This window comes from Hyperoodon ampullatus (genome assembly GCF_949752795.1).
Source record: "Hyperoodon ampullatus genome assembly, chromosome: 10".
NCBI classification, from domain to species: Eukaryota; Metazoa; Chordata; class Mammalia; order Artiodactyla; family Ziphiidae; genus Hyperoodon; species Hyperoodon ampullatus.
This window is the reverse complement of record NC_136923.1, coordinates 103,824,262-104,977,694: the sequence shown is the minus strand read 5'-3', so window position 1 is coordinate 104,977,694 and position 1,153,433 is coordinate 103,824,262. Positions and strand designations below refer to the sequence as shown.

Below are 1,153,433 nucleotides of genomic sequence, written 5' to 3'. Positions count from 1 at the left end.
CTCCCGGGTGAGAGCTCCTTGCCTCTCTCACCTGGACTCCGGGGCTGCCGGCACCTGGCCGACTCCGCCTCGTCCCGGTCGTGGCTCACGGCCCAGGGCGGCGTCCTCAGCTGAAGTTCTGGTCACCTGACACTAAGGGCACTGCACACACACCAGGGGCGGGGCCCCCTCCGGAGCCCCTGTCTCAGGGCTCAGCCGAACCTGACCCTCCTGCCCTCCCCGGACAGGTGCCGGGCCTGGTGCAGAAGCTGCTCTGGGAGAGTGGTCAGCACTGGCCTGTGGGACGCCCGGGGGCGGAGGGCGGAGCCTAGAGCCGGGGCCACGTTCAGGGCTGGGCTTCAGCTGTGGGAGCCGTGAGCCCCTGGCGGCTCCCTGACACCACAGGAGGGGCGAGGCCGTGGGGCTGTGGGCAGGCGAGAGAGAAGGAAGGGGAGGGGCCGGAGGACAGAGCATCTCGGGACACGACCCACAGGGGAGCAAGGGAAGGGCGGGGCAGCAGACGGAGGTGATGGATGGACAGCCACGGCGCCGCAGAGGTGCCGGGGGCGGGGGGTCTGCCAGGGAGGGCCTGCAGGGGAAGGGCCTGCCGGGGGCAGCGGGGGCTGCGGGGTGCGCAGGGGCCAAGCGGGTGTGGGCAGGAGGGGCTGGTGGCCTGACGGCAGGGGGGAGGGGCCACCAGGTCCCTGCTAGTCGTGTGGAGCTCGCGGTTCAAGCACACGACTCCGGGAAGAGCGCGGGGTGGGAGGACAGGGGACAGAAGATGCCCAGCGAGCTGCTGGAACGGGGGCAGGGCCGGGCTGCCTCTGAGCCGCCCCCTCACGCAGAGGGCGCTGAGCGAGTCTGTGCGGACTCCCTTGGCCCCTAGCAGGTCCCTGAGTGGTGGCCGCGAGGCCAGGGCCAGTCCCCCGTCCACACGTGCCCAAGCTCATCCATCCACAGAGAGCGCATGTGCTGGCCCAACCTCAGCCCCCAGGGCTAACGTTCCAGCCAGGGTGCTCCGTCAAAGGACCAGCCAGAGGCGGCACAGTCACCCCACGTGGCTGGAACACTGGAAAGCCAATGGCCGGCACTGAAATTAATCCGATTAGGAAAGGTCTACGCCGAGTCCCCAGGTGACCATGACAATCTCCCGACATCAGGAAGGGCTCCAGGCCGGCTGAGTCCATCCCGCTCATAGTGACATACGAGTGCTGAGTCTCCCTGGCGGCTGCTGAAATGCTCCATCCACCTACACAGAATTTACAAGGTCATTAGGAGCGAGCTGCATGTGAACCGAAGTGCCATTTGGTGGTCTTGGGAATGGACTTGGAAAACAGAGAAATCTCTGTGTTGTCCTTGGCATGCAATACTGCCCAGCGTTTACTGGGTAGATATCAGCCAGGAGAGGCCTGTTTGCCCCCAACCATACCGCGGGGCAGCTCCTTTAGTCTCCATTTAGGGGAGTGGGGATGAGATGCAAACCCAGGTGGACCTGACTGTAGATCCAGATCCTCTGGGGGAGACGGTGTGAACGACCAACTCTGAAAAGCTCTGCCTGTGAGAGGAATGCGGAAAAAGGGAGCCTCCCCCCCCAACATACTCAGCCCCTGGAATCCTCCATCCAGATACAGTGCTCCTGGAGCTCCAACTACGGCCAGTGACGCCCCCCATGAAGCTTTTGGACGTCGCTCCTAACGTAGGGATCACGGGGAATAAGGGGTCAGATGCTGCCCAAGCCACCTGCTGGCTGCACCACCGACCCCGGGCAGATTATTTTGCTGCTGCCCCTCGTGCGATGAAACAGGGGCATCAAGGCGGTCGGGAGGGTTCGATGGGGACGACGTGATTGGCAGGCGCCCAGCTGAGGAGGTAAATGTCCATCAGGTTTTTTTAGAATAACCTCTTTCAAATCCTGATCTCTTCACTATGTAATTCAGACTTCACAGAAAGACATTTCAAGCTACTATTCCTATTTGGATGACGGTAGTTTCTCCCAGTATAATAGCCTCATTGGCCCTGCAGCCACATAAATGAACTCCTATTAAAATCTGGTAAATACAGTGAGAGAACCGGACAGATTCAGAAAGTTCTAACTCAGATCACAACCAGCGATCGCCCTTGGGTCTCTTGCTTCCCCTCTGCAGCTGAACCATACGAACGAGGACGGGGGTTAAATCACCGAGCCTCCCAGCACTGAAATCCGAATTCTCTGCAGTGTCAGGACGTGCAGACTGTTCGGCCCTGTGTTTGTGAAGAAGAGAGAGTTGATAAAGCAGAGAATGCACACGGGAGAGGCTGCCTACATCAAGATCACATTGCTTTTAAAAATAAAAACAAAATCCTGTAATTAGACATTGAAAGCAGTGACTAAATCACTAAAAGCAACGGCAGACCACAGGAATGTGTCTGTGGAACTCATCGTGGAGTATCATGCCCACATCCAGCGATGCCCCGGGGCCAGCGAGGTTGGCTGCGCATGTGAACAGGCGTCCAGCTTCTTCCCGAAACTCATGCTGGGGAACAAAATACACTGAACCTTCGGATGCAGCAGTGTGTTCCCAACTCTGTGGTCGGGTCACCATGTTAGCAACTGGAAGTCGAACAGCAAAAATTACAAATCAGAGAAATCAGCAAAAAGGCAAATCAGAGCCTGTTAGCTCGACGCAAGCTGGTGGTTAAGCATTTACCAGTACTCCTTATAGATGTTTAATTTGGTCCAACTAAACCACAAAATTTCAAGCCAAAAACTAGAACCTATCTTGAATTGGTCTTCTTATTAACGGGACTCTTTACAGAGACAGATCATTAAAGTGAAATAGTATTTATTCTGCTTTTATTTTTTTAATATATGTATATATGTGTCTGTGTGTATTTGAAATTAATAAATATCTTTATGGGAGAAGAGTAGCCTGGTCCAAAGTGAGAGGAGCCAGGATAAATAAATAAGTGATGCTTACTTCAGAGCATCTTCCTTATTGTATTCATTGCCTGGCCTTATGGTTAAATCTCCAAGTTTCTCCTTATTTAGTGATCGATTCATTTTCTTTCTTTCTCATTCATTCCCCTCCTTGCTCTGGTAAGGATTTATGATGATATCTGCATGTTAAATTGTTACACATTGATGTACAAGGCTAGCCTTTAAAGGTGGACAGAATCCATGAGCGAAGGGACAGCGGAAGCAGAGAGAGATGTTAGGGGAAGGCAAACAGGATGAAAACAGGGGTCACAATAGTCATACAAAAAGATGTAATTTAAAGGTATATAAAGATTTCTCTAAATCGTTAAGATAAAAAATATATAATAGGCACAGACATGTATTCACCAAAAAAACAATTACAGCAGAATTTGTTAATACACTCCTTTCAGAATTAGATCTAACAGAAAAATGGAAGTTAGGAGATTCTGATCATAATCCAATAAAATTAGAAAAATATAATAAAAAAGCTTTCTTAGAAACTAAAGTATATCTTTCTAAATAATCCATTTCATAACATTGAAAATCAAATTTTAAATTAAATCTGTCTCAAAAGCAATCAAAAAAATACTTTATACCAAAACAGATGCAGCTAAAGCAGTACTAACTGCTCTATCTTAAGATATTAGAGGGAAAAAAAGTGTAAGAAAAACTTAGTAGGAAAGGGCTTCCCTGGTGGCGCAGTGGTTGAGAGTCCGCCTGCCGATGCAGGGGACACGGGTTTGGGACACGGGTTCATGCCCCGGTCCGGGAAGAACCCACATGCCATGGAGCGGCTAGGCCCGTGAGCCATGGCCGCTGAGCCTGCACGTCCAGAGCCTGTGCTCCACAACGGGAGAGGCCACAGCAGTGAGAGGCCCAAGTAACGCAAAAAAAAAAAAAAAAAAAAAATTAGTAGGAAGAATCAATAAAGATATAAGCTGGAATTAAGAAAAATAAGGGAAAAAATGTAGAAAAGATAAATAAATCCTAAAGCTGATTACTTGGAAAGACCATTAAAATAGATAATGTCTTCATGGGCCTGATTAAGAAAAAGAAAAGTAAAAGAAATATACAAAACTAGGGAGAAAGAATACAGATACAAAAGGAATTATAAGAATAAAAAGTAAATAGTATGTGTAATTCTGGGGCAATGAAGTTAAAATCTAGGAAAAATTTAGTGATTTTTCTAACAAATAGAAAAAGGCAAAATTTCCCCATGAAGAAGAAAAAAATGTGAGTATACTATAGGAGACACTCAAAGAGTGATTAAAGATGTACCATCAAAAAAGATCCCAGGGGGGGCTTCCCTGGTGGCGCAGTGGTTGAGAGTCCGCCCGCCGATGCAGGGGACACGGGTTCGTGCCCTGGTCTGGGAGGATCCCACATGCCGCAGAGCGGCTAGGCCTGTGAGCCATGGCCGCTGAGCCTGCGCGTCCGGAGCCTGTGCTCCTCAACGGGAGAGGCCACAACAGTGAGAGGCCCGCGTACCGAAAAAAAAAAAAAATCCCAGGGCAGCTGGTTTCAGAGCTGAGTCTTGTCTAGTATTTCTGTAAGGTGGATATTAATGTCGTATGTATTTGCCTATGGCATATAAAAAGATGAAAATTTTCCTAATTTACTCTCTAAAGCTAGTCTATCCTTAATAACAAAGCTTGATAAGGTTACCACAGTACTCCCAAAACCCTATAGAAAAATATTATTTATGAATTTAAAATTTTAAAGTTCTGAATAAAAGATTAATGAATGAGATCTGAAGTGTCCCAAAAGAATATAACAGAATATGATCAAATCAGCTTTAACCCAAGAATGAACATGTATTTACTATTTGGAGACAGCAACATCACACAAGCACACCGCTGATGCTGAAGAAAGAGACCTTTTGTAAAAATCCAACGGCTGTTCTACCAACACTTCAGTTAAGTGGTAATAGAAATTGAATACATGCTATATAATAGAGGACCAAAATACAACAAACCTCCTTGTAAATGAAGACACTCTAAGTCACCTGCACTAAAAGCAGGAAGAAGCAGGGATGTCCACTCTCACCGGGACTATTCAGTACGGCTTTAGCCATCTGGCAAAGGAAATGAGAAAAGAAAACAGCCCATATAAGCCTTGGCAGAAGGCAAACCTTCTTTCCTTGCTGGTGATGTGATTCTATACGTATCAAATTCAAGACACTTGGAGAATAAAAAAGCATTAGAATTAATCAAAGAATTTAATAAAGTGTCTGTGCACAAGATAAACACAGAAAAATTCATAACTGTTTTTCTATACTGGTATTAAATAGCTAAAAATGGATATTGGGGAAATGTTTAATTCTTAACAGAGATGTCTATAAAATAGGAAAACATTCCATAAGAAATATTGTTCAGGTCATTTGAAGAATACCATAGAATCTTATCTAAAGACATAAAACAAGGTCTGAACAAAGCAGAAAATCTATCATGTTCTTGGATGAGAAGATTCAGTATGATAAATCTTTAATCATCCAAAAATTAATAAATAATATAAAAACTGCAATTTTAATCCTATTAGGTTTGAGAGAAATGTGGATTTAAGTTATCTTAAAGTTCCTATGGAAAAATAAATGACCAGAGATAGCAAAGAAAAAGCTGTTTTTGTGTTGGAGGGCTGCAGTGGGCTGGGAGGGACTTGCCTTACCAGCTGCTAAGACACACCATAAAATCCCTCTAACACGATAAACAAAATGAAATGACATTGGCATAAAGACAGACAAATAGGTTAATGAAACAAAACAGAATTCTAGAAACAGATCTTAATTTATTGGAGAATGTAATAAATGACACGGTTGGTATTTCAGTTTGGTGGGTGGAAGTGGGTTTATTAAATAAATGAGGTTGGCCACATGGCGTTCCATCTGTGGAGGGAAAGGAAATTGGGACGGTGCCTCACACCTCACGTGAAACTAACGCTGAACGAGGGAAGGACCTAAATGCAAAAATAAACTTGCAGTAATTTACAGTAAATTTCAGGACAATACGTAAGTGACCTAGAGCATAGGAAGATCTTTTAACAAACAAGAAAAAAAGGGGGGGAAAAGGAAGGGGGCTCAGAATGTATCCACACATATATACACACCACGCAAACATACATACACACTCACACATACATAGCACATACACATACCTATGACTACAGAAAAAAATTTAAACATGTAAGGCAAAAATACAGTATATATAAACTCAATAGGTAAATGACACGCTGGGGCAAATACCTGCAAGGCATATAATGAAAGGAATGGTTTGTAGGTAAAGCCAATTTTCCATCACAGGCACAGTGCTTTCCCAAATTGTTAAGATAAGGAAAAGACCTACAACCCAAAGTAAAGTGGCCCAAGGAAATGAGGCAATTCACAGAAATATACAAGCAGCACCATGTGTATGAAAAGAAGTTCAGCCCCACGGGTGGCCAAGAAAAGGAAAGACGGTGACACCAACATGGTCTCGGTAGGGACAATCCTTCTGACATGGTGACACCCACCAGCAGGGAGGTCGGCAAAGAAACTCACAGGCTGGTGGTGGAAATGTGAGGGGCTGCAGCTGACACTCTATTAAAACAGCATAAAGAAGCACACATCCCTCAGCCCAGCCAGCCCGCTTCCAGGGATTTAGCCGACGGAAGTGAGAGCTTCGGTAGATGGAAGACCTTTTCAGGTCAACCACTGCCATGTTCATGGTGGTCGCAAGTCAGAGAGAGAACTAAATAGCTATTCACTGAGAACTGTGTGAGGACACGCATGTGAACGGGCACAGTGAAACTTCACAGCCATTCAGAAGAACGGGCTGCGTGGCAGTTTCTAGACAACAGCCCCGGTGTCGCCCAGCAAGAGGATGAACCCGCTGAGAGGGGTGCTTCCAAAGTGGGGCTCCTGGTGGGACACACAAGGCAGAGTCGGGGACGTGGTCCGGCTGCTGCCGTGATCTGGGTGGACTCCGTGGAGCAGGGCCAGGTGAGAGGTTCTGGAGAAGGTGGGACAAACCCACAGGGGGAGTCAGATGGGATGGGCTGGAAGGGACCTGGTTACACAGGTGTGCACCTTTGCCAAAGCCCATCACACAATACCCCCAAGGTTAGGGCTGTAGATTCTAAGTAGGGTTATCTCAGAAGAAAGGGAAAAGGAATGAACACTAGCTAAGTATGTAGCTAGACACAGGCATAGCATTTAGGGGCAAGTACACTGATGCCTGAAACTTGCTTTGGAATACAGTTTTAAACATAAAATAAGACGGAATGATGGGTGTTTAGAGCGATGGATAGATGGAAAATCAAGATTAACCATGGAAAGATTAATGGTAGACTCTAGGTAGCAGGTATAAGGGCGTTTTTCTAAATAAGATTCTTCCTACTTTTCTGGGTGTTTAAAAGGCTTCTTAATACAATGTCGGGAAGGAAAGATCGACACCAATGGCTACAGGGGGCTAAGCGAGATGCAGCAAAAGCGTACATAGGAAGATTCTATTTTAGCAAAATAAACAATGACAAAAATATATCCACGTATGTGTGATTCAACCCAAGTAATCAGATACAGTAATGTGAACATGAAGACAATTCTGTAAAATCACTCAGTCCCCAGGGGACGGAGGTGGAGAGTTGAGCGGGGTGGAGGTGAGGGAACAAAACAGAAAGAGGAGAGAGGCCCTCAGTATGTGAAGGATGCAGGGTGGGTGGACACAGCACACGGGGTAAAATTCCAGATAATGTTGACTTTCCTACATTTTCTATACTGTTTTTCTACATGATCATTTGTTATAGATGCAATTTAAAAGCTATTTTTATTTTGGATAATCATAAAACCAAACAAACACACAAAAAGGAGAATTTTGTCATCTGAATCTAAAAGACGCCCCCAAATCGTAGCCTCGGGTCCCCAGAAACCCGGGACCTGCAGGATTCGAACAAGTTTACGGTCCCTTCTCAGCCCCGAGCTGCAACCAGCACAAATCCCCCTCGGGACACGGAACATCCCCCAGCGAAGTGTCCTGCCCCGTCTCAGCCCCCCGGGCACCTGAGAGCCCAGCGTTCTCGAACTCGGCCTGCGGGGCTCGAGCTGCAGGCTTGGCCTGTGAGCCTCCGACTTGGGGCACACGAAGTGTCCCCTCTCCGCTGAAAGCAGCTTCCCCCCACACTTGTGACTGTCCCCAGCTGCGTCCCAGGGCCCTGCAGACAGAGCAGGAGCTACAGCAGAGGCCGGGAGGACAGAGCTCCGAAGGACGGCTGGGGGCTCAGCCGCATGGGGAGCGCTGCTGTGCGGGGCCCAGGGCAGGGCTTGCGGGTCCCCAGCTGGTGACAGATGGAAGCAGCCCCTCCGACCCCTCCGGGAGAGAGGCTGTCCCCTCCCTCGGGGTCACCCCTTGCCCTGGGCACCAAGTGTGGTGGGAAGGGCCGCCGGAGGGGCCCAGGGAGGCCCCTGGGGTCCTAGTTTTCTAGAATCTAGGGCCGAGCCCTCCCTCCGCCAGTGACTAACCTGCTGACCACCGCATCTCGATTGATTGCTGCCAGGAGGACCGTGCTGTTCACAGCTTGGACAGTTGGATGGGATGTGTTCAGGTGTGAGAGAAAAAAATAATAAATGCGACAAACAACATAACCATCTAAAGAAAATAGAATTTCTTAAAAGAAAATGGTATTTACAGCAACTTAGTTTTTTTTTAAACTATACCAGCTAAGAGCAAGAATGTGAAAAACAGAAGGCCCCTTTCTAGCAGGAGCTGCATCGCCTTGTCACTAATTAACTGTCCCCTTTTCCAAACACGGGCCTCTGAACCTGGACCACCGTCTGCCCTTGGGGTCGAAGACCTGACCCGGCTGTCCCAGCAGCTGCCCCGGGGACCACGTCTCATTCCATCCCTCACTCCAAAACCAATAGGGTTCCTGACACAGTGAATGTCTGCCAATTTTACACCAAAATGCCCCCTGTGCTCTTGGTGTGTCCCTCATTGCACAGCCGTCTGGCACCTGAGCCTCTGAGGCCACCTCCCTGGGCACTTACAGGCTGACTTCATCACCTCCCTTCACTGGAGCCAGCTGAGGGGCCAGGGCTTGCTTCGTACAGGTTGGCAGGCATGCACACCACATGCTGTTCTGTCACAGCCTAGCGGGCAGGGCGGGGAACACTCGCAGGGGCCAGGACTCGGAAGCAGCCCATCGCAGGGCTGGGGAGCGGTGGCCAGGGGGAGGCACCCACCTGTCCCGTAGGCAGGTTCCGGGGCTGAGCTTTGGGGCCACAGTTCTCACACCGACAAAGGTAAGCCTCAAATCTAAATCTGTCTGGGCCCTAGGAAGATTCTCAAGATGGACTGGGACCTAGAGACCAAGAGTCAATCCTGTTCTTAGAACTAGGGTCAGTGGGGCTAAGGAGTCAGCCTGCTCTTCAGCGCTGGCCTGTGAGGTCATGTCCACCCCAGATGTGGCCTCCCCTTGACTAACAGGGTCTTGACGCCTCTGCCAGACACCCCAGCGCAAGCTTCACACTTGATGAAAATCTTCCCAACTGTTTTTGCGTGATGTAGTAACAGAAAAATCGTTTTTATTGAAAAGACTTATGCACGCACACGTGGTGCTGGGCAGATCGTAAAGTGGTTTATTTAATCTCTGCAGACACTCAGAGAGATACTATTGCCGGATAAAGAGCTGGAAGGAGGTAAAGCTGAAATTTACATGCAGGTTTTCTCTGACCCCAGGGCTCACGTGGGGTGAGCCTTGAGGGCGGGACCTGAAGCCGACTCTTCCCCTGCACGGCAGGCCTCTCTCGGCTGGTATTTTCATCTCCAAGAGGGCAGATCGTGCATTAAACTGAACAGTACTCCTGCAGCACCCAGGCTAATTTTGATGATAAAGTAGGTTTATAAACGTGTTGTAACTAATGTGTGAATCCGTGGCCGTCAGCCTTCAGGACCCACAGAGCCCAATCCCACTCCCGTCCGCGTGGGGTCTCGGGGAGGGCTTTGCTCCGTCTGAGAAAAACGGTGTTGCACCCACACGGAAACTGCCACCCAAACAATTCACAGCTTGGGATGCTGTGTGTGCAAGTGGCTTCATCCTAACAGCCACGAGACAGAGTTGACCTCAGCCAGGGATGCAGCCAGGAGTAACCCCCAGGGAACCGGGCGGCCAGGTGGACAGGGCTGGGCCTCCGCGGGAAGGGTGAGCTTTGGTCCAGACCTCCCACCCAACTCCAACCACAGCAATCCCGCCGCCTGTTTCGGCCAAGAGCTCACCTTGCTCTGTTGTTCCATGTGCCAGGCACTGTGTCCAGGCTTTACAAGCATTTCATTTACCACTTACAACAGGGCTATGAAATAGGTACAATTACTCTCATTTTTAGAAATAAGAAAAGCGTGCTTCTCGGAACAAGCAAAGTGTTGGCCCTGGGCTTTGAGCCCAAGAGGGCATTCTGTACTCTGCACTGCATTTGTAAATAAAATGTCTTCCAATTTCCACTGGGCAAAGCTCTTTCTCTGGTGCCTCTTAATTCCTTACCATGTTAAGTCCTCTAACCAGAAGCCACAGATAAGGGCTTTTCCAAACAATTTCTTCATCCGGTCTTTTTTTAGAAAAATAAATACAGGTAGACAATGCAGGCTGAATATTATAATATTCCTGGCAGAACACTGAATTATTTGTAAAGACATTGTCAGCAGTGCCAAGGCTGAGAAGCCCTGAGAGAGAAATAGAGATTTAGGTGGGTCAGTTCATAGGTAAGTAAGTAGGTAAGTAGGTAGGTGGATGGAGGGATGGATGGATGGATGGATGGATGGATGGATGGATGGATGGGTGGATGGGTGGATAAGACTATGCCCTAGAAGTTACTTTGAGTCAAAAGGCTGACTCAAAGCATCGTGATTATCCTTCCAGTTTTGGTATGATCTCGTCCTGTGGCTACTGGTCAGATCATTCAAATTTAAGATGTCTTTCTAAGCAGGTAATCATGCTATCAGTTGTACTTAGGAATAACTTACCAGTAATTCTGAGGAGTACTGTGGAAACTGACAGAAACAGCCTGTGCCTATCATCGTCTACAAAGTAGTTATATAAGAAGAGAGAAAAAAGAAAATACAAAAGATTATGTCAAGATTCTGAAACTATTTAATTAGAAGAGTAGTGACACGGTTCATGGAAATAAAGGACTTGGAAAAGGAAACCAGTTGTGTTGCCGTGGCTTCAGACACGCTGAGTGTGAGATGACCATGACACGTCAGAGCAAAGATGCTTTGGAAAACAGTCCAAGACACGGGGATGGAGACAGAGTAGATCCAGGGATGCGTGTCTCAGCTGTGAAGTAATAGTTGAAGTCGTGACACAAACATGTTTAGCTGGGACAAGAAAGCAGGAGCACTGATGGGAACCCGAGCCTTGGAGAGCGGCCCCCCGGGGAAGAGCCCAGAGGAGAGGAGTAGGTCAGAAGCCAGAGGACCAGGGGCTTTGATGTCGCAAAGCCTCAGGAGGAGAGAGTTGGAAGGACAGAGCGTGGCCCTCGTGCAAAGTGCCGCAAGCAGATGAAGAGAAAGAAGGTGGAGGAAAGATCAGGTATCTGAAAAGTGCCTGGAAGCCTCTGGAAGGACGACAGATGCGGGTAATTAAGGGACAGGTGGTCGTTACAATGGAGACTTTCTGGGGAGGCCGGTTGTTTGAGGCACAGACCGTAGGATGAAACCTAGGCAGCAGCTGGTTGAGGAAAACGCTCTTCTCTAAAATGAGCGCTACTTAAATACGTCCTTTAAAAGTGCGGGGGAGGGAGCAGTTGATAAAAAGTGGTCTCAGTTGAATCAATTGCTCTTCTCTGAATATAAGGGAAAAGGAGAGAATAATTATAACTATTTGAAATGTGAAAGTAAGAGGGGAAATTTACTTTATCAATCAATGCATATTAGCCAAGAGGGATCAAATACTTAAATTCATTTCCTGACTTGCGTGAAACAATCAGAATCGTTGGGGTCTATTTCCAATTACAAAAAAAAAAAAGCTACAGAGGTAACTGGATGGCAACGAAGAAAACTCTCAGTGTGTGTTATACTAACGTCTGTAAAAGTTGTTCCTACTTTCCTTTTCAGATTAGATTTTACAGTTTCCAGGAAAAACTTACGTAAGATGTTTGGAATAAACTTGCTAATCAATGCTTATATTTCAAAAGCAAGAGTCATGAATTAGCTCAGTAAACTTGTTTGAAGGCCAAGGGGGAGAATATGGTAAGAGAGACCTGAAGAGGTTCCAGTGACTATGGTCTATATAAAGAAAAGTGATGCAACGCGGGGTTGTAATAAGCGCTGGCGCTAAGAACAGCAGAGCGACTTGTTTGCTGCTTTGGTGAGGCTGGGCCCTGAGTTCAGTTACATAAACATCCTTTTTCAAGCTTGTTACAGAGTCAAGAAGCCCAAATCCAACCCCTGTAATTGCAAAAGTATTTTCCACACTCTTAGCAAAACACAGAAACTGGGTCAAGGATAATCATCACTCAAATTTATCCTGTCTCCTTGAAATAAAACTTTGTAGCTATTCAGTTTTTAAACCTACCTTGCTCCAAAAGGTATTTAACCTTAAATTTATTTTCTGTATAGATAGATAGCCTGTCTTCACATTCATGGGAGAATACACAACCAAAACATGAGTACACGTGGCACAAATAAAGAACATGAAAGGTTCCCAGACACACAGCCTCTTGGGGAAGATCACGTGAGGAAGAGCCACGTTTGAGGACTTGAGCTCATCTAGCCCGATGCCCCCAAGAACTCACATGAGCTTTGCAAACGCGCCAACGTCGGCGAAGTGAACTGCCTGAAACAGTCCTTTAACTCTGATCATAGAAGAACTAGGACTAGAGTCTTGGTTATTTTCTCTTCGGCACAATTTTAGAGCTACCCTGACGGCTGTCACAGATTTTGTTAATGACAACAATAAATAAATAATAACAAGAATAAGAATAACAAATCTTGGGTTGGTCGCTGTTCGCCTCAAATCACTTTTGGAAAGAATAGCAATAATTTTCAAAACTCTTCAATTCTAGCGTGAGCTCATCAGAGGAAGAATAAGGTCACTTCCCTTGTCCAGCGCCCCCTGAAGGAGAGAAAAGAGCCTCCGGATTCCTTTCCAGTAGAACTTTAATGTTGCATCTCCCAGAGGTGTCTGCATTTTAACACAGCAAACAGTCAACCCTTAGGGAAGGATATGGAAATTTAAGACAAAGTTCATGGCCCAAGACCACACAACAAACAGAGACAGCATCGGACAAGCAATCAGAGCGTCCAAAACCTGAGGCCAGTTTTCCACACTCCTGGTTACCCTCCTCCTAAGAATTTTAGAGAAAAAGAGGAATTCCTGACTAACCTGCTCCACCTACTTTTAAGACCGATGGAAAAAGACCCCACGATATACCGCTGCTCTCGGGACTGCGGGAACCGAAGCTTCTGGCTCAGGCTCTCTTGGTCCGTCTCAGGGGAGAGGACCTCACAGGCATCCAGCCAGCGTCCACTCTGTTCCTGTCACTGTTCCAGGCACCAGAGATGTATTGTGAATAAAAGAGATGAAATCCCTGCCTGGGGGGCCCGATAGTCTAACAGGGAAGACAGAGTAAATAGGCACGTAGAATGTGCAGTGTCGGGTGATCAAGGCCAGGCAGGAAATAAAACAAGAAAAAGGCAGAGTGGAGGTCACCTCCTGAGCACAGCAGTGGGCAAGGCCTGCCCGAAGAGGTGAAATTTAATAAGCCCCGGGTTATACAAGCAGCACATGGAAAGGCCCTGGGGAAGAAGGTCCCAGGCAGAGGGAACAGGGAGGGTAAAGGGGCTGAGGCCCGACCCCAAAGGGTGAGCATGGGAGTGGCCGGTCCGCAGAGGAGCCAGGCCCGGGGCCTGAGGGCAGGGGACCAAGATGAGGGGCCTGACCGGATCCTAAGGACGAGCGAGCCCGTGGAGGGCCCTGGTCAGGAGAGGGGCCTGCTTTTAATGCACATGGTAAAGGTCACTCTGGCGGCCGCTGAAGAGATCAGACTGGGGGAGAGGCCGGGGCCGGGGCCAGGGCCGGGGGTGCAGGGGACAGGGGAGCAGCAAGGTCCTCGCAGAAGACCAGCCGGGGGCCTCGGCCACGCCAGCCACGGGCTTTCCAGGGAGGGTGGAGGGGACGTGGTCGAGTTTAGACCACGAGGGTGAGGAAAACGAAGGAATCAAGGCTCCAACTATCATGTGTCAGGGCAACAAACGAGATGGGGAAGACCCAGTTCTAACGTCGACAATTTAAAATCCGCGGAGCCTCAGACCCGTCTAAGGAGAGAGGCCACACAGACAGCGCGGTGCTCTCCCAGGGCTCAGGGAGAGACCGTGTGGGAATCAGCGGAGGACACTTAATCGACGGCATTTAGAGTCCCAGGAAGAGGACGGTGCGGCCCAGGCCTGCGTCAGGGAGCACAGGACAGCGGACGGAAGAGAGGCGCCAGCCAAGGACGCTGGCAGGCAGCTGCCTGTGAGGCCAAAAATAAATAAAAACAGACAAACAACCAAACAAGTCTGTATATTCCAGAAGCCCTGGGGGACAGAGGGCACGATCACTGTGCATTTGTCAGCTGCTACTGACAAAAGTAGCACGAGATGGGCTGGCCCTTGACCACGTGACTGGCCACACGGAATGTGCTGGAGAAGATGCTAAGATCGGAGGAAATAGGCCAGATTAGCGGTCTGTAAAGAGTTTTGCTGTGACAGGGGAGGGAGAAGTAAGGCAGTAGCCGGGCGGCCGGTGGGTCAGGAAGGGCTTTTTAGGTGGAAGAGTCTGGAATGTCTGTACGCTGTTTGGGATGAAGCAAAGGGGAGGAGAGTCCGTGATGCCGGTGGAGGCTCTGTGCGGAGGGGCCCCCACACAGCAGGAGGGCGTCTTGGGAGCGGAGCAGAGACGGCCATCACCGCGACGAGACAACGGAGACGCCAGGACCGGGCGCAGGCGGGGCGACTTCTAGTTTCTCAAGAAGAACCCAGATGGTCAGCCGAGCGCGGACAGAGAGAGACAGGAAGGGCGGGAGCAGACGGCGCGGCGTGGGGTGGGGGGAAGAGCCTGCGGGGCAAGTCCAGACGCCGGAGGCGAGGGCCGCATGTCCCCTCCACGTAGAGGGGCCAGCAGCCCGGGGTCTACAGGGACCGGGGTCAGGGGGAAACGGCCCAAGGAACACAGAGAAGGGCACTGCCTGCAGGTGTGTGATTCGAAGGAGGTGGTAGCGCAGCTCCCGTGGGCTGCAGCCTCCAGGTAAGTGAAGTGCGAGTGAGGAACGGGGCCGGGGCTCTGGAAGGCACTGTCTCACTGCCACGTCCCCCAGCGTCTGTCCCCTGGGCACGGTGCACCTCGGGCTGGGCATGCTGTGCGCTGAGGGGCCACCTGTGCTCGGGGGACGTTTAGCAGCAGCCCAAGGTTCCGCTCACTCGATGCCAGGAGCACACCCACCACCCACCCAAACCGACAAACGAAAACGTCTCCAGCCGTTGGCAAATGTCCTCTGGGGGCACAGTCACCCCAGCTGGGAACCTCTGACCCTCCGCTGACCACCCTGGGGCCGTTCCCCTTTCCCTGTTCAGACCCCATGAAGGACCAGCTTCATCCAAGAACATACCCTGTGTTCCCCTGGGGCCAGTGCGATCCCTGTTTCAGAAACAACCTAAAGAAACCACTATTGCCCACATTTTCCGCTGGCCCTTGGGCAGAATTATTTTACAGTGTATCTCGCGAGCATATTTGGTACTTACAGCTAAAACTTCCAGGAGGCGAAACATAAGCCACAGAAATTGATATCCAGGTCTCCACAAGGTCATATGAAAACCTGCCCCGGGGGCTCCCAGAAAGGACCAGCCTCACCAACACCCCCCCCCCCCAGTTGCTCCTTGGATTCTGTGTGGAGCAGTGTGCTCGCCGCCACCCAGCAGTGACAGGAGGACCGGCACGCGGGTCTCTGCAAGCAGCCCACGTCGGGCCACGGGCTGGCGGAGAGCCCGGTGGTACCGTCACTGTGTGCCCGGCCCTCCTCCTGTGGGTGTGCTAGCCCCATCTAGACTCACCGATTTCTAAATAACAGCGCAATCACCCTGTAATCTATGTGTTTAAAAAGGAGAAGCCACACACATACAAACATAATCACACGCCGCTTCCTTGAAGTAAGCAGAAGGGCAACATCTAAAGCAAACAGTCTCTTTGGAAAGCTCACTTGGCCACGGTTGACCACTGATGGGCCAGGTGAACTCTTCCTACCCAGGATCAACCCTCAAAGCCGAGAACGGAAACCCATGGAGGAGTCGTCTGGGAGGTAGCACCCCAGGCCCTGCTCAAGGAGACGGGAACTCGCGGCGGGGACCTCCTTTATGGGGAAAGCTACTCCCGCCCTTCTCAGCCCCAGGGTCCACCCCGCCATCAGGTATCATTTGTGATCGCAGTTCGGGCGCGGAGGATCAGTGTCCACAAAGACCATAATCATGCAGACGTGGGCACTCAGCCCGAGCGTCCCGCCCGCACCCCGCAACCCCGTCTCGCACCTTTGTCTGCTGTCCTGGTGGACGGACAACGGAACCGGCTCTTTCAAAGGGCAGGTGAGAGAAGGTCTGGTCTCAGTGAGACCAGAGGTTAATGATCCTCCCTTCAAAGGGGCGCGTGGGCGGCGACACCCGGCTGAAGCCGCCCTGCGATGACCTGTGGCCTTCGCGGAGCTAGGCCTCGACACTGCCCGCACCCCCAGTGGACGCCTGATGGGTTTCTGAACTTTTCCAGCCTGGAGTCGCCCAGTTTTCTCAGGGGGCGCCGAGCCTCCAGGCGACAGTTTTGGGGACCAAGCAGGATTTCTTGCCTCATCTCCCTTTCAAGACGCATACTTTCCAGATGAGCCCAGAGCGATGCTTATCCAAACACTTCACTCCCCGCGGCCGGAGGGAGGAGGCCCCGCTGCTTCCTTTCACTCAGCAGCCCAGCACCCCGTCCTTTCTTACTTTCTTTCCCCACGTGGGAACCACGGGGCTGGAAAGGAGATGTTTTCTGGGCAAAACAATTCTGGGCCAAAAAAAGGAACTTTTCATCTGAAACTGGGCCTGCCCCGAAGGAAGTAAACTGGGCAGGAGACCGGAGAAGGTGACGGGGCTCCGGGGGATGCTCGTCACCAGGTGAAGAGCAGGCCCATTTCTTTCACTCACCTCTTCAGTTAAACAGTTTATCAACACTGGCTCCTGGCACCACTATGAACCCAGCTCCAGCTGTGGGTTTGGGAGAAGAGATAAAAGAAATGGACGACATTCATTCGTCTGAAAAGATTTGGGTGCCTCCTGTGTGTCGGGCCCTGCTGATGAGAACTCCATCTGAGAGGAAAGGACTCTGTGTGACCAGGCTTCTTAGCCTCAGCACTGCTGGCCTTCGGGGCCAGATGGTCCTTTGTTGTGGGTCTGTCCTGTGTTGTAAGATGTTTTGCAGCACCCTGACCTCTACCCCTGGACCTCAAGTAGTGACAACCAAAAACGTCTCCAGACATTGACAAATGCTTTCTGGAGAACAAAATCGCTGCCACCAGCCCACCACGTCCCCACTATTGAGGACATGGACGAATATTTGCAATAGAACATAAAAAGTTTAGCAGCAGAGTTACATAAAACTAAGAGTGTTGCACAAAAGCAAGTCTAAGCATCTTTGCCTGAGAGTGATCACCCCCAAGGGGGTGATGCTGGAACAGGGCCCTGCTAAGAAAGTAGGCGTCCAATGGGTGACAAGAAAGACCAGGGGTGGGACATGCAGTCCAGGCAAGAAACAGTGCACAAAAAGCAGAAGGCAAGAAACAGGCAGCACACGTGGGGCACAGACGAGAGATGGCCGGGGAGCCCGAGAGAGAAGCACAGCCGGATTCCTGAAGGATCAAGACCCTGGCCTCTTTTCCTCTGAAAAAATGGATATAGGTGCATGGGTGTTATTAAACTCAACAAAGTTTTAAACATTTTTTGGATCATTGTCAAGAGTCCCCTTATTTTCAAAGTGAATGTCTCACGTAAAGGGAACAGCAAATGCCAAGCTCTACGCTGGAATCTTGATGGAAAATCTGAATTCGCATATAAAGAAGGCTGTGACTCTACTGTGAGTAATTCACTCCTTAAGATGCTGGAAGCTTGTTCTTCAGAGAACATCTATTCATTGCCCACTGACTTCACAAAATGCATGGTATTATCCCTTGTAGTTCTACAATTAACCTTTAGTCATACCATTTTCTCACATAAGAATTACTTAGACTGAATGTGAAACTCGTGTGTAGACGCAGGGCCTTTGATCTGGAGCACCGTCCACACAGGACGGATGATGTGCTGTTGTGAAATTCTAAGAAGGGCTGAAATTCTCTGTGATGTTTGAGACAAAAAAAATCATTAAGTTTTGCTGTGTTAGTCTGAGTGGTAGTGCTTTCGGTTTAAGTATCGGTGGTAAATCTCTTAGCTGAGCGATTCTTTTAAGGATGACTTATGTTAGGACAAATGGATTTATTCCTAGGCCTGGTAAGTACCGTACAGTATGTAAAAGGCCTGAACATTTGATCAAATTGTATGGTTAATCCCCTAATTGCCCATTGAGAAAGGGTTTCAGGAATAATTACAGAATCTGGTCCTATTCACACGCACGGCTAATCCTTTCTAAAATCTTACGAAGCTCTCTGCTCAACAATGTCCTGAGGCTGAAGTTGCTGCAGGTTTGATAGATGCTTGCTTTAAAATACTGCCCTGGACACACGCACAAAACAAACATATTTGTTTTCAAAGTGCCCATTGCATTTGAAGTAAGCGGCGTTGACTCAGGAATTTTTGACTGAGCTCCTCGTGTGTGTAACAAAGCCCTTTTTTCTTGGGGGTGAGGGGTGAACACTTATGAAGGTCAGACAGACTGAAGTACCTTAGATGTCAGCTCCTCCGGGAAGTCGTTGCTGAAGACCTAGTCGAGGTCAGACAGCCTCCCTTCTGCTCCCCTTGAGTCCTGGGCCTCCCTCCTCCATGCACATGCTGGATGCCTGTGTTTTAGAGCACAGAATAAGGCACCAGCTGGTAAATAACTAGAAAACAGTGAGGTCTCTGCTGATCTTGACACAAGGGAGGCCAGAGAAGTCTGGGAGGGCTTCAGGGAAAGGGTGAGCAAAAGCAGGAATAACTGAGGCCACCTTCCAGAGAATCTCCATGGGCCGCCTACTGGGACAGGCAAAAACTGGAGCAGCCCACAGTGGTGACTGCATTCAATCGGGTGGATCTAGCCTTGAATGAACAAGTACGGAGTGAAAATTACACGAGTCTTTAACACAAAAAAAGGCAGACCGGTCAACTCCAGTAAAAACCTGTGGCATTTTCTGTGGACCCTCCACCCCTGACTTCTCTTTTTTGCTTCTTTCCATCCAAAGTTCTTTCTCCTCCAAACCCCGTCCAATCAGGTGGGTGACTACAGACTCGCTCATTTTGAGGGGAAACTAACCGGAAGGGGCTAAAATAGTAACCGGTGGCGTAAGGCTTCCCGAAAGGATGCTCTCACTAGAAAGAGTGCAGAAAAGAACTTCGGGCAGAGCCGTGATGGACATCTGTCATTCTTTTTTTTTTTTTTTTTTGCGGTACGCGGGCCTCTCACTGGCCTCTCCCGTTGCGGAGCACAGGCTCCGGACGTGCAGGCTCAGCGGCCATGGCTCACGGGCCCAGCTGCTCCGTGGCATGTGGGATCTTCCCAGACTGGGGCACGAACCCGTGTCCCCTGCATCAGCAGGCGGACTCTCAACCACTGCGCCACCAGGGAAGCCCGACATCTGTCATTCTTGTTGGGTCACCTTCCATCTTCACTTCTTTTCTCAGCTTCGGGATGTTCTGCAGGTCATGATGGGGGGACAGGCTGCCCCCTCTGTGGAAGCCGACCTTGTCTCCCCAGCCTCCCTTGCAGCTGGCACACAGGCAGGGGACGTAGGCTCAGGAGCCAGGGATGCAAAGCAGGGGTGATGCATGGACCCCCTTCTGGCAGTAGCTCCCTCTGGTCTGCAGAGGTGGCGACCAGTGTCCCCTCAGAGGGTGGCCTCAGTGATGCCAGCGTCACAGGCACCAGTGGTCTGGTCGGGGGAACTGGCTCCCAGTCTGTGATGTCATCATAGGAATTTCCTGGCTCTGCACGACGGGAAGATGGATCAGACAGATTGTCCAGGCCTCCCGGAGGGTCAGCACACTTTATTTTTAACACATTCTTTTTCTTCCAAAATTGGCCCAAGTTGGTTTCTGCTGCAGCTGAGAACTTCGACCGGAGCGGGTGGATGGAGCCTCGGAAAGTGGCCCCAGGACGGCTTCTCCCAGGTGACCTCAGATGTGGGAGCCCAGGATGAGTCTGTGACGGATGCTAATGCAAGGAAGGTCACAGCTTCCTACCTCACAGCTCAAACACCTGCTTCATCGTCACGTGTCCTTTAGCCCAGGGCGCCAGGCGGGATGGGGGCTGAGGGTGAGTTGGGAAGGACAGAGGTCCAGCGTCTTTCAGGCATTCTCCAGTTCTCAGCTCACACACCGCTCCTTTCCCTGCAAAACCCCGGTATCCTAAGGTCCAAGTGCCAGCCCAGTGTAGGAGCCCCAAAGGGTCGGGGAGTCCAGTGGGGACAAGGGCCCTGGTTGTCCTGAGACACAGGTCAGACATGAAGCACTAATCTGTGCTGCACACGCCTGACCTCGTCACGTCATGAAGACCTAACATTGATCCCAGACTGGGCCCCCCTGCGGCCTGCGGCGTCCGGGGCTCTGTCCAGGAGAGCAGGGGTGGCGGGAAGGCGATGTGCTCGAGCCTGAAGTCCTGGGCTGAGTCTCAGCTCCACTTGTGACCTCCCAGCACTATGACCCAGTTCCTTACTCAGCCTCCACCTGCTCTCCTGTAAAATGGCTCCCTCTCTCCCATGCACGGGACATTCAGGCCAGTCACTCTTGTAGCATCTCTTGTTCTTCAAATGAGGACCAGTAACAACTGCTGCCATGTTCTGCCTGGTGCTTTGAAGATCTGTTTTACGGCCGTTTCTCTTATCTTCCCAGAGTGAGGAGTTACATAGAAAAGATTGTTTTCCAAAAAATAATAAGGCCTTGTTATACTACCTATAATGATTCAGTTATGAAATGTAACATTATCATGGCTGTGTTGCTGGATAGAAAATTGCTACTTAAAGCTAATGAAATAGAGAAACATCTGTATATTAGGTACATCACCAACGTGCCCAGTTCTACAGTAGGAACTCACCTGTGATACCACCTCCCAGGCTGCACCAGAGTTAGTCTGTATAACAAACTGGAACACAGCGCCAGTGATGGGGGCTGAGACTGTACCACATGAATGGGGGTCAGGCCCATCCACCCTTCTCTATCCTGAATCAACAGCTCTGGGGGAAGCAGCTGCCATCCTGGGGATACTCAGGCAACCTTGGGGCAAAGAACTGAGATCCCGGCCGACAGACACCGAGAACAGAGGTCCACTCACAAACACGTGAGGTGGACACTCCCTCCCCTGAGCCTCTGGATGACCACAGTGCTGGCCGACGATGGGACCTGAGCTGGAACCACCTGGCTGAGTGCTCCCCGTTGCCCCGCCCACAGAAACTGTGATATAATAATTGTTTGTTGTCTTAGGGTGCTAAGTTTGGGGTAATTTATTACTCAGCATTAGGTAGTTAATACATTACCTAATTGATACATACAATCACCCACACACGTGCACACACACACTCATTACAAATCCTTGGCACACAATTTCAACTAGATAATTCTACTGCATCCTGGAGTCCTGCCCTCAAGTTGGCCACACAGGGGGATCATCCCATCCTGATGTCCTTTAGTTCTTCAGCCAAGACACTTGAGTCCCTGGAGCCCAAGACGTACTCACCTCACATCAAATTTCATCATACACCAAAGGGTATATTCTAGGTCAAAGAAAAGAGACCCTCTTGGTCTCCATGTTTGTATCAAGGAAAGAAATATATAAATAAAAGTATCTGCCCTGCTAAAGAGAAAAGCCCTCATTAGACTCTCCTAATAGAATGAACGGGGATTCCCAATTTTATAAGCTGTGGAAAGTCTGCTAAGCAGGGTAAGGGTGATGGATGTTTGGTGCATTGTCTGTTGGTTGAAGAGATTCTTCTGAGGAATTTATACTATGGGCTATTATCAAAAACAAATCAAAGAACCAAAATGAATGAACAGTTTATGCATATTATGAATTCTTAAGCTTTGACATATATGGGAGATTTTATGAGTCCAAAGATACTGACTATTTAGTATTTAAGTAAAACACAATATATAAACATATTCATAAGGATTTAAAAGATTATGCCTCAGATCTGTCATGACCTCTTAAGTTCAACATCCATCATTTAGTTAATCCCCAAATTCTTTGCCATCATCATGAGATGAAACACCCTTGCTCCACAAAATGATTTGTTTACTTACATAAAATGAGTTATGAAATAAAACTTTATTTCCGGTTCAGACTATAAAATCCAATAACTGAGCAATGCTGTCATGAAACAAAGTGCTCTAAATACTAATAGTAAAGATACTAGCTAAAAATATTGGAGATGAGTTAAGAAAAATAAGTAGGCAGAAACTAGAATATGTAGCTGTGCCATAACTGATTTAATTGTGGGGTGGTGGTCTGCGATTTGAGTTACTGAAATGGTTTTCAAACAAGTTTGGCATGCTGTATTCTAGACCTTGATCTATTACATAAGGAAAATCTTCATCATAATGCTGTTCAGAAACGAGAAAGGGAGCCTGTGGGCCTTTGAGAAGGACAAGTGGACTTGAAAAAAGATGGCCTTGCTCTTCAGACCCTGTAAAAAAACAGATCAAACAAATGGTACATCGGTGCGGGAAAAATACACTTTGATCCTTATTTTACACCATCCACCAGAATTAATTTGAGATGGTTCATAGACTAAAATGTAAAAGCTAAAACCATGAAGCGTTTAAAGGAGAGCATAGGAATATCTTTGTGACTTTGGGTAAGCAAAGATTTTTTTCAGGCAAGATATGGAGAACAGTAATCATAAAGTAAAAACAATTAGCCTTTATCAAAATTTTAAACTGCTGGTCATTAACAAACACCATTAAGAAAATGATTAGGGGCTTCCCTGGTGGCGCAGTGGTTGAGAGTCTGCCTGCCGATGCAGGGGACACGGGTTCGTGCCCCGGTCCGGGAGGATCCCACGTGCCACGGAGCGGCTGGGCCCGTGAGCCATGGCCGCTGAGACTGCGCGTCCGGAGCCTGTGCTCCGCAACGGGAGAGGCCACAACAGTGAGAGGCCCACGTACCACCAAAAAAAAAGAAAGAAAGAAAGAAAGAAGATGATTAGGCAAGACACAGACTGGAAGAAATTATTTGCAAAAGAAATATTCACATTATAGAAAGGACACCTGAAACTCAATAAAAATAAAAGCAAGATGGGCTTCCCTGGTGGCGCAGTGGTTGAGGGTCCCCCTGCTGATGCAGGGGACGCGGGTTCGTGCCCTGGTCTGGGAAGATCCCACATGCCGTGGAGCGGCTGGGCCCGTGAGCCATGGCCGCTGAGCCTGCGCGTCCAGAGCCTGTGCTCCGCAATGGGAGAGGCCACAACCGTGAGAGGCCCGCGAACCACAAAAAATAATAATAAATAAATAATAAATAAAAGCAAGAGATTTCAACGCTTTACAAAAGAAGGGATGCATGTGAAAAATGTTCAACATCACCAGTGATTAGGGAATTGCAAATTAAAACTACAGTGAGGGGGCTTCCCTGGTGGCGCAGTGGTTAAGAGTCCGCCTGCCGATGCAGGGGACAAGGGTTCGTGCCCCGGTCTGGGAAGATCCCACATGCTGCAGAGCGGCTAGGCCCGTGAGCCATGGCGCTGAGCCTGCGCATCTGGAGCCTGTGCTCCGCAAGGGGAGAGGCCACAACAGTGAGAGGCCCGCCTACCGCAGAAAAAAAAAAAAAAAAAAAAAAAACCTACAATGAGGCACCACTAGGCACCAAATAGAGGATCTAAAATGAAGAAGGCTTTTTTTTTTTTTTTTTTGGCTGCGCTATGCAGCTTGTGGGATTTCAGTTCCCCAACCAGGGATTGAACCAGGGCCCTCAGCAGTAAAAGTGCAGAGTCCTAAGCACTGGACCGCCAGGGAATTCCCTAAAATGAAGAGAGATTGACAAGACTTAATACTGGTGAGGATTTAAAGCAATCAGGTGGAGGTATAAAATGGTACAATTACTTTGGGAAAAGATCTTGTAGTTTCTTAAAAACTAAACATATATCTACCCTATGATCTAGCAATTACTAGTAGGTATTTGCCCAAGAGACATGAAAGTGTATTGCTACAAAAGATCTGCATAAGAATGTTTGCAATGGCTTTATTTACAATAGCCAAAAGGTGGAAACAGCCCTGGGGTCCGTCTGTTGGAGAATGGGTAAGTTACCTGCAGTGCACTCCTCCAGTGAGCTGCAGTTTAGCCATGAAACACAGTGAGCTGCTCATATGCACAACGACACACATGAATCCTAAGAGCATTTTGCTAAGTGAAAGAGTACATAGAGTGCATGTCATGTGAGTCTATCTGTATCAAATTCTACAAGAAACGTTAATCTGAGGATGGTGGGGATGGAGCTTGATAGACATCGTGGAGCTGGGTTGATGGTCATATTCAACATCTTGTGGGTTTGGGTTACATAAACACCTCGCTCAAAACCCAAAGGATAGGACACTTAAGATTTGCATTTCACTTTGAGTCAAGTTTACCTCAAAAGAGAAAAACTGTGAGTAAATATCAAACTCACTCAAGGCTAAGTATTTATGGAGAGGAGGGCATTCTTGAAATGTACTTAAAAATAAGATGCGTTGGCAGCCGGATGCAGGAACAGGTAGCTGGTAGGCAAACGTAAGTAAGGCAGGTGTGGCGAGCTTGCTCAGCCGTGGAGGTGGACTCTGGTGGAGACCCCAGTCCTCACTGTGAAACATGCTGGGACAAAATTTCTCCAAGGCTACGAGTTTCTAACAACTACATTTCTTTAGTGTCAAACTCTCATACAGGGTTTGGTTTCTTCTTTCTTCCGCCTACAGAGTTCTAACCAGAACGACGGCCGGTAAGGCCTGACGCTATGTGCCTGGCCAGCTGGACAGCCCACGTAGCCAGCGAGCTCAGGCCCCATGAAACTTGCAGAGGCCTTTCGAGTGCTCTGTTCATCAGGAGACAAGCTGCCTATCTGACCCGTAATTCACAGCTAGGACATACATGAGAGCCCACGGAATTTATAACTTAATGTTCAAATATAATTCGGAAACGACTGAGATAAAATCATGAATATCTGAGGCAACCAACAAAACTTTAAGTTATCACAAGTCTGAGTAAGTTAAGAAATTTTAAAGTTTTATAAGAAATATGTTGAAGAGACTTCTAAGTGTGCTGGTTAGGAAAGGATGCAGAGGCAAAAAGTCTGATTTCTTTGCAAAGAACGTACGATGTGGTAACAGACATAAAACAAACTCACAGAAAACAAGCAGGTGACACTGAAATGCTGACCTGTGCGACAGATTCAGAGTGTGTCAGACAGGAAAGCTCCGTGTGGACAGGAGCTAACAACCGCAGCTCACATATACGGCACAGCACTGTACACTTTTCTAAGTGCCTCCAGACATTTCCTCTTGACACAGCATTGCTGTGAGATGAACAAGGCTGAATATGGTCTCGATTTCATGGAGGAGCCTGAGATCACGTAGCTGGAAAGTGGCTCTCCAGGCGGGAGGGGAAGGGCTGCGTAAGCAGATCTGTGGGGCGGGTGGTTCCAGGCAGCAGAGGGGAACGTTATAAGGTTAGACCAGTAACCAAACTGGGCGAGTCGGGGAGAGACTGCTGGTAGCAAACTCGGGAAAGGCAGCTCAGTGGGGTAGAGTGCAGATCTGGGTGCCAGGCTCGGGGGTCTGTCCTCACAGCCAGCGCTAACGTGTGACCTTGTGCAGGCTACAGCCCCTCATCCAAAAAGTCGGAGGCCGCTCGGCACACCAGCTTCTCATGCTTTCCTTAAAGAGCCTCCCTGACTTGTCTGAGCCTGAAGCCCACGGGAATCCGGGTCTTTCTCTCTCCTCCGAGATATTAGCTACTCTTGTAATTTCACAAGACATATCGTGGGGTCTCGTCACCCTGGACAGGGTCACAAGGGGGACAAGCTTCCTCCACATGGCCAGCAGGGCTGGCTTCAAAGGCAGAAGCCCAGGTCGCACGCCCACCACGAAACACCCTGCCCTGTGGCCTTTCCCAACAGCAAGAATGTCAACAGGTGATGACAGCTGTAATCAATACCCACAGATACTTGCAGACCCCACCAAGGTTCTCAGAGCTCAGTGGGCAGCGCTCAGATGCACTTCAAGGGAGGAACCTTCTGAAACTTTAGATGCCAGGTTTCCCCCGAATTGAAACAAATCTCACCGTGAGGCCCAGAGAGGTTAAGAACCTCAGACAGGTCACACAGCATCTGGGTGTCGGTTCTGGGATGTGAATGCCAGCGTCCAGCCTGCAGTCGGCGCTCCGAGCACCACCCGCTCTGCCTTCTACGTGGGATGGAACTGCAGCCCCCGAGGTGATGGTGAGCACTCGGCTGACCCCAGACCGACGTCCGAGACTTTATATGAACCAGCGGACAGCGTCAGAACCAGAGTTACAGGAGAAGGAGAGACCCGATTCTCAGACGCAAGGGGCTCGGAATGCATCCCTCACCTCTCTTCGCTGGGCCAGGAGGTGCCTTCCTCCCAGCCCACCCGTGCTGACCGGGTCGGGCACCACCTGGTCATGTCACGGGGCAGGCCCATGCCATCCCTTGACCCAAAGTGACCGCAGGCACATCTGCAGAGCCCCGCGGAAGGGTTGTTTATGTAGATGTCGGTCTGGAACAACACAGTGGGCACAGGCGAGGAAGGTCAAAACCATAACAGACGCCCTGCGTTTGAGCCCGTGGCAGCTGCTTAATGACACAGTGCAGGGTGCACGGGCGCTAGGGCTGCAGCCTCCTGCCTCCTGGAACCTCCAGCTCCAGGCTCTGGGGGGGGCCCACGGACCCGGCCTCTGGCTGACGCTCTCTGTGGTGTGGATGCCAAGCCTCCGGCCTGGACGACGGGTGACCTGACAGTGGAGGCGCCAGAATGAATGCGGAACCCAGAGGGGCCTCAGCGCGGGGTGACGTCACACCTTGTCCATAAAACAGCACTTTCTTTTATTTTCTTTCTAAACAAAAAAATGATTTCTTCTGTGCTGCTTGGTTGCTCAACAAGGAAAGAGGAATTGTTTCTATTCTTTATCATCTGCTATTTATTCAGCGCAAGAGGCACAGCCCGGCGCCCTGGAAAGTCCCGCGAACAAACTGGAAATTCTGGCTCCATAGATGATCTGTTCACAGAATCGTATTTTCACTGGTTGTCAAGAGCATATTTAATATTGCCTAGACTTTGCAGTTTGGGGTTTTTATGTTTTGTCGGTTTTTTGGTCTTTAAAAGAACTGCAAAGTTGTGTTAGAGCAGTTAGACTAAGGTAATTTTTCCTTTTTTTCTGTTTCCTTTCTTAGTTTAGAAAGCAAAATACGCTAAGGGAAACTGAGTACAAGAATAAAAAAGAAAATAAATTTTAATGTAAAAATACACATTTTTAAAATAAAAAATGTGTCAGTGGGGTCGGGTGTTTTGGGGCAAACTTGTTAGGTATGTCACTAAAAGGAAAATGAAGAAAAAAGAAACAGCACTTCAAAAAATTTGAAATTGTACTGTTAGTTGGTCCTAGACTTTTTAATGTACATTCTCTAGAATGCTCACCATGGCACGGAGGAAGAGGCCTCTTTGTTTGTTTGTATTCATGGATGAAGAATAAAATAAGAATTAAAAAACACTCAGTAGAAAAAATGAGAGCACCCTCAAATTATATACCAGGAAGAAATACCCTAAAGCTTTACTTTACTGAGAATTAACCTCGTGGCAGAATGCATAATTGAGATTCTGAAGCTGCCCAATTTCTGAGTGAGAAGTACATGGTTTAGACCCAAGGAGAATTAGGAAACCCAGCTTTGTCAAGACAGGCTGCTATGAAGGATGAAATTCCCCCAGATGATGAAGTTCTGGTCCACAGGGTTTCAGAAAAGTGTTGGGCCCGCAGTGGAGGCTCTGGTTCGTTTCCACTTCTCCACCAACTCAAGGGGCTGCTTTGGCCTCGAAGCGTCTGCACTTGAGTTTTCTCATCTGTAAAAAGGGCAGCTCAACAGGGCAGTCTCCAAGGCCACGTGTAAAAACAAGGATCTGTGGTCATTCACATTTTCATCAACCTCAGTTTACTTTTTGCTTGCCTTGTATTTAACCCTTTAATGTTCAAGAGTATGTCCAGTTGAGGTTCAAATATACATATATCTGTTCACACACATCTCCAGAACACTCTTCATTAGCTCAGCACACGTCCCATTTTCTGGTGTTGGCTGAGACCATTCTATGCTGCAGGCTGGAAACTTCCCTCCAGGTCTGGGAGCTACACAACTCTTCCCCCCAAGGGCCCTTCCTGCTAAAAGCATCTTGTTCACCTCAGTGTCCCAACAGCCCTTTAAAAGAAATGTTTTAGGCCAGAAGAAAACACCCCACATAGAAGGAACGGACTCTGAGGCCAGGGTGACAGGTGCCGTAACTCAGCACAAAGCCCTTGCTGGTTATGGGGCCACATCCTTCCTTGGGGGGCATTCCTGCAGCCCGCAGAATGGCTCTGCTCTCCTTCCATCGAGACCCAGGCTGTTGGACATTTCCCTAGCCCCCACCCCACCCTAGACTCACGGGTCGGGTCACCCCTGCACTCCCTCCCGCCGGCTGTCTCTCTCTGAGTGGCCCCTGCCCAGTGCCATAGCCAGAGCCGAACTGGCATGGGGATGCTGAGGGACAGAGGAGATGGGGTCGGGGGGCCTTCAAGACAGGTCAGATAAGCACTCTGCATTAACAAATACCAGATTCCTAGCTGGGATTGTGACAGGCTGCACAGGGCCTGACCCCAATTCATGTGGTACAGTCTCAGCCCCCAGCACCTCGGAGTGTGACCTTCTCTGGGGGTAGAGGTCTTTAAAGAGGTGGTTAAGGTAAAATGAGGCCACTAGGATGGGTGCTGATCCCACAGGACCAGTGTCCTTTATACGAAGAGGAGATGAGGACACAGACGCACACAGAGGGACGACCACGTGAGGACACGGGGAGAAGGCGGCACCTCCAAGCCAAGCAGGGAGGCCTCGGGGGAAACCAGCCCTGCCCACACCTTGATCTTGGACTTCTAGCCCCCAGAGCATGAGAAAACACATGTCTGTTGTTTCAGCCTATGGTACTTTGTTATGGCGGCCCCAGGACATTAATATACTTGTCAAATAATCGTCTCCGTGGGCACCGAGGGGAGGCTGCAGGAGCACATGTGGGGGACCCAGGAGCTCTCACTGCTCACCCGCCGGCTGACTCACTGGGTACCACCCTCCCTGCATCTGGATCCGGCTGGGTCAAGTCAGAGCCAGGGCCGTGGACTTCCTTCTGAGACGGCTTTTCTTTAGGAGATGGGAGGGCTGTCAGCACATGGCCGGCACCCAGTAAATGCTGTTCACTCCCGGTTCCCACGCGGCTAGTGTTCGAAAGATGGGGCCGTGCACTGCTGACGTGCGCATCTCCAATCTCATTCACACAGCGTCTCACCAGCTGAACCCGCGCCCGCAGGGTCAGACCTGGCCCAGCGTCCCACGTGGACACCGCCCAGCCAAGGAGCACGTGGGCTCACACAAAACCACGCAGGAGCACCACTCCCAATACACACACCTGCACATACACACAGGCACACGTGTACACACGTGCACACACGTGTGCACACAGGCACACGTGGGCACACAGGGACACGTGGGCACATACACACAGGCACATGTGTGCACACACGCACACATGTGCTCACACACCGGCACACACGTGCACGGGGCACACATGCGCACACATGCACAGGCACACATGCGCACAGGCACACGTGCATACGCACATACACAGCCAGATGCCTCCTGTCTGCCCATCCTAATGGGCTCTTCATCTTGTGCAAGGACACCATCAGGAGAGACTCTGCCACCTGCCGACCACAAGGCAGTAGCCACACTTCTTTGACCCCCGGTCGATGGCCCCGCGACCCTGGACTTGAGCATCTGCCCAGGCCCCGAAAGTCAGCTCTGCCCCGGGAAAGCGTGCAGGGCACTTGGCCAGGGTGAAGGGAGGCTCGTCTGCGGAGGCGCTGGGAACGGCGGAGGTCTTGGGGTCATGCCCCCCCCAGAGCCCGGCTGGGCAGGGGTCCAGGGGGCCGTCCGCCCCTTCCCTCAGGGCTCTGGGGGGGACAGGGGGAGGGTGGGGAGGTCCAGGGCTGCTGCCCACTCCCGGTCCGGGAGGCCGGCCGGGCCCCTGCTCCAGGCAAGGGCCCTCAGACTGTCCCCGCCTCGGGGTGCCTTCCTGGCTCCCCTGCAACGGGCCATGCGCGGCCTCGGGTGTAGCCCCCGCCGCCTACAGGCCCGTCCCACCTCCCCTGACGCCCTCAGGTCTGTCTGGATGGGTTTACGGATTCACGTTGCAAGAGGACCCCATCCCGGTAACAGAGCAAAGCATCCCAATCAAGCTAAAGATAAGCATTTCTGGGGCCTGTGGTCCTGCTTCGCACCGAGAAATATGCCTCTTGTCGGGTTGGATCCCAGAGGAAAATGCTTCTCCCCGATGATGGTGAGGTCAGAACCCTCCGTGCTAGTGAAGCCACAGGCCTTCCTGGTCTGAACGCCCTTGAGGACCGTCACAAGCGGCTCAGGACTGCATGCCTCCACCACGGAGGTGCTCCTGTCTCGTTTTATCAGTGGTTTGCTGCATAAACGGTATTTTTGCCCTCATTCTTCATGTGTAGTGGATCTCCGGTGAGCAGGGATGGTGATGAACAGGCCTCCAGGTGTTACGGCTCTTGGGAGCTCCTTCAACAAGCGTCGTGAGGAGGAAGCTGTCTGCAGAGGCAGCTGGTAGGGAGGCTCCTCCGCAGAGGACCCCGGCTTGGAGTCCAGGACGTGCTCTCAAGCAGCCCAAGCATCACGCCCGTGTGTCGAGTGGAGCTGAACCCAGTCCCACCAATTTCCTGCCTTCCCGCCAACTCACACGTGAGGGTCGGGACACGATAGCGCTGCCCACACGGGGCCGCCCCCCTCGCAAGGCAGACCACGCACCACTCAGCATGCGGCGAGCGCGGACCTTAACTCTTCCTAACTGTTTACGGACGTGACCTCCGGGAATCTGCAGGCCTTGGTCAAGACGGCCAGGCTGGTGAGCGGAAAGGTCAGGACAAGGACGCACAGCGACAGGAGACGGAAGAACCGTGCATTTGGACCCAAACAGGCTGGACTCCACTCCCAGCTCCTTCCTGCCAGCCGGGCTTGGGGCTCGTCATGAAGGGCTCTGGGCCCCCATCCTGCCACCTGGAAAATGGGAGCATTTCTGGCTCTGGACGGTTGTGAGGATGGAGACGGCACGTGTGACCTGCAGGGCAGGTACAGCTGCTACCGTGACCCCCGGGTTCCTGCTCACCTCAATCTTCCTCAGCGGCAGCTATGTTTTCCAAGGGGCACCCACAAACCCGCGAGCCAGCAAAGGTCCTGGAGGAGGGTCTCCTTGGTAAGTGTGTCTGGGGACCTGACCCACCCTGTCTCCCTTCCCAGGGCCTGACACAAGGCCTGGCACACGGGGACCGTCCAGTGGAAGTGCAAAATGCACGAGTGGGTGAAAGATGGAGAGAAGCCCCTTTAACTCTGCAGAACTCGGCATTTCCAAACTTGTGTCGGAGGCCATTTCCCTCCAAATACCTGGGAGCTGCCATCCCAGAGGGGCGAGTGGATCCCTGGCCCCTCCCGCTGGGGGGCCCTGCTGCTGGGAGGTGGTGATGGAGGACCCAGCGCGGCCTCCGCTCCAGCCGCGGCCAGTTTTATAAACAGCCCAGATGTCTGAGGATGTGGCTCACGGCCTTTCTCCACCCACCATTCACTCAGAAAATGCTAATCTCACTGCTGGTCTATGAGAAAAAATAATAAGGAAGGTTAGAACAACGCAAATCTGCAGTGTATTCCAAGAGGAAATAAGCCATTTCTCCCAGAGGCGTTAATGAATTAACTGAGCCCCGACTGCCACCAGTCAGCCTATGACACTATCTAAATTTCTCCCTAAGAGTGAGAAAAGGATTGTGCATTTTGACAATCACAAAGACATTCCAAATGAAGTCACCGTATTTGCACAGAAGTCTTGGGTCAATGGGACCCAGCCCTTGGCAGTGAGGGAGGGGGTGGCAGGCCCGGGGCTGTGGGTCCTCAGGACTCACAGTTTCCAGCCTCCTCGTCGAGGTTGCGTGCATGACTGAAGGACACGCAGCGGCCTCCCACCTGCAGCCTCTCGCCCAGGTCACTAACTGTCCCAGCTGCTAGGGCCACCAGAGCTAAATATTCCAGACCGGGCAGCTTAAACAACAGAAATTTAATTCTCCCAGTCCTGGAGGCTGGACATCCAGGAGGAAGGTGCCAGCTGATGCCATCCCTGGTGACAGCCGTCCCGCCACCGTGTCCGCACATGGTGGAGAGAAAGCCAGGGCGTCTCTTCCTCTTCTTGTAGGAGCTGCAGCCCTGCCGGACGAGGGCTCTGTCCTCAGGACCGTGTTTACTTTTACCATCTCCTCACGGACACTGCTTCTGAATCAGCCACACTGGAGTGAGGGCTTCAACGTGTAGATCTGGGGGACATAAATGTTCAGTCCACAGCACTGACCTCGTGCGGGGACCAGCGTCACAGCTCAGTTGTCCTGCAGCCGTGACGCAGCCCGGGTGGAAGAGACTTGACGTAATGGACGGGCAGGATTCCTACAGGCAGCGCCGTCCACAGAGGACTGAGCTCCGCAGTGAGGTGTCGGGAGCACATCTCACTCTGCCGGCCCCTGCCTGACACGCATGACGTGCATGACACACATGGCATGCTGATACATCTTGCCCGCCTGACATGCCTGACACACATGACATGTCTGGTTCCAGAAGCGGCATTAAAGTTAAGAAAAACAGGAATACAGATGTCCCCCAGACAACCCCAGTGTGTATCCACAGATGATGGATAAACACAATGTGGAGTACGACTCACCCTGAAAAAGGAAGGAAATCCTGACACAGGTCACACCATGGATGAAACCTTGAGGACACGATGCTCAGTGAAATAAAGCAGTCAGGAAAAGACAAACACTGTGTGGTTCCACGTATATGAGGTCCCTGGAGGAATCAGATTCACAGAGACAGAGAGCAGGAGGGTGGGTGCCGGGGCTGGGGGAGGGGGTGGGGAGTCCGTGTTTAATGGGGACGGAGGTTCGGTTTGGGAGGACGGGGACGACGGCGGGGACGGTCGCACAACACCGGGAATGCACGTAACATGACTGAACTGTGAACCTAAAAACGGTTGAGATGATAAATTTCATGTTATGTGTATTTTACCATAATATTTTAAAATAGCATCAGCTATTATTAAAGACTAGAAACTTCCTGCAAAGAGGTCATGGGCACCATCATCCTGGCCTCCTGACACTGTACCTGCCGGTGCTGGTGAAAGGCGTGGGCCCTGGTGAGGGGTCCTGGGGGCTGCGCGGAGGCCACAGGGGTGGAAGCCTCGTCTCGAGCCGGGAAGTCATCACCTCTTGACAGAGGTTTTCTGTGGCTGGCATCTTGCACAATTCTTGCTCTCCCAAGGGTTTCCTTAGAGTCACTGCCTATGGATGCAGCACAAACACACTGTCTGCGAGTCGCGGGCCTGGAGCAGCGCAGGCCCATGCGGGCCTTTATGTAATTTGCTCCTTAGTCATTGTCTGGCCAGGAGGTCGGCCTGCAGCTCAGTGCCTCTGGAATATGGGCCTCTGCAGGGGCTGCACCGTGGGCGCAGTGGGCAGTAAGCCTCTGCGGCGAGCTCCACCAAAGGGAACTTTGAGGGATAAGAGCCGAGTTGTCTGGAAGTCATTCGGCTGAGAAAGCAAAGAGGGTTTCCCCGAGCCTGCCCAGGCACCAATGGCTTCTAAACTTGGGGGGACATCACGACATCCTGTGTGAGCACAGGGCCAGGGTAGCCCCTGCCGGGAAAGGGTGGCATCCATGGGGGATCCAGCCTGAGCCACCACCTCCTGCCCAGGCCACCGGCCTTCCCGCCCCGGCGGCAGGGGATCCCCACTGAGCCCACGGCGAGGGTCAGCGACGGGGTCTGCACTCGCACAGGGTGTGGACAGAGGGCCACGCCAGCCCGACACCCTTTGTTCACGGCTCTTTTCCTCATAAATACAATGGAGAGAGTCCAGGTTCCCAAAGCAGAGTGGGATTCGGTGAGAAAGGTCCCGGGGCGGGCGCGGGAGAAACAGGCGTGGACACCAACACTCAACACACTCATACACTCATATACACACATTCACTCGCACATATACACACACACTCAGACACATGTACACACATGTACACTCAGGCACCCACATACACACTCACATATGTACATACCCACATTCACTCACAAATATACACTCACATACACACATTCACACTTATACACACGTACACTCAAACATACATACACTCACACACATACACACACGTTCATATGAACATATACACACATATAGTCACATACATACTCACACTCACTCACCCTTATATACACGTACACTCACACACACACACTCACACACACACACCCTTACTCTCAGGCAGGCCCAGCGTCGGTGAGTACAGGGCCCAGCCCACCCCCACCTGCCCCCGAGCTGGGCAGGCTGCGAGGGACCGCGATAGCGCACTGGGCCTTCAGGTCCAGACACGGCTCTCGGCCCCGCTCAGCCCCATGGCAGCATCTACACATCCAACCAGCCTGCACTTTCCCAGGAACCCGTCTGCTCTCCCAGAGCTAAGCTTCTTCATTCTTGAATCCAGAAATCTTAGAAGATCCAGTCATTCCTATGAGTGGATAGGAATTCCTATGAGTGGAATGAAATTCATTTCTTGCATATGTGTCTGGAGGGAAAGATGTATGACTGTAAAGAATAAGCTACCAGGGGCTTCCCTGGTGGCGCAGTGGTTGAGAGTCCGCCTGCCGATGCAGGGGACACGGGTTCGTGCCCTGGTCTGGGAGGATCCCACATGCCGCGGAGCGGCTGGGCCCGTGAGCCATGGCCGCTGAGCCTGCGCGTCCGGAGCCTGTGCTCCGCAATGGGAGAGGCCACAGCAGTGAGAGGCCCGCATACCACAAAAAAAAAAAAAAAAGAATAAGCTACCAGACAGCTTAAATGTCACCCTGGTTTTTCTCGATGGCTTACTATTTACTGATGGCATCACCCTGAAATATCCCCAGAAGTGGACGTGACGGAGGAACGCACCACCAGGGGCTCTGACTTGGCGTCCCAGAACCAGGACACATCCGCCCCAGCATCGGCCCCGGCACGGATGCTGGGCCAGCACCTCTAGCTCCTCGGCCGGGTCCTTCGGGGACAGAAGCGCTGCGGGAGCACGTGGTAAAGGGGAGCACTGACCCCCGCACACCTGCGCGGGACTCAGGACCCCGGAGATAAGGCTGGGCCTGGCTCCGCAGGGGGCTCCCAGCACCCCCCCCCGCCCCTTCAGGGAGGAGCCAGGGTCACCGCAGCCCCCAGGGCCGACCCCGTGCCTCCCCCACGTCACCGCTAGCCCTGCACTTGGGTCCTCGGACCCCACACTTCAGCACACGTGAGGTGAAGGAAACCGTCGTTCGGGCTGAGACGCGGTTCGCGGTGAGCCCACTGGGCAGGCCAGGCGCCAGGGCCCCACGTGCACGGGTGCGGTGCCCCTCCCGGGGACGAACCCCGGCACGACGGCTGGTCCGGTCGGGGCCAGCTTCTCAGTGGGTCCCGCCCAGAGTCCCTCCCCTCGGCGCCGAGGCCCCTCCCCCCGTGGTGCTGGTCCCTTGGCCCAGTGGGTGCTGGTCCGTTGCTCGCTCCACCGGGCGGGGAGTTCCGTGAAGGAGGGGCCGCTGGGCGCCCATGTCTGGAGATGCTGGGCGCAGAGCCCACCCATCCAGAGCTTGCGGAGGCCCCGTCTTCCGGCTCCACCCGAGCTGGGGAGGCGCTGTGGGAATGCGGAATGCAGAGCGAGCAGGGCGCCCCCGCTCCGCTTGCCTCCCCACGGGGGCCTCGCCGGTGGCCGGAAAGGAGGCCCTTGGATGACGAGGTGCTCGCTACGGACACGTTTCTAAAGCGACCGAGGGGCGGATGACGGCGCAGGCAGCCACACCGAGGCAGACCGGGGTCCTGGGCCGGCTCGAGCCGAGAGGAGGTGACAGGGCGGAGGGCGAGCTGAGAGGAGCGGGGCGCAGGGCGGCTGGGCAGCAGCCTGAGTCCCCTGGACGCCCCCTGCCTCAGTTTTCTCTGCAAAACGGGAAGATAACAGCAACCTCTAATCTCGGGTACCACCTCCTCCGGCTGTTCGCTCACAGGTTGAGAATTCCCCGAGTTTGTGGAATAAGCAAGTCGTACATAAATGATGGGAGGGAAAGAACACCCCACGGGCGGGGCGTGCGCAGGTATTTAGGGCCAACTCTAAAGAAACTCAACTCGCCTCACTTTTCCACACATTCTGTTTTGAGCTTTTGGAAAATTTGCACCTGGATGCAAAGCGTTCCTGCCAGCTGCTTGGCTAACTGGGGGGCCAGGAGCCAGCCTGCTCGCAGTAAGGTAATTGCCGCTGTAAGTCCTTAACTGGCAGCAGCGGTGATCTCTAGACAGCACTTACAGTTTTCCAAGGACTTTACAAGGCTTCGTTCTCCCCAGGAATCTCGCACACCACACCCGTTTCAGGATGGAGAGTGGTAGAGGGGCCGGCCAGGGCAAAACAAAGTCTCTCCGGCTTTGACGGGGGAGAAGCTGCACCACCTCAAACAGGCAAGCAGCACGTGTGGCTCCTGAGCTCAAAACCAGGGCCCGCCCCCAGTGTCCACCAGACACAGGCCTCTCCTCGGGGGCCCCGTCCATCTCCCCCGCCGCGCCCCACCTCCCCGGACGCACCCCCGCCTCTGCCCCCCGCCCTGCGCTGGGCCCCGTGCGCAGCATCCTCACTGTCGGCTCCCTGTCTCTCACTCGGAACGTGGCCCCCGATCGAGCTCACAGGCAGCCCCCCAAGGAGCCTCCCTCAACACCCCCCGGGCACGAGGGGTCACTGCGACGCGGGCCCTGGAGGGCAAAACTGCCCCACGCAGGATCCCCGCCCTGGGCCAGGCCCCGCGCCTGTCTCGCATCAGAAGATGAACTTGCCCAGGGCGGGAATGGGTCCTCCCCCGCCTCGACTTCTGGACCTGCCCCAGGACCCAGGTGTGCTCAGTGGTGCCCGGGGTGGGGGAAAGCATCAAGGGTCCTGCCCGGGGAGGCTCTGTTGTGGGCGCTCAGCTCTGGGGATGAGGTCTCGGGCCTCGGGCCAGGAGGGGAGGAGGTCTGATGAGGGTGCGGGACCACCCGCAGGCCGCCCATCGGAGGGGAAGCCCGCCCCCATGTGGACGGGCAGAGTGAGGATGGACCTCACGTCCCGGGAGGCCCCTGACGCTGCCTGCGTCATCTCTGCCTTGAAAGCAAAATATCCGCTGGCAAACAGCGAGGTTGCCATCCAAAAGCAGCTGGATGTATGTTCCCACGAAATCACTTTGCATCCTGAGGTTTTCTCTCCTGACTCAACACGCCCGCTATTGGCCCAGCTGCCCAACCAGTGTGGACCTCCCGGCGCTAAGCCTGATCGCGTCACCCCTGAATGCCCCCCATGTCCCTCCCCTTGTCACTCACCTGGTCACTGCCACCACCTCCAGCCTTCCTCCTGGTCACCACCCCCAGCTCCCTGCACTCAGTCCAGAAGCTTCAGCTTCCTCCCCTTTCTGTGCAAAACAAGGTCCAGATCCCGGCGGCCTGGCACTGACAGACCCCATGACCGACCTTTGTCCTAACCTACTCTGCCCCATGCGGTCAGAACCAGCCCCATGGGCTGTTCAGATGCACGTTTGAAGGGACGTGAAATGAAAATAGATGCTCTCAGCCACATCGGCTGCACTTCACGCACCCAGGAACCACCCAAGGCTTGCAGCTGCTTACAGGGCAGCACAATTCTGGAACATTCCGTGCCTAGACGGGCCTGGAGGGAGAGGACGGGAAGCTGCTCTGGGCCGTTCTCCACCCAGGGAGGAGCACTCAGCCTTCCTTGCGTCCCAGCAGGCTTATAAATTCATCACAACGAGTTCCCAGGTGTCCCTTTTCTGAGGACAAAGAAGACTCTGCTTGAGAAACCCTGGAAGCAGCACCCTTGTGCAGGGGACCCAGGAAACTTGAGGACCCAGAGCTTCCCTGGCATGAAATGGGGGCACCGGGGTGGGTGTGCTCAACGATGACCCTCAGCAGCGCCAGGGGAGGGGTGTGATGACTCGATGGTTTCACCTCGTGGTCCCCAAGACTGGTGACGCACGGAAACCCTTTGGTGAGAACCAGGCCCCCTCCCAGACCCACTGGCCCAGAAGCCCGGAGCTGGGTCCCCCATGTCGACAACTGGCAGGGCCCCTGGGACTCCAGTGAGTGTGCTGGACTGAGAACAGGATTCTCCTCTTCCCTCCCGCGTTCCCCAAAGGCACAGGTTCCTAACAGAATAAGGGAAGCATCAGAACTCCTTTCTCCCGGCTGGATACAAACCCTCAGTCGGGGCTATTAATACCAAACTGGTGCTGGGGATGATGATTAAATCGCTCTCAGAAACACGCTGTTGACGTTTCCACAGCAACTGTCTCCTGAGAGTCCTGGCATCCAAGGGAAGCCGGGCACAGCCTCTCCCTATCCTGACCCGCCCCACCTCTCACCTCCGGGTGCCCGTGTTGCTCGCTGTGTCGCGTCCAGCCTGAGTCCATTGTGTGCCCGCGATGTGCAGTCTGAACAGGTGATAGATTCCGTCACAGAAACTTACCTGCGAGCACTTGTCAGTATTTACTGAAGCCTGAAACACAAGTAAAACACAATTTGTTTTCTCTCTGTTTATGGAAACTGTTTTTAAAATAACTGAATTGTGTCAGCATCAAAAACACTGCCTGGTGCAGCTGTGCTAGGCTGACCGGCATTGAATGAGGAGTCCAAGGAGTTTAGGGCTTGCAGGGACCCTGCAAACCATGAGCCAACGGCCCCCAACGGCAGGGGACCCGCGCAGGAGCTGAGACCAGACGGCAGATCCTGCTCCCGGCCCTTCCTTCCCCACAGCCCACAGCTCAGCTCGGCCCAGGCTGATGGCGACCCTTCCAGGTGTCAGGCCCACCTTTGCTCCCAGGTGGCCAGCTGTAAAAACGGACACCGTTTCCTGAACACCGACATCCACCTCACCCCACGTTACGCCCCTCAGCCCCACTCACAGCCCTGGGGTGGATATAAGGCCCCCCCACAGGGCTGATGAAGACATGGAAGCTTCCAGAGATTGGCGACTTCCCAAGATCACACAGCAGCTCTGGGACGTGAGTCCAAGTTTAGAGTGACTCCAGAACATTTGCTTAACCACCAAAGACGGCTTCCCCAGACACCGTCTCCCTGGAGTCCTGTCCCTCCCTCTCCCCGTCTTCCAGATCGATTCCAGTGCAGTGGCCCAGCCCACCAGTCAGTCACCCGGGTTTTCAGCTCCGCAACACGGAGCCCAGGTTACTGAAATCTACCATCCAGGGCTTCACGTGGGACCCTCCAAGCCCCCCTCTGCCTAAGCCATCAAGTCCCTGCAGCAGCGTGGCAGAAGCTGATGCTGGACCCCTGTAGAGGTTCTCCCCGTTCCTTAAATGCTAGGACTCCCTGTCCTTTGCCCCTGCTGCCCTGAGTAAGGACTTCGTTTCCCAGCCTCCTTGTCTATGTGTGGCCACGTGAGTGCACTCTGGTCAATGGGGTTCAAGCAGAGTGTTGTATGCACCTCCTGGGACATCCTGCAGGCAAAGAAGAGAGGCCCCCTTCCTTGCCCTTTTCTCCTTCCTGCTGGCTGGAATGTGAGTGTGATGGCAGGAGCACAAGCATCCACTGTGGATGATGAAGCCTAGGGAGTGACAGAACAGACAGCAGGAAGGAACCTGGGCCTCTGAGGACCTAGTGGAATAGCGGTGCTAGCCCCGGACTGCCCATCTTCCAGTATTTTAGGGGCACATCAAGCATTTTGGGGTTGAATCACTGTTAATTTGAGTTTTGTAGCACTGATAACTCATCTAATTCCTAATGGATATGGGCAACAAAATTGTGAGGAAACTATTGCTATTTCCCCTGTTTTCTCTACATTAAACTTTTGTCACCTGATGAGTGACTCATGCTGACTCTTCTACAGCAGAAAAGGCTGCCTATGCTTTTGGGGACATATGTATCACTCTCCCTCCTGCATTTGGTCTGTGATGGGGGAGGGGGGAGGGGCAGTGGGGGTGGGGGCACAGAGAATGACCAGAATAGAACACACACCTTCTGCAACCCAATCACTCATGCTCCGATTCCTCATAGCCTCTCTGTGGCTTTTGTTCTGTGTCATTAAACACTGACCAAAAACCACCAACCTTCTGACCGGCAGGAAGCCAGGAGCCCTTGATCGGCCGTACATCTCACGCCTCAGACACTTCACCCCAATGACAGGCACCTGTCGTGATCTAGAACCTTCCTCCACCAAAGCACTGACTGTAGCGGTTAGTGTTCTCCTTCCTGCTGACTATTCGCAAAGCACATCTTTTAGACAAGAAGAGAGGCCGTATTTTGGGGAGGCCCTCGGTGGACAGGGACCAGCCGCCCTGCAAGTCCTGAGGCTTTGGCCCCCTTGACCTGGCTGCTCTGCCTTTTAAATTCAGGTGTTCATCACTTGGCCACCACTTCATACAAACTGGGAGTTGGTCCTTTTCTAAGTGCCTTAGGCATTTATCGTCTACTCTGCATCTAAACTGCCCTAGGATCTAAGAAGACACAGAAGGCACACACAGCGATTTCTGCTCTCAAGCTCCCAGACAACAGCCACGCACGTTTTCTTATGAGTCTATGGAAAGCACATAATTTTTAAATGAAAACATGGATTTTTGCCGTGTCTTAAACCAGAAACCAGAATCAGAAGTGATAAATCTGTTTAAGTGTAAATTATTATGTAACAATACTAAGAGTCTACAACTGTCCTCATCCATCAAAGGAGCTTTTTCACTCATTGCAACAAAAAATAAGGCTACAAGGGACCAATTTAACAATGAGGTTGAAGCAGCTCAGATTTACTGCGAGTGCTCAGAAAGACTCATGTAAAACCATAAATTTTAGATCAAATGGCCCTTCCTCTAAAAGCAGAACTGAAGGCAGCCCAGCAATACAGCAGGAAGGGCGCCAGCTCAGACACGAGACTCCAGCAGCTCGGCAGTCGCGAGCATCCTCATCGCAGTCCCAGGGCAGCAGCCCTACCTCTGGTGCTGCTCTGAGCCTGACGTGGGACCACACGAGAGAGATGCCAGCCGGTTCTCAGCACGGGGGGACCACAGTGCTTGAGTCCAAGTCTAACGCTGTGGTTAGAAACGCAAACACGCGCCCTCAACGCTTAACCACACACACCAGAAATCTGAAGGAAGGGGAAAGCCTGACACTGATGCGGACGAAGTGACCCAGCTCACGCAGAGTCCCAAAGTGACGGCAGTGGCCAATGATCACAGGCTGCATTTACTGAACACTTCCTGGGTGCTACACATCATGCTGAATGCTTTATATGAACAGTCTCGTTTCATTCCTACAGTAACTTTCTGGGACGGTATTCTTACCCCATTGGACAGATCCAGATCCAGATCGAGAGCTAGTGGGGGTGACGTAGCAAAAGAGGAAGAAGAAGCTGGAGGCCTTGGACCAAGACAGGGCCTGGCCAGCTCCAGGCAGCCTTCCTGGAGGCAGCTCTTCCTGCAGCGTGGATGGGGGATAATCGGGTGCCAGCATAAATGATACACAGCCTAACATACGAGGAAAACTTGCGAGAAATTTAGGGAAGAGTATGGAAAAGAAGAGGGCCGATTTTGTGAAGCCCAAAGCCAACAGACAGTGAGATTCATCGGAAAATCTAGATAAAATTGAGCTGGCAAGGAAGAATTTTCCTTGTGAATTCACTTTCTAGCACCACCTTCGTTGAACTTCAGCCTTTAGGACCCTCTGGGTCCACAGCCCTTTCCTGGCTTTGGACAGGTACTGACTTCTGCATCTGTGAAACACGAGACATTTTACCCCCAGTTTTCTCATGTGTGTGCGTTTGTGTGTTTTGTAAGGTTCATCGGAGCTCGGAACGATCTCCAACCAGGAAAGATGAAGAGCCTGGCTGCAGGCTTCCCGTCCCGGGACGGGTGGGGTCTCTGTCGGGGTGCAGCTCAAGGGCACCCTGGCCCAAAGTCTGCTGAAGGCCCACGGCGACTCCAGGGAGACCCTGGTCTAGTCACCAGGGGACGCGGCTGCAGTGAGGACCCTCAGCAGCTGGTGACGTGGCTGTGATGCCCTGACCAGGCAGTGGGGTGGGAAAGCTGCATTTCCTGCCCAGTCCTCCCCAGAGAGGCTGCCTGTCCCAAAACTGGAAAGGAGACAGGGCCGAGAGGCCGAGAGGCCTCCAGGCAACCAGGAAGATCCTCGTGCAAAGAAAGACAGGGGGCAGGAAAATGAAGCAGACCTTTCAGCCCTAGAGGTGCACCGTCCACACCTGCCCGCCTCCGTCTGCACCCACCCTGCCCAGCCCCCCTTTCCGTCCTGCAGAGACGGCGAGCTCAGCCCTTCCCCTCTGGCTCCACCGACCCCGACCCGGGAGCCCACCCTACGGAGCTGCTCACAGGAATCCCAAATCTGCCTCACTGGGCAGCCAGAGGACCGTCCCCAGGGGTCACAAAATCAAGTTACTGAGTCTTTTTCCTATTTGGAAAAAGAATAGGATGGAATGGAATGAAAAGACTAGAAAACAGCTGAGTCATGGAGTACATGGGATGGAAAGGTTAAGCTTTGTTTCTTGAAACTTCTGTTTCTGTGTGTGTGTGTGTGTGTGTGTGTGTGTGTGTGCGCGCGCGCGCGCGCATGCGCGCGCGTGCAGGATCACAGTTTAAAACTGTCTGTCTCAGTCAGGAAACGGAAGGGCAGATCTCGTGTGGTCCCCAGAGCATGATAGCAATGGCTTTCTGAAGAGCCGTGAAGTCACAGGGAGGAAAACAAAACTAGTGGGGACAGAGAACCCAGTCAGTTCTGGCTGTGCTGTGTGTCCCCAGACAAGCCCCAGATCTCTTTGGGCTCCTTCCTCATTTGCAAAATGATGATGGCGACTCCTGCCCTGCCTGCCCCCGGGGCTCTGGGCAGCTCAAATGGAGCAACGGTTGCGAAACATTGTACACGGCACAGAACAAGGCTGACTGGGGCACCATGAACGTCCGGTTTACGGTGGGAAGTTCAAGCCAGGAGGGGAAGAGATGTGTGAGGGGATTGTCTGGGAGCCGTGGTGGTGCGTCCTCCCAGGCCCCTCAGTGTCCAGCTGGGTAACAGTCCGGCGGACGCCTCAGGGATACTTCTGCTGCAGTGATTCTCAGCAGCACAAGCAAAGGAGGTTTGAAGTTTGTCTCATTACTGCCATTAGCCCCAGGGCTACTGTGTGTGATAGCAGCCGGACGTCTGATGCTGGCGGATCGTTCCAGCTCACCCCACCCCCGCAGAGCCGCATCACTACCAGGGTGGAGAGGCAAGGCCACGTGCCTGCCTTTTACTGGCGCCAAGGCTGAGGTTCTCTCCATTGCATGGAAAGATCTTGCCAAACACTGGTTCTCACGTCTTCCTGCATGAGTCATAGACTAAAGAATGAAGAAACGCTTCTGAATGACAAACAAGGAAAAAAGAAAAGGAAGCAAGCTAGGATGATGTGTTCTTGGACCACAACTCCTAGTCAGTTTACATGAGCAAAATCAACATGCAGATCTCTGTTTATAGAGCAAGCTGTTAAAGGACAAAAAAAAAAAATCCATTCCTTTCTTCTTTTCTAAGTGAAAGATAATAGACACACAAAAATCAAATCATAAACTTAGTTCCCAAGAAGAAAGGAATGTCAGCATCTTCAAGTGGGTGCATCCTTCCAGACTTGTTTCTGAACTAATAGGTGGATGGACACAAATGGAGACACAGGAAGATGTTACTTTACAACCCACTTTGTTTATCCATCAGTGTCAGAGAGCTTCACCCATGATGGCCAGTGGAGGGCTAGGACACTTCATTATGCTGTTAGAGGTCGTGTAGGATTCCCTCGTACGGAGGAAGCGCAATTTATTAATCAACCTCGCTAAGGGACGTTTAAGTTGCTTCTGAATTTTTTTTTTTGAGATAGAGTTGACACATAATATTGTGTAAATCTAAGGTGTAAAACATGTTAATTTGATCCATTTACAGTTGCTTCTGAATTGTTGCTCGTACAAACAACGCAGGATAAATATCTTTACACATTCATCACTGTGCACTGGTCCCATTACCTCCATGGGGTTCATTTCTAGCAGAATAAAGAGCCAAAACCTGTCTGCGGTTCCGGCGTTAGTGCAAACCAGCAAACCGCTCCGTGGAGGGGGGGTGCCGGGTCCCACTGTCTCAGCACCTCACCCACAGGGGCTGTCACCTATCCTTCCACCTTGTTCCCCACCTGATAGGTAACAAATAACATTCCACTGCTGTTTCCGTCGCCTGTCTCTGATTTCAGTGAGGTGTGAACTTACGAACATGGCTCGTTATCAACGCACCTGTACCGTGAGCAGTGATGAAGAAAGCGTGCTGTGCTCTGAGCACTGTGCTAGGCTCCTCACGGAATCCTCTCTTTCACCCTCACGATAGCCCTGCAGGCAGGTACAGCTGCCCCTGTTTCACAGAGAAGAACAAAGGCTTAGCGAGCTTCACTTGCCGAAGGTCAAGGAGCCGGTAAATAGTGACCCCAGAACTCAGTCCAGGTAGACCTGCGTCTACAGCCATGTCCTCGAGCGGGGGGCTGTGCTTCCACTTACCTCCAGATGCCAGTGGGCTGGTTCTGTGTTTCTTCTAGGGATGTTTCTAGCTGGGGCTGTTATGTGTTTATGCCCTTTGCCCATTTTACAATTGGAGTGTTCATCATTTTCTTATTAATTAGCAATGACTCTTCGTATATTAAGAATAATAAACTCTTTGTCATTTTTGGCTACTGAGTTTTTCTCTGTGGAATGTATTTACACCCGATTTACAACTTTCACTTCTGTTTACACTCAGTGTAGGGGTTTGAGCGAGGGCTGGAATGAGCCTGATGTAGGACCCCTGACGCACAGAGGATCACAAGCAGGCGGGCTGAGCTGATGTTACATTTCACTGGTGACTCAGTCACCGAGCCAGGGGCTCGGCAGTGAGCAGGGGGAGGGAGGAAGAAAGAGACGGACTGAGTCGCCGGAGCAGCGGCTCCTGCTCTGTTGGGTCTCTTGCCAAGTTGCCCCTCCAGGACTTTTTCTGTCCCTTCTGCCACCCCCCATCCCACCCCCCCAAGAAGTGGCTTTTGTCACCTGGGATGGTTCCAGAGGAGCTAACCCTCTTCTTCTCATTCCCAAACTTAAATCTCCCTTTATTGAAGCAGAGACTAAGCTTTGTTGACAGACCATCCTCCAGAAAGCAGGGCACACGCCAAGGGGGGTGGGGCGGGCGGTCAGAGGCCAGGCCTCGGGGCGCCACCCGGGCGTCTGGCCACGTGGCAAGTTGCTCCAGGCTCTTGGCCTCAGGGTCCTCGTCAGCAAGATGGGGAAACGATGACGACGTCACACGGTGGCTTGGAAACGCTCATCGAGCGTTGTGCCGCATGGGACCCGAGCCTCAGCAGCTGGCCCGCTGCCCACCCACCCCCACCCCCGGGGCCCTTAGAGACGGAGCTCGTGGAGCAGAGAGGAGGCCTCGTGGGCGCCCGGAGGAGGGTGAAGCTGCTGTGACCTGGCTGCCCTGCTAGGAACCTAGAACTTCAGCTTGTGTGTCTCCAAAATCGCCCCGCAGGACAGCGCCTGAGCTCAACGACCCAGCTGGAGGGCTGCAGGCTGCCTCTGTCTGCTGCCCACAGCTGTGGGCCCCAGGGGCTGGTCCAGAGCCATCCCGTGGCCATAGAAGCCTCTGCCTTTGCCTTTTATTATACAGGGTGGCAGAGTTAAAATTTACAAAGAAGATCCCAAATACATGAGAACTCCTTGGAAGACAGACGAGAAAGGTGATCCGCTTAATTCACTATTGGGACCCAAACAATCCCCTCGCCAGCTGATATCTGACCCATCAATACTGGTCAGTTCCCAGCCGCCCCTCCTGGCTCGCCCTCACCCCGCCTCTGGCCTCGGCTCGGCTGACCCTAGTGCTGCTCTTGCTCCCAAAGCTCTTCAGACTGGAAGGCGTGTTCCCACCACGCCTGGAGCCCGAGTAGTTGCAAAGGACGAAACGCACAGTTGACCGAAGTGCAATGCAGCCCAGGTGTGTCTGGCCAGAGCCTGGCCGCCGTGCCCTTGGCCGCGCGCTTGCCAAGCCCTTCTGCACTCGTCATGTCCTTGGTCTCCCCCAAACCCTCCAAGCAGCACAGCTCCTGGTCCCCACTTCCTGACGGGAGCCAGGCATCAGCTCTCACCCCCCAGGCAGCCTCCCGCCACTGCCCCCGCCCAGAAGCCCTCGGTCAGGAAGACACAAGCGTCCCATTTCGGCAGCTCTAAGTCAGGGTTGAGCGCTCGCTGGGCAGCCTGGAGGCCCAGGCTCTGGGTGCCCACGGTCCTCCCCAGGGCGGTCACATTGGTGTCAACAAGCGGGTGCTGCCCCCCGCCCTCCAGCCCGTCCCCGGGGCTGTCCCATAGCTCAGCTCACCTGTGAACTGGGTGGCACCACAGCCCTCGGGGCCGCACGATAGGAGGTAAAACCCATCACGGCTCTTAGGAGGAAGCTGGGAAACGCAGCCAAAACCAGCATTGCCCAGATGGAGGATGAGAACAAACCCACAAGAAGGGCTGGCACGCGAACCACACACATCCCAAGTTCAAGGGCACAGACGCCAAGGAAGGCTCATCCCGGAGAGAAGCCACAGGCAAGGCCAGCTCGAGACTGCTCTGAGCTGCCCTCCACCAGGAATCACCGAGACTTCTTTGGGAAAATCCAGTCCAATCCCTGTGTTTAACCGTTGACGGAACTAACCTCCAAACAGTTTAGTTAAGGGACTGGATCAGCTGGTCAATGGCAGGAAAGTGGCCAGAAGTCAGGCGGCTCCAGTAACGCCTCACGCACGCTTCCAAGCGCTTAGACTTCCCTCCAGTCCTTCACGTACATACACTCACCCGCACGCACGCCTACACACATGCACGCACATGGGCACACATGCATACACGAACACACTCACACACCTACGTGCACACACACACGTACACACATGCATACATTCATGTGCACACGCATCTAAGGCACATGTGCTCATACGCACATATACATGCACACGTGTGCTTGTACACACACATGCACACGTGTGCACACTTGCACACACACACATCCGTGCCTCTCCTCCTCAGGCAGGAACATCGCCCCGGTGACACGCTGACCAGGAAGCTCTCAGAGGGGACCCTGTGCGCTGGAGGGGCCTGATTTACTTTCAGCTTTGCGTTTGCACCTGGCGATCGGCCGACACGCAGGCCAGCGGCAGCATGGAGCTGTGAAGTGACCATGGGTAAAAATGCTCAGGAGGGGCCCATGCTGGCGCCTGGTGCACAGACCCGGCCGCGTCCCAGCGGGTGTCGGGCAAGAGACGTTGGTGTAAAGCTTGGGGGCTCAGTGGTCAGCCCGGGGCCAAGACCCCACCCCCACCCCCATGACTTTGGGCAGCTGGCCATCCTCACACGCTGAGTCCAGGCCCACAGGGGTGTCGCTAGAGTGAATGAGATGCTGCACGTTGGCTGCTGCCTCCCTAACCAAAACAGCCAAACAGACAGCAAGGCACCGGGTTGGTCACCGCCCGCAGTGGAGAAAAGCGTGTCCTGCCCGTTCTTTTCCCAAACTCCAGGTCTGCAGTTGCCCCCGCGGGTGAGGGCGGTAGCAAAGTTTCCCAAAACCCTCTCAAAACTCACCCGACCGAGAGGCCCTTTCCCGGTGGACACTGGGCCCCCGGCCTCTATGACACTGTCCTCCACATGCTGCCGTCTGAGCACCCTCAAGCCACGTCCTCTGGGTGTGCACGTCCCCACAAGATCACAGCTTCCAGAGGGCAACGGTGACCCCACATCAGCTGAGAACCTGACCCAGGAGGCGCCCAGACCGGATCAGGAGAGCTTTCCTTCCAGCCTGGCTGAGCGTGTGGCGAGCTCGTGGGAGAGTCCGTGAAGTGGCTGCTTCCCGAGGACTCGGTCCAGCCGGTGGGGGAAGGTCAGAAGCCTGCCCCTCTTCACGCCTCTGACCCCCAGCCTCGCGGGGGCCTAGCGTGCGCAGGACCACGGTGCACCAGAGCAGAGAGGCGGACACGTCCCCGACGGCCTGGCCTCAGAACCCACTCGGACACTCTGGGGCCACGAGCGGGGAGCACCACATGCCGGCCAGGGTTGGCATCCAAAGGCGCCTCGGCTCACACACGTCCCTGGCTCACGAGGACAGTCTGGGCAACCCCTTGGCCCAGAAAGCGTCTCCAAGCTCCCTGTAACCGTCCTGGCAGCAGCTTAAACTTGCTCAAGGCCTTGGGGGTGGGCAGGTCAAGCTCCCTGACTCACAACCTCCTCAGGGAAAAATGCAGGAACCGGCCAGGGCCTGGGCGGCACTGCCTGCTGACCCGCTGCACTCTCGTCGCTCACCAAGCAATCGTGCTAAGCTGACTGTCTCCAAGCAGGCTCGTGTTTAATCCTCCCCGTGACTCTTACTCCCCCAGTGAGGAAAGAGCTGCCGAGACAGGAGGCAACTGGACAGGATTACGGGGCCAGAAAGGGTGGGGGCCTCGGCCAGACCCACACCCCAGGGTCCCCCGCCCGCCCCGTCCGCACAGACTGTGATGAGCGTCCACTGTATTCAAGTGGACAGACAGCGTCCCACACTGGCAGGCACGTCTAAGCAGAGAGAGGAGGGCGCGGCCCCGACCTCCAGCCCCGCGCGGGACTCCAAGCAGACAGGGCAGCCTCCCCTGCCCCAGCCCCGCGCCCGCTCCTGTCCGGATGACAACCGCCCGGTCCTTCTCTGTGAGTCAGGACGCCCTGAGGCCTCACGGCTACAGGCTCGTGGGTACAACCAGCTGAATACATTCCCATTCGCAGGAGGCCCTGCGCACAATTCTGGTGACCAATCCTTCAATGCCCTTTAAGATAATAAAAGATGAAGAGAATACTGAAAAGCACGCATGATTTGCTTGAACTGACGTGGGCCTGGTAAACCGACAGGCCCTCAGAACTGTGCTGGTTTAAATGCACCTTCTAAAAACAAATAAAAATAAAAATAAATAATAAGAAGAAGAAAGAAAGAAACGTACCTTCTTCGCAGTGAGCCACCTTTTCCCCTCCAGGGCAGGGGGACACTGGAAACGGGACGCAGGCCGACGCCTCAGGAGGGGCCGTGGGCAGCTGCATGAGGGCAGGCGCTGTCTCTCACCGTGACTCACGTCTCAACGTGGATGGAGATCTGGTAAAAAATGAAGAAGGTACTTTCATGTAAAGGTACCTGTGGGGCGTCTGTTTCCCTCTGCCCCAGTAAAACATCCAACCCCACTGGCGGGCACCGCTGGAGCCCCCCCAGCCCACCTCCCCTTCCAGCCACTGTTGCCACCAGCTCTGAGCAGGCAGCTTGGCCAGGTCTCTCGGGTGCCTGCTGGGACCTCTGGGCACCGACACAGGAAGCGACCCCACTGGGCCACCGCCGACCAGCGGGAGACAGAGCCACGGAGGAAGGCTCCACCCTTCGTGGGTAAAGGCAGGCATTTCCAAGACGCCTTTCTCCGGGCACCCGGGGAGGCCTCTGGGGGCCGGTCTCCCGCCATAAGGCAGCTTGTAGGATCTTCCCTTCCTTTCCTCCCTTCTCCTGCTCCCCAGCGTCATTTCCCAAACAAACCGCCTGCCTACAAGCCTCTCTTCCAGCCTCTGTCTCAGGGTAACCCAGACTAGAAAAATAATTTCCTGCGGTAAAATCCAACCACAATAGTTTTCAAATCAACAGGAGATGAGACCTTACAAAAGATGTTTCTGTCCATTTCTACTTTCAAGGAGGCAGCCCAGGAGACACAGATTCAACATTGAAATATACAGAATTCCCAACAGTATCTCAACGATTTGTGTGGACCATTAGTCAGAAGAGTTGAAATCGGGCTTTTGCCCAAATCTGGGATGTCTGGTGGCTGCAGCTCTACAAGAACAGTGAAGATAAAGTTTAACTTTACTTCCCTGAGGAGCATGAGACAAAGAGGCCAAGAATATCAGGTCCAGTGTGGCAGGAAAAAATGTCAGTCACATCGACGCTAAGCGGCTGTCAGCACACCTGAGCTGAAATGGCTGAAGCATCCTTTAAAACGTACTTTCCAGAAAGTCGAAACCAAACATCCTACACCAAACAAATATTTTAGAGAGGAGGAGGTCACCCTCTAAGGGGTATCTGGAGTGTGATGGGTGAAGGACACTAACACGGCAATGCTCCCAAGATAAACACATGGAGCCTGGGAAACCAATATTGTGCTTCACCAAATATACAAATCATCCTGGGAGCACTCCAGAAGGACAGGGGTTGGCTGCAGACGGACTGCTGTGTGGCTTGGCCCACTCTGGGAGCACACCTGCACGCTCTGCTTGTCGAGCTTACTAATGACGATCAACCAACACCTGGAAAGATGCTCCGGAGAGTCAGAGACACCATGGAGAAAGGAAGTTCAAAACAAGACACCACACGCACACCTGACCTGCGACCACTATCCCAAAAGCTATAGGGAAATGCCGGCCTTGGTTCTTCTGCACAGGGGTGCTGAGTGGGGAGACTGGAGAACCTTCTGGCTGTGTTCCAGGGCATGGGGTGGGGCAGGTGGGAGGGTGTCAACCACCGCGGAGGCCAGGAGCTGAACGAGCTTCTCCCAGTCCCGGGTCTTCTGTGCCCCAGTTTCCATGTCTTACAAAATTAGGTTGCTGATATCGAGAAAAATCTTGAGGAAGAAGAAATGAAAGAGCATAGTGGAAAGTGCTTTGTAAAAATAAACAGTATCATGTCAACTAGTATCTGAGCTAGGAGATATTCAACTTCACCTAGAAAATCCTACGTTCATAGCTAATATGTCATCCCCACAAACTACCAGGAAAGGACATATTTAAACAAATTTACACTTGAAAAAGCTTTAACATGCCCTTAAGCACCACAGGAGCATCCTTGTCTTATGACTGATCCGGAAAGTCATTCTTGCCTCACATTGCAGAGAAAGGGTGCCTTCCCCCTGGCAGCACTGCTTGAGCCCAGCTTTAATTAGAGCACAACTTTGAAAGTCACATGTATAGATTGATATAATTCAGGCTGGCCTCCTTCCACTTTGTAAAAATGGGTCAAGTTTTCTTTGAGCAAGTTTAAAAACATTCCACTTTTTACTGGAGCTCCAATTTGTCACTGTAATTGATATTTTGAAAACAAGTACACGGCTAGAAATAATAGTCCCATTTGCTCAGTCTAGAAATTCATCCTTGCTGAGGCCCAGTCTCTATGATAGATCAGCAAATTAAATGAAATGTTCTAGTCTAGTTACTGAGCATCAGTGGCTGCTAACACAACAAAAAGGCATGTGCTGCTTGATGGAAAAGCAACCAACATCTTTAAAGTCATCTTGAAAAAAAAAACTAATCTGAATCTGATCGAGTCTCTCAATTCAATCACCAGTTACCAGGGAATGTGTATGGAGGAATAAGTTAAACGACACCATGGGAACACAGTCAGTGAAACCCAGAATGATGCGTGAAACTCAACATACAAACTTTCCCAGTTTTTCAACAAAAGAAAAGGGAAGAAAAAAGAGAGAGCGAGGAAGGTGAAGGATGGACTTAATTATTTAAAAAGGCAAAAAGACACACCAGCCAATCAAATTGTGTGAATTTTATTTGAATCCCAATTCAAGTATACAAACTGTTTTTTAAAATTACAACTTAAATTCCTGGCCATGAAGGAGAAACCAGTACAGATTATTTTTCTCCCCCAAACAAATAGAAAATTGTACAAAACATAAATAAAAACGTTTTTAGACATAAGATATCAAACAATATGACTCTGATCCTGGAGAAAAAGAAACAAAGAAGCTGAGTTTTACGATCTCCTGGATTTCTGCCTGAAAGCAAATTTAAAACAACAGCAAAGGGACAGGAGCATCCAAGAGGAACTCCACATCTGAGTTGAGGGAAACAGATCAGAGTTCAGGGAGGCTGTACCAGAGAGAACTGAACTGTGCAAAGAAGGGCTCCAGAAATCTGCATGGGGGCCCTTGAGCCTTTGGCTGAATCCAAATCTGTGCATTCACAGGGGAAATTTCTACAAGGCTGGACAAAGAACTGAAGAAGAAGTATAATCAGAACAGTTCCCAGAGCTTTCACAGGGCTGGGAGGGATGCAGATTCTAACCAGCCATAGTGGACACTCCTGCTTGAACACCCAGAGCAATATGTAGAGATGCCAGAAGTGGCGCACCTTAGTAATAGGGTTAACTTAGCCCTAAAGTACAGACTAGTCTAGAACTGCCCTAAAAAGGGCTTAAATACAAACCTGGTAAGGATTAATCAGAAATATGTAACTTAATTTTCTAGCAAAACAAATTCCAAGACACTTTAAGAAAACAAAATCCAAACACTCAACGACCTAAACCTCATAACGCCCCACATCCAATCAAAAATTACTAGACATGCAAAAAAGCAGCAAATTATGACCCATAACAAGAAGTAAAATCCGTCAAAAGAAACAGATCCATAAATGACAGAGATGTTAGAAACAGCAGACAAGGACTTCTAAAAAGCTCTTATATGTATATTTAAAATCTCAAAGGAAAACATGCACATAATGAAGAGACATAAGAAAAATATTTTTTAAAAGAATCAAATGGAACTTTTAGAGAAGAAAAATACATTTTTTGTTGGGAAAATTTAATTGGACAATTGTACCATCAGATCCGATGCTACAAAAGAAAGGTCAGTGAACAGGAAGACATTGAAATGGAAAATATTCAAATAATAAATAGAAAGGAAAAAAGACAAAACACACACACACAAACTCAGCAACCTGTGGGACAATATCAAGTAGTCAAATACACATGTAACTGGAGTCCAGGAAGAAGAAGACAGAGAGTCAGTGGCAAAAACAAATTATTTGCAGAATAACGATTGGAAATTTTCCATCTCTGATGCAAACAACAAATCCGTAGGTCTAAGAAGCTCAGTGATACACAAGATGGATAAACGCAAACCATAGCAAGGAACATCATAATCAAATGCTGAGAACCAATTGTTAGCAGTAAATGTTTTAAGTGGCCAGAAAAAGATAGATATGTATCTATATTCCTATACTTCTATGCCCATATAAATGTGAAAGCAAGCAGATTAGCTGTTGCCTGGGGCTGAGGATGGGAAGAGGAGGTGAAATTGACTGCAGGGGGCATGAAAGAACTTCCTGTGGTGGTGAAAATGTTCTATAACTTGACCATGATGGTGGTTACAGGAGTGTGTACATTTGTCAAGACTCATTTAACTGCACCCTTAATATAGGTACATTTTATTACATGAAAAATGCACCTCAATAAAAATGACTTTAAAGTAATATGACATCTTTAAGATAATTGAAAATTTAATACCTACTGAGTATTTAATGATATTAAAAATTACTGTTAATTTTGTAGGTGTGATAATGGTACTTTTAAATGAGTTCTTATCTTTAGAAGTACATAGCGAAATACAGATGAAATTATATGATATCTGAGATTTGTCTTTTTTTTTTTTTTTTTTTTTTTTTTTTTTTTTTTTGCTGTACGCGGGCCTCTCACTGTTGTGGCCTCTCCCGTTGCGGAGCACAGGCTCCGGACGCGCAGGCTCAGTGGCCATGGCTCACGGGCCCAGCCGCTGCGCGGCATGTGGGATCTTCCCAGACCGGGGCACGAACCCGCGTCCCCTGCATCAGCAGGCGGACTCTCAACCACTGCGCCACCAGGGAAGCCCTGAGATTTGTCTTTTAAACAATGTAGGTGGCAGGGGAACGGAAGAAGTAAGGATAAAACAATATTGGCCACCAGTTGGTAGTTGTTGAAGTGGGATATTGGGTACATGGGCGTTCATTACACTATTTTCTCTACCTTTTAAAATAATTGTTTGGAACTTTCCATAACAAAAAGCTTTCTGAAGTGCTTTAAACACATGAATGAGGTCATGTGTTTATTCATTTAAAAATATAAACTGATCAACTATTTTGAGTGGCAGATACTCTGAGGCATAAAACTAGTAGAATAATATTGTCTTAATATTTCTTATTGCTCCGTAGTCAATACTCAGTTTAATTTAGCCAAGATTAAGGAGTTAGATGGGGGTCTGGTGGAATGTTTTTTGTTTGTTTTTTTTTTTTTTGCGGTACGCGGACCTCTCACTGCTGTGGCCTCTCCCGTTGCGGAGCACAGGCTCCGGACGCGCAGGCTCAGTGGCCAAGGCTCATGGGCCCAGCCGTTCCGCGGCATGTGGGATCTTCCCGGACCGGGACACGAACCCATGTCCCCTGCATCGGCAGGCGGACCCTCAACCACTGCGCCACCAGGGAAGCCCCGGTTTGGTGGAATTTTAAAGGGAACTTTTGAACACTCCTAAAGACGCCCGTAGTCTCCATTCAGTGCAACTGCCCATCATAACTTGTACACGCTTCTCTTTAATATGGTAGCACAAGCGCTAGGCTGCTGGCTATTGACCATGATCAGGATAATTTCTAATTCACAGATAAAGAGCTTAAATGAGAAGGAAGGAGGAAGAGAAATAACCTAAACTCCCTGATGGGGAATTTAAAATGGAGAAATTATATATCGGTTACAATATAGGGCACTATAAATTCAACAGAGAATAGCTTGATTCCAGTCTGGCCTGAGAACAAAGTCAGCCCATAGACTGTAAGTGCACTTGAAGGCAGTGTGCAAACCAGCTGACACGGAAGACTCTGAAAGTGAAGACCGTAACTCGAGGTACATGAAAACAGCAGTAATATGGAAAGATGGCTCTCTTTCTATAACTTGGGAAGAACTTGGTAGAGAAGCTGTAGGAATCCTCCAAACTCAAAAGGGAGAATTGGGGCCGATCACTGTCAGCACTACACAGGACACAGTATTTTCATTTTTGCAAAAGCAAATATGCTGATTAAGTCTGATTCAGTCTGCATTGCCAGCATGCTTTCTGAACATTATACCCAGTGTTTAAATTCTGCACAACATGTTGTGATGCAGCCTTATAAAATCCTGCCCGCCCTTTCCAGGTGGGCAGCATATGCCAACAGACTGGTATGCAGCCTACTTCAGGTACCAGCACAGACTCCATCCTGGGAGGAGAAATTAATTAGAAAGTAGCTGACCACCTCTTGAATGTACCAGCCTAGGCTGGGAAAGACCAGGACAAGGCTCTTCCCAGCTAAAGCTGAACCCCAAAGTCGAAGGCTCATGGGATCATTTACGAAAAGGATGGAGGAGACCTTAGAACAGGCTGAGTCTGGCTTAGCACCGGAATCTGCCAAGAAACTAACTGGGAATAATGTAGAGCTCAGACTTCAAGCCAGGACTAGAAAATGATAGCCCTAACATTTTTAACACGGAGACCATCAGTTTTATTACTATTTTTTGGACCTCCAAAACTAGGGTGCCCATAGAATTTACTGTCCAAAACTGGAACACTTTTAAGAGGAAGGGGGACCCTATAATAATAACATGGGGACAAAAAGCAGAAAATGGGAATGTTCTGGGCAGTGAATATATGGTCAGACCACCTAAAACCACAGCATGTTCTGATAGACAATCGAGCCCCAACACATGCCACCAATTATGTACCTTCCATCCTCACTGGCCAAGTTCATGGTGCTGTGATGCTGTCTGCAAACCAAGGAGATGCCTCAGAGAAACCAGCCCTGCTGACACCTTGATCTTGAATGTCCAGCCTCCAGAACCATGAGAAATATATATTTTTTTGTTTAAGCCACCCAGTCTGTGTTATCCTCTTACGGCAGCCCTAGCAAACTAATGCAAAGGGTAATTTTTAAACTTTTATCAAATGGTTACCTACAGAGTAGAGAAGAAGGCAAGGCGGAAAAAGCAGGGATGAAAATTAAACTTTCCTGATTACAACTCAGGTTACAGCTTTGATTTTGAAGCCAGATAAGTATTACATAATTATGAAAAAACTAAAACAATGAAGGAAACAAAAAGCAAAATGTACCAAATGATGTTAACCTGATATCAAGGGTCCAATTATCTCAAGTAACTTTAAAACTCAGTAATGTGACTGTGTAGCTAGTGAGCTATATCCCCGTAGAGAAAAAAAAACAGCAAGTAAAACTCAAATTGTTTTCAGCGATCACCATGTTAATAATAAAAATTGAAAGTGACATTCCGAAACAGGAATAGGTAGAGAGACACACACACAGAAATGATAAAGCAAATGAGTAGCTATGTTGATGTGATATTCAGCATAAGAGAAAATAGATATAGACACAAAATTTTAAAAAACCTAAGTGAAAACCCTGTAATCCCATAGTGGAATTGGAAATATCATATATTTTAAGAAAAAATTCTCCCTAGTACTGTCCATTGTAAAGTCCTAGAAACAATGACCAACCCAGGAGCAATGAACAGGTCTAGAACTCAGACTTTGGTCCCTCAGTACTATTTCTATCTAGAAAGAACCAGGGATACTTTGGATAAATAGATAACTCCAGGTATGAGGCAGGAAATAGAAAGTGACTCTGGAATATCTTGTCATAGTAGAAGTCTAGGAAGCTATGAATGGATTTAAACAAGTCATATATGTGAAAGACCCATTTGTTAACTATGATATTTATATAAATGTGTGTGCGTCTTTTGATGGATTCTAGAAGAACTATCAAATTATTTGAAAAGAAGTAAATAAAAGGAATCAGGCATTTAACCTTCTTTTCTGCACAGACGGTATTTCCAAGTGACAAAAAGCTGATGAGGAACTGTTTTTCTTCCAATACGTTTAGAGCTTGTAAATAAAGGAGAGAATGTCGCCATCTTGCCACCCCTGATGGTGACGGGCACTTGTCAGGGCACTTGTCAGCAATGGCTGCAAAGACCAGGAGGTGAGAAGCTGATGGGGAGCTTTGAAGTGGATGAGTCAAGCTTACGTTTGAATTCACTGATTAGTCTTAAGTCACAAAAAGAGCAACACCCTGTCATAATGAGCCGCCTGACAGAAATCCACAACATCATCAGTATTCTTGAAAAAAACATCAAAAGTGAGTATGGTCAAGCCTCTGGATCTGTCAATTCACCGGAAACACAGCAAGCAGAAGACGGTGTAAACCGACAGGGTATATCAGCAAAATCCAAATGATAGGAAATTTCTACAGGACAGACAACCTGCTTATTTAACAATTAAATTAAAAACAGGGAAAAAAGATCTATAGATTCAAGAAACTTAGAAGACTTATCAATCAAACGCAAGAGGACCTTATTTGAACCCTGGATTCATTAAACTATTCATTAAAAATGAAAGCATTGGGGCTTCCCTGGTGGCGCAGTGGTTGAGAGTCCGCCTGCCAATGCAGGGGACACGGGTTCGTGCCCCGGTCCGGGAAGACCCCACATGCCGCGGAGCGGCTGGGCCCGTGAGCCATGGCCGCTGAGCCTACGCGTCCGGAGCCTGTGCTCCGCAACGGGAGAGGCCACAGCGGTGAGAGGCTCGCGTACCGCCAAAAAAATAAATAAATAAATAAATGAAAGCATTGGGAAAATTTAATTATGATGATATTTGGTAACATTATGGAAATATTGGCAATTTTTCAACGTTTGACAATGGTGATGGGGTTACACTGTTTTTTGTTTTTTGTCTCCCTGGGGCACGAATCCGTGTCCCCTGCATCAGCAGGCGGACTCTCAACCACTGCGCTACCAGGGAAGCCCACATTGTTATTTTTAAAAAAAGAAGTCCATATTTTTAAAAGATATTGACGGAATTACGGAAGAAAAAATATGATGTCTTGGATTTGCTTCATAAAAGCTAGTGGAGGGTGGGAAGTTGGGGTGGGGGAGATACAGATGACACAAGAGGGGCCGTAAGTTGATAAACATAGATCAGGATGTTTGTTTCAACTCTGACAGCAGTTCTTGTTCTAGGTTAAAAAGACAAAAGTGAGGCCTGGGGACTTGCCTGATAGAGCAGAGACATAAACCCAAGGTCATCCATCTCCAAGGTCCCCATCGGGGTCCAAAGTGACCACACCTTCTCCGGGGTGATGGGGAGTTTGCCCCTCCTGCCCGCACTCGCCGCGCACAAGCCTGGCCTGTGGTCCAAGACCTGGGGCTGCCAGCCAAGGCAGGGGTGGCACAGACCCTTCCCTGCCCGTGGGGAGGGCTGAGTGGGCCCTGCAGGCACCATCGTCTTCTTCCAAGGACACAGCAGGTCCTGTCTGTCACCTGGCCCTCTCTCGCCAGATCCTTGTGACAGCAGGACGGAGGAGCAGAACCAGGGGCCTGGGAGTCAGGGCCCGCCCACTGCAATTCTCCTCACAGAAGGACAGACATCAGGGAGAGTCTGATCTTTCATTTACTATAGGATGCGACAGTCTCAACGTTTAAAAGACAGGACTGGATAATTCACTGCAAAGGGAGGCTCAGTTTTTCTTGCCCCGCTTTTAAAACTTCCAAATTAAAGAACTTCAGGTAAAAGGGAAACTGGACTAAAGCTGGGCCAGGAGGGTTCCTTGGACGTGGTCAGCTCTGAGGACAGCTCCATGGCCCCAGCATCAAAGCTCTCATCTTGCTGTGATAAATTACCCGGGGCTTGCTTTCACTCTTTGATAATATGCCCTACACGGCGCAGGGTTTATTGTGAACTTCAGATCAGGCAGCTTTCTCCCTGACCTCTAACCCCGCAACGCGCGCTGGGGCTGACCCCCCATACCCTCACGCCCCCTGCCCTCTGCCCTGCCCACCCCTGTCTCTGGACCCTTCCTCTCCTCTCCACCACCACTGTGCCGACCCCCGGCCCCTCCCCACGCCCAGGACCCACCGCCCAGAGGGAGGTCCCACAGCTCAGTGGAGCTCACGGGGGGCTTCTTCTGGTTGTGACCCCTGGATTCTCCAAAGAATCTTCAAGCGCAGCCCTTGGGTTTGCCCCTTGTGGACCACGCCGGGACAGATGCTGGGTCCCTTGCTTAAACCGTGTTCCCGGCTGAGGACCAAGAGGAACTTCGGGGACAGAAGTGGCAGAGTGCAAACCAGCAAGGTCAGGTCTACGACACGATGCGCGCACACACGGGTGTTGGATCCGCGCCCCCCGCCATCCCCGCAGGTTCTTCCCAAGGGCTCCATGTCTACAGGAGTAGACAGACCGAGGAGGCCTCGGCTAGAACCAAGTGCCAAGTGCTCCCTCTCCTCCCATTTTTTCACTATGAGAACGGGGTGTACAGGAAGCTGGGCTTGAGCTCTGGAGAGGACCTTAGGCCCCCCGACCTTCACCCCCTCTGCTTCCCAAGTGACAGAGCTGAGATCAAAGCTGTGACCGTGGCCTGGGGCTCACAACAAGAGCTGCTCTAGGCCTTATGGTGTAGACTTCTCCAGAGGCCCAGGTCCCCAGGGAAGGCAATTTTAAGTCCACCTTCTCTTCAGACCCAGGGGCCAATGGTGGCTCCTGGCAGAGGGTAACCTGGCAAGAAGCTCACAGCTGGTTCCAGGTGTCGGGGGGTTGGGGTGGGAGAGTGTGAGGGACGTGATTCCCTGGTTCCCTTGGTGCCAGGAGGCTCTGTGCACTCCTATTCCCCCGGGACCAGCCACCCATGTTTCCACTGGGAGTCAGGTACCAGTTGACCAAGCTCCCTCCGGCATTTTACGAATTACACATCAAGGTTTAGGCACTGGGGCGGTGAGGCACCATCAAATTACAGCAAGTTCTAAATCCGCAGAGAGTTTCCAATTAAGCTAGCTCTTGGTGTCTGGAGATGGATGCATTATGTTCCTTTGCCTAAAACCACTGCAGGGAGCCCAGCAGATCACTGAAACGTGAACTCATCCTGTGCCAGAGTTTATTCCCTTATCGCCACAGGAATTAAAGGGCAAGGGAATAAATGAACGAAAGAGTCTTCCATCCCTACAGGTATTTGGTCAGGCTCCACCTACGGGCATTTATCATTAACCCATCAACGGGAGATCCCCGAAGGACAAAGAATTAGGGAGCATTTATCTCCAAGCATTTCTAGGGAATCTGTGAACTAACACGCACGTGAAATGTCTGCAGTGTCTGAGCTCGTAACCTGCACTGGTGTTGAGGGCATCGTGGACAGAGATGCAGAGGAGGGATGCCCTTCTCCATCCATTTCTGTTTTCTTATATCTGCAGCAGGGGAAGGACTTCCTGGGTGTAAAAGAACAGTTAAAGGTAACAGAGCAAAGTCAATCACAAGGGAAACTGAACACAAATGCATTTTTCCTCAGCGAATGGCACAGCGTTCATGACGTGTCCTTCTCAAGGCAAGGATTGGGGACACAGCAGTGACAAAAAAAGACAGAACTCCTGGCCTACTGGGGGCCTGCATTTTAGCACCTGGGGGTCTTTTTAACCTTCCAGGTGGCCCACTGCCCCCCATTCTCAGTGGGGTCTTCCTTTCCAAAGCCCACTCCCCACCTCCCAAAGTTCTAAGTCACTCTGAAAATAGAAAAGGTTTTCTTGGCGAGAATTTTCCCACCTCCACGCCACCCCCTTCCCCGAAACCTGCAGCCTGCGGCCCACCAGTGGCCCAGCCCCAGGCAAGGGAAGGCCGGCCCCCCAGGAGTGACTGGCTGGTCCTTTCCCCACCAGGATGCTGGGATGGGGGAAGGAGAGCTTGCTGCTGCGGGCAGAGGGGGTCTACTTCGCTGGAGGGGAGAGGCAAGGAGAGCAAGCACACATCAGTGCCCCCCTCCCACCAGGCCAGGCTCGAGCAGCCTGGAGCACAGCCGAGGGGAGGGGCAGGACTCTCTCGGGGCGCTGAAAATTCACCCAAAGACCCCTCCAAGTCCCCAGCGGGGTTAATGCAGCTGCTGTAATTCACCCCGAGAAAGGAGCGGTGCCAAAGACCTATCTGGCGCAGGAGTCCCTCCTCACGGGCGTCATTTTACAGGCGGAGGAGGGAGGAATGCAGCCCCAGGGTCACATAGTCACATGTGAGTGGCAACGGGGCCCGGGGAGCGCGATCCTCTTCTCTCTTCTCTGAACAAAATCCCCGTCAACACGCCCAGCTCACTGGCACTTCCCAGATTAACCCGAGGGCCCTGAGCAAGGCTGCGGGGCCTGGAGGGCGATCCCGAGATAGGCGGGGCTGCGGATGGGGAAGGAGGCGGGGAGGGAACTGCCCGCCAGGTGAGTGCTGGTGCAAAGCAGAGGCGCTGGGTTGCTTGGGGGCAGCGGTGTGGCGGCCGGGTGGCCGGGCCTGCAGGGCTGCTCACGTAGGCGTCTCTAAGATGGAACTGTCCCCGTGCCACCCAGGCCCTGGAGTGGGTCAGCGGCCAACCTGGCCCACACCTCAACCTGCCGGCCTATCTCCCGCAAAAAACAGGCCTTCGTCCGCCTGCCCCCCGAGGTCAAACCAGGACAGCACTCACTCTGAATGGCTTTTACCCTGGCTCTTTACCTGGCGGCTTTCTTGTCCCGGCCCACTGCCCGCTCCAGGTCCTGGGGACCACAAACTCCCCGGCCCGGAGCTGAGCCCTCTGGGGCGGCTGGCTCCGGAAGAAAGCCATTCCCCGCCCGCTCCCCACTCGCGCAGGCACGCAAGAAAGTCAGTCTGAACTCTGCGAACGAGAGCTTTTCCTCCAACACCAAAAACAACAGAGCCCTCGATGGGCCCGTCATTTTTCGGGCCCCATGCTGAATGCCTTTAAAACTGCCTGGGGCTTCCCTGGTGGCGCAGTGGTTGAGAGTCCGCCTGCCGATGCAGGGGACACGGGTTCCTGCCCCGGTCCGGGAAGATCCCACATGCCGCGGAGCGGCTGGGCCCATGAGCCATGGCCGCTGAGCCTGCGCGTCCGGAGCCTGTGCTCCACAACAGGAGAGGCCACAACAGTGAGAGGCCCGCGTACCACAAAAAAAAATAAAAAATAAAAACAATAAAACTGCCTGAATGAAGATAAGACAAGGTTGTGTACGTTTTCTGCACAAATGGTGGAAAGTAATAAAATAAACATCGGGGGTGGGGGTCCCGCCTACTCGCAGCTCCGTCGCTATTTGCAACAAAGGCCGGAAAAGGACGAAACCTCGGCGTGGAAGGGCAGCGGGTTAGAAATGCGCCCTCGCGGGGCGGGCGCCCCTCCCGGGAGCATCCACGCCACCTGGGCGTCAGGCCCCGCCGCCCCGCCGCGGAGAGATGGCCCTGTCTCCCCACGGTCAGTCGCCGGTGCCACAGAAACCACAGCGAACGTCCCGGAGGAGGACTGCGCCCGCCCTCGTCCTCCGGAACCGCCCTCCCGGGGGTGGGAGCCGCGCAGGCAGAACCGCACAGCGCGGGCGCAGGGGACCCGCCGCTCCTCGCAGGGGCCACCAGCCACGTAAAGGAAGAGGCAAAGGAAGACAAAAGAAAATCTGAGGCCAACATGGGAGCGAGTCAAGGTCATCTCAGAAAGCGTAACCAATTTCAAGTCCACTAGTTTATTCATTAAAGAAGGAAACAAGACAGAGACGGTCCTCAAACTGAAGTCCCAAGGACACACCATGCGGCTCCGGTGGGCGGCCACTGCAGAGTGTGTCCTGAGCGTTCTCCGCTCTTCGTGCCCCCCCCCCGACCCCGGCCGCGACGAGAGGGGTTGGCACTAGGAAGCAGCATCGTTTTAACGCCCAGAGAAGCCAACACACCGCGTGTAGCTGAGGGAGGCCGCGGGCCCCAACCCCGCCAGGTGCCCCTACAGGTGCCCCCCGGCCTTGCCCACTTGCCCAAATCGCTTCCGTGAGCTCCAGGGTGCAGGGGCCCCTCCCGGGCGGGCTGATTCGCGGACACGCACACTCGCGCGCGCACGCGCGCACCGCTGCCGCGCGCGCGCTTCCCATTGGCGGGAGGCGGAGGGCGGGGCCGGGCGGACCCAAAACAAACAACCTGCTGCCGCGCCGCCGCGTGGCCCCCGCCTGGTGCGCGCCCGCTCCGGAGCTGCGGCCACCTGGGCCACCTCGCTCCCCACCCATCTCGGTTTGCGCCCAGGCCCCGCCCTCGCGGGGCGCCGCGGGGTTATATTGGGCCGGGCCGAAGGTGGAAGCGAGACGGAGCCGCGGCTGGCCGGCGTGGAGATGCTGCTCCGGAGACCGGGGGCGGGAAGGCGGCTGCGGGCGCCACGGCCTCGGGGACTGCTCCGTGGGCGCTAGAGCCTGAAGGCCGGACCCTCCCCCCCGGCGTGGGTGGCACGCACAGCAGCCGGCACCGTCTCGGCCCGCGAGGACGCCTGCCCGGGACCGGGGACTTGCAGAGAAGAAACCCCCGTCTCGGGAACGGAAAGCAGATGCGCACGCTTCCTCCTCCAGCAGGAACTCCAAGCCCCGCGCGCTCGGGCACCCGAGGCTGGAACCGCGGCCCTGCACGCCTCCCCCGAAGTCTCCACTCCTCTAACTGAAGGCAACACGCTCCCCCCCCCCCCCCCCACCGCGCGCAACTGCTCCCTCTCCGCCTCTCTCGGTTCACCCAATAAGCACAACCCCTCCAAAGAAGGATTCCAGTGGAAGGGGACTCCTGTCCGGAAAGCGACTGTCTCTCCAAGAGGAAGGCGAGCTCCGGAAGAGAGAGGCCAGGACCCCGACCCCGGATCGCCACCCCGCCCCCGGAGCCCGCTGCCCAGGACCAAGCGGAGAAAAAGGGTACGCGCCGGGCGGGGACGGGCGCGGGCATGAAGCTGGAGGTGTTCGGGCCCCGCGAGGGCCTCGGGGACAAGCCGGGGAGTGACCTGGAGGGGGCGGGCGGCCGCGACGCGCCGTCTCCGCTGTCGGCCGCGGGCGACGACTCCCTGGGTTCGGACGGGGACTGCGCGGCCAACAGCCCGGCGGCGGGCAGCGGCGCCGTGGCGCTGGCGGGCGGCGGTGAGCGGAGCGCGGGCGGAGGGCCGGGAGCGGCGGAGGTGGGCGCGGCGGCGGCGGGGGGCGCGGGCGGCGGCGCGGGCGCGCGCGGCAAGCCGTACACGCGGCGGCCCAAGCCCCCGTACTCGTACATCGCGCTCATCGCCATGGCCATCCGCGACTCGGCGGGCGGGCGCCTGACGCTGGCCGAGATCAACGAGTACCTCATGGGCAAGTTCCCGTTCTTCCGCGGCAGCTACACTGGCTGGCGCAACTCCGTGCGTCACAACCTCTCGCTCAACGACTGCTTCGTCAAGGTGCTGCGCGACCCTTCGCGGCCCTGGGGCAAGGACAACTACTGGATGCTTAACCCCAGCAGCGAGTACACCTTCGCCGACGGGGTCTTCCGCCGCCGCCGCAAGCGCCTCAGCCACCGGGCGACGGCCCCGGGCCCCGGGCCGCGGCCCCCAGACGCCGCGCCTCCGCCGCCCGCGCCCGCCGCCCCGGCGCCGGCCACGCCCCGCGCGCGCTCGCCCGCTCGGTCCGAGGGGCGCGCCAGTCCGGCGGGCAGGTTCTCCGGCCCCTTCGCCATCGACAGCATCCTCAGCAAGCCCTTCCGCAGCCGCCGCTCCGGGGACGCGGGCCCCGCGACGCGCCCGCCGTGGGGCGCGCCGCCCTGCCCGCTGCCGCCCGCCTATCCCGCGCTGCTTCCGGGCGCGCCCGCCGGGGCCCTGCTGCCCCTCGGCGCGTTCGGCGCGGCCGAGCCGCCGCGGCTGGGCGCGCGCGGGGCCGAGGCGCCGCCCCTCCTGCTCGCGCCCCTGGCCGCCCCGGCCCCCGCCAAGCCGCTCCGGGGCCCGGCCGCCTGCGCGCACCTGTACTGCCCCGTGCGGCTGCCCGACGCCCTGCACGCGGCCTCGGCCCGCGCGCCGGGCCCGCACCTGCCCGGCCCGCCCGAGACGCTCCTGGCCTGAGCGCGATGGAGCCGGCCGGGAACGCGGGCTCGGGCAGGGTGGGGGTGAGCTTTCCACCCAGAGGACGGAGACCGTCAAAGAAAACATCTCCACCAAACGTGCCTTAGAGCTAACGCCTTCTGACGCCAGTGTCCCAACTCGGTCCCGGACATTTCCCTTCGTCCTTTATAACTAACGTCACAGCGGAGCAAAGCAGCGCTTCACAACGGCCTCGTTTCTTGACCAAGCCTGTCCCTGCCCCCTCCACGGAGACTTCTCCCTTCCTAGTGTCCAGGCTCCGCCTTGCTCCTCCTGTTTTCGTTGCACCGTCCAGTGATTTGTCCCTTAAAAAGCAAAACAAAAACAAAAAAGCACGTCAGGGAACCATTCCATGGGATCCATGATACGACTACTGCGGGGGTAGCGGCCCCGCTCCTTGCACGCGTGTGGCTTCTACAGGTGTGGCTGAGGGCGGGAGGGGCCAGAGGAGTTCCAGCCATCCCTCTGCTCTTGACCCACGTCTCACTGTGCCAAAAATGAAAAATATATATATTGTTGGGATTTGTAGTTAAATTATTTATATATTTTTGAAACCCAAATTGAAAATGTTGCAGGCAACGGTTAGGGCTTTATTCGCGGTAGGGTTCTCTCATAACTGTGGTCTCCTTGGGCCAAACGGTTTCTTCCAAGGACAAGTTAACATTATGCATGTGGGGTGCCAGGACCACTGCCACGTGAAAGCAAGTGTGATTTTTATTTTTAATATTATTTTATTTGTGTCTGTGTACATGTTCATGTATGAATGTTATGAAACCCAGGCATAGTGCTTATTTTTTAATAAAACTCACAATCGACTTCAGCACTTCGTGGTGATGGGTTGGAGATGGAGAGCTTTTTACACCCACCCCCGCCACCCCCCACCTCCAAATGGGTTCAGGTTTGACTCTTTTTTTTTTTTTTTTTTTTTTTTTTTGCGGTACGCGGGCCTCTCACTGTTGTGGCCTCTCCCGTTGCGGAGCACAGGCTCTGGATGCGCAGGCTCAGCGGCCATGGCTCACGGGCCCAGCCGCTCCGCGGCATATGGGATCCTCCCAGACCGGGGCACGAACCCGTATCCCCTGCATCAGCAGGCGGACTCTCAACCACTGCGCCACCAGGGAGGCCCCAGGTTTGACTCTTAAGAAACTCTCTGTGGAGTTCCAAATATTTTCCTGAATAATTCAGTGAAGGTAGAGGCTGCAGGTTTCCTTACCTGACAAATTGCTGTACAATTCCCCGGGGTGGAACGTCCATCAGTGGGACTTCTTAAACATCAAACCAGTGGCCTCTCTAAGAATTCACTTAATAGTTACCAGAGCAAGATAAGGTGTGGGCCCCTCTTCCCCAAGAATCCTTTAGTAGACAAGTTCAGCTATTAACAATCTTAGCATCGAGCAGACATTGTCAGGTAAAGTGGTTCTTCTGATGCTCAAAAAGCTGGAAACCATCTTGGCAAGGGGCTTTCTTAACACACTGAAGATTTCTTCAGGGCAGTTTTAAGAGCAATTCGAAAGTCAGTGTTTTTTTGTCAAAACAAAACCATCCACCTTTTGAGGCGTGCCCCGTCCACCCGGGTGTGAGCCCATCAGTAGGAATTTGTCACTCTCTCCTTTTGTAGGAGGATAAGGTTTGCAGACGTGGGGCTGCCAGGCCTATTTCAGTTGTGATCTGAGGAGAGAGGCCACCTCCGATGGGGCAGAGATGATTACCCATATTAAAAATGAAAGGTTTCCATCAGCAGAAGTACCAGGAAGCAGTGTGCACATCAGTTTCTCAAATTCAAAGGCAGTAGAGCGCTAACAATTCATGGATTGCAGTCTTCGAAAAGTAGTACAAAGACGGAAAAATTCAGAGGCTGTAAGTGCTGGCCCCATTGTTGTTCCTGCCGCTGGGCAGATGTCATCTTATCCAAGACAAGAGGAGGATTTGGGGTCTACGCATGGTGAAGTGGGGAAAGAAAGTGGCGTTCATTTCAGGATGCTGTGTTTTGGCAGGAATGGGAGGAAAAAAAGCCCATCCCTAAGTCTAGTTAACAAGAAACAAGTCTTGACCGATCTGGTTATATCTGCTTAGTAGTCATGAAGAGGGATAATAACAGGGTTGAATTATGACAAAAAGCACCCGTTTAAGCAGAGAGTTGCACCCACACGACCAGTAATTAGAACAGAAAATAAAACTGAAGCGGGGGTCGGGGGGAGCGGAGGGGTGGTCCAGGCTCAGCGGGTTGAAATGGTGGGGATCCATCCGCTCAGTTCTTTGCGCTCCTGAAGCCACACCCAACGCCTGGGGAGCCCCCGCCCCCATCGCTGACTCCCGCGGACTGACCCCTCCTCTCCGACTCTGCCCCCTCCAGAGGCCAGCTGCCGCCTACCTCCACGTCGGGTTTGTAACCCCACTGTTTTCATTTCTACATCGACACACCGGGACAGTTCTGCAAATGGACAGAAACAGCAACGTAAAAAAGGATGTTTTCTCAATCACAGTTCTTCTCCCCTCCCCTCAAAGGTCCTTCCTTCCTAATGAACACTCCGGACTTCAGGTGAGCGAGGGGTCCCCTTCGCCGTGTCACCGGGGACCACCAGGTTTTCTAGAGAAAGGCCAGGGTCACGGGACCTTTGCGCCCCGGTCCGGCGCCACGACCACTGCCGAGCTTCCGCTCCCATCATTCCCGGTGGACCCAGGCGGGAGGCGACGGAGGGTCGGGGTCCGGCCGCTGCTCCACAGCCCCAGCCCTGGGAGCTTCGGCCTCTTTGCGGCAGGTCCCCTGCGAGACCCCGCGGAGGTCCACCCTTCCTGCATCTGCCCAGAAAATCCGGTTCCTCCTCCGCGCTCCGGTGGGCAAAGGGCAGGGCCTGCCCCTCCCCCAGCGCCTGCCCATCCTCCTCCTCCAGCCCCCCAGCCTATTCCCTCCCCTTTCCCCGCCTATGACCCTCCCCCAGCCCCAGCCCATCCTCCTCCTCCGGCCCCCAGCCCATCCCCTTCCCCCAGCCCACCCCATCCTCTAACCTGCCTCACCCCTCTCCCCAGCCTCCAGGCCCAGGGGCCAGCCAAGGCCCACCTGTGCAAACACCAGGCTGCCGCGGGCAGCTGACCCTAGGCCGAGGAGGGGGCTCGGGACCGCGGGGTGAGGGCGGGTCTGTTTGGTTTGGGCAACGCCCTTTGATACCTGGGAGTCTGGGCCGTGGGCCAGGGTGCCCTGGGTCAGTTTTCAAAGAGCCCCCCAGCCCCCGGGTGCTTTGCAGTCCCCTTTCCTGACCCCTGATCCCCGGAAGAACGCTCGAGGTGGCCTGAGAGAGAAACGCACGCACACACCCCTTCCTGGAACCTTGGCCTGCAGGGCCCAGACCTGCCCCAGTGCCCCGGCCAGGCCCCAGGCGACCAGGAGCCGGTCTGCGGCCTTTGGGGGCTGAAAACCTGAGCAGCAAACCGCTTCCTAAGGGAGAGGAGGAGTCTCCCAAATACAGGAAGCAGGGCACTGTGCCCTGGCGGTGGCCCTGGCCCTGCCACCCCTGCAGTGAGACGGCCACTCCAGGCCCTGGGTTCCTGGCTCACAGCCTCACGCGGGCTGCCTCCAGGTTCTCGGTCCCACGTGGACTCTGCAGAAAAGAAGAGAAACGGAGAGAGTCTCCCCCTGGCAGGGGAGAACGGTCTCATGGTGCGCGGGGGCTCCCCAGGCCGGCGGGGGACAGCAGCCTAAGGAGAGGCCTCAGGCCACCCTGTTCCACTGCCACACAGCGTCACAGACGTGACACTTCCCTTTCTCGGGGAATGGTGTTCACACACAAGTACACAGATGACTCACTGACTCTCTGATAGACCCTAATGTTACAGACGAGGAAACGGGGTCCAGCGAGTAGCTTAAACACTCCTTCCTGACAGACCCAGCTGGAAACCAAGATCCAACTCCAGTTCAGAATTCTCTCCACCATAACACAATTATCAGCATAATTCAGACCAAAACATACTGTGGCCCGAACTTGGTTGAACTACTCAGGTAATCGTCTCGGTTCATTTTATTAAATGGTAGGCGAGCTTCCCAAACTGGAAAATGGTTTCTTTCGTTATTGAGAGCTGTACCCTCACCCCACACAACTGTCCCCTCCTCTGCCTGGGAGGCCAGGCGCGGGGGTCACAGACCCTCAAGTGTCACTGTTAAGCGGTGCTCCTGGCACCCTTTCTGTCACTCTGCAGAGCGCCAGCCCCACCCCTACGAGGGGGGCAGCCAGGATTCTGTGCTGAGAGGGTCTCAGGGCCCCCTCCACGGGCCCTCCTGGTCTCTGGTGCCACAAGCGGGTGGGCACTCTCCCCACACACCTTTCCTACTTTCCCCAAACGACAAAAAACAGCCCCTTCCCCACCCTGGAAAGAAGGAACTTCTTACAATAACCTGCCTTGCAATTCTACCTTCTAAAAACGATGCCAACGCCGTGGACTCACATGACTGACAACTTTCTCAGGTGGTCAGGGGCTTTGTTGGCATCACACATACAAAGGTATTGCTCCTCTGGTTTACTGTTTTTTTTTAATTCTTTACATCATAATAGCTAAGCTTTGCCTGGGTTCTAGAAATTAGACCCCAAAGAGTCCAGTAAATATTTCCCGCTTTCTAAAACCACAATAGTTCTCTCTTAAGTAACAGACTTTATAGTTCTCTAAGGAAACCATTAAACTTTTGTCATGCTTTAACAACGTAATTTGTTAATTCTTAATGCTGTCAACAAATGGCCCTAATAAGCGTCTTCTAATTTCGTGATCAAAACCATAAAACTGTAACTGCCCCCGATTCCAAGTCCTCTTTCAAATTTGCAGAGGCTCCGACGTCACAGGGTGCTGTTGCATGGACCTCTCTGCTCGGCGTTCAGACGGATTGGTGACTAGAAGCAAATGCTGTTCCTGTCATTCGCCAGCTTACACACGGGGCTTACACCCTCCTTCTTGGTGAACTACAGCCCAACATAAATATTAACATAATACCACACTTCCCTTACCACTCCTGGACCCTCTTTGCCACTCTTTTCAGGAAAAGTTTAACTTAGAAGATTTGCCATAACTGATCCTTTCTATCACATCTGTTTGGAGCCCAAAATAACATACGTATTCAACAGCCTTGACATGGATTTGTTGTTTCTGATCACCAAGTTCTAACTGTTAAGGGAAAAGGTAGAAAAGTTTGGCAACCTGTGGCTGCCTAGGCTCACTGCAGTTAGATGTCTGGTAACGCTCAAAACCACAAAAGTGGTGCAGTCAAGGGAGAGCTCAGAATGGGAACTCGAAGACAAGACTGAGCTCTGGCCAGGTCTCTCGAAGCTGGGCGACCTTAGGGGAGGGGGCCACCTGCCAGCCTCAGCAGGACAAGAGGATTGAGCCAGCACCTCTCTCAGCTCATGGGATGTCACAGATGTCATGCTGACAGGTGCTTTTTCTTTCCCTTAAACTCAATCAACTTGGGAGCAAATGTGTATTTCAGGGACAAGCTTCCTTAGTGCATTAGTCAACACAATTAAAGTTCTCATAGACACAGCAAAACATACTGGAGACCGCCAGGGCTCAGCAGACATATATAGCTTGTCATTCTAGTGGATCATAACATGTAGCTCCAATAAACATTTGCCCCCAGGGTGTTCTCAACAACTTATCCCAGCTTTCAGAATTAGGTGTAAAACACCAACATGCTTATTTCACAGACAGGAAACCAAGGCTTCCAGAGGCTGGGCTATTTTCCTGCGGTTTCATGATAAGCAAGGCATCCAGGCCTGGTTCCTGCTCCAGCGACAGCTCCAGGCCCATGCTCAGACCCTGGGATGAGGGGATCAGACCAGCCCTTCGTTTGTTTATTGAGGAACAAAGTCCAAATATGCCAACGGCGCTTCTCTGGGTAGCAGAGTCGATACAACCTGAACACACACTAGCACCCAGGACTCGGGGCTGGAAACGGACGTGTGTCTGTGTGTGCACACATGGAGCACAGAGATACTAATACTAAATACTGAAATCAAGTCAATGTGGGCCGTCAGAAGGAGGACAAACCTGGAAACTAGAGAAAAGCCCTGGAAATACCAACTCCTACAGTAACGGGTATTATTTAATAAAGTGAACTGCAGATACATCCTCAGGCCCGGGGAAAGAGGAGTGACAAGGGCCACACGAAGCCTGCAGAGACCAACCCTCTTTGATGGGGAGCAAACATCTGTTCTGCCCCCTGACTTCCTCAGGCCCTGCTCACACGGTGGGCTGCTCTGTGGGTCCCGGCCTGGGGCCGGACAGCGGCCTCTCTCCCCAGGGCTCTGGACCTGGGGCAGCGGGACTCAAGCCCAAATGGAGGGGGTCTGACTTGTCCCTGGGACCCCAGGGAAGTGGTCCGTCAGGCTCAGCTGTGGGAGCCCTGGCTCGTCTCCTTTGGGGGAAAATCCTCCCAAATGGCCCTGCTTCAGTCACACTTGTTCATCCACGTTTCTGTCACCAGCACCCTCAGCGCCACCTGTGGGGTCAGCCCAGGCGCAGTGCCAGCCAGGCCTTTGCTGTGTGAACTTCCTCCCCCTGCTGGCCCTCGGAGGACACCCACAGTGCCCATGGGAGGACATGGGGATGAGGAAGCTGGGCTGTGGGCAGTGGGGGTCAGGCCGGCAGTGCCGGCAGCGGATCTGTCCCCCGCCCCCCAGGGGACGACAGCAAGTACAGGGGGCCTCGCACAAGGGAAGAAGCTTCCCTCTGGATGAGGCCACGTGCGTGGCACTGAAACAGGCAAAAGGGACGGAAATCAGATCCTTGCCAGGGGCTGAGATGGGGGCTGTCAGGGGGACAAGGGGACTTTCGGGTGATGGAAACAGTCTTCTTCTTGATGGCGAGAGTGGTTTCAGGACCGTGTACGTTGACCCAAACTCAGGACTGTGCACCGCAATGCATATGCTGCTGTTTGTGGATTAACTTCAATCACCCGCATCTGACAAACACTCACAGAGAATGAGCCCTAAGACATACTGTACTGCCCAAGCCAGGATGTTTCCCAATCCCAGCTGAAGCTGAAGGAAATAAAGCTTTACTTATGGAAGTCTGGCTATAACTGGAGGTCGGCAGGGGAGTATTTTCGAAGGAAAGGTAAGCATCCCGATGCCTCCGAAATCATACGCAGGGGTCAGCTGCCCCCTCCTCTCTGAGCCAGGCAGCCCCTGGCCCTGGCACCCATGGCACTCCACACAGGAAATGTCTCCAGACCACCCAACAAACCGGACCCCTCCAGCATGTACCCACGTGTTCCTCCTACATTCAGAAACACTGTTCCCTCTAGCTGACCAGTTGGCCGAGAACAGACCAAGGGGCCGAGCGCCCAAGAGGAAGAGAAGCAGCCTTGCTGTGGTCCCACCTGACGCTCGGATTAGTTCCCACAGCAGATCCGCGGGCTGCTGCCCGTCTAGGGCCTACATCAGGGTCCAGCACCCCTGCAAGGAAAGGTCACCAAAAGAGGGGCCCCAGGTGGAGCCACCAGGACCAGGTGACACAGCCCCAGCCTGTCCACCACGCTCAGACCCAGTAGCAAAGAGATCCCTGGTCCCTGATCCCTGACCCCGGCCTGCACCCTGGTTCTGTACCCATAAGTGTCGGGGTTCCGGGAAGTTGAGCAAACAGGACATTGTTGACCCCGACAGCAGTTACACAAGTCAGCGCTCTGAACCAAGATAATTATTAGTTCTGTGTTTATTAGCTGAACCCCTTTTGACTAATAGCCTCTGGGTACATTTATAACTGCAATAAAAGGCCGCATCATTGTGTCGTGCAGAATGATGAGGCTCTTTCTGGATTCTGGCTGAAGCAAGTCCTCGGGCCGTGCAGTGCATCTGCCCAGAGTCGGGAAAGGTGAGAGCTGGGCCCCCGTCCCCTCGTGCACCCCTCCACCTCTAGTTCCTACAGCGTCGGCAGGAGCCGTCTGCCAACTGGGATCCAGTAAAGATAAGCCTGAACCCAAGTTTCCAGTTCGTAACCCCAGAATGACTTGTGACAGAAAAAAGATGTCTGGTGGCCCCAGGCACCCCTTCAAGCCATGCCCTTCAGCCGTCAGAGGGCCTTGGGAACAGCTTGCCCAGTGGGGCTTTCTTATCGAATCGCAGGAGATTAAAACCAGCCCATTTTTTAGTCACAGTTGATTCCACAGCATCAGCCCACATCTGGGCCAGCAGTGGCTGCTTGCAGAGTGATTCGCAAAGGGACCCGCAGGGCCCTGCTGGCGATGTGTCCCCCACTCCCCTCTGCCCACCCCGTCCCCCTGCTGTCTCAAATGTCTCGAGTCACTCTGTCAAGTCACATAGTGAACACGGGGCATAAATTCTCCAAAAGGAGAAAAGAGAAAACAGGCACAGGGAGACCAAGGCAATCATGTTCCATCGCAAACACAACTCCCGTCCTCGTGCTGTAACGACGGGGCCCGTGTACAGCCTTGCTGGCCTCTGAGGACTCACCGTCCACATACAAACGTGCCCATCCACAGACCAACACCAACGGCAGAGTCTTCAGAAAACATTCCTGCTGCCAATCTTAAGCTTTTGCCTGCCATACGTCACTAGTGGAGACATTAGGTATGAAGGAAACACCTCTGGTGACCAGCAGTGAATCCAGGGGACCGGCTGTGAGTCCAGGGAACCGGCAGAGTACAGTCCATACAGTGAAGACGTTCTGCTGCCCACAGGCCACAAGCAGCTTTCCCTCCTAGGGGTCCCTTTTCCTTTGTCCAAGGATGTGAGTCATACATTCAAATGCATTGTTCAAGTGCGCTGGAATAAATCTGCTTTTGAATTCCTTCGACTGCTGAGTATCCAAGTTAGAAAGCAAATTCAGGACTTAACAAAGCCCACAACCCACATTTAGCATCAGGCTCCGGGGAGACGGGAGTGACGGGGCACAAAGCGGCATGAGGACGGCGACCCGGCAAAGGGCCACAGCCCTGCCCGCCCCTCCAGCCTGGCTCTTGGTCCAGACGCTGCTCCCAGGCCTGGCTCCCCGACGCCTGCCTGCGTGTCCCCTCCTTGCCCTTGTGGAGAATAAAGCCGTGTTGCTGGCACTGAGCACGCCCATAGCAGAGGCAGGCTCTGGCCCTGAAGAGAAGCTGCCTGAAGGATGCACACACGGGGTCATGTAACCACGCACAGCCGCCCGCCAGACCCGGGGACAGACCCGTTCAGAGAGACCCCCTCCCCACACGTCCCACATATGCTGTCTGCTGCTGCCGCCCCAGCACACTGGTGAATTGGTGGACTCCTCCAGCAAAGCTCACGTTGTCCTCCTGGATGGAGGCCCAGGCGGTACCCAACCTGGGCTCGGTGGGAGCACCTCTCTGCTTGCGCCAGAAGGATGACAACAAGCCCGTGTCACTCCTCCCAGTGAGAGAAATTCACTTAGACTCTGCAGGTCCTCCCTGGAGAGGTGGACACTCCCTGGGCAGCGAGGGGTGGCCGGCCCACGGCGAACCCCAAACCCCGACAGCAACGGAGTCTCTGAAATGCAGGACAAGAGGCCAGTGTGAGTGTGTAGTTGTTCCCCCTTTAATACAAATAAAGGGGTGCTGTTCACATCACAGTCCTAATAATTCCGTGTGTCAAGTACGACTTCTGCCCAACGGCACTGAAGTGTTTTGAGGAAAGTACTCTTTTCTAATGTGTTCAAAGGCACCATCGGAGCGTGGCCCTGAGTGCACGGGGCAGACTCTGTAGGTGACTGAGTTTGGTTCCGTGTAGGGCACCCCAGTGTCTGAAGTTCGGGAAGTACAGGCTGGAGGTGTGATGGGGCACCGTGCAAACGTGGAGAGTGTCTACCACCGAGGACATGATGACGTCATCCAGGGCAGTGTGTAACGGGCTTCGGTGGAAATCAGTTGACAAAAATACACAAAAACAGCAAATTAAGGTTATGTCCAAAATGGGGGTGAGTGGTCTGAGCAGAGGGGAGGGTGGGGAGCCAGGATGTGAGACACACAGGGGGGCTCAAGGGAAGGAGCCGCAAGAGGTGGGGAGGAGGAGAGAGCGAATCACTAAGCCTAGAAGAGCCACGTTTGCGGGGGGCAGGGGCCAGGGAGCCACCGGCAGTAGGGCTGTCACGGATGGTGGGGCTGATGGCTGCAGAGTGGCGCTGGGGGCCGTCACCCCAGGCACCAGGCCTGGACATGGGCCGTCGTGGCGGGTCCTGGTCCAGCAGGCGGAAGCCGTCCCGGGTCCTGGTCCAGCCCTTCCTCAGCCGGAAGGCCTGCCCCCAGGGCTCCCTGTGGACCCTCTTGGTAGAGTCGGAACGCTGGCCAGGGTCAGGGGTGGGCGCCCTTTGGGCCCTTTGAGGAAAGACTTCCTCAGTAAATGGCAGAAGGGCTGGAGGGGGAGAGTGTGATTGATCCTGATCCTTAAGGTGACGTGCAATTAACCTACCCCTGGAAAGGGTCCTGCCTCTCCCGGGGCCCTGTCTCATCTGCAGGGGAAGGGACGGGAAGAACACAGAGCTTGGGGTCACGCGGTCCTGCAGGTCCCGACTCGGCATCGGGGGCTGTGTGATCTCAGTCAGGGGAGCCTCTGAACCTGCGTCCGTAGAGCAGGCATCACAGAACAGGTCCTGTAGGGCTCACGGGGCAGTGGGATGAAGTCAGAGCACACACTCGCATCTGCGCGTGGAGCACGGAGGCGTGAGTGGTGATCGGTGTTGATGGTAGTGATGCGCCTCAGTCCCTAACGCTGACATCATATTCTCATCAATCACCTTATAATTATTATACAAATTACACAGTTTACCATGAGGCAGACACTTGGGGGGGTGGGGGAAGAGTTCTTCTTTACCTTTCAGCTAAATTACCTGGAACTTGATCTACAGGATTATATCATTTATGTTGCAAATCAGAGTTTGTAGGTCTTTGCCAACAGGCATATCACATCACTCATGCCAAGAAATAGAAATCGCTGATGCTACTGATTGTGCAATTAACGTATCTGGTCTTTACAGAAAATATATCCCACCTACTTATGAACTGTGGGAGGAATACTGAAAACCTTGGCCATAATGTGACCTCTTGAACTTTCCATAAGAAGTTTTATCTGTTCAACCAGGAAAACTCACTGCAGAGATACTGTTAAAACGAGAATAACAAATAAATTGTATATTCCTTCTCTCTTTCTTGAGCAGAGTTGAACAAACAAACGGTAAACAGAATTCATCTGCTCAGCTGTTCTTTCAGCCCAGTGGTTGTGTTTGTTGTTCATGCTGTTTAAGTGAAAATGGGGCCTCTTAGCTCTGTGGCTTATGCACATAAGTGATTTTGTCATTTTAAATTGGTGCCTTTCTCTTCACACCAGAAGCCTGTCTTCCATTTTTCTCTCAATCTTCCTGTTGCATTTACTCCTTGAGGCCTCCTTGAAAATACAGCCCAGGGTCCCCCCCGACTGGGAAAAGGGCCGAATCTTTGATCCAAGAAGAAGGGAATGAGGCAAGTTCCTGCCTGGATCCTCCAAAAGCCTGTCTGAATCCTTTTATTTCCAAAGGAGCAGAAAGCACTGCTCTGGCAGCGCGTCAGTAGAGCCAATAGGCTGATGAGCAAGACTACAACAGAACCTCCTCCAGCTGAATCCCTATCTCACCCCACACACCAGAACACAGATCTGAAGTAGCAAAGACGCACGTGTGAAAGCAAACCCTTGGCAGTACAAGAGGAAAGCAAGGAGAGGTTAAGTCTTCTCTACGTAGGCAGGGCTCATGTGAGCCTAGTGGAAACCCTAAATGCTCTCCAGGAAAAGCAGATAAATTGTATTCCATAAATATTGTAAACTGCTATGTGCTTAAATAATAGGCAAACAGGGCATGTATTTGTGACCTAGTTGACAAATAAAGGCTAATGATAAATAAAAGCTTTTATAGATCAATTTTTAAAACTACTAAAAACCTAATGGAAATGAACAGTAGTCAAGACCAGCATGTTCCATCCAATAAAGGCAAATACTCCATAAACACTCTTCATAATACAAATGCAAATTTAAGAAAATAATGACTCGCCCTTTTTTGTCTATTGGCAAAGACTTATAAGTTTGATAGAATGTGAATTTGGTGAAGTTCTGAGGAAATTGGCTGTTCATACAACGTCAACGGGGCTATAAATTGGCGCAGACTTTTTGCAGGGCAATTGGGCAATGCCCATTAAAATGTAAAATGCACATAACCTTTGACCCAGCAATTCCACTGCTAAGAATTTATCACAAGGGCACACTCTCTCGACTGTGCACAAGTGCACGTGTAAGGGTGTGTAGGGCAGCACTGTTTGTCATCCCCCAAAACCGGGGAAAACTTTTATATACCATTTATGGATCAAGTTTCAATTAACTGGGTTACAGCCTCAGTGGACCGCTCAGCAATTAGGATGTCAGTGTTATGGAAGCATGTGTGTTTTGCATTCTGACAGAGGCCCCGTTCTCAGCACAGAGCTCTGCATGTGTCTCCACCCGCAAAAGTGCTGGTCCAGGAAATGTTCAGAAAGATTGTACCAAATGCTTACATTGTACAGTCACCTCTGGGTAGCTGATGGGGCTGCAGGGATGGGGTGTGCTGAAAGTATTTTCTCTTTCATCTTGGATGCTTTTATTCTGGTTGGAAGAACTATTTTTTACCATTATTGTTCATTGCTCTACAATTTAAAGAAGCCTATTTCACTAAAAGGGAGTGAAAACCAAGGGGGGGAGGGGGAAGGAAGAAGAGGGAGGGTGGCAGGTAAGCTGGGGCAGAAACTTTCTCATTCTTTGGGGTAGATGAGCCCTTTGCCTCTTGGGATGCAGACAGACACCAGCACATCTGAAGCTTCAGCAATTTTACCAAACTTCACAAGCACGATACCCTCTAACTTCTTCTATACATGAAACAAGGAAGTGCCAGGCTGCTGGGTCTGCCCGCTTTCCCTGGTCCCTGCAAACCACGCTGGGATAAAGTCCTTAGGGCTCCCAGAAGGCAGATGCGCCCTTCTCCCGTGACACACAAACTTGTGTTTTGCCTGATGTTCTGGACCGCCCAGCGACCGGCGCCATGGAGCACAACGCAGGGAGCTCGCCTGTTTCTGCAGAGATGAGACAGACGAGGTCAGGAGGCTGGCTTGCTTTCTCAGGCCTGGGCCGTCCTGGAGGCAGGAGGAGGGCTTCCCGGGGGCGGCCTCTGCAGCTAGTGCACTTGAGGTTTTACCAAATACAGTAGCTTTGTCTCTTCCCCTTTTAGATTCTGGTAGCTGATGGGAAGCTAGATTGATTTTTTTCACTTATTTCTCACCGTTAAGATCATATTTGAGGTCTAGTTTAGAAGATAATGGGTTGGTGCAGAGGATTATTTTCTAAGAACTCTGTAAGAATTGAGAGATTTTCAGAAGGCTTTAAAAAGGACTTTTATGGAAAAGGAGGAGAGGTCAGCCCTGCCACGGGGCCAACCCTGCAGAAGGACAAACCCTGCAGGAAGAGCCATGGGCCCATCTCCTACAGCCCAGCCCCACACCGAACTCCACAGCCGTGCCCGGAGCTGGCAAAATACTCTCCTGTACTCGGAGGGTTCAACATTAACGAGCCTGTCAAGGAGCTGGGGCTGGGAGCCGGCCTGACGGGGAGCCAGCAAGCCTCGGCTGGACCCCTAATTGCTTCTTGCGCAACTGCAGGCCCGGCTCCCAGATCACAGGCTCCCGGGTCGGGCGCGAGGGCCAGGCTCTGCCAGGTTGCATAAGCCTTTGCATAGCAGCATCATTAGTCATGAAGACGCAGAACAAAGGGCCATTCTGACCAGGGCGGCACTGACGCTGCACGGATCCGCTCTCTGGAAAAGAGACAGTGCTGGCACCTTCTACCCGGAAGGGGGTCCCCGGGGTTCAGGAGGAGGGTCAGAGTGTTTGCCGCCTGCGGACTCCGTGGGCATCTTCTGGTCCTGCCGACGGCTTCTTGCTGCTGTTGCTGCTGTTTAATCTCCCACCAGGTCAAGACGCTCCGTCCCAGCCCCTTGGCCTTGCTCACCGACTGGGGTCACACCTCCCGTTGGGCCTCCGAGCCTCCCACGTCCCGGCCTGGCCTGGCCTGGCTCCTCCTGGCCTGCACGAGGCTGTCCCCCGGCCACATGGGTCTTCCTCCGTCAGAATTAGTATGTGTGAAATCAGGTTCTAAAGTGTGGCAGCCCGGGTTGCTTCTAATAAAACGAATACACAGAACCTGAATTTCAGGGGTAGAGAACTGTCTTTAGAAATAATCTGGTCTAGTCCCCTCATGTTACAGATGGAGAAACCGAGGCCAGAGGAGCCGAGGAGAGTTGGCGTCACCACAGCTGGGCCCTGACGCAGGCCCTGCACTGCCTTGATGCTCGGGGTGCACGGTGATCTCGCGTGCTCTCTGTCTCCCATGTGACTTCCGTGTCTGCCTGAAACCTCCCCCCCGCCACGCCCCCACCGCCGCCCGTCTGTTCACCTGGAGAGCCCAGCCCTGCGTGTGGCTGAGGAGATAGTCATGGCAACACTGCAGCCTGCAGGTTAGTCTGAAGATAACACCTGGTCACCTGCACGGAGCCTCCTGACAGCACAGGGGCAGGGCCAAAGTTTCCCGAGTAAAAACCTTGAATTTCCCATGATTTTGCCCAGAAAACTTGGTCTTTCCACCTGCGGTTTATAAGTGAGGCCCATGAGGATGGAGAACGGCCAGAGTCGCCCCTCCCCGCCCTCTGCCCACAGCGGCTGCTGCTGCTCGATCAAGCGACGGGGGGAAAACTGTCCTTCACATTAAACTCACTTCCTTGAGGTGGGAGTTGGACCAGCCGGGATCGGGGAAGAGCCACGGATGCTAAGAACCCAGGTTTTCACACTCCTCAAATATCTTTAAGACCAACTTAGAGAACACAGGCTGGATACTTAATCACAGAGCATGTAAGTGGATTCATCGGCTGTACCCCAAAGGTGCCAGTTCATGGATTAACGTCCACCTATAGGGAGGCCTCTAGTGACAGATCAAAGCATTCTTTTTCACCATATTGGCCAATGAACCGGATAGAAACATCTTCAGACCTCTGCTCAGACGTCACGTTTGTGTGAGGTTTCCTCTGGCCACCCTGCCCGTCTCTCTTTGTTTTATTTTCCTCCTGGGCACCTGCCATCAGCAAACCATCCATGGAACTTATTTATCTTTGTTTAGTGTCTGTCCTCCCTACTGGAATGTAAGTCCAGGAGAACACAGATTCCTTTCTGTTTCGTTCACCACGGTGCACACCCCAGAGCTTAGCACAAAGCTTGCATAGCGTGGGGCGCTCTGGAGACAGTCACTGGGTAGGTGGATGGATGGACAGACGGATGGACAGATGGATGGACAGATGGATGGAGATATCAAATGTGAAGATGAAATAACCCAGGAGAGCGAGGGTAAACGTTAGATGACAAAGTCAACGACCACAATCATCTCGGCAGGTGAGAACGACAGTCTAAAGCTAGCAAATGGAATTTAGCAGGCTGTGGAAAGCAGTCCCACACTTAGACTTCAGGGAACAGTTGCACAGCACAAGATGGGAAAGATAATGGGGCTGAATAGCAGCACATGCAAAACTGACAGCATCTCGGAAGACGGCCAGCTCGACCTGAGTCAAAATGACAACAGACTGCCAGAAAGACTAACCCCTGGTGTCCCCACTAATTAGAATAATCATAGTTTTCAGTGTACAAGTGACTCCATACGTTTTCCTTCATTTGAACTCACATCTTTTCACACAAACGTGAAATATTCATGTGAGCAAGACTGTTCCTTGCAGTCTGGCTTGTAAGAACAAAGATGAGAAAGAATCTAAAAAAGAATGAATATGTGTATATGCGTAACTGAATCACTTTGCTGTACACCTGAAACTAACACAACGTTGTAAATCAACTATACACCACTGAAATTAAGATTTTTTTTTTTTTAAACGAACAAAGATGAGAAACCACCTAAATGTCCACCAATAGGAACTGACATGCCATGGACACAAAAGAGTCTTTTAATGAAGACTCTTTTTGGTTTTAAATAAATTTATTTATTTTATTTTTGGCTGCGTTGGGTCTTCGTTACTGCACGCCGGCTTTCTCTAGTTGCGGTGAGCGGGCGCTGCTCTTCATTGCGGTGCGCAGGCTTCTCATTGCGGTGGCTTCTCTTGCTGTGGAGCACGGGCTCTAGGCACACAGGCTTCAGTAGTTGTAGCACGTGGGCTCAGTAGTTGTGGCTCCCGGTTCTAGAGCGCAGGCTCAGTAGTTGTGGTGCACGGGCTTAGTTGCTTCGCGGCATGTGGGATCTTCCCGGACCAGGGCTCGAACCCGTATCCCCTGCATTGGCAGGTGGGTTCTTAACCACTGCACCACCAGGGAAGCCCTTAATGAAAACTCTTAATGTACTTATTTGGAGCAGTATCACAGGCAGGTCGGTAAGTGGAGGAGATCTAAGAAAAAAGAAAATAAAAGCCAATTTTTGTTTAGCTTTCAGTAAAGCCTTGTGACTCGGGTGATCTTTGACCATTCGCTTGGGCATCATCTGAGTGCTCATTAGAACTGCAGAGTAGCCGGCCTGATCCCAGACCCATTGCAACACGGTCTGCATTTTCATAAGATTCCCAAATGATTTCCACACACCTTAACTTTTGAGAAGTGCTGTTTTAGAGAAGGAATTTCACCCAGCTTCCTCACCTCATCCACACCCCGAGAAGGGCTGTCGCCCTCTCCCGCCAGCCTCCCTTCTCCAGCCCTTGTCCCGGGGGCCGGGGAGCCCATGCATCCCAGTGGCCTTGGGTCCCCCCGAAAGGCTCACTGGGACACGCTCACGAGCTCTGGATTCTGCAGGATCCTCCCTGATTAGCTCCGAGGTGCCCAGGGCTGAGCTGACACCAGTGGCTGGTGACTTTGCCCGGCGACTCTGCTTCCCGCGTCCTGCTTCCCGCAGGGGCGTCCGTAGGTGGACGTGATTGGCTCTTGTTGGTCGCACTGCCCAGGTCAGGACACCGGCTGGTGTCATGGTCATTTCTAGTTGTCACCATCTAAGTGTCCAGGACTGACGTCAGAGGGAACCCATCCTGGCGCTGTCAGCTCCTGCGGCCCATCTCTTCCTCCCAGAACCGACGGCATCTCCTTCAGCCAGGCAGCCAGGCTCACGCCATCTTCCTTCTCTGCAGCGATGGGCAGCCTGTGGCCCTCACCCCGTCAGGACCTCAGAGCCAGAAGCAAAGCGTGCACACCACCATTGTGCGGCTTGGAGCAGGGTGGGCTTGGTTCCTGTGTTGCAGTCACAGTGAGATGCACACTGGCCTCGGGTTGCCTTGGCTCCCAGAGGTCCAACTAACTAGGATGCTAACTGGGCAGCATCTACAGGATCTGTGCCCCAAAAAGTCCCCACTCTGGAGGTCAGATCAGTCCAAGAAAACAATGTAAAAGTCTTTCTGATTCATTTCAGAGTGAATCAATGTCTGTGAGACTGAGCTATGGAAAGTGCTGACCTCTGGGAGAGGTCAAATCACCAGCTTACAGAACTTGGGGAGCCGCAGGCAGACGTCCCATCAGGATGACGTACAGCCTCACTGTCGAGCCCAACTGAGGCTGTTCAAGCTCATCGTCCCCGCCTACTGCACTGCTTCCTGCACGAGAATCACTGTGTCTTCCCATACGAAGTTTAATGTTCTAAAATTGGGGTGTCTTACAGCGGAAGTACATATTTATCGTGTAGTGTTTCCTTTCTTTCCAAAAGGCTATAATTAAATTGAAGATGCATCCTCCCCCCCAAAAGAGGGAAGCCCCACCCCCGCACTTCGCACCCACGGCAGCTGCACACACCACATGCTCCCAGCTATCAAGCCACCAAAGGCCATGGAGGAACCTTAAACATGTATCACTAAGTGAAAGAAGCCAATCTGAAAAGCCTCCACACTGCCTGATTCCAACTATAGGACATCCTGGAAAAGGCAACACTATGGAGACAGTGAAAAGATCAGTGGGTCCCAGGGGTTTGTAAGGAGGAGAGCAGGGGATTTTAAGGCAGTGAAATCATACTGCGGTAAACTGTGGACTTTGTAAATAATAATGGACCGGTATTGCTTCATCAGCTGTAAAAAATGCATCACACTAATGCAAACAATTAATAATAGGAGAAACCGCGGGAGGGAGGGAGGGGTAATCGGGAACACTCTGTACTTTCCACTTAATTCTCTGTAAACCTAAAACTGCTCAAAAAATAAAGTCCGTTAAAAAATAATGAGTCCTGGGGCTTCCCTGGTGGCGCAGTGGTTGAGAGTCCGCCTGCCGATGCAGGGGACACGGGTTCGAGCCCTGGTCTGGGAAGATCCCACATGCCGCAGAGCGGCTGGGCCCGTGAGCCATGGCTGCTGAGCCTGCGTGTCTGGAGCCTGTGCTCCGCAACGGGAGAGGCCACAACGGTGAGAGGCCCACGAACCGCAAAAAAATAAATAAATAAATAATGAGTCCTTTAAAAATTAAAAATAGAATTAACATATGATCAAGCAATTCTATTTCTAGGAATATATGGGCAAAGAACTAAAAGCAAGGGCTCACAGAGATATTTGCACACCCATGTTCACAGCAGCCCTATTCACAACAGCCAAAAGGTGAAGGCAGCCCAAGTGCCCATCGATGGAGGATGGATAAACACAATGTGGTCCATCCAAATAATGGAACGTTATTCAGCCTTAAAAAGCAAGGACATTCTCACACCTGCCACAGCGTGGAGGAACCTTGGGGACATGATGCTCAGTGACATAAGCCAGTCACAAAAGACAGATGCTGTATGATTCCACTTATATGAGGTCTCTGGAGTCATCAAATTCACAGAAACAGAAATTAGGAGGGTGGGTGCCGGGGGCTGGGGGAGGGGGAACGGGACATTATTGTTTAATGGGGACAGAGTTCCCGTTTTGCAAGACAAAAAAATTCTGGAGATTATGTGCTCAACGATGAAAATACTCTTAGCACTACCAGCCTGTGTACATGAAAATGATTAAGACGGTAAATTTTATCCTATGTGTATCTCACCACAATCAAAAATTAAAAATAATGAAGAGATAAGTAAATATCTGGCCTAAATTTGCTCACGCACAGATTATTCCTAGAGGAAAACGCAAAAACTGACAATGTAGTTACTTCAGGGCAGAAGGATCAGGCGACTGAACCAGGAAGTTCACATTTTGAACTTTTAGCACTTTCTTACCATGTACATTTCTTAGCTTTTCAGTTTAAGAGAAGAAGTCTGGCCGACAACCCTACATCCCCTTCTATGGAAGCAGGTGGTTTGGAACTAGAGACCTGGTTTGGGGTTTCTTCCCCACATACAGTTGTCAATTTTTAAACGGAGACTTTACATTTGCGGCTCCATTATCTCAGTACTTGCAGCTTCATGAGTGAACCTTTCTGAAAAATCTGGGAAGCCGTTTATTTGCAGGAGCCCAAATTTGCAGTCTTTGGTACCTAAGAGAACAAAACATGTCAATCGACGGTATTGCTGCTGTTGTTTTAATAGCAGTGGTGGGTTTCTGAGAATTCATCTCCACCCTGTCCTGCGCTTGCGTCCACTAAGACCCCTGCCTGGTATGATCCGGGGTGCATTGTGTGTCAGCACAGGCCTGAGTTCTCACATGTATTATGTCATTTAATGGCCTGATAACCTTAGACTCACCACTACCCTTCTCTCCCTTTGACATATAAGGGGACTGTACATAGGATGGCTAGATAACTTTTCCAAGGCCTTGCTTGCTACCTTAGAGACCGATTTTGCACCAACTTTGCCCTATGGTTCCAAAGCCTATGTGTTACCATGACCCCATGCTGCCTGGGATGGCCCTCCAGTGCAGGCCTGGAGTGCAGCCTGTTGCTGTGAAGCCACGGGACACTACACTGCCGGCAAGCTTCCCCCCTAGGACCCAGAGTTAGTCCCCCAAGAGTGCAAGTAAGTGGGCAAGCTCCCAAGTCTCTGAGTCTGCAAATCCCTGTGACGGCTGATGAGCAGACAGGACCCTGGGGAGCAGGTGGTGGTGGAGGGTCAGCCGTCCACTGTCCAGCCCCAGCTCCCTGTCCCACCAGCAGCGCGTCTGGCTCTGCTGAGACCTGCACCACCCAGACACTACCTTTAAAGGATTCTCTTATCACCAGCAGCACCACGAAGCAATCGCTAACCACCAGCCCTCACATGAAGCCAAGAGGCTCCGTAAAGCAGATGCTCAAGATTTCAGCAAATGCTGTGGGCTCAGCGTGTTTGAAAACGTAATGCGAGTGTCTGCGAGGGCTCGTCCTGGCCCCACGGGAAGCTCCAAAGTGGGACCTTCAGGGAACGTGGAGGCTGCAGCAACACCCTAGACCCATCCACTGCGTCCTGAGACAGGAGAGCTGACTCCCTGCCCTGAGCTCGCTCTGACCACCCTCCACCCACCCACCCCCTACACGGCCCTTTAACGCCTTTAGAACAAAATCCCCAACAGGAAATCAAACATGACAAACGCATCAGGGGCACTGGAGGGAACCACACATTTGTGAAGGCCCCAAGCTTAGAATCAATTTTTACACTATCGTTATTAACCCCAGGGGCAGCTGTGCTCAGAAGGAGTGTGTACCTGGGTGCCCCTCGACACTGTACGGGACAGGATCACTGCCGTGGGGGGAACACCTCACGAGGAAAACCCATGCAGCTGGGGCTCAGACGCTGCCCTGTCTGACCGAGACGCCAGCGCCCTGCCAGACCTGGAGATGGCCAGGGGGCAGGTGTGTCGTGCTCTGGGCCCTCCAGGTGAGTGGGCGTCCGGGACCACCGGCCTCTCCATTGCGGACCCCACGTCTGCGACGCCGTCCTGAGCTTCTCCAGAGCAGCGCTGGTGGGAGCGGGGTCTTTGCTCCATCCTGTGCTCAGCAGGGTGGCAGCCGCCCAGTCCCAGCCCACGGCTCCCCCGACCTCCACAGGGTCACAGCGGTGTCGCGATGAGGTGCGAGTTCTGGGCAACACGAGACCGCGTCACGGTCCGAATGTAGCACCGTTTACACAGTAACTCTGCTGTGACCAAAAGAAAGGAGATGTGTGACGTGGAGGGAAAAGAGACAGGAGAAAGTGGCAAGAGAAGCAGCATTAGAGAGTGACGCGTGGACGGGGCCACGGAGGCTGCGGTGGCGCCTGGAGGGCGAGCGCTGCGCGGGCTCGTGCCGAGACCCCTGCGGGGTAACAAACGGGTGGAGGGGCTGCCGCGGAGCCCAGCCAAGCCGGGGAGGCCCTGCTCTGCTGACCGTCGCGGGTGTCGGGAGAGTGGAGGGTCCCCAGCCCCCAACCCCCTCCCTCGGGCTCCTTGAACCTGGCGTCAGCCGGTGGGAGGGGCCCCGTGGGGGGGGGCGAGGCATTGGAGAATACTGGGCATCCCCTGCGACCTCCTCTCGAGTCAAGAGCAGCCCTCAGAGGTCTTGGTGACTAAAGATTCTGGAGCGGGCACTTGAGGACCGAGAACACAGGACAACCAGATGTTCTGTGAGATTCCGAGGACGCCTCCTCCGCAAGACGGGCCAAGCCTGCCCGCACAGCTCCCTCTGCCTCCATCCTGAACATGCTAAGTGGCTGGCAGGCGGCAGGGGGCTGCAGGGGCCCTGCCAGCTGTCTTCGGAGGGTAACTGCTTCACCGGAGGCACAGCTGGGAATTCTGGCATAAGCTGAACTGCCCATCACTCAAGGCTAGAAACCAAACATGGGGAGTCAGTGCAGTACTTAATGTTTTGAACTGTGCGGTCTTTCGGTGTGCATGAACAAGAATGACACAAGCTTATCTACGCTACGACTCTGGAAATGTATTGATATGGATATAGAAAGCAGAGAAAAAAGAGAAAACTGTACACGTAAAACCCTTCAGGATCGTACAGTAACGTATAGCTTTGTCCTCATAAATATTTCTTGAGATAATGTTATCTTCAGAAATAACAAATGTAACACATGCTCCTCACAATCTCTGAAAGAATGCAAAGATAATAAACAGCTGATAAGCTATCACACACGCCCTTCCATTTACTCCCCAAATCTCACCACAGCCAATCTTGACATCCCACTATTATCCTTACATACGTGCACACACACATGAACTCATTCTCTCTCTCTCCAACTTTTCTAATTTAAAACATCATGACACCCCTCCAGCTCAAGAGACATAACTCATTCTTTTGAGTCGTTTTACAATATCCCATGATACAGACGTTCCAGGGCATAGTAAACTCTCTTGCTGTTGGACTGTCAGGTTGTTTGCAGGTTTTTGCTGTTAAAACAGTGTAGACATCATTGTGAATGGCAGAGGAATGACCTCCAAAAATCCTCTCCTCCATAAAAGCAACAAAAGCACTGGCAAAAAATGGTCATCATCAACTTTCTTTGACCTCTGGAAATTAACCAAGGCTTGCAACAACCCGAGGATCTTTTATTCAGGTAAAACAGCTGAACCTCAGAACAGAGAGGGCTTTGTGGCCTTTTAACTCCCCTACTGTCATCTCCTCCTCCCTCTCTCCTTGGAGCCTTGAAAACCCACAGCCTGAAATCCCACTGAAAACCAGGAGCCTGGCAGCCACCAAAGGGGAAGGATGAGTTGGAACTTCTTCAAGGCTCCTTCCCCAGTGAATTCTCATTATATGGCTTCTAGGTGGTTCTATGAAAGACCCCACTTTCTCAAATGACCTGACTCAAATAAAGTGCAAACAACGTTTCCCCCAGGGTTGTTTGTGAAAAACATATCAGTAGCAGTTGTGTAACATCGTGACTGCCTGAAACAGTGGCAAAAATTAGGCTAACCAAAAAGCTTAAAAGGAAAAGCTGAGGAATGAGATGTCCAGAGAGGGCCTTGAAAAGCTCTGACATATTCCTGGGATTCTACGAGGCCACACGCATGTGCATGGCTCGCACATCCCAGCAAAGTCAGCGCCTGGCTTGCCTCTTCTCTGTGCTGTTGTGTGCCAGTCTCCAGCAAGACCATCGCCTACTCCGTAAGATGTTTCTGTGGCTTTTTCATTTCTCGTTTGATAAGTTTTATCAAGCAATTTTTGGTTTTTAAAAGAACTCATCATATCTATGTTTAAAATGTTCTATTTCTTTTCCTTTAAACTCTGAATGATAGGTCAAAAAATTATGTCACAGTTTAACTGGTACCTTAATATAATTTGATTTTTTTCTGTTGCATTAAACACAAGGTACATTCTTAATCTATAAAGCGGAGGGGGAAATAGCTTTCATCATATTTCCATTTCTTACTTGCAGTTTCAACCAGTTTCTTTGAATTAGACTTATTTCTTAAGAGAAGGCCCTGATGCATGCATTTATCCTTTGCAGCATCTTTCTACGCAGACAGTGCAGCTGTGCACTGAGAAAGCAAACCTTCTAATCTCCCATTTTAAAGCCAATGAGTCATCCTTAAATATAACAAAATATATTTTTGTTAATTAATTTATTTTTTATTTATTTTTGGCTGCGTTGGGTCTTCTCTTGCTGTGCGCGGGCTTTCTCTAGTTGCAGCGAGTGGGGGCTACTCTCCGTTGCGGTGCATGGGCTTCTCATTGCGGTAGCTTCTCTTGCTGCAGAGCACGGACTGTAGGTGCACAGGCTTCCGTAGTTGTGGCTCACGGGCTCTAGAGCGCAGGCTCAGTAGTTGCGGCGCACAGGCTTAGTTGCTCCACGGCATGTGGGATCTTCCCGGACCAGGGCTGGAACCCATGTCCCCTGCACTGGCAGGTGGATTCTTTTTTTTTTTTTTTTTTTTTTTTTTTTTTTTTTTTTGCGTTATGTGGGCCTCTCACTGTTGTGGCCTCTCCCGTTGCGGAGCACAGGCTCCGGACGCACAGGCCCAGCGGCCATGGCTCACGGGCCCAGCCGCTCCGCGGCATGTGGGATCTTCCCAGACTGGGGCACGAACCCGTGTCCCCTGCATCGGCAGGCGGACTCTCAACCACTGCGCCACCAGGGAAGCCCTGGCAGGTGGATTCTTAACCACTGCGCCACCAGGGAAGCCCAACAAAATATATTATAAATAAATTTCATTTTATTTTAGAATAAGATATTAAATTCTAAAATAGTAATAGTTTCAGACACAATTATAAAATTTAGAAATGTTTTTCCATAAAGTTGAAATATTAACAAAAACAAGATGAAAAGGTATAGTTACTTTTGGTTGTATTTCTGCATAAGGAACTTGAAATTACTTTTCTTTCTTATTTTCCCAAATGTTATGTTATTGTTCCCTATTAGTGACATTGAACATTTTTTATATATAGTTTTTCATATTTTCTCTTCAGTGATCTCCTTATTTATATAATTTGTTCATTTAAAAAACTAGGTTACCTTTCTCTTAATAACATAGAATTTTCCCCATTATAATTAATATTATTATCTTTGACTTTGTGGTTTTTCCCCTTTAAAAATAAAGCTTTTTAATATTTATATAATCAAATCTGTGCATTTTATCCTTTATAGCTATGCATTTCCTACATAGTTCGGATGGTCATCTTTATCACAATATTACAAAACTATTCTCTAATATTTTCTTCTAGTATTTCGTTTTACTTTTACATTTATATATTTAAACTGTCTGAAGTTGATGATTATTTATGGTGTTATGTATGATTTTTTTTCTTCCACATGAATAGACAATTTTTCCAGCACTATTTATTGAAGAATTCTTTCTCCACCAATGAAATAACATGCCAAATTTATCATAAGTGAAGTTCTTCCGTACACGTGGATTGTTTCTCAACGTTTGAATTTGTTCCACTAATGTATTTGTCCATCCTGTGCTCATACCTCTCTGTAGTTTCACAGGTAAATTCTAATAATATATAAGTATATACCCCTGGTCACTAATCTTCATTATCAAAAATGTCTCGTCAGACTTCATGCCTTTACTTTTCCATACAAATGTTAGACACATTTTGTCTAGCTAAAAAAAGCTAATGGGATTTTGTTTAAAATTGCATTAAATTTATGTATTAATTTGGGAAGAATTATTGTTTTCTTTATTCATGTATTTATTATTGCCTTATTAATCAGGTTTTACATTCTGTTCTTTGATAAAATATTATGATATTTTAAAAATATAGGTTATTTTGATTTTGCTTATCCTTTGGTGTATTATGATGTTTGTTGCTGTGAATAAAATTTTCACCTTATTTTTATACTAAAAGTCCTGTTAACCGGCTTGGTATTGAGTCTCTTGGATTTTCTATGTACAGAAGCATTTCATTTGTAAAAAAAATTTCTCTTGGATTTTCTATGTACATAAGCACCTCATTTGTAAAAAAATAATTCTACTTTCTTTTTCATTAGTATATCTTGTAAAATGCTGAATACTAGAAATTACAAAAGATATCTCTAATTCCTGCTTCTAGGGGAGATGTTCTTAGTATTTCTCAACATAAGTAATTTTAATGATAGCTAAGGGAATTTGAGATTTTCCAAAAAAACGTTTATGGAAATTATAGTAGGTACAAAGGAAGATAACTAGTAAGAACAGAGAAGTAATGAAAGTTGTTAATCTCTGAAAATGCACATACGTACAACTTAACCCTACTTAGTTAGAACATTCTAGAGAACACAAGAATAGTGAGCTCACAGCCTCTGGAAAACCCTACTGCACGCTTGTGGGAGAGGCAGGGGAGAAGAGTATTTAGTATTATTAGCAAAGTGGTTTTGACCTCGAAACCTCTGAAAGGGTCCCAGAGACCCCAGGGGCCCACAGACCACGTTTTGAGAACCCTGCTGTAGGTGACTCCTGTCAAAAACTTCAGAGATGCTGGACTGAACTGGTCCTGAAGGTGGAGTCCAGGGCAAAGAAGAAAGAAGATCATGACGCAGGTCACCTGGGCTTTCCTACGGCCTTTGGGGCTTCCAACCAGGCTTAGGAGGCTTGATCCTTTGAGAGGAAGAGCCTCATAAACACTCACGTGCAGCTGGCCTTTTCCCGCAGCTGCAAGCTCCGAAAGAGAAAAGACACCCGCGGGCAGCCCGCGCGCCGTTCTTGTTTTCCTGCAGCTTTTCCTCGGTTCCCAGGGATGTGATTAACTGCGCCGCCAGCTTCGCACATATGCAGACCATTCTGGAGACGGTCGTAAACATTCGGACTAGACTGACTCAGTAATGGGGACGTTCTGGCTGCAGCCTGTGCTGAACTTTGCCCATTCCAGAAATATCCCGTAAGACATTCCCAAGGCCCTGAGTGATGCAAACCACATTTCTCCACTTACCAGAGACAAAAATGAGATTGAGAACAAGACTTCAGCTTCTTCCCGATAACGGAGCCGTGTGAACAGAGTCCAGCATACGGGGCTGGTCTCCTCCCCGCGCTCAGAACAGACCCCTCGGCGTTGAGGGTGATCCTCCTCAGAGCTGACACCACGCAGCACCCTCTCTCCTGCCCGCGGCCGTGGCTCCAGGGCCTCAGACGTTCTTCAAAGAGAGTGCTGGTGATGCCACGCGCTTACCATGTGTCCCCACGTCAGCCCGGCCCCGCAGGCAGGATGAGGCCTTCTTCACTCATGCTTGGGGCACAGCATTGTGTTAGCCCACACGAGATGAGCTGACATGCGGCCCACTGTCCTGACGCACAATCTGCCCTTCTGTTTCATGAGCGAGTTTTCTGTCTGTGTTGGTCTCCTCGGGCTGTGCTTAAACCGCAGACATTTAGTGCCTCACAGTTTGGAGGCTGGATGTTCAAGATCAAGGTGTGGGCAGGGCTGGTTTCACCCGAGGTGAAACCAAGGTGCCGCCTTCTCCCTGTGTCCTCACGTGGTCATCCCTCTGTGTGTGTCGGTGTTCTCATCTCCTCTTCGTATAAGGACACTTGTCCCGTGGAATTAAGGCCCATCCTAGTGGCCTCATTTTAACTTAGTCACCACGGTAAAGGTTCCCACCTCCAAATACAGTCATCCAGTCCTGGGGGTTAGGGCCCAAACATGATTTGGGGGAACACGATTCAGGCCAGAACACTGTTTCTCCTGTTACCCCCTTGCGCTCCCTTAATTTCCCACGTGTGCCAGGCAGCCAGGTCCACCTCATGCACCTCTGACTCTGCAGTGCTTAGAAAGGTTCCCAGCCCGTGACAAGGGTTAAATATGTATTTGTTGAAAATATGAAAATTTTACAAATAGTCACAGGTAGATACACCAGCAACACAAAGATGAAAGTAATAAAACAAACCAAATCCCATTTTGAATTGGCTCGATTCTATAATTTCATATTAACACATGATAATTTATTCCCATACAAAGTACCCCAAAGGATTCTCAGTGATGCCAAAATAATTCTGTGGATTTACTTAGTGTCTTTACACTCTTTTAAAGATAAGGGAACTAAATAAACTTCTATAGTATCCTTTTCAGAAAGAGGTTTAGGACCCGTTTATAAAGCTGCTCACTGAGTAGAGTGCATTTTACACTGTGCCTTCCACGAAAGACTGCCACCCTGATAAGTGACAGCATTTTCACGATCCACAGCATCTGCAGATTAAAGGAAAATGGGTTTCAGGCAAAATTTCCCCACAAATACTATCACATGATTCAATTTCATATGTAAATGGACTCTAAAGCATAAGTGTTTAAAGCAGGAAATGAAGCAAATCTGGTGTGTTTTTCCCTCTCTAAAGAGAAAAAAAAGGATGTTTCTCAGGGCACATGGCAAAGCCAGGACATTTATATCTTCCCTTCCGTGAACTTGCAGACATCTGGACCTGCATCTGGAGTTAGGAGCCTGCGTCTCTGGCTGCAAGTCATCGCACACTGGATCTGGAAAATGATTCATCCAAAGGAAAAGTGCCGCAAAATGCAGCCAGCTTCTCGAAAGTCATGGAAAAAAGGTCTTGAAAAACAAAGTTGTTCTGAACTCCACAAAATTGGCCGGAACCTTCAGAAGTCCAGGATTTTTCTCTGCTGATTTTAGCCCCTCAAACACCAGACATCCCTAAAATGCCCCCACGGGGAGCAGCAGAAACAGAAAGAACACCTTCGTGACTGCTTCCATGGGCTGTCCTGTTTCACAGAGCCGGCCGCAAACAATCTCTTGTGCCACATTCAGCGAAAAGCACAATTTTAGGAAATGCAATCAACCTGGGGTCCCACTGACCTGCAGATAACCTAGTCCACAACAATGAAACCTGAAAAAAGATTTCACTTGAAACAAGGACAAGGGAAAAGAAACTTGTAAAAATAAAATACTTCCTCATTTCAGGAACCAAGTCAATGAATTCTCGGCGATTTCGGGTCCCTGCCTTCGTGGGTCTGCCCTGGGTCCGAAGCTGTGTGGAGGTAGTTTTCCCAGGGCTCAGGGAGCACCCCCCGGGCCCCAGCACGCGGAGAGCAGGAGTTATATTTCACCTCGGAGGCCCCATCGTAATCGTCTGCTAAGTGGCCCTCGTAAGAAATGACACCAGGAAACCTGAGACACATTCTTTTTTTTTTTTTTTTAACATCTTTATTGGAGTATAATTGCTTTACAATGGTGTGTTAGTTTCTGCTTTATAACAAAGTGAATCTGTTATACATATACATATGTTCCCATATCTCTTCCCTCTTGCGTCTCCCTCCCTCTCACCCTCCCTATCCCACCCCTCTAGGTGGTCACAAAGCACTGAGCTGATCTCCCTGTGCATTGCAGTTCTATTTACAATAGCCAGGACATGGAAGCAACCTAAGTGTCCATCAGCGGATGAATGGATAAAGACGATGTGGCACATATATACAGTGGAATATTACTCAGCCATAAAAAGAAATGAAATTGAGTTATTTGTAGTGAGGTGGATGGACCTAGAGTCTGTCATACAGAGTGAAGTAAGTCAGAAAGAGAAAAACAAATACCGTATGCTAACACATATATATGGAATCTAAGAAAAAAAAAGGTCATGAAGAACCTGGGGTAAGACGGGAATAAAGACACAGACCTACTGGAGAATGGACTTGAGGATATGGGGAGGGGGAAGGGTAAGCTTGGACAAAGTGAGAGAGTGGCATGGACATATATACACTACCAAACGTAAAAGAGATAGCTAGTGGGAAGCAGCCGCGTAGCACAGGGAGACACATTCTTAAAGAGGACAGCACAACCTCATAGGAGCCACCGAGCCACCCAGAGACTCAGAGGCAGGCAAAAGAGGGGAAGGCAGTTCAAAGGCTATGGAGTTCTCCTCCAGCCCTCCCCCTGCTTCAGGGACAGGCCGGCGGCCAGGGGACCATACATCTGAATTTCATTCAAAGCAAAAAGGATTTGGAAGTCTTATTTTCACATTCAAATGGTGATAAACCTAGAAAAGCAGGAAACCTTTGATTTTTTTTGCTTGTTTGGATTTTTTTTCCTCTTTGTCCCCAGGACAAAGGAAATTCTTTTAAAAATAAGGAATTTAGCAAACTTTCATCAAGGTATTAAAAACAAAGTGAGGAGGGCAGCTCTGGGTCTTGGAATAACAGCCTTGAAGAATCGGTGTTCTCTCAAAATCAAAATGGGAAAGCACAAGAATGTTGAAGTGAAGTTTTTTGCACAAGAAGAATTTGAAGTAAAAATGAGGTCGAGAGAACAGAGAGGGCGCTGGACGAACCAGCACTGGCTGTGCCTTCAGCAGTCAAACAAGGTAGGACAAAGCTGGAGAGCTCCTGCTCCGCTGTCCCTTGTGTGTGGCCCTCCACCCCTCACCAGGGGTCTGCCTCTGGAGGAATGACGTGGCAGCCACGACCCCGCTCGGCAGCCCAGCGCGGGGGGACCCGGGGCTCAGGGGCCATTGCCCCCCCAGACTCTGGGGAAGGGGTCTTGAACCAGCCTCCCTGCATCCACACATCACAAAGGCATTGTCTGACAGCCTCCTTAAGGATGGACCCTTGAGCATACATTTTCTATCTTAAAAGGAAGACAACAGACCGTTTTATAATCTAGGAATTGCAAAGCAGAGACTTTACAGGTAACATTTTAAATGAGAAGAGCTACCCATCAGGAAGGAGAAGCAAGAAGTTATGCTGACTGCAGAAAACCGACTATACTGATATCCTAAGTGGTTTCTATGCACTCGTTGGACATTGTGTGATCAATACTTCATAGATACTAATAAGACTCACTGTTACAAACTCCAACCCATCATTCCAACTCTTCATCACGCACCGAGCGTCCAGGGACGGGAAAGCAAAGCTGACGGCAGAAAATCTGATCACTTCAACGCCCTCTGCGCTTTCACTACCATCAGTTCTGACACGAGCGTTCCTCCACTCACAGGAAAATTCTTAGTTTTCAGTCCTAGTCTCTTCGAAAACGTTTTGACCTCACCAAAAACAAAAAAAGACCCATGAAGACTAAGCATTAATACTTCTTCCCTAACTCCCAGCCCTTCCTCCTTCACCTAGCTTTCAACTTACATTCTCTTCGCTCACTCAAAATCTCCAGAATTTCACAGGTCCCACGTTGGGGACAAATAGCAGGAGGGAAGATGGAAGTCACCTCACTTTGTCACAGACCTGATGAACTGTCACCCTCTTAGGTCAGGATTACACAGCATTTCTTGAAAACCGCTTTGTACCCACAGCCGAGATGGAAGACGTGTGTCTGCATCAGGTACTGAGTAACCGGACTGCATCTCACCCCAACAGTCCTGGCGGCGGGAGGACGCAGGAAATGACTTGGACTCTGAAAAAGTGGCCTCATTGAGACAGTGCGGTTCATAACAGAATAAGGGGGCTGGGAAGGGCTGGCTGTGCAGCCTCAGGGCACGTTGCTAATAAAAGTGCTGGTGAAACGCTGTTTTAAGTGCCCAGACCTATGATGTCAGCGTTCATTTTGCACACAGGGGCTATTTACTACCCCATAAGCTGGAAGATGGGGAGATTATGGGTGAAAAAAATGGTTCCCAAACCAAAATGCAATCACTCACTCACCAGCGCCCCAAGGACTCCGAGTCCATCTCCAAGTCCTCTCCAGCCAAAAGCCAAGTCCTGTGTCCTAAGTGGTCGAAAGCTTCCTGCCCTGATTCTATCCTCAATACTTATGCCACATCTGAGCCAGGACTGGGTCAGCCTGTGTATCTCTAGGGAAAAGATGCTTGTCCGTGTCCCACTGCCTGCAGCCAAGGTGAGAAGGCGGTGGGGGGAGAGGAGGGGAAGAGGGGGAGGGGGCCTGAGAAGAAACCCCCCACATCTTAGGTCCCGTTGGCGTGGGGTGCAGACAGCCGACATCAAAGCCAACTCTTCACACCTCACCTTACGTGGACCGTGTTTATGCGCCCCCTCCCCGCACAGCCTAAATGCTGCGCTTAGAGACACAGAGCCAACTGTGCCTGACCCACAGGAGGTCCTCAGAAAACATCTGCTGACTAAGCAAGTTAGGTGCATTCCCCCTTCTCCAGCCCACGGTAAAGGTGAGAAAGCCACATGCTGCCTCTGGGAGAAAATGTATGTGCCTTCCCCCAGCCCAGGGCAGGAGCTGCGTTACTCAGGAACACGGGGAAGGGTGCCCTGTCCATCAAACACATTGTCCACTTGATGAATACACACTGAATTTCCCCCCTTTGTATGAGAAGCTGATGCATTCATATTCAACATCCATTTCTGGTTCTATACGCCGGAAGAGAAGGTAATAAAGACTATATCTCTCTTAAACTCATGGCCAACATAATACTTAGTGATGAAATTCTAGAAACATTCTCATTAAATCAGTGTGGGGGTGGGGGGGATAGGGAATAAAATAGCCACTCCCTCCAATATCATTTACCATTGTCTAGATGTCGTAGCCAATGCAATAAAACATGACACAGAAAAACGAGGTACCATGTTTGGCAGCATTTCCCAAACATGTTCCTTGGAACGTTACTTCCCTGAAATGTTAAACAGTTTCTTTGGTGCAAGACTGCTCAATGCCTTAAAAATCCTGACATTTGCTAGGAGTCTCCAAGAAGGGACACATTATCCAGCATTTCCCAAAGTTTTAAATATTGAATTGTTTTTTCCCTCTGAGAATTTGAGAAGTCTTGTGTTCCTTGGAACACTCTTTGGGAAACTCTGACTACATTTGTTTCTAGTCCTCATATACTTTAATTTGTATATTTAGTCAAATATATCCATTTCTCTGAACTAAAACAGTAGTTAAGAATAAGAGCTTTAGAGTAAAAAACCTTAGGTTTGAATCCCACATCCTGGACTGACTGAGGGACTGAGGGGATGTTCCTTCATCTTCTTTGACCTTCAGTTTTCTCATCTGTAAAACAAAGATCATGACATCTCTCTTACAAAATATTGTACATATTAGACATATAATGCATGTAAAGTTGCCTACCCTCAGGTATAATTAAAAATTCCAATTAAAACATCCACGAGATATCACCTCCATTATGAAATAATCAAAACTAGGAAAGATGAAGTGAGGTGCACCCTCTTTTATCACAGCTGGTGAGGCTGTAAAATGTTGCAACTGTTAGAGACAGTAATTTGACAGTTTAATCAAAAGCCATAAAATTATTCGTATCTTTTGATTTAGTAATTTCACTTCTAGGATAAAATTGTGACAAAGATGTTTGTTGAAGCTTTTTTATAGTAATGAAATTTTGTTAAGAATATCAACGTCCATCAATAGGGAACTAATGAAATAACTCACAGCACAGGGGCTACACATTTGTCATTTGTTGGCCGCCCCTCTGGGGTGTTTCCTATTGTGCATAATCCTGTTGGGAGGAAGTACCTGCCAACATAGAAATCCGGGGCCTGAACCTCTCTTCTCTCCACACGCCCAGGGCAGGCATCTGAGTCTGACTTGTCCAATGATCACCTGTCTCAGGACTTTGAATCTCGAGCTGATGAAGAATTATTCGTTTATAAATTGTAAATACTCTACCTCAGGTATTTCCTGATGTGTGCGTATGTGTGCATGTGTGTGACTGTGTGCACGTGTAAGACTGTGCATGTGTAACATCAATGTTTTTCTAAGTCTCATCAGAGGTGTGTCTATCTTATTATTCTTTTCCAAGAAACATCTTTGGTCTGTAAATTATCTCAATATTGCTGAGGTAGGTTGTCCATTTTATTTATATCTGCCATGATCCTTATGATTCCCTTCCTTCTTGAATGGAGAAGGTATTTGCCATGTACCCGCCGACCCCACATCTTCTGACTTTCCTCCATAATGAGTTCTGTCTCCCAAGGTGGCAGCCAGAAACTCGCCTTCCCAGCCTCCCTGTACTGGGTTCACACCTGAGATTTAGACTCTGCCAATCAGACCCTCCCACGTGAGACCCGCTCTGAGACAGAGTACTGCGAGGAAGCAGGCAGCAGGCCTGGGACGGAGAAAAGCCCTTCTGGCCAGGTGGCTTCAGGGGCGTGAGTTCGTCGAGGAGACTCTGATGTCCAGCGGTCAGTGTTAGCAGTGCCGGCAGTGGCAGCAACTACAGGGGGTCCTTCCACACCTGTTCTGGGGTGGAGTTCAATGTCATTCTGGAGATGCAGCCTCCACAACAGACTCTTCAGCCCTCCCAAACCAGAGAGCCTTTAAGTGTCCTTTAATAAATGCATTTTCTACTGAAAGCAGCCAGAGTGGGTGCTGTTGTTTCTCAGTAAGAATTCAGACTAATGTGCTGTTTCTTTGGACGGTTTGTATTCGCTATAGGTTAAAAACTCAACAAACCACTTTTGATTTTCAAAGTATGAACCTTTCATCTACTTAACGACCACAAGTAAACTCCCCCTTCAGCTTTCTCAAAACCCTGCACTCGACTCTCATCTTTGCACCATGACTGTCACCTTCATCCCTTTAGTCAGAGTGACACTCCTCCACTCCTCCCCCAGCATCCTGAGCTCCAGACCTGCACGTGTTGCCTACCACAGTCGGAAGAGTGCTGAACTTGATAAGAATCTCCTCCAATCGGTCACTTACCCATACCAATCCCACAGCCAGACTTGAGTGCCTACAGCATTTAGGAATAATGTGCCTCTGTGACCAAAATGAGAAAAAAAACAGCATATCTGCAAACATACACCACTAAAATGTGAGCGCCTCATGGAAAAATGGGGAAAGAGGACAGCCAAAAGCTTTGTAACCTCCTGGGTTATATTGTAAAAAATCTGGCGATGTCATGTGACCGTAACAGGACAGTGGCTATTTATGGGGGTGACAGCCTACAAGGAGAAGAGCCCCGAAAGCAGACTTGATGGCCGTCTGTCTGTTACTGCTGCGTCTCTCATCCCACATCTCATCTCATCTCTCACCCTGGAGTGGGGCACCCTGGTCCTCCGTACCCTCGACATCCCGAGATCACTCCTTAGGGTCTTTGTCTCTGCCGCTCCATCTGCACGAGCCTCCCATAGCCGGCTCCTCTGGGTCATCAGATCCCAGATCAACGATACCCCCAGGTCCTCCGTGGCCGAGCACCTACCCGACATCCATGTCTCAGCTGCTTCACCCTGTTATATTATCACCTCCGATACCGAAGGGAGCGGAAGGCCCTCGCGGCAAAAGGATTATTTTGATCTGAGTATCTTTAAGAAAAGGCAGACACAGGTGAAGCTCTGAAAACCTGGCAGAGGTCACCCTCAGGAAGGGCTTTGCATTTATCAGGGAATCTCCATTTGTCAGTGTCTCCCTCTCTGTACCAGAGAGCCGCCGAGGATTCAAAATCACGGGAGACTCTAATCGCCTGAGAGAGCAGGGACTTCAACCTCCAAGACAAGCTCATCCGCGTGCGCCCGCTTCTCCTGATGACCCCCCGTAACTGACTCCTCCAAACCTCAACATCTTTCTTTGGTTTTTAGCTGAAGATGGTGTTAAAGTGGAGGCTTGGCCGTTTCAGGGAGCGACTCTGTTTTCCTGGGTCTCTCCCATGTATACAGGACAGGATGTAGACACATTGTTAAATTTGTGCTTGTTTTTTCTCGTTAATTTGTCTTTTATCGCAGGGGGGTTTCAGCCACAGAACCTAGAAAGGTAGAGGGAAAATCATTTCTCCTCTCCTTCATTACCACCAGGACTGTTCCCTTATATTAATTTGCTTGTGGTCTGTCTTCAAACACTTTTCTCTATCTGAAAGGTTGTTTGGTACATTTGTTTGTTGTCTGTCTCCCCGAACTTAAGCTTTGAAAGCAGAGACCTTGACTGTCCTCCCCTGAATGCTTCCCCAGCACCTGCGAAAGTGGCTTGCACAGAGCAGCACTCAAAACTGATTTCGGAACCAAGGAATGAAATGAGCTCTAGGGCCTGGCCGCCCCCCACATCCTCTGCTCTCCTCTGGGGTCATCCTCTTCTATTGTGAGTGCGCTTCTGACAAGGAGCCAGGGAAGTCACGAGATGGTCACAGGGGTTCCAAGCAGGCACCCTTATTTATCATCTTTACTAAGCATCCCAGGGAAGGGCTCCAGGTGCCCGAGGCTGACCCCATGCCTGCACGGGGCCAAGCACAGGGGACAAGTGATACAGACAGGCCTGGGCCTGGGGGTCCCAGCTGTGTGGCTGCCCTGGGCCAGCACCAAGTGGAAGGAGCAGGATGCCTCAGGGATATGGAGGTGCTGTCACTAGTAGGTAGAAGGGGGGACAAGACGCCTGGCAAACAGAGAAACAGATCTAGACAATTCTCCAGATTACGCAAAGGTTTGAAAACACACTTTTCTCCCCTTCTCCAACGTACTGCTGCCTTTTGAAACCCTCAGTTATTAATGGAAGTGTCAACCTGTTTGACCTCAGGGTTTACTTTTCATCTTCCAATGACTCCATTTTCCTAGTTTCAAAGGGCGAAGGAGTGTTTACCTCTCTCCCGCTCTAAAGGATTAATGGGGGGTTAATAGACATTAACCTAAGTTGTTCACCTTCTCTAGAAAAGACAAAGTGCAAGGAAGTACAATGCAAAAGGGAAGTTTAGAATCTTTGAAAATCATGTAAAGTTTCAAAATTTAAACCTTTTCTTAAAGTAGTATTTAAAGCTTTAGGAAGCAGTTTACGTGAAGATGACTTTAATGACGCAAATGAGCTTCTCATAATCAGAAGTAACAGAAATTACGTATCAACTGAAATTCCACTTTTAACTCAAGATATGAAAGTAAGGTGCCCTATGTCCTCTCATCAGAAACGTGAACGGAAACTAGAAAACTGCAAATAGCATAGGCCAGGAAAAATATTTCCAAGGGGTGTTACCTACATTGCCCAGCTCTGATCTCTCCGCTGTAGTGACACCCAAACTCCAGACATCAATCAAATTGTGGCCTCGAAACAATTTCTTAGTTAGAACGGGGTCGAGAATACATTTAATGAATTCAAGATACCCCAAATTACCTATAATTTTCACATTACTACAGACTTATATTTGCTGCTGTTGGAAAATAAAAGCTCCCCAAAAACAAAACAAAACAAACTTCCTTCCCAGCCATACTTACCTGCTAGATGCATCTACATTCTTTCCTTTTCCTTTCTGTTAAATCCCTACATCCATAAAACGCACAACAAAGCTTTTTTTGTAACTGACTTACAAATGGAAATGTCTTCAGGCTCAGCCCTTTTCTAAGAGCCCTCCATCCACAGCCCTTTTCCACAGGTAGAAGCCACAAAAGGAAAAGACGTTTACTACATTCGGTCCTCACTGGGCTCAGCAGGGCCCACTCCCTCTGCCGGATGCCAACACACACCCTCCATCTGACCAGCAACTGACCGGGACCAGTGAGGCTTGACCCTGCCCCCCTTGAAAGTGCTCCCCACAGAGATCCGCCAGCCCTGCCCCCTCCACTGCATCCCTCCCCGACACTAGCCCAGACCCCTCAGTGCATTCTGTCCCCCGATTCAGATGGGCTCACAGAGGCCCCGTCACGCCCAGCCTCCACCCCAAATCCTGTCTTCCCAGTGGGCCTGCTTAACTGCCCACAACCATTTCGTCCTAAGACCTGGGTTCTGGAGTTTGGTTTGTATTTCCACGTCCCAAACAGCGTTTCCTTTCCCTGGAGAGAGCGGTGGGCGTTCAGAGCTCCTTTTGCTGAATGAAAAGTTGACAAATGGAAACAACTCACTGTTTTTCAGATTCTTAGCATATTTTAACTCCAGAGACTTGAGGATGGAATAAGTGACTCGGACCCATCAAGTGGGTCGTCTCTTTCAAAGCCCAGAACTGCGCGCAGCTGGGTCTCTTTCTGCCGCGCGGCCGACACCCCACCCCATTCTCACTCACTGGATAAAACCAAAGGGGCATTTGCTTTCTCCAAAAATATACCATCCCTCCAATGGAAAATAAAGTTCTGAATCTATCCTGGGCCTGCGTTGATGAGGAAAGTCATGTGAGCCTTACAATAGAACAGACAGCAGAGTGATGTGTGAAAAGACTGCAAAGCCACCAACCTGGAGATGAAACTTTAGCTGTGAAAGCCAGTAACGAAAAGAAGGAAGAAAACGACCCCCGGGAAAGAAAAGCTATTTTGTGCCAGATCGTTTTAAGAGTAAGAGTTTACCTGCATGATTTATTTAAGTGGCTATTCAGCTGCGAAGGTGTTTATATATGTAAAATATGCATATTGGAAGAAGTCAGCTGGTAGCTTCACCCTCCAGAGGGAAAACCCAAAGTTCATTACCAGCCGTGGGTCTACCGCAGAGAAGCCTGCACACCCCAGGGGCCAGGGATTCTTAAAAGGCCATTCAAGCCACAGGTGGACCCCGCGTTTCTCCATTTCCCTGTCCTTCCGCTTTTCTTCCCTTAAAAAAAATTCTTACAGAATTTGCATTTGATGAGGTTCAAGAGGTCACTTCCCCTCCCCTCTCGGCTCGGTCAGTGCAGCAGCCACGTCCGGGCCACCCTCAGCGCCGACAGGCGGAGGCTTTGCGCTCGGACCGGCCGCCCTGCGGGCCGCTGTGCCCCCGGAGAGGCCACGCTGGTCCCGAGCACAGGCCGACAGCCAAAGAGCGGCCCAGTCCTGTCCGCCTTTTCCAGGCAGTATCTGCAGACGGTCCGACACGAAGGCGAGGCCGAGCATCCGACGGGGACACTTGGAAGGTGCGAAAACGAAAACGCTGTCTCCGCTCCCCATCCCCGGCTGGGCTGCTACACTTGTCGCCCTCCGTGCCCCGCGATGCTGTGGCGCTCCCACCCGAGGAGGCTCCCTCCCCTCTGGGGCCGCAGCGACGCACCGCCCGGAGCTCTGGCCGCCCTGAGCGGCCGAGGCGGGGACAGGCGATGCCCCTCGAGCCCGACGCGGCCGCGGCCCCGGATCGATTGTGGAGCTGGGCCCGCCGCACCTGCTCCGCGCGCCGGGCTCCGGGCTCCGGCCTCGCGCCCGCGGGTCGCGCGCGGGCCTCTGCGTCCCTCTTCTCCTGGCTCCGTTTCCTACTCTTCATTCTGACTCTACCTCGAAAGCTAAAACGAAGCGCCGGAGTTGGGGCGGTGCTGGGACAGGCGCAGGGGCCCAATCGTCCCTGGGCTCCGCGGGCCGCGACGGGAGGTCGCCGGGAAAGCAGGGGGACCCGCGGCCACGCGCGGCCAAGGTCAGCGGGTCTGCGCCGCGCATCCCAGGCCCGAGGCCCGCTGCGCGCCCTCCGCGTGCGGCGCGCTGTTCTTCTGGGCGCTCGACTGTCTGAACTCATTTGACCCTCCCCGAAGCCCTGTGGGGCAGCTGTTATTCCATCCCAGTTCTAGAACTGACGAAACTGAAGTGCACAAGAAAAAGTAACTTGCTCAAGGTCGCATAACTAGTAAGTGCAAAGCTGTATGGGGAGGGGGGAGATACACACGTAAAATTAAATGGGCAAAATAGCGTTTGCGACCTTAGTATATATTTAATATTAGTTTTTCAAACTGCAGGTTCTATTTTCCGAGTCAGAGCTGCGAGAGCCTAACGGGGTAGCGCGGCGTAACCGGGGCGAGAGACCCCTCACACCCGCCGCCGGGCGCTTGGTTAGGCTGGACGGAGAGGGCTCTTTGCCCGCCTCGCCGCCTCCCACTGGACTGGCCAGAGCCTGCGCCTCTTGCAAACGGGAAATGGGGCGGAATGGAGAAAATTTCCGCGTAAAACAGCAAACGCGGGCGGCGGTTTGCGGTAGACCCTGGCCGGCGAGGAGCCCTTGCCGCCCGTGCAGCAGCGTGCTGGTTAGCTTTCTTTCCGCTCTTCCCCGTTTCTCCGTGGGCTCTCGAACCCGAGGGAGTGCACATCAGCCGTCTGAGGTTCCGCCGACCCCCGGTGAGCGAGTCCAGGTCCCACACCCCCGGGCTGCCGCGCGCCTGGCGTTATTACTCGGACGCTTTGCGTTTCTGCGAGGCACACTTTCCTGGGGACAAATGATGCTCTACCCTCCTCGATCGAGTGAGCTCCTCTGCCAGAGCTCAGACACACACACACACACACACACACACACACACACACACACACACACACCCGCGCCCTGGTCTCCTCAGTGCCCCGCTCCAGCCCCCAGGCACCCACCCACCGTGCTGCAAGGGCGCTCGCCAGCCCGGGTGCTGCGAAAGTGTAGGATCCCTCCAGGAGCCGCGTGATCTGGTGCCCGGGAAACATCCCCCCACCCGGGGAGAATTCACCCTCGTTGGTGAAGACACGGAACCCCAGCCACAGCCGGAACACGCCGGAGAACAGAGACCCCAGCCCGCAGAGGCGGGCTTAAACTGGTAGACAAAGACCCACCTTTTCCTTATTAAGGACCCAACCAAACGTGCATGTAAGAGATCGCTCAGGGAAGGAAAGATCCCAAGGACGCGTGAGGCTTACAAAGTACCTTCACACAGAGTTTTGTTGGGTGGGGCCAAAAATAACAGTATAAATGTGTATATTTCAAATTGTTAAATTTTTTTACAATTTGTATTTCATCTTTATAGTCACTGTGGGAGGAGGCCCTTTTAAAATTATTTTTATCATTCCCATTTTAGGAAGGAAGGAAGGAAGGAAGGAAAGAAAGAAAGAAAGAAAGAAAGAAAGAAAGAAAGAAAGAAAGAAAGAAAGAAAGAAAGAAAGAAAGAGAAAAGGAAGAAAGGGAAGGAGGAAAGAAAGAAAGGAAGGAAGGCAGAAAGGAAGAAATTGAAACTCATAGACTTACCCAAGGTCACCTGGAGCAGGTACAATTGTCAAACAAAATCTAGGGCCACCTATGACACCACATCGCTGCTCCGGCTACATTGGGGGTTGCTAAGAACAAAGGTAACGTGTATGGTTTGGGGGAGCAGGAAAAATCAGACAAATCAACTAACAAATATTTATGAAATATTTGTACAGAGTCCTGGTAGCGACTGGGCGTTGGGGATAGGGGCCAACCAGGGCCTCCTGGTTCACTCCCCGCCCCCGCCACCCCTGGATCCATTCACACCCCAGCCTAGTTCAAAATCCTCCACAGGCACTTTCAAACCACACGACAAAGTCTCTCCAGGCTGGCCACTGTCTGGGTAAATGACTGGGAAGTACTGTATGGTCCACAAGGATAAACATACACACAAATACACACATACCTCACACACATACATCACACACCTCACACACATACATCACACACATACATCACACACCTACATCACACATCTACGTAGAGATACATTCAAAGGACACGTGTGACCTTGCCATAAAATGAATTGTGTACGTAGGAGCTGGTGAACGTGTGGATGCAGCGTGGGGGTGACGCTGGTGACTGCACAGACGAGCGCCCCTGCCACAGCTTGCTGCCAAAGCACACACGCAGCCCCAGTGATGGAGGGAACGTCTGTCTCCTCCTGGCAGCTCCAGCAGGCAGGGAAAAGCCAAGAAACTTGGGGCTGGAAGTCACTTGGGGGGAGTGGGCATCAGGATAAGGAGTTCTGCTTATAAAATACACAACCAGACACAACGTCCCGGCCCTATGTCCAGCTTCCCTAAGGAACTGTGCTTGTCTGCACTAAAATGTAATTTTAGGTGTGAGAGAGCCAGAGCCGGAGGGCATGGGGGGGAGTAAGAAGGTGCCTTTTAAAAACACAACATCCGTATTTGCCCTGAAATATTTCAGCAAGAAATGAAAATAGAGGGGCAGAGAAGAGCCCAATGAAGCAAGTGTGGCAAAATCTTGGTAACTGTTAAGTCCAGGTGATGGGTATACAGCCCTCCACTTCTGTGCGCTATGAAACTTTTAGTACAAAGACAAAATATAAAAAGAACAATAAAAACTCAACCTCTTCATTTTATTGTATGTAAGGTATACCTGAATACCGTTAATTTTTAGGAGTTTAAAAATAAAAGTCAGACCACATGGAGAATGCCTTCTTATCTCCTAAAAAGATAAAGTGCAGCTCCTGAGTCGGTGTCGCAGAGGAAAGGCCAGTAGGGGACATCTTGGTCTCCGGTTCCAAATCCAGCAGCCCTGGCCTTTCCACTCCCAAGCCCACCACTACCCTGCCTGTTACCCGGCCTGGGTATGCAGCCTGCCCCAAAGGACCCCCAAAGTTCCCTTCTATGTTGCAGACTTTCGCCAGGACAAGTGTAGGGTGCTTCCCTTAGTTAAAAGGAATGAGAAATAATAAAGGCAAAAAGTTGTCTTTCTGTCACTGTAGACCCAGAAGACAAGAGATGGTCTTGCAGCCTCTTCGCGGCGGTCCAGAGCGTAAAGCGCTTCCCTGAACCAGGAGGCTGGCTTGTCCGGGTGCCCGGCCGTCTGTCTGTCGTCTGTTTTCTGCTAGACCTCGGCTCCCAGAGCTCCAGGCGGGCTGCAGACAAAGACGCCGCCCCGGCCCCTTGCTGGCTGTGGGAAACCAGAAGGGCCAAACCGAAGCCAGACTTTCTTCAGCAAGACCCAAGCACGTTTGCAAAGGAGGGCGCATTTCCGTGGAGGGGTCCCAAGCACGCGACTGGCCTCCTTCTATTTTAAGGGCTGGAGGGGTCGGGAGAGCAAGGTGTGTCCTAAGGTGGCCAACCGAGTCCGAGGTGAGCGAGTATATCTGCAGGACTCAGTCCGCCTGGAGCCGGGCTGCGGGGACGGGCGCGCGAGGCGGGTTAGGGACCCGCGGGGACCGCGATTCCCGAGGGCCTGGCGCCACCCAGCGGAAGCGAGAGGAACTCCCGCTCTTTCCACGCGGGCGCCCGGGAGGAGGGGAGGCCAGCCCGGGACGGAGACACCAGGGACTTTCTCAGACGGCTGGAGGGTGACACTCGCTGACGGCTCCAGAAAACCATGCCTGGCCTTCCCGGCTCACCCCTCTCACCAGCAAGGACACCGAGGCCCGCCAGGCCGAGACTCCGTTTGCCCTGAACCCCGAGATGAAAAGCGCTTTCCCCTAAAATGCGAACCACCCACAGAGACGCGCTCAGGTGGACGCGCCTTGGAGCCGGGTGTGCGCTGGCCTTGCGCTGCCGGCACAGGGCAGAGTCCACGTGGAGGGAGGGACGATCAGGCCGCGTAAATCATCTGGAGGGGTTTTTGGCCTGAGTCCCTGTTTCCGAAAGGTTGCGGGATGGCTTGGACGTTGATTATATAGCGTTCCCTTTTCAAGCGCGCGCCCCTCCCCATCGCAGCCCGTCTGGTGTGCGAGGATTGTTTGAAAGGAAGGAAGCATTCTTGAAGTGGCGGGTGATGGATCGTCTAAACCCTTCTGGGGCATTTGGGGCGGGGGTTTGGAGGCAGCTCATCAATAAAGACCCCCCTGGAGAGACGGGGGGCTGGAGAACAGCCCCCAACCACGCAGCCTGGAGCCCTAGGCCTGGACCAGAACCTCCTGGCCAAGGGGGAGGCGGGGAGGGCGTCCCGGGCAGGTGGAGACGCCTCGCCTGGACCGGCCGCCACCGAAGCCCTTCAGGTTGCACGGCGGGGGCGCTGCAGGGTGATTCATTGGGGGCGGGGGGGTGACGGCAAAAAGGCTGGTGGGCTCCCAACACCAGGGTGTCAGGGCACAGGGTGAAAAGTGGACCCTGGGATGCTCTACTTTGACTCCTTGGGCTCCTACGCCAGCTCCTCAGGTGCCCTGCTACATGCGCCTTCCATTGGTAGAGATTTCTTTTCGAACCCCAACCCAAAACTGTCCTTCCACCTTTCCCAAACTGGAGGAGGGAGATGGGGGGACGCGTAAAGATGACTCGGGTCAAATCCTTCAAGGCTGGGTGGGCTAGGAACCCCTGGGGCCAAGCCTCAGCCAGGCCGCAGCCTCTTCCCTCCCGTGGGGCTGCGGCCCTCAGAGATGTCCGTCTCAGCGCCCTCTGCGCCCGCCTGGAAGAGAAGACTGCCCTGGGGTTGCTACGGGGAACCTGCAGCCACTCCCTCCTGGGGAAGACGCGAACGTTGACAGCAAGGTGGGCCTGGGGAGGCGGCCTTGGGGCCTGTCTAGGCGCGGCCTTGGGTGCTGTCCCGGCCCCTCAGTCCCAGCACCAGCGAGCACTGCCTCCCCCTCCTGCGGGCTTCCCGGGCGACAGAGGGTCAGGCCGCCTCCGCAAAGGACCGACCACCAGGCACGGGGGGCGGGGTGGGGGGGAATGGGGGATGGGTTGGAGGGAAGGCTCCCGTCCCGAAAGGCAGCTCCTCCAAGGCGGCGTCTGGGCGCCCCGAGGTCCCGAGTCGGGCTCTGGGCGCCGAGCACGTTTTATTTATCCCTGCAGAGGATGCTGGAGGACAAAAGAAATATTTGGACGTCAGAGCTGATTTATATTTTTGGAAGAGCTACGTTTCCTTTTCTGAAGAGAAGCGAGCGCGCCCCATATCCTGAGCGCAGCGGGGAGACAGGAGGGGAGTTTTGATGCTCCAGGAAGTTCATCCATCGCGGTTCGGGCCCCGCGGGGTTCGCTGCCCCGGGGGATATTTATTTATTGGAGGGGGTAGGGCAGGAGGGGAGGAGGCGAGCCAGACGCGAGAAGAAAGCCCGACTTGGCCGGGTTGGGACCCCCCAGGGCGCCTCCAGGCCCGCGGACCCGCAGCCGGCCGGTCTGGCCTCTCCGTCGTGGCGGGGTGCGTCCGAGGCGCGTCCTTGCGACCTCCGAGCGCGAGCGTTTGGTCGGTGCCTCCGCAGCCCTGGGCGCGCACCCTCCTTCCTTCTGCGCCCGCCAGCCGGGCCTGCCCAGCGTGCCATCCGCTTTCTTCCCGAGCCTGGGGAAGCAGAAGCGGGTCACTGGGCCTCCCAAGGGGGGGCTGCAGAGCAGGGGCCCAGAAGGGTGGGCGCAGGGGAAGGGACTTCGAGCTCAGGGTGCCTTCGGGCTCACTCCTAAGACACAGCCTGGCTCCACGGTTTCTGTGTCATCAGCGGGGTTCCCTTCCAGCAACCCAAGCCGCCTCACGGTGGTCCTGCGGAGGGGCACCCCACCCACACTTGTTCCGCTTTTTTTCTCCCAAGACTGGGAACGGGTGGGACAGGCTTCCCTAATTTTCCTTCGCCGCTGGAAGCTGCCTGTTAAAAGAGTGGCCATCCCGGCCATAGAAACGCTCCTCGCAAGCCCCGGCCTTCCCCACATAAACGCAGAAGGCTGTCCGCGAGGCCCAAGGCCGGTCCACTGCAGAGCCGAACCGGGCAGACGGGCCGGCTCCCGGGACCACCCCCAAAAACGCGTCTCCCAGGGTAGGAAGCTGGGCCTTGAAGCCCGGACAGCGCAGAGGTGGGAAGAGGTGCGGCCTCTTGGGAAGGGGCTCTGGCAGGCTGGACCCCCTTCCGCCTCTCCAGGCACCGCCGATCCCGCCAAGAGGGTGATCAAGTCTGCCCACCGCCAGGCACGGGGGATCTGGGGCCCATCCGCGGATCTCTCAGGAAGGTGGCTATAAAAAGAGCCCTGCCCGGAACACAGGCGTTGGAGAGCGGAAGAATCTATCTAAATAAACATTTGGAATTGGGTGGCTGCTTTCAAACCCGGAGGTCTGGGGCCTCTGGACCGAGGAAGGCGAGCAGACGTCCACAAGGGTGTAAAATTCCCGCCTCTACCGCTCTGGCCCAGGTGCCCTCTCCAAGCCCGCCCTGGCGCCTCCTCCTGGCCTCGCGGCCGCGGACGCATTTTCTGTTATAAATAAGCGTCTCTAGTAGCTTGGCCTCTGGGGCGCTTCCCCACACAGGCTCACCCCCTAGGCCTCAGCATGCAGTGCCCACCGCTGTCTGGAAAGGCCTCTCGACACACACGTTAACTTTGTACCAAAGCACAGACTGGACAGGGTGGCCGCTTTGCGTCGGAGTTCTGCTGGGCTGGGGAAGGGAGGGCGGCCGCGGGGCCAGAGGTGCCCGCGAGGGGAGGCTTCAGAGGGCCGCCAACAGGGTGGGTCTCTCCGGTGGGTAGCTGGTTTAGTCTAAGCCATTTCGTGTAAAACCCACGCGGCAGGGGAAGCACGCTAAGAACATAAAACGTAAACCGCAATAATGAAGAGATTTCCTAGAATAAAACGCCGATTACAGGACAAAATCAGAGAAACCCAGGCTTCCTGAAGTTTACATTCCCCTGCGCTGGAGCAGGGGCGGGACCTTGGGGTTTGCAGCAGAAAGGAATCCGCGGCCCAGATGGAGACAGTCTATACCCGAGGGGTCAGCTCAGGGTATTTCTGAGAAATACAGGGGCACCCCTGGTATTTCTGGTTAACTGAGGAGCGCCTGGCCAGATCTGCAGTCATTTTAAGGAACCATACCTTTCCTTCCCATAAGAAAGAAGTCAAGACTTTTGTTGTTTATAAGACAGTGAAAGTCAATCAGGAAGAGCTCCGAGACAGGGCAGCCTCCTGAGCAAAGCTATTTCAGAGACAAGCACAACTTTCCTTTTCAGCCGTCTCCCACGCAGAAATTCAGGTATTCCTGCCAGGGACAGAGAGTTTGACATAATCGGTTATCGCATGCATTCTCACCCAGGAGATCTGTATAGATCAGTAATTAAAACAAACTTCTGAGACTTTGTTTTGCTGCCCCATAGTGGAAGCAGCACTGGATGGAGACCCCAGACCTGAGCTGCAGGCCAGCTCTGTCACGTGCCCACGTGTGACTTTTGGCAAATCGTCTGACCTTTCTGAGCCTCAGTTTCCTTATCCCTAAAGGGGAAGGTACTGAGACCACGTGGCGGTCACATGATATGAATGTAAAGGCTTTATGCCTGTGAAATCTACAAGGAACAAATTTCTAGACTTGAGGGGTCTCTGCCAGGGGAACAGTTTCCACAGGCAGAAGGGGGGTCTCCAAGAAAGTGGTCTGAGGAAGGGCCCCTTCCTGCTCAGATAACTAAGAAGGGCACCGACCTCCGGACAGCCCTGGAGTACAGGGCAGCACTAAGACCCTGTGGAGAGGGGCTCCAGGTCTGCAGACCTGCTCTCCAAAGCCTACTGCCTTTCCAGGACCTGCCTGGCCTTCTGGAAGACTGCCCAAACTATAAGTGGGCATTTCTTGCAAGTTCAGAGGGTTTAGGTAAAATGGATACCACTGTCACTTGGATGGGAAGGGAGATTTTTTAAATCCTTCATCACCGAACCAGATAAACTGGTAGAAACTAAAAATGTGTAGAGTTTTTGGTTTTTAATGAGTATCTGTGGACCCCTAAAATCCCAGGCAAATTGAGAATTTTTTTTTTCTGGAGGAAGGCTCCATAGCTTCCATCATATTCTCAAAAAGACTGGGAACTACTGGTGTGTAAGGTTATTACTAGCCCTGCCTGGATTTTAGGGTCAGTGCTTTTTATTCTTCACTCTCTGGGTCCTAAAACTTTTTAGGGCCTGAGATCCAGGCCCTAGAATTCCCAGGTGCAGAAAATCAGAGAGGGTCCAGTGCCAGCGATATGTCCACTTGCTGGATTTTTCCCAGATCCAGTGCCCACCACCCCCATCTCCAAATGAGATGATTGCCTTCCTGGTCCCTCTGCTTCTCAGCTGGGCCAGTTCTCTTCCCACTGCTTGCACACAAACACACACACACACACACACACACACACACACACACACACACAGAAGTCTGTGTCAGGGCAGCTCCTTTCAGATATTCTGTTCTCCTCACTCCAGTTTCTATTGTATTTCATTATTTTTCAGACACTTAAAACATTGATTTAGTGAACACACTCTATTTATTGAATAATTCCACTTCACTTATAATTAAGTTATTCCCTGTAAAATGACAAAAGGGGTAAGAGAAAAAAATACCGTGAAATTAATGGGGCCCTATCAAAAAGAAAAAAAAAAGCTCACCAGTCACTCAGAAAGGAATTCTTAGAAGTGGAAACAACTGCAAACCCCCTTCCCCAACTCAACCAAAACATCCCATCCGGAAAAGAGCGGCTTGTTTCTTTTTTCTATTGGAAATGAGCAGTAAACTGAGTTCATTTGGGCCGTGTTTTCTTAGCTGACTCGCAGCTACAATCAAGCCATTTTGGGACACATTCCCATGTAGGTACCAGGGGTGCTCTGGAGGAAGCTGTCGACGCCTGTTCAGCTAATTTAGGTTTTCTTTGTCTAATTACAGTGGAGCTTAGGGAAAAGGAGCCGGGCTCAGGGCAGTAAACTGACACTCGGTCTCTGTGTGTGGTATCCAGGCAGGGTTTGATGGAAAAAGCCTGCTTCCACTCAACTTCAGGTCACTGTCTGGGGCCAGCCCAACCCAGCCCCCAGCCTCCCCCTCGCACCCCTTGCACCCCTCCCTCTCCTGCCCCACCGGCACACCCGGCCAGAAGCAACCCCAGCAGTCCTGGGCACGCAGAGCGGGTGCAGCCCCAGGGCCTGCCCCGGGCCTGTTCCACCCGGGGGCTCTGGCTGCCCCCCCTCTCCAGGCCTGGCGCCCTCTCCCTTTCTCCCCGCCCCCGCCCCGACGCCCCAGCCTGCCCAGCGCGCGCGCTTGCACCCCGGTCCTTTCTGAGCAGCCGCAGAGGGGCGCCCGGCCCCGCAGCCCCTGCGGTCCGAGGTCCGCAGCACCTCCCTGGGGGCCTCCCCCATCAGCCCCGTGCGGCCCCGGAGGCTCCCAGGCCTCCTGTTCTCCTCCCACTTCCAGCCCCGTCCCTGGTCAGACGACGTTTCCTTGCACGTGTAATCCAATAACTAACTGTCCGGTCTCAATGGGAGTGATTCCTCCGAGGGCACATCCTCTCTCCCAGCCCGACTCTTACTTAGATGGAGAGCACCCAGCCACACCGGGTGGGGTGTCGTCCCACGGAAGCCAGCCTCGAGATGGCAGGCACGCTGGGGTGGGCGGCATGGGGCCTGGGGGTGTAAATCCCGTGACAGCTGCACACCCCTTCAGGACTGAGTACAAATACAGCTATCTCAGTCCTGTCACCCAGCGCGGCCTTCTTTCTGCATTTCGTACAAAACATCAAATAGCAAACGGAAGGAAGTGGAAACAAACGCAAACAGGAGTCCTATTCGACCACGTTTCCAGGGTCTCTAAAAAGGAGAGTCGTTAAGGAGCCTGGCCTCTGCCCTCTGCTAACAGCGGTGGGAGCCCGCAGGCCCGTCACAGGAGAGAGGGTTGGCACGTTACCTTTGGGCGTCGCGGGCACCCCGGCGTGTGGCGGAGGCGGCAATGTCTAAATGAGCTGACAGACGGTGTCAGTGCGGGCGCAGGGGCAGCGGCTAAGGAGGTCTGGCGGCGGCACCCGCGGCAGCACCACTCGGCCGGCCCAGGACCGGCCGGGAGGAGGAGGGGGAGGAGGAGGAGGAGGGGAGGGGGAGGAGGGGGAGGGGAGGGAGGGAGGGGAGGGGGGAGGAGGGGGAAGCGGGGAGGAGAAGGGGTGGGTCCGCTCCGCCAGGGGCGGCCGGCTTTGGGATGGGGGGCAGGGGTGCTGTCCGGGACTAAGAGAAGGACGATTTCCTAAAGTCTAGGGGGCCGAGTTTTGCGGGGCGTGGTGGGCGTCTTCCCGGCACAATGTGAGTCGGCCTGCGATCCCGCGGTTTGAAAGGGGGTGGGTGGGGGAGACGGAGAGCATCCGAGAGAGGAATTAAAAGGCCGAGAGGGACCCCGGAGAGCGAGGAGAGAGATAAGCGAGGGAGCGGGCGGCCGGCCGGGGGGGAGGAGTGAGCGCCGGCCCAGCGCGCCCTCCCCGGGGCGGCGGCGGAGGAGGGGGCAGGGCGGGGGGGGGGGGAGGAGGGCGGCGGGGGAGGGCGCGGGAGGGAGGAAGTCCGAGAGACAGAGCGAGCCGCGCTCCTGAGGGGAGACGTCGGGCTCGTCCCCGGGGTCCCGGCCGCGGTCCCCGCTCGCTCGCGCAGCCGCCCGGCGCCCGGCCGCTCCGGCTCCGCGGCCCGGAGGCCGCCGCGCAGGCCGGGCCCGAGGCCCGGGGAGGGATGCGCGGGGCGTCGCCTCCGGCCCGCGGCCGCCGCCAGAAGCCCCGGCGGAGCTGAGGGAGGCGACGGCGGAGCGCTGGCTCGGAGCGGCCGCGGCTGCAGCCCGGGCGGCGGGCTAGGGCGCCCGCCGGGCCTCTGGGTCGACCGCGCTCCCGCGCCTTCGCGCCCGGCCCCGGGCGCGCCCCCGCCGCCGGGTCCCGCTCCCGGGCCCCCGATGACCTCCGAGGGCGGGCCGCCGCCGGCCCCGCTCCGCCGCGCCCGCAGCCCGGGCCCCGGCGCGCTCCAGGCCGCCCTGATGAGCCCGCCGCCCGCCGCCGCCGCCGCCGCCGCCGCCCTGGAGGCCGCCTCGTCTTCGTCGTCGTCCGCCTCCTCCTCCGGCGCGGCCGGCGCGGCCCCGAACGCCTGCAAGAGCGCGGGCGGCGGCGGGGGCGCGGGCGGCGGCGGCGCGGGCGCCAAGAAGGCGAGCTCGGGGCTGCGGCGGCCCGAGAAGCCGCCCTACTCGTACATCGCGCTCATCGTCATGGCCATCCAGAGCTCGCCCGCCAAGCGCCTGACGCTCAGCGAGATCTACCAGTTCCTGCAGGCGCGCTTCCCCTTCTTCCGCGGCGCCTACCAGGGCTGGAAGAACTCCGTGCGCCACAACCTCTCGCTCAATGAGTGCTTCATCAAGCTGCCCAAGGGCCTCGGGCGGCCGGGCAAGGGCCACTACTGGACCATCGACCCGGCCAGCGAGTTCATGTTCGAGGAGGGCTCGTTCCGCCGCCGGCCGCGCGGCTTCAGGCGGAAGTGCCAGGCGCTCAAGCCCATGTACCACCGCGTGGTGAGCGGCCTGGGCTTCGGGGCCTCGCTGCTGCCGCAGGGCTTCGACTTCCAGGCGCCCCCATCGGCGCCGCTCGGCTGCCACGGGCAGGGCGGCTACGGCGGCCTCGACATGATGCCCGCGGGCTACGACGCGGGCGCCGGCGCCCCGGGCCACGCGCACCCGCATCACCACCACCACCACCACGTCCCGCACATGTCGCCCAACCCGGGCTCCACCTACATGGCCAGCTGCCCGGTGCCCGCCGGGCCGGGGGGCGTCGGCGCGGCCGGGGGCGGCGGCGGCGGCGGCGGGGACTACGGCCCGGACAGCAGCAGCAGCCCCGTGCCCTCGTCCCCGGCTGTGGCGAGCGCCATCGAGTGCCACTCGCCCTACACCAGCCCCGCGGCGCACTGGAGCTCGCCCGGCGCCTCGCCTTACCTCAAGCAGCCGCCCGCCCTGACGCCGGGCGGCACCCCCGCGGCCCCGGCCGGCCTGCACACCAGCATGTCCACCTACTCGCTGGAGCAGAGCTACCTGCACCAGAACGCCCGCGAGGACCTCCCAGGTAACAAGGGGCCTGGCCCGCCGGCGCGTCGCCTCTAGGCCTCCCCGCTCTGGGTGGCCGAGGCCCAGGGGAAGCTGGCACCCTATGGGGGGTGGGGTCGGGGTCACTGGGCCTTCCCCGACAGGCTTGGCCCCTGCCGGGCCTCCAGAATTTTCACCCCTAGGAGGATGGAGTCAAGTGCCTGCGTCCTCGGGCTCTCCGAGTGTCCTCACGGACTGCAGGGCTCAAATCTCAGGCCTGACTTAGCTTAGGGAGAAGACTTGTGGCCTTAGGGGACCTTGGCCAAGGCACTGTGGCTGCTTTCTTGTGTCGTTTTTTCAAATTGGTTTTGCTGTGCTTTCACCCAAAAGTACATGTCCAGAAGGGAGATGCTCGGTACCTGCCGTGTGCGTGGGGAGGGGCTCCGCTGGGCGAGGGTTGAGAGGAGGGGAAATGAGGGAGGGACGCCGGGAGAGCAGAGGGCTTCCAGGACCCCGCACAAAAGGGAAATGTTGCCAGGGAGGAGAGGCGCCAAGCGGTGGAGGACTCTCCTGCCTCCCCCCACGGTGGACCCAAGTTGATGACACATGGGTCCGGCCTAGGCCAGCAGGACCTGGGGCCCGCAGCGAGGCTCCCCTGAGAAACGCCTGCCCCTTGGGCGCCCCGTGTCGTGTTGATGGTGTAAATTGTGTTGGTTGCAGATTATGAAAATTTATTGACTCGCCCAAGGCGGTGAAAGGTGGGAGGGGACAGATGGGGGTGGAGGAGGGAATTTGAATATTTAGCCAGGTTTATGGGGACGGTGGAGATAAACCCTTACATTAACCCCTCGGAGGCAGGCTGGTCTGCCCGGCAAGCGGGGGCTCTAGCTGACACTCACCCGCCCCGATTAGAAAAGGGCTCGCAGGTCGACGACACCTACATTACATGTTCGTGCATCGGTGTGGGGCAGAGCGTCAGGGAGAAAGGAAGTCCAGAAATGGGCGAAGGATGTTGGTTCCCTGGACGGTGAAATTTCCCAAATAGGCCTTTTAAATGCGGGTCTCAGAGGTTAACTAAACAAAGACAGTCTGGGCAGGACCACACCGGAGAGGATTTTAGCCTGACTTAACCCACTGAGAGCGGAGTCTTGTTCAGTTTTATGGGAATTTCAACAAGTAACCAACACAGACGACCCTCCCCTCTTATTGTTTTTTTATCCCCCTGGGATGGGCTGTCAATCACCTCTGAGCCCTGGCGGCGCGCTCTGCGCTCTCCCGCCCACCCGCTCCCCTCCCGGCTCCCCGCTCCGCGCTCCCGCCGCCCTGCTCAGCCGCAACCCGGACTCCGAGGCGGGTCCGTGAAACTTCCGCGGCTGCCGTGAAACACTTCCCTCAACGTTCAGAATCGCGCAGAAAGAGCCTTCTGACCGTTCTGTGAGGCCGCCCTCGCCCCACGCCACACACCGGGCGCACGCACGGGTCCCAGAAGCGCGGGGACCCGGGAGCACGACTCTGTCTAGAGGAGAAGGGACACTGCCTCGCTGGCCCCCCGGGAGCTCGCGCGCCCTCCGGGCCGAGTCTGGGAGCCCCGAGGAGGCCATGGCCCGGCCGGGACGCTCTGCTTCTCCCCACCCCCCAGCCGTGCTCTGGCTCCCGCCCCCTCGAACGCTCTTCCCCGCGGGGCTAGCTGGCGTCTCCCAGGCCGGGCCGCGGCCGACCGAGAGCCCAGGGCCCCTCGAGGAGCGGGAAGGCCGAGGAGGTGCCCCGAGCGCGCGCTCCCAGCACTACGCCCGGGCGGCCCAGGCCCGCTTGCTCGGGGAGGCCCCTCGGCCTCTCTGCCGCCTGAGAACCTTTCAAGAAGGAGCCGGGCTCTTAGGTCCTTCGATCCCATCAAAGCGCCGGGCCCGCCGGCTAGAGATGCGGGAAGCCGCACCGCGAGGTGCTTTAACGCGGGGGCAAGCGCACCTGAGCGGCAGCGACGGCTCACGTCGGGGCGCGCGTTTGGCCACAGTCGGTGTTGCCGGGCGCTGATCGCGGGGCCGCCCGGTGGCTCAGCGAGCGCTGGATGAGGCCAGGCGAGGCGCCGCGGGCCGCCGGGTAAGGTCTTCGCGCGCGCAGAACAACCCGGCCCTGCACCCGCGTGGGCGGGCGGTCCCCGCCGCGCACACGAGACTAGAAAGGCCTCGGGGAAAAGGGCGCAGCCCAGCCCGGCCCCGAGAGAGGCCCGGGCCAGGAGAAGCGCGGGGCCCAGCGAGCCGGAAGCCCAGCCAACTGCGCCCCCGGGCCGGAGGCGCCGAGAAAGCAAAAGCAAAAGTCGGCGTCCGGAGGCCTGGCTCAGGCCCGGGGAGAGGCTGCGGGCCGGCCCGGCTCTCCCAAAGTCTCCCCGCGCGGAAAAGGGGCCGCAGCCGAGCTCTCACCCAAGGGCAGGCGCTGCTTCGGGGGTCCCGCTTCCCTCGAGGCGCGACCCGCAGAGAGGCGCGCGTTTGTTCTCGGCCCTTCTCTGGCCGTGGGATTGTTTTCTGTCACCCCCCCTGGCGCGCAGGGCCTGCTCCTAGGAGCCGGCTTGTTGGTTGGGAAATAAGGCAGGGGGGCTGGAAACCAGAAGCGAGGGAGACCGTGGTGTTTCGGGGGCAGGGGCTGGGCCTCCGCAACACAGGCTGGAGCCCTGCGGGCAGGGACCGGGCCCAGGGCCTGGGGCCAGGGGCTGTTAGAGCCCCGCCCAGCCTCTGGGAGTAACAGACACCCGGGCACAGAGAGCCTGGCTTCGCGGGGACTGTGCTCTGCGGCCCCGTGGAAACCAAAGGAGACCCCAAACCGGGATTCCAGAGTCGTCCTGTGGCCTACAGTTTGAAACAATGAGAAGCTTCTGGGGCCGGGTTTCCTCTCCCAGTTTTACCGCAATAGGCAAAAAGGCAGGCCAACCCCCTTGGAGTCAAAAGTTGAATTAAGTTTTCAAACATTACGTGCCCTGTCCTCAGCGGAAGAAACGTTTCTGAAAAGTTTTCTTTTCTCCCTCCTTGCAGTGGGGCTGCCCCGGTACCAGCACCACTCCACGCCGGTGTGCGACAGGAAGGACTTCGTCCTCAACTTCAACAGCATCTCCTCCTTCCACCCCTCGGCCAGCGGCCCCTACTACCACCACCACCACCACCAGAGCGTCTGCCAGGACATTAAGCCCTGTGTCATGTGAGCGGAGGGAGGGGCCGGGCCAGGCCCTCTCGCGCCTGGGGCGAGGCTGAGGTGGACTCCCAGAGCAGCGTGGCTGCAAGTAGCACATCAGTCACTTAGCCAGAGTCCCCAGGCCAGGCAGGCATCCTGCGCTGATGTTTGTCTGCCGTTGGCAGAAGGACAGCCCCAAGGTAATGCCCCGAATCCGTGCAGGCTCCCAGAGAAGGGAGAACTGCGCTCCTTAGCCGAGATGGTGAGGACTCACCACGCGGAAAACACAAGCATGGAACTCTGGGGGCTCCCTTGCCTTCAGTAATCAGGGTCTGAAACACGCAGAGGGGCTGTGTGTGTGTGTGTTTCTTTGTCTATGGAAAATGTGTGTGCTTTTCTAAAAGGCAGTGCCGAGCACAAGATTTCAAGAAAGCCTCATCTTGTTGCCTGGCTCAGTGGGAGAGCTGTGTTTTACCAAACACTACCTTTGGATACAGGTGCCAAAGAACATTATCAAGGAAGTATTTAGCAACAATGTGTCTAGTTTAAGAAAGTGGTCTTCAGTATTGTGACAATACAACGTTTTTTACAAGGTTGTTTTCTACCATCATAGTTTAAAGATATTTTTATGACCTTCGTGTATACTCACACTTTGCTCGTATTTTAAAAGGAGGATATATTTGCACTTACGTATACTTTTACAGTTTGCCAAACTATTTTGATGTAAAATTTTTTCAATAAAATGTATATAACAAATAGTTGCTGGGGAATCTCTTTCCTCCACGGGCATCCGCTCGCCAGGTCTCCTCACCAGCGGGCAGTGCAACTCTACACTGGGCGGGCTTTTTTTTTCTAAGTCATGTAATTGACGTGGTGTGGGGTCTGTGCCTTGAGCAGCACAGGCCGGGTTCTGATTGTGGGTCTTCTCAGGAGAGAAAGAGAAGAAGAAACACTTTCTATTATTTCTTTCCTTCACCCTCGCTCTTTCTGGCTAAACAAAAAACAGAAGGTGAAAGGAGCTTAAAAGAAAACCAGGCAAGATAAAGGCTTGAGGAAACCAAGTTGCGTGCCCCCTTTGTTGTCTTTCTTGTGCGCACGGCGAGTTCTGCCCTGTGCTCTTCCCTTTCGCCACCAGCACAGGGTGGAGTGACGGGGGGCAGAACATCACCCGGGGGTGCCCTCGGCCCGGCCGGGCTCCGAGCAAGGGGTAGGTGCCCAGTGCAAGGGCCCCGGCTCCTTGGGTGGCCGTCAGATCCCCTCGTCCAGAGGGGGAAGCCCGCGGAGGGTGTGGGCAGTCCCAGAGCATCAGGGACAGAGGCAGGACAAGATGTCTGCTGCCCTCCGGTTCCGGCACAGCGGCCGCGGCCCCCACTTGTCTCCCTGTTAGTCACTCTGCTCCCTCCTCTCCCTCGCGAGGGAGTGATGCTTTCCCTCGGGATTCCCTCCGAGCCCTTTCCTTTCTTGCCTGGTTTCCTGAGGCTTCCCAATCACAGATGCTACAGGCAGAGCTGCTGAAGCTCTGGGCAAAAAAGAAAGGAAACAGGCCGATGGGCATCTGCCCCGCCTGGTCTGACCAGCCCCGCAGACTCACGGGCAGCGCTGGCAACTATGGACCCGAGAGCGAGCAGAGAGGTTCTCCAGGTCTTGCTTTTGCTTTTGAGAACTCGCCTTCGAGTCTCATTCCCTGCAAGCACGGTCTCTCGGTCAGTCACCAGGAGCGGATACCACTGGGTGGGCGTCTCCCACACTGGGATTTTGTATTCTGAGTGAGTTTCAGTCCAAAGACCGTCTCAGTCAAACATCTTGTTTTGAAAAGTCCTAACCATCTGCCTAATCTTTAGGCTTCCTTTCTATATTTTCCAAAATTAAGCAGGGATTTAAACATTTGTTGTGTCCCATTATCACATTTGCAGTTAAATAGGGATTTTTTTTCTTTTATTCGGGGCTACTTGGGGGCTGCTATAAATTATGAAGTCAGTCTCAGAGTTTGCTCTGACCACAGTGCTGTGTTTACATTCCTTCCGAGGCAGCCGGCATGGTCGTAATTTATATCCTAAACACTTGCACGTAACTTGTTTATACAGAGAATGACAGGACCTGGGAGGGAAGGCTGTGGCCGCCGGGCCTCGGCGAGCTCAGCGCGCCCCCTAGTGGTGCGAGGAGGCCCCGCGCATGGAGATGCAGGGTCCTTTATCCTGTGCAGGAACTTTCCCAAAATGACCTGTTTTGTGGTGCTTTCTCCTACTCCTCCGACATGGGGACGCCGGTCTGCTTTACAGATCCGCACAGGCGGACCTCGGAGATACTGTGGGCTTGGCTTGAGACCACCACAATAAATACTACAATAAAGTGGGTCACACAAATTTTTGGTTTCCCCAGACATATAAAAGTTATGGATACACTATGCTGGAGTCTATTAAGTGTGCAATAGCATTATGTCTAAAAAACCATGTGCAGACCTTAATATTAAAATACTTTACTGCTAAAAAATGCTAAACTTCGTCTGAGCCTTCAGCGAGTCACAGTAGTAATATCAAAGATCACTCATCGCAGATCACCATAATAAATATAATAATAATAAAGCTTGAAATATTGCAAGAATTACCAAAATGTGACACAGAGACACAGAGTGAGCAAACGCAATTGGAAAAAAATGATACCTTTTGCATGGCTCTATGCAGGGTCGCCACAAATCTCCACTTTGTAAAAAACGCTCACTATCTGGGAAGCCCACTAAAGTGAAGCCCAGTAAGAAGAGGTGTGCCTGCACTAGGTCCTGGCTGCAGGGGTCCAAGCCACGGTCCCTGATTCTGGTCCCTTTCACACTTGCTCCCCAACAACACATACAAGACCTTTGCATCTGGAGTGGCAGACACAGGTGCGGTGGCCCCAGTATATTGGAATCACCTGGAGGACTAGTGGAGCACAGGCTGCTGGGTCCACCCCTCCACCACCCCGTTTCTCATAAGTGCATCTGAGGCGGGGCTCCAGAGTCTGCATTCCCAGTAAGCTCCCAGTTGACGCTGACAGTGTTGGTCCAGGAACCACACTTTGAAAACCATAGGTCCAGGAGGGCAGTTTGAATTATGGATATTTTACAGGTTCAGATGGGTGGGTGTTAAGGCTTGTGCATTCATTAGTTAAGCAAAGATCTGAAAAGGTTTTTCAAAAATAGTTTGTCCACAGAAAAACTATGATGGATTCCTCTGTGATGGATTACTGACCCCTGGGAAACATAAGGCCTAATTGTGAGCCCTGCACCAAGAAGTAGAAACTCCCCATTTTTATTCAAAACAATGATATGTCTTGTTTTATTCTAGTAAACTTTGCAAAGAAAAGTCAGGTGGAATCACTAAAGTCTATCCACCTCGGTACTGTGAGTCTGGGTATGTACACAGCAGTGATGTCACAGTTCTCCAGATGGAGGGAGGTGGTGATTGGAGCAGACGGGAAAAGGAATTCCTTTATTGGTGATAAAATCTTTAGAGGGTGGAACAGAGAGAAAGCGAAGGGGGGCTGCGACCTCAGTGACCCCCAGATACAGCTGGGTCAGGCAGGACCCGGGGTGGGGGGGTGGGGAGAGGGAGAGACGGAAAGAGAGAGAGGAGAGATCTGCAGAGGAGTGTCTGAAAATATCTCAGGAGTTCCCGTCCCGACGTGAGCAGAGAAGCCTTTGAAGCTGGGCTGCCATCCTGTGAGGCCACCGCCATCTCCCCAGGCCTCCAGGGCCAAGGCATTGGTTGTAAAGCCCACGTACTTCTGTTTTCCTTGGCTTCTGCCTGGATTCTGGGGAAGTAAGTGAATTCTCTAGCTGTGCGTGCTCAAATTTTCTGAACTGCTGCAGCAGCGTCCAGAGCATTTGGGGAGAATCATCTCGACTTACATTTTAGAAAGTGGAAGTCTGATTTCTGGGGGAAATCTTCAGGTATTAGATGGAATTAGCGCCTCCTTCCCCAAAGAAAAACCCCTTTGTAGATTCCTGTCTACCTAATTACTGTGCATCATGGTGATTAATTCAAAACAGGCACTGGCTTATTTAGCATGGAAATATATTTTAATATATTTGATCAGAACGGAAATACATTTTACCAAACCTGTCTCCATGAAACCCTATCTGAGCAAGGACAAACACCCCAGATGCAGACACCGGGCCAGGGAAGGCCACAGCTCACGGACGTCAAGCTCAGTTGGGAAAAAATGAAAGTGCTGGAAGTTCTTCTGGAGTTCAGAGCGCCCTGGGTCCACAGCAATTGTCTCTCGGGTCCCCGGGGGACGCGAGGGTCCCAGGGCTGGACCGCCAGTCCCTCGGCCGGAGTGTGTGGGAGAGAAGAAGGGGCCCGGGGGCAGCAGGGAGGCTGGTGCCCTCCAGGCATTCCCTCCGGAAGGGCCCCCCCAGCCCAGGAGCTGCTGTCTCACAGGCAAAGAGACATGGAGGGCGGCCTTGGCCATGGCCAGGCAGGGACTCTGTCCCCCGACGGCACTACGCCACCCAGAACGGGCGGAGCTCCCCGGAATCACAAGCTGCTCCCATTTTGGTGAGTCTAGGGGGCCTCTGTTTTCCATTTCATCTTCGATCCCCAAAGGCAGCCCTCAGCTACATCACTGGGACTTTGTCCAGGACCTCTTTGTCCACCAGGCGGTGTCCCCTCACTGGGGGCTCCTCTCCCCTGCATGACCCCTGTCACGGGTTTCCCTCACTCCGTCCACCCCAGCAATGACCAAACAGGTAGAAGCAGCAGTAAGTCATGTGGGGTGAGCGGCTGAACCACAGGACGGCCCCTGCTAACGGCTGTTCTTCAAGAAGGAAAAGAACCTCCATCAGGAAAGAATCACTTTACTGGGTTGAAATTCCAGGTGACCAGGCTGGTCTTTGGTCCAGAAGGAGCAAGTCAGTGGCTGTGACTCGGTGATTTGTACACACAGCGGTGGGTCACAGCCCCAGAGCCTGGCAGGGGGACCTGGGGAGCTTTAAAAACCACCCAAGTCCCCCCTGGCCAGCAAAGTTGGCTCCCCGGGGGGCCCGGCCTCGGCGGTGCCCAGAAGGCCCCCAGCTGCCTCGGCTGTTCAGGCGGGATTGACAACCGCTAATGAACGCTGTCTTGTTTATGTTTCACAGAAATCCTTTAAGGAAGGCCTTATCGTCACGGGCTTGCAGAAGAGAAAAGGCTGCCCAGCTGTGTTTAGCTGGGGTCCACACCAGTGCCCTGTCTGTAAAGCAAGGGTCCCCCACCCTGACACACCGTCTGCCACCTGGGCAGCTTCGGCGGATCTGTGCCCAGCCCCCCTCATGGTCACGCAGAATCTCCGATGGGCGGACAGGGCGACACTGGCCCCTGATCCCCGCAGGGAAAGGGGACACTGCCCCGTGGCCGCCAGGTGTAACTTCACAGTAATCAGTTACTGCAGTTCTTCCTGAGTCGGGGTGGGAGAGGCACAGACGGGAGGAGGGGAGGATGGGCAGGGGGTGACACGGGGAAGGGACAGCCAGGAGAGACTGAGGCCCTCGCCCTGCCCTGGGCTGCCTGGGCTGGCCGAACCAGGCTGTGCCGACCCACGGCATCAGTAAGGACGCAGGGTCCCCGGCCCCTGTGCACCAGCAATACTCCAGCAATAGGGGCCAAGTAGGGGATCCCCCCACTGACCGGGAGAGCCAAACAAAGGCTGCCTGGTGCCCAGGCCAGGAGCATCAGAGCCAATGCTTAAAGAGCGCACATGGGCAGACGGGCACACACACATATACATGTAGACGTACAGACGCACCCATAGACACACATGGAGACATATAGACACCTACACAGTCTTCTGTTCAGTTGGGGTCCCAACCCCAAGTACTGAGATGCTGACATTTAATTACACCTGCCATCTTTCCAAATCTCCAAATTGTCCGCAATAGTTTAATAATCACCTTCTGAGGTTTCCTTTTCTAAAGGCAGGAGTTTCCCCTCCTCTACTTCTAGAAGCATAAAAACAGCCTCTTTTCAATTGTTGCTTTTGCTTTCAAAGGCTAAGCTGAGCCCCCTGCCAAAGGCAAGTCCACAGGCTGGAACCACGGCGCAGGGCAAAGTTGTTTAAGACACGAATGGCACTTAGAGGGGCCCTGGCCGCTCCTCGGAGGGCCGAGGTCCACGTGGGCTCTGCACCGTCCTCCTGGGAGCACTTGGCGTCCCCTGTGGGGATGAGAACAGGTCTGGGCGGGGCGGGGAGACCTCTTTCTTTTGGATGACGCTTCTTCACAGCAGGCCCCAAGCCCCGAGAGGAACCGGGCAGGTGGCGGGCAGGGGGACCTCCGTCTAGGTATGAATCAACCCGTGGACTTCTGACACCAGCTAAAGATGCTGCCCCAGCCTCGGGGGTTCCCTGTAGAGACAGCTGGCCTGCCGACAAACAGAAGCCCCCAGACAGTCCCCTCCCGACAGCGGGACGAAACCCCGTTCCTTTGCCTGCCCTGGAACTCACTCCTGGAGAAAGTTCACACACTAAGGAAAACATCCCCAGAGGTCTTCAGACGGCCTCTCCCACTGGCGTCCGGGAGGCCCTCACCCGAGCAGCAGCCTGACTCCCTGCACAGAGAAAGACAGACAGACAGAGCTCACTGGACCCTAGCCCCACTGCTGTGGCATCGCTTACATTGTCTGGGCCTCCGTTGCCTGACCTGGACAACAGGGTACTGGTGCCCGCCTCCAGTGTTGATGATTACAGGGGCTACAGAGCAGCGAGGTCCTGGCACACGGTGCAGAGAGGCAGGGCCTGGCACAGGTGCAGAAGGCCCAGCCTTCTCCGTGGGGACGGTCCTGAGAAGGGACAAAGGATGGCTGTGTCCAGTGCCTGCGCAGGGCGGCTTATAAGGCTACTGTCTTAGTTTGCTGGGGCTGCCGTAACAAAGTGCCACGAATCAGGTGGTTTAAACAACAGGAATTTATTTTCTCACAGTCCTGGGCCAGAAGTCCAAAACCAAGATGTTTCGAGGGGCTGGTTCCTCTGAGGCCTCCCCTTGGCTTGTAGACGCCGCCTTCTCCCTGTGTCTTCATGTCATCTTCCCTCTGTGCGTGTCTGTCTCTGTGTCCAGATGTCCTCATGTTATAAGGACCCCAGTCATATTGGATCATGGCCCGCCTACGTGCCCTTACTGTGACTTGATTACCTCTGTAGAGACTCCATCTCCCAATAAGGTCACCAGGGGATTAGGACTCCAACGTGACTTTGGGGACACAATTCATCCTGTAACAGCTGTAAACCAACCTCACAGGTGAACAGAAACACACTTGATTTCTTACGGTTCCCACCGCCTCCACTGTCCAGGCAGCTCCAGGCTGAGCCAGCTCTCTGAACGATGCTGAGGGCAGCTGGGCCATCCAAGCGTGGCCGTCCCCTCCATCGACCCGCTGAGTGGCCAGAAGCTAGGCTTTTTTTCCTTTGGGGAGCAGAGTCCCCCCCAGCCCCGCCAGCCAGCCTGCATGCTTCGGGCAGAGCCTCCCAGATATGACCCCACCATGCCCTGGGGGCGTGCTAGCCCTGAAGCTGCGTCAGACGCAGGCCCTGCATCCAGGGTCACACCTCCCAAAAGAGAAAGGCTGGGGAAAAGGATCTTTCCCTTTCTGAACTGGGGAAGAGCTAGTGTCATTAGCACAGTGTCATGAAGATGGAGTGTTAGGAAAAGCAGCTGACGGGCCCCAGACGCATGCTCTGTGGTCCTCAAGATAGTCTTTGAGGTTCAAGTTACTAAACCCATTTCCTAGATGACCACCTTGCCCGCCATTATACCAGGAACTGGGAGGGCTGAACTCCCAACCTGGATCCACCTGGCTCCACACATCTGACTTGGGGGGTCGGCAAAGAATGGGGGAGGGGGCAGCCACAGGGGAGGGGCTCACTGGAGAGCAGGCAGGCCCAGCATGCCAGGGCAGCTGGCAATCCACAAGGTTCCCATGGTGCATCAGGGCATGTGCCCAGGAACCTCCAGGGCACAGCCCAGACCGTGCAGACACCCCATTCTCATCACACAAGAAGGAATGGACCCCGAGAGGGCCTCCAGGGCTCCCTGCACCCGGCCCAAGCTCCCGTGAGAACCAGCACACGTCAGCCCCAGGCGTCCCACTGTCGGCGCGATGGCTGTCTGGGATCTGAGGTGAGCGGGTTCTGACCCAGCCGCAAGCCAGCTTCTCACCCAGCGCCAGGGTATCGGCAGGACTCCCAGGCCTGGTGGGAGGGGAGGTGGGAGCCGGCCCATCTGAAAGCTGCTCCCGGGGAGAGGAGAACCGGCCGCCACGTGCAGGGGTCTGGCCCAGACTCGCAAGGGCTCAGACTCTGCTCCCCACGTTTCCTCTGAGAGCTGCAATGTCCCCACAGGCTCAGGGACAAGACTTTCTCTTGGAGGGACCCCTGGGAGGGGGCCCAGCCGATGCCCCCCGGGAACGAGCCCTCCTCCGGCCCGTCCTCCGCCAAAGCCCAGCGGCAGCTCCACCAGCCTCCCTGCCACCCTTCCAGGACCAGAGCGGAGGCTGAGTCATCGAGGGCTTTAATTTGGAAAACAAGATCACAAAAGCAAGAAAGAAACCGCAGTTCTATTAACAATCACATGCAGAACGAGGTCAAAGTTACAACTTTCATTTTTCTTCCCCAAATTCAGTGCTGGCATCAGATGAGGCTTTTCAGAGTTTCCAAGGGAAGGAGAGGTAATGGCAGGGAAACGCGGAAGGTTTGTTCTGGGACATTGTTCCCTTTACCATCAAAGCGCAGATGAAAGAGTCAAATCTGATTTAACTGTTGGGGGCAGGACAGGTTTTTAGAACAGATTAGGGTACAGGGATGCTCTCTCAGGCCCTGAGAGACTGAAAGCCAGCGAGTCCTGGTGGGAAAGAGCTCAAGGTGGGAACGAAGCCCTGCAGGCCGCCGGGCTGGCTACCTGGGTCCTGGAGGGAGGGTGTGAGACCGGACCCTCGTGGACCCGTGCCTTGAAGACCACCCGGTTCTTGCAGTTTTTAACAGCAGCCCCTGACCCTCCGGCAGAAGCCCAGCACGGGGTGGCGGCCGGCTTTGTTGTCCTGCCTTCCTGCCGCCCTCTTCCGCAGGCCGCCTCTGTCACTGCGTTGTTTGATATTTTCAGATCCGGCCTGAGGCAGATGATGGGGCCACAGGAGAATCCTTCAGGGTGTCTTGTTTGGTTTGGAAATATTTAAATGTCTGCTGCATTTCCTCTGAGAGGGGAAGAGCCAGGGCCTGGGGGAGAGCCCTGCCCTCTGGCCTAGCCTGCCCAGCGCCCTCCGCCTGCACCCACCCTTGGCACCCAGGGACACTGCAGCCCGCCCAGACGCCACCCACGACCTCTTTGCAGGCAGCTGACCCAGCTCGTCACTCTTTTTAAGCCAACGTAGCAATCGTTCATGATTACAGAAACCTCCTCGGCTCCTGGAAAAATCACCCGCACGGTATTAAGCTCCGTGGTGAGACACATGTTTTCCATAGATTTTAAATGCTAGTGGCCACTGCAGATGAACAGAGCCTTTGAGAACGAAAAGCGTGTAATTAAGACATAATCTCTCCTGCTTTGTAACATATGAAGCAGTAAATGGCTACGGAGACTGATTCACCTCTCCCCTTCCCCTTGGCACGTGAGTGCCACGCACGCCACGGGAAGCCACAGGTTCTAAGGCCTCGGTGACCGTCACCACGTCCCAGCCCACGGCCAGGCCGATTGCAGCCCAGGGCACGCCCCTCCCGGCTCTGCGATTGACACGAAGGCCCCCGTCCAAGCCCCGTCTGGCTAGACGGACAGAGGGGTGTGGGGGAGCAGGATCTGAGGCTGACTGACTGAGATGGAGCGAAGTAGTGATGGAAGCAGCGGCTGGTGGTGAAGGAGGCCTGGCTGCAGACGCCCGCGGGTCACCACCCCCCGCCCGCCTCAGGAGCAGGCCTGCCTTTGGGGGGAGCACAGCGTGGTTTTCCCACGTTCTGCCTTTGTCGCGTTAAAGGCTCTTCACTCTGTGCCTCTCCAGGTGGGGGGCATCCCATCATTTCCCGTTTCTCCAGGCGGAGGGGCCACCCGGGCCGTAGCTGATCTCCAAGCCCCTGGCTTCGCCCCCATGGCCCATGCAGAGCCTCTGCACTGAGGTTCGTGCTGGAGGCTGTAACCTTAATCTTGCTGTTGATGTCTAAGCAGAAGCCCTCTCTACAAAGCGACGTTCAGGAGAGATTTCCAAGATGTGCAGCTCATCTGGCCCACGTTCCACCCTCCCCGCGCCAGCCCACCCGAGAGCTGAGGGCCTGGGAAAGACACATTCACACGTGTGGAGTCGCCGCGCTGAGTGGTGCCTGGGCCGAGGGACGCTGCAGGGACGACGCGCTTGGCGGACGGGGGGCGGTTGGTAAGGACAGGACGCGTCCCCCTCCACTGGGCAGCCCGCCAGCACTGCTTTGCTTCTAACCCGTGGACTTGGGATCACACGAGCGGCAGGCACATCTAGCTACGGCCACAGGAAGACTCCCGAGCTGCCCCCCTCTGGCCGCCAGCCCCACTTGGTCTGCCGCTCGCAGGCCCTAGCGCCCTCCCTCCCCCAACTTCCTCTCTCCTGTTAAATTCATCTCTGCAAGCGGCCCCAACCTTTCTTTCTTTGTTTTTTCTCCTTATCTTGGAATGCTTCTGTTTTAATTTTTAGCTTTCTGACTCGTTATCGTATGTTTTAAATCATACTCCACTTCTTCATGGACACACTCACATCCCGGACGGGCAGGGGGTCCACTGGTACAGAGAGTGACAACTAAGCCCCTCCGGCCCTGCCCGACCCTCACCCCCAGCAGGCGGTCACAGGGCCAAACTGCACACGTATAGGCATAAAGGTGTGAATGAATTTTTATGATTTCGGTGTGCACCAAAACTAAGTAAAGTTTTCTCCAGCTTCCCAGCAGGTTATTTCCTTCTCATTCTCGTGCACTTGCCGATAAGACCTTAGAGGTCTTCCTGAAAAGAGCTGTGAGCGTTCTGTAAAAGCACACGTATGCCCACAAAATTGCTTTCCTAGCGTGCAGAAGTAGACCGCATCTTTTCTGCCTGAACGGTTACCAGACAGCTCAGATTCAACATCCAGAAAGAGAGCAGAAGCCGTGGAGCCCGCTGCAGGGGAGGTGGGTCCCACAGAGCCCGGCCAGAGGAGGGGACGCTGGCTGCGGCCTGTCCCTCTCGGCCTGCTAGGATGTGTGGGCCACAGGGAGGATGCTGTGTGAGGGAAGCTAGGATTTACACAGTAAGAGGGTGAAGCTTCACATGGACACAGATGCCAGGGGCAGGGTCTGCACCAGCGGGACGAGGAAGGAGAGGACGGGCTGCCCCACCCCCGACGCCCACTCCTCTAGGCAGCAGGCGCTCCGGGTGCAACAAGCATCCGAGTCTGAACACGCCAAGACCTCGGATGACAGCGACCTCGCGGACTCTTGATGAAACGATCCCCCGAGTCCCCACTGACCACCGACATGAGCACCCCGTCTTCACGGCAGCCACTGACCAGGACATGAGCACCCCGTCTCCATGGCAGCCACTGACCACGGACATGAGCACCCCATCTCCATGGCAGCCACTGACATGGACATGAGCACCCCATCTCCATGGCAGCCACTGACCACAGACATGAGCACCCCACTCCATGGCAGCCACTGACCACGGACATGAGCACCCCGTCTCCATGGCAGCCACTGACCACGGACATAAGCATCCCGTCTCCATGGCAACCAGGTTGTCGTCATCTCACTCAGCGCTGGCTCACCCTCCCCGTTGAAAAGGGAGATGTTTGCCACAGGGCTGCTGCCACCGCCGCCCGCCAAGGCATCGCTGCCTCTGCAAGGCCAGAGCCACAAGGCTGAGGAGCTCAGCTAGCTGACAAAGCAGCCGGGACGCCGTGTGGCTTAAACTCCATCACCTCCTTTCTCTTGTCGTCACTTTTCCAATCTAAAAGGTTCACTGCTTTTGGGAGTCCCATGTGACTAGGAGGGGTACACACAGACGAATTCTTAAGCCCATAACTTAAGCTCCTCAAAAAGCTACTGTTTTCACTCATCGTTACAAAATTTTTTGAAACATTAATTAAAGTTTGAAAAAAAGAAAACAAATCACCTAGAACCCACACTTTCAGCGATTTAAACAATGGGCACAGAAGGAACAAGAAGGGGCCGGAGGGACTCAGCAGGAGCCCCGCCCACAGCAGCCGGTGGTGGATGGGCCACAAATCCAAACTATCATGTAAAATCTCCCACTTTTTTTTTTTTTTTTTTTTTTTTTTGTGGTACGCGAACCTCTCACTGCTGTGGCCTCTCCCGTTGAGGAGCACAGGCTCCGGACGCGCAGGCTCAGCGGCCATGGCTCACGGGCCCAGCCGCTCCGCGGCATGTGGGATCTTCCCGGACCGGGGCACGAACCCGTGTCCCCTGCATCGGCAGGTGGACTCTCAACCACTGCGCCACCAGGGAAGCCGACATATTTTTGCAATTTTAATAATCAGAACATATTTGAAGAAATATTCTCCATAATATGAATGGGTCTTAGACCTCCGAACTTATTAAGAGGACATTGAAATAATGATGTATCTAAAGAAAAGATGGGGGTGAATCTCCTCATCATATGTTTCTACCAGGAAGACACCACTGTCTCATGCATATAATTTAGAACCCATCTTTACCATGAGACGTCTACTTGCAGAATAAGTGCACATGGATGGAGGATGAAACGGAGACCATTCTTGGACAAACAATGAAGTCATGATGACATCATAGGCCAGGACTCCTGGGCCCACACCACTGGAAGAACAGCTTTGAAGGAGCAGTCAGTTATAAGGGAAAAAGTCCCCTTTCAATGCTGCAGCTGAAGGAAGTGAGCTGTGGCTCAGGTCATAAGTGAATATCACCACGCTGTGTCGCCAAGAGATGTCCGTCTTGACAGTGAGGGGAGGAGATGGCCGAGCCGAGCACAGACAGCAGCGGGTGTCGCCGTGACTTGGAACCGGGGGTTAGTTTATTCACAGGTCGAGCTCACTCAGGTGCTGGAGTTTATCTGTTCCTGACTCCGTGGCATCTTAGACCCTGGGCATATGGAGACAAGCAGAACTGGTGTGGGCCTCACCCCCATAGAGCACGTGGCCTGATGGAAGCTGTGAAATAAACCCAGTATCCAAACACCTACCTAATTGTAAAAAAGTGAGGAGTGCCGCACAGGCATTGGGCAGCCCATGGAAATGCCGTGGGTCCTGCCTGAAAATAAATGGGAAAAACCCAGACAACCAACCACAGGGGCTGTGACTGGCACCCAATTCACAGCCCAGGACTCTTGCCTGAGGCTATTAAGGCATAAAGGTCCTTCAGGGGAAAACCTGAAAGCTGAAGGTGGAAGTATCATGTGAATATTGAGATGTCACTGAAAGCAATTATACCCAAGACAGAGTTAGGATGCCCCAAACAGATCACACCAAGGAAGATCATTTTTTACAGCAATGACCTTGTACGTGGGGCCACCCTCACCGTCGTAAACCCAAGCTGGACAGGATTTTGTAATTGACTCTGGAGACCGTCCCCCACCCCCAGGATGAGGAAGCCTCTGTCCACCCCCAGACAATTTATGAGGTACCTGCCTTCCATCCTGAGCTTACGATCTACCGTCACCAAACATGACTTGCTATTGAGACAGACAACCTGTAAAACAGGAGCTGAATAAAGATTTGTTTTGTTTCCTGCCGTGCAGGCTTGAGTAAGGGATGAAGTGCTAGAGAGTGTGAAGCCGGCAGAGCATCCTCAGGCTGACTCCAGGCGCGGGGTCCTCTCTGGATTCCCCTCTGCCAGCGTTACGGGTGGACGTGAGATCAGGCTGTGTGACGCTCACGTCAACTCCGATCGGCAGACAGGTCTCTGGCTCTGTTCCCTCCCTAGGCCGTTCCATTGCCAATCACAGTATGGTTCTAGCAAAGGTGCCAGAAAATATGCAGGTTAGTGCTTCTTAGAGTTTCTTCTCAAGATCCGCGGTCCAACCACTGCAGTCGCGGGAAAGCCCAGGCCGAGCCTGTCGACCCTGACGGCCAACAAGTCCCTCCACGAGGCCCTAGAGGTGTCGGGAGGTGGGAAACATGGACCTTAAAGACCACAGACTTGATGCTCTTAATCCTCATCAGTATGAGGAGAGGAAACAGGTTATTGTGCTGATTAAATACAGGGATTCAGATCGAGTGGTACAAACAGTTCCAGGCACATAGTATATGCTCAGTAAGCTCTGCCTGGGTCATAATTCCCTGCTCCCTGTTGGCTGGCAAGTCCTGAACTTTTCTGGCCTTTCCTCATCAAAAGCTAAGGGAGGGGGCCAGGCGGTCTCTGAATGTCTTCCTGGCTCTAAACCTCTAGAACTAGGGGACAAGAGCCTGTCTCAAGGGCTTTCAGACAGAAACCTCTTCTGTGGTTATAGGCCCCACGTAAAGATCTCAATTTCCAGGACAAAATAGGGAGTGTGGCTCCACCGGCCTCGTTTGATGCCAAGATCTGGTGCAGCCCCGAGGCTAGTGTGGGATCATAGGTACCTTGGCCAGTGCAGGTGACAGGAAGCACCCCCAGTCCTACCCTCAACAGGACGAAAAGTGAGTAACTCCTAAGTTGTCACATCTGTGTAGGTAACAGTTTTTATCTTTGTAGTAGTTACCACTGTCAAACACCTGCATGTGCTAAATACCATAGCCGCTGTTGTATAACATTTTCTTTAATCTTCCCAATAACTCTTCAGGTAGACTTGTATTGATAGGAAACAAGGCTCAGAGTGGGCAAGCAACTCGCCCGAGGACATAGGGCTATGACCTCCGCGCCCAGTGGTATGGCTGGAATTACGCCCAAGTCTCCGGGGCTGCAAAAGCCCCTCTCTTTTCCCATCTCAGGCCCCAGATACTTGTTAAATGTTTTCACAGGAGCGACTTTCACTAATGTGCCTGAAACAGCAGCACCTCGACCACAGCCACTGGCGACCCCAGGCAGCAGGTGCAGGGCGGGGGGACACTGTGGGCAGTGGTCTGCTCAGAGCAGGTCACAGAGCGGCAGCAGGGCTCAGCTGGGACGCGAGGCCCTCTAGGGGGTCATCGCCCTCAGCGGTAAACAGAGAGGCCTAGGATGCTGGCTGCACGGGGAGAACAGCCACGTCTCAAACTCCTTCCCCCCGTGGCTTCTCATGGCTGGGAGGACAAGCCTGCCAGTGTCATCCACCCCCAACGCGAAAGGAGCCCCGAGCCCTGGAGGATGGACCACCCCGGAGAAGCCTAATCAGGATCAGGCTTCCCAGCACCGAGGAGGACCAGGCACTCCACGCTGAGAAAGACTCCACCGTGAAAGGCTTTCCCAACCCCCCATGGCCCGAGCAGAAGCTTCGCCACCCCGGGAGCCGGGAGAGGCACTCTGGGGACACCCACCCGCCTGCCCCCCAGCGGGCCTGTCCTCCTCCCTCAAAATCTGTTTCCCTTCCCATCCCCCCTCGAGCCCTGCATCACCCTTCCTCACCCCCTGGCCCGGGTCGACGTGCACTCTGCCACCGACACCTCAGGATGTGCGGAACACGGGCTGTGTGTGTAGCAGACCCTGCTTCCGCCCAGGGGCGGTGTCGACAGCTGGTTTTCACGGATGAGATGAGTGAGGCTCGGGGGTCCCTGACTTGACCATGGCCACAGAGCAGGTGACGGTGGAATCGGGCTTCCAGGTCATGACAGGGGGCCCCACCTGGCTGGAGAATAGATATAAACCTAGGACAAGCTCAGTGATGGAAAGGACCGTCCAAAAGCAAAGATGTGCTCACACGTGGCCCTGAGCTTCTCTGAAATTCCCATGAGGCCAGGCCCCCAGCAGCAGGTAGGATTTGGGAACCAATGGCCGTACGGCCATTTAAGGGTTTCCTTCCGGAAGAGGGTCTGAACTCTTCTGCATGCCCGCCAGCTCACACTGAGCCTCAGTTTCCTCATCTTCAAAATTGGCACAATCATCACTCCTTTGGGGGTGTTTGTGTGTGTTATATAATTCACGTGAAAACTTCCATTGCAGAGCCAGGCAGCTGGCGTGAAATACACGCCCACTGAAAAGGCGTTCAGTAAGACCGTTACTGAGATCATTCACCTACCGCTCGAAGAGCACAGCCCAGTAGCTGTTAGGATATTCACAGAGTTGTGCAACCATCACCACAACAGACTTTAGAGCATTGTCATCACCCCCAAAGAGAACCTCTGTACCCCTCAGCCCTCACTCCCATTCTGTCCCAACACCCCTACCCCAGCCCGAGGCAACCACTAATCCACCTCCTATCTCTGGGTTTGTCTAGTCCGGACCATTTCCTGAAAACGGGATCGTACAGTATATGTCTTCTTCCACTTAGCATCATGTTTTCAAGATTCATCCATGTTGTCTCAGTTCATTTGTTATATTGTTGAATCATTTCACTTTATGAATATACTATATATTATTTATCCATTCATCATTTGTTGGGTATTTGGGTTATTCCCATTTATTGGCTATTATGAACAATGCTGCTATGAATATTCACGTATAAGATTTTGTGTGGACATATATTTCCCTTTCTTTTGTGTACATATCTAGGAGTGGAATGTCTGCAACGTATGGTCACTCTACGTTTAAGCTTTTGAGGAACCACCAAAAGGTTTTCAGAAGAGGCTGCTTCACTTTACATACTCACCAGAGATATATAAGTGTTGCAATTTCTCCACATCCCTGTCAACACTTGTCATTGTTTGTCTTTTCATGTATAGCCATCCTTCTGGATGCGAAGTGGTACCTCATTGTGCTTTTTTTTTTTTTTTTTTGTGGCACGCGGGCCTCTCACTGTTGTGGCCTCTCCCGTTGCAGAACACAGGCTCCGGACACGCAGGCTCAGTGGCCATGGCTCACGGGCCCGGCCGCACCGCGGCATGTGGGATCCTCCTGGACCGGGGCACGAACCTGTGTCCCCTGCATCAGCAGGCGGACTCTCAACCACTGCGCCACCAGGGAAGCCCTCACTGTGCTTTTTATTTGCATTTTTCTGACGGCTAATGATGTTGAGCATCTTCTCATGTGCTTATTGTCCGTTTGTACATCTTCTTTGAGAACCGTCCTTTCTGATCCTTTGTCCATTTTTAATTGAGTTATCTTTTCATTATTAACTTGTTCTTTATATTGGCTATAAGATCCTTATCAGATACACTGTTTCAAAATATTTTCTCCTATTCTGTGGGTTGCCTTTTCACTTTCTTAGAGGTATCATTTGCAGCACAAATGTTTTTAATTTTAGTGAAGTCCAACTCATCAATTTTATCTCTTCTCACTTGTGCTGTGTGTGCTATATCTAAGAAGAGTTTGCCTGACTCCAAAATCACATGATTTACACCTATGTTTTCTTCTAAGGGTTTTATAGTTTTAGTCTTATATTTAGGTCTTTGGTTCACTTTTAGTTCATTTTTTATATGGTGTGAACTACAAAGGGGTCCAGCCTTCATTCTTTTGCACAATTTGATAAAAAGACCATCTTTCCCTCATTGACTTGCCTTGGCGCTCTTGTCAACAATCAACTGACCGTAGATGTTGGTCCGATTTATAGACCTTGAACCCTGTTCCACTGGCCTGTATGTTTGTCCTTATGCCAGCACCACACTGCCTGATAATTATAACTTTGTAGTAAATTTGAAATCAGGAAGTATGAATTCTCCAACTTTGTTCTTCTTTTTCAAGCATGTTTAACCACCCCGAGTCAGTCCTTGCATTTCCATATGAGTTTTACGATCAGCTTGTCAATTTCTGTAACAAAGCCAGCTGCAATTTTGATAGGGATTGCATTGAATCTGCAGATCAATGTGGGTAGTATTGCCATCTTATCAATATTAAATCTTCTAATCCATAAACATGGGATGTCTTTCCATTGATTTAGGTCTTCCTTGATCTCTTTTACCCGTGTTTCGTGGTTTTCAGAGGATAAGTCTTACATTCTTTTGTTAAATTTATTCCTAAATTCTTTTGGATGTGAAAATCTGGATTCTTGTAAATGAAATTGTTTTATTAATCTCATTTTCAGATTGTTAATTTCTAGTGCATAGAAATATAATTGATTTTGCATATTGCTCTTGTACCCTGCAATCTTGCTTGAATTTCAACTGAAAAAAGGCCAAAGGAAAGTAGACTATGAGACCAGGAGGCTGAGGGGCAACAGCCCCTTTTTATCGAAGACAGAGGGGCTACTGGGAGAAATCACTCAGATTCCTGCACCGAGGCAGCCCTGCTTCCGCAGAAGAGTTAGGAAATGTGTTTGCTTGTTTATTCATTAAACAGGTATTTACTGAGGACCTTCTATGAGCCAGTCTGCCTGGGTTTAAATGCCAGGTCTGCCACTGGGCAGAACTGCCCTGCCCATGGCTCAGCTCCCCTCCTATAAAATGTGGGGACTAGCCCCTGGAATAACGGTAAGACCTTTGTGAGGGGTAAACGAAGGCCCTAGACAGTGCCTGCCTTTGCAGATCTTAGCTCGTGTTTTCATTACGCCTAGACACTAGACTCAAAAGTAAACAAAGACAACATTCCTGCACTCACGGAGCTTATATTTTAATGGCAGGGATGGGTGAGCAGGAAGGGAAACAGACAAAGAGATCAACAAAGCTGTCCAGTGGTGACAACTGCAGTGAAGAAGAGTAAAGCACGGGGAGAGGGGGAGACACCTCAGGTGGGGCGGGTTGGACGTCCCAGGTGAAGGGCGTAGCAGTAGGGACCTGGAAAGGGCAAGGGAGCCAGTCCAGAGCAGGACATTCCAGAGGAAGTGACAGTCAGTGCAAAGCCCTGGAGCAGGGACGGGATGCCATGGGGCGGGGTCTGAGGTGTCCTGGGTGCAGAGGTGCGACAGGGAACAGCCGGGCCAGGACGAAGGTGTGAGGGAGTGCGGCCAAGGGCCCCATGGGGCAGGAAGGAAGTCCACCTCCTCACATAGGGCTCCCCACTAGGGCGACGGACCGGCCATCTCGCTGGGTGATGGACCACAGCGAAAGGACGGCAGCTGTGCAGTGTCTCCCACAGCCCTGGAGATGGCCCAGCTCTGGCTCCCAAGGCTGTGCTTGGCAGGTGGCCGGCCAGGCAGGCCTAAGGCCGCACTCAGGCCTGGTGCCCTGTGCTGGGCCCCCTCCTCGCCAGCTCTCATGACGGGTCTGTCTAAGCCAAGGCTTCCTTCCGGGGTGGCAGGAGCGGTCGGGGGGGTCCCGGAGGCCTCGTTTTCAACTCTGAACAGCATCACTTGTGCTGCAATCCATCCATCATCACAGCAAACCCCGGGGCCGGCCGGAGCGAGGATGGGGATGAGGAGAGGCGTCTCTGCAAGAGGCGTGTCGGGCATCAGAGGAAGCTGATGGGACCACTGCCCCCCAAAGCAGAGAGAGCAGATGCGGGCCCGCCCACCTCTTCACCTCGAGACCAATAAGGATGCATACCTTCTACTGCAGTTCCTGCCAGGGACTTCTTTTCAGCCCTTCCCGGATCAAGAAGGCACGCCTTGGCCAGGGCTCCTTGAAGAACCAGCGTTTTCCTAAACCCAGTCTTTCCTTTAGAGGTTTTGACATCTTGCATTCTGCTCTTTTCCCCCTGAGCCTGGTGACCTGGGCGGTGCCATCAAGTGATTCTGAATGCTTGGGCTGAAGCGTGGAAAGGTCCTCACTGCAGGCGGGCACCAGGGCCAAGTGATTTCTGGAAGGTTCTGCGCTGAGACCTGGCCTGGTCCTGACCACCGTCCAGCGCTAGTGCCCGCAGGCAGTGGGGTTACATTTAATCGGTAGATTCCAAATTAGAATACGGAAGTCAGGGCTAGAATTTTAATTTAGAGACTGAAATTAGGCTCTAAATTAGTGGTTGAGGATGTGGGCTCGAGTCTGACCACTGGGCTCAAGTCCCGGTTCTGACACCACCGCCGCCGTGTGACCTGAGGACAGAACTGAACCTCGCTGGGCCTCCGTGTTCTTGCCTGTGAGGTGGGTGTGTAACAGCACCTGCTTCATGGGTGTTTGCACAGGTTAATGACTCAATACGAGGTAAAGCATTGGAACACGTGTGCACACGGCTACACCAGCGCCGGCCGTGACCGTGAACAGTCCTAAGCTTCCAGGTCAGACCCTAAGCTTGGGCGCTCGGAGATGGTGAATCGGGGTGAGGGGCACATGGAAGGCATCTGGGCGGTAATAGCTGGACCCAGGCGCATCGCATCTGGGGCGACAAGGGGCAGAACAAAGACTGGATCACGCAGGACAAGGGTGAGCCCCGCTTGTGTGCTGGGCCTTCAAAACCCTCTTAGGACATCACGGCCATTAGTGAAGAGGAGACAAGAGAAGTGACGAAGGCGGATCCCAGCTGAAATGCCCGTTTCCTGGGCGTCTTCCCTTCCCTATAGGATGGCCGTGTACGAGCTGCTGCATTTGTCAAGCCTAGGGGACACACGCGTGTGTCACACTGTTAGGGACCCTATAGCCACTGACCTTGTGTGCCCAGGGAAGGGCAGGTGGTGTGTGATCCCAAAGCTTCAAAGCTAAGCGAGCCGACCTGTGTGAACCCACCTCACTCCGCACCTCATTACCTACTCCACTCCTTTTTATAAGGAAACAAAAAACTCACATCGTTTTAATTGTACACAGGTCGTTGTTATTTTTAGGGCTATGTTTCTTCAAATGGCTGTAGATATAAGATCAGCTTTTCTCTTTTGGGCCAAAACACTGGTTCTACCACAGTTAAAGCAAAATAGAGGTCTTTCGTGTGGGAACGAGATAAACCCACTGTGTTTCTTCCAGCCAGGTCCGCCCTTCAGAGCATGTTCATCTGAAGTCCTGCTGTCTCTGACTTAATTACGCAATGTGTCTCTACCTTTTAAACAGCTACGGAATAGATCTGTGGAAAACTGGCTGGAATCACCCACCCCTGTGCACAGGCGTCCTCGGGGGGCCGGGGGACCATGATGGGGAGCTTTTCTCTGCCCACATGACCAAGACCCACGGCCCTTGCTTGCATCAACCTCAGAACGTAAGAGTGGCTGTGGTTCTTTGCATAGAACCCACCCCAAAGAGATTCTCTGCTCCTGGGACAGCAGGCAGCATGCCTCTGGCCCCGACCTGTCCCCACATCGCCCTTCCTCTCAGAACCCACCAAGAGACAGCCCTGACCACTCCAGTGACGAACGTTCTGGAAACTGTGGAGACCGGAGGACCTGTGCATTTGTCTCCCGCCAGAGTCATTCACTTCAGGACTTGGGGAATTGATGACTGTGTCCCCAAATCCAGCCCCACCTGGTGCTCGGGGACAGCCATGCCCTCCACTCTGGGGGTACCGATGGAACGTTACCTACGTCTGTCACCGAGACTCTGCACACACGACTTCACGTCATCTTCACCTCACGTCTTTCCGCTTAAAGCACAGAGCTTCGGCAAGTCTAAGGCTGCACGACGGGTGAAAGGCAGGGCCAGGACTGCAAGGCCTTGGAGCGTTTAGGAAACTTTGGGAAGAAGTGGCTCCGAATCCCCGGCAGGTAAAGGGATGGCCTGTTGTGGGGAGATGCTCCTCCTCCCCCCCCCCCAGCATCTTCAGGAGCACAGGCAGCTGCCCGGCTCCCGCTGGATGGTGCCCTCTCTGCCCATCTCCACCGGAGCCCAGTGTCATGGGCTCAGACCCCCTTCAGGAGAGAAATTCCGAGAAATCGAGGCCAGGGCTGCATATCCAGGTACAAAATTCCTACTCACCTGTGTGTGGTCACACACAGCTCACGGAATCACCTGTTCTATATGCTGCACAGATAGGAGAAGACGTCCTTTAAAATGACAGATTTGAACTTGGAACTTAAGAAGGACACTATTATACCCCGACTTCCCACTATCCTTATGGACAAAGCCAGCAGAGTTTATGCCAGCATGCCTGTTTTAATGACGCATCATAATGTTATTTTAAATAATTTAAATTTTATTTTAAATAATCTCATTTTAAATAATGTGTTGCTTGGTGTCTTCTCTGGGTGCTCATATACGAAGAATCAGATGCCGAGATAGAGTCCGCTGAGAGCAAGGGCACTGTGCGAGGCAGGGCCCTGCCAGGCACACTGCAGGGCCTCTCCCTCTGGACACGCTCTCCGCCCCGTGAGGGGCTTCCTGAATCCCAAGGAGAGCAGCTGGGATCATTCCAGAAACATCTATCATTCCAGAAATGCTATTTCTTCCCCACAGAATTATTGTAGTGAGGGAAGAAAACAAAACTTAAGTAAAAATTCAGAGCATGGCTTTTTTGATAATAAAGACGAACCACCATCTATATCAATCTTCCGTGACTCACATTTGGTACTTAGTAAAATTTAAGACATGGACATTCGGGATAAACCTCTGCATAATACACCGTGGACAGTGGGGGTCCTGGGAGTTGCCTACTGCATTTGAGCCCCACTCTGCTGCCTGCAGGTCCGAGACCACCTGCCCTCACCCTCCCGACTCTCTCCTCCTCATCCGAAGACCTGGAGCTCTGATCCTCATGCACCATCTGGCTAGAGAACCAAGAAGACAACATCCTGAAGCTATTCCTTTCACACACCTCCTCTGCTTTCAAGGATAATCCTAAACAGCTCTGCAGTGTTTTCCCAACAAGAAAAAGTTAGTGTAGTTTTATCTTAAATGACCATCTCGGAAGGAGGGAAGTAGAAGGCAAATTGACTAAAAGAAATAATGTGCAAACTGTCTGGAAAATAGAAGGCAGGTGTCCTGATAGAAACACCCATCAGTAGTTCTGAGCAAGGCGCTGTTAGGAAATTCACTCTTTACGTTAGGTCAGGTGTGCGCGCCCAGCAGTGCTTTAAAAATGACCTGAACAAGCGTTAGGGGGAATGTGGAGAAATGGGAATCCTTGTGTGTTGCCTGTGGGAATGTATAATTGTGCAGCTGCTGTGGAGAACTGCATAGTGGTTCCTCAAAAAGCTAGAAGTAGAATTACCCTATGATCCAGGAATTCCACTTCTGGGTATCTATCCAAAAGAATTGAAAGCAGAATCTCAAAGATATTTGCACACCCATGTTCACGGCAGCATTATTCACAAGAGCCAAAAGGTGGAAACAACCAAACGTCCATCCACAGATGATGGATAAACAAAAGCTGGTCTCTCCACACAGTGGAATAGTATTCAGCCTTAAAAAGAAGGAAATTCTGACACAGGCTACAATATGGATAAACCTTGAAGACATTATGCCCAGTGAAATAAGCCAGACACAAAAACCATACACTGTATGATTCCACTCATATGAGTCGTCAAATTCACAGAGACAGAGTGTAGAGAGGAGGCTGGCGGGGAGGCTAGAATTTAGTGGGAACAGAGCTTCAGTCTGGGGAGATCAGGAGGTCCTGGAAGAGGGTGGGGCGGGGGGTAGCACAGCACTGTGAATGCACTGAGTGCCACAGCACTGCAGACTCGAAAATGGTGCAGATGTGCAATTTTATGTTTTACCACAATAAAAAAAGGGGGGAAAAGATGCTCTGTACTGCAGGAGAGGGAATGGCCCCCTTCTCGGCCCTACAGTTCTCAGCTCCTGCTTGGCCCTGAGGACGACCCTCTGCGCTGTCAGGGGGGCCGGCCCTCAGCCATGGGGGACGGGGTGCAGCTCTCGACACCAGGGCAAAGCCTCCTTCCCCTCCCCATCACTCGGGGGTTACTTCCAGGAGGGCAGACAGACAAGATTAGCCTCAGAAACAAAACAGATAAGACACTGAGAAAATGGTAGGAACACACACTCTGCAAACAACTGGATTCAAGAATGTGTGCAGTGTAAACACGGGAAGAAAGCCATCTGCCTGCTGGAAACCGGGGCTAGAGGATGGAGGACGCTGCCTCCTGGTTTCACCGACAAGCTTGGGTGAGGGGAGACGTAGCTGACAGGAGACGGGGTGTGAGTTTGGGGGCGTGGTGTGTTGACCCGATACACTTGCGTGTTGTGAAACGCAGGTTGTCACATAATTGCCATCTCTTTTCTGTGGCGAGAACAGTTATCATCTACTCTGCTAGCAACGTTCAAGTATGTGATACAATACGATTAACTATAATCACCATGTTGTACGTTAGAGCCCTAGAAGTGATTCATCTTATGACTGGGATCTCCCTTTCTAAAATTGTTCTTGGGGTTTTCAGACCAAGAGGTTTCCTTTTGTGGCACAACAGCGCCATCTCATGGACGAAGCTCATATGACACAAGGTTTCCTAAAAGCCGCCGTCCAGACAGCTGGACTTTCAGGGCGGGCAGAGAGGACGATGCTATTTTTACAGGTCAAATAGGTGGGGCACAGATCAGAATCTCACGTTGCCTCCACTTTGCTCTTAAGATTTAAAAGTCTTTTTGGCACTTGAATTTGAGATGAGAGTCTGATCGCTAGCTTAGTTTCCCACTGAAGACCCTCACAGAAGAACACGCCACAAAAACGTGCAATCCTGCTCGTTGGGAAAAGAAAAGGAAACCTTACCATGGCCATCAGGATGAAACTCTGCAAAGAAAAATACCCCTTCCATCCTCATCACCCTTACACGGCAGATCTGAGCTCTCTCATTCCCCAATTTTAAATTTTATTAGGACGTGTCCCATAATCTCTGCTGTTGCTTTTCTGTGCTCTATTTTTAAATAAATGTGTGAACATTTATTCTGGACGTGTGGGATATCTTGGATGTGTTTGTCAAGGCTTAAATGGGGAAGTATTTTTTAGTAAACATTGTTTATATTTAAGGTGTGCAACATAATGATTTGATATCTGTGTACACAGTGAAGTGCTTACTGCAGTCAAGCTGACTATCCCTCTCCTCAGAGTTTCCGTGTGTGTGAGCGTGTGTGTGTAAAATGAGAGCTCCCGACATCCACTCGCTCCTAGTATTTCTGTGATCAGTGCCGTGTTATTAAGTTCAGTCGTCACCCTGCACGCACACTGGGTCTCTACTCAATCATCCGACAGATGGCAACGTTGTGCCCTTTGACCCCATTTCCCCTCCTCCCCCACATCCCCGGCTCCTACTTTCTGCTTCTGTGAGTTGACTATTTCCGATTCCACGGGTAAGTTAGATCGCGCAGTATTTGTCTGTGTCTGGCTCATTTTACTTCATAATGTCTTCCAGGTTCATCCGTGTTGTTGCAAGTCACAGGATTTCCCTCTTTAAAAAAAAAAATAGAGACATAGATATAGGTATAGATATAGGTAGAGATATAGATATAGGTATAGATATAGGTAGAGATATAGGTGTAGATATAGATATAGCTATAGATATAGATATAGGTATAGATATAGGTATAGGTATAGATATAGGTATAGATATAGGTATAGGTATAGATATAGATATAGGTAGAGATATAGGTAAAAGATATAGGTATAGATATAGGTATAGATATAGACATAGGTATAGTTATAGGTATAGATATAGGTATAGGTATAGATATAGGTATAGTTATAGGTAGAGATATAGATATAGGTATAGGTATAGATATAGATATAGGTATAGGTATAGGTATAGGTATAGATATAGATATAGGTATAGGTATAGATATAGATATAGGTATAGGTATAGGTATAGATATAGGTATAGATATAGATATAGGTATAGATATAGATATAGGTATAGTTATAGGTACAGATATAGATATAGGTATAGATATAGGCATAGATATAGCTATAGATATAGGTATAGATATAGATATAGGCATAGATATAGATATAGCTATAGATATAGGCATAGATATAGGTATAGATATAGATATATCACATTTTCTTTATTCATCCGTCCATGGATGGACACCTAGGTTGTGTGCATGCCTTGTACATCATGCTGCAATGAACATAGGGATACAGATGTCTCCTCAAGATAGTGATTTCATTTCCTTCAGATACAAACAGTTCTTGAGGGTTCCCTTTTCTCCACATCCTTGTCAACCCTTATTATTTGTAGTTTTTGATGACAGGCATTCTGACAGGTGTGAGGTGACACCTCATTGTGGTTTTGATTTGCATTGGAGAAGGTAGGTTTTCATAGTGACTCTCAGCATTCATTTGACAAAGATTCTTGAGTCCCTGCTCTGTACCAGCCATAAGCAAGCTTCTAAGGACACAACGACAATAGCCCAGGCGCAAACATCGTGTCCTGACTGGTCTTGCAGGACCTCGGAAGTGCGGGCTCCAGGTGGACAGGGCAGAATTCTCTGAGCTCCTGGAGGATGACTCAAGTCCTGGAATTTCTTCAGTGTTTCCCATATTCCTGCTGGTTCTGTGTCCAGTCCTTCACTGTGCGGCCTTTTTGGGCTTCGAGAGCGAGTGCAGGTCGGGAGGAATTGTGTTGTTCCTGCCTCTGTGGAGGCTGAACTAGCAGAAGCTCGGGGTCTCCATCAGGCTCCCTTGGGGATCATCAACGCTCCCTCTCTGGGGATCGTCCCATCAACGTACAAACATGCCGTCTCTTCTCTCGTTAAGAAAAAGGCGGGTCTCTCTCTTGACCCCATTTTCCTCATCTCCTGTTCCAATCCTCAGCTCACCTCTGGGGCAGAATCCTCAGCTGAGTTTTGTCGCCTCTGTCCCCTTGTTCTCTGGACTCAGTCCAGTGTGGCCCACTCCCCGCTCCAGTCCATCCCCTGACGGACCTCAGTCTCCCCCTCTCTGAACCCTTTCCTCGCGGCCTCCAGGACTCCACCCTGGGGTCTCCTCTGTGGATTCTTGTCTTCCTAACACCTGTACCAGAGAGCATCCGGGCTGCCGTCCCCTCACCGGCCAGGGCTGTAAGCACAGTCTGTATGCTAATGACCCCCCGCTGCTGTCCTGAGCCCAAGTCCCACTGCACCGGAGGACCCCAGCCGCTCTCCCCAGAGCCTGCTGCCCCAGAGCTGCCCCCAGGCTCCCTGCTCGCCAGCCCGACAGCCTTGGGTCCACGTCCTCTTCTCTCTCTCACCCGCCACATCTCATCTATCAGAAAATTCTTATAACTGTGTCTGCAAAATAGATCCAAACCCAACCGCTTTTCCCCATCTCCACCTGGCCCCTGTGGCCTCTCACCTGGATTCTCACCAGGACCCTCCTCCTGGTTGCCCCCCTTCGATTCTCAGCACAGCAGCCAGGTCACGTCACCTCCCCACCAAACCTCGCAAACCTCGAGTCCCTGCTTTGCCTACAAGGTCCGACGTGAGACCTCCCCCGACTTCACCTCTCTGACCTCAGCAGAGAAGGAAACAGGCCGTTTGTTCTAGGCTCACGAGATAAAACCACACTAATTGCGCTAAAGCGCTGCTTTTCCAAGGTTCTAAGAAAGTCCACAGACACGTCCCCCGCAGGTCCTCGGGCAGGGCTGCCCTGGGATGGATGAGCTTCTCGGTGCCGTGCTGACGTCAGCCTCCATGCCCCTCTTCCCTCCAGCATTTCCCAGAGAAATCAGCGCAGGGAGGCCGTCCCTCCGGCACCCACGCCTCTCCGAGGTCAGAGTCCCGAAGCCCAGAGATGCTCCGCAGATTGCCTGTTGCCCCGCCCGCCAGGGGATGTGTTAGGGGAGGAGGGGCCAGCGATGGAGGCTGGAGGGGGGAGGAGAGGAGAGGAGAGGAGAGGAGAGCCCCCCCCACCCCGTAGATTTAAGGTAAAATGTGTCAGCCGGTTATTCAATGATTTGGGAAGGTCTCCGAGGAAGCCCGGCGGAGGCGGGACTGGGGGACTCCCGACGAGGGACTCGGAGCCTCCACCTCTTTAGGTGCCCTACCCGACCCCTGGGCATCCCTGCCCCGGGCCCACCTGGCCACAGGCTGGAGCTGGCTCCCCTCGGCCCCCTTACCAACGCCCACAGGTAGGACGTGTTGACCACGCTTTTGAGATCGGGGCAGCGGGGTCCGAGGCTCTAACCAACAGCGAGAAGCTGAGGGGATCAGGTTTTTTTTTTTTTTTTTTTTTTTTTGTGGTATGCGGGCCTCTCACTGTTGTGGCCTCTCCCGTTGCGGAGCACAGGCTCCGGATGCGCAGGCTCAGCAGCCATGGCTCACGGGCCCAGCCGCTCCGCGGCATATGGGATCCTCCCAGACCGGGGCACGAACCCGTATCCCCTGCATCGGCAGGCGGACTCTCAACCACTGCGCCACCAGGGAGGCCCGGGGATCAGGTTTAATAAGGCTCTGGGATGACACGCCGGGCTGGACCCCGAGGGTCTGCTGGTGTGGATTCACTCCGTTCATCACGGCTCTTAATAATCTTGAACGTTCCCCAGCAGGGCCGGCCAGCCTCCAGGTGTGACACCCACGCCGTCACTCAGGGCCCCGGGCTTACAAGGGGCCGTCGACAATGGAAAATTCTCCCGAATTTTGTACACGGGGGCCTACGTTTTCATCTTGCACCGGCCGCCACAGATGGTGCAGCGGGGCTGCCTTGCAGGGCGCTCCCCAGGGTTCATTCCTGTTAACTGGTGGTGTGAAAAAGCAGTGGTTTCGGAAACTTCTAGTTCAACAAAGTTAGATAACTTCCTTTTCTGAACCACAGCTTGTAGCAACAGTTTAGATCAGAAACTCCTATTTAGTTATCTTCCTGCCAATAGAAAAGCTCTATTTATCACCACACAGATGTAAACGTACAGCCAGACCTCGGGGATACTCTGGGGTCGGGTCCAAGCCACCACTATGGAGCAAGTCACACGAATTTTCTGGTTTCCCAGAAAGTTATGAAAGTTATGTTTACACTAGATTGTAGTCTATTAGGTGTGCAAAGGCATCATGTCTAAAGAAACAACATACTTAACTTTAATTAGAAAAATAATGTTCCTAGAAAAACGGCATCTATAGGCTTGCTCGCCGCAGGTTTGCCACAAACTTTCAATTTGTAAAAAACACAATATTTGCGAAGTGCAATAAAACGAGGTCTGTCTGTTCTGTAGATTAGACTCTGTCCCCAAAATAATGCTCCTCAAGCATTGATGTGCAGTGGATCCCTTGGTGGGGGAGTTCGTCTTGGTATCATTAGTTCAGGCCCAGACAAGGCATTTCTTGGGCAGCCCCGATGCTGCTTGTCCGCAGACCACACTTTGAGTAACAAGGTTCTAAAATGCACCTGCGGGCAGGGGGCTTAGCCCTGAGGGTTAGTTCTGTCTCCAGTTTGTATGTTGCTTCATTATTTAGTGACAGGGTGATTCAGGAGAAAGGGAATCTCTCAGAGCCTCAAATGCTTCAAGTACTGGTAACCTTTCCTACAATGACTTCAAGGATCAATGATTTCACTTATGATCATTTCAAAGCTGAGTTGTTTTGCAATAATCGTCTCATTTTAACAAGCACCTTGTGAGTGAGGCAAGGCGGACAGCGTGACTCCAGTTTTACAGGTGAGGGAACGAAGGCTTAGGGGGTTGGCTGCCCTGCCCAGGGCTACAAGCAGGTGCCACGGCGAGGCCTGGACTGTCCTCCTTGGACTCGGGGCCTCTAGGACGTAGGCACGCGTGAACATGCCAGCGCCCCTTACGTACAGGGCTCCTGTCTTTACGTCAATCTTATTTACAAAGAGGTTTGCTTTACAGTGAAGTTTTAAGTTACTCTTCTTTTGTAATCACTGGATCCTTTTTCTTCCTTCTGAAAACAGTTGATTATTCTTTTTTTATCAAAACGATAAATGTTCATTGTTTAAAGAATTCAAGCAAGACAGAAGAGTACAAAGAAGTCAGTAAAATCTCACCATGTCGGATGGGACCTCTGTTAACATTTTAAGGACCATTCTTCCAGTCGCCTCCTTATGACCTGAGGGTGACCCATTGGGGGAAAGAAAGAGCAGGGGTTTCCTCTGGTCAAATAATTTTGAGAACCTTATGTATATTATATTCCCCACCTGAAGGTCACAGAGAACATTAGTATTTTAAAGGCTCACAAAACCGCGGCAGCAAAAAAACGTTGGCATTATAAACAGTGCTGCAAGAAATATCCTGAATTAGATAGATTTTTTTTTCAGTTGTGTTATTATTTCCTTAAGGGAACAAGGCATTCACATTGCCCTACCCAAAGGCTATGGGCGTTTACACGCCCACAAATTGCTCATAGATTTCCCATTTTCCAAACGCTGCCACTAGCAGATTTTATCAATCCCTTTGCCCTTTGTTGGCCTGATACACAAACAAAACTAACTATTGTTTTTATTTCTTCCTTTGATCGCTAAGGAGGTTGAACATCTTTCCTTGTGTTCATTGGTTATTTTGTAAACTGCTTGTTCATGTTCTTTCCAAATTTTTATTTGAGTTTCTTTTATATTTTTTTCTTTTTTGAGTTCTTTGCCTCACAAGAAAATTAATCTGTTACCATGTGACTTGCAAATGATTTCACCAATTTAGTTTTCAACATGCCTATTTTATTTCATTTTGTTACCCAGTTGTTTTAAATTAGTACACCATCACATACATGGGTTTGGGGATTTCTGACATGCTTATTTGAAAGACCTCCCCCAACCAAGATTATAAAACTGTTCACCCCTGTTTTCTTATAACAAAATTTTATAATTTCTGTGTTTCAATTAAAGCCTCAATCCATCTGGACTTTATTTTCTCGTGGGGACTGAGGGAAGCGTCTACCTCTACGTTTGTCTAAATCACTAGCCTGGAATCACACCCCATGTATCAGATAATTAATTTTTTACTCTAAGATGACATGATGTTCTTTAAAATTTATTTTATATTTGATACCCATCATCACTCACTTTTGGTGCATAGCTGCATGCGTTTTGAGAAATGTAGAGAGTTGTGTAAACAGCACCACAAACAAGATACAGAACAGTCCCAACACCCCCCAAATTCCTTCTCACTGCCCCTTTGGAGTCAAGCCGCACCCCGTCCCTAACCCACGGCAGCCCACTGACCTCCCCAGTCCCCGGCGCATGGCCTCTCCCATGCCGTCATGGGGATAGAATGACGCTGTGGCTCTGACTGTGGCCCCTTCTGCATCAGGTCGTCCTGGGTGTGTCAGTGGTTCACTGTTTCTACTGCTGAGCAGGATTCTACACATCTTGTTTATCCGTTTGCCAGCTGAAGGACACGTGGAATGTTCTGGGCTTCCAGTGATTGTGAATAATGTTGTTATTATGGACTGAATGTTTGCGCCTCCCCCAGCCCCCTGCAGATCGACCCTAACCTCCAGTGTAATGGAATCAGGAGGTGATCAGGGAGGGAGGCTGGAGCCCCCAGGATGGGATCAGTGCCCTTAAAGAAGAGGGCCCTGAGAGCCCCCTTCTGCCACATGCGGACACAGAGAGAAAACAGCCGTCTCTGGGGAAGCAGGCCCTCAGCAGACACTGGACCTGCTGGCACCGTGACCTTGGACATCCAGCCTCCAGACTGTGAGAAGTGAAGGTCTGTGGTATGAGCCCCCAGCCTGTGGTTTCTGTTACAACAGCCCAGATGGACTAAAACAGTTGTCTACAGGTTTCTGAGAAAACACACATTTTCATTTCTCTCAGATAAACACCCAGGACGGGGAGCACTGGGTCACGTGGTAGGTGTTTCTTACTTGATAAGAGGCTGCCTTGCTGTATCTTCCAAAGGGGCTGCACAGGTTTGCATTCCCCCCAGCAGGATGAGTGTTCCAGGTGTCCTGAATTCTCATCAGCACTTTGCCTTCTTAATTTTGGTTTTTAATCCATTCTAATAGGTGCATAATGGCAACTCACTGCAGTTTTAACGGCTCTAGTGGTTAATCATGTGTTTATTTGCCATCTGTGTATCTTCTTGGGTGAAATGCCCGTTCCAACCTTGGGTCCAATTTTTACTGGGTTGTTTGTTTTCTTGTTTGTGAGTTGACGTGGCAACTGACTGACTCGCTGCATTTCACATCTGTGTGAGCCTCTCTGTTCCAGTTCATTAACCCACCTGTCTGTCCCCAGGCCAGGACCACACGGTTTTATTACTCTAACTGTTTTATTGCTGTAAGAATGCATTTCATTCATGTAAGACAAATCTTTCTTCATTATTCTTTTCAAAATATTCTCAGTTATTTTCAAATATTTATTGCCAGATTAACTTTAGAATAATTTTGTCACGTTCTCCCCAAATTCTGTTGAGGTGTTTACCTGAAATGATATTGAATTAAAGTCAATAATTTAGGGAAAATGACCCTTTGTGCTACTGTCTTCCAATCCAAGAAAAGACAAATCTTTCCTGTTAGTAAGATCTTCACTTGTGTCTGATGGCTCGGGGATTTTTTTTTTTTCCAGATATTTGTATTTAGTCTGTTTTCACATTCAGCAGGACCAGAGTCAGGGGTAAAATCAGAAATGAAAACAGGACACTTCTTGGCAGGGTTCTGCTTCAGTCCCGACCTGGACAGGCTGGAGGCTGGACCAAGACAATGCTGGTTTTTACATCTGTCCTATTTTAGCTATTTGTAAAACCTGCAGCATTAAATCTGAGGGTTAGAAAAGCAAACAGCCACAGGCAGACTGAAGGCCCCATCTCTTCCTACAGCCCATAACTCTCCCAGCGAATGAAAACGCTCTCAGTTCACGCTCCACCCGAGGGAGAGCTGACCTCTCCCGAGGCTTCCAGAGGAGCCCACGTGGGCACTGCGGCCCGCAGAGGCTCCTACACGGGACACATTTGTGACACGTGAAGAATGCCACTTTCTTAGCTTTAGTCTAAACATAATCCCACATGATTCTTTTTCTCTTGAAAGGAGCAATTTAGCCTGATGTACAAAAGAATTCTTGTGAATACGGATGCAGTTCGTGAGCCTGCCTGACAAGTACCTGAACTCTCTCCCTTTTAGTGATCAGTTGGTCACAGCGATCAATGCCATTCCCAGATCTGGTGTTCCCAAATCTAGCCTTCGTTTCGTTTTTGAGAAACACATTTCTATCATCTATGGTTTTAAAGGAAGAAAACAGCTCGTGTGCATCTGACTTCACGTCTCTCAATAAACTTTCAATAACATGAGTGTCTCAGCTCCTGTGAAGGAGCTTTGGTCCCAATTCACTTTGCTCCCTGGAACTTTCCCATCCTGCAGAATTCAAGTAGGTGTTTTCGTCATGATAGAGGCTCAGCGTCCTTATAAGAGACCCCAAATCTCAGTGGCTTAAACAGAAAGAAGCTTATTTCTCTTTACATAAAAGTCGGAGCTGGCTGGACAGTTCAGTTCCATGAAGTTGGGGGGAGCGGGGGCGGGGCCAGGCTCCTGCCCTCATGCTTCATCGTCACACTTCGGATGTGCCCCATCTGTGCCCGGCCCTTGACCGAGACAGGGAAGCGGACGGAGAGGCCAGGCCCCCTCCCTTTAACAGCGAGAATCAGAGACCGGACCTGTCCCTCCCACGCATGGCCCTCTGACCCGTGTGTCAGTTATCTGTTCTCGCATAGCAAACCACCCCAAGACGTAGTGGCTTAAAACAACAAACGTCTATCATTTCACAGTTTCTACGGGTCAGGAGCCTGGGCGCCTCCACCCCTCGGTCTCCCATGATGCTGCCGTTGACCTGTCAGCTGGGACTGCAGCCTCATCCTAATGTGGGCAGGACAGGGTCCCTGTGGGCTGCTCCTTCCCACACAGGCCCCTCCAGACGGCAGCTGCTTCCCTCAGAGCAAGTGGGCGCGAGGGCGACGGGGCCCCCAAGGTGGAAGACACGGTCTTCCAGCAGCTGGTCTTGGAAGCGAGCCTTCCTTTCTGTTCCCGCCCGAGGCAGAGCACAGATGGGGACAACCCAGCTTCCCAGACTCAGTTTTGCTTTTGCTCGGATAAAACAATGAATAAGAAAGACAGAAACCAGGATTACACGGCAGCCACCACAGTGGGTCTCAGTTCCGAGGCCAGACCCTAGCTGTGCGCACGTCGGGTAACGTCCTGTTTATTTAAGCATCTATATATATGCCCAGTTCAGAGTTCCCCATCCACCTGAGAAAGAAGAGGGGAACAGATCCAGAGGGGTGAACAGCAGCCTCTGCCCCCGTCCGCGTTAGGAGACATTTCACAGGGTTTCATCAGGACGGCCGAGGTCACGTGGTGACTAAACCCCCGAGTCCCCGCCACTGACTGAACGAGAGGTGAGAGCTGGTGAGTGCGGAGCAGGTTTGGGCACATCCTCAGACACAGCCTCCCTGGGGCAGCTCGTCCTCCCGGGCTGCGTCACGTACCCCAACTCGTGCTGCACCGCCACAGCACCAGGGAAGGGATAGCAGAGGAGCAAGGGTCGCCCCCCAAGGCTTCCGCTCAGAAGGGGCTCCCCATCCTAGCATGTCTGACCAGCCAGGCTTCAAGGGGGCAGGAAAGCTCAGTGTCCTCTGAGCTCAGAAGGACAAGAGGGCCCACAGGATGGAAGATGTATCGGGGGCTCGAGCTGGCCTCGGCGCACAGAACAGTGCTCGGAGGCAGCGGGACGGCTTGGTGGCTGCGACGGCTCTGGACCTGGGCTCCCACCCCAGCCTGCACACGGTGCCAGGGATCCCAGGTTTGGATGGCAGACCGTTAACTCATTTGTGGCCAAGAGCAGTTTGGGGCTTAGCTCCAAGTCAACTTGTGAACTTGGAGCTCATTCCAACAGCAGGAACTGTAAGGACCCCAGAAAAGTCACTGGTCCCTGGTTGTCCCAGGGCACCACCTCTCAGTCACTCAGTGCCCTGGTGACTTGTTAAATTACTTAGTCCCAAAACAGTTCACACAGCACACTCAACATGAATGGCCCCGACGGGGAAGCCACACAAGCATGAAAGGTCTGTATTTTCTCCCACAACTATTGTTTATTGCAGGGACCTATCATTTTTCTAAATGGGAATCCTCACCCCAGGTTTCTGGTCCCAGATCACGGCATCTTTCATGGCTGCACGTGGCTTCAGCACAAGCTCCCTCGCAGCCCCAGGACCATCTGGTGATGGATGAGGAGTCCAGGCTGCGTGAACCCACCTCTTGCAGATCATCCCCAAGCGCTCTGCTGAGGAGGACCAGGCCTCCTCCCAGGATGGAGGCTCGTTCCCAGGTGGGACATCTGTGCCCCTTCAGTGACTTTGAAGATTTCTACATTTGGGGAGGGTGTTTCTACTGTTGTAATGGATAGGCCTCACAATCTCATGCCCTCGCACGATGCAACTTTATCTCTCATTCACTTAAAATCTCGAATGTTGCGAGTAGCCAGCTCCAATCCACAGAGGTATTCAGAGACAGGACAACGGAGGGTCCACCATCATCAACCATGCTCCCAGGTGTGCCGTTGGCACCCGCATCCCACCCACAAAGATGGGAAGGAAGAGAGCAGAGAAAGCGCACTGACTCTACCAGTCTGTTTGGGTGGCCGTATCTAAGCACCGCAGATGGGCAGCTTAAACAACAGAAATGGATTTTCTTATGGTTCTGGAGGCTGGAAGTCCAAGATCAAGGTGTCGGCAGGGCTGGTTTCCTCTGAGGTCTCTCTCCTTGGTGTGTAGATGGCCGTCCTCTCCCCGTGTCCTCGTACAACCTTCCCCCTGCGCATGTCTGTGTCCTAATTCCCCTTCTGATAAGGACACCAGTCCTATGAGGTTAGGGCCCACCCACATGTCATTTTACCTTAATCACCTCTCTAAAGACTTTCTCCAAACACAGTCGCATTCTGAGGTCCTGGGCATTAGGACTTCAACATATGAATTTGGGGGTACACCGTTCAGCCCAGGACACATTCTGAATCACATTAGATCACAAAGTCACTGCCGAAGTCCATGACATGGCCCATCCAAGGCAAGCTGGCTGGGAAGCACCCACATCTGCAGCCATAGCCACCAGGCATGGGGAGCAGGGTTGCAGGGGCTAACGAGCCGGCTCTGCCTGGCAGGGATCCTTGCCTCGAGGTCTCTTTCTCCTAATTGCCCCAAACCATCATATTCAGATTGTCCAGAGCAGTGAATTAAAAGCCCTAGAGACTCTCACAGGACAAACACTGAAGGAAGTCAGCTCACTGCTACATTTCTTTACTTTGTATTGTGATGAAGACCAGACACAGGTTCCCAGTGTTTTGCAGCACGTGCTTAATGTAGAATCTACCTTCAGAATTTTAGCTACACCCGGAGACAATCATTACTGTCCTCACGGTCATCATCTAAAGAGTAAACAGTGTAGCTAAGAGAGACCTGGGGGAGTGGAGATGCCGGGGACCACCCATGACCCACACTGGGGCCAGGGAGGAATGTCCCACATACCTGCCGTAATCCCAATCCTTACATTCAACCCCACAAAAATGTCAGTCCTCCCAGAGTGCTGACTTTCCAGATGTGTGTGAAACTCTAGCTGGGGCCAGGATCAGCCCTGATGAACCGCAGCTTAAATGCCAGCTGATGGGGCTCAAATACACATAAGCTTCTATTCGAGCCGGCGGCTAATTCATGGAGAACAAGTCTCAGCAAAATCATCAGCACACGTTTCAATGGCTGAGACGGGCTTCCTAACCATCAGTTCATCCTGAACTCGGGTCATTAGATATTCCTGCCTGGGTCGTGAACTTCACAATCACCCGTGAACCATAACATGGAACGATCTTGGCAAGAGAGGGGCATCCATCAGGACAAATGATCACCTGTCCCCACAGGGGCCTTTAATGAACTCCGAGGGCTGTTTTATCTTCAGGCCTCAGGATCTCATGCAGTGGCTTCTTTCAGGGCAGATGGTCGGATAGTGAGTGAAACTTTTCCATGTGCCTCAAAAGGCTTCTGGTCTGTGGCAGAGGACGAAGGTATAGTAAGGAAACAGGCACTCTTCCTAAAAACCTGACAAAGGTGTGTCCACACTTTCTCCTTCTTATAAACAGACGCAAATATCTGTATAAATATAGAGAGATGTGGTGTTTGTTTTTATGCACTAGATTCATCGTGTACAAATAGGGGGTCTTAGGATTCACACTTCACTCCCCACAGAAATCACTCCCAGCTCGGGGCAGGAATCAGTGTTCTGTTTTCTAGAGGCTGCATAATCCTTTGTGTTGGGGATGCATCACCATCTATTGAACTTCCTCTCTGTTGACGGGCGTTTACTTTGTATACATCCTTGCCAAAGGGAACAAAGCTACTGAATTGTCTTTAGGAAGTTAGCTAGTGCATGTTATACAATATATGTGCATATGCATGCCCATTCACTGTAACAAATAAGGTGGAGATTCCATCCAGCAACTGAGAACCTTCCCTCACCTCAGGACTTAGCACTCCCCCACCCCAGGCTCCCTCGGGTGCTGTAAACGTGGGGCCCCCTGGACTGTAAGCTCCAAGCATCCGTGCTGGACCCCAACCGCCACTGTTTTCCTTCCTTTCTCCTTTGAATGTCTTCAAGTTTCCCAGTTTCTAAGCTTCCCGAGTAAAAATCATTTTTCCTCCTCTGATCCCAGATATTTCCATTACTGAATTGTAACAGAATTATTGGGTTCCAAAAAGCATCTGGAACTGTGATTCTGAAAGTGCCTGGGGGACTCTGGGAAGGCTCATATCCCTCACAAACCAGGCCCTTGAGGAGGGGGTCGGGGTTACAGCAGAGCCGTGAGTGCAGGAGGGGGCACCGTCTGAACGGGCTTGTGATCGTGGACGACCCCCCAAGAAAACCCAGAGAGGTTCACAATTACAAGAATGTTCCTTGCACCCACCCAGAATAATCTCCCCTTTGATTAACTCAAAGTCAACGGTAGTGACCTAATCACAGGAGTGAAATCCTGCCACATGAACAGTCCCGCCCACACTCAAGGGAGGGGACTCTCTGGGGGCACCGCCAGGGCGGGGAGCCGCCTTGGGACTCTGCGGGGACAGAGGGGCTGGCAGGCTCGGGAAACGCTGATCTAATGCCCTGATGATACCTAACGACACCCTGACGTTTGCTAAGCATCTGGCACAGCCTGGACAGGTCCTGTTATGGGGCCCATTTTACAAATGAGGACATTGAGATTAGAGGATGCAATGGCTTCCAAAGGTCCTACTATCATGGGAGCACCAGGGACCCAACTGGGACCCGTCCTCCACCCGAGGTCCCTGGCTTAAGAGAGCGGTGGTGGGGACACTGGAGGTTAGTCCACAGCCGGGCTTTCAAGGGGACAGTGAGTCTCGGCAGATCACACGGGAGACCCCCAAGTCACAGCCCTCCCTCCGCACTGCCCTCTCCCCACGCTGCTCTCTCCGTGGGTCCCTCACCCTTCAATCTCCGTCTTCTGCCGTGTCTCTGGACTCAACCGCCCTTTGTCACCTGTCCCCAGCACAGGCTTCCTCTTCCCCCAAGTCACATGACAGCGCTAAAAGGCCCTCCCTGGCGACCAGGTCCTTTCAAACACAGCTGGACAAGGAATCTCGCTGATGGCTGCTCACCCCCTTCCCTCCACTAGGCTCACCTGCCCTCGGGCCCCCAGGCCGCCCCCTCCAGGTGGCCCCTCCTTCCTGCTGCCCCGTCTCCCCTCAGCCACGCCATCTCTGCCGATTCCAGACCCTGCACAGAGAGATGTTAGAGGACCGGACGTACCCCGGAGAGGCCCCCCGAAGGCGCGCAGATGCCCCCGCCCCCAGGATGCTCCATCCAGGGGTCCGCCGAGGGGCCCCCAGCTCCTGGTGTCCCCGGCCCGCAAAATCCCCGGGTTTGAAGACACCAGGCCTCCCAACCCCCGAAAGAGAGCTCATCCCAAAGTGTCACTCACAGCTAACGCCCTCTTGCCAGGAACTTGGGTGGGGTGCGGAGAGTTAGGGTTTCGTGGGGACAGAGGCTCCGCTAGAAGGACAAGAAAGCTCTGGAGGCGGACGGTGGTGACAGCTGCACAACATCGGGAATGTACCTAACGCCACGGAACCACTCGCTTGAAAACAGTTAACATGGTGAATTTTAGGTCACGTAAATTTTACCACCATTTTCCAATAAATAAACACTGGCCTCCGGGTCCAGCCTCCAGGCCCCCTCTCAGTGACCCCCTCCCATCCATGCCATCTCTCACCGGCTGCCCAGCCCCTCCCAGTCCATCCAGACAGATCCTGGGTCCAGACCTGACACCAGGTCCCTCAGACACTTCTGGTGGGAAGGTAAATGGTGCAGCCGGTCTGAGAAACAGTTTCCTACAACATGAAACATACATGCACCATAGAGTGCAGGACTTGTCTTCCTCAGCCTTTATCCCAGAGAAGCAAGGGCCAGTCCACCCAAAAACCTGCACACAGGTGTTCACAGCAGTTTTGCTTGTAATCACCAGGACCTGGAAACGACCTGAGCGTTGGGTGGATCGTACTCAGCACTAAAAAGGACTGGACACTGATGCGTGCAAGTACGTGATCGGACCACACGGCTGTTCGCCAAAAGAAAAAAGCCAGGCCTGGGAGATTACATTGCACGCTACATAATCTCATTTATACAATATTAAGGAAATGGCAGGATTATAGAGATGGAGAAAAACCAGTGGTTTCTAGGGAACAGGGATGGGGACGGGAGGTGACTCTGAAGAGGTAGGATGAGCAGGTCACTTTGTGGGGACAGGACAGTTCAGAATTCGCTTGTGCTGGTTATACATGAATCTACGCGTGGGATAAAAGGGCATAGAATTACACACACACACACACACACAGATGAGTCCAGGTAAAAGCTGGTGTCACCTGCTTAAGGTCTGAAGTCTAGTTAACAGTGTGATGCTGATGTCCTGGCTTTGACAGCACTGCAGTGATGTAACGGGTTCCTGCCAGGGGAGGATGGGAGAAGGGTGTTAGGACTCTGTATGGTTTGTGCCATTTCTGTGGGCCTATAATTATTTCCAAGTAAAAAGTGAAATTATTTTCTGAAAAAAGTCTAGACTCTAATTGCTAGATAATCAAGAATCTATAATGTGTACCCGGCCCCTCTGAGTCAAGGCCTATATCTCATGAAGGAGCAACACGACCTCCAGGACTCCTCGCGGCCCCCCATCAACTCCTGCTGAAGCTGCGGGCCAGCAACGCCCCCTGAGCTGGTCCAAAGTCCTCCCACTGGAGTGGCAACTTTCTACCCCCCAATCCTACTGCTGGCAGGAGTCGTGGAGGATGGGCCTCGGGAGGCCGGGAGAGAGGAGGGGAAGACCTTGAGATGTGTGTGTGGGCACGTGGCTGGGTAAGTGTGTGTGCTGTGTGTGCATGTGTGCACACGTGTGTGCTAAGTGGGTGCACACATGAGCACGTGTGTGCAGGCGTGTGTACACGTGTAGGGGGTATGGGGGAGGGGTGGCTGAGAACAGAGTTGCCAGTTACCTATTTTCCCAGAATTGGCTCCAGGTAGACAATGGTGTTACTTGCACTGGTCCAACATTCCAAGTTCAGTCCCTTGGGGCCACCTTAACTTAGTTCCAAAACCATGGAACGTCCTCTCACCCCACTGGTCCCCAAGGGGCCTGGGATAAGGGAATGGAATACAGGGGGGTCAATACTGGTCCTCTGATAACCCTCAGTGTGGGTATGGGATCTACTATCTCAGGGTATATTCCAGGTGAGTAGAATGGGCTTCAGAGTCAGTGCACTTGAGCTCTCACTAGCTGCCTTCGCACCCACCAGCTGTGGGGCCAGGAGCACGTGATTGAACTTCTCTGGGCCAGGGCATTCTAACAGTTAAAACCAGTAGTTCACATTTTTTCAACACTTTCTGTGTGTCAGGTACTGTGCAAAGCTCTTGCCTACCTCACAACTTTCTTTAACAAGTAAATGAGCTTATGAATCTCACATGGCCTGGCAGAATACCTATATCAAGAACACAATCGATAAGCTCTGCACTTAAATAGTACCCTTATTACCATAGTAACCGAGAGGAAAGAGGAAGCACACTTCTCGGATGGCACAAGGATCTCTGAAAATAGACCCAGATGCTGAAGTTTTTCAAGCGCTGAAACAATGCAGCTAACTCTGATGTGACTTCTCGTCGTCAGGTGTGCGCTGCCCGGGACGTTAGCCACGCTCCCTGAGAACTTCAGCACGAGGGGTCCATGTGTTTGCTGTCACGTGTCTTGAAGTTGGATTTCTCCTCCGAAGATTAAGTGCTCCCCTTAGCGTTAGCAACTCAGAAGACACAGAGCTATTTCCTCTCGTCTAACTGCAATGATGCATCAGCCAAAGTAAATACAAAGAACAGAGTTAGGTAAAATTGCTATAGGAACTTCAATGAGATGTAGACTTGAAATAAGTTAAATAACTTAGTAAGGGTTTGGCTGAATTGTGGAAAGAAAGGCCAGATAACATCTGACACAGGAGAAGGGCTGGTTTAGAGAAGTTCTGTAACAGATGGCTGTTAAATTAGGACTTTAATCCTCTTAAGCAGACTCCGTAAATATAAATCCAGGGTAGGCTGACCTCTGCATACTAACGCTTTATCCTTGCTTTTAGCCTGGGGTGTCCTGCCTTCAAACACTGAGGGGGGTGTGGTAGGGGGAGGGTGGTGGTGTACGTGTGCGTGTGTTTGGTGTGCGTATTAGTTACGATCAGCACCTCAGAGTAAGAAAAAGGACATGCCCAACCCCCATCACAAGGGACCCCTATAGGCAACTACAAAAGTAAAACATCAAGTTAAACAGACAAAATTCAGAGATTTTCAAGTAGATTTTCCCTCAAATGTTTGATTCTTTCCCTACCTCTCGCACTTTCTTCTTCCTTGGAGCTCAATGAAATCTCTGGTTCTCCAAGTTTAATTCTGCATTTCACTTTTTATGGAACCCAGCATGTGCTTTCAAAAGCCAGTTGCGGGCTTCCCTGGTGGCGCAGTGGTTGAGAGTCCGCCTGCCGATGCCGGGGACACGGCTTCATGCCCCGGTCCGGAAGGATCCCACGTGCCGCAGAGCGGCTGGGCCCGTGAGCCATGGCCGCTGGGCCTGCGCGTCTGGAGCCTGTGCTCCGCAACGGGAGAGGCCACAACAGTGAGAGGCCAGTGTACCGCCAAAAAAAAAAAAAAAGCCAGTTGCGACCACCATGACTTGAGTTTGCCCCTTTCTCCACCTGGAGTGAAATAAGATAAACGTGCGATCGCACAAGGGCCCCGCTTTCCACTGCACCGTGTGTCACTTTGCCCTGTGGAGATGCAGACGTGGTCTTTTGGGAGAGCATTTGGAATCAAACACATCTGTTTGGATTTATTGTGAACACAGAGGTTCCAAGCCCTAAGTAAAATGGAAAAACGATTTTGTGTGGTTTTCAGAGCAAGTAAAATGGCCCAAATCACTTACATTTCCTAACCCTTGGTACAATCGCTAGGATTCCCCATCTTCCTTGTGAGTTGTTTTCAAATCAGTTACGTCCATACTTTGGTCTCTTTAATCTTCCTCCTTGGCTTTCCCTTCAGGGTAGTTGCAGGGTTTCAAATCTCTGATCCAAACTAAGTCTCTTGGCAAGTACATGCCTCGCAATTTGTTTTTTAAATTACATTTTAGACCCTTAGACCCAAAGAGAAAACACCTGGAAAACAGGCATAGAAATTCATTGAGCGGCTTTAAAAATAATTCAAAGGAGCTTCATTCCCGAGCTGAGGTTTTTATTAGCTGATGCTAATTCTCAAAAAAGTAGATTCCAACAGTCCAGAGCACAGGCTTTTAGAGGTTTACCTGTCAAATGCATAAGAGAAACTTTGAACTACAGCTGCTTTTCCCTCTCTACTTTTAGGAGAGACCCCAAATATCAGAATAAATTAGCTAACGTTGGTGATTTTGTGAGGGGAATTAGCAATAAAAAAAGAAGATATCTTCCCATGGAATTTTTCTAGAAGCCATACATGATAAACTCAATCTCCCGTTCCATTAACAGGGCTTTAAAAGGGAGCTGCTGCTCAGAACTAGAGTCACTGGGGCATCACAGAATCTTCAACCATGAAACAGAAGTCTGCTGCTGTGCAGCAAATCAATCTTCATTCTTTATTTAATGTATGATGTTAGGTGGTTACTATGTTCCAGGCCATGGGCTGGGTGCTCAGGACAGAGGTGTCCTTTTCTTCGTGGTCCCACATGTCACTAAGGCTCTCGTCTGCCTGAGGCTCCACCTGGTACCACTACCTCAGCCTGTTTATAGCTGAAATCATCACCTCCTAAATATGTCCCTCTTCCTTTGCCTTGCAAGTAACAGAAATGCATTAAAAGTCAACTGTGAGGGACTTCCCTGGAGGTCCAGTGGTTAGGACTTTGCCTCCCAATGCAGGGGTGGCTGGTTCGATCCCTGGTGGGGGAGCTAACATCCCACGTGCCTCACGGCCAAAAATCCAAAACATGAAACAGAAGCAATATTGTAACAAATTCAACGAAGACTTTAAACATGGTCCACATCAAAAAAAATCTTTAAAAAAAAATAGTCGACTGTGAAAAAATGGGTTACGGAGATAGAGGGAACCTCGTCGCCCGCAAGGACAAGAAGTCCAGTCAAGCGCCAAGAGGGACAAGAACCGGGCAATGGCAATCACGTGCAGCCATGGCAGGGCAGCTCTTCTGCCACCTCCATGTCTCCGTTTGTGCTCCTCTTCACTTTTCTCTCTCTCTGTCTGTCTGTCTGTCTCTCCGCCCTCTTCCTCTGTTTCTCAACAAATGGGGCAAAGATGGCTGCTCCTCTGTCCCCAAGGGTTTATGTCCTCCCAGTCCAAGTTCTAATCGAGGCTGCTTAGTGACTCCAAGTTTAATTCCAAAGTCCTAGGAGAGAACACCTTATTGATACAGTTCAGCTATGAAGTTAAATATAAATAGACAGACCTCCTAGGGCGCCATGTCCTGGACCCCACAGGCTATATCACAGAGTGGTTGTAGCGCTGACTAGTTGTAGTTGTAGACCAACCCTCCTACACTGCTGGTGGGAATGTGAATTGGCACAGCCACTATGGAGAACAGTATGGAGGTTCCTTAAAAAACTACAAATAGAACTACCCTATGACCCAGCAATACCACTACTGGGCATATATCCAGAGAAAACCCTAATTCAAAAAAGAGTCAGGTACCACAATGTTCATTGCAGCTCTATTTACAATAGCCAGGACATGGAAGCAACTTAAGTGTCCATCGACAGATGAATGGATAAAGAAGATGTGGCACATATATACAATGGAATATTACTCAGCCATAAAAAGGAACGAAATTGAGTTATTTGTAGTGAGGTGGATGGACCTAGAGTCTGTCATACAGAGTGACGTAAGTCAGAAAGAGAAAAACAAATACCTTATGCTAACACATATATATGGAATCTAAAAAAAAAAAGGTCATGAAGAACCTAGGGGCAAGACGGGAATAAAGACACAGACCTACTAGAGCATGGACTTGAGGACACGGGGAGGGGGAAGGGTAAGCTGGGACAAAGCGAGAGAGTGGCATGGACATATATACAGTACCAAATGTAAAATAGATGGCTAGTGGGAAGCAGCCGCATAGCGCAGGGAGATCAGCTCAGTGCTTCGTGACCACCTAGAGGGGTAGGATAGGGAGGGTGGGAGGGAGGGAGATGCAAGAGGGAATAGATATGGGGACATATGTATATGTATAACTGATTCACTTTGTTATAAAGCAGAAACTAACACACCACTGTAAAGCAATTATACTCCAATAAAGATGTTAAAAAATATAAAAATAAAATAAAATAGGTTCAATAACAGCACTTATCACAGAGTTACTGCGAGGATTAAATGAGATAATGCGGATAAGAAATTCATCACAGCCCGGACACAGAACACGCCCCAATTAGATGTTACCTATTACTGCTATCCTAAGGTTATTTTGAGTCCATCGTCTGGCAGTTGCCCGAACACGTTTTCTCGAGGAAACATTGAACATGGCTGTTGGGTTCCCAGTTACACCTGGTCAGATCTTGGAAACCCATGAGCCCATTCATGTCAATAGTCTGTCCAGCACAGGGTCCCATCTGCACACCTGCATCACCTTACAGCTCTAATACGTTCTCTCTAAACTCTCCCCCAGCGTACCTTCTTGGGAATTTCCAGAAAATTGACTCACCAACACCACTCTCTTGCTCATCCACTCAGGTCCTGATCTGATGCTTTCTCACTGTCAATGCATTTGTAGCCCAAAGAGGTGCCTTGTCATCGCCCTGCAGTGAGGACCCTCATGAAGGACACTGTCTTGTTGAGGATGACACCTCTCCACGTCCCCACAGGACTGATGTGCCTCCCACCCCAGGTGCTCGTGGCTCTTATTCCCGGCCCCCTCCAGGCTCACTGCTTTGGAGGCACACAGGTTTTCACACATGCATGGACAGATGCATATAATGCCTGTGGGACTGGCTGTGGAATCGGTTGTCCAGCTGGAGTCCTTCCCATCACTGACCCGCTGGTGGTGGTTGGTAAGTTACTCAATCTCCCTGAGCTTCAGTGTCTTCTGCAAAACCATCCTGACCCCCGTAGAGATGTGGTAAAGATTAAATGAGATGGCGTATTTAGAGTCTTGGAGATTTCCAGCTCCTAGAAATGGCAAAGCAGTTTATACCACACTAACCTTCCTGTCAGCATCAATTATAAACTTTGAACGAAAGATAGGATACAGCTATTCTGAGGCACTAGAGAGCAAAGAACAGAGGCAGAAACTGGAGAAGATTCAACTCTTGAAAGAAAAGACGCAGACAGAGTGAAGACCCCCATTTACCCAATATGTCCTCCTCGGGCACTTCTTCACAGGCCCCAGGGGGCTCGAGACCAAGCAAAAGCAGTAGTCACTGGGTGCTCAGATGGCAGAGGCCAGAGATTGGGGCCACCACGGTGGCTAGAAGAGGAGGAAAGAATCCCAGAAAGCACGGAATCACAGAGGGATTAATTGCCTGCTAGCATTTTCCATGCCGACATTTTTCATAGGAATGTAAAAGCCAATCTAGAATTTCTACAGCATGTCACCCACAGTGCCCAGTATACAACAATTACATGAAAAGAAGCAGGAAACTATGACCCAGAGTCGAGAGAAAAAGCAGTCAACAGGGCAGATTCACAGATGACCCCAAATTCCTAAATAACAGATACGTTAAAAAAGTTTGCAAGACAAGATATACAGATAAAAAGTTAGAGGATTTTAGGAGAGAAACAGAAATTCTAAATAAATAAATCTCCTAGAATTAAATATTAAATATCTGAAATTTTAAAGAAACCTGCACAATGCTGAATATTTCAAGATTGATGACCTTGAAGACAGATAATTTCAATAGAAATTATCCAAACCGAAGACCTGGAAAAAATTATTCAAAAAACAATGAATAGCGCCAAAGTCACATGTGAGACAGTGTCAAGCAATGTAACCTATGTGTAGTTGGAGTCCTAGCCGGAAAGGAAAGAGAACATGGGACAGAAAAAAGATTTGAAAAACTGTTGGCCAAAATTCTTCCTAATTTGATTAAAAACAATCCCCAGACATTTAAGATGATCACGTCCTAAGAGGGATAAATACAAATAAAACCACACCTGAGCACCTCATCCTCAAGTTGTTAAAAACTCATGAGAAAGAGAAAAATCATAAAATAACCAGAGAAAAAAAGACACATTAATACTGCTGCCTTCTCATCAGAAATACTGGAGATCAAAACAAAGTGAAATGACATCTTTAAAGTGCTGAAAGAAAAATATAAATTCTAAATGTCTCTGTCCCATGAAAACATTTTCAAAAATGAAGGCAAAATAAAGACTTCACCCTACGGGCACAAGAGTGTCGTGCCCAGGGACATTTTAGAACCATCTCACTGGTGGTCGTGTGGAAGAGGTGTAGGAACAGAAGTTACTGAGGAAACCCTCCCAGTGGGCAGGTCAGAAAGGAGGGGAGAGAGGTGAGGGGCGTCCAGTCGGCAGAGTCTGCAGAACTTGGCCAGAGAGGCAGGTGGCCTGCAGCTGCCCAGCGTAGGAAGCAGAGGTTTCACAAAAGAAGCAGGGTTTTGTTTTAATTTTATTTTTATTCTAATAAGATGGACTGAAAGCACTGGGTCATGTTTGATTTGATTTGAAAGGAAATAGAAAAGTGACATTCCTTTCCTATCTGTGTTTGTATTGTTGGATTCACACTTGTTACAAAAATAAAGCTGCCAACAGACGTTCCTGATCTTGTCCTTCCCCACCCAGGACCCTCCCCCCTGGTCTGAACCACTCTCATCGCTCCTCCTCCGCTCCTCCTCCGCTCCTCCTCCGCAGGGATGGGGCGGGGCAGGGTGAGAGGCAGGGAGGGAGGAAGGGTATCTTTTTCACTCATTACATTGTATTAATTTCTACTGGTTGGTTTCTACTGAGGCCTCTCTCCTTGGCTTGCAGACAGCCGTCTTCTCCCTGTGTGTGTGTCTGTTTCCAAATCTCTTCTTCTTATAAGGACACCAGTCGTATTGGATTAGGATCCACCCTGAAGACCTCACTTTAGATTAATCACCTCTGTGAAGACCCTGTGCCAAGTAGAGTCACATATGAGGCCCTGAGTGTTAGGACTTCACCATATGGCAGCTGGGGGTAGGGACAGGCCAGCCCAGAACACAGAGAGAAAGGCAGCTCATCCAGGACCCAGAGCGCCTATCCCTCCACGTAAGACAGATCCCAGCCCATCAAAGCTCAGGCCAGCTCAGTCTCTCAAGTTCAAGCCTCCTGATCTTGCTCCCCAGACTTTTGCACAATGGAGGGGCCTCTTCAAAACTCATGGCATATTCAAAACTAAACTCTTTCTAGTTTTCCCAGTGAAACGCCCGCAGTTCGAAGGCTGATCTTATCAAAGGCTGTGTCAGCACAAAGCCTCTGGATTTACACACGGACCTCAGGAGAAAGCCACATGGTGTCAAGAAGCAGCTGGGCCGCAGCCTCCTCCTTTAGTACCAGATTGATACCCAACACCCTTTATAGTCTTGTTTTGCAGCTTAAATTGTAGATTCCCCAAGTCCCCGGCTGAATAAATAAACTGAATTAGGGATGGGGGTGTGCAACTCTGAATAATGCTGGCTCTGGTCTGTGAAATTCTATATGGCTTTGTCGGGCACCTAGACAGTTTTTCTTGCCCCAGAATGACGGTTCGATTCTCACATTAAACTTTTAGTTTGATACAGGGCCAAAGAGTGCATACTCAAGAATCCAAAATGACCATTTTCCTAAGCAAGCCCCTGGCGAAGCCAGTGATCTGCGGGGGATGGAAGGGGCCCGGCCCCAGCATCTGTGGTCTCCCCGAGGAGCAGGGGTTGTTTTTACGCACACTTTGATGTGGAAATACGAGAGAACCTCGAAACCATTGATGCTTTCGCGTGGACATTTCACAGGGGACATCTGCCCAGGTGTTCCCAGGCCGTGATGCCTTATGGGTCAGGGAGAAAGGGACCAGCACAAGTGGGCAGATCAGCCAGAGGCAGTGCTGCCTGGCAGCAATGTGTCACACAGACAGGACTCCTTAGCTGGGCGTCTACGAGCACAGAGGCTGAGGCAGACCCTCCGGGAAACAGGAAGGATGTCTTCCCTGTGAACCGCAGGCCTGAGCCTCCTCGGGGTCCCCACTGATGCATTTCAGTGAATTAGGATGGGACCTTGGGGAAGGGACGGAAAGCGGCACCGTTTGCTTGCAGGGGAGCAGCGCTGGGTGCCACCGTCCGGCCTCGGCCTGGAGAGGACGGAGGGCGGCGGAGAGCGGGGTGCAGGGCAGGACTGGGGGGGTGCTCAGGCCTCCCCCGTCCCGAGCCTTCCCGCGGGGACACTTCCCTTCGGGCCCCTCCCTCCCTGGGGATCAGCCCCTGCACACAGGTGACCAGCCTCGTCCCCTCTCTGCCGGTGGCTGGCTGCGGGGTCTTGGACAGCAGGCACTGTACCTGCCCCGTCTATAAAGTGGGCTCAGCCCCTCCCCCGCGGCCTGGTCGCGTGCGTTTTGTAAAGCACTGAAAGAGCCTGGCCCGGTGCTCCCACTACTGTCCTTTCCGAGGCTGCAGGTTCAGCTCCTCACGGATTCGCCTGCTGGGGAAGAGCCTCGTCTGCCTGTGGCTCCCCTAATGGCCCCTGTGGGCGCCCTGCTGGCCACCCCTCACCACGGAGGCCCAGAGGCTCAGGTCTCCTTCCCAGGGCATCTCAGGAAATTCCAGGTGCCCACAGGAGAAGGAGAAGGACCTTGGCACAGCTTGTATCCCAGGGCAGACAGCTGGGGCTCTCAACGTGGTGGCCCCAGAATTGGAGGTCCTTTCCCTGTAAAAACCCAGACAAAGCAACAGGATATTAACCTGTCAGAGACCATCCTCCCTGTCCTACAAAGGAAGGTCTATTTCCCAAAGTAATGCCCAGGGAACCCCAAGGCAGTTCAGTCTTGAACTGGTCCTCATCCCCCAGCCTGCGAGCTCCTTCAGGAGAGACTGTGGTTACTGACATTCGTACCCTCAGCGTCTGGCAGTGCCTTGTCCCTCGTAACCACAGTAACGGTGCATCCAATGTCGTTGAAGGAAGGAATAAATACCCATGTACGTAAGTCTCAGCTTCTTGGAACTCATTTCTCTAAGCAATGTTGACAACCCTGGAAGCTATTACACATCAAAGCTGGAATTTTCTTATAAAATGAGGATGAAACGTGCCTGAAAGTTAGGATTGACTCCAGAATTCAACCTACGAGAATGGGGTTTTTCAAACTAAGGGTCTCACCCCATTCGTGGGTCATGAAATCCTTTTAGTGGGCTGTGACCAGCATTGTTTTATAACAAAATAGAGGTAGAACATGAATGAACATAACAGAAAACGTGATTGGGAATATCAGAGCAGGGAGTAAAAGTAAGCACTATTCTGTGAGACCTCTGTTTAGTTACGTACACGGGGGAGTGCTGGCTGGGAGTATAAGACCTATTCCTGGTGCGCACGTGGCACAGGGCCCTGACAGGCCCACGGCTCCACAGGGGTGGCTGACCTGCCGTGGGTTCACCCCGGATGAAGCAGTGGAGGGTGCCCAGGCCAGTGCAGTGGCTACTGCTGTGTTCGCAAAACCCTGTGGGATGTGCTTACTTTACCTCAACTGCAAAGAACAAGTTTTTGAGTGAAAATCCCAGACCCATGCAAGTCTGGTGTTCGCTATTTGAAGGTAAAGGAACACTTAGGACTAAATTGGCCTCTTCTCAAGGGAAAAACAAGCACTTGCTCCAGGACATTTTAGAAGGAACTGCAGGCAGGGCCTGTGGTGCCCACGTGAAGTCTTGGATCCAAAGGCTTATTTTAGGAGGAGGGTATCTAAGGCTTGGAACTACAGATTCTTGGACTCTCGGAGTAAGAAAGGGCCCGAAGTCAAGGGACCGGCTGGCAACACCAGGGCCCGGGGTCCACCCAGTGCTGGGCTCCAGCAGCTCTGTCGCTCCACGTCAGAGCTTCCCCAGGTGTAGAGAGCTCCCGCCAGAGTTGCTGGGCCCACCTGAGGGCCCCCCAGGGGCTTAGTGATTGTTCTAAGGAGGACGAATTAGTCAGCCCCACCCAGCGAGATGAGTCGTCACCCCCGTCCTTACTCAGAGGCCACCGCCACCCCTCGGCATCTCCCCAGCCCAGCCTGGCAGCCTAAAGGGCACTGGGTCACCCCGACTACTTGTTCTGGGCCTCACTTTGGCCCCCGTGCTGTGTCCAGCACCCAGACATTCTGGCGGTGGCAGGGACGGGTTGTCCTCTTACGCACGTGGGGCCTCCAGAGCCAGAGGGGACCAGACGGCAGAGCCTGCCTGGAACCCAGTTCTTGTCCCTCTTTCAACCACAAACACAAGGCACGTTCTGCTCCCGACCCCCTCGGGACGTTTCGTGCACAGGGAGAGCAGGGTGTGCCTCCCTGGACGTGAGGGTGAGACAAGAGAAGCCTCGGAGCCCAGTAGGCTTGGGGCCTCGGTGACCCCAGGCTCCTCCGTGGCTGCCTTCGTCAGAGGGGAGAGCCGAGCCCACCGGCTTTTCAGGCACCGACACCAAGGGTCCCGCTGGGCTGACCCCGGGACGTAGGGCCCCAGTCTGCGCCCCGACCTGCGCAGGTGTGCGCAGGTGGGCGGGCACAGGCCGGCCCCCAGCCCCCCACCCCTCCAGGGCCTGGGCTCGCATGCAGACGTGCGCCTGCACCCGGAGCCCGAGCCCAGGTGTGTGCAGGAGGCAGCTGCTGGGCCGCAGGACGTGGCGCGGGCCTGGGCCGGGGTGCTGGGGGTCCTCCCCGGGGGAGGCGTGGTTCCCCGCGGCAGAACCGAAGCGCAGCCTCAGCTCTGCTCTGCTGCCTGGGCCCTCCCGGCAGCCGCCCCCCACCCCGCCCCGCCGAGCGGTGTCCCCTTTGTGGGGGGGCCGCTCACGCGGGGACAGGCCGCCCTGCACGGCGCAACCCTGCGACTGGCACTGAGCTCGCCGGCCCCGCCCTCAGCTCCGGGCTGCGTCTGGGCCTCGGGTCCTTGGGCCGCTGGTCCCACCTCGGGGCCTGGAGACTCGGCCGCCACTAGGATCGGGCGCCGGGGCCGCCCCTCCCAGCGGGGCAGCATCTGCCTGAGGGGCTCTCCTGTGCCCGGGCCATGTCCCCCCGGGAGTGGGCCGGAGCAGGCACACTCCGGTTCACCCTGGGAGAGGTGACGACCCCGCCAGCGGCCGCGCTGCAGCTCGCACCCGCCCCCTCGCGCTCTCACTTGGCCCAACGGGTCCCTGGGACTTGGCAGAACAGAGCGCCCCTCAGTTTACGGAATCACGTGTTTGGCTGCTTCAAGGTCACTGAACTGGACGTGGGGTGGCCAGCGCGGCCCACACAGCCCATCCGGGCAGCTGAGCCTCACGCTCCTTCGTGGTGGGAATCCGCCCTCCCACCAAGGGCCCAGGCACTCACAGCCCTCCCCCTCCGTGACACAGCCTCAGCAGAAAGCAGGGAAGGACACCTAGGCACCTGCGAATCACCTGGGCCCCTTGGCAACGCATCCAGGGCTTCAAGCTCTCCCCCATGAACCAGCTGTGACGAGGAAGCTGCTACACCGTTTCCTCTGCCAGCAGCACAGTGTCGGGCTTTGTCATGAGAGGGCCCTGCAGAGACATTCCAGAAGGAAGGGCTCCTTCCTGCCCCAGCGGGCTCTCCCGTCAGCCTCCGGCCCACTCGGCATTTCTACAGCAGCAGGTGGAGCCCTTCCAGCCCCTCAGCAGAGCAACACTGCTGCGACGCCTCCTGGGAGGAGCTTCCTCTGGCTGTTCTAGGCGTGTGGCTCTCACACTCAGGGAGCCCTGTCTGCAACCTTCCCAACAAGGCCAGCCCCCAGGTCAGGGACCAGGACCCCTTTCTTGGGCTCTGTGTCTCAGCCAGGAGTGGCCACTCCGTAGAGTTCACTTCACTTCTAACCAGCCGACCCGTCAAGACTCCAACCCCCTCTTAGTTAAGAATTCTTTACATTAAACTTTCCCCCTTCAATTTACTCCGTGGTTTCTGCCTCCTGATTGGATCCTGGCTGATACATTGCCCAAGCGGCTATCATTTTCCCCGGAAAAACAGCATTGGCTTTCTAGACCCAGAGGAGGGAGACCAAGCCAGCTGAGGATGTAGAAATCATGCCACATGAGAGACAGTTGTGTAGAATCAAGGGCAGGGAAGGAAGTGTTGCCAGTGTGACCTGCTGCCTTTGAGTCCCTGATACACTGGCCATGGAGATGGGCTTGGACCTGCTCGGCTGGACTCAGAACTCAGAGATAAACAGACAAAAGCTCTGGGCAGGAGGGGGGCAGGTTCCAACTCAACCTGCATAAGAACATTCTAGTCCTTCCAGCTGCTCGGATGAACAGGCTCTGCTTCCAGTGGCCTGAGGCTGGCCTGAGTGAGGGGGCCAGGCTGGACCGTCACCTGGGGAGGAGTCTCAGAGGGCGCTGGGGTACAATGGAGAGGATTTCTAATAGTTTTTGAGTGATTTCAGCAAACAGAATGGAGAGCAGAGCTTTGCAAAGATAAAACAATAAGAAGCTAAATAAGAACATTAGGTTTCTTTGAATGAAAACCTGGGTCTTCATGTCATTCTAACATGGCTGTAGCTAATAATGTCATTGTAAACAAGTTTCTCACCAGTTTTTAATGTTTTGGTATGGAATATATATCTGGCTAAAAGCAATGTATCAATAATACTGCTAAAAACACAGTCATGTTGGGACTCTACATGCATTTACCCATATGAGCAAAATACACTTTGAGCTAAGGTAAAAATAGTACTGCCAGCATGTATATATTGTATAGTTCTATATTTAATTTTTAATTTGATCGTAAAATCTCATTTACCATTTTCTATCTTAGGAACCCAAGGGCTATTTAACACAGACATGTATGATGAACTGAAGTCACTGTGAGACTAAGTAGTGAACGTTAAGTGCACATGACTTTATAACTCTATAGACATCCTCTTGAGCTGCGTGTGACACAGCTCTCCTCCTGCTACAGCCGAGCTGAGAAAGTCAAGCCTCGTTTCCTCCTTATTTCCCAATCAAGGAGCAATGATTTTATCTTCACTGATTTAAGTTAACAAGCCTGACCATTATACAAAACAGGTCTGGCTAATCAATCTGGTAATTTAACAAATACTTATTACTGTCTTTTGCCGGGCACTCTGAATACAGCAGTGAGAAAGACAAATATGGCCCCTGCCCTCACAGAGTGAAGAAATCACGTCTCATTATATTAGGGGCACAGACTCTGAAGGTTGCTGGGGTGCAGAGCAGCCCAGGCTGAGGCCTGGGGAGAAGGCGTGCCGGGCAAGGCCGCCCTGCAGAAGGGACACTTGGGCTGAGCCTCAAGGTGGGTGGGCAGGGGGCATGGGTGCTGGTCCAGCCGGAGGCAATCGTGCACTCGTCATGGGATTGCACACCAGATTCAAGGACCTGAAAACCCTGCAGACCTGCAGTAGCTGAGGCCAGGGTGGGTGAAGAGCACAAGAGATGGGAAGAGATGTATGCAGGCGGGGAGGTGGTGCAGGAGCCAGATCCTGGGGCCTCACAAGCCTCGTACAGATTTGGAGCTTTATTCTCCACCTTACTTAACTTTACCCCATTTATCTTCATTCTCCATCTTAGCATCATAATCCATTAAAGCGTGTGTGTGTGTGTCTGCATGTGTGTGTGTTTACATGCACGCACGCATGAGTGTGTGTGGTTACTGGTCTAGATGTAAGAAGTATTTCTTACCACTCATCATAGTCAAAAAAAGTGGAAAAGAGTGCTTGTCGTCTGTATACTGGGAAACCACTGAAGGCCTTTCAGTCACAATGACAGGACCAGATTACATTTCAGAGTTCCTCCTCGTTGCAGAGAAGAAAGTGGCTGGTGGGGACTGAGCATGGGGCCGGGAGAGATGTCAGGTTGCCTTGGGCCTGGGCGGTACCAGCAGGGATGGAGACAAACCTGAGAAATATTCAGGGAAGAGAAACCATGATTAAATGTACGAAGTGAGGTGATGGGACGAGTCCTGTCTGCCTTCCAGGATGCCGGCTGAAGAATGGCCTGTATGGTGGGACCATTTTCTACAAGAGGGAATCAGCAGAGGAAGGACGTTGGCCTGAGGAACGAGAGGCCCCTGTGAGAGACATCAAGTTTCTGCAAGATGTCCACTCGGAGATGTTGGGTGAGCTGCGTGAGACACAGGTCCGGAGCTCAGGAGGGAGGTCGGGACCGGAAACAAGCCTGAGTGATTCGCTCATTGGGCAGATAGTTCCCGCCCTCCTCCCATGTACCAGGCGCTGTACATTACATCCTAGACACACATTAGTGAAGAGACATGATCACTGCCCCCTTGGAACTTGGAGCAACTGCCTTTTAAATGAAAACATAAGTCGCAGGAGTGGATACACTTGCAAAGGGGTTAGAGTTTTAGAGTGAAATGGACTTAAGACTGAAATACAAGAAGAGGCGCTGGCAGAACAGACCAAGACAGAGACAAATTAACCTCTTCTGCCCTAAAGAGTGGAGAAGAAAAACAGCTGCAAAGAGGGGGGGGTGTGGGGTCAGAGTCGGCGCAAATCTACCTGGGATGACAAAGTCATGCCCTGCTGGACAGCAGGGCTCAGCTTTCTGACTCCCAGGGGTCACTCTTAGAATGAACATGGGAAGGGATATGGGAACCTGTGAGCTCCAGGAAGCAAAGTACCAGCTTCCACCATCATCATTGTAACAGTGGTGTCCAAGGCCAGGGCCAGAAACCACAGCTGCAAAAAGTTAACCTGTCACCCTCCCGAATTATCTTTGTTTCAGAGATTAGAAACTGGACAGGGCTATCCAAAAAAGACCAAACAGAAAAGACAGTAACATTTGAAAAAGGAGGAAACTGAAAAATAAAGCAGATGCATGTTTCCTGGCATTCCTAGTCAACGGCAGAAGCTACTTGTTGATGTGTTGATTTATTCTCTAATCTCTGTATGAAGATGCATACACAGAATTATGCATTTAGTGCTTTTCTGATATTAAATAACCTCACAAGTTGGAGAAATCCCACTCCCTCCAGATTATCAGCAAGTCTCACTAACGAGGGGAGATTGTCAAAGAGCTTCACGCCTGAGCTTTGGCTTCTGATGTGAAGGAGACCCGCCTCCCTGGGATGAAGGATTGTGAAGCACCCTGGGAACGTAAAGATCAGCTCTGCCGTTGTTATTGATGTTATAATTGAAGGAGAAATGAAAACAGCAATATGGGACCCCAGTTGCATTCCAGAACGAAAAGGAAAATGGACATTAATGGAGAAACAAATAAGGTCTGTACTTTAGTTGACAGTACTGGACCGATGTCAATTCCCTGCTTTTGAGCATTAAAATGCAGATGTGTCTGATGAGAACGTTAGTGGAAGCTGGATGAATGGTACACAGGCATTCTCTCGACTTTTTTTTTTTCAACAACTTTTCTCTAAGTCTAAAATTATTTCAGAATGAGCAGTTTCTGTTCAAATGCAAAGAACGCTAAATAAAACTCTAGTTAATTAAGACTCTGAATCCTCAAAGCAGGTTTCAGAGTCCGAATTGCTCGTAACTATTTTCTAATGGATTTTCTTTGTTTTGGTTCATGTGACAAGTTTAGCTGAGGTAACATCACGTCCACATCAGTGTAAGTCTTCAAAGTATTTTGACACTTTGTTTCTGCAAGTTCTTCTGCACCTAAACATAACAAATCACCCCGTTTAGGTCTGCCTCTCTAGAAGGACCCTGGATTCCACACGTAAGTGTGTAAGAGCAAGCAGAATAGCTTCAGTGGCTCCAAAACCACGTCTACCTTTTTATTTCATTATTTTAAATTTACCTTCTATTACTCCAATAAAATAATTTTGTTTACTTGATTTTTAATATCTACGTCAAAGTATTCTCGGCCCTTCACCACTTTCTTTCTAACCATTTTCAAACGGTCCAGTTTAGTCTGCAAACCATGGCAACTAACGAAGCATTTATAAAGCACAGACCCACCCCCATGTAGCACCCACCCCCCAGGTGCTACTGATTCACTCGGCAAAAACATGTTGAAACAAAGCATGGTGTGCAAAACATTGGATGGTCTCTGACTGTGGTGATGCCTTCAACAATGAAATCTGACTGTATCATCAGGAAACACTTGCCCTCCTGTCCCAATTCATTCTATTATTTGTAAATGCACCAAGTGTTACTAGTAGAAGAGTTTGCCAAGATCAGCAAAGTCAGCTTAAAAAAAAAGCCTGGCTCTTTGGCTCTGGACATCTTTTCTGGCGCGGCCTTATGTCTCTTTCCCAGCTCAGGACACGGATGCTGACCGCAGAGGCCCTGTGTGAAGCCTGTGTCTGAGGCCCCCCAGCAGGAAAGATCTTTCATCTCGTCCCTCTTCATGTAAATGCAGGTCGTTGACGCATAATGCACGTCAGCATCTCGCTGAGATACGGAGAGAGGAAGTCCACACGGAAAGGGTTATTCGGAGTGCCCTTGATTCAACAAGAATTATCTCACTGAATGCGCGCCAAGCCATCTGCTAAAGGACGATTTGCTCAAAGTATCCACCAATAAAGAGCTGCTCCAACCAAAACACAGTGAAGCAGAGAGGAGACCCTTGTATGGGACCACAAGAGCGCAGGGCCGGGACGATTCTGGGAGCCCACGCCATCCCCCCTGTCCTGCTGATAGATGTGGCCTTGACACGGTAGCGTGGCCACGCCAGACACAAGGACGGCCTCCCAGACTTCTGACACAGGGTCTCCTTTACCAGTTTTTCCACTGCTGAATCCTCAGCTTTCTACTCTGCAGAAGTGTCCCTGCTGGGTGCGTCACTGAGCCTTAAAAGAGAGAGTCGCTCTGAGCCAGAGCCCCTGTCACTGTACCCTCCTCCACGTGCAGGCAAAGTGCCTGGGGTCGCTGGGGAAAAGCACCAAGGAAGGTGGTGTCACCCACTGAAAGGTGATGGTGTTGAAGCATGTCGTGGAGAAGCTCTTAAACAAGTCACCCATATTTGCATCCCTGGAAGGATTCATTCAGTTCTGCTAGCTCTAGAAGGATAGTCCCTTCAGAGGACAAGCGCATGGTGTTGGTCAAAAATAACACCAACAGAATGGATTGTCAGAAATGGGAAAATGGGGCACTAACTTCATCTCATCCCCCCAGACGTCCAGCCCTGCTGCACGTGAAGAAGGGATGTTCCTTGGGCCCCTACGATCGGACCTGGGGCGCAAGTCTGGGCAGCACTGGATAGCAGGGGGCGATGTTGGCATACATTGGTGGACAGCCCGCAACCTGCTGAGGGAGAGACAGATCCACTAAAAGTGGGTACAGTGTCCCCAAAGGGATGGAGGGGACACACCCCACTTCCCCTGAGCAGTTTGCTTTTGCTCAGACTGAACAAAGAGGAAAAATGGACACAATAGTCACCCTGGACATATGCGGGCCGCTCAGCTGTCCAGGGTCACACGCAGACCCCATCAGTGGTCAGTCCAGCGAGATTTAGGGACAGAGAAGGCCCTGGGACAGGGGCCCCACCCCAAGCCCCTACTCCAACCCCAATCAGAGCTTTCCTTTTCTTTATTTTTAATTTTTCGGAATCGACCTGGACTCCTGGTCTTCAGAGGCTGTTTCAGTGTCCCTGTGTCCCTCCGCCCACAGCGGTGGAATCTGACGGGATGGGACACAGCTGGGCGCCTGAGTGTGCGGTCGGTCCCATCCCGTCTCCAGTTTCTCGCTCCCACACCCACTCCATCAGCAACCCTGCCGGTTCCACCTTCAAATCAGACCCCAACGCAGCCCCAGCTCCGGGTTCCACTGCTGCCGCCGAGGTCCGGCCCCCGTCTTCTCGCAGCTGAACCGCCACGAAAGCTTCCTCGTCGGTCTCCCGATCCGTCCGCGCCCCCTGCAGTCTAATCTCCCCGGAGCAGCCAGAGCCATCCTGCTACACGTGTGCCGGCCCAGGCCACCCACTGCTGGAAACTTCCAAGGGCTTCTCATGTCGCTCAGAGGGACAGCCCAGCCCTTACCAGGCCCTGCATCATGCACACGTGTATACGTAAAACCCTGTGCGATCCGGTCTGCTCTCCCTCCAACTACTGTCCCTCTTGCTCAACCCGCCCCAGCCACGCTGCCCTTCTTGCTGCTCCTCGAGCCTTCAGGGCACGACCACGACCACCACAGGGCCTTTGCACTTGCCCTTCCCACGTGTTTCCATGGCCTGGCCCTTGCCTCTCTCAGACCTGTGCTCAGAGCCCCATCCCCTGCCTTTATTTTACTTCACAGCACTTACCGCCCTCCATCAGGCTGTGCATTTCACTCATCTCTCTTGCTTAGTACCGGCTTCCCTTGCCCAGAACATGAGGACCAGGAGGGAGGGAGTTTGTTTAGGTTACTCAGTGGTGTCTCCCCAGAGCCTAGACCATGTCTGGTATACAGCCGGTGCTCAACAAATCACTGATTCCTTCACTCCCTGGTGGGATGGATGAACATTGCAAGGACCGTGCAGCTCAGGCAGGAGATCAGAGGAGGCGGAGGTGCTGAGGACCCACCGGTGCCCCCAGGTGCTCTGTGCCCTGGGTGAGGGGTGAGGGGTTTTCTCACCCAGCAGGCTACCCATCCGAGGGTCATGGGATCGGTCCAGGGGGCCATGACCATCCATATTCAAAAAATGAAAGAAATAATAGAAGTTCTTAAAGTAGAGTCAATTGTGTACAATAAGGATAAGTATTACCTCATGAAACTTGTTTCTAGTGCGTGTGTGCACTTACGTGCTCAGTTACCACAGCGTTGTAAGACGTGTTGCTTATCACAGTTCTGTCGAAAAACCTTGAGGGCTTCCCTGGTGGCGCAGTGATTGAGAGTCCGCCTGCTGATGCAGGGGACACGGGTTCGTGCCCTGGTCCGGGAAGATCCCACATGCCGCGGAGCGGCTGGGCCCGGGAGCCATGGCCGCTGGGCCTGTGCGTCCGGAGCCTGTGCTCCGCAACGGGAGAGGCCACAACAGTGAGAGGCCCATGTAAGGCAAAAAAAAAAAAAAAAAAGAAAAACCTTGAAACACCTGTCACAGGTAACATGCCCAGAGTGGCTAAAATGACCCTGTTTTAACAGTTCTGCAGAGAAAGGTCTTCCCCAGAGACGACCTCTGGGCCGCGCTACATGCACACTGCTCACGTGTCCAGACCTGCTCTGAGGCGCCCTTCACTTCTCTTTGTTCCTTTTCTTTCGGCTCTTTTGGTCGCATAACTTCCATCTGCCTTCAGAGTCTGCTGATTCTTTCTGCTGCCAGTTCAGACCTGCTGTTGACCCATTAGTGAATTTTTCACTTTTGCTTTTGCGCTTTTCGACGCCAGAACACCCCTTTGGGTCTTGTTTTATAGTTTCTATCTCTTTAGTGATGTTCTGTATTTACGAGTCATTTCATCGCACCCTCTTGCAATTCTTTAGGCATGGCTGCCTTAGTCCTTTGGACACACGGTAAAACCTGCTTTGAAGTGTGCACCTTCCTGACCCGATGTCTGAGCCCCCAAGGTCACCTCTATGGACTGTTTTTCCCTGTGTATTGGCCACACTTTCCTGTTTCTCTGCATGGCTCAGGATATTCTGTTGAAAACTGGGTTTGCACAGTGTAGTGTAGTAACTCTGGACATTGACCCCCACTCGGGGGCTCGATTTTCTTGTGAATTGAGTAGTTTGTTCGCTTGGTGAGTGACTTGGCTGTGAAGCTTGTCTCCACGCCTGTGCAGCCTCTGACATCCCTCAGATGGTTTCCTTGCTTGCATCCTTTAACCTGGCTTCCTGGGGTCACCCTGGACCCCACTCAACCACCCGGCAAGCCAGATGGAGCGCCAGAGCTGCAGCCACGTGTCTCCCCCAAACGGCAGGGCTACTCCTTGATGGAGATGCTCCTGCCCTCTGTCGTTCTGACCTGGGTGTCCCCCTGTCAGAGGGGGGAGGTGGGTGAGAGCTGTCCTGCCTCTGTCCCAGGAGATGGGGGGTGGTGAGGTATGAACATGTCCATCGTATCTTTAAAAGAGTCGTTGAGGGCTTCCCTGGTGGCGCAGTGGTTGGGAGTCCGCCTGCTGATGCAGGGGGCACGGGTTCGTGCCCCGGTCTGGAAGGATCCCACGTGCCGCGGAGCGGCTGGGCCCGTGAGCCATGGCTGCTGGGCCTGCGTGTCCGGAGCCTGTGCTCCGCAGCGGGAGAGGCCGCGGCAGTGAGAGGCCCGCGTACCGTAAGAAAAAAAAAAAAAGAGTCGTTGGGAAATACATTCCGCGTCACAGGCATCAGCTGAACCGCAGAAGTGTTCCCTGTGTGTGAGCTCACCTAAGGCTCACTGCCGTCCCGAAGGTATGGAACACCCGCGCATTCGCAAGGTGAGGAGATGAGGCTCGGGGCGGGGGGAGGTGTGCAATTTCAGTGTCACGTGACCAACGAGCGGAGACCCAGGCTCAGAATCCAGGTACGTGTGACACCGAAGCTCGTGTTCTTTCTGCTGTATAGGCTGCATCTTCCAGTAAGAAGAAGGCAGTTTAAAATGTCCTGAAGGTCCTCACAGCTGGAAAGGACCCGACGGGTCATCCAGGAGAAGCCCCTATCTTTGTGCATCAGATCATATAAACTCTTAATTTAAACTGGATCACGGCTTTGTCATGTTGACTGGAAACGTGACCCATCGTGTGTTCTGAGGTGATACAGAGATCCTTGTCACTTGACTGAGCAGCGGGTGGCTGGTCCCTCTCGTAGCCCCACACCCACCTCTAATCACCACGTGTCCCTGTACCTACCTCATGGGTCTCTTCCTTTACAAATTGTAATCACTTAGTATCTCCTTATGACAGATGCTCAACAGTACTCATCTGAAGCCTGACATGCATTGTTATCGTTTAATACTATCGCTAGTAATGCTATCGCTAGTAATGCTATCGCTAGTAATGATATCACTGGTAACACTATACTAGCAATATCAATACTATCACTAGTAATACTATCACTAGTAATACTATACTAGTAATATCACTCCTACACTAGTAATACTATCGCTAGTAATGATATCACTAGTGACACTATACTAGCAATATCAATACTATCACTAGTAGTACTATCACTAGTAATACTATACTAGTAATATCACTCCTACACTAGTAATACTATCACTAGTAATGCTATCACTGGTAGTACTATCACTAATTAAACTATCACTGGAAAAGTTAGAAGCTGTTCTTTTTCACTCAGATGATTAGGATGTAAACGTCAGATTCCCCTTTGCTCGGAGCTCTGCTGAAGTAGATGACGTGTTAAGTAGTCCATTGTTAAATGACCGTTGACCTGGCCATTCCCCATCAAGGACAGATTTTTTGTTCTCTGTGTTTAAAGTATTTCAACGTGATTTGCCAAAAACGAGCCCCTGGGAGGCTCCTGAGGACTGAGCTCCGGCTGAGCAGGAGGGGCTGTAACCGCTGGGCATGTCTTATTGTTTGACTGATTTTTGTTGGGTTTTGTTTTTGTGTTTGTTTTTGTTTTTGATGGCATGAAGTTACTTTGACAATTCTCCCTTGAGCTTATTTCTGAAGAGTTGATTCAGGCTCTATTTATCTACACAACTGTGCTTTAGCTACACTGGGTGCCTCTCACGTATGTTCACATGCATCTCAGGCCATTTCTAATATGACTTAGTTTCTAAAAAATAAATATATTCTATATTTACTGTGTCTGTGTCATTATTTCTTAGGGGTTGTAAGGTATCAAGAGTACAGATTCTTCGTCAGAGAAACGTGTCATCTAGAGCTGTCTCTGCCTCTTACTAACTAAGGTCCCTGAATGAGTGACAATCTCCCAAAACATCAGTTTTCTTATCTACGAAATAAAGACGGTACTAGGACTTTCCTCACAGGACTGCTCTAGGGATTAAATGAGGCAGCACAGCGTAAGTGCCGACACGATCGTCATTCACTAAATGTCAGCTACTATTCAAATCAGAAGAGTATGACTTTTCTAAAACAGACTGTACATATCACAGCCAGACTAAGGGGGCAACAATCAGAAACAGTCACGTGGCATGTGTGGGCCAGCATCCCATGCCCTGCCCCACGTGAGCCCCTTGGCCTTCTGGGATTGACAGAAAGGAGGGGCTCTGCCCACCGAGCATGACCCCAGGGGCGGCCCCTCTGCTCGGCCAGGACCCCGCTCCCCGCAGCCTCCTGCACAGGAGCAGCAGAGCCACGTTGAAGTGCTCAGGTCTGGTGCTCTGGCCAAAGCAGAGGCCCCCGACCACACTGCGCCGTCCCTGAATTATGTAGGAGTTTTTCCAGGGGGACAGCAATGCCCCCAGGGCCAGCTTGAGGGCCCGGGGTTTACTGAGCTCCAGCCGGGGTCACTGTTCCACTGTGACACCAGCGCTTCCAGCAGGAGACACGCGCAAGGAAAGCAGGGGGACGGCACGGCTGGGGACGGCCCGGTGACGGACGGCGGCAGGTAGTGGGGATCCGAAGGTGGAAGGAAAACCAGGAACAGTGGGATTTTACTTCCACTGTCTTCTGGGGACAAGATGGGCCAACAGGGGTGTGATAATTAAACTTGGTTTCAAGAAAAAGAGGACCAGCGTCAGTCACCTGTCTCAGAGTACCATGAACTCCAACCCTCCGTCAGCTGGATAAGCCGAGAGAGTCAGGGATACACGATGCCACCTGCTGAAGGGGGCCGCTCACTACCATCACCCACGTCTGGTTTTGGGGAACGTTTCTGGACGTGGATTTTAAGACACCGCTCAGACGGGAGGTGCGAGAGCTCGGTGTCGCGGCCCTTAGAGGGCACCACCCCGCTCTGGCCCCGCCCCCGGGAACAGCAAGACCTGCAGCTTCTCTGGGACGCGGGTATACAGACCACACACTCTCCAATTACCTCTGCCACGTGGCAGATCTCCTGGTCACTGTGCTCCCTGACGACCAGGCTGGCTTTGAACCGCAGACCGTATGTCCCCAAGCCACAGTCTCTTTCTCAGCCTTGATTGGTCCAAGGCAATGAATGGGTCACGGTCTTGGAATTAGATGAACGGTATTTAGATCCCAGCTCTGTGACCTTGAGTATCTTAACTTCTCCAAACATTCAAAACATGGTTATAGAGACAAGCAGAGTAAACTGCTGGAACAGAGAGAGGGACAAAATCCAGGAGCTTAAAGAACAGAGGAGTTTCCCGCTCTCTTACATAACGGCTCCAAGCGGGCGCCCCAGTTTGCAGGGGTCAGACCTAGGCTGAGGGCGCCGCCGCCTCTTCTGCCCATGGCGTCCACGGCAGCTGTGGTCGCCCCCATTCTCGCCATTACAGAGCAGGCGGACAGCACAGACGGTGCACACCGGGGGTCACCTGCAGGCCCTTCGCGGATGCTGTCTCAGTGCTGGGGCCCACAGGGAAGTCCAGCAGACATGCCCTGTAAGGCCTGCCGCTAAGTGAGCATACAACTATTTTCTCTAAAAGACGTAATGTTAAATCATGAAAAACCCAGAAAATAGGCTGAAAGCCGCACCAGCTCTCTGAATCGTACAAGAGGGTGTGGGCGTCCCCGCCCTCGAGCGTGCTCCCTTCACTGGCCCCGATTCCAAGGTCTCCTTCCTGTGTGAATCCAGTAAAGCAGGAAAGCCGAGGGCAGGCGTAGGGCCGACCCCTCCCCGGATCAAAGACCTCAGGAGCCCCGCGCCAGGGTACCCCAGCTGCCCCAAGCAGAGACCCCGGCCCAGCAAGCCCACTGCTGCTGTGAGAACTGAGCCTGGGCGCTGCGGAGAAAAGAGAAGGGCTTCAGCACGTGTGCAGCTCACACTCCAATGGGACCCCGGCTGCATCAGGGGTGGGCATTGAAGTCATGGCACTCAGCGACATCAGCTGGTCACAGAAGGACAGATGCCGGTCGCCAAACTCACAGACAGGAAGCAGAGCAGACGTTACGGGGAGAGTAGGGCTCGCGTTTAGGGGACAGAGGCTGGGTTTGGGAGGACGAAAGGAGCTCTGAGCTGGGTGGAGCTGTGGCCGCACGACCTGCGAACGCACTCAAACCACTGAGCTGACATAAAGAATGGCCACGGCTGAGAAACGGGAAGGGGCTAATTCCGAACGTCCCTGCCCAACCGCAGGGGACACGTGGGCACAGACGGGGTGCAGGGGCTCCACTGCCCTCCAGGCCTTTGGCCCCCGAGCTCCACCCAGCCCCACACTCGGCCACCTTCCGGGCCACGGGACGGGGCACGTGTGGGCCGTCTGTCCTCCGGGCCCTCCAGGCCGTCCCTGTGGCTGGGGCCAGCCCAAGCCATCTTCCCCATCGGTGAGAAGCATGTGGACTCTGGGAGCCGGCGAGCGGGAGAAGCGGTAAAGGCCTCAGGACCCAGGGGGCTGGGCCCAAGCTCAGCTCCGGGGCCGTGTCCATCCACCCCCAGGTTGAGAGCGCATTTCCTCTTCTCAGGATGCGAGCCTGTCGCCTGCTCAGGACCGGACTGGGCAGCCATTCCAAGGCCCACCTCCAGCCGCCGCCAAGCCCAGGGCCACAGGCTCACCACCCTCGGGACCGTGTGCCCCGGCAGCATGCGCACACGCATGCGTGGACCTGTGCCCAGGGCGTGCACACGTGTTAATCTGTGCCCGCAGCCCGGGCTCAGGGGGCGCAGGCCCTCCATGGTCACAGGATGGAAAAACCCTCACGTTTATGGTGCACCCTTGTGCATGTGTAAAATCTGCACACTTTGAATGTGTGCAGATTTTTCAAGGTAGTGGGCCCCTTGGGGTTTGTACCGCTGGCTCTGGGCCAGACGGCATCTGCCGCGTTGAAAGAGACCATTCTTTCCCCTGGCCCCTCCCCAGGCGCCTCCTCCAGGGAAACCTGAGCAAACGGGGCCTTTCCCGGAAGGCGGGCCAGCCCCGCATCCTCAGAAGCCCGCGCTCAGCTCGCAGGCCCAGGCAGCCCACGTGACTCCTGAACTGTGACCCCGAGCCCCAGGGTGCAGCCCGTTTGTCAGCACCCCCATATTTATGATCAGAGACTGCTGGTCTCGCCTGCAAAGCCATTGTTCAGACTGCAAGTCAAGTCCAGGAGTCCCCAGCTCTCTGCATTTCCTCCCCACCCATCTCCTCAGCTTTGAAGAAATGTCATTTCTTCCCCCCAGGTCTCTTGTCTGATGACCACTCCGATTTGGGGACCTAGTGAGGAGAGGACACGGCCACATTCTCTCTGCTGGAGAAGGCACCTGCCAGGAGCCCAGGAGGAGACGGGTCAGTTCTCACCACGTGACCTGATGCTGGACACAGGCCTCTGGTCGACGGGCCAGTCCCTTAGCTTCTCCAGGACACCACGGGCTGTATTTCCTAAAACACAGCTTCTCAATCTTCGTTTTCACCGTAAAACGATTTAGCATCGTGTGTAACTCACAATACGGCTTTGTCAACCCTGTGATTTTCGTATGTTGATATTTTCCAATCCTGACTATATGAATGTTTCACAGGGCAGCCAGTATTTTCACCTAATATATTGTTCAAAGCCACCTCCACTGGTGACAGAGTCCGCACCATCATGACCTTCCTGCCCAGCCCCCGTCCCATTCAGAGGGTGCATGCGGTTCATTCCCATCACTGGACACTCAAACGCAGCTTATTTCTTCCACGGAATTATTTCCCTGAGCTGAATTTCCATGAGTGACGCGAGCCTGCCCACTGGTATAACCATTTTCCAACTTGCTTTCGGAAAAGCTTTTAACAACTTACAGCAACTAAAGTGAGCATTTTGTTGTTTTTTTTTACTGCAACCTTGCCAGGAATTAAATTAGTTTTTGCTGACTTAGTAGCTAAAAAAAAAAAAAAGATAAACTCAGAAGGTTATTTTAATTTCCATTTCTTTGATGATTAGTAAAGTTTTTGCTTCCCTTAAACTTCATGCATTTTTGAAACAGCCCAGGGCTACACCTTCATCCACTTTCTCTAGATTCTGCTTTCCCGAGGGGGAAAAGGGAGCTGAGATCATGTGAACGGCCTGGAAACTGACTTTCCAGCGCAAGTCACACACTTCCATCTCTCCGGAGATTGAGCTGGGAGCAAAGAAGTCATCTCCAGGGAGAGAGAAGATCGGGCAGCATCTCCCTCCCTTTCCTGGGTGATGGGGGTTTCTGTGCTGACACCTGCTCCCTCCCTGGGGCCGGATCCTCCTGCGGGCTCTCACGGCCCTGCCAGCCTCATCCTCTTTCCTCAACACCTGCCTCCAAATGTAAGCTCACCCTACACAGCTGTTTTGTCCTCAAAGGCCATGCTCCGGCACACACGTTCCGGCTCCTCTACAGGAGTTCTTCAGGCTTGCAGTCTTTCTTTTTTCCAGCTTTACTGAGATATAGATGACATGTGACACTGTGTAAGTTTAAGGTGCACAACATGATAATTTGATGCACTTGTATATTGCCTGTGATTCCCATCATAGCTCCTGCAGGAAGTTCCATCTGGAGCCGATGGGGACACTGGTGCCTGACCACAGGCCATCAGGGACTTCCGAGGGGGGGAAAAGAGAAAGGTTGAGGGGGAGGGAGATGCTTCTAGGTTAAAAGAGGCTTAAAAGACATCTACCAGTTCCAATGTGTGGGACTCACCTGGATCCTGATCCAAACAAACAGCTACCAAAAATTATGACATTCATGAGACGACGAGAAATTGCAACACTTGCTGGATACTTGATGGCATTGAGGAAGTATCGCTCATTTTTTTGGTGTGATAATGGCATTAGGGTTGTTTTTGAATCCTCACCTTTAACGGATAAGTACTAAATACGAATGGATGAAATGATATGACGTCTGGGGTTTGGTTCAAAATAACATAAGAGGGAGGGAAGTCCTTGGGGTACAGACGCAACAGGAGTAGTCATAGTTGGTACACATTAAATATATACGATTTTGTCAATTATACCTCAATAAAACTTGAAAAAAAGAAAACAGTGCTCATAGGTGAAGCTGTGTGGTGGGGACATGGGGGTTCGTTAGACCATTCTGTCTACTCTTGCACTTTTTAAAACAAAGCTTAAAAAAAGAATGGTGCCCTTTTATAAATACCTTTTTAGACACTGTGGAATGACTGGATTATTTTTCTCCTGTGTTCTGTCTGTATATTGTATATCATCAATTTCTAATTACTGAGCCAACCCTGCCATCCTGGACAAAAAGCCACTCTGTCAGGGTCCCTTGTTCTCCTAATGGACTTTGTAATACATATGTATAAATATATGAAAAAAAAAAGACTAGAAAGGAAAAACACAAAAACATTAACAGTAGTTATACCTGGATGGTCAATTATGGGTGATTTTTTTGTTTGTTTTTTGCAAATATTTGTCAATAAACACGTCTTAATTTTTTTTAACTATCATTTAAAATAAACGACATCATGGTATCCCACAGGCAGTGGCAGGACCTCGGCGAATCCTATTCTATTGGAATTTTGGCCTGTTTAGTTATTCCAGAAACACAATCGGTTGGCGATTAATAGATGCACACAGGTAAAAAGTGTGAGATCACCCTGCCCTGTTATTTTTAAAGCCTTACTCAGTATCGGACTCAGACATTTCCCCACATGGCCAGTATTTTCTGTTCTCATTCTTCTCACTGCTCACCCCGTGATCTAAGACGCCTTTAAAAATAAAAAGCAAAACTACTCAGGAAACTTGAGAGCGGCTGGGACCAGGGGCCCCGTCAGCCCTCACACCTCTCGTTTCTACCGCCGCCCCGCGTTTCCAAGATGCTCCAGCGCTGACGCGGTTGACACGCGCCAGAAACTGGCACACACCCCGAATGCTGCTCTGAAAGCTGTGAAGCAGGTCGGCCAAATGCAGTCACAACCATCGTTATAGCTGTCAGAGGAGCACCTGAGTTCTCAGATGCTTCCAGAGAAGCATCTTCCCACCCTCAATCACCCCGGGTCAAACAAACCGTAAGGAGGGGCTCGCAGGCTTCCTTCCTGCAGGTGTGTTTATTACCTGGCCCAGCCCCGGCTCCCCAAGGACACCTTGAATCCATCCTGTCCTCTGTTGTTTCAAGCACAGTGATGTCAAGATCAAATTCCAGAGCCACCTTATGATCTAAAGAGAGCCCAGACCTTCCAGGTAGGGGAGGTTGGCCTACATGAGCCCCTTACACACCAATTAAAAATAAACAAACCACCATATAACAGATACTGCCAAATAAATAACCCTCCTTTAAAGAACAGCTCTCAGTGGCCCAAAGGGAATGAAGGTTTGCCCAAGAGAGGAAGGAATAAAATGACTTGGCTCTGCTCTCAGTAACAACGGTGCCATTTGTAAAAGCAACACAGACCTCAGAATCCTCCAGGGTCCATTCCCCTGGCTGCAGAGGCAGGATCCCAGGCAGCTGGGTGGTCGGCATCCCATGAGGGGAGGAACATGACCCTAGGGAAACTGTGGGAGGAGGCACTTCGCCCAAGGGGATCCCATTCGGGAACATTATTAGGGGTCACAAGGTGACAGAGGTTGCATTCAAACGAGGCCACGTTCTTGGGGAATTCAAGTATCCTCTGAAGAAGCTCATCGAGTTTTAATATAAAGCAAGCAAGTATTTTTGGATGCATTTTATAGCAGAAGTTACAAATTTTCCCACTGTCTGCAAAAGCACAGAATAGTTTTGGCATTTATCTGTTTTGCTTGATTAGTCTGTAGTTGCGAGACTGTTCATTTGGATAAAATCTACTTGTTGTCTAATGGATCCAAATAATTGGCTGATCTCTGCCAAGGCTGCTTTTGTGTTGTTTTTCGTTTTTTACTTTATGCTCAGCGGTCCTGGCTTTGGAGAACTCCTTTCTTTGTGTCTACTCAGTAATCGAGAAGAATCATTTTTAAACCAAATATAGATAAATGATAGAACTTAGCAATTCCTTTGATTTGCAAAAGCAATAAATAGACAAAGAGCAGCGGGAAAGCAAGGGCGGAGGTGGAGTGTGCAGAGAGCCCCTCGTGCCCACCCTCACCTCGATGTCCTGCCTGCCTGTCCTCACTGCTGACCTGGCCTCACCTGCGGCCTCAGTCCCCTGAGGGCAGAGGGCAGCTCGCAGCAGGACCTCAGCAGATGGCGGCAGCTAATTTCCTAGCCGAGGTTCCCTTCGTTGGTGCAACGCTTTAAAGCAAATGCCCGGGATGTCTCCCAGCCTCCAGCCTCGGGTCCCGCGGGCGCAGCTCTGAGGCCCCTCGAGACTGCTTTCAAGTGGGTGACCTTTCAGAGACCCTTGGGGGGTGGGGGGGTCGCACAGATGCGTGGGGTCTGGGCCGGCCTGGGGACGTTTTTGCTGATGCTCAAAACAGCACCCTCGTTATTTCAGGGCCCCGGGACAAGATCCTTGCCAGAGCCGGGGCTCAGAACCAGTGAGCCCGAAGGCCGTCGGGGCCCCCTTCCAGAGGGGAGGCCGGGCTCCAACGACGACAGGCGAGGAGACAGACCGTCTTTCCTTAAGTGAGGCCGAGGGTCGCCGGCAGCCCGCCGGGCCTCGGCTCCTGGCTGACGACTGTCGGACCAGACAGACGGCCGGTGAGAGCTCTGACCAGCCGGCGGGGAAAGCAGGCCTGCTCTGGTTCCTCTCACCCCCCAACCTGGAACCTTCTCCAAGGCCTGAAGAGCTCCAGACACGTGGGTAACACACGGCCTCGTCGCCACCGTGCGCAGCCGCCGACGCGCGTGTGCTCGCAGGGCGATCCGGGCGCGGACCCATCCATCCCACAGCTCGGCTGCTGCGAAGGAGGGGAGGACCCGCCGGGCTCGTCCCACTGGAGCGAGAGCCGCAGCTGCACGGCCGCGGGCCTCGCGGGAGCGGAGCGTCCCGGTCCCTGCGGGACCCCAGGCATTCCCTCTGCCTCCCTGCGGCCGGCCTCCCCGCCAGCGCCATCCCCCGACGACGTCCCGGTGCGAGGTTTAAGCTCTGCCGGCCCAGCGCACCCTCAGCTTCCAGGCGGTCCGCTGTACTGAGAATGTAGTGCTGAAAACAGAACTTACGGCTTGTTTCAGAGTTTCGGGCACTGTCTGTTGAAGACCTGCTAAGTTCCGAGACCTGTGCCGAGGCTCTGCTTGAGCAGTACTTCCACCCTTTGCAGCCACGTTGTCTCCATTTCTCTTGTCCTTTTCCTACGGCAGGTCCCACAGCATTTTGGAGACATGACTGAACTCAGGAGGGCAGGCCACTCGCCAGACGCTTGCCGGGCGCGGGCCCGGGAGCCTCCGCTCTGCCCAGCTCCCAAATGCCCCCCAGAACCTGCTTCCTCACGAGGGCCATGGTGGTAATGCCATGTCTGCAAGCGTGTTAAGAAAATAAAATAACCCATGTACACTAGAAGGCCATCAACTCAAGGCCCCCCCGGCCAGTCTACAGGGGTGGGTTTAATTTGACCAGCGCAGTGCTTGAATACATTGTAAAATGAGTCCCAGAGGCGGGATGGTCTCTTGGATCAGCACAAATCCCTCTGTGCCCCGTTGTCCCCGGCCAGCTGACTCGCTAACCGGCTTCCCCAGCGGGCCCCCCGGGGGTAGGGGGCAGGGGAGAGGTTGAGAGGTCACATGCTCCGCAGTGACCCAGGAGAAGCAAGAAACACCTGTGGATGGCGGGGACCAGGAGGGGCTCCCGCCCACGTCCTCACCTCTCACCTGTGTGCACCTGCTCCAAGACCACACCCGAGCTGAGAGTTCACAAAAGAGGATGGTCCTCCTCCTCTCCCCCATGACCCCCGGGAGCCACGCGGGGCCTCGCTAAGGATGAAACAGGTGCAGGGCCGCCCAGCTCATTCCCTGCCTGAGGACGCGGAAGCTGCCCAGACAAACGAGGGTCTGGGCCCGTGCCGGAGGGTCCTGCGTTCAGATATGTGATGGAGGAGGGTGATGACTTTTCTAATAGCTTCACTTCTTACGTTTTCAGCTACCGTCATTGGAGGCATCGGTGAAGGCGAGTCCTCAGGGGCAACTCCCCAGATGGACCAGGACCAGGGCAGCTGGAGCACAGGTAAGCCCGAGGCGAGGCGGGGGGAGGGACAGTGGGGGGAAGCCTCCTCCCTCCCCTGGTGCATCGACCCCTACTCTCCACGTTCCCAAAGCTCTGGCCCCTTGAGGTGAGAAACTGCCCCTCCCGCGTAGCCAACTCTTAGAGATGGCAAAGGGCTCACCTGCCAGCCTGCCTTCCCGCCAGTCCCCAGCCCACAGCCCCACCTCCTGACGGGCCCCCATGCTCTGGTCCACTTTCCCTCAAGGCCAGGGGCTGGACAAGCAGGGCCAGGCCCCATGCCCCAGAGCACACGGGCAATATACAAAATAGCCAGTCCTAGACCTGCTTCCCCTGCCTCGTCTATTCCTCCACATGGAAACCACAGTAAAAGCTCTGGCTGTTTCTCACACCTTGTGCCTTCTGACGGACCCCGGCGTTTCCCTGCGCGGGCCTCCCTGGCACGGCACACCCTGCCTCTTGGAACTTGTACTATTAAACTGTCTTCCCAGTGGCAATCCTCTGCGAATCTGTTGGCTTTACCTATCTGAATAATAATAATAATACCTACATTTTAAAGCACATAGGATCCAATCTATCTTTGATAATAAGGAAAAAATTCTCTATTTCTGGGTCTTCAGTTAGATGATCACAAATCACCCAGTTAAATGAGACACTCCCAACCCGGAGCATTGTAACCTACAAGGGCAGCTCAGAAAGTGTGGTCCCTGGAGCAGTCATCTAGGGAATGCTCAGGGGAAAGATTGCAGTCCAGTGTTTTGGGGAACCACTGTTTCTGAGAGTCACAGAGCACTTTAGTATGTTAGAGTGCTGGGAGAAATCAGTTTAAAATGTATTTGTTGCTGAAAGTGTTTTTCAGATCGCATCCATGACAGCTATGGATGGCCCATGACTAGTTGTTGTGAGAACACATTTGGGAAACACCAGCCTACAACAAACAGCTGCTTAAGAACTGTTCCTTAACTAAGTTATATGAGAAATTTCAGAATTTAGGGCCAATGCACCATTTTCTCAACTGATAGGTTAATATGCTTTATTATTTCTGAATCTATAACTGATCCCAGTAACTGTCTCACAGACAAAAGTTGGAAAAACAACGTGGCAGAAGCTGTTAGTCACCTCACAATTTCCCTTCTCCCCAATTTAGTCCCAGAGCCCTGGTTTTCCTTAGGAGGGGCCACGTGCCCACCTGACAGGCTGCATTGCCCAGCCTTCCTGACAAGTATCACCAGCTGACTACATTCACAGTGTGGCAGGACTTCTGGGCAGATTTCTTTTTTTTTTTTTTTGCGGTACACGGGCCTCTCACTGTTGTGTCCTCTCCCGTTGCGGAGCACAGGCTCCGGACGCGCAGGCTCAGCGGCCATGGCTCACGGGCCCAGCCGCTCCGCGGCATGTGGGATCTTCCCAGACCGGGGCACGAACCCGTGTCCGCTGCATCGGCAGGCGGACTCTCAACCACTGCGCCACCAGGGAAGCCCCTGGGCAGATTTCTTCATGAGACAACTCTGTTGGGTAGTGAGCCCATTTTGCCCATTCATGGCTCTTTTTTTTCCTGCTCTGGAATACAGATGTGATGGCAGGAGGCTCATTGATTATTTTGGACCATAAGGTTTCCCTGAAAATGCACCTGGGAACAGAGAGTTGGAAGAGGCCTGGGTCCCTGCTGACACTGTGATGCTGCTGCATCACCCAGGAATGCCTACATATGGACCTGCTTTCCATCACAGAGTAAACTCCTATATGTGGAAGTCACTGCTATTTGAGGTTTTCCTTTACATGCAATGGAACCAAATCTTAACCAAAGAAAAGAGAGAAGCTACTTGGGAGAGCTTATTGATGCTTCTGGTGCAGGAGTTTACCTGATAGCCAATGGCAAAATTCCCTTTGCACCTAAGGGTGCCTCCTCACCCCAGAATCTCAGCCTGTGGCCCTTTCTCCTTTCTTCAGGATGGGAGTCATGTTTCCCTTGCCAGATCCCTTACAGAATCACACAACAGGACTTTTCACCGAGCGTTGTTTTCACAATGTAAATTTCTCCTGTAAATCTTATTCTCATTTTCTTGCTGTTGTCTCCCTTTTGCATGGAGCCTCTCACCACAAGGTTGCCATGTCACTTCGTAGTGTTATTTGCTTCAGGTGCCTACCCCCCCTTTTTCTCCATCTGTCAGGAATTGAGTTTCCAGTAAGAGGAAGTTTCTTTTTGATTCAGTGATTTGATGTAAGAAGAGGGGCAAAGCTATTTTGATTAGGGTGTGTTTGCTTAGATGCCTTTTCCAGCTGTGAAATTCAAGAGCTCCTTTTTGAATTCTCTCTGTCTGCAGGGCTCTCCCAAGAAACAAAAGTCTTGTTCAAAGCAAAAATGCATAACTCTTCTTCATCTCAGAAGTAATGGCATCTAAGGGGAAGTCCGTGACAAGGTTTGCTTCCTTCTTTTAAGCTTGCTTTTACACAGAATGGTAAATGGAATTTAAGATTTGAATTTTGTGAAAATTGTCTTAGTCCTTTTGAGATGCTCTAACAAAATGCCACAGACTAAGCAGCTTAGAAGCAACAGATGTTTCTTCCTCGCAGTTCTGGAGGCTGGAAGGCCGAGTGCAGGGTGCCAGTACGGTCGGGTGAGGGCCCCATCTGAGATGCAGATGGGTGGCTTCTCCCTGGGTCCTCACGAGGCGGAAGGGGTGAGGGAGCTCTGTGGGGCCTCTTTTGTAAGAGCACTAATCCTTTCATGAGGGCTCCATCCTCGGACCTAATCACCCCCAAAGGCCTCACTTCCTACCACCATCACACTGGGATTGAGGTTTCCAACATATGAAATTTGGTGGACATAAACATTCAGACCATAGCAAAAATATTATGGTTTACTTAGTCATTCACCTTAGTCTCTAGACTAAGGATGGACAGATGGACAGTTACAGATAAATAGATAGATAATAGATGGATAAATGATAGATGGGTAAGTGATAAAAGAGAGACAGAGACACACACAGAGGGGGACACTAATGGACTCATAAAACGACTGAGAGAAAGTCTAGTTCAATTTCCTTCATTTACTGATGAGGAAATTAAGGCTCAGAGAAAACCAGCCTCGGTTTCCCAGTAACACCTGACACCTGGGGTCCTGACGCCCAGTGCCTATTGTGGCCACCCTGCTTCACTCCCAGTGGAAGTGGTCAGGTTACACTAAGTCACACCACAGGGGAGCAGCCCCAAGTCTCCAGGCTCCCAACAGCAAAGGCTGGCCTCTGGCTCCCACCTTGCCCACAGCTGGTCCACGGGAGGGCCTCCTGCTCGCCACAGCCATTGGGCACCAGCCACCACCTTACGTCCCAGCATCTCAGTGCAGCCCCGAGTTCGCGGCTGCCAGGAAGGACGCACGCAGGCCTTCCAGCACTCTTCACACCTCCGTAGGGAAGCAGCCTGCGTTGCTGCCTCTTGCTGCGGGGAGCATCCACACCTGCTTCGCCAGGTATTACAAAGAGGGGGGCTGGGGGGCAAAGGAAGATGCACCTGCCAAACCTTTCTCAAGATGACACAAAATTCACCTCCAATGGAGCCTTGGGAAATCACAGCCCCAAGTCCCAAGGAGCTCTTGGCATCTCTAGCTCTGCTTCTTTATCTTTAGATCTGAGACTTTACGATCTTAAACCCTTAATGCTGTGGCCACGAAGAAAACTGTTTCTGGAGCGTGCCGTGCTGTCAGCTAGATGTTCCGCGGAGAATGTGAGACCTGCAAGGAACGTCGTCTCCTTTAGCTGTCCCTGCGAGGCCGTCTGGAAGATGCTATTATCACCATTTCACAGCTGATCATACTGAGGCTCGGAGGCTTAAAGCCAGTGGACCAAGTGCATCAGTCAGAATGAGGTTCTGAACCTGAACGCAGGTTCTCCTGCGGTGACAACACGTCCCAAGATCCCAGTGTCTTAACATGCATGTGTTCTTGCTTCTGGGGTGTGGCCGACATGGTACTCACTTTAAAAATATTTTCAAATGCCTCTTCTTGGACATTTGAAAATTTTGGTTTTTCTTTTAACTCTTTGAACATGTGTCAACAAAAATCTCACCTTTCTTGGATGTTATCATGCAGCATTTTAAAATTTATAGTGGTCTGTGATCTGTTTTAACTATCTACACCTATCAGAAAAGTGTGAGCTGTCAAGTTAAACATGTGAGATGTAAACTGTTTTTCAAAATTCCTTTGGGGAGGGCTTCCCTGGTGGTGCAGTGGTTGGGAGTCCGCCTGCCGGTGCAGGGGACTCGGGTTCGAGCCCTGGTCCAGGAGGATCCCACATGCCGCAGAGCAACTAAGCCTGTGTGCCACAACTGCTGAGCCTGCGCTCTAGAGCTCATGAGCCACAACTACTGAGCCTGCATGCCACAACTATTGAAGCCCACACACCTAGAGCCCATGCTCTGCAACAAGAGAAGCCACCGCAATGAGAAGAGAGGCCTGTGCACAGCGGTGAGGGGTAGCCCCCGATCGCCGCAACTAGAGAGGGCCCGTGCACGGCAACGGAGACCCAACACAGCCATAAATTAATCAATCAATCAGTCAATTAAATTCCTTTGGGGAGTCTATGAGGAAAACGCATGCAGACCACTAAGTAATCTGACGTAGTTGAGTTTTAAGCAGGAAAGATCCCATTAGCATCAGAAGACAGGCCACTGACGCCCTGTGGCCAAAGTGGCAGGACGGTCATACAGTAGGGGTCACGGGGGCCAAGGGATAAATGGAGCTTGGACTCAAGTCCTTCTCACTGCGAACCTTGTGGATCTATAAACTTACCCTCTGGTTATTTTTCCAGCTGCTGAACACAGAGTTGGAATAGAGGACCCTCAACACAGAACCCCACGCCCCTCCTCACCTAAGGAGGCAGGACTGTTAAGGTGAGAAGGACCAAGCCCTGAAGACCCTGGGCCTCTTCTCCCCACCAGAGGAGCCCATCAAAAGCGATGTCATGCCCCTGGGTGAACTGCCAAAGAACTGAAGATGTAAGGATGCTCCGTGACTCCCACTTAACACCCCTGCTGGACCAGCGTGGACTACAGAGGGTCCTGGGGGTGACAGGTTCACTGTTAATTCCATCATCTGATGACCCCACATGCACCTGTTGTTCTACTGTAGTTTCATTACTAGAACGACTCAGCACAGCCCCGGGCACCTGATAGGCAGCTATCAATTTGGGAAATGCTTTTTTCTGGTTCCCAATAAAACCACCAGAAGCAATCTTATTTTACCTTCTAGGAAGAGCAGGGCAGCTTCAGTCCGACCCTGTGCCAGGCCCCATCTTCTCCTTGATTCCACCTGCAGGGGACCGTGTTCACTTCCCCGTCCCGAGGGCATCACACAGGCCCGCCACCTTGGTGCTCGCATTCTTCCCAAGCCTGGTGAGAAGAAACAAGTACGCCTGACACCTGGATGTGTGCCAGAGGGTGGATGTTGCCCCCCAAGAATCAACCTGCTCCCTCAGCAGAACTGCTGTGTCCAGGGCCGGGGAGTGATGGGCATCTCTCCCTGCGCAAAGCCAGAGGCAAGAGAGCACGTGCACCCCTGCTGCCACCAAAGAGCCACAGCACTTGACAGGACTCTGTTTAGAAGCTAACATGAACTACACGTGAGCCACAGCCGGTCCCCTTTCCCAAATCACCCATTAGCCTGCCAGCTTTGAGAGGAAGCCAGGGCATCACTCGGGCCACGTGCGAGAAGCTCTACCACTTGGGGCTGTGACAGGTCTGATAGTGTCTCTGTGAAGTGTCTCTGCACATCAGGATACTAATGGTGCCCAGGAAATCATGGCTGAGGCTGGGTGTCCAGTCATGGAAGTTAGCATCATGGAGACGACAGCATCTCAGTAGAAGAGACCACCCAGAAATAGGAGCTCTCAGGAATAAGGACTTCGATCTCCCCAACAGACAAAGAGCTCTACCCAGCAGAGGCAAAGGATGAGGGCGAGAGAAAAACGTGTGATCGGGATAAAGAAAGGCTGTTCAAGAGTCCAACTTCAGACTCAAAAGTCTTGAAAGAATGAGGACTGTAATAACATTTTTCCTTCTTTTCTCTATTACATCCAAGTTACTTCCTTCTTCCTCCTATAGCCCCTAATATTTCATACAGGATATGTTTTATAACTTGTTCTATGGGTTATGAGATATCAAGAAAGGATTATGACTGAACTAGACTAGGACATAGAGGAGAATGTAGACTTTCCATGAGAAACGAATACAGTGGCTGATGGGACTTAGGTTTCCCCTTTGGGGAGGGAAATGAGTGCTTTTACTTTTCTAGCATTATTGAGATAAAATTGACATATAACACTGGATAAGGTTAAGGTGTACAATGTTGATTAGATACACTTATATATTGCAAAGTGATTCCAGCCATAGCATTATCTAACACCTGCCTCACATAATCCATTTCTTTTTTGTGTTGAGAACATTTAACAGGTACTCTCCTGGCAATTCAAGTATATAATACAGTGTCGTTAATTACAATCACCACACTGTACCTTAGATCCCAGGAACTTATTCAGCTTCTAACTGGAAGATTGTAATCTTTGACCAACATCTCCCCTTTTCTTCCACCCCCTAGCCCCTGGTTACCACCATTCCAGTCTGCTCCCTCGAGTTCAGCCTTTTTAGCTTCCATATATAAGTGATATCATACAGTATTTGTCTTTCTCTGTCTGATTTATTTCACTTAGCACAATGCCCTCAAGGCCGTCCATGTTGTCGCAAACAGCAGGATGTCCTTCTTGCTCATGGCTGAATAATGTTCCATTTTATACATATTCACCACATCCTTTTGATCATCCACTGATGAACACTTAAGTTGTTTCCATATCTTGGCTATTGTGAATAATGCTGCAAAAAATGTGGGAGTGCAGAATCTCTTTGAGATCCTGTTTTCATTTCCTTTGGATATATGCCCAGAAGTGGGATCATTAGATCAAACGGTAGTTCTATTTTTAATTTTTTGAGGAGCTTCTATACTGTTGTCCATAATGGCCGCACCATTTTATATTCCCACCAACGGTGCACAAGAGTTCCAATTTCTCCACACCCTCACCGGCACTTGTTATTTTCTGGATTTTTTGATAGTGGCCATCCTAATGGGTCTGAGGTGATACTTCATTGTGGTTTTGACTTGCATTTCTCTGATAATTAGCAATGTTGAGCACCTTTTCATATGCTCATTTAGCCATTTGTACATCTTCTTTGAAGAAATACCTATTCAACTCCTTTGCTCATTATTTTGTTGTTGAACTGTAGGAGTTCTTTATATTATTCTGGATAGTAACCCCTTATTAGATATATGATTTGCAAATATTTTTCTCATTCCATAGGTTGCCCTTTAACTCTGTTGATCATTTCCTTTGATGTACAGAATCTTTTTAATTTGATATAGTTCCATTTGTTTATTTTTGCTTGGTATCAAATCCAAAACAAACAAACAAACAAAAATTGCCAAGACTGATATCAAGGAACTTACCCCCTCTTTTCTACTAGGAGTTCTACCGTTTCAAGTCTTATGTTCAAGTCTTTCATCCATTTCGTGTTGATTTTTATGTATGGTGTAATAGAGGGGCCAGTTTCATTCTTTTGCATGTGGCTATAAAGTTTTCCCAACACCGTTTATTGAAGAAACTGTCCTTTCCCCCTTGTGTATTCTTGGCTCCTCTGTCATAACTTAATTGACCATATATACATGGGTTCATTTCTGGTCTATCTATTCTGTTCCACTGATCTATGCATCTGTGTTTATTCCAAGACCATACTCTTCTGATTACTGTAGCTTTTAGTTTAGTTTGAAATCAGACAGGGGGAATGCCTCCTTCTTCTTTTTTAAGATTGCTTTGACTATCTGGGGTCTTCTGTGGTTCCATACTAACTTTAGGATTGTTTTTTCAATTTCTGCGAAAAATGCCATTGGAATTTTGACAGAATTACATTTAATCTGTAAATCACTTTGGATAGCATAGACATTTTAATATTAATTCTTCCAGTCCATGAGCAAAAAAATATCTCTCCATTTATTTGTGTCTTCTTCAATTTCTTTCAGCAGTCTCTTTTTAGCATACAAATCTTTCACCTCTTTGGTTAAATTTACTTTTAGGAGCTTTTTTTTTTTTGGTGCTATTGTATATGATTGTTTTCTTAATTGCTCTTTCTGACAGTTCATTGTTAGTGTAGAGAAATGCAACTGATGGTTGCATATTAATTTTGTAACCTGAAACTTTACTGAATTCATTGATTAGTTCTAACAGTTTTTTGGTGGAGTCATTTTAGGGTTTTATATATAATATCAAGTCATCTGCAAATAGAGATAATTTCACGTCTTCCTTTCTGACTTGGATGCCTTTTATTTATTTTTCTTGCTTAATTGCTCTGACTTCCAGTACTATGTTGAATAAAAGTGGCAAGAGTCGGCATCCTTGTCTTTTTCCCAATATTAGAGAAAAAGCTTTTAGGTTTTCACTGCTGAGTATGACATTAGCTGTGGGTTTGTCATATTTAGTCTTTATTATGTTGAGGTATGTTTCCTCTATACACAATTTGTTGAGATTTTAATCATAAACGTATGTTGCATTTTGTTGAATGCTTTATCTGCATCTGTTGAGAAGACAGTATGATTTTTAGCCTTCATTTTGTTAATGTGGCATATCATGTTGATTGATTGCTGATGTTGAACCATCCTTACATCCCTGGAACAAATCCTGCTTGATCACAGTGTATGTCCTTTTATTGTGCCATTGATTTCAGCTTGCTAATATTTTGTTGAAGATTTTTGCATCTACATTCATCAGTGATATTGGCCTATAATTTTCTTTTCTTGAATTGGCCTTGTCTGGTTTTGATATCAGAGTAATGCTGGCCTCATAAAATTAGTTTGGAAGTCTTCCATCCTTTTATTTTTTTGGAAGGGTTTGAGAAGGATTATTAATTCGTCTTTTATGTTTTGGTAGAATTCACCAGTGAAGCCATCTGGTCCTGGAGTTTTATTTGTTGGGAGGTTTTTGATCACTGATTCAATTGCCTTACTAGTCATTGGTCTGCTCCTATTTTCTATTTCTTTATGATTTAGTCTTGGTAGGGTATATATTTTAGGAATTTATCCATTTTTTCTAGGTTGTCCAATTTGTTGGCATATAATTATTCATAATAGTCTCATATGATCCTTTGTATTTTTGTGGTATCAGTTGTAATTTCTCCTCTTTCATTCTAATTTCATTTATTTGAGTCCTCTTTTTTTCTTGGTAAGTCTAGCTAAAGTTTTGTCCAGTTTGTTTATCTTACAAAAAAACAGCTCTTAGTTTCATTGATTTTTTCTATTATCTTTTTAGTCTCTATTTCATTTATTTCTTCTCTGACCTTTGTTATTTTTTCCTTCTGCTACTTTTGAGCTTAGTTTTTTCTTTTTCTCATTTCATGAGGTATAAAGTTAGGTTGTTTATATAAGATCTTCCTTTTTTCTTAATGTAGGCATTTATCGCTATAAAATTCCCTCTTAGAACTGCTTTTTCTACATCCCATAAGTTTTGGTGTGTTGTATTTTCATTTTTATTTGTCTCAGATATTTTCAAATGTCTCTCTTGATTTCTTTTCTGACCCATTGGGTGGTCAGGAACATATAGTTTAATCTCCACATATTTCTGAAATTTCCATGTTTCTTCTTGTAATTGATTTCTAGTTTCATATCATTATAGTCAGAAAAGATGCTTCGCTTGATTTCAATCTTCTTAAGTTTATTGACTTGTTTTGTGACCTAACATATAATCTATCCTGGAGAATGTTTCGTGTGTGCTTGTGAAGAATGTGTATTCTGCTGCTCTTCTATGTTATGTAAATACCTATTAGGTCTATCTGGTCTAATGTGTAGTTTAATGTCCTGTTTCCTTATTGATTTTCTGTTTGGATGATCTATCCATTATTGTAAGTGGGGCATTGAAGTCCCTGACCATTAGTGTATTGCTGTCTATTTCTCCCTTCAGGTCTGTTAATACTTGTTAATACTTGTATTATATATTTAGGTACTTCTATGTCAGGTGCATAAATATTTACAGATGTTATATCCTCTTAATGAGTTAACCCCTTTATCATATATAATGACCTTCTTTGTCTCTTGTTATAGTCTTTGGCTTAAAGTCCATTTTGTCTCATATAAGTATAGCTACTGCTTTCTTTTCGTTTCCATAGGCATGCAATATCTTTTTCCATTCCTTCACTTTCAGTATGTTTGTGTCCTTAAAGTTGAAATGAGTCTCTTGTAGGCATCACATAAATGGGTCTTTTCTTTCATTCAGCCACACTATGTCTTTGGATTTGAGAATTTAGTCCACTTACATTTAAAGTAAGTATTGATAGGTGTGGACTTATAATTGTCTATTTGTCAATAGTTTTCTGGTTGTTTTGTGATCCTTTCTTCCTCTCTCATTCTCTTCCTTTGTGATTTGATAATTTTCTGTAGTGGTATCCTTAGATTTCTTTCTTTTTCTCTTTTGTGTGTCTACTATAGGTTTTTGTTTGTAGTTACCATGGGGCTTTTATAAAACATCTTTCATTTGTAACAATTTTAGCTGCTAACAACTTAACTTCAAACATATACAGAAGCTCTGTATGTATACACTTTCCTTCCCATGCATTTTACATTTTTGGTGTCACAATTTACATCTGTTTACATTGTGTATCCATTAACAAATTATTATAGTTATAGTTTTTTTAATATTTTATAATTTTTATCTTTGTATTACAAATATAAGTGATTTACATACCACCATTAAAACATCAGAGCATTCTGAATTTAACTCTATATTTACCTTTACCAGTGAGTTTTGTTCTTTGATATGTTTTATTTTACTAATTAGCACCTTTTCATTTCACCATGAAGAACTGCCTGTAACATTTCTTGTAAGGCTGCTCTAGTGGTGATGAACTCCTTCAGCTTTTCCTTATCTGGAAAACTCTTTACCTCTCCTTCAATTCTGAAGGACAACTTTGCCATGTAGAATATTCTCTATTGACAGGTTATTTTTTTCCTTTCAGCACTTTGAATATATCATGAGACTCACTTCTGGCCTGCAAAGTTTCTGCTAGAAAATCTGCTAATAGTCTTATGGGGTTTCCCTTGTATCTATCAAGATGCTTTTCTCTTGCTGCTTTTAAGATTCTCTCTTTAACTTGTGACCATTTACTTATAATGTGCCTCAGTATGGGTCTCTTTGGATTCATCTTGTTTGGAACTCCCTAGGATTCCTGGATCTGGATGCCTGTTTCTTTCCCCAGGCTAGGGAAGTGTTCAGCCATTAGTTCTTTGAATAAGCTTTCTGACCCCTCTCTCTGTTCTCCTTTTGAGACCCCTATAGTGCATGTAATGGTCTGTTTGATGGTGTCTCATAAGTCCCTTAAGCTGTCTTCACTCTTCTTTGTTATTTTTTTTTAAATGTTTGCTCCTCTTATTGGACGAATTCCACTGCCCTGTCCTTGAGTTCACTGTTTCCTTCGGACACCTGACCTAGTCTGCTGTTGAATTACTCTATTGTATTTTTCAGTGCAGGTATTATAGTGTCCAGCTCAGTGATTTCTGTTTGGTGCTTTTTTTTTTTTTTTTTTTTTTTTGCGGTACGCGGGCCTCTCACTGTTGTGGTCTCTCCCGTTGCGGAGCACAGGCTCCGGATGCGCAGGCTCAGCGGCCATGGCTCACGGGCCCAGCCGCTCCGCGGCATATGGGATCCTCCCAGACCGGGGCACGAACCCGTATCCCCTGCATCGGCAGGCGGACTCTCAACCACTGCGCCACCAGGGAGGCCCTGTTTGGTGCTTTTTAATATTTTCTATCTCTTTGTTGAAATTCTCATTTTGTTCATCATTGTTCTCCTGACCTCAGTGAGCATCTTCATGACTGTTATTTTGAACTCTCTTTCAGGTAAGTCAGTAATTTCCATTTTATTTAGGTCTGTTTCTAGAGTTTTATCTTGTTCTTTTGTTTGGAATATATTCCTGTTTCTTCATTTTTCTTGGTTCTCTCTGTTGGTTTCTGCACATTTGATAAAACAGCTACCTCTTCCAGTCTGGATGGAATGGTCTCATGTAGGAGAACCTCATCAGTCAGCCCAGCCTGAGGTCTTGCTTGTCTCTCAAACCTTTGTAACTGTCCAAGCCATCTTCTTTGTTCCTGGTGCTTTCCAGTAGTAGAGGGGGTGCCAAGGCCCATCAGTGTCTCAAAGGGGAGCACTACAGTCAGCACCTAGATGCAGGTTGATTGGAAGCTGGACTGTCAGACAGTACCTAGGAAAATATATAGTTAGGGCACTTCTAGGGAAAAACTGGGAGATGAGCATTTTTGCCTGCTCTCTGTACTTGGCCTGGGTCTATAGCAGTAGGGGGTGCTCTTGCACCTATTAAGAACTGTTTCTGTGTTTGCTACAATCCTGCAGGACTTATGAATGCAAGCCCTGTGGGCTATCAGAGCTGGGAGATGCGGGGACCCAACCCTCGGGTGACGGCTGCTAATGCTGGGGTGCCGATGTATGTACGCACTCCTTTGAGGGAGATACTGACAATTTGGAGTGGGTTAGAAGGATACTGAGGAGGCATCCACTGATTCCCTAGTCTTGGGGGAGGACAGTAGGCAGCCTCTAGCCTCTGGATGTGTGCTACAGTAGAAGCCTGGGCCTCAGGCTTGTAGTGTATGCAAATAGACCCTTTTCAGGGAAAAACTGGGATGTAGGGCTTTTTGTCTGTTTCTTGGGCCTCTGGCAGAAAGCCACAAAGTGCTCTCTCTAGAGACTGTTAAAAAGTGTTTCTTTGTTTGCTGTATATAGTCTTGTGGGTTTCATAGACACAAATCCCATTGGCTTCCAGAGCTGGATTTTGGGGGGCTTGTCCCTCATCTGAGAGTCTTAGAAGTGGGTGTGCTTTGCTGTGGTCCAAATTCTTCTCTCCTCCTTACTGGACAGAGATGTGCCAGGAGTGGGGTTTATGGCGAGAGTGTGTCTCAGCCTTTCCCACCAGTTCAAGGTGGGTATTTCCTCATTCGCCCAATGTGTAGGAGTCACTCAGCTGGTTTTTGAACTTCTTCCACCCACAGAGATGGAACTGCTCTGTGGATAGCTGTGCAGTGAGTCCACAGGGGGAGATCTTAGGAGCCTCCTCTGTCGCCATCTTGGACTAGAATCCAAAACGAGTTCTGTTTTTTACTGCATGATGAATTGTTGATGTTCAAAAGCTTAAATGTGGGGAAAAGGGCATGATGGGAGGTGAGTGACCAAAGCGGAGGACCGTGCTGTGCACGTGAGCTGAGTCACCCGGCATCCCCGCTGACACCCTTCCTATGTGCTGCCCTGTATCTCAGGAGCTGGAAAACTAGAGCTTTCACTGCATTTCCCCAGTTCTTCTGCATCTAGGGTTCAATAGCACTTTAGGTCCCACTATTTAGAAACATTAATGCAAGTTTGGAAAGTCTGTTTCTAATATTTCTGCTGACAGCACCATCCTGGAGGTGTCACCTCTCTGTGTAAGCAGTGTCCATTTACTGGCTTGTGGGACATTGAAGAGCACTGCCCAGGGCAAGTATTTAGCCCATGTAGATTGCACCAGGCACAGCATGGTTCTGGATCCAGCAGCACGAGCAGGACCTACCCAGGGGGGTTTCCTGATGGTGCCAACTCCCTGTCAGGGTAGCTTCCCGATCATGGCAAGTGGTATGTCTCTGGAGCCTGCAGCTCTGGCTGCCGTCTCCCTGTATGGTTGAGGTCTGCTGAATCAGAGAAGAGGCAGTCACTTCTTTAGTTCTGCGGGGTGGCTTTGGGCAGTGATCTTAAAAGATCAATCTGGAATCTGTTTCTTCAGTCTCCCCAAAGAGTCTGTAAACCATGTAATATCCTGGAATAAATCCCCTTCTACTTTAACTAGATTGAATCCTGTTGTCTGCAAGTGGATCCAGGCAATACACCATGTAGCCCTTTGCTATTCCTTTCCCTGCATATCCTTTTTTTCACTAAACCAAGTCACTACACGTGGATCTAGAATATATTATTCATTCTCCTTGGCCAAACCACAGGCTTCCCTTTTTAAAAATGCAACTTGAGATTTACCCTCCATGAAGCTGTTTTAGATGAGTTCAGAAACACATCCCATTTCCTCTGAAACTGTAACTTAGACACTTAGTAACGGCTCTTTGGGGACTCCAAGAACATTAATCAGTTTCAGAACCAGAGTCAGAATACTTCCCCTGGGAGGCATTTTTCACATGAAGTAAAAAGTACTTTGACCTTAGCAGAGCAGATGAAGACTTAAAAGAAAAGCTAGCGTTGAAGGCTGGGATGGTGAAAGACGTGAAAACTCGCTCCTCTAGTCTTTCAAGCTATTCCTCTTTCCGTTTCCTTATCTCTCTCCTTCCCACAACACTGGGCAATTGGCAGCAAAACCAGATGCAAGTTAATCATACCAATGACGGCACTCCTTCCAAAAAAATAGTCCAAATCTGTCAGCAAAGCATTTCCACCTTTCAGGAGGCCCTGGAGCCCAGAGCCACCTCCAGTGTGCCTGCGACTTCTCTGAGCTGCAGGTGCTGGGTGCTGAGGGGGGCAGGCAGCTCCCGGCGGGCACACACCAGCCACAGCACTGCCCTCTGCTTTCCCAGGGGGTCTCTGTCCATTTCTCAGCCGCAGACTTTCCACCTGGCCCAGAGCAGGGGCAGATAGGGGCACAGTAGCAAACTCGCCAGCAGCTGTAAAGAGAAACTTGCAAAGGAAAACTAAACGAGGAGACATCATTCCAACAAATTTGTGAGAAACAATTTAAAATGCATACATTGCATTTCTCTTTAACTGTGATTCCCAAAGTCTCTGCTTTTTTTCTTTTAACCTATAGTTGCCTCACTCAGAGTGGTGTCATGATCCCTCGAATAACCACATCGTCAGGGTTTGGTAGCAGCACCAGCAATTTTGAAAATTAAAAGAGATGATAACTGGCAATTATCAATCAGCTACATTTCGATGTATTTTACGGTACTAAAGAAAAGTGCAAAGTGAGCTGGTGTGTTAATCCTATGTGTTTATGGGTCGTTTCCAAAGCTCAGTGTTCTTTTTTTTTTTTTTTTCAGTACGTGGGCCTCTCACTGTTGTGGCCTCTCCCGTTGCGGAGCACAGGCTCCGGACGCGCAGGCTCAGCGGCCATGGCTCACGGGCCCAGCCGCTCCGTGGCATGTGGGATCCTCCCAGACCGGGGCACGAACCTGTGTCCCCTGCATCGGCAGGCGGACTCTCAACCACTGCGCCACCAGGGAAGCCTTGCATCCTCTTTTTTTAAAACTGTAGACCACTTTATTAAAACTAAAATTTGGTAACAAACACAAACATGTGTTACTAAAAGTGTCATAATTGCTTTGGAAAATGTGCAAGCACATACATGTTTGGAATCTCTTCTTTTCATCATTTAGACAAACGTTTAATTTCCTGCTCTGAAACATGTGGAATATCACTGTAAACAAAAGTCTCCTCTGACGGGCTTTCAGGCTTGGGGTCCCTCTTGGGTGCTGAGAACGCATGGACTTCAGTTTCTCACTCTCCGTGCAGGAGACAAGACGCAGCAGCACACGCAGGAATCACTCCTCTTCAACTAGGTGACAAACCAGGGTGACGATCGTCCCCCTCCCCGTGCCCGGTGCCTACATGACCTTTTCTCTCCACAGTGTGATCCCAGGAATTAACCACAAGAGCTGGTAGCTGCAGGGTCTCGCCCGGCGTTCCAGGCCTGCGTTATCACATGGGCCTCTCGCACTGTCCCTGGGAGGCGGGGCCAGTCATCACCCCCATGTCCCGCTGACCACACTGAGGCTCAGGGACAGTTAACCTTCCCAAGGTAAAGCAGCCCAGGACCAGCCCAGGTCTCCGGTGCCGGCCCCCTGTGCTCAGCCATCACATTGCTGCCTTTAACGCCTGCTTCTGCTTAATTAATCGGCCACATTTCCCTTTCATCAGGCCTAATGCAGTCGGCACTCTGAAATGCGAAATCAAAATGATGATTACAAAGCCAAATAACACCAACATGCAAAATAAGAGTTTTTAACACTCAGCTCACACTTGAGACCTTTCTACAGTGCATTTCCTCTAAAGACCTCCACAATTTACTTATAAATTAAGACTGTTTATCAACTTGACTGATAATCAAACACATTTCAGCATTTATTTCAGGTCAAGTTAAGTCTAAATGTGTCATAAAATATTTAAGCTTCCCCCATAAATAAAAAAAAAATGGGGCCTCCCTGGTGGCGCAGTGGTTGAGAGTCCGCCTGCCGATGCAGGGGATACGGGTTCGTGCCCCGGTCTGGGAGGATCCCATATGCCGCGGAGCGGCTGGGCCCGTGAGCCATGGTTGCTGAGCCTGCGCATCCGGAGCCTGTGCTCCGCAACGGGAGAGGCCACAACAGTGAGAGGCCCGCGTACCACAAAAAAAAAAAAAAAAAAAAAAAAAAAAAAAAAAAATGGAGCTACTTAATTTTACACTTGAAAGATTTAAGCTTTACAAGGCCGTATATTAAAAAGATTTCCCAGGCCAAGACAGGACCACCAAGAAAATTAAACTTTCCCTTCTTCATCATAAGTATTTACAAAAAAAAAAAAAAAAAAAAGCACTGAACACTGAAGACAAAATAGGTTAAAAAGAATGGATGAATTCACATTTTTTTTTTTTGTAGCTGACATTACACATGAAGAGGCTTCAAGCATCAGCAAGAAAATTAGACAAGGTCATCTCTATTGCCTCCCTATGTTTCTGACTTTTATTGGAAATATATTAAATATACACAGAAAGTATCCTCACTCAGTTCAACAATCATCAATACATATCTTATTTATATAAATATTTATATAAAACCCACCCAATACTCAGTTCCTTCAATTACTTTGAAGTAAATACAAGGTATATCATTTCACGTAAAAATATTTCCGTAGGCATTTCTAAAATATAACTACTCTTTTGGGGGGAAAAATAACTGCACTATAATTATCACAACTAAAACAATATGACAGTAATTCTCTAGCATCATCCGATACCCATTCAGTGTTCACATTTCTCTAATCATTTCATGATTTCCTTTCATGGTCTGTTCAGTAGGGTCTGAAGTCCATACACTGTACCCGGCTGATATGTCTCTCAGGTCCTTTTTCATCTATAGTTTCCCTCTCTTTTTCCTTGAAATGTATTTGTTGAAGAAACCAGGTCATTTGCCTTACAGCACTGTCTGTGTTCTGAGTTTGCTGATTGCATACTGTGGTGTCATTTAAATGTCCCCTGAAAGTTGTGTAATTGGTAGTTCATTTTAGATCCTTTCTGAGATTCAGCATTGCCTCTTCTGAGATTGGCCAGCTGTATGATTTTTCCTTCCTTCCGAAAAGAACAAATCTATACCATGACCTCAATACTATACAGTGTACAGCTACGGCGGATGAGGATTTTTTCTGGGAAATTCTTTGGTGGGGGAGGATATGTAAGGTCCTTACATGGTCTAAAGGAAAAAGCACGTACAAACCTTAGAGCCCAACAGACCTCACGGAAGAGCCACACCCCCTACGAGTTATGTGACCTTGAGCCCAATAGTTACACCTTGGTTATTTCACTTGGAACAATAATACCTTCCTTAAAAATCCATTGTAAAGATTAGAAAGAGTGACACATATAAAGCATCAAGCACACCCTAAGTTTCTAATCATGGATGCTATTGCTCTAGTACTCTGGAGCTCTCAAGCATGGCTCTGCCTGGTTCTTTCCCGCTCTGTCTGCTGACCTACATCCCTTTCCAAGCTCCAGTCGCCCACTCTTCCCAGGAGGTGCTCCCAAACCCCCAGGCTGAATTACCAGTAGCTCCTCTGTGTAGCCACTGTCTCTAGAGTGATCAGCATTTATCAAACCACTAAAATGTGAGCTACCTACAGATAATGCCTCTGTGTCTTTAATTAAAGTTGTTTTAATTATAAAACATTTCACACATTAAAATGCAGGAAATATTATACATATATATAAATATAAACAGCTTATATATATATAAAGTGTTACTTATTTACTCTCTACCAAATTTAGGCAAGTATTAATATTTTATCTAATTGGCTTCGTCCTTCTCTCTTTTAAAAAAATATAATATTACTGACCTAGATAAAGCCTACCCTTATACTTCATCCATTTGCTCCTTCCCAGAGGAAATGTCCACCTTAAGCATATTTTTGTAGTTTTATTTCATAAATACGAATTCCTAGTCAAGATATACCATTGCACATATTGGGTCTTTAAGGTTTACATACATAGTATCAGGCTGTATGTATTCTTTTGCTATTTGCCTTTTTTTTTTACTAATTTTTATGCTTTTGAGATTTGTCTATGGTGTAATACATACCTCTTCTCATTCACTTTAATTGCTGTGTAGTATTCCATTGTACAAATGAATTAAAATCCACTTAGCCATTTCCCTACTGAGGGGCAGCTGGGTTGGCTCCAACCTTTTGTTACTACAAACTGTGCTCCAGTGGCCAGCTGGGGACATCTGTTCACATGTTAGCATTTCTGGCAGGGGGTGGGGGGTGGGGCGGGGGGTGTCCTATCTCCATATCCCAAATCCTACAGCACAGTGCCTGAAATATTAAGTGCTCAATCGGTGTTTAGTGAAGGAAGACATAAAAATATGAAATTTTTCATTCTTCCAAGCGTGAAATGCTGGTGGGCATAAAACCAAAGCATCACTGGGGCCCAATTATTAAAGATACAAAGTTCTCCAGGAGCATTTATAAATGTGAATAGACTGATATGTCTTGGCTGAGCCACAGAAATTCCTGTTCAAATGAATTATAGGGGAAATGAAAACATAATGCCAGAGAAAAGCCACCATTCCCCAGGTTGACTTTAGCTGTGTATCTAGTTCAGTTCTGAGGACAGACTGTCAGTTGTTACCATGGATGAAACTGAAGGCCAAGTCAACCACAGCTCTGATTTAAGGCCATGAGTTGCCAAGGGGTCTAATACCCCACATCATTATGAGGTCTTATTCACTTTCATGGGAATGATCAAAACTGGGTCAGAGCATAAACAAATACACTTTGCCCCTAAGTGGCTATTGGGACATATTATGCCACATGTTAGAAGCCAACATCAAGATCACCAAACTACTTTAAAAACCTGATAATTGATGCTATTTTAGGGAAAAAATACACTATCAGCTTCTGATACTGCTTAGGAAACTAAATTAGAAAACCTCTCAACTTTGTCATTTTCCAACTTTCCCAGCTGTGAGCCTCCCACATGCAAAGGCAATACCAAGGATCCATCAACCCAAATTATGAAACCACCTATATCTTCCTTAACCAAATGTTTGGCAGTAAAGATGAGATGATCCTTAGACCACTTAGATCCACTCCCTGGAGCTGAAGATGAAATTAACCTTCCCTGAGGCACAGGCTGCACATGGGAAGGTGGATGCCTGAATGAATTTAAAGTCCTGTTACAAGGAAAGAAGGAGGAAATAGGTCTTGGGTAGAAAACCAACAGTGTCAGCAACAGTCCACCCCTTTAACTTCCCCATATCCCTATGCACACCTCTTGTCCTGATTTAAGATGCTCATGCCTACATGAAGTATACTCACTCCTGCTCCAAATCTAGGATCTCTGAGTGATGTGCAGGCTTCATCTTCAAGTTCCTTCTCATACTCAAGCAATGCACAGAAAAAACCGAGAGTGTTGCAATTAAAACACAAAAGCCATTTGAATCTATAATATAGGCCAGCTCTCCCCACTAGTCATTGGCTGAGTGATGGGATGGTGTAGAAGGTTGAGGGGCTTGGCCAGAAGAGCAGAGCGAACTCTCCAACAGCCTCAGAGTGCTTTGAGGATAAAGCCCCACTGGAAAGAAGGGGTCTAAGACAAACAGGTCTCCAGCGCAAGACATCTGTCAGATTTTGAAGCTGCAGGTAGCAACGGGGGGAAGAACTAAGATACAACCTCTACATGGCAAAACAGTTAGAATTCAAAGCTGAGAAAGGCCACACTCAAAGGACAAGGATAAACCAGAGCGGAACCAAGTTTTCCAGAAACCTTGGAAACCAGCCCAGCCTCAACCCAGCTCAATCTCTGCTTTCATTGAAGTAATCATCCCTTTATTCTTCATGCTACATGGAAGAAAATAAAGACCTTTGCTGATGAAAGGTATTATACGGAATGACTGAGGTTCTTTTATAAACATTCAGGCACACAACAAACAGCCAGGAAGATGTGACCAACAACCAAGAGAATATGAACAATAAAAGCAGATGACAGAATATCCAGAATTTGGAGATAGCAGAGAATAATATTAAAATAATTAAAATATTAAAGAAATCAGTGGAAAAGATGGATAAAAATCTATGAAAAATGGTTAATTCAACCATTAGAGTTAGAATATATACAAAACAATCAAAGGGACATTCTAAAACTAAAACACACAATACCTAAAATTAAGAACCCACTGGGTGGGGATAACGGTAAGCTGGAAACAAGAGAAGTGAAATTGAAGACAAGTAAATAGAAAAATTTATTAACTGAAACATAGAGAGGAAAAATAATACTATAAAGAAACACATGGGATACATAATCAAAAAACATAATATCATGTGATCAAAGTCCTAGAAGGAGAGGAAAGAGAGATTGGAGCAGAAGCAATATATGAAGCAGAAGAAATAACAGCCAAGGAAGTTCCAAAATTGGTGAAAAGACATCAAACCACAGATTTGAAAATCTCAGGAACCCCAGCAGGGTAAATCAAAGAAAACCATACCTAGGCATATCATAGTCAAAGTACTGAAAAACCTGAGAAAAGTGAAAATCAGATAATTAGCCACAGTAAAAAAGACATGTTATCTCCAAAGAAGCAATAATAAAACTGATGGCTAACTTTTCAACAGAAGCTATGGAAACCAGAACACAATAGAATGATGTCTTCAGAGTGCTGAAAACCAACCTAGAATTTTATACTCAGTAAAACTGTTCTTTGAAAGTTAAAATAAAGACACTTTACAGACAAAGGCTGAGGGAATTAATCACCAGCATACTGACACTATAAGAAATACTAAAGGAAGTTCTTTGGGTTGAAGGAAATTTATCATAGATGGAAACATGAAACTGCAGTAGGGAATAAAGACCACTGGAAATGATGACAGCTACTCGCTGTCTTGATTACTGAAGCATTGTGGTGAGTTCTGAAGTGTGAGCCCTCTAACACTGTTCTTTTCCAGGAATGCTTTGGTTATTCTGGGTCCTTCAAATTTTCATATGAATTTGAGATCAGGTTGCCAATTTTTTGAAACAATGCATCTGGGATTATGATACAAACTGTTTTGAGTCTATATGTCTGTTTGGTGGATATTGTCATTTTAACAATGTCTGTCTTCCAATTCATAAACATCGGATGTCCTTCTATTTATTCAGTTCTTTTAAAACATTTTAACAATGTCTTGTAGTTTCAGCATACTGTATAAGTTTTTCACTTCTTTTGTTATATTTATTCATAAGTATTTATTCTTTTTGAGGCTACTGTAAATGGAATTGTTCTCTGAATTTCATTTTGATTGCTTCTAGCATATAGAAGTGCAATTAACTTTGTATATTGATCTTGTATTCTGCAACTTAGCTGAACTTGCTTATTAGTTCTAATAGGTTTTTAGTGGAGTCCCTAGGATTTTCTATATATAAAATCATGCCATCTACAAGCAGACATAGTTTCATTCTTCATTTTCAATATGTATGCCTTTGATCTTTTTTCTTGCTTAATTTCCCTGGCTAAATTCCCAGTATAAGGTCAAATAGAACTGGCAACAGCAAATATCTTTGCCTTATTTCTGATCTTAGATGGAAAGCACTCAGTCTTTTACATTAAGTATGGTATACTTAGCTGTGTGCTCTTCACAGATGTCCTTTATCAGATTGAGAAAATTCCCTTCAATTCCTAATTTTTGAGTGTTTCTATCATGAAAGGGTATTGACTTTTGTCAAATACTTTTTCTGAATTGATTGAGATGATGATGTGGCTTTTGTCCTTCATTCTATTGATATACTGTACTACATTAATTTTTTTATGTTAAACCAAAAATTCTGGGATAAATCCCACTTGGCTATGGTGTACAATCCTCCTTTATATGTAGCTGGATTCAGTCTGTAAGGATTTTTGCATCTATATATTCATAGGAAATAGTGGATTGTAGTTTTCTTGTGATGTCTTTGATTTTGGTATCAGGATAATACTGACCTCATAGAATGAGTTGTTAACTGTGCCTTCGTTTTTTCCTTTTTTTAAAAATTTGTTTTAAATCTATTTTTAGAGAGTTCAAAAGTAAAGCCTTCTGGACCTGGGCTTTTCTTTGTTGGAAATTTATTTATTGATTTATTTATTTGGTTGTGCCGGGTCTTAGTTGCAGCCCGTGGGCTCCTTAGTTGCGGCTCGATGGCTCCTTAGTTGTGGCACGTGACTTTTAGTTGCGACTCTTAGTTGCGACATGCATGTCGGATCTAGTTCCTTGACCAGGGATTGAACCCAGGCCCCCTGCATTGGGAACGTGGAGTCTTATCTACTGTTCCATCAGGGAAGTTCCATTTGTAGGAATTTTTTAAATTACTAATTCAATCTCTTTACAGGCAGTTTTTGGAAGGAAGTACAGTGAGAGCATCACGGCCACCCTTGTTCTAGGTAGTGTGGTGTGGAAGCTGGAGAGTGATCAGGAGCTGTCTGGTGACTGAAGGATCAACAAGTGGTATTTCATGGGGATTAGATTTGAACAGGCTGGCGGACCCGGCTCCACATGGAGGCAAAGGCGACCTGAGCGGAACGGCCACTTCCAGGCACTGCCAAGGACTGCCCCCTTCTGACTTCTGTGTTGCTACCTTCCCTCGGGCGACAGGGGCTCCCCAGCCCGCCTGTCAAGCAGCATGCAGGTGCAGTACCACATCTTCTACCTCTTTGGAGGAAAAGCCAGAAATCCAACTTTTAATTTTTAAATTCCTGATTTTTCAAAAGAATGACTTAGCATGTTGGGAAACAGCATGTGAATCCAACAAAACATAGCTGCAGAATGCATCTGAGCTGTGGTGACAGGTTGCAACCTCTGGGTGACAAGGCATTTGTCCTTACGGCGTGTGGCCACGGCCAGGCCTGCTCTTAGGAAGCCCCTTGCAGATGGAGTGGGCTGCTGGGCCCAGCACCCCACGGGTCACCCCAGCGCCCCTCGTCCCAGGCGTGGGGGACGTGCTCCCTGAGGAGCTGAACTGTCACCTTCTGTGGTCCTGTCTGCCGTTCCTGGCGCTGATGAGCTGGAAACGGAGACGGCAGTGAGCGCCCAGGTGGTCGCTCCTCCAGGCTGGCAGACAACCCACGCGAGGGTTTGTCCAGGCCAGGAACTCGCGAGGCGACCCGCAGGGGCCGGCAGAGCCGCCGCCGTCTGCCTCCGTCAAGTTCCTATTCTTTTCACGGCTTATTCCCCCCTGCAAGAGTGAAGCAGAGTAAAGCAAGCTTGCGCTAACTAAGCCCTGGTGCTGATTCCTGCCCACCTCAAGCCTGGGCCTGATGCGACGGCCTGGAACAGGGAGGGAGACTTTGCATAATCCTCATCGGGCTGTTTCCCCTGCACCCACCACGGTGCAAGTCACCCACTCCCAGTAGACACACGACAGGCCTCACACGCGGTGGGTCTGGCAGCACAACCCGTAGCCCTGGAGGGTGACCCAGGCCCTCTCCTTCTCTCCTGATGAGCTGATGACCACAGCCAGTCGGGGGCCGCGGGCAGCTCAGCGGAGGGGAAGAACCCCTGACTGATGCTCTCACAGGGGACAGCATTTCTACCTGGGAAACTGGGGGGTGGGCAGCGCTTCTGTTCCATCGGGAAGAGAGCCAAAGCCCCAAAGCATCCCGACCCTGGGAGCCGCCCTGCCCTAACACTGACTTCCCCGCAGGCCCGGGAGGCCAGGGTCTCAGAGCTTTAGTCCGCACGTGCTCACCTGCAAAAAGGAAGGGATTCCAGGTACACAAAGAGTTGTCTTTCCAAAAACAGCAAGCCCAGATGCTAATTCCGAAAACTTTCTTCACACCCAGAGCTCAGCCTTCCCCATCCAGCGCAGGCTGCAGGGTGCCGGCCGGGCTCTGGTGGGAAGCGGGCTGCGCTCCCCACCTGGAAGGGGCTAAGGTGTTGATGAGGCACGTGTGCGTTTCCATGGGCTCTGAGAAGGCGTTTCTGGGCGGGGTCAGAGAAGGAGGCTGCCGGGAGCCCTCTGCCAGTCTTGTTTTCTCTGAACTTCTGGCCCCAGTGGGAAAGGATATTGAAACTTCACTTTTTTTTTTTTTTAGAAGATGTTGGGGGTAGGAGTTTATTTATTTATTTATTTATTTTTCTATGTTGGGTCTTCGTTTCTGTGCGAGGGCTTTCTCTAGTTGTGGCAAGCGGGGGCCACTCTTCATCGCGGTGCGTGGGCCTCTCACTATCGCGGCCTCTCTTGTTGCGGAGCACAGGCTCCAGACGCGCAGGCTCAGTAGTTGTGGCTCATGGGCCCAGTTGCTCTGCGGCATGTGGGATCTTCCCAGACCAGGGCTTGAACCTGTGTCCCCTGCATCAGCAGGCAGATTCCCAGCCACTGAGTCACCAGGGAAGCCTGAAACTTCATTTTTAATTTTCAGTTACGGTCCACGTGCTGAAGGGTTAGAGCCTGGGATTTAGAAAACCAAGCCGTGAAAAAGACCTGAAATGCTATGTTCAAGGCTGGTGTGCCAGCCTATGATTCCTTCCAGGACACAAGCCCAAAGGCACAACCTGGGACGGTGATATATTATTCTATGCGACAGTGACATCGTACAGTTAGGACAACCCTGTTCACATCCCCAAAGTTGTGAGTTTGTATCAATACTTCAGTCTGCAGGTTACCTAGTGATTTCTACAGGGCTTTCCCACTTGGACTTAATGGACCCTCATCTCTCAGCTTTCCCCACGCTATTATTTGAGGAGTCAGCCTGGGGCTTTGACTGTATTTCTTTGAGGCCAGTTTTTGAAATGATGTGTAGACCAACCAGTCCTGGCAATAATCGAAGAGGGGAAGTTGGAGAGAGACACAGCCAGGCTCAGAGTCAACCACTGCTCAGTGGACAACTTCCCCACCAGTAACTTAAGAAAGCAAAGCTCCTCAAGAACGAGCAGCTCATGTCTCTCGCTGGCACCACTGAGGCATTCCAGAGAAACACTGGCGACCACAGGGAAGCTACCGGATCCCACAGGGTCTTGTCTGATGCTCAGTGCTTTTCTTTTCTCTAAATTTGAGTCATCAGGTTCATAGAGACAGGAAGCAGATGGGAGTTCCCAGGGCTGCAGGGACGGGGAGGCGGTTAGTGTTTAATGGGGACAGAGTTGCAGTCTCACGAGGAGCCCCTGGAGATCTCTTGTGGAACAATGTAGACTTAACACTACTGAACAGTTAAGAATAGCTAAGGTGGTCATTTTTACATTATGTATATTTTGTTATAAAAAAATGAGAAAAAAAGAAGAAGAAGAGTTGAATTAGTTGCCAACATACACAAGTCAAGACACCATCTTACAAATCTCGGTTCCCCAGTGCCCTTCTGTGAGGCCAGATCACGTGATACGGCGGGCTGCCCGCCTCGGGGGCTGTGAGTGACAGCCCCAGGTCAGCTGCGTGGCTCTGCCTGTCACATCCCAAGCTCCTGGGTCTCAGACTCCTGTGCTGGAGCAAATGGAACACACTCTCCATACCTGCCCCACAGCAATTAAGATGCAAAATTTTAAACATGCTTTAGATCCCCGTTAGAAAAGTTCTTTACAGCACACTCTTAGCTATGCTTAACAAATAAATTAGGCACATAGCAAATGTGGTCCCGTGGGAGGGCAGCACCGGCTGGCCGGGCCGCACTCAGAGGGGCTTCTGTGTCACCCCTGCAGCCAAGGTCCCCCTCTGCCGCTGCTCCGGGCCAGCCGCCCTGCCTGCTTCTGCAGACTTGGGGCCACTCAACAGGTCCTGAGGGACAAAGGGCACTGGTCCTTCTTCCAGGACACCGCCTCCCGGGGCCCCCAGGCCTGTGGCCAGGGCCCTGAATGGGGACAGTGTGTGATCTCAGAGGGTCCATTCGTCCGCTCAGGGGCAGCAGCAGCCCAGCCCACCGAGGGCCAACTTTGGGGAAGATCTGTGGTGTGGAATCTGTGCCCTGGAAGCAAACGTGAGTCCCCTGACTGGTCGCTGCCAGCAATCACAGGCTACCGAGCCGCCCCTGGGGGTGACAGCCAGGGGCCACCAGCCCCCAGCCCTGCCCGGAGCAGCCGTGCACAGTCACCCCTCTCTGGGGTCCAGAACGTTCCTCCCTGTGCAGTGTTTGCAGGATCCAAGGACGGGTCCCAAGTCCCAAATAAGGAAGAATATCTGAAAACGGGCACCAGAGGAAAAGGAATAAATGGTTGTGACATTGAGTTTTGCCATCAAAGCACTTGGAAAGGCCCCCAAGCCTGACATTATTTTTCCAAGTTGTGGTCCTTAAGGTGTTGTCCGAAAAGTGTCAGAAGGACCCAGGGAAGGACAGAGAGGCCTCGGTACCGTCTGTGTCAAGATGTCCCTGGAAGAACAAGCAGTGAGTCCTAAGGGCAAAAGCAGGAATTAGCACAGGGAGACTTGGGCCCGGGGGTCTGGATGCCCACATTTGACAGTGGCAGTGACCTTTAGAAGTGAAGCCAGCACGTGGCACAGAGCAACCCGACTTTAAAAGCCATCAGTGGGACTTATGTTTTCATTTATGTTTTATTATTTTATGCAGAAATTCCTGGTTCTGGACAGCTCACAGAGGGAACCACAAGAGGAAATGGGTGAGCTGTGAGGGGCAGAGGATTGAAAACCCTATGTTTTCAAGAAGAAAACCTACCACTGTTTCCTGCATTTCTTCGTTGGAATTTATTACTCATCCAAGCACAACAGATAATTGAGTGGGGTATTCTGCCACCTCTCCAAAAACAATACGGCCACATGTCCAGAAGTCCACCGTTTCCAAAACCTCATATCCATCTATAAAGGGTCCCTCTATGGTAACCATCTCGTACCAAATAAATCCTGCTGTTGTCACTGAACAGGCACGGTTCTTCCCATTTCTTATGTGGGCTTTGAACAGACCATAAATCCATTGACGAATTAGTCAGATTTTGACCACATTTCTTTCCACGAAGGCGAGGTGAGCTACGAGGAATTTAAGCCTAGAGGCCTGCACAGGACAATCCTACAAACTCCCTCTTCATAAATTGAGGATGAGACGTGTGGAGGATGCCCAGCGAGTTCTTGCTTACCCCCAGGTTCCCAGGTCATGTATTAGCTCTTTGGACGAATGGCTGGGAAAGCTCATCCTTCCTTGGTTCTGGTCCAGCGTACCAGCAACCGCCCACAGCTGTGGCTGAGCCACTACCCTTCCAGGGCTCAGATGCCTGGTCCCTAAAATTAGGCTCTGTAGGTTTCCTGACCTAAGACTCCATGATTTTGTCTTTAATTTGCAGGAGGCAGGGAAAAAAGATCAGATAATATCTTGGAAGAAATGGGCAAAAAAGTTGGAAGAGAAATCGTTGCTGGGGGTGATAGCAGCCAGCTCTATCTGCCGTAACCCAAGGGAAGAGGGATCCCTCTTTGCTTTGAGATCAGAGCTCAGCCTTTCTAGTTCCCAGAGAGATGCTGCAGCCTGAATCTCACAGCCCCGGTGGGCAAAGAGAACTTGGCCTGAAGTGCGTCATCCCCCCAGCTGCAAAGAGCCCCGTGTTAGGCATGTCTTCACCTGGGAGGAGGGCACCTTATCACCACATTCAAGGGGAGAGGAGGGGAGAGAGGCCACGTTATCATTAGTTAATTTCTGCTCTTGTGACAGGTACAGAGAAACAACGGGAAGATGACGTGGGGAAAGCAAAGGTTCCAGGAAAGGTCCGGGTGTATCACTGAACAGTGAAGTACTTATAAATAAATGATGTCATATAGTCACAAAGGGGTTTTTAAACAACCTTATGCTACACCAGGCGCACACAAAGAGACCAAACACTGCGTGCCTGACAAGGCTGTCTTTATTCCGTGGATCCCAACCCTCCCTTCAGCCTCTAAGGAGACCGCAGACGGCTTGGAGCACCCCAAGTTCAGAGGAACATCGGGACACTGGAAGGCTTCCAGGAAAGAGCTGCCAAGTGAGTCACAGGCTGCAAAGGGCAGCGTGACAGGAGAGGGCCAGCAGCACGGAAGCCCAGGTAAGCGCAGCAGCTCTGAGCCCACCAGCGCCAGCACAACCTGCAAATAATCATAGGACCCCCGTGAAGGTTTCCCTTCTCCCCAGAACCGGGGCCGGGCAGCTGCAGACCACACCTGGGCTCTCGGCCAAAGAGCCAACAACATATTTATAACCTGCAGATCCAGGGGCCGCGGCTGCTGGCCTGAGGGACGGGGATTAGCTGTCGGCTGCCAGAGACACGGTCCCACGGAGGGCGACCAGCCGGGCAGGGTGGTGTCCGGGTCAGTGCAAGGCACGCACCGGTGCTCTCGCCTGTGTCCCCTCCTCCCTCCCAGCCCTCCCCCTCGCTCTCCTTCCCTCCCTTCCCCCTCCCGCCGCCACAGTGATGCCCGCTCGCTGGCCTCCCGTTTCATTTGCTGCTTCAGTCCGGGGAGTAATGAGATGTTACAACAGACCGCCCTCGAGGCCTCAGCGACCCTGCAGACCAGCCTCCAGGACCACAGGGTCTGCAAAGACGCGCAGCCAGCACACCGCCAGGGTCACGGGAGAGACCGCGGAGGCCACTGCACTGCCTCGGTCCTGCCCACCTGCCGCCCAGCCTGCATCTCGGACCGCAGTGGGGGTCAGAGGTCAAGGATGCAGTCTTCTGGAATCCTGAGTCTGTCCTCTTCCACTTAAGCAGCCTGAACCTGTCTTTCCCTCAAATGCACAACCTCTTACCCTAAATTTAATTTTTAAAAAAACCCAGAGGCAGGAAGATGTGGGAGAGTTACTTCATCTTCTACGTTTGAAATCAGTGATCTGAAAACACAAGGCTTTTAGGTGCACTAACGTGGCCTTTACCTGGGGCAGTTTACAGATGAATTACTCATGCTTCAGGAGAAGATCTCCCGAGTCTTTTCTTTCCTTTTTTTAACAATCCTGTGTTGACTGAGAACAAGCAAGCAAACCAGCATGGAGAACGCCATTGGCCAGCTCGTCTGGAGGGAGAGGTGCGTGGTTCCAGCTGGCCTGGGGGGCAGCCCTGGAAGCTTTGCCATTACAGGCCCCTTACACCTGGGAAGCTAAGGTTCTATCAGGGTCTTCCTAACCCGTGTCCACTCTTCTTCCTTAGAAAGAAACCTCATAAACGTGACAACCATCCTATAGTTCAGATGTGGTCAGGGTTCCGGGTCCACCTGTGATCCTATGATCGGTGGTTGTCTGTGATGTAAGGACACAGGACAGAACGTCTGCTGACCCCCAGACATGGAGAGTGGACGGGTGGACAGAAAGGCAAGCAGTGCGGCCAGAATTCAGCGCTGACTTGGGGTCGGAGCTGCCTCTACTTCTTTGCTTCCTTCCATCTGTTCTGCAGCTTCCCCAAGACCCCCGGAGTCCAGGCCTCCTCCTGCCACCTAAGCCCCCGTCTTGCAGGCTCTGGAGCTGCAGTGTGAGGTTCCACAGGGCCTCCTGCTCACTCTGTGTCACAGGAGCAGTTGGGCAAAGCTGGAGGGATTCAGGCCCAGGTGGATGAAGGCCAATGTCCTACGAGACAGTGGAGAGGAGACAAAGGGCCCAGGACCCAGAGGGCCCCGAGGAGGAGGAGAAGCTCAGGCAGCTCGTGGGGCCGGGGTCCCAGAGAGCCCAGGCTGAAGACCATGGCAGAGCATGAATGGATGAATGGATAAACAGAATGGGTTCTGTCCACACAGTGGAATAGTATTCAGTCTTGAAAAGGAAGGAAATGCTGACACAGGCTACAACGTGGATGGACCTTGAGGGCATGATGCTCAGTGAAATAAGCCAGTCACAAAAGGGACAAATAGGGTAGGATTCCACTCATATGAGGCACCCAGAGTAGCCAAATTCATAGAGACAGAGAATAGAATGATGGGTGCCAGGGGCTAGGGGAGGGAAAATATGAGAGGTAAGCATGTAATGAGTACAGGTTTCAGTTTTGCAACATGAAAATGTTCTAGAGACAATGGTGGTGATGTTGCATGACAGTGTGGACGTGCTGAATGTTACTGAGCTGTGCACTTAGAAATTGTTAAAGTGGGGCTTCCCTGGTGGCGCAGTGGTTGAGAGTCCGCCTGCCGATGCAGGGGACGCGGGTTTGTGCCCCGGTCCGGGAAGATTCCACATGCTGCAGAGCGGCTGAGCCCGTGAGCCATGGCCGCTGAGCCTACGTGTCCGGAGCCTGTGCTCCGCAACGGGAGAGGCCACAACAGTGAGAGGCCCGTGTACTGCAAAAAAAAAAAAAAAAAAAAAAGTGAACCTGGGGAAACCCCAGAGGTATTCTTGCTAACATCAGTAGGATGTCCACCATCATCACAACCATTAACACAGTACTGGTGATGCTAGCCCAAACAGTTAGATATGACAAAGAAATTAGATGCATAAAAAGTGAAAGGAGGTGAACCTATTACTGTTGACTCATGGTATTACTACAACCAGGAAACCATAAGAGAATTAACCAAAACTACTACTATAAACAAGACTTCTACAAGAGGAAGGTAGAAACAAGGTCAACATTAGACTCTACCATGCCTTTGTTCAGCTTAGGAAAATGTGTCCCATCTGGTAGAAAAGACACCTCTTTCTGGTCACGGGGTCATAGCCCCATGAGCCTGCTGCCTGGCCAGGAAAAGGCAAGCTGAGTTCCAGCCCCATGCCCCCCTCAGCTGGAGGCCTTGTGCAATGACACAGGTACACAAATGCACACTCTCAGTAGTAAGACAGAAAATTAACACGCTTCACACAAACAACTCTCCTTCAAAAGATGGGGAAGGCAACACCATTTATAAGATCAGTAAAAGAGACAAAACCTCTAGGAAAAACTTAACAAGAAATGTGTAAACCTTCAGAATAAAACTTCAAAATGCTCCAAAGGTAGAATTTTTAAATGGAAGGACATACCATGTTCTTGACAGGAAGACTCAACATCAAAAGATGCCAACTCTCTCTACATTCATTTAATTAAATATGAATACCATCTCAATTTTTTTTTTTTTTTTTTTTTTTTTTTATTATTTATTTATTTATTTAGGGCTGTGTTGGGTCTTCGTTTCTGTGTGAGGGCTTTCTCTAGTTGTGGCAAGCGGGGGCCACTCTTCATCGCGGTGCGCGGGCCTCTCACCATCGCGGCCTCTCTTGTTGTGGAGCACAGGCTCCAGACGCGCAGGCTCAGTAGTTGTGGCTCACGGGCCTACTTGCTCCGCGGCATGTGGGATCTTCCCAGACCAGGGCTCGAACCTGTGTCCCCTGCATTGGCAGGCAGATTCTCAACCACTGCGCCACCAGGGAAGCCCTATCTCAATTTTTTAAAGGGCATTTTTCTGGAACTAGACAAGCAATTCAAAAGTCTATATGAAAAAAAGGAAAGAGAACCAAGAAAATTCTGAGAAGAAAAATGAGGGAATTATTATTAATTTTCTTGGATGTGGTAACGATGTGATGATTATGTAAGAAAACGTCCTCCTTTCGGGAGTGGCATGCTGACGTGCTGTCTGCACCTCCTGTGTGTATGCACAGGCTCACACACATCTGTACTCACACATGCACATGCACACACACACACACACACACACAGCTAGGGCAAAGGCGGTAACTGCTATCAATTGTTGAATTTAGAGGGTGGATACATAGGTGATCATGAGTAAATAAATAGGTGATTTATTTATTCATAATAAAAAGTTGAAAAAAGGTACACCATAAACAAAGTCAAAAGACAAATGACAAACTGGGAAAAACTATTCGTAACTCATATCATGGACAAGGGTTCGTCTTCCTTAAAACCCCCAAGATCGACAACACGGAGGCTGGGATGGCAGGGGTGGGGATTCCACACCCATCAAAATTACAGATGTGCCTACTTTTGGCCTGACTACCTGACGTCTGGGAATTTAGCCTGTGGATGCTCCTCACACACACAGCGACAGATTCCAAGTCGATCCACTGAATCATTGTTTGTTCTAGTAAAAGGCTGACAATACCACAAGCATCCCTCTGTGCGGGGTTAAATGACCTCAGCACGTCCACCCACAGAACAGCAGGCGCCTCTGGAAGAGAAGCTCCCTGGGCACTAAGCAGAGATCTGCAGGATACAATATTAGGGGAAAACTGAGGTGTTTGGGGGTTAAAAAGGAAGAAAAATAAGAACATATTTTTATTTGTTTATATTTCCACAGTGACATACCAGAAGTACACGGCATGCACATCCTCCCCCAGATACACACACAGAACTAATCAAAGGAGCTGCACTACAGCTGGGGTTTGGGAACAGGAGGCCAGTGACCCAGGTGGGAGGAAGACGTCTCAACGTCTGCCTTTTTACATCTTTTTTCTACGTAAACCATGTGCATGGATCACCTATTCCAACAATAAAATTCAAAAGAAAAAGAAAAACATCCTCAAGAACTTCTGATTTCTAGATAAGGACTTCCTAACTATTGGTGAGACAATTTGAAGATTCTTCTATGAGTCATCTGGTCAACACCTTGATTCCTGACTGCCTCTGTGACCTCGGTCACCTCCTTTAAATTGTGCTAAATAGGGAGCCCGATGCTCAGCTGGTGAGTCAGGTCCCTGTGGAGAACTAACCTCAACGATCCAGAGCAAAAAAACCCCTTCCTTCAGTGACCAGAAGCGTGGCATTTGCTCTAAACTCTTCATCAGCTCTCCCCCAGGCTCTGCTTGTATAGACACAGCCCGGGTTCTCCCAGGGGCCTCGGGTCCTTTCCAGATAATTCCTAAACAAATATGGAGGCGAGACAATCAAAGAGCAAGAGTACTGGTGGCGATCAGGGAGGGTGGGGAGAAGCATTGCCCCTTGTGGTCTCGTCCAAGACACCAATACGAAACACGTCGCCACCCTGCTGAGCCACCCGGATGCCAGGAGGCCACACGTGCTGATCCTGTCCATTCCAGTCTCTTCGTAAGAGAGAAAAGCCAGAGAATGTGAAGGGCCCGTGCTGCGGGCGTGGAGCGCGGGCCCAACGGAAAGCCTAACCCTCTCCCTGAAGCTCAGGGTGAAGACAGAATATTTTGCAGAGCGTAGCTGCCTGTCGGGAGGACGTCCCTGGGCTGCCCAGGAGGCGATGGGGGACAGAGGCTCAGGCAGCACCCCCATCCTGACACCCCACGGGGGCTCCCCTGCAGGTAAGGTCAGCGCACCCCCATCCTGACACCCCACGGGGGCTCCCCTGCAGGTAAAGTCAGCGCACCCCCATCCTGACACCCCACGGGGGCTCCCCTGCAGGTAAAGTCAGCGCACCCCCATCCTGACACCCCACGGGGGCTCCCCTGCAGGTAAGGTCAGCGCACCCCCATCCTGACACCCCACGGGGGCTCCCCTGCAGGTAAAGTCAGCGCACCCCCATCCTGACACCCCACGGGGGCTCCCCTGCAGGTAAAGTCAGCGCACCCCCATCCTGACACCCCACGGGGGCTCCCCTGCAGGTAAAGTCAGCGCACCCCCATCCTGACACCCCACGGGGGCTCCCCTGCAGGTAAAGTCAGCGCACCCCCATCCTGACACCCCACGGGGGCTCCCCTGCAGGTAAAGTCAGCGCACCCCCATCCTGACACCCCACGGGGGCTCCCCTGCAGGTAAAGTCAGCGCACCCCCATCCTGACACCCCACGGGGGCTCCCCTGCAGGTAAAGTCAGCGCACCCCCATCCTGACACCCCACGGGGGCTCCCCTGCAGGTAAAGTCAGCGCACCCCCATCCTGACACCCCACGGGGGCTCCCCTGCAGGTAAAGTCAGCGCACCCCCATCCTGACACCCCACGGGGGCTCCCCTGCAGGTAAAGTCAGCGCACCCCCATCCTGACACCCCACGGGGGCTCCCCTGCAGGTAAAGTCAGCGCACCCCCATCCTGACACCCCACGGGGGCTCCCCTGCAGGTAAAGTCAGCGCACCCCCATCCTGACACCCCACGGGGGCTCCCCTGCAGGTAAAGTCAGCGCACCCCCATCCTGACACCCCACGGGGGCTCCCCTGCAGGTAAAGTCAGCGCACCCCCATCCTGACACCCCACGGGGGCTCCCCTGCAGGTAAAGTCAGCGCACCCCCATCCTGACACCCCACGGGGGCTCCCCTGCAGGTAAAGTCAGCGCACCCCCATCCTGACACCCCACGGGGGCTCCCCTGCAGGTAAAGTCAGCGCACCCCCATCCTGACACCCCACGGGGGCTCCCCTGCAGGTAAAGTCAGCGCACCCCCATCCTGACACCCCACGGGGGCTCCCCTGCAGGTAAAGTCAGCGCACCCCCATCCTGACACCCCACGGGGGCTCCCCTGCAGGTAAAGTCAGCGCACCCCCATCCTGACACCCCACGGGGGCTCCCCTGCAGGTAAAGTCAGCGCACCCCCATCCTGACACCCCACGGGGGCTCCCCTGCAGGTAAAGTCAGCGCACCCCCATCCTGACACCCCACGGGGGCTCCCCTGCAGGTAAAGTCAGCGCACCCCCATCCTGACACCCCACGGGGGCTCCCCTGCAGGTAAAGTCAGCGCACCCCCATCCTGACACCCCACGGGGGCTCCCCTGCAGGTAAAGTCAGCGCACCCCCATCCTGACACCCCACGGGGGCTCCCCTGCAGGTAAAGTCAGCGCACCCCCATCCTGACACCCCACGGGGGCTCCCCTGCAGGTAAAGTCAGCGCACCCCCATCCTGACACCCCACGGGGGCTCCCCTGCAGGTAAAGTCAGCGCACCCCCATCCTGACACCCCACGGGGGCTCCCCTGCAGGTAAAGTCAGCGCACCCCCATCCTGACACCCCACGGGGGCTCCCCTGCAGGTAAAGTCAGCGCACCCCCATCCTGACACCCCACGGGGGCTCCCCTGCAGGTAAAGTCAGCGCACCCCCATCCTGACACCCCACGGGGGCTCCCCTGCAGGTAAAGTCAGCGCACGCCCATCCTGACACCCCACGGGGGCTCCCCTGCAGGTAAAGTCAGCGCACCCCCATCCTGACACCCCACGGGGGCTCCCCTGCAGGTAAAGTCAGCGCACCCCCATCCTGACACCCCACGGGGGCTCCCCTGCAGGTAAAGTCAGCGCACCCCCATCCTGACACCCCACGGGGGCTCCCCTGCAGGTAAAGTCAGCGCACCCCCATCCTGACACCCCACGGGGGCTCCCCTGCAGGTAAAGTCAGCGCACCCCCATCCTGACACCCCACGGGGGCTCCCCTGCAGGTAAAGTCAGCGCACCCCCATCCTGACACCCCACGGGGGCTCCCCTGCAGGTAAAGTCAGCGCACCCCCATCCTGACACCCCACGGGGGCTCCCCTGCAGGTAAAGTCAGCGCACCCCCATCCTGACACCCCACGGGGGCTCCCCTGCAGGTAAAGTCAGCGCACCCCCATCCTGACACCCCACGGGGGCTCCCCTGCAGGTAAAGTCAGCGCACCCCCATCCTGACACCCCACGGGGGCTCCCCTGCAGGTAAAGTCAGCGCACCCCCATCCTGACACCCCACGGGGGCTCCCCTGCAGGTAAAGTCAGCGCACCCCCATCCTGACACCCCACGGGGGCTCCCCTGCAGGTAAAGTCAGCGCACCCCCATCCTGACACCCCACGGGGGCTCCCCTGCAGGTAAAGTCAGCGCACCCCCATCCTGACACCCCACGGGGGCTCCCCTGCAGGTAAAGTCAGCGCACCCCCATCCTGACACCCCACGGGGGCTCCCCTGCAGGTAAAGTCAGCGCACCCCCATCCTGACACCCCACGGGGGCTCCCCTGCAGGTAAAGTCAGCGCACCCCCATCCTGACACCCCACGGGGGCTCCCCTGCAGGTAAAGTCAGCGCACCCCCATCCTGACACGCCACGGGGGCTCCCCTGCAGGTAAAGTCAGCGCACGCCCATCCTGACACGCCACGGGGGCTCCCCTGCAGGTAAAGTCAGCGCACGCCCATCCTGACACGCCACGGGGGCTCCCCTGCAGGTAAAGTCAGCGCACCCCCATCCTGACACGCCACGGGGGCTCCCCTGCAGGTAAAGTCAGCGCACCCCCATCCTGACACGCCACGGGGGCTCCCCTGCAGGTAAAGTCAGCGCACCCCCATCCTGACACCCCACGGGGGCTCCCCTGCAGGTAAAGTCAGCGCACCCCCATCCTGACACCCCACGGGGGCTCCCCTGCAGGTAAAGTCAGCGCACCCCCATCCTGACACCCCACGGGGGCTCCCCTGCAGGTAAAGTCAGCGCACCCCCATCCTGACACCCCACGGGGGCTCCCCTGCAGGTAAAGTCAGCGCACCCCCATCCTGACACCCCACGGGGGCTCCCCTGCAGGTAAAGTCAGCGCACCCCCATCCTGACACCCCACGGGGGCTCCCCTGCAGGTAAAGTCAGCGCACCCCCATCCTGACACCCCACGGGGGCTCCCCTGCAGGTAAAGTCAGCGCACCCCCATCCTGACACCCCACGGGGGCTCCCCTGCAGGTAAAGTCAGCGCACCCCCATCCTGACACCCCACAGGGGCTCCCCTGCAGGTAAGGTCAGCTTGGAAGAAGAGGAAAGCACTCACTAAAAAGCCCACGCAGCCCGAAGGTCCGGGCGAGGGAGGCGGTGCATATCGTGGGCCACCTGCAGGGGGACGGCCTGGGGTTTAGAGCCGCCAGGAAAGATCTCGGGTCTCCCCGACAGTCGACCAGCAGGACAGGCCCAGCTCCCGATGAGTGCCCTGTGTCCCCAGCGCCCTACTCACCTACCCAGGGCCAGGCCAGCTGAGGGTGACAGCCACCGTCACAGCCTGGCGCCCCCAGGGACAAAGCCACCTTGGTTTATCTTCCTAAATCCTCGGCCTTTCTCCACCTCCCAACAACTTTAGCTCTTTCTGTTTTCGTTGTACGCAATAAAATTATACAGGGCAATACGATATTTAAATACAGAAAATCAGAGATTTGGGGTTTTCCCAAGTAAGGTAATGTCAGTGTCAACTCATCACTCAGAGCCCCTCTGGAGAGAGCTGCAGGCTGCAAGCGGGCCCCTCCCAGCCCAGCGCCCTCCTGACCAGTGCTCACCTAATCCATCAAGGCCCTAGATTTTTTTCCCGGAAACTTGGAGAGAACAGTGCTGCTGGCTCTAGCTAGTGACGGCAGCAGCAAACCCACGGAAGCAGGCGGGTGGGTGAGCTCGGCCCCGGGCCTTGGCTCGGGCCACAGCGTCTGCGCCCTCCCTCCCCGGGTGTCCCAGAGCGAGCGCTTTCTCCCAGGACGTGTAAATGCAGCTCTTTGTGACCAGAGAGGGATGACGAGGTCAGGACCAGGGAGAGACGCACCCAGAGCGTCCTTGACAAAAGAGCAAACCTCGGGGGCCCAGGGGTGTGCACGTCTCCCCAGCACCGTGGAGGGGCTCACCCTCCTTCCTGCTGTGGCTGCAGTGCCCTCAGAGTCCCCTTCTGATTCCTAGTTCGTATTCCTAAGTTTGAAGTGTAGCAGCCACGCGAGTCTGTGCTTCAGAATTACCGAGTTCCGACACGTCTGCCCCTCAGTTTCCCTTCCTTTCCTGACACGTAAAGCACATAAAGAGTCTCTGGGGACGCCCTGGTTCAGGGTTTGCATCAGCCAGACTGAGAGTGAGGGTGTGCATGCCGCGTGTGTCGGTGGGTGGTGCGTGTGTGTGTGTGTGAGCGTGTGTGGGGGTCAGAGACGGAGACAGAGCCTCTCTTGGGTGGCTGGGTCACATTTTGAATCACTGGTGAACTGAAGCCAAACAATTCAAATGAAGAATTTCTTTTTTCATTGACTCACGAAAGGCTTAATAGCTCTGGCAGAAACTCCCCCAAATTTTTACCTTTGGGCAGACATGGTCCAGCACCAGACAAGAGGTTTCAGCCCCAAAGCGTCTGGCAGGAAGTCAGGAGCAAGGAAGTCAAGTGGCTGAGGCCGTCGCTTGGCCTCGTGGTGGCCAGCCTCTGCTCCCGTGGGAGCCGGATGCAGTCTCTGTGTCCCCGGCCGCAGGGCTCGGCTCACCTGGCCGCAGGGTTACGTCCCAGGAAGGGATTTGTGAGCTAGTGTAAAGCCACCTTTGCGGAAACAGCATGTGCTGTAGACTTCACAGAAAAATCCACACACATACCTTAGACCTACCTCCTCTGTAGAGAACCTGCCGTGCTCGGAACACCCTGATAACCCTTCCTGTGAGATACTGACACACAGAGCGTGTCTTGTCATTAAGTTCAGAGGACAGGTGTGTAATTTTCCAGAGCACCTGCCAATACACAACGTGAAATGGAGAAGGGAGGCCCTTTCCAGACATGTGCCCCCGAAGGATGCGTGCCTGAGTCATCTGGATAAAGCGCAGACACACGTGCCACTCGACGAAGGTGACGAACAGATGGAATTCACCACCTCAATCTGCACGTGTCATTAGTTCCCCGAATGATCGAAAACAAAAATTCTTCCAAAAACTAAGCGTACAAATGGGAGCTACCTACTGTTTGCTGAATAGTCACCTGTCACTTCTTCTTTATGGCCTGAGGAGACAGGCAACCACGAGGCCGAACCTGCCCTGTGACGATGACAATGGGTGACAGAGGCCACCTGTCCTACGCTCCTGCCGCAAGCAGACATTGTCCCACGTGCTTTATCACCACTTTCATGTAATTCCCAGCAACCGAATTACAGTCAACTCCATTCAGACCCCTCTGTCCCAAACACTGCCAGCAATCCCAGCCACTGGTCAGGGCGAACCTGGGCTCCGAGGGCACATTTGAGACCTGGGGGCTGAACCATCACCATTTCCTCATAAGTGCAGGAGCCTCTTTCAATAGGGACAGAAGCTCGTCACACTTATGCTGTTGCCTTGTGGCTGGCACAGCACCTGGCACAGCGCCTGGCACAGCGCCTGGCACAGGCTACGTTTCGAATGATAATGTTTTCGCTCTTTCCTTCTGTGTGGAGATGGCCAGTACCAAGCCTTGAGTCACACCAAGTCCAAGAGGGGCCACCCCTCCCTCGAAAGCCCACTTCGGGGCACCGTTTTAGAGTCACTGCCGTTATCCACCTGTGCAGGTGACACTGTCTCATGAGAAATGCACAGGGGAGAGAAAAGCCACAGTATTTCAACCACAGTAATTAACAGACGGCCCAAATTCCACTGTGCTCAGCGGGGTTCAAAGAGCCTGAAATACCTGTGTTTGGTAACTGAGGTTGAGATGATTATCAATGCTGGGTGCAAAGCAAGATCAAAGGAGTCCCCAGAGTTTCTCTCGTCTTTTGGCAACTCTCAGCCCCATTTTTCTTCGCATCACCCACCCTCAGTGCCCGTTCACAGTCAGGGCTTGACAAACGCTTCTTGCAAAATCACAGGGCACAGCACGTCCATCTCGGCACCTAAACACCAGGAAACCATCCCCCAGCAGAATAGACAGATGACAGGAAAGAGGCCTCTGGTCCCATTGCGGGCGGCCTCTTTCCACGTGGAAGCAGCACCAGAGCCCACGCACCGGCTGCCCCGTATCCACCCCAGATGCACCCCGTGTAGTCTGGGCCCGGTCCAGCCTCTACAGAAGTGTTTCCCAAGAGGGAACCCAGAGAACAGTGGTCTGGGAGACAATTCCACGGTCAACCTGTGTGGGGCACACACGCACTTCATGGGATTTCAAAATGTGCTTTAGCAGCTAAAGGTTCTGAGAAGGCCTGCGGAGGAGAAACAAGCTTGACTCTGCACAGAATTTCCCAAGTCGACCCAACCACACGATCCAGATGACTAGTGACCTGTGGAACTCACTCTAGGGACGGTGCCCCATGGGAACAGCTTCATCATCTCACTCTGGAGAAGGGACAGGACAAGCCGTCCTTGTCATGCAAACGTGAAAAGGACACCAGAAAGGGATCCCTTACTTGAAGTGTTTTCTCCAACATGGCTCCAAAGGCCAAAAACACCATCTCCAAGTGAAATAATTCACTGCTTCTAGGACACTGAAGACCCTCTTGTTCAACAGCTGAACGCGGACAACCTTCGTCCTTTGGTTCATGCCAACACACTGCCACTGGTGACAGCAGGTGAGGTTGACACCAGTGCCAGTCGTAGCCAGAAACGTGGGGGGCTTCACAAGCAACTTTCCTGACAGCAGTAGGAAGACGAGACAGAAGAGAGATTGCCGCTTCATGGGAGAGAAGGGAAGAGAGCTGTTTTCAAAGTCTGGCGTCTTTATTAAGAAAACATTATAGGGACTTCCCTGGTGGCGCAGTGGTTGAGAGTCCGCCTGCCGATGCAGGGGACACGGGTTCGTGCCCCGGTCCAGGAAGATCCCACATGCCACGGAGCGGCTGGGCCCGTGAGCCATGGCCACTGAGCCTGCGCGTCCAGAGCCTGGGCTCCGCAACGGGAGAGGCCACAACAGTGAGAGGCCCGCGTACTGCACACACACAAAAATAAATAAAAAAGAAAATAAAAAAAGAAACCATTATATAAATGCAGATAATTTTTAAAATATGAATTATCTTTGCTTTGATAAGACCAAAAATTAAACGACTAGATCATAGTCATTACCCAGAATCAACAGATCTTAAAAATGCCTGTTGGTTTTACCAATACACAGTCGATCCTCATTATTCACAGTCCATATTTGCGAATTCTCCTACTCACTAAAATTTATTTGTGATCCCAAATCAATACTCTCGGCGTTTCCACTGCCATTCCTGGACATGCACAGGGCAGTAAAGAACTTGAGTTGTCTTTTCGTGGCCTCTTTAGTGGCCCATTTCCGCTTTTCTGTGCTGCTTATAGTGGCCCCAAGCAGGGCGATGAATGCCGTCTCGTCCTCCTAAGGGCAAGAAGGCCGTGACGTTCCTCAACTGCATGTATTGGATGAATTTCATCCAGGTCTGAGTCACGGTGCTGTGGGCCGTGAGCTCAGTGTTAAAGAATCAACAATAAGTATTAAATAAGGTGTCTCTGAACAGAAGCTCACATAAAACAAGGTCCTGTGTTAATCAGTTGATGAAAATGTTGTGACCAGAGGCTCACAGAAACCTGACCCTGTGTTTCCCCAGGAGCCCTGGTCAGTGTCTCTAATTCAGAGTCCATGGTGGCAACGTTCCAGAGCTGAATGTGACCAATGATGAGAATGGACTCCGATATATTTGGGGAGCAGGGAGAAAAGTTTCCTTCAAGAAAAGGTCTCAGAGGGTGAGCAGGATTACTTCCAAAGGTGAGCAAGCTGCCAGGAGCCCACCTCCAGCCTGGTGGTGAGCCCTGGATGAAGCCAGAGCCCCTGGGTCAGCAGCTGGGTGCCCTCTGGTCCTTGCCGGCAGAGGTCGCAGGGCAGCGTGCTGTCTGAGTGCAGTCCGTGGCCAGCCTGCAGACTCAGCCCCAAGCGAGACTCTCTTGTACCTTCAGAGCTTTCTCTTGATTCCTGGCAGAAGCCCTAAAAGGCAAAACTCCTTTCACGTCTCAGGTCTGCTGCTCTAAACTGTCGTTCTTGTCTGGGCTCATTTTAAGTTGAGATCTACTGAATTTGAAACATCATGATGATCAAGGGCAACTGTGACTTCAAACAGCCTTAAAAGATCTGATGATGTCATCAGACTGGTTTTCAGACATTGTAACCTCGCCCTTTTCTCTAAACGAGAATCCAGGAGGTCGTCGCTTGATGGGGCCGTGTTACTATGTCTGCAGCCGTCGTGGCTGCCTTGACTGCACTGAGCGCCTGCTGACCTAGAGGAGCCATTTGGTCCACAGGAAGAAGCTCAAGGTCAGAGCAGCTGACTTCTGAGGCCACCATGTGGGCCAGGCTTGGTTCTGAAGGAAGAAAAGTTCTAGTCTCTACTCCTGCTTCCTTCTAGCCCCAGTGCCCTCTCTCCCCACACACACCAACACACACACACACCAACACTCACACCAACACACACACACCAACACTCACACACACACTCACACCAACACACACCAACATACACACCAACACACGCACACACACCAACACACACCAACACATGCACACACACCAACACACACACACCTACACTCACACCAACACACACACACACCAACACTCACACACACTCACACCAACATACACACCAACACATGCACACACACCAACACACACACCAACACACGCACACACACCAACACATGCACACACACCAACATACACGCCAACACACCAACACACACGCACAACACACACGCACAACACACACACACACACACCCCTCAGCAAGATTCATTTTGCTCAGTCTTTTAAAAACTACATGCTTCTAGACTCAGCCCACGAATAGAAGTTTATAGTCAAAGAAGGCTGATTTAAAGTACGTTCAGTGGAAAATCCTACCCAAAAAAGCCCTTTACGGTCAGGCACCCCCAGCCCCGAGGTACCGCGTGCTTCCTCCACGGCGCGATGATTCTACAGCTACAAAGAGATACGGTCCGAGTCTGAAATAGCACATTTCTTCTTTGAACGGATGGAAAGCCACTTGGGCGGCTTTGAGAGCGGGGCTCAGGGTTTGCGAGGAGCGAAGTGATTCAGGACGGCTTCTGCTCGGCTTGTCAGACACACAAGGGGCTCGAGAGACACAGGCCCAGATCCGCGTCCTCAGCCTCATCGGCCTCAGGAGGAGCGTTTCCGCCTCGCACGAATTTTCTGGAAGCCCGGCGAGGCTGCTGCAACCCCATGAACAATACCCGAGGCGCCTGTGGCCACCTCCGTGTCAGCGTGCACCTCGGTCCCAAGCCAAAGGACGCCCAGGCTGACGGCGCATCCGTCCCGAGGAGCCGGCCCTGAGTCCTGCTCCCTGGGGAGGAAGCCCCGGTAGGTAGGTCCCTTCACCAGCCTGCGGTCCCACCGGCCACACACGCTGCTGCTGGTCCGGAGGCGAAGGGGGAGACGTGACCGAGAAAACAAAAAGGCTTTGCTCCGGGGAAGAAGCAGTGAGGGGGCAGCGGAGGGCTTGCTTTCTTCCTTTGGAGCTTCAACAGAGGCAGATTCCGGGGTCCTGGGATCCCGCGGTAGGAAGAGGCATCTCCTGACTTGACAGGCCTTCATTTTGCTGTGCCCTGAACCTGCTTGGTAGCTGAGGGCCACGAAGTATGTGTGGCTGCCACAGGCGAATCCAGGGGTGTGTGTGTGTGTGTGTGTGAGATACGATTTTTTTCTTTCGCTACACGGGCCTCTCACCGTTGTGGCCTCTCCCGTTGAGGAGCACAGGCTCCGGACGCGCAGGCTCAGCGGCCATGGCTCACGGGCCTAGCCGCTCCGTGGCATGTGGGATCTTCCTGGACCGGGGCACGAACCCGTGTCCCCTGCATCGGCAGGCGGACTCTCAACCACTGCGCCACCAGGGAAGCCCACGATTTTTTTAATGTTTCTGTTTTGCTGTCTTCTAAAAAAGCAAAAAGCCACATGAAGGCACCAAAAATGACTGTCAGGCCACGAAAGAGAGCGCTGCAGGTCCAGTTAACCAGCTACGAGCCTTCTCGTGGCTGCCCGACCTGCGCCCTGAGCACTCTGCCCACGAGAAGGGCCTGCTGGGAACCCCCACCGCGAGATGCCGGCTGATTGTGCCCCCGGCTCCCCGGCCAGTCTCAGGTCCGTGAGCCCAAGAGGACAGGGACGAGGCGGGGCCTGCACTTAGGGCGGCGCCTGAACGTGACCTAAGGCTTCTGGGTAAAAACTATGTGTGTTATGAATTCTATACGAGCCGCCATGCCAAGGAAACTTGTCAAGAGTTAGTCCTTCATTAAACCCCTTTTTGAAAATCACAGGAAGGAGGGAAAGCCCTATTTTCCCTTTCGTTTCTGCAGGACGAGAGTTCCGTGGTCTGGAAGCTTCCTCCCGAAGCCCGCGGAAGTCAGAGCAGGAGCGAGCGTTCCCAGGAGACGGACGGGGCTGAGAGCAGCCCGCAGCCGAGGGAAAACAATGAGCTTTATGTTCTTCCAGAACAAATTACACACTTTCCCCGGCTCATAAAGGCTTTTTATGCAACCTCGCTCGGGCAGTGCCCGGGCAGGGAGCGCCTGCCGGGAGGTAACCGCGGCCCCGGGGTGCCAGATGCCCTTAGAGGCGGTTCACCCAGCTCCCGGCACTCAGGGGCGTCTCCACCTGCTGTGGCCACCGGGCTTGTCCCCGCTGCGAATCCAGCCTTCGCGCCCGCGGGGGGCGCATCGGGGCCGTGGGCGGAGGGAAAGACAGATGGCCGGGCACCCCCGTGCCTGGGACGGTGAGGGCTGCCCGAGCGGGCCAGGGACCCAGGAGATGCTTCCTGAATGGTCGTGACCCACGCGTGCTTCCGCAGTCACGATCGTCTAGGCCACCACACCCACGTCCTCGCCACCTCTGATACCAAAGCACGTCCTGGGACTTAGAAGTGAACATTCAGAATGTGCGCCCTGAAAATCTTGGGCAGAAGCCCCCCTTCTCTCGGGAGACGTTCAATTAGCGACTCCCTCCTCCTCTCGGTCCAGGCAGCTGTGCTGCCCACCAACACCCAGGCCACCCCACGAGGCAGACAGTCCCCCGGCAGAGCCCCTGCACTGGGCAAAGTGGAGGAGGCAAGGAAGGACCGGCGGAGGAGGGCGGTGAGCTGAGAAGCATCATCGAGGATGCTCTGAACCGGCGTCCGGGAAAGACGGACTCGTGGACGCAGAGGTGCCTCACGGAATTCCAGGAACCCTTCCAGACAGCTATGGACGCCTGTGTTATTTAACTTCATTGTTACTCATGTTAATACAGCAATACTATTATTATCATCAAATATTAATCATCATATTAAAATCCTTATTTGAATTAACTAACCTGGCCACCCATGGCCCCTCGTGGTTGAGGTTTCCCAAGGGCTGGATTTTTAGGTAGGTGACACGTCCGACTCCTCAGCTGCCCAGATGGCTGGATCGGGGGGATCCCCAGGGAGCAACCCCTGCCAGGGTAAAGGGCCCCCACTGGGTCATTCCCTGGTGCCCCAGGTCCGCCCTGAATTCAGAAAGAAGTGCTGCATCGGTTGAGAGGAGGACGGCAACGTGCCCCTCAGATGCCCCCGGACAGCCCGGTGTGGTGAGCGCTGGCCCCCAGGCAAGGACTTGGCAGCGGGTGCCTGGGGATGGAGGGGTTTGGGGGGCACACTCACCCCTCCTCTAACACAAGTCTGCCTGGACCGGCCCACAGGCTCCCACTCGCCACACTCGTCCCCCAGTGCACAGGAACAGCCTGCTTTAGGGGCGCCGTGCGGCACGGCGCACACTTTGAGCCTGTCCGGCCGCCTCTCGCAGGTACTCTTGGATTTGCAGGTGGAAGGAGGAAAGTAGAAAGCAAGGGGATTCCGGCTCACTTCCGGCTTTTCTGCCCGCCCTACGGAAACAGACCCACCAACACAGACCCCAGTGTGACTTGAAATTCAGTGGCTGCTTCTCCCTAACGAGGGGACTATTGCCTTCCGCCTCCCTTGGGGAGGCCCTTGACCCGCAAATATTCAGCCTTAAACCCAGACTCAGCCGGGAGGTGAGTCCTGCCTGCAGTCTCCCCGCCTGCCGCGCGATGGCGCCAGAGCTCCACCCGGCCCCGCGGCCGCGTCGGGAACGTCAGAAGCCCCGCCGGGAACGCGTCCCTCTGCAGCCAGGAAGGGGTTAAGACCCGTGGGTTCCCAGCTTGCAAACTGAGTTTATGGAGCTACGAGAGAACACTTGGCATCAATACACAAAACCCCGTAACAACTAAATTTGCAAAAAATAAACACAAAATATGGAACCTACCTTTAACTCTTAACTCCAGCTCTAGCATCAGTTATTGCACTGGGTGTGTCTAAAACAAGCTGGTCCCGGAATTTTTAACGACCTCTCTTCCCTGAATGCTGGAAGGGCAGCAGAACTGTACTGGCTGCCTTGAGGCAAACTTCCAGGTCCCCAGCCTCTGCTGTCCTCAGAACCTCTCTTCTGTCTCAGGCTGACATCACACAAGAACCTGGGCTCTTCTTCCCAGGAAACAGCCCTGGGGGATGCTCCACAGCCCGCCTGCCCGGAGCCCGGTGTCCGACCCACACACCCCCAAACCCTGCGCTCCCTGGGAAGCCAGAGCCATTTGCCCTGGAGCCTCCCAGGCAGACACACACACACACACACACACACACACACACACACACACACACACACACGCCCAGGAAAACCAGAAGAACAGCCCAGGAGTCGTCAGCCCTCCCCTCAGCATCCCCCTTCCCCACAGGCCCCCCACAAGCTCAGAGATTAGATTCAGGCAGAACCAGAGGGAAATCAATACCCTCAAGCTTTCCCCCACTGCCCCCACTTGTCTTCACGTTAACTCGCAGCCCCTTCATTTCAGGAATCAGCAAACGTTATATAAACGATTTACCACTTTAAAGGTGAGATAACATCAGAGCAGAGGGAGATAAAGGGCTTTACTGAAACTCAATGCCCGTGGTGGTGGGAGCAGCTGAGGCTCTTTCCCGCCTTCCCAGGGCGTTGGGCCCCTTGTTTATCTCTTCCTCTCACCAAATTACTTCGGGCCATTTACACCTCTCAGGACACCCACTCCCCCCTCTTCCCACACCCCCGGGAGGCCCTCTGCCTGCCCCATACTTGTTCCCCGGGGATTTCCAGGCAAGGCGGCCAGCAGCTTCCAGAGAAGCTCCTCTTGATGTGATTATATTGATCTGAAATCGCAAACAATGCTTTGCTAGATTCCATTTTCCCACTTCATAATTTAAAACCTGTATCATCAGACATCAAAGAAAGGTTTAGACGGAAGAAAGCATCACCCCACTACCCTAACCACCGTTTCCATTTTGCATTTTCTTTGACATTCTTTGCCCAGAGGAACCATCCGTGGCTTCACCATTTCATATCTGCACGGTTCTCCTAATGAGGATGTTTCGTGACCCTGTTAAGTTGACGTTCTCATCCACGGGCATCTAGTGTCCTTCCGAAGGTTTTGCTTCAGGGTTTGCATTGTTAAAAACCTCACTTGTGTTTAAACTCAACTCACACTGCAGTGGACTGTGTCATTTATGGATATTTACACTCGAATATCTACTGCAATATATAAAGGGCTTTTCCCCTAGATTTCGTAGCTCCCTCTGTTTCCTCTAAAGCTCAGTGAGATGGCTCATACACACTCCATCACCAGCACTGACGTGCAGACCCCTCTGCTGTGACAGTCCTCTGAGAGGTGGCCAGTCCGGCTCTTCATTTGCAGAATCACACTTGAACACACAACTCCCGTCAGCGTGTGCTGGTCGGAGCTGAAACCTGAAAGTCCAGTGGCCTTAACTGGAAGCTCAGAGACCCAACCCGCTCTTTCATTTCCTATTTATAATCACCGTTCTTTCATGTCCTATATTTACAGTTGACTTTCTCAAAGGCATTGCAAAGGTTCTCCATTGAGATCATTTTATAAAAGTCTCTTTTAAGTTAAAAGAGACATATTATTCTCTCCTTTGAAAACAAAGTAAACCGAGGCACGGCTCAGCACTGGTGCTGGCCACCTGCCTGCCTGCCTGGAGCTGCTGGGGCTCAAGGCACGTGGCCGGTGATCTGGTGGCCCTGCCAGCAGGGTCCCCTGGGCTCCCCTCTGCGGCTGATGCCTCAACTTGAAGAGCGGAAGGTTCCCTCCTCCGTCAGATGCTGCTTGCAGGGCTCAGCCATTCGTTCCACTGAAATAATTGGGAGAAGTTCCCTTTTTCCACAGGCATCCTGCCTGCACTCCATCATGTGTATTATTTTGGATCTGCTTCAAAAAGAAAAATGGCCTTTCATGGTGTACACCGAATGTGGGCAGAAATTGGACCAGGCAGACGTTTAACTCCACACTGAGATGGAAACTATTCGCAGAGAACACCCACACTCGATGCAGGGGAGGGTGTGGGCCCCGCAGACACAGCGCCTAAGGGTGACCCCTGCCCAGCGCCTGCTCTAGGTGGACCCCGTCCGCCAGGTGGGCTGCAGGCCCCTGCCCCGCAGCAGATGGCACGGCCTTTCACCCGGCAGGAAGGCCCCAGAAGGTTCCCGACTTTGGTACAAACACCACCTTCTGCCAGGCGTAAGTATTTGCTCTGAGCCTGTGTGTGGCTGGGTGGCTGGGTGACTGGGTGGGGAGCCCTCATTCCCCTCGGAGTCTCCCGACAAGGGCCTGGGTTCTTGCTGCACTCAGCTCCCCAGACGCTCAGTTCCAGGATGTCAGATGCCAGGGCGCTGATCTTGCTGCCCCAGACCAGACCCGCCGTAGGAGGGGGTGAGGGGGAGCCCTTCCATCACCACGGCCCCCCAGATCCCTGCCCCTCCCCAGGGCACAGAGGAAAATGGGTGCTATAGAAGCAATCTGCACCGAAGTGTTAGAGTTCGTGTATCTTTTAAAAAAGAAAAAAGAGGAGGCATCCTTGAACAAAAATACCCAACCCCCTCCCGAAAAGAAAAAAGTCCAGCCAGCGCACAGAGGACCCACCCTGCATCTCCGGCACAGCCTGGCCCCCAGTGGGGCTCAGACTGAGTCACATAACCACAGTCATTCTGCTTTTTAACAGAAGGTGGTATCCACGAAGGACCCATCAAACCTCTTCTTCAAAATTTTGGTCCCCAGTTTGATTTCTTTTCTGAGCTCACCTCCATTCTCTCCTGCCATTCCCCCACCCCAGCTAATCTTCAATTTTAAATATAATATAAAATGGCCAGAAGTGGGGCACAGTGGAGGAGGATAAATTGAATCTACCAAGACATATATTCGAGTGAACTGTTCACAATTCAAACTTTTCCTAAGACAAAGAACAAATCGCGTACCCATCCCCTTTTTTCTCTGCCTATTGTAGACACTTGCAATAGTTGTTTGTCTGGTGGATAAAACTGAAAGTTATGCTGATATTGGAAAACCAGATCCAGACGCGTCAGAGAAATTTGTTTTTCAAGGGACATGACCAAGAACTTTGAATCCAGCACTTGACCTGTATTTAATATTACTCTGACCTGCTAGGGGATGCGTTCTGGTTAGCTACTTGGAAAATGTTTGGCACAGCTGGAAAGTAACACAGCTCTTTCATGAGATCCACAACAGGCTGTCAACACCATCGGATAATTGAACCTCCCTGAAATCCGCAAAGGTATAGAGATATCATCAGGAAAGCTGACTTACCAAAGTGAGAGGAGGAAAAAGAGAGTGAGAAAAACTTGTTTACTTCGTTTAATGCATAATCGAGGAAAATTCAAACTCTGCCAAACTAAGGAGAAATACGAAACACAGATTTTTCGAAAGTCATTTAAAAGTAAAAGGAAATGTGATTGCAACGCACTAGCCCTCTCTTTTAAAATATCCAAAGGCAAGCTAACATGGACCAAGCATCACAATCTAGGTAAGTCTGAGCCCATTCCAGAAAGAACAGTTGACGCTGATGACAGTGATGTTTACTAGAAAACTAACCTACTTCCAGCAGACAGTGGACACTGTGACTGATATTAGACAAAATGTGCGGCTGTATTTGCCTTGATGTGATGAGGGTGGGCCCGTTTGTTTTCCTATTATGTAAAACCCCTGCCAGACTCCTGCCAAAACATCTTCCTGGTGACATGTCTGCCTGCCTTTGGACGGGTTCCTTTACTAAAACAAATACACCAACCAAATCATCTTTGATAGCAAGGACTCATAACGGCAAACAATGAAAACTACTAGGGGGTGTTTCTTAGGAAGGCAGCAGGCACCACGCGGAATTACCGCGCAAAGCAGGGCAGCTCCTCCTGGCTAACTGGGCGGCTCCCAAGAGGCAGCAACTGTGAGCGGCTGGCTCTTTCTTGGCAAGTAACTGATGTCCCCGCTTTGGGCAGAGAGTGGTCCTCTCCCTAATGAGTCACAGTGCGTGTATATGTTGTCTGCTTTAGAGCAGAGATAAGTATAAAAACAAACTATTATTACAAGCGCACACTCCAATAAAAAGAGAATGTCTCCTAAGACGATACTGGCACCTTATAAAAGTGTAATTTAACCTTATCTAATCTGGAGCCTGTTTCATCACAGGGATGGCCAATAATGTAAACCTTTGTGAGAAAGGGCGCAGGAGAGGCCCAGGCCGGCAGGTGGGCAGTGGCAGCCTCTCCTGGGACGCGGCCGCTGCCGGTGCGAGGCCGTCAGTGCAGACTGGGTCGTCCGGGACGGTAGGTGAGAAAATGATGGATGAGTCGGGTACAGCGAAGCAAAAATGGCCGAGAGAAGCGTTTCCTCTTCCCATGTGTTCAGGAAGGACGTCAGCAAGACAGACTAAACACGGGCCCCGGTGCGGGGTTTCGCGCGCGCCTGTGTGGACAGCACAGCCCGGCCTCTAAAAGGACCTTCCTCCGCACGCAGCGGGGACGGGCAGGGAGGCCAGACGCCCACGCTGGCTGCTCTTGAAGAGAAGCAGGACAGTCCCAGGCTGTCGCCACAGCGGGCCGGCGGGGGCCGGGGTCCCCGGGGAGTCTGGCCCAAGGTGCCCACTGCCTACTGTGGCTGCCAGCAGAGGGGATGCACCGGCCAGGGCCAGGACTCCAGGCTCTTTCTGGGAAGATAGAGGAATTCCTGGCCTGGAGGGCCCCTGGGTGGGGTCCAGCACACCTCGCTGCCCTGTTCCCCGGGAGAGCAGAGCCCCTGCTCTGGAAAGGGTCCGCGCCCCCCCGCCCCTGCAGGCGTGGCTGAAGTGGGCGTGCCTCCTCTGGCTCCGCCCCTGGCTCTTCCTACCCCACTACTGGCCTTTGGGTCAATCTTCCAGGCCCAGGCCGAGTCCCAGGTGGGCAGAGGAAGGACACTTTCCCGCAAAGGGAAAAGGCCCTGCCCCTCTGCTCACCCTCGCTCCCACCCACCTCTCGCCTTCCCCCTCCCCCTCCCCCTCCCCCCTCCCCGTCCCCCCCACCACCGTCCCCAGTCTCCTGAGGGCAGAGCTAAGTGCTGGTGTTTCCAGCAGGGTCCTGAGCTCTCCTGGCCTGCAAGGCCCTGCCTGGCTGGTCCCCCTGAGCGTATAAGGACAGGCCATGAAGGTGGGCGGGCGTTAAAGATCAGATCATCCTTCCTTCACTGGTTTCCAGGAGAATCGTCCTGGGGGCAACCGGATGGAAGGGAAATCCAGGAGAGGAGCCCAGCTCACACTCAGGAGTGAACGTGCCAGCAGGGCCTCTAGTAGAGCGTCTCTAGAACACGTGTGTGGCTCCGCCAGCCCAGCACAAGTGTATTTGCACACACAGCAGACTCGGGCACTCAGGAGGACGGACATCCTCCCTGTAGTTACCAGTATTTACCTCCACAAAGGTGTCCCGCCCAGGGCGACGCATCCCACTGCTGGGATAACGCTGAACAAGGAAACCGCCATACATTTGTCGATTAAGTGGATTAGTCCACGTACCATCGATCTGAAATGCACATTTTTACATCTGACATTGAGGTCAGACTTACCACTGACTAGGTTTAATAGTTTAACGTTTTCTTCTCTTGGTGGCACATAAGCAATGTACCTTATCATAAAGGGCATCTTAGGACAAGGACACAGCAGAGTAAAATCGTGAGGGATGGTGTGTGACCTCGGGCAAGTCCCTCACTCTCTCTAAGCCCAGTTTCCTCCCGTGTAAGATGCAGATAACAGCGTCCACGCCAGGGTTAAATGAAAGGACTACTCTCAACGCTGGGCAGGACGACCAGTGAAGTCAGTGCCGTCTGAGGGCCTGCGGCGAAAACCCGAGAGCTGTCCCATCAACAAGTTCACCTTCACCAGGATCCACGCGCTGCCCCGAGCACGGGTCTGCGCGAAGAGGCCCGCTTTGGGGCGTGGAGAGATGTTCTCATTCGGCTGGGGTCTCTGTGACCCCAACCAAAGGGGACCTCGGTAAAAGTAAGCTCCGGGTTTGTTTGTCTCTCGCCCTTAATTTAGAATTTAACCCAACTCCACTATTGGCCTTGAAAAACACGGGAGCGACCACAGTGAACACGACGCACGTGGCTCCTTCCCTTTCATACATTTATTCCTACTTATTCTGTGGAAATTTGCCTCCCTATTCGCCATAGTTTATCTTTTCTTATATCTTCGTTTCCAAACTAAATAGCGCTGACCCGAGCACACCCCTCTCCCGCGCCAGCCGGCGATGCTCCGCGGCGGTCAGTCCGGTGCGTCGCGCGTCGTGCGGGGCTTGGAATAGAAACGCGCGTGGGGATGAGGACCGATCCGCGGCCGCCAGCTCCGCCTCCCCCGCCCTGTTCTCCAAACCGGTTCTTTGGAGGTTCCGTTTTTCATAATTAAGACTAAGGAGCGGTTAAAAAACAGAAGTACTTTTTCCTGGAAACGAGCGGTCTTAATTTGCAGCTTTTATTGGCAAACCTGGCTGCCAGTAAATACATTCCTTGGCATCTCCCAGAATGTAAATTACTTGATGAGGAGGCCTTGCTTTTTCTGTAACATGCACATCAATTAAAGGGGCCGCTAGGAAGGAATGTGGCCGGTGGCTGCAAGCCTCCTAGGTCATCTAGGGTCCCGGGAACAAAAGCGCCCAGGCCTGTGCCTGGGTGTCCCAGCCGGTCCCTCCAAGGGGCTTCCCGACCGGACTCTTCCCGCCGGGGGGCTGGCTAGGTTGCAGGGTGCGAAGGCTAGGAGCCAGGCGGGGCCCTCCGGCGGCGAGGCCTCCCCCGGGTCCCCTTCCTCAGAGCCCCCTCCCGGGGGCCGCTCGGAGGGGCTGGACCGGCGGGAGGTGGGGCGTCGGGTCGCAAACAGGCGGCCGCAGACGGCAGGGGGCGCTCGGGGCGCGTGCAGGGCCGGCCGGGGCCGGAGCCCACCTCGGCGCTCGGGTTGGCCGGGGACCTGCGCCCCGGAGTTCCAGCCTCGGGGGTGGCCCTACGGCTCCCCTGCTTCCCCTCCCGGCGCTCACGGGGGCGAGGCGGGAAGCCTGCGGGGGCCACCGGGCCGCGCTCCCAGGTGCAGAGGCACGCGAGGACCCGGGAGGCAGGCGGGACGGAGCCAGGTGCCGGCGGCCCCGGCCGGGGGCCCCGCGGCCGCCCCAGGGCCTGGGGGGAAGGCCAGCCGCTCCCTACGCGCACGGACTGGGCGGGCGGCGCGTCCCAGGGCCCGGGGCGTCCGACCTCAGGCTCCTCAGGCCGCTTCTGGGCGGGAGGGGGCACAGCCCCGCGCATGGGGCCCCCGTGCTGGGCTAGAGAGCCGGAAGCCTGCCGTCCGCGGGACCAGGCCCCGCCGCCGCAAGGTGCGGCCGACCCCTCCCCGCCCGTGGGGCCGGCCTGTCTGCGGGTCTGTCCGCGCACCAAGGCCTTTTCTCCGACACCCGGAGCCCACGCGTGGATGCAGAAGGCACCCTCGCGCCGCATCCGGTGATGCCCTCACCGCGCACCCCGGGGCCCCGCGGGTCGTCGGCCACGCCCGGGATGAGCCCCAGTCGTGGAAGCTGGAGTGGCGGGGCCTCTCCCCTTCCAGGCCAGGCTGGCTGCGCCCCAGTCTAATGGGGACCCGGATGGGAAGAAACCGAGGCGCGCGACTAGTCCTTTATGTTCATCCACCCTTAACAAATTTTATTTTTGTCCTTGACGGTTAACGACAGGGGACAGTTCGCATCTGCATCTAACTCTTCCTGGACAAAGGAAGCCCCAGTCATACGTAGCCAGGCACCGAGGTTAAAGCTTCCCGCGAGTCCTGTAGCCCTTTCTTGGTGCTCAGCTCGCGCTGGGTCCCAGAAATGCTCTGGGAGACCGGGCTTTCCTGCAGAAGGGCGACAGGTGGTCCGACCCGGGGGACCCCGAGCAGGTGCTGGCACACGCCCTCCCGTGAGAGTAATTAGTGGGACGGCCCGTCGTGGGGACTTGGGGGGCATTAAATTACCCCATCCTATAAACTTCCTGTGGAGGCTGCCCTTAGGAGGGCAACTGTACAATTCGTTCAGTCATGGACATCACTTTGTCTTTAAAACAATCAAAAAACAAACGCTCTTTTCATTTATCGTAGGAATTCTTTTTCTCCTAAGGAGGGGGCTGAATCAGGAAGACTGCATTAACAGAACCTGTACTCAGAAATCCCCCAGCTAAGAGAGAAGTCGATCTGCCCGGAGTCTTGGCCACTCCGACGTGGGGTCCCTGTCCCTCCCTCCGCGGATGACCAGCACTTCCTGCCCGGCGGAGGGTTTGATAACGAAAAACGGCCACTGACACCCGCGTATCGTCTCCCACCCTAGGGCTTCAGGTCTTCGTAAACGAGGCCACGTGGAGAACTTCGACAAAAACCTTAATAGCTCAAAGACACCTCGAAACAGACGTGGCTACAAATGCTTGCGACTTCAGTCTAGCGGGGAGCCTTCAGGTCGCACTGTCAGATACCAAGCGTCTCCCGACAGCGAAGGGCGAGGGTGGGAAGGCTGCGGGCGTGCAGATCCCCCCCGCCCCCCGGCTGCCCCGTCTAAAGGGGCGGCCCGCCTTTCTGGACTCCCAAAGCTCCCGGTCAGACCGGCCCTAACCCCCCGACGGGCCAGCTTCCCGAGCCTAGAGCCGGGGCGCGGATAAGCCCGGACTGCGGGCGGTGAGGGCCTGCGGGTGTCCGGGGAGAGTCGCTGGCCAGGGCTGGGGGGACGCTGGAAAGTTCCCGAGGTGTCTCTGACAGGAGGGCAATCCTTGCACCTTGGGCTGGGCTCACCGCCCCTCCGGAACCGCTTTCTGGACTCGCGGGGCCCCCTCCCCAACTCCTATCCCGTTTTTTCTTGAACTGAAAAGAAAAAGAGCTCCTCCGCTGCTGGTGGCCAGCTTAAGGCACCACCCCTCCCCCTCTTCCTGTGGTGTCACCAGGCCGCGAATCGGGCATTTCCTGGACTGCTCGCCACCTCTCCCTTCCTGGTGCTTTTCCAGCTAAGGCCCCGGAGGCCTGTTTTGCGTATCGCTGTGACGTCACGCCCCTCCCCAGAGCTGAGACCCCTCGGGGGCCCCGGGAATTGTGACCCCGGCTGGCGGGTCAGGGAGGGGACGGGGCGGAGAGGGCAAGCGACAGTGCCACCAAACATCCATTACCGCTGTCGCCTGCGGGACCGTCAGGCCGCAGCCGCGAGGTGTCAGAAAAGCAGCCGAAGGCTTCCTTTGGGGGCATTTCTGCCAATTGATTTAAGGGTTGCGGGGAGATAGTGATTGAACCACCCGCGGAGCAGCAGAAGGGGGCATCAGAAACTCCAACCTGAAAATAAAAACCGTAACCTACTCCCCAAAGACTTCATTTCTGCGCCTTCATGTTCAAATAACACCACCGACAACAATAATAACATAAGTCGAGTACTTGAAATACAATCAAGCCGTTTAGTGGAGGTTTGCTTCCGAGGAAGCTTATAAAACACAAACGCAAAGATCTTTTCCTGGCGAATATCCTGAGCTCGACCAGGAGAAAGATGATCTTCGTAAACTGCACCCCGCCTTTTTCCCGCGCGCCAGACACTCATTTCACAACGGCCACTTTTATACCCGAAGCGGGGCCCAGCACAGCCGGCTGTCGGATTTGCAGTTTACTAAGGAGCCCTTTCCACCTCTCGGGCCACGGAGCCGGGAGCAGGGGAGGACGCGCGGGGACCGGGGCAGCGCGGCACCACGTCTCGCACACGAGCCGGGCGCGGCCCGTGCTGGGAAAACGGCCGAGTCGCCATCGCCGCGTAGGTGCCCGCGCACCGTGAGCGGTGGAGACGCGGTTCAAAGGCCGAAGTCGCCAAACGCCGAGGCGTTCGCGGCGACCACTGACTTCCTTAGCCTCCAGGCTGAAGCCGGGGAGCCCACAAGGCCTCGACCAAAGGGGCAGATTCCGTCCGGGTGTGGTGCGGGTGCTGGACACGAATGCACTTCTCGTGTCGCGGGGCTTCTCCCCCCCCCTCCCTTCCCCCACAAGTGTTTAGGAGTCTCCGGACGATAAATCAGTGTTTTCCTCCAGCCGCGGAGACGGGGCCTTGCGGACGCCCAGGAAAGGAGGCTGGAGCGGCCCAGGCGCGGAGCAGGCCAGGCAGCGCCTGGGAGCCAGGCTTCCGGGCACCCGGGTGGCTCAGAAAGAGCGGGTCCTCGCGTCTCTCCATGTCAGGGTCCACTCCGAAATGCAACATTTAAAAACTGCACAGGCCCGCGCCCTAACTCCTAAACTGCAGCTGCAGCTCAAATTGTGCAGAGGAGGAAGCCGGATTCAAGCCGGGAAGCCAAAAGGGTTCCCAACACGTCCTCGCAGTTAAAGATTGTCAGGAATTGGAGGGTGGAGGTGTGAGATGCGCCACGCTGCTCATCTTCACAGCCCCTAGACGCGCCAGTTCCTCCAGCTCGCAGGAAAGGGCCCGGAGGGGCTGTTCCAGATTTGCCCAAGTGCAGAAGCGCGCTGCAGGGGAGGAGGCCCATCTCCTTCCTGCCCGTGGTTTCTCTCCCTTTCCTTCTTCTTCTTCCCATTCCATCCCAGACACCCCCGGAAACTGCAAGCCTCAGGCGCCTGCACAGGGATTAGCCTCTGTGCTCACCCCCAGGACCCTCGAACCGCCCTGCAGGTGCGATTCCGAACGTTCCCCCAACCACACCCGTTATCTCTGCGAGCCGGTAGCCACGCGCGTGCAGAGAGGAAGGTGGGACGTATTGACTTGCTTCTTGTCATCACACCTGCTATTGTCACTGAGCCCGCAGGCTGACCCCTGCTCTGAGCCGAAAGGTGCCGGACTCGACAAGAGGGGGCGGTCGCGGCGAATCCCGAAGACGAATTCGGGGTAGCCGCCAGGCTCCAGCAGCGCGCGCCGAAGACACCCCCGCCGCCAACCACAGCCTCAAGCTCCTGGCAAGGCCCCATATCCCCCTCCCTTATTTCTACTGGGGAGGGGTCGCGGGGACGGTGAGGTGGGGGCAACAACTCCATCCCCACCGGGAACGGAGCTCGGCTGTGACTGAGCCCTTAAAAGAGTGCCCTTTATAACCCAGCTCAGGACTGGAGAACTTCCAGGTGGGGAAAACTGGAGACCTCTGGGAGCCCGGGAGCCTGGCGATCGGGGAGGGGAGGGAAGGGAGGGGAGGGGGAGGGGAGGGGGGAGGGGAGGGGAGGGAGGAAGGGAGGGGAGGAAGGGAGGGGAGGGGAGGGGAGGCCAGGGAAATCCCGGTGCTGGAGTTGGCCAGGCCAGCCAAGGAATGGGAGAGAGCCAGCGCGAGTTGGGGCCCGAGGACGCGGTGACATCTGGGAGCAGCGGACGGAGGAAGGGTCTGCGGGGGGCCCGGAGGACCCGGCAAGTCTGCGGGAACAATGGACGTCCAGCGGAGGGCCCGTGGTGGGGGACAGGGCCTGGCGCGGGCGGCGGGGCCCGGGGGCGCACGGCTGCGGGCGCGGCCGGGGCGCCGGCGGGGGCGCACGCAGGGGCGCGGGCCGGCGCGCGTGTGGTCAGCCCCGCGGTCCTCCGCGGCGGGGCGCGGGCCGGCGCGGCTCGGCCTCCGGCTCCTTCGGAGGCGTTCCCGCCTCCCATTGGCTGCCGCCGCCGTGATGGGGCGGGGCTCCGCTGCCCGGAAAAAATGTAACTGCGTAAAAAAGTCCTCGCCTGGGTGACGGATGCTCAAAAGTTCAGAAGTTTTCCCAATGCTTCCTTAAGCGGCCGGCGCGCGAGAGACTGAAAAAAAGGTGACGCGGGCCCGGGCAGGCAGCCGGCGCGCTGCCCCCCGCCCTGGTTATCTGGCCGCCTTCGCCGGCGGCTGGGGCAGAGCCTCCTGGAAGCGCAGGCGGCGCGGCGAGCCGGACGTCTGCTTGTTTTCTAGTTCGGGCTCCTTTTTCCCGTTCCCGCCTGGAATCTGCCGCGCGCGTTCTAGGCCGTCGGCCGCGTCCGCGTCCGGCCCTCTCCGCCGCCCCAAGCCTCCTCGGCGGCCGGAGGCGCCCCGGAGGCGGGCAAGCGCAGGGGAGGCGGCGGCCCGGCACCAGCCCGCAGGCCCGGACTCGGACTGGGCGGCCGGCCCAGCGAGGGCGGGGGGCGGCGGCGGCGGCGGCGAGCGGGGCCATGCAGGCGCGCTACTCCGTTTCCAGCCCCAACTCCCTGGGAGTGGTGCCCTACCTCGGCGGCGAGCAGAGCTACTACCGCGCGGCGGCGGCGGCCGGGGGCGGCTACACCGCCATGCCTGCCCCCATGAGCGTGTACTCGCACCCGGCGCACGCCGAGCAGTACCCGGGCGGCATGGCCCGCGCCTACGGGCCCTACACGCCGCAGCCGCAGCCCAAGGACATGGTGAAGCCGCCCTACAGCTACATCGCGCTCATAACCATGGCGATCCAGAACGCGCCGGACAAGAAGATCACCCTGAACGGCATCTACCAGTTCATCATGGACCGCTTCCCCTTCTACCGGGACAACAAGCAGGGCTGGCAGAATAGCATCCGCCACAACCTCTCGCTCAACGAGTGCTTCGTCAAGGTGCCGCGCGACGACAAGAAGCCAGGCAAGGGCAGTTACTGGACGCTGGACCCGGACTCCTACAACATGTTCGAGAACGGCAGCTTCCTGCGGCGGCGGCGGCGCTTCAAGAAGAAGGACGCCGTGAAGGACAAGGAGGAGAAGGACCGGCTGCACCTCAAGGAGCCGCCGCCGCCGCCGCCGCAGCAGCCCGGCCGCCAGCCCGCGCCCGCGCCGCCCGAGCAGGCAGACGGCGCGGCGCCCGGAGCGCAGCCGCCGCCCGTGCGCATCCAGGACATCAAGACCGAGAACGGTACGTGCCCCTCGCCGCCCCAGCCCCTGTCCCCGGCCGCCGCCCTGGGCAGCGGCAGCGCCGGCGCCGCCGCGGTGCCCAAAATCGAAAGCCCCGACAGCAGCAGCAGCAGCCTGTCCAGCGGGGGCAGCCCCCCGGGCGGCCTGCCGGCGGCGCGGCCGCTGAGCCTGGACGGCGCGGAGCCCGGCCAGCCGCCCGCGCCCGCGCCCGCGCCGCCGCACAGCCAGGGCTTCAGCGTGGACAACATCATGACGTCGCTGCGGGGGTCGCCGCAGGGCGCAGCCGCCGAGCTGGGCTCTGGCCTCCTGGCCCCGGCCGCCGCGTCCTCGCGCGCGGGCCTGGCGCCCCCGCTGGCGCTGGGCGCCTACTCGCCGGGCCAGAGCTCCCTGTACGGCTCCCCCTGCAGCCAGAGCCCCGGCGCGGGCGGCTCGGGCGGGGGCGGCGGGGCCGGGGGCGCCGGGACCTACCACTGCAATCTGCAGGCCATGAGCCTGTACGCGGCCGGGGAGCGCGGCGGCCACGTGCAGGGCGCGCCCGCGGGCGCCGGCGGCTCCTCGGTGGACGACCCCCTGCCCGACTACTCCCTGCCCCCGGCCACCAGCAGCAGCTCCTCGTCACTGGGCCACGGCGGCGGCGGCGGCGGCGGCGGCCAGGAGGCCGGCCATCACCCTGCGGCCCACCAAGGCCGCCTGGCCTCGTGGTACCTGAACCAGGCGGGCGGGGACCTGGGCCACCTGGCGAGCGCGGCGGCGGCGGCCGCGGGCTACCCGGGCCAGCAGCAGAACTTCCACTCGGTGCGGGGGATGTTTGAGTCGCAGCGGATCGGCCTGAGCAACTCCCCGGTGAATGGGAACAGCAGCTGTCAGATGGCCTTCCCCTCCGGCCAGTCCCTGTACCGCACGTCAGGGGCCTTCGTCTACGACTGCAGCAAGTTCTGACCCCTCCGCCCTGCCCGCCTCCCAGCCGAACTGAACCGGACCCCAGAGCAGGAGCAGCCAAAAGAACCCTCGATGCAAAACCGAAACCAAAAACCCAATTTGTGAAACGTTCACCAAACCAGCGAACAGAATCTCTCCAAACTTTCAACTCACCAGCACGAAGAAGAGTATTTTCTTAAAAGATGGATTCGGAGCCACCTCCACTTTGCCTTAACTAAATAAACAAAACCGTAAACTGTTTCGTACAGAGACAGAAGAGTCATGGTTTGTTAAAGGACAGTGTTACTCCAGATAACACGTAAGTTTCTTCTTCTTTTCAGAGAGCACGCTTTCCTCCTCCTGTCCTGTCCCTTCCCCTGCCGCCTCCTGCCTTCACGTCTCACCTGTAAGATACTATTTTATCCTCTGTTGAAAGGAGGTAGGAAGGCCCCGTATATGAAAATCGCTTTCTTTTTATCCATGGACTTGTTTTAAAATGTAAATTGCAATATAGTAATTTATTTTTAATTTGTAGTTGGATGTCGTGGACCAAACGCCAGAAAGTGTTTCCAAAACCTGACGTTAAATTGCCTGAAACTTTAAATTGTGCTCTTTTTTTCATTATAAAAAGGGAAACTGTATTAATCTTATTCTATCATCTTTTGTTTCTTTTTGTTGAACATACCCATTGTTTGTTTATTAATAAATTACCATTCAGTTTGAATGAGACCTATATGTCTGGATACTTTCATACAGCCTTAATTATTATAAGAAAAAAAGATTTCAGAGATTAAAACACTAGAAATTATCAATTCTCCTCCTAAATCTCTGAAAAAAATGGAGACACCCTGTGACTATTCCTTGTCAAATTTCACATAAAAGTCTCTTTTTGTTTAGATTTTTTTTTTTCCTGCAGCATCTTCTGCAAAACGTACTGTATAGGCAGCTTGCTTTGTGGCTAGTAAAAAGAGATTTTCCTTAACAGATCTGAGTTGGCATATACACAAATTCATTTCCTCAGTAATGACTGAACATGATTTGGAAATTTTAAGCCCATGAATCAGCAGCGGTCTTACCGCAGTGATACCTGTGTGTGGAGAGAGGTGGCTGTGCCTCCAGATACACATATGAAGATTTGGCTTGTGTATCACATTAAAAAACCGCGACGTGTATTAGACATCCCTGTGAGCCAAATGCTGGTTGATTTTCTTCCTATTAATTTCACTCCTTTTTAAGAGGAAAAAAACCCAGCTTTTAAATGTATGTATATAACTCATCCACATCTAGTCCTTCATGTCTAACGCAGAAGGATTGATTTAAAAACAAAACATGTATGGCGGGTTGGAAAGGGATATTTAATCTTTGGGAAACTATTTTAGAAGATATGTTTGTTGAACAATTATTTTTTGAAAAAGATTTAAAACAATAACAAGAAAGAAGGAGCAAAGAGCAGGGCCTTTTAGTCCAGGTGGTTTCTTTTCAATCCCATTTTTCTTGTTAATTTACAGTTAAACCTAGGGGGCAATCCGGATCGGCCCTCCCCCTTTGTAAATAACCCAGGAAATGTAATAAATTCATTATCTTAGGGGGATCTGCCCTGTCAATCAGACTTTGGGGAGATGGCGGTTTGATTACAGTCATTCAGGGCCTTTCCGTTTGTTTTCGAGATAATACAGTTTCCTGCTATCTGCCGCTCCGATCTAGAGGCAACACTTAGCAGTAATTGCTGTTGCTTGTTGTCAAAATTTGATCATTGTTAAAGGATTGCTGCAAATAAATACACTCTACTTCCAGTCAAAAACTGCTTTACGTGGCCTCTGATTTGCTGGGTCCCTGGCTCAGAGTCGCAGCCCAGCGGCCGGGGAGGCGCGCAGTGCGCGGCGTCCCCCGGGGCAGGCGGCCGGGGCAGGCGGCCGGGACCGGCCTTCCCGCCGCGCGACCCGCTCCGATTCGCAGCCCTGGGCCTGGGCGGCCTCGCGCTTCCCAGGGCCTCCACCCCACCCCTTTGGGTGGTGAAGGGGAAAAATCTGCGGACAAATCTCGTCGTTCCCGCGTCGGCCCATTCGTGGGAGCCGAGCGCGGAGCGGGGCGGGCGGACAAAGGGACCGTGGTCGGAGCGGGGCTGTCCGGGCGCGGAAGGGAAGCGGACGCAGGTGACCGGCGGCCCTGTCCCCTCAGACGGGCACCGCTCCCCCCCCCCCACACCCCACGAGGCGGGCAGCGCGGGCGGCGGGAGCCTGACCTTTCCGGCTTGGCTGTCCACTTCTCCGAGTCGGGGACGGCGGTGTGGACCCGGACCCGCCCGGGGTTTCCGGCCGGGGTGCGTCTCCGCGGCCCCGACGCCGGCCTCTGGGACCGGACGCTCCTCGTCTAATTAGGGTAGAGACGCGTCCCGGCCGCTCGCCGCCCACGCCCGCGCCCAGTCCTCCCGGACCGGGAGGGTCGGGGCGGCCGCGCCGAGGGGAAGGTAGCCGGAGCCGGGGCGGAGGGCCGGAGGGACTCACCGCGCGTCTCAGCCGGGCGCGGGGCTCTGGCTCCGCGCCGGCTCGCCGCCTTTGTCTGGAGGACGCACGTGTGTTCGTTCGGAGCGCGGCGGGCGGAGGGGCCACGGGCGGGTCGCGCTCCCGGCGCCCGTGCGCCCTCCCCTCGCCGGCCTGACGGCCCCGGCCCGGCCCGGACGACCTGCCCGGCGGCGCTGGGCCCGGGCGGCCTCCCCGCGGGCTGCGTCCTCGCGCGGCGCGCGCGGCCGGTTTGCGGAGGCCTCGGGGCAGCTGGAGCGGCCGCGCGGGTGGGCGGCGGGGCCCGCGACCCCCTGCGTCCCCGCGGCCTCGGCTGCCGACCCAGGCCCGGCCTTCGGAGCGCGGGCGCCGCGGTGAGGGTGGGAGAGGGCCGGCTGGGCCCGGCGGCGCTTCCGACCCCGGCTCGTCCTTTCTGGGCCCCGAGTCCGGCGGCTGGAGAGGGAGCCGGGCGCGCGGCGCTCGACTCCTAGGAAAGGCCGGTGAGAAGCTCTGGCCGCAGCCGGGGAGTGTTTCTGCGCTCGCCGTGGGAGCCTCTTAGCAATCATTTCTGCCTTCTTCATTCCCAACGTCTGAAAGTTAGGCCTTTAAGAAATGCGTCGAGGAAGGCAAGGTGTTTTGAGTTACACGTATGCAGAGAAAGTCGTTATTTCTACGCGAGTTGCCCACGTCGTTGTTCAGAAGCTGTGTTTGAGCTGAAGGGCACAAGTCCTGCTCCTTAAGCTGATTCTTAGGACACTTATGTGATGTTTTCTACTCTCAGTACATTTGCTGTGGGCTTCTTAAACCAACTTCTGCCACCTGAGCCCTGGGAAGCTGGGGCCTCCTTATTCGGAAGTGAGCACTCTTTGTACCTTAGTGCTTTGCACTTTTGATTTGTACCTTTTTCATAACAAGGATAATTTTGCGGTAAAATATTCTAAGAAGAACTCCTTGATACTTTAACAAATAGCACAGTTTGAAATTAGCCTGGGACACCAGGTGGGACCCAGCGGGGAACTTGGCTCATTTGGGAGTCAGCCTCTGTAGAGAGTTTTAGGGGAATAAGGACTTTTGTCCTGCGTGTGACAGTGGGCACTCCTTAGCAGTTTTTACCATGAGCAGGTAAACGTCAGCGCGCCACACGCCATACACAAGCTTGCATTTGGGGTATTGTACGCGTGGTGGGCACTGTTCTCCAGGGTTTTGTGTTGGCAGCCCCTTTCCACCAGACTGCATGCAGACAAGCACACACTTTACAATTTATCATGCCATGCAGTTTGTGTCATTAATAATAGACATTTTCAGGGGAATAAGGCTCAATTGTGCTGGTGGGCCGTAAGCCCTTGGCTGTTTCCTGCGGGGTCAGAAACAGGGTCAGGAAATGAGTGCCTTACAGCCCTATGGCTCCCCCGAACTTTGATAGGTGGAAGAGAGACATAGGACCTTTTCTCTCAGCCCTGTTCCCTCTGGAGGGATCCTGGTTTTTTAAGGTGGAGAGCCATTAGTTTTGTTGTTAATGGTACAAAACCCCAGAGAGGCCTGGACCCTGTGCTGGTCCGGGCTGCCTGGCCAGGCTGCCCAGGAGGGACAGGAGGCATCCCTAGCGGATCCAGGCCCTGACTCCCTTAGCAGGGTTGTCCCCTGCTGTTGGTGGCAGTTGGAGTGACAGTTTCGACCCCACCCCACATCTTGGAGCTTCTGGAGAGGGGCTCCATTTGCTTCTGAGCCCAGTTCCCACCGCGGGGTCCGGCCTGGTGTCTCGATGCCATCTCTTTGGACTCCTGTCGACTCGTTTTGTAGAGCCATTAGCCCTTCCCACCCGGTCGTAAACAAATGTCGCTTTAGGGGCAAGATTGATGGTGGCCATGTAATGAAGCTGGCCAGGCGGGACCGAGCCGACTCTGCGTGAGCGGCTCCTCAGCCGGGCAGGGAGCTCTGGGGGGAGTCGGGGAGAAAAGGGACCAAGAGACTGTCAGAGTGTTCACCCCAGGAGTTGTGGGGGCAGCGGAGCCGAGGGCCCGAGGCTCCAGGCGGCACAGCCTGACGGCTTCAGGCAGTGGCCACTGCGAAAAAGCCCGCTGAAGTGTGCCAGGGGCCGAAACGCCAGTTTCAAAACCCCCCACTCTTCTGAAAGCTCCTATTTCAATTTAGGAGGCCCAGAGGTTCCTGGCAAAGAGCTTTTTATTAATGGCACTTCGGTGGCACCTAAACACAGTCTTCCTTTGCTGTCTGGGCCCTGTGTCGGTAGCTGGAACTTGGCGGCCTGCTGCCCCTTTGCTCCACGTCCCTGTTTTTGACTGTGAATCCATCATCAGCACTAAGTTCTAAGTGTCTCTGTGTCTCTGCCCCCCGCCCCCCTTTCTGTTCTCTCCTTCTCCCACCCTCTTCCTCCCAGGCCCCCACAGAAGGCCTTGGGGCCGAAGCCCCTCTAGGACGTCCCCGCGCCAGCCTGGACCGCCTCCCGAGGGGCGCGTGCCCACCGTGCATAGGGCCCAGGCCGGATGCGGCAGCCGGAGCGCGCACTCAGGCCCCAGACAGACCGGGACAGACCGGGCCACGCGGAGCAGGACCGGCAGGTTTCAGGTCCGAGCCCGGGTGGGACAGGGGCGATCCCAATGCAAGGAATTCCAGCTCCAAACTCCATTCAGGAGGATGAGAGCCGCTCCTCCACGATGTTCTCCACGGGTTAGGAGTGGAAAATGGAGCAAAATGGACCATGTCCGCCGTATTGGAAACCAAAACATGCTGTAGGGAGCATAAGGGCAACCTAGGACCTTTGCTGTGCCCTCTCCTATCTTACCCTGGCTCCAGAGAAGCCCTCTGCGTTACATTATTTTGTTGTTGTTGACTTTTTTCCCTCACTGATTTCAAATTTGCAGCATATGGAGCATATTAGAGGGGATACTGTACGATCTGGGATTTCCTTGCCTTGAGGCCCGGGCGTCTTCAGACAGGAGAGAAAGGTGGCGCTCCCAGAGGAGACACAGGACAGGGGAGGCCGGTCCAGCGGTCCTGAGAGAGGGCCTGGCGATCATACCTGCTCAGAGTGGTCGGCTGGTGACCCTGCAGGATTCAGGGGTGCTTCCCCAGGCCTCTCACTTTTCCACGTGGCACCTCCCTCTCTTCTACCAAAGAGCATCTTCTCTCTCTGGTTTGCCTTTGGGTTCCTCCGAGCCACTGGCTGTCCCCTTCCCCTAGCCGTCCCTCCCGTCACTCCCAGGAAGGACCCTGGGTGGGCTGCTCCTTCGCCCCCGAAGTCAACACAGCTTGGTGCTACTTGGGTGGCCCTGGGAGTGCAGTTTGCGAACCCAGGGAGTGAGCATCGGGCAGGCGGCCAAAGCCAGGCGGCGGGGCGTCCCCACTGACCTGGGTGGTGGGACCCCAGGCGCGGCCTAGGGAGCAGACCAGGACCTCTCCAGGGGCTCCACCAGGGCTCAGTACTGGAGGTTGGGGAACGGAGGGGTTTGCTGTAGGGCTTTGGGGATGAGTTAGATCAGAGATGGGAGAGGGAGGGAGAGAGGAGACAGACACCTTCCCTCCTCCGTTACCTACCCCGGGGAAAAGGCAGGAAAACCAACACATTTAGCGCCATTAACTCTTAAGGCCTCTGCATTTCCTTCAGTATAAAAAAGCAGGTCATTGGGCCCGGAGGCTGTGCTGGGTCTCCTTAATAGCTACAGATGTGCAAACCAGACAGGAGAGGGGACCATGTGCTTAGGCGGCAGCGATCGGATTCTTAAAAATCTGCGACTGGAGGAAAAACGAGAACTCTGTCCTCTGAGTTGAGCGAGCTCGGCGTCCCCCGCGGCGCACCGGGTCCCTGAGACCGCGGAGGCCACACCCGAGCCCGGTGCGCAGCGCCTGGGTCCAGCCCCGGTTGGAGCCGCCCCGGGGCCTTCCGTGCGGTCCCGAAGAGGATTTTTATCATTGTCACCCCGCAGGACACATGGGGACAGCGGCCGGGCCTCGCAGCTGGCCGATCGGGTCCCGGCGAGAGGAGGCGGAGGGGCCGTCGGGAAGAACACAGGAGGCCCCACCGCGGCTCCCACGGCCCGGGCTGACTGGGTGCCAGACATTCCCGGAGGGACCTCGGCCCCGGGGCCCCGCGGGAGCTTCCTGCGCGGAGCCTCGGGAAGTGCCGAGCAGTGGTTTCCAGTGTTTAGTGACCGAGAACCAGCCCAACGCAGCTCGGCTTTGCGGGCCGGTCCCCGGGTGGGTCGGTGGAGCCGGGACCGCGGGGCGCCGTCGGGGAGAAGCGGCGCGACGGGAAGGCCTAGCCGGATGGCCCTTGCCTGGAGGCTTCCTCGCCATTAAAAGCCAAACTCCAGCCGAGGTCCTGCCCCCTTCCAAATAGACACTTACGCGCCCGAGCCGCCGCTCCAGCTCCAGTCGGGCCTCACGGCCGGCCAGGGCCCAGGGCCTCCCGTCGGAGCGGGCGTCGCCAGAACCCCTGCTGCAGCCGCCTCCCCCGGTTCACCCACCCTCCTGTTGGGAGTCAGGCCTTCTGAGCGCTGTCTCCTCGCGCGCCCTGGGCGCACCGGCACCTGGGCGAGGCCGAGGCTGAGCCGTGTGGGACTTTCTGCTTCTTAACTGCAGCTCTCTGTCGCGTCTTAGCCCGCGCTCGGGCTCAGGGCGCCGGGACACGTGCGCGGGGTCCCGCTGCCAGGGCTGGGGGAGGGGCGCGCGGCCGGCGCATGCGCCTGCATGGTCCCCCTGCGGTCCTTGTCCTGGGATACGGGGCCCCTCGGTGAGGCCGCGGCTCGGAAGCGGTGGGTGGCGGAGCCGGGGGCCCCGCATCCGCGTCGGGGCTCCTCCTAGCAGTGGCTTCCGCGCCGGGAGCCCCAGTCCCCGAATCTAGAGATCAAAGGGGGCGTCCGCTGCGTGCGACCCCTGACCCTGGAGGCAGGGCGGGAACCGGGGTCTGGGGTCAGGCCGCGGTCGTCGGCCTCCCAGCTGGGACGCTCCAGCGGAGGAAAAGGGTGAGGGTGGGTGGTGCTCGGAACGGGGCCTGCGGATGGCCTCCTGCGGCCGGTGGGACAACCCGTCGCGGGCCTCAGGGGTGGGGCAGCGGTGGCCTCGCGGGCCGCGACCGGAAACGGCTGGAGAGGCACTCTCGGGCTAATCGCGGTGGCACAGCCCCCGGGTGTGCGCGGGCGGCCTGGCCTCGGGGCAGCGGCGCCAGACCCTGGGGAAGGGGACACTGGACGGTGGGGTAGGGCCCAGAGCGGCTGTGTGGCCCGGCTGTCGCTGCTGTGCGTGAAAAATTAAAGCTCGCCATTTTTGGAGAGGTGCGGGGTGGCATGTTGGGGCGTGGAGCTGTTTGAAAGAGCCGTGTACACACACACACACACACACACACACACACACACACACACACACACACACACACACACACACACACACACACACACACACACACACACACACACACACACACACACACACACACACACACACACACACACACACACACACACGATTTTTGGGTAAATCTCCCGGCTCCTCCACCCCCATCCCCCGCAACGCCATCCAGGGACCCGCCCGGCTGCGGGTTGTGAAAAACAGTCGACTTGTGAACTTGGACTTACTGGCACACATCTTGAAACTCAGAGTACCCGGCTGGGATTCCCAGTACACACAAGGTGCCTGGGGTGCTTTGAGGCTTTTTCTTGGGCTTCAAAAGTTATTTGTAAACAGTGTATCTATGGCTATTTTGAAACGAAATTTTGCAATGTTGCCTCCTGCAATGAGCTTTAATAACGAAGGTCTCATTCCCCAGCAGCCAACCAACCGACCAACCGACCGGGGTTTCTGTGCATTTTGGGGGTTGGTGTTGGTACAGGCGATTAAGGGAGACTGAGAGGAACCTGCAGCAGTGTCTGTACTGGTTTCCTGGCGCAGTCACAGACCTGGAATCCAGTTTCCGAAGGCGCCGTCTTGCGTGGAGGTTACCCTCAAAGCACTTTAGCCCCGCCCTCAAACGGCGGCAGCCTGCACTGCCCACGTTCGCCCCTGCAAGCTGTAGAAGTGGGTCAGGTTTTCAGGGCTGGGCCCCAGTCTCTCCTCCAGCAGGCAGCACACAGCCCACCACCAACTGGCAGGCAGGTGTGACGCAAGCTGCGGCCCCCGCTGCCCAGGTACCCACGCGCCGTGCTGCCCACGTAGGGCACAAGCGTGGGGCCTCACTGCTTCGCTCTCATATTTGAGTGTAAAGTTTCACTTTCTTAGCTTTTACTTAAAAGAAATCAAGGTGGAAGATATTTTATCACATCTAAAATGAACAGTCAAAGCTGGCAGAGCAGGGAAAAAGGGGAAAAAGTTCGCTGAAATTGAAGTGAGACTGGAGGTAGAAGAAACACTTTAGTAAGAATTGTCTTCAAGGATGTCCAAATGAAATTCACGGCCCAGAAAGAAAGCACAGAAATAAGCAAATCTGTTCTCTTTTCCTCCTTTTAAGCGCACACACAGGGAGGCCAGGAAGCCAAATGACCCCTCACCCACCATCGAAGGTGCAGGAATAGAGAGAAGGTTGCAACGAAAAATACTTCTTGTGTCCTTCAGACCCGCTGCTCCAGGCCATTCTGAGAATAATTTAACACCAAGGCACCACTGGAGCCCCATTAACCCCCTGCCTGGACCCTCTCCAGTCCTCACTGAGGAGCCTTTGGGTGACAAGCCACGGAGTACCGGAGCCCGGGTGTCGGATGAAGTTGGGGGCTCGGGGTCAGAGGAAGAGGAGGAGGGGTGCCTTCCATTGGGTCAAGGCTAAGGGGAATGTCTGTGAATGTGTTTATTTGTGAGCCTTGTGAGAGTGTGTTTGTGACGGCGGGTTTGCGTTGTGTCTCCAAGTGTAAGTGACGCTGTGTAAGATGGCATGCTTGTAGGTGTGTATTTGTATTTGTAAGTGTTTGCATGTATGTGAATCTGTGATTGTGTGTATGTGAGTGTGTGTGTGCCCACCAGCCCCCAGCCCTGGAGGCCCCGCCTTCCAGGGACCATCTGTTTCCAATTAGCAGCATCACGATTGGGAGAAGGCCTGTCCTGGGGCAGCTCCCGAGCCCCGGGTGGGCCAGCTCAGGCCCCCAGTTCTGCTCCATCTGAGCCCAGGCCGCCCCGGCCAGCATGCTTTCACAGCAACTGGGGCAGCCACACAAAGAGCCCTCTTTCCTGCCACCGGCTGCTGGAGCCTGGGTCCCCCCCCCCAGATCATAAAACTGCCCATGAAGACATTCACAAATAGTTCAGCTGCACTCACACAAGCATGTGCAAAGGCTGGAATTCCATTTGCTGTGAAGTTCTATTTTATATTCCTTGGAGGGGGAGTGAGGGGGAGAGGAGTCCTGACCTAATTTGTTCTGGGGCGAAATATGGTATTTCACGCAGAGGTTTCCACCTGTACACAAACCCTTGCTTAATGCTGGTGGATTCCACACGCGTGTGTCCACCTGCCTGAACCTGCACAGATATGCCCTACACGGCTCGGGAGCACACGCGGTTAAAGCCAGGCCCCCAAATGCTCCTCTCAGTGAAACCGGATTTCTAATTAACCTGATGTAGTTCATGTGCACGCTATCTAGCATATATTAGGCACTTAATATAAACTGGTTGAATGACTAAATCAAAATTAGATTTAAAAAGTGATCTAGTACTGAGAAGAGGTTGGAAATAAGTAGTGTGTGTAAGATTCTAGACCACAAGCAAAGGCACGGGCTCAGAGACCTCTGGGTAACCCGGGGGCCTGGCATGGAATGTTCCAGCAATATTTGCCCTCCTTCAAGTTTCTTCTTCTAACCACCTCCCCGTTTCTCAAGCCTTCTTTTGAGATGGTGGGAGCCCTCTGGGTTCTAATTATAGTCGCTGAGACCAGAGCTGGTGTGAATGCCGCCTTTCTGAAAGGACCTGGGCTTCCAGATCGTCTGCATAGAGCGGCTTTACCGTGGGGAAAGCAGGTGGGGAAGGCAAGGTCGGGGCAGAGACTCGGGAGGACGCTCGGCCAGGCCGCGGCTCTCTCAGAAGGAAGCTATTTCACTCCAAGGCATGGATTTGGGTATTTTTGTTCTGGGGTCCTTATATAGCTGCTTTTGTAACTTGGAGACAATATCCACAGGGACTATGTTAATGCAGGTTAAGAGAAAGGATATTTTTAATAATAAAAGAGAAAAACCATTTGAAAGCCCCACAATTTCAGCTGTCTAGCGACATAATTTCAAGTAAAGTGAATATGTGATTAAAACATCTTGATTACCAAAACGGATCAGAGGAGGCCTGGACAAAAGTAGAGTGGGCGCCACCGGAGCCCATCCCGGCTGCTGCAAACCTCGGCGGCCCGGGCGCGGGCGCGGGTCCGGGGGCGGGGCGCGGGCACCGCTGGGCGCTCAGGCGTTGGGGTTGGTCCTCATGAGCTCCACGTCGGCGTCCACCATCTCCCTCACCAGCTCCTGCGGGGAGGACGCGAGCGCTGGTGAGCCGGGAGCGTCTGGCCCCCTCCCGGGGCGCCCCCTCCACCGCAGCGCCTGCAGCGGCCAGCGCACCCTCCCCGGCCCTCCTCGCCCTCCTGCCCGGGGCGCTTACCCACCGCGTCCCCTCCCCGGGCCCGGACCGGACGGGAAACGCACTCACATCAAAGGCGACCCGGGGCTTCCAGCTGAGCTTCTGCTTGGCTTTGGTGCAGTCTCCCTGCAGAAAGTCCTGCGGGGCGGGGACGGAGCACACGGGCGGGCGGTCGGCGGCGGCGAACAGGCTCCTTCCCGGGTCCCCCGCCGCCCCGCGAGGACGGCGTCTCGGTACCCGACGCTAGGCCCGGGGTCCCTGCCCGCCGCCGCCACCGCGTCCCGCCGGCCTCGGTGACCTTCTTTTCCGCCTCGTGTTGTCAGGGACGCCTCCCCGAGAGCCGTGTCGGATTCGCGCTCGTCTCACGGGAGCGGAGAGGGGGATGCGCCCTCCGCCCCTCCCCTACGGTGCGCGCCCTCCCCCGCCCCGTCTCTCCCCCTCCCCTCCCGGGCGCCCCTCTCTCGCTCCCGCGCAGCCCCGCGCCCTGCACACCCACGCGCGCGGGAAGAGGCGCGTCTCTCCGAGCGCCCCTCCTTGCCGACCAGGCGCTGCCAGCCCTCGGCTGTCTGCTCCGTCCGTTCTCTCCCTTCCTCAGAAATGCTGATCTGGACCCCCTGACCCCATCCCCCGCGAAGGAGCGGCCCCCGCACTCGCACTCGGGGCTCCTCTGCCCCCGCAGCCCCTGCCCCGCCGCCCGGCTCCGACGGCGGGGCCCATGTGCTCACTCGCGAGTTTCTCATCCCAGCTGACACGACCTTATCAAAATATAAAAACACATAAAAAAGGACGAGATGACTCAAGTAGTAGCCGCTAGGCCTCCCAGCGCAGGGAGGGAGCTGCAAACCGCCAAGGCCTCCCGGTTTCCCTCCATTGAAGAGACTTCCTGGGAAGGAAACCAGAGGAGCGTCAAGTATTGCCGCATCCCAGCCCTGCTGCTCGAACAGGTCCTGAGGACGCGTGGATGCAAGATGGATGAGAATTTCAAGATGATCCAAATAGAAAGGGAGACGAGAAGGAGGAAGGAAAGAAAGAAGAGAAAGGAAAGAAACAGACTTTGAAATAGACCACGTTGGGGCTAAGATGAACAGTTAGCCCCTCCAGATGCAAACGTGTTCCTCCAACGGTACACGAGACAGGAGCCCTCAAACGGAGGCCGGTGAAGGCTGCCTGGACACAGGCAGGACTCTGCGCACCACATATACCCCAGGAAGACACCATCTTAGCCACAAGGAATAGTGAAGAACAGCCTAAAAACCATGGCAACAAGGAAAGTAACATACTCAAGCTGTAACTGAAGGCTTCTGTCCCATGTCCTCCCCAGGCTCCCGGAAGGTGGATTGAGATGGCAAAGGCGCAGGGGCGGGCGGGACCCGCTCTGCCCACCCGGCCCCGGCCCAGCCCCCGGCTCACGTCCGCGAAGGCGTCTGGATCCACTTCTGCACCGTTTGCCTGAAATCTGCTCCCACACGGCCCATCCAGCTGCTCTCCTCCACCACCCAGCCTCACATTTTAGGCTGGAGTAAATCAAGTTCCCAAAGGCACTGCGTTTCACTGAAGGGCTGACTTCCTTTCCAGCATTAATAATAGTCAAACAAGTTATTTCTGCTGGCCTTAAAAGTCCATATGCAGAGTCTTCAGGAAAAGTAAGATGCAAATATTCCTAATTAGCAGTTTAACACAGTGCTACGTGGAGCTGGAAATACAAGTGGAAAAACAAATGTATTTATGTCCCTCTCCTTTCCCTAAATAAACTTGTGTAGACTTCAACGATACCTCTGTTCAACTCTGAGAGTCACACAAAGATATGCATTCTTTTTCCCCAGAGGGAGCTGTGAAACGTGGCCTGAGGAAGCAACAGGGCCCCTCAGTTCCACAGCGGTCGCGGTCGCGGTCGCGGTCACGGTCACGGTCACGGTCACGGCTGGGAGGAGCAGTGCCGCTGTTCCCGTCCCACACCTGCCGTGAGGTCGCCGGTTCTGCAGAGGGTGTGAGCCGGGCTCTAAACTCCTGGTTAGCAGAACCCGAAGAACCGGTGCCATTTCGAATGGCCTCAGCAGGCTTGGAAAGGGTGCTTTGCATTGTAACTTGGTTTCCTGTATTTTTCTACAAGCAGCTCTTAATCTAAAAACAAGTAGGGAACTATAATTAAGGAAGAAGAAAAATGGCTTTCAAAAGCTCAGAAACAGACGTTGCTACTGTGCAAGGATTTCATTGAAACCAGAGATGCACCAGTGAAACTTCCCAGTGCAGTTCTGAGCCCAACGCCTACATTCCAGCTGAGCAGCTACCTTTCACCTTCTACCGAGGCTCTGTCTCCCTCAAATTTGATTACACCGAGAGATCTTGTGAAGGAAAAGGATGAGGTTCCATTAAAACGAAACGGTGGCTCTGGACGCCAGCTGCTCCAAGCTGACATCCAGCCCAGCCTCTGGGCTTGTGCCCCAATCCACGTGTAGGGAAAGATGAAGGACGTCCCAGCTTGTTTTACCCTTAACCCCTCCCGAAGGGCTTTCGTATTTCTCCCCAGTGTGTCCTTTAGGGAAACGGTTTGGGATGCAGCAGTGGAGGCGCACGTGGCCGGCCTGCGGGGGAAGGAGGCCGGGAGCTGTGCTTCCTGTCACTCTTCACAAACCCTCTCCACTAGGGTGTGATCAGCTCCAAGGACGGCGAGCAAGACGTTCATCTGTTTTGTTCTTTTCTTCTCTTCTGACCGTTCAGTTCCTTCTTTATTTATAGGCTTAAAGCCTCGGTATGACAACAGGGGCCAAAGCTGAATGAAAGTGATGATTTTATGTACAGTTTCCCAAACGCACGTCGTGCACTGGGTGGTCTGGACCTTTCCTTTAAAAGAGAGACGACAAAGCCCTGGGGAAAATATGAAGCATTTCTACGTGAAGATGACGTTTCCCGAACTCTGGCTCCTGGTGGCCTCCCCGTTTCCACAGGTGTTCCTTAGGTGAGTTTCACCCTGTGATTTATTCTTGTCAGATTCAATTAGGGTTAGCTGAGCATTTTACAGCAGCAAAGCAGCACGAGCAGGAAGACGTGTGTGTCCAGACACCCTGGCCCTTCGTGGTCCGAGGGCTCCAGGGCGCCTGCTGACTCGGGTGGCCTTTAGGGCTTGTCCAGCCAGGAACCCCGAAGCCCGGGTGCCGGTGGTCAGAGTGGCAAACCCCAGCAGGTAGGAAGGCGTGTTTTGCTGCAGTCATCTTTCCGGCTTTCCTGGCTTCTGTTCTCGTTATAGTGAAGTGATAAAGGGCCAGACCAGATCCTGGAAAAGTCATTAGGCCAGTTCCTGAGCCCACAGTAGTTAACGCAAAACCCAGGAAAGCAGGGCCCGTGCTGTGTCATTGTCTTACACTCTCACTACAGTCTTCTGGGCACCATTTCATCCTCATCAAGATGACAACACACCTTTAATACACCGGTTAGATTTCCTCCCTTCCCCCAATCTTACTTTCCTTTGGTCATTATTTAGCACATTAAATCCCTTTGATACTCAGCCACTTTCCTGAAAATCACTGTGGTGAAAGCTGTTAAGCAGATTCTATCACATTTCTTTTCAAAGTTCATAGTCTCATTTCTTTTTCTCACTCTTTCACTGAGGTTACATTAGGAAAATTTTAATTTTTTTTTTTTTTTTTGCCACACTGCACGGCTTACAGAATCTTAGTTCCCTGACCAGGGATTGAACCCTCACCCTCAGCAATGAAAGCGTGGAGTCCTAACCACTGGACCGCCAGAGAATTCCCAGGAAAATGTTAATACTAATATTAACATTAATATTAATTTCAAGTGATGTGTTTCCTCAACAGGCCTGCCTGTAAGTTTTGCAGAGGGCATCTGTTTAGGTGGAGAAACACTCTGAGAGCGTGAGCTCTTTTGGCAGGAAGTTGTTAAATTTCTGAAGTGCATACTGAAAGATCTGGACTCGAGTGACATAAATAAGGAGAAGGGCACAGACAGCCAGGACGATAGAAGCCCTGCTTAAACGTCTTCAAGGATTTCAGACTCGGACTGTAAGCGCTGCTCCATGTTCATCGCTTTCCTTCAACTTTTCTTAAAAAAGCAAAATTGAGGAATAGCTGAGCTTCCAAGGGAATAAAAGAATGCCAGTGAATTTGGTTCTTGATGTCACTTGATGCTAATGCCTTCCTCTTGGGGGAGATGCTCCTTTTTAGAAAGACAGAACCGCTAACAACAACATAGTCGATGGGAAAACCTGTAAAGCCGCATGGACCGTCCCGCTCACGGGTGGAGATGCGCAGCTGACCGTCGGTAAGAACGGGAAAGAACAAACAACAAAGTCTGGATGTTCCCCCAGAAGGTCTGCAGTAGAGTCTGTCTCTGCCGGGCAGGTTAAACTCTTCCTGTTCACATTTATGTCCTTTGACTGAAACCTTCCCAAAGAGGCAGCGGGCCCAGAGCAGTTCGCACCGCGGCAGCCTGAGTGAGGGTGCCCGGCGCGGCCCCTCCCCCCACCCGCTGCACACCAGCACCAGGGAAGCTGAGGCCCGGCCTTTCCTCTAATGACGGGGGCGATAAGAGCCAAGAAGAAAACGGCCGTCTGGTCTGCTCAGGAAGCGGCCTCAGAGGGGCTGTCTGTCAGCGGGGCTGCCGTCGGGGAGAACAATGCTGGGCTCTCCCTCGGGGAAATGCAGTCCGTCAGCACCGGCTCCACTGGCCACTGACCATGGAGATAGAGTGGCAGAGGGACCAGAGTGAGCAGCCCGTGCCAGGCGGCCGGGATGCGGGCAGAACAGGCGCACTGTGCCCTGGATGCTGGCACCTCTGCCAGTGGCCTCACAAGTGAGCCTCGGGACGTGCTGTCCTGACCCAGGGGGTGGAGGTGCCCAAAGGGACCTCCAGGATGCTTCCACCACCCATCCCCCGCCCCGCTGATCCCGTGTTTCTGGGCTGGGGACCGCTCACTTCCAATTGGTAGAATTTGTCATTTGGAACCAGCTGCTATTAAGAGCTACCAAACCAAGGGGGGAGAAATACATCCGCCTCCGAGCGTACCCCAGACACGGATGAAGTCTATCCGGCACAGCAGAGCTTTCCGAAAAAGTGAATGAGAACACTGTCTTCCTTAGGTGTCCACTTGTAAATCTGTAAATAAAGCCTATGGTGGTTAAAAAAAAAAAAAAAAAAAAAAAAAGCATTCACTTTATAAAGGGAGAACCCAATTAACGTCATTTATGGTGCAGCCTACGTAGAGATGCATCTTTTTTCATTTGTATTTCGAAAATATGATTAGTAGAAAAAGACAAACGTAGTTAGGGAAAAGGGAAGAAATAACAGACACACAATTATACAGGGAAATACAGGACAAAATACACCAATTTCCTTTTAAATAGAGCTTTAAAAATATCCTGGAGAAAGTCCTTTCAGGCAGACGTGCTCGGGAGGAGGGGAGATGAGGACTGGGTGCTCTCCCGCGTGGAGCGGGCACGTGCCCCACACCCAGGCCGGCTTCTGTCCCTGGATCTCAGCCCCAGGCTCCCGTCCCCGTTCCCGGGACACAGAAGCAGGCCCCGGGGACGCCCCAGCCTTCTGTACCGGCCAGCCCCTGGGCCTCCGCGGCCTGTCCGGCTGACCCAGGCTCAGCCTGAGTGGACTGGGTGGAGGAAAGCGTTTCTCGAAGCTGCCCCAGGAGGTTTGGGGGCTGTGGATGCACAGGTGGGTGCGTCATGGGTTGCACTAAATAAAGTAAGCCAATAAGGTTTGGGGGTGCAGCCTCGCAGCACACATACGTCCGAGGCGCCACCTTCCTGCGCCTGGCCTGTGTCTATAACTGAACCGCAGAGCTCATTTCTCTGTTAGCTTTATTCCTTGATCTGTGGTGCTCATGGGCGCATCAGCCCAGGGGAAGCTCGATTAAGTCCTGTAACTGGAGCCTCTGGATTCTGATTCCTTCCCTGATGGTCACTCTGACCAGCTGATGCGGGGCTGACTTGCAGTGGCAATGCAGGGCCAGTTAATGAAAGGGAGATAAGATTGTTGGTGACCTCAGCATCCCGGGCTTCAAAGCCAGCACCATCTTTGTCGGAAATTACTGGTTACTGTTAATAACTGGATCTAGGGTGTAAGTATTACCCAGGCTAGTAGGAGGTGACACAAACCCCGCAGAAAGGAGATAAAGCTCCTTTAAGTGGACCGATTAAAGAGGGTTGTCACCCAGCTGGCTGGTGGCCCTCCAGAGCACGAGGCTGGGCCGCTCTTCCTTTGCCACTTAGTGCTTTCTACCCTCCAAGCACTGCACATCCATCAGCTCATTAAACCTCCAGACAATCAAACTGCACCTCAAGAGATCTTGTGTCTGCTTCAGGTGGCCTCTTTCCTAGGGATGAACAAGGCACCTGTGGGGCGAAGGCACGGCTCCGCGGTCACTCACCTACAGCCGGACGCCCCCTCACCGGGGGGCCGACTCAGGCCACCCGTGACCGCCACGCGCACAAGGGGAAGGCGATTTCCTGCCCAGCTGTTGGATTGCTCGGCCCCTTAGAAATGTGCCCGCACCCTCACCCCCGCCTTTGAGCACTAGTACTAAAGAGTATTGTAAGTAATACGGACGCTCCTATGACACGGATGGGATATGTTTTCCTTTGGGGTTTTTCTCAGCTTGAATAGTACATCAGGTTACTCAGACTCAAGAAACCTCACTTCAGTCATCCATCCATCCATCCATCCTCCCTCCCTCCCTTCCTTTTCCCCAACGAAAACAGAAATGACAGAAGTGACGGTCATTCAAACATACATTCCCTCAGTAACTTCTTTTTTGTTTGTTTGTTTTTTGCGGTACGCGGGCCTCTCACTGTTGTGGCGTCTCCTGTTGCGGAGCACAGGCTCCGGACGCGCAGGCTCAGCGGCCATGGCTCACGGGCCCAGCTGCTCCGCGGAATGTGGGATCTTCCCGGACCGGGGCACGAACCCGCGTCCCCTGCATCAGCAGGCGGACTCTCAACCACTGCGCCACCAGGGTAGCCCCCCCTCAGTAACTTCTTAAGGCATGCTAAGGCTAACCAGGCCACTGACAGCATCCAAATTCTTGCTTTTTGGTTGTTTCTCTGGGGAGTTTCGTATTTGAGGAAAAATTAAGACGACAGCTATGACGTTTCTTAGTAAGGTTTTTGAGAGACATGGGGAAAGATGAGTATGAAGACGAATCTTCACGTTTTCTACGATTCTATTTGTCCATTCATTTGGTTTCCTGTCAATAGCGGGTTTACCAGGCTGTGGCGTAGCTACACTGCCCGGTCACCGGGTGTATTTGCTTTTCTACCTCTGTAAGAGAGACAGAATCCCATTCCCGAACACGGCTATAGGGATACTTAAACCAAACAACTTGACGAACATCGCAAAGCTATCTAGTGGCCGCGCGCTGGACCAGAAGCCAGCACTCACAACGCCCAGTAGGACAAGCCCTCCCCAGAAACCACTGTAAGCAACATGCTTTGTGGACATTCATTTGAGTGGCAAAGAGGCCTCTGAAGACTAAACCAAGTGGAAACATCAAAGCGTTCCAGTGCTGGGTGACAAGACGGGCAGGGCAGAGGAACACTTACGGTCCATTGTGCGTGAGGCTTCTGGACCCAGCAAGCTAACTGAAGGTGGTGGAAATGAGATTGTTGGTTACCGGGGAAAGGGGATGACAGGGAAGGTGCTGCAGGACCCTGGCGGGGGGGGGCCTTACACGGAGGGTGTGTCCGGTACATGAGGGTGTGCATTTGTCAAAGCGGGTTCAGATCTGCGCGTTTCACCACACACATTTTATGTCAATAACGGAAGCTCCTTAGACGCTGACAGCACAGACACCACTGGGGATACCTGGCTTCATCTGTGGCTCAACCACTGAGCTGTGTGGCCTTGGGGGAGTTCTCAATGCTTCTGAGCCTCAGGTTTTAAATCTGTGAAATGGGGAAACACGGCCCACCAGGCAAGGTTGCTGTGAGGATTCGCGGTTACACGTGGAAAGCAGCTGGCACCATTTCTAGTTCATCATGACAACAGGCTGGCTAGTGTTGCTTTGATCACCAAGGTGGAGGGAAAGCAATTCTTTTCATATCTTCTAGTAACACCAAGGATGAAAATGTAATCTTCTAAAGTGGGTTGTCTTACAGTTTTTCTTTTATAGTTATGTCGCTTTTACCTTGCAGCCTAACCTAACTTCTGTTTCTAGATCATCATTTTTTGAATAATGGTAACAGACTTGGTATTGTTTTCCCACAATTACTGTAATCATTTCACATGCTCTTGACTGTTGTCAAACCTTTACAGCCTTAGACGCTGGGGAAGCAGCACTGGACTAGACAAGGCCTTGTCATGAGCTTCTGTTTCAGCAGGAGGGACAGTCCAGAGGACAGGAGACATGAATAAGCCCGTCTCAGCCACAGGGAGTTCAGGGCAGAGGGCTGAAGGGGAGGGCAGGCCCTTCGGGAAGCGGTGACATTTATCAGAGATTTGACAGATGAGAAAAAGCATCACGTGAAGCTTTGGGGTAGCAGGGTCTTTCGGGGACAGAGGGAAGGCCACTGAGTCTGGACAGGGTGACAAGGTGGTTGGAGCCCAGAGGAGCTTGGCGATCACACTGGCCCCCGGGGTAATTCCCATCACAGGACCCAGGATCTTTGCAGCAAAGCCATGTTGTCACATGACTTTATTCTATAGTCACTGATGGTCCCTTAGAGCACCTGTAGCCCGTGGGCCACAGCTATAAACTGGCCACCTCAGCCTGATGTAGTGTGAAAGTCTGATTTTCTGACGCCAACATAATTTTTGAAAGCAAGTGTGGGATTGGCTTCTAGCTCCGCGTTTTACAAGGTGGGGGAGTCACTTGGCCCGGACGCTCCAACTCACACACATAACCCCTTCCCTCCTAAAGGTCTGCCGCTCTTTGTTGTGCTCGGGTCACTCAGCCTGGAAACATCTGGCCGCTCTTGAAGGGATGAGGTCTGGGCACCCGCCCTTGAGAGGCAGGACCATGCCCAGCGGGCCTGCAGGACACAGTGCCCACGGGGCCTCCCGGGGCGGAGGGCAGGGCCTGGTGCTGCACCAGCGCCTGCTGTGTGCGCAAGGAAGGGCTGACCATCTTCTGGTCCAGCAAGGACACCGCAGACCTCCTGAGGGCCGCCTGCCCTGTGAGAGTGCATCCCTGCCGGTGCTGGCGCAGCGCGAGCTCCCCTGCGGCCACGGCCCCTCTTCTGCCCCATAAGGTCTCGAGAGGGTGGGACACAGCACCTAAACCTGCTTGAGTTTAATTTTTTTTATATTTACAAAATCCTGTGTGTGTGTGTGTGTGTGTGTGTGTGTCACGTAAAGGTCCACACACACCTGCAGAGAAAGAACCTGCTTTACTTTTAAGATCTGTGGACCTTATCAGCCTCCGACTGAGTCCAGAGTCTGGCTTTGCTCGGAGCCCCGGGAGGCTTTGAGCACGGGCTCGGCTGGGTGTCTCCGACCTCACCGTGGCCGCCGAGCGGGGTGAGAGTGGCTGGAGGCCAGGGGAGGCCCGGGGACGGTGGCAGCCGGGACCAGGCGTAGCGGTGAGGACGCAGGAAGTGGGTGAAGCGGGGCCCGCTCTGGAGGAGGCAGAGGGCCGGCCGGGGGACGGAGCTGGGGGAGAGCATTCACGGAGCACGCCGGGACCGGGGCCCCGGTGAGAACCGCTTCGCGGCGTTCGGAACTCGTGGGAACTGAGCGCTGCCAGCAAAGTACGAGAGTCACATTTTATCGCTACCCCTCGGCCGTTAGATGTTGTCCTCTTTTCAGGGAAACCTCTCGTTTTCATGATTATGAGACAGAGACCCTTCCAAAGGATTCCTTCTGTGGAATTACCTGCGGCCTCCTCTGTCATTCCGTGGACACACTGTCTTGTTTTGAATCTTGATTTGACGCCAAACCTCTCAGCGGAGGAAGTCTGGTGAACCCCGTGTGGGAGGGAGGCCCCTCAGCTCCATCCACGCCCCACAGCGGGCAGCCTGGCTGTGCCTGACCGAGCAGGGAATGGGTTAAGCCAGCTGCGTCCACGGTGTCCTGCCAACACGACCCCTTCAGCCTGTGGCTGCTGCACAAGAAAGCACAAGGGGGCCTTTCACGTGACATCATTAAAGCCTGATTTATCGCCAGCCACCAAACAACTAGAAAATCATAACATCCTTTCAGGAAAATACAGTGGAAAATAATCAGGCTGACTTGATGGAAGCTTTGGAGGGGACTCCAAGTGCGATAGGCCGCCCAGCAACCCTTGGCAGGTGCCGTGCTTGTGGCCAGAGCGGCCGATGCCTTCGAGGCTGGGGTCCGAGCTGTGCGCTGCCCATGACCGAGCGTGGCTTTCGTGTCCACAGATACAACAGGAGCTTGGGTCACACTCTGCCAGCTTGGCTGAGGTAACAGTCCAGTGCGTGTGAAAGTCTTCTGGAAATGGCAGCTGTGCGCAGACATGAGGAGTTACTGGTCACAGAAACGTAGGCGCCGCCCCGCGTCATGTGACCCCCACACCTGCTCCTTCCCAGGACGCTGCCCGTCGTTCTGTGTCATGTTTGCAGAGTGTGTGCCCGTCTAAGATGCGCCATCATCCTTAACAACCCAGGGGCCAAGAGACGACGCCGAGGAGACACTGGAAGCGCCCCGGGCCTCCTGCCACCAGGATTTGGTCCCAGGGACGTCGCGCCTCCGAGCGGTGCCTCGTGCTCAGTAATTGGCTGAAACCACCGAGCAGGAGCACGGCTTCTCTGACGGGCATGATGTGTCTGCAGACAAACGCCAGAAAGGGGGCAGAGGCCGACGAAAGCCTCAGGTGGTTCTAGGACTGCGGCCACGGCAATTCCACACGGCCCGCTGGCACCAACAGGGGCCCACCTCGGCCAGGAGATGCCAACTCTGAAGGCCCCGGGCCTCTGGGGTGAGGGGTCTGGGGAGGACGCTGGGCAGGAGCGCAGCCCTGGACTCGGTTCAGAGCGACTTCCACTGGGTTTTGCTGCTTCCCCTCAGGTGTGCAGCGCGGACTCTTTGCAGGATCACAGGTGCCCCGAGCAGATGCCCAGAGAAGGTTCCTGAAAGGCTAGGGCTCCGTGCGGCCCCGCGAAGGGAGAGGCCCTGGGCGGGAGGTGCTCAGCCCGGCCCCAACCCATCAGCCTGCAGAGGGGCCTCTGGACACCTGGGGCCGCCCTGGCCCGACAGCCGCCCACCCTGGCCTGAGCCCCCAGGGCCTGCAGCGAATGGGGACGCCGTGGACGTGGACGGTGCAGAGGAAGGCCAGCCAAAGCCGGCCCTGCGCCCAGTTCTGGGACCAGAGCCCCCCTCCGTGAAGGAGGCAATGGTGGGACGGGAGTGTCAAGGCCCCGTCCGAGCCCCTGCTCACGCCCCAGGGATGGCCGGCGCCCGCCCGGTACTACGGGCCACCCTGCACCTCCTTGCTGCAGCCCTCCCCGTGAACGGCGGCCTCGGCGGAGCGCCGAGCTCTGCCCTGGAGTGGAGCCGCGCGCGGGGCAGGGGACGTGGCGCGGGGGATGACCGTGCTGGGGCGGGAACCGGGCTCCAGATGGCCCCCAGGAGAGCACCCTGGACGCCGGGGAGCCCGTCCAGCACAGCTGGCTCGGCCCGGCGCCAGCTGCCCCGACTGCAGCGCGGGTGCTCGGGGACTGCATCGCGCCCCGCCTCTGCGGCCACATGTGGGCATTGACCCCAGGACCCCCGCGCCCCACCCCCCCGAGCCCCCATCCACCACAGCACGACCTCTCGGGCTCAGCCTAGGCTGCAGAGCCCCGTTCTGCAGACCAGGAAACCGAGGCTTGGTCACCAAGTTAGTGAGCAGGGGTCAGGGGCGAGCTTCAGACTCTGGCTGCTTTGCTCCCCAACCCTTGATCACAACCCTAAATCGAGTGAAAGCCCCACGGGGGCAGAAACTGGATCTCGGCCACGGGCGGGACCGCGCAGCGCATGGCGGGGGCTTCCCGGACACGGGCCTCCCCACCCCGAGGTCTCCTGCACGGCTCTGCTTTTCTCCGTCGGGGTCCCTGCAGCGGACCCCAAGTCTGTAAGGACTCTACCGTCCGCCCCCAGGGTGTGAACGCCCGGACGGCCAGCACGCAGTAGGCGCTCGGCAAGGATCTGTTTCATGGGTCGGTAATGTTTACAACCACGGTCAGTACTTTCCCCCATTTCCCCCAAGAAACACACCTGCCCCCCTCCCCACTGCGCTGTCACCATCACCCCTGCTGCCCCCGTTTTAAAGTCACGGCGACTGTGACTGCCTCTTCCGCCCACGTGTTTCTTCCCCAAACCTCTCCCAGAACTCCGAGCTCGGGTCCTCCTTTCTCAGCCCTCAGGCCACTTGTGTGACGACACTCGTGTGACGCACTTGTGTGATGACAGCCCTCCACAGACGCGCCCCACCCCACTCCAGGGCCCCCTCTCCCTGGGGTGCTGCGCCTTCCCCCAGACAGAAATCTCCATTGTTTGCCAAGCCATTCCTTCTTAGGAGGCGCGGCTCTCCACGTGGACCTACCCCGACACCGTCCCCCAAGGACACGCACCCTCCCAGAGCGCCCCACCCAAAGTGCCGCATCCTGGGAGCGCAGGGGTTGGGCACCTGTCGTGCCCCCCAGGGAAAGGAACTCTGTCTAGTCTCTTCCGACCCCGATCACAGCCTGGTACGGATGCTGCTCACGGCGACTGCGCAAGAGAGAGGTGCTGACAGAGTGACTGGGCTCCGTGTTTTAAGCTCTCTCGCCCCATTTGATGAGAACGGGCCTGGAGCTCTGTAATGTGGGCGATGCTTGAGCGTAGCCTCTCTTTTCAGGATTTCCCTGGACTGTTCTTTAGAAGTGACAACGTAAGCAGTGTGGTTATTCCGGGGAGAAGAGGATGGGGGGAGCTGTTTTAGGTGGAATTTCACGTCTCTGACGTGTCTGCACATTTCAGCGCCCACCCCGACCGGAAGAAAACCTTTCTCTGCAATGCGGTGCTTCTGAGTCGCTTAACATATTTCAAGCTGCCTATGGAGTGGCATTCAGCAACGTGGGAGGTTCCGTGGGTTATTTTATGTCACTGTTGAGGGCTGCTCCCCGATGTCCGGCTTAAGTTCACAGCTAGCAACACAATGTTACTGATTTTTTTTTTTTTTTTTTTTTTTTTTTTTTTTTTTTGTGGTATGTGGGCCTCTCACTGTTGTGGCCTCTCCCGTTGCGGAGCACAGGCTCCGGACGCACAGGCCCAGCGGCCATGGCTCACGGGCCCAGCCGCTCCGCGGCATGTGGGATCTTCCCAGACCGGGGCACGAACCCGTTTCCCCTGCATCGGCAGGCGGACTCTCAACCACTGCGCCACCAGGGAAGGCCAATGTTACTGATTTTATACGGCAAAAGCCTAGAACAAGCATCTGTGTGGCTAAACCCGTATTCCTTGCTATTCCAGCGAAGAACAGCTTCGAACACATGCTACGAGTTTACAGTTGAATTCTCCTCTCTTCCTTTATTGCCTCCTCAATGAAAAGGCAGAGTTGTTTTGCATGGAGAATCGTCAGGTCTTTTAGTTTCGCAATACCTTAATTCATGGGTAGTCAAGCTAATCACCACTCCCAAATGATGAAACATCGAAACCATCAACAATTTTACATGAAAGCGTTTTCATAAAATAGCTGCATTTTACAGGTCTACGTGTAGAGATACTGTGGAAATCGCTGGCTGTTGCCTGTGTGTTGAATTTTCCTGCTGGCCCTGACGGAGACCTTGCTGATAAAGGACCTAAAATATGAACAGTCTTCTCAGAGCTCTTCTCTGAACTTACTGCTCTAAATTTCCAGCTATAAGGGCTGTAAAGGCAACACTCTACGTAATCAGAAATAAAGAGGTCATACGCTTAATTTTAAGGCATCCTCTTAAAATGCAGAAATGTAAATACAATTCTTATTTTGCTTCAAGTGTTGACTTAAGATACTGTCTACGAAATACCTTTCATATGCCAGGTTTCAGGTTTTGCCACAGGGCTGGGCCTCCCGGTGTGGGAGGTGTGCACCCTTCAACCCTCCGGGTCCTGACCCAGTATGGGCCTGTGACGGCCCCTCAGGAACAGCTGTAGGAGGAGAGAGAGGAGCCTGCCGCTCCGTGGGCCTTGAACCCTCGTATGACTCACCTCAGCCCAGGTCCCAAGGATGCATCGTTGGCTTCTTAACAGACGGGAGAACTCAGTCTCAGAGGTCAGTTCAGGGGTCAGAATAGCTGATCATTCTCAGTCTCTAAATTTAACAATTACGCCCCCAACGTGGAACCCGGTGGGACGCTGTGCACGCGGCCTCCCATGGAACATGGTCAATAACACTTTTCAGTTTTCCTCATAACACAGCCCTTCAGCTACGATTCCCAGAGGATTGAAATCCTGTCACTGCACCTTGTAACACGAAAGCGCATTGCACAAGGTGCAGATGCAACCAACCCAGAAGTTCCTGCCTCGGTGACCACATTTCCCTGGTGTGCGGCCAAAGGGCATCTCTTCCTTTGGCCTCATCCCCACCCGGTCTCAGACAAAGCCCACTTACCCGGGTGATTCTCCCCAACCACCTCTTCTTGAAAAGTTTATTGCATCCTTCGCTATAAAGACATTTTCACGTTGTTTCAAAGATACCCCGTAGATACCATGGTCCTAACGGCCCTTTAAGAAAATAGTTCTAACGTGTCTTGTTTCTTTGCACGGGTATCTGGTTTCATAAGACTTTTCCAAGCTCATCTTTCAGAGGGCCCTAAAGCATAGAATGGCCTTTCCAGCCTGTCTCCTGGCCCGTGACCCTGACCCTCATCTTATGGAAGGGGCCCTGCTGTCTGGACCCTTCCCCGCGCCCTGCCCAGCAATGGCTCCCGTGGCCCCAGCGTCCGCGGGGCTGCAGGGCGGCTCTGAGGCTGCAGCCTCTGCCCCACGCCCCGGCTCACTCTGCGGACACTGGTGTCACCCGCATCGGGACCACACTCGCAGCACTGAGGGCGCTAACCGTGGCCGCAGCCCCTCGCCCAGCACAGGCACGAAGGCTGGACCCCACCCTGGCCCCTCAGCTCTCCTCTGCGGCACTCAAGGGTCCCGCCCGTGCCGAGGACACCACCAGTGACACACGTTAGTCTCTTTCTTTAAACGGAAGAGGCTCCTTGAGGCGCTGGCCCTTCCAAGTGTCCGCCCAGACGGCCTGTTCCAGTGGCACCCAGGACACGGGCGACGTGCCCCCGGCATCGTGACCAGGCAGAGCCAGGAATACTCAGGAGACTCTGGCCACTTTCTGTTGCATTTTAATTACCAAGTAGGATAAAATGTACATCCAGAGGGGAAAGTCCTCTTAACTCATTGTCTCTTGACTGTTTTAAAGAACTGCAAGAGTCTTGTTACACTGGGAAAAAAAAAAAAAGGAACACACGAACGGAACAGAAAAATGCCCTACGGCTGTGCCGTGCCCTCAGGGGCAGACCCAGCTGCACCGCCTGGGCAGGGCCAGGTCAGCAGCGGGGGCTGGGAGCCACTTGCCTGGGCCCCTCGTGGATGCAATCCAGGCTTGGCCCGGCAGGGCACGGTCCCCTCAGAGCGGCATCTGAATAGTTCTGGCCATGCTGGGTTCCACCACCTTTCACAGCGCTCACGCCCCTAGATCTGGTCAGGCAGGGAGCCTGCCCCAGCACGTAGGCAGCGGCCCACACTCACCCCTGGCCTGTTCCCGCCACTTCTGAGCTCACACCTGTCCTGCAGGTTAGGGCGCTCGGTGACAGGTTCAGGAGGCCGGGCTGACGGAGGCCCCTGAGCACCACTCACCACTCTCACACCCACACAGCCCCGGGGTGGCACTTCCAGTCCTTGCAGTTGAGGGACCAAAAAGGGAAAGAGATGTTCTCCTGAGATGCTCCGGGAGCTCAATTCCTGGTTCCTGGGTCACCAAGGCTCTAACTATGACGTGTGCACACTGCTTTAAGTGCAAGGACCGACCTGGGCGCCTGGGGCCACAGACTACAGCACACTGGGGTCTCACCCGAGGTCACCCATCCCCCATCTCTGACCTTGCAGAGCATGGACACAGACGTGGGCCTTTAGTCAGGGTCACACGAGCGTGACTGTCAGCGTCCACATTTCTGGGGTGACCCCTCAGGGCCTACTGACTGGTTTGTAGTGGGCAGCCCTGCTGTGCCTCACAAAGCCGGGGCTGCAGCGGGGGACTGAGTGAGATACTGAGTGAGTGTCAGGAAGTCTGCAGACCTGGCCACCCGGTAACGAAAGTGTCCATCCTTCTCCCCGTCCTGCACACGTCACTGCACAAACGCCCTTCCTCCCAAGCACACATCAGCGAAACCCTAGGCTCTACCACCTCACGCTCACCTGCTGTCCTCTGCACGGGACTTGTTGCCTTCTCCTTGCTGACAGCGCCCCAGAGCCCAGAAACACCTGTCAGCTCAGACACCACTGAGGGCCTCCTTCTGACCACGTTCCACTGCTTGTCCTTGCCCTGCGTGTTGGATGTGCACAGGCTCTCTCTCACACACACACACACACGTGCGTGCACGTGCTGCCCTGGCCTTCTCCCCATACTTGGCCAGGTCACTGGTTCTGGCTAAGCATCCCCTCGATCTCTCGGGCTTGTGTGTCTTACTCTGCAGCCTTCCAGTCCGTCTCCAGTCATCCAGGTCACAAACCCACTGAGTTCTTGGCTCCTCTGCCTCTCCTGTGCCTTCAGGTGGGTCTCCCGGGGGGTCCTAGTGCTCGTCAGGTGTGGCTTCCTCCTCTGACCCTCAAGGCATCACCCCGATGCCCTCAACTGGTGTCAGTTCTCATCTCTGTTCTGACTCATTCATATAATTTGTTTATCATTCAGGTTGGACTGTAGTCCACTCTAGGAAAAAAGATTAATTTTTCCTTTTCTCCATGATCAAAGATGGTGCTGTGCTTACAACAGGGCTTCAAAAACAAGTGCAGGGATTCCCTGGTGGCACAGTAGTTAAGAATCCACCTGCCAATGCGGGGACACGGGTTCAAGCCCTGCTCCGGGAAGATCCCACATGCTGCGGAGCAACTAAGCCCGTGCACCGCAACTACTGAACCTGAGCTCTAGAGCTCGTGAGCCACAACTACTGAGCCCACGAGCCACAACACTGAAGCCCGTGTGCCTAGAGCCTGTGCTCCTCAACAAGAGAAGCCACTGCAATGAGAAGCCCGCGCACCGCAATGAAGAGTAGCCCCCGCTCGCCACAACTAGAGAAAGCCCGCGCGCAGCAACGAAGACCCAACGCAGCCAAAAAATAAATAAATAAAAATTTAAAAAATATTTTTTAAAAAAGTGCAAAATATACACGTATATGGAAGAACATCCCATGTTCATGGAGTGGAAGAGTTACTGTGCTCAGAGGACAAGGCTACCCAAAGTCATCGACGCACCCAGAGCAACCCCTATTAAAACCCCAGTAGATTTTGTTTTTCTTTGCAGAAATAAGAATCCATCCTAAAATTCATATGAAATCTCAAGGGCCTGGGAATAGACAACAGAATCTTAAAAAAGAAAAAGTTGGAAAAAGTTTGAAATCACTTCCTGATTTCAAAACCTATTACTAAAGCTATGATGGTCAAAGCTGTGTGTTTCTGGCATAAAGACAGATGAATAAACCAATGGGATAGAACACAGATCCCAGAAATAAACCCTTCTATACATGGTCAAAAGACAAAACTGCTAGAAGAAAACATGAGGGAAAAGTTTTATGACACTGGATCTGGCAATAATTTCTTGATATATCACCAGAAACACAAACAATAATATTAATAATAGATAAACTGGACTACATCAAAAACTAAAACTTCTGTATATCAAAAGACACAATGAACAGGGTGAAAATACAACCTACTGAATGGGAGAAAATATGTGAAAATGATATATCTGATAAGGGATTAATATCCAGAATAAAGAACTCCCAAAACTTAATAACAATAAAATAAACATCCCGACTGAAAAATGGACAAAGGACTTCAATAGACATTTCTTCAAAGAAGACATAAAAATAGGCAATAAGCAAATGCAAAGATGCTCAACATTGCTAACAAATATGGAAACACAGACCCAAACCACAACAAGATACCACTTCACACCCATTCGGATGGTTACTTTAAAAAAAATAAACAGCAAACAACAAGAGTCGGCAAGGATGTGGGGAAACTGGAACCCTTGCACCCTGTTGGTGGCAACGTAAAACAGTGCAGTCAGTATGGAGACTCCTCGAAAAACACAGAATTAATATATGATCCAGCAATTCTACTTCTGGGTACCTATCCAAAAGAATTGAAAGCAAGGTCTTGAACAGGCATTTGGACACCTATGTTCTCAGTAGCATTATTCACAATAGGCAAAAGGTGGAAGCAACCCAAGTGTCCATCGACAGATGATGGATGAACAAAACATGGTCCATACACAAAATGGAACATTATTCAGTCTTAAACAGGAAGGAAATCCTGACACAGGCTATACAGCATGGATGGACTCTGAGGACGTTGTGCTCGGTGAAATAAGCCAGACACAAAAGGAAAAATATTACATGATTCCACCCACATGAGGTCCCTCAAGGAATCAGATTCATAGAGACAGAAAGTCGGAGGGGGGGCCCAGGGACTGGGGGAGGGGAGTGAGGAATTACTGTTTAATGGAGACAGGGTTTCGGTTTCGAGAGAGTCAAGAGTTCTAGAGAGGATGGAGGGATGGTCGTACAACACTGTGAATGAAGTTAATGCCACTGACCTGTACACCTGAAAATGGTTAACGTGGCAAATTTACTGTATATTTTACCACAATAAAAAACTCCATGAGTACTCAACTTGAAAATAAATACATCACTTCTATACTGAACCACTAACTCTCCTTTATCTTTGGAAAGGGGTCACACCAGAGCCAGTTCTCCAGGTGGTTATCTGAGCCTTAATTTTTGTGTGCTTAGCATCCAGTACAGTACTGTTTACATCACGAGACTCAATACAATGAATTTAGAAAAAGGAGCAGAGATGAATATAAGGATTCTGGTTATTCTTTCAAATTTCTAAAGCTACTCATCCAACTATTTCCTATTCAACTGACATATATAGGTATGCTTTTTTTTTTTTTTTTTTTGCAGTACGCGGGCCTCTCACTGTTGTGGCCTCTCCCGCCACAGAGCACAGGCTCCAGACGCGCAGGCTCAGCGGCCATGGCTCACCGGCCCAGCCGCTCCGCGGCATGTGGGATCTTCCCAGACCGGGGCGCGAATCCGTGTCCCCTGCATCGGCAGGTGGACTCTCAACCACTGCGCCACCAGGGAAGCCCTATAGGTATCCTTTTTAAGTGAAGAATTTTCCCATTTAAGTAAAATATTTACACTATTATTATTTTTTTTTAAGGTTGAAAGCCCTTAACATTTTAAATACATGATGTCCGTTTATATGGCCCCAGAGCTTTCTATCTGGCCATGCGTATAAGGTCTCGGTGAACTACAATTTTGGAGTCAGGGTCACATCTTCATGTCCAGCCACGGGTTCCCTGGTGAGGGAGCAATCTGTCCAATCACGATCACAGCCACCAGGGCTGTTTGGAGTCTGTGCTGAGGCTCCTCAGGAGAAACAGGTATGGGGGTGCCGTGGAGGGACCATGTGACGGGGCACAACATGTGCCTCCCTGAAGCCACACTGACATCCTGCACCAGGCCCATCACAGAGAAGCCTCTGGTTTCCGTGGGTGTGAGCATCTTCGATCTATGAGAGCCTCGGGTCACCCACCATGGGACTGCGGGAGACTGAATGGTTAAAAATGCAGAATTCATTCTTTCATCCAGTGGCAGCTGTCATCATGTAAAGGTGGACAGGCTGGCATGGCCTCCCCCGCCATGGAGCGTGTGACAGCTGTCCCAGCCTGTGCGGACTTCCTGCATCACCGGTCCTCCTCAACCCTGTGTCAGACTTCCCGTTTGCCATGGTGAACTTGGGCCAGCCTTGGGGAGTGCGCAGGCACTTGAAAAATGCATTGCTACGCAGGAAACCAAAGCAAAACAAATGATTGTAACTGTAATGTCCATTTTTTAAAAACAGTAACCCACCCCCTGTCCCTATGGGTTAGCATGGGTGCAGTCCCCCTTAAACCCGGGCTGCATGTGGCGCGCCCGGATAAGCTGAGAGGGCGGTGTGCACTGGGACCCAGGCTGCCACGTGGGTGGGTGGCGCTGTCCCCGCCCCAGGGGCCCGCCGTGCCCCTAACACAGGTCTTAACTAGCAACTCGGAGGACATGCAAAGCCACCAACCCGCGTGCTGACAGGCTCAGGGGGTGCCTGACGGGACTAGAATGACTTTTTTACAGTAAAGCCTAGGACTTGAGCTACAGGAGTTTGAAAATCTTCATACGAAACTGGAAAGAGTGGGGCTCATGGAGAGTTAGGCTTACGGCCCCCAACACCCAGGAAAACGAAACCGTCCCCCACTGCCCAGAAGAGGAAGGGCCGCCGCAGCCTCCGGGGCCCTGAACACACCTTGGATAGTGTGTGTTTCTCCAGAAAAGCAGAGGACGCAGGCAGGGATGATGAGGGGCACATCTGGCAGAAGAAAGGGGGGGTGAGAGAGACCGGTGGGAATCACCCCTTGGTAAGAGTTGCCGGCGGGGGGTGTGCAGAGGCTGGCCACGGAGTCCTCCTGTTCCGGTGCTTGGCCACCGGCTACCTGAGTTCCACCCACCTGTTGGTTTGGTCTGTGAGATGCAGGCAACACAACATCACAGAAGATGGCAGCAAATCTAAAACCCAGAGCCGGCTGTAAAGTCTTTTTAAAACAGACACAACCACAAAAGACGCACGTTCACGCGCAGTGCCCGCAGCTCTTAGCTGCCTGAGACACAGGTGTGAGGGGCACATCCTCTCCAGGCGGGTCCCAGGGGTTTGTGATCAGCGCTGGTCACACCACATGGCCCCCTTTCTCCCATCCCGACCTTGAGCTACGGCCCGAAGAGACTGCAAGCCCAGCAGGCAGTTTTCAATCGGCACCTGAAGCATCGCCACACCAGAGGGGCAGGCGACCCCAACAGTACCCCGGCTTCTCGAAAAGTGCCGGGAGCCCTGGGACGGCCAGTGCTCAGCACAGACCTCGCCAACATCCTTTAAACCTGTAAATCCATTGGGGGCTGCATTCTTAGACCCGAGTGGCCTGCACAGAGGGAGCTATTGGAACTGCTCGTCGCCAGGGAGCGTCGTCTGGCTCATCGCCAGGAGGTTGGGAGGGTCCAATAATCTGTGAGGATGGTCATCAGGCACTTAAACAGGTGCTCAGCTTCGCATCTTCAAAGTGCCGCACGAGCGTTAATTACTGAAGTTCACGACACCCTGAGACGTGGGTCAGTGTTATCTCCACTGGACGTACAGGAGGAAACAGAACGGCTGACTGGCCGCCCAGGGGCCACACGATAAGCCGGGAGTGGGTCTGGGACATAAATCAGAGGCACCTGATCCAAACGGCACAGGTGTGCTGGTGGCGCAGCCAGTGGCTCACCGCGCCTGGGCCCCTGCCGCCGGGCCGGGGGGGATGTGCAGAGACGCGTCCCCTCCGCCCCCGGGGCCCGTGGCTGCAGCAGACGCTGACCAGCCAGGCGAGCCCCAGGCCGTCTGCCCTGTCGGGCCTTCCTCGGGTGATGCTGTTCCTCCATCACCCCCAACCCAGGACACTGGGTAGGAGTGACCGCGAAGCCAGCACACGTGCTTGGTGCTCCGGCCAGTCTGGCTGCAGGGGCGGGGGAAGGACGGCCCCTGCCGCGCGTCCCTCACCGCCTGGGAAGTGGCCTGGCGTCCGCCTAGAGGCAGGTGGCCGGAGGAGCTGGGGTCACACCTACAGGTCGGGGGGCTGAGGGAGGAGAGACAGAGATGGAGGAAACGAGGAAGGCCCAGGGCCATCAGAACAGCAGCCAGACCCACGCTGGGGAAACGGAGGAGATGACGGCCAGGAACCAGCGACAAGCGGGGGCTCGGGGCGCAGCGCGCGCGAGAGGCCAGGGCCTGGGGGCTGCGGAAGGAGAGCAGAACCGGGCCTCAGCCGTTCGGGAAGCACCCGGCGGGGAAGGGCTGCAGCTGAGCCCGTCACCCGCGGAAGGCCCAGGAGCGGGCTCTGTCCCGGGGAAGAGGGGCCGGGCCGGGAGAGCGAGGGCCCGGCCCTCGGGGATGCTGGTGGCACGTTCTCAGGCCACTTGCGGGAGTACTGGAAGGTAAACATTCGCGTGGATGACAAGTGTCACCTCCACAGCTGATGGTAACTTAGGTGCTGTCATGAAACCCAGGAAAATGCCTCGATTTAAGAAAAGACGAAATGAAAAAAAAAAAAAAAAAAAGGGAGTTCCCTGGCGGTCCAGTGGTTGGGACTCGGTGCTTTTACCGTGGGCCCCGGGTTCAGTCCCTGGTTGGGAACGAAGATCCTACAAGCCTCTCGGTGCAGCAAAAAAAAAAGAAAGAAATCATCCCAATATTTCCCCCGTTGACTGATGACAGTGCAAGTTTGGGGATCACTCCCGAGGAGTGTTTTGTGCCCTGAGCTGGCAGATGAGGAGGCAGCGGCCAGGAGGAACGACGCTGTTGAACAACTGGTCACGAGGATTCAGAAGCACACCTTTCAGAGCTGACGAATCCTCGGGAGCGGGTGGACAGGATGAGGCTGTAGATTTGCATCTGTGTACTTTACGACATCGTAAGAGGTACCACCGTGTCCCTTCATACGACGCTTCCTTCTAGGATACCCTTTGGGGAGGTGTAAAACCTAAAGTAACACTTTTTATGCCACAGAACCCTCTGCTCAAGGTTGGTTTTTAAGGCCAGATGGTAGCTTCTCTGGAGCGTGCCCTGGCGGAGGAGAGCGAGGGAAGCCCACGTGGGCGCCTCTGTAATCTGCTGGGAAGTCTGGGGAGCGAGAGGCTTGGGCGTGGAGGCGTGCAGGTGGGGCACGGGGAAGCACCGCGTCGGCCCAGAAAAGGCGGCCCTTTAGGAACCCAGCCCGGTCTAAACTGGGGACCCCTCACAGCACCCCATCTTGTTTTGCCACATCTGAAGCCCTCAGAGCTTCCTGGGGCAGCAGGAAGCCAAGCTGCTCTCCCTGCAGCCACACGGCCCCGCACAGTCTGTTCAGCAGCCAGACGATGCTTCTGGGCGCGGTGGTTGCTGGGGCCCCTCCCCGTGGGAACCACCGGGACCCCTCGGCTCCGACAACAGCCTGCAGGGCCTGAGGGGACCGCCGTGGCCTTGTCCCCACTCCCCCTGCGCCAGGCCACCAGCCCCCCGCTGCAACATCAGCTGGCCGAGCACACACCTGCCTCAGGGCCTGGGCCCCTCGGACGCCCTTCCTCCGAAGGCCACCTCCCACAAGGCCCGCGCAGACCCTCAGTACTGCAGAGGCCTCCCGGCCGTATCTCCTGCTTTATCCTTCACAGCACACATGTCCCCGGCCTGTCCTCCGTCACGGGCTGTGTCGCCCATCAGGACGCAAGTGCCCCCGAGCCTAGAGCAGAGCTGCGCACACTGCCAGCACCCAGAGAGAATTTGGGGGATAAACGCTCAGTATCCGCACATACCGCCTGTTATAGCTTCTTTGACAATAATAAGGCCAAACGCTGCTTACAAAAAAAAAAAAGGAACCCAGTACAGTTTTTACTTTGGTGATTCTTTCTATCAAATTAACTCTGAAATGTTACCCATTCTTACTCCAAAAAACCAACTTTGGATCTTAACAATTTGTTTTTAAGATCAAGAATCTGCTCTTTGCTACTTGAATCTTCTATCAACCTTTAGTCAAAACCAAGAGATCCTGGGCCGGCCTGTGGGCCACAGAGATTTCTGAGTCCTATGTGCACCTCCTTTCTTCCCAGGCGCCCCCCAAGCTCCCCCTGGCATCCTTCACTCACGCAGAGCCTGGGGTCTTCTCCCCACTGGAAAGGGGTCAGCTCCCCTGAGAAGAACCTTAGATGAACAAGTGTCTCCTCCTCCCTAGGAGGCTCCCCCCACTGTGTCTGACGCAACCTCTGCATTTACGACCCGGACCGTCAGTGGTTGACAGCGATCCTCGCTTGAGTCTGCGCAGAAGGGCTAGAGGGGATGTGACGTGTGGCTCGGCCGGTGCTGAAGGTCTGAGCCTCACGTAGCTACTCCCCGGTCAGCTGCAGGCCTGGCCTAACCGTTAGGAGAATGTTGCTTATGTTTAGTGTGTAAGCATAATATTTAATTTGAAAAATCCGAGTGTAGCAGTGAAAAGCTGCACGTACGGGTGGAGATGTCTTTACCTCACTGATATGGAAGGTACAGGGCTGTAAAAACACTGTGAACTTGAAGTTAGAATCGTCCTAACTTTAGCCCTGACATGTCACTCCAGTGGGGTTCACCAGAATCGCTGACACACGACATGTGTGCTGCATAAATACGTATGTCTGTCCACGGACAGCTGGCGTTCCACGCCTGTAACTCGCAGAGTCTGTAGCTGGGACTTTATCTTTTCCCACGGTGTTCAAAGGTGGCTTGTGCTTTTAAGGACGCACAGCGTATAATCACGATTACTTTAAAGGGTTTCAATTCCATGTGCAGCAGAAGTAATGGGCCAGCCTAGGGATTGAGGATGACAATGACAATTAATATAAAGGGGAAAGGGACGCAGGCCCTGGGCTCGTTAGCGCAAGTGGCAGAGGCTTATCTTAGGCTCACTTCATACACTCTTTCTCCCAGTTTTCTTCTCGGGTCAGAACGAGTCCCTGATAGGGATGGTATGGGACAGTTTTGCTGCTGTTCTGGGGTCCTGCCTGGTCTTCCTCTTTCCCTGGGGCCAGAGCAGAGGGCCTCCTGTCCTCTCCTGGGCTTTACAGATGGTCACTGGGTTGAGATGGTCACTGGGGCAGAGGGAAGCGAGAGGTGATGAAGGGGGCGGAGTCTGTACCTGTGCCTGCCCCACCTGATGGCTGCCACCTGAGAAAAACAGAACTTTTGTACATTTAATCATGTGTTAAGTGTGATGAGGAAGCATGCTGTCTGAAAAAGCTCCCACTGAGCTAAAAGAAGCTCATAAATACCATCCTTATCCAGCTGTTTGGTATGTTCGGGCTTGTTATACCAAGTTGAGTTAGATAATGGGTAGAATATTTCCTTCTGGGGAGCTTGTTTCGAATTTCAGTGACATAGAGGATCTAATCTTGACCCCGTCACATTAACAGGTGTCAGCCAAATGGACCACAGACAGTGGTGACAGAGACCCTTCCATTCAGGTGGGCTTGGGTCCATGTGGATCCCTTCTGACCTCGTAGGATGCAGGGGTGAGGATGTGGCAGGTAAGTGGCTCGGCACCTGTCCCATATTATGGCTGAAGAAACAAAGGCTCTGGGAGCCCCCGAAGGCCAGGCAGCTGTGAGGCCCTGGAACTGGGAGCCTGCACGCCTGCATCTCCTCCCGCAGCCCCTGTGTTTTGTGCTGTGCAGCTGCTGGGCTCCTCTCCTGTTGGTCCTGCAGCTGCACCAAGACCAAGAACACCATCCACAATTGTGGAGAAATAGGGCAAAAGTGAAGCGTCAGAGAGCCACCCATTCTCCCGCTCTTTGGCCTGACTGCAGTGGGAGGGGACCCTCCGCCATCACTTACCTGAGTGTGGTCTACCCACCTGTCGACGTTGAAAAGAGGTTCTTGCAAATTTAAGAAGTTATACAGACACTCAGAGACCCAAAGGATAAGTGAAGAGGACTTTGAAAGACCCCGAGCGGCACGAGTTTATCCCCACACCACCAGCTTTTCATGTGGGGCTGGGACCGCTGAGCAGTCACAGAATGCCAGGACCCTGGGGCTGGGGTCCCATCTGAGTTGGACCCTCGCTGGAGGAGCGGTGGAGGAGTCACCCCTGTAGCGTCTACAGCTCCCCGAGGTCACAGTGTCCTGGCACCTTGGCACGAAGTGAGCTCACGGGATGACGGCGGAATCAGGAACTAAGCTCACCTCTGACACCGTGAGCCTGGCCGGTGCACAGCCGTTCGGGGAGCACCCGGCAGCGAAGGGCTTCAGCTGAGCCCGTCACCCTCGGGGTCCAGCAGGTCAGAGCCCAGCTGGACGGGGACGCACCGGAGCCCAGGCGCGGCTGTGCCCAAAGGGGCCCTGCCATTGGCTCGGCAAGGATGCTGGCCATGTGGGGGGGCGGCGGCCTGTGGAGGCAGAGTGCAGGACGCCCGTCTGCTCCACAGACTGCTAGGGGGCCCGACCCAGAGCGCTCGGCCTGCCACTCCGCCTCATCTATCTGGAACCATAATTCAAGAATGAGATTGCCCTGGGTTTTCTCCTCCCACCATTAAATTCCATTCAATCATAAGAGGCAAAATGCAGTCACGCTCAAGAGCCAGATGTTATCACTACAGACCTTCCTTTATAAACCGCCGTGAAACCTGAGCGCTTGATGAGCCCAGCTAAGCAGCTGCCCCTCTGACCCGACTGCATTACACTGGCCCCATCAATTCAGGCCTCAGTGTAAACACCGCTTCCCAGGGCCCCTCGAGAAGCTGGCGAGAAGCAGCTGACAGAGCCTAGACACTTTTTAACAGCAATCTTGTCCTACAACACCAGGGGGATTTGCCGGGCATCTGGGGCTTTATAAAACCATATGGACATGCTGAAAGAATTAAAACCCTTTAAAGATGAAAAATTGATGGTGACAGTCCTTTCTGAAGACCAGTGGGTGTGACTGGGTAGGAGAGTTGTTCTGACACACTTTTGTAGTTTGTCAAGTGACACACTTATATTACTTTTTTCTTCTTTCTCAGATATTTACTCTAAGGTGGCCATTTCAATAAAAAATGAGAAAATGCACCCCAATGATGAGTAACTTGGACAGTTTAAGAGGATCGAACATACTCATTGTCCTGCTTAGGTTTCTCCTGATGAAGGTTGGGGTCCTTTCCCCATTCAGACCCCGAGGTAATGTTCCCGAATCTCCCCGACTCCGCTCGAGGCTGATGCTCTAGGGAAGCCGGGTCCCTATGTGAGCCCCAGACAGACGAGGCAGTGCCCACGACCCTGTCATTTATTTACTAACATTACAAACGGACGAAACTTGGATTTCTGTAAGATGCAAGAATATATTTATGATTTGTAAGTAAATATGCTTTCATGTAAGGTTATTTCAAAAGAGAAGACCAACCTTGGAAATAGCTGTCTAATTTCTTTTTCACTCTGTATAAAAACAGTACTTAGTCACTTTTTGGCTTAACTTCCAAATAAGGAGGATACTGCCACTTTTTGTTAAAATACTAAAATAGTATGTTGGTAAGCAAATAAATGTATAAGATTTCTAAACCCTAATAGAGTACTTTGAAAAATATGTTATCAAAAAGATTTAACAACACCTTTAAATCATAAATTGGAAAAAAACATAGGCAGAAAATGTGAATATTTTCAGACATGGGGGGCAGAAAAGGGAACACAAACATCAAAACAGAACATTTTCCACTAAGGTAAAAAAATACTGTCGACTTAGAAATAGGTGTTTTGGAATATATGTTGCTTTTCACAACACATCATCCGAGTTTTGCCAAATCACAAGCACTGGGGTGTCTCTCAGGACAACAAAGCCTGAGAGGTACCAGGGATTCTCATGCTGAACTTCACGTCCACCGGGATTAGTGACGCAGCACATGTGTGTCTAACTCTGTGAAGGAGAGTCTCCTCCTGAAAACCCAACGCCGAGGCCTAAGGAAACGTCCGGCGTGGAGGGTGGGCTGGCAGCTGCCCAAGCCTCTCCAGGGCGGCCCGCTCATCTCAGTGTCACCTTAGTGTCACCTCGGAGACGGCGGCCCAGGCCCTGCAGGCTCCAGGGGTCTGGTCCTGTGCTTCCCAGGTGTAGGCTCTCTCTGAGACACAGAGTCTATGACCTTTAAGGCTCTTCCCATCTTTCCGATCAGCATTTGTTTCGAGAGGAAAATGACTTTGTGAGTTAATACCTTAATAATAATACTTAAGGGACCTTTTGTCCCTTAAGTAAAAAGAAACAACGTGCGTTGTGTGTTTTGCTGTTTAAATGACCTCAGTGAGCTCAGGAAGCCTCCACATAGAAGCTCCGCCAAAGGCCATCACAGCCTGTCCAGTGACGGCAGGTGGTCGCCAGGAGGCTGGCCCCCGAGAGGCCTGGGGGCTCCTCAGGAGTGCCCGCCCAGCACTACAAAGCCTCTTCAGACCCATCAAGCCCCTGGAGGATCACACGTCCACCCATCGGGGTTGGGGGGCTGGGAGAGGGAGTGCAAGGCTGTCGTGAGGCCCAGAGGCAAGAAGCAGGCTCTGCGCTCAACTCCCAGGACCACACTTTTCTCGCTTCGACTTGAAAAAGCGATTTCAGAAAGAAGGGCTTCTGTGGGCTCTTCCCACCCGAACTGGGGCTTTGGGAAACTTGCTGGTAGTCACAGGAGCCTTTCCCACTTCACGTAACACACTGGAAGGTGGGATCTGTCAGTTTTTGAGGCATCACGGCTGGTAACTGATGGGGTGTTTCCCTTAATTAATGAGCAGGTCAGTCATCTAAATGGAACGGGTTTATCCTGGCAGGGACAAGACAGAGAAAAAGTACATCAATATGAAAAGCCAGAATATTCTCCGAGTTGGTTTTATAATTAAAAGGACGTTTACAACGAGGAAAACTAAGTAGACACAGATTCTGGAAACATAATCTTCCCAAGGTAACAACGGCTCAGGAGTAGTGCAGAGATAATCATCTCCTGACGTCTTCTGTCTTCAGCTGCATTTTTAGTTTTCACTCTGCATTCCATGGTTCCAAAAGCCGAAGTCATCTGCAGGTCAAACCATGGCCTGGGGTGAGTACCTCACACTTCTTAACAAAATGCATCTTCGTTCTGAAACAGAAAACTCTTGCTCTGAGGCTGGATTCAAGGAGCCACGCCTCTTACAAGCTCTCCACCTCCCCTCCTTGGTGCGGGGCGCGGGGCGGCACACTTCGCTTAGCTTTCCTGTCACCGTGTAGCTGCAGGGCTTTTCGAAATTCTAGACAATGAAGCTCATTTCCATGCTGCTCACCTCCCAGCAAGCGCAGGCCTCCGGGAGGCTGGAGTGCACAGACGGGGCAAAGATCCGATGGCCGCACCCTGCAAACCACAGGCCGTGCTGTCACCAGGGCCCTGAACTGACCCCTTCCCAGCCCCCCAGGCCCTGTGGAGAGGCCAGGCCTGGCGGGGGCTCCCCCAGTCCTGCAGGAGACGTGGCCACGCCAGTGCCTTGTGGGAGGCTACCCCGGCCTCCGCGCCCTGCTCAGAGGAAGCACCAGCCGAAGGCAGCTTTCCCGCCCACGGCTCTTCAGTGAAGCAACAGGGTGACCAGGAGGATCAGGCCGAGATCACCGCCAGCAGCCCAAGCTCCCCAGAAGGCGGCTCCGGGGCTGGGCTCACAGTCACCGATGTAAGCCACTGAGAAGGTAAACGGAAACTCAGGATGAATGGCATCGTCCCGATGACTTAAGAGGCAAGCATGTCATGCCTTCCCAAATACGTACAGATTAAAAATAGGCAAAATCACACATACAACACCAGCACACACTTCCTCTTTGTATTTCTTTTTTTAAATAAATTTATTGATTGATTGACTGATTTTTGGCTGCGTTGGGTCTTCGTTGCTATGCGCGGGCTTCTCACTGCGGTGGCTCCTCTTGTCGCGGAGCACGGGCTCCAGGTGCGAGAGCTTCAGTAGTTGTGGCTCGCAGGCTCAGTAGTTGTGGCTCATGGGCTCTAGAGCGCAGGCTCAGTAGTTGTGGCTCGCAGGCTCAGTAGTTGTGGCTCGTGGACTCTAGAGCGCAGGCTCAGTAGTTGTAGCGCGTGAGCTTAGTTGCTCCGCGGCCCGTGGGATCTTCCTGGATCAGGGCTCGAACCCGTGTCCCCTGCATCGGCAGGCGGATTCTTAACCACTGCGCACCAGGAAAGCCCCCCTCTTTGTATTTCTCCAAGAGTGTTCTGTCCTGGGTTAGCCGACGCCCAGTACAATCACACCCGGGTCTGGCTTCAGGAACGACGGGTGTCAGAGGTGCTGGCCCTCTGAAGCCATTACTGTGTTATGTTTTCCGACGTGATAAAGCCGTGTGGTGCCCACGTCACACTGAACGGATGGGACAGCAGACGGGAAGGGCAGGGGCTGGACAGGCCTGGGGACGGTGGGGGGAGGGGGGGATGGAGTGGTCCCAGGGCACCGATGGGGGCCTGGGCGTGTGTGCACGTCCGTGTGCCTGTGTGGGTCCACGCGTGTGCACACGCACAGACATAAAGAGATCTAGAGTTTTGCGGGATTCTTTCAGTAGGGAGATAATTCTCAGGAATGAAAGTCTCTCTGAAATGGCCAGTTTCATGTCTAGCATTCTCTGTCACTATTTCAGTCTTTAAAATTGATGTAAAATTAGACATTTCCCAACGACTGGTCTCCTTAGTCAGCAAAATCAGGTGGGGAGAGAGAACTCAGAGATTGGTCTCGAGGGTCCCGGGAAACAGCGGACGCAAAGGTTGCACCTGGGAGTAGAGAGAGGACCTATCTGGCCACCAGACTGAGCATCTCCCAGACGGACCAGGCCCCTCACCGGGCACGGAACGGCGGCTGGATTTCTTCACGGTCTCCACCCTGTCTCACGCATGTTCTTCGGCCCCACCTCTCATCCTGCCGGTGGGAAGCTGGGGGTCTCGGGCTGGCGTCCCACTTGGGCGTGTCGGGAAGACAGCTAAGTGCTGGCTCTGCAGTCCCCCACGCCGGGCTGGACACCTCAGCGGGATTCGGAACGCACCACTCCGTCCCTAATTCCCATTTTAAACACAGCATGAAACAAACCGCTGACCAGCCCACAGCAGCTGGCACAGGATCAAGCAGGCCCACGGTGGCGTGAGCTTTGGCAAAAACAGATGAGGTTTGGGATTCGGAGGGCCTCTCCGGTTTCAGGCCGTGGCCAGCATCCTGGCATCGATGCCGTCCCAGGCGTTCGGGCTGCTCCCCTCGGGGGGTGCACAGCTCCACAGCTCCCGAGACGGCAGGGCGGGTGCCAGGGCCGCGCCGGGTCCCCTCTCCCCGCCCCACCGCCTTCTCGGTTCGATAAAGATCCACGTTTCTTCCTTTGACTTCTCTTCAGCTGCGTGTCCAAAGGCCTTCCTTAAAGTAGGCTTTCTCTTTTTAGAGCCGTTTTATCTTCACAGGAAAATGACACAGGAGGTAGAGGGAGCTCCCGTGAGCCCCACTCACCAGGCCCTGTGCAACCCACCCCGCTAACACGAGCTCAGAGCAGCATCCTTGCGGCAACAAATGGACCAAACCGATACACTGACTCAAGTCCGTACTTGACACCGGGGTCCGCTCTGTTGTACCATCTTTTGGGTTCTGACAAACGTACAATGTCACACGTGCACCATCACAGGACGGTACAGAATAGTTCTGCTGCCTTGAAAACAACCTGTACTCCACCTATGATACCCACCTCTCTCCCCTTTAATCCCTGGGAACCACTGAGCTTTTCACCGTCTCTGTAGTTTTTGCCTTTTCTAGGATGTCATATAGTTGGAATGGTACAGTGCGTAGCCTTTTCAGATTGGCTTCTTTCACTGCATATATGCATTTAAGGTTCCTCCTTGATGGTGACTTGTGGCTTGAGAGCTCATTTCTTCTTGGCGCTAAATAATATTCCGTTGTCTGGGGGGACCATGATTTACCCATTCACCTACTGGAGGACGTCTTGCTTCTAGTTTTTGATGATGATTAATACATTTGTTATAAACAGTCACATGCAGCTTTTATGTGGACAAAAGGTAAATACCTAGCAGTGGGACTGCTGGATTCTATGCTAAGATTATGTTTAGCTTTTTAAGAAGCTGCAAACATTCCTCCAAAGTGGCTGCACCATTTTCTTTTCCCAGCAGCAATGAAAGAGGGACCCTGTTGCTCCACATCCTTGTCAGCATTTCATGTTCTGGATTTTCAATATTCTAACAGGTGTGCAGTGGTGCCTCATTATGGTTTTAACTTCCCTAATGACATAAGACATGGAGCATCTTTTCATGTGCTTATTGGCCATCTGTGTATCTTCTTTGGGAAGGTGTCTGTTTAGACCTTTTACCCATTTTTAAATTGGGTTTTTCATTTTCTTATTGTTGAATTTTCAAAGTTCTTTGTATATTTTGGATACCAGTCCTTTATCAGATATGAGTTTTGCAAACATTCTTCTCAAAGCTTGTGGCTTCTTTTTTCCTTAACAGTGTCTTTCACAAAGCAGAAGTTTTTAATCCTAATGATGTCTCACTTATGAACTGTTTTTTTCATGGGCTGTGCTTTTGGTGTTTTAACTAAAAACTCCAAAGTCACTAGATAATCTAGACTTTCTCCTATATTATCTTCCAAAAGTTTCTCAGTTTTCCATTTTACATTTAGGTCTATGATCCATTTTGACCTAATTTTTGTGAAGGGTGTAAGGTCTGTGTCTAGATTCTTTTTTTTTTTTTTGCATGTGGACATCCAGTTGTTTCCATACCATTTGCTGAAAAGACTGTCCTTTCTCCACTGAAACGACTTTGCTCCTTTGTCAAAGACTATCTGCCGCTTGGGAGGGTCTGTTCCACAGGTCTGTTTGTCTGTTCTTTTGCTGACATCACATGCTGTCTTGATCACTGAAGTAGTGACAGCTCTCTGACTTTGCTCTTCTTCAGTGTCGTGGTAGCTTTTCTGGGGGGTTTGCCTTTCCATATAAACTTTAGAATCACTTTGTCAACATCCACAAATATAACCTATAATATTTTCCTTCTTTATGAAGAACTTGTTCTAACTTCATTTTTTTACAAGGTAAGTCTACTGGTGATAAATTTCCTTAATTTCTATTTGTTTGAGAAAGTCTTTATTTCTCCTTTGCTTTTGAAGGATAATTTCACTACACACAAAAATCTGGTTTTGTCTTTCAACCCTTTAAAAATTTCACTTCACTCTCTTATTGCTTGCATGGTTGCTAAAGAGAAGTCTGATATAATTCTTACCCTTGTTCCTGTATAAATATGGTGGGTCTTTTCCCTCTGGCTTCTTTCAAGACTTTTTTGTTGTCTTTTACTTTCGGTACTTTGAATATGACATACCCAACCATAAATGTTTTGGTATTTATTTTGCTTGGAGTTCTCTGAGCTTCCTGGATCAGTGGTTTGGTGTCTATCATTAATTGTGGAAACTTCTCAGCCATTTTTACTTCAAATATTTCTTCTATTCTTTTCTCTCTTCCTTCTCATCCTGGTATTTCCATTATGTGTATGTGACACCTTTTGTAATTGTCCCACAATTCTTAGATATTCTGTTCCAGTTTTTTTCATTCTTCTTTCTCATTCTTTTCAGTTTTGGAAGTTTCTATTGACATATCTTCAGGCTCACTGATTCTTTCCTCAGGCATGTCTAGTCTACTGATGAGCCCATCAAAGGCATTCTTCATTTCTGTTATAGAGTTTTTGATTTCTAGCATTTCCTTTTGATTCTTTCTTAGAATTCCCATCTCTCTGCTTGCATTACCCATCTGTTTTTGCATGGTGTCCACTTTTTTCCATTAGAGCCCTTGGCATGTTAATCATAGCTATTTTAATTTAAAGTCTGGTAATTCACAAATCTCTTCCATATCTGAGACTGGTCTGATGCTTGCTTTGTCTCTTCAGACTGTGTTTTTCACCTTTTAGCACGTCTTGTAGCTGAAAGCTGGGCTTGATATATTGGATAAAAGGAACTAAGGTAAAAGGGTCTTCAGTGTGACGTCTTGTGTTTACCTGGCTAGGAGGTAGGCTGTGTTTATTGTCTGATGTAGCTGTAGGTGCCAGAGGCCAAAATTTCCTCCAGGGTCCTTGTGTTTTTGTTTCCCTGCTTCTCTTTGGGTTTCCCTAGAGACTCCTTCTTAAATAGGGTCTGAACCTTGCAGTTTCTTGTATAATTACACAGGAGGCTGCTGATGCGGTGTAAGTGTGAGAGAAGGGAAATACTGCATAATCCTACGATTACTTCTCATTCTGTTTCTGGGTCTGTGTCCCTGGCTGTGACCTTCACGGCTGCTTCTCAGTTTTCTGCTCCATCTTCAGGGAGATGAGGGGGCGCAAGGGGATGGAGGTTTGCTTCCCCCACATCGGTCAGGCCTGGGGACAGAGCTTCCCTGGAGGGAAGGGACCAGAGGGCTCTGGACGCATTCCAGACTGGTTACTTTCCTCATCCCCCAGCAAAGGCGTGAGGTGACTGACTTCTCTCCTCCTTCACCCCGGGAACCAGCAGGGCTCCTGCAGATAAAAGTCATGGATGCAGGGCCCTGAATGCTGGGCCCTAAGAGTTCTGACCTCTCAAGAGTCCATGCTCAGCCTCTAGCAACCAGCCAATCACCCGCTGTGCGTGAGGCCAGCCCAGTGGGAGGTTCTACTCATGCTAGCTCTGCATTCACCTCTCTCTCCAATCTGGGGGCAGCATTTTTCCCTCAGTGCTCTGATGGGTCTAAGAAGACCTGGGGACTTTCAGCTGGTTCAGCTTGTTTTCTCCTTGTGAGGACACGTGTACACGTTGGAGGGAAACCAGAAGTGAGTTCAATGGACTTTCATTTTTCTCCCCAACTAAATGCAACTCAGATCAAACACGGGACGGTAACACATAAGGCAGGGACAGTGGTAAAAAACCAGACAGGTAGAACATTTTAACAGAAGACTCATTCAGAGGTGAGAAGATTAAAATAGATTTTATAATTATTTTCCCACATGACATATTTATAAATTCCTGTAAGGAGGGATTTCCCTGTGCCAAAATACATTTCCAGGCATCCCTTTTGGTTATTTAAACTTATCATAAAAAATCACTTAAAATATTTTCATTTACACAAGCAGTGGAACACAGCCCAGTCGCCGTGTCACTAAAGACTACGAGGGTTTCATTATTTGTTTAAAACAAGAATCCACTGCAGCACTTTCTAACACCTGGAACGCGGCGGCCAAGTAACACGTTCTCTTAGTGAGAGCTGTTTACCACCCTAGACAAAACTGCCTTCCAAAAGATGTACACAGCCCCAAGGTGTGCATGCGCACACACTCACTGCACACTGGCTGGGGCTCTCATGTCCGGAGCAGCCGGACCTCTGTCCTGACGCCAGGACATGTGCATCTCAGAGGAGCAGCGCCTGAGCGAAGCACCCCTGTGCACTGGGTCCAAACCCGCAGGTGAGAGCCTGGGACACCCTCCTCCACTGAAGCTCACGGACCACTCCCAGCCATGGGTGGGTGGGAAAGAACTTTTAAGTACAAATAGAGCCCCAAACAATGACTATATTACCTTAGAGGTGACATTAGCATGAAATAATTTAGGTCAGCTGATGCAAGAGCTGAGAGGCTGAACCTTGACACCGACGGTCACCAGGTCAGGCCAGGTGCCCTCGGTATGGCTGCTGGTCTGTTCCGGTTTGCTCTTTGCTCCCCAGACTTGCTGATATGGGCCCTACAGGGAGTTTAAGGCCCATGAATGGCCCTCGGGGTAATGACGGACCCTATGGATGGACCCTCGTCTGCATGTGCTGTGCTCTCCAGGCCTGCAGGGCACCTCCGGGGGTGAGTCTGGCCATTGCGTGTTGCTACAGTTCACTGTGTCCCATATTTTGATAACGCACAGAGTGTTTTATTGCAGTCAAATAATATCTTGAGCTCTCACAACAGCAAACTGCAGGAACTTCAAAGGGATTCCAGTCCAACTGGAACCATCACTACAAAACAAATTTTAGCTTTATTGTTAGCCAGACCGCAAAGGGGCAGAGATGGTGCCAAAGTAAATGCTCTTGAAATCTCCTCTATATATTATCTTTGAACAATTAATTGGTCTCCTGGAGACAAGGGGAAAAAAAGGAAAGAAAACAAAATAAAAGGTTGACAATGGAATATATTGTTATTGGATGTGTGGTGTGGATAAACCGTAGTCGTGATGCACAAATACCTGTTGAATTGATCATTCATTTCAGCTAGTCTGTAACTGCACGCATGAGGCCAGTGCCGTGGACTGAAATCAGACTCACTTTGCAGATTACATCTTCGGCGGGTTGCAGAGCAGAGGTCCTCCTGCCTATGAGACCCTAGTGTCCCTCATCACAGGCTGTTCATCAGACCATTGTCACCGTCACCAGGTCACCAGAGGTGACCTTCACTCGTGAAGCGTTTCTCTGTGGCGAATTCCCAACTTGTGGGCCCTTCGCCACCCTGACTTCTTCCCGAAGCCTCCAAAGTGACAAGACGTGGCTCTGGGCAGCCAGCTGTGTGGGCAGGACACGAAGGCACTGAGCTGCAGTGACCACACGGGGGCCTGGCCCGTATCAGGAGTGAAGTGCTGGGGATCCCAACCCCAGATACTGGAGTCCCTCGGTCTGCGATAGGCATTGTCTTCTTAAAGCTTCTGTCTTCTGAGGTGCTGTATAGCCCGAGGCTGGGCAGATGCCAGCTCTGATTCTGACTGTGGCTCTGTTTCTTCTGTTGGGAACGGCGCCTGTCTTCTGTCCCTATGTCCCCCGCCCCCCAGGAGCTGAGCCAGAACGAAATGTCACCTCGATAAGGTCCGCTGAGGTCGTCACGTTAAAGGCATAGTGAATTCCAGGGGCAACACCGGAGCCGTCAGAAGCACCAAATAGTCGCCCACAACTGGCCTTGCTCAGAGAGCTCCTGTCCCCAAACTATGGAACTCGGTCTGCAGGGACGTCTGCTGTGGGGAGCCCAGGAATGCTTGTCACTCTGACACCGATACAAGCGACCTGAAAGGCTGCTTCTCATGACAATCGCACTGGGTGAGGTTTCCCGGAGAAAAGTCCCACAAGTGGGCTGGACACCATTTAACGCTTGGTCTGTTCTGACAGTTCACACTCACTGCTGCCTCCTGAGGGGGGCAGGGGGTTGAAAAGGAGAGAAGCAAAACACACACAGACACACACATGCACAGACATACACACGCACACACACACAGACACATACACACAAGCAGACACACATGCACACACACACCCTGGGGAGGTGATGGGCCCAGGGCGTGTGTCAACGCCGGCAGGAATGTGTGCGCGCTTGCCTCATGGCCGTGTCCTGCCACGCGGACAGGCCAGCACTTGTCGCAAAGTGACAAGGCTTCTGCTTGACAGACACGCATGACGGCGCACTGCAGGGTCTGTCACATTGTTGGAAGAATCCCTCAGTCTGCAGGCAGCTGTGTTGGAGCACGCAGGGCTCTGACGGGGCTGGGTTCAGAAAGCAGCCCTGTGCGTGCGGAATCGAGGCTCCCGGGTCCCCACTCAGGACCAAGGCCATGGCTCTGAGGATGGTGGGAGGTGCCCTGTCTGGCTGGCAGGGCTTCCTGCAGCCTCGGGGACCAGTCAGGCCCACCGCCTTCTTGGTCTTCCTGGACATCTCAATAAATGGCTGAAGTTGAGTGAAGAATGCTATGAATCTGATTTTCAAGAATCAATTTAGCATATTCACATGCAAATGTCTTCTTCTGATTTTAATGGAAAGATTGTGGGATTTAAACTTGGAAGAGCCAGCTCCACATCCTGGACCCTCACGTACAAGGGCCCAGCCTTCACTATTTGGTATGGGCTTATGACAGTTCTGGGCTTATGAAATGTTCTCTTCCAAAACTGCGATGCTTTCTAAACACAGACAATTCACCTTCCCAAGCACGCGCAGTTGTGAGAAATTTGATGGGATTCATTTATTTATTTGCTAATTTATTCTAAGACAAATACAAACAAAAGAGAAAAAGGAGTCGATGTCCAGAAAGATCTTGGTGCACTTTGTAACATTACCCACTTAGGAAAACACTAGCACTGTTTCAGGGCCCAGCAAGGTCTCCTCCCCTGCCCCCAAGGACGGGGGAAGCATATGAAAACGTCATGATAAGCTGGCTTTGGCGAATAAAAGCTTTAGACATGAGAAGTGTTTTCATCTCACCTGTGCTTTCCCTAAATTCGTTTTCATTTAACTAAAAAGTTCCTTTGCATAGTCCAACTTTGTATTCACAACCCACTAGATGAAGTCCTAGGCTCTTGGCTTTTGAAGCCTAACTGGTCATATTTCACCTGTCCTAAAATCCCCTAGATTAGCAACACAAGTTCTTCTAGCTTTAGGAACAGTACATTTAAGAACAGCTTCAACAGATCTGGCTCCGTGTAAATGGAGTCCACCATCTCTTAGCTACATGCTTCACACGAGGCACGTGATCTCATCACGCCTCAGTTTCCTCATTTGTAAAATGAGAATAGTAACCATAACACCTAATTTATAGTGTCACTGAGGAGTGACTGAAACAACATATGAACAGCAGGGTGTGGAGCAACTGGAACTCTCGGACACCTTGCTGGGAAGGCAAAAGGGCAGAGCATCCTTGGAAAACAGTTCAGCAGTGTCTTCAAAAGTTAAAAATACACTTCCCATAGGAGCCAGCAACCCCATTCACAAGTATTTACCCGACAGAAATAAACACGTGTCCACACAGACCTTGTACGTGAACGTTTGTAGCAGCAACATTCACATCTGTCCCAAAGGAAACATCCTGGTGACCTTCAGCTGCTGATGTACCCACAGGACGGGGTGCGACCCAGTGACACACGGACCACAGACACGGAGAACGTGGTGGATCTCGGCCGCTGTCATGTGAAAGAAGCCAAACACAAGACTCCAAATGAAAGACTCCCTTTCTATGACATTCAAAAAAGAAAAGGCTAAAGTGTCCCAAAAAAGTGGCAGAGGTACTCTGCAATGGAGCAGGAGAGAACTAGCTCTCCCGGGTGACAGAACCGCTCTTGGTGACGGGCACACAGCTATGTCTGACGCCAAAACTCATCAAATTGGAACTGAGAGTGAGTGATTTTTACTTCTAATAAAGTGCACCTCATTAAAGCTGGGAGGAGGGCAAGTGTGGTACCTGCCCCCAAGCAAACTGTTATGTCTCCCCCTTTAGTTGTCACTTAGAATTACAACCCCGTCCTAGCTGTGTTAATGCTGCCTGCCACCCAAGCCACGCTGACCTGACCTCAGGCTTAAGTGCTGCTTTTCTCCTTCAAGTCCTTCTGACAGAGATTGCCCCCTTTTTACTACTTACCTACCCGCCCCCGGCCAAAAGGCAGTGAGATTGTAAATAGCATGCAGGAGTGCCAAGCGTTATTACTCTTGTTTTCAACTAGGACCACGGCACTACCGGAGCACCCCTGGCCCGCCGAGGTTCAATCGCGGATGCAGAGCCATGGGTACAGGAACTGCGAAGATGGGGACGGACTCTAAGTTATGCTCGATTTCCGACTGCACAGGGGCTCGGCGCCCTTAGCCCCAGTGTTGTTCAAGGGTCAACGGTATACAGATAGTACAGTTCTTTGTTTGCTAAGTGACTAGTAATAAAGTAAAAAAAAAAAAAACTCCAGAAACCTATTTAATCTTAAAAAGTAGTTAAAAGGCCAGTGACGCTATATCCCTACCCTCTCCTTATGTTCACAGAGCACACAGATGCTCGCGCTTCCATGCTCAGGAGACAGGCTCCCTCCCCAGGGCCTCGGTCCTCTGCCAGTGGGACTCTCCCCAGTGTCTGGAATGGGGCAGGTGCCGGCACCGGCGTCCAACAGGAGGAACCAACCAAAGAAGGTGGAGAGAAGCAGAGGGCACACAAGTGGGGACCTGAGGCTCAGGGTGAAGAAAAACTGTGGTTGTTTCACTCAACATTTCTTGGGGTTACTAATTAATAGTGTTTTGTAACATCACATGCCGACGCCTTCTTCTGTACACACCCGAAGCCTAATTCCTCTTTCCCGTTCTGGGTGATGGAGCCATAAGGCAGAGGGCAGAGTCAGGCTCTGAGACACAGTGCTGGCTGCACCCTGGGCACTGGGCTGGTTCTTGATGATGGTGGGCTGGTCAGTGGCGGGGGGAGGGGGCCTGGTGGCAGAATGGGGACCTGTCACTCTAATCCCGAGCCTGTTCTGGCTGGGGCCACGGCTCGAGGTGGGGAGCAGAATCCAGCGACCTCGGCCCCGCGCTCTGAAACCCGAGACGCCGCCGTTCTTCCCTGCACAGCGGTGCGGAGCGTTCGGTGGGTGTTATGACTTGTCTGGTTCCCAGAGAAGGAGGAGTCCTGCCAAATATTTGTAATCTATGCTGCTGTGTGCAGTCAGGGAAGCCACACCCAGAAGCCAGTGCATGGCTGCAGAATGAAAGCGTTCCTGCTTGAAGGCCAGATGGAAACGTCGGTCCAGGGGAGGAAGCTGGGGAGCCTGGGCCTTGGTTCTCTGCGAGACATTTTCTCCTTAGGCTCTAGTAGACGCGCACCTTTCTCCAGCCTCTCTGCATAATCACTGTATTCTTCTCTGTGAGTGTGGTCATTGCAGACAATATTTGCATCTCTTCAAAGCATCTAGGTAGATAGGTCCTGATTCATTTGTATTTATGTCAAGAGCCAAAATGGACTGCACTTATCTGCGAATGGTCTTCTCTCTTCCTCTGAGTAAAGCACTTTGTCGTGTTTTCTAAGGCAGCACTGGGTGAACGCTGGGAGGTATGATCGGAGTCAACCTGGGGGCTGGGCTCCTCTGCATTTCAGGGCTGGCTTCACTATCCAGAAGGGTTAAAACCACTCACCATCTGAGGAATCAGTAAGGTAAGGACTAAACACATTAATGGATCATCCCAGGATGCAAGACAGTTTTTTTAATGAGGTTTTTTTAAAGTTAGTAAGGCTGAAATTTATTTTTTTATAGTCAGATAATAGCTACCAGCAGCGCCATCTGTTGAAACACTGCAAAACTCCATTTCCTCTGTCCCAGTGAATATCTATTTTAAGTAAAGAAAGAGAATAATGTTTGGGATCAAGGGTAGAAATGGAAGTTTATGGGGTTTAGTCCATTTAGTCCCCAGTTTCAGGCAAAATCACAACTATGATTACTTCCCAGACGAGAGGAAAAGGCTGCATGGAAAGCCCTCACCTCACCAGCACCCTCCCCGCCTGCTTGAGGACACAGTCCCTCCCACCATGGAGAATCACGTGCTCAAGCCTCACCCCCAGGCCTGCTCAGCTGGGGACAGCAGGAACAGGCAGACACAGTCTCTCGCTTCTCAGGATGACTGGGTGTCAGGGCTGGAATGGCCCAGGCGCCCACCCTGCAGGAAAGGGGACAGGGCCCGGGCTCCAGGTCTGGACCTTGCCCAAGGTCAGACAGGCGGTGAGTATCAAGGTCATGACCGGAATTCAGGCCCCAGGTGTTCTGAATTTCAGCCCACACCTCCTTGCATTGCGCTGCAGGCCTGTCCCTCCATGGTGAGCAGGGGCTGGAATCAACTCATCCGTTCGCCAGGCAGTCTGGGGGCAACTGGGTCAGGTGCTGGCCAGGCGCTTGGGAGAGAGGCAGTGGACGGGGCCGCAGTGTGGGCTGCTGCTTAGTCGAGGTTCCTGGGACAGAGCGACACGGACACGGGGACCGAGGGCGGGAGGGAGCCAGTCCTGCTCTCCAGCTCCCTGGTGGCCTGGTCTGTGTGTCCCTGGGGAGCCTGAAGGGTCAGGAGGTGAAGGGCTGGGAGGGCCAGGGGCCTAGCTCAGTGAGGCGGGGGAGGGCGGATCACGGGGAGCCTTAGGGGCTATGGGCGGATTTGGGGTTCCCGTCTGAGCAGGTGGAGCCCCAGGGAGGGCTCAAGGGAGCAGTCACATGACCTCGCTTCGTATCAAGTGTCGCTCAGGCTGTTGTCCTGAGACTGAGCCGGAGGGCAGGGGTGGTGTGCCTGAGGATGCTGCAGGGGTCCCGGCAGAGAGCTCGCGGCTCGGCGGGAGAAGATGGTGGGGCTGGATCCTGGGTGCACACGTCCACGGAAAGGAGACTGAACAGCCTTTGCTGATGCAGGAGAAGTGGGTGCGAGAGAATGAGAGGCTTCAGCACAGACAACCACCACGTTTGCTGACACCCACCACGTGTCAGCCGTACTACACCTCATTTCGGAGGTGTACACAGATTTGGGGGGTAGTGTTTCTTCCAACTTCGGGTATCCACCCAAGGAACATGAATTTATTAAAAAAAAAAAAAACTCAGCTCTCGACATACACACATGACAGGACGTCATGATAGGACTTTGACAAACTGTCACTTGCCCTGGAGATCACCTACAGCCAGCGCTGGAGAACCCGTATTTTCACGGTTGCTGCGGTTAGATGACTTTCTTGCTCTGAGGGCTGCATGGAGAAATGAGGCTCTCTCGTCAGCGCCAGGGGCCGTCACAGGCTGAACAGATCACACCAGATACGTGTCTGGAACCACTGAGGACACCCAGGAGGAAAGGCTGGCGTGGGCCCGCGTGTCACCTGGGCTGGGCTGGCTGCAAACACAGGCAGGTGTGCCTCTCACGGGGTTGTGCCCTACGCCCAGCCTCTGCACACATGAGCGACAGCCCGTAATCACCTCAGTGCAGGCCTCTGACACGACTCTGCGATAAGCTCTTGAAAGCTTTCACTGGTGATGAGAAAGTGGTTTCTACCGTCTGAATGAACTGTCTCTTGACTAACACCATCCAGCAGTGGAGCAGTCAGGGACGTGCCCCCTGAGTCACAGCTGGCGTGGAACGGAAGGGAAGCAGGACTGAACAACTACACCCACCACTCTGAATCAGAGACCTTAGCGTCTTGTGATACAGACACTGGGTATTGGGAGTAAACATGTTTCTGGCAACCTGGGCAGGTGAACTTGTAAGTCCCGCATCCAGCCCTGCACCGCCGCCATGCAAATCTCCTTCCTTTTCCTCTTCTATTCCATTCCTGGGGTTTCTGACCCTTGTGCCTTTCCACTGCCTACAAGCTACCGGAACACGGGATCTGTACGCTCCAGTGTCCTGCCACTAGGGGCTTCCTAAATACCTTCTGAAAAACGAATACAGTTAAATTAGAGCCAGGATCTCCTTAAGTCAGGTGGACCTTACCTGGCCTAATGAATGAATACTCAAGGCTTCAAACTGCACAGAGAGCAGAGGGAAAATGGGCAGGAATGAACAGAACAAGACCAGAAAGGAGACGGCTTTTGTTAGGCAAAGTGAAGTTGCACATTTACATATACAAAAGCTTCTTCTAAAGGAATCACCTTGAAGCCTCCTGTTGCTTATGCAGGCCTTGGTTCAAAATATTCCTGGAATGTCTACAAGGCAGGTCAGGGAACCCAATTTACGTGCTTTGCTTTAACAACTTTCTAAGGCTCATTATTCACAAGTACAAAGACCTGCATCCTTATCTCTGTCCCATGTGTGTCACATGTCCTATAACACGTTCTCCTTGTCCCTGGTTTGTGCTATATGATTATGAGGCCCCCCTGTGATGTTTTCTCCCTGTTTCTTGCGCTTGGGGTTTGCTGAGCTTTTTGGATCTGTGTGTTTATAGTTTTCATGAAATTTGGAAAAATTTTATCCATCATCTCTTCACGCACCTCTTCTGTTCTCCCCTCTTTGCCGGGTCCCCGATTACGTGTACATTTGGGGACCTGAAGTTGCCGCACAGAACTGACACTCTGTTCATTTTCTGGAAAATTCTTTTTTTGTGTCTCGTCTCACATGGTCTCCAGGGGCACTGAGCTCTTCCTTCGCAGTGCAGTCGACCCTTTATTCCATCGGATGTAATTTTTGTGTTGGACACGGCAGATTTCATCTCTACGAGTCCAACCGTCTTCTTCATATCTTCCCTCTAACTTTTTTAACATATGGAGCAGTGTTCTAAAAATGGGCTTAATGCTCCCTGCCACTAATTTCAACATCTGGGTCAGTTCTAGGTTGGTGTTGATAGATTCTTTTCCTCTTCATTATAGGACGTATTTTCCTGCTTCTTTGCAAACTTGGTGATTTTTGGTTGGATTCCATCCATTGTGAAATTCACCTTGCTGAGGCGGTTAATATTTCTGTATTGTTACAAATACTCCTGAACTTTATTCTGGGACACAGTTAACTTACCTGGAAACAGGGTGGTCCTTTTGGATCTTCCTTTTAAGATCTGTTAGGCAGGTCTGGAGCAGCACCCACGGCAGGGCCAATAAATCCCCACTACAGAGGCAAGACCCTCGGACACTCCAGCCAACGTCTGTGGACAGTGCCCTTCTCCAGCCCGGCTGGAGGCAGCAGGCTCTGTGCCTGGCCCCGTGTGAATGTCTGGTGCGCCAACCCTTTTGGGTGGTTCTTCCCAGCCTCGGGTCGTTTCCTCACACGCGTGTGCTTGTCAGTTCTCCCCTGCACACGCCGGGGGCCGTCTGAGCAGCTCTGTCCTGAGTCCTCCTGCCGGCCGGCCTCCCTGAGTTCTTCTCTCTGTCCTCGAGACCCAGGGAGTCTGCCGGCCTCTACCGACCCTGTCCCCTTGCTGTGTCTTGGAAGCCCTCGCAGGGCAGTGAGCCGGGCACGTAAGGGGCTCACTTCACTTGTTTCCCGTTCCTCGGGGCAGTGTCCTTGCTGCCTGACGTCCGGTGCCCCGAGAACCATTTTCCCATGTTTTGTGTTTTTGTTTTGCTTGTTCTGGACAGGAGGGAAAGTCTGGTCCCTGTTGCTCCATCTGGTCCGGATGTGGGCACCGCCCGTGCCTAGTTTTATTACCACTTGGCATGGCCATCAGCTGGACAAGGGTGGCTCTGGATGGCTTCTGACCGCTTCAGAGAAAATCCCGTAAAACTGCGGTGGATAAAGTTCTGACAGCAGCAAGCACAGCCACGGTCGGCTTCCCGCTCATCATTAACTGAGCAGGTACTACATGCCCCACAAGTGGGCTGTGTTTATGTCCACGGTCTCATTTTAATCTTTGTAACAACTTTACACAGTAAATGCTATGGTTCCCCCTTTAAGTATAAAAAAACCGAGACTTGCCCGAGGCAATGTAGCTGGTTAGCGACACGGGGGCGGGGGGCGGGCGGGGGGATGCTGAAAGCCAGCTCGTCTGAAGCCCAAGCCTGTGCTCTGCTCACTGCTCTCCCACATGTACTAACAAGAAGGCCACGGGCCACCAGAAATGTCCGGGAACAAGGACGGGATCATGAAAACAAGTAAGTGTGCATGATGGCCTGAAAATGCAGAATGACAACAATTACCCTGTTTCACTGATTCTAAGGGGTCGCTGGCTGTAAGGGGCACCATTACATCCCCGAGAAAGAAAAAACCTGCCCATTAAACTATGACATAGTGTTTTAAATGTTCAAATTACATTTTAAATGTTAAAAAAATCATTTTAAGATTGTTAAAATTAAAATTTTAACAAAAAATTCAATTTAAATAAAACTGAAAGACTCAGATTTAATGTTCTTTAGGGTCACATACAGTCATCTGGATCTCAATATTAGAGTTGTTAAAGTTTTACAAAATGCATGTTAAAATCACTTAATTAGTGCAATGTCAGTTACTGGTACCTGCTACCTGCCATTGCTGCATTGACCCAACAACACTACGAGGGCGGCCTCACAGTCTGCACTGTGAGGAAACTGAGGCTCAGAGACATCAGTAGCACATCCAAGGTCACACAGCTGGTAAACGGTGGTGTCGGGTTTTGTTATTTCTACCTGACATGCTTGTTTGAAATAAATCCATCTTACTACATTATGTGTTTTCCTGCTGGCACGTCAGCCCTGTGTATGTGTGCATGGGTGTGTCAACACACAGGTGTCCCCAGGGGGCCGAGGGAGGGAGCCAGGTGTAGAGATGGACAGCAGTGGAGACAGGGTCAGTGAGCGTGGGCAGGGTGAAATGTCTCATCCACCCACAACCCAGTGAGTGAGCAACTATGCCACAGATGTTACATACACTCAGAAAAAGCCTGAAGATTATTTACTGTGGCAGTAAACCAGCTTTTAAATTAGAACATACATCCGTTCAAATGAAAACATCTACTGCCTCTGTAGATTCCCACTTAGTTTGAGTGTGTTAAAGACACACAAGCTCTGCTTGGTGAGCACAAGTGTCGAAGCTGCTGGATTAGAGGACGCCCCTTTAACCACCTTGCAGGGAGGATCCACTCCGGGGCACCACTTCTTTTGGTTCCCTTGTTACTTCTGTCCATAGAAAGATTCACACTTCTTTCTATGAATAAATTAAAAAACCCCAAACTGGACTTCCCTCGTGGCGCAGTGGTTAAGAATCCACCTGCCAATGCAGGGGACACGGGTTCGAGCCCTGGTCTGACAAGATCCCACATGCCGTGGAGCAACTAAGCCCATGTGCCACAACTACTGAGCCTGTGCTCTAGAGCCGGCGCACCACAACTACTGAGCCCACATGCCACAACTACTGAGCCTGTGCTCTAGAGCCCGCGAGCCACAACTGCTGAGCCCACGTGCCACAACTACTGAAGCCCACGCGCCTAGAGCCCATGCTCCATAACAAGAAGCCACCGCAATGAGAAGCCCACGCACCGCAACAAAGAGTAGCCCCCGCTCGCCGCAACTAGAGAAAGCCCGCGCGTAGCAATGAAGACCCAATGCAGCCATAAACAAATAAATAACTAAATAAATGTATTTAAAAAACCCCAAACTTTCCTGAAGGTAAAAGTGAGGGGTTGGTCACTCACTGTGAAGGACAGTGGTAGTGACGATGAAGCCTCCAGAGACCACCAGTCCGTGGGAGAGGAGCAGGAAGGTGGGCCGCTGTGTGGCAGCCTCGCTTCTGCTACGGGCTACAACTTCTACAGGGAGTTACCTCCGACACCAACGGATCTCTGCGCCTCCTGCAAAAACGCTGAACCCACGAAGGCTTTGAAATAGAACAGAACATAACTCCCTTTGGGACCTCACATCAATAATATTCTCCCCTAAATCACAGATGTGTTGATGCAGAGACTGCTAAAATCCCAGCCCAGCAGTGGGATGTTTTTAGTACGAACGTCTCAATTACGTTTCCTGTTTCAGAAGAGTAAGAGGCTGAGCTTTGCAGGCAGGTATCACTCAAGTCCCAAGAGCCCCTGCTTCTCCCATGCGGCCCAGAAACATAGGGTAGCACGTGCACAGCCCTTCCTGTGGAAGGACGTACCGGAGCCACCCTGGACGCGTCTGGGAAGCCGAGTCAATGTCCGAGGCGGCTAGGTCCCCCCAGTCTCCCCAGAATGTTCCCTGTTTCAGCATTACAAGAACCCCCTCAGTTCTGTACCAACTAGGATGGCTGGTCACCCTATCAATCAGACTCAACTAGGAATAAAACAGAAAACCTAAAACCGACTTCTTAGAAGTTATTCCTAAACACAAAACAATGCAACAACCGGGATCTCTGCAGCCCTGCGTTCTAAGCCAGTGGTTCTCAAAGTGTGGTCCCCAGACGAACAGCACCAGTAGCACCTACGAGCATGTTAGAGAAACAAGGGTGGAGACCCCAGGCCAGAGCTGGTGTGTCACACTTTGGGGATGACAAGGCCCAGGAATCTGGGTTTTAAGAAGCCCTCTGTGTGCTTCTGATGTGCCAGCAAGTTTGAGGACCTCTGGTCTAGACCGTAAGTAGGCGGCAGATGAGATGCCAAGTAAGACGAAAACAGGAAAGCTCACCAGAGAGCTCTTCTCTCGGAAGTTATCACTTATGTCCACTTCTGATGACTCAAGGTGACCTGGGAAAACACTGCGACCCCACGTCTCCAAAAAGTAACACACTGAGAAGGGCGGCTTCAGGGGCAGCTCACACGTGTCACACCTTCCGTGGCCACGTGTGAATCTTTCTTACGCTCGAAAAAGGACAGGGTGCAGGAGAGAGGCTTCTCCCAGGCCCAGTGCACCAGAGCCCGGCCCCCATCCCCGGCGGGTGCTCCGGGCATGGCTCCAGTCATGGCAGCCTCCCGGGACCTCAGAGCCCTGGCCGGCGCCTGGACCTAGGAAACTGCGTCCTGCCGCTCTGCGTCTGCATGCGCGTGCACGCACGTACGGGCACTACAGGGTCTGAACCGGACACGCGTGTGCAGTCCCTGGAGCGGGTGGGCAACCCCTGGGCACTCAGAACTCAGATCGCCTCGGTGCAAACTCGCTTCCCCAAGATGCCCCCCGCCTTTGCGTGCGTCAGGAGGGGCCCCTCCCTGCAAGCAAGTTCAGCAGAGGCTCTCTGCGGTTTCCAGAAAGAGCTGAGTATCTTGTGGTGGCTTCTTTTATCTCTGGGGACCTGGCTCATTAGAAAAGTGCACAAAATCACAGACCTCCTGACGGTCAGGAGGTGAGCAGACTCAGGACTGCTGCTCTGAGGCCAGCGGACGGCTCCAGATGGACGAGGAGGTGCCACCAGCGCGCACGCGCGGCGGGGGAAGGGCAGGGGCTGCACTCCAGGCCCGGGACACGTGGGCGCGGCCTGGGGACGCGGGGAGGGGCCCCGGCTTCCTCCGCCGCAGGGGTGCCTATTTCCTCAGGAAGAGCTGGAGAGGTTACTCCTCAGGATGGTGAAAGCTGTCTTGTCACCTGGCCAAAGGGAAATTCCAAGAGCCACTGGGAATCGCGGGCACACACCCATCACAGCTGCGGACACGGAGGGTGACGACTCCCAACCTCCATTTTCACACAAAACCGCGTGTGCAGCTCAGCGGCAGGGCCTTTAAAACCATTAATCCCATGTGCTCCACAGGCTCCACCAACTGTAACTTAATCTCCACGTGTAACTAAAAAGCACACACCCAGGCTGTGTTGGTGAGAGAAGGATGGACACCTCCATCGAGGAATCAGCCGGGGAAGAAACGAACAGGAGACTGTGTATCAGGCTGGAAAAACGAGCTTGGGAGTTTATGTTTTAAGAATGGAAAGAAAAATAAAGGAAATGGGAGCAGGGGAAAGGACAGGACGCCAGAGGCATGGAGTGAAAGGACCCAGGGAGGGCCCGGGTCAGCCGGGAGGGTCTCCGGGAAGGGCTGGAGCCGGGAGGTGGGCTGGAGGGGCCGCAGAACAAACCCCCCCGAGGCCGGGCTCCACGCAGCCCGAGGGCCCTCTCAGGGCTCCGGGGCGCGGTCTCAGGGCTCCGGGGCGCGGGGCTGGCTGCTCCCGGAGGCCTCCGACGGCGTCCCCGCCGTTTCCAGCTTCTGGAGCCGCCCGCGTTCCCGGGCTGCTGGCCCTTCCTCACATCGCGGGGACCCGCCGCCTCCATCTTCAGGTCCCTCGTGATGATAGCTGGGGGCCACCCAGAGGTCCAGGGGCACCTCCTGTCGACCCTGAACTTGATCACCTTCAAAGTGCCTTTGCCGCCACAGGTCCCAGGACTGGTACAGGGACGTGTTCAGGAGACCCCATTCTGTCTGCTGCACAGACTGGGGGCAACGCAGCTTCAGCACAGGGTCCTCTGCTGATGGAAAACCGGCCCCAAGTTAGATCCTTCTGCGTGCTTTTCTACAAGGGAGGCCATCAAATGTATAAACTTCCCCCGAAACTGGATCTCCTGGTTTATCTATTTTGTCCATCTCTTCAAGACTCTCCTTGGGAAGCTAGCGTTTAATTTGAAATACTTTGTATTTGACAATGCGGCAGAAGTTTTACCACGTACAGAAGTGCAGGAAAGAGAGTATTTCTTTAAGGAAACATCTTCCTGCTCCTGCTGATTTACCTGAATATGACATTCCTTTCATCATGTAAGAAAACTTCTCTTTTATTCTCAACTACTCTTGAAAGGTTTTATTTTTATTTTGAATTTAATTGCTCTGTTTGCTGGAAAAAATCAGCAATCCTTTCATTTCCTTTTCATATATTCAGAAAAGTCATCAGAAGAAAATTGAAAACTAAGAATTGGATGTTCAGAGCAAACGTAGCTCCCAGTGTCACTAACAACAGCTCCAGGGCTGGCGGGGGGCGTGGGGCGCTGGGTGGGGGGGAGTCTGGAGTAAGCGGCATAAACCACCAATTATTAGTTTGTGCCTCCGAGGGGGGTGCGGATCTACAATCGTTTGGCTCCTACGCACTCTGAACAGAGTCAGAAGCTGCACAGGAAGGACCCTGCAGCACATTTTTAATTCTCATGTGTGGCTAGGAAAGGCTGAGTTAAAGACACTCTGTATCAGGGACACGGATTCGAGGAGGAAGACTGCAGCGTCACAGGACAGCAGCATCTCTGTTTGGCGCTCTGCAGATTTGAGCCCCTCTGTGTGACGAACAGTTGGCATGGCAGGCAGAGGTGCTGGCGGGAAACTCGCCGCGGCCCCTCCTGTCCACCTGTGGTCAATGGACTCCAGGCACCTACGTGTCCTGGACACAAAACTCCATCCCAGCCCTGTCTGAAATCTGAGACCATTTCTGTACTTTAAAGATGACTGAGAGGGCTTCCCTGGTGGCTCAGTGGTTGAGAGTCCGCCTGCCGATGCAGGGGACACGGGTTCGTGCCCCGGTCTGGGAGGATCCCACATGCTGCGGAGCGGCTGGGCCCGTGAGCCATGGCCGCTGAGCCTGCGCCTCCAGAGCCTGTGCTCCGCAACGGGAGAGGCCACAGCAGTGAGAGGCCCGCGTACTGCAAAAAAAAAAAAAAAAAAAAAAAAAAGATGACTGAGACACAGTGACAGGAGACAAGGAGAGGGGTCGGCCTCACCTTCTCCTGTCCAGAAGTCAGAACAGCCAAGTACACCGCCAGGAAAACTGGCCACGGCCCTGTACAGGTAGGGCACACGCGGGAGGGGCCCAGGGGTGCCTGCTTTGGGAAGCTCCATGGGACCGACGGTACAGCAACGGCGGCACCCCTCCCCACACTCACTGTCCCCTTCCTCGTCCCCCCAATCCCCCCCCTCCCCATCCTGGACAGCGGGCCCATCGTTCTACCCAAAAGGGCCAACGATGCCACGCTCCGGGTTAGAATTACCCAACGCACCCAGTTCACATAGATTGTGTGTTATTCAAAAGCACAGGTGACCCTCGTTTCGTTTTGAATGTCTCGGTGTTTTCGTCCCACAGAGGATGACGTACACGGGAGGGCAGTCCCGTCCTCCAGACTCTCAGGCCCAAACAGCACTGCTGGCTGCAGCATCCCCCGGCACTGAGGTGACTTCCAAACCTAAAGATAGGCCCGTGCCATTTAAGGATAAATATTCAAATTTAGGAGAAATGAATCATATGTCATTTTCTCATACGTTCTTTGTGATGACAAAACTAAAAATAGAATAATTTATTCCATTCTATTTTCTTACATTAGGCCATCAAAGCTAAGGGGCTGGGCAGAAGTCTTCTCATTTTAAAATTATACATATCTCTATATCTCTATAAATGTTTCTTCCTTTTCTGTAAGCTTAAAGTAGATTCCTTAAAGTGAGTTATTTTTGCTTGCTGATGACGGGCATGACAAGTAACTGTATTTGCGGCAAAATGTGTTCCGATTCTAAGAGAAACAGTTCTTCCAAAGCGGCTAAAAGCTGATTCCCAACATAGGAGTTGGCGTTTTCGTGGGATGTGATGTTATGAGACCTCAGGTGTCCAGACGCTGAGATGGGGCATGACAGGCCCTTCTTCCTGGACACGGCTCTCTGGGCGTCGCGGGAACTGGACCCCACATGGTACCGGGGAGATTCTGGAGAAAGCTGTCACGGTCCACGTGGTCACAGCCGTTTCTCAGCAGTGACCGACACAAGCCCAGATTCCGTCCGCCAGAGGAGCCCGGCCTGACTCTGTCAGACAGCCGAGCGCCGGGGCTTCCCCACGGGCAGTGCTGTTGGGTCAGGTCTGCTCCGGAACTTGGTTTTCAGGTCCACGTTAAGGACTCAGAGTATCACAGTTCTCTTCTCCTTTTCTTCACCTTTGCAACAGGCTTCTGGTACAAATGCGTTTAAGCCCGCGGTCATCCCACACAAGAGATGCGTTTCTGGATGTCGCTGTGCCTGACGTCCTAAGGCCCCGTCGACCGCACTGATCACCTGTCATTCGTCTGCAACGGTGACAGGACTCGGCAGACACGACCGCAAGACCAGACACGGCTCTCGACCCTAACAAGGGGACACATCTGCCAAGGGGACAAGTTCAGCTCTGACACCCAGGCTTCCCAGCCCTCGTTCTCACTGGAGGCCCTGTGGGAACACTGGCCTCTCTCTTGTGAGGTCTGTGGCAATCATGCTCCTTTTTTCCCACTTTCAGGTGAAGAATGCCCGTCAGTGAACACTGGGGGAAGCCCCCCTGCAGGCCGGCCGTCAGAGCACAGCCGAGGTCAACCTCTGGGCTGCACGAGCCTGGGACTTCCACCCGCTGCTCTCTCACCTGTGTGGCTGCGATCATCCTGCTTGTACATTTTTCAGTACTGCTTCTTTCACTCAGCATTTCAGCTCAAACTTTTTCCTTGGTTATTCCACGGTCTGAATGAAGCCAGCCTTCAACGGCTCCATTGCGTTGTGTCCACTTGAAGCTTTGTGCACAATTATTCCGCATGACTGGACACTGGGGTCTACAGTCTCTGAACCCTGAGAACGTAACGTTAGAGGCAAACGCTCAGGTCCGTAGCTCAGGGAGGGCGAGAAGGCATTTGGCATCTCTTACTAGTTCCTGGCTCATAACCTTCCAAAGTCTCTTGCTGTCAACTGAACTGGGCATGGAAACGTTTATAACTGGTGGTTTGTGGATAAGAGAGTAGTATTTTAGCAGTTAAGTGGATCTCAAGTTTCAGTCCCTCTCAAATGCTGTTTACCCAAAATTTCAGTATTATTACTGGCTGGGAAGAGGAGGAATTACAAGCACAGCCCCACGTGCCACCAGAACCACATCTCTGCTAGCCATGCTTTTACGTGACTTGAAGAAAGCAAAGCCCAGTCATAAGGTTTCGAGGCCAAAACGCGGGCTGAACAGACTGTGATCTGAAAAAGCACCTGTCTTCCTGCCCACCTGCTGCGTCAAGGATCCTGGGTCTCAGAAGCGGGGGAAGATGCTCGAGGACACGTAGCCGAGAGGAGTCAGGCGCGGACGGCTTCCCGGGGCCTCTCTTCCTGGCCTCACAGGAGGCCCCGCACGCCGGCCACACACGGCCGCCTCTGTCCTTCCCCACTGCCCGCTCGAAGCGCCCGGATCTGGGACTCAGAACGTGCACCTCCACCGAGAAACAACTCTACCTGCAGTCACGAGGTGTGGCTAAAGTATTTTGATTTGCATTTTAGACGTGTTACTGGGAAAACAGGCTTTGGTTGGTCGGGGCTGGTCCCCCATATCACTTAAAACATGCTTTCTGGGAGGAAGATCCGTTACTGCACTGAGGACATCCTAAGACAGGCCGCACCCTCCCTACGCACACAGGTAAGTACACTTCTTACACATTTCCTGGAGTCAGGAAGTGTATAAGCAACTGAAGTGAGAATAAACAAATCCATTCTCATCCGCTTTTAATGGCAGTGAGGAACTGTCCAGAAGCCCCGAGGGGGAAGGCCCGGTGCTCACCCGTCAGGCCTGGAGGCCGCGGCCATGAGCCACTGGCCCACCAGGCCTGGACACATGGGAACAGAGGTGGCACCTTGTGAGCCTCCAGGCCAGGAAGCCTGTAGCTGCAGATGCCAGGTGTCCCCAGCGAGCGTCCAGGCTGCTCAGAGAAGGAAAGGCAGGTAAAGAGGGGGAGTCTGAGGAGGGGGCCTGCAGCGGGGACCCCTGTGGTCCACACAGCGACAGGGCGCAGGCTGGGCAGAGCTGAAGTGAAGTGTGACCTTAACAGCGAGGCAGTTTAGGCGTAAAGACCGTTCTCCATGGGAGGAAACCCCATGGCATCAGATAAGGCGATAACGGGGCTCCGACTGTGGGAAAAGCAGGCTTGGTTTTCCCTCAAACTATGCCTGCTGTAAACTCCGCTAGAATATACTCCTGTTCAGTTAAATCTAGTAACTACTCTAAGAATCCCGAGGGCATGCTGAAGAAGGACCGGGCGGCCAGGTGGGCCCGTGGGGCCTTGAGAACATCCCTGGAGCCCAGGGAAGAGCCCGGGTACCCGAGAGAGCAAGAGGCCACGGCACTTACCTCCTCCTGGGCTGCATCTCACAGCTGGGAGGACCAGCAGGTCTGCTCAGAAAGACTTGTCTACAAGGTAAGTACAACGTGGGCCAGCCCCGCCCGGAAAGGACAGGTGACAGGGTGGGCGACGCGCTCCAGCAGGGCCACCGCGACCCCTGGGCGGCCCGTACGCGGCTCACAGGCTCAGCCCTGCAGCGGATGGTCAGGTCTGTGTCCTCTGATCCCCCCGCTTCCCCTGCCCCCATAAGCTGCCCTTGCAGAGGCTTGAGCTGCTGCTTCCATCAGAGGAAAAAGGAGAAGGAGGGACTGATCAGGAATCTGTGTTGCAACCAGGCTTTAGAGCTGGGACGGAGGGTTTGCAGTCTGGGGGGAAGGAAAGAGTCGCTCCTCTCAGCGGAAGTGGTCTTTCGCTGAAACCTGTCCAGCTCGACGGGGGCCAGGCCCTCCAGAGTGAGATGGCACATCACACAACGGCTTCTGGCTCCCCCGTGGAATTATCCCTGGAAATAGTCAGTAAACTTACCTGCGTATATAAAACGATAACCTAAAACCCATACAAGCTCACAAGGTAAATGACTTCCGATCTTAAAAGATCATTTTCACGTTGCCTGAGTCCCCAGAGTCTGAGCCCGTGCTCAGCGGCAGGTATCCCAGGACTCACCACCTGTCAACGCGTCCCTGCGGCGGCCGGGCTCTCACCTCCTCGCCTTCAAGTCGACTTTGTCTCTAAACCCTGCTGATACCCCGCCCCTCCCGCAACACAGGGAGAGACATGTGCGTGCACAGGCCTGACAAGCTGATCCACATCACGGCTGAGACCACAGCAGACACATCACCACCCGGGAGAGGCAATCCATCAAGCTGACTGATCCAGTCCCTGAAGCGGCGAGCTGATGCCTGAGTTCCTCCTCCGCATCTATCTGTGGGGTTCCCTCGCTCAGTCATCAGACGCTCAGTGGCCACGTGCTCTGTACCCTGCACGGAATCAACGGGTCGTGGTCCCACAGACCTTCAGCCACCAGAGAACTGAGCATCCACCACAAAGCATCGAAAACATACGACTGCATAGACATGGCCCACGTTGACCCAGAGCTTCTTGAAGATGGGTCGGAAGGCCAAGGCTATCTGGGCACAGTATCTTGACTTTCAAACTTCCACTGTCAATTTAACTTTAATTGGTAAACGATCTTTTGAAATTGCCAAGTTCGGTGTGTGGGTCCTATGAATCTCCCCCCTGGAGGGTGAGAGCTCCCCATGGTCTGTGGGGTAGGGAAAGCCGTCTCGCATTTCCAAAGCGCCCACTGAATTTGTGGGGGGCTTAGCTACAGATGCGTGAGGGGACGGCTACACATCATCAGTTCGTATAAAGTTCTAATCACTCAAAATGGGCATTTAGAAAATAAAACCCTATAAAGAATACTGGAGCCAAGAGAAAACTTGGGACCAGAGAGGAAAGGGCAGACTGGGCCGTTCAGTTTGACTTTCTCAGCGTGAAGACTGGAAAGGATCGATGCTTCCCTAAAATTACATTAAAAAAATGATGTATTCGAGCATTTTTCCCCTGGGGAGAACCAGCTTCCATGTGCTTCTCCACGAGGCTGAAGCCAAAAGCGGGCATGGGGGACACAGCCTCCGAGTGCAGACCAGGCGCGCGGCTGCCCCGTCCCTGCAGGTCCAGAGCCCTCAGGCCACTCGCAGCTGCTCTGAGATGAGCCCTCGCAGACAGTTAGCTTCTGAGCAGCCTTCTGGAGACTGCAGGGCCCCCGGCCTGAGCCCTGCAGGCCAGGCGGCCCCCAGCCGCGCACGCCTGCCACTCTTGCCTGAGCACAGACCTCACTGTCACGTGGTCTCCGGCCACTTCTCTAAGGACACACGGACGCTCGCACACCCACGACGGCGCTGACCTTTATCCCGAAAGGAGAGCTTCGCTGGGAAGTAAGTGGAGAAAACCATTCGGCCACTGCTTGCACTGAACCCGCCCCATACGCAGCCTGCACGTTTGGGGGTATTCCTCGCAATTTTCATACATTCAGTCCACCTCGCTTATCTCTGTGCATTGGGTCTGTCTTCACCCGAGACTTTGGCCACCAACGCACCCCGGTCTCCACCCCTTAGGTGCCTTGGGGAAGTTGGAAAGTTCTTCAGCGGGACTCTATGCAGTGTGCCGGCCACACAGGACCAGCTGGGTGGAGGGGTTGCTAACAGGGCTTCACAAACGCCATTGTGAGTGGCCAGGGTGATAGGATATGCCAGCCGGCAGGCATCCGTCACCCACAGCAGGTGCCCTGCAAACCTGCGCCCGTCCCTCCCCCGCCTGAGTGCCGGCGGACACCTGACACGTGTCCTCTGTTTTAACTTCCAGGGCCGTGACCGACTCTGATTCTTTCCGACACCCAGAAATGGACTGTAGGACCAAGACAGGCACCTCTAAGAGGGGAGAGGCTCGGGGCTCCTGGCGGACGCAGGGGCTGCTAACGCAGGCAGGTGAATCCAGAGTCCGGTCTGAGGAGTCTCCTTTGATAAAAATTGCAGCAGTTTACACTAATACGGTATCTTTGATCGTGCGATCTCAGGCTGCTTCACACATGCTCATTTCCCTTCCCAGTAGTCATCCTTCATTCAGAAGACGGGGAAACGGATGCTGAGTCAGGGGAACGTGAAGATGAAGCCAAAGGCGCCACTTTCAAATGCCGCCTTCTATCTTAACGCCTACGTATCTGACCCCAGTGTTTCCCCTCGCTGTTTCCTTTTGATGAATAAACTAAAACCACTGCCAGTGGTTTACATGAACAATACCTGTAAAAACCACACCCTGACCTACTGTCTACGTGATGGTCAGGGCACAAAATGTCACACAGACAGAAGATGCAGGAGAAATAATGATATTGTCGACTCACGTTTAAAATAAATACACACTTTACTTTTGAGCCTGGGATACAGACCATAAAGTATAAGGGTATCAGAAATGAAGTCCAGCTGCCTGGAAAAATTATAAAGATGAGGAAGGAAGACAGAAAAGAGGTTGAATTACTTAAAAATATAGAGCAACATCATGAAAAATGCAGACAAGGAAAGGAGAGTATTTCTAGTAGGCAGTGGATGGTCTGGTTTGGGTTTCAGCAGAGGTTGGGGACACAACAACCTAAACGTCATTTAGCCAGGGTCGGGGAGGGCAGGCGTGGAGTGGGGCACCTGAGTCAGGAAGACTGACGTCAACCTAAGCATGTGTGCAAAGGTGTTCCTGCTGAAGAAAGCCGGAAGCCACGGCCGTGGGGTCTGTGTTTGCCCCAGAGCGATGAAGCTGTGAACACAAGACTGTGTAGGATCCAGACTCGGATGTGAGGCAGCTGGACGGGAAGAAACGTGACCTCGGTGGACACGCTCACTGGACAGGCAAAGGCTTTGTTTCATGTTTAGCCAGACAAACCCAATGTCAGGGGGGAAGTGCCGGCCTTTTGGTAAATATGTTAAAGAAACCAAGAGTTAGCCCCGTGGCCTTGGCCACCACTGTCCTGATGGGACAAGCCGTCCTGGTTTCACTCCAGTGGGTGCTGAGCTGTCCTCACTCCCTCGGGGCCAGGGTGTGGTCGCCCAGCACCACGCAGTGACTGGGCCAGGCTCTCGCTGCCCACCCCAGGGCTGTTTGTTCCTGTCCCCACCCCTGGCTGCTCAGCCTCCCTGAGCAGCCGGGGGAGGAGATGATGCCAAGGGACCAGCAGCCACCCCACCTGTAGGGCAGCTGGGAGGGGCTGGTGCACGAAGAGAGTATGTCATATTCACCAACCCGAGGACAGACCACGTCCACGGGCATGCACGCCACGTCCACGGGCCCCAGAACAGGCCCCGCGTCCATGGGCATGTACACCACATCCACGGGCCCCAGAACAGGCCCCACGTCCACGGGCCTGTACGCCACGTCCACGGATGAGCCAGACTGTGAAAACGGCTCCTCTCTCACCTCAGCGGGCGGCACTCAGCACAAGGGCCTCACAGGAAAATCACAACTGTTCTCACCCACATTCTCTCTCTTTTGTTTTTCCTATTGATCTGATCCACAAGCCGTTAGAATTCTGATTTCTTCACACTGTCACTATAAGTTAACATTATTAGCAAGAGAGCCATCCTCAGTGAGGTCAGTCCTCTTCATCTGGGAAATGTAACAGTAATAAAAACTGTATTTTGGTTACCTGTTTTGGACAGCATATCCAAAGCCTACTTCAATACATCTGACTGAAATTTTCACCAAAACAGGTGCGCGAAGAGGAAGACACTGCAAGCCTAACCTTCCAAAGCTAAAACTAAATCGAATATTTCTCTTCAACATCTTAACGTGCCTTAGAGAAAACTCGACATATTCCCCCAAGTTCAACTGTGGTTTTAGAGGATCACAGTTGCCTCATTTCCTCCGCTGAACTATGTTCCAAAAATAATAGAAACAATCTGAACTTAAAATGTACCGTGCCTTTCTAATATCACTCTGCATAGAATTAATTTCATTCTCAACAAAAATCCCTGAAAAATAGGGAGACATTTCATTATAAAGTTGAAGAATATGTAAAAAAAATGAATAGAAGTGTATTTAGATTGATCTTCTTGGAACGACTGTTAAGGACCCATGTTTATGAGATTAACAAATCCCTGTCTTAGGAGAGAAGGGTCCTCCCCTGTTCCCGACATTGCCCGTGGATCACAAAAGCTGCAAACTGTTTAAGAGTCAGTCTCCACCAAGAACCTTGCTTAACTTAACGGAACTGGTTAAGGGGACGCCTCAGAGTGTGACCGGTCAGTGGTCAGAAGACACCTGTCAAAGGACAGGTGGGTGATCTCGGAGGCAGAGGGACTCTGTAGGGCTTAAGGATGATTCCTGGTTGGTTGTGAGACTAACAGCAAGAGCAGGAAGGAAGGAAAAGAGGTCAAAATGCAGGAAGAAGAAAAGGGTGAGAAGAGAGGGGAGGAGGGCCGAGCGCTGCCCAGACGGCGGAGGATGCACCGCGGGGGAGCCTGGGAGGGGCCCTGGCGCCAGCACCCCCATAGGGCCGGCGTCTCCACGGGAGACCACGTGGTCCCTGCACCACGTCTCTGTGGTGCCACTGCTTCATCCCCAACCCAGAGCGCTCTCTGGGTCTCTTTTTAAGCCACAAATCTCCCCCAGATCCTACTGTTCTCGTGCCCTCGCCTGGTGCTCCCTCAGACGTATGAGTGGTTGGACCTTGTCTGCAGTGGCCCAGGTGCACGTTCACTGTGCTTTCTGAGGGTGAGTCTGAAACTTTAAACTGACAGTTAACTAGAATCTTCCAACTCTTCCTCCTCCTCAAGGTGATTGATAATGCGTTTTCCACACAGCAGGAGACACTGTGGTCCAGTTGGCAACGGGTCAAAGTGATTAATTCAGTGTTTTCTTCCAGTAGAGCCCTCTCCAGAAGGAGCACAGCTCTGTCAATGCCTTGATTTTAGTCCCGTGAAACTCAGTTCAGCTTCCGTCCTCTGCAACCGTAAGATAACGCGTTTGTGCAGTTTTCAGCTGCTTTATGACCGTTTGTTGCAGCAGCAATGGGAAACCAACATAGATTTTTCGCTGTAAAAGTGATGTCCAGCTGCCTCTGAGAAGCAAGCACAGAGATGGGTTTTCGCAGGAAGATTTCCGCGGGAGGAGGACGGTGAGGGGGCAGGGAAGTGACGGAGGGCGGCTGGTCCCTAGCCCATCAGCGATACCGAAGTTCCGGGGGTCGCCCCGGAACGTGCTGGATCCCGGGGCCTGGGACCGCCTCTGGGAACAGACTTTTGCAGAATCTGAGGGGAAACCCACCTCCTCACTTTCACCAGGACCATCGGCTCCACCATAGGATCAAGAAGCAGAGCTGGCCGCGCTAAACAGCAAATGACCTTTTCTGCCCGAAGCTGTGGGGGCCAAAAACCGAAGACATATTGAAAAACACGAAAACTGAAGAGCTCGAAGGAGGCCTTCAGATGTCTCCTGATAACTAATGATTTCACAGGCCTGTATGAGGCTGCTGACGGCGATAATTACAATGATGACAGTGATAAAAGCACCTTATACTCAGACGAGCCTTCCATCCATCCTTACGAACCAAAATGCTTCGCATCCCGCCCTCCAGGGCACATCAGTTTGGAATTAGGTCTCTGCTTACCCCTGAAATGCAGTTTGCCTGAACTGAGGCAGGAATCACCTTCCAGTTCACGTCAACTCTTTGGCATCAGCCGTTGAAACCTCTGAGGAGCCTCGAAGGCCGGGGCTCATGATGGGGGGCGGGGAGCCCTTCAGTCCGGCCCCGTGGCTCTTGGACACAAATGCTTCATACATGAATTCTTAACCAGTCTCCTCAGCCCGAGTTTCTGAGACTGACCTCCTGCATCCAAACCTGCCTGGCCGGGGACCAGTTCCTGCTCACGACCCCCCGCCCCAAATGCCCCTCTCAGGGCCTCAACTCACCTCACGTACACGTAGCCCCAAACCCGGCTGCCTTCCTCTACACCAGGCCACCAGCGCCCCGAGGCCCTGAGGCCCCTGCCCCGTGAAGGGAGTCCTGTCCCCGGGTCCCCGACGGGGTGACAGCACCCCAGTTCCCACCACCTGTGCGTCACCATCCGATCTGGTCCCTGACCCTGAGCTCTCCATCTCTGCAGCGTCCTGTCGCCTGTCACTGTTCTGGCCGCCACCGCCTGGTCCAGTGAGCGCCCCACTGCCCCTGCCCCGGCCCAGCCTGCAGCTGCCAAGCCGTCCCCTCACCTGGGGGAGACTCACTGCCGGCTGAGGGCCTTCCCTCACCCACCTGCTACGAGGACTCACTTCCACAGTAGGAATTCAATAAACATCCCTTCTGAATTAAATCTCTAAGGCCTCAACCCTATAGGGCTACTCTATATGTGCTGATATACCTTCTGAGAAGCTGAAGGTAAATAAGAATTATATTTTAAATGTATGTGATGAATGCACTAAAGGATTCCTGTAACGAATCCTAAAAACTGCAGAATCTTTTAGTACCTGGGCACTGGCCCGTTTCTTAGTTTAGGACTGCATTACAAAATGCACAAACCGGATCTGGCTATTAGGTATAGGGCCTGCTTTGAACAGCGGCTGAGTGGAGCTGGGTGTTCACCAGCAGGCCAAGCACATCAGGTGTGATTGTGCAGGAGGCCAAGCAGAGCTGCCGAGTTAGGAAGCAAGACCATCAGCTGTGGGGAGAAGCTCGGAGGCTTCCGACCACGGCAGTCAAGTGAGCGCTCAACTGTGCCAGCAGGTGTGACGGTGAGTGAACAGACCAGTCTGCCCTGAGCCAGGGTGTGGAAGCGAAGCCAGAGGAGGCCTCGAGGGAAGAGAAAGGCCGGTGCAGACAGACAGAGACGGAGCTCTGGGGAACCCACAATAGCTAGTGTCCACAAGTGAACACTGTGCTAGGAAAAACAATTAAACTTGCTAAGGAATTATGAGCCTTGTCGGACGCATAGAGCGGAACAGGTGGAAGAAGGAAACACAGATAGTGTTATCTATGAAATCTCCATGAAAAGGTTTCTGAATTACAGTTATTTCAGAAGATAATTATGGCTTGATAGAACGGGAACAGCACCGCTGATTTAAGAAACAAACAAACAGCAAATGGGGATTCCTAAAATTCTGGAATACAGATGCCAGTGGCCGGAGATGAGAGTGAAGAGGGAGTGGCTGGTCGCATCTCCCGGAGGAGTTCTTTCCTGCGAGTGACTAGAGCCCCTGCAGGTAGCGGCTGAGCTGGGGAACAGATGGCTCTTCCTAAAGAAAGTAGCTGCAGAGGCTACAACACATTTCCAAGATGTTGGAATTTATGTTGTAGATGTCAAGAGGTCATTACTATGATTACAAATGAGGGTAGTCATTACCTGCTCAGCTTTTATGGAACAAAGGTACAGATTTTAGAGGAATTCCCTGTTGGTACAAGGAATGAAAGCATCTACGTTAAGGCCACCAGGGAGATTTCTGGATGCAAACAAAAAAAATTTTTTTTAATAAAAAAATTAAAAAATAATTTTTTAATATAAGGGAAGGTATATAGTTATGTATATTCACCGAGATATTTAAGTCTTTAATGGCATCCTTCTAATCTGGATCTAATCATAAACCCTTCAAGGAAAAACAGGAGGAAGTCGGGGGCATTATGGTCAGGACACAATTATTATTTCATTAGACGTAAATGCTCTTGAGGGGACAGGAGCCAAGGGAAGAGCCCAGGCTTTAGGAGGAATGTCACCCACCCTGGGGGTTCTGTACGGGGTCCTGTGAAGCACGGAGGCCACAATGTGGAATAGCTGAGCCTCAACTGGAGAGACTGAAACTACAGCTCTCTCGGTTAAGTTCAAGGAAGGAGAGGCGCAGGAAAGGCCAGCGTGATTTAAGGAGGGATAGAAAGATTAGTATGAGGAACCGAAGAAGGAGGCTTACAGCACATGCACAGTGACGCAGAGATATAAACTATTTGTGAAATACAGGCAGTAAGAAGTTCAGAGAATAATTACAAAAGAGGAGGCATTGTGACAGCACTCCACGCCGTTGCGCTCGGGCAGTTATAAAAGCAGAGCACGCTGGGCCTGCGAGTTGACGCTTACAGAATAAGGAGCCCGGCCTCTCCTCTTCCAGGTCCCGGGGCAGCGAGAGGGGCTTGCCCTTCACTGCTGTGTCTGCTCCCTCTCCGCCTGGCCCCCACCATCCAGACGAGGAACAAAGGAAAGCAGGGGCGTAGGGGTGGGATTAGAGCCCCGGAGGTCAGAAGGATGAGGACCCGGAGAGATGGGCACTTCTGGCAGAGCCGGAGGAGACAGATCGTGGCGAAGGGAGGGTCCAGTTTCCTGCTAAGGGCAGGGACATGTGCGAGGGGGTGAGAACAGCTACGGGGGAAGAAGGGACCATTTCAAGACCCCCAGTGTCCAGGGATGGCGCTGGGCGAAGCTCTAACTGGTATTTATACAAGTCCTCTGCTGACAGATCAGATTCCTGAGGTCTGGAACGTGTTACCCAGCATTATTCTAAACAGGGTTATGAGATAGAACAAGCAATTATGGGCCATTTAACTTAACATCATTTACAGAAAAATATTAGGAAAAGTTTGCAGAGGGGACAACTCAACGAGCATATGGTAATTTGATTAGAAACAGGCCACATGTTTTTACTGAAGGAAGGTGTTGCTTTAACTAGCCTGTTGGCCTTCTTTGAAGTTAGTGCTTTCCCAGCTCTAGATTTTAACTCAGGAATTTTTTCTAGTATCTATAAAGAATGCGAGTAAACATTAAGTAAGCAAAGAAAGCAAAAACCAATCACAGCTGAGGACATTAGAAATACAATGGCAAGAAAAGCGAATGTTAAAGACAAATAATACAGCAAGGAAAAACTTAGCTCCATCACCCAGTAGAGCTTAAATCAAGACATTTTTCGTGGAAAATAGGTGATTTCAATTTCGGTCTATTAATGTGTTTCCCATGCCATTTCCTAAAATGCTGTGCAGAAAAAAGGCAATTTTTTTGTTTGTTTCACTGAAAAAAAAAAATCTTAGTTTTTTTTTTTTTTTTTTTTAAGTGAACTGAACATTTAGTGTCATTAAAATTTGGCACATTAGGATGAATACTTCCTAATCCAACCTTTGTGAATTTTCCAAGTTAAAAATTCTCAAACAAAAAGAAGACATCTTTGTTATTATTTTAAATTAAGTAATAGGTCAGTGTTAATTTTCTCCTATTTACATGACAATTCCATACCACTGAATAGCTATCGAATCTTCAGAAAGAGGGTCAGAAAGGATAAAAATCAAGCTAAAACAAGAATAAAAAAATCAGAGTACCTATTAGCGTTTGCTAGAAGCCCTGATTATACCATGTTATTGACTTTTTAGTGGTTAATACGTACACTTCACCAGTGATGTCCTTCTACTTTTCAAAAGGCACTCGACTTGAGTAACTCACCTATTCCTCTCTACATCCTCCACGAGGGCCACATGTGTCTGTCTCGTCCATGCTGAATTCTTAGGGTCTAACACAGGGCGTGGTAAACATTTGCTGAATGAATGAATAACTAACAATAACAGCATCAATATTGGTATTTTACCATGTGCCAGACACTGCTCTAATGAGCACTTTGTGTACGTGACTCTCTTAATTCTCCAGCAATTCTTTGAAAGAAGTTTGACTATTAATCCCATCTTTAAAGCCAGCCAAACAGAGGCACTGCGAAGTAACACGCCTGAGTTCACACATCTGGTAACTCAGGCCATCTGGCCTTAAGGCCAACCCCGCTTCTTCCCCGCACACACATGCACGATGCCAGGGCTCTGCATATGTGTACAGGCAGAGGAAACGCCAGAGGAGACAGAGGTACAGGACCCAAGTATTCGTGTCGCCATCACCAATGCTGGGATTCAGGGGCAAGGGGGAATGTAAAGTCCAGTTTCTAGGATGAAGCTTCCCACAGCAGTAGAACCCCTAAACATGCAAGGGAAGCCCAGAGGTGTCCAGAGAAGGAACCGGAAAATAGGATTCCGCTCAGATCAACTGGGCGCCAGAGTCCTAAGCTCAGAACAAAAACTTTCAGGACTTTCCACTCTGGAGCAGAAGCAGGACCAAAGATTTTGTGGTGACAAAACCAACGAGGGAAAGGTTTTCAGCTGGGAGGTCTGCTCTGTACACAATCACTGGCGGCCTCTTTGGGGTCAATGCCGGCCTGTGCTGCGTAAACAGCCTGCCTTGGTCTGAATCTCATTCAGAAAACAATGTAAATCTTTATCTCCCTTTAGTCTTGCGTTAGGATACCGGTGTTCTATGACCTGCTTTTTCCCCCCAAATTTTCTTTACGGCATTTTTTTTCTTTCGATCATTCTGGACCCACTGGACTCTAAGAAGATCTAGTTTATGCGTTCGTCTCCGGGGTGTCCTAGGTGCTGAAGACACAGGATGAAAGCTGATCAGGAGAACAGCTTTTCTAGAAAGCGAGGAAGGATGAGAAGCAGGCTGTGGTACTTGGAAGATGGACTTGACCTCAGAATAGGGAAGGACACAACTGGACACTGAGAATTACACGTCCCCCCACATCAAGGGCTTCTCAAGCCTCGTGCCAGCGCCCCTCCTGGGTGTGTTGTGTACGGCACAGGCCCAAGTGCAAGCTCGCAGGCGGGCTCCAGTTCTCATCCCCTTTCACCTGGAGGAACACTGTCAGCCCCGAGGCAACTCCATGTAAGGCTGTCACGCTGATCCAAGTGCTGGGAAAACTGCTGTTCTGAGGAATGAGGTGAAAAGTTTAGCCTCACCACACAAGAAGGCTTGCGCGACAGAGCCCTGTGCTGAGTGGAGTGCACAAAATTACCGCAGCCTTCAAAATCCAAGACCAGAGGCAGTAAAGGGGACCCGGGTGGTGGAGAGAGCTCGATGGGTGAGAGAAGAGCCTGGGAAATGGGAGGGCGCCCTCACGTTCAAACGTCTTTAGTGCAAACAGAGTTGCAGAACAGGTACGACAGGCACTGGCCAGAACAAAAGGACGGACGTGGAGCCTCGGCACGAAAGAGCGTCCACAGGGACTTCAAGAACCGTCCTGTGAGCCCAAGGGTCCTTATCAACCCCACACGGAGCCCAAGTAAGTTTGACAGACAAGCTGTTCTTAACGACCTCCTAGCTTTGGAAACCGGAAGGGCCACGGTGAAGCTGTTACAGGGGCTGAGGGTTGGCTCCGTCCGTTTTCCACTGAGATGACAGTTTTCATTCGCGAGCAAAGAAAGCAAGCTGCCTGTTTATGTCCCAGAAAAACGAGAGCCTGTGGCCCATCTCTGGGCCCGGTGGGAGGCTCCACAGCCGGGTCTCCTTGCTGTGTCAGCAGGAGCATGCTGGTGTCCCCTCCCTGGGACCAGCACATCCTCTGCTGGCCACACCCACCCCCATCAGCACTGGCACCATTGTTCACTGTGTGTCAAAGACCGGCCCCGCCCGGGCCAGGACAATGCAGACTCCACAGCCCCAGTCGCCAAGCACTGCTGATTTCCTTTCCTTTTTATTCGCTCCTGTGTGTAAGAGTGCATGAAATGAAGTGTTTTCCTTTGTTTGAAACAAGACAGTTTGAAGGGTGATTACCGGTGACAGGTTCACTTTCGATCCTTCTTCACTGTGGCTTTCCTGATCTCGGAAAGTCACAACAGATAGGAATTTGGGTCAAACACAGGTAAAACAGGTTCCAGGATTCTATTTTCACGGTTAATATACATTTCGTCCGGGAACCACCACGTTTGAACATTTCTCTCTGAAGCTGCTGCTTTCTATCACCTTTAGGTACATTTAAAACGTTGAGTTTTGTCACCACAGTGAACGTGGCCCACATTTCAGTGACAACACCAAGCTAGAAGTTCTTATAAATCTAGGAAAGGAGCAATGTTATGCTCAAACAACCTGTAGGTCATTTCTTAATATAGGAGCTTCTTTTTATATTTTTGTATTTTAAAATTTAGTATTTGATAAAGTATTATTACAGATTGGGAGGGTATGAAACATTAGTAATTAGTGACTAGTCATGTTTTAAAAAATACTAAAGTAAATATCAGGTGGAGAAAGAACCATCAATAAAATTGGAAGACAAACGGCAAATTGTGGGGTGAGGGGTAGAGAAATGCTTATATAAACAAGGGGGATTCTTTCACGTATCAAATTAATAGATAATGTGTGTTCATTCATTCAATAAAAGTTTGAATACATACAGGAACTTCTGTATTCAGAAATTTATGCGTTTATCCACTCATCCACCAATAATCATTAAGCACTGAGTTTATCATCTAAGATAGCAAAAAAAAGTCCTTCTCCTCAAAGAGTTTGGAGAAACTCTTTGGAGAAGAACACGTAACCAAATGAGTATAGTAAATTATAATAGGTGTTATAATATAGTTATGTATAGCATATAATGTATCAACAGATTCAAAGGAAAAAGTAGAAAGTTCAGTGGTGGTAGTATATCGGCCAGAAAAGGATTCACAACCAGGACAGTACTTGAGCTGAGGCTTAAAAAGTGTGCAGGGCTTAACACCGCTCAGGTTTGTGCGTGTGTATGTGAGTGCATATGTGTGCATGTGTGAGTGTATGTGTATGTGAGTACATGTATGTGTATGAGTACATGTGAGTGTGTGTAAGTATATGTGAGTGTGCATGTGAGCATGTGTGAGTGCATATGAGTGTGTTTATGTGGGTGTGTATGAGTGCGTGTTTGTGTGTGTACGTGAGCGTGTGCACCGTGATCCCCAGACCCTGCGGGTCACGGGGGGCCTTGGAAGGCAGACGTCCTGCAGGTACCGGGGCTCAGCCATCAGTCAGGCCACTACCTTGATGGGATCCGCCTTTGATCTGAGCCTCCATTTCGGAAACCAGCTCTTTCCCTGGGTGTGTGTTACCCCGCTTTCCTTTACACAGCAATGCATTTTGTGGCGAGAATAACACCCCAAATGCAATTCCCTGGGCTCTGGTTTGGGGAACGCGCACTGAGGGACGACAGAGAGCCCGGGGCAGAGCTGGGAAGCCTGGCTGAAGCAACCAGTTAGTATTTTCCCAGCCAGCGGCTGGGTGTGGCTCTGCCGCCAGGGCCGAGACTCTTACCACTTCAGTTGGTCGGTAGTACTTGAGATCCACGGTCACGTGAACTTTGCCTGTCTCTTGGCACCTGCCCACTTCATTTTCATTCTCTCCTTCCCACCTGGAAAGAAGAAAAAGAGTTGATCAGCCCCAACCTGCTTGGGAGCATCAGGCCAGGCTGCCGGGCAGCGTGGCTTCTCCCTGTAGGAGCCAGAAGCTCATTAACTCAGGAAACACAGGCCGGTGCTTAACCGTGTTATGAGGGCAACAGTGGTTCTAAAGCCTTTCCAGATATATGTCAAAAGGGCAGGGCTTTTCCTTCCTCTTTAAGGAAAATCATGGTATGTTCAGAAGTGAGACCTCAGAAATGAACAGATTAGCCAGAATAAGGAATTGGGCAACTTTCAGGGATTTCAAAGATTCTGTACCTCTTTAGACTGTTCTTGATAAAGTCAATTATTATGAATTAATCTCTCCTGTCCCTCCCTTCCTTATTTTCTTTTTATTTTTGTAGTTTTAGGAGTATTTATTGTAAATTGAATGCATTCCATTTTAGAATAAGTTTCATACCCTAATTAACCATTCATTTCATCCCCGTATTCCACACAAGTGCCCTTGCTGTACCCAGGCAGCAGTTGGCCCCATTGATAAAGCCCAGATGATTAAACCTCCAAAAAGTGCGTAATGAATCAGCTGATTTCCTGCTAAGCGACAGCCTTTCAGCGTCTCTTCTTTCTCTGATTCAGCCACGATGCTATTTGGACAAGTCTTCTTCCTTAAACATCCACAGTCGACAACAGTTCAGGATCCCACTAGCAGCCCCCTCTTCTCATAAGCTGAGGGGCAAGTTCACAAGTTTCAAGACCAGCTTCTTGCCGGTGTTCCATTTTATGTTCTCACTTTTACAGAAATGAAGCCACTGGCTTAAAGCTGACCTCTGGATTTCTACAAACTAATATCCAAAGAACAAAAAATACTATATAATTTGACTTATTTCTACAAATGGAACTTTTCAGCAAAGAAAGAAAAGAAGTTACCAAGTAATGTCTGACTTCAATGCTTATCCTCAGACCTAGTTTGCTTTATCAGCTGGTGATGAATCCTGTGACAGGACAATTCTGTCACAGTGGAGATCAAAGGAAAGAATAGAGCATTAAGTTGGTTACTTGACTGTGTGAATTACAGGTGCCATTAAAGATGGACATTAAAAGTTGATTGTGGTTGTATTTTGGACATAGATTGGGTATCAGAGACTTAAACTGGCCTCACAAGCTTTATTTGTGATCAACCCCTCAAATGTTCTATCCTCAATTTACTTTTTGAGAGCATAAGGATAATATTTCATCGTTGGAGGAATAATCAGTTTATGAGTATGCTGGATTTGCCAACATACTAAAGGCAAATATGAAAAACATCCCACAACACAGAGAGAATTATAGCATAATATGCTGAACAATGAAAAAATGTACAACCGGCATTTTCCATGACTTTTATATTAATGACTCAAAAAAGGGTGTTTGGTAATTTACTTATTTGGTTTAATTTCTTACCCTTGCCTAGACTTACTTGGCAGGATCAGAGCTAAGTTTCTGGAACATTCACCTGGATATGGTAGGTGGACGCTTTAGAGTATGCCGAGTAAAACTGCTGTAAAACGGGAAAAGCTGAGGGGCTGGTGAGCCCTGTCATCTCTGATGGATGAAGACCAAACCTTGGCCAATGTCCACAGTAAGGGAGAATGTTTGGTAAAGTCATGATTTAAAAAAATTACCTATCTAATTCTAAAGTTGGTTGTTTCAGTGGAACCTCTCTCTGGTGACGCTTTCATCAACAGTAAATGAAAGGATATTTGTTTCTCAGGAGTGCGTTTTAGTTTTATTTTTGTTCACATTTCACGCTCGCGAAGAGAAACAAGCTCCGCACACACCTTCCTGATGGCATCTGCATGGAGCCAGAGGGTCCAGAAGCACGTTTTGCTGTTTCTTCCAGCTGCGGCTCGGCATGTAATCTGCGATGGTCAGGCTGACGTGGGGACACGGACACACGTGACACCGCCCATCGTGGTGGTGAATCCGAACGGAGGCCACAAGCTGGAGGAATGGTGATTCAGACCCATGTATTTACAATGAATCTTTCTGAAACCACACACGTAGCCACATACATATTTAAGTCGACGAGGCGTCAGGAAAGGTGTCCCCTGACTGGGGTCACGTGTGGCCCAGGGAACTTGGCAAAGCTGGCCACATCTCCAGACCAGGGGCTGGCGACCTGTTTCTGTAAAGAGCCAGAAACTGACTAGTTCCGCTTTGCCATCACATAAGAGGCTCTGTGACGTATTCTTCCTCATTCTCTTCCTCCTTCTTCTCTTCCTCATTATCATCTTTCTTTAAAATTTTTAACTACCCTTTAAAACAGTAAAAACATCCTTAGAGGACAGTAAAAAACAAGCCTTGGCTGGGGTCTGGCCTGCAGACCGTGGTTGCCCCCCTGCTTTAGGGGATGAGTTACTGACACATCCTCACCCTTGACCCCAGGAAAGCATCCGGTTCCGGTCCACACCAGCAGGCTGATGGCCAGCTCAGCGGGACCTTCCCCGACTGCTATGGACTCTCTTGGGCTGCCCTGCAGCCTTGGGCCACACTGGCATTTGTAACAGCAGCTGAAGTGGGAAAAGACGGGGAAGAACCTGCACATTAGAAGTGAGTTGACACCATGCAGGCACCTGCAGGATAGGCTGCCCACATGCAGGCCTCTCTGCCTTTGCCTGATGCTGCTAGGCAGCCTGCACATGTGTCCACGGCCACGGCCGTCTCTCAGGGCATGGTGTTGCCCTACGATGAATATGGCTGCGCTGAACAGCCAACTGTCACCAAGGGAAGGGCACAGAGCAGAACAGAGGTGGCAGAAACCACTTTCTAACTTGCACTAGGTCTGCAAGAGGGCAATAAGCAAAAGTTCCGGCCAAGGGCCAGAAAGCATTGTTACAACAACACACAGAACACTGGTGTTAACCAGTAAAAGCTAAGAGTTAACTTGTCCTAACAGGTAATGTTATGACTCAAAGCAGAGCTGCAATGTTCATGAAATGACAGTGGCCTGACAGGGGGTAGGGGATTCAGCTAATTAACAGGAGTTACTAGCCACTAATTTAGATCAACAGCTCACTGAGCAAGGGGTCCTGTATAATCCAAATTTGAAAATAAACTGTTGGCTCCCAATAAGCATTAAATAGCAATAGAAAGCACTGAAGAATCTAGCACAGTAAGTCAAGATGAGGCACTATTAAACTCTCCCCAACAAGGAATCCCTCTAAGGAGCAAGCAAAGCCAAGTGAGCAGCCGAAGTCAAGTCGGGGACATCACAAAAGCTTGCAGGGGTTATTTTAAGGAGCGCTACTTGACTAGGGTGCACACGTGGAGACAGGGGGTCACCAGCAGCTATGATTTACTGGTGAAGGGCATGGGGCGCCCTGGGAGTGTCAGCAGGTCCTGGGCGAGGATGGTGTTTGCACACACTTCTGTTCCTTCCCCGGACCCCCTGCAAAAACGAACACACTGACAAGGGCTGAACAACAGGAGAGACGAGAAGACCCAAGTTCTGGGAGCCGGAGAGGAGACGGACGAGTGTTAAAGGACTGGGCAGAGGCCCCCAAAAACAGACCCGCAAGCTGGCAGCGGGGAAGATGAGCATGGGCCCACTTGGCCCCCGGGGAAGCCCAGATACTCCGGACAGGGGGTTGATTAAACTCCCCCGGAAGCAGCCCGATGTCCAATCCCCTCCCAGGGTTGGCATCACTGGGCAATGGCCTCACCCTCCGTCCTGAAGAAGGTGGCAGGACTGAAGGCATTGGGCCCTGTGAGCGTGCGGCCACCACACGGAGAAGAGGAAAGGTAAGTGGACTGTACGCTGAACGCCCGGCATCCTCTGCCCTGAGGGGGTGCTGGGGTCAGGCTGGTCCCCTTCCAGGGAGGAGGCTGGGAACTCTCCTCTGGGCTCAGATTCTCCAACTAAACGGCCTCCAGAGCACCCAGAGCCCCCAAGAGCCCCCAAGCTCTATGTCCTCAAAAACCCCAATCAGCTTTTTAGGCCCCCACTTGTAAACATGAGCAGAAAACTGAGGATTACCAGACACACATGAGGAAAACCACACATAGGAAGACAGAAATCATAGCAGACGAACTGAAAAACAGCAACTTGGAGGAAACAGAACAAACAGGGAAGATAATTAAAAACAGAACACAACAACAAAAAACTCACACACATCACTGCTAATATCTTCAGAGAGACAAGGAAAGATATCAAAGAAACAAAAAAAAAGATACTACATAAAAAAGGACAATTTGAAAAAAAAGATTTAGAAATTGAAAAAATTCAGAAATTAAGAATTCAAGAGAAGATTTTGAAGACAGAAATGAGGAAATCTCCCAAAAAGTAGAGCAAAAAGATGTAGATGTGAAAAAGGAAGATAAGAAAATCAGAAGATGGCCTCAAGAGGTCAGTATAATAGGATTTCCAGAAAGAGAGTAAAGAAAATAATTATCTTAAAATATATGAAGAAAATTGATCAGAGCAGATGAACATGCATTTCCAGACTGAAAGGGTCCCACAGAGCACGCAGATACCACCTCACAGAGTTTCAGAACACAGGGAGGGACGGGGAGGAGGTCCCCGGGAGCTCAAGGGGATGGGAGTGGCCCAGAGTGGCCCCTGGGCTGCCACGGCAACACTCAAAAGTAAAGGCAGTGGAGCAACGCCTTCAAGGTTCTGAAGGAAAGTTATTTCCAACCAAGAAATGTACATTGGCCACCTTGTTAACTGAGGGCAGGATAGAGATATTTTCAGGTAAGCTTTGGTCAAAAACTATTGGCTTCCCATGCACCATTCTCAGGAAACTAATTAAGGTTTGGCTTCACCAAACCACAGAATTTTAAAAAGATGTCAGAAAATAGGGGATGACAACCATCCAGCGGTCCAGGTGGGGTCAGGCCAGAAGGATCTAGAGGGGGGCTGCAGGGAACGCGCCCGAGGGTAAGCCACCGGCCTGAGCACCTTCAGGGCAGACTGAGGGGAAGTGAGTGACAAACGCGTGGAGAATGAAGCAAACGGAGAAAGACAATTGTTAGGTCTATGGTAAGCAAGGGACACCTGCTCAGAAAGGAAGAAGGAAGTGTTGTTTCCCGGAGTGAACGCGTTGTTCAGTCCTGACGACGTAACGCGGGAGGACAGCTCTGAGGTGGGGGGGAGACACGGGGTCACAAGGGACACAGCTCTCCTTTGGAATAAGAGGTGCCAGGAGAGAAGCCTCAAGGGGGAAGGTCGAGGACCAGCAATCCAAGCACGTTATTTAGTCACATGGATGCAAATGCCAAAGTGATGAGCTGACTGATACAGTGAACAGGACTTCCGCAGAGAGACGCCAGAAAACCACAGGAGCAGATCAGACCTTGAGGTGACCCAAGACGAGGTTCCAGCGCAGAAGAGCGCGCGTCTCTTGTGTCGCTGAAGGGCCGCAGGATGGGCAAAGAGTGGGGGGACCAGCTGGGAAAACGGGGGTGCGGGGCGGGAGGTCGCTGGGGGTGGGACACCGCCTGCAGATGCTCAGACGTCACATGATGTGCCGGAGTAACTGGAAACGGACAAACAGCAACGAAGGAAAAAAACACCGTGAACGTGAGCTTCGCGGGCCGACCAGCGAGGCCCCGGGGAGGCCGTGCGCCCGGCCAGGTGCCCACCGCCCCGGCCCCCTGGACGCGGAGCTGCGGACGCTTGCGGGGCCTCGGAAGAGCGGCTCCGATGCAGTGAAGGGCGGAGACGGAAGGGGGGCAGCCGAGCCGGGCACCTTCTGGAGGGAGGGGGGCCCTTCTTCAGGACTGGAGGGCCTGGGGCCGGCAAGATGCTGACGGCGGCGGAGCGGGGGACGACGGGTTTCTGCAGACGGCTGGCGGCTGAGGCCCGGACCCGGGCGGGGGGCACCTGCCCAGGGGCAGGAGGAGGGGGGCTCCGGGGCCGCTGGTTTAATCACCAAACCTGCTCTCGCTCCTGAAGGGCAGCACGGGGGGAGGGGGGGCGTGGGCGCGGGCGCGTGGGCGTGGGCGCGGGCGCGTGGGCGGGTGCGCGCAGGGAGGGGGCCGCGGGCGCGGGCGCTGACCCTGTGCGGGTTTGAAACGCAGACTGCAGGTCTCCAGGCTCTCGGTGTCCCACTTCGCTTCACTTAATAAGGTTCATTGTTACTAAAGAAGCGGCTCCAGCTGTTACGCTGAATGAATGAATAACCAATTACAACAAAAGGTGAAATTTAAATCCCTGTTCCCGCGGTTCCGGAAGAAGGCCGTTCCCGTGACTCGCTGGAGCGCAGGCTTCCGCACCAGGACCCCCTCCTCGCGCAGCCCACCGATGCGGCCCAGTCTGTGCCTTCATCGGGAAGCGGTGTGGGGGCTGAGCGGGTGGCAGAAGGCCACGTGGTCGGAGAGAGCGGGCTGCGTCCTCTGACAAGGACGCTGCATCCTACGGGGCCCCTCCCAAACGTGGCTTTCAGTAAGAGTTGTCGATTGGTCAGTATTTCCTCTGCTTTCTTCTTTTTCACCAGTATCACTGGAAACTAATAAATGGAGAAGCTCTCCTTTCAAACTGTCCTCTCTCACGCTTTATCTGTAGGAAATCCAACGGGTGTGATTAACTCAGTGGACAGAGCCTTGTGGCGTCGAGCCTAATGAGGCCTAATGAGACTGGCTCAAGAGATCAAATGAAAGACCAGAGACCACGGTCCTCAGCTGTGCGGTGACAGTGGCTTCTAAGTCAGCCTCCGCATTCCTGCGCTGCCTTTACGCGGCTCTTATCTGCCTGTTTTATTTGTATTTATTTTAACTCAGCTGGGGTGTCCTATCCACCCCCAAAGAATGTGGGTGGAGTTTCTCCTGCTTTACAGCATGAAGCAAACTGTACGGTGGCCTGACCGGGGGCCCGCGGTGGGGAGGTGGCGATTTCGGGACCAGAGCCCCACTGTGTCTGAGCCCCAGCACAGTTCAGGGCTGTCTGCCCCCTGCACCTCCCACAAATCCTCAGCTAGCGCCTAAAAGTGCCAGGCGCTGGGCCGAGCTGGGTGCTGAGGACGGGGGTCTCTGTCCTTAAAGGGCTCGAGGCCTGGCGGCCACACAGGATGCATGTGAATGGCAGTAGAAGGCAGACGGGGCTGTCAGAGGACCAGGCGGGCACCTGGCAGGGTGGGGGCCTCAGGGAGGCCTCTAAGCTGAGACCCGATGGGTGAGTGGGTGGTAGGTGTGCGTGTCTCTCGCTGCGCCCGAGGTGGCCAGGCTGTCCCAGCCCAGCTGTCGGCCTGCCCACTGCCCACAGCCAGGTTACTAATGCTCCTCTGTGCCTGTTCTCATGCCGTTCCACCCACTTGGAAGGCTCTCCCTCCCCTGAACTCCCAGCCACAGCTCCCGCTTGGGCCAAAGGCCCACTTAACTCCACCTTCCTGCCCACATCACTCCAAACCTCCATCACCGGGCTGTTCTTTCAGAACTGATGTGATAAATTTGCACAATACCATCATCTGTTTGTATACATTTGTACATAATGAGTTCTTATTATCACCTAATTAGAACCTACACTTCTCAAGGTCAAGGAAGTGTCTTGGTTCTCTTAGATGATTTTGGCTCTGAGAACAAAAAGAAAAAAGATGTGCAGAGAGCGCGTTTATGGAGCGTCTGCTCTGTCTTCAGTACAACGCCCTCCCCCCTCCCCCCATTCCATTAGGTAACTTACAGAGGCAGCAGTTATTCTGAGGATCTAATGGATCCTTAGTTAGAGAACTTAACTGACCTGCTACCCAGTGAACTGCATCAACCGGACATGAAATGGAACAAGGGTTGCCCCAGTCTCCAAGACACAAATAGCATCAGGGCTCACATCAGACCTACACACACTGCTAACACAAAAACCTGTCGCTTGAATTAAAGTTCACATCCCTTTAGGCTGTTATACTTTGGGGTTTTTTAATGGGTTAAAACCCCAAGTATCTTAGAAGTTCATCAATTTAAAATGATAGTAGGGGGACTTCCCTGGTGGCGCAGTGGTTGAGAATCTGCCTGCCAATGCAGGGGACACGGGTTCGAGCCCTGGTCCGGGAAGATCCCACATGCCGCGGAGCAACTAAGCCCGTGCGCCACAACTACTGAGCCTGCGCTCTAGAGCCCGCGAGCCACAACTACTGAGCCTGCGAGCCACAACTACTGAAGCCCGCGTGTCTAGAGCCCGTGCTCCACAACAAGAGAAGCCACCACAATGGGAAGCACATGCACTGCAACGAAGAGCAGCCCCCGCTCGCCACAACTAGGGAAAGCCCACGCACAGCAATGAAGACCCAACACAGCCAAAAGTAAATAACCAAATACACAAACAATAAATAAATAAATTTATTTTTAAGAAATGATAGTAGGGCTTAGACTTCCCAGTGGCGGGAGAGATTCTGTCTCAGCGGTGAGTGGAAGCTGGTAGGGAGAGTCCAGTCTCTACACAGACATTTCTGAAGGCCTGCGTCTGGTCAGAGCGTCTCCACCAAGTGCTCAGGGTGCTGACACCCAGCTTCTGAAGAGAACTGATTCTCCCAGCTCCACGGAAGATACAAGTGATGATATTTCTACCCCTCCGTGTCAGAGGTTCCACTCAACTTGCTTAGACAGTATGGGCATCAGACAAGTAGTAAGCAAGCTGTCAGGTGGGGCTGCAGCTCCGGGGGCTCAGAGGGGGTGAGTCTGAAGAGACGCAGCCGAGGATGGTGCACCTAAACACGTGTAAACGCACAGAACCTTCCCGGAGGAAAAAACGCAGAGCCATGGGGATTTCCCTTCTCCCGACTCCCGCCTAGCCCAAGCAGAGCTGCAAAGTACGTCCTGGGGAAACTCTGTTCGTCAAAAACGACTGATCAGAAGTGCTTTTCTCCAAAAGCAACTGGACATAGTCAAGGCTCAGCACATTCTCCAGGATGGCCTCACAGCAGACACGCCAGCCATGGGACACAGGCTCACACCCAGGGCCTCGACACCCAGCCACGGGACACGGGCTCACACTGGGAGCCTAGACACCCAGCCTCGGGACACAGGCTCATGACCTCATGACCAGGGTGTAGACGCCCAGCCAAGGGACACGGGCTCACGCCCAGGGCGTAGACACCCAACCATGGGACACGGGCTCACGCCCAGAGCCCCCCCGCCCCCCCCTCCTTACGGTCCCCTCCGGGCATCCTCCAGGCCCAAGGGCCAGAAATCCCACCCACCAGGAAACAATCCCCAATTAGGGGAAGAATGTGCACCAACAAAAAATGCTTGTTATCTCAGCCAGGAGGCGTTTAGAAATGAGTTTCTTTTTCAACGTATAATAATGTTTGCCCTTGTTGTTTTGACTGAAAATGTAGATACGATACCACAAACTATGATAAATATTTCCATTGGCTAAACATCTCCCTAGCAGCAGACAGTGGCTCTCACATGGTTGCAGGCTATTTCTACAACTCTCTTCTCAAAATTTAACAAGATTAATGACAAAAAATTAGTCAAGACAAGTATTAGCCTGTTTGGTTTATGCATCACTTCAACTATAAGAGAAAAGCACTTCCTTTTCACATTACTTAGTGATAAGTTGATGGGAAAGTGAAAAGCAAAGCCTAACACTGACAACAACCCTGACAACACAAACTCCTCCAAAAACACACGTGCACACACACACATAGATACACATATACACACACGTACACATAGATACAAACACACATAGATATACATACACACATACACACACGTACACATAGATACACACACGTACACACACACATACACATATACATACACACATACACATACACACACATACAGAGATACACACACGTACACATACACAAACACACACATACACATATACACACACGTACACAGATACACATACACATACACACATACACACACACATACACACATATACATATACACACACACACAGATACACACACACAGATACACACACCGGGATGTTCTGGGAAGAAAGTATTTGTTGTCACAAGGGTGCCTTCTCAATGTAAACAACCAAATGGGAACTTTATTGCCAAACGTGACCTTAACTTTTATCAGGACCGCATGTGGTACTGACATGCTCCTCTCAGTATCTTCTACTGACCCAAAGTCACATGAATGTGCTGTTTTCCAACAAATTGAAAGCAAAAAATCACTCGGTGATGTCAAAGACATCAAGAGCAGGCACTTGTGCCAGTTCTAAATGCAGAGACGTCAGCCCATTTCCCAAGTCTTTTCAGTGAAAATTTCAACAGACATTTTCAAAAACAGCAGAAGAAATGGAAAGTGACAGCAGATTGTAAACAGCTCAAGTGAGAATCTTACAGATACTGATTGGTGTGCCATGACAGGAAAGCCATAGGACAGGAGGTTACAGAGAAAATCCAGGAACTCAGAGAAAATACCTACAACCTTCCTTTGAGCTCACAAAGCAGAGCAGGCAGGAACTCCGGGAGGGCAGAGGCCCTCCTGTCTTCCCTGACGGCGCTGCGGTCGCCGACCCCGTGGACATGCAGGCCCTCCCCAGGCCTCTCTGGCTCCCTGGGGTAGGAAGACGGTGGCGCCCCTTCAACTGTCACCACCCTGGGAGCACGGCCCCTGCTACCTCGACATGGGGGACTTAGGGTGACCAGGGGCCTTCCGGGGAGGACTCAGCAGACAGGCTGGCTGTGGACACCCACTGGGTCTCAGTGATCAGGACTGAGGACCCCAGACTGCAGACCCCGAAGGACGGGGCGGGGGGGATTTGTTCCCGGTGACAGAGCAGAGGCCCGAACTGCACGGAGGGAAAATTATCCTGGAAGGATCCTCCCACCTCGCTTTTTCATCACAACCTGGGCTCTCGAACGCTCAAGAGCCGGGCCTTGGCTTCTCCTGTCTCTGTGTTCTGGTCGGGCTTCCTTCCACGGGCTCGCAGGCCTCAGACCAATTCGGTAAGTTGTTTGCTTCTGACACACAACCGTCATGTCACGAAGAAAGGATACACGCGAACAGGATGGAAAATGCAGTACGAAGCTTAGACCCGGACCCCCCTCATCAGCGGACCCCCTAGCCCACTTCTCGCCTTTCTTCTAGAAGTAACATCCCGAGTGGTTGGAGGACCCGCCCACCTCCCCACCCCCCTGCTCAAATCGTGGAATTCTGTGGAGTCGCCGAGCACAGAGGCCTCCTCCCTCGACAACAGGACCAGGCCCAGGAGAAGCCGGGCCACACTCTGGCCTCAGTTCCTGGTCTGCAGGTGGTCACGGGCCCAGCCGAACTGGCCAGGGTCCTTCGTGTCCTCCAGGCTACGCCAAGGTCAATTGTAGTCCCTTAAAGACAAAAGAACTCTGACTACTAGAAATGCTCATTCGCTTCTCTCCCCTTCCTAATATAGACACTTTGATTATGCTTACAAGGCTTTGTTTTATTAGCATGGATAACTCACACATTAAAAAAAATATAAGAATTTATATATATCATCCCTCACAACTTTTGGAGCTTAAGAGAATGACAAAATGTCATGCTTTATTCCTTAAGAAAACACAAACAAAAAGTGTACTTATTTTCAGAAAATAAGATGTGAAATTGCCTCTACTGTAGAGTGAAGGATATTCACTTCCCCTTCCCCTGCAGTCTTCATTCTAATAAAAATGTTGGGGGATTATTTAAAAGCAACATGAATTCTATATAAAAAGATATTTATCTATATAAAAAAGATATTAAAAAAGAACTCAATCCCGACACAAGCAATCCACAATACATTTGTAAATCCACAAAAGAATATGAATAATTTTCTTGAAACATGAAATATCTTCTTTAAAAATGAAACAGAGGGGGCTTCCCTGGTGGCGCAGTGGTTGAGAGTCCACCTGGGCATGGGTTCGTGCCCCGGTCCGGGAAGATCCCACATGCTGCCGAGCGGCTAGGCCCGTGAGCCATGGCCGCTGAGCCTGCGCGTCCGGAGCCTGTGCTCCGCAACGGGAGAGGCCACAACAGTGAGAGGCCCGCATACCGCAAAAACAAAAACAAAAACTAAAACAAAAACAAAAAAAATGAAATAGAGGGCATAGAGATATTCTAGATGGCTAAATTGCCTTGCAAAGATTATTTTATATCCTCCCTGCTTTTTGTTTTTACTTAATGTGCCAACTCCCAGCATTGCATTTAAAATGAAAATGCCTCCGTGTTTGCCTTCCTATTCTTTATCTCCTCTAATGAATATAATTAGTCTCCTTCACAATGTTTTTATGCAAAACAAATAAGTCAGGTAGTTAAATGAAGGAAGAAAATGCAGGTAAATGAAACATGACATAAGAGGTGATTCTAATTGAAATTTTGCTCCTCAGGTTGCAATTTGGAAGCAAAATCACCTAAAGGCTACTACAAACAAGGACATTGGTCTTGGGTTTACGGACGTCCACCTTCCCTTGGGACTTAAGCATCAAATGTTTTAAAATGCCACGTGTTACAGGAAAGCATGTGAAATGTTTCCCAAAAGATGAACTCTTGGACCTTCTCCAATTTCCAATGCTATTTTTGACAGACTGCTATTATAATTTTTGAAGTAAACGAACTACTGTATAAATTAAGTTGTTGGAAGAACTTGACTCCTGCAGAACTGGTGGGACTGAGTCGCCATCGATTCTGGGATGACCCACGTGCTCCTGAGGCTCAGAGGGGACTGATGTCATCAAAGCCTGGGCTCTCACCTCGTATTAGAGACCGGGGCTCCAGACACCCTAGCTGTGAACCTTGGAGATCCCCATCATCTCCTGGTCGATCCTTTCAGACCGTAGGGAAGAAGAATGGGAGGTACTCCTCCAGCTTTTCAGACCTCTGCATCTCCCCGAGAGCATTCCCAAAGTCACTGATGGCAGGAGTGGGGCGTCCACAGAACTTCTTTTTATCTCAGTTTATCAGATGATAAGTTAGGTCCAATTTCTATTAAATTCAACTAGCATTTAAGCAATTCCTGGAGGCGTGAGGGCAGAAGGAAAGAGGAGGGAAGGAACTAAATCAGCCGCAGGTGCTCACTGGATGACAGTTCTCATGGGAAAACCTGGAAATTTTAGGTTTTTTCATTTTCCAGCAATCTGCCCCTACTCCCATCCTGCATGCCACACACACACACACACACACACACAAATCAAACTCTCAACTTCTAAAATTTCTTTTTCCATTATTGATTCATGTACATGTTGATTCATTTAGCAAATGTCTGCCACTGTGCTGGGCAGAATGCAAGGTTCAGAAAGGACCCGACGCAGATTCTGCCTTAAGGAGGGAACTGGCCGGTCCACCACGGAAGGCAAAGTCCCAGGTGATTACGATCAAGGTCCCAAGGGGGAAGGGCTTGGGCGTGGTGACTGTCAGGCTCATTTGGAACTTGAGGTCCTGTGACTGTCCCAGGCTTTGCTACTCAGAGTGCAGTCCAGGCACCAGCAGCCCCTGCATCACTGGGCATCCTGTTAGAAATTAGGAACCTCAGGCCCCGCCCAGACCTACTGATTCCAAATCTGCATTTTTTTTTTTTTTTTTTTTTTATCTGTGGGATATGTAGTGATGTCCCTCTCTGTCATTCTGGATGTTGACATATTGGCTTTTTGCTTGAGTTTTAGCCGCCTTGCCTTGTGTAATGTGGAGGGTGTTCTTAAGAGAAGAGCTAATTAAATATGAATCTCACCCAGAGGGGGGTGGGGAGGTGAATTGGGAGATTGGGATTGACATATATACACTAACATGTATAAAACAGATAACTAATAAGAACCTGCTGCATAAAAAAATAAATAAAATTCAAAAAAAAAAATGAAACTCATCCACTGTGTCCTTGTTTGCAAGATTAATTTCTCTCCATTTTCTACCTGCTTTTGTTTACATTCCAAAGCCTTCAAACAAAGATTTTTGTCCCCAGTTTCCTTCTGAGTAATTTATAACTATTAATAATATAATATATAATTGTATTTTAATAATAATGTCATTATTATTAATATGGGAGGGTCAGTCTGAGACAAGCTGCTTTGCCACTGCTGGGATAAGAATGCTAACATTTTGCTATATATGTTCTAGTGGTCCTGCCTGTTCTTTGTTCCTTTTTCTCTCTCTCCTTGTCTTCATTTCAATTAATTTTTTTTTTTTTTTTTTTTTTTTTTTTTTTTTTTTGTGGTATGCGGGCCTCTCACTGTTGTGGCCTCTCCCGTTGCGGAGCACAGGCTCCGGATGCGCAGGCTCAGCAGCCATGGCTCACGGGCCCAGCCGCTCCGCGGCATATGGGATCCTCCCAGACCGGGGCACGAACCCGTATCCCCTGCATCGGCAGGCGGACTCTCAACCACTGCGCCACCAGGGAGGCCCTAATTATTTTTTATTATTTAATTTTGCCCATCTGTTAGCTTATGAGTTCTATATTTTAAACCATTCCCTTAGTGCTTACCTTACCTTGTTAAAATCTGCATTTTAACAAGATCCCCAAGTGATTCACAGCACCTTAGCGTTTGAGAACTTCTGCTCAACAGGAGACAGACGCAGCCAAAAGGTGTCGTAATTCTGACAAAACTGCGGATTACTTCCCAGAGAGGAGGAGAGGTCTCTATGCAACCAGAGCAGGGCACCTGGGCCGTTCCCCCCTCAACTGCCTCTCTCCTAAGCGTCTCCCTTACGTTCCTTCTGGTCACATAAGCACGAGATGCTGGTGTGACTTTACTTTTTTGGGTCCCCCAACATATATCATCAGTTGCCCAATCTTACTGTTTTCACATTTTACTTGTCCCTTGTATTCACTGTTGACAAATGTCATTTTCCATCAATTACCCATTTCATCATGAATAGCAAACACACAGAGCTTACGAGGCACCAGGCCCTGCTTTAGGTGCTTCACGAATGTGAACCCATTTAACCTTCACCCCGACCCTGTGTGGCAGGGACCCTTATTATCCCCCTTTTACAGATGAGAAAATGGAGGTGCTGAGGGTAACTAACTCCCCGGGAAAGCTGCAGAGCTGGGATTCAAACCCAGGGAATGTGGCACTGCGGCTGTGCTTTTATACCTCACACGATTATTATGCCACACTGTGTGCAGAGAAGGACATGACCGAGTCATGAAAGAGAGAAATTAAATTGGCATCCTTGGGGAAAGAGGTGCGTGCCCCAAAGGCCTAGAGGCTCAATACTATCCTTGGCCTTCCAGGCTTTGCTCCATCTCAGTGTGTTTTCTTTGCTCGTTTCTGCCTGGTGTCTGACTGTGCAGAAACCGTTCCCAAGAAGGACTTGCCGGCCCTGTCAAAAGTCACAGCTGCAACGGGGACGGTGGGGACGGGACCCGGGAGAAGCCGTGACTACCCTGCTTGTCCTCCAGCTGAGATCGGTATGCGGCTCATGGGGCCCAGAGAAGATCCAGGGGAAGGAAATTGGAAAAAAAACAAACAACAGAACATGACTTGCAGACAGCATTCATAAAGCCATCATGATTTCATTATCTGGCCCTGAGAAGGAATTCTGCATTTTCAGACACACTGTGAGGAACATGCAATGTAAGCATTCTGTTCCCACAAGCCCAGCGATGCAGGTACGGGGCACGCAGGTGGGAGCTGCCACCAACAGAAGACGCAGACAAGAGGGGCAAAGCAAGACCTTTAGTTCATCTGGGACCTCAGCACCTCACGCCCGTGTCTCTTTTTGGAAGAATTCAGGAAAAGGGTTCAATTTCACCAAAATTTTATATAGCACTCAAAGGCAATGTTTAATATACCACTAAAAGCTTGACTTGTGGTTTAGTCTGTCATCTGAAACAAAATGAAGGTCACTGCCTAAAATCTGCAGTAGATTTTAGTGAAACTGACTCCAGGGCTTTACTGCGCCTTCCCTTCGGATGGAGAAGAGGGAAGAGGGGAGGGCTCAGACCCGCCCGGAAGCTGCTCCTCAGTTTTGAGGGACAGAACGACACTCCCAGCGGGTAATCCACACAACTCGGTTGTTTGTGTAGGATTCTAATATAAAGTAAGCTTGGAAAGTGCCAGGTTAGACAAAGTTAAACAGATTCCTTACTGGGGATTCTCTAAGAGGGGTTAAAATATTCAGTATTCTCCAAATGAACTAGACATGGAATGCCTTTCTAAGACATTTCCTTTTTAAAGAATTCCCAGTTTGGGGCTTCCGTGGTGGAGCAGTGGTTGGGAGTCCGCCTGCCGATGCAGGGGACGCGGGTTCATGCCCCGGTCTGGGAGGATCCCACGTGCCGTGGAGCGGCTGGGCCCGTGAGCCATGGCCGCTGAGCCTGCACGTCCGGAGCCTGTGCTCCGCGGCGGGAGAGGCCACAGCAGTGAGAGGCCCGCGTGCCGCAAAAACAAAAAAAACAAAAAACAACAAAAAAAGAATTCTCAGTTTGTGAAAGACTGTGCTAGGTATTTAAAAAAAAAGAAAAGAAAAAGGGTATTAGCCCATGGGACTACCTACGGACAGAAGGACAGGAGGATGACCTGGTGACTGAAAATGACACATCGTCTCCAAAGTGGGAGAATGACCAAGTTTCATACTTTTATCAAAAGAGAGTCTTGTTTGGGGATTCATCTGTAAGACTACCCCTAACTTCAAAAAACTGTGTGTAAGTTGACTTCTTACTACAAAAGCATGTAAGTTCATTATAGAACATTTGGATATAGAGAAATGTATTCAGTAGAACACTAAAGGTCACGCATAATTCTGCCATGTAGAAATTGCCATTTAAAAAATTTTGTGTGTTTTCTTCTAATTCTTTGTAGGCATATTTTTAGGGATTTTAGATCAGCCAACAGATCATAATCATATTTCATGTTATTCAAATTCCTCTTCAGCATTATTATTATTTATTTTTTTTTTGCGGTACGCGGGCCTCTCACTGTTGTGGCCTCTCCCGTTGCGGAGCGCAGGCTCCGGATGCACAGGCTCAGCGGCCATGGCTCACGGGCCCAGCCGCTCCGTGGCATGTGGGATCTTCCCAGACCGGGGCACGAACCCGTGTCCCTGCATCGGCAGGCGGACTCTCAACCACTGCGCCACCAGGGAAGCCCTTCAGCATTATTTTTAATAGCTGTATGATAACAGTTGATCAAACTCACTTGAATATCCTTGATGATGGGCACCTAAGTTCTTTTTTAAATTCCTTTTACTGAAAAATCAACTATATTGAGGAATAATTTACAAACAAAATGTGTCACAAGTGCATAATTTGATGAGTGAAAGATGCATGCATTCACACAGACACCATTGTGATCCAGATATCAGACATTCCCCCACCCCCCGCCACAGATTCCCTCTCCTTCTCCCAGTCGCTCTCCCGTCACGCTCAGATTCCTATCAGCACCAGTCACCCTTTCCTAGAGCATCACATGCTCTTCCTCCAAGTGTGCCAGGTGTCCACTCCTTTTCATGAGTGAGCAGTATTCCTCGTGCGGACACATCATCTGCCAGCTGATTAGACACGGGGGGAGCTAACACTTTATTAGGACTAAAGCTGTTACGCATATTCATGGATAAGTCTCTATGTGGACATACATCTTCATTTTTCTTTGGTAAATGTCTAGGAAAATCATTGGTCACATAGTAAATATAGACTTGGTTTTATGAGAAAGCCAAAGTGTTTTTTGAACTATTCATACTTCCATTAATAATGCATGAGCATTCCAGTTGTCCCAGCATCCTCAGTAATACTTGGCTCTGTTGAGTTTTTCCGTTTTGCCATTCCAAAGGGAGTGCCATGGTGTCTCACTGTCGTTTTAACGTGCATTTCCTAGATGATGATCACACTGAGCATCTTTTCATGTGCTAAGTGGCCATTTGTGGAATTTCTTGTGTGAAGTATCTGTTCAGACATCTGGCCCATTTTTTAAATTGAATTATTTGTCTTCTTTCTTTTGAGTTACAGGAGATCTTTGTATGTTCTAGATATAAGTCCTTTGTCAGATGCAAATATTACATTCATTTTCTCCCAGAGCAGTGTTTGCCTTTTCCTTTTCTTAGTGGTCACTTTCAAAGAATAGAGGTTTTTAATCATGACATTCATTTTGTCATTTTTTCTTTTATGGTTCTTGCTTTTAGTGTCCTAAGAAATCCTTGCCTTTGCCCCCAATTAATCTAAACATTTAAGGCAAACACACACAAAACAAAAAGCCATAGAGAATGATAAATTGAACTTCATGAAAATGTAAAACTTTGGTATTTGCAAGGCACTGTTAAGAAACTGAAAAGGCAAGTCATGGGCTGAGAGAGTATATCTGCAAAACATAAAAACTCTCGGGGCTTCCCTGGTGGCGCAGTGGTTGAAAGTGCGCCTGCCAATGCAGGGGACGCGGGTTCGTGCCCCGGTCCGGGAAGATCCCACATGCCGCGGAGCGGCTGGGCCCGTGAGCCATGGCCGCTGAGCCTGTGCGTCCAGAGCCTGTGCTCCACAACGGGAGAGGCCACAACAGTGAGAGGCCCTTGTACCACAAAAAAAAAAAAAAAGAAAAAAAAAAAGAAAAATTCTCATAACTCAGGAACAGAAAACAACCTCAGATGTTTTTCCCTGCCCCAAGGTTGCAAAGCTTTTCTCCCATGTCTTCATCTAACAGTTTTTGATTTCCACTCTTGCATTTATACCTCTGCTCCAGTTCAACTAATTTTGTGTGCGGTATGACTTTTGGGTTGAGATTCACTTTTTTACCCCATATGGTTATTCCTGATTCCAGCACCATCTGTTGTAAAGACTATCCTTCTCCAATTAATTACCTTGACAAGTTTCTAAAAATTCAATTGTCTATATAAGTGTGTGTCTATTTCTGGGCTTTATATTCTGTTCCCTCGATCTATAAATCTGTCCTTACGTCAGTATCATGCAGATTAAGCATTAAAAGAAATCTTAAAATCCGAGAGTAAGTGTTCTCCAGCTTTGATCTTTTTTTTCAAAATGATTCTAGATCCTTTGCATTTCCACATAAATTTTAGAATCAGCCTGCCAATTTCTACCAAAAAAAAAAAGCTTGTGATTTTGTTCAGTAATGTACTGAATCTACAGATTAATTTGAAGAGAACTGGCATCTTATCAAGTCCTCCAATCCAAGAACATGGTGTATCTCTCCATTTATTTAGGGCTTTTTTGATTTCTCTCATCTAAGTCTTTCAGATTGTGGTATACAGATCTTTTGTGTATTTTATTAAGTTCACCTCTATTTCATTTTCTGATTCTATTGTAAGTGGTAATGTGCTTTTTTACAAATTTCAATTTCCAGTTGTTTAATGGCAGTACATAGAAGTACAACTGACTTCTATATATAGACCCTGTATCATGTGATGTTGCTAAATGCACTTGTTAGTTTTAGTAGCTTTTTGGGTAGATTACTTAGGTTTTCTACGTACTACATCATGCTATCTGTGAATAAGACAGATATACATCTTCCTTTCATTTCTTTTTGTTTTTTCTTTTGGCTCGGATCCAGGACAATGTTGAAAAGGTTTGATAAAAGCAGACATCCTTGCCCTGAGCCTCATTTTTAGGAGAAAATTATTCAGTCTCCCAACATTAAGTATAATGTTAACTGTTGGTTTTTCCCAGAGGCCATTTATCAGCTGAGGAAATTTCCTTCTATTCCTAGTGTGTTGAAAGTTTTATTTTATATTATTTTATTTTTTAATAATAGTTGTTAAGTTTTTTCAAATGCCTTTTTCTGCCTCTGTTGAAAAAAATCATATGGCTTCTCTTTTGTTTTCTTAATATGGTGAATTACATTGATTTTCAAATGTTAAACCAACCTTGCATTTCTAGAATACATCCCACTTGGTCATGGTGTACCAACTCTGTATATATTGATAGATTCAATTTGCTAATATTTTGTTAGTACTTTTATGTTTCTTTGCTCTCTTGGAATACTAGTCAGTATCTTTCTTTTCATGTAACATTTTTATTTTTAGCATCAGGGTAATGCTGGCCTCATCAAATGAGTTAGGAAGTGTTCTCTCTTCAGAGTGAGTATAGAAAGGGTATTACTTTCTTCCTTAAACGTATAAAATTCAGTTTCTTTTAACAGACATAGAACTACTGAGATTTATACATATTTTGAAGTCAGTTTTGGCAATTTGTGTCTTTCATGAAATTTGCCAATTTCCTCTAACTTGAAAAAGTCATTGGCAAAAGCTGTTCATAATATTTTCTTACTATTCTATTCATGTCTGGAGGATCAGTAGTGATGTTCCCTCTTTTATTTCTACTACATATAATTTCTGTCTTCTCTTTTTTTCCTGGATAAAGGTTTATCCAGGTTTTGGTTGCACTGATTCTCTCCATTGTTTTTTTGTTTTCTACTTCATTGATCTCTGTTTTTATCTTTATTATTTCATTCTTTCTATTTGCATTGGGATTAATTTGTTCTTCTTTGTCTAGCTTCTTAAGATGGAAGCTTGGATAACTGGTTTGGGCTCTTTCTTCTTTTTTAATGTTAGTATTCAAAGCCACAAATTTCTCTTCAAGCATTGCTTTGGCAGTATCCCACACACTTTGATATGCTGTTTTCATTTTCATTTAATTCAAAATATATTCTAATTTCCCTTGTGATTTCTTTTTAAACCTGTGAGTTATTTAGAAGTGTGTTGGGTGGTAAGCTCTAGAAATGTCAATTAGGTCCAGTAAGTTTACTGTGTTGTTCAGGTCTTCTGTATCCTCAGTTATTCTCTGTCTACTCGTTTTGTCAGTTACGAAGAAAGGAGTGTTGAAGTACACGAGCATAAAGTTCATTTGTCTTTTTTTCCTATCAGTTCTGTCAGTATTTTGAAGTATCTATAACTGGGTGTAGATACGTTAAAAAAGTATTACATTTAAAAGTATTATGTGTTCATGAAGAATCGACCCCTTTAAAATTATGAAATGACTCTTTATTCCTTCTAATTAAATGAAGTCTATTTTGTCCCATATAGATATAGCCACTCCAGTTTCGTTATGGTTAGTGTTTGGACATTTTATTTTTTCATCTTTTTACTTTTAAACTATCTATGTGTTTATATATAAAGTGTGTCTCTTGTAGACAGCATATTGCTTTTTTTTAAATCAAGTCCAACTACATCACCCTTTTAATTAGAGTATTTAGAGCATTTACAATGGATATAATTATCAGTATAGTTATTAGTTGTTTTCTATCTGTCCCATCTGTTATTTGTTCACACTCCCTCTTCTCCTGCTTTCTTTTAGGTGAGTATTTTTTAGGATTGCATTTTGACTCCACTATTGGCTTATGGCTATTTTTCATTTTGTTTTGTTTTAGTAGTGTGCAGTACATACTTTAACTAATTGCAGTCTGTCTTCAAATCATATCATACTAATTCCCATCTGGTGTAAGAATCTTTACAGTAATGATGCATTGCTTCCATCCTGTCCCCACTCTTTGTGCTACTGTTGTTATACAATTTATTTACATATGTAGTAGAAACCTCATAATGTATTTTCATTATTTTTACTTTCAACAGTCAATTACCTTTCAAAGAAATTTTAAAACGAGGGGAAAACTTTTATATCTTCCCACATTTTGGCTATTTCTCTTGCTCTTCATTCTTCCATATAGATCCAAGCTTCAAACTAGTATCATTTTCCTTCCACCTAAATGATTGCTGGCGATGAACCATCTCAGTCTTTGTTTGTCTGGAAAGTCTTTAATTCGCCTCCATTTCTGAGATGGTTTCCTCAGGTACAGAACTCGAGGTTCAGTTTGCTTCCCGCAGTTTAAAGATGTTGCTCCAAGGTCTTCTTGCCTTGCATAGTTTCTGATAACAAAACTTTCCTATATTTGTTCCTCTGTAAATAATTCTATTTTTTCTCTGGCTGCTTTAAATTTTTTTCTCTTTAGCATTTATTTTCAGTAATTTGGGAAATTTGGGGCTGTTCCTTAATTCTTTTCCTGTGCCCTCCCTGCTTTTTCCCTGATACTCTGATTACACATATATTAGATTGGCTGATTTTGTCTCACAGGTTAATCAAATCAAACTCTGTTCTCTTTTTTTTTTTCCTCCAGTCTTTTTCTTCCTGTGCTTCATCTTGGGTCCTTTCTAGTATTATGTCTCTAAGTTTACTAGTTTTTCTTCTGTAGTATCTAATCTAGTCTCAATGCTAACAGTGATACTTAATTTTTCATTTCTAAAAGTTCCATTTGGCTCTCCAAAAAATAAACATATTTCCTTATCTCTCCTCACTATACTCATGTTTTTCTTAAAATACTTGACATAGTTATAATAGCTATTTTACCTTCTTTATGCATTCATACCATCATCTTTTTTATTCCTCAGTCTGTTTTTATTGATGGATTTTCCCCTTGGTTTTTGGTCACATTTTCCTGCTTCATGACAGTCCTACTAATTTTTGGTTGAATGCTGAACATTAAGAACTAAGGAAACAATCCCATTTACCACTGCAACAAAAAGAATAAAATAACTAGAAATAAACCTACCTAAGGAGGCAAAAGACTTGTTTGCAGAAAACTATAAGAAAGTGACAAAAGAAATCAAAGGCAACACAAACAGATGGAGAGATATACCATGTTCTTGGATTGGAAGAATCAATATTGTGAAAATGACAAAACTACCCAAAGCAATCTACAGATTCAATGCAATCTATCAAATTACCAAAGGCATTTTTCACGGAACTGGAACAAAAAATTTTACAATTTGTATGGAAAACACAAAAGACCTTGAATAGTAAAAGCAATCTTGAAAAGAAAAATGGAGCTGGAGGAATCAGGCTCCCCAACTTCAAACTATACTACAAAGCTACAGTAATCAAGACAGTGTGGTACTGACACAAAAAGAGAAATACAGATCAATGGAACAGGATAGAAAGCCCAGAGATAAGGTGACCATATGTGCATGGGTTTATCTTTGACAAAGGAGGCAAGAATATACAGTGGAGAAAAGACAGCCTCTTCAATAAGTGGTGCTGGGAAAACTGGACAGCTACATGTAAAAGAATGAAATTAGAACACTCCCTAACACCATATACAAAAATAAACTCAAAATGGATTAAAGACTTAAATGTAAGGCCAGTCACTATAAAACTCTTAGAGGAAAACATAGGCAGAACACTCTTTGACATAAGTCACAGCAAGGGCTTTTTTGACCCACTGCCTAGAGTAATGAGAATAAAAACAAAAATAAACAATGGGAGCTAATTAAACTTAAAAACTTTTACACAGCAAACTAAACCATAAACAAGAAGAAAAGACAACCCTCAGAATAGGAGAAAATATTTGCAAATGAAGCAACTGACAAAGGATTAATCTCCAAAATATACAAACAGCTCACGCAGCTCAATATCAAAAAAACAAACCACGCAATCAAAACATGGGCAGAAGACATAAATAGACATTTCTCCAAAGAAGACATACAGATGGCCAACAAACAGATGAAAAGACTCAACATCACTAATTATTAGAGAAATGCAAATCAAAACTACAATGAGGTATCACCTCACACCAGTCAGAATGGCCATCATCAAAAAAATCCACAAACAGGACTTCGTGGTGGTGCAGTGGTTAAGAACGTGCCTGCCAATGCAGGGGACACGGGTTCAAGCCCTGGTCCGGGAAGATCCCACATGCTGTGGAGCAGCTAAGCCCATGCACCACAACTACTGAGCCTGCGCTCTAGAGCCCACGAGCCACAACTACTGAGCCTGTAGGCCACAATTACTGAAGCCCATGTGCCTAGAGCCTGTGCTCTGCAACAAGAGAAGCCACCGCAATGAGAAGCCCATGCACTGCAACGAAGAGTAGCCCCCGCTCACCACAACTAGAGAAAGCCCATGTACAGCAGTGAAGACCCAGTGTAGCCAAAAATAAATAAATAAAAAACAAATAAATAAATAAATTTATTTTTAAAAATCCACAAACAAATGCTGGAGAGGGTGTGGAGAAAAGGGAAGCCTCATGCACTGTTGGTGGCAATGTAAATTGATACAGCTGCTATGGAGAACAGTATGGAGGTTCCTTAAAAAACTAAAGATAGAACTACCATATGACCCAGCAATGCCACTACTGGGCATATACCCTGAGAAAACCATGATTCAAAAAGAGTCATGTACCACAGTGTTCACTGCAGCTCTATTTACAATAGCCAGGACATGGAGGCAACTTAAATGTCTAACAACAGAGGAATGGATAAAGAAGATGCGGCACATATATACAGTGGAATATTACTCAGCCATAAAAAGGAATGAAACTGGGTCATTTGTAGAGATGTGGATGGACCTAGAGACTGTCATACAGAGTGAAGTAAGTCAGAAAGAGAAAAAGAAATACTGTATGTTAATGCAGGGGTCCCTAATCCCTGGGCTGTGGACTGCTACCAGTCCGTGGCCTGTCAGGAACCGGGCTGCACAGCAGGAGGTGAGCGACGGGCAAGCGAGCCAACCTTCATCTGTAATTACAGCCGCTCCCCGTCGCCCGCATTACTGCCTCAACCATCCCCCCCTCCCCCTGTGGAAAGACTTCTTCCACAAAACCGGTCCCTGGTGCCAAAAAGGTTAGGGACTGCTGTGCTAACACATATATGTGGAATCTGAAAAAACTGGCATAGACAATCTTACTTACAAAGCAGAAAGAGAGACACAGACGTAGAGAACAAATGTATGGATACCAATGGGGAAGGGCGGGGGGGTGGGATGAACTGGAAGATTGGGATTGACAGATAGACACTATTGATACTCTGTATAAAAGAGGTAACTAATGAGAACCTACTGTATAGTACAGGGTACTCTACTCAATGCTCTGTGGTGACCTAAATGAGAAGGAAATCCAAAAAAAGGGGACATATGTATACGTATGGCTGACTCACTTTGCTGTACAGTAGAAACTAACACAACACTGTAAAGCAACTTATACGCCAATAAAAATCAAAAGAAAAAAAAGTTATGCTTTTGAGTCTAGATTTTACTGTATTCCTTTGAAGAACACTGGGCTTTGCAATGCTTGAAGGCTAAGTTATTTGTATCCAGTTTGATCCCTTTGAAGTTTGTGTTTAAGCTTTGTTAGCCTGGGTCTAGAGCAGCCTTTACTCTGGGAATCAGTCTCATCACTGAGGCACAGCCCTTCTGGAATCTTACTTCATCCCCTGAGTGAGGATGGTCACTGAGTGAGAACGAGGTCTCTCCATTATGGCTGAAGCTCATGTGCCTCCCAAGCTTGGGAACACTCTAAGAAACCTTCAATTCCACCTTCCAGGCAGTTCCTCATCCAAGCTTGTGGAATGTCTTCTTAATATTCAATAAGGACTCAGTGGGATCCTTATGCACGTTTTGGGAACTCTTTTTTTTTTTGCTGTATGCGGGCCTCTCACTGTTGAGGCCTCTCCCGTTGAGGAGCATGGGCTCCGGACGCGCAGGCTCAGCGGCCATGGCTCACGGGCCTAGCCGCTCCACGGCATGTGGGATCTTCCCGGACCGGGGCACGAACCCGTGTCCCCTGCATCGGCAGGCGGACGGACTCTCAACCACTGCGCCACCAGGGAAGCCCTGGGAACTCTTTTTCTTTGCAGATCGTCACACCTTTCTAGAACTCGGCCCCACAACATCCAGGTGCCTCAGACTCTCTGAATTCTGACCTCTACCTCCTCAGCTCTCAGCAGACGGTTGTTCTCTGTTGAAGTTCCTCTTCCACGCTCCCTGGTGGAGACCATGTCTCCAGGAAAGCCGGGTGATTGCAGGGCTCATCTCACCTGTTCCTTTTCTACCAGGGATCACGGTCCTGCACTGCCCGTTGCCCAAACGGTGTTTTATATATTTCATATAGTTTCCTAGTTTTTCAAGATAGAAGGTTTAATCTGATTTCTGTTATTCCATCATAGCTAGAAATGGAAGTCCTTTCTTATATTTTAAAAGTGAATCTTGGAAAAATGTTTGAAAGATCTTCAAAAAGTTAAACAAAGAATTACCATATGACCCAGAAATTCCACTCCTAAGTTTATAACCCAAAGAACTGAAAGCAGGGAGGGACTGAAACAGATATTTGTATACGTGTGTTCACAGCAGCATCATTCACAACAGCCAAAAGGTGGAGGCCACCCAGGTGCTAACAGATGATGGATAAGCAACACGTGGTCCATCCACACAATGGAATATTTTACTCAGCCTTAAAAAGGAGTGAAATGCTGACACAGGATATAACAGGGATGGAACCTGAGGACATCAGGCTCAGCGAAATAAGCCAGTCGCAGAGGGACAGATATTGTGTGATTCCATTGATATGAGGTCCTTGGAGTCATCAAATTCAGAGACAGAAAGTAGAATGGTGGCTGCCAGGGGCTGGGGGAGGGGGAGGGGAGTTAGGGTTTAATGGGAACAGAGTTTCAGTTTGGGGAGAAGAAAGAGTTCTGTGGACGGATGGTGGTGATGGTTGCCCAACACTGTGAATATCCTTAATGCCACTGAACTGTATGCCTAAAAATTATTAAAATGGTAAATTTTATGTTATATATATTTTATCTCAATAAAACAATCACCAAAAAAGAATCTTCCATCTGTAGTGAAGGATTTCCCCCAAATCTTTCAAATATTCCAATAAAAATCTGACTTCAAAATTTGTGTAATGCAACAAGTAGATGTAGTGTGTGGATCATTTTGGTATAAAGTGGAGCACTGGCCCAACTGCAAGACTCAAGTGAGATCTGCAGATTAGACAGTACTCACTTAGCAGTGCGATTTCCTGACTCTGATGGCTGCATTGCATTCATGTTCGACAATGTCTCTGTTTATAGCAAATACACACACAAGTCAGGGGGACGGGGCCTACTCTCAATGGTTCAGAGAAAAGACTTATGCTGGTCAGGTATCTGAAACTTTTCTGTAAGTTTCTATGGTTTCAAAAATTTTAAATATAAAGTGAAATATTGAAAAAAGTTTGTGTAACTTTTATGTTATCACATTGATCTGTTAAGAGCAATTAGCAACAGTAAAATCCTAGTAAACTGAGTATAAACCATGATACAAAATTTAAAGTTAGAAAAGTAAAAACCTTAAAAACATATTTAAAAATTAAGAAGAGGAAAGAAATTTTTAAAAAACTGCGTTTAGATGGTGACAAACATTTGACTTTCACTAGAACTGGGACCAAGTCCCTGCTTCATGCTTTACAAGAGCAAAGAGGGAAAAAGACAAAATGCAGGCAGAATAGCAAGTAAATGTCTGACCGACGTCCACCAGTCATACTCACACGATGGTTTTCCCGATGTGCAGAAACGACTTCTCTACGAATTCCCGGACGCTGTGGACCTCCCCCGTGGCTATGACAAAGTCCTCGGGTTCATCATTCTGCAGCATCAGCCACATGGCCTAGAAAGAGAGGGAGAGCCACGTGAAAGCTGTACCCAGCTGCCCCTCAGGAACTATCATGTCACCAACGCACATCACGGGACAGGGACAGTGCTAACGGGTAAACCAAGGCACACAAAAACTCTCAGGAGTTTATCTGAGCACACGTTGATTCCAAAGGCGTTCAGGAGGCTCCCCACGCAGGGACAGGGGGGGCAAGGCTTTTACAGAGTAGAAGTGAAGCACAACAGAGCAAAGCAATTATTTGATTATCTGGAAAGCCGGGTGAGCTACTGGTGAAGTTTCACTTCCTCGGATTCTGGTGCGGGGACTCTGGCTACCAAGGGCTAACGGCCTCCTTGTTTAGATGCTTTAACCTGTGTAGCCAGACGGTGACGACGAATCTAGTCCACTATCCTAACCACGGCAGTTGTGGTTCTCAAACTCTAACGTGCGACAGAATCATCTGGGGACCTCTGGGTACAGCCCAGGTGCACAGGCCGGGCAGCTGTTGCAGCACCTCTGTCTGCAGCAGCCCAGGTGAGATTCACGCAGCAGGACCTTGGACTACAGTTCACAGGTATGAGATGTTGAAGAGCGTCTGCACCGAATAACCTTTTCATAGGATATTTAAGAATCATGGAAGGAAGGCAAGAAAACATCATTTAAGGACAGGTGTTTATCCTCCAAAGTAGGATCAAATTTCTTACCAGTAAAGTTGGAAACTTACCACTGCGGTGACATGGTAAAGCAAAATATTCAACAATCCTTAATGGAAAAACAATCATATAACGAACAGCACTTTTAACAAGTTATCTGGCAGTGAAGACATCTGCTCAGAGTTAAGGTTTCAGTAGCTGTGTTTGAAGGTCAGGGGCTCGGTGGGTGCACCTCGCAGACAGGCTTTTTCAAGGAGAGCCAGAAGTCTAGCTGCATGTGAAAGACCCAAAACAGGGCCCCAAAACTCAGCTCAGATGGCTCTCACCGTAGCAGCCAGGCCTAGAGTTCCTATAGCTTGGAGCCACACACTGATTTTAAAGATTTTGTTTACACAGACAGAAGATGAAGATTTTACAAAATTAAGTATAGCTGGTATCTGACAGCAGTCTCTTTAAGAAAAAAATCTAAGACAAAAAAACAAACAAACAAACAAGAACTCAATGTAATAACCTATAATGAAAAGGAATCTGAAAAAGAATATACATATGTATATACACATATATATGTATAACTGAATCACTTTGCTGTACATCTAAAACTAACACATTATAAATCAACTATACTTCAACAAAAACTTTTTTAAAAATCAATTTTTTTCATCACTCACACCCACTTTTCAAAATAAAATAGGTGAAAGCAATAGTCACCTCATTAGAACACGGTCCTCAATATTATGTGCATTGAACTCTTGTTGTAACATTTATAGAAAACTATTGGTTGGTGTCTCCCTAGCTGCTGTTGGATAAGCTGAAAAATAGGTTTCTGAGATCAATGGAGCAGCTTATTTTCTTTTAGAAAACACAATCAGCAAAGTTTTTGCTGATTTAGTTTAAATAAAGTTTAATTCTTCTTTATTCATTTCAATTTATGGCAGCCCTCTAAAAAATAAAAACGTGCACATTTCTCCTGTACTCAAAGTTTCTTTGGTGTGAATATTTTGTATTTTGGTCTATTTCCAGATTGTTTTAAATTGTATTTTTGTTCTACAGAAGACAAGGCTTTCGGCAATTTCACACGCCTTGGAGATGCGGCCCACGGGTGGGACGCTGGAAGCAGACGCAGGTCAGGGACATGCTGAGAAGCATCAGATGAAATCGTCCTGGCAGGAGAGGGGTTTGTTCACATTCATGAAAGATCTGAAGTTTTGTTTTGCATTAAGAGATTATAGTTGATGAATTCCTTTATAACACTTTTAAATTTTTACATGAATTATATTAATAATAAAGCTTGATCAGTTCTAAAAAGGCACAAAATGCAAGCTGTCCTCTTCATCGGGATGGTGCGTGCGGCCCCGAGTTTCAGACCCTGGGCCAGCGCCCTTGGCTGTTCAGCTCCTCGAAGGTGCCCTGGTTGTGGGCACCACAGAGGTGAGAGGCCCCTTTTGGTGTCCGCATCTTGCAGGTGTCCACCCAGCCTGGAATACCCTCCTCCTCTGCCTGGGAACCCTCCAGCCTGGGCCCTGGCATGGCCTGTGTCTCTCTGGGTTTCCCTGGGACGATGGCATAGCACACTGGCTATACTGGCCCGAGCTGCCCTTTGGGCACCTCCCCAACTAAGTTGACCTGCTCACGTGCTGTGTGCACACACACACACGTGCACGTGCACACACACACACAGACACACACAGAGACACACACACAGAGACACACACACACAGACACACACACATTTTGGCTTTTTTCAAAATGCTTCCAAAGTTTTTAGGAAAAATTAAATTATGCTTCTGGCTAGAATTTCTATCTGAACGTTTTTCTGAGGGATTAGTGTATGTACTTAAGGGTGTTTTACTTGAATTTCCATTCTAAAAATAACATTTCAAATAGGTCTTTCAGGACTGCTCAGCTTATTTTATTTCTTTTAAACACTATGTTGGGCTGGAATGGTTTTGAAAAAATCATATTTTTAATCATGTGAAAGAAAGCAAGGGCTGCTAAAAATAAAAGGAGAAAGTATGATGACTGGTTGAGGGTGGATTACTTGAGACACCGGCACCAGCTCCCTGGTGCTCATTCCATCCCCACCGGGAATCTGGGCACACAGGAGGCCCTCACTTTCACCACAGTTGAGTGCCAAGAATCTGCCCTTTTCTTTTCCAACCGACCATCCGCGGCCTCTGACCTACCAATTTCTAGGCATTTCCTTTAAAGTTCATACTGTCCCAGACTCCAGCCTGGGAATGGGAGGGAAAGGATATACAGCTCCAGATTTATTTGTTATTACTGAATAGTTTACTGGTTTTAAAACGCAGAGGGAAAGGCTTTGTTTGAATTTCCACTGAGCATAATGAATCATCTCTGACTGGTAAATGAAGACCGGTGACACTCCAGATGAGAAGATGAACAAGTTTGTGCTCTGCGGTGATCGTGGGTTAGTAATTTGCCACCGAGCCGGGGCCGCGCAGCCCATCGCGATGCTCAGGCGTGTCCAGCACAAAGGCCCCTGTGTGGGAAGCGCCCAGGCCTGCACGTCCTCACACAGCTGCACACGCTGATCTGGTCCATTTATTCCCTGATGGATGGCACGGCCGAGGCAAAGGTTCACCTCTCCTCACCTTCCTGTTCACATGCGGGACATGTGACCCATGACTCGGCCGGCCGCCCCTGAGCTCAAGTCCCCACCCAGCTCCGGCTTCCGCTGCAGAAACGCTCCTGAGGTGACGGGTTTCAGGCGTCTGCACTCTGGGCCCGTCACTCCCGGAATGAGGGGCCCCATAAGGATACGACTGACTTACCCACCTCCTCACACACTTATTTACCTCTGCCCTGACCTGATCACCAGTGCAAACGAAAACATCGCCTGCTTTTTATTTTTTAATCCATCCCACAGGGAGGAAAGACAATCAGTTAAGGAATGTACCAAGGCTTGGGATTCTTCAACATCAAAATGTCCCTTGATGGCAAATGAACAGCACAGTTCTCCAACCATGTCCCATATTCATCTTGCTTTTAAGGCATATAAAGTCCAGGGGGAACCCGACTCCATGTCACTGACGCTTGAAGGCCAAGTCTAGGTGGTTATAAGTATCCGCTCCATTTGGACATGTGCTCTCTTGTAACTATACAGTGAATCTATCTGTTTTACACATCTAATTTAGAGAAGTCAAAATAAAACTTTCATTTAAAAAATCCCCCCCCACCACCAAAAAAAAATACTCCTCTCCCACACCTGCTCTTTGGCTGTACAGATCATGAACGTGGAAGTCACGGTGGAGGGGCCTCCTCTTTCCTGGATTCAGGAGCTTGCAGTGGTTCCCAGCTGGACCAGTGGTGGAGAACAGCCAAAGTGCATCACCACAGCCGACTAGCTAGCCTTGATTCCACGCGTGCCTTTCGGGCTGTGATGTGTGTTTGTCTTGAAAACCTGGATTCGACAATTGCTTCCACCTTGCCATTAACCTCCGGCTCAGTATCCAAGCCACGGACACTTATTAACTGAGCTGTCATCCATGAATAACGAGATTTGTTAATCAAGGTTATGTTTAACTATGTTCATTTGACTGCTGCCTTTTCAGCCCTGTGCTTTTGTGCTTTACGGGCTACTGTCATAAAAATAATCTAAACATATACACGTACATAAATATATATACATATATATATATGTATAAAAATAGGGGAGAAATTCTATGAAATAATTCTAATAAAAATCAGAGGCATTTGAACAAATGGAGATTAAAATTCCCCATAAAGGATTCTAAGTGTGGAACCGTTCACATACATTTTCTTTCAGCTCTGTTCAGTAGCTGTTTTCATCATGATAGCCTGGTGTTTTCAGTTTGAATCAGGACTTCAAGGAGTCCTGGGCTAGGCTGGGCCTTATGCTTTGTGGGACGCACATAGTTCGGGCGGGTTAGCCGGGGCGGGGAGTACCCCTTACTCTGACATAATTGGGAAACAGGTACTAAATGACTAACAAACACAACTGTAGTGAGAAAATCATCTAGCATAAAATCAAAACCTCAGTCTATTAATTTCTTCATGGGTAAAAATACTGTTGTTTGTGGATTCCTTTGATTAAGGGTCTTTTAGACATTTTAAAAGCACAAAGTTACTGGACAGGAAAAAAATCATTAGATGGTACATTTTTAAAAACACCAAAAATAATAAAACAAATTTAGAAGGCTATCTAGCTCTTGCTATTAACATATCATTCAACACTGATACCAATGCACTGAAAGAGGCCAGACCGACACTTGCGCTGCCCTGCCCTTTTGTTCCGGCCAGGTCCACCAAGCTACGAAGTCCAACGCTGGGGGTAACAACATACAGCCTGAAAGCTCTAGTCCTCTGGGAATCACTCTGACCCAGTTTTCTGGAACACCATCTGCTCTCTCTGTATGCAGAGTCAGGTAACGTAGTTATTTATTGATCTCTGAGTACACTTTATCTCCTCCATGCTTCCACGCGCTCCTTTTCTTTTCCAGGCACGCCAATTATGCATGTGTTGTATCTCTTTTCTTCTGTGTCCAGGTCTGTTACTTGCTGCCCGGTCATATTTATCCTTGTTCTCTTCCATATTATTTTATGTGATTTCCTCCTGCTTGTTCACCTGACTGTTTCTAGTAACACTTATTTAAATTTTTCTTGCTAATGTGACTTCAACCTCTGGAATGATTTTCTCTCTCTTGTCCGTGTCTTTACTGACTACTTCTAGCTTAACTCCTTCATTTATTTCCTTTAAGTCCGGGGTCTGCAAACGTTTTCTTAAAGCGCCAGAGAGTAAATACTTTAGGCTTTCGAGCCACACACTGTACCACAGCCACTCAGCTCTGCCGCTGGAGCACAAAGAGGCCACAGACAACACAGGAAGAGGTGGGTGCAGCCGTGCTATTTACAAAACCCGCGACTGTCCCACGGGCTCTAATCTGCCCACCTCGGCTTCTGGCAAATGGAACCAAACTGCGCTGCCTGTAAGCTTCTTTGAATCCGTGGTTATTTGCCTTCGCTGCTACTCCTTATGACCCGTATGTGCTGTTGGTCTGTCTCGTTTTGGTCCTTGTCCCCCCCTTGCAGCCCTCTCCCCGGGCCCACTCAGCTTTCCCATCACTCTTCCTGTTTGAACGAGGCTGCGTATTTGCTGTGGAACGGTGTGAGGAAGAGCAGGAAAGTGCAGGGCGGGCCTGCAGCTCCACTTCAAAGTCCTCCCAAAACCCTCTCTCCAAAATCACGACACTCTCTGCCCCGGGACACGGCTGCCCTCGCTTCCCGGCACTGATCTGGTGAGTGTGGCCCCCAAGCAGCCCGACCCCGATCAGTCGGCACTGCCCCTCAGCCAGGAGGCCAGGCCCCGACAGTGAAACCGGGGTCCCTCCTGCCTTCCTGCAGGAAAGGGTGGGCATCGACAAAGACATCGTCCAGCCCTAGGGAACGTCATTTTATGGGGCTTTAGGACTGGAAATTAATTTGAGCAAATTCCACAGCCACACATGTATGCCCAGCACAACATGCTCTGAGTGAGCACATGAAGCATGGTATGTACCCAAGGTTACGTGACCACATAGACAATGTAGGAAAGAACCATAAGGGAAAATGCACATACAGACAAAGGATGCTGCTTAATCAGCCATCCCGAAACTCTGGCTTAAGGCTTTTTACTGCTCAGGACCCTGAGTTCAGAACCCGGGAGGACGGCTCCTCCTTGCTTCCCGGGCTGCTGGCCGAGATGGCCTCCCGCACAGGCCTGGGTCCTCCGTGCTGGACCGCCCCCCAGCCCTCCTCCTTGTGTCCTGTCCCCGCAGCCTCTCACCCAGTCTGGCCCAGCTTCCCTTCCTTAGAAAACAGAAACTGCAAGGCCTCCTAAAGCCTCGGGAGGCCCCGCCGTGCCCCTCCGTGGACTACTGTGGCAGGCACAGCCCAAATCCAGACAAAGGGGAACACCTCCCCCCCACCCCCATGAGAAAAGCAGTAAAGTCACACTGTGACAGGGCATTTAGGATGGGCGGGCAGTCCTGTGATGACTGTAATTTCAGCTGACTGTTTCAATAGAGCAATGAAATCCTTATGTTTGCCTTTAATGTAAACATTGTTGCCTCTGCTGTAGTGTCCCTGCACAGCTCTGCCTACCTTACACCGTGCAGTGATGGTCAGCTTGACACTAGCTCAGGGACTCACACCTGGCATACGGGCCCGACACCATGACTGTCACAACGCACTTCCCAGAAGTGCTGTTTCCTGGAGCCCAGCCGCCTACCCCTTCCAGGTGCTTCCAATACCTGCTCCCACTCGCATGCCCTGCAAGCCACCCAGACTTCGCTGCTGGCTCAGCTGCACAGCAGGAAGTGACTCCACGCCCACGGCCGGCCACCTGCCCGCCACTCCCGGCTCGTGGCTCCCGGCCCAGGGCTGCCTCAACTCACCCTTGGGAAGCAGCTCTGACTTCGCTGTGACCTTCCCCTCAAAGCCGTCCTGAGCACCCGGTTCTGACTCTCGTCTGACTCTGACCCGAGGGGTCCAACTTCTGGGCTGGTCCTGGGCTCCCTTGAGTGACAGGCCTGAGCCTCGCCACGGACCTCTGGGTTCCAGTGCTGACGGCCATCGTTACCGGTAACTAACCCTGATAGACACATCACATTATGTGCATTAAGGGAAACACAGACGGGACTTTACAAGCTAAGGCTCCCTAAAACGGTGCTGCCCCACAGAAATGCAATGCAAGCCACATACATAACTTAACATTTTCTATCAGCCACATTTAAAAAGGAAAAGGAAAAGGTAGAGCTAATTTTAATGCTTTATAAGCCAATGTATGCAGTACATTGTCGTTTCAATGGAGAATATTATCAAGGTATTTTACGCCGTTTTCCTATGCACTGAGCCTTGGAAGCCCCGTGCACGTCCTGTGCTCACAGCACATCTCAGCTCACCTGGGCATCCCTTGCGTGCCCACGAATGCAGGAGGCTGGCAGGCACTCATGGGGCAGCCGGGCCACGGAGCTGCCCCGCAGAGGGAGAAGGGCTCCCCTCTCGTGTGTGCGCCGCCCTCACGCCACGGCTCAGCCTGCAGGGCTTCGTGGAGACGGCCTGCCCACCCCGGGACACGGCTGCGGGATCATCCCCTCCCCTCCCTCCTTCCTCGTTGTCTCCACCACCTGACCTTTCCTGCAGTGACTTCATCGGTGATGCCAACTAGAAGACAGACCTTGAAAAGCGGTCTAACTAGCTCCCAGTTTATGACCGTCTGACTTTTGAATGCCTGTCTCATTCGCGTACAAATGGGCAGTGATTCATGTACAAATGGGCAGTGACACCACACCCCTGCCTCCCAGTGGGAACAGCGGGGAGCAAAGACCCAGAGAGACACTTACAGGCACGATGACAGCCAGTACTCAGGGAGCAGGCAGGGGCACTGGAGTCTGTGTGCATCGGAGTCTCCTGGGAGGTTAGCACACAGATCGCGGGCCTCCTCCAGCCCCAGTGAGGCCGACTCAGTAGGCCTGGGTGAGGCCTGAAAATCTGCACTTCTAGCAGGTTCCAGGGCAAAGCTGATGCTGCTGGTCTGGGGACCACACCGAGAACCAGTGCGTGCTGTGGGCCTCAGACCTGGAGTCAGACCACCCGGGTTAAACCTCAGCTCCAGGAGTCACTGGGTAACTTCTGGAAAGCTCCTTAATCTTCCAGGGCCTCAGAAAAATGAGAATAATGGCACCAACTTCATAGGGTCATTTTTAGGGTTAAATTAGCTAATATATGAAAAGTGCCTGGAACAGTGCCTGGGACAGAGTAAGTGCTCAGGGACTATTATTTATCATGATGATGATGGTGGTGATTACGCAGCTGGAGAGGGTTCCTGGCACCTGGGAGAACCTAGTTCATCTCCAGGACCAAAGTCCTGCGTCCATACATGGCACGCAGAGTGAAAGGGGGGAGCGAATTTAATCCCCATTCTGTTCAGAGCCACAGACTTTCATAGTTGGAAGGGACCTCAGAGATGCTGTCTTTCAATTCGACTCATAAAAAGGAGGGGAACCAGCCGAAACCAGAGAGGTTATGTGATCTGGGTGAAGTCACACAGCTAGTTTGGCCGGAGGTGGGACGAGAGCCTCAATGGCCTGTTTCGTTTTCTTTTCGCTGCATTACACTCCCATGCATTTTCCTGTGGAAATTCTGCTATTATAAATGGTCGTTAGGAACAGCTGAGTGGACTTGTGCGGACCAGCCCGGGGACCTGACCTGTCGGTCAGCAAGTATTTACGGAAGCCCGCGAAGTGCCAGGCAGTGGGAAGATGCCAGGTGGGGGTAGACACGGGGGCTGCTGAGCCTGGCTCAGGGACATCCACCCTTTACATGGGAAAAAGGCTCTAACAGCCCAGCATTTGACTTCAGGAGGAACTTCTGAGACAGGAACTCCAGTGAGCTTCCAGGAGACATCAGGCGTGGGAGCTCCTGACAACCTCCGTCCCAAGCAGCCCCCCCACCCCCCGCCCCCCCGCTTGAGCTGGAGGCGTACGGCCAGGGCTACGCTCAGCCAGGGGTCCGTCCCAGTGCCTCCCCCACTCCCAGTCCCATATCAAGGATGGACACAGACATATTCTGGGCCAATCGGGGTCTCAAAAAAGCCTGTGATCAGAGGCCCAGAGCCTGAATGCACAGGGTGGCACTGGGCACCGGAGACGCCTGACTGCCCCGGCGGGAGGGTCAGTGCCCTGCTGAGGCCGGGGGGAGGCCTGAGGTAGAAGGAGCACCTCAGAGCCAGGGCAGGACACCTGCTGGGCGAGCAGTAGGGAGGGCGGGACCCCAGGCCTGGCGGGAGCGCGGGGCAGGCGCCCGGAGCACGGCAAGCGACTCCACCGCCCCGGCCTGGGACGTGCCCCAGCGCCCCCTGGGATGACTCCTTTTCCACCTGAACTTCTTCGAGCTGGTTTCTGCTCCCTGTGCCACAAGCTCGGAGGAGGACAGCTGGGGACCAGTCCCTGCATGGTGGGGGGGCAGCCATGCATCAGCGCCGAGAAGGCAGGTCCAAGGCGGGAGGCAGCACCCGGGCCCCAGAATCCTCAGGGAGGAGGGAGGAACGCCACATCCCCAAGCCACCCGGGACCGAGGGGTGACCGTCAACCGCTGGCAGGAGCGGGAGGCGGCGGGCACACCTCGCAGCGGGAGGGCTCCGAGGATCCTCATCCGTCTGCTCCTTGACGCACGAGCGTGGCGCCTGCCCGTCCAGCGTCCCTGAGGACCTCGGCCCGACACACGCAGCATCCTCGTCACCAGGGAGCTGGTGCCCATTCAACGCATTCATTGAAACTCATTTCAAACGTGTTTCACCACAGCATCCTGATTCACAGAAATCAGGATTTCAATTTAAAAGTCACTCTACCCTCCACACTCTCAAAACTACGCTCGAATAGATTTAGATTTAATCGTTCTGCCTTTAATTTCTGGTTGCTAAATACAAGAACACCCCAACATAAACACACGTAAGCTTTGATCTTCTGGGAGGTTAAGTTGCTCTTTTTAACCTGGTCTTGCCCATGAGTGTAATGTTTCTGTTATCATAATTATTTCCTAGATGCTGACTCAGCAGTGTCCTTGATTGAGAGAGATGGGAAGGGAAGCTAGTTCTATTTAAGAAAACATTTCTTGTAGCAGTAATATTTGAGCCTAGTGACACGGGAGGAGAGAAATTCCACTACATATAAAAAACCCAATAATTTACAGACTATATCCCCCCACACTGCTGGAAATTAAATCAAAAGCTCCTTTATGTTCTTCAAATAAAAAAATCAAGAGAGCTCCTAAAAGTTTGATTATTTTAAAAACACATAGTGACAGGAGATTTTTTTTTTGAGTCTTTATAACTTTAGATGAAATTTAGAAAATCAGGCCTTTGATAAATTGAATATTTTCAAAATAGTTAACATATCAAGTCTTTAAATATTCTAAAATGCCCCCCCCCACCCCAAAAAAGAAAAAAACAACCAAACAAAAACTTGAGAGAAGCTTAACTCAAATTGCTAGACTCTGGAGAATAAACCTTTATTTTTTGGTGACTAAAATTTTCTGTAGTCTGTCAAGTACCAATGACTGCTCAAGTCCCATGATTAAGAATAAAAAGCTGTCTAATCCTGTGAAAAACCAGACGCGGTTCTCCCGGCAAATGCTGACGGTCAAGGGCTGAGGGGCATCTTTTCTGTTAACACAACACAACATTTTCACATGCATCTCATACGAATGAACAACGTCTTCACTGTCCTCCTGAACACTAATTTAGGGCTGTATTTTTTTGCTGTGTCAATGAGTGTCAAAATATTGTTCTTCTAATACATGAAAGTATTTGCATGGAGCTTTATGACTGATCTTTAGATGTTAGCCAGAGGCAAAATAAAACAGAGACACTCCAGTTGGGAAATCTCCCTAGCAATGAAAAGCAAGAGTCTTTAACATATTCTGACTTTCTGCCAATTTTTTCTTCCAACCGCACAATGGTTTATTTACCCCGCAATTGGTGAAATTAAAAGTAATATCGGACACAACAAAACTATACTTCAACAGTAAGACCCAAAGGATTCCACTTCCCTGAAAATGAAACAGAAAGTTTTCAAGGAGGAAGACAGAAACTCCAAGAGGAAATTCTAAGAGCCTGACGTGAATTAATATACAAACCATATCAACCGATTACTGAAAAGCCAAGAAACACTGTGCATTTCAACTATGAATGGAGAAACTTTTTCTAAGTCATGCATTTCTGCATCATCTCATCCTTAGATGCTCAATGGCCTACAACTATCTACATTTATCCCAGTTATTAAGAAAAGCAGGGCCACCACATTTTCTGTCTCTCCAGAGTTGAAGAGCCCACAACCAGGCATCCGATGGGTTTTCCATTCTGTTCTTTCCCTCCTTCCTACTAACTAATGGGCCACGGTGGTTCTGACGGAAAAGACACCGTGTCCTCTCACAGAGGCGCTGGTCCGGCGGATGGGTTACTCACTATGAAATGAGGGCTGGGCCCAGCCGCTGCCCGGGCAGAGCAGCCCCGGAGCTCGGTGCCAGGACAGGCCCAGCGAAGACCACACTTGCACCACAGAAACCAGACCAGCCTTTTGAGTCAAGTGTCGGCTTGCAGACAAGTAACTTCATCAGCTCTGAAACAACCGCCACAATGTTCTTATTGATCCCGAAGGCTCGTGACGCAAGGCTTGGCAGGGAGGGGATCTGCGCTGGTGCCCTCGGCCCAACCTTCCGAGAAGGAGGGCGCTTGGGGTGGTGTTTGCGGAAGACAGATGTTACTCCGTGATTGATGTGAACCTTCCTGGGAAGGTGTGAAACGTGCCGTGCCGGGTCTTCGGGATGAACTGAGCCTGCTCGACGCTCATGGACGTGCTAGCGTTTTCACGGCACTGCACTTACCAAGGGTAACGCGTGCTTAGAAAGACGACTGATAACATCTCAAAGCTAAATCTGAAGTGATCCGCTAGATTTTTTTCTTTTCTGTGAGACACTAGGTAATGCTGATAATTTTGTTTTTAAATCAATGTTGTTGATTTAACAACAGTTATTGAACATTTGCTCCAAAAATCATAAATTAAGAGGCTAGTAATTTTCAGGCGGGAATATGTGTGCAGGCAGAATATTTAGTGTCCTTTTACTGCTCTTGCAAATAAGCCAGTGTGACGATCACACTTTCTGTTCAATCCACACCGAATCTCCAGTTCCCATTTCTACGAAATTCCTTCTAAAATCACAGAGGGACAGATAAAGTAGCAAGGGGACACACAGGGAGGTGCTGCTGGACCAGAGCCACCGAGGCGACCCCAGACCGGGCAGCAGATAAGGAGCCCTTCCCACCCAGCCCTCCACCGTCAGCCAGAGAAAAGCCTCGTAAGAAAAATGAAGAAGAACAAATTCAGTTCAGAGTCCAGTGAAAGGATCACACAAGTGGGCTGAAGCATCAGTGAACTAAGTCTCCAAGGAAGTCAGCTCTCCCCGGACAGGGAGAGAAATTCCGCGTCTCCCCACGGGTAGCCCCATAGGACTGGTGGGCAGGGGACGAGCCCGGGGTTGGGGGGCTCCGATGGCAGCTGCCCCACTGCCTCTGCCCCCGGCACCTGTGCCTCGGCATGACGGACTCCAGGACACAAAGGGCGGAAAGAGAAACAAGCTCATGCCTCTCATGGAAGCTCTGGGCTGGGGACAGCGTGGCATCCCAGCCGGGATGGTGCAGGGCCACCTACCAGGCGACCAGAATGAGCATCTCAGTCCTAAGAGTCACCTTTGTCTCTGACTCCGTGTTAGGTTAGGACCTCTGAGAAAAGGGATGAGTTTGGGGCGTTTGCCTCTTAAGAGCGAACGGTGTCCCCAAGTTGGGGAAACCGCGTCACCTGCTGGGCCCCTGACCTGCTTTAGCGGAGACGCCCCTCTTGGTGGCCCATCCGGAGGGTCCAGGGGGAGCAGGGACAGCACCCAGCTGATGCCAACTCGTCCTGCTGCTAGAAGTGGAGGGTGGGGATGAAGGGGCAAAGGAAAAAGAGTGGAAACACCGACCTTGTTCCCAGCAGCACCGGGCGCTGGCAGGCGAGGAAGCTTTCTGTGATCAGCCGTCACCTTTTTACAAGGTGGGGCAACTCCGTAAGCTGAGCCTGTGGTGTGAGACCCACACACCCACCGCCCTCAGACAGCAGGACCAGAAGGCCTCGCACAGCGATGCGTCTTCCCAAGTGAAGTGTTTTAGAGGAAAATGGGCCATCAAGGACAGTCTCAAGGTTATGTAGTGAAAAGAACGCGGACAGAAGCCCTAAGACTCTGGGCCTATCATGCCAGGCAAGTCACTTACTTCACGCTTGGTTTTCTCGCACGTCACAGGGTTTAGGGATCCTATTAGAGCGTCTCTTGAAAGCGCTTTGTGATCTACAAAACGTTACTGCTATTACAAGGGATAATATTATTAGAGAAAATGCCTGGCTAATGCTGAAGAGATCAGAGATCCATAACGATCACCAAGATACGTGATAATTCCACAGCTTGTTATCACTCTTAACACGAAAACACAGCATTTTTCAGAGCACTAATTCTTTTTTAAAAATGTGTTTTAGAATGGAAATCTGCAATTTCAACATTTCCATCCTTAAGAATTTCTGATTCCTTGCCCAAAGCAGGTCGGTTATATGCAAGTTTTGAAAGAGTATAAAAATCCTGGTAGGGATTTCCCTGGTGGCACAGTAGTTAAGAATCCGCCTGACAATGCAGGGGACACGGGTTCGAGCCCTGGTCCAGGAAGATCCCACATGCCGCAGAGCAACTAAGCCCGTGCGCCACAACTACTGAGCCTGTGTGCCACAACTACTGAGCCTGCGCTCTAGAGCCTGTGCTCCGCAACAGGAGAAGCCACCGCAATGAGAAGCCCGTGCACCACAACGAAGAGTAGCCCCTGCTCACCACAACTAGAGAAAGCCCATGTGCTACGAAGACCCAACGCAGCCCAAAATAAATAAATAAAATAAAACATTTTTTAAAATCCTGGTAATTTATATATTTGTCTTATATGTGGGTTTCTGCTATTTCAGGAAAATAAATCTGTGCTATACAGGTAGATATTTCAGGGGAGCTTGAACTCATTTCTTCTAGATAGTTAGCTTCATTCACGATTGTTCGTGTTCCTTGGTGTTATACTGTTCCCAAATAGTCAACAGTTGTTGATAGAAAAACAGATGTTTTTCCAACATTTCTCAAGGAAGTAGAAAAGCCCATAAATAGAGCCTGAACTGAGGCGTGATCAGAAGATTTCAACTAATGAAATCTTGAAACAAACAAACAAACCTTTTAAAACAAATCAGAGTGTGCTTTTTGGGACCAGATTCTAACTTAAGTACAACAAGAAGTCTAATGCCATCTTTCATTCAACAGCATTGTCCTAATTATTTTGGTCTAAATGTCTCCAAACTTTACTGTTTATTTTGGCGTAAGGAGCTCCTGCCTCCACCACCTGTCCTCCTGGGGGGTGAGGCATCACCAGGGAGGTTATAGGTGGGAACAGAACCCACGAACAGGCAGCTCGAAGGCAGGGCTCTGAGAAACCCTCCAACCAGAGTCGAGGGCCCTAGACAGTGTGCCAGAGAGGGGGTCAAGGTGGAGCCCCAAGAAATGTTCATCGGCCATAGTTTTCATGGAAATAATCAGAAGGATTTCCCTAACGTTTCTTATAAAGCACATTAATTTCACCGTCTTATTTTATGGATGGAGAACCTGAGAAGGGCTGGGGAATGACCTTCCAAAGGTCACGGCTGCGGAACGAGGAACAGAAGGCAGATTTCCTGACCCTGGGGCCGGCTTCCACCCAGTCCACCGTGTCTGGATGAAACGGCAAGAGCTGAGGCTTGATAAGCGGCTGCCTGAAGACACCCCCTGTGCCAGCCTCTCCAGCACCCATGACACCCCCGGGGTGGGGAGGCGCAGGCCCTGCACTCCCCAGGCACACGCCAGCCTAGGACACGGCCAGGACACGAGGGGCTCGCGCAGCCACGTCCCAGGCTCAACATGGGACCCTCCTCCTTTCCCAGTTTCCAGCCTGAATGTCAAGGGGTCCTCCGAGATGCGCCCAAGGTCTCCTCTCTCCGGACGTCCAGTGCACACGTCCTCCGTCACAGGGGTCAGATCGGCCCACAGACTCGCTGCACTTTATGAAGACGATGGAGATGGGGGCAGGGTGATTATCTGAAGGATCCTTGTCTTTACAAAGGGAACCTCTACACAGAACCTGAGGGTCTGTGACACACAGCCCCTCTGAGGGCAGCAACATGTTTGATTCCATGATTAATTCTGTTTGACAGAGACACCAGGTTAAGTTAGGAAACCTAAGCTACTATGTCTTGAATCATTGGAAACTGAAAAGTAGCAAAGATCACAGAACTTTCGAGAGTTGGGAAATTTGTTTCAGGTTTTGGAGATAAGGAAACTGGGCTCCACTGAGACACTCCAGATGGCGAGAGACGGGCCTGGTGCTGGGGCCCACGTCCATCTTCCAGGCCAGCCGCCTCTCCAGGTCTCCATGTAGGAGACAAAGGGCCCTGAGAATCACAATGTAGGTCAATGAAGAAATGAGTGTAATATTTAAGTATCTGCTCTTACACAAAAAGCAGGAAGGACTTTCCGGTGAGCAAGGTACTTTACTTTGAAAAGTGATTTCTCTTTTTTAACCCAGCACTGGAGAAAGAGTCCAAGACAGCTTCACAACTCCAGTGCCTTCAGGGGCGCAGGCTGGGCTCACCCCTGGTGGCCCGGAGAGGACATTCCCTTGCAGAAGGGGCTGTGAGCACTTGCGGGCAGAAGACGGTCCCCGTACGGGGATGAGGAAGGAGCCTCGCCAGGTCTTCTGGTTATATCAGAGAAGTTGTACATCTGAAATGCTGAAAGCTGAGAGTTTTGTTTAAAAAAAAAAAACTCTCAAATTTTAACTGTTAGCTAAAAAAGAAAAGAAAATTTTAAATATTGCCTGGACTAAACAAAGCATAGCCGTGGCCCAGCTCTGATGCAGACGGTAAGGACCCCAGTAGGAAGATCTGTTCTTGAGGATCCCACTTGGGCGTCAGGTCGAGCAGGACCTTCAGACTCTCCTCACGTGGTCGCTACCAGGCACGCTGAACTTCACTCACTTCACAGGAAAACAAGGGACGAGACAGGAAATGTGGCTTCTTGGTTTGTTTACAGTATAGAATACTCTTCTTTCCCACTTCTTCTGAAATCCTTCATATAGGAAATGTAAACCACAAAGAGGATATAATTTTAAAACCAGAAAGATATTTTCCAACGCTCCCTTGCCCCAAATTTCATTAAATGCACAAGAGAAAACATCCTTTGTACGACAGCTAATATCATTACAAAGTAATTAGTGGCAGAGGTCCTATAAAAAACCCACCACCTACCACCCTTCAATTTCAGTCACCGAAAATCAGGGAATTCATTATTTGGGGACTAAGAATACCAATTCATCTAATTTAAATTGGCGGTTAAGAAAAAAGAAAAAAAAAAAAGACAAGCAAAATCCGGCCCTGCTTCCCCAGGCTCTTCCCGCCTTTGTGGACATACTTCAGACAGCAAACGACAAAGACGGACAGTCCTGTCCTGGGCCTCCCCCGGCCCCAAGGCTGGCCTTCCCGTGCAGCCAGACGGGCTGACAGAGACGTCAGGCAAGTGCTGAAAAGGGACTCGAGCATCTGGCGGCAAGTCTGGAGCAAGTTTCGCTGCAAACTCTCTGGGGGCTGCCGCACTCCAGTTTCTCAGGAATGCTTCATGCCCCTCGTCCCTCTAGGAGAGGTCAGGGAAGCCTGTGACACCCCCGAGGGCACGGCCGGACTAAATTAGCATGAGATAACTTGGACTCTCTTCCAAACATGAAAATACAAGGGACGGAATTTCATTAAAAGCAGAAGACGACATGATCCAAGTTAATCCCGGCTCTAAGCTGCTGTAGAAACCGGTGTTCACGTTCCACGCTCCTCCCTGGGGCAGAGGTCACCGGCCACCACACCGGCCACGCCAAGCGTCCAACGTGACCTCGGCTGATGGAACCTTCGTTTCACAATGAAGCTAAAAAGTGGGTTTGGGGACGTTAAAATGAGTATTCAGCCTATTTATGTGTGACTCTATGAAGCAGTAAGATCCTGAGGTCAAAAATAAACATTTCAGTACTTCAACCTTTCAATATCTTTTAAATCAGGAAACAGGAAACTTTAATAGGTAACATGAGTCATTAACCATATGTAAGTGTGTAAACACGGGACTATCTAGTGTCAATTTAGTAAGGCATATAATGTCAGAGACGTGCTTTCTATTATATCTACAAATATTTGAAAGAACACATTGTAAATATTTAGAATGATAGTATAATTAATGAGATATGTGCAAAAAGTGCAAGGATGACACTTCATCATTTGCTTCTAAAAAATTTAATTGGAAGGACGGCTCTAAAAAAAGTATCAATGAATCCTGTCAATAATATATGACCAAAAAAGTATTAAAAAATTCAAACCTGGATGCTTATTTTGGAGCCCTTCTACTTCGGCCAAGGAAGGGCTATGTTTACTAATTCTTTGATGAATAAATGTTTCTCATTAGCTACTATACCATAATGTAAGGTATTTGCTTTGATTTAAAAACACTTTTGTTTCTTTCAAATAGTCATAATTTGTGAAAATGGGCACTTTATTATAAACTATTATTCATCTATTGACATTTTACAGACTAAAAGTTATGCTGTGCACTTTTAAACATTTTTTGTGCACTTTTAGACATTTTTTACTTCACACTCCTTCTGACATTCCTTGACTTTATTGTAAAAGATGAAAGGTGTACAAGGATAAGCCCTGGATGAGGGACAGTGGCTTACTTTGTTTGATTCTACTACATGTTACAGCAAAGTACTCAGTGATAAAAATTATTTGCTAGAACATTATACTTTACATTAGCTTATGTACTGGTGTGAGTAGTCCTAGGAGAGTCCTCTGTTTTGACGTTGTGATTCTCTGTAACCTGCCCCCAATGACTGCACAATGACAGATGCTAACAGGACACACACAACAGTTACAGAGGCGGAGAGGAAGCAGCCAGTGTGGCAGCAGATGGGGGTGTCACTCGTGAGAAAATAACACTCCTGGATGTAAAAGTTTGGTTGAGAAACTCTCTCCGAGCTGGAGGAAACAAAATATTTTAACCTGTGAAGGAGGAGCCGTATTCACACTGAAGTATGAACAAACAGCACAGGGAACACAGAGATGGACCAACGGACACGGTAATTCCCTGCGGTTTTTCACCCATCATGGGCCTTTTCAAGATGCCTGGTGGGGCTCAGTGAAATCTGCAGCCCTAGGACTGAGCTGTGATTTAGCCAATTGGAAGACTGAAACCCAAGTGTCAACCTCATCAGTTTTAAGCTCTAACAAACCAAATTTGATTAGCTCAGACTTGAAATGTTGATATCCTTTAGGTAACACAGAGTTTAAGCCTAACTTTCTAAACTATTTCTATCTTTTGTTATGAAGGCTAAATAAAATCTTAAGATGTGGGGCTGTTTAATTTTCGAAGGCAGTGATTATTAACTTTATTGGGGTCATGAACCCCACTGAGGATCTGATGAAAAATGAGGAGGCTGCCTTCTTCCCTGAAAAGCACACACATGTGAGCCTGCACATGGCATGTTTTTGCCCAAGGTTTTAAGAGATTCACAGACGTCCTGGAAAGGCTGTCTTTGGACACTGGGTTAGACATTTTTTTTTTTCATTTATTTTTGGTTGTGTTGGGTCTTCGTTGCTGCGCACAGGCTTTCTCTAGTTGTGGCTCGTGGGCTCTAGAGCACCGGCTCAGTAGTTGTGGTGCACGGGCTTAGTCGCTCCGCGGCATGTGGGATCTTCCCAGACCAGGGCTCGAACCTGTGTCCCCTGCATTGGCAGGCGGATTCTTAACCACTGCGCCACCAGGGAAGTCCCTGGGTTAGACATTTCTGATTCACAGAGATAACACTGAAATCCTCACTCATCTTCCACTCGCTCGTGCTTCTGTGTAGGCCACGTTTGCGGAAGGCCAACTTAAGGCCTGTGCTAAAAGCTGAGTGGGACGCCAGGAAAGACAGGGTGCAGTCCCTGCAGCAGAGGCTCTGGTGCAAAGCGAAGCGGACCCAGGTGAGACTGTCCCACTGTCAGCACGGTCACCCACAGCTCTCCCAGGACTGCAGCTTCCTTGTCTGGGGCTCGAGCCCTCGGACAGTGACCCCAGTTCTGGGACCGGGACAATGGAGTGGACAGTGCTTTCTTTGTTAATGGCAAACAGTACAAGTGTTAGCTGTTGGTTTTATGAAGTCCAACTTGCCTTCCTGTTTTGAGAGGCAGCCACTGGGCAGGAAAGCAAAAATTATACCAGGAAAGTGAAAGTGAGGAGGAGGAGAATTAATCGTAAGAAGTGTCCATAATGGTCTTCTTAATGAGGGGAGAAGATCATTTAATGAACAGCATCCAATCAACGGTTTTGAAAAGTTTTTTAAATGATGATCCTTTAAAAAATAAAGCTGCCAAGGTAATAAAGGAAGAAGTGCTGGCTAGAGCTTGTAGCATAGGGCTCTGACTTACTTAATGCATTCTTTATTGGTTCACAAGATACATAAATAAAATACACTGAAATTAAATAAATATAATAAATAAAAGGTTTATAAGACAGTTACTTTTGTTTTTTTTTGTTTTTTTTTTGTTTTTTTTTCCATGCCGCTCTTTGGCTTTGTCACAGCTTACCCTTCCCCCTCCCCATGTCCACAGTTACTTTTGAAACTCACTGATTTCTTATACCTTACGTGCTAAAACACCTGCCCTCCCCTGGGACTCAAACACTCTATGCTTTTGGAGCTAAGATATCTAAGCTTGAAAACACCATTGCTCTAGAGCCCGTCAGCTGCAAGACAGTCAGACCCCATATCCCACGGAGGACGGCGCCTCTTTCTCCCAACTTAGGATGGAGAGACGGTAAGGAGAGCCTGGACACTGGACAGACCCGGGCTAGAACCCCAGCTCTGCTACCTAATGCCTGGGATGACGGGCAAGTCACTTCAACTGTAAAATGAGGGTAACAAGGCCTCTTTTGTAGGCTTTAAACAAACAAATGAGAAAATGAGTCTAAAGTGCCTATAACAATGGTTGGCACAAAGGAGCAGGTCAATAAACTGGGAGCTGCCATTAATTCGCACTAATGATGCCGTTCACTAAGTAAATGGGGTGCAAATGTGCCCCAGTTACAGCACTACATGCTCTGCAAAACACCCTCACAATCTGTCATCCGATCCTCACAATAAACTTGGAGTTAATCAGCGCGCACCATGGTTTCCCTTTCACCCACGAGAGCACAACGGATGAAAGATGTTAACTGATTTGCCAGTCATGCAGTGGCAGACACGAAGTGGCCCAGTAGAGACTGTCCATCCTACAGCACCTGCTGTGTCCAGCCAGTAGGGCATCCTGTGTCACCAGCATCCACTGGTCCAGCACAAGCTATTAACACTGTAGATATTCAAGAAAGGAAAAAGAGAAGCACTGCCTGGGGGGTGTGAACATATAATCAGGAGGCAACCAGTCTCAGGAGAAACTGGAGAGCGTAGGAAGGAAACGGGTGATAGGGTGAAGCCTGTGGTCCTCCTGAGGGTGGGTCACACGGACCAGAAGAGTGACGTCTGTGAAAGCAGCACGACAGTGTGTCAAGGACACACAGCCCTTGGTAATCTCCAGCATCCCAGCTATTTTCAGTTACTGCTACAAAGAAAATACAGTGGAAAATGACAACAAACCGAAGACCACAACCAAAACCCATGCTCTCTCTTTTTTTTTTTTTACTCCTCAGTGTGGGGCAAGGAAGGACCAAGCTAAGGAAAGAGTGAAGTCTGTTCCTCACAAGCGGGAAGCGCTTAGTGCACGCAGGGCGGTTCCGGTGGACACAACTGCCCCAGCCCTTTCGTTCCACCTCCAGCGAGAAAACAAGGCCTCCAAGTTGAGCCTCTGAATCTGCGTGTCAATAAGAGAAGACGCCTTTCCAATATGAAGAGGTCTTCGAAGAATTTCAGTGCACGAGTACTGGGACTGCATCCTCAGAGGCAAACACTTTACAGATTATATTTGGCTCTTAAATGAAAGCAGCTCGAGCAGAGACTCAGAGGACAGAGGCGTCGCTGGGTGCAGCAGAACCTGCCAGCATGTGCACGGTCGCCCAGGCTGACTTCCCGAAGGACCATCCATCCCTGGGATTTGTTTACAGCAACTCTGAAAATAGGCTGGTGACTGAGGGGAGAGACTGATGGGGGAGAATCGGCCGGGGATTATTATGCTGCCAGAGAGAAAACCGAAAATGCAAAGACGCAAAGATTCTTTATTTCTTCTCAACTTCTCTGCAGGTGGCAGCTTGTTAGCAACTGGTTTCTGGAAGGAGGCTTTACTGGAAACATTACCCCTATGTTCTGTTGGATATTCCTCCTGTTTAAGCTGGGATGTATGTTTCAGAGCAAAATATAAGGTAAAGAGATCACATAGGGACGCTTTGATCATCACTAACTGGGGCTTCTTGGTGAATGGCAGTGACTGCAAGCCCCCATGTGCAAACATGAGGCTCATGGGCAGGGTTAAAGCAGATGGTGGAGAGGATTTCGGCTGTCTCTCTGGGTGATGGAGAAATGCAGGGGAAGTTCAAGGGGAAAAACAGAGCATGGACTTGAAAGTTTACATACAGTCAGGGCAGTTAGAAAACACTGAGGGTCCACTCTTTCAGCTTCAAGATAAGTATCCTATTTGAGAGAAAGATCTAAGTTACTTGGGTTAACCAAGGACTTTCTCAACACTTACGGTGGTCCTTGGAAAGTATTAGCATCTACTGAACTAATAATTCCTCAGATGGAACTCTGTGCTTTTAACAAGATGATGAAGACAGGCTTGTCCGTGGCTCAGAATGGTTAGGGCTCCGCTGAGTCAGACGTGGGACGTCACATGCCAGTTGGCGCTAAACCATCTCACAGAAGGGTTCTGGGTGCCTCAGGACCACACAGGTGAAGACGGGGCCACCTCTTGGCCGAGTGTGTGACCGCAGAGGCAAGTCTGAGTTACCTGATGTGACAGCTTCACAGCTTCACGGGCGGGAGAACAAGCACTGCACTCAGGGGTGGCCAGCCATGGCCTGGGAACTTGTGGTCAGCAGGTGACGCTGCTGGGGGCTGGTCTCAGCTCCTGGTGTCTGAGGTGTGAATTCTAAGTGGCCAATTCCTCTTGAGAGAGTGTGGGAAAGAAACTCCACTGAGGTAGTCACAGACTGTTCCAAACATGTCAAGATTTTAGTCTCCTTGGAATGGATCTAGAAGATTTTAACATGTAAGGGTGCAGCTTGTTCTTATGAAATATCAAATCCATTAATAGCTTATCTGTATCTTACAGTTCAAATGTTTATGATTAGGTCAAAAGTTCAAACCACTCTACTACATGACGTGTGTTTGAAAAACAGGAACTAAGCTGAGTTTTTGAATAGTAGCTTCAATTTAAAGCACAGAAATGCCTACCACTGTTCAAAAATCAACATCAGAATAACGTAAAAATTAATGAAAAGAAATCTCGAAAGAAGAAAGTCATGGCCATTGTTGTTTCTTGCAAAATTCCCAAGGGGCACTGGATATATCAGAGGCAAGGCCTTATAAATGTATGAATCAAAAACATAAGAATTCCACCTCCCTCTCTCTCTCTGAGCTGCACTGTGAATACAGATATGGCTGCAGAATAAAGGACAGTGATCTGGCGTGCAGAGATAGAGCGTCTCCTAACCGGCTTGTGCCCCATCACTCCGGTGTCACAGCGTGCACCTCCCTGTCTCGGGGAAATCGCATCCTTGCTGTACAGCATCTGTCACGAGGGCTTTCTGGGCACAAGGAGGATACAGAGTAATGAGCTGATGTGGGAAACGGGGCAGATCCCACGAGCCGGACAGGCAGGCTCGCAGATGAATTATGAGGCCGATTCCTTCACAGCTGCAGAGGGTTTTCAGATTTTGTAAAACAAAACATGATGCAATCTCTCACTAGGCTATTAAAGCGGATTAGGGCCCATCAGCATCCCCGCATGATGACTGCGTGTAAATGTGCCGACACAGAAAAACACGGGCATAAAAACACACACTCTGTCCTCCTGTCTCACCAGAAGTCTAGGAAAGATGTTTCAAACCACAGCTCACATTGAAAACATATGTGCAGCAAGTTACAGTTCAGAAAAGCCTGGTAACTCATGTCAGGGTATAAACCACTTGACCCAAACTAAAAAAGGAAAAGCTTCCGAAGTCTTCCTTTGTGCTTATAAAGAAGCATATTTTCCTATTTAATTATTGTAGTTACCTTTACCTTTACTCTGACTGAGTCACAGATGTACAGAATTTTAGAGCCGCACAAGACCCTCGATGACCTTCAATGACGGAAAGGGAACCAAGTTTCAGAGTTGAAGTTAGAGCCGCGAGCCAGAGGCAAAGTCAGGACTTACTAAGGAGGGATATCCAGAAGCCGGCAGGTGCCTGCCCATCCCTGGAGGCGGGGGCAGGGCCCCGGGGACGTCCACTCAGTGGCCTCTTGCCTTTGGCTTCTTTCCCAGAACACATCTTGTGGAGACAACTACTTAATTAAAACCCATAACACCTAAGGTGATTATGAAAATAAATAAGACAACTCAGGGACCCAAGCCTTCAAAAGACGAGGTGGAGAGTCTGCTCGCAGGTGGGGGGCGGGGTGGGGTGTGCGGGCAGCCTTGGGAGGACCCCAGGGCCATGTTGGCGTCTGCATCTTCTCCTGTCATACAAGGGCCTCCTGCCCACCCAAGTTCACCTCTGGAGACGCTGGGAGGGCCAAGACTGCGTAAGTGCTGACGACACAACACGAGAGTGACAACACGAGCCGGCCCTCTCCTGCCGCCGCTAGATACCATCCTAACGCCTACGCGAATCAAAGCATCTATGAGCGCGGCGCCCACGCTGGACGGGAGGGACTCGAACCCGCCACGCTCCAAAGCCTCCTCCGCCTCCTGGCCCACAGGCCCCAGACACACCCTTCTTTGAAGCCTGCAGCTACAGAGCCATTCACAGGCCAGCCCAACGCCCTGCTGGGAACCCAGGGACAGGAGAAGGGGGGCCTGGTCAGTAGTCTCCCTGTGGCCCAGGTCTCCTTCCTGTAGAAACGTGTGTCACTCTTCTCCAGGATACAGAGATGCTCTGATACAAGTTTCAACGACAGATGCTTGTTTCTAAGTGTCGGGTGTTTTTTTCTTCAAATTTTCTGTTTTCTGAAGTGGATGTTTACTCTTTTCTGTCTCTACAGTAATATAGAAACGGGGGCCTGGGAGACTGGAGGGGAGTTTACAGCCGTCTTACTGCACGATGCAGCGTGTGTTTCACCACCTCCCTCGCCAGGTGTGTCCAGGCCTTTGCGCAGCCACCATCCTGGAACCACAGGGGCAGCCAGGGAAGCAAACGGCTGGACTCAGAGGCCAGAAGCTCCATCAGTCTGTGAACTGACAACCAGGCACAATCTGGACTTGACAACACAGCACGATCAAGAAGATACAGTCACGGGAGGGCAGTGAAGAAGCCCCGTTTCTCTGTTTCCCTGAGTTTTAAAGTCACGGGGCAGCCACTGCCCTTCTTTAAGCCAATTTTGTTAAAACAGGTAAATTCCCATTGAAACCTGAGGTGCTGCTGCAGGCACGTACACCCCACAAGGCGCTGAGCAGTCTCAGGTCCTGACGCTCACGTGTGACCTGTGGCCTCGGCATCACCTGGGAGTCACCTGGCTCTCAGGCTCCAGCTCAGACCCACGATCACAGGCTGCATTGACCCAAATCCCCAGAGTGCTGCTCTAGCTCTTTTCTACCTGGGCATTCAACGCCCACCTCCCCCCATCCGCCACCCTGGAGCCTGTCATGACGGGAAACCATCCAGGAGAGGGCAAAGACAGGCACTCTGCTTCATCAAGGGCTCCCAGGCTCAGGGGTCGCGGCTCGAGCTCATAAGCCGAGGAAGCAGCAACACCGAGCATGTGCAGGTGGCCACCTGGCAGGCGCCAGACAACCACCAGTGCGAAAACAGCGGTTGAGACACAGGATCTGGTCACCCCTCACCCAGGATGGCCTGACGATAGCAAAGGCCATCACTGGTGAGTCCCCAGCAGGGGCAAGGCCCCGTGCGGTCCACAGCGATCCTGGCCCGCATGGGGTGCCCTCACAGGATGCTCCGCTCCCCTCCGACAGCAGGAGCGAGGTTGGACGCGCCCCTGTACTAGCACCGCACGACTCCTGAGGGGCCTGGGCACCAGCCCGCGGTCTGCCCACCACTCCACACTGCTTCCTACGGCGCAGGCTGCTAGGGACACGGTAAAGCTTTAGAAGCATTCTGATGCAGCAATTCTAGGAAGAAAAATAATCTGCGTGCTTTTCTATTTTCTATTATTTCTGTATGTCTTTTTGATGTAGTTCCAAACTTACTGCTGAAGGCTGAGGTCGCCTTGTTTGGGGAAATTTAAATACACACACACGCAAGCGCACACACATCTACATACACACGCACACATGCACACACACACATATGCACACGCACAAATACACATAGTAGCAACTCCACGTGGGAGACCTTACTTCAACAGCGGGTGTTACACCATCAGTCTCAGGGATTTTCTAAGATCGCAGTAACATGAATATTTCTAGGAAAGGGGCACGTACAGCAAGTATGTGCTCCCTAAATGCAGGGGGAGCTCCAGCAGCCCTGCGGAGGGGACAGGACTGGAGCTGAATGAGGTGTTCCCTGGGTGAAGGTCACAGTGTATCACATTCTCTCTCTGTGGGGGCAGAGGAGGGTGGCACGGACAGCAGGAAGGTATAAAATGCCTTCCTCATTCAAAACACAAACTGGTCTCTTCAGGCAGCTCACCGTGAATAACGAACCAGGGAATTAAAAGCTTTAAACCTGTTAAAGAAGCAATATTAAGTTGGGTATAAATATAGCTGAAATAATCCAGACAGTTTTATGACCTTACACCCCAAATAAAGGTGAAATGCTGAATTCTTTCCCTGGAAATAGAGGTAAACACAGCTAACAGATGGAAGAGCTGAATGGAAATTTCAATAAAGAAGGCCACAAAGAAGCATTTGTAAGCTCAGGGGTGCACGCTTTAAAAAAAGAAGCTGAAAAATGGAACTTTGTTTTATTTTGATAGAGTGCCAACACAGTACTGCATTCCTTAAAGAGCGAATAAAGGCTTGAGTTAGACTGGCCTTCTCAACACCTCTTGAAAAGCCCCCTTGGGTCTCATTTTGCTGGGATGACTATTTATATGACAGGTAAGGGAATAATTTTGCTGGATTCAGTTACACCCGGGCCTCTGTGACCCCCGGGTCAGAAGAGCAGAGGCAGAAGTGACAACGCAGATAATTGCCTGTTTAGGGTGATGGAGCAGTGACTGAAGCCCAGATTATAACACCTGAAAGATAAATGATCTGGCGTGAGGTGCAGGGGGGCAGAGGCGAGGGGCCGGGCAGCGCAGTGCCCAGCGGCCGGACTCTGGACTCTGTGGGGAGGGGCACGTTTCCTGACCTGGAACTCACTCCAGCCTGACCGCTCCAGCATCTCAAATAGGTTAGTTTGTAAGACGTGCCATAAAACAGAAACCCAGCCCAACGTCCCAAACTGCAGGATTAGAGTAACATTAGTTAACGTGGCCCTCCATTAATTTTCACCGTAACCTCTGAAGGCCGAGACCTGCCCCAGATCCATTATTTTTGCCTGTCACTGGAGGGAACTTTCCCTTCCTGCCAGCCAGGAAAAAGCCTGCTGACGCCCGCAGTTCAGACCTCGGCGCGCGGACCGCGGCCTGACCGCTGTGGGCCAGGCCTGCACCAGCTCCTCCGACAGGACTTGGCCCCGTAGATTTTCTTTACTTTATTTTTTTTCCTCTAAGGCAGAAAAATGCCTGGAAATGTTTTCCAAGCCCGACAGCCCCTGCCCTCCCGGTTCAGGTTGCCTATTGCCGCGCCTGCCCCTTCCTTCTCGAGGGGTTGCTGAGGCCGCCCAGGCTACTCCCTGGACCAGGCCTGGCCACCCCAGTCACAGGCCGGGCCAGCCCTTCTCTGGCCGATCTCCCTGGCGGCCACCACCGGGAGCCTTTCTGACCTGGTCCCACAATGCCACCCAACGGGAAACTTCAGGATGGGTGTCTCCTGTCCAGGGGTCCCCTCTGACCCGGGGCCCCACTCCTCAGCCCCGGGGACAGCCTCCTGACCGATGGACCCCTGCTTCAGAGCGGGACAGCTACCTCTAGGTGAATCCACGTGTCCGGTGGGCTAGGGCCTGCGACTCTCCCCAGACCTTCTTCCTCCAACTCCCTCCAAAATCGACCAAAGAGCCGTGAGCGACTTGAGAAGATTATGACTTGGAAGGAAACTTGGTGACCCAGGCCACAATTTTCCAGGAGAGACGGTGCACTTGACGCTCGCTATGGGGACACTGTGCGATGATGTGCACTGTCTTGTGAAGTGTCCTGTGACCGCAGGTGTCCTGGAGATGCTCCCCCAGCCCCCAGGGAAGAGTCCTGTATCAGGATCAGCACAAGCGCAGTTCCATCCCGTGTGCCAGCCCGTCCCTCGAATCGACAGAGGGAAAATACGTTATTGAGCGTCGCAGTTGAATCAGACTGACGGAGCCCCCGTCGTGACTGCTGCTCTGGTTCTGAGTTCGGTCTCCTGAGGACCCTTCTCACCCAAGGGCCCCTCGAGCCACACGCGGACCCCCACCTCTGCGGGACAGCTGGCGATGGGCTCTGGGGAGGGCACGCTGAACACGCCCCTCCCCTTGTAGCTGACCGCTGACATGGGTGAAAAGAGACATTCTGGGAACTGCACCTGAGGATATAAAGCTTTGTTTTCTAAACAATCACTTCCGACCCTCTGGGAATGTGTGACACTGGGCGAATCCCTTCCTTCTCTGAGGCCCAGTTTCCTCGTCTGTAAAATGAGGGTGAGACACGGGGTAGCACAGGGGTCTCATCAGGATTCAGCCCGGTGGGACACACAGACTAGATCCCACGTGTGGCAACACCTGCTGCTAGTCGAATAGCTTCCACGGCGGGAAAGGTGGCCCCGCGGCTCCCTGGGGATGGTTGGCACCGGCTGGGCACGCGGTGCACAAAGGCCTGTGCCCCTCTGCCTCCGAGCTCCTGTGACACTCAGCCCACCCGCCTCCCCCAGGCACCGGGAGCCTGATCCGTCACACAGACCATCCTGCCTTCCTTCCTGTTCCCCAGCCTGTGGGCCAGGGGCCTCTCCACCCACCTGCTTGGCAAGAGGGGGCAATGCTGGATGCCAGACCCAGGGAGTGGGCAGCCTCCCACCCCAGGAAGCTCTGCCCACTTCCTCTTCCGCGAGGCTCAACACGGCTCACCACCTCTCCAGGACACACGTCGCCCGTGTGTTCCAACAGCTCCAGTGTCTGAGGGATGTCAGACTCAGAGAAGGACCTGCCTTTTCCTTCTGCCTTATTCTACACCAAGGGGACTTTTCTTTTAACTGGGGCAGCTGGATTGCACCCCAAGATTTACAAGTCCAAGTCCACGCAGAGGTCGGACGTGGTACGGACATGATGATGCAGCATCTTTTTTTTTTATGTATATATTGAATACCATGATATGAAGCAATCAAGATTTTTCTTCTTCTTCTTTCAGATCTCATTACACACACAATTGGAGCCTGAAGAATTACCTGTGGGAAGTGAGTTTTTCTCTGTGAGTGCTGCACTTGGACAAACCTGCCCTGTGCTGTCAGATCCCTGAGTCTGTAAGCACGGACCCAGAGTGGGAGGCCCCCGCTTCGTGGAGGTGGCACAGGACACCTTGCTGGTCGGAGTAGGCTCTTGGCTGTGCTTAGGGGACGCCCCTCACAAAGGAGCCCGCCTGCCAGGTCCCTCCGCAGGCATCCGAGCCAGCCCTGACCCTGCTGCTAGTGGCCCTGGCCCTCTGCTGTCCCGTCACCCTCATCCCAGCCCAGGTCACCCCGTGTGAGACCTGGCTGCACCGTCGGTTCGGGGAACACAGCGTGCTGTGGACGTCCTCTGGAACAGACTCTGCTGGCCATAACTGTCTTTCCTTTCAACTTAGCCCTGAAAGATGAGTCACTGGCTTCCAATACTCTTAATGGTTTATGGAGCCTTTTACAATTTTATAGTATTGTAGGAATAATAATTTAGGAGTAGCATGATCCTCTCAAACCAGCAATTTTTTTTTTTTTTGGCAAAAGTTGATTTTCAGAGAATCCCAGCTGTCCTGAAATACTGATGAGCAGGGTAGAAGGGGCCAACTTCAAACACGATCCCGTCCCCACCCCTTGCCGCCAAGGTCAACAGGCTGCACAGCACAGGCTGTTGTACTTGGATCGAAAGTCCCCAGAGCTGGAGGCCTGAAATGCAGCCGATTTTATTACAAGCAAAATTAATTCAATGGAATTCTATTGAAACTGCATGGGAGGGAAGGGAGTTTGGCCTGGTGTAGTCCAGACTCACAGAATTTGGTCCAACTCTCTCATTTATTTCCTTACTCCAGTCTAGCCCCAAAGAAATTCCTAGCAACAGACCTAGTTACATGTATTCAAAGAGCAAGAAGGAAAAACAAAACACCCAAACCTAAGTATGTTCTAAGGGTCACTGTCTCCCCACGCACAGAACCAAACTCAATCATCTTCAACTGAAGCTTCATTATCTTGAGTAAGGTCGATGAGATAACTTCTTTATCTCACTAGAGGCCACAAAATGCTCCCAAGCCTTAATCTTCTAATGATCTCTTTCAAAGTCTTTGCTAGGACCAATAAAAATCTGAATCTAGAGCAAATGGGACTGTCATGAAACACCAGCACGGTACCGCCCACAGAAGGAAGTGCCTCGTGGCCAAATGCCTGATTCTCAAAGCTTGCTGATTTTAACTCAATCTTGGTGAAGAGAAATATTAGGCATTGCTAGGAAGTCATGAATATGGGCAAAACTGCACTGTTGATCACAATGAAATAAAATATTTACAAAATGACGTCACTAAATGCTTACCCCGTGCCAGGCGCCACGGACACCCACCCACTTACCTGATTCCCAGAGCCCTGTGGCCTGCCCCCCAGAAAGCCGAGGTCAGAGAGGTGACGAGGCTGGGTCACGTGGCTCAGTCTCCCCGACAGCCCCTCCTGCTGGGAGGTTGGCCCCTGAGGCCAGACAGGCACAGCCTCCCCGGACCCTGATGTTTTAGGTGGGGCCCGTGTGTGTCCCAGGGGCGAAGGGTGCCTCTCTCCCCGCGCACCCCTGGGCTTGACTCGACAGACGTCAGCAGACACTACATGCTGAGGTCAGGAAGCAAGCGTCTGAAATGACCCGGGAAGAGGGCACGGTCCCCCAACTCTTCGGAATACAAAATCCGAAGCCAGGTGTGAAACGGAACAAGATGCATGTTGCATAAAGCTAACGTGTCCTCTTTCCTTACGAAGCACCATGATGTTTCACACTGGTGATGGCAATCCTGCTGGAAAATGTACAACTCTGGCATCTTAAGAGGTAGCAATTGTATTACTACTGAAAATACGCAAAAGACACAGATGTGAAAACATGAGTACAAGTGATGTGACAGTGTAGCTCACTCATTCATGTTACTGAGCGTCAAACACACACACTAAAAGGACACCAGCCTCTTGGTTCTTAGTGGCAGAAAAGATGTTAACATGTGAAGATTAGCTTGGGTGACTTACAAGGTCCTGCCCCTTCCCCCTGGGTCTCTGGCCAGCCCTGGATTTGTGATAATCAGGTAGCTGGTCAGGCTGGATGGGCCAGTCTTTAAAAAACAAAAACCAAAAGAACTTCTCAACTTTAGTCAGGGCCCTGACACCACCAGTAAAATATTCAGAGGTTCAATCTGCTGTGATAAAAGTTATACCTTGCATGTTACAGGTGGGCTATTTATGATCGCCAATTAAAAAAAAATTCTAAGCATAATGATATGAAACGGAGACCAGAAAAGTTCATTTCTAAGTTTTCACAAACCTCCTCCCTCTCCCGGGCCTGAGGCTGTCCAGCATCTGTTTGACTTCAAGGCCGTCTGGTCCTGGCTACAGGAGATGGAGAGGCTGGGAGAGAAGGAAAGGTGGGGGGCCAGAGGTGGTGGAGGTTTAGAGCAGAGTCTGGGGCCAAGAGCACGGAGACGTCAGGGGCCTTTGGGCAGAGGGTACAAGGCACTCCTGGACGCACGGCTTTGCGTCACGTGACTGGTACCCTCTGCCACCTCTTCTAGAGGCTGCAGCAAAGAATAAAGCAACTTTTCAGTGCATCTGTGGGGTTGGACTTTTACTTCTTTTGGATGTAACTGACCGTAGGGCAGCCTAGTTTCCTCCACATTACACGCAAAACAAACTGATTTCATTCTCTGGTCCATCACAGATATGCCTTTCAGATCTGAAAAACAGACCGCGGCAACACACAGATTAAAATGCTGCAACTCTATTTTAAACATCACTACTCAGAAAACATGCAGAAAGAGAAAGACAGTTTTCCAGAGTAGTTTTTCTATAGACATAATCTGTGTTACAGCATAAATTGTTTTTCTAATAAAGCATAAACAGTGACTTTTTAGTGTAACAAGGGAAGGATCAAAATAAAAATGTGCCCCAAGAGTACCCCAAAGTCCTAAGAAGCTGATCCATTATCTTCTAGCAGAGACTTATATTAGCCAAACAGGATTAGGAATGTAATTCACGAAGTTCTTTGGCCATAACAAATCCAGATGGTTTAGAGTTGAAAAACAGGATTAGAAACATGTTTTTATTTGTACTCAATAAATCTTCAGTATGAAGTATAAAAGAATAAAACTGGAGCTATATATAGATGGTGGGTTAAGAAAAATTCTAACAAGTAGCAAGAAAAATGGTTTTATCCGATGAAAGTCATGATGTTATACAGTACACAATTGTAACAGGTTGCATCATTAGGCCTCATTTCCTGGAACGGAGTAATTTAACCGTGACCATGGCAACTGAATGCCCTGGTGGTATTTGGTAGACCTTTCCTATTCCTGAAGGACAGCACAGGACAACTACAGGACACTCAGAAACGCTTCATTTGAAGTTTTAACAAGGTAGATAACACCTCATTCTGGAGACATCAACTTCTCAGAGAATGGCAGAGTATCACTGCAGGGATAGGGCCCGCGATGGGTCTGGAAGGCCAGCCACAGGGCCCCGTGACGGCTCCAGGGCCCAGGCTCAGGGGAGGTACTGCAGACAAACGTGTGGTCGCAATGTCTCAGGACGGCCCTGTGCGCCAGAGAAGCACTGTCACCACAAAGGTCTCCAGAAGCTTCTAGTAGCCTCAGTAAAAAAAGAAATAGGTGAAATGAATTTTAATAATATATTACTTAATCTAATATATCCAAAGTATTATTATCTTGACTTGTAATTTATATAAACAACTGCTGAGATATTTTACGTTCTGTTTTGTGCTCTTGGAAACCTCGCGTCCAGTTTACATCTACAACAATCTCGGGTCAGACCAGCCCTGCTCTAGGTGCTCAGCAGCCTCGGGTGGCGGGCGGCCGCAGTCCTGGACGACAAAGTCCAGCACAAAAGAATCCCCTCTCATCCCTGCATTGATTCAGGGACCAAGATCCTTCCACCCCGCGGATCCTTCCATCCCAAGGGGCTCAGAGACCTTTGCTTCCAGTTGGTAGACAGGAAAGCCCGGAAGTGACGGGTCATTCTGCTCTGAAACAGGCTCTGGCCTCCTGGACGCACAGGGCACCCAGAGACGTCGTTTTGGCCCTAGCAGCCGCCTCCGGGCAACAACTCAAGGGAGGACCTCAGATCTGCAGAAAGCTGGCAGGGTCTCCACCCGCATTGTTTTCTCACGGGCAAAGCAAACCCCGTGTTCCCAACATTCCAGGACTGACTGGGGTCACCAGAGAGGAGGAGACAAAGCACGCCTTGGTTTGGGGTCAGTGGCCGGGCGTGAGTGGCTGCAAGGCCAGCACCTTCCCTGCTGGTGGGCGGCCACAGGCTCCCAGCCTGATGGCCCTGGATGAGTCCCGAGCGAGGTGTGAACCCCAGCTGAGCTCCACGCGGCTGCTGTGTCTGACCTAGGCCTCCGGTGGATATATGGTCACTCTGGCTGAGTAACATGGGCCCCCAAATCTTAGTGGCCTAAACCCGCCACCTCTTATGCTCATGAGTTCTCTGGGTCAGCCATGCGGACAGAGCTGCTGTCTGTGGCCTGTGCTGGACGACGCCCAGGCTGGGGCTGGACACTGTGTCCAGGGCAGGTGCCGATTCGTCCCTGCGAGCACTCAGGCCAACTCAGGCTTCCTCCTCGGGGGACAGCTGGACCCCAGGGTCAAGCAGGTCAGCTGGGACCTGTGTTCCATCTCGGCCACTCTGCTCACTGAGCTCTCACGAAGCCCACCCAGCCGGCGAGGGTCTGGGACAGCAAGCACGGCCGTGACCTGCCACACGGGTGACGTGCTCAGCACTCTGAGCTCCAGAAGGGCTGCTGTCTGCTCAGGACCCAGTCACTCCCACCAAGAGGTAACAACTAACTCCCTTTTGTAAAACACGTTCCTAGAAATAAAGCCCGGAGGGGTGCCGATGAAGGCGGTGAAGGGGCCCAGCAGAGACGGTTCTCAGCCAGGACGCTGAAATATCAGATAAAGAGGGAGATGTTAACACGACAGTGGTTAAGGGGTAAATACACCCAAACGAGCCACAATTTCAGCGTGACGTTACAGTGTGTCCCAGAGGTCAGTCTAAGGATGTTCAAGGTCGCACTCCATACCCCGCACAGGATGGTACTTTAATAACTCTACAGAAATGGTAAAATAGTGAAGCATCAATACAGTTCAACTCAGTTCACCAAAGTTCGTTAAATCAGAGCGCTCAATGAGGTTGATGAGTACGATGCAGAAAGAGGGAAGTGGCGATGCACTTAGCCGAGAAGCGGGGTGAGGATCAGGCGTGTGGGAAGGGGGGTCGGCTGGGGAAGGGGAGCAGGGCTGGGCTCTGGGCCAGACTCTCCAGACAGCAGAGTTCCAGAGGCGGAGGCTTCAGGGCAGGAGGTGAGCTCGGCACCCCAGGCTCGGGGTCCACGCACCGGGCTTCAGGCTACAAACCGAGCCCAGCCCGTGCTGGCAGGTGGGTGCACGAGGGCCCAGGTGCTGCCCACAGCCTGAGCTCGGGGGCCGAGAGCCCTCAGGGCAGTGCCACCCACCCTCCCAGGGGACTGGCTTTTGCTGTGAGTGCAGCAGGTCTGGAGCCTCCCAAAAAAGACAGCTGGAAATGACATGACTACAATTAAGGAAATCTGTCTGTAATTTGTGGCATTTTCATCATTCTGAAAATCATAATTACTTCAGAAAGAAAGAACAAAAGAATGACTACCAATTACTCAAAAAAAAAAAAGAAAAAAAAAAGAAGAGAGAAAGAAAGAAATTGAGTAAATTGAGTGTCACGTAGGGTGACCAACTACAGATGCCCTGAGATGTCACCAGCTCAGGGACCCACGGCCGTGTGCCCCAGCAAACACAATCCTGCAGTCACTCAGGACTCTCCAAACTCATTTGTGTCAAAACAAAAGTTTCCCACTTAATAAAATGGAAGGCTGACAGACTCAAACATTTACGGCATGTTTTTTTTGGGTATGCCTTAATCTCCCCCTTGGCTACGTTGCCATCATATAAATCAGGCCCTTAAGTTATCATTGTTATAGTAGCAATAAAAATAATAATAAAAGTACTGTGAGGTCAGAAAATGTCAAGAACAGTCAGAAAAATGAGAGAGACATAAAACAAAGTACAAAAGACTAGCTAGAATTCGAAAAACTCAGGTACTGTACCTCCAAGTGTATTCCAGCAGGAGGTGGCTGCCACTGCTGTTTTATTTAATGAGTCTCCACATAAATCCCAGCTGCTAACCATGTGATAAGTCCATCTCTGCAAACAAGGGGCCCCATTCTCCATCCGTGCTCAGGCCTGGCTGCCACTAATGGGAATTTCACTTCCAATAAGGGAAAAAACAGATCTCGAGATGTTCTTTTGGATTCATGGGGTTTCTTTTAATCTAAATGTTAATTGGCTTAACTCTGTCTTGTACAACAAAATTAACATGTAAAGTCTCTAGGCCCGAATATATAAAAAAGGCAGGAGAGGAAGCCCCAGATGCCTGAAACACTTTTAATGTGGAGAAGGTAGAAAGATTTTCCTGAGTTACCAAAGAGAGAACTTCGACTCTAAGGTAGCAATAAAGCATAAGTCAACTTCACAAGTTTGGGATATTTTTTGTAGGACACGCACTTCTGTAGACCTGGTGACTGAGGTTTCTGTGCTGATGCACTGCTGTAAAAGCGGGGTGTGCCCAGGGCCTCCGGGGAGCCCAGCCTGGCCGCGCTCGCCTGTGACCTTGGCGGGTCCTTACACTCTCCCAGGCTCAGCTGCCCAGATGTCAAATTGGAATATTAATGCCCAGAGGTTAGAACGGGCAACAAGAGAAGGCTGGGCCAGCTGGCCCAACACAGGCACAGAGGAACCATGAGTCACGAGGCGGGGACCAGGTGGCCACCAGGGCCATGGTCGGGGGGAGGGGAGGCACACCGGTGCAGCGTGTGTCACTGTGGACACCCCCAGCCCTTCAAGGTCTTCACAACCGAAAAGCAGGGTGGGGGCGGGAGCACAGAAATGGGTTCCTTCCTGGGGCTTTTTTGTGGGTTCCTGAGAGGTGTGGGTCAGTTCATTCACAGACATGGGGTCAGCAGAAACGCCTAGAAAATCTGATGGACACGGTAGGGGAAGAAAGGCCGTTTCTGACACTCATCATCAATGGCGAGGGCGGCAGCGAGGACGGACAGCAGGGCTGCAGGGGACGGTACCACTTCTTCAGGGAGGAGGATTCCACAGACCCCTCCTCTCGGGCCACACGTCAGGAGTCTGGAAGCCCTACTTGGCTCCAAGGCTCCTGATTCAACTCAGCATCTGTATTTTAGGTCAAATCACGTTCAAACACCGTATGCTTGATTTAATTCACTGCCAGAGCCCTGGATTTTCTTTGCCCCCCTCCCCAGTTTGTTAGTGCAACATTATGACGTCATCCTGACGCCACCCACCCGGATTCAAGGTCACGGCCCCAACATGACTGCCCTCCCCTCAACACCAGCCACAGTGTGGGATCCCTCGGCCACTGTAATCCTAACCAACCAGCTACAAATTCAGGGGTTCCCATGACCCTCTCAGGTTTGATACTTCATTAGGATGACTCACAAAACTCAGGAAAGCACCACAGTATGTGAAGGACACAAACCAGGACCAGGCAGGTGGAGGGACACATCAGGGACCCCGGGAGGATTCAAACATGAAGCTTCCATGTCCTCAGGACACAAAACCCTCCCACACACGTGTACAGTCACCAACCAGGCAGCTCCACTGAGCCTTGGTACCCAGAGTTATGACTAGGGGTTCATTACGCACTTGATTAACTGAATTCTTTTTTTTTTTTTTTTTTTTTGCGGTACGCGGGCCTCTCACTGTTGTGGCCTCTCCCGTTGCGGAGCACAGGCTCTGGACGCGCAGGCTCAGCGGCCATGGCTCACGGGCCCAGCCGCTCCGCAGCATGTGGGATCTTCCCAGACTAGGGCATGAACCCGTGTCCCCTGCATCGGCAGGTGGACTCTCAACCACTGCGCCACCAGGGAAGCCCTGATTAACTGAATTCTTGGCAATGAGGTTGAACTTGATCTCTAGCCCCCTCTTCCTTAGAGGCCAGGAGGTGGGCTGCCCTTGTGTGGCTCGGAGCTCCAGCTCTCTAACCCGGTGGGTGGCCAGCCCCATCCTACTAGTTAGTAGCCCACGAGGAATAACCAAGATGCCCCTGCACTTAGGAAATTCCAAGGGTTTAGAGCCTCGGTTCCAGCCGTGAGGGACAAAGGCCAGTCAAATTCTCTATTATACAAGTCAAATATAACTGGGTAACAAAATGTCCTTAATACAACTTGCTGTCAGTTACATAGCTAAACTGTGCTTGCATTTAAGAGTGGCATATAATCTCACTCCTGTTTAAATAATAATACTTACATTTATTAGCTCCTACAATTAAAATGATTTTTGATTCACTCTGATATCTTTTATTATTTTCCCCTTCTCATGTCCATAAAGATACATGTTTTGTCCCTCAGTACATGACAGTGCATTTACTGCTGTTGAAGTTCTTACATGAAATGTCCCCCCTCACTCTTTCCACGAACAACCTTACCAATCCTATTACTTGTTGACAAATCCAGACATAAACAGCATCACTACAGCACGACAGCTCAGGAATAATCTCTCAGGGCTCAGGGGATGTCAGACAAGCCCCTTCATCAAGAAGATGAACCATCAATTAATAATAACGGCAAGAGCCCACACTCACGGTGTCCTCAGTGTGTCAGGCACAGCCTGGCAACAACCCAATGCGGTAGAGACTCCGGTTTTCTCTGTTGCACAAACGAGGAAATCGAGATTTAGAGAGATTCCGTGACTGGTCCAAACTCATGAGGAAAGAGGTGGAAGTGGGTTTTAAACTCAGTTGTTTGACACAAGCATTCAACTCTTAACTGCCATTGACTTATTTACCTGTTTTAATGGAGACAAGGCGAATTATCCATGAAATTTCCAAGTTTTTCAAAACATCAAGGTTTTCAGTAGTTATAGTTAGAACTGAAATTACATTTGAGTTTCCTTCTATATCTGAATATAACCAGGAACACGTACATGGTTTTAAACAAACGTCAATTAGCTGACAACCGTCCTGACGCTTGGGGATTAAGCGTGAGGAAGGCTGTTTGCTCACACCCGCTGGCTCCCTCACCTCTAGTGGTTGCTGAATAACGTCCCCAAAGATGTCCACGCCCCAATCCCCTAACCTGTGAGCACGCGACCTGACACAGCTCAAGTGATGCAGATATTCATAAGGGTCCTGAGGAGGAGAGGCTGTGCTGGTCACCTGGGCGACCAGTGTGAGCGCGAGGTCCTCGTAAGGGAAGCAGAGGGATCAGAGAAGGCACAGGATGCAGTGATGTGAGGTGACGTGGCGAAGGGGCACAAGGAATGCGGGGGCCTCCAGGAGCTGGAAAGGCAGGGCACAGCGCCTCCCAGAGCCCCCAGGAGGAACACCGCTCGGCGGGCTCCTTGATTTTAGCCTGCGCGACCCATCCAGACGCTTGACCTGAACTATCAGGTAAGTTTGTGTTTGTCTTAGTCCGCTTGGGCTGCCACAACAAAATACCGCAGACTCGGTGTTAAACAACAGACAGTGATTTTCGTACAGGTCTAGGGGCTAGAAGTCTGAGGTCAGAGCATGTTCAGCTGCTGGACTGCAGACAGCCACCTTCTCACTTCTTATACTAACCCCATCATGAGGGGCCCACCTCATGACCTTCTCTAAATCCAATTATCTCCCAAAGGCGCCACCTCTAAATGGCACTTCGCTGGCTGGGGGGGTGGGTCACAGTCCTGTCCACAGCAGTGCCGTTCTCAGCCATGAAGTCTGGTAATCTGTATCAACAGCTGCAAGAAACTAATATACTTCTTTCCCTGATAAATGATACTAACATCTTACTATACTAACTACAGTTAATAATACCGTATTGTCTATTTGAAAGTTGTTAAGAGATCTTAAAAATTCTCATCACAAGAAAAAAACTGTAACTATGTGTCATGATGGTCGCTAACTAGACTTAGTGTAATCATTCTGCAATATATGCAAATATCAAACCATTATGTTGTACACCTGAAACGAATACAGTGTTATATGTCGATTATATCACAATTCAAAACAAGAACAACGAAAGTTTTACTTCCTGTTTCTAGAATGTAGGGAGCAGTGGTATAGTTAGTAAAGATGAAAACTGAATATGTTTTTTAACTTTAATGCTGTGTACGTCATATAATCAAATTATATTTATTTTAAAATTAGTATTTATTGATTGATTGATTGATTGACTGATTGACTGCGGTACGCGGGCCTCTCACTGCTGTGGCCTCTCCCGTTGCGGAGCACAGGCTCCGGACGCGCAGGCTCAGCGGCCATGGCTCACGGGCCCAGCCGCTCCGCAGCATGTGGGATCTTCCCGTACCAGGGCATGAACCCGTGTCCCCTGCATCGGCAGGCGGACTCTCAACCACTGCGCCACCAGGGAAGCCCTAAAATTAGTTTTTAAACTAACCAAAATATTACATGTAGATAATGTAAGAAATTAAAAAGTGCTGAAAGACTTATAATAAAAACCAGTGCCCTCGTTCCCTGCCCCTCCCAACTTGTCAGGCTCTAGGGCCCTTTTCAACACTTGTAACCACTTGGTAAATGATGTGCTTTATTCTTTTATCGCCTGACGAATCCATTTTAGGCCTTAACTATTGCCTAGTATAGCAACAGGGGATGTTTAGTACATTTACACAGTTGTTTACCCTAATTTCCATCTATAATTACTTCTCAATTTTTGGTTAAATCTATATTCATAGCAGCCATTATTAATTTCTAAATAAATTTTTCACTCCTGAATCAACTAGTGGATCATGATTTCAGTTTCTTAAAAATCCCTTCCCTCTACCATACTTAGTAACTCTTGGGTTTTTTTCATCTGATTAGTTTTGCTTATATATCTGAGTTCTCTCACACCCTTCAACTCTCTGTAAAAATGTAATTCTCCACACCCTCAAACCTGTCAGAGTACTTACTGGTTCCTTTTCATTTTCCTCCTGGAGACACACCTCCTGAAACCTCCACCTTTAATCACTGACTGTTTGCTCTCGACCTTCCTCTGTTGTCACCCTGAGAATGTCCTTCTCCTCTCTTTGTGTTGCGTCCCCTACCTCCTGAATCCTATGCCTTCCTCTTTCTTGGTTTACCCCCTTGTTTTGGTGGAGAATGTTCTCCAGTAGCTTTCTCAGGGCAGTGCATGGAAGATAATTTCTTTAAAATGATGCATGTTTGAAAATGTCTCTAATATTTTGTATAGGTTTAGAATCCCAGGATTAAACATCATTTCCAAAACTTAGAAGGTGCTGCTCCTTTGGCTTCTCATTTCTGTGCTGGAACGTAATACAATGGCACATTTACTCCTGCTTTTACTCTGGATCATTTGTAAGAAACCTGTTTGTACTCCTGGAAATTTTAGGATCTTCTCTTTAATCCCAATGTTGAAATTTCCCAGTAATGGTCTTTGGTGTGGGTCTTTGTTCATTCACTGAGCTGGACACTCATAAAGCTTTTGCAATCTCAAGATTCATATGCTTCAGTTCTGGGAAATTTTCTTCAAATAGTCCTTTGATAATTTCCCTCTACTCCCATAATGAAATTCTTATTAGAGGGTTTCACTTCTCAGTGCCTTCTCTAGTTCCCGTATATTTCATCTTCATGTGGCTCCAGGGCTAGGTTCTTGATCCCCTTTCTCTGTCTACAATTACCCACCAACAGTGATCTTTTCCAGACTCAACAAATGACCTCCTAAGGTTTCCTCGGGGGAGCACATTTTCCTGGGTCATTTTAAATTCCCTGACGTCCCATGTTCAGTGGTAGTCTCAGAACCCATGATAACATGACTATGCATTTGTGATGCACTTCTCTACTCTAGAACGGTTTTAGGAACTTATGAGGCTGTCCTAGGTGTATAGATATGGGTTAAGGAGAGCCTAAGAGTTCCAGCTGCCTTCAGAACAGTTACAAGAAATTCAGATACACATAAATTACTATGCTCCTTTAAAGTAGGTCTGAATCAGCATGGGAAATTATAAATGACCTCTTTCCAGAAGTTCATGAAATGAAAACGTGATGTATGCCCTGAAGACGTCCAAGAACTTGGAGTCTGCTCTTGTGTTAACAAGGGAATGTAGGCAAGTCCAGGAGACCTGGATGCTCCTGAACTAACCTAGGTGAAGGTTGCGGACGCCTCACATGCACAGGTGATAGATGGAGAATATCGTGAAGGCAGCTCATCTTCTTACTTTAAAATGCCAAAGGGAGTTCAAAGACCCCTGGGGGATAATTCCTATCCTTTCCCTGCCTGCTCTGTAGTTACACGGTCACCTGGAACTCTGGGTCTCTCATTCGGCTGAGTGTTCCTAAATGCACACAAACTCTCTGTCTCAAGTCTCAGAGCTTCTCCCAGATACTCCAGACTTAAAAGAACAGAAGATGTGACAGTTCAGGGCCACAGATGAAGAAAGGTCTGTACCCAGCATGAGGTATAACATGCTCAGGTCTGGCAGGACGAGGGATCCCCAAGGACAGCAGGAAGTGAAATGATGGAAAGTGCTTGACTGCTTATGTGGGAGTGACTTCGTTTTAAGTGGACAGGAGGTGGAAATGGACCCTTCGAAATAAAGGGTGGGGAAGTGAATGGTTATCCCATGTGGACATGTTTTAATGGGAAGGAAAATGAAAGAAAACAACAAAACCAACAAAATACGGCATTTAGATCTTTATGAGAAATTTATCGACACCTTTTGAAGTGAATTTACAAGCCACTTTTTCAATACCATAACCAACACCTACTGAGTTCTTTCTTCTTTTACGATAAACCCATGGAAATTCCCACAGTTCAATAATTACATTCCAAATCCTTTTCCTTCATATTTATTTCAACTCTAGTTTGAACATTTCTCAACCTAAGATATTCTCTAAAAAATCAGTTAATTGAGACAAAACTTGGAAAAGTGCAACACCGTATAAACTGCTGAGGTCGTGCAAACACTGGGTGAACAGACACCCATCTATCGCAAAACTCACGGAGAGGGAATCGTGGTGTTTTGTGGAGGCATATTGTGCAACGTGAGCGCTCTGAGTTTGCTGGTTGAAAGCCTGGGGGGCAGCTGTGGTGCCGAGGGCAGAAGCAGAGTCAGCTGCTGGGAGCACGGCAGCCCTGGCAGATGTGGCCTCGGCCCGACCTCAGAAAGAACAGGGTCGATACGCTGTCTGAAGATGATGGAATGAGTGATATCGCCTTCCAAAGTCTATCTGTCAAGCTCTGGACACTAACAGTGGTGCCCAAATCACTTTATAGAGTGATTAAAAGCTACATGTATGTAGTGAAAGGACCCTCGTATGTGTAGATACTGGACATACTTGTCATTCTTACCCCAAGGACATAAAATTCATTTGGAACCTTTGAAAAGGAGATAGACATGTCCTATTCCAGACTAAATGTAGTTAGATGTTAATAATATCCTAAATGTTCTAAATGAATGCATTTTTATATGCTACGGAAGACTCCGAGGTAGTGACTTTTGTTTTTTAGGGAACTCTCAGTTACACCGAAAACCCATGGGGCATCAAAATTACACAAATGCACACAATGTTGGTCTCACTGCTTTCATGATCGTGTGGAATCTAACCTTCCAAATGGCCCAATCTCTTTTTTCTGTATTTATCTTTTAAATCAGCTATTAGAAAGAGGACCTATATTTCCTCACTGGAGAACAATTAAAAACTGCAGAAAACTTTCAGCCTTAAAAATAATAACCATGGGGCTTCCCTGGTGGTGCAGTGGTTGAGAGGCCGCCTGCCGATGCAGGGGACACAGATTCGTGCCCTGGTCCGGGAAGATCCCACATGCCGCGGAGCGGCTGGGCCTGTGAGCCATGGCCACTGAGCCTGCGCGTCCGGAGCCTGTGCTCTGCAACGGGACAGGCCACGACAGTGAGAGGCCCGGGTACCGCAAAAAAAATAAAAATAATAATAACCATGAAGTAACAAATGGGAAAATTAGTAGGAACCAAGCCTTGAATTCAAATAAAAGTTGAAGATGATTACATGTAGACATGAAGTCCACGTGAAATCCTTCAAGAGTAGAATGAGTTTTGCAATACAAGGATACTGTAAATAGATGTTCATCCATGTTAATAGTCATTCACATTGTATTACACCCAATTTAAACAGCTCTGTGCTCTAAAGATATGTAGGAAACATTTGCAATATGACCCTGAAGAAACACTCAGATGAGTGTTGATAATTCATCATAAGTACATCACGTGCATTTACGGTGGCCAGTGAAGCCAGGACAGGAGGAAGTCAGGGCCTGGCCAGTTCCCTTCTTTCCACCAGAAGTTAGCAGGAGGTCTACAGGCGAAGAGAAAGCGTAACCAGTGCTGTGACCTCAGGTGGGAGGTGTTCTTCTTCCAGTGTAAGCACAGCGTGTGTGCACACGTCTCCCAGAGAGGGCTCAGCAGCCGTGCACGGTGGGGCCCCTGCCACATGGGGGCAGGAAGTCCACCCAGCCTCAAAACCTCTCCCTGAGGCTTACAGAGAACTGGGGTCCCTGGTCATTTTATCTCCAGTATAACATTTGTTATTTTTCATTAAGATAGTGCTCCAAAAAAGAGGATGAAAAAATACAGATGGTCCAGGTTATAAACGATACTTTTTTTTTTTATGTGTACTTTGAATCACTTGGGGTGCTTTAAAAAAATACAAATTCTCAAGCCTCACTTCTACAGATTGCAATTAGGTAAGTTGGTGAGGGGCCTTGGAGATTCTAATTTTATAAAGCTCCCTGAGTGCTCTTAACGATCAAGCCATGTTTAGGATTTCAGATTTGATGCTATTTTGGAAAGTTTCCTTGGGATACTAACTTCTCAAATCATAACATTCAAATTTCATGTAAATTTGGAATACTGAACTATGTATATCTGCTCTTTCAGCAACATAAAAATCCACTGATTTGCTTCCTCATTTCAATTAAAAATAATGAACACAAAATATTAATTGGCTGCATTTTCCATCTAAACATTTACTTTGTTTTAGTAGCAAAAAACTCGAGGAAGCAGAGAATAAGGCTTTCCCTTCCTTGGCACTTAGTAAAACTCTCATTCCTCAAACCACAGTGATTTTCACTCATTTGATATGTTTGTAGGGGTCCTTTTCCCATTCACTAATAAGAAGTTGAGGAAATGTTATTTCACTTTCGATGAGAAATATTTATTCAAAAGGCTCAAGAAAGCAGGAAGAATGGTGTCCTATACCCACATCAAATGGTCACTAACTCGTAATTCTGCTGTGATAAAGGAGATTTTAAATCTTAGAGCTGGCAGGATAAAAGTACGGGTGGACCTGGTAAAAAGAATCCTCTCACATCTCTCTTTAGTTTAGGTAATGGATGTCGTAATAGACTTGTTTCTACCTATGCGACTTTCTATCAGATTATTTTGCAATGTTCTGATTTGGGTGATGATGCAAAACATGCTGGCAAGTACCTGTCAACACCATCACCACCACCGTCATCATCAGAGTTGCCAACATCTAAACATATTCGCAGTCTGGAGAACTGTAGGTACACTGTGTTTAATCCCCCGCTGGAGTCCTATGAGGTAAGTACTAGTACGACGTTCGTTTTACAACTGGAGATACTGAAGCACAAAGGAGTAAGCGACGGTCCCAGGACATGGCAGAGCCAGGCTCTGAACCCAGGGGTCTGGCTCCCGTGCTGATGCCCCGGCACCACGTGTGCATCATGGACATGGCTCCCGTGGACCACAAGGAAGGCTGTGCCCCAATCCTCCATGTGATGAGGACAGGCTTGGTCACGGGTCAGACCCCTGTTCTTTGATGACAGGCAGGGCACTCTAGCTTTGTTCCAACTCTGTTTCTGACTCATTGGGGGGTATTAACGCTATGAATGCCACAGAGTTATTTCCTGGTTTTACACACATTCAGCAGTACTCCTGGAAAACGCCCTCTTGCAATTCTTTTACAAAGCAGTCAAAGGACATGAGGTTTTCACACTTTCCCAGTTTTGGTTTCAATCCATTTGTACCAGCTTCGGAAGAACACTCATCCTGTAATTCTAGAAATTTCAACTGTGGCTGTATATGGAAGGGGCCAATCATGCCCAAATTCTGATTTGAGTTTACTTCTAATTATACAGCCATCAGGCACACACACGCACGCACGCACACACACACACACACACACACACGCCTTAAGAGAAAACTTTTAAGGTTTTAGAAGCTATTATTGAAAAATGCAACCCCACACCACTGTGTTATCATTTTCAAGTATGTGACTGTAACGGGCGACTCTGAAAGAAACCAGACTTTTAAGGATGTATTAAGTCAACTTTCCTGTATTCAGTTCTTCTCAGGAAACAGCAGAACCTGTAGAACCACTGGGCCTTGTGCAAGCCCATGTGGGAGGTTCTGGAACAACGCCGGCTTTCTGGAAGCTGATCTGTGCGGGAGGAGCGGGGCTGGGGGAGCGGGAGTCTCCTCCTGATCAGAAGGGCTTCAGGCTCTCCCCGCAGCCAAGCAGCCCACTGACTCTCCAGGAGCAAGCATCCCTCCTGGCGGGGTATGTGTCTGGGAGCCGTCCAAGCGCCGGTCCCCGAGATGCCAAACAGAGCCAGCACTCTGAGCCCCAGCGCCCGCCTTGCCATCAGGTCCCCTTTCTGGTTGGGCCCTGCAAGGCTTAGAGAGTAAGATCCAGCCCTGCTGACACCCACAATGGGGTGTGAGATGCAGGCCGCGACACAGACCTGCTGGCTTGAAGACAGGCTCCTGGCTCATGGGAAGCAGCCTCAGGAATCCAGCGAGGCAGCAGCTGGACGTAAACAGCTCAGAAAGCCCCGATGTGACTTCTGTCCCATGGATGGTGTGCTGGACCTAGCGAGCACTTCCCAAGCCAGTAAAGAGACATTTCAATCACCACTGCTTATTTTTAAATATGAACTTTCAAAACCTTTACTCCCAACAATTCCTAGGACATTGTTTAGGTCAAAGATGAGCAAGGGAAGGAACCTGGAGCCAGAGGACGAGGGGGAGGGGGAGGGGAGGGGGAGGGGGAGGGGAGGGGGAGGAGAGGGGGAGGGAGGAGGAGAGGGGAAGGGGGAGGGAGGGGGAGAGGGGGGAGGGAGGGGAGGGGGAGGGGGAGGGAGGGGGAGAGGGGGGAAGAGGGGAGGGGGAGGGGAGGGGAGGGGAGGGGGAGGAGAGGGGGAGGGGAGGGGGAGGAGAGGGGGAGGGAGGAGGAGAGGGGAAGGGGGAGGGAGGGGGAGAGGGGGGAGGGAGGGGAGGGGGAGGGAGAGGGAGGGGGAGAGGGGGGAAGAGGGGAGGGGGAGGGGAGGGGAGGGGAGGGGGAGGAGAGGGGGAGGGGAGGGGGAGGAGAGGGGGAGGGAGGAGGAGAGGGGAAGGGGGAGGGAGGGGGAGAGGGGGGAGGGAGGGGAGGGGGAGGGAGAGGGAGGGGGAGAGGGGGGAAGAGGGGAGGGGGAGGGGAGGGGAGGGGAGGGGGAGGAGAGGGGGAGGGAGGGGAGAGGGGGGAAGAGGGGAGGGGGAGGGGGAGACGGAGTGGGAAACAGGGAGTGGGGAGGGAGGGGTAGCCCTCGCCGGGTCCAGGCCCAGAGCCTCCTGGCAGGAGAGTCAAGTCCCTTCCTTCTTGCCCTCAATGTTCAGATAATAAAACAGAGGTTCCCTTTAAAGTGCTGAGTTTCCCAGGATTTAATCCCCAGTGACTGCACGTGCTGACCAGACCCTGGGCTCCAGCTGGGCAGAGTCTTCACCCAGGATGGGCCTTGACGTGTGACTCCAAGGTGCTTACACTAAGCTCCTTCCCTCCAATTTTCATTTTCAAATCTGAGAACTCTGATGGGTGTATTTTTAAACAGGAAAACAATAATCAACATATACCCTTATTTTAAGTCTGAAGGTCTTCATTATTGTCCAAGGAGGCGAAGGAAGGCAGGAAAAGAAGACCCTGGCTCTCCTTCCTTCCTTGGTCACGTTCTAGAGCAGAGAGGTGTCACGGAGCCTCACACGGAGAGGAAAAGAACGCAAAGGGGGTCAAGAGAAATGGGGGGGCAGGAGACTGGAAAAGGCAAGTCTCGAATATGTGTGTGTGCTCTTCATTTAATGCTGTTAGTGTCATTAATGCACAACAGATCTGAAACGGCTGACTTCCGCGTGACATCCCACTAAACTAGACAAACCATCTGGGGGCTCCCTCACTGAACAGACAAGACAACTCACCCCTTGCTGCACACACCTCCCACATGCTTACGTCAGAGAAAGAATGATTTAATGAACTCTCCAAGGGTTAAAGCTAGTGGGTCATTCACACCTTGGTGTCCCATTTTCTTTAATAATTAAAATCACTACTATTCAGGGCTTGTCTTTGGGAAGGAGAGCAGGAGGTGGGGATGCATCACCTGCTCAGGGCCGGCCTTGACCTCTCCCTGTGGCCACCTGCCTGCCCTCCACCCACCCTGACCGGGCTGCTGGACGACACCCACATGGGGCCGCCGTCTGAAAACCATTCATGCTGAACGCACCAGGTTTTCAAAGTAAAGAAGGTCCAGCTCACGTATATGTGATACAGGGGACTAAAAAGGCTTCAGATTCCCAGAGCCCTGCATGTGAATCCCAGCAGCTCCACACACCGGGTGTACTGATGCTGGTGAATTCCTCACAGGCTCTAAGCTTCTGTGCACTCATCTGTAAAAGTGGATGATAACACAGCCCATCTCAGGAGGGCTGCTGTGAGGCTTCAAGTAGGCGACACCACGACGGGTGAGCCGGTGCGCTGACAGGCCTGCTAACACCCACCTCATCACAGTACCGCCCGGCAAGCATGGGCCTTGGGACACAGGGCTGCAGCGAGGCATCCACTTCTGCATCTGAATGCACAGGGGTGGCTTGAGCCTCCAAGAACAGTCACCAGAAGATGTGGAAGCACCAGAGCAAACCTCCATGGAGAACTTCTGCAGGACAGAGCTCTGGAATTCCTGAAAGGGGCTGTCCAGTTCAGGGCTGTGGGTGTCACAGACCGTGGCCACGGGCAGCCACCTCATCCTTGCTCCGAGGCCAGTCCGCTTCCAGGCACTCTTCAGGACACTCAACCCTGAACCTGGGACCCAGCAATCAGCACAGCCTGCCTGAGGCCAGAGTCCTCTGTATAATGCCCCCATTCTTGGAGACCACATTGGAATGACCTTTCAGGAAGGGAGAAATATACTTTCTGGGAGGAAGCTAAGCCCAGTGGCCTTGATGGGGGACGCAGGTATGCATTTCTAGTTTGCTCCTTCAAGTTTGAAAAATGCAAGCCATGCAATTTGTACGAACAAGAATGTTCCCTTGTTGGAGAATACTACATTCCTGGATTATTGCTGTTCAAGCTGCCAGCCCTGGTAGCTATTCAGTAGATAAGTAATTAGTAACAGTTTTGTTGGACCACGAATATCAGAGATTCATTCCCTTTGAATAGAACCTTAATACAGCAGTAAAGGTTTATAGCTACATAAAGCTGTCCAGCTGGAGTGGAAGCAACCCGCAACATTTTCCATGCAAACCCACACCCATGATGTATTTATTCCCCACCCCACCTTGCTCCCGTGGCAGAGGCAGGGAGAACGAAACAGATGTTTGCACGAGAATTTTCCCAGGCTCAATTCAAGAAGCTGAACCAGTGCGCCCACCGAGCGGATGGGGCGGCCCACACTCCCCCAGAACGATGGTTTAGGGACCCAGGGAGCCTCAGAGAGACCTTTAAAGTTGGGATGCTACCCGTCTGCGACACTAACACTGACCGCCACCAGCTTTCAAGAGGGGACAGGGCAGAGCGATCGTATTTTTAGCTCGTTGACGTTTTCAGTGTGTTTATATACATCTCGGAGAGAATACCTCACCCAAGGATGCTCCCCACCCCCACAAATAAACGACACTGGATGCTATCGGGCTGAAACAGGCACTGCCCTTAAAAAGCAATGTCGCAGTCACTGCTAGTAACGAACTTTGAATTTGGATATTTAAGCAAACTCTGTTAAACAAAGACCCATATTCGCTTAAATAGAAAAACTGAGACACAGTAGCACATAAGGAAAGTGAAAACAAAAATGCTGCAACAGATTCAGTTGATTATTACAATGTAAAACAAAATCTACTACCTTAAGATATTTTAACAAAGTAGCACAAGTCCTCACTGAGAATCTGAATTATACATATGCTAAGATCATCTTAGTGAACATACACATGCCAGAGTCTCCAGTTAGCCTGGGGGCCTTGTATACAGTCGGCACTCAATCCCTGTTACTTGACTTGAACTGGAGGATGAGACAGAATTCTGTGAGATTAAAAAGAAGAAAGAAGGCTTCTACAAAGCAAGCATTTTCTAAAATAGGCATATCTCAAACTAATAGGCAGGAAGCGTATTTAAAAAAATGTTTTTGCTTTAGGTCTGAAAGATTTTCCTTTCCAACTATAAAACAGCTGAAATCCTGTATCCTCAGCCCAACATAATTTCACGCCTAATTTATGGAAATGGAAAACCAAAGGACTCTGGGAGGGTGAGGACAGGCAGGAGGGACGGATGGTGTGACATGAGCGGGAGGGCAGGGGGTGGGCTGGGGACGACCCTTGTAGGGGCCGGCACAGTGAGGGTCCAGCAGAAACACGTGTTAGGAGGGGAACGGGGGGTGGGGGTCGGCTGAATGAACTTACTGTTACCCTTTTCCCCTCCCGTAAGTCTTCTTTTCCCCGATACTGTCTGAATTTGAAACATCTAATTTAATCCGTCGGAGGGCCAGTGTTCCTTTTATTTCCTGTCTGTGCTGAAGCAGTCGCCTGTTTCAATTACGACTTTCCCCGCTCCTCTGTCTTCCGCGCTCCAGCTGGCTCAAGTGCACTTCCTCGGAAGGTAAAATGCACTAACTGTGCTGATCACAGACTGATAGCCTGAGAGCCACAGTATTTAATAGCTGCACCGATAAGTAGGTTTAAAAAAATCCATTTTTGAGCCTAAACAAAAGGATATTATGTAGCTGTATGTTCAATTACGATCCAGTTAAATTCTTTTTCCCATTAGGTGGAACTTCACGCAAGCAGCCGACATAATTCAGTGTTAAGCAAATGTCACCAGCACCGTAGGCTTGAGAAATGCTCCCTCCTGCCTCTCCGTTAGTGCTGCTGATTTGGGACCAGCTTGGTGCAATTATTTCAAAGAACAGCACTGTGGGATTGATATGGCCTTCTTGCAAAACCTTGGCTGGCTAAAAATAGGACTGTTTTGTAGTCGAGATGGCAAAAAACATCTCTGGGCTGTAAACACCACTCAATGTATTTCTTTTCTGCCTTATGAAACCACATTTTTTTTTCTTCTTTTTTCCTTCCCTCCTTACTCATAGTGGAGTTTAATTACAGTTTAATCTCTTTCAGGGAGCAGTCCTGGAGCCCTTACTGTTCAACCACGGGACCTATCAAGGCCACAGCTACAATTTATGGCAGAAGGTAGAGGCTCCCCTTAGAAAACCCCCGATTCCCCCACCCCCAAATACATACATACATAAATACATAAATAAACACACAGTGACTTTATTACCGACTCACACTGCACATTTTTATGAGGCCCTAGAGATGCCAGCCCAATAATTAAAGAAATACCTGCGAGGCGTGGATCAACACTCACCCTGTTCAACTCTGCTGGGTCAATAAATCTGAAGGAAAACTTTTAAGTTAACAAGACTGTTTGGGCCTCCAGTTGCCGAAGTGTTGGGTTACACTGAGGGGAAATGAGGGGGGGAGACAGGGGGCGAGGTTCTCGGGAGAGAGCCAGCTCTGCACCCCGAGGTGCAGGCAACGCGGTGGGAGCTCCACTGTAAGGCCAGGGGGCACACGGTCGGAGTTGATTTTTGCTGCTTGAAGCTCACAGGTGTCTGATTTTGCGTGCATATCTTGAGAGAGTTGCTGCAATGCCAGGGCTCCCAGGAAAGAAAAGGATACTGACTTGACCATTCACCAGGAGAACAAAGCCGATGACAAGATAAAGCCAGGACTCAAGGGTGAGATGGAACGGTCACCAGTACTTGGTTTCCTTTACTGCCTTCGTTCTGTAATTGCTTTATGGCCAGTGGATTAATCAGCTCATTTTCTGTCAGGAAGCAGGAACAATAAGAGCCTTTTATTCAGCTCACAGAGAAAGCTGGCTACCTGGAGGGTTTGCTTTCGCGCATGAACGTGGCTCTAATGGAAGCCTTTCCAACCCCACGTCCTTCTCTCCAGTCTTTTAAATCGCGCCCAGCGGGGCCACGGAGGCCTCTGGGGCTGCACCCAGACCCCCTCAACCATCCCAGAGGCTGGTCCCCGAAACAGCAACCGTGCCTCAGCCACCTACATTTCTGGGGCCATTCTGCTTTTCTCTCTGTTACTTCAGGGATTTGGGGTAAAAAGCGCTTCTTTGTGCTAACCCTGCCAGTGAATCAGAACCTCAGGGCCAGCTGATCACACCACCCTGAGTCACTAGCTCCCCCACTACCAGAGGACAGATATATCTCTTATTTATCATGAATTGTATACACTTTCACTGGAAATTATAGAACGTCAAAATGTGCTAAAGTAAAACACAAAGCCAATAAACAGAGAATTCTAAAAACTTACTAGAGATTCACTTCTAAGCCTTATCAATACACATTTTTACATGACAGTAATGTGCTTATTCTATTTTGTGCTTCCCCCAAGCTCTTTACTATCATAGGCTCACTTCCATTGGCAGCTGAAATGCATTGCTCTTGATATTTTCTAGGCTAAGGTCATCTCTGCAAATTCAAAGGCAGAGAACTCCAGGACCTCAGTGGAATATTTTTCCAAGTGCTTCAACAAAATTAAAACTTTTGTTTGAGAAAAAAAAAAAAAAAGGTTGCCAAGTATCCTGTAGCCAACCTTCTAAAGAAGTTGAGTGGCTTTCTATTTCAAAGAGAAATTAAGACAGACATCTTACTGTCTGTATTAGAGTATCAACTTTCCTCCTTTTTTATCTCATTTTAGGAACTGATGGGTCCCTTTCCTGTCACATAGAACTTATAGCTCCATCTTTACATTCTTAGATTTCCATAAGGTAGCTTATTGGTTTAGCCCTTTGAGATGGTTCAATGTCATGCTGTTTGATTTTATGAAGTAGATATAGGAAGTGATCTGAAATGTATGCTTTATCTTTCTTTTTTCTGTCATGCTCAATATGCACTTAAGTATTCTAAGATATACTGTTTGTTTTCTAAGTAGGGGGAGCATGTATTATTAAACATATGTTCCTGTGTATTGAAAGGGTACACATCCATGCCATTTTGTAAGGCTGTATGGTGTTGTGCTGTATGGCTCTGATGTCGCCCATAAGCATTCCAGAGCCGCAGTTCTCAAACTGGGATCCGGGGACCCTGGAGGTCCCTGCCTGAGACCCTGTAATTCGGTCTCCAGGGCAAAATTATTTTTCTAATAACACGAGGATGTCGTGCCTTTGCCATTATCCTTCTCTCATGAGTGTGCAGGGGTCCTCCAGAGGCCACCTGAGTTGTGACACTGTAAGACTGTCAGAGCAGATTAGAGAATCCAACTGTCTTCTATTCATCCAGACATTAATGAGATTTTTTTCAAATGTGAAATAATGCTACTCTTCTTACTAATATTTTGTTTTTAAAAAGTTATTCTTCATAAAATATTTCTACCATGTTATTTTTTAAAAAGAATTAATAAATATCTCTTAAATATCACTGTTTTATTTTCTAATATGGTAAATATTGGTAGATAGAAGCCACAAAAGCAAACGTAGCTTGAGATCCTCAATAATTTTTACAAGGGTGTTAAGGGGAGGCGATGGGGCTCTGAGATGAAAACAGTTCACAAAACTCTGGTCCAGGGCACTTACGCGGTTTCCAGTTTGGGGCTCCTCTACTGCACGGTTTCAGTTTATATGAAAATGTGGATATTTGTAATTGTGATCTGTGTGTGAAAATGTATCTAGATAACCAATTTTGTTCCAAGTCCAAATTAGTCCCCTACTTTGGAAGAAGTATTTAGCCACTCAAAACTCAACCTCAGAGCCTGGAAGAGAGTTATCCCCACTAGCAAAACAGGTCTTAGTATTTGCTTATTTGGGCTACTTAAAATACTGAATACTGCACTAAAAGTTCTTATACATTTAAAACCCTGTTCTTATAAATTGAGATCTTAGTTTTGGATTCAAGAAGCAGATTCCTTTGGATCAGGGCTTATACTGTCAAAGCAATTCAAGTCATTAAAAGTCTCTGAATTTGGGCCAGGTGCCCCATCCACTGTCAAAGGAAACTGTGCGGGCACCACGGTCATCAGAGACCCTGGTCTGTGGGCCCATTTGTAACTTAAATAGGGCTGTGGAAACACCTTTTCAACTTGATCCATTTTGGATTTTGGTACAAAAGCCTTCTGTTATTACAGCCATTAGTATGTGTCAGTGACGTATAATGGATTTGAATTTGCCCAGGTTAGGATTTAGGATTCTTACATTTCAAAACAGGAAAAAGGTTCTGTTGATATTTTCACACACTAATACCTATAATCAAAACCTAAGGTTTTATTTAAGCAGTAGTTATCTTTCAAAAAGAGAAGCATAATAGATACCACTCAAATTCACAAATCAGCTAATGTTTCCCTCAGAGTGGAAAGCCACAGTTCACTCTATGTATCTGTCACTGTGCCGCCATCAGGCCTCACCAAGTGCTGACATGTCCAGTCCTAATGACAAATGTCATCTGCATACATGGTCTCCATTTAGACCCGAGAATCTCAATATTGGGAGTTGGGGGCAGAGGTAGTCTGTGTGCTTTGGAAAAGCATGTTCAGTATTTTAGTTGTGTGTGGTTTTTTTTTTTTTTAAATAATATTTAATTTTATAATTCAAAGAACAGATTAGAGAAAGTGAGATTTACTAACAGGGATCTTGTACTTACAATGACAGATTTTTACTCTCTTATAAAATCCCTTCCTTGCTTCAATCTACCCCCAAAGGGTAGAACCATGGACTGTAAACCCCACAAGAGCAGGAACATGTGTGTGTTTCATGCTGTTTGGGCAATGACCATAATGTGAACCCAGTTAAAATTCACTGGAATAATTATGGATGAAAGAATGAATTTCAAAAACTGAAATATTGTTCTAATTTTCAACAAAGATACCAAAACAATTCTATGGGGGAAAGGTAAGGTGTTTTCAATAAAGCTCTAGAACAACTGGGTATCGTACAGAAAAGAATGACTCTCCACCCCTACCTCACACCATACACAAAAGTAGTTGTAGGTGGATCACAGATCTTGAGATGAAAGCTAACACTACAAAGCTCCCTGAAGAAACATGACCACGGAGACAAGCAGATTCTGGAGGAAGGGAACCTTGAAGGGAAAATGATAAACCAAACTTGATGACGATCAAAGACTGCACATCAGAGGAAACCACGAAGAAAGTGAAAAGGCAACCAGAGACCGGGAGAAAATACTCCCATTGCACACGGCTGACAGAGGACTTGATTCTACACAATATAGAGAACTCTGACAAATTAACAATGCAGGAAAGCCAGGAGCCCGAGAATTTTCAGACTGAGCACCATCATTTGTCCAGGGAAGTAGTCACAGCAGCCAGCAGGGAGGAAGCCTGGGCTCATCCAAGCAGCCCTCCTACCTGGCCCCCACAGGAGTGGTGCCCTGTTGGTAAAGGAAATGGCAAGGGGCTTTCAGTTTAACCAGGGAGGCAGAAAAGTAAGTGGGAAATTATAACGGAGCGGGAGACAGCGCAGTGAGAGCCTCGAGGGGGCGTGGCTTAGCACAAGGGCAGCCCTCAAGGTCACACACCTGGTTTCATCTCCTTCCAGTCTTATTTGCATTAGTGCCTCTTCCACATACACACTTGGGTCTCACTTGCCCATCTCTGTTCTATGCAGAGATACACAGCAACGACCACAGCGAGGTCTAGTTAATTCTGTGTAGAACGGACAGGTAGGTGTAACGCCCAGAACTTACTTTCAAATGAAAGGAACGTTCTTGGAATTTTCTTGTTGATCAGTATTTGGAGTTTGGCTTTTGTTTTTTTTTTTTTTTTTTTTTGCGGTACGCGGGCCCCTCACTGCTGTGGCCTCTCCCGTTGCGGAGCACAGCCTCCAGACTCGCAGGCTCAGCAGCCATGGCTCACGGGCCCAGCCGCTCCGCAGCATGTGGGATCCTCCCGGATCGGGGCACGAACCCGTATCCCCTGCATCGGCAGGCGGACTCTCAACCACCGCGCCACCAGGGAGGCCCTGGAGTTTGGCTTTTGAAACAAGTTCTTCAGAGTGTTTCATGCTGTTAAGTAGGTAACTGAGTTTCTCTAGCCCTGGAATTTGTCAGACATACACATATAACGATTGCATCAAAAGGAAGCATGTTTCCAGCTTAAAATGAAAACAACAAAAAATAAGTACTGCCTGATGTAGCAATTTTGAAAAAGATCCGTTTCCTTTGTTGAGAATTTCAAGATTACCTTTTTCTCCAAACATATTAAAAGGTAAGGATGGTTGGAATTAAACCGAAGTTAACATTACAAAATATTACTGATATAAATGGAGATTTGAAAAAAAAGAAATCCTAAGCTCTCACTGACACCACTTGCACTAGCGTATGCTGTGTGTGTGTGTGGGTGGGTCTGTGTCTGTGGTGTGCATGCATATACAGACCTACCTACCTCTGTGTCCACTTCTGTATCTCTCCCTCGGGTATATGTAATTAAGTTGAAGGTCCTTGTCTTTTTCAAAGATGATTTTACATCAGTTATTTTCCATCAACACATCTGGAGTTTCTTTACAGCCTGAATTTACTAATGAAAGAAGGATTTGTGCTTTTTCAACATAAATCCATTTTATTTTCTCCAGGCTCCTCCTTCTCTACTCAAAGCTGATGACTTCTTAAACCAAAATGGTTGGTTAGAATCCAACCAAGAATATAAAGGCAACTGAATAAATAAAACCATGAAGTAAGTGTAAAATATTAGTGTCCAGACATCCAAGATGTATGTGGCTACTATGAAACTTCCACAGCTGTACCGGCCTGGAGCCCATGTGGTCCCCCAGATTTAACAGGACCATTACCAGTAAGAGTTTTATTTGCTTAATAAATTACATTCTAAAGCACAATAGCCTAGGTTCATAGCTGTAAAATTGCCAAATATTGTCAATGACCACTCTCTGGTCATAAATAACAAAATAATCTATGACTCATTGGATTTTTGATTCCCAGGGCAATTCTTTCTCACCATTACTCAAAAATGTAAAAAAGTGCCTCTACGTGGCATTTTATGGAGGTTATAAATTACTCAGAGGAGACGACACAGGACAGATTTGTTGGCCAAGTAACAGGAACCAGCCAACCAAGTGTGTAAATTAAAGAGCCAGTGACAAGGAAGAGGGCTAGTGAAAGAATTCTGCAATCCAGGAATAGATCAGGATTAACTACGAAAAGAGAGGAGAGAGTGGGAGGAAAGTGATGCACAAACCACTCCCGGAGCATTTACGCGGCCGCTGGGGGCGAGGTATGAAAATGGTCGGACCATGGCCTCAAAGAACAAAGCTCAGTTATCCTTGAAATACAGTTTATGTTCACAGTCTTAGGGTGGACGTTAAGATCTAACAGGTGCCACAGAGATAAACCTGGGACGGTTATTTTTTTTTTAACTAATATCAATTTTCAAACTGATTCAGTTGATTAATAGTTCTTCCATTTATTCAAAGAACAGATACTGAGCAGGTGCTGTCTGCCCACCCGGAGGCCGGGGGCCGGGGCGCGGACATCAATCAGGCACAGCCCTGCCATCCTGGAGGCTGGGACGCGGAGTGGCCCCGGCCTGGGATGGTGCAGTCTGAAGGCTCCTAAGCTAACCCAGCCGGAGTGGGAAGGCCAGCTCAGGAGTGGCCGTGCTGGGAGGACCAGTGGGAGGACAGCGGGGAGGCAGGATGGAGACAGTTTTCGGGCAGATGGACCAGAGTACATAAAGGCGGCCTGGAGAGCCTGGTCTGTCCGGGGAACAGACAGGGCGATGAGGGGGAGGGAAGGGGGGCCATCGCAGGGGTCTCCTCTGCCCCAGGGGGTGAGGACAAGGTCAGCTCGGCTTTAGGAAGGTCACTTTCCCTCAGCGCCGTGGCTCAGGGCATCAGGACACTGATGGTCAACGTCAAGCGTTTTTAAACAGAACCATCTTGGAAACTAAAAATTTATCTTGGTGGCAGTTAATTATGAAAACTAGAACAGACTTGGCTGTCTTCTTTTTACACGCACTGAACACGTGAGAGCCCGGTGCTTTTCCTGGGAACCGGAGGTGGCGGCCGCAGCAGGGTGACTCGGGCGGGTGCTGAGATGGGCTGCCTTGTACCGGCCTCACCGGCCCCTCCTTTCCTCGTGGGGCTCTTTCTCCTCGTGTTCTCAGGACAACTGGCAATGGTTTAGGGCGGTCTGACAACGTGAAGTAGAATCTTGTTGATTAGTTTGTCCCACGCTACGAGGACAGAGTCTAAAAGCTTCTTTTAGTCTCTTATGACTTAGAGGGACTGCTATGCTGGGTAAATTCTCAGGCCCACTGAGGCTGAAATGATGAAATAATTCTTTAAAAACTTTCACGTTGTCCGTGGAAATACGTCCTGTTTCATAGGAGTCAACCAAGAACAGAGTCCTGAGGTTTTTCTGGTATTCACTATGCAGCTATGAAGTTTGAACTGCTCTGAACAGACATTTGGACCAACAAGTGATGCAAGTTTACTATCAGCTAAGTTTCATTCATCTTTATGTCCCCCACAACTCCCACGGGTATTCTGCACTTGGTAGGTGATTAAATACATCTTGCATAAATGAAAGAAATGCGTGCTGCTTTTAATTATTAGTAGACTATTACATTTTACTATATCTTCAACATATAAAATTTTCTATGTATGATCACTACCAGTATTTTGATTGTACGCAAATTTTTTTAAACTAGAGACCTCCATAATGCTTTGGGGGACTTAATGGCGAAGGAGGCATCTTGCCTCTTGCATGGGAACACCCACAGGCGTGACCTCTGTGCCCTGCTGAGGGGAGCAGTACTGCTCATCCCCCATCGCCGTGGGCAGGAGGAGCTCCACCTGTGATAACAGTGACCGCTGGTTTGTAGGCCCATTTCGCTCTCCACCGTTCTCTGAATAAGTTGGATGGTCCATTTTCTTTTTTTTTTTTTTTAGAAACTGTTTATTTTCCGTCCACCTATTTCCATTTTAAGAGTTTGCAGAAGAACAGTTTAAGACCACTCAGTGGCTGTTCCTACCCACTCAGGGGTCTGAACAGTGGCAGCTGCAGACCAGTGTTCAGTGGCAGGCCGAGCACTCCAGTCTCCAGCGGGGAACCGCTGAACAGGCACGGGGGCACCTGCATACCTTCGGGCCAGTCCGCCACCTCTGGCTGAGCAGCAGGGAACTCAGGAGGTGGGCGGTCCCTTCACCCTGGAGCTCCTCCTCGGCCACAGGCTCCTCAGCTGCCGCCTGCTCGTCCTTCTCAACCTCTTCAGGGCCTCTGCAGAAGCAGAGGTCAGGCGTGACCTCCCAGGGGTGTTCAGGGGAGATGGTGCCACGCGTGCGCAGAACTTCCCGGGCAAGCATCCACCACATCAGACTCCCTGAGTGAGCTCCCCTGTCGTTGAACGGGATGGCAATGTCCACATAGCACAGACGAGAGTCTGTGTCACAACGGTAGGCAGGTTAGCATAAGAGGCCTCTGTGAGAGGCAGGTGGTCAGCCCTGGGATCAGTAACCACCGGAAGTCTTGGCTCCCGGAAGGCTGCCTGGATCTGGTTAGTGAAGGTCCCAGGAGTGAAGCGGCCAGAGACAGAAGTGGCTCCAGTGACAGCAGCAAACTTCAGCCCAGCTCGCTGGCTAGTATTCCTGGAGGATACGACACTGACATCAGCTGGGTTTTCAATGGCAACAGTGGCATGAGCTGCCAACAGAAGCTTCTCTCAGGTTCTCTTCAGATTTATGATGCAGATGCCATCACTGTTCCTTTTGTAGACGTGCTGTTCCATTTGGAAGTCAAGGTTGGTGCCACCTAAGTGGGTTCCTGCTGCAAGGAATGTGAGGACATCCTCCTCCTTCATTTGCAGGACATCAAGGGCTCCAGACATTGTGAGAGCTTCCCTTTAAGTTACAACAGGAAACCAGAACAACGCTGTATGGACCCCTGCCTGACTGGCGCAGAAAGAAGCTCGATGGTCCTTTAAAACAAGGACTATGTTCACATAATCCTCTTTCAACACCTAATAAAAATCCACTGAAATTAAATACCCAATTTTAAAATGTTTTGCGTCCATAATTTTAGAATTAGAAGCTCTGGTGTTCATTCATCTTATTCATCTAACTAATGTTTACTGAGCAGCTACTATGCTCCTGGTACAGCGCTGGATATATAAAAATAATGACACCTCCTTACTGTCACAGAAATCACAGTCAAGGAGGAGAAGAGAATTAGGGTTAAGAGATGGGAAATGCTAAAATACAGCCCTGTATACAATGCCACAGGAGCACAGTGGAGGGAGAAGCTGTTCTGCATGGGATGAAAGCTGGGCTGGAGCAATGCTTACAGAGGTCAGATCTCAGATGAGGACCCAGTAGGATGCAGGCAGCTCACAGCCCAAGAGAGGCTGTGTAGCCTGGGCCAGGTGACGGGAAGAGCAGGGTCACAGGCCTGGCTGCGTGGGCTGTGGGATGCCTGGCTCTCCCGGCCACTCATGTGAAGAGCTCATGAAAGGGAGGCTGAAGGCAGTAAACGGGGACCAGGTGAATCTTACTGAGGACTGTAGACTTTCGGTAGCTCAGGTTGCATTGAGAGACGCAGAGGGAACCAGAGGTTCCCAGTGGAACAGCTGTAGGATCTTCCAGGAAATTCAGGAGGAGGATGCGCGGGAGGCGAAGAAGAAAAGGGAAGGGCAGGGGGAGAGAGAAAGGAGGATGAGGAGTGAGGGGAGGACACAGAGGGGAAGGAAGGGGGAGGGGGGAGGGAGGGAGGGGGGAGGGGAGGGGAGGGGAGGGGGAGGGGAGGGGAGGGGAGGGGGGGAGGGGAGGGGGAGGGGGAGGGGAGGGGGGGAGGGGAGGGGAGGGGGAGGGGGAGGGGGAGGGGAGGGGGAGGGAGGGGGAGGGGGAGGGGAGGGGAGGGGAGGGGAGGGGAGGGAGGGGAGGGAGGGGAGGGGAGGGGGAGGGGAGGGGAGGGAAATTATTTTAGGAACGACTATTCCTAAGTCATTCCTATTTTCATCTGATTTACGAAAAAGAAGGAATTCTTATGGGCTTCCTTTTTCATCTGAAAACTTTACATGATGTCCCAGGACACAGAGGGAATCATAAAATCCCTAAAGAGGTGCCTTGGGGGTAATTAGTTCTAGATAGCTAATAATGGATGGTTGAGAAAACAGAGAAAGCTCCAGAGCTTTTAATAAGAGCATCTTTCCAAGGATTACAACATCCCCACGAGACCCTTAAGAGCTTCAAGTGTAAGAGAAAAAGCAATTCACTGGCCTTCCTTTAGAAAAGAAGTCTGTACTAACTTATGCTCTTCAAATATGATTTAAAGCAAAAACTTCTTAAACATGTTTCTTAGCACAGTCAACTAAACATAGAATTGTCCCATCCTAGTGTTCTCTAGTTGGAAACTGAAATATTGGGGGAAAGTCACAGAATAAACTCCACTCATTGTTTAATACAATTAGTAATACTTGGTTTCATACAAAGAAATGTAGGGACTGGAGTATAAACCATACTTGCTTCTTGCAAGCACATTTTGAAAATCTGGCGTCACAAACATGGTGCATTGGTGCAGCTCCTGGCTCTGGGGCGACCTGAAGCCTGTCCCCCTTCTCATGTTTCCATTTTCATGTCAGCAGATCTCACCTGTTGATAAGAACTAATACTGACCACAGAATTTTAAACCCAATCAGAATATCAGTTCCAGGGTAAGAGTCTGACTAAATCTACCTTGGCTACCAAGAGCTTCCAGCTCCCCAGGCCGGGAGGTTTCATTCCCTTCCTCACAGAGACAGGAATCTTCTCACAAAGGATAAGAACCTACTTCCAAAGGACCATGGCTAGAAGGGCTTTTTCTTCCTTCTAAAAGAAGGGTAACTTTTGGGACCAGAAAGACTATCAGAACTTTATGACAAGTCTTGCAATGTTTTCAACATTAAGACCCAAGATAAGGGTACCTGGGAAAAAAAAGTGCAGCTGCCTTTGGAACATTCAGGGACCACCCAGGCTGCTCTCTCAAAGTCTATCCATGTGCCACAGGGCTATTATGAAGACTTAAATGGTGTAAGACTCAACAATATAAAAGCTACTTAATGTCTATAGTTTTAAAGAACTCTCAAGTGGAAGATGAGCAGATTTAACTTGAAGGTATTTAATGTTTTTACCAAGAAATCTGTGTGTGTGTGTGTGTGTGTGTGTGTGTGTGTGTGTGTGTATTTCAAAGTTCACATATTGAAACAGTTCTGCTTTATAATTAGAATTATAATTCTAAATTTCATTATACAGAACCCATTAAACAACTGGTATTTATTTTATGATTTTGTAAAATTTCTTGACATTTCAGTTTCTGGATATTTCAGTTTCCAATGAAAAATGATAGGATGAACAGTTCTGTGTTTAGTTGACTTGTACTAAGAAAAAGAAAGGTGTTTATTTTAAATCAAATGTGAAAAAACGAGTCACATTTGGGGACAATAGGACACATTCAATAAAACATCATAAATTCTAAGACAAAACATACATGATCATGCTACGAAACACCCGTCTGTAAGATGAAATGAATTCTGCTGTGGGTTAGACCCCCCCAAGTGTGTACTACATCTCTTTCAACATAAAGAGCTGGGACTTGCTCTATCTTGAAATGCTTTAGGATCATTTAAGACATTTTTCCCCACTGCATATACTGCCTGCAGTAAAAAAGCAAGTCATCTAGTTAAAAATTTCCACAATTCACCTCAGGTTTGAGGCATGTTTAGAGTGTTAGTCCACCCATAAATAAGATGTTTAACCCACCAAGTGATCATGTGCAAATATAGACAGAAAAAGGGATATTTTCACAAAGTAAACATTAGATAACTATTTTTGGGAAAAAAAGTTATGGTAGAAAATCTCAGTGCCTTTGTTTTTGCTATTAAATTCTCAAAGGAGGCCACTCGTGGTCTGGACTTATTGATCACACGTGAGAAGGAACCTGGACAGAGGTGGCAGCCCTGCCCCCGGGCTCGAGAGGGGACATTCACTCCACTCGGTGAGTAACACCAGGGAATAATCCATTTCTTGGAAAACTAGGAGAAAATCGGCCTGAATTTTTGTTTGTTTTTCTCCTTTGTGATGACTCACATGCTTTGAACCCCGCTTTATTAAAAAGAGTCAGTAAGTTGCTCAAGTGAGATTTAAAAAAATAAACCCACTCCCATTCATACAAGGTAAGGAACAAGCCTTTCGATTCCTTTCTTTCCTTCTTTCCTTTCTTTCCTTTCTTTCTTTTTCTTCGTCTTTCTTTCTTTCCTCCCTTCCTTCCTTTTCTTTCTTTCTTCCTTTCCTTTTTTCTTTCCAATGAAAGAGATCAGGAGCACTAAAAGGCCAGGATGCGTGTGCAGATAACTTCCTATTTAGTTATTCAGCTCTTTGGATGGCCCCTTATTCTGATGTCCTCTCTCGCTTTTACTCTTGCAAATTTCACTCACGAGAAAATCCAGACTGGTAGAATATTGCAAAGCAGAGAGAAAAAGGAAGCACTTCAACTGGTAAAAGCAGTCTGTATGATACAATACATTTCTGATCTCTGATACGTGGTGTCTGCTAGTAACACCGCTGTCTGCAAAGGAGAAGTCACTGAGCAGAGGGCCCGCTGCCCCACGGGTATGGGCGCTGAGCTGAGCGGAGGCCTGGCCTCCATAGGACCCTGACCCTGACCTGACCGGTGAGGTGGCCAGGCAGGGCTGGCACTAGCAGAGAAGTAATCACTTACTCCCTGACCCTAACCCATCCCATAGTTCCGAGCACCTACCGTGTGCTCAGCTATGTTCTCGGCAGCATTTACAGGAATTCTGCCACATATGTTAGCAGCTTTAATCATCTCCACTCATTGCTACCATCTTAACAGAAATGGTATTTTTATGACGTCCTTCTAGATGAGGAAAGTGAGGTCCAAAGAGCTTATTTAGCTGTCCTAAATCGCATCAACTAAGGACCAGGCTAGGGCTGCATCCCAGTTCTGTCTCATTTCAAAGCTCAGGAACTCCTAATGGCAATATTACAGGGATTCCACAAAGTATCACTGTTAGAGTTATTCAGGTACATTAACCCTCTTCTAAAATACAGGTATCCGGGACTTCTCTGGTGGTGCAGTGGTTAAGAATCCGCCAGCCAATGCAGGGGACACGGGTTCAAGCCCTGATCTGGGAAGATCCCACATGCTGCAGAGCAACTAAGCCCGTGCGCCACAACTACTGAGCCTGCATTCTAGAGCCCATGAGCCACAACTACTGAGCCCACGTGCCACAACTCTGAGCCCGCACACCTAGAGCCCGTGCTCCACAACAAGAGAAGCCACCACAATGAGAAGCCTGCGCACCGCAATGGAGAGTAGCCTCTGCTCGCCACAACTAGAGAAAGCCTGTGCGCAGCAATGAAGACCCAACGCAGCCAAAAAAAAGTAATTAATTAATTAATTAATTGAAAAAATAAAAGACCCCCCCTCCCAAAATACAGGTATCCAGAGAGGGAAGATGTCAGAGTGCTATTGGTAATTCAAAACATTTGGCTCTGTTTTCTATTTTTTTTATAACTTCTAATAGAAAAGTAATACATTCTCATTGTAACAAATCAAAAAACACAGAAGTATATGAAGACTTTCTCCACCTCTTTCAAACAAAGTTGAATTCAACCCATTGACCAAGTTCAAAGTTTGGCATTTTTCTTTTCATACCGTTTTCTCTGCTCACGCTAACTGCAGCAAATAGATACACACAGACACTTTTTTTTTTTTTTTTTTTTTTTTTTTAAGTTGTGGAAGCTTTTCTTTTTGTCTTTTGACCACAGGACGCTGCTTCCATGGGAGTTTCAATGGAGGAGTGGCAATAGGGTTTCGTGAGACCAGGGAAACTGCCCGAGGAAAGCAGGTCTGGTAAGATTATCAGAGTCACCACGTCATTAAGAGAACATCCTTCTCCTTCCTTCTGGAGCAGGATCTAGAAAGCCAGTCACTAGTGAATTAGCCATGACCACACTTAAGAGAAGCAGCAGGGCTATATACACGCTGGTGTCCACACACACCTATGTCATCCACCGCTGCCCTGCACACACACACACACACACACACACACACACACACACACACACACACACACACACGATGCTGCTGACGGCCTGCGATCTGCAACATGCCTTCCTGTTCCAGCACCAATGGGTCTGCATTTTCTTTCAACTTGGCAAGGTTAAAAAACAGACTCGTCATAAGTGTGTAATGTCTTGAACCAAAATAGACTTCCTTAATGATTTGTTTTCTCCAATTTCACCACAAAATGTAATGCAGCCAACAAAAGAACTATTCTTCCCCGCGTATAATAACATGTTATTCAACAATCATGTAAGAAAGCCTATACATGAGACTGCCAAGGATCTGAAATGGAGTTTCTAACTAAAATGTTTGGGAAGAAATCTTTTTTTTTATTTTTCAAGTTTCACTCCAAGGCTTTGAGTGAAGTGATATAAATATCTAGGAATATACAGTTTTGCTTTACTACTGTAACGTGTTTACAGAAGTAGTTATGGCTTACTTTATAACATGGGCCACTGAAAACATCAACCATAAAAACATATACAAATACAAACAAGTTCTCAGCAGGCCATTTACTTTGTAGCAGAACCAAGCACATTAACTGCTTCTGTCCTTGAGAGGGCAAACAGCTCCCCGTGAGGCTGCCTTGGGAGTACCGCTGGGCTTTCTGGGGAGCTCACAGCCTGCAGGCCATTCGCTGGGCGAAGAGAAGGGGGAGGGGAAAGGCCTGGTGGATCCTAAAGGAGGTTATAATAAAACGAAGTCACAGGTTTCTTCCTTTTTTTTTTTAAGGAGAATACAAAAGAGAGAAAAATTATAATGCCGTAAAGAGCTAAGAAAAAGGGGAAAAAGTGAAATCACTTTATTAAGTTTCCTGAAATATATAGTTGGTCTTAAAATATGCCTCCTAGTCACTAGCCCAACAGAGAACTACAGAAGACGGGAAAACGTAAAATCCCCATCTGAATGCACGTTAATGCAAATTCATGGTATAAATATGACAAATGGATAACAATATTACCAAAAATCTTCTGGATCTGTTACATTTCTGGGAAACTTAACTGAGTATATGAAAATGTATTAGCCAAGAGAAAGTAGAGCTAATGAATTTTAAAAACTAGAATATCAAGGACAGATTATTGTAATGATTTAACTTTGAAATGACTCAACTTTGAAATGACTCAAAGTTAGGGTTTCTCTAAGTGAAAGTTTTCTCCCAAGTGAGAGAAGAAATGCTACCTGGGTGGTGGTGGTGGTGGGGAAATAGTACAAGCACACACACGCATACACACACACATATACCCACAGACACACATAGATACACACATGCACACACATATACCCATAGACACACACACATGCACACACATATACACATACATAAACACACACATATACCCATACACACACACATACACATACATATATACACAAACATATACCCAGACACACACACATGCACACACATATACACATACATATACACACACATATACCCATAGACACACACACATACACATCCATATATACACACATGTACCCACACACATAGATACACACACATATATACCCACATATATAAACACATGCATACACACTCTATACACACATATACACACAGATATACCCACATATATAAACACATGCACACACACTCTATACACACACATATGCACGTGCACATGCACACACATATACATATACACACAGACACACAGACACACATATATATACCCACATATACAAACACATGCATACACACTCTATAAACACACATACACATGCACATACACACATATACACATACATACACACATATACCAATACACACATACACACATGCACACACATATACACATACATATATACACACATATATACCAACAGACACACATACACACATACACAGACATACCTACATAAACACATGCACACACACACTCTATACACACATATGCACACACACATACACACATATACCAACAGACACACATACACACACATAGACATACCCACATATATAAACACATGCATACACACACTCTATGCACACATATAAACACGCATATACACACATATACACACATGCACACACATATACCCACACACATATACCCACATATATAAACACATGCACACACACACTATATACACACATATACACATGCATAGACACACATATACACACACACATATATACACACATGCATATACGCACACACATATACACACACACATATACACACAGATATACGTACACACGTATTGTATATATATGTGTAATACACAGGTGTATATACACACATATGCCCGTACACATATATATACACACATATTCACATCATGTATGTAGCACACACATATACATAAACACTAGATTATAAAAATCAGTGCACTCTGCGTTTTAGATTTCGGTGGGGAGCCTGGGTTTAAATCCCAGATCTACTATTTGCCCCCCTTGGGATCCTGGGTGAGCCATTTCACCCTCCTCTGCCTCAGACTAAGGAGAGCACCACTCACCCACAGGGCTACTGAGAGACATAAAAAGTGAACACAGGCAAGGCCCAGGTGTCCTACCATGTCCGTAGCAGGTGCTTGTGCTAGTAAACTCAAGAGAGGGCTAAACTCAATGGGCTTCAGCATTTCTTGCGGAAACTGCTGGCTGTAACTTGTCACATCAGGAAAGCGTCATGGAAGAGGCCTGTTCCTCGAAGGATACTTCTTTCTAGACGTTTAAAAATCTGCATGTTGGGCTTCCCTGGTGGCGCAGTGGTTGAGAGTCCGCCTGCCGATGCAGGGGACGCGGGTTCGTGTCCCGGTCTGGGAAGATCCCACATGCCGCGGGGTGGCTGGGTCCGTGAGCCGTGGCCGCTGAGCCTTGCGCGTCCGGAGCCTGTGCTCCGCAACGGGAGAGGCCACAACAGTGAGAGGCCCGCGTACCACAAAAAAAAAAAAAATAAATAAAATAAAATAAAAATCTGCATGTTGGGTCAGCTTTCTCCACCAAGACAAGAAGATGACAGGCAGAAGCTGCGGGGCTCAGGCTAACCTCACTGCTCCCTTGGGATCATGAAAACCTACAGGAGAGTGACATGGTGCATGCGGGCAATCTTCCTGCTCGGCAGAAACTACGCCTGCAATCTAGTGTTTCCTCTGGCGACCTGCACAACAATAACTACGTACATCAGACAAAAACTTCCGTCTGGTACTAATATAAAAGCCCTCTGACAATATAACCATTATTTAACGAAACTGTGTATTTCCTAATCTGTTGTTATCGTTTATAAGCTATCTAACTTGACTCAGCAGTAATGAAATGAGACTCACATGCTCGAAAACATATTTAGCATAAATTTTAAGTGGGGAGAAAGAACTCAGGGTGGTATTTGCAATTCATGCATTACTGAAAGATGTATGAACTTTATTATGAAAAAATAAAAGGTGGATAAAGAATCCCTTGGCAATAAAAATGTACACATAAAAAGTATTGGATTTCACAATCAAAATCCAATGAAAAATTTTTCCCCTTTGGCAGTCAAACAAAAATTCCAGGAAAATAGTTTAAACTCCCTTCACAAAGTTCAAATGTAGCTATTGGTTATTAACTTGCTGACGTAAGAGATATTTTGGAATAGATACCTGACCAATAATTGCTTATAGGCCCTATAAAGTTTAGAATTTTTTTGCATTAAATATATTTAATATGCAATTATTATAACAGTCCAACATCTATTTACTGTACATAATTCTATTCAGATGTATTATAATCTCCTAGAATTCTGCATATTTAAATTTTAATGTAAACCATTCACACAGAGGGATAAGAGGTGCTCATAATTATTTTTAAGAGAGAAGAATGTTTTAAAGAAGCGGAAAACACGTATACATTGAAGAATACGTTCATTTAGTTTCTAAAATTCTGATAAGCACTGTAAATTACACGATGCTCCGTAACATAAAGTCTCAGCTTTAAAAAACTATCACGCATGTGCCTAAATTCATCTTTTACAAATTCAAAGTATCAAGGAGGATTTCAAGCCTGTAAGCCTGAAGAACACTCTGGCTGGTCACTAAGCTGCTCAGCACACGTGGGTGAGGGCCTCAGCTGGGGACCTGGCCCTGGGATCCTAGCTCAGACCCCACGGTCATTAAGTTGCTTTGTGATTTCAGTGAAGTCCCAGAGCCATAGCTTCCAGATAGGAATTTACCAAAACAGTCATGGAAAGTACTGGCAGAATGGTCCTCCTGTGTCTTCTGTACGTGGGCTCTGCACATGGACACACATATTACACCCAATTACAGCATCCCAGAGTGAGGGGGAGTCTAGAGAGAGGCAATTACTACAGCAAACGAGACAGGAAACATCCTCTTTCATCGCTCAAGGAAACAGAAATTGTTCCTTGTCTCCCAGCAAACATGGGAAAACTCTCTAGCATTTCAGCAGTTAGTGGGTCTCCCCGGAGGTGTGGAGAAGGCCACGTTAAATCTTGCTGAGCTGGCAGCCCTTGGGGCTCCTTCGTAGTGGGGCTGCCAGGAGCCACTGCCAGGGGACGGGCCAGGGACAGGATGGGACAGTGGCCTGGGGCGGGCCCTTCCCGGAGCGTGCCTGGCAAGGGCAGGACGGGCGGGGGAGAACGGGGGGCAGGTGGGGGGGACTGACGTTTCTTTGGTAATAAAAATGCAATTTATATAAACTATAGGAGACTTGGTGGGAAAGTAAAGGAGGTAATTGTCCGCATTCCAAACGTTTTGATACATAAACTGTGTAACCATCACTCAGGAGCAGCGCAGCTGCTAACAATTTCTTTTTTTTTTTTTTTTTTTTTTCCCCAGGATAGAATTCATGCTGAAGCCAAGAGATGTTTCTCTAGTGAATGATATTTTGAAACTCGGGTCAAAACAGAACTGTGACATAATAAATTTTTAAGAAGTCAGGAAAGCTTGTAGTCTGAAATGTGAAGGAAGCCCCAGTTTTTACCCCAATTAGGAAGGACCCTGTCTGTTTCAGCGCCCAGGACAGCGCGGGCTCAGTCCGGAGGGAGGGGCTGCTCCCTGCACACATCTGTTTCCAGCGCGAGGCTGGTATGCAAACTATTGTCCATTGGAAGTGTGTGGGGTAACGTCTGCCAGGGTTAAAGGCTGGGTCAATCTGATCAAGAAGCTAAAATTAGCTTCTGTGTGTTTTCCTGAAAAGAAAAAAAAAATACTGTAAAGCTCTTTGTTTTCCTTCAAGGGCTGTTCTCAGATTTCAGTTTCTGGTGTGTAAACTACCAGGAAACAGACGGCTCTGACAAGTGACTTCTTGTTTGCTGCCTTATGCGTTATGAAACCCCGTGACAGGTTACCTGAGCTGAAGGACGCTTGCAAAAAGTAAGCCTTCCGACCCAATTCACATTTTCCCATTTAAAAGTATTAGTGTTATGAAATTATTCAAAGTGAATGCATTTGGAAATTCAAAACCAGAACTATATTTTAAAATATGTGATGGTTTGGCAAAGCCCAAACATATTAAGAAACTCATCATTCTGAGAAGTATTGGGGTGAGTTCTAGGTCACAGATTACTGGTAGTCTTGACAGTGCTCTGATTATTTTCATAGGAAGTGAGTTCCTTAAGACAAAAAAGAGGGGGAAACATTCACATCAGAACCCCATGCCAGCAATAATTTGACAAACTCAAAGAGCAGAAAGGAATCATAGAGACAAAACAGGCAGTCATGAGATAACTCAAGAAAAATACCAATATGCTTTTAGGCTTAATAGTTAATGTTCACATACATGGGAGACAGGAAGAAAGGAGAAAAGAGAATTCTTGGTTATGTTTCAGACTTTGTGATGAAGGCAGAAATAAACCAAAAGCAGAAGCATGTCTGAGATTTATTTACACCCTCAGAGATTTGTTTTTTCTTATAATGGGTAAGTTAGATTACAATGATCTATTTTTGCTTCAGCAAAATATCTCTTTAATATTTTAACTACTTAAGTATTATTAATTAAAAAATAATACAATGAAATGTGATTTTAAAAAGAGCTATGATGTAACCAGTATTTTTGGGTGTATGTGTTTTACTACAGTTAAACACTTTCCTGATAAAGCGACGTCTGAGAGAAGACATAAACAGCTTTTCCCCCAAACACAAAATGTTATAAAAAATACCTCAACCAACATGAAAATACTTTGTATTTGGGTCATTTACACCACAGGATTTCCTTTTTTCTAAACATCCTCTCAATTTCAGTGACTCTTTAAATTTAGAGCTCATTAAAAAGATTTGGATGGCATACCAGAAGTATGTAAAATATCTGGCAAAACTCACTTATATATAAAATTTACTTATTTGTAAAATATATATAAAATTACCTAATTTTTATATTTAAATGCCCTCTAGAACTCTACGTAGAATGACAGGTACCCACTAAATGTTTTATTATTTTTCTTGGGTCAGAAATTACTGGGGAAAACACCCATTATACATTTTGACATTAATAAAATTCTATATTATCCCTATTTTCTCACCACCCACACTTCAGTTTAAAATCAACCCTCTTTTCACAGTTCTGTTTTTTAACGGGAATCGTAATATTAAACTGTACACAATAGCTGTCTGTCGATCCATCAAACCCTGAAGTTTCTGGATAAGCCTTCCTAACTGTATCATCTTAAGCATAGCTGACGCCGCCTGGTCTTCAGGGTCCCTAAGTCATCTCACGGCCTCGCCTTCCGTCTGCTCCACCCCCTGGGGATTCCCCTCCCCCCCCCCCCCCGCCCCCGGATTTGGCATCTCCTGAAGTTATGACCTGATCTTCCTTCCTGTCCTTTTCCATACTGCTTTTCAGGAAACTCATCACAGATTCGGCTTCAGACAGCCCTGTTTTAGCGAAGGTGCGTGGATGGCCATCGGGGGTGCGTTAGCCTCCGTGATCAGGCTAGGATGTGTGATACAGCGACTCCACGCTGAGGCAAACCCAAGCGCCGCTCCCATGCCAGCACAGCCATGCCCAGCAGCATCACCAGCGCCTCAAACCCAAGCCCACCTGGTCACCTGCTGTCTCCTGGAAAGCTGCTTCTCCTACGTGCCTCAAGCGCTGATGCTACCAAACCCCGTGCCTCTGAGACCCCCTCCTTCCAACGGTGTCAATTAGCTGCCCATCCAAGACGGCCTGTCGCACGAGCCCGGGGGCTGCGGCCCCGTCCTCGTCCACTCAAAGGCAGCAACATGCAGGAGGCCCCGGGGCTGCGCCCGCGGCCAAGACAGGAGGCCGAGTTCAACAGCCAGGATGTGAGGATTAAATGGAATAATGTATGTCACACACCTGGTACACTGTAATGCTCAGTCTTTGCAGCTATTATGAGAACATCCTCGCACTGATGTAGTGCTTTTGTTCTCCTCCACCTTCTGCCTTGGACTCTGGGGCTGTGCATCTGCTGCCTTCTCACCTCCTAAACGAGATTTCAGAAGGAGGGGGCAGTCATTATTGCATTAAATCACCTCCAGCACCTAGCACAGTGCCTTACATATCCTAGGTGTTTACTGAATACTTTATTGTCATTCTGAAGTCACTTTTTCTTGGGCCAGAAATTACAGAGGTGGAGGAGGAAGGAGGGAGGGGAAGCACACAGGATTTTTTTAAACTTGTTTTAAACATCTAAATCCTTTACAGTAAGTCCCCTACATACGAACAAGTTCCATTCCAAGAGCACGTTTGTAAGTCCAATTTGTTCGTAAGCCCAACAAAGTTAGCCTAGGTGCCCAACTAACGTAACTGGCTATATGGTACCGTACTATAATAGGCTTATAATACTTCTCACACAAATAATATGTACATAAAAACAAACACAAAAAATTAAAAAAGCATTTTTAATCTTACAGTACAGCACCTTGAAAAGTACACTAGTACAGTACAACAGCTGGCGTCCAGGGGCTGGCACGCACGTTCGCATCTTTGAAAGTTCACAACTGGAAGGTTCGTATGTAGGGGACGTACTGGGCTTGCAAAGAAACCAATCCCCTGTAGGAGTCAATCGCATTCAGGCTGCACTGGGGCACAGCGCCTGAGGATTCAAGACCCACAGCTAAGAACGAAGTTTGACGTACAGAGTGTCCTTCAAAATATCAGACTCTGTGAGAATATATCTATAGCAGACACAGCAAACTTAAACATGTCACAAAACATAACTTTAAAAAATGTACTAGACCAAATGTATTACAAAACTTAAGGTTCACAAAATAGCAGACAAATAAATTAAAAGTTGGCTTAATTAAGTTATGTTGAATAAGTATAGCCAGTCTGGTTTGAAGAACTAGTTCAAATATCTGTAGTCAGAGGACCGTGGTGTATTTCTCAGTAGAAAGCCTAAGGGGTCTAATGTATATATAAATACAACTTTTTGTGTGTGTGTGTGGTACGCGGGCCTCTCACTGTTGTGGCCTCTCCCATTGTGGAGCACAGGCTCCAGACACGCAGGCTCAGCGGCCATGGCTGACGGGCCCAGCCGCTCCGCGGCATGTGGGATCTTCCCGGACCGGGGCACGAACCCGTGTCCCCTGCATCGGCAGGCGGACTCTCAACCGCTGCGCCATCAGGGAAGCCCTAGATACAACATTTGAATCAGCAAATTGTTTTTGTACAAGTAGAGGCTCCTAAAATTAGGTTAAATGCTTAAAAGTTTGGTGTAGGTAGCATCATTTTCACTTTGCTTAAACTGTTAATATGCTAAGCAAATCCTTTCTATAGGTATTGTAAAGGTATAGTTATGAATCCAAATTAATGAGGCAAGTTAAGACAGCCTGACTTTAATTAAACATACCTGGTTACTTTTCAATTCTGAAATCTTATCAAAAATGACCTAAGCCCCCTTATAAGCTTCAAATTGCTATGTGAAATTATTTCACATTAGTAACCCTTGAACAGTGCTGGCGTTAGGGGCACTGTGCAGTCAGAAATGCACATATAACTTTACAGTTGGCCTTCTGTACCCACAGGTACTTTGTACAGGCGGTTCCTCGTCTGCAGATTCAATCATCCTTGGATGGGGTAGCACTGTAGTATTTACTAAGAAATCCTTATCATAAGTGGCCATTTTGTTCAAGGGTCAATTGCATGTATAAATGAAGAATTTGTACAATGATTATTTCTTATAATTTAACAAACAGCTACTGAGTACATATTAACTTCAAGGCACTACATCATATGTTTGGAAAAGAGTCTTAAGGCAGAATCTCTGACTTTAACAATCTGTAAATCAGCTTTATTAAAAGATAAGGATTTGTTCCATTGCTTCAACCCCCACTGGCTGAAATGGCTTCCAGGGCATCCAAAGGAACTGCCTCTGTATTTTCTGATATTCAGAGACAACCACATGTTCAGGAATTGAGAAAGCCACTGTGCTTGCTCAGGCTAAGACACAGGCTCAGGAAAGACCTGAGAAGACCTTAATCTTTTTCACCTTAGGATGATCCCTGGCACAGATGCACCCAACAACAATAAAAACAAAACAAAACAAAAGCAAACCCTGGGAAGCAGGAGAATCTGATTTCCAGAGTTAACTTTTATCCAATTCGAATGTCAAGTTTTCGACCACAAAAAAGAAATAGGAAAGTATGACCTGCTCAAAGGAATGAAATAAATCGAGAGAAAACACACCTGAGGAGGCTTAGACTGTGGACTTACCAAACAACTGTACAAAAAAACATGCTCAAAGGGCTACACAACAAAGTCAGGAAAATGACAGAGGATCGATAAAGAGACAGAAATTATAAGAAGGAACTATAAAGAAATTTTGGAGCTGAGAAGTAAATAAAATGAAAAATACAATAGAAGGGTTCAAAAGCAGATTTGGGCAAGCAGAAGAATCAGCAAACTCTTGAAGATAAGAAATGTGAAATTATTGAGTCTAAGGAACAGAAAGGAAAAAAAGGAAGAAGAGTGAACAGGGCCTAAGGGACAAGTGGGACAACATTAAGCAGATCAACATACACATTGTGGGAGTTCCAAGAGGAGCAGAGAGAGGAAAGGGCAGAGAGAGTACTTGAAGAACTGATGGCTGACAACGTCCCAATTTGATACAAGACAGGATTCTACAAATCAAAGAAGCTAGACAAACAAGTGGGAAAAACTCAAAGAGATCTACACTAAGACCATGTAATCAGACTGTCAAAAAATTAAGACAAAGAGAGAATCTTTGAGAGATAAATCAGTTTAGGATTAATATATACACACTACTATATATAAAACAGGTAAACAACAGTACCTACTGTACAGCACAGGGAACCATATTCAGTATCTTGTAATAACCTGCAATGGAAAAGAATCTGAAAAAGAGTGTATATATATGTGTGTGATTTTTATATATATATATATATATATATATACACACACATACACATATCACTTTGCTGTACACTTGAAACTAACACAACATTGCAAATTAACTATACTTCAATTTAAAAAACTGAACAGATGAAAATAGCAATACAATTTCAAATTATTAAAATCTATCAGCTTTCAAATCATTAAAAAGAGAGAGAGAGAGTCTTGAAAGCAGCCAGAGAGAAGAATCTCATCAGACACAAGGGGTCCTCAAAGAAGATGTCAGCCAATTTCTCAACAGAAATCTTAGAGGCCAGAGGAGCCACTGGTTGATATATTCAAAGTGCTGAAAGAAAAACACTGTCAAATGAGAATTCTATATCCAGCAAAACTGTCCTTCAAAAAATGAGGAAGAAATTAAGATTTCCCAGATAAAAGCTAAGAAAGGTAAAGGAAGCTAGACAGTAACTCAAAGCCATATGAAGACATGAAGATCCCCAATGAAGGTGGCCACAGAGACGTTATAAAGCTAGTGTTGTCGTAATTTTGCTTGGTAACTCTGCCTTTCACTTTCTACATTATTTAAAAGGCAAGTGTATGAAAAACTACTTAGTAATCTATGGTATTGGCCACACAAAGTATAAAGATGTAATCCGTGACATCAATAACAGCAAGAGCTGTATTAAAGTTAAGTTGGTATCCATTCAATCAGATTATTGTAACTTTAGGATTTTAAGTGTAATCCACATGGTAACTACAAAGAAAGAATCTACAGAAGGTACACAAAAGGCAATGAGAAGGGAAAAGGTGAGGATCTGGTTCCAGTTCTGCCATTTACTAACCATGTAGCCCTAGGCTGGCCACTTAACCTTCTGGAATCTTAGTTTCGTTATTTATAATCGGGGCTAATACCACGTGCCCTGACTATTTCAGAGTCAGAGTGAAGAACAAATGATCTAATATAAGTAAAACACTTGAGCAAACGAACTTTCCATAGAGAATCTGGGTGACTGATGAGAACATACACTTTATGTGAACTGACATTGTTCTGCCTGAACTTGCATTTCTGACGTCTGTAATATCTATGGTCCTGACCCCCCACTGTCTTTATATATAAAAGAGGATGATGTGGGCCCCTGGCCATTTTCCGCTCCATCTACAAACAGCAGTATTTCATGAGTGGAAGGATATTCTCATGTTCTAATTAGTAATGACACATCAATTTTTAGTTATGTGGACCTCATGGTAGTAGCCCAGGAATCTCCATGTACCATTTGAATGTATATCTTAAAAGAGGATAAAGTATTAATTCACCGCCTTGGTCCAGCCTTTGGCGCAGCTGTGTAATAATGAGGTACCCCTCAGAAGGACCACTTTCGACCAAGGAGTTACATATCTCCAGTGGGACGCAGTTAGTTCTTAGACGACCCACAAGAAATTGGTTACCATTAATACCACTAAAGTTTACAAATGATTAAAAACCCAAACCTGAATATATTCGGGGCCATCTGCACACCCAGATACAGTCTCTTGAGCCCAGGAGGAAGCAGATGCCCCCTAACCTTGCCTGTAGGGGTGCCCTTCCTGAGATGCCTTTAGAGATCTATACAGGACCCCACATCACAACGACCAGGTGAATAAAGGGCCCAAATGACTGACAGCCTCCAGTATAATGAAAACAGCTGCAAGTGAGTCAGGGATCTGTAACAAAATTAAAAACATTTTAGTGAAACCAACGTAATGATACAAATAACTAAGCTTTTTTTCTTTTTTCCAGATGAGTACAAAACACCAAGGTCTCGGGTAGGAGAGATGGGGACTAAAACCTCCAGTGCAGGTGAGCACTGCTTTCAGCACATCGAACGACAGACGCCATGCGCTCCTGCCCACTCGCACCTGTGAGTTCTCACCATCAAGGCAGGAACATCTGTTCCCGTTCCACCCTCACAGATGAGTCACCCGTGGTTTGTCACAGCGTCACCCTAAACACTGGCAGCCAAACATCCAGCTTGCATCGTAACAGCCGTGCGGACAGCGGTGCTCTGTGCAGAGCCAGGGGTGTGCCCTGAGTACACTTCCTCCGCTAAGTCTCCAGGGCGGCACATGAGGCCTGAGCCTCTCAAGACGAACCCTGCTAGCATTAAAGCAAAAGGGAGTATCATGCCTGGAGTTTGCTTAAGAATAAGACAGGCTGAGAGCAGTGGGTCAGAGTATAGATTAAACAAGATGGAGCCCAACTTGATAAACGGCGGCAGCTGGCTGAGGGTACTTATGTCATACTGCCTAATGTTATATGTTTAAAATTGTCTCAAATGAAAAGTTTTAAAAAGTGAATTCTCTTTTAGTCTGGTACATATTTGGACCACGGCTATCTCAGCTTTCTGTTTTTCCAACAGGTTTTATTTAGAAAGTGATAACCCTTATATCCTCCGTCGTCTTACTCCTTTTATCTGTCATTTGAAGGATTCTTCTTACAACCGACTGAGTCTGTTCTCGTCTGTACTGGTCACGGCTAAGACCAGGCCTCTCTCCACTGGATGCCTGTGTTGGGTCCACCACTTACTGAATCACAGTTTCTCTCTGGGGCTCTCTCTCATCTCGCAGGAGTTGCAGGAGAGGGATGTCTCAGAATGGACCTTCGTCTTACTAACGATTGACACCGTGTCTGGGTAAGAAAACCTTGATTAGGAAGAACTGTCCTCAGAGTTTTGAAGGTCTTGCTCATCTCTGCTTCAGTGCCCACGGTTGCTGACAGGACATCCAATGTGAGTCTGATTCTCGTTAGGTTGTGGGTGTCCTGTATTTACTTCTCTAGAAGCATCTTAGATCTTCTCTTTATCCTTGGTCTTCTGGAACCTGACAACGATGAGTGTGTGTGACAGTCCTTCTTCCTGATCATCCTTCTATGGGCCTCTCAACCCAAAGGGTCTCTTAAAATTCTGGGAATTTTTCTCTATTGACTTTTGGTCGGAAATTGGACCTCCCAGAATTATCCCTTAGGCCTTTTGCTTGTTTTCCCATATTTTCTGTTTCTTCATCTTTTTGTATTATACCCTGGAATAGTTTTAGTTTTCTCTACCCACCTTTTATTGAAAAAATTATTTCAGCAATTATATTTTTAATATCCAAGCACTCTCTCTTGTCCTCTGATTGTTGCTTTTTCTGTAGATTCAAGTCTCATTTTGCGAAGGTGGTGTCTTCCTGAGTCTCTGTGGATACTAAGTAGAAATGAAGAAAGGGGAAAGCCAAAAGTTAGGTCTGTAAATGAAGCTGGGCCTACTGACTGGTGAACTTTGCTTCGAGGGGAGTCAGCTATTATACTGAGCGTCCCCAAAGACCAGAAATAAGGTTTAGGGAACCCAGACTACCTCAGCTATGCTGGTTCTACCCAGAGAGCTTGTTCAGGTCCTGCAGAGAAAAGTGTTCTGATTTTACAGGGTACAAGCAGGCACGTCCAGGCGTTGCAATATATGGACCCTTAGTTAAGCCCCAGGCCCGTCAGTGTCTGAGACACGTGTCAACTCTACCGCAGAGATTCTCCCGGCTTGCTGGGCAGACAGGCTCTCCCCATGTTCTTCGAGGCCCTTGATCCTCAACCTGTGGTCCTCAGATCAGCAGAGTCTGTGTCACCTGTGAACCTGGTCAGAAACGCGGACTCTCAGCCCCACCTGAGAGCAGGTGCAGGACAGAGCTCAGAGGATTCACACGCAGGTCAGAGTCCAGCAGTGCTGTTTAAACCACAATCTCTTCACCACTTGGTTCTCGGTCTGGTCTGTATTCCGAAATCAGGTAAAACCCCTCATCTGCTCTTCCTTTTGCTGTTACAAGTATGTAAATCTTTCCTCCTTTTACTATCTTTCTAATGGGGCCTAAGGTGGCGGTAGAAACAAGCCCACATGTTCACTCCACTTTCAGAAATGTAATAAATTTGTGAAAACTAACGTGTGACATGGTTTTGCTGGAGCTGAGTGAAGCCTGGGTGCATAACAGAGAAACTCCTTAGAAGGTACTTTTTATTTGCAGCAGTTTGCCCCTAGGGTTGAAGTGATGACCTTTTTGTCCTGGAGGACATGCAAATGCTACCAAGGCTGTCCGCACAGAAGACCAACACCACCTGCCAGGACTCACTGGCTGCAGGGGGATGGAGACATTGGGGGTGGGAAAGGAAGGCAGGTGAGGGGCCGAGGACCCTCTGCCCTTAAAGCCAGCCGGCCACGCAGACGTCAGCTGGACTGTGAACATCCAGTAAGAAGACTAACAAAGGGGCTTTGCCCTGAGAAAGGGCACTTACGAACCCCTCTAAGGCAACGTTCACTTTTCAGTTCTCCCTTTAAGCTGCATTTATTACTTGAATGCGGGTCGTAGCAGGTGTGGCCGTGTGAAGCCCGCGGTGCGTTGCTGAGCTGGGCCCCTGCGGCCACTTCCAAGCCCCACGTTCACCCGCAGGATGCTCGGCCACTGGAGGAAGGAAGTCTCGGGCTCCTGGAGACCAGCAGCCCCGAGTGAAGCACTGTCGGCCCTGGGCCTCTGATCACCCACACAAAGGATGGAAAATTGCCGTCCCACTGGCCCTCTGTCCAGCTCGGCCGCAGTGCAGCCCGCGGAGGCCCCCTTCTCTGCAGCTGGCGCCCTAAGGGGCAGGGGTGGCAGGGACCTTCGGGCACATTAATCAGCGGGGCAGTCGGCCCAGGGTCGCCTCCCTCCGGGCTTCCCGGCCCAAACTGCACGTGTCAGCGACCCCAGAGAAAGGGAGACCCCGGATCCCACTGCAGGCAGCAGGCCTCCTCCGCCTTCGCAAGGAAAGCTCATCTCGGGGGTGTCAGGATACAGCACGACGAGCACCAGAGAACCCCGCTTCACGGCACAGTGAGAGGGGGACGCCATCATAGGGACTTTATAAGGTGAAACCTGCATCCTGAAGGCCACACTGAAACCACTTGTTTTTTGAGTTTTCTTCCTCTCCCTCTCCTCCCCTTCCTGAGGGAACATAACACAATGTAATTAAACAGTAAATTACTTGAGAGAGAAGTGTTTAGGCTCATGACAAATCTGGGCGGAAAACAAACTTCACACCCCACACATATTTTGGATGACCTCGTTCTGGCAGCAAAAGGAGAAAACTGTAACCAAGGTTGTTTACAGTTTTCAGATGGAAGGGCATTGGGCTGAAGACTCTTCATTATTCAAGAGTAAAAGGTCATCTATGGAGGCAGAAGTTAGCACGAGCCCAAGCTGCTCATTAAATAAACAAAGTGAATTAAGAGGCAGTTGGTTAGCTTTTCTGTATTCCTAGTCAACATCCACGTGGGAAATATGCTCTCCTTCAAGTCATTCTGTGTCCATTCCTGCAGAATCCCAGTAATCCTGCTGGTCAGAAAACAGAGACCTGCGCATACACGCACGATGGGAGCATCAGGCCGGGCTTAGGTTTCAGAGAAAATTTATTACAAATTTAAAGACATGATTAAGGGTTAATATTTTAAAATCAAGTAGTTAAAGTTGAAAAGGGAAAAGTTACTGATTTGCAGGTTAAAATGTTTGGCATGCTTTGAAATGAAACCAGCTGCCCCCTAATTGCATCAAGTAGCAAGAAAAAGAAAGATACTGAAAAAGGTTTCATTAGGGGTCCACTGAAGGTTTAAAAACATTTAAACCTAAGGTTTAAAAGGTTTAAAAACCTAAAAGAGAGTCCATTTAAAATGTCTGCATTCGTGGAAAATAGTTGAGTGATTTTAAGACTCTAATTTCCACCAGCAGAAGGGCCAGGACCCAGGGTGCCGCACTGCCCCGAGCGGTGGGTGTCCAGGGCACCACCACCTGTCCCCTGCCCGTGGCCCAGTTGGAAGCCATCTTTTCCTGGAGCGTGACATCTGTGTGGACAGTCAGCGACTCCCTCTTTCGTTAAACACTAAAACACAACAAACCCTTTATGCACAGGGCTTTTGGGAGATTTGGTTTAAACACTGGCCTGTATTCGGTTTTTAATAGGCTTGTAATTGGAATACAAGATCCCACTGCCTCTACAGAGAGTGACTGAAAGGCAACTTCCTGTTAAGCTGTCTCATCCGCAGTAATCCCGGAATGACTCATTTATCTTTGGCAGATACCGCATTCCTACCGTGAGGATCTCAGGCTTAACGCGGCGTACCCTGAGCCGCCCTCGCCCAGTCCTGACCCTCCCACGCCGTCCCCACCTCCCCCAAGCGGGCAGCCATGGGGACTTTCTCCTGCCCTCACCTGCCTGGCCAAGACTACACTGTGCATGCCGCTCTGGCCTTGCTCCTTCATCTGAACACATCTTAAGAGGTGTTTCCACTTCATGGAGAACGTTATTGCTCTTTGCTACAGCTGCAAGCCAACCACACTGTAGATTTATCGTAATTCGTCTAACTGTCTAAAGTTAGGTATTAATTAGTTCTCTATGGATGGGCCTAGGCTTCCCCACATGCCTGCTCCTTAAAAGACAACTGTTTTTGGATTTTAAAATCTTGTCTTGATTCTTTTCCACGGCTCTAACTAGGTATAGTGGATCACTTGAGTCATCTTTTGGTCCTTGAGTTTGATCCAAAATCAACGTCTGTCGTCTATCTATTGTCAACAATGCTGTACTCTATTTTTAATTTTTATATTTTCAGCACGCATTTACTGAACATCTACTAGTGTATGTCTAGCCCTTGGTATCCCCTAGGTATCAAGTGGAGGGGGGGTGAGGGTGCGAGGAGGCGATTTTAAAACATCACCAGAGGGCTTCCCTGGTGGCGCAGTGGTTGAGAGTCCGCCTGCCGACGCAGGGGACACGGGTTCGTGCCCCGGTCTGGGAAGATCCCACATGCTGCAGAACGGCTGGGCCCGTGAGCCGTGGTCGCTGAGCCTGTGCGTCCGGAGCCTGTGCTCCGCAACGGGAGAGGCCACAGCAGTGAGAGGCCCGCATACCGCAAAAAAAAAACAAACAAAAAAAAAAACCCAACATCACCAGTGTGCCTTAGGGGCTTATAATGCCGTTACTGAGACAAGCCACAGAGACAGCTCAGAAAGGGCACAAAGCAGTATATGCCCAGGTGTCAAAATAGCAGTTGTGTGAGTTTAGATGTTTCTAGGTTAAGTCAGTGAAAAAACTTTTTAAATTATTTAAGATAGCAGGTGTTTTAGCCAGAAATATCTGTGTTCCCATGTAGACTCTGTCACTGACTGCATGGCCTGGGGCAGCTGCTCCGAGCCTGTTTCTTTGCGTACACGGAGAGGTCTTCCTCCTGCTTCACGGGACGGCTAAGAAGGGTGAACGAGACCACGCACATCAGCGCCCCAGAGATGATGCCCCGGGCGGGGCCGGGGGAGGACAGAGCCCTTCCTGGCCTCTGGCAGAAGGACGGCCTACTGCCCAGGAGGAGAGAGAAGGAGGTGACCCGGGGGGTGGGCAGGCAGAGCCCAGAACTGGTGCCGGGTCGGGGAGACTGGCAGGGAAGGGTCTCCCTGGGGACAGGACGCATGGAGCCAGCCTGGTGGACAGCACACGGGGACAGGCCGGTCTGAGTCCAGAGCAGCGGCAGAGGGAAACTGCGGAGGGGAATTACGGTTGCGTTCTCTGGGGGAGGCAGTGTGGGGTTGTTATGTCAAACTCTGGGAATCTTCACCCTGCTTTACAGAAAATTACGTGAAACAAAGGTGAAATCAAAGGAGATATGTTCCTATGAAATAATCATCATCTGAGTAGTGTTCACATTTAAATCGCTAAATTACATTTATGTCTTTTTAGGTTTGATGAATCACCTACTTGATAAGTTCTTAGACTTTCTGTATTTCTAATTCAAATAGTAAGTGCAGGTAAATGGGCATAAATATTAATGGAATTATTAATTGTATTAAGCCATGAATAAAATTACACATAGCAGGTGCTTCTTGATTACAATTCCCTTTTTTTTTTTTCTTTTTTTTTTTGGCCACGCCGTACGGCATGTGGAATCTTAGTTCCCTGACCAGGGATCAAACCTGTGCCCCCTGTACTGGAAGCACCGAGTCTTAGTCACTGGACTGCCAGGGAAGACACAACATTTCTTAAAGATACCAATTTGGTAAGAGTAAAAAATAACTCTCAATTTAATGTTCCAGAGGGTCACTAGGGATTTTTTTTCATTTGCTTTATTTTTTTTGTACATATTTCTTGATTCCCTAGTGTCTTATCACCTCTAACAGATACACGTCTCTTTTCCCAGTGGTTCTGTCGTATCACTGAAAGAAAAATGCCTAACCCTGGGCTCAGATTCTGACATATGAAATCCAGCAGAGACCAGACTGAAGGCTCACAGATCGATGAGTGTAAGTAACCACAACTCCACAACTTAACAACGGTTACACTGTTTCACTAAACTCAGAGGGGCATCTGCATTGCTACTTCCAATTTGCATTTATCGTTAGATGTCTGTCAGTATTTTCTGTGATGCTACTGAGTAAAGACAGTTTGTTTCACTGATCTGAAAGCATTTGAAGAGCGCTGCTGGGTATTTTATGATGAAGTAGCTAATGGCCTGCGTTAGTAAAATAAAACTTACTATTTCAGTTTTCAGGAAAATATCCTTAATATGAAAAGAACCTATAAAAGGGAGATTGGTAAAAGTGGTCAGTACAGAGGTCACGTTAGCCTGCGTCTCCTTGAGAATTTTGTCAAGTTCTGCCTCTTCTTATAAAATTCTATGGATGCTTGCAAATCCCTTTCTTCTGCAGCCAAGGGCTCATTCAGCAGAGAGGACACCTGAATTACATAAATCTCATGACAAAGTTACATTTCTGTGCAGAGCGAGGCTTGTCAGGAAAAAGGTAATGAAGAAGAATAGCTTAGACGGAGGGCTTTAATGATATCCAGCTGCTACTCTATGTTGCTTGCTGATAAGACTTTGTTTTAAGTTTACAATAGAGAAAGTTTGGGAAAAGGCTAAAACTTCATCTACAGGAAGTGCAAGTCTTTATATTTCGCTTGTTCAATTTCCCCTAACCCTTGCAGTTATGTTCATACAAGGTTTAATTTTCAGAATGTTCAAATGTGTCACCCAAGGCTTTACAAATAAAATTTAAATTGCATCCAAAAGTGTAGAATACTGCACCTTAGGGAAGAAAGACACTTAACCTATCTGGGCTCACCACATGTTCAGATGGTAAGATAAACCTGAGAAAGCACAGATTGTTAAATGTTTACTACAATTGTCCTTAACGATTGTGCTGATTTTTCTGCACTTACACAAGGGCAGGGGGTGGGTGAAGAGGGATTGCTCTTTCCCAAGGTGAGGGGTGGGGGCGCAGCCATTTCTTCATAACATAGAGTAAGTTACCATAAAATGTGACAAATGCAATCTCTGAAGAATGTTAAAACCTAAGCCAACTGCATTATATTGAGGATTCAAATTCCAACACGATGTGACGATCTGGCTTCCTGATCTGTTATTAGGAGTGCTGACTGGTGTGCTGGTCACCCCGCTCCTAAAGCCTGAACTCTCTATGAGCAGGAATGCATTCGGATGAATCGTCGCCTGGTAAAGGAAGTTCGCAGGAAAATGCTCTGTGGGAGCGGAGCAATTATGACTCTCCAAAGAGCGAGCTTCATATCTGACGTGTGAGCAATACCCTCCTGGATGTACTGCTGCAGGAGCCGAGGAGGGGAAGAAGGCGGGATGTTCTTTTAGGCTAATGAGACCTTCCTGCCTGCCGGGAGTTCCTTCCCCAGCGGGGGGGGGGGACGGACGGTGGGAAGAGCGGGCTCTGGGCGCTTTCCCACAGGTCTGGACAGGATCTCCTGCCCGGGTCCAGCGCTGAGAGGAAGCCTGCGTGGAGGGCGCCCGGGGAGCAGCCCCCAGGGCGGAGGAGAAGGGAGGAGGAGAGACCCCACAAAGAAAAGCACTGCTGTGTTTTAAAGGGCAAAGGTACCCGAAGGTCAGCAGCAGGTACCTGTCTGGAGGCATTTGATGCTATTGGGGCAAACCTCCCACGAGCTGAACTCACAGGAATGCTCCATCCTTGCAGGAAGCCTCCAGATACAGGAAAAGCTAATAAAATGAAAAGGGAGGGGCTCTGCTTTCCTTCCCGAACTCAGCTCCCACAACGTCCGTCTCACATTACAGATTTGCAAACTAATTACTTCGAGCCAGACATATTAAAAAATTTCCCTTTACAACTAAGTGAACACAGAGAGAGTCAAAATAGAGAACTTGGCTCCAGACTGAGATAGGGCTCTGAATTTAAAAGTCTAATTAAGGCGAATCCTGTTTGCGATGTAGTTCTCTCAAACACTAGCATTATTGAAATTACTCCTAACGACTTAATTGATTTAACCAATACCTCACATAAAGACTAGGGAGTAATTAGTTCAGCCTGCAGAAACTGGAGCATTAAGACTAATGAGGTTTGCTATAATGGTTTTGGCTATTTTTTTTTCTACATAAATTTATCTCTGTGAAATTTTGGGTTAGACAATTTTACTCTAAACAGACGTATGAATGTCAGTCAATATCGAAAACAGCTAAATGGGATGATTTCTTGAGTAGCATTAAGATGAGCGTGGGCGGTGCTTTGTGACCGCCTGGAAGGGTGGGATAGGGAGGGTGGGAGGGAGACGCAAAAGGGAGGGGATATGGGAACATATGTATATGTATAACTGATTAAATTTGTTATAAAGCAAAATAAATAAATAAATTAAAAAAAAAAAAAAAAAAAGATGAGCGTGGGGAGTGGAGGGATGCCTCTTCCTTCCCTTGAGCTCCCTTCTGAAAGGAGAAAGGGAAGTGGCCATATTCTGTGACTCATCGTCCCTCGGAGTAGCAGTCCAAGTGTGATTTACTTAATAATAGCTTATAAATCACCTACGGCGGAAATAATCTCAAGATCTGCATGTAAACAAAGCTATTAAAATATTGCAATCACTCTGTTTGCTTAGTGTTCATACGGCTTGTCTCACCTCAAGGTAAACAGCTTTTTCCTGAGCTGAGGCATCTAACGCAGCATCCAAATTACCTGCCCATCGAAGAGTGCTGAACTCAGGTAACATATCGTATCATCTAAGTACCACAAGTGTGTGACCAGGAGAGGGACCATTACACCCTAGCTGACATTTTTCTGCTTTCAATTTGCCGTCCTGGTTTGTAAATCAAAGTCATCTCATTTCATAGTTGGCCGTGACACTCGCTGGTAACTATTAATCGCAGAAAAAAAAATTTCAGCTCAGGAAGAAATAGCGAGCGTGCTCTCTCACTACATTTGTTTTAGGGATTTGCTCTGCAGCAGCCACAGGGCATTCGTTTTTAAACAAAACGTGAGTCGGGGACCCAGACGGATATGCCTTTTGGTAACACTTCTGGCTCACAAGACTGTGTTTCGCGAGGCGACCTGTAACTGTAAGCGAGCATCCTCTGATGACTGCTGGGTTAGAAACTGTAAACCATCTGCAATTACTAGCATGGTCCCTAACCTCTGTAAGGTGGTAATCCAGTATTGGTTGTTAGCTGTCAAATTTATTTCCTTTTGGTGAAATACACCCTGGATTTAATTAGCAGTCATTCTTGATACTTTATGGAGCTGAGCCCAAGCGCTGTGGCTTTGACATTTAACCCCTGACCCTTAAATATTTACCAGCTTTTAAACTGGTTGTGTACAATTATCCCTTCAAGTATATCTCAGATCCATCATCCTGCCCACTCCAGTCAATTCCAAGTCGGATGTGCTGTTCCAAATGATGTTGTGATTTCACCCTGAAACTGGAAACAAAACCCCGCTGCTCCACCACGAGCCCTGCCAGGCACGGCGGAAAGCAATCCTGCTAGAAGCTTCCCACAGAAGAGCAGGATGGGCTCCCGTTACCAGTCCCACCACAACTGGGACCAGCGGGCAGCAGGCTGAGGGGCCGGGGGCCGCCCTGGGCCCCGAGCCTGGGTGAGGATGTTTGAGAACCATTCACCTTTAGCTCACAGTCAGGAAGGGAATACTCTGGGAACCGCTTCCGTTTGTTCATTTGTTTGAAATCAACATTACGGAGGCATGATGTGGGAAGTGTGTGTTTTAAACCCCTCCCAAGTTTCCGGGGCAGCAGCCGCCTGGACGGAGGCCCTGTGCGGCAGGGGCCCTGCGCTTTCCCTGCCCTCCTGTGACACGCCCGCAGCATCCCATACACAAAACAAGCGCACTTCAGATGCTAGGACTTTAGAAACACAGGTTAATCCCAAAGACCGGGGAAGAAAAGGCCCTCAGCGGGCAACACCAAGTGTTATAAGACAGACGGATGCTCTTCTACTGTGACATCTCAAGAGCTCGCCGCCGGAAGGCGCAGACAGGCAGGCCCCGCAGGAAGGACGAGGTCGCCGGCTCTCCCTGCCCCGGCCGAGCCCAGCTCATAGTAGGTTCTCAATTCCCTCCTGACTGGGCAGTAAACACTTCATGCAGGCAAGCACGCCGACCAGAGATGCCAGCAAGGTTTGTGCGAGTGTTCAGCAGAAAGAATGCTGCTGGGAGTGAGAGTCAGAGCCGGAAAAGCAGGGGCACAAGGTGCGAGCCCCCAACCCCATGTCCCACCGAGCGAGAGGAGTGGGCGCAGCTTGGGGGGCCCCACATGCTGAGTCTAAGTTAGGGCTGGACGCTGGGTTCTGGCCACTTTCAGAAACCAACGTCTGGGCCCCCTCCACAGGGGGCTCTGCGTGGAGACCACCAGCGCTGCAGCGGCCAGCCCACGGCGGGCTGGGAGCGGACCAGGCATGTGGCAGCCCTAGTGTGCGGTCCTCAGGGCGGGGGATGCCTCGGTGACATGCTGGTGCTCACGGCCGGGCAGCCACCTCCGTGGGTGGGGGGGGCTCACTGCTGCAGGATCAGGGCCCACAGGACTCATCGCCCAAACTAACATAAACACGGGGCCTGGGATTTAAGCGACACGCGGCTCCGCATCTCCCCGAGGCCACGCGCGGACGACGGCAGACACTGAACAAGCTCTACATTTTCAATTCTCTGGAATTTTTCCCAGGCTTGGTTAACTAATGTTTCAGCTATGCAAGAAGATCCTAAGTAGGAAAAGAAGGCCGGTAAGTCTTGAGCGCTCATCCACCCTCAGGGAGCACCGGAGGAGAGCGGGCCCCGCTCCGCCAGCCCAGCCTCAGAACACCCCCCACCCCTCAGGGCACGCCTTGTCTTCAGTCTGCTCTTAGTTCAAAGGTGAACTTCATGCAGGGAGGAGGATGACGAAGCATATTTCAGTCACTGGTAAGAAACAGGACACTGGAAAATCGGAGGTTTCCTTCCCAACACGCCTGCAAAATGATATGTACATGGAACCCAACAATTCACAAGGAGCTGATACCCACACAACTGAGGCTTTTGAAATGAATGATTCCTTCTGAAGACCCATGTCATGGCTTATTAGAAGTCACCAAATCTTTTTTAAAAGAGTCACTTTTTTGCATCCTCAAACAAGTACAATTGTTCATTTAAAATATTTTGGAAAATTGGGAAGGGGGAAGCTGTTAATATTAGAATGAGGAAGAGAACAAATGAAAACTTAGTATTTTGCACACACATCACTGCTTTCGTTGCAATGTCACTGCCACAGAAATGTGTGTGTGTGTGTGTGTGTGTGTGTGTGTGTGTGAGACACACATTGTGAGGAGCAACGCTGACGCAGGGTCCAGAGGCTGGAGGGCCCAGGACTTGCCCCGTCTGCTCTCTCCTCATTCCCCACTGTCCAGGAAGCCCTGCAAGCCCTACCTCCAAAGGATCCTCTAAGGTCACTTCCTCCCCATACTCCCCACGTGGTCCTGGTCCAGAGCCTTCCTCGTGTCTGTCTGGTCGGGACACCCCTGAAGTTCTGAGTGGCCATGACACCACGCCCTCCTCCTGGGGCCACCCCATTACTCTCACACTCTGCGCTCACGCACGTTGGGTTCCCTCCACGAGATCCTGCTATTTCAGACTTCAGAACTTTCTGTACAGGCCATTCCCTCTACTTGAAATCTCCTCTGTAACTTCTAACTCTCCTTTTTTTTTCAGGACTCAGCACAAAGGTCCCCTCCTCCAGGAAGTTTTCCATGGTGTGATTTCCTACCTGCTCTCCTCCTGAGCGAAGCCCGGTACACACTGAGTGGTCACCGCACCCTTGAGCCTCAGGGAAGCTGACCAACCACAGCACTCGTCTGGGACAGTCAGAGCTGTCCCCTCGCCAGACCAGCAAGGGGTCCAGGAGGGGCCGGCCTGTGGCTCTACCCGTGGGACCTCCAGGAAAGCTGTGGGCGTCACTGCTTTCTTCCTGATGGAGGAGAAGCAGCCTGACTGCTCTTGGCAGCTGGTCTACAGCCTCTCGGGGACCGGCCTGGGGGGGCGTGTGGACACGGGGACAGCAGAGAGGGGCAGCTGGGCCCTGGACGCCACTGGAGCAGCCGGGTGAAGCCCGCCCACCTCCGGACGTCAGGTCGTCTGCGACAACATATTTTTTTTATAGTTAAGGCCAATCTGATTCAAATTTTCTGTTACTTGAAGATAAAAATACCCTAATTTGGGGACGGGGGAGAGAGGAAGGACATAAGCTGCCTGGTGGTCCTCGCCTTCCAAGGCTGCCTTGAGACAGAGGCTCAGATTGTGTATTTGTCGTAAGAAAGTACCCAGGCTCTCTGCACGGCTGGGCTCTGCCTGGGTGGTAGCCATGGGCGGCGTAGATTATGAGCCACATGCCAATGTGACAGCACCACTGCCCACACCCAAGTGGGTGGCCCTCTGAGCGGCAGGGGCTGTGGCCTCGGGCAGGCAGGTCCCTTCATGCCCTGGGCAGGCCGTGGCCCCATGGGGCAGAGGAGATGAACACCGGCCCTCCTGGGCCTCCCGACTCCTGGGTTAGAAGGAGAGAGCCCACATCGACATATGGTGAAAATCGCAATGACCAGGACCTTCCGTCGCAGGACCAGGCTGTGAAGCCAGCAAGCACGGGCCTCCCACGGGCCCCCTGAAGACAGTGGGTGGGACGGGGCACCAGGGTCACAACCGTCTGAGGCGCTGGCTGGCGGCAATGCCAGCTTCCTGTCCAGACTCGCTCATGCAGCAGCGTCCTCACTCTCACCGTCAAGGCGATCTCAGCAGGGACCGTGGCTGCAGGGACACCCACCGCGGCTGGGCAGCGAGGCCACCGCTGGCGGGCCCAGAGCTGGGGTCCGCATGCAAGTTCCTCTCTAAACCTTATATGTCTCCACGTGTGGTGTGTGGCCAAAATAAAAGGCCAGAAGAAAAAAACCCACCACCAACTCCCAGCAGAACGATTTGTCCTCTAGCCAGAGGCCGAGGTGGCGGTACTGAAGGCTGGACGGTGCATCTGGTGTGCGCTCCACCGTGGGCCTTAAGACACTTCACACTACGGAAGACCACCCCAAAAGGTTTCTGCCCACTTCTGGATTCAACATAAAATTCTTGCCATACCACACTTTTTGCATTTACCTTGAATTTTAAACTCAAAAGTACTTGGCATATTTTTTTAATGTTTAGTTTAAATTTCCCCAAATCACTGACAGATAATCTTCATTATCAGAGGAAATCTTTCAAAACTTTGCACCAAGAAATAGAACGACCTACACCTTCTTTTATTTATTTATTTATTTTTCCTGGAGGGAACTGAAAAAATCAGATTTCAGCAGCATTTTTTTGTTTGTTTTGTTTAGAATATTTTGGTTGGCAATTATGGCAAAGACAATGAAAGTACAAGCTTCCTCAACTGTATCTATCCAGCAAATTTTAGTAGCGTTACTACACGAAAGTACATTTCAAAATAACTTTTGGCTGAAGACCAAACACATACTTTTTTTTATAAGCAGGCTAACTTCTCTTAGATAATTTCATGCAAGTACAAGAATTAATAACAGAATTATTAAGTTATTTGTAATCTTAAGGTAACATTTCTTAATATGAATTGATGATGATTAAATTAAGTGGCCTCTTTAAACAGAACGGAAAGTGGGCCTGAGAAGAGAACTTTGGGCTGCATTGTCCTAGTCAGTAAATGCTGCTAACCCTCAACACGCTTAAATCACATTTTCCTAGTATCTTCCTCATGTTCCAACTGAGTGCGAAATGTCACTCTGGTTATCGATGACAAGTGGGAACACTTGAAATGATGGCAGACAAATAGTTTTCACATCGCGCGGCATTTTACCTCTGAGACGGGGTCACCTGTCAGAGCCACCATCTGACTCCGATGACCTCGCTGTACCTCACAGACAGACCTTGTTTCACCATGCCTGGCTTTACTGCAGTTCACAGATACTGTGTTTTTTACAAATTGAAGGTCCGTGGCAACCCTGCATTGTCGGATAATGGTTAGCATTTTTTAGCAATAAAGTATGCTTTAATTAAGGTATGTACATTTTTTGGATGCAATGCCAATGCACATGTAATAGACTACAGTGTAGTGTAAACTTTACATGTCCCGAGAAACCAAAATAGTCGTGTGACTTGCTTTATTGCGATGTTTGCTTTATTGCAGAGGTCTGGAACCGAGCTTGCAATATCTCCGAGGTGCGCCTGTATTAAAAATAAAGTAAGTGGCTTCCCTGGTGGCGCAGTGGTTGAGATCCGCCTGCCGATGCAGGGGACATGCGTTCGTGCCCCGGTCCGGGAAGATCCCACATGCCGCAGAGCGCCTGGGCCCGTGAGCCATGGCCACTGAGCCTGCGCGTCCGGAGCCTGTGCTCCGCCGCGGGAGAGGCCACAACAGTGAGAGGCCCACGTACCGCAAAAAAAATAAATAAATAAAATAAAGTAAGTGGCTTATATAAGGTCACAGACTGAGTTAATGGCAGAAAGCGTGATAAATTTCATATTCACAGTTTACTATCCCACATTCAGATTGTATTTATGCTTTTAGTGGAAGAAAAGTATGTCAAGAATCTCTCTGCAGCACTTCTTGATGACAAACACAGATGCACACACATACACACACAGCACATGTACACATATAAACACAGCTCTCACAGAAAAGGCACATTGATTAGAGCAGAATGATACACCAGTCCATAACCTTATTTATTAGCCAGCCACTTCACTGCTCACAGATATTGAGTGGATATTCTAAGTGAGACCTTCTCCAGTGGCTCTTGATGATGCTAGTCTATTCACAGGGCACCCTTCTAAGTCCTCACAGGATATTCGTGCAGGACGCACAGCAGGCAGGCGTGAAGCCCAGGCCTGCCGGGTGAGCCCGAGAAGGCGCTCCCCGGGCCCCCTTGATAATATGAAGAGGGGAGGGGAAGGAGCGTCCTAGAAACCACGGCTTCTAATGGCTTTTTATCTCTCAAATTCTCAAAACCAAGAAAAGGAAGCACAACTACTCCAACATAAAGTGAACCATAATTTAAAAAATAATAATAATAATGAAGTTTCTCTCCAGAGAGAGTAGGAAAGATGGGAAAACTGAGTCTGGGAGGAGAAACAGAGTCTGGAAGGCACGGGACACAGAGCAGGAGGACTGTCTCACACCTCTTGACATCCTGAATTACAAACCTCGATTTCCTCCACTGAATTCTTAAACTTGTAATCTGTATTCTGGAAAACTCGGGCCAGGCAGAGCAGGAGGTGAAAGCTGCAGAGGTGACCAGAGCCGAGGTGGCCCAGCTGTGGAGCACAGCCCAGGGAAGCGTCTGGACAGGTCTCTAAATTCAGTATTTACCACCTCTATTTTTTAGGAAGTAGCAGACCTTGCTGTGATCCAAGAAGGCAGAAAGTCTGGCAAAAGAAATGATTACGGCAGAAAAGACTCTTGGGGAAGAAAAGCAGCTGACATCCCTCCTGACTCTTCAGATGTGTTTAATATGCATCACTGGGTGCCTTTTATTCAAGAGGGGCAAATGTTCCAAAGAAGTCTAGAAGATGGCTAGAAGGATGACAGCAGCAGCAGGACACTCCCCGCCAGCCAGCGCGAGACTGAAACAGAGACGCCTGTCCGGGCTGTCCTGTGGTTGAAGTCCACGCGTGCACATGGCTCTCACATCTAGGTCCAGACGCACCCCTGGTTCTCAGCCCCATCTCCCAGGCCTGAGCAATCTCTCCACCCTAAACTAACCAGCGCTCTGATCCCAGCTTTCCCTCTGCTGGATGTGCATCAACCCATGTTTCTGCCCCATTACAGCATCATACGCCCCCGGAGGGAGGGCTTACAGCCCTGGAGTCGGCTGGATTCATTCCTCCCCTCTGCCCCGATGTTAATCAGTTGGTAGAGTGTACATATCTGCCCGGGCAGCATCTCTGTCAGCCGGGGCTGAAGTTCTGATTTGTGCTGCTCTGAGCCTTCACAGACAGCAAGACAGACGTGGCCCCTGACTCGAGAGTTTGCAGTCTAAGGGGAGCTAAGCCCTGTGGGCAGAGGGAAGTGCACAAGACACATGGCAGCGAAGTCCAGGGTACTGGGGGAGTCCACGGCCAGGGCATCGAGCCAGGCGTTGGGAGCTGGGGAGGGTTCTGGGGACGGGACATTGAAAGGGACACTCGGAGGACGCGAAGTGAAGGAGGCAGGAGGACCTGGCACTGCTGTTGCTTCCTCTGCCTGAAATCCACCTCAAATCCCAGCCCTTCCAATCCACCCGGCTCCCCACTGCCTATGGAACGAAGCGCAGACTCCTCAGCTTTGCCTTTGGATTCTCCACGATCCGGCACCAATCCATCTTCCCTGAAGCAGGCATCCCAGCACATGTCCCCCGGTCACAGTCCTGCTCCCAGCCTCTGGACCTGTGCCTGTGTCCCCTCCACCCAGAATCCCAGGCCTCCAGATGCAACGAAGCTTTCGGTGCCCAGCGCCAGCAGCACCTTCCCCATGAAACATCCGGGGGCCCCTGAGCTACCCACCCAAGTCCAGGTCCTCCCTGCTCTCAAAGCAGAAGCACTTGACATTTGCTACTTTCTGCCTTGGGTCACTTAACGTGCTTTCTTTCCCGAGTGCCAGCCGTGTGCCTACCAGAGGAGGAAAGACAGCGAGTTCCCTCTGGAAGGCTGTGCTTGGGCCAGCCTCTGAGACACCAGGGAGGGGACGTCTACAAGGCAGGCTGTACTGGGCCGGGAGCAGGGAGAGGGCTGCACTGGAGACAAAAATGTGGACTGAGAGTGCACGTGGCCGCGGGGCCGGGAGCCAAGGAGTCACCGGGCAAGGCGGGCAGGGCGGGCAGAGCATCAACTCTCCGGGCTGGAGAGTCCCCAGTGGGGGGCTGTCCTGAGCACTATGGTGCTCCATCCCCCAGGTGCTGGGAGTACTGTGCCCAGCCACAACAATCCAGACTGTCCCCAGACATTGTGACATGTCCCCTGCGGGGGGCACAGTCACCACCGCCCGAGAGCCACTGGCCTAGACCTGTGAGCGCAGGTCCCAAATATGTTTCTTTCTTCCCGTGATTTAGTCACTCGCTGATTAGATTAATTGTAAAGCAAGCACTTGGTGAGCGGCTATGATGTATAAGGCACTCATGCCAGCACTGGAGGCTGTGCCACATGCTGAATACCTCTTTACAGAATATCTGGAAAAATGCTACATTTCAGGGGGAAATCTGGTAACAGGTGTTCATAAAGGGATATGAACACTGGAAGCATACAGATCAAAGGCTCCGCATTCAGGCACCCACAGGCTACATGCACAGCGAGGGGCCTGACGTGTCTGACCACCTTCCCTGAAGCAGACGACGCAGGTGAAGACGCACATGATGCTGTTGTTTCCTTTCCTTGCCAGATGCAAAAGTGCTTGTTGACTTGTGAATAAGCGCGAAACGTGAAGCCTTCTGATTTGTAACTTGTGAACACACAGCAAATGTCCTCAGCTGCCATGAAGTGAGATAGTTTTGTCACTGAAAAAACAAATCCTAGAATTGCTGTGGCTGCAGCTTTTCCCTGAATTTGACTTTCTTAAATCCTTGTTATAACCTCCTCACTCTAAAAAGACTAAATGGTATGAAGGACCCTGTTGCGCCCAAAGCCAGCCCTTCAGTGGACGCTCTCTTCTCTGTGGCCCCTAAAACAGCGACACTGTCGGAACTACGACGGCCGAGTTTTGCGATCCCTTCTCTCTAACAAAGAACTTTTCAAAATCCTTTTCGTGGAGCCAGAATGGCTCAGAAAAAGTAGGTGTTCTTTGCAAAATATGAAGTTTACTTTTCACAATAAGGGAAGTTATAGGCTTTAAACAGCTTTTGTACCTGAAGACACATGACGTAAACTTCCATTTGTTTCCCTGTAAACGGTCCTTAGGTTCCCATGGAGGACACCAGACACATCCTATTTCTTCCTAACTCTCCCCATTCGCACACACGCAGGCTCCTGGGCCTTCTGCTCCAAATAAAGGCACAAACTGGCAGCAAACAGATGGCAAAAAACCTCTGAACAGTTTCTTCCTCGTGCCAGGCTGCTCTCGGATGTAAATACATTCCCAGACTGTGTTAAAAATGGGGCCCTTTCTGGTTCCGATTCGGTTTCTGTCACCCAAGTTCTGTTCCCGAGAAAGTCCTTGCTGTGGACACGGGCGTGGAGGCCCCTCCACAGGGACGCAGTGAAGCCTCATCCAGGGCCCTGAGCTACGCCTGTTGCCTGGTCGGTTTTCAATGAACTGACAACGCCGGCCTGTTTATCGGAACTGCAACCGGGCTGGCCTCCGCAGGGTGGGCCGGCTCCCAATAACCCTGAATGCACCTGTTAATTTTGCCTCTGGGTAAACAGTTGAAAACTCCTCAGCTATTTCCTCAAATTGGGTGGAAACAAAGAAACATGAGATTAAAAAAAAATGTCTAGATTAGGGAATTGGAGATGCATTAATTTAAAAAGGGAACAGGGTCAAACTAGGGGCTGGGAGGCTAATAAGTACAGAGCACACAGCAGGGTAAGAGTTCACTTAATTTACCCCGAGATCTATTCCAGACGCGGCCAATGAGAGATTATTGGATCCAGACCTGTGACTGTTTCCTAAGGCCAACCTCACTTAAGTGTCACCGCCCGCCCTTCAGAAATATTGCTAGTCCCCCAACCTGTTCACGGGAGGGGGGCTTACTCAGCTGGCAGCCCCCTAACTTTTGTTCTCTGTGCTGCTCCCCCTAATTCCCTCCTCTGCTGTGGGAATCAGGCAGAACAGCTGCCATGCAAACCGCAGGACACCCAAGTTGATCCTACTCAATGAGATTTTTAGTGCTTTATTACACGGAAAGCCAACCCCAAGGATAACAAGACTATAGACAACAGCAAACGCTCTATCAGGCTGGCGGTATGCGGTTAAGGGCTCGGAGATTTACCGGAAGGGCTGTGGGAAGGGATGCCCATCAATCAAACGCTCTTTTTACACATCGGATTTAAAAAGGAGGAGAAGAAGGACGGAACCTAAGACAGCTCAGTTAGGATATTCAGAATGCATGTGCTTGTTCCAAGCAAGAGGGGAGAGCTGAGGGACCAGCTGTAAGACTGTCTTCTAACCTTTTAGTTATTATTAATGTGGAGACTTACAAGGCTGAGAAAATGTATATGTTTTATTGCAGAAGGAAGTCAGTTCTAGGTACCTGCTGATGTCACTTAAATATTTAAGTGCATTTGGTGAGCAATGATATAATAGTATACTCACATTAAAGGGGTTCACTGGAAATAACAGACTTTGTTAAAGTTAGGAGCTTCAGGGCAGGAATGCGCTTCTTGCCTGTGCAATCTCAACTGTCTGAAAACACACAGCCGTGCGGCAGGATACAGGCACCTAATGGGAAAGGCTTTTTTGGGGCGGTGATCCAGGCAAACCAGTAAGGAAGTGATCACCAACACTAAGCCACCAGGAGCTTTCCCTCACCTGGTGTTTATACTACTAAACACCACATTTAAAAAAATAATAATGAAAAACAAGAAAAGCTGGACTGGAGAACTACCCACAGAACATGAAATAAATGCTCTAATGAAAATCCGAGGTGACTGGACTGGCTGTAATGCGAGCATCTCCCAATCTGACACCCCTCTTCTGTTTCTTATTCAGAACAAGCACCTTTTATTTGCAGAGATGCACTCTTTCAAATGAGAAGAAAGTGGCAGGCCACTGGCAGACACCGCCGAGCAGTGGCCACACGCGTGCGCAGTCCCCACCCGTGTGTGTCTGAAACTGACCACCACGCTGGGTCCTGGCCCCACGGGCAGCAGACAGGAAGGAGGCCGTGCAGGGCCCCTGCCTGTACCACGCGGGGCCCCTGGGACCACTGCTCTTCCGTGGCCCCAGTGACCGATGCTCTCCCATGATTGTCCCTCCAACCACTGGGTCGCAGTGGCAGCAGCTGATGAAGACTCAGGGCATCTGCTCGCCCTGGGATGAAGGCAGGGATGATGCGTGCAGGGGGTGTGCCCAGAACTGAAAGTCAAACAACAGGTTCGACTTGCTGGTGCTTCCTTTGGGTCAAATCTTCCAAGTACATTTTCTATAACAAGGGAAGATTTTGCCTAATGAGTTGACTCAGAAATGAAGTCAAGATGTCCGTTCTAGATGCAGAGATACATCTGCTGCTTTGTGCTACACAGCAGTGTTTCACTACTTATCTTCCACAAGCCTGACCCTTCCCGAAAGGATGCTTTTCCTCGTAATTCACACTTTGATGATTTTGCACTTATCTTTCGCATTCTCAGTTTTTCCTCTGGACTTCCATTGCTAACAACCCTCGACTACTTTTCTTTTTTTTTTTTTTTTTTAACATCTTTATTGGAGTATAATTGCTTTACAGTGGTGTGTTAGTTTCTGCTTTATAACAAAGTGAATCAGCTATACATATACATATGTCCCCATATCTCTTCCCTCTTGCGTCTCCCTCCCTCCCACCTCCCTATCCCACCCCTCTAGGCGGTCACAAAGCACCGAGCTGATCTCCCTGTGCTATGTGGCTGCTTCCCACTAGCTATCTATTTTACGTTTGGTAGTGGATATATGTCCAAGCCACTCTCTCACTTCTTCCCAGCTTACCCTTCCCCCTCCCCATATCCTCAAGTCCATGCTCTAGTAGGTCTGTGTCTTTATTCCCGTCTTGCCCCTAGGTTCTTCATGACCTTTTTTTTTTTTTCCTTAGATTCCATATATATGTGTTAGCGAAAAAGAAAAACAAGTATTGACTACTTTTCTGTTCCTGGGGGCGGCAGAAGGAGGCAGGTCTGCTCACCACTTAGTGTCCTCACTTCTGTCCTTGTTGGAAGGGGGGAAATGCAGGGGGGCTGTGGCAGAGTTTCTTCCATTTCCTTTCTTTCCTCCTCACCAAGTGCACACAGGAAACTTCTGAAAACGGCCCGAGACAGGCAACACCGCCACACGGAGCACAAAGCATCGGGTCTTTCTGTAAAAGGTTGTCTCAAGGCTACGCGGGAGATAACAGGGCGTGTGTGTGCACACGCGGACAGCCATGGACATGGGGCTGGACAAGCTGTCCAGATCTGCCACAGAGCAGGAGGCTTCCAGGACATCAACATGTGAAGTGATGAGTTAACCAAAGAGAACACTCATAATTGGGCAATCATTCCAGCAGTTCAAGGCTCGGTTAAGATGGCCTGGGAGAGGTAACCATTTACTGTGGGTGGTGAAACACGCAAACCCTTCGTGGATCAGACCGAGTTATTCATTTTAGAAATCCCGAGTCGAATGAATGAGTCATGCACGTAAGGTGTATTTTGTGTTTTATTTCCTCCACTCCGACACCAGTGCCAAACCCCCCCACTCCCCTGACCCACCCCAGCCTCTAGCACCGTTCAGAGGCAGACAATGCCACCACTGTTTCCAGAACACAGACACGGTCAAGAGTGGAATAACATCATGATGCCCTGGGGGGCAGGGCAGCTGAGGCTGTGTCAGCATTTCCATTATAAAAATCTCTTTTCAAGGACTAATATCTCAGTTGTAAAAATTCACACCCAGGTAAAATTTGTTAGCAGAAACTATTTCGTTCTGTAAAACGGGAAAATGTACGTGTTCAAAAAGTCATACTTTGAACGCACACCAATTTCTCCTACACAGACATGGGGCAAGAGGCCTCGGGGAAAAGTGAGTCCCCGTCTGTGGTGGGGGGCATGGCCTCGGGTGACGACAGGCACCTCGGTGGCTTCATTTTACCGAAATCAAGGGCAAAGAGACCACATGCTGAATTGGGATTTCAGTTTTCAAAACTCAGATTTTGTCGTTGTCAAAACCAAAAGACAGTAAGACTCATGACCACCTTCTCTCCTCCAACAGCATCCATCCTTATACAACAGTGGTTCTCATCCACTGCAGGGGGGGGGTTCTCCCCCAGGGGGCCGTGGCCACGTCTGGGACGCCTGTGGTTGACACCCCAGCTGGTGTTGCGCTACCGGGGCCGAAGCCGGGGGGCTGCTCCCAGGGTGCCGGACGGCAGGGGTGGCGAGGTCGGGACTGCTGGTTAGTTACCCGGAGCCCCGCAGGCCGCCCCCCCACCCCCGGGGGAGACCCGCAGGAGGCAGGCCTTGTGCACAGACCCCCTCCTGGGGGCCTGAAAGGTTCGCCTGTGTTTTCTTCACGCATCTACTGGACAGGAGGCATGTCGACGTCCCACGTCCACTGCTCGGCCTCTTCCCCTGGTCATACTTTCCTGCTAAGGGTGACTTTTTCTAAAGCACAGAGACAACCAGGAAAAAGAAAGAAAAGGAAGATGAGAAATAAGTGGCCCTGTGCGAGGCCCCGATGCCTATTTTCTGTTTTCATTAGAGGGAGGCGGCCGCGCTGCGGGGCCACAGCGTGTAGTCTAGGCTCACGGGCACCAAAAAACCTTCCGCTCGCCTTGTTCATCCATGACGAACGCCATCGCCAACGCCCGCATTCTATCTACTATCCATCAATCATCTCCACACCGCGGGTCAGGGAAGACACGAGGGGCCGTGTGTGCCCTGATGACCCGCGATGGGAAACGGGCGAGGAGGCACAGACGAGGCTCAAAGCAGAAGGTCCCAGGCCCGGCCTCAGCACGAGCCTCAGCATCTTCTCCAGGTGCCACCCGTTTGCTAAAACCATCAAAGTAACGTATTCTGGTAATTCAAATGTCAAGTCCTTTTCTTCCTTATTTCTCCCATCGAGGGGAAGATGCACTTATTAAAGAAAGAGAACAAGGGCAAGAGGTGGAAGGTAGAGTCCCATCTAGAGGAGAGACACAGCCCTGGAGAGTGTGGTCGCCCCAAGTGCAGGGACGGCCGACAGCACCCCGCAAAATGCCACTGCCCGGAGAGGGTGTGACTTCCCTCATCGGTTATCTTGGTAGCTGTCACAAGGGCGAGGCAAACAATGTCAAACAGCAGAGGGGAAAGAACGGAAGGATAACATGTTAAGCAAAGTAGTCAACTGGACGAAGCAATATAAGTCTTATTTTTGTTACCAAAATATAGCATGACCAACTAGCATGACAGGGAAATAATATTCACCAGGGAAAAGTATACACAAACTCAACCTTCCAGAATCTGAAACATTTAAAATGGAATTTAAATTTACTTTGCCAACAAATTATAGGCATCGTATCATATTCTTTCTCTCCACTGCTACTACTGTTACTGCTACAACACACACTACACCACACACACACACACACACACACACGTGTAACGAGGCATGTATGCACATCCTGGGGAGATTCTGGCATCGTGAGGTTGGATTAATAAACATTCATATACACTGTGTGTCTGTGTATCCATCTCTCAACCCCAAAACCTCCCACAAGAGTCCCACATCCTGAAGCAGCCGCAGAGCACAGGGAGATCAGCTCGGTGCTTTGTGACCGCCTGGAGGGGTGGGATGGGGAGGGTGGGAGGGAGGGAGATGCATGAGGGAGGGGATGTGGGAACAGATGTATATGTATGACTGATTCACTTTGTTATAAAGCAGAAACTAATAAAAAAAAAAAAAAAAAAAAGAGTCCCACATCCTCCGGAATCTGAAGCAGGCCGCACAACGAATACTCACCAAGGTGCAGGCGGAGGAGAGGTAAACCTCCCTATGGGCGCACAGGCAGCCTCGAGGGGCAGGTCCTGCATTTCGGGGTGTGGCCAGCGAGGGCAAACGTGTTAGCTGCTGGAGGTGACAGTGATAACAATGGTGTCCGTGTGTTTAAAATGCCTCAACCGTTTTCATCTCCTGATCCTGGTGAATAAAGTCACTGAACAGGAGAACCGTCTCTGTAATTCGCTTGGCCCTGGCGCTTCTTCACAGAAAGCTGCGCTCTAACCCACCTGCGGGGACGGGCCGCATCCATTCCTACTTACAACTCTGGGCTTACACTCTCTCTCTTTACTTCCGTAAGTCAGAGAAGTCCTCCTGGCCCTAAAAACATCCCTGGCTACCGTACGGTGCCAGACTCCCCCACCGATTAGACAGGAGCTCTCCCCGTGGCTGGGAGCTAACGTGTTCGCACTCTTTCCATTTCACAGTCCGCGGCTGCACAGACTCCCCCACTGGGACGGGGACGTCCCTGCTTTGCTCAGGATAGGTGACACTAGCAGCTGCCCATCTGGACAAAACGCAACAAAGCAGAGTGAGCCCCTTACCCCCAACGGGGCTCCACACGCAGGGCTGCTCCACCTGGGCTGCGACGTGCAGCTTCAAGAGCCAGACTCAGAGGGGCCCCTCGTTCTACTGTGTGCTTTTGATACCTCGCCCCTGGGACCAACCACTTTACTGCCAACAGGGCCTCGCGGAAGTGACCACTCATTCCCTAAGTCTGTCTCGAGCTGAAGGACAGCAGTTCTCCCATGCGATGGAGAGAGAGCGCGAAAATATTCAAGACCACTCGTGAGTTTTTAATCACACCCATAGTCTAAGAAATTAAACAAATGAAACTAGTCCCAGGACGCAGACAGCTGTACCACATACTAAGGGAATGAATAGGCCCATCCACAGGGCAATACCAGCACCCAGCGGGCGAATCCAACCTCTGCAGACACGCCCGAGGCTTCTGATTAGAAAATTACCATTACCAGGTGACGAAGCAAGAGGAGGACCAGGCCTTAAGACGGATGGAGGGAACCACACCAGGACATTCACTGCAGGGAACCGGGCGGGGCCTTGCTGCTCACCCCTCTCAGGAGATGGCCAGCCGCCAGGAGCACAGGGTTCCTGGAGCTCCTCTTAGGAGATAAGGCCTGTGGACACACGGGGGCCGCAGGTCTGGGTCAGCTCACGCTGGACCCGGGCTGGAGAGGGATGTCCGGTCCACGATCTCAGCTCCTTACACTTTGGAAACTGCAGTTCGGCTCCGGCTAATGGTTGGTGGACGCAGGGTCACCGCGGGGCTCATTTGGAAAGTGTTCCTAAACTTCCTTTTATCAGGAGTGGCCTCTTAAAATGGAATATACTGGCCTCCCGTTTGTGGGTCTGAGAACCAACAGCAGAATGCAGATGCCCAAAGCCTGAGAAGAGGGACGGCCTTGTCTTTTTGGCATCATCAGGAATATAATGAAATGCATCCGTATTATTCTTTACATCTTGTAGCAGGACTGATCCACGGACCGTGTGCAGACTTGGTTTTGTTTACGAATTAAGGTGAAATATTCTGACAGTCTAGAGGTTGCCACTGTTAGAAATTGCATTTCCGTGATTATAAGCAAAGGACACCGAGGTCAGCATCCTGGAAAATTCACCAGATTGATTTTAGGATAAATTCTGCCATGTCCACCCCTGGCCTGTGTTACACGTATGAACACGTGTCTCACCACATCAGAGCCCCGTGTGTATTACGTTCACGAAGATCTACGCCCTTGACGTACGAGAAAAGTCACAGAGCTGAGAGCTGGGAGCCTTACATCTCATTAGTCTGCGACTCCAAACATCTCAGCACATTGAATAAAACATATAAAATCAGACTAAAAGGATCCATAATGTTAAATCTTCAAACAAGAATGAAGCCTGGAGAAAACTGCTTAGACGTTACCCCTCATTTCTTGCAAAGTAAGCTCATATTTAAGTTCAGATGGACCGGGTTAACAATGACTATTTTTACTGTTAAAATGCCCCAGGGAAGTTATAAACGCACCAAATATGCTATTAACCTTCCTTTATATTGTGTGCAGCTGTATGGCTTTGTACCAGGGACCAAACTTCCCAACCAGGCCAGCAACCTGAAAGAGGCTTTTTTCCCCAAACCTTTCAATAACAATGCTTTGCTTGTCACTAGATTTCCATTGCTTTTTTTCTACTACTTCACACTACTATTTGGTTTAGATTTTACTTATTCCAATTACTTTTCGCTGAGGAATGCATTATGTATTACCGAACAGGAATAAAAACAGGCGAAGAAATGTCACGAACAGAGGTGAGTAAATTCAGATGTTTATTTCTGATGCCCAGAGTCAACGCTTTCTTAACTCTCAAAATCATTCTCCCGGACCAGTGTAAAGAGGCATTTTTAACGTTTCTGTAGGCCCTCCTCAGCATCAGTGATATTAAGGATGGTCAATCGATCTTACGAGAATTCACCAAAGGTGATGATGTTTAGTCTCTTTTCCTTACCGTCCACATGGGAGGCTAAAATCTATTCCGCTTCTAAAAGGGAACTGTAATGGCTTTCGATCGTTTACAAGCGCTGGCAGGCTCCATTAAAGGAGAAACGTCAGCCACATTTCTGGGCCTTTTTTTTTTTCATAGGACTAAGATGGAAGCAGAGGCCCTGAGGTCGGCTTCTCGGGTCTGAGGGGACACACCCTGTCCTCTGTCCTACTGTTTACACTTTATGAACTTTGTACTCAGACCTGCACAAAATGATGATTCAGCCGAGGCCCTCACAGCTGTTAACTGACCAGTGTATTGTCGCATGATTTCTTTTTGACATCCAACCACAGCACCTACACAGGAGACACACAGTGGACACGGCAGAAGTCCCACCAGGGCCCTTGTGCCGTGTCTGCTCTGCTGACGGAAGTGTTTTCCTCGAATTCTCCCCCTCACAGAAAGGCCGTCGACAAAGTAATCACTGAGATGGTTCTCATGAGAGAGACGAGGACAGAAACTTCCTCAGGCCGAAGGTGAGACTAGGCTACACTGCAGGGCCCTGGGTGAGACTTCAACACAAAAAGTCAGCTCCGTTGGGTGTAAAGAGGCAAACCTTTAGCGGTGCCGGCCACCAAGAGCGCGGCGAGACGAGTGTGACGGCCTCAACGTGTCCCCTCCTCCCGAGACTGGAGTCCAAGCTCTGCCCCTCCTCCTGTGGGGCGGAGCTTCCCACCTGGCTCCTGCTTTTGCTTCATGAGTCAGGAGAAGCGACACCAAAGCCCTTGCTTCTGAGCGACCTGTCCAGAGACCACAGGCCGTGGACGGGCAGCTGAAGTGTCTGGGGTCGGGCATCCCCGCCCTCGATGGCACGGACGGCTCGTGAGCCCAGCGCCCTCTGAGGTTCCCTGTGCACAGTCGGGGGCAGCACAGACGATGCCACAGCCCTTGTGACGGTCACATTCAAATCATAAATCATGACACTTGACTGCATCCAAAGAACAATGTCATAATTTACTTATTAAATGCCTTCAAATATATTCATCCTTATTTTAAGAAAACAGTACTAAGTCCAAACTTTACGAAACTAGAGAATCTTGCTGAATGATCGAACTAGAATAGAAGCCGACATACAGACTGTCCTTCTCCCCACTGGTCTTCCAGACCTCAGGTTCTAGTGAGGAAGAGAGACTAAGCAAATAACCAGTTAAAACCCCACAAAACATCTATATCATAATTTGTTTTAAAAAAAAGAGGAAGAGATGATATCCTGTAATAACCTATAGTGGAAAAGAATCTAAAAAAGTATATATGTATATGTAATATATATATATGTATAACTGAATCGCTTTTTGTACACCTGAAACACAACACCGTAAATTAACTATACTTCAATTTAAAGAAAAAGATAATCAATGAGGAAAAAAAAGGAAGAGAGAAATTCAAAATAAAGCACTGACCTGACTTTAATAATACCTATTTTTAAATACCAGGAGTACACAAATTAGATATTCAGTTAAAACATTATAATAAATCCTGTAATTTTTTTTCAGTTAAAAGAAGTCGCTCCATATACTGGGCTACTACTCAACAATAAAACAATATACACAACAACAGGGGTGCATCTCAAACGCACAGGCTAAGTGACAGAAGCCAGACTTTCCGATGCTACTGCTGTAGAATGACCTTTGTATGTTGCTCTGTAACAGGGGGACTCTGGGGTGGAGCACCCCGTGGGTCCACGGGGTGAGACGTGGGAGAGGAGGACGCGGACTATGGAGGTATGGGGCAGGCGCGACTTGCTGAGGGATGGGCTGTCCTCAATCCTGACTATGGTGGAGGTTACAGGACCACATGCAGTTACAAAACCCACAGAACTACAGACCAGAAAGGATGAACTTCACTGTGTGGAAGTCACACCTCAATAAACCTGACTCAAAACCAACCAAACAGCTGATATTGTTCACTAATATATGGAGAGTGCCCCCAAACAGACGAAAAGAGTCTTTTTTTTTTTTTTTTTTTTTTTTTTTTTTTGTGGTACGCGGGCCTCTCACTGTTGTGGCCTCTCCCGTTGCGGAGCACAGGCTCCGGATGCGCAGGCTCAGCAGCCATGGCTCACGGGCCCAGCCGCTCCGCGGCATATGGGATCCTCCCAGACCGGGGCACGAACCCGTATCCCCTGCATCGGCAGGCGGACTCTCAACCACTGCGCCACCAGGGAGGCCCGAAAAGAGTCTTAAGATCGTATGTTGCCAGCCATGAAAGGGAGCCTGGTCCACAGGTTTGGGTTTTTAGGAACTTGGTTCAGAAGGTAAAGGCATGCGTTTAGAAGCTTCAGTAAGTCAAGTTCTCCAACTCACTGAGTCACATACGACCAAATGCTGATGCGAGGGAGGTAAGAATCCCAGGTTCCCGCTCCTCCCGGGGTCAACCAGCCGTCTCCCCTGGTGCCGTCCACATCTGCTCCACCAGTTCTGGCCAGCGGGCAGCATCTGGGCCAGGGCTCACCATCCCGTCAGGGCAGGAAACACCAGGCCTCTCCATTCAAGAGCATAATTTACAGAAACCAGCTCTGTCTTTCCTCTGTCTTCCAGTTAGTTAGTGCCCTGCTTTTGAGCCAGGTGCCGGGTCACCTGCAGGCACGCTGCTCACAGAGGATGTTCTGTGAGGCACGAGGCTCCGTCCAGAGACGGAGGGCTCTGCTCTCAGGATGCGCAGGACAGAAAGCTGGACCGACAGCTCCCAAGTTCCGGGCTGACAACGTTCATTCCAGATGGACACGTGTGCAGTCAAAGTGGGGAGGATGATGGGGTGCGGTTAAAGACCACAGTCTGCACAATGAACTAACAGCACAGGGAGCCCAGGGGTTCTAGAACTAGGTGGTTAGCGTGAGGCTGCTGTCTGCCCTGCACCTGAGTTAGCCACTGCCAATGTTAACAACTCTGGTCATTAACGGTCTGTCTTACGTTAAGTTGAACTCTTTCTTGTAAAATGTTGTTCTGACCTTTGGAACAATATAGATGATTTCTATTCCCTCAACTAAATAACAGCCTCTCAAGTGTGAAAACGAAGCTTTCAAGTTTCCACTTTAGGCCAAAGCATATACTGAAGTAGTTTCTAAGAAATATTTACAATTGCCAACTAAATGATGTTGATTCCTTGATCGCAGTCACCAGAAGTGTCATTCTCTCTCCACCATTCTCTGGTGGCCAGCAAGTCAGCCTTGGGTCATCCAGAAGCCCTAGCAGCTGAAAGGTCATATAATCTCAAAAAGCAGATGCCAGAAGGCTCTGAATGTTACACCAGGCGATGGTTGGTGGGGGGGACGGGCGGGGCACTCCAGCTTCGGATACCTGGGGCACAGCCAGCGGTTAGTTTTACCCCAGAGCCAATGGGGTAAGCAGCTTGGTCCTGCCTTCCAGAGGGAAATCAGGAGAGCCTGGCTCCTGTGAAAAGAGCAGCCTCCAGGGCTGGATGCCAGCGCTACACAGCCTGATCCAATTCCCCTGATTTCAGGGCATGAAGCAGAAATGTCAGTGGCTAAAGGTCATCTCTGCAATCTCTCCCCTCCAAAAGTGAAAGACCAAGAGGCACCCACAGGTCACAGAGAAGCTGGCCAACTGGCTGGCCTGCTGTCACAGCCCTGTCCTACGGCAGATGCACTTCCTTCCCCGACCACAGCGGGTCCAGGGGCTTATGAACACGCTTGGTCCCATTCAACTTTTCTTCTGAGAAAGTTCGTGTAGGTTACAAAGACAAAATATATTTTATCTCTTAGACCTAAATTTAGTTAAAATTCGAACTGAAGAGCAGATATTATGGACTATGTTTAAGAACAGAGACATTCCACAAACCTTAAAATAATAAAAGAGCCTCAGAGAGGACATTTGTTTCAACCCCTTTCCCAACCATCGAAGTTTTAGTTACTTTAAACCTTGGAGTATGTGACTAGGATTTACAGAAAATAACTCGAACAGGAAGGGAGATGATGATGAAAGAACAGATATTTCTGCACTAGAACTCCTCATTCTTCACAAACCAGACCAATAAAAATAATGTTTTGTTTGATGAGTTAAGCTCATTTATTTATTTTAGAGGCTGTGGGTGATCCCTCGGTACTGAAAGAGAAATAAAAACTATTTTGTTTAATATTTCAAACTGAAAGAGTGGTTCTCCCTTTACATGAACATACCTTGGACAGGAGAGATGGGAAAAGACAAGGGCTCCTGCTGGCACAGCGTCGGGTGGCCAGGGAACAGCATCGCCAGAGCCTGTCAACAACACTCACCAGTGTATCAGGTGCTGGGACAGCACAGCAAGCTACTGAAAAGACTTGGCTGAATATTTCAAATGTGTAGCTCAGAAAAGTTCTTTGCATTAGCTAGAATAAGGTTAACAAATATTAAAATCTTTCATAGAAAGAGCCTATGATTTATACATCCCCACATCTTGCTATAGCTCATGCTGATCTGTCTTTGCCAAAGAATGCTCCCCAGTTGCACCCAGCAAGCCTCAGATTAACTTGAAAACATCTAACGTCTTATTCATGTAGTATTTTCCTTGGTAAAAAATTGTGGATTTATTATCTGGTACTGTTGAGTGGTATTTTTCTTCAGGTTAAAATAATGGGCATAATTGAAAAGTTGGTGGAGAAGAGAAATAATTTCTATGCACACGATGATTATAACATTGCTAAGAAAAGTCTTTCCATGCAGCATTCTCTCTTCCAAATGTAAAATCCGCATCAGCTTACACCAAATGCTGAGCAAACATCCCTAAATTAGAGAAGTTAAATATTGAAGTTATACATAATTTATTAGAAGTAGCAACTGCTTAGAAGCTAAACTAAGTACATTATTCTACTTTTTAACGTGTAAGGAAGGATGCTTGTATTTTCACTCCACAGAACAGGAAGAAAAATTTCTCAGGGAATGTGACTTTAGACATTAAATTCAAAAGCATCTGCCTTTGTCTGTTGCCTCAGTGGCCTTTGTCACCTGTGACTGGAGGAGTTGGTAAAGCCATCGAGAGGGAGGGGGATTTATGAACGAGCTGCAGCCGGGGGTCACACTCACAACCGCTAGTTTCTCGGAACACACAGGAAAATTCGCCACAGGAAAAACTCTAGCAAGTCAAAAAGAAAATGTGTTAGGATTTCACCTTAGAGGGTATATTTTTCCTATTTGTTTTAGTACATTTTTGTGTGTAGGATGAGTGGACCGGAAACAGCACCCACAAACGCTTGGCTGTAAACCCTGAAGTGTTATGTAATGTGTCCACATAGTAATTCCTCATATCACACTTCCAAACACAGGAAAACATGTGCGTGTGCGTGTATGTGTGCGTGTGTGTGTGTCTTCCAATGTAATTGGGGCGGGAGGGGAAGTCTCCTGGTGATTTTATTCAACACCTCTAAATTTACATGAAGTATCTGGGTAGCTTTTTTTAAAAAGAACTTTTACGTAGCATGAGAATGGGCTACTTTATACTAGTGATTTAAAGATTCTGACACCTCCTAGAAGCTTTTAAAACATCGTATACATTAAAATCCCTCCTAAGTAAAGATTTAGACGTGCTCACCTTTGCTTCAGCTCATGCAGTGAGGACACCTGCACGTGTACGTCTAAACAGCACAGAAGGCAGACAGTGTGTAAATCCCTCTACCTTTGGCATTATTGTAAAGCACACACTTATCAATAAAATGCAATCATGTCACATGCATGTGACTCCCTTCATATCTGTGTCTTGTAAGAACTTCACAAATCACCAACCTTTAAAGTTATGAAAAAATAAAAAACAGGGCTTCCCTGGCGGCGCAGTGGTTGAGAGTCTGCCTACCGATGCAGGGGACACGGGTTCGTGCCCCGGTCCGGAGCCTGTGCTCCGCAACGGGAGAGGCCACAACAGTGAGAGGCCCGCGTACCGCAAAAAAAAAAAAAAAACTAAACTAAAAATAAAAAACAAGTTGGGTAACATATTTTCTAGTGTGTAGCCTTAAAAAGACATTAACCAATTTCAAACAAATTAGCCAATAAACCAACAGGAAAAAAGTGGTCATTTTCAACTGATAAGATTAAATCATCTAAGAGAGGCAGGTCATACATTTTATTTATGAAAAAAATTTTAAGTCACTTTTTACAAAAATAAGAAATATGTTCCCTAGTTTATTATCAGTTCAAAAACAATCTGAAGAAGATAAAACATGTAGATATGAAAGAGTTATTTATAAAACTTTTTTTATTCATTGGTCTTACTGCATAGGAATGGCACTTTGATTAATCTTTCAAAGCAGGGATTTGGGGAGCTATAGTTAACCTCTGTGTTAGAAAAAAAAAAAAAGATAGGGAACTTCGATACAATGTATCTACATAAGGTAGTTCCTAGCAGCATTTTTTAAAATAGAAGTATAAATTTAAAGAACCGTGACAATGGAAAAACGATGAATTAATAAAATAGCATTCCACTCTTATTTTCTCAGATTAGAAATAGTAAATTATCTATTTTTACTACAAATAAGAACATTTTAATGATCAGACAACTGGGCAAAGCTATGAAGCAGTGGGTCAGTCTATGGCGACACGGATTTTTCTTTTTACACAGTGGACATGAGCGTGTATAGCAGGGGGTGGGAACAACCCTACGATCCCCATTCCCGGTCTTCATCCATTTAGGAGTGTTTACTACATGTGGCAAAGGTAGATTTTCTGGTGATGAACTCAGGATAAAATGGAAAAAATTTGAACCTTGACCTTCTTAACACCACTTAAAAATCAGAACCAGGCCCCTCCGTACACCACCCCACGGCCTTCAGCTCGACACACTGGAAACCTGACCCCTCGTCCGAGCAGAAAGGATGCTTGTCCAACTCCAGCTAAGCGGCAACCCCGCGGCGTCCCCCACTCTGTGGCCTCGCCCCCGCCACCAGAAGACAGAGAGATTCTTCGAACTAAAGTCCAATTTCATATGGATTCTAGAGTTTACAACAATGTCTGACATAAGAACTATTTTTGCCTTGTTTTCAAAGTTCATTTGCAAAACCTATCACAGAGGATATAAATCTGGACTCAACAAGAAAGAATGTTTACATGTTTATTGCTGGAGCATAGAAACTCCACCGTCTGTGTTCACTGGGTCCCTCTTCACAGCGTTATCACCTAAACCCACCGAAGTATCCTAACTTCATCGGCCCTCACTTCAGACATCAATTGCTTTCTGTAAGAAATATTTCTCAACTAAGTTTCTTTATAACCTTTCTTCCCTGTTTTGTCCTTGATTATAGAAACTTTTAGTTCTATACCTCCTCTCTCACTTCTTCAACCTGGTAGATTTGCAATAGTCGAAAGAGCAGTAGCAGAGGACAACAATTCTGTAAAATGTAGCACATGCACAACTGATTTGTGTTTATTTCCAAGAAAAACAGAGATGCCCGAAAAGGCCTGTTGTCCTCTATTTTTCCAAACTCAAAAACCTGAAACTAGGCAAAAATGAGGTGAAATTTCGCAACAAATTGAGCTAAGGTGATAAAATCCATGGGGGAAGAGGAGGAGAAGGAGATTAAATGACATTAAAAAATATTCAAGTCTTCATTTGATTAACTTTAATCTAATTAGAAAAAGTCACTGCTCGGTTCCCAACCAAACAAGGAGGCCTCAGAAGGTTTATGTAAAAAGAAAAAAAAACAAGGTTAGAGCAGCAAAAATAATGCTGAATTAAAGCACTCGGAGGCCGACGGCTTTGAACCTGGGCTCCACCAGCCCTGTAGCCAGCGAGGCCGTCTGCAGAGGCCCGGCTCCTGCTAACAGAGCCCCCATTGTTTCCAGAGGCAGTGAGAAAAATGCTGCTTTATATCTGCTCACACCACAGCCCCAAGAAAGGCGGCCGAGGGTGTGCAATCCCCGGGAAGGAGAAAAATGCGGGGGTACACACAGCCCCTCCCCCCTCCCCGCCATCCCCACTCACACAGAAAAACACACCTTTCTGCTAGAAACTACCCGAGCTCCACTCCTGGCACGCAGACTGCGGTAAAGGATGTTATGGTGGCGCATAATGTATACCTGGAAATTTCTGATTCATGTGGCATTGGGCATTTCTTTGCCCTCTACCCACCGCCCCTCCGCCTGCACCTCAAGCTCATGCCTCGGCCGGTGCTGCCTGGCAGCCCGGAGAAGAGCCTGCACTTGGGGGAGTGCAGTGCTTCCACACCTGTTCAAAATGTCTATGCAGTAATTAACGGTGAATGCTTACTCCAGACCAGACAAATATTAGACAGTGCAAGTGTGGATATACATATATGAATGGGCAATGTGGCCGGGAACAAAGGGTTTATTGTGTGAGCTGAATCAGTGCAGGGGACACGCTTTAAAAAAGCTGGAGCTTCACAGAGTTTACATTACAGACGGGAAAAGAGGCTTAAAAATGTTAAGTGCTTGGAGCTACTGCGGCCACGCAGAAGGCAGGTCATCGCGCGCGAGCAGGACCCAGTTTTCAGTGAGGGGCAGCCCTCAGCCACCAGACCAGCAAGTCCACGGCCACTTGGACTGGCCTCTCGAAGCTCAACAACAAAACCTGCCGAGATCACAGTGAGGAACACATCTGAGAGCTTTTTAAAATCGTTCTCTATAATATACGGGTTTTATTCCTAACTTTGGAAAAGGCAGAGCTGGGAGGTGTCTGGTTGGCAGCTGGGGCCGCAGGCTGGGGACTCAGGCGGCCGCCCTGCTGCCCAGGCAGGACAGCCTGCTCGGGTCCTTTCTGGGAAGAAAAACCACCCAGCACAGCAAACTCACAGGATGATAACAGAAATGCATTTTTTGGTTTATAACACATTAATAGTTTTGGTAACTTTTGAATTAGCACCACCCCCCAAAAAAACAGTTAACAAAGCATCAGTGTTGTCCTTCAGTTTCTGCAAAACTCTGCTTCGGACAAGTCGCACGGATACATTCAGCCATGTTTCTCAATTTACTTACAATAATTTTACAGAGTCTATGTGTTTCCTTCTGATGATTTTAATTCGGGTGAATTCTTTAATACATGGAAAAATGACTTTGAACTCAAAAGCATAAATTGTAACAATTTTTAAAGTTGAAATATCCACACACTGCCTTTTTAAAGGGCATGCTAATACAGTCAAAATAAGGGAGACTTTAAAACAGTGGTTAAATCAGCATCATAAAACAAGCCTTACAGGTTTTCTACAAAGGAAAGTTTTTTTCCTCTCTGAAATGTTAATGAAGACATATCTTATTTATACTATTATAGGGTAATACAACCAATTAGGCACGAGTCTTAAGAGGTAACAGTAAGGTTACGTCTGACAGATTTGATAGGGTTTGTGGGCAAATACAGACAGAAATAATTTTGACAAATCTAGAATCCATCCACCTGGATTTTACAACACAACTCTGTGCACTCAGACCACCAGAACACTTTACATCCTAAGGCCCACTCAGCCTAAAAACGGAAACCTCAAAGCCTTCCCTAATTATTACACGAGAAGGTCTCCACCACAAAGATCCTTAGAAACAAGTGGACACGCATCTTAGATACAGATAAAGGTATAAGAGGAAATTTCCCTTTACTGCTTGAGTAACTTTGAATTATTCATAAGTATGACTTAAAGATGTTTAATAAAAATAAGTCAGTAAATCAGAAGAAAATTCTGAGAAAACCAACCAGAATGAAAGTTAAAACTGGTGAGAGGTGAAACTAAAAGAAAACCCATGTTCAGGAGCCCTGACAAGGGAAGGCAGGACGTCTGCAGGTGGAAGAAACATCCTGTTATTCCGTAGGTGTTTTCTCCCCAGTGAGGCCGCTCTAGGAGCGCAGGGCCCCGAGAGTCCACCTCATCTCCCAACAGCTGTTCTGCGATCAGGAGCTGTTCACCCATAAATGCACCCACCAGTCTATGCTAGGTGGGTAACCAGGTCACCTGGGAAACACTTTCCTGCACTGATGGGGTGAGTATACAGATGAGCATGGGGGCAAGTGGGAATCTGGGCTGAAAGCACTTAGTGTCATAAACCGAGTGCATTCCCGTCACGAGATCGCCTCAACCCCAGGGAACGAGAACGATGGGAGGAAACTGAGAACACGGCTTTGCAGGGCACTGAGGTGGGCGTTTTTACATCCCTTCCTTCATATAATAGTTTGAAAGGCTCTTTGAGTTAAAGAATTTTACACATGATGAAATTTCTCTCAGAGGTGTCACACTGGACAGAGCTGGGGGTCACTCCTAAATCTCTGACTTTAGTTGAGGGCTCTTTCCGGACCCTCTGGTACAAAGGTTGTAAGTAGATGTTGAGTAGCTGTAGAATGTACAGGAATACATGACACAGACCGTGTATCCAGATACTTAATATCCAGGAAAGTAGCCCTGTAACCAGAATCTTAGAAAGCAGTGATTGTGTGTTACTGGAAATCAGGAGTACAAAGGTACAAACCTCGAGTTATAAGATAAGCAAGCACTGGGATGCGACGCACAGCACAGTGACTACAGGCGACAGGGCTGGTGGCACATCTGAGAGCTGCTAGGAGAGTGGATCCCAGACGTCTTCACCACAGGGAGAGAAGGCCTTTTCTTGGTATCTATGTGAGGTGATGGGCGCTAACTTTCTGTGGTGACCATCTCACAACGGATGTGATCAAGTCATCGCACTCTGTACACTTTAAACTTACACAGGGCTGTGTGTCAGGGACATCTCAACAAAACTGGGGAAAAAGGAATCAAGAGTAGATTCCGTATGAATATTTAAAATTTAAAATGTTCGTTTAAAATTAATTATGCATAATTCACACGCGCTTTCCTTCTAAAAGTGATTTAAGGACATCTTGTAACGTGAATACCCACAACTGAAACAATATCATGAGAAGGAGATATTGAGAAAGGGATCTGACACCACGTTGTGACAGCGGGATGGACGTCGGGCCCCTCTCGGTCCCCAGCAGATGGGCAGCTGCCGCCAGGAGGGGCCCAGGTGGCGCGGTTCCCAGGATGCTCTGCTCTGACACGGGCACAACCGGGAATGTTTGCAAAGGTGCCTCTGTAGATGCTCACGTGTTCCTTTGGTTTCTGTCCTTTGTGCTTTAAGGGCACCCTAAGAGAAGGCAAAGGACCACAGAGATCAGCCCAGCGCAGGCACACGTGGTTCAGGTCCGCGCTCATTGGCCAGCTAACCCGAGGCTGCAAAGAAGAGCCGGGCAGGGGTCTTTCTTTTCACAGCAATGATTTCAGACTCTCTCTGCTCTTGGCAGAGGCTGGAGGGCTGCGCAGATCTCGCAGGTGGGGTACGTGGGTGTCCTGAACCGGCCATCCGGGCCCTGGCCACGGCCATTAGGTGTTTACCCAGGAACGTCTCTGACATTGTTAGGAACTGAAAATCCCTGGACCATCTTACTAGCAGGGGAAGAAAGTGGATGGAAATGTTTACAGGCAGAAAAGAAAGCACTGAGGGTCCGAAGGAAGAGCCCACAGAACCCCCAACCAGGAGTGCCGTTCAGGAAAGAGGCAATTCTGTCCCGGGGCATTGGGTGGGCTCTCTCCCTGTCACTCTGGAGGACACCTGGTAAGGACAGGAGCGGTCGCCCCCAAACACAGCCCAGCCCTCCTCCTGGGGGCGACAGTCATTAAGCCCGGTAGGCTGGCTCCTCGGGACGTTCCCCCCGACCCCAGAAAGGGGAGGCAGCCTGTGTCCCCGGAGGAGGTGACCCTAACAGGGCAGGGGGCTGCAGGCGGAGGGGGTCTCTGACCATGTCTGCCGCCCCAGAGGGAGGGGCCGCCCTCTCACTGTAGGAGGAGCAGGTCACACGGTGCCTGTGCCCTGGGCAGAATGGGGACAAGGCCGTGACAGGCGGCTTCTGCCCACGGGCCGCTCGGGCACCTGTGATAACGTCTCCAGCTCGAGGGTGTAAGTGGAGAAATCGGTGCTGGTTTCTCCCAGTCGCTCCTGCTCTGGTGCCGGTGACAACCGTGGGACTGCTGTGACCGGCTTTAGGAAGAAGTGTGCTTTGTGGTCCCTGCTGTATCGCTGGACCATGAGGAAGCCAGGACATGCCTCCCACTGCCCCCAATTGGGAAGCTCAAAGAAGGGTGCATCGTCCAGCTTGGACTTTCAGGCCCATCATGCCCTTGACTCGCAGAAGGAGAACACGTGCCCATCAATCCGCAACTCCACTCTCTCTCCCCTCCCCCAAACAGCCCCCACGCGTGTTCAGAGGACGGCTGCGCCGCTCCAGGTCAAACCATCACCGAGGCTCCTGCCCGCGAGGTGGACGTCTCGGATGGGCCGGGTGCGCCCCACCCCAGCACATTTGGTCTTTTCAGAGGAGGAAGCGCGCTACAGTGCTGGCCACTGGGAGATAAACAACTTTAAACACTCTTCTGTCCACATACTCCTCTTAATAGAACCCTTACTGTGGCTACGCCCGAGACACACCTATGAAGCTTAAAAAGTCATTCAGGAGTAGGTACACAAAGCACACTATTAGTTAAATGAAGCCATATGATGAGCTTTATTTTTCTTGAGATCACTTCTCATAGACGGCAGGCATGATAAACTTGACCGAGTAACTGACTTCTGTAAGCAAACAAATGCGCACGGGCCCCGGGGCTGAGTGCCACCTGCCCCAGGTGCTGGGTGCACAGCATCCCCCGGCCACAGACGAAACACATCCAGGCTTGGGTGGCTTCCCCTCGTGTCCTCCAAACTGAACACAGCCATGCGCGCCCCATCCCTACCGCCCACCGCCGCCCACCCCCTGCACGCTCAGATGTTATCGTTATCTAACTACGCTGTGAACATCCAGACGAGAGGCCCGAGTGCCGTGGGCTGAGAAAGGGCCGGCCGGGGCACAGGCGGGAAACCCTCCAGCTGGGGCCTGCTCCTGACTTCTTGGCCTCACTGTTTGAGACTTTCTGGCATTTTTATTGCCTGTTGTCTCAGTGATAATGTGCAAGCATAGAGATATATTAAAACACTAAGTAAATATATTCAAAGAGAGAGAAAGAATAGGTCATCCGAGAAAACAGCACGAGAACATTAATTCTGAAGTAGCACATACAGAGAATGCAGTATTTTAATTTTTTAAATTGCCATAAAAGTGTTACTTAAGGCCATTATTATTTCAGTTGAGTGCTTCGGGGAGCACAGACTAATAAATAAATTATAAATGACATTCCATGAAATGAAAAGCTGAAAGCAAGCCCTGGTGAGCTGGACTTCTCCTGTCCCTTTCTGTTCTGGAAATACTTCGTGAAATTGTGAAAGCACTAATCTACAAAAGAAAAGCATAACTACCTTCACTTCAGATTTATCTGTTCCATGCTAATACAATAAAATTGCTGTATGAAGCTGCCATTGCTAATAATAAGGAGAGACAATTATGATGTATTCTTGTAAGGATTTTTTTAAAAGTTACAAACAGCTCAATTCTTTCCTTATAAATCACATACTTTCTGCATGAACATAGTCCAGACTAAGATTAACATCATGGGACTTCCCTGGTGGTGCAGTGGTTAAGAGTCCGCCTGCCAATGCAGGGGACATGGGTTCGAGTCCTGGTCCGGGAAGATCCCACATGCCGCGGAGCAACTAAGCCCGTGCGCCACAACTAGTGAGCCTGTGCTCTAGAGCCCATGAGCCACAACTACAGAAGTCCGTGCGCCTAGAGCCCGTGCTCTGCAACAAGAGAAGCCCCCACTCGCCGCAACTAGAGAAAGCCCATGTGCAGCAACAAAGACCCAGTGCAGCCAAAAATAAAATATAAATAAATTAAAAAATTTTAAGGAAAGAAAAAGATTAACATGGCAAGAAACTTGCCCTTTTTTCCTTTTTTCTTTTTTTTTTTTTCTGAATGTGAACAAATACACAATATTGATCTCAAAGCCAAGGGGCCCAGAGGTGCTGGGACATTGTGCTTCTGGTGACGTGGGAGCATCTCTGGGCTCCAGACTGTTTCCCGGGCAAATGAAGTATGAACTCTAAGTGCGAGCAAAGCATGCTCCCTCCTACGACTGGACAGTTAGGTTCCCAGATCCCTTTTTACAAATGAATCTCTCCCTGGCCCATGTACTATCTCCTGCCCTTACTGTCCTCTGTCTTTACCCGTGGACAGACCTCCACGCCCACAGCAGCAACGTGGCCCGAATGCAGTGCTGCGGGGACAGAGGACGCCCACCAGGCTACCAGCAGGGACAGCTTCCTTCCCACAAGGGTATTTTAACTGTAATAACTTGATCCATATTAACGATAACAATTCAATACTTACTATTTCTATTCTTTTGCCTATGACTTGCATGATGTGTGATATATATGCCTAATAAGCAAGAAAAATGGTGATTAATGCTTCACGGAAAGGCTGAAGTAGAAATGAACACATTTGTTTGTAACTAGACTCTTCTAACTTCTTTTCCCCAATTGCTGTCAGAATGTACTCTCTTTGCAGGGAAAAGATAGCCCTTTGGATGAAACAGCCCCCATTTGCTAGCTATGTGTGACAACATCCAAAAGGGGTACAATATATCACCCAAACAGCTCACAAACCGGCTGGTCACATTATTTATTACGAGCCACACATGTGACAAATTATTTAACTCAGTTGATCCTAATAAGTCAAAGAGCAAGCAATTAGCTAGCGCAGTCAGAGGGCTGTTTGTGGAATTTATGGAAGCGCTCAAGCGGCCCGGCACTTCAAAGCCCCATTAAGGGGAACCTTTTAATGACTCACTGGAGATGACAAGCATTACACAGCACATATGGCAGCTGAGAAGCTGGCGGCCGATTCTGTTACACTGGCCTCCGCGGCCGCCCCTCCCCAGCTGTTTACGTGTCTTCAGCGGGGGCTGGGCTGCGTCAGCATCTTGGTGCTGGTGCCGCAGACCCGGGCTCTGGGAACCGCTGGAACCCCCCACTTTTCTGGGTCTGGGCGAGGAAAGACAGAAAACCCAGCCAGCCAGGGGCAGGTCGGGACGTCCGACGAGCGGCCCTTCCCGCTCTGTCTCCGTACTTTATAGAGGCACCGTGACAGCGAGAACCCGCCTTCCAGGCTGTCGGGAGGGCAAGGGGGTGCTATGGGGATGAGGAGGGTCTCGAGGAGAGCCCCAGGGATGCCACGCGGCGTCGTGCACTCCCACCTCCTCCCAGCACTTGCCCTCAGGCGGCTGTCACTCGGGCCGGGGGCACGGCCACCCTGCTTTGGGGACAGCTCGAGGCCAGGGCCCCACTGCTCAGGGGGAGAAGGGCATCTGGGGCAACGGCTCTGACAGCAGGGCCACGGTGTCTCTGGAGACGGGCACACACGGGTTTCGACCCTCGGCATCCGGGCGGCACCGGGGCAGAGGAGGGAGAGAGACCCGGCCTGAGACGCCTGCCTGGCAGCTGAGAGGCCCAAACCTGAGCGCTTGCATGTTTGTAAGTGATGACGATCCCAGCTCTTTATCAGGGGTGTCGGGTGCCTCGGTAAGGCCAGCTGGGTGGGTGGGAGGAGCTGGTGACAGCAGCCAACCAACTCCCGCCCAGATCCCTCGCTGGGAGGGAGAGGCGAGCGTCCAGCCACACCGGGGAGCCCACCCCTGCCCACCCCTCACCTCCTGCATGAAACCCCCAGCGGCTGCGCTTCCAGGTCCCCCAGGGCCACAGCAGCACAGCTTGTGAGAGGCGGCAGCCCAGGAGGGCACCACCGTCTATCATGGGACTCGTCCCGCAATGGCCCCCGGGGACAGCACTGCCGCCCAGCCTCCGGGCTGCCAGTGCTAGCAGTCACTCTGTTCCTGACTCGAGTGTTTCACTCTGGCCTGATGGAATTTCAAATTTATTACCTTGCTTATATGCAAAAGCTGATGGAAGAAACGTGAAATTTGAGAGGTGACACAGAAAGACGTGGACGTTTCTTCCACAGTGTGGTTTAAATGCTGACCCTCCCTCCCAGTGCACCTTCTATCCAAGTCCTGACAGAGGACTGGGGACCATGGGCAGACTCTCGATTATCCTGTTTTGAACAACTAAGTACCATGGCGGGGTGGCAGGGCAAGAGGGAAGACACACTCGTTTGAAATAACATCTATCAGTCCCTGTTTCCATGATTCAAGGGGCCAGGTGAAAGAATCTGTTTAAAAAAGAGGTAAAAAAATGAGCTGTAATTATTGTGAGCATGACCTCACAATTCTGTGTTCGATGTCAGTGCAGACGTAGAATTCTATCCCTTTAGAAAGCCAGACTTCTGGGTGGGGAGCACCCAGAAGCACGGCCTGTCCACGCCATGAAGGAAGCAGCAGCCCGTTCTCCCACCAGGGGCCGAGGTCCCTTGGGATGGATGTCCCCTAGTGGGACCAGCAGTGGATTAAGAGCCCTGGGCGGAGTGAGGGACTCCAGGAAAATGACAACTCGAAAAGATGCCAAAGACGCGTTTGAGGATATTAGATAAAATTGTTTTATAAAATGCAAGAAGAAAAACTCCAATATTTCTAAGTATCCTAATGTTATTTTAAATATGAATATGTACTTAATTTAGCAAATTAAATATTTATTTAGTCACTTAACCATTTTGTCCACATTCCTTAAGGTTTAAATATTCGGTTGGCTCAGAGTATTTTTTGTTTCTTCCCTTTGGAAAATATGGGATGGCCTCATATTTCAGGTTACCTATTCCTGGGCATGTATAATTCAAAATAAAAAGAATACAAAACTGTAGAATACTGTAAGAATATCCAAAAAAGTTCTATTCCAAAAAAATTCTTTCAAATGAATGAATTTGAACTAATGTAGAAGAACATCAATCTTGATGTTTGTGATTCAGATTTTATAGACAATATTCGAATAACTTTTATTTAACTGAATATATTTTATTTTCAATCTTTTTTCCATTTACATACTACATAAATACATATACACATAACACACACACAAAGACTGGAAAAGTATGTGCCAACACAATCTCTGTTAGGATTAAAAAGATTTTTTTTAAGTATATAAATGCTAAAAGATACATTATAAAAATATTTTAGTCATTTAATTAACACACACATGCACACAAAATAAAACCCATGGCACTCTATTATCATCTCAAAACTGTTACACACCAGAATTACACAGGTAGATTAGGAATCAAAAGAGATTTTAAGACTATGGAATCTTGACAACTAAAGTCACTAAAGTACTGTATATCAAGACGTTCTCAATGGGTTTTTTATCTTGGAGTATTGCCAAATATTTTCACAATTTCTATTTGCCAAATATTATGCCAAAGTAAACTTGACAAAGTAAAATGTGCTCAGAATAAGAATTAAGACTGTTAATCTCATGTTTTAAAATATGCAGGAAAAATGATTTTGTGTGCATGTGTGTGTTAATTAAATGACTAAAATATTTTTATAATGTATCCTGGATTGCATCTTCATTAAACAAAGAGATAATTCAGGGCTTCCCTGGTGGCTCAGTGGTTGAGGGTCCCCCTGCCGATACAGGGGACGCAGGTTCGTGCCCCGGTCCGGGAAGATCCCACATGCCGCGGAGCAGCTGGGCCCGTGAGCCATAGCCGCTGAGCCTGCGCGTCCGGAGCCTGTGCTCCGCAACGGGAGAGGCCACAAGAGTGAGAGGCCCGCGTACCGCAAAAAAAAAAAAAAAAAAAAAAGATAATTCAATGTTGGTAACACTAGAAGTATGACCTGCGTTTGGGGTTATGCTGAGGAGCTGAAGGTGACGAGAAAAGAAAAGGCTTTGAAGTGAAACGTAAAAGAGATCATTTATTGATTTATATAATCCTTAATCTTTAAGCAAAGGATGTAATCCTCATGATGCAATAAACAGACTCCGAAAATAAATGTGAAGATTCCTTAAGGAAACAAAGCTCTGCCCAGGTTCCTGGGAGGCTGCGGGGTGAGGCTGAAGAAGGTGGAAGGGCTGGGAGCAGAAGACCCAGGTTCATGGGGGGCTTTCAGGCAATTCCTGAACTCCTGTGATGTGACGCTCCCTCACCTAACGGGGGACAACCACACTACCCAGTGCCATCGTGAGCACTGATTAAATGAGGTGACGTTTTCTGAAAACTCTGACACACGACACAAACGTTAGGTATTAATACGGACATTTCCGTTTGTTTCTGCAATGAACTTTTACCTAGAATATACCATGAAATAAAACTCTCCCCTTCCGTCCTGATTTATAGTGAAAAATAAGATAATTAATTCTCCTACGTACAGCGTTCTCTGATCACCTTTACCTCTTCCCTTGGCGGGCAAGCCAGGAGGACTGACCTTGCAGGAAAAACTTCCTCAGGTAACAGTTATGGTTAAACTGCCCAATTAAAACCACTTCCTGCTACGACTCAGTATCAGAGTCCCCGTCCTTCTGGGGACAACAGAAGAGAGTTTCTCACAGGTTGATGGACAGCAGTCCCCGCAGAGTCACCTCAGAGATGCTGTGCTGCTGGAACTGTCACTTCCAACCCCCAAGGTCAGAGAACGTTCCAGAAGTCTCAGGGTCAGACCCACAGGAGAGTGGTCTCAGTTTGCTGCGGATGACCAGGTAGCCAGCAGAACCACTGATGGAAAAGGTTAAGGGGCCTCAGCGGGGAAGGGATGGGAGGCGTACGCTCTCACCAAGCGGTTGCACCCTCTTCACACCTGGGACACTCTACGTAAGAGCAATCCAGACACGGCCAACGCGGCCACTGAAAAACACCGGGAGAGATTGAAAGACCATCCTGGAAGGTGCACTGTTTCCTTGGCCACCTGGCCCAGCAGCCTTTTACAGTGTGCAGCTCAGGAGGTGGGGGTAGAGGAATGTCACGTTGTCTGAGGGATGCTTCCTTTGGGGAGTAACTTTATACAACCTGTAAGACCTGGAAGCAAAATGCTCTCTGAGGCAAGCGCCCAGGATTCAGAGGTCAGCCACACCTGTCTGCCTTCTCCAGCTCACCTGAGCATGTGACTGGCTACGTCCTGGTCCAGCGGTGATGCGTAACTGCACAGAGAAATATCATCTCTTGAGAAAGTCCTCCAGTCAGCTATGCAAACCAATCTGCATTAGTTAATACCCCAGGGACATCCTTCCACTGTTACAACCATGGGTGTTCTAAGGGATGATGCGATGTGTTTACCCTCAAAATTGTAACCTGCGACCCCTGGGGAGCCCCTGGCTCTACAGGTGTGCTCTGGAGCATGTCCACATAGACGGCTGACTCGCAGTCCTGTGGGTCTAGGCTCTAACATTTCCACTGGTCACGTTTACAGAAGGGTGACAAGCATGGAATGAGCAATGCCCATCGATGTACATGTTAATGCTCTGGACAGGTATTATTTAATCCCTAGAAATAGGAACTGAAGTATAAATGAACCCAGTGTACTTTCGGCAGAATCTAGTGGAGAACCAGGTCAATGATTAGATATTTGGAAAACAGCACTTAGAAATAAAACTTAAAAGACTCCAATAAAAGGGTATTTTCCCAATAGAAATGCACTCAAGAGAGCAAATGGTAGAAAGTAGGGTTTGAGGCAGCCCTCACCTTTCTACATTTTCCTGGGCCAGAGCGATCATCATGCTCCCCCATCAGGTATGGGGACTGATTTCAGTGAGCTTGCTGCTCCGGTACAGGGTGGACCCGCTGAAGCCAGAGGCTGTGTCGTATTCACTGCGTCATCGGTCACCAGTGCAAAACTGGTAAGTCGCAATAAATGCTAGTATTCAAAAAATATTCCCTATATAAATTATTATTAAAAATTGTGAATAAATAAAGAGCGAGCCAAAAGAATTCACGGATTATTTCTAAAATTTAGTTATGAACATGGAAAAGAAAATAATTTACTGGTGATTTTCTATTTAAACAGATAGTGGGTGCAAAACATAGAAAAATATTTAGACTTAGGTGAGAAGGACAACCTGGCTGCAAGAGGAACAATCTCGAAAGTCCACCCCGGCAGGCGGCAGAGCCCTCAGAGCCCTCAGAAATCTTTGAGGTGCAACTCTGGATGGTGTGGGTGCTGACCTGCTAAGGAAGCCAGCTGGCCGGGTGAGTAAACGCAAGGTGACCTCAAAATTATGAGCTGATACAGGCATTCTTATGTTAAATAAAAGACTATTCCTTGAAGAGAGAAATGTATTCTTATTTCTTAGCACATTACCCCAGTTTTTATATTGAGATAATAACAGGCAAGTTCTTTTCACTATAGATTTTCTGTCCTTTTTACTTCTCTGTGTTTAAGCAGCAGAAAATCTAGTACTGGAAGTAAACATCCTGACAGATGATCCACTAACTACCAGGTCAGGGGCAGGACAGACGCCTCCGTGGGTTGGTCTGGAAATGCGCTGTGGTTCTAAGACATCTCTTAAAAAGACATGTCACCACCTTCAGGTAGTGAGTTCTGATCTGGACACAGTGCAGGAGACCCGAGAGGGTCCCGAGGGGCAGCTGGTCCCTCCCGGCCTGGGCAGCTCAGCCTTTCCAGGTGACAACCCTGTCGACCGTGGCTCTGGACTGGAGGGGCTCGGGGGCACTGCTCGTTTTGCTTCGAGAACAGATGACCTTGCTCTCCCCATCTGTGGTGTACAGAGCGCCCTGGTGAACAGGAGGAGAGAGACCACGGATTGCTTGTACTCTCCAGCAAGCAACCGGTGTGTTATTTGCTCGTATGTGAAGACTGGTGAGGGATGCTGTGTGTTCTAAGTGGAGGTGGTCGCAGGCAGGAAGGCAGAGCGAGACAGCAAGAGGGGAGGGAAGGAACCCTTGCACAGGTATTTTACTGTTACAAGAAGGCCTTCAGAGCAGTGCCGGCCTAAAGTGCGACCTAACTACCCTCGTTGTACCCAGCCCTGTAAATGCGCTGTTTGGATCCTAGCCATTCAGTGAACGTGCAAGCGGCTGCTAGAGTTGCTATCTCTGCCAGGATAGTCAGAAAGTGTGCACTTACACAGCATCTTTCAACGCAAAGGTAGAAGCAATACGACTGGTTCAGCATTTTCCCAATTCCAACCAAATTCCATTAATATATTCAGATGATCATCAGAAGCAAAGATAACTTCCGGCAGCAGAAACGATGCCCCACATCCAGCTGTAAATCTCAATCACTGCACACCCACGGCTAGGCCTCTGCCTGTCTTCTGGTGAACACTGAAATCAGCAGTTAAATCGACACCCTGATTAGACAGCATTAGGTATTCGGTAGAAAAATTAAACTAGAAATAAGGATATGATAGTAGAAATCAAGGATAAAGAAACGAAAAAAAGAACATCTTGTTACCTTGAAACTTTTAGATGAACCAAAGGTAAAGTAATTCCTGAAGTATATCCTCTAGATGGAAAAAGAAGAAATTATAGAAAAGAATATTCTTCTGTTCTCCGTAAAGGAGACATCCATCTATTAAAAAACAGGCAGGAGAAAAAGAAGGCAGAGAGGAATCAAAGCGACCAAAGAGGGTGGAAAAGAAGGTTTTTCCTGCAGAAATGGAACCTGCGACACAGGTGATCAACCTGGACGTACATCCGAAACATGGAGGATATGAATAAGGAGATGAAACAATGAAGGAAAGCTACATTATATATATTATATATTTATATTATATATTTATTTTTATATATTACATATATTGTATATATATAAAATACCCCGCACGACACTGCAACCAATTTGCAACCAAGCCCTTGGGCTTGACGATCAAACCTGTAAGACCAAACTTTTTAAAAAATCATTAAGGAATTTAAAAAAACCCAAACAACTGAGATTAGAAATGAAGTTGGCTTACTTTTTAGGAAAAGAGAAGGCTGAATATAGGTTTAAGGAAAGTGATTTTGCAGTACACCATCATCAATCTTTCCCGGGCAGCCTTACCAGGGCAATACTGATGAAGTCACAAGAAGCAGATCTGAAGAAATAACATGCTCTTAAAACTGCAAAGATGTGATTAAAAAAAGAGCCGCGTAAATGAGACAAATTTATCTACCCCACAGCGTCTGCTCTGCTTTTCACTAAACTACCCATCTCTCATCTCAGTGTTTCAGCAGGACTGCTCCAACTCTCATCCCAGAAATCCTACTGAGTTTACTGGAAATAACGGGATTCAGATTACTCAAATGATGAAGAGCACCTGCTTTCCTGCAAGATGCACAACGGGAGGAAGCAGGAGACATCACTCAAGATGCGGTGCGTGGAGCAGCCGTCAGAGGAGCTCAGGCAGAGTCACAAGAGGAAGGAGCCAACACAACTTCGGAGGAGCGCACAGAGAGAGCAGGGCTGCCAAACCGTGCAGCTACAGAAAAAGTTAATAGAGTCTTTTCCCAGCTAACGTCCTATGTCAAGGAACCTTCGTCCACAAGAGAGTCAAACTGATTACTTCTGAACGCACATAGAAGTAGGTTTATTTGTGGTAAGTATTTCATCTTTAGAACTTCTTTTCTAAATCAACCAAGGAAGGCACTGGCTTAAAAACATGGTGTGGCATTTCCAAACTGGAACATCCAGTTTACTGTTGTCTAAATTAAGCATCTTTACCAGGCAGCAGGGCTCTGAGAATTCTTTGCAGCCCTTGGTCCTGCAGAACTGGAGACAGAGAAAATTCATGCCCAGGGCTCTCAGTGGGGCTGACCAAAGGGCTATTTAATTGGCTTTTCAAATGAAGATAAAATATTACTTAGAAATAGAAATATTGGTTATAGTTAAAATCACCATTTAGTTAAGCACACGTGAGGATGTACGTGTGCATATGTGTGCACGCGAGCACACACACATGCACCCAAGACACACGACAGGCTGGAATGAAATAAACCAGCCTGTGATCTGAAGTGCTCTTAGGATAGGAGAACAAGTTGACCAAAAAATTCCCTATTTTGCAATTAACTTAGGATCACTTAAAAAGAAGAGAGAGAAATAATGAAGAAACTCTACACGTAGACTTAGGAGGGGAAAAAAAACCCTCTAAAATTAATCTTAACACCATTAGCAATAGCCAGCACGTGACCTATAGTCATAGAAAGTCAGTGACCAAGAGACTCCTAACACTTTTTGTTGCTGATTCTTACAAGCACCAGCATGGCTATAGGTGGGACCTTTCAGTTCTCTGGCTCTTGAACTCATTATGTGATGATGTCCAAGCATGGACTTACACGGGTGCGGCCACATGACGTAAGAGAAGAGAATTCCCAGCTCTCTAGTTACAAACCCTTGGGCTCAGCTCCAGTTTTTCCACCTGTAAAACAGAGCTACTAAGGCCTACCGTGCGTATTTCGTGAGGATGAGAGCAAGAGGGTGTGTCGTTCAGCCTGGTCAGAGCAGCTCCGGAAACGGGGCTGCCTAGAGAGAAGGACCACTCACCTGATGTGTGGCATGAAAGATAAAAACAAACTTTAGACTATTTATTAAAAAACAATTCTATAGCATTAATCACAACTGTCCACTGATCTGTTTTTTTATGTACTGATCAATGGATATTAAAAGTTACTAATAAAGATGAAAATTAAACACAAATTAAATATGTTAAAGACCATTTTAAAAAATATCTTTCCACATATATTACAAAACAGATTTTGATATTTAGAAGGGCCCTCAGATATAACATCTCTCTATTCTAAAACCCTGTATTGCTGAAAAAAATTTATGTGAATCTACGACTTGCAGAGATACACACAGATTAAAGAGCAGATATGGGACTAAAGTCAGCACCCCTGGTACCTAGATACCTTCCTTCTACCTAAATATCTACTAATTATTCTGTATATTAAGCTGAGTGATTTAAAAGTTTCATTATCAAAATATTAACATTTAAATTTTAATGTTAATTTAAATATAAAATATACCAAAAAGGAACTCGTGTTTTGTTTCCTTATCATAAGAATACATACAAATACACTGTTAACATGTTTATTTAATCAAATCTAAGTATTCTTTAATTATTACAAAATTTATTACCTAGTTCTAGGTCATTTAGAATTGATGGGTGGAACACAGCCACCTAAGTAATATTTAGCATGTAATTTTCAACTGGCCAAGACTTTGCTATAATGGAATTATAATTAGAGCAAGAGCCAGAATTTAAGGAAAAGGGCATAATCAACCCACATGTGGGGACAATGACCTGACAAGGGGTCACTGTCCTTCGACCCCTTGTATCTCACTTTTCTCACCCACTGGTCCTAAGCACCCAGACAAACATCCATGTGAAAAACAGATCAATTCAACCATTCGTTAAACGTATACATTTAAGGACTTTATGAAAACTATCCAAAGATCAAAAACACTGCCGATGAAGGAAAACACAAGCTAGAAGGGCGATTTACATATAACTCGAATCATCATATTTAATAAAAAGCACAAATCCCAGAGTTCTGGGGAGGAAAGGATGCAGGTTCAACTACAGAAAGCCTACAAACAAGACTGATGGTCAGTTATGTCTTCACCAAAGTGGCATTTTTTGCCAACGAGACTCTTGGCAGCCCTTAGGGGCTCAGCTAGTACGACTGACCAAATATGGTGGGGAATGTGAAAACACCGCAGATATTAGCATTTATTTTTGAGGCTAACATAATGCAGTCCACAGGCTTGCCATCGGAGCCTGCAGCCACTAAGTGATAAGTGAGGCAGTGGAATTCAAATAATCCATTGGTTCACATCAGTGTCATGCTCATTTGTAAATGTTCCCAGTCCCCTCTGGCCCTAAGGGTACCTCACTTGCTTTTTAGGGGCATAACTCACGGGCAGTGTATTAAAAAGGGAGTTAAATTATGAGAGCACCAGTTAGCAATGATTTACTCATTAAAAAGTGCATTCAGCTCGTGCCCTGAGCCCCTCGACCTTGCAGCTGATAGCTCCTAAATGGCTTGAATAGAAGTGAGTTATTTACCTACTGGCAGGGGCCCAAGATTTATCTATTTAAGCCACAGAGTTCTATCATTTATCTGTAAGCTCCCTGCTCGATGTTAAATTTTGAAACGCTATTTTAATTATAGGAGGAAACTAGGCTGAAACAAGTGAAAAGAAATATAGAACTCTGATAAAACAGGAAATATTTAAGCAATCTGGCACCTCTCTCCTGAGAAGTTAAAAGGATGCTTCAAATAATTTATGGATTTAAGGGGATAACGCCCTTGTTATAAAGAAACAGGGGCAGGAGGCCCGGACGTTTCAGGGGCACCTGACCCAGAAATGTCCTCTTGGACTTCTGATTCTGGGAAAGAGCAAAACTCTGTAATTTATTAGAAAAGCCTGCATGGAAATTAATTTACAGCCTCGTTATCTCCATGCTACAGAGATAAATATAATTATTTCTCATTTTGAAGTTAAAAAAGAAAAGCTATCTGAGAACAAGTGGATTCCCCCACTCATCCTCTTTCTGCGTGTTTATCTTCATCATATATCAAATTAATGTGTCTGCGATCCAAGTAAAGAAGTCAAGTGTTTAATCTGAACTTCATGTCACTTTCTCAGACCAAGGAAAAGCAGGAGAAGTGGGGGAATATGTCTAACCTGACACTGGCTGGAGACTACAAAGGCACAGGGACACAGCAGTGATTTCAGGGTGCTGAAAACGCCCCATATTTTTGGTTTATAAAAATTGCTGTGGAAAGGCAAGAACTGACATCATGGCTGTTCCTTGGCCGCTGAGGTGCCCGAGCTGTCACAGGGCAGACAGGGTCCATCTCAGCGTGCTGCCCAGTCTGCGGGCCGCCCACCTCCCTCCAGCGTTTCCATCCTTTCCACCTCCTGTGTTACTGCCCACCTGCCATCCCCACAGGACACGGCCCTTCGGTCTGGAGGATGAAGCCTGCAGACTTTTTTTACACCAGTTGGCTGGCAGGCCAGCCTGGGGCGCAGCAGGGCCATCTAGCCTCAGGCAGAGGCCAGCTTTGCCCTTTCCTCATGTTCTACACCCCAAAACAGAGAAGACTTCTGAACTCACTGGCTGCCCTGATGAATCAGGGTGTGCATGGTCCTCAGGCCGCTTTGAGGACTGCTGTCTGCAGAAATGCCAAGGATGGGGGACCAAAGGGACTGAGCCGGGAATCACAGCACGCTCTGCAAAGTGAATGTTTCTGTAACTTACAAAAAACTTCCTGCTTGGTCATTTGTCTGAGAAAAGATGAAAAGTTATGATATTTCTCCTCCCCTCCTCCCAAAAGGTAAAAGCAATGCCAAGAATGTCCTCTAAAAATATAACATTAATTTCCAACTTCAAGAACTTAACATACTGCCATCAAGTTCAATCTCCATCAGAAATCCATTAGGGTATATACTTTCAGGACCTATCAAATCCTTCTTTCTCAGTTGTGTAATTCTGTTGGAATTTTACTGTAACAAGCACTAAAATATCAATGGGAAAAGGATAATGACCAGAAATGGCACAGATTTTATTCTGTGATAAATCTAATAACCTCACCACATCTCAGAGAAGGAAAGGGGAACATAACTACAGGCCCTGTTGTGTGGACACAAGTGAGCTCCACATTATTAGGACACTGCATTTACGGCAGCCTGCAGACCCCACAGCGACTTGGTTAATAGCCTCCTAGATGAGAGAACGCCCATTAGCGAGACCTGCGAGGGCACCTTCCTCTGACCTGGGGGTTTTGCAGTGAACAATGGCTACCTGACATTGTGTTTTATCTACTTCACTTCAATTAATTATACTTTTTAAAAATCAAGAACAAAAACAGTATTTCTTTTATTACATTCATCTACACCAACGACTGAGGGTGAAAACGACTGACGTTTGCAGGTCCGAGGTGGCACTGTTTGGTTATTGTAATAAGAGATTAGATGTGACTCTTAGGAGATGGTAAACTTATCCCAGCAGCTTCAGGCTGTAATTTGCATAAACGATTAAACCAGCAGAGGTCCTTCTTATTGGTTAGCTCTCACTAACAACTGGAGAAAAGGTTTCTTATTTTCTTCTGTTTGTTCTTAGATTTTTACTCTGAGTGGTGGTGTTAGCAGTGGCCGCTGCTGCCACTTTAAATTACTGACCACTTCCGCCATGCCAGGCTCTGCACAGACACCCACTTTCGCGTTTATTCATCATAACAAGCACATGAAATTAGTAACTCTGTTATACCCATCCCACAGATGAGAAAACAGAGGCACAGAGAGGGCAAGGAACTTGCCCTAAATTGGAACCCATGACAGTCTATTCTAGGGCTTTATTCTTTACCAATTATTTAGCAGCTATATTTTCAATGATACTTTAAAAATAATCCTAACGGAAACCTTGCAAGTAGACATCATTACCATTTTGGCACAGGGACCACATACTTGGGGAGGTTTACCAAGTTGTGCCACTTCCACAAATCCTTTCCACTTGTCCTCCCTCCACACCTCAGTGACACTGTCCCAAGGCAAATGCTCACGACCACGGGCCTCAGGACAGCTGAGCGGTGTCATCTCCAAACCGGCAGCCTGACCTTTCCAAGCCCAAGCGACCATCCCTCTGCAGGTCAAAGCGAGGCATCCAACGTATGGGGCAGGGAACAAACGGGGCCTGTGAATGGCTGTGTCGTCCACTCATATCCTTGGCCTGTCTCTCAACGTCCAGAAAAGATTATGCTAATTTGGAAAAATGTTAGGGGTAGTCCTGGATGATTAGAAAACTTCTGATTATTTTAAAGAAATGGTCAACTTCGCAGAAATATTTGAGCTCCTAATTTAGCCAGACAGGCTAATTTTTTCCCGTTTTGTTGGGGGTATAACTGACAAAAGTTATATACATTTAAGGCACACACTTGATATTCTGATGTATGTAAACACTGTGAAATGACCCCAAAACCAAGCTAATTAATATTTCCATCACCTCACAGGTAACCTTTCTCTTTCTTCTTTCATTGTGACATCACTGAAGATCTACCCTCTCTGCAAGTTTCACGTACATGGTACAGTATTAACGATGGTCACCACGCTTTTCATTAGGTCTCCAGAACTGCTGATTCTTAAACCTGGGCTACCACTCCCTCACTGCTGGGTCACGACAGGGGTGAGTGGCTGGTACAGCAGCGGTACCAGGCACGGCGGCAGGAGCACCTGGGAAGTCGTTTCAAAATGCATATTCTTGGGACCCACGCAGACTCGCTGCGTGAGACTCGGGGGGGCAGGGCCCCCAAGTCTGTGCTTTAACGACAACTTCCAAGCCATCCTCCTGCAGCCAGAGGGCTGAGAACCTTTGAGCGAGGACAGCAGAGAGGAGGAGCCTGAACCTGGGAAACGGTGCTGGTGTCAGAGGTTACATGATGGCGCCAGTATCTCGTCTAGATGCTGAAACGACCCGTGAAACCAAAGAGCTCCAGAGTCAACTGACTATCAACATGCAATAGTTACGTCTAAGTGATATAGCTAAATATATAGATTGTTATGGGCAATGTTTAACTTCTGAAGGTATTAGGCTTTTGAACTTATTCAAAATCCAGTGTTCTCTGCAGGAAAAACTATGAATAATAAACGCGCTTATTCTGACCTCACAAATTCCACACAGCAGAAGCAATAAAGTAGAGCTTAAGCAGCACCTACTATTAGGCTACACTCATATTTAAATGCGATATTTCTTTTCTTTTGGGAGAGACTGAAGTTTACACCCACAGAGAAAAGCAACGACACACACTGTTTCCTAGAAGTGGTCCTCCCCAGCCTCTGACAGCAGCCAGCCTTCCGAACCTAGGAACTGCCTGTGTGCATTTCGATCACATATCTTTTACCAAAGCCCACGGTAAATCCACTTTTAATTAACCTTTTAACACCCCATATGAATTACTTACAAATAACTTTTGGATCTAACAGAGCCACAGTTAGCAGGTGGCTTAAGTTCAATGGCGTTTGGGACAGGGCAGTGTTAGTCTTGCGCCGCGCGTGTAAACATGGGCGTCCACCGCACACCTCGGCCCGCTCTGCTGAGACCTGGGGCTCGCTCGCAGCTGCACGGGCGTCCCCACCGCAGGCCACGCCCGGTCGACACACATGACTGTGCCCCGTGCTGAGCCTCCTGCTGGCACCGCTGCCAGGCCCCTCCGCCTTGTTTACACCAGAGCTGCACTTAGACCCGAGCCAAAGAGAGGAGGCCGGGGAGAGAGACACGAGTGCAATGCCAGACCCTGACTTTCACCACCCCCCATCCTACCCCAGTGCAAGAAGGTGGACCCGGCCCAGGAGGTGCTCCAGGAGAGGCCAGGGCGTCGGGGCGCGTGTGGCAGGGGCCCCCCGTCCCCCTCCCGCCGGTCCCAGCCCCGCTTCCCAGTTCAGTTGCCATTATGGGCCGTCCTCACAAATTGAACCCTGTTTTCCAAATTGGCTGGAGAAACGTTTTTGCCATGCTGAAATCATTTCCAGAGCTATATCGGGAAACCTGAGGCAGCCGGGCAGCCGGACAGCTGGCCTGTGAATAAGGTGCATTGAGGCGAAACTGGATTCATGTGAAGGGCCGTTTATGCGGAGGGGGTGGAGGTGGACGGAGAGGAATTGATGAATATAAGAAATTAAATTAGCTCAAGCAGCCCTTTAGAAAACATACTGGAGAATATGTGACCTGCCGTGAACCTCGTACAAACCTGAGACCTCTGGGTCTCGAGCGGGGAAGCTGGGCGGGGAGCCCTGGGCAAGGAAGGGGCTCCCCAGCCTGGGGGGCTGCGGAGAGTCAGAGGGTGGAAGGGGGTTGTGAAAGCCAACCTGTAGCAGGAGATGAGGAGTCAGCACAGCGATGAAAACCATTCATTAACCCATCACGGAATACCTGACACAAAAAGAAACATGGCTTTTCATCTTAGCTATCACGGTTTTCTTCAATGAAATGAAATCAGGACCTATCATGTTCTTGGAAACTTACTGATCGATTTTGGAGCCTAATGCTTTAACTGACAGCAGTAATATTTTGCTCACACTTCTAATCTGATCTTCCTGCCCCTCCGAGAAAAGCCATGGGGACTCCCCGGGAAGAACGACCCCAGTCACAAGTCAAGGGTTTTACAGACGTTTACTCCTGTCCTGTGAAAACTGCCTGCTGTGGAAAACTGGCCCTTCCTTAAACAATCATCTAATTTTAATATCAAGACATTTAATAATATTAAAACATTAATAGAAGGGAATATATTACATTTCTTAAATACTGCTTAGTGCTTTCTTTACAGTTTCAAAGTGAAAACACATATTTATCTCATTTTCACCTACATCTTTCTTATTGTGTAGAAAGTAAGATGTTACATCTACTATTTTGCTTCCACAAAACAATCTAGTAAAATTGTTCCTATCTAGTAAGGGAATAAACATATACCAGATACTACAGGCTACTTTGCCGAAAGCTTTAGAGAGAAACAGTGTGGGAATGAAAAAAATCACGTTTTTAGGGGCTTCCCTGGTGGCGCAGTGATTAAGACTCCACCTGCCAATGCAGGGGACACGGGTTTGAGCCCTGGTCTGGGAAGATCCCACATGCCGCGGAGCAGCTAAGCCCGTGCACCACAACTACTGAGCCTGCGGTCTAGAGCCCGCGAGCCACAACTACTGAAGCCCACACGCCTAAGAGCCCGTGCTCCGCAGCAAGAGAAGCCACCGCAATGAGAAGGCCGCGCACCGCAACGAAGAGTAGCCCCCGCTCGCCGCAACTAGAGAAAGCCCACACACAGCAACAAAGACCCAACACAGCCAAAAATAAATAAATGAAATAAATAAATTTTAAAATAAAAAAATAAAAATCCCATGTTTATGGGAAAGATTTCGAGCTCCACAGAGTTTGGGGATGATGTCTTACACTCTCCCCAAATATGCTCCCAGTGCCCACGGATACTGGGGTTGTAGCAACAGGTATTTGAAATATATTTGCTGGGAGGGCTATGGGATTTTACTTATTAACAATCACAAAACATTTTAAAAATCACATCCCCTCAGTATCTTCCAAACAAAAGACATTGTTTTCTCTCCACCAGGCTCCATAATTGAGAAACAGATTTGGCGTCTTCTACTAGAATTCATTTGAAGGTGCTCTAAGGCCAGGGAGGCCCCAGGGCCCGTACAGCGGTTTCTGGGGGTTTCAGCCCAGGGGCTGCGAGTGCGGGAGTGTCGTCCGAGGGCAGTGCCTGGCCAAGCCTGCCTTCTATCTGCGCACAGAACTCGGCCTCCGGAAAGTGGAGCTGTCTCTCCAGTCACTGCATTGTTTTGCCTTTTTGAGAACTCTGTTACTTAGCATGGATGGGGTTTTTGGCTCTAGACAAAATATTTATGCCGTTATCTAGTATACCTTAAAGGAAGGAATTAACATAAACATGCAAAGTGTTGACGGTAGTTGACTTTTTGAAAAAAGCACGTATAGAAGAAAGGTGATTTAGCGAAGAAAGCTTTCTCTTTGACTTGCCTGCTTTATGTTTAGAATTTTCACAAAAATTGTATGCATTACGTATAATACATTCACTTTAAAACAGTATCTGACTTGAATGCACTTGACTTCAGCCTTCCTGATCCACGGTGAAAATCACAGCCTATCCAGGCTCAAAGGGGAACTGTACTCAGAATACGATGAGGGAATGTGCTCTACTTGTTTAAAAAAAAAAAGTAAAACCAGTATCAGCATTAAAAGTGGAAATCTTAGAAAAAACTAATTTCTAAACACTCCAGCATAGATGAAAAGCTGCTTGAATCATGTACCATGTACCTGTATTACTGATTAAATGACTTTTTCTAAAGGAAGTGACTATGTATGTGGGGACTTCTAATTTTTAACTAGTGTGACTTATCAAAATCACTCATCTAAAAAAAATTATATATAACCAAACCTCCTTTATGGTCCCAATTTTGCATCTTTAATGCTTATCTTCTGATGAGCATTAAAGGAACATAAATTTTCAGGAATTCATTGGGAGGTGCCTTAAGGTTGTTAGAATGAGGCTGCCTTCCCCATCATGTGACTGTAGAGTGAGAATTTAGCTGCATTTTTTTCTGCGGGACAAAAACGGCACATGTTACGAAAAACTAAACAAAAGGCAGATTGCTAGTAGAGGGCATGACTGCAGGAGACAAGGGTTCAGGAGGTCAGCTGAATTCCAGCTCCAGCTTTAATGCCCCAGCGCCAGCGAAGAAGCAGAGAGCATCTGTGCTGCTCCAGGAGCAGGGTTGCGGCCACCACCATCCACAGGGCACAAAGCCTGCAGCACGGGGGCTGGTGTGGTGCGCACAGGTGAGTGTCTGCGGCAGGTCCGCTGGAGTCTCATCAGGGCGGTGAGCCCCTCGTTTCCGAAGAGGGATGCCTTCTGCCAACCACCCCACTGCCAAGCAATTCCCATGCCGCGGTGCTTTCTCTTCTTAGGCAATTAGACGTTTTTACATCAGAATGGGGTGCTCTCGATTTCGTGAAGTTCTCACACACCATAGGAGGCAAAGGATGTGTGCTTGCAAAATGTGTATAAATCAGAAAGGTATTGCTTTACGCTTTTACTGCACCGGGAGAGCTCACGATTTCAAAGCACCCTGTGGGGTGTTCTTCTGTGAAATGAACTTCGACTCCTGATGCTTTCGATGTCCTCATTTTTATAAATTATGTTGCTGTGATTTTTCTTCACTCTCACCCAAGACAGTTTTAAGTCTATACAAATAATTCACATAGCCTAAAAGGAAAGATTTTTTTTGAAGTTTTCATTCAAATGTGAATAGACAGTGCTGTCAAGTGCCAACCTCAAGCTTCTTGATGAAAAAGGGCTGGCGAGCTAGTGGGGCCCAAGCTCACCGCTACCAGAGATGGACGGGGACCACGGGCAGGACAGCTGTTCTCCATCTAATGCTCAGTGAGTCCCAGACAGCCTTTCTCCGGAAAGCAACCCCTTCATACCTGAGCATATCTGACACTGTGTGCAGGGCGGACCCTACCCAGGCAGTGGCCCTCTGTCTCCCTTCCTGCTTGGGGCTCACAGCCAGCCCTGCCCCACGAGGAGAGCCTCGGAGCCTGCCCTCTTGCTTCCGGGCACAAGAAGACTTCGAAAGGAAAGAAACCTTCTGAATTAAATTGCTCGTGTTTCAAAACAATTCAAGGCGCGAGATGGTTTAGAAACGACCCGGTTCAGTCTCTGTGCGGACACCATCACCTCCGTCCCCAAGGGGCTCAGCCACGGTCACTGTCAGGGAGGGAAGGAGGGAGCGGACGGCCGCTGCCCGGGGCTTGAGCAGCAGCGGCGGGTGAGCGGGCGCGGGACGTGAGCAAAGGGCTCTCTCCTCCCTGGGAGCCCCTCTCGCTGCTCTCCTCTGTCTGTGATGCTTACTGGTCACGCGGGTTCACAGCAGCCGCGGAGCAGGGCCCCCAGGAGCCTTGAGGGAGAAGGCGTCCCTGAGACGGGCGGACAGGGAAGTGGGCACAACGGCCTCACCCAAGGAGAGCAGAGCGGCTGCCCTCCACCTCCTGGGGCCGCTGCACGCGGGACCCCCTGCCGGGCCCCGGGCCCCTGCGGATCCCAAGGTCAGGTGCTCCTCGAGGACAGCCTGGAGCAGCGTGCCAGCCTGGGAGCTTCGGGGATCCGGAACGATACCATAACCAAAAGCTGCATTTTCCTCCCAGTGACCACACACATGCAGGTCAAGGGCGTTAATGTACCCTTTGTCCCTCAGTTGAATTTCGTTTAGAATATGACCACGTTAGGTCAGTTAAGTATATGGGGTACGCCCCGTTGAGACAGACGGGCAGTTCGCACATCAGCAGGTCTTTGTCCTGTGTGGGCCCCATCCTCTCTTCTTCACTACACATCTGGGAAGGGCCTGGTCCAGAGAGCAGCCAAGAGGCGGGCCGCACCCCAGGAGCTGGGCTGGAGAGATGGGGCACAAAGCTGGGGCCCGGGCCGGCCACCCCGCCACCACCTGCCCCCCACCTGCCTGTCCACTCTGAGGCCCAGCTCCCTGTCCTGTGCATGGAGCAGAACAACAGTGTCCTCCCTCCTCATCCGGAGGGTGCTGGCTTGTCTGTTCCTTCAGGAAACGTGGACCAGGCGTAAACACGCGCTGGTGCCACGCCAGGTCCGAGGGACCGGTGACAATCACTCATGAGCCTGGAAGAAAGGCGGCACCCCCTACTCAAGGTAAATGAAGAACAGGACACAAGGCAGCCTGCAAACGGGTTCTCAGACTGGAGATGGGGGCAGCCTCGTGGAAGGTGAGGGTGTCGGAAGCGTCGCATCGCGTCAGCCGCCCTCTGAATAACTCACGCTGCCCACGATGGGCCAGGAGGTGGGTCGGGGCTGGGGGTTTAGGAGTGAGCAGAGCCTCAGCACAGAGGGGGAGGAAGATGAGCACAGATCACAAGCTAGCGGACCGCAACCGAGACAGACGCCACGAAGGAAGGCACAGAACGGAGATGACGGCCGTCAAGGTGCCTGTCAGCTATGGCACCCTTCCTCCATGCCGGTCTCTGCTGAGAAGACTGAAGTGGAGGTCGGGGAAGAAATCAGGAGGCTTCCTTTGCCCCCCGCCCCATCCAGCCAGCCTGTGGAGCTGGTGACATGTCTACCGGAAAGAACACGTACAGTGTCGGATTCAAATGTTACCGGTGCTACTGCTTTTCTGAATGCTTTGATCTAATACTTACGAGCTAGTATATTTAACAATATCTAACTTCGTTACTAAGAGGATATTTAAAACCATGGTTCCCGTGAATCAGGGTTACGTGGAGAGAGAGAGAGAAAGGGAGCAGTGGCTGCAATTCTCCATGCCGCAAAGAGTAAGGTGACCTGAGAGGTCTGTATAGAATTGGCTCCGCCAGAGAGAGAAGACCTTCACTAAGAAAGCCCAGTACGAAGGCTGCAAGGAAGCAAGAGGAAAACCCCTTCGGCCATTCCAGGAAATGATGGAAAAAAGCAGAACTTTTACTAAGTTTACTATAAAAAAATATTAAATTTCAAAGCCAAAGAACAACCTCCTAAGGCTGCAGAAGAACCTCAGCTCAGACTGTTTTGTAAACATGACCTCATCTTAATACAAGACACACTGGCTGGACTCTGGCAGCAGAGACGCTGGCCGAAGAGAACACCGTCACCTGTGACAGGATGCCCGCACAGGCTCCCACACCGTCTGGGCTAACGTTTAAGGTGTGAACCACTTGCTTTCCACACAGGAAGGGGGGCAGCGAGGAGCAGGGGGCCCCACAGGTGCCAGAGGAGGGGCTGCGGGAGAGGAGGACGCCCAGCCCCGGGCAGGTGGTTCCCAAGCAGATGCGGTGGGTACCCGCTCACCCGAGCCAGCCGATGCCCGCGCCACACGTGGCTTTACAAGCAACACTGCTGGCCGCCTTAGATGCGACACAGCAGAGACCCCCCGCCCATCTTTTTATAACTAGGCCCTTGAATTTAAGAGCTAAGCATTTACTGTCGTTAAAAATACGTTCAGAAGGAACCCACGCTGGTAAGTATGATATCAGACTTACAGATAATTTATGCCGAAGTATGTACTATACAGATAGAAAGGACACGTTATGAGCACATGGATAAATGTGCTTTCAGAAACTAATCATGAAGTTTTATGATCACCTTCTACCAAGCTTTAAAATAACATAACAATATGAGACAACAGTGGAAAGAAAAACTGTAGCCAAGAGGGCTAATAGCTCTGGCCGGAGGACACAGGATACATCGCTGACTTCTTCTGGTTTTCATTTCCACGTCTAATCAAAGCAGACAATTTCTAAGTGAACCTTCGAGTCTAAAATGTTATACATTGAAAACAGAGGCTGCCTAACTTCCAAACAGTGCTTCTGGTTGCCATCACTTCCAGAGTGTTTCAGACAACTCGTTCACGCCAAGCTGCTGTATACTCCTCCTATCCGAGGGAGACGGGCCACGCTGTGGCTTTTTCTTCCTTCCTTGGCCATTTCCCCAACACATTTAACTAGCAAGGAATCAAAATCAGAGCGAGGCCGAGGGCAAGCAGGCCCTGGGAGCCGACACAGTTTCCAGGTGAGCTGGAGGCCCCTGGGCCTCGGCTCCCAGCTCCGGCCCCAGGCCCAGAGGGCGGGCAGGTCTGGAGTCCACCCACTGCCCAGCACCTGGGCTGCAGACGGCCTGTGTTAAATAAGGTACACCGTGGAACAGAATTCTGATTTTTGACCACGGCAAGTTCTTAGTGCATCTACTCTGAATTTTAATAGTGTTAATACTTGGGCTCGGTAATGAGATGTCCTTGCTGGCACTGGTGGTGTGACTGTAACAGTGCACACGCTCCCACCTCTCAGAACTACACAGGGTTTGTTACATTAGTTGTTCGCCTCAATACAATTAGAAATACAGAAGGAAAAATGCATAATGAATGAGATTAGTCTAGGAGCCAGGCCACCTAATTTGGGGAATTGCAGTAACTCTTTCAGATCAGTTGAAGATCATAGATTACTGTTTCCAAAAACTAAGTCATCCAAACAGAAAGCGCTGCTGCATCTTCCCCAAATACTGTGTGTACCAGGAGAATCTGTGCTCCTCCCCTCAGGGTGGGGCATTTTCAGATAGTAGTTTTTGAAGGGCTGTCAAGAAATGTGCTGTGGTCTCTGGTATGTGTGGCAACCACATATCAAGTGTCCCTGAAAAGACACATGCCCACCCCCTTCTATTCCATCATCACCATATACCACGTGCTTGTCACTTAGACACTGCAGAAACCAAAGGAAACACGCCATTCTCACCCTCCAGGAATTCGAATCTGCCTAGATGGACAGACACACAAACAACTAAGTAACAAATCACTGCCACAGAGGCTTAGACAGGGGAGAAAGCCTACTGTGGGTAGGAAGACTACCGTCCAAAGGTAAAAGGGTACATACAGTTTTATACAAAGGTGAAAATACTCCAAACTGAAACATAAAAGAATAGCCTAATGGACTGGAAGATCTGGAGGGAAACTCCTTTACGATGTCACGTGCTATGTCATATACAATTGCCAATTGACTCAAAGTTCCAGAAGCGTGTAATTAGTTTGCATACTGAGTGTTGAGGATGTGGGAGTATTTAAGATGGCCAAAAGGGAAGGTTTATTTCTCTAAATTTCCTGACTCTTAAAACCCAGTTTTGGGCTTCCCTGGTGGCGCAGTGGTTGAGAGTCCGCCTGCCGATGCAGAGGACACGGGTTCGTGCCCCGGCCCGGGAAGATCCACATGCCGCGGAGCGGCTGGGCCCGTGAGCCATGGCCACTGGGCCTGCACGTCTGGAGCCTGTGCTCCGCAATGGGAGAGGCCACAGCAGTGAGAGGCCCGCGTACCGCAAAAAAACAAAGCAAAACAAAAACCCAGTTTTCACTCTAGAGGCACTGACTGGGGCCTTTCAACCTTGCACAGAGCTAGTGAAATTTACATGCAGGACCAGAAGCAATGGTAAACGTGAAAGTTACTCACAGACTAAGCAAGAAAGCACGAAATGGCAGTCCTTCCGAAAATGTCAATTATCTGGACCAATGGAAATGTAAGTTTACAGTAAACTATTTTTTCCCAGATAATTGACTAAAATAAGCCAAGGGTCCTTGAGGAAAGCCTTAGAAAACCAAGTATCATACGGCTAGAGACATAATAACCCCAAATGACCTAACAGTCCCCAATAACCTCAACAGAAATTCAGAGCTTGATCATCTGGAAAATAGCTGAAATTGTTATTTCTGAAAAATTGCACAGGTATGCTTAAAAAAAGTCTATTTAAATTGCTACTTCAGCCACAATAATCAGATTATAGAATAAATACTAAGAAGCCATATATGACCACTTATAATGTGTCTATTAAAAATTCATTAGATTAAAAAATATCTTTACAATTGGATATGGTTGTATATTTAAATACCTGGGTCAAATAACAGACATAAAAACATGCAGATCATTTCAGTTGAAATCACAATATTTCTCTGGAATTGGTTTAACATATATGCCATTTCATTATTTAAGTTCATGGAAAACAAGATATTCAGTCCAGAAAGTAAACATCAATAGAGCAATGTGAGAAAATCCAGCATTCTGGGAAAAGCTGAACTTTCCATTGATAAAAACTTAATGTTAACGTAAAGATATGCTATAAAAACAGCAAGCTCTCCTCATCGCAAAGAGCCTCACTTCTTCCTATGAAAGTATTTATTATAGGCTGTACGACCATCGGGAGATTCACTGTTTTGTTTATGAAGTTTCTAAATAGCTAATTTTCAGATATTCAGTAAGGAAAGCAAACACATTACCACAGGAGAGGATGGTTAATTATTATTAGTCTTTGATGGTGTCTTTTTTTCCAACTTCAGAATCAAATTTCTACAGTGGTTAATATTAAGTTTAAATTTTTACCTTACAAGCTACTTCCTGTTTTCTGTTTCCAATGCAGTATTTTGTTTGTACACATGGAGAACTGGTTCATGCCACACGTTCCCTCTCATGCAGATTGCTCAGTGGGGCTTTAATCTAGCACCCTTTTTTGTTCGGTTCCATGGAGTCGCGCAGGACTGAAGGGAGGGCTGGGAGCAACTTCTAAGCCCAAAGCTCCTTCCGGCGAGTCCAGCCCTCTGTGAGCACAAACATCTCGGACGTGCTTATCCCCCAGTTTCTTTGGTCTAAAACACTTACAAGGGCAGTGCGAACCAGGCACTAATGTCACTACAATTTTTTTTTTTTTAACATTGAAAGCACCTTCACTCGTTCCATTTTCTTTTGTCTTCCTCAATTAAAATACAGCTTCTGAGCTATTGCATTTTCCTTCCATTTAAAGCCTGTACACACAGAGCCTGACACGGAGAGAATGTGCTCCTTGTTGGAAAGCTCGTTCTGTTTCCTCCAAACCAGATAAAGTCCACTCAGATGTGCTGATGGGCACCTCCCCCCTCCGTGCCCTCCCAACCTCGGATGCCTTTCCCGTCCTCCTCCAGCGTGTTCTTGGGTGGGCAGAAACCTGGGGAGACGCAGCCACCAGGCAGCTCACTGCTCTCCTGAAGCACATCTGGGCTTTATATCAGGCCTTTAATTAATCCTCAGTGAAAGCCAAGCTATGACATTTTGACTGGGCAGGCTCCAGCTCTGGACAGGCCTTGATTTATTGCGACTGAGTCTCCACCAACTTTGATTTATTTCAGCTTTGGGGAGGAGGGCAAGCTCAGAACAGAAAAGCGCTGTTGAGTGTAGAGCACGTGACATGAGGACAGGACCTCCAGACTTCCGAGGGCCGCAGGACAAACGGTGCAGAAGAGAACGGCCTCTGAGAAAGCCATTTTCAAAAAATCTAAGATTCAAATAACATGAAGTTGTACAAAACGAAACAATCTTGGATGAGAGAAAAGGGCTCCTGAAATAGCCGGCTGACGGGAGCAGCGCAGGGGGCCCAGGCCTTACCTCTGGGAAGAGGGGGACTCCCCGCGGGCTGCCCTGGCTGGGGAGCCAGCCCGCCTGGCCCTCCCTCGCTCCCACCTGCGGGAGAAGCCCCGGGATGACACCCCTGGTCAGCTTTTGGCTGATGAAGGAAGGGCAGATTTCCCGCGCTGGTTTTTTCAGGCAGACAGAGTAAGTCAAAGAAGGCGCAGTCATTTGATGAGACAGAGACAAAGGAGTCAGCAATTTTAACGACTAAATGTGTATCTGTCCTGGGAAGGCCTCTCCTGGCTGAGGCCTCGACGCTCTGCTGTGGGCACGGCCCACACGTCAGGATGGTGACCTAAGTGCCAAGTAAGGGTGCGCAGATGCCGGCCCCGGCCCCGGGCGGAGCCTCTGACTGCTGGGGGCTCGGCTCCCTCCCTGGAGGGTGACAGCCCCGGAGCTCGTCCTGGCCGATGTCACACGGAACGCGCGGCTAACAAAGCAAGAGTGTCAGAAACCCATCAGAGGCAAAGCCACGCTCCCCGAGGGGGACAACGGTAGGAAACCGGGTTGGAAGCAGAGGAAAGGGGACAAGGGCACGAGAGGTTAGCAGGCCCGCACGTGCCCTGCCCTCGGCGTCCGGGGCGGCGTCTCCACGCGCTCCGGGCAAGTTGCTCGGCCAAACCGCGTGCCGCTGCTTCATCGGCCAAACGGGGACGAGACGCTTATTCTGCAGGGCTGCGTCCAGCTCGCCCCACGTCGCACCTGGGCCACCTGGTGCTGAAGACGCAGGTGCGGCGCTGCCGGACACGGGACGCAGGAGGACAGGCGCTCACCTGCGCACCTGCCCACAGCACCGGCACACGGCTCTGGGTGTGAGTGGCGGGATGGGCCCACCAGGGTGTCTGGGTGCCCGTGTGCAGGAGCAGGAACCCTGCGGTTACATGTGCGCCTCCGCCCCCCTCACCGGGCATGGAAAGCACGCATCGCCTTGTCCTCACTGCGTGCCTGGAGATGCTGAGCCCAGAGACACAGCGCTCTTCTCCGGGAACCCCTGGTGACTGACACCGCAACAATGGGTGTGCATGGCCACAGCGCTGGGGCTGGACTCGGGGTGAAGCTGACGGACAGCGCTGTGCAGCGAGCAGCACGCGTGGGAGGAGGGTCCTCTGGGCGCCCGGACACTGGGAAGTCCGCGAACCCCTCAGCGTCCTAGGTACGACTTAGGTCAAACCAGAACCCAAACTGCTGTCAGTTAAACAGCCAGAGATGCCTTTGTTTTGTCCCTGAAGCCTATTCTAAGTTTTATGACTTTAAAAAAGAAATCTAAAGTCAAAGTTATCTGAATACATCTGTTCACTGCTCTTGGAATCTAAGCCTTCATATCGCTATGACATTCTAGTTTCTCGGAGATTCTGAGGAAGCTGGGGATTGCGGAGCCCAGCTGAGCAATGCTGCACATCCTCCAGGCCCGCGAGCTGCAGCCGCCAGGGACGCGTGCGTCCCGGGTGTACACAACCCGGGTGCACACGTCCTGGCTATACACACCCCGGGTATACACATCCCGGGTGTACACCACCCGCGTGAGCACGTCCCAGGTGTACATGTCCCGGGTGTACACGACCCGGGTATACACGCCCCAGGTGCGCATGAGCTGGTGTACATGTCCTGGGCGTACGCGTCCCAGGTATACACATCCTGGGTGTACACGACCTGGGTATACACATCCCAGGTGTGCACAACCTGGGTGTACACAACCTGGGTATACACGTCCCAGATGCGCACGACCTGGGTGTACACGTCCTGGGTGTACATGACCTGGGTATACACGTCCCGGGTGCGCACATCCCAGGTACGCACGTCCCAGGGCTCCTGCCCCCTACCCCCCCCAACCAGTGCTGGGGAGCAGGGGACTTGGCCCTCCGGCAGCCGCCTCCTAATTTCAGCAGGCCCGTGGGCTCCGGGGATCCAAGGCTCCCTGAAGTGTGGCCACAAGGCCCCTGTCACTCGTCACCCGTGTGCCCAGCCCCCCGCGGGCGGGGACCAGCAAGCACCTGAGGTGGGGCCCGCGCACACACACTGCGGCCACACCTGGGGGAGCAGGCAGGGCGGGGCACAGCGACCCTCGGCCTGACCCAGACATGGGGGCTTGGCCGCACAGAAAAGCTGTCAGGAGCCATCCCTGCCCCTGTCACTTGTGAGCAGGAAGATGAGGCTGGGTTGCTCCATCCGCGGGTCTGGGCCACGAGCCCACCCAGCAGCATCTCCTGGTGTGCATGTGGTTTCTCTCAGGTTTGACCGTGGGCTTCTGGGGAAGATGCTGCACGCAACTGCATTAACTTTAACTGCCCCCCTCCCAAGCACCCAGACGACCTAAAGCTCCATATGACTGGGGGGTGTGGGGAGATGGCAAGCCAAGGGCCACACCGTCCCATGTACCAGTTTCCAAAACTGAATTTTAGGAGAATTTAACAAAGAAACAAATCTGGCAAAAGTGATATATAGTGACCTATGAATAGACAGAACTTTCTAAAAATATTTTAAAAGTTTTGTTTAAGAAACCAAAAACTGTGGATAAACAACAAGGCCCTACTGTATAGCACAGGGAACTATATTCGATATCCTGTGATAAACCATAACAGAAAAGAATATGAAAAAGAATATATATATGTATAACTGAGTCACTTTGCTGTACAGCAGAAATTAACACAACATTGTAAATCAACTATACTTCAAAAAATAGATTAAAAAAAAAAGAAATCAAAGACTGAATACATACTTTGGGCCATACAGTGGTGAAATAAGGGAAGTAAAACAAACTCTCCTAGGAATGGTCTACCTTAAAGGGGGCTTTTAACTAAACTAGGAGAACAGTTTTCTTATAGGACGTGGAGTCTTTATTTTCCCAGATGAACAGGCCAGTCATCTCATAGAGCAAATGTCCACGACTTGCTCCCGTTTACAAAGCAGGGCAGTCACAGGATGAACGTGAAAGCCACCCTCCCCCGTGAGCCAGCGTGGCCTCGGGGGGGTGTACACTTACAAAAACACAAACAAAATTTTAAATCAACATGGAGTTATAAATAATATGTTGTATGCCTGTATATTAGAGACACCACCCATCAATAAGAGGATGATACCGTTTTTTATACATTCCTTTTCTTATATTTTTCACTTACAAGTTTCATGTAAGGTTTCTCTTTGCCAAGTAGTTGATGAGTTGACCAGTTTTGTTCTGATTTTCTTTTGGTAAAAAATATTTATTGGAATGAAAAGTCTTCTGTGAGATACATGTAATTTGAGTTATGACATCAACTTCAATAAAGACTGTGTCATTCTGATATCATCACCCAGCTGACACAACTACCCAGAAAGCAGCAAGGGTCCTGGAAGGGGAACCTTCTGTTCAGCCGCGTCTCCTGCTTCCTGACCCGCTGCTCCTGGTCACCACTCTGACCCTCCCGTAAGCACCTGGCAAAGCATGCAGTGTCTGCCCCTCGGTTCTGAGGCTGCAGGAGGGGCACGGAGAAGGTGGGCTTTGCGGTGGCTATTTGCTCACACATGGTGGGCGTGTATTGGAATGAGCTGCAGTATCCTGTCTCTTCATATTTTTAAATAACTAAAATTCAGAGCAGAAATCCAAGAATCAGGAGTCCTGGGTTAAAATCCCGGATGTGCCCCCAGACTCCTGGCTGACCCTAAAGGCAAGCCATTTTTGCCCCAGGGGAGTTAAAACATCCACATCTCTGTAATTAGGAAAACTGTACCAACTTCTTCCAAAAAATGGTTTGAGATCCTTACCAAAAAAGATGTTGTGTAAATGGAAAGAATGACATGGATTCACTGAAAACCTAGGACGTCAGTCACACCAGTAACGTTACAAGTGTTTAATTTATGCTGCCCCTAAGAACAAAGAGAGCACACCATGAGCTTATGACGCTCCTTTTAAACAACGTTTGGAGCCTGTAACTAGCAAAGTTCGGCAGTCTTCAAAACCATACAGAAAGGTGCAGCTAAAACGTTCTCCAACGTTAAATGGATCCTTACTGTGAAGTTAAAGCACTTGTAAAGTAAATGAAGTTATAGCCCAGAATTCCACTTGACAACTGGGATTCCTCCTCCCTCTGAATTACCTGTCTGAAAGAACACAGTCACAGTGAACCTGTCTGGCCTAAATCAAAGACCCAAAGATATATACTCCTTTCTTACAGTTCATCCTGTGTCAACAACCACATCCTTTCTAAGGTCCTTTAGGTAAAAAAACTCCGGGATTCTCTGGGTTGCAAAAGGATCTGCTCTAAGGCTTGAGCCGCCTTGCTCGTTACTGGTGCCCTTGGTGTCACGGCCGTTCTTGTGTGGCTGCTGCCCCCAGGAAGGTGGAAGTCGTGCACTTGTGGCCTTGCCGGTGCTGAAAAGACTGGGAAGAGAGTCCTGCGCCTGCCCCCTCCTGCAGCAGGGACAGCCTGGCCGTGGCCCCATCTGCTCCTCAGTGCGACAAGGACAGGCCACCGACTGTCAAGTCACACGATTACTACAGAGAAAAAGTACAAACTGCTCATCCCAAACGACGGCCTTATACGAGCATCCAGGTTTTCTTTTCTCATGGATGCCCTTCTTCAGGATTCCACCCACGTAAGAGCTGGTTTTAAAATACGAAGCTCTGCGTGAGAAGGCAGACTCTAAGCCCACAAATCTACAGAGTCCCGGTGCCGCGCTCACTATGGCGGCGTTAGCTCGAGGTATGACCTGAATGTGGCCAATCCGTAAAGTGTAAAATATATACCGGTTTGTGAAGACTCAGTACAGAAGAAAATAAAGAGTGTAAAATGTCTTGATAACATTGTGAAGTTTTAACACACTTAAATGGTATTTTGGATATAATGGGTTAGATAAACTATTAAAATTAACTTCACCTGTTTCTTTTTACTTAAATGTGGCTGCTAGAAAATTTTAAATTATATAAAATGAAATGGCTTGCATGTGTGGCTTGAATTATTATTATTATCCAATTATTTCTATTGGATAGTCATGCTCTATATCATCTCCTATCCTGGTATGGAAAAAGAAATAAATGTTAGCTTAAATTAGTCTAGACTAACTCACGAAAATTGAAAAAGAAAAAAGATGACATTGGGCTGTGTAAATTATTTGTTTCATTTAGGGATTTCACAATGTCAAAACACCAAAGCATACTCTGCACCATTAAAAACAATATGAATTTTATATTAGATGGTCATTAGACTTTTATGGAAAAAGTGCTTATCAAGCTGGAACCTGACTCTCAGATTCTGAATCTTACAGCGCATACGGCTCTAGCCCCTTACTGTGCAGATGAGAAAGGCAAGACTTGGAGCGACAGAGTGAGTGTTTCAGGCTCCATAGTTCGAGGCAGCAGCACACGGCTGAGGACGCAGGACCGGGTGGCGGGGCTGCTCTTGACAGCACACGACCCTTCTGAGTCAGGCCACACAGGCCGAGAAAACACTAGGTAGAGACCCACAAGAGTTCACGCTCCATTTAGAGATAAGTTCCACACGCACCTATTTTATTTTAATAAAACAGCTCATGAGGTTACTGCCCTCTAGGAAATATGATAGAATATTTCTCTGAATAATTGAGTTTTAGCTTTAAAAAAATTGCTATGGAAAAATTGGTACTGTGTTTTTAAGGAAAATCACTTGATAACTCTGGAGAAAGGGCAACTGATTAATTTTACCACAAAAAAGCTCACTACATGAACCAGTACCTAGAACTGTTCCACATTTATGACTGTCGTGGTGACTGATCCCTGTGTGAAGATGCTCTGCCTTATTTATCCATCCCAGGGACAGAAGCGCCTCCTTCAAGGTGGTCCAGTGCATGATGTGCTCCCAGAGCCCGGGCTCTGCAGGAGGGTACAGTGAAGGTCTAGTTCACGTCTGACACAGAGAGAACAGCAGTGCACATCACATATTGGATCTGGGTAATGGACGGGCCATCCGAGACTAACGTTTCTAAAAGTCATAAGCTTTCCCTACATACAGATTTGACTAACCAGATCTGGGAAGCCGTCTCCAGGGACATGCTAATGTCTCCCAAGGAAGGCCCATCAGAAGGTTCAGCTGCTCTGTCTTTGGACCATTAACACTGTATGTGGAGTGAGGCTGCATCCCCGAACACCGACCGTGGAAACCTAATTCTTCTCAAATGAAAACTGGCATGTTAAGTGTACTCTCTGGGTTTGGGGCATGTTTCCCATCCCCAAATAAAATTTTAAGCACAAAGAGACAGAAATGGGGCTTCCCTGGTGGCGCAGTGGTTGAGAGTCCACCTGCCGATGCAGGGGACACGGGTTTGTGCCCTGGTCCGGGAAGATCCCACATGCTGAGGAGCGGCCGGGCCGTGAGCCATGGCCGCTGAGCCTGCGCGTCCGGAGCCTGTGCTCCGCAACGGGAGAGGCCACAACAGTGAGAGGCCCGCGTACCGCAAATAAAAAAAAAAAAAAAGAGACAGAAATGCTCTCTCCTGCTGCTAACTGTTTTATTCAGTCATCTGTCAAATAAAGGAAAATGGCAAAAAAAAAAAAAAAAAAAACCCAAACCCAAACCTTTATATTTTCATTTCCTTGTGCCTGTTCTTTCCGCCATTAAAAAAAAAAAAAAACCGTGGAGCTCGTCAAAAGAACAAGCCATGGTCAGGAGAGGGACACGCCTTCCCCGTTGCACTGGCTCATTTTCCAGGGAACAGAGTTACCGCAGAGAAAGGACGATGTCGCACGTGTACAGTAACAGCAGTAGCCACTCTGACTCGCGACATAAAGTGACCCATTAGAAGATTTAAATGTTCCTCATTAACTTTTATCGGCCTCAATTTTTAACCTTTCTCCTCTTGAAATTAAAAATGAGCATTCCCTCCACCTGTGTGCCCCTTCAAGCGGCCGCATTCAGGCTCAGCGAGGTCTGGGGCAAACACCACAAACAACGAACTCCCTGGGCCGAGTTTCCTTGAACGTCTCCAAACCCTTCCTAAAAAGTCCTAAGTCTGAGGCTACATGGTTTAAACTGAGGGGAAGGATCAGAGATTTCACAGTCCTATTCTTCCAGGGTTTATCATTCCTAATCACTAAAAAGAAGCAACGAAAAGCTGAGTCCTTTCTACGTGCTGGGCATTATGCTAAGCACTTTAAATTTACCTTATGTAGTAAAATTTGTGAAAAGTAGTGCTCACCCATTAATAAACATGATACCTACAAAGAAAGAGAAAAAGATGTCCTGAGGGTGTTCCTCTCCCCACAGCTGTGTATCAGCTGCACTGTGATACTGGCGGGGGTGGGACGGGGGCAGACGGAGGGATGAACAAAACCTTTTGATTTGTTTCTAGAAACAATGATGTTATATTAAAAAGCAGCATTTCAGAAAATGAAAAGTGCGTGCACATTTGGTCGGAACATTTTCGAAATATAGGAATGTTACAACAAAAAAATACAGAATTTCACCTCCATATGCACATTCACCTGTTGAAATATATTCAATGCCAGGTGATCTCTGCCTGCACTGAAAGAAATCACCTTTTAGAAGCAGATTTACCTTCTCTCCTGTCACACAAAAATAGGAACTGAGTAGAGAGACTCCTTCAGTTATAAAACTTACTGTCATTATTTATTGTTAGTTTGATTATTATTGCTATATGATCCTTTTTGAAAACTGGTTAATATATATCCTATAGCTCATATACAGATATGAACCAAAAACGGAATATTTTTCAGCCACAAAAGGAAGGAAATCTTTCCATTTGCAGTGACGTGGATGGACTTGGAGGGCATTATCCTAACTGAATAAATCAGACAAAGAAAGACAAATACTGTCTGACCTCACTCCTATGTGAGAAACCTAAGAAATACAGCAAGCAGAAAACGGAGCTCATCAGAACAGAGCACAGGTTGGTGGGTGCCGGCGTGGGGGAGGGGCGGCGGTAAAAGGCGAGCGCAGGGGGTGAAGGGGGTCAAAAGGTACAACCGTCCAGTCCCGGGGATGTGACGCACCGCAGGGTGACTACAGTTAACAGCATTGTGTTGCATACTTGAAAGCTGCTAAGAGTAGAGCTTAGAAGTTCTCATCATGAGAAAAAAGATTGTAACTATACAAGGTGACGGGTGTTACCCAGACTTATCGTGGTGATCGTTTTGCAGGATAAACAAACAGCAAATCTTTATGCTGTACATCTGAAAGTAACGCAACGTTATATGCCAACTAGATCTCAGTGAAAAAAAAGCTATTGTTAGCTGACCCTAATTTAAGAAAACTTGTATTGCTGTAAACATGTCGATTCCATCCACAGTCACCCCAGGTGGCTGGCATGCAAACTTGGTAGCCCACTGTGTACTAGAAATTTTAGAAGCAAGTTTTCCTCCTCAAAGAACAAAATGGTGTAATTCTTTTTTAAAGACTATATTTCAGTTACAGAGAAAAATACTACTACTATGTCAAAAATGACAATAATAGGCCTTTTTTCACCTTGGAAACTTTAGACTTGAAAGCAGCCTCTAGTGCAACTTTCCCATCGCCCCAGCTGAGTTCTGAGGCCACCAGTGTAGCAGCAGCGCTCAGAAACCGCAGGGCCGGCTGGCTACAGCGCGCACGCGGCTGCTCAGGGACAGGAGCCCTAGCCAGGTGGTTCCGCTGAGGGATGCCCCGTTTCTTTATAAAAACCGGAAAAGCAGGGACGGGCGAGCACAAGTGCAGGTACGGCAAGACGGAGAGCTCACAGGAGATTCACGTGAGTACGACAAGCATGGCTCCGCATGGTGTCCCATCGACACCAACACGGGGTGGCAGGGAGCACGAGAGAGGGCAAACGACACAGGGGGTGCAGACCGAGATCCGCACGGTCGCCTGACGGCCGCGAGCTGCCAGCAGCTCTTCACAGGCGGTGCTACAGGGTGAGAAGCCAACCGCACGCTATCTGTGTTGGGCTGAGCGCCCACGAGCTACCATAAAACAAAACAGGGAGCCTGTAAAGCCAAGGCTGAAGGAGCTACACAAGCTCTGCACCCCGACCACTCGCTGTCCACTTTACACCACTGTCACGACCACACGAAGCCCACGTGGGGCGGCACCGGACACGGGTCCTGGGAGGGGGTGAGACCGCGCCGGACGCGGGTCAGGGGCCGGGCGGGCCGAGAGCCTCGTGCCCGGGGCCAGTGCAGAGCCAGGCCCCCTGCGACGCCACGTGGGGCGGGCAGGTACCCCCTGCAGCGTCCCTTCCCATCTCCGACCAGAGAGTCTTTGGGAGTGAAAACCTGGCCCTACGAGCCCCTTCCCTTGCAGAGCAGAGCGGCCACAGGCCAGGACTCACCAGAGGTCCACGGCTTTCTCTTCTTCCCAGCGAGGGCACAGGCCACAGGGGTGCCCAGTGCTGCTGCCGCCATGGGTCACAGGAGACGCGAGGGCCGCAGCGTGGACTCCCGGCCGTGAGGAGAGAGGAGCCCCCGCGGGCCCCCGTCACTTGCGGCTGAGTGTGGCTCCTAAGTGACAGGGAAGCACCCGGATGACCGTCTCCGCGTGGATGGCTAAGGCGTCACGCAGCACTCTCGTTGGCTACGTGATCCGCTGGAAGCCACAGCGGAAAGACCACAGGGGCCTGGAGCCGTGTTGAGACTGAACTGTTTCAAGTCAGTGAACGTCTCTGAGGAACGAAGGGCTTCACCTGCCAGAGGAAGGGGCTGCATCAGTTGCTTCTGTTTAAACTAGAAGGACCAACGGGGCTGCTCTGGTCTGAGTCCATCCCGTCTCGGTACCCCGGCTTCAGATGCTCTGAAGGCTCCGCGGGCTGCAAGCAAGGGTGAACATGGAGGCCAAACAAACATGGAGGCCAAACAGGGAGGCCAAACATGGAGGGTGTGTGCGTGCGGGTGCGTGCGTGCGGGTGCGTGCGTGCGTATGCGTATTGTGCGTGCGCGCGCGCGCATGCGTGCGCGCGTGTGAAGGCGGCCCAGCCAGCCCAGGGAAGGCCCCTGCGGGGGCCAGGTGAGGTTAAGCCCCCGACCCGACGGAGCAGGCGCGGCAGCCTCAGGCGGGACAGGACCTCGAGTGCCGCGCTCCGGTCACCAGCCTTGGCTCCGCAGTGGAGACGCTGCTGCGGGCCGTAAGGAAAAGGACGATTGTCTCTGTGTTTCAGAGGCGGCCGGCCGGCAGCAGAGCCGAGGTGGGAGCCCGTCCAAGCGCCGGCACAAGGCAGGCTCTCAGCCCTTGGGTGCTGGTCAGAGACAAACTGAGCTATTCTCTCTCCAAGTCTTATTTTGGAGGAAGAAGGATAATAGCATCTATCTCACGAGACTGCTGTGAAAGCTTGTAAAAAGTGTTAAGTAGTTTATACATTCAGTACTCAGTAAGGTCTTAAACTTGGAAATAAAGGCTAAACGTATATTTGAATGAATGGCATTTCAGATTCAGAGAAAGGTCTTTTCTTTCAAACAACAACAACTGACACATAGAGCAGGTTAAAAACAAAGGGCCGTCCTGGAGATTATGGTTTCCCAGTTATTCCCACACAGGCTGGCCGCTCCTCTAACCCACTACGGAGATGGGAAATGAGCTGCAGACACCGTCCTTTCACCTGCTGAACGCGAGCTCACGTGATTATCATGGTTTCCGCAAACGGCAGCCCTTCCCGATCAGATCAGGAGGCTTTAGCTACTGCAGGAAGGAGGGGAGGCCGGCAGCCGCCTCTTGGCAGGAGAAGGCGGTTCACGCGTGCCCAGCGCGGTCAAGCGCCGGCCGGGACCCTGGAGGCTCCCGCTGCTGCAAGAGGCCTTGGGGCGCAGAGCCAGGGCTTCCCACTCCAGATGCTGGTGACCCATCAGAGACGCTCTTGGCGGGGGTTTAGATCCCCCCCACCTGAGAGAAGGGGAAGGGCGGGGCCCAGGGGAGGAGGGAGGGAAGGAGGGGAGGGCCAGCGCCCTGCAAGCCAGGAAAGACCCCACGGGAATGTCACCTAAGCCTCCGCAGCCTCTTTCAGCCCACGAGCTTCCCGAGGTCCCACACCGGGACCTTGTTAGGGCTCATTTTAGCAGGTGACTCACTTGGCTCAGCCATTCACTGATGCTTTGGTTTCCCAGAGCCTCAGGCAGGCAGTTCTCGACAATGAGGCTTTCAGCCGCCGCTCACAGCAGGCGGTGGTATTCAAGCCACCTAAGTCCTTTCTTCCAACTTCTCACTTCAGGGTTTTTTGAAGATAAGGATCAAATGAGATGATTTCTGTTAAACCTGTATTTCCTGTACAGAGTTGATACCTTCTCCAAATTACATGATTGTACAACTATTAAACTAATACTCACTGCAGCGGAAGTCTCTGCTCAGAACGTGGAGCTATAGCCTTTTAACTCTGGCTCCTCAGATGTTGCAGCTTCTTCCTAACCCAGTTCCTCGGGCCTGGGCTCCATCTCACAGGGCAGGGGAGGCCCTAAAGCCAGCGGCACAAATGCTGGTTTATCCCTAATTCCTGGTGAGGGTCAACGCTGGAGGCCAGTGAAAACGATAGCCGTCACATCTCACAAGAAGGACTAAAGGTACCAAGAACCAACCCTGAAACGCAGTGCAGATCACAGTCAGGGGCCCGGCTGGAACCTGCCATTGGAAGGCCAGGCCTGCAGTCCAGGGCACCTCCCTTCAAAGCCAGCCTTTTTCCTGTAAAAAATGCAAATAATAATTCCTGCTCTCCTAACCGTGGTCTGACATCTGTCAGGAGAATCAAATCCAAAGACGTAAATGATAAAGCACTACACCAACACAAGAGGATAACCTTCAGGGTTTTAAAAAAAAAAAAAAGGTCCCGTGAAAGCGCTTTGTATTTTGCTTTCAAACTTGAAATTTAAGATCCAGTGAAAATCAGCAAGTAATTCTTGACCCAAAGGAGGCACTATAAGAAAAAGCATATGAAACCATGAAGCCCGGGATTCTGATCTCTGCCCCTGCGCAGGTGAGCAGGACGGAGGTGCCACTGCCACGCCCGGGGGGAGCGTGGGGACTGTGTGGACCTGCCAGGAATGCAACCTGCCTCCCAGGCTCCGCCCAGGCAACCCTTACCCGGCAGCGGGGCTGCCGCACTCCACCCACAGGTGAGCCAGCAGCTGAGGGCAAACCGGACACCTGCATCCGTGCTCTGAACGTGGGCAGGAAAGGACGTGGCACTCGGAGAACATCAAGATCCCGCAGGACCTCCTTCCTGCACAGAGATCTCCCACAGCTACTATCAAAACACTCTGCCTACGAATCTTTAAGTCAACTTTTACACGTATTTAAAAACAAAGATGGATCATTAGAAAGTGAGCTGCTACTGATGAGTGTGTGAGTGTGTGTGTGTGTGTGTGTGTGTGTGTGTGTGTGTGTGTGTGTGTCTGGGGGTTGAGGGAGGAGAAGGAATGGAGAGAGAAAAGTTTCCAAAACAACAGAATCTGTGATGGAAGTCTTGCTCTATCAAGAAGAATCCTGCATCAAATGACACTCTTGAAACCTGAGAGGAAACACAGTGAGGGTCTCACAAATAAAGAGGTTTCTGAAGAAGCAGATGTCAACGTTATCAGTCACACGAAGGGCACGTGACCTTGTAAACTAATGCTACTCCTGCGGTTTCTAAATGTCGTCTTGTCAGTCGGAGCCAATGTATCATTCTTTCTTTCTATGTTTTCCATCTGCTCAGACATCCTTCTTTTAAAAACAGGAATAAAAATAAATAAAAATAAAAATAGGACTAAAGTCTAATAATAGTAGAATCTAGAGATCATCGGGAAACTTACCACAGAATGAGAACGTATAAGCACTGCTCAGTGTTCCTTCACGGCAGCATGCAACAAGAGAGAAAACTGCTTGAACACATTTTGCTGGAATCAAGTAAATCCAACATAACTGAAACTTAAATGTGGTAAGAGCATATTCATATTTGCTCATGAGTGGAAAATGTCTTATGCTAAGTATAGGAAACAATATGTTAATAGTAAGGGGAATAAAACATCTCATATTTTCTATAACTTCGTTTTTATAAATTTTATAAAGAGCTGATCAGATAGGGAGATTCCATTCATTTCAAGTATTTATGCGGCATCTGTTCTGTACCAGGCAGGTTGTGAGGCACAATTAAAAGAAGAACAAAATCCAGTCGTGCCTTCAAGCAGCTGAGAGGGACAGACACAAGATAACCAGCCACATCCCTTCCTGTGTTTGTGGAGGAGTGATTTTATTCTCCGAGATTTCAGATCTTAGATTCTGCAGGAAGTAATGAACAATGATTTAGGCTCGACCATTTTCTTTAGAATATGAGAAAATATAGCAAAAGTGATCTCAAATATTTTACATAACTCACAGATAGCGGGGGACTGCAGAATAATTTCGTCTCTTTCTTTAGGATCTTTACTAATAATTTCCAAATGAGGCTTCAGTCAACAGTGCAGACTGTTTCACAGATGGTCTCTCAGTTTTGCCTTCAGATAACTCTGCTTCTGTAAAACTTCACTTGTGAATTATTTGGGTTTCGTGGAAGCCCCATCCATGATCTTCTTTGCTAAAATGAGAGGGGATCTTCACTCAACAGTCCCCCAGGTTCATCCACTCGGGCATATTGAGATTGCAGGCAGAATACAACCACGGCCTCTAGAACGACTCGAAAGGCTACGTGGGAAAACCCTTTGGAAATTTGGTCCCAAGAGATGGTGGCTTTTGAAGATTCTTTACAATAAGGCATCAAGAACATGGAACAAAGTCAATATCCTATTTTGAAGCTATTTAACTAGCAAGTCAAGGTGTCAAACACTTCATTCCTGCACAATATCTATTCCAAACAAGAGCCCGGAGCATTGCCTGCTCCTGCAAATCATCACTAAGCGTAGGTGACGTCATACTTTCTGAGAGGCGGTTACATCCATATCACGTGAGAAGTCTTGTCACTACAATTAAAGAGGCAGTTTTCACTGTGGGAGGAAGCAGACAGGAAGCGGGCGTCAGCAGGGACAGGAGGGAGGGCGGAGGGGCAGAGAAAGGACAGGGCCAGCCAGTGAGGAGGGGATGGCAGCCGAGGGACCCCTGCCAGGCACCTGAGACAAGAGTGAATGAGTTCCACCACTTACATGGTCATGTTCAGGAACTGAGCCGTGACTTGCTTGGGTACGAGTGGTTGCTTGGTGGCCTGCAGGGTGTGCTGACACAGCATCGGGGCGGGGAGTGACGGGGGGTCTGCTGCTCACTGCGGCTAACTGCTGCCCCTGAAAAGGTGAGTGGCGCCTACACACCAGGCGCTGCATCTCCTGAGAGGGCAGCCCACCACCCTACACTCACTTCTTCCTCTCTCCGCACAGACACACACACACACCTTTGCCAAGAACCACTTTTCTAATTTAAAGTCAGATGCTCAATTCTACCTTTTTAAAACACACTGAAAATCTGATCTCACAATGTACCCACCTCCATGTTTCTAACTTATCTGTGGATGAAAACTTGAGGAATATCCATCCTAGAAGCTTCATTCGTTAACACCACGAAGTAAACAGGGCCTGCAGTTTATAGGGTGTGGGGCATGGCTGCTCCTGTGGTGTCACCCCCAACCCGTGAAGACCTGGCCATGGAAATATGGCAACTACGACTTCCTGCACGTCTGCTGGGTGCGGTCTGACTGGAGAACGGGGTCAGGTACCATTGACTCTTAGAGACGCAAACCCAGCAGGAAATCAAACTCCTCTCCTGAGTGTGAAGAAGAGATGTCCCAACAAGCAAGCTTCCCCTTAAATAAAATCTCAGGAAGTTTAAACGCATCCTTTCCTTCCAGATCTGTGTGAATTAATACCAGATGCAAAATGCCAGCAGCAGCCTGCACAAGGAGAGGGGGACCGGGACACAGCAGTCACCTCCCCAGCTCTGTCACCAGGCCCCCATCCCCGCCAGAGGCTCCCTGCCCCCCCCATCAGGTCTCTGTCACCTGCTGAGACCAAAGCTGTCCTGAAGGTCAACTCACTTGGTGGCCAAGGAACAGGGAGGGTGGGTGGTTCCCAGCTCATTTCCCCAAACACACCCTGAGCATCTGGGCCTCATCCAGCCAGTGGGAGGGGTGCAGGGAGAGCCGACAGCCAGCTCAGCGGCTCTGAACTGCCAGATATTCCTCCTCCCCTGGGACCACAAGTGGCAGAAAGAGAAAAGGACAGAAGGTAATTTTCTGTCTCTCTGGGAAACGGAAAGTCACCCGGATCCCACTGTTGCCCTCACTTCAGCCTAAGTCAGGGGTGTGGCTCGGGCATCAGGCCTGGGCTGGGGACCAGGCGGCCTTCACCTCCGTGGTCACCTCGGCTTCGAGCAATCGCGTCCCCTCAGCTCCCTCGTCTGTAAGAGGAGGACGGACTCACCCTGTCTGGAGGGTTGTGCACATTACAGAAGACGATGGATATGAAGTTTCTGGCATGTAATACGTGCCTAACATTTGGCAATTATTCTTATTTTTATTTCTGAAAGTAGCTTTTTATTACTAATCTGGGCTCCCTGACCAAAAAGAAAAAAAATTAAAGGAATATATTAAAATTCAGATGAGTCTCAAAACTTCTCCCCTAATAATGTGGAAGTCCCCGGATTGCCTCTAGGCCAGGTTTCTCTTCAGGAGCATCTGTCCTGTCAGCGGTGCGCAGTAGAGCCTCATGATATGTTTAAATGGCTTTTTGCAGAGTCCTGAAAAGAGCTCAGACTCGGGCCTCTTGATTACCTGTGCATCCCAAGAGCAAAGGACCATCCTGTAGGTGGAAAAGCTTGAAGACTCCTGTGGCCTGGCCCTTAACAATAACTTATCTCTCAATCTTTTCTGGCTAATTCTATCAAGGTGCAACCACAGTGGGACCTCATTAGCCAAACGGCTACTCTTCATTTTATTTAAGCTCCGGGTGCCATTTCCCAACTCCGCACTGCTAGACGTTAATGTCCACTTTTCACTAGAAGGGGGGCAAGGTAAGATGTGTTTGGAAAACCCTCTACTACTCCCAGCAGGCCTAGCGCAGGCTCACATATGCTAAGTTCTGAGAAGGTGGTCTTATAGTAAAGAAATCTGCTGACCTTTATGCAATATAGCATTGTTTTGTCAGGAGGGGTTGGCCTTGGGCAGGGTCATTTGTAGCAACTAGAACCACGGCCGTGGGAGATAGTCCACAGAGGTGCTGAAGGAACAATGTTCCAGGCACTGCCGGTGCAATGCTGGTGCAATGCTGGCTGGTGCAATGCTGGTGCAATGCTGCTGCACTGCTGGCACAATGCTGGTGCAGTGTTGCTGCACCGCTGGTGTACTGCTGCTGCACTGCTGGTGCACTGCTGGTGCACTGCTGCTGCAATACTGGCTGCCTGAGCTCACCCGGACGTGGCACACAGCTCTGCGTGCTCTCATGAATACGAGCCAATGCTACGAGTTCATGACGGGAGTCAAGCGTGAGAATAGGTTGCGGTCGGGGCACAGAAATATTTAAGAAGATGAAGATATTTTAAAAGTTTGAATTGTCAACTGACCTTATCCCATAAGAAATGCAGAGTTTTGAAAACCTGTGTTTGTGTAAATTGTGTATTTATGGCCCCGAGCCATTAGCGCTACAGCAATTTTTAAATAGTCATTTTTTTCTCAAGACACAACAATAACTGCAGTTGTTAATTACAGGACCTGGGTGGTGGGTATATGGCTGTTCACCGTAAAATTCATGCAACAATTCTGCATCTTTAACAATGTTTCCAATAAAATAATATAAAAGATGTAACTGCACATGACTTGTTTATTCTAAAGTACCATATAATTTAATATAGTTTTTATATTCTTCATTTCAAGTTGAAATACCTCTTACCCACTTAAATAATTTTTAAATCATTTTGATCTAGGAAACAAGACTAAGAACAGAAGTTAGTGAATCTGAATCAGCAACAGGAAATGGCTTTGTATAAATTGTTGGAAAAATGTTTACAAGGAAGAGATAGATTCTCATCAGGGATGTATAGCACATTAATGCTGATTTTTAACAGGACGGCTATTATGTCCTTTTCACAGATGGATAAACTGATGTATAAAACCTTGTTAAGACTCAGGCTCACTGACCCAGCTGGGATCACCTACACCCAGTCTGGCAAACGCTCTCTACTCTTCATCATTAAAATTCATCCATAAATAAGAACGTATTAGTCACTTAATCTAAAGATTTACAAATACAACATGTTTACGTATAAATGAGAGGGATTACATAATTAAAGCGCATGTAAATGAGATGCTATTATAACTTGTTTGATCTGTGCTGGCCAAGGCTTCTTTACTCTAAAGCGCCAGGATGCAGATGTGTTTTAAACAAACAATGCTTCTCATTTTTCATGCTTAGCCTTGTTGATTTTAATTTTGGCCACACCTACTTTTACTCCTAAGTCTGTGAAGTAACCTCATTTTAATATATTTAGAAATGCAAAGGATGGTAATATTTCTTAAAATGGAGATAGCGAAATATGGATTCTTAGTTAATGATGACCCTTTTTTAGAAATCATGAAATGTCAACTTCTTTCAGAACCCATAAGTGAGCAAATGCTTTTTAGAGCATCAACATGGGTTACTGTCGGAGCCAAGGGAATCCTTAATATGCAAAACCCACCTGTATTATGGAACAAATCAGGCTTTGAACGCCAACGAGAATGACTTAACTTTGTATGTGTGTTTGTGAAATCTGAACATGTGACACTCTTGCTGAAAAGCCAGAACCTCTCAACCCTCATGTCTTACTCTCCCGGATATCTTGGCTCCTGCGGTTGCTGTACTGACACATCTCGGCAAGGAATCTTCAAAATGACATCATTTGGGAAGACCTTTTTGAGGTCTTTGAGCCACAGTGTTTCTGAAATACTTTCCTGTTAAACAAATACAAATGTGGGCCCTTTGTGCCACGGTTGTGCAACACCCAGGAGCAGTGCTACCCTGGGCATTTGGGGATGAGATGACAGCACGGTCCTTCCCGCAGACCCACTGAGCTCACAAAAAGTTTTCTTGTTACTTATGTGTTTATGTAACAGTCTCATGCCTTTTTGTTGAATTTTTCTGGCCTGTTTTCAAAATGTCATGTATCTTTTTCCCTGATTGAAAAAGTTTATACATATTCATTTCAATATATGGAAAATACCGAAGTATACAGAAGAAAATAAACATAACCAAAAATAAGTATTACTAACATTTTGATATACTGTTTCTCACACTATCAAAATCTATTTCTGAGTTCCAATAACAAACTTCTTTTGTACCCCAGTGCAAAAATATAAAATAAAATAGAATGAAATTTGATCTATTTGGTTCCCGAAACTGAAGAACAAGACTTTGGATAAAGATGGATACCTACAGAGCCTTCTGTGTAGCTCTAAGTAAATGCAGAAGCTAAAAGGTTACACACCAAAATGATATTATTGAAAATATAATGCACTTATTTTTACAAAACTTGCCTATTTTTAAGAAGGTAAGACCATATAGGTCAGACAAAAGAAAGTTTCAGCTTCTCTTGTTAACATCTCCTTTCTCCCACTTTCTTATTACTTCTGAAAGTATGGTCTTACATATTTTTAACAAATGTTCTTAAAATATATCCAAGGGCGACTATCATAAAATGCTTCATTGTATTTATAGTTTAGAAGAACACATTTAAATGATCTAAATGTTACGTTGTTCAAAATTTTAAATCAGAAATTTTTTTTGTCTGTAATATAAATCAGAATTAGGTGTTTAAGTATGCAACATTTTAAAGTATTACACACAAAAATAATAACACTCTGAAACTGACCTCTGGGTTAGCAAGGGAACTGCTTGTTTGCTTAGGAAACCAGATCCGGTTTCCCAGAGAGGCATCATTGAGGACAGAAATAGTCTCCCGAGCACAGGAAATCTGCAAAAGCACCTAAACAAGGACCGGCAGACTCCGGGACAAACACAGTGTCACCAACATGCTCCTTCACGTCTGGCCACAGAGTCACCATGGATCTCTAAAAGCATACGAATGCCGGCAAGGTAAGAGGTAGTAATTTGTTTAAAGAAAAATCATATTACTTATATATGTAACATATGTAACCCAAACCAAAACCTAATATGCACATAAATGCCAAGACTGAAAGTTTGAATTTCCCTTTAACTACACCCGTCGTTCTGCAATAGCGGTGTTACTAGCATCTCTCTCTTTGCTCTTTATTTAATGGACACAATCACGGGTGTGAGTCACAGGCTACCACGCGCACAGGGTAATAACCAGTCTGAACCAAGCACTCTGTAAGAACAGCACTCTGGGAGTGATTAGTAGAATAATGTAAATCTGAAGGTCTTAGATTATACAGATTGAGATCAGGCAGTACTTCCTGCAGGTCTGAGGACGAGTTCTGTTATAACGAGATGCTCTCACGGTCAGTTACGTGTGTCTTGGGCAGGGATGAGGGAGTGGCACGAGGAAGACGCTTTAGAAAGGAAAGAACACCATTTACTTTTTATCCATCATCCAGACCACTGACCGGCACCTTCATTTTGAATGATTAGAAGAAGGGTCCTGAGAGGTTTCCCCCTTCCAGGGGGGTGTGGGACGGCCTGCACACACCGCTGACCATCCAGCCGGGAGGGGGCACAGTGGGAGCTTCAACACATCTGCATTAGCACCAGCGTACCTGCCGCCACCCCCAGGAGAGCTCTCCCCGAGGCCTGGCATCCGGATGCCAGTGGATACAGGCACTTAAAGACCAAAACGCGAGGGTCCCTACCTCCACGTAGTCCTTGGCGTGGCCCCAATCTCGTTTGGCATCCAGATTCCCCAAGCTGAAGCATTCCAGTTGTCCAAGGTAAATCTTAGCTACTGACCGGCTAATTTTTCGAGTAACAAAATTAGCTCCTAAAAGAGACAAAAGATGCATTATCAAGTCGAGTGCATTTGACATTTAACAGTTTGGTGAACCAAACACAATCTCAGCCTCTGGGCATTTCTTTCATTCTTTTCCCCCCTTTAAAATAATAATAAAAGAAAAGAAAATGAAAAAGACCATTAACTGTCATTCAGACAAGCTAAGGAGCTCTCACTCTGAGTGTCACATCAGCTCCACTGCCATAACAAACATTTGTCTTTGGGGGACGTCTTGGCATTCCTCATTTGCTGCTGTAACATGCGATCCAGGCACCCAGCCAGAGAAAAGCTCTCGGAATGCCAGTTTTTAAACAGAAAATTCAACAGGGTTGGACGAAGGGAAATGCCAGAATCAGACCACCCTGATTTTTTCAAGAACATAAACATCATATACTCCTATTAATAAAACTATTTTGGGGTTCACGGGGAGAGAGAGAGGAGAGCAACTTAGCTCCCAGGGTGTAACTAAAGAAAACGAAGAAGAAATGCATAAGTGGTGATCACCCTTATTTAGAAACCTGCACAGCCATCCAGTGCTAAGTCATAAGTTTCTAGACTATCTGTACTTACTACAGTGCCACCTTCTAATTTCATCCAAGTGTCAGCTTCAGGATAGGATTCCTGAATTCTGTATAAATATTTTGATATGATTGGATGAAAGGTGTCATAAACTAAAGGAGTGAAATTGTTTTAAAGTTCTCTGGTCTTCAATGAAAGCTTCTGTCCACTTTTAAAAGATCACAGAGAAGGACAAAATCACAAGGCACTTCTGAGATACGTTTATCTATAACCCCTGTATCTAGGTAAGGTTATCACAAAGCACCAGGTAATGCCAAAATCTCAAGGTAATTAACAGGCACATGAGCTAGTCAATAATGGCTTCAAACAGTTTAGACACATTACCATCATAATTTATCACACAGCAATAACTTTAGCTTTGTTCTTTTGCATAAGAAACAGGGAGGTGAATGTTATGAGAAAGCTTGGGCTTCTAGAGAAACTGGCACAGAGATAAGGGGAATTTTCTAAATTGGTTTTCTCAGTTTTGGCAAGAAGATAGCCCCGTACAAGTTCAAACACGTACTAGACTCACTTACTACACAAACTCAGTAGACACATTTCAATGCCCTATCATTAAAAGTGACAATAAGACTTCCATGGAAATCCAAATTTTCAGTTTCTCTTCGCATTTGATAGAGTATTTGAAGAAGTCCAGTTTCAAATTTGCAGGGCAGCTTATAAAACACAAGCGCTCCTTCAAAAAAGAGCCTTTGAAAATGAAGTATTTATCAGGCACAATCCTTCTCCATCTATTACCGACTAGCAACTTTTTATTTTCTATTAATTTAAATTTATAATTAAATTTAGACTTGATGCCTATCTTTGTATTTTAATGTCAGGACTATACCATCATGCCAAAATTTACTAGATAAATTTGTGATGCCAAATCATCAGATGAAGCTCCCAACATCAAATAGCTCAGATTATTCTATTTACCAGTAAAGTAATGCTTAGGGATGCAGTGGAAGCACTGACGTTGTTCCAACATTCTACTCCGGCCTGCTGTTTATTCCCTCAACCAGCACTAAGTGAGCACCAAGCAGAAAGCCCTGAGCAGGCGCAGCAGGGAGTAAAGAGGAGGCCCCCCTGCTAAAGTAGCCCAGAGAGGGAGAGATGGACAAAGCAATCCCTGCTGCCAGAAGTGAGATGGCAGGTCTGCAGGGACGAAAAGAGTCAGGGCCCCGTATATGATGCCGCACTGACCACAACCCCACCCGTCTGATGAGCAACCCACGAGCTAAGAATTATTACCCGCATTTTGTAGATGATGAAGCTGAGATTCAGAGAAGCTGTGCAAACTGGCCCTTCTAACCCAGTTGTCCAATTTGGTCTGTGTGGCTGCAAAGCCTAGGCTCTCACCTCCCAGCACTTGGAATGGCATGCTAGGGGGTATGGAGCATTTCTTCTCTAGATCCAAAGTGATCTTGGATACCTAGTCAGTTACTTGAAATTTCTAGTTCTTAGAACTTAATTTTAATGTTTTTATTTATAGCAGCTTGATTGAGATGTAATTCACATACCATACAATTCATCCATTTAAAGTGTACAATTCCATGGCTTTTAGTGCATTCAGACTGTGCAGCCAGCCCAACAATCAACTTTAGAACATCCTCATCACCCCCAAAAGAAATCTGTACCCTTTAGCCACCCCGCCCCATCCTCCCCCAGCCCCCTGGCCCTGGGCAACCAGTCATTTAGTTTTTCGTCACTGAAGATTTGCCTATTCTGAACACTTCCCATACATGGAATCATATAATATGTGGTCTTTTGTGACTGGCTTCTTTCACTTAGCCTAACATTTTCCAGGTTCATCTATGTCACATGAATCAACCCCTCCTCCCTTCTTTATGGTTGAATACTATCCCATTATGTGGATACAGCACATTTCATTTATCCATTCATCAGTAAATGGACATTTGGGTTGTTTCCATTTCTGGCTATTGTGAATATTGCTGCAGTGAACACGGATGCACAAGTTTCTGTGTGGCGATTATGTTTTAATTTCTCTTGGGTTAGACAGCTACAGATGGAATCACGGGGTCACAGGGCAGCTCTACAGTTAACCTATTAAGGAACTGCCAGACTGCTCTTCACAGCAGATGCAGCAGGTCACAGCCCCGCCAGCAGTGGACTGGGCCAACAGTCGTTATACTTCCATCTTTTTGATGACAGTCATCCTTACGGGTACTAAGTCTCATTGTGGTTCTGATTTGCATTTCTCTGATGGCTAATGACTTTAACCCTCTATGTTCTCATGTACTCATGGGTCACTGGTACATCTTCTTTGGAGAGATGTCTATTTGGATTCTTTGTCCAATTTTTAAAGTGTGTTACTTGTCTTCTTAATACTGAATTGTAAGAGTTCTTCATACGTTCTGGATCCAAGCCCTTTATCAGATATATGATTTACAAACATTTTCTCTCATTGTATAGGTTATATTTTCATTTTCTTAATGGTGTCCTTTGACACACAAAAGTTTTTTTTTAGTTATTATGAAGTTCAATTTGCCTATTTTTTTTTTTTTGGTTGTATGAGCTTTTGGTGTCATATCCAAAAGGGCTTCGCCTAGCCCAAGGAAGGTCTTGAAGAGTTTCTCCTATATTTTTTAATGAATGGTATCGATTTTGTTCTTACCTGTAGGTATTTGACCCAACTGTAGTTAATTTGTGTGTGTGGTTAAGATGTAAGGGCCCAACTTCATTCACTTGAGTGTGGATACAGGGCTGTCCTGGCACTATGTGTTTGCTGAAAAGGTTATTCTTTCTCCTATTTGAGTTGCCTTATACCTTTTGTCGAAAAGCAATTAACCATAGACGCATGGGTTTATTTCTGACTTTCAGTCCTATTCCAATGACTGAAACACCTATGTTTAGGACAGTACCACACCTTCTTGATTACTATAGGTCTCTGGTAAGGGTTCAAATCAAGAAGTGTGAGTCTTCCAACTGTGTTCTTCCTTCAGACTGTTTTAGCTATCCTCAGGCTCTTGAATTTCCATACGAATTTTATAATTTCTGCAAAAAAGCAACCCGGGATTTTGTAGGGATGATGCTGGATCTGTAGGTGAGTGTGGGGAGTGCTGCCCGTCTCAGCAACACTTCGTCTTCCAGCTCATCAGCACACGGGGTCTTTCCAGCGATCTGTGTCTTCTCAAACTGCTTTCAGCAATGCTCAGTAGTTTCTAGGGAATACGTTTTGCACTGCTTTTGTTAAATTTGTTCCTAAGTACTTTATTTCCTCTGATGTTATTATAACTGTAACTTTCCTTAATTTCATTTTCAGATTCATTTTAAACATTATTACTGCCACCATATGCTTCGTTCATTCCTGGGAGAGGCTTAAAATGATTTTTTTTCTCAATGTGTTCTCTTCATTTTCACTCCTTATCACACAAGACTGCTGTTTTTTGGAGAGAACTATAAGCAAATCATGACACATGAGGGCTGAGGCCTTAGCAGTCACTTTGTCCAGCCAGCAGCCTGACCCGAGCTGTCTCCCTCACTTTCCCGCCTGTGCTGCTGTCACCAACCCACCTGCAATGCAGGAGGCGTCCCTCCCCAGACTAGATCACCTGAGTGGTTTTGCTATTACAGCACACTCCAATTATGGAACTCCCATAATTATGTACATAGATACTTGATCTCTAAGAGCGTTGTACTACAAGCCTGTAGCCAGGAGGAAGACCGAGAAATGGAAAGTCAGCCCAGTGAAACGACCGAAGGCTGCTCGTCACTGGCTCTGCTACACAAACCATGTAACAGTCTCTGCACACCACAGGACAGGAACACCTGCCAGGCCAAGTCACAGGGACACCCAATCAGAGGTCAGGGCGCTACGGACCACGAATCACTACAGACACAGACGGAATTAATATCATCACGTCCTTGTTTGTAAAACAAGGATAGTAACAGTACTTACCATGTAGGTATGATGTTTAACTGAGAAAATCTAGGTAATGTGATTAGCAAGTTCTCAATAAATGTTACCTATTATTACAATTATTACATTACAATGTTAATAGTACCTGTAATTAAGCCTCAATGAAAAGTTCAGATTTCTTAGTTCTTTTATGACGAAGTCTCTTAATTCTCTGATTTTGAATGTCTGAGATTGAAAACAGATCTAAATAAACAGCCAGAGGCAGGCATGTGGACTTACTTACACACCCAAAGCACTAATAAACATTTCTAACCTCATAGTAGGTTACTTTTTCAAGGTAAACTCATTAACCAAGGAAAATAGAATATCCATATAAATGTATACTAATAAGAAAGAGACCTGGGCTTCCCTGGTGGCACAGTGGTTAAGAATCTGCCTGCCAATGCAGGGGACACGGGTTCGAGCCCTGGTCCGGGAAGATCCCACGTGCCGCGGAGCAACTAAGCCTGTGCGCCACAACTACTGAGCCTGCACTCTAGAGCCCACGAGCCACTACTACTGAATCCTGTGCACCTAGAGCCCGTGCTCTGCAGCAAGAGAAGCCACTGCAATGAGAAGCCCACGCACCGCAACAAAGAGTAGCCCCCGCTCGCCACAACTAGAGAAAGCCCGCGCGCGGCAACGAAGACCCAACGCAGCCAAAAATAAATAAAATAAAATAAATATATATAAAAAAAGAAAGAGGGGGCTTCCCTGGTGGCGCAGTGGTTGAGAGTCCGCCTGCCGATGCAGGGGAAATGGGTTCGTGCCCCGGTCTGGGAAGATCCCACATGCCGCGGAGCGGCTGGGCCCGTGAGCCATGGCCGCTGGGCCTGTGCATCCGGAGCCTGTGCTCCGCAACGGGAGAGGCCACAGCAGTGAGAGGCCCGCGTACCGCAAAAAAAAAAAAAAAAAAAAAAAAAAAAAAAAAAAAAAAAAAAAAAAAAAAAAAAAAAAAAAGAAAGAGACCAATTAAAACGGGTTTTAGGGCTTCCCTGGTGGCGCAGTGGTTGAGAGTCCGCCTGCTGATGCGGGGGACACGGGTTCGTGCCCCGGTCCGGTAAGATCCCACATGCCACGGAGCGGCTAGGCCCGTGAGCCACGGCTGCTGAGCCTGCGCGTCCGGAGCCTGTGCTCCACAACGGGAGAGGCCACAACAGTGAGAGGCCCGCTTACCGCAAAAACAAAAAACAAAACAAAAAAAACAGGTTTTAGTCCAAATATTGGCTCTAAGATTGAGATCATGAGTTTTGCTAGCGTTGACAGAATGAAAAATACAGAACTTCTGTTTTGGCAATACAGCAAACAAGAAAAACTGCCACATTAAAAAACACCAAACTACGCTGGATAAAATACTATTATTATTTATTTAAATTCAAAGCTGAGTCTCCAAGACTGCCCAAGTCATGGTGGGCCCAGAGGAGTCAGGGCTGGTAGCAGGGCGGAAATGCCATCTGAGGACCTGGAAACAGCTTCATCTTTCATTTCCAATCTGAGGCAAAGGGTGAGGGCATTCAGGTAGATTCTGGAAGTAGGGTTACACGCCCTGTGACTCATTTTTAATTCTGTTACTTGTATCAGTGCTATGACCTTAAATGTCTTAACGTCTCAGTTGTCTTATCTATAAAATGGGATAATAATCAATACTAAGGATCAAATGAGATACTAAATTAAAAGGCTGTAGAATACTGTATCTATCAGTCATAAATGTGTATTGTCTTGGATATTTTTACTGTGATAAATCTTTTAAAACAGTAAAGCTTTTTTCTCATGAATCTCTCTTTATGTGACATTCTCCGCCGTTAACCCAAGGCTGGGGAAAGGTGAGAAGAGCTACACCAGACAGTGAAAAGGACCCAGGTAATACTCATCCCTATCATTCAAAATAGGATTCTGGAACAAGACAGCAAGTGTGAAAGCAAGGCTTCATGGGAAAGTAATTTTCTAGGTAACTTTAGTGTAGCAGAGACCAGTGTGGTCATGGCCCAAAGTCCCTCCCATGGGTGATGCCCTCCGGCTCTGGGGCAGGGCCAGACCTGTGTCCAGGCGGGAAGGACAGGAGGGGCGGCTCCAGGGCTCGTGGGGAGGACAGCAGAGGCAGGAGAGTCTCCAGGTGAATGTAGCCTCTGGGCTGCGATACCAAACAGAGCAGATTGAGGACATGGTCGAGGAGAAGTCTGTGCCATGCGTCCTGTGGAGTCTGGGGAGCCCTCCGAGGAGGCCACCTGGGCCTGACCAGCCTGGGGCGGCTGCACCAGGGACACTAACGAGATGAGCAGGGGTGGAGGCCCTCCGCCTTCACCGGTGAGCCCAGGCGAGGTGGACGTCAGACCACCCGGAGGGGACCACGAGTCAGATGAGGCAGTGGGTCTGCAGTCCACAGAGCCAGACACGGGCACAGCAAGGAGCCCAGGAAAGAGAAGGCCCTGGACCAACGGGCGGCAGACACAGGAAGGGCCCGGCGGAGGCCACGCCACCTGCTCGGCCACCAGGCGAGGAAGCAGCTGAGACCAGCAGGCCTGCGGGCAGAGAGCTGAACCCGGGCCTGAGGACACCAGGGGCCCCTGCCAACACGAGGTCCAACCGGCCACATCTGCGTCCCACAGAACTGGACACCACCTCCCAGAGACCCAGGGGAGGACGGCAGGCCAGAAAACCCGGCTTCAGAGTCATACTAGGGTAAACAGAACTACAGAAAGTATAAATTTAACGGTGACTGCACTAACTTCCTCTGGCTGCCATAACAAATCACAAAAACCAGGCGGCTTCCGTAACTTCTCACAGTCTGCAGGCCGTAAGCCTGAGATTCCGCGGGGCCACGTTCCCTCTGGGCAACCCAGGGAGGAAGCCTTTCTCTGCCTTCTGTGTCGGGGCTCCTGGTCCCCCTGGGCCGTGGCTGCATCCCTGCGTCTGCACACCACCTCCTCTTCCAGGGTCTGTGTCGTCGCCTCTTCTGTTTCTTATAAGGACACCAGTCATGTAACCGAGCGGGACCCCATGGGGCCCTCCCGGGACACACGCCCCCCGCACATGCTCTGATGCAGCTTCTCTCCGAAGTACCCAGATCATAGTATCTCAGGCATATTTCCTGAGGTTTTCAGATGGTGAAACCACCACCAAGTGGAAGAAATTAACTACTTGTTGATCCTGAGCACAGAGCCCGGACGCTGCGGCTCCTAAGGGTTGATCACCATCAACCAATCAGAGAATCGTGCACGAGCTGATCACACACGCTGGACGCCCCTCCCTCACCTGTCCTTTAAGCATGCTGGAGCCCTCGGTGAGTTCGGAGTTTTCTGGGCACAAGCCACTCGCTCTCCTCGCTCGGCCCTGCAATAAACCTTTCCCTGCTCCAGACTCTGACGTTTCGGCGTGTTTGGTCTCACTGTGTGTCGGGCACAGGAACTTCGTCCAATGACAGTCACTGGATTCAGGATCCACCCGTGCCATCCAGGATGATCTCTCTTTCTCTCTAGACCCCTCACTTGATCACATCTGCAAAGACCTTTTTCTAAATAAGGTCACATTCCCAAGTTCTGGGAATTAGGATGTGGGCATATCTTTTTGGGGCCACCACTCCACCTGCTGTAAGAATTAAGGATTAGAACATTTGAAAAAATATGATGAAACGTGAATCAGGCATTGTTAGATTATTTTTTTTAATATAAATTTATTTTTATTTATTTATTTTTGGCTGCATTGGCTCTTCGTTGTGGTGCGCGGGCTTCTCATTGCGGTGGCTTCTCTTGTTGAGGAGCACGGGCTCTAGGCCGGCGGCTTCGGTAGTTGAGGCGCATGGGCTCAGTAGTTGTGGCTCACAGGCTCAGTAGTTGTGGGGCACGGGCTTAGTTGCTCCGCGGCACGTGGGATCTTCCCGGACCAGGGCTCGAACCCGTGTCCCCTGCATTGGCAGGCGGATTCTTAACCACTGCGCCACCAGGGAAGTCCCAGATTATTTTAATGTCATCTTAAGGGTAATTATATATCTTTCATGAGCAAAACTGTCAAACAGAGACTCTAGCTGTAATAGATTAAAGGTGATAAAATAAGCTTCCTCTCAGTTTTAACTCTGCTAGTTCACTTCAGTTACTTTGAATAGCTCCCCGCTCTCTTTTTTTTTCAGAGAATACACATTTATTTATAATTTTGGATTGGAAATGCTGTGCATATTCCCATATTTACCAATTTCCTTTCTCATCCTACCTTCTTGAATCTTTCTTCTGACATAATTTCCTTTCTTCTTAAAACGCATTCTTTAGAAGTTCCTTTAAAGCAGAGAAATTGGCTTGATTTTGAAAGATAGTTTTGATAATTATACAATGCCAGGTTGAAAATTATTTTCTCTTAGCATTTGGAGGTACTAATACACTACCTTCTGGGTTCCATTTTTTTGCTCCGGATAAGAGTGTAGCCAGTGTAACTGTCATTCACCTTTTTTCCTCTCGTGAGATTAAAGACGCTTCATTGTCTTCTGCATCCTGGAGTTCCAGGTCCACGTATCTAGCTGTGGTTTTCCGCTTGGGGTACACGTGTTCCTGTATCCGCGCAGTACAAGTACCGCCTCTTCTTCGCTCTGTTTTCGTCTTTCTATTTCCTCCTGGGAAAGAACGTTAGACCTTCCCACTTTACCTGCCAGTCTGTTAATTTCTTTTTTTTTAATAATTTCCCTCTCTTTGTCTTCTCTGCGATACACTGGGTCCTTAGATCCATCTAACTTTCTTTTAGCAGCCTAATATTTAAGTCATGCATAGAATTCTTTATTTCAATAATTTTTCATATGTAAAGTTCTCTCTGCTTCTCTTTCAGATCTGCCTATTTTTTATATTCTGTTGTTGCTTATTTTTTATGATTTTTAATTTTATTTATTTAAACATATCCTAGTAATTGTATCTTCTAATTTGATAATCCTAATACTTAAAAGTCCTTAGGGGACTGATTTCTTGTTTTATCTGCTGACTCTGAGTGACGGTGACACTGCGAGTTCAAGGTTAGTCACCTCAGTCTGCTGGAAACCAGGGGACACGTCTGAGAAGAACAGTCTCCTCCCGAGAGGGTCTGGCTTGTTTCTGGTGGGGGCACAGAGACACTGCCACCTACTACAGCCCCAAGGTAACACGTTCTGTTCCCCACTTCCACACTAAGGCCCCAAGCTGAACCTTCCAACTAGAGAGGCTGGGCAGCCAAGAGGCCTATTCAGGTCACCGCTTCCCACTAAGCCAAAAGAACTGTGCAGCGCTTTGGTGTCCCTAGTGGTCCCCGCCTACCAGTGGGCAGGGCTGCCAGGAAGACAAAGACAGACCTAAAGAAATAAAGAAACTTGTTTCCTCTGCACATCTGGATATAATGTGAACAACTGTGCCACCCTGGACATATTTATTTTTATTTTCATGTTAGACATTCAGAAAAATTTGATTCTTACGTTTTCTTTTCTATGGAGTACGTCTGTACAATGAATGCATGTATATAAAAATATACGTAAAAACCTGAAATTTGTTTCACTGTTTTGCTCACACTATTTCTCTGACTCAGATACAACTATTTGTAATGATTTTTTTCACACACCAGGCAAACTATACTTATGAAATTCTGACCCACAAGATCACCCTGTTTTTGTGGACCTTCCCCCTGGGCCTCACCTCCCCTGAGGCCCGATGACCAGGACCCACTGAGAAGCCAGGCAGCAGGACATACAGGCTCAGAGGAGCCAGAGCCAGATCCTAATACCCTGGCTTTGTTCCCAAGTCTAATCCTCATCGTGTGCATGTGTATATATACACATGTTCCTTTTCTGTTGAACTTTCTACTCTAATATCACAAAGCACCCACATAATTCCCCTAAGTCAAATATCTTCTAAAACAAAAATTGAAGGAAAAGGTGAACTGACAAATTTTACAAAACATATACCTTAAATTACCAGCATTAAACTTTAAGATGTGAATAGTAGCACACTTACTAAAATTAAAGAATTAGATCATCTGTTAAAACACAATCTCTGCCACAATGTTATCACTTTAACAGACTTTTTTTTTTTTTAATACAAAATTCAACACTGGACAGTGGCACCAAGGGCAGAAACGCCGAGGGAGACCCAGTGAGCCCCGCCGGGGAAAACTCTTCTGCTCGTCCCATTAGACAAAGCGACTTCTTTTCAGACGTGTGTTTCACGCTGGTCCTGCAGTCACACTGTCCAACTCCTAAGAGGCAAAAAAGCGCTGAGCGTGGGGTGACTTTAGTCGGGACATGTGCCCATGCGTGCACGCGGCTGTGTGTGAGCACACACGCAAACCTGCATAACACCATCCCTTCAGCACCAGACAGCATGTGAAGTGACCACAATTCCTCTAATAAAACTTCTATTCCACTGCCCAGCACTTCATCCAAAAGCTTTCGATTTAAAGATGTTTTGGAATTAGATAAAGTACAAAGATAGTTGGATGATCTTCACTGGCAAACAGAAATCGTTCCAATGTACCCTGAACCCCACACGACCTCCGCCTGGGGCCCCGGGTCCCACCCCGCAGTGATCTCGGCCGCCCCGCTGGGCAGTGCCGGGGCCGGGGCTTGGTGCAGACGGAATGGGGAAAGAAGAGACACGGGGAAGGTCACGGCTGCCGGCGCAGACCATGGAGATCAGAGGACCTGCACCTCGCCTGCCGCTAAGCCCTGCCAAAAGCAACAGCGTTTAACTGCAGGTACTCAAGCCCCACCAGGAGCGCCTGCGGAGACCCCGGGCTGACAAGAGGCCCATTCATGACGCGAGCTACCACTTCCCGGCAACCAGTCATAAATATGGGTTTAAAGAGAGAGGTTCAAGCTCCTTTGCTGTGTGCATCAAATGCTCATTGCCTTTCCCGGGGGAGCTGGATCATTCCAGGTCCTACATCCTCACTCCAGGGCTGGTCCTGGCTTGGCACTTGGCACTGGGCTGCAGGATGCCCTCCTGTCCTGGGTGCAGCTTCTACAGCCCGGGGCCAGGAGCTCCCCCAACCCACTGCGACACCCAAACGTGTCTGCAGGCTCCACAACTTCCCCAGGAGAACACAAAGTGTCCCCACTGAGGCCTCTGCCTCACTCAAACCAACCCTGACAGAGACAAACTCCCACCAAATTACAACAGGTTTCTGTGTAGCACTGACCTTGCCACAGAAACACTGTGATCCTGTCTCTCTATTCACGTGATGTGCTGAGCAAACCATCAGGGAAGGAAGGAACAAAACACTGAGCTCCGGATGAGACTGGGCCAAGGGGACGCCAGGTCCAGCCTTGGGAGGGCCGAGGGGAGAGCACACATTTGGGACCCACTTACGACATTTCAAGTCCCGAGGCCAAGGCTGGATGAGACCCAGAGAGGGAGGTGGGCAAGAGAACAGAAATGTCCAAGAACCAAACCTACTGACTGCACGTAGAGGGGCCGGGGAGGAGGAGGAAGCGGCGGTGACAGAAAAGGAGAGAGCGGCGGGGCCGAAGCAGCAGGAAGGCCGGGAGGCAGGGAGGCCGGGAGGCGGCGAGGCCGCGAGGCCCAGAGACCAGCAGGGATGTGGCTGAGGGAGAGAAGGAGGCGAGCCGGAGAAGCGGCAGCAGCTCCGCAGCAGAAGGGACAAGGGACGGCCCCCCACGCCCAAGTCCCCCCAAGGCCCCACGTCCCCTGCCCTCCAGGCCCGGGGGCTGCTCACTCAGGCCCCGGATGCCCTCACTGCCCGTAGCCCCACTGGTGCACGCTGGCCCCAGCCCTGGACCTGCAGGTCCACATCGGGCCTCCGGTGACCCCAGGGGACACGCCCTGACCTCTGCTGACCTGACTTCTGGTTGTCACTGCCTGGCACCCAGCTCGCCACCCACTGGCAGCCCTTCCTCACTCACCCTCCAGCCGATGGCTCAGGTCCCATGATTCTGCTTCCCTGACTTTCCTAAATGACCACTCCCCACCCCGACACAGTCGAGCCTCTGGTAGCCCATGCCTGGGGGCACCCTAACATGCTGGCACCCCCAGCGGGCACCCCCGAGGCTTCAGTGCCCTAGCCGCAGGGCCCCAGCGAGGTGACAGGGAGTGCCTTCCCCAGACCCTCACGAGGTGGGGGGCAGTGAGACCGAGGCTGCTGTGTCCTCAGTTCTGGCTGCAGAGAAGAAAGGGGTTTGAAAAGGTAAATTCAAGACAGAAAGACAGAGGGAGGCACCTTCAGGGTCAGAGTCTCAGCTGCAGCGGCCCTGGCCACACACGCCCTGGCCGTTCCCACGCACGGGTACCATGCACCGTCTGTTTTAGTTTTGCTGAAGGTTAGTGGGAGTTTTGCCGTTTCTAAACCCAGATTCCCACAGATGCACAGGTCCCAGTTCAGGGACGGATTCCGCTGGGGGGGTGACTGCCGTGGCCGCCGGATGCTCTGAGCGCTCTGCGTCTCTCTTCCCTCTAATCTGCTTTGAAATTTACAGAGCAAAGAGACGGAGAGATGAGGGACATGGTGCAGGAGGGTCAGACTTTCTGTCCCCAGAGAAGACATTCCACTCACACAGGGCAGAGCACACCTGGGAATAACACAGACACATGTATATCATCCTTTGAAATCAACTCCTTTTTATAGAAATGATTTATTAACTTTAAAAAATGACTTATCCCACATTGTTCTGGGTCATGTTTGGGCCGCACCTCAGAACTGAGACACGGCGCTGCATCAGAAATGACAGTGCTTCTCCCTGACGATGCTCGGACGGAAACCGTGTGGATTCAGTTCCTTCTTCAGCCTCCATCTCGACTCAGAACAGTCCTGATACCTGAGAAGCAGGGCAGGGCCACCTCACAGAAATTCCGTGTTCAAAGTAACTTTAAAAAACAGTATCGGCTTATAGCCATTCCAGTGGGAAGACTGCAAAGTAAGAAAATCCTCCAAAGGCCTTGCTTCAGATTCTTCATCTGATAGAAAACGGGGACAAGACAAAGGTCTACGAGAGGTGGCAGCCGTGTCTCCTTCCGCCATCAGCTCACTTACTCTCCTGATCCGGCTCCTGTTCCTCTCCTGTCACAGAAAAGGAAGCAAACGCGCTACCCGAAAACAGAGGAGCGCAATGGTATCTTTCCACTGCAGGTGAGGCTGCAAGGCGGAGGGTGACCAGCCCTGAGGTCAGGGAGCCCTGACCTCCCTCCACACCTGAGGATGTGGGTCCCTCCACTCCTAAAAGCAATTTCACGTTCATAACCATCAATCTTAATTACTCAGCAGTATTCAGCTGTGTCTACCAAGGTCTCCTGTCTACCTGTTAGAGAGGCGTATACGTGTCACTTTTTCACATACAGTGTATTAGCTCATTACAGTGCTGGGCACAGTAGAAGATATTCATTTTTAAAAGGATTTTCAGTTCCTGCCTTATACTTATTTCCGATAAGGAAACCCTTTGTTTGCAGGTTAGGAAACACTCCTCAGTGTTTAGCACTTCAGATGAGACGTCCATCACCATCTTCTGAGAGCACTGGCCTGAGGCCGTCCCCAGGGGCACAGATCGGCACCGAGGCTCTGAGCCGTATTCACTGGGTCTTCCTCCAACAGAATTGCTCAGAGCGCCTCTGAGAATCTCCTTCCTCTTCCTTACAAAGAGGTTTGCTGCTTCTGTACAAATTCATTGTTGGGATTTTAAGAGGCACCTGGGGCCAGGCCGAGACATTTCCTGTGAACTTCACTGTGGCCGCTTCGGCGTCTTGTGGGCACTGGGGTTTCCCCTCTTCTACCGATAAAATTATGCAGAACACCTACCTTCCTCACAGCCAGGAAGTGTTTCTTTGCGATCAGACTGTATTTTCACTTCCTTAATTGCATCCCATTATGGGCTACTTATCCTCACGTACATCCTGCTTTGGTGCCTTTTAAGAAACCTGAACCTTGAGAGTCCGCCTGCCGGTGCAGGGGAAACGGGTTCGTGCCCCGGTCTGGGAGGATCCCACATGCCGCGGAGCGGCTGGGCCCGTGAGCCATGGCCGCTGGGCCTGTGCGTCCGGAGCCTGTGCTCCGCAACGGGAGAGGCCACAACAGTGAGAGGCCCACATACCGCAAAAAAAAAAAAAAAAAAAAAAAAAAAAAAAAAAAAAAAGAAACCTGAACCTTACTAGACATTTAAAAAGTTGTACTGTAATGATACACCTATTCTGGCAGAAATAAGCCTTCTTTACCATCAACAACCCTGCTCACTCCGGGAGTGTTTAAGTGACCCATCGCTAGGGTCCATCGAGACCAGGAATGTCTGTGTAACAACAGCTGGAAGTGTCCATTCCACCAGAGATGTAGGAAGACGGCAAAGGGTCTGTTGAGAGGTTGAGCCCAAACTCTAACTTACTGAAGGCAGGCAGAGGACTGAGCGCCCCAGGGGTCCATCAGCCAGTGCCACCAAGGTCAGAGCAGCACTCAAGGCCCAATTCTGCTGACCCAGCGGGAAATGCTGAATATGCTCAAAACCACCTGTCTGAAGTTCTCACCCTCCTGGCATTAAACCATTCGAAGGAGGAACCCCACACGGCCCCTGCACGAGAGCTCGGCTGGCCACGGGGCCCCTGACCCAAGAGTCCACGGTCCTGAGGCTCCAGGGGCAACGCGTCCTCCCCCTGGGCAGTGCTCCCCACGCACGTGGGAGAGAGGCCCCCTTCCCGATTCATGGTCTCAGTATGTAATCTGATACCCAAAGGACTGCTCCTTGCGTCCTTAGGTCCTGAGTCTCACAAATTTCTTAAGTTTTTAAGAAGACGAAGCCAGTGCTGCCCTCACTTGGCCTCACCCCTCCTCTATCAGACCAGTTGTGTCTCAGCTACAAGAGCTGCCAATCCCACTCTGGATCTGGGCTCAGGCTAAGCTTACACGCACATATGTGTGTGTGCAAGTGTCTAACCAACTAGAAAGGATGCTCAGCGGTCTGGCAAAACCTCCAGCGTCCCTCACCCCAGCACACCACGACCGCAACCTACGGGGCTGAGCTGTTCCCGCAGACTCTCTCTACCGCGCCCCTGACAGGCACGTCTGCCTAGCCGGGTCTGTCCCCAGCTTGTCACGATGCTTTAGGACCTGCTTGTGCCCTGGCCAGAAGCAGCCTTCAAGCACGGAGTCATTGTCAGCTGGATTGTAAGCAAGGCTCTGGATCCTCCACTGAGCTTATCATGGCTCTTCTCCCATCTTCCTCTTCTTTCTTTACAACCAGTATTTTCTACAGAAAAAGTTTTCTTCTACAAAGGATGACCACAGAAGAGTAAGATGGGTTTAAATCCTTTCTCTAGAAGAATCTTTTCTGCTCAGAGTTTAGTCTCTAACTGAGCTCCGGGAATTAAACACAGACAAGTGCAGGGCACCGTTCTCACCAACAGCTGGTGCCTAGTGCTCAAGGGGTTACTTCGTCCCATCTTGTCTACCTGGGTCACCAGTTATCAAGCTCTGAAAGCTTAACTTCTTCAACTTGTTCAGGAAAGACAAGTCACCTATCCCTTTATGAATTTCCCCCTTTATCATTCCTGTCATGATTGTCACATTTTATTATCTTTTAAATATTTATTTATTTTTATTTATTCATTTGGTTGCACTGGGTCTTAGTTGCAGCAGAGGGCTCCCCAGTTGTGGCTTGCGTGTGGGATCTCGTTCCCTGATCAGGGATCGAACCCGGGAGCGAGGAGTCTTAACCATTGCACCACCAGGGAAGTCCCTATGGTCACATTTTAAGTTGTGAGGTGGCCACAGGTGGAGCCCCTTTCTCCAGATGCAACCTCAGCAGTGGTGGTGACAGTAGGATGTACTAATTACCCTGCGTACATTATTTCCTTTAATGCTCACGGCCTCCTAAGTGAAGACCCTTATCACCCCATTTCACAAATGAGAAAAGCAACCCGAGGCTCAGAGAGATGAAGAAACTTCGTCAGAGGCTGGCTCCACATCAAGACTCCCGTGTCCTCACCTGAACCAGAGCCAACTAAAAGTGGGAACAAAACCCCGTAATAAACAGGGAAAAGAAAGCTTTGGCTCAAACTAAATTTTGGGGAAAATGCCATTTTGATAAAACTTGTAATTTATCTTATAATTAATAAAATTTAAATGATAATTGTACTTGTGGGTTTTTTCTTAGTATTGCCAAAAAGTAAAGCAGGTTTCTTTTCCGGTTTGTAATTTCTTTGACAAAACATTTTGCACTTCACAGGACCATTAATAAAAATATGTGAATCATTTTTAAAAGTACTTGAAGGTTTCATTAATTTTCTCAAGGGTCTCTCACAGGCCTTTGGTGTTTATCCATAATCCTTCCATATTCATCATCATCTTTTTCTGGCTTCGCTAATTCAAACGTTCGCTGGCTTAACTGCCAGAATCTCACTTGCAAATGGCTTTTCCCGTGGTTCCAGCAGTTGTCCAGCAGCACTTACATCTCTTCTTCTGGCAATTCAGGGGTGTCTCAGCGACTACTCTAAGCAAACATCATGACATTCTCAGCGTTCGGTTCAGGCGCACCTCCAGCGGACAGGCCCCGCTGGGCGCACGCCTCAGGCCACAGCCGGAATCCCACTGGGAGGGCTGCTCCGCAGAGCCCGGCACCTCAGACGGGGAGGGTCCAGAAACCAGCCTCTAGGACTCAGCCCTGCCGCTACAGGAGGAGGGAAGAAGAGAGGAGGGACAAAGCAACACGAATGTTCTCAACCCGCCAGGAACCGTGCTCATCCTTCTCACACCTGCTCCCTACTTCTGCTTCACAAGGACCCCACAGGTAAGTAGCGTATACTGTTCGCTCACTGATCCTCATGACACTCCCATGAGGCAGACGTCGTCATCAACACAGAAGGGGACTGAGGGCTGCCGAAGTCCTCTGGCCAAGCTGCCTCGGCCCAGGCCTGGCTCTGTGAAGCCTGAGGCACTCTTAGCCCCCGCGGACACTGCCTGCCTATACGTGAGACCAGACAGTTGTCAGCTTGGTTTCAAATGTAAATGCCAAAGAAATTGCAAAACATTAAAAAAAATCAATATAACAATCCCAGAAGCCTCATCTCAGCCGGTGGGAAAGGACTTGACTTTATTTAGTGGTAAAAACCGCCTCAGTTAGACCAAATATTGCTTCAAGAGTCTTTCACGTTTAAGCAATTACACCTCCTCTCTCTGCAGAGAATAACAGAGGCAGACAGCTCTGTGATCTCCAAGTGTCACCGTCCACAAAGGTGACAGTGAACCAGATGATGTCACTTCGTGCCCAACCAGAGGCCACCTCGACCTTGGTGGGTCCAAGGTGAGTGGCCAGTGATCTAACCGTGAAACTCAGACAAAATGGTTCTGTGTCGAGCCTGCAGGGCTCTGCTGAGCTCTCACGTGAGATTACTCACGCCCTGATTTCACAATGGGTAACTAAATTGTTTCCAAACCACAAAGCACCTTTAATAGACAGAAATACAAATAAAACATCAGGCTGTTTGATACTGGTTTGCATGTTTCTTGATATTTCTATAGCACCACAATTTAAATTTGCTAGCCAGACTGACAAATACTTAGTCATGTTTTTTTTTGTTTGTTTGTTTGGTTTTTTTTGCGGTACGCGGGCCTCCCACCGCCACGGCCTCTCCTGTTGCAGAGCACAGGCTCTGGACGCGCAGGCTCAGCAGCCATGGCTCACGGGCCCAGCCACTCCGTGGCATGTGGGATCTTCCCTGACCGGGGCACGAACACGTGTCCCCTGCATCGGCAGGCGGACTCTCAACCACTGCGCTACCAGGGAAGCCCCTTAGTCATGTTTTAAAAGATTATTTTATTTACAAACAGATACACATACAGAAAAAGGAGTGCTTTCTGCCCATAGGATTAAATAAAAGCAAGTTCCAGCTATTTAGTTTATATCATGCATTCTACTGTCCCCTAAAGCCCTAAAATACTGTGAATTTGAATAATTTTAAAGGAAAATTCTCATACACAGTGAACCTCTCACAGTAACACTACTGTAATCCTACGTATGCACTGAGAGATGATCTCGAATCCATTTTAACGGTCGTCTTATACCATAGCCAGGACATAGAATCTAGGGTTTATTCCCAAAGGAAAGCTTTGTCCCTGTCATAATTTATAACAAAAGATAAAAACGCTCATTTATTTTGGAGGTGGAGGGAGGGTCATGGACCCAACTTGATGTGGGTCTGTGGACCAGTGGGTCACTATAAAGTGAGAATTCAGCCCCAGATGGTTAGAAGAGCCCTGAAAAAACAATTCTGTTCTCTGGGCTTCCCTGACTTGGGTCTGACCTGCAGTTACCAGAAGACCTAAGGCCTAAATATGGTTTCACATGGAGCTATTTAAATCAGATTTCTTTTCTCCTATGTTTAGGTCAGTGTTTGCTAAAGGTCTAGGAAGGATTTACTGCAAAGTAAAAGTGATACATAAAGAAAAAGAAGATCCTGGTCTTAGAGATGACATTCGTCTAGATTTGGTGATAACATCTGGGGCGAGTAGGGCTTGTCACCTTCAGCACGACTGACACTCGGGCTGTGGGATGTTCAGGAGCATCCCTGCCCCCCCAAGATGCTGGTGACAACCAAAAAAGTCTTCAGATATTATCACACGTCCTCTGGGGGCAGGTCATATTCTCCCCACCTCACCCCACCCCCAGTTGAGAACCTCTAACCTGGATTATTAATCTTATCTTTACAGCAATGAATAAAGGACAATCTTTAGAAAAATAAAGGGGAAAATTACCTAAATTTTTATTATGACTTAGGTAGTTAATTTTTACAGGAATTATAGTTTTAAAAAATCTGAAGATTACCTTATGATAATAAATATAGTTAGACATTTTAAGAAGCAAAATACTTGGCAGTTTAAAAAAAAAAAAGCTCAAGTCTGAAACTTAAAACCACAAGTTCATGAACCTTAAAATACCAGATTCTCCCAGTCAAGTGAATACTGTGTTTAGACTGATATATATGATTTCTTATGAAGCCCCTATTTAGAGGAATGTGCTATAGCATCTAAAAATGGCTTGATACCTAAACAGTAGCAGTGCACCATCCATTTGCGGGAGTCTTAAACTGTTCATTACGGGTATATTTAAAGTACTTTATCACTTCTCACTGCCACGATTTTAATGCATTTTGTATTAGCTCTGTTTTTTCTCCTGGCCAACTCTTGGTGATACTCAAGATCAGTTTTTTGCTTCACATCACATTTGTATTTTAATCTCGTAAAACTAATGTTGTACTGTGATTATTTCTACTAAACATCTGAAAGGCGTATTGCATTCAGCCAGGTGAATTCATGTCTTTTACCAAAGACACGAGCCGTCGCTTCATTCCATAGCGAAGCCCCAGCTCTGCCCCAGCGCCAACTCCAGAACGTGTACATGTACTCTTCCTACAGACACGGGCAAGGTTTCTGTCGTTCCTCCCATCCCCATGACTATCTCTAGCCTCAGTGCTGACAGCTGTTAGTGCTGCTCCTTGGACAACTCATTCTCATGCTGCTTCAGCTTCTTCACTGATGAGACAAATGGAATGGAAAGATCTCTAAATTCCTTTCTATCTCATAAATTCTGAGGGTATTTGGGGAGAACACAGACAGGTGGATGTCCAGTTTTTTCCCTAAAAGCTCTTTCAAAGAAAGGATATCATCTCATGGGCTAATATATATTTTTAAATTAAAAAATTTAAAAAACTAGAAGTATGTGTGAATTTCCATATACACATAAAGAAATGTGTAAGTTATACCAGTTTGTGAAAATGTTTCTAGAAGTACCTTTAGAGTATTAAAAATGCAACAAAACAGCTCATGGGTACAATAACTTTCCTAATAGGCTTGCTTTTAATGTTCCGACTTGTAGAATAATCTCAGATTTTATTATGATAAACAATGTATTTGAAAAGAAGCTACTTTCTTTACATGAGCTACTTTCAAGTAATTTTAAAATTTCTCAGTATTTTTTACATAGTTTAATTTATATAGTTAACAACTTTGTGACTTCAGTCTTGTTAACTGATTAGCTTTTCAAAGAAACAGCAATAAAAGCAAAACGATTTTTGCATATGACGTTTTCCTCACAGAAAAAAATGTAACAGTTCTAGACAATAAACACAGCCTTTATTTCCTAAATAGAGAATATATAAATCTGGATTTTCAGCAGAAAGGTGGCACCACTGCCACATTTGTGGCTAACAGAATGCTACATGTAGATATAGAAATACATAAGTTAAACAGATAAAGAAGTTCAAGTTTGGAGAAACAAAAGGAGGAGAAAAAGCTTTTCAGATACGTGTCCAGTTTTGCACAATTTATCCATGAAATAAAGCAACTATTCTTTTAATTTAAAAAGAACAGTACACTTCTTTATTTTGAAAAGTTGAGTGCTTATGAATAAAAGCACCATGTTAATATCCATGAATATCATTATATAATACATAGTGGTAGTTATTCACAGAACATATGATGATACAGACATTTTCATGCCTTTATGGACATATAATTCTAGAATTTAAACTATCGTTCATAGTTGATTTGCAGTAAATGTTACTCAAGTGACTATGTTTTCTAAAAAGCAAACCTAAAGCATGAGCGCATGAGCCAACCAGCCGTCACTGAAAGAATGAGCAGAGATGGCGGAGGGAAACGGCCCCGGCCCCGGATTGTGGCTTCACTAGGTCAGTGATTCCCAGCTGTCAGTTCTGTGCCAACCACACGTGACCCCGACTACCTTCAGAGCTACTATGAACTTCTCATCACATAACGGAGTAAGCACCCTTAAAAGAGAACCACCGAGGACTGCAACGGAGAAAAGACACACACTGCGGGCGAAGCCTGGTGACAGCGCGTCCCGAAGGGAGGACTCCTGGGCCCCGCTCAGCTGCCAGGTCACCTGGGTGCCCCCTCGGTACTTTGGCAAAGCACAGGGGAACCCCCAACTGACAATACACTTCAGGAGCTCTGCTACGGGAGGGTTAACTTCTGACTCAATGTGACTTTAATGTTTACTGGAAATCTTTCTATCAGACTATCTTGCGGCCTCGGGAGAAACCCATACTAAACCGTTTCTTGCTGTTGAGGAGCTAACTATTCCCCTGGGGGGAGGGGGCAGCAGACGTTTCCTTAGAGGGCAGACAGTCAACATCTGGGGCTTTGCAGGCCCCCGGCCTCCACTGTGGAAGCAGCCACGGATACAGTGTAACACCTGGACGAGACCGGGCTCCAAGGACACTTCACTTACAAAAATAACCAGGTGGGCTGGACTGGGCCCACCAGCCATAGTTTGCCAAGCTCTGGTCTAGAATATCTTGGTGTTAAAAAATACTTCTCCCATACCTTTTAAAGTCAGAAATTCTCATGAAATGTTCTTCATGCAGTCAAAATGGGCCTTGCCAATTGTTTTTTGTTAGAGAAAAAGTACATGTCCCAAAAAAGTAGCATCCGTTTGGACTCTACTTAATCGGGCGTTTGTGATGATGTACCTTAGACGAGACTGAGGTTTACCACTGCACCAACGAGAAAAAAGTGCTCCCCGAGATAACAGGGTGAAAGGGCTGAGGTGCAGACAAATGCTCAACCTACTTAAGAAAATAAACTCACTCAAAGTACTAGAGCAATCATAGGCGTACAAGCTAGCAGCAATTAAAAGTGAATTTTGGGTATTTACTAAAGTATATCAGACAGAATCTTTACTTCAAAACAGTTTGCTACCAACTACTATGTATAAAATAAATAAGCTAGAAGAATATATGGCAAAGCACAGGGAATATAGCCAATATTTTATAATAACTACAATGGAGTATTACCTTTAAAAACTGTGAATCACTATGTTGTACACCTGAAACTTATATAATATTTATTGAATGCTTATTAGCAGGTAGGCACTGTTTTAGATGCTGCTGACTTAAGAACATAATGTAGTCCCTACCATGAAGAAATTCTCAGTCTGGCAAAGAACTTCCTTAAAAAATAACAATTAACTGTGACAAAACAACACTACTACTATCAGATTAATTTAATATGAAAATTAATTTTCAAGTTTCAAGAAATGCTGTAAGTATTAACTATCAGATATCAGATAAGTATCACATCGGTTTCACATATACTCTATTTTAATTATTTTCCATTATTCGATTATATAAATGAAATAAAAAGTGAGATATCATTGGTTCTAGATATATAATAAAACAAAACAAAGTGGTGTGTGCTACAGGTCATGTTTTTAAGAAACATTTAGCCCTGGACACAGAACATTATGTATGGAACTACCTACTGTTATGTAGGTGGAGACCTACTGTTTCGTTTGAGGTGGAGACGCCGGCACCACTTCTGAAGGAAAGTCAACAGTGGGCCTGAGGATGGTGCTGGGAGTCGGTGTGAGGGAGGGAACTCTTTTCTCCTTATACCCTCCTGTACTGTTTACTTTTCTTTAAAATAAAAAAAGAAGCATTACTTTCAGTTTTGATTTGCATTCCTCTAATAATTAACAATGTTGAGCATCTTTTCATGTGCCTGTTGGCCATCTGTATGTCTTCTTTGGAGAAATGTCTATTTAGAGTTTCTGCCCATTTTTTGATTGGGTTGTTTGTTTTTTGATATTGAGCTATATGAGCTGTTTGTATATTTTGGAGATTAATCCCTTGTCAGCTGCATCATTTGCAAATATTTTCTCCCATCCTGTACCTTGTCTTTTCATTTTGTTTACAGTTTCCTTTGCTGTACAAAAGCTTTTAAGTTTAATTAGGTCCCATTTGGTATCACCTCACACCAGTTAGAATGGCTACCATCAAAAAGCCTACAAATAATAAATGCTGGAGAGAGTGTGGAGAAAAGGGAACCCTCCTACACTGTTGGTGGGAATGTAAATTGGTGCAGCCACTATGGAGAATAGTATGGAGGTTCCTTAAAAAAGTAAAAGTAGGGCTTCCCTGGTGGCGCAGTGGTTGAGAGTCCACCTGCCGATGCAGGGGACACGAGTTCGTGCCCCGGTCCGGGAAGATCCCACATGCCGCGGAGCAGCTGGGCCCGTGAGCCATGGCCGCTGAGCCTGTGCGTCCGGAGCCTGTGCTCCGCAAGGGGAGAGGCCACAACAGTGAGAGGCCCATGTAAAAAAAAAAAAAAAAAAAAAAAAAGTAAAAGTAGAACTACCATATGACCCTAGAATCCCACTCCTGGGCATATATCCAGACAAAACTATGATTCAAAAAGATACATACGTCCCAATGTTCGTTGCAGCACTATTTACAATAGCCAAGACATGGAGGCAACCTAAATGTCCGTTGACAGATGAATGGATAAAGAAGATGTGGTACCTATATATACAATGGAATATTACTCGGCCATAAAACAGAATGAAATAATGCCATTTGCAGCAACATGGATGGACCTAGAGATTATCATACTAAGTGCAGTAAGTCAGACAAAGATAAATATCATATGATATCAGTTATATGTGGAATCTAAAAAAAATGATACAAATGAACGTATTTACAGAACAGAAACAGACTTACAGACATAGAAAAGAAACTTATGGTTACCAAAGGGGAAAGGTGGGAGGGGAGGGATTAATTAGGAATTTGGGATTGACACACACACTACTATACATAAAATGGATAAACAAGGCCCTACTGTACAGCACAGGGAATTGTACTCAATATTTTGTAATAACCTATATGGGAAAGGAATCTGAAAATTTTATATATACCTATATCTGAATCACTTTGCTGTACACCTGAAACTAACACCTGAATCAACCATACTTCAATAAAAGAATTAATTTTTAAAAGGAAATATTACTTTTAAAATAATTTTTTTTAAAAAGTGATTAACATCAACAAAGAGAAAGAACAGTTCTCGTTAGGAGGTGTGCAAACAGAGGATGGGGGTTACATTTAACTGTATCTTCTTCTTCTACAACTCAATGTTTTTCACTATCCTAACCTAACCCGAAACAATTGAGCTGTATTTCTTTTCTGCCAGTGGAAAAGTTGAGGGGGGAAGCACAGAAACCCAGACAGAATGCACCAACACGTCTGCACCTGAGGAGGCCTGACGGTCGATGCCCAGCACCGCCGCCCAGTCTGGAGGCAAAAGGACAGCTGAGGCCTTCCTTCTCCTCCCCTCTAGTCAGGACACCCAGAACCATGGAGCTGAGTGAAAGAAACATTCCTGGCTGCCCGGTCACTCACTTTCCTTTCCAACAACAGCTTCCACAGCCCATCGTGGGAATTTTTAACTTACGCAATTATGAAATAAAAATGTATTGCCACTAAACACACCTGTATAAATGTCACTTTAATCTTTCCTCATGACTTGCTGGTTTAATTACGTGGCTCCACAGTCATATAAAATTTCATTGACGGAGTTATAAGCATTACTAATTGTTGGGCATGAAACAACTTACGATGTTGGATTTCTCATTCATTCTCAAGCTAAAAGGCTAGATGATAGTGAAATTTAATAAAACCTCTTAGCATTCGATTATACAGATAACGTTTACTTTGTAGAGTGCACATGTTTGGTAAAGGTTTCTCAGGCTTCAGTAAGTCAGAAGGAATGAAAGGAGGACACATTGTCTGACTGAAAACCTAGCATCTGCAGCAGGAGAGCTGGCATGCTGCTGACAGTCTCAGTGACAACCACGAAAAGGACACAAGCCAATGCAAACAAGTATGATTGTCTGAAAAAAAAAACCAATCATGATTCTAAGTATAAGAAGTGATTTCAAATGTATCTTCAGACATACTCTAGAAGCACAGAAACTTCTGGATGTCTGTTTAAATGGAATGTAAAATAAGAATACTGAATATCCAACGGATTCAAAGTAAAAAACAGAAAGACGCCACAGGTAGAGCCTTCATGAGTGACAGTGACTTGGGGAACAAGCCCTGGTTCCTGCTCAGCTCCTTGCATTCCAAGGACACTTCCTGACACTCTGGTTAAAACTCACTTGATGCAGCCTACCAAAGGAAATGGTAAAAGTGGGACACTGCTCAGCATCACGTTGAATAAAAACTCTAACAAAGTTAATAGGTGATTAAGGTTGGATTTACATTTCCTCATTTACCACTTCTGACATTCACATAGTTAAAAACAGATGTGAAACATTCCCAGTCTGTACAGCACACGTGCAGAACACACACACACACACACACACACACACACACACACACACACGACCTTCCTGCTGTGGAGCCTGACACTCTCTTCCCATCAGGACCTATACCAACCTCTCCTGGGGCTCTCATGATTGAAGAGGATGCCATTCACTGCAAACAGATTATACGCCTCCCGGAAGTTCACCACAATCCAATAGGCATAGAGCTTTGCTGCCCCTGTTGGAATAATTTTTTAAAAGCAAATAAAAGACAGTGTCTTATTATAAAAGACATCCATTTTCACTTAAACAAGTGACAACGTGCAATATTTACAATATGTAATGTATCAAGATAGGGGAAAAAAATGAATCAAAAGCCAAAGACAAAATAAAGGTTTCTTTGCCGGTTAATCACGTGACAAGGAAATACTTAAGAATGTCGTCCTTCTGTAATCATCACGGCTCGTTCCTTCACAATCTAATTCACTCAGCTGTAGTGTGTGCAGTGTATCAAACTGACCTTTCTTAGGTCTCATCCCCTTTTTCTTAGTTTTGAAGAATTAGGAAGTGAAAAATACGGGAGCTTAATATTCTAGCAGCTTTCAAATTTTATCATTTTTGTTTGTCTGTCTGTTTAAAGGTTTGAGCTCAGGGAGAATTTCATCAGGGAAATGGAATCAAAAACACCAGGCCATATCACTTCAGCACAACCTCAACGGTTCAGTAAAAAGAATTTTGCTGGACCTAATTTTCCTTTTAAAGCGGCCCGTCTGGAAGGGTGAAGCGGTGAGGTGGGTTTTGCCCTGGAGGAGGCGGCAGCAAGAACCTGCGGTGACGTCATAGAACAGAAACTAACACACCATTGTGAAGCAATTGTACTCCAACAGAGATGTTAAAAAGAAAGAAAGAAAAAAAAGACCCAGCACAGACATAAATAAATAAATAAATAAATAAATTTATATATTAAAAAAAAACCTGCGGCGAGCACAACACAAAGGTGTCTGACCAGCAAGTCCGGCCCCTTTAGGTTGCTTCAGTGTTGCTCTCACACCACGTGACCTCAGCCACGAGACAGGAACCGCGTCCAGGCGGAAGCACCCAGGAGCACAGAGAACCCAGCCCGTGCGCCTCCTCACCGTATGGCGAGCGCGGGTAGAAAGGAGTGGTCTCCTTCTGCGGTATTTCCTGCACTTTCCCATAAAGCTCGCTTGTTGAGGCTTGGTAGAACTTCACAGAGTTGATAAGGCCACAGGTCTTCACTGCATCCAGAAGCCGTAAGGTGCCGACCCCATCGACGTCCGCAGTATATTCAGCCAGGTCAAAAGAAATCTGCAAAGAGCAGGTGAAGACGGGACCACATGAATGGGCTCAGCAACAAAGACACCTCAGGGGTGACAGACTCCTACTTTGAAACATTATGCTTGTGAGGAAATATTATTCTCTCGCAGCAGAATCAGAATATGATGTCATCTGTTTCTGACATCAAGTGGCTGCAAAATACCTTAAGAACTAGGTATTAATTACCTACGGTAACATGAGGTACATCACCTCCTAACTCCAGGCTGAAGTCCCCAGGTCCGTGCTTTTCAAAGTGCACACCTGTGCTCCTCAGCATGACCTGGGTGCTCCTGAAACATTCAGGTGGAACCAATCTCTTGGGGAGCCTAGGGAACCCACATTTTTAGTGAGTCCCAATTGACTTTTATGCACAGGTAAGTTTGAGAACATGTGATTAGAACAGAGTTGATTTTAAAAAGAATTGTTTTATTTTCTATTTTTAATTAAGCTACAAGATTGACTTTTTAGTATACTATATACATAATATACCTTTTAATTATAAAACACACTGAATACAGAAAGATGCTAATGCATATTGAGTTGATTGACTTTTAAGAAGAGTGTGTTAAGGAATAATTCAGTGTTTTGCAGTTCTCGAATGTTTTCTTTAAACATAAATGTGACTGATGTGCTTTTTTCTTAAATCATTTCTAAGCACAATAAACAAATTAACCAAGTATTCAAATCTCCTAAACTAGTAACGCTGAAATTCTCCGTCTCTGGTTTATTCACAGGCCAAACACAGCTGGACACGCGGCCACACTCCCCCATCGTCTGCTGAGGCCTCAGTTTCCCCTGGAAGCCCCTCTCTGGGCCGAGTGTCCCCCCATTCCTTCTGCCGCCTTGTCCTTGGCTCAGGGCATTCAGGGAACTTCCGGGCCTGCCCATCAGGGACCCGACTCAGGTCACAGAACTCACCCCTGTTCTCTAGGTCAGTAAAGCTCACAGGCAGCCATGAGACAAAACAGAAAAAAGTATGTTTCATCCACAATCTTTCAAAGCCAAGAAAGCAAGATTTGGGGCTATTTTATTCTTTTTACATACAGTTTATTGCAATAAAATTTACATACCATAAATTCACCCTTTTAAAGTTTACAACTCAGTGGTTTCTAGTATATTCACAGCGTTCTACAATCATCACCACCATCTAATTCCAGAACATTTTCCTCATCCCGAAAAGAAAGTCTGTACCGATCAGCGCTCATTTCCCATCCGTCCATCCCCAGACTGACAGCTACTAACCTACTTTCTGTCTCTATGCATTTACCTATTCTGACATTTCATCTAAAGGGAGTCACATCTAATATGTGGCCTTTAGTGACTGGCTTCTTTCACACATCATATTTTCATTTCTCTTGGATCTATACCTGGAGTCATGTGTGTTAACATTTCGAGGACCTGCCATACTGTTTCCCAAACTGGCTGCACCATTTCACAGTCTCCCCAGCAGTGATAAGGGCTTCAATTTCTCCACGCCCACCTGTACCTCTCGCGGTCTGGCTTTTTGATTATGGACATCCTAGTGGGTGTGAAATGGTATGTCATTGTGGTTTTTTTGTTTTTCATTAAGATATAATTAACATACAACATTACATTAGTTTCAGGTGTACAACATAATGATTTGATATACGTATATATCACAAAATAATCACAATGAGTCTAGTTAATATCCATCACCACGGAGTCACAAAACTTCTTTTTTTCTGATGAGAACTGTTGGACTCTATTTTCTCAGTAACTTTCGAATATACACTACAGCATCGTTGACTCTAGTCACCACGCTGCTCCTACATCCTCACTACGTATTTACTGCATGACCAGACGTTTGTACCTTTGGACCCCCTCACCCATTGTGCCCAGTCCCCAGTTCTAGCTAATTGTTATATGTGATATGTTTGCATATGGATGTCCAGTTGTCTCAGCAACATTTGCTGAAAAGGCTATTCTTTCCCCCACCAAATGGTCTTGGTACTGGCCCATTTTGTTCTCAGGAAAAGCTGTGGCCCAGGTTGAGGGGACAGCGCACTGAGCAGGCCTCAGGGGATGGGGTGTCAGGGCTCTGGGACCACCTGCTGAGACCACCCTCCCCCCAGCTCACTCCAACCACTCAACTGCTCTCCCTGGATGCAGTGTTCTCGTGGTATAACGCCACAAACACTTACAGGACACTTTACAATTCAAAAGTGCTTCTTTTGGAGCTTTACAATTCTAGGAGAAAGAGAAAGCAGGCCCTGAGGTTCAGAGAAACTGACTTGATAAAGTCACACAAACGTCAGGAGCAGTAGGGCTGGGGTGAAGACAGGCAAGGCGCTCGCTGAGAAAGCAGGGCGCCGCCGTCCCGAGGGGCGGACTCTGCGAGGGTCTCACGACAACCTCGGACACTTGGACAAGACACAGAAACGCACGTGTGTGCACGCGTGCACCCACGTGCACACACACGCACACGCAGTGTGGCCTACAACTTCCAGGGGCTCACGGGCTGCAGGTGAAGACCCCCTGCACCAGGAGCTCCTTTCTCACACTAGGAACCTGTCAAGCCAGGACCTAAATATTTTTACATATAAATTCATACCCAGTAATATTTTTCATCCTTTGGGTGGGATCACCCAAGTTTGAACAGCAAAGAGAACATTGTTTTTTTCTCTTTCTTTGGCTATTTTTTCATTTGTATACACGCTATCTAAACAGTTACATGAAGGGAACGGCTAGTGGTACATACGCTGGGTAGAGCCTATGTTATGTTCATGCTGATCCTCAACCACTGGAACACAGATTAAGAAGCCTTTGTACGCCTTAAAAGTTTTTACATATGCCAGGGAACCCAGTTTAGATAATTAATAGGTTCTTCTTCAGAGAACATAAATCATGGAAAAGAATTAAAAGCACTTAGGCTGAAAAAAGTAACTGAGGCAGGGGAATGGGGTGGGGTGTGGCTCCATGTATATACAGATTTTTCGGTAACTCCATCAAGACTTAAGCATATGTTTGATATTTAAAATGCTGGGGAATAGGATTAGCTGATTAAATCCAACCGTCCACAAAGTGTTTTACAATACAGAGTAACAAATTAAGTGGCTTCCTTTAAAAGAAAAACATGAGAATAGTACTTTCAGCTTGATAAACCCCTAACAGTTACAAGTGTCATTCTGAAAGACACCAAAGCATCGGGGGTCTGGAAAGTCACATACAGCCCGTAGGCCAAACCTGGCTCTGTCCTGTTTTTGTCCTAAAGGCGTCTAGGAATACAGACACACTCATTGGCTGATGTGTTTTCTATGACTGCTTTCACACTGTAACAGCAGTGAAAATATTTACTATCTGGCCCTTTACAGAAAAAGCTTTCTGACCCCTGAACTGAACCACAGCTACATTCCGAGCCAAGACTGAGTAGTTTTCAAAATCGTTATCATTATTTTCCACGTTTTCTCAAAACTACAGGATGGCTCTGGAGTGTGTTTCCATACCGACACAGGCCACCCCTTCAGAGGCCTGAGGACTCGGACAACAGCAGGCGCTGACCTCACCCAGCAGGGAGAACAAAACACGGACGGATCAAAACACCAAGCCTACAAGTACCGTCCTGCCCTGCCCTTGTAGCAACACTTTCTGGCGTGGCTTCTGGAGCCCCGCATCCTCCTGGCTCTCCCCCCACTCGTTGGGGGCAGCTTCCTGGGCTCTTGTGCCACCCGGCCACCCCTTCTCCAGCCCCGGGCTCAGCACTGCTTCTTCTCCCCTCCCCCACCAGCTGTCCAGAATCAAAGTCCCGTCTGCAGGCCTGCCTGGCCCTGAGCAGAGGCCTCATGTCCCGTCCCATCTGAGGACGTCATCTCACGCTCACCTGCCCCGAACGGAATTCTTGACGCTGCCACCAAAGCACTCCTTCGCTTGTCCCCTCTCCCTCTGCTGAAATGGCACCTACTCCCCTCATGCTCCCAAGGGAACCCGAGGGAGCCTGGACGACCCGTCCGCCCTCAGGGTTCACGGACCCTAAGCGTGTCTGCCCACTTCGCTGCCCGGCCCCTTTTCACAGGAAGCACCCCAGGACCCCTGGCAAGTTCAACTGCGGCCCCTCCCCACCGACTGCGGCCTCAGCCTTGGACTTGCGTCCCCTCCGTGTGCAGTGCTGGTCCATCTCCCCCCCATCTCTGTGCAAACGCCCCCCCCTTCACAAGGGCCTGCCCTGCCTTCCTGTCTACCTAAAAAGCCCAAAGCCCCTCATCTGTGTTTATCCAGCCTTCACGCTGATCTGATTACTTACTCACCATCTCCTCCATTAAAACGAACTTCCCGAGAGCAGGTATGTTCTCTCGTTCTACAGGACCCCCGTGCCTGAAACACTGCTTGTCCAGTATTTGTTGGATGGATGAAGACAGCATGGTAACTACTGAGATTTAAATGTCAAACGTACAAATATCAAAATAAAACTACAAAAACTAGTAGAAAAAAATGGGCTATCAGAATGACAGAAGAAGGTTGATAATTTAATCGTACTGAAATAGGTAAAATTTCAAGGAGCAAGGTAAGTGAAATTCTACGTAAACTTCAAAACTTTAGCATAACAAATGTGACGAAGGCTTAACGGTTCCACCACATGGCGATGTACGATTCAGAGCAAAGGAGACCATCTTAGGCCACAGCTGGGAACCGGGTGTGGAGGAAGCAGGTTGGTGATATAACCAAAGACCTGGTCGCCGACACGTTCGCCCGCCAGGCGCTGTCAGGGCAGTCACAGAGCCTCCAAGAACCAGGGCATCTGAAGCCACGGGAAAACAGCAAATTTAAGTTCAAATATAAAGCAGATTGCCCTTATCCACATTCAAAGATACACACAGATATCCCCAGAATTATCCTCATTCAGAGAGAGGTGGTAAATCACAGCCTTTCCTGAAACAACGACAACAACGATTTAGGAACGGTCCCCCGAGGGCTGTGGGGACCCAGATGCAGGAACTGAAGGTCTGCCCTGCACTTCCGCACAGCCTGCAGACTGGAACGTAAATTCTGGAAGTGTTTTCACTGTAGCAGGCTGCGGTCCCGGCAGGCCTGGCTCAGAGCGCGAGGCCTCACACCAAAGGAAGCAAAGAACAATGATGATTCCACCGTCCGGAGCAGACGGCCCGCTTCACCCCTCCCTGAGGGGGTCTCCCCAGGGCAGTCGCCTTGTGACCCTCAAGTCGTCAACTGCCTGGAAGCCCCCCAGCATAGGAGCCTTGCTTGTTTGTGTGTGTGTGTCTGTCTGTCTGTTCTGTTCTCCCACCAGTGAGAAGCCTGCCCGTCTCAACAGAGGTGCTCCAGAAACAGACCCTGAGTGAACGCGATGGCCCGAAGCCTGAAGCGTGGACACGTACTTTCTCAATGACCCTATCATACAGTTAATAACGCAGTAAAGTTCACATAGGCAGCAAATTTGAGTTTTAAAACCCCAACGAAGGAGCCCCAGTTTCCTGACTAGAGATGTCGCCTCAGAAAAAGAGAAGATCGTTGCTGCAGAAGAACTGTATGTGGGAAAAGACACGCCCCAGAGGCCAGGGCGCCCCTGCAGCATCTGACTCCCAGAAACACGGGAGCTGGAGACGCTGGGGCCGCACAGGCAGCCGCGCCGGTCGCTGCTCCTCGGGGCTTGGAATCTGCAAGTGAAAGTTATTAATCAAGGAGAACAACAACAAAACATCCCTTTCCACGTGAATCAGGCTCTCGGCGAGCAGCCGCCCTCCAGAGGCGCCGGTTCCTCAGCAGCTGGGCCGAGACACAAAACTGTGTTAGCGGAAGGGCAATCAGCGCAAGGCAGGCGCGGCCCGGAGGGACCCCGAGGGCTTCCCCGAGGGGTCTGGGGAGGGCGCGTCCCCGTCTAGGGGCGGCCACCTGGAGCAGCAGGGCACCGTGCCCTGAGTACACGGAGTGCAAAGGTGAAGTCCTGCTCACCCGCCTGCCGGGAACAGGTCAGAAAGGGGAGTGAAGGGGCCACAAGGCGATAGCACAGGGATTGCGGGGCGGGGACAGCACCTCAGAGGAGAGGAGAGCAGGACAGAGGAAAGAAGGGCTCGGGGAGCAGGCGGCCCACGTGAGCAGGGGGAGGTGGGGGGCGTCCCCGGGGGGGGCGGTATGAGCCAAAGCACAGACAAGTGCCCTGCCCACGCGGGGAGGTCAGGGGTCTCCAGTTCTGATGGGGAAAAGGGACAGAAACAGAAGGAACTGATCAGTAAACATCAGGAGAGGCCACTCTGGAGGAGGCCCTGGATGCAGTCTGCACCCGTTCAGCAGCCTGTGGTTCCAGAACAGAGGGGCATCAGCCGGCCTCCTCCCTGGGGACGCACACCCGGCCTCAGCTCTCTGTGCCTCAGCCCCGCGGAGGCCCAGCGCAGAACCTTTCACTCCCGACGTTCGTAAGCCCAATTTTATATGATTTTTCCTTGTTTTACCGCCATTATATTTTTTGTTCAAAAACATTTACAATGATAATTTGAAACATCTCACAATCGTAAGGTTATTAGCCCACCGGAGTGATGAATTCTAGGCAGACTAAACAAAGGAGACGCCTCTGTGAGCCTTCCTCTGCCCAGCGTAAATTCATACGTAGTTTCCGTAAGTTTTTGAAATACTTCAAGGTGACTAACAACTCCTAAGGGGAATCAGAACGTTCACCGTGTTTGGACAAGACACCACCCCAGGCTCCTGAGGACTCTGACCCGGCGAGAGCCATCTGCCCACGGCCCACGCGGGGCCAGGGCTCTCCACTCTCACCCGACTGCTCAGCACACGGCAGGACAAGAGACTTGTGGAACAGACGAAGGGCACGTTTCTTCACAAGTTTACTTCTTATCCATTAAGACAAACTGAAACGTTGGTTAATCCGTCTCCCTAGTCTCAGGGTTGCCTAAAGCGCAGCTTTCTTTAAGAGCAGGATTCTGCCCTGAGGCCCACACTGTACTGCTTCCCAAACCTGCCAGCTCCTCCGTCCACTGACATGGAAAGGATGGTCTCAAGGACAGTCCTTCAGTTTGAGAATCTCCACTGCTGCCAATGTTGGGCTCTCCCCCCACTTCAGTGATCCAGTTCCTCGCCATTTGCTGTAACCTCCAAGAACCTCTGATACCATTCTTGCTTTCTCAGTGAAGATAGGCTATAACTCAAGAACAAAGATAACAATTAAACTAAACTCCTGGTTTCACAGAAAATCGTAACTTACAAATACTGTGACTCCACCTATCACAAATGAGCCACATCAGACACCTTTTCCTGCCCACTTTATAGAGGCTTATCAGCTGGTGAAAAACAAAAACCTGCCATGATTTTCACATGGGACAAAGGCACCGAGAGTAATGATCTAGTTTTTCTAGAGATTCCTTATAGGCAAGCAGAAGTAAGAAGCAAGGCTACCTGTGAACTTAATCACACGGGGACAGTTGGCCAAGGGTCCACAGGGTCCCCGGATGGACCTGACGGGGGCACGGGGGTTGGGCTGAGACACCAGACGTCTTCGTCTCCACTGAAGTCTTCCCGAGGTTTAGGACTTCCTTCAGGTGTGAGTGCAGGCAATGATCCCCGGAGTAACAGCACCAGGTGGCACTCCCACTGTCTGTCACGGGGGCAGGGTTGCTGGGAGCCTCTCAGTGTCACTCTGCCCGTCGCTGCTTTGGAGGCTCAGGGGTTATCGGACCCACCTCAGGCTTTGCTCTACCACTGTGCCACACTGTCACATCGCTGGATCACCCCTGGCTTTTTTTTTTTTTTTTGCGGTAGGCGGGCCTCTCACTGTTGTGGCCTCCCCCCCCCGCGGAGCACAGGCTCCGGAGCACAGGCTCAGCGGCCACGGCTCACGGGCCCAGCCGCTCCGCGGCATGTGGGATCCTCCCAGACCTGGGCACGAACCCGCGTCCCCTGCACCGGCAGGCGGACTCTCAACCACTGCGCCACCAGGGAAGCCCACCCCTGGCTTTTAAATACTGTGATGTTAACATATGAATCGAGTCAGTTTCCTCTGTAATCTTCAGTGTTATGCTTTGTGTTACAGTACTTGTAACGAACTTATCCTGAGAATATCCACAGGCTTCGTCAGACTGTGGAAGTCGACAGCCTAAGAAAGGGCAAGGGTGTCTCCATTGGTGGGGGTGACAGATTCCAGTATTTTAGAATGTGCTTCGAGAAGAAAAGCCCCCAGTCTCGCTCAGAACCCCCCCCCCCCCCATTAACAAGCTCCCTTCGCCATGTCGGGGTCTGATGCACTTAACCTCAAGGCACATGGTTACATCTTTGATTATTCTATGGTCTGAATCATCGATAGATTCCTGACCTCCAAGACTAAGTACCAAAACCACATAAGTACACTAAAGCATTCATATGAAATATGATCAAAAAGTGAATAATCAAACTAGGTTTGAGTCGTAGTTTATAATGTTTACAACTTTAATCTTCTGAATTATTTTGATCACACATATAGGAAATGATCTAACTGCCCTGAAGCCCACTGCTGGCAAGGGCACAGGAGTGGATAGAGGGATTATCTAAATCAGGGGGACTTAGCCAACAGCCTTAACACATTTAACTAAGGGATTAAAACTATTTGTTAAGGATACTCCAGAGATGACTACAGGATTTAATTTTCGTTGCACACTACCACTCAGGCGATGGGGATCTGGGGAGCCCTCAGTACCGACAACACCTGAGCAGTTATTCAGGCTGCGCACAGGAGGACCAAAACCGTGTCCACTATTATTATAAAGCGTCACTGCTATCTTCCGACTACTGTCACTACAGTTGGAGTGGCCACTACCATAACACTGAAGTAGGAATTCAGCACTTACCTTTGCATCTAAATAGCTAATCATTCTTTAGTCCACAGACCATCAGAACAGCAACAACAACAAAACAATAAAAATGCCCTGAAATGGTTCAGAGGGTCTGGGAAGCTACAACGTGCGCAGGTGCAGTACTGCAGGTCACCGTTTTCCGCAGGAAGAGAATCTCGTTAAGATGAAGCAGAGGGTTTCCCTGGTGGCGCAGTGGTTGAGAGTCTGCCTGCCGATGCAGGGGACGTGGATTCGTGCCCCGGTCCGGGAAGATCCCACATGCCGCGGAGCGGCTGGGCCCGTGAGCCATGGCCGCTGAGCCTGCGCGTCCGGAGCCTGTGCTCCGCAACGGGAGAGGCCACAACAGTGAGAGGCCCACGTACCACACACACACAAAAAAAACACGAAGCAGAGCGAGAACTTCTGGCAGGGAAGCAGCTCAGGGAGCTGTATCCCCACAGAGACGGTCGTGTCCGAGTGTCCGTCAGTCGTCACGTGGCCACGAAAACAGCCTGTCACGTGGGACAAACTGTTTTCTGTTCTTTTTGCCTCCATTTCTCTTGACCTACTTTTTCTTCCAAAAATAGCATATAGTTTATCAATTTTAGAAGGAATAATACAGAATTACTATCTAAGCCATGGGGCGGGGTGGGGGCAGGAAATGTACAAAAGGCTTGTTTCACTAAGTAATGGAACCAAGCAGAACCCTGCAGGGCCCCCCAGGTATGAAACTAAGCTGTTAATGATGAGAACAACAGACTCACAGACTCACTCTGATGCACAGTCCTGAGCTGTTTGACAGATACTGTAACTGCCACCAGAGAGAAAAGTTAAGTGCGTGATGACCAGACTGTAGTCACGACATAAACTGCTCCATCTCGAGCAGACCTGAGTCTGTGGCCAGCACAATTCCAAGAACGGGCCTCGAGAGAATGGGATTAACACTCTTGCTCATAATAGTCTGTATTTTCGTGGGCATCAAAATAATTGTAGCTTGCTCTGCCCGTATATGTAAGCGGGCAACTAAAATTGTCAGCAAAGAGATGCTACAGACCCATGTCGTCATCTTCCACTCTGAGAACACGGCACCTATGTCAGCAAGAAGAAGGTACAGGAGACGCACTTCACCCCTAATCGTGTAGAAATGGGATGATGTCTGACAGCGGGGAGACGAAAGCAGCTCTTTTGCCCTTTTCCTGTTTGCCCATTTCTGTTTCCCTCTAACCCTGCAAGAACCTAAGTGGCCTGTTGATTCTCTTCCTAGATTAAAAGAAGAACAAATAATTGAGCAGTTAAAGAATGACGAGCTCTGTACACCAGCAGTCCCCTTAGCAACTCTGCAGGCAGATCACTCCAGCAAGATAACATCTGAAGAGAGTCAGGGTCTGCACACCATGGAGAAGGATGCAGAACCCAACCTCCTGCCTCGACAATTCACTGAGATTCTTCCCTTTAAAAACTGCCAAAGCTGAGAAGAATCTTCAGAGTTGGTCTTGGGACCTGAGTCCACCTTCTCTCTCTCCTTCTCTGCCGGTTTTCCTGATGAAAGCACCTTTCCTTTCTACTGACACTTGCCTCTGGAATTATTGGCTTTTGAGCAGCGAGCAGCCGAACCTGAGTTCGGTAACAGTAACATCTCACGAGAGACCTAGATGTTCTGTTGAAAATATTTCGTTGAAAGCCCTGGAAAGAAGACCCAGAAGCTCAAGACAAACAAGAACTGTGTAGCAAACTGGCAACCAAAATAGGGAAAGCAGGGGTAAAGGTGCATTCATTAAACTAGAATAATTTAAAATAATGACCAAGAAAGAATAAGGTGGGGTCCAAGGACAAGGATCTAAAGTCAATGAGAAGTGCAGCGGGGTTTAGAGAAGGCTGCTGGGGGAACCAGGCGGCAGAGGGCAGGGGCCTGGGAAGGAGGCAGTGGGAGTCTGCCCTCTGCTTGCTGGGGAGGACAAGGGCCTTCCATTCCCAAACTGCTACTTGAAGCAGGTGGGTGGAACAGTGGTAAATACCAAGCTGCCCTCTGTCTCAGAGAAAAACTAAAATGCAGACAAGTCATGGAGACGGACGGGCATGAGTGATACTGTAAAAGTCCACTCACTCTGATGAAAATGCCAGCAGATCCATAAAAAGGTAACTGACAGTCCCCCTGGAGGAGAACTCAAACGAGGGTTGTCACTTTCATGGTGAAAAATCTAGCAAAGTGTACAGTAATGAGCAGAACCAGTGAGCGGTTGAAGATGGGTCAGAGCAAAAATAAAGCTGGCCTTGCGAGAGTTGATGTTGCCTCGTTACTTTTGCAGAATTCTTTAAGAGCTAAATAAGCACACGGGCAAGGAAGAGTAAGGAGGAAATCAAATCATGGATATGATTCACCTAGATTGTCAAAGGCCTTGACACATGCTTTTAACAAAGTAATTACAATAAGTCCGCCGGTGGGAGAAAAATTCCATCTCATCTGCCGACAGGGGCTCCCCGTCCCTTCCCAGCAGCCCCACCCCAGCAGATTGAGGACTTACAGACGGAAAACTAAAGTAGGAACAAAACATATAAGCTGAGAGAGCAAATACAAAAAGCAGATCCTGTCCGTGGCTCGTTTAGGGACTGTCTTTATTTTGAAAACAATCTGGGAGAGAAGGTAGACTACGAAAATCTCCCAATGTTCATTGTTTCTCCAAAAAGTGAAAGTCACATTAGAAACAGTTAATTGTTAAGATATCACGGAGCTGGAAAAAGGCTGGAAAAATGATAAGACCCTTCCAGTTGGACCAGGGAGACAGTGCATTCAAGACAGGAGAGAAAGAGACACAGCGGCAGGAGCCACGTCCTCAGGGTTGCAAGTATTTTCCGAAGATCTCGGGCGTTGGTTTGATGCTGAGAAACCAAGAAACTGTGGAGTCTCCCCGCAAAGAGCAGAGAAACAGAACAGAAAGCAGTGTCCTACCGCCCATGCACGGGGGGGGGGCCGTGAAGTCCTGGTCATCATGCTTTAAGAACGTCCTCTGGAATGCAGAGAGTTCTAGAGAATCTAAAGAGAGCCTAGAGCACGAGGATGATGCTCAAGGAGGCAGGGCAGCTACCGCACGCAGAAAGGGTTAAAAAGAGTGAGATTTCTTCGGTTGTGAACTCTAAGCCAGGAAGTGGGTAGAGTGACTCAGGCTTTGTGAAATAATAAAGGATATGAAAAGAAAGATCATAAACCAGACCATTAGGAGTCCAGAAGACCTGAATGAGGCACACCCTTCGCTGAAGTCTGATTAAGCACTAAATTAACAAAACAGAAGTCTGTCTTCAACTGAGTGGTGTCTGAAAAGCAATTTGCTTAATATGCTCCCTCTGGAGCATTTCATGCTCTTGAGAAGCAGATTATGCGTAAAAGAAACCGTGAATTTTAGAGGCAGGGACTAACCCCCATCCTGTTCGCCACTGTGTGCCTGGCCCGGTGCCTGGTACACGGTGCTATTTCTTGAGGGAACGAATAAAAAAGAGCAAAGTGTTTCAGTATCACCGAACATAGCACATCTCCTCAGAAAGGCTGGTGACTTCGAAACCGCTCCTTCCTCTCCAGGCGCTTTTTCCTAAATCCCATCTGTTAGTCCTACACAGGAACCATTCCCACAACAACAAAATGATGTGAAAACCTGATGTAAACGTAAGATTAAGGCAATTCAGCAAGATGTACTAAAGTAGTCTCTAACAGGAAAACATCATTAACAATAGCATTACTGTTATTAGTGTTTTTAGTATGTGTTTAGTGGTATTAAATATTATTTTTAAAGTAGTATACTTCTATAATAAAAAAGTGTATAAGAAGATATTAGCCACATAGTTTCAAAATGTGAAAAAAATGCTGTGTTTTCATGGTTTTTTTCCACATTGAAACTGCTGTGTCGTACAAATTTTAGATTTTACAGGAAAACAAAGGTCACGTTGGACAGGATATATGTCTTATTTTCTTTTGAATATTGTCCAATTTGATACCTGCTGCACTGCAGGTCAGTATCTGTTCCCCTGAGGTCTGTGAGCTGATGTGAGCAAGTAGGTACACGAGGATGGGAGGGGAGGAGGGACAATGGCTGCACCTACGTACTGCACGTCAGGGAAGCAGACACGTGAAACCAAGAGGAAACTGATTTCAGAGTAAAAGGGGAAAATAATCGGAATCCAAGTCAAAGTTTAGTGGGGACAAAAAAGAACTAGAACTTGTGAGTCCTCAGAAGTAGAAAAATACTAACTTGTTATGACAGAAATTCCCTTGGGTAAGGAAAAGATGCTTATGGATGTGTGACAGATAAATGAGAACAAGAAGAAGTGACACAGGAAGTTACTGATAATAATTAAAGTGCTAGGGCTCTACGCCTTATTTTGTCACTAACCAACAAATGTGTCTCTCTAAGCCTCGGTTTCTTTCTCCTAAATAAAGCCCCTTCCAGCCCTTACTCTCCTGTGCGTTTGAGGGTACCACACATGTATCTAACAAACATCCATCTGACTGATTTGAGGATCAGTGGAAACAAAGGAAACAAAGGCTCAACCTTCTATTCCAAAGAGCCAGTGAGTAACGTAACCAGAGGTGCAGTCAGGAGAGAGGGCTGGCCTTGAAGGTGAAGGACATCCAGGCATCACTGGGCACCCTGCCCAGTAGACTGAAACTGCTCCTGGTGACCCCGGGGTCTTCTGTGAATCTACCCCCCTCAACACTGGGTCTCTCATGACCTTTACACAGAGGCAATATTCTCCAGACAGGTCTCCTAGCCTCCTATCTGGCCTTTCTAAACTCCACCCTCCATCCTACCGGAACTATCTTCCCAAAACATAATACCTAATCAGGTCACATTCTTCTAAAAGTATAATGGCTTCCCACAGCTTTCAGATGAAGTTCAAACACCTTAGCTTAAATAATTCAAAAATAATTATTTACTCATCCCTTCAAGAAATACCACTGAATACCTGTCATGTGCCTTCAACACAGTAAAATGTGTGACCATGTTTTAAGGCCACAACCCCCATCCATGCCACTCTAAGCAGAGCAACGAGGAAATTTAAAGGAAGAAAATTTCAAATACATAGCTGCGTAGTCCTAACTCAACACGGAAGCTACTGAAACACAAAGCCGTAGGTGAGGCTCAGCTGTGGACCTGCTGGAGATCAAGGCTGGAACCAGCAGGGGTGGATTTCAGCTCTCGTGAGCAATAGGGCTAACAGCACCGACAGAGCCATAGTTGCTGTTTAAGACCAAGGACTGGGGCATAATTATGCAGCCCATGAAAGGAAGATGAAAAAAGCTGCTTCTGCCAGCCTGAAACTGTAAATTTTTGTTTGTTTTAATAGAAGGCTAAGTTGTCTAAAATGAGAGGCACACAGCAGCAGACACATCTTCATAGGAGGATCTGCCAGATAGGTTTGCCACTGACTGGACCAATTTGATTTCCGGCGTCATAGCTAGATGGAAACTCTGAGCCACAATATGGTTCTGGACTAGAATATTTTAGAGGCTGGGTGGTGGCAACCACAAAGTCATTAACAATAGGGGTAAGATAGAAGGGGAGGGGAGGTTCCTATTTAATAGGAGCCTGCAAATCAAATTTTTAAAAAAGAACATTAATGTTAAAGAGAGAACCAATGAGATCTACAATTCAAGAAAGAATTTACTCCAGAGGAAATGAAAATAATACCGCATTCTGAAAATGACCTTAAAATACTTCCCCTTTAATATCTCTTTAAAGTTGACTTTAAAATATGTCTCAAAGAGACCAAGAAAAAAATAACATCAGCTAAAAATAAGAAATAATTTTTGCAAAAAGGCAAAATGAAACAAGAACAGAGTTGGAAAAAACTCAAAATTCTGCAAATAAAACAGTGAAATCCAAACTATGAAGATTGAAGACAGGCCCAAGTCTTTAGAAAATACACCTAGAAACATCACAGCCAGAGTAGATGCCAAAAGAATGGGTACATTTTGTGCAGACTTGGGTCTTCCTTCAATCCTCAGCATCTAGCACAGTGTCAGGAATGTAGCCGGAAGACACACGGATTCAGTGAAAAGAGGGAGAGAGGCAGGGAAGGGTGATGGGCAAGGAAACAAGGAAGAGCTGGACTACAAAACCAGGGTCTTCAAGAGCCGAAAGGTGGCACAAGTTTGCCGGTCTTGAACCTGCCTTGGAGGAAGTCGGGCGGGTCAGCGTGCGCACGCGGCTCGGGGCTGCCTGGTGTCGCAGGTGCGGGGCCTTTATTCTGAGCAGGACCACTTAGTTTCTGGATGCACAAAGCTTAGGCATATTTACGATGGTTGGCAAAGTGGACGACCTAGAAAACTAGTGAGTGCCAATAATTTCAAGTTTTAGCATTTCTGTTATTCAAAAGAACATCGCTTTAAGATTTATTACAGTAAGACAAGGTCTTAAATCATACGTAATCTGTAAATGACGTTCTTTGTGTTCTTAAAAACGTCTGAGAAAGTAACCTTCCCTGGGAGTTCTCTAAAGTGAAATGAGGTGTCGGTGCCTGCCCTACCTCCCTGAAATTATTATGGCTGCTCTGGAGATTAGCTACCCGAGAAGCGCAAGTGCCGTCTGGGCAGGTCTAACGTAAGCAGAGGTGCCCCCTTCGATGCCGAGAGCGCAGCACTGGGACGCTTCTAAACTGCCCACCCTCAGCTGTCCAGAGTGTCCATCTGTGAAAAGCTCCAACAATCTCCCCCACGAAACCTAGTCTTTCACCACCTTAAAGAGAGCAGAAAACATATTAAGACTTAAATAACAAAGAAAGTTGCATCAAGTTCATAAGGATGAGGTGCCGCATGATCACAAAGGTTTATTAACAGCTTATCTGCAGACTTCTACACGAAGGTAGAACTTACATAAAGGAAAACTGCAACATGAAAACGACACGAGGGGTGAAGGAGTGGTCTCCTGAGACCCTGAGAAGCACAAAGATTCTAACCCCTGGCATGAAACTTGAATCTAGCATTAGTTTTACTTATCTCTCCATTCACTGCTATTAATTTAGCGATCTGGGGGGCTGTCAGGGATATTCAGTAAAAGCAATTTATCTTTCAGGATAATCTCCAAACCACTCTCCAAAAATGTTCAGCTTTAAACGACATGGAATTTGAGAGTGAGGGCCTGGGTGGTGATGGAAGGTGAGAATAAGCAAAGAAGCAACAGGCCACGCGTTTTCAGCGGCAACGCTGAAAGCACCACTCTCTCTGCTTCACGTGGTAGAAGCACCGTAGCCAACAGCTGAGCCCAAAACAGTCCTGCTGTTGGAAACAACACCCGCCCTCCGCAGTGAGAGACACGCAGGGCCCTGGGTGGCTGCCTACACAGCCCAGACCCGGCTGTGCCAGAAGCTTCATGCTACTCGAGAGGCAGGAAAGGGGCTTGGGAAACGGCCAGGGAACCCGAGTGGGAAGGCGTGAGAAGATAGCCCATCCAACTCCCTCATTCGTGTCAAGGGGAAAGAAGGCTGAGACTAAATGTGGGAAGGGAAGTTTTCAAACCTTTTTCAACTGTTTTCTGTTCTTTTCTATTTATATACATCCATGTAAAATACACTCAAAGTTTAAAACCCACTGAAACTTGTAGTGTCTCTCTGACATGCAAGTGTCTCTCATTTTATTTTACTTTCACTTTTTGCTTCAGATACACTGAGTCATAATATTTGCAAAACTGGCATTTGATCGACCTTAAGTACCCTTAGTTTTTATTCAATAAATATTTACAGAGCAACTTCAAGACCCTGGCATGTTCTAGGCACCCAGCAAAGATCCCTGCCCTCGTGGGGCTTACCTCCTAGCGATGGGAGAAGAGGACATTGTAAAGAAGGAAAATCTAGGGCAAGTCCAATGAGATGAGCGGTACGGAGGGGAAAAGAGCAGGGAGTGGAGATGGGGCATGTCGGCGAGCCTTCCCCGAGCAAAGGAGGAAACACAGGAACAGAAACAGAGCAGCCACAGAAGCTCAGCTGCGCGAGACTCTCAGGAATAGCAAGTGTCCGGGACCAGCCGTGGGCCGGGCACCCGCCCAGTGCCTTTCCAGTACTCGGTCATTTAAGCATCGTGACAAGTCTATGAGTCAGAAACTACTATTATATCTATTTTACATCTGGAAAAAATGAGGCTCAGCACAGTTAAGGAGGCTGCCTAGGTCACAGTCGGTAAGTAGTAGAGATGGGCTTAACACCAGGGAAAAAGTAATAATATACAGGAAGCAACCAAACCACCACCAACACACCTCACCACATGCTCCTTTACATCAGTATTCTCTCTACCCACAAGCTAGACACAGAGCTGGCAACCTGATTTTTCTGCGCAATTTAATACCAGGATGATGCTTCATTTTTTCTAAAAACAGGCTGGCTGTGATTTAAATCAGGTTGCCTATGATAGTATATTTTTAGGTCATTTTCCATAATCCAGAATATATTTTCCCATAGATGCACTATTGTAAACAGTGACTTAGTTTTCACACAAGCCTATTTGATTCAGAATGCAGCTAAATAATACACAAATTAAATTTTAAAAAGGAGGGAGTAATTCGTACTTAGTGTTTCGGTCTTCCCATGAGGGAAATGATACACTATATTCCATAACTTGTAGCTTGTAATTTTCACAAAGCATCAAGAAGGCAAACCAAAAATAACTCTTCAACAAGCATGGAGAGCACATTACCAGGCCCTGGCACGGTGCAGAGTCTGGGAACAGAAAGATGAATGAAGCACAATCTCTGTGGTCAAGGAGCCCACAGTATCTCAGGACACATACAGGCAAGGACATCTTTAATGTCAGTCAGAGCTGCGGCAGGTGGTGACAGCATGCAAGAGGGAGGGAGCGAATAAAGAGGCCCGAGGAGCCCGGATGAGCCAGGGCGGAGGGCGGGTCCTCGCTGGACAGATGGGGAGGGCACAGAGGGGAAACCGAGGTTCAAGGCACAGGAGGGCTTCCCCTTGAATAAAGAGGCCCGAGGAGCCCGGATGAGCCAGGGCGGAGGGCGGGTCCTCGCTGGACAGATGGGGAGGGCACAGAGGGGAAACCGAGGTTCAAGGCACAGGAGGGCTTCCCCTTGAATAAAGAGGCCCGAGGAGCCCGGATGAGCCAGGGCGGAGGGCGGGTCCTCGCTGGACAGATGGGGAGGGCACAGAGGGGAAACCAAGGCTCAAGGCACAGGAGGGCTTCCCCTTGAATAAAGAGGCCCGAGGAGCCCGGATGAGCCAGGGCGGAGGGCGGGTCCTCGCTGGACAGATGGGGAGGGCACAGAGGGGAAACCGAGGTTCAAGGCACAGGAGGGCTTCCCCTTGAATAAAGAGGCCCGAGGAGCCCGGATGAGCCAGGGCGGAGGGCGGGTCCTCGCTGGACAGATGGGGAGGGCACAGAGGGGAAACCAAGGCTCAAGGCACAGGAGGGCTTCCCCTTAAAGAAGAAATCACCAAAGCAACGTAAAGTTAAGAAGAATATCCACTGCAGTCCTAGAACCCAGAGAAGGGTTCATCTGACAAAGAAAACGAAAGAATTTTTGAGCACCATAAAGCATGTATGATCAGGTTGATCGGGCAAAAATCATCAGTGCTGAGTTACTAGTAACACGACACAGACAGAAGCCACAGCCTTAGACGAAGTCCCTCACAGTCCAGAGGGACCTGTAAGCCCGTAAGAGCAGCCACCTGGCTGTAAGACACGGTCCGGAGGAAACAGGCCACAGAAGCTGCCACAGTGATGCCCCCAGGCTTCTCCTGGAGAGGACAACCCACTCTGCAATGGGGGGGCCACGGACAGCTCAGAGTGGGAGACACGGAAGCGCCCGCCTCACCGAGACTCTGAGGGACAAGGCGGCCCACCCCAGCCCCGGGTCCCACCAACAGCGGGGAGAAGCTGGGGACAAGGGGCTCCACCAGAAACCCCAAACACAGAGCGGCCAAAGCATTCACTGCTGCCCCGGCTGGGGGAGGACAGGAAAAAAGGCAACTCCCACCCCCATCAACATCCCCACAGAGACCTCCACACCTGGTTCATGGAAGACTGCACCTGGGAAGACGCAAACGGGGGCGCATCACTGCTCTCCCGCCACTGCCCCAGCTGTGCCGGGGCGGACACTGCTCCCTGCTCAGCAGAGCTCTCGGACACACAGGGGCGGGTATGCTCCCTGCTCAGCAGAGCTCTCGGACACACAGGGGCGGGTACTGGGACACACCGGTGACTTGTGACACCACCACACCCATGTCTTCACTGCTGCTCCGAGCAGCCAGTCCACGGCACAGGGCACAGGGCGCGGAGGCCACGCTCTGCTCTGACCCTCCCCCAACCCAGCTCCTCTGCCTGGAAAGCAGAGCCCTGCCTGGGGCAGGGACACCCCCTCCCGGGCCTGTTCAACTGCCTATAGTATGCATCATTCCTACTTGAAAGTAATTTCATAGAATGCAGTCACGTGCCCACACCTAGCTACAAAGGGAGCTGGAAATGTAATTATTATAGAAGTCTATGGACTCAGATAAAAATTCAGAATTCTAGCCCCAAGAAGGAGAGAACAGAAACTGGATGACAGCCAAGCGCCTCTGCCATACCCCCCAAACGGATTTCCAGCCAAGGAACAAGATGCCAGTCTTCCCTGGAGCTCCACCAAGTTCCCCGCTGAGCCAGGAAGGAGGAGAGACGGTCACAGCACCCCGGGAAGCGGGCGTTCACACCCGACGCTCCCCGCTTCCTGCTCCGTCCGCTCTGAAGGCTGGGGAGAGGCAGTTAAGGGGTAGAGGGAAGAAGTGCTGGGAGAGAGCAAAGCTGGTGCTGAGGCTGCTTCCTGAGCCCTGAGGAAGGAACGGGGAGAAGCTGCTGATGCTCTAAGAATCTGTGCTTCAGGCGCAAATCACCCGCTGTGCAGAAAGAGAACATGACCCCCTCAGCATCCTGGGCGGGGGAGGGTGTCTTCCTATGAGGGGCCGTGGCCTTCTGGTCTGTTCCCAGGCAGCACACCTGGAGGGGAAGGCCCCCTTTTGGCCTGAGACCCCCCGGAGTTTATCCCCACTGACCATTTGGTGGTCAGAGGCCCCCTGGGAGAGCAAAGAGACCCACAGCCGCTGAGGGGGGCTCTCCAACCACCAACGCTGATTGGTTCACACCTGCCTTCATAAAAAGAACGGGTGATGGAGCATCACAGACACTGCAGGAGGGTCAGAATCCAAACCAGGAGGGCGGGGAGCAAGCTGGGCGAGGCCAGGGAAGGGCCCTTCAACAGTACGTTCAGGGAGATCTGAGGATGCGTCACCTCAGAAGCAGGAGAAGATCTCTATGGAAAAATAGAGAACAACCAAGGACCAAGAAAGAGCACAGGAAATTAAAAACACAGCTGCTCAGCTAAGATGCTCAGCGGAGAGAAAACCAAATTGCTGATTTGAACACCAACTCAGTAATCTTCCCGAATGTAGGGAAAGATGATGAGAACACAGTAGAAACATAACCGTGACGGCCAGGGGCTCCTACCAACACGAGGCTGAGAAGGAGAGAGCAGGAACCAGGTCCGTGGAAACGTCCCCGAGGATCAAGGCCCTGAGTGCCGACCGCGGACACCCAGACCCTGGGGGGTTTCTAAATGTGAAAACAAAGGAAAAGTCGCCACGAGCCCCCCAGTAAGAGTAAGGGAGATAGGGAAGGAGAAAATCCAAGGGGGCGGGGAGAGGGAAAGACAATTCTGAATGCTAAAAGCAGTAGAGCAATACGGGTGGAAAGGATTATGACCCCAGAGCTGAAACAAGATGTAATATTAAATGTGGAGACAAAAGAAAACCATTGTTTTTAATGAAAAGACTTGGAAAGCACCCCAACGCATTCTTCTCGGGCAAAATATTATTTGAGGAAGTACTTCAAAAATAATCATAGTAAATAATTCAAGCAATGGGCAGCAAACTATGAAGATAATAAATCTTAATTAGCCAAACCCTGTTTAATAATGCAGTTGTGGAATTAACTGTAATAGTTCAGAAAGATAGTAAAATAAAAAAAGATATAATAAAAGAATCTGACCTAGTATTTAAAATATAGATTGCTTCTAAAAACCTAGGATTCAAGTAGGAAAGAGGAGATAAGCAAAAAGCATGCACAAGATTTCCTTTTATCCTTGGCAAGGATGCAGTGAGATGCAGATACTATTAAATTCTTGGAATTCATAGTTTCAAATATTCTTATGAGAAACAACCAGCCAAGTATAGTTGGAATGCAGAACTCCAAAACAGCTGGGGGTGGACTATAGCTTAAATAAAATTAGATAAATAAGAAACATCAGAAACAGAAGAAAAGAAAGAGAAAGCATAACAAGTTTAAAAAAAAACATACAATACAATGGCAGGGATTTGGACAAATTAGGACAAATAAATCAATAATCAAAATAGACGTGAATGCCTTGAATCTTTCTACTGACACTCAAAAGTTCTTTGAGCATTTAAAAAAATCAGATACTATTTTCAAGACACCTACTCAAAACATGAAGCAGAAAGATTGAAAACTAGAGATAAACAAATGTTAATAAAGTAAAAGTGGTAATACTAACATCAGATAAAGTGTAATTCCAGAAAATAGCATGAATCAGGAGAAGGATATTTTATACGGTTTTTTAAAGTAGGCTATAAAAAGAGAAAACATTGTCAACACAAAGCAACATACTAGTTGCCAAATATATAAAGTGAAAATAATTAGGAATGCAACAGAATTAGACAATACAATTGTATTTGGGGGATTTCTGTATGTCCTACAATTTGAAAGATGAAGTAGTCAAAATTAATAAATGAAGGGAGCCGGGGAGGGAGGGAGAGAGGGAGGAGGGAGTGGAGAAGTGGGAGAGCCAGGCGATCAGGACAGGACACAGGGTGTCACTGGGCAGGTGGAGAGCACAGCGCCCTGGGGTGGACTGAGAGGCGAGGGGCTTGGGAGGCTGGCCGGGACCAGATAAAACAGCCCGGGTGCTCAGGAGCGGCGGGGCGGGTCTTTCCTAGCAGAGGGGAGGCGCAGAGGTCTCTGCTGGATGCACTTGACTCCCTAGGTGCACGGGGAACGGGCGCAAGAGGGAGGGGACCCAGGGGACTCCAGGAAGGGGCACTGCCCGGCTCCACCTCTGCTTGCACAGCATCAGAGGACTCTCCAGGCCTCCAGGAACTGCGGCCGTGGGGCTGGAGCAGAGACGCCTGCTGAGCCAGCAGCGCCAGGAGCACGCGTGTCACTCGTCTTAAAGCCCCACCAGGCCACCGCAAAGACACAGGGTTCTAGTGAAAGGACACAACAGGGTTAGGAGGGAAAACCAGCGGTGCTTTTTGTATATACACGCGGAAATGAAATGCCTTCCGATGTGCATTAACAATTTAATATTTTGGTATAGATATTTTATGAGCAGGACAATGTATTCGTAAGTGTTTAAACCTGTTATTAAATCCTGTAATGTGTGTGTCTCTCTCTGAGGTCCACCTGCCCCTCATCTCTGCTTGCCCCCAGCCTCAGTCACTCAAGATCCCTCAAAGGCTCCCCAGAGCTGCTGGATGCACTTCAAGGGACTTCTCAACGCCTTCCGGCCTCAGTCTCCGACTTGACTTTTCCACCTATTTCCTGCCACCGCGCCTGCGTATGCCCATGACCATCGCTACAGGCCCCTTTTATGGCCCACACCCCAGAAGACTGTCAGTCTTTTTCTCCCTTAAAGCAGCATCTCCCCTCTGCTCTGTATTAGTCATAACTCTCATCACAGGAACAGCCGTATAAGGAGCTACAGCTCAAAGCTGGGCTGCAGTCATCAGCTCCTAACACAGAGCAGCAGGTAAGCGCCCGGTACCCGCTGGGACCACAAACACCTCTCGCTGACCCAGCACGACAGTCAAGTCCACAGCACCTTTCATCCAGGAGGCTCCCACAGGTCAGAGGGTTGAAGGACTCGCCCGAGATCGCAGCATCGATAAGCCGGCGTGCCAGGATTCAAACTTAAATCGCACCCCACCACGTGCTTTTGTGGAACCCAGAAATCCAGAACAGTGAAATTACACATAGGATAGGTAGAGCTGATGTTCGACAAAGTCATTCGGTCAGAAAGTACCAGAAACAGAAAAGGAGGGAGGAATCGCCCGGCCTGCCTTCAGTAAGAACCCCCCTCTGCTTGACGGTTCCTCTGGGTAATTTTCCATCCACCGACCCCTCCGCTCCGTGACTCCACACCCCACTGTCCTTCTTGGACTTGGACTTTCTCTCCAGTTGCAATTCCCCTATTGCTGGTCCTGAACAGTCTTCCTTACCATTGTAACAAGGGTTGGAATTAATTTTTTCTTCAACAATGTTTCATACTAAGAACGTGAATTCAATGAAGTAAGAGTTCAATGATAAGGCGATGAAACAAAATCCATGTGTTTAACAGGTTTTATCGTGAGTCCCCTCCATTCCCGTCGCTGCTCCAGGCGTGGGGACCCTGCAGTGAACGGAACGTATGAAGTCCTGGCCCTCGAGGAGCTTAGATTCAGGTGAGAGGGGTGGACAGAGCACGTTCAGTGTGTCGGGCGGTCACAGTCACAGACGAAGCTTCACAGAACAGCACGCTGACCACAGCCAGGCAGCATTCTAGAAGCTTTGCTGTGTGAACTCAGCTGCGCCCTGTGAAGACTCTATGAAGGTGGCAGTTACAGCCCTAAGTTACATACGAGGCAGCTGGCACAGAGAGGGTGAGCTATCTGCCCCGCGTCCCAGCACGCTGATGAACGGCAGAGCCGGGGGTCAAGCTCAGGCGCTGTGGCTCCAAGACTGTGCTCTGCACAGCACAACCCTGACCCTGCAAGGCCAGGAGGACACAGTGGCCAGGGAGGCCTGCAAGGTGGCATCCCTGGAATGGAGACCTCAAAGCCATGAGAAAACGGGCCACATGAGGATCTGGGGAAAGAACGCTTTGCCTGGAGGGGACAGGAGCACCAAGGCTTTGGCGAGTCGCGGTCACAGCGGAGAAGTTAACGTGGACGAGTGAACACGGAGGGACCTGACGGAAACCAGGTGCATGCGGCAGGGGCCAGCGCAGTCACAGAAGAAGGTCGCCCCTCCCAATTTTGCTACATAACACTACCACTTGACATAGTTTACACTGACAATCTGTTCTGTAGCCATATTCACACAGCTGGTCAGACTTACTTTTTTTTTAAACCAGCAGCTTTATTAAAATAAAATCCGCATTCATAATTTGAGATATAATTCACAATTCTGCATTTTAAATGTATGATTCCATGGCTTTTACTATATTCTCAGATATGCGCGACTATTGCCACCCTCAATTTTAGAACATTTTAGCGATCTCAATCAGTTCCACTATCAGTCCCCTCCCTAAAACCACTCTCCCCACCTTAAACGACCACTAATCCATTTCACGTCGCTATTGCCTATTTTGGATATTTCATGTAAATGTGGACTTTTGTGATCTGCATCCTTTACTTAGTGTACTGTTTACAAGGTTCATCCACGTTACAGAATCGTCAGTAATTCATCATTCCATTTTACGGCCAAATAATATTCCACTGTATGCGTATATCACATTTTGTTTATCCATTCACCAGCTGGAAATATTTGGATTGATCCCACCTTTTGGCAACTGTAAGTGATTCTGCTATCAACATTCTTGCACAAGGTGTTGTGTGGACATATGTTTTCATTTCTCTTGCGTTGACACGTAGGAGTAGAACTGCTGGAGGGTATGGTAACGGTATGCTTACCTGCTGGAGGAGGTGCAGACTCTTTCCAACGTGGCCACGCCATTTTACATCCCATCCGTGCTGTATGAGGGCTCCAGCTTCCAATTTCTGCACCAACACTCATCATTATCGGGCTTCTGGATTGAAGACATCCTAACACGCATACAGTGGTATCTCACCGTGGTTTTGATTTTCATTTCCCTGATGACTAATGATGCGGAGCATCTACTCATGTGCTTATTGGCCATTTGTATATCTTTTTTGGAGAAGTATCTATTCAGATCCTTTGCCCATTTTTTAATTGGGTTATCTGTGGTTTTATTATTGAGTTCTAGGAGTTTTTATATTTTCTAGATATATATTCCATATCAGATACACGATCTGCAAATATTTCCTCCGATTATGTGAGTTTCTGTTCACTTTCTTGAAGGCATCCTTTGAAGCACAAAATTTTAAATTCTGATGAAGTCCAATTTACCTATTTTTTCTTTTGCTACTTGTGCTTTTGGTGTCAGACCTAAATATCCATTGACAAATTCAAGGTTATGAAGATTTACTCCTATGTTTTCTTCTAAGAGTTTTATAGTTTTCGCTTTTACATTTAGGTATTTGAAATTGATAAGCTGATTCTAAAATTTATATGAAGTTACAAAGGATCCAGAAAAGTTAAAACAATCTTGAAAAAGAACAAAGTTGGAGGATTCACACTTCCCAAATTCTAAATTTACAAGCAACAGTAACCAAGAAAATGCTGTATTGGCATAAGGATAGACATATAAATCAATGGAATGAAATTTAGAGCCCAGAACTAAACACAGGGGTCTATGATCAACTAACTTTCAACAGGGATGCCAAGACCGTTCAAAGGGAAAAGAACAGTCTTTTCAACAAATGATGCTGAGACAACTAGATAACCACATGCACAAGAATGGAGTCGGACCCTTATCTCACACCACATACAAAACAAGTTAAAATGGATTAAAGACCTAAATGTAGCAGCCTTAGTTTTACAGTTAAATTGATTCATTCTTTACCACCAATTTATTTTACTATGGTTTCACCATTCCAATGTTCTTTTTTGATTCATCAATTTGTTGGTCAAACTGTATTCTCAAATGGTTTTCCAAGGAGTGCCTAGGTGCTATATAACCCATCTTCTGTTTAAAATTTGTTTTTAAAAATTTGCCTAAAAAATAATCTTAAAGGGAAAACTGGATTTATAAACTATAAACAAAAGTTCGGTATCAGTTGGTGACAAACATTATAGAGATAAGGCAGGATGGATGAGGGATATACTTAGAGACTGAATTTTAAATGGAAACATACTGTCAAAAAGTTGTTCCCACTTCAGTGTTTTTCATAATCTTTCTTTCACCTCAGAGGGTTCTTTTGGAGCTAATATTGAATAAAATGAAAAAGCATTAATCTGAAGATTAACAGTTCTTTCAATGTCCCTATTATTTATCCCTTAAACTGAAAATATCTTGTTATGAAATCCTACCCTCTACTAAGATGAGGGACTTAAATGTTGAAGACAGTTTGAGGCCATACAGCTTTGTTTCATAATAGGTTCAAAGAACCTCAGAAACAGACATCAGAGACTTATGACCCCAACATCTACATGAGGAAAATTTTTAAATGCTCTAGCAGAAATCACAAGTATGACACGTAAAGAACACACCTGGATTCAACAGCTATGTGGTGAGTGCCTGGCACCTTCAAAGCACTGTCCCTAAAAAGGAATCCAAACTCAATGGAGTATTCCTGTCTTCACAGATTAGATGATATTTTAAAATAATGCCAGAAAAATCTATTAATCTTGCCTGGTTATGGAAAAGCTCTTGATGTGCAGGTTATTTTGAAAAGATGGAGTTTTTTTGGAACATGCTTTCTAACTAAAAAAAGTCATGAAAAAAGTAAGAATACATCTAACATGCAGGGTCTCTGTCTGAATATGCAGAATCTGGGCTAACATAAGACCATCTTCTACCATAGTTTGATAATAAAGTGCATGCTTCCTAAGCTAACATACTTGTAAAGGAGTATCAGAATGAAAATCAGAGCCCATCCACGGCATGACTGACCTCTGGGCCATAATTCATCTCTGCAAAGAGAAAGCACGATGGTCAGGTTGTTGTTCTCAGATGGTGATGGTACCATTTATTTCTCTGGCTGCATCAGGACCCCACAGGGGTTTTAGGTATTATCTTATTAATATCCCTTACGTATCTTTGAGGTAAGGAGAGAACACATATCACTTCAATTCTGCAAATTGGGAAAATATAAATAAAATACTTTACTTAAAATTCCAAAGAGTCCAAGCACTGTCAAGCTAAATGACCAGCAAGCATTCTGCTCACCGAGCCATAAATTTAGAAAGCATTTGTCATTTATAACCTGCCTGTTCTCCAAAGAATCTGCAACAGAAATTAAAACAAAACTTTCCAAGTGGCAGCAGCAGCAAATTCCAAGGGCACTTCTTAGAGTAAGACCGGCCAGGAATGAGGAGCTACAACAGGAACTGACATTTTCCTCAATTGTAATAGTCCAGTCAAATTGGAATACAATAGAATTTAGCACGTTCTTGAATTTTGAAACCTGCCTTGCAATACGAAGGGATAAAATAATCTCAGGACTAAACTGATACCTTGCAAAGGTAAGAGAAAACACAGCCCCAGATTAGGGCCAGAGCCATTATTTTAAGCTGCAATTGCACCCAAATCCTGTTTACTATGACTCCTTTTCCAATGCTATGTTTGCCCAAGATTATTTTGCCCTAAATTTCTGGTAAAGATCTAATGTAGGTATTTACATTTTGACAATGAGACATCTATAGCATATGTGAAATTAAGACCTGATGATACATTCATGGGATGCCCTGTACTATATACCATGTAATTAAATCTCCTATGGTTACAAGTCAGCTTGGGACAAAAAGGCCCTTCTTCTCTAAAGAGCGCAAAACATTCAGAAGTCACTGAAATAAAAATTCACCTAGGTGTACCTCTCTACATTTTAAATTATTTATTAGCCCTTTTTAGAGAATGATGCCAAAAGGCTACAGGGCAACCTTTAGAGAACAACAATTTAAAAGGATTTATTAGTTGTACCACACCTACTGCCGAAAGGCGCAGAAGTACATTTAAAGCAGCAAAATTCCCGAAGCCCTTTCTCTGGGTACAGGGCTCGGCGGGAAGCAGCAGCAAAAGGGAGGCCGCGGAGAAGCCACTTTTCATTCTCCCTTTGTTACAACTTCAGAACAACTCAAAACTTGTCATTTAGCAATTTACTATAATATTAACTAATTTAAAAAATTAAAGTTTTTTTCATCTTAAGTCCTTCCAAATGAAAAAGATAGGCTGGGGAGTTCCGACAGCCTATGAGCTGCTAGACACAGAGGACTTGATACAAAGACCCCACCCTCTGGGGTTGGTCGGATATTGTCACTGACTGAGGCTTTCTGAACTATCACTGGGCCTCACAGCTGCTACTGAAGCTCTAGACTTCTGGTACCGTGAGTCAGGATGCAGGAAAAGAACTCCTGAACACTCCATCCACTCACATTTCTTACACTTGTACGGGGAGAGGTCAGGACTAATGGAAATAAGGGCTGTGGGATAAAATACCAAGGAATACAAAGACACCCTGATTTTCAGCAAGTTTTAAATGGGTTTCTGGTGTTTGGATTTAATACTGCTCTTTAGAAAATTATTTGAGCTAATGTTTGACATTAGCTGCTGAAAACTGTCTATAAAACAGAGCAACCAGAATTAAACTAATAAAATCTTACCCAGTATCAATCCATAGATTTAATCACTAGATAAGGGTGATTTGCAATGAGTATAGATAGTTTATAAGTGAGAGCCTCTAAAGGACTTAAGAAGTACTTACGGGTACTTATAAACAAAGTCCTGCTTTAAGTAGTTTGAACATTCTTGCTAAAATCTTGTTTGCACTATTAGTTTGCTTAGTGGAACCTTTTTTCAGAGACTGTTACGGTGCGTTTTAATAAGCCTGTGTCTGGAATTGCTCAAATCCTGACTCAATGGGGCCTGGATTAATAACATTTTAAATTACCTCAAAACACAAGGCCTTGTGCAAGATGTTAAGCATCACTAGGATTCAGGAGGTTCAACCATATGGTCCACCTTTGGGGCGAGAAGACTGTCAGTCAGTCCCCCAGGGATAATTCACCCACAGAAAACAACTGCCCTCTACGATTTCAACTCTGAAAAGGAATCACGTGGCTTGGGGTGGACAGACACGGGGTTCACACCCTAAATCAGCTGGCATCTTAACATGTGGACTCAAGTGCAACAGTTTTCATTTCTGTCAGCTTACTGCCCATCAGAAATTGCGGGGAGACTGAGGAAGCCTCAATCCCACAGCCCATTCCTCAACTCAGTCTATCAGGACCAACGCCTCACATTCTTGATCTTCCATTAATGCATTTACAACCCAACCACCTGTCTTCTCCATTCCAAACCCAGAGTGTTCAAACTCATGGAAAAAATCACAGAGGCAGACAAATCGGCCCACATATGGCTTCCAAACTCACGGCATCCCTACCACCCAGCAAGTCTTTGGAACGCATATCCCTCGATGACACCGTTCCGTGTGCCTCAAAATACACTCCTTTCCTTGGTTTCCAAACACTACCAACTCCTAATTCTTCTACTTCTCTCATCACTCTTCACCAGGTCCTTGTCACCCAGGACACCCTTGACTCTCAGCGTTCCCAAAGACCAGCTTTAATCCCCACAGAACTCACTCCATCGGACTGAAACACTCATCACCTCTAAATCCTCATCTCTAACTCGATCTTCTGAGCTCCAGAAAAGCACGTCCAGCTGCCGCTAGAACAGCTTTGCCTGGACACCACCCCCCCTCCCCAGCACCTTCGCCCAGTTGCACCAACAGAAATGCAGAAATCATCCAATCCTTTGGTTTTGGGGTGAAGGAGAAGAACTGGGTGCTGAATATTTGTTCACAGCAGTTCATTTTTAACAACTGCCTCAAAATGGCTTTTTATTTATTAATAGGTAAACCTAAAAATGAATATTTTACATATTGTTTTTGTTCTGTCTTATGTATATTCTCTATATTAACTAAAAACACACTTTTCAACATCAATCTACTAAGCCTGCCCACCAATAATTTTTCATCACCTTTTCCATTCTGTAACCAAAAAGCTAGCAAAGTATTTAACTTTCCCCCAAATAAATCAATCATCACAAAATTACTTTACATCAATTTGACCTTTAAATTCATTTACATGAATCCAAAGTGCATAAAGTTTTCAATAACAGTGTTCAAAGCAGTTACGGGAGCAATTTCCAAAGCATATTGCAAATATTTTGCCCTCAAATGTAGAAGCGTTTTGAGTAATATACTTAGTGTAAGCTCTAAGTAAGAGGAGAATACCAATCTGCTGTAATGTAATTTCCTGTCTTATAATTTTTCCTAGAGGTAGATAAAAAGTGACAGAAAAGAGAGTTTCATATAGAGTAGTCTTTGTACTCTTTAAAATATAATAGAAAATAACGAATTACTTTAAAAACACCTAGACTGATGTGAGCACGTTTTGATGGGGTGGAATCACTGTGTGAAAGCCTCATCCTTCAACAGCCTCAAGTATGAAATTCAGTGTCTCTGATTCCCTCAGTGGAGCACTCATCCCAGGAAACCACACCCTCAAGGTTTCTTTTTATTTTCTGTGGCAAATAAAAAGCATGCAGCTCACTGAAGGAACACTGGACCAAAAGCAAATGATACCATTATATAATGCACCATGAGCTTTCCCCTAATTAAAAAAAAAATGATATTCTTTTATAATTCTAAGCATATGCACCTCCAGAGAACATTATCTTCCTGGTTATTTATAATGAAAAATTCTATGAGAAATTTACCCTTTAGGTTAATTAATGTCCTCTTGCTACTTCTCATTTTTTTGTTCACGTTCTCTTGAAGGTGAGATTATATAGCTTAGTACTCTGTTTACTCACTATGTTCTCAAATTTACTTGGTTTTCTCATAAAAGGGCCTAAACTTTTCATTTCTTGGTGTTTGGAGTTTAAAGCCATCTGCACTGTTGAAAACATCCTCTAGCTCTTCAAAGTTAAGTTGATGACATTTTAGAGGAAAAAATTGTTCAAATAACTGTAGGATTCTCAGGAAAGCAGTTAATTCAGCTGTGCCAATGGGTATATTCTCATTTCTTGTGTACCTGGTTACAAAAATCTTCTCTGGTTCGTCTGTAAATGAAATATCAAAACTTAAATGCTTATTACCATGTTTGATAAAGAAAGTATACTGTGGCTTCATTTTATTATTTTGTTTAATTTCAGAATATTTTAAAAATTATAATTTCTACCCCATTTACTTCTGAAATACAAACTCCAACATTTGGAATTCACACCCTATTTACATCTAAAAATGCTTCAGAAATAAAAGGTAATAACTAAATTAGAAACCACATCATCCTTCCTCATTGTTTGATTAAGAGGACGTACATCAGCTCTTCATCAGGCAGGAACATTTTCTTGGCACTAAATCTCAGAGGAAGACTATTTTCAACATCATTTTTACTGAATACAGAAGATTCGTATTGCTTCTTCTATTCATTCTTGATTAAAAATTAAAAGTACAGTTTGCTTTGTAACTGTTTACACCCACACTTCTCACACTTGCTTATGACACGGTCCTTCTTCAACGCTTGTGGGGTCGATATGTTATGGGATGGACTCAAACACGCTCCTCCCGGCCGCCTCCGTCAAACAATGCTCAGCTCATCTACTACTGACAAGAGCTCTGTAACTAACAGTTCACTTCTGAGCTTGCGGATAAGTGAACGACATACTCATATTCTACACTGCTGGACAAAAAGAGCAGCATATCTTACAGATACTGGACTAAAAATTAAGAAACTTAGCTTACTTTTTCCTCAAGGCACATCTGTAGGCCATGATATTAGAAAAAAGGCTAAAATATTTTAGATCTTGAATGAGTCTTAGACCAACTAGTGTTTCCTGCTCTTCCCATGAACCCTGCCAAAGTCCTCCCGCTCCCAAAATGCTCTCAGGATGTGCTCCAGGGCAGACACACCGAGTCCCTCTGTCCACGGCGCTCAGCTTAGCTTGGCAGACACCCTCACAGGCCACTCATTTTCTGGTTTGTGTGTCAGCTCCTGCTTTCTATCTCATCTGTTTCACCAGAAAAACAAGTTGCTGGATTGGTAACTGAGTTTATAAAAATGAAAACAGGAAGCGAGGTGAAAGTGCTGGCTTACTATTTTTTTTTAATTTTTAAAAACTTTATTTATTTTATTAGTTTTTGGCTGCGTTGGGTCCTCTTTGCTCCACACAGGCTTTCTCTAGTTGCAGTGAGTGGGGGCTACTCTTCGTTGCAGTGCGCAGGTGACTCATTGCGGTGGCTTCTCTTGTTGTGGAGCACAGGCTCTAGGCGCGTGGGCTTCCGTAGCTGTGGCTTGCAGGCTCAGTAGTTGTGGCACACGGGCTTAGTTACTCCGCGGCATGTGGGATCTTCCCGGACCAGGGCTTGAACCCGTTTCCCCTGCATTGGCAGGCAGATTCTTAACCACTGTGCCACCAGGGAAGCCCCAGAAGTGCTGGCTTACTATTCTTATCATATATTCAGTATTTCATTTAATCTTTATAACAATCCAAAGAAATGGGTATTATTTTCTAATTTAATGAATAAGTTTGTATCTAGTTCCACTTCTTGATGGACACTGTCATATTTGAGAACACATTTTGGGTCCTCTGTTCCCAGACAAATTCCCCACGTGGACATTCAAACACGCTGAAGGCTCTCCACTCTGTATCTGCTGACACTTATGCAATGAAGCCATCGATGAGAAGCGGCCAGCCCACCTCCCCACAGGGAAAAAGTGCTCCTTAGGTGGCTTCATGTGTATATGCCTCCCACGTCCTACACTAAGACCCATGAAAGTAGCAACTTGAGGGGTGGGGAGCATTATCTTTAGATGTGCAATGAGATTTAGGAACCAGTGGTTTGGAAGACTGTACTTCAGAGATCTTAGGACCCATAGCTGACTGCTGGCAAAGCCAGAATAGGATCCAAGACTCCCAACTTGAAGCCCTGGGTACTTTCCACAAGGCCACAGAGACAAGGATTTTATTTATTTTTTATTTTTTTTAGTTATTTCTGAGATATACATTTTAAAGTAAGAACTAGAATTCTGACTTATAACATTATACCAGAACATATAAGATTTTTAGAAATTTCATGTAATGTCTGAAACATTTATATTAACATATTTCCATACAAAAAACCCAAAGAAAGTTTAGTATTAGTTGTTTTTTGTTTGTTTGCTTGTCTTTTTATACTGCAGGTTCTTATTAGTCATCAATTTTATACATATCAGTGTATACATGTCAATCCCAATCGCCCAATTCAGCACAGCACCATCCCCACTCCACCGCAGTTTTCCCCCCTTGGTGTCCATACGTTTGTTCTCTACATCTGTGTCTCAACTTCTGCCCTGCAAACTAGTTCATCTGTACCATTTTTCTAGGTTCCACATACATGCGTTAATATACAATATTTGTTTTTCTCTTTCTGGCTTACTTCACTCTGTATGACAGTCTTTAGATCCATCCATGTCTCAAGAAATGACTCAATTTCGTTCTTTTTTATGTCTGAGTAATATTCCATTGTATATATGTACCACATCTTTTTTTTTGTTGTTGGGGGGTAGAAAGTAAACAAAGAGATTTATTAAAGCATTAATTTCCAGAGGTAAACTGATTTTGCGTATATATTGAGTTTTTTTTTTTTTGCTGTGCATAGTTTTTTTTTGTTTTTTGGGTTTTTTTTAATTAGTTTCTGCTTTATAACAAAGTGAATCAGTCATACATATACATCTGTTCCCACATTCCTTCCCTCTTGCATCTCCCTTCCTCCCACCCTCCCTATCCCACCCCTCTAGGTGGTCACAAACCACCGAGCTGATCTCCCTGTGCTATGCGGCTGCTTCACACTAGCTATATATTTTACATTTGGTAGTGTATATATGTCCATGCCACTCTCTCACTTTGTCCAAGCTTACCCTTCCCCCTCCCCATATCCTCAAGTCCATTCTCTAGTAGGTCTGTGTCTTTATTCCCGTCTTACCCCTAGGTTCTTCATGACCTTTTTTTTTTCTTTCTTAGATTCCATATATATGTGTTAGCATACAGTATTTGTTTTTCTCTTTCTGACTTACTTCACTCAATATGACAGACTCTAGGTCCATCCACCTCACTACAGATAACTCAATTTCGTTTCTTTTTATGGCTGAGTAATATTCCACTGTATATATGTGCCACATCTCCTTTATCCATTCATCTGTCAATAGGCATTTAGGTTGCTTCCACGACCTACCTATTGTAAATAGTGCTGCAATGAACATTGGGGTGCATGTGTCTTTTTGAATTATGGTTTTCTCTGGGTATATGCCCAGCAGTGGGATTCCTGGATCATATGGTAATTCTATTTTTAGTTTTTTAAGGAACCTCCATACTGTTCTCCACAGTAGCTGTATCAATTTATATTCCCACCAACAGTGCAAGAGGGTTCTCTTTTCTCCACACCCTCTCCAGCATTTGTTGTTTGTAGATTTTCTGATGATGCCCATTCTAACTGGTGTGAGGTGATACCTCATTGTAGTTTTGATTTGCATTTCTCTAATAATTAGTGAAGTTGAGCAGCTTTTCATGTGTTTCTTGGCCATCTGCATGTCTTCTTTGGAGAAATGTCTATTTAAGTCTTCTGCCCATTTTTGGATTGAGTTGTTTGTTTCTTTAATATTGAGCTGCATGAGCTGTTTATATATTTTGGAGATTAATCCGTTGTCCATTGATTCGTTTGCAAATATTTTCTCCCATTCTGAGGGTTGTCTTTTCATCCTATTTATGGTTTCCTTTGCTGTGCAAAAGCTTTGAAGTTTCAGTAGGTCCCATTTGTTTATTTTTGTTTTTATTTCCATTACTCTAGGAGGTGGATCAGAAAAGATCTTGCTGTGATTTATGTCAAAGAGTGTTCTGCCTAGGCTTTCCTCTAAGAGTTTTATAGTGTCCGGTCTTACATTTAGGTCTCGAATCCATTCTGAGTTTATTTTTGTGTATGGTGTTAGGGAGTGTTCTAATTTCATTCTTTTACATATAGCTGTCCAGTTTTCCCAGCACCACTTACTGAAGAGACTGTCTTTTCTCCACTGTATATCTTTGCCCCTTCTGTCATAAATTAGTTGACCATAGGTGCACAGGTTTATCTCTGGGCTTTCTATCTTGTTCCATTGATCTATATTTCTGTTTTTGTGCCAGTACCATACTGTCTTGATTACTGTAGCTTTGTAGTATAGTCTGAAGTCGGAGAGTCTGATTCCTCCAGCTCCGTTTTTTTCCCTCAAGACTGCTTTGGCTATTCGCGGTCTTTTGTGTCTCCATACAAATTTTAAGATGATTTGTTCTAGTTCCGTAAAAAATGCCATTGGTAATTTGATAGGGATTGCATTGAATCTGTAGATTGCTTTCGGTAGTAGAGTCATTTTCACAATATTGATTCTTCCAATCCAAGAACATGGTATATCTATCCATCTGTTGGTATCTTTAATTTCTTTCATCAGTGTTTTATAAGTTTTCTGCATACAGGTCTTTTGTCTCCCTAGGTAGGCTTTTTCCTAGGTATTTTATTCTTTTTGTTGAAATGGTAAATGGGAGTGTTTCCCTAATTTTTCTTTCAGATTTGTCATCATTAGTGTATAGGAATGCAAGAGATTTCTGTGCATTAATTTTGTATCCTGCAACTTTACCAAATTCATTGATTAGCTCTAGTAGTTTTCTGGTGGCATCTTTAGGATTCTCTATGTTTAGTATCATGTCATCTGCAAACAGTGACAGTTTTACTACTTCTTTTCCAATTTGTATTCCTTTTATTTCTTTTTCTTCTCTGATTGCCGTGGCTAGGACTTCCAAAACTATGTTGAATAATAGTGGTGAGAGGGCCTCCCTGGTGGCGCAGTGGTTGAGAGTCCGCCTGCCGATGCAGGGGATACGGGTTCGTGCCCCGGTCTGAGGCCACATCAGTGAGAGGCCCGCGTACCGCAAAAAAAAAAAAAAAAAAAAAAAATGGCTGGAGATTACTTGTCAGACGATATAAAACAGAGTACAAAGGAAGGAAGATTTTAAAAGGGCTGAAAGTTACTGGAATTCTATGTCCAGTAAAAGTAACCATCAAAAAAGAAGGTGGAATAAAGCATTTGTTTCAGAAAAAACAGTAGCTGAGAAAATTTATTGAGAGCAGACAGGTACTTCATAAAATGTAACTGGAAGTTCTTCAAGTTGAACAAAAACTATATCAAATGGAAATTTGTATCTAGGCAAAGAACTGACGAATGTGAAAAATAATAAAGATATGGGTAAATAAGACTTTTTTACTCTTTTAAAAATTTCTTTAAAGTTGTTTAAACCAAAAATAACAATATATTGTAAGGTTAAAAAGATATGTCAAAAGAAAATCTATGAAAATAACTATAGCACAAAAACCAGAACGAGAAAATGGAAGTATACTGTTGTCAGCTTCTTACATTCCATGGGAAGTGGTCTAACACCACCTAAATGTACAGGTAGAGAATGATAAGACAAAAGCGCTACAGCACTCACTAAAAAATTTAAACCAAGATGTACAGTACAGACAAATACGATGGAAAGTTGATTGTTTAAATGTTTTAAAATACCCAATTCAACCCAAATAGAGCAAAAAAAGATAAGGCCAAGAACACATGACAAGTAAAAAACAAAAGATTAAACTATAGCACTCACACCTCACCATAAAAATATACAGATGGCAAATAAGCACATGAAAAGATGCTCCACATGTTATCAAGGAAATGCAAATTACAACAAGGAGATACCCACACAGGCCTATAGAATGACCCAAACTACAACACTGACAACACCAAATGCTGGTGAAGATGTGAAGTGACTGGAATTCTCATTCACTGCTGGTGGTGTAGTAATATCAGAGATAAAATACAGAGTACTAAGCAGCAAGACTTAGAAACGAAACTAATAGAGAAATTTTAATTTTTAATAATTTCTCAGTTCTACTCTTTAAATTAGGCTTGCTGGAACGCTTCCAATTTTTTAAAATTTATTTTTAGGGAGGTAGAGTTTTAGCTTAACTTCATAAAAATATTAAAATAACTATAGATAACATTTTGCAATGCCTTAATAACCATGAGAAAATACTACAATGAACTCAGATGTATACATTTTTTTAAAAATCAAAATCATCAGAGAACCCCATAATGGGAAACACTTAAAAAAACTGAAATTCAATGGGGGGAATCACTAATACTTAATGTAAGTGAAGAAGAGCGACAGTTTTAATAGCCACAATAAATGCCTAAAAAGAAAATTTGCACAATTAGGATGATAACAGAATTATCTGAAAATAACACATCTACTTGCATAGGAAGACATTTGCTTAAACCACATAGATTCATTTTCCTTAAATCAGAGACGGAATGTTACTTTTAAAAAAGTAAAGCTTGAAACTGTGCTTATCTACGATGCATATCTGGAAAAGTAAAACAAATGTAGACGGTTCTTAAAAATCATTTTCCTCTGAATGTCTTCAGCTCCTGTGCCCCCAGTTGAGACGGTCGGTCTTGTGCTTCCTCTCTGGCCTGCTGTCGCTGGTGCGTTTGGCTTTAATCAGGTGCAGGGCAGGAACTCCACACCCTGCTGCCTCTCTCTGATTAGGAGGGGTCAAATTCTACAAACTGGCGGGTTCTGCTTTTAGTGACTCTATTTGATGAATCATTTGCTTTTAAGTATTTGAAAAGGGCATCAGTGAAGCAGTAGCCCCCCCTTGTTGTTATTTTCCGGTCTATTTATAACCAGACACTCCAAGGAGCCCAATGCTGACCCTCTTTACCTACTAAACCTAAAATTTAGAAAGAAGAACGGATAAACTGCCTAATATTGAAATAACAGTAGTGATCAAAGCTGAGGTGCTTGTTGTAGAGGTCTTGGGACCATTAAAATATTAAATTAGCACACTAAGAGACCAAGGTGCCCTTTTCTAACAACCAAGAGAGATAAAATGAGTACTTAAAGGCTGAGCACAGAAACTCAAGGATTCAATCTCTAGAAACAGTAAATACAGAATTAAAGACATAAAAAGAGAAAAAGAGCCAAAAATTAATATAATAAGCAAAATATTTATGATTCAGTCTCCAGATCTCGTCTGAACGGATTCCTAAAGCTCTCGTCCAGATGTAGGATATTACAGGTACTAGCATCTTGGAGTGGTGGGACGTAGCCGTCACATCCACTGACGACCAAGTTCCAAACAAGCTTCCATCCCACACATGCACGGTGACGGATCCCCACCAGGCCACGTACGCACAGCCCGCTCTCTCCAGCTCCAGCCAGCCTGCAAGGTGACACTAAGGACACATGTACCCACAGCGGGGAAGGTGGCAAGGAGCCAGGCTTCCTCAGCTGTACCGCTTTGATTCCGAGGTTACTACAAAAGGGCAGAGTCTCATTAACACTAAGCCAACTGTCTCTCAACATCATTAAAATGCTAACGCAGCAGGCCCGACATCAAATGGCCTTGGTGTTATCCTATGAAGCCAAAGGATGAGAAAAGCTGGACTTGAGGACCAAGGAATGCTTTCCACTGAAACCTGAATTTCACATCTATTTTATGACCGACAGACTCCCTACACCTAGCAAGGCAACAGAGCATGGAACAGCACAGACGACACATGCGAGTTACACCACAACCAGGAAGACGTAGTGCCAAAGAGATGGGGAACAGGGTCCAAAGAAATCAGAGTGGAGCAAAAACCTTTTTTAATTTCTTGGGGTGAGGCGGGGGTCTGAAGAAGAACAGAACCAACAGACGAGCTGGAGTATGAAGGGAAAACCTTCAAGGTATGAAATGTAAATGGATGGATGTTTGACACGTGCATAGAAAGAACAGCTCCTGATCGCTAACTGGCAGCAACTCATGTTCTGAAATCCAAGGGATGATTTTGTAGCATTCTTCTGGTATCTCTTTACATCTGTGAGGTTCGTGAGGTAAAAAGAAGTATGGTGAGGCTACACATTATTCAAAATATCAGAGATTCCATCATTTTTAAAAGTTAAACTTTAAAAGGAGGGGGAAAATCACAAATGAAATCACTTGTTAAATCTTCTAGTAATTATGCAGATTACAAAAATGAAAATCACCACCACATTTAACACAGTACGATACTGAGCTTCTTAGAAACACCGTATGTGTATATGCCACAGGTGCACAAAACACTTTAGACTGCAATGTGTATCTTTGAATTTCACTGTCTATTTGACTATACATGAGGACAGCATTCCTAAAAAAGGTAAGGTTTTGCTTTACATATATGTAAGTAATTTGGAAATCAGTCAATTAGAGCATCCCAGGCAAACAATTCTGAAGCTTTAGAACACACTAAGAAAACCCCCTTAAAACTCTAATCAGCTTTCCTTCTGAAGAATAATACAACTATTCAGTTACTTGCCTTTTAAGAAACTGGGTGTTCTCAACACATAATTAAGAATTTTTTTAATTATTTATAATTGACTTCTATAATTTATTTCCTTAAATACACAGATCCTGGGCCTACTTAGCAAGCCATGTCAGGCAATATTGAGGTAGGTCCTAGAATCTAGGTGAATGATTGGCAAACTGTATTCCCAGAGGCATTTCAGGCATTTTTTAAATAGCCAACTTGAATTTCATTTTAAATTATTTTGAGAACTATACTCATGTAAATTACACTAACATTTAAAATAGTGGCAACTACCTCAATATGTATTTATGCTGTCAAGTTAAACTCATTTTTATCTAGACTTTAGCATAAAGCTTCTCCTGTCATATTTACATGCACTTGAAACACTTTTCAATGTGTCATTAATTAGGAAGGTTACAAGCTACAAAAGGACAGGACATATGTCGCTTCCTCATAATAATTATGTGTTGGATGAACAAACTGTTCTGTGCTACAATTTTCAGAATTCAAAACATAAAAACTTGATTGGGGGACTTCCCTGGTGGTCCAGTGGTAAAGAATCCGCCTTACAATGCAGGGAATTCGATCACTGGTCAGGGAAGTAAGGTCCCACAGGCAGTGGGGCAATTAAGCCCGCGTGCCACAACTACTCAGCTCGCGCGCCTCAATGAGAGAGCCCGTGTACCACAAACTGCAGAGCTCACATGCTCTGGAACCCATGTGCCACAACTAGAGAGAAGCCCGAGCAGACTGCGCACCGTAATGAAAAGATCCTGCATGCCTCAACAAGGATCCCGTGTGTCACAACAAAGGCCCAACGCAGCCAAAAAAAAATAAGGAAAATAAATAAATAAAATATTTTTAAAAAACAACTTGGTTGCAACTGGGAAACCTGAAGAGCGGGCCGCACAGAGGCGAAGCCCCTCCCCAGGGAGCCTTCCACGGCCCGGGTCCCACAGACCCTCCACAGAAAGCAAGGATGCAACAGCCAGCAGAGTCTTCACTGCAAGAATGAAAAATAAGAGAATGTGAAAGACTCTCTAAAATAAGTGTATCTGAAATATTCAAAGAGATAAAAGAAGTAAAGCCACAAAGTAAGAAGAGGTGGATTTGAAGAAAGCACTAAACAGAAGTTCCATACAGTTGGTTAAATAATAACAAAAGGCATCAACGGATAGGCTGAATAGTACACAAAACTGTTCAAAAACTAGCCGAACTACCATTCAAGAATACAGGCAAAATTAAGATATTTTCAGACAAAGGTAGAGCGTTTGTAACTCACACACCTTCACTGAAACACCGCTAAAGGACCTACCTAAACAAGAAGGAACTCAGACTCAAAGAGCAGGAGCAGTATGGAAGGGGTAAGAGTCAGTAAGTTAACCATGAACATACAGATAAGTCAAAAAAATTACAAGCTACATTGAAAAAGAATAGAATAATAAAAATGACTAATTGGAAAGATATGCAGACAGGGTAGAATTCAATTACTGGACAGCAGTCCATGGCCCTGAGAAGCAGCAGATCAATTAGTGCTCTGAGTAGGCAGTGAGCATTATGATTTGGATTCAGGGTTTATAAAGTACGTGTGTTAACAGTAAGCATAACAGCAAAAAGAATACAAATTGAAGCAGTAGCTGAGGAAAAAGAAATTAAAACAAAATCAAAGTAACCAAAGGCAAGAAAGAAGAAAAAGAGAGAGACAAAGAAAAAGTAGAAAACATACACTAGTCAGATGGAAATAAGCACCTATATATCAGCTGTAAGAATAAATGTAAACACTTTAAATTCTCTATAAAAGAGATGAACAATATAACTGAAGTTACAAAAAAGGAATGCCTAGTTCTCTTTTATAAGTATATACTAAAGCAAAGAGGACAATGAATGGTTGAAAATAAAAGCAATAGAAAAAGAAATCCCAGGCAAGTACTTACAAAAAGAAAGTTGATTCAGTAATATGAATGCTTTTTTTTGCTTTGAATCAGAGCGTTAACAAGAATGATGAGGCACACTACATACTGGTGAAGCCATCCCCCCAAAAGATGTGATAATCATAGACAAGGAAAAACAGATATATCCACAACGATAGCAACAGATATTAATATTGATACTTTGTGGGATTGCATCTTCAATGCAATCGTTCAGAAAAAAAAAAGACTAAAATAAATGAGCTTAACATTAAATGGAAGAAGAAACAGAACAAAGTACCCAAAGAAAGCAGACAATACTAAAACTGAATTTTTTGTTTTCATTTTGAAAAGAAATCTAATTTATTTCCATTTGTATCCACATGTTGCTAAACCTATAAACTAAGGTCTAACATTAAAAGATACTGAAAGAATTCAAAACTTAAACGATTAGCTAAAATCTGATGAGGGGTGTGTGTGTGTGTGTGTGTGTGTGTGTGTGTGAGATAAATATTTAATGAGTACCTACTAAATGGCCAGGATAAAAATGGCCATTTAGTGAGCTTAGAGCCTATTGATATAAATATTTACAATTCTTAATGTGGGCATGTGCACGTACACACACCCACACAAATGAAAATGTCTTTCCTTTTGAACTTGAAAAAAATTTCAAATCAAGTATTTATTGACTTCATACATGCTGTTATTAGCCAAGTAAATTCAACTCACGTGCTGCATGAATAAAGACTATGCCAGCTCAAAAGAAAGTACTTTCTACCTTGTAGCTTAACCTTTGGGTCTATAAACGAACGAATGATCATTCAGAATGAATGAGGATGCTCTTCATGTAGCTAGTTGCCAGGTCAAGATGCTCCTTGGCAATCTGAACACGTTTCAAGCTGAAGTCAGTATTTGGAAAATGAAAACTGAAAAAAAAATGGGCAAGTTCTTTCTCAATGCTAACTAACCTACATAGGAAATAATGCTTGCTTGACTGAATAATCAACTCCGTAAAGAAGATTCACTAGTCACATGGTAACTTATCAAGTCTCCCTCACTCGGAGATGTTATCGTTTAAAAGAAAAATAAAAAGGTTTTTTGCTAGATGGCCCTTAGAGTTTTTCACATGACAAAAAAACTTTTTAAATTAATTTTAAGATTGCTTAGCACATTTTGCTCACATGCACAAGTTTTATTATTATATTTTTAATGTAAAAGTTTAACACTCAGAACAATCACTGTAGTTCAAGTAGCACCACTTGGCTGCCAAATAAAAACAGTGCTCCACAGGCAGAGGGCGGTCAAAGGGCCACCACCTGGTCCTGGGCCACAGACCCCCTGGGCTCTCTGGCCATGTGGCTGTCTTTATGTCAGGGTGCGGAAAACCTCCCAGCTTCTCTCAAGTCAAAGTCAGGAGGCTCCGCCCGGGCCCCCGTGCACACGCCTTCACTCCGTGGTCACCGGCTCCATTTGTCACCCTGCTGATTGCGGGCATGGCCTGTCCAGCCTGATGCAAACATCTTCTGTATGCATCGTGGGTTTAAGGAAGTGGCACACAGGACAATAAGGACTTTCCAAACACAAAGGCATGCGAAAAGACCTTTGCAATTTATACATGAAACATAAAAAGATTTAACATTAATACACAACCATTTTTCTTGGCAAATGAGAAAATGCTATTCAAAACCAGCATCAAAACCATCTGGAGTTGTCATTTTTATTTTCTACATCACTGGCTACAGGTGCAACCTTGTCAAGAAAGTCAGTTTTGTCCTTTGTATGATCTGCGCACGTTCGCAGCAGGACGTTTAATCTCAGCATTAACATTTCCTAAACTGCTCGCAACCGCTCTCAGGATTTCCTGGGAATTCTTCCCCAGGGCTGGTTTTGATGATGCCGATGGAGCCTGCAAAGGGGACTCACGGAGCCCGCTGCGGGTGGGCGAGGCGTGGACAACAGGCCACCAGATTCACGGGGATGCTGGTGCGCAGTGACCAAGTCTAAAGTAACTACTCTACCAAATGAATGTTACAGCTTCGTTAGTTTACTGAACGTTGCCTATGGAAGAGCTCTGTACTAATTCTGAGATGTTATCAAGAAACAGGAAATGAGTCAAAAATGTTTTTCCAGAGAAGGATATGGATCATATAAGAAATAAGACAATAATAAGGTCAAAGAAAAACAGAACAAAAATTAAAATAAAAATCCAAGAAACTATGAAATACATATTAATACGCATATAAGCAAAAATATGATGGTAAAAACTAGGAGCTGAACCCAGAGGATGACGGCACCAAACAAGAGCGTTTAGTCTCAAACGGCCTCAGGACGACGCAGTCCCTGTGGGTCCTTTTGAAGCTGGTGTTCTGACCTGACCCAGAGAAGAGCATGGCCACGGGCATGGCTGAGGCACGGGGGGCAAGTGTGGTGGAGAAGGCCACCCGGGACTGTCTGGGAGGACACAAAGGCAGCCAACAGGAGGAGCGGCACAGGCAGACATCTCTGACACCCAGGGCCACCCCCTGTGCCCTTTCCTTTGATTTCCGGTTTGCTCAGAAGGGAGTTTCGGTGCTTTTCCTTAAGGTGGGAGATTGAGAAAGGTGGTTTTTATTTGAATGTATCAGATATACAGACATAGGGGGGGAATTCTTATAAGAAAAAATAAGTGCAGGAGAAAAGTGTTAGGGTCTGGAATAAGAACAGGAGTGACCAACACAGTGATAAGTATATTTCGTGTATATATACCAACAACAGACCCAACAACAGAACTCACTGAAGTCTGCATAGCAAATAAGAGACAGGATTCTTCCAGAAACAAATGTAAGGAAATCAGAGGACAGCAGACTACATTATAGTTATTGGACGTAAAGGTAAATGGCATGTCATAACACAGGCTTAACAAGAAGTCATAAATTTATGTTTCATAAAGTTTATGAAAAGTTCTTTTATTAAAAACAGATCATAAATGAAAAGTGAAAACTTTAGGAAATTATGTGCGTAATCAAATTGGCTTTCTATACTTTCAATACAATTCATACATTTATTACCACAACACAGTCCTTTTCTTCTGCACTGTTAGACTAAAAAAAAATTCTAGCGTCTACAGTTCTTTGAACAAAGGTTTAAAAAAACTTCAGAATAGTTAAAGGAAAACAAAAAATTCTTGGCAAAATAACAGCCTTAAAGATAGCAACTATAAAAGGGTCTAATGAATGGTCTTATGTATAAAAAGGCCTCTTACCTATTCAATAAGCTCTGCTGTGGATCTCTATTTTAGCTCCCCTTAACAAATATCTTTTAGTGTAAAAAGACTACTTTCATTCAAGCAGAGTTTCATTCTGTTTAGTATAACTAGTAAGGATAAGTTTGCTCAGCGTGACATGCATATGAACACCGTTATGAGTGGAAAGAAACGCAGACAAGAAGATAATTTAATTGAAGTTAAATATGTTTCAAGTTTCTCTCAGTGGAGAAAAGGTACACATATTTTTAAATCCTAAATCATTTACCCTCTGCAATTATCTCATTCCCCAGAACTCCAAAATCAATTTGACTGGACTTTCATTTCTGCTTTATAATAGGAAAAAATGACACATTTCCAAATTTAATTAACCAAAACAAAGATTCCTAGGACACCCCATGTAATTCTGAGTGGACTAAACAATACATCTTAGCTGCTCAGGACAAAAGGTCATTTGGAAGGGATGTGCCTTTAAGGGTTTACAAAGGCTTGGTCTTCAGTCCTGTAATAAAAGAGGAAGCACATCTCAGTAAAGGAAGGATGCCCACTTTAAATAAGGAAATGGGTTTGCAGGATGCACACAGGCTGCTTTCTATTAATGATAAGGACAGTCTACAAAAAGAGCTCAGACTGCTTTAACTTTCATGTAGAACGCCTGCAGAGAACGCCTAACGTAAACAGAACGACAAGTAAAGTGTCCACTAGCCATTTTATTAAATGATTTATGTGTTCATAATAAAGGCTAGTAAATACTGACGACTATATTCCTTTTAAGACCTGTAATTACTGGTGTGATGATTGTATGCCAGGATCAACACCAATAATGTCTGGGGAGAGAAGCATACTTTAGAGGTTTATGAGGATAATTATACAAGATAGATGGCTTTGCTATGTGACTTTTTTTTAAACCGGGGGAATGAGGAAGTAGAGATTTCTTAAGACCTTTACCATAACTTTAAAAAATATGTTATATTGTATTGTATATGTTTAAGGAATGTAAAGCATTATGTTAAAGTTTGATCTCCTTCAAGACAGAAAATAAATCCAAGCAACATCCTAACAAATACTGATTTAAATTTAAGTTTGGCCATCACTATTTGGCTTCTTCCATCTCTCTCTGTCTCCCCTCTGCCCTTTGTCTCACACACACATCCTAATCAGATGTTTTTCAACTACAATAAAATAATTTACAGCCTTATTTAATGACTCAGCTGATGACGGTCCAATTGTCGACTTGCCCTGCCTCTGACCCCTCATCTTCCTTCTCACCATTGGGTGTGCAAAAGCAGATAAATTACTGACCCAGCAAAAACCCATTACAATTGTCCAGGGCACTGGGGCTTCCAAGAGTTGCCCCGATGACGAAGGAAGACCGGGTTACAAACTGCACCTATGGTCCAGCCCACCGTCTGCCCACAAGGCCCACAAGGTGGATTTCACAGTGCCAGGAAGCATGTGCTCGTTCTACAGGACCGTGTCAACCATCAGTTCTACTCTGAACTATTCCTGATTGTGTTCTGGCAGGATCGGGGCTGACCCCCTGCTGGATCACACAATAGTCTGAATAAGTGTATATGCCTGGGGTTCCACATGGCACCCCAAAAGAGAAAAAGTGTATCTGCAATAAGGTCATCTAGAATTTTGACATCAAAATATTTCAAAGAAATATTTCAAAGAAGCTACTTTAAGCATGAATATAAATTTTGTGTCGTCTTGAATTACATATCGGAGTGTGTAAAGGCAGCATGAAATACTATTTTCCATGCTCTGGGTTCCTTCAGGATTTCAATCTGGTCCTGAGCAAACCTCTATTGTAAAAGAGATGACATGCATTTCATCTGTTGAGCTGTTTCTCCCCATGAGATGAGCACCTTAAGGACAGTCCAGAAAGTGGATGGGGCGAAGGAGGAGGGAACGGGGGTGCCCACACGTTGACAGGCCCCGGCTCCCGGTCACTGCTGGTCACTGTCTCTTTCCTCCCCAAGAGCCGGTGCCTTTTGTCTGGGCTTTTTAAAAGGTGATTTCAAAATAGAAAGTGAACAAGAATACATGTGTGCCCACATTTTCTTAGGGTACTTCCAGGGATGGTGCATGTGACTGCCTGCATCAAATTTGTGAAGTTGTGGGGCTTCCCTGGTGGCGCAGTGGTTGAGAGTCCGCCTGCCGATGCAGGGGACACGGGTTCGTGCCCCGGTCCGGGAAGATCCCACATGCCGTGGAGCGGCTGGGCCCGTGAGCCATGGCCGCTGAGCCTGCGCATCCGGAGCCTGTGCTCTGCAACGGGAGAGGCCACGACAGTGAGAGGCCCGCGTACAGCAAAAAAAAAAAAAAAAAAGTTTGTGAAGTTGTAAAGCCAGGGAAAAGAGGACTAAGACAAACTTTAATTTCGTGTTTGTAAAGCACCTGAAGGATATTTTTTGCTCTTTTTATTTCAGCATCTGAGAATTTGCAGGGAGAGGAAACACAACTTCAAATGTTGCCTCACTTTCTATTTTACATGGACCTGGTTCCATATATAAAATGCTTATAAAATGCTTTCTTATCTAAAAGTTCCCCAAGGGTTTGCAGCAAGCAGAGTTTGTACAACAGACCTGACCACAGCAAGTCTGAAAGGCTCTAGTACTCTCCAGGGGTCAAGGACATGTGTACAGAGAAGAATTTTTAAGACTCACTATAACAGTTCCCTTGGAACTATTACTTTCTGGTAGGGAAAGTAATAGATATTTTTAAAAAGTAGCGCACTTGCCAAAATATGTACTGGCTCCAAACAAGGCCGTGTGCATTGGACAAACAGTAAAATGGTTGTAAAATGCTTCACTAAATGTGGGCACACTGCAGGTCAACACACATTGCTTGGAAACCATGATGTGTAGCCCATGTTTCACTAAAATGTGAAATGCGTATTATCCTCGGGACTCAATACCAATACAACAGCAAGGCTTCTCTCCAATTCCTTTATTATAAACAATATCAATTATTACCGTGTCAAATCTCTCACACGTAAAAATGATCATATTACTCTCCACCGGGGTCACAAATGCCCACGGGGCGAGCACGTCACATCAGTAAATGAGGCAGGCCAGGTGCGGCTGCAGTGACCTTGTGCAGTGTTTGTAAGACTTGCACAGGCCTAAAGGAGTCACCTTGGTTAAGTGCAAGGGTTCTGGGCTGGTGCCCAAGACTCCCTGATCTAACGAGCTCCTTGAGAAGCAATGGCCTGGAGACCTCTTTGCCCTTCCTGCTACTTTGCCTCAGATGACAGTCTCCACACAGAAATACAACCAGGCTCAGTGCTAACGGATTTCTCCAAAGAAGCCGGAAATCCATCCATTCAACAAGTACGCCAGCCTGGTCTGTGTTCCAGGTATTCCAGGCATAGAAGGTACAGCAGTGAGCAGACAGACAAGGATGTGTCAGGACAGACACCCAACAAGATAAACGAGTGCAGTGTACAAGCCAGTAGCAGGTGCTGAGGAAAAAAAGAGTGAAAGGGGTAGAGAGTGTGTGCACGTGTGTGTGTGTGTGTACAGTTTTAGACAGGGTGACCAGGGATGGTCTCACTGAGAACAGGGCATGTGAGACCCTTGAAGAAGATGCAAGAGAAGTTCTGAGGATCTCTGGGGAAAGAGCAAAGTCTAGCTGTGAAAACTGAGCTTGAGTGTCCAGGGTCTGTTAAACTGGGCCCACATGGGCTCCAGGTGGCTGAGAAGCAGAGACCTGGGAAAGATAGGCATCTTAAACCCTAAAGCTTCTCTTCTGATTTTAAATGTGAAAAATCTAGTTATATGTTTAGGAAATATTAAGCTCCTGGCCATCACTTTCTGGCCTCTATAGTGGTAAGACTTTGCAAATACAATTAACATTTTAGTAAAATGCTTTATGAAAAAAATAATAAGCCGTTTTTCTCAGGGCCTCCTTTCTCCTTTCTCCTTCAACCATATTGAAAGTGTATAATCTTACGATCAGAACTTTTTGAAAATGCATGCACACAAAGATCCACAAGGAACAGGGGCAGGTGTGGGAGTCTCTCAATGATCAAAGAGTGGAATAAAATCCCAACAGAAGAGAACACTCTGTTGGCCTTCATCTAGGAATCTGCTGCCTCTCGTCTGTCAGCGGGAAGATATATACACGCTGTGAACCGCATTTCTGGTCGCGGTGCTGGGCCTACCCTGGACACACGCATCTATCCTCCGGTCTCTCTGTGCCCAACGTCAAGCATCTGAAGGGAGAGTGGTCAGGTCAAGGATGCCTGCATTAGTAAATCTAATTTGCCCTTTATCCTCCTGATACAGAATCCTGTGCAGCTGGGAATCTCAGTGTCAAGTGCACAGGCTTCTCTGGGATGTCTACAGAATGTCATGTCTGTAATCTGGATACTGATCTCATTCTTAGAACTGTCTTACTTTGCCACCTATACTTTCCCAGTGTCTAATTCCTTCCTTAGCAAGATTAAGCGTATTTTCTCTTGGCATACTGTATGTATCATCACACTTGCCAATATTCCTGAAATCCTTTTTTTCAAACTAAGCTCTGGAGTCCATTCATTCATTAAATATTTACTGAGTGATAGATATTATCAGATGCTCGGCATATACCAGAGAACAAAGATCCCTGCCCTTAGGGAGCTTACGAAAGTTATATATATATATATATATATATATATATATATATATATATATATATATGAAGAGGAGGCGGGAGAGAGGGAAAGAGGGAGACAGAGAGGAGACGAAAAGTAACTTGCTCACAAGGAGTCTGATTTAATCAACAACATAATTAGTAGTAAGATCTCCACTCATTATTGTAACGCTGCTAATCCACTGCTAGCTGAAATGCCTTGCACAAGGTCACAGGAAAAACACTGCCAACGTCTGGAATATAACTCATCTTGACAGACACAAAATAGCTCCTCCTCGTGATCTGCTATATATCTCCCTGACTCCCAAGAAGAAGAGAGTGCAAAGAAAAATTTTAAGAACAATTTGGGATTTTCCAAATCTCATTAAAAAAAATTTTTTAAGTCACAAAAATGAAAGTAAAATAAATAAAACCCATGTAACATGTGGTTAAACTAAGTTACTGGTACTTACTCAAAGGAAAGAATATATTAAATCTTGCAATCAGCTGAATGAATAATCACACAGGAAGAGAAAGACTGAGGTCCTTGGAATTCCAGTCATTTCCTTTCCTGGATTATTTTAAAGTGATATTTTCTTCATTTGTAATTTGAGCCAAACCATATGACCAGTGGAATAATAATTGAATAATCATTGAATCATTGATTCATTCATCAATGAATAACCATTGCTGACAGAAGCCATAAACCCCATCATGCAGTTAATAATAAAGAGCTCTGTGAAAAGTTCCCAAAGCATCATGTTATTCTGCTCTTGCATCGATAAACTAGAATATTTATTTTCCTCAAAAATTATCATATGGTTTGGTGGGAGGTGGGAGGGAGGGTCTCCATTATTTTTGTCCAAGGAAACCTTTACAGACGTTCTGGAAAAGATGGACATTGAAACAGGTCAAGTGTGGGACAAATTCTTCATTTTATCACTGGCACAAATGTTGTTCTCTCTTCTTAAGCCTCCTTTAGAGTACATCCCAAGGAGAAAGTGGCAACTGTTTTGATTCCTAAGAAGAGATTTATTTCTTTAAAGGAAGCTCTCATGATATAAAAGCCTTCTGGAAATTTACTTTCTAAAGGAGTTAAATTTCCAAGGTTCCATGCCGTGGCCTTTTGCTGCACCATTTTCCCTGCGACGTGCCTGTACCTGGTGCCTTAGAGCAGGGGTCCCCAACTCCCGGGCTGCGGACCGGTACCGGTGTGTGTCTTGTTAGGAACTGGGCCGCACAGCATGAGGTGAGCGGAGGGCGAGTGAGCGAAGCTTCACCTGCCACTCCCCGTCTCTCCCTGTCACTCCCCGTCTCTCCCCGTCGCTCCCCGTCACTCCCCGTTGCTCCCCGTCGCTCCCCGTCTCTCCCCAATGTTCCCCGTTGCTCCCCGTCGCTCCCTGTCTCTCCCTGTCACTCCCCGTCTCTCCCCGTCGCTCCCCGTCTCTCCCCGTCGCTCCCCATCTCTCCCCGTCGCTCCCCGTCTCTCCCCAATGCTCCCTGTCGCTCCCCATCGCTCCCCGTCGCTCCCCAATGCTCCCTGTCGCTCCCCATCGCTCCCCGTCGCTCCCCAATGCTCCCCGTCGCTCCCCAATGCTCCCCATCGCTCCCCGTCTCTCCCCAATGCTCCCCGTCGCTCCCCGTCTCTCCCCAATGCTCCTTGTCGCTCCCCGTCGCTCCCTGTCTCTCCCTGTCACTCCCCGTCTCTCCCCGTCGCTCCCCGTCTCTCCCCGTCGCTCCCCATCTCTCCCCGTCGCTCCCCGTCTCTCCCCAATGCTCCTTGTCGCTCCCCATCGCTCCCCGTCGCTCCCCGTCGCTCCCCAATGCTCCCCATCGCTCCCCGTCTCTCCCCAATGCTCCCCGTCGCTCCCCGTCTCTCCCCAATGCTCCCCGTCGCTCCCCATCACTCCCTGTCGCTCCCCATCGTTCCCCGTTGCTCCCCATCACTCCCCGTCGCTCCCCGTCGCTCCCCGTCACTCGCATTACCACCTGAACCATCCCCTATCCTCCATCCGTGGAAAAACTGTCTTCCAGGAAAACGGTCCCTGGTGCCAAAAAGGTTGGGAACCGCTGCCTTAGAGCCTAAAGGCACAGAGCAGTAGTGCCTGACCCAGGCCACCCATCAGAATCACTGGGGGTTCATATCAAAACGCAGGTTCCTGGGTTCAACTTTTAAAGAGTCTGTTTCAGTAGCTCTGAGGCTGAGGCCTAGCAATTGTATTTTTGATAAATGCCAGCATGTTCCTAATGCAGTCTACTTATAAATAAATATTTTGGCATCACCAACCCTGAGCAGAGTATGTACCCCTTGAGAGGCATATATAATGGTTTGCAGAGATACAAAAAAACAGTTGAACTTTTATATCTATTTTTATCTTTCAATTTTTGAGTTGAATGATTTATAACATACAAATATATGGTACAGGATTAAGCATATACAATTTATAAACGTGTATCTGTGCAAACGCATGTATGTGTGTATATAGGGGATTCATGTTCAAAAATATCTTTCTGATCAAAAATGTGCACTGCTCTGTAACAGGGGTCAGCAGGCTTTCCTGTTAAAGGTCAGACAGTAAACATTTTGAACTTTGTGGGCCACAGACAATCTCTATCGTATATTCTGTGCTCTTCTTTTACAACCTTTTAAAAATACAAGGACTGCCAGCTACAAAAGATTGCATACTGTATGATATGATCCGTTTCTTTGAAACGTCCAGAGCGTGCAAATCTAGAGAGACAGAAGAGACGCTGGGAGTTGCCAGGGGTTTGAGGGTCTTGGGGAAAACGGAGAGTGACCCTAACAGGTATGGGGGTTCCTTCTGGGGTGACAACCACATTCTAAAACCGACGGTGGTGAGGGCCCCGCAACTCTGTGAATGTAATAAAACCACCGAACGTGCGCTTTAAACAGGTAAATGCACAGGAAGCGAATTCTCTCACTGAAGCTCTTAGAGGAAACCTTAACAGCTGCTCCCATCTTGGGGCTGCACCTGACCCCTAGGTTACAGTCTGCAACCATGTACCTAGAGCAGCAGTTCTCAAAGTGCCGCCTGGGGGCCCCTGCCCAAGTGAGGCGACCACCCTGAGGCCACGAGGAGCGGGGTGCAGGGCAAGGGCGGCCGAGGCGGGACAGAGAAGCCGCCCACCCGCCGCAGTGGCGCTGGGAATGGCTACAGCATCACTGGTCTCATTTTTCCAAACCTCCTGCCACATGAGAAAAGTACACTTATGTAAGCGGTTTTCCAGGATTCCGTAACTTGCAGCTGAACAAAATTCTTTCCGAGCTCAGCGTCCCATCGTCCCGAATTCACACCCAGAACCCGGTCTGGTCCCGGCTGGCCTCGCCAGGTCACTCGCCGTGGAGGGCAGGTCTCGCTGTGGAACGGCAGAGGGCAGGTCCGCTGTTCTCCCTCCTGTGCTTCTGAGCCCGTGCTTTGATCTGAATATCCCTGCTCCTCATCTTCCAAAGTTCAAAGCCCCTCCATCCTTCAAGGCCAATCCCACAAATGAGTCACCCTTCAACGTGTGTCTTCCTGTATTTCCCCAGGGATCACCCACTAGTCTCTCCTCCCCACTCTGTGCCTCCAAAGGCACTCAACACTTTCCCTTTTACCATCTACTCGTTGCGCTCGACTTTCTTACTCATTTCTGTCCCGCCCGCCACATACTTATCACAGGACTTTGCACTGAATAAAAGCTCAACTTGTCAGTTATATCAATACTACTGGCCACAATCAAGTTCTTAAGGAAATAGAAAACACCAGAGGACAGAGCAGGAGTACTCGAAACCCCCTTCCACAGGTGACCCCACGTCTTTGGCCCGTGGGGTCCGGTGGGGCCTCAGGCTCCAATTTATCCCACTACTAACAGGGAAAAGATGGTGCTTTCCTTCCACCCAACTCAGCTTAATATGTGTATTTGTTACCTAATGAAAATCAACAAACCCTTAACTCCTTTTAAGGTCAATGAAGAAAATCAGGGAGACTTAATTAGAGGGTGAAATAAAGCCCTTTTAAAGAGGATTTATGACCCTTCTGTGTAAAGTATTTAAGATAACGAGGTGTTGATAAATTAGGCTCTGGCTGGATAAAGATCTAAATACACCAGTGACACAGATTATGAAGTTGTCTTTTATAAACACACATTACATGAATAAACCAGCTTATTGATTCCTTAATATGTTTGCTAACTGGAAACAAAATCATTGCTTTTCAGTGCCCTACTGCGGAACGCCAGGTTGGCTAGCTATTGGTACCGAGAAATCCAAATGATGTCCAGTGTGGGCAGGTCTGTCTCAGGGATCCCTCAGCACTTCTACTATCCTAGGCTTTGCCATCCACACTATGCATACAGACATTCCTGGCGTTACCCAGTATAGTATTTGTCTATTCCAAATAAGCAGGGCTCCAGGCAAAATGCCAAGAGAGTTTTAAACAATAGAATCATATATGCTGATTAATGATAATTTTCTTCCTATAAACGTCAGGAAGTAAATAGGATATACTGAGGGTTAGCAGTTTTCCCCATGAAGAGTATTCTATGGGAAAAATAAACTGTAGAAAAACCTGCTTTGCGGAAAGACTTGAGAGCCTTGGGGATGCTGCCATATCATACGAAACTTACTAAGCAGTGTTCCCCCAAATTAATGTGGACACGGATCATCCTGTGGCACCCTGAGACACAATACACTCTCAGCAGTAAGGTTTAAAATAAATACTCACGACATGCCTCGGTCTCTACTTATGTTCTACCTGGAATTATTTTCTGGAGGCAGAAAGGAGGTAAAACCTTGAACTCAGGAGATAAAGGAGCCCTCAGTAGCATCATGAGCATGGACATCGTTTCTCTAATACGAGGCATCTCCGCCTACGGAGCACTTAGTGGGAAACGGTGCAATCACACCGTCTGGTGACAACACTTCGTAGGCTTGGAGCTCTCACAGCACCCCCGAGCCTGGCACACACCTTCTGAGTGCTGGCTTTTGTGAAAAGAAGAGAAGAGGAGGGGAGAGGAGAGGAGAGGAGGAGAGAGACAAAAATCCTAGCAGAGATTTACAAATGGTCCAAAAGGAAGGCAAAGCGGACTCATTTCCAGTCCGTGGAATCAAAGAGTTACATCGGCCTGCAGTAACAAGAGCCCAAGTAAACATTCCCACTGAAACATGCTCCTCGCATCTCAGGCCCCTCAAGGGCCCACGCGCCGCGGGGGGTCTGCTCATCCTGGACTCCCAGGAACAAAGGGGCTGCATCCTGGCAGTGTTTCCAGAACGGGGTTGGGGGAGGGGCGGCAAAGGAAACTGACTGTTAAAGTCAGAGACCAAATGGGCGAGAGGCTGCATCCTGCGTCCAGAAGAAGAAAACCGAACATCTGTGACGGCCTCACTGTCCAACCACATTTTAAAGCCACTTCTGCAGAGGAGGCCGCGACAGGAGAGCGTCTGGGGTCCCGAGCAGGAGAATCTGCCGTCTCGGGACCTGGCTCTGCTGCTCCCTAGTGTCTACCAACTTCCTGACCACCAAGATCTGCAAGCTGCTAACCTGCATCATTCCTCAAGTAGCCTGAAATGAAGACAGAAGGATAACGAGTGAACGAAGACAGGCAAGCGGGGGGCAGGGGGCCAAGAAGCAGGAAGCGGGGCAGAGAAGACGGTGCCACAGCAGTACAAACCGGTCACAAAGGCCCATGTTCCACCCGCTCTCTGCCACAACCTACCTACAGTATACCTGCCTCGGCCCCGTGCTTTTACAGTTAACCTTGAACCCTGAAACAAAGAAGGGGAAAGACCTGCTCACCAAAGAAGCCCTTAGGAAGCAGAGCCTGCAGCGGAGCTCGGCCGTGCTCCCCGAAGCCAGCCCCTCCCCGCCCCTCCGGACGGGACACAAAGCGGGTTTTGTCCCCAGCCCGGCACTGGCGGGCAGCACGGGGCGCGCTTGTTGAAAAGCAGCTGTTGCTGACAGACTGGGAGCCTGGAAGCCAGAGCTAAGTGAAGTGGTTAACCCACATCCCCTCCCCAGCGATAAAGTGCTTTGATAAGCAAGCTACGAAGGCAGATGCTGGAAAGCTGGCCAGCACGGCCCCCGGGGTGAATGCAGGCCTGTCTGCTGGACCCTCGACGCTTCCCGAACTCAGCATCCACCCCTGGCCCCTACCCCCCTGTTCTCCCCGCTGGCAGCAAGTCCTAGTCTTTGATATGTCAGAGCAATATCCTGTTCGCACAGGGAAAACAGACATAAAAAATAAAAACCCTGCAAGGAAACACCTCTTCACGTAGCTTTTTCTCCAAAGTGTTATCCTAATTCAAACCCCTCCTAGAAGCACAGCATCAAAGCAAACACTCTCCCAGAAATGCACTCATCCCATCAGTGGCTGCTCAGAAACACGGGAACATAAAATTTTCTCCAACTTTTATTAACAAAATGAAATGTGAAGTTAAATAGTGTGGTTAACTTAGAGTCTCAGCTACTAAGCACCTCTGGTCATGGAGGTGCCACCTAAACACAGAGACCCAGGGAGCCTGGACACCACGCTGAGCTCAGAGAACGCCTTCCTCTGACATGAGAGCGTGGCCCTCACCTAAGGGTGCAGACTGGAATCCCGTGCGCATACTTCCTCTATGTCAAATGGCTCCTTCTACCGGAGTCAGAGGACTCGCTCATCACACTTCTCTCTCTCTCCACAGAAGGAGAAAAAATACAGATGAGGGTGGGGCCTGGCCGCCAGGTCACAAGAAGGATGTAATCAAAGGCTCGGTAGTGATGCTGGTCCCGTGTGAGCATTTATCAACGTTAATTAGTATCAAGTCATGGGATATTGTCCATTTGGCTGAAATCCTTCTGAAGTAAATATAATTTTATAAGCATGGTGTTTAGAGAGAGAATCGACACTGAGTGTGTGAACAGAGACCAGTTACTATTCAAAGCACACGTGTTAGGAAACCGTGATACGGTCTACTGGACTTACCTGCACCACAAAGGACAGCACTTCACAGCAAACACGTTAGCAAAGTTATCCCGTAGTCCTTATTTATTTGTGAAGTAAAACATACCAGCTTTAAGAGCTGCAGAGGACACAGTGAGGTGGAACCAAAGGTGACAAGCATGTTTACTTGCAGAATCCGGGCTCTAAGGTGGGAAGTGACAAATGCTCAAAAGGGTACCGTACTGCGTACAATGCACATAACTTAGATCCAAAAAGTGCATACATGTGTGTGCCTATACAAACGGAATTTCTCAACTGCAAAGCCTTCCAGAAAAGGTGAAAAAAAAAAAAAAGAGAGAAATAATAAGATAAAGCAGTTGAATAAAGCAGCACTAGCCAACTCTTTTTCTGACACTTTTTTCATACTTGTCAGGGGAGGGAGATAAGGAAATTTGGGCAGTGATTACAATACCAAAAGTGTCCCCCAAATCCATCGTATTCCTTATACTAATGGTGGTCTGAGGAGTCAGTTTCACACGCAAGCAAAAATATTTTTCTAGTGTGCATACTCAGGGCTGCATGCGGCACAGAAGCATGCTCGTACACATGCAGGAACTACAAGAAACTCTATGTTGAGTACAAATTTCACTTTTTAGTTATGCTTGGATAAATTCCAGGCACTAAAAAATCAGAAGCAGCCTGAATATATACTAAAACCAATACCCAATTCACACACTAGATTATAGTCTCATTGTAATGGACATCTGATATAATCCACTAGAACACAAATCTTCTGGCAATTCTCTTTAGAGGATCTTGCATAGTTTGAGTTGTATTAAAATTTGAGCACAAAGCTCCTTGCAAGCATAAACCACCAATCTAACTTCACAAAACAATGAACTGGAGGAATGGGGAAGAGGGCATGACTGCTGGAGTCCCAGAGGGATCTTTGCCTTTGGAAAGCAAATTCAGCATAGAATTCTTCCAAAGGAGCAAGTTGTCTGGCATGATTATTTTTTAACTGAATTATATCCAAGTCATTCACAAAATTTTTAAGAATAAAATCACATAAAGTAAGATTATACATAGTGAATGTTTTTAAAGTGCAGTCACCCTGTAAAGACTATTCCACCTGGGTCCTCACGATGGGATATGCGGCCTCAGAGAACAGACCTCACAAAGCTTGCGTGTCCTCACGCTCCTCCCTGCCCCAGCCCGCGTCGCGGGCACCACCTCGGGAGGACACAGAGAAACGTCAGCCGTTTACGAGCAGAACGAGAGCGCGCACCAAAAACCAACCATGCTGGCACCTTGATCTTGGATTTCCAGCCTTCAGAACTTTGAGAAAATAAATTTCTGCTGTTTAAGCCACCCAGACTATGGTATTTTGTTATGAGAGGCCAAGCTAAGTCAACTTCTAAAATTAGTTATTAATTCTAATTTTTCTATAGATTCTTTTGGATTTTCCTCTGCCCACAATCATAATCATCTGCAAATAACAAGGGAGATTTCCTCCTTCCCAAACTTCTATTTTAACTGTTTGGTTTCTGATTTACTTATTTGCCTAACTGCACAGGATCTGTCCTCCATTAGAATGTCAAATAGACACGGTGTTGAGGGCAGCCTCAACTGCTGATCTTCATAATTAAGCACAACATTCTTGGTACACTTTTTTTTTTAGCTACACTGGCAAGGCAGACTAATGCTCCCCCACAAAAGACGTCCATGTCCTAAGACTAGGAACCTGTGACTATGTTATATGCTAGAGCAAAAGGTTTTTGCACATGTGATTTAAGTTCAGGATCTTGAAATGGGAAGAGGGTCCTGGATTAGCCAGGTGGGCCCAATGTAAGCACCAAGGGCCCTTTTCAGGGAAAGAAGAGGCAGGGATCAGAGTCGGAGGAGATGTGATGACAGAGCAGAGGGTGGAGGGAGGCAGGGCCACAAGCCCGGGAACACGGGCGTCTCTGGAAGCTGGAAGACTAGAAGACAAATCCTCCCCTAGCGCCTCCAGAAGAAACACAGCTCTGATGACCCGCTGTGGACTTCTGACCTCCGGAACTATAAGATAATACATTTACTATTATTATTACTATTAATATTATTTTGTGATAATTTGTGACAGCAGCACTAGGAAACTAATACATACACTACAGCACATTTTAAAAGTTCCATTATTACCAAATAATTTTCTGCTTCTGGTAAGAAAATACATAATTTTTTTCCCTTTATTTAAGTAATGTGATAAAATAGAGATTGATATTAAAATGTTAAATACTTAGATTCCTGGAATGAATCTCAACTGGCTAACAATGCATTATCCTTATTATACATTGCTGGCTTTGGTTTGCAATTATTTTGTTTACAAATTGTTGTATGAAAGTTCATAAGTGAGATTGCTCTGTAATGCTCCTTTCTCTTTATATTCTTGTTAACTTATACTATCAAAATTATACTGCCTGGGCCTCCCTGGTGGCGCAGTGGTTGAGAGTCCGCCTGCCGATGCAGGGGATACGGGTTCGTGCCCCGGTCTGGGAGGATCCCATATACCGCGGAGCGGCTGGGCCCGTGAGCCATGGCTGCTGAGCCTGTGCATCCGGAGCCTGTGCTCCGCAACGGGAGAGGCCACAACAGTGAGAGGCCCGCGTACCACAAAAAAAAAAAAAAAAAAAAATTATACTGCTTGGGGCTTCCCTGGTGGCGCAGTGGTTGAGAGTCTGCCTGCCGATGCAGGGGACACGGGTTCGTGCCCCGGTCCGGGAAGATCCTACGTGCTGCGGAGCGGCTGGGCCCGTGAGCCATGGCCGCTGAGCCTGCGTGTCCGGAGCCTGTGCTCGCAACGGGAGAGGCCACAACAGTGAGAGGCCCGCGTACCGCAAAAAAAAAAAAAATTATACTGCTTCCTAAAATGAATTGGGGAGGACTGCTCTTTTTAAGTTGCCTGGAAGAGACTGATGCCGTGTGACGTGACCTAAGTGTATATCGAGCCACATGCTATATCACTCAGCTCAAGTGAGTTCATCATGTTGTTCAATTCTTCTGTATTTGTGTGTATATATATATATATATGTCTGCTTTTAGCAGTTATAAGGAAAGTAGGCTAAAATCTCCTACTATGGTTACAACTTGTCTACTTCCCCGTTTATTTGGTCAACTTCTGCTTTATATAGTTTGTCTTAGGTTGCTAAGTACAGACAAATTTACAATTGTTATCTCTTCTTGGGAACTGACACTTTATCATTATAAAGGTAATATATCTATAACAGTGCTTTTGCCTTAAAGTCTCCTTTTTCTCTCATATTTAGAAAGACTTCCCCAAAGAAGTTATATCTAAGCTGGGAGTTAAAAAGATGAGAAGAAATCTATTAGGTAGAGGGGGAAAAAAAATTCCAGACGGCAACAGAGAAGGTCCTAGAAGCAGGAGAAAATATGGCTCTTTCAAGGAACTGAAAATCTTTGGTTATCTAAAATCTGTTTGTAAGAACAACAGTCTCTGCCTTACACCCCTTCCTTGCTGGCTGCCGAAGTCCTAATTTTGTTCTGCTGTATAATTCACTCTGCTGTGTGGTCAGGAAACACATGGTCTGACCTGAGAAGGTAAATCATGATTGTTGCAAACCAATTATGATAATTCTATTTCCCTGACCAAGGAGATATGAGGAAACACCAGGAAAAGGTTTTCCCCTCTAATAACACATTCATGGAAGGAAACGTGGATGTCTGGAGCTATAGCAACCCTTTTGTGACAATGAGGGGACTAGCCCTAAAACCAAGCTAATACGATAAGGCTGTCGGGCCAAAAAGATGGAAGGAGCTTCTGTCCACGTTGACACTACTGACCTGGCCCTGTGCCCAGACTTCCTGTTATGCAATTTTAAAAACTTTTCATTGTTTAGGGGACTTTCAGTTGGGTTTTCTGCTCCTTGGAGCTAAAGCATCCTGTTATATCACCTCTTGATATTTTTATCCCCAGTTTTAAGTGACACAAGATTGCTGAAAAATAGTTAATTTCAAAATTGAATACCTTTGTAAAAGAATATTTTTTTTCTTTTCCCCAAAACACTGATATACATATATATTCCATGATAGTCTAAAATATTCATAAATTTAATTTTTAAAACATTATCATAAAAAATATTACCATTCTATAATCCTTAAAAATTAATGGTCTTAGGGATTCTTTTTGAAAATAAAGTTTCCAGGTCTGGTCATGATAAAGTGAAAATACAAAGAATTAAGAAATAATACATAAAAAGAATATAATTAAATTCCAGGAACACACACACACATTCACACACAGATACAGGCTAGCATGAGACATGTCATAAGAGTTTGGGCTCTACTGGACTTTTCTGTGATTTTCAACAAATTAGGAAATATTGATACAAAAACAAATTTAAATTTTTAAAATTTTCATGATAATTTTTCACATCCTCATTTATACCTATTAACCTTTTATAGTCACCGGATCAAATACTTGTAACAAAATAGTTCAAATTTGAGAAAATTATAGAAGAGAGAGGCACACATTTCTAATCCAATAACATACTTACTCAACAGACTAAAATTTCACAGCACACAATTTTAAGAAATAAGAGGTTAGGGCTTCCCTGGTGGCGCAGTGGTTGAGAGTCCACCTGCCGATGCAGGGGACACGGGTTCGTGCCCCAGTCCAGGAAGATCCCACATGCCTCAGAGCAGCTAGGCCCGTGAGCCATGGCCGCTGAGCCTGCGCGTCCGGAGCCTGTGCTCCGCAATGGGAGAGGCCACAACAGTGAGAGGCCCGCGTACCACAAAAAAAAAAAAAAAAAGAAAAAAAAAAAAGAAGAGGTTAAATACATGGAGAAAATTAATTTTCAGCTTCAACGTGATCAAGCAAAAAAAAAATGTTGGTTTTTGTATTATAACCGTAGAATAACTCAAATTAAAATATTTCTATTGATGAATATACAAATAATCAGTTCATTTTTTCTATAATTATATATGCAATTTACACAAGAGTGAACTACTTATACTTATGCCCTCCATCCATGGAATTACTTCAACAATCAAAGCTTTTACACTTGATCTGTAAAGACCAGCATCTTCTTATTTATTAGCAAATCAAATGTTTCCATATATTAAGAAAAAATTTTAATTTCTACAAGAAACACATCAAACCTGCTCATTCAGAATTCAGAATAAATTATACTCATGAAAGAAACCAAAGGGTCAAAAGAGTACATTCAGTTCTCATGGAAAATGAAACAAGAGCTGCAAACCTCCATTCTGACCTGTTGAAAAGCAGAAATGTCATTGTTCTTCCAATGCAGAATGTAACGTTACACGTCTCCATGACAAGAAACATTTGCAAATATTAAAAAGTAAGCAGTCCAGAAGAATCCTCTTACAAAGGAAGAAAAAAATGCCTGATTTTTGAACTGTCTGCAGATAATAACTATAAACCTTGAACAACATCAACACAACACAACACAACAGCCAAGACAGTCCCGAGCATCCAAGCACAGATTCTGGAGGGGAGTTGACCCTTAAATAAAGGAATGACTCCAAGTGACTTTCCTGTTTTTCATGAATTTCAGCCTGAGGGCAGGCTCCCATTTGCACCAAGCAGAGGCAGCAAAACCTACAGAAAACCCACTGTTTTACTGACTCGAAGAACCAAAGGACAGAGTTTAGGGCAATGACAGCTACTGGAAATGAGGTTGGCAGGGATGGGTAACCCCAGTAAAGACAGAGACAGAGAAGATGATGCACATTCTGTGTGTAAACTCCGCCCAAATCTCTAGCTGACCTGTAAACCAGGATAAGACTAAATGAACTGTGATTTGAGCTACTGCCCAAACTCAAACCACTGTTTGCAGCTTGAGTCATCCAAATCAATTTTTTTGCAAAAACAAAAACAAACAAAAAACCCCAACATCATTAGGAGGAATGTACCAGAAGCCAGAAAGGAGAAACCGATGCATCTCAAAAGGTAAGATAATCAAGGAAGGTTGATGCTGAGATGGTCCTAGACGTTGGCATTAATAGCTACTGTAACCCTGATCAAGGACAGTTAGGAAAACACACTCAGGACGAATGAAGAGGAATCTCATCAGAGAGATAGAATTTACTAAAATAAAAATAAAAATTCTTGAACTAAGAAGCATCCTATTGAAATGAAATGAAATGGGCTTAGCACCAGATGGGTGATGACAAAGGAAAGAGTGGGTTAAGCTGAAGATGTAGCAAAAGCACTACAGACCCTGAGGAGTGAAGGTACTGAACACAATGAGAAGCACGTAAGGACCTGTAGGACAATATTAAAACAGCCCTGTTACTGGGCTCCCAGAGAGAAAGGAAAAAAAAGAGGCCAGAACAAATAAATTTCCCCATTAGGGTAAAAGTCATTAATTTACAGATTCATGAAGTTCAGCAAACACCAAGCGGGATAAATAAGAAGAAAAGCACACCGAGGTGGACAGTCTAACTACGGAAAACTAGTGAAAAGAGAGACTTGCCTGATTGTCAACTGGCTCATTGTTTGGGACACGCCCAGGCTTCCGGCTGCTGGCACGTCTGGGTATGATCACTCTGGTATTTGCACTGCCCAGAGTCTTGCCTCAAGAATGTCAGAGTATTTTCTCTCTTCCTCAACCATCTCGTCCCTCAGCCTCATGTAGGGCTAAGCTGGTGAAGGACTGGGAACATGAGCTTGGATTTCCCTCAGTTCATGTGCTTCTCACCACATCACCTAAAAAGAACTAACCAACTCTGAGCATGATACACAGATCTGTAGATTAAATACTAGGACAGTCAATTTAGCACAGGGATTAAGTTAATAGGCTGGGCTTTGGAGTAAAACGTGTTTGTTCTTAATTTTATGATTTTCTAGCTGCCTCAAAATCATCATCTAAAAAAACCTTACTATTATTACACTGTGATGAAGATTAAACGCTTGGCTCCATCTCGCACATAGAAAGTGCCCAGTAATTGTTTGAAATAATAATCATTGTCACAATGAAGTTTAAACAAAAAACCAAAGTATTCCACTTTATTAAAACAAAACAGGAATCTAAAATAAGCTGCAAATGAACCTATTTACAAAACAGAAACAGACTCACAGACATAGAGAACAGACTTGTGGTTGCCAAGGGGGAGGGGGGTGGGGGAGGGATGGACTGGGAGTCTGGGGTTAGTAGATGCAAACTATTACGAATAGAATGAATAAACACAAAGGTTCTACTGTAAAGCACAGGGAACTATATTCAATATCTTGGGATAAAGCATAACAGAAAAGTATACGAAAAAGGATGTATGTATGTGTATAACTGAGTCATTTTGCTGCACAACAGAAATTAACACAACACAACATTGTAAATCAACTATACTGCAATAAAGATAAATAAATAAAAAAGCATTAAAAAATAAAATGCTAAAAAAAAACAAAAATAAATAAAACAAAAATTATTGCACTTACTATTTGCATTTCATAACATAAATGAATCTAAGACACCATAAATTGTAAGATCACTCTATTTTAAGTTGCACACAGAAAGAAATAATCTTCCCAAGGGAACAAGAGCATTCAACTGCTTGTATGTCACCTCCCAATTGATTTCAGAGGTGGTAACAGGTACATCTTAGGGTCAATGAAGTAAGGCATATGTATTATGTATGTGCATATATATATACATATATATACACACCACATCTTCTTTGTCCATTTATCTGTCGATGGACACTTAGGTTGCTTCCATGTCTTGCTGCTATGGATACTGAGGTGCATGTATCTTTTCGAATTAGAGTTTTCTCCAAATATATGCCCAGGAGTGGGGTTGCCTTTAAACTCTGAACAATATGACAGGGCTCAAATCTGCACACGCAGAATGCCAGGCTCTGACTGGTGTACAAGAGGCTCCATGTGACAGGAAGACACAAGGTGGCATCTATTATTACAAACTCACACATGGGAGACCAGTGGTGTCCAACGCCGGCTGCCCTTTGGAGTCACTTCAGGTGCTTACAAAGCCAGGATGCCAGGAAGTAACCCCAGACTAACCAAGCCAGACTCTCCATGGCTCAGGTCCAGGGACCTGCACTTCTGTTAAAGCCGCACACAGGGACCAGGAGGACACCCCACCTTACCGCTGGAGATTTCATTTCCCACCAGCACCCTCCGTGACTCTCACCACCAGTCACCTGTGCCCAGGTAAGAAAGCACTGACGGTAGGCCAGCCTAAAGTGTTCTGATTTAATTTAACCTCACTAGACTTTTAAAATTAAAAACGTATTCCAGGTGCCTGCGGGGATGCTGAGAACAGGCGTGTCGGTCTCTGCGTGAAGGCAGCATCGCCGCAGGACACGCACATGCTGAGATAAGGCACACGCAGCAGCCCCGGGGTCCTGGCCAAGCCCCCCGAAGACTGTGCGACGCCTTGCCAGGCCAGCGACCTCCTTCCTAAGGACATCGCCTGTGTCTCAGGCACAGCACGCAGCACCTGCCGCCACCTGCTCTGTCTGCGTGTCCCCACTGACCTGGGAGCCCCTCCAGGGCAGGGCTCCGTGACGGAGCCCCCAAGTGTTGAACTGTATCTGTATTGCCCAGTTTTCCCAAGAAACTGACAATTCCACTAATATCTACTATCAAAACCACAGTTATCCTTCAAAACACAAATTAAATTACATCTTTTCCATTAAAACCTGCCTGTTCCCCTCAAATAAAATGTCACCATAGTAATCCGCTACAGTAAAATTAAAGGCATCGGTGTGGGGAAATATGGGAAAATCATTCCCTGCCTTCTTTTCTGTTTCACGTGCTAGGGGATCAACATCGGTGTCGAGAAACACCGTCCAGCGACCCTTTCTGTGATGACAGAAATACTCTGTATCACTGTGTCCAACAGCCGTACGCGGGCCAGTGCGTGGGAACTAAATGTTTAATTTCATTAATTTTAATTAATTACAATTTAAATGGAAGCAGTCGTCATAGACACCACACTGGGCAGCGCAGGCCGGCGGTGCGCCTCGGCACCCCAGCACCGGCGCTTCCTTCAGTCTCGTCCTACCCCACCTTTATATTAAGCCCTGAGATCAAGTATGTCAGTGACAGAAGGTGGAAAGAGAGGTTAATAAGCCAGGAGCAATAATACCCCTAAAAAAAAGACACTGAAGCACCGGTACCAGGATCTATATCTATCACGTTTGATGAAAATAAGTATAAGGCGACTAAAACACCAAACCAAAACCAGAGAAACAAAAACAAGAAGCTCATGAGGATGGGATGATGATGGTAGATTCACTGGTATACAAGCAGGAAAAAGAAAACAAAAGAGATTTTAATTAACTGAAACTCACCACGTCAACAGTATGACACTGACTTCTCCAAGAAGCTGATGTCATCATAGCTATATATAGGCAGAAGCAGTTTCCAGATAGAGGGGGGATGGCCCCTCCCCCCTCGAAAGGCTGGAGAGCTGCATCTGGGTTAAGGATTAAGTCGGGGTCCATACCAAAAGCAGGGCTGGCCCCAAATGGAGCAGGTTTCACAGAGAAGGACCAGGAGGGCACTGGCTGGTTCAGAACCACACCTGGGGAAAGCTGTAAAAAAGGCCATGAGGAATTAACTGGGAATAAAGATAGACCACAATATGTCTGGAAAAACAGTCAAGTAGAAGAGAAATTTAATTTTTTCTTATTCCTGAGATAAAGGTTAAGGGCGGGCAGATTTACGATGAGCACAGGAAGAGCTTTCGAACGGAGCTGTCTGGAGGTACAAGGAGTATCTTGAAAGGCAACCACCAGAGGTATCCAGGAGCATCTCAACGCCACACCCAGTGTCACCAGAAAGGAATGGGGGAGGGGGTGGTATCAGAGTCCAGGCTCACACGTCCAGGGAGAGACCAACGCTCTCGAAAGGAAGGGGTCTGGTAGTTTCCTAACACTGTTGTAGGAGTCGAAGGTACACCTGGACATTCCAACCCTTGACCTGTTCTATCCATGAGAAGAGTGGCCGTCACCGGTTCTAAAGTGGCTCTAAAGGTTTTTCATCTCCCTGCTGGCACTGACCATCCATTACACACGCCCTCCTGCCCCCGTTTCTTTACAAGACTGACAGAGAGCTACACGTGAAAATGCATAATTATTACAACTATTACTTTCTCTGAATTTGAGAGAGGTTGAAAAGCTGATCATTAATATAATAAATATTATTAAATATATCATAGTTTTATTTGTAAGTTCATTATCATTCCCTTTCTAGAAAATCATTCATTTATTTGTGGAAGCTTAAAAATTCACTACTGTTCAAATCCTCTGGGGGGGAAAACTGTATTTTATCCTTGAATACTTTTTAAGTTTATCAACCCCAAATATATAATAAACAATTCTGAGAGAACAAAGCTCAGAAGCACTGACCTGAAAATTTTATAGAATAAAAAATATGAATTAAAAAAAAATGGAAACAGAATTGCTCCATTTTCAGCACTAATATTAGAGTCTGTCTTTCGAATTTTTTTTTTTTTGCGGTACGCAGGCCTCTCACTGTTGTGGCCTCTCCCGTTGCGGAGCACAGGCTCCGGACACGCAGGCTCAGTGGCCATGGCTCACAGGCCCAGCCGCTCCGCGGCATGTGGGATCTTCCTGGACCGGGGCACGAACCCGCATCCCCTGCATCGGCAGGTGGACTCTCAACCACTGCGCCACAAGGGAAGCCCTCGAATTTTTTTAATTTATAAAATAAGCTTTATAGTTGAAATGACAATAAATAATACAACCACATTTTCAAAATAAAAGAACCAAAGATTATATCAGCAAACGCGAGCCTCGCTCGGTTTCTCACTGGACCACGTTCTCAACTTTCTAAATTGCTCTCCCTAGTCCACCAACCATAGAAGTGATTTTAGGGACATAAACACCCTCATTTCACAGATGAAAAATTAACTGAGGTCACAGAATCGCCCCCGGAACAAGGGTGGCTCTTGGGCCTCCCGCCCCCAGACCCGACCTCCCTGGCCCTTGCCTGCCCATCACGACCGCCTCACAAACGCTGGGCGGGAGGGTTCCACGAGGATCGGCCTTCCCTTCAATTCCCAGCAGGAAGCACGTCTTAAGTATTTTTATCTTATTTTCAGGTTCTTGATAAACACAGGTGAAAAATGAAGAGCAAAACAAAAGGAAGCGAGTTTCTGAGTTCTGTGATTATTTAAAGCATCTTCAACAATTCATCCAAAAAGTACGGATCGGGCAGCTACAATGGGCCACCACCACCCAAGGCTTCGTCCTGGTACAAGCCGTCCTAGAAGGTGCCACAGGGACAAAATCCCTGCCTTTGCGGATCTTATACACAGACTTTGCTTGCTAATGGTAAGTGCCGTGGAGAGAAACAACAGCAGAGAAGGGAGCTAGCACAGGGAACACCTCGCTGAGGAGGGACATCTGAGAAAGGCCCCAAGGAAGGAGGCGAGCCGCGAGGGCCGCTGAAGGGGAAGGGACGGCAGGAAGGGCGCGGCCGCCAGCGCGGCTGCAGGAGGGACGGGGGACGAGTGGGAAGGGGCCGCTCCTGCTTGGACACAGCGCTCACCGCGCAGCATGTACCCCTGGGCCCACAGGCCAGCATGGAAGACATGGCTATGGCATTCTGGAGACAGGACAACTTGTTCCTGCAGTTGGTAGTCTCCCCGAGTCCATCTTTGGTGTCTGGGGCTGCGACTCTGAAGAGTGCAAACGATGCCCTACAGGGGTCAGGGTTCCAGGCCTTACGAGGACGAGCCCACACTACTGAGCCACCTCCGGAGGGCGCTCTCCACAGCCCAGTGCAACGGCAGGAGACGGGAGGACAGAGGAGGGCCGCGTGCTGACTGACGTTCCAGCTCATGCGTCGGCCGGGACCTTCACGGCACGTCAGAAGCTTCCAGCACGGCTATCGCTAGGAATTCCGACTTTCACACCGGGGACCCCCGGCCAGGGCAAGGCTGAGAGGCCGGCGGCGAATGAAATTGACCACTCAGCGATGATCGTTCACCCAGTATTTTCTCGATCACAGTTATGCTTGGATCAGCACAAGAAACCAGTGAAAACACTGCCAGCAACATCCCCTGCAGCTGCCTGAGGCATTTTCACGACTGTAGTCGCCTCAAGCACAAGGGTGCTCGCAGAAGTGTCCAGAGAGCCCAAAAGAAGCCTCTGCCTCGTGCACTGAAAGGGCAGGAGCATCGGGGCGGGGTGGGGGGGCACCCTGAGAGCCTGAACGGTCATGGACAGCAGTCATTCTTTGGGTGATTTCCTGCCTTCAATAAATATCATCTATATATTAGGAAATCTCATAGAACTATTCTAGTAGGTCCAATTCGAAAAACTACTGTGACTCTGTTGTCACTGCTTTGCTTTGTTGGGCTCGAACATTTGCTACTTATGGCAAAGTGAGGAGGAAGGATTCCCAGCTCAGGATCCTGGGACCGACGTGGAGATGCACAGAGATCCCAAGAAGAACTGTGTGAGTCGTATCATGAGTCTGCATTAAAATAAGAAAAAATATGCTTTTGCTTTACTGAATACATACCTCAACCACGTTCAAAACTACATGCCTGGTAAAATTTTAAGGCCAAACACTCTTCCTTCATGCATCTAAAAACTGAAAATCAAAGTACAAAAATAACCATTTTCTTTGTTAATGAGCCAGGTCACCGAGTTTTAAATTGTAGTGCATGTATGTCATCTTCGGAACAAGTTCCGCGGACGAGTCTAAAACCTGTACTGAGAGACGAGTCCTGAAGGAAAGGATCAGCTGGGAACAGACAGACAGCAGTTTAAATTCCCAACACCGATGTCCTGGAGCAAGTCAACGAGCTTTCTGAGCCTTCATTTTCTTACCTGTAACGTGAAGGCGTGACTCGCCCCTCCTCACTTGTAGGGTAGAGATATCACACAAAGCCTGCGCCAGCCAACACATCGTACTTGTTACCACCAGTTTGCTTCAGGGTCTGTTTTTGTTTTTTGGTTTGTTTGTTTTGTTAATATTTTATTTATTTATTTACTTTGGCCACACCACGCGGCATGCAGGATCTCAGTTCCCCGACCAGGGATGGATCTCGCGCCCTCTGCAGTGGAAGCACAGAGTCTTAACCACTGGACCGCCAGGAAAGTCCCTTTAGGGTCTGTTTTTGGTCAGGTCCTACAAACACAGTGTGTGCCCCCATGAGCCACGGACACAAGCTGTTACACACAAGCCCAGGACCAAAGCGTCAGGAGGACGGAGATTCTGTCCGATCACTGCTACCTTCCCCACACAGAGCACAGTGCATGGAACTTAAAATACTGAATATGGGGCTTCCCTGGTGGCGCAGTGGTTGAGAGTCCGCCTGCCAATGCAGGGGACACGGGTTCGTGCCCCGGTCCGGGAAGATCCCACGTGCCGCGGAGCGGCTGGGCCCGTGAGCCATGGCCGCTGAGCCTGCACGTCCGGAGCCTGTGCTCCGCAACAGGAGAGGCCACAACAGTGAGAGGCCCAAGTACCGAAAAAAAAAAAAAAAAAAAAAATACTGAATATGTATCTTTTTTGATTAGCAGGAAAAAAGGAAGAGTATTTTAATAAACCTCAAAGTTGGGATCAGTCTTAACTTTTGCATCAATTCCTGCTCTAATAATAGACTCTGGCAGTTCTGACCATAAAGATATCCAATAACCAATAAGGAAGATCTTTAATTTCTTAAAGAATTCATTTGCCAAAAGTGGTAGACATTTCTTGTAAATTTTTTCAATTTGCAAGTAAATACATATCCATACTTGAAACTTCAAAGGCCAAAAAGCACAAGTATTCACAACTATAAACACAAGGGGCTGGAAACTATGTAAAAACAAACAAAAAGAAACCATAATAAATGCTACGTATGATTCTAGTACTACAAATAAAACCAAACTATAAAAACTACTAATACAGAAACTGTTTAAGAAAATGATGATCCTATAGCTAAAACGTGCATAGGGCTGGCTCTGGCAGGCATGTTCCAAATTCAGTCAGTAAAGGAGGCTGATGCCACAATGGCTGCCAGGAACATGCAAGTCGAACACAATCCCAAGGGAACAAAGCATGTGGAGCACGGCGTTTCAGCAGCCCTGAATAATACCCCACCTGTCGTTAGGTCAAACAGTTTGGCCCACTTCCATAACGAGACAAAAGTCACTTTTGTTGCAGTCGGGGAAGCTGTTTGAAGGTTGGAAGTACTATGAGTGGTTTGAAAAGTACAGCAATAAATAAAACTTGTTCAGGCCCCTAACATTACTGGTCAAAAATAGCCATGAATTGACAGACGTTACTAGTTGAGCTACATGCCCAGGTGATAGACAAATTGAGTTATATAAATAGGTGGCCTACAAATAAAGATATCAAGAATGAATAATTAATGACAGACCATGTGGAAAAGCTATCTCACAAATTCAGAACATCAACAAATGGCACCTAATGAAATGGTTTTCAAAATACAAAGAGTAGGTCTCACAGTTTCCAACACCTGAAAAGTAGATCTTGTCATAAATTATGTTTTCACACATCACACTGATGTTAAAAGGTAACTCAAGCTCAGGGAACTACTTCAGTTTCTACATTTTTAAGAGTCAAACTGTTATTAGTTAATAATCACAGTTGTATAAATGTAATTACTGTATTTTCTCAGTCCGTCAAAGTTGAGTCAAAGTATTTTGGAAAGGAGGAGGAAAAATACCGACGTCAAGAAAAGGTTTAAAAGAAACTTGAGGGAGGGGAGGAGAGGCTGCCAGAGGTGCTCTGTCCACAGGCTACGTCTGTTTTCCTCTTTCCTGGGGTCCCAAGGCGCCTATTCCCACGCACCCCAAACACCTCTCCTGGCCGCCTCACCCCTCCCCACTAAGGGACTCTGGTGGTCCGGCCCTGCTGCCTGCACTGCGAGGGCAGAGGGCTCCCGGCTGGGCAGAGCAGCTCGTGTGGGAAGAAGGTGGCCTTGCCTCCCCAGCTTCCAGAAAAGGCAGGCTGATTTCACTTCGAGTAATGCTCTAGGAATTCCACAATATGCCACTTACAGAGTGCTATTTTTTTTTTTTGGAGGGGGGAGTCCTTCTAAGCACTGCACTTATATCCCTATAAACTTCACAGTAACCCTATGAAGTCAGTCCTGTTATTATCTCTGTGTTATAGATAAGGAAACAGGCAGAGAAAGATTAAATGACCTGTCCAAAATCACAAAGGCCAGAAAGTGGCAGAGGCAGGGCCCAGGCCCCGAGCTTCAGACCCTGCTGCCCTGAATCCCGCTGCTCTGAAAGCCCATTCGGAGCACATAAACGGCAAACCAAGTAAGAAAGTAAGACAAAAAACCGAAACTGTGGTGTAGACCATTTTCTATTAAAAGTCTTATGATATTGATTTAATTACAGACTGACACTGAAGGGGGGCAGGACACGCCACCCCAAAATACACCACTTTGGCTTAAGGGTTATTTTGAGCCAAAGGTACCAGAGAAAGCGCGGGCGTAGGGAGGGTGTCCTGACCTCTCCTTTCCTTTCTGAAAGCAGGAGAGAAACTCCCACGTGAAACACGCCCTGCCGACGCCTGGAAGCTCTCATCAGGAGACCAGGGTGGAGGCCAAGGAGCCTGGGAACACAACCCTCAGCATCCGCGTCTCTCCACACGTTTCAGCTCCTTTTCCACAACTGCGCCTCTCTGTTCAACCTGGTCTACGAACACTGAGGCCTCGCACTTCTCTGGGTCTTCGTTGTCCTACGGGGGGGGCTCCCAGGACAGGTAAAAATCTGTACACTTTTCTCCTGCTCATCTGTCTTCTGTCAATTTAATTCTCAAGCCCAGCCAGAGACCCTAAGTGGGTAGAGGTAACGTTCTGCCTTCCCTACAGTGTAAACCTCATAACAAATAGATGACAGGGAAGCAAACCAAGTCAAAATAATAAAATTATAAATTCATGAAAAATCGAGGCTCTTGGAGAGAAGATGGCTGTGGTGCCCTCAGCTCTCTGGGTTTCGGAGCAGCCAGGAAACCAACCAACCAGACAAACAACTTTACACGGCTTTTGGATCAAAATAAGGAAGAAAAAATGTAACATCTGACATTCACAATGATACACATGTCCATATCTAGGAGAGGAGAGGGATGATTTGAGAGCAGTTAAGCCGTTAATGTGTTAAAGACCAGAGAACTTAGCTCTTTTCAGGGTGGTGTAAAAATCTGAAAAGCTAAAAGGAGGTCAGGCCACACAAGTAGAGGAATACTTGCTGGATTAGGGGAGGCGTTTGCGCGGCTGGGTCCTCAGAACCCATCCTGCCTGAGCAGAACAATGGGGTCACCCAGAGAAGCCTGGGGAGCTAGCGGGTAAGGAGATCCTGGGACACCAGACGAGGGAAGGGGATCTGTCCACACGAGAAAGGAAGAAAGACTTAAGTTAAAAGGAGAAAGGTTTTTCTCTGTCTCTCCAGAATTAAGACTTCTAAGTGTCTCATGCATGTCTCAACTTAATACATGCAAAAATTCTCCAAAATAAGAAGTAACTCACAGTATCAAAGGCTGCTCACACAGTCGAAAGCCTGTAACTGGAAAAGTCTATCATATTGTAGATAAAAATAGTCAAAACTTACCAACATGTACCATATTCTAGGCACTGAAGAATCTTTGAGGATAGAAATTTATCTACTCAATTCACCTATAACAAGAAGCTCAAGAAGTTCTATTTTTTTAAATACATGATTTATAACCATCACAATATGACATTTTAATTGCTACACTCATGGTATAAACAACATGTTACAGGTACTCAAAGCAAGACTCATATAAGGGGATTCCCTGGTGGCGCAGTGGTTGAGAGTCCGCCTGCCGATGCAGGGGACACGGGTTCGTGCCCCGGTCTGGGAAGATCCCACGTGCCGCGGAGCGGCTGGGCCCGTGAGCCATGGCCGTTGAGCCTGCGCGTCCGGAGCCTGTGCTCCGCAATGGGGAGAGGCCACAACAGTGAGAGGCCCGCGTACCGGAAAAAAAAAAAAAAAAAAAGACTCATATAGGGCGCTGGTGTGTTAGGATGTAGCTGGAGCCAGGTGCTCGAGATGCTGTGGAAGGTCCTTTCCCACCACATCACCTCTGAAGAGGAGATTATGGTGAGAGTGAAGCACATTCACAGTCAACAGGCGGCAGACAAGTGTCCCCAGGCCACCACCTCACGCTTCTTCAAAATAAGATAGCCCGGAGCTGGAAACAACCTAAATGTCCATCATCGGATGAATGGATAAAGAAGATGTGGCACATATATACAATGGAATATTACTCAGCCATAAAAAGAAACGAAATTGAGCTATTTGTAATGAGGTGGATGGAGCTAGAGTCTGTCATACAGAGTGAAGTAAGTCAGAAAGAGAAAGACAAATACCGTATGCTAACACATATATATGGAATTTTAAAAAAAATGTCATGAAGAACCTAGGGGTAAAACGGGAATAAAGACACAGACCTACTTGAGAATGGACTTGAGGATATGGGGAGGGGGAAGTGTAAGCTGTGACAAAGCGAAAGAGAGGCATGGACATGTATACACTACCAAACGTGAGGTAGATAGATAGTGGGAAGCAGCCGCAGAGCACGGGGAGATCAGCTCGGTGCTTTGTGACCGCCTGGAGGGGTGGGATGGGGAGGGTGGGAGGGAGGGAGATGCATGAGGGAAGGGATGTGGGAACGGATGTATATGTATGACTGATTCACTTTGTTATAAAGCAGAAACTAATAAAAAAAAATTTTTTTTAATAAAAATAAAAAAAATAAAAAGATCAAGTCTAGCCAGTTAATCATGAAAGTTACGGGTTTCGCTCTATTACCTACAACCAGAGGCAGTCTTTTATACCTGACGTAGGTTTCTTTTTTTTTAATAATAGAAATAATTTTATTTGTATTTTTATGTTACTATCAGAACTGAATTTTATATATTATGTTACTAGCACTGAACCTAATATATTTTTACATAATATCATATAAAACTTGCTGTACTTTTTTTTTTAACATTTTTATTGGAGTATAATTGCTTTACAATGGTGTGTTAGTTTCTGCTTTATAACAAAGTGAATCAGTTATACATATACACATGTTCCCATATCTCTTCCCTCTTGAGTCTCCCTCCCTCCCACCCTCCCTAGCCCACCCCTCTAGGTGGTCACAAAGCACCGAGCTGATCTACCTGTGCTATGCGGCTGCTTCCCACTAGCTATCCATTTTACGTTTGGTAGTGGATATATGTCCAAGCCACTCTCTCACTTTGTCACAGCTTACCCTTCCCCCTCCCCATATCGTGACATAGGTTTTAATGTCATAAAACTAAGAGATTTTACAGAGAAATGGCAAGTAAAGAAAAAGTATTAATACATATTCTTACCCCTCCAAGCATCTTTAGTTTATTTCTAGTCATTTTTGCACAAGCATGTACCCACATTGTAATGTGTCTACAAGTTTATCATCCTATTTTACAGAAAACTTAAGTCCAAAACGTTAATGATCGTGTCTACACACTCACATGGGAAGATGCCCCACCCTAGCCATACAATGGCTCCACGGATGAGAAGAGCCGGCCACGCAGACCACCAGCTGGGTACTGGGACAGGGTCGGAACTGATGCTGAGACCCCAGCGGGGAGAAGGCTGGTCCACTGTCCCATCCTCGTCCCCAGACACCCACCCAGGGCCAGCGTGAAGTCGCTGCCCTGGGAACAGACCACAGGTCCTGCATTCCTGGGTACCCCAGCTGGGTACCGTTTTTACACCGTGAATCTCTGGCAACCTAGGAAGCCGATGGGTGCTTTCTCAGAATAATGCATTTAAGGATACAAAGTAAAATATGTAAAATTACAAAGGAAACAAGTTATATATGATATAGTAATATATGCCCTTTATTTATTAGGGCCTAGCAGTTTGATGAAGGAAGACACTAGCACTGAGGCTGGAAAGGTAATAAAATATACTAACCAAAACTACATTTTTCTATACGCTTATAGGCATTACTAATACTGAGGACCCTTTAAAAGAGGCTAACAAAGGGAAGGAAACGCCATGACAAGTCAGACGACCTCAGAAGCGGCTCCGAGTGCACCCGTGGCCCCCAGCCCAGCGGTGTCCCTCGGTCCCAGCTCTCCTGACCAGGCCCCTGGCCCCCACCCACTGCACGTCCTCCCCCTCCTCTGCCCCCTCCACTCACTCCCCTTCCCACTTCTGACACCCCATGTGCAGAGCACGCATCACAGATCCGTGCCTCGTGGACATGGCTCGGCAGCCTCGGGACCGGCCCTCCAGTGCAGGCCAAGCACCACCTTCCCCTACAGATGCCCGCCCAGCAGAGGCCAAGTGCACTGTCTCTCCTCTAGCGCCTTCCTCTACCCCGGTCCACATACACAGCTGCTCTTCAGAATCTGCTTTTCCAGCAAGTGTACTCCAATATCCCCACATCCCGGGTGTTACCTGGGCCAAAACCAGAACCAAAAAAGCAAATCCTAAATCCCCATTCTAGCGCCTACAAGAGCCAAATTAGAAACTTCTGAGAGAGCGTGCTCAGAGCCTATGAGCTCTTTTGTTCCTGCATCTCTTTCTTACCCTGGTGAGTCAAACTTAGCTAAGAAACCTTGTTCCTTTAGCATAAGAGCAAGGGGTCAGGCCCAAGCAAGGCCCCTCATGATTCCTTTCCCTGAACCCATCTGCCCTGATAATGAATTTCCCGAGGACAAAAATAAGGTTGTGTTCTTTTACACACCCCAGACAGCTGCCTCATACTTTATAAAAGGAGCTCAATAAATGTTGAATGAGCAAAAGAACAACAAAGTAAATACAGGAGACTGAAGATGGCCTAGAGGCTGGGTCTCCAAGCAAGAATAAGCGTTCCACATTCCTTCACAGCAAAACTAAAGACTAAAAAAGTGTGAAAAACAGATGGGATACTTAAAAGAAAGAGAGAAGGAACTAAAATTCTAAACCCTCAAACCCCAAACCCCCATCCAGCCACCTACGCTGCCATGTTCAAAATTTCCCAGACAGCAGAATGGCAAGCAATACGGTAACGACAGAACACCAGCCCCGACACGGTCCCGTTAGGCTGCTCGCGCCCATGTTCTGACTTTAATGTGACCCCGAGCAGCTCACACCACACACCCAGGCCTCAAGTTCTTAGCCACTGAACGCAAACACTACCATTAAGGCCTCAAAGGAAAAATGAGTAAAGACAATGGGAAAGGCTTCTGTCAATTTGTAGAACACCTCTTCATGACTGCAGAAATCCACCCATGAGCCAGAGGGCTCATGCCAGGCTGGGGGGGCAGGGAGGGGGGGAAGGCGGGGAGGAGGTATGTTTGGCCATGACTGTATCTTGCACGTTTCACTTTCCCTTTACACAAGAGGAAACACATGCCATAGGACAAAGCTGGTATTAACGTATTTAAAAAACAGCTTATTTTGTTTCTACAATTTAGATGCCCTAAAATGCTTCAGATCTGAGAGGAGGGGTACGCCTCCTGTCCCCACCACTCAACACCGTGACCCCCCAGAGTTCCAAGGGCCGCTCTGCATGACACACGTGAAGAAAAGCAGGACATCTAGAAGGCTTTGAGATGTCCACCCTTTTTTTTTTTAATAGAACTGGTCGAATGCGGAAGTATTTTTGCTCCAAAATAGGCTGGAATTTCCAATTCTCTCAAAGCTATGAGGCACATGAACTGTGGATCTGGGGTCCACAGCAGCGGGGAGTGGACTGTGGGAGTCGGGCTTTGTTTCTGAGCAACCAATTTCTGCAAACTCAAGTTTAAGGGAAGATACTGGAAGTCATCCAAGATCAATCTCCTCTCAATTTCATTATTTCAGGACAAGCAGCAGAGCCTTCACACTGCACGGAACAAAATCAGTAAAAGCCAAGAACAACAGGCATCACTCTTTCAAGATCAACTCATCAGGACTCAGCAGAGGCAAACACAATGAAGGATCTGTGAGCTGCTAGAATAACAACATTTTCACTTTGTTATTCACTGGGCCCTAATCTGAACCCTATCTTCCTGTTCCAAATGCCATTTCAATATTTGAAATCTCTATAGCTGGTAAAATCACAAACACATCTGTGAATTTCTATCCCCTTAAATTAGATGAGTGTGTGACCTTTCTCTATCTGAGGTTCAGATATTCTGCATTAACATACTGTTTTCTTTTTGCATATATTCTTTGTATCCATCTGAGGCTCAATGACCCTTCCCTGGAAATATCAACTCTCGGTTTTGTTTTCAACATTGGAATGTTTAGATTAGACAGTCAATGCACAGGGAAAACGAATATAGCTCCCACCTGCCACGACTCCTGTGAACGTATGCACAGGCCACCCCTGTGCTGACTGCGCCAGAGCATCTTGGGAGCAGCTCCGGGCCGGGGGGCACCTTTGCTAACCATATCTGGTTGCTCTCCGTCATCCTGCACCCTGGGGGAGTGGGGGCAGGAGACCCAGCTCCAGGGTGTGGAGAAGTCACTCAGCAGACACAAGGGAAAGGAGCACAGTTAGTCCTGCAGAGACGGCATTTCTGCCTCAGACTCCAGCCCAACAACAAAACACGCTCACCTTCAGGAAATAAAGGATCGTAGAAGTAATTGCCCTGGGGACCCTGCAATTGCCCTACCCGCCGAAACCCTTAACAGTGACTTACTCAAGACAACCGTGGACAAGACGTTCCTTCTGACCTTCCCAGTCCCACTTCCTGATGCCAACCTAGAACATGCTTCGGGCTTTTTCATCACAATGGGACATCTTTTGGCTTTTATGCCATTCGTTTAGTGAGTTTTTAAAATGTGGTAAATTCCACACAGAATAGTAAGAAAAACTGAAGATGGGCATTGGGGTCATCAGGGCTGAAGTAGAACGCCACTTGCTGGGCATTTCATCTCTGGTAAGTTACAAGGCTGAACAATCTCACACTGCTGATCAGTCAACTCTTTGGGGGCCACAAAACGGCAATCTCATATAACTAAACTACATAACCGACAGGCGCCTCAACTTTCAGTAAAACTGAGATAATATCGCCTACAGTGTAGGAGTGCATCCAATAGTCTCACAAAAAGCTATTTCAATGTTTTTACTAAAGCTCTGTTTGTAAAGTATATTAGTAAATGTTGGGTGTCAGATTCTCGGTGAGAAACCCATGTTTTATTTTTTAAACTTCTGAAGCAAGAAAAAATGATCGTGGTAAAGCCATGGCTTTGTGCAAAGAACAACAAAACAGAACTCAGGACAGAGCGGTGCGCCTCAGCCCCGGCAACACGCAGAGTGGCTGCAAGGTGCCCTCCCGTGCGGCTCGGGAGAACGGCCCTGCCCCTTCCCTGGATGCCCAGACCCGATGGAGGGCCGCAAGAGCCGCCGCAGGCACCAGGCCACCTCAGGCCTGTCTGCCCACGTCCTCCTGCCCTGGGCTGTCCCGGCCTTCAGTCCTCTCCTCACCTAAGCCTTTGGATCTACCAACCGGTTCTGGGCTCGCTCCTCCGACCCTGGCAGCCCTCGAGGGACAAAACGCTAGCATCTGCCTTTTATGGATAAGACAAAGCACAATCCAGAGGCGCCCCCGGCTCCACGCAGCCATGATGCCGCCCCCACTGGCTCACGTGGGTCTCGGAAGGGCGCAGGTTTGCACTGGAGTCTCTCGTCTTCTCTAGGGTATCCGCCACAGACACACAGGGCAGGGCGGTGCCCGCATTCCCATCTGCCCTCACGGGGTTCTGGAACGCCGGGATAGACGTGCTCCTCCTCTGCAGGAGGGGGATATTCGCAAGGTGGGCCCTGAGACACAGCCCAGCCCCAAAGTGCCCGGCGCCCAGGAGGACACGCGAGCAGAACAGGGAGCAACCACGACCCCACGTCCAGGCCCCCCTCCCCAGTGCCACAAATTTCAGGGGGTTCAGCCACACAGGGAAACCACCTCACTTTCTAACATGATTGACAACTATTTCTGCTGTTCACCCCACCTATGAAAATAATGACACTCACAGTATAACATTCAAAAGGGAGACAAGAAGTAAGATCCAAAGACACACAATGCAATCCGTGTTCGCTCCGTGGCGCACACCCATCACACACAGACGCACGCTTTCCAAGGACCCACTGCTCAAACCCAAAGCATTTGCCATAAGTTTCCTTCACCCGCCCCTCCCCCGATGCACCCCACCATCCGGGAAGGCAAAGCAGCGCGAGAGGCCAGGCCACACAGCCTCTTCTCTTGCCTGGCCAATCTGCTACTGGAATCTGGAGTCCCGAGCTCAGACGGCGATGGGCCAGTGGCAGCGCCAGCAGAGGGCGCTGCTGCAGGCGAGGACCAGAGCTGCTCACACAGTCCAGGGCACGGAGTCCCTACCACGTCCGTCCCCCCACGCTGTGGCGAGGTCACCGCTTGTCAGTGCCAAAAACCCACTCACACTTTTGGTCAGAAGTTGTAAAATTGATTCCTAAAGTTCAGTTTTCAACCATGAAATTGGTAGGGCTAAGAGCATCTCATCCAGTGTTTTCCAAACTGGAAGTGACGCTGGAGGGTCATGAAGTTAATTTAAAACACACAGAGAAGGACACACTGCACCTTGTGAGGACGTGTGTCGCTCTGCATCACTTCTGTTTTCAACACACATACGCGTGCACACTCAGAACGTGTGCAGTAGAATTCTTTACAAACGTATTTCTTACTCTGGGTTCCAGTGGGCAAAAAGTTTGAAAACATTGATCTAACGTAATAGCCTTATTTGACAGTTAATAAAATTGAGCCCCAAATGGTTAAAAGACTTACCCACAATTACACAGCCCATTACTGGCAAGTACTCAACCCTAACTGTTCTGCATAAGACGTCTTTTTTATTTTACTTTATTTTTTTTAATTAATTAATTTATCTATTTGGTTGCACCGGGTCTTAGTTGCAGCAGGTGTGCTCCTTAGTTGCAGCTCGCCGGCTCTTTAGTTGTGACATATGAATGCTTAGTTGTGGCATGCATGTGGGATCTAGTTCCCTGACCAGGGATCGAACCCAGGCCCCCTGCATTGGGAGCGCAGAGTCTTAACCACTGCACCACCAGGGAAGTCCCAAGATGTCTTTTTTAAAAAACATCTCCATTTTCTGTAATTCTTCAAGCCTCATAAAAAAACCAGCATTTGTCTAAAACACAAAATGCAGGCATTCACAAATTTTTCAGAGAACTGAGCAAAAACCATTGAAACAATTTTTCCAAATGACTTGGCAAATCTGGGCTCTAAGGGTAAAATGACACAGAGGTTAGAAACCAGACACTGGTTTTTAATCCATACGAGATGAGACACATTTAACACAGGCAGATCCCACACAATGCCGGGCACTTGATGAGAGCCAGCGTCCTCCTCGGTCACACCTCTTTACCTTCCCATCACACAGCCTGAGCCTAGATGGGTCCAGATCACCAAGACAACAGAAAATCTCCCAGGACATCTAAGCTAACTGCCCCAAAGCCGTATTCTCATTAAATAATCATCAATAACAATTAAAGCATTATTAGATAATCTCTAACTCTGTAAGTATTTGTGACAGCCCTAAGAAAACACAAAAACCATAGGACATCTTGAGTTACTCTAATGGGTTATAAAATTAAATTAAATGGGCATAACAACTGTTTAGGAAGTAAGAGCAAATCAGAAATACTCGATCTGAAATGTCACTTCACAGGATGAGCCGGCTGCCTCTCTGACACTGTGGTTGCTTTGAGAGAGCCGGGCTGAAGGTCCCATCGATGCTCAGAAAGCATGTTTGCCTTGACTGACAACAAGGCCTCCACTTTCTCACCCGACTTCGAGCTCTCTGAGTATTCTTTTTTTTTTTTTTCCTCTGAGTATTCTTAAATACTTTTTATTTTATTTATTTATTTATTTATTTTGCAGTACGTGGGCCTCTCACTGTTGTGGCCTCTCCCGCTGCAGAGCACAGGCTCCGGACGCTCAGGCCCACCGGCCATGGCTCACGGGCCCAGGCGCTCCGCGGCACGTGGGATCCTCCCAGACCGGGGCACGAACCTGTGTCCCCTGCATCAGCAGGCGGACCCCCAACCACTGCGCCACCAGGGAAGCCCCCTCTGAGTATTCTTAAATGTGACCATAGTCTATCGGGCAAGCCCATCATCAAGTAATTTTTAAATTATCATGTATTTATCATCTGCTAGTGATTCCTGACAGATATACCCTCGTGGAGGTCTATTTTTACCAAAACATTCCAGTTACTTGGGGGGCAGGCATTCTCATGTCCCACATTAACAGAAATTATTTCAACTTGAAGAGAGAGAAACAACTAATGCTAAAATAAACAGTAATCAAGATTCAATAAATTATAAGTCAGTTACTCAAAATTATATGTCTTGAGGACAGTTCTGGGTAGAGAAAACCAAATTAAGAAATACTTTATCAAATGCCCTCTAGATGTGAAATACTGTGCTAGACTCTATATTTTAGGTAAATGCAGGCAACCTACTTTTCCTGACTAAAGTCTCAGGCCATGTGATAAAAGTTACTCTCCATCACATAACCTCAACCTCTCCCTTCATCCTTGTGGGTACTTTCCACACAAACCTACGTATTTCCAAGTACCGCTACTGGTGACATAGAGGTCCCTGCATTTCTGGGTCTGGAAGGTTTGAGGGAGGGAAAAGGTTTCCTAAATCACATAGGCCATAATAAACCAGTGAACCAGGGGCAGTCCTGTACATATACACTGTTGGGAATGAACTGGTGGTCGAACACTGGAGAAGCTGCTTATTTGTTCAAGCGGCAGATGGAGACCCAATTTTCCAATCTCTAAAATTGCTACCAGATCCTAGATTAGTCAATTACCCTTCATTTCACAGCAAGTAGCTATAATAAAATAATCCAAATAAAATTCTTGAATTCAGCTTTCCAGAAGCAAGAGTGTTGGTTTACATACAGATTGAGCAAACCAGAGTGGCTACCCCCCTTCATCAGAGACTTTCTAATGCGACTGAAGTGAAAGAACTAGCCTTGCAATTAGTCACATAAAACCATAACCAAATTCAGGAGTCAGTACAAAATCTAGCAACCCTATCATTTTTCAAGGTTTTACCAGTTTTTCCAGGCAAGCAAAGAAAGCCTAGGAAATATCCCAAACTAATATGTTCACACTTAGAAAAGTTTGCCTCTTCTACAATGTTTAACCACTGTCAGGGGACCCTTAGACTTACGAACGTATTCTCTCTTCCTTAAAGAAAGCAAAATCTGTTTTTCTTGCCTTAGACAACTGCAGTCCCACTCCCATATCCGCATCTTCCCCTCTTTCCCGCTACCCATCCCCCCAGATATCTGTAACAGGGGTCACAGTATTTTCATTTTTCTCTCACTTTTTTTTTCTTTCACTATAGCTCTTTAGCCTCACGAATCAATCAAGCTTGTTTTCTCACCAAATCAAGTAAATAACTGAAGGATGATGTTCCTAATTCAAGAGGAAGTTAGGATGCCTCCGCGCCTACATCCTCAGCAGTCGGATGCTCTTCTAACTTCTCTCACTTTTTCACAGGTCAATCTCATCAGAGGAACAAAGTCTACCATGAACCTTAGACATTTACAGAAACACTCAAATCCAGGATCTGCCCTACCTAGCAGGGTGTGGTAGATACACTGGCTGAAAACACATCCTGTCCCAAAGGCAGGCTTCTCTTCTTGCAGAGTTGACAGCCGGAGGCCACCCCGCTGGCAGAGCCTAGAACCACCGGGGTCAGACGGTCCAGCCACCAAGCCTGTGTCTTGAGGCGGTAGCTCTTTCTGTCTGAGCACTGGCCTTCCTGCCTGGGGGGCAGAATCTATAAAAAGCAACCTGGCTTCCCGTTGCTCTTTTCATCCCTCTACTAGAAGCAACACAGTTCAAAGAAGCACCTAGTCTCGCACAAAGAAAATCATGCCCCACGTAACTAACTCGGTTCCGTCATTCTGACACAATAGAGACACTTGACTAAGATGCAGACCTTCCAAAGCACACGGGCAGGGCAGTGTCTCCACTGAGGTCTCCAGAAATAACCAACCCAGAGAAGCGGGGTTGCTGGTCCTCCCCAAAGCTGCTCTCTGCAGCCCTCAGGGGCTGGGAAACTCCTTCCAGGAGCCCGTGCGGAGGGCCACCTCCCAGCACTGGCATACTCCTCACTTCCTATACTAGACATTTTACAGAAAGCTGTGGATAGACTGTATTCTGCCTGCACACATCAGTGCAGTGTGCTTTATTTCCCTCCGGGCCGCAGGCTGGCCGAGAATCACTCGATGAAGAGGCAGCGGGACTTCCAGGCCCTTCGTGGTCGAGATTATGAAAGAAGGGCTTTGACGAAGAACGCGCGGGCTGCCTGTAATAGTTCTCCTTTTAGGACATTATTGTTGCCATGTGTTTGCTGCTGTCTGGAGCAATAAAAAAGCTCTGAAATATTTGTCTGTGTCCTTCATGGACTCAGGAGTTTCCATAAGAGAAATCACTTGGAAAATTACAATATTGCTCCAAATAAAATATTAACATAAAAAACCTGTTGAAATGTTGAGCTAAAATACTAAAGAATTATGACCACAGATGTAATTTATGAGGATCTGAGGGCCCCAGCCTCAAAAAGGCTTTTCCACCCCTGCGAGGCCACGTCTGGGACGGTTCCCCACACAACACAGACCTGCCAGTCACTGAGAACTGGTCTCGGGATCCCCGGATGCTCGGACAGAATAGATCAGGATGACAAGGGAGGGGCACTCTGTGATTACATCCTGAACAAAAGCACATTTAATAACCAAGAGCCAGCCCTTACAATTTTATCTATAGAAATTAAAATTATTTCTTTCTTCTGTATGAAAAATATAGGCACTATTCCCTTCTTTACATCATCCTAACTGTAGATTGATTTCCTCCAGTCAAAGGATTTTGGCCTTGCAACTATAACAAGTTACCAGAAGTAATAATTACCTACAGGAGAGGAGGTTAGTGCAACCTTGGTGAAATAAATCATCTTTCGGTAGCTGTGAGTTCTCTTCAAACTTAACCTTAGTGGAAATCTTCTCACTAAGAAAATCTCCTACAGAAGACATTAACTTGCATTCAGACCCAGGATTTCATCTTTCAAATTTAAGGACAGATTACTGATCCTCAATACCCGGAAACTGCAGGCGCTCAGTGACTGCTATGCATCAGCACTTAACCACGTGTTCCCTGCCTCTCCTCTGGAACAGAAAACAAGCTCCATGTCTTGAACTTTTAATGATCCCAAGACCTATCACAGTTCAACTCTTTGTTCTAAAATATTATCAACATCAAAGAAGCTGTTATTTTTGCCAAAATTTTAGATTGAGTGAAGTCTCTATAATCAAGGTAGATTATCTATGTTGCCCAAGTTTTGTGTCCTAAGATTCTTGTTGGCATTTCTGTATATACTCTGTTGACATATTTTGTTTATACAAGTTAAGGTCTTTGTTTTTCCTAACCCCAAGAGAGCTGAAAAAGGAACTTTGGACGTAACAATTAATTCAGTGTTTATCTGCTTTACTTGTCTGCAAAGTAATATAATCCATTCATATACCGGAATGGAGAAAAGAGAGGGGGTTAAAAAGGTCAAAAGGAGAAATAGAAGCTATAATAAAATGCTGTGACATGGAGTATTAATTTTACAGATGAAAATGCTATGGAATAAAAAGGCCAAGTGTCTTGCCAAGGTTACAAGGCTAAATTAGTGACAGTAGCGGGGTCAAGAGTTAAAAAACCCTGCAGTCAAGAGCAGAATGTAGAGGATACGGTAAGTGTTTAGTTAATGCTTCTAGAAGTGAACTAAGTGACTCACTTGCAAAAAGAAAGTCTGGCTAGAAGTTAACTTTTCTGTAAAAATGGCAACAATAGGAATCTGCCTGCCTGCACCATAAGGTCTGCATAAAGATAAAGGGGGACAAATAATACATGGAAATGTCCTGCAAACCAAAGGGCACCAGTTGGGGGACTGTTCCCCCCATCAACCTGCCCCTGTGTAACACCTCAGGCCTTCTTGCAGCAAAGCCGTTATCTGCTTTCTCTTAGCCACCGATTCACTGGTGAACGTTTATTGGATGACTGTATGCAGAAATCACTACATGAGGAGCCAGGGCCAATGGTAAAACAAAACAAAAGAACTCTCTCTTCAAAGAGCTTCTAGGGGGCTTCCCTGGTGGCGCAGTGGTTGAGAGTCCGCCTGCCGATGCAGGGGACACGGGTTCGTGTCCCGGTCTGGGAAGATCCCACATGCCGCGGAGCGGCTGGGCCCGTGAGCCATGGCTGCTAAGCCTGTGCGTCTGGAGCCTGTGCTCCGCAACGGGAGAGGCCACAACAGTGTGAGGCCCGTGTATCGCAAAAAAAAAACAACAACAACAACAAAGAGCTTCTAGGGGACTTCCCTGGTGGCGCAGCAGATAAGACTCCGTGCTCCCAATGCAGGGGGCCCGGGTTTGATCCCTGGTCAGGGAATTAGATCCCGCATGCATGCCACAACTAAGAGTTTGCGTGCCGCAACTAAGAAGACCACGTGCTGCAACTAAGGAGCCCACCTGCTGCAACTAAGACCTGGTGCAACCAAATAAATAAATAAATATTAAAAAGAAAAAAACAAAGAGCTTCTAGGTTAGTCTGAGGAATAGTAGCCTAGGATGCAATGAACCATGGGAGTAAAGGGCTCTCAACCAGGCCCCAGTTCCCAAGACCTCAGCCACCTTCATACAAGGAAGGAAGGTCTAGCTGTGGCCAGACCACAGGGAACTCAGATGGAATTTTCATCCAGAAACTACTGACGGGACTTAATTAGCCTGAACCTGGTTTACTATTGAATTTGGGAAGAAAAAATGAAATTAAAGTCAACTAGAAGGCTCTAACAACAGATTGTTTGTGAGACGGTAAGGAAGAACCTGTCCAGAGCAACAGCACCAGGAGCAAAAAGCTGATGCTCAGAGGGTGGTATCCAGTGAGAACACTCTGAGCCAGGACAGAAACGAGGAAGGGAGAGTGGGCAGCAAGGAAGAGAGAAGAGGAGGGGGGAAAGGAGAAGCGTGTACAAAGCACAGACAGAAGAGAAGATGCAGGAAGAAGGTCTCAGTAGAAATTACTTTTCCTTGAGTGCCTGGTTATTTTCCACTATGTGCTGCTCATTGCCTTTGTAAAGTCATTTGTGAGGCTGACTTGTGTGACCTTCCTCCAGAGAGGAATTTTGCTAGCTTCTGTCAGAAACCTAAGGGTTCTAAAAACTTGTGAATGCCTAAAACTAAATGCTGGGCTTACAGTTTTCTGGACGACCCAGGTGATGTGATTTTTGGATGACAATACACTCGAGGGCCTCCTTGGGGTTACACCTTCTCAGGAATTTCCCTCCACTCAGCCGTGCTGAGACCAAAGCAATTTTCCTGTGGAACCCTCTGGAGGTGGAACTAGGGTTTCCATCTCATTCATCCTAAGCCTAGCGATAGGCCCTTTGATTTCTGTCTCATCACATAAGACTGTCAAACTGAAGTTCCAGCTGGCCAAACAGGCAAATGCTCCCAGGATTAAAACAGCCTGAACATGTGGCTTACCTCCCCTACTTTTCTGATAGCTGCTTACAATCTTGTTCACTCTTCAGTTATTTTAAGGAAATTTAAGATATTCTTTATCCTGTATTCTTAGTTGTTTTCAATAGAAGATTTAATCCAAATAGTCTAGCCTACCATATCACTGGATATAGAACAAAACAATGAATTCAAATCTCTACATACAGGAAGTACTGTAGTAAACTAAGAAAATATCTGGTCCAAAATCTCCTGGAAGTAAGAAGGAAACAGTATAATAAATTCCTACACTCAGGAAAAAAAATAAGTATTTACAAAGCTGAGATTAACATAGCCACTTGATAGTTATAAACAAAATTATTTACCACTAAAAAACAAATTATTTTATTAGGCCAGCCACTAGCAAATAAAGAGAAAATACTTCTAACGATGTACATCCCAAATATCAACACATCTCTTAACTTTTCAATGCAGCATTCAACCTGAAGAAACAATAGATTTTAAAAACTCGTAAGTTTATAAAATGACCTGTTTTCATTGTTTTCTAGGATTTCAATCACAAGCTAGAACAACAAAATCAAAAATCCTTGTTTCTCTATCTTAATTATAGTGGCATAAAACCCAAAAGTTTTTGGAATAGCATTTTGATTTATACTGATACTAGCTCAAATTAAAACAAATATTTTAAAATATGTGAACTCTTCCTATAATGTTTATAATGGCATAAAATAATTTGAACAACTCCTCCACAACCAAAGTGGAATATATACTTTAGAGAATCAAAGAAGGAGTCAGCTGAAGTTTCAAGGTCTCATCACTTATTAGTTCAAACTATCAGCCTAACAGAACTAAAAGGAAAAATGACACTATGTTCATTATGTGATTTAAGTATAAAGCACTGCCATGATAAACATTTGGAAATTCCAAGCTTTTATAAAAGCACCCTTTATGTACAATATCAGCATTCATCCCTTTAGGGTGTACGATGTGAACTGCCTCAGGGGGGTTTATCTCATTTCGTTCTCACTGTACTCTCCACTTCTGAGTTGCCAACTAAATTGCTTCTAGGTTTATAGTATAGGAGACTTCATCATGTTTAGCTGGAATTGCTTACTTTTAAAGTATGCTGATAGAGAGCCCAGTGTGCTCTGAAATATCCTCACCAGATGTTTGGATGGATGGGAAACCAACACATATCAAAAGGTGACTCCCAAATACCACTAACTGTATAATACATCCTCATACATTTAACAAGTTCAGCTGACCAAAACACATTAAAACACCTTCAGGGGAACTGAACTTAATTCTTACATTTTTTTCCATTGCTAGGTATTCAAATTCTATTCAGTTTTCCTTTTTCGCTTTTTTCCCCCCTTTCATGATCTCCATAAATGTCAAGTCATAATGAGCTACAAGTACAGTTTAAATACATTTAATATGACTGGACAATGGGACAGTTGGATATCGTTAGCAAAATAGGTTTCACAATCTTGGTCTGAAAACTGCAAGTTTAGTCACTAGAACAAAGAAAATCGTAGACTTATTTCTTTCCACACCAGCCAGGCCAAACCTAGCATAGAATATTTAATTCCAAGCATTATACTTTAGGAAGGATAAAGACACATGGTAGATGCTGGACAGATGAGAATCAGGACAGTCCTGGGACCTTGACCCTGACAGGAAGAGTGGCTCCAGGAAGTGCGTTGTGGCCCCCAGGAGGGAAGGCTGGACCCAGCTGAGGGAGGGGGGTCCCCGCGGGAATAATCGCCCTTTCCAAATTAAGAGAGGAGAAATGTGACAAAATAATTGGATTTGTTTTCCATGATTCCTAAGGAAAAAACTAGAAACAACGGATGTAAAACCAGCTACAGGGAGAGAGATTCTCAAAAAGAACTGTCTGAGGATGAAATGGATGAAACCACGCTCTCGGGGTACGTGTGTGCTTCTCACCGAGTCACCTGAGCTCCCCGTGCAGTCAGCCTCGGCTTGTGCTGCTCTCTCAGAACCAGTGCCCTTCTTGACCACCTGGCGGAATATGGCTTCAATCTTTCTAGCTCAAATGCGGCCCCCCTTCTGCAGTTTCCCGACACCCCCTTTCTTCCAAACCGCCATCATCTTTAGAATTAATCGTCCCTCATCCAAGATCACACACACTTTCTGTGTCCTTCTACAAAGGGATCACTCACACTGAAGTGTGGGAGCAGAGAGAGGGGCTACATCATCATCTTTTTCGGGGGGGCACCTGGGCAGGGCCTGGCATAGTTTTAGCGCCTGTCATGTTGTCAGCAATAGATGTGTTTTGAAATGCAGAGAAGAGTCAAATACCAGACGCAGACTCAGGCTAGATGACTTTTTTTTAAGACACTGAGAGTCTATAGTTGTAGGAAATGTAGTAGAGACATGGTTACAGCCTCTTCCCAGTGAACACAGAAGATGTTCTACCACTGATACCCCTATAGGTGAGCACGGAAGAAAGAGATTCTACAAATGTTCCCTTAAAATGAAATAGACTCAGAACCTGGTGCATTCCTCTGGAGAGTAAAAACAAAAAGGTCACCACCAAGAACTCCGTAGGTAGAAGTTGGGAATTTTAGACATTCCAGAAAAAAGAACAACTTTTAATTTAATGGCAATATAAGTGATATTCTAAATGAAGCAGAATGTTTGATGGATAAGGAAAGATACTGGAAGGCTGTCAGGAAATACAGACAGGTGTGTGTATTAAGCCAATCCTTATGATTATACAAATTTATAGAAAAAAATTATTTATTATTCCACTTTCTGGGCTGTATTTTGAACTTGCCCATTGAAACATGCCAAAACTATGAAAGTAGGGCAAAGCAGGAAATCTATAGTCTCACCACCAACTCTGTTTCCAATGTTACCAGTCTTTCCAGATGTAACCAAATGGACTGAGAATTAAGTTCAAGCATATTTAGCCTCTGCTAGTCCTGTCGGGCATTTAGAAATCTCTAATTTAAAAAGAAAATAGGTCTACAAGACCACAAAACATTTTTTTTTGTATTTAAAAGACAAAAAAAAAACTTGAAAAAATACAAATAAACAGACCAAAAACCTGTTTTTTGCATTATGTACTCTAGTTTTTGTAAAATAAGAAAGAAAAAATGATGAGAAAAGAAAATCGTAGATTTGTCTTAAAACATAATGTCAAAAGTGTTTCATCTGGTCAGGACAGATTCAACTAGTCCCCTAACAAGAGGGAGTAGTTAACGACTATAGTAGTACCTATTAGAGATAGTCAGGGAAAAGATCCAAACAAATAAGAAAAATGCATGAGAAAGCACTTTAATTATAATGTCCAATATAAATGTAAAGTTACAAAGTCATTCTGCATGATTTTTCAAATTGAAAGACACATAAGATTACAGTCACTGAAATGCTGCTTATTATTTTAAAAAGAATTATTTTATAACATTTTAATTCTAAAAATGACCCAAAATTGAATGCATATTATGAGTCCATGGAATTCAACAGACTAGAAAGAAAAACATTTAAGAAACACAGTAAAACATAGGTGCCAGTGTTAAGATTTTAAATAATTTTTTTTGATTTTCCGAACTTTCTCTGATGTTGTTGCTTTTGTAACTTAAAAACAAGATTTTATTTAAAAAATTTAAATGACCTGGTATAATGGGAAAAAAGTGCTTAAGGGAGAAGACATTTCTCAAGAAACAATCCTGTGCTAATTCCCAACGATCTTCTGGCCTAGATAAAGTTCTTCATGATACCTTGTCAACGGGATAATCAAAGGCAGGCCCTTTGAGAAAACAGGGAGATTCTAAATTGTCTAACTGACCCTCCCAAGGGGGCTAAAGGCCAACACTGACGTTCATCTCTGGGGAACCTCCTGCTGGATGCACCAAGGGCTCTGCTCAAGTCTGTTCTGTTCAACATACATGTCAGGGAAGTGGGCGCAGGCTTGGAAAACACCCTGAGCACATTAGAAAGTGATAAAGCTAGAGATTGCAGCTATACTGAACACTGTATCACTGAATAAAGCTTTCAATTTGTTTAATCACTACAGATTGGAGAAATTTAACTTAGATCTATAAGATGGCAACTTAAATCTGAAGCCCTCCGAGAGGTCCAAATATTAAATTATAAAAGTAGGGCAGAGGGAGACACAGTTAATGGGCCAAACATCTGAGAGAAACTTGGGCATTTTAATTGTCACTCAATAGCACAGTACAACGGCCAATAAAGCAAGTAAGAGTTTAGTCTGCACAGAAGAGAAGATGGTGGCCCTGGGGTGCCATCTGCTTTACTAAACCCACATTTTACAAGGGACTTTAATGAAATAAGCACTCAGAGAAAACGGGGCAGATTTAAGGCTATATTCAACATTTTAAGCGCAAGTTATGTAAGAAGAGGGGTAGACACCTCGGTGTAGTTTGGTGTCTGGGGACAGCAAGCACCAATGGCACAGCGGATGAAAGAAGCAGATCTGGGTTTAAGACAGCGACGTTTCTGCCAAGCCTGGTGAAGACAATCAGCTCAAGGCTGAGAGTCCAGACAGAAGCATGGAGCTCATACCCAGTCAGGGAGGCGACAGCAAAGACTCCTGCACCACACAAGAGACAAGAAGGACTACCTGTAAAATCCCATGATTCGTTAAGCCAACTAAGGTACAGTGCAGGCACAACTATGCCAACACTGAAGACAGATTTCTGCATGGAATTTTCTCATTAAAAGTAAGACAATTGGTCATTTCCCCTGGTTTGGAATTCTGATGCCGTGGACCAGCTGGCATGCTCCCTCAAAGCACTGTACTCAGGCATCCAGCTTTACAAGGCAGCACAGACGGCCACACATCGCACAGAGTACACTTCACCCCGAGGTCCCTTCACCCCAGGCTGCACCTTTCAGGGGCCGCATCACACAGCCGCGGTGTCAGCGCCCTGACGCAAGCACACCTGGTCCTGGCCACGCTACCACCCTCCGTCAGACAGTGTGTACCGCGCCGGGCATCACACGTTCACCCAGCGTGAAAACAAAAGTCATTGTACAAAGGAAAGAACTCAAATACCCAGCGGGCCACAAATTTGGCATCAACCTCAGCAGATACTGTCACAGGAAGAATGTCTACAATTCCATATTTTATTTCACTTAGATTTTGATATGTGCACAAGAGTAAAACACGACACAAACCTATGTCTCAATACATCTAAATGAACTTTTCAATAAGTAAAAAATAAAAGAATTTTAAGTGGTAGGAAAGAATTGTGTCATAGTTTTTAGTTAGAAAGAAAAGCTTAGCCTTTCCCAATGGTACATAAAATAAATAATAATGCCTCTGAAAATCAGTGGTGTCTTGGATTCAATGAAATACAACGTGTTTCTTACAAATTTGGTGTGTATTTTAGACTACATAGCCCTTTATTTTTACTCTATCTGTAACAGAATGGAATTCTAGAATTGTGGAGTTGGAAGGAAACTTGGCGGTCACTTGGTCTAACTCAATCTAGTATGTGAATCCTTTCAACAATATATAGTGGATGACAACTTCCAAAGAAGCTGAAAGATTCTCATCAATTGTGGAACCTATCAGAGAAAGCATGCAATCCACAAGAGGATTTCTCAAGCAAATCACATAAAGCACCCCCCAAAAAAGGTCTGACCTAAGAAAATTAAGATTTACGTTCAGTGAAGGACACCACAAAGTTAGCACAGAAGTGACAAACTGGAATAATGTATTTGCAACATATTTAACTGATAAAAGATTTATAGGAATTCCTATAAATCAGCAGTAAAAATGGTAGAAGAACCGAATGGACAAAGAATAGGAAAAGGCATTTCACAGAAAGGAACACCAGAATATCTAACGGCTACATAAAGAGTTCATCCCTGTTATCAATCAGAGATCCAGCTATGACATTATATAATTGTCCTCTAATTTACAGGATAAAAGTATAGGCTTTAGTATTTAGTAAAGTGGCACAGAAAGTCTATTAAAAAGAATCCCACATGAATCATTTTATAAAGTAAAATTTCATTTTATAGTTTAAAGTGGTAATCCTATTTTTTTTCTAAATTAAGGTTTATACACATCAGCTTGTTTTGAAGCAGCATAATACCTTTACAGAGAAATAAAATATATTTTATGATTTCCAAATAGATATACATATATATCTCGTTTCTTTTATTACTAGAATTTCCTTATGTTTTAGAAAACACAACAAACTTGTAAACTTGAGCACAGTTTAAGCACAACCCAGTAGGGGAAATATTCACTGTGTCTGTTTCAGAAATAAAAATCTTAATGTTAACTAATGCAGTGCAAATCACTACATCAACGGTTTACCATTTTAAGGAATATGACAAGTTGGGTGACAGGTATTACTAGGTCAAATGCAATTCAAATCACTAAGGACAACATATGGTTAGTTTTAGAAAATATTTCAGTAGGCTCTCAGGCTATGAAGGTCACGTATCGCTCACTGCTTCCAGGACTAAGCAAAAGAAAGGGGGAAAAATAATTCTCACCAGCCTGGGAAAAGTAAAAACATCTTCGACCTGCGTCAAACAAGGAGGTTCCCAATTCAAACAGATGGATATCAGTTCTGAAGTACAGTTATGTCATGAAAATCCCAAGCAAGTCACATGATACTGCCAAAAAAGCCAACATCCGCGTATACTTTAGTTGTGTGTATACACACATCTAGAGACCACTTTAGTTAGTGATTGTAGGTTTCATATTTTAAAATATCCATATATTTAAGAGTCAAAGAATAAGTTTTTTGTCTTTTTTTAAAAAGACAGTTTCTGAAGAAAGATATATATTGTGTGTATACTGACGGGCAATATGAATCTACTTTACAGGTTTCATCTTAATGTTACCACGCAGTGCACAATACACAGAAAATAATGCTATTTGAAAGGAAAAGGAAAAATAAACTATGCAAGTTTGCAAGTTGAAGGTAATAAATGAGCGAAAGAATTGCAAGAATATCCAGAAGTCCAAAAGAGGCTGTTCCAGAACACAGGATTTTCAGAATCTGAAAATTTTGTGTTTTCCTACTTTATTATTATAGGTAAGTGTACACACAACTCCCCAGAGAATAACGTCTGGCCTATTGCTTTTGAGGGCGAGCGAAACAGATGGTTCTAGTCAAAGTGCTTCCCTAGCCCCCGCCTCACCCGCTATCTGCTGAGGGTGGTGGCACGGCGGTGGCCGGAGGGAGATGGATGCTGCTGGGGAGGGAAGGGGGGTTTAAATCAAAACGGACAGGTAGAGCAGTGAGGGGTGGATGGAATGTAAATTATGTTTGGCTTTAAATATCAGAGTTTTAATGTTTTATTAGTAATAAATCCACCTTCTCCCCGCTTAAACTGCTGTCACAACATGTATTAGTGGCCCCTGACAAATGCCTGAAATCTCTGCCATCATTATTACATAGGAAAGGCTTTGAAAGAATTCCAAGCAATCCATCCATGTCGTACTTTGACAAAGCAAGTGAAAGGCAATGGGTAGAGAAGACTGAGCTCTAGAGAAGGAGTAAGAAAGCCTTAACTCTAGCCCTGTTCTGCCCCACAAAACCTAGCGGGCGGACCCAAGGCGAGGAGCTGAATTTCTTTGATATTCAGTTATCTGGTACGTAAAATGAAGGAATTAGATCCTCCAGTTATATAGGAAGGTAGGTAGCCAGCGGTCTAGATGGCTAGGGTGGCGACAACAAAAGAACTGTCAAATAGATACAATGTTGCCAATAACTACACTCCATAATTAATTTTCAAGTATTTTCTAATTAGTGCCACAACTTGAAAAGAAAAAAATCCTTCAACAAGCTACCAAAAGATGAGAAAACACTGTATAAAGCTGATTAAATATTTTCTTGTGTTAGTAAAACCAAATAAGCTACGATGATATTTTTTAAATTACACATAAGTTATTTTAATAATTGCTCTTCAAATAATGAAAATTTAGTCACAAAGAAAGTAATCTATTTAAACATTTTAAAGCTTTTATTGCAGCTAGCAAAAGACAAGGAACAATCTAAGAATTTGTATGTAATTTATAACTTCAACTAGAAACAAATTCTTAAATACTTATAGTAATTGCACAGAAGAAAGGTGGGGAAAGTATTTACATGATTATTTGAGTTACACTTACAGCAATCCCTGCACAAAACTTTTAAGATTTCCACAAGTCATATAAGGAAACTTATAAAAAGCTCAGAGTAATTATTTTAGGAATGCCCTAATTGGGGTTAAAATATTAATAAGATGGAATAATAAGCTTCAAAAACCAACCTAAAAACAAGTTTGCCACCTCGAACACATGAAACGTCACTAAATGGAAAAGGAATCTGGATGACTTAAAAATAATTGAACCTCTGCTAGTTATAATGTTGGAATCTTTCACTTGAGAATACAATAAATACAATCACAGCTAAGAGGAAAAGACGTGTTTTTATTATTATGAGGTATCTTTCTCTGACGTTTATAAACCCTAGGAATAAATGACAGTTCCTTTCCAAATAAAATATGAACAACAAAAAAATCTTGGAAATTAAAACATTTAATTTTTTTTCTGCCAGATGATGAATTCAGGCAGTGCTAGTAAAATTATAATGTTGGCTTTTAAAGATATATTTTTTAAACTTTCACTTTTTGTTTTCTAAAATCATTGTCTATATTTAACCACTACATTTCTCATTATAAACTCCCACTTGGCGTATATTTAGTAGCGTTGCCAATACGGATGTGACAAACTCATTATCCCACAAATCAAACATCTAGTTTCCACTCTTCTGCATTACATTTTTTAAAAGGTAGAAGTCTACTCTAGATTAGGATTTCAAATATTTCTTGAGAAAACCATTTATACTAAAATCTGTCCACTGATTCTTCCCCAAAAGTATGGTTTTGAAAAGAGACTGTTTGAACTTTTCATCCTTAGCTTTTACTACACTTATGTTTACATTACACAAGACATACAATTTACATTGATAAGCATAACACTACTGCAAAAACAAATCATATCATCATTGAATTTTAGGGTGGAAGAGATCTCAGAGAGCAGCTGACCTAACCCTTCCTTCCCAAAGCCTCACCCCCCGTTTTACAGATGTGGAAACTGAGGCCCAGAGAAGCTGCACGTTTGGTTCATGAGTTTTGCTTTGTAAGACTAAAAAGGCTCTGGCTAGTCTAATTCCTTCTATTTCTTCTCATGAAGAAAAAACACCCTGTGCTAGTATTTAGAATGCTTTACATTTCAATATACTGATCACACACATAAGATCAATGAGGCTTAAATCATAAAATAATTATATAATTAAAACTGGGTTAAATAAATACATATCTATAAATTTTTCAATATAGTGAAATCCTTAGTTATCTTTTAGATTTATCACAAATTTCTAAGGGATAAACAGCTCACAAATTTTCAGACATTAGCCACATTTAAATATGTTTCCTTAATGTCTTAATTGTTCCAACAATCAATATTTTCATCATTATAGTGATGTTTCATGAACATAGCTGTATACGCAACAAACTATCTTACTTAATTTTATGAAGCTCTGTTCATAAAGGTCTAAAGTCACAATATAATTTAAGTAAAGTACAGACTATTCACAAGGGATTTGACAGGTGACAACAAAACATATGTCTTTAACACAGATGGAAGACTGCAAATAAGAAGTCAATAACAGCAACAAAATCTGCATAACTGAGAAATCATGATACTACAGAGCGCGTCAGGTCACAGAGCGAATATTAAACAAACAAACATGTGATTGGAACACTACACGAATATCGTGTGCTAACATCTGGAATCAAGATCTACTGCAGTGGAGAAAATGAGGTGCCCCTGAAAGTAAAGGCAAGCATTAAATCTCTGCACTTTGGTGGTGTTGTTTTACACGGAGAAATGTAATTCTTATCTCACTAAAAATTCTCATTTGTATTAGTAATTGCAAGACAATGAGTAAGCTGAGTCAAAACTCTTTGTAAACTTATATTTTATTATTAAAGAAGACAAAATTAACCTGCAGTGTTTCCATTAAATATTTCATGAGCACATGAGCTGACACTGAGATTTTTTTTTTTAATGTGACACTGTTCGTGTCAAAATTTTACTGAAATGTTTTTTACTGAAAGCACTAAATGTAATTTATGCTATATTGTAAAGAACAAATTTTCACGGTTTGCAATTTAAAATCTCTGACCAGATAACTGTGAAACCAGGATATTTATGTTGTCAGTTAAAATACACCTTTTCCCAAATGATACATCTATAAATTCTTTCAGAATTAGGATGGCAGAACACATATGAAAAAAAGAAAAAGAAAATTCAACGAAGCTTGTCAAAAGAGAAAACTTGAGAAAAAATGACAAGCTAATATTTCACACTTTAGAGACTTTTTAAACTGTGTTTTATGTATTAGTCTCTGGACCCTGTGCCAATAAAGCTGCACCACCAAGACTCATCACCATAAAAGATGTTCAGCTTGAGAAGTAGAATCCTCAAGAGGAAACCGAGAGAATGAAGCAGGCAGAGAGAGACAGAGAACTAGAGACATCAACTCCATGTGGAATCATTCCCCAAAGAATACAAACGACGGGCAATACAATTATGAACGTAAGTAAGTGTTCAATCCAAAAATAAAGATGCAACCTGTAAAAAAGAAAAAAGGAATTTTTAAAAGGATAAATTTGCGGCCAAAGTTGGACTTCAGGCATTTATATTAAATTAACTAAATTTTCCCCTGATTATTAATACTTCACGAAAAACAATGGTCACATGAGAAAGTAGGCTTTGGGATCATAGTCCCTCCTGTCTAACATACAAATAATTTTAGAATATTTACATATTTTAAAATATTTTAATCAAATTTTTTTAAAGCACAATTTGGGCATAGTTAGAATGAAAAGCTAAGAATTAAAAGAAGAAATATTTTGACAGTATAATCCTAAATATTAGAGTGTACTCTATTTTACTGGTCAACTAGAATGCTACCTAATTAATTACATGGAAGGTAACAGAATTAAAAAAAAGAAATACTCAAGAGAAGCATTACATAAGCTATCATTATATTATAGTACAAATTTTCAAATATCTAAGATTTTGTAAGATTTATTTTACAAATGTAAAGCCACCACAAATCACAATTAGTTATAAGATGCCAATAAAATCTTGAAAGACCTCTATAACTCACATAAAATGCTTCTCAGTTTTAAAGTGCATTAAAAATTATTTATAAAGTGCATCCTTCCTAAAATCCATTTAAAAGGTTGTAAGCAAACTGAAAATGTTTCAATTATTCTACATTTAATTATTTATGTAAAATAGTCACAACATTTTATCAAGGAAAACTGATGTGCTGATGCTAACATGAAGAAAATCAGTATATTAGTTTGAAAACAATGTCCTTCTGTGAAATTTGCCTACTCTAGACATGATTCTTTCAAATCAAGCAGTTGGAGGAAGTGGTGTTGCAATATTGTCCTTTTTTTTGAAAAAGGTCACATAAATAATCTGCAAGGTACTCTTCCACTAAGAAAAAAGCGCATGGTCTAAACCTAATGATGACCAAAGAGGGACAAAAAGTATAAAAGAAAAAGTATACAGGCACCTGCAAAACATACTCTGTTCTGGCTAAAAGTTGTTTTCAAACAGCACATGTCAACCTAAAACAAATGATATATATTTCATTCTAAATCTGAAACACATATAATTGATATTTCGATAATGCTGTATGAAGAAATTTATATATAATTGTCACTAATTCAAACAACATAGGCTTTGATTTTAAGAACTATATGATGGTGAAAGTTTGTCTTATAAAATGCCGTTTAATTAATTAAAGTGAAAGCTCACAAAATTATAAAATAATTACATGTTTAGGATCAAAGTCAAATTTGGATTATTTCAAACCTTTCTTAGTTCTTGTATTTACACAGCCCACACTACTAAAAAAATGAGAGTAACACAGACCTAGCTGTGCAGACAAACTGAGGTTAACACAATAGCTTACTTAAACCAGAAAAACAGCACACGTGTAAGTATGTATCTTCTTTTCTACTGATCTGTGACAGGGCAGACCCACTCCATCACTAACAAGTAACCCACGGCAGCAGGGATATGTCTCCTGCCTCGTTGAACGACACCGAGGCCCAGGGCAGCGTGCAGCAGTGGGACTGGCCCTGGCAGCCCCGGCCCTCCCTGCGGTGCAGCAGCTACAGTCAAGTAAGCCTTTGTGAAGTCTGAGAAATAAATAATATTCGGTGTTATTTTTTGAACCCAGAAATGAGGTAAGGGGCTGTTAAGATATCAAATTTACTAAGAAAATAATTATGTGAGAAATAGGTTGCTGTCACAAGAGAGACTTGCCAGGCGCTGCATTTGAGCAAGTGGTTAGACACACCTTTGGAATCAGTTTTGTGACACAGGTTGGTCTGCGGTACTAAAGCGCGTTAGAGCAGATCGGAAAAAGCTGAAGAGCAGGCGAGCGTCTTCCTGAACCACCTCGCCGTCACTTCGAGGAAGTAAGAAGCCTTACGAGGCTCCCACGGAGCAGACGCTGACCTGATCCTCCAGCTCAGGACACGCTGCAAACGGCTCTTGTATAACCTGCTTCCATACCTCGCGTTTCTAACAAACATGATTTTACTTTATTAGATCCTCATGCCTGTGCCCCCACCAAATTCAAACCTGAAACGTGAAAACTACCTTGGCTATTTGTGGGCAGCCACAGAAGGGCCCTCAGAAGCAGACGCATATTAAATATTAATTATAATGATGACTGCCACCTTTTACGGTGATGATGTCATTATCTAGGAATGCTAATTAAGACATTAAATGACTTGTTAATTGCAAACGCATTCTGAAGGAATCTCTTTGTCCTTGTACGTTGAATAGCAAATCCAGCGTGGGGACCAGACCATAACAGACCGCAGTTCTATTTTCTAAACTGCTGACATTTGAGCAAATGTTCCCATGGAATGTTTGCCTGCTTCGTGGACTGACATTTCCTCCTGGTAACTGGCTGAAGTGAGAAGGCGGCATCCAGGCCAAGCCCCACAGCCTGCAGGCAGCGGGCCATCACTCGCCGCCGCAACTGTGTCCGGTTTCTCTTTTGCTTTCCCCTTGCCCCTCCGCCCCCCGGCCCTCTGCCGCCTCTGGATTTTGACACGCATATTATCTTAGCTGATTTCTATCATCTTACGGGACTGGGTGACATACCTTCAAAGATTAAGCTTTCCCACCTGGGATTTGTCCAGAAATTCAGTGTATTACAGCTTCTCACAGCCTTCTTCATTCTCCTACACTCTTGTGTTATCAACAGTGGCTTTCTTTCCTATTTTATGTTTAACTACAGGACACAGGCGGCCACGCTGATAGAAGTCGGTTTACACTGTCACTCATCTCTGTTCTAACTGCCAGGCTGACTTCCGCCGTCTGTAACGCTCTGCTGCCATCTATACGTAGAAAAGGGCACAACGCTCTTCCACCACCCTTCACCCCCGAAACTCCCCCTGTTCCAAAAAGAATCCTGTCTCTGATGACAAGGGAAGCTTCAGGAATAATTTGCTTCCCCACAAAAAAGCTTCCCTGGAAGCTTAGAAGGAATTTCTATTTATTTCTCTGTGAAGCAACTTTCAGAAGAGTACTGAAGATGCGTTATTTAACATAAACCAAAACCAACAGTCCATTATTGCTGTTGATAAATTTTAGCGAATATGGCCACTTCTACAGAGTTATGATTGAAAAAGAAGAGGCAACAAGATGTTAAAGTTCTAAATCACTTAAATAATTACAATAAAAATAATTCTGCAAAACTGCAATCTAAATATCTTGCCAAATGATATGATCAAATGATCACTTTCATAATATTTAATATAAAGTAAATGTAAAGAAACCAGATTAAAAAAAATATCTACTCACATTATTTAAACTGCCAAAAACTCAAATACTGTGGTTTGATAATCACCTAGTCTCTGTCAAACGCCCAAATGCTGCCTTTCTAGGGAAGACAGAGAAACGTGTCAGAACCCTAGAGCCCTCAGCCTTCCCTGTGGTGTAGATTACGCTGAACCGTGCGGACAAATGTCAGCGTCCAAAAAGCACACAAACAAGAAAAACACTCCAGGGTGGGCCATATAGGAACCTTAAGCAAAACAAACCAAAAAACAACCACAGAAAACCTTTCCTCTTTCCTCTGCTAAAACCGCTGAACAATAATTAATAATTAATCTACTTGGTAAAGCCAGAGATTGATATTTCCAATCTGGACTAATCAGGTGCGTCAACAGTCCTAGAGAACACTCCTTAAAGGTTTATTTTGTCAACACTACTAATTTCTAAAAGACTTTTTACTGTTAAAATAACTGGCACCAATGAGATGTACGGGGGTGGGAGGGGAAAGGACTCGGGAGAGGCTGTACCCTGATACAGCGAACAAAATGAAGAGCGCACCCTGGGTGTTCCCCTCCACAGACCTGCCATTCACAGAAAGTTCACGACTGCTATCAGTGCAACGCTTGCCACCCAGCAAACACCCTATTTTAATCATCGACACTATGACTGTATACAAGTTGAGCTCATCATTGAAAATTCAACATTTTCTAAGGAACTGTCAGTCCAAGTGATTCTGATGACAAGCTTAACATAGTTTAACAAGCCAAACCAAGCCTTTATATACATATTTATTTATAAATAGAGCAAATTTAAGTTCATCATGAATGATTTTTTAATTAACACCCCTAAACAACATATACTTCATGTGAATATTACTAGAAGGCTATCATAATGAAACCTACTAATCTTTGATGCTAGACATTTTTCAAAACTGGAAATCTAAATTAAATAAATCTTCATACAATTTATTATTTGCTGGCACTGTAAGGTATCCAATTAATGAGTTACAGTAGAAATATACAAAAAAGATATTACACATTAAATTTCTTTGAAGTAGAAAAGGTTCCACTTTATCTTACTATACGTACCAACTTCAAAGATCCAACTTTAACAAAGAGAATTCTATAAATTCCATTTGTACTAAAAGGATAAAGTAGAAATCTTGTTTGATACCAAGCTCTATGTGATGTTTTAAAGGAACAGTTAAGTTTAAATTCTTAATTTTACATACTCTTCTTTTTGGGGGCAGGGGGACAGATACATTATCTATGGTATTAAACTAGGTATTATTTATGTCTACATCTTAATTTATGCAAATTATGTATTCTAATCTAATTGGGAATCCAAAAACAGTTCTCCATTCATCATTAAAAGTCCAAAACAAAATGTTTCACTCATAGTACCTTCACTGTCTTACTACCGGTTTACTATTTGTGTTTATAGATACGTCTAGAAATTAATATTAAGATAAACATGTACACTTAGCGATTTGCATTAATTTTGGCTTAATTGTGCAAAGCTAAAATAATACTTTGGATTTTACTTAGTAAACAAGTCACTATTGTAAGTGAATTAAGAGTACCAAACCCAACAAGCATACTTTTGTGTGGTCCACTAATTATAAGAAAAATTTCAAACACTATTAGCTGTTATTAAAATCACAATACCACCTAGAGCTAATAAAACAGAACAATCTGTTTGAACAGGAGAGGAGAGCTTTCATAGTGTTCTCTCTCATATAAATTCTTAATAGAGTAGGAAGGACTTTCAAGTGGCTTTAAATTTGAATTCGATTGCTCAAATCTGTAACAGGCTTCCGAGGAGAATCTGAGCGGATGACACACAGGGACCCGCCCGCAGTGCGCCGTCTGGCTCGACCCTCATGAATAGAAGATAAAGACGCTCAGTGTCTTCCTAAGAACCACAGGAACCCATCAGCCATATTCACATTAGTGGGGTTCATGCACTACCAGCACAAACATTAAATCGTAAAGTGAAAAAGGCTTTTTCTGTGTGCTGCGACTTCATCTTGTAACAAACCAAAGAGGTTTGCAAATGTATTAAATATCACAGGAACTAAGCTGCACAGGTGACGGACAACAGGATCCATCAGAAAGAAATGAAGACTGGAGAATGAAAGCAGAAAAACGCAACTTCACTGGAGCCCAGGGGTGCGTCATCGCCCAGGCCACCGCTCTGTTCATCTAACCCTCCTTCCCCTTTCGAGGAGCTCTTCTCACTTTTCCAGAAACAGACGCCCTGCATGTAGTCCACGTGGGTGCCAGGCCTACCTGCAAACACACCGTAACCATCCTCGGGTTCTAACAGCCGCACTCACTGCTCTTTACCAAGTAAAGCCCTCCTGCCCGGGAGGTACCTCCACAACTTCAATGTTAACAATTTGGTAACACACTAGAGTGATTTTATGTTGCTCTAAGCACATATGAGAATTATATACGAATATATAAAAATTAATTTTAGACCTCATAAAATACATATGGCTGTATCAATTTACACATCTACCAAGCAAAATAAGTTATCTTCAGAGACCCAACATGGAGTTATAATTTGTGTATGCTAAAATGTGGAGAAAAATGTATTTGCAGTATTAAAACAGAAGTATTTATTTTTCAATCCTAGAAAATAGGTTAATTGACAGTAAACTGATTTGGCAATTGTTTGTCTGTTTTAGTATACTAATAAGAACACATGACTCTTTCTAGTTATCAAGCTATCGGTTCTTCTGATTCCATAGGGCAAGTGTCGTTAGTCTCCCATAGCCTTTAGGGAAATGTACACACCAGCACAGCACTCAGTATAAGAACTGTGTATCGAACTGAACTATCGTGACCAAAAAGACTGTGGTTATCCCTGAGGAGTCAGTCCTGTGGGTTTCGTTTTAGCATCGCTGACAGGCCACCATCACACCCTGCAGGGCTGGATTTGGGGACCTTCCAGCTACACAAACACTGGTCCTCTGGGTTCGTCTTAACCGGGTCCCTCCGGAAAGAAAACACAAAGCTCTTAACTCAGACCTCCTGCTCTGTGGTCAGTGGTGGGAGTGACAAGAGAGGTGAGCCTGGGCCCACCAGGGTCCTGTGCTGCCTGCCCCGCCCCGCCCTGGTCTTCTCAGACCAGCCCTCTGACAGGCACAAGGCGCCGTCTGACAAGGTCCCGTCTGGCCTCCCCCGTCACCAAATGCAGGTTCCGGGCGGCACTTTGTGAAACAGGGGCTGGGCAGGCCCATCGACCTCTTCCACCTCAGAATTCTGTGGCCCATTTAGTAAAAAACAAGGGTCTGAAACTTCGTTTTTTTTCTTCATAACATGTCATAACAGGTGAACATTTCCGCGGCAGGAACTACAGACACCTGAACGAGCAAGACCTTCTTGCACAGAGTTCCCAGCAGCAGTGTGGAAAAGGGCAGGCCCCTCACGGGCAGCAGTGATGGTGCCCTGCAGCCACTCACTGCCACCTTGGCCTCACGTCAGCCTCGGCGAGGAACAGAGAGCACCTGGATCGGAGGGCAGAGCAGCCCACGTGCGCCCCCGACCCCCGGCAGCACCGCCGCCCTCGGGCTGGACTGGCCCCCTTCCCGGGGGATGACTGCTGCGCACAGGACGGTAGGAGGGCCTTACTGAGGAGCTGACACCTGAGCACAGGCAGGGAACAGTTAGGGACCAAGACCATGAATATCGAGGACAGAGCAGCACCATGGAAGCAAGTGCAGAGGCCCATAGGGAAGCGTGTCTTGGGACCCGCAAGACAAGGTGCCCGCCCGTCTCACAGGTGACGAATGGGGCCTGCAGGTGACGCGATCTGAAGCCAGCAGCACGGGGCCTGGGCTCTGGGCTGGGCCTGGGTCTGCGTCCTGGGCATACTGACGTGGGATGTCCTGCCTGTGCTCCAGTGCCCACGGACACCTCCTTCCCTCTGGCCCCAGGACACAGGCTTCTGCTCTGAAGCTCTTCACACAGCAGTTTGCACACGTGAGCTGCCGCACAGAGTGCAGGGGGTACGACGGGCTCCGGTGCAACCAGGCGGGACGGGCTGGGCCTGACCCAGCCTAAGGTCACCCTGACAGCCCCTCCCTGACGGCGAGAACGATGCCCCCGGCCCCTCCTCACTGGCCTGCTCTTCTCACACTCCCTGCCGGCTCGCCAGGCTCCGAAATAAATACATGGGGGAGCAAGGCCCAGGAGAACAGTTCCCCGTGCTGTCTGTGGGCCCCGACCCTCCTGCGCCTGCACAGCAAAGGCCACACGGGTGCTTCTGTTCTGTTCCAGAACCGGGTGAGTCAGGCACCAAGTACCCGTCCCCCCAGGCACCCGCCCTGCCCCGCAACGCAGTCCTCCCAGTGCACCCGGTCACCCCCTGGGTTAGAGCAGCCCCAGGAGGTGTGGGCTTCCTCCCCATAAATAGGAGACAAACGGCGGGGGGGCTAGGAGCAGCCAGGAAAAAGCCACTGGAGAGGGCGCTTCTGTCTCTCAGGAGATTAAACTGCACGGTCCCCTCCCCGGGTCCCCGTTTCTTCCCCAGCTTCACTCCCTGCACTGGCTTCTCTGTCTCCCGGATGCTGAGGCGCTGCCACCCCGCCAGCCACTTGGCTCACAATCAGCTCCGCTTCCTGCCCTGCTTCCTGGGCTGGAAGTCCCACCAGGAAGACAATCAGACTCGGCCCCTTTGCTCCCATACTCAGATCTGTTAGCCGGTCCCGCACAGCTGGACAAGGAAATCCTGCCCCGCACGCCGCCTGCCCCAGGTACCTTCTGGGCACGTAGGCCTCTGGCTGTCATGAGACAAAATCAAACAAATGACCGACAGAGAGTCGAAAAGGAGATAATTAAGAGAATTCAAGAGTAGAAAACAAATGACACAGAGGGAGTTCTTCAGTTTCAATAAGAGAAAGTCAAAGACAGACTTAATAACGGTCTTGAACACTGAGAAGGGATTTGAAGATCGTCCTCAAAACTAAAAAACGAAGAGCAAATGACTTTCTGTCTCCACAAAAGACAAAAAGAAAAGAAAAAAGCTTAAGAAGAAACTTAGGCATGTGGGGAAAGTTCTTAAGGTGAGGACTATTTTACATTAGAATTATTACTAATGGAGATCATCATTTTCTTTGATGGTCTTTAAAATAAGCTGTCGAATACACAGCTCTGAGTTTTGTTCCTGGATTGGCCGGTCACCTGATGTGTGACTTAGAGCAGCAGGTAGCTTCACTCATAAAGTGAAAATCATATTAAATTATTTCTAAGGCTCCTTTTAGCTCTAACATTTCATGATTGCATCATTTTTTAAAAATAATAAAGGCAATTCCAACATGACATTGTGAGACCAAAGGGTCATACTGGGCTAGATTTCCTGTAGACAGATCTCATCCAACAGTATGACTTCAAGAATGAAGTATGATTATCAAAGAAGCTGTGAGGAATGGTGGAAAACTCCAAAGTCATGACAGTAATGAATGTTGAACAGATAAGAAATTTAGGACAGAAATTAATGAAAAATATTATTTACACAGTAAAAATTTTAAAAGAACAATAAAGCAGGCTCCTAAAACCTTTCCTCATCAAAATGGGCAGGACTATGGATATTGGATAATTTGTTCCTACTTGGGTGATGTCACCATGCTAGGTTTAACTACTTTTAATAACTAGTACATTTCAGTCGTCTCTCACTTTCTCCTACATAAGATCAAATCAGCCTCTCAATGACCTACACTTCATGAGTCATAATTTTTCTGTTTATGATTCAGAAAAATGTCTTCAGTCAGTATTTCCCAGACTGCTGTGGGTTTATTCCAAGAACCAATTTCTTCTTCATTGGTTTCCTACAGGAAACCAGACCAACTTCCTATTATTTTATTTTCCTTACTTTTAGCATACCATAGCCCACATCAAATCAACTGGAAGTGAGAGTGATAGGAGGCTCTGTTCTGCACACAGAGAGGCCAACACAAACAATGCCCGGTCTAGAAGTCACGGATTCAAAATGAAAGGTAACGTGTGCTAATATTAGAGCTTTCTTTCAAAAGAGCTCCAAACCCAATAAGAAGAAACATATTTTAATTAACTTCTTACAAACATTCCACTGTCAGAAAGAACTTTTGTTTAAAAACTACTGTCTATGAATACAATAAATCCTACAAAGCTGATTAATACGGAGAAATTAATTATAAGGAACAAACTATGTGTTTTCCATCCTAACCCCCTAACAAGCTGCTAGGAGAACAGGCAGGCAGCTGAAGGCCAACACACAGAGCTGTGGAGGGGTGGGCGGGGGCACAGCAACGTCCCCCGAGCCAGCCGCAGTCTGTTGTCACCGGCTGTCCTTCCCAGCCAGCCCCTCCCCGCACCCACTCTTCCCACCACTAAGAATCCATCTGACATTAGATCACACAGGGAAGAGGGGCATGGAACACGGGCTTTCCAAAGACATTCTGACAGCGGCTTGCACTCCTACTGCTCCTCCAAAGCACCAGGAGTACCCGGGAAGTACGCGTCCTCACTGACTACACGCTGCTCGGAAAAAGATTCCTGAATGTGGAGAATTCCGGTATAAACATGTATCAGATTCTTCTTAGATTCCTTCCACTCTCAGCTTTACAAGCTCACATAGTCATTAGCTGGCAAGGAATTTATACCAAATTCAAAAGCTGATGCATAGAAGGAAGAACGCATTTAAGGCGCACATTACACACAGATAAACCAAGAAACCAGAAACATTAGCACAGCGGTTCTCAAACTGAAGCCCCCCAACCAGGGTCAGCATCACCTGGACACATCCTGGGAAAGGAAGACCTCACGAATCAGACAGGTTGCTGGGCAAGGCAGGACTTTCCTAGAAAAGAATCCACTCAATTTACAACCCCTCATAACCCTTGACTTCTACGCCCTCCGCCTTCCGGATAATTCCTCTACCGCATCGCTAAAGTGCTCTTCCTGAAAGCCCCAAACCACCCCCACCCTAACCACAAAGGCCACGACACCCGCCTGCTCATCACTCCTGCGCACGCCTCTGAAGCCCTAGCGCGGCAGACACCACCTCCTGCCTGAACCGCCTGGTCTCTTGGCTCCCTCACACAATTCCACCCTCCTGCCTCTTTGACCCTACCTCCCTGTCACCCGTGACGCCCCCTGCAAACGCTCCCAGGCCCCAAGGCTCCATCTTCATCCACTCCTCTGTTTCCATCTGCTGCCTTGGCTTCGGCCTCTCAAGAACTCCCAGGACTGAACTCCAAATCTCTCTCAAACCTCACAGCATACTTTAAATTGCCTTCAACCTGCATTACCTGAATGTCCTTCAAGTACCGTTGGTAGGACGAGTCCAAGAGGGAGCCTCTCACGCACCCCCCAACTCAGCAGTCCCTCCTTGGATGCCTGCTTCTAGCACCGGGACCATCAGTCATCTGGCCCCAGTGCCCTGGAGTGGCGCTTCCCTTCCTCCCCAGCCCCGTATCTTGTCAGCAGAGGGTCGGCCCTACAGGCCTCCTGTTCCATCCTCCTCATGCCCACTTCGACTGCCACCACCTTCACCCAACAACTTCCTACTCTTCTGAAGCCCCACCTGTAGACTCACCTCTGAATCTATTTGTCTCCTGTTCAAAAACAAGACCAGGATGCCCACCCTCACCACTTTCATTCAACATAAGTCCCATAAGCCACAGCAATCAGAGAAGAAAAAGAAATAAAAGGAATCCAAATTGGAAACGAACAAGTAAAACTATCACTGTCTGCAGATGTCATGATGCTATACATAGAAAATCCTAAAGATGCTACCAGAAAACTACTAGAGCTTGTCAATGAATTCAGTGAAGTTGCTGGATACAAAATTAATACACAGAAATCTGTTGCATTTCTGTACACCAACAATGAAAGATCAGAAAGAGAAATTAAGGAAACAATCCCATTTATCATCACACCAAAAAAATACCTAGGAATGAACCTACCTAAGGAGGCAAAAGACCTGTACTCTGAAAACTATACAATAGTGATGAAAGAAACCGAAGACGACACAAACAAATGGAAAGATATACCACGTTCTTGGATTGGAAGAATCAGTATTATCAAAATGGCTATACTACCCAAGGCAATCTACACATTCAATGCAACCCCTATCAAATTACCAATGGCATTTTTCAAAAAACTGAAAAAAAATTTTTTAATTTGTATGGAAACACAAAAGACCCCGAATAGCCACAGCAATCTTGAGAAACAAGAACAGAGCTGGAAGAATCCCACTGAGCAAAAGATGCTAAACATCACTAAATATTAGACATGCAAACACCAGTCAGAATGGCCATCATCAAAAAGTCTACAAATAATAAACGCTGGAGAGGGTGTGGAGAAAAAGGAACCCTCCTACACTGTCATGGGAATGTAAACTGGTGCAGCCACTATGGAGAACAGTATGGAGGTTCCTTAAAAAACTAAAAAGAGGGTTATCACGTGATCCAGCAATCCCACTCCTGGGCATATATCAGGAAAAGACAAAAACTCTAATTTGAAAAGATACATGCACCCCGACGTTCGCTGCAGCACTATTTACAATAGTCAAGACATGGAATCAAGCTAAGTGTCCATCGACAGATAAATGGATGACGAAGATGTGGTACATATATACAATGGAATATTACTTAGCCATAAAAGAGAGAAATAACGCCATCTGCAGCAACATGGATGGTCCTAGAGATGATCATATTAAGTGAAGATGGCCAAAGACAAATATCATATGTTATCACTTATACGTGGAATCTAAAAAAATGATACAAACAAACTTATTTACAAAAAAACAGACTCACAGACACAGAAAACAAATTTATGGCTACCAAAGGGGATAGCAGGGCGGCAGGGGGAAAGATAAATTAGGAGCTAGGGATTAACATACACACACTACTATATATAAAATAGATAAACAGGAAGAAACTGCTGTATAGCACAGGGAACCATATGTCTTACAGTAAACTATAATGGAAAAGAATCTGAAAAAGAACATATATACAATTGAATCACTTTGTTGTGCACCTGAAACTAACACAACATTGTAAATTAAGTACTTCAATTAAAAAAATGGCTAATTTAAAAAGAAACACATAGAGACTGCCCAAACACAGCCCACCTCCCTACCTGCCCACCTCCCATTTCTCCCACCAGACTTCTTGCTTAGGACCTAGGCAAGACCTAAGCAACCTAGGACGCTCATCGTGTTGCAAACACATCCCAAGTCTTCTCTCTTCTGACTCTCAGCCTTGTACTGTCACCTCAATTTCAACTACCCGTTCCCACTAACAACGTCTGTAAACTTCCACCCCGAACCTACTCCCTGACACCATGCACGATCTCGTGGGAGTGAAGTTCTCTCACCGCATCTGTAAAAACCCAAAGACATCAGCGCCAACCTCTGTCACCCCTGGGAAAGGAGTCCCTCCACGACAGAGGTGGGTTTCACGCATCCCTGGGTCCTCCACTCCACCATGCACGCAAATATCGTTGAAGGGATAAACTGTCTTACAAGCCAAAATTCATCTTCGATTAAGTACCATTTCTGCCAATTAACAGGCCTTTAGGCAAAGCAGGTAAAACACAATAAAACCAGGTAAACTTCACATACAGAGCCACTTAGAAGGAATCGGCTCAACCTCCTGTGCTTTCTGTACTCACGGTACAGCCACCCTAGGGTAATAACCAGACACACTCAGCACCACTTCATGTACGGAAAGCATATCAGACTTTTTGAACTACAAAACGTCTTGGAAAAAGGAGACGACTGACTCATTTAATACTAACATGACAGGGGAAGGCCTTCTATACATAAATCTTTATAAAATTTCCTGCATCTTCCCACTATGCCAGTATAGGACTTCTAGAGGTGATAAACTATCTACCATCACAAAGGAAACGTCTTAATCTAAAGGAAACTGAGTAACAGAGCCCTCATTCCAAAACATTCTATTTTGCCTGGAGATACCAAGAAGCAGCTAGACAAATTAAAACGTGGAAGATGGACTGACTGCTTCAGCCCAGGATAAAGTCGTCATGCCTGGAGTGACAGTTATTGCTTCTCTATATGAAAGGGGGGACAGCTGCTCAAGGCATGGCACGCAGGAAATACCCTTTCAGATGGAAAATACATTTAGAATCACTTAGAAAAACAGCCCTATTTTTCTAACCTAAAGCCCCTGACGCCTTCCACAGCCCAAAGCTTAAGCTTGGATACAGAATGGAATCGTCGGAGATTAAGAAAGGAAAAAATTACCTTCTGAGACAGCAGAGACAGATAAGTATCATCATTGGCTGATCTGTTGCCATCCTCCAAAGTTACCATCTTAGAGAAAAATGTACTGTGAGGGTTTACGCTCAAATTTTAAATTTGGTATCAATTACAAGACTGAGCTTTCCACTTGCTTCTCTTACTATGTTCTACCTTTGGTTTCATTTGATCTAGTTTATAATTTCTCCCTTAAACTAGCAGAGATATAAAACAGGCATATAGCTTCCATTCCACCCAAAGTTGGAGATGTGGAGAAATAGCCCATCACCTCAAATACTTTCTGCAGTAAGAGTGCTGAATTCACTCATTAAACAACAAAAAATGCTGCTAGATTTTCTGTTCCTTTTTTTTGGTGGCAGGGGGCAGGTGCTGTTTTAACTTAGAGTCATTTGCTTTTATTTCTATGCTCCACTAACTATCCTGATTGAATAAGTATCTAAATAGAACTCATATCATCCCCGGCTTCAGTTCACTCACTAAGCTATCACTATAATACAGCAACAAAAACTTGAATTAAGCAGATTGCCAGAACCCTGGGGATTGGCTTCTCAGGTTTACTGCGATTTGTTCTAGAAAGAAAAACTAAGGAGAGGTAGATAGACCACCAGAGAATCTGTCTGAATAAAGGGAAAGAAATCAACATGAGCTGTGTCATACAGAGACAAGAGGTTAAGAAGAGTTTTTACTACTCACAAGAAAAAGTTAATTCCATTAATTTTTACATACTGGCACTCAAAAATACTATTTTCTCAGCCAGTAATATCATCACTACCAAAAATTAATATTAAAATAGAAGTTTTATTGACTTAATTTTCCAACATTTGAACAAAACACTTCATTCACAATGTGAGTTGAAATGGCAGAAAATACATCCAAGTGAGGTTCATGACTGTAAGATCAACCCCAAATAAATAAATACTTTTACTCTAACGTCAGCAGTAAGATTTTATTACATTGTTCAATAACAGAAAATACACTTTAAAAAAAATGTATTAGCATTCCTATAAGGACTCATTAATACCCAAACTAATACCAAGAATCAAACTTGAGGACTAGGATTAGTGGTTGTCGTATTGTGTTAAGAAGCAACGGACAAAAGTGAAATACAGAACTCAGGAACACAGCCAGAGAAACCATGATAAGGAAAACGGCTCACCTTGACGTGGCTCTGGGCTCCGAGGTTGTAGATCTCGGTCGGCTTCACTTCATTGATGATCTTTACGAGGCAGGTACTGTCAGTGAGGTCACCATAGTGCAGTTTCATGTCTTTAGGATTGAAACACATACTATTAGATAGAAGGAAACAACGTAGGCCCAATTTTTTAACATAGCAACACTGAAATGTATATTCTGAAAGTCTGAAAACCAGATTGGTTCTGGAGTAGCAGTCTGTAACTGTCATCTGTAGAGGAACTAAATAGTAGAAAGAGATTCCCATTTGTTGCTATGTCTATAAAGGATTTGTAAAAACTCAGATGAGCTTTTTAAAAAAACATAATATCACGACAGATGTTACACAATCAGTGTATCTTACGGCGCCCCGGTGGCTGTAAGACATGTCGCATAAGAATGAGATTCAGACAAAGATAATCTGGAAATAGTGCGTATACCCTCGAACGAAATACGTTAACACGCTGATAGTGGTGAAGACAGCTCTATCCAGACACTCTTACCTAGCGATTTTTCAGTTCTTCGTAATCATCAGTCCTTAAACCATCCGTGACGTGCCTGACGTATACATAACTGATTAAAGGACAACTAGCTTATTCTGACCCCAGATCTAAGCAGATCCTCACACTGACTTCACTAGTGTAAGAAGGTGACACGGGCAGATGGGCAACCTGCTAACTGGATACTTTCATGAATTTTACACAATACTGATCTACATCTAGGTCCAATGGCAGTACCATTCTACACTTTGCACAAAATGATGATAATTTTCAAGGAGGATTCACTGAACAACCTAAATATTAAGGTGGAAAGTGTACTAGTAGGTCATCTTCCTGATGACATCACTACCTGTACAACTAACCCAAACCTTCCAATGTTCAGGGCCCTGAGGTGAATACAAGCCACCTGGATCATCCCTGCTGGCGGGAAACACCCTGTGTCCTCGTCCCAGCTCTGTCTTTCGCGTGCTATGGAGACTTGATAAAGTCACACCCTCTCTCTGCTTCCATCTGTAAAATGGTCTCATTCACAACCTCAGGAACTGCTGTCAAGGTCAAATGAGAAAACACCGCAACTGCGTGATGGACTCCCTGCAACACCGCAACTGCGTGATGGACTCCCTGCAACTGTGTTACCAAAAGTAACAAACGACTGCAAATACCGACAACCGCCTGTAAAGCAATTTAAATATATTTTTGACTGCCATCTGCTTTTGGACCTGTCTTCACCAATTATTTCTAAAATTAAATAAATGTACAAAGGCTGCTTGACTTGATTAAATTAGACCAAACGTGAAAAGCAGAGGAGGGCTCTGAGTGTGGAGCTGATCTGACTCGAGGGCACAGGGACACCTGGAGACGGGTGATCAAAGGCTTGTCTGCTCTGGCCTCTCGAGCAGCATCACCTGATGGTACCCTCGTAACGGCCTAACCGCGGTGACACCATGGCCCAGGGCAGCAGGCAGTGAAGGGTTTTCAAAGCGTGCAGATAGCATTCAATGCAGGTAACTCATGGGTAAATAACTGCGATTTGATGGGCTTTGTGAAAAATGACATTTGAAAATACCTTATCATAATACAGGAAGTTACACAGAAAGAGAGTTTAGAAAAAGAAAATGACTTACTTCCTTCAATATGAGCCTGGGGGTTCTTATACAGATGTTCAATTCGACCAGTATTGAATGAACTGGATCGCCGTACAATTCCATGGACCTGCATTTTTATCGTGTGGAAGGATAAGAAGAAGTTATAAATATGCAGTGAGGATTCGTAAGCAACGTTATTCTGCTAATGTCTAGCTTCGTGAAAAAACATATAACTGTCATTTAAAGACCTTATTTTAAATTAGCAGAAGGAGTTCGGGGGCTCACTCCCCCACCCCGCCCCCGCCCACAGGAGCTCCCTCCAGCCCTCTCCAGTGTTTCTACTGCCAATCCCGATGAAAGTAATTAGATAATGACATGACTTCACAGTGAGTGCTTAGTTGTAGATACTCAAATGTCTCCTTTTCCAAACACACACACACTTATGGTCCTACTGCTGACAAAAATATCTCTTCAATTTGAAACCGAAGACAGACCAGGCGAGGCCGTATCGGTCACACAGCCTGGACCGCTCTTCAACCCAGAGCACGAGGAGAGGGCTCTGATGCCTCCAGCCCTGCCCAGTGCCCTCCGAGCTTTGCATCTGGCACTGATTCTTTAAATAAATATATATCTGGGTCCACAAGAGAATCGGGGAGCCGTTGCTTTTTATGCAGCTGTGTGGAAAAGCTAAGAAAGCTAAATAGCATAGGTTAGGGACAAGACTTACGTCCTATGAGATTTAAGGCATGAAGGAAACTCAAATGAAGGGAGGATTTTTTTTTTTAATTTTTATCTTTGACTTAACCATGACAAGTGTGAGGGAAAAAAGTCATTGGAACCAGAACACATACCTGTCCGATGCTAAAGAAAAGACTATTTGTGTCTGATACATTAGAGACATTGTTCAGGACCTGGTCTCACTCCCCTCTTTGTGCTGCCAGTGCTAATACCAGCTTATGTCACCGGCTGCCCATGTCCCAGTGCTGCTGGTGGCAGTTTTAGTCCTTCTCTTATTTTAGAAGCATTCCTTCTAATGCTGGGTAGTTTCATTTGCAGCTGAATACACTTCTATATTTTAACTCAATCGCTCTCTGTCTATTTCGAACAAAAATTAATCCTTGGCATGACTCAAATATTCCAAGTGCAGGGGGGAAATTATAAGCACATATGACTTTCCTTCAAATAGAAAGAAATGTCATCGTCACTTTACATGGCATACATGAGAAACTGACTTCAGCAAAGGATACAACACACCCACAATTAATAATTCTGTTGGTTAGATACTTTAGCCAAAGAGCTAAAACCACATTATTTTCCAAAAGAACTAAACCCAAGAAAATTTTGTAAACATGAAAATATTTTAAGACAGGAACATCACAAACTTGGTTGACATTTCGGGAGGCAAACAGTAAAATCTAGGAAACATTAAATTGCAATTTGGGTTTACGTATCCATTACGTAATTTAAAAGAGTAGAGAGAATAATACTTACATTAAGCTTAGAATTAATTCAACTTCATGGTCTCCAATTTTTCAAGTTGTTAATTATACAGTTCAACTACTCTGTAAACTTAATAAACTTTAATAAAGACCAAGTTCACATATACACCTATACATATCAAAACTGGTGTTTACCACCAAAGTAATTTCTGAAATACACAGATCTCAGATGTAAGCTGAGCTTGATTTCATTGGATAGAGAGGAATTCATATGTTCTAAAAACAGATAATTTAGCTTTGACAATGAAAAAGATAATAATATGATTTAGTCTATTTTTTTCTCTTGATTGCTGGCTTCTGGATAAGTCACATGTCCCAACAGCCCAAAACAAAGAGAAATGCTATATACATACACATTTTATATCAACATAAAGGACTGATAAAAATATTCAATGACATTGATGGATGCAGTATGAAAATCAGACAATTACCCAAAGTCACAGCAAATAAATAACACAGGACTTCACTGTCACACTTATAACCAAACACATTAAGCGCTACTTTTGGGTCTTATTTAATACAAAAAAAAAAAAAAAAAAAAAGCTGTGCTTTAATTTCCCCTCACTCCCAACTTTTGGTATGTGTATACAGGGAAAGAAAGACCTGCCAAATGCTTAATCCATGACAGCAAGTATTATTCTAAGAACTAATGAAAGCTGAGTCTGTCTACTTCTGAGACAGGTGAAATACAAACTTTAAGACAAGCCAAAATGTGTGCAAACTGGATAATCTAGTTAAGAATTTGAGATTAGCAGCTTTTTCTTTACAGAAGGGAGGTAGGCAGGATTTTTTGTTTGTTTTTATAAGGATTTTTGGAGAAAAAGAAACGAGTTAGGAAACCAAAGTGAAAAGATGAATGAGCTAAATTTGATTCCCGATAAAATTAATTAAAATCGTTATTAAATTACAGCAGTTCAAAAACAAAATTTCTGAAAAACTAAGGTGTTAAACAGAAGTGAGCATTTTTGACAAAAAAATTTCAAGTCCCATTTAACTAAGTGATGAAAAGGAAAATTTCAAGTTCTCACGATGTCAGAACAAAGTTGGTTTGACTTCAAAACCGAGAGTCAGATTAGGAAGTATAAATGCACAGCAATGCTGACTGATTGACCGATGGATTGACTGATTACAGTCAAGAAGACAGAAAATTATTACCACTGGATTTTAAATTCTTCAGTGTCTAGATTTCTCTTGGAGGCAAGGATGCCTCCCAGGGATGTTTAATGCAACCTGCTTCTGAAAAGTCTAGATGACGTCGGTCACATCAGCACACACACGGGCACAGACACTGTTCTCTGTGGACATTAAATCACTGAACCTTCACAACCACCTTCGTATCGTGACTCCCATCGCACAGGTGAGGACGCTGCCTGAGACCACGCCACCAGCACGTGGTTCTGTTAAAGGTGGACGTGGCCCATCGTGCCAACATTCAGTATGGTTTCAGAGCGAAAGCCACAAAAAGCTTTGACTTTTTCGCACCCAGGCTTCTATCAATAGGATTACCAACAACTCAGAAAAAAGGATCCACAGATCAAGAACGGAAGCACAGGAACTCCAGTTCTAACAGTCTCCCAGGGATGACTGCACAGTCCGTACACCCCATTTCTTTTCTGCTCTCCTGAGGCCCCCTGGTTACAGTTCCTCTCCTGGAAGGGAAACCCACGATTTACCTATTCTCTAATTTTACATTCTGATTTGCTGTGTTGTCATTGTTACCAAGTTAATTAATATAGATTTCTCACATATTCCCAGATGCATTCTAGCTTTTAAAGGGTTTGACTTTGTCTTTCATTTTTCTGGTTTCTCTTTGTATTTTGCACAAAATAAGTACAAAAGTATATTGTTGGCTTATCTGCTAACAGTGATGCTAGGAAGGCACCTGAAACCAGAGGCACCTTCGCAGGAAGCTTCACTCCTGTGGCTTTCCTCTTTCCTGGCGACGAGAAGGAGCACGCACAGAGCCAGGACCCGGGCAACGTCACACACCCGCCCTTCCCTGATGCCAAGTAACAGACTGGACCGAGGGCCTCCTACAAAATCTGCGTCCCTCGGCCGGTCAGCACCAAGCACTTGCCACCCGCCTGTCCTGTAAGACTAAGCTCCACAGGCCCACAGAGCTCCTCTGGACTGCTGTCCACGTGCGTCTCACCTGACCTTGGTGGCGACCTTGGGGACACGTGCACTCGTCATCTAAGTCTCCGAGAGGCCGCAGAGCCAGCAAGTGGCGGGAAAGGATAAGGACGCAGTCCAGCACCCAGCTCAGGGGCTGCCTCGCCACCGCGAGCTGGATGGCCTCGCTCACCTCCCTGCTCTGAGCGGCCTGACACGGTACAAAGGAGAATTACCCTCTGCATTTCAACAATGTGTATAATTAAATCCATAAAGCTTTAAAGGATGGTTTTCTATAAACGCTGAGAATCCTTGGCTCTCCTCATCATGAGATGATACCTACAGACGTTCTATAAATAATGAACACGTGTTAGATCCATTCTCTTTATCTTTATGCCCCCCCCCAATGTTTAATCTGGAGCAAAATTCAAGAAACCATCAGCATTAAAAACTTTAAACCTTTAAAGGGTCTCCCTTCTCAGTGAGAAGTGGACCCGGGATGAAGCAATCCATCTTTTTCACGTTACATTGTTCATTCAGAACATGATCAGACGGGACCTCCCTGGCGGTCCAGTGGTTAAGGCTCCGTGCTCCCCGTGCAGGGGACAAGGGTCTGATCCCTGGTCAGGGAGCTAAGATCCCGCATGCCGCATGGCACGGCCAAAAAATGAAGTAGTCCTATGCCTTGACGTGGAATGACGTTCATAATATATCGTGAATTGAAAAAAAAAAAAAGAACATGATCAGATGCATGGATTTCAGAGGACACATTAGGTGACCAGGCCCCGCAGCTTCAGAAATCTAAGGTGTGTGGTCAGACGAGGTATTTAACCATAACTAGTTAATCTATAACATATGAGATTCCCTTTCAAGGCATACACAAACATCTCCCTCTGCTTCGAGGTTAGCCAGGCTTTTGGCACCTTTACTTTGCTTCTTTGACTAACTGCGCGACGTCACCTCCACGCACAGGCCTGTGCTCGCCTTTGCTGCCCCATCGTCACTCCAGCCAGCCTGGCTCTGCTCCTCAAACTGCTTCCCTCCAGCTGACTGTCCACGGGGTCCACGGCCCCCCGTGCTCATCATGAAGGCCGACCTCACCCCTGCCGGCCAGGGAAGCCTGCCCCTTTCTTATGCAGGAAGATCTCAGCCTCAGGGTCCAGCCTGCCCTCAGAAGCTGCAGCTCTTCCTCCTAGGGTTCATTGGTTCCCAGCGACACTTTGCTACCCCAAAGTATGTTGTTTGCAGTTATTTCTGGGCCTTGTGATACTCCTTCTACAAAGACTAGATTCAAAATAATATGAGAGCTCAGAGAACCAAGGTACCCCAAATTAAGATATCTTAAGAAATGCTGTTCATCTTCACCTTGGCATTAAAAGAGCTCATTTGAACCTCTAGTTGCAGTGGTTCTCACACCATAGGACCCAGGAAAGCAGCCACCGCGACAGCTGGGGGCTGTTAGAAAGGCCGGTCTAAGGCCCCGGACTCAGCCGCCTCGTCTTCGGTGGGGCCCGGGTGGCTCTGAGGCTGAACGCTGGGAACCCTCTGACTTAGAAGGAGGTGCTCGTCCAAAATTGCTGACGTTGGCCCTCTGGATTCAGGTGTGGACAGGGGTGTCCCCTTCTCATCTCACGGGAGGCAATTTTCTAACCCTGTTATTTATTTTGCTCATGTTCTGGAGCAACCAGGGGCTGCTGGTGGTAATTCTGGAAATTGTCCAATGCAGCCTCTTCGAAAAATCACTCTCACATCTACTTTGACCTAAACACCAAAAGATAAAGCCTGTGCTATCATCAGATCCCAGGTAATAAGCTTACCCTCCAATTACATCAATCCCTTGAAAGTGAAGACAGCGGCCTAGGAAAACTGAAGACAGGACAGATAAACACCCTCTCACGGCCCCCATTCCTACAAAGCTCACACTCCGCTGTGCTCCAAGGAGGACTCACTCCCGGTCACGCCGTGCAGCTCCGAACCCTCCACCTGCACTGCAGGGAGCATCTCCTTCTGCCCTCTCGTCTCCTGCCAATCACTGTTTCAATGACTCATCCCTCCCACGAACTGGGATTTGCCGAGTGGGCCTTCTATGGTCTTTCTCTATCAGAATCCAACCTGCTCTTACAGTTTCAGATGCCAACGGAAGAAAACACCCGAAGCGCACCTGGCTGGCCTAGATTCTGATTTATTCCTGAGTCTCTGGTCCACTTAGGAGCATGACGCCCCGTCTTCAGGGGTCCGGCGGTTCCTGAACAGGCCGCCTACATGGAGCTCTGCCTCCTGGGCACGCCCTCCTCCGGGCCCTTCTCAGTAACACTGACATCGCCATCCTGCTGCCCGAGGAAGCTGACCGCCTACCGCGTCCGGACAGACCCCCGCTCCCATTCCTCCCGGGCGCCTCACACCTCCTCGCCAGCTCCCTCTCCCTTGGGGCCAGCCACATCCGCATCTGATGCCTCAGTGCCCCGCGTCCACTTCAGAAGTGCATCTCGGGACCCACACAGCTCGAGCACTCCTGCTGACACACCGCCTCTCTCTTCCCGAGCTGCGGGGACTGTGGGGGGCTCAGGACGCACCAGCCAGGGCATGGTGTCTGGGCACACTGCCTATTTTAAGCTGAACAAGTCTGCGAAAATGACAGAAGCGGGAAGGTCACCCTGACGTCCCCCCCACCTTCTCCCCTGAAGCAGCCATGTGGGAGGTGCCCTCCCCACACCTGGAGGAAAGGAGCATCTTCACGTCCCAAGACAAGGGGATGCTGGGAAGAATCCCACCCAACAGACCTGGCTGAGCCACCCCCAGCCCTACACTGGCTGCAGAGCCCTGGACCTCATTTCTCCACCGCCGTCCCTCCTCACCTAACCTAACACACAAGTACTCAGGCTTACCTGCCTCTTCGGATCCTCATTTTCTCAGGAAGGGTCCCATGTCACAGAAAACTTACATTAAATACATCTGTATGCTTTCCGTTTAATTTTCAGACCCAGCCAGGGACCCTTAAGAGGGTCGAGGAAAACGTTCTCCTCCTCTACACTAAACGGACACAAACAAATAAACAGGAGAAACTTCTGCTGTTTTTTCAAACTCCGTCAGCTTAAAATATTCACATGCCCAGGGCCACGTCTGGGGCTAAGGTGTCCTGGCCCGTCCCCATTGCTCAGGCAGCTCCTCCTCTCGGCTCGCTCGGCACACAGCCAAATCACTCACCCCGCTCCAGCCACCAAAGGACTCTTAGCCTGTCCCGACATCTGAAACAAGATAAGTACGTCTCTCTCACTCACCTTTCCTTGAAGGATTATTAAAGCATCGAGTTAGGCCAGCCTGAATACGTAACAGTCTTCGCCTGAATCCAATGCTTCTGCTCTACACACAACTCCCAAATCCTCTGCTCTGCAGAACACGAATCGACTGCTCAAGTATTACAGGGATCTGTGTATGTGAACAGATGTGCACATGCCTATTTCCACAGTTACATTTGCCTTTTTTTATTAATTTATATTTATTTTTGCTGTGTTGGGTCTTCGTTTCTATGCGAGGGCCTTCTCCAGCCGTGGCAAGCGGGGGCCGCTCTTCATCGCGGTGCACAGGCCCCTCACTATCGCGGCCTCTCCCGTTGCGGAGCACAAGCTCCAGACGCGCAGGCTCAGTAGCTGTGGCTCACGGGCCTAGTTGCTCCGCGGCATGTGGGATCATCCCAGACCAGGGCTCGAACCCGTGTCCCCTGCACCAGCAGGCAGACTCTCAACCACTGCGCCACCAGGGAAGCCCCCATTTGCCTTTTTTTGATATCATTACAAGATGCAGAAGTAGCCATTATTAGATAAAGGCACAGAAGGTCTAATCATATCTGCTATTAATCAAAGTCTAAAAGTCAAAGTTCATAGAAAAGATTATGCGTTACAGTAAGAAAACTAGATTCCTTTTCTTCAAATCCTGTTGGTGCTTAAATGCCAAATTCCTTGCTATTGTTTTTGCGTTTGTCTACGGTGAGCATTTTTTAAACAATGTACCTGCGACTGGAAAAAACATGGCATCCAAAATTATTAAGGTAAACACCCCCCAAATCAGGCCAGAGAACATGTGCCACTGCATAGGCTTCTGTCCTCTGAAGAGCACAGAGATTTCTAGAGATGTGCATATCCGAAAACAGTTCTTAAAAAGTGTAAGATGTACACGCTAAGATACATCCATTTAATATGTAAAACCCTTGTTTCTTTCAGGGAAAGCAGAAAACGTGTCAGGAGGAGGACGAGGAGGAGAAAAGGAAGACAAGGGCAAGAGCAGCCAACGCAGAAGCTCCAGCTTCCACGAAACACTGGCTGCCGACCGGAAAGCAAGCATCTCTAAGTGTCAGCTTCGCACTCAGGCTTGCCAGGGACCAGCTTAGTGTTTACTGCTCTGTGCAATTTCCGAATTAAGTGACTTCGCTGTGAGTGGGACTTTTTTATGTAACACATGACATCATAAATTAACCCTAAGGACGGTACAGCGTTCAGCTCACCCGGTTGCTGGTTTAGCTGAGAACGCGGGAGGCGTGCAAAGCAGGGAAACAGCAAGAATGGGGGGCGGGGGGCTGCCAGCGCGCCAGCAGATAAAGAGCACAATGAGCTGGCGCTGTGACCGGCCAAGAGGCACATTCTTCCCCTGATCTGGACTTGTTATCAGAGCTTCCGTGGAAACACACACAGAAGGACAGCAGAGAGGAAGCGGGAGGCCACGGTGTCCGCGGTATCCCGTCGGCCTGTGCCGGCTCACAGGGGACTCACCTCGTAGCCCTTCTCCAGCAGGAACTCGGCCAAGTAGGAGCCGTCCTGGAAGACAAGGAACATCAACAACCGTCAGACCCATCGTGGCCAAGACCAAGGGTTTTGAGAACAGCATTTCAGAGGCTCTAGGAACTTAAATAAGGCTCATGGCAACCGACACGAAGATAATACAGACAACACCTGACATCAGCACGGAGTGGTGCTCCGCCGTCCACTAAGCCTCCCACAGACGGGCGTTCGTCTATGCCCACGGGAGCGTGGGAAGGCGCTGGCATCACCACGTGCATAGGGAAAGAAACTGAAATCTGGGGACACATGGGGGCAACAGTGAGAACAGGAAGCTTCAAAAGCTGATGGATCTGCCTCAGGTTTTGCTGCTTACTAGCCCTGTGAAATACGCAGCCCATATGCGGCCAAGCAGAAGGCCTTGGTGCTCCTGGGACATAAAACAGGAATCAACCTCTGGGGGTGCTGTACAGGAGGAGACGCTGGAGCAGGGATGAGACAGGAGCTGTGGGGCCCGGGGAGGGGGCAGGGCGAGTGCGGGGAGGAGGCTGAGGGCACAGCGGTGTTGACACCACTGGAAAGAGCCGCCACGGGGAGAGGAGGAGGTGTGGGCCCTCAGGGGAGGCCCTCCAGGCACTGGTGGCCTTGGCTTAGAGCCCAAGGGTCTGGAAAGTCACCCCAGAAAGGGTCTGGGGTTTGAAGGTGGGGTGGGGGCGGGCCGTAGACATGATGGCGCTGGTGTTAGCCCTGAACACACGTGCAGGCGCACACGCACGCGGAGTTCAGTAAAAGCGAGGTGCTTACTTTTTATGAAATAACGGGAACTTCATTTGTACGCATCTTAAATCATGCAGTTAATCTCTACGTTAAGATGACGGTGTCTGACTAAACACAGAAGATTCTCAGCTCGTTTTTTAAATTCTTTAAAAATGTCTAGGTGAGGGTGGAGGTCCTAGGTAAAATACCTCATGCGCCACTTTTAGGGGAAAGAAAGTATGAGAGCCATCTAATTAAACTGTTAAGAGGCCACAAGGCACAAGATCAGAGTTCTAGAGATACGGTAGAACATCACCAGCCCTGCTCAGAAAATGAGCTGGGTGGATACTTCACACTCAATCCTGTAACTGCCCTTCTGCTTTCAGCCCGGGCAGGTCCCCTCCATCCCATCCAGACCTAACAGAAAAATGAGAGGCTCCAACTACTGGAAACTTGTGTGCTCAAAACTGGCTGGGAATATTTAGATTTTCTTTGGTTTCCTCAGTTTGTAAAAGCTTAAAATATCCCTTTGAGCTTCAAAAGTTCCTACCAGATATTCCAGGAAAAAGAAAAATAAAGCAGGTTTTATTCCTATCACTGCTTGACTTAGAGCTGGAACTGGAGACACCCTATGGGTCCTGAAAATGAGAGGGCTGCCGCGAGGGTGCTTACTGCATTAATGCAGAAGTCACGCGTGAATTCAGGTAGGAAGACAAGGCGAGGGCGACAAGGGACACATTTTGTGGTTCATTAAAACCCCCGTCAAATTTTCTTCTGACTTGTTGACATAAATATTCTGGTTTACAGACTCATGTGGAGAAGAAGAGAAATGGTCTGGCACATTCCTTTTCCTCTCAATCTTACGATATACACACAATTGTGTGGTTTTACACACCCAGCATGCAAAGTAAACCAGATAAGAGAGCTGAACAACTCACAGCCCGACAAGCCAGGTCGATCTACAGGACCATCAGAAACTTGAGGATAATCAATAGTCTTATAATTAATTCTGAAAACAGCTTAACAGGAAAAGCATTTACAACAATAATAATAATCTGACAGTAGGTCGGACAGCCCTAGAAAGTACATGTTGTTTTTCTCTTGGTGGTGGCGGTGTCATTTTGAAGCAGGCAACACTGTACTTTTCACGTTTTTACTTTCTCTTGGAATAAAAAGTTAAAATGCTCTGTGCTCCACCACGGTTGCCGAGAATGTTTAAAAACAAAAAGGCAGAGGTGAGACCGAGGGGAGGGGCTGTGACTATTCAGAGGCTGATGTGAAACAGGCCTGCCCAGGGCTGAGCCCTGTCAATAGGTCTCGCTCTTCTCACCCAGGCCCTCCTCAAACTTTCCAGCCAGGCTGGAACATTCTGCCCCAGCAGTGGCACCTGCTTCCTCCTCACTTCCTTGCCAGGCCTCCCAAGTGATAGGGCCGCCGCACGATGTGGGAACGGCGGCAGCGCGAGGCCCCGGTCCCCCTCCCCCAGCCCCCAGACCCCTGCACCGAAGCCCCTCTAGGAGGACGGGCCGACCGCACAGCACCTCCCCCTGATGGAAAACCACAACGTCCCGGCAACTGAGAGCCACAGCCAACACGACATCTGACTCTCGACTCCTGGAACCCGAGGAGCTGACGGACTACATGTCCGACTCACAATGAACACAACTCATCTGGGACAGACTGAAGCCCGGGCTCACGCCTCGTGACAGAAGACGCTTTCACTGGAGAGCCAGCACCCCAACCGGGACTCTTTTCAATTCGGTTTTGCACATGGTTATGAAGACAGTCTCCATTTCACATTACATGTTGTACAGCTGGAAGTAAGCACCACAGCTTTAACATTTTCAAGACACAGAAATACTTTCTGTCTTATTTTTCCAGGAACTCACCGGGAAGGCAGGCAGGCAGCCCCTTGGCACAGGAGTTAGGGAGGCCCGTGGAGGTTAGGGGCCCGCCTGGTGGCACCCACGAGAGGGGAAGCCAGGACCAGAACCCAGGGCCCCCACGACTGTGCCCTGGGAAACCACTTCCTCCACCTGGGGCCCACCAGCGCGTGTCAGAGCCCAGCAAAGCAATAAAAAGACCATAACAGACTCATTTTTAAACCAAATTGATTTAGTCGCTTTGCATGACAGGGTATCTTACAGATTAAACAGTCCTTCTAGTTTTAACCAAGTGACCCAAATGCAGAAGGTCCTGTAACTTTAGGACAGCCCAGAGCTCGGCGGGGAGGCAGGACACAGGGCCAGGGCCTTCTCCAGCCTCATGTGGGCACCGCTGCCTCTTGGAAGCAGTGTCTGGAGATGGACTTGGGATGTACGTTTCAGGCTGTCGAGCCAGGCGGCAGGGCCACTGCTGAGGGTCCAAAACGGGAGGATTCCGGTGTGCCTGGTGCCTGCAGCCCCCGTCCTTGTGCTTCACCTTTCATGGAATGTTCCAGATACACACCTATACAATTCACAGTAATTCCAGAAATTGAATCCTATCTTGACTGTAAGATAAAAATTACCTAAAATTTCACATCTATAAAAAGCTGAAGGGAGCGCAGAAAGTTTCCCTTTTCTCCCGAAGGCCACAGACGGCTGAAACAGCCCTGACCGAGCCTCATATCCACCCATGTCCACACACGTATGGCCTCATACCCACCCATGTCCTCAAACGTATGGCCACCTACCTTCCTGCAGAGAGGAGAGAGCATTCCTCTTCTCTCTCCAAACATGGATTCACTTCTAGCCCACAGGACAAGTGAAAAGGACAGCTTCTCAGATGCAACTTGAGAACCGGCCCCTCTGAGCTGCGCCTAAATCAGACTATGTTTCTGCCGAAGCACCATTGGGCAGCTTCTTTGAAGAGGGTAAGATAATGAGCAGTGCTGGGCTGAAGAAATCAGGCCTCTAATAAAATGAATTCCCTTGTTTAGATCACCGCAAGCACTGGGAAGTAAAATACCCCTCCTGTAAGGAGAGAAAGCACTCGTCCACACTGCCTGCCAGGCGCTTTAAGTCTGTGTGCCCTAATTACTCTAAAATAAGCATTTTCAGCTAATTGCAATTACAATATCAAAGTAATCTGTACGTCCAATGAGAGAAGTACAGACACCTCAAAGATTAACAGAAGATGCTGCTTTGAATTAGAATGAAGACTTCAGATGGGGAGATTAGCCACTGCAGTGCCAAGATTCCAGAAGCAGAATGCACGGGAAAAGTATTTTCACCTGGCTCACACTTGCAGCACAAAGCACTGGATAAAATCTCTGTCACACTCACAGAACTCAAACGACCATAGGGATTATTAATCCCACTGTCTCGTTTTGCAGCTCAGGAAACTGAGACTGAAAACATTAAATGTTTAGTGGCCAGTCACAGAGTTAGGAAGTAGCAGAACATGAAAAAAAAAAAGGAAAGAAAGTAAGAAAAGTAAAAACAGATCTCTCAGACCTCAGCATTTTTAACTAAAAACTACTGTGAAAAGAGCTAAAACGAACAGACTGGACTAATGTGTACAGTTGAGAACCAGAGGGAAGAACAAGAACAGGGCCAACAAGTGTCAGGAGAGCGAGCAGTGACTGGCTGGACACGAGGACCCATCAGTATGCAAAACGTATAAACAACCTCGTCTCCTGGAGTCTGTAAAGCTGAAGATTATTTCCCCGTAAAAATTGAGGTCGCCCCCAACCCCCAAGAACTGCCTTTCACTCCCTTTGATTTACCTCCCAGTAGAAGGAGTGATCAACAACCCCTGCATAGCAAAGACCGATGGATACTCCTTTCTAACAACCCCTTCCTGCAGACCCACTGCTGGGGAACGAGCCCCCAAGGAGGTGCTCAGCGGCTGCACACACACCTCACACGCGCACATGGCACATGGATAAGTGACACTGGCTCTGCTGCAAACCAGGACCTCCCAGGAAACTGTGATGAGCTGAAGCTTAAAGGCAACATTTTAGAAAGAGGCTGGATACCCCCCATCAGACTACATCAGGGCTCTACCATTGCCCTGATATCTTTCCCCCAAGTATTTTCAAAATGTTTCTAATACTAATTTCAAATTAACATTCAATTTCAAAAGATTCTAATGTTAAGTCTTATGGCCAACTGTAAACTAAAAATAAAATATCATAGAGGGAAGAAATGAACTAAAAGGCTAATTTTAGAAAAAAATTTTTTTCAGTTTGCTAGGTTAAAAAATGCTGTTTTTCTTTTCATTTTTTGATTACTATAAAGACTGAAAAGGTTTTTGTGTTTATGACTGTGTGTACTATTTCTTCTGGGAATTATTTATTCTTATCTTTTATATTTCTTATACATTTTTCTAGTAGGCTGTATTTCTCCAATTGGTTTTTTCTTCTAAGCATCTAGAACATATATAAAATTGACTCATTTTTATCTCTTAAAAGCCACTCAAAAACTATTTGGAAACAGGTTAGCAGATTTTTAGTGGTAGAACTCCCATGATAACCTGGTTTAAAATCCACGTTTCTTTCAAACTGCAAATGATTATTGTAAACTCTTAGTTTAATGAGCAAAGAAGAACGAAAACACCAAAACCGGAACTCCAGGGACATCTGTGCAACCCAGCACTTGAAGCACCACCGACCTCATCACAGCAAAACACATTTCTGTGATTTAGGCAAGTGCTGTAAGAAAAGTGGGATTAGAGGGAAGAGCTGCTAATAAGGTATAGAAAGATAATTTCTAATTACACTCTTAGAAGAAGGACAACACACACATTCCAACACCGTCCCAGAGATGTTTAAAAACCCTCAAAAGTAAATCCTAAGGCATTCATCAAGTGCATACGCGTGTGCTAGCCTGTCCATCTCCACACGCATACAAGTGCCCCCAGAGAACGGCCTCCTGCCCACGTTCTCACCTCTTTAAAATGTAAGCTCCTTCAGTTTGAACCCCTGTGCTTTTTCTCTCTCCCACTCTCCCTTTCTTGACACTCACGCTAAAATGTCTACCCTTCAGAGAGAAACAAAAGTCCTCACGTGACCTGGAATTACTACAAATGATGATGATAATAGTATTAAAAACAAGAGTAAGCACTTATTTAGCGCTTAGGCTGTGTCAGCCACGCTCTCAATGCTTTACGATCATTAACTTTTCAGTCTTCACAGTAACCCTATGTAGTTAGCACTATTATCTCTATTTCACAAAAGAGCAAACTGAAGTGAACTGAGACCAAGTAACCTGCCCGATCTCCCAGCTAGTAAACAGAGCAAGGATCTGCACCACATATATATTTCTAATGAATGATTTACATGGCAATCTGCTCCACTAATAGGATCAATCACTCCATAATGATGGGCCTACAGATGTTTTAACATAAAATTTGGTCTCTATAGAATTTATTAACAAAGCAAAGCGTCACAGATTAGTGAGTTTCAAACATTCCCTTGGCCATAGGTGTCAGGGAATAGAGGGCAGAAAGGAAGGAAGAGATTTAGCCCCTGCACTCTTGCTCTGAGAATATCTGGGAAGCCAGGCACTTCCTGGCCAAGATAGGATTAGACTTCAACGCTGGTTTCACACGGATCAGCATACCCACATGTGGACAGGATGAGAAGAGCAGCCAGGTAACCTGCACAGCTAAGCAAAGTGTTCTGCTATCAGGGAGCACCAGCAGATGCATGAGTCACGGACAGAGGCAGGGCTGGGGGAGAAAAGGAAAGCTCTGAACTACTTCCCCACCGACCTCGTCCATACTGGATGGCATGGTGCCCTGGGGAAATCAATCACCACCCTCGAGCATGAAATCAAGGTGGGAAAAACAGAGGAGATACAAGAAGCATATCCCTGTCAAAACCCTTTTAAAGATCTGCTAACTGACCAGTCCAGTGCTGCTGTGAATGACTCCTTTCAAGTTTAGAACAATATACTCACTGAAAGTCTGTATAACTCAGGGCTCCAAATACATTGATAAAGACTTGTTCAGATCTAGAGAGAAGTTAATAATAAATTACCAGTAAACTTCGTGCTTAAAATAATCTCTTTGTAGTAAATATATACATGAATTAAAACTGTCCAAAAATGGAAAATAGAGCTTCTCTTTTTCCCTTTCCCATTATCTCTCTAAGTGACAGTCCATACAATTAATTAAAGGCTGTTTCTTTGCAAAGTACATACTTGCATAGTTCTAATCGCCCAAATGATGTATAGAGGAAATGATTTTTTGCAGGTACTCTAAAACAGAGCTGCACTTTGTCCACGGTTCAAGGCCATCCTTAATGAAAAACTTTAAACTTGGAAGAAAAAAATGCAGTGCTGAAAAGAAGAAATATTAAATTTTAGTATTTACCTGATTTATTAGCATTTCCTTGTGCCTTTCTTTGTAGAGTTTGTGCCCTGGCTAATGGAGAAAGACAAAGCAAATGCTCTTTTGTTGACCGACTTTAAAAAGGTCCTAAGAATAACAAAAAGACACACAGATATTGATGACTATATCTTTCTGCATTCTACTGCACATTCGGTTGTTACTTCAGTGTCACTGTTGGTGACAAGTAGAGCCTAACTATTTGCAAATATTCTTGCTCTTTTTAACCCAATTTCTTTCAGGGATATAAACAGTTAAGACCATTCCTATCACAGGCACACGCCATGACAGAATGTCAGTTATGAGCACCCTGAGCCATTTCAGACCTGATCTGCAACAATGGAGTCCCCACCAAGCTGGAGACATTGCAAATCACAGAAGAAAGATACAAAATGAGAGCTGTGATTTGTATAAGTTAAAGTCACTGAAAGACAGATGAAATTCAAGCATATGCACACAGGTGTCCATGGAGAAGTCTGTAAGCATCTACCCAGAAAGCTGCGTATCATCAAACTAATAAAGCTGACGCTCAGAGCAGAGGACAGGTAAAGAACAGAGCGTCTGCAGGCAGGTTCACCCGTAAAACACGATTCTGGGGACCAGGGAATCTCCGTGTTTATTGTTGGGTTGTGCTGTATTATGCACGAAGGTTCTACCACTCAGAGAAGGTATCGAAAAACACTTTGGGGGAAAATCCCACATCGAAGAGCATGGGCCTCCACCTTGCTGACAGCGGTCTCTCCAGTCCCTGCCTCATAGGCCGTACAGCCTGGGCGCGTTTCCACCAGCTTAGCGCAACACAGCGCCTATGACAGTGGAACTTCTGCAGGCTCACCCTTTTGGTCGTTTTCATCTTGCCATTGTGCCCTCTTTCACCAACAGCAATGGGGCTTAGCTCCTACTCAACCAGGACCTTTTGTTTTCAAGGAGCTTCAAAGCTGTATTTTTTAATGTGTATCCAGTATAAGGACATGTCAACCATGTACTTCTTAAATCTCGACTTAATAGGACAGCAGGAAAACAGGATCCAGACTCGACTCTACTGAAGACCAGAGTCTTGTAAGGGTGTTGAGGGGTGGGTGTGGTCCTTCAGGTGAGAAGTAATGTCCACGCCAATAGGGACTGTATACAACTCCCCATCCTGGTCTCAGGAGCACCAGCTCCAAATTCCCAATCTTGCCAGGGGCTCAGACTGAAAGCCTGGTGTCCCTAATTCTGTCCAACCAGATCCATCCACCTGTGGTACAGGCTTGTAATACTAACGTGCCACACAGTGGTTTGCTTCTCAGCTATTCCCTCCCCTAATACGTATGACTTATTCAGGATACTTGACTACGTTTGGTAGATCTGGATCATCCATTTAGAAAAACTGAGTATTTTTTTTTCTATCAAAACACCAGGCTTGGGCTTCCCTGGTGGCGCAGTGGTTGAGAGTCCACCTGCTGATGCAGGGGACACGGGTTCGGGCCCTGGTCCAGGAAGATCCCACATGCCGCGGAGTGGCTGGGCCCATGGGCCACGGCCGCTGAGCCTGCACATCCGGAGCCTGTGCTCCGCAACGGGAGAGGCCACAACAGTGAGAGGCCCGCGTACCGCAAAAAAATAAATAAATAAATAAAAATAAAACACCAGGCTTAAAAGTCAGGTAAGTCATCACCTTACACTACACCTTTTAGTAGATATAGCTAACACAATCTTACTTATTGCACATATGTTCCTCAAAGTATTTATTATTTCTATCAAATTAATAACATCTTACATTTCTCTAATTCTTTATGGTTGCTAAGTTCTCTAAGATATTTCTCCCATTTATATCCCACAACATCCTGGTGAGATAGCTGATATTATCCCCATTTTTCCAGATCAGATCACAGATTAGAAAGCTTAAATCCTTTACTCAAGGTCATAGAGCTAGTGAGAGAACTTGGCAGAAGATGAAACCAATTTGTCTAGTCCTAACTACAGTGTTATTTCCATATTACTTCTCCTTCAATCAAAATAAAAATGTTTCCATCAAAACAAGATGCCACAGAAGTTTTTTAAAGCTTTTCAATTAACTAATAAATGTATATAAAAACTCATATAAAGTTTAGTAAAAAAATTTTTTAAATAAGTATCATCAATTACTTTTGTAATAATCCATTATTAAGAATGATTGCTTAAAATAAACCCCCTTCAAGTGTACAGAACAAAATGCTCATGCGCGCGCGTGTGTATGTGTGCTCACTCAAAGGGATTACTGATTATTGCCATTATCCCGAGGATAAAAGAAAGTAGGTCTGTACTCTGAATGACAAAAGCAGATCTTGAAATAATCAATGAATGGATAAACATCTATTAATGTCTAGAGGATAATGCAATGTGATACGGCAAATGAAAAAAAGGATAAGTTGCGTTTCCTACCCTTTAGGAATTTATAATCTACTGAGAGGACAAGGAATCAACACATCAGCATCATCACCATCTCACCAGCTGTCACATCAGTGCCAACATTCATTCACCGTGTCCTTGTGATGCATTAGGCTGGTGCAGGCCAACAGAAACACTGTGAGCACAGGTGTCATTCAAAATTTTGTGGGCTTCCCTGGTGGCGCAGTGGTTGAGAATCTGCCTGCCAATGCAGGGGACACGGGTTCGAGCCCTGGTCCGGGAAGATCCCACATGCCGCAGAGCAACTAGGCCCGTGAGCCACAACTACTGAGCCTGCGCGTCTGGAGCCTGTGCCCCGCAACAAGAGAGGCCGCAACAGTGAGAGGCCCGCACACCGCGATGAAAAGTGGCCCGCGCTTGCCACAACTAGAGAAAGCCCTCGCACAGAAATGAAGACCCAACACAGCCCAACATAAATAAATAAATAAATAAATTTATTTATTTATTAAAAATTTCTTTTCTGGTAGCCAGTTTTAAAAAGGTAAAAATAAAAAAAGTTAATTTTAATAATATGTTTATTTAACTCAATATATCCAGAATGTTATCGTACCAATATGTTAATGAAAATTATTAATGAGATATTTTACATTCTTTTTTGCATTAGTCTTTGAAATCTGTTATTTTGCACTTACAGTACATCTCAAGTCAGATCTAAATTTTCTTCAGAAATACTTTTTCAGAGATCTATATTTAGATTTCATAATATCTGTATTTAGACTTCATAAACTTGACAGTTGAAAAAGTAAATTCACATACCTAGGTTTCATCAAATACATATACTTAAAATTTTTCCAAAAACTGAACTAAATACCAAAAAATCATTTCCCTTTAATATTCATATACACATTGGCAAAACTGGTTCACTCTTTTTTTTTAAGAAACCCTGACTTGACTTCAGGGAGCACGTCAGTTTAAAATCCACGTCTGCTCAGTTGACTCACTAGCTCTGGGTCAAGAGCGAACAATGACTCCAAGGAATCTGCACAATCGGAAGCACCTCCAGCACTGCTCCCAATTCTTTCTAGTTTTTACAGCCAGTTTATGTAATGCTATTAATAACTGCAACTAATAATATATATTGATCCATGTTAGAAAAATGTGTAAAATCATTAATATTGATTTGTATTGTGAAAACCTTTAATTTCTACATAAATTCTCAGGCGTCCCCAGTTGATCACAAACAAGCCATCCTTTCCTTAGAGCTTCAAATTTAGCTCATTCAAAAGCAGTGTGACGTCAGTGAGAAAACCTAAGTCACACCGTCACGTTTTCTTCCTTTTGTTTCAAGACGGAAAAGAAAACCTTATACTGGAGCAAATATTACAGAAATGTTGTAACCCTCACCCCAACTCTACTGCTGAGAGTCAGCAAAGACCCAAGATCACCTGCCTTCTCGGTCCTCTACTTCCTTCCACAGGTCTATAAACCGGCGGTGACTCACAGCTTTTCATGTATGGGTGGAACAATTTTTATATGGCATCTATGACACTTCTGACAGAGCTTGCTTCTGAATGTAGTGGAATGAGGCATAAGCTCATTCCACAAGAGGCTAAACAAGGTTAGCCTCTTGTTTTAAAATTCTAATGAAAAGATTTGACGTGACATAGCTAGAGTAGTGTCATGATAGAAATTAATTTTTTCACATCCATCTGAAATTCCCCTTTGACATACGTAAAACATTCAGAAATTTGGTATTTCTAGCCAAAAATTTATGACATTTCTTTGTGAATCTTTAAATCCTTTGAGAAAAAGGGTAAACAACATATTACCAGACAGTGATTTGTATGTCGCAGTACAGCTTGTGTTAAGGTAAAAAAAAAAAAAAGTACCTGAAATTTTAAGTCAATTGATCTTTGACATTGTTAGGGAGACCTTGTATTCTACAGGCAATTGTTTGATGATTTAACTAAATATCTTTAGGTTTTTGTAAAATATCTTTTTGTCTTTTCTCCTAATTTTCTACTAAAACTTCAATAACTGAAATGTCTTTGCCAACTCTCCATCTAAAAATGTTTTCCTCTTTTGTGCATTAATCCAAACCATTTTATAGGTGGCCAAAGTTACAAGTTCATGTCCTGTTAAAACTTTTTTAATTTGTTAGATATTTAATTCAGATTTCAGGCAAGTAAGCACATTAATTTCTTTTCTGAGCTTTGAGAGGAAACTTCTAATCAAATCCACTACAGATTTGTTGAAAATATCCCATAATATTTCCCAGCCTATTTTCTTTAAATTTTTTTTAATTTGCTAGATATTTAATTCAGATTTCAGGCAAGTAAGTGCATTAATTTCTTTTCTGAGCTTTGAGAGGAAACTTCTAATCAAATCCACTACAGATTTGTTGAAAATATCCCATAATATTTCCCACCCTATTTTCTTTAAATTTTTTTTTACACAACAAACAGCTTTTCTGTTTCACTCTGGCACAGGAAACTGCAAACGCCATTCGCTGTGGAGTCTCCCAGTCTCTTCTTGTCCTCACAGCTCTGATCATAATGCCAGCTTCTGCATCTGCACGCAATTCTGCAGCAGCAGGTGAGCCTTTGGTTTAAATTTTAAAATTGGTCTATACTTAACTAGAAAAACAGTGTAGTTATATCTTAAAATTATAAACATCTCAATTCATCTACCAACGCTGTTGTGCATGTATCACTGCAAGTCATGCTGTCTGTAAAAAATACTCAAATAAATACATTACAATGTCAGATAGAAAACAGAAAAAAACATCTGAAGTGAATAAATTAGCTGATACCAACAAGAACTGTGGGAAAGAATCAGTTAAAGCGAATGTCCTAACAAAACAAGGAAGTGTGTTGAACAGAAATATATTTTACATTGCTTCCATTGTAAAGATCCCATGCCTCAAGCCACAACAGGCACATCTTACTTGCTCAGCAGCAGCATATGGCTTCTGTCTCTGATTCTGGGCAGCGTGGTGACGGGCTGTGTCCTCAGCAGTTTGCGTTTGGTAACTTACTGATTCTCACAGCTGTTTAAAGTATTTACCCTAACTGCCACCCTATTACAGACAGTGAAACTTAGGCAGAAGCAAGTAAGTGACTTACCCCAAGTTACACAGCTGCTAACCGGGGAGCCTGGGATTTAGACCCAGAGAGTCTGACTCCAGACCCGTCCCTGTCCCACACTGTCCTCAGATGGACAAGGGCACCGAGCTGAGTGAGAGAGGACACAAGAGGTGCCAGGTGCCTTACAAATATAAACCAAGCTGCCTTGCGACCAGAAGTAGGGAGCCAAGACCGATAGGAAGGCGTCATTAGGAGGAGAAGAGCTCAGAGACACATACTGGGGATGAAAAGGGAGAGCGATCAGGGCGAGGGGTGGATGCAGGGTGCAAGCCAAGTCTCCTCGGTCCTGGAGGAGGAAAGATGACCCGCTGACCAGTGACCGTACAGGCCAGAGAATGGCCCCCAAAGACGCAGGAATGTCATCTTCCACCGGAAAACAGTTCTGCAGATGTGATTCAGTTAAGGATCCTGAGCTGGAGAGACCATCCTGGATTACCCGGGTGGGCCCTGAATCCAACCACAGGTGTCCTTGTAAGAGGGAGGCGTGGAGGCATCTCAGGCAGGTAGAGAAGCAGGAGATCACATGGCCACGGAGACAGAGACTGTAGTGGTGGGGCCACAAGCCAAGGGATGCTCGTGGCCACGGGAGGCTGGAAGAGCCGGCGTCAACTCTCCCCCAGCCTCCAACGGGAGTGCCGCCATCCCACGCTTGGCCTTCGCAACTGTGAGAGGATGTACCTGTCTTCTAAGTCCCCAGTTTGTTACACTTGGTTACAGCAGCCTGAGGAAACCCATACGGTTACTACAGGACCACTCAGAAAATTCAGGATGCAAACGTACCTCATACATGAGCACGGAGCATCTAGGAGGCAGGGTTTCCCAGTGTACCTAATGACAGAATGCCCAGGCCCCTGGAGTGGGAGGGCTGGCGGTGACAGAGCACCTGTGAACACCGGGCAGCCCTCGTGGGTCCCTAGCAAAGCCCAGAAATCCCGACCCAAGGCACATCCGGGAAGGCATGTAATTCAGGCAGAGAAGTCTGAACTGTATTCAAACAAACAACACAGAAGGTTTCTGAGAAAGGCTGCAAGAAGTTAACCGCTTGGGTGAGGAAACCTAGGACGACATGAACCTGGATCCCGGTGATGTCACCATGGCAGAAAATAGTGCTTTCGAAAATGCAACGTGACAACACAGCAACCTTCACTGCAGCCACCCTGATAAAACCACCACCTCCAGGAAGTGATCTGAGTCTCCTGAGGGACACTGACAAGCTGAAGTGGCTTTGGAGGGTGACAAATGAGAAATGGCATGAAAGAAGGAAAGAAGCATTCTTCTCAAGAAAATGTTCAACGGGGAACAAAACAGCAGTGCCTGCAAGTAACTGAAGGACTAAAATAAAACAGAAGAAATGCGCTCTGAAGGATTCCATAAAAGCCAGCAATGAAATACCCCGGGGGGTGGAGCCAGGCCCACAGAAGGCCCCCCAGGGTCCCTGCAGGAAGAAGCCCGGGCCACTCGGAGACTCCCTGGGGAACGGACGACCTCACGGGAGGAGAAGACCCACACTGGGGAGGAAGTGGGCCCACAAAACCCACCAGCTTCCTCCAACTCTAAGACCCTGCACCCTGACCTGGTCACAGGCCTGTCTGTCATAGCCACATGCGTAGCTGCAGTAATCACTGAATGAAAACTACTGTGCTCAACGAGGGGTAAAATTCAAAGCATTTAACAAGCTGTGTAGCACAGGCACTAACCCACTAGAATGGTTGCCAGTTCATGTGTCCACGGGTGGGAACCCACCAATGAATTCACCTTCATAAAACCGCTGACATGACCCACAGCTGAAAATGAATTCAGAAAAGACAGGAAAAGAGGGAGGAGGAAAAAACTAACACCACTTAAACACTGTTCCTTTGAACTGACAATAGGACCCCAGGCGTGGGAAACCACAGGATGGCAAGGAAGGATGAGCAGGTAGGCTGAGAGCCGCTTTCCACGCACTGGCCATCTGACCACAGCCTGCCGGCAGCTACACTCAGCACCCAGTGGCCACAACTGGGCACCTTCTGCAAATGCTAATTACAGGCCAGGAAGTCTGGGTTTAGCTCTGGTTGCGTCCCTGTCTCCGTCTCCGTCTCCGTCTCCGTCTCCCTCTCCCGCCCTCCCCGCCCTCCTAGAGCATAAATGCGGGTCCCACTGGTTTCAGGCTGACAGTATCCACCTGGCAGCAACCGTCTAACAGGTTAATGCCCATTAATGGGCACTTGTATTTTCTTATAAGGTGCAGGTGAATTATGGCACTTAAACAGAGACCCCATTATGTAATTTTTACAGCATATTTACTACAAGCCAGTTTCAATTTTATGTTTTTGTCTCTAGGCCTTAAACAAAGGGAAGAGAAAGTTCAGATACACATATGAAGGGGCTATTTTCTAAAAACAACATCAGGCTAAAAATAGGACCTGGGACTTCCCTGGTGGCGCAGTGGTTGAGAGTCCACCTGCCGATGCAGGGTACACGGGTTCGTGCCCCGGTCTGGGAAGATCCCACATACCGCGGAGCGGCTGGGCCCGTGAGCCATGGCCGCTGAGCCTGCGTGTCCGGAGCCTGTGCTCCGCAACGGGAGAGGCCACAGCAGTAAGAGGCCCGCGTACCGCAAAAAAAAAAAAAAAAAAAAAGGACCTGTTATGGGTTAAATGGTGTCCCCCTGAAAATTCATATATTGAAGTCCTAACTCCCAGGCCCTCACACGGTGACCTTATGTGGAAATAGGGTCATTACGGATGCAACCAGTTAAGATGAGGTCACGCTAGAACAAGGCGGACCCTATTCTGACATGCCCAGTGTCCTGACAAAGAGGGGACATTTGGACGCAGACACACATGGGGAGACGGCGTGTGAAGATGGAGGCAGAGACTGAGGCAATGCTTACAGAAGCCAAAAGTACCAGATGCTGCCAGCACGTCACACAGAGGGGAGAGGCCGGGACGGATGCTCCCTCGAGGCTGGAGAAGGAGCCAACCTGCAGACACCTTGATCCTGGGCTTCCAGAGCCGGGAAAAAATAAATCCTGTTCTTTAAGTCCCCTGGTCTGTGATGCTGTGTTACGGCAGCCCCAGGACACTAATACAGGACTCGAAAAGGAGGCGCAGCCAAGAAGAGCCAGGCAGGGCTGGGGGTTCAGCAGGGAGAGCTCCGGTTCTCTGCACCCGAACCCCACCTCCGCCTGTACCCCCACCTGCACCCTCACCTGTACCTCCACCTGCACCCGCACCCACACCTGCACCAGCACCTGGAGTCGGCGTTGGGAAGCAGAGGCCCGAGCCTGCCATTCCTGCCCTCGGGGCCCCACCTTCGGGCCCCGCAGACCTGCTCTGGCCCAGAGCTCCTCCCTCCCCAAGCGCCCCTCCTCCCTGACCCTCCTGACACCCCGGTCCCCACGCGGCCACCACTTCTTCACGAAGTCCTTCCCAGCTCCCTCCACCCCGGCTGAGTCAGAGTCCTGCCCCGTCAGCACACAGCTCTTTTCTTCACAGCTGCTGTCACCTCCCCAGTGTGGCAGTGTGGATGGCCCGCGGGCCACCCACTGGACGGCAGGACCCGGGAGGATGGGACCATGACGCAGGGGCTCTGGGACCCAGCACACTGTCTGTCGGGCACTCCGAGTGCTACTCACAATTTGCTCAGTAAAGTAAAACTCCATGTCTGCAGGTTTCTCATCTCCCAGGTCCTATTCACCAGCAAACACACGATGCCCTGTCCGCACCATATGCATCAAAGCCGTCTGACAGGCCGTCTGGCCTCCCTGCCCTAACACACAACACCCAAAGGGCTCTCAGCCCCCCACTGCCTGTCTGTCCCGACAGCGCCGCCCCCTCGCCTGCCTCATTGGGCCTCAAGCAGCCCCACCACCAAACGCCCAGCACACGGCGGAAACGGCTGGGCTACTCCTGCCACCAAGCTCCGGGAAACTTAAGCAGAAGTCTCTGGTTCCAAGGCAGGGGAGCCACAGGAGACGTGGAAAAGGGAGGGTCCCTCCACGCACTCGGCTTCCCCCGGCATCAGTGTCACAGCCCCACCGCCGGCCCCGCAGTCAAATGTGAGGCACCTCCAGGCAACCAGGGGCTCTTCAGTCCACACTTCAGAAACCACCAGCCCGTCTAGTGAAACCTCAACTTTCTCGTGAAGAAGTCAAAGCTCTCAATTAACTATCAGCTCCATTCCCAACAGCCTAACCAAATAAAAATGAACATTTCAATGTGCACATTCCTTATTCTGACTCCAACGTGCCCTGCCGTGGGTGTGTTTTCACTCAGCCATTCGTATGACAAATATCGGTCGATGTTCCAGATGGAGTGTGTCAGAGACAAGCCTTGCCTTTGGAAAAGTGAAAATGTAGATGACAGCTGTGTCAGTCCGTACGTGTACAAAAGATAATGGGAGACATTTACCGCGGGCAGAGCTGGCAGAAGTATTCTCTGAGCATTAGCCTCGTGAACAGCCCTACAGGTGGGGTCGATTGTTACCCCAGTTTTAAGGGTGAGACAGAGAGTCCTGAGGAGGTGAGGGCAGGTCCCGGCTACAGAGGCACACAGATTCAGAATCAGATGTCCTGACTGCTCAGCGCAGCGCTATTTCCAACAGCCACACATGGAAACAACCTGCGTCTGCTGACGGATGATGGACAAACAGGTGGTATACACACATGATGGGATATTGCTCAGCCATAAAAAAGTAGGAGATCCTGCCATTTTCAACAGCATGGATGGACTTGGAGGACAGTGTGCTGAGTGAGATAAGTCAGACAGAGACAGACACTGTGTGATCTCACTTATATATGGAATCTAAAAAAACCCCAGAAAAAGAGATCAGACTTATGGATTGTGGGTCACCAGAGGCAGAGGGGGAGGGGGAGGGGGCCTGGAGGAAAGGGGTCAAAAGCTACAGACTCCCAGGTATACGACAAATACTAGGGATGGGAGGCACAGCATGGTGACTGTAGCGAACACTGCTCTTGATTGGGGCTTCCCTGGTGGCGCAGTGGTGGAGAGTCCGCCTGCTGATGCAGGGGACACGGGTTCGTGCCCCAGTCCGGGAAGATCCCACATGCCGCGGAGCGGCTGGGCCCGTGAGCCATGGCCGCTGAGCCTGCGCATCCGGAGCCTGTGCTCCGCAACGGGAGAGGCCACAACAGTGAGAGGCCCTCGTACCACAAAAAAAAAAAACACTGCTCTTGATATATAGGATAGTTGTTAAAGAGAAGAGAACCTAAGAGTTCTTACCACAAAGGAAAAATAAATTTTTTGTATGTATATGAAATGATGGATGTTCACGGAACTTACTGTGGCAATCATTTCACAACATACGTGAGTCAAGTCATTCTGCTGCACACCTTAAACTTACACAGTGCTGTGTGTCAATTATATCTCAATAAAACTGGAAAAAAATCAGATGTTTTGTAATCTTTTATCTCATAAAAGTCTGTTAGGTGCAGACACAATACACACTACGATATGGTTTTTATAAACTAAGAAACACAAAAAACTACACAGCATAGTGTTTAGTAACTATTCGTGTATGATGACACTATACAGAAAAGCAAGAGAACACGCAAACGTCATGATGCTGGTCACCTCTGGACTTTGGCAGGTAGAATACTCAGAGAGCTTTCGCCATGATTCTACTATTTTTTTAAGCTGGGGGTAGATGAACCCAAGTTTTCATTTTATCCTTATGCTCCATAAATTACATAGATATCACATATTAATGTTCATATATCAAATATTTTCTAATTAAAAATAAAGTGCATGGCAGGAAACAGGCCCTTAATAAACGGTGAAAATTATTCCTTCAAGTGGAAGGGATTAGAGCATGTCAGCAGGCTGGGGAGGGGAGCCGACGAGAGAGGTGGATGGACAGACAGAAAGGAAGAGTAGCTGCCGCGACCGGGAAGGGAACGGGCTCGAGAGAAAAGGGAACGGGCCTGGTCTGAGCAGGACGGACCAGGTCTCCCCAAAGCCGGAAGAAGGACGAGTGTAGATGGAGACAACTTGGCAGTGGGAAGAGAGGAGGGGGTATGTTTCAAGAACTGAAACGCAAGATTATTTGCTCAGGACCAGAAGCTCAAGACTGGCTAGGAAGCTTGAGGAAAGAGGCTGACTTAGAATATTTACCGTCAGGAAAGTGGAAGAAGACCCACCACATAAAGTGACCACTGAGAACCCAAAAGAGACTGGAAACTATGAGTAAAAAGGGGACCATAGGGCTTCCCTGGTGACGCAGTGGTTGAGAGTCCGCCTGCCGATGCAGGGGACACGGGTTCGTGCCCCGGTCCGGGAGGATCCCACATGCCGCGGAGCGGCTGGGCCCGTGAGCCATGGCCGCTGAGCCTGCGCGTCCGGAGCCTGTGCTCTGCAACGGGAGAGGCCACAACAGTGAGAGGCCCGCGTAGCGCAAAAAAAAAAAAAAAAAAAGCACACACACACACACACACACACACACACACACAAAAAGGGGACCATATATGTATTTGGGTTATTTTTTTCATTTCGGCACAAGCACAGGTTAAAAAAAAGAAGAAGAAAAAGAAAAAACAAGAATACTCCAAGACTGATTTCGGGTTGGGAGTTTGCAGAGAGGTAAAAAAGAAAGACCAGGACCAAGGAGTTAAGAGTTCTAGTCCAAGAATAATTCAAGTCCTTGGCCATTGGATGCAGACCTGGGGAGGGCAGAATGGAGCCCAGACCGGATGGTGACCAAGGAGAAAACGGAGCATGTGGAGGCTCAGCCACTTACGAACCTCGAGAACAGGAGGAAATAGTGCAGATGAGCCCAGGGTGCCCAAGCTGTCCACGGGCAAGGAAGAAGGGTCCCCAGTGATTAGGTCGGAGGTGCCAGCATCTGTGCACACATCACCGTGCCACCTCCCACCACCCGGAGGTGCCCTCTGGGCACACAACCTCTCTCCACAAAGCTCTCGGTGGTCACCGCCAATCCACAGGTGCTGTCACCTGACCTGAAACTGGCCTTTAGTCCCTGCAGCAATCCCTAAGATATTCCCCCAACTTTTAATCCTGAAAAGTTTTAGATCTACATGATAGTTGATGGAACACCACTAATCTTTCACCTAGATTCACCGGTTAAGAGTCCTTCACGTTTGCCTCGTCTCTCTCCATGTTTACACACACCTGCACTCACTTTTGCTGTGGCTGTCATCGTCGTTGGCTGGAGAACCATGTGCAAGTAAGCTGCAGACATGATGATACTCACCCTTAATGACGCTTCCTTGGCATTTATGCGGCTTCTCAGGATCTACAAGTTCTCCTGTGACCTCAGTACCATTAATATAGTCAATTTTTAAGTTTCCCAACTTCCCTCAAAGTGTTTTAATAACTGCTTATTTTCTAATCCAAGACCCAGTCATGGTCTGTACATTGCACAAAATTGTTAAATGAGTAAATTTTACAGCTGTGGAAAAGCAGTGCTTCAGCGTCTGCAGCGGTGAGCAGGACCGACCGGAAGCCAGAGGAGCAGAAAAGGAGGGAGACAAAGCCACAAACTCCCTCGAGAGTCCAGAAAAGGTGGGGGGAGCGTGAGTTCCTAAATAAGGGTGGTGATAATGAACATGTAAAAGATGGGCAAGGTCAGCAGTTACAGGGCAAAAGAAAGGAAGAGTCAAGTTAACTGGGAGAACGGTACATACTGGGTGGGGTGGTGTGGTGGGAAAAGATGATTTCATTTTAGGCATTTTGAATTTCAGGCAATAACAAAATATTCAAATGGACACATCCAGCAGGCAACCTATGGCTATGTAATACTGAAATTTAATTAAATTATATAATCTCTAATAGTCCTTGTAGCTCTTAAAGAGCTAGGATTCTATGACAGTATCAGAAAAAGCCAGGCTTCGTGGCTCCTTCAGGTATTTGACTGTAAGTAACTTCTTCTCCCGCTCTGGCATTCTTGCGCACTCAAACCTGCTGTTTAACCACCCCCTGCAAGAGGGGAAAAAACTGTCTTTAAGATGTGGATGTCCAGTGTCCATCATCCGATGAATGGATAAAGAAGATGTGGCACATATATACAATGGAATATTACTCAGCCATAAAAAGAAACGAAATTGAGCTATTTGTAATGAGGTGGATAGACCTAGAGTCTGTCATACAGTGAAGTAAGTCAGAAAGAGAAAGACAAATACCGTATGCTGACACATATATATGGAATTTAAGAAAAAAAAAGTCATGAAGAACCTAGGGGTAAAACAGGAATAAAGACACAGACCTACTTGAGAATGGACTTGAGGATATGGGGAGGGGGAAGGGTAAGCTGTGACAAAGCGAGAGAGTGGCATGGACATATATACACTACCAAACGTAAGGTAGATAGCTAGTGGGAAGCAGCCACATAGCACGGGGAGATCAGCTCGGTGCTTTGTGACCGACTGGAGGGGTGGGATAGGGAGGGTGGGAGATGCAAGAGGGAAGGGATATGGGAACAGATGTATATGTATAACTGATTCACCTTGTTATAAAGCAGAAACTAATACACCATTGTGAAGCAATTATACTCCAATAAAGTTGTAAAAAAAAAAAAGATGTGGATGTCCAATTTTTTTTTCTTGCTTCTTCAACTAGACAGTAGGTTCCTACAAGGGAACCGAAGCTGCAGGACCAAAAGGCAAAAGCAAATAGGGTTCCATTTTGACTGACGCTTATCCAGTTCATTCTTAAATTTAGAATGCCTACATTCTTTTGATGTTAGTCAAAGACAGTATTTTGGAGCAAAAAGAAAAATAAAACATTCAGAAAACTATTCAGTTTCGATGAAACCTAAAAAACGTTACAAGTTGGGCAAATTGCAAAAGTGATGCTCTGAAACAAATCGTGAGGATAATCGAGACAGAAATCCTTAACTTCTGGCCCAGCAGACTCTGCTGAGACTTGAAAACCAACCTCACACACACGTTCAAAGCCCTTCATTTCAGTGCTATGTGACATGGGCTGTTAGCTGAGATGCATGCATGAGATTCTGAACCTAAACTTTCCAGCAACTTACTCCACGAGCATAGGATATTTTGATAATATTCCAAAGGGGGAGGAAAGACCTAGACTCAGATTGCTATAACTTTGAAGCCCTGGAATGAAATATCTCTCATCTGGCGTTAGGACACTGGAAACCTCTGCATCATTCTAGGTCCTTGCTCTGGTGTCCCTATGTTCACCAACGTAGCCCAGCCCTGGCCACATCTATGCGTGCCACCACCACCTACCACAGAGAATAGCAAGTCTCACACTTTTCACAGAGATTCAGTTCTTAATGAGATGCTTACAAAGCAGATCATTCTACAAATCAGGACTTTTTCTAAGATTCTCAAAAAAATATAAAGATGTCTCCAAGCCTAGAAAAATGCTTTAGAGAAATTCCCCTGAGCTTACTAGATAATTCAGCAGCTTAGAAACTAAAAGTAGTTAGATTTTATGCATAACGAAATAGATGCGTTGCTGACAAGATGTCTTAACAAAATATTTATATATTGACCCACATTTAAAATATGTTAGGAGTATCCCTATTTAAAAGACTCCTGTGTAAAAGCCTCTCTAAAGGTGGCACATTAGACATTCTCAAAGTGGGGCACCCACACCCTAGAACTAAGCCCCCTGTTTCAGTCCAGTGTTTTGAAACACATTTTTACTATTCCTGGAAGCACTTTCACATTTTTGTCAGACGTTGAGTGAGCAACAGGGTAAATAACATTTCAAAAGCATTTTTAGGGCAGTAAAACCTTAAGTTCCCTGCTAAAGGGGCTGATCCAAAATAAATTAAATGCTGGTGTGACTCAGCCGAGTGTGGTCAGTTCTGATGCGTAGTGTGAAAACCTCCAGTTAAAAGATCTATTCAGGGACTCAACACGCACTTGGGAGTCATAAACTGGACAGCCGAGCGTAAACACCAGCCTGGGTGCCTGCCCCCATCTAAAGCATTGGCAGTAGAGAGCAGGGAGTCTCAGAGACCTGCTGTCACCCTGTGCTGTATCCTATCAGTTCTGTGAAAGAGGTGGAGTCAAGGGGGCGGGGCCTCATGAAAATCCCGAGGCAGAGGGTGTCCGAGGCGTGGAAACCAGGAAGGAGAGAAGAGAAGAAACTGCTCCTGTGGATTCTACTGGAAGCCCTCAGATGCAACCCAAAGGTACTGCTGGCTTGCTGGGCTCCCAAAGCACCATTGAAACAGTTATCAATCACGAATTAGACTTGGAGAGGGCCTCAGAGGTCAATTAAATCTAATTACTCCACCAGGGAGGAAACCAAGACCTTGACAATAAAAAATACAGAAAGATTAAAAAAAACAGGAACTGTTTTTTTGCTTGCCCAAGGTTGCCTCAGACAGCTTAAGGAGGTTACAGGTTTTATCTTAGAGTAACTAACAGGGAAAAGGTAGACAATGATTTTTTTATTAATTGGGAAAGATCATTGAAGAGCCAGTAGTCAGGTTTGAAGAGACAATCAGTTCAGTGGACGCCATTAAAAGGGATGTAAGGACAACAAGATGGGTTACCTTCTGATTCATTAACCAGACTGCTACCAATACGGGGTCATTTATGTGTTTCCTTCTCTTTGGAAACCTAACAGGTGGACAACATAAAACTCTGACGAACAGGCGTATTCGATGAACGTGCACGTGAGGATTATACAAGGTGTGTATCACAGATTGGCTTTTCAGGCACTTGAATGCAGGTCCATTAAAAAAAAGTTAAAAATGTGCAGAGCTGAGTAGAGCAGCTGTCCCAACGTAAGCAGCCCCAGAGCTGAAAACATTCCCACGCCAGTTCCCCTGAATCCAGCCTGTTTTATGGTCTTGCGTGGATTCAAGGAAACAGAACTACTATTTAAGAGTGCCTTGACAAAGAAGCCTTTAAGAAGCGTCAAAATAAATTACTTTGAAGTGTTTTTCACCAACACGCCTCCAGCTTTCCCTTCTTTTCCTATTTGCTGTTCCACAGAACCCAACTGTGGCTATATTTAACTGACTTTACAAGCTGTGGGCAGACTGAGCTCAAGCACATCCCAACCCAAGCTGTGTGCATTCACTGAGCCCCAGGCTCTTCGGTTTAGGCGTTTTCTTTTTCTTTTTTTCCTTCTTTTTTTTTTTTTTTAAATGTCTTAAAAGTACCTTATATATCCTGGAAACAAGAAAAAATACTTAGAAGACCCTCCATGTCAGTTTGCTATGTAGGTTAGCCCTGAAATTTATTTTTCATTAATAACAACACAGCCTCAAGGCTAATACTGCCATGATACAGGATTCTTGGTTACAGTTTGTACTTTATTATTTCTGCTAGAAAATGCTCATTCCACCTAGGACATATTACTGGGGAAGAATCAGCACTTGTCACTGATTTTCTTTTAGGGACAGGTATACAGAGGTGAACAGTACTAGGAACTGACTACGATGACAACAAAATCAAAACTTCCTACAGAGTGAGATACACTCCTGACCTCACCGAGTGGGAGCCAGCTGGCTCTAAAGCCTGCTTCTCCCACTAACACAAAACTATCTCCCTGGAATTCTAGGGCATGGATTCCAACATCCAACTGGCTTTGTCATTTATTATGTCGTCCTGTGGGAAATCACTGCTTTTGGCTTTAGTTTTCTCATCTATAAATTAGAACTTGAACTCTAAAATAATCTCTGAAATTATTTCCACCTATAAGAAGCAATTGTTTCCGATTAATAATGCACAATAATTAAAACAAAATAACATTCACTAGACTGGATGTTTCTGCAAACTTTGATACTGGCCATATATTGACTTCTAATCACTCAATAAATTTAAAAGTATTATGGTTAGCTAATATTTCGAAGTGTATCAATACTTTTAATTGTTATGTGATACCAAATATGTTACCTCTTTCCATTCCACAAAAAATTATACAGACCACAGTTAAAGTTCACAGTTTCCAACTAGTTTGAATATTTAGCAATTTTGAATATAAATGATTGAACTGCTTTTACACTGGCAAATTTCCCTTAGAGATGCCTGAATTATTAGTGATATACTAGGATGTACCACAAAGCGTATTTTTATAATTTTTGTCTACAAGGTAAATTCGCCTAAAAATATTTAATCTTATTTTTAAGAGTAAATGAAGATTCTTAAATTAAAAGAATCTTAAATTAAAATTGAAGATTCCCCAAAGGGAAGTATAATTTTCAAAAATAATTGCCACATAAATATGAATGAGTCAGAGTGAATTCAGTAAAGTTTACAACAAATGTGTAAGACAGCCATTTGCTAGTTATATAATCTTGTGCAAGTAAGCTGCATTATTTCCTTGAGACTATAAAACTAGGAAGATAAATTCTTATAATCAGTATATGATAATGTATAAAAGCTCTTAGTGTAATCTCTGGCTCACAATAATATCAGTATTATTACCCTTTTATTATTATTTATTAAGCACTGCTACCAACAAAATGCATAGAAAACTGCTCTTGATCTCTAAAAAGGTATGTACAATATTATTAATCTAAAATTCAATTTACCAAATTTCAACCTCTCTCACCCTTTAAGAGCTTTTTGACATTTATGTACTATTTTACTTTTTCTCTAGATCATTTTGCTTTGTCTTTAACCTCATTCTAAGCAAATGTCAACCATGAAAACACGTTACAAATGGAGTAAATACTTTTTTCCTAAGATAAAATAATTATCTGATTATTAATTTAAAATGTACTCCTTAAATATTTCATGTTATCTTATCAACAGTTTTCAGAAACACTGATCTAAACTGGCATCTGCTCATCTGTGCTGGTTTCCAAATTGAAGTTTGCATCTCTGGTACAAAGTCCACAATACTTATAGGCCATACACAAGCTGACAGGTCTATGTCAGAAACAGACATTTCTCTAATATGAAAATATTAATGTTGTAAACAAATACCTAAGTTCATATTTTTATCTCCTTATAATTTGGCTTTATTTCTTTATAAATAGTATTTAAATTTCCTTTATTAAACAGAAAACTAAATTCAAGAGTACCTTCCTTAAAAGGCTATTAATAAGCAAACTAAATTCACTCCAAGTATTTTATTGGTCAATTTGGAAAGTATCTAAAAGAATAAGAATTTCTTCCTGCTACTAGTGACTGCAATTAGATGAGAAAGAACTTAAAAATTATCATTTTGCAGATGATGCAACTGTATACCTAAAAAACAAGAATCTATTAAATTGGCTGGTTACAAAATTATTCAAAACCAAGAGTCTTCCAAGTTATAAACAATAAAGTTATACTGGAGGAAAATATCCTACTTATACTAGCAAGAAAATTTGAATACCTAAAAATGGAGTTAACAAGATATTAACAGGAATCATATAAAGAAAACTTTAAACTCTTCAAAGATGCATAAATAGAGGTATTTAAAAATATTCAAGGACAATCTTTGCTCTTGGATTAGAAGATTCAACATTACAAAGATATACACTGCACCCCAATTAACCTTAAATTTGATTCAATGCCAGATTATACGGTTTGGGACATAAAGTGGCAAAATTACATGCTAGAGTCAAATAAACATGCAAGAATAACCTGGAAATCCTGAAAAAGATTAGTAGGAGGGCTAGACTCCTGTTAGTCATGAAAATTAGGTATTATGAAAACATAATAAAGGTGACAGCCGTCAATGATGCAATCAAAACCTAGATTCAGTCCCAAACGCATACAAGAATGTAGTATAAGATACAGGTAGCATATTTCACCCAATGGAGAAAACATGGATTATTAAACAAATGATGCTGGGAAATAGCAGTATTTTAGGAAAAAAATAAAGTTACAGCCCTACCCCAGTCCTTACACTGAACTATATTTCAGGCACAACAAAGCTTAAAAATGAAATCATAAAAATACTAGAATGGATAAATGTATTTATAACCCTAGAGCAAGGAACATGGTAAGCAGGACACAATATCCAGATCATAAAGGAAAAGACTGATGACTGACTACAGAAAAATTAAAAATTTCTTTAGGGCCAAAAAATACCAAATAGTTAAAAAGCAAATGAGAAAATGGAGGGGAAAAATTATCTTCAACATGATACAAAGAGCTAAAGTCCACATATAGAAAAAGCATGTCTAAGAAGAAAAACAAATAGTTCAGTAGGAAAAAAGACATAGCTATGAACAGGTAGTTAACAGAAAACATACATATAAATAGATAATAAATACATATGCAGAGATATTGACCCCTACTCAAAATGAAATACATATAAATCAAAATGAGATATCAACATCATACTTTTTATCCAGTTTTATACATGTATATGAACAAAAATGTTTAGTCCAGCAAGGGGCAGATTTCTATGTAGAATATAACATTTATGCAAATTTTAAAGGATGCGTACTGGTATATGCATCAATATATTTCTGAAAAGATGCGCCAAACCCTGAGTTCTGAGGGGAGAAGAGTGCACTGGGGATGAATGTGATGACAGAGACTTTCTACAGTTTGATTTCTGCCTCATCCATATAATACTTCTGTATAAAAGGTAAGAAAAGTATTTATTAAGGCTGCTTTTACGTTCTCATATGTAAGTGTTCTCTGTTCTTCCCAATGACACATACAAATCCAAGTCATAATCACATTTACTAAAAATTCAAATAAAAAGATTTGATATTTCATGGTAGATTTTAGACACAAAAGTGGAAATTAAAACATACAGGGGGCCTCCCTGGTGGTGCAGTGGTTGAGAGTCCGCCTGCCGATGCAGGGGATACGGGTTCGTGCCCCGGTCCGGGAGGATCCCATATGCCGCGGAGTGGCTGGGCCCGTGAGCCATGGCCGCTGAGCCTGCGCATCCGGAGCCTGTGCTCCGCAACGGCAGAGGCCACAACAGTGAGAGGCCCGCATACCGCAAAAAAAAAAAAAAAAAAAAAAACATACAGGATATTTAGTCTTTCCTCTTGAGATGTTGGCCCAGTCCACATTTCTCTGGACTTAAAAAGGAAATGGTTGTGAATACATACAATGATCCTATTTGGGAAATCTTTTACTTCTGTTTCAGAAATTCTATTCAATATCAAAATGGCATACTAAATAAATTTTCTGTTCTGTTCAGATTTCTGTTAATGATTTTCATTAACACACACACAAAAACAAGGCTTGAAAAGCACTCTTATACTCAAAATTAAATTAAGATACTAGGAAGTGGTTAGAATCTATAATTCTGATTTTGGCACATAAAATAGGAAAGAAAGTCAAGGACCACAAGTATGTACCAACTCTTTTCCAACTCAAATTCAGTAAAAGATTTTTTCCACCTAAACCTAGGCCATTCAACATCCATGCCACTTAAAACTTTTTCTTTCAACTAATTCTAAGTTTATAGTATTAGACAAATAGCATATCAATAAATGCATGCATTAACATGTAATTACATGAATGAAGAGGGTAAAAACTGAATTTTTCAAACTATTTATCACTAAGGACCTGAACTTCTGGCCATACCCAACCCTGAGTTGCATTTTATCTGGCTAAAGGCAAGTTCAATAAAAACCTCTTATTGAGGAGATGCAAAAAAAAATTTTTGTTTTAATTCTTTTTAAAGTTTAGCTTCGACCAAACCAGGCAGTTCCAAAGAGCACTGTAATAAGTTGAACCATATGAAATGTATTCAACAGTTTACCTACAGTTTTTTACCTATTTCATGTGGTTCAACCTCATAGTAAACCTTAAAGAGACTGATTACTTTAAGCGATTCTCATAGCATTTCTTTTTTTTCAAGTCATAATGTATGTAACCATACTTCATTTTTTAAATACTTTCCCAAACCAGAGGTGAGGCTCTTCCTCAAGAGGTGCTCATTCTCTGGTCCTCCCACAATACTGGCAGAAGTACTCCATAAATGTTGACAAAGAAACAAACTTCTTTAAATGAGGCTTTATGTGCCCAACATGATATATAATGCAGTTGATTCAAATCACAGGGATATGTTATCACCCATTAAAAGTTTATGTATAACCAGGTTTATCTCTACTATTTCTTAATAATTATACTTAACAGACAAAACACAAAAGGAGACGAGAAAGTACAAAAAACACAATGTTTTTTTTTTCTCTTAGTTTTGACAATTGAGAAATCAAAAACTTGGACAGGTTCCAAAAAGTAAGTAGCTTCATAGACTGACTTGAAAGGTAATTACCCTCTGGGTATATATCTTTTGTGGCCAAACCTTGTGACCAAATGCCCCAAATTGATTCTGGACATCTCTCACGTAAAAGGAAGCATTTCACTTCCTTACCACCAAAAGATGACAGCTCAGCATTTCAGCCTAATTGCATCTGGCCGACAGGAGAAGACTAGTGTGTCCCAAGCAGAAGATAAGAAGAACATAATTGCTTTAAATTTTTCAAATTCAGGCACCATGTGCACAGGAGTTGCTATTAATGAAGCACTTGGGAAACCCATATCCTTAAGAAAAATGAAGTGTGAGGAAGAGCCCTGATGCCAGTTTCCTCCTAAGCGACAGCTCCATCCAACTGCTCTCTCCCATAGTGGAGGGTGAGGATCTATGTTTTTGCTGAAAGGTGTTTTTGTGAAGATTGTACAAATGTGAGCTGAAACTGAGGTATACGAAACCAAATACAACAGACCAACCTACTTACAAAATCAAAGAGCTATAAAGAATAAACCAATCACAAAAGAAAATTGCAAGTTTTTTGGCATTTATTAGAAGTGAGTATTAGGATTTTTTTTTTTTAAGATTCAAGGAAGGTAGGATACTTACAAGTTGTTGCTAAATGTTAAGAAAAAGCTAAATAGATGGTATAGTGTTTTTTCTTTAAATCTTCTCAGTTGCTACTACTTTCTGCCAGAGGGCTTAGAAAATCAAATATATGGTTCAGTACCTTAAAAACTGCTTCCCCCATAACACAACATATAGTTGTGTTACAACTTACAACTCTCAGTTTCAAGGCAAAGTGTGAAAGATAAATACTAGGGGCAGAGAAATCACTCAAAATGAATTCTGAGGTAATTTATTTATATGTATGTTCCTATTACTGCAACCTGAAAAAATGCTCTTACTAATAAAATGGTATTGATCTTTTTTATTAAGAAACTGTAATGAAGACTTCTAAGTCCTAGAAGAGAGAGGGCCATGCCTCACAGCATTATCCCATGGCATATGCCCAATAAATAAATGATGAAATAAACATATGAACTAATAAGAATTAGGCACACAACCAAAACTGATTTTCACAATAAAATAAAAAGTCTTTGGTTTTTTAAAACATACTCTTAGAACATGTCTTTGATAACTATTAAAATAAGATTGTATTGATACTTCGGTTTTTTCTTAACCGAAAAATTTTAAGTTTCATAATGTGACCAGCAAAATAAATTACCTTCTTCTTATCCTAAAATCAGGTAAGGAACAGAGAATATGATTCAAAACATCACTGTTAAAAAAAAAAAAAGATAGATAGATTTAGGAGTAGATATTATTTTGTCTCTCTGCATGAGAGCTTTCTAATTTCTACACCGAATATGCTTCTGTTTTCCTTTCACACACCAAATAGCAACCCATACTTTCTTCAATGTCCTATTAAAATGAGAAGAAAGCAAAAAGCACTCAGAGTTTTAAATAAGAGCCAAACGCCAGAGTTTTGCCCACGTTGCTAAACTTGCCAAAGAGAACATAAAACTATCCCCAAATTGTTATTATTAAAGAAAAATACAGAATTAATTCAGATTTTTTCCCTACCTATGCACACAATAACCCTTTATTCCTTTGTATTTCAGAGGGATTTTGCTGTTGTGTAAAGTGCAGAAATGGGTGATGAACCACTAACAACTCTTATCTGTAATAGCAGGAGAGCACAGGTTGTCTTCAGAGCCTCAAGACGTTCCAGAGCAGAGCTTCTCAAACTTTACTGTGCATCCAAATAATGTGACATCTTGTTCAAAAGCCAGTTCTGATCCCACGGGGCTGGGCGGGGCCGAGATTCTGCACAGCTGTGAACCAGGCTCCGGGCAGCAAGGTTCTGGAGAGAACTCCCCTAAGACAAAGTGCTCAGGGGCGCAAGCATGTTTACATTCTTTGCCTTCTTTCTGGACAAGGACACTATGGTAGGGTCATTTCTGTGGTGGAATGGGAGCTGTCAGTCTCAGGTTCGTTTCAAGTGAGCCAAGAAACAAGCACGTGGTCAAACTCCACGTCTCAGCCCACTGACCGAGGACAGCTGATCCGGTGCCCTGGATATGAAAGATCACCCATCCCACGGTGAATCTCAGCACACAAATGCTGGCTCGACCGAAGGTGCCAGTGCTCATCTTGTCATGTGAGCAAATCTTTTTGCTGCCAAAAGGAAATCTACAGACAGAGGACAGACTTGCCAAAGAAATTAGGGCTTCAGTAATTAGGAAACCACAAGCCACTACGCATCTTGCTTCAGTCAGAGATGAACGGGAACGCTTGCAAAAGTATTTCACCACTAGCCTGCTTTGTGAAAGAGAGCCACAGGGGGAAAAAAAAAAAGGAATTTTAAAATTCCTCTATTACCCAATACAATTATGTGTTTCAGCCTAAACCGATGCTGGCACCGATCGGCAGGATTCCTTCGTTCGGCAAGGGTAAAATGAGAAGCAGAACAAACAGACCGCCTGTGTTGGCCTGGCCCTGTGTATCTAGGAGAGACATCTCTGTTTGGAAATGCACATTGAAACCTGCCTGCCTGATACAGTTCTGATTCACTATTGTCTCTAAAGTGATCACTGAAACGAAAACGAACCTCAGCCCCCAAACCACATCCACGCCTCCCTCCTCCTGAAAGCACCTTCTTTCAGGTTCAGCTCCCACAGTGGCCTCTTCATCACCTTGCTGGTTCCAAATCCTTTCTTCCCTTCATAGTACTAGGAATGTTAAAAAAACAAACAAAAAACATACATGACTTAGATGGAAACAGAAACCAAAAGGCTGTCTCAGTTCACATTCAAGTAACTCCTGAGAGGGAGCCTTAATTTATACGAAGAAAACATTTTCTAGGGTCTGGTGAGAACAGAACACAAAAGTAAAGCACAAATGTCCTTGTGACAATTGTTTGGGTTTTTTCTTCCCCTGAAAAATGAAGAAGAAATATGAAGCAAAATTTCCAATCAACCTCAAATCCATACCACCTTGATGCCAAAATAAAATGGTGCTCCCCATGTGATAATGCCTCAGAGGACCTCAACGTAGGAAAACTGCAGCCTCGGGAAAAATCACAGATCACAGCTTGTCACTCTTCAGCAAAAATCCCCATTGGCCACCTGCTGACCACGTGACTGTACTAAGACCACTGCCCTGCCTTTCCTTCACTGGGAGGGGAAAACGGCGGGGCTGAGGGCTTAGCAGGATCCCTTCCAATGACTCCCTAACCTTCCCTCAAACCAGTACATCCAGGTTCGGTCGCTGCGGCTCTCCCTTCTCCAACTGGCACAAATAGAGACGTCTTTCCCTCGGTGTGTCCACCTTCATCAACTCCCTGGACTGCCCAGGGAGTGAAGCGGTCCTTCCCAAGTCCTGAGTTATTTGTGACAAACCCGGCCACTTATATCAAGAATCTTCTACGTTAACCCTACAGGAAAAGAAGTCATCGAAAACAAGAGTAGGGACAGAGAGAGGATCAATAATTAAATGCTCTGGATGAGCAACCACAAACAAAGGTACTTGGCCATACTAAAAAAAAACTGATTGCACTTTCCCTCAATATTTTAGAATTCTGACACTTTACAAAATACAACCAAAATCTCTCTACCATCTATTAAGTTAAACAAAGCCCAACTTTGAGGATATATATATTAAATGTAGGCCAAAAAGTTATTTTTTAAAAGTCTTTGTAAGTAATATGTACAAACATGCAGTTTTACAGTCACAGTATATTAGCACCACGCATAGGAGTGTAAATGAACAAGGAAGCCAACAAAAAATGATTTAACTACAAATATAATTCGATCTTTTTAAGGTTAATAGGAGGCAATTATGATCTATTTAAGCCTAAAATTAACGTATTTTAAAATAAATTTTAAAAGACAAATGTAAATTTCTCTACCTATTAAAAAACAGGTAGTACTGTATTTTCTGAAAGATTTTACAGTAGTTTTTACCCTTATAAATTGCAACTTATGCCACATACCACATCTGAACTATAAGAAGGGTGAATTTTGGACAGTGACTCTGCACCAGGAGAATGACGACAGTGGCCGACATGGACGGCCAGCGTCCAGCTGCTGCTCGTGTGTCACCACAGTTTCCCTCCTTAACCTTCAGGAAGCCCTGAGGGTGACCACCGTGATGACCCCACTTGATTCACACGGAAACCATCTCAGATAGAAGGAGCCCAACTCCAAATTAACTAATTTAGATATGTATTTTTAAATTAATTCTGTAAAGACAACTCAGTTTACTAAGCCAACACAGATAACACATATTCTAATAAATGTCACTTCCCTAAATCTCTACTGTGATTCTTGCAAAACACACTTCACACCTCTTTGAGACATTTTTAATAAACTTTGTCCAAAACATTATGCTAAGATAATTTTAGAGTACAGTCTCTAATTCTATGTATGAGTTTCACTCATAGACTGAAGCAAGCTATTTACACAGTGATGAACAACATGAGTTGACAGCAGGTGTTCACAGAGCACCTCACCAGCCTGAACGTTTCCAGCACTGGGACAGGATTTACCAACCGGGCAGAAGACAGGATCCAGGAAAGCTGCAGGGAGCTTCCACGTGTTTCTTTGAGGATTTTGTTTCCATTTAGGTGTACTTGAGGATCTGGAAATTCATTTTCAACATCATAACAAAGCTGTGCCGTGAAGTGCTGACCCAGAGGAGGCTGGGGAGACCATGGGTCACCCCCATGCCCTGTGGACAACTTCTCTTGGACAGAACAAGATCTCACATCAGGCAAGTGAAAAAATGAAGGGACTCGACGGAGAAACCAAAGCACCCTTTTAAGCAGAGTTACCATTTCCCGAACTCTCCCTGAAACACAAATAAGGGTTTGGTTTCAAAGGACTTCCTGGCTGTGACTCAGGCTGCAAAAAAAGGCAGAATAAAAAGAAAGCCAAGACCTCAAGCAAGCAAGTCACTAATGACAGGAGTCACTGTCAATAAACTTAAAAGCAAGATCTGCCACAGATAAGCTACAATACAGCTAATTCACTCAGGAAAACAGAGAGCTGGCTCTGTGTGCGTGTTTTACACCACAGTATATTCACCAAGAAAAATAATATACTGCCAAGGAACATCTTAATGACACAGGAAATTGTCTATGCCTGATAAGGTCACTGCTTTCAGAGGCAAAACCTCCTGAGACTATACTGGCCCCAGAGCCACACCAGGATATATATTCTAGTGCTGATTTTAAAAAGAAAAAAGAAAAGAAGCCCATTTTCCAAAGATGGAAAGCACACCTGACAGTGTGGGCATCTGAGCTGTAGTCATGGTTCTGCCTGCAGCTACGTGACCTTGAAATCTTGAGTAAGACACAGTGTACAGAGGCCAAGTTTTGCTCTGGTGAAAAGGAACCGATCAGACAAGTTTTTAGTGGTTCTCAAATTCTCCTCCCACGGAACACCAGTGTTCCACAAATTAAGACTGTGGTTTTCTGCAGCCGAAACCAAATAATAGACATCTGTTCACAAAGTTCTTTCCCATAATTTTTTTTCTTATACCTCTGGGGCTTAAAACTATGTGTCTTCCATGAGCAAGCAGAAACTGCTTCACAGAAAAGAGTAAATTTGTTTTTGTGTTTCTGTGTTAGAAGAGCTTTAAACTTCATACTTAAAATAGTCACATGTATTGCTAGTAAAATTATTCCTGGTACAACTGACAGAATCAAAGGTACTAGGTTTTCATGTTACACACACACACACACACACACACACACACACACACAGAGCCCTTCCTGGTGCTTTGCGACGTGGCCAGACTTGAGACCCACTGGATCAGTTACATCTAAAACGTGGCCCTGGGCTGAGGAGGCGATGTACACGGCCCCCTCGCTTCCCAGGAGCACGGAACTCCGCCCTGGTCTCTGGGTTCTGGGGCCACTGCAGTCTCACTCCATCCCTGCCACTCCGTGTGTCCATGGCCACCTTCTCTACCACCCTACCTGCTCTGTGATCATCTAAGAATAAAGATTAGATGAGCAACAGCCCGTCGACTGAGAAAACGCTCTTTCTCACTTTTCTCCAGCACTACAGCACTGATGTGAAGCTGTCATAAGGAGAGTTTGGGAAAGCTCTTAAGATGTCCAGTCAAGACTGATGTCGTGCCTTGGAGGCTCGGCTGGTGATACTGAATGATGGTGATACTGATGTGCGGCTCATAGGACAATAAGAAACTATCCCAACAATGAACAGGGACCAGAAAGACGCCAGGGGAAGGGTGTAAAGTCATGTATCTGCCTTCTCAGATGACACCTGAGAAAACATCTGATGCCTGACATTTCAGGGAGAAAAAGAATCACCAATGAAAAGTCAGAGGCCCAAACCAAGTCACATCAGACGGAATTCTCAAGCATAGGAGAGGCAAGAACTAGACAGCCTGTAGCAGCCAGAGCGCTCCAGACAAACGGAACCAGCTGGAGGGGTGTGTGAGTGTGTGTGTGTGTGAATGGAGAGATTTATTACAAGGAAACAGCTCACGTAATTAAGGAGGTTGAGAAGTTCCAAGGTGGGCAGCCCAAAAGCTGGAGGCCCAGGAGGGCCAATGGGTAGTTCCAGTCCAGAAGCCACTAGGCTTGAGACCCAGGAAGAGCCCATGCTTCAGGCTGAGTCTGAAGTTAGGACAAGACTGCTGTCCCAGCCCAAGGCCACCTGTTCCCTCTGACTTGCAGGAGGGTCAGCCTTTCTGTTCCACTCAGTCCTTCCACTGATGGGACGGGACCCACCGCATCGGGGAGGGTCACCTGCTTTCCTCAGCCTACACGGTCAATGTTCACCTCATCCAGAAACACCCAGAATCACGTTTGACCAAATGTCAGAGCACCCTTGGTCCAGTCAAGTTGACACATATGATTCACCATCACAAGTGCAGCCTTTGTCAAGAGGGTGCCCACAGGCATCACCTCTCCTTAAACCAGAATTAATCTCCTAATACAGATAATAATAAAGTCGTAATCCAGCCTAACACGATACAACTATCCTACGTACAACTGAAAATGATCTAGCCTTTCCCCGGGAGAGGAGGTAAAGTACTTGAGCGACGTTCTCCTCCTTGATGTCCCATAAGCAAAATACTATGATATAAAACTAATAACCCTTAACTACTATGATATCAAGTCAGCACATCTTAAGCTACAAGATAAGGGAATCAGAAAGGGAAGAAAAGATAGACAGACAATAGTAAGGAGGAAATGTTCACGACAGTCGAAGTCCTTGTTCTGTGACTGGTCACAGGGTTGCAGCCGGTACTTTTAACTATCTTCTCTCACTGCCCATCCATATTCCTTTGTCTTCAACAAGCACCTCAGCCTGTCGTGGTTCTTCACCTGGTGGGGTGACCCAAACCTTCACTCCTGAAGGGTCTGGGACATGAACAGTCCTGCCTGCGTGGCTTTGCTGTGGTTTTCCACTGTTTTCCCACTCTTCCACTGCGGAGCAGCTGTCCAGCCCGGTGGTCAGGATCAATCACTCCGCCAACCCCGTGACTCCCTTCTTGGCCTGTTGACTCAGAGGCCTGAGGAGCTCAAAGTGGCCAGTGAGTCTTAACTTCAGTTCAGTGGGGTCACTGCTGTGTCTCCTGCTGGAAGCATCCCTCTCTCTGGAACTGAGACCTCTAGGCCGAAAAGCATAAGGTCACAGGAAAAGAAAAAAAAAATTCGCTGATGGGTCACCAGGGGTAACAGTGAGGGGTGCCACTATCATTTCTCCCCCTTGATTCCTGGACCCATGAATCCTCACTGTGGAATGAACAGCACCGCAAGGTAGAGCAGATTCAGAGCAGACAGGGCCTCCTGGGGAACCGAGCCCCAGCTCTGCAGGGGACAGCCGGCTCTGTGACCAAGCCTTGGACAGACCATTCCACTGTTCTGTCAAGTCGGCTGCTCAGGAGGGTGGGGAACATGGTAAGAGCAGTGGCGTCCATGAGCCTGGCCACTGTGGCACCTCGTGTGCTGTGAAGGGGGTGCCCTGAGCAGAAGCGATGCCACAGGGAAAGCCATGACAAGAGAGAGGAACTCTGTACATCCATGGACAGCGGTGCGGGCTCGGAGGGAAGGCAAATCTGTATCCCGAGAGTTTAAGTAGTAAATAGAAAGAGTGTTTGAAAAAGACACTGAGCGTCAAAGGGAATTTGTGGATTTCATTTTAGATTCCACCATCAACTTCATAGGGAAAAACTAAAAATCATTCACTTTCTTAATATCTGGGATAACTTCAAACACAGGCAGTGTTACAGTCACCAGACATAAACCGGGGACAGGTTAGGAACTGCAAGGCACTCTGAGGAACTGAAGAGTAAACCACATTTCTATAAAGGTGCTTCCAGCCAAGGTCCAGCTTATAGAAAAGCGGCTTAAAAATCCTCACAAGAGGGGCTTCCCTAGTGGCGCAGTGGTTAAGAATCCGCCTGCCAATGCAGGGGACACGGGTTCAAGCCCCGGGCCGGGAAGATCCCACGTGCCGCGGAGCAACTAAGCCCATGCGCCACAACTACTGAAGCCCGCGTGCCTAGAGCCTGTGCTCCGCAGCAAGAGAAGGCACCGCAGTGAGAAGCCCGCGCACCGCAATGAAGACCCAATACAGCATAAAAAAAAACCACCAAAATAAATAATTTATTTTTTTAAAAAACTCCTCACAAGAAACAGCTCGCTCAACAATAGTACACCTAACAGTTTAAAGCAACTCCCGCACACCCCAAAAAAAGGCAATATAGTTTTAAATCTGCTGGAAAAACAAAGGCACCAAGAAGTTTATGATCCCAACTGCAACTGGATGAGTCCATTGAGAGTAACTTACTTTTCCCCTTAGTTTCATGAAATAGTTGCCAGGACCTGGGATCTTTAACTCACACCCCTGCTGCAGCAGAACAGCATCCCCAGATACAGACTCAGAGGGAGACAGGCAGAGAGAGAGCTCAGTCACGTTGAAGACGGCAATTCTGGACTCCCGCTCACGGCCGGGACAGAACGTGCTATACGATGGTATAACAGAGGCTAGTGGACCCCATCTTCTCGGTGTAACTGTACGAAAACCGTGCTGCTTCCAGATTGCTCTAAGTCCTTTATCCTTGTTACTGCATATTCTAAACTAACCAAAAAAAAAATTTTTTAAGCATAATTACATTAAAGACTCACCCATTTGTCCAGTTACTTTTTTTGGAAGACTTAAAACTCTAAAAACCAATACACATCAGACTAACAGAAATTATTACTTGTAAGTATCTATCAATCAAAATGATAGCGTTACAAGTTACAAATCCACAATGGTAAGGGAATTCAGGAACTCATGAACCTGAGTTCAGGAGTCTGTGTTCTTAATCTGAGGAGTAAAGTATGAAACTGTCACACAAGTTTCAAGGGTCTCATGAGCTTAATAAATAACGGGACGATGAGCTCTTACCCACATTCAAATGACAATAAGTGTAACAACAGAAGAGGAAGAGGGGAGGAAGAAAGAATTTAATTTGTTCAACATGGAGCCCCTCTGCCAAAACAAAATGACTTGTGCAACACTCGAAAGGGGACAGGGAACGGGGAGAAAGGGAAGGGAAGAGAAGAAAAAGGAATGGTGGGAGGGAGAGAGAGAGAGAAAGAGAGAGAGAGAGAGAGAGAGAGAGAAAGGAAGGAAGGAAGAGGGGGGAGGAGGGGAGGAAGGGAGGAGTGGGCATGCTCACTACACGCCACAAAGACCGAAACACAGCACAGAGAGGATTACTGCAGAGGAAAGGGCTGTGATTTAACACACACACACACACACACACACACACACACACACACACAGCTTAAAATTAATAAGCAATCAAAATTAACAAGTAAAATTATGATGCAAGTTCCAGAAACCACAAAATACACATCCAGGAATCTTGGAACAAAAGATGGAAAGACAAAGATTAAATAAGGATGAGATTAAGGCAACAAGAAGAAATCTTTTTATGTTCAGGCTGGGAAATGACCAAAGGTAACCATCATCAATACCATCATGACCAGCACCTCCTGACTACACCTATCAGTGCTATTTGCTGGGCAGCAATTCTCCACGGGTCTCTCGCGTTTTTACACATCTCACAAGCAGAAACACTGCATGTCCTGTTGTCCCAAACTGTTTTTTCAAGGATGTCTGCACGGTGAACAGCTTTAGAAGATAAAGTATCCCCTCCAGAATAAGCTTCCTTGCTGTCCATCATAAAAGACTCATAAAAGACTCAGGTTCCCTAAGCTCGGGGCTGCTTTCCTTTAAGTAGCCCACTGCACATATGGGCCTCGCCCTCCGTCTTCATGTCCCCTGCAAAAATAGGGGCTCAGGCAAGGAGAGCAGGAAAATGTGACACCTTGGTGACTGCTATTGCTGTGGGTAATAAAGCCTTTTGTCTCTGACCCGCGAGTCTTAAGTCTTCTGCCAGCTCCCAGGAAACCGGCCAACTAACATGTCAGCTTGTAAAGAGGTGGAATCTCAGACCCTGCACAGTGCTGGAGAGCAGTGAGCATTTTAGAAACATGATCTCCTAAGCATCCCATTACCATATAAGAGAGTACTCCCATCATTTCCATTCATAGATATATTCACTGAACAAATATTTATCAAGTGCCAGTTATGTGCCAGGCCCTGTTCTAGGTGCTCAAAATAGAGTTGTGGAAAACTCTGAGGAAGTCCTTAACTTCCCAGAACACAGACCACCAATGACGATTAAATCAGGTACAGAGAACTTAGGGGCCTCGCCGGGGTCAAGTGAGCAATGCCTGTGGGTGGTGGAGCAAGGATGCCCTGGGCAGTAGGGCCCCCCAGGGCCCACCCCTCACCCACTGCACTGCAGGGCCTCCCACACTGTGGTGATCAAGGGCCCAGCCACGAAGTTTCCGAAGATCAGGGCACCTAGGATCATCTGGCACTACCTCCCACTAAAAAAAACAGGACTCCTGGAAGAAATATTTGATGGTAGGTCTGGGCAGCAGATTGTTCCAGAAGGGTGGAGAAAACAAGAAAGTATCCAAGAGTACTGGAGCTGTGCCTGAAGGACTCTGGAGTAACCTAAATATACCCCCAAAGAGGCCAAATTTCACATCGTTGGTGATCATCGTGATGGATGGAAACACACAACGTGTGTCCATGATATTGTACTTTTTAAAACTCCACCTTAATAGGACGTTAGGTGTTATGAGATAAACTGTGTCCCCCCAAAATTCATATGTTGAAGTCCTAACCCCCAGTACCTCAGAATGTGGCTGGATTTGAAAACAGGGCCTTTAAAGAGGTAGTTGAAGTAAAATGAGGTCACAAAGTTGGCCTTAATCCAATACGACTGGTGTCCTTATAAGAAAGCATTAGGGTACAGACAACACAGACCAAGGGAAAACCACGTGAAGGCAGAGGGAGAAGACAGCCATCCACGGCGAGATGAGTGGGTGAGAGAGTCCTGGGAATGAAGTCAACCCTGGCAACCCCGATCTCAGACTTCTAGCCTCCAGAACTGTGAGAAAAGCAGCGAACGGCAAAAACGACACAAGAAAGGGCAGAAAAACAACTCAAATGGCAGACAAACTTGAGCTGTTTTCTCAGACTGTAGAATTGAAAACAGATATCTTCCCAACGCCGTAGAGACCACAAAGAAGAGACAGTCTACATGACAAAACACAAACCTCTTAAGCCCCACGTGAGGCAAGGATACATTAAAAGTAAAAACTAAGAAGGCAGAAGTATATCCAAACTCACCTGCTATGCTGGCCATTACAAATGAATTTAACTCCCCTCTATTAAAGATAAAGTCTCTCAGATTAAGGGAAAAAATAAGATACCACCTCTCAAAATAACCCGATCTGGTATATATCCAACAGATAAAAATAAAGGAAAGAGGGAGTAGCAATATTAATATAAGACAAAGTAGATTTCAAGGCAAAAGCATTAAGTGGAACAATGATTAAGATGTAACAGTCATGAGTTTCTATGTCTCAAATATCACTGAATTGAAAGAATAAGAGGCAAAAGTTATGAGACGTGCATGGAAAATAGTCCCACAAAACCTAAAAGCGCTAGAAGAGCACACACCTCTCCATCTGGTGTACTCTGTAGGAAAAACTGTAAAAGCACGGAAGATTGGAATTATATAATTGATCAAGTTAATGGGTTTGTATCAGACCTTGTAACTCATATATATCTTCCTTTTAAGCATTAATGGAACATTTACAAAAACTGATGATATATCAAGACACAAAGAAAACCTCAGAAAGTTCCTAACAAATATAAATAGCACAAAGCCACAGTCTCAATTACCAAAGCAATAAAATTAGTAACCAATTTTAAATTTAAAATATTAGAATTTTTAAAATACTGCACTAAGTAATTCATGGAACAAAAAGAAAACCAAACATGCAATTCCACGTTATTTTTTAAAAAACAAAGTACTACTTATCAACACTTAGGAAATATAATCAGATATACTCCAAAGAAAATGTATGGCCCTATAGCCTCTTATTATCAAACAAACAAACAAAAATCTTCCTGCCCACTTGCTGATACCTACAGTTTCTTCCCAGAAAAGGGAGTGGGGGGGTATTTTTCATTTACACTAAGAAATGAAACAAGTTAAAGCACAAGTCTATAGTTTAAGATAACACACATCAGAATGAACCAGTTTTAGGCCACCTGCACCAATGGCTGGATTGATAAAAGTAACCCCAGATGCTGCCATGTTGTTACAGGGCGTGAGGTAAAGAGGGCAGGAACGCAGGGAGTCCCAAGTTTAGAAGGGTTCAAGTAGAGGCTGAGGACAGAGCAGAGAGTTTAATACGGATTCATTTTCCTCAGTGTTAAGTGCTCTAATCCTAACCCAGGGGGCCTAAACTGAAGCCACACAGGCAGGCAGTGCAAACGGGAAGGTCTATTTCACATCAGTTATGCAGGGAAAATGAAGTCACCTGAAGGCCTGTGCAGGCTGTGGCCGCTGGTAGTTCTGACGATCGAGAGGAAAAGGAAGTTTCTAGGTTTGGAACCGCTGCAGTAGCAGTTTCCGTAAGGAAAATAAACCCTGTTTCTGAGATTACAAAATGGACACTTCCATACCCACTGAGTATTCGGCTGACATTGCATTCGGTCAGTGTTAGGAGCAGCTAGCATACCTCAAGCTAACTGGGTGTGTCAGGAACTGGGTAACCCCCCTCATCCTAAGGACCGGAAGGGGAGGGTGGGCATCGCCAGATTCCCCAGGGGCAAAGTGAGCTCCACCAGTGGCCAAAGGCCATGTAACTAGCAAGGGCGCAAGTCAGATTCCAACCCCAGATGTCGATACATCCAGACTATTAAGTAGAACTGTGAGGCTTCGTAGCAGGTTCTAGAGAATTACAGCCTTCTTGCAAACACTAACTAGTCGTGGACCTTGGACACTTTCCCTCGTTCAATAAATACTTGTTGAGCATCTTCTGTGTTGCTGAAGGTTCTGTGCTTAGATGCTGGAAGCTCAGAGTTCTCAAATCTCCAAAAATGTGAACAAATGTACTACCCACTTCAAAAAGTTTAGGGGATTAAATGAGTAAATGCTTGCAAACATACTTTTAAAAAAGGACAAAGCAGTTTCTCCCATTCCTTCCTGTTAGGGTATCTTCAGGTCTTACATACAAAAACGTAGAAATCCATGTTCAAACCCACCCATTTCATTTTTTTAAAACTATGCCTGGGGCTTCCCTGGTGGCACAGTGGTTGAGAATCTGCCTGCCAATGCAGGGGACAAGGGTTCAAGCCCTGGTCTGGGAAGATCCCACATGCTGCAGAGCAACTGGGCCCGTGAGCCACAACTACTGAGCCTGCGCGTCTGGAGCCTGTGCTCCGCAACAAGAGAGGCCGCGATAGTGAGTGGCCCCCACTCGCCGCAACTAGAGAAAGCCCTCACACAGAAACGAAGACCCAACACAGCAAAAATAAATTAATAAATTAATAAATTTAAAAAAAAAACTATGCCTGCAAAATAGTTCACATTTTTCTAGATGAAGCTTCTTCTGTTTTAAGGGTATGATCATCCTACTTTTTTTTTTTTTTTTTTTCATTTTCATCTCAAATACTGTTCACATGGTCAAAGAACAGTATAACAAATGGGAATAGAATTGAAAGGCACCCACTTTTTAAAGGCTCCACAACATATTCAAAATACAGGAAACAGAAAAGACCTGCAGCTGGGGAGCAAGAACCCTGTGCCTTCCGCCCATCCTCCCTTGCAGAACAGGGAAGAGTCTCTGCCCACCCAACCACACCACCCAGAGAACCCGATTCGTGGTCACAGTCACCTGGGTACTGGCAACGGGAACCACAGCAGAATATAATCATTTCAAAGCCTCCCTCCCCACCACTTAGGATTCTCATGGTTGGCCAGACTTGGAAACCTAATAAATCATCACATTTTTGCTCCTTAAAAAAGATGTTTTAGTTATTAACATTAGTTAACTTAAAAAGCACTAATTCAAAAAGAGAACACCACATCTTCAGCAGTGTAAGAATGGCAATACCTTTAAATACTAAATTTTATTATGAATTTCTTCTCTGAGTTAAAAACAAATAAGTTAAAATCAATTCCATAACAAAATATAGAAATGGCTCAACTGAATGTGTGCAAGCTAGGGAGCAAACTAGGCACAGTCTGTATTATACATTGCTCAATGAAATAGAAATGGACACTAAACTGAATAAAAGAAATATACAGGCAAAGATGGAATACAGCCAAAGAGCTGGTAAAGGAATGGCAAGTTTAAGGTGACTAGAGTATCATTAGCCTTTACGAAGACTCAGCCAATTTAAGCAGTTTAAGAATAACAAAAACATGGTTCCTGGGCTTGACAGAACTAAATCGGAGTATTCTAGAACTCCAGGAGGAAATTCACTGCCAAGAATGTCCGCCACCTTGGCCTCGAGGAAGATCCGTCAGTTCCACGGCCCTGCAGATCTTCCTGAGGGAACCAAGGGGGGTCAAAAAGGAGGGCAGCCCGGCACCCTCAGGCTCCACGAAATACAGCGACAGCAGCTACATCACTGCATCAAACTCGACCCCCCATCACACTCCCACCGTGACACCCAAGCCTCGAGGAGCAAAGCTGCTGAGAAACGAACCTGTTGTGTTTCAACACACACACACACAAGAACAGGCACACGCCCCCTCAATCTGCCATAAATCGAGTATCCACTGGGTCTCTATTAACAATAACAGTAATGATTATTTTACATCCAACACGTACACGGCCCTTGAAACACTCTCTAAGCTCTGTATACTCATTAACTCGGAGGCCACATGCACAAGCTGTATCGTCTCCACCTGATACGGCAGTGCTGTTTCTACCCCCACCTTACAGATGAGGAAACAGGGGCAACAACAGAGCAATGTTCCCACCAAGCCGCCCGTAGACATAACCGCATCCCACAGAAGTTCCTCAGGGTAAAGATGCTCCAGTTTGTCCTCACGCAGCTGATGACATCAGACGTGGCCTCCAGGCAAAAGCTGACCCTGGCAACCTTGGACCCTGAGGTCCCAGGCTTCCCCATCTACACCCAGAGCTGATGGCCTCCCCACATCAGCCACCCAGGATACCAAGTCCATTTCTGCTAATTAAAAAATAGTATCAGAACAGATTCTGCTTCACTGTATCTGCTGATGAATTACATATTAGCAGTGTTCTTAAACATGTTATCCAAATTTTTTGTCTAAAAATTTTATCTCACTGTTTAAAGAATTTTAAGTGCTAGGAAGCTACAATAGGGCAATGCAACAATGTTTAAAAACACAGATTTTTGAGGTCAAAGGCTTGGGCTTTTACCAGCTGTGTGACTTCAGCTAAATCAGTTCATTTCTGCCCCTCATCTGTGAAGTGGGTACAAGTCCTCATGAAGTGGGGCACGAAGCTCCTAACAGCAGCTGGTGAACAAGCTAGTCTGGAGGGGACAATGGTGGGCGGGGAACAGACCAGCGAAAAAGCAGAGGATGTCTGCAGAAACCAAAGGGCAATGGGTCACCTCGGGACCAGGTGCAGAGACAGCCCAGGTCTGCCAGTTCCGGGTGGGGAGAGGGGACCATAAGAGCCCCAACGAATTCAGGAGACCGGGGGCAGGGGGACAACATGACAACCTAAGGGGAGATCCTTCTCTCACCGCCCTCCTCAGAAGCCCACCCCTGCAAGCCCAGGGAATGAGGCGGGGGATCCGTCTAGAAGTGATGGCTGAAGCCCCTCCCCCAGGGCTGGCCCCTCCCACCAGGCTCCACGCAGCTCTGCACACAGGCCAGGAGTGGCATCAGGCCAAAGGCCAGGCATGGAGGGGACGCTCTGAAAAGCTGTGGCCATCGAGGCACACAGAGGAGTAGGAAAGCAACCTGAGCAGCTAGAGGGCCAAAGGAAGAGATCTCTGATCTCAGAAAGTCTGTGGGCAGGTGGCAGAAAGAACGAGAGGAAAGGGTACAAACTAAACGGAGCTGGACCCAGAAGGGCAGCTGCGGGAGGAAGAGGCACGTGTTCCTCCTCGGAGACTGAAGAGGGGAGGAACCATCCAAGCACAGTGAGGCCGTGAAGGGATGGAGGTGTGGGATGGGCTTGATCTCAGTAAAGCAGGAAAAGGACATTTTGCTAAAAGGGACGGGCCTGTGTGAAACCCAGAAAGATGAGGAGGGCACAACAGATCTGGAGCGGAGACTATGAAGACTAAAACAACTGGACAATGACACCAGCACAGCTGGCGCTGTAAGTCCGGATTTAATAGAATTTCCCTGTGATTCCCCTTCCAATGTCTGAACGTCCATATGCTGACTTTTCCCCACGAACAAGGATGTTCTGATGCCAAAACACACCCTTGGAAACACATTGCAAGGATACAAGATAATCCACACCATGACTAGGCACAGAAGAAGAGGGACGCGATTGTCAGAAGAGAGCAATTTGAAGTCTCTCCGCATCCTTTCATTGAGGAGCTGCCTTGTGCCGGGCAGTGGGGGGGAGCTCTGCTCTCTCTGTGGGCATAACAATGAGTAACAATGTTGCTTGTCTGCAGGAGCACCGCCAGTTAGCCCAAGAGGGGAGAATAAACGCAGACCACCACAGTGCACACAGAAAAGCATCACGACAGCACAACACACAGACATATCCTACTTAACTGTAAGACAACTCCTTTATTTAAAAAAGGCAATCGGTCTTCATAATAAAAAGTTTAAAAGTATCTTTAAAACTTGATTTCAAGAAGTTGTAGTATCAATCCACAGGAGTACAAAAGGGTTATTAAAAAAACAATCATTCTAAGGTTCTCCATTTTGAAATTTGGACTGACTGCCAAAATCAGTAAGATCAATTAAATTCTCACTTAAAAATAGAAATGAAATTTCAGATGGTACACCCATCCGATTACACTAAAGACGAAAAAAATCCTACACAGGAGTGGCACAATTTCTTGACAAGGGCCAATCATGAAATACAAGTTCTCTGCAGGTAGATTAACTAAGTAATTCTCAGTCTGTGGTCTGAATGGCAGCACCTGGGCATGTGAGGACCGCTCAGGGGTACGGGCCTGAACCAACGACGGCCAGAGAATGGTCAAAGCTGGCCACCAGCACAGGCAGAGATGCCAGAGGCTAGGCAGCATCAAGGCATATTTCAAAATATCAAAGGCCCTCTCTTTCTGGGGGAAAGAAAAGAAAAAGAGGGTCAGGATCTCTCACCTTACAGAGCCCAAATCAAAGACCCCTGGGTCCTTCCGCAAAGACTCGAAGGCTGCAGAGAGAGGTACACACCAGAACTAATCGGTTTTCTCAGCTGTCCTCCGGACCGGGGATACGGCCAGAGTGGTAATCACAAATTTCATAATGAATTTTGATCTTTTTCATCATTTGAATTTACTAAGGAAAAACAAGGGGGTATAAGCAAACACAAATGGTTTGGAAAATAAAGTTTAGGAGCTAAAAGCTAGTATGAAAGTTGCGTTTTTCCTTTCCTTTTTCTCATTGCTTTAAGGAAAGGACACTGTGTGAGATCCAGCTGGAGGGCTGCCCACACACTACTTCACCACTTGAGGAACTTGTTCCTTTGTGGGACGAGTTGAGACATAGCACATGCCGATTAAAATACAGAGCAGGATGCCCCTCTGGAATAAATCACAGCTCACGTGGACAAATCCTCCCAGTCATTCCAAAGAATTTTTCTGAGAGTTTCCAAAATATTTCATAAACAAAAACATTTCTTTCTCCAATGTTCCGAAGGCATGAGAACCAACTGGAGACTCCCAGGAGCCTCCTTCATGAGGTATTTCCTCTCTAAGTCATCTGTAGCAATATTATGTAAGTCAGATCTATGAAATTCCACTTTTAAAAGGACTTATCAAAAGGTTCATAGGAGCAAGGAAGATAGCACTTCTCAGTTCTCAATTCCCACCCACCACTCTCTTCAAGCCATGTCTCTCCTGTCCCTAAATGCCATCTGCATTCATCCAAATGACCAAACACACACTCAGGGCTCATCCCTGCCTCCCTGCTCTTCACTCCCCACATCCCATCCATCAGCAAACCCTATCAATCCAACTTCAAAACGTCACACGCATCAGTCTCTCCACCTCCCGGCCAAGACTCCTGTCCACTCCACCATCTCCTCCTGCCTGGACCACTGCACCAACCTCCTAACTGGCACCTTCTCTCCCACTCTTGAACCCTCATATCCATGCGGCACAAGTGATCTTCTTCAACTACGAAGGAGATCACACCACTGTCTTGGTCAAGTACATTGGCCAAGAGCACAAGGCAAAACCAGGATGTGAATTCCAGTGTGACTCCAAGGCGTTTCCGAGGTCCTGAAAAGTGCGCATCAGTTAGCTCCTCAGTGACGTGTGCGAGGATACAGCCCAGCGAGGGAGGAGAGAATGAACGTCCAGCCACGTTACAGAACAGCCTGAAGTTTGTTAAGTCGATGTCAAGAATAACAATATCCTCCTGCAACACGTGATCGCTGCCAGTGCAGGACTGCACAGATCTGCATCGGCATGGCGCTCTCATGTCCACACACATCACTATCTGTTCCTGAAAACACTGCACTCTTGTAATCGCATATTCTTTATATTATACAACAGTCAAACATTTTGATCAAAATCACTACTTCTAAATGTGTGTCCATTCAGGCATCTACTTGGGGGATCCAACAATGTGGAAGAATTAAACTACACCTTCGACCGCTGTCTGGAGCCAACAATAATGATACTCTAACAGCCGTTTTATTCATTTCCACAACTGTACTACGTCTTTATATCTTTCTTTATATCAGGTCTGCTTTTACTGATTTTGCAATGGCATCATCTAGGGCCGAGATATTCTTCATTCCAAGCCAAGTTCATAAAATAAACGGATGAGTAAGTTGGGTTGAGCCGGCCCTTTCTGTGCTGGCACAGGAGAGGACGTGCCTCCAGCTGGTCAGCCGACTCGGGCCAAGGAGGGAACTGTACACCTCTTCAGATCCCGCTCCAGCGCCGCCCTGCTGGTCTGGAACGAAGTCAGAGCCCAGCCGGATCTACAGCACGCTTGGGAAAGAAGTTCCGTTCTTTGATTCATCGCCCGACAAGCATTCCCAGTTCTCTGGATTTGATCCACCTGTGGCCCCATCAGTTGCAGTCACAGGCCTGACTCTCTCACAGGAGACCTGAGCCACTCCTTGGAAAGGTACCAAGCTCTTAGATGAAATACAGAATGGAAGCACAAAAATGCCTTGCAGTATTCCATGGAGAAAACACTCATATCACGAGAGATACACCGTTAAGTGCTTGCCATCCATCAACTCACCTCATTTTACCCACCCACAAGCCTACAAGGGAGGTACCAACACTATTCCTATTTTTTGGAAGAGAACACTGAGGTTTAAAATGAAATTAATGAAGTCTGCCTAAGATGACATGCCAAGTAATAAAACAGTAAAGATTAATACCCTGGGCTGTGACTTTACCTGCCTTTCTTTCACTGTAAGAGATCATATAAAATGGCATCACATTACAAGGGAACAGCGATGGTTTTCAAGTGGAAACTGCTTCATTTACAGGGATGGTTATTTTTAAATGCCTTCAATATAGTCAATTACTAAAGAGCAGAAACTTACGAATTTAAACCAGCACTCCTGTTTCAGCATCAATGAATTCAATTCTTGCCTCTAAGCCACTAGAAGATAACACCCACAAGTCATCTCCCCAGAAGCACGGAAGTCGAGGCTCCAGGCTCCTGCAGAGCTGTCAGCTCCGTAAGGACACCAGCAGCATTCACCCAGGCCCCTCGACAGCGGACAAATTACCTACCTACGACTCAGGCGGCCAGGAGGCCCCACTCTTGGCAGCAAGATGCCGGTTTCCACCGAGGAGGGAGGATTTAGAGTCAGGGAGTGATGGGGGCACAGGGGCTCCTGCACAAAACGAGACTGTGGATTTGACTATTTTACCCAAATGCTCAGAATTCTCCCCTCAGGCACAAAGTTCAATTTAGCTAAAACTCATCAGTGGTCAAACAGAAGTAATTTTAGCTTTTCCATATTTAATACTTCACTTCCAAAACCAAAGGTAAAGCTGCCTACAAAAATAGTATCAAGAGCTCTCTTTTAGTCTCTGCAGCTGCCTCACTGAAATGTCTGAACCTGAACAGTCACATCATCAACCTCCTCCTGGAGCTCCCCAAATGCTCTCCTTTGATATGGACCGGGGTCACTACTGAAGTAGGAAAAGGTCATAAGAGGTTTCCATTCTTACTCTTTGCAGCAATGGAACACTTCCCAGGTAATTTCAGCTTCAAAGAATCCAACAAATAGCTACTGCCTCTCCTACAATGTTTAAGATTCTTTACCAAATGCTGCAGGGGTATCAAGAAGAGCAAGTCTCGGTTCTCAAGGAGCTTAATGTGCAAAATAAGGGTAAGCGGATAACCCCTTAACTCTAACACACTGCAGAGGATCAGACAGAGACGAGGGCGCGTCTGGGAAAGGAGGGACCAGGAAGCTGTCCTCAAGTACCTGACACCTGAGCTCCGTCAGGACGGATAACAGTAGGGGGAGCAACAGGGAGAGGCCCCCCCCGGGAAGATACCCCCCCAGCAACGATGTGGGCGGTGAGGACGGTGAGGGAGAGTGAGAGCACAGCCCACGATCCACTGTGGCCAAACCTGTGATGACCTTGTGGAAGGGCTAGAATGCCAGGCCTGTGACTCAACTCACAGTATCAGCAACAACACTCTAAGAAAACAGACCTCAGACTTCTGTGACCTGGGGGAGAGTGACCCCAGGAAAAGGAATGGCATGGCAAATCCCCGGTGAGGGTTGATGAAAACAGACAGGAACAGTGGTGCTGAGAAGGGACAAGGACAGACCAGAAAAATGAAAGGGACAGAACATATGGTAATAAACTGGTCTGGGAAAAGGGAACAGAAAACCACTCAAAGGGAAGAGATGTTTTGAGCTTGAATAAAAGGAAGACAAACCAAGCTAATAGGAGAACTAGGAGCTGGCGGGGGAGGAGGGGCGGTCGGGAGTGTAGATGTTTCTTCTTCCCGTGCTGACTTCAAGGTTTAGGGAGAACAGCCGGTAGAGATGTCAAACGAACAACCATTAACACAGGCTAATGCGATCTCTGGAGCATCAATTTTCCAACCTATAATGGTGACTCCCAAAACTACATGATTCTATTGTCAGAATCAACTGGGGAGCCTATTCCAAGCAAAGACCCTTGGGAGCTTCCTGGTGGCCTAGTGGTTAGGATTCTGGGCTTTCACAGCCATGGTCCCAGGCTCAATCCCTGGTCGGGGAACTGAGATCCCATAAGCAGTGTGGCACGGCCGGGGGCGGGGTGCAGGGGCGGGAAGCAAAGACCCCAGACCCCACCCTAAGAAGCCCTGACTAACTAGATCTGGACAAGGCCCGGGGACCTGTATTACTCAGAAGCCAAGAATGGGGTCCTTGCTCACTCTGCAGTTCATCACCTCCTGCCTCTGTGGTTCTGAGGATACTTCCAGAACATACTCACTTCGATGGCATGTGCCGAATGAGAAGGTCGTCCACCTCTCCAAGGGCTGGAAACACACTTCCACAACTGAAACCGTTATTTCTCGGTCTATACTGTACTGGTCATGGGGATGGTCTTCACTGTTCCACCACAGAACTGATGGTTTAGGACCACAAGTACCAATCCCTGCAACTCAAAGGTCAACTCTGCTCAAACGTTCTGTGACCAAGATACCTCGCGACTCCACGACTACTAGGCTGATGACACATACAGCAAGCCATCCTCTTTCTCCGTATGATGGAGTTCGCTTATATCACGGGATGACCTGCACGATCAACATAAACCTTCCACAAACTTCAGTAACTTTAACGTATATTTCAATAAACGTCTTTCTACTTCAAACCCTCCCACTCCTACCTCTTCTCCTTTTCGCCTCAGTTTCAAGACAGAGGTGACGTCACTAAGTCAAGAAGGCCCCTCAGCCAACTGAACATGAGACAGGAGGGAAGGGGGCAGGGCACAACCCGTAAAGAATGATGTAGCCATTGAGGACACAACATAAACTGGTGAGAACTGATTAGGTCCAAGATGGCAGAAGATTCAGCTTCCACTAAACCTTGAGAGCCTCATTATATGCTCACTGTAATACATCAGCTAAATGACACACCCACAGGTGCCATGTCAGTTCTGAGGCTGACCATCAAACACCAAAAAGTGGGCAGTGGTCCAGTTCGTGGAAATCCCCACCCCTTCTCCAAAACAGTTGGAATAATCTTCCCACTCATTAGCCTATGAAATTACCCAGCCTATAAACACTAACCACTCCATATTTCAGGGCCGCTCTCGCTTTCCGAGATGGCCCACGCTCTGCCCATGGAGTGTGTATCTCCCAAAATAAACCCGCTTTCCCAGTTAGTTCCTGGGGTAGGGTCCCTTGCCTACCTGCTTGTGTCCCACACAAGCGTCCTATAGTAATAAATCTACTTCTTGCCTATCACTTTGCCTCTCACTGAATTCCTTCTGCGCTGAGACATAAAGAACCTGAGCTTCAGTAAGTCTTGACACCAGGTGAGTGATTTTAACTAAAAGACAGTGGGTTCAAGTCCCAGCTCGCGGGTTCGAGTCCCAGTTTGGGTTTTGGCTGGGTTCATGTCCCATCTGAGGTACAACTGGGTTCTAGTTCTATCTGAGGTGTGTGGTTTCAAAAACATTCAACTTGCAACTTTTATGAAAAGCACAAAAGGCTTTTTTCTTTTATTTTATATTTTATTTCTAAAGAAAATAATCAGGAAGGGAAAAAAAGAGGAAGTGTGGGATGAAAAGCTGATATTACAAACCATGGGAATTTTTTTTTTAATGTTTGCAGTAAAAGAGCAAACACAGTTAGTATTAGAGTAGGCTTAGCCCCATCTGCTGCCGGTTTTCTCTTGTTAAAAAAAAAATTAGTAAAAGACAATCTTTGACACACTCACTGCACTCTCTTTTCACAACACTTCTGTCTTAATTCTTACAGTTATCTTATCTTACTATGCAGCTAATCTCATTATCCTCATTCCTACAAATGAGGAAGCCAACCCTTGGACAAGTTAAGTTTTGGTTCCAGGTCTCACTTCCCGTATGGGGCAGAGCTGGAATTCCCGCCCAGAGCTTCCTCAGGGCAGTGTCCTTGGCCACGGTCCTACGGGCATGCCACAGTCCAGGAGAGAAAGTAAAGGTGGGAGGAAACCAGCTTATCTTGGACCCCACCTATGCCCAAGTTCCCTCACGTTCCCTTACATGGCATCTATTTCTGTTTTCCTGCAGAGACCGGGCTCCCTCAGGAAAGAGACAAGTGTCACTCATTCCTGACGCAGCACTCATCACTGCCTGCCACAAAGCTGGCTGTTAACAGTGCTGTGAAGGAACATGGCCAAGCAGTCGGCTAGGGCTTTACCACGGGCTCTCGTGGCCCATGTGCCCACGGCCTGAAGGGGGCTATGGAAATGAACAGAGGCATGCTGGTTGACACAATCACTGGAGTGCTGCTGGCACTTAGGGGGTAGAGACCACGAATGCTAGAAGCACTGCAACACCCAGGACAGCCCGCACGGCTGAAGGCTGTCCTGTGTCCCTCACAACTTTCAGAAGTCCTGCTAGATGTTCCTGGGCAGAAAAACAACAATTGTTTATAATTATCTGAACGCAGAACCTAACTGGGTTTTTGCATAAGCACAAAGTATGTGCTACAAAGTATGTTAAGGAAAACTACTACTTTATGCCAAATTTAACCAAATTAGACCATTTCAAAAAACTGGTGACGCCAACATCATGGCCGCTAGTGCTTGCTGAGCTGCCACTACCACCCACAGATCGCAGCCGGCACCTGTGGCCATCACGCCGGGACTCCCGCTCGGGGCAGGCGGCTGAGCGCCTCCTCGTGTGTTCCCATGCGGCGGTGTCTCACATTTATCCGCAGAAACACAGATCCTCCCAACAGACTACTCACTTCCCTTTTTTTCTCTTGGTTATAGTAAAAACATTGTACAGACTTAAAAAAACATAATGTGTGTCGTTAAGATACGTTATCTTATCCATGAATTTCATTTTAAGATTGTAAAGGTGTCAAATATACATGAAATGGCCACAGGAACCCCTGAAATAGTGGAAGCTTAGTGAAAGTGTTATTTAAAAAGGCATATAAATATTACCTGTCTTTCTCAATTCAGTGTGATGCAAGTCAAGCCAGGTAGTTCCCACACCTCAGGAAGTCCTGACTTAATCTCAGCTCTGTCAGCAGTTTGGAAGGTGTGCATGAGGTGAGGCACCAGTGATCAATGCACTTTTGTATTCTACACACACCAGAGTTTAATTCTTAAATTCACTGTCATTTCTGAAGCAACGTACAAAATAAAACTAATTTAAAACAATTTTAAAGTAGGAGGAAATGGCATTAAAATACTCACGGTGCAAATTTTTTTTTAACTTTATAAGGAAATATGAAAAATAAAGTTGGGGAAAATGTGCTTCACTATTCTTAAAGGTCAATTCCTTACGGAATATTTTTTAAACACACACATACACAGAAAGTTGTTTAAACCCAATAAGTAAACATTGCATCTAAAAGTATTATAACACTAAATTATATCTTTACGCACTTTCTACCAATTTTCACTTCCTTACTTTATCAACTTGCTTTATCATTACAACGAAAGATTCCATTTATCATCATGACAAAAGAAATTCCATTTTCATACCAAGCCACCAAAATAAATGAAAGATAAGTAGAATTAAAAAGTGCTACCCACACATACTTTTTTGTTTTATTTTCCTAATCATGGGGGAGGGGCAACACCCATACAACTTTGTCTATACTCTTCACACACAGCAATAGTTTTTAAAAGTCACATCAATTTCCTGGACAGAAATTAATACCTCAACAAAGACCCATTGTTGAAGACTCCTGGCTACCACATGGCTACCCGCATACAGAAGCGGAAAATCAGCACAGTCGATGGAACATATATCAAGACCATCCGACACAGTAACACTGCTCCTGACCAAGCACAGCAGAGCGATGTTCAGTAAAGGCTACTCTGTTAGTCACAACCACTGCTTAAACTTTAGTCCTTGGAATTGATCACTGGGTCACGAGGCCTCGCCTCATGCACCCCGTCCAAACTGCTGACAGAGCCTCTGCTTCACAGAAAAGGACAAGAAAACATTATGTTTAACAATCTCAATTAAGACTTTGGCTTCCTTTCTGAGGTAATTATACTCACACGAAGTTAACAAGAGTAAATAAAACCATGGTAATTTTAAAACATGTTTATAAAAATTTATTTCATCTTTTCTCCAGCAAAAGTTTTAACCAGAATTAGCAGAAAGGAAAAAAACCTGATTTGAATTTCACCTTCTTTTCCCTTTTCCTACTGGGTAACAGAAGGGACTCCGTCCAAAACTGACTCTAATGACTCTGCCCAAAAACGTTGAAGCAAAAAGAAAAGGACCCACATAAATAGGAAACTGGACATTAAATTCTTGAATAGATGTTTTATATTCTAATATACCTTAAGCTTATCAGAACAAGAATCTTAATTCCAGGAAATCTGTGATTGAAAAACAAAACGAACCAAAATTAAGATGCTATGTCGTGATCTGCTAAAAAAAAAAAAAAAAAAAAAAACCAAATATCCCAAGGGTTAATTTTACTTGAACTTTATTGCACATATATTCCAAAATAAAGCAAATATTTTGGCATTTTAATGCTTTTTGTCTAATGTTAGTGGGAAGCTATAGAGTAAATTCCTTCTCATGGAATAAAGTAGGTTTTTAAATTCTTCTTGGGAAATAATAAGTCCACAAAAATTACGTGTTGATTTTTTAGGTACTGTGTGTCTCTTCATTTTCCAAAGAACAGAAGCATAAAATAAAACAATATGAACCATGCTGACAGTATAAATTTCTGTATCTATTAATTTTATTTGTAACTATGGAAAGTATGTCAATCTAAAATAACAACTGGGGGGACTTACTTCAGCCAAAAAGGTAAACAATGTTCAAGCTTTTATATAAATCTCAACAAAACACAGTATACGGGTCCAAAAGCTTGTAAATACGAGTCAGTGACACAATTTAAAAAGGCAATCTTCGGCGTTAACATTCTAAGATTGTGTTTAAAAAAAAATCAATTCTCAGAATGGTTTTTATGAACTGGTCTCTCTGAAGTGAAAACAGCTGCGAAACAGCGTAATCGTCACGGACTGAAAACGCAGATGCCACCAGACTTGAGCCACCTGGTGGCTTGCTCCCCTCACTACACTGGGAAGCACCTGGTGCCTGCGCACAGGCCCTGGAACTGCACTCGCGTTCTGTCTCACTGCTGGTGCCAAGACCAAAGAGAACGTACACTCCCCAGAAGTCAGGAGCACTCTCGGTTGTCACTCCACCAAGAAGCACTTCATAAAAGGAACTGTCGCTAGGCATGGAGCCCACTGCTGAAAACTCACCATGACAGGTCTCTGTCATTGTTTTCATGTCTTTTCAACAGTGATGCCTACACTGAGTGTTGAATCCAAAACAAATTCAAAGTCACTGCAGATCACACAGAGGCCTGCCTGCGGTTTACTGACCTCTCGCCTGGGTCTGGGCAGCTCAGAACAGAGCAAACGTAACTCCTAACAGGACAGTCTTAACTGTCAGCAAGGCGGCAAGAGGTGCTCAGAGACATGGATAAAGAAACACAGAAAAAAGTTAAAGAGGTAGAATCTGTCAATAAGAGGAAAGTTGCAGAATGTCAATCTTTATGTCCCTGCTTGACATTAAATTGCGTCCACCCAAAGAATTCCCAAAGAGATCCTTAAGGTGCTCAAATTTCTATAAAAGCAACATGTTCATCTTAAAACAGAAAATCCTAGGAGCTAAAGGGCATCACAGCCGCTGCTGCCACGGCCGATTCTACTGGGAGGGGCCCTAGGCACCCCCTGTCAGAGCGCCCCGCACTCCTGACTCATCCCCGTGGTTAAAGGCCACACGGCTCGCCCAGTGGAAACACGGAAAGGACAGAAGCTCTCCGAGGATGCCTCTGTTCACCCTCCTGCTCAGGTTCTTGGTGGAGGCTAGGCTGCTATAAAAAGACTAGCTTCCTGAGGAAGGTGGACAGTTTTGGGAAAATAATTTGGCTGGAAGGCAGGGGCTCCTTCGCCAGCTGTTTCTCCAGCTCCTTGTGTGGTCCTCAGTAAGCTGCTAACCTCGACCACATCAATGGTCAGGTCTATAAAGTGATCACACTTCCCGTCAAACGCCTGCCTGCACCGTCCGCCTTCACAGGGAGCCCGCGGCTGGAGAGGTCTGGCCTCGCCGTGAACACATCAACAAGGGAGGCTCAGGACATTGTCACAGGACGGCTTCCTCGGTGCAAATCAATGGGTCTCATTTCCTTGGAAGGCTCTAACAAGATAAAATGGCTTTAATTTTCCAAGCTTCCCAAGTCTAGGCTGCCGTGAAACAAACAGCACCGTGAGCAACAAGGGCCCTGCGTCCCTAGGAGGCCGCAGCAAGGCGGGGCGACAAAGGGAAACACTCCCAAAGAAGCCAGCCTTCCTGAGCCCCTCCCAGTCTGCAGGGCCAAAGGGGAGATTCGAGTGCCAGCCCTTCAGTCACTCCTTTAAGAAATCACCACTAGGAAATGACAAGGCTATCAGTGGGAGGATGTGAGCATTCGTCAGAAGGTCTGGGTTCAGATCCCAGCTCGGTCATTCCCGCCCCACGTGTGGCAAGGAAGCAGTGCACGGCGCCCACGGCAGGTGAGGAGAGTGAGGTGAGCCTGCTGGCAGAAGAGACAGAGCAGGCAGGCCTTGGCCGGGCGCCGGGCGGCCATCTCCCTCGGCCACCACCAGCAATCGGGCACATGGACACATGCACACGCGTGTACAACTCCACGCGACCCCCAGGACTCCACGTCTCCTCAAGAGGGGGCTACCCTGTCAGCAGCTGTCCCCTCACTGCCCACCTCATAGCAGGAAAAAGTACTTGTTAGGAAATGAAATGTGTCCAAGATACTGAGAGGCTTTGCGGGCCCTGCTCTAAACTGATGTACTTTGTTTCTCCTTCAGTGACACAGCTTTCAATCTGTTTATTTTCCTTTTCCACAATGTGAAAGCACGCTAGGACTCTTCAATGACTGGGAGGTCCAAGGTTATATCAATAATTTTTAATCATGCCCCAGAGATCACTGGATTAGAAACAGAAAACAAGGGAATTGAGCAATAACGAAAAGTAGAGCTGCAGACAGAACTGAGAAAGGGGATTTTTAGTTTCCTGAGATAAGGTATTTTACAGAATCAGAAAGTTATGACTGTGTAACTGGAAAAGGTGAGAAGTGTTGTAACTCCAACACCACATCAGATTTCTCACCAAGTTCGAGAAAAAACAAGCACTGTGCACGTCCTGGTATCTGGAATACAAGCAGCAGAGATCACGGAGCCTAACCAGCAGAATTCTACTAGTTTACAAGGTGCTCCCAGCCTACCCCTAAGACCACTCTTCATCAGAATGGGAAGAAACAGAAGTCGACAATTCAGGTGAGGCAAACACCTGCCCCTGCTACCCCAGACAGAGAACGCAGTGTCCTTATTCATAAAGCTGAGTCTCTAATTTCTAACAATCTATTCATTTGAAATGCAATTTCAATATTGGAAATATTCAAAAATGCAATTCTAAAATGCAATTTACTATTTCATCATATAAAAGACTTTATAATCCTATATTGTTCATTTTTTATTTGTCATAATGGTATAAATATTCAGCTCAATTTACTTTGTGTTTTTAACTCTCTCTCTGCCTCTGACAGATAAAATTTTCTCTGACATTGGTGTGCCTGAATTTCTGATTTCAACTCACATGTTTTTTTGACGATGTCGTACTTCTCTCTGTGCCCTTTAACTGGGGGGAGGGGGCTGGCTGCACGTTTGGGAAAGGAGTTGACTCATGAAAACCAGGTAAGGGGGAACAGTCCTGACGGTCCACAGGCTCAGAGACTAGACTGTGACCTGCATCCTGACAAAGGAAGGGAGGCCCAGAGGAGTGACTAAATTTAACATGGCACCAGGTTTGTTGTGGTTTATCTCGATAGAATACACTGCTTCTGACCTGAAATTCCTCTCAGTCCAATAAAGATGAGCTGTGCCCTTGGCTCTGGATCACAATGGACAGTGCTTGAAGCAGAGGAGGAAATATAGAAGGTCCCAGATCATGGGCACAGGCCTGGAGAAGCAATCCCGGTCTTTTCTACTTGACAGGTTCTACAGAAAGTCAGCCTGAGTCATTAGCAAAGGCCCTGGATGGGGGCTGTGCACCCCCTTTGCCTGGATTATTCTGCTGCCTTTTCATCTGAAAGGTTTCTAAGAACTTTTCTTGGTGTGTCTTGAATGGTTCATACTTGTTAGTTTTATAGGAATGTGTGTTCATAGGAAGCCTGTTAATCAAATTGCCAACATAAATTACTTTTCCTCATTTTTGAAGCCCTGTCCAATTAATAAAAGGCTGATGCTTATGTGCTCAAGTTATTTGAGGCCACCGGGGGGCTGGAGGGAGTTCCATTTATTGATTCAATGCAGTCTTTCCTGTCACTTTGAGGACATTTACTCAATTCTGAAATGAAAAATGATGGTAAAATTGGAAAAGAATATGTATGAAAAGAGATTTCTGAAAAACAATTCCCCAATTTAAAAATAATACAGGCTTCCCTGTCAGGCTTTGCTGCCAGCTGTTATTCAAACGTGTGCTCCTGCCAGCGCAAGGCGGCCGCAGGGAGGCCGACACCAGCAGGAAACCAGGGCATTTATGATGGAGTTCCTGTTATTGACCTACTCGTAGACACAATGCCAAGTTTCTTAGACACAGTCCAGTAGTCCCACCATGGAAGCCTTGTGTGTGTACCGCTGTGACACTTAGGCTGCAATTTTTGTTTCATGTGTCAATATTTTTTTAAATGACTTTTAAAACGTCCCTCCAATATTTCCTGTAATGGTTTAGAGAAAGTGGTTGACTCTAAAATGAATTCTCTGTGTTTTTTAAATAGTGTCTAACTAGTATACCAAAATAATGTATGTAGTTAAGGTGGATCCCAATGTTTTCTTCCTCGATGGTACATTTTGATAGACAACGTTCAGTGGCCCTTTTAGGTGGGTGGGGGAAGGTGGGGGAAACATCTTCACAGCAGTACAAGAAATGGTCACATAATTTTTTAGGAAAACTAATGCATTTTGAACAAATAAAAATTACCAGTAAGATAATATCAGCATGGACCAAAATATATCAGCATTTAACGTTTTTCGTAGGAAGGGAAGTGGGGCCAGGGTTTGGCTCCGCCTGAGGTGAGGCTGAGGTATCTCTGAACAACCTGACTTTCAAACGTCCTTACTTCGGTAACAGGCATCCCTAAAGAAAGCTGTTTTGGGCAGTGACAAGACCAGGGCCTCGCGTGTCTTTGCTTCAGTGGTGCCAAGTATACATCACGTGTGAAGTTCCTATCACCAGGCCACAGACGTTAAATAGTGTCTAACTACTGCAGAGGCCATTACCTCATCATCTTTGTTGGCCTGATGCAGGAGGGGTAATGTCTGCGCTGCCGGTGTGGGACCCAGTGAGAACACCAGGGATCGTCACATCATCTGTCGTTACGTCACTGCGAACACGTGGCAAAGCACTTGGGTCCACGCTTGGCCACAGCACTCCTCCGTGGCCCCGCCCCTCGTGCGTCAGGAGCCGCCTGTCGGCTGTCTCCTACACTTACTTCAAGGCCAAAGGCTAAGATAACCATTGTTTCCATAACAAAAATCAATCTACAGTATGTGTGTCTTGACAAAGGTTTTCCTAACACTGACATTTTTTATGTGAAAAGTTTTACAAAGGAAAATAGTAACGACTGATACGTACTGACCATTTACTATCTGACAGGTATTATTCTCAACACTTGAACATATATTTTCTCACTTAATTCTCCAAGTAATCTCCAAGGTGGACAGATCTCCACTTTGCAAATGAGGAAGTTGAAGAACCAGCATAAACTGGCCAGAGTCACACTGGTAAGAAGTGGCAGAGCTGACGTATCCAACACCAAGCAGCACGGTCTGTGGTCTAAAACGCTAGATTCCTCATTCTCTGCTCAAGACACCATTAGTTGCGTACAAAACTTCCTCATTGAAAAGGCCATCTCCTCAAGTCCAATCCTGTAGAAAACTCCATACATTCTGCCTCTAAAATACATTCCAAATCTGACCTCTTCTCACCATGCCTTCCCACCCGAGTCACAATTTCCTTGTGTCCAAACCACGCTAAGGGCGTCCAGCTGATCTCCCTTCCCCCGCTGCTGTCCTCTACCGTCCACCCTCCACGCAGCAGCCAGAAAGAGGCTTGTCGACGCTCAAATCAGACCATAACACTCTTCAGGTTGACACCCTCTGTTTGTTTCCAGTTTCATGAGGATAAAACCCAAACACTCCGCCAGGTTCTAATAGGTCCTGAATGACGTGGTCTCTGGACACATCAGAGGCCTCGCCAGGGAGCTCTGGCGTCAGAGCCCGAGCACCTGCTGCTCGCGCCTCCTGCGAGCTGCTCCCCCAGATGGCTACACGGCTGACTCCTTTTCACTGCTCCGTCCAAGTCCTGAGGGCCTTTTGTTTGTTTTGCAGGGCTTCTCCATGTGTATGAGAGAGAGAAGCGTTTGATAATACCATCGATTTCCTTAATAGATACACTATCATGGTGTGCTCTCTTTCATCATGCGGCAGTTTTCACAGACAGCTTTTTCCAAGCAATGTGTCCATTTTTCATTGAAATAGTTCGATAGCAGAACAGACAACATAACAAAAAGCACAGATATCCAAATCTGAAATCAGACGTCCCATTCAAAGTGCTGTTTCCTCTGCCCCTGGGTGGCTCTGGGGTCTTACCGCAGGTGGGCTGCACTGGATGGCAAACCCCAGGGGTGCCCCTGGGGAGCACTAGAAGGCACCAGAAGCTTGCCTATACGTATCTGTTGCATGAACTCATGCATCTCTTTAAGGGCTCCTTTGTCAATTCCATAGTAAGGGAAAACAACGTGAGCAGAATCCAAATGGCCATTACATCAGCTTCAGATCCAACCAGCCCACTGTCGCCCACCCAACCTCATATGCATATGCTACTTTGTCTGAGTGACAAGATGCAGATCATAAAGCAATGATTCTCAAACTTTCATCTGCATCTGAATCACTCATTAAAACACAGATTGCTGGGCCCCTCCCTCCAGAGTTCCATTAAGAAGGTCTAGCATGTGGCCTGGAGATTTCAAACAAATTCCCAGTTGATGCCACTGCTGCTAATCTGGGAGCATACTTTGAGAACCTCCGTGTAAAGATTTTCCAGGCATATTTGTTCAGGAACAATGCAATTAATATTCCTTAATCTGAGGATTTCCTTACTTGCAATCTGGAATGGCTGCTTCCAGGGGCCACGAAGACAGGATAAGCACATTGGTGAACCCCCAGAAATCTGCTCAGCGTGATGTTTGCAATAATGCCACTGACGTTGAGAATGCCCATGAAAACCTAAGTTACTCAAAATTAGTTGCAGCTGCAAGTAAGTTAAAACCTAACACATGTCACATAAAAAAAGTCTGGCAGTAGTCAGTCCAGGGATGGTGTGGCTGTGGATTACTAGGTCAACAATAATCGGGGACCTAGGCTCCTTCTACCTTTCTACTGTCGGAGCTCCAGACATTACATCCACAAATCAGGTAGCAGGAAGGAGAAAGGTGAAGGCTAGGGGGCACTTCTCCCAACTCCTTTTAAGCAGCCCTTCCAGAAGCCCCACAAAGCATTTCCACTTACATTCCTTAGCCAGAATTCAGTACAGAGTCAGAGTGACTCTAAGGAAGCTGGAAAATGCCATCTTTTAACTAAGCACAGAGCTGATCCAAATAACACAGGAAATGTGTTTGTAAGGAAGAAGAGAAGAATAGTAACCAACTAACTGGCTGTCTATGCCACAATGAAAACAAAATATTGAGGTTACACAAAGTTTGGAACTGTAATCAAACCTAGAAAATTTGTATCAAATTGTCCATTAGCTTCTTTATCTACATTGCTCCTAGAAGTCTTATGTTCCTAGAAGATGCTCAGTAAGTATTTGTTGAAGCAATGAACACCATCCATGAGAGCAACTTACACACCACCATTAAATAAAAATAAACATGGTTCTCCTATTAGACCCCTCCTTCTCTTCCGCCATGGAAGGCCTTCCCATCTGAAGGTTATCCTGGGAAAACTGGGAATATGAACACTGCCAGAGCAATTTTCTTAAGGACTAAGGGGTTACACAAGGGAATGCCTCTGGGTCGGAAAAACTGAGATCATTTCTCTAAAATAGCATCTCGGGAACCAAGAAGTTAAGTGCATATATATATCTAGATAGATAGATAGATAGATAGATAGATAGATAGATATCTCCTTACCCTTCCCTCACAGCTTTGCGGGGCCTCAAAGAGGTCCTGCTCAGCCCACGCATCTTAAATGCTCACAGGGAACTGTCCACGTGGTTGTTCAAAACACTCAGACTGTGGACGAGCTCAGTGCCACTGAAATTCCCAAAGGGAAGTGAAAGCACTTTGGAAAATAACATGCCCAACATGCGGTAACTTGAGAGCCCACATTTTTGAAAGACCATTTTTTACCGTTTTCTCCAAGTAAAACGTGCACATTTTTGTTAAATAACTGAATTCTAAGGCCTGCGGAGTGGACTACGTTAAGAAAGCTATGAAGCCTCCATCTCAACGCTGCTCACTATCACCATCCTTATTTAAGGAAAAATAAGGATGCCTCGGGTTCAGATGCTCTAACCTTCTCAGCGGCACAGACGCTCACCTGACCTGCAGCTCTGTCCAAGCACAGAGCAGGGACCTGACTGAACAGACGCCGAGCTCAGCTCCAGACACCCCCTCCAGCACACGGAGATCGCCACCTCTTTGATCTCTGCATCACCGTACCTGTTAATGAGGGTCCTGCCCCCAACAGTGCAGGCCCCTGAGTCAGTGTTCACCGGGCCATTGCAAAGAAAGAAGGATTTAAGATAAGGTCAGAGGGCTTCCCTGGTGGCGCAGTGGTTGAGAGTCCGCCTGCCGATGCAGGGGACACGGGTTCGTGCCCCGGTCTGGGAAGATCCCACATGCCGCAGAGCGGCTGGGCCCGTGAGCCATGGCCGCTGAGCCTGCGCGTCCGGAGCCTGTGCTCCGCAACGGGAGAGGCCACAACAGTGAGAGGCCCGCGTACCGCAAAAAAAAAAAAAAAAAAAAAAAAAAAGATAAGGTCAGAGAAGCCCACAGCTCAACACCCAGACTTCTTACAAAACCTCTACTCTTGAGGTTACTTCCTAACTACTCTGGTGTTAACTACCCTTTATTGTAAATGATGACAATACTCAGTATTAGTATATGACAGAGTTTGTGTTTGTCTGTGTTATTTTAAAATCCCTAGGAGACAAAATAAGAGCACTGGTAGCCCCGTACGGGACCCAGAATTAACACACAGTGGAGGGTAGACGCTGCTGAAGACTCCCTCCCAGCGGGTCCCTCAGTCAGGCTGGCTTCTGAGAGCCTCCCCTCTAGGGGCACAGTCCCCGCACAACACGCACATGTCCTCGGCCAAGGCCTCCTCTCCAACAGGCAGGCCCCAACACCTGCCGTCTGCGACTTCGCAAGCGCCGAGTGAAAAAAATAAAAACCACGCTCAAATCATGAAGTATGAACTAGCTTGAACACACACACACAACTGAAGAAATGAATCTGAGAACTTCTACTGCTTATATTCCTTATACTTAGCATTATCAAACATATGCATTTACTAAAACCTCGGAAAATCGGGTAAGTGGTCCTAAAAAAGGACAAAGTAGTATACATTAATTCTTAAATTAAAGGGAAAACCTATCTTGGGGGTTTTAGCACATGACTTATCACAATGGTTAACACGAGGCTTAAGACTGAGCTGATTATGTCTGAGCAAGGCAGTCTGGGCATGCGTAGCGGGACACAGTGCTGTGTACAGCACAGGGGAAAAAGACAGTAATTGCTCATTCCACACCCCAGAGAAACAAGGAGCGTCCCATAAATGGAGTTTCCTAGCTACTGAAGGTTGACCAGTTTAGATTTTTTATTCTAGTTAACTAGTGTGTCTAGAATAGCTCAGAAACACACCCATCTTCCACAGGTGGCATTGTGGGAACGTGAGGCCAGGGCCAGCCCAGCTCCCCTTTGCACGCAGCTCGGCCGCTGGGAGAAGGCGTGAGTAAAATACATGCACACGGTACCAAGAACACCTGGCCTGCACACGCGAGATGCACAACACACTTTAGCTGCTGCCACACGAAACTGCTCTGGCCGGGGTCTGTTCACCACCCAGGGCCTAACGAAACCCCAGACGTGTTTATCCATCCCTCCCAGTGCAAGTCAGCCCTGGGAGGGAGCCGAGGGTGGGTCAGGAGTGCACATGAGGGTCAGCACTGATGCCGAGACATGAGAGGACGTCAGCTGGCGGCTTCCTCCCAGCAGTGGATTTCTTACTCCGAAGAGAGAAAGAGTCAGACAGAAAGCGGCAGGGCAGGGAGTCTCCTCCTAAGCCTTGGCCTCTGGACACCGTACCTGGAGGTGCTTCAGCCACCCTGCACCCTCTCAAATCACACGGGGCTCATCACTTCTGAAGCGTGTGATGACTTCCTAACAGCAGCCTTATCTGTTTACTTGTCTATAACGTCTGCCCTCCCGCCACGATCCCAGAAGCAGAGGAAAGCTGTTCGGTGGGTGCTTGTGTAAGGTCCTTTACGTGGGTTCTTAACTACTGAGGCCGAGCCTCCCTCTGGCTGCCACCCCTGTTCTTAGCCCTGGGCCAGAGCCCAGAGGACGCTCACCAAACACTTGTTGAAGAAGTAATTACCTTATTCCCAGGGAGAATATTTGACAAGTATCTGTTTTTCAAATAACATATGATTATTTTCAACATGTTCTGATAGCATTTTCAATGATTCTCTCTCCTATAAACCCCAAATTTGCCTTTTAAGCTTTAGATAAGACCAGGACAGTAGTGCTATCTGTCCTACATGTTTAAGTAGGGCTTATGTCCAAAGATGCTCCTTTTTGGGGACTTCCCTGCTGGCGCAGCGGGTAAGACTCCGTGCTCCCAATGCAGGAGGCCCAGGTTCAATCCCTGGTCAGGGAACTAGATCTCACATGCATGCCGCAACTAAGAGTTCCCATGTCACAACTAAGGAGCAGGCGAGACGCAACTAAGGAGCCCACCTGCCACAACTAAGGAGCCCACCTGCCATAACCAAGACCCGGCACAACCAAATAAATAAATAAATAAAATAAACATTAAAAAAAAACCCAAAGATGCTCCTTTTTAGTGAAATTCCTCCCTGAAAAAAGCAGTAGGCATTTTTTTTAAACTCCCAAAGGACCTGTAAGGCAAAAAAACAATAATTTTTTTCATGTTAGTATTATTAAAATCTTCTATGCTACAGGATCAGAAAACATTAGTGAAAATGAGTCCAGGAAACTACTACAGAATTCTAAATTCCCATAAATATTTATTCCACTTGGAAACAAGACTTCTCATCTGTCAGGTAAGCCAAAATGGGAATTAAAATTAAGTACTCTTGTAAGATAATACATCAGCAACTTTCCCACCACTTTTCCAGTTCGGTCACCTAAAATTTAATTAAACTTTCAACAACTGATAATTTAACCCATCCCTTCTGAATTATAGTTCATTCAATTAAATAAATACAGTAGAATTGTGTGGAGAATTTTATAGTACCTACTTGTTTTTCATTTAGAACCTGTGTTAAATTTCTCTGTAATTCAATTGATTAAAAAGTCAACTAGATGTGATATTTTGTGATGTGATAAAGAAAAGTTACACCACCTCTGACATGAACTTTTTTTAACATCTGGATTTAATTATAAAATAGCAATACCTCAACTAACTCCTTAAGTGGCCTGAATGTTATTTTCTACTTGGGAAAGTTAGAGTTCAAGAAGGTCTTTCTCAATGACTTAAAGAGGCAAGCACACGAACATGTTAATGATTTAGAATTTTCCCAAACTTAGACAAAACATTACTTCAGCAGGAGCATTTCCAGGACTACGATTTCAAAGAATATGTATGACAGGAAAAGAAACGAAAAAATCAAAGGCACAAAATTTCAAGAACATTACAACAATTTTTAGAACATAATTTTAGTTACAGGATACTCCTTATACAGTTAAAACTTAAACACACAAATTCTCTGAAAATTGCACAATCCCGAACTCAGGTTTCTATTAAATTCCTATGAAGAGTGTAGCTGCTGGAGAAAACATCCTAGGTAGGCTGTGCATTAGAAAGGGCCTGCTTACTCTTTTTCTTTTAGTTATCTTTTTCAGTATATGAAAGTTACATTAACTTTTTGAAAAATTAGAAACACTGAGTTTACTACTTGAGAGTGACCTTAAGATAATCTTACATTTGGTGTGCAGCCCAACACAGACTCTAAACTCAGACTGTAGGGCACATTGTTATCTTCCTAAAAAGTAAAAAGAGCAGTTATTTTCTGAATAGGTAGTTTTGCTTTTTAAAAAAAAAAAAAGTCACTTTAAAATTTTTTTTAAAAAAAGCACTATCTTTTCCTATCATTTCTTCTGGGTGCTCTTGTCCTTTTCACTTCTCTTCTCTAGGTTACTCCCTCTCCAGGTGACATAAGAACCTCAGGGTCACAGAGGTAAAAAAAAAAATACTCCCCACTATACCTTATTTCCCAGTATTTTTTAACTCATTAAAGGGAGCACAGGCTCTCCCTGCAAGTATCTGTTCACAGTATGTATTAGAAATCATAAAACCCTGATGCAAAGAAAAAGTTCAACATCAGGGAGCAATATCTCTCGGGAAAGCCACTTGAGACCACCGTGACTCAAGAGCGGCTCCACTCTTTTGCACGGAGGAGCCCCCTGATTTGCGGCCATCGGAGCGGCCCGAGGCAACCTCTGCAGCGCTGAGTCCTGATTCCCGCTGCTCCTCAATCTGTCAGGTACTAACGGGGGACCCGAGGCCCAGGAAGCTTTCTGCCTTCCATTTTCTTCATTCGTAAAACGAGAATAACAATACAGACCCACCGGTCTGGAAAAGCAGCTTTGGGAATTAAATGAGAGTCTGATGTGAACTCACTTTGAAAAGAGAGCAGATAAGATACAAATTTATTTTGTCATAAAGGTACAGGAAATAATTCTATTATTGGGGGGTGGGGGGCACAGGTAAACAACACAATGAAACCACGCAGGCCTGGAAGGGCAGAAGCACCACCAAACGAGCAGGCCTACGGCGTAGCTGGTCGCAGTGCCACCAAGGAGGCCACCGGAGGCCACCAGCCAGGGGCTGCGTCCCAGTGTGCCCAGAGCCGCAGGAGCAGGCCCGTCCCACGGGGAGGCGGGAGGACAGGCAGCGAGGGGTTGCGGAGGCAGCCAGAGGAAGAGGTGGCAGGCCGGCTCGGGGAGACGCAGGCAGAGCCGCAGGGTGTGGGAGCTGCGGGCCCGGCTCGCAGCGCGAGGCACACGCGACGCCACCAAGCCACCGGTGAGGGCAGCGGGACCCGCCCTCGAAGGGTCACCACTACCCAGGGGCTTCTGGTCGAATAAAACATTCGGTACAACAACGTGGCCAACACGTATTCAGCCCCTATCACGTGCAAAGCACTGCACCAGCTGCCCGACCAAGGGGTGCCAGGACGCTCCGGATGCTGCGGACGTTCAACAAAATCAGTGCTTTAGCAGCAGCAGCAGCAGCAGCAGAATAAACACGGTAAAGACTGTTCATTTTTTACTTAAAGACTTTCAAAATTAAAATAAACCTGCCCTTGAGCTCCTTGGAAAAATAACGGATTCCAGATTCGGAGCAGAAAAACACACGGATTGTCCTGTCCCCTTAGAAAGCAACGGAAGCCGAGACCACCAAGGCTGCACCAGAGGGCTGCAGAGGCCGAATGCAAAGGCTCCCCAGGCCACAGATGAGGCCAGGGACCATCAACAAGACACAGGGACTGGAGTACACAGAAAATATTTAATTCCGTGAGTTCATAAAGATCCAAAAAAAAAGTTGGTCATTAGAGGATGGTATGGAAGAACGCATTAAAAACTGATAAAGAGGGCTTCCCTGGTGGCGCAGTGGTTGAGAGTCCGCCTGCCGATGCAGGGGACATGGGTTCGTGCCCCGGTCCGGGAAGATCCCACATGCCGCGGAGCGGCTGGGCCCGTGAGCCATGGCCGCTGAGCCTGTGCGTCCGGAGCCTGTGCTCCGCAACGGGAGAGGCCACGACAGTGAGAGGCCCACGTACCACAAAAAAAAAAAAAGAAAGAAAACTGATAAACAAAAAGAATTGATTATTTGTTTTGCCTTTCCTATACCTCAGGGTAACCAAATACTTGCAAGCTTCTCTTTTTAGAAGTATTTCAGCTAATCAGTGAAGAAGGAATTACAGAATTCAATTATCACCACTTTACAACCTCTAATAAAATAATGGATCTTGATGATGACCCTCAATGGCTGCTGACACTACAAGAAGAAAAACAAGACAGTACGCACCTCCTAACAGGAGTACACAAGACCAGGTGCGAGTTACTCTTGCCCTCACCCACCCCCAAACCAAGACTGAACTTGATCGAGCCTTTAACCCTAAATACCAAATCACAGGAAATGCCAGGAATGAAAGAAAGAGCACCACGGAATGAACCAGCCGAAGTCAAACTATGGAAACAGGACACAGAAAACAGCCCGGTATCTTCAACCAAGAGATGTGACAGAGAGCCAGAGAGAGAGAGAGAGACACAGGCAGTGAAAGACAGACACAGAGGCAGAGAGAGACAGAGACAGAGGGGAGAAGGGAGAGAAGGGAGGAAAGGAGGGACGTGGTTTAAGGAGGAGATTCTAAGAGTTAAGAGACATCAGCACGGACCTTATTAGGACCCTGGGGCAAACAAACAAGTTACTAAAAACAATTATAAGACAACTGGGGACATTTGAATACCGACAAATATCTGATTATGTTAATTATCATTAAGTTAGTAAATACAATAATGTCAATATAGTTATTTTGTAAGAGGATCATTGCTAGACTTGCCTGCTGAAGTAGATACACTTCCACACCACTGCAAGTTTTTTTTTTTTTTTTTTTTTTTGCGGTATGCGGGCCTCTCGCTATTGTGGCCTCTCCTGTTGCGGAGCACAGGCTCCAGACGCGCAGGCCCAGCGGCCATGGCTCACGGGCCCAGCCGCTCCGCAGCATGTGGGATCTTCCCGGACCGGGGCACGAACCCGCGTCCCCTGCATCGGCAGGCGGACTCTCAACCACTGCGCCACCAAGGAAGCCCCCTGTAAGAGGATCATTTACAGATAAATACTATACTAAATACAGCTGTAATAATGTGCCCAGAATTTACTGTTAAAAATTTGGGATGGGGGGTCATGGAAAAATGTAGAGCTACACCTGAAATAAATTTTGTTGCAAGCTAATAATTGTTGTATCTAAGTGGCAGGTATGTAGAGGCCCATTCTGCTATGATTTCTACTCTAGTATATCTTTGAAAATTTCCTTAAGGAAAAGTTTAAACTAACAAATAAAATTGCCTTAAATCCTTTTCAGGATAAGGCAGAATAGAAATGAAAACGTTTAGTATTGGGGATTAAAATGTTTTTTTAAAGAGGAAAATATATACCACTTTAAAGGACTCATATCATGAAATAATTTTAATTTCTAATTTTACAGTATTTAAGGTTCGGAAATATGCGCTTAAGGTTAAACTCTGTGAAGTGAATAAGAGTCCATCTCATTTCGTAATTCCTAGATTTATGATAAATTAAACGCGAACGTTTTTAGAGAAGCTTGCTCTCCATTGGCTCAAGTTCATACGAAACCGACTGTGACTTAGAGGAAGACGCACGTGCTCCAGGAGGCCCGCAGGGCTGTGTGTGTGTGCGCGTGTGTGAGCGTGTAAATATACATGTGCACGCACTTACTGCACTCATGCTTTTCTGCGGAGAAAGATCCAGGCTTTAGTCAAAACGGTCCGTAACCCAAGAAGAGTTAATAAAAAGAAAACCCCAAAGAACCCTGCCTCACTTAGACGCGCTCCTGTCAGTCCTCCTACGTGTGAGCGTCGTTTCCGAGGACGAACGGGGTCACCGAGGCCAGGCGCGCCCCTCCACACGGCCCTGCACACGCACGCTCGCAGGGCACACCGCGACCTCCCGCCAGCAGCTGCCCCCTGCCCGGCGGGACCCCACCCACTCGGTCCTCCTGGAAGAACCTGGACTCGGCCCTCCCCCTCTGGGGGCCTCCTCCCACCGCGACCCTGGGCCCAAGCCCAGCATTTACCACCTGGCACTGTGCGCAGGGGCCCACGGGGCGCCCTGCCCCGCGCACCCCGACGGGGGCCCAGGGCCAGCCCAGGGAAGGGGGCTGCGGCTGCCGCTCCCAGCACTTGGGGGGCAGCTCAGCGGGAGGGAGGGCCCGAGCACCAGAGCCGTTTCTCTAAGCCGGGGCTGTAACACCTCGGAATCCGCTTAAAACTTCCTGCGCCCCTCTGCACCCGCCGGCGCCCCGCTGCCCCCGCCCTCTGCCTCCTTCCCACCTCCCTTCCGTTCCCACCGACCACCCCAACCCATCGCTAGGAAGACTGCCCTTCCCCCTGGGCTTCCTCTTCTCGCTGGAGGCTTCACTCCCGCCTTACTCTCCTGAGTAAGGAAAGCTGGGGAGCTGTTACACGTGTTTTCCTGTAATACAGGCCTGCAGTATATTTTTAATATACTGTAATGTTGCTACAATACAATATTTATATAATAAAACGTAATAGCGCATGGTATATAATACAGTATTTTACTATTAGGAGAAGGTTTATATTTGTGGTTTGTTGTTTAATTTTAAAGGAGATATATAATTTCACCAACTTTCTTTTGAACTAAGTCTTTTACTGGGGTATAAGGTGGGAAAAAGGTCCCCCAACGCTTTGTTGTACCCTATGTTTAAACAGTAGATATCAAACAATGCTTATAATAATTTTGTAAATGACTTATAAAGCGATGGTACCCTTGTGAAGATTAAAGATGCAAAGATCTTAGCACACGGGGCTTGGCGCATGTAAGCCCTGGACATGTTTTTGCTGCTGTTCATAATCCTAGTACTACCTAGATTATAAGTAAAATGTCTCTTGATGTGAGTAGCTGGGTTCAGGGCATTTTGATACAAGTAAGTGAGCTCCTTGAGGGCAAGGTGGCTCTTCCTCTTCTCTACAGTCCCAGCCCCACCAGGACCCTGTGCACACAGCCTGTGGGAGAAACACAGCCTGCAGGGGGAACACTTGGGATGAACCCGAGCCGAAGCCCATCAAGAAACAACAGACCTTCTTTGAAAGAAGGAAAGACAAGATGGGCTTTGCTCCAGATGATAAAAAAAGCCAGGCAACATTTTAATCAAGTTCATTTAGGCTCTGGAAGTATTCCAGCTGTGTCTGAAAGACAAACTGACTGAAAACAGATGCTCTCTGGTTGCAAAGTTGGTGAGAGAGGGCTGGCACTGCTAACAGCCAGCATTACATGACGCGTGGCCCGTGGGTGTGCCCTGAGGTCACACCTTACCCCACAGCAGCGCCCTTCTCGCTGGCACAGCAATCACCCCATCCCAAGCCTGATAAGTCATTTTCTCACTCACCCCTTTTCTAAAAACATCTGCAGAGTTGTAACGAAAACCTCAGGGAACAAGAGGAAAAGAAAGCTGAAGGGTTACAAAAAATTCATCTGAATACCAAGATGCCCAGAACCCACCCTCTGGAAATTGGGAGGTCAAAGGAAAGGGATAAAAAACAAAACGAACCCCATCCTTCTGTGCCGCCAACCAACCAAAGTCCCCTCTCCTCCCAGATACAGAGGAAAACCAAAGGATGGAGACATCTCCGCCCCCAAGAAGTGCAAGACAAAGGCAAAGCAGTTAGATCAGATCTAACATTTGCGTTTATACACTGTTTCTTGAATTAAGAGCCTGTCTCTGCCAGAAATTAAGGGATTCATTTTTGCAACATATTTCACACCCCAGAATGGAAAGCAGGTGCTTACTTTATCCACCTCAGAGAGCACAGGACATTAACATTACCTTAGTTTTTATCCTTCCCATCTGATAACGCTTCAATAATCTTAAATATGTATGTCTGTAATTTTGGATACTTTATATATTTTAATGTGTGTACATTTTAAAGTGTTTCAGATTATAACTGCCATACCACTTACTATAAACTATCCTATGGGCCAACAACCCTGCAATTAAGGGTTAATTATCCTCATTCGATAGATTAAGAAACCGAGGTCCCCAGACGGTAAAGTTTGTTGCGGGTCGCAAAGTCCCAAAACCGGACCCAGAGCCTCCCAGGGTTCCCTCTAAGCTGGGTGAAGGCCCTGCCCCTACCCGGCTCTCGCTCGCGCAGCCCATCCTGGCCCGTCAGGCTGCTCTGTGTGAGTGGTGAGTCATCACTAGCCCTCAGACTTTCTGGTTTGCATGCGGATCAGTGTGTTTGCTATAGACCAACACTGATGATCAATAACGCAGCAAAAAGGAAGCAGAAAAGCACCTGTAATTACACACTAAGCTGGGGATCAGAAGGGAATGATTGCAAAGCACTAACAGAGTAGAATAAGGAAATGCTTAAAGGGTGAAAGGAGAGGGGTGGGTTCAGGCCAGTGCCAGCTTCCATCTGGACCAAGACCTGCAAACATCCTTAATGACGCTTCCAGGGCTGTTTAAGTAAGAACCCACTGTTTGCTTCCTCAACTCTCCTAAGGCACGATTACCACCCACAAAGTCCTGCCCCTACAGCTCTGCCATTTGGGCAGGAACTCTGTCCCCATGGTAAGCTGCTCCCACCCCAAGCCCTAAGGCCTCACCTGAAGAACTGGGGAAAAGTGCGTGTGTGCAGGGGGGAGGGGCTAGACGGCTGTAAAAAAGAAAGAGATGGGGGGAAGGAGAAAACTACGAGGAGGGAGAGAGAAAATAAATAATCATGCAAGGGACCATTTTTAAAATTTCTAAAATAGCAGCCAAGATCTCCACCCTGTGCTCATCGGACTTTCCAACACTTCACCACATCTCCATGAGAACAAGCTTCAAGAGGAGGAAATCCACTGAGAAACCCAGAGAGCCCTGCCCTCAGCCAGGTGGGACCCTCCACCGTCATCCTCCCAGGATGAGGAGCGATCCCAGGGCTCGCTCTGTTCTGCGCACTCACCAACCACATGCTTGTCTTTTCTCGGGACTGGCCTCGGGTGCAGAATCCTGCTTCTTGGGTAGAAATAACAGAAAACCCGTGAAGTGAGAGTCTCCTCTACAGAGGGGCCCAGGGTGCAGTCCGCAAACTCTGTAAGTATACGTCAGAGCTACAGCACACCAGAGAGATCCGGACCACCACCAGCCAGATCTAAGAGTTAGATTTACATACAATAATTGTGCGTAAGAATAAAAGTGCAACCAAATCCTGGCATTGCTAGGTGTTATAATTAAATTGAAATATTAATAAATCAAGTTAATGAAGTGCTTTCGTAGAGTACACCATTAAAAAAAGTTAACTGAAAAACAGACCAAGAGCAACAGTCCCAAGAACAAAGGTATCAAAACCTCCCTACAGGATGAGCACTGACGGAATATGAGTATCTGAACTTGCAGTCTTCAACAAACATTACAGGAATTTTTCTTTAAAGTGTTTATATTTAACATGTCAAAATTAATGAACTCTGATCCTATCTGCATTTATTCCCCTAAATTACATAATCTCACTCAAAATAGAAAACCAGTACAAACAACACGTGGACCAAAATATACAAGCAGACGTCTGTGACGACTGTAACAGAGGCCAAGGAGATGCCGCGTGGGTCATGTGATGAGGAATCTTGAAGATGGAGTTTCCTCTTCCCTGAAATCCAAGGTATGCTCCACGGCCTCCTACAGGCCCTCATACTCAATCCGTCCTTGCTAACTCCTACATTCAGAAGCTTTCAGAACAATTCCAGAGCCACCCTAAGAGCCTATCCTACCCTAGGCAGTAACGTGTGCTGAAAGGCAGTGAAGTGAATCAGAAACAGACAAAACAGTAAAAAATAATAATAATAATGCTGCCGGTGATTGGTTCTGACTGGTATAATTATGGTGCTGTTTTTTTTCCCCCGGATACTTTATACCTTCTTAAACTTTCTAATTTTTCTATAGTAAGCATGTATCACTATTTTTAAAAATTGGGAAAGTGTTAAGGAAAAGAATAGCTTCATCTTCAAGTCACTACCACAATCTGCTTTAATGGGTGGTTCTCTGCTCAAGCTCGCTCTTGAATCACTGGGATCATTTCTACAAAGAGCCAAATGTAAGTCCCACCCGAAGCCCAGCAAACTGAATACGGAAGAGCTAAGGCTTTTTCAAGCTCCCCACGTGACTCTACGTGCCACCAACGTTGAGAGCTGTCCACGCTTTATAGACAGTTCCTACTTCAGCTGCAAAAGGCGAATGTCTTTGGAGAAGACTGAAATCAAAGGTCAAAACACCAAAAAGAAAAACGGAGTATTCTTTTGGAATGAGCCCCAAATCTAGAGAAATCACTGATTCCAGTGAGAATGTCAGTAATTCCTAGAGAGTGAGCAGGAGAAAAGAAACCTCAGCAGAAACTGCCGAGATGCGTGCAGTGAGTGAGGTGACAGGTGAAGCCCAGTGGAGCTGAAGGACTGGGTGGACAGGCCAGGGCTGTTTCCTTGGGATTCTAGAATAAAGGGCAGTTCTGCACAGGTGCACCTCGGGTCGCAGGGGTGTCTGGATCTCAGTGGCCACGCCAGCAAGTGAGGACAAGGCGGGGCCAGATCGCACGGGGCCCAGCCACATGCGCCGCTGCCCAGAGATCACCTGCAGCTCCCCAAGCGCAGGCTCGCACACCTGTTCCCACCTGCGCGGTTCTGGTGCCCACGCCACCCGTCCTACAGGGAAAGCCAGGCACCAGCCCACGAGCCCCTCTGCTCCCCAACTTGGGGCCCAGGGCACCTGGAGACTCCTCTGAGGAGCCTGGCGAGTGGCGAATTCCCCAAGTCCTTCCCAAGCCCAAGCGACGGTGGACGTCATCCACAATGGTCAACATCCTCCTCAAGCCCAGTTTCCATTATACCAGCTGGAAACTCCAAGCTAGGAAAGCGAAGAGAGACGTCCAAATCTTCACTCCATACGTGTATTCACCCCTGTTCTGGAAAGCATATTTAAAGAGAAGAAAATCAGCTCATATAGGAGAAGTGACCTGTGTGGTTCAAAAAGCCCAGCAGGAATGTCAGGTTTCCTGGACCCGACCCTAAGCCTCTACTAAGCGCAGTGCCCCAGGAGGGTCTTCTAAGACCTCCAGCTGGGCTCCCAATCAATGGCCTTGTCTCCACGAAACAATACTTTCTAAAACACGCCCTTATTTTTAGGAATTAAACCCAAAATTCCCATAATAACAGTCCGGCAATAGTATAAACTTTTGGTTATGCTTAAATAGCTTAAAATCTATATGCTCAAACATTAGTAAAGATTAAAAGACAACTCAATGGAAAGAAAATACTGTATGAAAGCTGAAATAATTCACAACTTCCTAAATTAGTCAAAATAGCAAACTGGATGAGGGGGTGAAATGGAACACCACCGGAGCCCACAAAACAGCTGAAAGAAAAACAACAACAACAGAAACAGTGCAGTATTTGTTCTAACTGCTATGTCTCCTTTCCAAGGTTTACATTGAAATGTAGAAAAGCAAAACTCTCCGAAAAATCCATTATCTTTATCACCTCTCCTCAAAAAACAACCCCCCCAAAAATCTTCCTATTCACCCTTGAGAAATTCACTGAATACGCGCTGCCCACATACCCGGGGGGTTGATCAACCTCACAAAACCAGGTCAAAACCACTCAGAAGCTCCCCAAACTTGATTTCAGTTTCAGGTTCCCAAGTTAAACTTGAAACACAGCAATAATTTGCATATTCCTTGCAAGCACACTCAAAGGACAGCCCCAGGACCAGAGCTGTCAGGATGAACTGGGATCCTGGCTCTACCGGCTGCTGCTGGTCTGCTCTGGGAGGTGGGAGTCTGCCCAGAGCACCGAAGAACAGGGCAAAAAATGAAATCTCAAACCACCAGCTCACTAATGCTCACCAGGCACCTTGCAAGGTGCTCAGTACTCTATGGACAGTAACTCCACACTCTTTCTGATGCCCCCGGGTTCCAGTGTTCAGCCCGCTCTAGGGCATATAGTCAGGGAGGTATCTTACCCTGGGGTCCAGAAAACATGGTCACCGCAGGCCAGGAGACTTATATTTGAGTCCTGAGAATCAGACAAGTGAATAACTTTTCTTTAATAAAACAATATTCAACGGTGTCCCAAACGTAGTCAATAGACCAAGGCCAATCCATGACACATTTGTAACCCATTCCTTTACAAAATGAGAAAAATGGACATACTAAAGTAGGTCACAAGCCAAGAGTGTGTAATTTGGTGACTGCTCTTTATTCTGACAACACATCCTTGTTACATTTTAGTGGTACTGGTAGCAGACAGGAATTTGCTGTTCTGAAGGTTCTTACTTTAAAGATAAAAACTTGGCCACCGTATATATCATTCTCAAGTTTTTAACTGTCTGTGAAATCTGGGACCTGCTGATATTCAGGTCCTCCTCGCTCATCCCCCTAGACGCAAAACAGGGCCCGGCAAGAGCATCTTCTCCTCATTCCCAGTGGACTTCCAAAACATCAAACCGCAAAACTGCTTCTCAGCACTTCTCACTGTGAAAGGCACTGACACCACGGGAGTCGAATCACAGCAGCCCCACTGACTGTCCTGCTCACATGCACTCTCGTGCGGATGACCACAGCACGCGTTTACACTGCTCAAGCGGCTGGGACGATCTCTGAGCCACTTCTGCACGTGCTGTGCGAGGTCAGGGCGCAGATCCGTCATCCACTGCTGCAGAACCCTGTTACCACAAACTCGGCAGCTTCAATCTCCCCACACTGACGAGCACGCATTTTCTATGGATCTGGAGCCTGGCATGCTTAGCCAGGTCATCTCTAGGTTACAAGCCAGGTGTCAAGTCTCATCCAACGCCCGAGTGGATCTAAGGGTTCATTCCATTTGTCGACAGAATTCAATCACGGTGGCTCTAGGACCAAAGGCCTTACCTTCCTGCTGGCTGTCACCCAGAGACCACCCTAGCTCCTAGGTGTCATCCACAGTTCCCTGCCAACAAGGCCACTTGCTTCCTCAAAGCCAACAAAGGAGGAGTCTGTGGAGTTTTTATTTTTTTTGGTATTTTTGGTGTTGACTTGCAATATTATATTAGTTTCAGGTGTCCAACATAGTAATTTGATATTTTTACAGATTATACTCTAGACAAAGTTATTATAAAGTACTGGATATATCCCCTGTGCTGTACATTACATCCTTGTAACTTATTAATTTTATACCTAGTAGTCTGTACCTCTTAACCTCCTTCATCTATTCTGCTCCTACCCCCAGCCCTCTCCCCTCTGATCACCACTAATCTGTTCTCTGTATCTGTGAGTCTGTCTCTTCTGTTTTCACTTACATGTGGAATCTAAAAAATAAGCAAACAAACAAAACAGGAGAACTTTGTATTTATATAACAACAATGATGGTGATGATAGAACAGCTTTTTTATTAGGAACAAATTGGCCTAAATTCCAGTGGCTATTAAAGTGCCTACGACAGAGCTCAGTGTTAAATAAATATTTGTTGAAATGATCCATTAATGCTCCTCATTAGATGAGGTTCCTTGAAAACAGGGACAATGGGTGTTCTCCATAATACCAAAGGAAGGAATATCTTGCTTACCAGCAGAAGGCACGCAAAAATATTTGCGGGATAACTTAAAATGTGCAAAGAATTCCAAGATGAAGGAAATGAATGAGGGCTGGAATGTGAAGGAAGCTAGAATCTGAAGACAAATACATGTGAACAGGCCAAAGCAAGAGAGAATTCCCAGTAAGTGCAAAGTGGGAACAAGCATATTATCTGCCTACCAGTCTCTCTTTGCTGCTGTAACAAATTTCCATAAATGTAACAAATGACCATAAACCACAGTGGCTTAAAACAGCTCCCATTCACTACTTCACAATTCAGCAGATCCGAAGTCTGAAATCTGCCTTGTCAGCCAGCCTCAGTTGCTTTCTGGAGGCTCCAGGGAGGATCCTATGGCCTCTCCCAGCTTTCAGAAACCGCCCGTGCCGCTTGGCTGTGGCCCCTTCTGTCTGCAAAGCCAGCCCTGGCCGGCTGAACCTTCCTCACAAGGCCGTCTTTTCTGACACCTCTGTCTCCCTCCTCCCCACTGAAGGACCCCCACGATGCCAGACCCCACAGATAAGCCAGGATCATCTCTCATCTCAAGATCCTGATTTTAACCACATCTGCAAAGTCCCTTTTGCCACGAGAGGTAACACATTCACAGGTTCCAGGGACGAGGACGTGGACACCTTGGGGTGGGGTGGGAGCATTACTCTGCCTAGCATAGTCTTTTTATGAAACAGTAAAGAAAAACACCAGCCTGGAGTAAAACACTGCTGAGGGAATGCAGAAGAAAGCTAAATTGAATTAACCCTAGCAGACTGTGAGATCTGGAAGAAGGAACGAAAGCTCGGCATTACTGTGCGGACAGCCGCCAGCGCCAAGACTCAGGTCACTTGATCACTCTGGATGCTGGTCATCTCTAGAATGAAGCAATCCCTGCCCTGCCTGCATCCCAGAATACCATGCAGAACAATGGAAATGCTTTTTACATGCTTTGAGAACTACAAATTAATATACAAATGTAAGATATTATGGCTAATATCACAGTGAAGCAAAGTCACACATCAGCAGTGTGGGATCCTAAACCACACTGCTTCATCCCAAAAGCCCTTTGATCTTGTTGAGCAGAGTCCTGAGGCTTGACTTACCTAGAAAAAAGCATTCCTTGAGTGCAAAAATCAGACTCTGCTTAACAAAATATTCACGTTGCTAGAATATATTCTTGCAATAACATCAAAACTCATAAAAATCTAAGATAATAAATATAAAGAAAGAAAGAAAGGGGGGAGAATTGAAGTATAACTGAAGTAACCTGGTTAACTTCAATCATGAAACTAAAGGGGAAAATGTTCGTTTTAATACCAGGAGGCAGGTAACACAGCACATTCCGGGCGGCGGGCAAGCAGAGCAGAATACAGGGCTTCCCCACCCACAGCTGCATCCAGGCCTAGACAGGACACTGTGTGGCCGGGATCTCTCACCTGCATTCCAAGCTGACATTTTAAATGGCTTACAGGTTGTTAGAACTTGAACGTCATGCTCTCATCTCACACTCAAGAGGAACAGAACTGAATTCACTCCCTTCCCCAAGCACTGCTGTTCCTTCCCAGGGGCAGCATTTCTGGCCATGGTGATACCAGCCAGCCAGCCAGCCTCCAAAATCAAAACAACCTCGAGATCTCCAACTCTTCCCTTCCTCACCACCCACCCCCGTACCTAACTAATCACAAAGTCCCGTTGTCCCTTTGATTCTCTTTCCTTCTCCACAACCAACGTCGCCTGCATCTACATCCTTATAATCTAGCAGGTCTTCCTGGCTCTCCTACTCAAATTCACTCTGCGCCTACACCACACTGCCCTCTCCTCTCACTCTCCCCCATGCTGGGGAACGCACCACACATAAGTCATGTATTATACATGATAAATATAAGCACCAGAATTTCATAAGCAGCGTGTGTCAGGCACCTCACTAGGCATTATTAAAATCATCCTATCTAATCTGCACACCACCTTGTGATGTGGGTATAATTAACTGCATTTTAAAGAAAAGAGAATTAGGGTTCAAGATGATTAAGTAACTCCCGGAAGGACGTTTCTTAAAGCAGGATTTGGGCCCAGGTTGCAGACTCAACCGTGGCCGAGCTCCACTCATACCCCTGCTTATTTAGTCAAACCCACACCCCTCAACCTGCTCTTCCAGGCCTCCTCGGACCCGCACGTCTGGACTTTGAATATGCTATTTGCCATACTCCATCCACACACCGCCCTCTCAGGGAGCTCAGTCCCTCGCCGCCCCCCAATCTGACCGCGCTTTGAGGCCAGCCCCGGAGCCCTCCCAACTGCACTAGTCCCCACCGCCCTCGTTTCCCTGCTACTGTCTGCAAAGCCACTCCTCCCTACACTGACGGCCACAGGCGCACCCTCACCTCGGCACCTACATGTCTGCTTCCTTCCCTACCTACTCCGAGTCCCGTACCATGTCTTACACTCTGCACTTTACATGCTGGGGATACTACAGGGAACAAAACACTTAAAAGTATATGCTGGTTCAAATAATCATACACCTAATATTCTAGTACAAAACAAAATTATCTGATTTTAACCTCTTATGTCTCTGTCTACAATACTGGCTCAAAAATTAGCTATCAAACCCTAAAACAAATATCAATTGTCTGGCTGACACTAACTCACCATTAGGAACTATACTGGGAGTATTCCGTTAAACTCAAATTTGATCAGCCAAAAAGAAAAATCTGACCTGCCCCCTACGTTATGTCATCACACGATGACAGTTCATAAGTGCTTCCTCACTTGGTCTGTGATTCCCCGGTGTATACATAAATATATGATCAAATAATTGGCAAGGTCTCCAAATGGAATAAATGTTAAAGGCTGGAAATACAGCTTTTGAGATAGAAAAATGAGAATGAAAATAGGAACATCCTTCACGAAATACTAGACTATGAGGATCTCTACATCAAAAAGAAGAAAAAAGGAGCATATAGGGGATCCTTCAGCAGCTCAGCTTCCTACAGAAAGGCCTCACAGTTAACCCTTTTAATGCAATGGCATTCATAACCAGAAACTTCCAAGCTAAGTGATGCTCAATAAATCTGCTGAATTAATGATACTATGGATCATTTTTATTTAAGGGAAGATCTCCTTGTGATTCAGTGACTCTCTTATTATTATCATAGCAATTAACATGCTGTAAAATTACCTGTCACATTACTCATCCCCCCTAGACTATCAGCCCCTTGAGAACAATATCATATCCATCTTGCTGGTGGCTATACGCCTAGCACCTAACTCAACACAGAATAAATCTCCGCAGCTGTTTACTGAATGAACAGACCCTCCACTATTAAACACTAACCTCAAAATACAGACTCTTTTTTAATATTTCAATCCAAAAAATAAATAACAGGAATTTTAAATCCTTCCTCACCAAAAAACCACTTCATTTGGTAAAATCTACCAGGGCAGACAGCTCAGAATTTCTGCTTTAACCTTATAAATTCCTGCAAAATACAACTCATATGTGAATTTCTTCCCAGTTTACACACTTAATTATAAATTCACTACAGTTAACAGTCACTGGTTTTTTGTTTTAATTCTCCTATTGGCCTTAGCTTTGAAACTGATATTAAATGACTGCACTGCTTAAATACAAGACTTTTTTGCACACAATAAACTATAATTAGTGTTCAATCCTGAAGTTATAGCACGCTCCACTCTGAACAGACTTTAGCGATCACCAGGTGATCCCTTCGTATTATGGATTAAGAAAAACTTAAGGCTATACAATTAATTGGTGTTAAAACCCAGCCTCTGATTCTCAGGTCCACACTCTTTCCCCAGTTAATCAATTAATTATGTGTAATGTAAAGACATAAAAACAGTTTCACCGCGTAACAGTCTTTGGCCAAAGCAGGACAGGACTGAAGACAGCCTTCTCATTCCCAGTTAAGCCAGACCTTTCCTCCTGGACCGCAAATCACAGTAAGGAGGATTAGAGTCCAGTCCAAAGCCCACAATCCTCTCACACGGGAAGATAAGACCGGCCCCCAGATCTGCTTTGCACTGTAAGACACACCGGACGTCAAATCTGTTTATAGCCTGTGGCTGATTCCAAATCCCAGCGAACTTTCAGCCCTAGGCAACAGATTCCCCCCACGGAGCACGGCTGACTTTGGAGCCCTCCACATTCAATGTCCTTGCCCCATATTGGAGTACTCTCACTATCTGGTTAGCACTGTGAAGAGAGGTCCATTCTAGTCATGGGGCAAACGCCCTATTCCATGCCAGACCTCTTTTCTATTCGGTAGGAATAACTCTTCCAACCTGACAGCAAAGGTAAATACCCTGCCCAAATCGATGCAGCTCCTAAGTAGCTAAGCAGTAACTGAAACCCACGCTGGCCAAGAAATCCAACTCCTCTACCACTTGTTCCAAGACAGAGTCCCAGCATTTAGGGAGTTCGCAAGATAAGTCATCAACAAATTAATTAATGGTATGACCTAAATGACAGCAAAGAAAATAAAATAAGGGGCACATAATGTAGTGATTAATACAGGCCTATTTTACTACTATAATCCATATCTTTCCACAACTGCAAAAACAAAAAAAACTCTTGAATAGGCTTTATTTTTCAAATTTGACACACCATCTATTTACCTCTCCTTAGAATTTATTTGTTAATTCTAGTAATAAACTTGATAGAAAATAAAATTACTGGGATTTACATTTCACCTCTGACTTTGCAAACAAGGACGGGAGTGACCTTTGGGCTATCTGTTTAACCTCTGCGTTCCTCAGGGGTGACAAGAAAACCAACCGCCTCAGAGGAGGGCTCCCTTGCTCCAGACAGGAAACAGGTGTAAAGCCTGCTAAGCAGTGCCTGGCAGAGTGAATGCTCAACACACCTTAATTACTGTCATTCACCCAACATCACCGCCATCATCACCACCCAGAACATGAGTGTCACAGGAGGCTCATTTTTGTCTGTTCTGTTCACTGTCGTATCCCCAGTGCCTGACACATCGTTGGCACTCAAACATCTGTCGACCGAATTAATCATGAGCATTAGTACTTCTATTACTAAGTAGAGGATGATCTGCCCCCAAATGTAATTGCCTCCAAGAGAAAAGATTAATTAAGCAAAAAACAACAACAACAAAAAAACCACCAAATTGCTACTGGAAATTTTGGGGATATGAAATAGAGAACCACTCTCAGCCAGAACGCAAGGCTTACTGGAAGAGAGAAGAGAGGAGGGTCCTCTCAAGTCAAGGAAGCATCTCTTCAGATTAAACTATCACCTGGAGAAAAGGCAAGTCCAAAGCATCCATTAAGGGCACTCTGCAGGCCAAAAGATTTTCGAGCTTACATGACGGCGTACAAGAGTCTAGAACAGGAGACTTCTTAGTCTCCTCAGGAATCTGGGCCTTGACAGCAAGGACAAACCGCACTCTGCAGAGAGGAAAGGAGCACAGCAAGTGAACCCGGAGCTGTAACTCCGGTCCACACGGAGGTGGAGAAGGGCCCTCGCCCGCCTCTCTCCACCACCCGGAGGCCTCGCTGTCCCTGTGCACACTGGGCCGCGGGCAAGCTCTGCAGCCACAGGCTCCAACCAGACCGCCCTCCCCCAAGCTGCAGCCCTGGCCCACTTCTGAGGGCCCACAGAGTGGCGGCTGGCTCTTGACCCTCCACCGGGAGGTCTGTGGGCAGGGAAGCCACTCTGCTCCCCCGTCTCCCTTTCTTACCGTAAAACCCTCAGAGAACTGGGAAGAACGCTGGGGAAAGGAGCCACCCGGGGTCTTCAGCAGGCTTCAGAGAGCAGCCCTCCGCCCCCCGTCCCCACCCTCACCCCAGACTTCTCCTACGACACACAGGCTAGTAATGTTAATATCACCTAACCAGCATGGTAAAGCACTAATCAAAAAACAGCCTTTAAAAACAACCTGCTTCCCAAGGGCAGTGAACTTGTACAGTTTGTCAACAATCTGGCCAACAGAGCTAGTCTGACCTGACACAGGAGAGAAGGTCCTGAGAAAAGACTAGTGCAAGAGGTTCTCAGGCAAGTCTGAAGTTCTCCAAATCTCAGTTTCCCTGCTCGGTATAAGGAGGACGGTAAATATACCTACCACCCGCAGTTAAATGAGATAATTTATATAAAATGCTGGGCACACTGCCTGGCACACAGCAATCATTCTATCAATGTTAGTAAATTTTTTCTGTGCCCTCCCCCCAAATAATTATCTACCAAGTGTCCAGAATCCTGGTTAAAGGCAAACATTTTGCCTCACTCCTTAAGCCTGATTCTTTACATGGAATCATAGCCAAATAATCCCAGTTTAGTGAAAACCTCTAACAAAACCTGAGGAAAGGCTGCTTCAAAGGACAGGCAAGTTGAGAACTCCACACCTCAAAGAAAGCCGTTCAAGACCACAAGGACAATTAGCAGTTCTTCTAGTTCATCTCAGCGATCAGGTGGTAACTAATAAAACTCCCCTCGATTTCAGCCCTGGAGTCCCGAAGCCCCACATGGAGACAGAAGCACTGGGCTTTCGCACGTAACGGGGAGACAGGCTGTGCTCAAGAAGTCTGCAGGATCCGGAGGCAACTCTAGCTCGGGACAGCATACGCCTCCAATGAAGCGAGTGTCAGAGTTCTCTAAGGAACGGCCTAACGTGAACCCCCTTCTCTAGTCCCTGTATTTTATTAATTTTCCTTTGTAAGTTAAATACTAAAGACTCCTATTTAATTGCCTCTCAATCTTTTCAAACTGCAAATATTTTGTCAAAATAAGATGTTAAATGTTATAAAACTTAACATAAAGTCACCTTTTCCTTAAACACTGAAATAGATTTGATTGCTTTTCAGGTGTAATTTATTATTATTCAACTTTACAGAACACCAGGCTACACATTTCACAACCATAGACTCCTTTACCCCAATTTTTCTGGCTCAAAGCAGCCCCTTTGCCATTGTCAGTGAAGGACAGTGTTGATCAGTCCTAGCTCCAGTGCTAAGCAGCTGTGCGACCCGGGAAATCACACCTTCTCAGCCTCCCTTCCTCCTCCACACAATGATGGTTATTTAACTCCAGTACTAAGATCTCAACGTGCACGCCAATGGAATTTTTTTTTCGGAATATTTTTTTTTAATTCAATGGTTAACATGAGTACAAAAACGGGAGGAAATCTATCATACAAAACTGGATATGTTACTTTTTTTCCCTGAAATGGGTATTTTCTAAATCCTTTAAATATGAAGTTACAACGAATCATTTTATCTCCTAAATTGCAACTATGTTGGGTATATACTGTCCAATTCCCCCACAGTACCCTGAAATGCCTTGCTTCTACCCAACCAACAACAACTGCATTCTGTTCTCATTTCTACAGACTTCTACAACTTCCAAGCAAGTTTTCTGCAAGATAATAAACATCAGTAAGTAAAGACTTAACTATGAAATATTGTGAGTACCTAACCCTTACCAGTTATGCTAGATATATAGGATAAGTGATTAAGACACTTTTTTCCTAAACCCAAGGAGTCACAATCCTGTAAAGACATAGCACTGTGCCATCACTCCCATCCCTTTCCCAGGCAGACATCACTAATCTATCATGGGCCTCTCCCTTGAACTGGACACAGCTTTGGCTCCGCGATTCCATGTAGCCATTACCAATCAAATAGGCTTATTTTAATAGACTTCATCACATTTCACTAAATCTCCATTTACACAAGTGATGATTCTGATGCCAATACTGGAATGCAGAAATTTGCAGGACACCAAATATGGATTAGAAAGTAAAACCAGAAGATGTAATATCCCCGTCATCTATTATGATCCCATTGAAGCATTATTTAAAAGGGATAAGGAAAACTGCGGAAAGAATGGTACTTCCTGACAATTCTCAATTACCATTTTCCAGCATCTTAAATTAATTCTTAAATGAAGAAGATAAAGCCTGTGAGAGCCACCTAAGTCTAAGGAATCTGGGTATCTGTTTTAAACATGCTCTCTTTAAAGGCTATGGTTGTCTGATGGCAGCTAGAACATGCTCAAAAGAAAATAATTAAATTAGTGAAAATAAAAAATAAGGCCATAAAAATAAAATTCTGAAACAAAATATCACGGCTTAAATAATCTGCCTGACAGCTCAAAGGGTCCATCTCTTTCCTCTATGCAAGACTTGGTAAAAATGTGTTGTCTTCCAACAGCAGACAAGTTAACTCCTCTTGACCAGGACTAACTTTCCAACCATTTAAAGATAAACGCTTTGCCTTCCATGTGTCATGGCGCAGAACTCTGGACTTGGTGCTTGCTTAGATGTCTGACCACATCTAAAGCGCTTCCTAAGGAAAACCTAGGCTACTTGCAGGTGTGGAGGACCTCAACGTGTCAGTTCTTCCATATTTAAAACACCCATATTAATTTCGTACCAAGGACACCTGACAAGGTAGTCTACAGTTCCAACTTGCCTATGCTCCTGGCAGAGACTAGCTTAACATAACAGATATCTGAAAGGAAAAAATCCACAAACGCTGACCATTCAGTTCTCTAAAGTCTCCACCTACCGAAAAATGTGCTCCCACAGTCCGTCGGGGTAACAAGAGCGTCCTGAGATGACTCTATCGAGCTCATTGGGCATCATGTTGGTCTGTGTCCCCCTGAGAGTTCAGTACTAACAAAGTTCCACGTGCCCACCCACTCTGTCTCGACGGTCAGGGAGCTCAAAGCTGAATTTCATGCCCACCTGGCAGCCGTCCTCAGTGCTGGGGACACTACCTCCATCTTTCTACAGCCTTCACTGCAGACTCCTATTTTTTTCATTCTTCTTAGGATGGTCCAACGCTGTGTTTTTTTACTGAAGCCACCTCAGAATCTTTTTGGAAATAAGCAAGGGGTAAAAAATGTAATAAATTCTCTTTCCTCCCATTATTACTATGTTTGGTCCTCATGGCCCCCCAAACTCTCCCCTCTCTGCACTTCTGTACACGCTGTTCTCCCCAAACACAGCCCCTGCTACTGCCAGCATTCAGTGAGGTTGGATGAACCAGGCATGTGGGCACTAACGTATTTGTAAAATGCGGATTTTGACATGTGCATTAAGTCCCTCAAAAACTGTGAGATCCTGGAGGGCAGAGAGTACAGCTTACGTAGGCTCTGGCTCCCAGCAGCCACAAAGCAAGCCTTGCACCCTGCAGACACACAGTAGAGACAAGTTCTGTTCATGGGAAGAGGAAGTCAACATTTTGGAAGCCCACTAGGTGAAGCCACATGGGAGGTAGTAAGCTCGAAAGAAGGTTTCTACCCTAAAGGAGTTAACAAACCAAAGAACTAAGCTATGTAAACTATCCATGTAGCCAACATGGATTGCACATCTGTAAATACAAAGAATTGAAAATACAAAGCCTGGAATGATTGCATTTGGCTGAGGCTTTTAGCTGAGTTAAAAGGAGTAAGACTTGTGAGGGCATTCAGGCGCAAAATAATGACCCCATGGAGGTACAAGGCAGCAATATTCAGGGACCAGCAATAACATTTCCCCAGGTGTAGCAAAGAGCAAGCATAATTAGACCATGAGGTGAGTCCTGGGGATGGCTGGCGGAGGGCCTTGAAGCGGCAATGCAGAGCACAGCCTGGTTTTCTTCGAGGTGATTTAATAAGATAAAAAAAACTCCGGGAAATGATTCACAACTACTGTCAGGAAGAGACAGGAGGAAGAAAGCTGGAATGACTGCTGGCAGTGAGCACTAGAGATGCACAGCAGACAGACACCCTGGCCACCTGCACGCATTCTCAAGGGCGAACGTGGGACAATCCAGGCAAGAGCCCATCTTAGCACAAAGGCCACGACAGCCCTAAGGGCCAGAGCAGCAGTTTCAACCTCACCTTGAATCTGAGACCTCTTCTTAGAGTAAAACAATCCCTCTCTCTCCCCTACTCCCCCTGTTTCTGTCCCTCTCTCTCTCTGTCTCTCTCTCTCTCTGTCTCTCTCTCTCTCTCTGTCTCTCTCTCTCACACACACACACACACACACACACAGAGCTGTAACTTACTGTGGGTGGCTAACCACAGAGGCAGTATAACAAAATGGCTTAGAGCAACTCTTGGGTTCAGATCTCAGCCCCAACACTCAGGAGACGTGCGCCCTCAGGGAACATACTTAACCTTACTTACTAAGCCAGGTGTAAAATGGGGACAAAAACTGTACCTGCCTCTTACATAGGAATATATAAAATGTTCAGCAGAGTGAGTAGCTCAGCAAGCTCTCACCCAACACGACTAAGAAACTGGACAGCAGGTATGGCTCTCCAGACCCTTTGCATCAACCTCACAGCACTCCGAGACCCATGGCGGGAGTCACTGTCCAGGGAGATAAATGGGAAGCAGAGCAGTAAACTCCCCCAGCAGGGATTTACGTGGCAACCAGAGTTCAGCACCGTGCCGGGGGCTGCAGAAGCCAGCACAACACCCAACAAGTGAGGGGACAATGCACAGGGTGGGGTTGGAGGGAAGTGGGAGATACTGGTGCAGAGGCTAGAAGGAGCCTGACCCTCAAGCAGGGGTTTTAAGGTAGAAATGAAGTGGGGAGCCAAAACTGTCTGGCCAGGGAGTAGCTTAGGAAGACAGCCTGGAGGAGGCCACTCAGCACCAGCCCGATCACTGCACTCCCGGCTCTAAATAAGGTTTCCCTTCTAACCTGCATGGATTCACGCTGCTGGCACTTCAGTAGGCATAAGCCATACCAACAGAGTTACAGGAACAGCTTAACTAATTTCTCCATAATATTGAAAGTATGCAGGCCCTTGACTGAATTTGAGGGTTCTCTTACTCAGCCTCAGATCCCTGTCCCTCCCCCCGACCCCTCCCACCAGTTTTCAAACCGGGGTTTACTGTAATTACCTTAAACACAGCACGATGCCTGAGTAACTAGGAAGTAATCAGGTATCCAGCAGTTACAAGTGTCTAACGCCCTTTCACTGTACCTCTAGACAGTTTCTACCTCTTTTCTCCCGCCAGAGAGTCTGAGAGCAGTGTGGATCCCAACTGGACACTTCCTAGCTCTTTGACCGCGGGCCTCGGTTTCCCCATCTGTGAAGTGGAGATCATAAGAGCACCGCCTCAAAGAGCAGCTGGGAAAACTAAATGAGGTCTGCGCGTAATAAGCACAGCCTGCGTGCGCATTAGGATTATCACCTTTATTCACCCCATCACTTCCTGAGCACCGGGTGTCGGCACCGCCACCGCCCGGGGGGACCCGAGAGGCCCGGCCCCGGCGCCGCCCGCCGCTCGCAGGCCGGGTTCCGGACACTCCTGAGGATCTGGGGCAGGGAGGGGACCCGGCCCGAGCCCGGACCAGCCTGCCCCACGTCCAGGTGCGGCCGCGGTCTCGGAAGTTCCTGCGAGGTGGGCTTTTAACGTGTAACACAAAACAGGAAAACATTTCCTGGTCTGTGACTGCACAGCACCGCTCCCTCTTACCTCCTCCGCGACCTGGGACCCGGGCGAGGGGACCGGGCAGCAAGGGAGCCCCCGCGCGCGGGCACCGGCCACCCCGCGGCCCGAGCTCCCGGCGCCCCCGCGGCCGCCCCGCCGGCGCCCCGAGCGCACACGTGCCCGCGGCCCCCGCCCCCGCTCACCTGGCCCGTGATGCCTGTGATGAGCGCCACCTTCCTGGGCTTTCCCGTCTCGCCGTCCCCGGAGCCGCGGGCGCTGGGGCAGTGCGCCGCTGCCTGGGCCATGTCCGCGCGCGCTGAAGAGAGGCGCCGACCAACGGGGGTGTGCCTCGCGAGCCTCCTTGCCAGCTGCAAAGACCAGCCCCGCGCCGCCCGCCGCCGCACTCTGACAGGGCCGCCTGGGAGGCCGGCGGGGCGGGCCGGGGGCGGGGCGGCCGGACTGCGGCCTGGCGGGCGCAGCGTCAGCCGCATCACCGCGCGACGCACCGCCGCGCCGGCGGCAGGCCCCGCCCTCCCCGCCGGCGGCCTCACAGCCAGAGCAGGCCCCGCCCACTGCCGGCAGCGCGCGAGCCAGGCGGGGCGGGGCTTGTAGGCGGTGCCTGCGCCTCAAGGGCGGGGCGCCGGGCGCGCCTGCGCGGGCTTATCCAGATCCTCAGGATAGGTTGGGATGCCGGATCTTTGCCCCAGGCTTGTTCCTTGCAAGGGCTGGCAGTGGACGGGGCGGGCCGTCGGCGGCCTGACTTCACCACCTCACGTTGCACGTCCTCCCCTCCACCCTCCTGAATATCCCAGGAATCGTCACACTCTCCGAGGATGCTGGGAAGAAGTAGGGGCAGACCTTTCCCTTAGGAGAAAGCCCTGAATCCTGTCCGAATCAAGGGGTCACGGCCCCTGGCTCATCGGCTTTGATAAGTAATTCCTGGAAACCTGCTGCAATGCCCTTTGAGGAGTCTGGTTCTCTGTTTCCTGAAGGGCACTAGCGTTACAAGGCCCCTGAATGGGGTCACGGATAGGGACAATGACCGGCCTCACGCCTAACCTGCTTTCTGGATCTTCTCGCGTTTTTCTGAGGCTTGGAACCAGGCACGAGATTCCAAGTAACTCGATTCAAAATGCTGTAGTCAGAGGACTGGCAGAGCAAGACGAAAGTTTCTGACCCCAACCACGTGCAGCAGAAGGAAATGTTGAAAAGACTGCACAGGTCAGTAAACCTGGACATGCCGAATTTCAAAAAGTAATTCAGATGCAAAGTGGCGTCCTAGCTTGACGTCTGTCGAATTTGGCTTACGTGTGGCAGCTGCACATAGGGCAGGGAGAGGAGAGGAGCTGACTCAGACGCTGGCAGGGTAGCAGGTGTGTGTACCTAAGCATTGGCCGGAACCAGGGAGGAGAGAGGAACTTCCTTGTCCCCACTGCTCTGCTTCTCTGCACTGTACCTATTCCTCTCCCCAACGGATCAGCACAGGCCAGCGCTTGAAATCACAAACTGAGTGACTAGGAGGTGCCCAACCTAACCTACAAGACCCTTAGAGACTTGGGACTTCCCTGGCGGTCCAGTGGTCAAGACTTCGCGGTTCCACTGCAGGCGGGGGCGCGGGTTCGATCCCTGGTCGGGGAACTAGGATCCTGCATGCTGGCAGGGCCCGTACAAAAAATGGGGGCTGGGGGGGAGACCCTTATACCCTTCAAATCCCAAAATAGAAAAGCTCAGGATTTCATTAAAAATCTCTCTGTCCCCTAAGCATGTCAGCAATATGCCTTAACTTTATGGATAGACTTGTCTCTGGATTCACTTGCCTCTCCCGTGTCCGTTCCATTCAGAGAATGACTAAAGGAAGGTCTGTTACTAGCCCCAGCAGAGGACTGCATCACTGGTGAACAGAGAGGCCCTGAGGCAGAGGAGAGGAAACCCTCTCACTAGGGCAACTCGCTCTAAGCAAGAAATGTCTTTGAAATCTGCTAGATTCTATTAAAAACTTATGTTTGTTTTCATATAAATATGCTTTGAATTAATTTTCAGATAAATTATTTAACATTCCCTCAAACTGCTGAAAAAATGGATCCTTAGGGAGGACGTGCCAAGTTTATCTGGCAGCTGAGACCTCCAATCACACTGCTGGCCTGTCCTGGTAAGAAGCATGACAGTGGAAGACCCATGGAAAAACAATCACTTATATTTTAGGGCCTGCAAATACAATAATTACAAAATATTGAGGGAAATGGTAGTTCAGAGATACAGTGGGAGGTTTAAAAATAAGGATATTTCTCTAGAAAAATTCTCTGAAGAAAGGTGATGAGACAGGAAGACAGGAGTACAGCCGTTTTGGAAAAGGACCGGGGAATGGCCTTGAGTTAGTGGGCTTGACAGGCCCGGTAAAACAAAGCACCTAAAGCTTTGGCCTCCTGAGACAATAACCAGAGACCTACAGGGGTAGAAGATTACCTCTGTTCCACTGACGAATGTACGTAGTTTCCAAAGAACAAAAGCAGGACTGTAAAACCGCCACCTAGCAGAACCACTGAACTGCCAATTCCCTGAAAGATATAGATAAAGGCCTGACACACATTCCTAAGTTGTTTTTGCAGGAAGCAGATGAAAACTGCTGACTACAAGCATGTGGACCCCAGACCTATTGAAACCAGATGGTTGATGATGCTCAAAACTTCACCTTGACGCCAGCGAATCGGAGACCTGAGCACAGGCTCCTGCATCCCCTCCCTCACATGGCCTTTAAAACCCCTTCCCTGAAAGTCCTCGGGGAGCTGGCATTCTTTCATACCTTCTCCCTCGTGCACCAGCTCTCCTTCCAATAAAAAGCTTTGCTCGCCTAGGAGTCTTGTGGGAGCGACACTCATTTCTATGGTCTTGCTGTCCCAGAATCTGGAGAGGGCCTGAGAACAGTGGTAGAGCAGTATATTGGTTTGCTGAGGCTGCCACAGATTGAGAGCTTAAACAACAGAATTTTGTTTCCTCACAGTTCTGGAGGCTGGAAGTCCAAGATCAGGTGTTAGCAGGGTTGGTTCCTTCTGTAGCCTCTCTCCTTGGCTTAGAGGTGGCTACCTCCTGGTAACAAGTGTCAGAATTGAATTACGCTGGGACTTCCCTGGCGGTCCAGTGGTTAAGACACCACGCTTCCACTGCAGGGGGCGTGGGGTCAATCCCTGGCCAAAAAAAAAATTGAGTTGCGTTGTTAGGACACACCCAGCTGATGTCGGAAGGTTGCTTCTTGGTGGTATGGGAAACCCTCCCCAAAACACATTGGAATTGTGTCCAGAACATTACATAACAAGTCATCTAAGAATGGTGATTGCAATTTGTAAAAAGCGTTGCCAAGGTCACATAGCTAGTAGCTGGTTAGGGTAAGAACCATGATTGGCTCTTCCAACTCCATTCCATATTCTATTTGGAAAAACTGAAGTGCTAAAACCCACATTTCCCAGGTTATGTTGCATCCAGAGTTTTGGAAATTGAGTTCCACCAGTCAGACTGTGACAGGTGAAAGGGAAACAGGCACCATCTTTCTCCTGCTGGTCACATAGTAGAAAAGTTTTTGGCAGCTAAGTTCCAAGTTTAGGTCTGTCACAAGTTGCCTGAGTACCGGAGCCGGTCAGGGTGGTGGCGGCAGCAGCTTCCTGAATTCTGGCTTGGAGCTCTGGGGGTGTGCCCTTGACATCAGCAGCCCAGTGATAGCCTTCTAGCTTCTGTTCCTCCACTCCTTACAAAGTTTTTTTTTTTTTCCTAAACCAAGGTTTTTATTGAAATCATTGTAGATTAAAACGTATTTGTAAGAAATAATGCAGTGACATGCCATGTACCCTTTACCCAATTTCCCCCATGGTCACATGCTCACAAACTACAGTGCAACATCACAAGCAGGATATTGACATTGATACAATTTGCTGCTATTACGCAGATTTCCCCACTTTTACCTGTACTCATTTGTACATACGTGTGTTTAGCTTTATGCCATTTTATTACATGTATAGTTTCGTTTATCTACCACCAAGATCAAAATACAGAATATCTGGCAACACAAGGATGCCTCCTGCTGCCCTTTTACAGCCCCATCTCTCATCCCTGGAATCCACTAATCTAACCTTTACTTCTCAAGTTTTGTCACTTCAAAAAGTATTATAAATGGACTCATACAGCTTGCAGTCTTTGGGAACTGGCTTTTTTCACTGAGCCTAAGTTTCCTGGGGGTCCATCCCACTCATGTGTATCAGCAGCCCATCCCTTTTTATTGTTGAGTAGCAATCCATGGTGTGGATGCCCCAGGTTTGTGCAGCCATTCACCCACTGAAGGGTATTTGGGCTGCTTCTAGTCCGGGGCTGCTACAGATAAAGCTGCTATGAACATTCATGTACAGGTTTTTGTGTGAGTATAGTTTTCGCTTAGCCCAAGAGTGTAATTGCTGGGCCATATAGTAATTGCATGTTTAGTTGGGGTTTTTTGTTTGTTTGTTTTATTTTAAACTTCCAAATTGTTTTCTTGCAAAGAGTTTGTTAGAATATCTTGCCCTAGGGCTTCCCTGGTGGTGCAGTGGTTGAGAGTCCGCCTGCCGATGCAGGGGACGCGGGTTCGTGCCCTGGTCCGGGAAGATCCCACATGCCGCGGAGCATCTGGGCCCGTGAGCCATGGCCGCTGAGCCTGCGCGTCCGGAGCCTGTGCTCCGCAGCGGGAGAGGCCACAACAGTGAGAGGCCCGTGTACCACAAAAAAAAAAAAAAAAAAAAAAGAATATCTTGCCCTAAATCCCTTTCTACGTGAATTGCCTTCAGTGGTTTCTGTGTCCCACTCTAAACTCTGATGGACACAGCAGTACAGACGAGACAGAAACTCCAGACAGGTACCCTTAACCTCCATAGAAAGGCCAACGAAATAGTTGTGTGTGTGTGTGTAATTAAGAGAGAAGGGCTGTAGCAGGGGAAACATCCAGGGGGAAAGAGGAGACCATTTCCTTTTTATTTTCCCTCTATTTCAGGATTTATACCAGTTTTCCAGTAAATAAAGCAGGATAGAAGTAGAGAATTTTTTTTTTTTTTTTTTTTTTTTTTTTTTTGCGGTATGCAGGCCTCTCACTGTTGTGGCCTCTCCCGTTGCGGAGCACAGGCTCCGGATGCGCAGGCCCAGCGGCCATGGCTCACGGGCCCAGCCGCTCCGCGGCATGTGGGATCTTCCCGGACCAGGGCACGAACCCGCGTCCCCTGCATCGGCAGGCGGACTCTCAACCACTGAGCCACCAGGGAAACCCCGAAGTAGTGAATTTTTAAGTAAAATCTTATCAGCTCCAACTCCACTGGAGATGAGACAACTCAGACCTCTGTCTTCCACTGTTTTTCTCTTCAGAATAAAATTAACTTGTGTGAGTCTCCTGTCTTAGGATTTGTGGCAGAAACAGCAGAGTTTTAGAAACAGAACTGGAAAGTTTGTGAGGACTTCCTGAAATCCGTCACCTCCACTTTGGGGTTTCCCACTTGACAAATGAAATCACAATATGGAAAGTTTTTTAGACCATGATTTTACAAAAGGGAAAATGTATCCAAAACAATCAAAGACATGTACTTCTCACATCCTCACTCGTACAATTTCCCATCAGATAGTTCTCTGCCTTCAGGCAAACGTGTATTAGAAGGATGCTTTCTGAGCCCTGTTATACACACTCTATCTCTAGTGGAGCATGTGTGCCTGATGTCACCTTGCCCCTACCTCCTTTGTTTTTAAATTTTCAGTTTTTAGTTGGACTAATAGTTTTCAAGCTAGAAGAGCTATCCAGTGGGAAAGTTTTCCCCTCTGGTAATCTTAGTTTCTTAATTCACAAAAATCCCAGGGAGAACAGCCTCAGGGTCACTGCTGTACCGTCTCATTAGAATCTCCACTCAAGGCACACAACGCTGTTGTGGCATCAAACTCAGGAGGAAAGCATGTGAAGCTTTAAGTGTCCCTTGGCTCTAATTTTCAGCATTCTCCTCTCTGGATTTTGGGACGCATATGTGCTCACTCCCCCTTTGTGATATTTCCTAAAGCTGTGACCAATAAAAAGTGAATCTCCCATAACGCAAAACACTAGAGTAGGGGTAATACATCATTCCTTAAATTAGATGAGGTAATAAAACACCCTTGACCGCCTAGGAAACCTTCCAGTTCCTGGCTACTACTCTGACCCTTATAATATGTCAAAATTGCCTCAAGGTCAAGATACAGGTGTCTTTTTTTTTTTTTTTTTTTTTTTTTTTGTGGTACGCGGGCCTCTCACTGCTGTGGCTTCTCCCGTTGCGGAGCACAGGCTCCGGATGCGCAGGCTCAGCAGCCATGGCTCACGGGCCCAGCCGCTCCACAGCATGTGGAATCCTCCCAGACTGGGGCACGAACCCATGTCCCCTGCATTAGCAGGCAGATTCTCAACCACTGCACCACCAGGGAAGCCCCAGGTGTCATTTTTAATTGTAAGAATTCTAATTCCAGAAAACTTTACCCTTCTGTACTAACATGTTGAGCATATTCTGGATGCTGTCATAAATTTCCAGTTTCTCCAGGCTGAGTCCATTTTGGCTTCCAATCTTCTCTCCAATACCTGTGTGCCCAGGAAGGTCTGGGCTAGGGGCCCAATGTGTGTAGGTAACAGAGGAACATTAGGATTATAAAGGCACGCACCACAAAGCCTATGCATTAGAGAATTTGCTAGACCTGCTGGGAGACATGGTAAGAATTTTGATGCTAATGAATTTTTTTAATGGCCCCTTCTTCCCTACCGAGAGAGCTTCCTTTGACCTCCGGGAGGCACGTCTTAAGGAATCTTCTCTAGGACTAGAAATGAGGTAGGCTGGGACGTGGGCCCCTTTGCTGCAGGGCTGCAGAGCTTGCACCTGGACAGATGTCTCCTGGAGCAACAAAATACAACGAAACTTCATGGGACTAAAAATCACTGCACGCATGCGCAGTGGGGGCAGATTACGGACAAAAAGCTACAAGACCAAAAAAACTCAGCTGCCACTTCTGAAGAGCTGAAGCAAAATCAGGGTACTGCACACATCCCCTGCACTCATCACCACCAAAGGGGTGGGCACACCACCTAAGCCAAACCCCTGGACACACCCCTACCCTCCCCATATAAGGAACCAGCTCGCCTGCCCGCCAGGAGTGAGCAAGGGAACCCGTTACTTGTTCTCGCTCCCACCTGCTGTAGCAGGGGCCCCACTAAAGCCTTGCCTGAATTTCTTGTCTGGCCTCTAGTCAATTTCTATTGATTGGGGAAGGCCAAGAACCCTAGTCGGTAACAGGAGGAGGGCTGAAGTGTACCTGGGCTCTGTCCTTGATTGTGTCCCAATCATTCATAAAAAGATTCACTTTTGGGCTTCCCTGGTGGCGCAGTGGTTTAGAGTCCGCCTGCCGATGCAGGGGCCACGGGTTCGTGCCCCGGTCCTGGAAGATCCCACATGCCGCGGAGCGGCTAGGCCCGTGAGCCATGGCCGCCGAGCCTGTGCGTCCGGAGCCTGTGCTCCGCAATGGGAGAGGCCACAACAGTGAGAGGCCCGTGTACCACACACACACACACACACAAAAAAAGATTCACTTTTGGTGTGACAGTGGGTGGAGCCACCAAGTAATCCTCAGGTGCAGCTCTGCCGTAATTCATCCCAAGTTCTTAAAGCTAACAGTAAGCCCCGAGAAAGCAAGCTGCCCCTCCAGGAACCTCACTGAAGAGCAGTGAAGATGGTGGGGACAGAAGCTTCAGCTGCCAGCGAACAGCACAGAGAGCTGGGGCCTAACCAGAGGCAGTGGCGGCGCCGGCACCATGACTGGCAGCAGACAGTCGTCCAGCAGACACTGAGGCTGGAGCCCCAACACGAGGACCTGTAGCAAGTGTTCAAGGAAAGCAGCACCTGTGTGAGTGTCAGTTAGTCTGAACCCATCAAGATAATTCCATTCCCCTTGTCAGGGCAAGACTGACACATACCTGGGATGCAACCCTGTGCCGTGAGACGTGATGGTGAGGTTGTTCTGCTGTCGTGTCCCCGCCCCCCGTGGGAGACATCCTCCCCACTAGGCAGCATAGCAGAAAAGAACCTGGCAGCCCCAGAAGCACCTGAACGGACACTAAGAACGTACCACCCTCCGGCACACTGCCTGGGAAATGTGGGGCTTTGGGGCTCCCTAGTCGGGAATCTACCCCTGAAACCATCTTTCCTGAGGCCAGGCAGCCTGAGAGAACTAGTTTGTTGCTTTGTTTCCTTAGAATTTTTTTTTTTAACCCGTCTCATCCTTAAATATTCTCCCCTTTTCTAAGCCTGGCTTCATGTTGGAAAACCAAGATTATATTTTAGCGGATTTATCCAGAATTATCAAAACCTGGTGCCGCCTCCATCTGATCCACAGATTGTTACTAAGCCAAAAATCGGAGTCAAATGACCTTTTGCGGGCAGTGTATTAGTCTCGTAGGACTGTCTCACCAAAGTACCACAGACTCAGTAGAAGGAATTTAATCTCTCACAGTTCTGGAGCCTGGAAGTCTGGGACAAAGGTGTCAGCAGGCCTGTGTTCCCTCTGAGAGCTCTAGGAGAGGCTACTTGCTTGCCTCTTCCTGGCTCGTGGCGGTTACTAGCCGTCCTTGGGATCCTTTGGCTTGGAAGCGCCTCCCTCCACCCTTGACCTCCATCATCACATTGCGCTCTCCCAGCGTGCACCTGCGCCCGAATTTCCTCTTTTTATAAGGACACCGAGTCACGTTGGGTTAAGGCCCGCTTTACTCCATCTTGACCTCGTCTTAACTTTATTACATCTACAAAGAACTTATTTCCAAATAAGGTGACATTCCCAGGAGGCAGGGGTTAGGACTTGAACATATCTTTTTGGGGGGACACAATTCAACCCACAAAAGGCAATGTTGGTGAGTCTATTAAAAGGCTGATGTGATAGTGGAAAATCATCCTTAACTGGAAGATTTGAATGAACTCTCGGCAGCATGAAAGAGAAGAGTCAAAGGGCAGATTTAGGATAGCTGGATTTAAACAGCGAGGTGCTTGGATGACCAGGAAGGAGAATGTGTAAGGAGGCTGGGTAAACTTTTTTGAGGATATGGAATTCTCTTGGGTAGCCAGGGAAATCTTTGGGAGAGAATAGTGTCTTCCAATTTTCCAGCACATAAACTTGGCAGCCATAAGATGAAACCCTGCATACGTTGTTTCATTATTTGTCACAATTCTAATAGGAAGTAGCTCCATTTTCTAGAAAAGGAAGTTGGAGCATAAAGAAGTAAATTGCTTAAAGTTTACTTAGTAAATAAATGGCGGGGCCAGGAATAAAATTCAGCTCTGTCTGATAGCAAAGTCCATGCTCTTTCCATTCACAAGAGTAATCTTGCATTAAGTCAACAGATAATTATCACATGCCTACCATATGCCACATACCGGACCAGAGGGTCCACACTGCCTTCCACAAAGGTAATCATTGTTTACATTTCCACTAACAGTGCTTAAAAGTACCTGATTGTCCAGCCCATTCACCAAATTGTGTATTCAATATAGAATTCCTCAAAATCTGATGGTTTTAATCTCTTAAAATCTCTTGTTTTAATTTACATCTTTTTGATTATTAGTGAAGTTGACCATCTCTTCAAATGGTTACCATTTTAATTTATTTTTCTCTAAACCACTGTGTCATGCATTTTGACCCTTTTCTGTTGGATTGTTTGTCTTCTTACAGATTTGCTGAAGCTTTTAATGTATTGTATGTATCCAGTATGTATCCAACATGATGGATAGTAACACTGTTATTTTATATCTTACAAATATTACTCCCTTTAAGTTGCTTTTCATTTCCTTTTCTTTCTAGTACTTACTTAGAATGATATTCCCCACAGCAAAATTGTAGAACTGTTACCTATTTTTTTCTGTATTTGTATTTTTATGTAAAATGTAATAAAATATGTTTTTTCTCAAATGATAGCCATTATCTCAAAGGCATCTACTGATTACTCTACTTGTCTTCTTTGTATCTTAAATTACAGTTTACATATGAATCATACTAGAATCTCATTTGTTTCAATTGATTTAATTATCTATTCCTTTTTCAATACCAAACTCTTTTAATATACCTTTATTAAAAACATATTTGTTATATCACTTTCCTCTTTATGTCTTCTTTTTCAGAATTTCTTTTCTACTTCTGTATTTTTCTCTTCTTGAAAAATATCAGAATCATCTTGTCAGATTCTTTCCACTGGGATTTTTAGAGGGGGATAACATTAAATGTACAGGTTAATATAAAATAATTATGGGACTTCCCTGGTGGCACAGTGGTTAAGACTCCACACTCCCAATGCAGGGAGCCCCGTCTTGATCCCTGGTACGGGAACTAGATCCCACATGCATGCCACAGCTAAGAGTTTGCATGCCACAATTAAGGAGCTGGTGAGCCACAACTAAGGAGCCTGCAAGCCACAACCAAGGAGCCCGACTGCCGCAACTAAGACCTGATGCAACCAAATAAATAAATAAATAAATAAACATTTTTAAAAATGTATGTTTTTATAGAATTGTTTTCCACCCTTTAATTTAGGACTTTAAAGTTTTATAGTTTTTTGTCACGCAGCTCAAGCACTTTTCTTATTAGATTCATACCAAGGTTAGCTGGTGTCTGAGAGTTGCTCGGTGGTGTGGGGATGCCCTCCACATGTTGGACACAGTAACCAGAACCCTTAGTCGGTGTCAGAGAAAAGGGGTTTGCTAGAGTGGCCCTGGCTCACACAAACACGTGGTTTGTTAAAACATTTACTCACAATAACACGCATTCCACTCTTCTATGCTGGGAATTCCATTTACATATGCAAAGTTTATATGAACTTCCTTGGGATACAGCAAAAACCTTTGACTGTATTTAGAAAAAAGAAGAAAAAAACACCATGAAATAGCAAAAAGGAAAGAGAGGATTCAAAGATTCAAAGTGAATGGAAACTCTTGGCCAACTAAAAAATTTCACGCACACACCCCAACTCATTCTCTGCCTCCTGATGCAAAGCTCTAAGGCATGTAAACACTAGAAATTAGTGTTTCGTGCAAAAGCCTTCTCAGAGTATATAAAATCAGAACAGAGTTCTTAATGAATTAAGAAACCATTGAGAGAGCCCAGCACCTTTGAAGTTACCAGCTCCTCAAAGGCAGGACTGTGTATTTTATTTCTTTCAACCTGCCCAGAGCACATTGGAAAGATATTCAATAAACGCTAACTGAATTGAATCTTGATGAGAAGCAGATGACGCCATTCTTCGAACTATTAGTTCTATTTTATGGGGCTAGCTTAAAAATTAATCCATGTAGATGGTGACATTAAGGTCAAGAATATTCTCCTTCCTCTTCCTCACTCGATTTGTGATGCCTTCTCAGCTTATTGTATTCACTGTTCTTCCCTAAAATACAGAGACTGGTTATCCGAATTATCATAAAAAATTACAAACAAAATTGCAAAATTACAAAGTGCTCCTATTAAAAGTTTTAAAAAGTCATTTCATCAAGAGAAAAGACTTTAGTGTTCTCTTCAAGTCCAATAAAGGGCTTTGAGAAAAATACTGAGCAGTTTTCTTTGTTAAGGTCCAAGAAAGACAAAAGGGACCTAAAGTGAAACTCAGCTTGAACATTTTATTTATTCAACCTTCATCAGAAAATATTTCTAAGTGCCGACTGCATACCAGGCAATGTGACAACTAATTGTTCACACTGGGTTATCTGGGAAGTAGTATAATGTGAATCATTACAGATCTTTGATCTGCAGCAGCAAGATAGCTCTCTATCTTGGGGGGCTAACTGGAAAATAGCACACGGAAGTAGGTAAAACTCAAGGTGCCTCTGTCACTCTAACTCTCACCCCATGTTTATCATAAACCAAGAGGGAAAAATCTCAGACATTCTGACTTAGGAGGTGTTAACAGATCACAGTCTGATAGGGTGAAACAAGCCTTGGGCACCACTCTGTTACCTGAACTTCCAGTAATGAAATTAAGTGAAATGAAACTAAGCATTAGTGAAAAACTTAATTCAGTTCAGAAAAATCAGCTATTACAGTTACTCCAAAATCATAATGAACCAAATGGTGAAATTTTTCTGTCACTTGAAAACCCGTGATGTACAAAACTAGATCAAGTGCGTTGCATTCTTAAGCAACACTGAAAGTCTGGATGAAAGACATTTCTAGACCCACTGGCTTCCCTAAGGATCTCTAGATGTTTAGACTCTTTCAGAGCCGCCATGTGGACCACCAGGGCAGACCTGGAGGACCATTCTCAGGAATGAATCTAGGAGTTATACTAGGTAGGTGTAAATGGTTCCTTATCCTTTTTGCTACTCTGAATTTAATCTGGAATGACAGAATTAGCATCTAAAAGCAAACAAGCAAAATGACATCCAAAGATTAAACAAGGGATTGAACCTAACAAGGCAAGTTTGAAATGAGATTGGAGAAGAAAGCTGAAAATAGGCAGAGATGGGTCTTATTTGCCCCTATAGGGAGCCACACAGTTACTGACATTTTGGGAGGGACAGTTCATCATTGGGGCATTCAGGTTAGGGTTTTTAATGACAGTGTTAGGGATGAAGGCCACAGGGGGCCCGATCAGCTTGTGGACCTTCTTCTGATTGGCTGGTGGAGGGGTAACAGGGTGATGTCTCAGGAATCTCAGTCATCAACCTTCTGGTTCCAACCAGTCTGGGGTCTAGATGCTCGTGGTCAGCATGTGGTCACCATCCTCCACCAGGTGGGAATGGTGAGAGAGTCTTAGTTTCTAAAGAACAACTCAAGACCTGCGTCAGATTATTATCTCTATCCCTTCAGGAGGCACTAGGGGTCCTGTGACTCTACTGTTCCGTTCACTACTGGAGTCTGCTCTTTGGAACTGGGGAATGCCTAGGATATGAAAGCCTTTCTTCTACAAGCAAGAAACAGGGGGACACAGAGGAACATTTGTACCCAGGAAGGCCCCTCAGTGTCCTGCTTGGCTTCAAGTCAAGTTCAATTTTCTTTTTAAAATTTTTAATCAGATTTTATTTGGGGATTTTAAACAGATTCAATACTTAACATTTTCCTGAATACTTATCATTTTATTTTTCTTTTAATCATCCAATGCAGACAAAATGCAGTGGTGTTTTCAGCAAGTCCATCCAGATGCTGCCTCCTCCTCCCCTGCCGGTGACCGGTGTGTAGATGACTATGCTACTTTCCACGACCACCGACCGGGATGTGAAAGGGCTGAGGAGCACAGATTTCCTTTGGTTGTTAGATAGAAACTTGACTGATGCATTCTGCTCCCAACCCTTCCATAAGGCAGGCCCCAACTCTATGCTGGAGAAGCAACATGTGGCTGTCTTACGGTCACGTATTTTTCAAGGGGTGATGGTTATTTTTGCCTGCAGACCCTCTACCCGTGCCCTCCTGGTCACTTCCACGTGACTGAGCTGCCTCACCCCAGGGCCCCTCCCTGGGAGAGCCTGAAGCAATGGGGTTTTGTATGAACCTCTCTGTGGATGTGATCCCTGCCTGGCAGCTGCTGACCTGTTCTTCTTCCAGCCCTGAAAGCAAGGGCCCAGGTTTCCGAGAACCTGCAGCTGTTGGGAAAATTAACTCCTCTTTTCCATGGTGCACACATGCCCTTACTGTGCCAGGAGTGGTAAAAAAACTAATTCCCGGGCTTCCCTGGTGGCGCAGTGGTTGAGAGTCCGCCTGCCGATGCAGGGGACACGGGTTCGTTCCCCGGTCTGGGAGGATCCCACGTGCCGCGGGGTGGTTGGGCCCGTGAGCCATGGCCGTTGGGCCTGCGCGTCCGGAGCCTGTGCTCCGCAACGGGAGAGGCCACAACAGTGAGAGGCCCACGTACAGCAAAAAAAAAAAAAAAAAAACTAATTCCCCTAATTCTCCTCTTTGGCTAGGAATTTTCTCTTTCCTTTCCCACTGGGTCTCTGAAGGGAGGGGAGGTGGCAATGAATTTGCTTGTGTATTTATCACCAGTTGCAAGGCTGAGCTCTGTGTAAAGAACCGTTCATCTGGCAGGATGACTACACGTTAGGATCACCTGGAGAGCTTTAAAAACTTACCAATGCCTGGGCCAAACCCCAGACAAATGGGACTGGAATCACTGAGGGTGGAGTCGGGGCATCAGGAGATTTTAACAGCTCTCCTGGTGTTTCTAGTTTTCAGCCAAGGTTGAGATCCCCTGCTCTTAGCTCTACATTTGAAACTGGAAAATTAGTCTTTAGTTGACAAGAACTAACTTAGAAAGATCTAAATTTCAATCTCCATATCAGTGGTGTAAGATTACACGTTAGAATCCTCGTCAAAAATGTTCAGAGAGGGGCTTCCCTGGTGTCGCAGTGGTTGAGAGTCCACCTGCCGATGCAGGGGACGCTGGTTCATGCCCCAGTCTGGGAGGATCCCACATGCCGCAGAACGGTTGGGCCCATGAGCCATGGCCGCTGAGCCTGCGCGTCCGGAGCCTGTGCTCCGCAAGGGGAGAGCCCACAACAGTGAGAGGCCCGTGTACCGCCAAAAAAAAAAAAAAAAATGTTTAGAGAATTCCCCCTCTTGAGCACCGTGCCTTTTTTTAAAAAAATAATTACTTAATTAATATTTATTTTTTGGCTGTGTTGGATCTCCATTGCTGCGTGTGGGCCTTCTCTAGTTGCAGCGAGCGGGGGCTACTCTTCGTTGCAGTGCGCGGGCTTCTCATTGCGGTGGCTTCTCTTGTTGCAGAGCACGGGCTCTAGGTGCACAGGCTTCAGTAGTTGCAGTTTGCGGGCTCTAGAGTGCAGGCTCAGTAGTTGTGGCACATGGGCTTAGTTGCTCTGCAGCATGTGGGATCTTCCCGGACCAGGGCTCGAACCCATGTCCCCTGCATTGGCAGGAGGATTCATTAAACACTGCACCACCGGGGAAGTCCTGACTGTGTCTTTTTCTTGTCTCTAAATCTTGTAGGGGATTTTTGCACGCCTCCCTTACCTTGTAGGCCTAGTCTTCTGAGATAGACACAAGGAATATAACTAACCTAAGTTAATGCCAGGGCAGTGTCAGACGGGTAAAGACATTCCCTTTTTCAATTCATTCATTCCCTTTTCCAATTTCACTCATTCCCCTTTTCAAATTTGTTATCAGTTTATTCCACGAATATCAAATTATGTGCAAGGAAGTATTCTCATCTAGTGTAGGATAAAAAAGACCTTTGGGACACTTCTGTGGTCTTCAAGGGAGCTTTTGGTCCAGCTTTCTACAACTAGCTAAACCCACAGCAGTGTGTGATGGCTTGAGTGAGGTTCAAAAGTTTTCTCTTTTAGGAGTGATGGAGTGAAGCCCAAACCAGGCTGGGGCCGCATGGTGGAGGGTCTGTGCTGGGAGCCTGCTCTTCACAGGCCATGGGGAAATTATGAAATGGGGTGGGTGGTCTGGTGGCCTGACAACAAGGTGGCACTTCAGGAGATTATTTTAGCTTCTGGATGAGCAGTGAATTGTGACAGGAAAAAAGTAATTCTAGTTGAAGCAGGGATACTAATTAGAAGACTACTTGATAGTCCCGGTTGGCATGAATTAATAATGGCCTGACAAAACTCATCTATGGTGCAGGAAAATCAGAACTGTGGTTGCTTTTGGGGGAAAACTGGGGAATGACTGGGAAGGGTATGAGGAAACTTTTGAGGGTGGTGGTAATATTTTACAATTTGATAGAGATTGGGTTAAAAGGATACACTCATTTGTAAAAATCAGTGAATGTACATGTAAGATTATCGCACAAGAAAAACACACAACAAATAGAGAAGTGTAGTTAATGACACACACACTATTAGAGGAAGTGTGCTAATGTCTGTAATTTATTTTGAAATGTCTCAAAAAATAAGATGGATTGATGGATGGAAAGGTATGTAATAAAGCAAGTGTACAGTAACACGTTCACGGCTATAAAATTCTTTCAACTTTGCTATCTGTTCAACATATTTCATAATAAAATGTGGGAGAAAAATGGTCTGAAGCAGAGAACAGGGGGCAGTGGTACTTTAGAATTTGACGACACAAACTTGACGTCCCATGAGCTTCGTCAGGACACCAAGCGGGTAAACGCACGACTTACAGGAAGCACTTCCTGAGCCCAACCAAGTGCCCAGATTCGTGGTAAGTGTTTTACATAGTGTGTTTCTCATCCTCACGGCAACTCATGTGGAAAAGAAGTCACCTTCATTTACAGGTGAGAAAACAAAAGCTCAGACTGGTTAGCAGCCAAAGGAACAGGGAAGCCAGGAGAAGTTGGAGGAGGAAGATGACACATCTGAGAGGAAGGAAGGACATTAAGGTGGTTCTGTCACCAACCCTTTCCAGTCGGGTCCCAACAAGTTCCTCCTGCCCAGTGTCACTTGAGCCAACAGAACGAGAGACGAGAGACGCAGCAGCTCGGAACAAAGGGAAGAGCTGTTTTCTCATCAGAGAACCGACCTGGAGGCACAGGCTCCACTCTAGAGCACGTGGTTTGCCGAGGCGGGGCGGGGCTGCTTTACCGGCTCTCGCGGGGGCGGGGGCGGGGGCGGGGCTCTCGCGGGGCGGGAGCAGGTCTCTGCACACGGCCCGCCGCTGCCGCCGCCGCCATCTTGAATCGCGGGCTCTCAGGCGGCGCTTTCGATCCCGGCCGGAGCTGAGGTGTGCGCTGCGCCCTTTTCCACCAGCACCCGAGGCCTGACGGGTGGGGGGGCGAGGCCTCTGTACCCTGTGAGCCAGTGAAGCTGCACTGAGCACAGAGGAAAAGGAAAAAGCTTAGACTTTATTACCCAGAACTGTCTAGGAGGAAGTTGGACGTGCGTGACTCTTGGTCCGGGAGAGGCTGGAGATGTGGGTTGGGCGATGGCGCAGACTCAAGGCCTCCTGCCGCAGAGTCGAGAGCAGGGGGGCGAGTGACCTGTGAGGAGGGGCGGAGGAAGGAGGACGCCCGGGGCCGGCGGGGAGGACGGGGGGAGCGCCCCCAGACCCGGAGGGAGCCCCCCGCCCCATCCGAGCGCGGGGACGGATCCCGTGGGGCCGGGGGCTCCGGGTGGCGCTTTGTCCCCTATCCCTCGTGACTCACCCCTGGGCGTTGTGACCTGCCTGCGGTTCAGGCTGTGATTTGTCGCTCAGCGCAGTGTCCCCTCATTCTTCTGATTCTTTTTTCTTCTCTTTTTCTTTCTTTTCTTCTCTAGCTCCATTTCCCAGTAATTTCGGTTCCACCTGTTAGGACTACCAAATGGACGCCAGGGATCTTCACTTAGTAACCGGGGGTAGTCAGGTCCTCAGCCCCTGTTCATGACTCTGTGACCGTCCCTGGGCTGCCTGCACACCTGCGTGATCCGGCCATGGTGCCACCACTGCTGCAGTGTCATGGTCAAATTGACACTTATCATTCAGCTGGTCACAGGCAATTGTATTTTGACCATTGTCCTCTTGAATTCTGTTTCAGTCCCACACAATTTAATGTCCGGAAGAAGTGGAGTCTTGTCACGAGCTGAGGAATGAGATTTGAAGATGGTGGTCAGCAGGCTGAGCTGATTCAGAGGAGGAGTAAAGGGATAGAACTAAGGTAAGACCTTGGAAGATGGCCTTCATTTGTTGTCTCACTTACTAAGTGTAAGGCCTTCTGAGTTAAATGTCCACAAATTTTCTACTATCAATTTTTAACAGTCTATCAGAGAAACAGAGTATATACAGATGAAATTTTACATTAATTAATTTTAATTGAGGCATAATTGACATATCCCGTGGTATTAGTTTTAGGCCTACGGTCTGATGACTTGGTATATGTATGTATTGCAAGATGATCATCACAGTAGGTATACTTAGCATCTTTCACCACACACATAGTTACATTTTTCTTGTGATGAAAACTGAACATATTTACACTCTTAGCAACTTTCAAAGAGACACTACAGTATTATGAACTAGTCACCATGCTGTGCATCACATCCCCAGCACTTACTTATAACTGGAAGTTTGTACCTTTTGATCCCCTTCACTCATTTTGCCCAGCCCCAGCCCCACTTCCAGCAGTCATCAATCTGTTCTGCATATCCTTGAGCTCACGTTTTTAAAAGTTGAAGTATTGCTGATTTATAATATTATATTAGTTTCAGGTAGACAGCATTGTGATTCAGTATTTTTACGGATTACACTCCATTAAAAGTTAATACAAAACAATGTCTGCGTTCTCCTGTGCTGCACAACATATCCTTGTTGCTTATCTAGTTTGTAGAGAGTAGTTTGTGTCTCTTAGTCCCGTATCCCTAATTTGCCCCTCCCCCTTCCCTCTCTCTTTCAAAACCACTAGTTTGTCTTCTATGTCTGTGAGTCTGTTTCTGTTTTGCATACACATTCATTGGTATTATTTTTTAGATCCCACGTGTGATATCACACAGGAGTTGTCTCTGTCTGACTTATTTCATTAAGCATAATATTCTCTAGGTCCATCCATGTTGCTGCAAATGGCAGAATTTCATTCCTTTTTTTAATGACTGAGTAATATTTCATTGTATACGTACCACGTCTTCTTTATCCATTCGTCTGTTGATGGGCACTTGGGTTGCTTCCATGTCTTGGCTATTGTAAATAGTGTTGTTATGAACATTGGGGTGCCTGTATCTTTTCGAATTAGTGTTTTCATTTTTTCATATACACCCAGAGTGGAATTTTTTGATCATGTGGTAGTTATATTTTTAGTTTTTAGAGGAATCTCCATACTGTTTTACATAGTGGCTGTAGCAGTTGGCACCCTCCAAGGCGGCTGGACCCTGCCCTGCCCCCCTCTAGGATTCAATTTTTAAAAAGATTTCACATATAAGTGAGATTATTCAGTATTTGTCTTTCTCTCTTTGATTTAATCTCAGCATAATGCCCTCAAGGTCCATCCATGTTGTCACAAATTGCAGGATCTCCTTGGTTTTTTTAATGGCTAAATAACATTTCATGGTGTGTGTGTGTGTGTGTGTGTGTGTGTGTGTGTGTGTGTGTATATATTCCACATTTTTTTATCCATTCATCTATTGATGACACAGGTTGTTTTCTTGTGTTGTGAATAATGCTGCAGTGAATATGGGGGTGCAGATACCTTTTTGAGTTAGTGATTTTGTTTCTTTTGGATAAATACCCAGAAGTGCAAATCATATGATAGTTCTGTTTTTAATTTTTTTGGGAACCTCCCTAATGTTTTCCACAGTGGCTGTACCAGTTTACATTCCCACCAGTGGTGCACAGGGGTTCCCTTTTCTCCACATTCTCACCAACACTTGTTATTTCTTGTATTTTTGATAATAGGTGTGAGGTGATATCTCATTGTGGTCTTGATTTGCATTTCCCTGATGATTAGTGATAGTAAGCATCTTTTCATGTACCTGTTTGCTGCTTTTATATCTTGCATACAAATTATTTTAAAACAAATTATGTAATGAGAAGGAAATTATTAGAGGTTTCAAGAGTGTTGTTTCTATAAAGCAGTGAGGGCAATTGCTACATTTCAGTGGAGGAGGAAATACTGGATGATGTGGAAACTGAAGTAATTAATGTAGAGTTGGAGACCATTTCTCAGGGCTGAGAAGAGAAGTATTAGAGTTCAGGCCCCTATGGTCCCTCAGTTGGAACATCTGGAGGCTATGACTAGAGTGAGGGTTGACCTAGAAGTAGACCTAGCCTGTAGTGACCTCAGTTCCTATTTGGAACTGAGTATTAATTGCCTACTTTATCAACCAGCAAAGGAAAGAGTAAATCTTCCTTGAAGGAAGATAATATCTAGAACCTCTAAATATTTTTATAAATGATGTCCAACAGTCAATAAAAAATTACTAGGCATGGCATATCTTATGATTGAAAAACAAGAGAAGAAAAAAAGGACAATAAAAACAGTCCCAAGGAAACCCAGATATTAGAATTATTGGAAAAGGAATTTAAGATAGCTATGATTAATATATCAAGACACTAGAGAAAAAGTGGAGGATTTGACCAGAAAATTTGAATTCATAAAAAAGAAGCAAATAAAAATACTAGACCTGAAAAATACAATAACTGCAATTAAGAATTCAATAAATGCGTTTGAAAGAAGATTAGCTACACAAGACCAAAATATTAGTAAACTAGACGAAGTATCAATACAAAATATGCAGACCGAAGTATAGTGAGTAAAAAGGGTGGATAATAGAGAAAAGAGTGTACATTGACCCTGGAACAACATGGGGGTTAGCGATGCCACCTCCCGCACAGTTGAAAGTCTGTGTATAACTTTATAGTTGGTCCTCCATGTCTGTGATTCCAGATTTGTGGATTCAGCCAACTCTGGATCATGTGGTACTGTAGTATTTATTGAAAAAATTTGCATGTAAGTGGACCCGCACAGTACAGACGCACGTTGTTCAGGGTCAACTGTATTACGTATTCTTGAAACTGAAGTATCCAAAAGAGAAAAGTACAAGATTGGGTCAGAAACAATATTTTAATAAATAATGGCTGCAAATTATCTGAAAATAATAAAAGACAACCAAGAAACCTTAGATTCAAGCCTAAAAATCCAAAGCAGGACAAATTTTTAAAAAAATACAACTAACCACATTATAGTCAAACTATTAAACCCAAAGACCAAGTGAAAAATCTTTAAAGCAACTAAATAAAAAAGGCACTTCACCTGCAAGGGCAACAGAAGACTAATAACTGACTTCTCAACGGAAATGATGCACGCCGAAAGGCTCGTGGAATAACATTTTTAAAGTGCTGAAGGAAAATAATTGCCAGTCTGGAACTCTACACTAAACAAAAATATTTTTCAAAGATGAAGGCAAATTTAAGGCATTTTCAGACAAAACTGAAAATACTCATCACTAAAAGACATGCGCTAAAAGAAATACTAAAGGAACTTCTGCAGAAAGAAGAAAAATGGTCCCATACAGAAGCATGGATGCACAGGACAGTAATTAAAGAAAATGAAAAAGGATAATATGAGGGAAAATATAAGTATTGACCATATAATGCAATAATTTAGTGCCTTATGAGGATTAAAATGTATGCACAATTAAAAGGACTGAAATAAATAAAAAGCAGAGATTTATGAAACAAAAACCAAATATTCAATAGAGAAAATAAACAAAACAAAGTGTCTTATTTGAAAAGAATAATAAAATTGATAGAGCCTTCATGAAAAGAAGGCAAAGGCACAGATTGCCAATATGAAGGGGAAAAAAATGAGACAACCCTGAAGTGCTACAGATATTGAAAAGATAATAGGGAATATAGTGAATAATTAGATGCTATTTAAAGTTTTGGCAAAGTTCAGAAATCCATAGGAAAACATAGCTTACAAAAAAGGACACAAGGAGAAATAAAAATTCATATATCTATTCTAAAATCTGAATCTTTAATTAAAAACTTCCACAAAAAAAATCCCACCAGACTCAGTGGTTTCACTGGTGAATTCTTCTAATCATTTAATGAAGAAACAACAGCAGTCTTCTACAGATTGCCTCAGAGGGAAAACTTCTCAACTCTTCTGTAAGGCCAGTATAATCTTAATTCCAGAACGTACAAGAAAGGAAAATTATAAGCCAAATTCTACAAAAAAATCCTTAAAAAACTTGCAAATAGACTAATACAACATAAACAAGTGGGGTTGTCAGGAATGCAAGGTTAGTTTACCACCTGAAAAATCAGTCAACATAAAATTGCCACATTAACAAAGAAAAGGTGAAAGAAATATTCAGTCAACAAGATGTTGTACTTATAAAATGCAAAAGACTTCACAGAGAAACTATTAGAATTCATAAGTAAATTTAACAAGTTCATTAAATGAGGCCAACATACAAAAATGTATTTTTAATATTAGCAACAACTAAAAGAAAAATGTAATTTAAAAGATGATGGTTTATAGTAACTTTTAAAAATCCAGTCAGCTTATACAGAAATAGTCCACCCAGTTCTAATATATATATGAAAATGAGTGGGCCAGTATAGCAAAGGTTTTCTTTAAGAACACAGTTGGTGAATATTATTGCTACTTATTAAGACTTAAAGTGATAGTAATTAAGACAGTATTGGGGGCCTCCCTGGTGGCGCAGTGGTTGAGAGTCCGCCTGCCGATGCAGGGGATACGGGTTCGTGCCCCAGTCCGGGAGGATCCCATATGCCGCGGAGCGGCTGGGCCCGTGAGCCATGGCCGCTGAGCCTGCGCATCCGGAGCCTGTGCTTCGCAACGGGAGAGGCCACAACAGTGAGAGGCCCGCATACCGCAAAAAAAAAAAAAAAAAAAAAAAGACAGTATTGGTACAAGGATAGACAAATGGACCGATAGAACAGAATACAAAGTCCAGAAACAGACTACCCTGACTTATTATAAAGATGATACTACAGTATAATGGGGTGGGGATGGTCTTTTCATAAATGCTGCTGTATGGACTAGATACCCACAAGTGAAATAAATGTGTCTGGAACCCTTCTTCATGTCCTACACAAAAATCAATTCAGGAAAGACGGTAGGTCTAAATGTAAAAAATTAAGGTAACAAAGCTTCCCCCTGCCATATTTTATAGAGATCTAATTGACATATATCACTATGAGTTTCCGGTGTAAAGCATAAAGGTTTGACTTACACACATCATGAAATGATTTCCACAATAAGAAGAAATGGAAAAGAAAAAAAAATTGTTCTTGTATTGAGAACTCTTAGGATTTATTTTCGTAATTTTCATATGTAATGTACAGCAGTGTTAACTGTAGTCATCCTGTTGTACATTACATCCCTAGTACACATCTATCTTTTTTAAAAATTAATTAATAATTTATTTATTTATTTATTTTTGGCTCTGTTGGGTCTTCATTGCTGCGCGCGGGCTTTTTCTGGTTGAGGCAAGCGGGGGCTACTCTTCGCTGCGGTGCGCGGGCTTCTCGTTGCGGTGGCTTCTCTTGTTGCGGAACACGGGCTCTAGGTGCGTGGGCTTCAGTAGTTGTGGCACACGGGCTCTAGAGTGCAGGCTCAGCAGTGGTGCATGGGCTTAGTTGCTCCACGGCATGTGGGATCTTCCCAGACCAGGGATCGAACCCGTGTCCCCTGCATTGGCAGGAGGATTCTTTACTGCGCCACCAGGGAAGTCCCCATATCTATCTTATAACTATGAGTTTGTACCTTTGACTACCTTACTCAGATTCCTTCTCTACCCCCACCCCAGGATTACCACAAATCTGATCTCTTTTTCTGTGAGTTCTGTTTTGTTTGTTTTTTTAAGATTCCACATAAAAGTGAGATCATACAGTGTATGTCTTTGTCTGACTTAATTTCACTTAGTATAATGCCTCAAGGTCCATCCATGTTGTCACAAATGGCAGGGTTTCCTTGTTTTTTTTTAATGGCTGAATAATATTCCATTGCAAGTATTTCCACAGCTTCTTTATCCATTCATCCATCGATGGACACTGAGCTTGTTTCCATGTCTTGGTTATTGTAAATATGCTGCTATGAACATGGGGGTGCAGATATCTTCTCGAGTTAGTGTTTTTGTTTTCTAACAAAGCTTTTAGAAGAAAGCATAAAAGAATATCTTCATGACCCTGAATTTGGCAAAGACTTCATAAAAAGCACTAACCATAGTGGGAAAAAGTGATAAATTGATAAATTGGGCTTATTAAAATTAAGGGCTGCAGTTCTTCAAAAGATAAAACTATAAGAGTGAAAGGCCAGCCACAGACTTAAGGTAGATATTTTCAGAGTATGTACCTGGCAAAGGACTTGTAACCTATTAGAGATATTAAGATTCATAAAATCAATAGGGGAAAAACAGGCAATGTAATAAGACGTCCAAATGGAAGCTGAGGGCAAAGCTGGCTCAGGAAGCTGTTGAAATAAATTTATAGGCGGAAGATGGAGCCGCTTCTGCCTTGGGTGCCCCATCAACCATCTGAAACATAGTAAACTTTTGTGTTCCTTTCTCTTAACCAGAAACCAGGGTATCTAGTCAGCCAGTCCCCAAATGCCAAGCCGCCTCTGGGCCTTCTCACCCCAAACAGGGCTACTGTGAGGCCCCAGCCAATCGGCTGTTTTCTGTTTGTTTCTTCTTTGATCTTTATTCTTTACCCTATGAGAGGTTCTTGCCTTCTGCCCCATTTTGCAGTTCTCCTAGGCCTGCCAGGAAGTGACCCTCCTTACTTACCTGGTAAGGCTGCCAGGAACCCTGTAAGCAAGGCACCAGGCTGATGTTTCCAAGGGACTTTAAGGGTTCCATAAAATCAACCTTAGTTCCTTAAAGCTGTCTGGTCATATCTGGGTCTATGCACGTCTCTCTCAAATATGACATACCAGTCAAAGCCTTGGTAATAGAACCAATGTTTCCAACTGGGTCCTGTTACAAGGATAACAGATTCTTATTGACATATGCAAATAACTATATTGACATGAAAATAAGAATCTCACTAAGAGTTTCCAAATTCTGGAGAAATCAGGTAGGGAGAAAAAGATAAAAGTTTTAGTTCTGCTTACAAAGCTATAGATTACCAAATTGCTGTAAGTCATAGCTTAAGAAGAACAATTTCCTTATATCTGGAAAATAAAAGATTAAAGAACCAGCAATATTTTAATACAAAAAAGTCATAAAAATGATAATCATCTTCATCAGTTCATTCAGTTCCATGTGATTAATTCTAGTTCTGCTTGAAACCAGTTTTTCTATTATGTTCTGGAAATTCTTTTCTATAATGTTCTGGAAATCTTACCCAGTTCAGTTTGATGATCTTAAAGTTATTAGAAACCTATATTCTGTAGTACTTGTCAGAGTCCTTTCCGTGAATCTCTCTGATGAAGCCCTTTTGCAGAAACACTTCTGCAAAAGCATCAAACAGTAACTGTACATAAGTGATAAAAGAGTTAAAAATGACATGGTTAAAGATCTGATTAGAGTTCATTACAATTCAATTGATAAGGAAATTTGGTTATTCCTGTGACATACAACATTTTAAGATAATAAGTAGAATTATGACTGATAACATTATACGAGGACATCAGAATTTCAGGAATTTTATAGTTTCTGGAAAATTTATATTAAAAAAAGTCACCCTGGGCTTCCCTGGTGGCGCAGTGGTTGAGAGTACGCCTGCCGATGCAGGGGACATGGGTTCGTGCCCCGGTACGGGAGGATCCCACATGCCGCGGAGCGGCTGGGCCCGTGAGCCATGGCCACTGAGCCTGCGCGTCTGGAGCCTGTGCTCCACAATGGGAGAGGCCACAGCAGTGAGAGGCCCACGTACCGCAAAAAACAAAAACAAAACCAAAAACCAAAAACAAACAAACAAAAAAAGTCACCCTTATACTATGACCTAAGAAGGTTTATCATTATTTATTTCACAATACTTCCCATGTAATTCAATATACCAAGTAAGCTAGTTTAACATCTCTTCCCATCCCCCCTCCTTTTTTTTTTTTTTTTTTTAAATAGGGAGAACAAATCCTTTAAGATGTTCCAAGGGCCTTCTGGGAATCTCAGATTAGTTCAAGGGCAAAAAGACTTCATATAGAATTTGAATTTGGGGAATTTTATCAAAAATATCAAAAAGGTTTGCACACTTGACTAAATAGGATCACAGACTATTATGAAACAATAATTATCCATTGAACCAAACTGACAATAAAAGATTTCAAAGGCAAATGCAGAAGGTTATATAATTATGAGCAAAACCAATCAAAGACCTGATAAAGCACAGAAAACAATTTTGATAAGACAAAATCTTTGCTTTCTAGGCAGATCACTTAAGAGGTAAAGAAAAACTTTTAATAATCTCTTATCAGGATCAGACCAATAATCTAAAAATACTTTGTCCTTTTACAGAGAGAGAAACTAATTTTAATTTTGTATCACCTTACTTTTGATATTAAACTCATTTTTTAACTTAAATACATTAATTCCAATCTTAGCCAGCTTGACCACACATAAAATTCCTATCCCAAGATTTCAAAAAATAAGCCTTCTGTAATTTTCTATGTCTATTTTAGTTTGTTCTTCATTTTCTTTCTTCTCATTCTGAAATAACTGGCTTTTAGGACAAAATCACTTTTATTTCCTCAACAAAAATGCGTCTCCATTCCTTATACATTTTCTTGCCAAAAACATATACCCTACTTTTCTTGCATACAGAGATATTTCCCTTATTATTTCTAGTAGTTTTGATTAAGTATATTAATTAGAATTTTTAACCCTTAGAAACCTTAATTTCTAGTGAAAACTAAGAAGTAAGCAATTGTGTACTGTCTGTTATACCAGCATTCTTTAGATGGACAAATTTATAAATATATTTCATAATTTCTAGAAACATATGCTTTTTCATACTGTGGGCTTTCAGTGTAGCACAAGACATGTTTACTAATAAACCCATATATCTTTAGTTTCTCTGTAATAAGACAAAAGTAGGTAATTATGCGTCATTATTTTATCTTACTTGGAAATGATCTAGGTATTTAATTACTATTCATCATTTAATCTAAATTAGCAAAAATTCTAAGGTTTCAAACTACCAAAGAGATTTGGCAAACTATTTTTAAGTACGCATACCATAAAACATAATTACTATTAAAAACTTCACCTAAAAACTCTTATCCCACATACATTTATCTAAATTATTTGCTCCCAGCAGTTATGTTTAAACTACTCATGAAAAGTTCATGAGACATTAGACAGAGTCAGCCATCATCCTAAGCTATTTTTCCTGCAGACAAATTTTTGCAATGGAAATAACGTGAACTTATTTGCCTAACTCAGGTAGACTGTAAGTTGTTTATCTGCATTATACTGAATGCTGATAACTTTGAAAAGATGCTTAATTAAACCAACAAACTTGGGGCTTCTCTGGTGGCACAGTGGTTAAGAGTCCGCCTGCCGATGCAGGGGACACGTGTTCGTGCCCCGGTCCGGGAGGATCCCACATGCCGCAGAGCGGCTGGGCCCGTGAGCCATGGCCACTGAGCCTGTGCGTCCAGAGCCTGTGCTCTGCAACGGGAGAGGCCACAACAGTGAGAGGCCCGCGTACGGCAAAAAAAAAAAACAAAACAAAAAACCAACAAACTTAAAGTAGCTTTTATTTACCAAAGATTATTAGGGTTAAGTTGTTTTTTTCGTTTTTTTATTTTTATTTTTATTTTTTTGGCTGCGTTGGGTCTTTGTTGCTGTGTGTGGGCTTTCTCTAGTTGTGGCGAGCAGAGGCTACTCTTCGTTGCAGTGCGCAGGCTTCTCATTGTGGTGGCTTCTCTTGTTGTGGAGCATGGGCCCTAGGTGCGTGCGCTTAGTAGTTGTGGCTCGCGGGCTCTAGAGCACAGGCTCAGTAGTTGTGGCGCACGGGCTTAGTTGCTCTGCGGCATGTGGGATCTTCCCAGAACAGGGCTTGAACCAGCGTCCCCTGCATTGGCAGGCGAATTCTTATCCACTGCGCCACCAGGGAAGTCCCTAGGGTTAAGTTTTTATATTTCTGAAAGTATTTGTAGGTTTGCAAGACAAAGACAGCCCCTGAATATTGGCCTCTAGCTGGCTGATCCATTTCCTAATTATTTGTAGGACGGCCTGGGAATTTGCTGGGGAGACGGGGCAGTTTTAAAGAAGAAGAATTTATGTTGGAATTTTATTTTAAGTCTAATTTCTGTTTTTTCATCTTGTTAAGGGAGTCCCTAAAGCTTGCATTATAATACCTTGTATGTACTTTTTATTTTGGTCTTTCCATAGGTGCCAATAAGACAGTTGTTTAGGATGAAAGCTCTGTAAGTTTGTTTTTTTGCAGTAAGCGGGCCTCTCACTGTTGTGGCCTCTCCTGTTGCGGAGTACAGGCTCCGGACGCGCAGGCTCAGCGGCCATGGCTCACGGGCCCAGCCATTCCATGGCATGTGGGATCTTCCCGGACCGGGGCATGAACCCATGTCCCCTGCATCGGCAGGCGGACTCTCAACCACTGCGCCACCAGGGAAGCCCTCTGTAAGTTTTTTTTTTTCAAATATAGAAGTTTTTCCAATTCAAAGACCCATCACCTGGCCATTGACAAATAGGATTTATTCATCTCAATAGTGACTCAAACCAATAAGCCTTTTTATGGCTTAACCAAGAATGAAAGAAGCATCTCACAAGAGAGTACAAAAGACACAGTCCCCACAAGATCTAGAGAGTCTGCTCCCAGAATTAGCCTAAGAAAGCAAAGCCTTTGTTATCATGGCTGTAAGAACGGTGTAGTGAAAATGGTGTCTCTGGTCTCTCATGGGAACATGAGAGGCCTCCAGTCATGCCCCTCTAATCCGTGACAGTGGGCAGGTTCTACTCAAATGGGACTTTTCCAGCACTAGCAAAACAATGAAAGTTGAGATGACAGAAGCCATTTATGGACCCCTTACAACAAACTCCCCTGAGAGCTGGCACAGCTGGACAAAGAAGGGTGCTTGTGACTTTGTGTCTTGGAATCCCAGTCTGTTTGAATGGCCACCATATGCATCACAGTATGTGCACTTTCTGGAATGGCAGAGGCCAGATTGAATATTCTCACTGGACACAAAGCCAGGGTCTCAGGACATAGAATGACACAAACGGAAAACCTCATCCCGTTTTTACGTAGGGGACCCACAGCAAAGTTTGTCTAAACAGACACCAGTCTGGGGAGAACCACGACCTCATCAGTGTGTGAGGCCAGCTTGAACAACAGCCTCATAGGACCTATGCCTGTGTTCTACTCCATGGTTTCCTCCTTATGACAAATGGCACAAAAGACAAAGACAAAAGATAACAGTACCATCTTTGAGAGGAACAGAGTCAGTAGAAAATAAGATACTCAAAGCAAATGTTTACCAGAGTCACTATACCCAAGGAACTAATTTACACAAATATTTTCTCCTGCTGATCTAAATTCGGAAAAAGAAAAGGGCTCTCACCACTCATGATATTAACAGACCGACCCTGCATGCAGAGATCTGGGAGACTGATGTGGTAAGAATTCTCTTCCGCTGGTGCTTATCTGAGGTCCCTGGATCCCTCAGCTGCAGCAGCCCCGGGGCGAGCAGTGTCCAGCCACTGGAGTCTCCTGGCTTTCTTGCCAAAACTGAAGAGGAGGATGACTTTTCCTTTCTTCTCTTCTAGGTTCCTTGGCTGGTCTAATAATTAAATTGATGTAAGATAGATTGACAGGAGGAAAACAAATGTAATTCCTACATACAGGAACTCATAGAAACATGAGACTCAAAGAAGTCAAAGCAGATTCAAAGCAGACCGCTTTCATACCTTTTAGACAAAGAAGCAATAACTTTGAAGAATTGACAAGTTTGGGCTTTGGGTAGTAAATTAGTGAAGAAGTAACAAGTTTTTTTAGTACAACCTTCTCGACTCTAAATTCTCTATCTCTGGCAATAAGGATGACTCACTACCTCCTGGTTCAGAGAGGGTACATTTCACAAGGGAGATTTATTTTGTACTTTCAGGGGACCAAGGAGGGTAAGAGTGTCCTTCATACTTTGGCTGTTTCTAAAGTAACTTTAATTAAAAGTAATCAATATACCGAAGTGGCTTATTTTGGGGTGGCCTGCCTTGAGCCCCATCAAGTCCAACTGTTTTCACTTTAAAATAATCTTTATGCAAACTATGGGTGTCCCCACAGTAGTAAGTATGGCTTAGTCACATCTCAGGACCTACCAATTTGAGTTTTTAATAAGGAAACAAAATGATTTTATTTAATGTCTCTCTAAAATGTAAAATAGGATATCTTTTCCACAAATAGATATAATACTCCATTCTTTATAAGCATACATTTTATTACTCTTTTGAAATTCAGATAAAAATGTTTAACAGCTGGATATCTCATCTCTGCCTGGAATGATGGGGTATGCGTCATAGAAGGCGTTGGAATGTCTTTTATATGAGTCCTTGTAGCTGACCCATCATCCAGTTGTTGATGGTGGAGAATCAATACTAGATCCGGGACCAGGTTTTCCTTAATAATCTAATCATCATCCTGTTTTAAAGTTTTGGCTTTACTCACCAGGGAGTGAGCTCTTAGAGATCTCCTCCAGACAGTTGTGAAGTTTGTGGCACTGAGCTCTATCAGTGTTTTAGAAAAAATTCTCTTCCTTGAGAACTAATCCTAATGTTTATGAGACAGCATATTGTCCTGGGGCATTTAAAAAATGTTGCTTTCAATTTTACTACTTTAAAAGATTTACTGAGTGCCACTGAACCAGAGACCTTTGGAAAGGTTTTATTACGAGAAAAGCCTCAGGGTTGAGTAAGCCTCTTCCAGGAATAAGAAAATTAAAGATGATGAGAATCCAGGAAAAAAGCACACGAGTATATGTACAAACATCAGTCCTGTTTTATTTGTCTCAAGATGGTATCACTGAAACATCTTACTGACATCTATGCAAAAATACCACGTATCTTTGGTCTTTGAAAATTCAATTTTAACACCTTCACTCCGTTTTTAATGATGTTAGGGCTGTTGAGTTCTTCTACCAGTTTTAGATTTTGGTCTGAAGTTTTCCAGCGTAAGGCTGGCCATTTTCCAGACCCGAAGTCACTTTATTTGAATACCAGAGTGTGTTTCTGCTCAAACACTGACAAAGATGATTGGGAAAAAAAGGTGTGAAATCTTATTTTATTGCTACCAGAAAATATTAGCCATAAGGTGGAAATGTGAGAAACTTCCCACTTTGCAAGAGGAGTCCAGTGTATCAGGCCTCTTGCCTCCACTGCGATAGGTGATAGATAGTTAGGACTCTGTATCTAGTGCAGAGTTACTGTCTCTAGCTAGTTACTGTCATGTCAAGAGAGGCACACTGTTCTTCGTCCTTCCCTCTCCCTCCCGGCTAGAACGTGGACATCATGGCTAGAGGTCGAGCAGCCAGTGTGAGTGACAAGGAGGAAGCACTGTGCTGGGGACTGCAGAGCAACAGGGTGGGAGGAGTCTGGCTCCTGACGGTAATGGAGCTGCCAGCCCAGCCCAGGACAACGTGAGGGGGAAAGGCCAGATGGCTCTTACCTTGAGGGAGACATTGAAGGGGATCACAACAGGCCACCCCTAAATATGCCACTTAGGTAAAAGGATGATTTTGATCTGAAAACAATTGAGAAAAAGCAGACCCCAGGAAAGCTTTCTGCCCTCTCCCTGTCTGCTTAAAAGCAGGGCGTACATTTCCCTTGTGGAGGTGCCTCCCCCCATACCAGGGGGGAAAACAGTCTTTAACACAGGAGATGGAGGCCACACTGAGATGCGTCTGCACAGACAAACCTTGCTGAATAACCCTTATTTTCCATTGGCTTCTCCTATACATTTACTTTCTCAAATGTACTGCCCCTAAAAGCCCAAACCTTTTCCTTCGTCTTACCATTTCTGTGCAATTTATCACCCTTTGTTAAAATAGTATATAAACCTCTGGGTCTGATCACCTCTTGGGATTTTCACTTCATTTCTCTGAGGCCCCCCCATATACACATAGAATAAACATTCAGCAGCCTTCCCGTGGGCTCTGTGATGGTGGCACGCCCACTTGAGAAGTGCACGAATTCCCTGGCAAGGTACTTCGGACAGGGAAGTTCACCCCTTCCCTCAGGTGGGATATGCAAGAGGGTCCAGGTTTGACTTCATCCTGTAGGTACAGTTTCTGTTGTATCAGGAAGGGCTTGGTGGCCATGCTGTTTTCATGGCTCAAGGCACAGTGGGAGGCTGGGTATGGAGGGCCGTGGGCTCTGGCCGTGAGGACCTGTACTTCCGCAGAAGCCCAGTATGAGGCAGCAGTCGGTTTCTGACGGTGTGGGGTGGGTGAGGGAATCACTCTCGCGGTGGCAGCCCCTGCGGGCCTTATGGGCATTGTGAGCAGGGGCCCCAGAGGAGCTGCTAAGACCTCCGCAGGCAGGGAGGCTTGCGGTGGGTGTGGCGCTAATGGGAGTGCTTGTTGTATTGCCCTTTGGATGGATTGCAGAGACTTTTGTTGTAGAAAGTCTCATTTGAGTCGGGCTGATTTGTGAGTAACAGCATAAATGGTAAAGTTGTAAATGAAGAACCCGTTGCCTCCAGAATCTAAAAAGACCTGAATGACATTGAACTTTTTAAAATGTGTGCCAGGAGAGTCAATAGTTGTTTCTGACAGTGTCAGGGATGGAGTGACCCTCGACTTATCAAGTCATTTTCAGAATTTAACCAAGATGATGGGCCTTGTCCTGTGTGTGGGGGAGTGGTCGTGCCCTTCGTGTGAGCACCTTTGTGAGTACTTGTATGTCCTGAGTGAGTCTGTCCAAGGAATCTCCTTGGAGGAAGAAGCCATCAGTGTAAGTTATAGCTCTGTTCTTGGAGAGCACTGGATGTGGTTAAGATCTTGCTTGCAGAGATTCTGTGTTTTAAACTCTGCCCATGTCTCTGGCTGATCCCTGAATCTTGTATGTACATCATGTATATGTGGGACAGACTCCAAACAACTGCAGCAGCAAAGACTAAAAGAGCTGGACTGAGACTTCAGCTGCTGCCAAGGTGACCAGTTTGCTCCAGGCTGCCCAGGACCCTCCCATTTCCAGGAACCCCTGTCAGTTCCAGGCAGACTGGGGTGTGTGGTCACCCCAACTGCTTTCCCAAAGACTGGGTTTGCAGTTTGAATTCAGTGACATTAACTGCCTGCTAAAACAAACAACCAAACAGACAAACTTCAGGAAGAATGTAATCAAATCCAGAGTCTCCACAACATAACATTCACAATGTACAAAATTATTAGACCGGTGAAGAAACAGTAAAATGTGACCCATTTTCAAGAGAAAGACAGTCACTGGAGATGGATGAATCATTAAAGATGACCAAATTGTTGGAAACAACAGGCAAGGATTTTAACACATATATTAACCACACTCACGTAAAAGAAAATACGGGCATAATAATTGAAAAGATAGGAGATCTCGGGAGGGACCTAGAAACTGTAAATAAGAACCAAACAAATTCTGTCTCGAAGACAGATCAAGAGAAAATTTTCCAATCTGAATAACATGGAGAAAAAAGGATCGAAAAAATAATGAATAATCTCATGGATCTTTGGTACAACACTAAGAGGTTACGTAACTGGAGTCCCAAAAGGAGGAGAGAGAAAATGAGGCAAAAAAAATATTCCTCAAGTTTGATGAATGAATGGGCAGACTATTGAGTGCTGCAGAACTACTGTGATATCAGAAAAAAAGGACCTGTTACAGACCTGTATTTTTCCTGGTTGTTCTTGGCAGAGTTCTACCAATACTATACGAGGAAAACTCGATAGTTATTTAAAAATTGTGGCAGTTGTGCCAACACATTATTTGTATATTCTCCAAACACATTATTCGCTTGAGTCCACAGTTCACTGACTTATATGTAGTTTATGCCATCATTGGTTTCAGTTTGTTGCAGTCAGTCCTTTAAAGAGTGGTGCCTGGTCCAGATGGATCCGTCCTATGGATTAGATCATTGTCTACGCACCTGGAGAGGGAACATAGACTAGAAGGCTGTCCTCCTGCAGTGCTGGTGCTACAAAGAGCCTATTTTTTGATTGAATGTGCCACCTGTATACACACTCATTTGGTGTATGTGGATTCCTGAGTAAACAAAATTTGCATCAGCTTTTTGAAAGTAGGAATTATATCTATGCTTTTGTAGTTCCTTACAGTGCTCTTGGACATACACATTTTTTTCTTTTAATTAACAAGAAAATGTTATTTAAAAGTTAGAAACTAAATCCCTTAAAATAAGCCTTTGCTCAGTTTAAAACTGGGTCCCAGTGTTTTGAAAGTTTGTCTTCTGTTGGCGAGCCCCATTCCTTTCAGCCAGATTGGGTGGATGTATCAGGAAACCACGAAGACTTTGGTGTATTCGAACGTCAGAATTTGCACATGGCTGGTGACAGGCATTCTCGGGGTGGGGGGGTGTACCCATCAGTTTCCTAATCCTCCTTTCTCTTCTCTGTAAGTGATGAGGGCTCCTCTGCTTTTTAGGACATTCTCCCTGAGCAGACACATCCTGCCGCCAGCTCCCTCTGCATTTCTCTTTCTGGGAGTAACTGAAGTTGTCATTCTCCTGGCTGCTCAATACGCTTTGTAAACAGTTACTTGCTTCCTCCTCCTCCCCATTCCCACCTCCTCTCCTCCAGGCTGTTTAAACTGGAATTGCTACTCTCAGTCCAGGGAAGTAAAACAAACGCGTGGTTTCCCCATGCCTGTGCCTTCAGGCAAACCCTAAAGGGAGATCCTTTCCTTAAACAGCCACTTCCCTGTCTTTATTCATGGGACACATTCGCTCTGATGAACCCTGGGGTCTGACAGAGGCTTCAGGCCTTGGGGGCAGGGGTCTGGATTTTCCCAAGTTTATTAACATTTCCAAGGACAATGGGTCAACTGCCAGAACCTTGGGGAAGGGGGTGGTCTCATATCCATGAGTCATGTTGTTTGTTTATCCATTTATTTAAAAATGTTTACTAAGCTCCTACTAAAAGCCCAGCCTGTAGGTGTTGCCGGTAGGAACAGCACACGTGTAGCACAGCTTACAGGCCAGGTACAGCTCTAAGTGCTTCATGTACGTTAACTCAGCAAATAAGCTGGTCTTTGGTCGCAGGAAATATTTATGTGGTGTGGTCAGGCCAAGGACAGAGCTGGTGCAGGCGAACGCCCTTAGGAAGGCTGACAAGCCAGACTGACGCGGACACCTGGATTCTCCAGGAAGGGATGAGAACCAACCTGATCAGGCGCCTGGGCGAGGGGCTGCCGCGGAGGCCCTGTCCCCCAGGCTCTTGCTGGGGCCAAGGGACACCCACCTTTGGCCCAGCCTGGATTCTGAGCACAGACAGTCCGAATGGAGGTACAGCACCGGTCCCCCAGCTCTCCCGGCCAGGCGGGGTGGCTGGTGCCTGAGAAGGCCCCCCGATGACTGCAGGGACCCCTACAAGAGGGCGCAGCTTAGAGCCACCATCTCTCAGGTGAGCCCAGCCTGCGCGTGAGGCTGCGTGAGGCTGGCACCCAGGAGGTGGGCAGGTCCACACTGAGCTCGCAGGGGCCTGGGACTGTGTGTGGCTGCTCCCCTGGGGCGGCACTGGCCGTAGGGCCCCCCTGCCAGCCAGGATGGGCCCAGGGCTTGACGCGCACGCAGAAGTAGGGGGAAGACCAGCTTGCGGCTCAGGAATGGGGGGTGGGGTGGGGGTGGGCGGGGGCAGCCGCCCCACCAGGGTCACGGGCTGCAGTGACAGGCAGGAGGGTGCCGGGAGCCCTGGGGAAAGGAGGAGCCGGTGAGCTCTGGGAGATGCTGCAGGGCCGCTCTGGAAGCCCAGCTGCCAGTGTGGGATCCGAAGCAGGGCTATCTTCAGTGTAAATATTGTCAGATCACATGGGACGGTACATCCATGAGGCGTTTCTGCAGCAAATAAGGTTTGTTTCAGACAACTCTGTTGCAAATGCCAAATGAATTTTAACCCAGATGGAGCAGGGGCAACCCAGGTCAGACCCATACAGAGTCTCCTGGTCCTGTCCTCAAAAGAAAAGTCACCTTGAACTAAGGAAGCCTCGTGGCAGGAACGGTGTGGTGGCCTCAGAGGCTATGTGAGCCGTCAGGTGCCAGGCGGCCGGCCTCCTACCCACACGCAGCTCTTCCTGGACCTTCCTGCACTCTTTTCCTTTTTTCACAGCTTAGCTCTGACCTGGCATTGGAAAATGCATTAGGCTTTGGTACTTTTTATAGGCTGTATAACAGTTGTACAATGTGAATAGAATGAAATAAATGCGTGTAAAATAGGAAAAAAAAAGGATCAAAGCCAACCTGTCTTGGAGCTTCAGGCCCTTGAAGACTGGCTGAACTAGGCACTCAGGCTGTCCGCGGGTCCACTCTGGTTCATGGTGGGCCAGCAGCCCTCGGCACTGGCCCTGCCGCAGGGAGGTGGCCCAGAGGTCCATTTCCACAGGGGCCGCGCCCCTGGGTTCTGGCTGTGCTCTTGTTTCAGGGCTGCTCCTCGGGGTGCTGCCGGCTGGACAACATTTTCCTCCCTTTGTCCCCGGAGTGCACTGTGACTAGAGTTTCAGTGTCACACCTGTGAAGCGCCTGATATAAGCTAAGACAGGGATTCATGCCTCGGAGCCTTGTTTTAGTCGTGAGCAGCGTGTTGATGCAGCAAAGGAAAGAGTGCGTGATATTCAGATATTCAGACTTAGACGTTCCTCCAGTATCCTCTCCTCTTAAGAAGGAAGTCAGAGAACTTTGGCTTTTAGGCAGGGGTCTGCGAACCCCAAATCCAGCTTGTGATTTGTTTTTATACAGCCCTAGAAATGAGGAAGGTTTTACAGTTTTTAAAAATTAATTAATTCATTAATTAATCTGGCTGCGTTGGGCCCTCTTTGCTGCGCGTGGGCTTTTCTGTAGTTGCGGTGAGCGGGGGTTGCTCTTCGTTGCAGTGCATGGGCTTCTCATTGCAGTGGCTTCTCTTGTTGCAGAGCACGGGCTCTAGGCATGTGGGCTTCAGTAGTTGTAGCACGCGGGCTCAGTAGTTGTGGCTCGTGGGCTCTAGAGCGCAGGCTCAGTAGCTGTGGTGCACTGGCTTAGTTGCTCCGTGGCATGTGGGATCTTCCCAGACCAGGGCTCCAACCTGTGTCCCCTGCATTGGCAGGCGGATTCTTAACCACTGTGCCACCGGGGAAGTCCAAGGTTTTACATTTTTAAAAGGTTGTTAAAAACAAACAAACAATCAAACAAACGAACAACAAAGAAGAGTAGGTGAGAGATACAATATGATCCTCAAAGCCTAAAATATTTACTATGTGGGTCTTTGGCAAAGTCTGCTGGTGACGTCTTTTAGATAATGTTTCAAGAACCTTATTTAATTTGAATTAAACAGCCACACTGCTTCTGTAAATGTGTTCTAACGTCTAAATTCATGGTAAAATAAATTTGTTCCTCAAAAACAATGCTTTGATTTATGGAATTGTGTTTTTCTGTTGGTGAAATTTAAACTTGGCACTGCTTTTCATGACTGCCTAGCCTCTGGTTGGAGAGGAACTGCTACTCTGCATTTCCACTCTCAACTGACAAATATTTATCAAGAGGACACAATGATTAATAACGTTGAATTTTGCTTCAAGTCCTGAAACACACATTAGAAAAGCCTGACAGGTAAAGGGGTGCCACGTGAGTGCTGTGTGAGGGGCTTGGGAACACAGAAAAGGGGACGCTGACTTAGTATTCGGTTAAAGGGCTATACCCTCACTCCTGTATCCTGTGCCCTGTGGAAAGATGTTGTGGTTGTTTTTAGTCTTTCCTTTTTTCTCTCAAAACAACGTTGCAGTGTGTAGCCTTGTACACAGCCCATTTCATCCATCTAAGACAAATTCCCAGGAGCGACATTGCTGAGTTGAAGGCTCTGGGCTGAGAGACTGAACACACCAGCGGACAGTGACCAGAGCCCTGACCCGCAATCTGCAGCCGCCAGCCTAAGAAGCAAGTTGTTACCCACGGTAACCAGTTCAGCAAACCAAGTCACTGTCTGTGGTAACCAGTCCAGGAAGCCAAACAGCAGCCTCTGTGACAGTCGGCCAGAAATGGCCAGGACTTGATTAACAACTGACAGCTTCCCTAACTTTTGCCCGTTTCCAGCGTAGGACCAACCAGAGAAATCCGAATACGCACCCCTAACCAATCACATGGACACCCCTCTTCTAGTTCGCCTGCTGACATCTTCCCCACGTCAACAGCCTCCAGTCAGGGCACACCCGAAGCTTCCCTTTTTCCACTGTAAAGCTTTCCCGCTTCTCTTCCTGGCTTAGAGTCTCTGCCACACTTAAGTATGGGACTGAGTCCCCTGCTAAAGTGAGCTCTGAACAGATGGCTTTGCTTTCCTCATTTGGTTGGTCTTTGTTCATTTCCACAATTGTAGTGAAGGTCCCACCGAGCTATGGTCTGCACTGCCTGTTGTCATGGGCCCCAGGCTGCAGCCGGGTGTAGACCCCGGGCCTCTTGCACCTGCTCACAGTGTGGGCTGATGGCTCAGCAGCAGGTCTAAACTCCACTCTCTCTGCATTGAGGTCTTTGGCTGTTTATTCTCAGTCTGAAACCCAGATTTTATTATTGGTTCCCAATATGTTGGCATCCTTGGTGTAGTCAGGCTATTCTTTTTCATCCCTTTTTGCTGCTTTTTGCTTTACTGTTGTTTTGCATTGTGCTGTCCTAAGAAGGAGAATTGCAGGGTAGGACACAGGCTCCAGAAACCTGTTGCTGAGCTGACCTCACAGATCTGTGCATTTGCTGCTCTCACCAGACCTGCATCCGCTTGGACAAACATTGCTGTGGGTCATCGGTAAAACCGATGAGGTTCCCTTTCCGTCTTGATTTTATGTCCTGAGAGCTTAGCTTTGAGAGGGAGAGTGTGCTTGCTGTTTTACTGCCTTCTGGGGGCACAGGTTGTGGGGTCTACATTTGGAGGTGGCTGACTGTCTGGGGGCCTGAGACATGGGGTGCACAAGCATTATCTTCCCACTGACTGTTGCCAGCTCTCATGGGGTTGTCTAAGTCTAAATCCTCTTCTTATATGTACTGTCTTCAACCCTAATCCCTGTGCCTTAATCATCAGGGAAAATGCAAATCAAACACACAATGAGATGTAACCTCACACCTGCCAGATTGGCTATGATCATAAATACAAGAAATAGGAAGTGTTGGTGAGAGTGTGGAAAAAAGGGAGCCCTTGTGCACTGCTGGTGGGAATGTACGCTGGTGCAGCCACTGTGGAGAACAGTCTGGAGGTTCCTCGAGAAATTAAAAGTAGAACAACCGTATGACCCAGCAGTTCCACTCCTGGGGTATATATCTGAAGAAATGAAAACATTAACTCGAAAAGATATATGCACTCTTGTGTTCATTGCAGCATTATTTACAATAGCCAAGACACGGAAATAACCTAAGTGTCCATTGATGGATGAATGGCTAAAGAAATTATTTTATCCCTTCCTTCCCTCCTTCTTATGCACACACACACACGTGCACACACACACACACACACACACACACACACACAGTGGAATATTACTCAGCCATAAAAAAGAATGAAATTGTGCCATTTGCAACAACATGGATGGATCTTGAGGGCATTATGCTGAGTGAAATAAATCAGATGGAGAAAAGACAAACACTGTATGATTCCATTTATATGTGGGATCTGGAACCAAAAAACCCATAAAAAACCCCAACCACGTTCATAGATATAGAGAACAGACTGGAAGTTGCCAGAGACGGGTTGGGGTGGGTGAAATGGATGAAGGGGGTCAAAGGTTACAAACTCCAGTTATGAAAGAAAGACATCATGGGCATGCGATGTACAGCATGCTGATCATAGTTAATAATACTACATCATATATTTGAAAGTTGCTGGGAGAGCAGATCTTGGAAGTTCTCATCGCAAGAAAAAATGTTTTGTAACTGTTTTGTGACACGTGAATGAGACGTTTTGGTTGTCATTTTGCAGTGCATACAAATATCGGATCATTACGATGTACACCTGAAACGAATACAATGTGCTATGTCAATTATATCTCAATAACAACAACAAAAATCAAAAACGAAACTATAGGAATTTTCAGTCTAGATTAGAATATCCCTTTGGACAGCATTTGGGAGTAAAAGCAGTGCTTTCATCTCATTTTGTCAATGGAGTTGAGGCTGAAATTGGAGACCTAATTTGAAAAGAGAAGTTAGAATGGAAACTAGCCCCTTCAGCTTTACTGCAAATCTGGCAGAGCATTTTGAAAAGGGCTTTAGAACAAAAATGAGACAGAGTCCAAAGCAGAGTCACAGTCCGGCGGAGCAAACAGCCAGTTGGTCCCAACCACCCACCCGCTGATAACAGTGCCTGCAGATCTCCGAGGCTGGAAAAAAGATCGTCCCATCTTATACACACCAACACACAAACAAACAAAAAAAAGGAAGACAAAGATAAATCCCTCATTGAGGGTGCTGTGAGGAAGGAAAAGGGCCCAATATCCTGCCATAAGTATGGATGGTCATGCTGGTCGATTGCTGGTAGATGCTCCTTCTACATCAAGCCACCTTTAGTCAGCCTCTTCTTGGGAGAAAACAGACCACACAGCTGGCAGGAATTTCACATAACCGACTGTTTCCCCAGTCTCCCAGCTCTTAAATACAACCCTTGGGCGCTGCGCTGAAAAACAGTCCTTTCTGCCCCTTGATCCCAACCCTGCAAATTTAAAAGAGAGGGACTTACTCTGCAAGTGGAATTGTGATGTTAAATGCACTCCGGAGGGGCTATTTCTTGAGGCCCCAGAGGACTTTTCTCTTGTAATCACATGGTGTGCTCCCTCCAGTGTATCTGAAGCAGACAACAGATAGGATCACAGGTAATGTCAGCTTGGGTAGGTTTGCTCCAGGATTTAATAGAACTTTGAAGTGTTTGGTAAAAGGTCATCGATAGAACATTATTCTCCGTAATAGCTCGTATAGTATATGTATAGCATCCCAATAAAAATACTCCTAAATATTTGACATCATTACATTTAGTTTAAAAGGAAAAACTTTGGGAGCCTAGTTGAGAAAATGTCATAACCTTGCATTTTGAGAGACTGGCATTTCCATTAGACGATAGTTGTGGGAACAGCCTCGCCAGGCTGCTCACAGCAAGGCTGGTATTCTCCTGTCCTGTGTGCTGTGGGCACGATGCCACGTCCAGCACTTAAAGAGACACTTGGGTAAGGCACTGGGCCTGCCTGGCCTGGGGGCCCAGCACCCACTCGCCAGCCTGCCGCCAATGGCCGCATCGGAAGAGGGCAGGCATCGTGCTGTGCTCTCCACATACTGTCGCCAACACACCGGGATCCAGGTTCACACAGAAAAGGTTGGTTTGTAAATGTTGGCAACTGATTCACTGAAAAATCAACCAGTGTTGTGCAAGGAAAATAAAATGCAGGTGGGCGGTACCCAGCCCACAGCCGCGGTGTGTTGCTCTGTGCACAGGCCAGGGTACTCTCTAGGCTTCTTTTAAGGCTCTTGGAGACCATGGAAACCTTCCTGGGGCACGTTTCCTCCAGTGCCCTGTTGCAGGTGGGGCACCTTTGCTCTCACGTTGTATCTGGTGAGTTGGTGCTGCATCGACACCCTTGTGTCCATGTGCCGGTCCTGTCTCGCACCCTTGCTCTATGCCCTCCGTTCTTTCTCCCTCCCTCTCTGTCTCTGTCTCTCTCTGTCTGTCCTACTCCACACGGGCTCTGTCACAGAACCAGGGGCGGGGGCCTGGGAGATTCAGGCCTATTTCTTGAAGACCTTACAACCAAGGAAGAAAAAGCTCTTCCAAGCCACCGACAGCTAAAAACAGTCCTGGGATGGGCTTTGATTGGCCCGGCCAATGTCTCGGGGCCCTTTGGGGTCACTGTGATGATAGCCTGGCTGGGCCATGGGCTTGGAAATCACATTTCCGAGAAGAGGGGCGAGCTAGGCAGGGCACCCAGGGTAGTACATCCCCTGCAAGGGTCCTCTTCCGTGTGGAGGAGAAGAGGGCCACCCTCTGGGGCTGGGGTCGGGCTGGCTCCGTTTTGCCATCTACAAACCAGTCTGCACATTGCATTTGGCATTATGTTGCCATCTGTCTGCTTTCATATTGGAAACAGTCTTAGAGAGTCTGATAAAGCCCTGCTTCTTTCTGGAGAAGATGGGCACATGAGTGGGGAGCCTGAGTGCTGGTGAGGTTCTGGGTTAGAAGGTGCCGTGGCTCAATAGAACAAAACCTGTCCTGGCCGCCTGGAATCAAGATTTGCAGACTGTCTTGGTGGGGCCCGCGGGCAATACACCTGGGCAGCCGGGAACCCCCTGAGCAAATGCCACTTTGTGATAAAAATGTATTTTATGGGTCACAGTGTGTCCCATAAAGTAGAAGCCTTAAATCTAAAAACAGAACTTGCTGATGTGAGTTGATTATAAGGAAGCAGTTTGATGTGTTTATATGTAAAGGTGTGACAGGCTTTTGTTGATTTTACATGTTTAAGGGGTTGGTCTGTTGTTTGTGATAGAGAGCCCGGCTTTGGGATGCCTGGGCTCCTGTGAGGGTCCCTTTGATTCCCCTGAAGGTAGGGCCCAGTGACCTTCTGCCTGCGGCGGTCTGAGGCAGACGTGCTGCTGGTCTGTGCCACGATCCGGGAGCCTCAGACACAGTATGGCCAGTCCCCACCCAGAGGAGGCAGGATCCAGGCCCCTGGGCATCTGCGGGCCCCCCGAGCAAATTAACAGCCCCACAGCTCTCTGCGGTTTGCACCAGAACCAGCCTGGAATGGGGAGACGTGTACCCTTAATCCCCATTTTTACTGGATCGCAGGGCAAGGCTAGTAGGCATTCAAATTAGCTTGTATTTCATGCTTATCTTGTGAGTCTAAGTAAAGACCCATTCAATGAAAGAAAGAAAACTTGCTTTTAGCTCCACCCTTGGAACTATAAAGTTGGTTTTAAGCGGCCTAGGCAAAAGCCCTGTCAGTCTCTGGCCGTGTGACTTTGAGTAAGTCACACAGGTGCTCTGGGCCACAGTTTACTCATATGCAGAACAAGGGGTTGGACTGCGCTCTATTGAAGGTCCTTCCCAGCTCCAGTCAGGGCCCAGCACACAGCATACCCAGTCAAGTTTCTCTTCCTCATTCCTAAAAAGCAAGCCTCTGAGAATGTTTCCGACTATACTGTAAAGTCAAAGATAAAATAATTATTGAGTGAGTCTGTTATTTTATGCCATTCCTTTCCTACTGGCTAATCTACTTTGCGAAATATCCTGTGATCTGGTGAAAGGGAAGAAAAAGAAATTGTGAACCCAAAACTCACATTTCATTCTAAGTTAGTTCTACAGATCCGTTCATTAGTCCCTCAAATCTCCACGGAGGACAAACACAGACACCAGCCGCAGGAGAGCTCGCCTGCAGAGTCGGCAAGAAGGGGAGTCTTTCCTTGAAAAGCCTGCAGTGCTAATGATTTGTAACAAGTGTCGATTTTAAAGTTAAATTAAAACTCACTAACACTGAGTGCTTTCTAACTAAGGCCTTTACTGAAAAGCGTGTGCTGTGGTTTGCATGCTGTACACAGCATTATGGTTGTTTATTTGTGGCTGTTTTCTCTCCAGCCTGCCCCTAGTCCACCCCACCGTGGTCCCCCACCAAATCCAGCCCACTGGACAGCATCACGAGTGTCTTTTGGACCAAATTTTCTGATCTCAGGTCCAGGATTTTATTTCTTAATGACAATAATACAATATATATTTTAAAATATGAAATATGAGTATAAAATTCTACTGTATAGCTTTAAACAGGAAAAAACTTAAAACAATATACAAGGCTAAAGTCTATCTTTCTGAGAGACTTTATGTACTTGGCTAGAAAAACCCACAATAGAGTTTATTCTCTAGAAACGTGTTGGCAAACTACAGGCTATAGGCCCAGTCTGGCCTGCTGCTGGGTATTGTACTGCTCTTGAGCTAAGAATGGTTTTTATATTTTTAAATGGTTGTATAAGTACCCACATGATATCCTCAGTTTTGCCTCTTGGTTCTCAAAGCCTAAAGGATTTTCTGTCTGGCCCTTTAAGAAAAGTTTGCCAACCCCTGCCCTACTTGAAAAGGATAAATAATTCATCTGTGGTTTCAGCAGTGCCTACTGAAGGGAATGTGTAAAGTCTGGTAATAAAAAAAAGAGTGAGAAAATTTTATTTAGATGATGCACCAGTACGTATGTTTATAAATGTGTCTTTGACGATATGACCTGTTTCATTTTATCTTGTTGATGTGATTCAAAGTCCTCCTGTCAGAGATTGTTCCACCCACAGATAAGTGATATCAAATAAAAATACAGTAAAAGAGAAGTCTGTCAGAAGATCCTGACCTGATAGTGGGTTTATAAACTAATCAGCAGGCTGCACTCTTATAATGTTTGTAACTCCAAATACAAACTTGTTTTTGTCTCATGGGTATGTTGCTCTGTATGTTGATAGGAAAATTCCCCTGTTGTTCCAAAGCTCTGTCCTGGGCAAGGTAAACAGTGGTGCTTGTCTGGCCGTGAAACAGATAAAGTATCCCATCAGCTACTAAGACTTGGAAATGAAAGACGCCCCGTCTCTTGAATGCTCTACGCCTGAGCCAAGAGAAATAGATGGATCATCAGGCTTTACAAAGGGAGTTCACAGTAGTCTCTGATAGGATGGAATAATATCTTTGAACGTTTCAAAACAGAGATAAGATTAACTCATTTGTATTTCTTGGGAATTACTCTTTTGAAACAATGAGAAATTCCAGCCAGGTTCAGGCTGTTCTGGCAAACGGTCAATACCGCCACCTGCTGGCCTAATCTAGGAAGGCTGTTTGTGTCAGCACTTATAGAAACTGCGGTAAATGCAAAGCCCTATTATTTACAAATAATATTATTTACAAAGGAAAGAGTCTGTCTTTCCTTCCCCTTGCCAGTGGATTTCACAAAAATGTACCTTTATGTGTGATTTTTTTCTGTATGAGCTGCTGTATATTGGCATCACGTATAGCTCCAAACCATTTTTGATATTCTTATGGAAGTTACGGGAGTTATAAATCTTTGTGGTGCTAATAATTCCTCTTGTAAATACTTATGGTTTCAGCTTTTTTTTTTGTCTTTTCATTAAAAAAATGTACCCAGAGTGAAGACGAATTAAGGAAAAGAAGGTGAAACTTACCTTAGCTAGTTGTATCTCATTCATTAAATGTTTTACGGGAGGAAAGTTTAAAATTATTGGTTACGGTGAGGGTCTGTGGTTACTGACTCATTGTACTTTAAATCCATTCTTCATTGATAGAGAGCACTATAATTTTAATGGAGTTACTTTGATTTGATCATTAAGGCCTTGAAGTTTATATCTGTATATACCCTTTTGCTGCAAACCGTCACTTCTCAATAAATGTGCTGGGAACCGCACATTTGATTTTGGGAATTAATTTAATGAAACGTTTATGCTACTACCTCTGTAATATGGCTGCTTTTGACATTACTTGTGTATTAGTTTTGATGTTAGTGTGCAAACACTTCAAAACATAGAAGCTGCATGGAAAAAACACATATAAGCAGAATTTGTTCAGCTATAATGGGCCAAATTCTTTAAAAGTGGGGGTGAAGGGAAGGGTTGATTTAGGGAAGTCTCCATAAATGCATAAATTTTGTATATTTTATGATTTTAGATCAGCTAAAATATCTAAATCTGCACAAAATGGTAATACTACACTTAAATTTTCCATCATATGTAACTTGAAGACAGGGAAGTCTGTTCCTAGGCAGGATTTTAGAATGCTAGCTAAAAACCGACAGCCTCCTTCCCCACACAAAAAAGCCTATTAATTATAGATTTAGACTTTAAAATAACTTCTGTAATATTGGAAGTTGGGAATAGATAATTAAAGTATGTCTGTATGAGCACACCAATCAAATATTTTGGTTAAAAGCAGATTTGTTCTGTATCCATGAGGCAACTTAAAATTCTAAGTAAGTTTTAAGATTCTTGGAGAAGAGCCCAGGTTTCTTACTTAGTGGTTAGAGCCTAGTCAGAGAGCTTGGCGTGTGTACTTCTTTAGACATCAGTTCAAAGTACTGCTCACTAGAAGGACAGTATGAGTCTTTGAACTGAGAGATTCCACAGCAGCCACCTGATCCAACCCTTTTTTGGGGGAAATGGAGGTCCTGAATGGCTAGATTAGGTTGTCTGCACTATTAAAACATATTTCTTATTCTTTCGGCCACGCCGTGTGACTTGTAGGCTCTTAGTTCCCTGACCAGGGATTGAACCCGGGCCCTCGGCAGTGAAAGCTCAGAGTCTTAACCACTGGACCACCAGGGAATTCCCAAAACGTGTTTCTGAGTCGGGACTGGGATGTAGGTTTAAATAAGCAGTGAGTGTTTGGACTCTACTTCCTACTTGAATGAGTGAAGTTGCGTAGCATAACTAAGCCATTCTTTTGGACTCTTGTTCACACATTAGTTGGCCCACTTTGTTTCCATCATACTTTAAAAGTCTTTTGGGCCTTTATTTTTTATTTGTACTGTGTGTTGATGCATGAAATGCACAACATAAAAACCCAGTAGAGAGACTTCCCTGGTGGCACAGTGGTTAAGACTCTGCACTCCCAGTGCAGGGGGCCCAGGTTCAATCCCTGGTCAGGGAACTAGATCCCACATGCCGCAACTAAGAGTTTGCATACCATAACTAAGGAGCCCGCATTTTGCAACTGAGATCCCATGCAACTAACTAACTAACTAAATATTTTAAAAAAAACAAAAACACCCAGTAGAGTCCATGTGATTTCACAGTTTGGGTCTTACATTAGGAGGACGAGGTCACGATTAGACTTCAGGACTCCGAGCAGCCTTAGATCTGCTCACGGAGAGCAGGGAGGGGCGGTAAGTCATGGCAGCTCTTACGTCCTCCTGCTCTCTGCACCACCCTCCATAGGCGGGGTCCTAGGCGGTGCTGCGCCTCCTGGTCGCTCACTCACGCGTTCACTCGCTCGTTCATTCGTTCACTCATTCATTCGTTCACTCATTCACTCACTCATTCAGTATCTGCTGTGTTTATTGAGAGCCTATTAAAGCAACACTTCTGTTAAATCATATATGGAAGGAGAAAAGAGGAGAGATTTAAAAAAGTGCACTTGTATTTTTTCTAACTCTTGTTTTTCTTCTTGTGGGTATTTTTAATCCTTCTCCAAGCAGACCAGACTCTGAAGTTGCCTTGCCTTTCCCTTCCTTTCAGCACGTTCCCCAGGGCTCCTTCTGCTTAGAGGCAACATCATGTTTTATTAATAAGGGCTCCTGAGACATCCAGTTGAGATGCATAGTTAGAAAAGCAAACTTAGAAAAAGCTGGCTTACTATAATATTTTTATATTAAATCAATATGGATTAGTCCCTGTATGACCGGCTGCATTTTTACCTCAGTCCTTTTAGGATAAGACAGCAAGTCTTTCTTCCTTCTCAAAAATATACTTTAATAATAAACATTAATTTTTAATCCTCCAATTAGGGATCATAATTTGGCAGATTATCTATAGAGAAGTTTTTTTTTTTTCCTTGTTTATCTGGGATCTTTAACTCACCTGCAGTTTTAGTCTGCAGTCTAGTCTACTTTGTTTAGTTTAGTCTACTTTGGTGTTCACGAGTGTAAATTTAGTATGAGAAGTATCAACAGGATAAAATCATACAATATGAAGATATTGCTAATATCAGTTGGAAAACCACAAAGTAAGCTAATATAAATGCTTTTTCCTTAAACAATTTAGAAACCTATTATTTCACAAAGTAAGAAATCAGGGGTGAGAGATTCCATTGTCATCAGCTCAGCATCACCATGAAAAACTCAGGTTTGTTCCATCCGTCCCTGCTGGGATCTCCAGCTCATGGGACACAGAGTAACACACACTCCCAGGCCCCAATCCCTGGAACCGGGGAATAATGTGAGTGACGGTTCATTAGAGGAAAGAGCCTTATTTTTTTTATTGTAAATGTTAATCTGCATTTTTTAAGCAGATGAATTCATGGCTGGGTTACTTGCCATGGCCCACTGCAAATGCGGTGTTTATGTTAGAGCATAACAAGCTGCGCACGTTACTGCCTACAAACCAAATGAACATGTAGCGTTTAGCAGTCACATTACTTATTTGAAGATCAGGAAGTGATGTAAACATCGTACGTCCTACCATTAGATGTTATGCGTGTATTCACTGTTGTAGTTACGTTTTGGGAAGTCGGTCTTCGTGCAGTGCAGTGCGACTTTTTTTTCCATTTACAAACAATGGCAAACAGGCTCTTAGTGCTTTCGCAGATAACGTGATCTTCAGGTACTAATTACTGATGTTAGGAGGGCAATTCTGGGATTCCCCAATCCTCCCCGTCTGTACCTGCACTGCCGCTGTTCCTGTCTAAGCCCCTACTCCTGCCTTGGCTGCTGTGGTCGCTTCTACCTGGCATTTCTGCTTCTTCCACTCCTGCCTTCCCAGCCAATTCTCTACAAATCAAGGAGTGGCTTTAAAAACTGTGGTAAAAAAGACATAAGACTGATGATTTCATCATGTCTAAGTGGACAGTTGAGCAGCATGAAGTACATTCACATTACTGTGGAACCATCACCACTGTCAACTTCCAGCACTTGGTGGCAAGCTTACGACCACGTTCCCCACGGCCCCGACCCTCCACTGTGGGATGTCTGGTCCCGCACTGCCTCGGCAAGGTGCCGAGTTAGCTGCACTGGACCCCGGGTGGCTGTGAGGACCCAAGGAGGTGATGCATTTACAGTTAATATTTAGGGGGATTGGCTATCAGTTATGTGTCATCTTTAAAGTATGCCATACAGATGAAGTGTATTTGCAGATTACCCACTAGACGTGGGTTCGTGACCAAGGCCGACTCTGAATGACAAGAGCCCAGTGTCACCAATGGTCCAGCTCTAGAAACAGTAGTGATGGAAACCACTTCAGACCCGTCAGAATGGCCGCATTAGAGGGCTGGATGACTCAGGCGTTGACAGGAATGTGGGGAGACAGGGTGTAGCTCACAGGCATGCACACTGGGCAGTCATTCTGCCAAGCGGTTGGTTTCTTTGTGAGGCTGAGTGTGTGTTTGTCCTCTGACCCAGCAGTCCCCTCCTGAAGTTGTGCAATGTGCTGCTTGCACAACTGTGGGCCGTGCCCTGATTCCAGACCACAGAATGAGCAGCTGGACTGTCCGGGAAGAGGGCCCCTCGCCTGCCAGGCGTCCAGAGACCCAGGCCTGTCCCAGCACCAGTGCCTGAAAGAGAAGAAGTGAAGCCAGCGTGTTGCCAGGATTAGAAGGAAAGCGGTCACGCCACCAGCAAATCAGCTTGTCATGGACCTGAGAAGGTCTGAAGCTGAGTGTCCTTGGGGAGGGAGGCCTCGGGAGAGGGTGCAGGAAGGGGTCTGGGAGGACTGAGCCCTGAGAGCCACCGCCCAGCATGTTGGGTGATGGGGACCGAGTGGGTCCACACGGGGAGTGTCGAGGCTGCAGGGTCCTGAGGAGCCCCTGGCTCAGCAGTCGGCAGGGGCGGCAGGCGAGGGGCCAGCGCTGGAGCAGTGCGGGGGGCGGTGAGGGCCGGGCGAGGCTGCTGATGGAGGGCTTCCCCTGCCTCAGAAGGAGATTGCGGAAAAGCCTTCCAGGGTCCCCAGATGATCGAGGAAAGTGCACGTCACGATCATGAAAGTCCTGCCATTCTGGGCGTGGGATCCCAGCTCTGATGAAGTCAGCACACGCTTGAGGTGGCCAGCGGGGCCGCTCGCTGCCCCCACCACATACCCGCTCTCATACTGGATTGAAACTTTCTCAGAAGCAGAGCCTGACGTTTATTCTGCTGTGTGTCTCCGTGATTTGGTGTGGAATCTGGGGCACAGCTCTTCTCAGCAAGTGTGAGCAAAAGGGCAAATCTGGGGACAGTTGGGGCTGCAGAGTCAGGTGGACCTTGTTGAGGCCAGAGAAAGGCAGGAGTGCAGGTGGAGTCCCAGGCGCTGAGGGGCTCCCTGAAGACCCCCTTCTCTGTCTCTTTAACAGGAGGGCTTCCAGCTTAGCCAGACCGTCTGCTCAAACAGCAGGTGAGGGTAGAAGCGCTGCTTCTAAACATGCGGCCTGAGGGAACAAAACACGGGGCAGGTATTGATTGACAGCTGATGTTATAACGTGCCCACCATGCTTACTTTGGACAAACCTTGGAAGGCCATCCATCCCAAATTGCAGTTTTAACTCAGGTTTCATGCTGACCTATTCTGACCCATCCAACAACCAAGGAAGTGCTGGTTAGAAACTTGAATAATGGTTGGAAATGAAAAATCAAATTACCCACATTCCAAGAGCTGCTGCACCTAGTAGGAATTTAATTCAGGTTGACTGATTTATTTCCCTGGAATAGATACACTTTATTATAATGCTTTGTACCTGACCATCCACAAAGAAAAGAGGGGTCATTTTTTTTCTAAAATTGAAGGAGAAGACTATTTAAAATGTAAATGCCAAAGAGATTTTTTTTTTCGTATTTAATTTCCACAAATCTTGACCTTTGCTAACAGAGAGTTCAGTTTGGCTTCTCTGTGGTATTTGACAGATTCCAACTGAAATATAATCTTTAGCCACAATAAATGTTAGTCCCTGGAATGGAGACTTGTGGAATGGTTTAGTCCAACCCGTTAGGGTCAGTTTATCAGCTTTACAACAAACAAATGCAGACACGCTTCCAGGACAGGCTCTGTTGAGTTTGCTCTGGTACCACGCAGACCAAGGTCTCCGCCATCTTTGAGAACGTGATCCTGTCCTCGGAGGGAGGTGCATTTTTGTGCATATTTTCCGGTGATAGTAATGCACATCTGTGGACGTGAAAATATTACCAGATTAGACGTGATGTGGGCTTTCGAACACACGTTCATAGTTTTATACGCACGGGTGGGGCAGCTCCTTCCACAATTCACACTACGTTGCCCAACTCTGCATCCAGGTACCTGGGGGAATGGCACCTCCTTATCCTGGCAGTTAGCCATGGCCACATGACCGGCCTTTGTTAACAGGATGTGGTTGGTGCCTGGTTTTCCAGCCTTTTCTTCTCCTGCCACAGCTGTCATGGAAGCATTGTCAGGTTGGGTCCCTGAGTAACTGGGATGAGCAGATTCACTCCCCTGACCTGCATTGGATAGGTGGGTGGGTCTTCATTAAGAAATGAGCTGAGACATTTTGGTGTCTGTTACTGCAGCATACGCAAGCTAGTCCCGACTGATACAGTAAACTACATATTTAGACACATAAAACTGCATACATGGATAAATATGCATACAGGTGTGCATTATAGGAATAATGGACACAGCAATGCACTCACCAGGCTCTGTTGCCTTTCCTTCCTGGGCACAGAGATAGGCTACATTGGTCAGCTTCTCTTGCAGGTAAGAGTTCTTTCCAGTGGAATGTAGGAAGAAGTGATATTGGCTGTTTCTAGGCCTGGTCCATGGAACATCTCCCAGACAATTCCCCCCATGTTTTCTCTTTTCTGCCATCCAGACACAGAGTCCAGGGAGGCTCCTGAGGCCCTGGGTAGTGGTAGTACCAGGATGGGTCCCTGAGAGGCTGCAGAGAGCAGAGCCCTCGTTGCCCCATGACCCATGGCAGGCTGTGATTTGATTAAAAAAAAAAAAAAACTTTTGTTAAAGCCACTGAGATTTTGGAGTTAAAATTAGCAATAGTTGGATACTTCCTTAAAATAAAAGGTACCTATTTCAACCTCAAACCAGCATCATGCTTCATGGGGAAATAGAAATATTCTCATTAAAGTTAGGAACAAGACAAGGATTTCCACATTTACCATTGTTATTTAGCATTGTTCTGGTGGTACTAGCCAATGCAATTAGATAAGAGAAATAAATCATGGGTTTAGCTATACCAGATAAATTGTGGGAGGCACTGACCCTAATACCTGCAAAGATTCAGTATTTGATAAAGGGGATCCGTGAAGATTCAAACATCTGAATAAAACTGGATCCCTGTCTCAAATATTGGCTCCATATAAATTCTAGATCTAACAAAGCTTTAAACGTAAAACAAATGAAACAATGAAAATATTAAAGAGAGCATGGAAAAGATTTTAAAATAATCTTGGAGTGGGAAAGGTCTTTCTAGTTATGATACTCTTCCAGCCTCCACAGAGAAACCCCAGCCACCTCTCACTGGTGGCCCGGCTGGAAGCACGCACTGGGTGCCAGGGGACCCTGGAGGCATTTGTGTCTCCTCTTCCCTGAGGATGCTGTCCTGGTCCCCTCCCAGCTCTCCCGGAAGATGTGTGTGTGTCTGGAAGAGTAGCCTGGCACCAGCTGGGGCTTATGCCTTTTAAAATGGACTTTAAATGGATCTACATTTGTAAACCTCATAACACTTGTTAGAGATCACAACACGATTTAGTGGTACAAAACCCCGTCCAGATGCCCCAAGTGATATCCTGGGAAGACCCTGAAATGGATGCGCTGTAATCAGCGTGGCAGCACCTGGGCATTGGCCCATGCTTGCTGCAGTACTGACGGGCCGACACGTTTTCACAGAGCCCTTACCTTGCGAGCTGTGACCTGGGTGCAGAAGCTGAGGTCAGCGCCCGTGTGTGTGTGTATGTGCATCCCTGTGTGTGTATCTGTGTGGGTGTGTGTGTCTGGGGGGGTGTGGGTATGTGGGTGTGGGTGTGGGTGTGTGTCTGTGTACACCCCCGTGTGTTTGGGGGTGATGGTGGGAAGTGCTCTTGTCTTACCTGAAACCACAAAGCTTTAGAAAAATGGTTCCCAATCTGCTCCTTCTCTCCTTTTTCTACCCTACCCACCCCCACTAAGAATTCTTACACACAGTGAGAAATAATAATAATAATAACTGCCATTGTTGAGTGCCCACTATGTACCTGGTGCAAATTGTCACAAGCCTCCCTCCGGGGATGAAGCAGCTGAGGCCTAGAGAGGTTCGGTCGCTCGTCCAGGATACAGCAGCTCAGGGACGGTGGCCGAGGGGTTGGGGGGCGGGGGCGGCGGGACACTGAGGTCCTTGCTCTCATCTGCTGAGAGCACGTGGCTCCAATGTTTCCCTGCCCTGCTGGGCTCCTTTGGGTTGTCCCGCTGGGGTTGGTGGGATGTGAGTGCGGGTGATACCTGCCACTTTGGGCACCCGATTCCCTGTGCTCCCTTCCCTCCGTGCCGGTGGCAGGGATGCTCCAGGCAGGCACTGCTCCATCAGCTAGGCCCAGAGGGCCTCAGGGCACAGCGAGACCGCTGGATGGACCGGAACGGACACACTGCAAGCACCTGAATTATCTCTGACAGCGGAGGCCCAGAGGGTCTAGGCCTGTTTGTTACCCTAGCAGAATGTGGTTCATTCTGACCCATCTAGGGCCCTCGGAACTTGAGTCTTACAAGATTTGGATCCCTAGAGAGCAAGGAAAGCGTGTCAAACGGTCAATTTGGGCACCGATTCCACCAGCCTGCGGTTACTTGTTGTGCGGCTGAGATGTGCTGGAGGATTTCTGCTGATGAGGCTGTGGTCCAGGAGCCCCTGTTCCTGCACATCCTGGGGATGAGATAAGAGTGGGAGGTGCTTGGAGGTGGGTGGCTCCAGTCCATAATCTGATGTCTGTGTTGACTTTTGTCCTATTATGAAAAAGCGAAGTAGGATTTCTAGGATCCTTTATATGAGGTAAAATAAGGTCCAGATCGTTCCATTTGTCGTTTCTTCCAAACATTTAAGAATGAAATGGTAATAATGTTACACAGACTTTTCCAGAACATAGGAAAAAGGGAATACTTTCTCTTTTTATGAGTCCAGTCTACCTTGAATATCAAAATCTGAAAAAGACATTACAAGAAAGGAAAATTACAAGATGCTAAATTTCCTAACAAAATTATTAGCAAATGAAATCCAGTGATGTTTAAAAAGGATAATATCAATACATTGTGCCAAGTGTGCTTTATTCCAGGAATTTAGGGTGGTTTAACGTTTGGGACTCAATCAATGTAATTCATCAGATTACTAGAGAAAAAAGGGGAGATCAGATGACTGTGCTGATCGATGAAGGAAAAAAACTGAATAAAATTCAACACTCCTTCATGATAAAAACTCCCAGCAAATTAGGAATAGGGAGAAACCTCCCTAACTGGATAAAAAATAGTCACAAAAAGCCCCACTCAGCAGTGGAGCTGACAACTGTGGGGAAGCTGAGGGCTTAACCAACCAGACTTCGGACGCCCACAGAAGCTTGTTTGCTCGACGTGAGTGTACGTGTGTGTGCACACATGTGTCAGCTGCAGAGACTCTGTTACACTCTCTCCAAAGAGACCCACACCTGAGCATTTTTCTCACTTCCGTGTTGATTGAAACACTGTCTGAAAGGTTGAAACTAAAGGAACAAAACCAAACAGGCCAAAATGAAACCCGACATCCAACCAAGACCGCTTCCTACTGAGGAGCTGCTGTGATGGGACACATGGGGCCTTTGAGCGAGTCCTGCCTGGAGTCTGGCCTTTGACTCCTCGGTGCTGCTTCGTTCCTGAGCTTCCTGGTTGGTGAAGAGGGTGGACAGAACATCAATTCCATCTAGGCCAGTGGTTCTCAGCCTTGAGAAATGTCCAGACAAACCTCTTTTAAAGAAAGAATTCTCACAGAATCCCTCAGTGTTTAAATAAATTATCTTTGTTTTAATACTTAAGTATATACAGTCATAGAACTATGTGTAAACTCCCTTTACTTATAAATTGTATAGGTACCTTACAGAATTTTATATTGTAAGTGTACACTTATATTTATAATGATACATCTATTAATCAGTGCTCTAAGGGACTCTCTACCAAATCACTGCTTTCAATGTGAATATGGTGTTGACAATTAAGGTTTAGTTTTTTTTCATTTTTAATTTGGTATCATTTTATCCTCTTCCACAAAATGGTTCTATTCTCCCATCATTTCTCTCTACTCAAACCATTAGGAGGTTTTCCTTTAACTCTCTGCTATGTCTTTTGCTTTCGTTTGCCTCAAAGCATTATTGAGATCGGGGTGGGCAAACCCAGCCCAAGCCCGGTTTTGTAGATAACACCGTCTCGGGACCCAGACACGCCATTTACTTAGGTATTGTCTCCGGCTGCTCCACACTCTCACCAAGCTGAGGAAATGCGACAAAATCCAAAGGGCCTGGGAAGCCTGAAATATTCACTCTCTGGCCCTTTACAGAAAAAGCGTGCCCACCCCTGATTTGTATGATAAACCTGTTGTTTTAGTAGCACACTGAAATTAAGGCGATACGTTTTGGCGCTCACAGTCTTGTGAAGCCCAGTGCAGAAGTGGACGTTGTATTGAGGCAGCTCCCAGTTGTTGGGGGGCAGGCAGCCAAATAATTCAGAATGTGTTCCGATTGCTGTTTCTGGAGTGACTTAGACCGCTTCACGCCGCCAGATGCTAGGTCTGTAGCACTGATGATCAGTTAGAGGGAGCAATTGATCGGCTGAGGCAAACTCATTGCTGATTTATCTAATTTGCACGTTAATGTTATGTTACAGTGTTTTCTTGGTGTAGGAGAAAAATGGACATTATTCCACAAAATTTTTATTGAAAACCTACTAGGAACCCAGAAATGAATGAGATACATTTGTTGACTCAAAGTTGTGTGGAGATGGAATTTAGGGTCTGCTTTATTTCAAGACAGGATTCAAATTCAAGGTGTCCCTAACCCCCCACGTCTGAACCATTTTGTGGGAGTCTTAAATCATCAGCCAATGCAAATGGCAGTGAATTCTCTGGATCTTCCACAATCCGTGCTCCACTTAAAAGTACTTCGTTGGAGGAAAGTGGTCAAGAAAACAAGACTGGAGAAAAACAAGTGCTTTTCCTTTTGTAGTTTTAAAAGAGGTACTTGGAACACAGCCTCCGAAAGCAGAGACGGTGTGTATCCATCCCTCCAGCCGATAAGTTCTTGCTGAGGGCTCTCTGTGTGCCAAGCATTCTGCTGGGCGTGGGGAGACAGGTGTGCACGGACAGGTGTGCTTCACCATCGGTAACTCCCAGCCTAGCAGGGACACCCGAGCACCACGGGACCCTGCAGTAGGGGACGTGGGGTTCAGCTGAGGCCTTCAGTATGCGTGGGAGTGAGAGAGGCTTGGAGAACTGTAGGAAAATTGCAGCATAGAGCCTGAGCCCAGGTACGTTAGTGGAAAATGTGAGGAATGAAAACATGAAGGCGTTTGCAGACATGTGGGTCGTGTGTCCCAGAGGTACTGCAAACTCTGCCTCTCAGCCTCCCCTTGCTTGGCCTGGGGTCCACGTCGAGATGTCCAGGCCTGTCCCTGAGATAGTTCACGGCTCAAGGTGGATCGACAGTCAATTCTACCCTTTTTTCAGGAGGAAGTTACACTTTGCCACCCACCTAGTTTCCACATACTCTCAGAAGTAATAAAGCAGACAGACCAGTTTGTGTTTGCCAAAGTCTCTTATGCACTGAGCTTGTAATATATTGGCCTGTTTCTCCTTCCCCCAAAGAAGGAAACTTTGCTCTCATATTTCTTCCTGAGCGAGGCAAATGCACAGACACATATTTCATGGGAGTTTGAGTGCCTGATTTCAAGTTCAGGAATGCTCCTTGGTGAGACTTTCTCGTCCCTCCTCATCCAGGCCGATTAGATACAGATGCTCTCAGAGGGAGTGGAAGGGTATCTTGTTCTGCAGAAGGTTAATTGGGAGGGAACGTATCGTGGGGGAGATCTGTCTGGGAGGACCTTACTGCACGGCTGTGTGCGTCCTTACCACCAACCACGCACCCCGCTCTTTACAGTGGTGTCTGCAACCAGGTTCACTGAAAAGCACCTCTTTGAATGAAGCCGGTGGTAACGGCCCGCTTACCCGCTTGGTAAACCAGTCCTGAGCCACTCGCTCTGCATCACGGGCCGTGTCCTTCAGGGCCGGGCCTGGCCTGGCTCCCTGCAACCTGCCGAGGCCTCTCAGGCAGGTCGTTCTGTACAGTTAGGCTTCAGTTTCTCATCCAAATATGAGACGTTTGCACAGATGATCTCTAACTCTCTTCTGGCTGTAACGTTCTGTGAATGAGTCCATTGAACATGTTTAAAATCCCTAGACATATGGACACGGAGGTTGGAGGTTTGTTTAGTCAGCATTTTATGGGGAAACCAGCCTGATCACAAAGGCTCTGCATGGCTTGCTGCTGTCATTTATGCCCATCAGCTGTTGGTAATGATCATACTTTGATGTGGTTTTATTTGAAGGAAAACTGGGATTGAGAGACGGCTGTGAATTTGGGAGATGACAGATGACACCCCATGGTTGTCCGCCCCCCAAGCTTTTATCTGAAAGATGACTGTTTCAGAACACCTGGCTTCTCTACCTGAGTACCGTGTTATTCTCATTAAGAACAAGAGCATGAACAATTATATGAAAGTGTGCACTCGGGAAATATTCAGTACATTTCCCAAGGGAATGGACACACAAAGCCAGCTTGGAACCTGCACGCCCAGGCCGACTGGCACAGCCCAGGCGAAAACGCTCGGGTGAGGGCGGTGGCAGTGTGGAGCCGTGAATTCCCCTGTCCCCAGACACACAAAGGCTGTTGCCCCAAGGGCCGGGGTGGCTGGCGTGGGTCCCCCTCCTTGGCCCTCTCCTGGGCTTGTGTCTAAAGCACTTCTCTTTCCCCCTTTCCATCTTCTCTCCTTCCCTCCCTACCCTCCTTTCTTCCCCACTGCTTCCCCTTCTGTTCCAGGGCAGTGAACATGGGCGAATTAGAGAGAAGTAATAACAACTGATATCCTAGTTAAATATTTGAGAGTCACTGACAGAGCCAGCATAGGGAAATGCAGGGAAAAATGCAGGGAAACCAGGTGGCAGCTTTCAGTTGGTCTGTGTACTTTCTCCCTCTCCCAAGTGTGTGCCTGGGTGTGGTTATCTTCCCCCTCGTTGTGTAACAAGTGCGAAGCTCGGCCCTGGCCGTGACTGCAGGGGATGGCATAAAACCGAGTTACTGGCTTTTGTTTGGAGTAGGAATCCTTCCTGCTTGTGCCAGGAGCATCTGTCCCTTGTTAGACACACACACCACACACGTGCACACACAGGGTCACACCCACAACCCAACACAAGCCACACACCCCCTCTACACACGTGTGCACGCATACACCACCTACATGAGCACTCGCTTGTGTGAGCACACCCGCAGCTGGATGGGCAAGTCAGGCCCATCCAGAGAGACAAAGCCAGGAGCGGGGCAACCTGAACGGACACGGGTCTAACGAGTGAAGCCTCTTTGCTAAGAAAGAGTTTCCCAAACTGCCTTTTCCACATTCTAGAGCTTGATGAAATGATGCTTTCACAGTGATGAAAAGAGGGCATGTTTGCCAGAAATCTTTTATTTAACTATTTGCTTGGTCTCAGTATCTCATGATTTTAAAAGAAGGCACTGGCCCACTCCCCCACCCCAGTCCAGACACACTCTCGTTGATGGTGGCTGGGATGCAGTTGGACACACGTGTTTCAGGGTTTGCAGCCATCCGGGAAGGGGATTTTTCTCCCCACCCGGCTGAGGAGGCCTTTCTTTTCAGCAGCAACTTCTCTCCTGGCCACACCAGTAGGGACCGAAGAAGCCCAAGTGAGAAACCGACACTCTCAACCACAGGCCAGTGAACAGTTCATTGAGGTGCCCGCCCGCCGCCGGGCCCAGACTGGGCAGTGTGTTTGAACAGTTGCCATGGCAATGACAGTTTACGAGCATGAGTCACTTTTCTGTTTTTAGGGAGCCTTGCTCTGCCCATCTCTTTTAGCACATTTCCACTGAGTGTGATCTGGCTGCCAAGTGCAATGTGGCAGCAAGTTACTTGAAAACATTTCACAAAAGGCCAGACTCCCCAGCCCTGGCTTACCTGTGGACCACATATACGGCTGTAATTGCAAACAGCTGCCTACCCACCATGGAACAGTAAGCGAGGTCATTTAAAAAATGTTAAAAATAGCCAGTCCTGGAGCAGCCAGTTCATTTGTTGATTCAGAAATGTTTGCCACCAAGAAGGGTGTTCTGAACGTATACCCCAGTTAACACTGCAAAGAAGGTTCACTCAGGCCTAGCCTGATGATTAACCTCAGCAATTAATAATAATAATATAAGAACAATAGCTCCCATTTGTACAGTATTGACGGTGTGTACTGCTCTAAGCATCACACATGTGCTAACTCAGTGACTCCTCGTCCCCCTGGGAGGTAAGTACTCTCCTGTTTCACAGAGGAGAATCTTTCTGAGAGAGTCGAGGTCTTTGTCCACACGATGGAGGCTCTGTTCTTTGTGTACAAGTCATCCCGGGAGACTAGAATCCTTCTATAAAGAGTGTGCCTTGGCTAGTCTTGTGAGGGGCTCCGAAAATAGAAAGAAATTGAGGAAAGAAGGGAGTGGGAGGGAGGGAAGGAAAGAAGGAAGGAAAAAGGAGGGGGGAGGAAGGGAGGGGGAAAAGGGAAGGTTTAAGGGCTGTTGAGCAGGGCTCCTTCTGTGGGACTTCTCAGAGCGGGAACTGTTGCTCAGAAGAGGCCAGCATCACACGTTTCCCAAACCTGACCTCAGACCCACTGTTTCCAGAGTAGGCCTGTAATGCTATGAACTTCCCTCTTAGAGCCAGTTTTGCTGCATCCCATAAATCTTGGTATGTTGTATTTCTGTTTTTATTTGTCTCTAGGTGTTTATTATTTCTCCTACGATGGCCCATGGCTTGTTCAAGAGCGTGTTGTTTAACCTCCACGTTTTTGTGAAGGTGTCCCCTACCTGGGCTGCATGTTCCTTCCTGTTGTGGCAGGACCACAGCTGCTCCTGCAGGGCACTGGTTGGTGGGACTATTGCTTTGATGGCTGTGAAGACTGCCCTCAACCACTGTACACCTTGGTGGGGGGGTGGGGTTGGTGCTTGGTTGGCCATGAGGCTGAGGTGCAGGAGTGGGCAGGGCTCTCAGTAGGGCACACCCACAAGAGCTGACAGATTAGAGGGAGAATTTCAAAATGGCACTCATAGCACTGGTGCTAGCAAGGTAGCCTGAGATCACAGAAATGAATCCAGCAATGACTCAGTCCCTGGGGAGCATCCCAACTGGTTGTGACCTCTCTGGCGGATGCTTCAAGAGTAGTAAGTGGGTCCCCTTCACTTATGGTCCATGTGCTCTTCAATCTGGTGTTTTGTGCTGGTTTTTAGGTTGAGTGAGTCTGCATGTGGACCCTTTAGGAGTGGATTTTCTATTGCCTGCAGCCTTATAGTCCTCCTGCTGGTTTTCAAAGCCAGGTGTTTGGGGTTTTGTCTCTCATGTGCAGGATCCAGGAGGTGGGGTGCCTGATGTGAAGCTCAGAGCCCTGTCTCCTCAGGGAAGAACTTTGTACCTTTGTGATCCCTCCCAGTTGTGGATTGCCATGGGTGGGGTGTGGGGTTTTCCTTGGTGAGACGCTCTCTCTGCCTCTCCTACCCATCCCCATGCTGTCCTTTACCCTTTGCTGTGGATTCAGTTCATCTAGTTTTCAGGTTCCTTTCCGAGGAAATTATTTTGCACGTAGTTGTAGATGTGTTGTGTCAGGGGAGGAGGTGAGTGCAGGATCTTCCTGCACTGCCGTCTTGAAGCTGTCTTTCATGCTTCTTAACTAGTGCTGGAGTAAGGCAGGCAGGGTCCGCCAGGGAAGAGCTAGCTGTGGCCAAAGGGAGGAAGGGGAGGCCCAGGCAAGTGCCCAGACAAGTAGAAAGAACCCCCTGTCTCTATGCATCTGCTTCTCCTGGCCAAGTGCCCTTCCTGCATTCTGGGTAATGTACATACGTTCTGGCCATGCTCTGTTAAACTCAAATTATAGTATCTTGTTCCCCTCTGCAAACACAGAGGCTGTATGAATGGCTTTCCCAATAGCTTTAGTCAGTGGAAAGACTGAGCAACAGAACCCAGCCTGTGGCCAGTGTACCTTCAGCCCAAGCAAATCAAATAGATAAAGCCCAGATTTTGTCTACATGGCAAAAATACATGTGTATGTCTACAGAGGTGAAAGGTTGAGTGCGTTAAGGAATCAATAAGGACATGGCTGATGGAGTAAATAAGCTTCTAACACACACACACCTGGTTGAATATCCCAGGTGTGTGATTAATGTAGGATGTACACATTGTGTTTGATTCAGGAAACAATGAATATGGAATGTGAAGGAGATGAGTTAGGGGAGGAATATCATGATGATGTTTCTCTTCAAGTCAAAAAAAAACCCCCTAATTTCATTAAAATTTTCAACATCAATAATACCAAGTAATTATACAAATAGATATGTCTATTTAATTTTGGTAGAAAAAATTTCCCCAAGTTGAAGCAGAAGTTGATATTAAACTTTTTGAAATTAATTAATTTTATTTTTGGCTGTGTTGGGTCTTTGTTGCTGTGCACGGGCTTTCTCTAGTTGAGGCGAGTGGAGGGCTGCTCTTTGTTGCAGTGTGAGGGCTTCTCATTGCGGTGGCTTCTCTTTGTTGCAGAGCATGGGCTCTAGGCATGCGGGCTTCAGTAGTTGTGGCGCATGGGCTCTAGAGCACAGGCTCAGTGGTTGTGGTGCACGGGCTTGATTGCTCCGCGGTGTGTGGGATCTTCCCGGACCAGGGCTCGAACCCGTGTCCCCTGCATTAGCAGGTGGGTTCTTAACCACTGCGCCACCAGGGAAGTCCCAAAATTTTTTCAGTTACGAATTCATTCCTTGGACACTCTACAATTTCCAAAACCAAGATAAGAATGTTACTAAGGAAAGTAACCCAGTTGGATGGGTAGGTAGTCACCATCTAATTATTACTGATCCTTTCAAAAGGGACATTTAATCTTTAGATGATTATTTGAAATTTGACAGTCGACTCCTTACTGAAGTCATAGGCTCACTGCCTGCTCTTCCCTATTATTCTTTCTTTTAGAAATAAAACTATTTATTCTGAGAAGGACTACATTGTATTGAAATTAACCAGGCAAAGAGAACACGAGAGTTACTGTATGTGATCAGAGCACAGACTATTGCTGTATGCTAAAATGAGAAGTTTAAGATGTCTTTACTTATATGAATTAAGAAATAAGGGCTGTGTTGAATATTATAATGTAAATAAAAGACATTCTTGGAACATATCGTTTTAGGAATGCCTTGTTGCAGGGAAATGTCAACTGCCAGAAAAATGAAGATAGATTGAATGGTCCAGGAAGTGAGCCAGCACTGGGCTGATGAAGGGCAAAGCCAGCCACCCTAATTTGGTGTTGGCTTACTTCTACCTAACCCTGGTGCCTCAGAGAGACATAATTTAACATGTGGCCAGTGTCCTATTTAAGTTCCTGGCTTCCTGAATTTTGTCCCCCCCCAACAAAAACCATTATCCCAATTACTTCTGTCTTGCCTGACTAGTCAGGGGTAGGTAATTGAGGCTGCGTGTAAACCTTTCTCCCTTGCATCCCACTCAAACATTTATCCACACGGCAGGGCAGCAACATCTCATTACATAGACTGGCACGTCAGGAAGCCAGGTATTGGTTGTCAAGACAGCCTTGCCTAGGAAGTGACCAGCAGTAAAGTCTGAATTGTTGTTGGCAAAGTTTGCAAGACTTTCTGTTCCAGGAAGAGGGAGATGATGACCATGAAACTCGGAAAAATTGGTTTGGGGCAAATGATATGATACCTGATACATTTTCCTGCTATGGAGAACGGCATGAACAGAAGAGGGAAAGGTATCCAAAGGGTCTTTGGTTAAGAACGTGTTAGTCTCTGAAAGTCTGCTAAGGTATGTGTTTAGGGTCTGAAATTCACAGGCGAGGGGCAGACGTTTCAATTTCTGTATTCATTTCAGGAATGTGAGTGAAAACAAAACTGCTTAGAAATTATCCTTGAGATTTTATGGTGCGAATGCTTACTATGCCGTGACATTTTATGGGAAGAAATTTTTTTAAAAAGATGAATGTGAAACTTAGAGAAAAGGAATCCTTAACTTCTTTGCCCAAAAAGAAGGATTCCTTTTCCTTTCTTTTTAACCAATTTGGTTAGAATTCTCTTTTAGTTTTGGCAGTTGGCACTGTAAACTCTGGGTAAAGAGGTTTCTGTTTAAAATTTTTAAAAATTCCTCAGAGCAGTAATTTCACACCCATGTAGCCCACACTTGGGTTCACATGTGATTTTTCCAACCAGGACACTTACTTGGACCAGCTTTTTGGGGTCAGTTTTCTACAGTACATTAGGTTGGTTAGAATCCACCAAAATGCTCTGCAAACATGGGTAATTGCTGCTTCATCCCTGGCTGCAAGATGCTGTCAACTTTAGGCTCCTACAGGACTCTAATTGACAGGAAGTATGATTTACACATTTCTCAATGGATAAATTCTCTTTTCACCCATTAATCCCTGTTTTTTTTTAAATAAAAGGCTTTTTTTTTACATGTATTTCTATCATCCCTATTTGTGGGTTATGACAGATTCAGTATGGTTTCTGTCCATGACTGATTCTCAAGGAACTCAGCTGAGGGGAGCACCCATCAGCCAATGGACCGTGTCCTCCTCTGCTGTCATCTGAAAAGGGCAAGCACAAATTCCACTTTCTGAAACGTGTAGGTCATAGAGGTAATTTTGTTTTGTTTTGTTTTTATTGGAGTAAAATTGCTTTACAATGTTGTGTTAGTCTCTGCTGTACAACGAAGTGAATCAGCTATAGATCTACACGTACCCCCTCCCTCTTGGACCTCCCTCCCATCCCACCCATCTAGGTCATCACAGAGCACCGAGCTGAGCTCCCTGTGCTATACAGCAGGTTCCCACTAGCTATCTATTTTACACGTGGTAGTGTATTTATGTCACACCTAGTCTCCCAATACATCCCATCCTCCCCTTCCCCCGCTGTGTCCACATGTCCGTTTTCTACATCTACCTCTCTATTCCTGCCCCACAAATAGGTTCATCTGTACCATTTTTCTAGATTCCACATACATGCGTTAATATATGATATTTGTTTTTCTCTTTCTGGCTTACTTCACTCTGTATGACAGTCTCTAGGTCCTCCACATCTCTACAAGTGACCCAATTTCGTTCCTTTTTATGGCTGAGTAATATTCCATTGTATATATGTACCACATCTTCTTTATCCATTCATCTGGTGATGGACACTTAGGTTGTTTCCATGTCCTGGCTATTGTGAGTAGTGCTGCAATGAACATTGGGGTGCATGTGTCTTTTTGAATTATGGTTTTCTCAGGATATATGCCCAGTAGTGGGATTGCTGGGTCTTATGGTATTTCTATTTGTAGTTTTTTAAGGAACCTCCATACTGTTCTCCATAGTGGCTGTATCAATTTACATTCCCACCAACAGTACAAGAGGGTTCCCTTTTCTCCACACCCTCTCCAGCATTTATTGTTTGTAGATTTTTTGATGATGACCATTCTGACTGGTGTGAGGTGATAACCTCATTGTAGTTTTGATTTGCATTTCTCCAATAATTAGTGATGTTGAGCCTCTTTTCATGTGCCTCTTGGCCATCTGTGTGTCTTCTTTGGTGAAGTGTCTCTTTTGGTCTTCCGCCCATTTTTTAATTGGGTTGTTTGTTTTTTTGGTATTGAGCTGCATGAGTTGTTTGTGTATTTTGGAGATTAATCCTTTGTCGCTTCATTTGCAAATATTTTCTCCCATTCTGAGGGTTGTCTTTTCATCTTGTTTGTGGTTTACTTTGCTGTGCAAAAGCTTTTAAGTTTCATTAGGTCCTGTTTGTTTATTTTTTGTTTTTATTTTCATTACTCTAGGAGATGGGTCAGAAAAGATCTTGCTGTGGTTTATATCAAAGAGTGGTTTTCCTATGTTTTCCTCTAAGAGTTTTATAGTGTCCAGTCTTACATTTAGGTCTTTAATCCATTTTGAGTTTATTTTTGTATATGGTGTTAGGTAGTGTTCTAATTTCATTCTTTTACATGTAGCTGTCCAGTTTTCCCAGCACCACTTATTGAAGAGGCTGTCTTTTCTCCATTATATGTTCTTGCCTCCTTCATCATAAATTAGGTGACCATATGTGCGTGGATTTATCTCTGGGCTTTCTATCCTGTACCATTGATCTATATTTCTGGTTTTGTGCCAATACCTTACTATCTTGATTACTGTAGCTTTGTAGTATAGTTTGAAGTTGGGGAACCTGATTCCTCCAGCTTCATTTTTCTTTCTCAAGATTGCTTTGGCTATTTGGGGTCTTTTGTGTTTTCAGATGAACAGTAAAATTTTTTGTTCTAATTCTATGAAGAACGCCATTGGTAGTTTGATAGGGGTTGTATTGAATCTGTAGACTGCGTTGGGTAGTATAGTCATTTTCACAGTATTGATTCTTCCAGTCCAAGAACATGGTATATTTCTTCATCTGTTTATGTCATCTTTGATTTCTTTCATCAGTGTTTTAGTTTTCTGAGTACAAGTCTTTTGCCTCCTTGGGTAGATTTATTCCTAGGTATTTTATTCTTTTTGTTGCGATGGTAAATGGGAGTGTTTGTTAATCTCTCTTTCTGATTTTTTTGTTGTTAGTGTATAGGAATGCCGGAGATTTCTGTGCATTAATTTTGTATCCTGCAACCTTACCAAATCCATTGATTAGTTCTAGTAGTTTCCTGGTGGCATCTTTAGGATTTTCTATATATAGTATCATGTCATCTGCAGACAGTGACAGTTTTACTTCTTCTTTTCCAATTTGTATTCCTTTTATTTCTTTTTCTTCTCTGATTGCTGTGGCTAGGACTTCCAAAACTTTGCTGAGTAAGAGTGGTGAGAGTGGACATCCTTGTCTTTTTCCTGATCTTAGTGGAAATGCTTTCAGTTTTTCACCATTGAGTATGATGTTTGCTGTGGGTTTGTCATATATGGCCTTTATTATGTTGAGGTAGGTTCCCTCTATGCCCATTTTCTGGAGAGTTTTTAATCATAAATGGGCATTGAATTTTGTCAAAAGCCTTTTCTGCATCTATTGAGAAGATCATACGTTTTTTATTCCTTAATTTGTTAATATGGTGTATCACATTGATTGATTTGCATATATTGAAGAATCCTTGAAGTCCTGGGATAAATCTCACTTGATCATGGTGTATGATCCTTTTAATGTGTTGTTGGATTCTGTTTGCTAGTATTTTGTTGAGGATTTTTGCATCTGTGTTCATCAGTGATATTGGTCTGTAATTTCCTTGTTTTGTGATATCTTTGTCTGGTTTTGGTATCAGGGTGATGGTGGCCTTGTAGAACGAATTTGGGAGTATTCCTCCCTCTGCAATTTTTTGGGGGAGTTTGAGAAGGATGAGTGTTAGCTCTTCTAAATGTTTGATAGAATTCACCTGTGAAGTCATCTGGTCCTGGATTTTGTTTGTTGGAAGATTTTTAACTACAGTTTCAATTTCATTACTTGTGATAGGTCTGTTTGTATTTCTAATTCTTCCTGGTTCAGTCTTGGAAAATTGTACCTTTCCAAGAATTTGTCCATTTCTTCGTGGTTGTCTGTCCATTTTATTGGCATGTAGTTGTTTGTAGTAGTCTCTTATAATCCTTCGTATTTCTGCTGTGTCAGTTGTGATTTCTCCTTTTTCACTTCTAGTTTTATTGATTTGCATCCTCTCCCTTTTTTTCTTGATGAGTCTGGCTAAAGGTTTATCAATTTTGTTTATCTTCTCAAAGAACCAACTTTTAGTTTTATTGATCTTTGCTATTTATTCATTTCTATTTCAGTTATTTCTGCTCTGAGCTTTATGATTTCTTTCCTTCTACTGACTTTGGGTTTTCTTTGTTCTTCTTTCTCTAGTTGTTTTAGGTATAATGTTACATTGTTTATTTGAGATTTTTCTTGTTTCTTGAGGTGAGATTGAATTGCTATAAGCTTCCCTCTTAGAACTGCTTTTGCAGCATCCCATAGGTTTTGGGTCATCATTTTTTTTTTTTTTTTTGCGGTACGCGTGCCTCTCACTGTTGTGCCCTTTCCCGTTGTGGAGCACAGGCTCCGGACGCACAGGCTTAGCGGCCATGGCTCACGGGCCCAGCCGCTCCGCGGCATGTGGGATCTTCCCAGACCGGGGCATGAACCCATGTCCCCTCCATCGGCAGGCGGACTCTCAACTACTGCGCCACCAGGGAAACCCCGTCTAGATCTTTGTTAAACGTTTCTTGCATTTTCTCAATCCGTGCCTCCATTCTATTTCCAAGGTTCTGGATCATCTTTACTATCATTCCTCTGAATTCTTTTTCAGGTAGGTTGCCTATTTCCTCTTCATTTATTTGGTCTTGTAGGTTTTTACTTTGCTCCTTCATCTGTGACATATTTGTTTGTCATCTCATTTTTTTTTTTTTTTTGATGGGTGAGATTGTGTTTCTCTCTTACTGGTTATTTGGCCTGAGGCTTCCAGCACTGGAGTTTGGTAGGCTGTTGGGTAGAGCTGGGTCTTGGTGCTGAGATGAGGACCTCCAGGAAGCCTCACTCTGACGAACATTCCCTGGGGTCTGAGGTTCTCTGTTAGTCCAGTGGTTCGTCTCAGAGCTCCTGGAGCTTCGGCCCGACCCCTGGCTCGTGAACCCAGATGCCGCAAGCCACGCGGGACAGCAAAAAAAAAAAAAAAAAAAAAAAAAAAGCAGAACAATGACAAAGTAAAAAAATAAAATAAGATTAGAAAACTAACAGATATGTTAGAAAGAATAAAAAAATAAAAACGTAGATGAAACAACAACCAGAAGGTAAAACAGAACCACAATAGTAAAAAAAGAGGAGGAAAAAAAAAGAGCCATAAAAGGCCTTGGCTGTGGGGTTCAGGGCTTAGGCAGGGGCAGGGTTTAGGTGGTAGGCAGGGCCTATGCTTGGGATCCACAGGGCTGGAAAAGGCCGTGGGTGTGTGGGGGGCGGGGCTTAGGCTCAACACATCAGGAGGGGCCCAGGAGTGCCTCTGGCCTTGGAGGGCGGAGGACCAGGTCCAGGACCTCAGCAGGCTCACTGGGCCCGAGTGGGAGGGGGAATCGCCCTCCTTGCCTCCTCTGATCCTCTGATCCTGGAGGGCCCCTCCCTGTCCATCTCTCCTCTTCTCCCCCCGCCTCCCTCCTATGCCCCTAGGACCCACGAGGCCTGGAGGGACCCTCAGAGGGCGGAGGACCTGGCCCAGGAGCCCAACAGGCCTCCCGGGGCCCGATTGGGTAGGGGAAATGCTAGGCACGCTCCCTCCTGATCCTCTGAGCCCCTGAGGGTCCCTCCAGGCGTGGGAACCTCTCCCTGCTCCCAGCCACCCCTCAGGGGTGCCGGTCTTGTCCGGCCTCCACTTCTCCTCCCCCCCCTCACTTCCCCGTATGTCCTACCCGGTTGCTCGGGGGTTCCTCCCATCTCCTTGGGCATCGAGGTCCCCCACCAGCATCCAGCAGGTGCCCTAGTTCTGGGGAGATGCAAACTCTGCATCTTCCCACACTGCCATCTTGACTCCACCCCTCCATAGAGATAATTTTGAAAAAAGAGATTCAGATAGGAAAAAAACATTAATGAGTAGACAGAGAATGTCTCCTGCCATATCAAAACAAAGGTTGTTGAAGCCATCAAGCCATCAGCCTCTGTAGCTGACCTGACAGTGTACCCTGAGGGAACTTAGGATGGAGAAAAACAGGATTCTGGCCATAGATAGTTAAGATACGTATCTAAGGAGTAATTTCAATGAGCCCAGACTCTTGCATCTTCCCATAGATAGAAAAACACTAAAATCATTAACTTGAAATGCATGTTTTTTGTGATTAGCAGTAATCTTTTGATGTTTGACTACATGTGTTTTTGTTGTTTTTGTTTTTGTTTTGTTTTTTCCAGTAAAAACTCCGGTGTATCCTGGCTCCTCCCTTTCCTCTTTGGAGCAGTTCCTCAGGGCGATCTGAGAGGCTGTCTCCCAGGCTATAGTCCTCAGTAATGTCCCCGAATAAAACATAATTCTCAACTTTTTAGGTTGTGTCTTCAGTTGACAATGGTCTCTCTACTTTTCTGTATGTTTGAACATTTTCACAGTAAAAAGTCTAAAACTGGCCCTCAGTATTTGTGAATTCACCTACTCACTAACTACTCACTACTCGTTATATTCGTAACCCCCAAATCAGCACTCAACAGGGCTTTTGTGGTCATTCCCAGAGCAGCAAAGAGTTGGAGCTGCCTGATGCACATGGTCCAGGCCAGGCTGACACTCCACGTCTTTGGTTCACCTCTCAGACTGTAAACTAGTGTCCTTTTATGGGTCAATTTAGGGCCCAGTTTTTGTGCTTTTGTCCTTTTTTTGGCGTTTATGGTGGCCCCCGAGAGAGTGACGAAGCTGTCTGGTCCTCCTAAAGGCAAGAAGGCTGTGACGCCCCTCAAGGAGAAAATGCCTGTGCTGGATGAACCTCATCCAGGCCTGAGTCACAGTGCTGTGGGCCGTGAGCTCAGCATTAATGAGTCAACAGTAGATATTAAATAAGGTGTCTCTGAACAGAAGCTCACGTAAAACATGGTTCTGTGTTGGTCAGTTAACAAAAATGTTGTGACCAGAGGCTCATGGGAACCTAACCCTGTGTTTCCCCAGGAGCCCTGGTCAGTGTCGCTAAGTCAGTGCACTGCAGATAAGGAGAATCAACTGTATTTATGTATAAATGTACCTCATGTGCATCTAACTAGCACTGGGAACCAAGAGCTGGCCCAGGATGTCAGTTGTGGTGCCCAGTTACCAGTTAGGCTGATGCTGGTCCTGCTAGTCCCGCCTCCTGTTGACTCGGTCCATTGTCACCTGATTCTGTTCTCTAGGTTGATATGTTATCCTCGATGTTCTTCAAATATTCTTCTTACTATAATTATTATGATCATCATCATCATCATTATTATTTTATTTTAGTTTTGGCAATTGGCTTGTGAATTCCCCAGTAAAGAAGCTCTGTTTAAATTATATTAAAGTAAAAGCTGGAAGGTGTATCCTCATTATCCCTTCCCAAGGTCTACACTGTCTATATGGTGAGGAAACACTGAGCTCTCCATCACTGGTGAGATCTTATTCATCCCCCAGGCCTGACACAGCACCTGGCACCCAGTAGGTGCTCAGTTGGATGAATGGAGACTAATTAAATGTGGAGTCATGACATGCATTAATTTAAAAATCTTACAAAATAGATAGTGACTAATGTTTAATGTAGCAGCTGGGAAATGCTGCCCTCAGGGCAGAGCTGTCTTGGATGTTTAGAGCCTCAGTATTGGTTACAGAACCTGTAAAATGCACAGAAAATTTACTATAAATGTCTATAAAACACACATATTTCTTGTGATAAATAATAGAGTTTATGTATTTTGTTGGCTTGGCAACTGACAGCAATAACTGCAAATAAACAACTGAGGGAAACTTTATTAGTTAGACACAGAATAATAAAATATTGCCCGGGGGACAGAAAAGCAAATTTAAATAATGATATTCTGGCTTGGGAATTATTTCACAATTAAGGTAACTTCTATCAAGAGGGCAATATTTTCCAGCTGTTCTCTGCAACCTTTAGCATTTACATTATACTTTTTATTTTTTTGAGTAATAGGAGCAATTAATTCTAAGCATTTTAGTTTATTCTGCATTTGGACACCATGCTTCTCAAGAGCTGTTTTTTGTTTTTTTTTTTATCCAGGCAGTTGAACAGGATATAAATGTCATTTTAATAATAGGAACTGAAAATTTAATAATATGGTATTAAACTGTAAGTATAAGTGAATAATACTGGTCCTAGTTCACTTTATTTCCTACATAATCCTGGCCTATCAATGGAATTTCTACTCAAAGGGGTGCTGTATTGCAAGATTTTTTTTTTTAAGTAAAGAAGCTTCCAAGAGAAACAAAGAAAAAAGGAAGATAAATGTTGAGATACGTATATGGATTGTTGGAGCTACTTATATGAGTACTTATATGGATTAAATTTTCTTTGCCTGAAATACCCAGAACAAAACAGAGACCTAAGGGTGGTTTTCACTTGGAGCATTTTCTTAATTCTTCATGTAATTTGGCGTGTAAATATATGTATATATCCAAGAGTACATTGGAAAAATGAAAAAGTATTTGCATAAAATGAAAGATAACATGGAACAGAAGTGAGCCAGACGTTAGATGGTGTCTAGAAACCAGAAGTGCTGCTGAGGGTCTGTGTTCCTAACTGGGCTGAGTGTCGCTCTCATGTTGCCAGAGAGATGTTATATGAAGGCTGGAATTAAGTCTTTTAAAAACAATAACCAGAGTTTCTCTGTGTTTTATTTTGGCACATCGATGGAAATACGGCTAGGTTGTGGCAATAAAAAAAACTCTGTTAGCTATTTTATACGCTGAGTCAGAGAATTTTCACTGACATGAAAAACGAAAGTTATAAATTAAGAGAGATGTTTGATCAATTAAACTGAACAAATATATTTATTATACCCAGCTGCTGTGTATTTAAATCTTTTCTTGATAAAGACTTGTTTTTCTTTCTTTTAGCTTTTCCAGCCCGTTTTACATTTCCCCCTTTCTTCTGGGCACGCTGCCTTACACCCATCCCATCACACTTCAGTCCACTTTCATTGACAGCCATGCGGCAAATTCCCACCCTGACCAATCTGGGATGCAGAGAAAATCTAAAGTTTTCTTTTGCTTGTTTGCGTTTTGGAAGTTAAGCAGAAATAAACCCCAGTCTTCCTCTTCCACTGGCCCAAACAAATTACGTTTTTTTTAGTTCTTTCAGCAGTGAGGAATGGAAGATTAAAGAAATGGGATACTCTTAAAAAACCTTTTCTCCATAGACATTCCTCCTACGACAGCTGCGTCCCTGGAACCCCGGTCTTGGGGCTGTGGACATGGTGACTCTTTCTCGGCTGAAAGACAGATTTCAAGCAAGTACTTGCTCTGCACCCACCCGTCAGGTTCCAAAGCTCGCCTGCTCACAGGTGGCGGGCTTTTGTGCAGCTCAGCCTGTGGAAAGCCAAGGGGAAGTACACACGGCATTTTTATTACAGGACTGTCCTTCTTAAAACAGAGCCTGGGAGCCTGTGGTTTGAATTATAGAGTGTCTCATGAGAGCTCCTGGCATCTGGTTTGACAATCATCCTTTTAAAAATGTAGTCTTTTGTGAGCTTGTGGCCCAAAATGATATGGTAAAACTGATGCTGGAGACTCCCGGTTGTTTAAGTTGCGGTAGTTATGCAACTAGGAGAAGAGAATAAATAAGATTGAACGCTGGAGGAATTTAATAAGATGGAGCTTACTAATGGAAGCCCTCAATAATATCTGTCTACATAGTGGGGGCTGAAATGACGACCCCTCCAAAAGATATGTCCATGTTTTAATTCCCAGAACCTGTGAATGTGACCTTTTTGGAAAAAGGGTCTTTGCAGGTGTGATCAAGTGAAGGATCTGGAGATGAGGTCATCTTGGATTATCTAGGTGGCCCGAACTCAAATGACAGGTGTCTTCATAGGAGACATACAGGGGAGAGACCCAGGGAGAAGAGGAGAGGCCGTGGGACCACAGAGGCAGAGCCACCCGAAGCTGGAAGAGACAGAGGACAGATTCTCCCTGAGAGCCTCTGGAGGGAGCACGGTCCCTTGATCTCAGACCTGTGGCCTCCAGAACCGTGAGAGGACACGCGTGTGGGGAAGACGGAGGATGCCTCCGAGTGAGCAGGAGCCAAGGGCGACACAAGGAGCCAGTGGGGGCAGTGCTTGCCCTGCTGAGGCCCAGGCCCAGCCCCGAGTTACTTCCTGTCCTGCGTGTTGGGCCGGAGTCTCAGAGGCCTGCGCATGTCTCTGGAGTGTCCCTCGTGTCCTGACCTCACCCTCAAGGGTCACCCCTGATGCTCTCAGTGAAAATAAAGCACATCTTCCGTGAAGTGTCCCCAAAAACTCCACAAAGAAGGAAGTGCCACTGAGCAGTAGATACCACTCCCAGGCAGAGGCCAGCCCTGGGTGACCTCGCTGGCTTTGGGGTGTCCCTGGGGGGAAGCAGCTTGCGCTTCCCCACAGAGTGTGTGGCAGGACTCGTTCAGTTGTGACCGTGACCCTGTCCTGAGGTTTCATCCTGGGGGAGAGTCTTCCTCCTGAAGGCCGATTTCTTACGATGCAAAACTGGGCCGATCTGCTGAGGCCCAGGTGTTCCAGAAAAGACATCGCGTATGTGAGATGGACACACAGGGCCTGAATTCGATTCCGAGTTGAGAGAGTTCATGGAAGAACGTTTTGGACTTTAGAGTTTCTTAACCGTCACATGCACATTAGGGGCGGGTCGTTTTGTGGACGGAAAGCTTTTGCTCCCTTCCTGCTTCCCTCCCCTCGGCACCCCTCCCTCCCCCACTTGTGGGCGCCCCCTGTAGATGGAGCGCTGGGAGCATTGTGTAGCACCTCACTCCTCAAAGACCTGCAGCACCCACACGACCTGGGGGCTGGTCAGAAATGCAGAGTCACAGGCCTCACCGGACCGATAGAATCCGAATCTGCATTTTGACAAGATTGCCTGGGTGGCTGGAATGCATGGTCAAGTTTGAGATGCGCTGATACAGTGGTTAAGATGGGTTTTAAATCTGTGCCAAATACTGCATGCCCAACAGTCGTGGCTCTGATTCTGATCACAAGTCCTGCAACATATTAACTGTGTAACTGGGGCGAGTTACTCTGAGTCTCTGTGTCTTGGAATCCTCATTTGTAAAGCGTGCAGAGAAGTACCTATTCTATAGCATGTGGATGGGATCCTGTGGTGGAACAGACAGAAAGCTCTGGGTCACCGGGGCCGTGGAGACGGTAGTCAGCGCTTGCCCTCCTTCACCCTCCTGGCACCTGGGACCGAGGCCCGTGCTCTTAGCAGGAGGCAGGTGAGAGCTCCAGCCTGACTTCCCGGTGCTCAGGACAGGGGGCCGCAACCGGCCCTCTCACTCGTTTTGGCTTTCACCTGCCTCATCCGTGGGTGTTGAGATGGCAGTGAGGCCCCTGAACAGCACCCTGCTTTTATTATTTCATGAGGGCTTTTATTAATGTCATCATTTCTCTGCGGTTGAAAGAATTCATGAGTTTCCAATTTACAAAAGCAACATATTTTAAAATTGCAGTTTTTAAAGGTTAAGTTGTAAGTTTTAGGCCCCTAGAACCAGTGTCCTCTGGAGGAAGAGCCAGTCCTTCCTGCCCTCGGTATCTGGGAATTAGGCCATGGATGCCGCACAGACTGTGTCTAGTAGTGGGTGGAGAAACATGCCCCCTGGGGCAAGGCAGGGATTGGAAAGACCGTGGTCTGGTGCCGTGGGAGACGCCGCACAAGGTGGGGAAGGCGGGGCGCCATCCGCCCAGGACACGCCTTTGGCTCATCTATGAATCCCCTGTGGCTCATTTTATAGTCTGCAGAGTCTCTGTTTCGATGGGTCTCTTTGCCTGGAAGAGAATTTTCCATCTTCTCTGTTAAAATCTTCAGAGTCTTTGGCACATGACTTGACCGTCATGGTGGATGGATTGCTTTGTCACTAAGCCCTGAACACTTAGAGTACACAGGCATTTTCCTGATGTGCAGTCCTAACCCAGTCCCCTCCTGCCCACTTATTTCACTTATATTGAGGGAACTCAATAAAAATACATGGTGGATGGGCCATCATTATTGCTTTAACAGTCAGGGCAGATGTGGGAAAGGGAAGCATGTCAAGAAATGTGAAGATGAGGTTTAACGAAGGAAGGGGAAGCCGAGTGCAGGTGAATGTGCACTGGGTGAGTTTTTTCATAACACTCTTCGTGTTTGGCTTGGAAGCAAAGAATTCTAAGGATACTCCATGAATTACTGTGGTAGCCACTAAATTTTTCTTGGAAGAAACTGACCGTCCCAGATCTTGGATAACTGTCAGCGATAACGCCAGAAAGGTCAAAATATAATCTTTCTGTACTTTTGACCATCATGTTGGCTTTCTTCCAGCTGTAGACCTTGCTGACACTGCCCCATGGAGCCACCACTCAGTCAAGTGACAACTTCTTTTGCCATCGAGACCCATGAGCCGATGACTGTCAACTGGGGAATGTGCCCTACCTTCTCCCCAGCTCAGCCCACCATAACCGGTTATTACTGCATCTGTGGGCGACCGCACGGATTGTGCGCTGGAGGGAAGCCACGTCCCTGGATGCTGATGCTCCGGGAGCCTGAAGCAACTTTCCAGATAATTCCATCCATAAAAAGCCTTCACTTTTCCCTTACTGATTGGAATATTTCAAGTGAACCTGCTCTCTTTGGCCAAAATTGTATTGCAGTTGCCTCGGTTCTCTGTCCCTCTGGTCAGATGTCAAAAGAGTCTTGCTGCTTCTTACACATGGGGCTGCGTACCCACACTCCGCAGTCCACCAGAAAGTCTCCCAGGGCTTAACCGGGACTACATGTATATACTTGCACATAGGAACGCCACAGCCTCTGTTAGCAAACAGTCATCCAGATTTGGGGCTTGAATTCACATCCAATCTCATACTTGTTTTTGTGGAGGGGAATCGCCTACTGAGTTAGGGAGGATTTGGGGAAATGGTCATCGGGGAGCAATAGCCAGTGGTGAAGTTACTGAGTATGTACTGTGTGTTAAGTGTGTGAAGCAGTTTTCACTTAAACCATTTGGCAGTCGAGGTCGACAGCACGGACATTTGAGAGTTTTAAGTTCCCGCCCAGGGTTTCTTGACTAGAAAGTGACACAGTCTGGATTCCAGTTGAAGTCCAGTGATGCTAGAGCTTCTGGTTTGTGTGTCTTACCAATAAGAGATGGGCAACACGTTTGTTACTAGTACATATTGAGCTAGAAACACTCACAACAGAGAGTGCAGGTCCTGAGTACGGATTCCTTTCCACGTTGAAAAGAAAGACGGTGGGAGACTGTCTTCCACGCTGATTCGACCGCCCACTGGCCCCCAGAACTCCCAGTCCTCTTGGTTCCCTGCTTCTCATCGTCTTTTTCCAGAAGAACACAAACTCCTCCTGGACCCGCATTGAAAATTCACAAACTTTCCACAAGTTTCAATAACTAGTTGTGGCTTTTTTTTAGTACTCCTGGGTAGCTGGGTCCTGGAGAGCTTTCACAGCCCCCTGATTCTGCCAGCAGACTGAGCAGGGAAACTCCAGTCGCTGGAGATGCAGGGGCAGAGGAAGGAAAGGGGGTGTGCCCAGGCCTGAGCCGTGGGTGTTGGCTTCGGGTGACAGTCCTCTCTCGCTCCGTGGGCCTTAACTGGCTGATAGAGTGATTGCCTTGCCAAGGGTCCAGTTCATACCCAACATTTGAGGGTTGGTTTTCCAACCCCAGTTGGATGAGTTTCTTGGCAAAACAGTGTAACTGCTGTAAATTCAGTTCACTTCCGTGACTCTGCACCCACTCTGTAATGTAAGGATATCACTCCGTCTGGTTAATTCCAGACAAGGATCTGTGAGCAGATGGGGAATTTGAATTTTCAAATTTGGAAAAAAAAAAAAAAAAGCATAAGTGAGTGTGAGTTTTATGCGGTTACCTTGATACTCCCTCCATCCAAGTATCCTAAGTCCCAATGTCGGAAGGCAGGACTGCAGAAGTGAAACTGCTGAGCCTCGAGGCTCATGCTTGCTGAGAAGCTCTGATGAGTGGCCAGCTACGATTGGCTGTGGGTCCAGGGAAACCTGCACTGAGCTAGAAAACAGTAACTCTGCCCCTGGTGTGGGAGGTGGTCTCAGATGGTCAGTGCCATGGTCGCAGCCTGGAGGTGGCCGTTCACTCTAGAACAATGGCAGCAGCGCCCCTGGGAGCGGCCGCTTCTTAAGCGCATGTCCTCAAGTCACTCGATGTGATTCATGAAGTTGGGGTGATTAACACTGTCCTTTGTTGCAAGGTTGACATGATGAATACATGTGAAAGTTCGAGGACGTTCAATCAATGTCGGCTCCCTTCCCATCAGTCACCCGGGGCAGCTGGTGCAGGTCCGTCTTGACTCTTTAGGGGCCTTGATGCTTCATGCTGTCTTGGGGAACCACGGATGGCGTGATGCTTCGCTTCTAAATATCCGCCCCACGATAGCAAATTCCTAGGAAAACAAGCTCGGGAGATGCTGTCGCTCCCCGGCCCGGTGTAGCATCCTAGCAGACAAGCTGTCTTGGAGCCTGAATTTCAGTGTTTTCACTCACCCTGTGTCCTGCAGGCTGCCCACTCACTACTGCTTCTCTTTACGAGGCTTGGCCTGGACTTCTTTCCTTTTTCTCTTGTTTACCAGATGGAATGAAACCTGTTTGTCAAAACTTCCTTCCCCTTGATTTTCTTTGACCTGATTTTGAAAGCAGCAAGTCACTTTATTCAGGCTGCTGGAAAGAGCACTAAACCAGGTGTCGGGGTGCCTGGATTTCTGGAAGACACTCTTCTTCTCTCCGATGAGACATGTGACGCGTGAAGTAGGCGCCACTGGCAGGAAGCCCAGCCTGTGTCGCACACACGTGCTCGCTCACATCTGGGCCCCGAGCTTCCCACCTCCGTCCGCAGGGCCAGCTGCATCAGGGTCTGTCTGCTAATCACTCCTGTGTGTTACCCAGCCTACCCGGTTCCCCTGGTGCATCTGCTGTGGGTAATGCAGTAGTTGAAGACAGAAGCTCCGGATTACAGGGAATCCACGAAGCACTGGAGTTTGTCACATGGTCCAGCCCAGGTCTGTGTCATTTTGTTTTGAAAAGAAAGAAAACTCATTCAAGACTCCTTACCTTTATTCTTGACTTCTGAAATGATCACTGTGGACAGAAAGCAGGTCGTTCTTCAAGAGTTACCAGCAGACCCGGCTGCCTGGGGATGGGCTTCCCCTGACGGCGAGGGGCCGTCAGCCTGCGCCCGCCTCAGCGTCCTGGCCAGCGGTGGGCCCTCCAGTCTTTGCCTGCGCCTCCCTTCCTCGGCTCCTTTGCTGCGGCAAACCGTGCTCCCAGGGGAAGGAGCATTTTACTCTGCTTCCCAGATGTCGCTCTTTGGAAAATGGAGCCAAGGGGAATGAAAGGCATTTATTCATGTGTTTGTGCATTTAATCAGTGATGCTTTATTGAGCATCTGTTATGTGATGGGCAACAGCAGATTGAGATGGGAGTGGAGGGCAGGCAGGACAGGCAGACAAAGAGGCAACTGTGATATCACTTGTCTTGTTTGTCAGGGTGAATGCTGGGCCCATAAGACACTCCCTGGGAGGCGGAGAAGCTTTCCAAGAGGGAGCAATGCCTCCGCTTAGACCTGAAGTGTGAAAGGGAGCCAGTCCTTCATGGGGTGGGTGGGCAGCAATGTCTAGTACAAGGAGGTCTGCAGGTGAGAACTCCAGGCAGGACAGAGGTAGGTGAGTCCTCCAGGGTGGTGGGTTAGGAGGGGTCCGGGGGTTGCTTGGGACCTTGGCGGAGGCTGACTCAGGGCTGGCCAGAGACCCTGCCTGGTGAGGGCCTCTGAAGTCAGCTCTGAGTTCTGGGCTCTGGAGCAGCCATTTCTAGCATCTGTGAGGTTGCATTTTTCTCCGTACCCTCCAACTTCAGCAGTGTGTGAGGAAGTGAGATGTTCCAGATAGTCTTGTTGATGGTGTGGAGCAGGCCCCGTCCCATCCTTCAGAAAGAATGGTCCAGGGCAGGCCCAGAATCTCCCCGTGAGGCCAGAGTGACGGAGACAGCAGAGCTCCCAGCAGACCAGGCATCGCTGGGGTCATTGCTGAACTTCTAAGAAATGCAGCCTGGAACCCAGGTCTCACAGATACGGTGATGAAATCCTACATCTGGAATCTCTCTGTGTGTGTAAGTAGAGTGTGGGCTAGTCTACCTGAAGCTTCTGGACTTCATTGCTTAACCGTATACCATGGACACCTTTCACCCTCAACCAGTTTTCAATGAATGCTAGAGTGACCAACTGTCTCAGTCAGCTTGGGGTGAGGCGTCTTGGTGCCAGACTGTCGGCTAAACCGAGGGAGCTCTGGGTAAACCGGTGTGAATTAGTCACCCTGAGAATGTCGCCTTGTGCCAAGGCCTCTGTGCTGTGTGGCCTCATCTACTCTCTAAAGCAGTGCTTTGAGGGGAATGTTCCCTCGGTTTCAAAGAATTTGTAAACGAGATGAAGTGAGTTTCCCAAGGCCACTTACCTAGGCAGTGACCGAGTCCGGATTTCGTTAGATTGCCTGGTTTAAATCCAGTGTGTTAGTTACCTACTGCTGCAAACTTGCCAGCTTAAACCAACAATAAAGGGTTATTAGTCCACAGTTTCTGCAAATCAGGAATTCAGGAGCATCACAGCAGGCGGTTCTGGTGTGGGGTCTCTCGTGAGGTTGGGGTCCAGGTGTTGCTGGGCCGGCCGCCTCTGGATGCTGGGCAGGGGGTGGAGGGTCTGCCTCCGGTGGCACCTCCCATGGCTGTTGGCAGGGAACCTCAGTCCCTCTCCATGGGGTCCTCACAACGTGGTGGCTGATTGCCTCGGAGGGAGTGATCCCAGAGAGCAAGGAGGAAGCCGCGGTGTCTTTATTATCCAGCCTTCGGAATCACGACCTGTCATTTCTGGAATATCCTGCTCCACGTGGCAGGGACCACGCAGGTGAACAGCAGCAGGCGAGCATCCCTGGGGACCTCCTAGACCATCGGACTCAGTGTGTGTCTCACAGTCCACCTCGGGTATTTGAGAGGAGACTGTAGGACAAGACGTGGAAAATGCACATGTGAGCATGTACACACATGAATATTCATTATATTGTAAATGCCATTGTTCACATACTCAAATGAGTGTACTTTTTTTTTAAATTAATTTATTTATTTTTGCTGTGTTGGGTCTTCGTTTCTGTGCGAGGGCTTTCTCTAGTTGTGGCAAGCAGGGCCACTCTTCATCGCGGTGCGCGGGCCTCTCACTATCGCAGCCTCTCTTGCTGCGGAGCACAGGCTCCAGACGCGCAGGCTCAGTAGTTGTGGCTCACGGGCCTAGTTGCTCTGCGGCATGTGGGATCTTCCCAGACCAGGCCTCGAACCCGTGTCCCCTGCATTAGCAGGCAGATTCTCAACCAGTGCGCCACCGGGGAAGCCCCGAGTGTACTTTTAAGATAGTCACCATCTTGGTGGACTATATGTTTATCCTGATATTTATCTTAATGTTTCCATTACACCAAGTACTTTCCTTTTGAATGTTAATTATGGATGATTATCCCTAATTTTCTAAATTTTATAGTATGAACGCATGCATTACTTTTATACTTAGAAGAAAGTATTGTTAAAACCATTTTTTATGTTTACATGTTAACACCTATATGGTGACAACAGCTTGGAATTCTGGGACCTCATAGAAAGCAGTCTGTTCAGATGTTTCAGAAGGCAAACTATATACTGTTACTAATAGACACAGTTATATGTAGAATTATGTATTCCATTTTAAGTACAAACGCATTCCATTACCTGGAATTCAAATCAGAGGAAGACAGGGAGGTCAAGAAGCCAGGGATGCCAACCACAAGGCGCCGGGTAGCAGAGAAACGGCAAACGCTCGGAGTGGATTTTACCCAGGCTCAGCGCGCATCGTCGGGCGGTCCACGTTAATTTGAAGGAGCTGGAAAGCCACACTTTCTGAACCTTAGTTACCTCATTAGTAAAACAGGAAGACAGTGACCCTGTGCTTTCAGCTCCACAGAGCTGTCGTAGAAAACAGAGATGAGAGACCCCATGTGACCATGCTGGGGAAGCCGGCGGGTCCCAGCCCGGAGGCAGGTGCCGGCTGCGGTCACGTCTTAGGGATGCATCTCTGGAGGTGCCCTGCGACTTCCCGCAGGCGGGGCTGCCACCCCAGCCATGCCCGACCCCTGGGAGCCCTTCTCTGAGCCACACGTCTCGCCCCAGGCAGCAGAGCCTCGGCCGCCGTGTTTCCCCGGGCCGCTGCCTGGCGGGCAGGCTGTGTGGTTGGAGACGGGCTGCTGGCCGGGCTCTTAGGCCTGGGTGGGCGATCAGGTGGGCTGGGTGTGCATGAGGCCTGGTGCTGGTGTCCATAGGGCTGGCATCAGGCCACAGAGGCTCCTAAGGAAGGAGGCCCAGATGGTCCCAAAGGCGGTAAGGGGAACGTGCATGCAAACCCATAACACTGTTTTCATGTGCCTTGCCACACTACCAGGCCAAAACCAGGAGGGGAGTTGGGTTTCATGGACAAATATTTCTTTTTCACTCCTTTTCTTATAAAACTATCCCCAACCTGTCCAAATTGTCTGGAAGCCATTCGTGTGTCAACAGCAGGCAGTTTTACGGGGATGGCGGGAGCACATTCCCTGCTTGGACTCTGGGCTCCGTGCGGAAAATGAGCTGCTGCTAATGAAGCCCAGCTGAGAGCCCCCGAGGCCTCCCTGAAAGTTTTATATTTCAGACCAGGCTTCTGCTCTGGTGCAAAGAGTGGGTGCAGGTAAATGGTTAACAGCCGATTCTCCAGAGGGGAAAAACCCGGAATCGTAGCATTTGCCAATTTCCGTGGTGTAAGTATTCTCACCACGGCCAAGATCAAGGTACTGACAATATCAGTGATTGCAGAGTTGGTAAGAGACGCAGAGCACGTGTGAGCCGCTCCAGGACACCACTGGGTCCAGATTTACGTGTCAGATGCACCCTTTACGTCTTTACCTCAAGGCAAAATGAGCATCTCAAAATCAGCATGTGCAGAGCTGGACTAATAATGACCTCTCTGCCCCACACCCAGCTGGCTCTCTGCCACGGTTTCCTCTCTGAGTGCGTGCACAGCACCACCTGCAAGTCAGACCCCAGACATCACAAGTCACCCTTTACGTCTCCCTCCTTCCTCACCACCACATCCAAGCCATCACCAAGGCCTGCTAATTTCACTTCCTAAATATCCACAATCTGATTACCTCCCCCCAGCCCCTGTCATCACTATTGATTGCCTGCATTATTGCAAAAGGCCAAGTGGTTTTCCTGTATCCACTCGTGCCCACACATACACTCAGCCCATTTCCTAGTATTGAGAGAGAGAGAGCCCTGAAAAAATGCAAATCTGAGAACAGTATTCCTTTGCTTAAAGCCTTTGATGACCTCTGATGGCTCAGGATAATAATCAGAATCCTTAGGGTGGCCTGAAGGGACATGGGTCTCCTGCTGCCACTTCAGCCTTAATTCCGTGCTGCTCTGGTCCTGTGCCCCTTGCTCCTGCCCTGGCCATGCTGCGTGTCCTTCAGGTCCTCAAACACGCCAAGTCCTTTTCCGATTCAGATCTTTGTACAAAGTGTTCTCTCTGCCAGGAGTTACTTGGTCTGACCAACTCCCCATTCTTCAGTCTCAGCTAAAGTTTTTTAGAAAGGTCGTCTCAAACCTCCCTCTGCTTTTATCTTCCACAACGTCCTGCTCTTGGTTTGCTCTCCCATCAGCAGTGTAGGAAAGTCCTAGTTGCCTCATATCCAAGCCAACACTTGGTATTATCAAGCTTCAAGATTTTTGACAACCTGGTATAGTGGCATCTCATTGTGATTTTAGTTTGCATTTCCTGGGTTACTAATAAATTTGGGCATTTAAAATGTTTATTGCCCATTTAAATTTTCTGCTGTGTGCAATGCCTGTTCAAGTTGGTAGCCCATTTTTCCATTGGGTTGTCTTATTAATTATTAGTAGGAACACCTTACATATGATGGATACCAAAGTTTGTGAGTTACATGTATTGCTAGTATCTTCTTCCATTCTTTGCCTTGTTTTCTCTTTTAAAGATATCTTTTAACGAAAATAAATTTCAAATTTTAAGGTTATCAAGTGTTTTATCTTTTAATTTCTAGTACCTTTTGTATTCTTTAGAATTTCTGCTTGTAAGGGCCTGTTGAACTAAACTCTGTCAGGTTTTGTTCTTCTAAAAAGGTAAATTATTTTCTCTTCATTCTTGGAAAATTAATTTGACTAGGTATAGAATTTCAGGAGGATCATAATTTCCTTTCAGTATATTGAAAAAAAATGCCCACTCTTTTGTGGCTTTCATCATTGCTGGTAAGAAGTCAGCCTTCAATATAATTCCTTCCTTTTTAAGGTTTCTGACTTTTTTTCTGACTCGTATTTAAAATCTTTGTTTTTGACGTTCTTCAGTTTTGTTATGATGTATCTACTTTTGGATTTCCTTATTTATCCTGAAGGGAATTGACTGGGCTTCCTTAACCTGAGGGTTTGAGTCTTTCAACAAGTCTGGAAATTTCTCATTCGTTCTCTCTCTTTTTTAAATTGGACTATAATTGCTTTACAATGTTGCATTAGTTTCTGCTGTACAGCAAAGTGAATCAGCTATATGAATACATATATCCCCTCGCTCTTGGACTTCCCTCTCACCCTCCCCATCCCACCCATCTAGGTCATCACAGAGCACCAAGCTGAGCTCCCTGTGCTATACAGCAGGTTCCCACTAGCTACCTGGTTTACACGTGGTCGTGTATTTACGTCAAACCTAATCTCCCAATTCATCCCACCCTCCCCTTCCCCCGCCGTGTCCACACATCTGTTCTCTATGTCTGCGTCTCTATTCCTGCCCTGGAAATATGTTCATCTGCACTATTTTTCTAGATTCCACATATATGTGTTAATATATGGTATTTGTTTTTCTCTTTCTCTCTTCACTCTGTATGACAGTCTCTAGGTCCATCCACGTCTCTGCAAATGGCACTGTTTCGTTCCTTTTTATGGCCGAGTAATATTCCATTGTGTATATGTACCACATCTTCTTTATCCGTTCATCTGGTGATGGACACTTAGGTTGTTTCCACGTCCTGGCTATTGTAAATAGTGCTGCAATGACCATTGGCGTACATGTGTCCTTTTGAATTGTGGTTTTCTCAGGGTCTATGCCCAGTAGTGGGATTGCTGGGTCATATGGTGGTTCTATTTTTAGTTTCTTAAGGAACCTCCATACTCTTCTTCCTAGTGGCTGTATCAATTTACATTCCCACCAACAGTGCAGGAGGGTTCCCTTTTGTCCACACCCTCTCCAGCATTTATTGTTTGTAGATTTTTTTGATGATGGCCATTCTGACTGGTGTGAGGTGATACCTCATTGTAGTTTTGATTTGCATTTCTCTAATAATTAGTGATGTTGAGCCTCTTTTCATGTGCCTCTTGGCCATCTGTGTGTCTTCCTTGGAGAAATGTCTGCTTAGGTCTCTTTTTTTTTTTTTTTTTTTTTTTTTTTTTTTTTTTGCATTACGTGGGCTTCTCACTGCTGTGGCCTCTCCCGTTGCGGAGCACAGGCTCCGGACGCGCAGGCCCAGCAGCCATGGCTCACGGGCCCAGCCGCTCCGCGGCATGTGGGATCCTCCCAGACCGGGGCACGAACCCGCGTCCCCTGCATCGGCAGGCGGACTCTCAACCACTGCGCCACCAGGGAAGCCCTGCTTAGGTCTCTTTTGAGTATTGCTGCTTCTCCATTTATATCCCTTATCTCCTACTAAACTCTAATTAAACATAAATTACAGCTTTTCATTCTCTCTTACATCTCTTTGTGTCTCTGGGTCGCATTTTGAATAATTTCTTCATATCTACCTTCTGGTTTTGTAATTTTTTGTTTGGTTGTGCTTAATCTGCTGTTTAACTTGTCTAATGACTTTTGAAACTTAATTATTATAATTTTCATTTCTTTAAATTTGATTCTGTTTATAAACATGCTTGGTCATTTTAAAAGCTCTAAAAGATTAAAAAAGTTATTAAAAGATTAAAATACTTATTTTATATTTTTTGATAATTTGTATGTTTAAAATCTTTACCTGGCCTATTCTGGGTGGGTGTATGTCTATCTACCTATCTATCTATCTATCCACCTATTATCTATCTGTCTACCTATCTATCTCTACGACACAGAGATATGCCACCATATTCTTCTTCAAGGGAAGAGTCGACGCCCAGCCGTGTGGAGGCATGAGGTCAGCAGGCAGCCTCCATCTGCAAAGTGCCTGTGCCATGCCCTGCCCACAGCAGCCTGGATCTGGAAGCTGCGTGAGGGTGTCAGGCCTGGTACAGGATGACTCTGATGGACAGTATTCTCACTGGTGCTTTCTGCTGGGTTGACAGGGTTGTGTCAGAGCTACACTGAGTTCAGCTTTCCTTCTGCTCAATCATGCTTTTTTCCCATCCCCTTCACAGTTACTGATCCTAAAAACATCTGTATTCCAAGTTCTGGCCTGGCGGCTGCTTTCAAAAAAACCCAATCCACAATGTGTGCGGGTGTGTGAGTGTGAGTATGTATGTGTGTGTGTGCATGTGTGTAGCCGTGTGTGTGAGTGTGTGTGGATGTGGGTTTGCGTGTTCTGCGGCTTCTTACTCACGGCACCCTGTTCCTTCCATGTTTATGCTCCTGAAACTATCTGTTGGAATTCTGTGAGAGGTACTGAGACTGGGCCTCTTTTGAGGATATAAGAGATTTCTGCTATCAGTTGCCTGGGAGTATGACCGACTTGGGATGAGTGTGAGTTAAAGTGTCTGTGTTTTTCCAAACCACAGACGTAATGTGTGTCGTCAGCAAGCCCCTGTCGGCGGGAATGCGGTCGTGGATTCCCCAGACAGGCTCGCGCCTCACTCCCCGTCTCTGAGCTGGGCCTGTTCCCACTGACCCGGATTCTGAGGCTGTGGACATTCTGGACCCCACCTGTATGTAGTGTTTTCCTGCCTTGGGTGGGCTGAAGCCTTCATTTCCTGTTTTTCCTGCCACCATGGAGCTCTCCAGTGGAAATGGAAGGTCACAGAGTTCAGTGCATAGATTCAGGGTGAAGGCTGGTTTGGGTCTTGCTTCCTTTCCAGTGTTTCACTTTGAAACTGGAAACTCATGGTTCTGGGCGTCAAAGTGAGACAGACTTCTCACTTTATTGCCAAATGCTGATTCATAAAATTGTTACTTTCTTTTGGTTCATATTTATCCAGACTTCCTTTATTTTTCTTTTTTTGAAAGGGGGCTGAGTCATTTAGGGCTTCTGGTCCTCCACACTGATGGACACACATGTCTGGAGTCATGTTTAAGTAGGCGTAGGATGATCCATCCGTCTCCAGCCCCTCCCCTCCCCGGATCCTGGGGGATGGGACTGAAAGTTCACGCATCTAATCATGGTTGGGTCTTTCTGGAGAGCAGCCCCCACCCTGCAGCCATCCGGGAGCCACCAGGATTGGCCTCCTTAGAACAAGTGATGCTCCTGTCCCCCAGGAAGTGCCAAGGGATTTAGGAGCTCTGTGTCAGGATCTGGGGGATGGGCAGAGACCAGTCTGTATTTTCTCCTGTTTCTCATCCCGCCTTCCCTCTCTCTACACAATCTCCCCGTTTTAAGACTCACTCTCCTTGATTTAAGTTTTGATGGCTGTTTTCTCAGCTGCCTCCCAGCCCTCTGACCTGGTTGAGCGTCTCTGTCTTCATCTTACTACATCTACGGAACACTTCTTAGAGTTGGTTATTTCCGAGCAGGACAAAACTGTTCCAGGGAGCGATCATTCCTGCTGATTCCATCCTCAAAGATTGGCCATCTTAACATTCGGGGCACATCTCACTATAGCAGGTGCAGGGAGATAAAAGGCTGAGTAAAGCACTCGCTGGTGATGCTATAGTAGTCATCAAACGTTCGTGGGCATTGATTACCCAGGACGCAAGTGGACTTGTGGGAACACAGATATGGGGCCATGCTCTCAGAGTTTCTTGTTCAGTTGGTCTGGGACAGAGCCAGAGAATTTGAATTTCTCCCGACTTCCCAGGGACCACACTTAGGGAACTGCCATGCTGATATGATGAGACAGGTGGTCACAAATCTTCACAGTAGTCAGCAGATAGTGCTCATCTTTAAGCAGTGAACTCAAAGTCAAGCTTAAAGTGAACTCTGTCCAAAGGAAGTCACTTTTTTGGCCTCCTCGATTTCTTTGAGGCACATTCTGCTCACTCGTTTCCATGTTGTACATATTTAATTGTCTGTACATGAAGGCAGACAGAGGAGGTGAGGGGATCTTGGACCCTAAAGGTGAGGAAAATGCCATCAGAACTGTGCCTTCCCAGCCTCCTGTACACCAAGGAAGATGAAGAATGGCTAAGGGGTTTATGCTGGTGTCCCCATGTCAATATTATGGATTTTAGTGGTTGATGAGAAAGAAGTGTTGCAACGTTTCAGGGACCCAGATCAACCAAAGGCTTTAGATCTAAGTAAGACCGAATCTTTTTTGTTTTTTGGGGTTTTTTTTTTTTGTGGTACGCGGGCCTCTCACCGTTGTGGCCTCTCCCGTTGCGGAGCACAGGCTCCAGACGCGCAGGCTCAGTGGCCATGGCTCATAGGCCCAGCTGCTCCGCGGCGCGTGGGATCCTCCCGGACCGGGGCACGAACCCGTGTCCCCTGCATCGGCAGACGGACTCTCAACCACTGCGCCACCAGGGAAGCCCAGTAAGACCGAATCTTACTTAGAACAAGAGCCAAAAAATGAACTTGTACCGGATATACAATACAGATAAGACATACCGAAGAAGCACCATTTTGATATTGATGATAAAATATGAAGGTCATAAAAATGAAAACACACCAAAATTTCCAAAACCAATAATCAGGAGAATTTCTGAAGTAATGGACCAAGCACAACTATAGCAAGGGACCTGGGTAAGTGACTTGGCTGCAATTTCCTTGGAAGCTGCCTAAATCTTGTCTTTGTTCTCAAAACTCACATCTGCAATCACAGCTAGTCTGAGAAGGTGACCCTAGCTTTTTTTTTTTAAAGATGAGTGAAAATTGTACTCCAGAAAGAAATTAGAATACAAGTAAGAATAAAAATAGAAAAGCAAATTTAAATCCATAGAGTTAAATCTTTAGTAAACTAGCTTGGGTGTAGGTGCACTGATCCGTTTTATATTCATTGTAGTATGGTGTCCCCTTGACATGCTTAGAGCATCAGAAAGACTTATATCTATTAAATCTTTGGAAGAGTCTGATTAATTTTTGTTACCAATCATTTGTTTAAATGTTGAGTCCAATTTGTTAACTTCGTAACTTTATATTTAATAGTTATTTAATAATTTAGCTTTTTATTTAACAGGTATATGACAAGAGGGTGTAAAATATTTAGAGAAGTGTTAAGTGTTTAAAAAAGAGTCAATGGAGAACAAAGTACAAATGATGGTGAGCTTTTCCTCTCCATATATAAAAGCTGCTCAGATATTGAAGAATTTTTATCATAAAACAGGTTGGCCAGTTGAAGAGACAACTAATCTCTTTATTATAGAGAAAAGGGTATTATTTATTGGATATAGAGTATCCTACGGTCTGTATTTATCAAGAGATTCCTTTCTCAATTGACAAATTTTTGTTGATGTGATTAGTCTGCAGGTTCTCCCTGTCTGTTTCTCACATAGCTCACTGCTGAAGCTGTAATTCTTTTTTTTTTCCAAAAAGAACACTATTACTTATTATCTGTGACCATTTTCAATTCCACAAGAGAATAGATGAACTGCACAGTCTCTGTAATCTTGTAAAGGCATTTGGCCTGGAAGATGCTCCTTGGCTGTGTGCCAATAACAGTGGCTCCAGGGATAATGCTTAGTTAGTCCAAAGTGAGCAACTCTAACTTTTCCTGCTTAATTCTGATCAGCTCTTCAGAACTGGCTCAACATTCAGTACCAGGATGACATTTGTGAAAAGGAATTTCCACGTCCGAGGAAGAACCAAGACTGCTGAGAGGTTACAGTATGAAAACCGAAAAGGAAAAAAAAAATCTATCCTAAACTGATTTTATTAACTGTCGATAATTACTTTAGAGTATTTAATACAGTCTCCTACTGCATCAACCTGTATCAGGAAGCTGCATTCACGCAGTCCTTCTGAGAAGCCAGTTGGTGGCCCAAGCTGGCTCGAGGTTTGATGAGAAAAACCACCAGAGGGATGGTAATTCTATTTCCCTCTTTCTCCCTCTTTTTCTTCCCTTCCCGCTTTACCCACCTTCTCTTCAGGCTGTTGAAGATTTATTGCCTTTCAGTACTTACAGATGCTGTTTTCATAGGCTCTAATGAGGTCCCAGCAGTTTCTAACAATAACAGGACATTCCCGTTCCTAAGATACATTACGTGTTTTCCCTAATCTTTCTCCCTTGAATGAAATGCTTAGAAGTATGTTAGCCCCCAATTCCCTTTCCTTTACCATGATAGATAGTCCAGTTACTGAATAGAGCTCAATACTTTGCCGTGACTTTTATAATACTCACTTGATTTTGAATGGAATCCCACAAAGAAGAGCACTTGTGTGCTCTGAATGTGCTTTCTGGTAGATCCCCTGAGCGCGGGCGAAGCCCCTGTTTGCCATCCTGGCCAGCCCTGCGTCCTGAGGGCACTTCTGGGGACATTCCCTGGTCGTTGTGGGGAGCTGGTCAGGGCAGGTGCCCCCCCGTCCCTCCAGTTCTGATTCTAGCCCCACGTGAGCCCGGCCTTAACGAGGACTCGCCCCCTTGGCCCAGCTGGCTGGAAAGGTCGCACCTCTGGCTGCCGGACGAGGAGGTGTTTTTTAGGAGGAGGATTTGTGGCCACGAGCTCCCCCCACTGCCTTCTGCGGTAACGGGGTCGGGAGCCAAGTCTAGAGGTAGTTTTCTCCTTAGAGGTCAGACAGATTAAAAGTAAGCAACAAAGAAAGGAGCGCGCCGTGTCCCTGACGAGTATCTGTGACGTGACCCACGGGCACTTGGGCAAAGTGGGCACCTTCCTTTGAGGAGCTGAGATGCAGGGCTGCCTTTCAGCCGGAAGGGGCTCTGAGGAGGGCGCTCACCATGACCCTGGGGCGGCAGCTCTAGTTTGGTGCTGGGCACCAAGGCCGGGTGCCTTTCACTCTGCTCTGAAGTTAGCATGTTATAAATGGGCAGGTTGGGTCTCCAAACCAGCGAGGAAGCCAGCTTGAAAAATCGTCCTGGGAAAAGCAGGAATCATTTGTTCTCCGCTCAGAAAGTCGCTGCCCTGAGAGGACGGCGGCTCGCAGGGCCTCAGACCAGCGCCCTCGGGGTTGCCGCCCGGTGGCCGCAGGTCTCCCCTCGTCCCAGGCGTCCGCTCCCGGCCTGTCCTTCACCACTCACACTTGGGGCTCGGTTTCTGCTCACCGCTTCTCTTTAGAGATGACCGGGAGACAGCTCTGAAGAGCCCCCCGTTTCCAGATTCCTGCGGGAGAGGCACAGCGGGGCCGGTCCGCACGGCCTGTGCTCACCCTCGTTCTCCGTCCTGTTTGCTGGCCAGCTGCCTTTGCGCTGCACACTCGTCACGACTGAAACACGTTCCAGCGGGAGCAGAGGCAGCAGGCTGGTCGTCTGCCCCACGGGGGCCCCGGGTCCTGTCCGCGTGCCCCTGAGTCTGGCTCCCCGAGTCCTCACTGGGGGGGCCTCCTTCCACCCTTGGGCAGGTGGGCCCCCCCCCTCCAAGGATGTTCTTTGTAGGGTTGGAGCCCCGGGATCCATTGCACTTAGTTGTTGTCTGTCCCCAAAAAAAGATCAAATGGAAAACTTCATAAATACTCCAAATGGGGGAAACAAGAAGTGGAATAAGAGTGATGTAGCTATTCACAGAAAACATGCTGTCATTTCTCCTCTGTAAATATATAGTGTCCATTTTCAGAAACAGGCTATGCCTGAAGCTGAAGAAGAGCCCTCATGGCCTCCCCGGCTTTGGGACACTGTCAAGAGCTGTGATGTACGGGTGCCCTTGGGGGTGTGGGGCACGGCTGCAGGGCCAGGGAAACCTGAGAAGTAGGTATGGTTTCTAGTGCAGAAATGCAAAGTGATGGCTTGGAGGGGTCCCCAGGGGCCGGGGTCCTGTGACTTGTTGGACAGATACTTCTTCAGCATCCATCATCCCAATTCCCATGAGCTGATTTCTAAGCCATACCCAACTTCTTCCTATAAACCTTATTCAGATAATAACAACTAGCATTTGGAGATGCTTACTATCCTCTGGGCACTGGGCTAGGACTTTACAAGGACCGACTCATCCAGCCTTGACAACAGTCCTCAGTGGTGGGCAGTGTTGTCATCATCCTGTTTTACAGATGAGGAAACTGAAGCACAAAGGAAGGACTAGCTTTCCTGACGGCGCAGCTGAGAAATGACGGAGCTGAGACTCACACCCAGGTCCTTGGGCGCCAGAACCTGTCCCCTTGTTAGTATCCCTTTATTGTGGATTAAGAAAGGACTAGAAAAACAACCAGAAGTACACTGTGAACAAATTAAATGTTTTTTTATTGACACTGTTTGGACTTCGTAGAAGATTAAATGAATATAATTATGATGGGATTGCTTGACCTGTAAAGTACAACAAATGGTGTTCGACCTAATCGTGGGTCCTTATAACTGAGAGGCATGGGAGTTTCCAAACCGACAGAAGCAGGGACCCTGTGAAGGTGGGGGTGAGCCTGGAGTGACGTGGCCACAGCGAGGGGAGGCTGGCAGCCCCCAGAGGCTTCAAGAGGCAAGAAACAGACTCTCCCCGAAGGCCTGGGGTGGGGGGACGATGGAGTACAGCCCTGATGACATTTTGATTTCAACCCAACGGTACGAGGTTCAGACTTCTGGCCCCCGGCGGGTGATTACCTAAATTCTGTTAATTAGAGCTGTAACCATTCCAGGGCAGAGGAGTGAGAAAAGGAGGATTTAGTGTGTTATCCTCTGTGTTGCATTCGTCTGAACCAGCACTTTCATACGTTTTGACCTAGTGCTCGTTTTCACTCTTAAAAGTTATTGAAGACCCTAAAGGGCTTATCATTATGTATAGTTTATCTACATATATATGTACCATATTAGAAATTAAAACGGAGCAAATTGAAAATACTTATTAATTCATGTAAAAATAAAAGTGGTAAACTTGTTACATGTTGACATAAAAACCGTAATTGTGTGAAAATGGCTATATTTTCCAAAACAAAACAGTTAGTGAGTAGAGTGGCATTGTTTTACATTTTTGGAAAACTCCTTCCTTTCTGGCTTGGTAGCTAGAAGACTATTGGATTCTCTTATTTGCCTTGCATTCAGTCTGTTGCAATATGGTGTTTTGATTGAAATGTATGGAGAGAATCTGGGCTCACATACATGTAGTTGCAAAAGGAGGAATATTTTCACAGACTTTTGGATAATTGTAACTATTCTTCTTTGAGTCTTCATAAAAATTAAATGATAATTTTTTAAAGTTAGTTGTAATGTAGAATCTGAAAAGATGTCAGTGGTTCCAAAAGAACCATGTTACTGTAAAATCCATTGGTATATTTTGTACTTTGAATGGATCTTTTTCACCCATGAAAGACTTTTATTTATTTGTTTATTTTAAATTGTGGTAAAATATACATAATATAAAATTTACCATCTGAACCATTTTTAAATGTTCAGTAGTTTTAAGTACATCCACTTTGTTGTGCAATCATCACACCATCCATCTCCAGGGTTCTTTTCATCTTGCAAACCTGAAACTCTGCCCCCATTAAACAATAATTTCCCGTTCCCCTGCCCCCCAGCCCAGGACAACCACCGTTCTACTTTCTATTTCTAAACATGTGATTACTTTAGGTACCTTATGTAAGTGAATCATCCAATATTTGTCCTTCTGTGGCTTATTTCACTGAGCATCATGTCCTCAAGGTCCATCCATGTTGTACAGATATTAGCATTACCTTCCTTTTTAAGGCTGATAATATTCCATTGTATGGATGGACCACATTTTGCTTATCTATCTAATAATCTGCCAGTGAATGCTTGGATTGCTTGCACCTTTTGGTTATTATGAATACTGCTGTGAACATGAGTGGACAAATACCTTTTGAGACTCTGCTTTCAATTCTTTTGGTCATATTATCAAAAGTGGAATTCCTGGATTGTATGGTAATTCTATTTTTAATTTTTTGAGGAACTGTTTTCCGTAGCAGCTGTACCATCTTACATTCTTACCAAGCGTGTACAAGGGTTCCAATTTCTCTACATCCTCACCAACGCTTGTTAGCTTTTGTTTTTGATAACCATATTAGTCAGGGTTCTCCATTCTCTGAGAAGGAAAACCAGTAAGGTGTGTGTGTGTGTGTGTGTGTGTGTGTGTGTGTGTACACGTACAAACATAAATATTTATGTTTAAATTTATACATACTTATTTTTATTTATTGTAAGGAATTTGCTCACATGATCACACAGTTTGCCAAATCCCCAGGTCTTCAGTCAGCAAGACTGAACCCCCGGAGAAGCGATGGTTTACCCCAGTCCTAAGGCCAGCAGGATCCAGACCCAGGAAGAGCTGATGTTAAAGTCTGAGTCAGAAGTTAGGGAGAGACTCTGTCTCAGCTCAAGGCCATCAGGTCTATTTGGGCTGTCAACTCAACCGGATGAGTTCCACTCACATTAGGGAGGACGATCCTTTTGACTCAACCTTCTATTCAGATGTTAATCTCACCAGAAACACCCTCACAGACACACCCAGAATCATGTTTGACCAAATGTCTGGGCGCCCCTGGACCATTCTAGCTGACACATAAAATTGTCATCTCAAATTCTTGTCATGAGGAACCTAGGGGTAAGACAGGAATAAAGACACAGACCTACTAGAGAATGGACTTGAGGATATGGGGAGGGGGAAGGGTAAGCTGTGACAAAGAGAGAGAGAGGCATGGACATATATACACTACCAAACGTAAAATAGATAGCTAGTGGGAAGCAGCCGCATGGCACAGGGAGATCAGCTTGGTGCTTTGTGACCGCCTGGAGGGGTGGGATAGGGAGGGTGGGAGGGAGGGAGACGCAAGAGGGAAGAGATATGGGAACATATGTAAATATATAACTGATTCACTTTGTTATAAAGCAGAAACCAACACACCATTGTAAAGCAATTATACTCCAATAAAGATGTAAAAAAAAAAACAATTGTCATCTCAGTAGCCATTCTAGTGAGTGTGAGGTGATAGCTCACTGCGGTGTAGACGTGCGTTTCCCTAATGACTAGTGGACCATCTTTTCATGTGCTTATTGGCCTTTTGTTTATCTTCTTTAAGATGTCTATTCGAATCCTTTCCTCATTTTAAAATCGGGTCATTTGCTTTTTGTTGTTGAGTTGTAGGAGTCTTTGTATATTCTGGATGTTAACCTCTTATCAGATAGATGCTTCACAAATATTCTCTCCCATTCTGTGGGCTGCCTTTTCACTCCGTTGCTTGTGTCCTTTGATGCACAGAAGTTTTTAACTAAAAATTTTTTTCTGTGATAAAAAAAGTATAACGTGAAATTTACCATCTTAACCATTTTAAAGTGTACATACAGTTCAGTAACATTAAGTATAATCACATTGTTGTGCAACCAATTTCCTGAACTTTTCACCTTGCAGAACTGAAACTCTGTGCCCATTAAAAACCAGTTTCCCATTTGCTCCTCCCATAACCCATGGCAGCCACCATTCTACCATCTGCCTCTGAATCTGATAGCTCTTATGGGTGGAATCATGCAGTATTTGTCCTTTTGTGACTGGCTTATTTCACTGAGCATCATGTCCTCAGGTTTCCTCCATGTTGTAGCAGGTGTCATAATTTCCTGACTTTCTAAGGCTGAACAATATTCCATTGTATGTATAGACCACGTTTTGTTTATCTTTTATCCATCAGTGGACACTCTGGTTGCTTCTGCCTCCTGACAGTTGAGAATAGGGTTGCAATGCACACGGGTGTGTACACATCTGTTGGAGACCCTGCTCTCAGTTCTTTTGGATGGATACCCAGAAGTGGAATTACTGGATCATAGGTTAATTCTGTTTTTCCTTTAATGTAATGCCTTTTACTGTTTTTCACAGGGGCTGCACCATTTTACAACCCCACCACCAACAGGGCACGGGGGTTCCAGTTTCTCTACATCCTTGCCAACGCTTCTTTTCCTTTTTTTTTTTTTTTTTTAATAGTAACCATCTTAATGGGTGTGAAGTAATATCTCATTGTGGTTTTGATTTTCGTTGCTCTAATGATTAGTAATGTTGAACATCTTTTCATGTACTTTTTGGCTGTTTCTGTCTCTTCTTCTTTGCCCATTTTTTAATCAAGTTATTTGGTTTTTTGTTGTTGAGTTGCAGGAGTTTTTATCTTCATATTAACCCCTTCTCATTTATATGATTTGTAAATATTTTCTCTCATCTCATAGGTTTCCTTTTCGCTCGGTTGATGGTGTCTTTTGATGCACAGAAGTTTTTATTTTTTATATAGTCCAACTTGTCTATTTTTACTTTTGTGGCCTGTGGTTTTTGGTATCGTGTTCAGGAAGTCCTTGCCAAACCAGTGTCGTGAAACTCTTCCCCTATGGTTTCTTCTAAGAGTTTTATAGATTTAGGTCCTACATTTAGGTTTTTGATGGATTTTGAGTTAATTTTTTTTATATGTATAAGGTAAGGGTCCAACTTTTGCACATGGATGTCCAGTTTTCCCAGCACTGTTTGTTGAAAGACTGTCCTTTCCCCAGTTGAATGGTCTTGGTACCCTTGTGGAAGGTCAGTTGACCATGTATGTGAGGGTTTATTTCTGGGCTCTCTATTCTATGTCATCGGTCTATATGTCTGTCTTTATGTTACCCATTCATGATTTTGTAATATCATTTATTGATCACTTTGAAAATTATGGTTCATGGAGCTTTTTACATTTTCCAAATGTTGACATGTTTCACTTACAATATCAAAGTATCAGTATCACCACCAAACTCATCAAAAAGTCTTAAGGCATTGGTAAGCTGCTCATGGGGGTAGATATAAGATTTCCTAAAGACTGATTTTTACTAGGTAGCTCAAATTTTTATCATTGCCAACAAGACTGACAGCTGTTTGCCTTGTGGTGACAGGGTCACTGCTTTTGTTTCAAGGTAATTTCTGCCAGCTACCCATATCTGAATCTACGTGTGGTATATAATTTCAGGTACTGATAAGGGCTGGAGTTGGGCCTGGGGCCTGGGGAGGCTCCCTTGAGGAGCTGTGTTTGAGTGCAGTTCTGAATGAAGTGAAGGAGCGAATCACGGGAAGATCTGGAGGTGGAATGTTCCAGGCAGGGGAAACAGAGGGTAAAGGCAGGAATGGAACAGCAGGAAGACCCGTATGGCTGTGGTGGGATGAGCAAGGGGAAGGGGGTGGAGGCGGATCTTACAGGGGTAGGAGCCAGGCTACAAGAGCCCCCGGCCACAGACAGGACTTCGGGGTTTATTCTGAATGAGATGGAGGCCCCTGAGGGTGTGAGCAGGGAGTGCTGTGACCCGGCCTCTTAAGTGGTCTGCGCTGCGGATCGAGTGACCACAGACTCAGCAGCGGGAAACAACGCACATGCATCACGTCACGGTTTCCGTGGGGAGGGGTCTGGGCACGGCTCAGCTGGGTCCTGTGCCCGGGGTCTCCCAGGACGCAGTCAGGGTACCGCTGGCCTGGGCTCTCACCTGGAGGCTTCGGACGCCTCAGGCTGCTGGCGGGATCACCTCCTGGGCCTGTGGGATTCAAGGCCCCTCGCGCCTTCCGAGTCAGCACGGGCGCAGCGCTGCAGCGCAGACGGGCGGAGGCTACACACCGGGGTGGAGTCACTGCGCGGCCCCGCCCACACTTGGACAGGGTGAGCGTGAACGTGGATGTCAGGAGGTGGCGGTCCAGGAAGCCACAGCGAAGTCCGTCCACCGCACCTGACATGTGCTCTGAAAGACCCTCTCAGGCTGAGGATGGAGAGGAGACTCCATCTATCTACAGGGCAGGGGCGGCGGGGCTTCAGTAGTCCGCGAGGCCTAGTGACAAAAGGCGGTCTTCGCTGGAAATTAGGAAATCATTTGGGATGTTTTTTCAACAAATATTTATTGAACCCACTATGTGAGGGGCATTGGACCGGCTTGGGGATTAAGTGAGGAAGTCAGGTTTCTCATTTTTGAGAAAACATTGACTTGAGAGGGCAAAGGGCAAGCGTTAGTTGACGCTGGTTGAGGAGTACGTGGGAGGTGAGGATGTAGTGACTCAGCCACTTGGGGTGTCTGCATAGAGCTCGGAGAGCCCGCAGGGCAGAGGAGACGGGAAGGCGCTTGAGGGAGCCCAGAGTCAAGAGGGTGTTTTCTGTATGTATTTTCTTTTTGTGTGGTTTTTTTTTTTTTCAGGCTGAAGGGTAGGAAGAGTGGAGAGAAAGAGATCGAAGGTACAACAGTGGGACATTCCTGAGGAGAAGGGTAAGGGCCACGAAGGGAATTCCCTTAGAAAAGGAGGGAAGACGTCTTTTCTGAAGCAGCCTCCATAGTTCTGCCTTTTCCAGAGTGTCACATAGCTGGAAAATACGGTACGTAGCCTTTTCAGATTGGCTTCTTTCACTTAGTAATACGCATTCGAGGTTTTTCCGTGTCTTTTCATGGCTTGATAGCTCGCTACTTTTTACTGCTGAATGATATTCCATTGTCCGGATGAACCACAGTTTATTTATCCAGTCACCTGCTGAAGGGCATCTTGACTGTTGGCAAATTTTTGCAGTTATGAGTAAAGCTGCTATAAACATCCGTGTGCAAGTTTTTGCGTGGACATAAGTTTTCAGCTTCTTTGGGTAAATACCAAGGATCATGGTTGGTGGATGGTACGGGAAGAGTATGAGGTAAGTGCAGTAGAATTACGTTTCTTGAGAGCGAGACTGCGTTTTTGTTAAGGAAGCATGACCGCACCAGAAAGAAGCAAAGGAGGTGAGGATATATGTGCAGATAAGTGACTCATCGCTGAGTTTAGGCTGAACAGGTTTAAAGGGAGGGCCTCACCTGAGAGGCCGGGTGCATGACCGGACGCACCTGGAGAGGGAAGCATGATTGCAGCTTCCCATTAGAGGGGCTGAGAGAGAAAGAGAAGATGGTGGGAGAGAGAAGTTTTTAATGCTGTTAGAAACTGTATTTTCCTTAAGAATAGATTAATTCTGCAGAAGGAGACCTTCAGCATATGCAACCGAGGATAATAAAAGAAAGGGGGAGCACAGTCAAGTCAAATAAAAAATCACCTGTTGATCATTTCCTTTGTGCCCTGCTGTGTGCCCGCCTTTGGTGGGGGGGGACTTCTAGTTTATTTGGAGCCACCGCGTTTTCTAAGACTTGCGAGTCAAGAACTAAGCCAGAGTGTTCTGCCTGTTAGAACCCCTGTGTACAGAGAGCGAGGCCGGGGAGGGCAGGCAACAGCGACGCGTGAGCGGTGATGCTTCACGGGGCTGCTTCTCACACTTCTGCAGCCACCTTCCCCTCCACCTGCTGTGCTCACATCTTGTGAGTGTGTACGTGTGTGTGTGTTTATCCTCCAAAACACAGGACCTGTGACCCTGGCATTTCGAGAAACTTGCCAAGACAATGAGGTGTCCAGTTTAAAATTCAAGTGTTCTGGGTATTTCAGAACATGTGACCAGTGTTCAACACGTTCATTCCCATCCTGTCCCGTGAGACACACCCGAGGGAACTTCTGAACCATCGGGTGGGCATCACAGGAAGCTCGTGTCCCCTGTGCGGGCGAGCAGACCTCTGGGCCCCAGGTGAGGACGATGTCACTGTTTCCTGTAACGTGTTTTTTCAGGCTGTTTTCTGCTCAGATCCTTCTGTGTCATTAATGTATGAGACCACAGAGCAAATGAACGCGGCCTTGTGTTTGACCCGACATCGGGATGGGAGAGCTATAGCCATCAGAAGAGACGTGTTCGTTTGTTCCGTCCGGGGTTGACCTGCCAGAAAAGGCCATCCCTCTCTTTGTGTTCATTCCTTTTGCAACTTGTCCTGTGTTTCCTATCAGTGTCTGCCAGCCACGAGGATTAGTGGCCTGGAGTTCACCCTCCTCATCGCCCTCTGGCTGAATTATTTATCTAACCATTTTGTATTGACAGTTTATGCTGGATAGGCAAGGGACTATTCCCTGCCCCCCCCACAAGGATTTCCAAGGGGATGGGAGGAGACCTAGAAAAACACCAAAAAATTCTTTGACTTCATCTTTGGACTTGGGTCATGCCTCAGGGCGGTGGGTTGGGCGGGGGCCAGGGGGATGGGGTGAGATGGAATGTAGACCAAGGCCTGGGTCCAGATCTGAAATCACACATCTGGCTGTTCCTTTTATCTTTTCTTTGAGGCAAGACTTCACTTCTTTTCATGCCGACTCAGGCCAAACTTGTGGTCAGGTTCTGCCCATCAAGGGAGCTAGGATGAGAAGGAGGCGGCAGGCAGGTCCAGCTCCCACCAGCAAAGCCCCTTTTTCACGCCTCCTTGGCTTTCGCCTAGCACTCAACTTCTTCTAACCAGTGAAAACCGAAGCGGGTATTCAAAAGAAAAGCACAGATTTGGTACCTTGATTGGTGAGGTTCCTTCTCATCATGTTATTCCCGGGCATTTGTCGAGGCACCCGCTGAAGCCCTGTTCTTGCCCAAATGTGTTTCTTGTGCAAAAATGGTTGCCCTGACCCAGACCTGCTTCCAGAATGCGTGTCTCATCCCTTCCCTCGGCAAGCCTGCAGGTCCTCTTCTGGAGCCTCCTTGCGACCAGTTCTCCAGATTCTGGCTCATTCATTACAAAGGCTGTTTACCTTATTTACTGAAATTGCATAGTTTTTTAAAAAACAATTTGAGCTTGTATATGAGTTCTTTAAAGAGAGGGGCTTATGTCCTCTGCTAATTGAGATTTTGGCTTGTTCTTTAGATTTTGATACACTTACTTGGAAATTGATTTTAAAAATTTGTTGATAGGGCTTCCCTGGTGGCGCAGTGGTTGAGAGTCCGCCTGCCGATGCAGGGGACACGGGTTCGTGCCCCGGTCCAGGAGGATCCCACATGCCGCGGAGCGGCTGTGCCCCCGTGAGCCTTGGCCGCTGAGCCTGCGCGTCTGGAGCCTGTGCTCCGTAATGGGAGAGGCCACAACAGGGAGAGGCCCGCGTACCGCAAAAAAAAAAAAAAAAAAAAAAGAAAAAAAAATTGTTGATAATACCATAAAGACCCTAGTAAATAGCATTAAATTTAACTTTTTACAAGAGATTTGTTGAAAAGTTGTTTAAGGTTTCAAGGGCAATTTGTACTTATTAGGTATCTACCCTGTTGGCCTGATATAGGACAAAGTGCTGAGAATAAAAGATCCAAGGACATAACCAGACTTCCACTCCTGGGCATACACCTCCAAAATGAGTACTACGTCCACCAAAGATGTGTGCAAGAGTGTCCATGGCAGCATTGCTCTTCAAGCCACCACCTGGGTTCCAGATGTCAAACATCTGGTGACAGAAGAGTTTGGTGCAGCCGTTCAACCTACAGCAATGTGTTGGGACTGGTCGCATCTTCATGGCACCTCCTGGGGACCCGTGTTGAAGCGAAAGTGGGCATCTCCCAAGAGCACATGCTCTACGGCTCCACTTATCCTAAGTTCAGAACAGGCATAACCCATCTATGGTGACAGAGGGCAGAAGAGCGCTGACCTCTGGGGTGTTGGCTGGGAAGGGCAGGGTGGGCGTCTCTGGTCCTAGAAACGTGTCCATCTTGACCTGCTGGGGTTATACAGCGGGTGCACGTGTAAACACAGCCTGAGCCGTACGGTAAAATGGGTGCATTTTCTACATGGAAATTATACCGCAATTAAATAGCTTAAAAGCAAAAGATGGACAATACAGAGTCCCTGACCTCAAGGAGCTAATAGTCTAGTAAGAGAGAAGAACGTGGAAGGGAATCATTCCCTGCCTTGTGCCGAGAGCTGCCCTGGAGGTTTGTAGGAGGAGCAGCAAAAGGACGCAGGAGGCATCACTGCCGCCCTGACACTGCTCTCCAGATCGCCAGATCCAGAGAATAGTTCCCGGCTTGTCTACCTTCTGACCTCTCGGTGGCATTGGGCTTCGCCAGCGGCATCGTTGTCAGGAACACTCTCTTGCTCACGGAGCCTCGGGGCAACACTGCCCACGGATCCCCTCCTCCCTCTCGCCGTTCTGGTTCTTTTCCTTTCCAGCTCCTTCCCCAGGTCTTGTCGCCCTGAAGGGTCTGTCCGTGGCTGTCTCTCTCTCACCCTGGTCTCCGGGCAACCTCGTCCATCCGGGCCCACGGTTTTGGCTGCTCTCCCCCTGTGTCGCTGACTCCTAATTTGGTGTCTCCGGCCCACATTTTCATCCCCACCTTCAGAGCTGTGTACGGACGTGCCAGCTGGACACCGCCGGCCGGGTGTCCTGCAGAAGCTCACATGTAACATCCCCAAACCGCGCTCTTCCTCTCCTTCCAGTCGCCCCTCCTTCGGTTTTCCCTCATCCAGGAAATGGCCTCTGGGTGCAGCCCTGCCTTTTCTCCCAGGCTCGGTTAGAGGATCTGTCTGCACGTCCGTCTCCCTGGCACACACGGTTCACGCTCAATCAAAGCTGCTGTGTACCCGCCTCCAGGAAGCCCACCTGGGTTAATGCTTGGTGGAGCCTGATTAGGCCTGCCATGCTGTGTTTTCTGAGCGGACTTGCCCTTGCTCCACAGCCTTCCCGCTACCCCCCAGCGCTGTCTGATCGCGGGTATCCTGGGTCCCGTGTTCCTTCCGTCAAGTGTCAGAACCGCAGTTACTGACTTGAGCAAAAGGAGGATGCGCTGAAAGAGCTGGATCTGACCTTGGCGTAACTGAGTCCGGGGGCTGTGACTTGGTCTCCGCCCTTCCCTGTGCTCTGGCCTCAGGCCTGCTCTCCTGCCTGCTGGCCTCACCCTCGGGGCCACGGAGGGCTCTGATGCTCCATGCTGACCGCTGAACAGGGGATGGAGGCTCCAGGGTCCAGACCAGTGCCCACGCCCACCTCGGGAGCTGGCCGCGGAGCTGCTGTCAGAGGAGGGAAGGAGCGCTGACAGCCCCCCGCCAAGTCCCCTGCCGGGAGGGGCTGGCGACCGCCCTGCATTGGCAGCAGCACCGTGAGCTGAGCCTCACCGGCCTCCCTCCCGGGCTGCAGTTCAGCCTCCGACTCACTCCACCCATCACTGTCTCTCCCTCAGCCACGCAATTCCTAGGACGGGTCCTTGTCCGGGACACAGCACTCAAAGAGAGGGACCCTGTCAGCCTGTACTTTCAGTCCGCCCTCTGCCCTTACCACCCGGCCCTGTCCCCTGTCTCGGGAGCGAGGAAGGGAGATGCAGCCGCCGGCCCGGGCCGGTCGCTGGGAACCATTGGTCAGTGGCGCAGAATGATGCTCCTGAGGGGCGGGGCTCCCGGGAGCTCACCTCAGGCAGCCTCCTCACTCCACACGTAACCTGGCCCAGGCTCCGGCCCCCACCCCCGCGCCCCTTCAGGCTGGGAGCGGAAGGGGTGTTTGGAGAAAAGAAAGAGCTGCCGCCCTGCAGCTGACGCCAAAATGAGTCAGGACGGTGCACGGAGCTCTGGGGGCCAGGCCGCCACCCCTGCATGTGTTCCTCTGTGGCCTCCTGGTCTGATGGAACATCGTCCAGGTCCTAGTCCTGGCTCCGTCCCTGAGGGTACCTCGTGCGCTCACAACTGCGCTGACCCCGCTGTGGGCCTCGACCTTCCATCAGTAGAATGAGAAGCAAGGACACAAACAGTCCTTTTAACTCAAAAAGTTTCTCTGATTCTGGGGTATTTCACCTGGGGAGAAAAACCACCACACACGCAGCAATACAATCCTATATTCTGGAGTTGATTTGATAAAAATCACCATACACCACTGAAACTCTCCCATAATTTACTAGTAATGCATTTCCTGATGAGGGGAGGCGAGGGAAGGCCGTGGTTTCTTTCTGTTCCACTGGTTCAATGTGTGCCGTTCCCCAAAATCAACTTGGTACAAAGCCGCTGAAAGTTTTATGTGGTCTTAGCACACACCACACCTAAACTCAGCGGGACATTGTTTCCTTGTTACAGGGCACGCAACAGAGGCCCCAAATAATGGCTCAGCTGTCCAGCGTACACTTACTGGATCAGCAAAGTTAACAAATGATATCTTATTCCTGTGGCCGCTTCTGCTGAAACGCGATCCTTCCAAAGGCGGATAAACTGTTCCCACTCGGTGACCTTCCTCCTTTCAGGGAATGAACATATTTGCTTCTCTCCAGCGAGGCCTTTTCCCCTCCCCACAGAATAAACCAAAACATCTGGAGAAGCTGTGGGATCTCTTTCAAGAAGATTACACGTTCTTTTCGGCTCTGACTTTTCTGGGAGGTGAATCTTGACATGTGAAATTAGAAGCTGGTGTTGGGGCTTCACAGGACACCAGCCGGACCGTCCCCGGGAGGCTGGCCTCTCTCTCTCTCTCCTTCTCACTCTTTCCTTGTGATGCTTCCCTGACCCTTGAGAACACGAGGCGCAAAGGAGCTGCCCGCTCCCTTCCGTCTCCCTGGCAGGGAGCAGCCGCCTGGGAGGGACCTGGCGTTGCTGACACCCTCTGCCTGTCCTCTGGGCGCCACCTGAGGCCCGGGCCGCTGGTCGCTGGGCAGGTCTGGTCTCGGCACTGGACACCCCTCAAGGCCACCAAGCTCCTACCTCTGATGGGAGTAAGTTACGGCCTTGAGGCCGGTGGACCAGCTCTGTCCCGTTCGCAGTGAGGGGCTTTGCAAGTGCTGGTGTGTCACCCCGCATCATCCCCTAATCGGGTCGTGCGTGACGGGCACGGGGACCACCTTCAGGCTGAGTAGGGGGACAGGGCCCGGCCGTAGGGCAGCCTAGGAGGAGTTGGCTGCCCCTCAAGGCTCTGCCGTCTTTGCTCCCAGCTGGAAGAGGCTGGTGAGGTGCTCCAAATCCAGCTTTCATTGACGTTGAAAAAAGAGAAAAAAGGTGGGGTGAACGGTCGGTCGCCCGAGTGCCAATGGCGACAAGGGTTTTGACCACTGCGGGAGCCGAGCCAAGGGTGTGGGCCCTGAGTCGCGGGCGCTGGGAGGATGGGTGTTCGGGGAGACGACACACCTTCCCCCAGGGTATGGGCAGCGGGGGCTGTGTGTGTGTTTGGAATAAAGAGAGCGAGGGGAAGACCAATAATCGGGGTGGAGAAAGGTCTACAGAGCCGGCCTCGTGCGCCGGCGGGCTCGCTGCAGGTGGAGTGGGAAACGCTAACTGTTCACACAGCCCTTATTAAGAACGCGGAGCTCAACGGGGCTCCCTTCTCGGCTGCAAACCACTTCTTTAAGATGGACCCTAGACTCTGGAGGAGGGCGCTTTCCACCAGGCCTGGCGGGGCTGGAGCAGCGCATGCCACCAGCTGAGCAAACAAACCTGAGAAAGAGAAATTGGGTGCCCTGGAGTTAGCGGCCCCAGGCTGGAAGGCTCCCTCCCTCCCCTCCTGCTTGGCCCCATCCCTTCCCAGTCTCCGGGGTGGCATGGGGATGGGGGCTTCCGCAGAGGAGGTCCTCAGGTAGGGGGTGGGGCCTGGCTGCCCTGCAGCGCATTGAACGTGAGAGGTTTACAGCCTTCTACTCCGGACTTGTGTTTAATGGAAACCAGAGGTCTAAAAACTAGGCAGCAAGTAACACCATAGCAGGAAATAAAAGGGGTGGGAGGGGGAGAAGGGTGCATTTGAACGGGGTGCAGTCTTTATCAGCCCCACTGCACGCAGGTGATGTGGCCTCTGGCGCATGGGAGTTGCAGAGCTGTCTCTGGAGGGTCACCCGATCTAGAAATCCTGAGAAAGATGTGGCCTTTGGTAAAATCCCAAACGGGCTTTGTCAAGATTTTTCCTCTTTTGCTTGGAAATCTTTATTCTAAGAAACATTTCACACATTTGTTTCTGGTTTGTTTTATATTTTCCTGGAACTGGTTGGGTTAAAAAAGTACTTGAGGCCTGAAAAGCCCTTTACGGTGTGTGCATGTAAAGGTGTCTCTGTGTGTGAAATACAAGATATTCATACTTTTTCTTTCAGGGAACCAGCAAGCTGAGCAAAAGCTGATGTTCTGAACCTTTTTTTATCCATGGTTTCCAAGTGGGTGTTTTTTCCCCACGATTCCTGATCCTTCCTGAGGGCAGAACTCTCACTTTTCAGTACACCTCCCTGCACGGAAGAGTAAATCCTGCTTTGAGAGCCTTAGGTATTTCTTCCCTTTTTTCCACACTCACACCTGGGTTCTGATTCATCAGCTAAATTCAGGTGGAAGAAATCAGATGCTTATAAAAATATTCTAAAAAGTCATGCCTAACCTTTAAGGGGAAAGGGCTAGATGTTTCGTTAAACATTTATCACTTTTGGGGCGGGAAATAAACTTTATTTTCCTCTCTTGGGGAATTACCCAGAAGCAATAAAATGCTGTTTTATAACTGAATATCCCAGTTTACATCTCGTGGAACGAAGCAAAATAAATATAAACTTTAAAAATAAGGTCACGGCCCATATATTTTAAAAAGCGTTGTCACCATGGGCCAACGCAGCTCAAATATGTTTCTTTCATGTTTAACTGCATGGGGGTACACAGATTTCCCCCCCTAGTATTAGTCTTGTTTCTCAATTAACTGTCTGATTTCTGCTGTAGTGTTTGGTTAGGAAAAAAAAGGAGTCGTGATGGAATCTTACATCTTATTTAAAAAATAAAACATTATCAAAATCTGAGAATAATTCCTGGGAATGAATTCCTTTTCTCCCTTCTCCACTTGATCCTTCAAATTTTTCTTTGGTGGCTTTACTTTTGTTTATTTTCAAGTTTCACTTTCTCTTGGATTTTATATGCACCTTCTCTGTGAAGAGTTCGTCCTAGTTTAAATGCCTTCTCCCTGCATATTCAAGTATTAGGAAGGAAATGGTATGGGGCCTGGGATTTGCTCCCAAACAATGCAGGGGGGTGAGCGAAGGAGGGGATGCGGGTGAGGGTGCAGGTGAAACCAGCTTGGTCGTGAGCTGATCATCATTGAAGCTGCATGTGGGGCACACGGAGGTTTATGACATTATTCTCTTTGGAATGTGCTTGAAATTTTCCATAAAAAAGTTTTCCTCAATTCTCACCAGTCTTCACGTTTCTCTTTTACTGGACTCTGGGTTGTCAATCCATGTTTCCCTCCTTGAGACCCCAAATGTTTATTCTGGAGAGGACATCACTTCGCCCAGTTGACCGGCTCTGATGATGGGATTTTTGGAGATCTTTCTGAAGAGATTGTGAGTGGAAGGCTGTCCTATGGCTATTTCTCAAATCCAGACTCCTCTAGAGCAGGTGGGCGAGCTCTCAGCCACCGTAGGGCATCTGTCTAAAGCACCTACTTAAACTTGTAACACATTGCAACAGGCATCTTGATACAGTCCCTGTTTGACACGGGGGCAGAGGAACTCCAAAGGGAAGAGTTTGAACTCTGTCCACAGTTGGAGATTGGATACGTTCAGAAAAAGCTCATGGGACGTCCGAGTGAGGGCGTCACCCACTGGGGCCAGGAGGCAGAGATGGACTTGAACCTCTGAAAGTCTTTCCACTTTACCAGGCTCCTCAGAACACAACAAAACTTGCTTTTATTCTCTCTCTCTGTAAGGGTAGGATGGATAACTAATAAAATCATAGGTAGATAATGGTATCATCAGAATTCCAAATTGCTTCAGTGGGCAAGAATCACGAACTAGAGGCAACAAGGTAAACTATAATATTAATGGTTCTACGTCCTGCATTTGGGTGAAAGGGACCGATGGCAGTTGTGTAGCAGAGACCTGACGTTAGACACATACAAAAGGCCTGGATCTCAGAGAATCAAGTCTGAGCCACAGTGAAATGCAGTTACTGAAAAAGCCAACACTCTTCAACTTGCATGAATGCGTTTATAGCCTCCAGATTGAGGGAGGTAATAGTTCCCTATCAGGGTGCCACACTGTAAGAAAGGTATTAAAGCACTGGGAAAATCCAGAAGCAAGTGAGTAGGATGGAAAGGAGGCTGGAAGTGATCATTTATAGGATCATGAAAGGAAACAGAAGTAGCGAGGGTCACAGCTTTCTAGATGGAGGACAGAAGGGGCCCCAGGAAGCTGGGAGGTACTCACGGGGCACAGAGAGAGGAGTTTGGGAAAGCAACCTCGTAACGCTGTTGATGCAATCCCGGGCTCACCCCCGAGCTGCACCGGAATGAATCGCATTCTCATCAGCACATAAAGGACTTTGAGAACTGATTTAATAGGTGGACCATGCAGGTCCCAGGCCAGTCACTGGGCACCAAATGTATGGGGCAGATCCAAATGACACGACAAAGGCTTTGGGAAGTGACCTGACCTGGAGCCCACAAAGATGGGGGGTGGGAACGTGCAGCCGGAACCTACCCAGGTCGACGGTCTGCTAAAACAATAGTTTCAATATTTTCTGTATATTTTAACCAGACCCAGAGTCTCATTACGTAACAGTCAAAATGTGACCCAGAATTACTTGGCATAGAAAGAATTAGAAAAATATCAACTGGCGTGGCAAAAGGCAGTCAACAGACACCAATAAGGTGACACAGATGTTGGAATCGTATGACAAAGATATTAGAGAAACTATTATGAAAATGTTCCAAAAAACAATTGTGAACACAGTTCAAAGAAATAGAAAGAACTGGAAAGTGAAAAATAGCTGAAATAAAAGACTCACTGGATGGGCTTATTAAGATATATAAGATAATTTGTTCCTAAGGTAATGTATTAATTATAAGTGTATATAATTTATTTTTTTAAACAACGACTCTTGTTAATGTTTGCAAACTCCTGAAAATTTAACAGTCAGCTCTCGTGAGCCGATACAAGCCAGCTCACAGCACAACTGTCTACCGTGAACAGTCTCTGTCAGTGAACAGTAAAATAGCCTGCACTGTAGGACTCGCTAGAGAATTTAATATAGAGACAGACGCTGTGAAACACCAAGTGGGGGATGAACGTGCATTTCTAAGTAGAGTTGACTTGTGTCCGGGGAGTAAATGTACTTTGGGAAATGCTGACCCAAACAAACAAGTAACCCCACAATGCTCTAACCCCATACTCCCCCGGCTGCGTTCTCATCTCTCTCTGGCTCTGCAGCTACCTAATGCCTGCCCTCCACCCCAGCCCCAGGCCTTTAATCTTTTCTGTGTCTTCTTTCTACACGCTCCTCTGTAACCCATCTCTTGGCACAAAGCAAGCCCTCGTTACTGTTTTTTTCATAGACAGCAGCCAAGTTTAAAATTTGGACTTAACCAATAACAATTTTCTCCCATTGCTTTTTCCCAGATTTAAGAGAGAACCTCAAAACTGTCTCTCACAGTATCCATATGCTTTGCAGCTACTAAATCACAGACAAGATGGAGACCATCTCATAAGCTTGGCAAGGCAAACCTCTGGGAGAGTGTCAGACGGCAGTTCCCTTCCTGGTGGCCAGATGATTTGTCCTCAGACCTCTGTGTTGACCTTCCTCCCACCGGAAACCCTCGTTAACAGGAGTGGAAAGAGCCAAAAGTCCGAGACGATGTGATGTCCCCCCTTGGTTCTCGGATGGACAATCCATCACAGGCTATCGTCGGCATCCCTGGGTCTTGTTTGGGAAACGCTACTTTTTATTACTTTAGAATATGTTTCTGTCCATGAATATCATCCCGAACTACAGGAATTTGCCTCGATAGCTAATTTCTCTTCATTCGTGCACAGCTGTTTCACCCGTGTTGGCAATTTTCCTGAAGAAGAATGTTGCCCCTGGTGCAGCGGGAGCGTCTTTCGATGTTGCCGGCGTTTCAGCGGCCGATGACGCACTAGAGCAAAGCTGCTGTACAGCGGGTGCGGCGCCCCCTCGCCGCGGCCGGGCGTGCGGACTCTGAGGGCAGTTGGGGCCTGGGGCGTGAGGAGCTGGCGGGGAAGAGTTTGAAAACCTGAAAACCTGCCTATCCCTCTTTGGGAACCAATATTTAAACTTAGACTGGTCGGAATAATCGAATTCAGAGCAGAAGCTGACACCCCAGGACACCATCTCTCCACTCCTTCTGTGGGCACTTTAACGTCATAATTTAGACTTCGGCAAATTGGTGTTAAGGCAGATTTGTTAACACACTTGCAGATTACCAAGATCAGGTGGTTGGTTTGCTTTCTGCTCGCTTGTTCAAGAGGGTGGGATTGTCTGCACACACACTGCAATTCATCAGAGTCAGCATCGGGTCTCTTTTCTGTAAATAGTAATAATACACTTCCTTCCTTTAGACATGCTGGGTATTTTGGAATATGTAGATTAATTTACTTTTTTAACTACTTCTAAAATTTGTGGTCTCATCAGAGGGACAAATAAGTTCCAGCATTTTTCCTCCTTCTTTGTGCCTTTAACTCCTAAGATAGAGCTTGTCGAGCTGCCTTGTCCAATCAGAAACACTGTTCTCAGCGGTCACGTTTTTGATAACTTCTATTTGTAACACTAATCATAGTTTCAAGATCTGGGACTCTAGTTGGTCATAAAGAGATCCTCTAGGCTGCAGAGGGTAGAAATAATAGATACATCAGGTATTCTAATCATTTGCCAGTCTTAATGGGCAAAATATAACTATTTTTATTTCAGCCAGCTTCAGTGTTGCTGATGGTTTGCAAATACATCGCATACCTGTGTTCACATTGGTACATCAGCTACGTGAGCAAAGTGTACGCCCATGAAAAAGAATAAAATCAACGTAATCCTTTTGAAAAGAAAGAATGGCAAATCTTACCCCGTGGGGCTTCCCTGGTGGCGCAGTGGTTGAGAATCTGCCTGCCAATGCAGGGGACACGGGTTCGAGCCCTGGTCTGGGAAGATCCCACATGCTGCGGAGCAACTAGGCCCGTGAGCCGCAACTACTGAGCCTGCGCATCTGGAGCCTGTGCTCCGCAACAAGAGAGGCCGCGACAGTGAGAGGCCCGCGCACTGCGATGAAGAGTGGCCCCCGCTCGCCGCAACTGGAGAAAGCCCACGCACAGAAACGAAGACCCAACACAGCCAAAAATCAAACAAACAAACAAACAAAAAAACATGGCTGCTTCCAGGAGAGAGAAAGCAGAGCAGGGATCCAGACCATGTTTAAAAAAAAAAAAATCTTACCCCGGTTATTGTACACAGTGTTTGGCTTAACTCAATAATAGATATATAATTTGTGATGGGTTAAAAATGAAGTTATCTTTCTTATAAAGATGGTTGTATTGCTGCTGTTACTGTTAAGAGCTAAGGAAAATCTTCCCTTTCATGTTTGCAGAGTTACACGCACCCCTTTAATCTGTGGTATCAGCGTTTGTCCAAAAGCCGTTGTTTTTGAGAGAGGATGGTCCAGGCAAGGCAAAAGGAAAACAGAAAATTATTTTAAAAAGAAAAAAATGAATCTGAGCTGTATATTTAAAGCAGAGAAACTAGCACTTTCCAAGGTAAATGAAAAAGAGCTTATCTTATTTTTCTCAGAAAGAGATTTGAAAGCTAATCCATTTATGATTTTAAAGTCATAAATGGATTGGTAAAATAGTGATAGATTCAGTGTGTATTTTATAGTAGCGCGGAATTTAAAAAATAGGAACTCCTACAATATTATTTCACCCAAAGCATAATAAATACAGAGAGGAAGGTCACTGGAGTTGATGATTTATAAAATACTGTAGCTCAAGAGACCTCTAACATGGTGAGGAAAAGCTTGAAAAGGGCCTTATTCTGCGCAGCGTTTGAAACATACCCTTCCACCAATTAACATGAAGTCGAATCAAGGGAGGCCAGCTTTGCCTTTTTTCTTTCGGGTCAAGGAAGTCACTGAGATATAATTTCGTGTCCTACTTTGAGAATTTGGGATCAGCGTTATCCTGATTTAGGCCGTGTTTTGATGGATTTTCCTGGGAAAGGAGAGTTGCCACAGTGCGCGGCCAATTTAATTCCTCAGGAAAGCGACGCCGTGGTTTCGTATATCTCCCGTGAAGTCCACGCCGGGGAAAGGAAACCTGAGCGCGAGGCTGGTCCCAGGTGCCGGGTTTCTAGGAGCCAGGGCCTCACCTGACAGGTAGACACACTAGCGTGTTCAAGTGATAGATCAGACTGTGAACTACTCTCGGGCGGGGACCGAGGGGCATCAGACAGGAAGAAAAGATTCTAGGTAGAATCAAGCTTCACACTTCCCAACCGTATCCAAGAGTCACACGTGTTCTCTTCAGTTCCTTGCCCTGAGGACCGGCCTCCAGGGACTTGAGTCCAGGCCTAAAGCCCTCTAAAGGGTCCCCTGACTTCGCCATCTGAGACCGGCCAGGACTGGTCGAGGTGTCCTCCCTCTCCTACTTCAGGGAGCTCAAATGCGCTTACTTTTGCTTAGTTAACAGTGGCTAGACTGGTGGTCTTTCAGGGGCTTCAGCAGTCATCGTTACCTGGTGGTTCTGATCTCTTCAATTTATGCTCCACTTGTCTGCTGAGCAGCCGCTAGCTCTCTGGATATAGCTGGGCGCGTATGTAGTTTCTGAGCGAGTGTTGACCCCAGCAGCGCGGCGGGCGTGGTGCCTTGGGGATGGCCGTCGTTTGCTCCCCTCTGTCTGAAGCTGTACGGAGCGTCCCCAGTGCCTGGCTCTGCTGTCGTGGCTGCTGGGGCCAGCCAACCTCCGTCCCTTTCGAGGGCAGGGACCCTACTTGCTAAGAGTCCCACACCACCTGCTTAGCTTTGATCCTGGAAAAAACCAGGAAGCTGCTAGAGCTGGGTATTCTGCTCAGATGACCAGGATGGAGCAGAGTTAACGAGGAACACACCGCGTGGCTGGGTGTGTGGACCCTCAGGTTTACACCTGGCTTTGGTGTGTCTGGGGCTGAATCCTGCTGTCAGCTGTCAGCCTGTCTTCACAGCCACGCTGAGTTTTCCATCAAGCAGGATGTTAGATTAGCCAAGTCATCTCCACCCAGCTTTTGACAGCAGAAGAGGTTGGGAGAGGGAAGAAAACCTGTCTCCTACTTCTTCCAAAGCTGAGGAGCTGCAAGTGTGTCACTCTTTGTAAATCCAGACTTCTCTTTACATTTTCATGCAACACAGACAAATGGGATCTTAGATCTGAAGTTCCAGAGAGACTGCTCAGCAGGGTCGTTCTCAGCTTAGGTCATGGCCCTGGTGTCTAGGGAGAAGGGCTGTCAAGTTTAGCAAATAAAACTACAGGAAGTACAGTGAAACTTGAATTTCAGATAAACAACAAATAATTCTTTAGTGTAAGTATATCCCAAATATTGCATGGGACATACACTAAAACATGACTTGTTGTTTATCTGAAATTCAAGTTTAAGTGCGTGTCCTGTATTTTATCTTGCAGCCCTCCTAGGGGTTCATGAAATGGGCCTGGATTCCTATTTGCGTGTAGTTCTGGAGTCTTTTGGGCACGCTATGACAGGCCTACACTTCCCAGAATGATCTCTCAGTTTGCTTAGGTGACACGGGGAGAGAATCTGGCAGTGAGAAACTATAGCAAAAGGTATTTTCGTATCGAAGCAGCAATCTACTGTGGGAAAGAAAAGGCAGGTATGAATCTGGGTCTTTGAGTTCAGGCTTCAGGGAGGGGAAGCGCCTCGCAGAGAGCTGATGTGTCGTGGTTGAAAATAATACTCAGCCGTGTCACAACTCGGTTTAGAACTGTGTCCTTCTATCATTCTTGCCAGGCTCACACCCTGTGAAAGTCAGGCAGGGAGTATATTCTATGACACCAGGCTGATTACAGCCAGATGTTAATCTCGCTGTTTACCCTATTTTATTGCTGTTATATTATCTTTTTACTGCAGAACAGTGACATGTAATGAAGCTCCTAATACACAGTAGTCAACATCGGCAAATTACAAGGTCTGGGAAGCCTATGTTCATCTTGAAAGTTTTTTTCAATACCTTCCCCCCTTTTCTAAAATCCACTCATTTATCTTATAGCTAAGAGCGCTGCATTCACACTCTGAAAAAACATCCCCGACTCCTGGGGAAAATACGTTGATGTAGTTCTTGTTTTCGTCATGGGACATCACGTTCCCATTACCACGGGCAAGAGCCCTCCCCGCCGAGGGGGAGCTTCCCGGAGCGCGAGCTCGCTGCGGAAACACGTCAAGTCCCACAGCGCCCCCGGCTGGCCGGCAGAGGGAGTGCGCACCTGTGGGAAGCTGCTGGAAGGAGGTCGGCCGCCCGCACCGGCAGATTCCTTTGCTGCTCCAAGCACAGGCCATGGGGGATCGAACATAAGTGGGTGGTTGGAATCTGGCCAATTTGAGGAAGAATAGCAAAGACGTCATAAAGAACTGTCCATGACTCTACACGGTAAATAAGAACGAAACTCTGAATCGTCTGAAAGTGAGAATTTCAGTATGACGGCGTTGCACAGCCTTGGAGGCTTTCCCCTCTCCTTTGCGTTGGGAGAGATGCTCGCAGACAAAGAAAGTTCAAATCTCGGGCGCGGTTCTCAAAAGAGGGAGAGGCGGCTGGATTCGGCGCCGACCCTGTAAGCGCAGGCAGGGTTTCAGTTTGCTGGGGGGCTGCAGGCGCCTGGGTGTCAGGTGCTGTGGCTGCAGCCCCCGGAGGGCGGCAGGCGTCCACTTGCTCCGCGCTGAGAGCGCCTGCGATGTCAGCAGGCCTTCGGTCCGTGCGGCCAGCGCCGTGGCCCACCTCCCCTCTCGGGCGTCTCGGTGTCACGGTTGGGCGGCGGGTCAGGACCACCTGGTCCAGACTCAACTCTCACGCTCCGTAAGCCCCAGGTGACTGGTCTAAAGGCACAGTATCATCTCTGTCCGGATATTTTGTTTCCACCGGCTGCGGTGTTGCGAATGACCTCGTGGCTTATTCTGTTTTTAAACTTCTCGGTTTTGGTGGCAAAATTGATCTTCAAAGAGATGTTACACAGAGGGTGGATTGTCGTAGAGGGACTTGGGATGTCGTTGCCCAGGTGCCGGGCCAAGCCTGCTCAGATACTGGGTTTTATTGCTTTTAGAGTCTGTTTGGTTCACAGAAGTGTATGAAGTCAGATGAAGGGTTAGTCTTGGTCTGCTGGTGAGTTATTCTTCCACGGCCCTGGTATGTGAAGTCGAGGGTGAAGCCTTACACTCAGGCGGGTCTAGAGCAAGGTCGCTGTTCTTTACGGGCCCAGGTAGACCAGGTTAACCTCATGGCCAAATAAAAATGCTTAACAAAATGGAGCGATCTTTTAGTAAAACTAAACAACAAGGCAGATAAACTCGTAACGTCTCAGATACTTTAGTTTTCTTTCATAGGCCAAAGAACTCTGAGTGTGTTTAATTCTTCTGAGTCTTAGGTTTATAAAATTGAAGAACCTGAAGACAAAAAACAAAAAAATCAGACTCGGGTTGACTGTCCTTAAAGCATCTTCATAGTTAGGGCCAGGCTGCCAGACTTTTTAAATAAATTGTAGTAAATAGAGCGATAGAAACGAATTATGTGTGGAGGGTATTCTCTCAGAAATCTAGTCTGGAAATCTCATTAGGAATTAGTTGCAAACTATCCTCCTTCACCCATGTTGTTGGGTTTATTTGGTCACTACTGTCCCCGAGAAAGGCAGCTGTTGGCCATTTCGCCTCTGGTTTTCTGTGACCAATTTCCATAAAGTTCATTTAGCAGTTCAAACTTTATTAAGACTCTTGACAAAAACAGCTGCTAGAAGTGCAAAGGAATGTAATAAAAAACACAGGGTCAGAAACAACCAGAGTCTATAAAAGCAACATCCACAGTGCCCACGTCCCCCCCCTCAGGGGGGTGCAAACTGATCACAGTCCCCGCCTGGACCGTGGGACCCCTGAGTGGGCAGACAGCGGGACCCCAGGCTCAGCCAAGGCTCTGAGGCTCAAGGCTGCCTGCCATCAGCCTGCTGATAACCTAGTTAGGGTCTGGGCAGGGTGCCAACAAAAGAGCAGGATCAGGGCAGGTTTGGTAGTCCTAAAGCGTGAGGAAGCACTGGTGCAGATTCATTTTATGCTGGTTTTATTATGCAGTAAAAAAAATCTCCAACACATACTCATTTACTAAAAAGAAAACAATAAATGTTCAGTTGATCGTAGTTTCCGTATTCGCACAAAGGGGCACAGATTAGAATCGGCCAAAGGCTCTGAGATGCGCTTAGAAATCTTGGGGAAAATGTGGGTTTGAATAGAAATATGCAGTAGGGATCAGTGTGACAACCCACCACAGTTAGCTTCGTGGCTTTGGGGGATCTTTGATATGTACTCCATGTGCTATTAAAATGACATCTAGATATTTCAGGGAAAAATGGGAACACAATAACTGATGTTGCTTTCCACAGAGAAAAGCAGAAAATTAGAAAATATAGTTTATCTTTGTGGTTTTTGCCTGAAATCACAAAGGAGGCAATTTGAAGAGGCTGGTGTGATCATGGAAGAAAGGAAAGCAGGAGCTCTCTCCCTCTGCCCCCTGGCCCTGGCCTCCAACACACACCCCGAGGGAGGAGGGAGCCCTCCGCACAGCCAGGGTGTGGGGTGGCCGCTCGCTCCCTCACCCACTCTCTCACTCACTCATTCAGCAAACACGGGAGTGCTTGTAGGCGCCAGCCACTGTCCCAGCTGTGAGGACGCAGAGCTGCGCAGGAGCCCGTCCTCCGGCAGGTCCCTGCTCAGAGCAAGGCAGACGAGGACACTTTGAGTCCTTGCACAGAGGGGAGCACAGAGGAAGGCAGACTGCCTTGGACCTGAGGGGCTGAAGGTCAAAGACAAGGCAGCAGTGGACTGAGAGCTGGACACGAAGCAGGTCAGGCAGGGAGGAGGTGGTGGATGAGGCCCAGGCTGGAGGCCGCCGACCCCTCCTGACAGCGCGTGTGTGGCCGGAGCCTGGGCTGGACGGCTGGATGCGGCCCCTCCCTGCCTGGCCCGAGAAGGTGGCCGGGGGCTTCTGCTTTTCCCCCTCAGCCTGGCTGCCTGAGGACGACCAGGGCCTCGCCCTTCTCCAGAGTCACCACTTGCTGGAAGTGTCACCTGTCCCCGCCATTGCTGAATCTTGTTTAAGGACAAGTGAATACCTTTGTTGTCCAAGTTCCCCCGGAGGGTCACAAGCTGGGCTTGTGCTGGTCTGTGTCCTCACAGAGGCTGGGAGGACGCTGCTCAAGCCCTCTCCCTTGAAGGCTGGATGCGGTGAAGGCACCAGCCACGTCCATTGCCAGGCTCTGTCGCTCCAGCAGGGTGGGGCACAGGTCAGCTGAGGCTGATGCAGACGGTGGGCGGCGTCCCTGGGGCTGAGGTCACGGCACTGAGCGCGGGGCTTGGGCGGCTCTGTCCCCTCCAGCGGCCACATCTCTGGTGGACCTCAGCCTGGTTGGGAGTTGCAGATCTGTTTTGGGGGTGTGCGTGTGTGTGTGTGTGCGCGTGCGTGTGTGTGTGTGTGTGTGTGTGTTACCTATTTCCAGGCAGGCTTTGTTTTACTGTACTTTTGGGCTTCACAGATACGGAGTTTTTTACGAATTGAAGGTTTATGGCAACCTTGCATTGAGTAAGTCTGTTGGCACCATTTTCCCAGCAGCACTGGCTCACTTCATGTCTCTGTCCCATTTTGGTAATTCTTGCAATATTTCAAACTTTTTCATTATGACTATATTTGTGACGGTGTCTGTGATCGTTGATGTTGCTACTACAACGTGCTAAAGGCTCAGATGTTGGGTAGCATTTTTTAGCAATACAGTATTTTTTAACTAAGGTAATGTACATTGTTTTTAGACGTAATGCTGTTGCACACTTAATAATCTACAGTATAGCGTAAACACAACATATGCACTGGGAAATCAAAAAATTCATGTGACTTGCTTTATTGCAACTGTCTGGAACCAAATCCGCAGTATCTCCAAGGTCTGCCTGTATTTTTTGCAGTTTTATTGAGATAGAATTCACATAACATACAATTCACCCATTTACAGTGTGCAGTGGTTTTCGGTGTGTTACATTATTAACTTTAAAAAACCCTGGTAAAGTCTGTACAACATAATTTTTTGTCATTTTAACAGTTTTTAAGTGTATGATTCAGTAGCATTAATTGCATTCACAGTGTGTGCAGCCATCACCACATCCATTGCCAAAACTTTATCCTCACCCCAAACAGAAACTCTGCCTAAAACCAGAAACTTCTGCTGAAGTTATTAAGCATTTACTTCACATTCCCCCTTCCCCCGACCTCTGTAACCTCTAACCTCTCTGTATGTATGAATTTGCCTGTTTTAGATATGTCACGTAAGTTGAATCATACATTATTTGTCCTTTTGTGTCTGGCTTATTTCACTTACCATACTGTCTTCAAGCTCCATCCATGTTGTGGCCTGTGTCAGAATTTCCTCTCTTTTTGTGACTGAATAATATTACACTGTATGGAGAGACCACATTGTGTTCATCCTTCACCTCTCGAGGGACAATTATTTGGGTTGCTTCCATCTTTTGCCTATTGTGAATAGCGCTGATGTGGACATGGGTGTATGAGGATTTGTTCCAGTCCCTGCTTTCAATTCTTTTGGGTGGAATTGCTGGGTCATACGGTGATTTATGGTTTTGGGGGAAACACCAAACTGTTTTCCATAACTATTTTCTATTCCCACCAGCAATGTAAGAGAGTTCTAATTTCTCCACATCCTCGATACTTATTTTCCATTAAAAATATTGTTATAGCCAGCCTAGTGGGTGTGAAATGGTTTCTCACCGTGGTTTTGATTGCATTTCTCTAGTGTCTAGTGATGTCAAGCATCTTCTCATGTGCTTGTTGGCCATTTGTAAATATTCTTTGGAGAAATGTCTATTCAAGCCTTTGCCCGTTTTTAAGTTGAATTATTTGTCTTTTGGTTGTTAAGTTGTTGCTAAGTTGTATATACCCATCACTCAGCTTCAGCAATTATCAAGCATGGCCAATCTTGTTTCACTTTTACCCCGCCCACTCTCTTTATATATTCTGGATATGAAACCCTGATCAGATACACGATTTCCAAATGTTTTCTCCCATTCTGTAGGTTGTCTTCACTTTCTTGGTAATATCCTTTGATGATTTACAGCTCTTTCAAAGATGGTAGAAGGGGTTTTATTCTTCCTTCTCACCCGTGTCTCCGTGCTGCCCCTTTGCTCCAGGACGGCAGGTGGTCCAGGGGGGGTGGGAGAGGAGGGGACAGACGGAGACCTTCTCGGTCTGGTTTTCTCAAACAGGGGCTTTCTTTCCTGAGGGCGTCACCCTGTAGAAGAGAAAATTCCTCGTGGTGAATTAATCATTTCCCACTTTCAAAGTAAATACCCCAGTCATCTCCTCACTCCTGAGCAAAGTCCTAGCGCTGCTCGGCTGTGTCTGTGTCCAGCGCCCCACATGTCCGGCTGCCGCCCCACCCCCGGGCCATCGTGGCTCGCCAGGCCTTTGTCTCTACTGCCCTCAGGATGGGGAGGAGATGTGTGAGAGTGTTTCCAATTAAGTCAGGGTGTGGGAACCTAGTCCTGCAATAAAATGACAGGAACCTCAAAGCTGGGGTCATTGCAAAAGAGGCCGTTCATGTTTTCCATCTGAGTCCAAGACTGGACTTGGCCTTCTGCAGAGACGAGTCAAGTTCCATTAACAGGGTCGGGCCACCGCAACTCCCAGGCCCCTTCTCAGCCTGCTCTGTGCCCACACCTGCTGCCAGCCCCCTCCGTCAGCCGCTCCCAGCTCGATAGGTCCAGAGGGCGGCAAAGAGAGATCCCTTCCCCCAGGACTGTGCCAGGGAAACTCAGCCAAAGCTTTGTGCTTTTATTTTTTAACTTTCATTGTGAAAAATTCTAAGCACATGCAGAAGGAAACCTCCAGGTGCTCACCACCCAGCGTCAACAATGATCGAAGCGTGGCCAATCTTGTTTCAGTTTTACCCCGCCCACTCTCCCTTGCCCAGTACCATTTTGAAGCAAATCCCAAGCCTCATATAATTTCATTCATGAAGCTTTCAGATTATATCGCTAAAAGCCATGAACTTGTAAGTATAAAGATATAAATCCACGATCACACGTCAGCAGTATTAGCAGTGGTTCCTTACCATCTGACAGCCTCTTCACTCACATTTCTAAATGTCTCATCAAAGTCTTTTTAATTATTCTGAGATCGGTTTGTTTGAACCATGGATCCCAGGAAGGTCCATGCATTGCATTTGGTCAGCACGTTTCTTTTACTCTGTAGCTCCCTCACCCCATCTCCTTTTTCACCCCATCGACGTACGTGTTGGAGAAACTGGGTTGTTCGTCCTGTGGTTTCCCATAACCTCAGTCTCAACTGCGTCACAATGGTTAACCTATTTCTCTGCTCAACTGCTTGAATCAGCCAGTGCTGATGGTGTTACGTACAAAGTCTATGTAAACCCTGAGGTGTAGCTACACTTGGTTTTCAATAAACCAAGTCTGGTTCCGGAGAGGGCGGCCGGGAGCAGGTTGCTGAGAGGTGGTCCTCACTGCAGCCGAGGCCCCTGGCGCTGGTCCCAGGAAACGGGAGCAGTGGTCCTAGGGAAGGAGGTTGGCATGGTGGGGGGGATTCAGGAGGACATTCACTTTGTAGTATTTGAAATTTTTATGAGGATATATTTATACATTATTTGTGAAATACAAAAATGAGCTTTAAAATAACAAAGGGGAAAAAATGAAGACAGTGAATCCGTTTGGCACGTGTGCTCGACACTTGGGTAGGCGCAGAGGTGTGAGATGCGTGAGAAGAGCCGGCGATTCCGACAGCGGACACGACTCCCACCGGCTCCCCATCAGCCTCCGCTTCTCCCTCCAGCTAGAGACACGCGGGGAGGGGCCCCGTCCTCGGGCACGAAGCCCCTCTCGCCAGACGTGTGGGCACACGGCTCCCTGAACGTCGTGGTAACCCTCTGCCCCACCTGCTGTGCCTTCCGGGGGTGGGGGGGTGTCCCGGGCCCGTAGCTCATGGGCGAGCAGATGCAGGGATGGCACGGCACACGGCGCTTCTGGGGGCCGTGGGACCAGCAGCTCTGCTGGGAGGTGCAACTTGACCTTGAGTGACACGACTTAAAAAAAATAACCCTTGAGGGCTTCCCTGGTGGCGCAGTGGTTGAGAGTCCGCCTGCCGATGCAGGGGACACGGGTTCGTGCCCCGGTCCGGGAAGATCCCACATGCCGCGGAGCGGTTGGGCCCATGAGCCATGGCCGCTGAGCCTGCGCGTCCGGAGCCTGTGCTCCGCAACGGGAGAGGCCGCAGCAGTGAGAGGCCCGCGTACCGCAAAAAAAAAAAAAAATAACCCTTGAAATGGCCAAACTTCCCCACCAGCTCCCTGGAGGGAGAGAACAGAGTTGGACGCCAGCAGCCCGGCCCGAAGGCGGGGAACCCGGGAGGCGGAGGTGGGCCCACCTGTGTTCCCTTCTTCCGGGTGAACCAGTTCATACAGGTATCGCCGTTCTTCGGGGGGAAGAGAGTGGGGTGCAGAGAAGCTGAGGAAGGCTTCGCATCTTTTCCCTCCAGATGAATGCAGTGGAGACTCCATCCCAGGAGTTCCATCAGGAAAACCTGCGGAGCCAGGAATAAGCATGTCCCTCCAAGGGAGCGTTCACATTTCATCCAGTAACTAGAAATCCCTCCCCTCGCCGGGCACTCAAAGGAGAAACCCAGTCTCAGACGCCTGCCCCGGCCACCACCCCACACCGTCTGCCGTGTGGCTCTTTCGAGCCCGGCGACCTGCAGGGCCTGGGCCAGCTCGGCCTCACGGGCTGGGGACCCGCAGGAGGGACAGCCGAGGCTCCCGGGGGCGAGGAGGCGCGCGGGGCAGCGGTGGGGGCCGCACGAGCGGCGCCGGCGGAGTCAGCGCGAGAAGCGCCACCGAGGCGCCCCGCTCCGATCCAGACGCCGCCTTTCTCAGTTGAGTCCCCCTCAGGCCGGAGGCCAGGGGCCGCATCCTCGTGGGAACAGGGAGCCACGCAGTCCGCCGTCGCGAGAACGCGGCCCCATGGCACTCTCTGCCAGCAGCTGCCCAAGGCGGAGCGGGGGGGGGGGGTCGCTTGCAGGGCGTGGGGACCGGGGCTGCCCTGCCTGAGAACTGCCGAGGCGCCAGGCCACCTGTCAGGACACCAGGTGCTCAAGGTCTAAATGAGGGTCTGGTCGCACGGTCGGTCGTAGTTGAGGAGCGTCCCAAGTCTTTCTTTAAATCAAGCGTGAGTGGCGCTCAGCGAGAAATTAAAAGTGGGAAATCCTGTGATCTTTAACATTTTTTCAAAGTACTAAAATTACACTTCATAATTTTGCAATTACAATTGAAAAAAAACCCAAAACGTACCCATGTAGGTCTGTCGATCCCACCTGTGTCCTTGAGCTCTGAATCCATCACAGGCTGGGAGGTGGGTTAGCTCGAAGCTCACCCCTCTCTTCAGTGGGTGTTGCTTTCCCACCTCAAGGCCTTTGTAAGATCTGGGTGTCCATCAAGCCCCAACTCTCATCTTCTCAGTTCAGGGGACACGTTTATTTCCTAGTCAGCTGGCTTTCCAGGCCCTTGGGTTTTAGTTCTCTGTCCAGCCCCGGCCTCTTTCGTGTCTTCCTGGGGCCCTCGAGTCCCATCTTCAGACCCTGGGGAGCTTCTAGGTCCTGAGGTCGTTGTCGCTTTTACTCTGCCTTCAGCTGCACCCTTTCCTTGTCTCATTGGCTGCTGTGCTCAGTTAACTTATTCATGTAAATGAAGGAATCAGAAAAGAAAACATAGCGACTAAATCAGGGCAGAGCCCAGAAATGAAGGAGGACTTTATGGTTTTAACATTTTGATTGTTCAAAGAACATTATTTTCCCCATGGCTAGGAATGAAGGTTGTTGATGTATATAGATGGGCAGGGCTCTACTGGGATATGGTTATTTATTTTAATTTTATGATTGTAACTTCTTAAGTTAAGTCATCTCAAGGCACAAGTACAGAGGAATAACAATTAGTTAATTGAAATATGTGACTGGTATAAAATTACCAGTTTAAAAATCAGTAAAACATTTGAAGATCTTTCTTATTCATACAAATCAGGACTTTGTCTTGGCCAAGGACCCAGTTGCAAAAGTAGAGGGTAATTCAACCTCATGTAATTCCCCAGTTCAAGCTGTGATGGTGGACGTGCACTGCACTCATTTTATTTTGACATGGAGTGGTTAACCCAAGCTCAAGTGTTCGAGAACCACAGTGTACGTAGCAGGCCTGGAAACACGAGGCTTGTTCATTGTCTCAGGATCAACTTTTACAGCAATAAAAGCCAGAGAAGGGGGGAGAGTAGAAGAAAGAGAAGCAGAAGGAAAAGGAGGAGAAGAAAAGGAAAAATCCTTGGCGTACATTGTTCATGGGCAGGCGATTTTTATTAAAACAGGGCTTGGATCAACTCTGGAAAGCTTGATAAATCCCTGATAAGAACATCCCAGATGTTCTCATGAACTTTCTGGGGGGGGTTGTCATTTCAAGTTCCTGCGATTTGCCCTGCGGCCAAAGATTGGGACGTTCCCAGCATCTGCCAGTGATTCTTCAAAGAAGCCCCCTCCTCACCTCTGGACGTTGAGTGCCAGCTGGAGAGGCCGCAAACTGGATCAGCCTGATCGAAACTGTAGTCGAGCCTGGAAGCAATGTTCCTGCTCACTTTTCCAGGAAGTGTTCCGAGAAAGAAAGGATTCTTGGGACGCTTCCACTGCCTAACAGGGACGGGTCTGTGTGCGGGCAGAGTGCAGGCTGCCTTCTACGACCCCGTGCATTTTCAAGTCCGCTTCTTAAAGGCCTGAGCAATGGAGAGAGCCGCCCAGAGCCATTTATCCACAGTTGGCTGCTTGACGTCCCAGGCTTCTGGGATTCAGAGACGAATACAGCAGTGTCTGCGTCCTTGGGGAGCTTACAGGACGCAGAGGGAGATGTATGTTAAGCTGACAGAGACCAGGGCATTCTCTCCCTAAGGCTCCGAGATCTCAGGTTAAAGTTCCCATCGGTAGGTTTGATAGTTCTGACACCTAGGATTTTGTTCTCCTGTCTTACATGTGAATTCACTGAAGAAAGATTTGTCCTTAGCTATTTGTCCTCATCTGATTGCTCTCAGTTTTGTAAAATGTACAGTTGGGAAGAAGAAAACACCTCAGATGATGTAGCTGGATATCAGTCCTCTGAGCTATGGTAGACCTTATTCAGGAACAGGTTCAAAGTGTACCAAACAAATTCTATTGTCCTACCCAAAGAGCATCAGATTTCATCATTGAATTTAGAGGTATTTTACTTCAAATGAAGGTATATCCTGGTTTAAATAAAAAAGGGAGATCAACCTTCAATTAATGTTAACTACAAAAAGACAATTTGTACTAGAATCCGTTGGTCCATCCCCCTGTTCTTAATGCCTCATTGCTGTTACATTCATTTAATGCAGGAATAGACCTGGAAGAGAGCTTGGTCCCAGGATGGCATATAATTTTTATTTTGAAAGCCAGGGCTGGTTGGTTGGTAGTGGCTGCCTGGAGCCCTGAGTTCAGGAGGACACTCTGAGTTCATGTTGGAGCCCAGGGCCATGATTCATGAGGGACGGGGAAGGGTGGCGATGCCTCTCATTTGCTGACTTCCTTTCGCTGAGGATAAGGAATCATACTCCCAGAATCTACTGACTTACAGAAAGTCCCAGCGTGAGCTAGTTGCAGAGCTTGGAGCAGAAGCTGAGTTTCCAACTGTGACCCGGAGCAAGCAGCAGAGAGACACACACAGGTGGCCCTCGCTGTGCAGCGGCGATCGTGCCCTTGGAGAGGGGTGTCCGGCTCCCGTTGAATTTCCTGTCCCCTGGAGGCCCTTTCGTGGAGCTGGATCGGGGAGGGAGAGCAGGACATGACCCAAGCTGTTGAGAATGGGGTGTGTGCAGTGGCAAGTGGGAGGGAAGGTATTTCTTGCACGAGTGGCCGGTGGTTAGTCACACTTGGTTCCAACCCCGGTTCCAAACCTGGCTTATCTTTAACACCCAATCTACCTCAAGACAAACAATATAAAGCAGAGAAAAACATTTTGTGGTCATTTGGAAATACTTGCGTCACAGCTCGAATGGCCAAGGCGGCAGCAGAGCGTTGGGGTGAGGACGGGGAAGTGGCGCCCGCCTACCCCTCGTGCAAAAAGTACTCTCGTTAGACGCTCCTTGCCAGGATTTAAAAACTGTTGTTTTGTTCCCAAAGTTCTTTATCCTGAGATATCTCCAAACCAGGCGTGCCCCCAAAATATCAAGAAACATTCCGAATTTCAACATGTGAACTGAGCTGAAGAGAATAACATATTTGGAAAGAAGAAAGAATTCCACTGGGGGATTTCTATGCTAAGTAGCAAATTTTGAGGTCTAGAATAATAAAAAGCCAAAAAATTTTGTTGGATTCTAACAGAACAAAAGACCAACTATGAGAAAAGCAATGCAAACGCCAGCAAGCACTCACTGAGTCTGAATCCCAGGGTATAACTGCCTGATCAGAATGGTATCTTTGAATTCCCCTCTGAACTTTTAAGAGGAAACGGTTACAGGTACTTTAGTTAAGTGAGATCCAGTTGTGGGGTGTGCAGGTGTCGACAGCCATCTGGGCCCTGATGGACGTGTGCCCCGACTCTTGGTTCTGTTCTCCGTGCCTTGATTGTTTACATCTCAGTTGCCTTTGTCCACCACCCTTGAGGCCCTGATCAGATTCTCTCCCTTGTGTGAAGCTTGGCCTCGTGATCTCACTTGCTGAAGGTCTCTTTCCACTGTCTGAACAGCCCTCACATCTGTCCTGCACCTACTTTAATGCCACTGGTTACTGTGTCGCGCAGTTCTTTTAGCTTCTCTGCGGAGCAATGAGCAGGTGTGTCTGAAAGTGCTCGTGGAGCCCGACTCTGGGGCCTAAACCCTCTTGTACTGGGGGACCCTATTGTGTTAGCAGGAGAAGCTGCCCCCAGTTCGCTTGCCTTGGGACTAGGGGTTGATCCTTCCCTTTACAGGAAGGCTGCAGCTTCCCACAGCCCCACCCAGCCCCCAGGTTCAGGGTGGCTGATATTCTGTGACAGTGTTTAACCCTGTGAAGAGCCGACACCCCAAACCCAGGCCGTCTAGCACCGAGCAGCCTGTTCGTACCCCATTGACAGGGATGCTCTGCCACGATGGCTCCACAGGAAGGGGGACCCAGGTGGTGGCTGGGTCCCTACGCAGGTCCCGCGGAGCCCGGGGCTGGGTCACCTCTCTGTGGGACGTCGGGAAGTTCGGGGGGACTGTGCCTTCTCTTCTCTTGTTGACCCCTGACCTAATAATGTTTTCTAACAAAGCCTGTTCCTTTGCTCACATTGTATGACTTCTGGGGTTTTTCCTGAACCCAGTGCATGACCCGTGGACACTCAGATGGGACCTTGCTGAGCAGGAAGGAAGCCGCCTGGCACGGCAACGTCTCGTCCCCCAGGAATCAGACTGCTTAGCGGGTGGAGCATCATGGCTCCTCTACTGCGGGAGGAACCTGAGGAAGGGAGATGCAGGGAGACCTCAGGAGACGGCAGGGTTATGGTGGAGATGGCAGTGAAGCCTGGATGATGGAGGGTGAGGAGTGCAGCCGGGACTGCTTCCGCCAAAGCGTCACAAGGTGAGCCCGGAGCCGAGGCCTCGTCCTGACCCCACGTGCCCTCAGGCTGAGACCCTCCGAGTCTCCAGACCTTGTCATTCGTGGAGACACAGGGTCCTTCCCGCCTACGATGCTACGACTGAGGCTTCTCAGGCCCTTCCCGTCCATCCGCCATGTGGATCCCTTTTCCGTTTGTCTTCCATGAACAGACCCGACTTTAATTCTGCCTGCATCCTGAAGACTCTGGGTTTTTCCTTCTCCGTCTCTCTCCTCCCAGCCTGTCTCCCCTCCTGGATAGCCGTGGGCGCCTCTGTGCTGGGCCAGACCTGCTCTGGGACGGACACCACATCCATCCACCCTGGGTCAGCGCAAGCAGGTGCTGAATTTAGTTGAGGAGAAAACAAGGGCAGGTGTTGGAAAGGATGGCGTGCTGTGGAAAGGTAACACTGGATTTCGTGGGTCTGGGGGGCGCTCCGTGTGAGCCGTTGAGAATGATGAGTCTCACCCAGGGCAGGTGCCCACAGGCTCCAACTCCAGGGGTGTGATGGGTGACCCTGGGCCAGCTGCTGGCTCTGGGACCATCGCTGTGCTGCCTCCTTCCCTCTGAGCAGAGGGACACAGAGGCAGCCTCTTTCTGGGAGACCCAGGGCTCCCCTGTCGGGCAGCGCTGGCTGGAGGACTCCCTAGGGCCCGGCAGGAATGCCCTTGATCGCACAGCTGTCAGGACGCTGCTGCCCACCTGGGCTCCTGCTCGCCACTCAGGGTCAGACATGCCTCACAGTCTGACGCTCTCCAGGCACACAGCTCTCCCCATTCTTACAGGTGTTTCCGCTGTAAAAGCCTCACACACTGCATCCTGTCTCAGCACCTGCTTCCCTGAAACCAGGACTAACAGTCAGCCTTGCTCTTTGGGTCAGTGCCAACAGACACAGGGAAGAAACTCACATGCCTGCCCCCAAAGTTTGGAAATCTGAACTCCGATGAGTTTACAATACCTGTTGTTTCCAACTCCTGGCCAGTCATTTAAACAAACGGCCGGTGACTACAGAGCTGTAAGATGAATCAGGTCTGCAAGACGATGAAAAGCTTCTTAGCTGTGTGTGCAGGGAGACAGGGTAGAAAGCGATGAGCATGATCTGACATCAGGGAAGGAAAGAGCTGGTACAGAGCTAAGAACCCACATCTCTGAGTTGAAAGCCTGCTGCAAAATTTCCTTTCCACTGGCTCAAGCAGTTCCACTCTATGAAAGCATTGCAGGCATAGCTCGGAGGAAATCTGGGTGATCAGGTGAAGACTGTGGGAACTCTGTCTGGGTACTGACGCTCTGGATCCACTAGGAGCCCTGGGAGCTGTTGTTGGTGGAAGTAATGATTCTGAGATACACGGTGAAGATGCGGTGTGTTCAGGAGGGGATTAGGCCGTTCCGAGGGCACTCGCCAGTTGTTTGGGGCACGTGGAACGGCTCATAGGACTGGGAACAGGGCGCCAACCTGGCTGCCTTGTGGGTGTGGTTTTCACAGCATCTCTATAAAGGGTTTGTTATTATCCCCATTTTGCAGGTGAGGAAACTGAGGTTTAGGGTAGTTAACTTATGCAGCTGGTCAGTGGAGTCTGGCCCATGGCTGTTTTGAGCTTGTGGGGTCTCTGCTGTTTTCAGAGACTAGACTAATTCAGCAACTACGTGATCACCCTGCTGTGGGATGGATGGTCTTATTTCCAAAAGGGAGGCACATTCGCCCTGTTCTCTGGGCTGGAAAATACAGTCACTCAGCTATCAGACTGTCAGCCCTTGTGGTCTGAGCTACACCCAAGGACCCGAGGACTCCTGATCGTCCTAAAAATGGGACAGTCTATTCTGATTTTTAAAAAAATTTTGGCCATGTGGCACGTGGGATCTTAGTTCCCTGACCAGGGATCGAACCGGCACCCCCTGCAGTGGATGCGTGAAGTCTTAACTGGACTGGCTGGACCGCCAGGGAGGTCCTGGGACAGTCTATTCTGTTGGGAGATGAATGTCAATGCCTCTTTGAACTGATCCTTCTATCCATACCTTAGGAAACCTGTTATAAAAGTGTCTTAAAAATGTATTTTCTCTGGGGCTTCCCTAGTGGTGCAGTGGTTGAGGGTCTGCCTGCCAATGCAGGGGACATGGGTTCAAGCCCTGGTCTGGGAGGATCCCACATGCTGCAGAGCAACTACGCCCATGAGCCACAACTACTGAGCCAGCGCGTCTGGAGCCTGTGCTCTGCAACAAGAGAGGCCGCGATAGTGAGAGGCCCGCGTACTGCGATGAAGAGTGGTCCCCGCGTGCCGCAACTAGAGAAAGCCCTCGCACAGAGACAATGACCCAACACAGCCAAAAGTAAATAAATAAACTAATTAATTTTTTTTAAATGTATTTTCTCTTAATACAAGAGATGTGTTCATCGTAGAAACAGTAGATACACAAACAAAATGTAGAAAATTTAAAAGCATCATGATTTCATCATCCAAAGATACCTTGCACACACCCTTCGGTCCTCTGATGAGTTTGCCCCCGGTTCCGAAAACCTTTCAGTGGAAACCTCGGCATTGACTTTTCTCTCCACAGCACGTGGGTTTTGGACATGGGAGATTTGTGATTTTAAGATATTCAGAGCAGATATTGGTTAATCTCTGTTTTTCTACTTGTCAGAATTTATGGTGATAAATTCTTCATATCTTTAATTGCGATACTCTGTATTTAAATATAGCTGTTAAGTCTTATAAGTTTATACACGCTGCTCTGTAATATCTTTTTCTTTACTTAAAATCATGTCGTGAATGTTTTTCTATGTAAATACATAAATAACCCATGACCTGACTTTAAGCAGCAGAACGGCACCCCTTGTTCCATGTGTATGGCTCTTCTATCAATATGTAGCCAGTCATCTGTTGCTGGATATTGAGTTGTTACCTGACCCCACCCCCTTTGCACTCACAAACAATACTCCTGGGAAAATCATTTTATTAAATCTTTAGTGTTTTTCCCTAGGATGTAGTCCTCAAAGTAGAATTTCCAGGTCAAAGGGTATGTACATTTCTAAGGCTTTAAAATACTTTTGCCAAATAACTTTAGCGAAGAGCTGTTCTTACCACCAATCCCACAACAGTCCATGAGAGGCCCACCTTCCTACAACACGCTCTTGCCAATATGTATATATATATATTTTTTTTTGTGGTACGCGGGCCTCTCACTGCCGTGGCCTCTCCCGCTGCAGAGCACAGGCTCCAGACGCGCAGGCTCAGCGGCCATGGCTCACGGGCCCAGCCGCTCCGCGGCATGTGGGATCTTCCCGGACCGGGGCACAAACCCGTGTCCCCTGCATCGGCAGGCGGACTCTCAACCACTGCGCCACCAGGGAAGCCCCCAATATGTATATTTTAAATCGCCAATTTGATAGAAAATATTTTATTTTTAAAAATCTGGAATGCTATTGTTCCTTGTTAACTTTTTCCCCCGTGGCTGCTTTTCTAAAAAATGAACCTGTTCTTCTAAGAAGGAATTCCTGTGTCTTTGATGTCTCTGGCTGGAAATGCCTATTTTATAATATAGGCTTTGTTATTATTCAAGTATGGTGAGGCCAGCAAGATACAACTGCCACTGAGAACATAGTTTGTTAGTCTCAGTTCCCAAGAGGGGGCCCATCGTGCCGCTCAGGACCGCACAGGGAAGCAGCAGTGCTGGTCAGGAGGCCAGGGAGATATGCGCAGAGCCTTTGTTATCGTTTCTGGGGAGGAATAGGTGAGGCGGGGTAAGTGGGCTCAGGATTGGCCAGGTTGGAACGTTGCAGTGGGGCACTGTTGTTCACAGTGCTCACCAGGACGTTTCAGGCTGTCCTGGTTGACTGGTGCCCGGCCCTGGGGTGACAAGGGCAGGTGGACAGTGCCCAGAGGGTGAGAGCCTCATAAAGAGAGTGGTGGTGGTGTGGGCTCTGGGTGGTTGGTTTGCATATAAACCTTGCAGGTGCGTCCTTTACCATCTCTAGGAGTTGGCTGGTCCTGGGAGGGGCAGCCCCTCCAGGGTCCTCAGAGCCCCAAGACATCGACATGTCAGATGCAGACGTTAAAGGGCGTGGTTCATCCCCCTGCCGCTGGTTCATGGATGGTGTGTGTTGAGAGAGCCCATGGTGTTAAGACACTCTGGTGTCGGGAGGGGCGCTACCGTCCAGGGAGAGAGGCCAGCGGCCGCCACCACTCAGGCCCAGGCGGTACAGGGAATGCCAGCTCGTTGTGGGCGCCCCCTGTGCACCCCTGCACCCCTGGGAGAGACCAAGGGCAAGCCCCTTCCCCCCACAAGGACCGTTAGCGACAGGAAGATGGAGCCTCAGAGCGCTCTCCCAAAATGTGGACGATGCTGTCCAATCCCAGGCACCGTAACAACGTTCAGAATCTCTTAAAAGAGGAGGGCAAAGTCTCGTCAGTGACGGTTCACTTTTTCTCACTACGCCGTACGCTGTTTTTGAGACATTTCTTATACATCCTGTCTAGCCACGGCTGTTTGCCAGGGAGTGTCCACTCACCCTCTGCTGTTTGCGGCCACACTCGCCCTGAGCTGGGTTTCCTCAGTCCAGCTCCCGCTCTGCCGTTTCCTCCCGCCTGCACCCGCTCCTGCTGAAAAACGCAGTTAATTGATGGTGAATTGGGCCACAGAAGCCTATTATTGGAAGTGATGGGATACCGAAGGATTTATGGGCTGGATTTTTTTTTCTTCTCGAAGAATTACAAGCTAACCCCAAATTATAGCAAGAATTCTTAAAGTTCAATAATTAAAAGCAAAAGGCAGTCCCCCTTGGGAAGAAAGCAGTGTGGTCTGGAAGATGTCTTTCAAATTGAAGCAGACTGTGTAACTCCCAAATATTATGGAGACAAATTAGCTATATTTGATCACTGGATCTTATTTACTCTAATTGTCTTCATTTCTGTGGTTTCCTGATACATTTTGGTGGTGAGAGCAGGCTTCAGATTACAAGAGAGAGAAAGAGAGAGAGAGAGAGAGAGATGGAGAGAGGGAGGGAGAGAGGGAGAGAGAGACAGAGAGACAGAGACAGAGAGAGAGAGAGAGGGAGAGGGAGAGAGAGAGAGAGGGAGAGAGAGGGAGAGAGAGGGAGGGAGAGAGGGAGAGAGACAGAGAGACAGAGAGAGAAGCCTCTGTCGGGAGATAATGTGTTTTTCCTCAAAGACATAGAAGTCTTATAAATTCAGACCAAACCTATGTCAAAAAACCAACAAATTTTGTCATGTAAAATGTTTTGCTTGTCTCTTGGAATGATTGATGTGAACCTGAGAAGAATCTGAAATTCGAGCAGCCAAGTAACCAGGAATTAGGACCTTATCTAAAATTTAGGCAAAAACTCCAGACCACGGCAGTTGAGAAATCGGTTTAGAAATCTCCTGAGAAATGGCTTTCCCACAAGATTTCTGATGCTTCCCAGCTCTGAATGGATGAGAAAAATGGCAAGAATGCACCATTGATTTTAGTATCTTTGTCACTCTCTCTGGTTTGGGGTAAAAGTAGAGAACCAGAGGATGCAAACAAACGAGGAAACCATTGTCCGTTGAGGGACCCATCCGAGTCTCAGGGCCAGGCGGCCTGGGCTGCGGGGAAGGTTGAGGGCCAGTTCCCTTCTCCAAGCTTTTCCTGTTCCCAGAACTTCTGTCTCCAGTGGACGTGGTAATTGTTATTACAGGGGGTGGCCTGGCAAGCTCTCCCCCCTGAGACCTGGATTCAAATTCTGGCTTGGTTCGGAGGGGAAAAGGCTGTGGTCTCGACCCAGACTCTCGTGGGCATCTGTCCATGTGACCCTGATACACACGCAGCCTGCCGTCGTGTTGGCGGCCGTCCCAGGAGGGTCGCAGAGCACGAGTGGGGGGAGTTGACGGCAGGAGCCTCATCTTCATCGCGTTCGCCGTCAGCCAAAAGCCGTCCTGCGGCGTGGTGAGCACTTTGTGTCGGCTCCCCATGCCACGCCTTGACCGCACGTGCCACGCGTGGGCGGGAGTGCGGCCAGGGCTAAGGGAGCTGCAGTGCAGCGCCTCGTGCACGCGCTGGCGGGAGACAGGGCAGCCCGGGAGCCCGGGGTGTGGCGGTGCGTGTGCGTAACTGTGCGCGCGCGCGGGGCCAGGGCTGGGACGCAGGGGCGTGGACTCCACGAGCCCAGCTGCTCGCACGCCTCTGACGAGACGAGGCCTTGCATCCGTCTTTCTCTGACAGCAGATTTGCCCCTAGATGATCTGTTCCTGGGGAGATACGTTTCATGTCCTTGTCTTTCAACAACGATCCAGTAAACACAGCCCTTCGTGTCCCCTGCCCAAGTGCCCAGACCCGACTCCTGTTCTGGCCGCGCTGGACCAGCCCCCAGATGAGGCAGCTGGTTCCGAGGGGGCAGCGGGGTGGGAGCTGCCCTGGGCGGGTGAGGACGGAGCCCCGTTTACTTGTTATTTCCCTACAATGTGAAGCTCATTCTTCTCTTTCTCTGGAACAGAACTCCAGTATTATAGATTCAAGGAAGCGTTTTCAATCATTTGGGTTTTTTTTTCTCTCCATATGGATCCACGGGCTCTCACAGGTTTTCCTGACTGGCTTTTGGGACAACCCTGTTGTGGCTTTTGGGACAACCCTGTTGATTCCGATGAGATGACATTGCTGTCGACTCCAGGAGGGCAGGGGTGAGGGCGAGTTTGGCTGGAGAAAGGAAGTGAGGTTTGTTAGAACTGGGCAGAGAAATGTCCACTTGAGCGTTTGCTTCTCCCGTGGCCACTGGGGGGGCAGAGGGTTCTGTAAAGACCACGAGGATCGCCAAAGCTTTCCACCTGTTTCCGCGAGGAATTTGTTTAAAAATCATACATAATTTAATAATGTTTTGCTTTAAGATGTAATATTTTAAAATAAATGACTCTGTAGTTATCACTGTGCCTTTTATTCTTCTAATTTTAATTTATATTTGCTAGAAACCTTTGCTGAACTTTCTCCATGGATCATAGTTTATTATTACCTACTTGGTGTTTGAAAATAATCTTTGTTAAAAATAAATTATATTTGAGTTTATTTTATAGCCCAGTATCCAGTAGCAAAAATCAATATCTACATCTATCATCTATCTATCTATCTATATCATCATCTATCTATATCTCTCTATCTATTATCTATCTATCATCTATCTATATCTATCTATTATCTATCATCGATCTATCCGTCTATCATCATCATCATCTATCTGCCTACCTATTTATCTCTCTGTCTCTCTACAACACTTGATTAGTTTCATTATTTTGGGCCAGTGACATTTATTTAGCTTTTGCTTCTCTCCAACTTGCAGCAACATAACCTTTCATAAAACATATCTTTAAAAGTTTATAGTTTACAGCCTGTGGATTTAAAGCCTCACAAAACCAATAATTTATTGAAGTTCATTAGTTTTAATTCTAGATGTGTTTCTGGTACTAAGTAGGTTATTAAATCAATAACCATAAATGGATCTGTTCATTCATTTTCGATGAAATCCACAGACCCAGCGCACGTGCGTGCAGGTAGCACGTACCTTTCTGCGTCACCACTTCGAAGTGAGTGTCAGTTTGAAATAGACTAGAGTTGTATCAAGATTACATTCCAAATCTATGAATTTGACTCTGTGAGTTCAGCAAAAATAAACAGATATTAAACACTGGTCGGCCACACCCGTTTGTGAACATATTAGACCTTGGAGGGCACCGAGGTGTCTGGTTCTGAGGGCTTGGCGCCCTCTGTTGTGTACGACCACCTGCGCCTCTCACAGTGTAAGCGTCCCGTCAGCTGAGCCTGATCCTAGGGCTTGAAGAGCAGCGGCCTCTACACTTACAGGAACATTTCATGCTGTTCAAACACAAAAACAACCAACATTTCCGACAACGTGGGCCTTTCTGAGGTTGTTCAAGGCGATCCCCCGTTTCTCTTCTGCACTGATTTCAGCAGCTGACAGCAGGGAAGATGCATCTCCACCACAAACAGACGGCACACGGAGGGTATTTTCAGCACAGTTTGAGTTTCCTGGTCAGTTTCCTTCTCACGTCTACCTCTGCGATGTTTCTGAGACCCTTTTCTGAACTTCCACCTGCACCGAGCCCGTCTCCCGCCGAGGAATCCAAAGGTGAAGACGTTAGTGTGTGAAAAACTCGAAACAAAATCCACAGGGCTGATCAGTCTTCGTGTGGTCAGGGCGGCACCTGAGCAAAAGCTGCTCTTGAAACAGAAAATAATTCCGTTCTGTTACACGCGGCTCTCATGGAAACCTCTGCCTCAGCCTCTGCCTTTAAAGAATTTTCAAGGAGCAGCCACGTTCTCCTCAAGCATTAGACCTCACCTGGCCACCGTTTCTTGGTTTCTGCCTTTAAAAGAACTGTTTTATGAAAATATGCCCTGCTCTGATTTGAGCTTTGCCATGAATTTTATCATTAACTGTAGGAGTTATGTGTAGAGCTAATTGCCTTCGAAATTTATTTAGTAATGCATTAAATGTTAAAAATAGATCATTCAGAATTAGAGAGTGAATTGGGGCATTTTTGACCACACACGATAATGCATTTCTTTGGAGCTGAATGGTCTGAGTTGTCTTTTTATGGAATAAAAATGTACATGATGGTATGAGATGCTCCAATTTTCTCTGTTTGGGTTATTATTCGGGTCACCTGAAATCGAAAGTCCCTTTGCCTCACGTCACACTCGTGTCCCCAGGCCTTGCCGGTTCCGTTGCACAAGGTCACGCTGGGGGTGGGTGAGGGTGGGCGGTGCCGTGCTGGGTCTTCAGGTGAGCTGGGCCTCCGCCTCCCCAGCTCTCCAGGCGTTTCCAGCTGTGCCTGGCCCGGCCTGTGCCTGCACAGCACCACGGGGCAGGGACACTGCTCCACAGACAGGACGGCCTCCCTCCACTTCCCCCACTGGCGGCCCTGCCATCACCTGGGAGGCCGTGGTTTACAGAGGAAATGCGGGACAGACATAAACTGTGCATCACCAATTAGAGCCAAAAGCTGTACAGAACTTCTGATGCACGTGTCTGTGATGCCTCACAGAAGCCCTGCTCTCCTGGAAGTGGGAGCCCTGGGCATCTAAGCCACTGGCGGGCATCGAGTAGCCCCTAAAGTGGAGGGAACCCCCGTTTCTTCCCAGTTCTGAGCAGGTCCATCACCCCTTGTCTGGATGCCTCCCCCGTCTCCTGAGTTATGACAAGCACTGTGGGCATTACCAGGGGTTAAGGCCCGCTCCCGCTCCCACCTCCCATTCTTGCCCCACCTCAAGGCTTGTCACATGCACCTGCGTCCCTGCCTGCATCCCTGCAGCCATGGCAGCAGGAACCCCTAAGGGAGGAGAAGGGACACTTCACCGGAAGGTAACGGGGAAAAACCATGTCGGGGTGAACTGGGCCGAAAAGTGTTCCCCCAATTCATGTCCATTTGGAACGTGTGGACTTGACCTCATTTGGAAACAGGGTCTTTGCGGATGTGATGCAGTTAAGATGAGGTCATGCTGAGCAGGGTGGGCCCTAAATCCAATATGACTGGTGTCCTTAGAAAAAGGGGAAATTGGACACAGACATGCTCAGGCAGAAGGCCACACGGAGGTGGACAGAGATTAGAGTGACGCGTCTACAAGCCGAGGGACGCGAGGGGCGCCAGCAACCACGGAGGCCAGGAATAGATCCCCCTCAGAACCTTGAGGAGGAACCAAGTCTGCCGACACCTGGACTTCAGACTTCTAGCCTGCAGAACTGGGGGAGAATAAATCCGTGTTGTTTAAGCCACTTGCTTTGAGGAAACTCGTCATGGCAGCCCTAGGAAACGAATGTAGCGAGCTAGTTAGAACCATGAATATGTCGTTAATAGCTTTACACTATAGAATGAGAAAACAGAGGTAAAACACCAAGGTAGAAGGGTTATCAGTGCATTTAATGCATCTTAGCTCGGTACTGATGGGAATGTTGCAGGTATTTCCCACGTATCGCTCCTCGTTGGGTGAGACTGTCAGGGTCTCCCTCCCCACCCATCTCAGTGAGATGCCTGGGCCTTTACTGTCCTTTGTGTCACATGATGCACGGTAAGAGGCATTTTCTCCTGGGTCACGTGATACGGGACCCCCCACCCCCGCCCCACCAGCCAGCACGCGAAGCTCTGCACGGGGGCGGCGCAGCAGGAGGCCGTGAGGTCTGGGCGACCCCCGCCTCGTGTCCTCAGTGGAGCCCGCGTTCCCTGGGTGGGATCTTGGCCACAGCCTCTGTCTGTGCTGGTTTCCTTCTCTCGTCCCAGACCTCATTTTCTGTCTGCCCCAAACAGTGCTAGTTAGGAGGGGACGTGCGTTGGAAGCCCCCAGTCTCTGAACACAAAGGCAGGCAATGTGTCCACCAGGCGCCGCGTGTGTCGTGTTCGCAGCAGCGCGATTTCTAACAGGCCCCAAAGTGGAAACAACCCAGATGTCCTCCCAGAATAAGAAGGGATACACGCATCGTGATGCGTTCACGAACTGGGGAACCGTCCAGCAACGAGGATGAACGTAGGCAACCACACAGGTGAGTCTGGCAAACACGAGGCAAAGCAGAGACAAAGGCACACGTAGAGCTCCTGCGGTGTGAGTCCATTTACATGAAGTTCAAAAACAGGAAAAGCGGAACGACGGTGCTAAAAGGAAGCGTACCAGCGACCGTCAGAGGGTTGACAGGAGCAGGAGGGAGTCCCAAGGGTGCCGGTGACGTCTGCCTCTGGATCTGGGGGCTGTGGTTATAGGCGTGGCCCCTTGGTGAAAATCCACCGGGCAGCTCACGCGTGAGTGGTCGTGTTCAACCATAGTCGTAGTGACTCGCGGGCCAGCCCCCTGTCCCCGTCCCCCAGCCGGGCCCGCGGCCATCAACTGCAGAGCGTGGACCACCAGGATCGGCGAGGCTGACCTCCAGGGCCCCGACACAGCTTCCCGGGGAGACCGCTCAGGTGTGCAGACCCTGACGGGCTGCCCGGAGACAGGGCTGCTCCAGTCAGTCCTTTCTGTACCAAAAACAGCTCCGGACAACCTCCTACACAGGGCGGCTCCACTCTCGCTTGACCACAGCTTCCCTTCAGAAGCCAGGGTCTCTGCAGCAAACACGTGGCGGCTTCAAGTTACACTATTTTAAGGAGGATTTAACGAGGGGACTGTTCGCAAAGTTGAAATCAGGGTACGTGGAAAGGACATGCAGTATCAGGTGCAGGGCTGTCACACTGCCCTCAGTGTCGAGGGCCAGGCGGCTGGAGGTTGGAGCGTCCTGCGGGGACCGCCACCTCAAGCAGAGCTGTGCCCTTGGTTCCAGGGGCAGCCGGTCTGCAGCGAGGCTCAGGAGATGCTGCAGGAGAAAACACTCGCTCTCCACTGCAGGTCGGTACCGGCCAGTCCCCCCAGCCCGGCGCAGCGTGGAGAAGGCTGCAGACAGGGTCTGGGGGCCACACGGAGGACCCTGGGCGGGCAGGGGCCGGGGCTGCCCATCGCCCGAGAGCCGGCTCTGGAAGCCAGCAGCCTGGAGGGAGAACAAAGGGGGCTTGCCGCTGCCGAATTCATTAGCTTTAAACGTCATCTTAGAAATGCTCTGATTACTGACATGGCCAGGAAAGGAGGCTTACAGTAAGTTAAGAAAAGGAATGAGTTCCTTTTGTAGATTATCCTGGAGGAAGAACACAGTGATGAGGTGTCTTTTTGTTTTGCTTTGTTTTTCCAAAACTTCTTGTCCTGAAGTCTGTCCTGCACAAATGTAACACGGTTTAAGACCTGCGATGTGGAAGCCGAGTGATCCGCGTCTGCGGGCGGAGACGGGGCAGCGCGGGACACAGCGCGCAAGCGAGGAGACCGGGGTCCAGTGCCCGTCTCCTGCCCAAACCCTGCTCTCCGCCTTCCCTCGGTCACAGCACGGTCCACCCCGAAGCTCCAGCATCACAGCCATGTTGGAGGACTTGTCGCCTATGGGCTTTTCCCTCATCTCACGTGGAAGAGGCGGGAAGAGCACGGGGCGGGTCACAGCTTCTGTTTGTGTGAACCGTGCATTACACTGTTGGAGTGTGATGGACACTTAGAAACGTGCCCACGGGAGCAAACACCTCAGAGGATTTCCACACCATGGGCACCGCTCGCCGGGGCGTCAGGCTCGCGGACCCTTGGCGGACGAGTCCGGCTGCGTGACGGGTGAGGGGCAGGAGGGCACCTACACGAGGGCGAGCAGGCTGGAGATCAGACCAGCCTTCTTGTTCCTGGTCTCCTTGGAAAGCGATGGATTTTCCTGAGGAGAAGAATTACCAGAGAAAAATGCTCGCTTGGAGTTCTGGAAAGGAAAGAAAAACAAGACAGTTAAGTGGGACGGGATGAATTGAAGATGATACAGGAAGTGTTGGGCTGTATGTTACAGAAACGGTGGCGTATCAGTCATTTGTGTCCAGGGTCCTTTTACTTATCTGGAGGATGTGAGAACCATCCAAGAAAGTCACGAGTGAACGTCGTTAATTCCAAGCCCTGACTTGCTTGAGAGCAGAAATGTTAACATTTGGGATGACTTTAGTGTAAAAAGAAGACGTGTTTATAGAAGCTTAATCAAAAGCTGCAGGCTGACACTGGGCTTAATAAAAATGTCCAGCTCTATTTGTGCTACTTTGTTTATCCCTGGAATTCCGTAGAATGAGTCCGAAGGAAAGTGCTTTAATGTACGTCAGCACTCCATCAAATTCACTGTCACCATGGGCTGCGGACTTGATGGGACCAACCAGACTTTACAAGCGCTGGATTCTCTGGGTCCGTTAGTGACACTGAGGTGTGTTGTAACTGCAGTGGAGCTACGGGGCTGAGGCCTGTAATAACCAGCCCCCGCGTCTTGGGGCCTGCCACACTTTCGGGCTGTGTTTGCCATATAGGATTACATAATTGGCCAGCAACTGCATAATGGGTCGTAGGTAATAGTGGCATGGCCTGACTTCCTAGGGGGCCCTCGCTTTCTGAAAACCAGATTCATCCAAAACCTTAAAATCCAAATAAATATTCTTTCAAGTGATTACTGCATTCCAGTTGTCATCTGGCTTGTAATGACCGGTTTTCAGTGCTGGGTGATGGCCTGAGCCGAGAATAAATCTTGCCCCAATCCTCCGTGTCAGCACAGGCATTAGAGGCCATAAAGCACGCTCAGCCTGCCTGTCAGCTGCTCCCATGGCCCGAGTACCAGCTCTGTAAACCCACCCGGCTGGCCCGAGCCATCGCCCAACAGACATTTTATGGCTGCTTTCCCCTAAACCAGATGAAAATGATTATAAACTACAAGGGCTCTTTTGATATGACCTATTCATAACCAGGCTGTTTTCGGGCGGAGCGGGGAGGCAGGGGAACGTTGCCCCCGCGTGGGGGAGGGCTGAGGAGCGGGCGCTGCCCCCTCAACACCCGCATGTGACGCATCAGCAGTGGGTCCCCCTCCTGGGTCCCCGGGACGCGCGTGCCTGCCCCCCACGGCTCTGTGCGCCGTCTGTCCCTCCTCTGGGAAAGAATGTTCGACATTCGAGCTATTCCGAGCAGCATCCTTGATGTCTGGTTTCCCGGGCCGTGTCACACCACGGTGATCGCGGGCCGTTAGCATTCATACCTCGGCTGTTTGTCTTGGCAGTGCCCCCTGCTTTGCTCACTGGACGGAGTCAGGCCAAGGCGCCCCCCGCACACGCACACGCGGGAAGGGGTGCCGTCCATCATCGTCTGCCAGCCAGCGGGGCGCCCGCTGGGGCCCGTGCGGCCAGGGGGCCAGTGCCCTCCATCCGTCTCCTTCTCCCTCCTGAGCCGGGAGGAAAATGCTGAGGCAGAGATTTTTCTCACAACCTTCTGGACAAACTTCGAAGGAAATCTGTGAGCAGGTCTGCTGGGGTTGAGTCAGTGGTGACCATGGCGGGGGTCGGGGGCGGCCGGGCTGAGGGCTGAGCTGGCCCCCTCCTCCGAGGAAGTGCTTTCTCCCTGTTCACAGCAGGACAGTGCACGTGGGGGCAGCATGTCCCCACGGGCCCCGCTCTGGGGTCAGGAGCCCCAGTTTCCATCATTTGAGACCTTGGGGCTCCTCAAAATCGACAAATCTGTCTGGTGCCCAACGGGAGAAGCACGAGCGGGGGAAGCAGAGCCTTAACGCAGACGCCTCCCTGAGTCGGAGGTGAATCGAACAGCAGATCGTCGAGTTTGAGAGACAGAATAGACAGCAGAGAGGATGGTCACGCGCTGGGCGACGTGCAACTGGTCCAGTGTCAGACAGGATCCCTGCGACTGGCCTCGGCGAGGGGAGCAGGGGTCGTGAGCCTGCGTCACCCAAGGTCGACCGTCAAGTCCTGTTTCTGTGTCTGATGCTAGACTTAAGGAGATGTTTGCCAAGGGTCCCAGCGTGGTTTCCTCATCAGCTGTTCCTGGAGGTTCCCATATTGGACCACATGTTCATTTAAAAATCCTCCAGGGTAAGGGAGTCTTTGGGCAATTTTAAAAGAATCTGACTGAGATGACATTCCACGGACACTGCCTGTGGAGACCACCCTCATCTCTGCTGTGTCCGGAGCTCAGCTCGACCTTGGTCCAGGTGGGAGTCGGGACCGACCGAGAGTGACCCTGGGGACAGGGCTGGCGTAGGAGGCGGGAGCAGGCCAGCCGAGAGCCTGTCGCCGAGGACGCAGTAGGAAGGGCTGCTCAGGCCCGGTGGACGGCGATGGTTAGAGATTTCACCCAAGCAGTTATCTCTGCGGGAGGAAACACTTCCAGGCATCTTCCCGAGTGAGCGCTGAGTTAGCTTGTCTTAACAAGGAAAAATTAATTTTGTAAAAAGAAGGTCACACAGAAGTGACCCGCGTGTGGTCCTGGCTGGCCGCGTGTGGGGGCGTCCCTCGACCTGGGGCACCTCCTCGTTTTCCCTCCTTCACATCACTTTGCAGCTGTTCCTCACGGGCGCAGAGTTGGTTATATCGCTTTGCTGTCCCACGGAGGTCATGGGGCCTCGGGAATGTCCTTTGGCCTCTGACCTTTAGTCCATTCGTCTTGTGACTGGGAGGAATACTAAGCCCCTCCTGGAATTCCTATGATCGATAAGTAGATAAAGGCACCGCTGCCGCCTGTCCCGTCCATCCCTCTGCCGTCCCTAACCCCACCGGTTCCGCAGGCTGCATGCTGTGACCCCGGGGAGCCCAGCCGTGGAGTCCTGGGAAGCAGGCCCTGAGGTTGGTGCCAGGCAGAGGCTTACGGGGGCGTCCCATCCACAGTGCCCCCTTTGTGGGGCGGGAGGGAGTGGAAGGGTAGACAGGCTGTTGGCGAATCAGAGGCGGCAGCCTGCCCCTCGGGGCCGTGAGGCCAGGGACTCTTCCAGTTGGTCCCGAGCAGAGGGGAGGCAGGGTGGCCAGCTCCGTCACTGCATCAGCATCACTGCTTTGCTGCATTCCCGCCTCGGAGGTGCATGCAGGTGGTCTGGCATCCCTGCCCCTCTGCGGCCGTGGAGGCTCGTATAGACTGACTCCGTGTTCTCTCCGTAGCCAGAGAGATGCCACCCGACGGCAGCAGAGGCCTCGGCAGAGGACGGAGGTGGCCCTCTGTGCGACGGGGGGTGAGAGGACCAGGGCCCCCAGAGGGTCTTCAACACAGAGAGCCGGAGTCCGGGGAGGGAACGCAGTGCACGTCTGTTCAGAGGGTTTTAAAGGAAAATCTGCTCACCCTTCTTCTGTGGCCCCCATGGAGGAGGGGAGACAGATGTGCACCCGTGAGCTGCTGGGCCGAGAACTGGGCCAGGTGGGCTGGTGTTCCGGAAAGTGCCGCTTTGTGTGACATGCAAGTGCATACCTTTTTTTAAAAAGTTGAAGTATAGTTGATTTACGATGTGTTAGTTTCAGGCGTACAGCACAGTGATTCAGTTTTTGTTTTTTTTTTATTTTTTATTTTTGCGGTACGCGGGCCTCTCACTGTTGTGGCCTCTCCCGTTGCGGAGCACAGGCTCTGGACGCGCAGGCTCAGCGGCCATGGCTCACGGGCCCAGCCGCTCCGCGGCATGTGGGATCTTCCTGGACCAGGGCACGAACCCGCGTCCCCTGCATCGGCAGGCGGACTCTCAACCACTGCGCCACCAGGGAAGCCTGTGATTCAGTTTTTTTTTTTTTTTTTTTTTTTTTTTTTTTTGCGGTATGCGGGCCTCTCACTGCTGTGGCCTCTCCCGCTGCGGAGCACAGGCTCCGGACGCGCAGCCCCAGCGGCCATGGCTCACGGGCCCAGCCGCTCCGCGGCACGTGGGATCCTCCCAGACCGGGGCACGAACCCGCGTCCCCTGCATCGGCAGGCGGACTCCCAACCACTGCGCCACCAGGGAAGCCCTGTGATTCAGTTTTATATGCATACACACACACACACACACACACACACACACACACACACACATACACCTCTCTACTGAAAGAGCGTATCCTTAAAAGCTGCACCTTTGGGGCTCAAGTACTTAGGCGTTTTGGTAGCAAGCAGTACTGGAAGGGGCCTGTCCTCCCTTGAAGAACCCATGGACTGGCAGCCCCACCCCTGCCCCGCCCCCGCCCAGGTTGTGCTGGCCCAGGGGCAGCATCGCCCTGTCCCGGGTGATCGGCCGGTTTCTCTCTGGCTGCGTTGTCTCCACCTTGGACCCTCAATCCTTAGGTTCATGGACGATTCTGGGAAGGGGGCCCTTAGGAGAGCAAGGTTGGAATTTCATGTTTTGATTTATTACGTGAGAAAATCAGAATTTGACTAGATCTGTGCCTCAGTTTGTGGGTCACATCAATTTAAGTAGGTTTGAAATACTGAAATGACTGTCACGTTTTTTTTCTGGTTTCTGAAACACCACAATCAGAGCAATGCCTTCATAAGCATCAATTCACAGCTCCTAAACTCAGGCCTGGAACAAAATCTTTACTTACCTGTGGGAAAAAAAATTATGATGTAAATATTCATAAAGTTAAATTTATTAAATTTCAGTTCTGCTGTTTTATTCTGATAATACATCATTATTATATTTTCATAGTTTTTTGGTATAAAATTTTTCTTCCTCTTATGAAATGTTAGTGATTTTAGACGATGGGATTTTAAAAATTGATTTTAACTTGGCAAAATACAGATTTGGCAGTATCAGTTTCTCAAAATGTTTCTAAATTTTATTATCTATGAAATCTAAGGAGTCCATTGATCTGACGACCTTTATATCTTCAAATGTAATTGCAGTTACAATTTATAAAGCACTGTATAGTTTACATAACATTTCTGTATCTAGAATCATTAAAGCACCAAGTTAAAAGACTGGAACTTAATGGCAACCATACAATAATTTTATTCTTTTTCATGACAGTCCCTGGAAACCAGCTGTGCTGGCTTCTCTTTTCTCTGGATAAAATCTGGGATAAATCCTGTGATTTTTCTAATCACACTACATTAGGGAAAAAACCCTCCTCTGGTCACTTCTAGTCCTCAAACAGTTTAAGTTTCATAATTAAAAGATCTACTTCAATGCAAAAATAACAACTGCAAACTTCTGGGTTTGGGGAAAGAAAATGCACAACCCAAGAAAGCTCTGTCCAAATACCTCTCTCCCCTGTTTCCTTCAGGGAAACCATTTCCTACTCTTGGATGGTGTTGGGCTGAGAGCTGCAAAGCCAGCCTCTAACTAGTAGAAATTAGTTAGAAAATGTAGTAGAAATACACGTCTGAATATAACTATTCTTGTTACATTCAAGGGGGTAAAAGACAACCTAAGAATTTGGGCAGAAAAAGGACTATGCCAACAAAAAAGAAAAGCAAATTCCAAAGCTGAAAAATTCAGTGACCATAATTCAGAACTTATGGGCGTATTTAACAGCAGATTAGTCACAAATGAGGAGACATTCAGGAAGCTGGAAGTTAGGTGCGAAGAAGGTGCTCAGAATAAAGCACAGTAGACAAAGGATGGAAAAATACAAAAGAGCAGACAAGGGACAGAAGATACAGTATTAAAGTTTAACATCAGCAGGGGAGAGAGAGAGAGAGAACGTACAAGCAAAATTTTGGAAGGGATATGATTAAGAACTTTCCAAATAAATCATAAATGTAAAAAATCTGAGACATACCTTAAACTTCACAAAATTTAGGAAAATAATGTTATTTATAAACTTCCCAACACACCTCTGAAACACTTTTTTCCTGCCTGTTTCGGCTGCACCCTCTCTGATCACCTCTTCCTAAATAGCAGTTTTGCAATACACTGTACTGTTTTCTATAGAGAGAAGAGAAAGATAATTCACACTTTCTTCTAGTGTAGTTGATTAAACTTTAATTTTTATTATTGGGGGTTTACAAAATTTTACTTTTCAACTCATTTTTGGTCATAATACCTAAAGTTTAGGATTGTTGTCAAAATTTGGGAAAGCTTTTTATGAAGTGTAGATTTCAGATTCTCTTTCACAGTGACTAATCATCAATACTCTTTGAATTGATCATGTGCATTGACAAGTTTCATCAAAGGCTAGTTAGGACAACTTGTGAGTTTTATGCTGTCTTCACTGATGCAATTATTTGTCTCAGATCAAGAAGACATTGAAATCTTTTCCCAATGTGTTCAGACGATTCTGGCATCTTCATTGATTAGATTTTCCTGTAATTCAACCCTACTCATGATTTCTACTCAGAATTTATCTCTTCCTATTGATGAATTACTGTTTTTGAAGTGATCTGAACATTCTTTTGGTTAAAATTTAGTACTCTATATCTGAATGTTTCTTATGGATTCCATTGCACATCTTTTCACTTTTGTTTGTATTCTATTGAATTTAATATGAATTTTTCTCTTAATTCTTTTTTTTTTTTTTTTGGTGGTATGCGGGCCACTCACTGTCGCGGCCCCTCGCGTTGCGGAGCACAGGCTCCGGACGCGCAGGCTCAGCGGCCATGGCTCACGGGCCCAGCCGCTCCGCGGCACGTGGGATCCTCCCGGACCGGGGCACGAACCCGTGTCCCCTGCATCGGCAGGTGGACTCTCAACCACTGCGCCACCAGGGAAGCCCTTTCTTAATTCTTTAATAAATTTAAACTTGCCAAAAGAAGATATACAGCCAAGCACATTCATAGAGATACTTTCATATACATCCAAATCAAGGCTCTGTAATTTCTCATTTGTTTTATTAAAATGTTTCATCTTTCTAAATGCAGTAAAACATGTTTCCTTTTTGTCCACTCCCATCCAAAAAGAAAGAAAAATGAATTTTTGTTTTGATAGGTATTGAAGACCCTGTGCATACAATTTTCATAGTGATGATTGGAGGAATTTCCTGTAGACTAGCTTCTGAATCTGTGGATATAGAGATTTGTTTCTCCTCTGATACCCACAGCTGGTGCCGTAGGACTTACTCTTATCTCTGGCCCTGCATCTTCAAGTCTTGGTGCTGGACCGGTAGACACAGTGTACAGTAGAGACGTTCCCAGAAGCCATCCTCCGTCAGGATGATTAGCAGTAACTTGGTACAGGAGAGTGCCTGGAAGTCACAGAAATCTATCCCATTATCTCCCCAACCCCACTAACCCTTCACTGGAGCCCAGGTGCCCTGCAGCCACTCCAATTCACCCTCTAGAGGGCAAGTGTGGTTGACAGGAAATACAAATGGAAGAAGACGTTAGCTCATTATTGTCAAAGTATCTTAGTTTTGCAAATTTTATTGTGTATGAGCACACAAGCACATTGTGAGGGCCTCTCATGCTCGTGTGGACAGTCTCCTGAGGTATCCACTCAGGCCCCCAGAAGGAGCTCATACAGTGAAGGGCCCTGAAGCTCTAGTTTTGTTAGTTTTACAGTAAATCTGCCTTCAACGTCTATTCATTCATTCATGATTTTGTTGTTGTTGCTTAAAAAAAAATTATACTCTGTGCCAGACATCAAGAAGTGTCAAGAGATGGGGCTTCCCTGGTGGCGCAGTGGTTAAGAATCCGCCTGCCAGTGCAGGGGACACGGGTTCGAGCCCTGGTCCAGGAAGATCCTACATGCTGCGGAGCAACTAAGCCTGTGTGCCACAACTACTGAGCCTGTGCTCTAGACCCCGCGAGCCACAACTACTGAGCCCTCACGCCACAACTACTGAAGCCCGCGTGCCTAGAGCCTGTGCTCCGCAACAAGAGAAGCCACCGCAATGAGAAGCCCGAGCACCACAAAGAAGAGTAGCCCCCACTCCCCACAACTAGAGAAAACCCGCGCGCGGCAATGAAGACCCAATGCAGCCAAAAATAAATTAAAAAAAAAAAAAAACCTCTTAAAAGAAAAAAAGTATCAAGAGGAATGTAGCACCGTGAGTGATGGAGTCCTCTGTCACCTGCAGCCTCTGCACCGCCCTGCCCCACTCTACAAGGGCAAACTCTAACTCAGATGTCCTGGTGCATTGCTCCAGGGTGTACACGTCCTTGGGGCAACAAAGGAAGAGTTCAAAATATCTGTGTTGAGAGAGTAATGACTGTAATGATGGTAACAAGTCAGGTTAATTCTAATTCTTTGCTTTCAGTACAGTTAAAGGAAAACTTTATCAGCTGGTGGATCATTAAAAATAATTTTGATGATCGACCATTATGTGATTTTTGGCATATAACTGAGAAGTTCAAAAGATTGAGTGACATTGCCTCGACAAATCCTTTACTTACTATTTACTTATTTACGTGAACAGGGCATCTTTATATTTACATGTATAAAACAAAAATTAGTAAAAATAATTATTGCTGACTTGTTTCTTATTCTAACAATAAGTAGCCCATAAATCCAATTAAAAATTACACACACACACACACATGAAAATTTGGGGGAGGTTTGAAATGGGCAGTGATTACTGGGTGTCCTTTGTAGCATACTGTTCTGGGTCATCTCTGAATTTCATTGTTTTTTTTTTTTTAAAGAAGATGTTGGGGGTAGGAGTTTATTAATTAATTTATTTATTTTGGCTGTGTTGGGTCTTTTGTTTCTGTGCAAGGGCTTTCTCTAGTTGTGGCAAGCGGGGGCCACTCTTCATCGCCGTGCGCGGGCCTCTCACTATTGCGGCCTCTCTTGTTGTGGAGCACAGGCTCCAGACACGCAGGCTCAGTAGTTGTGGCTCACAGGCCTAGTTGCTCTGCGACAGGTGGGATCCTCCCAGACCAGGGCTCGAACCCGTGTCCCCTGCATTAGCAGGCAGATTCTCCACCACTGCGCCACCAGGGAGGCCCTGAGTTTCATTGTTTTTGAGCTGTTTTAGAACCTGTAAATTGAAGAAGTTACATCGTAATGCAAATGATTCTTGACCATAGAAATGTAAATATATTGTGTCTGGTGGAGATTCAATTAATTATTGCCCTGTGGATACTGACCAATTTTGATCTATCTATAAGTTAATTTCAACATTTCTAATTGCCTCTGTGTGTGTGTGTGTGTGTGTGTGTGTGTGTGTGAGATTGTATTTTGAACGTGTAGTAATGAACATCTTACTAGTTTCCTCATTGGTTAATAATGTAAGTAAAATCTCTGATGTGCTCATTTTATTTTTTTTAATATTTAAAATTTTTTATTTTATTTATTCATTTTTTTTGGCTGCACTGTGTCTTCGTTGCTGTGTGCAGGCTTTCTCTAGTTGCAGTGATCAGGGGCTACTCTTCATTGTGGTTTGCGGGCTTCTCATTGCAATGGCTTCTCTTGTTGCAGAGCACAGGCTCTAGGTGCGCGGGCTCAGTAGTTGTGGCTCGTGGGCTCAGTAGTTGTGGCTTGTGGGCTCAGTAGCTGTGGCTCGCGGTCTCTAGAGCGCAGGCTCAGTAGTTGTGGTGCACGGGCTTAGTTGCTCCGTGGCATGTGGGATCTTCCCGGACCAGGGCTCGAACCCGTGTCCCCTGCATTGGCAGGCGGATTCTTAACCACTGCGCCACCAGGGAAGCCCTGATGTGCTTATTTTATATTTACCCACTAGTCATGAAGATTTTACCTTTTAAAAATTTTATTGTATAATTATATGAGAGAAAACCTTACCTGTGTGATTTCTACTTTTGAAATTTATTGAGATTTTATTTTTACCTAATAAATGGCCAGTTTGGGGGTTATGATTTTCCTGTCATGACATGGTATTAACCTCTAAGATCCAGGGCAAATAAGATTATGTGCTCCTGCAAATTTTTTCTTACATTCAGGATAAAACAACTTCCATCTCAAGGGCTGTGTGGGTGAAGAGGTGTCACTACAGGGCGCCTGAGCGGACAGGTGTGGGAGTGGGGCTTGTGGAGATGCCCCAGCCTTGTCACCTGGCAAACAGATCCTCCTGCTCAGAACCATCTGGTTGTCACCCTCCATCACTGTTTTGGGCAAATGGCAAACACAGGTCCACTCACTGCCTCTCTGAGTCTCTGTCCAATGCCCCCCTCAAGCATGACATGTAAAGTAATGGCTCCTTCTGATTTCCAATCAGCCATGAATTTTTCTGAGCAGAGATAGTCCAAATCATCTCTGGTTTTCTCTTTTTATACCCCTGATATCTTTCTAGTCAGTCACCCCCCAATAGCCATCCCTTCCCCCCTTGCTGCTAACCCTGACCAGAAAAACACAACAAACTCATAATTTACTGAAATCAGACTCAGATGAGTGCTTGGTTTTGTCTGGAGCCAAATGATTGTATCCACAAAGTAATCAGAAAGTTCCTCACTGTGTGTCAACTCCACTGCTAGGCAGAAGAAGCAAAGCTCAACCAGGCTAAGGTCCAGTACCTCGGACGCTCCCAGGAGGTGATGCGCACCAGAGTCAGGGTCCCCACGGCACCGTGGAAATGAGAGGGACATCTCCTCTGAGTGGACGTGACCGGGCCGAGGTGAGAGGAAGACATTAGATCCTTTTCTGGGAGTGGCTCTGATGGGGAGTTTGGAGAGAGCAGGAGTCATCTTGGGCTGGGCAGGAGACACCTGTACCTGGGGGCAGTGAGGGGAGAGAAGAGTGTGGGGCGCCTGGGGGGGCGCCGGGGCAGATGTCCCCGGGCCTGGGCCACAGCCCAGATGTCTGCCAGACTGGAGGATGTAAAGCGTGCATAGTGTCTGTGTGAGTGTGATGTGTGCCCCCGGTGGGGAAGAGGCCCCCGTCCCATTACAGAGGGTGGGCTTCAGCTCCAGGGCTGCAGTCTGAGGCTGTGTGCGAGCTCCGCTCAGCTCTGACTCTTTTCATCTGCTTCCCACCGAGCACTGGACACTCCCAGGTGTCAACTGAAATGGCCCTGTGGGCACCAAGTTCAGGTGCCGCACGCTGATGACAGTCTGCTTGGCTCAGAGCTCCCTGGCCGTTTCTCCCTTCACTCTGCAATGCCAGCGGAAAGGCAGCCCCCGCCAGCCCAGCTCGGCGAGGACACTAATCAACTCCAGCAGACGCGCCGTTTATGTCAGGTCTGCTAGCGGGAGCCAAGGGTTGTTAGCTTTGACTCCAAGCCAGTTCTCATATGAACGCAGGCACACACATGCACACGTGCACACACGCATAGGCACACACAGTATACACGCACGCACACATGCATACACGTGCACACGCACACGCACACACACATGTACACACAATGCTCTCACACACATGCCACAACGCACATGCACACGCACACGTGTGTGCACACAGTGCACATGTATGCACGCATACACACAGTACACACATGTACACATGCGCAATACTCTCATACACACACACATGCACACAACGCACATGTATACACACGCACGCACACACGTGCACACGGTAGCATCTTTACTTCCCTGCCACCCACCTTTTCACCAACCATCCAGAGGCCTACTCCTAGCAAAGGTCAAGATCCTAGTATATGTTCTGTTTTCTGATAACAGAGGACCAGATTCTAATATTCCCAGCAAAGCTACAGTAGGTGTGGTTTTAAGAACAGGAATCTGCTCCCCTGGATGCCTCAACATGCCGAGTCTGGGCACATCTTGTGAAGAGGGTGTCTGCTCTTACTCTGGGCAGGGCCGGGCTGGTGCATGTCTAAGACCTGCCCTCCAGCAGAGCAGAGCCCGTGCTGGAGCAGTTGCCTCAGTGCTCGCTCCACGGCTGATTCCAAGCTGCTGATGTCCGGGCACCGGCTGCAGGGTTGGGAAGAAAAGTACATATTAAGTGTCTCCCCAGCTCAGCACTTCCCTGGGTCCGGGTCAGCGACGACTCTGAGTGCCAGTCAGACAGAAGAGGGGCGGAGCTTATGGAGTATTTGGATCAGATTTGGGGGTGTGGAGGGGGAGGACCTGAAAGTGACTTGCGCATTCAGATGTCCCCAAAATCACCTTTGGCAAAGTAAGAGGCCGGTCTGGTGGCATCAGATACATTGTGATGAGGCGAAGCCGCCGTGTCTCCTCACGAGGGTTCGTCAGTAAGGATCACACTGCGGGGTTGCAAACCCTGGGAAGGGGCTTTGCCGGCTTCTGGTTTGTGCCCCAGGGCTCTCCACACAGGAGTAAAGAGGTTCTGTGAGATTCTAGGACTGGAAAAGACCTCACAGATTATGTAATCGAGTTGCTTCCTCCATTCTCCAGCCCTATCTGGGGCAGGATAGAAGTGCAAAGACGGTCCATGTTTTAGGAGCACAGTTTGACCAGTTTTGTGTATGTTTCATCTACCCGTGAAGCCACCACCCCCATCATCTCCTTTTTTTAAAAAATTTATTTAATTTAATTAATTTATTTATTTTTGGCTGCGTTGGGTCTTCGTTGCTGCGCGCGGGCTTTCTCTAGTTGCGGTGAACGGGGGCTACTCTTCGTTGCGGTGCACGGGCTTCTCATTGCAGTGGCTTCTCTTATTGCAGAGCACGGGCTCTAGGCGCGTGGGCTTCAGTAGTTGCAGCATGTGGGCTCAGTAGTTGTGGCTCATGGGCTTAGTTGCTCCGTGGCATGTGGGATCCTCCCGGACCAGGGCTCGAACCCGGGTCCCCTGCATTGGCAGGCAGATTCTTAACCACTGCACCACCAGGGAAGCCCCACATCATCTCCTTTTAAAGGTAAATTATTCTTTACTGGAAGAAAATTCATAGATAATGTAACCCACCTACAAATGCGTTTTTAAAATCGGTGCAAAGGTCAGTTGCTAATGTAGTTCTGCATCAGAACGCCTAGTGAGGAGGTCTGACCATGCGGTTTCTGTAGTGGACCGTCAGGAACGACGCTGTGTAAAGGCGAACAAACAGGAGCGTCAAACACAACGAACAGCTTTGTGACCTGTGAGATGTTTTTCAAAAATAGTGCAAGAGTCTTATTACAGTTGCAAACAACGAAAGGTCCCCAGATTTTCGTGACAGCTGCATACTTAGCCTGTGCAAAATACCTGGAGTTTGTAGACAGACAGACTGAGGATGTATCACAGCTGTGCAACAGAACATTGGACAGCCTCTGGGAATGTGAGATCGTCTCAGGGAGCCCCACGCATCACAGGGCGTCTAACATCCCAGCCCCCCCTGCAAACGCTCAGAGTGCTCCCCGCCAGTTACCGCCGCAGTCCCCAGGTGCGCGCTGCTCCTGGGAGAGCTCTGCTGTCATCTGGTTCACGTTCTGTCTTGTGCTCTGGGTGAAGCAGTGGAGTTGCTCTCAGTCCGAAAGAACCTAAGGCCCAGCTCACCCTGAGCAGCCCGAGAGGACATCAGCTCAGAGTGGCAGGGACGTGGGGACCCCGGCTCTTCCCCCTGCCCGTCCGGACGCCCTCCGGCCACTGCAGGATGGCTGCACAGTCCGAGCCCCTGTCCACACACAGGTACCACTGAGGAGAAGGGGACAACTCAGAGGTGCCCCCTCTGTTGGCTTCCCTCGCTGGAAAAATGGGCCAGTCGTGACTGGGTAAGATGAATCAGGCTCTATCTGGGCAGGAGGGAAAGTCACTGCCAGAGGAGAAGATGCCTGAACAAATGCAGGAGTTAAAGGGGGGCCTGGAATGTGGGTTTGGTGACCAACAGCGTCCAGTCTGTTGAAAGGCCAGTCGAACGTGGACTAATTGCACGTGGGGTGGGAATAGAAAGGAGATGCGAGTGAGCGCGTGGAGGCTGGAATCCTGAGATCTCCCGGGATGGCACGGAGGAGGCCAGCGCACAGGGAAGGAACCTGGGCTCCGAGGGCCCTGCATCTTCCCAGCCCTTCCTCCCGGAGGATCAGGGGAGGATGCTGGTTTCACTGGTGCCTCGCAGATCTCAGGGCTGCAGACCATGCTCCCTGCATGGCTTCCTCAGGGTGGGGAGCCGCGCGGGGTGGCTGAATCCCTGAGTGTTTAGGCCCCGGACTTGCCCGTGATCATCACACGCTAAGTGCTTGATGGTGCTCCGTGAACCGGTGGGAAGGTGGCTGGCCTCACTGTCTACCGTCTGGGCTGCTTGTCGGGGCTCAGCCTGAGCTGCCAGCACACATCACCCCATGTCCCCTGCTTACCCATCCCCCGCCCTCTGGGTACCGGCATCATTATCACTCCTGCTGGGAAATCTGGGGGAAATGGTAACTTTACGAACTGTCTGCAGAATACCTCCTCAGGAGCGTAGCTGAGATGAGGGCCTGGCCGACAAGGACCCAGAGACACTTCACGGTCTTAGAAAAGATTGGGGACATGAGGGTGGAAATAACCACAAGGACAAGAGCAAGAGGCTGGATGAGGGACCGCGGGGAGACGAGAGGGGGACGGGCGCTGAGACGTCCGGGGCCGGTACAGAGGCGGGCCCAGCCTCTCGCCTGGAACAACCTGCTGGGCTGTGGGCGCCCTGGCCCCGTCCTCCTAAAGGCCCCCGCGTGTGGGAGTGGGGACGGGTGAGTCAGGGGAAGGGGCTGCTGCCAGGTGTGGTGACAGAGGCCGGTCACTGGAGGTGAGTGGGGAGTGACATCTCAAGGTCAGCGGGACAGGGAGTTGGAACCTGAGGTGACCAAGGGAATGTTGGTCCCAGGGCATTTACAGGAATCCTGCGGAGGCCCAGGCTTCCCACAGGATGTGGGCCGGAGGCATAGCCAATTCTGTCCGACTCCTAGAGGGCCCGGTGGGCCCAGCTGACCCCTGAGTTACACAATCTCCACCCTTCACTCTTCTGGCCAAAAGTTGACACAAAGGATGAAGAAACCCGGGGTCCCAGGGTCCCTGCAGATGCAGCCGCTGCAGCCCGGGACGGCGCCCGGCAGCCCCATCACGTCCCCCCATGCGTTCGGCCCACCCCGTGCTGGTGATGCTGGAGGCTGCCGGACCCCAGGAACGTGAGGACGGTGCGCTCTGGCCTCCTCTGTGGAGGGACGTCTCGCATTAGACCCACTACCTGCTTATCCGGACTTTCTGAGGCCCTTCCCCCCCGCCCTTTATTGTGAACAGTCTGCCATCCTGCTGCCCTCAGGAGCCTGGACACTCACTTAGAGGAAGGGGCGGTCGGGTTGGGACCCAGAGGGTGAGCTGGAGTTCACCAGGCCAGGAGGGAACGGGCGTGGACGCCGGGTTGATGAGTCATGAGCTCGCGGGGGTCCCCTCAGCTCTGCTTGTCTCCAGCTCTGCTGTGACCAGTCAGAGCCCAGAGGTCCCTGGAAGTGGAATAATCTGCAAAATGGTGCAGACACGGGTCTTTACACTTTTAGCTCTCAGAGAGACCCACACACATGCGGACACAAAAGGACACACACACATTAGAACACAAAGCACTCTTTTCTCATCCTCCTGGGTGCAGGAAGCTCTGGGGTGTGTGTGTGTGTGCGTGCGTGTATACGTGTGTGTGCGTGTGCGACACTTATCCCATCTCCTTGAGGAGCACAGAACAAGGACAGGGCGGGCAGGATGAGAAGGAGGTGCTCTGACAGCTACACGAGGGGATCCTGGCGGCGCGGGGAGCAGCTGTCTGGATGGTGCCCTGGGTGCAGACGCGGTTAAGATGCGTTCTTCAGACAGGCCGTCTCTGTCCGAAGTCGGGCTCTGCACACTGGAGCTGTGTGAGCCCCTGGCCTCCCCGAGGTTCCTGGTTTCTGTTTCCAAGGGTGTCCATCTGATAACATCCATCAGAGGATGGTCTCCAGCTGGAAACACTGAGCGCAGGTGGGGCGCGTCACACCAGTGCTGGGCGCGTGCCAGGCGCTCACTGGGGACCGGCCGCTAGTGCGTCTCAACGTCCCCTTTAGTTTCCCTCTCAGAGGGCGAGTGGCACTGGGTTCTGTGTCTGGATCCAGGAGCAGAGCCTCTTCCTCCTGCTGCTCCCCCATCGCTGGACGCACTGGTAGCAGCCAGACGTCAGGTGGTTCTTGTGTACGAGGATGAATACCGGTTGCCCAGGAAGACTCCAAACGTCCCTGAGAAACTTGAGGCCAATGAAGTCTCCAGGGCACCTGTCGATGCCTGTATCCGGACAAACATCGAGTTAAGAGGGGGCAATTTGGGTTCTCATCCTCGTCCTTCAGGGGATTCTCAGTTGGTTCATCTCAAAAATAGGGATAATTTTCTCTGCTCTTATTATTTGTGCAGCTCAGGTGGGAACGTCTAAACAGGATCCCCTGTAGAAGTGTGGCCCAGGCCATAGGTAAAAACGATACCTGCACTCATCTCCTGCCTGGCCCTATTCCATTAGAAACAATGGTTTCTTCAGGGATGTCTCAAGCCACATGCAGGAAAAGTGGTTGACATAATTTCCCTGTGACTGCCCAGCGTTTGGGAGATGAAGGTAGTTATAAATATAATATATGACCACTGTCGTCTGTGGTGATTGACAGTCTTAAGCTGCCACAATTCAAAAGCGAGACAGCCAGTGCTGGGCAGCTGTTAAGGGCCCTGGAGCTGAGGGAAGGTGAGAAGTGTAGACTATCACGGGTGTCATTTTCTTTCCCAGTGGCCCCAAGACAACTTCTGTTGGGGTGATTGAAGGGGCCCTTCAAGAAGGCACCGCCCAGGTCTAGTTTCTCTATAAAACCTCCCTGGTGGAAAGTTAGCTGTATGGCTTTCAAACTAGCTACTTTGAACGACTCTGTCATTAGGAAAGAATTTAGTGGCCTTACATTTAATATAAGCTAATGGTTTCTGCAGGATTTTGAACAGCAAATAGTAAGTTTCAGCAGCCTCCTGAGAAGTTTGAATGACGCACAAGCACTAACGCACCTGAGAGCACTGGGTGCCCATCACCAGAGCAGAGCATTGACGTTTAGCCGAGTCACTTAGACCTCTCGGAAAACACGCTGGCCCCAGGCCTTCGTGTGAGCAGTCAGCCCCTTACGTCTCTCCTCTGCGTGGCAGGGTCTTGTTCTTATTTCCAGTGTCCACTGTAGTTGTGTGGGTGTTTTCACAGGCAGGAACAAGAGAAGGGTCCACAAATCCACAGACAGATTGACTTTATGGATGCAGATGTGTGGAGAAAGCACCTTCCATCACGTCAGAACGGAGCCCAGTGAGATGTGGCAGAGATTTGTCAGTGGGGTCTGAGGGGCTGTTAATTAGAATTGTTTTCTGACACTAAAATGTTCTGAGTTCAACACTAAAAGCATAGAGATGAACCATAATCTGACAGCTCTGAAAATGTATGTTTCTTCTTTCTTTTTCCTTCTTTCTTGCTTTCTTCCTTTCTTCTTCTTTCCTTCCTCCCTCCCTCCCTCTCTCTCTCTCTTTTTCTTTCTTTTTTTCTTTCTCTCTCTCTCTCTCTCTCTCTTTCTTTTTCTTTCCTTCCTTCCTTCCCTCCTTCCTTCCATGGTGAAATACATATAACAAAAATTTACTGCTTTCACCATTTTTCTGCGTACGACGCAAGGGCATTAAATGACTTTACACTGTTGTGCAACCATCACCACCATCCGCCTCCACAACTTTTCATCTTTTCCCAAACTGAAACTCTGTCTCCTTGAAGTATCTTTCACTGTTACTGAAAGGCTGGTAGAAGGTTGACACGACATCACAGCGACACATGGGAACCCATGGACAGTCCCCCGGGGGAAACATTTGGAGCTGTGTCTCATGGGATGGTCAGCCCTCCAGGCAGCTGGGTGGGGCCCGGGCAGCAGAGGACAGGCGCTCAGGCCACGTGCCCACGTTGGGAGGGCCCTCGCCATCTTGTCTGCTGGGATTTGGCACTTCCTGCAGTAATGGCATGGCGGAGGACGACTCAATGTCCCCAGTGTTGCCGACAACTTCCTTTCCTCTCCTCCAAGCTGACCCACTCCTCACCCCCTCGGGAGAGCAGGAATATACTAACAAGTTCTCATTTACGGCCCAAGGTCGGTGCTTAAAAAAATCATCTACAGATGCGGCTATTGCCAAAGTGCCCCCCAAAAATTATCTCTGAGCAAAGGGAAAAGTATTTGTCACTCCTAGTGTGGTAAGTTTTCTCCAGAGTAAATAGCAGCACCCTTCCAAAAATAATCCATCTGCCCACTGGGTCATAGGTATTCACATTTGGCCAGAGCCACGACGAGCCGGGATTTACCGAGCAGTGCCGTCGAGAGGGCCCTTCATGGCTGAGGCGTCTTGTTCCGCGGTCTGGCAAAGGCCTGCAGGAGAGGGGATGGAGCGTCCCAGAGAGGAGAGAGGGAACAAGTGACGGGGCCGTGGCCGGGACGCGGCGGGGAGGGCCGTGCCAGCAGCCTTGGCTCCGTGGCTGAGCTGCCTGGGCCTGGTACCGGGGGCTCCGACGACCACCCAGCTTCTGCGGGTCCCCTGGCTTCTCGAGGGAGGAGGGGGGCGTGCAGGGAGGGTGGATTATTTCTGGGGACTTAAAAACATTTAGAAATTATTTTCTGAAACATAACTCTAACGTTTCCTGTTTTTACAATCTAGAATTGCCTCGGGAGCCGGCAGGGTCAGTGAACTCCCCTGGGGAGGCGCGAGGGCCACGTGCAGACATTGCGGCTCGCGGTCAGAATGCTGACACACAGCGTGCCCACGGCCACCAGCGTTGGGAAACAGCTGTCCCCATGGGGTGGTCTCTGGCCTGGTGGGAAGAGAGTCTGGGAAGAAAGAAGCAGAGAGGAACGGGCGCCGCATTCATGGCAAGTCTGCTGTGTGCCGGCCACCTCGGCCTCTCGTTAAGGCCTGGAGAGGTCAGGTTCCGAGAGCTGAGGTAGCGCGTTCACAGACGCGCAGCTTGAGTGTCCAGTCCCACCTCCTTGACTCCACAGATCACAGTCTTCAAACCTCGTGCTGTTGCCAAGACAGTTCAGGCCCTCTGTGCCCATCTAGGAGAAGGGGTGTGTACTAGTCGGGGCTCTCCTGGGAATCAGAGCCAAGAGGATGGATATCTAGCTAGCTAGCTAGCTATCCATCATATATCTATTACCTATCTGTCATCTATCTCTCTATGTATCTATGTATCTATCTATCATATGTCTATTACCTATCTATCATCTATCTGTCTGTCTGTCTGTCTGTCTATCTATCTATCGGGTTAGCCAAAAAGATTGTTTGTGGTTACGGAAAACTCCGAACGAACTTTTTGGCCAACCCAATAACTATCTATCTATCATCTATTACCTATCTATCATCTCTATCTTTCATCTATCTGTCTATCTATCTATCTATCCATCTATCGTCTATCTATATCTATGAAAGAGGGATTTACTATAAGGAATTGGCTCACACAGTTATGGAGGCTGACCAGCCAAGATCTGAGTTGACAGGGGTGGAGGGGAGACCCAGGGGAGCTGATGGTGGACCCAAGGTCCAAGTCAGAAGGCCTGAGAACGAGGAGAGCTGACGCAGTAAATTCTGGTTCAAGGCTGAAGACAGGAAAAGACCAATGCTCCAGGCAGAGAGTGGATTATCTCTTATTCAGACTTTTTGTTCTGTTTGGGCCTTCAACTGATTGCATGAGGCCCACCCGCATGGGGAGAGCCATCTGCTGTGTCCGTCTGCTGATTCAGATGTGAGTCTCATCCCAAAACACCCTCACAGGCACACCCAGAAAAATGTTTGACCAAATATTTAGTCACTCCGTGGGCCCAGCCAAGTTAATGCATAAATCACAGAGTACTGATTGTAAAAGGATTTTAGATAGATCATTTCAAGAAGAAATAGACATTAGGGAAATTACAGGAAAAGTTTTCTGGAAAGTTTTAGCAGTAATATTTTACATTCATATAATAATAAAATGGTAGATTTAATATGTAAATCTAAGAGTTTTACCTAGATACGTAGTTTTTTAAAACCATCTTTGAAGTCGGGTACTAATATTCCTATTTAACAGAGGGAGACACTGAGGTCCAGAGAAACTGAGTGGCTTCCATACGGTCATAAATGAAGAAAGAGGAAGAATTTGCACTAGAGCCACCATGTCTTTTGACAGTTTTCCTTCTGTAACAACCACTGCTTTTGAGTAGATCTGGATGATGTATTTTAAATTCAGATGGATAAAAAAACGTATCCATCAGTAGGTAAATTATAGTTTTGTTTGTCAAAACATCTTAAAAATTTTTTTAATTAAAAAATATCTAAGTTATTACTTGGTGTACTCAGATTCTTAAATGCCAGGCTCTTTCCAGAATAAAGTCTGTGTGAGTCTCAGATGGTCTGAATAATTTTTTCGATCTTAAATATATAACACATAACACAGATTTAAGCTACTGACCACCAGGGAGGGGGAGAATGGTTAAGAAAGTTGGAAGAATTAGGCAGGAGCCTAGAAAACTGTCATTTTATTGGAAAAAAGAACATGACTCGGTTTCATGCTGTCCAATGGATGCTGTATTTCTTTGTTCAGTGGGTGTCCCGTCCTCTAAGGGGTATAGGAGGAATTCTCTGGATGGAGTGCAGCTCAAGTTCTTGGGGGGACTTAGCGATAGGCTGTGGAAGGGATCACCATCCTGGAACTTCTGCTGAACAAGGTCTCCAGGTGTCCCAGCTGGGAACCAAGACAGTGATTCTAGTATGTGAAGCCCAGAGTCAAGCAGATTTCCTAGAAGAGTCCCCGAGTCAGATGAAGGGCCTGGAGGGGCTGTAATGAAGCGTCAAGGCTGGGGTGGGGGGGTGAGCAGGGCAGTGCGTGTTAGGAGTGATGGATAACAGTTAGAAGCGTCCAGATGTCTTTATTACTTTAAATTTCGCTCCCAGGATTGTGTTTGCAAATAGATTAGTAATGCCAGCTATGCTCACACTTAACCTTTAACCTGTTGTATAACTCATCATGTCTGCCTCTGGCCTGGACCTCCCTCTGAGACCCAGGTCCGTGCATCCCACTGGCCGCTTGACATTTCCTCTGAGATATCCCAGAGCAGCTCAATTCTGACGTGTCCAAAACCAAAGTCAGTTTCTCCCTTGAGAGCCTAGTGCTTGCTCAGCTCCTTACCCCGACGAACGGTGGTTGGTGAACCAACCACCCAGGGTGCACGTGAGCACCTCGGAGACACCCCCAGCTCTTCCTTCTCTTCCCCCAACACCCGCTGCATCTCCATCCCCAGCCCCACCTCCCCGTCCAGGCCCCAGAGTCCTTCCCTTAGGCCATTGCGATAGCCCATTCTGCCTACGTCCTGTTGCCCATTTGGGTTGAGTCCCCACCCTGCAGATAGAACAGTCTTGTTCCAGATGAGACAAGAACCACATCACCTGCTTCCTCTGCCTTAGGGGAGGGCGCTCCCTGTGTGGCGCCCAGGATCCTGGCGTGGCTGGGCCAGCTTGCCTCACCCAGGCCCCTTTCCCTTACACCCTGTGCCCCAGCCCCACAGAAGCCCCTCACACCCACCCCGGCAAGCCCGGCCCGGCCCCGCCCACTGGCACGGCCCTGTTCTGTATTGCTGTCTCTGCCTGGGTGTCATTTCCTTCTAGCTTTGCCTAAGGAACGCCCAGTGGCTCCCCGGTAGTGCAGCCCGGCCGTGCTTCTTCCAGGAGTCCCTTCCCCACGTCCCCAGTGGGTCAAGCCCCCTGTAGGAAGACCTCACAGCTCCCTTTTGAAGCTTTTGTTACACACTGTAAAGTAACAGGTACTCACATGATCATTGAATGACTGTCTCCACCCCCAACACAGGCAGGGACAGTTTCTGGTTTTACCCTTTTGATTTGGGGATGGAGAGAATAAATAAGTGAATCCCAACCAAGCAGGAAATGGCTAATGGCTTTGTGTGGCTGCCACGTGTATGAGAGGCCTGATGGCTCTGGCCCAGGTGGAGCCCCATCGCTGCTGTTCCCTCTGTGCTGTTTGCTCTAACTTAAACGAGATAAGGAGTAGGGAAATGGCTGTGCCGAGAATATCCCGAGAAGCCAAACCTTAAAGGTTATGCTAAAAAGCCTCTGGCAATTGAATCTGGAACATCACTAATAAGATTTGATTCTGCAGAGATTAACTTTGAAAACATTTCACCAGACCTCTTACTTTGCCCCTTTTCTTCATTTTAAGGAAAAGACAGAGTGCATTCTGTGTACGTTAATTTCCTAATTTTCTAGTGATTTGTCTCCTTTCTTACTTCTTCTATGATCCTATTTTTGGGTGGCTATCTCTGCACAAGTAGGTCTTACTTGGGACCTCTCTGAGATGAAACACTCCCACAAGTTTGGAGGATACCAGGTCTGAGGAGAACTTTGGAATATCTTGGGATCCAAGGTGATTCAGCTCAGCATCACATCCATCTACCTCATGGTCCTTCATGATTTCTGTTGGTTTCCACCAAAGCGTTTCACGTCACACAACTGAAGGTTTGTGAAGAAATTTAGTAAGTTGAACCAATAGGTCAGCAAGCCTTTAGTTTTCCCAACTTGCTAGAGATGAAAGTTAATCTCCATCCAGAGGCGTTTAGCAAGCGGAAGTTTGAGTATGGGGTAAAGCTCCTTGATTTGTGAGCATTTGCTGGCGCTTCATACCCTATCTGCATTAACATTCTTAAATTACACAAAATTTACAAAGGCGGTGGAAACAAGAAGTGATCGCACCTCCGTGGGGATTTCGGTGATATTGTAAATCAGCCGCTCTTGCTCTGAGGGCCGACCGGACCTCTTGGCCTTTGGATTTTCGGAACATAATTCAGTCTCAGTCTTGGGTTCATCTCTGTGTCTTCTTCCCAGAAGAGCAGGAAGAACATCCTGGGAATTTTCAGATTACAGTTTATTAATGTTCTTAAATCATCTCAAAAAGGGAAATATGACCCGAGTAAAACAAGTAATTTTTTTTAATGGCCATCAGAACAAAGCCTGCTGTCTTTTTTTTTAAATAAATTTATTTATTTTATTTATTTTATTTTTGGCTGCGTTGGGTCTTCTTTGCTCTGTGCCGGCTTTCTCTAGTTGTGGCGAGTGGGGGCTACTCTTGGTTGCTGCACGCGGGCTTCTCATTGTGGTGGCTTCTCTTGTTGCGGAGCACAGGCTCTAGGCGCGCGGGCTTCAGTAGTTGTGGCACACAGGCTCAGTAGTTGTGGCTCACGGGCTCTAGAGTGCAGGCTCAGTAGTTGTGGTGCACGGGCTTAGTTGCTCTGCAGCATGTGGTATCTTCCCGGACCAGGGCTCAAAACCTGTGTCCCCTGAGTTGGCAGGCGGATTCTCAACCACTGCGTCACCAGGGAAGTCCCAAGCCTGGTGTCTTAAACTGAACAATTAATTGTGAATTTGGCTGCAAGAAGCCCAGAGAACTATTTCAGCTTCTGTTGGACTTAAGTCACATTCTCATCACCATGTATTCATAAGTATATTATGCTTATGAATAATAAGAAACATGTCTGTGCATTTTCCACATAATGCAATATCAAGAAACTTGAGGCCAGCTTTCAACAGCTGAAGCAGAAGTTTTGACAATTTTCTTGTGAATTAGAATCATTCCGAATTAGCAGCTTGGTGAGACGGTCAATTTGGACAATTTGGACGCCAAAGTGATGTCTCGGGTCTGATGTATTTGTTTTGGCTGTCTGGGTGATTCCAAGTCAGCGGACGACCACTGGTGGAGAAAATGGGGAGAGGCCCTCCGAGCATGTACGTCTCCTTTCTGGGCAGGTGTTTAAATGTGTGATGGTAAGAATTTGCCTTTCCTGAGTGGAGGGAATGACTTCAGAAGGTCTAACATTTTTCCTCTTCATTCTTGAAACCCAGACAGCACTGGGAACCCCATGAGCCCCTGATGGCAATTGTGGGATGAAAGGTCTTAATTGACAAAAGAGCCCCTTGGCTAAATTCTCGTCTCTGTAGAACTTGTCAAAAGTGTTCAGTTTCAAGCCAAAAAGCTGCCAGAAGGAAGGCCAATCACTAATGACAGAAAGATTAGGAGAGCAGAGATCTGCTGGCTGCCCCAAAGCACATAATGAGGCGAAGCTTGGGGATCAGCTAAGGGCAGTTAGCCCACGCGGACCCCTACGAGGAGTGGCCTGGTACCCGGCGCCCACCTCTGCATACCCTTGCTTCCCACACGCCGAGCAGTGACTTGTCTCTGCCGTAAGAAACTGAAACTATGATGATCTGAGTATGTTTCTAATTCAGTGTCTTTTTTCTCATTGTGCATCCGCACTGTTCCAGGCTTTGGAGTAAATGGAGGCGTAAAGGAAACAAGTGACTGCCCAGGGTATTTGCTGGGGGCACCCTCTCGGGTGGGTCCCCTATACTCCACTGGCAAATACATGTGCAAACACACACACACACACACACACACACACACTCACACATGCAGAGTAGACCCTATACAGCCCATTGCAGGTTTTCTGCAGGCTGTAGAAAACCTCCAGGGAAATTCCTTGCTTTTCTGATTTATCTATAGAGCTATAAATATGCTATTTTAGTTCAGCTGAGGCAGTTTAACAAAGAGGCAGACTTAAGACATGTGTGAATGGTCCTGAAGACCATTGTGCCCAGGCCTTGGTGATGGTGGCTCTTGTTTGCCCTTGGCTGTTGAGGGCAGTTGTGCAAAGCTCCATGTTAGATCTAGAGGCGGTGGGGACTTTTCCCACTGACTTTTCTGCAGCCATAGCCCCTGTTGTGCCGAGTCACCAGAAGAGGCCGGATGAAGGAATGGACTCGAATCTCTCAATCTTGGGACTTACTGTTGGTTCTGATTACCTAGAAAAGAAGTTGGAGTTTGGCTAAAGAGGCATTTTGAATGTTTCTATATTCTCCTAAACTGTGGAATCACTACCCCTATCAATACCCTGCCCCCGACTCCTAGCCAACGAGGGGAATTCGTCTTTACCTCCTCCACTCCCGCACCTCTGTTGGATTACAGCAGTGAGAGTGTGGCAAAGGCAGAGGATCCAGGAAGAGCTGATGGATTTCCAGAAAGTTCATGGAGGGAAAGGGGTAGGTGGGCAGGGAGAAAGGTGAGCTTCAGCTAAGACTGACTTGAAGGGGTCTTTTTGACAAGAGTAGAGAGAAGGAGAGAGGTTTTAGGAGAAGTCGACATGTAGCGGAGAAATGAAAAGAAAAAACATTTGGAAAGAAGACTTTCTGGGGTCCTTTATGTGCTTTTGTTTGTTTATTTGTTTTTAATTCATAGAATTCCCTTTGGAATTTTATAGAGACCCTGGTAAAATATATTAATTGCTTTTCTAATTAAAACCCTGGATGTCAGACAGTATTTCTTTGCATTCAACACCTTGCCAGAAATGGGTGGCAGGGTGTCCGGTTTATGTGGGGGACATATGTAACCGAAGCCCTGCCTGCAGGCTGCTGGGCATTAGCGCTAAGAGGGACCTGCATCAGAGACCCAAATGCCCAGATGTTTGCTCCCTGCCGTGCTGAGTTTCTCCACACGAGTCTGGTGTGTTGGATGTGGAGACATCCCAGTGTCCCACTGCGATGCCCTCAGACCACAAGAGTCAGGGCCTCCAGTAATAGCTGGAGTAAAACAGGGACATAAATATCATCATAGGCGCTTGTGCCTGCTTTGAATCAGTACACTCTTTGAAGTAAAATGGCTTGTTTTCAACCTTTTGTGTAACCAAGGCAGGGCAAGGACTTTAACACTAGAAAACACACTTTTCTGTTTTTTGAAAAGTGCCGCTATTTTCAAAAACAAAAGAGAGAAAAGCCATCATCACAAAGTGAAATGGTCAGCGTTTGCCTGGTAATTTTCCATCTGTGCCATAGCAATTTTCACTAGCAATTTAAAAAATCCTGTCATAAGCAGAAAACACATTTGGCCACGAAAGTAAACTCCCTTCCCTGCTAGTGATTGAATGTGACTTCCAGGTTTATAAACTCACAGGCCACTCACATCGCGTTAGTTGTTGAACTGGGGCGAGGTTTGGCTTTGAAAGATGTTTACAATATTTTTCAAGTTTTGTAATAAGCGAGTGTCCAGTGAAATTCACCATGTGGACAGCAGGAACGGGGTGGCCTGACAGTTTTCTGCTTGTGTTTCCAGAGTCAGCTGCCTGCATTTCCAGCCCAGGGTTGCTGCCTCAGTCGAAGATAGAGGCTTAAATAATATCAAAATGACGTGGTGATGCCGAACTAGAAGATGTCGAGAGACGTTATCTACAATGTTCTACATACCAACGCTAAGTCAAATCATCCTTTCTCAAAGTTTAGCAGATTAAAGTTTTACATTTGCCGTGGGCAGGAAGCCAACCATTTCTGGAAACATAAGAAAGGTACAGATCTGTATCTTCTTTATGTTTTCATGTAGTGCGAATTCACCCTGCTCAAATTATTCTATTTGAAACTGGTCTGGGAACCTGGGTTGGCAAGTAGCCGCAGCATCTGTAGAATGACTCAGTCATCCCGGTTGACTGTATCCTGGTGGCTCCCAGCCTCAACCTGGCTCCCAACCACCATCACCAGGATGTCCTCGGCTGGCCCTTCATGGACGTTGCCCCCAGGCCCCTGGCATTTGGAAGCCCCTGTGGCTTTGGCTGTGAGGTGGAGCCTCTGATGGGAATGCAGAGAGGGTGGCAGAAGTGGGATAAGGTGTTTCCTGGGGTCCTCAGACGTAATAAGACACACAATCAATCTGTGCAACCCCAGGGCTGTCTGTTTGGCAACTGTTTCCCCTGTTCCTTCCATGACGTCTCCCAGGCTGCTGCATCGTGCTCTCTGGGGCAGCCCCTCTTCATTTCAAGCCTGTATTTCGTACATTTTTTTTTTTTTTTTACCAGATTCAGTACAGAAATGTTAACAAGGGTGGAGGAGGAAAAGGAAGACATACTGATTGGCTTTAACGCCCTCCGCCCCTCCTCCCCAGGTCCTCATGACCTTCTCCATCCGTGTCTCCATCCACGTTGGTTGCATGGCGTTTCACCCTTCCTCCTTCCTAGTCAAAGTGTTCAACATGCTATATTCCTTGCTGAAGTCAATGTAAGTTAAAATCATTTTGAGAGCTGATCTAAGATACCTAAATATTAGTTAGGCATGTGTTTGACTGAATGTAGTAGAAAACCTGAAGATGTTTACAAAATAAGGAATTTATTTGTGTCAGGTAACAAGAAATCTTAGTGTGACCGAAACAGGGCTAATGCCCAGGCTCCATCTACCTTCCTGCTCTGCCATCCTTATTGTGTGTGCGTCTTCATCCTCATGGTGCCAAGATGGCTGCTGCACCTCCAGGCACTGTATTCCAGGCAGGAAGAAAGGAGATGAATGAAGGAAAAAGAGCAAAAGGCTGAAATGGACAGACCTACTGGGTTTTTCCTCTTTAAAAAGCTTTCTGGGACACTGTCCTAAGACGTCTACTTCCATCTCATAGCCCAGAAGTGGCTCTCGTATCTACCCTTTGCTGCACAAATTCTGTAGCTTCCGTATTAGAGGAAGGGACTGTATGACTCTCAAGCAGCTTTGTGAGGACTTTAATACTGTTTAAGATAATCCATAGCAAATAACCATCTCGGTTCCGACATGTAAGTAGACCTGAGCAGGGTTTAAATTAAAGAGTCGGGATTACCTATGTGCAGGTGACCCTCTGTGTGAGCTGGTCCGAAAAGCTGCAGCTTAGCCAGTGTCCCTGGCCTGATGCGGGTAGTACCTCCATTCACCTTTCTCCCAAATTGTTACTATGAAAAAGCTGGAAGGATTTTATGGGAATACCTGCATATCCATGACCTAGATCCTACTGTTAACAATTTCCTACAGGTGTCTTATCATATAGCTCCCCATTCACCAAAACCCCCATCAAGATATAAAACAGAAAAGTTCCCTTATTCCCCCTTCACAATCAGACAGCTGCTGTTTGGACTTCATCAACGTAGATGACTTACCTGTTTGGGGACTTCGGATTAATGGAGTCCCACAGTAGATATCCTTTGAGTAAGAAACTCAGGATAATATTTTTGAGAATCACCCAGGTGTATCATTGCAAAATTTATTTCACTCATTTTATAAGAACCAAGCAAACTCTGGATCCCGGTTGGGTCCACATCACCTATTTTCGGGGCTTATTTTTTAAAATCTCTATAGGGAGCAAAGAACTTTAAAGCTATCAGAGCAATGCTGCTCTTCTCTGTGGCAAAGAACGTAAACTCCTGGAAATAAAAATATTTATCTCACAAGAAGGAATGTGGGTTTGGGAACTTCTAAATGACTCATTTTTTATTTCATGTCTCTAAGAGATATAAATTAGCAGCAGCAAAATCTTATGGCCCTTTGAGTGCTTCAGCCCGTGAATTGTAAGTTAAAGTTTGTTTAGCCGTTCGGTGGGGTTTAACCATACCGGAAAGAGCTGTTAAGTATTTTATGGCGTCTAAACGCGCTTGCAACCCTGGGCGCCATTCTCATCCCCTGACACATTTTTGTTCAAGTGAGAAAGGGAACGACAGAATGAACATAAAAATATTCCCAGTTAACAGAAGTTTAAATGAATTAAAAAAAGAAAGAACACACATGTTTGCATTTAGACATGGTATAGGGCCAACTTTTTCACGAAGAGCTCCTTATTACTTTTGCTCTAAGTGATTCTCTGAATGTTCAACGTTTGACAAGGGGAATTTCCCTCCCCTGATAGTCTATATTAAACTAATTGCTTTATTTTAACAACGGGGACCCTGTTTCCCCCAACCATCCTTCTGATCCACAGCTTGAACTTCAACTCTGAGGATCTTTGCTGAGAGATAATTGCACCACCAATATGATTTAAGGCACTTTGGTTCTGGTGCGTGAAGTCTTCCCTGTCTCCAGAAACGTTGCTAACTCTCAAAGGGTCAGGTTCCCATCCTACATAATTCTTGGAGAGTCATATGAAAAATCTGGCCCAGAGCTTCCTTATCATTTATAATTTTCAAAATACTCTCAGAGTCACAGACCTCTCTAGTGTTTCAGAGATGAACAATTTGCTGTTTTTCACGAATAAAAATTCTCTGAAGGGTAATGTAAGGAAGTCAATAGGATTAAGACTGTCACAGGGAAATTGTAAATAACTCGCCCGCCATAACCTATGGTGCCCTCATCTCAGGCCTACATTTATAAACACCCGCTTCTTCAGTTCTTCTAAAAAAGTCCTTATGATTGAAGTGCACACACGCGGAAAACTGGCATGAGGTGAGGGATTGGCCTTCCTGCCATGGATGGAGAAATGGAGCTGGGCACCACTCTGAGGGCCCCCAGCCTCAAGACTCAAGATTCTCCTTCTCTGGAAAGTTCTCCCAATCTACCTGCTCTGAAGTCCAGGGCAGCAGCACTGAGTTCTGTGGTTGGTGTAACCTGTGTTTTCCTTCCACCTCCCGCATTTTCCTGGCAAGATGCTTTCTGCACTTGTGTACTTACACACACATAGGCACCTAAAACACACATACACGCCCCACAGAGAAATCCACATACATCCCACATCCAACTCCTATACGCAGACACACATGCACACACACTTTCAAAATGAGCAGCATTATATTTAATTTATTTTCGTTCTCTCTGGTCCTTACTCCTTAAGGAAGAATCTTGCTCTTCTGTGGTGGGCTAAAGCAAATACTAATGCTAACTCTTTTGGAAGGCATTGGGTCTGTCAGTGATGTAAACATAGTCTACACCCAGGCAGCTTCAGCCAATGGGATGCGGAGGAGCTGGCCTCTGAAGACCCAGGTCCTGCCCTGGCTCCAGCAGGTTTCAGTGAAAGCATCTTGGACAAGGTAGTTTGCCTCTCTGTGGCTCAGTGATCTCACCTGCAAAGTGGGAATAAAATGACCCGCCCACAGCATTATCGTGAGGCTCTATAAGACACAAGCATTTTAAATCCGTACAATACAGAAGAGTTATCTCCGCTACCAGGCAGCCGTCTCCTTCTCGGCGAGGATCACACCTGAGCCAAGGCGGCTCTAGGATCCCGAGGAAAGTGCTAGGATGAGCGTGAACACACCTTCAGGGAAACAGAAGTGAAGTGAGATCTGTGCAAAGGTCTCTTTAGCTCTTTGCTATTACAGGGGTTGGTGTGGGGACCGTGGCTGGGCTGCTTTACTGCTGGTGGGCTTGATGCCGGGGGCTTAGCTCACTGCCGGGGAAGCCGACAGCAAAGGCTGGCCGTGCAGAGCTCGAGGGGAGACGGGAGGCTTCCTAGAATCTTCGGGAGACCCAGCGCTGCCGTTCACCCCTCCCAGGACTGCAAATCCTCCCTGCATATGTCTTCCCTTCCCTTTGGTTCTCCACTGGGAATCCTCCCCAGATGCCAGCAGGGGACGTGCCCCTCTACACAGCACTGGTGACCATGGTGCGGAGAGGGCCAGGGACCACGGCCAGTGCGTGGGGGAGGGAAGGGGGAGGGATGCTCAACCAGCGTCTTACACTCACGTCAGATAACTTGCTTGTCGGAGCTGTCAGTCCATTTCAGATAAGCCCCGGAGCGTGGCCTTCCAGCTCCTTTCAGAGAGCAGCGTTTCATTTCATTATTGGAACTGGGGAGAGGAGATGAGTTTCCTATCCCACCACCACACGAGGCTCAGCGCTCTGCTGTGTTGATTTCCGCACGCCCCAGCTCCTTTGCAGCCTGCTCCCTGGGCCTCTTGTTCTCCGTGCCTTTGATCGTTTCTTTTCTTCTTGTCTCCATCCTTCTGCTAGGGCTGTGGTTTCTCATGGAGTGTCCCTCCGCTCATGGGCCCCTGCTTTCAACCCAACCCTGCTTTCAACTCTTTCTGTTATTTTTCATTTTTGAATCCTTTCCAACCACAAATTTCCCATTTCTCTCTGTGGCTAGTTGGTAGCTGATGGAAACCCAGTGGCAATCAGGCTATAGGTTGGCACAGCTTCAATTTCTGAGTGAGTAAGTTATGCCTTGGCCAGAGAGATTGTCTCCAAAACACTCAGCCATCTATTAATCTAGCATGGGCGTGGCATCAGTCACCTGGGGAAAAGGACAGACATCTGGTGGGGTCTGGATAAACTCACCGTCAGCGTTACAAAAACGGTCCCTGGAGGAAGTCCTGCTGATGGATGCATTTATCAATATCGCGTGGGTGGTACAGTTTGCTCCGAAATGTCCAAGCCCGCCTCCTCCTAAAGCCTCTGGCTCCCCAGCGCCACCCACGCCTCCTACGGCAGATGTGCTCTTGTCCTGTGCTCTGCCCTGACTGCACCCTTACGCTGAACTTGCTGCAGTTATTTGTTTACAGCTCTGTCTTCTGCTAGATCAGGGCTCAGCAACATTGTTCTGTAAAGGCCAGAGAATAACTCCTTTAGACCTTGTGGGCTACACGGTCTCTGTCTCAACTGCTCAACTCTGCGGTGATGGCGCAAAGCGGCCGTAACCATATGTAAACAAGTGATGTGGCCATGTTCCAATAAAACTTTATTCATGGACAATAAAATTTGTATTTCATCTAATTTTGACGTGAGATATTATTTTTCTTATTTTTAAAAACCATTTAAAACTGCAAAAACAACTTTCAGCTCACAGGCTGTAAATAGACAGCAGGCAATTAGACCCACCCACTGTAGTTTGCTGAACCCTGCACTTTCTAGAGTGTAAATTCTGAGGGCTGGACTTTTCATGTTTGTATATTCTAGAGGCTTGGCCCATGATACTTAATAAGTACTTGTTTAATAAAAGAGTAAACTAAAGAATTTCTTCTGAATGTATATCATAAATATAATGCATGTTTATTAATACGTATTATAATATTATATAACATTATAATATAATAATAACAGATTGTATTATATAAATATAATACTATAAACTTATATTTACCTAGTTCTTTACAGCTGGACAGATACCTTCACAAACACCGCTCCTTTTGTCTGTGTGCCTGTGACGTCGGAAGGGAATGCAATGAGCCTGTGTTACAGATGGTGGGGTTTATCCCAGAGTGCCTTTCGGCTTTTGTGAGCGCATCATACAAACACTGATTTTCAGTGATGTCCAAATAATTACCCCTATAGAAAATGCCTTCCTGGTTTTTGTTTTCGTTTTTTAAACTTTAATTACTTCTGGAGATGTTTCAGGTGATTTTTTGACATGATAACGTGTCAGTTCTCTAGAACACATTTCAGCTTCTTGGGGACTTTAGTTCACATCTGGGAAGAGAGCAAATTCCATCAGTCTTCATGAACAAGACGTCGGCGTGCAGTCTGGACCATCCACTGTCAGTGGGGTCATCTCTGAAGGAAGAAGATGCCAGCCATGGGGGTCGAGTGAGCCTCAGGTGCGGATTGTGGCCGAGCCGGCTGTTCTGTATTGACCACAGAGCCCAGATTAATTCTCGGTCCTTCTCAGCCTGCTCTGTGCCCAGGGAGGCTGGCATCCAGTGGGGTTTGACCAGTGGACGACACCTGCGGGATATCAGAGGGTGGGGCAGAAAGAGGTGGGAAGCTCCCCCACCTGTCCTGGGTCGGCAGTGCCCGTGTCCCCCGCGGGGAGCACCCACTTGCCTTACCTTTTGCGGGAGGGGGGTGGTAATCGTTTTCCCTGTTGCTACTGGAGTACCTGACTGACCCCCGAACCTGTGCAAACCTTGTAATGATCTTTTCATTAAAAGTTTTCTAGGCGAACCATCGGCCTCCTATGTGGACCTGGCTGACCAAGCCCTTTATGAGGTCTGACTGCAGGACCCTGGGAACTGGTTAGTTGGGGGCCCCAAGTCAGAGCCATAACTTCAGAAATTCTCCTGCTAAAAACTTCCTCTTCGGGTCACAACCGTAGACATTTTCTTTGACTTTGCCCACATCACAGTGAAGGAGCCTCAATCACCTCTCCTTAGAGGGGGCGTGAGGAGCTGGGCTTGCTGTGTCACTCTCTGCTGTGACGTGGTGGCCTCAGGCCCTGGAGGGAGTTTGGCTCATCTGAGCAGTGGGAGTGGGGCTGTAGGGAGAAAGGAAAGCTGGGACCCTGCTTCCGGGACGGAGCCTTCAAGGGCCAGGATGGGGGCCTGAGGCACCCATGGCGGGAAGGAGGGGGGAAACTGGACCCTCCAGGAGCTCAGAGACTGGAGTTGGGGATGCTAATGATAATTTGCGTCTACTTGTTCACATTTTCACCACCACATATGAGCCCTCTCGTGTTTTTCATATTGGTATTTCTCCCCTCATCATTCCAATAGCTTTTAAAAAAGTGAAATATAGTTGATTTAGGGTTAGTATAGTTGATTTACAATGTTGTGTTAATTACTGCTGTACAGCAAAGTGACCCATTTCTACACATATATTTATTCTTTTTTATATTCTTTTCCATTATGGTTTATCCCAGGACATTGACTGTATTTCCCTGTGCTATACAGTAGGATCTTCCAGTGGTTTTTGATGTGAGTTTTACTAAAATCAGTGCTTGTATCTATTGATTGGTATTACTGTTTTCCTATTTTTTAATTTTTTCATTTCTGCTTTTAGTTGTAGAAATTCCTTCTTTCTGTTTTCCTTAAGTTCATTCTGTTGTTTTCTTTCCACGTTCTTAAACTGTATGCTTACTTTGCTCATCTTCCGTATTTCCTTTTTAGCAACGTCAGTATCTAAAGCGACTCTTTCCCTCCGAACATTCCTTTAATTGCGCCTCATGGGTTTTGATATATGTTGTTTTCTAAATATTCTGCTATTTTGATTTTGATTTTTCAGTGACAGAAGAATTTAACGTTTTAAAAATATTTCTAGATGGTAGGCTTGTTTTCTAGTTTCTACTTTTATTATTAATTTCTCACTTTATTGCATTATTATAAGAAAATGTTATTTTTACTTTTTTAATTTAAACTATGTATGGAGGTCTTCTTTCTGGCTGACTAGAGTCAATTTTTGTGACTATTAATAGGTCATTTGGAAAAAAGAGTTATTCTCTGATTTTAGGATATAGAGTGTGATATATAGCAATTACCTCATATGTTGTTTAGGTTTTCTGTTTGTGTGTGTGTGTGTGTGACTACACACATTCAACTTTTCACCCTTAAGAGTTTTTCACTTATTTAATTTTTTGTTTTTACTTTCACCACGTTCCACTCTTTCCCATACATGAACTTTGCAAAGGCAACAAAATCCACGTCTGACAGGTCGTCCTATCTCTCCAGATCAGATGAGCTCAGAGCAGCATCTTGGCCCTGACATGTTATGCAGAGGCACAAGGCCAGCCTTTGAAAGCACAAACGGCGGAAATTTGGAAAGAAAGAGTGATGTGTCATAACAGTCAGTATAACTTAGATTAACGCATCTTTGGCTTGGGACCCAGTGGTTGAATTTTCTTATATGGCAGGTATGTATCAACACGGGGCCTCAGAACACTTACCTGCACAGTGGCCAGGAAAGGCCAGGTGCCACTGTCTGCTTGTACTCTTATTTTCGCCTTCCCGTTTTCTAAAAGATGTGAGCACTCATCAAGGCATGTAAATATTAGAGCATCAAGGCACATAAATCAAGGCACGTAAATATTAGAGCCAGAGCACGAATGGGTTGCCCTAGATCAGGCCAGGTTGCCATAGATTGTGAGCAAAATTAGTATCTTGGAGTTTAGGATTACTTGGTTACAAATGCACCTATAAGGAAAATAGGAGAAAATTTTAAACCATAAATAATTGAAATTATAGATGTTTTAATATTCTATTATGGGATATTACATATTGGAATTGTTATTTCAGATATTTTAGCAAGTTTTTAATTAGAATGGATGAATGTACAGATTATTTTTAAAAAACAAACTTGGAAGTCTAATTTCAGAGTCATTTTTTTATGTTAACTCATGGAGAATCATTGCAGTGGTGCCAGAGGAAGGGAGCAGGTCAAGGTCCTGTTAGTTTCCTTGTTTAAGTGTAATGGCTGAGCTTTGGAAATTATGAACCTGTAAGCTTGAACTCAATCCCCAGCAACATTCTAGATCAGATCACTGAGTTAACGTCTGCCAGCAGAGATCACCCATGGAAAGGGCAAAGCCCACCGCTTCTTTTCGTTGGGGTTGTGATGAAGAACTAACAGATGAGAACACAGAGTGAATGGCCACAAAACATTGAAATCTCTCTTCTGACGGCTGCCGAGGCCCAAGCTGAGTGGGGAAGGAGAGATCATTGCAAATCTTGTTAAATATTTCGCCTAAATACTATTGGTAATGTTCTCGTCAACTAGAAGAGACAGCCTAACCCACTAACGGCCTCCTGTGATAGGGAAGCAGCAGGGCAAAGAGAATAAAAGTGCAGGTTCCAGAATCAGATGACCTGGATTCCGAACAACTCGTGCTCTGTCGTGGCCTCGAAAGGTTATTGTTTCATTCATGAATTAATTTACCATTTCAACAAGTATTATTGAGCTCCTAATATGTGCTCGATACATTTGTAGGTTTGGGGGAACCAATAGTAAACAGAATACTATAAATGAATGAATGAATGAATTCCTGTCCCCTTGAAACTTACATCATGAAGCTTATATCATTGGCAATAAAAAACTACATAAAATATATGGCTGTCAGACCGTAATTGGCACTAGACTAAGAATGAAGCTGGGAAAGAAGGTACTTACAAGGAACAGGGTTTTTATATTAGAACATCAAGGAAAGTCCTCACTGGGAAAGTGATATTTTAGCAAAGACTCGAAGGAGCAATTCAGGCCAAGGGAACAGCAATTGTAAGCATTCTGAGCTTGGAATATGTCTGCTAATTTGAGGAGCAGAAAGGAAGTCCGAATAAATGACAGGTGAGATCAGGGTTAGTCTGGGTCTAGTCAAGGACAAAGTATAGTTTTGTTTTTTTTTTAATGCTGCAAGATGTTTTTGTAGTATTTTGTTTAGAATCTCATTCCATTTCCCAAAAAATCAGATGTCCTAATCATACGTTGACATCAAAGTTTAATCATATTATTTTTTACCTTTTTTTTTAAACCATTCTTACATTTAACCATTTTTTAAAGTGTACTACTCAGTACTGTTTAGTGTACTCACGTTGCTGTGTAACAGATCTCTACAACTTTTTCATCTTGTAAAACTGACTCAATACCCCTTGAACAACTCCTCAGTCCCCCTCCCCCCAGCCTCTGGCAACCACCCTTCTACTTTCCATCTCTATGAATTTGGTTAGTTAGATCCTTCATAGAGGAATCATACAGTATTTGTCTGTCTTTATGCCAGTACCATACTCTTTTGATCACTGTAGCTTTGTAATATGTTATGAAATCAGGAACTATGATGCTTCCAACTTTGTTCTTTTTAAAGATTGTGTTGGCTATTTGGGGTCCCTTAAGATTCCATATGAATTTTAGGATTTTTTTTTTCTGTTTCTGCAAAAAATGCCATTGGCATTCTGATAGGGATTGCACTGACTCTGTAGACTGCTTTGGGGACATTGTAATGGGGGCATTTTACCAATTTAAGTCTGAAGTCTAGTTTTAGTATTTTAAATCTTCCAGTCCATGAACATGGAATGCTTTCCATTTATTTTTCTCTTCTTTAATTTCTTTCAGCAACATTTTCAGCTTTCAGTGTACAAATCTTTCACCTCCTTGGTTAAGTTTATTACTGAGTATTTTATTCTTTTTGACGGTGTTGTGAAAGGGATTGTTTTCTTGGTTTCCTTTTCAAAATGTTCTCTGTTAGTGTGTAGACACATAACCCATTTTTGTCATACTAATTTTTTGAATAGGGAAATTTAATACAAAAATTATTAACTAGTAAAAGAAGGATTACCTACTAAGAGATAGCAAGAACCCTAAAGGAAATGGAAATAGCAGATGTAGGGAGAGCTACTGAGGGCTGAGTCAGAGCACCTGAGGAAGGTGAAGCTGGATGGTCCTCTCCCATCCCAACATATTCAGACTCATTGGAGAGGGTACAACATGATCCCCTGGGTAATCTGGGAGTGGGCATCTTTGGATCTCTGGCAGCTGAGCTATAAGAGAAAAATCAAACAACATCACCTCCCCCTGCAGTGCCCTCTGCTGACAAAGCTGGGCCTTGCACCAGGAGAATATCCCAGGACCTGCTCCAGCATCAGAAGGCAGGCAAAGAAGTATGCATTTGTAGCTAAGAAGCCACAGTGACACCTGGCACAGGAGGTGCTGGGGGCTGCTTTCATTGGAACTCATACACCATTAAAGGGCTTTTATGAAGAGCAAGACAGGATGCCTTTAAAGAGTTTTGAGCAGAAGACTGACATGATCTCATTCATGCTCTGAGCAGGATGATTCTGGTTGCTGGCTTGAAGATGGACTGATGGCAGGTGGGGGGGAAGCCCACTAGGAGGCTGTTGCAATAATAGTAAAATAATAATCTAAACATGTCATTAAACCTTTATGTAATAAAGGTATCTAAATGGGACTCGCATGATATCTTGGCTAAGTTATCATGGCTAACTCTAGGTCTAAATAAGAAGCAAAGTATTTTTTAAAGAACATTTTAAAAATCAGTCACCATGAAATACATGCTGATTTTTCTAGTAGGTGAAAAGATACAGCAGCAAAAGCAAAAATAAACAAGTGGACTACATCAAACCACAAAACTTCATACAAAAAAGAAACATGTATAACTGAATCACTTTGCTGTACATCTGAAACTAACACAGCATTTGTAAATCAACTATATTCCAATAAAAACTTTTTTTAAAAAAGAAACCATCAACAACATGAAAAGGCAACATACAGAATGGGAGAAAATATTTGCAAATCACACATATGATAAGGAGTTAATATCCAAAATATATAAGGAACTCATACAACTCAATAGCAAAAAACCAAGTAATCCAATTTAAAAATGGGGAAAGGACCTGAATAGACATTTTTTTCAAAGAAGATATACAGATGGCCAACACGTACATGGAAAGATGCTCAACATCACTAATGTCAGGGAAATGCAAATTAAAACTACAAAGAGATATCACCTCACACCTCTTCATGGTGACTATTAACAAAAAGACAAGAAGCAAGAAGAATTGGCAAGGGTGTGGAGAAAAGGGAACCCTTGTGCACTGTTGGTGGAATGTAACTTGGTGTAGCCACTATGGAAAACAGTACAGAGCTTCCTCAAAAAACTAAAAATAAAACTACTATATGATCCAGCAATTCCACTCCTGGGTATGTATCTGAAGGAAATGAAATCACTATCTTGAGGAGATAGCTGCAACCCCATGTTCAATGAAGCATTATTTACAGTAGTCAAGACATGGAAGCCATCTAAGTGCCCACTGATGGATGAAAGGATAAAGAAATGTGGTATATATGTACACCACAGTTGTGACCACATGGAGGAAGCTTGAGGGCAGTTTGCATTATTCCCACTCGAACAGAGAAAGACAAATCCTGTCTGATCTCATTTACATGTGGAATCTTAAAAAACAAAACTCATGTAAACAGAAAACAGATTGGTGGCTGCCAGAGGTAGTAAAATGAATAAGTCCTAGGAGTGTAGTGTACAGCATGGTGACTATAATTAACAACACTGTACTACATATTTGAAAGTTGCTAAGAGCGTAAATTTTAAAAGTTTTCACCACACATACAACAAAAAGATTGTAACTATGTGAGGTGATGAATGTGTTTACTAACCTTATTGTGGTAATCATTTCACAATATATACATACTTTATATCACCACGTTGCACACCTTACATTTACATAATGTTATATATCAATTATATCTCAATAAAGCTGGAAGAAAAATAAATGAAAAATATGTAGTAGAAAGCCCTCCTTCTACCTCTATCTGCTATCCATCTCATTCCCATAAAACTTTTGTTTGTTTCTTGTGCATCTTTCCAGAGTTTTTAAATATAAATACTAGCAAACACAACTATATATTTTTTATCTCTCCTTTCATTGTTACTCAAAAGGAATATACGATACTCTCAGGTTTTTCACCTTGCTTTTTTCACAAAATTATAGATATGGAGATTTTTCCATCAATATATAGAAAGACTCCTCATTATTTAAAATAACTGCATGTTCCATAATTTAAATAGTTTCTAAAATAATGGAAATTTGGGGTGTTTCCAGTCTTTTGTTATTATAAACAATGCTGCAATGGAAAGCCTTGTTTATATGTCACTTTGCAAGTGTGCAAATCTACCTGTAGGATAAAGTTACAGAAGGGAAATAATGGGTTAAAGGGTAATATGCCTGATAATTCTGATGGCTATCGCCAAATAGAGCATCGCTGGACCAGAAGGAATCTACACTACCACCGCAAGGTATGAGGGGCCTGTTTCCCCGAAGCCTCACCAGTGAAAAGTACTAACTTTTGGAGTTTTGCCAAGGTGATTGATGAAAAATGACATCTTCATATAGTTTTAATTTGCATTTTTCTTATACTAAGCGCAGTGAGTATCTTTTCCTATTTTTCATATTTCATATTTTTAAGATATAATTATTCTCTGTCCCTATCCTTTGCCCATTTATCTGTTGGATTGTTGGTTTGAGCTCTGTGTTTTTAAGTCAACTGAGAAATGTTAAGCGCTATAAATTATTTTGGGTTTAAAAATCCCATCACATTTTTAATGTTGTAAAACTTACAATAAGCCTGCTATTTTAATACTAGTAAATATGTCTTATTATACTACAAAATAGTTTCTTTGTTCAGAGGCTGAAATTAGAAATTTCAAATATGCCTCGTGTGTGTGTGTGTGTGTGTGTGTGTGTGTGTGTGCATATAATGATGGCCTTTTTGTAAAGTCACATGAGGCCATAAAACTTTACTCCAAAAAGGGAGACCAAACTCAAGTGAGGTCTCTGGAACACAGCTATGCCGAGCCTTAGAAATAAGGTCTCAGATTAGCCTAAGCATTGCTGCCACTGAAGGGGATAACATTTCTAATTATGCTTCTAATTATTTTAATCTCATTTGTTGAACAGATTCCAGTCTAAATCATTAATAGCAAACCAGATTCCTGCATCGGCTATTTGGATGGTGTACAGGGCATTATATTTATACTGAACTCCATTTTATTAATAATTTTAAAAAGCATAATAGACATGAAATACGATGTCAGAGCTTGTCATCTTGTCTAACCCCCTCATTATACATAGGCTATTAATAGGGGCTTTGATTTTCATGCCCCCTCTTAATTTTCCTTCACCTTTCAATATGCTTTCCATTCTTATCAGAACACCTGGTTGTAGATAAGTCCACCCAACTTCCGTGCTGCCTGATGCCCTACACACCTCAGCACACACAAGATCTTTCTTGTTTAGTTCTTGGCTATTCCGAATTTGAAGGGTCACTAGAGAAAATGCTCTAGGACAGTAAAAGTTCTATTTTTTCAAGTTGGTAGTCTTCAGTTTCTCCATGGGTCCATTAAGGATTTTTGATTAGAAGTCTTCTAAGGTTCCCAAAGGTCCAACCAATGCTGAGTTTTGTGAGAGGAGAGAAAGGTGGGGTGATGTATTCTCCAGTTTCCCTGAAGAAAGGGCTGCCCTGTTTGGGGGACAATGTTAATATTTCTGCGTAGTTTTGTTATATTCTATTTCCTGAGGTCATAAGAGTCTGGGTTCCAGTTACATTCCTAGAATAATGAGCCTGTCACAGTAAATGAACATTTTCAAGTGCGACTGAATAACCATCTATTGACTATGCCGGCACCTAACAATTTTCCTCTTGGCAGAAGGAAAGAAGGAAGCATTTGGGTGACAGGAAGTCATCTGTGAAATGCTATAGAAAAAGGAGGATGAAAATTTAGGAGGATGAGAATTTAAGGAGGTTCTGGTGTCTCTTGTGGCCTCTGTTTAGTCAAGGCTGCCGGGAGATAGAGGCTACGGACCCTTTCTGCAAATGTTGAGGCTCCCTGACTCCAAACTCCTTCAGGGTCCTGACCCCAGAAGTCACCTGGTCTAAGTTTGCCCCCTTTCTTCTTTTGAAAGTTGTGATTGATACCAAATGACAGCTCAGGATCCTGGCTTTATTGGCTTAGCTCTATCACAAAGAATGGAGTTGGATCAAGTAGCCCGTGTTAAGAGTAACCTTTAGGAATAGGTTTTTTTAAATGTTAAAAACATACTTTTAAACAAAGCATGTCCTATGCAACCATACTGCCCCTTGACTTTCTGATATTTTCATATGGTACTTATCAAGGCAACTTTGTGACCGGACATACACATGGCCCAATAAGTGCCTGCAATGATGGGGTGTCATTCACCACACCACCTCCCTCTTGTAAATCTCCTCTCAGGAACAGCCCACAGGTACCATGGAAGAACTGGTCCCCCGCCGAGCAGGCCTCCGTGTGGCAGCCATGGTGGTGGATCCCTTAGGGCTCCTTCCAGCAAACCTGCTGTGCTGACTAAAAGCCTCAAGCCACGGTCCCTGTGGAGCCACCGTGGCTGTCATGCCAGGGCTGTGTTCCCCAGGCTACACCCAGCCAACGCCTGGCAACCACAGTCCCTGGCAACCACTAATCTACTTTCTGTCCCTACAGACTTGCCTATTCTGAAAGTTTATATTTCATATAAGTGAAATCATACAATATGTGGTCTTTTATGACTAAGGTCTTTCATTTAGCGTAATGTTTCCAAGGTTCCTGATCTTTTCATAGTTGATATTTATAATCGCTTCGTAACTGGCACAATGTATAACAGTAATAATGCCTATTCTACAGAGTTGGTATAGAGAGGACATGCATTAATATGCATAAAATTCTCAGGACAATGCCTGACAGAATTAGTGCTTAATAAATTACGCTATTTTTTGTCTTTATAAAAAGACCTCATTTTAAGGGGCTTCCCTGGTGGCGCAGTGGTTGAGAGTCTGCCTGGCGATGCAGGGAACACGGGTTAGTGCCCTGGTCCAGGAAGATCCCATATGCCACGGAGTGGCTTGGACCATGAGCCATGGCCGCTGGGCCTGCACGTCTGGAGCGTGTGCTCCGCAACGGGAGAGGCCACAACAGTGAGAGGCCCGCATACAGCAAAAAAAAAAAAAAAAGACCTCATTTTAAAACTGTGTTTTTTCTAACTATAACAGTAGCACGTAGATGAAATCCGAGATCATTCACAATAGCCAATATCAACACCGTAATCCCCATCACTGCTAGCATTTTGGAACACATATAAAATATATACACACACACATGTATATATATAACTTACTATAAATATATATGCATATATATGCATTTATATGCATATATATAATATGCTAATGTCACTGAAATATAGTTGATTTACAAGGTTGTGTTAGTTTCAGGTGCACAGCAAAGTGGTTCAGTTATACATTACATATATGTCTATTCTCTTTTAGATTTTTTTCCCTTATAGGTTATTACGGAATATTGAGTAGAGTTCCCTATGCTGTACAGTAGGTCCTTGTTGGTTATCTATTTTATATACAGTAGTTTGTATGTGCTAATCCTAACCTCCTAATTTATCCCTCCCCCACCTTTCCTCTTTGGTAACTGTAAGTTTGTTCTGTATGTCTGTGGGTCTATTTCTGTTTTGTAAATTAGTTCATTTGTATCATTTATTTAGATTCTACAAATAAGTGATATCACATGTTATTTGTCTTTCTCTGTCTGACATACTTCACTTAGTATGATCATCTCTAGGTCCATCCATGTCACTGCAAATGGCACTATTTCATTATTTGTTAGGGCTGAGTAGTAGTATTGTATGTATGTACCACATCTTCTTTATCCATTCATCTGTCGATGGACATTTAGGTCATTTCCATCTTGGCTTTTGTAAATAGTGATGCAGTGAACATCGCGGGGTGCATGTATCTTCTCGAATTATGGTTTCCTCTGGATATAAGCCCAAGGAGTGGGATTGTAGGATCATTAATTTAAGCTATTATTGATTGCTTCACTTGGTATAGAAATACTTGTGGAGACAAATGACATTAAATGTCTTATATTCTGGCCTTACTGAAAAATCATCAAATATTTTTTAAAGTGTAGGGTTTTTAAAAGAAAAAGTAGTGATTACCACAATAGTTGACATGAATTGAGATTTTTCCTGTCTCTTCCAGTTTGGACCCCGAGGTTCATTATGTGTCCTCTGGTTCGGCTACAGCACAAGGTCTGCAGGCAGCGGTCAGACTCACCAGGCTCTTCTGATATGTAGGAAAACATTTCAGGTTAGTCTATTCGTTATTTCACTTCAAAACTTAGGTCCCCCAAATGCATTCTAAATATCGGAATTAAATGTGTATTATTCTTATGCTTTTCCTGTTTTATGTTTTTTTCTCCCCAAATTAGCTTACCACATCTGAGGCTTGTAAAACTAATATTAGAGGTTGCGGATGGTGGTGTTTTTGTTTTGTTTTTGGCCATGCTGTGGCTTATGGGATCTTAGTTCCCCAACAAGGGATTGAACCTGGGCCCTCAGGAGTGAGAGCATGGATTCCTAACCACTGGACCGCCAGGGAATTCCTGGGATGGTGTTTAAAGTACTCTCCTGGAGAAGGAATTAGGCTAGAAACCAACTGAATTGCCCACCTTTCTGCACTCCTGAGTCCTCTATTGCTAACTCGGGGTGTGGGGAGGATGCTCATTTCCTGTGCAAGGATCCCCAGCCCTTTAGGGGGCTCCCTGAGGACAGTGGCTGCTGGCCTCTGAGGAGAGCAGCCCAGCTGGGGCTGAGGCAAAGCCGAGACCTCTGGGGCCTGTGTCCCCTGAGCTTGGGGAGGGTGGTCCTAACCCCCATGCCCCGTGCTGTGACGACGGCTGTTGTGTGTTGGTGCGACTTAACTCTTGATTTCAAATTCTCTGGACTCCTGAGTCTTGCCCTTTGAACACCCAGGACACCCAGGGAGAAACCGTGGCCTCAGATGCCTGGGAGGGAACACTGCTGGTTTCCAAAGCAACCGAAGACTCAGGGCAGTCTTCCTTGGGTATAGTTTTTGTTAATTTTTTAATGGATTTTTTTTTTTTTTTTTTTTTTTTGCGGTACGCAGGCCTCTCACTGTTGTGGACTCTCCCGTTGCGGAGCACAGGCTCCAGACACGCAGGCTCAGAGGCCATGGCTCACGGGCCCAGCCGCTCCACGGCATGTGGGATCTTCCCGGACCGGGGCACGAACCCGTGTCCCCTGCATCGGCAGGCGGACTCTCAACCACTGTGCCACCAGGGAAGCCCCTTTAATGGATTTTTTAAATGGCCAAGTTATTACTCAGCTTCCTCGTTTGTCACGGAGACAAGGACTCCCTTCTGGGGCTGCGGCACCGGTGGGGCGACAGGATGCAGGTGATGTACTGGGCCGGCCACCTTGGAGAACGTTTTCAGTGAGCGTTAGCCGTTCTCAGATTTAATTCATTCTCTGAATTGTTTCACACACACGCACACATGCACACACACACAAGCACACTCCTTAATTCTTTTTTTTAAATTTTATACTTTGATGACTTTTCTGAGCTCTTCACATTTTCAGTTTGAAAAAGTTTTCATGACTTTCAGATCATTTTTTTCCTTCGGCATTATTCATGGAGTTAACCTGTTGACAGTTTATCGCGATAAGGTGTTGACTTCAGACAATGTTACTGGAATTTTCTGACTTACATGGAGACATGTCAGTATTGCTGCCGGTGTGGGCTCTGCCCATAGGTCTGTGAACCAGCCACCCTGTGGGCTAGACAGACAGGTGAACAGGCGGTTCAGTGGTTTTTCAAAGGAGGACCAGCCTCCCTGCTGGGGCCTCGGAGGAGGACAAGCACCACAGCTGGGGCTTCAGAGTAGGATCAGCATCCATGCCGGGAGCTCAGAGGAGGACCAGCCTCCCTGCCGGGGCCTCGGAGGAGGACCAGCATCCCTGCCGGGGCCTCGGAGGAGGACCAGCATCCCTGCCGGGGCCTCGGAGGAGGACCAGCATCCCTGCCGGGGCCTCGGAGGAGGACCAGCATCCCTGCCGGGCCCTCGGAGGAGGACCCGAGTCCTTGCCTGGCCTCCAGGCTCCTGCCTGCACCTCCAGCGTCCCCTTGGCCTCCGCCTCCTTCGTGCCGTGTGTCTTTCTCTAAGTGCTGCTTGTCCCTCCTCCTCAGGAGTGTTGCACACCTGGCCCCTCACCCAGACAGTCCCCTTTGCCCCTCGACTCCGTGTGTGTAGCTTCCACCCAAATGTCCCATCCACAGAAGGTTATGTGACCATATACCTCCTTGCACTTCTACTTCATGTCACAACATAATTACAATGACTATAAATAACAAATTGTGAAATTACCTGTTCCGTATCTGTTTTCCCCTAGATCTGCACCGTCTAATAGAACTTGTGACACTGTCGGAAATGTTCTGTAATCTGCACTGCTTCATACAGGCACCACTAGCTACTTGTGGCTACTGAGTTCTGGAATGTGGCTAGTGCCACGTGGGATTTGTATTCATTTAAATTTAAATTCAAGTAACCACGTATGGTCGCCCACCACTGTGTTGGATGCACAGCTATGGATGACCAGCTCCCCAAGTCTTTCTGTCACCTTCCCTTTCAGGCATCTGTGAATGAATAAATGAATTGGACTAATTGAATTTGACCAAGGAGCTTGTGTATTTCAAACCAGATGTCCTATACGAAGAATATTGCTCTGACTGGTTTCACATACTCAGCAGGACAAACTCTGCTATTCTTCTCCTTGTTGGGTTAATGATGAGAACTTTCCAGGGCTTACTATGCGCTGCATTGCCTGATTAAAATTCTCTAATTGCCCAACTGGCACCTTGATATGGGTTGCATGGTCCAGTAATTTCTAGGAAGTAAGACCAAGAATGGAATTATTACTCTGATAGAGACCGGATAAAAACTTATAAGGAGGGCTTCCCTGGTAGCGCAGTGGTTGAGAATCTGCCTGCCAATGCAGGGTACGTGGGTTCGAGCCCCGGTCTGGGAGGATCCCACATACCGCGGAGCAACTAGGTGAGCCACGACTACTGAGCCTGTGTGTCTGGAGCCTGTGCTCTGCAACGGGAGAGGCCGCAACAGTGAAAGGCCCGTGCACCTTGATGAAGAGTGGCCCCCGCTTGCTGCAACTGGAGAAAGCCCTTGCACAGAAACGAAGATCCAACACAGCAAAAATAAATAAATAAATTAATAAACTCCTACCCCCAACATCTAAAAAAAAAAACTTATAAGGAATGAGAGACACCTAAGCAGGCAAAAACTCTAAAAAGCTAATAAAATTCTTCAAAGAAACAGGCAAAGATTGTTGGCTTAAATCAAAGATTGATAAAAACAAAACAAGCTTTGAACAGAGAAGCTAAGTTAGTTCAGGTATCCAGAGAGCACTTCAAGCAGAGAGCTCGCCCGGGCTCCACAATGGGTGCTCCCCGCCAGAGCTGGGTACACAAATCTCTGTAAATACAGAGCTAATTTCTAATGAGTTTACCCATACAATCCAGGACACTCAGTTAATTTTGAACTTCACATAAAGAAATTCAATCTTATCTGAAAATTAACTGCATTTCCTGTATTTTTACTTGCTACATCTTACAGCCCTGTTTCAAATACATGGGAATAAATCAGCCACAGAAGATGAAAGTGTGCTGAACCAGAATATATATGTCGTGACTTAAGAGTTCAGTGCTAAGTTAGTGACTGAGAGTTTTTCCTTTTTCTTGTCTCTTTGTGTCTGTTTGCTGGAAACTCCATCTTTTCTGCATGGTTTTCTCCTCTTGACCTGGGCCAAGTTTTAGCATCTTTCAGAGTTTTATTGCTATACTGATGATGACTTCAGATGGTAAGAATTTCTGTTCTTTACAAAAGCAGCAGAAAAAGGCAACGGCCACATGGCCTATGAGTTCCTAAGGATAAGAACTGTGTGTTTAACCAACTTGATAGCCCCAGAGTCTAGCACAGTGCCTGGCTCAGAGCAGGTAGTCAGCTGATGTCTTCTCTTTCCTTAGATTTATTGAACAGGTTGTGGGGCATGGGGGCAGCTGGACAGAATCGTCGCCAGTGTGATCCTATGTGGTTCAACTTTTCATTCCCATTGGTTTCCCCGGTGCCTCAGATATAAGTGGATCTCAATACATGCCAAAAGAATTGAACTCAACTGATTTAAGACCATGTGATTCCTTTCCATTAGGGTAGATATTTCTTGAGAAACATTTTTATTATTTAGCATATCATGGAAATTTGTATTTGCTACACACCTCATAACCACACTTAGTTTATTACTTTTGTATTCCGCTGGGTTTCTTGTTCATGGTACACAATGCTCTCTGGTGAGACAGGTCTTGGCGTGAGTAATTGCAGACCTCAGGGCTCTCTCATCATCCAGCCCAGTGCAATTACATGAGCACTTGAGATTCTGGCTGAGTTCGGAAAGTGGATGTAAGTGAAGCAGACAAGGTGGAAAGGAACAGAGTGACATCTGGAGAGGAGCACGGCCAGGACTCACGTCTGCCTGCCTGCAGCTCACCTCCCCCCGCTTGGTCTCCACGCTCCTCCCAGTGAGCACATGATGGGTCACAGCACTGTCCCCCTGGGCTGTGCTGGGGTCTGTCCCAAGTCAGCCTCCAGCCCCTCCAGGTAGGCAGCACCCAAGGCATTGCATCAGTCATTTTCCCAAGCACAGTAGCTAAGTTTGGGTCGGATCTTGTATTCCCTGAAAATAACCCTATGTGTAAACTCTTAAATAATCTTTTTAAATCTCTAACTTCTTTGAATTTTCTACACAAAATTCACATACAAGAACTCTAGCTTGGCCACAACCCCTTTAATGAAATTAAAGATAGAAGGAAAAATGAGAATGCTAGTTGTCCAGGCGGTAGAATGTTTGGGTTTAAGGTATGCACACTCTTTCCTGGATCTCTGAGATAGATTTTAAGGTTTTAATCAAAAGTGTAGGCTTTCAGGATAATGCTAAGAGATGGTCCATTGAGCTGCATTCTTAAAATACGAAAGACATCCAATCATTCTACAATCCCTACATTGTAAAATTTTATGTCTCAACTATAGTTAATTTTCCATCACCCAAACTCTTGGCTGGACTTCCATGTTTTCTCAATAATGACTTCTCTTACTTGGCTAGTCACGTTAAATTTAGCAAAAGCTGGGATGCCAATCACCTCTGCCCCAGCTCCCCCTCTATTAGGTCATTTCTGATGCTATCTCAGGCTTCTTTCATCACCTTGTGGGTCTCGCCATCACTGGGTTCCACGTTTGTAAGAAATTGCTTATTTGGATATCCATCCAGGCAGGCCCATCAGACCTTTTACATCAACTTGCCTGAGTCTGGAATCTAAACCGTTGGCTGCAGGAAGCAGGCCTTCATGCTCCTGCCTTAACACAGGAGAGAGGGGTGGGGTGGTTTTTTTTTCTTTTTTAAAGAGTCATCTTTTTTTTGGCTGCTTTGGGTCTGCGTTGCTGTGCGCGGTCTTTGTCTACTTGTGGTGAGCGGGGGTTACTCTTTGTTGTGGTGCGCGGGCTTCTCATTGTGGTGGTTTCTCTTGCTGCAGAGCACGGGCTCTAGGCATATGGGCTTCAGTAGTTATGGCACACGGGCTCAGTAGTTGTGGCATGTGGGCTCTAGAGCGCAGGCTCAGTAGCTGTGGCGCATGGGCTTAGTTGCTCCGCAGCACGTGATATCTTCCCGGACCAGGGTTCAAACCCGTGTCCCCTGCACTGGCAGGCAGATTCCTAACCACTGCGCCACCAGGGAAGTCCAGGAGGGGTGTTTATTAAAACGCTTGTCAATGCACCTCCCTGTGCGTGAATGTTTTCTAAGTAAGAGGTAGGAGCGCTCCATCTTCACAGACAGCTGTGGCTTCAGGAGAGCAAGAGGCCAAGCTTTCCCCCTTCTCTCCTACACCAGCCGCAGTCAGGTCTGTTTATGTATTGCACAAGGACTCTCTGGGGCATGAAGAAATAGGGTGGAGGGCTTCCCTGGTGGCGCAGTGGCCCTGCGATGCAGGGGACGCGGGTTCGTGCCCCGGTCCAGGAAGATCCCACATGCTGTGGAGCGGCTGGACCCGTGAGCCATGGCCGCTGAGCCTGCGCGTCCGGAGCCTGTGCTCCGCAATGGGAGAGGCCACCGCAGTGAGAACCCCGCGTACCACAAAAAAAAAAAAAGAAAGAAATAGGGTGGAGACCAGGGTCAAGGATTTTCAGGTTTTACCAGTGGACAAAGCACAGAGGAATATTCCAGGGATTCTGATTCTAGCAGAGGGTGAGTGGGGAAATATGGTGTGTTGTTTCTGTCTCACACTTGGACGTGGGGAGTGTGATTTGGTCTCTGCTCACCTCCCCAGCCTGGATTCTTACGAGCCCCATGCCCCGCACTCCAAGCTACATTCGGGCCAAAATAGTGTCAGCCCTCAGTGGTCTGAGACTTACCTCTACTGTGCTTACCTCTACTTACCTCTACTGTTCCTTGACAGACTGGTTTTGAAGAAGTCTTTTTATCTGTCCTCCCCATGCCTGCTGTCCCTGTTCACACACACACACACACACACACGCTCTCTTAGATGATTACACCCAGACACACGCATACACTGGGACAGATGTGTCCACTTAGATGCACACGTGGCCAGCACATGCATACGCACAGGCTGTGAGCACCTTCAGGGTCAATACCGTGTCTAGGTCTCCGCTGTAGCTGAGATCCTTGCTCAGAGCGGGTGGTCAGTAACAGCTGTTGAATGAATGTTAACTGAGGATCAGGGCCCAGACGTGTGCACCTCTTAGGGTCAAGTGCTGTGAATGTTTGGTCAGGAATTTCCCATCATTTCTGATTCTAACTGAGAGTGTGCTGATTGCAGCCTGGACTTGGACGGCCAGTTACTTCTCCCCAGTTCCCCCAAATACACCACATCAGATGAAGCCGGGCTGTATGTGACCAGGGAGCTGTCCAGAGCAGAGTCCGTCCATCCTCCGATTAGTTCCCAGCAGAGACTTAAACAAATAAGAAAACCAAAGAGTGCCCACTCCTGAGCAAACACTGTTTGGACTGATAGTAGGTCAACAAGAGCATGGCCGGGTCAGCACACGCCAACAAGTGAAGAAGCAAGTTACTGCCAACCGTCCAAGATCAGACCACAATACAAATAAAAGCACATGTACATATAAAATAGAATAACATCACGAACCTCATGCGGCAACAGGACTGAGAAACGACAACTTCATGAAAGACGTAAATGGAGATGATACACACATACGCATACATGTGTACATAGATACATAGATGGATGATGGGTGCATAGAAGGACAGTTGGAGAGAGAGACGGATGGAAAATGTAAAGCAGATTGGGGGAAGGCAGCCTGTTTTAACTTTTTGAGGCTCGAGATGAGATGAGCAAATTTGCAGCTCCATGTGCTTCAAGATGGTAGCAAGTGAGAGCCTCTGGGTGAGGTTGGGTGGATGCAGTAGAGAGAGTCTGAGTGAGTGGGACTCAGACAGGTCATTCCAGCCCCTTTGCCAAACTCCCCTCCTGCTGGGACAAGACTGGGGGCATGGGTAGGGGGGACGATGCAGGCAGAGGCCAAGCAAAGGGCGAAATGAGGTGACACAAAGAGGGAGAGTGAGCATGAGTCACACATCCCCCCCCCGAGGTCCAAGCCTTCACCTCAAGTCACTTTCAGGAAAGATCTTCAGTACCACCCAGTGCTTTCTGGAGCAGGAGTTGCGTTTCTATTTTCCACACCCACTAAGACCTCATGACCCAGTGAGCTGTGTGATAATATCTCCTGACACATATTATACTTTGCAAAGCATTTCCGCACTTGCGGTCTTACTTGGCCTGTGTCTGAAGACAGGCTGCTTCCGTGCCCACCTGCGGGTGGGGGTGTGTGTGGCCGAGCCCTCCCTTCCCTGAAGCTCCACCCGAGGCCCTGGATGTGCAGTGACCCTACCACACAGGGCCTTCCAGGGACAATGTCCCAAGGCCCTCAACCTCAGGGCATTTCCTGAAGCCTATTATCTCGTGGTAAAAGAAGATTTCTTTCTTTCTGATAGCTCAGAATTTCCCTCCAACGCTCATATTCCTCTCCATGAGATACATGTAAAGATCCTTGCTACTCAAAGTGTGGTCCATGGACCAGCAGCGTCACCATCACCTGGGGTCTTGTTAAAATGCAGACTCCCAGGCCCCAGCCCAGACCTGCTGATTCAGGATCTGCATTTTAACCACATCCCAGGGGACTTGTGTGCACGTTACAGCTTGAGAAGCTCTGTTATGATAAATGTTTAGTATACACAGAAATTCTTAATTTTTAGATTTTGTGGATAAATGCAGTATTTATAAGTATTCATCCCATAGATTTTGTTGTTAGTTTGCCAGCTTATTGAATACTATTCTAGAGGCTTTTATCCCTTGCAGTAAGTTGGGGAGAGGGTTTTGTTATTGATGGTCACCACCCCTAATATTATAAAGGACACGGATTCTAAAGCCCAGAATCAGTGACAGGGCCTCAGGGAAGAAGTATTAGGGAGTATTTTGTTGGAGGTATTTTAGGTTTGTTTTTAAAAATACCCCCCACAAGAAGAGGGAGTATTAGGGAAAATTGTGGACTCTTGTGGACTATTTTTGCATATCTGAGACAAATACCTTAATTCCTAGGTAATCTAGTAATTACTAATCTACATTCACAGTAATAATATGCACTAAACGAATGCAGCTTTATTTACAGCAGCAGGAAGGCTAGATTGGGAAGGTCTGCTGTTCATGTAGACCTCGCAAGACTTACAACTAGAAGGGGGAGCCATTGTTTTTATTTGTCATGGTGCATTTAAAATTTACCAAAGAATTGGATAGTGGGTACGTGGATATCAAGTAACTGATAGAGTGGAAATTCATAATCGCAAAATTTGAAGCATCCAGGGAGGGAAGCAAATGACTTTGCCTCAGCACGTGTACACAACACACAGTAAAGATGCATGACGGTTATATACCCAGGAGTGGGATTGCTGGATCATATGGTTGCCGGGTACGGGGAGGGGAGGATGGACGGGGAGTTTGGGGTTAGTAGATGCCAACTATTACATATAGAATGGATAAACAACAAGGTCCTACTGTATAGCACAGGGAACTATATTCAATACCCTGGGATAAAACATAATGGAAAAGAATATAAAAAGAGAATGTATATATGTGTATAACTGAGTCACTTTGCTGTACAGCAGAAATTAACACAACATTGTAAATCAACTATACTTCAATTAAAAAATAAATTTAAAAAATGGATGCACGTCGGTCCCGTCGGGCAGTCCAGGCCTCTTGCGGGAAGGTAGGGCTCTCATCCACTTCTCTTCCGTATCCAAGGCTCTTAGCCTAGTGTTTGACACACAGAATGTGCTTATTAAATATTTTTAAATTTTAATAACTCAAAGTCATCTTTCAGAGAGTTTTGCAAATCTGTCCAGAGAAGAACTGACACATCTTAGAAACATTTAGCTGGACACAGCCTCCAAAAACAAAGGAGCTTCAAACCGTGGCCCTAGATCTCTCCTTCCAGGCCCCTCACACTGACCCCCTGAAGATAAAATGCCTAAAAATCTGCCTGGCAGAGCAGCAAGTCCGTGAGTATCTGTTGAACCGGTGAGCAAGTGAATTTATCTTTTCAAATCCCTTCACTTGCCTGCCTTGAGAAGTGGAGTCCGCTGGCTATAGCCGGACGTCAGGCTGCTGGGTGCTCGCAGACGCAGGTGAAGTCTGGCCAAAGTTACAACCGGGACCAGATCATCTTCTCAAAAGAAGGGTAATACAGAGGTAGCCAGAAGCTGAAAAAGTAAATTGTTATTCTACACAAATTTATTACTCAGAGCAGAACTCACATCCTTGGAAAAGACTTTCTTGATAAAAAAAAATAAACTTAAAAAATTATAATATATGATTATTGTAGGAAATGTATAAAATACAGCAAAGTCTAAGAGGAGATTGAATTTCCTCATACCCATCACTGGGAGATGGCCATGGTTATTATTTGGATATAATTTCTTTTAATCTTTTTTCCATGCAAAACACATTTATAAAATCAGAATCATTGCATTACTGATTTTATGTTGTACCCCTTTGATCTAACATCATAGCATGAAATTTTCCAATATTAATAAACATTCTTGGCAAATATCACATTGATGATGGCACATGAGCATAAACAAAATATATTTAAAATTTCCCTAGTGTTGCTGTTCTAAACAACACCAGGTTAACTATCCCTGCAAATCTTGTCTGCATTTCTGATTATTTTCTTGGGGTAGTTTCCTAGAAAGTAGAAACGGCTTTCAAAAGGACAGCAGCTCACTCATGACTTCGGGTGAAGCTGGAGAGAAGCAGTGGTTGGGACCATTTCAGGCCACATTTGAGGGGCACACTCCCGCCAGGCCGGGCCTTACGGGGACCTGGGGGCCTGCACTCTGGCCCATCAGATTGCTGAGTTTCTCTTGAAGAGTTTCTTAAATATCCTGGCTTCTAAAGGAGAGAGAAGTTCTCCAATATTTACTCCTTTAGCTAAGGGAAAATGGGGAGAAATGTATATTATTCCTTGAAAGAGAAAGTTATATATTTTCCAGCAATGTGATCTCATTCCTCACATCTTTGAAGGACTAGTGTTAATCCATTCAAGTTAATAAAGTGTGCCTTTCCCTTACAATGACCTTTTGTTGGAGGTATTTTAGGTTTGTTTTTATAAATAGTTCTTACTTAAATGAGAATCTCGTTACAAAATTATTGTAAAAGTCAGTTATCCTGTGTCAAGGGATATAGAGCAAAAGCTGGCTTTTACCCAATTTAGAAAACGCATCGCCCTTTTGAAATGAAATTACTTCAATCGACTTTAGTAATAATGCGTTACTTATGTATGGATGTATGTATATGATATAATACACACACAGGTGTCCATGTACAGTAATGTATAATTACATACACAAGTATGTAGTTATTTGCAGTTCACAAAACATTTTTCAGCCAGGATTTCTTGTGAGATTCATAATAACAGAACCTTGGGCATGCTACATGCTGCTTCACTTTTGCTGGTGAGAATAATGAAGCTTTAGATTCACTAAGTCATCCACGGTCACCTGCCTGGTTCACTGGTGACTAGATGCCACCTTCCCCAACACCCCGACCCCTAACGGCTACTCAGATTCCCTAAGATCCTTTGTGGACGTGGTAAGTGATTAATCAATCTTGGTTTCAGTTTCATCTTGCAGAACACGAAGGTGACTCTCTCCCCACCGCTTGTAGAGAAATTAGGAAGACAAGTGAATTAGTCTGAACACTGAACACACACACACACACGCCCTTCCTATTTTCAGAAAGGATTTGAGGTGGTTGATACCCACATTAGGGGCAATAATAATTTCACTGAAAAAGACAACAGCAAAAAAGGTTTAAAAATTAAAAATTACAGAATCTGTACTATGTATTACACACTGCACGTTCAGAGCCTGGAGTGCTATCAAAATGAGAATTTTCCTTCTCATCAATGAAATTTCAAAAATCAATGTAGTTCAGAAAATGCAGCTGTGCTGTGCATTGATAAGAGTGCGAAATAAGTAGGTTACAAAAGAAAAAAGACCCTGGCTGGACCTGGGAAACTGAGGAGGAGTGGTCCCATGGATAACAATATAAGCCATAGAATACAAACCCAGGGGCCAAAGTTTCCAAAGTCCACCTCAGAAAGTCATCTGCAGGGCCACCCCTGAAAGCTTTAATTTTCCTGGACCTCAGTTTCATCATCTGTGACAAAGAAGCAAACGTATTTTATGGGTTGTTGCTCAGAAGGTGGACAGTTTATATGAGGCTGCTTTGTTAAATCACCTCTGCAATTTTACCCAGCAAAATCTTTTAAAATAGTAATGCTTGGAGAAAACTAATACAGTGTGAAATACACTGCAAATATAAAGTGCGATGTAAATGCTTCGTGATGAGAACGCAGATGAGGTCTGCAAATTGCTGGTCCTTCCTCTGACTCACCACCGCAGAGTGAGTTCGGCAACTGTGATCTTGCAAAGTACAGATTAAAAAAAAATGAACAGAGAACCTTTCTGACAGATGTTACCCCTCCCAGCAACACCTGATGTGTGAGCCCCAAATAATGGCAGGACACAGCTGGTTCCTCAGCCGTCAAGTCGGGGATGGGCCCGCCTCCCCACCCCGCATCACTGCAGCCTCGAGGGACAGCCAGGGGCCCATCCCTGCTCGGTCCAGGTGGATCCTGATGGCCCCGAATCCTGCTGGGCTGAGAGCGTGACTCCAAGCTGGTTTCCTAAAGGCTTTCTGGACGGGTGACTTCAAAGGCACGCCCCCAATGCTGGAGCTGCGTTTTCACATTGTAGCTTTCCAGATATGTCTTGGTTTAAATTTCCAGAAGGGGATTCTTCCTCTCTCCCTCCCTTTCTTTTCTTTCTTTCAAAAGGAAAAAATAGCAGCTCTGAGTGACCGTTTTGTCCTTGCTGTAGGATCGCTGGTGCCCTCTGTAGCTCAGGTGGGACGGCTCCCCAATTTTAAACAGGGGAACATTCAAATTTTAGTCAATAAAGAGAACTAAATGTCCCCCAAACAAACATATATGTGTGTGTGTGTGTGTGTGTGTATACACACTATAATGTGTATATACACAATAAAAATAAACTATACACTATCATGTGCATATACATATGTATACAATAAAAGAACTAAATACCCCCCAAACAACATATATACACACACACGTGCGTATGCATGTGTGTATATGTATTACATAATGTTTGGAGAATATTTACACACACACACACACACACACGCACACATACACACACACTCAATAGGTCTGCTCTGGTTCCCCCGTCAGATTTTCTGAATAAGCTCTGAGACTCACTGGAATCAAGCTTCTCCTTCATCCCGGTGCTGAGATTTGACCTGGTCCCTTCCTGCCTGCAAACGGCCATCAGGACCCACCAACCCCTGAGCCGTCCATCCAGCGGGCCTCCACCCGGCGACACAATGGGATCATTGCCTTAAAAATTGCCTGATGCCTGGGCCCCAGGAGGAGGGATTCCGATGCAGTCTGGACCCCGCATTCTTCAGTGTTTTCCCCAAGTGTTGAGATGAGCGGCTGAGGTTAAGAACCACTGTCTATGTCTTACCTTCGATTCCCTTCCCCCATATTTTCACCCTTTCGGTACCCCAAGACCAAAGAGGACAAGTCACAAGAACCCAGCTGGGCCGACTCCAGTGGTGAGACGCTCACCTTTGAGCTCGGGGGCCCTTCGGGTTGACCAAACTCCGCACTTCCCAGGGCGTGGACTTCTGTGCTGACCAGGCCACACAGGCTCCCGCTGCACCGTCGGGCCTGGTGGCACCAGCGCTGTTGCCTCTCGTCCGTTCTCTCCCCAGAACCCGTGGAGGCCTCGGGGACCCCACAGGCTGGTGAGGCAGCGTCTGGGCCCGTCGGCAGCTGCAGGCGTCTCCCACGCTCCCTCGGGGACCAGCCCGGCCGCCCTGCCAGCACTGCCCCGCTCCCCGCTTTGCTTTGATTTTAAATCCAGCCGCTCTTGTGCTAAGGTGGCCTCTCAGGGCACTTGTTCCACCCTCAATGGGCCCCCACAGCCCCGGGTTCGAGGTGTGATGGAAGAAGGAGGGAGGAACGGGGAGAAGCCCCCGGTCTGAGCACAGGCACCTCCTCTCTTCCTGACTGATCCCGCAGGCTGTCAAGGCGGCCTGTGTGCGTGCGTGTGCGTGTGCACGTGTGTCTGCCCCTGCGTCCACGCTGTCAGTGCTGGGGAGCTCTGCCGTCTGCGATGTTAGCTGTGCCTGGATTTCTCTTGCGTAAGCAACTCAACAGGGTGTACCATGTGCCCCCCCTGCCCCCTGTACCCCGTGTCCCCCTCCCACCGGTCAGGGGTGTAGTGAGGATGCCGTAGCCTAATTCCTGAAATGATTTTAAATGTGTGCAAGGGAAAGATTCCACAGGACTCCAGTGTCGTCCAACTCCCACTCGGATGAGGCACCACCCCCAAACCTGGCCTGGGGGGCTGATCAAGTGTTCTGGACGCCCCCCCCAGATGGCAGGTGGGCAGGCCCACGGTAGGATGTCTGGGACAAGGGAGGCCTGGACTCCCTCGCAGCCCGCAGGGCTTTGTGCTCTCTTCACAGCTGGGACCAGCGTCGGGCTTGGGCAGCATGATGGGAATAGACGTAAGTCCCCTGGGGGCAGGGGGGCCTTCTTCCATAATCTGATTGGATGTCTCGTGCCTGGAGAGAGAGATGGACACCAAGGCCAGCACAGCCCTGGGCACCCTGGTGGCAGTGGAGACGCTGCCTGACGGCTGCCGAGGCCACTCAGGGATCTGCTGGCCTCCGGTGTGATGCACGGGAATTCAGAAGGCGGGGACGAGGGAAAGGTCCACTCTGGTGACGCCCGCGTGATCGGAGTCCCCAGACAGATCGAGTCTCTGAAAAATAACCCGCTGATCCCTCTCCTCTTTTCAAAGGCGATTTAGAAGAAGCTTCTGGACTCAGGCAGCGTTTGTTTACGGCCGATTTCAGTTGTCAGTCGGAGGCTCGTGTTTCACAGGCCACATGTGTAAATGCTCACTCCCTCACTGTTTATGAAGAGGCAGTGCCCGAGCTTTCCAAGAGGGCCCTGGCTCCTCTGCAGGGCCCGCCGGCTGGTGGGAGCCGGGGGCGGAGGAGGTCAGCGCCCCCTCCTACAGGAATCTCGGAGCTCGCCGGAAACTTCCAGCACGTGGGTGGTACATGTATCAGCTGACGGGGAAGGCGAGAGCATGAAGGCGGCCACCCAAGACTTCAGGTCACCGCTGACACCCCTGTGGGAGCTCAGATCTCAGCGCTGGGAGGGCACCTGCCAGCCTGGCCAAAACAAATCAGCCCCGCTAGGGGTGCAGTGCAAAGGCAGGGGCTGAGGCCCGGGGAGCTCAGGGTCGCACTGAAACCAGCTCAAGTAACGGGGCTACGACGAGGCGATGCCCTGGGCGTTGTGGGCAGACAAAGGGCCGGGGCCCCGCTCCAGATCTGCGGAGCATCCCAGCCGAGTTCTAGAAACAAGCCGGCTGTGTTTCAGCCCTTGCTCCGGCGGTCCTCTGCAGGCAGGATATCCCACCAGTCTTTGTTGTCTTTAGGCCCGACAGTCCATCTGGTTTTGATTCAGGTGGCCTCAGGCTTGCCTCAGAGGTGAAAAGGGTGCGCGCTTAAATTGAATTTCTCACAAATTTCAAACCAGAAGGATCCCAGTCTTCTCACACAAAGCCTGCTCTGCCCGCGCAGCCCCCAGCCCTGGGAGCCTGGCATAAATCAGTTTCACCTGTTTGGCTGAATGAGCCCGTGAGAGTCTAACGAGAGAGACCCGCACAATCAGACAGTGTCTGCGCGCGCTTGAACCAGAGAGAACAGGGTGGTGGCCTCTCGTTGACCTCTTGGCGCTTCTGTTCCAATGGCGGGGACCGTGGTTCTGGGTCCTGGTAGGGCAGGACTGGGTCCCTGGACCTGTCTCAGACTGGGTAGTTCTGGATACAGAACGGGGTTCTCTATCCCAGCTGAACAGTATTGGGGGAGAAGGTGGCTTTGTATCTAAAGGGGGGACATGTCTGAGTCTGAGTCAGTAAAATTAAACTGTCCCTTGAGGCTGCTGCATCAGGTAGCAGGGCTTCAGAGGAGAAACATTTAGACTTTGCCCCCTCGTCTCAGAGGTCAAGCAGCCCTCACACCGTCAAGCTGGTTGAGGAGGCGTCGGAGCGTCTTGGTGGGATGCCGGGTGGAACGGGCACACCTGCCAAGAATGCTCCTACACGGAGGGACGTCCCCCTGTCCAGGGGCTGCCCGGGAACCCTCGGGAGCTGCTCTTTGTCATCACAGTGACTTCTCCTGATTAAACACCACAAGTGAAAGGAACGAAGAGAAGTTGGATCCTCTAACACAGGGACCGACAAACTCCGCCTGGTGGGCCAAAGCCAGCCCACAGCCCGTTTCCACCTAGAACGTTTTACTGGTCCACCCCCCACGCACACACACACGTGCACACACACGCACACACACGCCACTAGCCACGTGTTGTCCACGGCTGCTTTCTCAAGCACAGAGTCAAGTAGTTGTGACAGTGACTGCAAAGCTGAAAGTAGTTACCATCTCATTCTATACAGAAAAAGCTTGCCAACCCTGTTCTAAAATGTGGTGCTTTTGTTTTCCTTTAAAGGATGCTGGTCTCCAAACTGACCCAGGAGTTAGGAGGCCACCTGAGGGCCCGGTGGCCGCACAACCAGCTAACGGGCTCTGTGGGGAGTTTGGGGATATACGTACACCTCCACTGGCCCCTCTCTGTGAAAAATACCCCCCTTTAACCTCAGAGATTCCTAGGTGCTCTAGGACGTCAACGATAAAAGAGACCTCATATCATGGATAATCTCCTTGACCACTTCTTGGCTGTTCTGGAGCTTCATTTTCTGTCTCTGTGGGACTCCTGTTCCACAGGTCCTGGGCTGCTCCGAGTACAATCCTGTCGCCTTCATGTGACAACACGACAGGTCCTCCCTGGAGCACAGCAGCCGCACTGCACGCACCAGCCACGGAAAGAACCACGGATGCGGGCGCCTTCCCGGCGTGGTCTGGCGTGGCAGCCGTGGATGTGGCCAAGTCAATGCCGACGTCGCTAAAACTCCTACTCCTTCTCGCCACCTCATCCACGATCTCCCTCTTTTCAGAATGAAGCTTTAGTTTGCAGCCGCAAAGGCTAAATTAACCTGACACGGCAAGCAAAGCTCTACCGTGGCCGGAATGTGAGAGAGGGAGTGGGAATTTGTGGACGCCTGAGTTCCGTTCCGCCACTGCCTCACCACACGGTGTTACAGCAAGGAGTTTACTCAAATAGAACATTTTTAAAGTCATCTGCTATATAGCCCTTTCTCCTTCTTTCTAGAATTATATTTTAAGGAATTCAGGTAGAAAAAAATGATACACACATACACATGCATATGTGTGTGTGTTTCATGTATATATGTTTTATGTGTGTGTGTATATATATATATATACACATATATTCAAAATGTAGAAATGAATGAGATGTGCCTTCCTAAGCTATCCATCTGTTCACCCCAGCTTAAGGACAGAGCCCTCTCTCTCTTTCTGAGCTCACGCAGAGCTCTTGGGACAAGAAACCAGACCTCTGTTTGTAAGATTTGACATCTGCTTTCCTGTTTGGTTAAGTTAGTCCTTGTAAAGCAAGATGCAGATATATTTTCTGACAGGGACACAAGCTCTTTACTATTATTATTTTCCTTTATTTGGGACAGGGGTTCTACTGGATGGGTCGGGGGAGGAACCTACACTCCTCTCTGTATTCCTCACAAAGTGCACGTAAGTCCAGGAGCCTCTGGTGAACGGACCGTGAGTGAGCAGGACGCCGGGGTGTGAAGAGGCCTTGGAGCATCTCTGTCGGGCCCCCTCCCCCCCGGCTCTGCCTGGAAGACGTCCTCCCCATCAGGACCCGGGCACTGGCTTGGGCGTCGTCCTCCTGGTCTTTTCCAGTTGTTATCATGTCATCATCTTAGGCGGTAAAGTTGTTAGCTTTCTTCTGGAAGAAGTAATCAAAATCCGTAGCCCCTTTGCAGAGAGTAAAACGCAGAAGAGAAGCAAAAAGAAGGGGAAAGCAAAAAGCAAAGAGAAGGGCCGGGGGCCAAAGGGAGGGGCCCTGGTGGCATGGCACTTCACATGTCCCCAGCCGCCTCTCCATGCATTATTCTGGCACTCAAGGGAAAATGAAGCCTGATTTCCTATTCAGAAAAAAAGCATCCATGGTAGAAGCTGGCCACACTGGACAACAGCTGGAAAGGGCTCAAAACGAGGTAAAAACCTTGGAATGTCTTGGTTTTCAAACACACACTGGATTGTTTTTTCCAGCTTCATCTGTCAGCATCGGGCGGGTGGTGGTAGTGTCATCAAGGGCCTCTAAAGGTTTTCATGTGGAAAAGCAGCTTGAAACGATCCTATCTCCACAGGAAAAGCAGATCCGTGCCAGGGTCAGCCATCTGAAGCTCTGATTTCAAGAGGAAAGCAGAGGGGAGTGGAAGAGAAAGTCGGCCTCTGCCTCTGGATGAAGGCTACCCTCTCTGTGACTTGGCTCGCGTTTTCCTGCAGCAGAAAGAGGGCAGCGTGATTCTGGGTCACTCTGTGACAGGCGGACCACACAAAACAAAGGGGGGCGGTGCTGCGAGCTGACTGCTGCCCCGATTAGCCCTCCAGGGTACCATTTCAAGAAGTAAGTTAATGGCCTCCCTACAAAAGAGTCCCAGGGGTCCCTGAAGCTTGACCCCCAAACTTGAACTCTACCTGAACTGATTTTTTCTTTTTTTTTTTTTTCCTTTTTTGAGGTTTGAAAACATTTAATCAACTCTCCTCCCAGGACATTTGAGTTCTGTGCACTCCTGCCCTTGTGGGCTCCATCTGGAAGAAGAAGTGCCAAAACCACCGCTGGAAAGGCGGCCCGGAGGTATTTTCAGTCCGCCTGGAAGCAGCAGGTAACGGAAATCTTATGAGACGGCTTGTTCTCAGGAGATGTTTTTGGGTCCAGTTTTGCTGACCAAAGCATTCCCTGGGTTTGGATAAACCTTGAATTAGCAGCTGCACTTTGAGGCACTGGTTCTTGGTTCTAATTGCAGTTAAAGTGCTTGCAAGCCCTAGCCCCTACCCTTGCACTCTGCCATCCCTGGTTTTGTCCCCTGACATAAGTGCTTCCTGGAATCCCAAAAGCGTTTAGCTTCCTTCCCTTCCAGAAACACAGGGCTATGGTTGGGTAAATCATCTAAATGCTTTCATTTCAAGTCACTGAGCATCTATTCAGCATCAGTAATATTCCCATCCTACGTTGGGAGTAAGGGAGGGAGCCTGGTGCCCTCGAATTCAAGGGACTCGCCTGGCAGAAAATGCAGACACTCTTTCGTACGATGGTATAAGTAACACTAACAGCTCCAATTAAATACGGCGGGAACACACAGACATGGTGGGAATGCATCAGAAGTGAATAATGGGTTATTTTTAAATAATGGATCCCACAAAGTTCTTCCCCCCAAAAGCCAGTTGTCTTAGGGGGTAGTTTGTTCTGTTTTGTTTAAGAGTCTAAATGTATAGACCACGGAGTGACAAGTAGTTTTCAATGCTGAGCTCATTTAATGGCCTGGTGGCTGCTCTCTGGGGCACTGGGTTGAGAAAGATTCTGAGGTTGTATTTAGTCTCAAGAGGAAGGGTGCTGCCATTGGCTGGTCGTCCTGGAGGCCTTATGTGGAGAGTGGTGCAGATACACCAGTCCTGAAGCAGGTACGGCCCACGTGTGAATCAACTCAGAGTGAAGACATAGCTTGACATGTACTTCCTCAGCCCCCGCTGTGAACTGCAGAGAATCTCTTTGTGACATGGATCCTTCTGGCACTGATTTGTGTGCACAGCAAGCCCCATGCTGGTTCCTGAAATATAAGAACGTGAAGAAGAAAAGTCAGAGACAGCAACACGTCAGAATATTGATGTCCATCTAGACACCCCCCACCCCGAGTTTATAAAGGGTCTCCACCCCAAAGAACAATCAGAATAAAACCTTCCCACGACAGTGCTTTAAGACTGAACTCACCCTGTGGCCTGTCAGTGGGTATAGATGGGGGGGACTATTCGTGAACTTCAGATTCACTGAACGAGAAGTAGGGATTTCTGAGTAGAAACCTAAATATCCATCTAGAGATGTGACACATGTGTGCTTGTGGAGACATGGTATTCCCAGCTAATTTTAGAAGATTGAAGGCCCAGCCTGGGCCATCCTGACAGCTGGTCACCAGGCAGCTTCTGGCGGTGATGTACACAGACATATTTATCATCCTGAGGGCTCCAAAGAGAAAGTGGAATTCCATGACCAGAGCGCTATAAAACTGTCTGGGTATTTTGGGTATTATTCTTATTACAGTTCTGTTATCGTGAAACATGTTTCCATGTAGATTTCTGTCTGCTGGGCAGTATTGGTCCCATAAATCCTGCAGGAGAGAATTGGCCCACTGGAGTTGGATGCTGGATATAGCATTTCTTCAACATCAAGAGAACGGCCACACATTTTTTTAATTGTTTCCCTTGCAAATAACTTTTAAACAGCCGTACAGAAATGTTTCCTTGCTCCGCTCCCCCGGGAGTTAAAAACGCACCCCGGTGCTTGCCAGTTGGCACCATGTCTTGTGATTCCAGCAGGCGGGCGGTGATGGGGTGGATGAGGCAACTTTTAGGGTGGGGAGGACCGCGTTTCCTCGCAGTGTGCAAAATGAGCCGTTTGATTTTTAACTGATTCCTTAAAGCAAGAGCACTTCCCACCCATGAGCATCGTCTAACTGGGGGACATGGAAAATGAATGAAGAAACAAGCCCCAAGCAGAGAGAGTTTATGGCTCCCACTTCAACGCTAATTAATCACTGTTGTCAGTGAACTGATCATGTCCATGGGGTTACACTTGCCAGAGTCCCTGCCTGGACCTCCGGGGGTGGACATGTGTCTGGGGCCTCGAGCGGTGCTGGGAGCGCAGTTGCAGCCAGCTGGGGCCCTTGCTCACACAGGCCTTCTGTGTAAAGGATGTTGTGCTTCAGTACGGGCTTGCGGTTCTAAAATGAGATGCTTTTCTATTTCAATTATATTGCGGTGGATCAAACATTACAAAATAAGTCTCAAATAGGAGTGTAGCCTTACCCCAAGTGAGAGCATAGGTGTGTGTCCAGATGCAATGGTCAGATGCTGACACCTTGAACTACATGGGCTGTACCTGCCAGGTTCAGGGCTTGCTACTGGCACAAATTGTAAAGAGGAGAGAAATTTGGTTTTGACGCATTCCCAGCTCTCTTGCTTACCTTTAAAAAACACTTTAAAGCTCTGTTCCTCTGCTTTTCTAGCCAATGAGGCCATTGGTTCTGTTCTCCCGTCTCCCACCTTTAAGCTGTTCTGTGTTCAAATCCACAGGGGTGTTGTCACACCGTGGAAAGACCGTTGGGTGGGGAGTTCTTTTATTCATTGATTTATTCAATAAATATTTGGGTACCTATTGGATGCTGAGCTCTGGGCCACGAGTTAGGGCTGTAACACTAAGCAAATCGCTGTGTAGTGGGGGAGACAGATATGAATCAAAGAGTCACAGGAATGAGTTTACAATTAACTCCACAATAAGTGCTGTACTATGAACTGGGGCTGGCAAAGCAGAACGTGGGGGTTAGCCTTGTCTGGTTGAGGGGACGGGTTAGGCAGGGGAGTCAGGGAAAGCCTCTCCGCTCTGACCAAGAGTAACGAGATGAACGGAAGGAAGAACCTTTCCACGTAAGCAGTGTTTACCTGCGTCTTGATGAGTTCCCAGGATGCGGGATTGTCAGTGCTAAACTGGGACCGTCCCTGGCAAAGCTACATGTAAGAGGAGGGGGTGTGCACAGACCCCACTACAGAGGGGAGCATGGCGCTTTTAAGGAATGGAAGGGAGGCCAAGTTTCCTGGGAAAAGTACCCCACCCTAGATGAGATCCAATGAGAGAGACAGATGGGGCCAAACCCTTCAGGGCCTTAAAGGTCACGTTAAGGTCTCTATCCTAAGAGCAAAGAAAAGTGCCTTAAGCAAGTAAATGACAGAGTCTTATTTCCCCTCAAAAAGTTCATTCTCCTAAGGATATGGAGACCATTACCATGTGAAGTTCAGAAATCTTTTCCTCAAGGAGAGCTGGCTGTGGTCCCTCAGCAGCAGGGTGCTGCAAATGTCTAACAGCTGGCCCTCGGGGGCTGGGGGGCAGTGCGGGGGTGGGGCGGGTAGAGACCCAGGTTAGCAGAATTTGCCAGTTTCCATGGTGGAAAGCTCCCACCTGGTCGACTTCCAGCTACCACATGACATCACTGAAGGCAGAGTTGGGAGAGATGCCACATGGACTCTAAGAGCCACGCTGGTACCTCCCCTTCCCTTCCCATCCCTTCCTGAAAAACTAGAGGCTGTTCAAACAAATTCTGACTCCAGTGACCAGGAAATTTAAGCCTTTCCCCTGGCCCCTAAGGAGATCTGACACAGGAGAGGGTTTTAAAACCCTTCTACTACATAATGTGAAAATGTGATAGGCATGGGCCTGGCTTACTACACTGAATCTGGAGGGTCACAATGACATAGAAAAAAATAGAACACTGATAGAAATGTAAAAATCACACTAGGTTAATAAAAGTCTCTTTAGAAACCATGGAAAACTGTCCACAGCCTTACGTGATTCAGGCTGTCTATCAGAGAGCTGAAGGCCAAGATGTATGTGATGCCATGACGTCACTGAGGTTTCTGCTCTCTTGCCACACAGGTTGAAAAATTTTGGAATTCTAACCAATATTTTAAAAGCAAAACAAAAAGTCCACAAAACTTCAGGCTCAGAATACTGTGTGATTCTGGCCTGGCAAAGAAGAAGCGCATGCATCATTTTCACCCTACCTGGACAACCAGAGTTGTAGAAATTCAGGCACAAGGTGAAGGAAATCTGCATTTCTTGAGGGCAGGGATAATTTCTTACTCACTTTTGTATCCATAGCGCCTGAACTTGGGGTCAGGTTCAAATTAGAAGTTAAAAAAAAAAGATAGATATATAGATAGGTAATTTGTTAACTTGCATAAAAAGATATGTCTTTAGGATTAACTTTATAACTATCTGTCATTAAAAGCTATCTTATTGGCTCAACTTTAGTATAAATAAGTATTAGCCTTTTCAGAAAGGATAGCTTATTAACTTTTTTCTTTTAATTTTTAAATAAATTTTTATTATGGAATAGATGTAGATGGACAGAAAAGTCCTGAGGGAGAGTTGGCTGAATGAGTGTGAGTTTCACACAGGGCGGGCGGACACTTAAAACCTGCAGTGACTGAATCCCTTCTCCAGGGGGAGTCCTGCTGCAGCTACAGGGGAGCCGGCCCTGCTCTGTCCTTAGGCCTTGTGGGTAAGGGAGAGTGGACTGTCGAAATCCTCACCTCCCTTTTTTTTTTCTTTTATGTTTGTTTGGATGTTTTCACGGGTCTCCCCATAAGTCCAGAGAGTTCCCATAAGTTGACCTCCAGTTTCCCCTATATTAAGAGCTCACATTACTACGGTACATTTGTCACAATTAATAAACCAACATTGATACATTATTATTCATTGAAGCCCAAAGTTTAGCTGGATTTCCCGAGCTTTTACCTAATGCCCGTTTTCTGTTCCAGGATCTCATCCAGATAACACATTACATTGAGTCATAATGTCTCTGAAACCCCTTCTTGACGGTGATAGTGTCTCAACTTTCCTTGTTTTGGATGACCTTGACTGTTCAGGGGAGTACTGACCATGGAAGGAAAGTGCCATTCTTATATACCATGTCCAGGGTACATATCATCAACATGACCCATCACTGTGATGTTGACTTGTAGTGCTTTTCAGGTTTCTCTCCTGCAAAGTTGCTCTATTTTTTCCCCTTTCAACCAGTACTCTTTGGAAGGCAGTCGCTATGCACAGCCTGCTTAGGGCGTGAGGGGCTACGCTCACCTCCTTGAGAGCAGAGTTTCTATTATTTGGAATTCCTCTGCATGAGAGATTAATCTCTTCTCCATTTATTTGTTTATTCAATCACGTATCTATATCAGTATGGACTCATGGATATTTATCTTGCACTTTAGGTTCTAATTCAGTACTACTTCATTTACTTTTTTGCTCAGATTGTTCCAGGTTTGGCCATTGGGAATCCTTTCACTTGGCTCCTATGTCCCTTTGACATATTCCCATCACTGGGGATTTTATTTGGGGGCACTTTGTTACTTTCTGGCCCTACAAGATGCTCCAGGATCATCTTTTATGTTTCCTGTCCCAGTCCTAGAATCAGCCGTTTCTCCAAGGAGCCTTGGTTCATTTTGTTGAAGAAGATCTTCTAATGAAGATTTTAGAAACCAAGGCCTGGATACTAAGTGTGTTCATTTCTTCTGGGGTGTCATTGCTTCCAAGCCCTCTCAGCTAACAAAGCATGGAAGTATATGTGTGTACTAACCTGTGTATATATAGGTATCTTTAAATATTTCTGTAAACATATATCCATCTGTATTTATGTTAAGCAAAACGCGAGTTCATACTGATGTATCCAGCTCTAATCTATCACTGCATAGGTCATTCTAACCTCTTCCCCTTGCTTGTCTATAACTTCCCGCTCCAGTAGTAAGAAACCTGGCTCCTACCACCTGTCATCCATTTTCTTATTTGTTCAATTCCAGACATATATGGAGGTTTCAGAATTGTTCACCTGTAACTTCATTGGAAACAACTTCCTCGACTAGAGGACGGTGCTAACTGCAGGTCCTTCTGCCTTTAGTCTTGAGTAATCCATTCATTTTCAAAGTTGCTTAGGTCAGAACCTTCCCCCCACCTCCCTCTGTGAGGTGGGTTTCAAAACTTCGTAATACAGCTAGATGCTCTTGTCAAAGTCTGCATTCCATCCTAGGCCCTAACCTATTAAATGTTTTTTAAAATTTAATACATTAGGATTCACTCTTTCTGCTGTAAAATTCTTTAACTTTGGACAAAGGCATAGTCATTATCTACCAGAATATTTTCTCCACTCTAAAAAATTCCCCGTCTCACTTATTCAACCTCTCCCCACCCCAAACCACTAATCTGCTTATTATCTCTATAGTTTATCTTTTCCAGAATGTCCTATAATGGAATCATACAGTATATTGCCTCTTATGACTGGCTTCTTTTGCTTAGAAATATGCATTTATGATTCTTCCATGTCTTTTTTTGGCTTGATAGCTCATGCATTTTTATCACTGAAGAGTATTTCATTGTATGGATACACCGTAGGTATTTTTATATCCATTAAACTGCTGAAGGACATCTTGGTTCTTTCCAGTTTGGGGCACTTGTGAATAAAACTCCTATAATCATTCATGTTCAGGTTCCAGTGTGGGTATAAGTTTTCAAATCAATTGGATAAATACCTAGGAGTAGAACTACTGGATCATAAGGTAAGACTGTTGTAAGAAACTACCAAACTGTCTTCCAAAGTACCTGTGCCATTTTCCATTCCTCCCAGCAATGAATGACAATTTCCTTTGCTCAGCATCCTCACCAGCAGTTACTATGGTTAATTTTTAGATTTTAGTCACTCCTATAGTACAAAGTGGTATCTCATTGTTTTTTTGTTTTGTTTTAATAGTATTTCTTTCTTTTATATATTTATTTATTTATTTATTTTTGGCTGTGTCAGGTCTTAGTTGCAGTGCACAGGCTCTTTGTTGCAGTGTGTGGGCTTCTCTCTAAGCCCATGCAGCACATGAGCTTAGTTGCCCTGCAGCATGTGGGATCTTAGTTCCCTGACCAGGGATCAAACCCGCGTCCCCTGCATTGCAAGACAGATTTTCAACCACTGGACAAACAGGGAAGTCCCTCATTGTTGTTTTAATTTGTATTTCCCTAATGACAAATGGAGTTGAGCCTATAGTCATATGCTTATTTGCTATCTTTGTATCATCTTTGGTAAAGTGTCTGTTCAGATCTTTTGCCCATAGAATAATCCAGGATAATCTCCCAATCTCAATATCCTCAGTGAAATCACATTTGCAAAATTCCCTTTTGTATATTAGGTAACATTCACAGGTCCAAGAATGAAGAGCTAGATGTTGAGAACTTCCTTCAGTCTACGACACTTTGTACATCAAGTTGAGGAGAACCGACTTCTTTATCTTGTTGGATCTTCTACTTCATGAACATGGTATGTCACTCCAATTATTAGCTCTTTTTTTGATTTCTTTAGTTATCATTTTGTAGTTTTCAGCATACAAGTCCTATACATGTTTTTGTTATATTTACACTGAAGAACTTCTTATTTTTAGCAATTAAAAATGGAATTTATCTTTAATTTTGGTGCCCACATGTTCATTGCTAGTATAGAGAAATATAGCTGATTTTTGTATGTTGGTCTTATACGCTGTGACCTTGCTGAACTCTCTTGTTAGTTTATTAGCTTATTAGTATTATTAGTTTAGGAGTTTTTGAAGGTTCCTTGGGATTTGCTACATAGAGCATCGTATTATCTACAAATAAAGGCAATTTTATTTTTTCTCCTTTGATCTGTGTGCCTTTTTTTTTCATCTTCTTGCCATATTGCTCTCGCTAGAAGTTCCAGCACTGTGTTTTCTGAGAGTTGAGAGAGAAGACATTCTTGCCTTGTTCTTGATCTTAGTGGCAACTTAAAAACCACATCAATCATCAGACATAATTTAGAAAATTCAAGAGGAGAAGGAAAATGTATTTATCCATATTTCACTCTTCCTCTTGCTCTTTCTTCCTTCCTGATGTTTCAAGAGTCCTTTTCTATTTTCTTACTTTTTAGAGAACCTCCTTTAGCTATTCTTTTAGAGTAATTCTGGTGCTGAAAAATTATTTTCATTTTCCTTCATCTGTGAATATCTTAATTTCCCCTTAGTACTTGAAGGATATTTTCATTTGATATACAATTCTGGGCTAACAGTTTTTAATTAATCACCTAAAACGTGTTGTGCCACTTCTTTCTGGCCTCCATGGTTTCTGATGAGAAATCTGCTGACATTTGAATTGCTCTCTTTTTTTACCCTATAGATTTGGGTGCTTTCACATCGTAGATGAGAAGAAAGTACCCAGGGAGCAGCCTGTGGATGAGGCACTTCTTTTCGGGGAAGCCACAGCCACTGTCTGGAGCCTGACATCCTGCCCCTCAACAGTTTAGAGAAATGGGGCCTGCTCAGAGTTCGCAAACACCTGGCCGGGAGGGGTCTGAGCGTCCTCTGAGCCCCCCAGCACTGGAGCTCCATTCTCAGGAAGCAGCCCCAGCATCTGACAGCACCCACCTCACTTCCTGAATCTTTGGAAAAGAATTTCCCAGGGGCTTCCAGAGACTTGGGCCGAAATCCTCACTCGTCCTCCCACTTGAACAAGTTACCAGACCTGCCTGGGCTTTGGAGTTTTACCTTTGAAACGAGAAGACGGGGGGATCCAGCCTCTGGGGTGCCTCAGCCCGGGTGCCCGTTGTCCCTGTATCTGGAGGAACCCACAGGCCGGGCGACCACCTCGGGGCCCCCAGCGACCCCTCCCAGCCTGGTTTGCGCAGAGTCTCCCTCATCTCCACCTCCAGGTCGCCCCGTAAACCGCGTGCTCCTCTAGCCCCTGCTCAGAAGAGGGCTCTGAGCAGGGGCTGAGGCCTTTCACAGAGTCCTCCAGGCCTCGGCGGGCTTGCTGAGGGGACGGCGTGGCTGCGACAGTATGACCACAGCTCCCACAGCCTCGGGGACATATCCAGGCTCAGGCCAGCGCACAGAGGCCATGCTTTCGGTGTGAGTTCAGTGGGCCTGACGGGACCCACGGCCCGGTCAGCTGTCTGCCACACACAAGGTTATCTGTGGGTGCAAACCGCCACTATCTATGTCTGCTGGGATTTTGGCAGCCACGGGAGGGACGGTGCATCCCTACAGGCCTGGCTGAGTCAGGTTCCCTCCATGCCAACAGTGCCGCCACCTGAGGCCGCCAAGGAGAGACGTTTTGGCAGGGCCCAGCGGCGTTTTCCCCGGAGGACAGTGTTACCAGCTCGCGGAGGAGACAGATCCAGAAGGGGGCAGAGCTAGAAGGGGGCTGGGATTCTGGAAGGACCTGGATGGTTCTGGGGAAATCTGGTAGCCATTTTTAACAGGAAAAAAAAAAAAACAACTCGAGGTGTGGGAGTGACAGCATGGGACTTCTTGGAAATGAGGAGAAAGAAAATAACACGTCCGTCTCCTCAGCCTTGACCTTGTACCCCCGTGGCCGGCTGGACAACTCTGCTGGACTTCCCTGATGCCAACTCAGATCCAAAGGGTCCAAAACTGAGGTCGTCCTCCCTCACCCTGGCTCCTCTTCCCATTCTGTCGGTAAAGCCCCCCGTCAGACACCGGAGCGGGGCCTCGGGGGGAACCTCTGATTTTCCCTTCCTCACCGCCGTCTCTGGCTGTCTCTTGCTCTGAGTCAGGATTTCAAAGTCATTGCTCACAAAAGTGAACAAAACTAAAGTGACCACGTAAGAAAAGGAGTCTCCAAAAGGAGACCTAAACCGAACACCGGAGTAAACCGGGGGATTTCCCACTGCTTCATCCCACAGGCTCCGGCCCAGCCAGGACACCTGCCCCAGGCCTCGGGCTCGGAGCCCACCCAGCCCACGTGGAGCCCACGTCCCGCACCTCCCCCTGGGCCCAGGCCCCTGACCCAACCTTTCCTGGATTTGCTGTCCCTGTTCCTAAGGCCCTCACCCCTCCTCCCACCTGCCCTATGGGACGTCCTTCCATTGCCTTCTGAACTCACAGTAACTGTCAGAGCCCAGCTCAGCCATGCAGCCTCTACCTGTGGGGCTTCCTGACCCGTCCCTGCCTTGGGGTTCTACTGCGCCCACAGCAAGGACAACGGAGCAGCGGCTCCCAGCTCGGGCCCCAGAGCCACACGACACCTATAAGTGGCAGCCATGCAATTCCGGCTGAGTTGCTTAACATTTCAGAGCCTTCGCTGTCCTTTCTGTAAAATGCGACTGATAACAGTACCTAATTTACAAGGGTGAGGGGAGAATTAAGTAGGATATTGCACTCGGTGTGCTTAGTACAATGCCTGGCAATTAGTTAATAATCAGTCAACGACTCTTGTTGTCACTGCTGTCCTTCCTACTCTCCCATTTCCACGTTCCCGTTTGCTCGTTTGTTTTCATGTGGCCATCTTGTCGACCCCTACTAACTTGTAAGTTCTCGAAGGGCAAAGACAATGCTATCTTTGTATTATGTTCTGCCCCATGGTGCGCACATACACGCACACACATGTGCGCACACACATGTGCATTGCGCACATGGACACACACACACACACAGGACGTTGTTGGTGTCGTGCCGGGGGCTGAGTAGATGGTGGATGGACAAAATTCCTGTCTGTCTGTGTGCAGGGTGGGTGGAGGCCTGGGGCCCCCATCATCTGTAGTGATGAAACATGGGCGTCGAGTAAAGAGGCCAGGCTGCCAACCAGGAGAGACAGTGAGGGAGCTTCCAACGAGCACAGTTATTTTATCCAATGTCACCCAAAGGAAGGCTAGGATAACATGCTCTGACTTTGGGGAATTTATAAAATAGGCAAAGAACAACTGATAGGGACATGACAGCTTCTGGATTCAGGATTTCAGGCAACGTGTGAGGAGAAGGTGAAGAAAGGAAAGAGGCAGAAAGGGTCCCAAACCGTAGCCCCTGGTGATGGCCGTGTAATGGTTTTATCTGATCCAGGAACAAAACAGAGACAACTCTTCCATGTCAGAGTTTTAATTCTAGCACTATTTCTCGTCAAACAAAACTGACCTCAAGGTAAAATTGAAGGAGAATCCAATAGAAGGCAATTGAGGACAGGCAAAGTGAACCAAAATACTGAAAGAGGCCTTTATCACATCACGCCTCAAAGCAGACTGAAGAGACCAGGCCCCAGCCCGCGGATCCCTCCTTGGTTTCCAGGCCTGGGACTCCCCAGAGGCAGACTTCCTACCCGTCCCATTGTTGCTTCAATCCAGCCCCAGGGCACTGATCTTATCTCTTCAGGTTTATTCATTTGTTTTCCTGTCTCTAAAATGCACCTTTGTATAGAATCTGGGCATGGCTGCAAAATTGCCCCATTCTCAGCAGCGTCTGCGCTAATCACGGCCCCTCCCTCCTGCTCTCCCACCTGGGACGTCAGCACACCTGAGCCCTTGTCATCAGGCAACATCCTTAGCACCACAGGGGGGTAAAAAATAGAAAGGCACACTTGGGGTATAAAGACCAGTGCGGGGCTTCCCTGGTGGCGCAGTGGTTGGGAGTCCGTCTTCCGATGCAGGGGACATGGGTTCATGCCCCGGTCCGGGAAGATCCCACATGCCGCGGAGTGGCTGGGCCCGTGAGCCATGGCCGCTGAGCCTGCGCGTCCGGAGCCTGTGCTCCACAATGAGAGAGGCCACAACAGTGAGAGGCCCGCGTACAGCAAAAAAAAAAAAAAAAAAAAAAAAAAGACCAGTGCTATTTTGGCTTTGACCAGACCAGCAGAAGAAAAGGATCCTTCAAGGGAGAGGGCCTTCCACTAAAAGGGAAACAACCACAAAACAAAACAAAACAAAATCAAGAACACTGGAATAATTAGCGACTCAGTATTGTATCAGTCTGTTTCTTAGCTAAACTCTGTTTTGTTCTCAGTACTACATAGATCGGGGCTGGGGGGAGATGGAGGTGGGCGTGTTTGCATCCTGGTCTGTGTGATTTGTGCAAATTCCCAGGTAAACTGAGTCAGTTAACCAAAGAAATAAGGAAGAAATAGAAATGTTTGTCCCAGGGTAGGCCTGCCTTTACAGATGTCACATTTCAAAGTCACGTTTACTGTCACTACAATGAGAACTCGGTCATGGCCGGGGCCACTGCCTCGTCCACTGGGCAAAAACAAACATCGGAGGGAGAAATGTGCTGTAGCCACACTGGGGGGAAAGTGTGCCATTGCTGATGCTTTAAATAATCTGAGAATGTGTCCCAGTGTCAAACGTTTCAAACGCTCCACTTATATTAGATGGGCTTGAGACGGAGGGACATCTGTGGGACTAAAATAAAACAGTCTTTCCCTTGTCCTGGAGAACAAAGCCCAGAAACTAAAGAGCCAAGCCTTGGTTATCAGGGCTGTTATCTGCTCTTTATCTAACATTACTTTGGGGCTAGCTTTGGGCCCCTCTGTCCATCTTTCAGCCAGAGAGCATGGGAACAGAGCCCAACCTTACAATTCATCTAAGCAACACGTAACTGAGATGGCAAATCTGCAAAAAACCCCAAATTAGACCAACTCAAAGTAAGACTCTAAGCCCCTCCACACACAGACAGCACCTTGGAGAGGCAGATAGCGGTGCCTTTCAGAGGCACTTCACTGTCCCCCACGCTGAGAAACAACTGGGTCGGAACTGGTCTCCGGTCGTTGCTGTGACCAGGAAGGGCTGCCTTTCCCTGGGTCTCAGGATATGTGCTTGGTAACTTTCCAGACATTTATTGCCACAGTTCAGCCCTGTGCTGCCAAGGTCGGAGCCAACAAGGGCGTCTGAAAATGTGCAAAAGTGAGTTCTCGCTGACTGCTTGGCCCAGGCCTAGCCTGAGGGAAGAGAACCAGACGTTCTTCTGCCAGAAGCCAGTCCCCAACTTCATGGAAACTGGGGATCATTTCTGAGGTCCTTCTCCCTCTGCCAAGGTTCAGTGCAGCTGCAGTCACTCTACCTCCAATTCAAGTATGTCCTTGATCCTAAGATCTTGGAGGCATCTGGTTCTTCTTCTTTCTTTCTTTCTTTCTTTTTTTTTTCTGACCGGGCCACACAGCATGTGGGATCTTAGTTCCCTGACTAGGGATCAAACCCGTGCTTCCTGTAGTGGAAGCCTGGAATCTTCACCACTAGACCTCCAGGGAAGTCCCTGGAGATGTCTGGTTCTTAATCATTAAATGCATATTAATAAAAACCAATGTGATATACCATATCATGATATGTTTATCACAATAATCCAAGAATAGTATGTATTAATAGAAGGATAGTATATTAGCTATATATTACTAGTCTATTACTAATTAATGTTAATTATATTAACTATAGGTATAGCTAATTATATTAACTCTACTATAAGGTAAGAGTAATATGTTAATATAAGAAGATTCTATAAATACTCGGTTCCTCTGCATTTGTGAAAATTGACGCAAGCTGCAATGGTAGATGCCGTGCTGCTCTAACCACATGCTGACTGCTGGCACCCCTGGCTGACAGCTCAGCTCCCAGCCCCCCTCCAGGAACTGCTCTTGGCCGAAGCCGGCTACCTCACCGTTTCCTGCCCTCTACCTGGGGACGACCTGCATCCAAATAACTGGGTGATGTGCAGTATGGAGGCTTGGCCCCTGACCCCAACGTGGGCCCACTGTGTAAGACAAGGGGCTCCCTGTGGGGCAGGCTGGGACCATCTCCCCCGGCCCCATCCTGACTTCTCTCCTTTCAGCTGTCACTCCTGAGAGCACTTCACGCTAATCTTCATCTCAGAGTCCGCTTCCCGGGGAGGTTAATCCGCAGCCTTTGGTCCCAGCAGGTGTCTGCCTGACCACGTGCTCGGTGGGCCCAGTGCCGCCTGCCCCCAGCCACTGGCAGTCGTGGTGGAGCGCTGATGGTGTCTGGGACAGGCTGCTGGCGGTGACTCTTCCGCTGGTGGTGACTGGATGTCACAGGCGTAGAAGGAAGGCTCAGTATATCAAGTGTTTGATAAACTTGGGAGAAATAAAGTATAATGACAATGTGATCAGGCCACTGTCAGATGCCGTAGAGTCTTTGGAAAGACGGAAGGGGATCACTCAGCAGTTCAAGGCTGGGTTCAAGACCCTAAAGTGATTGTTGGCAAAACGTAAAGAGACTCTGGTGTCCTGCAGCTGACGAGCAGGGGAGGTAGCAACAGGCTCGGGATTAAACAGAGACTAACCAGAGAAAGCTGGACTCTCGCTGGGCCCGACCGCTAAGCCAGGAGCAGGGAGCTGCCAGGGAAAGAACGGCATCCTCAGTCGTGAGGTGAGGACGTTTCGGGGACGCACTTGGGAATCTTAAATCCCAGATTCTTTTGAACCTCCGGGCTGCCAGAGGTGACCCCTCCTGCTTTCAGGCTGCTGCACCTTCCCCTTGAAAACTCCGAAGGGGCCTCTTCCTTGTAAGACGACACAAGCCCCTCTCTGGATCTGCCCTCGCCTACCCTCTGGCCACCCCTGACCATAAGCAGGGCTGAGTCACAGCACAACCCACTGGCGTGCTGGGTGAAGCTGGCTAAAGGCAGGGGCCGGCGTCGGGACAGGACGCACAGGGCTGGCCGTCCAGGGAGCTGCGTGTAAAGTCAGATGAGGAGGCGTGAGGGAGGCGCAGGAGCCTTCCAGGATGTAAGATCTGACACCTGTTGAGGCCGCTGGAGGCGTCACCGACACAGGCTGTTGGGCGTTGGAAGAAGTGATGGTAACAAGGCTCGATTTGCAGGAGCTCACGGTGGCAGGGAGGATGGGAGGCCAGGACGAGCATCTGCCGGAGCGACTCTGCCAGGCGATGCCAGAAAGCGCATCGAAGCCCACAGTCTGTAGGAGGGGCTGCGGGGGTCTCTGTCCACGACAGCCCTGAGGAGGGCACTGTGGCCCTGAGAAGCTCGGGAGCCGCTCTCCTCTGTGGGCAGGGCTGACCCCAAGGGGGGCGTGAAGCGCAGGGAACAAGGTGACGAGAGGCCAGGTGACAGTGCTTCACCCTCAGCGATGGGGACACTGGAGAGGCAGCCGGAGGCCTGTGCTTCGGGCCACGGCGATGACAGTAGACTGTGGTGACACTGAGGCAGAGTGATGGGCAGTGGACAAGAGCTGCCCAAGTCCAGTCCCCACGAGCGGAGACGCCAGGGAGTGGCGAGCAGGAGACGAGGACCGCGGGCGGCCCCAGGGAAGAGTCAGGATCCTTGTACCCCGTTTCCAGACCTGAGCGTCCCGTTAGCCCATTGCCTAAAGGAGGGCCCGTCTTCTTTATCCAGGGGGGTGGGATAGGGAGGGTGGGATGGAGGGAGACGCAAGAGGGAAGAGATATGGGGATATATGTATACGTATAGCTGATTCACTTTGTTATAAAGCAGAAACTAACACACCATTATAAAGCAATTATACTCCAATAAAGATGTTAAAAAAAAAAAAAAAAAAAAAGAAGGGCCTGGTCACCGATAAAGACCTAAGCGACCTGTGGCCACTGAGCGCTGGGGAAATGAGGGTGCCCAAATATCTGAGGGTGGCTACTTTGTTGAGTGCTGGGGGTCCCGGGTCAGGGCCGTGCCAGCGGGAGTGGACAGTGACATGCCGGCGGAAAACAGATACACACTGGTGAGCTCCTAGACCCCAGCGGGGCCAGAGTGCCGGCACTGTGTCACCAAGTGACCACGAAGCCAGAAGTGCCCAGCACGGGCTGAGTTCCATCAGCTCCACCAAGCCGTCAGGGGTGAGCCCAGTAAGCCATCGTCACACGTACAGTGGCCGTGGCCCTTCAGGGGCCAGGCCTGAGCGAGGCCAGAGGGCCCAGGTGAGCCGTGGGGCAGGTGGCCCCCCATGGCCAGCTGGTGAACGGGGTCCGTGCTGAGATTCGTTCAGAGGGTCAACTCAGCTCGGGACCCTTGTGAGCCAGAAGCAGATGCTGAGGCACAACAGCCAGGCCCAGGGCTGGTGCTGAGGATGGGGCCGGCCAGTCAGCACCGAGGCCAGAGGAGACGCTCGCCGAGAGTGCGAGAATCTAGAAGGAGGGCAGCTGTTGTCGCCTGCAGGGCCGCAGCTGTGCTGCCACCTTCTTCTGGAAAGTTCCCCCAGGACACGCGGCCCGCACACCCAGGAGGGGTGGCTCTTCATGGATTTACTCAGTGACGATGTTCAACAGTTATCGTGCGTTTGCCGTCGATCAGGGGCTGGGCTTTGGGGACATCAAAGGCCAAGACCTAGGTCCCTTGTTCAAAAAGTAAAAATTTCAAGGCAAGAGCTGCAGAGCATGAAACCACACCGGGCGTGGATGGTTCACCCCTGAAGCAGGCCCTGCACAGCCTGTTCTCATGACACTAGCTTCTAGCCATGGAGACAATTAATGTGTCAATTACAGTGAATTATTTTTATTGCAGCTGTGAGAAGTGTTATGTTGGAGAAATGCAGCCTGGTCCCTATGCAAACTTATAAGACCCTCTGGGGCGGGGGGCCGTGTGTGCGGGCTTCCGGGGGCAGGGTTTGCAGGGACAGAGGCTTCAGGGATTTGAGCGCCGTGGCCCTCACTCCGACTCCCCACCACACCGTGAACTGCTCACCTGACCACTGGCCAGCAGCGGGTCTTATTCGAAACCAGCTCCAAGTCAGAGAAAATGGGCCACAAACACATGGATTCCTCCAAATGCCACACCACATACTTCCTTCACAGAGAAATGGCTCCAGAAAAAAAAAAAATCATTAAAAGAAAAAAAATGTTGTTAAAATAAAGTGAATGGAAACATAAGAAGGTCCTTCACTGGCTTAAGAAAATAAACCAAAATCCAAAATATTCTGAGAAACACATTAGGGAATTAGGGGGGATCAAAAAGTCCACCACAAGGCCAGTTATATGTCGGGTTCAGAAACGGGTTTAATTCTGCACTGACAGCACGGAGGCCTCAGTTCCATCCCCCGCACTCCAGGTCTGAGAAAGTCATTTCAGCTTTCTGTTCTTTGCCTGAATAATGAAAAAAAATGTTAATCTGTCATTTTGGATTGCACGAGTATGATGAGGACGACTCTTTCAGGGGACTTTGAGCTAGCTCTTCTGGAAACACAAGCACCACGTTTACTCAGGACGAGGTAACCTCAGGTCAGCGCCCACCACTTGGCCACACACACTGTGGAGAATTCAGACTCCACCCGACTGCGCCGTGACACAGACAGGTTTTCCCGAGACGCCAGACCTTCACAGGTAGCCACGGCCCCCGTTGAGCGGGGCCTGCGCGACGTCTTGCCTCTTCCTTTGTCCACCCTTCAGTCAAGCCCACCTGCCCACCATGACCACAGGGGCAGACGTCAGTTTTCCCATTTTGCAAAATGTATATAATTATTTAGTACACGAGAAATATAGTATTTCATATGCATAGTGAAAGGGTAGATTATCAAATGTACTGGGAAAACTACTGACCTAGCTGGAAAAAATTCGAGTAAGCTTGAAGTAAGCCTTACGAGCCATAAAAGAAATTTAGATAATTCTATAATTTTCATGAAAAGCCCTTTCTAAAAACAACACCAGACTCACAGACATAGAGAACAGACTTGTGGTTGCCAAGGTTGGGGAGGGCTGGAGGGGGAGTTTGGGATGAGCAGATGAAAACCAGCATATATAGGATGGATAAACTACAAGGTCCTACTGTACAGCACAGGGGGCTGTATCAATATCCTGTGATAAACCATCATGGAAAAGAATATGAAAAAGCATATGTATATGTATAACTGAGTCGCTTTGCTGTACAACAGAAATTAACACAAGATTGTAAATCAACGAGACTTCAATAAAATTAAAAAAGGAATAAAAATAACACCAAAGGCAGAGATTATAAAATAAATCATCAACAGATCTGACTACATACAATAAATTCCATAAATCCCATAAACCCCATAAGCAAAATTAAACGTCACTTAACAAAGCAGGACAATATTTGTCATATATATTCCAGATACAGTACCAATATCCTTTATACATAAAGAGCTCTTGAGACTCAGTATGTGAAAGACAAATTCTCTGTCTACCAATTCCATTTCCTGAAATCCATCCTACGGAAGCAAGTCTAGAAGTGATCATGGCAGGACTTGTCCATTGAAGTCCCATGGAGTTAGGTGGCCAGCCACTCCTCCCCACTTAGGAGAGAGGGACCCAGCTGAGGGTCACTGGGAGGGATGCTTATGGGGGCGACACTGCATGCATTGCCAGTTCCTGGAGGAAGGGGGTCTGGAGAGCTAAAGAGGGCATCCAGTAAAGGGGTACCATACCAGGAGGAGTGCTCAGATCTGAAGACAAAGGCCCCGCTCTGGGGGCCCAATAAAAAACTGTAGCCCTCAGGGAGCGGAGCCAGGAAGACTGAGGATCCTCCTCCACACCACCCCCCGACCCTGGTTAGCGTTTGCATCACCCTCTTTTCAAGCTCAGGAGCGTAAAGCTGAGAAAGATTGTTACCCAAGCTTTCATTCTCAGAAAGGGGGGAACAGATCCAACCCAGATCTTTTGTGTTAAGTTCCCTGCTCTTTGGGTCTGGGTTCTTTCTTGGCACCTTTGCTGATGTTTCTGCTCCTTGCTTTCTCCCAGGACCAGGGTAAAAGGACTTTCTGTGGCGACGGTCGATGTGGCAACCTGCAAACCAGGCTTGGGAGGGGCAGGCACTCGTGGAAGCGTTTCCCAGTGTCACGGCCTCCGGACTGTGTCCGCTGACAGTTTCCAGAAAGTATCCGAGAGGTCTGGAGGCTGAGAAGGGGCTCAGTGTGCCAGGGTCGGGTTTCTCCTGGCTTCTCTGTGTAAATTTCCCTTCATAAATTACAGGTCCTGCCAGCAGGTTGTGAGCAGAGACCAGTAAGGTAAGAGGGAATTTGGGGGTACACAGAGGCCTCTCCAGTTCTTTAAAAGTCAGTTCCTTTTTGTTTGTCTGTTTTTACGGGGAGGTGGAAAGTCAGGCTTTGAGGACCTCGAGGGTCTCAGCAGAGCCTTTGGGAATCCATATTTGTCAGGATTCAGTTACCTGGTCTGAGCCCGTGGACTGAGTTATTAAAAGATTGAAAAAACCTTCTCCTCCAGACTTGGGAAGATCACAGAGGTGGGGGGTAGATTTTGCGTCCCCTGCCCTTTATTTGCTCTCTGACTCTTGCACCTGACCACTGAGCGGGTGGTTCACGGTAAATCACATCAACGTGGATGTTCCGCTCTTCGGTGCCCCTCCTTCTGGGCCAGGCAGACATCTTCTTAAAGAGCCAGGGTGTGATTTTTCTAGGTTCTGTGGGGTCAGATGGCCTCTGTCACAACCGCTCAACTCTGACGTTTGAAAATAGCCACCGACAGTCTCCAGACACATGGGCGTAGCTGTGTTCAAATAAAACTTTATTGACAGGATATGGCTGGACTTGGCCCCCGGGCCATGGTTTGCTGACCTCTGTTCCAGTCAAAACTCCTGGACCTCACATTCTGTTTTTCCACTTATTCCATCTCTCTTTCTTACTTCTTCCAAGTTTCATGTAACTTCTGTAATATAAACAGCCCACCAACAACCAAAAGGGAGAAATTTGGGGTTTGAACAATTTGGTACCTGGCGAACCCGAATACACCCCTTCCTCTGGATTCCCATTCCCGAGGTGGGTACTTATGGTTGTCTTTGAATGTCTATTTTGCATTTCCCAGTCTATCTGAAGTGGCTGGTGCTGCATGAAGAGATGGGGCCCAGGGACGAATTTTGCAAGGCAGTGTCCTGAGCTGGATTCTCTTTGTGGCCAAGTATTAAGAGCATTTTTACCCCCTGCTTTTAGCTACTGTTTGCATTAAATGCGCAAGGGCAAGGAGGGGGCCATTCTAATCCCTGCAACACTGTCCCATTGCCTGTAACCCCTGCTGCTCATAAAGGCTGCCATCACACCCTAGCATAACACTTAGCCCTCGCAGTTTTGGATTGAATCGTAGGTCCTTTGATTGAGATCCTACTAAGTGCAAAAAGCCTCCAGGTTACTATGTCCTTGTTGTGTATAATCACCCTGACAACTCTGGCGTCCCGTTAGCCAGAAGACACGATAGACTTAGAGGTTTACTTCACTGTGCGAAAAGGTGCAGCCAAGAAGGAGGCCTAAGTTTGTCTGCCTTCCAACCCCGTGGCTTTAATTATTATACAACTGTTATTATTAATTTGCCCATTTACGCCTATACTCAACCACCAAATACTCAGCAAGCTTTTCTCATTCCCCAGGCGCTGGGCCAGGCACTGGGGATGTAGCAGCGAACGAGGAGACCTAGCCCCGTGGACCAGGAGCTCCAGATGCTTTACCCATAATCACGCATCAACGCATCAACGTGACTGTGGCTTGGGCTGCGAAGAAGAGCCCAGGGAGACGTGTGGGCACATGACCAGGGGACCAAAGCTCCTTAGCCCACCTATCACGGTCAGAAACGAATTCAAGGACCGTGATTGCCCTTGTGTTATCTGCTACGTTATGTGACTGTCCTATTGGGACAGTTCTGTTTTCTTCACCTTCTCTATCTGGGTGCACACAGATGAATGGTGGTGGAGACCAGCGTGACCTCTGTGGCATCCTGTAAGCCACCGGAAGGAATGAGATAAACGTATAGCAACATGGAGAGACTGAAAGCCTAGTGCCGTTGGGGGAAAGTAGTAAAAAGAACGCAATGTATACGCAGCGCCGTCTATGGAAGTTGAAGCACATACACATGAAGCTACTCAATATAGTGTATAAAGAGATGCATGATTATTTAGGGATCTGTATAAAACACCCTGTACGGGGCCTGGGGGCAGGCGTGGGGGGCTAGCTGGGAAGTCAGGGATAAAGGGAAAAACCAAAGCAAGAGAGGAGCCTTGTACAGCCTTTTCTCAGAAATAGGGTTGATTACATCTCTGCCCCCGAGGTCCCCAGAATAAACAACAAAAGCAAAATGTCATTTGACAAAGCAAGTCACCTCGATGTTGTACTGGATAGAGGATGATGACCTTTCAGTGCTGGCCCTGAGCCTCAGGCAGGGAAATGGGCCGGAAAGACAGAGGCAGAGAGGAAAACAAGGCAGAAAGCAAGCAGAAAGCACAGCCCCGGGGACAGTGAGGGACGCTCCTGTGTTTATATAAACACACACCCTGAGGGGGGGTGACCCCTTAGCGATAAGGGCCGTATCTTCAGTACTTAATAGAAGACTCTTTCGAATGGCCAGCCAAGGCTGAGTGGTGTCCCCAAGTATTTGAGGGGCGGCAGCATGGACGTCGCTGTCGAATGCTCTTCCGGGAACATCCGCTGTGCAGTCCGTTCGGGGCCGTGAAGCGGTAGCTGATGCCTGGCGTCGATGTTCTCACGGAGTCGCGGGTCCTCTCCAACACAGCGTGACATGAAGAAACGCTGGCCGGGGCCCCCAGGGGAGTGAGCATCTGGGCTCTGCCTCATCCACAGACTGTTCCAGAAACTGTCTGTCATTTCAGTTATTTGCAGTAACAAAGCCGCTGCATTTGTTGGGAAACACCAAATACATCTTTCCGCCCCCCACCCCCCAAGGTAATGAATATCCAGCTTGGAAGGGAAAGAATGCAGGACATCCCCCCCGGCGGTCAAGGGCCAAGAAAAGTAGGCTACGTTCTTTCTCTTGCCTCCAAATAAAATCTTGGACAAGATGGCAGTGGCCTCGGGAGGGCTCACCAAAGCTGTTTTGATTTGCCAGCATTCTTCTCAAGAGAACTGATTTGTAGGTTAAAAGTATGCAGTGTACGAAAGCGGGAATCATTTATTTCTTGACTGACCTTGGGCCTTGATTTATCTCAAAACCGAGAGAATTTTCCTCTTGGTGAAGGAGGGCTAATTCTTTCAGTAAGTCCTTGAAAGCTCCCTGCCATAAAAAACAATCCATATGCTGAATGCACAGAAACAGAAACACTGTGAATTTCAGGAAGGTGTCGTGGGGGGTAGCAGGGAGGGAAGGAGATGCGAGAAGAGAAAGAGGCTGGAAGATCTAGGAGAAAGGATGCTTAGCTGATTATGCACGTTTCAAGATGGTAAAGAAAGTCCAGTTGGGGGCAGGATGAAGGTGGTCCTTGCCCCGCGGCCCGCGAGCCCTCCCCGGTCCCCTCGCTGGCTGACCTCCCCCTGACTCAGGGAGGGGAAAGGAGTGAGGCCCTGTGTCCTCGCGGGCAGGGCCTTCCTGTGACCCGCCGGGGACCCCGCGGCTCCTTTCCCACAGCCCTCCCCTAGAGCCCTGCTGCAGCTCTCCGTTTATTTGTTCAGGTGAGTAAACTCTGTATCGAATGCTGGTTTCTCAGTTGCTTTTAATTAGGCTTCTGGGCTCCACTCTTTCATCTTGGTGGAATCTGCGTCACTTTTCTCCAGCTATTTTTGGTTCTAAAGCCCTGGGTTTGCTTTCATTCGGCTAATTGAAGGCACACAGGAAAGGAGAAAGGGGATAATCCCCGTCACTCGATGTTTCTTAAGGTTGTGATAAACCACACGTTTTTTTAGCGGCGGAAAATCGCTTTCAAAATGTTAACTCTGCAGCCTCTTCCCTGAGGGGCCGGGGTGCCGACCCACCAAGGCTCCAAGCGAAGGTCATGTGGGCTCCTCGGAAGCCCTGAATTCCAGGGAGGAGGTGGGCGGGCAGGTGAGACGTCCGATGTGGCCAAATAGCCCCTCCATGACTTTCCCTTTCCAGCCACTCAAGCCCTTCAGCTCTGGCTGAGATCCTTGAATGATACCTTCGCAAAGCTCTGGGTGAAGGCTCAGGCTGACACCTATTAACATCAGAGAACAGTGCAGTTGGCGATGTCCTTGAAATGTCCCTTGAAATGAACAGCCAGGTGCTTCTTTAATCTCAGAAAGGGCAATATATACATGTATTTGTGTGTGTACACATATTAGTATAATTTTATTAAATCTTACTAAAATTAAAAGATGATAAATATAAAAAGATCATTTTTTTGCCCTTTGGACCAAAATATTCTCTGAAAACTATATTCATGAAGTATGTATAATTTGTTGTTTTTACCAAGGCTATTTAGTAAACTTTAGATCTTGTTAGAGTAACAAAAATAGGTTTATGTAGGGCAAATATTTAGATTTATCACTGTTATTCTATTTTTATAATTGATAGATATGATTATGGGTTCTCTATACAGTTTCTACAAAATGGAAAAAAAAACCCTACTTTTTTGTTACCAAAAAAATATAAATCATATTTACATTTATATCTTAATATACTGTTGTCCCCCCAAGTCCATTCCAGGAGACAAAACAGTACAAACAACCAACTACTTTTTTTTTTTTTTGTATGATGTTGGGTTTATGTGAGACTTTATATCTTTTTTTTTTTCCCAACTACTTCTGACTTAAGAAATAAAGTACTTACATGGATCCAAGACAATCAATTGACAATAAATTCAAGTTTCATGTTAAAGTAGCCTTCATAAGACAACGAATGGGGGCTTCCTTGGTGGCGCAGTGGTTGAGAGTCCGCCTGCCGATGCAGGGGACACGGGTTCGTGCCCCGGTCCGGGAAGATCCCACATGCCGCGGAGCGGCTGGGCCCGTGAGCCATGGCCGCTGAGCCTGCGTGTCTGGAGCCTGTGCTCCGCAACGGGAGAGGCCACAGCAGTGAGAGGCCTGTGTACCGCAAAAAAAAAAAAAAAAGACAACGAATGGGAAAAATAGTTGCAATTCATACACAAAAAGGGGATATAACTAATACCTAAATAGCTCCCACAAATCCACGAGAAAAAGACCAAGATCCAGTAGAAAATGGGGAAAAGGACACTTTACAGACAAGATCACAGACATTTAAATGTATGAGAAGATGCTCAACCTCACTCTCAGTGAGTAAAATGCAAATTAAGCTAGACTGAGATTTCATTATCCAACCCCCAGTTTGTTTGTTTAAACAAAACGAGTAACATGGTATGGTTGCAAAAGGAGGGAAAAGGTCGCTTATGAAAAGCTGATGGGAACACACGCTGTTTTCAGCTTCTATGGGGAATCTGGCAACAGATATTAAAATTATAAATGCAAATGCTCTTTGACCTGAAGTTATTTTTCTAAGAATTTATTCTATAAAAATATTCATCCAGGGGAGAAATAAAATATACACAAGGTTGTTTGTTGACACTGGCTGCAATAGTAGAAGATTAGAAACAACCCAAATTTCATCAATAAGGGTCTGGTTAAATAATTTTGTTATAACCCTGGGATGGAATATTATACAGCTGTAAAAAAATGAGGAATCTTGGGCTTCCCTGGTGGCGCAGTGGTTGAGAGTCCGCCTGCCGATGCAGGGAACGCGGGTTCGTGCCCCGGTCCGGGAAGATCCCACATGCCGCGGAGCGGCTGGGCCCGTGAGCCATGGCCGGTGAGCCTGCGCGTCCGGAGCCTGCGCATCCGGAGCCTGTGCTCCGCAACGGGAGAGGCCACAACAGTGAGAGGCCCGTGTACCGCAAAAAAAAAAAAAAAAAAAAAAAAAAAAAATGAGGAATCTCTATTAAACAATCCCCACTACATATTATTGAGTGGAAAAAAAGTAGTGTCTGTAATACATTATGACTTGCTAATAATAGGAGATAAATGTAGATGATAGCGACAAGGAATAAAGGCAGAGATAACCAGTGTCTGGCACCTACTGGGTTTGTGTTTGTTTGAAATAATATAAAATAGCTCTGGAAGGATATATAAGAAATATTTATGTGCCTGCACAAGGATTAGGTGTACTGGAGAACTAGGTTGGAAGAATTTTCATCAGATACGCTATTATTGGTTAAACTATGTCCCCCAAAGATATGTTGAACTTTTATCCTATGAATGGGACCTTTTTTGGAAATAGGGTCTTACACTGAAGATGTAATCAAGCTAAAATGAAATCATACTGGATTGGGTGGCTCTAATCCAATGTGACTGCTGTCCTTATTAGAAGGAAAAAGACACACACACACACACACACACACACACACACACAGGGAGACAGTAGAGAGAAAATGAAGGTAGACATTGGGAGGACGTGTCTACAAGCCAAGCAACCCCAGAGATTGCCAGCAAACCCCCAGAAGCCAGGAGGGAGGCCTGGAACAGAGCCTCCTCCCAGACCTGAGAAGGAACAACCCATTCATCACCTTGATTTCAGCTCCCGCCTCCAGGCTGTGAGACAATAAATCTCTGTTGTTCTAAGCCACCCAGTTGGAGGTGCTTTGTTACAGCAGCCCCAGGAAACGAATGCACACCCTCTGTAATTTTTGAATTTTGAACCATGTGAATGTGATATCTGTTCAAAGAAATAAATAAGTAGATTGAAAATTTTTTGGCCAAAAGTAAGAAGAAATATAAAGTAGGTTTCCTTATACCATGGCTCTGGTGTAATTTCTAAAATTGTACAGAATTTCACAAGATATATGGGGAATTCGTTTCAATGGAGTCAACCGCACTTAGGCAAACAGTGTGAAAATGAAAGAACTGAACCAGCAGAAGCCAAGGGGCTGCGGGACTCCGGCCCTCTGTGCAGCTGTCCCTGAACGCCCGCCCCGAACTGAGACTCAGCCACGGATAGAGTGGCTCTTTCTCCATCTTGCCTTCTTACCACACTTTTTTTTTTTAAAAAAAAAAAAGAAAGAAGGTGAATTCATTTATGAACAAGAGAGTCTGCCTGAGCCCATTGAAGCTACTGGAGCTATTAGGAGATCTGGTCTGGAGGGCATTCAGCGACCGTCTGTCCATGACTAGCAGTGACAACACATCAGCCCCACAAGTGCAGTGCGGGCGCCACTGACTCCGGGGCGCCTTCTCCGCTTCTAGAGTTAGACTGTGGCTTCTTGCAAACTGGGACTGGGTCATATTTATATTTGATATTAGCTCTGAAATCGAAAAAGTTGTTGTGATCTCAATGCAACCAAGACATTGAAATGTCTGATCAACTCAATAAAGTCAAACAAAACCAGCTTTTGACATTAGATGCTCAACTGAATTTTTTTAGAAGAAAGTACTTTTTAAAAGGATGTTTTAGATTTATTAAAAAATTATAAAGATAGTACAGAGTGTTCCTGTATGTCCCACATCCATTTTCCCCTATTTTTAACCTTACACCAGTTTGGTACATTTGTTACAATTAATGAAGCAATATGATAACATTGTTATTAAGTAAACTTTATACTGCATTCAGACTTTCTTACTTTTTACCTAATGTCCTCTTTCTGTCCCAGGATCCCATCCAGGGCACCTCATCACACTGAGTGTGATAACTTAGGCTCCTCTGGGCTGTGACAGTTTCTCAGACTTTTCTGGTTTGGGATGACTTGGATGGCTTTGAGGAGGGCTGGGCAGGAATTTTGTGGAATGTCTCTCAGTCGGGAATTGTCTGGGGTTTTTTCCTCATGATTAGCTTGGATTATGGTTTTGGGGAGGAAGACCACAGGCAAAATGCCATTCTCATCACTTCATATCAAGGGCACACACTGTCAGGATGACTTGTCACTGTCGATATGGACCCTGACCCCTGGCTGGGGTGGTGTCTGCCAGGCTTCTCTGCTTCAGAGTCACTCTGTTCCACCTGCTTTCCACACGGTCCTCATTGGAAGGAAACCACTGTGCACATCACACCCGTAGGGGTGAGGGGTTCTGCTCAGCCTCCTTGAGGACAGAATGTATCCATAAATTATATGGAATTTTCTACATAGAAGATTTGTCTCCTTTATACCCACTTATTTATTTATTCCATCATTTGTTTATATCAGTATAGGCTCATGGGTATTTATTAAATTCAGTGCCACTTTATTTACTTAGCTGAATCTTTTTATTAAATAGAATGACTGTTTTGGCATTGTGAGCAGATCAGCTTAAAACCCAAAGCTCACCACACAACTGCACCCCACAGACTCTGTTTGTGCTCACATGGTAACCAGGGTCCATTGCTAGGAACTCACTTTTTGACCACGTAGGGGCCAGGTGCACCCACTGTGCTGCAGGCGGGCTGCCCAGGTGCAAATGGAGCAGGCTGCGTACCCCCCGCATGTATCATCAACCTCGTGTTTGGCTTGTTTATTTGAACATAGCATTAGAATGTGGGGCAACAACAGAGACCCTCTAATTCCTGTCTTCAAGAAGCTCCAATAGTCATCCGAGCAGGCAAGAGGCACCCCCAAACTCACACAAGAGGAGAGAGAAAAGCAAGTACAGAGTAATTATAAACCAAAGCATGTCAGGTGTGCTATAGGACACAGTTTATCAAGGATGCTTTTCTTGACATGGTACAGGAATAGATTATTTTAGAAAGGTTTTATTTTTAAAAAAGCAAGGACTGGAGATGTGAGACATCATTGGAAGGAACAGTGGGGTCAAGTGTAGATTTTTCTACACTCGTATTTTTGCAGGAAGAATAAACAGATTATCCATAAAACTGAGAAGGAGAATGTGGTGAGATCCCAGACTGTGGATGAGGCGTCCCTGGACAGTGCAAAGTCTTTGAGGCACAGAAATGGCGGAGGGGCTGGGTTGGGAAAGACAGTGGAGATGAGGGTGACGCTACACCCACTGAGAGCGTGGGGAAGCACGAAACACCTGCATTTGACCTAAAAGGGAATCTGTGTCATCAGGCTCCATAGGGAATGAAGCAAAAAGAATATTCCTTATCTGGGAGGCAAAATTGTCCATGGATGCTTTTCTTTTTCAGTTTTATTGAAGTACAATTGACAAATAAAATTGTAAGATATTTACAGTATACAATGCAATGATTTATGGAAATATACATTATGAAAGGATTCCCCCATCTAGGGAGGAATTCATTAACACACCCATCACCTCATGTCACATATTAGCTTTTTTTTTTTTTCTTTGGTGAGAACACTTAAGTTCTGCTCTCTTAGCAAGTGTCAGCTATACCATATGGTGTTAGCAACTGTAGTCACCACGTTACACATTAGAGCCTCAGACCTCACTCACCTTATAACCTGTGGGTTGGAAACATCTACGAAAAGTTCGTTACGTTCTGGGGAAGAGGTAGGATGATTCCAGAAGCCCCAGCTTGAGCTGCTGGAATCGTTCTTGAGGAAGACGTTTCCCGTCCTGGAAGTTCACCCCGTTTTACTGCCCACCCTTCTGCCGTGGCCCCAGGAGATCTGCTATGTCTAAATCCTAATATGATCAGAACACTTCCAAGGACTGAAAGAAAACAGTGACGTTACAAATATTAGAATAACGGCGGTGTGGTTTAAATGTTCTCTACACACCATAGCTCCTAACAATGATTTCTTGCTTCCAAACCTCCTACGATGCTTTGCACAAAGCAAATACAGTTACTGGGATATGCTTTAAAAAAACAGCCACATCTCTAGAGTGAAGTAAGTCAGAAAGAGAAAAACAAATATCATATGTTAATGCATGTATGTGGAATCTAGAAAAATAGTACAGCTGAGCATATTTCCAGGGCAGGAATAGAGACGCAGACGTAGAGAACGGACGTGTGGACACAGGGTGGGAAGGGGAGGGTGGGATGAATTGGGAGATTAGGTTTGACATAAATACACTCTACCATGTGTAAAACAGGTAGCTAGTGGGAGCCTGCTGTATAGCACAGGGAGCTCAGCTTGGTGCTCTGTGATGACCTAGATGGGTGGGATGGGTGGGATGGGGGGCTGGGAGAGAGGTCCAAGAGGGAGGGGATATAGGTGTACATATAGCTGATTCACTTTGTTGTACAGCAGAAACTAACACAACATTGTAAGCAAGTACACTCCAATTAAAAAAAAAAAAGCTTGGAGATAGAAGTTTTAGTTTAAAAAAAAATTTTTTTTTAATTATATTTATTTATTTATTATTTTTTTGGCTGTGTTGGGTCTTCGTTTCTGTGCAAGGGCTTTCTCTAGTTGCGGCAAGTGGGGGCCACTCTTCACCACGGTGTGTGGGCCTCTCACTATCACGGCCTTTGTTGCGGAGCACAGGCTCCAGACGCGCAGGCTCAGTAGTTGTGGCGCACGGGCTTGATTGCTCCGCGGTGTGTGGGATCTTCCCGGACCAGGGCTCGAACCCGTGTCCCCTGCATTAGCAGGCAGATTCTCAACCACTGCGCCACCAGGGAAGCCCTGTCCTCTCATCTTTAAATGAGGATGATAATACCTATCACAAGGGGATGGGTCAGAATGGAGTGACACTGCAATTTATGTACGTCCCTGCTGTGTGCTACATAGATGCTGGACATTACTTTTATTTGGGGTCACATTTTCCTTTGATAACATTGAGCTGTATTATATGTCAGGCACTAGCCTCACGCTGAGGGTGCTGGTGTATTAGTTTCCAGTAGCTGCCATGACAAATTACCATAAACGTGGAGGCGTGAGTTTGTTATGTTACAGCTCTGTGGGTTAGAAGTCCCAAATGGGTCTCACTCACTAACATCAAGGTGTCAGAAGGACGGCACACCTCTGGAGGCTCTGGGGAAAATCCATTGCCTTATCGTCCAGCATCTAAAGGCTCCTGCTTTCTTTGGCCCTTGCTCCATCTTCAATGCCAACAATGACAGTTGAGTCCTTCTCATGTCCACTGTTCCGACCTCTGCTCCCATCACATCGTTTTTTTTCCCCTTGTGATTGCACTGGGCTTGCCCAGATGATCCCGGATGATCCCCATCTCAAGGACCTTATCTGAAGTATGCCTGCAAAGTCCCCTGTGCCATGTAAGGTAACAATCTTCAAAGGCTGGGGGAATTAGGACACAGACGTCTTTGGGGGCCTTTCTTCTGCCTACAGATAGTCCCTGATTTAATGAGGTTACCTTACGACCCCGTCTCCAGCTGAGAAAGCTTAGAAATAAGAGATGAAATGGTTTACAGAGGCCGCTGGAAAGGCCAGTGGTGATGAACCTTGTTAGACCATGTGAAGATTTGGGGAAACTGAGCTTTTTATGAAACACTTAGATTCCTCTCTAAAACCACAATACATCCGATTAAAAAGAAGACAGAAAAGAGAACAGCACTCAGTGGTGTACAGCTTTTCATGAGCCCGGCCTTCGTGGAGCACTTGGGAGATTTAACCACACCGTGCTTCCCATTTGGAAGCTGAGACCCCCCCTGGACAGCGGAGCTGGCTTTACTCTGATAGACCCCAGCTGAATTAGGTAAAAGGCTGTAACATAGAAACTTGTCTCCACAAATCAGGAAAACAACTGATTCTCATGGGTTTTTAGTATGTAGGTCAGTAAGTTTGCTGAAATTGCCATTCAATTCAGGAACTGGAAAAGGTCGTTTTGGTCGTCTGCCCTAACTTCATTGTTTGCTGGATGGGGTAGGTGGGACCCAGAGAGGCCGGGGGTGGACCAAGGCCGCCCCCCAGCGAGCGGGACCAGTGACTCACATCCAACCTTCCTGGGTTCTGACTCAGGGGGGAAATTCTTTGTTTTAAAAGTTAAATCTTTCTGTCTCAAAACTACTGGACTTCCTGCATCTGTAGGGAAAATAGCACTGTGTGTGTGTGTGTGTGTGTGTGTGTGTGTGTGTGTGTGTGTGTAGCCAAGAAAACGTGGTAGTAAAACCACATGCCATTTAATAGTGAAATGATGACATCGAGGGTGAAGAGTGAAGACAAAGATACTTCTTATTAACGTTGAAAAGAAGTCTGGATGCAAGTAAAGATTTAAATCTGCAAATACTGCGCTTCCTCAGTTCACATCTTAAATACATATGAACCCCACCCCTCCCCCTCACTGCCGCCTGCAGACCCAGGAGGGGTCAGCATCGCCCCCCGTTGCCTAATTGCTTACACCCCCGCCCGGCCCCCCTCCAGCCCTCCTCCTGAAACCGTCTCTCTAAAAATGCAGTGTGTCCCTCCGGCCCTCCGAAAGCTCCATGCCTCTGCCTCAGTCTCAACACAGGAGCCACCTTGCCCAGGACCCTGCTCCCTGGCCACTACCTCTCCAGTCCCAACGCCCTGTTCTCCCCCCAGATCATGGGCTCCAGACACGCCTGACCGTGCAGCGTGCGCAGAACCGGCCACCTGGTTCAGCCCCCGTGCCCTTGCACGTGCCCCACCCGCTGCATTAAGATGCCTGCCCCACCCCTCTGCGGTAAGGCGGCCCTGCAGCCCGTGCGGGACTTCATCTCAAGCATGACCTCCTGGGCGGCATCTCCAGGGCCCTCTTTTGTGCCACTGTCGGGCCCTTATTGACCACTATAGCCCGTGTGCCCTCTTTACGGTTATTTTGTTTACTTGTACGTCCTCCAGGGTCTGACACATACAGGAGCTCAAGGCTTATTTGATGGATAAATGAGTACATAAGTCTCTGAATTTAGCTTGAGGCAGGAAGTGGTGAAAAAACCCATCTTAGCTGAACAAGCAGTCCTTCCAAAGGACACGGCTAAGTCTTTTCAGCGTGGCTTTTCCGAGCATCACGCTGTGCTTGACTCCGGCAGCATGAGCATTCAGGGAGTCTGCATTTCTGAATGGAAATACATCCTGAGGAAGTGGGCTGTGTGGGGACTTTCTCATGCTTTGTTCTTTCTGGCTCTTACACACCACTGTGTATTCCTGCAGCAGAAACGCCCCAGATAGGGAGCCCTGGAGCACACTGGCCCATCAAGGGGTGGAAACTCGCGTTAGAGCTCCAGGACAAGAGAGGCTCAGGGAGTTGCTCAGCTCTCCTCACGGGCGCACGAAGTAATATTTTCTGTACGTATTCAGTCAGAGGCTCAGTGGTGGAGCACATGGGCTCTGGAGGTGGACCAGCCTGGGTTCAGTCCCAACCTGGACACCTGCTGAATGTGTGACCTTTGATATGCAAGGGCTCTAACCCTCCATTTTCCCCTCTTTGAAGCAGTGGTTGTTGTGAACATTGAGAAAACGCAGGGGAGACACTAAGCAGGGTGCCTGGCATATAGGAAGCAATCGACATGTTCAGAGCTGGTGATGGTCATTAAATTGAGCTTTTCTACTTCGGAACAAGTTGCTGGCTTGAACTGTCTCCAGATAAACGCGCCGTGCCTTGTATGTCATCCTATAACCCATGCTACTGGGATGTCAGGGAGATAATCCTCTTCTTCTTCTTCTTTTTTTTTTTTTTTTGCGGTACGCGGGCCTCTCACTGCTGTGGCCTCTCCCGTTGCGGAGCACAGGCTCCGGACGCGCAGGCTCAGCGGCCATGGCTCACGGGTCCAGCCGCTCAGCGGCATGTGGGATCTTCCCGGACCGGGGCACGAACCCGTGTCCCCTGCATCGGCAGGCGGACTCTCAACCACTGCGCCACCAGGGAAGCCCGATAATCCTCTTCTTACAGGTTGCAGTTAATTTGCTTCAGTTAATGGAATCGTGTGTGTAAATCCCATTTGGTCACCTAAGTGACTCACGTGCTAATCTTCCTGATACGTCAAGTGGTTTGGTCCTCTGCTGCTGCATAAAAATACTGCCCCTTAAATGCATATTGCTAAGAGAAAGAAGCCAATCTGAAAAGGCTGCCTGCTGTATGATCCCAACGATATGACATTCTGGAAAAGGTAGAGCCACGTACAAAGACCACAGTGAAAAGATCAGTGATCCTCGGGGTTGGAGGGTGAAGAAGGAGGGATAACCCGTAGAGCACGGGGGTTTTAGGGCGGTGACATTTTTCCGTATGATACTGTAATGGTGGTCGTGTGACGTCGCAGATTTGTCAAAACCCATGGAAAGTTTAACATGTTGTTAGACAACCGGAGCACGATGGCATTGCTTGTGAATAATTAACACGGGGGGTGGTTTAAATTCATGGAAATTCTCAGTTATCGTCATAAAAAATGCAATATTATTACTTTCAAGCAACAGCATCATTAGACATAGGCTAACTGTATTTCTTGCTAAGCTCTTAAATAGTGCAGCAAACATCCGTCCCATAAAAGCCACTGGGAGGGATGGGTGGGTCCCTCCCGGGGCCTTCAGGATGGGTGAGTAGGTGGGGAGAAGCCATCGGAGAGGCAGTAGGACCACGACTGGGCCCCAGGAGTCCTGGGTGGGGCCGGTGTCTCAGAGGCCCGTGGTCCTCCGACGGCTCCTGCCTGCTGTGCCCCAGCCTCAGGGAACCTCTCTTCTAGCCTTGCCCTCCTGCTCGTGGCTATAGCACATTTGCCTGCGTCCTGAATCTTTTCTCCTCTAGTGACTTACATGTGGGGTGCACAAAAGCCACAGGCGTTCCTAGACCATTTTTCTTTCTGGCCTGGCACCTACCTCCAGCGAGTCTGAAGAGACTTGGACAGATGTCAGCGTCCTAGAAGGAAGGCAAGCCAAAAGATGAACTGGCGCTGAGAAAAATCCGTTGACTGGAAAAATAACGAAATCACAGGGTTGGGGGAGAAGCAGAGTGTGCTAATCAAAATGGGGCTCGTTTCAGGATTGACAGATGAGTTGAGGGACTCCCGGGGGAGGAGGCCGGGGTGGGGAGGGGCCTGAGGGAAGCGGGGGAGGAAAAAGGAAGAGAAGAGACAGGCGACGGTGGAGGAAAGCGGCGGCGGGAGAGCCAGGCTCCACGGGTAGCAGCTGCAGGAATTCTGGCAAATACTGTGACATAAGATAGGTTGAAGTATAAAGCCCAGGCGAAAAAGACCCTTTTTTCCTGGGGTTATAGGGCCAGGAGTGCATAGAGAACCACAAAGAAAGGGCTGGGACTTCAGGGGCTGGGCAGCAGGAACGGTCCCCTGGGAGGAGAACAGCAGGAGTGAGCTCACCTGGGCTGACCGGGCAACGTGGGACCAGGAGCCACTCAGCAGAGCCGGCTGGCTCACAGCGTCAGCGGGACGGGCACCTGCAGGGGTCCCACCTTTGCGACACGCACTCATAGGGTGGCGCGGGTCTCCGGGAGTGAGGAGAGGAGGGGAAGGACCGCAAATCCCACCCGAGGCCGTGCTTTTGGAAGGGAAAGCTTTTCTCCTCCTTTTGCTGGATGACAGCAGCCAGTTTTATCCAAAGTGAGCGTGTCAGGGGTTATAGGCAGGACGCGCTATCTTCTCGGTACCTGCACAGCTAGGGGGTATGGGAGCTCTATTTAACAAGAGAAAGTTTATAATTTCTGCATGAACTACCTAGAAATGATTTTCAGTTGTTTAGAGTATTTTATGGCCCTAAGTAGGCAGAATATTCTACCACAGTTGCACTATTAACATAGCCTTTCTCCTTGGAGAGAACGAAAATAAACTTTAGTTAATGCTCTCAAACCCATATTGCAAATTTGGTAATCTACATGGTTTTCTTTCTTTTTGTACCACTTCCCTTAGAAAGATATGCACCCATGACCTGTATCACCCAGCAATAATCACGCCTGTCACTAAGATACACTGTGTGCTCTGAGAACACGAGGGAGTGGATGCCAAATGGTGTTTGTAACTAGCTAGTAAAGGCTTTGCCTCTAGAGCACAGTTACTCAAGTTCTGAAAATCATTTCCATCTGATGACGGTTTGGGGGCCTAGTATGACAGGAGGGGATGGGGTCAGCCAGTAATCTGATCTCCACAAAAATTGTCACAATTATCACCTATGCGGGTGGTCTTGGCCCAGGTTCAAACTGACCTGGAACAAAGAAAGAATCACTTCTCTCATTCTTGCTCCTGGAGGCCTGGCTATCCTAGTTTCAGGGCTCTCCGTGGCTAATGAAGGGCGAAATGCACGCTGTCCATGAGGCTGAAGCCAGCACAGGACGTGAAGAACCAAACGCCGTTCATCTCAAAGCCCAGCACACTTAGAAGACGGCTGTCATGGGCAGAATTCTAAGATGGCGCCAAGATTTCCATCCGTGGTGTGCACACGCCTCCCCGTTGTTCAGTTAAAGACCAACCTGAGCACCGCTGTGAAGGGCTTTACAGTTGTAAGTGAGGTCCCAAGTCAACTGACCTTAAGATGGGGAGGTGATCCAGTGGGCTTGACCTGATCACACGAGGTCTTTCACTCTGATGTTGGGCTCAGAGATTCAGAGCAGGAGAGGGATTTGACACAGTCTTGCTGACTTAGAGAGGAACGGGCCACATGGCAAGGAATGCAGGTGACCGCTGTGACGGAGAACAGGTCTCCACTGACACCAGCAGGGAAAGTGGGACCTCAGTCCTACAACCACAGGGCACTGAATTCTGCCAGGAGTGAGCATGGGCTTGGAAACAGATGTTTTTCTACAGAACCTCCAGACAGACAAGAACCCAGCCAGGCAGTGCTGGACTTCTGATCTACAGAAACATTAATAATACTGAGCTAACAAATTGTAGCTTTAAACCACTCAGTCTGTGATAATTCTTTATGCCGCAGTGGAAGACGTGTACAGCCTCCTCTGCGTCCTACACCACAACACTTGCAGCCCTTGGCTTCTCAGAGGTGGAGAGCGGGTCCAGAATGATGGTGAGATGAGAAAGGCACAAAATTCAAGGGAGGCGGCGGGGGGGGGGATGGCAAAAAGCTCAGTCATTAAGGTAAATAGCATCTCAAAACTGTGATCAAATGCACACAACATGAAACGTACCTTTTAACCATTTCTAGGCTCAGTGGTGTCAAGTACATTCACTCTGCTGTGCCCTGGCACCACCCTCTCTCCCCAGAACTCTTTTCATCTTTCGAAACTGAAACTCTGCCCCCTTCATACAGCGACTTCCCAGATAAATAACATCTTAATGCAATACTTTTTATTAAAGTTTATTTCTTAGAGCAGTGTTAGGTTCACAGCAAAACTGAGAGGAAGGTGCAGAAATTTCCCGCCTCTCCCCTGCGCCGCCTGCCACAGGCACGGCTCCCCGCATTATCAACACCCCCAATCGTGGCACAGTTGTTATGATCGATGACCCTGCACTGACACATCATCATCACCAGACTCTGCTGTTTACATTGGGGTTCACTCCTGGTGGCACACGTTCCATTGCTTTGGACAAATGCACAATGACATGTCTTCATCGTAAGGGGGTCGTACTGAGTAGTTCCACTGCCCCCCAGATCCTCATGCCTCCCTCCCTCCCCCCAGCCCTGGGCAACCACTGGTCTTTTCACTGTGTCCATAGTTTTGCCTTTTCTAGGATGTCATGGAGTTGGAATCATACAGTGTGCAGCCTTTTCAGATTGGTTTCTTCACTTAGTGATATGCCTTTAAGTTTCCTAATGCAATATTTTTTAAAGATCAAAATTAATGCAAAAATATCCAGGATGAACAAAACGTCAAAATGTACAGGCTGGGTCAGTATTAGTGGCCCCTAAACATCTTCACACTTTAACTCACTCCTCAATCTGATCACATAACAGACTGTCTTGTAATAAAATTGGGACATTTGCTTTGACCATTTGCTGCCAATATTTTCGCTTACTTTGAGGAGATCGTCTAAGTGAATTATTAAGTCGGCCATGACAGATTGGACAGGGAGCCTGGCAGCCTCTCGGGCATTCCTGCTCGTCCAGCCCCTCCCCTGCCGGCCATTTCTGGGAAGTTCATAGGTGGTGGGTGGTGTGGATTACAGCTGAGAAATTAGTCCAGATCATGCAAATAAATAAGGATGGGAGAGTCAGCATGGAGCATGTGTCCTCAGCTTCCAGCACAAGCTCCCATCACTGTTTCCAGGGCTTTTCCTGGCGTGGCTTCAAAATAACTTCGTTCTGAATTTCAGCAGAAAAGTACTTCCAGGGGTGAGAGAACTACTTTGTGATGGGAAAGGCAGAGTCCTGTCCCTTTCCAGCCCCCTCCCCAGCCATGGGGCACTGTGACGTGGGGATGGAGGGGCTGCAGATGCTGGTCCCCTCCTTTAAGCAGGGCTCTGGGTGGGGAGCAGCCCCAGGAGGCAGCCCGAGCCTGACGCCACTGGGCGGCCTGTGATTCACTGGGACCAGCATCTCCAAGGGGCCCCAGAGCTCCTCGCAGGGACCAGGAAGGAAAGACATCACTCCTTTGAGCTGGGTCCAGGGAGGATGTCAGAAGATGCCATTTCTGACATCCCTCTGATGGAAGAGGGTCTCCAGGCTTCTCAGATGCCAAGGAGTGACTTGGCCAGTGTTGGTTTCCGAGGGGGTGGGATCCGTGGGTGAGGGGGAAGCGCTCCAAGCCTGACAGCAACTGTGTGGGGAGATGACGGAGGAGAAACACAGTGGTCGGGGCCGGGAGCGAGAGCAGCTCGAAGGATCTTCCGGGCACGTCCGCTCCCGAGAGCCGCCTGGCTCCTGTCCAGGTGGTGAGAAGCCATCAAGTGCTCTTTCCTGCTCAGGAGATAAAAGGCACCCCTCCCTCCTGCTCCCAGGAGAGAAGAGAATGTTCCTGAACAGATCAAGGAAACCCATGGGCTCACAGGAATGAAGCCCTTGCTACTTTCTTATGTTTATTCTCCTGTTATGAATACCCCACTTTGAAAAAGGAATATAGATGGTTTTTATTGTTGATCTCCTGGAAACAGCTCTGAGCTCTTAGAGCGGAGCCTCCTTGGGTTTTCAAGGGTCTCTAAAAGCAACGGCTGGAAGTTTTGCATCTCTTCCTAAACTTTATGAATCTTGACACTGGGGGAACAAGATCCACATCCTCCGCTAGAGCTGTGAGCAGCTCCTCAGAAGCAACTGCTCTGTAGAAAAGGAAGAGACAGACTGGAGTGTGTTGTGGGCCCAATCCCTGTGCCCCAGCACCTTCACGTGGGCCCTTTACACCGACCTTCACACCTGCTGTGCCGGGAGGCTTCGTCTCTCAATTTCGCTGATCAGGAAGCAAGCTCTCGAGGGTTTAGGCCTCTCCCAGGTCAGCCAGCCCCTGCCCTTCCCACTGTGTCCGCCGGCCCTGGAGATGGATTCCGTGGCGCTGAGGGTGGCACGTGGGGTCGGCGTCGAAGGGGCAAGAGTGCCGTGAAGTCAGACTGTGGGTTCGTCCCCCGTGTCCTAAGGCTTCCTTTTGAGAAATGGGCTGTTTTATGCTCTGCATTTTGCTAGCCTGGCTGGGATAAAGTTAAAGGGACAGTTGGGCTTTATTGTTATTTTCCCAGAAATGGTCATTCTGGGATTCTCGGGATCCGAATCCCACTGGCCCTGCCTTGGAAGGCAGCAGAGACCCCAGAAGCCCGTGGTGGCCCATGCACCCCGGACCCCACCTGGTGCAGCACAGGTGTCTCGCGTGACCCAGTCCCACAGGTGGGGATGTGTCCACCCTCCCGCCCACCATGCGTCCTCCGTGCTCTCAGAGTGATACAGGAGGTACAGGGGCCACAGTAGCACCTTTGATGCACATGTAAAATGAGATCCAGAGGCTAGAAGTGTTCCCCCAGTAGCGAGACTTCAACTGGTGTCCCGATGGCGTGTTTCCACGGCAGGAAACCGTGCAGGATCACCTGACACCTCACGCGGCCATGGCGGGGCTTGTTGGATGAGGGGCCTGGGATGCCCTGGGTCTCGTCCAAGGCCTGGCAGAGGCCGACTCTTCTTTCCTGCCCTCAAAAGAGAGGCTGGCTGCTGCTCCCTGGTCTTGCCGAATGGCTCAGGGCTGGAGTGGAGGTCCACAGGGGGCTATAACATTAGGTGCCTCCGACAAGGTGAGTATGATGTACCCACACTTTCTCAGCGTGAAAACTCACCCCAAGAGCTGCTCAGGGAGCGGCCGTGGTGCGCTCTCCCTGGAAATTCTGCCCATGTTGAAGTATGTAATGCAGTGAATGTGGCTGCCTTTTTGTTTGATACAAAAACAGCAAAAACAGATTTCAGCTCTAAACCACCTATTTCACCAACACAGAACTTATCTGAAATAATCTCGAGAACAGCACACCCCTCACCACCAAGATTGTCTCTTTTCCTGATGGTGAAACGCAAAGCAAAGAAGCAAAGAGGAGAGGGAAAAGGGAAATATTTCAGACTGTACAGGTGCGCTTCTCGGTCATCCTTTTAGTAGGGAAGTTCATACAAAACAAAACAAAATGCAAATAAAGTTACAACCTTAAGCGTTGTGTGTTTATTCTAAATTCGTCTCAGTTGGCATTACCACTTGATATGTCTTTCCTACATCCTGGGCCTCTAATTGTGATTTTCTTTCCTCCCCCGTTAGATTTCTGCTCTTTTGAAGCTAGGAAATGTCAGTGGTTTCTTTCAAGCATTTTTGGGCGAGACTTTTTTTTTTTTTTTTAAGAGTCAGAGCAGGAAGAGGCCATTCAGCTTATCTCGTTCACTTCCTGAAATCCAAACAAGCTCTCAGAAAACCGCATCACACCCCATCCATTCAGCCAGGGTCTCTGCACTTGGACAGGAGATTTCAGAGCCATTTCGACTTTATAAAAACCTTCAGAACTGGTTTGAAAAGCCTCCAAAGATTTGGAGAAATAACTTCGAAAGTTTGAGGCTAAAATTGGTGTGGTTATTTCCCTCCCGAGGAAATGATTCCGAAAAATCCTTTCTTTCCTCAGAGAATTCCATCCCAGTTGGCCTCCCAAAGCTCCCAAGTGGACTGATGGCTGATACTTTCAAACTTTTCTTCTAATTCTATTTATCCGTTGAGTAGAGGATGCCTGAGTTGTGCTTGTAACTCCTGGTCCTAATTGAGAACCAGACTTTGAGATTTGCTTGTGATGGAAATGAACAGTTTTGAATGAATCTACTTGCCCTCATCAGATAATACCTATTTAAGAGTCATTTACAGAACATTAAGCTTCTCACTATGCAAAAAGAAAAAAAAAAAAAAAGCCCAAATTCCAATCCAAACTCCCCATCTCATTTTCTCAAAAAAGATTTGAAGCTCCTTGCCTTTAAGACAGTTACGAGGAGAACCAGTGGTCAGTACAAACCAACTAAGTTCCCCAAAACAGCTCCATCTTGGTCAATAATCTGTGTCCTTTCAGGATCCCTCCCATTTTAATGTGGAAAAGCAGAAATGTCAAGCACAATATACTGCTAAGGACCAGGCAGCAGGAAGCAGGCAGTGTCCAACCCACCCTTCTCGTTTGACATGACAAAGCTCCTTAGAAAGTACCTGGCGTGGTCTTGGCAACTTGACAAACAGTGTGGGTTAGTGTGAGTGAGTCTTTAATGCCACAGCCATTAAGGCTACAATTAACTCTGAGTGGTGGAGTCTCTGAATAGAAGCAGTTGCTCCCAGGGGCCTGCAAGGGCTGCTGTGCTCAGTGCTGGCCACCAGGAATCTGCCTGCCGTTATCAAGGCGGACAGTAAATGTAGTCATCCATCAACCCTGCTGCTCGGTGGTGGGAGCCCTAAGCCAACACTCATCAGAGGAGCCAGGCTGGGCTCCGGCCGCAGAATGAGCCCAGCCGTCCAATGTCGGTTGTTTTTTTTTAAGTTTCATTATCAAACCACAAGGTTTGTAGTCATATTTCATTGTCAGAGTTAAAAATAAAAGTCAGTCCCCAGATCACGACGTCCGATTCTTTCTATTAGGGTGTGATTGCTTGCTATTTTTGAACGAATTCCAGTGACATCGTAAACAGCAAGCTTCTTTGATAAAGGAGACACTATTCACAAGTGAATCATGAAGATAGTTCTTGCTTATCCTTTTAAGCAGCACAGTTTTATTTGAATCGTATCCATTTTGGTTACTTTTTTTTCCAAAATGTATTACAGACCTCTCAGCCATCATAATATCTGATTTTTTAAACATTACAGTAACATATACATAACATAAAGCTTACGATTCTAATCACTGTAAAGCATACAGTTCAGTGGTGTTAAATACATTCACACTGTTGTGCAACCATCGCCACCATCCGTAGCAACTGATTATTTTTAACATGAATGAACCTTGCTTTGACGACTCAGCGTCACCATTATAAACCTCAGCACTGTGTGTGTTGTAATATTACTCACGATGGGGACAAATGAAGTGTTTGTGCAGTTTATCCTGTATATTAGGTAACCTCAGGCCCCTAATGTTTTGGGGTCGTGATATGGCTTCTATTGCTCCTGTTTCGGTTGTTCTCTGTCTTCTCCCATCAGGGTGTAACAACCATTTATCTCTGCTTTCAGGATACTTTCGTGTGACACCCACTCTATCTGAATCTCCTGCAGGGAAGGCCAGTGATCAAACTTGCTGAAACGTGCTGAACCAAGAGTCCAGCCGCCGAGAAAGCTTTCCCGTGAGTAAGGGTCAAAATAGCCTGTGACCGGGCCTCACAATGTGCATTTTCGAACTCTGGAAAACATTTCTGCTTCTTTCAGATTCTTCACTGTGTCTTGGATTGTAGTGATTGACATACATCTGACCTGTAAATAAGGGAAGACTCTTATCCTTGTGACTCTTGGTTGCCTGAAGCTCCCTTGACATCAAAAGGCAAAAGGCAGCAGTACCATCTGGAGGCCTGGTCCCCACTGTGAAAGCAACGGAGAAAATTCAATTAAGGAGACAAAAATTTAAGCAAAACTCCCTTTCAGGCTCCTATCATTTCCTGCCATAGAAATAAAAGACAGATTCTTTCTCTATTTGCTCTCAATTTGTCTTGACTGTATCATCTTTGCTCATGAGATTATTCCTCCTAAATGTAGCCGGCAGAGAAATAAACTCAGAACCTAGACGTTGAGGCCACCTTGGAGAGGGTGAAACACATGAGGAGACCGTGTCTGCAAGTGCCTCCCTGCTTTCTGCTCAGTATCTGCTGGGCAGACTGGGTGGGTGAGGATTTTCTCTGAGACCATCTGCTACGGGTACTTCATTTTGCTGTTTTAATTAAGTCAGTGGTTCTCAACTGGGGGTGATTTTGCCCCCATGGGACATTTGGCAAGGTCTGGAGGCAACTGATATTTTCACAGCTGGGGAGGGGTGTCGAGAGGGCAGAGGCCAGGGAGGCTGTCGAACAGCCTCCAAAGAACAGGTGCCCCTGCTGCCCCCCACCCAGCATGGACTCTTCAGTCCTCATGTCAACAGCGCTGAGGTGTGGAAAGCCATAGCTGAGAGGTCCTGAGGATAACAGAAGAGACGGATGCTGTAGGGAGGGGACAGAGAAGAACCCGGTGACTACAAGTGTTTGTGGGTGGAAGGAGTTCCTGAGAGTGGATTTCTGAAGCTAGAGAACTATTGGTTTTGGGGGGACTAGCTCTTAGAAAATGTAAATGACCCTGTTAAGAAGTTGAGGCTGCGAGGTTGAGCTGATCTGAGCGTTCTGAGAACTGTTGTTAAGTGTGTATATCACGACCATTTCATATATATCTATACGGAGAGAGAGAGGGCTCTGTATCTACATATATAGAGACATGGATAGATAATTACTTTACACACACACACACACACACACACACACACACACACACACGCTATTGGCTCTGTTTCCCTGGAGAACCCTGACTGTCATATCACTAACTGGTTTGTAAGAAAAAAATTTGAAGACAGTTTAAATTTCCAACATTAGGAGCCAATACATTCATATAAAGGAACACAAAATATCCATTAAAATGAGCAAGTAAGTTTACGTCTTGATCAGCTTTTGAAAACAAAATGTTGAACATACAAAATGGTCCTAAATGACGTACACAACAGGATGCTGCTTATGTAAATTAAAAAAAAAATAAAACAATACTATGCTTTTATTATGGAAAGTAGACGTGTAATACAACTACAAACGCTTGGACTGGAAGGAAACACATCAAGTGAATCAGAGCTGTGGCCTCTGAGGAAGGAGGGGATGGATGAGGAGAAGAAATGGGTCCAAGAAGGAGCCCAAAGAAGGACCTCAGTGTCCTGAGTAATACGCAGCTGTTTCATAAAAAGTGTCCGAGGCGTGGAGGAGAAGATGTCAGCGTTTGCTCTTTGTAGATGGTGGTTGTCATGGGCTGAATTCTGGTCCCTCTCAAAATCCATCCACAAGGAAGCTGAGAAGGTGATGTTATTTGAAAAGAGAGGCTGTGCAGATGTAACTGAGTGGGGGGCTTGGGGTGAGATCACCTTGGATTCAGGTCGGTCCCAAATCCAAAGACAAGCCCTTCCCATCATGGACTTCAATTCTACTTCAAATAAGTTCATATATTGGAGAAAGAATGAAGCCACCATGCAAAGACGTGAAGGTTAGATCTTGTCCTTCTTGAGGCGGTTCCAGACCTCTGGTTTTGGCATCAGAATATGGTCTTAAAAGCGTACCCCCTGCCCTAGGTCCTCTCTTCCTTGCTGTGGCAGCCGTGGAGGACACGTGCGCCCTGGCAGAGCCACGGGGGAAATGGTCTGGACTCCTGCTCACCTTTGAGAGGAGAGCTGCCCTGCAAGGTGGCCGGCCTGCCCTTGGATAACAGAGGTCAACTTTTGTTGCATTACGAGACCCGGGGGCTTCTTTGTTTCTGCAGCATGGCCCTTTTTTCCTGACTAATACAGGCCCTGCAGCAGCCGTCTCATTCTTTACTCCTCTGGCCCCTGGAGCATCAGCATCCACAGATCTGCCATCGAAATTCTCTGAATGATTCGGCTCAGTCTGTTCTCCTTAGGATTATTCAGTCATTAGTAAACATGCATTAAAATCCATTTATAGTCTCTGCCACTTGGATTTCCCAAATACCATTTTGTAGCCAACAGTTTACCTCTCTCATCTAACTCAGAAAAGCATATTGTACTTAGAACACCTTCTGCACAATAATGAAAACAAAGCCGCGTTCACAGCTGGTGCTGCATCCCAAACGTGGTTGGACCGGCCCAGGTCTGCTTATTCACACGCACTCTTCAGAAAGCGGGGGTCAGCCCTGTGCTGGTGCGAGGTGTGTGTGCGCATGTGTGTCTCTGTGGAGTCTGATCCCTCCTGGCCCCAAACTGCCCTTTTCTGTAGACTTCTCTCACACAAAGCACCTCCCGTGTGATGGAGACATGGCTTTTAGGGAAACAGCGAGGTGACACAGGGCACAGCCTTGAAGTTGAAGGGACCTGGGTTCCAAGCCCGGCCCTTCTCAGCTGCGTGTGCTTGTGTTATCTCCTGAGCGATTCCATTTCCTCCAGTGGAAGATGAGTAATCGTGTGGCCCCGTGGCATCTGTCACGAGTACAGAAAGTGCTTCACGAAGGGCCTGGCTAGTCTTGAGCTCTTATCGTAGTTGAATGGCTGGACAGAAATCCCCGAAGATCTGTTGCCCACAAATCAAAAAAGAAAGAGGATGGATGTGGTTGGCATCTCCGCGACCACGTCTGCAGAATCCTGCCCCCCAGGGGCAGAAGCTGTAACCTCTTGGAAGCTGATGGGAGACCAGGTTGGGAAGAGCAGATGTTAGCAGCAGCCCTGCCCGAGGCAGGGAGCAGACACGGGGCCGGGTGAGGACACCCTGCAGCCAGGAAGGCAATTCCCTTCATGGAAATTCCAGGGTCACTCTGTTGGGCAAATCTGAAGACCAAACAGCCACCCGCTTCAGCTCGATCAGATGTGTTATAGCCAATTTTCAAGCAGGAAAAACCTGGGTACTGACCAGTTCGTCTTGAAATTAATGCAGAAGAGAGACATCCTGAAGGATGTTCATTACAACGTTCCTGGTTATCCCTGCGTGACGGTATCTCAGGTGATTTTTCATACTTTATTTTACAAAAGCAATAAAGTCATTTTCATAAGAAAAATAAGAAAAAACAATGGAAATAAGGAGGAAGTGCCCCAAGTTCTGAGTCAGAGACCCGACTTCAAATCCCGGCTCTGGGGCTTCCCTGGCGGCGCAGTGGTTGGGAGTCCGCCTGCCGATGCCGGGGACGCGGGTTCGTGCCCCGGTCCGGGAGGATCCCACATGCAGCGGAGCGGCTGGGCCCATGAGCCATGGCCGCTGAGCCTGCGCGTCCGGAGCCTGTGCTCCACAACGGGAGAGGCCACAACAGTGAGAGGCCCGCGTACCGCAAAAACAAACAAACAAACAAACAAACAAACAAATCCCGGCTCTGCTGCCACCAGCTGTGACCTTGAGAGAGTCCCATCCTCTCTGAGGGCCTCATTTCCACATCTCAGAATGGAGATAATAGTATTTACCTCCTAGGTTATCTGAAGCTTCAACTGCATAACTTATGGCACATAAAACAGCTAGAATAGGGCTCAGAAAGCAGTAAAGATTTAAAAAAATTTTAACACTCCAAAACAACCTGCCGGGGACTAGAAGGTATTTACTTTATGGGACAATGACCACCCCCAGCAAACTCGGAGAAGGGCCATGTTCTCCCTCGCCTCCTAAGGCCTCCAAGACCCTGGCCTGGGGTAGGGGGCTCGAGGGAGAAGGGGAGGGGGAAGACTCAGCTGTGGAAGCCGAAGGGTGATGTCGTGTCTCCCATCAGATTGCGGATCTCACAGCCAAACTGACATTCAGCCCAGAGAAGGTGTCTGAAGCCACAGCAACTATGCAGCCCCCGTCCATGCGGCCCCCCCGCACCAGCCCTGGCCGTCCCACCCCGAAGCCTTCACCCAGAGGGGCAGTGGCTCAAGCCCATCTCCACTGTAAACTGGCGTCCGGGCTCTCCTCTGTGGGGCTCCTTGCTGGGGGAAGACATGGGGCGGGGGTACCGTGTCTCACCGCGAGCGCCTCTGCATTTGTTCTCTGTCTCCTGCTTGCTGCCGTCCATCTCTTTCCAGAAGTTGGCAGGTGGGCCGGAGGTGAATCCCCCTGCCAGCTCCTCTGTCTTTCCCATCTTCAGTTTAGATTTCTCGTGAGGGCCGGGAATCCACACTCGGCTCATCAAAACCGTCATCAGCAAATCCTTCCACGTCCTCCTCCGCGCCTCCTTTGGCTGCCCCCGGGGCTCCAGCCTCCCTGTCTTCCCATCTCCCTCCTCCCGGGGCCCCAAGCTTTCCCTCCTCGTTTTACGCCTCCGCTGACCATTTCATCACTGCTATGAACACTCAGATGCTTTACTGTGACATTGCCATTCCTGGGGCTTTCCCAGGGCTTGCAACTTTGTAGCAGAGAGGGATTTCCTACCTAAAGCAGAACAATGGCCTTGTTTTTAAAGGTAGCAAGCAGTAGGCTAAAAGGATAAGGTATTCTAAAGGTGCTCAGCCCACGGCACTCACACGGAGAGAAGTGATTTTCCTGTGCACAGTTTGCCCCCTTTCCTTAACCAACTGTGCACAGGCCGTGGCCTCGGTGACGCTGCCTGGGCCTCCCTCCATGGCTTGTCGGACAGGCTCCCAGGAGCGTCCAGCAGGGTCTCCTCCCTCTCTCCTACGCACCGGTGAAGGATGCGCCGCAGGAGACCCTCTGGGCCTGGTCTTCACAGCAGCCCTGAGCCAGCCCCGCCCCAGACTGGAGCAATGGAAGGAAGGCAGACGGGCCGCCAAGCTCTGGACGCCTTCTCCTCTCCGCTGGTGGGAAGGCCTGTGGGATAAAGGCGACACCCTTCTGATGCCCTGTGTAGACACGCATGTCCAGGGCTCCAGTTTTCTCAGGAAGTAGCAAAGTGCAGCTGAGGGACCTGGTGTCTGAGAGCCCAGGGGCTTTGTTCCAGCTCTCAGATGTATCTCGTTGGCCATGTAACCTTGACCATCTGACCTTCAGCTTCCTCCTCTGTGAAGTGGTGAAGACAACGCTGCTTGGCTAGATTGCTGGGAGAACGGCTTAGAATAAAATAGGTAGATGCAGCAAGTTTGATGGGCCGGGCGGGGGACGTAGAGCACGTGGGCGCAGGAATCGCTGAGCTGGAGGTGGGCGCTTGCTCCGGTCTGTGGTTTTATTTTTGTTTTTATCCCATCCACGCACTGCCCTCGGGCTCGCCCCCTTTCCAATGTCCCAGAGCAGGATTTAGAATTTTTCAGCTGCCATTCAAAAGGCTCCACCCGCTGGGCTTCCCTGGTGGCGCAGTGGTTGAGAGTCCGCCTGCCGATGCAGGGGACACGGGTTCATGCCCCGGTCCGGGAAGATCCCACATGCCGCGGAGCGGCTAGGCCCGTGAGCCATGGACGCTGAGCCTGCGCATCCGGAGCCTGTGCTCCGCAACGGGAGAGGCCGCAACAGTGAGAGGCCCGTGTACCGCAAGAAAAAAAAAAAAACAGGCTCTATCTGCAACCTCCGCGCTGCTCAGCGCTGCCCCGGGCATCCCCTGCACCTGCTCAGGGCCCCCTTTGCATCAGTTCCCTAAACCACGAGGAGCGCGTTCGACTCCCCGGAGCCGAGCAGGGCCTTCCGGAGCCCGTCCCAGGCCTGGACTGAGAACAGGGCTGAGCCGGGCCCAGCAGGTCCCGCTGGAATGTTCAGAAGGCTCACGTCCAGAGTTGGTCCTGCCTCTATCTTCTGTGGGAAGAGATTCATGCCTGCGCCCCACTGGCTAGAGCTGCCTTACCCTGCTGGCTGGGACACGGGTGGCCCTGCAGCTGACTCCTCCCCACCCTGGCCGCTGCCTTGGCCGCCAGGGCCCTTGTGTCAGCAGATTTCTTTCCAGATGTCCACCTGCGTGCGTCCATCAGACCACCTGACATGGTGCCGGGGTTGCTCCCCTCGCTGGGTAAAGCTTCCGCGGGCTTTCTCTGAAGCAGCTGGGGGCGGGGAATCTGCGGAGGAATGGCGCTTTGTAAATCAAAAAATAAAAACGGAGCGCAGGCGAAGCGCTGGAGACTGGACGTGCCTTGGCGTCCCCGCCGGCGCGGGAGCCGCGGGGCGCTAGCGAATGACCACACTGCCCCCTGGTGGCCAAGCTGAGCTAGCGCCAGAGGGTGCACGCGGACCAGTGTTACCACTAAAATCCCATAGAAACCAAAGCGGAGCAATCAGAAGAATTCCCCAGGAAGCGTTCAAGCTGGGAAGAAGCATAGGAGAAAACTCCCATTTTTTAAGACTCTGAATTTTTTTGGGTCCCCCAATAGTGAGCCGAATTTCTGAGTAGTTCAGAGCTCACTAAAGAAGCCTAGACTTTTTAGGGCATTTTATAATGCTGCTTTTCATGAACAAAATATTTAAGACATTGCTATCTCTGTTAATAAGAGTGACCAAAAATGCTTGTGAAACTCTAAAAGGAATGAAAGTCTGTGCTTCCTTTGCATTACATAAAAATGCCGGGTTTTAAGTTTAATTATTCAGACTGGGAACTTCACATCTAACCTCTGAGTTTAAGTGCTTTCTGAGCCAGAAACCTGGCTTCTGCTCCCATCCACACGCCCGTGAGAATGGCATGCGTGACATTGGATGTGTAAGCCAAGCTTGAAGAAGTCTGCCCTCTTAACAGAGCATTTCATTAAAGTTTCAACCACTCGCTGTAAACATCTCCAGTCTAGACTGAGGAAAAAGCCGAAGCATATCTGGAAATCGGGGTGGAGTATCGTAGTCCAAGAAGGCCTACTCCTTCTGGTATTTTCCACTCTCTCGACTATTTCTTCATAACTGGAAGAATCCTGTTTCCCGTTCCACCCCATTATTGTGTGAGAAAGATTAATACGATGCATTTTTATAAAGCACTTTGAGCTTCTTTCAAGGGAACAGCTTCATGAAAGTAACTTCAGTCAGGGAGGAAAAACGCAACTCATAGTTAGGTATGTGCTCGCAAAGAAGAAGTGCTCTAAACATTGTGGATCAAATCTGCCTTAAAAGAAACGGGTATCAACCTTGGGGAAGCATGCAAGTGGCCTTGTGCTTACACACCTGATGAATAGAAATACTGGTCTGAAAGAAGTGATGTTTTCCAATGGAGCTAGAAGTATCACAGTTAGAAAAAGTAAAACCCGAACAAACACAGAGAAATATACAAAGGCCCAAAGTGTGTGAACTGGGTGCTTTCCCTCCTCAGATCCAGGAGAAACTGACCTGAGGGCTCCATGCGCAGAGAAAGAGCAGCTACTGTGGCTGCAGATGGGCGCCACCCCTGCAGTGACATGGGAAACCATCTCCTCCTCAAGAGCTCTTCTTTCCCTGGTCTCAGTGCTGCTTTCTTCTTTTTTTAATTGTGGTAAAATGCACCAAAGGAAAATCTACCATCTTAACCACTTAAAGTGTACAGGTCAGTGGTGCTAAGGCCATCACCACCATCCACCACCGGAGCTCTTTTCTTCTTGCAAAACTGAGACTCCGCCCCCATTAAGCGCTGACTCCCCTCCCCGTCCTGCCAGCCCCTGGAAACCACGTTCCTACTTTCTGTCTCTATGAACTTGACTACTCCAGGGACCTCGTACAAGTGGAATCATCTAGTATCTGTCCCTTTGTGACTGGCTAGTTTCACTGAGCATGTTTTCGAGGTAGCCTGTGTCAGGATTTCCTTCCTGTTCAAAGCCAAATAATATTCCATTGTGTGGATGGACCACATTCTGTTTATCCATCACCCAGTAACAGCTGGGGTGCTTCCACCTCTTGGCTACTGTGGACAATGCTGCTGTGAACATGGCACATTTTTGAGTCCTTGCTTTTAATTCTTTTGGGTGTATATTCAGAAGAATGAAATTGCTGGATCATATAGTAACTCTATGTTTAATTTTTTAGGAAATAACTGTACTGTTTTCCGTAACAGCTACACATTTTACATTCCCACCAACAGCGCACGAGGGCTCCAATACACCGGTTTTCTGTTTCTGAGATGGAGGCTCCGGATGGGTTTCAGGTGGCAGAGCTGCCGCCCTCTGATCAGTGAGGCGCTCACACCCCTGCCCGGGAGTTTTACAGAAGGTGATTTCTTTTCATAGCATCTCAGAAGAGAAAGTGGTTGGTGGAGTTCACTCACCACGGACTTGTGACGGTCCTCTTCCTTCGGCCCGCCCTCCCCAACTTCTCCGGCCCTCCCACCACAAAAGGACCTTGGGAGCTGGTGGAGGGAGGACCTCCAGGACTTGGGGACCCTGGAGCCCATGTGACCCAGTGCCTGGGGGGCACCCAGGGAGCAGCAGCAGCCAGGCTGGACCTCCCGCCACCTCACAAAGCCCCGGCACCCTGAACGTATCAGTCTTGAGGTCCAGGGCCCAGTAGCCACCTGGTTGGGGGCCTGTGCTGATATGGGTCCCAAGGGAACCTGGGAATGAGGAGGGACCCCAGATTATAAGGGAACAAGACCCTGATAGGCAGAAATGACCCCTGGGAAGCTGCTGTGGCCCCAACCAGGTCTGGGAGTGAGTGGGATGGAAAGTCACCCCAAAGAGCCTGTTTACGGCCAGCGCTGACCCCCTCAGGCACCATTTGTATGTTAGATGGTGATTGTGGCCCAGCTGTTCTCAACTGGCCATTTTTATGACTGGCCTTTTATTTGCACTTGCTTTTTATTCTAGGGAGCAGAGAATTATAACCCCAGACTATTGCTGTGGTTGGGAGATATGCACAGCTTCCCATGAAAGCTTAATCTATCTGCCTGTTTTGGTGTTTGAATATTTAAAACAAGATAAAAATAATTGGAAGGGATCATCTTTTTTTTCACTTCTCAGCACTCATCTTTACTCCCTCAGTTTCCTACTGAAAAGTCTATGTTAACTCTGCAAAGTGTCGCAAATATAAACAGACCTCAGTTATGGACCCATTTCAGAGGGCGGTAAGTGGTGGCACTGGGGGACCAAGCATCCCACAGTCGTGGGGACTGGCCTCTTAGGGACGGAATGGAATTCCGTATGCGGTTAGAGCTTCCCCAAGTGAAGACCGTAAGAGTGGACTCAGTGAAACTCGCCTGAGAAATAAACGGAGTCGTGTTACTCAGTAAAAAACCCAAGTTGCCATCTTTCCCACAGTTAGACTCATTCCCCGGGTTTCACGGTCCTGCAGCTTCTGCTCAGGGCCCAGGCTACCCAGAGGGAGGGATGGTGGTGGCCAGGGTAGGGCCAGGCAGCAGGTGTGAAGGGTCCCCAGCCCACTGGCAGGTGCAGGCCGGGCTGCAGACCACGGCACGCAGAGGGAGTGCACATGACACCTGAGAACTGCGGGGGGGAACCACAGCAGCAGCATGCTTCCCAAGAAAGGACGCATCGAAGATTCTTTGGTTCAGGTGGCCTCAGAGAGAAGCGTGGCTTTTTAGGCAATTTGAAAGCAAAGCAAAGCACAAAACACATCAACACACATGCGAAACCAAAACTGAGAGTGGAGTCTTGTGAACCCCCTTTTCACCCAAAGACCTTCCTCCTCCAGCCTCACTAAAAATGCTCTCTAGGTGTGACTTTTCACTAATTCGCTACACAGAGTAAATGACCACAGAGAACCAGAGTGATGCCCTGGAGCTCTCGACCTTGATCCCTCCCCCCATGACCCCAGCACACACATGCACACGCACCCACACAATGCACACACATGTATACCTGTGTGCACACATGTACCCAGACACATGCACACACTCTCACATACACACGCACTAATCACCACAGTATGAACCTTCATCTTTCTTTCCAGCCTTAAATTAGCTTTCTTTTTGCCTTTTAAAAACCTCCTCCTCTTTCCCTGAGAGTCGCTATTTCCCAGGGTCCTACTACACTTCTAAAAAATAAATCTACAAGTTCTTCTGATTTTAGAGAATCTCGTTTTTAAAAAATACGGAGAAATAGACGAGGTCATAGAAATAACAAGCACAGAAGATAAAAATATAGAAAATTCTGGAACCATGGCTCCAACACTCCTAATTGCCTTTTCTAGGATATTTGGAAACAGTTTCCAGGCTCTGGCTTCTGGCTGTGCTTCCCAGGAAGCTAGAGTGCCTCAGGGCTTTTTATTCCTGAGGGTGAAACCCACACATCTCCCAACGCCCCCGGCACTCACCGCAAGTCCAGTGTCACAAGGCCCCTTTCTCAGCACCTCGTTGAGGGCTCTGAGCCTTAACTTCAAAGACCAACACAGTCGAGTGACGTGGGGTCTTTGCTGCTTGCTCCCCGAACATGGGGGATACAGGGAAGTCTTCCTTCCTGCAGACTCCAAGTGGGCTGAGTTGGTGGAGGGAGAGACTTGACCGCACAGGAACTTCCAGCCCTGGCTAGTTAAGCCAGTTATTAAGTCTGGTAGAGGTGATTAGAAGCTCATCAGTTTAAAAGAACAAAATATGGGGCAATGTTGAATAACCGATGAATAATGTCAAAATACGACAAAACACTAATGTCAAAATGTGCCACCAGCCTATCAAAATTTCAGGTCGCTAACGTATCTTTCAGAGCAGGTGTTCCAAGCTCCTGGGAGCACGTGGCCTGGTGGAGCATCCACGCGCTCGGAAGGCTCACCCCAGCTCTGCCAGAAGCAGCTCGACTCAATGATTTAGCTGCTAGGGCTTCAGATCTTCACGGGTAAATTAGCGGTGGTAACATCTACCTAGGTCAATGCTTCCCCTAAGAATAGTTTAGGACATTGCTCACCAGCAATCATACCTGGACAATCAACACCTAAAAAGGTGCTCAACGTTGTTACTTGTCAGAGAGAAGCAGACTTAAGCCGCACTCAGATAGCACCAGTCTCCTCGAGTAATCAAGGTTGGCTTGACCCACGATCCCGAGGATGGGGAGCAGCTGGGATTCGTCTCCTATGGGGGGAACACACAATGGTACAACCACTTTGGAAAACCATGTGGCCGGACGGGAAACTTGTGCTCGCCTATGGCCCGGCATCCCACGCTTGGGTATTTACCCAAGGGAAAGAAATCATAAGTCCACGAGGAGACTCAAACACCGACACTCAGAACTGGAAACACCCCGAATGCCCTTTGGCTGCTGAATGAATGAACAGAGTCTGGAATACCCACGGGATGAACCGTCTTACTCAGTGATGGGAAGGAACAAGAGATTAGCACAAGCAACAGCAGAATGAAACACTGCGCTAAGCGAGGGAAACTGACTTCCTTCACAGAAAACTGCATCTTGCTTGATCCCATCTATATGAAAGTCCAGAAGAGGCGCGACTGTAATGACATAAAGGTAGTCAATAGTGGCCAGGGTTAGGGTCAGGAGAGGGGATGGACTGCAGAGAGGTCAGGGACATGTTTAGGGTGATCGTGGCAATGGCTGTGGAGAAAGCTAGCAGAATTCATCACATCGTACTCTGCAGTGTGTGTGAGGTGCACAGTGTGTGCATTTCAAATACCTGAACTTTATTATGTGTAAATAATGCCTCAGTAAGGCTAGAAAAAATTAAATCCCCCACCGACATCCTATCCAGTACTGTCATGGCGACGTTATCCTGGGGGCGGGCTAGGCGGGGTACCGGCTGGTTCCTACTCACGGCCCGCATCGCACACTCACGGGACAGGTAGTGAGTTTAGGGCTCAGTCCCTGTGCTTTCTCGGGTGAAAACTCTTTTCCTTTGGGACAGAGGCTAGTGGCAGAGCGGCTCTCAGGTCCCCTTGCTGTCTCAGGGGGCCCTCCGTGGGGTGTCGGGGCCCTGCAGGGAGGGATGGTGCGGGCTGAGCAAAGGGGCTGGTTGCAAATCCAGTGCGGGAACGTGCAGCGGGGAAACCGTCGCAGGAAGGCGCCTTCGTGCTCCCGTTGCGTCAAAAATAAACACAAGGCCGTGGGTTCGTTCAAGTGGCAGGTGGATGGTTGATTCAAGTCAATTGACCTTCTCTTGCACTTGGTCGAGTGGTGGAAGTGACCTGGGCAGTGGTCGTTTTGCCTCAGGACGTGGGGAGGGTCTGTTTAGTTTGAGTGATTTTGAAAGCAGAGCCTGAGATGTGACTTTGGACGCAGTGGTTTAAGGGGAAAGCCGTCCCACGAAGGAGTGAGGGGAGGAGAGAGGAGGACCTAGAGGCAGCGGGGTCTGTGGAGACCGTGTCACTGGGAATGGGCTGCGCTCCCCTGGGGGCTCTGAGGATGTGGGAGGATGAGCCTCAGCAACCCCCCTCCCTGGCGGGCTTTGGGCATTTCTCTCTGATCCAGCTCCCATTGAGGGTCCCCTGGGGTTTTCCTCCAGGGCTGTAGACGAGGTCACTTTCTGTGGCTCAGGAAGAGGTCCTGCACCTGGAAAGCCAGGTGAGGGCTGGGACCTGCCCCTGCAGCTGCCCTGAGCCCAGGTGTGTGGCACCAGCTACAGGTCAGAGTTCAAGAAAGGGCACCGGCAGCAACAATTTTTCTGGCCAAAGAGAACCCAAACCCAGCACCCCCTGAGACGCTACAGGGGCAGAGGGTTCATCCCGTGGGGCACTGTGGGTGCCCCTCCGTGCTGCTCCGAGGCAGGAAGGCTTCCCAAGTCGCCACTGGCCCTCTGGTCCTGTGTCCCTGTCACGGTGTGGGTCTCCCTGACTCTGGAATAATCAGAGGTGTGAGATTGTTGTCACGGGCCTCTCATCCTAAGACTTAGGCTAAACCATCGCACAGACAAACACGGGGAGGTTTAACTGTTTCACTTTATTGGTGTCCAATTCCTCCCCAGGAAGCCGGGGTCACACTTCCTGCCCTGGGCCCTGCACCTGCAGTGAAGGCCCCGCATCTAAATGGAACACAAGGTGCACTGGGGAGAATCTGATACCCCAGCCTCACTCCTGGGGCCGGTAGATGGAGCGCGCACGTGAGTAATAAGAGCTCCGGGCGGCCAGACGCTTGCCAAAGGCCTGACGGATCATCTGGGCTTCTTGAACTTTTCTCTGGAGACGGGGGATGAGCAGCAGGTTTCTGCCATTTTTGAAATATCAGCTGAATGCACCCGGCCTGCTCTGCGGAGGCCACTCCACCCTGGGGCTCTGAGGAAATGTCTGTGATTCTCCAAGAAGCTCACATCCTGGAACAAAACCCTTGTCCTCTTGGAGGAGGAGAGCCAAAGCCCCCGAGCAGCTCACAGAGGGGGAAGCAGAGGCAAGAGGCGGCGTCCAGATAAGCTCTGAGTAACAAACACGTTTTATGAACGATGGTGTTTCCCTGAATCACGACGTTCCAGGACCTGGCTGCACACTTTGGGTAACTGCGAGGCCAGCCTATCCCCAGAGCATGTTTGACACTTAACAAAAAAAAACCTGCACTAGTTTAAACAGTTCCAGAATGGCTGACCGATATGAACAAAGCTGTATAGTAGAAGGAAGAGCGAAAACGTGACGGAGCATCTTCCTTTTGAACGCACAGATAAATCCTAACACAGAGATGATAGATAAGTGCACCGAACAAGTTAAACTGAGAGGCACGTTTCCAGTGAACCTGGTAAACACTGACCTGGCTGAGGAGAAGGCTGGGGTATCAGGTGAGCCCCCAGGAGCATCCATGTCTGCAACTTAGAGTTTTGGCCCTTCAGGGCAGGTGCTACAAGGCAGCGCATACCCCACCTATGTGTGTGTGTATGTGTGTGTGTGTGTGTGTGTGTGTGTTTAAACAGTTTTCCATCCTTAACCCAACTGTACTCTGATGTTTGACATATGAATTCATGATCGTTTGGCTTAACCTTTGTTAAAGGTTTCCTTGAAGGTGAAACCCTGTGTGTGTGTGTGTGTGTGTGTGTGTGTAACTTCACGCAGAATAGAAAACAATTCCAGTGAACGTGGGCATAAAGAGAGTTTCTTTACGGTGTCGTTGGTGCCATTGGGCCGTCACGGGTGTCCAATGAGTTTCTCCTCGGTAAACCCTCGGGAGAAGATGCATTTTTCACAATGGAGAGAATTTCAGAGTCTCTTTTTCACAATGGAGAGAATTGCAGAGTCTCTTGAATGGGCTCTTTTGCCTTGTTTCTCCCCTGCCCCGTGATCTGGGGCCATCCTCACCAGACCAGCACGCAGCCTGTAAACAGACAGTGGAGACAGTAGGGGGGAGCGTGTCTCACTGTGGCTTTTCGGATGTAGAAGGGCCTTAGGGTAAACCCCAACCCGTCAACATTCAAAGCAAGTGACCTCACAGTTACCTTGCTGTAGAAGGATCAGCTCCCTTGTGTGGAGAGTGGCATTACAGCCCAGATTCCTACAGAGAAGAAGCTAGAGAATGAGGGTAAATCTCTTAGCACAGTATCACACACAAATTATCTGCTTAATTAATGGTGATAACTATGAACATGGTATACCAGATGGCTTTTCATGCACATAAGCACCAACATTTATGTCGACTGAAAAAAATGCACAATGTGAGGGATGTGACTTAAGTTTTATTTGGGGCAAAATGAGGACTATAGCCCAGGAGGCAGCATCGCAGAGAGCTCTGGGGAGCTGCTCTCAAGAGGTGGCAGGGGGTAAGTAATATTTGATTTTGGTGAAGGGGGAGTACATGCAATCAAGCACACATTTTTGCAGAAGTTTTCTGCTCATCTCATGAAGGTTTCTGCTGGTCATGAGGAGCAGACATCACCATGAAGGATTTTAGTGCTTTTCTAGATACGAGGAGACGCAAGAACGGGGTTCATAAAAGCTTCTCCAGAAAATATCTAACTACCTAAAGGTGTGTTCTGCCAGTTTTTCCCAGAGCACAGGGAGCCTCATTCCTGATCTCCACCCCAAACTCCTTTCAGGGTGTGCTGAAGGTCAGTGGTCACAGCAGTTTGTGATTTAATCCTTATAGAGGCAGATGGCAAGTGCTCACCTGTACTGGCACCTGGATGCCTCCTTGGGACCAGGCTGCTTCTTTGGGCAGCACATTAGAAAGTCATTTTTAAATGGTACACGAGAGCATAAGACTCAGTAACTCTGATATTCCATGGGTTGTATCCAAGGGCGTATAGCCATGAAGGGGTTAATCCAGTTTTGCCTGCAAGGACCCCCACTGAGTAGATCCCATATGCAGTGCCATTAGGAGACAGCTGGGTATTTTATTTCATGGTGCAACCTTGATGGCCTTCCACTTGTATCACAGACTTCCTTGGGGTTACAACTAAAGCAGTACTTAGGGAAATTATTCACACTAAGTGCCTATAGTAGAAAAGAAGAAATAATTCAAATCAATGGGCTAAGCTTCCTCATCAAGAAATTCTTTTAAAAAATAGAAAACTGAACCCAAAGTAAAGAAAAGAAAAGAAATAATAAAGATAAGAACAGAAATCAATTAAAGAGAAAATTAATAGAGAAGACTGATGGAAAAAAGCTGGTTCTTTGAGAAGATCAATAAAATTGATAAACTTCAAGTCAGATTGATCAGGAAAGAAGAGACAAGATACAAATCAGGAATGAAAAAGGTGGAATCATCACAGATTCTAAACATATTAAAAGGATTATACAGAAATATAACCAACATTATGCCAATAAACTTAGAAAATAGACAAGTTCTTTGAAAGGCACTAACTACCAACATGAACTCAAGAAGAAATAAATACTCTGACTATTTCTATATTTATTACAGAAATTGAATGAAATGTGAAGTTATAAACCTTCCCATAAAGAAATTCCAGGTAAGATAGCTTCACTGGTGAATTCTACCAAACAGTTAAGGAAGAAATAACATCAATTCCTCATAAATTCTTGCAGAAAATTGGAAGAAGGAAATACCACCCAGTTTATTCTGTAAGACCAGCATTCCCATGAAACCAAAAGACATTACAATAAAACTACAGAATATCTCTTATGAACATAGATGCAAACATTCTCAATAAGGTTTTACCAAACTGATTCCAGGCATATACAAAAGTATAATAAATTATGACCAAGTTGGGTTTATCCGAGGAATGCATGGTTGGTTTAATATTTGCAAATCAATCACTGTAATTCACACATTAATAATCTAAAAAATTAGTTAATAATATAGAAAAGAAAAGCCATATGATCATATAAATACATTTTTAAAGTATTTTAAAAATAAATTTATTTATTTTGTTTAAATTTATTTATTTTGTTTATTTACTTTTGGTTGCGTTGGATCCTTGTTTCTGCACATGGGCTTTCTCTAGTTGTGGCGAGCAGGGGCTACTCTTCATTGCGGTGCGTGGGCTCCTCATTGCGGTGGCTTCTCTTGTTGCAGAGCACGAGCTCTAGGCACACGGGCTTCAGTAGTTGTGGCACGCAGGCTCAGTAGTTGTGGCTCACGGGCTCTAGAGCACAGGCTCAGTAGTTGTGGCGCATGGGCTTAGTTGCTCCGCGGCACGTGGGATCTTCCCGCACCAGGGCTCGAACACGTGTCCCCAGCATTGGCAGGCAGATTCTTAACCACTGCGCTACCATGGAAGCCCTTTTAAAGTATTTTTAAAAGAAAACCCAATGTCCATTTCTGATGAAAACTCTCAGAAAACTAGGAATAGGAGGAAAGTCCCTTAACCTGATAAAAGCCATTTATGAAGACTTAGTGTTGAAGGGTTGAATGCTTTGTTCCCTAAGATCAGGAGCAAGACAAGGTTGTCTGCTCTCACCATGTCTTTCAATATTGTACTTATTGCCAGTGCAATAAGGTAAGAAAAGAAATAAAAGCCATCCAGATTGGAAAGGAAAAAAGTAAAATTGTCTTTATTTGCAGATGACATAAACATATATGCAGAAAATTCAATGGAATACACAAAAATCTATGAATATTATTGAGCTCAGTAAAGTCAAAGGATATAAGATCAATCTGAAAAAAATCAACTTTATTTTTATAATAGCCAATAAACAATCAGAAACTAAAACTTAAAAAATACATTTACCATAGCATCAAGGAACATGAAATACTTAGTGATAAAATCTGACAGAAGGAGTAAGAGACCGGAATACTGAAAACAATAAAACACTGATGAGAGTAGTTAAAGAAGGTCTAATTAAATATATGAATATACTGTGTTTATGTGTCAGAAGACTCAGTATTTTTAAGAGTCAGTTCTGCTCACATTAATTTATAGGTTCAATGAAATCCCAGTCAAACTTCAAGCAGACTTTCTTTGAAGAAATTAACAAACTCATTCAAAAATTCATATGGAAATGTAAAGAATATAGAATAGCCAAAACAATTTGAATAATAAAAATGTTAGAGAACAAATAATACATAATTTTTAGACATTATAAAACTCTAGTATTCGAGACAGTGTGGTCTTAGCATTAAGATAGACAAATAGATCAATGAAACTAAATAGAGTCCACACTACACAAATACGTTCAACTGATTTTAGATAAAGACATAAAGTCAGTGCAATGCAAAAAGAATTTTTTTTAAGAAATAGTACCTAAACATTTGGATATCCATAAGCAAGCAAATAAACAAACATTTATCCACGCCTTGTAGCACATGCAAAATTAACCCCAAAAGTATTATGAATCTAAATGAAAACTTTAAAATAATAAAAGTTCCAGAGGAAAACAGAAGAGAAAATTTTTATGACTTTTGGTTAAACAAAGATATCTTAGATACGGCATCAAAAGCATGATACATAAAAAAATAAGTTGATGAATTGAACTTTAAAATTAAAAACTTCTGCCATTTGAGGATTAAAGACCTAAATGTAAGGCCAGAAACTATCAAACTCTTAGAGGAAAACATAGGCAGAACACTCTATGACATAAATCACAGCAAGATCCTTTTTGACCCACCTCCTAGAGAAATGGAAATAAAACCAAAAATAAACAAATGGGAGCTAAGGAAACTTAAAAGCTTTTGCACAGCAAAGGAAACCATAAACAAGACGAAAAGACAACCCTCAGAATGAGAGAAAGTATTTGCAAATGAAGCAACTGACAAAGGATTAATCTCCAAAATTTACAAGCAGCTCATGCAGCTCAATATCAGAAAAACAAAAAACCCAATCCAAAAATGGGCAGAAGACCTAAACAGACATTTCTCCAAAGAAGACATATAGCTTGCCAACAAACACATGAAAGGATGCTCAATATCACTAATCATTGGAGAAATGCAAATCAAAACTACAATGAGGTATCACCTCACACCGGTCAGAATAGCCATCATCAAAAAATCTACAAACAATAAATGCTAGAGAGGGTGTGGAGAAAAGGGAACCCTCTTACACTGTTGGTGGGAATGTAAATTGATACAGCCACTATGGAGAACAGTATGGAGGTTCCTTAAAAAACTAAAAATAGAACTATCATACGACCCAGCAATCCCACTACTGGGCATATACCCTGAGAAAACCATAATTCAAAAAGAGTCATGGACCACAATGTTCACTGCAGCTCTATTTACAATAGCCAGAACATGGAAGCAACCTAAGTGTCCATTGACAGATGAATGGATAAAGAAGATGTGGCACATATATACAATGGAATATTACTCAGCCATAAAAAGAAACGAAACTGAGTTATTTGTAGTGAGGTGGATGGACCTAGAGACTGTCATACAGAGTGAAGTAAGTCAGAAAGAGAAAAACAAATACCGTATGCTAACACATATATGTGGAATCTAAAAAAAAAATGGCTCTGAAGAACCTAGGGGCAGGACAGGAATAAAGACGCAGGTGTAGAGAATGGACTTGAGAACACGGGGAGGGGGAAGGGTAAGCTGGGACGAAGTGAGAGAGTGGCTTGGACATATATACACTACCAAACGTAAAATAGATAGCTAGTGGGAAGCAGCCGCATAGCACAGGGACATCAGCTCAGTGCTTTGTGACCACCTAGAGGGGTGGGATAGGGAGGGTGGGAGGGAGACGCAAGACGGGGGGGATATGGGGATATATGTACACTACAGCTGATTCACTTTGCTATAAAGCAGAAACTAACATGCCATTGTAAAGCAATTATACTCCTATAAAGGTGTTTAAAAAAAACTTCTGCCATTTGAAAGACATCGTCAAGAGAATAAAAAGATAAGCCAGGATGGACAGGGATAAAATATTTGCAAATTGTATATCTAATAAAAGACCTGCCTCCAAAATATATTGATAACTCTCAAAACTCAATAATAAGAAAACAAACAACCAATAAAGAGGGGGAAAATCTGATCAGTTACTTCACCAAAGAAGATATACAGATGGAACTTAAATTCACAAAAAGATACTCAGATTAAATGGCCATTAGGAAATTGAAGCTAAAACCACAATGAGATACTGCTACCCATTTCTTAGAATGGCTAAAATGAAAAGTGCTGACTACACCAAGCGCTGACAAAGATGTGGAAGAACAGGTGAGGACGTCAAATGGCACAGCTAATGTGGAAAACAGTTTGGCAGTTTCTTAAGAAGTTAAAATATTCATCTACCATATGATTCAGCCATTCCACTCTCAGGTATTTAAAGAAAACAAACAAACAAAAACACATATGTCCATACAAAGACTTGTATATGAGTGTTCATAGCAGCTTTACTTGCGATAGCCCAAATTTGGACAAAACCCAAATGACCATCAACAGATGGATGCATAAAATGGGTTAATACTCAGCAATATAAGTAAAGGATCTACTGATATAACATGGATGGATCTCAGAATAAGTGGGTTGCGTGAGAAGAGACAGACAAAAAATAAGTACATACTATATGAGTCTGTTTATATGAAATTCTAGAAAATGCAAACTGATAAGTATCTGATCAGTTAGAAAACAGATCAATGTTTGTATCGGAAGGTAGGAGTGAGCTTCAAGGGACAGGAAGAAGTCTCACCAAGAAGCAGAAAGAAATTTTGGGGGGCGATGGCTATGCTCATTATCTTGATTGTGAAGATAGTTTCACAGGTACATACACATGTCAAAACTTAAAGTGTGCACTTTATAAAACAGAACAGTGAGCAGTTCCTGAATAGGAATTCTAAACATGTGTGAAGTGAAGAAAACATGATTGGAATAAATGAATAGCTACAGAGGATGACTATTTTGAGTGCAACAGTCATTCAAGTGTATACGTTTTAGGCATATTTCTAAAGTCAGTACCCTCAATACCTCATTAATTACTTTATGTATTCCACTGTTTCCAGGTGGTTATCATTATATCTGCCTCTATTGCAATAAAGGAAAACTGGAAATGGTGAATAGAATTGGCCTGGGAGTTTGATCTTTTAGGTCAAGTATATATTGATTAAATGAGCTTTTATTTACTCGTAATTTCTTTCCATTGTCTTGACAATAGATAGCCTGTTCATAAGTCTAGGGATGTGTGTGTACGTGCATACATGAACATTCAGAAAAGACTGTTTTTAAGGTCAGAAAGTCCATTGCCTCATACACCCATCTAAGCCTAATTTTTTTGTCCCCAGCTGCCTCTGTAATGTTACCACATAGTAACTGCCAATAACTAATAAAAGTGACTATTAAGTTACTATGCAATAAAACTCCTGTTTAAAGGATAAACAGTAAACACTGTTTACTGTGACAAAATGGAGCCCTTACTTTGCTGATATGGACAAAGTCTCTCTTACCCTCTATTTTAAAGAGTGTTATTTTGAAGTTACAAGTCCCAGTAGATTGTCACAACAGGGACCATCATTATCCAGTTTGTTCCTTTTTGTGTTATTAGTAATGTCCTCATGTGGCAAAGTACCCTAACCAAACAGTTTATGTTTTAAGAAACAGCTGGATGTTAGTCGAATTTGTAAGCTAGCACACCTGGGACCAAAAGAACTCCTGAGTGAGACAGAGGCAAAGGGAAAGCTGTTGCAGGAAAACCGACCAAAACTGTGGCATCTGACTCCCTAGGAGTTAGCAGAAGGTGGCCTTAAGAGAATAGTGAAAACCACGGATCACCTTGGAGGGCTGTGAGCTACTGCACACAAGAAAAGCTGCTAAGTGAATTATGGAATGATAAGATTTGGGACAAATAGGTAGATTTTCAGTGAAAGAGGTTTTTAAAAATGATTTAAAAAGCATTTATAAAAGCAGACCATACATTGTCTTTTGAAACCTTAGGAAAACTTCATAATGTTTTGAAATATAAAGTTCAATTTTATAAACATGTGGGTAAGTTTGAAATTACTCAGAATATTAAAATTAATTTGAAAACAATTAAAATTCAGAAAAACCTCAGGTATGGGTCCAAGTTCTGGACAACATTAATATGGTATGAAAATTGCTAAGGAAATTTACAATGAACAGGTGTGTGAAGTAATTGAGGGGAAAAGAAGTTCAGACATTAATTAGCAAGAATTATGAATATCCTTGTTAGGTTGTTTTCTCTCAAGTTGACATATTTTTAAGCATATGTAGAGAGGAAACATTTTTTAAATATGAGTACACATGGAAAATAAAATCTTACTTATTCATAATATTCTGTACTTTTGCCCTCAATCCCTTAATGAGCTGTAGAAGGAAAAGAAAAAAGGGTCTAAACCAAAAGAAAAATATGATTCTAAATACTTTTGGAAATTTATTCAATAAGTATGGCTAACAGTGTTGAAATGTTCTCATTCCAAATCCAGCAAAATAAGGATTCATGTACTCAAAAATTAGCTCTCTTGAAACTTGGAGAGAAAAGGATAATTATGCCCCAAATAAGACCCCACATCCTACCTTCAAGGAACCTACAGGAGGAGGGAAACCAGACCTAAAAAGCAGAAGCTAGAAAGTAATGTGACAACTGCTATGAGAAACATATAGAGGGTATGACAAGTACATAAGGGCTTTGCCCTGGATTGGGAGACACAGTGCGATTTGGGTGCTTCTCAGGCAGAGAGACTAGTGGAAAACATTTCAGACAGAGAGATGAGGATGTATAAAGCTTCAGAATCATAAGCAGGTGTACTGCACTGGTGCTGTCAGCATGTAGAGCATCACTATACGAAAACCCAAAAGATGGGAGAGGCTTTGGGAACAGGCAGTGGGAAGAACCTGGAAAGACTCTGGGGACAGTGACCTTGGAAGCGTGAAGAGCCTTGAAGAGTGTTTCATGAAGTCCTGATGCCCTTGGAAGAGGCTGAGAGTGAGGGCTTGAAGGAAAGCAAAGAAAATGTTATTTGAAACTGGAAGAAAGTGATCTTTGCTGTAGAGAGGCAGGGAGTTTAGCAACACTGTTACCTGGAGGAATCGGGGAGGCGGAGGGGACTTCCCTGGAGGTCCAGTGGTTGAGACTTCGTCTTCCAGTGCAGGGGGTGTGGGTCTGATCCCTGGTCGGGGAGCTAGGATCCCACGTGCCTCATGGCCTAAGAAACAAAAACAAAAACCAAAAAAACATAAAAATAAAGCAGAAGCAATATTGTAACAAATTCAATAAAGACTTAAAAAAAATTTTTTTTTAATGGGAGAGATGGAAAACTTACCAAATGAGCTGTGTGGTCTAGCTAAGGAGACTTCCAGGGACTGTTGAAAGTACTTTTTGGTTTCTTCTTGTAATTGCTGCTTGTAATAAAATGTGAGAAGAGACAGCTACACTACAGGAAGGACTTTTAAATAAAAAGAAATTTTAAAACTCAGCCTCTCCAGACAGCAAACGATACTACGGTTAAGAAATGGCTTCCAAGTAAAGATCAAATACAGGGCACTCTGAAGAAAACATGGCCTGACCATGTAGCCAAGAATTTAAAATCTTTGTTAAGACCTCAGAAATATCCAAGAAATATCCAATATCCATCAGAGAATCATTCAGCCAAACAATAGGGTTTTTGGGAAGTTTGAGGGTGCTGCCCTGTATGAGGCAGAGGTCTGTGGGTGTGGCCTTTTCCTAATGGAGTCAACCCCAATAAAATACACAGGTGACCTACAAAGCTTTTAAAAGATTTCTATTGCCAGGTGTACCGCCCGCTTGGACTGAAATGGGCAGAGAGAAGACAAAGAGGAAAGCGACCTTTGTATCCCCCAACTTCTCCTGGCAGGAAGAAGGCCGAGAAACCTGCACAGCTGCACACAGACTAGCTTTCGCGGGCGAGGAAGGAGGACTCAGAGGGTGAAGCTGAGATCCCAGAGGGCAAAGCCAAGAGTAAACAGTGAGTCATTCCTGGGAGGAGTGAGGCCGGGTCCTGAACAAGGAGCTCCCAACCTTCGCCCGCTGAATTTCACAACTGCTATGGACCAGTCACTCTCGTACGTCGTCCCTTTGCCCTCATTTTGAATAAGGATCTTAGTGGCTGTCCTATGCCTGTCCGCCATTGCGGGTTAGGTGTGTATGTGGTGAGGGAGGGGTGGCTTTTCTCTTTCGTTCACATGACCTTGGACCACGGAGCTTCACTAAGGAAGGCTCATCCACAGCCATACTCGAGGTAGATGGTGAGATTCCTGATTCTGAGTCGCTGTCATAACAGGATGAGACTTTGAGGGGCCTTTGGAGTGGGTGAGGTGTCTTGCATATGTGGGAGGGATGTGAGTCATGGAGGGGCCGTAGGGCAGACAGTGGCCACTAGCCTTCAGAATGGCCCCTCATGATTCTCACCTCATGGTTCTTGCCTTGTGTCATCCTCCCCATGTGGAATAGGGCACTGTGGACGTGAGGGCGTAGGTCATATAACAGATCGAGATTTCCATCTTTCTCTCTCTTTGATTCCTCGCTCTGAGAAGCCAGCGTCACAGGAGCCGTGCCATGGAGAGGCTCACCTGGCCAGGAGCTGTGGTCTCTGCCAAAAACCAGCATCAGTTTGCCAGCTCTGCCATCCAGCCGTCTGGGAGACAGATCCTCCTCCAGTCGTGGTCTTTTCTAGCCCGAGTTGTCTGTGACAAAGAGAAATAGCACACAAAGAGTGTGAACCCTTTATGGGTGCCTGAATGGTCTAAAGCCATTACTTTCAAAATTTTAGCAACCGTGGTGTCCCAAAAGACACACATCCAAAGCCCTAACCTGGTCAGAGACACCATATTATGACCCTGCTAGACGCCTAGGAAATAATTCCTGTGTCTTTAGGGTGGGAGTGGGGGAATGCAGCAAATGATGCTGAAAAGTAAGGTGGATCCCACTACCATGTGAGGGCCTCAAAGCTGACATTAAGGAGTTTAATTTTTTTTGAGACTAAAGTTCTAAACTTTAAAGTGATATAAATAATTAGATTTGTGTTTTTGAAATAAAATTAACAACATGGAGGATTGGAGGAGAAAGAGACTTGAGTCCAGGAGACTAACTGTGAAATCCGGGAGGGCTGTGAAGTACGGGGTGTGTATTGGCAGGTGTGCCCAGGTGAGGGATGGAGACGGAAGAAGCAGGAGGCGACCTGAGAGGGGCAGGTGCTCATCACAAGTCCAAGTCTCCACAGAAAATTGCAGGATCTTAGTTTTCAGAGGAATGTGGGCTCAGAGGGGCCATCCCTCTGGTTGTGATGAGTGTGGCCCTCGAGTCTCCTAGAGCAGCAGGATTCTTCCTTGGGCTTCATGTCTACGTTAGGGACATGCATCGTTAGACTGTTAAGAGGGACAGAAAGCGCTGGACGTGTTTGATGGTCCTGTAATCACCCATGAGCGTTAGCTGATTCTGTATGGCAGAGATGTCACTAAAGGTACCACACAGGGATCCAGGGGGCTTTATGAGATGTGCACTTTGGAGCAGGATAGATCTTCATGAGAAAGAAGGGAGAGGAAGGGGGCTGTACGTCCCTCAACCAGCTCAGTGATGGGCCAAACGCAGAGGCTGGAGGGCTTTTTTAAGGAAGAATTGTGTGAAATGCTATAGCCAACCTGTATGATTTTGTCTGTGATTTATTGGAAAAGTCTATGACAGAGAAGTTAGTTAACATTTGAAGGATGTTACCCTAATCAAGAATTTACACTCCAGGACTTAGTAGGTAGCATTTACAGTCAACATAAGAAGCCTGATTTGTACAATCTCTTCTTCTATCCTCATATCCATTCAATGCCAGAGGAGTTTGAAATTGACATAATGGATACTAGAAAATGATTTTTTTCTGATTGGTGAAATAAGTAGTGTTTAGAGTATGGATTGGCTAGAAATGTTGTACAGACACTTCCACTCTTAAATGAAGAATAAGAGGGCTTCCCTGGTGGCGCAGTGGTTGAGAGTCCGCCTGCCAATGCAGGGGACACGGGTTCGTGCCCCGGTCTGGGAAGATCCCACATGCCACGGAGCGGCTGGGCCCGTGAGCCATGGCCGCTGAGCCTGCGCGTCCGGAGCCTGTGCTCCGCAACGGGAGAGGCCACAACAGTGAGAGGCCCACATACCGCAAAAAAAAAAAAAGAAAAGAATAAGAATATAATGTAATATTAGAATATAATAATAGTGTCATAATCCTTTTATGATAAGAATCCAACAAGCTCGAGAGCCTATACGCTTGGGAGAGGCCCCCAGGCATTAGAATTTTGTTGAGGCTGATGTCAGACCTTTATCAAGGATGCTGTCATCTGATGTCACTAAACAGCAACTTGGATTTTGCGATTAGAATTTTTTCACATCTGTCTTTTTTTTTTTTTTCTTGCGGTACGCGGGCCTCTCCCATTGCAGAGCACAGGCTCCGGACGCGCAGGCTCAGCGGCCATGGCTCATGGGCCCAGCGGCATGTGGGATCTTCCCGGACCGGAGCACGAACCCGCGTCCCCTGCATCGGCAGGCAGACTCTCAACCACTGCGCCACCAGGGAAGCCCTCACATCTGTCTTGAGGGACCCTTCCATACAAGACACTGTCACGATACCTAAGAGGCCAGCGAGCTGGAGCTTCACTGGGCTCACACAGCAGTTTATACAACTGTGGCTGTTCCTGCTGCCATCATTTGTAGGAAAGGCAGCATTCAGCCTGAACCTGGCCGTCACTGGACCAAACACCACCCAGCAGCCAGGTTCTGGACGAGGCTCACTCAGCTCTACCTGCTGGTTGCTGGAAGTAGCTCCCGAGAGCCTAACAGGTGCGGTGGCCTGGTGCGCTCAGGTCTGAGCACAAAGACTGAGGCGGACAGGCGGTGAGCATTCTCCGCGCTTCCCCCTGGCTGCCTGGCTGTGCACACAGCCTTAGAGTGATGAGGACTCCGGGCTCCAAATGCACACCACATCGCGTACCTGGAGGGCTGCCAGGAAGCAGCGCCCTCGGCAGGGCAGCAGGTGTCGGGTGGACCAGAGCAGCAGGTGGACGCCTCTCCCTGGCACGCTGGCTCCTAAGCTTGTGTACGGGTGTTTTAGAATTCTCTAGGAACAGCTGCGTGAGCTGTGAGGGGACTGAGCTCTGCAGGGGAGGCCATGAGCCACCTAAGCGCAGGTGAGTATCTTTCCCGAGAACCTATTTGTACCCACGGCGATGTCCGGGGACCCAGATCGCAAGCTCTCGGGAAACCCTGTGTTAGGTGCAGCAGAAGTAAGTTACTGAAGGGGGGCTTCAGGAGCCCCTCATCCCCCTGATGGGCCCGGATCCCACGGTGGGTGGTGGTCGCCTTTCAGAGCAGGGAGGGGTCAGCAAAGTGATGACGTGGGTTTAGTGTCTCCCCTGGGGAGAAGGTGAGGGACACCACCCCGTCCCCTTACCCCAGGAGAAGGCGAGGAGAGGGGCCGGGAGGGCAGTGACCAGTTCTTGTCCCCGAGCCCCAGGCCCCAGCCGTGAGACTATTCCTGGCAAAGGTGGAGCTGGACTCCGGGACCTGCCTTGTGCCGATACCAGAGGCTGAAGGAAAAGCGCTTCTCTGCTCGGAGCATTTCTGACAGCAAATGTGCAGGGTTTTCCTCACAGGAACAGTCCTGACACTTCACTGCTTGGAGTCAGCGCAGACCCCCGGCTCCCAGGCCCACAGACTCCCCCCAACCCAGACACACTTCTGTCTGACTTGACCACACATCAAGGCTTCCCAAGACTCCCTCCTAAGCTTCAATAATTTGAATTTATACCTGGTTAACAGAACCCAGGGAATAACTTCCTTACTATTCGCAGTGTATCAGGAAGGAGATAGTAAGGGACACAGGTGAGCAGCCTGACGTAGAGGTACCGAGGGCGAGGCCTGGGAGGGTCCAGAGCGCAGGAGCTTCTGTCCCCGTGGAGCTGGGGTGCGTCACCCTCCAGACCCCTTCAGTTAGGGTTTTTAATAGAGGTTTCAATACACAGGCGTGATGCATCGACTCATGGGCCGTCGGTGACTAGCTCAATCCCTGGCTTCTTTCCCCTCCCCGGAGGTGGGGGGCAGCAGGGGTGGTGTTGAAGGTTCCGGCCCTCTGATCACGTGGTTGGGTCACTGACCACCGGCCTCATCCTCTGAGAGTCACCTGAGGGGCAATAGCTCAGGTGTGGCTGCTCAGGAAATTCTGAGGGTTTTAGGAGCTCTGTGCCAGGAACCGGGGACCAAGAGCAAATGCACAGTTGTGTTTACGTCACAACATCATCAAAGAGGGCCGGTGAGGTTTTCTCCTCTGGGGAGGAAGTCAGAAGGCCTCGACTGGACGCTGGGTAGGAAAGACTGAGGCTCGAACAGGAGAGAAGGGAGGCTTTGTGTGAACACAGGGCCCGCTTCTGCTTCCAACAGAGACAACAGAAAACTCAGCAGGTCCATCTCAGCCAGGTGCGGGTGGAGGACCCCGTCCCTGCTGGGATAAAGTGGGGACACTGGCGAGGCCCCAGGTCATCCTCAGACACACGGCTCAGAGCTGACCGGTCACAGCAACGTTCCAGCCGGGATGCTGGCCCAGAAGGCGACCTGGTGGTCCCCCGCTGGGGGGCTGTTTTTGTCCTGAGTCTTTCAGTGGTAGGTCTTCTGAGGCAGACATCTTTCTGGGTCTGAAGAATCTGCCCGAAGTCACTTTAAAGAGTGAGCTGCTGCTAATTGCCTTCATAATTTGTCACACACTGTTCTGGCACTAGACACTTCATATATATATCTCAGTCAATATTTTTGTGTTAAAACTAGGGGAAAAGCCCTCAGCCTTGTGTTGGTTCATCGTATACACTATGTTTTCAAAAGGGGGGCGGTTTTCCCCAGGGTTCCTGCGGATGGTCCTGGGGCCCCTGCAAGTGTAGCTTGGGTTCTTGACATCACGGGACGTAATACGTCAGCCTTGTCCGAAGGAGAGTGTTCGGATGGCATTTGCAATGTCCATGTCATTGCATAAATTAGCTCATTTACCAAAGGATAAACAGGTCCAAGTTTATTCTTCAATATAATACATATATATGACTGTTACACATCTTTATAAGGCAAAGGAGTACAGCTGAATGAAACTACGTTCAGAAATAGAAAATACACACAATATATGCCACCACCACATTATGGCTCCGTTTTTATTTCTTATCTCCACTGAAAAACCTCATCCAAAGGGCTCGCTGGCATCTATCAGCCAGAACAACTACAGAACACATAGGACTCAACAGAGGCACAGGTGGGTGTAGGACGTCTTCTGCTCCTTTGAGTGGGCAGTAGGGGGTGAGTTAGAAGCCTTCACAGAAGGTGAAACTGCCCATACAAAGACCACTTAGGGAAAACACACTGGACCGCGTCAGAAGCTGGGAGAAATACACAGACCTTCTAAGGCGAGAAGCTTCATGCAACGCACGGAAGTCACCCTAATCCAGGAAGTCACAGCCAGTAAGTGCAGCATCACGTTTCCTCTAGGACAGAAAGCAACTTGACTTTTGGAAACATACTTTTCATCTCAAAGAGGCTCTAGAGGAGCATGGTGATGGATAAGAAGATGGACTCTGATTCTAACTTAAGAAAAAGAGAAAGAAGTAAAAAAATAAAATGATGGAGCAAAAGCAAAGCGGGTGGCCTCCTGGCTGCTGAGAAGGGCGCAGCCATGGAGGAACGCCCTGAACCCACTGTGGAATCGCCAGGGGACAGAGCTGAGCTGAGCCCCCCACCTCGGCCGCTGAGGTCCCCGCCCTGCCCTCGTTACCAGTTCACAAATCAGTTTCCAAATGAGGTCCCCTCGACTGGCCTACATTTCAGACTGAAGAAGCTCATGTCTGATATTGCCTCCCTACCCCAACCCAGGGCAGGGGGCGTCAGGGTAGTGCGAGCAGAAGAACAAAAAAGGAACCAAACGAGAGCCTCGCTCGTTTCCCTAATACAAAATCCATATTTTGATTCTAAAACAAGAAAAGAATCTTGCTGCACTCATTTCCATAAAAACGGTGAAAACGTTGGTGTTCACACATCTTCAGACCACATCACATCAGCGTCTGCCTCAGCGTGACAGTGCACCAGCCCAATTTACATTTTTGAAGAAAGAAAGCAAACTAATATCAAGTCAGACAGAAAGCAACTACAGGCAAACCTACGGTACTCAACGGACGTGAGTTACCCAACTCCAACCCAGACATAGTTTCCCCAAGTTAATTCAGGTGAGAATCCATTCCAGAGGGTCTTATGTCACAGATTGGGCATGAGCTCTTTTCTCCCTGATGTTTAAACAGCAACAGATTCGGGGTAACTGTTGGTATCTTACGAATTACGAATGTGACGTGCTTTTTCCTTAACAGCTTGTGAAGTTTATTTCTCTCCAGGCAGCAGGAAGTGCCCCACTGGTGTTTAATTTCCTGCATTTACTGGAGAAACGGCAGCGGCCTAAAGGGAGCGAGCAAGATAGTCACATCCATTGAGAGGGTGGAGAAGCAACACAGCCTCCAGTCCCCGTGACTTCTTGGAAAAGTTGAGCACAATAACCCCGGTCCAGCCAGACTCCACTCCTCGGGTCCACGCTCGCATCTGGTTTGATTCTTCCGATATGCAAAGCCCATTTCCCATCAGAGCGGCCACGTACTGCAAGGCGTGGAGGCAGGGGACCGGCCGAGCAGGAGACCGAAACTCTCCCATTCCACCGTAACTGCAGACTGTAATAATCAGCTCTGCAGTGCAGACTCTCCCCCGCTCCCATATAAAAGGCCCCCCGCTGGCATGGGGCCACCTCCCCATCGAGGTGGAAATAGAGCTACAAATTCTAAGGAGAGCCATTTTCAAAGTAGAGTCTCCTTTCTAAACCCCTAAAAAAAAATCACACCCACTGACCGTGGGGTCATGAGTGGATGAATTTGGCAAAGAAATCACTGCTTCATTTGGCCGAAGCCGTGCCCTTCATGTGTGTGCAGCAGGGCCTGGGGAAAGTGAGCCGGGGTGGATGCGATCTGCACGCCCTGCAAAGGCCCCCTGCTCAGGCCAGAGGGGAACACACCAGACCCCCGTGTCCTGTTCAGCATTTGAGTGGATGCCAACTCTCTGCGGGCTGAGTATTAAGCCTGCACCGGCTTGTATTTTTCCAGACTCGATGAATACCAGCAGCTAAAGATAGCGCGGTAACATAACACTTCAATCACAGGGCTGTGTGTGTGTGTGTGTGTGTGTGTGTGTGTGTGTGTATTTTAAGGAAACTAAATTAAACATTTGAAACGTAGTCACAGAACAGGAACAGGAGAAGCCAACCTTGGATAAGTGCATAGGCCCAAGGAAGAAAGAAAGAGATACATCATAATGTAAGAGCAGAGGCCAGAAAGGAGGCCCTTCCACAGCCAGCACGACCAGTAAATTGGCTTGTGGCCTGAACTAATGACACCTCGTCTTCTGCCTCTGCTTCCCCCGTACCTGAAACACAAGAAAAAGGCCGTTGCACGCGTCACTATCCGTGGGCAGGCCGTGAAGATTCACCGGTGGGATGCTGGGAAAAGCCAATGCATGTCAGGTCCGCCCGGGCCCAGGCACATGTGGTCAGGTCCGCCCTGGCCCAGGCAGCCCCGAGCTGCTCTTATTTTGTTTTGTTGCTGTTGAGACAACTGCAGGCTAGAACGATTTAAGCTAAAAATAAAGACATTATTATAGCTGATCTCAACACAACAGGTACTTGGAAGTGGAAAATGTGAGGGAGGCTTAAGATGCTAGTGGTGGGCGTGGTGCTGGGCGTGTAATCCTTCTGCATCGCTTCTGCTTTGTAAAGAAACAACTCCCATTCCTGCAGCAGGGCTCACGTCCCCTGCTAACTGTCTGTGACAAAATGGCACACGAGCTCGGGAACAAGAAGACGCTTCCAACTGGAAATCAGTGTCACATCCCCAAAGTGAGCGGAGGTGCCCCTGGCCTTCAGTGTCCAAGGCCCCCAGCACGGGGCTGAGCCACAGAGATGCCCCGTGGGTGAGGTCACTGGTCCTCACACAGGCTGGCATTTACCTGGGTCACTTCGACAGGAAACACGGCACCGTCCCCCTCAGGACCCACCAGACCCATCTCTGCTTGTTTCAGCCACGTTGAGGGAAGCTCTCGGGACTGTTAACATTATTCCAAAGGTCCTGATTGTAAAGACTAACCATACACCATCTCTCAAAGCCAGCGTGCTCTGTGTGGATGAAGTTTCCCTCGGAAGAGAGCGGGGTGCGTGGCGACAACACACATGCCTCGTTTGGAAGTAGATCTGCTGCTTAGAAGACTGCTGCTCTTGGAGGGGATTTCAGAATAAATGAAGGTAGAATGTCTGATGCTTCTTGCCTCAGACTTCAAAGAAAGCTTATGTTCCAGAAAGCAAATTACTTATCAATTGGATTCACCTGATTTCAGACCAAATCCAAGTAATAGAGTCTGAGAAACTAAGCGGTCAAGGGTGCACCAGACTTAGAATTTTTTCTGGCGTCGTACTCGCCGCTTTGACAGGCAATTCTCCCTCTAAATGTATCCAACATGGTTTTTTTTTACATATATATACATTCTTTTTCTTATTCTTTTCTGTTATGGTTTAGCACAGGTTATTGAATCTAGTTCCCTGTGCTCTACAGTAGGACCTTGTTGTTTATTCATTCTATATATGATAGTTAACCTCTGCATCCAACATGTTTTAAAATCTCAACTAAACCTCCAGTATGATTGCTCTAGGGATCTGAGAAATTGCAGAAATAATGCACCCCGTGCCCCAGTGACTGAGATCGAAAGTTCTAAAGCTCAGATGGCAGGGAAATGTCTTCTGGGGTGTGCACTGCTTCAGGGAGTGGGCTGTGAGGCGGGGTGCAGGCTTGCCTGGCCCCTGGGCCGCAGCTCTGGGTGCCCCCGGCCCCACAAGCCTGGCAGAGGTACTCAGAGTTCTGTGTGGCGGCTTCCCCTCCCCCAGAGCCACCAGTCTCCTTAGGGGTCAAGGCATCAGAACTGCTGATTTTTCCAAAAATCTTCTCAAAGCAGCAGCAACCACAGCAGTTTTCCTGCAAAGCAAACAAAATATGACTCTTGTTAATTCAGCAGGGCTTTTAAAATTGTAATTAGTTGGTTGTGCCCCTTAGGAAAACCACAGATGACTTTTTATAATGTATGTGTGTCTGTGAAGAAAAAAAAGAACCCCCTTGAAGGATCCCACTGCTTACCAGAGCTGGGTGGTTTTTTTCTGTTGTTGTTGTTTTAGTTTATGCAAGCTATTTTAATAATATTTGCCATGTTGAAAGACAGGACCTCTTTGTTTCACCTGAAGCACAGCCAGCTCCAAAGCTGCTGCCAGCTTGATCCGCTTCAAAGTGAGGCTGGGATGCACGTGGGAATCTTCCCATGTGCTTTATGACCACATGTGACCCAGGGCCACATCTATCGATACATCATTCCTATAGATCTGAGGGCGTGTCCCCAGTGCATGTCTCACGTCCTGGCAAAGAGCCACGGAAACGAGAAACGAAAATGCCACCTGGTTGATTTTTAGAGCGTTTCCTCAACCCATCCAAAAACCTCTAACCAATTGCAGGAGATTCCTATGCCTCGATTTACATTGCAGATTAGGCCTTATCATAAGGCCTGGGAGCCGTTCTTTTTCCGCAGGAATCATCTTCAACCACCAGATTTTAAAAATCAATATTATCTCAAAATTGGTTTTACTCATATTGTGTCTTGCCAAAAGCCCTGTCTTAGCCTGGCAGGAAAGATTGTGAAGAATGATCTACTTTTCTAACACAACACTCTTCTCAAAGGAGTCTGCTCCCAGAGTAAATATCTGAAGCTTACATTTTCATTTGAAAAAGAAAAAACAGTGGGAAAGTAAACCAGGAAGCACCCACATCGCACGGACATGCAGTGGTAACGGGTGGGTTTGTGTGGCCCCTGGAGGGATTGGGGGACCTGGGAAAGGAAGGCAGCCAGCCCGAGCGGCTGGCGCGAGGCGGACCCGGCCAAGTCTGGCGAGGTGTCCCTGAGCATCTCCAACAAAGAGGGCGTCTCTCTGTGCCAGGGTGACCAGATCAACGCTTCTTTCTTTGTCCTCCGCATGCCTGGCACTGCCTGGCTGCTGCCACCCTCCGTCGCCCTGGGCTTAAGAGCCAGCCTCCTTGGAAGGACTCAGCCATCTCCCGCCACCTTTTCCCCTCATCCTTCCCCCTCAGATCCTGGCAACAGGCCTGCCTCGCTGTCCCCCACTGAATTCCTTCCCTCCAGGCCTCCAGGCTCACCCCAGTGCTTATGGTGGGAAGCTGGTTTGTGGTCAGCCCTTGGGGTTTGTGGTCGCTGGGGACAAAGCTGCCTCTGGGAGGGATGGCGGGGAGAGAGAAGGACCGACCAGGCCCAGCTGTCTGTGGACGCCAGGGCTCCTGGCTCACAGCAAGGCCGGGCTGTAGCGCATCCCAGGCCCTGGGGCATGGGGAGTCGTTGTCCACACTGTCACCAGACACAAAACGGCTTCCTCCTGTGCCCGAACTCTGAGGCCTTGCTATTTGGGACGGACAAGAATGGTCTCTGTGCGTAGAAAGCAAAAGCATCCCTGTGGACTCTGCTCGTCAATCTCTAAATAAGTGACAGAATCCTCAGTAAGTGACCCTCATCCCAAAGGCTGAATGCTTGCCTAATGCTGGTTCGTGACTTTTATGATGATTTACTGAATTATTTCTGTTCTACCCGATCTTATTCTACAACAGATTCAAGGCAGCTTACAAGAATATATACAGTCAAACAGACAAAAAAACCCTCAGGACCAGAGTAAATACGAATCAGAATAAGAGATTAAGGTGAGTGGGCAGCAAGAATGCAGCCTCACAAGGCACGAGTCCAGCAGAGTTGCTGAAGCCGAGCTGCACAGCCAGCCGTGGACCTGCTGCCCGAGACGAGGGAGCTGGCTGGCTGGGGGGTGAGTGTCTCCCGCACCGGATGCAAACGCTGGGATTTCTAAAAGGCCTCTGTAATAAGTACACTTCCCTAGGCCTCTCCTTTAGGCCATAAATCAGGCCATTTATTGATGTAACAGAAGATATTCACATGTAAAACTCTCTCTCTGAATAATTCTGATAAAATTCTAAGCAGGGCAGAGGCTTTGTATGAAGAGGTGGGCCCTTGGGGTCCCAGAGGGGGTCCAGACCCGGAGGCAGCTCAGGGGGGAAAAGAAGCGTGAGCTTTAGGGTAGGATCTTGCTCTACCATTGACTAGGGCTGTGGTCTTGGGGGGTTAATCCTAGGTTTTCCCATCTCTACAAAGAAGGTATTATTTCCCCTGATCTCACACGGTTGTTGCAAAGACTCCCAAGGACCATTTCTGTGCAGGCGTTACTTCCTGAGCACCTACTGTGTGCCAGGCCCTGGTCTCCGGGCTTTGCTTGGATGATCTCATTGGAGCTGCTCAACAAGCATAGGAAGTGAGACTATTTCTGGACCACAGATCTGGAACTGGAGGTTTCTGCACTAGAAAATGGCAGACGGGGTGCAAACACAGCAGCCCGGTTTCAGGGTCTCCCCAGAGGAAACGCTGTCCCGCGTCCCACACAGTCAGATGGCCCTTCTCTCCCCTCCCCTCTCTAGGCTCAAACGCCTCTTCAGGAAAACGCCCGAGACCAACCTTTCAAGAGGGCGCCCTCCGGGGTCTATTTGGCCACCAGGTCCTGGGCGTCAGGGCAGCAATTCTTCCTCTTCTAGGAGAACCAAGAAGAGAGTTTCGAGAAGGATTAGAACCTGTCATCAGCTCCTGACTTGAGATCTGACAACACTTGAAGAGGCGGTGACTTGTCACCAGGTATGTCTTGCCCTTGCAGAGACGTCCCTGGAGGCTGAACGGCTGACGGCCTCTTACAGACGCACCAACCGGCCCCAGAGTCCAGCTCGAGGGCGTCCCCACTCTCCCCTAAAGCTCCGTCATCACCACCCTTCCCCTCAGAGTCATGGACAAAGAGCTTTGTACCCCATGACACTTGACTTCTACACGTGTGTGTTTTGTCAAAACTCATGTCAACAAATGCTCACTTGGACAAAGCACAAGAGTCAAGACAGACTGACCAAAGGATGAGTCAGACACAGACACTGCTTTTTCCAGATGTTCTCAAATCCAGCTGACAAGATTTAAGTGCCAGGGCAGAGTCTTGAGAGGACAGAGAGAGCGTCCCCAGTTTGGGGCTTGAGAAGCCTGTCCTGGAGGAGGCGGCAGTGAAAGTGGGCCTCAGACACTGGCTGGGATTTGGGCTGATCCGGAAGGAGCCGTGGGGATAGGGCTGGGAGCCCGACATCGGGATTCACTGGGGCCCGAACTGCTGGGTGTGGGTGTTCATGGTGCACGAGGGGAAAGACTGGAGGATTTTTTTGATCAGGGAATCATATAATCAGAGCTGTAATTAATGAAATGATGATTTGGTGAATTAGAGAAGAGAGTGGGCGGAGGCTGAATATCAGCTCCAATGTTCTTAGCTCACTAAATGGGAAGAGGGGCGTGAGCTGAGGCAGGTGCACGGGGGCGGAAAGGAAAGGTGGGAGGTCATTAGCTCTGGGAGGAGAGAATCATGTCGCCTTTGTTCAGTTTCCCTTCCTCTGGCCACAAAGCACGGAATACAGGAGGCGCTTGCTAAGTTCTCACAGATGTGCAGTGAGGTTCTGCTCCATCCCAGGTGACAGCTGTCTCTGATGGAAGATGGGTCACGTGTGGATGGTGACACAGAGCAAAGGTGGGAACCTCAGCCTTGTAAGCGTAACAGAGAAGGCGGGGAACTTCAGGGCCTCGGCGTCTAAGGAGGAAAATCCTTCCTAAATTCAGTGACCACAGTCACGCTCAGCAGTTCAGAAACAGGAAGTGCTTTTAAGCACGAAATAATTAAAAGGGATAAAAGTTTATTAAGAAAATATTTAAAAATAGAATTTAGATTGAAATAGTTTGGGTAAGCGTTAAATTTTCAACATAGAGTTGAATTCTGATTCTATAGAACATAGAACCAAGATTATTCCAGAAATGAGTCTTCTGGGAAAAATTAGTCTCAATATTTCACTGAAAAATAAACTATCTTGAGCGTGAGTGTTGGCCTTCAGTAACAGCAACGATGTCCTACAGGGATGGTTCCGGAATGGTCACAGCAGGGTGGCAGAGTGGGGACCCTCATCCGACTCCCGAGCCTGCTGCCTGCACGGGATGCTGGATGAGCCCCGATCCCTGTCCTCAGCAGCCTCGTCCACGTAACGGGGATGATAACAGCGCCCATTTCGGAGGCTTGGCCTGGGGACCAAATGAGCTAATTTTCATAAAGCAGTTAGAACGGTGCCTGGCACAGCGCTGTATAATTATAACTTTCATGGAAACTAACTGGATTTATACAATGGAATTTTTAAAAAATCCTCACTGTTCTTGAAATATCTATTCACCTTAGGTACCAGCAGTTGGATAGAATAACAAAAAGGTGATTTTTGTTGTTGTTGTCTTTATATGGTTTAAAAACTATTTTTAAACACTTTTAAACTGTATAATGTCATTAATTACCTGCTGTGGTTTCCATATTGTCGACCACGTCAAAGTGTATTTGGACACCAATAAGCTTGGATAAAAATACATCGGTGGAAAATTGGCCCAGAATAGGTTGGTAACCCTAATAGGCAGTTTATGCAGTCTGGGTGAGGTACCTACTAGGGAATAAGCCTATTTTTACTTGACATCAGTACCAATTATCAAGGAAAGGTATATTCAGACACAAATAAAACTTACTACTGATGCTGAATTTAGAAGTGAAGTTAATTTCAATAAAAACTGGATGTGGAAAAAATGAGTACTTGGAGCATAGTCATCCCAGGGTTTTGGTCAGTGGAAAAGCTCCGCTCCAAAGCCCCAGGAGGTGCAGGAGCAAAGGTGGAGGAAAGGAGAGTGTATCAGACACATCCGGCACCAGGACACGACAGCAGCCGTCCCAACTGCTACTCGCGCCAGGCCTGCGTCCCCGGAGAGGCCTGACGGCAAAGGGCACTCACTGCCTCTCTGTGTGCTTGCCCCGTTGACCACCCTGAATATTCAGCAAAGTTACTTAAACGTTACACATCTGCTTCTGTGTTACTAGTGTATTCCACCGTATTTGGATGGAGATGGTCTGAAGGGGGCTGTGATAGTAATTCAGGTGACAGGCATCCCGGGCAAGATAACCACTCGGATGGGGATTGTACAGATTCCAGAAATAATTGGGGAAAATCATGTATAGAAACTTGGAGATAAACTACAGATGAGATGAGGGGATTGAGGGAGAGGAAGGAAGCAAAGAGATGCTCTGGGGTCCAGTTGAGGCCATTCAGGGGAGGTGTCACTCTGGGAGGATGGTTGAGAATGAGGTGAGGTCGGGGCGGGGCGGGGTGAGTTCCGTTTAGGGCTGAGAACATCCACGTGGAAATGCCCAGCGCACAGGTGGCTGTTCTGGCTGTTCGGATCTGAAGCTTAGGAAAGGAATCTGTGCTGAAGAGGCAGACGAGGAAGTTGGGGTGTAAACAGTAATTAAGGCAAAGAGAGCCAACGGGGACTCCATTCAAGAAGCGCCCACAGGGCACCGCTCAGCTACTCTGAACGTACACTCCAGGCACCTTCATTTAGTCTTTGGTAAGAGTCTCCTTCACACGTACTTGTATTAATCTCTTGACCAAGCTGAATATTACAGGTTTTTGGCACCCAAAGCAGACTAAACCAGGTAAGCACAGAAGTTAGAATTCTGAGTTGTGTTTTAAGGAGAATATTTACCTTGAATGTACATTAACATGTGTTCTCCAAAGTTTTACATGTTTATATACCCTAGGCTATATGTGTGCATGGGCACAGTTACATTGATACGATTCACTTTGTAATGGATACAGTAATTAAATAATAAATGTAATAAATAGTTCTGCTGAAAATAATGCTCTACTAAACAATGTAATTAGCATTCATTAAAAACACAGATTGCTCAATAAACACATTTTAAGCAATTTAACACTTTAGCACAAGATTTGAAGCCCAAGAGAAATTAATTAGAAAGAACTTCACTCAAGGCTAAGGTGCCTCTAGCATCTGATCATCAGAAGATTGAAGCCGACTAGAAAAGAGGGAAAACCAGGAGCCACGGTTACCTGTGCGCTGAGCCTGGAGTGGAGCTTGTGGTCCGACAGCCAAGGGTGCTTGAGAGCTGCACTTGCACTTATCCTCCAACTAAAGGGAAATGCAGGGGGTTATTGTATCCCCTGCATGTGGAACCTCCCCTTCCACCCAAGGCTCTGAACGAGATAGAAATGTATCTCTCTCTCACATAATAGTCTAGGGCTGGCCTGGTTCCAGGCTCCAAACGCGGAAAAAGAGACCTCGGCTCTGACCACTGCCTTTGGGAGACCAGATGGCCGAATGTCAAAGACAAGCAAGGCAAATAATTCAGAATTCTTGTCAATAACTGAACATTTATCTTCAGATAGAAGTAACCATTCTTGATGGAATGTCTGAGCTTCATACATTGAACTTCTATCAGTCAGGTGAAGAATCAACATATATTTATTAATATAAGACAAAATTCTACTATGATTCTTGATGATTGCAAAAGCAATTTATGTGTCAAAACTTTTGAATAATGTGTATTGCTAATGCTTGAATTAAGAAGTTTTTTGAGAGTCAAATAAATGGAGAAATAGATGGAACGTCAATGTAAGTACTGAGAGAGAGAATATTAGAAATTCTTGAGCCAACAAAGGTTTATACAATTAAAAAATATATGAGGAAGAATCATAAAGATTATATATCATAAGTTTAAGCTTTGTAAACCTGTCTTGTGTGCTAATGTTTATCACATTAAACAAAATAACCTTTCAAACTTAAATATCATGAGTGCAATAATCTGAAGTCTGCTTCTGAAACAGTATCAAGAAAGTAGTTTCAAGCAGTCATGAAGTTCAGTCTATAGAATTGCTTCAATAAAATTGCTTCATTAGACATCAAATATTTAAGTATAAGAAGGAGATGTAATGGAAAAGAATCTGAAAAGGAATATCTATGTATAACTGAATCACTTGGCTGTACATCTGAAACTAACACAGCATTATAAATTAACTACACTTCAATTAAGAAGAAGAAGAGGAGAGAAGCCCTTACTTTAGTCAATGCAGGATAACTTGGTGACAACATCACCAGTAGGACTCTAAGTGAATAGATATAATTAAAAAAAAAAAACTCTGGACCTCCACCAACTTCAGTTGGAAGAGTTATTCTGTTGACTACCATAAATTTTCCGTGTTGGACCTCAGAAGCATTCCAACAGCTGACAGTGTTAAAATATTATCCCTGCACTCCAGTGCCAAACTTTCAAGAGCTGACTATTAAAAACTTAACTCTAACACTGTACTAATAATTACATATTTAATACAATTCCAAGTGTACTTTTGTAGCCCAGAAATTTATTCTATGATAGTAATGGCTGGAATTGGCCTTGGTTTCATTCATGCGCTGACTTGAATGCGTAGCCCGTTGTTTTTCTGCCCAAACATGCAACTGTTGCTCTTTAGGTAAAGAACGAAGCCCTCAGACTGAGGGTGGGCAGAGCAAGGGTGCCGGAGCCCCTGGGCCAGCTGGGCGGCTGCTTCCCTGCTCTGAGCCTGAGCTCCCTCATCTGTAAAGTAACTGTGACAGCGTCCACATCTCACAGGCTCAGCTGGAGGATTAAACCAGCTGACACATAAGAGCACGTGTGTAACATAGGTTCTCAGTCAGTGTGGATTTCTCAGCCTCCAAAGATTTGACGGAGATGACATTTTGCATCTGTTCTCTGCTGGCATTCAGCAATGTACAGACAGCGATGCTGGTTACATCATCAGCAATGCTGGTACAATATACAGACAGTGATGCTGTCTTTACATATCTTTCTTGGCTCTAAAGAGCTCTCCGATTGACACTCCAGCCGGGCTAAGCCCTCCTCACCTTGCAGGCTCAGTTCTGGCCTGTGTCAATATACTCCATCTTTAATAAATGTTAGCCACATTTCACTGCCTCTTTTAAAATATACCCGTGTCTTCTATTAGCTCGTGACTTAATTAAAAGCAGGGACTGGGCTTTATACATCTGTTCTCAAAGCCCCAGACATATTTCCTGGCGGCTTGGAGATAGTCAGTGAAGTGCCACATGACGGAGTATGTCAGGCTCTGCACCAGGCCCGTCCCCCTGCCGCTCCCTGACCCCCAGCACCCCCACGGTTCTAAAATGCAAGCCCCTGTATTTCAGTATCCCTACGCTGCATCCACTGAAGTTTGAATTATGGGATTTTAGCAGGGCAGAAAAATAGAAGTCCACGTCATACATAACAGTTAAGTGCACGGCCTTGTGCTGATCATCGGCTCTGCCACTTAACTGGCCGTATGATCTTGGAGGCTCATGCATAGAATATTATGGATAATTTCCACCCACGGGGCTGGGTGGGGTTAAAGAGAGAATGTCTGTAAAGCAGTTGGCACAGTCTGGTCCATAGCAGGCTCTCAAATGAAATGATTGTCAAGTGCTCACCTACATGGAGCCACATATGCCTCGTAGATGTGAAAGGGATCATGGGAACAACTTGTCCCAAACCCTTCCTTTTGAGGGTGAGTGCACAGAGGCCCAGCAAGAGACCCTAACCGCCTTGTTGGCAAAGGCAGAAGGATGGGTGTTTGCAGCCCCTTTCAAGACTCGTGACCACGGCAGTCCCAGATCTCAGGAAACTGCGTCAAGAGCACCAAACTCATTCTAACTACGACTCTGCAGGTGCATCACAGATGTCACTGAGGGGGTGGTAGTTCTCTGACATGAGTTCTCACAACCCTGGGGGAGCATGCCTCTCTGTTACCCCTACTTCTTTCTGAGCACAGAGTGGATGTGATCACCTCTTCTCCTTGATCAGAAGCTTGGAGATGAACCCCCGGGCCTCGTCCGAGATGTCCTGAAATTCTTCATCCTCCAGATCCCACCTGCAGGCCAGGATGTTGTTCAGGGTCTCAGCGTCGTTATCTCCCAGGAAGGGGGACAAACCGCTGAGTCTGTAAGACACGGAGTCGGGGTTGAGTAGTCTTTAAACACCTTCAAACCCTGTACAGATAAGTTGCCTTCTTGGTCCTGTCCTTTAAAACTGAAAGAAGGCAAATCACCAAGAATTAAGCGTAATTTTTATTTTTTTTTGCGGGAGGCGGGCCTCTCACTGTTGTGGCCTCTCCCGTTGCGGAGCACAGGCTCCGGACGCGCAGGCTCAGCGGCCATGGCTCACGGGCCCAGCCGCTCCGCGGCATGTGGGATCTTCCCGGACCGGGGCACGAACCCACGTCCCCTGCATCGGCAGGCGGACTCTCAACCACTGCACCACCAGGGAAGCCCAAGCGTAATTTTATAATATGTTTTTGCAATCGAGAAAATGCTACGTCTCCCACCCAACTCCTAACTTAAACAAGGTCACAATGAAGGCGGCAGCTACCCTCAGATATGAATCTCAGAGAAGAGTAAAACTGCCTTTTTAAAGCACTTTACAGCTACCAAAGTGCTGTCACATCCGCAGACGGCAACTGCCAGGAACATCACTTCTGAAGAGTAAGGCTACTCAGTCATTTCAGGGATCAGGACACACGTTTGGGGGCGGTTGTGTTTTTCTAATTTCTTTGGGGGCACTAGGAGTTGTCCTAGGGTTAGGGTGATTAATGAAGAAGACATCCTTGTACTTTTTCAGGGGATGTACAGGGAAAGAGTTTACTCCTTTCAACCACGGGAGTTAACAGAACCTAGGAAGTATCTGACTATGGAACAGAGTTATTTATTTTCGAAAGACCTAAATTAGGGTTTTTATTCAAAATAGCAAATAGAACACGTGGGGCGATTAAGAACAAGTGTCAGAGGGGCTGGGGGTCCACTTACAGCATGTAAGCGATGACTCCCACGCTCCACATGTCCGTGGAAAAGGAAACAAAATCATAGTTCACAATTTCAGGGGCAAGGAATTCTGGCGTTCCGAAGTTCACCTTCAGCTTCTCTCTGGGTTTGTATCTGAAATTTAGGAGGCAATGCAGAGGAATGGAGAGGGTCAATGAAAAGTCAAAAAGCACGGAAATGGAAAGGATGCAGTCTACAAGCAAAAGAACTGCAGCCACACAGCAAACTTAAAATAAAGAGACGATAAAGGAAACCACATATTGAAGAGATAGTGTCCAAAACTTGTAAAGAAGCTTCCCACTAGAAAGCCTTAATAATCTGAAATAATTGTGAGAAAAGCCACTTGGAATAATTTCGAGCACAAATTATGGAACACAACAAAAGGAGCAGTGATACAGACTGTTAAGAGGCTTATCTGTGCCAGAACCCTTTGCAATCTTGCTCACACTATTAATTTTTTAAAGTAAATATTCTCTTTACACATGGAACAAATATAAAAGACTAAGACAAACTCTTACAAACCCTGAATTAATGTCTTCAAGTTTAATAACTGCACTGTATTAGGTTTTAATATTCCATATTTTTCTTGCGTGCGCTGTGGAAACTCCTAAACGTTCAAATTCTGAAGCCAGCAAGGTAAAGCTGAAACATAACTTTGGTTAATTCTAAATGGGGATATGAAACCAAGGGGGTACATCAGAGTTTTCTTTGCAAAGAAAGAGCACCATCATGCTCCCTAACTCAGTTCATACACCTATGTCCAAACTGACATACCTTCTGGCCAATCCAAAGTCAATAATTTTTATTTGTTTAGTATCCCGATTCACACACAGGATGTTCTCAGGCTGCCAGGAGAAAGAGACACATTAGCAATGAAAACAGCCATCCTTCACTCAAATTGTCCCTGAACCACAACTAAAAATACAACGATGCTCGGGAAAAACATATCAGGCCTTTCCCTCTGGGGCTGGCTTGTCTGCGTGGGTATTTTCTCCTTTAATTATGTGGTGGACAAGGCTGTAGGTCCCCTGCCGAGCTCGCCTGGCCCCGCCCATCCCTCCCCCAGCTCTGCCGCCGCCGATCACGCCTGAGTTCAGGCCGAGGCCTCCTGCCCCAGGACTTTCCAAATGGACTGGTGGGGGCCGTCTCAGCCTTGACATCTGCCCCCTAAAATTATTAAGTATGAATTTCCCCTTCTTGGAGGAATATTTTTCCTGAGGATTTATGAGTTCCAGGAGAAATGGCCTGATTCATTCCACCAGCCACACTGAATATGCACTGTAATGAGAACGGCCCTGACCTCCAGACTTTCCCTTTGTGCTCAGTCTGTGGGAAAGTCATATGTAAAAGGAGGGCTCCCTCACCCCCGTTCACTCTTCATTCTCAGCAATTCCAGAGTTTTGCTGACTTTGGTCTCAGTGTCTAAAACCCTTGACTAAGTGTTCCCTTGGAGTTTGAGTCTGGAAAGACTTTGCCCCGCCAACCGGACAGTCTCAGGGTGACGAGGAGAAAGGTAGGTAGCACTACAGCTCAGTGTTTACAGAATGTCTTACAAGCGTACCTACCTTTGTTAAGATAGAAAAACCCAGGTCTGGGAAAAATAAGAGATTTGTTTTAAAGTCAAGGTCATCCATAAAAGAGAAATAAAATTGTCAAAGAATTGCCTGAAACTTTCAAGCTCTAATTAACCCCAACTCTTCCCTAAGTGCTGGGGGGAAGGGGGAGTGTTAGCCAAGTTGCCAAACCCCCAGGATGCATGTCCCGTCCTTTAGGTGGGATCATGGCCGCCCCTCCCCTGCCCGTCTAGGTAGAGAAGAGGTTAGAATGAGATCAGAAACTCAGAAACACTTTATGAAATGACCTAGTGTCACCTTGCCAATAATCTAGAGTCCATTTGGTTGGGCATAATGTCTTTGGAAGCCTTTTTTCTAAACTATCTCTAAAACAGATGTGTATAAGAAAAGGCGACTTACGGAAAAGTGGGTGCTATACAAGAAGATTTGGCCTCATGCTTAAATAACTGATCGATCATGTATAAAGCTGTTCACTTGCCAAAGAGCACCGCGACATAAAATACTTGCTTGCAGAATGTAAAGAAACAGCTCCGAGGGCACTTTCAAAAGTTAAATTTTTTTTCTAATTATGAAATTAAAGCATAGTCATTGAATAAGTTTTGCAAAACACAAAAAATATATAAAGGAGACCATTCTTAAGTCACCTATAGTCTCCCCTACATAGTGACAAGCATCCAATATTTTGGGCCCCTTTCCTTCCAAGGAGCTTTCTGAAGGGATGCCTGACCCTTAATGATCCATCCAGCTGTCGCTTTTATTATGATCTTTACATACAAGCCACGGCTAAAATTGCCCGTTGCAGGTCCTCAATCAACATTATGAAGCCACATATGGAGATGTTTGACTTATGACAGGTCAGGTCCTCATTTCAATTGCCAATCAAACCCCTTTAGGGATATTTGTAGACTATCTACACTCAATGAAAATGCTCCGTGAAAATACGCATTAACAAACCAGCTCATAGCCACGGGCTTTGTTAATGATTTTTAACCTCTGACTTTGTCATTTTATATATCACTTCCTCCTGCCCTGTGAATGGGAGAGGCAAAGGACATAAATCAAGAGAGTAAGGGAAGCCAAGTTAGAGGAGCAGCGGCCCGTGGAAACCTATTTAAGGAAGTTAAATTTATTTAGCTCTGCAATCCCTGATGACTTGCAGTAGATGGTATGTTACACAGAATATATATTTTATCTCACTGTCATGCTGTGCAAACAGGGAAATGAGAAAATGACTGAGCCACACAAGAAGATGAGCTTTAAGAAATTAGAGCTGGTCGGAGTTATTGGTCTTTCCCTGGTTATAACTATGCACAGTCCAATTCTAGGGACTTCATAATGGGAGAGAGAGCAAAAGGAAAGGCTCATTAAGTAAGAGGAGAAAGAAGGCTTGGCTCCCCGCTGTTGGCACAGGCTCTCCACTGCTCCCAGGGGGCTGCCCAGCCCCACCCCCCACCCTTCTGCCCCTCACCCTTTTAGCACCTCCCTCTGGCTGCCCTGTAGCCCATTCTGACATAGGTTTCTCCTCTGTGCTCTAGTATGCCTGTAGAAAAACAATCCCTAAAGTCCTCAGTTTCCTAAAAGGTTTTAGGAGAATGCTGGGGATTCTTGGAGAGCTGGAAAGTTTGGCTACAACCAGGAAATTCTGAGTTAGTTAAAATTCTCCCACCTACTCATCCTAATAATGAGAGGATGCAACACGGATGCTGTGATGGTGGTGGTGATGGTCATGATGGTGATGATGGTGATGATGGTGGTGGTGATGATGGTGATGATGCTAATGATGGTGGTGGTGGTGGTGATGATGGTGGTGATGGTGGTGGTGATGATGGTGATGATGCTAATGATGGTGGTGATGGTGGTGGTGGTGATGGTGGTGGTGGTGGTGATGATGGTGATGATGCTGATGATGGTGGTGATGGTGATGGTGGTGGTGGTGATGGTGGTGGTGATGATGGTGGTGATGGTGGTGGTGGTGGTGATGGTGGTGATGGTGGTGGTGATGGTGGTGTTGGTGGTGATAATGGTGATGGTGGTGGTGATGGTGGTGGAGATGGTGGCGGTGATGATGGTGGTGATGGTGGTGGTGGTGATGATATTCGTGATGGTGGTGGTAGTGGTATTGGTGGTGATGATGGTGATGGTGGTGGTGGTGATGATGGTGTTGGTGGTGGTGGTGGTGGTGATGGTGGTGATGATGGTGATGATCATGATGGTGGTGGTGGTGATGATGGTGATGGTCATGATGGCGGTGGTGGTGGTGATGATGGTGATGGTGGTGATGGTGGTGGTGATGGTCATGATGGTGGTGATGGTGGCGATGGTGGTGGTGTTGATGGTGGCGGGGGTGATGGTGATGATGGTGATGATGGTGATGGTGGAGGTGATGGTCATGATGGTGGTGATGGTGGCAATGGGTGGTGGTGATGATGGTGATGGTGGTGGTGATGGTGGTGGCGATGATGGGGGTGGTGGTGGTGGAAACCATCTCCCATGTGAATTCCTTTAACAAAGGCAAGTTACAAGAATCTGAATAGCTGTTCCCTACAGATGGAAACATGCACATATTAGGAGGTGAGAGAAGTTGAGAGTGGGGAGATGAGGCTAAGAGTCCAGACTTTCAAATTCCTGAATATGTACCTAGTGACAGGATCATCTCCCGAGCTGGTGTACAGTACCCAACAGGGCCCCCTGATCCAAGTCCACTCACTGAGGGGAGGGTTTGGGAAGGGTTTACATTTCAGGTGATGCAAAGCACACCCTACCTTCAGGTCTAAGTGGAGGATGTACATCTGATGCATGTGTCTTATCCCCTCACATATCTGCCTGATGAACAGGATGGTATCAAGCTCGGTCAGATTGTAGTTGTCATCAATGATGCGGTCGAAGAGCTCCCCTCCGTCCACACTGCAGGGAAAGAGGGAGGCGTCCCGAGTCACGACCTCTTGATGAGCACGTGCTTCTCGTGTCTGAGCCTCTCTGACTCTTCCAACAGGTGTGTGGGCAGCTATGTCTCTACCTTCTCAGTTAGATGCCCCTTACTCAAGTTGAAGGCCCTTATTTAAGCCACCATCACTTTCACAGATGGAAAGTCTCAAAGCCCTCTCATCCAGTGGCTACAGCTGTGGGATGGGTCCATCTCTGCCGTTTCCTAACACATATGGAGGATGAAGAGGATGCTAAGAAGGCAGGGGGAGGGATTCCAAATACCACGGTAAGGTTAGACTAATTTCAGTGATAAAATGCTTCTATGTGGCTGATGCTGGATATTTTACTATCCAAAATCCCCATTGCACAGTGATAAACAAAACCCAAAATGGGGGCTAGGGGTGGGGAAATGATGTGAACCACAAACACCGATTCAGTGTCAGAATGACTCACTTTCTAACTAAACACTTACTACGTTTCTGTAAAAGTAATTTGAAACAGAAGCTTCTTAGCCCTACTTATAAGAGTCTGACATGAACTTTGTATTAGCAATTAGGTCAAAGGTGAGATGCAGTTCAAGAATCACTTTCCTCCAGGTTACCCAGAACAAGAGTTAAGCCGGGGTTTTGACAGCACAGCTTGGAAATAAAGCTAAACCTCTGCTGTCGTCCTGCTACTTATCAACAAAATCTCACATGGAGACATCAATTCCAGAGTAATTTCCTTCCTGAAGTGGATGAGATTCTGACACATGCAAGTCAGAATCAGGGTGCCCCAGCATCCTCCAGCAGCTCCGAGGCAGGACAGAGTCGCAGCCGCATACAAAGGGGCCCTGGTTGTGTGTGTAGGTTTGGGGCAGCGGCAGGGGACGTACTATTCCATGACCAGGACGATGTCGTTCCTGGACTCGAAGGCGTCGTAGAGCTGAATGAGGTTCACGTGGTCCAGCTGGTTCATGACGCTGATCTCGTTCTTCGCTTCATCCTGGGAGAGGGAGGGGCCGGTTTAGCGCCGTGAGGACAATGGCCAGGTGGGTCCACACCACACAGCCCTCACCTTGTCCTTCACGTCTCTGGTCTTGATGATCTTGGCCGCCAGCTTCAGACCTGTGGCTTTCTCCTCACACTTGTGAACCTGGCCGAAGCGCCCCCTGCCAGAGAAGAGGACGAGGCCCAGCATGAGGGTCTGTCCCCACCAGAGCCCTGCTCCAGTCACTGCCCAGTGGACAATACAGCTGCCCGGCACCCCTCTTTTTGACTTTGAATGAGCAAGCCTGTTATGCACGTGCTGTAGCCAGTATCTCCTAGAACAGGGACTTCCCTGGTCGCACAGTGGTTAAGAATCCACTTGCCGGGCTTCCCTGGTGGCGCAGTGGTTGAGAGTCTGCCTGCCGATGCAGGGGACACGGGTTCGTGCCCCGGTCTGGGAAGATCCCACATGCCGCGGAGCGGCTGGGCCCATGAGACATGGCCGCTGAGCCTGTGCGTCCGGAGCCTGTGCTCCGCAACAGGAGAGGCCACACCAGTGAGAGGCCCGCGAACTGCAAAAAAAAAAAAAAAGAATCCACTTGTCAATGCAGCGGAGATGGGTTCGAGCTCTGGTCCGGGAGGATCCCACATGCCATGGAGCAATAAGCCCGTGCGCCATGACTACTGAGCCTGCAGTCTAGGGCCCGCGAGCCACAACTACTGAAGCCCACGCACCTAGAGCTCATGCTCCGCAGCAAGTGAAGCCACTGCAATGAGAAGCCCCGCTCACTGCAGCTAGAGAAAGCCTGCGCACAGCAACGAACACCCAACGCAGAGAAAAATTAATTAATTTAAAAAAATATCTCCTAGAACACGTCAAGTTCTGATACAGGCCACTGGCATCAGAATTCCCTGGGGGGCGATGTCCCAGCCCTACCCCAGCCCTACTGATACAGGAAGGCCGGGGGAGGCCCCAGAAGCTGCACTTTCATGACACCCCTTGGGTGGTTCATATGCACCCTAAAATTTGAGAACTTCCATCATAGAAAAAATAGAATCTTTCCGAATACATATGAATGTAACAAGCTATGCTTCATAAGCGTATGAGTGACACAGACTGTAGGTCAGGCATATCAGATTATTTTTGGAAAATGCATATAAATAAGTAAGAAGTAATAACAAAATTGCATATACCCACATTTAATCAAAATACATATTACATAATCACCTGTGAGATTTTTTGACAGTTTAGCTTGGATATAAATTTAAATATACTTCTTTTTAAAATAAATTTATTTATTTTTATTTTATTTAATTTTGGATCTATTGGGTCTTCGTTGCTGCGTGCGGGCTTTCTCTAGTTGTGGCGAGCAAGCTTCTCACTGCAGTGGCTTCCCTCGTTGCGGAGCATGGGCTCTAGGCACGTGGGCTTCAGTAGTTGTGGCTCATGGGCTCTAGAGCGCAGGCTCAGTAGTTGTGGTGCATGGGCTTCGTTGCTCCACAGCATGTGGGTCTTCCCAGACCAGGGCTCAAACCCGTGTCCCCTGCATTGGCAGGTGGATTCTTAACCATTGCATCAGCAGGGAAGTCCTAAATATACTTCTTAAGACAGCTTCTTTCAAATATCCTCGCATACTGAAAGGCACACTCAAGAACAATCTTCAAATTTGACTTGCTTGCTGTGATGCCTGATTTAGTGAAATAACTGGAACCCACGTGCCTGCCTGTGTCGCGCTGGCCGCATGCAGGAGTGGAAGGAGAGTTCCCCAATGTCGTGGCCAGAAGCCCACAGCAGAGGGGAGGGCTGCTGCAACAGCGAAGGGGTGGGAGTGGAGGCGAGGGCACCGCATCCCCCCGACTCAGCCACGCTCCCTGAGCAGAAGCAGGTGGGTCCGTAAGCACAGCCGAGCTTGACTACAATCCCGCCCACCGGCCCAGGCGTGGTCTCTTTCCTGGAGCTCATGAACCTACAGCCCCAGGCACTTCAGATGTGGCTGTTCATTACGAAAAGGCGTGTTTCTTAATTAGCAACGGGTCCCAGAACGGCCTGGCCCAGCAGTGGTGCCTCGTCGCTGTTTTGCTTTAGGGCCACCCCATCTATCTCTCTGGCCTTGTTTATTCTGCAAAGCCTTGAGTGATGAGGTGACCTCACAGGGTCCCTGCTGGTCCACCAGGCTGATAATGTCATGCTAACTGAATGGGGTGAGCAGGGACTCTAATCCCCCCACAGGCCACGGGGGAGATGAACCCCAGGAAAATTCAGGGGACTGACACCGCATGCAGGGTCCAGGGATCCTTGCCACGGTGCAACAGCTCTGCCCAAAGTGCAGGATGATTTGCTGCATCTCGACTCTCCTACTACTGAGAAGGAGGTCCACCTGCCGATGACCTCTTGGCGTTTTGAGGCAAACATACACATCTGACTGTGTTCCTCTAACTTACTTACTGAGCCCAGAACAGGGGGCGATAGGCAGCTGGTCCTGCCTGCAGGATGACAAAGAAGAGTCAACGCTGCCCACAGGGGCAGGAAGGAAACTCTAAGAGTCACTGACAAACCTCGATCAGAAGCACGCGCAAACCCTGGTGGTTGTTTCAAAGCCGCTTCTGCAAATAACTTCTCTCCTTTAGAGAAACAGTCGCTGGCTTGCCACCCAGATATCCCTTTCCCCCTCAGCCCATCCTCACAGGCTTGAGGGGCCTTCGCCACAATGGATCAGGCGGCCAGCGGAGGAGGAGGAAGTTCATGTGCATCCGCGTGACAAAGGGCAAAAGGTAAATGGGATTGGAAGAGGGGGGAGGGCCTTTGCAAAATCAACCTCACCCCCAAGGACCATAGGCAGGAACGCGCTCTGTAGTAGCCACGCGTGTTTTCCCTGTGTTGGTGAGTAAATTTCTATATATTTGTATAAATGTTCTGCTTTCCTCTTCCTATTTTACATAGATATGCTGATGGGAGTCAACTGAATAATTTAAGCCTTAAGTTTCAAGATCTCGCAGGGGGATTATTATGACTGAGGTAGAAGAAGAAGGAACCTCCCCCAGTGACCGCCCCGCCCCCGATAGACTTGACTCTTCCTTCTTCAGGGAGATGTGGATGTCCTGCCAATAAGTCCTTCTGGGAGGCAAGTAACCGACTGAAATACAGTAATAATAGTAATTCATACGGTAACAGCATAAACGGAAACCAACAATGACACACACGCGCCATGAGAAATACAGCGTTCGCTCATTTCTACGTTCTGTTCCTCGGTTTTCAAGCTTCTAAACCTTCTGAGGACCCACTCCAGACACGACAGCACAGGAAGTGAAGCAGATGTTCAATGTGGTGGGTAGTCACCACATCAACCTCTCCGGCATCAGTGATGACTTTCAGAAATGGTTAACATCTCTCATCTCTTAAAATGTTCGCTTATGATGTTTCCGGTTCTCTGGTTGAGACTGGCAAACACTTATGAAATTCTCAAGATCCGTCTCTTTGTTCATAGCAGCACTATTTACAATAGCCAAGATGTGGAAGCAACCTAAATGTCCATCGACAGATGAATGAGGAAGATGTGGTACATATATACAATAGAATACTACTCAGCCATAAAAAGGAATGAAATAATGTCATTTGTGGCAACATGGGTGGACCTTAGAGATTGTCGTACTAAGTGCAGTAAGTCAGACAGAGACAAATTATCATATGATATCATTTATATGTGGAATCTAAAAAAATGATACAAACGAACTTATTTACAAAACAGAAACAGACCCACAGACATAGAAAACAAACTTATGGTTACCAAAGGAGAAAGGCGGGGCGGGGGGCAGGATAAATTAGGAGTTTGGGATTAACAGGTACACACTACTATATATAAAATAGATAAACAACAAGGACCCACTGTAAAGCACAGGGAACTCTACTCAATATTCTGTAATAACCTATAATGGAAAAGAATCTGAAAAAGAATAGATATATGTATATGTATAACTGAATCACTCTGCTGTACGCCTGAAACTAACACAACGTTATCAATGAACTATACTCCCATATAAAATAAAAATTTAAAAACATGAAGAAGCAGTACAAAAACTAAAATAATAAAAATAAAAATAAAAACACTTGTAAGAATTAAAACAACAGAAAAAGACCTGTCTCTTTGAAAGCGCTCCTTTCTTCTTTTGTCGAGAGAGTATTGAAGCTGAGCTCTACTCACCCTCCTAAGATTTCTGTTCTGCTCACGGTGTAGAAGCTGTTGACTGCGGCCTGCTTGGCTGTCACGATGCGGTGATCAAACGGCGCAGGTGGTGCCCGGGCCTCGTCTGGAGGTGAGAGAAAGGCCGCATGAGAAGCGGCCCGAGGGCCAGGCCTGGGCCTGAGTGCAAATGTGCTCGTTTAATAATAAAACACAATGGGCCACCTGTTTTATTTCTAATGATCCAGGGAATGTAAGTTTTCATTTCATGTTAGGATATATGGCTCTTGAAGGTGACACGCAACACCTTTGAGAAAGGGTGTCAGGGCCTCTGCACCGTGGCACCTATCTCCCTCAGGGCAGCTTTCAGAAACGTCAAACAACTGCAAATCTCCAAGCCCCGTACAGTCCAAACAGGTAATACTTTCAAACTGGAGACATTTGAACACAAACCCCAGAAACCTTGACCCATTTTTTTAAAAGCACCACTGATAAAGTCCATTATTTTCTTTAAGGCAGAGAGAAAAAGATGAAAAATTTCTTCTTGTCATTGAAAGTTTTGATATTACTATATATGACTTTCCAAAATATTTTAGCCAGTATTTAAGACACATTTAAGGCACAAAGATGCATTTTTCCTGGCTGAAATAAAACACCCAGTAAAACTGGCGAAGTATGTATTGTACAGCCCTCAAATTTCTCCCGCTTTCTACTTTCCAGCCTAAGCATCTAACCTCCAGTCCACCTCAGTTCTAAAATACATAGTTACTCACTAATATTCTTCCAGCATCCTTTTTACTTTTCCATGGTTACTGCTATTAAAATTTGCTTGCCGTGAACCTATTCATTTCCCCATTTATTCATTACTTAAACATCTACTGTGTGCAGCTTCTTACATGCATACAAAGGGTACAAAGGGAAGTGAGTAGATAATAACTTTGCTTTCAAAAATTTACATTTATTCAAAATGTAATTCTTGAGCACTTCTCTTGAGCTAGGTGCTTTGCCAAGTGTTCATATTTTTTAAGATTCAGATAATATAAATCTCTGGGCAATTGATTTGATGGGGACGCTCTCCCTTCACACCATAAATATGCTGAAAAGTGAGGAAGGTATGAAAGAATTCTCTTGGTGGCGTTCGTCTCTTCAGACCAGAAAAGAACCCAAAAGTGATTGAGTGATGAACACAAATGACATCACTGTGGCATGATGTCTCCTTCAGGCTGTTAGGCTAAGTGAAATTTAGTCGGAACTGTTTTCTGGAAAGGTTAAGGAGCTTTAAAGGGCTGGAACAAAAGCCGTTCCCTACCCAGGGGGGTCACCCGATCTTGCTGCCTGGGGGTCTTTGCTCCAGGGGACCCCAGGACTCTGTCTTTTTGGTCCCCCCGGCGCCTCCGGCTTCCTGTGTCCTCCATGTGCATCTGTCACCTGCACCTGCCGCATCTATTCTGCCTTCTTGTTCTGCTCCTGGACCAAGCTCACCTCTGCCCCTCTCCGCTTACTGCCGCCCGAGGGCTCTGTCGGATGAGAGTTCTGCAAAACAGGTCCTGTCGCCGACTTTCCTGTGGTTCGTGATGTGAAAATGGCTTTTATGGCTTTTATGCTGCCATTATTTTACCTGGAAAATAAAATCCAGCCACAGCTCTCAAAGTTTCCGGGAGAAAACTTTCAGATGGCCAAATTTCTGAGCACTAAAGCTTCCTCAAGATGATGCTTTGTTGAAGGGATGTAAGCTTCATGATGGAGAGTTGGCGATGTCCGTGTGTGGGGTGAGATGAAGCAGGGAGCATCCCCATCATCCCAAGCAGCACGGTTACAGGCGGAGATGACCAGCATCCCGGAGACTCTCCCTAACAACCTCAGAGTGACCCCCAGTTAGTCCACTGACCCTTTACAAAGGCAGTCATTTTATGACTCCCTAACAAATTTGATCTTCATTTTTCACTTCCTTTCCTTAAAGAGGATAGAAGTGACCATGTTAAAGCAAAATAAAAGGAGCAATGGTCTCTGAACAGTAACAGCAGTGAGAGTCAGCCTTTACTGGTGAAAGAATTCACCTAATTTAAGTTTCCCAACAGCTCCAGACCTTACTAAAAACATCTCTGCAGTGATGGACTTTCTTAGTAAACATTAGTGTTTACATTTAATTCTTGGAAAATTAGACTTCTCTACAATTAGTTTCCAAAATACATTAGTTAAGAATGAAATAAGGGGAATTCCCTGGCGCTCCAGTTGTTAGGACTCCACGCTCTCACTGCTGAGGGCCTGGGTTCAATCCCTGGTCAGGGAACTAAAATTCCACAAGCTGTGCGGGGCGGCCAAAAAAAAAAAAGAAAGAAGAATTATGTCTTAAATCCCTAAAAAATACCACAGATGTTTGAATTGGGATGCTCTTTGTTCCAAACAGATTCTGTGGCTCATCATAACGTAGATTAATTCATTTTAGTTGGCTATATAATTGCCTGAATTTATATGTGAAACTTCACAGTTGAGGAAGAATCATTCAATAACCTACTGTGTACTCAATCCTCACAATATTTGGGAAGCAGCCAATTTATACATCTGATCAATCTGATCATTGTTCAGTTATCGATCTTAGGAAGGGTGTGCTCTATGCTGCTAAAAATAAGAAACTTTTACTTGATATTGTAAAAATACTGGATGTGATTACTACTAATCATTATATCCATCTATCATTTGGTAGAAGACTTAGAAAACAATAAAATGCCTGAAAATGTCACAGGCAAGAAGAAAAAATAACAGCAAGAAAACGTGGCCAAGAAAAATCCACACAGCTGGGAAAGTGGCTTCTAAACCACTGCTTTAAAGCAGAGTCACTTCAGTTATCCTTCGATATGGACTTAAATTGCAACGGCACATAGATTTGCAGAAAACATCAGCTGCGGAAGCAAATGCCTTAAACCCTACCTTTCATAGGATTGACCACTGTTAGTTCTATAAACACACTGTTCTTTATTTGAACTCTTGTCCAGCACTGTTTCATCTGGAATTTTGGATTCTCCTTTTTCCTTAGCTTCTCGGTCACCAGGCTTTTCCTTAGAACGAAGCCCATTTTTCTCTTCTTTGAACACTGGCCATTCATTTTTATCTGCAGAGCCTTGCTTATCATCCCCAGAGCTATTATTTTCTTGTCAGCTCAGTCTCTCTGGGCATGAAATGTCTCTCCCGTCTTCACTTTCTCTTGGCTCTGTGGAATTTCTTAGAGCAAAACCTTCTATTTCATCCTGTGGTCTTTCTGTATGAAATGCGGGGAAACTTCTCTGAACTAGAGGCAGGGGTCTTCTAAGCCTATTTCGTGTTGAGCTTTATTAAACGTTTCTTTCTCAGATTGTTCTTCTGGGAAGATCTCTCTAAAAGCCACCATAGGACACAGTGTTTTAATGAAGGACGCATGTGATCGGTGTAATTTAGGCTTCACAGAATGGCATCTCTATACAGGCTTCTCTTTATTGGCAGATAAAAGCTTTGGGGAAGCAAGGTAGGAGAAAACGTGACCAGTGGACTGACAGTTGGGCCCCCAAAGAATTTCTAGTTTGTAACTAGTAGGACCCAAAGCCAATTTAAAAAAAGGTATTCAAACAGCACTTCACCCGACACAGGGCATCACGAACATGTAACTTCCTCTGAACAAGAACAACCTCGCGACTTGTATAAGAGAACTTGACCCACAAATATCTAGTCTTATAAAAAGGTTACCTGTGGGAGGCGCTGTCCTTTTGCCTTTGGCTGGTGCTGTTTCCTTCAGGCCAGGGTGTGAGCACACCTGCTCCTTAGCCTGTGGGCACACGATTGAGTAATGAGTAATGTGAGTTACACATCACATCAGGCTCTCTCGACCTCAGCACTTCTGACACCTGGGGCTGGAGAATTCTTTGTTATGGGGAATGTCACGAGGATTATAGGATGTTTAGCAACATCTCTGGCCTGTGCCCACCCGAAGCCCACAGTACTCTCCCCCACCTAGGTGTAATAGCCAAAAAAAAAGCCTCCAGAAATTGCTAATGTCTCTGGTGGGCAAACTCACCCCATATTGAGAACAATTATATTACACAATTCAAATACAGAAAAAAATACCAAAATAAATAGTAATTTAGAGGGCAGAACAGTCTGAATTAATGAAGCCCTGTACAGACTAGAGTATTTGAAAGCAAATGACCTCACTATTTTAAAAGAAATTATGTAAAACTCTGGCATTCTTTGTAGAAGAAGGCCCATCTTCATGGATAGATAAAGGATATTGTAATGTGTTTGTCACCCTTGACCTCTGTTTGTATTGTCTTGATATAGTTCACACATAAATTAAATAAAAATGAGAGGCTATATGTGAGTGGGTTTTGTAAACCAGAAAGTAGGAGAGTAAAGTAAGCTTTTATAAAAGGGGCTTCTACATTGCTTAGAACCGATGGCCCCTTTCTAAGGAGATAAACATTCTTCTCATAGTCCTGGTTTCTCTGAATTAGCTAAGCAAACCCTTTTTAAATACCACATGAAAGGTAAACATTAGCCCAATCCACCCAAATTATCACAAGTTCTGAAGTTATACGTTATAAGTTAATGAAATTGTATGGATGTCCAAAGAATCAGTCTTTTTTTCTTTGGAAAGAGAGTAAAATTTGCCTGAGGGTGACTTGCAAGCATAAAACACCATGTAAGTGCAGGTCATAGATACCAAGACAAATTATAAATGTGCCTTTAAACAATCGAAAGGGCAGTCCCATAGGTTCAGAGCCTTTCCATTTTTCAGATAAGGACCTTCAAACACAGAGGCATGTTTAGTAAATCTGCAGAAAACCAAAATTAGAGATTAGAGCCCAGGAGTTTGGAACTTTCTCTTTTAAGTGAAAGGGCAGGAAAATGTCCTTTAGTTTCCCTCCTCTATACTTGCACAGCAATCAGCACATACTCCCACCCCAGTATAGCTTGCAACATTTTCTTAAACATTTTTTTCTTTCTTTTTTTTTTTTTTTTTTTGCGGTACACGGGCCTCTCACTGTTGTGGCCTCTCCCATTGTGGAGCACAGGCTCTGGACATGCAATCTCAGCTGCCATGGCTCACAGGCCTAGCTGCTCTGCAGCATGTGGGATCTCCCTGGACTGGGGCACGAACTCTTGTCCCCTGCATCGGCAGGCGGACTCTCAACCACTGCGCCACCAGGGAAGCCCTTCTTAAACACTTTTTCTCATCAATTTCCCACTAGATTATAGGCCTCAAGTGGGCAAAAAGACTGATTCATCTTTGAATCCCTGGCACTTAGCCCAGGGATATAATGATGGTGGAGGTGATGATGGTGATGATGGTGTTGGTGATGATGGTGATGGTGGTAATGATGGTATGGGTGATGATGGTGACGGTGATGGTGTTGATGGTGTTGGTGATGATGGTGATGGTGATGGGGGTGATGATGGTGATGGTGATGATGGTGACGGTGATGGTGATGGGGGTGATGATGGTGATGGTGATGACAATGATGATGGCTAATATATACTAAGTACTGATTACATACCAGGCACATTTCTAAGTACATTACATTAATTGCTTGTTCCTCATAGCAGCCCTTTGGGATAGATACTATTAGCCCCATTTTATTATAAAGTTGGGTAATTTCACAGGGTTATATAATTCAGAAATGGTACAACCAGGATCCTAACTCTGAACTACAGCTGTACTGTCACTCTGAGAAAAGAAATAGAAGCTTATAGGCAAGGTATATCTTTAATATTGATTGGATATCTACCATACAGCCAGGACCACCGGAGACAAGAAAAAAGATTAAAAGAGAACGGCATAAAATAGAAACAAATTAATGAAGAAATAAATATTTATTGGTCAAAAGATTAGAATAAACATGGAAGAGAGGAGAGGAAGGGAATTTCACTCCAATTTTGAAAATGAGTTAGATAAGATAATTTAACAAAATTTTAAAGATATTTTATAGCTTTGTCTTTCAATGCTTCTCTTTTGCAGTGAAAACCCCTGGTGGACAGGCATTTTTCTCCTGGGTTTATTCTGGGTGGCGTGAATGTGATGGTAAAAGCACAGGTGGGCTTAGTAACAAAAACTGGTGGGCTTCCCTAGTGGCGCAGTGGTTGAGAGTCCGCCTGCCGATGCAGGGGACACGGGTTCGTGCCCTGGTCCAGGAAGATCCCACATGCTGCGGAGCGGCTGGGCCCGTGAGCCATGGCCGCTGAGCCTGCACGTCCAGAGCCTGTGTTCCGCAATGGGAAAGGCCACAACAGTGAGAGGCCCGCGTACCACAAAAACAAAAAAAACCCCAAAAAACTGGTGTGTCAGTTAATTTCAGTCTATCAAAATATGTAAAATTGAGAATTTGGCTGTAAGCCTCCAGGCGTTTGCCTCCAGGGACGTCTCAGTGTCAGTGGTGGGTGCCCACAGGATGTGCTGACGCTCTCTGGGTGCAGTGTTCTGATTTGACCAACAGAAGAACTACCAATTCTGAGGAAGGTAAGAAACACGCTTCCAAACCAGACCATTTTTTCCTTTAATTATATATCAGATATGATTCACCATTTAGATAACGTAAGAAGGTCTTTATTCATTGCCACAGCCTATTATATTTTCATTTCCCTAGGTCATACTGACATCTAGAGGAACTTTGAACTGAAGAGTTCCCGAAAAACAGAAGATGTATTTCTCCTCTTCTGTTTCTGGGCAGCGACTTCAGCATGAAGTTCGTTCTTAGTGTTTCCAAGTTATATTTAGAAGTTGCTAAAATAGGAAGTACAGGTGTGTAAGCACATCTTGTTTGTTTTCCAAAAACAAACATATTCTGTACTGATTAAAGAGGACTGGTCAGTGCTGGAAGCATGAAGCTCCTGGAAGGATTATGATCACGGTCTGCTAAGGGATAAAAAATCAGGTCGGGACCCTCCGCCCGGGACCCTCCACCCGGGACCCTCCACCCGAGACCCTCCACCTGGCCTGCTGGTCAAAATGTAGTCATGGCAAGTGATTTAATTCCTCCACCAAAATGGAGGTGAGCAGAGGAGGGGAGACTCAGGCTGAAGTGGAAGAACACTACCTTCCAGGGCGCAGGATTATTGACGCACTCCACACAGAAGTGTGTCTGAACACCCCGAATCATTGCAGGCCTCTGCCTTCTTGGGATTCTCTCCCCAGAATAGAACCTGGCACTTCAGACCGGGCGGCAAAGTCACTGAGGAACGGCGGGTGTGTGTGTGTGTGTGTGTAACCCGTTTCAAACGCAGGTATAAATGGGATTAGGGCTCCTTGATGTTCATTTGATTAAAAGGAGCCTTACTTAGTAAAATTCCTCTCTTATACCCCACAAGACCCGACCTTGGAATGTTTTCACATGAAGTTTACTACGTTTTATCATCACCTAATAAAACTCTCTGATTTCTCCCCACTGCAGACAGTTTGGTAAGGACTCGTTTCACGTGGTATCCTCAGGCTGCTTGTTAATTTTTATTTTAGCTTCGCTTTTATCACTCCGTCCCCAGTGTCTCCTGCTCTGAGGAAGCGGTGGGCGGTTCAGCCCACGCCCCCCACGGGCCTTCCTGGAGGCGGGCACCTCCCGGGGGGCCCAAGGGAGGGGCTGTGTGGTCCCTTGGTGGTAAGGGAAGTTCAGAGGTCTGAACTTAGATTCATTGAACGAAATATTTAACCTCACGTTTCGCCCTTCCACAGCTTCCCCAGGGCAGCACATTTTGAAAGCACACTACAAAGCGAAGTGGCTTTCAAAGGCTATCTCTGAAAAACAGTGAGAAGCTGCAAAGCTCTTAAAAAGTCTCTGAATGTGGAATGTAATACAAACTCTGTAGATATAAACCCATCTGTTATGACTATCCCCAAACATTTAGTTGCCTGGTCCCTTCTACTCAAAGTAGGTCCGTGGCCAGCACCACCTGGGAGCTTGTTAGAAATGCAGACTGTCAGCCCCACCACACCCACTGGATCAGAATCTGTGCTTTCACCAATCCCGCAAGGCTCCCGTGAACGCTAACATTTGAGAAGCGCTGGCCTAGGTAACACACATAATGACTTGGTGTAAAGAAACTTTTCACAAAATATTCATCACGGCCTCTTGTATTGATTTGAATCTTGCCTCCTTCCACGAAGAGCGAATATCACACTTGGGGAAGCTCAGAGGGGGGGCAGGAGGGAAAGGGGGCGGAGCCAAGACACAGCTCAGCTGGTCTGGGAACCAGTGGCCTTGAGGGGCGTAGGCGGGGGAATCCAGCACCGTGTTGAATACTAGTGACTTCCGCAGAATGTCCAGAATCTTGACACTGACCCAGGGGTCCTCACGGGGACTCAGAAGAGAATGCCAGCCTTGATACCACGTGCCAAGAACTGGCCACTCACCTCTGGGGTCTCCACTGATGGCGGGAGCTCTGGCCACAGAGAAAAGCAGCATTGAGGTGTAAAGGTCCTGCTACAGACTGAACCTTTGCGTCCCTACAAAATTCATAGACTGAAGCCCTAACTCCCAGGATGAATGTATTAGGAGGCGGGGCCTTAGGGAAGTGATCAGGTTTAGGTGAGGTCCTGAGGGCGGGGTCGGACGATGAGATTAGTGTTTTTATAAGAAGAGGAAGGTATCAGGGTCTTCCTCTGTCCCTCTGCCACGTGGGGACACAGGGAGAAGGCGGCTGTCTGCAGCCCGAGAGAGGGGCCTCATTGGAGCCCGACCGTGCTGGCCCCCAACCTCAGGCCTTCAGCTTCCAGAACGGTGAGAGACAAACGTCTGTTGTTCAGGCTGTCCAGGCCACGGCATTTTGTTACAGCCACTCCAGCTAAGACAGGGACAATGAAAACGGCCACAGTGGAAACTCTAGAGAATTAGGGATATGTTCTGATCAGCTCCAACCTGCCAAGAACACAGTTAGGATTATTAACACAAGTGCTATATCTTGGTTATAGCAAGCTGACTATCAAAGGAACAAAAGTAATTTTTAAAAGGAACAAAAGTAATTTTATTTAGCCCAGTTCCTATGAAACAAAAATTTAGAAGCGCACAGACACATGGCCTCTGATACGGTCTAGTTGTCTGTGCTTTTACCCCTAAAGTAACCTTAAACCCTCAATTTATGGAGAACATAAATACCTTACTGAACTCTTGGTGTTTTTATCTCACTGTCTTTTGTCTTATTGTGGATGTACGGGAAACTATTCAGTGGGCACTTATACCAGTTATTAAAATAGGGAAATGCTTCAATACTGGTTGGTAAATAGTGGATGTCTTGCGACCTCCAGGGGTCCCCCCCAGCTCCTGACCCAGCCGCCCTGCCAGCCTCTGGAACTTCCTAAGACCCAACAACTCGGGGGTCCGTACCTGGCAGGGCGGGGACCTCTGTGTCCCTGCTCCGATGGGCAAGTGACTGAACTCCCAGTTATTCAGCTCAGTCCTGCACAGGGAACAGGGATAAAATACGAGTGCTCCCGGCCACAAGAGCAGACTCCTGGCTACACAATTTTCAATATTTGAATAAAGGCTTGTAATTTTATTTTTGCTACCCCTACGAGCTATCATTAGTGGGAAATTGGAAAGTGTGCCTTGATCGTCAAGGGGAGAGCCGTGTGTGATGAGTGACGAGGACCTGGGTGTTTCTACCAGCACCTCCTTTGCTGCCTTAGGCCTTGGGGCAGTGGTTCTGCAGTTTACTAAGCTCCTGCCCCAGAGAGCCTTAACTAGTAGCTCTGGGCTGGAGCCTGAGAACACTCTTCACGAATTCTGTAAGTGGTCCTGATGTAAGTGGTCCAGGGGCCATACTTTGAGGAACCATAGGGAATTCCTACTCATTATTCAACACTGCACCCAAGAAAGTTTCCCGTTGTGAATTCTCCCTTGAAACACTCCTTCCCTTAGTCTTACACTGAAAGAGGGATCAGTCTTTCTTCCATGTGTGTTGGCTGTGCATCTATCATGTATTTATCATAGCGACCCTGCCTAGACACCTCAGTATCCTTAGCATCTAACTCTGTGCTTGATCAGTTGATTAATTGATCGATCCATCGATTAGTAAGTGGGGGGGTGCTGATGCCAGATGGTATTTGCTGAGCACCTCAGTCACCTGTATAAAATGTTATCTTGAGGGATGACCTATGTATTATATCCTTTAGTACATCCTCCTCAGTATGAGGCTAGACATGCAGCTCCCAGGCTCCTGGGCCACCTAGAAGTCCCCACGCTCACGTAGTGGGCTTTGTGGGCCTGTACCTCTGAGAGAAAGCCCACGCTCTGCTCAGACCATTGTGTCACCAGTTATGTATCATTTTACCACTTTCCCAACAAATGTCTCATACCTAATAAAAATCATTTGCTTAATGTATATATTTCAGATTATTCATGCCTCTGTATTGACCATAACTTCCTTAACATGCTTCAGAGACACTTAATGAACACTTCCGATAATGGAAACGAGAAGAGGTTAGAGTATCAGCACTGCTACATTTTACTTCATTAGGATCATGAAACAATTTTGCCTAGTGAGCAGCAGCTATTTCCTTTGAAATGTCTGATTAAATTTCTTTGTACATCACCTAGCTCAACACTAAAATAGGTGCTAAATCAATGCCTTTGCCTTTGACACTGAAGTCCTTCACTGTGCTTGTCCTGTGATTAAGGAGCCAGCCTGTACGTTATTCTAATGCTCCCTCAGCTCTCAAAGTCTATGATACCACAGGATCTAGACTGCAACTTGGTAGAGTTATAGAGCACACTCCGAATCTTTGTCTGCTGGCACGAAACCGCTTCTTGGGGGCTTTTTCAAGTACCTTCACCCTTGGAATCTATCTCCTGTTGCGATGATGGTTTAGTAGTAACCAGATGCCTGCGTGGAAATGTCTTTAGGGCAGATCGTAGAAAGTAGTGTGCTTGTTTGTTTGGCTGTGTGATATTAATTTTCCATTTCTCAGCTGGCGGGGTGTTGCTTCAGTAGCGTTGGCTTGTCCCCACTGCATTAGGCCCTGTCAACACGAGGAGGGACAGTGTCTTGGGAACTTTATCAACAGAGGCCCGTTTCCCCCTCTCCAAGGGGAAGGGAGTGTGGTGGGTTAGTCCTGTTTCTTCCCCAGCATCGCTCAGAGGCAGCGATGTGGGGATAGGCTTGTAAGACGCGCACATCAGCTCCTTTGCAAATTTGTAGTCTCGGGCAGCATTGGCAATGAGCCTGTCCTCTTGTTTAAACAGGGAGCTTCATTCACTGATTCAAATAAGAATAACATTCTCTTGTTTGCCAAGGTGAGAGATTGCTGCGTCAATGAACAAAACCAATACAAGCGAAAAGGTAGCATTTTTCATTATGGAAATCAGGTCTTTATTTTCCACGATGGCTGAAGGCAGAACCAGGAGAAATAAGAAAAATCAGCTTAGACGAAACATCACAGGTTTAAATTAGATTTTAAAAAGAAATTAAGATAATGGAAGTAGTTTGCTGCACAGTCAGGTGGATTAGATACATAACTGTTCTGTACTCCCAACCACACCATTTACCACAAAAGAGCCCAGTATTTTAACAGTTCAAAATAAGACAAAGAAATAGAAAACTTACTAAATCATAAAATCTATTTAGAATTTGAAGAGACTCTGAAGGGCATGTAGCTCGATCAGCTCAACTGAAAATGAGAAAAACGAGATTCTTCCCAATTCCACCCAATTATAGGAGATTTTAATAATATCTGAAACGTTTCTGCTAAAAGGGGTGGCTCTGGATAAGACTGGTGGTTCTTCCTACAGCACCTTCATCCTTAAACGTGTTACCAGGGCTCCACGGAGTACAGACTCTGTCCCCGTTTTCACTAAACATCCACCCACCACAGTACATATTCCAAATGTACACACAGTTCTCAATATCCCACTTGTTATTACACAGTAGTTTTCTGTGACTTTTAGAAGAATAGGCAACTATAGATGAATTTATGTTAGGAACTGGTATAAGCATCAGCATTAACCTGTGTTATGCTATCAGTTTGCCAGAGTGAGCAGGACATAGTCAGGTCAAGTAAACTTTAAAGTGCCTATTTTTGTTTGGAGGAAAAACTTCTTCTCAAATAAGACACGATAATGGATAGGATTAAGCAAACTCGATTAGCACCTGCAGGAGGTATCTAAGGAGAGTCTCTAGGCTTGCACTGGACGGGGCCTGAGGACTAGGAGGGGCTGGTCTGCTTTCCTTGGCTCGTTGGGGCCCTGCATGGAACTCTCTGTGGGTTTCAGGAGAGCAAAATCCTGTGTCATGGAAGGAAGAACAGCGCACATGTGCTCGCCCCCCTTCCTGGAGACCGTTTGCTAGACTACGCCCAGAGTAGCAGTAAATAACTGAATGCCTCCGATGAGGCGACAGCCGGCCTCGGCACTGCACAATCACAGCTGCAAAGTGCAGCCATGGGTATTCCAAGAGTAGGGGTGCAGTCTGTTTTCAGTTAGGAGCCTCGTATAAAACCGTACTCCATCTACATTCCCTCCATGCAGCTGTGCCCCCATCAACGTGCTTAATGAACTCTTTCTTGTGAACCTGACTGACACACAAAGGTGACCCCCTTAGGTAAAAGTCATGAGCAAAATGCTCATGTAAAACCACAGGGGTCGATACCTGTTTGTTCTTTTCCTCTGTTAACTGAGAGGCACGGCATGCTTCATGCTCACAGCCTAGGCTATCTCATCAAATTCCAGAAAATACATCTAAACTGTGCAATGAGAAGCTGCTAAAAGAAAAAAAAAAATAGAAGTAACTTTTTCCATCTATTCTGGTCACATCTCATTATTTTCATGTATTAAAATTTAGGCAGGGCTTCCCTGGTGGCGCAGTGGTTGAGAGTCCGCCTGCCGATGCAGGGGACACGGGTTCGTGCCCTGGTCCGGGAAGATCCCACATGCCACGGAGCGGCTGGGCCCGTGAGCCATGGCCGCTGAGCCTGTGCATCCGGAGCCTGTGCTCCGCGACGGGAGAGGCCACAACAGTGAGAGGCCCGCGTACCGCAAAAAAAAAAAAAAAAATTTAGCCAATAGTCTAAATATCCTTGAATTTCACATTTAATGAGACCAGTTCAATTTGGCATTTAACAATCACTGTAAAATTTTTCATTTTGATTTACTTCAGTTATAAGCAATGTATTTTTCAAACTGACCTCATTATTGGTGGAGTACATTTACACAAATATATAACTTACTATAGCAACATCGGTCAAATCTGAACATGAAAATTTCTTTACATGCTATTACTTTGCTGTTGTTCGTTTTCTATTCACTCCCACAAAATTACTCATATTGGCACCAAATTTTCCTATTCAATAGAGAAGTAGCATTATTTAAAAATAAATAAGTTCAGTTTCTATAAAAAATATTAAGTACTTTTTATGACTTCTAGTCTTAGTTAGTATCACCTCAAAATTTTTTCTCTACTATAAGTTATGACAATTAATGTCAAAGTCAAATGCAGGGTTTTTTTCTTTTTTAATTTTAAAGAAAATTAACCAGATGAGGATTACAACTCCTATAAAAATCCACATTCTATAAAACGAGGACTGCAGCTGCAAAAAATTCCTCAACTCAAAATCCTAAAATTTAGGGTTTTTTTCAAGTGATTAAATAACTAAGACTAGTTTATTTTATAATACGGATATATAATTTTTAATGAAATAGCATACCATTTATATGCATTTCATAATCATCCATATTTTTATTAAATCTTGGTCCCATCAACACTGATGTAACCAAATTCATGTCTGCAAAGTGTACATAATCTTTTCCCCCTAGATGATCTAATATCTTTATTAAAATTTAAAAATAAGAATTTTGATAGAATTATCCTAACCCTATATGTAAATATACTTCCTCTAAACAATGTTTTGTTTTAATAATTAATCATGTTAAAATAAGTTTCCTTACTAAATTCAAGTACTAATCAAAGAACACCAGCTCCAAACTAAAAAAAAAACTTGGGAAAGTTCACTGAATCTATAAACATACTTGTGCTTGGAAACAATAGAAATGTGTTTTTACGAGTGATATTCTTTGATGAAAACTCTGTTTTCTAAATTTGCCTTCAAGCATTACATTTTGTTACCTTCTCTTTCAATAGTTTTTCAAATCATTTTTTCAGAGCTTCCCAAAGAGTTGATCTTTTCTTAATCAAAGTTTAACGTCACAGATCTGCCATACAATGTAGCATTTGTCACCATGACTTTTGGCTGTGAAAAAAGGAAAAAAAAATCACGCCTCACCTTCCCATCCCCTCCAGTGACAGCACAGAAGGAGTTGTCCACTCTCAGATGTGCTGTGACCTAAACCCTCAGTCTCATTAGCCTCAGGTGGCCCAGGAGTTAACTAGGTACAGGAGGCTCAGGGATTCTGCCAGCTCTCAGCTTCTCACAGGGCTGCGTCTTGTTTATATTCAGGACTCTATGTTCCTTCCACTTAATATTTTGGCTTCTTATTTTGCACTCCAACTCCAATGAAAAGCTCTGGTCTCCTCCCCACCCGGCTCCCTCAGTGCAGAAGTCTTTATTAAGACTGGGTTTGTCTTCTGGCTGCGACACCTCAGTATTTTCCCTACACAGCTCACATCCTTGAAAACACTATCTGGTTTCTTTCTAAATGAGCACCTCTGGTAGGGCACTTGTAAAAATACCTAAAGGTTAAAATCTAAACCCTCCCTGTGTAAGCCTCAGGGTTCAGATGACGCCCATTCTCTTAGACGATGCTTTCACCTCATCCCTTTAGTGGTCCTCATGACACATGCGTGATCAGGAACTCAGAGCTGTTTGGCATTTCTTCCTGCTTTGGCCTTCATCTACCAGGCTTCTCTGTCCACTAGTGTATCTGACATCTATGAGCACTGAACCCTGGTTTATTCTCCTTGGAGAACTAACTCACCAACACTTTCAGCTAAACTCTATACAAATGATCTCAGAATTCTGTCTTTAATCCCATAATCCCAATGATTGCTAGATCTCAACATTTTGCCATGCTACAAGGCTTTCAAACGGTACAAATCTAAAATAAAACCCAACATCTTACACCTGCATTGGCTTGCCTTCAGTGATTCCAGGCTCTGTCAACAGCGCTGTGACGGTCTTAAGTGTAGATCTGCCAGGGAGCCACAGGGTCCGGCTGAAAACAAGCCAGGGCCAGGCCTGAGCCTTGCACTAAAGTCCCCCATCCTCCCACCGGGTACAGCCCTCAGAGGAGGCTCACCAACCTTAGACCCAAGGCCATGGCAAGCTCCACCGTTTAGGCATGCGACTAGTACCAGGACTCCAACAAGTGAGCACAGAAAAACAAATGGGAATCCAGAGAAACACTGCTGTGAATTCCAAACGGGAAAACAAATCCTGAAAGGTCTGCTCATGGGGAATAGGGCCCCGATGCTAAGCTTGGGTCCCAGGGTGCAGCAATAGGCTCTGGTGGGGAGCCCAACAAGGTCAGGATCTAGACTCGGCTCTGACACACACAACGAAACTTGAAATGGGGACCAGCAAAGCCTGGTCCTAATATCTGGGGTCTCCTTGGGAGATAGGGTGCTCTAGTCTGGGGACTCAGACGTAGGAGGCCCACATGAGAACTCAGGGTGCCCACGGGGGGAGCTACACATCTGAGAACCATATAGAGGTCAGGATCAGCTTCACACGATGGCCTGATGTACAGAAAGGAGCCCAGTGGCTGGCAGAGACACTTCATTTCCCAAGAATTCTAATAGGGAGAATTTCCTAGAATAAAGCTCCTCTGTCTAAGGAAGGGCAGAGAGGTCAAGGCTGCCTAGCATTTCCTGCTTCACCCCAAGCCTGTGGGCCCACTGATCCCTGAGGTCAGCCTGTGGGAAGCTAAGGGCCAGGATACCTTGGAAAGGAGGCAGACGCTTACAACTGAAGGTCCTGAGAACAGGTTCAAGGTCAAAATGCACATTACAGGGCAGTGACCTGCAACCCCAGCTGCACCACAGAATCACCTGGAGAGCCTCTGAAAAATACCAGCCCTGGTGTCCCATTCCAGGCCAACTGTATCCAAGTCTCTGGAGTGGGTCCCTCACGTCAACATTTTCTAAAGGCTTAGACTTGTCAGACCTAGCAAATGAAAACATAGGATGCCCAGTTAAATTCAAATTCAGATGAACAACAAATAATTTTTTAATATAAGTATGTCCCTTACTAAAAAAATCATTCATTGTTTATCTGAAATTCCATTTTAAGTGGCACCCTGTATATTTTCTGGGGCAAGTCATGTTGAGTAATGTACAGTCAAGGCTTGGGGACAGTTGCCCTGGGGTTAGTTGCCCTGGGGTTAGTTGCCCTCTAATTTGCAAAGTTTGTCTTAAGTGGAAAGTGAATTCTGTCACAGCCCAGACTCCCCTGTGAGGTTTATGAACTAGGGTTTAATTCACCAGACTTCAATGGTGTGAGGTTTATGAACTAGGGTTTAATTCACCAGACTTCAATGGTGTGTGCAGGAGACAGCCAGGGTCGACAGCAGGGAAGTAAGCAAGACAGTATCGCTGTCCTCCAGGGACTAGCCGTCCAGAGGTGAAATAAAATAATACATTATTTCTTATTAAAATAAGAAATAATTTCTTTAAAATATTTACGCAATTAGTAACTGATCATGTTGACATCTCTGTTTATGAGAGAAGTCTATCTGGAGCAAGACTTACAGAAATAAAACCTTTTTGGAAACTTTTAGATGGAGCATCAGAACTTCATTCTTAAAAATTAACCACTTTGAAATACTGATTTAAAGCTTCTGCCATCTATAGGTTTTCTGGCACCAAAAGCCACCTCCAGGTTCGAAGGATGCCTCACTCCTGCAGGCTGCTCTCAGTTGTGGAGGTGGAAGCTCCCAAGCCATGGGGTTCCTTAGGAGATTCGAAGCACACCTTTTAGTGTTCTTTAAAGATGGAGTTTAAAATGTTGAACAGGATGACGCAAGGGACAAGGGGCCAAGTCATAGCACAGACTGTCTTACAATAGCTCATAGTAGCACAAATACCTTGTTACTAATAACGTCCCAGGTACTGAAATCTGCCAGCCTTTCATTTTCCAGATCAGAGTGGTAAGTTTATTCTCAGAATAATGTCTCTTGCACTAACCAGTTTCCAGGTGTGTTTTCTTGAGTGGGAGGGACAGAGTGGACCTGTGGCCAGTCTGCTGGACTGTACGTACCCCGCACACAACCATGGACACAAGTCCAGGAGGGGAAGAGCCACCCTCCATGTGTGCCACAACAGAAAGCAACTGAGGACCATGGCTCCAGGTTCATATCAATCCACAGTTAACATGTATTGAGGATGGTTCTCTAATTAACCACAACTTCACCCGGCTCTTCTGTTATCCAGTTTACATGCCTCTGAATTTCCCACAAGACATGGTAAGAAACTTAATTGCAGAAATTAATCTAAATCATGGCACTCTCACATCAGCCAGTTTAGTAACCCAGGAGAAAAAGGAATAAGATGAATTTAGCACAACATTTCCTTGATGAATGCAAGTTACAAAATTTTTGGTGATAGCAGCCCCTATCTTTACCCCAAGATGGTCCATATCCTAAATACTCTTAGCCACCAGTTACTTCCAAATTTTCTCATTAAATTATCTTACCTATGGCTCAGTAGAGGTGTAATGAAATGAGGGAAAGACTTTTTATTTTCAAACTTTGCTTGAGTATGACACGGGAAGGAAATTTCTGGCTATCCTGCAGGAGGTTTTCTGTGGGGTGCCAGCCCCATGGTTCATGAACAAGCTCTAACAGGGTGGTATCATCTGAGAAGCTGTAAAGTGCAAAGATGCTTTGGAAGGGCATCTCCTACGTAACATTATCCACTAGTTAAAAACTATTTTTAAGTAATGCTAACGTTGGGTATCTTTGGTTTAAAAGAAATAGGCAACTTTTAAGGTCTATAATTTTAAAGTAGGCTCTGAGGATTTCGTTCCAAAGAGCAACATAAGACTGATAATTGTTTTTCATGATAACAAAAGCTCTTTCCTCCAGTCATGGTATCCTTGACAAAAGGTGCTTTTGTAAAGATATAAATAATAAATCAAAGTTATACATTTTGCAGGTAAATATACAATAGATTACATATCAGAGTTGGCACGTGAGATAGGTTTTTCTCATCTTTTGTTTTAAAGCAGAAAAGGGCCTGCTGTTCACTGGTTTATTTAAGGAAACCATCACCATGTTCCCACTAATACTCACCGTAACCTAAAACCCTCAGGCACTGATTCTGCTGTCCCTGTAACAACAGCTTCATCATGCCCTGGGGCTCATATTTGGCAGAGGCCACCTGAGCTGAGGAATGACCTCCGTGGAGAGAAGCCATAAAAGTCAGCTGGTTGCCTTTGTCTATCAGTGGCATCCACATGCTGTGTCCATAAGCCCCTGTGCTCTTGGCCACTCAGGTCTCCAGCTAGTAAATTCCAAAAGACAGACCATTTATGTGTGGGCTTGCATATTTGCAAATAGCCTGGTGAGGGCTGCCCAGACCTGTGTGTCTCCTTCAGGCCACTTAAAATCCAGCAGGAAAACACCAGTCACTCAAAGACCATTGCCAGTGACATAGAACTTCACATGATCTCTCACTTGAGCTAAGCAGGGCAACAACAAGAGACCCAGGAAATTCTTTAGTCTATGACATTCATGTTTTGAGAAGTTGATTTTAATGATCATGACAGTCATCAGCAGTGGTTTCTAACCTTAAGCTAAGCAGAGTTAACCAGACTGAGTCTCGAAGTCTTATGAGGAGCACTGGGTGGTACCCACTGAGGTTAGGGAGGCCCGGGGGCGGGGGCGGTGTGCCCATCTTCATGGAGCTGGGCTTTACCACCAGGATTTATGGAGAAAGGGCCAGACGCAAGCTACACCTCTGCCGCTGCTCCACATAATACTTTGCTTCAAGCCATAAAAAGTCCTGAAGAAAGCAGGCTATTCAGATGCATGAAATCTTAACTCTCAGTGGGGATTATCTCTGTCAAATGGATCACTGGTCCACAGCCAGGATGCTGGGTTCTAGTGACGTTTCTGTTAACCAACTGCGTCCTCTGCAGAAGGCACTTCATATCTCAAAGACTCTGGTTCTCTCTGTCAAATGGGCTTATCTCCGCTAGTTCCAAAGATTATTGAGAGTCTAAGATACAGTGACAAATGTGGAAGTGTTTTTGGAAAAAGAAAAGCAACAAAGACACTAAGTTGGTGTGGTCTCTCTGGAACAAGCCTGTTCAGCTGTCTGCACAAACGGTGTCTGCTAGGCCTCCTCCACTGCCTTGGTCAAGTCCACCTCCAGCGCTGAACTAGGAGGAGTGTCCATGCCTGACCCTGACACTTGGAAGAGCACCCTCCCATTTACATAAGGGCTAGCACAAAGCTGCCACCAGTATTACGTTAGAGAGGGCCGTTCCCACCCCAGAGTCAGGGCACGATTTAATGGTCAGGAATCCCTGGGGAGGTCTCTGGGGATCAGCACGGCCGGGCAATGCAGGGTTTCCCAGCCAGCTCCTTCTAAAGGTCGGATCCCGTATATGGGCCCAGGCGTAGGCTGATGAATATACGCTGAGCTACCATTCGGTGGAGAATTTTGCTTTTCTTTTCTTTTCTTTTTTTTTTTTTCTTTGCGGTACGCGGGCCTCTCACTGCTGTGGCCTCTCCCGTTGCGGAGCACAGGCTCCGGACGCGCAGGCTCAGCGGCCATGGCTCACGGGCCCAGCTGCTCTGCGGCATGTGGGATCTTCCCGGACCGGGGCACGAACCCGTGTCCCCTGCATCGGCAGGCGGACTCTCAACCACTGCGCCACCAGGGAAGCCCAAGAACTTTGCTTTTATGGTTCCTCCTCAAAACACTCCCACCAAACCCAGAATGAAAAATGCTTTTTCTTGAGTGAAAAGTAACATAAGCCAAAACCACAGCGAGATACCACCCCACACCCATCACACCATGGAGCCCATCAAAGAAACAAAAAGTAAGTGTTGGTGAGGATGTGGAGAAATTGGAACCCTGTGCTCTGCTGGTGGAAACGTAAAATGGCGCAGCCACTGGGGAAGATAGTGTGGCAGTTTCTCCAAAAATTTAACGTGGAGTTGCCACATGACCCAGCAATCCCTCTTCTGGGTATACACCCAAAAGAATTAAAAGCAAGGATTCAAAGAGATATTTGCACACCAATGTTCACAGCAGCATTATGCACAATGGCCAAGATGTGGAAGCAACCCAAGTGTCTGTTGACGTGGTCCATCCATACAATGAAGTATTGTTCAGCCTTAGAAAGGAAGGAAATTCTGATACAGGCTGCAACCTGGAGGCTTTTTTTTTTATGTTATGTATATTTTTATGTTTTATGTTATGTATATTTTACTGTGATTTTTTAAAAAGTAATATAAGCTAATTTCATATGTTTCACTGTTTGAGAACTTTCTTAAGAGAAAGTAGGCTGATCCAGACAGTTGTGGGCTGAGAAAAGTACCGGGTTACGGTTTTCCTGCAGCATCAAAGGTCTGAGCACAGTAGCTTGTATTGACCAAGGGGAAAGAGCATATCCTCAAGGGCATCTGAATCAAGGCTTTCTGCTGACTTCCAAGGGTGAACTAGGTCTGCTTCCAGTGTCCAGCCTGTAGGATCGAAATCACAGACAAACATGTTCTGCTCAGGTTCAACTCTGCTTCGGAGAGAGGTACATCTTTGTACCATATGGAAAATAAAGGCATTTTCCCTGCCAGAGGAGGAGATGAAATGTCCACACAGTAGAAGAACTCAGCACACTAAAGTCCCTTGGAAAGTCCAAGATCTATGGACCGTCTTCTGTGCTAGCGCGGGGTCCATGGTGTGTTATACCCACCTCCCAGGCTCCCAAGACCGAGGCTGCCGTGGGCTTTAGAGCCTTTGTGCTCTTCTCGAAGCCCCCCACGCCCCCCGTCACCACCACTCCTCTGCTCATTTAGAAAAACACTCCAGTGAATGCTTCTCTGTAAATGTAGAAGAATAAGAGAAATGAAAGGATTCTGAGTGAGCGCTGCTGAGAGCACACTGGCTAAGAGACATAATTATCTCATTTCTTCCTCTGTTCCCCAAAGTAGCTGAGGTTACTACTATGTGTTAGAACATTTTAAAAATTGGATTTGGGGCTATGGTCAATATTTTTAAATGATCAACAATTCTTACGGACACAAAATCAACGGAATTTTCAAGGTATCACAGTTAAGCAAAATATCAAAATCACTTTTCATTTTTGATAAGTTGAAAAGAGCCCTGTATGTACTAAGCAATGAGCAGAATGTTTAAGAGTGATCCTGTTTGGATAAATTCTTTAAAACACATACATATATGCTGGTATTTCTAAAAGAAATCACAGGAAATGATTAACAGTGTTCACTGTGAAAAGAAACTTGAATTGGGGCCATAGAGTAATTTCTCATCATTTTAGAGTTTCCTGTACAGTTCAAATTTGTTACCCCATGGTGTGTGTATACATATTCATTCATTCATTCAGGATAGAATGCTGGGTATGCTCAGAGGAATAAGACAGAGCCCCTGACAGAAAATTCTTATAATCTAGTGAGAAAAACTGATAAGTACATTATTAAAATAATTATCATGTATGTGTTATAGTTGCTTAAGAAACGGGATTCACATCCTGACTTGGCCATTTCCTAGCTGTATGATCTTGGGTAAGCCGCTTAACCTTTCCATGCCTCAATTTTCTTCTGTAAAATGAGGATAATAACAGTTCTTACCTTACAGAGTTTTCATGAGCATTAACTGAACATATATAAAGCACTTAGACCAGTGCCTGGCACACAGTAAGCTCTCAACAAATGCCCGATGCTACTACAGTGAAGATACAGACAGGAATTACACCAGCAGAGGGGAAAGAGGGATTCCTCCTGCCTGGGTCCTGGGTTATCAAGGCTTTGAAGTAGAGTTGCTGCTTGAGCTGGGCCTGAAAAAATAAATAGGTTTTTGCCAGGTGAATAGGAGGGAAAGGCCATCTCAGGGAAAGAGAACAGTCTGAGGAAACGCAGGGCGATGTGGGCGTCTGGATAGCCGCCCCAAACAGGCAAAGTGAACTCCTGAACTTTCCTTCCAGGAGCTTCTCAAGGAAATAAAAAAGAAAGAGCAACTTTGTTCATTTTTAAAGTCCAGTATGTAATTTGTGTAAAGTCCCACCCTTGGTATGGCATTTCAGACTCACTTGTTAAATTGCTTTTTTATAGTCTTCTTGGTAGAAGTTCACACCTGATCAAACATCTGTAAATGAGCCAGTATAAAAAATGAAAATCCTGAAATACAAAGCACACACGCACGCAGACCTCCAGAGCGGACGTGCAGTGGGGAGTGAACTTGCACTTTTCGAAATCCAATTTGCACCTGCTTCTGGGGTCGAGCAGTTTACAAGATGCCGTTTGGCACTGGAAATGATCTTGTGGCCGTTCACCCCAGCATCCACCACGTGGGACTCCAGGTCCAACACCTCACATCTGCCTGCTTGTCCCCAAGTCCGAGGTTGGCCTGTGACCCTGGGCTCCTCAGTTTAAAGCCACGTTGAGTAAGCATCTCTGTGTGGGAGACTCCACGCCGAGAAGCTTTCACAGACCTCATCTCCATCCCCCTCCCAGAAGCAGATGTTACTATTTCCTCCTTGTAGAGGGAAAGCTGCACTTCTGAGAAGTAAAGCCATTTGTCCAAGTTCCCTGACCCATAGCTCAGGACTGTGTGCACCTCTTCTGCCTCCACATTCAGTGTTCTTTTGACTGCTACAAGTTGCCTCCTCTGAGAAATGCTTAAACCCAGCACACCGAGATGCCAGCCCCGTAGAACAGAGTGTCAGGGACATCTGACCTGTGGTCTCCAGCCCACACGCTGAGAACCCCCTCACTGCCCACGGTTCCAGACGCACTCTCAGCCTTGTGTCTGGACTGACCATGTCATAGGTTGCTAGCGGCCTATCCAATGTCCTTCTCCCATCTTCCCTTCTAAGAGACCCCTGGATAATGTGCTCAGCTGAAAAACTACATTCTTCAGCCTCCATTGCAGAGGGGGTGACCACTGAGACATAAACATGAAAGAGCCAAAGGCTTTCAAAGGAAAACTTTTTTTTTTTTGCGGTACGCGGGCCTCTCACCGTTGTGGCCTCTCTCGTAGCGGAGCACAGGCTCCGGACGCAAAGGCTCAGCGGCCATGGCTCACAGGCCCAGCCGCTCCGCGGCACGTGGGATCTTCCCGGACCGGGGCACGAACCCGCGTCCCCTGCATTAGCAGGCAGACTCTCAACCACTGCGCCACCAGGGAAGCCCCCAAAGGAAAACTTTTTGCCCTTCATTCCTCAAGCTGCAGGAAAAGCAGATGTTGTGTGTATGGCAGGAGCTCCAGCAACCTCCTTGGGACCATGAAGAAAAGGCCAGAGGATTTCAGAGACCTTGGCTGTAAACCACCACCCCTGGACCTCTTGACTGTCAGGGTCTAAACCTTCAGGTATTTAATTCACCAGAGTTAGAATTTTGTTTCTAGAAGTCACATACAATTCCTAAGTGATACACTGACTAAACATGGGCACGTAATAACTCCTACCATTGTTCAAATGTTTGTTTACACTGGTGTGGTTAGTAAAAGTCAAACCTATTTGAAAGAATCAGTGAATAAAAATAGCTTTTAGTCATGTATTTTCTCAACAGAAAATAACAGAGGTATAGCTGCTATTATTAGGGAGTCTGTGAATTTTCAAATTTTACATTCATAAGGCTGAATGTCTCTAGTCTCACTGGAGCCTTAAAGGGACTTTTGAAGGCCAGTTCTCTGCATTCTCTTTTACTCCACTGACATCACTTAGGACTGCTGCTGTAGACAGGCCAGCAAGGCGCGAGCAGAGTCCCAGGGCTTCTAAGGGAAAGTCAGTACTCTACACACACACACACATTCTTCAAAGGGCAGGATGTGCAGCTAAATCTGGGCTTACATCCTTGAGTCACATCCACCCACACATGGGAGAAAGCACTCCAGTCAGCTTCAGGCATAAAGACCAGCACATTGGATGTTTATCAGTGAGGAAGGAAGGAAGGAAGGATGGAAGGAAAGAAGGAAAGAGGGAGGGAGGGTGGGAGGGAGGGCAGAGCAATGGGTCAGAGTAAAAAGAGACAAAACAATGGCACTTCCGGGGACTGGAAGGCTGAGGCACCATTTCCCCCTGAGAGCATGAAAAGAGGGCCACTGTCTCACAGGTAAATTTGTGAGTTTGAAAGCAATTAAATATAGCAACTTCCCTTCTAGCTACAGAATTGAATGTGCCAAATAATTTTGTATTAATTGACTGTGAAAATGCATGGCATTTTATAGCCCTTGAATTTCTTGCCTGTGTTTAGTGGTTTTTTAATTGTAAATGACATGTTACAGTTCACAGTTTGTCTTTCTGTTATTTTCATTAGAGTAAACCCTCCACAATTCCAAGTTCAGGTACACGAAAAGTCTGTAAAAAGAAAAACTTATGAAATTTGCTTAAAGAGAAGCAAGAATTTTACTTCAGTTCTGTTAATTCAGTAATACAGATTAATAGCTAATAAGGTGCAGTTCAGCGCATAGCAAATCAGATTCACATCAGTAGCAGCATTTGTAATCAGAGGAACTTTTTGTCTTTCTGCATATAAGTTCTAATAATATCCTTGAATATTTTTTCTCTTAACCAGTTTACCAATCTGCAGTGTCATTTACACTAATTTTTTTAATTAAAAAAAATGGAGAAAGGCAAACTTCATCCAAGCCCATTATCACTAATTATAAATTAGTAAAGTTTGACTACGTGAGGTTTTAACTATATAGCTGAATGTGGTGCCAGTGCTCTCATATTTAAAGAAAATTTGGGTTGATTTTAAGCTAGTAGCCCCTTCTGAAAAAATGAAGTGAAATTTAAATTTCTGCTGATAGGTCTTCCCTGGTGGCGCAGTGGTTGAGAGTCCACCTGCCGATGCAGGGGACACGGGTTCGTGCCCCGGTCCGGGAAGATCCCACATGCCGCTGAGCGGCTAGGCCTGTGAGCCATGGCCGCTGAGCCTGCGCGTCCGGAGCCTGTGCTCCACAATGGGAGAGGCCACAACAGTGAGAGGCCCGCGTACCACAAAAAAAAAAAAAAAAAAAAAATTTCTGCTGATATATTTGTACATATGTCAGTGTACACTAGAAGTGAACTAGAAGGCCCCTTCCGGTTTAAAACTGACCTCCTCAAAGTGTCCTTTCCTCCCTATCTTACTCTATGCTGTGCTCCTTCTTCAGACCCTATTAAAATAGCAGTAAAGGGATCTGTGAAACGGCACACACACACACACACACACACACACACACACACACACACACACGCACAAGGTCAAAAAATAACAAGAGAAAATATGGCAGTAATAGAATTTTGAAAACTGGAGGCAGATGGATCAGTGGTCATCAACTGGGCACAGCCAGGAAAGCTGACTCTTAAGACAACAGAGGAGGAACATTGAAAAGCAACTTGAATTGTCCCACAAAGCACTGGAAACTTCAAAAAATACTAATCCCTTCATCTTAGTCCCTGAGATTACGATTTAATTGGTCTGCCATGTGGTCTGGATGTTGGCATTTTTAAAGATTTCCTAGGTGATCATAATATGCAGACAAATTTTGGGATTTCTGCCCTAATATGAAAAACAGAGGCTAAAACTAATGAAGCAAAGCAAGTTGGAGGAAGCAGAGGTGATGCAGAAAAAAGAAAAATTTTTAAAAAACTCATCAATATCCTCATAAAACATATTAAATCTCGGTTACAAGAACAGGATTCACATAAAAGAAACACTCAGAGAATAGGAAAGAGTTCCTGGAACTGACTCTGATAGTTGACAAGAGAACTTAAAGGAGCTTCCACAATAAAGAACTCTCCCTTAAAGCAGAGCAGAGGAGGAAAATAGAAGTGAAAGGATAAGAAATTGCGAGACCAGGCGAGGAGATCTAACACTCAAATACTAGGAGTTCCAGAACAAAAACAAGAGAACATGAAATTGACCAAGACAGTTTCCCAGATGGAAGGATGTGAGAGCCCAGTAAACATCTTGCACAGTGGACAAAACACCCATACAAGGTCTGTCATTGTGAAATTTCACAATATCAGGGACAAATAGAGGGTGTCACAAGCTGCCAGAGAGAAGAATATCTGTCACTTACAAAGGGTCAGGATTCTGAACTCATTTGGACTTCTCAACAGCAACATGGAAGCTAGAAAACGATGGTACAATGCCTACCAAATTCTGAAAAGAAACTATTTTGAACCCAGCCAGATAAACTATTATCCAAGTGCATGTGTAAACTAAAGACATTTTCAGATGTGTAAGATCTCAAAAATGTCACATTAGGAAACTACTGGAAGGTGTATTCCATCTAAACAAAGGAGTAAAACAAGAAAGAGAAGCAAAGGATACACAGCAGAGGATGCCCTATCCAACAGAGGATAGGAGACAGGGTTTCTCCAGTAGAAATGCTAGGACATCAGCTCTGCTTCAGGCTTAGAGGGCAACCACTGTAGAGTAGTATAAAATTCAGATTGGTCAGAAGTCTCTGGGAGGAATTTCTTCAAGAAGATAAATTTGATAGGATACCTAATGTATCTAAAGGTATGTAGAAAAGATTTGGACAATTAATAGATGGTTTGGTTTTGAATTCATGATACGTACTTTAAAAGCTAAGCAAATTTTAAAAATCAAGGCAACCAATAACTCCAGGGAAAAGAAAGGGCTGAGCAAAAAATGAAAATTCATAATAATGCTCTACATTGCTCTCAGTCATGAATAGAATTTTCAAAATCACAATAATTGAAACACTGAACTTTTATTTAACCAGAAATTATAATATAACTATGTTGGGAGAATGGGGAAAAGGAGCAAAACATAAAAGGTGTGTGTGAGGGGGTGAAGGTAGAGATGAAAGAGACCCAGTCCTTACCTTTCTCTCAAGACCATTTGACTTGAAAAGCTTAAATACGAAAAAGGAAAAAGCACACACACATATTGTTTAGATATATGGAGATAACTGAAAGAATTAGCTAAAACAAATGAAAATATTTACTCCTGGTGCGGGGGGGGACATAGGGACAGAAGTAGTAGAAATACTATGTCTCATGAAAAGCTTTGAGGAACTTTATGGATCTTTAGAGTATGTGAATGTATAATGAATACAAAAAGTTTATATGAAAAATCTAAAGATTTTTATGTAAAAATATTTTTATGTATTTTATATTAAAATGTTTACTTATGAGTGGGCTGTCCCAATTTTTAGCATGACAATTGAAATCCTATTATATCACCTTAATAATTTATTTTTATACTGAATAATTCACCTTTTTTTCAATGATACATCAACCTCTCATATTTTCACTTCTTTAATTAAAAAAAGAAAAGTTACGTGAGCTCGGATAATTATCAAGCTGATCAGGTAGGGCCCATCCCTGCAGAGCATCGGAAAGAGTCTATTTTAAAGCTTGAAGTTGGAACAGATTTGCTCAAGCAATCCAACACTCAAACACTGGGAGGCACAGAAGATGCTCAGAAATGCTGGGGGACCGCCCTTGGCCTGGGCGCTCCTGAGGCTCTCCTGCCCTCACTGGCACCCCAGGGGCTGTGTTTGCTCTTTCATTTAGAATCAATTTTCCATATTTCCTCTTCATCGTGGCCCAGCCAAAGCACCTCATAAAGTTAGGGTTTTGGCTTTTCACATCTTCAATAAGAGCTCAGGTGGAAGTGGTCGGGCTGTGGGTGCCTCTGGCTCCAGCCATCCCTGGCTAGACAGATGCCCTTCATGAGGCTGTTAGCACTCGTAGGAGCTTTGCTATTTCTGGGCTCTTCTCCACAAAGTGATTTTGTCTGTTTCCATACCCGTCACCCTGGCTCTCTGGTGGATCACTTTGAAGACGGCCTTGCCCTCCTTCAGTGCCCTGCAGCCAAGAACGGCATTTCTACTCCTCACCCAGCACCTGTGCCAATGGGCTAGACTCACAAGGGGCATTGTGGCGACTTCCTAGTCATCACCACCAAAGCCATGGATCCTGGTGTTCCTGCTCCTCAGGGTCCAGCAGGGGCTTGCTCTGGGCAGGGGTATATTAAGGAAAAACAACAGGAATCCCAGAGGGTTCACATCCAAAGGGGCTCTGCAAAAAGTGCTTCAACTTTGATCCAGCTGAGGAGAAACAAATCCCTACCTCAAGCAGAACGGTATTTAGAGACCCTGGCTGAGGAACAAAAATGCAAAGGTTCAGTGAGAGCCTTCTGAGAAATCGTGGAGGGAAGAAGATAGCTTTTTTGGGGGGTGGGGGTGTGGCAAGTAAAAATAAAATCACATGGCAGAAACTCATCCTTTAGACCTCTATGGTCAGTTGCTAACCTCATGTGTACTGAGGGAATATACATCAGAACTCAACATACATCAGGATTCAGTATTAAAACAAAATAAAAGACTCCTACAGTTGGGAGTGGCATTAAGTGTATGTCATCCAAGCTCCTTTTATAACATCCTGACACATGGTTCCAGCTTCGAGCCCCAGGCTGTTCTGGGAGGGCATGACCTCAGTATTTGGAAGGTCCTTCTTATCCACCAAGGTTAGAACTCCTGGTGTCTTATCTTCAAGACACCGGCCTCAAGAGTCCACCCAGGAGCAAGTAGGGCTTCTCTCACTGTCAGCTGCACACATTAACCCAGAGTTAAGGGCACTGGGACATTTCTGAAAAGGCTACGAAGAAATCAGCATCTCCAATGTACTTAGGAAATGTACACTGCTCGTGTAAGTCCAAAAATGGTACTGAGACACTGTAGCTGCAGAATTGCAAAAAAAAAAAAAAAAAAAGTAAAATGTTTCAGGTTACAGACAGATGTAATAAAAAGCAGAGCAGATGTAGTAGGTGAGAAAGAGGAAGGGGGTCCGGGCACACAAAGCCGTAGCCATTTGCCAGGAAATGGTTTAAGTGGTTTGTGTGAAACCAGGTCTCAGTGTTAGGTGTCCACTTAAGTAAATTCCATCCTTGATGTGCTCTCCCTGTGGCCGTTCACACCAACTCAGAGGAGACAAAAGCCGTGCCCGGGGTTGTTAGGTGACCACAGGAGACACAGTGAAATGCAGGAGAGGCTCAGAGAGACTCAGACCTTACCAGGTAATTACTATGTAATTAACCAAATGGTAATTCAGGCTAAAACAGACTTCTATGTACACATCTTAAAACTGGATTTTTACCTTGTGGCAGGAGAGACCACTTTCATGATACTTTGAATTGTAAACATGTCACACACAGGCTGTTGTCCTCTGAAATGGGGTCCTTGTAGAGTCCCTGTGGGGCTTCAGAGAACATAGATACAGGCAGATGGGTGGCAGCCCAAGAGCCTGGAGAATTTGCTCTTTCTGGTCAACCTTCACGAATCTTGAAGAACTGGCTCCATTAACTAAATCAAAGTCAAAGGCTGCTACCCTTTAAAACGAGATGGATCCAACACAACCTCAAACACAGGTGTTTGGATTCTGTTTCCCTACGATTCTGGCCCCAAGGGAGAAGCGAGACACTGGAAAGCCCTACAAGACTTTTGGGGTAAAAATGGAAGCTAAGAAGGGGGACATGCCAGGAAAGGGGCTGCCCAAGGTCTGGGGGCGGGGCCACTGGAGAGCTCCCCCGTCTCCCCCAGAGCCTCAGGGCACAACCCCCCGCATCGGTGGGCGGGAAACCCCCAGAGGTCAGGCATTCTTTCACCGAAAACAAAGTCTGTGTTTCCAAAATTTTAGAATCCTAAGAGTCACTGAAGCAGGTATATTAGGTACTTGATCTCATAGGTCTGGAGTGATTGGGTCACATCTCATCGTTATTACCATGAACAGCAACCCCTTTCTGAGGGCTCACCACGGCCTGGCTCCCCCTCCCTTCTACACAGGTAAACTGAGGCTCAGAAAGGTTCTGCGGTGACTCCAACGTCGTTTGGGTAGTAAGTAGCAGAGCCCAGATCTCTGTTTCTAAAGGTAACCAGGAACCCCAGTTTGAACAACAAGGTCCCCACAAGGGGCATTGGACACCAGGCAACGGTCCTAGGCCGTGGGAAGGCGGTCTTCGTACGTAGGGCGTGGGGAGTCAGTGAAACCCTACTGCTCTCTGCAGAAGGGAGGTTTGCACCCCACCACTCTGGAGGGGCCACTTGTATCTCTTTAATTTAACTCACCCTGTATTGTTTGAAGAAAGAGCTTAAAAATAAGAAAGTTTGGCAATCGCAGCCTTGAGGAGATTTAAGCCCTTTATCAGGCCCTTGGGGCCTTGAGCCCGCCTGCCTTTCCATCCTCACCTCCTGCCACCTCCCATCTTACCCAGCCTGCTGGGCCCCTTCTTCCACCTGTGACTTTCCCACCAGGTTAGGCTGGGACTCCAGAACCAAGCGGGGGGCACTCCAATGCATTTCTCTTCCATTCTGGTTATCACGGTGACCAGAAGTCCTCTGTACCCGGCCGGCTTCTCTTCACCAATGTGGAAACCCAGGACAGTCACATCTCCTTCTTCTTGACCTTCAAATCAATCTGTCAAGCCCCCACCTCCCAGTCAGCCACTCTCTTCCCCCCCGCCCCGCCAACCCAGGCGAGAGACCACCCATGGTGCCCGCAGGCCTCTGGTGTCTGAGCTCCGCCTCTGTCCCTGCCTTCTGCTGGGCTGTGACAGCCCCCAGAACTGTAAGGACACCAGTGTCCCAGCAGTGGTCACGGGCACCTCCACTCCCTCCGTTTCCAGCCCACCAGCTGTGCCCACACCTGGCTCCCAGATTCCAGGGTCAGCTCACGGCCACAGTGGCAAAGCACCTCGTGGGCAGCCTGCTCACAGACTGTGCCCTGTTACAATGTAACTGAAAAGACAGGAGGCCCCATGAAATGTGAATTTCAGAGAAGCAACGAGTAACTTCTGAGTATAAGTGTGTCCCAAATATTACATGGACATACTTACGCTAAAAACGATGCATTATTTCTCTGAAATTCAAATTTCACTGAGGTCCTGAACTTTATTTGGCAACCCTGCCCGAGCCCCCGCCTGCAGCCCTGGGCCAGACGCCCTCGTTAGGCCTCTTGGGACACTTTCTGGACTGTGGGCTCAGTTCACCGGATGTGTTTTAGTGACTCTGAGCCTCCTGGGGAGACGCTGAAGGCCTCATTTTGTTCCCTCCTCCAGGGCATTTTTCAGCGTTTATGCACCAAGACCCCTGGGAAAGCAGCTTTTGACAAACTACAAAGGAGCCTATTAAAACCTACCCCAGGGCAGTGGTCTCTGTGATTTTTCATTGACATAACCCAGAAGGGTCACTGGAGCAACTGCTCCCAGCAGGAACTCCGGGCCAAGCAGCTTTACCTCATCCAGGTGGGGACTCGGTCGGCAACCTTCAGATGCTTCCTCTCCTCCCCTCTCGAGCACCGCCTTCCCAGGAAACCCACCACAGTCTTTCACAAATGCGTTATTTTATTTGGAGTCTTAGGAATAAACTCTCAGCAGTTCAACAGGAATGAGTGGACAGCTGGCTAAGAACAAAGCTCGTCGTGCCAGTGAGACATCCACGGTGTGTGGTTCACACGCTGAGCAAAGCTGCCAGGGTTGCGGGGAGGAAGGTGGGCTGAGAGCCAGTTGTGGTTGAGCTCTCCACCTCGGGGCTGAGCCCACGAAAGGGACTTCTTCTCCCGTAAGCGTCGTTGGCTGGCCAGGATGTCAGGCCACCGGGCACATAGAAGGATGTCCCCACAAATCTACTGCCCTGGGGGGAGCAGTTTTGAAAACTTTGTACCAAAGAACTTTGCCAGCCTGGTGCGACCCTCTAGTCCAGGAGGATCTGGACTAGAGATCCTCCTGGGAGGATGGGTGGAGAAGGGGTGAGAAAACAGAGGAAGGGGTCAGGTCTCAAACACCCAGCTTTCCTTAACTGCACATCGACTAAAGAACTCTAAATAGCCACAGAAGCAGGTCCCTCCGTGGTTAAAGGCTCTGGCATTTACTTAAGAGGCTAATTCTCAGGCCACATTCTCTTACTCAGCACTTTTAATCAAAATAATCAGTCCAGTGTCTGAGGAGGAGCAGGGAATGAATGGGGCCGTGTAAGAGTCCCCAGCTGCTGAGGAAATATTTAAAAATCCAGGACAGGGATGGCCTGTACTATTTCATACAAAGGAGGCTCTTACCGTGCCCCCCACATACCCTGCTTTGTTTTGTTTTGTTTTTTGCAAGGGGAAAAAAATAGAATTTATGCACCTTAAAAAAATATGAAGTGAAAAATTATCCATTGGCACAGCAAAGACCTATTTCCAGGAAACAGGTTTTAAAAGAAAATTCTTGACGTCCTGAGGTTAAGCCAGGAGGTGTCATGACTTTGAACGTGGGTGATGAAAGAGCCACTGTGTCCAGGTGCCGTGCAGGCCTGACTCGGTTCATCGTTAAGGGAGGCTGCTTAAACCCCTGGTCGTGGTCCAGAAATATCCTGGCAGTTAACGTCCTGCATTAAAATTTATAAACCACGAAAGACCTTTTCTCACAGAAAAGCTAATTCGGTCTGGGTAGCCTGGAAAAAGAGTGTGTAAGGGGTAGTCATCAGAAGTGGTTATATGGAAAACTAGAGGTAAGTAATTCTTTTTACTCCCCTAAAACATGCTAAAAATATAGCAATAGTAACTTCAGAAGGAAGGGAAATGGCACCAAGTATAATCTCATTTCTAAGAAGTCCTAGGAACGAGGCCTAGAACTACCAGAGTTAGCTTTCGGGGGTGATAAAATAATGGCAGGGGTATTCGCAGGAAGTGGGCCTGACCAAGGGGTGGAAACGGGCCCCCCTTGGTATCGGTTCTGCAGCCAGCCCAGAGGTGCCCCTGTCTCGGCTCTGGCCGGTCGGTCTGCAAGGGCATCTCTTCCACCTCCCACTGCCTTCCTCCCTCCTTCACTCTGAGCCTTTATTGGGTTCCTCCTGTATGCTGCCCTGGCTCCGCTCCTGCCCACGCTTCAGGGGTGAGCTTGAGAGGCCTTCCCGACTCCCCACAGATCAGGGGACCCCCTGCCTCTGCTCTGCTCTCAGACCTCTGCACCCCTTCCATTGCCTGGCTTCTCTGTACGACTGCGGGGGAGCGGGGAGCCCCGTGCGCCTCACCACGGTGTCAGGCCTCACCGCCCCCCCCTCCACACACCCACTGGGTGCTCAGGGAATATTAGTGAGATGGATAAATGCCAGACTCTGTGAGTTCAGTTCTATGTACCCATTTTATCTTTCACTCCAAAAGGACCTGGAGATGCGGCTCTGAAGTTAGCCTTTTAAGGGGATCGGCCAAGAAAAGTGTCAGCAAAGACAGGGTGACCATCAGGGTAGCTGGCCGTGATATGACCCTCCTACAGCAGTGAGGGGTCAGCAGGCACCCACCTGACAGCCTGGAGTGACCCACTCTGCTCACCTAAGTGACAGCAGAGAAAGCCCTAAAGGGGCCCATCTGCAGGACTGTCCCAGGAAGTCAGCCAGAATTCCCATTCTTGGAGAATTACTGTCCCCAAGAACCACGCTTGAACTGCCCATCTTGTTTTCTTCCTGATTCATACAATCCAACATTTCACCCTCAACTAAATGATGAGCTTCTAGAGTGATAGGAATAGCAGTGTCATCGCCGTTTACTGAGCACTCGCTGTGTACCGGGCACAGTGCTAAGCGTTCTCTACACAGTCTGGGTGTATCTGCCCAGCAGCCCTCAGGAGAGCAACGTCACTAACTCCCTGTGCCCCCCACTCAGCAAGCCGCGGGAAGCGCTGTAGGTCCGACAGCTAAGCATGATGGGCATTTCTTTGTCCTCCTCTGTAGATCCTAGGGGGTATCTGGGCACTTGGGAGGCATTTAATAAATTCTTCCACTTCCCCTGAGCAGAATGGTACAAGTCCTTGCATTTCTGGTCACAGAAGTTCCCACCTGGGTCCCACATTCTGAGCAACCGTCTGAGCTGGGCCCTGGCCTTGACAGAGTTTACTGCCAGCTCCAAAGCACCCTGGGACTGCTGTTCTGTGCCAGCCGTGCTGAGGGAACCCCGAGGCCACCAGCACCTAGGGCAGGTGTGGGCCAGCATTCTGGGAGGGGAGCTGAGTCGGCTGCTAGCTAAGGCCCTAAAACTGGAAATCGAGCGGGTTTTGCAAGAATGGCCAAAGGGACAGCACTGGTGCTTCACTTCTTCTCAGAGTGACCGCGGGCTGCAGAACGCTGGGCCTTCTCTGCATCTGCGCTCGGCGGTTCTCCCCAGACCTTCCTCCACTCACACCCTCCCTTGACCCTCTGTCCCCGTGTGCTCTCTGCATCTATCTGTGGACACGTTTAGTAAGAACTCTCGGGTTGGATTTCATTCAGGTTCTCAGGCCGATTCAAGGAAGGTCCACTTTATTGCAATTCTTCACAGAAACGGGCCCTTCCTGCTTGGACACACGGCAACAGGACTGTCACTTCTTCTTCAAACCTTGGGTACCGTCTTCCTTCTGTTAAGATGATTTTTAATCTGTTGGTTTCACCCTCGTAAAAACTCTTTTGCTACCCCAGCTAATCCCACAAAACATTTATTGGTACAACTGACTCAAAGATAAAAGGGTTATGGTGGGAACGGAAATGTATACCTAAACTAGCATTGCCACAGTTTCCCGTGAACTCATAATCCCCGGAAACCAAACGAGCACTGGAGGGGCAAGAAACTCGGTGATATCAGCCAACATTCATGTAATTCTCAGAACCAAGAACCATCTAACACGTGTGTTGTGATCAGCCTTATTCCACAGATGAGGAAACTCGAGTGGTCACAGACTAACTTAGTTAGAAGAGGTGGGTGATGAGTACTCATCGCACAAAGAGATCAAATATTTCAAGTTTAATATATTGTTTATGGCCTAACCAACCCCCAGCAAAGACACATTATCATCTTTTTAGTTGCCAGTTCTAACAAGTTCCGAGAGAGGAGAGTGAGCTGGACAGGAGTCAGATGGGGTCCCTAGAAGGGGCCCAGCCAACCGCACTTCTCCCAAGGATCCCCGGGACGGCCGTTAGGAGCACAGATTCCCTCCTGGGGATTCTGCTGCAGCAGCTTTAGGGACCTGGGATCTGAGTTTGCCAAGCATCCAGCTGATGCTCACGCGCAGGAGAGTCTGAGAGACGCTGTCCTGGATAAACAAATATCAGAGAGTCACACAGCTCGCTCAAAGTCAAGACCCCTTGCGCAACATTAGGAGCCCGGCCCGGATGGACCCACGAGCTCCAGACACAGCGATCTTCCCTCTGGACCCCGGGAGCTTCGGAAGCAGTGCCGTCCGTCCTAAGGAGATGCAATGGATCCAGCCACTCCACACACACGCACTCATGTCTACACACTAGAAAGCCCGCAAAAGGGACTCAGTCACAAGATGAATCTCACGGATTACCCCTTTACTCAGCACACTTTCAATCAGACCACCTGTTGCTTCGCAGACAAGGGCAGACCAAGGACTTTCCATGGCGCAGTGGCTCATCACGGGCCCCCACCTTTCCAACGGGCGAGGAGCTCGCGGTCCAGACCCATCGGAGAGGCCCAGTGAGCTTCACAGGGAGACAGGCCACGCCCAGCACCTCACACGTCCCTCACCCCAGCTTATCTCACTGGCCACAGCACAAGTTTTGTATTTGTCTGCTGGGAAATCTACTGGAAAGAACTATTATTAGACATATTTATTTTATCAAGGAAAATATGCTCTTAAAATGTTCAGGAAAGGATTTTGCCTGGTTCCCAAGAAACAGCCTGACAGACTCCTGGAAGAACATATACACTATATACACACACACACGCACACACATATATACACACATATACACAGGCATTCTGGATATGTTTGTGTGTATGTGTATGTATATAATATGTAAGCAGTATTCACAACTGTGGTAGTAAATGTTTTTCTTTCAGCATGTTTTTACACTAAACTTTAATTAACCCTTCATTTTTCAATTGCAGAAGATAACAAACATTCTACTGTTTCTTACGCTTTAATGCGCACATGAGCAGGAACCTTGTTCAAATGCAGATTGCTACCGGGCAGGTCTGGGTGGGACCTGATAGTCTGCATCTCTAACCAGCTCCCAGGTGATGCTGGCAAGCCATGGACCACTCTTTGAGTAAAAAGAAGTCCAGTTTGTGGTGAATGACCATCTTCATCACACGGAAAACAGCAACTGTCAAAGATTAGAATACATAAAAGAAACAAATAAAAACTATGTTCAGATTAACTTACTCTTTCTTAGATAATCTCAGAATGGATTCAGAATCCATACGATGCCTCTGGGCCATAATTGTAAACAAGTTTCACTCAATTTTATGAGAGCCATTTCAGAGAACAAGCTGATAGACAAATTTTGACTTGAGAGAAAGAGGCGGACGGCAGCCAGAGCTACAGGTGTCCTGTTACTACGGACACTCTGATCCGTGGGTAAATGAAGAAAGCCCGGGTATATCAGATCACACCGACCTCTCAAAGTCGACTCTGCCAGTCTAGAAATGATTAAAATTTCATTCAAGCACATCCTCTTGGAACTCGTGGGGAAAATTCCAACACCAATATTATTCCAAATATTCTGCTATTTGGAGCTTCGCCCCACTCATTACTTTGTTTGAATATCTGAAATAAGTCTACGAATAATTATCCTCACTTCAAAGGCTTAAAATACGAAACGGTCCCTAAACTGTGCTGGTAATAACTAGAACACAAATGAAAATGGACATGCGTAATACAGGTGCTGTGAAGGATACAAAGAAATACAGGGAACGATCCCCATGGGGAAGGAGCCCCAGCTTTTTAGGAGCAGAGGCCAAACCTGAGTAACTACCAGAAAGGGCGTCAAAACTACCCCCACAAACGGCACAGGGTATTTAGACGGTGCACTTAATAAAGGATGAGGTAGTCAGTGCAAACCGGGAGGTCGGATTAGAATCGACCGTGCTGGGATGTGAATCTCACCTTGAAGGACAGAGGATCCCAAAAGGCACAGGAGAGGAGAGAGAATGAGGGAAGGTGTGGTGAAAGGGAAAAAAGTGGGAACAGAAGTTACACTTGAGTCACATCTCTGTGCCAGGCACCAAGCCACTTGCTAACAGGTGGATTAGCTCATTTCATCCTCCAACTTCTCCTGCGAGGTTGGCATCATTACACCACTTTGGTGAACCACGGATGGAGACGCAGGTCACACAGCTGGTAAGGGCTCCCATGGGAATTTGAATCTGGGTCTCTGATACCCAAGTCAACAATCGGTTTTCTCTAAACCAGCCTTCCCGCAGGTGCACACCTGGCGGCGCCCTGCGATATGGATATGAGTCAGGAAACAGAGACTTCAGTGGTCAAATACACTTTGAAAGCTCTTAGGATAAATAATACTAATAACATTTCAGATATGAGTTAACGTTTATTGAATGCTTCCCATGTGCCTGGTTAAAAACGGCTTTGTTGTTGTTGTTTTATCAGCGGGACCTCTCAGAGCCTTTAATGTTCTAACGTGCATTGAGAATTTCCAACCTTATGCGTTGGGGAATAATATTAATAATCCCACGTAAGATGATATTGATCGTGCAGACACATAATATTAAAATAGACTAACTGGAAATGGGCTGATGGGCTTCAGTTTAAGTCATCATCTGCTGATGGACAAGCTGATGCTTCAGACACAATGACAGGTGACTGCCCACTCTTCCCTTTAACCTCCAGATAATTTCATCAGAATACACAGCTCTGTAATAAACGCTGTGTGGCCCACTGAGCTTGGGACCAGGGACAGAGGGTGGGGAGGTGGAGAACGCAGCTTCCCCCAGGGTATTCAACAGCTGGCTCAGTGGCGTCTGGTCAATCACCATTTGAAATACCAAGAGACGAGTGTTCCCGACAGGACACCAGTGGAATCCCTCCTGCCCTTTATCACACCGGTGATCATAATTGTTCTAATTTGAGGGTTTGTAAATCTTTGTAAACTCTAACTGTGTCAGTCTTGAACTACCTGTGCACTGCCCCGCTCCCACGTCATGTTGGAAAACATGTTCAATAAATTAAATAGTCCTGCTTTCGCTCATGTCCTATTAAGCCCACGTTGCTAAATCTTTCTGTGTTTTTCAAATAACACAACCCCACCATTAAGCATTTGGTGACTTTCCAAGTCACGTTCCCATTATGGTCCTGTGACTAGTTGGGCCTCTTGAGAGGGGATTCGTGCAGCCTGGACGGAGTGCTGTTCTCTGCCTTGGGATCTCTGAAGATCACGCATCTTATCTGTACACATCCTTGGATGACAGTGAGAGAAATACCAACCCATTTTGCCATCATCCCACATGTAAGAAACCTTTGAAGAAGTCACGTCCAGAATTTGGTGTTTGACAGGATGGAAGGAAGGAAGGAAGGGTCAATGGTACAAGACAGTGAGGTCAAGATCACTGAGGTTTCCAACCCAGTCACCAGGAAACCTGAAAGGAAGTTCTGGGTGGAAAGACAGTAGAGGGGAAAAGTCCCTCAGGAACTGGAGTGCGGGGCTCTCCGCAGGAAAGAGGTCAGGCCACAGAAGAGATGCCAGTGCTGCGTAAAGGCTCAGCTGCTGCTAACAATAAACATGTACTGCTTTGTCTGTGGTGCCCTCTCTCTATGCCAAGCACTGTATTAACTACTTTACACAACAACCCTGTGGGGTCGGTATTGTTAACCCCAGATGAGGAAGCAGGTGAGAGAGGCTGAATAATATGCTTGGTGTCATAAAGGCAGCCAAAGGCAGAAATGAAATCCAAGCTTGTGGTCTTACACTAAACTACGTTCACAGAAAAAACGGCTCACCCTGTAGCGCCTCACTATTAAGTACAAGCACCTGCAAAAATACCACGTATCAATTTTACTGTAAAAGCTAAACAAGATAGCCCTGGATGATCCACCCTCCTGATTGATCATCCACTATCTTTAGTGGAAACTCAATTCCATTCAATAGCCAGGACTTAACTATGATTAATAAAGTACAGAGAGTACAGAAACTGTCGTGTATTGTATAACAAACAAATTAAGTATCTTATGGCATGCTGACAAAGAGCAGTTAGTTTATAATTTTGCAGCCTTATTATATGTTTGAGAAAATCATTAGTTCCAATGTTTTGTTTCCTGTCTTCTCCTCTGTCCAGGAATCACAGGCTGAGAACAGGGTGATGGCAGCCTCAAGATACTGGTTTCAACAACTGGAAGGGTGAGGATGTAAACTGGTGCAGCCACTGTGGGAAACAGTATGGAGATTCCTCAAAAAGCTAAAAATATAGCTACCATATGATCCTGTAATCCCACTCCTGGGTATATAGCCAAAGAAAACAAAAACACGAATTCAAAAAGATACATGCACCCCAATGTTCATAATTGCATTATTTTTACAATAGCCAAGATATGGAAGCAAGCCAAGTGTCCCTCAAGAGATGAATGGGTAAAGAGGATGTATATATACATGCAATGGAGTATCACTCGGCCTTAAAAAAGAATGAAATAATGCCATTGAAACAACATGGATGGACCTAGAGGGTATTATGTTTAGTGAAATAAGTCAGAGAATGACAAATGCTGTATGATATCACTTATATGTGGGATCTAAAACAATAATACCAATGAATGGATATGCAAAACAGAGACAGACTCTCAGACATAGAAAACTAGTGGTTATGAAAGGGGAGGGAGAAGGGGGAGGAGCACATAAGGGATATGGAATTAACAAACTGCTACGTATAACACAGATAAGCAACAAGGATATATTGTGCAGCCCAGGGAAATATAGCCACTATTTTGTAATAACTTTAAATGGAGTAGAACCTATAAAAACATTGAATCATTATGTTGTACATCTGAAGTTAATATTGTAAATCAAACTATACTTCAATTAAATAATTAATTACTTAAACAATTTTTTAAAACCAACTGGATTACCCAGAGCTGCTCTGGCCTCATGGCAGGGCTGCGGGAACTTTTGTAACTTCCTCCCACTGGAGGTCACTGTTACATTGGTTCCAGAGAAGAGCCTCAATGTGCTGGGAAAAAGAAACTAGCCCTTTTTTGTCTATCTACCCAGTCTGGCTGCAGTTGCATTAAGGCAGTGGTCTCCAACCTCCCTGGCACCAGGGACCAGTTTCGTGGAAGAGAATTTTTCCACGGACGTGAGTGGGGGAGGGGGGATGGTTCCGGGATGATTCAAGCGCATTACGTTTACTGTGCCCTTTATTTCTATTGCTGTTGCATTGTAATATATAAGGACATAATTATACAGCTCACCATAATGCTGACAGGGGGCGGAGCTCAGGCGGTGATGTGAGGATGGGGAGCGGCTGTAAATACACATGGAGCTTTGCTTGCCTGCCCCTCCCCCCACCTCCTCCTGTGCGGCCCAGGTCCTAACAGGCCACTGACTGGTACCGGGCCAAGGCCCGGGTGTTGGGGACCCCTGCATTAAGGAATAGAACAACCAAACCGAACAATCACCCGAGGTGAGATGTATTTCAGATAATGTGAAGATAATACATACAAACTGTCCTTAGAAAATGCATCACAGGTGGCTTTCAAACACTTGATGTTTCGGTTCTGAAGAATAAATTCCAGTTAAATGGTCTACAAATAAACCTAGCTCCTCTGTTTCATGCATTGGGCTAACTAATCCATTCAAAAAGAGGTATCGTAGTATATAGTTGCAGAACTTTGGGCAAGTTCCTGACCTCAGTTTACTCATCTGCAAAACAGAGATGATAATTATACCAAATTCATGGGATCCTTGTGAGGATGAACTGGGATGCGAAGTGCTCAGTGCAGTGCCGGGAACATGACAAACACAACGTAAGTGCTAGTGACCCCCACTATCATCCTTAGAGCTGATCAAAGTAGTGCCCACAAGGTTTACATGAGTTCATAGCCGTAAAGTGCCTAAAGCAGGGTCTGGCACACAGTGAGGGCCATTTACATGTTTCTTAAATAAAATAGATAAATACATAGACCCCAGTTTAAAGCATAAATCCTAAGTAGGTAAAGTGCAAACACAGCCTTAAGAATATAGAAACTTGCCTATATTATCCTATCAATTCAACATGCTCCTTCTGGAAGGTTAGGAAGAAATGAGACCTTACGCTTGTCGTTATCCATTTTTAAATTTCGAAATAAGTAGAGATCACCAGGTAGTCTAAAGGAAGACCCTAACGTAAACATCTCTGTGTAGGCATGTTGAGCTGCAGACCACGTGTACCCTTTAAATAAATGATCTCGTTTCATCATATTCTACCTCTTTTTGAGATCATCAGTGACCATCAGTAAGGGAAACTGCTCTGGTCCTTGCGTCTCAAGTGTCTGCCCTCCAAACGGAGTTGCATTCGGCAACGATTACTGGAAATTCTTCATTCAGTGGGAGCTCAGTGACTCTTCGCTGAGTAAGTTAATATAGAATCTAGGCACAAAGATTTACGAGAATGCTTACACTCTGATACAGGCTGATTAAATGCGTTTATATTCCTGCTTCACCAAGTACATTCTTAAGGAAACCTGGCTCTTTAAAAAACGAAAACTAAAGCTTTGAGTGTCTGGTGGTGAAAAGTGTTGTGGTTACTAGTACACTCTGGTGCCACGGCCTGATTTTGTGTGGAGGTGCCAACAGTTTTACCCACCACTGCCTTTTTGTCACTAGTGCAGATGTCAAGGCAGTGCAAAAAGCAAAAATATTAGAATAGAACAGAAAATAGTTTTGACCGTGCGGACCTCTAAAAGAGTCTTAGGGTCCCCTGGTGGGTTCAGGGACCTCACTTTGAGAACTGCTGGTCCCAGGGAAAGACAGAGCTGGACACCGTAGATTCATCACGTGTTCCCCTTGGCTGGTCCAGCCTCTCCTTCTCTGGACCATTTGTGAAAAACCCCGGGGCTGTTGGGACCCTCCTTAGGGTTCAGGCTGGACAGCGTGGTAAGTGTCTTCTGAGGCCACACCCGTGGTGCTTTCTAAAGCTCTCTCCCGAGAACTGTAGAGGCCTGAGAGATTCAGGGGAGGGCCAGGGCCTTCGGCAGGTTCTGGGAGACTTGGAAGCTCCGCGTAAACTCTTCACTTCCTGCTACCTCCCCTCCTGTCCCCTGGCATCCGAGGGAGCTCAAACCCCTTTCAGGTTGGGGAAACATCCTGCAAACCATATATACACTGGACTCAGAGACACCCAGGCTGGACGTGGGTCCCGGAACTGATAGGTGCCCTGGGACAGGACTAGGGTAGAGCAGCACCTGCCAGGGGTTGACAGTCTGCCTGTCAGATCTCCACAGTCAACATCCCAGGACTCCGCCTGTGCCCTGGCATACCCCAAACAGAGCACAACTCAACTTAGAATCATATGGCTGGAAAGGGATGCACCATCATAAAGTGTCTACGTTGTACAGAAGGTAGAGACCTTTCTTTGGGACACAGAAAAAAAAATTTATGAATTAAAATCTTGTCTTTATAATTCATTTCTACACTTACTCCTATCCTAATTTAGTTTGGATAAGCCCTAAACAGTGTAAAAAACATAAGGAAAGGAAAGGTGACATCCGTGTTCACTGCTCACATTTGGAATGCAAACCCTACAAGCTAAAGGTCCACTAGACAAACTAGAGGTTGGGCTCACACACCCTTCACTTCCAGCCCGGTCTCTGCCTCTTTTCAGAATTTCCTGACTCCTGACCACGGACCGGGCACCAGTCTGCCCCGTCACGACCTGAGCCTTCTAACGGGCTCCTTGTCACACAGACCCCAGCTCCCAGCTTGCGGCCTGGGGTGTTGCTCCCAGTGCAGCAGCCGGGGAGCAGGGAAGTCAGGCAGAGGGGGCACCAAGGCCAGAGGCCAGGGCCCGGCTGACGGTCAGCCACCCTGCGAGGGGCCTGCAGGACCTCTGTCCGCTGATCCAGGGGCTGCCCCATGGCTGCTGTGCCGGGTCCGCGTGGGAACAGCCAGCAGGAACTTGACAACGACCTCGCCTAGGGTGGCCCAGCCCCCTGTGAAGAAGGCGGCCTCTGACCTGGACGTGGCTGGATGTGGGGAAAGGACAGTCTCTCGATGCAGCGACCCTGGGACAGGCCCCCTTTACCTCTCCTGGGCTTTGAGTTCCCTCAGAGAAGGACCTGGGTCAGCTGACCTCCAAGGTCTCTCGGGAGCTATGCTTCCCAGGCCCCTGACCTCCTTCAACATCCCATCCATTGCGGAAACGCCACAGTGGCCTGCGCTGCTTGGGATCCCGGGTGCTCGAAGCCGGGAGCCACACTCACGCCGCAGGTCTGGGCTGGCAGCCTGTCGTTTGCACACAGTCAATGGACTAGCCAATCAGATGTCTTTCCCTGATCAAAAGTTGTAAATGACGGGTGCGGTTCACCCGCACGCAACTGAAAATGCTGGGGGTTTGTCACCCTGCGGACGGCCCTTGGAGTGGCAGGGGGCAATGCAGCCTTCGGGACTCCCCTGTTCCACACCCCCGGGCCCCACCCCCGCTCCCACCCCCACTCCCTGAAGTCGATTCCCAGGACAATCCCAGCATCTGCGCTCGAGCTCCTGACTCGGCGCCGCTTTCTTCTGCGACCTCAGGAGCAATGGCAGGGAGAACCGGGGCCAGCACGCGAGAGGCACTGGCTGAATTTGACCTGTTAGGGGGTCTCTATGTGTCTGTGTCCAGAGCGGAGACTTTGGGCCTCTCTTCTCTCCACTGCTGTCTGCTTATCGCCCCCCCCATCTTTGTTATCATCTCTATGTTTGGGGCAGAAGGTGAGAAATAAAGCCCAAAGTGTCCAGTGGTCCAGGACAAAGACCTGGACACAGCGCCCCGAGGCCAGTGTCCAGCGGCTGACGTGGCGTCACCTCCTTACTAAGGGTTTGGGGTGATTTTCGGTTGTGAACTAACAAACCCTTTTTAAAATTTATATATGTGTATGTTATTGTGTATTTGAAAATCTAGAATAAGCACATCAAAAACATGATTCCAGGGACTTCCCTGGTGGCGCAGTGGTTAAGAATCCTCCTGCCAATGCAGGGGACACGGGTTTGATCCCTGGTCCGGGAGGATCCCACATGCCACAGAGCAACTAAGCCCGTGAGCCACAACTACTGAGCCCGCATGCCACAACTACTGAAGCCTGCCTGCCTAGAGCCCCTGCTCCGCAACAAGAGAAGCCACCACAGTGAAAAGCCCGCGCACCACAACAAAGAGTAGCCCCCGCTCGCTGCAACTAGAGAAAGCCTGCGCAGCAACAAAGACCCAAATGTGGCCAATAAATAAATTAATTAATTAATTTAAAAAAAAAAACATGATTCCACTTTATTCTTGCTTTTGCTAAAAATTTTTAATGACTTGATATGTGAAAATATTAACTAATAAGAGTAAAAGTAATATGTAGATGTAGCAAAAATCATGAAAGGGGTGAGAGAAAAACTGAAGTCCGGGAAATACTGATAGATAAATGTGCTTTTTACGACCATAATGTCTTGGGTAAGTGGATCAGGACACAGTTTGCTCAACTGTATTTAGGAATTTCATTACCAATATGCTAATCATTTTCTTACGTAGGAACACAGACTTGATTTGCAATATTTATATATTTTGCTACACTGCTTTAACTTTGAGAGAGAGAAAATAAGATATTTTTTTCATATGACACCAAATGACATGAAGCTATCACAACTTTAATTATTCTGAGAACCTGAAATGACACAAACATAAACTGGGACTCCCAGAATCTCCCACGGGCAGGGAGCTGCCCCCAGGATATTGGGAAGCCTTTTAATTGTTTTATGTCCTGAATGGAGACCGACATCCAGATAGGATTCTCTGATGCCCTGAAAAGGCAGCTCCTAAAACTATGCACTTGTAGAAGCTTCTAAGACAAGAGGTCGCGCACATTTCTAAATAATCATTAGCAACAGAAAAAAACAAGAGGATGTGTTGTACAAACTGATTTAAGAGACATTTTCTTTACAGTTAAAAAGTTACAAAAACTTTTTTTAGGGGACTTCCCTGGCGGTGCAGTGGTTGGGAATCCGCTTGCCAATGCAGGGGACATGGGTTTGAGCCCTGGTCCGGGAAGATCCCACATGCCGCAGAGCAACTAAGCCCGTGCGCCACAACTACTGAGCCTGAGCTCTAGAGCCCGCGAGCCACAACTACTGAGCCCGCATGCCACAACTACTGAAGCCCGCTCGCCTAGAGTCCATGCTCCGCAACAGAGAAGCCACCACAATAAGAAGCCCATGCACCGCAACAAAGAGTAGCCCCTGCTCGCCGCAACTAGAGAGAGCCCGCGCGCAGCAACGAAGACCTAACGCAGCCAAAAATAAATAAATAAATAAATTTATTTTAAAAAAAAACACACACCCAAAGCACTCCTAATTAGCCCAGCTATCTGTCAGCCTCTCCTCTGGGAAACACTTGGAGGCCACGTCTCATAGCCGGGGAAGTAACCCATTCTTTTCTACGTGCAAGATGAAAGCGCACAGTGTTTCCCATTGGAGGCGTGTTCAACAGCCAAAAGTGATTGACGCTCGGGCAACAGCAACAGATACTGTGTCAGGTGCATGGACAGGAGCAGGGCCACCATGAAAGCCCGGCTCCTTGAGTTCTGGGTCCTCTGAGCACCACCAGGACGAAGAGCTGGTAGTTTCTTGTGTGTTTTTGTTTTGTTTTGTTTTTGGCCGTGCCACGTGGCATGTGGGACCCTAGTTCCCTGCCTGGGGATCGAACCTGGGCCCCCTGCGTTGGAAGCGCGGAGGCTTAACCACTGGACCGCCAGGGAAGCCCCCATGGTGGTTTATTGTTGAATAAGATATAAATCAGGCGTTTATAGGCAGGTATAGGGATATATCACCCAACTCCCCTGCAGAAATTTTTTAACCATAAATTAATGCATTTTCAATACAGGGAATATCCAAGGAGGTAAAAATTAATTCTTTAGGAGGGGTGAAAAAAATCTTACTCTTTTTATGTGCAAAGCACAGATACACCTATAATACATGAACATGAATACAGTGCATCTGTGGTATTAAGGTTTCGTGGGAGGGGTCCCTGGGATGGGGGAGATGGTGATGAGGAAGATGGGGAGCACTGTTGTCAATCCACGTCCTGCGGGAACAAGGATCCAAAACGCTCCCTGTAGTATTTGCTAAACTGCCTTATATTGTCTTAAAAATAATTCATCTATGCTAATTGGTAAAAGAATTAAATATGCAGAAAGAACTGATTTCCCAGATATGAATACCCTCTGTTGGGAAGAGCTAAAGTCCTTAGAATCTGAATTCTTTCTCCACTGTTTCTCCACTGTCTGGAAAACAGAATTCCACTGTTTTCCTGACAGAATTCCATTCCTAGAACAGCTACGGCATCACAGGAAAGGCATCATGGGGCAACGGTTCAAAGGAAACATCACGGAAGGCCGTGCTCGGTAGCTTTGTCAGAAGAGGTGATCACTCTTCAGACACTGCTTTTGCACAGACTTCTTTATAAGGGGAAAGGATGCTTTGCTGTCGTGCCGTTTTGTTTTCCTAAGCCACATAGAGGTAAGAGAAGAAGAGATGCTGACGTTATTCTGAGCTCTCACAGACAAAAATAGTGCACGTCAGGAATGGCCGTCTCCAGATTCCCCGAAAGTTGGTGGAGAGGCTGACAATGAAGTGTGCCACCTGCCTCTCCTCATCCCAACCCCCAAGGCAGCCGTCCTGGGCGAGGACTGAGACGGGACATGCCTCCCCTCTGCAGGGCAAGCCCACTCCCTGGCTGGAAACACTCAAATAGGACAGTAACACAGATCCGCCACAGTTGAAAGTGACGATGTCACTACCTGCGTGTCCTCAAGGGCAGGCGCCTGTCCGCGACCTCCCCGTGTCATCACGGACCGGAGCACACGCCAGAGGATGGGAGACGAGAGAAGGCACACGCTGCCTACGATCCAGACGTCTTTTCTTCTAAGTGATAAGTCCATCCCCGACTGCCCTCCCCTGACCCAGCGCGAGCACGTTCCCAAGCAAAACTCTGCTCTGAGCAGGAGGCGTTGCCCAGCCGCAGGGTTCTGCAGGACCCCAAGGGAGACGCTTCCAGTTACACCATCAGCGGGTAATCTGCCTCTTTAAAAGGAGAAAATAGGATGGCCCGTGTGACAGATCTGAAACAGGTGCAGCGGCAGAGGGAGACGGGCTGGCGACAAGTGACACCCCCGAGAATGCGCTCGTCTCCAGTTCAAGGACAATTAGCACCACGGAAACTGGGCCGCCGCCAAGGAGCTTTCTCCTGCCCTCGCGGTCCGACACGCAGCCCTAAACATCACAACCCCTCCACCCGCAGCTACGCTATTTTGAGATCTAAGTTATAGTCACTGTGCCTGCCGCCGATGGTCCGACTTCAGAGCGGTCAGGCAGGAAAGGCCACCTGCTACTAAATGTGCAACTGCTGTCACGCTTGCCCCAACCCACTCTAGCCTGTTCACATCCTGTCGATGACCATCTTGTTCTGTTCGGTCTTTGGCGCATTTGGAGCAGCGGTTGAACATTCCAGGGGCTGTGATCCCGCCCCCTCGGGGCCGTCCTCACTTCTGCCCGATAGCTTCCCTTCCTCCCCTCGGGACCACGCCTGGGGGTGGAGGGGAAGGGGCTAGGGGTCTCAGGAAGGCGGGCGAAACCAGAGGACAGGAGATGAGCACAGATAACCCCGGGCACAAAAAGCAGGGATGCATACAGCAGATGGGGGCGGGTCGGGGAAGGCGGACGGACCCGCGGGGATTTGGCCTCCGGTTGTCTGAGAACGGAAGCTCCTTGGTCTTCCATCAAGCAAATAGAATGTGTGTGTGTGTTTGTGTGTGTGTATCAAAACAGCAAATTAGATCTGAGGGAAATGCAGCCCAGGGCTTATTTATATGGGTAATAGAGAATGAACAAAAGAGGAAAACCTGGATTTGATTGTGTAAAAGTAATACTAATTACAGTTATGAGAGCCGTTATCATTTACAAGTTAATGGTACATACACAGTAGCTATTAAACTCATCACTCATCTGTGCCACATTAGTTATTTAAGTTTTACTTTATTTCAACACCATATTATGTGGCTTTAGATCTAGTTTATTACAGTGTATCTGCTAAAAGCCTTTAAAATTCTACACTATTTAGGTGATTTTGAACAGCCTTTGGAATATAAAAGAATGAGAAAAGTCATCTGAAAACAGAATTAAAAGGAAAGTTGGAAAACAAAAGGAACAAAACATAGTATAAAAGTAGAGTATGTGGAATTTAATCAATTCAACAAAAAATAAAGCAGAGGAAAAGAAGGAAGAGAGTTCAAAATAAATCCAGAGGAGGAAAAATGAGTGAAATAGAAAAACCTGGTTAAGAGCAGGAAAAGAAGAAGAATCTGAGCTTCGCCAAACTATGTTAACAAACATAAGTTGTTGAATGCATAGATAATTTTTTCCTCTTAGGAGAGAAAAGACTCTTCTAGAAAGAAATTGAGCCTCAAGCCTTCAGAACAGTTTGCGTGTCACTCAAGTGTCTGAAATTCAGTGTAAATTCTTGTCGGTGCACTGCAGGGAGGGTCTCGACTACTGTTACCTGAGCTAAGCTTCTCAAGGAGAGGAGGGGTAAAGAGAAAGGGGGCCAGGTGGGAAAATGGTGCGAGCACTTTTATGGCTCCTGGAGAGGAGGGTGTGGCGCTGTGAAGGTGCCCCGTGGCCCAGCAGGAGACTGAGCCGAGCCAGTCCAGCTCCGTCTGCATTCCGGAGGACATCCGAGCCGCTGGAAGGCCCTCCTTGCCCACCCCTGCCAGGCCTGCTGGCCGTCCGTGCACCCACCCACTGGGCAAGTGAGGGCCTCCGGGGCCGGGGCCTGGGCCTTGGCAGACACAGAGAGAAGAGCTCCGTGCCTCCCGACCGTGTGCCCGTCCGTCCTCCACAAGGCGAGACAGAGAGCCGGGGAGATTGCCGACATCTCTGGGCCTTGAGCCATTTACCAAGAAGAAACTGAATGGGACACATGGTCATTCCTCCCCACCTTCCACACAGCAGTGACCGCAGGGTCCACGCCAGGGCCCAGGTGACACAGGGGACATCAGACCAATCGCAAAGGACGTTCTTCTAGGGTCTCTGAGGAACAACATTCTCAGTGCTTCCCTCAAAAGTATCCTAAAATATTTAACTTCCCAGTCATTTGATTTCTAATATTCTGGAGTGGTTCATCACAAAAACAATTCTTCCTAAAAATGTTCATGTTTCTGCTAAGCACCATTTCACTCTTTAAAGATATGGCCTACTTACAACAATTATATCACAGAACCTGGAGAAAAACAGTCCTGGAAACATAATCAAATTCATAGAAACTATTGCAAATAGTTGGTTATTTCACAGTTATCCTGTAAGAATATTGTGTCTCCTCTGTTCTACAGAAATTAGTGAACAGAAGAGGAAACTCTTCTGTTCATTCATTTGTATTGTAAGCAGCTCTAATGAGGAAGCCCTCATATCTGACTTAAATTTTGCCCGTGGAAGTTTCTTCTTGGTGTTTGCTGAACAAGACGTTAGCTCATCAGGAAAGCGGAGGTCTCAAAACACCCACGTTTCAAGCTGACTCGTTTCTTCTATCCAGTACATTTTACACGAGTCCTGCGCCCTTTACATCTACCGGCTTTAGTTCACTGTCTGTTGCATCGTTAGAAATGCCCTTCCTACCTGGACAGGGGTTTTCAGAACAGGAGCCAGACAAAGAGGGACGTATCCCAAACCTACCTAAGAATCACTTGCTCTGATTATTAAAAATAATGATCCCCAGCCCTCAGCCAGAATGCAGGACTCACTTAAATAGACCTGTTTGTTCCACAAACATTCTTGGTGCCTATTCGGTGCCGTGACCAGGAAAGCAGCCAAGAATGCAAGGTGGAGTGATGTGAAGTCCTGACGTTGAGGAGGGCATCCAGAGAAGGGTGACAAACAAGTCCCAAACAATTGCAGGTGCTAGAGCGAGGCCCACGCAGGGCGGGCAGGAAGGGTGCTCTGTGGATGGTGAGGGAGACCCAGCGAGCTCAGACAGGGGACGGGGTGTGGCTGGCTGACACCTACTGAACGCCTACCCTGGTGACAGAGCCTGTGCTGAGTGCTTTACATACATTCAGTGTTCTAACAGCTACGGCCCCACTATTCAGACAGGCAGCCCCCGGGTTGGTTTAGTAACTGCCAAAGAGCAAGTAGCCAGAATGGGGCTCTGCACGAGGTGTGCCATCGGCAAGAGCTTGTCCCTGACTCTGACCGCCACTGTCAACAGCGAGGACCTCAGGGTCTTGAGGAAATTAGAAACTTCTGCAGGGCAATTGTGGCCCTCGCAGTGCTTCTCTGGATTTCATGCCCAAACCCATCCTTTTAAACCATCCTTCCTAAGAAATGTGTTTCCATACGTTCACCCTCGTAACCTGTAAACCAGCCACCAGGCTGAGGAGCTGCCTGCAAGGGAGAGGTGCACGTTCAAAGGCCTCCTGATGACTTACTGCACCCACCTATACGTAAACCTCCATGAAACAAAATGGAAGTTTGCCTGTTCATGAAGTTTCCTTAACTCTACACAAGTGACCAAACAGAATCGGAAAACGGTTGTATAAATGGCGACAGGTATTGCTTTATGGGAGAAAAGATAAAGTAGAACTGACACTTTTCAGGAGACTAACTTAGCACAGTTACCTCACTCTTCCCAGATCTCGAATCCTGTTCACTAGAACTTTCTTCCAGAATACACTTCACTTTCTCCACCTCTTCCATGCACTGAAAAAAGGCCATTTTCTCCAGCTGGTCACTGTGGTAACACGTGTTGATTTCTTCCAGCCTCTTCACTTTTAGCATCTTGGTAGTGAGCCCGACTAAGTTCCTGTCTGGTGTGTGGTTTTCGTCCCCCTCCGTCTCCGATTTTTAAATCAGGACGCAGCCGTGACTTTTGAGTCTGCCTTCCTCTTGACTGCAAGGAGGAGAAACAGAGTTCTCATCACCGACGCACACATTTGACTCTGTGGGAAAATGACCACTGGGAATTTAGAAGTCGCTTCTATTTAAACAGAAGGGACCCAAAATTAGGAAGAGAAATGCAATTATCAATACTGAGTTTCAAATGCTGGAACTCTGAAAGGAAAAAGGTTTCTTTCCCCACTTTTTTCTACAAAAGCAAACAGTAAGAAGCCACCTTAAGCTTCACTGGGCAACTACAATTTTCCCTCATTACCTAAAATAAGTGTTTATGTTAAGTTTATGTTAAGTGGCTGGTACAAGTATGGGATACAAAGTTTCTCTGGGTTTAACTGGATTTGCTGGTTTTGCTCCTCCTGGCCCTGGTGGGAAGAGCTTGCTGTGTAAGGAAGGGGCTCCCTGGCGCTCCCCCCGGGAACTCTGTGCCCTCGGAGGACTGCTCTCCACCAAATGAGCCATTTCCAGAGCCCCCCTCTGCCTACATCTTAAAGCGTTTGGTGTTTATTTTTAAAAGAACTTTGTTTCCTAATAATCCTCTCACATAGATTAAGATTCCCAGATACCTTTCCTTGCATCCTCATTAGCAGCTAAGTACCAAAGATGTCACATCCTTGTGCTTTCCTTGAAATACTTCCCTTACAAATGTAGGTGATACATGTTCTACTGCTCTGATACTAAAGATCTATGCGTATGTATGTGCCTGTGCATCTCCTGATCATTAGGGGAGACTGATGAGAACTTGTGGCCGGTTCCCTCCTGAGGCCCCCTGCTGGAGATTTTCTGGAAATTGCTTCTTCCAGCTTTTTCTCAACTTGAAATCATCTGTAATTAGCTCCACAAAACGTCATCTTTCATTTTCTCAACTCAACTAGTAAAAATAATACCTTGAGTTACAAATTATTTAAAATCCAATGCTCTACAAACTTCTACTGAACCACACAAAGACCTTACATTTAAACACACTAAAATGTAAGCAGGGTCAGCCAGAGCTCTGTAAAATACACTACAGACCGTCATCAGTGTTCTTACAAGTTGCCCTGAAAACAGTTATTATTAAAATAAGGATTTCATGGCTACGTCTAAGACAAACTACAACTAAAATCTAATATGTAATTGTAGATGGTATTCAAGTTGGCTCAGGAAGCCACATAAAAATTAACATATTAAAACAAAAGCTTGGGTCCAAGGTATAACAATTTTGCAGAGAAAATATTAAACGTTAAGCTCTACCTGGAGTTTGGTACAACTTGTTGTTTAAGGTGATGTAGAAAGACAGAAAATAAGAGTAATTACCATTTATAGGAGGACATGCTGGGGTCCAGACCATTCCAAGTGCAGAGTATAAGTTCCAGCAGATAAAAGGGAGTTTGCAGAGTTCAAAACAACTACGCAATTCCCTGGTAAAAGTCTTGACTCACTGTCAGAGTAAGTCTTCTGAAAAGACAAGTGTCCACTCTGAGAGGAAGTATCCTCTCTCTCAAATGCCACTTTGAGCCCCTGTTTAAACTCAGATGGTCCTTGATCTCATGTTGCTCAGCTGTTGCCTTCTTAGTCAGATGGGGAAGAATATTAATTTTAGACACCAGGCTTTTCAAAGCCGATGGCTCCATTTCAGAGGTCAGGTAAGGAGAGGACAGACCGTAACAGTGGATGAAATATCACCTTCACCTTCTTGTCCCGTCAGGGTGCCAACACTCTCAGGACTACAACGCTGCGTTTGTCTTTGCCATCAGACGCCCCGCTCTCCTGCCCGTTTCAGACTCGGCATTTAGGGCACGCTTCCAGCCAGAGGGTTTAGGTGAGGGAACTGCACAGCCACCTTTTTTGCCCACCTTACACTTTGAACACATCCAACTACAGTAGGAGAGAGCTTCGGATGGCCAAAGCACTCCGCAAGTCCTTAAAATTATTTGCAACATCTCCAGCTGTTTACAGCTGCAGGGCAAGTTCAAAGGCACAGGCCTGAAGGGGAGTTACAAGAACAGTGATAAACTCTCCCTACAAGCGATACCCTGCCTTCCCCTGCCTTCCATCACAGGCCAAGGAAAGAGAATACAGTGCCGGCAAACCACCTGCCTGATCTCAACAGCAGTGGATGCCTAGATTTATTGAAGTTGCATAAAGCCTTGATTCCCCAGAAAATCAAACTAATAATACAAGCGATCCTGCAATTCTTTAGCTTTCACCTCTTCAGAGCCTTTGCCAACCCCTCCACTCCACAGCCCAACACCAGTCTCTAGTGCCCTCTTGCTTTTCCAAAAAAAAGTCCTTATTTTTAATTCAGATCAATGTATTCCATATAAAATAAAAATACGTTTTCATTTTGAGCAGCATATAAAGAATCATAGCAAGATCTTTAAAAAGCCAAATGTTGGGTACTTTTCTAGGATTAGAGAACTTGGCCCTTCAGGAAGAATACCTAAACAATATTAAGTATTTGTGAAAGATAAACTATGTGACCCAATTGTTATGAAAAGACTGAACTTATGTGAGGTTATCAATTTTCCTTGGAGTAACTGAACTGTGAAAAAGTACTGATAAGGTGACCAGTCCCCACACCCAAAGAAAACCATGTGTATGGCCTTCGGCTCATTTGACAGTACCCTCTACCCAGACCATGCAGTCAGTGGAAGCAGACTTTCTGTCCCCTCAGCTCCAGCAAACCAGCCGCAGGCTCTCATCAGCCAGAAGTCAGCAGAAACTGCTCCTTGGCATATTTCCTTAATAATTTTCTTTTATATTAGAGTAGTTTAGGATCTACAGAAAAGGTAAAAAGTGAAAGGATAGCAGAGAGTCCCCCTATGCTCTGCACCCAATTTCCCGGATTTTTAACCTCTTACGTGGGTATAGTACACTTGTCACAATGAATGAATCAATGCTGATACATTATTATGAGCTAAACTCCGTACTTTATTCAGACTTAATGAGTTCTTCCCTAATGTCCCTTTTCTATGTTGGAATCTCATCCAGGATTTCATATTCCATTTAGAAACTCTAGGATTTATGATGGATTGGATACAGGGAGCAAAGGAAAGATGGTAGGCAAGGATGACTTTCCATAGTTTTTCCTGAGCACGTGAAGGAGAGAGCTGGCAGTGACTGGGATGGAGAAGCTCATGGGAGGAGTAACTCGGGGGGAAAAAGTCAGACCCTCAGTGTTTGACAGGTCTGTCAGACATGCGAGTTGAACAGGTTGTGATACAGAAATCTAGTCTTCAGGGGAGAGGTCCAGGTTGGAGATATAAATTTGGAAGTCATCACATGCAGATAAGTTTCATGCACAATACGCATTTAATAAGCATCTGTCAATTGATTACTAGAGAGAAGGTTTTTAATTATGTCTATTTGTCCTAACGGAAAAGTCAATTAAAAGAACCCATGCTACTGTCTTCTAAACTTAAACGACACTAGTGCAGTTCTGCTGTGTCACACTATGTCTAGCTTCTGGCGTCACAGAGGACAAGCAGCCTGGTACAATACTGACACCAAGGAAAACAGGTGATGCACACATACCCACCGTGGTCTACCCACCCAGCCTCGGCACCCTAAGTCCATACCCATAAAATCACTGGAACATCTTTAAAGATGCTCTAAGGCAGCGGTCCCCAACCTTTTTTGGCACCAGGGATGGGTTTCGTGGAAGACAATTTTTCCAGGCACCGGGGGAGGGGGGGATGGTTCAGGCAGAAACGCGAGCGACGGAGAGCGGCGGAGAGCGACGGAGAGCGGCGGAGAGCGGCGGAGAGCGGCGGAGAGCGGCGGAGAGCGGCAGATGAAGCTTCGCTCGCTCACCCACTGCTCACCTCCTGCTGTGCGGCCCCGTTCCTAACAGGGACCCCTGCTCTAAGGCGTGGAAAAATTCACAGTGAGGCTAGAAGCAGCCCCAGCGGTACTTTTCCTGGATTGCCCTCATATTTTGGAGTTGCAAACCTTTTTTAAAAATACTAACCTCAGGGGCTTCCCTGGTGGCGCAGTGGTTGGGAGTCCGCCTGCCGATGCAGGGGACACGGGTTTGTGCCCCGATCCGGGAGGATCCCACATGCCGCGGAGCGGCTGGGCCTGTGAGCCATGGCCACTGAGCCTGCGCGTCCGGAACCTGTGCTCCGCAACGGGAGAGGCCACAACAGTGAGAGGCCCGCGTACCGCAAAAAAAAAAAAAAAAAAAAAAACCGAACCTCAGGAAAACAGCATTCCAGAGAGCCATAGAAATTGTGATGCTTTTCAAGAGACGTTGACCAGCAAGAGGCCGTGCTGTCATAGGAGCGGGCGAGGCAGGCATTGCCAGTGACTCTGTGTGCTGGTCGGCGTCCAAAGCAGCCTGTACAATGCTAATGGTTGCTGGGTGTGCACAGCATTCGGAACGTCTCAGAACAAGGGCTCTTAAACGTCTACACACACAAGTGGAGCAATCTTCACAAACACCAAAATGCAGGTGAAAGGCATCCCTGTTATCCACATAGCTACTGAATTTTCTTCCTTTCAAAAAGCACCACTGAGTATGACTGGTAAGAGCAAAAACTGATACGCTGCACTTCACCAAAACTCACAATCTGCTCTTCAGAAGACACCATTGGAAAATGGAAAGACAAGCTACAGACTCGGAGAAAATACTATGAAATCATTTTGATAAACGACTTTGATATTTGATATTTGATAAACGACTCATCCTGAAAGAAACTCTTACAAATCAACAATATGATGACAACCCAATTTTACAAATGGACAAGAGATTTGAAGGCTATCTTACCAAAGAAGATAAATAAAAGAATAGTTAATATGCACATAAAAAATGCTCTGAAATCTGTCATTAGAGAGATGAAAGTTAAAATCACAATGAAATAACATTTCACACCCGCCAGAAGAGCTATAATAAAAAGGCAGCAGAAGGCAAATGTTGGTAAGGGTGTGGAGTCACGGGAACCCTCAGCACACATGTCAGAGGGAGTGTAAAATGGTGCAGGTGCCTTGGGAAATGGTTCCTTAAAAAGTTATTCCCCATATGACCTAACAATTCTTCTCCCAGGTATCTTCCCAAGAGAAATGAAAACATTTGAACACACAAAGCCTCGCATGCAAATGTTCACAGCCGCATTATTCACAGCAGCCCAAAACTGGAAACAATCCAAGTGTCCAGCAATGGATTCAGTGAATGGAGAAAGGTAATTGATATATCCATTCAAATGCAATACTACTCAACAATAAAAAGGAATGAAGCACTAATCCCTGCTACAAGCTGGATAAACAAAAACATTGTGCTAAGGGCTTCCCTGGTGGCGCAGTGGTTGGGAGTCCGCCTGCCGATGCGGGGGACATGGGTTCGTGCCCCGGTCCTGGAAGATCCCACATGCCACGGAGCGGCTGGGCCCGTGAGCCATAGCCGCTGAGCCTGCATGTCCAGAGCCTGTGCTCCACGACGGGAGAGGCCACAACAGTAAGAGGCCCACGTACAGCAAAAAAAAAACAAAAAAAAACAAAACAAACAAAAAAAAAAACATTGTGCTAAGAGAAAAAAAGACCATATACTGTAAAGTTCCATTTGCATGGAATGTCCAGAAAAGGCACATCTATAGACACAGGAAGTAGATTTAGGTTGCCTGAGGCTGAGAGCAGGAACAGGCATTAACTGTAAACAGAATCTTATTGGGGTGATGGAAAGGTTCAAAAACATTTTGAACAACTCATTAAGTTTCCAAACACATAGTTGAATTGTACACTTATGATGGGTGAATTTTATGATACGTAAATTACACTTCAATAAAGTAATTAAGAAAGCAGAAAACCCAATAATATGAATAATGAAAGGTAAACTTGTTAAAAGAAGAAAGAAAAGCACCAGTGAACAGTTTGTGGCCGGCTGTTCCAGGTGACCCAGGCTGGATCCAAGGAGTCATAAATCATACCCAACGCTTGCCGGGTCACCTGGGGCCAGAGAAAAGGAAGAGGAAACGGTGAGTGGGAAAAGAGTTAAGACTCCCATTCTTCTCTTCTCCGGGTAGGAATACCACATAGTGTGTGGTTTTGTATTTAGTAGAAAATGAACAGAAATTTAAAACTAATTTCTACCTCTTACTTTCTACTTGGAGATAGGAAACTCCAAGGCAGGAGGACAGTGATGTTATGGAACATTCAGACTTGTTTACAACCTAGTTGATATTAGACCCTTAAAATATCCAAGGGACAGTGAGTAAGTAGCTAAATTTTGTGTAATAAAAAATGAAAATAAAATAGGAGGATTGAAAACAATTAGATAAAAATATAGCTGGGGCCACTTAAAAATTAGTCTCCTCGGAAGTACTAAACAGTGTTTTCTGTTCATTACTTCTATAATGGTTGCACAATTTGTTCATCTAATTATAGCCTTTTTTACTTTCTTGTAAAATGTAAATACATGTCACTGAGTTAATATACTGCTTAGAAAACGTGTGATATTCAATAGGAACAAAGTACACGGTGCAATCCTATTCATAAATTCATAAATACATTTCCAAAGCTCATATGACTTTTACATAATTTTTGTTAGATATGTTTCCTTTACTCTGAATTATTTTTTTAGAACTTAAAACCTGCAGAGAATTTGCATGAACAGTACAATGAATATCAATACACCCTGCACGTGGACTCACCAAATGTTTATGTTTTCAATATTTGCTGTCTCTCTCTTTTCTGAGAATAAGTTACAGACCCTGTGAAACTTTATCCCTAAATACATTAGCATATGTCTCCTTGAGAACAAAGACAGGATCCAACCAAAAATCACACAAGCACATTTAGTTGAGATGTCGTTTTAGTCTCTTTTCATCTATTCAAGGAACAATAACCCAGTCTTTTTTTTTTTAACCTTTCATGGCGTTGATATTTTTGAAGACTTCAGACCAATTTCTTCATAAAATATCCCTCAATTTGAGTTGCCTGATTGTTTCTTCATATTTGGAACCAGGTAAACCTCTGATCATGAAAACCACATCAGTGATGGTGCGTCTTTCTGGGAATGTCTCAGTAGGTGGTACGTGATGTAGCTTGTGTCATGATTCATATAATTTGGTATCCTGATTCAGGTGGTGTCTGCCAGATTTCTCCACAGTAAAGTTACCCTTATTTCTTTTGTAATTAATAAGTAATTTATGAGATTTTTATGGGTATCCTGTTCCACAACAGTCTATCACTCCATGACTTTAGTATCTATTCTTGCATGAATCAGTTATTACCACAGTGATTGTTAAGTGGTGATTTTCTAATTCTATGATTTTCTACATTTATTAATTGGTATTATTCTATTAAGAAGAGTTCTCCATCCCCATCCTGATCCCCGACCCTATTTAGTATCATTTCTAAACATGATACACATTCCCTGTGTCAGTCATGTTGATGCTCAAATTGTCCCAGATTTGGTCAATGGGAGCACCTCTGTACTTCTGACATATCACTATTGTTCTGGGGGGCACTTCCTTGCTTTCTGGCTTAATGAGATGTTCAAAGCTCACTATGTAATTTTCCTGCCCTGTTTCTAGAATCTGCCATTTCTCAGAGAAGCCCTGGCTCCTTTTAGGGAAGAATGGTGTTTAGAAACCAAGACCAGGGCAATGAGAGTGCTCTTTGCTACTGGGGTGTCATTGCTTCTAGTCCTTTCAGTGGACAGAGCTGGAAATATAATTTTTTTAAATCCTGAGCTTCATTCTTATAGTTTTCTAATTCCAACCCAGCACCATAGGATTCTCTCTGATCCTTCCCCCATTACACAAATGTACCTCCCTTCCATTAATTCATTAAGCCTGAAAATGAAAGAACAAAATAAAATGCCTGCTGTAACGTAAAATTCATGCCTCTGTTGAGATTATTCTAAACAATTGGGGAAAATGAGAGTATTCATGCCCAAATTTTAAAAATTCCATTCTACAGCATGAATCATCATTTTTTTTTTCCAGTTGGAATTTGAGGAAGGGTATATTTATGTTTCCATTCTTGAGAATGCTTTTCTACCTTCTAAATTGGAAGTGAATTTTACGAGCTAGAAGAAGCTTATGACAGGAACAAGGCATGAAATTACAGAAGTGCAAAGCCCAAGACGTGCTCTTCTGACCAAATGTTGGCCTGCTTTTCCCAAGAGGGTAAGGTTCAGTAGAGAAATTTTCCATGGGGAAATGCTACAGCAGAGAGGGTAATAGTGGCTGAAGGGGAGGTGGGTGAAAACTCCACATACTCTCAGGTTTGGGTTATTTCTTATTAAAGGTAAAAGTTGTATCTTTAGGTAGAAGATAAATTTGGCTATTATGTAATGGTTCATAGTAGGTTTTTAGGTTTTATCCTACATATTCAAAAGTATTGATGTTTCTTGGTGCAAAAGGACCATGGCAGCTGGTAAAATGGTAAAAGGGCATTGTAAGTCCCAGCTCTTACATGGGAAACACTTTCAGCATAAATGAAGCCTGGGAGGGCACAGGGTGGCACGCTCCTACACTTCTGGTTGGAATGTAAACTGCCCTCATCTTTAGGGAGGGCAATTTGGCCATTCTCTTTGACCCCATTTGCATTTCTAAGACTTTTGCCCCAAAGAAATAGAATTGTAAAATATTATCTTTGAAGTAATACACGATGACATTATTTACTACATTTAAAACATTGAAATAAAGCCTAAGTACAAATTGATTGAATAGTTGTGGTCCTCCCATAAGAAAGAACATTATGCTTCCATTAAGTCGTGTGCAGAAGAATATTTAACAATGTCAGAAAAAAATGAGTGTGGTAGTTCAGGGAAGTAGTTGTTGGAGTAGATTTACTTCTGGGTAGCCTTGCCAGGAGGCGCTGCCCTCCGGGTGCCAGCTTCACGAAGGGACGTCTATTAGGCCCCTCCGCTTGAGGTTAGACCCCTGGCTCAGGGAGGCCCTGGGCTCACGACCGTCACCCTCGCCTGCAGAGGCCACCCAAGGCCAGGCCCACGGTGGGCAGAATTAGCAAAAGCCCTTGGGGCAAAAGAAACTCTTGTGCTCAGGTCCCTCTGGTCTGTTTGGATTTGGATTCTCTTGGATTTTTGCCAGGTAGTTCCTATTTTATCAGGTCTTTGATACTTTTAAGAAGATTTCTAAACCATTTGATTCAGCATTTTTACTTGTTTTCATCAGTTACTTGTGTTGATCTGAAGTTCCTAGCTGCCATTATTGGAAATGGAAACCCCTTGAATTAATTTTTTTTTAATTGAGGTGAAATTTGCTAACAGTGAAATGCACAGAGCTTGGATCTACAGTTCGATGGGTTTTGAGAAATGTGTGTTCCTAATTAACCAACATCCCAACCAGGATACAGAACATTTCCATTATGCCCCCTTTCGGTCAATGCCCTTGTCTCAGCAGCACCGATTTCTAACACTCCAGTTTCCTTAGACGTGCCTGTTCTTGAACTTCCTTCCAATGGACTCACCATCTGTGCTCTTTGTGTCTGGTTTCATTCACTCAACATAATATTTATTAGAATCATGTGTGGTTTTGCATGTATCACCAGTTCATCCTCTCCTAATTCAATGCAGCATTTCACAGACCACAATCTGTTTATCCATCACCTGCAGATTTACATTGTTTCCAGGGGTTTTTGTTTGTTTGTTTGTTTTGCTATTACTAATAAAGCTTCTATAAACATTCTTCTTCAAGACTTTTTATACATATGTTCTCATCTCTTTGGGGTAAATACCTAAGAGTACAATTGATGGGTCATAGGGCAGGTGTATATTTAATTTTATAAGAAATCAACAAGTTTTTCAAAGAGCTCATTTTAGGCTTGCGCCAGCAATGCAGCAGCAATGCCCCAGCGATGCCCCAGTGATGCCCCAGCGATGCCCCAGCGATGTGTGAGCGTTCCAGCTGCTCTACACCCTCGTTAACATTTGGTATTGACAGTCACGTGAATTTTGGTCATTCTTATGGGTGGGAAATAGGATCTTGCTGTGGTTCTTAAAATCAATCTTATTGAGATATAATTTACATAAATAAACTGCACCCATTTTAAAGGTACAGTTTGATGAGTTTTGATAAATGCATAGAATGGTGTAACCATCTCCTCAATTTATACCATATTTCTATCACTAGCCAAAAAATCCCTCATGCCCTGGCCACCTATAATCCCCATCCCTTCACCCACTGATATAATTTCTACACTACAGATTAGCTTTGCCTGGTCTAGAATTTCACATAATTGGAATCATACAATACATATACTGTTTTGTGTCTGACTTCTTTTATTCAGCACAATGTTTCTAAGATTTATCATTGCTCTGTGTGTTGGCAGTTTATTTTTTTACCAAGTAGAATTCCACTGTATGAGTAAACCAAACTTTGTTTTTCCATTCCACTGTTGATGGGCGTTTACAGTGTTTCCAGTCTGGGGTTATTATGAATAAGGCTGCGCTAACCATTTGCATACAACCCGTTTTGTGGACACACTTTGAACATGTTTTCATCTCTCCTGGGTAAATTCTCTGGAAACAGAATTACTGGATGACATGGCAAGGGTGTGTTTCCCTTTTTAAGAAAACTGCCAAATGATTTTCCAAAATGATTTTACCATTTTATGTTCTCACAAGCAATGCTTTGAGTTCCAACTGTGCCTTGTCTTTGCCAACATGTAATGTTGTCAGTCTTTTTATTTTCAGTCATTCCAGAGGGAGTGTAGTGGCATCTCACTGTGGTTTTAATGTGCATTTCACTGTGCCTGTTTCATGTGTTTTTCTATCCATATATCTTCTTTTGTGAAGTATTCTTTTATACCTTTTGCCCATTTAAAAATGGAGGTGTTGGGAGGGGGAAGGGTAAGCTGGGACAAAGTGAGAGAGTGGCATGGACACATATCCACTACCAAACGTAAAACAGATAGCTAGTGGGAAGCAGCCGCATAGCACAGGGAGATCAGCTCGGTGCTTTGTGACCACCTAGAGGGGTGGGCTAGGGAGGGTGGGAGGGAGATGCAAGAGGGAGGAGATATGCGGATATATGTATACATATAGCTGATTCACTTTGTTATAAAGCAGAAACAAACACACTATTGTAAAGCAATTATACTCCAATAAAGATGTTAAAAAAAAGATTAAAAATGGAGGTATTTTGTCTTCTTATTGAGTTGCAATAATTCTTCATATACTCTGGAAATAAGTCCTGTGCGGATATATGTATTACAAATATTTTCTCTCAGGCTATGGCTTGTGTTTTCATTTTCCCACAGATGTCTTTTTTTTTTTTAAACATCTTTATTGGAGTATAATTGCTTTACAATGGTGCGTTAGTTTCTGCTTCATAACAGTGAATCAGCTATACATATACATATGTCCCCATATCTCTTCCCTCTTGCGTCTCCCTCCCACCCTCCCTATCCCACCCCTCTAGGTGGTCACAAAGCACCGAGCTGATCTCCCTGTGCTATGCGGCTGCTTCCCACTAGCTATCTATTTTATGTTTGGTAGCATATATATGTCCATGCCACTCTCTCACTTCATCCCAGCTTACCCTTCCCCCTCCCTGTGTCCTCAAGTCCATTCTCTACATCTGCATCATTATTCCTGTCCTGCCCCTAGGTTCTTCAGAACCTTTTTTTTTTTTTTTTTAGATTCCATATATATGTGTTAGCATACGGTATTTGTCTTTCTCTTTCTGACTTACTTCACTCTGTATGACAGACTCTAGGTCCATCCACCTCACTACAAATAACTCAGTTTCGTTTCTTTTTATGGCTGAGTAATATTCCATTCCCACAGATGTCTCCTGAAGAGCAGATGCTTTTTAAATTTTAATTAAGTTCAATATATATATATATATATATATATATATATATTCATATGTATATTTTTAATGACCAGTGCTGTTTATGCCCTCACTAAGAAATCTTCATGTACCCCAAAGCCATGAAGATATTCTTCCACGTTTCCCTGTAGAAGCTTCATACTTTTAGCTTTTACATCAAGTCCTATGAGCCATCTTGAATTATTTTTGCCTGTGGTGTAAGGCAGAAACCAAGGTTCAATTTCTCTCTTTCACTTATTCAGTTCGGACGGGATCACCCGTTGAACTCCACGTTAACTTTTAATACACTTCTTTAACAACATCTCTGAGATCCTCTTTACCCTTGCCTCATTCTACCAACCAGTCGCTTAGCAGCTCCCAGTGTATCCCCTACTCATTTCTGGAAATTCCTCGAAGAGTTGCTGAAATGTGCTGCAAGCTGTTCTGTGCGCTGCAGTCCTCACGTGTGTCTGCAGGGTCCTCCTGCCCTGCCAGGTGAAGACCATGGTCAAGACCCTCCTGGAAGAAGCCTGGGTGCCGGCACTGCTGATGGGGCCTCAGTGCGAGCACCAGGGTCTGAGCGGGGGAGGGCAGAGCTAGGGGATGTCGCCTCCCCTCCAATGCAGCGCTGCTGGGTCCTCCAGATCTAGATTCCTGCCCAGAACATCAGCTCATCTTCTGGTCTTCAGCCCTCTCCCCGTAGGGTTTCAAATTCAGTTTGATGGACAAGAAGGAAACGGATGTCACGGCTCACCCTCCACTTTCTCTTCTTCCTTCTATGAAAAATCCATCTCTCCCCTAAGCAACCCAGTCTTTCCTCCCGGTGGCAATTCTCCACTGTTCCTAGGAGACCATCTTAGTCTCACCTCCCAAAAAGTGCCCTTTCTCTTTATGGAAGGGTTCTCTAAATATCTCCTTGTTGGCAGAAAGTCTTCCTCTAATCTTTCTGTAACTAAAAGCCCCATTCAGGTGGTCTTTCTGGAAGAAACAGAATGCTCCTGCTGTGAACCTCAGGGGAAAGGGTCAAGCCTGCACTTGACGCCTGCCTGACGGCTTTCACTCACTGGTCCCATCCAAGCACAGCCCAGCGCTCCCTACGTGTCAGGCATGGGGCCTGCGCTGTCCTATAATGGAAGTGGGGCAGGAGTGGAAACAGACATGCAATGGGCAGTTATAATACTATGAGGCATCTGTCATAAGGGACAGACAAGGTGTCAAATGAGCAAAGGGACCAAACCAGCCTGGAGGGTCAGGGACAATTAACAGGACTTCTCTAAACTGAAGAGTAAGTAGTAACCCAGACGCAGCAAAGGACTGGAAAGCTCTCCAGGGTGAGAAGTGTGGGAAGAAACGACGAATATCTTTAGTGTTTTCATCATTAAACATAATGGTGGCTGCCCGTTTGAGGAAAAACAAAACAAAACCCATCATGTTAAGGAGGTATCTTTCTCTATTTTACTAGAAGTTTTGTAAACTCAGGGATTGAAGCAGAATTTTGGCTCAGTCATTTCACTGTTCACTTTATAAGGTAAAGAGGCCTGCTTTCTCCAACAACGTAATAATAACCAGTACTGGCCAATGAAATTCAGAAAGAAAACAAAATAATAGATAAATGTGTTGGAAAGAGGAAAAGTATTGTTCTGATACCGACTCTCCGACACCAACTGGGTGTCCTGCAATTCGATTCTGCTCTGACGCCCACCCACCAGAGTTAGTATCAGAACCCATGGATCAGGGCAGAGCCCTCACAATGACGACCCATTTCAGACTCCAGCCTCAAGGCTCAGGGACCAGCACTCCTACCAACCGGCTAGAAACATGGGGGTCCCACAACCCCCTCCCTCAGGTCTGATAATTCCCTGGAGCAAATCACAGAACTCACTGAAAAAAAATTCAGTTTTTTAACAAAGGATGCACATAACACGAGGTCTGGAGGATCCTGGACGCAGCTTCCATGCCCTCTGCATGGCGACAGGGCTCATCCCACCCCCACTGCTATATTCACCAACCAGGAAGCTCCACCAGCGTTGGTGTCCGGAGGTTTTACTGGGGTTCTACTATGTAGGCACGACTGATTAAATCACGGGCCATGTGTTTGAAGGCAAATCTCCAACATCCCTCCCCTCCCCAGTGATGGCTGGCCTGAAGTTCCAACCTCTAATTGTGTGGTTGGTGTTTCTGGTGAGCAGTTCCCATCCTGAAGCTCTCTGGGGACCCACCAGGAGTGGCCTCATTGGCTCTCCTGTCACTCAGGAAATTCCAAGGATTTTTGAAGCTCAGTGCCAAGAACTGATGCCAAAGTTCAGATGTATTCTTTTTGTACAAAGAGTATCAATAGAAAATCACTTAAAACTAATAAAAGAGTTTCCCCCAAAAAAGCCAAATATGAAATAAATTATAAAAGTCAAAGCACTTTTTTTATACCAGTAAGACCAGTAATAAAATAGAACAATCCGGCGGTCTTATTACAGTAGCAAGAAAATGTATACAATTTACTAAAGTTAATAGAAACGTGGCATAGATTCCAGTGGACACAAGGGAAAGTCAGGAAAAGAAAGGCCTATGAGGTTGGGCTAGGCAAGAGGACTCCCAAAGCAGGAAGGGGAACAGATGGCCGTGGGGCTGACTTTTAGGATGGTGACTAAAGATGGCAGGGATGTGCATCATGGTGGGATTAACTGAACTCGAAATGTCCAACATACCTTGGGTATGATTACGAGGGGCAAGGTGACGCCTGAGGTTCGATAATACTACGAGGCCTTCTATAGGGCAGCACGCAGGACCTGCACCAGGCTGAGACTTTCCTTGCGGTCACTGAGTAGATGGCTGATCTGAGAGCTGAGCCACACACGGAATCCGTCATCCCCATTGTGATTCTGGGGCGGAGGACAGAGATGGTTACACTGCTCAAAGTGAACGCCAAGTCCGGCTGGAGACAAGAAAGCAGTGAGGGATTAACGGAGGATATTTAAGCCGAGGGTTTACTGCTTTACATTGAGCTCGTTTACTGCAACCTTATAATAGAGTTTACACTTATTTGTATTTATGCTGATTTAAAAAGAAAGTTTAAATCTGGTTAAAGGCTGGTATGGTTTACTCATTTTATTTTTCTACCATCACCATCTAGTGGAGAAAACTTTGAACTTCAGGCAGGATGAGCTGGGGTTCAGGAAACAGAGTAATAGAGGGCTTACTCTGTGCTCCGCACGGTACTAAACACCTTTACATTCATAAGATCACTTAATTCTCACAACAGATTGAGAGGGAGGCATTACTGTTCCCCTCTTAGATTTGGAAGCTGAGTCTGGGAGGGGAAGGAGCTCGCCCAAGGTCACACCATGTCCAACTCAAGCCCAGATTCTAGGGCAAGTCCAGTGCACTTTCACCTCACAGTCCATCCAAATGGTGCGATTTTATTCATGTATGACACCATGGAAGTAAAGTACATATACGTATATGGAGAGTTTTGTCTTTTCTTCATATGTTTCCTTTTTCATATTTTTTCTTTTATATATTATATATACGAGCAGAACAGTTGTATAAAAATAAAATGGGATTATACTATATAGCTTTGTATCTTCTAACTTTTACTCCATATTATGCAATGAATATTTTCCCATTACAGTAAAAACTTTTGAAAATATATATTAGGTAACAATAAAGGCAGATATAGAATTACATTTATATGTAAATACACGGTGTAGTCTTGAGATATTTTTTTCTTTCTGAAATACATTTTAAAAGACTGGAATAGGGTGCTGAAATATTAACAATGAGAATCTCTGAGCAGATTTTCCATAATAAGCATATATTATTTCTAAACAAAAAATAAGTTTTAAGCTTTACATTTACATTAAAAGACTCAGGAAGCTTCAGAGTTGTTGCCCCGTTTGTTATCATTATTTTAAAATATTTTGCTTGTGTTAGAGACCACATGTCCATCTATTTCTATACGTATTTAAAATTAACATAGTGTATTATATTTCCATATTTAGTAATACTTTCCTTCACAGCTCATTTTGAGGACAGCCCTAGAACCTCACAGGCAGCAGAATACGCTGCGCCAAACCGTGCCAGTTTGGCATAAGGATTATATTGAGCTAAAGGCAATTAAGCTGATACAGGAAGAGCTCTCTGCTCTCGCCCTACTTCCTAAGAGCAGGACATAAATTTGCAAAGGTGTGTTCCCCGCTCCCATCTACCAGAAAGGGCAGAAGTTAATCACAGGAGAAAACTCTAGACCCTCATCGGCCCAGAGGTGGCACTGGAGGAATCTGCACAACCAACTTGACTAACTAGTTCTTGTCTCCCATCAGTTTCCCATGCCTTCCCCCAATTTGCCGCCCTAGAAACTCAAGGTCCTTTTCCTTTGTCTTGTCGCTTCTCTACAAATGTTTTGTTCTTTTGATAAATTGCTACGTAAGCCCGCCCATCACCAGGTACTCCGTGTGTAGGGGCGCTGCAAATGTTAACAGTCTGTTTTTCTTTTTAATCTGTCTTTTGTCGGTTAAATTCACAGGGCCAGAGCTAATAACCCTAAGACAAGGAGAGAAGATTTCTTTCCCCGCCCGCAAACCTCTTCTCCAAGTACTTGCTTTTGTGAAGTTCGGGGGCTGGATGCTCTGGGCGATAAGTAAAAGGCTATATAAAAGCTCATGATCCTACATTTCAAATTGTATGATGGCCAAACAATAAGACTCCATAACTCATTCTTACTTACCTTTTCTACTAATGCTACTTTTGAGCCTAACATACGTAGTTGGAAAAACTATCAGAAAGTCAGATTTCAGCCCTCTCAACACTTGACAGCAGGTTGGGACACATGCTTCACAACCAGTATCAACTGAAAAAAAACACTTCCTTTGCCCTCTCCTTTTATACCATCTTTTACCTAATTCTAGTTCTTTGTGAGGTATTCCTTTTTGTAAAATCATCTCAAATGAAGAGGCTCATTTAACCCTTAAGGGTTTGCGTTTGGGTAAGTTCCAAGGAGAAGTTCTTGTGCAGATTAAATAAACATCCCAGTTTTGTCAACTTTTAGGAAAGCCCCTTCTTTTCTAAAATTGTCTCACTTGTTTTCATTCCCCCTTCTATTTTCTTCTTCTAAATACCAAAAATGCAGATTTGTGTCACATTTCTGAAGGAGAAGTTTAGAGAAAAGCAGGAACGCGTGCCAGAGACGGTCATCCCGTCGCCCCAGGCCAGACCCCTCGCGGGTCTCAACCCGACGTCGCTAAGCCCGGGGCGGCGCGCGCGGCGGAACCTGACGCCGCCTCGAGATGCCCGCGCATTTCTAACGTTTAACTACAAAACGGCCGTGAGACACCACGTGTGCGAGCGCGCGTTTGGGGTAAAAGGCCAACAATCTGGGGCTGGCGGTTCTTTTTCCGTGTCTCTGGCGGCCGCCGCCGCCGCCCAGGCGAACACTCCCAATCGGGAGGACCTTCGAATTCCCTTTGCTCCGTCCCCACCCGGCTCCCCGCCGGCGCGCCCAACGTCTCTCCCATTTCTCCGCCCCCTGCCCTCCGCCCCCTGCCCTCCGCCACGCGCGGAAAGCCACTCCCCTCGCGCAGCCGCGGCGCGCTTCCACGGCGCGCTTCCATGGCTTCGCCGTCCACGGAGGACAGGCCTGCGCACGCGCAACCCGCTGGCCTCTCGCGATGCCGGCCGGAAGGGAACGCACTGCAGCCGAGAGACCGTCCACGGACTACACTTCCCGACAGGCCGCGCGAGATGTTGCCCGCGGCGGCCAGGCGAACCTCCGTGGACTACACTTCCCGACAGGCCGCGCGAACCGTTGCGAGCGGCCGCGGACTACGTTTCCCGTCAGGCCGCGCGGGCCGTTGCCAGCGGCTGCCGGGCGAGGGGCCGCGGACTCCGCTTCCCGGCGCGCCGCGCGAGGCGCCGGGGCCTCCGGCCGAGGGCGGGCCGACGCGGGCAGTCCGGACGTGAGGCATGAGCGGCGCCCTCCGCCGGCCCGCTCGCGTCCTGCCGCCTCCCCGAGCGAGGGTCGCGCGGCGCGGGGCCTAGCGCGGCGGCCGCCATGGAGGTGAGCGGGCCCGAGGACGACCCGTTCCTGGCGCAGCTGCACCGGGTGCAGTGCCCCGTGTGCCAGCAGACCATGCCTGCCGCGCACATCAACTCGCACCTGGACCGCTGCCTGCTCCTGCACCCGGCGGGCCACGCGGAGCCCGCGCCGCCCCGCGCCAAGCGGCGCCGGCCGTCCGAGAGCTCCGCGCTCAAGCAGCCGGCCACGCCGACGGCGGCCGAGAGCAGCGAGGGCGAGGCCGAGGAGCCGGACGACGGCGGCGAGACCGAGAGCCGCGAGAGCTACGACGCGCCGCCCACGCCCAGCGGCGCGCGGCTCATCCCCGACTTCCCGGTGGCGCGGCCCGGCAGCCCCGGCGGGAAGGGCGCGGGGCAGCGGCCGGCGGCGGCGGCGGGCAGCGCGTCCCCGCGGAGCTGGGACGAGGCGGAGGCGCCGGAGGAGGAGGAGGCGGCGGGCGACGCGGACGGCGAGGACGACGCGGGCCGCTGGGATGCGGACGCCGCCGCCGCCTTCGAGGCCCCGGGCGGCCGCCCGCACGCCCGGGCCCCCGCGGCCGAGGAGGTGCGGCAGCTGCTGCAGGGGAAGCCGCTGGCCGACACGATGCGGCCCGACGCGCTGCAGGACTTCGTGGGGCAGGGCCGCGCTGTGGGGCCCGAGACGCTGCTGCGCTCGCTGCTCGAGGCCAACGAGGTACCCTCGCTCATCCTGTGGGGGCCGCCGGGCTGCGGCAAGGTGAGCGCGTCCGCCCGCCCCGCAGCACCCCCCGGGCCGCAGGCGCGTTCTCCGGGCGTTAACAGAGTGAAGGTGTCTGAATGCGGGGGGTGAGCGGGAATCGGGGGACCCCCGTGGCGGGCCGCCCAGAGCCGTGGTCCACCCTATTCCGGGGGCGGGTGGAGTCAGGTGTGCAGCCAGCAGTCGGGAATTGTAGAATTTGTGTTGTGCTGTTTCCGGCTCCTTGTAGCCGTTGGTTTTTTCAGCAGACGGGTCTTCGTTAAAACTTGAGACTGTGCTCGCTTAACAGGACTGACAGGAGAACTCCTTCCCCCTGCGAGCCGCCTTCATCCACCGTTTCCATAACTGTCCTTAGGATGGCTTGTCCGTTAAAGAAGCAACATCGGTGCATGTTGGTGGCCAGTGCTTTCTTAGGGGCGGGCACAAGCCCAGAGGAGGGCACTTAGGATGTTGGGGTCTAGAGAACACGTCACTGGAAGAGCGCTGGGGAGACTGGGAAGGAGCCCTAAGGAGGCAGGAGCTAGGACGGAAAAAAGAGAAAGCGAGGAGGTGCTGAAATACATATTTTCCTGTCTTCAGGGAAAGGGAGGAGAAGCAGCACCAGGGAGCGAAAAGCAAAGCCCAGGACGAGGCGCGAAGGGGCTCAGAGCTGTGAGTGGGTCCAGACCCCTCAGCGCACGAGGCCTTTTACGGATTTTCTCCAGTTGTTCTTTTCAACTTCGTCTCCCACAGCTTAGTCGCATCTCCGTTTATTCCAGTTCCTAGAGTGAGTCCTGCTCGTGGTGTGCTTTCTTGTTTGCACTGGAGCTTTTCTGAAGCCAGGAGCAATCAGAGTTGACCCCGGAAGCATGGCACCACGCGGTAGCGTTCTTAGTGATTCCCTAGAGCTCTTAAGACGGTCAGAACAGCGAATCAGGTGGAGGGCGTTGAAGCAGATGGCAGGAGAAACGCCCCTGTGGAGGGCGGGGCGCTCGCGGCAGATGCCTGGCAAGAGAGCCGGTGGGCCGAGCTGTGCAGAGTAGTGGTTGGTCACCGGTCACAAGCGAGGCAGGTGTGGCCTGTGGCTGGGCTTGCTGAGGAGCAGTCGCAGTGCGTGACGATGCTGTGCGACTTTCAGAAAATAGAACGCCCCCTTCCCACTCATTCAGGAGCACATTCGCCTCTCATGACACAGTCTTTCGTTTTTCTTTACCTCCATCCTTAACCGCTATACTTCACTGCTGACAGTAATAATAAAGTTAATAATAGCGTGTGTGTGTTTATCAAGCACCCACTGAACGCCAGGCGCTGAGCATCGCTTTCCGGGAAGCGCTGACAGGGTCGCAGTGCTGCTGTTCCATCTCTGTCCCTCAGTGGACAGTCCCACGGGGCGGGGGTCGTCCTGAGCGCCGGCGGTGGTCATTGGTCTCTCAGTTCAAGGGCTGGCTCTCCTTTTCCGAGCTGCCCTGCGGAGCTTTCGGATGTGGCCCAGCCAGCCCCGTGGGTCTGCACCTCACCCGTCGGTGGTGCTGTTTCCTTGGCTGGGAGAGGTCACCGCTATCGCCAGGCTCTGCTGCCTCAAGGTGGCCGCTCTTTCCGGGGGTTCCAGAGACCTTAGCGTCCCCAGGAAGGCATCAGATGGGGTTAGACACGAAGGAGAGGCGATCAGGATCGGCCGAACTTTCAGCTGCTTTCCTGTTTTCTTTGTAACCTTCTTTTCCACGTTTGGAAGCGCACTGTGCTGTTTCCGATCGTATCTGCTGCTGAGCGCGCCTCAGCGTTCAGGCTGCGGGTAAACGCTGCGGCGGCTGCTCTGGCAGCCTGGGTGCGCGTCCCTCCATCTCATCAACTTCCACGCTCTGCCCTCTGTCGCAGACCACGCTGGCCCACATCATAGCTAACAACAGCAAGAAACACAGCGTGAGGTTCGTGACGTTGTCGGCGACCAGCGCCAAGACAACCGACGTGCGCGACGTCATCAAACAAGCTCAGAACGAGAAGCGCTTTTTCAAGAGGAAAACCATCCTTTTTATTGACGAGATTCATCGGTTCAATAAGTCCCAGCAGGTATGTTCACTTCTTTTTACTTTCTTTTGGTCCTTGTGAATGCTGACTTGAGTGTAAAGCCCGTGAGGTCACTGCATAAATGCTCGGGGCGGGGGGTGACGGTAACTCTCCGTCTGCAGAAGCCTCGACCCTCAGCCCTTCTCCTCTATGCCTGTGTCCTCACTTTTTCTTAGCTTTTTTTTTGGTGACCAGAAAATGCTTCCTCTATCTGATAAATGAAATTGTTGGTATACCTCTGAGCTATACATATCAGAAAAGCCACTTTGGGTCAAGCTTCCACTTTTCATAAACGTTTAAACATCAGGACTCACAGTGAGCAGTCTAAGTTCCTAACCTAACCTTGAACTCAGAATTAAGAAAAGGAAGGAACAGCTGACTTACCCAGGATCCTGCAGGTTGTAGACGGGGGTCAATTTCTTTTGTTTTCCTCCACGATCAGGACACGTTCCTTCCTCACGTGGAGTGTGGAACCATCACGCTGATTGGGGCGACCACGGAGAACCCCTCCTTCCAGGTCAACGCTGCTCTGCTGAGCCGCTGCCGGGTTATCGTTCTCGAGAAGCTTCCGGTGGAGGCTCTGGTGACTGTCTTGATGCGGGCGATCAACTCCCTGGGGATCCACGTCCTGGACTCCAGCCGCCCTGCCGACCCTCTGGGCCATGGCAGCAACAGCGGCTCTGAGTAAGTGACTCCGGCTCCGGCAGGCCCCTGGGGCAGCACCTCCCGGAGAATCCCGGGCTGGGGCTGGAGGGGCAGGGTGGAGAAATGTCCTCCTAGGAGAGACGGGAATGGAGGAGGGAAGTGCTGGGTTACAGACAGGCAGACAGGTGTGGCTCTGTCTCTGCAGAGGGTTCCTGGCTTTTCACATGTGAGTTAGAGACCATCCTGGGCTCATCTGTAGTTCTTCCAGCTTTAACTGCTTAGCCCCTTACTTTAGTTCTTGGGTGTTTGCTTTTGTGCTGACAGATTTGGGTCTTTTCCTAGCACACTTCTTTTTTAAGGCTTGGAAGACCGACCATGAGAAGCCTCATTGATTATTTACTTCACAGGATAGACTTACCTTACGAATCTTTTGAAGTTTATGCTCAGATCCCAATTTCCTGTTCCTGCAGGTTTTTTTCTTTTTAAGACACTAAGAATTAGTATAAACATTACCATAAAACTCCTTAAGTCTTTTTAGGATGATGTTTGAGCACTCTAGAAGTCAAACTCAGTTCCGTGAAAGTAAAGAAATTTTAACTGAAAATGATGCATTCAAGGCTATCCCTTTCCTCTTGGTGATCTCTTTCTGTATTGTGAGAGCTGCGTGATGCACGGGGTGTGTATCGTGGATGATTGGCTGGGTTACTTGGGGCAGAGGTTTTCCCTTATTTGTATTAGGGCGTATTCCTCAGCTGCCCCAGGGTCCCGCGTCAGCAGCCATAACGGTGGGGGGCGAGGCCCATCTGCTGGGAAGCTGGTGCCTCCACCCTCACCCCCACTGCTCTGGAGCCGCTCTTCTGTGAGGATTAAAGCACAAGACCGAATTTTAGGCTCAGGGCTTAGGTTTCAGCTCGCCCTCCCCGTGTGTCCGGCCTCCGAATCTCGCTCCTGTCTTGGATGCCAGAGGAGCTATGTGGTGCCTTGTGAGAGCCCTGGACGCAGCTGAGGACCCCATCAGCACCCAGGTCGCGTGGCTTTAGGGTAGAGCTGAGGTGGGACCGCCACCCGTGGTGGAAGCTCAGGGAGGGGCCTCTGCGTGCGGGGCGTGCGCCGGGGTCTGCAGGGCTGCTGCCCGCTCTGCGCATCCAGTCCAGCTTTCCTCCAAGCAGCACATCCACTGCAGACTCACAGAACCAAGTGATAAAGGGAAATTGAGAGGGGAAAAAATCCTGACTTGTGTGTGTGTGTTTTTCGTGCATGTACTGGTTGTCGGTATATGTCTACAACTTTCTATCCCACTTTTTTATTTATCTAGGGTAATTTATTTATTTTACTCACATCAGCATTTCATGGGATGACTGTCAGGTTATCCCCTCCCCCCCATCACTGCCGCGCCGTAGTTGAAGTGAAATGAGGACCAGGGCAGCAGGCAGAGTGGAGATGATCAGGCTGAGCTCGTGGGTCTGCTTGTTAGCAGTTCTGACAAGAAGTTAAGTTGGGAGACGTCATAGGTCACTTGCTCAGGAGGCTGAGACACAAAAAGGCCGAGTCATGTGCCCCAGATCACACAGTTTGAATGATGGAGCTGGATTTTGAAAGCGTGCTTCTAACCCAGTTGGAAGAAGGAGCCTGAAGTTCAAAGAGTTACTTAGTACCTCCTTGGTACTGAGTGAAAGTGCTAAGTATTAACATTCTGACCTTTCTCTGTGCTTCTTCGTGTCCAGGCAGACTGTGTTAATTTGCAAAGGATTAGGAACCAAAGGCTTCCATATGTAATTTAGCAGTTGTGTCTTTTGACCAGATCTGCACGTCACACTTACCAGGGATACAGTTTGAAAAGGCATGTGCCCGGGGTCAGGCCCTGGAGGCTGTGGAGTCAGTAAATCTGTGCTGAGATCCACACACCTGGATTTTAGGAAAGTTCTCTGTAACGTGACACACGTCGCTCTTGTTACCCTGACCGTGGAGTGTTCCTTTTCCTTAGAGCCACAGAGCGTTGTTTTGTCCTTCAGGGAGCGGTTAACTGAGCCACATATGTGCTTCTGTTCTGCATGAAATAACACGCACGTTTTCACTTACTTCACTCCTCCTGCAGCTTAGACATCCAGCTGTAGAATCCTCCAGATCGCAGGAAAACAAGGTGCAGAAAGATGCAGGCCTTGGAAGGAAAGGGGGAAGGAGGGAGCAGGCCTTGCCGTACGCGCCCAGGTTCCGGCTCAGACCACATGCTGCTCTCCAGCTAGAGGACGAGGCTGTCACTTCCTTCCTCTCTGGGTCTCATTACTTTGGAATGTGATCTTTCCCAGTGCACTTAAACCATTTTTTCCCTTATTATGGAACAGTTTTTTAAATCACATTATAAAGATATAACTTACAGTCTATTGCTTATTTCTCTGTGGGATGCTGTGCAATTTCAGGCACTCTATCCCCAAGGTAGATTGCGCCTCATTTAATTCTTTTATGACTTTGGAAAGTTACTTCCAAATGAAAAACATTGTAAAAGTGTACGCTTCCGTTTTACAGTAGCCTTAAACTCTCGAGCCGGAGCACTGTCCACGTGATCTGTGCAGTAGTGGCTGTTTGTTGAGGAGTTTTGCCAGGGGCGGTGCACACGTCCCTGCCTCTGTTCTCGCGCGACCCTCCTCCGTTCCCTCTGCTGAGATCTCAAGGTGTTCTGGCGCATTTATTCCTCTTCAGAAGCCGGCTGGAGTCAGCGGGGTTGGGATGGACTGGCGGCGGCAGGGACCTCTGGCCGTCCTGTGCAGCCAGTTCCCATCAGAGACCTGGCGCGTGACCGTCCCGAGTGGCACCTCGGTTAGTGGAGCCCAGGTGCTGACAGATTCGTTTGTGTTTACAAAGACTCATTTTGGACGGGGCTGAAATTGGAGTGTGGCTCACATGGAAGAGGAGCTGTGGAGCACTGGGGGCCGGGATGGGCGCCCTCCTGTCCCCCTGACTCCAGACCTGATGGACAGGATGACAGTGGAGCGGTGTGGACTTTGGTTAAGAGTCTAAACAGCGAAGGAAGGAGTTCCTTTTCCACCCACGTAAAGCTCATCTCCATTTTTAAAGGCTAACTCACAGTCTGCTAGTCGGCTTCTCTCATAATTAGCGAGGCCCATGAGGGGGCGTGGAAACGCGGGAGCAGCGGGAGGGCTGGGCTGTGAGGCCACCCGTCTGTCTGTTCTCTGCCCCAAAGCACTTCATGCCTCTCGGTGCATCCGGTGGACAGTCACACAGGAGGGAGGTATGTGCACCAGAGCCCTGACCTGAAGGTGGCAGAGCGACAGGTGACTTTACCCCTTTGTTGCTAGTGTTTACATTTTTTATAATCCCATTTGGTAAAAAAGTAATATTCAGAGTTCTGAGTAGCTTGCTTGTATTTCAAAATAATATTTTTTTTAGTAAGATTGCAAACGCTATATGGTATGACCCCAATTTTGTTTTAAAAACGAGACTGGATATTTATAGGATAGAAATTCACAAGGTGTTCAGAAGGCTCTATCTGCCACCCGGTGTGTCCGGAGCTGCAGGTCACACCACCCAGGTCCAGTGAGGTAGATAGAGACACGGGTGGACGGCCCACAGAGGAGATCCAGCAGATGACCTGGTAGCTGCTGTTCTCTAGGTGGACGGATGAGGATGACCTGGTAGCTGCTGTTCTCTAGGTGGACGGATGAGGGGTTTTTATGGTTTTGGTGCTTCTGTACTTTCCGTGTGTCACCATGTTTAAATACACACGTGTCACTCTGAGATTGTGGGAAGATTGAAGTTAGTCCGTTCGTTGTGCAGATGCGGAGTGCCTGACGCCCACCGGGCACCGCACATAAAGAATGAAACATGATTCCTGTCCTCGCGGCCTGGCAGTGGCGGGGGGTGGAGAGACGGCGTGTCACCACCAGATGGCCCGGCTCCAGGTGACGCTCACTCAGGGCTCCGGCTCGATCCCTTTCCTCCTGCAGATGGCCCTGCGGGCTCTTGGTTGCTAGGAAGCCTTCCAAGGAGATGGAAAGCGTTGCTTTTATTAGTTCTGAGATGAGATGTTCAGGCCCTGTGGGTCTCCCTGCCCCCCTCAAAAACACAGGCGCGTGTATACACGTATGTGTACACACACGTACACATACATGTATACACGCATACACACATGCACATGCGTATACACACACACACACAGATGAGGTGCCATCACCAAGCCCCGACTGCCCTCCCTCTTAGGCATACCTGGGCTGCCACACCCCCTCTGATGTGGGCCCTTGCAACACATTCTCTTTAGTGTGGGTTGTCTAGTTTTTTCCAAATCATCAAAAATCTGCTTCAGGGCTTCCCTGGTGGTGCAGTGGTTGAGAGTCCGCCTGCCGATGCAGGGGACACGGGTTCGTGCCCCGGTCTGGGAGGATCCCACATGCCGAGGAGCGGCTGGGCCTGTGAGCCATGGCCGCTGAGCCTGCACATCTGGAGCCTGTGCTCTGCAACGGGAGAGGCCACAGCAGTGAGAGGCCCGCGTACCGCAAAAAAAAAAAAAAAATTCTGCTGCAGAAACGGGCCGTCAGCTTTACAAAGAACCAGTGAGGTGGCCTCGGTGTGTGTGGTGAGTGTCTGATCAGGAAGGGAAGAGGGTGGGCCTGCAGGCTGTTGCCACAGCTCTGGGGCCCAGGCAGCTGTGAGGAGTCCTGGGAGAGTCACTCACAGCGCAGCTAATCCCTGGGGTGGGAGGCGGTCCCCGGAAGGCTTGGCTTTGGTGAGGGAGCAGGGAGATGAGTGAGAGCAGTGGCTTGGGATCGTCAGGGAGTGTGAGGTGCAGATTGGGATTGTTCAGGCTGTTCACCAAAGCGAGGTGGGGGATGGGTGTGTGGTCAGGAACTCTGGATGGACCTCCGTAGACAAGCTGGGCCCCTTTGGTGGCCACCTCCCACTCCCTGCCTTGGCACAGCCCGGTGGCTGCCTAGGAGCTGTTTTCCAAGCAGCTGATGAAGGTTGCCGATGACGGGTGAGCCGTAACTTTGAACAGTTATTTTTTTGCTTTGTGCATGCGCAGCTGGCACCTAGCTGGGAAGAGTAAGATCCCTCTAGGTAACTAGATGTGTCACATATCTTGTGTGACTAGACTGGGAATAGGAAATGTAGTTCAGTTAGAGTCGAAAAGGAGTCATAGTTAGACCTCCTTTACGAAGGCCTGCATGTGCTTAGTACCCCCATGGAAGCATGCCCCAGGCCTAAGTCCCAGAGCCCTGCTTCTGGGTCCTGCTGTGCCCAGAGGAACGGGGGACCTGGTGGGTTGTTTGTAAAATAAGGGACATGTGTATGCCTATGTAGTTGTCACTCGGTATCTGCGGGGGAATGGTTCCAGGGCCCCTGCCCCAACAGATACCAAAATGCGAGGGTGGCGGACGCTCAGGTCCCTTCCGCAAAGTGGCGTAGTGTTTGCATAGGACCTGAGCACACCCACATACTTCAGATCATCTCTAGAGGACTTATAATACCTAACACAATGTAAATGACACGTAGATTGTTGTTAATATGTTGTGAGTGCTTTGTAAATAGTCGTTGGTATGCAACAGATTCAAGCTGTGCCTTTTGGAACTATCTGGAATCTTTCCCCCTGACATTTTCCATCCGAGGCTGGTTGAATCCGTGGACGCGGAACCTGCAGATGCAGAGGGCAGAGGATCCAGTGAAATCACCTCGCGACTCCAGGGCGAGGCAGTTCTCAGTCTTGATGATGCCGACCCGCGTGACACCGTGGACCCGCTTTAACACAGTGGTTTGGGAGCCAGGGCAGAGGCTTGAACCTCGGGTGGCTCGTTAGTGGCCTTGCGGGGACAAAAGGTCACAGAGTGCTGCGGGGTGAGCGTGTCCCCCCAGTGTGACACGCTCCCGCTGGTGTTGCAGGCCCTCCGTGTTCCTAGAGGACAAGGCAGTGGACACGCTGGCCCGCCTGAGCGACGGGGACGCGCGGGCCGGGCTGAACGGGCTGCAGCTGGCGGTGCTGGCCAGGCTGAGCGCCAGGAAGGCGTTCGGGAAGAAGAGCGGGCAGAGCTACCCTCCCGGCCGCGTGCTGGTCACCGAGAGCGACGTGAAGGAAGGCCTCCAGCGCTCTCACCTCCTGTACGACCGAGCAGGTGAGTGACCGCCCGAGCCGTGCGGCCCCCGGGCAGCTCCGTGTCGGTCGTAGAGGCGCCTCCCGCCCAGAGCCCCGTGTCACAGACCTGCTTCCCGATTCCTCGGGTGCAAAGCCGGGCGGCCCTGATGAGAGCGGGTGTGAAATTGCGGGAAGTTGGGTGCGCCTCTAATTTCAGAAGCTCAGTTTAGTTAGAGTTAGCTAAGTGAGAGTTAGAATCCTTAATTCTTAGAGTCTCTGTGAAAAATTAAGTTTACACAGAACTTGGTGCTTTTATTTCATAATAGCTTTTTAAAAAATTAAAGTTGACGTGTGTATTTATCTATTTTCATAGAACCGTATTTACAGGTACCAAATATGATACCAGCTCTTACTAAATTCCTGACCTGGCAATATTAAATGTCGTACGCACAGCACTTTTGTGTCTTTTTATAAAAGACGCGGGTGCTGAAGAGAGTCTACTGCAGATGAGGCCATAGGGTAGACTTGGGTCTGTGCGATTCTCGGCAGTCACACGGCAGGAACCGGAGTAGCTTTCTACACCTTTGAAAGGAAGCTGATGGCTCGAGCTGTCACTCTGTGTGCCGTGTCTGCAGTGTTTCCAGGTGCTTCTTGGTGATGGAAGCTCCTTCTACTGGCCAGGGCGGGCCGTGGGGGAAGCTTGGCAATGACTGGTTCCGGGCATGGCCTCCTGATGAGGGCACCGAGCGGGCCGTGTGACCTCTGGGAAGCGCCTCAGCCGACCGGGGGCACTAGGGACATGCTGGAGGCCTGTTGTGGCCGCTCCCGTCTACGTCCCAATGCAGCCCAGGCATCTCAGCCCCCAGCACTTTGTGCCCCGAAGTTGTATGAATGCTCAGAAAATCTGAACAGTAAAACGTTCTGGGTGTAGAGCATTGCTTCGCTTTGGCCAAGTGCAAGGATTGGAGATGTGAACGGAATGTAAAATTTCCAGAGGTAGAAATACGCCCCCGTGCTGGACTCCCGTTGTTCCTGGGGGCTCTGGTCTTTCTCCCTCGTGGTTGTCCTAAGGTGATGCTTCGTTCTGACGGGACCCACTGGACCTGCTCTCACCTGTCGTCAGCCTGTCAGTTAGAAACCAGAGCGCTGCCGTCTAACGTAACGGTAGCTAACGTGGACGTTTGTCTTTTAATTTTCAAAACAACCTTAGGTGGTAGGTAACTATTAATGTTGCCCCACTTTACAGATGGCAAAGCCTGAGTTCACAAAGCAAGTGCTAAAACTCATCCTCAAATCCAAGTCTGACAGATTCTGAGGACAGGACCTTCCCCCATGTCGGTGTTGCCTGCACGCCAGCCCGCCCCACGGTCCCCAGCCTCACCCCTGCAGCACATACCTACGCACGCGCGCGCACACACACACACGTGCACGCGCACTGTCAGACACATCCCAGCCAGGGGTTCCTGCTTCTCGGGGTCACGTTCCATCAGGGGGAGCCACGCACGACGGGGACCCCCGTTCTCCGCAGCGCTGTGCTGCCCGCCTGGGCCAGGCCTTGAGAACCCACACGTTCTAGAAGCCTTCCCCTTGGTGCCGCCCCCACTGTCACATCCCCCCCCACGGTGGGTCGGCAGACACAGATACACTTCAGATCCTAGAGAATCCTCCTCTCACAGGCTTTGTTCTATAAATACGGATGATAGAGGCCTCGCCCTGGAACCTGCTTACTGGTACTCTTGGCCTTTTTTGTAACTGCTGAGACTAAGACCACCACCCCCAGGATTTTAATTATTTCTTCTCATGTCATCTAGCATATAGTCACCCACCTGTGGGATTCGGTAGCTAGCTCAGATATTTCTGTGTCAGAGGGAAGAGATTTCCAAATGAGAACAAGTTCTCTGCCCTGCGTTGAGGTTGAGACTCTACACAGGTAGTGTGGAATTCTAGGCTATAAAGTGGTGTACGGTAAAAGCAGAAATAGATGCTAGCGTAGAACGTGTAACTCACGCGCGTTCTTACAGTGCCTGCCCTGTGCCTGGCAGACGTTATGAATACAGCCCGTGAGCTAGCTGGTCTTGCACCCATTCTACAGGTGAGGGACCAAGACACAGACGGGGTCAGACTTGCCCACGGTCACGTGGCCGGTGCGCTTGGCATTTAAACCCAGGCCGCCTGGCTCCAGAGCCCGTGGCCTCGACCGTGTTACCTTCATCATGGACCTAGTAAAAGTGTGGGACCCGAGGACCTCTGCGCGGGGGAGGCTCAGGGCCGTCTCCTCGCTCACACTTGACGGGGCGAGCGGAGCAGAACTCTCCCGCGTCCTCCGTGTCCGCGGGTCGGCCGGGCCTGCGCTGCCGGTCCTCCTGCCCACGTCCAGGCTCAGCGTCCCACACCGGTCGCCGGGCCGCTTGAGGGCGGCTGTCAGACCTCGCTCTCCTCAGGCCTTCCTGGGCCCCTCACTAGTTCAGGCTTCCTTGAAGTCAGCCGAGCGAGAGCAGCGTGCGGCTCGGATGCGTGTGAGCGGCAGACCCCGCGTCCCGCCGAGGCTGAGCCGTGCTCTTTGGTGTCCAGGCGACGAGCATTACAACTGCATCTCCGCGCTGCACAAGTCCATGCGGGGCTCGGACCCGAGCGCCTCCCTCTACTGGCTGGGGCGCATGCTGGAGGGGGGCGAGGACCCGCTGTACGTGGCCCGGCGGCTCGTGAGGTTTGCCAGCGAGGACGTGGGTGAGTGACGGGGGCCCGGGGCCCAGGGATGCTGCTGCCTTTCGGCCTGGGGATCTCTTGGCTCTGTGTGGGGCAGGTGAGGAGGAGGAGAGTCAGTGGGAACCCAGCCGCTTATTCCCGGGGAGGGGGTTGTGCTCAGGGTGTTTGTCTCCCAAAGTCACCGGTTTCTGTTTCCTCTGCGGTGGAGGCCGCGCAGGAGGACAGGCCCCTCATTTCATCTGCACTTGGCTGCATGTCACAGGTAGTGCGTTTTTTACAAAGTGAAGGTTTGTGGCAACCCTGCGTCACGTGGGTCTGGCAGCACCCTTTTTCCCACGGGAGCTGCTCCCGTGGGGTCTCTGTCACACTTCAGTAGTTCTCATGATATTTCACACTTCTTCATCTCCGTTATATTTTTGTTATGGAGATCTGTGATAAGTCATCTTTGATGCCACTACTACAAAAAGATAGGCTCACTGAAGGCTCAGATGATGGTTAGCATTTTTTTTAGCAGTACAGTATTTTTAGACAGAATGCTGTTGGTGACGGTAGAGTGTAAACGTAACCTTTATACGCACTGGGAAACCAAACATTTCATGCGACTTGCTTTATTGCGGTACTCACTTTATTGCAGTGGTCTGGAACCAAACCCACAATGTCTCTGAGGTGCCTGTGTTGAGATAAAAGAAACATTTTTTTTTTTTTTTTTTTTGCGGTAGGCGGGCCTCTCACTGTTGTGGCCTCTCCCCTTGCGGAGCACAGGCTCCAGATGCGCAGGCTCAGCGCCATGGCTCACGGGCCTAGCCGCTCTGCAGCATGTGGGATCTTCCCAGACCGGGGCACGAACCCTTGTCCCCTGCATCGGCAGGCGGACTCTTAACCACTGCGCCACCAGGGAAGCCCAAAGAAACATTTTAAATTTGCTTTGCAGTCAGGTGTTCTGGTTCCATCAGACAGCTCCTGAGAAAGAGATGGAAGATTCTGGACGCTATTTAAAGAAAACGACCAGAAAGCTTTCCCTTTCTTTGGTGTTAGTGAATGTCCTGCTTTTAACGCGTCCACCCTTGTGACTGTCTTCATGGCTTCTGCTCCTTACGTGGGTTGTACGTAGTCTCCTGTTTTTCCTACTAGACGGAGAGTTTTTGTCCATGAGGAGACAATTCTTGACACTGCACAGTAACCACTCAGTAAATGTCTCGAGTAAGCTAATGAGATCAGATTTTGCTGAGTGGATTTTTTTGGCCAAAGTCTGCAGGCAGTGATGGGTCAGGATGAGAGTGTGCGTTATGACTTACACGTGCCTTTGTCTCTGTGTGTGTGGCAGGTCTGGCCGACCCGTCTGCATTAACACAAGCAGTCGCTGCCTACCAAGGCTGTCACTTTATAGGCATGCCCGAGTGCGAGGTAAGGGAACCCGCTCCGTTCTTTGCAGATCGGTCCCTTGCTCTCACGCTGTGTCCCTTCGTGGTCCCTCACCGTGGGTGCCTGGGCCACTGAAGAAGCTGCTTGGCTTTCTCACTCGCATCTTAGAGGCTTAAGACTCTAGAGAGGGGACCTCAGGTGTCAGCAGGGTCATGTGTTCAAACGGGGGGAGTCCTGAGTGCCCAGGAGGTGCCCAGGGTTTCCTGGGGACAGAAGTGTCAGAGGGGCTGAACAGGAAATCTCTGCAAGTTCACCCACAAACAGAGCCACTCCTGCTGAGCTTTATATATTCGGGTTTCAAGAAAACTTTCATATAATAAAAACTTCTTTCAGTTTAAAAAAAAGAAAAGAAAACCAGTGGTCTGGTTCAGCCTCTCGCCTCAAGCAGGAATGTCTTCTTTCTGTCCTAGGTGATCCAGACTGTGGGCAAAGCGGGGGAGTAAAAGCCTGGGGGCGGGGATGGGGGCGGGGGCTCTTCTCAGAACTAACCAGAGGCGGCGCCTCCGTGACAGTGGTGCCCTCTCGCTCAGGTGCTCCTGGCCCAGTGCGTCGTCTATTTGGCCCGAGCCCCGAAGTCTGTCGAGGTGTACAGCGCCTACAGCAACGTCAAGGCCTGCCTGCGGAACCACCAGGGGCCCCTGCCCCCCGTCCCCCTGCACCTGCGCAATGCGCCCACCAGGCTCATGAAGGATCTAGGCTACGGCCAGGGCTACAAGTACAACCCCGTGTACAGCGAGCCCGTGGACCAGGACTACCTGCCCGAAGAACTGAGGGGCGTGGATTTCTTTAAGCAGCGGCGGTGCTGACTCGGAGGCTGGGCCAGGGAGGGGGAGGCCCTGGATCACCTGGTGGGTGGCCTGGCGGGAGTTACAACAGGCCGACCTTTCGTGCCAGAGATGTAAGCGTTCCTGGGGCGGGGCCCGGTTCCTTCAGCCAAGCGTGTGGCGTCGAAATTGTGTTCGTTTGCACTCTGTGCGACGTTATGCTCATGAAAGGGTCTGGCAGCTCTGTGCCATGAATTAACGTTATGAGGGATGATCTATTTTGTCATAGTATTTAAGTCATAATGTCATTTCAGAGTTCAGTTCTGTAGGGTTTTTTTCCTTTAAAAAATATATTCTGGGTAGTTTCAATTGGTAAAAAAATGTAATTGTGATTTAATACTGCATAGTGTTTTGGGTATTTTTTTTATATGCAAAGGTCTTATGAGCCAATAAAATTATTTCAAAGTACTTCAATTCTTGCCTGTTTTTCCACCCGGGATCCAAGGTACCAACATCTATCACCGTCACATTTTGGTAGGTAAACGCTGTGAAAGAAAAATTTTCATAGGTGACGTTGGAAAGTTTGGAAGTCCGTGTATCTTTCGAAAATTAACTTTTAACCATTTTGAAGGATTGTGTAAATGGCCTCTGAAAGAATCAGCAGCCTCCCGTCCCGGGCCTCCCCACTTCTCCAGACTCTTGAAGCCCCATGTTTCTGAATGATATATCCGGTTTTGCCTCTGTGTTTGCTAAAGTTAAATACGCCCCCGTATGCGCACACACACAAACACACACACACACAGACAGATCACACACACACATCTCACACACATACAGAGCTTCGTTTGCTTTGTATCGACTGCTGATGTAACCAAACGTGGGGTCCAGCTGCTCACTGTACAGAAGCCAATAAGGAGGCCAGGTTGGTGGAAAGGAAAGATTGCTTTATTTTGGATGCGACAGCCAGGGCGGGGGAGGGTGAACTCGGGTCCAAAGGCCGACTCCCCCCTGACGGGGGCAAGGGCTTCTATGGGTGGAGGGAGGGGGCTCCACGCAGCAACAGCACAGGCAGCTCTGACGGGCATCTGGATGGTGGCCGTGCGGTGCTCTGACCAGCGTCATCTTGACTCAGTGCGGTTAGCCGTCAGTTCCAGGGTCGCTTGGTTCCCATCTCCTTGAGGCCAGTTCTCAGCATTGTGGCAGCTTGTGTCATGGCTGCAGCCTGGTCATCATGCAGTTCACTTCTTCCACCTGGTGGGGTTTCGGTATCTACAAGACGGCTCACAGGATGTGGCTCAGAATATGACCCGTGGCCCTTGAGGAGGAACTACGGGGCCTTGACTTCGCTTAATGACTAAACTGTTGTCTCGTCCTGTTTGACCGCTTTTCTCTGTTTCTGCGTTTTCCCACTCCTCTGATTAAACTTATTCGCCTGAAGTTTTTCCGCAGACAGAAGGCAGGCTGAGGACGTGGGGGACGGACCCTCGGGTGCTGCTCCGTTTCACTGATTCTTCTCCAGCTCCTTCCTAGCCGTTTGGCCCCCATGTCCCCAAGGACACTACCACCTACCCGGCCGTCGGTGGTCTCCCCCGCGGTGTGACCCCTCCTGGGCACCTTTGCTCCATCCGTGCGTCACATCTGACCTCGGGATCCTGTGCTCTCCCCTCTGCTCTGGTGGTGCAGATCCTGCAGTCGCTTCAAGGAGCGTGGAGCCTGGAAGGCAAGATGAGTTTAGACCTTGAGAGTCTGGAAGTGCTCTTACTCTACCTTCAGACTTGCCTCACGGTTTGGGAATAAGTTCTCGGTTGCGCAGCGTTTGCCAGTTGCCTGCCTCTTGCCCACGTTGCTGTCGAGAAGTTTGACCTCTGCAGGCTGAGCGAATCTTCTCTCTCTGTTCCCGGGGTCGGAAAGTTTGCGATGATTTTCCTGGGCATTTGGTGGAGCCTTTCAGTCTGGAAGCTCAGGTCTTTGAGCTCTGGGAAAGTTTCTTTTCTTTTCATTCAATAAACACTGAGTGCCTGCCTCACACTGGGCTCTCGTTGGAAACATAAGCGAACAAACAACAACAGACAACACTCCTGTGCTCGTGAAACAGCGTGGAAAAGAGCGTTTCAATGTGGCAACGGGATAAGTGCTAAGGAAGAAGGGCTGCCCCGGCATGGACGCAGACAGGAGGGGGTGTGGTCCAGATGTTCGGGTGGCCGAGCAGACCCCCGTGAGAACGAGAGGGGAGTGTGCCCCGGAGGAGAGCCTGCCAGGCGGACGGAGGGGCGAGTCCACAGGCTCTGAGCAGGAAGGTGCCTGACAGGCTTGGTGTCCGGTGAGGCCGGTCCAGCACGTGAGCAGATAGTGGCACCACCGGGAGGTGATGGCGTGGAGCCTTCTTGGTCGTGGGAGACTTGGCTTCTACTCAGGGTTTCTAGCAAAGGAGTGATGTGGTGGGACTTGGGTGTCGTGAGGGTCACCTGTGCTGTGGCCCGGAGACAGGCCAGAAGGGAGGAGGGGCGGCCAAGGGCCAGGCAGCATCTGTGAAGCCTGGGAGGTGGTGGTGCGCAAGCAGTGGTGGCGGAGATGGTAAGGCTGGTCTGGTGATGAGGGCGCTTGAAGGACGAGCCAATAAAATTTGGTGACAGGTCGTGTGTGGCGTGTATGTGTGAAAGAGGAGCCGGCGGTGGCTTTCGTTTACTGAGGTCATGGTAGGTACCAGCTTGGTTCTTAGCGCTTTGCAGGGACTACTTATTTGAATCCTCGTAACAACCCAGGAAACTAAGCACCATTATTCACATTTTCCGGGTAAGGAGGCTGGGGCACAGAAAGGTTGGGTAACTTGCCCTGGATCACCCAGCTCACAAGGGGGGTCCTTGGATGCAGAGGCCCGCTCTCACGTGTGGATTCTTCTCACCTCCACTTTCTCTGGTCCGTCTTTCTGGAATAGCCTCTGGAGCTCTGCCCTCTGGAGGTTGTCTCTGTTTCTTTCCTCCTCATTTTCCATCCTTTGTCGTTTTGCTCTTCTCCCTGAGAGAGTTCCTCAACTTTATCTTTCCTCTTTGCCACCATCATGTTGTAAATTTCCGAGAGCTCACTTTTCTGGTCACGTCCTTTTTTTTGTTGTAGCCTGTGTGTGTTTGGTGACTACTTATCTCCATGAGGATATCAAATTTGTTTTTTTTCTCCCTGTATCTTCTCTTTCCTTCCACGGTTGTTTTTTCTGTTTGTTTTGGCCTCTTTCACAGCACTTTTTCCTCAGATGTCCAGCAACCCCGGGTTAGGTGCTCCCGTTCAGCTCAAGAGCAGATTGGAAGCTCAGAGCATATGGAGCGGGGACAGGGCCCGGGGTGTGACTTTGATCCTCAAGGAGCCATTTGTTGGAAACCCTGGAAGCCAGAGTCTTCAGGGCTTTTCCTCTTGGGCTGGTTAGAGCCCCAGAGAACCTCTTCTGTTCTCTCGCCAAGTGGGGAAAAGTCTGCTCCCTGCGTTCTAGGTGCCACGTGGGCAGGCGTCTCCCAGCGAGCTGTGTGTGTGTGTGTCCCCTTGGTCTCTGCGTGTGAACTGATGTCGTACCAGTTTGGACCCTCACGTTGACTGTTAGCTCTTTCACCTTTATTCTGCCCCAGGCTGTCTCTTTTTTCCTCTTTTCCTGTGGAGTGTCTTCTTACTGACTCATTTGAGTTTTTTTATCTTCCCTTTTGTATTTATCCATTCTTTCGTCTTTCTGGATTTTATTTATTACATTTTTCTTTCCGGAAGAAATGATGATTTCTCCTGACCATGACAATTCGGTTTCTCTCTTTTGCTATATCTAATTTGCTAATAAATCTTATCTATCTAGTTCTTCATTCATTACAGTATATTTGAGCCCTGGAATTTCTATTTCATTTTTATTCAGAGATGGCAGTGTGTCTTTTAGGTTTCCAGTTTTCTGCTGAAATGTTTAACCTTGTCTTTTGTCATCTTGATCATAGAAAACCGTGTTGTTCTTTTTTTTTTTTTTTTTTTTTTGCTGTACGCGGGCCTCTCACTGTTGTGGCCTCTCCCGTTGCGGAGCACAGGCTCCGGACGCGCAGGCTCAGCGGCCATGGCTCACGGGCCCAGCCGCTCCGCGGCATGTGGGATCTTCCCGGACCGGGGCACGAACCCGCGTCCCCTGCATCGGCAGGCGGACTCTCAACCACTGCGCCACAAGGGAAGCCCAGCCGTGTTGTTTTATAATTTGTGTGTGATGATTCTAATATTTGGAGCCCCCAGTACTTCTGTTTCTATTATCTGGGGGTTTTTTTTTGGGGGGGGGGTGGGACTGGTTTTTTGCTTTTTATCTTTTTTTGCTGGTTTTAATATACGTTGTCGTGGCTCTTCACCCATTCAGTTATCTTTGATTGTATGCTGGGTGTTGTATAAGAAAAGCTGATTATAAAAAATAATTTGAGGTTTATGGGTAATCTTTCCCCAGAGATGATTTTTGTTTGCTTCTGCCATATGCCTCTGGGTTTTAGCAAACCAGGATGAATGTAATCCAATTCTAGGGGCTGGAATTTTCCAGGCTGTCCGACGACTTATAGCAGGGCTGCATTCCGAGACGGTTCACTCATACCTGTAGGGTGTCAGACAAAAGCACAGGAAGTATAATGGGGCCCCTGCTCTTGACAGGTCCAAACTCAGCCTACCTAGCCTAGAACATTGCCCAAATCCCTGCTTCACACCTCATTTCTCTCTTTTGGATTGGGAAATGCACAGGGGGCAAAAGTGATTTCCAACTGCACCAGTTTCTCCTGGATCTTGGCCCAGTAATTCGGCATGATCATGTCAACCTTCCTCCTCTGGGCTGATGCTTATTTTGTTTGGTTGGTTTTTCAGTTGGTCTTAAGAGGTTTGAGTTACCTAGTTCACCATTATGAGAAGTAGACGTTTTCCACGTAAAATATGAACTGGGGGACTTCCCTGGTGGTCCAGTAGTTTGGCCTCCACACTCTCACGGCTGAGGGCCCAGGTTCAATCCCTTGTCGGAGAGCCAAGATTCCGCGTGCCGCATGCAGGGAGGCCAAGGAAAGAAAGAAAGAAAGAAAGAAAGAAAGAAAGAAAGAAAGAAAGAAAGAAAGAAAGAAAGAAAGAAAGAAAAAGAATTGGATCTAGTCTCTGCTCTTGAATTTACTAGTTTTCTGATTTCAACAACTGACTGGTAGTCCATGGGCCTGTTCCCTCAAATACAAGAAGGAGAATTTGAGCAGATTGGCTTGGAGCCCATGTAACTTAAGATTAACACGATTTAGTCTAAATCACTGAGCAGATTTTAGGATGAGGAGGCCAAGCAAGAGTAGCAGAAGGCAGTGACTGTGGCTTTTCTTGTCGTCCCTGTAGCTAAGAGGACCTGGGATATGGCAGGTGCTAGTCAGTATCTTAAGAAAAAAAGAAGGAAGAAATGCTTGCCAACATGAGATTTGCTGAAATTTTGTTTTCTGCTGTGGAGTCACTCCCTATCGGCACAGACGTGATCGTTGGTCAGGCCAAGAACCCCCTTTTGCAGTCTTGGCTTGTCTGAGATCAGGGAGAAACAAGAAGAGGACTGAGGTCAGTCTGGTTTGCGGAATCTTAGGAAACTTTATTAACCAGCCACCAGCTTTATGGGAGCACAAAGATGCAGCATTTCACGCCCCCTTCCAAGGAGTGCATTGACAAAGGGTTATATTAATCAGAGTGCATCCTCACCCCATCTCCCACCACAGCGTTGCATAAAGCCGTCCCACTACCATAAAAACCTGTACCATATTATGGACGTCAAGAGCCTTTATCAGAAAACACGGCAGAAGCCGGTTAACAGTGAGATCTCTGCGCCACCTCTTTGCTTAATAGTATCTCCTACGACATTTTTCTTTTTGTCATTTCTTGGCAGCTTTCATGGTAAGACACCTACAGCTTGATTCCTTGTGAACCCACACCAACTCATATCAGGAGGGAAAAGGGAGAACAAAAAAAGGGAGGGGTTAGTTTATCACTAGGTGGCTCTTTGATAGTTTAAAACCTGGAGGGCTGTAATGGGATACAAATCCTGCAGAACACAGGGTCAGAGACATTGCCAAGGCAAGTCTGTCTTCATAACGCAGACCCTTAATTGGGGCGCTCTGTGGTATTTCAGTTGAATATCTGTTTTTAAGCCTCCCTTCAACAATTAGGGTGTCTCTATATTACGGCTTCCAAAAGTCTAGCTGTGAAACAGATGACAGAGTGACCATGTTCCCCCCGGCTCTCAGGGAAGTATAGCAACTTCATAGATTTCTACGTTGTCAAGAATCTACACATCTGATTTTTTCTTTCTTTTTTTAACTTGATGCACTCAAAAGAAATCACTGGATTTTTTTATCATAAAAAAAGAAGAACAGATACCCATGCCAAGTTAATGGGTGTAACCAGCCAACACAACTGAGCTTACAAAGGAGATTAAAGATACATTTTTGGATAGTAGTTTTACTGGTAAAGATCTATGAAAATGGTCACCATTGAAAGGGCAGGTACAACGCTCCAAGCTTGACCTTGTATTTCTAGTCTCTATGGGGAAGAAAGTCTGCCAAGGAACAGGATGTTAGTGGAAGGATTGTGCTGAATGAAGAAAATGAATGGATGGTCGGCAGTGAAATACACCTCTTGTGACATCATGGAGCAGAAGCAGACCGCGGCCGCGGTGGCTGCCGCTGCCTCTGTGCCCTCCTCGTTCACTTCCACGAAGGATTTGTGGACCACCTTCGATACAGAGAGGTCTCTGGTTCCCGACATGCCGGACAGGTCAGCCTTGCTACTGAAGAGCTCCTGCATACCCAGGCAGGCCAGCGGAGGGGTGAGCTCGTAGCTCTCCTCCAGCCTAAACCTGGGCAACTGGACATTGACCTCAAGGAGATCCAGATTCTCGGGTCTGGTCCACTCACGCAGCTTTTCCAAAGTCAGCTGTTGCTCAATCTGGATTCAGAATGGGCAAAAAGAAGAGCTGAAATCATTTTATATAAGTAAGTTAATGAAGCATTGTTTGAATGAACGGGCCCATCATATCAGCTGCTCACTGGTTTCCTTCATGTTTTGTACCAAAACAGATTCCATTTGGAGGATTTCATTTCTTTCTGGCTATTGGTGATAATGAACAGAGCTGCGTTCCAAGCTACCAGGGGCCCATCCACCCAGACCTACCAGGCCCTGCCGCACCGGATCACTGGCCAGCCTGGCTAAAATTACCCTAATTGGTCGAGTGATGCCAGAGGATATTTTAAAGCTTTCTTCATTTATTTTATTCTGTTTATTCTGAAGCCCAGTGATCACTGTGGTTATCTGTGAACCTCACACAGCTGAAGTTCCCTCTCATAGATTTAGCTCATTGGGAAACGCAGAAATGGACCTAGTTCCTCATCTAAAATGGGACAACAGTAGTACACACACGTGGAACACTGTAAGAGCTGAATGAGTCACCCTATACAAGTGCTGTGTAAGGTCAGCTACTGTCATTACTGTTATTACTGCTAGTGCACTGGAACAGAAGCACATTCCACTTCTCTGCTGATGCTGGTAATTCCAGACTTTCTTTTTTATAATCAGGAACGGACAAATATGGAAATACAATTGAAAGAAGGAACACAGTGGTTTTAACTTATGCTCTAGAGCTGCAAATGGCTAATATTAAATGCCATCCAACAGCAAGTTTGGTCAGGGATGGGGGAGGGGAAAAGCACACAACAGGCCAGAGACACTGAAGAAAAACCTCACTCTTCACAGTTTTGCCTCTTCCTGGCCCTGGCAAGAGATACCAGTGCCTTTAAATTACAAATAACAGAAACCACAGACAAAGTTCAGGTTAGGCAGTGGGCTTATCCCTCAGAGTAACAGGTCACATGGATCTTTTCCTGTCATGTAGCAATTGGACATTTAATGCACAATCTACGTGAACTGGGGTGAGAATGAGCAGATTTTATAGCACATGGTGAAACTATATACTGTAATGTTTGAGGGTTTTTAATTTTAAAAAATTGTTTTAATGAAACAGTCCTCATTTATGGCACGTTCCTCTAAAGTTCATCTAAGGGAGTCCCCACGAGCTGCCACTGGCCAGCGTTACACTCGGTCTGTACCTTAGACGTTCCCACCATGTTGTGCGCTGATAGTAGCTGAACATTTAAATGTGGGGCTTCCATAAAAAGGAATGAAACTGAGTTATTTGTAATGAGGTGGATGGACCTAGAGTCTGTCATACAGAGAGAAGTAAGTCAGAGACAGAAAAACAAATACCGTATGCTAAGGCATATGTATGGAATCTAAAAAAGTGGTACTGATGAACCTAGGGGCAGGTCAGGAATAAAGAGGCAGACCTACTAGAGAACGGACTTGAGGACACGGGGCGGGGAAGGGTAAGGTGGGACGAAGTGAGAGAGTGGCATGGACATATATACACTACCAACGTAAAATAGATAGCTAGTGGGAAGCAGCCGCATAGCACAGGGAGATCAGCTCGGTGCTTTGTGACCACCTAGAGGGGTGGGATAGGGAGGGTGGGAGGGAGACGCAAGAAGGAGGAGATACGGGGATATATGTATACGTATAGATGATTCACTTTCTTATACAGCAGCAACTAACACAAAAATGTGAAGCAATTATACTGCAATGAAGATATTAAAAATAGTACAATAAAAAAATAAATAAATAAAATTATATGCACAGGAAAAAAAAAGTTCTCATCACAAGAAAAAAAATTATATCTGTGTGGTGATGGATGTTAACTAGACTTATTATGGTAATCCTTTCACAATATATGCATTTATAGAATCATCATGTTGTACTCCTGAAACTAACATAATGTTACATGTCATTAGACCTCAATAATAAAAGTCTCTATAAACATAAATAAATAAATGTGGAGCTTCGCAGTGGTACATGCACATGGGCTACTTTACAAAGGAGTGACAGGAAACTGGGAAGGAACACCGGGTCACCTCACTAAACAAAGAACAAGCACCTACACCCGACACACACACACACACACACACACACACACACACACACACAGTCCGCGCATCACCCGGGGAGGGGTTGGGGCGCACCTTCCTCAGCCCCGTGGACTCGTCCTGGATGTCATCTGGCAGCAGGATGACCATGCTGAGGTCCTTACCCTGGTAGGGCAGTTCCAACACCTGGCAGTTAAGGTCGTTGATGTAGCCAAGCAGAAACTTCTTCTTCTGATGCATCATTTTCACTAGTTTTGTGTCTTTCTGAACAATTAAAACACAGATCACTAACACTGTTGTCAGCGTGGCTTTAGAGCACACAGTCATCTAGACGGTCACCTGCCCTCACCTTATTCAGTCTGAAAGCTGCATCCTTTGTGGCCTCCATCATGAATTCCTCCTGCCACTTTCCTTTGAAATAGATGGCATTCACCAGCACCAACTTAGTCATGCTATCAACCATACCTGAGGCCAACAGCTCTGGAATTTTCCCTAAAAAGACAAAGTTAGCTTTTTAAAAATCCACCTATCAGAATTCCAAATTTGAACGGACCTTTGATTAGCAATGAAATGCAACTCAAATGCTTCCTTCTATTTAATTTCCTTTAACATGGTACTAAGTTAGCCAAGCCCCCTGGGGTGCTTCTACTTTAAATAAACCAACTCGAGGGGCAGCTCAGGGTGACACAAACTGCCCCCAAAGGGCCGATGCTTCAAAACAAGTCAATTGTTTAAAGGCTAAAACCAGGAAAATTCTTCTTTTCTGGAATGTGTAGTAAACACTGGGCCTCATTTTGTGACTGGCCATTCTTTTTCAGGAAAAGAAAAATTTGTTAATCAAAATGTTTTGTCACTAATAAATAACTCCCTTCTTCAAATCTTCCAAGTTAGATGCCTAACTCTCACAGGAAAGCTTTTAACAAATATCCAAAAGGTAGGACAGTTCCTCCCCTGAAACACAGGCCCCACTCATGATGCGGCATGGCCGTGACAGTCCCGTATGGAAGGAACACAGGTGTCCTGTGGGTGCCTCCACCGTTCCGTGACTACGACAGAAACACAAACCAGAAAAACAGCCTGAGGAGACTCAGCCCCACCTCCCGACCCTGGTTTATTAGACAAGATATTGGCAAAAAGTATTTATGACCACAGCAGCTTGTAAATATTGATTCACAAGACTTTCATCTCTTTTAGTCTACGTTCAATATTATCTTTCATTTTAAAATGTACTTTGGGGAACTTATGGGTAGAAAACATTTAGCATCTTCAGTTAAATCATGTTTACATTTCCACTTTGAGGAATTCCTACATTTGAAAGCTGTCTGGGGACATCCCCCCATGGGGCAGTGGTTAAGAATCTGCCTGCCAATGCAAGGGACTAAGGGTTCGAGCCCTGGTCCGGGAAGATCCCACATGCCGCAGAGCAACTAAGCCCGTGCGACAGAACTACTGAGTCTGCGCTCTAGAGCCCGTGAGCCACAACTACTAAGCCCGCACGCCTAGAGCCCATGCTCTGCAACAAGAGAAGCCACCGCAATAGAAGCCCACGCGCCGCAACGAAGAGTAGCCCCCGCTCACCTCAACTAGAGAAAGCCTGCGCGCAGCAATGAAGACCCAACGCAGCCAAAAATAAATATATAAAATAAATAAATTTATTTAAAAAGGAAGGGAGGCAGGAAGGAAGGAAGGAAGGAAAGAAAGAAAGAAAGAGAGAGAAAGAAGGCAAGCTGTCTGGCCCTGGGCAGTGCAAGGTGCACCCCAGGGTCAGGCTGAGGGGCTAGGGAAGGGGAGAGGCGGTCACCTGCAAGGGGAGGCGGGGGGAGGAAAGGAAGCATCAGTGTGGACGACCAGGGCTGCCCTCGCTCACCTTCCGTCTGCCCTTTGACCCACTCGTTTATGGTCTTCCTTGAGTCTTCGCTGGCCTGCACAAAATCCACACTGGCCAGTTCAGCACCGTACATTTTCTGAGTTGAAGCTAAGAACTCCTGTTTAAGGAAAGAAAAAAAAGGAAATGTGAGTAACTCCTACTTCATACAGAAATGGTTTTCTAAAATCCTTAAGAGCAACAGAAATTGTCCCAAAAGGCATATTTCATTGTAACAAAAAAAATTCTAACCCCTCTACTTTTTTTAGTATAGTGAAAAACACATAGCATTCGATTGACGACCTTAAGCACTTTTAAGTGTACAGTTCAGTAGTTTCAATGTTGTATAAAATTTACCAATTTCTGGGGACTTCCCTGGCGCTCCAGTGGTTAAGACTCTGTGCTTCCACTGCAGGGGCAGGGGTTCAATCCCTGGTCAGGGAACTGACATCCCACATGCCACGTGGCACAGACCAAATAAAACAAAACAAAATGTACCAATTCTTTTCTACCCCTTGACTAACATTTTCATAAACAAGCAAATACTGATTGTACTTGAAGGTGAATTATGGAATTCACTCTTGCTTTAGCAAAACAGCCAGGGTCAATCTTTTCACTGTGGAGACTAGAAAATGCAATCACGTCCATTTATGGGAATACTGTCTGTCGTGTTCTCATTCTGGATCATTTTTCTGAATGTTTATAAAAATTAAAGCCGACTTCTGTGACCTGAATGTGCTGGAAAAAAGTCTGCGTTGTCTAGTGAGTTTTGGAACATGAAGAGCAGCGTACTTACAGGGAGGAAATCATAGCTTTTCTCTCCAAATAGCCTGTTAGCAAGTTTCAGAATATAGGGAGCTCCATGTTTGTTGATATCAGCATTCAAACTCTGAAATCCTGAATGAACCTCCTCAACCCCTTTGAAATAGAGAGCCTAAAAGAAAGAAAACATTATTTCTATAACCATTTATTTTGAAACTATAAGCTGGTTCCTTGCCATTTGCTTCCATCAAATTAAATTAATATTACTAATTATTGATGATCCCCAGCCATCATCATTTTTCATTTTTCATTGGAGAACATCATTAGTCATTTTTCGTTGGAGAACAAATAATAGAAAATCCAAAATGTATAGCTTGGTGAAACATAATAAGGATATTGGAAACTGTTTTCCTATCACTTTTTTGTTATAATTATACTTCCACACATAGGAGTGGTTAACAAGCTAAATTTTATACAAGTCTGCTTTTTTCTCCAAAAATCATAAGTGGTATGCTCACATGTATATTCTATACAAATATAATGTTACTGAAAGTTCTCAGAAATAAACAGTAAAAATAAGAATCATCAGCTACATAAGAACACAAAGATAGTACAGATTGAGAGGTTTTTATTTTTTTTAATTGCACTCTTGTCATCACTGACTCACTTACTTAAAAATAATTTCTTTAAACTTAACATGGGGCCAAGTTTAATTCCCATACATCAGTTACATCTAGAGTCCCTTTATGGTTTTATGAGGCCTGGGCTGGTTCCTTGCTTCTAAGGCACAAGGAACCAACCTCCACCGTGTACAAAGGCCAGTGACTCACTGAGATATGGCATGTGTGTGGGGGTGCTGTGACGGATCTCTTTACTGGAAATGGGGGTAAACACTTAAGACTGTTCTTTACTGAGCTTATAAAGTTCCTGGAAAGCCTCAAAACAGAAGCTCAGATTACCTTGCAGGGGACGACTAACAATGATTAGTACCAGGGGTTTTTTTTTAAGTGGATTTTTGAAAACTTTCAAATGCTTTTGTAACTGCAGTGATGAAAAAGGTTGGTTATTCCTAAAGTACAGAAATAGAAGCTTTGCAGCTGGAACAGGCCCATAAACGTGAATCCGGGCTGGACCTTCCCTGGCTTTAAGTGCAGCGTAATCTGTGACCCGTGTGTTAGAAAGCCCTTCACTTTCACCCCTCTTTTCAAGGAAAGCCAGAGTTCCCCACTCAGCATAAAGCACGGCCCGCACACAGGTGCCCTCCACACCCACCAAGGACAGGCAGGACCCTCAGCATCCCCGCCCCCTCTCCCTGCAGGGCCCTCCTGCTCACACAGGAACGGGGGTCACAGCCCACCAGGGCACACCTGGTGCCAGGCCCAGGGGTAGGGACACGGAGTCACAGGCTCTCGTGTCCCCTTGACTTCTCGACTAGGTGTCGTTATGCTCAAAAGTATCAAGACACAGCCGACATTATGTGAGTAGCAGAGCATCACAGGCAAAGCAGAAACTGGACAGTCCTGGGCGGGGGAGGACGTGGCTTACAGGAGAGCCGTGCAGACTGGTTGCTGGAACAGAAGCAGCGCACGGCAGGGGGGTGTCAGCTTTCTTCCTGCTCCGTCCTCGGTCCCACAAAAAACAGAGCCTGGCACATGGCAGGTGCTCAGTAAAGACTGGACCATGCATGACAGCCTGCATCCCAGTGGATTTTTCCTGGGCCTTTTTCTGAAAGTCTGACCTCATGAAGTATAATGTATAATGTGACACACAATGCTGAACAGCGAAATACAGTTTTCTACAAACGCGCTGCCAGAGCTCAAAGGCACCACTTTCTGGTACGGTCTGTGTGGTGGGCACCGGCTGGGAAAGCTAGTTTCTGCTCACCTTAGACATCTGCGCTGCGGTATTGCCTCTGGCCCCCAGAAGGAGCATGGCCAGCGCTGATGAAATGCTGAAGGGGGAGATGAAGATGTTGCCGTCAGGATCGCTCTTGTTCAGGGTGCGGAAGAGGTCCAAGGCAAAGCGGGTGTTTGCCGCGCTCAACTGCTCCATGGTGAGGCTGCAACACAGAGCAGAGCCCCGAGCTGCCCCCTGCCACACCAGCCAATCGGCAACGCGACTTCCCCATCTCCTCCTCAACTCAGGCCAGCCCCCCTGAAATACCCTGCAACGAACTTGTACTTTCTCTCTCCCTCGCTCTCTGTCTCTCTCTTGCGGAGGGGCCAGAACTCTCCATGTGCACAAATGCGGGAGCTTGGGGCGACTGGCCAAGGACTCAGCAGTGACATGGGATCAGGACTCCGTGTCCTAAAGGGCCCTGGCCGTGCAGACAGGTGCATCTGGGCCCTTCCCTACCACACGTGGGAGCGCACACTTCCCACCCTCCGTTCAAGTCTCTGAATCACTTGAGCCATGAATCCACTGCCCACTTTTACCTGAAAAAGAATGTTTCTATTAGAAAATCATAGCTACCTGCTACTCATTAAAGCAAATTCCCGCAAAAGCGACAGAAGTATCCTCGTTTTTGAGGTTCACTTGCTGGTGTTTAGAGAGGTCCCCAGTCTCACAGCTGGTGAAGGGTATGAGAGTGGGAACCCGACACAGGCCCCGGGGTCAGGTCGGGCAGCCGGACAAGGAGGAGGTGACAAGTATCCTCTGTCACTCCCCGGGCAGGGAGGCTCTGCAGGTGAAGCACCTGGCCTTGCGCTCAGCTCAGCCAAGCACTCTCCCCACCTGACCTCGACTCTCAGCCCACATACAGCCGAGGAAGAGGAACAGTCGTGCTGGCTGCCCAGCCTGTAAGTCCTAAGTTGAATTATTACTGTTGTTGCTGATAAATAATCTCTAGGATCGCACTGGCCTCCCTTCCCTGCCTCCAGCCGCAGAAAGGAGAAGCCGCTCCGCCGGGGCTGCCTGGAAACCGTCACAGAGAGAGAAACATTCTGGACTCCGACTTCCGCTTCGGCTTCCGCCTTCGGGCCCCAGGGAGCGACCTCTGTCCGCCGCAGGCAGCCCGGCCCAGCTCCCGGGACGCGGCGCCGGGGACCCTGGGTGGGGCGCAGGGCAGGTGGCGGTAACCACCGGACTCGGGGACCCCGCGGGGCGCACGGCGGGGCGGGGTGACCACCGGACGCAGAACCCCGCGGGGCGCACGGTGGGGCGGGGTGACCACGGGACGCGGGACCCCGCGGGGTGCTCGCGGATCGGAGCCTCTCCCGCACGGCCCAGATCCCTGCCCGGCCTTACCCGCTGCTTGGCTGTCTGGGCGAGGTGCGAGGTCTGGGGAGAGCGCCTAGCGCGGCCCTTATAGCGGCGGAAGGGAGTGTCCCTGGCAGGGGGGGGTGGGGCGGAGCGGGTGGGCAGGGCGGCCCTGCCCCGGAATGATTTACTGCCTAGGAGTCGGGGCTGCGGCTGGGCGGGGCCCAGGGCGGGCGAGCGGGGCTCCACGGAGCGCGCTCCTGGGGGCCCAGCACCTCTCTGAGTTCCAGGCAAACTCAGCTCTCTGTAAAGGACCTGATGGGCTATTTCCCACTAAGGTGTGAATGACTGAGATGACAAGGTGCCACCTCTTAGAGGGCTAACCAGCCTCTTTGTGGTTCACACCACAAAGCCACCTAAAGGAAACTCCGCATTTTGCTGGTGAGCTATTCAATTGCAGCCTCCGTCCATGATGGGAAAACTAGACTTTGAGCCAAAGCCATTTTCCAGCCGGTGGCAGGTCACCTCACTCCCTTGGGCCTCAAATTTCTCAGCTTTAAAGTGAGGATAAGAGAGGCCGCTGGGCCCTCTTTTACTTTGGACGTTTCTTATGAGAACCAGGTCAGGTGACGGAGGTGCTGTGTCTGAAAGTGAGGGGCTGCGACCCGTGTTGCCACTTATACAGGAAAGGGTCAGGGGTCATCGGCAAGTTTTCAGAGGCCTGACGACTGGAAGATGTTTTTCGTTCGCTTGCTGGACATTCACGCAGGAATGGACGGAACCCCAGGTGGTAAACCGTCCTCCGGTTCTTAGCCTCTTTCTCCCTGCAGACCGGGCTGCTTCCTTCTCGAGGGAGGACAGCCCTGCGGGCACTGGCTGGACGGAGTTCTGCTGTTGTTGTCATCTGCCCTCTTAGCAGCCACAGCCAGTCTCTCCTGGCCCGTCTGCTCACACCCCACCGCTCCCGGGATAGGACGCTGCGAGCGTGTTGAAACCGCGGAAGACCAGAGGCCGGTTCCTACCCGGAACCTCCTCCAGCCCCTCCGCCAGGTAACCGTCACAGCCGTACGAAGGCAGAACCGGGGAGAGACCGTCCCGGCACAGAGGCTCAGAACTCCCTGCAGCCCTTCTCCCAAGCCAGGCCTGCCCGCAGGCGGCGTCTCACCCCGGGGTGGACGGCGCATCATCTGGGATTCTGCAGACCCAGCTCTGCCTTCTACGTCAGGGCACTCAGGTGAGCCTCCCGGCCAGCACAGCCTCCCCGGGGCCCGTGAGAAGTGCAGGAAGCAAAGAATCCAGCCCAGTGAAGCAGCGTCTCTAAGGACCGGGCCCAGGAATCTGGGTTGTAACAAGGTCTCTCGGGATTTCTGCACCCACTGCATATGGAGAAACGACGTTCTCAGTCATTCGGGGACACTCTGCTGTCGTGACACTGGGTGGACACCTAGAATTCTGTGGGCTCGACCCGACCATTCCTCCCTGTGGGAACGTCCCGCTGCCCCAGCTCTAAGCGTGTGATGGCAGGGTTGCTGGGAGCGAGACTCCGTCCAGCGGCCCGGTGGGCGCCCCTCATCCAGGCCCGGCTCCTCCTGGGGCCAGAGAGAACAGGCCTGGGCGCCCCTCTGGTCGTGACGCCCAGGTGTGCCAGTGTGGAAAGCAGGGTGAGGAAATGGCTGACCCCGAGGACAGCAGCCTGGGCGCGTTCCGGGCCGCAGTGCAGGTATTTCCCGGTCCAGCTGCGTCCCCGGCCACACCCCGGCCGTCTCTTCAAGCTGCCAGTAGACACCCCGCTTCTTTCTTTCCTCCTAACCAGGTGAAGCTGGGTTCAACAACCTGCAGCAAGCGTTCTGACGATGGCCAGTAGGGCTAAGGAGGGCCGGGAGCCGAGCGGGTGGGATGCGGGCAGGATGGAGGCTCGGGCCTGACTCGGGCCTTCAGGGTGCAGGGGGCAAAGGGCAGAGGGCACGGCGGCTCTCGAGACCTCACACCCATCCTTCACTGGTAACTTGGGATTTCCAGTTCCCTATTGAAAAAGCTCCAAATTTATTTTGAAATCGGGGCCAAAAAAGAGGGTCTTTGTCTCCAAGGACTATAGCATCTGCTGGGGACATCTTTCTCTGTCATTTTTTGAGATCTCAGTCAAAAGCAGCCAGGGTTGGCTGATGCACCCCTCTGGCACCGGTCCCTGTTCCCCCAGGGCCCGTCCACCCAACCCTGCCCCGAGCCCTGACATCCCAACCGCTCACCCAGAGGTGCAGAGGGCCAGTGAGGGGAGCTTGGGGGGTGGACTCAGGTGCCCTAAGTGTGCACTCCGCACCTTGGTCTCTTCACCGGTGAAGCTGAGCTGAGGGCTCCCACTTAGAACGCAGAGAGGAGTGAGAATAGTAACTCTACAACGCCGGGCACATAGGAGGTGTTGCGTTATAGCTCTCGAAAGACCCCTATGTAATACCCCTTTCTACTGAAAGTAAAGATTTTTCTTTCTGATCCTGGCAATTTTCAGAAGTGGCCAGTGTTGTTTGTTTGCTGGGACCAGTCCAGGTGCGATTTTTCCTTCCACCTGGGAAGCCAGGTGTACCAGACATTCCTTCTTATGACTTAGTGCTGGGGATCCTTTTCCTTGTGTGGTTAAAACAAAGAAATACGCAGAGCCGGCTGACAGTTTATTTCAGCCCTAAGATCAGATCACTTGTAGAGAATCAGGCACTGTAGGACAGGAAAGGAATTTCTGAGTTTCTTTCTTTTTTTTTTTTTAATACGCTTATTTATTTATTTATTTTTGACTGTGTTGGGTCTTTGTTGCTGTGTGCGGGCTTTCTCTAGTTGCAGTGAGCAGGGGCTGCGCTTCGTTGCAGTACGCGGGCTTCTCACTGCAGTGGCCTCTCTTGTTGCGGAGCACGGGCTCTAGGCACGCGGGCTTCAGTAGTTGCGGTGCACGGGCTTAGTTGCTCCGTGGCGTGTGGGATCTTCCCGGACCAGGGCTTGAACCCATGTCCCCTGCATTGGCAGGAGGATTCTTAACCACTGCGCCACCAGGGAAGTCCTTCTGCGTTATTTAATCCACTTCCTGCAGTAATCGTGCATCACCAGCTGTCACTCTGCCTGTGTGACAGAGGCTCAACTGTGGTGGGGAAAGAACAGAGCAAAGTCAGTTATTCTGATGGATCATTTGTTCTATCATAACTGTCTCCATCAATACGCCTGACAAACACCATTTCCTAATTCAGTCATCCTGATAATACTGCTGCTTGAAACAAACAAACAAAAAAACGCATTAAAATAAATAACAGTAGGTTATGGTCATGGAGAGTTTAGCCTGAGACCGGCCTCCGCTCAGTAAGTGTGTGATTAACAAAGTTACCCCTCTCCTGACTGCACTGAATCAAATTCCTACAACACCAGTTTGTTCCGTCCGAGTTTCTACAGGTGTTCCGGGTTCGCTGGAGAAAGGTCCAGAAAGGCCTCCTTTGAACAGAGTGGAGAAGGAAGAAGTGGGGACCGGCCTGCCCTTCAGGGACCTCGCGGCATCACGTCTCGACTTAAAGCCCTTGTGATCACTGGACCTGGTTACCTAGTTGTCTTCACTCATTTATTCATTAAAAGATTGAATGTGTAAGTTCTGGGAATATCAAAATCAGTGAGAGAACTTCCAAGCTAAGTTTATGGCAGGCCAAATGTACTCATAATTAAAATACTTCTACATGTAATTGGGAAAGAGTTGGCACTTTATGTCAGAGAGTAAACCTGCTAGTAATAGGCAGGCTTGGTTCGGTGCCATCTCCTACAATCAGAATCCATCCTTCTCTCCTTCACACTCCAGCAGGGCTCGTACAGCATCTTCGGTATTATAGTACTGTTCATGGTCTGTTTTGTATTTTAGTTGTATTATTAGGATCTGAAGAAGGAACAAAAATAAGAAAGAAATGGATCTTTGCCTTCAAGGAGCTTACAATCTACTAGCAGCTTTAAGCCAGGGTCACCAGTGATAATTCAGAGAAGTATCTGGTAAGTGTTAAAGGAAGCAACAGAGGTCAAGCGTGTGGGTGAGAACATCGGTGTATCAGGAGAAGATACGTGAGGAGGAGGCGTATTGACCGGGGGCTTGAAGGTTGAGTGGAACCAGCGTTTTTACCACTAGAAAAAGGAAACATGCCTTGTTGCTTTGTGTTGAAAACTCAAAGCACCACATTCCTCCTGCTCCCCAGCAAAATCCAGGTATGACCAAATTCCTTACAGCGCGTGACCCTGAGCCCGAACGTGAACTTCACCTTTGTCTCCCCCAGAACAGCTGTGCGCTCCGCCACCAGCCTCACAGGTCACATTTTAAAAGTCAGCAGGGATTTTTCCCGCAATGCTTCAAACTCAAAGTTGAGACGCAGTCATAGCAGTGCAACTCACTCAGCCTCTTAGGATTAAGCCTGGTGAACCTGTCACTCTGTTTCTGTGCCTGGTAATTCAGGAATGTAAAGAGACTTTATTCTGAGTGGGAGGGAGCAGAATAGGGATACATTTGCTGAAGATACAGAAACCATGATAAGAGGAGATGTGAAATCAACAAGAAAACAGTTGCCAGGCAACATGCTTGGTTGTCAGAGCGACAGAGCCATCTTCAATAATAACCCACAAGCAATCTTGGATAACGGCCCATAAAGCTCTGAGCTAGAAAGCGTCGATGTCAAGAGTGGGTGACAGCAAGTACTCTTCCAGAGAACGAAAGCATCCTGCTCCCTCGTTCCATTGCATAAATATGGACCATGCTGTAAACACAGGCCCTAAGGGTCTGCACATCTGAGGAGGGTAGTGTCCCTGCTCCCTGGAACCTTTTGTGGCTTTTGTTTTTCTTATGGTCATAGCCCTGTCTGTACGTGATATTTTTACTCAGCACAATGAACTGCAGTCACAGGACGCACCCAATTGTCCCCAGTATCTTGCTTTGCAAGCCTGGCACAGTCTTGCTGACTTGATCACCAACATGTGGCCAGTGGGGCCCATTCCTGAGCAGGTAGGTGACCAGGCATGAAGATGGCAGGATGTTAGGGTTTGGGGGAAATTTATGGAACATGGGCCTCATTCATCACTTTTCCAGGTGAGGGATGTGGCTCCCATGATTGACGTGCCATTGCCCACCTCCTTTTGCTCCCCGGGTGTGCCCTTCTAAGTAGAACCTGGTCTCTGTGCTCTGAGTCCTCTGCAGCTGACCTCGTCCTCCTGTTGTCCTCCGTACAAGGGCTCCTTGACAGCGAGGACTCTGCCTGCTCCTTCCTGGTCCCCGGCCGCCGGCACAGTACATTCACACGTCGCTACACACGAGCACTAATACCTCCGCCGGACCAGTGACCTTCAAGACAAGCAGTAAGTCGTGGTCAGCACATCCGAGCCCTGTGTTATCCTGAGTGCGGTGCAGGGGCTAAGGGCTCTGCAGGCCAGACTCCAGGCTGAACGCTGGCTCTTTGTGACCCTTGACTTGCCTAATGTCTCTGTCTCTCAGTTTTGTCGTCTGTAAAGTGAGGCCACCGGTTGTACCCAACTCATCAGATTGTCTAGGGGATCAAACAAGCTCATAGCAAGTTTGGAGACGTTCCGTCCCATGAGCACTCTGACTCTGTAAAGTGAGACACTACCTGCCTTTCACAGTTTGTCCTATGCGGGAGTCACATCAAAGCAGAATCTCCCCAGGTTACAGGTTGGAACTCAGCAGGACTGTGCCAGTGGGCAAGGTGGGTGCCTGGGGACGCGGTGGAGGAAGACAGGCCCCGTCCCTCTTCTTTGAGGTTTTCCCATGTGAAACGCTTGATTGCTGGGCTGGTGGTTCTTAGCAATATAAATATAGCCATCATTCGGCTTTCCCTCACTGGGATTTTCCATGTCAATGCTGATTTTGATTTACTTTTATTTCTTCTAAAAAGCAGCACGCAAAGAAGCCTTACCAAGAGTTTTATTCGTTGTTGTAACAAAACTGTGATGGAACCGCTCAGAAAGACAGCGGTTTCCTGTGTAACTGGTCACACCCTTGCTCAAAATAAGAGGCTTTCTTAACACCCAACAGAGAAGAGCCAGCTAGGGATAGAAAAGCCAAATACTTTATTTGATGAATATAGTTTTAAAATTTTCTTGAAGTATAGTTGGTTTACAATGTGTTAATTTCTGCTGTACAGCAGAGTGACTCAGTTATACATACATATATATTATTTTTCATATTCTTCTCCAGTATGGTTTATCACAGGATATTGAATATAATTCCCTGTGCTAGGACCTTGTTGTTTATTTGGGGAATACTTTATCATCACATGTGCACACAAAGCCAATACAGAGCTTCGTTCCTCAAGGGTGGTGCTTTCTCCACAAGGCAAGTTGTCATTCAAAACAGATTTATCACAGGCTCCACACACAATATCTATATATCCACAAAACGTAAAATTAAGGAAACTCGGAGAGTATACAGACAGAACTCCTCTAGGTCTTTAGAAAGTAGAGGAGAGGGTACCTTGGCAGGGCTGTGACATCCAGAGGGCTGGGAGAATTCTACTCCTTCTTCTGGGTGCTGCATACATGGGCGAGTTCATTTCGTGAAACATTTTTGAGCTGTCCTACTTACACTGGTTAATTCCTAGCAAATGGCATTTATCAAAATACAGACATTTTTCAAAAGCTTAATAAGCTTTCTAAAGTCAAATAAAGGGGATCCCTAGTTAGGAAAATAGATGGTTGCAATGATTAAACAAAACAGACATTATCCAAAAGCAATGAAGAGAATGGATGGTACTGTGTGGATAGTCACCCCGTTCCAGGATGACCTGACCCCCACCCCGGGGGCATCACTGCTCACCTCTCCCTCTGACGATACTATGCCTCCTCTGCCTCTGTCCTCAGCCCTCATGCTTTGTGGTGCTGATTTCCTTGTGGTAATTGTCTCCCTAAGTGGATGGCCACCTCCAAGAGAATCACTCCGCCTTGTTTATCCTCTATCTTCAGCAACCAGGATAAGGAGAGGCACACACTGGGTTCTCATTTTCCACCTGACGAAAGGTTGGGTGCGCTTTCCCTGTGGCTCCTGTGGAATCATAGGACCACATGGATGAACCTCAAAAACATGCTAAGTGAAAAGAGTCAAACACAAAAGAGCACATATTTTTTGATTCCATTTATATAAAATTCTAGAACAAACAAAAGTAATCTATAGTGACATTAAAAGATCGGTACTGCAGCTACCACTGGGTCAGTTTACCAGAGTTATGAACTGGACATAACCTACCCTAGAGCGGGGATCTTGTTTGGTTGGTTCATTGTTGCATCCTTAGGGCCTGGTTCGGAGCTTAGCGCGTAGTACACGCTAAGAGAACGCAAATTAAACCAGCGAATCACTTTGGAATCAGAACAAAGAGAATTCATTTGAACAATCTTAAGAGTTGCTTCCTGCTGTTGTTCAGTGGAAGACTGTGAATCTTGTTCTAGATTAACAGTATTTCTGGAGTTAATGTATGTTAATGAAAAAAACCCACAATGATGAAAAATCATCAATTTTGAAAATTAGTTCAGCAGGCAACAACAGCAAGTAGTGTAGGACATAAAATATAGTAAGAAACTAATAAGTTTAAAAGGCACGTAAGTCCTTACCTTTTAATATATTTAGGTCATATGAAAGCAATCGAAAAATTGAAGTATCTACTGTTTTGCCTTTATAGAAAACATCTGGGTTTACTTAAAAATGGGAAAATTTTTGCCCAGTTTCCTAAATATTTCAGCTAACGTATCAGATTTTCACAGAAGACTAAAATTTGCGATGCATTTATTCTTTGAAAACTGACTTTTTAAAATATTGTGCAATAATAAAACATTTACATTTCTAATTGACGGGAAACTCTTAGGTATCTGCTGAAGCAAAAGTTCTTACTACCAGAATTTACTGTAACAGATTTACAAAATAAAGGAAGGGTTGTCATCAGAACTTCCGGAAAAACCTCTTTCAGTAACTTCCTCTTGCTCTGCAGGCTGGTCTTTTAAATTCTCTCTCCTGTGTGCTAGAAAATCACCTGTGTTCCATGACACGTGTGGGAGTTCACACTACAAATGATCCGTTTCAGCAGAGTAATTTGACAGATTCATTCACTCCACACTCTCTGTCCACAGCCTGTAGGCTGGGCTCCTGTCACACCAGCTACTGACTATTCAGGTAGAAAGGATCTGGTGTCGCAATTCTGTACATGTGATTAGAACCCTGCAAGAAATGCTTTTACACTTTGTAACCTGTACATGTCTACGAGCCATCGACCTCTCCAAGGTCAAAGTACAACAGATCCTTCCTTAGTCCTGAGTGGTTTTTTTAAATGACAGATTCATCCTCCAGTATATTTCTTATCCCCAACCGATGTACAGTTTTGTGCCGAGATCTCGGCTCTTGGCAGTGACCCTGGAGGGGGACAGGGTGCTGGATTTGTGCCACGATTTTGAGAGTAAAAAGGGCATTGCTAATAGTCCCAATAGAGTCAGACACACGCTGTTTTGAGCCGGGACGAGGGTCACACATCATACAGCAGGGCTCGTTGAGTGAAGCTGTTTCTGGGCTCTCTGTTCTGTTCTATTTCTGACCATCTTTGCACCAAAACCCGCCCTATGTTATTTCTGCAGCTTTAGGTAAGTCTTGATTCGATTAAGTATGTCTGCCTTTCTGCCTTTCAATCTTCAAGATTGCCTTTGTTATTCTTGGCCCTTTACATTGCTGTATAAATATTAGAACGAACTGTCATGTTTCACCAAAAGCGAAACAAAACAAA

General features: G+C 48.0%; 7 protein-coding genes, 1 long non-coding RNA gene and 1 pseudogene across 12 annotated transcripts; 4 read left to right on the top strand and 5 right to left on the bottom strand.

Annotated features, from left to right (window-relative positions):
* Nucleotides 1–32,451: 32,451 nt before the first annotated feature.
* LOC307058863 lies at nucleotides 32,452–33,594 on the bottom strand. The gene is made up of 3 exons (XR_013811105.1): nucleotides 33,558–33,594; nucleotides 33,118–33,242; nucleotides 32,452–32,719 (listed from the first exon to the last, which is right to left on the bottom strand). It is a non-coding gene; the product is annotated as an uncharacterized lncRNA (long non-coding RNA).
* Nucleotides 33,595–64,029: 30,435 nt separating this feature from the next.
* Nucleotides 64,030–66,004, top strand: FOXQ1 (forkhead box Q1; the record flags this gene model as incomplete). Its single annotated transcript, XM_079714019.1, has 1 exon — nucleotides 64,030–66,004. One exon carries the CDS (start codon nucleotides 64,030–64,032, stop codon nucleotides 65,164–65,166), a length of 1,137 nt encoding a protein of 378 aa, XP_079570145.1. The 3' UTR covers nucleotides 65,167–66,004.
* Nucleotides 66,005–114,501: 48,497 nt separating this feature from the next.
* FOXF2 (forkhead box F2) lies at nucleotides 114,502–119,529 on the top strand (the record flags this gene model as incomplete). The annotated part of the gene is made up of 2 exons (XM_079712983.1): nucleotides 114,502–115,654; nucleotides 118,638–119,529. 2 exons carry the CDS (start codon nucleotides 114,502–114,504, stop codon nucleotides 118,802–118,804), a joined length of 1,320 nt encoding a protein of 439 aa, XP_079569109.1. The 3' UTR covers nucleotides 118,805–119,529.
* A 128,616-nt stretch (nucleotides 119,530–248,145) lies between these two features.
* FOXC1 (forkhead box C1) lies at nucleotides 248,146–249,786 on the top strand (the record flags this gene model as incomplete). Its single annotated transcript, XM_079712560.1, has 1 exon — nucleotides 248,146–249,786. The coding sequence occupies one exon, from the start codon at nucleotides 248,146–248,148 to the stop codon at nucleotides 249,784–249,786; it is 1,641 nt and encodes a 546-aa protein (XP_079568686.1).
* Nucleotides 249,787–260,382: 10,596 nt separating this feature from the next.
* Nucleotides 260,383–755,963, bottom strand: GMDS (GDP-mannose 4,6-dehydratase; the record flags this gene model as incomplete). 4 transcript variants are annotated; one of them, XM_079713984.1, is made up of 11 exons in its annotated part: nucleotides 260,383–260,701; nucleotides 260,883–260,951; nucleotides 328,267–328,363; nucleotides 355,475–355,593; nucleotides 517,591–517,718; nucleotides 543,375–543,479; nucleotides 544,378–544,570; nucleotides 656,154–656,263; nucleotides 657,792–657,879; nucleotides 666,127–666,171; nucleotides 755,862–755,963. In XM_079713984.1, the coding sequence occupies 11 exons, from the start codon at nucleotides 755,961–755,963 to the stop codon at nucleotides 260,639–260,641; spliced, it is 1,119 nt and encodes a 372-aa protein (XP_079570110.1). In that variant the 3' UTR covers nucleotides 260,383–260,638. The 4 variants fall into 4 exon arrangements, with proteins under 4 accessions (XP_079570110.1, XP_079570107.1, XP_079570108.1 ...); XM_079713981.1 differs by lacking the exon at nucleotides 666,127–666,171; XM_079713982.1 differs by lacking the exons at nucleotides 260,383–260,701; nucleotides 260,883–260,951; nucleotides 666,127–666,171 and adding an exon at nucleotides 289,514–289,660.
* Nucleotides 413,508–414,714, bottom strand: LOC307059191 (small ribosomal subunit protein uS2-like; annotated as a pseudogene). Its single transcript has one exon. The product of its transcript is annotated as a small ribosomal subunit protein uS2-like (transcript).
* A 273,848-nt stretch (nucleotides 755,964–1,029,811) lies between the features above and the next one.
* Nucleotides 1,029,812–1,118,681, bottom strand: MYLK4 (myosin light chain kinase family member 4; the record flags this gene model as incomplete). The annotated part of the gene is made up of 12 exons (XM_079712452.1): nucleotides 1,118,638–1,118,681; nucleotides 1,097,398–1,097,668; nucleotides 1,050,436–1,050,514; nucleotides 1,046,740–1,046,845; nucleotides 1,042,629–1,042,722; nucleotides 1,042,447–1,042,556; nucleotides 1,041,410–1,041,551; nucleotides 1,037,848–1,037,918; nucleotides 1,037,059–1,037,187; nucleotides 1,036,044–1,036,196; nucleotides 1,033,281–1,033,359; nucleotides 1,029,812–1,029,859 (listed from the first exon to the last, which is right to left on the bottom strand). The coding sequence occupies exons 2-12, from the start codon at nucleotides 1,097,554–1,097,556 to the stop codon at nucleotides 1,029,812–1,029,814; spliced, it is 1,170 nt and encodes a 389-aa protein (XP_079568578.1). The 5' UTR covers nucleotides 1,097,557–1,097,668; nucleotides 1,118,638–1,118,681.
* On the top strand, nucleotides 1,115,439–1,130,337 carry WRNIP1 (WRN helicase interacting protein 1). The gene is made up of 7 exons (XM_079712453.1): nucleotides 1,115,439–1,116,210; nucleotides 1,118,065–1,118,256; nucleotides 1,118,696–1,118,937; nucleotides 1,124,788–1,125,017; nucleotides 1,127,549–1,127,704; nucleotides 1,129,008–1,129,087; nucleotides 1,129,636–1,130,337. The coding sequence occupies exons 1-7, from the start codon at nucleotides 1,115,473–1,115,475 to the stop codon at nucleotides 1,129,909–1,129,911; spliced, it is 1,914 nt and encodes a 637-aa protein (XP_079568579.1). The 5' UTR covers nucleotides 1,115,439–1,115,472; the 3' UTR covers nucleotides 1,129,912–1,130,337.
* A 5,104-nt stretch (nucleotides 1,130,338–1,135,441) lies between these two features.
* Nucleotides 1,135,442–1,143,528, bottom strand: LOC307059694 (leukocyte elastase inhibitor-like). The gene is made up of 6 exons (XM_079713861.1): nucleotides 1,143,349–1,143,528; nucleotides 1,141,499–1,141,636; nucleotides 1,140,706–1,140,823; nucleotides 1,139,188–1,139,330; nucleotides 1,138,935–1,139,102; nucleotides 1,135,442–1,136,811 (listed from the first exon to the last, which is right to left on the bottom strand). Exons 1-6 carry the CDS (start codon nucleotides 1,143,514–1,143,516, stop codon nucleotides 1,136,407–1,136,409), a joined length of 1,140 nt encoding a protein of 379 aa, XP_079569987.1. The 5' UTR covers nucleotides 1,143,517–1,143,528; the 3' UTR covers nucleotides 1,135,442–1,136,406.
* Between the last annotated feature and the right edge of the window lie 9,905 nt (nucleotides 1,143,529–1,153,433).

Bases quoted from the DNA above. Each gene is read 5' to 3' on its own strand.
- LOC307059694 (XM_079713861.1), bottom strand. From the start codon at position 1,143,516: ATGGAGCAGTTGAGCGCGGCAAACACCCGCTTTGCCTTGGACCTCTTC. The intron at 1,139,331-1,140,705 runs GTGAGCGAGGGC...TTGTCTTTTTAG, and splicing joins GGTCAAAGGGCAGACGGAAG to GGAAAATTCCAGAGCTGTTG. The intron at 1,139,103-1,139,187 runs GTGAGGGCAGGT...TTAATTGTTCAG, and splicing joins CAGCTTTCAGACTGAATAAG to AAAGACACAAAACTAGTGAA.
- WRNIP1 (XM_079712453.1), top strand. From the start codon at position 1,115,473: ATGGAGGTGAGCGGGCCCGAGGACGACCCGTTCCTGGCGCAGCTGCAC. The intron at 1,118,257-1,118,695 runs GTATGTTCACTT...CTCCACGATCAG, and splicing joins GGTTCAATAAGTCCCAGCAG to GACACGTTCCTTCCTCACGT. The intron at 1,118,938-1,124,787 runs GTAAGTGACTCC...CTGGTGTTGCAG, and splicing joins GGCAGCAACAGCGGCTCTGA to GCCCTCCGTGTTCCTAGAGG.